This window comes from Chionomys nivalis, chromosome 1, assembly GCF_950005125.1.
Source record: "Chionomys nivalis chromosome 1, mChiNiv1.1, whole genome shotgun sequence".
Lineage (NCBI taxonomy): Eukaryota > Metazoa > Chordata > Mammalia > Rodentia > Cricetidae > Chionomys > Chionomys nivalis.
In genome coordinates, this window is record NC_080086.1 from 75,150,434 (window position 1) to 76,303,866 (window position 1,153,433).

Here is a 1,153,433-nt window from a genome sequence, read left to right on the forward strand (position 1 = left end):
TTTTGTACCGAAATGCACTTTAAATTGAGGCATTAAATCTCCCCCACTAAATATTAATTTATATAGAAGTTGATGAGAAGACTCAATTGTTTAAAAAACAAGACCCAGGTTTTGTTTCTAGTACTAATATAGTGGTCCACAAGTGTCCACAATTCTATCTGGCCTCTGAAAGCACCAAACATGCATGTAGTGCACAAATACAAGCTGACAAATATTAATATACATGAAAAATTTAATAAAAACATTTCTCTCAATATTAATATCTCTTTAATCATTCTAAAAATGTGTACTTAGGATACATTTTGTGTTTGTGTGTTGAATAAAATATTTTTCAAAAATTCCCTCTCCTATTGTAATACATTTGTTTTAAATAGCATTTAAATATAAATGTAAATTAAAAGAACTACAGAGTGATTTCTAGTTATTAACCTGGGTCTATCAGGAAGATGTGTTCTAAACAATCCTAATACCAATTAGTCTATATCACTGATACTAATTATTACCCAATTCTTAGTAATAATAATGGAATGATATATTGTAATTTTCCCACATAATCATCTTTTTTATATTATATAGGGGAGGCAGTTTCATTTTTAGTAACATAGAATGTTGTAACTATTGGAGAGTCTAAATTATCTTTTTAGACAATCCTCAAAAGTATGGGTCAAATTTCATCAATTTTTGGATGTGCCAGTAGTTTATAATGGCCCTTCATATTTTCTTTTGTAATTTTCTACTCCTCTCACTGGCAGGTGCCATATATTCAACTACCTATATTTGTATTTTAAGCCATAATGACATACCAAAAATATCTAGATGGATAAATGACAGTAAATGAATATGTGGAAAGAAAACCCACATTTTCATTGCTGGTGAAAGTGGCAAGCAGTGAAACCACTACAGTATAAGGTTTTCTCAAAAGGCTGGAAATAGAACTACAATATGACCCATTGACAGGTGCCCTAACAACTCTACATGCTATAACCGAGATGCTTGCACACACGATTTTATTGCTGCTCTATTCATAATAGGAAGAAAATGGAGTCAGTCTCATATCTATTGACTGAAAAATGGATAATGGAATGCTGCATGCATGTTCAAAGAATTTTATTCTATTGTAAAGGAAAAGTGAATTGTATTTATGTGGGAGTTAATATAGAAGGCAGTAAATTAGAAAAGATGATGAGAAGTCAAAACAGAGACTTTAGGGGAGAGATGTAGGGATGTAATCGAGCACAGATGAGTTATAAATTTAAAGGGGAATATGGGAAGTAGGAATGTTTAAGTAGGCATAAAGTTCAGGAAGATGAGAGAGAAAAATCATGAGGTTGATGGTTCCCTGAAAGGAAATATGTCAGAAATGCTGTATGAAAATTACTACCTGGTGAGGTAATTAGAAAATTAAAAATTTTAAAACATTGAAAGCTTTTGTCAGGGTATCTGGACCCTGAAAGTGCTCAATAAAGTCATCATGTTGATTCATGCTTTAAAAGTATCCAGATGAAACAGCAAGGTACTGTAAAAAATTATCTCTGTCATTTGGCTCCTTCAAGCAAAAAGTGCCTTACAGTTGAATGAACTCTCCAAACTATTTGGTATTCAATTGGTGATATCTAGGCGAATGTAGCAAAACAAGGGTTCTCTTTTCCTCTGGTTTCTTAAATATCTGTCTCTTGTCAAAACTAGTGCTAGAAAACAGTTTTTAAAGGAAGATTATTTAGAAACAGGATATTAAGCCCTCAAGTTTTGGCTATTTTCCTCCCATCCTTACAAAACTCTAACTTTTCTAAGAATGTCTTTGAGGGCTCAGGAGATGATCATTTAAAGAGGGTTCAATGACAAGCACTATTGTTATCATGAAAATCTCTTCTCTGCATACAGAAGTCTTCACTACCTAACCACTAGTGTCAACTCAGAGACACCATGTGTTAGCAGGTGTCACTGGAAGCATTCACCCTGATACCGGGCACGAAATCAGTTCAGGACTCACCCTGTCTAAAATAGATGTCATGTCAAGCTACTCAAAGCAGTGTGGAGAGGAATGGGAATGGATTAGCTGACATACCCAAGCAAACTGACACTTCTGTTGGCATTTAAAAGTCTGAAATGTCTGTTTTTAATCTCCTCTTGATTTGATTTACCAGTTCATTTGAGCTTTGTTCTTATTTGTGTTTATTTTCCTGTTTCTAGAAAGTATACCTTGGCTATAGAGGAACACAGGGTTATATTATTCAATACAAAAAAAAAAGAGGAAGGAAGATGTATTCCGTGCGTTTGTAGTGAATACATATAATTCTTGATCCATCAGCAAAAAAGGCAAAAACTATGACCTATAAAAGCAATTATTGGGCTGAATCCCCAATTCTACAATCAAAATACTGCAGTCTTCTCAAACCAATGAGAACACTGAGAAGAACACTGGCAACAGATTTTTGGAAGATCCAAAAATAAATGTGCAGAAAAAAACACATTCAAGTAGCAGAGATGTCCAACTGTTTATTTTTCTCATTTCCTTTGATATCCACATAGATGGGAACTCTTCAAGACTAACAGTCTCTTTAAGAAGAGTGTCTCCCTTTTGTTATTGACAAAATAGCAAATATATATTCAAGGTGGCAGGTATCTTCACTTTTTTCCCCAAAGAAAAATTATAAAAGGAGTAGATTATTAGAACTTCCCATGTTCTGAAGAAATTTCTTTTTCCATATTGTTATAATCCACATCTCTGTTCAATAAGCAGAGACTAAAATTAGTATTTTCATGACAAGAAAATACCCAGAAGACCCTTTATCTCTCAAGATACTCAAAGAATTCGGAATTTGTAATGTGAATCTAAGTTTTCAAAAATGGTTTGTATATTTATATCTTAGGAGATAAAACAGACATATGTAATAAGATAATCTGGCATGCTTTTTCTTTAACTTGACCTGTGTTTCAATTTTAGAGAGTATGTCTTTGTACAGCATTACCCTCAATGAGAAAGGAATTTCAAAAAGCATTACTATTGGGAAATAGAGCTGAGGCCTCATAGGATACTTGTCCTAATTTGCCTTGTATTGTACTATAAAATGTTCAAAACCAACTTCAAAAGGAAGGGATTTATTTCAGCTTACAAGTTACAATCTCTACAGTAAATCGAAGGCTGGAACGCAAGAGTAGATAGGACCTGAAACAGATGCCAAAGAGGAGTGCTGTTTACTAGATTGTTTCCCATTGCTTCCTCAGCCTGCTTTCTTATACAATCTAAGACTAGTTGTCCATTTGTCTCACTGCTATAATAGTCCACATCTTCCCACATCAATCATTAACAAAGAAAATTCCCTCCAGACTTGTCCAAGGGTCAATCTGATAGATATAATTCCTCAGTTAAGGTTACTTCTTTTCACATGTTTCTAGCTTGCTTCAAGTTGATAAAACTAAGCAGTTCAGGATCAACTTAATGCTTCTACAGAAGTGGTCCTTCCCAGATTCATAAAATGGGCTAAGAGCACAGCTTCTAAAATGTCTGTGTGCTCAGAAATCCATTCATAGCATGTGACATTGAAGTTACTTCCTCCCTTAGCAGCTGACAATAGCTCCTTAGTAGCGGTGAGTCAAGTCAGGAGGCCCTCTTCTCTTAATCAGTAAAATTCTTATTGGCTTGATCTTTAGCAGATCTAGTGCAATTAATCACAGTTGCTATGAGTTTAGATAAGTCAAGCCATAACCAGATGATAACATTTCACACTTTTCTTTTCTTTATTACATGAATATGGTATGTACTCACTCAGTGGATTCTAGCCATAAACAAAGGATATTGAGCCTATAGTTCGTGATCTTAGAGAAGTTAAGTACTAAAGTGAACCCAAAGAAAAACATATATAGATCCTCCTGGAAATTGGAAGCTGACAAGTTCGCCAGGCAAAAGTTGGGAGCATGGAGATGGGTGGGGGGAGATGATAGAAGGGGAGGGTTGGGGAAAGCTAGGGGGACTGGGATGGTTGAGATGGAGGAAGGACAGATATGGGAGCAGGGAAGAAGATATCTTAATTAAGGGATCCATTTTGGGGTTGGCAAGAGGCTTGGCTCTAGAGGGGTTCACAGGTATCCACAGGGATGTCCCCAACTAGGATCCTGGGCAGTGGAAAAGAGGGTGCCTGAGATGGCCTTGTCCCATAATCAGACTGATGACTATCTTGAATATCACCATAGAACCTTCGTCAGGCAACAGATGGAGATAAAGACAGAGACCCACATCGGACCACTAGACTGAGATCCCCAGGTCCAGTTAAAGAGCGGAAGGAGGGAGAGCACACCTTTTTTTCTAGCTTTCAGTTCTTACATTCTCACTACTCCATCTTCTATGGTGCTCTCTGAACTTTTAGAGGGAGGTGATAAGGTTGATAAACATATCTCATGTGTGGCTATGCACTGATAGTCAAATATTCTCAGTTCTTTGAACATTTGTGTATATTAGATAAATACTGCCTACTAAATTTTAAAAGGACAAATTTGAAAATGTCAAAAATCCATATATATGCATATATATAATTTTAAATATATATTTAAATTTTAAATTAAAAATACATTTTAAAGATTATTGTACTGAGATTTGTAAACTTTGAAAGATTTTCTAAAATCTATACTGAAAGGTACATTTAAAAATGAGACAAATTTTTTCTTTGAATTTCATAGTTGTGACACAACAACCTCTCCTTGTCATGGACACTTAAGACAATAATAAGTAATGAAGCTGTCACCCAAACGCAAAGAAAAAAGAAAAGAAATAAAAAAAAAAGATTCTTGCTAAGGACATGTTCTTAAGTAGTAATTGAGGGAAACAATTAGATTATGCCTTTCTTTTTTTTATTAATTAATTTATTTAATTATTAAAGATTTCTGCCTCTTCCCCGCCACCACCTCCCATTCCCTCCCCCTCCCCCAATCAAGTCTTCCTCCCTCCTCAGCCCAAAGAGCAAGCAGGTTTCTCTGCCCTGTGGGAGGTCCAAGGACCACCCACCTCCATCCAGGTCTATTAAGGTGATCATCCAAACTACCTGGGCTCCCACAAAGCCATTACTTGCAATAGGATCAAGAACCCATTGCCATTGTTCTTCAGTTCTCAGTAGTCCTCATTGTCCATTATGTTCAGCGAGACCGGTTTTGTTCCATGCTTTTTCAGACCCCGGCCAGCTGGCCTTGGTGAGTTCCCCATAGAACATCCCCTTTGCCTCAGTGTGTGGGTGCACCCCTCGCGGTCCTGAGTTCCTTGCTCGTGCTCACTCTCCTTCTGCTCCTCCTTTGGATCGTGAGACTTCAGTCCAGTGCTCCAATGTTGGTCTCTGTCTCTGTCTTCTTTCATCGCCTGATGAAGGTTAATATTCAGGAGGATGCTTATACGTTTTTCTTTGGGTTCACCTTCTTATTTAGCTTCTCTAGAATCATGAATTATAGTCTCAATGTCCTTTATTTATGGCTAGAAACCAAATATGAGTGAGTACATCCCATGTTCCTCTTTTTGGGTCTGGCTTACCTCACTCAGGATAGTGTTTTCTATTTCCGTCCATTTGTATGCAAAATTCAAGAAGTCATTGTTTTTTACTGATGAGTAGTACTCTAATATGTATATATTCCATACTTTCTTCATCCAGTCTTCCATTGAAGGACATCTAGGTTGTTTCCAGGTTCTGGCTATTACAAACAATGCTGCTATGAACATAGTTGAGCATATACTTTTGTTGTATGTTTGGGCATCTCTTGTGTATATTCCCAATAGTGGTATTGCTGGGTCGAGAGGTACGTTGATCCCGACTTTCCTGAGAAACCGCCACACTGCTTTCCAAAGTGGTTGCACAAGTTTGCATTCCCACCAGCAATGGATGAGAGTGCCCCTATCTCCACAACCTCTCCAGCAGAGGCTATCATTGGTGTTTTTGATTTTAGCCATTCTGACAGGTGTAAGATGGTATCTTAATGTTCTCTTGATTTGCATTTCCCTGATTGCTAAGGAAGTTGAGCACGATCTTAAGTGTCTTTTGGCCATTTGAACTTCTTCTGTTGAAAAGTCTCTGTTCAGCTCAGTGCCCCATTTTATAATTGGATTGATTAACCTTTTATGGTCTAATTTCTTGAGTTCTTTATATATTTTGGATATCAGACCTTCGTCAGTTGCGGGGTTGGACTATGCCTTTCTTTATGGTTCTATTCTATGTATTCTGAACTCTTATGGATTATATTGATCCATCATTATTTATAAACTATCAAAGAATACTGCCAAGATTTCAAAATACTGTTCTCTTTCAATTTCATTTAAACTTCTTTTACAAGTTCTTTAATTTTAAACTATGAAACTAACCACAATGAAAAGAGCCAGCAGTATATATCTATATGTGTACTACAGTAACAATTAACTCACTACTGCTTGTGCTTTTTTTTAGATTTTGTCATGAAAGGTACATGCTAGTTCTTGAAATATGAAGAATATATGCAAATCAGTGTCTATGATGACAAGTGGAATGGAACAAAATACAAAGAGTCTGGTATATAAATAACATTTCTGTGGTTGGGGTGGGAGAAAGATGAGTAGAAAAAAGGCCTTACTTAGCCGGGCGATGGTGGCGCACGCCTTTAATCCCAGCACTCGGGAGGCAGAGGCAGGCGGATCTCTGTGAGTTCGAGACCAGCCTGGTCTACAGAGCTAGTTCCAGGACAGGCTCCAAAGCCACAGAGAAACCCTGTCTCAAAAAACAAAAAACAAAAACAAAATAAACAAAAACAAAAGCCTTACTTTCTTCCCGCTCATCACTCTGTTTTAACAAGGGATAACTAGATTTTAACCTTTAGAGAGTAGATGAATTCTACTTAAGAATAGAGAATGACCTTAGAAGTCAAGGAGATTAAAGAACTGATAGTAACTGTTTAATGTTTTATGTGGCTTTTCAACTGCCAATGCTTTGGCTCTGGGATAATAATAGTGATCTTTCTAGCATGTTTTTTTTTTCAGGAATTAATGAGAATAAAGTGAGTTGTCTGTAATAGGGATCTTCAAAGACAGAGAAATCTCAGTAAATCCATCACTCTAGTCATCATCCTTCTTGTCACTATCACCTTTACATTATTAAAGTAATCATGGCTATTTTCATTCCTGTACTGCTCAATTGGCAATCATGTATTTATAGAATGATTTCTCTCACTGTAGACAGAATCATATAAGGTGTAAGGCAGTTGATGTCTAGAATAATCTGAACCAAGTGTCTGTATAGTATTCACTTGCAATTACCTGTTCAAATATAATTACTTAAAGTATATAGATGCCCTTTCACTTTCAAAGTACCTTTATTTCATGAATAATGAGGGTGTAACCTAAAACCTTCTGTAACTGGAACAATGATTGTTTTTTTCTTTACATGAAGGTATCTTATTGGAATCTCAATGAATAAGTCATTCATAATTTTACTATAATTTCCTGGCATCAGATACAGGATATGTGAAAGAGAAGGTAATTAAGTTCAATTACCTGTTAGATATTGGCCATTGGAGCAATCCATAGTTTTAGTTGGATATGTGATTTAGCTGATACACTGCATCATATATGTTCTCATTAAACATGTATCTTGTTTGCAAATGTTCTTTGTTTTCAGGATTGTCACATCATATCTCGGCCTTGCTTCTTCTTCATCCTGGTTTTGTACATACTAGCTAGGTATTCCTTCTGTCTTAAAGAGGTTGTTTCCAATGCATGCTAACAAGTGAAGCTAATGATATTTTAATTCTTTGATTACATTTTGCTTAGTGTGTGTGTGTGCATGTATGTGTTATGTATATGTGACAAAGCCTTTTCCTAATTATATCTTGAACCTGAATAAATAATGAAATCAATTCTGTATCATCTGGTATAAATTCAGCAGTTTCAATATGCAAAAGAACTCTTTCTATATATTGCAAATCAATAACTATATTTAAAGTTTCTTTAAAATTTCTTAGTGCCATGAGAATAGCATATAATTCTGACTTTTGGACAGGATTAAAGGGGATTTGTTCCATTTTACTTAAATCTTCTGATTTGTAACCAGTCTTTCCAGACTTATTTGAATCAGAATAGAATGTATGGGCTCCAGTTATTGGTGTGTCATATATTGTGAGGAAAGATCAAATCAGCTCTCTTTATAATGTTAATTCTATCACTTTTAAGATAGTTGTTATTAATCTCTCACAATAAAATAGTACAAGCTCTTTTACAATGTTGTCTTCCCATAATTTTTTAATTTTATCATTAGTAAAAGGCCCTTTAATTTCACCTGTGTCTATTCCTGCTAAATGATAAAGTCTCAATTTTCTTTTTATAATTATTCAGAGACCATTTCCACATAAGTTTTTAATTTTTTCCTCAGTTTATGTGGTAAAAAGATCATTCTAAGATAATATCTTCCCTTTGCATTAAAATTTCCATAGGAGAATATTTGGAGGGTAATATGAGCAGAATGCAGTTATGATTCAGATCCACATGAACCTTCTGCAATTTATCTTCAATCAAAGTCAAATTTTTTCCTTCAGCTTTAGCCGTATTTGTCACCGTCTAAAGTTTTGTTTAAATGAATTATTTGATCAGGTTTTATTCTAGAAGTGGGCCATAGATTGAAAATGTCTCCTAGCAATATTTGAAAGTCATTAAGAGTCTGTAATCAGTCTCTCCTAACTTGTGCTTTTTGTGTTCTAATTTTATGTAATCCTTTTTTTTAATTGAAAAAAAAATTCTGCCACCTCCCAGCCTCCCATTTCCCTCCCCCTCCTCCCCCTTCTCTCCCCCCACTCCTCTCCCCCTCCCTCTCCAGTCCGAAGAGCTGTCAGGGTTCCCTGCCCTGTGGAAAGTCCAAGGTCCTTCCCCCTCCATCCAGGTCTAGGAAGGTGAGCATCCAAACAGACTAGGCTCCCACAAAGCCAGAAGATGAAGTAGGATTAAAACCCAGTGCCATTGTCCTTGGCTTCTCATCAGCCCTCATTGTCCGCCATGTTCAGAGAGTCCAGTTGTATCTCATTCTTTTTCAGTCACAATCCAGCTGGTCTCGGTGAGCTCCCAATAGATCAGCTCCACTGTCTCAGTGGGTGGGTGTACCCCTCAGGATGGTTATGGGAGCAGGGAAGCATATATCTTAATTAAGGGAGCCATCTTAGGGTTGGCAAGAGATTGGAACTTAGAGGGGCTTCCAGGTGCCCAGGGGGATGTCCCCAGTTAGTTCCTTGGGCAGCTGAGCATAGGGAACCTGAAATGTCCCTATCTTATAGCCATACTGATGAATATCTTGCATATCACCATAGAATCTTCATCTGGCGATGGATGGAGATAGAGACAGAGTCCCACATTGGAGCACCCTAATGAGCTCCCAAGGTCCCAAGGAGAAGCAGAAGGAAGGAGAATATGTAATCCTTGCTTATAACCTAGATAATTGATAGAATCTCCTTTTGTATATTTTCAGGAGCAATTTGTAATCCCCAACAGGGCAAAACTTTCCTTACTTCTTCAAACATTCTTTCTAAAGTATCTACATTTGAATCAGATACAAAAATATCATCATGTAATGGTAAAGTATAAATTCAAGAAATTGCTTACATATTATTTCCAATCGCTGATTTATAAAATATTGGGCCAGGGTGGGGTTATTTAACATTCCCTGTGGGATGGCTCTCTATTGATATTTTTGTAGGCCAATCAAAATTTCCACTTCCTCCCTTCCTCCGATTTCCTTCCTTTGCCCCCCTCCAGCCCTAGGAGAGGGCAAGGTACCCTGCCCTGTGAAAAGTCCAAGGCCCTCTCCCCTATGTCCAGGCTTAGGAAGGTATGCATCCAAAGAGAAGAGGATCCCAAAAAGCCAGTACATGCAGTAGAGACAAATCCCAGTGCCATTACCATTGGTCCCTCAGTCTACCCCATTTGTCAGCCGCATTCAGAGGGTCCAGTTTGATCTTACACTCATTCAGTCCCAGTACAGCTGGCTTTGGTGAGCTCCCATTATATCAGGCACACTATCTCAGTGGGTGAACCAACCCCTCGCGGGCCTGACTTCCTTGCTCATATTCTCCCTCCTTCCACTCTTCAGTTGGACATTGGAAGCTCAGTGAAGTGCTCTAATATGGGTTTCTTCTATCTCCGTACGTCACTGGACAAGGGTTCTGGGGTGATATTCAAGAAGTCACCAGTCTGATTATGGGACAAGGCCAGTTTTGGCACCCTCTCCTTCACTGCCCAGCGTTCTAGCTGAAGTCATCCCCGTGGACTCCTGGGAACCCCTCTAGAGCCAAGCCTCTTGCCAACCCCAAAATGGATCCCTTAATTAAAATATGTTCTTCCCTGCTCCCATATCTGTCCTTCCTCCATTTCAACCATCCCAGTCCCCCAAGCTTTCCCCAACCCTCCCCTTTTTCCCTCTCTTTCCCCATCTCCACTCCCCCCCACCCTCCCATCCCCATGCTCCCAAGTTTTTCTGGGCAATCTTTTATGCTTCCAATTTCCAGGAAGATCTATATATGTTTTTCTTTGGGTTCACCATATTACTTAACTTCTCTAGGGTCATGAACTTTGTTTATGGCTAGAATCTACTAATGAGTGAGTACATACCATATTCATATTTTGGGGTCTGAGTTGTTGTTCTAAGTATCTCTCTCTGCCTTCTGAGGCTGTAATTACCAATGCACCACAACACCCACTAGGCATTATGTTTATCGGTATCTAAACTCTGGTCTTCATGCTATTATAGCAAACAATCTCTAAACCAATCTCTCAGCCATCAATCTTCATTCTTATGAGAAAAAAGTAGAGGCTATGCTGAAAATAAAAGGATGAGGAACTAATGAAATCTGAACAAAATTATTGGAAACATTCCTCATTGTATTATAGACACATATGGTTAAATGAAAACTCTAATTTTAGTATCATGTTCTTAGTATTATAAAATGGAAAATCAATTTTCTAGAAACAAACACTTCACAATACAGACCAACAAGGTTTCTTTTTGTCATATGCTGTGGATGCACATGTGACTAGACACATGTAAGCATGATGTGAATGGAAAAGGTATAAAAACTCAGACTTACTGTCTTCTTACTGACTCACTTTCTCATATCTTTTGTCATCCTAGGTATGGAAACAGATCTTCACACATATAAGCAGAGAAAACTGACACCAAGTTTTTGACCTGACAAAAACTTTGTAAAAAACTGAGACAGAATCTACTCATGTTTCCTACTTTGAACGTGGGTTCATTCTAGCTCAGGAAGCCTTTAACTTTTTATTCTACCTTAATTTTCTAACAAACTGGGAAGAAAATTCCGTGCCATGTGATAGCTGGCATTATGTTAATGACTAATTTATGTTTAAATGTTTAAATTCTCTTTGCTTAAGAGAATTATAAAATGAAACTAATCCTCCAAATGTTAAGGGCTGTTAAGGGTCACCTCCTCCTCTGAGGCTCCTCAAGACAATATCCACAGGCTATTTAAGAACCTGGTCACCAGACCTACCATGGACTTTTTTGCTTTCTCTGTCTTTTCTTCCCAAAAGTCATCCTGGAGTTACTTCCCTCCTGTTTATTAAACCTGGACTTACTTAACAATTCTGTTTTATTTGCTTTTTACAGTGATGGAGCATACCAAAAAAACAGGATGTAAAAGTTATCAATTATGCAGAATTTACATATTTCAAAATTTTTAAATTCATTTGGTATGATTAAAAATATATTGAAAATGGAAAAAAATCAATAAGAAAAAATTAACTTAAAATGTAAAACATAAGAAGTAATGGTTAAAAATTTATACATAGGCAACCTGAATTTACTCAAGCATACTGTATGTGTAACTTGAATTCATCACTGCTTTTGCTCTTTTTATTGAGCTATATATTTTTCTCTGCTCCCCTCCCTTCCTTCCACCTCCCTTTCTACCCACTCCTATGATCCCCATGCTCCCAATTTACTAAGAAACCTTTTCTTTTTCTACTTCTCAATTAGAATAGATCCATGTTTGTCTCTCTTAGAGTCCTCTTTGTTGTCTGACTTATCTGGGGTTGTGAATTGTAGGCTGGTTTTACTTTGCGCAACTCTTGTTTAAAAGAAATAGATGATTTTGAATAACAGTGTGTCTCCAAGATATCTTGGATTGGGATAGATTTTTGAGTGGTGATTTTGTCCTGAGAATAATAGTAACAGATAAGTGGAAAAATATAAAAACAAAGTTTGTTTTAAAAAACTGAGAAACAACACTGAAAAAGCTATCATGATTGATAATGGAATAATTTTTATTCCTCAGGAAACACAAACAAGATTGTGTTTACTCTGTTGAGTAGCTCTTTGCTTTTTTTACAATGTGGCTATGTAGCATGTAAGGTTTTATTCAGAATAATGTCAGGGGATAAACTAAAATGTTTGTCTTTGAATGTTCTCCAGATTTATTGAGTCAACAAGCATCAATTGTTGATTTTTTTAAAGATTCTTCTAATAATTTAGTCAATGCTGGTTTTCACTTTAAATAAAGGGCTATGGACAGAAACATAACTGAGCTCATAGAATACACCAGCTCAAGACCCAGAGAACTAGGACTGAGAAATTCATTTAGAGGACCAAGACATAAAATCCTGCCAGAAACAGAATCTAGTAGGCAAACTCCAGAAACTAAGCTGTCATAAAATAGAAAAATCAGCCCAGGCCACCGGGCTTAGGAATACTTGTCTCTGGCCAGGTTTGAATGCCATGCTGACAATCACTACCAGGGACTGTCATCCCTAGTCAGTTCTTTTGAATAAAAATATTACTTGAAAAATACTAACAGAGGTATGATCAAAGTGTTTGACAGTTTAACATATTTAGATATGTTATATTATAGAAAAAGAATAATGAGGCTTGAGAAACAGGGTGAATTAATATGAAAAGGAATAAAAGAAAAATTGCAAATACGGGGAAGGAGGTGAGAAGACAAGAAGTAAGGGCCAAAGCTAGGAGCACCCAAAACTGAGACATTCCTGTTATAACAAGGCAAAGGTCTAAACGGTTTGGAAAAAGTCTTTGGAATATCACTCCTTACCTAGGGTCTATTCAGGGTAACAGAAACTGACTCAAAAATGTGTAACTGGTCTCTTTGTCTTTTCTAACTTTATTAAGCATTAGCTATTTTGGTAAACTGAGTTATACAAGAAACTGTGATAATCTATAATGATGTACTATAAAAGGACCAAAAATTAAGGTTTATAGTCTCTCTATAAACTTATGACTGTAAGTTTTATTTTGCTATGAAAAAGGCTTCAGTTCAATAATCGTAATTTTGAAAAGTGTAAATAGGCCATGCAGGTTAATAATCAGTCTCCTTATAAATGATTAAATTCTATGACATGCTCAGAACAATGACTATCATCATATGGAGAATACACCTAATTCACTCTATATATACTTTCAAGGTTAAGCTTCAAAAAACTTACTAAAAACAAATAACATTTATTTCAAGTCAGATGTAGTTGATAGACAGTCCTCAAACACTCTCCAAAGATCTGCTGAATGCATTTAAAATATTTAATAAAAAATGCATTAAAGTGTTTAGTGTTAGACAAAATTGACAGCTCCTCGAGGCAGTCCTAAGATTTCCAAAGAAAATGACTCCACCTGGTTTGGTGAAATTGCTCCATGCCTCTACTGCCTCTAGGATTCCACTGAGACTTTGGACAAATAGGACTCTGGAGAGTTGAGTGCTCCTTTTCTCCTCACCAATTTAGAGTAGTCTCTCAACTTCCTCACCCACAGGAAATTCTCTTCAATCTTTCGGATCTGACAATCAAAGGCTGATATTGCCCTGTGTTGATGCAGGATAATTGTTTGTATTCTGTCAATCGTGTTTTAAATGAATGCAGATTGGCCAGGCAGGAAGTATAGGTGGGAAAACCAGACAGGAAGTAGAGGTGGAGCAAAAAAGCACAGATGTATTCTGGGAAGCAGGAAGCTCCCTCCTCCACTCCTGCCCAGATCACCAAAGAAGCAGGATGTGACCTGCCTCCATGAAAAAGGTATTGAGCCACATGGCTAACATAGATAAGTATAATGGGTTAATATAAGCTACAAGAGCTAATACGAAGCCTAAGCTAATTGGCCAATCAGTTTATAATTTTATGGAGACTTCTGTGTGATTCTTTGGGGCTAAATGGCTGTGGTAACTGGGCAGACAGAAACCCCAACAAGCAGGCCTTCATATTAAACTGTGTGGCAGTCAGAAAGTTAATGTTGTTGTATATGTCCACTTGCGAAGTAAGCCCTTCTACTTCCATGGAGAGTACTAACATGGCTGAGCAGGAGACTGTGGGAATCAACAAGTAGCAGGCAAGCTTCTGTCATTTTATTGAAACAGAAGGCATTTGTTTTATACCTTCTATTCACATTTATTCTTTTCATACCTCTGATGGTGTTGAAGGCTAACTGTGGCTTTATTATTTTAGCAATAGCTGCCTAATCAGTGCATTTCATAAATGAAAATCAGGTCTTTTTTTCCTTTCTAGAGCTATTAATTCTCCTGGTGAGAATGGCAAATTCATAAAACAGTGTTCCCTGTATCTTTTACTACTCTATTTAAAGGAACTCTTCTCTTATGGTGTATGATTGAATGTAAAAAAGAAAAGTTTGAGGATCTGAGAAAATAATTAAGAAAACAATAATAAAAGTAAAAGATGATATAATGTTAAGACTTCAAAGGTTCAAAGTTTTAACATATTAATCAATAGAGTTTTAATAAGCTGTTAATATGACTCTGTTAATGTGCTAACTACTATTTTAGTCACAGTTCAAAAGTTAAAATGACCTTTTGTTTTTATTTAACTACAGATTGAAATATCCTTTTTGTCATTCCAAAAACATCTTTGTCCAATTTTTCCTCATTTATCTTCAACCCTCTGGGTTTCTGGGTTGAGGACTTTTAACTCGAAATATTTTTTTTTGGGTCCCAAAGCTTTTATTGTGATTCAAAGGTATGGGTCTACTGATTTTTCTACAACATGAATTTATGTTCAGATTACAAACAGTGGTAATGCTAATATATCTAAAACTTTTATCTGTTGTGTAAACTTAAAATCCATGTAAGTTTCAGAGAGCTGTGACATGAATTCATCTGTCACAGGTCAAATGGACTCCAGATAACTACTCCTGTCAATCAACAGCCTAAGCTTCCCTTCCTGGTGCTTATTCTTATGAAGGAAAATTTTAATGTAAGATTTTCCTTTAAGTTCTTAAACTTTAACCTCTGTCACTAGTCTATATCTGTCTCAGTAGATTTTCATTTGATTGGCAGGCACCATCCATGAATCAACAAACTACAAACTGCTCCAAAGGGCTTTGAGTCCTAGACCTGCTGAAAGCTGATGTAAATCAGTCCAACCAATGTGATTACTCCCTATATTGTATTTTCTTTTGGGTCAGTGAACCAGGCGCTTCTGATGAACACCCTGCCTGAACCTCCACTCCTTGTCCTTAGACAAGCTTTCCAGCCTTTATGGCTCTTTATCCTCAACAAAAGGCTAGAACATTAGATCTAAAGGAAACTGGTACCCTACTAGACAGGGCCATACCTCATCATCCTTATCACCCACACTGCTATCAAGGTAGACTAGGTACATCCCTGAACACTTTAGTTCTAGGTTAGGCATGTCACATGATACCCTGACTGCATAAAAATGGACCATCACCAAGGTATGAGAATTTTCATGGGTTGAAGACTAATAATTTTGTTTGTCTGACAGTGTTCTTCCTCCTCTGACATGATATATTTGCCTAGATCCCTGATGTAAGTAAGCACAAATGCAAACTTGTGACAAATGTCTCATGGCTCCTGGTCAACACTTTCTCTGGTGAACATTCCTTTCCTCACTTTTAGGTTGAAACTGTTTAGTTTGTATGTGCAAATATATTACATCCCTGCTATATGCACCAAGCACCCCAAATTTTGTATGTTAGTATTTTTATTATCCCAGATGTTTGTAGCTGAAGGTTCAGCGGGTAGAAAGCACTTGAATTTACAGATCTTTCCAGGCCCCTGGGGAAGGGAGAAGTGTACAGTTCTTTGTCTTGTATCCCATCATACTAAGCTTAGAATTGGGAACAGTCTGAGCCACTGTTTCTTTCTTGGAGAAACAGGCACAGCAAAGATTGATGTCAACTACAAAAATTTAGGGTGACAAATAACCCAGGATTTATTTGCCTTAAGAAAGTCTATTTCAAAATTAGAACAGGCTGTCTCATTAGCCGGCAGAGTTTTCCAACAGGGTAGAGTCCTAGGACTGCTTCATGCAAAACACAGAAGTTGATGTATGACCCTGGGGAAACTTGCTGTTTCTATACCAACAACTGAAGAATTATTAAGAATAATTTGCCTGAAATTAGAAACTGTTTAAAAGAGAGCAAAAGGGCCCTATGAGGAAGAAACAAATGGCTCCCATTTTCTTTCTCATGTTCTTTCGGGCTAGTAACTCTGCTACCAGCTGTCAAAAGGCCCTCAGCTCTCCTGCTGATTAAAGTTGGCCCTTGTATCATTTATTCTTTAATCAGATACATTAATTCCTCTTTAGGATATACTAAGCTGATGGAAATTAATTCCCAGTATGAACAGGTATTCAAAATGAAGTCAAGGACTTGTATTGTTATGCCCAAAGTCTGGAACCTTAAATTAGACCAAATCTTACACAAAAGCCAAGAGTCTTTATTGCAAATTAACTCAGGGTTCCTCCATCCATCGGGAGTTGTAGCAGCAGTGGCAATAGCAGCAAAAGCAGCCACATGAGCAGAGCAGGAGAGACCCCGAGAAGTTTAGAGTGTAGTAGGGGCTGTGGGCCTCTTCCCACAGCCCGGCTCATGGTTGCCTGGCTAGCTTATGCCCCAAAATAACGACACACAAACTCTATTCTTTTAAACACTGCTTGGCCCATTTCTGTTCATGTATGTAGCACCCCAAGGAGCGCTTACCGGGAAGATTCTAGCCTACGTCCATCCTGGGTTGGAGCTTCATCACGTCCACTCTGGAGAGGAGAGCATGGTGTCTGTCTCTGAGAGGAGCTGCCTTGCATCTGAGCTCACTTCCTCTTCCTCCCAGCATTCTATTCTGTTTACTCCACCTATCTAAATTCTGCCCTATCAGATGGGCCACGGCAGTTTCTTTATTAGCCAATGACCTTCCTCCATCATCGATCCTAATACATGAACTGGCTTTGTGGGAGCTTAGCCTGTTTGGACGCTCACCTTTCTGGACGTAGATAGAAGGACCTTGGTCTTCCCGCAGGGCAGGGAATTTGGACTGCTCTTCAGTATCGAGAGGGAGGGGGAATGGAGTGGGGGGAGGAGAAGAGGAGTGGGGATAGGGGGAGGGAAGTGGGGGGAGGGCAATATTTGGGAGGAGGGGAGGGAAATGGGAAATGGGGAGCAGGTGGAAATTTTAATTAAAAAATAATAAAAATAAATAAATAAGTAAAAAAAAAAGGAAAGGCTCTAACATAGCAAAATTACATATAGCAAAACAGTTATCAAGTAAGAATTACAGTTACAATATTTACATCTATTTTATCTTTATCATAACTAAAGAAAACTATAACTATCTATCTATTCTTCAACTCTATCAAAGACTCCAGAAGGATATAATATTACCTAAGCAAACAAGAAATAAGCAACTTCTAAACTCTAGAAATGACAGAGACATCTCGCTGCCTTGACAGTCACCCAAAGTTTCTCTGTACCGTTGGGGCATCCATCTTCGGCCTAAAGGCCCATAGTTTCCAGCACACATTTCCATGAAGCAGGAAATTTCAAAGTCAGTTCAGTCACTATCTGCTGTGTCCTGCAGAATGTCTCGCAGACTCCTTCATGAATCAGGAACCCCGAAAGATCATCTCACCTTTAGGCAAGTTCAATAGTCCTCTCTCTGTGGGTTCTCTGTGTCCAGTTTATGTAACAGTCCAGGCAAGAGCAATTTCTTGCCCAAAGGGCTATCAAACTCCATAAGGAGCCTCTTCGATGCCCATCTTCCTCTTGAAGTAGATTGGTGCTGCCAGGAGCAGACGTGTCTCATTGTCATGAAAAACCCTAAGTTATTAAAACACTTAAGATGCCATATTTTATAATCTTTGAAAGATATAAAGAATGTCTATCTAAAATATATCTATGCACATCTAGAAAATCTAACATGACTACAAACTTGACTATTATAAATAACTATTCATTAACAACTTATATACATAACATTTTTACATGAGCTACACAATCACAATACCTTAATCAATATCAGAAATACATATACATATAACAAAATTGACCTTAAATTTAAATCACTAAAGCAAAATCCATATCAATGCAAATTATTCATACCTATATCATATCCCCCTTTAAATGTAAAAGAACATTTATAAACAATATTTGGGAATATGGGCGCAGTTATTTCTCTCCAAACTGCTTCCTGCTGAATGGGGGCGCTGTTATTTGGGTCTTTTATGGGATAACCTGTCTGCTAGGTTTATCTCAGTTGGCAGATGAGCGAAGCAATTTTTTAAGGGTGTTCACAGCAACCCTTCAGGAGGGCGTGGTCTATCATACCATATTGGGATAGAAGTAATCCACAGCATCTCATCCTCTGTGAAAACAAAAGAAGAAACTCTTTTCCAAAGTATCATATCCTTAGATCCAAATTCTGAAGTCAAGGTATTTTGAAAATATCTCTCTTGGGTTAGTTCAGCAACATTTATAAACAAATATCTTTTAGCAGATGTTGCTCCTTCCTCAGCATTCAAACAATACTAAGAGAGCACAATAGCATACAGTATCAAGATTCTCTGTGTATTTTCCATCTTTGTGCAGCTTTATTTTAACTCTATTTTGTTTACTTTTACTTTTATTTTTTATTTTCTGTATATCTTCATCCTGGAATAACTCTTTAGACCAGGCTGTCCTTGAATTCACAGAGATCTGTCTGTCTCTGCCTCCCAGGCAGTGGGATTAAAGGCGTGTGCTACCACACCTTGAAGTCTCAGAGGTCAATCTCCCTCTGCCTCCCAAGTGTTGGGATTAAAGGTGTGCACTACCACACCCAACTACTCTCTTTCTTCCTTATTTTACTTTTAAGAACTTTAACTTTCAGCCTGCATATATTTTTAAACACACTGTAAATCATTTAAAGTTTTCTTTGTCTTTGAATCTCTCTTTACTGTATATCTCTCTTTTTCTGACCACATGAGTCTTTAATTTACCAAGCAATATCAGTAGGATGAAAGCCATGCCATTCCTTAGCTTTCCAGCCTCATGGCGGAGATAGCAGCTGTAGCCATGTTTATCACAACTCTGTGGCGTTTCAAGGTCTTTGCCAACAATCAAACTGCAGCATTACATCCACAGACAACAATCAAGTCCTCTCTCTGTAGTCGGCCCTCCTGCCTCAAACAGTCAAGAGTTTGCCCTGGCAGGATGGCCCAGAAAGCCGGCATTTTAAAACAGCACAACTTTTTTCCTGCTATGGCTGAAAACCGAAAAGCATGCCTTCAGCTTTTCACCAACACCGTTTTAAGTATTTCGTGGCAGGACCTCTTAAATGAGCTGCAAGGTTTCACAGCTGAAGCTGAGTCAGGAAGCCTCTCTTAGATGAGAGCACTTGCTTGCCTCTAGCAAGCAGAGCAGACCCAAGAAATTGCTGCTACCAAGAAAACACTCTTTACTCTATTCTTTCCCAAGCTTTCTCAGACTTTCTGTAGATTCAGTGCCCCATGTCTGGGCGCCATCTGTAGTAGGGGCTGTGGGCCTCTTCCCACAGCCCGGCTCATGGTTGCCTGGCTAGCTTATGCCCCAAAATAACGACACACAAACTCTATTCTTTTAAACACTGCTTGGCCCATTTCTGTTCATGTATGTAGCACCCCAAGGAGCGCTTACCGGGAAGATTCTAGCCTACGTCCATCCTGGGTTGGAGCTTCATCACGTCCACTCTGGAGAGGAGAGCATGGTGTCTGTCTCTGAGAGGAGCTGCCTTGCATCTGAGCTCACTTCCTCTTCCTCCCAGCATTCTATTCTGTTTACTCCACCTATCTAAATTCTGCCCTATCAGATGGGCCACGGCAGTTTCTTTATTAGCCAATGACCTTCTTCCATCATTAGAGAAGGGGTTTTTATAAATGGGAAGGCTTGGGGAATTCCAAATCTTCGGGCTTGGGATTGGCTGTCACCTTTGGGCTACTATCTGGAAAGGGGCATGATATGTCTCTAGGCTAGGGATTATCACTTCTTCAGGCTTATGTCTAAGGGAGTTTTGTATCTTCATTAGAGGGTGCTACTCTCCCTACCAGGGATTGGTCAGTTTTTCTATTCGGGGATTGGTTAGTTTTGACTAGGTGCAGAGATGACTCTGATTTCAGCATAAAACTGTATTTCTTTTTCTGAATCTTTCTAGTTTTTAGGTTTCAACTTTAGGATCAGGATGAATTTCTTTAGCAGGCACTGATTCTAGGGGCAAAGTGTGTTCTTTTCATTCTGGTTTTAGACTCAGTGTTTTTGTCTGGCTCTGGGTACAGGGAAAAGGTGTTTCTTTGACTGGCTCAGGTGTTTCTTTCATTGATTTTGGGCTCAGAGCCAGGGTGCTACTGGATTGTGCTAGGGCTATGAATCAAAGGTCTACTGTGGCCTGGGTCTCTCAGTCTCAGGGTGTAACTTAGGGTTCTTAAGGTGACAGGTAGCATGTTGCTGACTGACTTTATGTTTAAAACTTTAAATCTCTATGCTTAAGAGAACTATATTGTAAAATTAGATCTCCAAATGGTAAGGATTAAATTTTCACTGCTGTTTCTGCTTCTATCAACAAACTTGTTCTGCAGAGGAACACCTTCTTGCTATACAATGAATTGTAGCTTTGTATTCTCTGCCTTCATGAGCCACTGACTGAGGTAACTTGCAAATCCCTGGTGTATATCTGAAGCCAGTATCTAAATAAAAGACCTCTTATTCAAAATGTGTTAATGGTCAGACTAGTGAATCTCTGAATGACCCCAGATCCATAACATGACAAAAGGCTTGACATTACGCATTGCAATTAACACATATCACTAGATACTTAAGTGAAATATGATAACATGATGCACATATAATTTATAGTAATCAAATCATGGTAGTAGAATTTCATTCTGCATAAGCACCCATTTCTTTTGTGCTGGAGAAACTAAAATTTCTCTCTTCTACTTATTAAAATATAAAGTAAATTGCAGATTTTGATAAAGTTGTTTATTTGTTCTTAATCTCTTTATTAAATTGAGAAAGTCTTTCATTGTTTTCTAATCATAACTTCCCTCTTCCAACTCTTCCTTGCTCCTCCTACCACCCTACCTACTTTCTCTATACACAATAAACAAGTGAAAACAACAAAGACCCCAAAACAACATCACATATGAAAACCCAGCAGAAATCATAAAATATAGGCAATATACTTAAATAAGAAAAAAATTCTAAAACAAAGCAATCTGAAACAAAATGTCTACAAAAATGCCAGTGAGTTAATTTTGTGTCTTATGCCTTATACCTTCCCATTAATGTAAATAATATACCCAGTGAGATTTTATTGGTGATAACTAATATTTTTTCTTTACAACACGTGTCAATTGCATGTGGTTTCCTTGGTGTCATCCACCCACTCTTACAATCTGTCTTCCACTTCTTCACTAAATGTCCCTGAGCCTCAAGGGAAGAGGTTTGATGAAGACATCTCATATATACCTGTATTTTGTTATCCTATGATGGTGAATATTTATGTCTAGAGGATAAATTTAGTGTGCTAAGCTTGTAACAGCAAAATTGTTTTTTAACTACTATAAGCAATGAGGAAGTTGCTCCTAAGCTGAATGTACCCTGTCAGCTGGCCCGAGACGATAAATCACTTCCTGGTACAGTTGTCTTATTCTTAAAAAAAATGTTTATTGTTACAAAATATTTCACTGCTTTTGCTAGTCTTCAAGGGTAGAGACTCACAAGATTAAGCAGGTTATGTGCTAAGTTCTCCCTTTCTATGAAATACTTGCTTGCATGGCTGAGGTACCTGCTTGACATTTGATTCAAAATCAAACCTTGCTGACATTTGTCAGGGAATGAGCTAATTTGGAAGTTTGTGGGTATTGGCTTTATAATGCTTTGGTGAACAATAACAAGGGCCTTATCTAGAAAACTCTGGTTTGGTTTTCACCAATCTTAATAATAAAAGAGTCTAATTTATTAAATCCAAAACTTGAGCCAGTCTGGTAAATCATTGAAAGACCCACAGCAACCATTCTCTGCCCCTTTATCTTTTCTTTCTTCCTTCTAGGAACAAAATTCCAATCTTTACTGTGAAATTAGCATTTTATTTAGTGTCTATAAATGAATGAGAAATACCAAGTCCTTGTTGTTCTATGTTTGGCTTATTTTACACAATCTCCCAGTTCCATTCCTGTGACCACAAATTAAAATGTTTCTTATTGTGTTTACAACTGAATAAGATACATTTGTGTGTGTATCACTTTTAACCTACTCATGAATTCACTTAGGACATTGTAATCAATCATATCTCTTGATTATAGTGAAAAAAGTGCTACAGTTTGCATGTGAAAACTTGTTTTCCCTTGATCCACAGATATGACAATATCATATTAATGATATATTTTGATCACATTGTAGTTCTAATTTCAGTACTTTCAAGAACTTTCTCATTGTTTTTAATAATGACTATACTATTGACTTTCAGTTTATTCTACACACACAGTCCATGCAATGGGAGTGAGATTTTTATCTCATTGTTATTTTTATTTCTATTTCTCTAATAAGTAATCCATTGAACTTATTTTCAAACAACTTATCAAATATTAGCATATATATACATATATTTTTTTCAAATAACTTTTCCATATTAAAAGTAGATTTCTATTTTTTGTCCATTGTTAAGCTATCTGAGACTCTTAGTAGTCTGGATAGCAACCCCCATAAAGGGAAATATTTGGAATATGTTTTCTTCCATTGTGTAGATTATCTCTATATTCTGACTGATTCGTATCCCATTTTACATAGCCCCTGGATTTGGTACTGTATTGGAAATTAAGAAAAAAAAAAGGTGCCTACAAAAATGACTTGAAATAATTCCTTGAGGATCTCTCTCGTAGTCTCAATTTCAGGTTTTATATCCAGGGCTTTGATCCATCTAGAGTTAACTGCGGGTACACATTTTCTTCTTTTACACAATGATATTTGTTTTTCCAGAACCCATTTACTGAAAAACTGCCCTTTCTACAATGTAAGTATTTGATGTTGGCTTCCAATATGAGTGGGATATTCTTTATTCTGTTGCATTGATCTCTTTCTTCATTTTATGTCAGTACCATGTGATATTTTTTTGCTGTGGCTTAAGACTATGTTTTGATATCTGTCGTTGTGATGTGCCTGCATTCTCCTTGTGTACTCAAGGCTCTTTTAGATGTTTATTCTTTTATTTATCCATATGTATTGACAATTCAATTGAACCTAGAAAGTTATTTGGGAATATAATATTCTTACCATATGAATCCTTTAAACTGATGAATATGGAAAATCTTTGTATAAGTTCTGTGTTCTTTTTGTTCTCCTTCATAAATATTTTGCAAGTACTCATTGTAAAAATTTCTTACATTGCTGATTTTATTAATTTTATATATCCTGTTTATCTCAAGAATAGAACCAAAATATGCATGTATAAAACTGAAACTGGTTATTATGTTGACTTTTACCCTGAAATTTTAATGAATTTATTAGTTCCATTGATTTCATATGGAACATTTAAGTTGTTCTTATATATAAAATCATACTATCTTCAAATAAGGATCATTTCTTTCTTTTTTTTCCTTTTTTCAGTGTTCTTTATCGCTTGATTTTTTTTCTCTTTCTTATTTGCTCATATAAGACGTCCAGTGCTATGTTTAGTGTGTTTAACCAGACCTTTTTTCATATTTCAGACCTTTCTCCTCTCTCTGTATGGTATTTTTATTTTTCCACCTGTGTTTGCTTGTGTCAGCACCTGTGCATGCAGGACTAGGGCAGGGTCTTAGGTGTCTTGCTCTTTTGCTATTTGGTCTTCACACCTTGCTCTCACTAAACCTTTCATTTTTCTAGTTAAGCTAGTTCTTCCCAACACTTTTTCATCAATTTCCCCACCCTTTGGGTTTCAGGAATTCATGTCTGTGCCTGATATTTTATATAGCTATAAAAGATCTAGCTAATATCACACTGAACTACCCTCCTATCCCCCAGTGGAAGATCTACTAAGAAACATTTTACTTTTCTTGTAATATGTATGCTTCTTATGGGCTTTTTATATATAATCTCAATTTAGGTAAGCTTCATTTCTTCTTTACTAGACTTTGAACTTTGTAATTATGAAGGTGCTATAATTTGTATCATTACTTGTGGCACTATTAGGGGTGGGTTAAAACATTAAAAATTGAGTCTACTCAGTGTACTTAAAAGTGACTTTGGTGTTTTTTTAAACTATTTTCAGATGTATCAAAATTTAAATTTCTTATCAAATATGTCGAATCCAAGAACTCATTGGAAATGTCAAACTTTCCTTAACATCTTATAGTGAACTAAAATAGTTATAAACATTAACAGATGAATATCATAATTCTGAAGTGGAAATGAACAATAAACACACAATTTGTCTAGTCACAGTTCTCTTAAATCCATTCTCATCAAAAGACAAGAAAAGGGCATTCTTAACCCTTGTGATCCTTTACTACTATTATTAGGAGAGACTTTAGCCATAGGAACATGTGTATTCACAAAGCAGTTTCTAATTGCAGATGACCTCTCTTGATAGAAACTTGGTTCAGAGACACAGAGCCCAGAGGTACTTCCTCCTTTAACCCTTTGCTTACAGCAGTCAAAGATGGGTTTGATCCTTTTTCCCCATGCATCTTAGACATAGACATGCCTAATTGGAATGCATCTACCAAAGATGGTTAAGTCTGGGAAGCAGGAAAGTGTTCACCAAAGGCAGAGGTGCTCATCTGTCCTGTTGCAGAAGCACAGGCTTCATTAAAATTAATAAAAAGAAAGAAATTGTGGGGGCCCAAAAATGTAAGCCTGTTTCCATCCTGACAGATGGTCAGATAGGCAAGCATACTTTTGATCCTTCCTTTGTAATTGGAGGTTCCTGGGGAAGGGCTGCTTTTAGGACACTTGTTCTAGCATGGCTTCACTTCCTAAACAACAGAATGCTAATGACTTGATGTCTCAAAGTGTTAAAGCAATTAACTCTTTGAATTGTCTTTTTTTTTTCTTTTGTATCATGCTAAAGAAGTCTTTTGTTGCCTTCTCTCTTTTCTATTGGGATATAACAGTGTATGGAAAATTAAATGTGGGCAATTTCAGTATTCACTGGAACTCCCTCCTGGTACTAAAAAAAAAAAAAATAAAATAAAAAAGTGACTTTGTAATCCTCAAACTTTCTCTTCTATTTCCTTTTTCTACCAAAACCCTTGTTCCTACATACTGTGCCACTCAATATAATAGGGACAAGAAACACAGATTTAAATACTAGAAACTATGAGCTAAATAAATCAGTCTCCTTAAAAATGTTTATTTCAGGTATATATTTTTATGATGGTGGCAAAACCCTAACATAGGAGGATATGTTGCATTATATCAAATGTTTATTGCATTTCTTAAGAAATCATACTATTTTCCATACCATTCATTCAAATGACATATTTGTTGAACTGTGTATATTATGGCATCTTTCAATATCTGAAATAAGCTGCACATGGCCATGGTTAAGGTATATTCATTTTTCTGATATTTTACATCCATCTTAATCAGGAATATGAGTGTATATTTTTCTTTGCTACTTATGTTCATATTCAGTATTAATGTCAGCATGATACTGATCTTAAGGAATGAAGTTGAAAAATTATTTTCACTTTTAACATTTTAAAATGGTTTAAAAAGATTACAAAGATTATTGATAATTCTTATTTTTCGAATTTTTAGCTTTTATTTATTATTTGACAATTTTCATCCACCAAATTTATCACATTTTTACCAATTCCCCATCATACTCCCTCTGAACACTGTCCAACATGCCACCGGTCAACCTTCATGTCTTTTCCTTTTTCCAACCTTATAAGTCTTTATTTTGTATCGTTTTAATGTCTTTTAATTGAAATAGAATTACATCACTTTCTTCCTCTCTTCCTCCCTTCTGCCCCTACCAGTTACCCTTCTTCAAAACCCTGCCATATTTTTCCATTCTCAAATTGATAGCCTCTTTTTCTTTGATTCACACACACACACACACCACTCAGTGAAACTCTCCAGTTCTAGGAATTCCTTTTTCTTGAAAGTTTTTTTGTCTGATTCAGTTCAATTTTGAGGCTCTAATTGCTTATGATTACTCTTCTCAGGCATTGTTCTGTTTAAATGATTTAATTTTGCCCATTTCTTCTGGTTTTTCCAATCCATTGGTATATCTGTATTAACAGATAGGTATTGTGGTGGGTTATTTGTACACTGTGTGAAGATGTGCTGCTGTGACTGATATAATGAAAGTTGAATGATAGTTAGCTAGGTAAGAGTAGATAGGCAAATTTTCCAGAGAGAGAAAAGCAGTAGGAATGTATGTACTCAGGAGATGCAATGACAGCACCAAAGAGGACAGACACACAGTATAGACATAACTGTGGCATGCGGCACAATGCATAGTAATAAAAGCAGGTTAATTTAAGTAAGAGCTAACTGTATAAGCCTAAGTTAACATCAAGCTTTCATAATTAATAATAAGTCTCTGGGTCATTGTTTACAGTCTGGTAGTACAAAGACTGACAAAAAAGCTTTCTATAGGGTATAATGATCTGTGTTTGTTCAGTAGCATCAAGATAGGACCATGCCCTCTCTCTCTTAATAAATGTTCATTTCCTTGACTAAGGTAGCATGCTAATATTTCAAGAAAATATTCATTTTGCTTAGGTTTCATAATTTTAAATTTTATGTTTTATTCATCATTGATTTTGTTATTTATTTTCTTCTACTAATTTTGTGTTAAGTTTGTTCTTTATTTCCTAGCTTTTATAATGTTATCAATTGGTTGCATATTCAATGCAGTTTTTTTTTATTTTTTAGTGAAGGAACATATTACTATAAGCTCCTGTTTTAGAATTGCTTTTGATGCATTTCATAGATTTGCCATGCTGTGCTTATTGTCTCATATCTTATAAGAAAATTTAAATTTCCCTCTTTGATTTATCTTCTCATGTGTGGTCATGTAAAAATAAGTTACTTCATGTTGAGCAATTTTGACATTTTGTAAAGATCCTCTTGTTGATTTCTCACTTCACGCCACTCTGGGTTGAGAGAGTATATGCTTTGAAATTTTTAAATTTGTTGGAATTATGTTTTAATATGTGGTATAAAGTGGAGAATGCTCTGTGTGATATTGAGAAGAATGCAATTTCTGAAGATGTTGGATGAGATGTTTTATTAATGTATCTAAAGTCCATGTGATGTCTATTATAGATTAAATATCAAAATTTTTGCTTATTTTTTGTTTTGTTCCTTCCACTGACAAAAATGAAGGGAAGAAGTTATTTAGCCTCTTTCTCTCCATTTAGATAAAATATTTGATGTTTAGAATCAAGTGATATAATGTTGGGTCATATGTACACATAAAATTCTTATGTCTTATTAACTTCTGTCTTCACAGTTTAATAAATTATAATGTGTTTATAACACTTTAGACTTAGTGTATATTTTGTTTAAGTATATGCTAAATCTAGTTACGCCTCTTCATTTTGAATTTTTGTGTAGCTGCTAATTTTTCTACCTCTTTATTTTGATTTTTAATATGTTTTTAAATAATTTTGATTTTTAATGTGTATTTTTGTGAAAATAGAATTCTAAGTAGGATATTGTTGAATTTATTATACTTTCAACTATTGAAAATCATTTCTTCCCTTCCTTAGCCATTCTGAAGTTTTTGGATGAGTAGTGATGTCTGTCTACATTCAAGACTAGGTAATGTCTACATTCATTGCTAGGTAATGTCTTCTAATTATTTTTCTGTTTTTATTTTTTAATATTTTATATTCTCTGCTCATGTCTATCCTTTTTATTTGTAGTCTAATCTACTGAAGTATTTTTTTTAACTGTGTTTTGTTTATCTACTAGCCTAATGGACTATGTACATGAAAGGACACTAGTCCACTTGAGAATGTGATTCTGGCAGGCCCTGACCTTCTCTCCAATTCCCCTTTTCTTGCCAAAAACCATTAGTCAGCATTTCTAAAGATAGGCACCAATGTCTATTCTCTAATTTGGCCACTTTCTTCTCCTGAGCCTGACTACCAACATCCAGCACTCAAAGTATTAAAGTCGAGCAATCAAAATCTCCCTTTGATTCATCGAATTAGCATGACCAATCAAAATATATCAACCACATCATAGCCCTCCAATTTTTCTCTTCTTAAAATTTATGCCTGCAAGGGCATTTGCTGGTGTTTTTCTGCATGGGTCAAAAAGCAGCCACTTTAGCTTTTCTAAACAGGTGTTCAGCACCAATGATAGCTTATGCTGGAAATGATATGGAGTAAGGGACACTCTCCTCCATTGCTGGTGGGAATGCAAACTTGTACAACCATTCTGGAAATCAATATGGTGGTTTCTCAGAAAATTAGGAATTAACTAATTGGGCATATAACCAAAAGATGCTCACTCGCTCACACTACAAAAACATTTGTTCAAATATGTTCATAGCAGCATGGAAAGGGGAAATAGACAAGATAACCTGAAAAATAAATTGGGAGTGTGGGAGTGGGAGGAGAAGGAAGGGTTAAAAGGGGAGAGGGAAAAAAGGGGGAGGGGTGAGAAACGCTTGAGGGAATGGGGTAGTCAAGATGAAGGAGGACAGAGATGAGAGTAAAGAAAGAGATTGTTTGATTTAGAGAGCCATTACGGGGCTAACAAGAAACCTGGCACTAGAGAAATTCCCAGAAATCCACAAAGATGACCCTAGCTAAGACCTAAAGCAATAGAGTAGAGAGTGCCCGAACTGGCCTTGTCCTGTAGTTAGATTAATGAATATCTTAAATGTCACCATAGAACCTTCATCCAGCAACTGATGGAAACAGAGACAGAGACCCACAGCAGAACACTGGGCTGAACTTCCAAAGTCCAGTTGAAGAATGGGAGAAGTGAGAATATGAGCAAATAGGTCAAGACTATGATGAGGACACCCACTTCAACAGTCTACCTGAGCTAATGGGATCTCACCAACTCCAGCCGGACCTGGATGGAGGTGGGTGGTCCTTGGACTTCAAACAGGGCAGGGAACCCTGATTGCTCTTAGGGCTGACGAGGGACGGGGACTTGATTGGGGGAGGGGTAGGGAAATGGGAGGCAGTGGCGGGGAGGAGGCAGAAATCTTTATTAAAGAAATAAAAAAAATAAAATTTAAAAAAAAAAGAAAGAAAGAAAGAAAGACATAACTGGTTGGGAGTAGAAGAGGGACAAAAAACAAGAAATAAATGATACAATTAAAAAACAAATCTTAAGTGCAGTTCGAGGCCAGTCTAGTCTACAAGAGCCAGTTCTAGGACAGACTCCAAAGCAACACACAGAAACCCTATTTTAGAACTGCCATATTCCCTTGTTTTCTTCTAGCTTAGGTCTTTAACATATTCACATCTGCCATGTCACTTGCCTCTTCTAATTTTATAGGATACCTATTGTTGTGTACTGTATTTATATACCTAAAGTAAACAAAGATGTTAATTGAGTAGGCTACCTTGCTTGTGATTCTAGTTACATATAATGTGGGAAATTCATAAGGACCACACACCTAAACATACAGGAAAGGAAGAGAGGTATAATAATTTTTGCCTAGGGGTAAGAGCTCCTAATTGTTTATTTTTATAGTAAACAATGAACACTGAAAACATATACGCACAACCAACACTAATGGATTCAGCAGGTCGCATTTATGGATGTGTGTGTGTGTGTGTGTGTGTATTTGTGTACATGTGTATTAATGAATGTGTTTATGTATAAATACTGTACTGGGCACCTCTAGTCATACATTATCTAACTACTTTGATTTGGGGTTTTATATCAGTTCAACTATTTGTATTTCACTATGGTTTACTTCCACTAGAGATATTCTTGACCTCTTGTGAGATCAGTATGTTACCTGTTATAAGATACAACACAGTGTGTCCAAACAGTGATAATTCAAGCTGTTCCTTGTCCTTAGAGACTCGGCTTAATAGAACAATTTTGTTCTTTTTGCAAATTCAGAAGAAATATTACTATGTTTCTGGATAGAAACTTAGACAATATTTATGAAGCATATTCAAACAAAAAACTTCATATATATATGAAGTTTTTGTTTGAATATATATATATATATTGTGTGTGTGTGTGTGTGTGTTTGAGGGTATGTGTATGGAAGTGGAGGCTCCCATGGTCCAAGAGACATTGGATCTCATTGTAATTAGAGTTGCAGGCAATTGTGAGTTGGCAGATATGGGTGCAGGAAGCCAAATTTTGGTCCTCTATAGGAACAGTTCTTGTTACTCATCACTAAGCCACCTTTCTATACTTGGATGTATAATGTATGCATAAACAATGTTTGTCGCAATAAACTAGTACCTTATAAGTACATGGTTATATGATAAGCATATCAAAATTGAGATTTGAGAACTTACTAGTTATGTCAGGTTCAGTAAAATGTACAAGTCTTAACTGGCCTCTTTAAAATCTGTTAAGTGTGTGTTGCTTGCTTTTCAATCCTTTGTAGCCACTCTATATTGTCTACATACACAAAAATACGTACATACGTAGAGATAAATTTTGTGATGTGTTATGTGTGATAAGAATTGATAATACATCTTTGAGTTTAGAATAAAAATATTTTAGTGACTTGATAAATATCTGTTCATGAAATTGCAATATATTGTGAATTTATTATTACTAAATAAATAAATTCAGTATGTGAGTATACTGAATAATAATAAATTCAGACACTTCAGATAGACATAGACAGGATCTTCTGTATTTATGACACAGTAAGGTTCCAACAACATCAGAAGCAGATATGTAGGTCATCTCTAAATATGATACAATAGATTTGTATATGAAAAAGTTAAAAGTATTCTGCTATGTGAGACCAGTACCTGACCTTTTGAAACCTGTGCTCTTCGGTGAGAAGCAGCCTTGATGCAGGGGAGAGGAGCTTGGTCCTGCCTCAACTTGATATGCCATGCTTTGTTGACTACAATGGGAGGCCTTTCCCTTTCTGAGTGGAGATGGATTAGGAGTGGATATTGGGTAGAATAGAGGTAAAATTTGGGAGAAAGAGGAGAGGAGGGAGGGGAAACTGTGATAAGTATGTAAAATTATTTTAAAAATTAATAAAAAAAATAATAATAAAAAATCCTCTGCTGTAACTTAATAAGATTACTTCCTTGTACATATATGCATAGAATAGGCTATAAAGTTTAAAAATAGCAATATGAGAACAATAATGCAATAAAACATTTTATGTCTTTATTTAACTATGTATTTTAATTTTGATATATATATACATATATATCAGTAAATATATATTTATATATAAGTGTGACAAGTAGTTTGAAAGTAACTGTTTAGCAATCATGGATTTTATTTTAAAAACATGATGCTTAGCATTTAATTATTACTTTCTCAGTAGAGCGTGCTTGTTTTTCTAATAGTATAAATTGTATTTTCCATTCATGAATTAAGTCATTTATCCCCTCATAGCCTCAGTATTTGAATTTAGAGTATGTTTTAAAGTTTACTTTTTAGAATTATAAGGGTTAAGTAAAAGAGTGATGTTAAGGATTAGGGCCATGTCATATACAAAATATGAACAACAATGATTGTAGAAATGAAGTTATTGAAAATGTTTCAGTTATCAAGTTACTAGAGATAGGTTACTTTTTGTTGTGTATTCCTGAAGTCTTTCTTCTGAAAACAAACAAACAAACAAACAAAAAACAGAGAGGTTAAACCCATAATGAAATGAACATTTACACATCTTTAACCTTTACCTTGTCACCCGTTTCTGTCACATCAGCTTAGTGTATTGCTGAATACAAGGGTAGACAGACCCATGTGCAGATGGGTAGGTAGCATAAATAAAAAGCTTCTGTGAAACTACTTGGAAATAAATTTTAGAAATATTTGAAGTCTAAATACTTCAACTCATAACTATTGTGAAGTGTGTTTTAAGCTTTTAAGGTATGTGTATAATTATTTTGAAGTCTGTAGCTTTTTCAATTTTTTGAGCCCAAGCTCAGTGAGAATTACAAACTTATGAATCACTTTCCAGTCCTGTAGTACACAGTGCCTTTCATATACATCTGTAATCTCATTGATTTAACCCTGAAATGTTAAATGCAACAGCACAGAACATCTACTACATTTTGTCAATATTTAGGCAAAGGGCATAGGAAATTAGTCCCGAAGAGAAGAGAAGATGCTGATAACCAACCATGATGATTTAAAAAGCTGACTGAATTCTTAAATTCTGAAAACTTGTGACTCAGATTTATCAAGTGAAAAAAAAAAAGTGATGACCTCAACATCAGGCAACTTGTGAAATATTTAAAATCATTGTTAAACCTAGCCATTAAATATGTCTCTACAGTAACATAGAATTGAGCACATTTGGCATCATTACTTAACTATCATAAAGAACAGCCCATATCTCCTTAACAAAAGAAGTTTTAATTAGGGAAAAGTCACACAAATTTATTTATAAAAGTTTTATGTGACTTGGAAGCCTTCAAACAAATTTAGCCAGAGAATAAGGAAAAACTGCAGAGGTTGAGTGAAAATGGACAGCTATCTAAATGTACCTGAGAGAAAATACATGATCTCATACATATACACGGAAACAATAAAGTCCTGCAAGTCCAGATTTCCCTGAATTTTTTTGACTTCTCTGTGAACCATTCCTCCACTTGGGGTTTGTAGCTGGAGTTCCTTAAAATAATGGTCTTCTGAGGGGAAGTGATAGAGTAATAACATTAGGGTACTTTGAATAAATAATAGCATCTTATTTTGATCACTTCCCAGTCATCATGTCCTCTTTACAAGTAACTAAGATGAATCAAAGACCAAATAGTAAAAGACAAGCAGAGCATACGCCAGAATGGAATGATGCAGTAACCAAATGAGTTACTCTGAAGGGTCAGAGTACCAGTGGGCAGAGCATCTATGGTAATTACCTGATGCTGAGTGAGGGTGTTATTCTGTAGCAGTTTCCTCCATGATAGCCACATTTAATGATTGAGGTTATCTCCTCATAAAAGCAATAAATAAATAAATAAATAAAATTAAAGAAAACTCAAAAATAATTGAGGAAGTCCTTGATTCTGACCAGATTCTCTAGGACCCTCCCTCCCAAATATAAATAATAAATATTGCAGAGTCACTCTCAACAAGCCAAGACAAAAGTCAAAGTAGCTAAGCAACCTGAATGGAACAGATACCAACCAACCTGATTTGAAAAGGCTCATCCCAGTCAAACCACCTGGAAAAGATACCTGACAAACAATGTCTGCAGGCCATTTGAATCATTTTTTCTCTAAGTAACTCCAGTAAAATTAATTGGTTCACTAAGATGGGCTTTGAGGGTATATGTACTTTAGTCTATCATGGATTCCCTAGCTGGGGTGGATACTTGTGCTAAATTTATCTCCCTAGGAAAAGTTTTATCATATAAAAGCTTTGTATTATTTTCCAAAGCCTCTGGAACAAAGAATTTTGTAAGGCATGCTATTCTGGCCGGAGGATTGACAGGGTCTCTTAGAGTACACTTAATGGAAGGGGTAATATGTAGGATAAAGCCTCCAGCTAGATAGTGATGTTATAATCTTCATGAAAGTTCAGGAGCCCATGTCTTCACCCAGGTTTAGAGAAACAACTCAGATCCCATTCATTTGACCAAGCATCATGTAACTGAACATATTAAAAAATAATTTTAAAAGGACAAAATAGCGCCAACTTTAAAATTAATCATATTTTACCAGGAAGAACGAGTTTTCCCTTAATGGTCTTCAACAAAGGTCTACTGGATGCTTCTTTAAAATCTTCTAATTTGTAGCTACTCTTTCATAAAGCATTTCAAATTCTAAGGAAGGGTAATTGTGATGCTTAATGAAATTAGTGTTATACCAGGACTACAGGAGATCGTACCTGAGCTGATAATAAGTGAATGGATGTATTGACAGTCACCTTAAGCCTGATCATTTCTGGCTAGATTACTTGGGGAAAAAGAGACTTATATCTACCCCCCCCCCCCAGCTTGAACAAAATAAATTCTAGCTTCCATGGTTTTGATTCAAGAGAGAAGGAAGGACAGGACACAAACGTGCAGCTGCTCTGAGAACTTGAAAATTTGTCTGAGGTTTCTTAGTTAACCATTTAAAGATGGTTGTCCAGAATCTCAGAAGAAGCAAATTAGGCACCAAAATGAATAGACTTTGGTAGAACAGAGATCAAATATTTTCTTTTTCAAAACATTTAATTTAATTTTCATTTGTGGGTGTGTGTATATACACAGTATATGTGACTGTGTATGTGTGTATATGCATGCAAGTGCTATAGGAGACCAGAAGAGGTTGTTGACTACTCTACACATGTACTTATGCACAGTTGTAAGCAGTTAAATGAGAGTGCTAGGATTAAAATCTGAGTCCACTTCAAGAGGAGAAAGATCCCTTATCCACTTAGCCATCTCTCTAGTCTTAATGATCATTTTGAAAACTCTAAGATTAACTCGCTTCTCAATATTTTATATGCCTGTTACAAAAGATTAGTTCTTTCCAGATAAAAGCTGTAATATAGCAGAGAGGATGTATTTTCCTTGAAAATACTGATGGGTTGAAAACTACAAAGTTTTCTTAAACAAATCTAATCTACAAAAGCAAATGACATTTCTATATGTATTAATTAAAAATTTACTGAGCTAGTATCTATAAGTTTAACTCCTCCTTGTATTTCACTAGTGAGGAAATATTTTTCCTATGTCATATGTAATAATTGTTTTCTTTTTTTTAATTAAAATTTTTTTATTAAAAATTTCCGCCTCCTCCCCACCTCCCTTTTTCCTCCCCCTCCCCCCTCCTCACACGCCACTCCTGCCCCCCCACACACACTTCTCCAGTCCAAAGAGCAGTCAGGATTCCCTGCACTGTGGGCAGTCCAAGGTCCTCCCCCTTCCATCCAGGTCTAGGAAGGTGAGCATCCAAACAGGCTAGGCTCCCACAAAGCCAGTACATGCAGTAGGGTCAAAACTCAGTGCCATTGTCCTTGGATTCTCAGTAGCCATCATTGTCCACCAGATTCAGAGAGTCCGGTTTTATCCCATGCTTTTTCAGTCCCAGTCCAGCTGTCTTTGGTGATCTCCCAATAGATCAGCCCCTCCATCTCAGTGGGTGGGTGCCCCTCTCGTGGTCTTGACTTCCTTGCTCATGTTATCCCTCCTTGAGTTCCTCATTTGGACCTTGGGAGCTCAGTTCATTGCTCCAATGTGGGTCTCTGTCTCTATCTCCATCCATCGCCAGATGAAGGTTCTATGGTGATATGCAAGATATTCGTTAGTATGGTTATAGGATCGGGCCCTTTCAGGCTCTCTCTCCGCAGCTGCCCAAGGACCTAGTTGGGTACATCTCTCTGGACCCCTGGGAAGCCCTCTAGAGTCAAGGCTCTTGCCAACCCTAATATGGCTCCCTTAATTAAGATATATACTTCCCTGTTCCCATATCCACCCTTCCTCCATCCCAACCATCCCATTTCCCCAAGCTCTCCCCATCCTCTCCTTCTCACTTTTCTCTCCCCATGTCCCCTTTCCCCTATCCCACCCCACCCCCCAGTTCCCAATTTTTGCTCAGCAATCTTGTCTACGTCCAATATCCAGGAGGATACCTGTATGTTTTTCTTTGGTTTCACCTTCTTATTTAGCTTCTCTAGAATCACGAATTATAGGCTCAACGTTGAACTCTGGAACTGTGGACCTTATGTATTTGCTGTTTCTTTTTGTGTTTGATCAACTCACAGTGTTGTTTGGAAGTAACTTGTGGACCAGGCAATGTCAAAAGGTCAGTCTCTACATTTGCAAGTTTCCTTTCCTTCTCTTACATTCTCCATTCTTTCCAATTGCCATGTCCTCTATGTTCTGTGGCATATACGTTTCTAATAATGGATTAGTAGCAGTGATATCAATTTCTTTTCAAAGTAATGGTAGATTTTTCACAAAATTAGAAGAGCCTAAAATTCCTCAAAGTGTCTATCACATTGCAAACATTATCCTGCTGGACTGGAACATTCATTTAAATGTCTGGGCACAGTTGACAGGTAAATAAAATATCAGTCACAAAATACTGATGATAATTATTAGTATATAGCCAGATTAATTACTGTAATTTTGCAGGGAAAATTATCACAAACACATTGTTTGCTTTACCATAATTCTTAAATATCTTTGTCTCAGCTGGGTGGTGGTGGCACAATCCTTTAATTCCAGCACTATGGATGTAGAGGCAGGAGGATCTCTGTGAGTTCAAGGTCAGTTTGGTTTACAAGAGCTAGTTCCACGAAGGCTCCAAAGCTACAGAGAAACCCTGCCGTCCCTCCCATCAATAAAAGTATTTTTTTGGGGGGGTCAGATTAATTCTTTTCACTCTTCCTTATTTAGTATTATTTCTTCCTGTTTCTTTCTATTTTCTCATCCTCCTATCCCCTATTCATGATGTGTCACATATTCCCTTTCAATATCCTTTATGAACTTCAATAATGGTAGAATCTCTCTCTCCATATAAATAAATAAATATATATATATGAGAGTTCAATTATATATACATTTATATATTTATATACACACAAATAAATGAACTCTCATTAATGTTACACATACATACCAAATACTCCTTTCAGTTGCAGTGCTTGGAAGCTAAAGAAAGTCCTTGAAGCAAGTTAGCTAGCCAGACTAACCAAAACAGTTATCTCTGTGATCTTCTGAGAGAGCCTACTTAACAAATAGGATGGAGAGCAATTCAATAGTCCTCCTGGTCTCAATGTTGGGTCCTTTACACACACGGACACACATGCATAAACACATACACATAAAAACAAGCTTTTATGCATTTACACATGCAAACACACCACACACATACACACACAAAAAAAACCAAGGGGAAAACAACAAAAGAGAAAAAGAATTAACTCAAATTTTGGCACAAAATATAATTTTTAGAATTGCTGGGGAAATATAGATAAACACCTCTTTTTCATATCTTATTGTAATTTATTATTATCTTTTAAAAGCCTGTTTTTTTTAAAGCTTTCTATTCATTTTACATACAACCATTCCTGTCTCATCCCTCCTACTGTATTCCACTTCACCCCATTCAGCCAACCACTCCTCCAAAATGGTAAGACCTCCAATGGGGAACCTACAAAGTTTGGTACATTCAATTGAGAAAGGACCAAGCCTCTCCCCACTGCATCAAGGCTGAACAAGGCATCCCACCAGTACAGAATGTGCTCCAAAAGGCCAGTTCATGCACCAGGAATCAATCCTGATTCCACTGCCAGGCACTTTTGGGTATGTATGAAGGGATGCTCAATCATACTACAAGGACACTTGCACAACTATGTTTGTTGCACCATTATTTGTAATAGCCAGAACCTGGAAACAACCTAGGTGACCCTCAACCAAAGAATGGATAAAGAAAATGTGGTACATTCACTCAATAGAGTACTACTCAGCTGTAAAAAGCAATGTAGAACCCCCAGCAGCACAGACAATAAGAGCAACAATGAATAAATGGGACCTCCTGAAACTGAGAAGCTTCTGTGAAACAAAGAACACTGTCATTAAGAAAAAAAAGGCAACAAACTTATTGGGAGATCTTCACCAACCCCGCATCAGACAAATGTCTGATCTCAAAAACGCATAAAGAACTCAAGAAACTAGACATTAAAACTCTAGTTAACCCAATTAAAAAATAGGGTACTGAACTGAACAGAGAATTCTCAACAGAAGAAAGTCAAATGGCCAAAAGACACTTAAGGTCATGCTCAACCTCCTTAGCAATCAGGGAAATGCAAATCAAAACAACTCTGAGATACCATCTTACACCTCTCAAAATGACTAAAATCAAGAACACCACGATAGCCTATGCTGGAGAGGATGTGGACTAAGGGGAACACTCATTCATTGTTGGTGGGAATGCAAACTTGTGCAACCACTTTGGAAATCAGTGTGGCATTTTCTCAGGAAACTGGGAGTCAACCTACCTCAGGACCCAGCAATTCCACTTTTTGGTACATACCCAACAGATGCCCAATCATACTACAAAAGCATTTGTTCAGCTATGTTCATAGCAGCACTCTTTGTATTAGCCAGAACCTGGAAACAGCCTGGGTGTCCCTCAATAGAAGAATAAATAAAGAAAGTGTGGCACATATACACTTTAGTGTTTTACTCAGTGGTAAAAAAACAATGGTGTCTTGAATATTTCATGCAAATGGATGGAAATAGAAAACACTTTACTGATTGAGATAACCCAGACCCAAAAAGATGAATATGGTATGTACTTACCAATAAGTGGATTCTAGCCATAAATAAAGGAAATTGAGTCTATAATTCATGATCCTAGAGAAGCTAAATAAGAAGGTGAACCCAAAGAAAATCATATAGTTATCCTCATTGATATTGGAAGTAGATAAGGTTGCCAGGCAAAAGTTGGGTGTGCGGGGATGGGGGTGGGGTGAGTGTAAGAGGAGATGGGGAAAGAGAAGGGAGAAGGGGAGGATTGGGGAGAGCTTGGGGAAATGGGATGGTTGTGATGGAGGAAGGGTGGATATGGGAACAGGGAAGTAGATATCCTAATTAAGGGAACCATTTTAGGGTTGGCAAAAGACTTGACTCTAGAGGGGTTCCCAGGTCCAAGGAGATGTCTCCAGCTTGTTCCTTTGGCAGCAGAGGAGAGGGTGCCTGAACTGGCCTTGTCCCATAGCCACACTGATAAATATCTTGTATATCACCATAGAAACTTCATATGGTGATGGATGGAGATAGAGACAGAGACCCACATTGGAACACTAGACTGAGCTCACAAGGGATAATATGAACAAAAAAAGCAGGTTAAGATCAAGATGAGTAAATCTACAGAGAACTGAACCAAGTTCTTGGGAACTCGCAAACTCTAGCGGACAGCTATAGAGCCTATATGGAACAGAACTAGGCCCTGTGCGTGAGGGAGACAGTTGTGTAGACGAACACTTCATAAAAACTCCAACAGCACTCGGCAGGCAGATGTAAGTAGATCTCTGAGTTGAGAGCAGCTTGGTCAATCTAGTTAGAACTACAGAGTGAGACCCTGTCTCATATAAACACAACAGAACAACAACAACAAAAACACAACAAAAAAAACAAAAATAAGCATAGAGCTCAATTTGTATAGTGTTTTGTTTGCATAAATGGTAACCTGTATTTGTCCTTAACACTACAGAAAACAAAGTAGTATATGCCTGTAACCTAAATGCTTAGGAGGTGGGGTGGAAGGGTCAAAATTTTAAGACTGTTCTCAATTAGATGCCAAATACAAGGCCAGGTTGAGCTACTGGAACTCCTGTATATATAAAGAAATACAATGAAAATAAAAGGAAGAAAGAGGGAAAGAAAGAAGAGAGGAAAGGAAGGGAGGAAGGAGAGAGGAAAAGTGGAAAGGAAATTCTAAAACACAAATCTAAAATAGTATCTCCCATTGGAGATATTTACTTTGCTTAGAGATATGTGAGCACTGCTTGATGTCACATTACCTGACTGGAAAAGGCTAGAGTTTCATATAAATAAAAATGGTTATACTCACTAAGTCTATTTCTCTGTGATAAAAATAGCAATGTGTTCTGCATTAAATGCTAAAATAGTGAAAATAAAAGAATCTTCTCAAGTCCTTGAAGCATTGTCCTGAAATCCCAACCCACCAAAGCATATGGGCATACTTTAATAAAAGAAAGTGCTTCCATTTCTATACCCCTACACCCCCTCTTTAAGGTCTTGGATAAAATTTTTTATTGATTAACGTTAGAAATACATACTCACTGAAGAAATAGAAACTTGAAGCAAACATATAGATAACACATAAATGAGAGAGAAATCTCCACTGTAAAGAGCAGAAGTTGCAGGTTTGATTCCAAGCACAGCAAGGCAGTTCAAATCCACCTGTAACTCCAATTCCAGTCAATAGGATGCCTTCTTCTGACCACTGTGGAAACTGAGTATGTGATGCATCTTCCATATGTATTTTTAAAGAAGGAAATGTTAATAGATTGAGCCCTCATTTGTTTAGCTTCACAGGATAATAGTCTTTAATGTTCTAGATTTACCCAAAAACTGGATTCAGGTTTCACTTTACCTTGCCTATGCACTTCCTGGATAAGTTTCTGCCTGATCAAACCTCATCCACCTTGCTCTGTAGTTTCCATGAGGTGGATTGTCGGAGTCTGTGTGGGTCCAACACAGATTCCCTAACCCGGTTGGAACGGAGGCGCGAAGAATAAAACTGACACAGCTTACACGGTCATCATGGAAAAAGCCAGATCTCTCTTTATTCTCCAAACATCTTATATATCCACCTGAATTGGGGGGGGGACGCATTAGGCTGTCTCCTAGGCAACCAGGTGCCTGGACTCAAGTGAAGTCCGCATCTAGCAGTCAGGTAGGCCATGAATTAGCATCTCTAAAAGGAGAAAGCACCGAACCTCTAAACTCTTAAGTCATCAGCTTTAGCCAACATCTCTTCTCAGGTAATCCACATTCTAACAAAAGAAACTAGGAGCAGCACATCCTGGCTATTGTTAAACAGAGACAGTTTGTCTGCAGAGTTACGTGATCAGCTCAGACCGGGCTAATGGCTCTTGTGCCAAACCGAAATACGGGCCTACAGTGGATAGACAGTGGAACATCTCATACAAACCTGAAAATACCAAAAGTAATGAAAATGATGTATTTAAATGTGTGCCCTATTCAGATCCCCATATGCTTTTAAATGAACTCTGCTTGACACTCTGATCAGTTTCTTTTCAGATAGAAAAGAAAATGTCAGTCACTTGTAACACCCTGACATATATATAACAGATGGCTTCGGGATTTTTAGAATATAAAAGCATTAGGAATGAGACATGTCATCTATTATTTTGCCTAGTCCTCTTTATCACTTTCAATCTAAACAGAAATATGATGTATTACAGGAAAATGGCTCCCTTTGTGACATTTCTGATGTGCATATGCAGTTGCTGGGCCAGGATGGCTCCCTTTCTGAGATAAATGAGACAGGCTTTAACATTTCACAAATTACATGCTTTGGGAATTGGATTCTGCAGAAATTCATTAACTGCATACATTCTAAATATCAGAAATTATTCTATTTCAATGATAAAAATATATCAAGAAACACTTTGAAATACACACATGTGAACTCAGGATTAAAAATCACCAAACACTCCTTTGACAAGCAAATCTTTTACCTTTAAGACTTCTTAGTTCTGAGAACTGTGAGGAAGAAACTGGGTGTCTCTTTGGAGTTATTCAGACATTTGGGGACTTGATTTCAAAAACACCATGATGATGCCTTTCCAAAACTTCCTTACCCAAAAAGCCCAAAGAAGAATTGATTTCGGTTTCCAGGAGAACAACCTCTGCTGCTTGTTATGCATTTGTTAAATTGTTATCACAGTTAGCATCCTTTCTGAGTGTGGCTCACAATAGTTAACCCCGTTATATACATGAGACACTGAGATACAGAACAATTGGTAATCATTTCCAAGTAGCACATTTCATAAATGATACAGCTATGGTGGGAATGAAAAAACTGGCATCAGTCCAGAATTTTATGCTTTTATGCAGTGTTGTTGTTGTTGCTTTAGAAGAATAAAAACATCCACTTAAAAAATATGGCAGGTTATGACTAGAGAGAAGCAATCAATAGAAGAACATAGCAGTATAGAGAGTACTTTTATAAGTTTTCCACTTTCCACGTGTTTTTCTTCATAGTCAAAGCACAGATATTCTTGTCACCAGGTTTAAAAGGAATTCCCTTTTGGTACTCACAAATCACATGAACTCTCAAAGTAATAAAGAAAAACACATTGGTGAGTAAATCAGGAAAATATCCAGGTCTTACAAGTCTAGAGGGAAAAATATTCAATTTCTCACCCAAGAGTAACCAGTGTCTTTGTCAATACCCACTGTACACCTCTAGTGTTGTTCCCAGGATAGTGCATCTTTTTCTGCCTTCACTGTCAACCCCTGACCACTGCTTAGCACTGGTCCACTGTAAGCTCTCTAGGCCAGGTCTCTGTGGAAGACCTCCAGCTTATTGCTTCAGTAGGAGCCCTGCAAGTGGTTGTGTTCAAATAAGGGATTACTCACAACTCTAACATCACCAGCCTTCTCTTTATTTTCTCTTTTATAAAAGATTTGCTTGCACTTTCTCTTTTTTAATTTTAATTAGAAGGTAATTGCATGATTTTCCTAATTTCTTCTCTATCTTCATCCTTCCTAAGCTTTCTCTTCAATTCTTTTTTTGTCTGTCAGTCCTTTCACAAGTTCATAGTCTCCTCCTCTTTTTCTTTTCACACACACACATAAATGCATACACCTGTACACACATACATGCACACACTCACAGAAGCACATACGGCAGGCACTCAAGCACATGCACATGCATGCACACACACATACAAAAATATATAATTACAAACTGCCGTGTCTGTCAAGTGCTGCTTTTCTGTGTATGATTTCTTACTACTGGATAACATGTAAGGAGGCTTACTCCTAAGAGTGCCTACTTCTCCCTTTCTCAGAATTCATTAGTTGTTTGTAGTTCTTTGTGTGAGGGTTGGGTCCATGAGAGCTCCCCCTTCCACCTTAGCATGCCTGATGTTGCCCTCACTGTTATCTGCCCTATGATTTAGGTATCATTTGTGTTGCTTCTTTGTCATTTCTGGAGGACACATTTTCACAGACAATTTTCTGGTTTTCAGACTCTTAACAATTACTGCTTTTCTTACAACTTTCCCATTGCTCCAATTTGAAGACCATAGACTCTTCCAGCTGGCTTGGTTTTGGACTAGCTCCTAGTAAAATCATGAGTTCTAAGATAATTAGTTTGCTGTTACCTCTTGCAGTCTTCCTGCCATAATACAAATACTACAAGAATGAGTAGAGCATGAAGTTACAGTAAGAAGGCTTTACTCAGAACTACTTCTTGAATTCAATGGTCAAACTCAGTTTACTATACAAACAATGTGCAAATCGGTCTGTCCTGGATGAAGCAGAGTTGTCAAAACTCAGGTCTCAGAATGCTGTACCGATCCCTGAGTCCAGTCACACACAAAACTGCAGGATATAAATCATTATTCTGTGACACCAGTTAATATCCATATATGTAATAAAATGGTATTTCTGTAGAATTAAAGATTCCACATTACTACAAACAATGGAACTCAATATAGAAAATTGCAATATCTAGTTATTTAACTTAAATATAGAGCTAGTAATTGATACAATCCTTTTAATTAGAAATCAACATTTATTGTGAACAAAATACTAAAAGTTATAAATATTTGCTTAAGTGATGCAATTTCTACATTTTCTTGTTTATTTGTAGATACACTTATATGAAATCTGTTATGAAAGTCAGTGCTGTTATTTAAGAAAATACCATGTCTCATCCAACTCTCATTTCACAGTTTAACTAAAAACAGAAATAAGTAACCTATGGCCTGTGACCACGCACCCTCAGGAGAGAAAAATTGTCCTTCCATCTGTCATGCAATGGGGCCTTTATAGCTAATCAGAATGTCAGATTAATAGACTTGGGACCCTGTGTCTAAAGCACAGAAAAATGTCTTGGGTATGATCATGGAGAAAAGGCAAAAACAACAGGAAAAAAAAAACTTTTCCTTATGTTTTCAAGTAGAAAATAAATATACATAATATCCACTCATTCTCCAAGGACAAGGCTCAGTCTCTATTGGAAAATGAGCAAGTTTGGCCTAAGGTTTCTTAAATTAGCTCTCATATGAGATAGACATACAAGATGAACACCCTCCATTTATTTACTCTTAAATATGTAAATGTAAATTTATGTGTGCTTGTGTGTAACTGTATATGTACATACGTCTGTATATGTATGTGTGCATATACTTGCGTTTCTGTGTAGATGCATTTGTGTGCATATGTGCATGCATACATCTGTGTGTATGTCCTTGTATGTGAATTTACATGTGCATGTAAGTATGTATATGTGTGTGTTTGTATGCATATGTTTCTGTCCACATGCATAGGCTTCTCCTGTACAAGGGTTTCTCCCTGGAATCTTTTCGTCTTGTGATAAATCCGTTTTCCTATCAGCTATCCCGCTAACATTCTGCCTGCTCAAATTGTATTTTCATTTTCCAGTTTGTTACATATCATTGTGTCTGCTTTGTGCTTATGTCTCATTAAAAGGTGGCACTGCTTAATGGAATAGAAAAATTGCATTTGTAAATTATTCTAATCTGGAAAAGATGGGCCTTCAACATCTCTCTTGTACAATTATTCAATTGAACGTGGTATTGCAAAATCATTAGTTGAATAAAACAATCAGGTGAACAAGTAATTTCATTGCTAGTCTAGAGAGATTTAAAATTGGTTCAGCACTAGCAAGCAGTATTCCTCACTGGAAGGACCTTCTGGGTATGCTATATGTTCTGTGAATGATAAGTCCTGAGGTAAGAAGCATAATTTAATGTTTGGGAGCTAATGTACATCACAGAGTCATTTATTACAGGAGTCTTTGTTGCTGGAGAGGAAGAGGAAAATGTATTCATAAGGAGAGGGAATATTCAGATATAGCTTGTCATTTTCTATTTGACAATTCAGCTTAGCTGTGCTTTTTAGCATTTTACAGGATCACATCTCCTGAAGTTTGGAGGGACCATTTTCTGCCACAGGGGTTTAAAAACAACATGAAAGTGTGAAGATTTAGAGTCACCAGCTTCCCAGAGTTTGGGTCAGTCTTTTCTTCTGAAAGTGCCATGGCTAAGGAGCTCACAATATCTTAAATTGGTTAGAATTTAAATGCACCTTTGTTCTTAGATGGTGCATTTTTACCAGGTATATTTTCAAAGAAAACACTTGCCAATCAAGGGCTATAAGATAGATAGTCAAGGAAGTACTTGCCATATAAACCCAAGGACATGTGTTTAATACCCAGCATCTACATAAAATTTCCCCTATGTGGTAATATATGACTGTAGTTCCAGCACTGGAGAAGTAGTGACAAGTAGATACAGGGGTGCACATTGCTAGCCTACATGCCACCTCTCAGCATGAGAGAGACCTAGGCACACATGCAAACACTAAGAGGGAAGGGACCCATGAAATGGCATGCTTTATTGCCCCCTCCCTTAAACATGTGTGCACGCGTGCGCGCGCGCATACACACACACATCATGCTGAGAATATTAGCTGTCAGCAAATTGAAGCGAAAATGGAAACAGCTATTTCTTCCACTCTTGTCTTAAAAGGTGTCTGATTTGAACTCAGAAGTCTGTATTGCTCTGCCTCCGTCTTAACCCTTAAAAAAAAGAAGAAGAAAGTTTTGTGGTGGCTGACATATCCTTTGTTTTTTTCCTGTTATTCTGCCTTTCCTCCTTGCTACTCTCCTGCAAGGTATACTTTCCCTGTATGTTCTTTCCTAAAATTGTCCTTTATTCTCTCTTCAGAGATTCTTTTTGTTTTTTTCAACTGGAAAGTGACTTATAGGGGGCATCCCTAACTTTAGGTCGTCACATCCAAGAAAGGAGACATTTCTTCCAATAGCAAAATCAGCATAGCAGTCATTGAGTATTTTTCTTTGTGGCAGCTCTTTAAAAACAGTCAAGTTTTAATAATTGCATGGTATTCTCTCTCTCTCTCTCTCTCTCTCTCTCTCTCTCTCTCTCTCTTCTTCCTCCCTCCCCCTCTGTATGTGTGTCTATATGATGCATGTACACATATATAAAAGTCTATGCACATGCATAGTAGAGGCCAAAGGAGAATGTCTGCTCTTCTGCTACATCACTTTGTTTTACTCCCTTCAGTGGAGGTCTCTCATTGAATTGATAGTTATGCTGGAAATCAGCAAAGCCTATAGATCTGCTTATCCCTGATCTCCATAGCACTGAGGTTAAGGAGTCACTAGGGACCACATCTGATTTTCCACGACTTTTTGGAATCTGAAGTCAGGTTTTCATGATTTTGTAATGTACCACTGAGCCATATCTGCCATCACTGTATTTATTTTCCTATTTCTTCCCCTTTAAACTACCTCCTTAAAAATTTCATTTATTTAAATTAAATTCTAGTTGTATCACTACTTCCCGACTCCATAATCCTTCCACCTCTGACTAACTCCCTCTCAAATTTGTGGCCTCTTTTTCTTTTGCTATTATTGTTGTATATAATATTGAATGAATTTATAAATAAATATAACATGCTTGACTGTTTTTGTTGATATCATATATATATATATGTATATGACTATTTGGCATTGCATATCCAATTAAGTGACTCATCCTGGAGAAGATGAAGTCTTACACTCTAAACATTCCTTAGCTGCCTGTAATATTTGTCTAAGGTTGGGGTTCTATGACATTTCCTCTTTCTACAACAGCATGTCTATTGATCTTGTCCTTGTTCGGGTCTTATTAAGTTGCCATATTGTTGAATTGTCATTGGTGCAATTTTTCTTCATTTCCAAGAGACAGAGTCTCACAACAGATTCCCCTCTCTTCTGGTTTTCCACCACCTCTTCTGTGATATTCCTTAAATCTTAGATATCAAATTTGTATTGTAGATTCATTCATTGAGCTTCGTGATTAGTTATTCTCTGCATTTTTACCATTTTGTTTTTCTGTAATGGTCTGTGTCTGCAGCAAGGAGACATTTCTTTGATGAGGCCTGAAATTGACACTTAGCCCTAAGTTTAAGGATGAGAATTTAGGGTGCAGTTAGTAATAAAGGTTATAGTTTTTTTCTAAGATCTATGAACTCACCTGCCCCTGGTACTAAGCCGGATTTCCAGTACCAGGCATGATTTCCCTCTTTTTGAGAGTGTTTAGTCCAAATTGAAAGGCATTGGTTATCTCTAAAATATGAGTTCCCTGATTGCATCCTTATAATATCATCTCATGATGGTAATTAATGTGGTTAACCTGTGATAGAGCTGAGGACTATTGGTTGTAACTATTGCATTCCGAAATAGCACCTTCTGGTAATATGAAAGCTAGTAATACTCATTAGGATTTTTGAGTCAGATACAACTTGGGTCTTCCAAATCCAGTGTCCAGGGTGAAGAGTGGCTTCAGCAATAGGGACTTGCCTTCAATGTGTAGGAGACTATGCAAGCAACAGTAAAAGCCTATGTTGTCTGGGGAATCTCTTGACCTCTATTCAGAAACACAATGTGATGTATAAAAAGGCTACTGCTTTCGTAACTCTGGTTGCATATATTTATATATTAATTTAATGATTGATTAATTAATGGATTTCAAATTTTAAGTAAATAATGATTAAAATCAATTTATCGTTAGTTTTTATAAAATATATAAAAGTACAAAGAATTACTCTACTGTGACATTTATGGTGACATATAACAGAGATTAATTAAATCAAAACATGTCCAAATTATCTAGGAAATTAATACAGCCTTTGAAAAGATTATGCTAAATTTAGTCTTAAACTAAATGTTTAAACTATAAAACCCATGGGAATTGAAATGTTTAGGGCTAAGAAAGTGGCTCAGTGGTTAAGTACTTGCCATACAAGTTTAAGGGCGTAAGAATAAGACGTGATATATTTGTGAGATTTTGTTTTGATGTAGAGGCCCTGCTGCAAAGAAGAAAACCCAAAATGATCAACAAATATACTGTTTAAGATTCACAATTTATTAATGCACCTATGGACATAAATATAAATATTGACACTATGTTTTCCTCAATTGGGTATGTTTCTCTCTGTTTTTGGAAAGGCATGGGCTATGGATTTTCTCACTGAGTAATATGTACTTAGTTCAAATAATTCTGAAGGGTGCAGGTTCTGAATCCACACTATCAAGTATCACTCTCAAAAGTAAAAGGAATAAGGCTTTTTCAAAATAAGTGAAAGTAAGTTGTAATTGCAATAATAAAGTTTAGAAGGAAAATATTATGCAAATCTGTACCTGACATTGAGGTGCAAACAAGTTTCCTTTTTTTTTTTTTTTTTTAGAAGCAACAAATCCTGAGTAAACAGATGGAACATAATACCTCCAAAAATGCCTCATAGAAGACACGGACATTTAAGGGGATATCAGTAAAGATTCATTATTGCTGCTGTTACATAGTTAACATTTAAAAAAAAAATGGCGAAAGGAACTACAATACAGTTGTATCATTCCCTCTTTCACCTTCATATCTCCAAACCCATCTTCCTTGTTTACTTTCAAACTCATGGCCTCCTTTTCCACACACAGGTGTGTGTGTAGACATATTTTATAGATGGACAAGTATATACATATCATACTTTGATTATATTAGACCTTAGTTTCTTTATTTTTATTTTTATTTTTTTGTTGTTGAAAAAAATTTCCACCTCCTCCCCATTTCCCATTTCCCTACCCCTCCTCTCCCCCTTCCCCCACTCTCTTCCCCCGCTCCCCACTCCTCTCCCCCTCCCCCCACTCCATTCCCCCTCCCTCCCCAGACTGAAGAGCAGTCCAGATTCCCTGCCCTGGGGGAAGTCCAAGGTCCTCCCACTTTTATCCAGGTCCAGGAAGGTGAGCTTCCAAACAGGCTAGTCTCCCACAAAACCAGTTCATGCAGTAGGATCGAAACCTAGTTCCATTGTCCTTGGCTTCTCATCAGCCTTCATTGTCCGCCATGTGAAGAGAGTCGGTTTCATCCCATGCTTATTCAGACTCAGTACAGCTGGCCTTGGTGAGCTCCCAATAGATCAGCTCCACTGTCACAGTGGGTGGGTGCACCCCTCGTGGTACTGACTTCCTTGCTCATGTTCTCCCTCCTTCTGCTCCTCATTTGGACCTTTGGAGCTCAGTCCGGTGCTCCAATGTGGGTCTCTCTCTCTATCTTCATCCATCACCGAAGGTTCTAAGGTGATATGCAAGATTCTTGCACTCAGAACCTTATTTTCTTCTCAGAAGGGTCTTTTCCTATTTCCATGTCATGTTTTATTATCCATTTCATTTAATTATGATTGCTTGCAAGAGTGTGTATGAGGATAATGGACTTTATTAACGGCAAATTTTCTGAATTGACACAACACTGGGGATAAGATTCCTCCTCTCCTAGCAATTATTTAGTACTTATGAATACATAAGGAAAGGTGTGTCTTATGAATTTGTCACTATATATGATGGGATAGTGGATGGATCCACCTTGTGAAAATGATGTGCAGGCAACCATACTGATATAAGTTTATAACTTCAGCATTCTTGTCTTGTCCAGGATATATCACAATTATTTTGGAAAACAATTTAAATTAACTAGGTGTTTAACAGTAGAATATGAAAAGAGGTACAGGGCATGCCTTGCCAATTCAGTCTTTGCCTTTCAGGCATAAGACACCTTAAAATGTATCAGATTATTGGAAAATATTTTATTTTATTCAGGCTTACTAGGTGCATAGTGGTATGCTACACTCTACAAATATTGCATGGCATGGATTCTGGAACTTTTCCAAAAGATACTTATAATATAATAGCATTTCTACTTTTTTATGAGTAACTATCCTCTGACTATGAGAAAGAACATGCTTCGTTTCTCTTTACCTCCTGTAATTATCCTCCCTTGGACTTGTTTAAAAATCTTTCTTCAACAGACTTCACATGTACCCTCTGTCCTGCTCCCATATACACAGACACATCCACAAATGAGAAAAAAGATGTTGCTATTTGTTATTTGTCATTATGAGACTGGCTCTATTACTGAACATGATGATTTATAGTTCCATCAACTTCCTGGAAAATAGCATGATTTAATTATTTATGACTGAATAAAACTGCAATGTATGTGTCTCCCATCTATTGATAGATGTCTAGGCTGGTATCAGAGTTTAGATAAAGGGAATAAAGCTATGATAAACATGATTGCTAAAATACCTCTGTGCTATTCTGCTACATTATCATTCTGGGATATGCATATATACACAACAGTGGTATAATTAGAAACGATTAATAATATTTTAGACACTTAGGAGCTGTTTAGTGCTGATTTCTATGGATTAATTATATTTTAGACTTTTGGGGGTGCTTAGTACTAATTTCTTTAATGATTGCTCTAGTTCACAGTGCACGAGAACTTTTCAATCTCCACATCTTCATTAGTATTTGTTTTCATTTGTCTTTTATTCTTCTTAATTTTAAAAGTTTCATGCATGTGTATACAATGTATTGTGTTCAAAATCAGCTCAGATTGTTCTAAATTATTCTACTGGTGTAGGAGGTCCTTCTATATTTGTGTTACTAAAGAAACTCCCTTGGCCTAGTTGATAGGGCAGATCTCAGCTAGGCAGGGAAGACAGAACAGAATTCTGGGAAGAAGGGCAGAGTGGCAGATGCCATGAATCTCCAGCCTGAGACAGCCATAGGTTAGAATCTTGCCAGTAAGCAACAGTCACGTGGTAACACACAGATGTAATAGAAAGGGTTAGTCAAGATATAAGAATTAACCAATAAGAGACTAGAGCTAATGGGACAGGCAGTAATTTAATTAATACAATTTCTGTGTGGTTGTTTCAGGGGTTAAACTAGCCAGGCAGTGGGATGCAGCCCACCCTCGTTCTACAGAGTGGTGCCCAGTGTGGTCTATTAACTCCACGTAAAACCTGAGAGGACTTAAAAAGGAATTATAGAACAACAATAAAAAAATACAGAGTTTAGCACAGCTTTTTGCTGTTTGCTGGTAGAGTATCTCAGTTCCTTTAAGAGATTTTCCTGATTCAGCTATAGCAGAAAAAAATTATGCCATTTTAAAACACAGCTTCCATTGTGAACTCTGGATATAAAGCATTTCAATAGCATTTGTGGAACCCAGGTGTTTCTGTGCCCACTGGGGTTGGGAAGAAACTGGCTGAGACCATGCCTGTGACTCAGTGCTCCCTGCCTGGGCAGGTGACTGGATCAGATTTACTATGTGTGCACAAGCAGGAGAGCATGGTGGATTTTTACCACCATATAGAGAGATGTTTCCAGGCTGTGCAGTGCTCTGCCTGGTAGAATAGGCTGTAACTCAGCTAAAAAGCTCATTCTCAGACTTAAAGTGCTGAGTGTGGCTCTACCTGGTAGCCCCAGAGCTAGCAGAAATGGTAATCCACATTTTGAAATTGGAAAGAGGTGGAGCCAACATCCAGAGCAGTCATAACCCATCTGCTTAGCATTTGAAAAGCTCTTCAAGACAGTAGAGAATTAAAGACAATGCAATAGGACAGATTCAGACATAAAAGACCTCTAAATGGGTCATAGTGTTAGATAAAGAATGTAGGCTTGAGAGAAGAAAAGGAGTATTAAAAAGTCATAAAGTTAATGCTTTAAAAAAAACGGGTAAAGTCTTTAAAGAGACAACGTACAGATAGTCATAAATTAAAAAAAAAAGAAAAAGAATCCACGTAAAAATCCATGTAAAAATGGAAAATTCACAGAGAGTATGGCAGCACCAAGCTACTTCAGAGGAAGATGGGTATCGCAGAGGCTCCTTATGGAGTTGGTTAGCCATTTGGGCAAGAAACTGCTCTTGCCTGGACTGTTGCATAAACTGGACATGAAGAACCCACAACGAAAGGACTGCCTAAAGGTGAGATGTTTTTCAGGGTTCCTGCTTCATGAAAGAGTCTGTTAGACATTCTGCAGGATACAGAAGAAGGTGACTGAACTGTCTTTAAAATTTCCTACTTCATGGAAATGTTTGCTGTATACTATGGGCCTAAAGTCCAAAGACGGATGCCCCAAAGGTACAAAAGAACTTTGGGTGACTGTACAGGCAGTGAGATGTCTCTGTCAATTCTAGAGTTTTGGAAGTTGCTTACTTCTTGTTTACTTAGGTAATATTATATCCTTCTGGAGTTCTTGATGGAGTTGAAGAATAGATAGATAGTTATAGTTTTCCTTTGTTATGATAAAAGACAAAATAGATCTAAATATTGTAATTGTAATTTTTGCTTGACACATGTTATATGTAATTTTACTATGTTAAAGCCTTCCTTTTTGTTTAAACAGAAAAGGGGAAATGGTGCAAGAGGTCCTTCTGTATTTGTGTTGCTTTTATTGGTTATTAAAGAAATTGCCTTGGCCTAGTTGATAGGACAGATCTCAGGTAGGTGGGGAAGACAGAACAGAATTCTGGGAAGAAGGTCAGAGTGCCAGATGCCATGAATCTCCAGCATGAGATGGATGTTGGTTAGAATCTTGTTGGTAAGCCATAGTCATGTGGTAATACACAAATTTAATAGAAATGGGTTAATCAAGATATGAGAGTTAGCCAATTAGAGACAGTAATTTAATTAATACAATTTCTGTGTGATTATTTTGGGTGTAAGTTAGCCTGGTGGCTGGGACAAACAAGGTGCCCTGCTCCCTACTACATTCTATCCCTTTAGATATCCTACTACTTTCAAACTGGTCATCTTCTAAACTTGTCTTTTTTGATTCAAGTCTTATAAAAATGCTCAAGTTTCTCAAAGCAAGGCTGAGCTCATCACTACCTATGAGTATAAGGTTCACTATTTTGAAAGCAGTTTGGTTACATGTCCTTTTGTCAAAGCATCAGTAATAGAATTTGTATTGATAAAATTGACTTCCCAGGCATAAGCTTTTAACTGCATTTACAAATAACACCAGGTTGAGTGCCATGGAGTTTGGTCATGTTCAGGGAGGAAACTTAGAAAAGGAAAAAAAATTCTAGTATCTTCTTCTGAAAATAAAAAGGAAGGATATAGAAATAATTGGATTAAAGGGTAGATTAATTAATCTACATTTAAACAAAAAAGCCACTAGTAGTCTCAAAATTTTTACTTGGAATGTATTTTTGTATATTGATACTAATTTAAGGTTATTTTCTTATACTGTATATTTCTACTCTTGTCTAAGGTATTTTTATATTGATAAAAATTTAAGGTTTTGTTTTAACACATGTGTATATGTCTACTCTTTCTTAAGAAATTAATATACACTGATTCCAAATTAAGGTTATTTTTGTTAATATTATATGTATTTTTGTATTCTTGCTAAAGACATTTTACCAATATAGGTCATTTTAAAATTCGATGTAAATTTCCAGTCCATGAAAGCTATTTAGGATAATTATGACATGTAGGCATTTATTTAAACATTTATAAAAATGAAACTTAAAGTCGTGTTAGGTATAATTTTAAAATCAGACATGTTATGAATATATAGATGGTCTTCAAGTACTTCAGAGACCTACAGAATATGGCGCTTAAGATGTTTTAATAATATAGGACTTTTCATGACAGGAAGGCATGTCTGTTCTTGACAGCTGAAATTTACTTCAAAAGTGTATGATGGTTATCAAATAACTCCATATGGGGTTTGCTTCATTTGAGGCAAAGTTATCCTCTAGACATGAAACTACCCTTGCTTCCACTGCTGACAAATGCTGTTTATATTGGATAAACAGGATACAAAAGAAGGTCACTTCTGAACTTTGCCAAGACAATGTATGACATTCCTTCAAAAAAATCACAAAAAGTAATATTAAATCATGCTGTATGCTTTAAGAATGTGTAGACCTTAAACCTTGTCAGATATTCTAGGACTGGAGACCAAAGAGGCCTCAACATTACAGATGAATGTTAGGGTGGTTGTCCAGGTAAGCAAATATCTCTGTCATTTCTATGGATTTAAAAGTTGCTTTCTCCATAATTCCTTTTTACTTATATAATATTATATCATTCCTAGGTCTCTGATTGGAGTAAGATTAGATGGCTATAGTTACAGTTTTCCTTAGATATAATAGAATGTAATATAGATATAAAATTTTCACTCACCAAGATAGGATAGATGATGGAGCATTTTCTCTGAGTTTGCCAAATACTAATGGGATTTGATATTATGAATGTATTTCTTAGTTGGTAATTGTTTTGTTGCATATAGTTTTACTATGTTAGAGTTAAAATCTTTCCTTTTTATTTAGACAAAATGGGGAAATATTGTGGGAGAATTGTTTGCATTGCCACTGTGCTGTGCCAATTAAAGCAACTTTAATCATGACAGGTTGACCAGAATTAGCCATAGAGATATTGGAGAACCGAGGAATTATAATAGAGAGGGACAAGAAGAGAGAAGGAGGGGCTGAAGGAGATTTTGTGGGGTTTTGTTTAAAAAAAAAGGAAAAATAAATCTGCTTTTCCTTGGATTTATTAAATTTTTAATCTCAATTTCTGTGAAGTGAAAAAAGAAAATATCATAACAATACTTATTTAGCATCAGGAAATTTGAAAGACAGAAAAGTCTGGAGAATATTCCAAGTTCTAGAAGACCATGGTGGCCAGACTTAACTAATATATGCAGCAAAACTTCCCACAATAATTTAGAGAGAAAGACACCATGACTTCCAGTTTAATGTCTTTTTAAATTAATTCTCCTTCCCTCCTCTCCTCCAATTCCCTGCTCCCATGTTCCCTCGATCTCCTTTCAATCTTTGCTTCATCTGTTTCTTCAGGCCTCCCTTTGATATCAACAAAGAATGGCATATCAAGTTGCCTTAAGGCTAAGCACTACCTCTTGTATTTAGGCTTGGAAAGGCAGTCAAACATTAGGATTAGGCACCCAAGAGCCAGCCATTGCATTAGGGGAAGCCCCTGCTCCTACTGTTAGGTGTTCCAAAAATAAACCAAGCCATACATGTATCACATATATGTAGAAACCTTAGGTTGGTCCCATGCAGGCTCCCTGGTTGTTGGCTCAGATCCTTTGAGCTCTTATGAGGCAGATTAGTTGTTTCTGTGGGTTTTAATGTGATGTCCTTGACCCTCTGGTTCCTACAATCCCTCCTCCTTCACTTTGGTGGAATTCACTGAGTTTGGCCTAATGTTTGACTGTGGGTCTCTTCATCTGTTTCCATCAGTTACTGGATGAAGGCTCTCTGATGACAGTTGAGGTGGTCACCAGGCTGATAACAGGAGATGGCCTATTCAGGTTATGAATGTACTGTTGCTATAAAAATATGATAATGTAAGAAATATAACATAATATAAAATAAAATAAACACATTATAATTAGATGTACCAAAAAAATAGAATACAATATACAAATAATAAGATCATGAAGATTTTCTCTGTCTTTTACTTTATGTCATATCTTCCATGGTTCTCTAGGTTTTCAAAAATGACTGACAGGTTGTTTTCTTCTAAAATCAAATGGTTTTTGCTGAATTTATCTACTTATTTGTTCAGTTAATCTTCTGATAGATCTTTGGGTAACTCTCTTTGGCTACTTATTGTCCTTTAATGATCTCAATGTTGTAGGTTCTCCTTACAGACATAATGATGTCTAACTAGAGATTTTCAATCAGTATAGATGGTTGCACTATACCTTATTAGGGCCATATAGATAAGCAATAGTGTGATTCAGGGTTTAATATACTCAATGAGTATAAAAATAATAGTTCATAAACATCTAAATTAATTCACTTTTTCATATCATGACTCTTTAGTAGACATTATATTCTTAAAGCACTTATAGACACATTCAAATCCATTACCTTCAAACTTCATTTTCCAAAGTAAGTTTTAAATTTACAGTACCTGGCAAATGATGTCTTGGAAAATGAAATTTATAATGAATTTTCTTTCTCTAGGTCCCTTCAAAACTTCTCTTGACTCTTTTGCTACTTAAATTATTCATTCCTCTACAAGGTCATTGCAAATACCTTCAGGCAAGAAATATCCTCTCTTGATTAGCAGTGGATATTCCAACAGTGAATGTTCAATATAATTGTTCAACTAAATGAAAAGTTCTCCATTACTAAGTGCAATCATATACTGTCTTTGAAACCATAGCAACTACCCATGTAGTCTTCATCATTTTCAATGTCAGTTTTCAAAATTATTTTTCAAAGTACAGACATGATTAGGATGGTTCAAAGTATTCTTTGCATTTTTTCTATCCTCTGCTTTTCCTTACTGAGGAAGCCAACATATTTCAGAACCCGTTCTGAAGTCAAAAATATATATTTGATAACCTCTTGTCCAAGTCATTGGTAATTCATGTATCCAGCTAGGTGATGAGATGTAAGAGGAGCTATATTTGAAGTCTTTAAAAAGTAAAATTTCTGTAAGAATTTTGTTTCTGCTGCAAGGAGGTTTAGTTGTACAAATTAGAACATAAGAAATGTCAAATATCAGTGTGGTAACTTTACTATATCAATCATCCTCCGCAAGTTAGAAACACTGAAGAATAAAGCAAATATGAGAAAATTTAGAGGACTACGAATTTAAAAATACAGTTTTATAATCTAATACTAAATCATATCCCAAAATTAATTGTGTGAAATAATCATTAAGATTGATGTCCTACTTTGATAACCAAAAATAACAATAAAAAGTATAATAAATGATGATAGTAAACAAAATGAATCATAATGATATAAATAAGGTTTAATAACATCCTATAAATATTTTTTATTTTTTATAATGTATACATTATGTAGCAAAAATTTTTCAATAAACATCTATAATTAGTCAAAACAGTTGAGATAAGATATCTCCCAAGGTACTACTATTCATATCAAAATTAACTTGGTATTTGTCAATAACTCTTCAGAAATCACAGGGGAGTAAACACAGAGAATTCTTTTGATAGCCAAGGTAATTTACAAGGAGCTGTAAGAAACAACAGATCAAAGTAACCATCTTTTCTCAAACTATTCAAACATCAACCCAGAATTTCTACACATCATATATAATCTTAATAAAGTATTGTTTAAATAGAACAGCACCTTAAATTAGAATGAAATAAAAATAGACAATGAACTCTATCATTATGTTTGTTATAGTTTAATTTATTTATTACATCCAGACAATGTTAGGAAACCTTCTTGCTGAAGACTGTTTAAATATTATAGTGTGAACATGGAAAATAATGTGGTTTCTTACACTAAAGCGTCATCACTGCTGGATAAGTTTCATAGTGTTATATTGTGATATAAGGTGCTATGAAACCAAGAAACAAACAAACAAAAATATCTTTAAAACTTGAATTTAGAATGTGTTTACTTAAGAGTTTCTGTGATTCAAGATTGATACAGTTACACAGAAAACAAAATTCAAATAGCTAATATACACACCCACAATATGGTGTTTATATGCATGTGTGTAACTATGTATAAATATACATATATACATACACGAATGTGGATAGATAGACAGATCATAGAGTTTTCAATCTCAAATTTAAATTAGGAAAATCTTATAAGTCATTGGTTCTCTCTTTCTTTCTTCTCTCCATATGTTCATTGCTTCCTGCCTCATTCCTTATATACATTGACCCAAATCTTTATGTAATCCCAAGAGAGGCTGGTTTCCATATGAACAGGAATCAGAAACAGAAATAGAAATTAGCTTGTACAAAGCATCAAAAGATCACAGAGACAAAGAAATAAAATGTTCATGAAAAAATAGTATGAACCCTGTAGTGTTGCACTAAAATTGCATTATAATTAAGTCAGTATTTTCAAAAACTACACACATAAAATCATATCTGAAAATTTGTTTGCTGGCACTACATGCCTTCTTTCTACTGAGGATAAGAGAACAATGTTTGAGTACCAATGTGAATATTCACAAAGTCTCCTCATTTCTAAATAACACACAGCAGGAAAAGAAATCAGGCTGTTAGAGAAACAGATGTTTTATAAAAAATGTATAAATTGAAAGATTATATAAACCTAGAGCTCTTTATCAGTACCAGAAAAAGGAAAGGTAAGCCTATAGTGATGGGGTTATGTCAGAAATTAGTAATAAAATGAGGAAACTTGCTGGATAAAGCTTACGTAACTGATTACCAAAGTAATTGTTGTAATACATTGTGTTCGATGGTGTGAGATGAAGTCATCATTCCTTCAAATCAGTGTGTATTTAACATATAATTAAATTATAAAAATGTCCTCTTATACAGCAGTGTTAGAGGAAATAATAAACCTGGTAATTCAATGCTTGTTGACCATTATATTTAAAAACAATTTCAACAAAGAAGAGTCAAATAATATAAAACAAACAAACAAAACCAAAATAAAAACCAACAAAAACTGTCAAAAGTATTACAAAGAATGGGGAATTTCTATAGCTTAAAAAGTTTACTTAGCCGGGCGATGGTGGCGCACGCCTTTAATCCCAGCACTCGGGAGGCAGAGGCAGGCGGATCTCTGTGAGTTCGAGACCAGCCTGGTCTACAAGAGCTAGTTCCAGGACAGGCTCCAAAGCCACAGAGAAACCCTGTTTCGAAAAACAAAAAAAAAAACAACAAAAAAAAAAGTTTACTTAATAAACGTATTAAAATATAATGAGAAAATATAGATTTTTACTCTTGAAAAACACAGCAAATAGTAGCTTATACAGTCATTATTGGTAATATCATTTGGGAATGGAAAAATCAAAATCAGAAAACCAGAAAATAGTCCATAGCAGGAAGAATTGTAGTATGAAGCGGCAGGCTATGTTCCCGCCCAGATCCCACATGGCTAGCTTAGCCCCAGAAATAATAACACACAAATTCTATTCTTTTAAAGACTGCCTGACCCATAATCTTTAGCCTCTTACTGGCTAACTCTCACAACTTACTTAACCCATTTCTATTAATGTATATAGCACGACAAGGTCATGGCTTACCAGGAAGGATTCTAGCCTGCTTCCATCTCAGAGAGGAGAGCTATGGTGACTGCCTGACTCGGCTTTGTTTCTCCCAGAATTCTTTTCTGTCTACTCCACACACCTAAGGGCTGGCCTATCAAAAGCTAAGCAGTTTCTTTATTAATTAACCAATGAAAGCAACAGATAGATGACACTCCCACATCCAAGAATTTAGCATCATTTTTTGATTTTGTCTTTTAGAGTTTTTTATTTGTTTGACTGGATTTGCTTGGACTTTTTTCTTTCTTTCTTTCTTTCTTTCTTTCTTTCTTTCTTTCTTTCTTTCTGAGTCAGGGGTTCTCTGTGTAACAGCTGTGATTATTCTGAAATTTATCCTGTAGAACTCACAGAAATCTTCCTGCCTCTGCCTCTAGAGTGCTGCATTAAAGGCATGAGCCACCATCCCTTAACTGAGATGTTGTTGAAATGTTTGGTTATTAATACCTTATATTATTTTCCTTTTATTGTACAAGATGTAAGTCCAATTATAGAACTGTTGGTTACTACCAGGGTATGTGCACCACTACTGCATTTTTAATGTTATGGTATTATACTGTTTTTTGTGGCTCAAAGGCATGACATTTGGGTAGGACCATTAACTATTTCCCTTTTTAGGAAATTTTCATGGTCTCTTCTAGTAACATGAAATTGGTCCTCAGGTAGGAAGAAGTTGGATTAGTTCTGGCTCAGGAACCACTGGATCTTCTGTCTGATGGTCATGGTTTCCTCAGCAATTGGAGCTTACATTCCACTTCTGGGACACAACCAAATGCAACAGCTATAGACTTCAATGTTTTGTGATTTTCTTGTATATCCCTGACTAAATGATTTCATTTAGACTCTGACCTGTATTACTGAAGTGTTTTAAAATGTATTTGAATCTTGAAATGTATGTTTTAAGTTTTATCATAATTAACACTGTATGTTTGTGAGTGAGTGAGTGTGTGTGTATGTGTGTGTGTATGTTTGTGTGTGTGTGTGTGTTTGTGTATATACTATGCAGGTACTCAGAGAGGTGATGCCCCAGAGATGAAGTTAAAAGTGATTGTGAGCCACACAATATAACTACTTAGGACCAAACTTGAGTTCTTTGTAATTTCAATACTGAATGATTCTCTAGCTTGCACATTTTTAACTGGTTACACACATATCTACATCTAACGTGCTAAGTGTGTTATCTCTCCCTACATACCAAGAAGAAATTTCAAATCCCCAAAATAACATCTCGCTGTCTGGACAGTCACCCAAAGTTCCTCTGTACCATTGGGGCATCCATCTTCAGCTTACAAGCCCATAGTTTCCAGCAGACATTTCCATGAATCAGGAAATTTCAAAGGCAATTCAGTCACTATCTGCTGTGTCCTGCAGAATGTCTCACAGACTCTTTCATGAGTCAGGAACCCCAAAGAATCATCTCACCTTTAGTCAAGTTCAGCAGTCCTCTTTCTGCGGGTTCTTTGTGTCCAGTTTATGCAGCATTCCAGGCAAGAGCAGTTTCTTGCTCAAATGTCTAACAAACTCCGTAAGGAGCCTCTTCAATGCCCATCTTCCTCTTCTTAAAGTAGATTGGTGATGCCAGGAGCAGACATGTCTCATTGTCATGAAAAACCCTAAGTTATTAAAACATTTAAAATGCCATATTCTATAATCTTTGAAAGCTATGAAGAATGCCTATCTAAAATATATCTATGTACATCTAGATAATCTAACTAACATGACTACAAACTTGACTCTTATTAATGATTATACATTAACAACCTATATACATTACATTTTTACATAATCTACACAATCACAATACCTTAATAAAAGCAGAAATACATATACATATAACAAAATTGACCTTAAAATCCATACCAATGCAAATTATTCATATCTATATCATATCCCCCTTTAAATGTAAAAGAACATTTATAAACAATATTTTGGAATATGGGTGCAGTTATTTCTCTCCAAACTGCTTCATGCTGAATGGGGGTGCTGTTATTCAGGTTTTTATGGGATAACCTGTCTGTTAGTTTCATCTCAGTTGGCAATTGAGCAAAACAATTTTTTGAGGGTGTTCACAGCAACCTTTCAGGAGGGCGTGGTCTATCATACCATATTGGGATCAAAGCAATCTGTAAACATCTCATCCTCTGTGAAAACAAAAGAAGAAACTCTTTTCCAAAGTATCATATTCTTAGATCCAAATTTTAAAGTCAAGGTATTTTGAAAATATCTATCTTGGATTAGTTCAGCAGCATTTATAAACAAATATCTTTTAGCAGCTGTTGCTCTTTCCTCAGCATTCAAACAATTCAAAGAGAGCACAATAGCATAAAGTATCAAGATTCTCTTTGTATTTTCCATCCTTGTGCAGCTTTGTTTTAACCTCTATTTCGTTTATTTTTACTTTTAACTTTTTGCTTTTTGAGAAAGGTTCTCTGTATATATTTGACCTGGAATAACTCTGTAGACCAGGCTGTCCTTGAACTCTCAGAGATCTTTCTGTCTCTGCCTTCCAGGCATTGGGATTAAAGGTGTGTGCTACCACACCTTGAAGTCAGTCACAGAGGTCAATCTCCCTCTGCATCCCAAGTGCTGGGATTAAAGAACTACTTTCTTTCTTCCTTTTTTTTACTTTTAAGAACTTTAACTTTTAGCCTGCATATATTTTTAAACACACTGTAAATCATTTAAAGGTTTTCTTTGTCTTTGAATCTCTCTTTACTGTATATCTCTCTTTTTCTCACCACATGAGCCTTTAAATTACAGAGCAATATCAGTAGGATGAAAGTCATGGCTTTGATGGCTGGATCCAGCCCATTCCTTAGCTTTCCAGCCTAATGGCTGAGCTACCAGCTGTAGCCATGTTTATTGCCACAAGTCTAAGTCTATGGCATTTCAAGGTCCCTGCCAGCAAGTAAGCTACAACACTCAAATGTTCTCTCTGTAGCTGACCTCCTACCTCAAAGAGTCAGAGTTTGCCCTGGCAGGATGGCCCACAAAGCAGACATTTTAAAACAACTCAGCTTTTTTCCTACTAATGCTGAAAACAAACAAGCATTCAGTCAGCTTTTATCAATACCATTTAAGTGTTTCATGGCAGGACATTTTAAGAGCTGCAGGGTTTTGCAGCTAAAGCTAGGTCAGGAAGCCTCTCTTAGATGAGAGCACTTGCTTGCCTCTAGCAAGCAGAACAGACCCGAGAAATTGCTGCTACCAAGAAAGCATGCTTTATTCTTTCCCAAGCCTTCTCAGGCTTTCTGTGGAGTCAGTTGTCCACACATTGGGCAGCCATTCTGTTGAGGGAGCTGCAGGCTGCATTCCTGCCACCCAGCTCCTGGCCGCCTGGCTAGCTTATGCCCTGAAATAACAACACACAAACTGTATTCTTTTAAACACTGCCTGGCCCATTATATCTAGCCTCTTCTAGGCTAATTCTCATGTATTAATTTAGCCCATTTCTAATAATCTGCGTAGCACCACTAGATGCGCTTACCGGGAAAGATTCAGCATGTCTGATCTGGCGGCTGGCTGGATCGCGTCTGGCTCTGAGAGGAGCTGCCCTGCATCTGAGCTCACTTCCTCTTCCTCCCAGCATTCTGTTCTGTTTACTCCACCCACCTATGTTCTAACCTATGAGGGCCAAGCAGTTTCTTTATTAATTAACCAATGACCTTCCTCCATCACAATGCAATAATTGGCAATGGAAATAGTTGAACTTAGCTACAAAGAAAAATGTTAGTTATTTCATAAGGTTGATTGGAAAATTATAGATGTAAAAATATGCAGTGTAACTTTTTCTGCATAAAGTAAAGAAATGTGAAAGATCAAGCTATATTTTGGAGATTTTTTCTTCTATAAAGTGAAGAAATTAATATGTTAAAAATCCAACATAGTGATAACTTTAGATACCTTAAACAATTGCATTTTGTGGAGAGGTCCATTAACATAAATTTTTATCAATTAAGGCAAATACATGTAAAAATTAATGAAAAATGCAGCATTGAATCCTACAAATTAACTTAAGCAGAATTTAAAAACCATCATTGATAAAAAATTCCTTCCTTAGTACATAGGAATGTCTTGTGTCTGAAAGGTATTCCCTTGTCTCCAGATATTGAACACCTGCACCTGAGATTCTAGTATCTTTTCATCCTTTAGAATTTTTCTCTGTGATCTTTAAAACAGAAATACTTCTAAAGATCAAATATTAAACTAATCCTCCCAGATTCAGAGTCACTTATCAAAGTCACCTTTTAAAGGCAGGACAGTTAAACCTCAAACACTACATACTCAATGAGTGTTGGGTTTTGAGATGAGACAGTTGTAGCAGATTGAAAATGAAAAGGGATTTTTCACCAGCATAAAAAGGGAAAATTGACTTTAAAGGAGAGTTGAGTATATCAATGAGCATAATACTCAAGTGAATTTCCAATTTGGGAACATTCCCTTACTCCTCAATGCTCATATTGTGTCCAGAAATTCATTCAGATCAGTATACCAGCATGTCAACCTGTATACCAGTATAAGAAAGGCTGAATGGAAGACATGTTAAAATATTGTAATAACCTTGTGATCACTAACATGGGAACCACCTTAAAGAGTTTATTTATATATATTAGCCATACAAAATATCCCCAGTAAATGTTGAGATCCTCCTGCCATGTATAACAGGTTCAAGGCCAGCCTAGTGAACACGGTTAGATTTTTTCTTAAAACAAAACAACAAAAATCTTACTGAATAATTTTCCCCTATGTAAACATTTAGGAAGGAGAGAAATGAAGAAAAATGTGTGGTTTTTTGTACTTCCCTACCCTCAAAACACTTAAATGAGAAATTGCTTTCAATTTTTCAATTTATTTACTGTATTTTATATCTCAACTACTTTTAGAATTTGTTTGCTATAGTACAGGTTGTGTTGATAAGAGCATTCAAGTGGTTAAGAGTTTTTGTGATTAACAACAGACTAAAATATCCATTAGGATAAACAAATTACTAAGTACCCATTGATTTTATAAACTTTGCAAAAGGTGACTTAGAATTTGCCTAAACTTAAATACAAGACATTGTCAAGTAGCTGCAGAGTCCTTCAGTGAATGTCTATAATGTGTATAGAAACCAAAATGGTAACACCTGGCATTCACATTGTTACTCTATCTTCTGATATTTGGAGCTGCGTTTCCACAATAACATACTTAGGTACTTATATATGAAGATAGTTCAGTGCAGGACTAGAAAGGTCAATATGCATTTCTTTAAAAATGAATTAATGGACAATTGTATACTTGAAGGAAGCAGCATAATTGTGAACACTTCATCCCATGTTAAAGGGAAAACCTACTTTTCCACTTAACATATCCACCAATGTGATACATTCCTTCCATTCACAATGTGGACTAAAACTCTTTGTAATACAGGAAATATACTCACCAGAGCACATTGTCTAATGGAGGATGTGCCAGAAAAATCAAACTGGGAATTTAAGGGTGTATTTGGAGTAGTGATGATATGACCATATATGCTAGTCAATTTGGTGACCCAACAATATGAGAAGGAAAAAGCACCTGATTTTTACCCATATGATGTTCTTCTACAGAGAACTTGTTATCTACTATTGGAATATTGCAGCAGGTAGCTTGATACTCAAAGAAGCATCTGAGATGTGAAGAAAGTCTCAAATACCTGTTAGCACCTTCATGTTCTGGGTAAGAGGTTTTATTATTTCAGCCTGAAAAACACTTTTGGAGTTCTTGAACCACTTTCTATTCTTTATTTTATATATTATTGTGTACTTTGAGGTGCTCTGTATTTAAAGGTGAATAAAATAGTCCCACACTAGCTCAGAATGTAGTATAATAAAGGGTTTATATATTTTACGGGAAGACCCACAAATCACATTCTTCTGTATAAGTGGGGAACAGGAACCAAATGCAGCAGCCAAGAGAGTGAGCACACAGGCTTTAAGACTGCATTTATAGAAGGACCATTATCACATGTACTCACTCATATGTGGTTTTTAAACATAAAGCAAAGAAAACCAGCCTACAAACCACAATCCTAGAGAACTTAGACAACAATGAGGACACTAAGAAAGACTTACATAGATCTAATCTACATGGAAAGTAGAAAAAGACAAGATCTCCTGAGTAAATTGGGAGCATGGGGACATTGGGAGATGGCTAACTGGAGAAGAGGAGAGGCAAGAAGGGGAGCAGAGAAAAATGTAGACCTCAATAAAAATTAAAAAATGATTGTATTTATAGTATAAGAGACTACACCCAAGTGGGCTGGTATCTTAAAGGTTATTGATTGAAGGAGTTCTCACAGCACCTCCCCTTTTGTCTAAATAAGAGAATTCTAGGCCGAATACAAAACTAAGTACAATAAGATCAAATATCAAGTATACATATTAAAATTACAACCAGAATAAACAATATCAAGCAAGAAGCATATGCTAAAGGTTTCAATAACTATTCTACCCTACAGATTCTAAGTCTTGTATTAGAAATGGTTTGGCCAAGTAATGAGAGGAAAGTAACAACATCTAGTCTTCAAATCCATCAAAGATATGAAAAAGGAAAAATATTACTTGAGTAAACAGGAAGGGCAATCATGCAACTTGCAAAATGTGTAATAGATGATAGAGACAACTGGCTATCTGGGCAATCACTCAAAGTCTCATTTGCAACATTGGAGCAACCAACATTGGCTAAGGCATAGAGAAACTGACAGACCATTTTCTGAGGCAAGAAAAATTTCAGAACCTTCTTACCCTGGCTTGGCAAGGTTTGGCAGTCTTCTTTCTTGTATACTGCTTGTCCTTTCTGGACACCATGCATTTTTTCAGTGGTTGATGCAGGGGCAATTCTTTGCCCAAAAGCCACTTTTGCCAAGAAGAAAACAAACTCCAAGTGGAGTGTCTTCAGTGCCCAACTTTGGAGATTTGGGATTTTTCTCTATATGCTGTGAATACTTTGGCTAATAAAGAAGCTGCTCTGGGGCTGTGGCAGCACACAATAGGGCAAGGTGGGAATTCCAAGCAGATAGAGGATGAGAGAGTAGGTGTAGTGAAAGAGATGCCATGCAATCGCCGCAGGAGACAGACATGCCAGAAGCTCGCCTGTAAACCATGAGCTTTGTGGGAAAATATAAAATAATAAAATGGGTTAATTTAAAATGTTAGGGCTAGCTAGAAATATGCTTAAGCTATTGGACAAGCAGTATTGCAACGAATACAGTTTCTGTGTGATTATTTTGGGTCTGGGTGGCTGGGAACAAACAAGTGGCCTCTGCCAATAGTGCTTTTTCCTTTTCACTAAAACCTTTTTCTTCAAAGGAGTAGATAATATGTGATTGGCATGTTAGGTTTGTCAGTCCTCACATAAATTCAGTAAAAGTAATATTTGCTGTATGCACATACATCGTACTAAAAAAAATCAAAACAAAGGGCACAAGTTAATCCACTCAGTGTATGTATGGCAGAGTCTAGAACAAAATGGAAATTGATCCATATTCTAAAGTTTACTCTATTGCAGACATCATGAGACCTACCATAGAGGCCCATCAAAGTGATTATGTCTAATAATTGAGCTATTCTGTATTCAGAGGAGACCAAATTAAAACTATCAGTAAAACTGTTTTAGCCCACACAGGATCCCTCAGAGTGAGTACACCTACCAATTTAACAATTAGCATGGCATGTCATTTCTTTATGACTTAAGCCATTCTATTTTATGAGGTCATTTCATTACAGCATTCAGAATCCCCCTATAACTTCCTCTCTGCTCCCAAATCCCACATGTAATTACACAAGACTGGCAAGAACTGTCTTAATTGGTTCTACTTATGCCTCCAATTTATAAAAAGGCATTGCACTTCAGTTGAACCAGGAGATGAGTATTCTCCCCAGGTTCACTTGAACAGAATGGGAGGCATGTTGTTTTTCTTCTGAGTGTCAAAAAGAGGAGATGGATATTTGGCTTAATAAATATGTAAATAGCATTGTCAGGCTTGGCAAATCAAAATGTAGAATGCCTAGTTATGTTTGACTTTTAGATAAATAACTTCATCACTTTTATTCATTGTGTTTGGAATACCGCATGGACTGAACTTAATATTCCTGAAGTTAATTTTTTATCTAAATACCAATTCATGTTTAGTCTGATGTCTATTTGTTTCTTCTTCTTCTTTTTTTTAAATCTAGCAACCTCACTCATGAGGTATCCATAAATACAGATTTGCATTTAGATTCCTTTTAACAGATTTTCTTTTCCTTAAAGATATATCTACAAAAGGGAAGAGTTATATCAGTACGAGGCACAGTATGAATTGCTTTTCGGATGTTTTTGATGGAGGTGAGGTGAAATGTCATTCTCACTGAAGCAATCTCAGGGCATGGCTAGGAGTGTCCAGCTCTACCATTAATACTGTAGTTCAATTGTGTTGCAGGGGGTGGGGGGCGCCTGTTGGTCCCAGCTGCTCAGCTAGCTTAGCCGTGAAATAACCATACAGGAATTGTATTCATTAAATCACGGTTTGGCCCATTAACTCTAACTTCTTATTGGCTAACTCTTACATATTAATTTAACCTATATCTATTAATCTGTGTATTGCCATGTGGAGGTGGCTTACCAGGTAAAATTCACAGTGTCTGTCTCTGGCAGCAGCTCTATGGTGTTTCTCTCTTTCTGCTTTCTTCCTCACAGAATTCAGTTCTGTCTTCCCCACCTACTTAAGTTCTGCCCTATTACAGGTCCAAAGTTGTTTCTTTATTAACCAATGAATGCAACACAAGACAGAAGGACCTACTATACTACATTTATTTATACCTTTTTTAAAACCAGCATTCCCTTCACAGTATAAGCTGTCATGAAACAAAAGTAATGCAGCACAATTTCATTAATGCTGAAATAAATGAATATTGCACACTTGTTGAATATCCCATCATATACATATGCCTTGTAAAGCACTTAACATAAAATATCCTCAGTGACATTACAGCCCCCTCCTCCAAAACCTGATGTACCTAAAGATGGAGCTTGGGTAGAGAGAGGTCCTATGGCATGGACAGTTTCAAAAGACTTATTATATATGTGTGTGTGTGTGTGTGTGTGATCACAAGAATGGTGTCATATTCTTCTGGAGATGGAATTTCATGCAGTTGAGATTCATATGACTTGGGTCATATGATCCACTGCAAAAGCATGGCATGAATTAATGATAAGGCTTCTATCCAGCCACAGGAGAAAGAGTGTGTAGTAAATATCCTTCCTCCCAGGGACATTGACTTTTATTTACACCAACTGTAGTGAAGCTAGGCTTTACAAGACAAACAGAACGTTTTCATGGTGTAGATGGAGATGCAATATGATACCAAAATGCAAATAAATCAGAAACATTTGGAAAAGAGACTCATCTATACAAGGCTGGTTCATCTGCTTCTTTAGTTGTAAGCTTTTTCAGAGAACCTACGTTATATGTCCTTGGAAGCAGGTCATCATTTGTCACATGAAGGGGATTTGGAAAGAGTGCTAGTCAGAGCTTCAAAAATATTTAAAGTCTGAGAGATTCCTATGAAGGAATAGACCAGATAAGCAGAGACTGAGGCAAGGTGGTTTGTGACTATTGGCAGTAGATCCACAACTTATACTCTGATTCATTAGAAATAAGACTCGGCTTACTGTAAAAAGCACATCTGAGAAAATCAACTTCAAGGTCAGTAACTTGTAATATTTTCTTCATTTTTTTATTTTTCTATTAATATTTATTTTTAGTTAAAATATGATTCCAACATCATCCCTACTTGCCCCAATTCTTTCTGTATTATCCCTATAGTTTAAAAATTAACGAACTCTTATTATTCAATCATTATGGTGGTATATGATTATGAATAAATATATAATTGCCACTTCCTGAGTCTCTTTAGTCTTGATTACATATATAATTTTCAGGGATGATCATTTGGAACTGGGTAACTAATAAGGGTACATATTAATATCTGGAAAGCTTAATTCTTCCCATCTTCATAGTCACATGTTGCTATTTAGACCCTATTCTTCATGTGATTTCCCCTATGTGCAGTATTATGTCAACAGTGTAGTCATTATTCAGGACTTGTTTCAGCAACCATGATGTTGAGTTTTCATGTGTGTAGCTTTCCTGCCACATCTGGAAGACACAATCTTGCAGAAGATTTTCTAGTCCTCTGCCTCGAATAATCTTCTGAACCCCTCTTCCTTGATGACCTCTGAGCCTTATGGGTTCAGGGTTGGGTTGTAAATCAATAAACTAGAGCTAGGTATCCAGTAGTCAGTTGTTCTCAGTAACTCATAGACCTGCAGAAGAAAGATGAAGATGCAGTGATGCAAAAGGATGAAAACCAAATTCCAAAACATAAGCAAATAAATGAATGAAGCAAGAAATATGCATACCCTTTCCCTAAATACAGTCCCAAGGACCAAGGTAACAGAAGCCAAAGATACTTAAGCTTTAAACCAAATTCTGAATCTAAATACTCTTCACAAAAAAATATTTTGATAAATAAATGAAACTTATCTTTTATTCAGAATCTTTTCTTAGGAAAAAAGTAGTTAAGGGCTTGTGTGTGGGAGCATGTGAACATGTGTATTGATATAAGGGCATTCTTGTGATTGCTGTGAAGTTCAGAAATCAACTGCCTGTGCTCTGGCATTATATATTTGTTATATAATATTGTTTTATATATAACAACAGTTATATATATATAACTATGAGACTAGTTACAGATAACTATATAAGAGAATAGTTATAGATAACTATTAACAAACATATATTTATATATGTATATATTTGTATATATATATATACACATATAAATGTGTATTTGTTTCATTAATAGTTTCTCCATAATTCAACTAAGCAAGAAGGCTAGTGACTGACATAGATTCACTCATACTTCCCATTCAACAAAGGATTACAAATTTCTACTACAATGTCATCATGCCACTGAACACAATTTCTAATATGGGTTCTGAGTACCTATAGATTCTTGCTTATGTGGTAGACATGTTACTGACTCGGCTGTCCCACTGCCCCCAAAAGAACATTTTATTATTTCAGCTGGAGAAATATAACCTTCTGAAGATAAGTTATTCAAAATGATAATGATTAAAGACTAATATATTTATAAGCAGGTTGTGGCCTGTAAATCACAAGTCACCTACATTTGCCCATACCAGGTGGACATAGTTAGGCTTTAGAGGCCAAGAAGACAAAAAAAAAGTTATTGGGTTATTGTTTGTAATTACAGTTCAAACACATTTACAAATTCATTTGTTTGTTTTTTTGAGACAGGGTCTCTTTGCGTAAGAGTCCTAGTTGCTCTGGAACTAGCTCTTATAGACCTGGGTGGCCTCAAACTCACAGTGATCCATCTGCCTCTGCCTCCCGAGTGCTGGGATTAAATGAGTACACCACTACATCCCAGCCAAATTAATTTTAAATAAATTTTGTGATGAGATGGGAAGAAAAGGAAGGTACAAAATGATACAAATATATCTTAGTTAAAAATGTAAATAAAATTGAATCTAAGGGTAAATGAGATATGTTTTTAAGAAGTTAGTACCTGTTTAAAATGAGGATGGTAAGTATCTCCATGAGTGGGTAACATGTCACTTAGATGGACTTAAAATACAAAAACATAAAAATGTTTCTTCCTCGTTCAGGAGCCACCTAGCAGGCAGCAGGCTACAGATAAGCTGTAGCATGTGGCTTACCCTACTAGAAGCCTCAGTACTTTCAGCAAATTTATATCAAAAATATTGGTGACAATTTTACATCTGTAATTAGTCTGAAGAAAACAAAAACTTGAGTTTTTGGGAGGCAGGTGAGAGATAAGAGGATAAAAGGAGGTTTCAAGCAAGGAAAGGAAGGAACATGAGGATAACTTCTGTAGTCCTAATTTTCTTGATAGCACATGTTGAACTCTGTTTATTGAATCCAGAAACTATTCCATGACACCAAAATCAATAAAAGAAAATGGGTTTTTCAGAAAAAAAGGAAGAGTCGTTAGAAACTTCTCGTGGTAAGTACAAAGCAACCATGACACCTATTCTATAGTCTCCTACTTCATACTGTGTCACTTTGAAAGAATTTCTCAAGTTAATATGCTACCATTTGAAAAGACAGTAACATAAAAAGTGCAAAATTTTGTAATAGATTTTAATCACCAGTTAAAATTATGTTCTTTTCTCTAAAATGGAGATTAAGATTTTCAGTAGAAAAGACACTGTTCCATGCCACCTTTCACCTAGCTCAGTTTAGTGCATTCAATTCTTTTCTCTAAAGGTAAGTGACCCTCACAAAACTCTCTATAATTTAGAAATAGAACTTGATTCAATCCTCCATCTACTCCGGCATTCAATGATGCTTGCAGATGTGAAAGATTTTTATTATTGTCATCTGGAGTAGAAAATGAGCCCAAAATAAAGTATGTACTCAATAGGAGCCTGGACAAATATTAACCTATTTTTATAAATTATGATGAGAAAGAGAAGACAAGCCCTAGCCATGGAATTTCACTAGATTCCATCGTGTTTTTGTAAAGTGGATACCTGACTTGCTTTGATAGATCCTTGATGAAATGTGAAAGTAGGTTTGTTTGACAAAAAAAAAAGCATCATTTGGTCACTTTTAATGAAAACTCTCTTGGGATCATTTTAGTACCATTTGGAATGCTGCATAGATGCCTTAATTACAAATGTGGTGAGATTTTGTTTGTGATTTAACAAATAAAGCTTGTGATTTAACAAATAAAGATTATCTGGAAATCAGAGTGTGGAGCTAGCCACTAGTTAGCCATAGTTAGCCACTAGTTAGTCATAGTTATCCACTAGTTAGCCATAGTTAGCATAGAGGCCAGGATTTAATACCAGCACTCAGGAGGCAGAGGCAGATGGGTCTCTGAGTTCAAGGCTGCTCTGGACTAGCTGAGACTGAGCAGTCTAAAAGAGAAACAGGACCAGGGGGTGAGTGGCTCACACCTTTAATCATCGTATTTTGGAGTCACATACCTTTAATTCCAACACTAGGGAGGGATATGGTTGGGTAGAGAGAAGAATATAAAGGGGAAGGAGATCAGAGCTCAAGGCATTAAGTCTGAGGATTCCTAGGAACAGGATAGTCAATAGTCCATTTGGTCTGAGGATTTGGTAGAGGTAAGAACTAGTGGTTGGCTGCTTTGCTTCTCTGATCTATCACATTTACCCCTCCCTATGTCTGACTTGGAGATTTTCTTGCTAAGATCAATTAGAATTTGTACTACATGGAGAGGATAAGGAGACAAGCCCTGTATATTGGCAGGTGTCCGAGTTCAGATTCCTCAAAATTAATTGGTCATTTCAAACTTTGAAGGTTAACAATTTCATTTGTTACTTGCAGGGATAAAATTGGTAGATGTAGCCCATGGCAGATTATGAAAAGGAACCCTTACAGTTCACAGGTTTGGAAATGTTACGCTCTTCTAAGTGGACCCGGCTTTTTCATTTCCCATATACCCAGACCCAAATACTCACACAAAAACTGTGTGAATTACAACACTTTGGTCAATGGCTCAAGCATATTTCTAGCTAGCTCTTATGTCTTAAACCCATTTCTATTAATCTGTATATTGCCACAAGGCCATGGTCTTACCTCATTTTCTACAGGTCTTGTTTCCCCTGAGTTTGGCTGGAACCTTTCTCCTTCAACAGCTACATGGCATCTCTTTGACTCTGCATACTCTCTCTATATATCTCTGTCTAGATTGCCTTCTGACTTTACTCTGCCCTGCCATAGGCCAAAGCATCTTCTATATTAACCACGTTTATAACATACAGAGGGGAATCCCACACCATATCCTTGCTTCTAGGTTCTAGGAAGATTTTGAAACTCCAGTGCATAGAATCACACTCAAAACATGCTCCTGACACACAGAGCAGTCCCTAGAAAACACGCCTTTCTACATTGCTATCTATTTACCTTATATTCAAACGGAGAGTGAATAAAAGAATAAAACTGATGCACATAGCTAGGCTTGCCTCCTGTTTGTTTGGGGAGCAACAGCTGTGTTTACCTTCTGTGGATGTCTGTGAAATATTTTCTAGTCAAGTCAGTTTTAAACATTTTGTAGCAAATTGTTAACCTTGGTGTTTCTGTATCTTATGAATTTGAAAGTTTGTGATTAGAATTTGGATTCTGGTGCTGGCAAGTTCACTTAAGAGTATATATTGTTCCAGCAAAGAACCTGAGTTTGGTTCCTAGAACCCATATCAGGCAACATATAGCCACATGCAACTACAGTTTCAGGGTCCTGAAGCTTCTTTTGAACTCTATAAGTATCAACTTACAATCCTCTCCCCTCCACACATATAGTAGACCAGCGTACTTTATTTCTAAAGTATTTGCAATACTGAATACCATATAAATGCAAGTAAAATGAGTACTATTCATCATTTCCAAAATATTTCAACTACCTAATATAGTATAAATGTACTATGAAGAAATAAGTATAAATTAATGCATCTGAAGAGTTCTGCTTAAATACTAACAGTTTCCTCAAGTTTGACTTTGGAGTGGTCTAAATTAACCAATTCAAAAACAGAATGTTGACGTTGTATTAAAGATTTACCCTACATTCTTCAGAAATAACAATATTAGTACTATTTGATATTCAAAGTATAGAATTGCCCTTTCTATATCTGTAGAATAATCTACCCATAGTTTGATATTATATTTAATATAGATAATAATGTCATCTGTATGAAATATCTGTAGACTTCTGTCTTGCCATTACTTCCAAGACACAACATAGCAACTATTTCCATAGAGTAATCCTAGTAGTTCACTAAAACACCAAGTTGGATTTGACATAGAGTTTACTTTGGTTTGTGTAGAGGTTATAGAACAACTTTGAGGAGTCAGATCTCTCTTTCCACCTTGCTGGTGTTTGTGCTGTTGCAGCACGTGATTCAGGATAGTTGACCTATGAACTAGCAGTTCATCCTCCAGTCTCCACGTCCTATCTCACTGTATAAGTACTGTCATGATAAAAGTGTGTCACTGTCTCAGAAATGCCCTAGGTCCTGAGGAATAAACTCAGGTTTTCAGTCTTCCATTGCCTCCATCTGTACCCGTTGAGTGCTACACTTTGACTACCAGAAGAATAAGAAATTCTTTTTCCTTATAACACTACAAACAAGTATGAAGAGTATGGTCCCAAATGTCAGTGAAAGAGTCAGTGATACTTGTATCTGTAGTTTCTGTTCACTTGTCCAGATTTTCGGTTTCCAAAATTCCCTCAGTTTGTGTTTTCCTTATTCTGTTTAAATTTTCAGTTCTTGAACAGTTTCCTTCATCTATTTCATTTGTTTTATTTTCTTGACTTGCTTGACATTCTTCCTCCAAATTTTTGATTGTCTTTTCCTCAGTATTTTAAATAGTTTTTAATTTCATCTCATGGACCTCTATCATCTTTGTAAAGTTGTTTTAAGGCCATTTTGCTGTGTTTTGGCTTTATTGAAATATTCAAGTCTTGCTGTTGTAGAATAGCTGGGCTCTGATGCTGCCCCATTGCCCTAGCTCTTGTTAATTGTATTTTTACACTGGCATTTGAGTATCTGGATTTGAGATGATTAGGTCTAGGTCCTGATTTCCAGTTTTTCTTTGTTGCATGGGGTTTTTGCTTCTTGGTTTCTCTTGCATTTTTGGTATTTTAGTCTATGTGGCCTGGATTTCTGGTAGCTAGTGTGGGATCAAATGATATAGGGAGTCTCTGAAGAAGTTTTCAGCTGGTCTTCTGGTGGTTAACTTGGGCTTTGTTGTCACAGGAGTTCCCTGTTCTGATTGATAAGGCCTGCTGCTGAGCAGATAAAGTCCATTGGAATTGGCAAGAAGGATTGTTATTCTGAATGGTATTGCCTTCACCTGAGCACGGTGCATCTGCTTGGGTGTGAGCAAGGTCCAGGAACAGTGCAGATGTTTATGTGGGAGAGTAAGGGCTGTGGAATTGGTCTTGGAGAAAAAATTTTGGGGAGTTGTTTTTCTTATCTGACAGGCAGGTAACTCTTGTTTTTCTCACTGGTGTGGTCTGCCAGAAAAAGAATTTTTAAAGAAAATACATTAAATTTAAAACTTATTTAAATTATATGCTAGATAACTATTATAGACATTTTTCAAGTACAGAAATACTCATGTTTAAAGTGATATAGAACAACTTAATTATATGCCTAGAGAATACATGACTGATGTTTGTAATTCCTTGGCTGACACCAGAAGACACTGTTTATAGTAAAAGAAAAGATTTTCAAATGTATATTAGAACATTAAAAATTACAAGGAGAAAAGAAATTAAAGTAACATGATTAGAGAAACTAAAAATGGTTTTAGAATTAAGGTTGTCCCAGACGTTGATAATGATGCAGAAAGGGCAATCATGATTACTGAGACAGACTGTTCTTATGTTCATTAATCACTTCAAGAAAATACCAATAATCTCTTGAACTCCAGACAAAGGGAATTAATCACATTAAAAGTTATTTAATAATTTCCATAAGTAAACTTAGAGGAAAATGATTGTATCCTCGTATCATTAATATACACGTATTCATCAGTGTCAGGATTCTTCAAAGTTTCTGAGTCTTTTCTCACCTATAAAGTAATCAATTGTCTAATTTCTAAGTTGACAAATGGTTTAGACTCATTTTAAACTGTACAAGTGCAATTATCCAATAGTACACAGCACATCATTCCAAATAACACTTAACATCTATATAATTTGTAATTGCTGTATGTCATTTATTTTATTATTCCATGGCAATCTTCAAATGAGTATAAAGTAATTTACTCACTTGGCCTTCTGAGTGTTGCTGGATTTATATATTGGTTTAAGTTTAACATTTTCTTATATTTCTTGCTACTTGTGCACATAGTAAAAAACTATTTTTTTACATTTGTTTGTTTAATATGTGTATGATTATATGTTTATTCTATGTGGAGGCTAGAGGCACAGGCACTTCTACCAGAAGGATGACAGGGATCAAACTCAGATCAACAAGCTAGACAGCAAACGTCTTTACCACAGAGGATCTTGATGACACAGTTTTATATGTATATAGGAGTTTCTATGCTGAACTAAAAGAAATTTCCAACTTCTGACTTTAGGAGACATGGATAATTTTATAATTTATTTGTGTTTATCCAATCTCAATTGGAGTATCTAAACATAATTAAAATATGAGGAAGAAAGACCACAGAATATGAGACATTTGAGTAAGCTAGATAGATGGTTCAGTGATTAAGAGTATTTGCTATTCTTTCGGAAGACCAAAGTTTAATTCTGAGGACCCATATCAGGTGGTTCACAAATGCCTGTAACTTTAGCTCCAGAGGATGAAATAACTTCTGTGGCTACACTCACAGATTCATGAAAGCATAACACATAACATAAATAAATAACATTTTTAAGTCTTCAAAAAGAAATATTTGAGTAATAATGATAAGATTCTTCCAGTAAATAACAGTGTAAAATTATACCTTTTGAAATCACTAAATATAAAAAAGAAAAATCTCATGAATGCACACATATAAACAAAATAACCTTGATAACGTGCTATTCAAATTAAAAACAGTAAAGACAAAGGTTGTATTTCAAGAGAAGTCAGATGTCTTATCTAGACCTTTCAGTAATCACCTGAGAAAAAAAGAGGGGGATTGTTTTAGTAACTACCTCAGCCTGTTGCTCAGGGTCAATATTGACAGTGTTAAATTGTGTTCATGTGCTGACAGGTATATAATCCCACACTGAAAACTGTTAAAATGGGATAAAAGTGTCATTTCAGGTAGTACAGGGAAGGTCAGTACTTAGGGTATTTATTGTACATACATAGAGACCTGAGTTAAGATTCACCATCACATATATAAAAAGCCAGGCATGATCCAATACCTGCAAGCTTTAACCAGTGTTACTGGGGAGGTATACAGATGGAGACAGGGGGATAGCAAGAAATTGTTGACTGACAGTTTAGCCGCAAAAAGTTGAGGTTCAGGTTCAGTGAAAAATGTCTTCAGGGAGTATGGGAATGAAGTGATACCAGTAGAGGATGACACTTTGATATCTTTCTCTGAACTCCATATGCAAATGCACAAAAGCTCATGCTCATGCACATAAAATGTAGGCAAAAACATGCACCACACTGACACAGAAAAACAAACAAACAAAGCTTCCTTATCTATAGTCTTACTTGAAAGCACCATATTTCTTGTTTGGTCATAAGAAAAAGATCAAAGAGCCACTGGGTAAACTCTACAATTTACCTAACTCTACAATTTACCTAAAAAAATAGTCTTCAAAATTTACAAAAGAAAAGAATAACTGAGAAAATGTTATGTCAAAGAGGAGTCTATAAATACATGAGATTGACTTAGGATTTGTGAGACCTAAGAAACTCTTAGTAATGTTGGCACAGTGAGCACATCACTGATGTGAGGAGTTAGTCTCGAAGGCAAAGAGATCATGTCCTGGGAGAAAAGGTTTCAGTAACTGGCTCTGACTCATGTATGATACCTTCTTGTTGATTTTGATAGTCTTCCCTCTTAATGACTTTCAGAACGAGTCTTAATATTCTCATAAAGTCATGCCACATCTTCAAAGGCAGCATTCTGAAAGTAGTTTCCTGCAATTATTTGAGAAAAAGGAATTCAAACGCACAACTTTCCTGAATGAAAGTATTTGTTCATACTCTTCTAAACCACCAGAAATTCCCTTGGGTTGTACACAAGCATAAATTTAAAAAACAAAAAACAAAACAAAAAAAACCTGTTGTCTAAGGCCTAGCTCAAAAGAGTCCGATTTTATTGGTCTCAAGAATGACTTGAGCATATACTGTATCAAGCATTAAAATGTATTTCCCATCACCCCATGCAATCTTTCCTTCTGCATATAGTAAAGTTTAAGAGCAAGCTTTCATTAACCCAGTTGTTACTCTGTGTTTTCTAAACTAGATGAACATGACTAATATACTTCTTTGAGACTCTGACTAGTAAAGTCCTGAATTTATTAGTTGAATTAAGGTAGTTTTTGCCTGATTAAGCTAATGTATTTCTCCGTATGAAGTATGTTTTTTCAGTCAAGCTCTGCCAAGCACTGACTGGTCTGTAGCAGCTCCCATCTCTGTCTTGAGGTGGCTTTCTTGGTCCTGGTTTCATTCCTCTTTTCTAATAGTAGACTCTGAACTATGTACTACAGATCTGTAGTGTATAAACAAACTACTCTGTTCAGATCTAGACCTTTTTCTCAAGTAAAAAGTAAAAGAATGGTGTGTATGTGTGTGTGTGTGTGTGTGCTATATAGTGAGACAACACACCTGTTAAGTATCATCCCTTTATATATATGAGTTATGCTTTCAGATATAGGCATAGAATAATTTATTTAAAATTTACCTAAGTAATATCACTAATTTTGTATTTTCCTATAAGATTGTTCAAGTATATCATAGTATAAAAAGAAGGTCTCTTCACAACTATCAAGAATTAACAAATATTTTGAAATATACTTGGTGATTTTGAGAAGTCACACATATTCAAACTCATAGTTCTTTCAATTTTCTACCTCTGTCTTTCTCTTAAATGGACCCTGAGATTATAAGACAGTCCAAACTAATCCTGCAGATGAGAAAACTAATGGATTAGATCACAACAGTCAAATTGTCACTCTTATCAACAGTTGGTGTCAGTCAAAGTGATTGCATGAGTGAGCAGACTGAGTAAATTCTTCAACTGAGAAATCACTCACTTGATTTATTATTGTGCTTGATCCATTATTCTACCATGTGCTGAAAGAGAAAGCATTAAAATAATAATTGAAAATGATTTGAACAATTTGTGATCACTAATACTGGCTGAGTCTGAGTCAAGACATTCACTCTGTGTAGAAAAGTAGATGTAAATATTTTATAACACACACCCGCACATGTGTACACACACCTAGACACATGAACACACAAGGATAATAGCAAATACATGCACATGCATACATGTCAGATAAATTGTAGCTAAATAAGGTGGCAGAATATAGCCTTAGAAGGAGGAGATAACTATCACTGCAAGCTGGCTAGCATGACTAGTCACATCATTGAGTTATAGATTTTATTTAGAGATCCTGCTTCAATGAATAATGTAGAGGAATATGAGCATCAACATGAGCCCTTCACATGTATGCTTCCACATGTGCACAAGTGCTCATATTTATTCAAAACATCCATATAACACATACAAATTTGAAACACAATTAGAAAAACTAAAAATTTAAACAATGAACAAATGGATAAAAATAATGTATAGGAGGACTAGTTACTAATATGAAAAAATTACACAGCTGCTGAAAAACCAGTGTGGTTTTTGCGCACCTCATCTGAATCTGCTGAAATCGATTCAAAGTACATTAAACACTATGGAAGCCACCATATGTTGCTTAATTTCTGTGCAGAAATAATCCTACTCTAACGCTTAATATAACAATGGAGTGATTTTCACAATTGCAACTTTATGCACAAGTAGGATTCTTCCTATAAATATAATAGTTCAGTTGGGTGTGTATGATTAAATGGTTTACTGAATATAAATTATATGGTAACAACACCCATATCTTCATGTTTCTAACATATTTTGTTCTATATGAACCCTGAAACATAGGAGATCTGGTACAAATATTATTTGGCAAGCTGATGCATTTCATCATCTTCAGAGAGTAAACATGTTGAAGCACATTCTTTTTGTCATTTATTCATATCTGCATGCAAAAGTGTAAGCATGGACTAGGATCACAAACCTGACAGTCAGATTTATTTCTTGAAACACAAAGAATCAATGAGTAGAGCAGATAATTGACATCTGGACTTTATTTCCACAGGGAATAGGAGGTCACTGTTACACTAGAATTTTATGTTGGAGGTTACATATCAGCCCCACCTCTCAAAATAGACTGTTCATAATGCAAGAAAAAGAGATTATTAAGAACGATTTCTAGGCAAAATTATAATGTTTTTACATTATATAATTTTATATAAAGGCTCAGTTGCTCTCAAAGATGAGGTGAATATCTTTGCAGAATTGTAAATAATGTTAGAATCTGCATCAACCTTCCGGGTAGGTTTTTGCAGCCAGCATTAAGGCCTTGTATAGACTAAAGGGGAGCAATTCATCAAGCACTTAGTAATCCAAGGAGTAAACAGAGGTTATCATCAATCTAGACTTTTCAGCACACTTTAGGGCATTAGAATTTAGCCCCATGGGAAATTTTCTTTGGAGAGGATGCTGGAATTTTAAATAATTATGGAGAAGCCAAACTAGAAAGGAAATGTCAATAAGAGCAGTAATTGAAAATACAGATATATTTCAATTGTTTTAACTTGGATTTTGAAATTTGTGTCTGAATATATGTGTATCTTAAAATAACACACAGTTGAATTATTTTAAATTCTTGAAAAATAACACCTGTTAGTAAAATAGCATGGAGACTCTGCTTTGGTGTTCAGAACAAATAAGCACACAGAAACTATTTTAATTGCAACACTGTTTGGCCCACTAGCTCAACCTTCTTATTAATTAACTCTTACATATTAAATTAACCAATTTCTATTGTTTCATATTTTACCACTAGGCTCGTGATTTATTGCCCCTTGCTCATGGGTGGCTACATGGCATCTTTTTAACTCTACCTTCTTTCTCCAGGCATTCATTTTAGTTTTCCTGTCTAACTATATTCTGCTCTGCCATAGACCAAAGCAGCTTCTTTACTAACCAATGGTCGTAAAAGATATTCACAGCATACAGAAGGGCATCTACATCAGCAGTTCAATATAAAGTGGTGTGAGAGTATTGTCTGTATTCTGTCAATCATGTTTTAAATAAATACTGATTGGCCAGGCAAAAAGTATAGGCAGTTCAACCAGACAGGAAGTAGAGGTGGGGCAAGGAGAGCAGGAAAATTCTGGGAAGGGGGTAGCTCCTTCCTCCCACTCCTGCCCAGACCACCAAGGAAGCAGGATGTGACCTGCCCCACTGAGAAAAGGTACCAAGCCATGTGGCTAACATAGATAAGAATAATGGGCTATATAAATTATAAGAGCTAATATGAAGCCTGAGCTAATAGGACAATCAGTTTATAGCTTATGGAGACCTCTGTGTGATTTTTGGGGGGGGCTTTGCTGGCTGTGGGACCTGGTGGGAGGACAGAAACCCCCAACAAAGCAGCCCCTCATGTTACAATAAAGAAATGTGTGGCATTAATAAATATTCTCAAATTTTTATCAGCTCATCCATTGTAACTTTGTATGTGCCAATTAATAATGCTGAGATATTTAGAGAGACTGTAATACTTATCATATTATTTTTATTATATTATGTTATCAAACAACGTTTCTGTTTCTTTGTCATGTGTTCTTTATATTTTATAAAAATCCTCCATGGGCCATCATTAATCAATAATTTAATTGTTGGCTTTCCATTTTTTTCTCTATTTTCCATTTTTAACTATTTGGACATAATTTTAAGATATGGAAAAGGTTAGAATGAATTAGAGAAATTAATCCACATGATACATAACACTAGAATCAAGACAAATGTAAAATAAGTGTGTGTTTGTTTGTGTGTGTGTGTGTGTGTGTGAAGAATAAAACCTGTAATAATTTAGAAAATGTGGTTTGTGGTGTGGAGTATGACACATGTATAAAGGTGCTGATGTAGGTTGGAAGAAGGCTTTGCATCCCTTGAAGCTAGAGTTTCAGATGGTTTAGAACCATCCGATCTGCATGAGCTTAGTATCTCTGCAAGTTCAGGACATGCTTTCTATTCAACTGAAAAGGGATTTTTTTTATATAACATATTTTGATTATGATTTGCTTTTCTTCAACTCCTCTGTGATTGTCCCTACCTCCCACCTAACCCAAAGCCGTACTCTTTCTTTCTATCATTAGAAAACAAACTGGCCCAAAGAGGACCAACAGAGGACAATACAAATAAACAAACAGAAAAACAGTGTCCAAGAAAAAGCCCAGGAAATACATATGAGCATTTGTGTACACAGAAACCTCAAAAACACAAAATCTGAAACCATAATTTAAGAGCAAATAATATGTAAGAGTTAAAAATATCCAAACAAAGCATTAAGAGACAAAGATGCTAAAAAAAAATATATCTTTGAATTGGCTGCCATGTACTTCTAGGCATGAGGCCTACCGTTACATTTCACTTATATGACCAATGAGACTCCTTTAGAGTAACTAAATTTTCTATTTTGAAGGGTTTTTAATTGGAGATAGCTTCTGTGTTAGCAATATAGGCTTATGTACACTTCCAGTCTCAGTGTAGGCCATATGTAAACTGCTACAGTCTCTGTGAGTTCATACCTGGATCAGTCATGTGTCTGGAGATGTGTACCACCTCTGACTCTTACAGTCTTTTATCTCCTTATCCACATAGAACCCTGAGTACTGCAGGGAGGTATTTGATGAAGTCATCCCCTTTGGGACTGAGTACTCCAAAGTCTCTCACTCTCTACACACTATGCATTTGTGGATCTCTATTAGTTTCCACCTACTACAAGAAGAAGCTCCTCTAGTGATGGCTAAGCAAGACAGTTCAATGAGAATAGAAAAATGTCACTAAATAATTGTTACGTTCCTTAGGCAAAACAATAGTATTTTGTTTTCCCCTAGTTGTATAACCTAGCTCATCTCAGGCTATGGCCTTTTTGGCACTATCAGACATAGGTTCTATCTCATGGAATGTGTTTTAAATCCAATAGAGAGTGGTCATTCACTCCCCAAAATGTTATACCAGTACTTCATCAAGCATATGTGAAAGAGTATTTATATTTCTTTTGATATTTTTTAGTGTTCTAATAATACATTTATTAGCTCTTTGAAAATTTCATATATATATGTACATATATATATATCACATATGTTGATCTTATCTACTTCCCTATTACTTTCTTCCAGAATCATATGTCAGAATCTACCTATCTGTCTTCTTCTGCAGTGAATGACCTCTTCTGTTTGTTAGTGTTAATAATATCCTCAACAAACCAACTGAGCAGTAAACTGCTTGTGGATTAGCTTTTACACTTCTAGAATATTCTATGTTAGCACTTGTGGGGAAGAAGACATCAATGTTCTTAGTACCAGATTCCACTTGCCAATGTACTAACTTGTCAGGATAGTTGTGCCTATCCATGCCATACATTTTTAAGAGGTCAATCAAGCACATTATGCTTATATTTGAAACATGATTCGTGGGAACAACTTTATGTCTGCTACTGTAAACCTGATCAGAAGCCCCAAATAGGGAAATCATAGAATTTATGAGGTTAGTTATTGGTGGTTAAGATCTAAATTCCTAATATTAGCTTATACTCATAGGCCTTTACTACTTTTAGCCCTAATCAGAGAAGATATTTTTTGTCGTACCAGTGGATAAAATATAAGCACTCATAAGTAGTCAAAGTGCTGAGAATTGGTGACGTTCTCTGCTTAGCTACAGACAGTTTATATGTAGCAACATCTTCTGATTTATGACACATCTTAAAATGGTGAGTGGGAGATCAAAGAGTTTTACCCATATTTCTCTCCTTAATTTTGTGACTAATTTTATTTCACAGAATTCTTCTCAAGGGACAACTGAAAGAAAAGAGTAAGCATAAAGTAGAAGGTAGATAACAGACAGAGGGAACTTATGTAATTATAAAATAAGCCAAATTTTAAGAGCATTACCCATAAAAGTTTAATAGTTGTATCCCTATTTATTTATTTTTCATTGAAAAATATTTTCATGGAATACATTGTTCATGATTTCTCCTCTTCTAACTCTTCCTAGATCCTCCATAACATTCCCCCCACCCAGTTTCATTCACTTATTAATTATCTCTTTAAAACAAATGGACAAACAAAACACACACAAACACACATACACACACAATAACCCTAAAATATTGAAACAAAAGATCAATAATTCATAAATATCCCGAGAAATATGAGATAAACCATCTGTGAAAACACTACTTTGTTTCTTTTTGTGTTCGACAACTACTTCTACGCATATGACTTCCTCTGAATTGAGGTTAATGTGCCCTGAGACTCCTAGGAGAAAATATGATTTCCCTTTAGAAAAGGAATCAATTGCAAAAAGGTATAACTCTAAGTTTAATGTGCTTATTCACACCAGATTGTTTCCATTCTTGCCCCAGTATGTCTTACAGGCAACACAACTATCATATCATTATTTTAATTTTTTTGTTGAAACAATTTCCGCCTCCTCCCCGCCTCCCATTTCCTCCCCCTCCTCCTACTCCTCTCCCCCTCTCCCCACTCCATTCTCCCTCCCACTTGAGTCTGAAGAGCAGTCCATATTCCCTGCCCTGTGGGAAGTCCAAGGCCCTCCCCCCTCCATCCAGGTCCAGGAAGGTGCGCATCCAGACAGGCTAGGCTCCCACAAAGCCAGTTCCTGAAGTGGGATCAAAACCTAGTGCCATTGTCCTTGGCTTCTCATCAGCCTTCATTGTCCATCATGTTCAGAGAGTCTGGTTTTATCCCATGCTTATTCAGTCCCAGTCACGCTGACCTTGGTGAGCTCCCAATAGATCAACCTCACTGTCACAGTGGGTGGGTGCACCCCTCCCGGTCCTGACTTCCTTGCTCATGTTCTCCCTCCTGCTCCTCATTAGGACCTTGGGAGCTCAGTCCAGTGCTCCAATGTGGGTCTCTGTCACTATCTCCATCCATCGCCAGATGAAGGTTCTAAGGTGATATGCAAAATATTCATCAGTATGGCTATAGGATAGTGTCATTTCAGGTTCCCTCTCCTCAGTTGCCCAAAGTACTAGCTGGGGACATCTCCCTGGACACCTGCGAGCCCCTCTAGAGTCAAGTCTCTTGCCAACCCTAAGATGGCTCCCTTAATTAGGATATATACTTCCCTGTTCCCATATTCATCCTTCCTTTATCCCAACCATCCCATACACCCAAACTCCCCCTGTCCTCCCCTTCTCACTTTTCTCACCCCATTTCCCCTTCATATCATCTTAAATAAAGGTTTTACATCTTCCTTTGCAATATGTATCCTCTTTATTTCCATCAGTTGTCTCATTATTGTAGCTAAGACTTCAGTACTATATTGAATAGGTGTGAGGATAGTGGACAACCTGGTCTTGTTACTCATTTTAGTGGAAATATGTTGAGTGTCTCTATATTTAAGTTGATGTTGGCTATGGAATTGTTGCAAACTGCCTTTTGTGCCTATGTTGTGGTATCCCTCATATCCCTAGTGTCCCCTTTTTTGCATCTATTGAAATGACAATGTTGTGTCTTTCAGTTTGCTTATAGCGTGGATCACATTTATTGATTTACATATGTTGAACTACATTTGTTTTTCTGGGATAATGCCAATTTAATCATGGTGGATTGCATTTCTGAGCTGTTTTGGATTCAGTTTGCAAGTATTTAATTAGGAATTTTACACATTGAATTCTACCTGACTGTTATGGGTTAAAGTTGGTTATCAATTACAATAGAAACAATACAAAATAAAACACTCATGAAAACTCAACAACTCACTACTGAATGAACAATGGATCAAGACAGAACACAAGAAGAAAATTAAAAACTATATAAATTAAATGAAAATGAAAGCAGGGCATACCTAAACAGGTCTAAAATAAAGGAAACAGAAACAACAACAAAACAAAAACTTAAGATCTGGCTCTTTGGAAAATAGTCGGTAAGCTGAGAAACATTTAGCTGATTTAACTAAGAGGCAAGGAGAGGTGGTACAAATTAATAATATGAGTGATGAAAAGTGGGACATCTTCACAGACACAGAGTATAGAGAATCAAACGTGTACTCAGATAAAAAAAAAAATCTCAAAGAAGCAAGGAAGTCAGGACCGCGAGCGGTGCACCCACCCACAGAGACAGAGGGGCTGATCTAATGGGAGCTCACCAAGGCCAGCTGAACTGGGACTGATGGAGTATGTGATGAAACCGGACTCTCTGAACGTGTAAGACAATGAGGGCTGACTGAGAAGCCAAGGACAATGGCACTGGAGTTTGTTCCTACTACATGTACTGGCTTTGTGGGAGCCTAGTCTGTTCGAATGCTCACCTTCCTAGACCTGGATGGAGGGGAGAGGACCTTGGACTTCCCACAGGGCAAGGAACCCTGACTGCTCTTTGGACTTGAGAGGGAGGGGGAGGGGGAGGGGAATGGGAGGAGGGGGAGAGAAATAGGAGGAGGGGAGGAGGTGGAAATTTTTAATAATAATAATAATAAAATAAAAAAAGAAAAAAATCTCAAAGAAATGAACAAATTCCTTAATATGTATGACTTACTAAATTAAATAAAGATCAAATTAAAAATTTAAGTATAAGTACAATCTCTAGATAAAGAGAAGCAGTAATTAACAGTTTCTCAATGAAAATATGCTCATTACCAAGAATATTCAGTTCAGAACTCTACCTGACAATCAAAAAAGAATTAATGTCAATACTCTTCATATTATAACACAAAATAAAAATGGAAGGAACATATCATATTTTTTTCTGAGATTATTATTATCTAATATCTAAATCACACATAAAGACTTAACAACAAATGCAATAAAACAAAATTATAAACCCATAATCCTTATGAATAACTATTCATTCATTTGCTTATTTGTTTGTTTTGAGAGGGGGACTCATTTAGCCTATGTTGCATATTACCTTTTATGAAAGTGTTTATTAAATTCACCATTGACAAAATATGTGAATGGAATTTATCTATCATTTTTCACTAAATTCTTATGTTCAAAATACTTTACCTGAAAAAATATGTAAGTGACATGCTAAGTATGGGTGTACATGTTTATGTTGTTTGTGGCTTTGTGGCTTTAGAAATAAAATTTGAAAAGAAATCACAAATAAAGTGATCTTAAAAATATTTAAACATGGAATATTAAAAAATACACGAAGACTTTAGAAAATAACGAATAATTATTTTAAGTAAGTACAACAAAACTTCATAAACCAAAGGAGATAAGTTAAAATACCTATACGAAATATATGTCACTTTATCATTTGCTTTGAGGAGGGGGTCCTGCTCAGTCTCTTTTAGGAATAACCAGGTCCTTTGGGTGGCCCTTACTGAAGATCGCCTACAAAATACAGGCTGAGATTCTCATCATTGCCATTTATTCAATGATCATTCATTTCCCAGCTTGTCCACCCTATCCAATCTAGTGTTATCACTGGTGAGTACATTGTTGTAAAGCAGCAACCTGACATTCACTGAAGAAAACTCAACCCTCTTACACTTTTACAGGGAATCATGGTAGCACTCAAGAATGTAATTTACAAAATGACACCCTAGGATCCCAGGATCTTTCATGCACTCTGTAACATAAGTCATCTCTCTGAAAGTGGTAATGTCATCATTGCATTGTGGCATAGGATGAAGGGTGGCTGTTTCAGTTAGGTGAGGTCCCTTGGCATGCCTGCTAATGATTTCTGGAAAAGGATCACCCACTGACAAAATCAGTCTTTGTTTGACAAACCAAAACATTAAATCTTCATGCCTTTTCCTGAGTTTTAAATAAAAACACTTTGAATAGCTTTGATGTTGAAATAAACTTTCATAGGGTATCATGTGCATACTGAGTTACGAATAATTATTTATTGAAATCACTGCCATCACACTCCAACTTTATACTACAAAATTACATTTGATATTAAGGGAAGATAATACATTTGTAATATGTAAGCAGAGAATGTACTTCTCATTTCTGCATTCTCAGACCTGAATAATCACACAAACACTGTATTAATTACAACACTGCTTGGTCTATTACCTCAGGCTTCTTAATAGCTAACTCTTACATCTTAAATTAACGCATTTCTATTAAGCAATGTATCACCACAAGGCTGTGGCCTACCAGTAAGGTTATGGTGTCAGTCTCCTTTGGCAGCTACATTGGTGTCTTTTTTACTCTGCCTTCTTTCCTCCTCTATATTTGCTTGAGTTTATAGCCCGTCTTTACTCTGTTAAGCAATTGGCCAAAACAGCTTTATTGACCAATAAAAACTACACATATGCAGAAGGACATACCACATTATCTCCCCTTTTCTGTCTAAATAAAAAGGGATGTTATAACTTTAACAGGAAAATTACATATAACAAGGTATCTATAGAGCAAGAATTACAGTTAAAATATTTAATCTATTTGTATTTGGCAAAATTAAAGACAATATTCTATTATCTATTTTATCTTTGTGAATCTAAAGCTTAATATATAACAAAGTCTTCAAAGACTCCAGAAGGATACAATATCACCTAAGTAAACAGGAAGTATATTGTAAACAACTTCCAAAACTCTAGAATTGACAAAGACAACTTGCTGCCTGGACAGACATCCAAAGTTCTTCTGTAACACTGGGGCATTTATCTCAAGCCTACAGGCCCATAGTATTCAGCAGACATTTCCATGAAACAGGAAATTTGAATATCCATTTAGTCTTGTACTGGCAATGTTCATCAATTGCTTTCTTCTGTGTCCTGCAGAATATTTGGCAGTTTCTTCTATTAAGCAGAAACCGTGAATGAACATCCAATTACTTGTAAGGTTCATCAGTCAGTTTTCTATGAGTCCTGCATATCCAGTTGATACAGCATACCGTAAAGCAGTCTAGATAAGTGTAATTTCTCACCCAAATAGCTAGCTTTGTCACATTGAGGGCAAATTCTGTAACAAGTGTCTATAATGCCCATTAACCCCTCTGAAGTAATTGATGTTGTTAGAAGCAGACATCTTTCTGTCAAGAAAAGTCTAAGTTCTTAAAATATTTTAAATGCTATATTTCATAGGTCTTTGAAGTACTGAAGATTATCTAACTAACCAAAATAAATTTCTGTATATACAGAAAATCTAACTTATGTAATTAAAATTTGGATTATTATAATGACTGTCTATTAATCTCTAGGCCTTATCTATGCATTACATTTTAAATGAACTTTATAAACATTAAAATTTAAACAAGAGAAGAAATACATATACACAAAATAGACCTTAAATTTGTATCAGGAGACCAAAGTCCCTATCAATGTAAAGTATTCATACCTGTATGATAGCCTCCAACCTTTTTTATTTTATTTAAAAATTGACTGTGACCATTAAACATTTATAACCAACCCTTTTAAAATGAAAATAAATATTTATAAACAATCGTTTGGGGAATCTGGACTGTGTTTCCTCCGAATTTATTCTTGACTTTTGCTGGGTAAAGTATTTTTAAGGTTTACAGAGACCTTTCAGGGGGTCTTGTTCCATTAAACCACATTCACCTGGAAGGAATCAACAGGTTCCCATCTTCTGTGGAAACAAAAGCAGAACTTCTTTTCCAAAGTAACATATCCTTATACCCACATTTTCAAGTAAAGATACCTTGAAAATATATCTGTTGATTTTGCTTAGCAGCCAATACAATGAAATTTTTCTTTGTAGTTAGTTCATTCACAATTAAAATGTTCAATCTTTACATGACTGTTTTTTTTACTCATTTAATCTATCATTGTGTGTTCTCTTTTATATTACTTTTTGTGACTCTTTAAAGACTTTTTTTTATTTTTTTAACTGTATGTACTCTTTTTGTTCTCTCTTCTAAGCCAATGTACATTTTTTAAACATACTATCACACATTCAGAGGTTTATTTCTGTCTGAATCTGTCTTTATTGCATATATGTAATCATTTTCTGACCAGGAGTGCCTTTTTTTCTAAATGCTAAGCAGGCATGACTAGGACCAACTTCATGCCACTAACTGTTGGCTCTGCCTTTTCCAGCATGGCAGAGGTATGTTCACTGCCTCTGTGAGCCATGCTCACTACCCCAGCTCCAAGTTCTATATCACCATTAAGCAACTAATAGCACGCCAATTACAAACTCCACGTAAGTACTCTGTAACCAAAGAATCATGAACCAGGAAGCTGGCTTTTAAATAAGTCCTGCAGTTTTGGCTGCTAAGACTGAGTAATGAAGTCTTCTCTTAAAAGAATCATGTCTGCTTGCTTCTGGCAAACAGACACTACCAGAGAAAATGCTGCTACCAAGAAGCAATGCTTAATTCTGTTCTTTTGTGTCTAGAATTCTTTCCCAAGCTCTCTCATGTATTTTTTTCTTTTTTCTTTTTTTAAATTGATTTTTATTGAGCTCTACATTTTCCTCTGCTTCCCTCCCTGACTTCCTTTCACCTTCAATTCTCTCCCAAGGTCCCCATGCTCTTCCCAATTTACTCAAGAGATCTTGTCTTTTTCTAATACCCGTGTATATTAATTAGATCTATGTATGTCTCTCTTAGGGTCCTCATTGTTGTCTAAATTCTCTGGGATTGTGATTTGTGAGCTGGTTTTCTTTGCTTTATGTTTAAAAATTACTTATGAGTGAGTACATCTGATTATTGTCTTTCTGTATGAGTTACCTCACTCAAAATGATGTTTTCTAGCTCAATCCATTTACCTAAAAAATTCAAGATGTCATTTTTTTTTCTCCATTGTGTAAATGTACCACATTTTCCTTATCTATTCTTTGGTCAAAGGGCATTTAGGTTATGTGAATGTAGTTGGTCCACATTTGTTGCCGTTTTGTAAGCAAAGACTGCAATTTTGTTTCTGGCCACCAGACCCAAATAATTACACAGAAACTATAACTATATTAATTAAAACACTGCTTGGTGTATAAGCTTAGGCTTCTTATTAACTAACTCTTACATCTTAAATTAACCCATTTTTATTAATCAATATATCACCATGAGGCTGTGGCCTACCAGTAAACTCTGCATCTCTCTTCGTTGGCAGCTACACCATGTCTCCTTTACTCCACCTTCTTTCCTCCTCTCTTTCTGCTTACATTTCCAGCTTAACTTTACTCTGCTAAGCTGTTGGACAAAGCAGCTTTATTAATTTATCAAGAAATCAAACCATATACAGAAGGGTGTCCCACATCAGTAATATTGTTTTATATTTGTAGCAATGTTAAAATAAAATATGAAGTGATAGTTATATTTAAAAACACACAAAATTATTTATATTTAGATAAGAAATGATGCAAAGTCTGAAGTTTTAAAGAAATATTCAAAGGAACTTTTAGCTGAGTCAAATTGAAAAAAAAAGTAGGAAAGATCCAGAAAGTTAAGAAATAACATTGCAACATCTAGGCCTGTCATTAAAACTACTACAGAAAATGGGACAGAAGGCAAGGCTGCTTGGGTGAGGCATTGTCAACTCTATCTCTTAGGAGACAAATATAATTAAATAAGGACAAGAAAGTATACACTTGGCTAAAATTACAGAGTTCTTAGAAAAATTTATTTACTTCTAATTGAAATGCCAATTTATATCCTATTTCCATTACTTCTGAAATGTGTGCATGTTATGATGATGAACTAGGGATCACATGTACCAAATCATAACCTGATGTGGGAGTCCCTTCTGTGTGCTGTAATTACCATGAATGAATAAAGAAAGTGCCTTGGCCTGTTGATAGGGCAGAACTTAGGTAGGCAAGGAAGACAGAATTGAATATTGGGAGAAGGAAAGAGTCAGAGAGAGACAGAGAGAGACAGAGAGAGACAGAGAGACACCATGGATCCTCCACGTGAGACAGACGCTGGTTAGAAACTTTGCCGGCAAGCCACTGCCACGTGGCAATACACAGATTAGTAGAAATGGGTTAAATTAATATAAGAGTTAGCCAATAAGAAGTTAGAGCTAATGGGACAAGCAGTGATTTAATTAATAGAGTTTCTGTGTGATTATTTCAGGTGTAAGCTAGCTGGGCAGCAGAGAACAAGTCGCTCACTCCCTTGCTACAATGATAATAACAGATTTCCAGGTATACATTAAAATGTCCCCCAATTTTGTTTAGTAATCCAAAAACCTGTTAACGACAAAAAAAATCCTTTAATTTTGCTTCTGGAAAGAAGATAACATATAGAATTTTGAGCTGAACTCACCACGAAAAGATTTGTTATCATCATATCTTAATAAAATTCTCTAAACATATTTTTATGAATCAGAACACTTTTGCATTTTCTCTTTTTATTGAGAAATTGGTGATGTAAAACAACTTATCATCACCTAGAGCAATGGGAAAAACTGTCAGGGTCTATAGTTAAGGGTCCATTCTACCTTGACTAAAGGTCAGAGAGTTGGAACTTAGTTCTGTTACTTCAAGGTTATTGCCAACAGTTCAAATAACAAATATGGCTCATATCCAGGCCTAGAATTTCAGGTATTAAGAAGCAGATCTTTTTCTACCTCAAACAAAAGTCTGATGATTCAACTAGGTTCCTACTCCCTTAAGGCTCTTACTATAGATTCCACTCAGGGAATGGTTTGCCTACAGAATGTGCTGGTCTAGCGCATGAGAGACACTTGGCTTGTGTTGGCAACAGAATGTTTAACTAAATGTAGTCTGCAATCCTTCAACTGGTCTGTTCATTCCTTTATTATTTTAATGCAGTCTTTATCTTATTTCTACTTTTGGGGGTTGGGGTATTGGAACCAATGGAAATCAAACATGGATGATTTTAAGTATTCAATGGAACTCCCTCTGTAATGGGTTATTAAAAATGCTGCAGGATCCCTGGAGGAGGCAGGCAGCAGAAATGCTGCAGATTCCCAAGTGGTGGCAGGCAGGAGGCAGTGGGCTCAAGAGCAGCCAGTCCCAGGCAGGAACAGAGCACTAGACCACATGGCAAGTCTCCGAAGGTGTCGCCCCCAGCAGCTAGCCATGTGGGAGTAGCAGGCGAGAGACAGATAGATAGACATACCATGTAGAATGAGGTTGGATATTTATTTAGTGGTTATGGAAGGGAAGAGAGAAGGGGAGATGAATAGAGAAGAAGGGGGGGAGAGACTGAAGTTGTCTCTCAGAGAGCGAGCCAAAAAAAAAAAAAAAAAAAAAAAAAAGCTCAGGCTGGAGGATGAAGATCAGCCTGACTCAGCAGATGGGGGAGGGAGTGGCCATGGCTTGTCTCTTAAAGAGACAGAACAATCATTACACCCTCCCAATACTATACTATTCTGTTTATTATTTTCGCTTCTGTTTTTTCTTTTCTCTTTACTTATTTTACTAATACCCATGCACCTACCCTGGTAAGTAGGATCGTTGTTGAAGCCAATCTCTGACAAAAAAACATTATAAAAGTTTGGATATTATCTGTGCTTAAAGTTTGATCTATCATTCATCATGTTTGTGCAATAATTTTGACCTAAAGGACTGGAGAGATGGCTCAGAGTTTAAGAGCATCACCTGCTCTTCCAAGGTCCTGAGTTCAATTCCCAGCAACCACATGGTGGCTCACAACCATCCGTAATGGGGTCTGGTGCCCTCTTCTGGCACAGAAAAAATATTTTGTATACATAATAAATATTTTAAAAGAAATAAAAAATAATAATTTTGGACTAAAATATTTTGTGTGTTTGTCTTGTTTAGGCATTCTTTTGGTGAATCTTTTATTTGTGTGCCCAATAGAAACTTTTTGCTTGCTTCTCCTTAGCCCTATTTCTCTGGGAGACATTATTTTAGCTAGAGATTAAAAAAAAAATTATGTTTCACTTTATTTGACTATTCAGAGTGATGTTCATTCAAGTTTGTTATGTAAAAGTAGAAATGAAAAATCATGTATAAAGTGTTTACATACTGAGCAGAACTGGGAATAATAACCCCTACCAATGGCAGAGGGATCTTCTAAGAGCTTTCTCTATGCTGTCATCTTTCATGGGTTCACTGTTGTTCTGTGTCCCAGTGTGAAAGGTTGCTTCAAAATCTGTGACATGTAGTCATTATTACTGGAAAGCCAAACATTTCTCTTTAATTAATAACACTAATCAGATTATGTTTTTTTTCTGATGATAAAATAATATTCATTTAACACTCACAGCTCATCAAGCACAAAAATATTTTATCTTTGTGTTTTCACATTCTTTTATTATTTTAAATTCCCCAATTCCAATTAGCAATGATTAATGTTTCACAGCCGAGGAGTCTGAAACATGGACAGCAACTAATCTGTTGACAGATTATACTTTGAACTAAGATCCAAATATGACAGACTCTCTAAAGAGAGAAGAAGGAAGCAGAGATAAAAGAACACAGAGTTAGGGATAAAAACTAGGGAAATATGTAAGCAATAGTCTGCTAAAAGTTAGAAATGCCATAATTAAAATATTTTTATGATATGAATAACACTAGAAATGGTGAAACAATTGGAGTTACACCACACCAGGAAAAATGATCAATGATAACAACACCTAATACAATTTATTTGTAAATGTTGTGTGTTGTTTATTTTGTATAAAGTAGATTCTATGATCAAACAGCTTCTAGGCAGGCGGATCTCTGTGAGTTCGAGGCCAGCCTGGTCTACAAGAGCTAGTTCCAGGACAGGCTCCAAAACCACAGAGAAACCCTGTCTCGAAAAACAAAACAAAACAAACAGCTTCTAGAAGAGTTGTTCTAGAAGTGTGAGTTGGTAAATTTCTATCTCCCAAAATATTTACATTATGATTGATAACAGTAACAGAATTATAGTCATTAAGTATCAGCAAAAATAATTATATGATTGGGGGTCACCACAATATGAGTAACTATATTAATGGAATTTAGGATTTGGAAGGTTGACAACATTTCCTCTAATATATATATTTTAAGTATTTTCTAAAATACCTTTGCCTGTCAGATTGCTCAAATTCTATGCCACAGAGAAGTTGAAACAGAAATATACTAGTGATAAAAAAAAAAAAAACTGTATCTTGAGAACAACTAGGAGGTAATTTGTTTCACTTAAGTTGGAAACATTGAACCAGAAGTTTAGCCTTGGGATACTCACCTCTTGAAAGAATACTTACACAAGAACCCTAGATGGCTGCTTTAACTTTGCAAGTTGATTTCTACTAATTGTTTGCCAGCCCAAATTTGATGATGACACCATGTTGGCTCTTTGACTTGGGCTTCTTTATGTGTGTTGACTAGTTTCTTTGTCAATCTGAGTAAAATTAGATTCATTTTCATAGAGAAACTTCAAATGAAAAATTAATTGTCCCCTCCCTGATTAAGCTGGTGCTGCATTTTGTAGACTATTAATTGATATGAGTGGGACTATCCCACAAGGTTGGTAAAAGAAATCAGGTTGAGTAAGCCATGAGGAACATGTCAGTAAGCAGCACTTCTCCATGACCTCTCAGTCAACTCCTTCATCCTACAAACAGGTTCTGTTCCTGTTTGAGTTCCTCTTATGACTTCCTTCAATGATGTACTGGAATGTGGAACTCTAAGTTGAAATGAACCTTTTCCTGTACAAGTTTCTTTTGGTTATGGTGTTTTATCACAATTGAAACCCCAACTGAAACACTTGTTCCACACTAATGGTGTTTTAAACTCCTGACTTGATGTCATTTTGTTATCTGTCTACCTTCTTCTTGGTTTTTCTTCTTTTGTTTTTACTTACTGTGTACTGAAGAAACTCCCTAATTTCAAAATAAGGATATCATAGATTTGTCTCTTGAGCTAACAAAACACAAGAGAGAAAGAAAGAAAGAAAGAAAGAAAGAAAGAAAGAAAGAAGGAAGAAAGGAAGGAAGGAAGGAGGAAGGAAGGATAGAAAAAAAAACAAAGAAAGGAAGAAAGAAAGAAAAAAAAGGAAAAAAAGTGTTGACAATAGAGCAAAGATATGGAGCTAAGACATTATTTTTTTTTAAAAAAAAGAAATATGTCCAGACTCAGGGATGCCAGAATCTAATAGTACCAGACTTTGAAATATGGAATTCAATAGTTAGTGTAGAAAATGTGGTTTAGGCTATGAGTGATGCAGAATTTGCAGTCTACCAGTTATAAGCAAACTTGAGAAATGGGCACAGTTATCAGGCAAAAGGGAAAAAATCAATTATAATTTACCTGCAAATGTGTGAGATGGTTTCTTCTGATACAGTCATGGAAAGCTAATATCAACACAAGCTTTGTAAAGTTTGAACAGCTCCCGAAATGCAAGGATAGTTGAGTAATACAGTATAGATTTGCACACCAGATTTAGCATCAATAATAGTCAGCATGCTAGAACTAGATCATGTTGGTTTAATTCAGTATGTACTAGATTAGAAATGGGAGGTCACTGACCTGGAGGAATTTCTCAGCAGTTAAAAGCATGAGTTGTTCTTGCAGAAGACCTAAACTTAAATTCCAGTGCCCATGTTGGACGGCTCACAACTGCCTGTAACTCAAGTTCCAGGGAATCTGATGCTTTCTTGTAGACTCTGTGGCAACCTGAACTCACAGGTGCACAAATCCACATTTACATAAGTAAAAGTAAAATAATTTTTAAGAAAAGAAAAGGAAGTAAAGATAAGCAAATCTGGTGGGAAGGGATAACTCAGAGATGAAAGTAGAGGCAAGAGACTAAATAGTCTCAGCCAAAAATCTGTCATCTTAGCAGAGTAGGCACTATATGTATGCAGTGTTACATAATAAATAGTAATAACTTTCATAATTTAGAGAATGTCTTATGGGAATTCAAAGATAGAGAGAAATTGTTCAATGTGTCCAGATGAGAAAGACAGTATTAAAAATAAGACTTTAAACATGAGTGATTTATCCTGAAGATTTGTAATTAAGCCAAATAAAGATGTGGTATAAGAGAGCATAAGGATACATAGACTAATATGTACATCACACACGTTCTTACATTTAAGTAACACCTGAAAGTAGAATAGAGTTACAAGACGACATTTGAAATTAACTTTGGAATCGAACTTTGTGGTCATAATAAAAATGTCAGATGTGATTCTTCTAATATCAGTAAATTATAAGATTTCAGTCACAAATTGAGGACAGTATTATTCACATTAAAGGTTTGCTGTAAACCACCAAATAGGAGGCCAGATATAAAAAGTCTATTAAAATGCCGAGCAAGTAGCCCAGAGCCCCAGGAAAGAATAGAAATGCTACTATAAATTGGGAACAGTTAATAGAAACCGGTCACTGACAGCACATGTGAGAACATAAAGTGTCAAAAATACCCGCATACTTTTATTGCAGTTCAACGTCAGTTCTCTAAAAGTTCATTCTGGAGTTAATATATTTCTGAGTCTATAAATGCTTTCTGAGTCCTGCTCTTTATAACAAAGCTTGAAAATTTCTCCTTGTTTTTCTGGGGAGTATACTGTGGTAGGAATTGTTTTATAAGAGCATACCACATTATTTTTAACAGTTAATAAGTACCATGCAGAATTCTTATATTTATAATCGTGTCTTTAGTTTGAGAAAATAGTGCGAGATATGCAAATTTAACTAAGAACAGACACATGTACACATATCAATGAAAAATTAATTCTATTAATTTGAGCACAAAATATAATCTCTATGATGTCACAGAGTGACTTAATGAATAAAAATCCAAGAGATACTAAAGAAGGAACATTTATAGCATTGAATGTATAACTAGATTCATGGAGACTGCATAATGAGTCCCAAATACACAGTAACAGAATGACTTTATTATCATTATCCAGCCTTTTCCACCAGAATGTAAGTGCTCTGGTCCATACAGAAGCCCCCAAAGTGTCTCCCTTTTCCCATTTCATGAGATGATTCTTTTTACTGCTTTGGTGTTTTACTGATTGGAATTTGCATGTTAAGGTGTAAATTGAGACCAAGGATTTTCCAGGAGCAGCCACCTGGCACCAAGTAGTAAAAATGTCTTGAATGATGTTAACTCAAAGGACCTAATGACCCAAACTAAGTAAAAATAAACTTAAACTTAATGTAGAAACATTCCCAAGAATAGGAACTCATTTTGCATGCCACATTGATCCTATGTGAAGATGATTTTTTAAGAAGGCAAACTAAGAGTATGTTATACTCCCCTTGCAGCTCTTGGTGATTCTTGAGAATACTAGTGCACTCCTTGGAATTTCCATAATGACTGGAAAGTAAATGTCCATATGGCATGAGAATGCCCCTCAGCCAATAACTCTTAGAAGGAAATCTTTAGTGCACTAAGGGGCATCATTTAACAGTGATAGCCTCTTAACATTGTGGCAATGTATTACAGTATATGGAAGTTATCCTGTCATTTACAAACTTTTTGGGGACATATCTGAATGGGGGTTTAGTGATTCTGATTAGATATGTGAATGACCAGCCTGATAAAACTGTTTTATAAAGCAAGTTCTTCCTGGTTCAACAGGTATGGGCATTAGGATAGTCTGGAATATTCATGCCTTCTGATACCTATATCTAGAGAGGGAAGAAAATGAAAGGGGCTGCAGGTATAATTTATTATTTTTCTCTGTCTATTAAAAAACTTAATTGTTAGTGGATAGCCTGAAATCAATGGTGCTTTGTTAGAGAAGGCTCTATTTCTCAATATTTGTAAAACAATTCTCAGGGCTGGAGGCACTTATTGGCTTAACAACTCCTGCTAACATGTTTTTATCAGAGGCAGATGGGATTCAATTGCTTGTTTCTAATATTTACTTCCTTCTCTTTGTGTATGGAGTAGTTGCCCTAGCATCACAAATGTCCTGAGGGCTCATCCCACATAGAGAGTTGCTTTCTGCCCTCCTTTGGTATGTTTTTTATCAGGAGGTGAAGAAATACACTAAGACACTTCAGAAGTATTTTGTGTACATTTGTTGCAGGAACAAGAGGACTGCTTGACGTCCTAGCTGCCCCGCTAGCTTACACGTGAAATAACCACACAGAAATTGTATTAATTAAATCATTGCCCAGCCCATTATCTCTAGACTCTTATTGGCTAACTCTCACATCTTGATTTAATACATTTCTAATAATCTGTATTCACCATGAGGTCATGGCTTACTGGGAAAGATTTAGCATGTCTGACCTGGCATCTCCATGGCAGCCCTCTGCTCTGCTTTTTTTCTCCCAGAATTCTGTTCTGTTTCCCTGCCTACCTAACTTCTTCCCTATCACCAGGCCCAAAGCAATTTCTTTATTAACCAGTGAAAGCAACACAAAAACAGAAGGACCTCCTAAATCACACACAAATTTAAAGAATATAAGAGGAATAACTTTTAGGGGCTAGGGAGATTACTCAATGGTTAAAAGACCTTTGTGTTTAGTGTGAGAGGCCCTTCTGTCTGTGGTGCTTTTATTGGTTAATGAACAAAAAAACTGGCTTGGCCTATAGCAAGGTAGAAGTAGGCAGAGTCAGGAGAAGCCATGTATCCCTGTGGGGGACAGATGCTGGATCCTTGTTTCTTTGGGACTGAACAGCTACAGGACCAGACAAGGTAGAAACTTCGATCTACAAAAAAGAACTAGGTTGATATAGGGTAAATTCTGAGACTTGCAAGCCTACACCCAATAACACATTTCCTCCATCAAGGCCATATTTCCTCATTCTTCCCAAAAAGTTCTATCAACTGGAGAGAGACATTCAAATATATGAGGCTATCCTCAATCAAACCATCAAAGCTAGGATACAATGATACCTTATTGGGTTCTATTGTTTCTTTCCTTGTTAAGAGGCAGGCCAATCCAAGACTTTCTCAGAGGTCTCCGCAAAAGGAAAAAAAGGAACCTAGTTTTGTGTCCTTGTCCAGGGTCAGACATGACAAAATCTAATGGAGCTAAGGCCGGGCTTTGAAGAAGTTAGGGTTTTTGTACACAGGAACAATGGCCTTTCCATGAGTAGAGTATGCAGTTATTTGTGTTATGATCACTCTGTGTCCTGTTTGCAATGCTTTTGAGATATCCTGTGTTTCCCTTGGGCAACATTGGTTTATCAGCCTCTTTGTCTTTGACTTTGGTGCACTGTATGATAACATCTGCTGACTTGGTTCTAGCTTTTCCCTGAAAATGGTGTATAAGATGCTGTACTTCTTAATAAGCTTGCTTGACATTAGACAACTTATGTAAGACCTCCTGATCTCAATGGTTCTACCTTCTTTATCTTTGATTCCCTGAACCTTTTTTCTTAGGACCCTGTCACTGAAGAATGACCTTATATTCTAGGCTATTTCCTCAAAATAGTCTTGGTTTTTCAACATGACCTCAGGAAGTAGTTAGGTTTTATCATAATGCAATGTTATTTGGTTTGGATGTACATTTTATTTCAAATATTGCACTTTGATATTTAATAAATGTGTAAACTCTGATATGTAGACAGGTTTCTGAACAAATGACTTTGTAATATACACCCAATCCTACTATATAAACAGCCTTGAATATCACAAAACACGTTTTTTATAGTTAATCTCTTTTTATGAGTGAAGAACACCGGTTGCTCAAGGCCAACTCTTCCTAGTAAAAGAGAAATTTACATTTTGCCTTGTTTTTTTCACCCAGTAGAAAGAATTGTTCCTCTCACATGAACCATGTAAAATGTTTCTCTTCCCCAGAGAAAATAACAGTCAGGGGATTATAATTCAACTGTGCCACAGATTCCTTTTATTAGAATGGAGGGAATATGTTAGCACCTTAAGCACTCTTACCTTTTTCATTTCTTAATTACATTGTATTGTATGAATATAATAATAATGATACCAAGCATGGATCTTTGCAATTCATGATTTTTTAAATTCTTCTTTAATATAGCCTCTACTTTTCCCAGACATCCCCCACCCAACTGCCTATCTTTCCAAGATCTATATTATTTTCCATTTTTTTCAGAAAAGAACAAGCCTCAAAGGGATGTCAACTGAATATAGAATAACAGGTTACAGTAAGACCAGGAGCAAACCCTCATAGCAAGGCTGGAAAAGGTGACCCAGTAGGAAGAAAAGGATCCCAAGATCAGGCAGAAGTGTCAGAAACAACACCCATTCCCACTGTTAGAAGTCCCACAAGAACATCAAGGTATACAACCATAAAATATATGCAGAGGACCTTGCACAGATCCATATAGGCTTTAGCCTCTGAAACAATTCAGAATGCTTAAAATACATAAAAATGGCAAGGATTTTTTTCAGGATATGCAAGGAATGAATTTATAATGCATAAATCAGTATTTAGAATGCATTTTATGTACCTCACAATTTTCTGCAAATGCAGAGGTGAGTAGCTTCGGAGTATTTAGTATCTTTGATACTATGAGTTTAAATGTGTCATCCAATTTGTTAGCCTGACACTGTACAGTAATCATTTTTATATAAAATAAATATACAGATCCCTATTGGGATTCTTTCACACAACACCATACTTATGCTGTTATATGCTCCTAACTCAGTTTCCTGACAAATGTAAATATTTGGTCAATGAGTGTGTAAAGTAAATCAATGACACTCTTCCTTATAGACCACAGTATTTATAGCAATATGTTGGTGCATGAAAACTTATATTCACTGCTTTGTTCTCCAGAAAGATGATGAAGTTATGACTTTGTCATTGTAAGTCTTCCTGCAATATCCCAATCACACAAGAGTTGCCTTTCATAACAGGGAGACAAGGTCTCAAAATATCTGATATTAAAGTTATCTCAGCATAGCAATGAGTGCCATTTAAAGTAATTTTCTTTTCTCTCTTCTTGAGCAAATTATTGACAGTATAGACTTCCTTTATGACTAGAAAAAAACATTAATCCTTATTTATAGCACTTACTCAGTATTCAGTTCACAGGTTTATGGAAATTATTACCTCAAACAGTTGTTGGAGATGCGGTTGTACTGGACACGCAAAAAACAATTGAGAAATCCAAGTGGTTATTACAAGGTAAATGCCAAATTATGTTCCCTATTTTTGACATGATTATTTTACATTGAAATTTGGAAAATAACAAATTTCATAGTCAAAATCTTAATATATAGCTAGAATTAGAAACACATTTCAGTTGTGGTTAGTTTTATCCTTTTCCATTATTAAAATACATTTTTATTTGCAAATGTCATTCTCTGCTTTTTAAGAAATAAAATCCAAATGATAAGTTGAATGAATATAATGACAATGTAGCATCATAATTTTGTTTATTGGCTAATATAAACTTTCAGAAGCAGATTGGCTTTGTGAGTATCAGTTTTGTCTATTTTAGAAACATTGTGCCACCACTCATTGACTTTTTACTGGCACTCTCAGCCACCATCCCCCTAGTTCCACAGCCAAACCTGTTTTACTTATGTTGCTGTTAGGCTTTATTCCACACAGTTTGGCCTACTTAGAAAACTTCAAACTACCCTCATATGAAATTTTGTTCATGTTATAACCAAATTTTAAATCAATTTTATTTTTTCTAGAAGAATCCATGCCATTGAAAGATTCCTTCAAAGTATGTTGCTTATTCTGTTTTGTGCTAGATATGTAGTCATGGAAATTGCACCTTATATCACAATTTTATTGTCTTTAATAGGAAAAAATTCAAAATTCTAGTTGGCATGTTAGCATAAGGATTACCTTTGATGTCTGGGGTTTCTGCTCAATAGTAGACTCTTGCTTTACATGCGTTAGGACAGTTTAAGCCTCATCTTTTCCCCCAAAAGAATAATTACATTTATTAAATAGGTAAAGAGCATTTAGAAAAGCCTCTCAAACTCAGAAAAACTGAAGAGATGTTACAAGTCTGCTTGTATTGAAAACTCTACTGGTTTTGTTTTTCTTTTTTTCCTCAGCTTTCTCTCCTTCCCCCTACTTCTTCAAATAAAGACCTTGCCTAACATCTACATACTAATGAAAGTACACTCTCTCCTTAAATCCAGTACAAGCATATTTATTCACTGAATTATTGTTGGCTGAAGTTTAATTACATCTGTTGTAAAAGTTTAGAAGTTGATTGTGTATAATAAAACATCTATGTTAAGAATACTATAATATAACATTATGTTCAACTATATTTAAATACTAAAATATTATGTTCAACCATTAGATAGAAGAACTAAGATGCAACTATGCCCAATGTTTCACTATTAGACTTACTGCAATTGACAATAAATCCACTGTGCAACCCACACAGCCTGTGAAGCAGGGGAATTTTGAAATGGTACAAGAATCTAGTGATCTTTGTAATTTGGCTGATTCTGTCTTCCTGCTGTCATCACTAAAAGTTGACATAAGCTAACTGGACTACAGACAATTATGTATAAATTGGTCTTTCTTTTCTGCTAAGTAGTATCTGCCATATAGACAGAGTAGAATTCCACTAAACAGTATTAGTCTTGGAGTGTTACAAAAAAGTTCATGTGTATTTGTGTTTTCTTATTACACAAGATACATCACTCATTTAATGGCCAAGCAGAATGCAGAATGCAATATTTGGAGCCCAGGAGTTATTTTTGAATAACTGATACATCAGAAAACTAATTTTTCCCACTAATTTATTATTTCACAGTTTACGATGTACTTTAGAATACATCGTGATTTTAAGAAGCAGAGATGAAATAAATAGAAAGAGCTCAAGGCTTGAACAATTTGTGTTCAACTCTACCCAATGTAGCCTTAAACCTTAAATGAGTTAACCTATTTTCAGTAACTTCTTCATGATTCACCCCTTGTTGACTCTACAGACAGGAATCTCAAAGTTGATACAAATTTTCGTTGAAAGGCATAGGCCTAAAATATCACATTTCCCTGAATTTATTATTTGTTCTTAAAGATTTATTTTAGTTTTTAAGTTATGTGTCTTTGTGTGCCTGAGTATATGCCTATGAAAGAGACCATGTGATTTTAAGTGCAGTGTGTTTGTAGGCCAGGAGAGGGCATTAAACATGTAGAGCTGTATTTACATGCATTATGAACATCCTAATCCTTGTGAGTGTAGGAAACCCATTTTAGATCCTCTGGAAAAGCAGTACTGTTGACACCTGAATCATTTTTCTAACTTTGAGAATTTGCTGTGAGGAAATATTAAATCTACAGCAAGTAATGATATTTTATCCTTTATTTATTTGACCTTTTAAAATAAAATCCTTTCTGAAAACTCTACCCATTTCTATTTATAGCCCCATTTTGGAATGTTTCCACAGTGTTTTTGTTTACTGTGAGAAACACACAAATCAACACACTTTGTTTTTTTTAGGTAGTCTGGATGACATATGTTTTCAGTCAGGTTTTCATTGCTGTAACACGTATCTGAAAGCATTTAATTTACAAAGAAGAAGCATCTAATGTTGTACTTAGTTTTGAGTATTTTATTTCATGACCCAACCTGCTAGCATAGTGTATGATGAGAACACCCATTGAAGGGATTGTAGCAACCTCATGACTCTGTCTTTAGTTCGAATACAAATGACCTCCAATCTCCTATTAATCTCCACTTTCTAAAGACTGAGTCGTTTCCCAAATAGTGCTATGCTGACTGCCAAGTGTTCAACATGTGGGCCTTTGAAAAAGGACATTTATATACAAACTACAACATCTTATTGTAGTCAGTGTCAGCACCAATGTCTACAGCATGATTGAAAACCAAAGATTCCGGTAGTGCTGTCTTACATATATATTCCTTAATAAAAAAGTCAGTTCTGGCATAAGGGAAAAACATACCTTTGCTGGCACATAATTCTAGGATTATTTTTTTCTACTATGTATTGTATGTATGATTGATTATAAGGTTCAAAGCAAGGCACTTTGTGTTCATAGGTATCTAATGTTGTATTGATGAACCAATTTTTTTTTTTGAGACAGGGATTCCATGTATTGCTTTGGAGTTTGTCCTGGAACTTACTTTGTAGACCAGGCTGGCCTCGAACTCACAAAGATCCACCTGCATCTGCCTCCCAATTGATTGGTCAATGTCCTTTATTTATGGCTAGAAACCAAATATGAGTGAGTACATCCCATGTTCCTCTTTTTGGGTCTGGCTTACCTCACTCAGGATAGTGTTTTCTATTTCTGTCCATTTGCATGCAAAATCCAAGAAGTCATTGTTTTTTACTGCTGAGTAGTACTCTAATATGTATATATTCCATACTTTCTTCATCCATTTTTCCATTGAAGGGCATCTAGGTTGTTTCCAGGTTCTGGCTATTACAAACAATGCTGCTATGAACATAGTTGAACAAATACTTTTTGCATATGATAGGGCATCTCTTGGGTATATTCCAAAGAGTGGTATTGCTGGGTCCAGGGGTAGGTTGATCTCGAATTTCCCGAGAAACCGCCACACTGCTTTCCAAAGTGGTTGCACAAGTTTGCATTCCCACCAGCAATGGATGAGTGTACCCCTTTCTCCAGAACCTCTCCAGCAAAGGCTATCATTGGTGTTTTTGATTTTAGCCATTCTGACAGGTGTAAGATGGTATCTTAAAGTTGTCTTGATTTGCATTTCCCTGATCGCTAAGGAAGTTGAGCACGACCTTAAGTGTCTTTTGGCCATTTGAACTTCTTCTGTTGAGAATTCTCTGTTCAGCTCCTTGCTCCATTTTATAATTGGGTTGATTAGCCTTTTACGGTCTGGTTTCTTGCGTTCTTTATATATTTTGGAGATCAGACATTTGTCAGTTGCGGGGTTGGAGAAGATCTTCTCCCATTCAGTGGGTTGTCTTTCTGTCTTAGAGACAGTGTCTTTTGCTTTACAAAAGCTTCTCAGTCTCAGAAGGTCCCATTTATTCAATGAGGCCCTTAATGTCTGTGCTGCTGGGGTTATACGTAGGAAGTGGTCTTCTGTGCCCATGTGTTGTAGAGTACTTCCCACTTTCTATTCTATCAATTGCTGGGATTAAAGGCGTGTGTCATCACCATCTGACGATGGGCTGCTGTTGGAAATCCTACAGCCAGTAGTTACCTGCCCACTGGGGAATGATTTCTTATAGTATTTATACTGATGTTGAGCATGTGTTCAGCCCCTGTTCCATCTGTAGAATTCGGTTTCTGATCTCCGTTCCAGCAGAGGATTCTGATTTGTGAGTCTACCCCTAAATAAATAACCATCTATTTCTCATTTCTGAGCTAGTGTGGGATTTTTTTTTAAGCATCCATCTTCAATGGGCCAATTGTTAATTGAGTTTTTATCCTCTTAAATTCCTTTCTTCATTCATCCTTAACCTTATCCCTAGCAAAATTAAATGAGCCGTTCAATTTTGTTGCTTAAATTTGTGTGAAGACTATTTGTAACTCTCTCTTCATCTTATTGTAATATATATATTTACTTTGCAAAAGACATGCCTAGCTTCCATACAGCCATTTTAGTTTTGGGTGCTTCTCCAAGTTCTTTCTTCACAATGCTGAGCCTAGTTTCTGTTCTGCAGTCAGTAAACCTGCAGATTGCCTCTGACTCCTTCCTCAATGAGTCATGCTTTTTTGTCTGTATTTATTTCACATAAGAATACTAGAACTGGAAACACATTCCATACTTGAAAAATTAGGACACTGAATCTTTACAACCCAAGGAGAAGCATGGGCTATTACCACCATCAGCTGTGCACGTGTCTCTCACACCAAATCTTACTCAGACAGAGCTGGTTTGACATAACTGCTGAATACCTTTTTCTCATATGTGAAGAAACCATTTTAACTCACACATATTTGATGGTAAATTAAGTAAACACTCACTTCCTGTAGCCCATTGTAATTTTTAAATCAAGGTAATTAACACAGAGAAAGCATTCTTCCCCTTCTTAAATCCTCTGCTCATAATCAGGTCCCCTGGAATATTGTCCTATTGTCATTAATGTTAGAAATTTATGGAAATATTGAATATCAGTTTCTCATTGTTTTAATTAGCATACAATAGTTGCTTCCATTTATAAGAATCAATGTTATGGACTGATAAGTATACAAACTGTGCAATAATTAGTTCGAGGTAATTTGCATTTCCATCCCTGAAGATGTTATATATTTGTAACAGTTGAACTTATTTTTCCTAGTGCTTTAGAAAGACAATAATTTTCTAATGGTCACTCTGCCATAGACTACCTAGACATATTCTTCACTTCACTGTATTTTAGTCTGCTTCTCCTGCTTTTCATTCCATACACTACTGACCTTAAGCTTGAATCAACCTTAAATGAAAACACATATAAATACTTTCAATCTTCAATTAATCGACTTGCGTTCATGTGGTTTCACATTGTTTTTTTTTTTGATGGATTTTGTTTCTTTTTTATTTTATTTTATTTTATTCTTTTTTAATTAAAATTTCTACCTCCTCCCCGTTTCCCATTTCCCTCCCCCTCCTCCCACATATTGCCCCCTCCCCCCACTCCCCTCCCTCTATCCCCACTCCTCTTCTCCTCCCCCCACTCCATTCCCCCTCCCTCTCGATACTGAAGAGCAGTACAAATTCCCTGCCCTGCAGGAAGACCAAGGTCCTCCCAATTCTATCTAGGTCCAGGAAGGTGAGCATCCAAACAGGCTAGGCTCCCACAAAGCCAGTTCATGTATTAGGATCGAAACCTAGTGCCATTGTCCTTGGCTTCTCATCAGCCTTCATTGTCCGCCGTGTTCAGAGAGTCCAGTTTCAACCCATGCTTATTCAGTCCCAGTTCAACTGTCCTTGGTGGGCTCCCAATAGATCTGTTCCACTGTCACAGTGGGTGGGTGCACCCCTTGTGGTCCTGACGTCCTTGCTCATGTTCTCCCTCCTTCTGCTCCTCATTTGGACCTTAAGAGCTCAGTCCGATGCTCCAATGTGGGTCTCTGTCTCTATCTCGATCCATCGCCAGATGAAGGTTCTAAGGTGATAAGCAAGATATTCATCAGTATAGGATAGGGTCATTTCAGGTTCCCTCTCCTCAGTTGCCCAAGGTACCAGTTGGGGACATCTCCCTGGACACCTGTGAGCCCCTCTAGAGTCAAGTCTCTTGCCAACCCTAAGATGGCTCCCTTAATTAGGATATATATTTCTCTGCTCCCGTATCCACCCTTCCTATATCCCAACCATCCCATTCCCCCAAGTTCCCCTCATCCTCCCCTTCTCACGTTTCTCACCCCATTTCCCCTTAGCCCCATACCACCTCACTCGCAAGTTCCCAGTTTTTGCCCGGCACTCTTGTCTACTTCCCCTATCCAGGCGGATGACTATACGATTTTCTTTGGGTTCACTTTCTTATTTAGGTTCTCTAGGATCACAAATTATATGCTCAATGTCCTTTATTTATGGCTGGAAATAAATTATGAGTGAGTACATTCCATGTTCATCTTTTTGGGTCTGGGATACCTCACTCAGGATAGTGTTTTCTATTTCCATCCATTTGCATGCAGAATTCGAGAAGTCATTGTTTTTTACTGCTGAGTAGTACTCTAAAATGTATATATTCCACACTTTCTTCATCCATTCTTCCATTGAAGGGCATCTAGGTTGTTTCCAGGTTCCGGCTATTACAAACAATGCTGCTATGAACATAGTTGAACAGATACTTTTGTGATATGATAGGGCATCTCTTGGGTATATTCCCAAGAGAGGTATTACTGGATCTTCAGGTAGGTTGATCCCAAATTTCTGAGAAATCGCCACACTGATTTCCAAAGTGGTTGCACAAGTTTGCATTCCCACCAGCAATGGATAAATGTACCCCTTTCTCCACAACCTCTCCAGCAAAGACTATCATTGGTGTTTTTGATTTTAGCGATTCTGACAGGTGTAGGATGGTATCTCAAAGTTGTTTTAATTTGCATTTCCCTTATCGCTAAGGAGGTTGAGCATGACCTTAAGTGTCTTTTGGCCATTTGAACTTCTTCTGTTGAGAATTCTCTGTTCAGTTCAGTGCCCCATTTTTTAATTGGGTTAATTAGCATTTTAAAGTCTAGTTTCTTGAGTTCTTTATATATTTTGGAGATCAGACCTTTGTCTGTTGCAGGGTTGGTGAAGATCTTCTCCCAGTCAGTAAGTTGTCTTTTTGTCTTAGTGACAGTGTCCTTTGCTTTACAGAAGTTTCTCAGTTTCAGTAGGTTCCATTTATTCAATAATGTCCTTAATGTCTGTGCTGCTGGGGATATATGTAGGAAGTGATCTCCTGTGCCCATGTGTTATAGAGTACTTCCCACTTTTTCTTCTATCAGGTTCAGTGTGTTTAGACTGATATTGAGGTCTTTAATCCATTTGGACTTGAGTTTTGTGCATGGCGATAGATATGGATCTATTTTCATTCTTCTAAAGGTTGACAACCAGTTCTGCCAGCACCATTTGTTGAAGATGCTTTCTTTCTTCCATTGAATACTTTTAGCTCCTTTATCAAAAATCAGGTGTTCATATGTTTGTGGGTTAAAATCAGGATCTTCTACTTGATTCCATTGATCGACTTCTCTGTTTTTATGCCAATACCAAGCTGTTTTCAATTCTGAAGCACTGTAATAGAGTTTGAAGTCAAGGATGGTAATGCCTCCAGAAGTTTCTTTATTGTATAAAATTGTTTTGGCTATCCTGGGTTTTTTGTTTTTCCATATAAAGTTGATTAAGTAGTTTCACTTTGAAACTGATTGCTTGAATTATTGACATTTGTCTATCTTACAGTATCACTTTGGGATTTTATGAGTCTAATAGTTATTATAGCTTCTGCTGTCTCACAGCATTGCTCTTGGAAATATGGATGCTGAAGAGGTTCTTGGAAGTCTGAAAGAAAGGTCAAAGGTTTTTATTTTTGTCCTTGAAATCTTGTTTCAGTGGCTGGTAACCAAAATTACAGCTTTTGATTTTCTGATCATATGCCACATTCTTCCAACTCCAAATCCAGGAAAATCTTTGAGAACTTGAATTCATCACTCCCTGTGTTGATACTATGTCTTCAGGGTGACACACACAACTTAAAGGACTTATTCTGTTGAGGTTTTCTTATAGCTAGGAGTTCTGATGAAGAAGATACAGATACATCAAAAATTATAAACTTGTATCCATAGGACACCAAAATAACACATTCCTTTGATCAATACAAGTCAAGGAAATACTGACTTCAATCCAGTGCTGTATTCTCTAATAGAGCTCAGAGAATACTAATAATAAATATCTAGATGGTAAAACATTGGGGGAAATTCAGTAGGTCAATCAATTATTTTGAAAGACTTTCAAATATGGGGATTTAACTGTGAGTTGCCTCAGAATAGTACTAAACAACCCGTATCTTCCTCAGTTTAGTATGTATATTATTCACTGCAACAGAAAAAATAAACTAAAGTAGAGGTCTCGGTTTTGTTCTTATTTTTATTCAATCTGAAACCCAGCCTTTTAACTGCTACTGTCCGGAATAGGAAAATCATACCACTGCAATGAAATTAACCTATCATAGGTAAATACCCATAGACTTTCTCAGAAGCTTGTATGCTTCTGCAATGAAATTAACCTATCATAGGTAAATACCCATAGACTTTCTCAGAAGCTTGTATGCTTCTGCAGTGAAATTAACCTATAATAGGTAAATGCCTACAGACTTTCCCAGAAGCTTGTATGCTAGGTGATTCTAGATCCTGTCAATCTGAGTTAAATTTTAGCTAAATTTGAAATGCAATTAAAACATGGAGCAGTTCCACAATCACAATGGTCTTACACGAACGACAAAGAGTTAATAGTGAATGTTAAATCTACTTTGGAATTCTAAAATTTTAAAACTGAAAATAGGAGAGGCAGATAATATATGTAAAAGAACTGAAAAAAAATATGTTATATTTGTGATGTGGGGACAGATCAAGAGGTAGGAGGAATCAGAGCCTGGTTCTAGACATACATGCTTTAAACTACATTACCCATCCCGCTCTTTCTTTACAAATATAAACAAGTTAACAAGAAAGCATTGCTACTTTTTCCTCATATGTTCATTAAATTTCATGTTCATAAAATAATATAGTTAATGGGCTAATAAAACACTATAAAACATTTGCATTTTAGCAATATTGATAGAATCCTATGAGATTAAATAGTACACTGCTGAATTTTCTTGCCTTTTCCTTGCAGCTGAAGACTAAAAGGAGTCCCAGTAACGAAAAGTATAGCATAATTCAACTTAATAACTCAAGTGAGTTCTAGTTTTATATTTTTATTCTCCGTGAAATTGAATTTGTACTTAGCAGGTTGTGATGGTAAGTATGGATTGTCTATTTGATAGAATCTAATATGACTAGCAGACCCACCTCTAGAAATGCCTTTGAAAACTTATCTATATTATGTTCCTTGAAGTAGGAAGACCTGTCCACTCTGGAAAATAGCAGTTCATAGGTTGGAAACTGAAGTTGAAAATAAAGGACAATGTGAACACAAGTTGCTTTTCTTGGTGTACTATTAGAGCAGCAAGCAAGGAACTATGCAGATGGTTCTACTTCTTTACTCAATTCCTAACACATATACAACTGCTTCATTATCTGACACTCTTAGTTACTCATATTTGATATACAATTGCTGAATAAGTAAAATAATATCAGTGTCAGACTAGCCCATTGAAACTTGTAAATTTCACGATATCCTGTATTTCTTGAGTTTAAGGTTTGAATGATGTTATGGACATCATTCCATCTATCAACTGAAATTTTGTTGTTCACTCACAGAGACTGTTGTTTGCCACCATGAGAGACAGTACCTGTGAATTGTGAGGCAACATAAATGGTTCATCACTAAGTGGCTTGTGTCAGCATTTTGTCACAGTGAATAGAAAAGTAACTAATACATTTAAATACTCAGCAACTTCCAGTTGAAATTGCTTCAACTATTCAATGCAACAATCCAGTAGAATATTTTAAAATAAATCAACATCCTTGCATGAGTTCATTTTCAATAATGGCCTCAGTATTGAAAATTAGTTTTTATTTGCTGGATACTAATTACAGAAAAGCATATTAATCTATACCAAGCCAAAAATTTATGTTCTTTTTGTGTTTTACAGATTCTTTCTCCATTATCCTTATAAATATATCAATTTATATATCTTTTCATGCGAGACATTTGAGGAAGAGACCTTGTCAGTAGTTTTCATCAATTTAGACCATGAAACCCAACGTGGACAAGTTTAACAGAACTGTCATATACAAACTGCCCATGCATGTTTCAGCATTGTCAAGGCATAAATTTGAGTTTTCAAAATTTCTTATGAAACATGCTTTCATATAATGAAGGAATTGGAGCTATCAATTATCTAATACCAAATAACTTTTCCTATCAACTTAATTTAATCCACACACCAACATCTTAAAACATTGTCAGGACATCTGTGAGTTCAACTGATCTAGAGTCAGTAGGGAAAAAATTATAACATTGCCTAACACTGGGCTCCCCTTCTTTAGTTCATTTAAAAGTGATTAAGCGTTACTCTTTCTTCTCTTCTAATGGTTTCCTATTTATATAGTTATATGACTTTTTGGGCAGCTATACAAGTGATTCACATTTAATATAGTATGATTGCAGATGTTTCTGCAGGTTACATGCTAAAGCTATGTTTGATATTCAAAGCCAGTTTTACTATGCTCTATTATGTTCTTATAATTACAGAAACAAAATATAATTGTTGCTTCATTGAAAATGAAAAGCAATAGATTTCATGCAATATTTTTATGTGAACACAATATACTCTGATCATATCCACTCCTCCCTTACATTCTCATAAGTCTCTGACCTTACTGCTTTTCTATTACCATGTCTTATATCGTCCCTCATTGATTTTCATGCTATCTTCCACCTATGAGTAAAAGCATGTGACATGTCTCTTAGTAATTTATGCTTAGTTTCCTTAACCCAGTAACCTACAATGTCTTTTTAATTTTAATTAGTCAAAAATATCTTAGAAATTTAGATTTCATATTTTTTTCTTTTAAACCATGGATCATTGCCATGGTAACTACATAATTAAAATAATTTCTAAATTAATACTCAAAAGAAAATATGATGAGTAATTTGTTATCTTTCATTTTAAACTATTGAAATATCTTTAAAAGGAATATTTTGAATTTGGAAGTTCAAGTCCTGAGACATGATGGGTTAGACTTAGACAGTAAGAATGAACACAAAAAGTATTATGAATCAAAATAATATACAAAAAATAGCAAAGTGTCTTTTGCTATTTTATCAGAAATGGGTAAGTTCAGTTCTCTGTGTCTTTGTATTCCGTTTAGGTGACTCTTAGTTAAGATTCTAAGACATAGATCACCAGATCCATTCTGAGGGTAAATGGAAGCCTGAAGAGAATTTTATAAAGAGCTAAATACATGTAATCGTCCTTGGATTCTTTAGGGTGCACAAGTCATTATGGACTTCACAGCTGTTCATAATGTTGACTTCTCTTCACAAAGAATCAAATTCATGCCTCACTTTTGGTCTTCATTCACTCCAGAAATTTGTGAGTAATTTTTTACACTTTCTGTTACATGCATGCATTTTTCCTTCTATGTTAAACAAACAGAAAAACACTGTAAGTAACCACATACATTGCTGCAAAACTGGGTTAGCATTTGAACTAAAAAAAGCCTGAGATTTTGGGCAGTGATTTCACACTTCAACCCAGATACCATGACAGTTCTCACAGACATCTCCTATGTCCCTAGTCTTCCTCCAGGTTTCCTTCAATGCTGCTATGTGATTAACTTTCTTTCTGTATGCCTCTCAGACCTCTTCAGGCACTTCTTAAAGATCACTCCCACAGCCGGGCGGTGGTGGCGCACGCCTTTAATCCCAGCACTCGGGAGGCAGAGGCAGGCGGATCTCTGTGAGTTCAAGGCCAGCCTGGTCTACAAGAGCTAGTTCCAGGACAGGCTCCAAAAACCACAGAGAAACCCTGTCTCGAAAAACCAAAAAAAAAAAAAAATCACTCCTACTTATTGAAGGAAGTATGTGTGAGAGGCAGAGGCAGAGGGTGGATGATTTATACTGCATATTCTGGCTTGTAATTGGGCTTGAAATTTTTCATTGGTGAGATAAAAATATTTATGCCCCCTTTGTTAGATTATAAGATACTTCTAGAAGGGCAGGCAACTGAGCAGGAAGGGAAAGAATGAAAACTACCAAAATAAACTGTGCTTGAAAATCCAATAATGAAACTTAAAACTTTGTATGCTAATTTAAAAACAAAATTAAAAAATAAGAAGTGACTAAGGAGATGGTTCAGTGAATCTGAGTACTTGTACAAGAATAAACACATGGAGTTGCATTCCCAGTACCAATACAATGCCGAGGCTAGCTTTGTGGACGTGTAACGACAAAATTACAGGGAGTGATGAGGCACAAGGATAATGGGGGCTGATGGCCCTGGGGAAAAAAAAAACCAGTAAGGTTCTGGTTCAATGAGAAACTCTGTGTCCAGGGAATAGAGCAGACAATGTTTAAGGAGGACAGGTGAAATCTTCCTTTATCCTCTAGGCATAAGAACCCAAATACGAGTCACATATGCCACAAAAATGTTATATGTGTATTTGTGATAAAGCATAACTGCTGCATATTTACAAACAAAATGTACTCACATGAATACTTGTAAGCATAATTGTAGCTGAATAAATGATAGCTGCTAAAATATTGTCTTAATTGTGAGAAGGCAATTATAAGAGGCTGGTATTATTGTTTTTAATAATAAGGAATTTATGAGTTGTAAGAATTAAGTCTTCTAGAGACAGGTGAATCTCTGTGAGTTTGAGACCAGTCTGGTCTACAAGAGCTAGTTCCAGGACAGGCTCCAAAGCCACAGAGAAACCCTGTCTCGAAAAACCAAAAAAAAAAAAAAAAAAAAAAAAAAGAACAAGTCTTCTGTTAAGTGGTTAAAAACCACAGCAACAAAAAGAACAAATAATCTATGCAGGACGAAAGGGAGCATAGCATGTGCGCTACTCATGAAGATTCATCACTAAGTCTTCAGGTATACATTCAATTACATAAATTAGTGAGTCCCTTTGTCTAAATGGACATGACTATACTAACAGGCCACACTCTATTTGTGTGACTTTTTCTGAGAATTTTCACTTATCCTAGATCCCATTTTACTTATTGACCTCTAGAACCCTCTGAATTGTAAAGCCAATTTTAGGTCTTCAAGTTGTTGGCCACATGTTGTTGTTGTTGTTGTTCTGGTAGTACAAAAGGATTTTCCTGTGCTGCAGTTAGAATAGTTCTCCTTCGGAGCGGGAAGCATGGGATGTTCTGGCCTTGTCAATGACCAACATCATTCAATTTCTTAACACTCGGGCACTCTCCAAAGCATGAACTGAAAAACAAAAAGTATAGAAAAATCATTTCTTGAGAAAAATCAGTCTTAGACTGAATGATATAGAATTGTCTTCAGAGCATCTTTTGAAGTTTCAAGAGAAGTCTGGACTAGAAGGTTGGGTGATAAACCTCTATAGAGATAATAAAATGGTGTGTACAGGGTAAATTAGACCACATTTGGGAATATCAGCCACCACCATTTATCATACATTTACTTTTCTTTGCTTTTTACTTTTTATATTTTTTATTATTTTTTTTAATTAAAAATTTCCACCTCCTCTCCACCTCCCTTTTCCCTCCCCCACCCCCAGTTCCCACAGCCAACTCCCCCCCTTTCTCCAGTCCAAAGAGCAGTCAGGGTCCCCTGCCCTGTGGGCAGTCCAATGTCCTCCCCGCTCCATCCAGGTCTAGGAAGGTGAGCATCCAAACTGGCTAGGCTCCCACAAAGCCAATACATGCAGTAGGGTCAAAACTCAGTGCCATTGTCCTTGGCTTCTCAGCAGCCCTCATTGTCCACCAAATTCAATAAGTCCGGTTTTACCCCATGCATTTTCAGTCCCAGTCCAGCTGGCCTTGGTGAGCTCCCAATAGATCAGCCCTAAGATTTCAGTGGGTGGGTGCCCCCCTTGCGGTCTTGACATCCTTACTCATGTTCTCCCTCCTTCTGTACCTCATTTGGACCTTGGAAGCTCAGTCCACTACTCCAATATGGGTCTCTGTCTCCATCTCTATCCATCACCAAATGAAGGTTCTAAGGTGATATGCAAGATATTCGTTAGTATGGCTATAGGATCGGGCCATTTCAGGCTCTCTCTCCTCAGCTGCCCAAGGACCTAGTTTGGTACATCTCTCTGAACGCCTGGGAAAGCCTCTAGAGTCAAGGCTCTTGCCAATCCTAAAATGGCTCCCTTAATTAAGATATATACTTCCCTGCTCCCATATCCATCCTTCCATTATCCCAACTATCCCATTCCCCCGAGTTCTCCCTATCCTCCCCTTCTCACTCTTCTCTCCCCATCTCCCCTTTCCCCCACCCCACCCCATCCCCCACTTCCCAAATTTTTGCCCAGCAATCTTGACTACTCCCAATATCCAGGGGGATAACTATATGTTTTTCTTTGGGTTCCCCTTCTTATTTAGCTTCTCTAGGATCGCGAATTATAGGCTCACTGTCCTATATGTATGACTAAAAACAAATTATGAGTGAGTACATCCCATGTTCATCTTTTTGGGTCTGGATTACCTCACACAGGATAATGTTTTCTATTTCCATCCATTTGCATGCAAAATTCAAGAAGTCATTGTTTTTTACTGCAGAGTATACTCTAATGTGTATCTATTCCACACTTTCTTCATCCATTCTTCCATTGAAGGGCATCTAGGTTGTTTCCAGGTTCTGGCTATTACAAACAATGCTGCTATGAACATAGTTGAACAAATACTTTTTGCATATGATAGGGCATCTCTTGGGTATATTCCCAAGAGTGGTATTGCTGGGTCCTGGGGTATGTTGATCACAAATTTCCTGAGAAACTGCCACACGGCTTTCCAAAGTGGTTGCATAAGTTTGCATTCCCACCAGCAATGGATGAGTGTACCCCTTACTCCACATCCTCTCCAGCAAAGGCTATCGTTGATGTTTTTGATTTTAGCCATTCTGACAGGTGTAAGATGGTATCTCATAGTTGTTTTGATTTGCATTTCCCTGATTGCTAAGGAGGTTGAGCATGACCTTAAGTGTCTTTTGGCCATTTGAACTTCTTCTGTTGAGAATTCTCTGTTCAGTTCAGTGCCCCATTTTTTAATTGGGTTAATTAGCATTTTAACATCTAGTCTCTTGAGTTCTTTATATATTTTGGAGATCAGACCTTTGTCTGTTGCAGGGTTGGTGAAGATCTTCTCCCAGTCAGTGGGTTGCCTTTTTGTCTTAGTGACAGTGTCCTTTGCTTTACAGAAGCTTCTCAGTTTCAGTAGGTCCCATTTATTCAATGTTGCCCTTAATGTCTGTGCTGCTGGGGTTATATGTAGGAAGTGGTCTCCTGTGCCCATATGTTGTAGAGTACTTCCCATTTTCTCTTCTATCAACTTCAGTGTGTTCAGACTGATATTGAGGTCTTTAATCCATTTGGACATGAGTTTTGTACATGGTGATAGATATGGATCTATTTTCATTCTTCTACAAGTTGACACCAGTTCTGCCATCATTTGTTGAAGATGCTCTCTTTCTTCCATTGTATATTTTTAGCTCCTTTATCAAAAATGAGGTGTTCATGGGTTTGTGGGTTAAAATCCGGGTCTTCTACTCTATTCCACTGATCTACTTCTCTGCTTTTATGACAGTACCAAGCTGTTTTCAATACTGAAGCTCTGTAATAGAGTTTAAAGTCAGGGATGGTAATTCCTTCAGAAGTTCCTTTATTGTATAAGATTGTTTTGGCTATCCTGGGTTTTTTGTTTTTCCAGATAAAGTTGATTATTGTCCTCTCAATGTCTGTGAAGAATTTTGATGGGATTTTGATGGGGATTGCATTGAATCTATAGATTGCTTTTGGGAGAATTGCCATTTTCACTATGTTGATGCTCCAAATCCAAAGCAAGGGAGATCTTTCCATTTTCTGGTATCCTCTTCAACTTCTTTCTTCAAAAACTTAAAGTTCTTGTCAAATAGATCTTTCACTTCTTTGGTCAGAGTTACCCCAAGATATTTTATACTATTTGTGGCTATCGTGAAAGGTGATGCTTCTCTGATTTCCCTCTCTGCATCCTTTTCCTTTGAGTATAGGAGGGCAAGTGATTTTTTGGAGTTGATCTTGTATCCTGCCACATCACTAAAGGTGTTTATCAGCTGTAGGAGTTCTTTGGTAGAACTTTTGGGGTCGCTTATGTATACTATCGTATCATCTGCAAATAACGATAGTTTAACTTCTTCCTTTCCAATACGATCCCCTTGATCCCCTTATGTTGTCTTATTGCTATTGCTAGAACTTCAAGCACTATATTGAAGAGGTATGGAGAGAGTGGACATCCTTGTTGTGTTCCTGATTTTAGTGTGATGGCTTTGAGTATCTCTCAAATACTTTTATCATAAAGGGATGTTGAATTTTGTCAAATGCTTTTTCAGCATCTAATGAAATGATATGTTTTTTCTTTCAGTTTATTTATATGATGGATTACATTGATAGATTTGTGTATGTTGAACCAGCCCTGCATCACTTGGATAAAACCTACTTGATCATAATGGATAATTTTTCTAATGTGTTCTTGGATTCAGTTTGCCAGTATTTTATTAAGAATTTTTGCGTCGATGTTCATGAGTGAGATAGGCCTGTAATTCTCTTTCTTGGTTGGGTCTTTGTGTGGTTTTGGTATCAGGGTAACTGTAGCTTCATAAAAGGAATTTGGCAATGACTCTTCTGTTTCTATATTGTGGGATACATTAAGGAGTATAGGTATTAGCTCTTCTTGGAAGTTCTGGTAGAATTCTGCATTGAAACCATCTGGTCCTGGGCTTTTTTTGGAAGGGAGGTTTTTGATAACAGTTTCTAATTCTTCGCAACTAACCCATCTATTTAGATTGTTCACCTGATTTTGATTTAACTTTGGTATATGGTACTTATCTAAAAAGATGTCCATTTCTTTTGCAGTTTTCAGTTTTGTGCATACAGGCTTTTGTAGTAAGATCTAACGATTCTCTGAATTTCCTCTGTGTTGTAGTTATGTCCTCCTTTTCATTTCTGATCTTATTAATTTGTCTGTTCTCTCTCTGCCATTTGATTAGTTTGGATAGGGGTTTGTCGATCTTGTTGATTTTCTCCAAGAACCAACTTTTTTTTCATTGATTCTTTGAACTGTTTTCTGTGTTTCTATTTTGTTGATTTCAGCCCTCAGTTTATTTCCAGTCTTCTACTCCTCATGGATGAGTCTGCTTCTTTTTTTTTTCTAAAGCTTTCAGGTGTGCTGTTAAGTCTCCAATGTGTGCTTTCTCTGTTTTCTTCAAGTGGGCACTTATTGCTATGAACTTTCCTCATAGCACTGCTTTCATCATGTCCCATAGGTTTGAGTATGTTGTCTCTTTATTTTCATTAAATTCAAGGAAGACTTTAATTTCTTTCTTTATTTCTTCCTTGACCCAGGTGTGGTTCAGCAGTTGACTGTTCAGTTTCCATGAGTTCGTTGGCTTTCTGGGGGTACCCTTGTTGTTGTTTAATTCCAACTTTAATCCATGGTAAACTGATAAAACACATGTGGTCACTAAAATTTTTTATATCTTTGGAGGTTTGCTTTGTTACCGAGTATGTGGTCAATTTTCGAGAAGGTTCTTAGAGCTGCAGAGAAGAAAGTATATTCTGTCCTATTTGGGTGGAATGTCCTATAGATGTCTGTTAAGTCCATTTGCTTCATTACCTCCATTAATTCTCTTAGTTCTCTATTAGGTTTCTGTCTGATTGACCTGTCCATTAGTGAGAGAGGTGTGTTGAAGTCTCCTAATATTAGTGTGTGAGGTTTGATGTCTGCCTTGAGTTCTAGTAATGTTTATTTTACATAAGTGGGTGCTTTTGTATTAGGGGCATAGACATTCGGGACTGAGACTTCATCTTGATGAATTGTTCCTGTTATGAGTATAAAATGACCATCTCTATCTCTTCTGATTGATTTTAGTTTGATGTCAGATTTGTTAGAAATTAGTATGGCCACACCTGCTTGTTTCTTAGGTCCATTTGCTTGAAAAACCCTTTTCCAACCCTTTACTCTGTGTAGATGTCTATCTTTGTGGTTGAGGTGTGTTTCTTGTAAACAGCATAATGTTGGATCCTGTTTTCGTATCCAATCTTTTAGCTTGTGCCTCTTTATAAGTGAATTGAGTCCATTGATATTAAGTGATGTTAATGACCAGTGGTTGTTGACTCCGGTTTTTATTATTTTTTTGGTAGTAGAGTTTGTGTGTTTCCCTTCTTTGAGTTGTGCTGGTGAAGGGTTGCTAGTTGTCTGAGTTATTATAGGCAGTGTTGGCAATGTTGGATTCCTTGGGTTGTGATTTTCCTTCTCTTACTTTCTGTAAGGCTGGGTTTGTGGCTACGTATTGTTTAAATTTGTTTTTATCCTGGAATATTTTGTTTTCTCCATTGGTAGTGAATGATAGCTTGGCTGGCTATAGTAGTCTGGGCTTGCATCCATGGTCTCTTACTTTCTGCGGTATCTCTATCCAGGACCTTCTGGCTTTCATGGTTTCCATAGAGAAGTCTGGTGTAAGTCTGATAGTTTTCAATTCTTGAAATGTTTCCATTACCTGTTTGATTGTTCTTTCTTGGTTTCCCGGGGTATCATTTACATATTTATTCATTTCTTCAAACTTTTTGTTATACTTTTCATCCATTTCTATAAGGGCATTTTTTACATTCTGTTTAAGGGACTCTATCGCTTTCAAAATGTCAATATTCCCCCCTTCTTCTAGATTAGGGTGTTCAAGACCTTCTGTTTTCTAATCACTGGGTTCTGGTGTTTTCATGTTGTTTTTCAGGTTGGTGGAGGAATTCTTGCCTTGGCGCCTGCCCATCTCTTTCTTCAAATGCTATCCTATGGATCTTATGGAACAGGATCAGGTTCCCTTGGTGGCCAGGAACCTCATTAACAAAGGGCCTAGCTTGCTGCAGACAGGCTATTGAAGCAAAGCAATTCCCTCTGGCCCCTTTGCCCTCAGCACCCCGCCCCGGTGCCCAAACAGGCTGAGCTGGCGGATCCTGTGGCCCCGCTGAAGGGAGGAAGAAGGGAAGAGGTTCCTGGGTACAAACTGGGATGGGTTAGGGAGAGAGAGGCCCCAGCAGAGGGGAGTAGCCTCTGCTGAATGACCAGGGATTGAAGGGGGTTGGTGAATGTCCCTGCTCTGTTTCTGGGCTCCTGTGTGGGTCAAGAGCACACTCACCAACCACTCTGATGGGTCCCCCAGAACAGGATCAGGTTCCTTTGGTGGCCAGGAACCTTGCTAAGAAAGGGCCTAGCTTCATACATTTATTTTTGAAAAGCTTAGCTTCTCTGTTCTCTACTGAGTAATATGAAACTAACAGGATTATTACTAAGATAAACTGCTTTAAAAATATCAGTAATATGAATTCTGAGTAATGTTGGCAGATAAACAAATGTATTGAATAGAATGAGTTATTTCATGAAAACTTTGGCATTTGTATCGTTATGAATCATGGCCACATAGATACTTTTGAAAGATATGAGAAACAAAACTTCTCCCTCTATAATTATTAGTAGCAAACAACAACAATTATTTTAAGTTTGATACAAAAAAAAACATTTGTGGGAAGCAAAAACTCTCAGAGAAGTCTGAAATAATGTGTTATAAAGTAAGAATGGTTTATTCACCACCCCAATCCCTAGTGCTGGAGTGAATGTATTTCCACATTCAAACCATCAATATCCCAAACTGAAAGAACCTTGCAGAACAATGCAGATGACCAAGAAAGCAGTTGGTAGACAATGGATCAAGGACCCTTACATACAAGAACATAAACTGCAGCAGGAGGTTCTTCCTAAATCAGCAAGAGTGAAATGGTATGCAGGCAGGTGACATGGCCCATGTAAATCCTGCTCAAGGGTCAGTTTCCCTGGAAAACCAAAGAAATTAGCATCCACAGACAACAAGAAGATAATATCTGTGTAATATATGATATAAGGTTGTGTGGATCAGTCCAGTGTGTTGAAAAGGAGAGACTAGAACTAGAATGTAGTGATGAGCAGGCCGCATTTCTGCCTACTTGCTCCTGGCCGCCAGCTAGGTTATGCCCAGAAATAATTACACGGAATTTGTATTCTTTTAAACACTTTTTGGCCCATTAGTTATAACCTCTTATTGGCTAGTTTTTATATATTGATTTAACCCATTTTTGATATTTTGTGTAGTACCACGAGTTGGCTTTCCAGGGAAGATCTTAACCTGCGTCTGTCTGAAGTGGGAGAATTATGGCAACTCACTGACTCGGCTTCTTTCTCCCAGCATTCTGTTCTGTTAACTCTGCCTACCTAATTTTCTGTCCTATCAGAGCCAAGCAGTTTTCTTTATTAATTAACCAATGAAAACAACAGATAAATACAAGACCCACCTCCATCATTTGTAGTAATAGGAGCGGTGGCAGGGCTGTGTCCCGCCACCTGGCTAGCTTTACCCAAAATAATTACACGGAAACTGTATTCTTTTAAACACCGCCTGGCCCATTAGTTTCAGCCTCTTATTGGCTAGCTCTTACATTTTGATCTAACCCATTTTTAATATTTTGTGTAGCACCACGAGCTGGCTTATCAGGAAAGATCTTAACCTGCATCTGTCTGCAGTGAGAGAATCATGGAGACTCATTGATTCGGCTTCGTTTTTTCAGCATTCTGTTTAGTCTATTCGGCCTACCTAATTTTTTGTCCTATCAGGGGCAAGCAGTTTTTTTTTTATTAATTAACCAATAAAAGCAACAGATAAATACAAGACCCATCTCCATCACTAGAATTTATTACTAGAGATTTTTCATGGAAATCAGATGGTTATTAATTCTGCCCAAGGAGTACCAGCCTTTAGTGAACTGGTTTTCTTAAAACACAGAACTTACTTGTAACACCACAATGAAAGATTATGAGAGAAACAATGTAGTAGGGCATCCTGAAACAGAATATAATATGTAATAATATAATAAATATACAAATAGTATAGCTATATACAAAAATAAAGTAGTTTGGGAATAATTACTTACTCATTGCTGTCAGAACTTGAGGATTTGTTTTGAATACTTATTCTCACTCCAGCTTTGAGTTTTTCAATATTCTATGGGATGTCTCAGCATCACAGTGAAATGGTATCACCTGCTTGATTTATCTAATGACTGACCCACCTGGTGCTAAAATGAACTTTCTGCTGTATTTAAATTAGAGTTTGAAGAAGTATCATATAGAATCATTGCCTGATGTGCATATAACTCTGCATTCCATCCCCAGCACTTCATGTAATTGGATTGGTCGTGCATGCCTGTAGTCTAGACACAAGAGAGGTAGAGGAAGGATGGTCACAAGTTCTAGATTATCCTGGTCTAAAATGCAAGTTTGAGGATAGCTTTGGCTATCTTAGACTTTGTTTCTTAGACAAAACCAATAAATATATTAATAAGTAAATTAACATATTAATAAAATTCAGTATTAGTAAAGTGCTCAATGAATTTTCATATAGCAAATGAGGGAACTTAATTATTTAAAATGTACAGTCATTAGTAGCTTGTGAAGGTATGAGACAATTGCAGAATATCTTATAATTTGAACCTCAATAATTTTTCTAGTCTACAATTTTTGGACCGGGAGTAACAGCAGAAAAAAATAATTAAATGTATATACAATATAGCTGTATACCAAAATAAAGCAGTTTAGGGATTATTGTGGGTGTGAAGACATTTATCTGACTAGATCATCAAGGCTATTTATGGAAAATCTCTTCATATTTAAACTGTGATTCTTAAGTCAAATATTTTGAATATAGCTTCTGATATTCCTAGAAAGTACAATCTAACAACAAATTCTCTGTTCATCTGATATTTCATCTTCTACCCCCTCTTCTGCAATGTTTTGTTAGTAAATCCTAGGTGAGGGAGTTGTCTTGTAAATGAATCCACTGGCACTGAACTCTGAAACTGTGGATTTTGACGGTTTGTGGTTTTACTGTAATGGGCTTCATCTGTTACATAGGGAAGTTTCCTTGATGAAGGGTTTATGTATGAAGGGCTCTGCTTGTTGGTTCCCAGCTGCCTGGTAAGCTTAGACCTGAAATAATCACACAGAAACTATATTAATTAAATCAGTATTTGGCCCATTAGCTCTTGTTTCTTATTGGCTGGTTCTTACATATTAATTTAACCCCTTTCTATTAATCTGTGTATCTCCATATGTCTGTGGCTTACCTGCTAACGTTCTAGCAAGTCTATTTCCGGCGGCTCCATGGCATCGCTCTAATTCCGCCTTCCTCCTCCCTTGCAGCCAAGCCATTTCTTTATTCATTAACCAATAAAAGCAACACATAGACAGAAGGACTTCCCACATCACCAAAGGGTGAAGAGTATTCTGACTGAAAAAAAAATTGAGAATAGTCGGTTTAGCAAAGTATTGGCTCTGCATTTTCCTCCCACAACCATGTTTTAAATTACCTTTCTCAAAATTCTTAAAATGATCTGTTGAGCCCAGTTCATAAAAGTATAGCAACATGGCAACACTTACAGACAGGACCTTTAAAGGAGTAATTTTGATTAAAAAATATGGTAGGTACCTGAGACTCAGGGAATATCTTCATATGAAAACAGACTGTAACAGAGATATATGCAAACAAAGAATCACCTGGAGTTAAAAAAAATATGGTGCAACAAGCCAAGGACAGAAGCCTCAAAAGAAGTAGTTTGGGCAACATCCAATCTTAGATGCCCATTATCTGTAAGTGTGGACATTTGTTTTCTGTGTTTAAATTTGAATCTTTAGCATCTGTTATTAGAATCTTCTCAGACTCATTAATTAGTCATCCAGTTCCACTTGTCAATACAGAACAAGAAAGCGTGGACAGCATCACTCTCATGATTAAACTATCTCTTTAAAGTAACATCATCACCTCTTCTTCCATGGCATTGTAGGAAACAATTCTGTCTATGCTCTCCATAGAAGCAAGATGTGGGTACAAGTGTCTACACTAATAATCTCAGGTTGTGAAACTTGGACTAAATCCAGGAAACTTCCATCAAACCCCTTTTCTCATTTTTTTTCTGTGACTACATGCTTTGTAAAACACTGTATTCATTGCACATATCCTGTGTTATTTAAAATCTATGTTTTGATTTAGAAGGACCTTTGTACATGTGGAATATTCTTATGTTCTCCCTCCAAATATTATTTTAAATTAATAAACATAATAATGCTTTTCTATTATAAATCTTTATACAGCTATAGCATTTCTTACATTGACAACTGAAATTCAAGTTTCTTCAAATCCCCAAAACCTTGGTCATTAACATGTCAGCAGAAGAGTCAAATTCTGTACTGACTTCAAATGAGGAGTTACAGTCAAAACACAGGTACATTGATGCTTTATATAAAGTACTTTCAGAGTATGCTCATAAATTTGAAATGAAAACAAAATTAATTCTGTATTTTGAGTCAGTTCTGCCCTCAGACTATTCTGTTGAACATACTATTCCATTATCCAAAGTTCAAGATAGCTTTGATTTCAAGAATATCCCATAATGATACTCAACCTAAAAATCTATACAAAATCAGATTTCTGTGGTCTAAGTCTTCCATCTAGGGATTTGTCTTTACATTTGATTTGACACTTGAAATAAACTACTATGAGTCTCATGTGTATGTGTTTAGATTTGTCCAGAAATAGATAGCTTTACATTGCACTTCAATCAAGAACACTACCAGAAACATGTTTGTTTCAATACTTTTCAAAGAATAAGAAAGCCATATCAGAGGATTCCTTGTTAGCCCAGAGCAATAAAAAAGTTTAATAATATAAAAAAACATGTCAGATACATCTTTATCCCTCAGACTATTATTGATATAGGAGGTATCAAAGACATGGTAGTAAGCTAGCAAATTTGAAATCAGCACCTATTTTGGATCTTTGATATGCCTCAGAGAATAATGGGGCTTACCCAACCAATCAGGAAACCTGATTTAACTTCTAGAACTCATGTAAATGCTGACAGAGATAACTGTTGTTCTTAGACTTCTACATTCATGCTATGTCAAGGATACACAAACTCCATATTATGCACACATATGCACATGAAATTATGACATTTTACTGTTTTATAATTGATGAGATAATGTGGTTATGAATGTGGTTCAAAGACTTGAAAATAATTTAGTATTATGTAATGTGGATCTTGTACTTAGTTTATTTCTCTTAATAGTAACCTCAAATTAACAGTTAATTCACAAGGAAACAATAATAAACTGCATGCAATAATATGAATGTGGAAGATTTGTTTCCAACAGAATCATTATAATAACAGATTGAAGATGATTTAAATACCTCAAAAATGGGAATAATGAAACAATATTAAATGATTCTGTGTGGTTATTTTGAGTCTGGGCATCTGGGAACAAATAACCTCTGACATCATGGGTTCCTTTTAAAAGTCAAGAAGATAGATGGAATTTAAATGAGATTGTCCAAAATGAATAGAGAAGAATTGAATTGCAAAGATAAAGAAGAGGCTGTGTAATTTTCTATCTAATGTTAAAGGACTTAACAAGAACTATAACAGAATATTGAACAGTGACTTCTTAATAAATTACATGCTAGAATTGTATTACTAGAAAGCCATAAATTATTTAAACTAACTTAGGAAATAGAAAATATAAGTAGACTTACAATTATGAGTGAATATCCCTTGGATTATGGCTCACAACACTAAAATCAGTAGTTAGGAGACTAAGACAGAGAGGTTGCCATTGTAATAAGATCAGTGGAGGATACAGAGTGAGACTGTCACATATCAGTGAATGGAATAACTAAACACAATTTAAATATACCTCTTAAATAAACATTTCACACCATTTTATGTGACTTTTAAAAAATGTCTATCAAGGAGTAGCACCAACTCCCCACCAATTTTTGAGAGGGAGAGGGATGGAGGGAAGGAGGGAGAGAGGGAGAGAGGGAGGGAGGGAGGGAGGAAAGTAAAGAAGGAAAAAATAAAAGAAGGAAGGGAGAAAGAAAGAAAGAAAGAAAGAAAGAGAAAAAAGAAATACTAAAAGAGAGAGGGAGAACTTTCTCATTCATTAGGCCAATATTACCTCAAATAATTTGATGATGATACTTATGAACTACTGATCGACAGCCTATAGATGTGTACTCTTGTAACTCTTAAAGTTTTCACCAAATAAGTCAAACTGGTTGTTAAAAAAAGAAGAAAGAAAAATATGATCACTGAGATGTGTTTTAATTTAGAAGGCAATGAGGTTTAACATATGAAAATCAATTTAAATAGCATTTTAAGAGAAATAAAAAGGAAAAAGCAACATAATTGTACCAACAGTATATAGAAAAATTAAAAACTTTTATTAGGTTTAACAAATCTTCATGATGCCAACACAATGTTATAGAAATAAACAGTAACTAGCTTAACCTCAAGAGCAGATACTTAAAGGTAATGCTCAAGAAGAAAGCCACTACACTAAAACAAGGATCAAAACAAAGTGTTAATTCATGCTATTTGCATTTAAAATCATATTGCAGATTATGACCAAAATATCTAAGCAAATAAGATGAAAGATAAATAAAACAAAACAAAAACCAAGAGCCACTAAAATGGTTTGTAGGTCAAGGCACTTGTCACTCAGCCCAAGGACCAGTGTGAAGTCCCCAAATCCCACAAGAAGAGAACTTGATGCCACAGGTTATTGTCTCTCTCCTGTGAGTAGATCATAACCGAAGCAGCACCTCTGATAAACAAATAAATACAAAGCATATAAAAAATATCAAACTGCAAATGGTATAAAATGTACTTAAGGAAGTAAAAGAAACATCCATACAACTATTACATCAACTAAAAATGTCATCAATATTTCATTCATAATATAGTACCAAAGTATTATTCATATACTAAAAATTAAAAATCTGGGAATAAAATTAAATGAATAAGATTATTCAGTACCTCAAAATACAACATTTGAATACACAATACAATAAATAAACAGCCTCAAATAGAATAAAATATTTAGCTATAAATTTTACTCATTAAGTGCAAAGCATATACACTGTAATCTATACAATGTAGCTGAAAGGTTTTAAACATGAAAAATAATATGTAAAATAATCTTTATTCATGGATTCAACCTCGTAAATTAAGAAATTTTGTTTTAATCCAAATTCACCTATGCAGTTAGATAAAACCCTCTCAGCATAAATATTACAGGTGTCAATTTTACAGAATAAATTTAGAATTAATTTCATTTACAGATCAAGAATCCTATACAATAATGTAAGAGTAAAACTGTAGTATTTTCACTCTTCAATATCAAGCACCCAAACTTCCTGTGGAGTGTTAATAACCAGATAAAGATGATACTGATGCAAATATGAAAATATAGCCTACCAAATACCTACTTGTTGTAATAGGAGCGGCGGGGCTGCGTCCAGGCACCCAGCCGCCCGCATGGCTAGCTTATGCCCCGAAATAATTACACGGAAACTGTATTCTTTTAATCACTGCCTGGCCCATTAGTTCCAGCCTCTTATTGGCTAGCTCTTACATATTGATCTAACCCATTTCTAATATTCTGTGTAGCCCCACGAGCTGGCTTACCAGGGAGGATCTTAACCTGCGTCTGTCTGGAGTGGGAGAATCATGGCGACTCCTCACTCGGTTTCTTTCTCCCAGCATTCTGTCTGTTTACTCCACCCACCTAAGGGCTGGCCTATAAATGGGCCAAGGCAGTTTCTTTATTAAATGAAAGTAACTCCTCCATCACCTACTTTAAATCTTTCATGATCCAAACTGTTTTGACCAGTTGTCTTCCAACAAGATGAAGTATCAACAATCTTTCTGACAACGGTGCAAGGACAGCTGGTGACACAGCCTCACTCAAAATAATGCTTCAATACTCCTGCCTCATCACATACAAAAGTTCACCTCAGAATAGATAAAAAGTGTAAATTAAGAGTTAACTATATTAAAATCTTAAAAGAATTTAAAAGTACAAATATTCTGGAACCTCAATTATAAGATTATGTTTTGAATGTGAGACAAAAGAATAAAGAATTGAAGAAAAATAAACTGGGATTCATCAATATGAAAGTTGTACAAAAGATACTATTAGTGCACCACAAATTCCAAGAAGGGGAGAAAATTTATATAAAGTTGATAAGCGTCTAATATGTACAACATATACAAGAACTTTTATGATTCAATAAGAAATATACTAATAAACTAAATAAAATAGGTTTGGATCAACATGTTTCTAGGTAAAATACAGAGATAAACACAAAATATCTAAGAAGATGATCAATGTTATCATGAAACCACAAGTCAAAATAATGTAGTGCCACTTCATTCATACTTTGACTATAATTAAAAGTTGACAATAACAAGTTTAAATGGGTACTAGACAACTTGTAATCCTCATAAGGTTTGGAATCATCTCCAAAAAACAAATCTTGATGTCCCTTAAAACATTAAACTATGTATATAACATGATGAATTCATTTCTTCATCTTCCTCACAAATTAGAAAATCTAAAGAACAAACACTCATATCCAATAAAACTCATATTTTTCTTGAAAGGACAAGTATTTACATAGTGCTAATCTCCATCAGTAACTGAACAGTTAAACTTTCATCCCCAAACTGGAATTCTATGTATTAGTAAAATATAGACATGATACAATATAGATTTATAAAAATGTCTGTATAAATCCTTCCTCAAAAATTGACATAGTATTGTTGTAATATGAGCGGCGTGGCTTATGCCCCAAAATAACAACACACAAACTCTTATTGGCTAGCTCTTACATATTGATCTAACCCATTTCTAATATTCTGTGTAGTACCACGAGCTGGCTTACCAGGAAAGATCTTAACCTGCATCTGTCTGGAGTGGGAGAATCATGGTGACTCACTGACTCGGCTTCTTTCTCCCAGCATTCTGTTCTGTTTACTCTACCCACCTAAGGGTTGGCCTATCAAATGGGCCTAGGCAGTTTCTTTATTAATTAACCAATGAAAACAACAGATTAATACAAGACCCACCTCCATCATTTCCCCTTTTTCTGTTTAAACAAAAAAGAAAGGCTTTCGCTTTAACATAGTAAGATTACATATAGCAAAACTGTTATCAAGCAAGAATTACAGTTACAATATTTATATCTATTTTATCTTTTATCATAACTAAGGAAAACTATAACTATAACTAACCATTCTTCAACTCCATCAAAGACTCCAGAAGGATATAATATTACCTAAGTAAACAAGAAGTAAGAAACTTCAAACTCTAGAAATGACAGAGACATCTCACTGCCTGGACAGTCACCCAAAGTTCCTCTGTACCGTTGGGGCATCCATCTTCGGCCTTCAGGCCCATAGTATCCAGCAGACTTTTCCATGAAACAGGAAATTTCAAAGACAGTTCAGTCACTTTCTGCTGTGTCCTGCAGAATGTCTCTTAGACTCTTTCATGAATCAGGAACCCCGAAAGAACATCTCACCTTTAGGCAAGTTCAGCAGTCCTCTCTCTGCAGGTTTTCTGTGTCGTTTTTGCATCAGTCCAGGCAAGAGCAGTTTCTTGCCCAAATGTCTATCAAACTCCATAAGGAGCCTCTTTGATGCCCATCTTCCTCTTGAAGTAGATTGGTGCTGTCAGGAGCAGATGTGTCTCATTATCATGAAAAGCCCTAAGTTATTAAAACATTAAATGCTATATTCTGCAGTCTTTGAAAGATATGAAGAATGCCTATCTAGCTGAAAAATATCTATGCACATCTAGAAAATCTAACTAACATGGAGTAGTTTATATACAATTCTCACAAAAGAAAAATTTACAGAAATAAAAAGTGTGTTAGTGGTGATGAGAGGATATAGAAATTACAGAGAAAAAGACAGTTAAAGTACGTGAGCTTCCCTTGGTGTTTGGAACTAAATACTATGTAATTAGAGAGTGGTGGTGAGAATACTCTCTTTTATAACATGGTTCAACTGTAATATTGATAGTGATAAATATTATGCTATGTGACTATCTAATAATTACCAAACTGAAAGGGGAAGTGGTGACTATGTAGCCAGAAAACAGCACTACAACAACACAGCGGTGATCTGCAGTTACAATGATCTTTCAGTGCTCAATCTGAGAGGTAGATAACATCAGGACTCCTTATCTAATCCTCTCCTGAACTAATATCAGTCAGGTCAGTCAGACTAGGGGATTTCCAAAAAGTTAGCATAAATGAGATTCTAGATGTTACATTGTGAGAGATGAGAGATTCAATTGGTTTTACACACACAAAAAAAGGAGAAACATATTCTGGAGTTGCAGTTGAGAGTTTTATACCAATTTCCCAAGTTCTGTTATTCCTTCTGCTTCAAATTATTTTAATAACTAAAAATAAAATTCAGTATCAAACTGAAATGTTATCTCTAGACTTCATCTCTGTGTAGCACAATTAGTATTGTGCTAAGTACTAATTACTGACCTTTATATTGTTCCTCCATATAAAAATGATCATACATTTTAGAGGTTGTGATCAGAAATATTTTATTGAAAGTGACAGAAAAATGAGAACGTTGCAAACAATTTACCTAGGGATATCTTTAAGGAAGAACAAGATGGCTGATCAGTTAAGAGTATTTGCTGATCTTTCAGAGGACATGACTTCAGGTTCTAGCATCCATGTCTGACAGCTCACAACACCGTATGACTCTAGCTCCAGAGGATCTGAGGCTCTGTCTTCCTCTGTGTCCTGTACTCCTACATACACTCCTACAGTACATGCACAGACATATACACTGTTTTTAAAATAATGAATATGCATATGTAGAGAATGAAAGAATAATCTCAGTTGTAATTCTGTGCTTTAGTTATTAATTTAGTTATTATTAATAACTTAGTTATGGCAACAATGGGGGTGCTAATAATAAGTATATCTATACTGAACTTAATAGTTAGCATATTAAATTGTATATGAAGCATGCTAAGTGGACAGGCCTTTAAAATGTATTTTTTTCTGAAAATGTATTCCTAGTAACTCTAATATACAACTGCGTATAGCAGTAAAGGACCATGTCTCAATCATGCTTGTCTTTCCCACCAAATCCAGAGTATTTCCAGTAGGATAGGGACTGATGTACTTACCAAAGTTTCATGTACACTTCCAGAACTCCCAGGAGCTCATCTATATTCAGGATTTTGACCATAGATGACTCTTCAGGTTAATAAATAGAAAGCCAATTGAAAAATTCTTAGTAATTCTGTCAAAAGCCACAAATTTTATACACTAAGTCCTATTGATTTGGCAGCATATTTGACTTTCAGTGTGTGCAGCTATATAGCTTATTATCAGTACTAGCTTCAATATTTCAGTGCAAGACATTTTATGGAACCTGTCATCCACAGTGTAGAAACTAATTGCAAGTTGCATGCCACATTAATTTTTCCCACAAACAAACATCCTAGATGTAAAGCATATGCTAATAAAGATTTGTTAATTTTATCCCTATACCTGCCAAACAGATGGAAGGCACCTTGGACAGAATTTTGATGGGCAGAGAATTCCAAGTCAAAACACTTTTTGTAAGTCTTGACAAGTTTCATGTCTTTTCTCTCCATATTTATTCATGGAAGTGCCGTTTTCCTTTGCCAGCTTGCTTTTGTGAACTCATACATATTTCCTGATGAAAAATATATATGGTAAGTGAAAGACAGGCTAGTTTGATGAGTACAATCCAAATCACATATCTTACTTTGGATATTGCACCTTTAAGCTAATATTCCTTTGAAAATGTTATTTGGTCCTTCCTCCTGTCTTTAGGCAGGAAGGTGTTACATCAGCGAGACAGATGGCTCTCTTCTGCTCAATTAGTTAACTATATTTTCATTAATCTTTTCAGGAGATTATCCAGGTCTCACATGCAATCTGATTCAAATAAAAGGTTTGTGACAAAACTTTTCCCTATATATAATTTCCAGGTTGCCTTAGAGTAAACAAAATAATAAATCTAGTTCTAGTAGATGGATAAAGAAAGATACAACTCATGTTATTTTCATTCAGCCATCAGAAATAAAAAGTAGTTATTTTGAAACTAATGGAAGACAAATTTTTAGATATCCCAATGATTCAGCAATTGTTGACTGTTTTCCTTGACTCCCACACTCATACATATATTCTTATGATTTAACAGTTTAGGATAAATATTAGAACTGATGGTGGGAGATACATATGATATAAGTACGCCCGTCTTTAAGGAGGCAGGAGGGCAACCTTGGATGTTGTTCCTCAGGATCCATTTTTCCTTATATTTTTAAGATCAGGTTTGCCATTGGCTTGTAACTCTGTTTTTTTTTTTTTTTTCCATAGATTGTTTTATCAATGATCCTAGGAACGCACCTAGTTTCTACTTCCTCAGTGATGGGATTACAAATGCATGCCCCCACACCTATTTGTTGTTTTTTTTTTTAAATCATTGATTCTGGGAGTGGGTGGTTGCACTCATATCTTGTTGCAATCTTTCTAATATATTTACTGATTGAACTATTGTGTAGCAGTTTTTCCCCAGATTGAAACATTTTGTCCTAGAGGGAAGCTTCTTAAATGAGAAAAACAATTAAAAATACCTTCTGGAAGTCCTTAAAATGGATAGCATTTTCTAGCTTCCTCTCTGCCAGAGTAAGCAGTAAAGACTTTCGAGAGTCCTCTCAGACAAAACAGGCTGCAAAAAGAGATTCAAACCATCTCAGTTGCCTTGAAGAAATTTAAACCTAGTGAGTCACCTGGAAGGGACACTCTACAGCCTGTTGTGCAGCCTGAAGCCTGCACAGTGTGCTCCAGATACCCATGCTGAGGTGGGCTAATGATACAGCTATCTTCAAGTCATTTCTGTTAGTGCAGGTACATTTTCACCCACATCCCTGTCAGTAACATCAATGAAACTCATTGGTTCACCAACATGGACTTTAGTGGAATCTGTACTTTGGCAGGTTATGGACTCCTTATTTGCTGGAAATAGACATGTGCATTCTATCTCTCTTGGGAAAGTGTCATCACACACAACTATATCCTCAATTTTTGGTCAATTTTTTTTTTAAGGATGAAGTTAGTCAATCTTTAACTTTCATTAAAAATATTTACATATAGCTACAACTGAAGATTGCTCTATCAAAACTGTAATAATAAATGATTTTTAAAACTCCTAACCATTTAATGCCACACCCATATATCTATGTACCTCCCAACCTCATCATCCCTTAACCCACCTTCTTGCAGTATGTGACAATTAACAGAGATGCTTCACTAGACAATGAGGTAACAAAGAGACTGTGGAGTGCTTATCACACCACTCCTGCCAAAGCTAGGAGAGTTTTGCAGAAGAGGGGGCAGAAGAATAAAAGACACAGAGAGTGGTGAAGATCAATAAATAGCATTCTCCAGGCACAACATAAAATGTGTACATAGAAACTTACAAAGATAATGACAGCATGCACAATAACTGAGTTCCTGTATGAAGCCAGAGTCCAATATGAAAATGAAATCCCATCCTTAGCTAAGAAACTATTGTCATTTGACAGGTTCTGGGAGAGGTTAAGTGAGTTGTCTTTAACTTTGTAGCAACTAGTATGTGAATCACATTCCCAGCCTCATATCCAAAAATAGTTTCACAACACAAACTGGAATCACTTGGGGAAAAATTAAAGTTGAGTGGGTAGAGAGGAGTTGGGAATGAATATTATTAAAACTATCTTATATAAAATTTTCACATAATTAATAAAATATTCTTGAAAAGAGCTCTTTTACATTAGTAAAAATTATTAGTGTAACTATACAATGCATATAGAGATTATCAAAAACAGCTCTTTTAAAGGTTCAGTATCAATAGTTGACAATTATCTGTGGAAATCCACAGTAGCATTCTTCTTGGATCAGCATAGCAAAATTGAGTATGTTTTTGAGGTCAGGAGTCATTCAGAGATTCACCAGTCTGTTTCAAGCTTTGGTTTTAGTAAATTAAATGCTTTCATTAAAATGCTGACGCTAGAAACCCATGTCACCAGTACTGCAATGGAGAGCACTCCAAATATTCCTCTTCTTGTTATGTCAGTCTAAGGCTTATAAAATTAAAAAAAAAAAAAAACCACAAGATTACATGTAGTTTGTCTATATCTAGGCAGGGTCAAATTTTAACATATGTCTTTCAGTTGTCCCAGTCAACGATCAAAGTAAACAAGTTTGATTGCAAACACAGAAACAGCCATTACTCTTAAGACCCCTTATTTTGCTAGAACAGTGAATGTTACAAGTTCAGTAAATCTAAGAATAGTCTTCAACTTCTGGGGAGAAAGGGAAGTGGGAACTAGGGTGCATACTATATAAGCTAGGAGTTTCTCTGTCAGGGACATTGTTTTTGATCTCTCAAACATAGTAAGTCTAAATATAATGTTAACCATCACAGCTTCTCCAAGCACAGTGTTCTATTATACACATCTTCATGGAAAACCCACAATGAGCTTAACAAAGTCTTAAAAATGACAGAATACCAACTCCCAGAGAATCTGAGATTTAAGGTTTGGGAATTTTATTTGTTTGTTTGTTTATTTTGGTTTTTCAAGACAAGGTTTCTGTGTGTAGCTTTGGAGCCTCTCCTGGAACTAGCTCTTGTAGACCACAATGGGCTTGAACACAAGGAGATCCTATTGCCTCTATCTCACAGTTGTTAGGATTAAAGGTGTGAACCACCTGGCTGGTTTTGGGATTTAAATATGACATCATCATCTCAAGTGACAGATACATAATGAATGAATAATCCAAAGATTTAATTTTAAATGTGATCTTAACTTCATTATTATTGTTATGAACTTTACCATATCTAGTATCTTTCTTAGGATGATAACTTGTCTGTACCTTTAGTGTTCACCAGATATATAGGTTTTCTCTTGTTTCTCATTATCAGCTGTACTTAGTTTCTGTTAATATTGAGTACAGTCATGATATGTATTCCTCATATTCAATGGCAATAAAACACTCCCTGTCATTTTCATGTCTTATCAAGGGGATACAGAAGTCATATCACAGTTGTGCAAGCTATGAAAGAGAAACACAATCTAAATTAGGACTCTTAGTGACTCAATGAGATTTCTTTTTTAATTTTAGACTTGCAGAGTTTCTGGTTATTTTATAACCTCAACATATTTTTTGCCTATCTTGATTCAATTGTGTAACATTTGTTACATAAATGCCATTCTTTGGTCCCTTCTTTGTGGTATTTGAATGTTAATTGTATTGCATACTATTGCACTATTTTCTGACAGATTTAAGAGAAAGGAAACAAACTTGATGGCTCAAATATGAGAAAATATTAAGTGCATTGGTTAAAATATCTTTGTTCCCCATTCAGAGATTTAAAGATTAGCATCAGAAGGAAAGTAAAGTGGATTGGATAATTATTGCTAAATATCAAAGTAGACACTTATAAATAGCCTACAATAATTTAAAGTAGTATGAGAAATATTCTATAAAATAGGGATGAAAGGAAGATACTGAAATCCCTTTACTATCATTTTGATGCATTCTGGTGACTCATTCACATATCAAGTATGAATTTTTAATTTTTTTGTTTATGTGCATGCTTCTAAATGTATATATGTACACTGTGTCTGTGTGCTTGTATGTGCAAGTGTGTGTATGTGTGTGTGTGTGTGTGTGTGTGTGTGCACTGATGATAGACAGCAGAAGATGGTGTTATATCTCTGGAACTGAAGTTAGAAGCAGTTGTGTACTGTCATGTGGGTGCTAAGAATAAAACCTGGGTCTTCTGCAAGAGCAGTCAGTGCGCTCATTGACTGAATTATCTCTCTGACAACCAAAATACATACTTTAATGTTAATGGAATTATAATATTTAAATTATGCAAGATGGGTTTTCAGTTGAGTACTTATCATGTTTACTGGATCTATTCTATTCAGCATTACTGACAAACTATTGTTCTATTCCTTTGCCTATAGATATCATGACTTACTTTTCCCATGCTTCATGGTTGAAATTTAATTTGTTTCAATCACGTGTATGCCTCAGACTTTTGATGTTTTGTTTCATTTTCTTGTTGCATTGACAATGAACCCAGGACTTTTAGCATACTAGACAACCTCTTCAATATTGTGCTAAATCCTAGCCCCTACAATATTTTTGAGATTCATTTGAGTAATTTGTCAGCATGTATGTTTGCGGACTCTACACTTGCAGTGCCTGTGGAGGCCAAGAGAGGGTAACATGTTTTTTCAATCTGAAGTTAATAGAGTTTTGCAAGCCACAGTTTGGTTGCTCGAAATAGAACCTTGGTCTTCTCCAAAAGCAGCAAGTGATCTTAACTGCTGAGCAATATCTCTAGTCCCCTTATAAGACATTACAAATCCCTTAATTTTACATGTTATGGATATATATTCTGTGTGCAGACATCAAAATGATAAAGTTCTCAGTGCCTAACTATACCTACATAATATGCAATGGTCAGCAAAATTATAATTTACTTTATGTTACTTTGAGCAAACCAAGAAAGGAGCCAACTGGGCAAGAGAGTATGCAATGCACAAGAATTCTCATATATATTAGAGCTATCTGATTCATATACATACCTCTCCCTAGACCGATGCTTGTAATGGGATGAGACAAAACTTTCCTTGGTAAGTCCAAACTTATTATCTATTTAAGCAAGTAGTATTCTAGATATTATATGATGGCCTAGATAAAAGCAAACATAAATCATTTTAATATTTTTTCAGGGTTATAATTCAATGAGAGCACTGTATTATCAATAGTATAAATATATAAGGTGAATTAAAATCAAAATATTTTCAACTTTAGTATATGAGTTTTAAAGAAAAAATTACAAGGATAAGCTTCTTTGTGGGACTGTTTGTTCATTTTAAAAATCAGTTGTTGAAAGTAATGAGATTTTGTTATCCTCTTTAAACTCAAGTGGACACTTGTTAAAATCCTTTGAGTAGCATGATGTGTAAAGGGGTACTATATTTTTTTTCCAATTTCAGAGAGGTCTATAATTACTTTAATTTAATCAATCACTCATTCTCTTATAGTACCTGGAATAAAATCAAAATGGGCATGCATAATACCATGAACAAGATCACATCTACCAGGAGAAAGCTTTAATGATTTAGTCACTGAAAGATTTGAAAGCCTACATGAGCATGTAAGAATAGATGAGGCTATACAGTTATCCTCCTGGATATTGGAAGTAGACAAGATTGCTGGGCAAATATTGGGAACTGGGGGGTGGGGTGGGATGGGGGAAAGGGGAGATGGGGAGAGACAAGTGAGAAGGGGAGGATGGGGAGAGCTTAGGGAAATGGAATGGTTGGGATAATGGAAGGATGGATATGGGAGCAGGGAAGTATATATCTTAATTAAGAGAGCCATTTTAGGGATGGCAAGAGCCTTGACTCTAGAGGGGTTCCCAGGGGTCCAGGGAGATGTCCCCAACTAGGTCCTTGGGCAGATGAGGAGAGAGAGCCTGAAATGGCCCGATCCTATAGTCATACTAATGAATATCTTGCATATCACCATAGAACCTTCATCTGGCGATGGATGGAGATAGAGGCAGAGACCAACATTGGAGCAATGGACTGAGCTCCCAAGATCCAAATGAGGAACAGAAGAAGGGAGAACATGAGCAAGGAAGTCAAGACCGCGAGGGGGGCACCCACCCAATGAGACAGTGGGGCTGATCTATTGGGAGCTCCTTAAGGCCAGTTGGACTGGGACTGAAAAAGCATGGGATAAAACCGGACTCTCTGAATATGGTGGACAATGAGGGCTGCTGAAAAGCCAAGGACAATGGCACTGAGCTTTGATCCTACTGCATGTACTGGCTTTGTGGGAGCCTAGTCTGTTTGGATGCTCACCTTCCTAGACCTGGATGGAGGGGAGGATCTTGGACTGCCCACAGGCAGGGAACCCTGACTTCTCTTAGGACAGGAGAGGGAGGGGGAGGGGAGTGGGGCCTGGGGAGTGAGGGAGGGGGAGGGAAAAGGGAGGCGGGGAGGAGGAGGAAATTTTTAATAATAATAAAAAATAAGCCGGGTGGTGGTGGCGCATGCCTTTAATCCCAGCACTCTGGAGGCAGAGGCAGGCGGATCTCTGTCAGTTAGAGGCCAGCCGAACTACAAGAGCTAGTTCCAGGACAGGAACCAAAAGCTATGGAGAAACTCTGTCTCTAAAAATCAAAAAAAAAAAAATAGTAATAATAATAAAAAGAGTAGTTAACTAATATAAAATGGACTCCAGAGATTTTAGTGTACTCTTACTTGGCTATAGTTGGGTGAGATTTTTTTTCTTTTGTAGTATGGTTTTACTTTTTTCTTGGTTGGAGGGTTTGTGTTCCATTTTTGTTTTTACAGAAAAAAACTTAGCTGGATGGGTAGGGATTGAGAGAGGGTCTGAAAGGACATTGGGGAGGGGAAGAATATTATCAAAATATACTTAAATTTAAAAATGTTACAGATAATGAAACATAATTTAAAATACATTTTAAAAAAGAATAGATGAGGTTGTGCTTTTTATGGAAACTAAAAACAAAACAAAATGAAAAACACATTCAATTTTAAACATTATAGAATAAACTGGGGAGGAGCAGTTCCATAGGAATGGGTACATCTGGAAAGTTGTTTTACAAAGTATCACAAACAAAGCAATCTTCTTGCAGCTCCCATTCAACAATGGTGTAAAAAAATTTTTTTTAAGAAAAAAGAGAAACTCTCAGCAGTTATAACTAGTCAAACTAAGCACAGATTAAGGCTCTGGAGCTTGAAATCTTACTGTGGGATTTTTCTACTAAGAAAGTATCCCATGATAGATTTGATTATATTAATGAATGATGGACATTGTGGAAATAAGAAGACAAATCCCATCCTACACAGGGTGAATGTCAGAAAATGTTATGCAGGAACTGGAGAAGAAACAAAGTGTGTTCTTTTTTTTTTTTTTTAATGTTCTCATTCCCACCCCAACCTTGCCTGTCTCAACAGCTCCAGTGCAGGATATGGTATGTTGTTGTTGTTGTGGTGGTGGTGGTGGTGGCGGTGGTGGTGGCGGTGGTGTGTGTATATGCTTGTGTACCTTTGTGGAAAAGTATCTTTGGACATGGAGCATACCTAGGGTGCAGAATCTAGGATTCTAGAACCTGGGCTTCTTTTTAGAGACAGACATAATCTTGTCCTGGTGGCTACAGTGAGTCAAATGTTATGGTAAATAAATTGTGAAAGATGTTCAAGTGTTGTAGGAATTTCAGATTTTCTCTACCTGAGACTAATTACTAGATGGAAGTGTGTGTGACAGGTAACGGACTGTGGGAAGTAAACACAAGAATGTGCACCATAGATTTTAGAAAAAAATCAATTCAATAAAAATCATAACAGAACTACTCAACTATGAACTTCATCTAAAAACACAGTTTCAGTCCCATCATAAGGTGGCTTTATGATCAACTAGAAGTACTATAATTGCTTGTTGCTAGGGCATGAAATTAAGATCTGTATGTCATAAGCACAGCAGTCATGCACTTTTCCCCCTACTTATAGATACAATCTTACCATCTTCATCTCCCTCATATTGTGCAAACTTTAATATTTTCACTTTCCCAAGATAGACAGTAACAAGTTCTAAGTTTTCTACAAAGAAATATACCTAATCTCTTTATCATTACACTACCTCTCTCTTATTTTCCTATTTCATGTCTTCTTATTACAAAAAAAGGATAATAATAGGGCAAATATCTTTATATGACTTTATCTTGTGTTAACCTTGTATTAAATAACAAAAGAAAAATCACAAATAGGATACATACCATAACATATGGTTAAAAATATGATGAATCTTGGGATGAATAGGAGGTCCTGGAAAGGAGTCTTCTCTTTGTGAGCTTAACTTGGCTGTCATTAATATGAAATCGGTCCTTCTTTGCTTTAATCTCAGATCTTTGTTTTCCATGAATAACGTTTCATGATGGTAAGTTCCTTCTTTGAAGTCTGAATCCAGATGGCTATGAGAGATGAGGAGAGCTTGTTTGATAAACTCTGGGTCTTGAAGAATAAATCTGACTATTAAGAAAAAATAAAAAAGCACAGCATGTGGTAGGGAGAAAATATGGGCATATTTCCAAATTGATATCAGTTGCATATGAAAACTCTATATGGCACATGACTTTTAAAATAAAATTTTATGAAGCAACATATCTCTCCCTAAGGAAAGACTGGTCATTACTCTGTAATCCTAAAATTGAAATATCCTTAAATGAACCTTCCTTCTCAGCCTTAAAGAAAGTAAATGCACACAGGCATGAAGCATTAGTTATAATGTTAATTCTTGTAAGCTTTAATAGGTAATGTATGATATACAACTCTAGGTTTGAAAAGGTTCTTTTTACAGAGTTGTTATAATGGCAGCAAAGTGAATATCCTGTAAGAGAAATTACAAGATCCACATGTTTTTTAGTTAGCACAAATGGCAACACAAGACTGTACAGTGTCTGTGTTCAGCTAATGTTGATGTCTGAATTACCAAGATTCGTACCTAGACTTGTCATGTTGAATAATTTTTTTTCCTGCAGGCCAGAAGAGAGCACCAGACCACATTACAGATGGCTGTGAGCCACCATGTCGTTGCTGGGAATCGAACTCAGGACCTTTGGAAGGGCAGGCAATGAATGCTCTTAACCGCTGAGCCATCTCCCCAGCCGTTGTACAATTATTTCAGCTCCTATAAACTCTGTTTTTTACCCCCCACTTTATTCTTCCTTCTGTTTTTCAGATTAAACCATCTGAATCCTTTTATTTAAACTATGATGTGAGTGTTTTGAATTCATTAAAATGTACAAGTGTGTCTTTAAGTAAAAGGCACAAGGATTCTTTTAGGTCATCTTGGAAGGAAAGAGGAGTAGGGATGAACATAATCAAAATATACTGCATGAAATTCTGAAAGAATTAATAAAATATTATATTTTAAAAGTCTCAGCTATAAAGTAAGCTTGCAGATCTGGAGACTTCCAAAGCTGTCCAAACATAGTAGATTAGCAGATAACTAGTAACTGAACATAGTTATTTAGGGAATCACAGACATCTTTGATGATATCATGTTGATGTGGATTTGCTAATGTTGAATTGTGTGTGTGTGGATGCACGTGTGAGTGCTTGTGCACATATGAAATGAGATTACAGTATAACAATATAGCAGTATTCCCTGTCTCTGTAGGGAATTTGTGGCAGATCTACTTACTGTAACCAGTGATACCTTATTTAGCAATTGATGTAATTTAGTCAATTAATGCATAGCAAATAAAAACTCAAGTGACTGTGTGGGCTCCCAAAGTTTGCGATGGTAGCATACTGAACATAATCAATCTTTGGAGTGCACAACTCATAAAACATTTCTTGATGTACTGTGTAACTTGGAATTTCCTGGCGTTCTAACAGCCTGGTGTGGAGTGCATGTGGAGAATACTCATACTGGCATCATTGCTAGTAGAGTTGTGTTGGTCTTCATATTTGCAGAAATTCAATTTTAAAAATGTTGGTCTTGTTCTTTATTTATTTTAGCTTTTGTTTTGTGTTATTGTTTATGTTGTGACTTTAAACATTCGATATAATTTAATTTAAGTGTCAGTTTAGCCTTTGAATGTCTAAATATATCTAAATGGTATGTACATATCTAAAACTAATTTGTGTCTATCATACAACATTATTATATTATTTAATAATTTGTAATTACCTTCTAATTGACTATTCTCAATTTCTTACTATTTATTTACTTCTTGAATGTTTTTTCCTCTGTTCCACATGTCTAGCTTTCTAATCTAAGCATTTTATTCTTTCTCTAAATTCTTTTAATAGTTTAATTATTCTCCATTAATTTGTATGGATTTAGTTTTCAATATTAGTGAAGTTTTTTTTTTTTTTTTGCTTTCAACTGTTTGAAAGTTTAATTGGAGAAGGTGAAGATATGTCAATACAGAAAAAAGGCAGAACTGCAGGGATATATGAATTGTCGTTATTTTCATGCATTTGTCTCTCCTATGCTCCTTCCTTTTACATTATAATGTTTTATCTTAGCATCCACTCAGAAAATTTAATTTTTGCTCCAATTTCAGTGGAGAGTTATTTACTGGAGGAAATGCAGTTGAGAAATAGTTACACCACTGATGATAATGACAAATGACATACATCTCTCAATTGTCAACTGCCCATTTATTGAGAACTGGGAGCACTATCGGCCCCTTCTAGTTGATGGATAGTTGTTGATGGGTCAATCAACTGTAGATCTTGGGAAGATAACCATAGTGGAAGTATATATAGAACTGTGTAAGAATTCTTACTAGTGGCATGGTACTCATATCTATATAACATGCTAAATTTGAACTACAGGACACATTTTGCCTAGTAAGTCATTATTGTAGTTAATAGAACTCACAGGTGGGTGTTATTATAGGAGGAGGGGGCTGCTTGTTCTTCCTGACCGGCCACCCAGAACCAAAATAATTACACAGAAATTATATTAATTAAATCACTGCTTGGCCCAATAGCTCTAACTTCTTTTTTTTTTTTTTTTATTTTCCAAATTTTATTTTACCAAAGACAAAGGCCTGCTCTTTACTATCACAAACATTTCCTTCTAAAAAAGAAAGAAATATGAGAAAGAGGCTGGGAGTGGTGCTGCACGCCTTTCTTCCCAGCACTTGGAAGCAGAAGCAGGAGGATCTCTGTGAGGCTGGCCTGGTCTCCATAGCAAGTTTCAGGACAGTCCGGGCTACATGGTAGCTCTAACTTCTTATTGGCTAACTCTTACATCTTAGTTTAACCCATTTCTAGTTATCTGTATATCACTACAAGGTCGTGGCCTAACAGTGAAGTTTGTCAGGTGGTAGATATATGGCAGTTCTTGACTCCACTCTTCATTCTTCCAGCATTCAGTCAAGTCCTCCCCACATACCTTAGTTCTGCCCTATCAACAGGCCAAGGCAGTTTCTTTATTCATTAATGGTAATCACAGCACACAGAGAAGACTCCAACACCATGTTACTGCTGATGACTTTGCCACATTATGGAAAGTGGAGCATGGTAGAGACACGGATTTGAACTTGAAAGGAGAAATAAAGAGTGGAAATGTGTAGGTAGGAAAATGGGGGGATGATAGGGAAAGAAAGGGAGAGGGCAAAAGGTTAATTAATCAAGGATATAAAAAAAATGTCAAACCAGACAGTGGTAACACATACCTTTAATCCCAGCACTCAGGTAGGCAGAGGCAGGTAGATCTCTGTGAGTTTGAGGTTAGCATAGTCTACAAAGTCATATGTTAGTCTCTTTAGGATTTCTTTTTACTATTTTCTTTTTCTTTCTTTTTTTGAGACAGTTTCTCTGTGTAACAGCACTCTTTTTACTATTTCTTACAAAGTGATTTTACTGTTGCTACTTTTAGTGCTGAGGTTTGCTGTATATTAAGATCTAGGAAGAATGGCTTTCTTTCTGTGGTTAACTTAGCACACTTTCAGGATTCTCATCTTCCTTACATTGATTGCATCTGCAAAGAAGCCTGATAAATTTTTTATCTTTGTTTTTCCTTCTATGCCCTCTACCCTGTTCTTGCCCACTGCAGAGACTGTCCTAAATTTTCTGCCATTCAAATATGATATCCTTGCTTGTATTTACTCTTTCTGTTTCTATTTTTATCATTTACTATATCACTATTAATATATGACATGTTAAAAATAGTTTCAGGGAGTTTAATGTTCTAGTCTAATTTTTCATTTCTTTTTTCTTTCCTGGAATTTACTGTGATAAATTTCTTCTGATATAACACCTATTTTGGTTCATAACATTTAAACAAACTCTTCAAATCTGCAACAGTGTACTTTCATTTTCTCTCATCCCATTTATTCTGTTTATATTCCCTATTTGTTTGAACAGTGCACATTTTTGTCCATTAAGGCATTTAATATATTTTATTTTTTACTTTAATTTTGGCTATAATAATTTCAAAATAGTCAACATTTCAGTTCTAATTCATTTCTAGTAGGTACAAACTATATTTCCTTTAGCTATATATGTTCCCCTTCTATTCTTTATATGTCCTGCCTCTTGTTCTATACATTCACCTCCAGCCTTTCTTTCCTTCCTTGTTTTGTATTTTTTTCCTGAAAATCAGAAATTAACTTGTTATTCAAATTTAAATAAAATTTCACAAAGAAAGTTAGAAGGCATTTTGAACCAAATAAACATGAAAATAAATGTATCCAAATCCTATGGCAAGAAAACTGTTGGGAAAAATAATATATTAGAATTAATATCAGTGAACTAAAACTTATGAAAGGAAGAATAACCACACATATAAGTTCCACAATGAATCAAATTATAAAACATTAAATAAATGAATGAGTAAACACAAGCCAAGGCAAAGTGTTTGACAACAAACCAGAAGGGAGATTTTTCTTTTATACAACACATAAAATTATATAAGAACAGCATCACAGAATTTAGAACAATTGAAAAGAAAGTAAAGAGCTAGTGAAAATGAATTTAACCACTAGAGTCAACTTCTCTTTAAGTTGTAGGTACTGTTAGAATTATTTCCCTGTTGACAGAAGTCTTCTAGCTCAGTCATGACTCCACTACATCTCAATGGGACATTTGTGCAAAGGGAGCTGAGGCAGGTGATATAAGCTGAGTAACAGGTCCATAGTTCCAGTGGCTGATCCAGCTTCCTTCTGGAGAGAGCATTGTGGTATACACAGTTTCTGAACAATCAGAAAGATTTGACAGATGCAAGACTGAATAAATAAATATGTTTGAGATTTCAGATTGCACCAAGATCATTTTTAAAAAAGAAGCTTGATTGATGAATTCTACTATCATGAAAATGTCTGTACTATTTTTCTTTTAAGTAACATTATAATAATTTTGCTTTGCCTTCCTACAATATGAATGTAGTCATTTGACCATAGTCCATATTGATCTGTATAATTCATGGGTATTTTGTGGGTAATATGTGACTCCATTGGAGATGCTACTACCTGAAAAAGATTTTTCCAAGTATCAAGAATCATATCTCAATAAAGATTTATTGTCCTTCCAAAGTTAGTTAATTGCCTCCAATGTATCCTGCATAAAAAAAGAATACTTCTATTTAAATCCAGAAACTGCATATAATCTGGTTCTTACTAATTATAGCAACCATCTCCTTTGTGTTTCTTATATGCACACAAAGATTTTGCATTTACTTTGCAGATGAAATATAGATAATGTTATAAAATAGTACAAACAAGCACAGTCACGGAATATTCTGCTTTCATTATTCTGTTAATTTAGTTGTCAAACATCTTAAAATTTCATTTGTCTTTCATGCACCACAGGCTATATTTTGTACTTCCAATATTTCATTGATTATGGCAAACATGACTTTCTCAGCAAGTGCAGAGAACTCAAATAAAATAGGTAAATTCACCTGAAACTCCACTTAAGATCAAGTCTCCAAAGGCTGTCCCCTCAAGAACTCTACATTTAGGGGCCAATAGTTCAGTAGGAAAAAGTGCTTGATTTTTGTGTCAAGTCTGGAGAGCACACTTTGATCCCTAGAACTTACATAGTGGAAGAAAACACCTGACCCATATAAGTTTTTCTCTGATCTCTACAGGGTCACACTGACAACATACAATCTCCAATACACAAAACAAAGTGAAAAATCTGTACTTGGAGCTAAATAGGTAGATTTCTAAAACAGTAGTTCCCTACATTTTACAAGACTCTGGGTTCTCTCATACAAGGTAGGTAGGGAAGAAAAAGAGGAGAAGAAGGAGACTAGACAGGAGAGGAGAAGAGAAAGAACATCTGATTCTAAGATTTAGCTACTACAATACATAAGCAGGAAACCATTCCAGATTTTCATGTGATTAGAACTAAGAACATTTACAACATGCAGCAATATGTAATTCAGACTGAATTTGCACCATCAGTCATCCATGAGGTCATACATAAGATATGCTTCTAGAATATTTTAAAATCTGTTTCTTGTTGACAGAGACCATACCTTCTAACAGTAAAATCCTGTAGGAATTCCTACTGCCAGTAGCCTTTAGGTTACCAACCCACTTAGGCTTGGCCTCTTATACTATATATGCCAATGTAAAGCCTGCATCCAGCCTTTTTTCTGGTTGCAGGATTCGGTTGTTATCCCTCATAGAGGAATGTGATCTGTGAGTCTACATTTAAATGAATAACCCTCTATTATACTTAATTCTGAGCTAGTATGATATTTCTTTTAAGCATCCTTCTTCATCTAGCACTTCACATCGATCCCAACTCCATACCTATCGGGTGGATCTGCTTAAAGACCTAAAAAATCCACAGCCCAGAAAGTCTCTCACTCCTACCAGCTTAACTTGCTTTTACCTACTAAGCATTTTTTTTTTTTGTAAAACCCCCACCACAGTGGAGCTAACTACGTGTGACAACTTGGAAATTTCTCAAACACATGCATGCCACCCACACCCACTGTGGCATTCCCTGTAGCATTCCCTGCTGCCTGGCAACTTGCACAACTTCTGGTTTATACTTTTGGCTCCTGAATTCGAGGCTTCTTGCTCTGTGTATGGAATTGATTTAATTGTTTTTAATTTGTCAAGCAAAACATATTTCTTAGCATTTACCCAGCAACAAGGCAGGAAACCAGGATGAAGAGGCTCAGAACTGTGCCACTGGTCATGAGTCTGCAACCACAACATCTGCAGGACAAAAGAGATTATTGCACCTAAAAATTTTTACTGTATTTTACACCAGGTAATTAATAAATCAATAAACTTGAAAGTTATATAATGACAGGCAACATTACCATTAAAACTTTTAGTAACTTTTTTGCTAATACTATGGATTGTATTTTGCAAGGCTTATATGGTTATGGTGATACATCCATTTATTGGATATTGGGTTTTTTCCTTCATATTATATCCCTAAGAAAATGATTTGATAACAGAGCTAAGAAAGAGGGACTTTTAGAAATGATTAAGTCTTTACCAACTAATAATAAACAGCTTGCTGGCAGGATTAATATCATCAAAAATCAAAAGTTACCTGAAAAAATTAATACTATTGAAAAGGGTAATGTTAATTTGACAGACAAAATTTAATCCATGTCAAAAGATACTGAGAAATAATCTTAAAGAATTCATACTGTTGAATTTGAAAATCAAAATTTGTTAAAATTTTATGATAGGTTAGTAGAGAAATTATCTCTCCAGGATGGCAATCTGCATGCTATCCAGATAATGTCCAAGGATAAGGTGTCATCTTTAAAGGAAAAACTTCAGACATTGGAACCACATGTGCTGAATGAGGATTAGAGCCTAGGTGCCTCAATTGTACAATTATAGAAGGAGCTGTGGGCTACGTTCCTGACACCCTGCTCCCGACCGCCTGGCTAGCATATGCCCCGAAATAATTACATCAAAACTGTATCGAAACTGTATTCTTTTTTTTTTTTTTTTTTTTTTTTTTTTTTTTGGTTTTTTGAGACAGTGTTTCTCTGTGGCTTTGGAGCCTGTCCTGGAACTAGCTCTTGTAGACCAGGCTGGTCTCAAACTCACAGAGATCTGCCTGCTTCTGCCTCCCGTGTGCTGGGATTAAAGGCGTGTGCCACCACCACCCGGCAGCTGTATTCTTTTTAAACACTGCTTGACCCATTAGTTCTAGCCTCTTAATGGCTAATTCTCACATCTTGCCTAACCCATATTTAGTAATCTGTATAGCACCAGTCTTACTGGGAAAGATTCAGCATGTCTGACCTGGTGGCTTGCTTCATTGCGTCTGCCCTGGAGAGGAGAGGCATGGCCTCTGCCTCACTTCCTCTTCCTCCCAGCATTCTGTTCTGTTTACTGTACTCACCTATGTTCTAACCTATCAGGCCAAGCAGTTTTTTATTAATTAACCAATGAAAGCAACAGATTGATATGACACTCCCACATCATTTTCCCTTTTTCTGTTTAAACAAAAAAAGGAAGGCTTTAACATATCAAAATTACATATAACATTTATCAAGTAAGAATAACAGTTATAATATTTATATCTATTTTATCTTTTACCATAACAAAGGAAAACTATAACTATAACTAACCATTCTTCAACTCCATCAAAGACTCCAGAAGGATATAATATTACCTAAGTAAACAAGAATAAGCAACTTCCAAACCCTAGAAATGACAGAAACATCTTGCTGCCTGGACAGTCACCCAAATTTCCTCTGTACCATTGGGGTATTCATCTTTGGCCTACAGGCCCATAGTATCCAGAGACATTTCCATGAAGCAGGAAATGTCAGAATCAGTTTAATCACTATATTCTGTGTCCTGCAGAATGTCTCACAGACTTCTTCATGAATCAGGAACCCCAAAAGATCATCTCACCTTTAAGCAAGTTCAGTAGTCCTCTCTCTGCAGGTTCTCTGTGTCCAGTTTATGCAATAGTCCAGGCAAGAGCAGTTTCTTGCCCAAATAGCTATCAAACTCCATAAAGAGCCTCTTCAATGCCCATCTTCCTTTTGAAGTAGCTGGTGCTGTCAGGAGCAGACATGTCTCATTGTCATGAAAAGTCCTAAGTTATTAAAACATTAAATGCCATATTCTATAATCTTTGAAAGATATGAAGAATGCCTATCTAAAATATTTGTATGTACATCTAGAAAATCTAACTAACATGACTACAAACTTGACTATTATTGATAATTATCCATTAAAAACCTATATACATTACATTTTCAAATGAACTATACAATCACAATACCTTAATCAAGGTCAGAAATACATATACATATAACAAAACTGACCTTAAACTTGTATCAATAAACCAAGATTTATACCAGTGCAAATTATTCATATCTATATCATATCCCCCTTTAAATGTAAAAGAACATTTATAAACAATGTATGGAAATATGGGAGCAGTTATTTCTCTCCAAACTGCTTCCTGCTGAAAGGGGGCGCTGTTATTCAGGTATTTTATAGGATAACCTGTCTGCTAGGTTCATCTCAGACAGCAGTTGAACAAAGTAATATTTTGAGGGTATTCACAGCAACCTTTTGGGAGAACATGGTCTATCATACCATATTGGGATAGAAGCAATCCATAGGGTCTCATCCTCTGTGAAAACAAAAGAAGAATCTCTTTTCCAAAGTATCATATCCTTAGATCCAAATTCTGAAATCAAGGTATTTTCAAAATCTCTATCTTGGATTAGTTCAACAGCATTTATAAACAAATATCTTTTAGCAACTGTTGCTCCTTCCTCAGCATTCAAACAATTCAAAGAGACCATAATAGCATACAGTATAAAGATTCTCTGTGTATTTTCCATCCTTATGTGGCTTTATTTTAACCTCTATTTCTTTTACTTTTATTTTTTGAGACAGGTTCTCTGTATATCTTTGTCCTGGAATAACTCTGTAGAGCAGGCTGTCTTTGAACTCTCAGAGATCTGTCTGTCTCTGCCTTCCAGGCACTGGGATTAAAGGTGTGTTCTACCACTCCTTGAAGTCACAGAGGTCAATTTACCTCTGCCCCTTGAAGTCTCAGAGGTCAATCTCCCTCTGCTTCCCAAGTGTTGGAATTAAAGGTGGGTACTACCACACCCAACTACTCTCTTTCTTCCTTTTTTTTTTGTTTTTTACTTTAAGAACTTTAACTTTTAGCCTGCATATACTTTTAACACACTGTAAATCATTTTGAGGTTTTCTTTGTCTTTGAATCTCTCTTTACTGTATCTGTCTCTCTTTTTCTGACTACAGGAGTCTTTAAATTACTGAGCAATATGGGTAGAATTAAAGCTGTGGCTTTGCCGGCTAGATCCAGCCCATTCCTTAGATTTCCAGCCTCGTGGCAAGGTACTGCTGTAGCCATTTTTATTGCCACAATTCTGTGGCATTTCAAGGTCCCTGCCAGCAAGCAATCTGCAACAGTATTAAGCAACACTCAAAAGCTCCATAGTCAGGACCGCCTGCTTGAAAGAGTCAGAGTTTGCCCTGACTGGATAGCCCAGAAAACCAGCATTTTAAAAGGTGCAGCTTTTTTTCTGCTATGGCTGAAAACCGAAAAGCATGCGTTCAGCATTTCATCAACACCATTTAAGTGTTTTGTTGCAGGACCTTTTAAAAGAGCTGTAGAGTTTTGCAGCTAAAGCTGAGTTAGGAAGCCTCTCTGATATGAGAGTGCTTGCTTGCCTCTAGCAAGCAGAAAAATGCGAGAGAGTGCTGCTACCAAGAAACCATGCACAATGCTGTCATTTTGTTCTAGAATTACTTCCCAAGCTGTCTCAGGATTTTTGTGGAAGCAGTTGCCCCACGTTGGGTGCCATTCTGTAGAAGGAACTGCGGGCTGCGTTCCTGCCACCCTGCTCCTGTCCACCTGGCTAGCTTATGCCAAGAAATAATTACACAGAAACTGTATTCTTTTTAAACACTGCTTGGCCCATTAGTTCTAGCCACTTAATGGCTAATTCTCACATCTTGCCTAACCCATATTTAGTAATGTGTGTAGCACCAGTCTTACCAGGAAAGATTCAGCATGTCTGCCCTGGAGAGGAAAGGCATGGCCTCTGCCTCACTTCTTCTTCCTCCCAGCATTCCATTCTGTTTATTCACCTATGTTGTAACCTATCAGGCCAAGCAGTTTTTTTTTATTAATTAACCAATGAAAGGGACAGATTGATATGGCACTACTACATCATTCATTGAAATTACTAAAAATATATAGAAGCCAAGAGATTCAGGCTTTAGAAAAGACAGTAGTAAAAAGATTTGAAATAACTGAGAAAAATTATTCAAGCTGATGAGCAGAGGGAAAAGGTACAAAAACAAGATTCAACATTATCAGGAGCATCAGAGATGACTTATTCACATTTTTAGCTTCCTACCTTGCAATTTACTCTGACAACATTTCAAGTTCCAAAGGCTTAAAGGGATCCAAAGAAGGTAGATAGATACCTATAGAAATGAATGATCTAAAATATATTAAGCAAGCTGTCATAATTTGTGGCTTGAATTCTTCATTTGTTAGGAAGATGATAAAGACATAGACTTCTAGCATTAAAGCGAAACCACATGACTGACTTCAGTTAGTTTCAGCAGCCCTGGATGACGGGCTTCAACTGATGTTTAAATGTTATTTCAGAGAAGAGGGTAAAACTTTAGAATAACAGGGAAAAGCAAAAGGACTTGAGACTTCCCAAAATCAAATTCTTGGTGAGGGCAATTATGCTAACCCACAAGCTCAAGCTCTTTATGATGGACAAATCTTGTCCCTATGCCACAAACAGGCATAAATGCTTGGGCCAGGATTCATGAAATAGGAAATAAGTTGAATCATATATGAGGGTTGAACAGGGCCAGAGAAAACTCTTTAGTGACTTTTTACAAAGACTAACTAAGGCAGTACAAGTAGGAATAATAGATACAGATGCTAGGTGAGTAATTTTTGAATCTCTGTCTTTTGAAAATTCCAACTTATAATGCAAAAAGATACTTGGGTCTTTAAAGGTTAGATTAGCACCAATGAGTGAATAGATCCTGCATACAATGAACATTGAGACATTTGACTATAATACTGAATTTGAAGCAGGAGAAACAATTTCCAAAGGAATGAGGAGACATCAAAATGCCAAATAATTTGCTTGTGGTAGAATAAAACATCTGAGAAGGTATTGTAGACAAGGAATTCCTTAATAATATCTCCTCTGGGAATGGCAAGAATGGGAGTACTCAGCCTCCAGGTATATGTAGAAGGTGTGGCAAGGGCCAATATTGTACCAATGAATGCAGATCAACAAAAGATAGACAGGGCAATCCAATACCATAGGGAAACTCCTTGGGGGGGGGGCACTTGCAGGCCTCCAAGTGAAAATTGGTCCAATCATTCCCAGTTACTGTAGAGGACATCTCTCACCAGAAATATTAAAAATACAGAGCTTTCTTTAAAAGACCATACTGTTATGGATAATGGAATAAGCAGGGAGGACAAAACAAAGATTTCAGTAGGAAATAGGAAACTTTTATTCTTACAAACTTCTATAAATGATCAAAGACTAAAGTTAAGAGTGTGTATAAATGGCATTGTAATTGTGGGTTTGATAGACACAGTTATGGATGTGAGTATCATTACTCCAAAATCTTGGCATCTAAATTGACCTCTTCAAGAGAGAGATGTTCAATTACTAGAAATTGAAACCCTATCTCAAGTTAAACAAAGTGCGTGATGGTTTGAATGCATAGGGCTAGAAGGACAAAGGGAAAAGCTGACACCATATGTGGATAATATTGCAGTGAATTTATGGGGTTGTGACTTACCAAAGCAATGGAATACCCAGATTAACATTCCTACAGTTCCAGGAACTCATAATTCTGGGAAAGATATTATAAGGTACTATATACAAAGGTCACCATCCTTTCAGGCTGTACAAGAATACAAAGGAACTGGAAAACCTTTAGACATACCAATAGCCCTACCTTTAAAACAGTTAACTGAGAAACCAATATTGGTTAAACAGTGGCCATTATTAGAAGATAAAGTGCAGGCTTTAGAACAGCTAGTACAGAAGCAACTAGATGCTCACTATATTGAAGAAATCAACCAGCCTCTGGAATTCTCCTGTATTTATTGTAAAAAAAAGAAATTTGGTAAGTGGAGAATGGTGACAGATCTAAGAGCTCTCAATAAAGCAATTCAAGTTATAGACACTCTACAATCCAGAATTCCTCTGCTATCTCTATTCCCAAAAGGATGGCATCTCATAGCTATTGATTTGAAAGATTGTTTCTTCACTATACCTTTATAAGAAAAAACAGAGAAAAATTTGCCTTCATAGTGCCTACTTATAATAAATATCAACCTACTAGGAGATAACAGTAGATTGTCTTCCCACAGGAATTCTCAATAGTCCCACCCTATGCCAATACTTTGTTAATCAGCCACTGGAATTAATACGTAAAAAATTTCTAAGTCTAGAATTTACTGTTGTATGGATGACATTTTGCTATCTGATTCAAACATAGGTACTTTAGAAGAATTTGTGATGCCAGGCAGTGGTGGGGCATGCCTTTAATCCCAGCACTTGGGAGGCAGAGGCAGGCAGATCTCTGTGAGTTCAAGGCCAGAGTTGTCTATAAGAGCTAGTTACAAGACAGGCTCGAAAACTACTAAAAATTACATAAAAAAATATTTTTTTGAAAAACCAAAAATAAATAAATAAATAAAATAAGAAAGTTTTGCCAAAATGGGGATTACAAATTGCTCCTGAAAAAAATACAGGAGGAGATTCTGTCTATTATCTACATTATAGAATAGGTTTACAGAAAATTAGAACACAAAATGCACAAATTAGGAAAGTATGGTTGCAGATTCTTAATGACTTTCAAAGATTGTTAGGAGACATTCCCAGTCTATGACTGACTGTTGGGATAACACCTGATCTAATAATTCATTGAAACAAAACCTTAGATGGTGATAAAAACGTGAATAGTCCCAGAAAATTAACAACTTAAGAGGAAAAGGAATTGACAATTGTTGAGGAGCAATTACAGAAGGCACATGTGGATAAGGTGAATCTAAATCTCAATAATATTCTAGTTATATTGCCTTCCACAATTTCTCCCACAGGAATTTTAGTGCAGAGGGATGATATTATATTAGAATGGATCTTTTTATCATAAAAACAAAGTAAAAAATTAAAATCTGATGTGAAAAAAAGTCTCTGAATTAATTGTAAAACATAAATTAAAACTTTGTTAATTAGCAGGTGTTGTCTCCAAAGAGATTATAGTGCCTTTTACTACTGATGAAAAAAAAAAAACATATTGGAGGACAATGAACCATGGCAATTTTCTTGTGCTAATTATCCTAAAAGCAAAAGACTTGACCTAATAACAAGAACTTCTCGGATTCATCCTGAAATTGTTCATGATGCTCCAATATCTGGAGCCTGTACATTTTATACTGATGCAAAGAAATCATGGAAGGCAGGTTAAAAATCAGAAAGATTAACTAAGGTGGAACAAAACCTGTAGATGGAGCTGTGGGCTGCGTTCCTGCCACCCTGCTCCAGGCCTCCCAGCTAGCTTATGCCCCGAAATAATTACACAGAAACTGTATTCTTTTAAATACTGCCTGGCCCATTATATCTAGCCTCTTCTTGGCTAACTCTCATATCTTGCCTAACCCATATTTAGTAATCTGTGTAGCATCAGTCTTACCGGGAATGATTCAGCATGTCTTACCTGGAAGCTTGCTTCATCACATCTGCCCTGGATAGGAGAGGCCTGGCATCTCCCTAACTTCCCTTCTTCCAAGCATTATGTTCTGTTTACTCCACTCACCTATGTTCTAACCTATCAGGCCAAGCAGTTTCTTTATTAATTAACCAATGAAATCAGCCGATTGATACATGACACTCCCACATCAAAATCCCTTATAATTTATTCTAAAACACAGAATTATATGTTATTCTCATGGTGTTAAGGGATTTTAAAGAACATCAAATATAAATATTGAATCACAATATGCAGAAAGAGTTGTTTTGAATATTGAACCCACTGAAAATACTAGATAAAACAGAATTGTCTTCATTATTTATACTGGTTCAAGATCTAATAAAAAATAGGCTTTGTCCCATATACATAACCCACATCTTATCCCATATGGGTCTCCCAGTTCCTCTAGCAAAAGGTAATGCAGAATATGTGTTGCAGGCCTCAGAATTTCATAAGAAACACCACACCAATAGCAAAGATTTAAAGAAAGTTTTCTATTACAAGGCAACAAGCTAAGGAGATTATAAAGTGATGTCCTACTTGTTCTTTCTATAAACACCTCTACCTGCAGGGACTAACCCAAAAGATACTCAAAGGGATAAAATCTGGCATTTGGATGTGTTCCACTTTACAGTATTTAGAAAATTAAAATATGTGCACCACATCATTGACACTTAATTAAAAATTTAATGGGCAACTGCTTTAAGCTCAGAAAAGGTTGATTCAGTAAACATACGTTTATTAGAAGTTATGATTATCAGGAGTATACCTGCACAAATAAAGACAGATAATGGTCAAATGAATGTCTCTAAGAAAATAAAACAGTGTCTTGCTTATTATAATATAAAGCATATTACAGGTATACCACAAAATTCTACAGGTTAGGCAGCTGCAGTAAGATCAAATCAAACTATAAAGGATATGTTAAACCAACAGAAAGCGATAGACATTACACCCAGAACTAGATTACATAACGCTTTATTAAACTTGAATTTTCTTACTGCTAATGAGAAAGGAACAACAGCACCAGAGAAACATTGGATAATAGAAAAGTCTTCTGATTTAAATCAGCCAGTGTATTTCAAGAATATGCTGATCTCAAAATCGAAGTCAGGAGATATGCTATGTTGGGGATGGGTTTTGCTCTTGTTTCCACAGGAGAAGAAATACTATCGATACCATCAAAATTAATAAAGATTCACTTTGAAAAAGAGAAATCTCTTAATAAAGAGTAACAAAAGATCATTGACGATAGTGACAACCATATAGGTGATAAGGAAACCATACAGGTTTGGGGTAGGGCTCTATTCTTGTCTTTACAGGAAAATACACATCTTCAGAAATTCAAGAGAACTTGGAAGTTTGGATGCTAACAGAAAGAAAACTAAGGAACATCAAGAAAAAGGAATATGTCTTATAAGGACAGGTGATAAAAACATACATATATTGAGCTTGCTTTGGAGTTGGACAACAGCTCTGTCATTTTCTAAATCCTAGCATGTTTTTAAAAGAAAAAAATCAGAGTTTCTGTCTCATGTCAAGAGTCTAGAGCCATCTGGTATGGGACAGAAAGAAGTAAGTATTTAGAGAAAAAATTTGCTTTTCTTCATACATATTTTTGTCTCTATCATACCTTACACTGAATATTTATGTCTGTATATGCCCATTAAATAATGTTTAAGTTTTTCACTTTGAACATTAAATTTTCCTGAATCAATCTTTGAAGTTTCCAGGAAGAAGATAGGGCCCCACAACAACAACTCCAGCTGGTTGATATGATGACATGATGCTGATAGTGCTATTATAAAACCTGTTTTGAGTACCAGCTTCTCAAGAGGGTTCCAACTTTGTTAGTTGCAATGGTGTAATTTATTACAACATTCTGGCAAGAACTTCACATAGGAATCTCAGAAAAACCCTACCTAATACCCAGAGACTATTTGTAATTATACCAAACAGTAATCTTGGAACTTAACCACCATTTCACTTTCACAGGATCCCATAGAAAGAACATCACGCCCATGACAACCTGAAGTGATTCTAGAAAATGACATCCCCTCTCCCAACAAAGTTTGTCCTCAGAGTTAGAGACATCATATAGGGATTGATTATAAATGTTATAGGGTTTGGGGTTGGGTAATTTATGTAAACTCAATGATCTCTTTGAAAAAAAAGGGGGAAAAATAGGATGGGATAATAGATTAGTGTAAGCTTACTCACAGTAATAATAATAGTGAGTAATGGAGTGAATAATTGTGAGCTATTATTTATATGCAATACATATTGGTATAGATTATTGTATATTGATACAAGCTTAAATAATATTGAATACGTTCATACATATTTGCATATATCTACAATATTTATATACTGAGGCAAAGCCATTTTTTTCATATTGTATGCATGCAAGCTTCTACCTCTACTTAAGATATTTTTATATTAATATAATTTTAGGATACACTTATCATATTGCAATAAACATTTCTACCTCTTATCAAGATACTTATACATTGTTTATATTTTGAGGTCATTGTCCTCATTTGTTGCACAGTTGTTTAAAGATGGTTTAATATTCTAATATGAAACCTTAGTCTTCAAGTTTTATAGGTATTAAGAATTATAGATCAATAGTCATCTATGTTTTTGATACCTATAGTTAGACTAATTTGGTTTTTCAGATACATAGAGATTGTATTTTGCATGTATAGGTAATCTTCAACCACTTCAAAGAGTTGTAGAATATGGCATTTAAATAACTTAGGGTTCTGTTGAAGTGAGACACAATTGCTCCTGACAGCACCAATCTATTCCTGAGAAAATGTTGAGCACAGAAGACACTCCACTTGGAGCTTGGAGCTTTTTTTTTTTTTTTTTTCTTGACAAAACTGGCCTTTGGGCAAGGAACTCTCCATGCATTGACCACTGACAAAATGCATAATGTCCAGATAGGAAAAGCAGGATATAAGAAAAAAGACTGTTAAATCTTACCAAGACAGGTAAGATGGTTTTAAAGAACTCCCTTTCTCTGAAAATAGTCTGTCAGTTACTCTAGGCCTTAGCCAAAGTTGGTTGCTCCAGCATTATAAATGAGACTTTGCCCAGGTAGCCAGTTGTCTCTTTTATTTATTTTTTTTTTTTTGCATATTTTGGAAGTTGTTTGATTGCTCTTCCTGATTACTCAAGTAATAGTTCCCTCCTCAAGTCTTTCTTGGGGCTGAAGACTAGAGAGTTGTAGTTATTTTCCTCTCATGACTTGGCCAAGTTTTTATTATACAAGACTTAAACTCATTAAGATAGGATAATTATTGAAACATTTAGTGTATGTTTCTTGCTTGGTATTATTTATGCTGGTTGTAATTCTATATTTTATGCCTGATATTTTTTCTTATTGTATATAACTTTGTATTAGGCTTAGAACTTTTGTATTTAAACAAAAGAGGGAGGTTTTGTAGGAATTCCTACTACCAGTAGCCTTTAAATTACCCACCCACTTGGGTGTGGCCTCTTATACTATATATGCTGATGTAAAGCAAGTGTCCAGCCTTTTTTTCTGGCTGCAGGAATTGGTTGCTATTCTATTTTTTAAACTGCAAATTAGAAAAAGTGACTCAAATCTTGATTGTTTTTAGTGCCATTTCTTACTCTCCAGGAACAACTCTGACATCTATGTTTTGCTTTTCCATAACAGGACAAAGTAAATGACAAGTTGTAAGCAACAGATGAACAGAGAGAGACTTGTTCTTTAACATCAGATAATGCACATTAAATAGAAATGTATGCTATACTCTCGTCTAGTTCTATAGAATTTTGTCTTGTTCTAACAGTTTCTAAGTTGTTCGGAAAGGGTAACTCAATAATAAACTCAAATCTACTAGATCTTTAAATGGAGGAGTAGAGGAGAAGGCTCAATTGAGAAAGAGATTTCCAGGTAACTATGAAAACATTTACTAGTTAGCAGGAATCCACTTAAAAGGTGATTGAAACTTTAGAAGTGAATGAAAACAAATACACAACATATTCAAACCTACAAGACACAATGAAAGCTGCTGTAAGAGACAAGCTCATAGCACTAACCACTTAAGTTAACAAGTGGAGAGATTCCGTGTTAGCAATCTAATGACACACTGAAAACTCTTGAACAAAAAGGACAAGTCACATTACAAAATGTAGATGGCAAGAAATAATAAAACTCAAGATCAATAGGAACAGACAACCAACAATAAAATGCAAAAATGAAACAAAGACTAATTTCTTTGAGAAAATCCACAAAATAGATAAACCCTTAGCCAAGACAATGAAAGGATGGAGAGAAAAAAAAATGCAAACTAGTAAAATTTCAGATGAAGCCAGGCAGTGGTGGTGCAAGCCTTTAATACCAGCACTTGGGAGACAGAGGAAGGAGGATCTTTGTGAGTTCGAGGCCAGCCTGGCCTACAAGAGCTAGTTCCAGGACAGGCTCCAAAGCTACAGAGAAACCCTATCTCAAAAAAACATAAAAATTCAGATAAAAAGGGAGACATTATAACAGACACTGAGGAAATTCAAAGAACTAAAAAGTTTTTAATCCATCAAGTTGGAAAAAAACTAAAGGTAATTTTTTTGATATATAAGATCTATCAAAGGTAATTCAATATCAGATAAGTAATTTTAATGGGTATATAATCCCTTGAAAGATAAAGGCAATAATTAAACCTATTTCAACCACAAAAATCTAGGACAAGATGGATGCAGTTCAGAATTCTACCAGACTTTAAAATAATTAATTTAAAACTGCTTAAATTATTCTACCAAATAGAAAATGAAGAAACATTTTTAAATTATTTTTCTGGGGTCATTATTACCCTGATACCTAAATCACTTCAAGGCCCTAGAAAGAAAGAAAATTAGCATCCAATCTCCCTATGAAGATGGATTCAATTGTTTTCAGTGAAATACTTACAGAATGAATCTTGAACATATTGAAAAGATCAGTTATCATGATCAAGTAGACTTCATTCATGTCTTACAGGAATGTTTCAACATACATAATTCTAAAACTGTATCCATCACATAAACAGAAAGACAGATTCCACCTGATATTCTCATTAGATGCAGAAAAGGCCTCTGACAAAAATTCACCATCTGTTCATTATAAAAGTCTTGGAGAGACTAGAAATTCTAGTGACCTGCTTCAACATAGCAAAAAAATACGTAGCAAGGCTACAACCACAATGAACCTAACTGCAGAGAAACACACAACATTGTCACTAAAACCCAAAATAAGACATGGTATTTCACTCTCTTCATACCTTTTCAATGTAGTACTTGCTGTTTTAGCAAGAGCAATATGATAACTGAAGGAGTTAAAGCAAATATAAATTAGAAAGATGTCAAAGTATTTTTATTTGCAAATGATATGCTTTTATTTATAAAACCCTTAACAATACACTAGGAAATTTCTACAGCTGATAAACACTTTTAGCAAAGTAGCATGATTCAGAATTAACACTTCACACAACACTAAGTAGCCTTTTCTGTAAATGAAAAATAGATTGATCAATGGATCAGTGAAAACAAGCCTTTCACAATAGCCTCAAAAGTAAAGAAAAATAAAGGATAAATCTAATCAAACAATTGAAAAAAAGTCTTATAATAAAAATTTTAAGACATTGCAGAAGGAAATTAACAAAAACATGAGTAGATGGAAAGACCTTCCAAACTCATGGATCATTAGTGTTAAATAGAGTAACTGGTTAAACCAATTACTAAACCAACCAAAAACAATAAATAAATTCAGCCTCATCCCCACGAAAATTTCACAACAATTCTTCACAGAAAATAAAAAGACCATTTTAAGTTTATTTGGCAGCTGCTCCCCTCCTCCAAGCACACACAAATTCTGAATAATAAAATGAAAAATAAACTGCTGGAGATTTCAGCCTCTCCAATCTCAAATTCTACTACAGAGAAATAGTAATAATAATAGCATGGTATTGACATAATAACAGATAGATTGATCAAGGGATTAAAATCAATGATGCTAAAGAGATAAGTCCTTCCAACATGGGTTTTTTTTTTTTTTTTTGACAAAGAAGCCAAATATCCACATTGGATGGAAGAAATCTTGAAACTTTTAACAAATGATACTGGTCAAAGTATATGGCTATGTGTAAACAGATCTACTTATCACACTACACAAAACCTATCATTAATTGGATCAAGGACTTTGTCATAAGGTCAGATACCCTGAATCTGATAGAAGAGAAAGTTAGAAATACTGTTGAACTCAGAACAGATTCTGAGCATGTCATCAATAGATAAGCACGGAGAACAATAATTAATAAATAGGACTTTATGAAAATAAAATACTTCTGTACAGTAAAGTATTTCATTATTTGGACAAAAGAGGCAGCCTACAGAATGAAAAAAATGTTTCTAGTACATCTAATAGTTAATATCTAAAATATATGAAGCACTCCAGTAATGACCCAATTCAAAATGGGGTAGACAACTAAACAGAAGGAACTCAGATATGAAAGACAAATGTTTGAGAGGCACTTCTAAACACATTTTAACATCCTTAACCAATGCAAAAATGCAAATCAATTCTAGTTTGAGATTTCATCTTATCCCAGTAAGAATAGCCAGGATCAATAAAACAAATGACAGCTCATGCTTGTGAGGATGGGGTGAAAGGGAACATTCATTCATTGTTGATAGGAATGGAAACATGTATGTTATATTTATACATGGAATATAATTCAGCAATTAAAAGAATGAAATTATTAAATCTACAAGTAAAATTGATGGGGTTAAGAAGAAAATCATCCTGAGTGAGGTAATATAGACACAAAAAAGAAAACACCTTATTTTTCTGTGTGTGTTATATTTTAAGCCTTCAAAATATGTGCTACAATCCACATAACCGCAATGGTTAGGAATAAAGTAAGAGACTAGGAATAATGGAGGAGTCTCAAAGAAGGGAAATTAAATTATATGATTATGGAGAAACAGGGAGGGATATTGGAGTAGGAGGATTTAACAGGGAGGGGACTTAAGAGTGGGATAATCAAGAAATATAGAGTCAATCAACACTAATGCCAATTTGAGGGGTCGTATATATATATATATATATATATATATATATATATATATATATATATGAGAGAAAGTTTATATATACATAATATTCATGAAATAAATATATGGAACTCTCTAAATAACAGGTGAGATGGTGCCCTAGCTTGACACATTTTGTCACCAAGTGAAATAACCAGTGCCATGAATGATTTACGTCTAGTTGAGTCATTAGCTGGAGAGACACAAAAACCCTAAATGCAGCAAGCTATTTCCAAGAATATTGAATGCTCTCCAGAAACTAATTTGTAAGGCCCTGTTCCTGAAAACAATGCTTACATATCCCATTGAACATGGAGAAAGCAAGTTGGTACCTAAGTAAATCTTACACCCAAACTGATTTGCGCTCACAGTACTGGCAATTATTCTGCATATTACAAGAAGAGAAAGGTAACTGCCAACACAGCTACAATCCCTGTGAGCTACAACAGTGACCTCTTATAGAATATGCTGGCACAATAATAGCACAAACAACATGGGAGTAACCAATCATTCTATGATGAGCCACAGGCACACTCCATGAGAAAGAATGAATAGCTGACAATGCTGGTTTGGCCAATAACCTGAGACTGGATAGATCTCAAACCTAGGGTTAAACAAAATAATATTCTGCTGAAGGAACACAGCAATAAAATGATTCCTGCTGACATTCTGCTATATTCATAGATATACTCAGTGCCTTGCTTAGGCATCATGTAAGAAGCTTCCTCTTCGAGTAGATGGGAACAAAAATCAAGATCCAAAATAGACAATGTGAAGATAGTGCGATAGTTTGTAATACTTATTCCTAAATGGAATTTCTTCATCAAATCCTTCTCCTGAGGGACCATGGAGCTATATTGAAGAAGATTTAACAGGCAGAGAGGAGGGATGACACCAAGGAAAGAGTGTATCTTGGACGTAACAGGATAGATGCACATTTGAACTCGCATAGACTGTGGGGGCAAGCACGAGCATGCACAGAGCTTGCACAAGTTCAAACTAGAAAGTCTCAGCACTAAGAGGGATAAGTGGAGCTCAGTTTCCATCCCTAACCAACAAGCTATCTTCAATTGACTCCAACTAGCAAAGGAGAGAAATAATTTTGTCCAATGGAGTATCACTGGGTACATAAACCAAACTTAAGTGAGGTTCCACAGTTAGCCGTAGATGGCCAACACAAAAATATCTCTACCCTGTTTTTGATAGATTTTTGGAACCATTTTGCCTTGTTTGTGCATTTTGTGTTGATTTTAATGATCCTTTCATTTAATATTGTTATTTCTGACTTTCGTGCTTTTATGTTTGTGTGTGTGTGTTTCTTCTATCTTTAAAAATTTCTGGTTTGTTGTGGTTTTATTTATTAGTTTTGTTTATTTATTTGTTTCCTAAAGTGAGAGAGAGCAATAAAGGTGGAGAGTTTGTTGGGTGTTGATATAGGAAGGATTCAGGAGGATTTCTGAGGGATGAAGTCAGACTAGAATATAATATATGAAAATTCTGGATAAAATTTTTTAAAATGGTTCTACCTTATATGTAAAAATATTTTCTTAATGCCTTGATTAAACAATGAGCTAAATTTAACGGTATACAATTTCATTTTAAAAATAATCAATTTATTGTTTTAACAGAATTTAAAATGAAATACAATTTGAAGGTCGGGCGGTGGTGGTGCACGCCTTTAATCCCAGCACTCGGGAGGCAGAGGCAGGCAGATTTCTGTAAGTTCGAGGCCAGCCTAGTCTGGAAGAGCTAGTTCCAGGACAGGAACCAAAAAAAGCTACAGAGAAACCCTGTCTCGAAAATTAAAAAAAAAAAAGAAAGAAAGAAAGAAAGAAAGAAAGAAAGAAAGAAAAGAAATAAAATTTAAAATGAAATACAATTTCATTTAAAAATAATCAATTTATTGTTTTAACAGACTATCATGTTGATATTGTAGATAACAAGGAAACACAAAGCTTGTAGCCCATATTTTAAGCAAGATTAGTCTTCACAAAGCACGCATTCAAAAAAAAAAAAAAAACTACAGCAAAAAGTTATTCAAGTTTAAGTCCACAAAAGACGATATTTAAGTGTAGAACTTTTAGCTTGAGCATGTTGGAAAATTCCTGGATGTAGCCCCAGTTGTCCTAAGTCACTAGGGTTTCACAGATGGGAAATGCTATGACACATTAAAGAGCATGCCTATTATTCATGTAGGAAAGCAATTCATTTAAACTGTTTCTTGCTTTTCAAGCTTCACTAATTTCAGTACATTGACAAAGATTTATTTTTTTGGAGAGGCGTCTCAAATGAAGTAAAAATCAAGATTTGCAAAGTCAAGACAATAAATTGAATATGGCATATGTACTTCCAATCCTAGTTCTGGATAGGTAGAATTGGACAGATTCTTAAGGTTCAGTATCCAGATAGTTGAATCCAATTTGTAATTTCCAGGATGTTAAAAGACACTATTAAAAAAAAGGCAGATAGTACCTGGAAAATGACAGATAAATATCTGGCTTCCCCTTGCACAGAGGCATGCATGCACACACAAACACCTAGGTACACACATACAGAACAATAAAATTAAGATTGAGAGCACTATTAAAATATCAAATTAACTGCTTTATATGTGGTATGTATGCATGTCTTTTACATCCTGATATCAGTTTCCCCTCCTTGCATCTCATTCTCCCCCAACTTCCTTGTCTCCCCCACTTTTTCTCTTTCTATTCAGAAAAGAGCCAGCTTCTCATGGGTATTGAAAAAGCATGGAATATCAAGTTGTAGTTAAGATTAAACACCTAATTTTGTATTGAATCTGGGCAGGACAATCCAGTATAAGGAATAGAGTCACAAAAAAACAGTAAAGGAATAAGACACAGTCCCTGCTCCCACTGTTAGGAGTCCGAAGAGAAGCTATAAACATGTCACATATATGCAGAGAACCTACGTTACTTTCAATATTCTAATCACAAATAATTCTTTCTGTGATTATCACTGAATCAGTGAATCAACAACAGCAACTGCAGCCTAAGAGCTCAAAACATGTCCTGCATCCATCGCTGCTGGATCATTGCCTCAACCTGCCTTTCCCAGTCTGGTTCTTCCTATGACTTAGTTCACTTAGAGTGTAACCTAAGAAAACGACTGCCTTTTTCTTAGTGATAAATTTTGACAACTAAAAACTGAAGTGAGAACACATTTCTGGAGTATTTAAGCTTCCTAATAAAAAATATTCATGATGGAGGAGGAAGGTCATTGGTTAATTAACAAAGAAACTGCTTGGTCTGATAGGTTAGAACATAGGTGGGTGGAGTAAACAGAACAGAATGCTGGGAGAAAGAGGAAGTGAGCTCAGACGCCATGCCACTCTCTCCAGGGCAGACACAATGAAGCAAGCCGCCAGATCAGACATGCTGAATCTTTTCCAGTAAGACTGGTGCTACACAGATTACTAAATATGGGTTAGGCAAGATAAGTCACCACCTTGTGGTGCTACACACAATGATAGAAATGGGCCAAGCAGTGTTTATATGAATAGAGTTTGTATGTGTTATTTCGGGTGTAAAGCTAACCATTTGGGAGCCAGGCGGGATGAAAAGCAGGCCTGCCCACAGCTCCTTCAACATATTCACATTAATTGGGAAAATATTCTGATGATTAAATATCAACTATAATTAAGCTTAGAAGAAAGGACATTTTGCAAACACAGATATCTTGCAGAAAATTCACAGAAAAGTCCACAATGTAATGACCTTGTGTACAGCGTTCTTGTTCCCAAGGACAAAGGAAAAAGCAATTGTCATTTTTAAAAAATTGAGAAAAAGTAATTTTTTGTTAATAGTTTAATAACTTCTATTTTTTTTCTACTTGAATGAACCAAGGGAGTGAAGTGAAATAAGAGCAGGAACTCACATGTTCAGATAAAGGTATTTCCATTTAAAAATAATTTCACTATTGAAACAAGTTGTGACTTTTTAATCTAACATTCAGTGGGAGTTGGAGTAAAAACTCAGTGTTTAAGAATGCTGGTTGCTCTTACAGAAGAGTTGACTTATCTCCCAGAGCTCTGGTGGTAGTTCACTACTGCCTGAGGATCTAGCTTCTGGATGTCTGATGCCCTCTTTTAGACTCCATGGATTACAGCACACATGTCTGAACACACACACACACACACACACACACACACACACACGTACAAATATAAATTAGAAAGAAAATCTTCAAGAATCTCTTTGCTCTTCCATCAATGAAGAGTACCTACCTAATTGTAGCAAATAGCAGCAAACTTTTGGAAAATAATCTTTATAGATACCTTCAGAAAATTTCTATATCTATTTCATAAATGTTTTTGTAGAAGCTGACTCGTTTTATAAAATTTGTTTGAATTTAAGATTACTAAGTGGCTTTCTAATATATACATAAATATATGTATATATACATATGTGTGTATGTATGTATGAATGAAAGTATATGAATGTATTAATGAAAGTATATGCATGTAAAAAGTGAATATTTCATGTCACTATAAGCCGTACATATTTAAATTTATCCATCTTTTTCAGATTCAGTCTGTTCTGAATATTAATGTGCTTAGATAAAGTGAAAGGAATCAGTAAGAAATGAGTTTATGTGTTTCAACTGTCAATGTAAGAAATTATAACCTTAAGCAGTTTAAATAACAAAGATTCTGGCCCTTATTTTGGTAATGTCTAGAATAAGACTGGTTTCCTTCTCATAGGTGTCCCTCTTATAAGTCTTAGAGGCTCTAACTACATTTATTCCCATGTACAACCAAGAGAAGGAGATCTCTGTCTTTAAAATACTACTATGTTGAACTTTAATTTAATGGCTGGTAAATTTCCTAGTGATTCCTATATTTCTAAGCTGCAGGACGTGTAATAGACATACTGTTGATCCTTTGATTTAAAAACCTACATTCTTGTTGAACTGACTGGATGTTACTTCTAGGATGGTGTAAGACTTGTGGGAAATCCTTCTGTGTATCTGTTGCTTTTATTGGTTAATGAATAAAGCTGTTTCAGCCAGTGACTTGGCAGAATAGAGGTAGGCAGAAAAACTAAACTGAATGCTGGGAGAAAGAAGATGGAATAAATGAGACACCATGTAGAACCAGAGCAGAAAGACACAAAGAGCTGCCAGTCAGAACCTAGCCCTGGTAGGCCACAAGTCTTATGATAAAATATAAAATAATAGATATAAGAACTAGCTAGCAATACACTTAAGTGACTGGCCAAACAGTATTTTAATTAACATAATTTCCATGCTATTATTTTAGGTCTGAGTGGCCGAGAATGAATGAGCAGTCTCTGCTAATACTAGGATACAGTTGGAGACAAGTGACACTAATGCAGATGGGCAATTCTATGTTTTTTCTGGGTGGCATTAATCCCCATAGAAGAAACAATTGGCAAGAGGTGATAGGAGGTAGACACAAGAAGAATCAACACCAAAGAAATGAAGGACCCTATTTTAGTTGCTGTTCTGTTGTGATGAAATAGTATGACCAAGGTAACTTATAATGAATGTATCTAGTTGAGGGCTTTCTTGCAGTTTCAGAGGGTTATTCAATGACAATCATGGCAGGGAGTGTGGAGACAGTAGGCAAGAACCATGCTGGAACAGGGGCTGAGAGCGTGTATCCTTATCTGCAGGCAGGAGGCAGTGAAGGCATGTGACACTGGGCCTGACATGTGCTTTTGCAAACTCAAATCTCACCTAGTGTGACACACCTACTTAAACAAGGCCACATATTCTCAGACAAGGCCATAATTGCTACTCCTTCATTGATGGTCTATAAAGTGAAAAATGATTTTAAAGTTTCTGAGTCTGTGGGCCTATTTGAATTCAAATGCTTACAGACCTGGATCTTGATTTCTAAGCAAGGGGTCCCTCAAAAGGATTTTGGATGGATCTGAAAAGCAAGCAAGATTTATTTTCATTTTTGTCTGCAGTATGACTAGACTCATTTGGCACTACAAGTTACAAACTGATACAAAATAAGGGAATCTGTCTTAGAAACATAACACTGTGAGCTTTGCAATTATCTTTTTTTCCCTTTTTAAATTCTTTTTTAATTAAAATTTCCACCTGCTCCCCGTTTCCTATTTCCCTCCCCCTCCTCCCACATATTGCCTCCTCACCCCACTCCCCTCCCCCTAGCCCTACTCCTCTTCTCCTCCCCCCACTCCATTCCCCCTCCCTCTCGATACTGAAGAGCAGTCCAAATTCCCTGCCCTGTGGGAAGACCAAGGTCCTCCCACTTCTATCGAGGTCCAGGAAGGTGAGCGTACAAACAGGCTAAGCTCCCACAAAGCCAGTTCATGTATTAGGATCGAAACCTAGTGTCATTGTCCTTGGCTTCTCATCAGCTGTCATTGTCCACCATGTTCAGAGAGTCCAGTTTCAACCCTTACATCAAGCCAATATATTTGTAAACTAACACAAAACTATCGGTGTTTATAAAATGTTATTCAACAAGAACTGCTTCATATTTAGAAGTAATCATCACTTGAAAATATTTTCATTATGAATATAAATGCTTTATGGTGATAATCATAGCTAATGCTTAATACTGATACTTTAATTGTAGTTATATGAATTACCTTAATATTTCCAAAAACCCAATGAAATAGATCTTCTATCTTGCCTTTTCCTTTTCCAAAGGTATTTTGAAGTCAGTTTCCATTTTCATAGAGTCGATAAGTCTCCATTCATTGATGTTAGCAGTTGATTCTATTTGGTTTGGTTTTTCTTCATAGATGGCTAAGTATTTTATTGCATTCATATGTATGTGTATGTGATGGGTGGAATGCCATGGTACATATGGAGATTGGAAATCAACCTGAGGATGCTGTTTCTCACTAGTACCAGATATACAGTTCTATGTTTTGAAGAGATGGAGAAAAACATGATTTCACCTTAATCTAGAGTCACATTCCTCATACAAAAATATCCTGTGCTTGCTGGAGTCAACACTCTCTCAGCCACAGCTCACAGTGACCAGTGGTTTCTAGTATCCTTATACTGTTTTATTTTCCATGATAAAATGCAAGGGGAATACATGAACACATAACTTTGACTTGCTTTTCTGTTCATGTTGAACATGAGATTAAACCATGTTGTTTTCAATACCTATGGATGTATTAAAATTCTGTTCCTCTTGAACTCCCGAATAACATCTCATTATATACCTATACCAGAGTTTGCCAATTTAAAAGTTAATTTTTACTCGATTCCCCATTCTAACAAAATTCATAAAATCTTTAAAGAAATAGAAAAATATCCATCCAGTATGTACAATTAAATGAATTTTAAAAGTCAACTATGAGTAGATCTGTACTCTCTAATTAAAAACTCTCACACTGTAGACAAGTAGTGATTTGGCCTATTTGCTTTTGTTCTTTCTTGTTTTATACTCATTTATTAAAGATTCCTAATGGAGGAAGGTCACTGGTTAATTAATAAAGAAACTGCTTGGCCCTGATAGGTTAGAACATAGGTGGGTGGAGAAAACAGAACAGAATGCTGGGAGGAAGAGGAAGTGAGCTCAGACACCATGCTCCCCTCTCCCGGGCAGACGTGATGCCACTCTTCTCCAGGGCAGATGCGATGAAGCTCTGACCCAGGATGGACATAGGCTAGAATATTCCCGGTAAGCACACATTGGGGTGCTACACACATTAATAGAAATAGATAATCAATTTGTAAGAATTAGTCAGTAAGAAGTTAGAGCTAATGGGCCAAGCAGTGTATAAAATAATACAGTTTGTGTGTTGTTATTTCGGGGCATGAGTTAGCCAGGCGGCCGGGAGCTGGGTGGCAGGAACACCAGCCCACAGCACCTTCAACAGAATGGCACCCACGTGAATAACTACATCCACAGAAAGCCTGAGAAAGCTTGGGAAAGAATAAAGCATATTTTCTTGGTAGCAACAATTTCTTGCATCTGCTATGCTTGCTAGAGGCAAGCAATCGCTCTCATCTAAGAGAGGCTTCCTGACTCAGCTTTAGCTGCAAAATTCTGTAGCTCTTTTAAGAGGTCCTGCCATGAAACACTTAAATGGTGTTGATAAAAGCCAACTGAATGCTTATTTGTTTTCAGCAGTAGCAGGAAAAAACCTGTGTTCTTTTAAAAATGTTGGCTATCTGGGCCATCCTGCCAGGGCAAACTCTGACTGTTTGAAGCAGGAAGGCCGACTACAGAGAGAGGACTTGAGTGTTGTCTGTGGATATAGTGTTGCAACTTGCTTGCTGGCAGGGATCTTGAAATGCCATAGAGTTGTGGCAATAAAAATGGCTACAGCTGTTACCTCTGCCATGAGGCTGGGAAGCTAAGGAATGGGCTGGGTCTAGCTGGCAAAGCCACGGCTTTAATCCTACCCATATTGCTCAGTAATTTAAAGGCTTGTGTGGTCAGAAAAAGAGAGATATACAGTAAACAGAGATTAAAAGACAAAGAAAACCTTTAAATGATTTACAGTGTGTTTAAAAATATATGTAGGCTAAAAGTTAAAGTTCTTAAAAGTAAAAAAAAGAAAGAAAGAAAGAAAGTAGTTGGGTATGGTAGTAGACACCTTTAATCCCAACACTTGGGAGGCAGAGGGAGATTGACCTCTGTGACTTCAAGGTGTGGTAGCACACGACTTTAATCCCAATGCCTGGGAGGCAGAGACAGAAAGATCTCTGAGAGTTCAAGAACAGCCTGGTCTACAGAGTTATTCCAGGACAAAGATATACAGAAAACCTGTCTCAAAAAGTAAAAATAAACAAAACAGAGTTAAAATAAAGCCGTACAAAGATGGAAAATAAACAGAGAATTTTGATACTGTATGTTATTATGCTCTCTTTGAATTGTTTGAATGCTGAGGAAAGAGCAACAGCTGCTAAAAGATATTTGTTTATAAATTCTGCTGAACTAATCCAACATAGATATTTTGAAAATACCTTGACTAAAAATTTGGATCTAAGGACATGATGCTTCGGAAAGGAGTTTCTTCTTTTTTTTTTTTTTTTTCACAGAGGATGAAACCCTGTGGATTGCTTCCATCCCAGTATGGTATGATAGACCACGCCATCCTGAAAGGTTGTAGTGAACACCTTTAGAAAATTACTTCACTCAACTGCCAACTGAGATGAACCCAGCACACAGGTTATACCATAAAAGGCCTAAATTACAATGCCCCCATTCAGCATGAAGCAGTTTGGAGAGAAATAACTGTGCCCATATTCCAAAATATTGTTTATAAATGTTCTTTTACATTTAAAGGGGGATATGATAGAGATATGAATAATTTGCATTGGTATGGATTTGACTTTATTGATATAAATTTAAGGTCAATTTTGTTATATTTATGTATGTATGTATGTATGTATTTCTGATCTTGATTAAGGTATTGTGATTGTGTAGTTCATTTGAAAATGTAATGTATATAGGTTGTTAATGGATAATTATCAATAATAGTCAAGCTTGTAGTCATGTTAGTTAGATTTTCTAGATGTACATAGATATATTTTAGATAGGCATTCTTCATATCTTTCAAATATTATAAAATATGGCATTTTAAATGTTTTAATAACTTAGGGTTTTTTTTCATAACAATGAGACATGTCTGCTCCTGGCAGCACCAATCTACTTAAAGAGGAAGATGGGCATCAAAGAGGATCCATATGGAGTTTGATAGCCATTTGGGCAAGAAACTGCTCTTGCCTGGACTATTGCATAAACTGAACGCAGAGAACCTGCAGAGAGAGGACTACTGAACTTGCCTAAAGGTGAGATGATCTTTCAGGTTTCCTGATTTAAGGAGTCTGCAAGACATTCTTCAGGACACAACAGATAGTGACTGAACTGACTTTGAAATTTCCTGCTTCATGGAAATGTCTCTGGGTACTATGGACCTGTAGGCCGAAGATGGATGCCCCAATAGTACAGAGAAACTTTGGGTGACTGTCCAGGCAGCGAGATGAATCTGTCATTTCTAGAGTTTGAAAGTTGCTTATTTCTTGTTTGCTTAGGTAATATTGTATCTTTCTGGAGTCTTTGATGGAGTTGAAGAATAGTTAGTTATAGTTATAGTTTTCCTTAGTCATGATAAAAATTAAATAGATGTAAATATTGTAACTGTAATTCTTGCTTGATAACTGTTTTGTTATATGTAATTTTGCTATGTTAAAGTTAAAGCCCAAGTTAAAGCCCTCCTTTTTTTTTTGTTTAAACAGAAAATGGGGAAATAATGGAGGAAGGTCATTGGTTAATTAATAAAGAAACTGCTTGGCCCTGATAGGTTAGAACATAGGTGGGTGGAGTAAACAGAACAGAATGCTGGGGGAAGAGGAAGTGAGCTCAGACACCATGCTCCCCTCTCCCGGGCAGACATGATGCCACTCTTCTCCAGGGCAGATGCAATGAAGCTGTGACCCAGGATGGACATAGGCTAGAATCTTCCCAGTAAGCGCACCTTGAGGTGCTACACACATTAATAGAAATAGGTAATCAAGATGTAAGAATTAGCCAGTAAGAAGCTAGAGCTAATTGGCCAAGCAGTGTTTAATGTAATACAGTTTGTGTGTCATTATTTTGGGACCTGAGCTAGCCAGGCGGCCAGAGGCTGGGTGGCAGGAATGCCAGCCCTCAGCTCCTTCAACAGATTCCTGAGAAAATTTACAGTATTTTAGCCAACTTATTTATTTAACTTTAACTGTCTTCCTCTTTTAATACTCGTGTACATTTAGCATCTATTCCATGCTGTTCTTTCCCAATGAATTGGTAAATGTATGGTTTATTATTCCATGGAATTGATGAGAGTGGTTATGTTTGATATTCAAAATGTGTTTCTCTTTAGTCTTTATTTTGCTTAAGGCTGGGTATAAAAAGATCAAAAGAAAACAACAAGCATACAGTTTAGAGTTCAGTAAATTACCTAACACCATGTCGGAGTTGGGTTAACCTATTAGAAAGTTTCAGCTGACTCCAGGAAAGGTTTAACAGCTCTTGGGAGACTAATGCACTGTCCAGACAAAGCTTTATTTTCTCTTCAGTACTTCTTTCTTTTTTTAAAATCTGGAGTGATACTTTCTCAGTTCAGTTTTTATTTAGGGGTCAAGAAAGTGCATGCAAATGGATGGTAGATGGCAAATGTCTTGAGAAAATTAAAGCTTTTAGCTCAGTAAAGAACTGTTTTTTGCTACTGATGTTTTCCTGAATATAATTTCTTTCCCTCGCTGTATTGAAACTTTTTATCTCAAGATAAAACAGGATTAGAGTCTCAGTTTCTTTTGTCTTATCTTCATTTTAAATTCCAAATTAATCAATTAACTAATATAAAATAAGAGAGCCCTTAGTATTATGCTAGCTGTTGTGTTAATGAATGTGGAAAATTATGAGTGCTTATAGCTTCTGAATATTGCCCTGAACACTAACCCCTCACATAATGCTTTACAGGGTGAGAATGATGGAGTCATTACAAGGCACTAAGAGAACAACTGAGAGCACAGCTTTACAGTAATTAGTATAACTACATGATCTTTATGTGCACCTGTATAGACAGCATGGTAAGCAATTTAGTAACACTAATTTAATTTTCAGCAAGATCTCATATACTATGTTTTATGATATTCCCATAATATAATATTATCCCTATGTTGCAGATGGAAATGTCTGTGTTACCCTCTCAAATGAAATTATACGTTGAAGCCTTAATTTGATGTGGTGCTACTCAGGGGTACCATTTATAGGAAGTAATTACATTTAGATGATGTCATGAGCATGAGTCTTCATGAATACATTAGTGTTCAGAAAGGATATTCACCTCTCTGTCTCTCTCTCTTCCTCCTCCTCTTTATCCTTTCCCTCACTCTTTCCCTTGATCCTCCCCTCTTTCCCTACCTCCATCCCTCCCTCCACCTTATAAGACTATATCACCAGGGCAGTCTTCCACTTAGTAAGAGAGTCTTTATCAGTCCTTGGCACACTAATCTAAGCTTCCTTAACTTCCAAAATAATTTGAAGTTAATTTATCATGTTGATTTTACCCTATTTGGTATTTTGTTATGGCAACCTCTCAACTTTAACACCATATTTTATGTGTTGTTGACCAACCACATTGTCACCTTTCTACATCTATGTCTCTAGTGTGGAACATAGGAAGCACCAAGATTTAACATGCCAGTATATGCATTTTAATATTTTTGTTATATAGTGCTGTGTATATTTTGCACAACAGAAGAAATTCTAGTTAAAATACAGAACACAAAATATCAACTGTTGTAGCAATGAATATCAACCATAAAATTGTCTAGCTATAAGTACTTGGCAAGTATCACAGTGCTACACTTGGATTCCCTCTTATTGAGTGGACCTTAAATTCACTTAGGGAAGTGTTGATAATATCCGAGATATAAGTGGCACTTTGCATACCTGTGGCTATCTTGCCATGCTAGATATTATTGTGGTTCTTAAGTTGTACTCGTGGATAGGACTTGATTGATCTTTTTCCTTGTGAACGTGCATTGCATCTTCAAATACTAAGAGATGTAGTCTTTAGGTAGGAGGGTTCCAGGTCATGTCCAGCCCCTGAAGTTTTGTCCTGTGTGTGTGTAATGCAGATGCATACAAAATAAACAAAATGCAAAACAGTAGTAATATACAATAATTATAACTATTTATACTTTTGAAACAAAATTTAATAGATTGGAAGCTAGAGAGATGATACAACAATTCAAGAACTTGCTGCTAACTGAAACTTGAGTACAGTTCTCGGTATCTGTGGTAGCTGTCTAACCACCACCTATAATTCCAGCTTCAGATGTTCTGATGTCTTCTTCTGGCTTCCACTAGCACTTGCGCACATATTCTATATTCTCTCTCTCTCCCTCTTCCCCTCCCTCAACCATCCCCCCCTCTGTGTGTGTGTCTCATGTATCTCTCTATCTATAACACTAAAATAATTCCTTTGTAAAATCAACAAATTAGAAAATAACTTATGAGTTTTTAATTTTTTTTAAAAAAGTTTATAAATTTCAATAAACTTCAATGTTCTACACATAATGATGATTAAAAGTTCAAGATAAAATAAAGATTTTCAAAATAAGGCTATAAAATCCACATGTCTAATAAATAAAAATATACAGAATATTTTATCCAACAATAGTAGCACATCCACTCCTCCAAAATTCTCATTGTACATTTTTTTCTAAATAAGTAATTGATGAAAACACAAATAAGAAGAAAATCATAAAAATATTCTCTCTGATTACATGATACAATTGGAAACTATTTAACAGCATAAAATTAGAAACTTCAAAAATCTGCTGAAATGAAAAGATAACACATTCTCAATAAATCAATATAAAAGGAAAATTTACAAATATTTAAAGAACAATGTTATCAGTTAAAAATAAGTGTTTAGTGAAATAGAATTACAAACTAAAGGAAGAAATAGGGAAAGAAGACTAACATTCAAAACCTTTTGAGAAGACACACAGAAACCCATTACTATAGAAGCTTCTCAAAATATACAGAAATATGAAATGAATTTAAATGTAGTCACCATGTAATGGGTAAGTCAGTTCTTCATCTGACCATCTTATGCCACCAAGTAAAGCCTGTAGACTCCAGGAAAGCTTGCATCTTGCTAAGTTGTTAGCCAAAGTATTTGTATAGACCCCTCTAAGCACCATATACCAAAGTTATTATTTTCCACAAACTTATTGTATGGATCTATTGTTCAATATATAATTTACTTATATCATCAATCATGGATAATTAGAGATGGTGGTTAATTATGAGCTTTATCTTGACCTACAAGTGTTCCTGGTATGGGAAGGTGCTTTGAAAACCATAGAAAAAGAAAGGCAATCATCATTATCACCCAACTGAAAATCCTGAGACCTAAAGCAGTGACATGCCTCAAGATATATTAGTACAACGGGGACACAAATGTTATAAAGTGAAAAAAAAATTTTCTGATTGCATTTAAGTCCCGATTAATAATATTCAATTTATAACCAAAAATGCTAAAGTGTCCAGACACTTGATACAAGATAGGTCATGGGCCCTAGGACAAAGCATAGTATTACTTTCTGTTAAAAAAACATAGCAATAAAATTACTCCTAATGACATATGCCTGTACCCAAAGAGCATTGCATTTTTCAACCCTCATCAAAGAAGCTTCTTTTTAGAGTATATAGGAACTAACACTAAGAACCACAAGTGGCCAATGGGATGAATGAGAAACTGTGGAGCACTCAGTTCTAAATGGGATGTCTTCATCAATCTCCTTCATTTGAAGTTTAGAGATCTATGTGGAAGAGAGAGTGACCATAATTGACTCCAGAGAACCATCTTTCAGTTACAATAGAATTGGTGCGCATAGCAATTTACATAGACTGTGACAAAATGCCCAAGACCTGCATAAGTTCAGACCAGACTAAAATCACAATACTAAGGAGAAGTAGACTCAAAGTCGCATACCTATTCAAGAAGCTCTTTAGAATGATGGCATCAGAGTGTAAAATTCAGTTTTCTCCAGTGGTGCTTCAGTGAGTATATCATCCAGCCACCCACTGTGACAGTGAAACTGATTTATTGGGAGCCCACCAAGGTCAGCTAGTCTGGGACTGAATAAGCATGGGTTGAAACTGGACTCTCTGAGCATGGCGGACAATGAAGGCTGATGAGAAGCCAAGGACAATGGCACTAGGTTTCGATCCTAATACATGAACTGGCTTTGTGGGAGCTTAGCCTGTTTAGACGCTCACCTTCCTGGACCTAGATAGAAGACCTTCATCTTCCCGCAGGGCAGGGAATTTGGACTGCTCTTCAGTATCGAGAGGGAGGGGGAATGGAGTGGGGGGAGAAGAAGAGGAGTGGAGATAGGGAAAGGGGAGTGGGGGGAGGGGCAATATTTGGGAGGAGGGGAGGGAAATGGGAAACAGGGAGCAGGTGGAAATTTTAATTAAAAAAGAATAAAAAAAAGTATGAATATACACTTTACAGTACTACTCAGAGGTAAAAAGCAATGACATCTTGAATTTTGCATGTAAATGGATGGAAATAGAAAACACTTTACTGAGTTAGATAACCCAGCCCCAAAAAGAGGAATATGGGGTATATGCTCACTTGTAAGTGGATTCTAACCATAAACAAAAGACATTGAGCCTATAGTTTGTGATCCTAGAGAAGTTAAATAAGAAGGTGAACCCAAAGAAAAACATATAGTTATCCTCCTGGTTATTGGAAGTAGACAAGATCGCCGGGCTGAAGTTGAGAGCAGGGAGGTGAGAGTGGGTTTGGGGTAAGGGGAGATGGGGAGATAGGGAGCTAGAAGGGAGGAGGAAAGGATTGGAGAGAGCTTGGGGGAATGGTATGGTTGAGATGGCAGAAGGGTCGATATGGGAGCAGGGAATAAGATATCTTAAGTGAGCCATTTTAGGGTTGGCAAGAGTCTTGGCTCTAGAGGGGTTCCCAGGTGTCCAAGGGGATTTCTCCAGCTAGGTCCGTGGGTAGCAGAGGAGAGGGTACCTGAACTGGCCCTATCCTATAGCCACACTAATGAATATCTTGCGTATCACCATAGAACCTTCATCTGGCGAGGGATGGAGATAGAGACAGAGACCTACATTGGAGCACTGGACTAAGCTTCCAAAGCCCAGATGAAGAGCAGAAGGAGGAAGAACATGAGCAAGGAAGTCAGGACCACGAGGGGTGCCTCCACCCACTGAGACGGTGCAACTGATCTAATGGGAGCACCCCAAGGCCAGCTGAACTGGGTCCGAAGGAGCATGTGATCAAACTGGACTCTCTGAATGTAGCTGACAATGAGCACGGACTGAGAAGCCAATGATAATGACACTGTATTTTGATTCTACTGCAATTACTGGCTTTTGGGGAGCCTAGTCTGTTTTAATGCACACCTTCCTAGACCTGATGATGGGGGGGGGCTTGGACTTCCCTCAAGGCAGGGTACCCTGATTTCTCTTATGTCTGGAGAAAAAGGGAAAAGGGGAGTGGGGGGAGTAGGAGGGAGAGAGGAGGATGGGAGGAGGTGGAAATTTTAAATAAATAAATAAATGCTGAAAAAAAAAAAAAAGGTCCCATGCCCAGAAGTAGCTGGCCAACACAAAATGAGCTTCAAAAGTTTTTGTTACTCTTGTTGTTATCATTGTTTGCTTGCTGGCTTGTCCCTTGTTTTGGTATTTTTTGTTTAATTGGTTGTTTTGATGTTGTTATTTTTTGTTTTGAGAGGAAGAAAGGAAGAAACAAAGGATGGAAAGAAGGAAGGAGAGAAGGAAGGGAGGAAGGAAGGAAGGAAAAGAAAGAAAGAAAGAAAGAAAGAAAGAAAGAAAGAAAGAAAGAAAGAAAGAAAGAAAGAAAGAAAGAAAGAGAAAAGAGATAAAGTACATGTTTCTGGGTCTGTAGGTAGGTGGTGAGGATCTGGGAGGATGAAGGATGTGGGAGAATGCTATCTATCTATCTATCTATCTATCTATCTATCTATCTATCTATCTATCTATCTATCTATCTATCATCTGTAGTAGGAGCTGCGGTGGGCTGCATTCCCTCCCAGCTCAGCACAGCTAGTTTTACCGGAAATAATTACATGGAAACTATATTCTTTTTTTTTCTTTTTATTAATTAATTTATTTAATTATTAAAGATTTCTGCCTCTTCCCCGCCACCACCTCCCATTCCCTCCCCCTCCCCCAATCAAGTCTTCCTCCCTCCTCAGCCCAAAGAGCAAGCAGGATTCTCTGCCCTGTGGGAGGTCCAAGGACCACCCACCTCCATCCAGGTCTATTAAGGTGAGCATCCAAACTACCTGGGCTCCCACAAAGCCATTACGTGCAATAGGATCAAGAACCCATTGCCATTGTTCTTCAGTTCTCAGTAGTCCTCATTGTCCATTATGTTCAGCGAGACCGGTTTTGTTCCATGCTTTTTCAGACCCCGGCCAGCTGGCCTTGGTGAGTTCATGATAGAACATCCCCTTTGCCTCAGTGTCTTGAATTTTGCATACAAATGGACAGAAATAGAAAACACTATCCTGAGTGAGGTAAGCCAGACCCAAAAAGAGGAACATGGGATGTACTCACTCATATTTGGTTTCTAGCCATAAATAAAGGACATTGAGACTATAATTCGTGATTCTAGAGAAGCTAAATAAGAAGGTGAACCCAAAGAAAAACATATAAGCATCCTCCTGAATATTAACCTTCATCAGGCGATGAAAGAAGACAGAGACAGAGACCAACATTGGAGCACTGGACTGAAGTCTCACGAAACTATATTCTTTTGAACACTGCCTGGCCCATTAGTTCCAGCCTCTTACTGGCTAACTCTCACATCTCGATTAACTCATTTTTAATAATCTGAGTAGCCCCATGAGATAGCTTACCAGGAAAGATGTTAACCTGCATCTGTCTGTAGTGGGAGAATCATGGCGACTGCCTGACTCAGCTTTGTCCCAGCATTCTGTTCTGTCTACTCTGCCTACCTAATTCTCTGTTCTATTAAAGGGCCAAGGCAGTCTCTTTATTTAACCAATGAAATTAACACAAAACAGAAGACTTTCCCCTATCTATCTATCTATCTATCTATCTATCTATCTATCTATCTATCTATCCATCTATCTATGTAATGTTCAGAAAGTTTACCTCATAGAAGACTTTTTTTAATACATCATGGCATATAAGTGTCACTTTTCTTCTAGCAGCAATATGCAAAAGCATTGGAATGCAATTTACATTAGAACACGGGATTTAAATTAGAAATTTGTCAAGTATTCTATGTGATTCTACTCATTTATTGTAGTTGCTTTTACCTTTATGACAAGACAGTAATTTGCAGTTTGGTTTCCTAATGGTTATCACCTACACCTTTCTTCTTCTACATATCATATCTGTAGTACAGTTTTTAAACAGCAATATCTATTTATTTACAGTGTTTTAGTTGATTATTAAGTGTTTTGGAATGATTTCTGCTCTTTAACAGGATGTTTTTGTTTACAATATAGTTTTTTACATAAACATGGTTACATCAAGCTGTTTAATCTAGAACTAATATTATTACAATAATTGTCAACATTTACACATACATTTTTCTATATCTATTTCTGACATTGTGAAGTCCCTCATTTGTTCTTCTGTTCTTTTGCTCACTTCCTAAGATAAGAACCTATAATTCTACTTTTATCCTAATCTACTCAGTAATAACTATTTTATTAGTCATTAGTTTATTATTATTTTTTGTTTGGTTATTACATTAAAATTTGCTATATGCTATCATGTTTATGTTCACCTACAAGTCAGGGTATCAAAGAATTCTGTTCTGGATCTTAGTAGTAGATTTGTCATCAAATGATTATGTGTTTTTGGATCATAGTTTTTTATTTAATTTATTTAAAAATTTATATGTCCTTTATATAGTTATCGGCACAAAATTACATCTAAGAAAAGTGAATTGTGAATATTTTCTCTTCCTGTATCCTATTTTTCCTTTTTTCTTTAGTAAACTTGGAATGGAAAAATTAAAAGCAGAGCTGGAGAAACAGTTTTTAGAACATAGAACCAGCACTGTGACTATTTGTGTGGCATGTCAAGGCTTTTGCCCCAGCTTTCTGCATGAAAATCAAATTTTAAAATAATAGTATACCAACCCTGGGGCAACAAAATATCTTTATCAACACAGTCATGAGATCAGTCAGGTATCTTAATTAGTTTCAAAAGGTAGATTTAAAATACCTAAAGAAACTGCCTCTGTATTGTGGTTACTATGTCCCTCTGTGCTCATTTAGAGTTCTCATTTGTGATTCATTATCCTTGAGGCTACAGAAAAGTTGCCCACAACTCTATCCAAAAATAAGATGCTAGGGAATTTTCAACACATATGAATGACAGAAGGAGAGTCTGCAGCCTTAGATATACCAGCTTCATAAAATTATCGTTTGCATGGTATTTTGACATTTTCTTTCTGAGCCTTTCTAGAGGATCCTGGAGATAAATTCGCAAAAGGTAGCACTGCTTGGCTACTGTGACTTGCTATAGAAATAGAGTCAGCTATCTCTCTAAAAATGCAACCCAATACTTGACTATGCAGAATATTTTTAAAAATTCATAAAACTTTCTACTGATTCTCCTTTCCAATCTGGGACAGTTTACTCTAGTTTCATTGGAGTGATTGCTCTTTGCTTGACAAATGAGCTTCTTCTTAAATTATGTCCTTACGATGAATAATTTTCTTGGAGACAACAAGAACCAGGAGCTTTTATGTAATAGTAATATTCACTTTATTCATAAGATATGTTTGTTTTTTAAATATATATGTGTGTGCATATTTATGTGTGTATGCATGTGTATGTGTGTATATGCATACTTATTTCATTTGATTGAAATATCTGTATGTATGTGTGATTTTGTGTGTGTGTTTTACATTTTGCTTTGTTATCCAGTAGTATATTTTGGAACTGATGGTACTTACTATTCTTTCAGGTACCTCTTTAAAGTGCATTGATGTCCTTATTTTTGTAAATAGACATTGCTGATTAACATTTTATATATTTAGATTACGCTGTAAAAATATTTCTTAGAGAAATATGAATGCATTTTTCACTAACAACATTCCTTGTAGCTAACATTAATGTGTTTATGCAATCTATGAAAAAGAAATGCAAGTTTAAATGCACTACCAATGAATTCACTCAATTATTTTTGAATCAGCAACTAAACCTAGGAGTGCCTTGACACATATCGTTGACATTTCAGAACAACTAAGGTTATCAATTATTAGAAATTATTATTTTTTTAACATTTTAATTTCTTCTTTGGACATATGTATATACTATAGAAAAAGAAAACCAAAGAAAATGGATATTACTTTGTGTATCTCATATTTTTGATGAGATAATTTCAGATCACCCTTTCAGTAATTTTAAGCCACATAATTATTTGCTAATTTTTTAAATGCCTCCATATTTTCTTTTAAAACAGTTCTACCATCACAATTTACTTTTTGTCAATGATATAGAAAGTATTTATTTACCCTATGTTCTTGCCAATATTGTTATCTTTCACCATTAATAATAGTTATTTTAACAAATATGAAGGTATATTAATCTTTGGTTTTAATATACATTGTCTTGGTAATGACAGTAATGATTCAAAATATTTTTCATATATCTGTTATCCATTTGTCTGTCTATGTCAGAAAAATATCTGTATAAGTACTTTTTCCACACTTTAGCAAGATTATGTGTGTTCACACTAATGAGTGTAATGGTGTTTTTATATACTTTTCAAATTAACCTATTATTAGAAATATAGTTTTCCATGGGAGAGGGTGAAGGGAGAAGACATGGGGGAGATTTAAGTGGTGAGGAAAAGGGACAATGGTGTGATTGTGTTTTAACTAAAATAAATTTTTAAAATTTAAATTTGCAGTTTTCAAATATTTTCTTGAATTGCATAGGATGTGTGTCTATTGTGCTTATTTCTTTACTGTACAGGAAAGTTGTAGTTTGATACACTTTCACTTGACTTCTGCTTTTGATGCCTGCGTTTTCTATTTATTCCTTCAAGCATATTACAAATGACTTCAAAATGTAATTTGTCTAATTTATTTTTAATGTTCACTTTGAAGCATTCTTAATGGATCTGGAATGCAGCAGTTTATAAAGAATTTATATGCTTATGGAAACATAAAATGTTTGGTTTGATAAACTTATAACAGAAATGGGAGGATACTGAAGATATTTATAGAAATATCTAATAAATTTCAGTGAAATTAAATACATTTCAACAAGTCTAGACAGAGTACAAAGAAGAGGAAAATCCAAGATATTCCGTTATGTTTCAGTTAGCCTGGCTTCTATAGAAGTATGCTTCCATATGGCTTTTCAAGAGTTCCTTTTTTTTAGTCATTCCTCCACACACTTCCTCCTCTGTCCTTCCTTCCTATCACCACTGCATTTAACCCTCCTGAGCTATTATTTCTCTGTCATCCCCTTTCTTTCTATGGTCCATTTCTTGTTTTCTAACTTCTATGGGTTCTCCATTTAAGCAGACATATTTAAATATTCAAAGATTGTAACCAAATGTGAGAAAGAGCATGCAGTGTTAACCTTTCTGAGTTTGATTTACCTCACTCATAATAATTACTTTCAGATTTGTCCACTAACATGTGATTTCATAATTTTATTTTTCTTTACAGATTAATAATCTTGCACCATGTATATGCACCTCTTTTTAATCATACATGCATACACTAATGAACATCTAGTCCATTTCCTTTTCCAAGATATTGTGAACTAATTAGTAATGAGAATAGGCAAGCAGATGTGTTTATAGCAGGATATAGAGTCCTTTGGGGAATATGCTCTGAAGTCTTATGACTAGATCAGATGGTAGATCTATTTCTAGATTCTTCTTTGAAAATAGGTCACCAATGAATTAATGACAAAAGCTTATAGACAACTGGGATAATTCTGGAAAGCATATGTATTGATTGGTTTGGTGAATTTAGAATAAAGATATTAGAAAAAATAAATAAAACACATCTAATGAAATACTTAATAAATTTTAGTGAATTAAATGTGGTAAGATTTGTTTGTAAGAGGCAAGTATTAAAAACCTACAATATTTAAGAGCTTGATGCAAGGAGAAAGGGGGTATGTAGAAAAGATGAAATTAGTAATAAAATGGATGGAAATTGCTCATTTCAGGACACTGGATTTCAGAAAAGTCTAGTGCCGTTCTATCTTAAAATATATTGTAAAGAATATACAGAAAGGTGAAGTTCATGCCTAACTTGGAAAATGTCTTATTCCAATTGAATAGATATGTACCATGTTCACTGGGAAAATGAAAGAAAAAAAATAAAGGTTTTTCAAGAAAGAGTTTCTCTGTGTAGCCTGACTGTTCCGGGATTCACTCTGCAGATCAGGCTGGTCTCAAACTCACAGAGATCCACCTGCCTCTGCCTGCCAGATGCTAGAATTAAAGGTGTGTGAATAGTTGTGTAAAGCAGTGAAAGGAAAATGAGAACATTGTTCCCTTGGATGTTCACGATAGTTCTGACACAAGGGGCAATGCAATGCACAAATCAGAATGTCAGAAATGCACACAGAACATTACCAATGAGAAGAATTGTTGTAGAAGTTACATAATGCAGTTCATTATTAAATGACAGTGAGTCTATTCATGTGTGTGAAGGGTATATACTAGGAATTAAGTAGAGGCGATGAGAACGATGGCTTAAGACTTGATAACTGAAGTTTCATTATGAGAGATAAGAATGAAGAATAGTGCATAAGAAAATAGTAAATCATGAAAAAGGTGTCAGAAATGTAATAAGAAATAGAATAATGACACTAGTCTCTAGGGAGGAACAATACTGAGTGATACTGAGTAAATAAACTATCTGAGCTTCATCATGCTTACCAATGGGGAAATGTCTGTCTTAAAATATAGAGGGTAAATGAGTCGATGTCTGAACTTCACAAATTCCCTCCTTATCAACCGTAGTTATAGTTTTTCTTAGATAAAGATTAAGTAGATATAACTATTGTAACTAATTCTTGATTGATATATGTTTTGTTATATGTAATTTTCCTATGTTAAAGTTAAAGCCTTTTCTTTTTGTTTAAACAACGAAGGGGAAAATGGTGTGGGAGCTTCTTCTGCCTATGTGTTGCTTTTATTGGTTAATGAATAAAAAACTGCTTTGAGTCTATGGCAGGGAAAAACAGAACTATGTGGGGAAAGCTAGGTTGTATGATACGTGGAAGAAGGAAGAGTGGAGAGATACCATGGAGCCACCACCAGAGTAAGACATGCCGGAATTTTGCTGGTAAGCCACTACCACATGGGGATACCTAGATAAATGGAGACGGGTTAAATTAATATGTAAGGGTTAGCCAATAAGAAGTCAGAGCTAATGAATCAAGTAGTATTTTAATTAATACAGTTTCTGTGTGATTATTTCTGGTCTAAGCTAGCTGGGTGGGAACCCACAAGTGGCTTCCTCCTTCAACACAGCACCACTTATGAGTAGTATAAAACTTAGTATGGCTAGGGATAGCTTCAAAACCAAAATCACAGTAGACTCTCACAATCTGGAAAGTTTTATATGATATGTCTAGCCTAGACATGCAGCAATAATCTTTGTTCTTTCAATATCCATATTGAATGAGTATTTAATATACACCAAAGTGAATAAAGAATAACTCTTTTCTTGGACATCATTTGCTTTTCAAAGTCGTACAGATCAATAAGATGATACCATAAAACTCTATCATATAATGGGATGTGGCTTCTTTTTTCCTTTAGAATATCGAATCCTTAGAGTCCTTGGGGCATGCAAAGTTTATTCATAATGGTTGTTTTTTTTTTTAACATTTTACAAAACAAAGCAAATGTAAAGCTCTTAGGAAAATATTTCTTTGCTTTTTTTGTAAGAAAGTCAAAAATATATATGAAAAATCTGGTGACATATGAGGTCCATTTGTTAAATTACTAAGCAAAATATTTTCCAAGTGTCCTGCTAAGTTGTTGATTATGTTTGCTATAAAAATGTTGCAATACCAAGCAAGGCATATCAATATCTGTCAGGACCAAAATAAATGTAATTTAAATGAGATAAATTCATAGATGTATTTACATTTTGATATGTTGCTCATTGTGAATTTTATGCATTTATTTTTATTTCTGTCATATAACATTAAGATAGTGTTTGTCTTGGTTTGAGTTCTTCACCTAACTTTTAATTTGATGCCTGTGATGAGGGATAATTCATTCTAGTCCAAGGCAAGATGGGATAAATAGGCTTTAACAAATATAACCCAGGCAACCTCTAGTACAAGGGGAGGTGCTCCTACACATTGAAGGAGATGGATTCCTCAAACCAACCATATTGTGTATACTTCTCCTCAGCGGAAGTAGTTTAGAAGAGAACTAATCTTGACAGATGGACATTACTAGCCAGTAACCTTTTGGGGGAGTTTACGGAATAAATAATAGGTAGGGCCAGACTTCAAAAACGTATGTACTGGGGATGGATTTGAGGGCAATAGAATATGATCTCTCTATTTTCAGGTCCTGCCATTATGCAATGTCTTTTCCATCATGGTGGGCTCTTTCCTCCTGGATGAGAAGCAAGACAAACCCTTCCTGCCCCAGAAGTTTCTTGTCCTGGTGATAATTTAAAAACTAGCAGCAAAGTACCTAACAGAATACTCCATCAGTGGCATGACAGTTTATTAAGAACACATTCCTCTGGTATGAGCAGAACATCTTCAGGTTGACACTTAGGAAGATCGCTTTAATTCCAAAAGAGAAGTGGGTGGGGGTTTTATTTATTTATTTGTTTGTTTCTTCTATTTTTGTTCTGTTTTTACACAGTTTAAAATGTTTTCTTATATTTTTGGTTGTGAGCTTATCCTTTAACAGTTAAGTGATATCTCCAGCTCCTCTACCATGTGGTGGCACGGGTGAGGGAAAGATCCTCATCCCTTAACCCTTGCTACCTGGAGCAGGTGAGAGAGCTGGCCCCAGGTAACTAGAGTGGGAGAACTATCTTTGCCCCTCACCAGCTGTGACACACAGAAGAACAGTCCCTGCGCCTTGCTAGGACAGCACGCTAGAATGAAACCTGTTGTTTTCCTAGGGCCTGCGCTTAAACCAGCTCTGAGAGCATGCAAGCATATGAGCTGACCGCCCATTCTCAGCAATTCAGAGATGGCGTCCTGTACCTTACCTGGGCAAAATTGTGGAACTGACCGTAGTGGTATGAGTGTTGGTGAACTGGATTGGAGAGCATGAAAACAAGAAAGCTTCTTGCTGCAGGCTGCTGAGTGGGTTGGCCGAGGCATTCCTGGAGAACTCACCCAAGTGATGACGATGGGGGAAAGCTGGTGGCATGACTGGCCAAGCTACCACCCAGGCCCAGAACAAGCACCATGAGTTGGCTCACCCCAACATTTACTTGTCTATGAACTGTTGGAACATGTGAAGGAGACAAATCTACAGATCCAAAACTATTAGATCCCCATTACAAAGTATAAATAATAGAGGAGCCCAGTAAGGGTTCATTATCAAGGGTGTAGCAGCCCTTGAACCACAACAATGACTAATGGCAATGAACACTTGCAATTGAAGAGAAAAGGATTGAAAGGTGAACTGCATGACACACTGGGCGACACTACAGCTTCCACAATGAGATTTTTCTCAATTTTAGTTTGTTTTTGTTTTCATTTATCCTGTTTTGTGTAGTGGTATATTATTTGTATTTTGATAAATAAATCTTGCCTGGAGACTGGAGTCAAAGCTAAAGCCACTAAAAGTCAGGTAATGCTAACACACCCCTTTAATCCTAGGATTTTGAAGACAGAGTCAGATGGATCTGTGAGTTCAAGGTCACCCTGGGCTACTCAAGATCAATGCAGAAATAAATCTAGGTGGTGGTGGCCTGCATCTTTAAACCCAGTACTAGGGATTCATATGCCCTTAATTTCAGCACTAGTGGGGATATAAAATGAGAGGAGAGAATATCTGTTTTAATTTGTGGTCACCCAGAAATAAGACTTCTCTGGTGGCTTGGCTACTTTGCTTTTCTGATTTTGGGTTGAACCCCAATTTCTGTCTATGGGCTTTCATTATTCATGCAACAGTTTTATTTGTTTGCTTTGTCTGGTGTTTGCTTTTTAAATTTTGTTTTGTTTTGGGGGAGGTTGCAGTGGCAGAGGGAAGATGAGTTGGACAGGTGATATCAAGATATATGATGTGAAATCGACAAGAATCAATAAAAGTTTGAAGGGTAGCAAAATGATATATTTGTAATAGTAGGTCATCAGGATGATTCCTAAAATGAGAGTTGAATTCAATATTTTCAAAATTTAACATGAATATCATTCACTTAGGCCTTCTGGGAAAAAATGTGGATTTTACCTGGAGATATACAGGTTACAAGTATTTATATATCTAACAGGTTGTTACAGTCTGGTTCATGCGCTGTGTAACAAATATAAAAACTCAAAATGTTAAGACATTTTCAAAGAGTTGTAATTTTTTCCTGTCAATATGACATCTTTGAGAAAAAAATGTTTGTACTTACTATGGGTGGCAGACACAAAATATTAAGTAAAAAATTCATAGTGATTATTGTCTGTAGTTAAACAATTGCTACATATGAAATCATAATCATCTCTGTTGAGATCTTTGTTTACTCTGTAGTTATTTATTACTTCCTTATGAAAAGTAACTTTTCCATCATTTAGTATTCCAAGGATCATCTCTTTCTATGGGATGTTAATTCAAGTGAAAAGGACCTAACATTTCTGAGATCTTAAGACACTGCTGAGGTTGAACAAAATTTGTCATTGAGAGCATATATTACTCCTGAAGAGGACCAAGTTCACTTCCTAACACTCACATTTGGTGGCTTACAGTTACCTATAACTTCAATTCCAGAAGAACCAACACCTCTGACTTCCCTTGTATAACCACACTCACATGCCCATATTCACAAAGCAAAACACATACATACACAGAACAGCTTTTTCTTGCCAAAGTTCCAAATACTTTCACAATCCTCACCAAATCAGTAGGGTTTCATTTGCCTCAGTGATATACCATGAACTTGATACGAATTAGTTTGCTCTTATTATTGTGATGAGCATGATAAAGAAAAGAATCCTGGGAAAGGAAAATGTTTATTTGTTTTACAGGTCACAGTACAACAGAGAGGAAAACTAAGGCAAGCACTAAAGCATTGGACCTGGAGGTAAGAACTGAAACAAAAGCCATGGAGAACATGGCAGAACATGCCCACAACTGTCATTTAGAAAATCCCTCCAAAGACTTATTTATAAGCCATTTTGATTCTATTATTACTTTGACCTCATTTGTAAACAAAAACCACTCCCAATTCTACCTCTGCAACAATGCATTAAATTGAAATGTTACTAGCAAATTTTAGAGCATATGGGGAGGAGGCAAAGTTGTAATTAAATGCTTGCATATGGATGAAAAAAATTAATTAAAACTTCAGTAGTGTGTCATTAAAATCTCTCCTACGTGCTAAATCACTGAGACTGTTCCAAAGGTAGGTGAAGGTAAGACATTTTTACTGATCCTTAGCTTTTTAATGCCATATTCAAAGAAAGACTTATTTTGTTCCTTTCTCTGTTTGATTTTTTCTAGAGCTCATTAAACACTTTAGCTGCCTGCATAAACATTGCTTAGATTATTTTTAAGTATATATGATCCACACAGACAGCTAGCTTCAAAATCTCTCATGATAGGTTGTATAGTAAGTTCTGGATTCCCTCTTATTTTTTTCAATGATTTCTTGCCAGTTTATCATAATGAGGATCTGTGAAGCTCCAAATTCATAGGGGAGAGGGAGCTGAACAAAACTAATTACAAATGAAAATATTTAGACATTGACTCTGCTCAGAAAATCTACAGCCATATTAAGATTATGGGAACAAAGAACTTCATTCATGGAAACTTAAGTGAATCTGCCACTGCAAAGACTCATTAGACAGGTATATCTGAGAAGGCAGTAACCAGAAGAAAAAAAAAAAAAAAAACAGTTCAAATTTCTCAGGGGAAGCCCTCATAATTTAAAGCTTAGGGGCCTGAGTTCACATTGTTCTTTTTTTTTTTTTTTAAGACTATTGACTGAAAGGTCAATATGCTGAAAATAATTACAACATATTGCAATACGTTATTCCAATGTTAAACAAGGTTTTATTTGATTAAGCAAAAACAAGTAGAGATTTTTCTTTTATGCAATTCCCAAATAGAATATATCAACTTCAGGGAATACTCTCAAATATCTAGACTGTAGGAGTGAAGAATACTGGCAGGAATTGTGAAAAATATGTCTGTACCCTAAGGTACAATGAAAAAATACACTACTTAAAGTAAAACAGTCAAGTAAACAAAAACAGTAGTAAAGCATGAAATGAACATAGTTCCATTGTTATTCAAATAATATATTTCCTGATAAATGTTTGAAAAGCCAGTGTTTATGATACTCAATTCCCCTTATTTTCTTACATTTTTTCATTGTCTGTTCCAGTCAGACATCTGATTACAGAAGGCAAATAGTAAAGAAAATCAACTTCTATTATTATTTTTTTAATTCTAAGTTTTTTTTTTTTTTTGCTGGCTACTAAAAGAGACATCGTGTGTCTGTTTTTCATCTATTGATAAGATATCCTTTCTTTACTTTCTGCAGGCACCCCTCATTCCTGAGCAGTTTACTTTATAAATCCTATTGCACCTAATTCAGTCGTCCATTGAGAAAGGATAAACTACAACATGAGCGTCACTCATAAATTCCTTTTCAAAGTAACTTTTCATTTCTTACTTAGAAGAAAGCTGTGCTCAGGAAGGACACAGTAATTTTGCCTCTTGATACTTTCATTATGTCTGATGAGGGCAAGTTTGTAACTCAAAATGTGGTTTCTGCTTTTAAATTTTAACAACAACAACAAAAAAAGCAGGCAAGAGAAGATAATTAAATACAACATCCTGCTACTCTAGTTTTTAATCACTCATCCATGTTCTCATATCTGTATTTGTTTTAGGTGTCCTTCTACATGGCTGAGAACTCCTGCAATTAAAACCCTTTTCCTTTTCAGAGTCTTTTACAAACAGCCATTCATTATAGCTACACGTGTAGTCAGTTAATTACTTGAGATCTCCCAGGGGCTTCCTGATTTATGATGATTAACAATCCTTCGCTTTACTCCAACCTAGAAGGTGACTTATTCCTGGATATGCCAGTGATAAGTCAATGAGCTCTTCTCCTTCCCTTTATAGTCTAGAGATAAAACACTCTGATCAAAAGCAACTTTTTGAGGAAAGGGTTGATTTGGCTAACACTTCTAGTTGATGATTAAGGGAAGTGAGTGCATGAACTCTAACAGAAACTTGAAACAGAAGCTTGGGAGACTTTCTTGCTCTATTTCACTAATAGTTGCTGCATATGTGTGTGTATGTGAATATTTAGAAAGTTGAGGACCATTCACAGAGGAGAGGGTCAGGCATCAGGCATGTCACTGGGCTAGGGCCTAGAGAAAGACATATAGGTTCTGGTTTGGTAGAAAGTTTGGATATGAAGGACATAGGACCTGAAGTTAAGAAAGAGGTAGGTCAGGTCTTGGCAGCAGCCTAGAGATTGTCGGAGATGCCAGCATATGTGACCAGACCAAGTCACTGCTCTGGATATGGAACATGGGATACATCTGGGCATTGCAGGAGGTGTATGTAGAAGACCATACAGACTCATGGGTCTAGACGTTGGATAGGGATGTGCAGGTTCTGACTCTAATTTCTTTATACTGCCCATGAATACCTGCCTAAGAATTGTGTTGCCCACAGTGGGCTGGATACCTTTTACTAATTAAAATTGTAGGCAATCCCCTATATACATATCCATAGGCCAATCATATCTGGGAAACCACTCAATGAATTTTCCTTTCTCGTGTGACTCTAGATTATATCAAGCAGACAATTAATAATAACTAGGACACAAGTTACTTGGAGTGCTGGGGACGCAGTATAAAATCCTTTGAGACAATTTTCTTTTTCTCTATATTTCTGGACTACCTTTGATCACACTTTTCATTTCTTGTTCAGTATCTTATACAATGATAGAAAACAGTTCAAGCTTTTCTTTTTAATCAATGAAGAGACTATTTGATTTTAACACAAGACAGTGAGAGAGAAGGCCATTCATTTCTGTCCTCAACCATAGGCTAACATTATCAGAACAGCACAGAAAACTAGGGTGTCAAGACTAGCAGTTCATTCCAATACCAGATATTTCCTAACTCTATATCAACCTCATAACAAAAATGGCAATTTTACATCATAAATAGCTGGGGAATAATGAGTATACCATATAATTTTAAATGTATAATTTGGAAGGTTCATAAAGCACTAGGTGTGATACTGTTTACTGAAAGCCCTACCTGAGATTATTTCTGAGAAAATATCATCATTTGATAAGTATTGTAAGAATTAAGACTGCATAGCAGCTCAGTGGTTGTGCATGCCTATAGTCCCAGCATTCAGGAGGCATAGGCAGGTCTATCTCTGAGTCTGAGGTTAGTCTACTCTACAGAGTTAACTCCAGGACATCCAAAGATACACAGAGAAACCCTGAGACAAAAAAAGAACAAAACAAAGAGAATAAAACAAAAATCAACCAGCCAACCTACCAACTAACCAACCAAACAAACAAACAAAGAACGCCACATTGATGAAAAGTACAGCACTCAATCAACCAATTATAAAAACATGAGGGCAACTATTTTGGGAAAAACCTAAATATGTGTATGAGTTAGTCTGAATATTTTATAAAAATTGTTTTCATGTCTTTCAGTCAGTTTATTCTTCTTCCAATAAGGTCAAATCTTCTGCGACTCTTATACAAAGTATCCTTATGCAAATTGTTATACAAGCATTTGCCAAAGATACTTTTCCCAGCTTAGTGAGAACAAGTACAAGGTAATGACAGGTAATGACATTTTTTCAGTTTCACCGTGAGGTTAGAAGGACTGGAAATTCTATCACTTGTGCTACCTAAAATTTTAAATTGCAACAAGGAAATCTAAGGCTTATTTTACAGATATTCATAATACCCAAACTCTAAGTAAAAACCTAACAATAAAAACACTTGCTAAATGTATCTGCTATCTTTCATTCAATGTCTAAGATAGATATTGGATGTCTATTTTAAATGCCTTGGGACACTAGCTGGGTGTGTTTATTCTAATTTCCAGGAGAGTCAACAAAAAATTTGACCTAATATAGTTTGAATGTTTCTGATGAATTCTAGGCATGTGTACCTCTATTGCTAGGTTTTGTCTGAGGTGGACAAAGCAGGGTAGAACAGAGCACAGAAGGTGTGGGTCAGATTGAGCTTGCAGGTTGGATATACCTTAGATGGCGTGAAATCAGGAAGACTCAATATTTTTCATCCAAAACTATTGGATAATCTTAACTTCCATGGACAGAAAGTAAAAATGATGATAAATAAAATAATGATAATTTGATGCATAACCATATTGATAGAAAGCATCGATTAGTATAATTTTATCAGAAAATAAATATACTCTGGGTAAGGAAAAAGACAAGAGCATAAAAGAAAAATTATTTATATAGTAAAAAAGGTCTCAATTCACAAAACAGATTAATTAGTGGTGATAAATATATGTGTGCTCAACATTTGGAGCATTAGTATAATAAAAGGCCAGTTTTACTAGATACTAGGGTAGTCACGTTATTTGCATATTGATAGCACATTTCAGAAGCCCATTCTAATGCAGATTATCTGTACAGAAAATCAATGAAGACCTATTGACCTATGAACTACACTATAGACAAATGAGAATATTTCGTCAAAGAGTAAAACACTCTGAAAGTCTGGGTAAAAGAATGACAGGAACAGAGATCCCAAAACAGGGGGGAAATGTGCAAATATATAGAAACATATCTTTAAAGAACTGAAGCATGATGTAGTTTGAATTCAGAGCAGAGAAGTAGAAAAAAAATTAGATAAGTAATGGGAAGTCTCTTACCAAAGAAAAGCCCTTATCAAAGGCCCAGTGGATGAGTTTTAAGTAAAAAATAAAAAGTGAGAACTCATCTCTCTCTAGTTTTAGAAAACATTGAAGAATCTGATTTATTTTCCAGACCACAATTACTCTTGATATAATAGGCATTAAAAAATATTAATTACAGTTTAGTATAGTTAATGTTGCTGCAAAATTTCAAGTAATACTGGTATGCTACATTCTATGACATTTTAAAAGAAGCTTAATTAAATACAAATGAGATTTATTCCTGGAATTCACAGAAGCTTAACATATACAATTCTTAAACGTGATTCACAGTAGGCGCTGAATGGAAAATCAAATGTTTTCTGTATATACTGAAAGAAAACAACTGACAAATTTTAATAACTGAGTGATATTTCTCATCAAACAGGGTATGTAAATAATCTACCTCAGCACAACAGAGGCAGTATCTGGCAAACCTCACAATCCATGTCAGTTGATGATAAAAATAAAAGCTATGTTTTTTTTTTTTTTAATTTTCATTTCAAACATGTTTTCTTTGTGGAGACTGCAAGTGAGCAGATTCCTATAGGATATTTTGATTTTATAATCTGAGAATGGCTATTTTTTATTCTGCTGATTATATTCAAACATAAATATTTAAATAAAACTGTTACAGTGACATTGATATTCCCTAAAAGGCAATATGAAAAAATAATTGATTATATGCTCACAAGGCACTAAATACTTAAGTTATGTTATAGAATAATTTGTAGTATACTGAATGATACAGATCATAGATCTTAAAAGGGAGAAATGACAGCTACAAAAATAAATATATACTATACTCCCATGTTAGTACAAATCCTATGTATGAAAATAAATTATTTTAACCTAAAATTCAACATTCTTCACAAGAAAACATATTTACATTTTGAAATCATGTCTGATAAGAATAAAAAATCTAGCACAAAATTTCCCCTCATATAATTGTATCTAGACCAAACTTCTAAATTTATATTCCAGTCTTTCACTTATTTCACATATAGTTTTTCTATGTAACACATGGAGAAATTATAACTAGACAAATCACTTTTGGTATTTCATCATCTTAATTTCTGGATTTTATTTTTGTGACTCTGCCATTTATGCTTTCCCATATAAAACAAGAAAATTCTCTAGGATCATGATCTATAGTTCATGATCCTAGAGAAGATAAGTAATAAGGTAAACCCAAAGAAAAACATATATAGACCCGTCTGGAAACTGGAAACAGACAAGAATGCCTGACAAAATTGGGAGTATGGGGGAGGGGGAAGAAGGAAGTATAGAAGAAGAGAGGAGAAGGAGAGGGTTGAGAAGAAATTGAAGGAATGGGATTTTCGAGATGGAGGAAGGACAGATATGAGTGCAAAGAAAGATATATTGATTGAAGGAGGTATTATGGGGTTAGCAAGAAACCTGGTTCTAGAAAAATTCCCAGGAATCCACAAGGATGACCCCAGCTAAGACCTTAAGCAATAGAGGATAGGGTGCCTGAACTGGCCTCGCCCTATAGTTAGACTGAAGATTACCTTAAATATCACCATAAAACCTTTGTCCAACAATAGATGGAAACAGAGGTAGAGATGCACATCGGAGCACTGAACTGAGATCCTGAGGTCCAGCTGAGGAGGGGAAGGAATAAGAATATGAACAAAGAGGTCAGGACCATGAAGGGTTCATCCTCTGAAACAGTTTACCTGAGCTAATGGTAGCTTACCAACTCCAGCTTGGACTGGGAAGGAACAAGCATAGGCCAAACTAGTCCCTGTGAATGTGATTGACAGTTGTATGGCTGCGGCAGACTGAGGGGCCACTGGCAAGCAGTGGCACCGGGATTTATCTCTACTGTATGTACTGGCTTTTGGGGAACCTATTATCTTTGCTCAGCCAAGATGTTGTAGGGAGAGCCTTGAAACTTACACAAGGCAATGTGCCTTACCCTCTCTTAGGTTTAGATGGGGGTGGGGTGGGAGGGTGTGTGGAGGGGATGGGAGGAGGGGAAGTAGTAGGAATTTGGATGTGTATTTTTTCTTAAAAAAAAATCTAATAAATTTTAGAAAACATAAAAAAAAACCTCAGGTAAAAAAAAAGAGAAAATTCCCTGCATGTTCATGATACGTGCAATAATTACCCTTTAGAGACTGAGGCAGGAAGGACCAGAGATTTCAAGGTGGCATCAGTTATATAATAAAATCTGTATAAAAATGAACACAGTTTGTGAAATGTAGCTCTGCTTCTATTATTTGCAAGTGATGAGGTCTTATTGGCATGTTTAAGAACACCTAGAAATATGATATTTGTAGATTAGTTGGTGTTTATATAATATAATTAATAAATTCCCCAACCTATTTTATTCTAATAAGGGCTTACTGAGTAGAACATTTACTCCAATTACAGAAGTAAGACTTACACATGGCCTCGGTTTCATTGATAAAATAGACGTAAATGTTCAAAATGAATAATTCAAACTTCTTGTATTCTTTTGTTAAGTAGAAAAAACGTATTCATCACACACAGGCCTTATTATTCTTTCCTCTACAAGGTCCATTGTCTATAACTCTCAATGCAGAAGCCACTCATCTGAAGAATCTCTCCTGAAAACAAGCCATCCTCAAAACAAACTATTCTCTAGACTGTTTAATCCTGTTCCTTTTGGTCAGCTCATATCCTCACTCTGACCCTTTCTAGCCCTGTTTACATGAACCACAAGCAAAATACTCAAAATCCTAGTGAAAATCCCTTGAGAAATTCTCACACTTACAGTCCTGATATTCCCTCAAGTGGAGTCATTACCGCACTTCAATGAGAACAGTAACTCCATTTTAAATAAATTGCCTCTTTCTTGGGAGTTCAGCTCATGTATAATTGTCATGAATGACCAAGAAAGGGAAAAGATTTGGACAAGTTCACCCCCTTGAATCTTCACTGATATTTACAAAATAGGACAAGTAGTCTAAGAAAAATTGAGAAAGCTACCCCTCAGCTGGTGATGTCTATATTGAAAGGGAAGGACATGTCAATTTTCACATGAAAAAAAATTTATTTGGTTGCCCAAGAAAGAAAAAGAAGAGGACCTGGGAAATATTAGAAAGTATTTACTGCTAAAGACTTACTGGTATTTCCACTACGAGACACAACAATTGATCCTCATTGGAATTCAGTTGTGTGGCTGAGCACAAGGTGAGCTTGAAAAGTCAAGAGACTAGGATTCAAATTTAAATATGTTGACTAAATATGTCATAAAACTACTCTAGTAAAGATAATAATTTTCATAGTATTCTTCTTCTTGAGGAACAGGATTCAAAACATTATTAACACATCAATTTTTCATAACATTTTATGCTACAGTAATCCTTAACACTCATATTTATCTTAGAAATTTTTTAACATGGATGTTAGAAAGGATGATCACACATATGTATGAACTTAGGACTTGAACTCAGGCTCACTGGCCCTGTCATTCCTACTCAGACCTTTGTAACTTAATTAGTTATGTTAAATTAGCTTTAAGACTTTACCCTTATAGATCTCAGTTAAAAATATATAACTCAAAGGTTTATGGGGAAAGACTAAATGAAGCAGCCAAGTGATTAGCATAATACTTAGCTCAGAATATTGCCTCAATAAATGGTAGCCCCTGATGTCTTGCAAGTGAGAGTATTAAAATTTAGAAAGGAAAGGAAACTCTCTCAAGGTCATACAGGTAGCAAGTAGAGCAATTAGAATTCAAAGCCACTTCTTTCTAACCCAAAACCTGTTCTTTTCCATCACAGCTTGCTGCCTCAAATGAGCGAGATAAATTGAATCTTTATTAATAAATGAAACAGTGCATTTGCTTTTATCATCTTACTGCTCTAGGGAAGGGTTTTCAATCCGTTCTCTTGTGGGAAGGGCAGTAAGACCAACAGGACCTTATGTTTTAGTGATTGCTTCTCCATCTGCCATGATTGAGTAAGGGCCTGAGACTTAGAAGGAAAATCAATTCACTCTCAGCTGTCGCCTTTCTTTCCTTCTTACTCGTGTTTTACAACATCTGCTGCTGCTGTTTCCTTCACACCCATGGCTTTCAATCATTTTATTTTTCAAGGTAAAATTAAACTCTTCTCTAAGGATGTCCTCCTGGCTCATTGCTAAATAATGAAATACAGGATGCCCCACCATGTTCTACTTCTGTCCCTGGTGAGTGGACAAAGACAGAGCATATGGGGACATTATGAGACAGAGATGCCAGGAACTCTGCTAAGCTGCCTCCATAGAAGGTCTGACTTTTCAAGACTTTTTATGAAGGGAGGTTTAATCCAGGATAACAGGAATATGGCCCTTTACAGTTTATAACATCTTGCATATCAGTTTCCTAACAGTGAATGAAAAATCCAGCAAATTGATTTGACAAGGACATTTTACAAGCACCTACAAGGTGCTACCTGTGGTAAAGCAGAGATGCTGATTAAAAACGAATTATAGTGAATGCATTTAAGTAGCCTTGATTCAATGGGAATTTGAGAGAAGATTGTAATTCCTATTGGAATGAAGAACCATGTGTAATAAATTTTAAAATGTGTTTTATATGAAAAGGCATATATGTATATGTATGTTTTGTGTGCATGTATACTTGTGTGTGCACAGGGAAATTCAATATAAAATAATTCACCTTTCACTAAATTAAGATTTATTTTCCTTACTAGACTAAAAATTGTACCATGTAGAAGCTACTTGAAATTATTTCCTTTAACAGGCCACAACAAAATACTTAGTATTTATTTAACATAAATACACACACACACACACACACACACACACACACACACACATATATATATATTGGCAGTTTAAAACATGAACAAAAGGATAGAAGACTGCTATTAAAGAGTTCATGTACACAAAAGGCAGATTACTCAAAGTCAGTGAGACAGAGATTTTAAAAGTTAATATGGATATGAAAATTGAAGCCAAATGGATGAAACTAGAAAAATATCGTCCTGAGTTAAATAACCCGGAACCAGAAAGATAAGCATGGTATGCAATCATTCATAAGTGAATATTAGCTATAAAATAAAGAATATCTGTACTATAATCCACAAGCCAAGAGACAATAGGTAACAAGGAGATTTGAAGAAGGACACCCATATCTCCCAGGGAAGAGGAAAGAGAAGAGATTTTGTGAGTAGACTGTAAACAGGTGGGGATGGGACTATGAGAGATCAGGTTGGAGTGGAGCACAGAGGGGCAAGTACTGAAAGAGACTACTAGAAAGGGAGGATCATTTCATGGTCAGGTAAAAACCTGTCATAAGGGAATTTCCTAGGAATCTATAAGGATGACACCAGCTAAATATCTCAGCAATAACTGATACATAGACAAAACTGGCCATCACCTGTGGCCAGGCAAGACCACCAGTGGAGAGATAGGGAAAACAACCCGGCCAAATAACATTTGACCTACACTTTGTCCTGTCTATTGAATGTGTTGGCATAAGGGTAGCCTAGACTTTGAAAGAGTGGCCAACAAAAAAAGACTGGTCTAGCCTCACACCCATGCCAGGAGAGTAAGCCCATTGCTGAAACTGCCTGGAGCACCAGAACCCAAAGGCAGGATGGCCCAGAGACCTAAAATAGGATACAAACATAGCTGGATGAAAACAGTCAATGAAATGTTGCCGAATGATATTCTACTAAGCTCATAGATTGGTAACTCACTCAAGTGTCATCAGAGAGGCTTCATCCAGCAACTGATGGAAACAGATGCAAACTGAGAGGCAAACATTAGATGGAGTTCAGGGAATCTAGTAGCAGATGGGGAGAAAAGATTCTAGGAGACAGGGAGTTAAGGGCACCACAAGGAAACTCACAGAATCAACTAACCTGGGCTCATAGGGGCTAATGGAGATTGAACCATTAGCCATGGAGCCTGTGTGGAACTGATCAACTCACTATGCATATATATTACATTTGTATAGTTTGGCTCTCTCGTGGGACTCCTAATAGAGGGAGCAGGAGCTGTCTCTGACTCTTTTACTAGACCTCATAGTGAGTCACCTGGCCAAGCCTTAATATGTTGGGAGGTGATTAATCTTAATATGATACTTGATATGGCTTGTTTGGTTGATATCCATGGGAGAAAACTAATTTCCTGAAGAGAAGCAGAGGAAGAGTAGTTTGGTGTGGGAACATGGTGGGGGGACTTGAGAGAGGAAGAGGGGGGAAGGAGAGAGAGGGGAAACTGAGGCAGAAATATAAAATAATAAAAAATAATGTTTTACCCAATGTGCAATTTTTGATACAAGATTGATTCCTTTACAGGACCTTGGAAGTGTTAATAGACACAGCTTGGAGAGAAGACAGAGTACATACATATTAAACACAAATATTTAGGGTATTGTTGTGAGTTAAATGTAACACACCCTTGTCTAACCTATTGTCTCCCTCTCATCCAAGCAGAAGACATGGATCTCTGTTACTGGGCAATGTGAAGTGTCAATGTTGTGCACACGGTATTGCACGAAACCTGGAGCCATTGCTGGTATAACCCCCAGGACATGTTTCTTAGGCTTTTGGAACTCATCTGCAGTAACAATGTGGAAAGGTTTGAACTTTGAGCTACAAAAGCCCTAGAATGCTATATAGAGTGTAATAAACTATTCTGGTTGGAATTTGAAAGACAGAAATTCTGAAAGAAATATGAACAATAGAAACCCGACCAATGGAGTTTTAGAGAGAAATATGGATATTCTCTAGTCCTTGGAGGAAGGAATTTTTATTATTAGGGAAAAAAAAACCAAACTGGCATCAGTCTGCTCATGTCCTGCAAAACTTAGTGAGATTAACTAAAGAAGTAGTGGAGTAATTGATGCAGTAGAGGATATTTCCAGACAAGCGACTTTCAGGTCCTTGTAATGACTACTCCCTATTGCTCTCATTAAAGTTTGTAATTAGCAAACTTAACCAGTCAGATTTGAAATCACCTATTATAGCCAATGAGATAGATGGTATTACAGAAAAATCTTGTAACTTGTCCTTATATTCAGGAAATGCGTCCTGAGAGAAGATTCTTTCTAGAAGTTTTAGTTTAGTGGGGATGCAAATTCACGGGAAAAGAGAGAACATCAATTGAGAATGTTGTTCCTCTGAAGAGCTAGTCAGGAGGATGTTTCCCTGAAGTAAATCGGGAGAAGCTGATGTAACTGTTATCCACGGCAGCACTGTTCACATGGCTCTTGTTTTATGACTGTGAAAGGTTCCAGACTGAGGAGGTTGTAAACTGATACTGTGTGTTGGTTTCCCAGCTGCCCATACCTGAATAATCATGCAGAAACTATATTAATTGCAACACTGTTTGGCTTGTTTGATCAGACTTCTTACTAATTCAATCTTACATCTTAAATTAACCCATTTCTATTATTTTATGTTTTACCATGATGCTCACAGTTTGTTACCTCACATTAGTATTAGTAGACCAAAATCCATACCAATGCAAAGCATTCATCTCTATATTATATCCTCCTTTTCTTCTTTTTTAGAAATTGACTATGGCCATTAATCAATTTTACCTCACCTTTTAAAATGTAATATACATTTATAAATAATAATTTTGGAAATTTGACATATATTTCTCCAAATTTCTGCATGCTTTTTGTTAAGCAAAGTATTTTTGGTGTTTGTGGAGACCTCTGGAGGGTCTTGCTTCATCAAACCACATTACCTGGAAGGAATCCACAGGTTCTGATCCTCTGTGGAAACAAAAGCAGAACCTTTTATCGACAGTACATTCCCTTAGTTTCAAATTTTGAAGACAAGATACCTTTAAAATATATATGTTGCTTTAATTAGCAGCCCCCAGAATCAAATATTTCTCAGCAGTTAACTCATTAACAGTCAAAAATTCAAAGAAAACATAATAATATGCACAATCCATACTCTCTGTGCATATTCCATCTATGTGGCTTATTTTCTCTATTATTTTTAATATTTATTTTATTATCTTTATTCCTTTAATCCATGACTATGTATGTTCTTTTATATTACTTTTACTGTCTCGTTAAAGACGTTGTCTTTATTTAGAACTATTTTTTCTATAACTGCCTATACCCATTTCCTTTTTTTAAATTAAGTCTACATACATTTTTTAAACATACTATGATGCAGTCAGAGATTTATTTTTGTCTGAATCTGTCTTTATTGCATATCTTTAATTGTTTTTTGATCACTGTTGCAAACTGTTAAACAGGCATGGCTAGAACCAGTGAAGTCACATTGACTGTTGGTTCTCCAAGATGGCAGAGGACTGTTTACAAACTGCTGTGGAAGCCATGTTTATTACCCTAGCTCTGGGATGCTGTTGGCCTATGTCACCACAAACCCCATTCAAGTGCTCTATAACAGGACTGCCTTAAAGTGTCAAGGCCATTTATGCCAACATTATGAACCAGGAAGATATTTCCTAAAGGAGTCACAAAGTTTTTGCTGTTAAAACTGAGTTAGGAAGCCTTTTCTTAAAGGAGACATGCCTTTTCTCATTTCCAGCAAACAGAGGCTATCTAAGAATATGTAGCTGTCAAGAAGTTCCAATTGACTCTCACATTTATAGGCTTAGAAGCCCTTTTTAAAAAACTCTTTTAGGTAAAAATTCAAACACAATTTGTAAGCAGACTGTACTGTTTCTCAGCTGTCCAGAACTGAATAATCACACAGAAACTATATTAATTGCAACATTGTTTGGCCTACTAGCTAAGACTTCTTATTAACTAACTCTTACATATTAAATTAACCCATTTTATTATTTTATATTTTACCACGAGGGATGTGGTTTGTTACCTCATATCTTGCTTCTTGGGAGGCTACATGGCATCTGCCTGACTCTGCTTTCTTTCCTCCTCTATCTCTGCTTACATTTTCTGCCTTGCTATATTCTGCACTGCCATAGGCCAAAGAACCTTCTTTATTAGCCAATAGCAAAAAAACATTTTCACAGTATACATAGGGGAATCCCACTTCAGGAGGTCATGGAGTCTTCTCTCCCAGTTCCAGAGGGCTGCTGAGACCATGCACTGAGTGTTAAAGTTGACATGCCTGTATGTTGGCCCTAGTAGAATATTATATAAAGAATTTTTAGGTGATGCCTAAATTAAAATGAAGAATTCAAAATTTGGTAGATGGTAGGATCATTGTATGTAAGTTATGAAAACTGTGTTTTAGTAACTTAAATAAGAAAGAAGATATTTGTGTCATGGTTAGCAGAGTTGGAAGAAAAGGTCTATTCAAGTCCTTTGGAGCATGATGGTTCCATTATAAATCCCAGACTCTCAACATAGAGCTGAAAGACTTGTTTTTTAAACTGTATAGTTTAAGACTGCTGAGAGTAAACAGCAAGAAGACTGAGGTATAATACTGATACAACACATGGAAAAAGCACACAATGATTTTAACATTGTAATAGAGAATCAGAACCTCTAGTCAACAGACAACTTTGTCACTCTGGGAGGAAACCTCAGTTCAAAGGAGGGAACTATTCCAGATGTCAAGAGGTGGATAGGGATAGTGAGAGCTGCTTCCCAGGCACTAGGAAAGGTTTGGTCAGCAAGAAACACAAATGACAACAACAAAATTACAAGTATATCAGACACTTGTCTTGAACTGCCTTCTTTACAACACCAAAATCTGGACAATGAAAACACTCCTCAGGACAGTGGCTGAATGTGTTTGAGATGGCATATCTCAGCAGGATTCTAGGCATCACACAAGGAGTATAGATCATGCAAAGATGACATTAATAAATATCTCCATCTACAGAAGGCAGTAAAGTACAGGATACAGCAATGGCATTTGAGATACTTTGGCCATGTTATGAAAATTAATGACATCAGATACTTGATGTCAGATACTTGACATCAGATACACTGCATGGAGGAATTCATGGGATAAGGTGAAGAGGAAGTTTCCCAAAACACTGGATAGACAGCATACAGGCAGACTGTGGAATGTTGGGTATGACAATAACACAAACATCTAGGAGTGCCAGGATAGGAACAACTGGAGAACCAACAAAAATAGGCTACCCATGCATTTTTAAGCATTGCTAGGGCATAAATGAATGATGAAATGATAACTTATATGATAATGGAATATGTGATAGGAGAGACCTAGAGAGGTGCTTCAAGGAGCTGGGCTGTATAAAGGAAGATGAAGCAGGACTGATTTCAAGAAGGCTGTGTTACTAGTTCCCTTTCTATAGGAAAAACACATGACTACCAGATATAAAACTAGAAAAATTTCTTGTGAATGCAGCAGGAAGTTCAAAACTGCGTGACTTTGTGGATGGCTATAAAACTCATAGATAGGCAGATGTTGGGGAAGGTCTGTGGGTCCGTTTTATTTAGCCCTAGAAGGCTTGGCAAGGAATCCATATAATGGCTGTATTATTGAAACATGTTATTGAAACAACCTTTTCAGGAATGCACCAATGCATCACCACTGTAATACATAATTTTCCCCATCACTTGTCCCAAACCAGCCAAATTACTACTGCACAAATGCTAATGTGCACACATCCCCTGTATGGGATGACAATAGGTCACCTCGTGGATCACTGATATGCCTCTAAAGAAATAAATCTCATGGCAATGGAGACCATGTAAATGATTGGATTCAGCCTTCAGGGAATTGGGTCATATGTAAAACACAGGTTACTAAATGAGAGTCACAGCAGCATTCAATATATTGAAATATAATTAATTGATTTGGGACAGCCATTTGCTAACTGTAAAGCTCTATTTAGGGGTTTAAATACCAGCGTTGCAGATCTCTTTCCCATACGCCTCCCCTTGAAGAACAGAGTGAGTGAATCTGCCTGTCCAGTCATTGTATTACCTTGGAAGAATCTCATGCAGGAGGATGATGAGGAAGGGCTGTAGAAGGCACAGCATGCCAGTGCTGCCTCGAGAAGATGTCCTGCCCAGGTACCACAGACATGTAAGGTGATTCTGTGACTGCTGACATCAATAGTAGTATTCTGAAGGACACTAAAGTGGACATAACTTTTGATGGACACTAAAGTGAACATTACTTTTGATGATATCCTATTTGATAATCAATCTGTCCTCCCTGGAGTCATTCCAGGATGCAACCACCATGGGCTTAAATAAAAGAACAGAGACTTTACTCCCATGAAACAAATAACTGATCCAGGCACACACAGTGATAATTTCTATGTTGTTCCACAGGCTCTGGTTACAATGACTCAAGGTCTAGAAGAGGATGAGGAGGGGAATTGGGTGCTAAGAATATTTTGCTGTTGTGTTCCCATGGTAAGTCACAAATCCTTGCATTACTGGCTACATAGGAATGAGAGTAGAGTCCTACAGGGAACCCCATGGGTTAGGTCATGAAGAAGCTCTTCTATATCTTTTAACTTTGATTTTTGGAATTTCCTTTGCAATTCACTAATTATACACATTCTTAGAGCAAGAAACTTAAGACATAGATCCCCTTAGATGGAACAATGCCATAACAGGCACACACACACACACGCATATACACCTTATGGAGAACCATGGAAAGTAGAGAGCCAGAAGCAGACAGCAGAGTATAGCAAGGAGAGGATGGGGTGAAGAGAGGAGAGAAAGTCAAAGTGGAACACAGCTTCATAAGGTTAAAGCAAGTGGAGAGCTATGTCACAGTAGGGTAGCTCAGTGCTAAGTCCTTCTAATGTAAAGTTCACTAACAGAAGCCCTTTCATGTGTCTTTCTGCTTTGAAATGGTGAAGGAGACAAAGCTTATCTGAATGATAGGCTTAGTGTTGATAGACAGGGAGGATCCAGGCAAGGACTCCAGGGTTCTTGGTTCCCACAGAACCAGGACGTAAGCTCCTCTTCCAACCATTGTGTCTTTGCTTTCAGCTCTCTGATCCTTCAGCTCACTCAACCCAGCACTGCTTGCTGTGCTGCCCAGACAGATGATTTCATGTGACATCTACCTGATGAAGGTCTATCTCCCCAGCTCCTGTGGCACCAGGCACTCCCAAGGTTTAGAACACCAGCCCTGAGAATTGGACTGACTGACAGACAAGTCTCAGACTTCTCACTAGTTTAGTCCCTTCATCCCCTCCAATCTCCTTTCTCACTATTAGTTAGAAATAAACTATATATTCAGAAAAAAATTGCTTTGGTCAAATAATTCCTTGTTGTTTCCACTTTCTTCCATTTTGCAGCAGGAATATTTATTTTGTCATAGTTGATTAAATTTATAGTAAACTCTTTAATCTATAGTAAAACAAGAGGCTATGCCATTGCAGTAATCTGTTTGTATTTTCCAATCTATATTAATTATTTTTCATAAAAGGAAATAATACTTTTTAACTTTACTTATCAAAGGAAGAAAAATAGAAGCACTAATTAATGGTAGATCTTGCTACTCTATTATGATGAGGATCAATATAATTTTCTTCTCTGAACTGAACTCTACTTACTAGTAGAAATGGTTTCTGACTCTAAAGCATGCCATGGCTGGGTGATGGTGGCGCACGCCTTTAATCCCAGCACTCGGGAGGCAGAGGCAGGCGGATCTCTGTGAGTTCAATACCAGCTTGGTCTACAGAGTAGTTCCGGGACAGGCTCCAAAGCCACAGAGAAACCTTATCTCGAAAAACCAAAAAATAAATAAAAAAAAAACAAAAAAAAAATAAAGCATGCCATGTAATTCTCTCAAGATCAGCATTTTTTCTTCTTTGTTTGTTCTCAACTGGCTACCAAATCATAAAAATTATGTCCTGGGGAAAATATAAAAAAATATGTACAGAGAAAAAAAAATACTGGCATTTAGATACCTAAAAAGAGGCGATATGGCATATTAGAGTACTACTACTATTTGGCAGAGTTAGACTGGGCAAAACTTTTCTTTAGAGTATTAGATTCAAGTATTGGCCAAACAACTCTCATAGTGCCCTGAGTTGAGTGATTTGAGAAATGGAATCTTCTGATAGTGAATATACACAATTTCTGCATTAAAACAAAAGAGTGTGAAATCTGTAAAGAAATTTTTACCTGTTTGAAACTAAATATTAATGTATTGAGACATCCTCTACTCTAGGCTATGTCTTCTGGGTCTTAGAGGATGGGTTGACTTTCTTTTTAGTTTTACTGTCATACAAGATTAAGGTCTTGCAGTTTAACAATTTTAAAATAACATTTAGAAAATCTTAATGATTCCTACAGTCTTTTTTCTCTCTTCTACTGGGGTCACATTCTCTGAAGGGAAGAACTCCATGGTGATCTCCAATTTATACTTTCTTTCTCTGTATCATGTCTGGATGTGTATCTCAGCATTGGTTCCCATCTGTTGCTGGAGGAAGCCTCTCTGATGGTGACTGGACAAGACACCAAACTACAATTATAGCAAAATATCTATGAGTTATTTTATCGATTGTTTTTTTTTTTTTTTTTTTTTTTTTGCCAGGCATGTTTGATTCTACCATAGGTCTCTGGGATGTTCAGTCTCTGATTCTTGGTAATGCAGGCAGTGTAGTGTTTAGGCTCTTTCTTGTGGCTTACACATCAAGTTAAACCCGTTGTTGATTTTCACTCCCACCAGTTCTGAGCTACTCCAGCACATGCTGCAAGCAGAACAGACTAGAGGTGGAAGATTTTTCATTGTGTTTGTGTCCAGGTTTCTCTTTCTATAGCCTGCAGAGTATCTTTGCCTGACAAAGAGACAGACCGTGGAGATAATGGCTCCACTCAAGAATCCGCTTCATCTCTCTAAGGTCAATGGACTGTGTAGATACTGTCATTAGCAAAGGGACCATCATGTCAGTTTCTAAAGAATGACTCTCAGTTCTAGCATCTCCCTGGATTATGTAGAGATCTTCACAACAGCTTTTTAGCCAACAACCCAATTGAATGTAATAAAGTCCTACCACTAGAAACCTGACCTGGCTAAAATGATGGCCAGTTCAGACTTTCTATCCTCCCTAAGTAAGATTATTCATCAGGGTCACTCTGAAAGAGTCCAGAAATTTTCCACATACTAGGTTTCTACACCTCCTCACAAATGTTCCACATTTCCAACTGTCTTTCCCTGAACTCTCTTCATCCCTCACTCCTTTCAGTTACCAACAAACCACAGTCCACCTGCAGAATCTATTCTGTTTTCCCTTCTCAAAGAAATCTATGCAATGGCCCCATCTCCATACCCCTCCTCATTACCTATCCTTTCTGCATCTGTGGGTTATAACTTGATTATTGTTTACTTAACAATGAATATTCACACAGAAATGAACACATACCACATTTATCTTTCTGAATCTGAGTTACAACACTCAGGATAATTTTTCCTGTTTCCTTCCATTTGCCTGCAAATTTCATGGTGTCATTTTTAACAGCTGACTAATGCTCTCTTGTGTAAATGTACCAAATATTTTTTATCCATTCTTCAGTTGAAGAACATCTAGGTTCTGGTTATTGTTAATAAAATCACAATGAACACAGTTTAGCAAGTCTCCTTTTAGTATGATGGAATATTCTTTGAATTTGTACTCAAGAGTACTTTACCTGGGTCTTGAAGTTTACTGATTCCCATTATTTTGAGGAACCCCATGTTGATTTCCACAGTGGCTGTACAAGTGTGTATTACTACCAGCATGGAGGAATGTTCCCCTTGCTCCACGTCCTTGACATTACGAGTTGTCACTTGTGTTATTGATGTTAGCCATTCAGTCCTTAGACTATATCTTTATACTTGGTTGGTTCTTCCTTCCACATATATCCATTCAAACTACTGAGCCAACTGAACTTTTATTTTCATGTTTTTATTCTGCTTTTGCTTATGAAGTTCCTATCATGCTTATAGTTGACAATTAGCTCTAGATCCATCCTTAAATTATGTGTAAGGCATACTGTCTGAGAGAAATTCAATATCTACAACAAATTATTGAGATTAATATTTACAAAAATAAGAATTCTTTCCTTGTATTATTAAGAATTTTTAATACAATCTTTTCTCATTTTACATAGTTATCCCCATTCCTACTCCATCCCTGATGTGGGATTTCCCTCTGTATGCTGTGATTACCATTAATGAATAAAGAAACTGCTTTGGACCTATAGTAAGGCACAACTAAGCTAAGAGGGGAAAACTAAACTGAATGCTGGGAGAAAAAAGAGTGGAGTCAGAGAGAAGCCATGGAACTACCATCAGAGACAGACATGCTAAAACTTAGCTGGTAAGCCATTACCCCATGGCTATGCACAGATTAATGAAGATGGGTTAAGTTAAACTTAAGAGTTAGCCAATAAGAAGCTAGAACTAATGGACCAAGTAATGATTTAATTAATACAGTTTCTGTTTGATTATTTGGGATGAGCAGCCAGGAACACAGAAACAACCCTTACAACACCTCTACTCCCCTCATTTTACCCTTACCTCCCCATCCATTCCATACCCACCACGCTTATCCATTACTCAGAAAGGGTAAAGCTTCCCATAGGGAGCCAACAAAGTCTGACACTTCACTTAGAAGCAAGACCTGAGCTAGTGAGAGCTCACTAATTCTGGACTGATAGAAGGGGAACCTGCATAGGACTAAACTAGGCCCTCTGAATATCGAGAACAGTTGTGAGGTTTGGGCAGTCTGTGAGGTCACTGGCAGGGGAACAGGATTTATTCTCTCTTCTTGAACAGGTTTCTGGGAACATATTCTCTTTGGAAGGATACCTTACTCAGCTTAGGTATAAGAAGAGAGGCCTTGGCCAAGGAATTCTTTCCTGTTGGGGAAATGTTAATGTTTATAGCAGAAAGCATTTGCTACAAATTCTTGCTTGTCAGAGTCCAGAATCTAAGTTTTGACAAAGTTTCAAATCTCAGCTATATGATAGAGAACATTATGATACCAAAGTCCCTGATGTCTTTCTGCTCAGTAATCTACTATAAAAGACATGTTTAAATAAATGTTGATAACTTTAAAACACAAGAAAAGAATGAGGACACTGAGTAATGGGCTGCTTTGCCACATTTACTCTTTTCTCAGTAAGAAATAATTTATGACTTTCAATAGCAAACTATCTATGAATTTGATATTATTATGTTGAGGTAGGGGCTCATGTATGTATTCCATGCTTGCTTCATACCTATTACGTAACAGAGGCTGACTATAAACATCTCATTTTCCTAGCCCTACTTCCTAAGAACTGGTATTGCAGGTCTGGCCACTACACCCATTCTGGAAATTAAACCCATGACTTCATGTATTCTATGCAAGCACTCTTGCAATTGAACTACATCCTTAGCTTGTTAATTTCTGTTTCTTAATGTATGATTTAAAACTAAAATAGATTTTATTGCACTGCAATCTTAGCTTTATTAGAGAATATCTTCCACACCCTTTCTTTCTCATCTAAGGACATTCCAATGCAGAGTGGTCTAGAAAAGGGACTACAATTATTGTGCATCAAGAGCCAGATATGTTATGTCATACCTTTCTGTAAAAGCATTTAATTTTAGTAGCTAGGCAGTGATACCTCCCCTTAGCAATAAAGCTCATTTAGACATTAAAATAAATAGGACATACTCCAATATTTAAAGAGGTACAGATAAACTCGATTAAGTATATTTCATGGAACACTCATGAATTCTAATTATTATCTTTTCTAATAATTTCCCACTTCTTTCAATCATATTTACTGTTATATTTTCAAGTTATATGGTTTAATCAATAATTCACATATGGCTCAGGGTGGTACAGATCAGTATCTCATATTTGTGTACTCATTTTACTATAGTTGCCATCCCTAAAGAAATCATCCCATTAAATACTAAAACTATAAGTACCTTTTTATTATTCTTCTTGCAAATAGAACTATTCTATAATTTTAATCTATTTTCTACTTTTTATTTTCACTGTTGACTTTTTCCCTTAGGTGTTTTTTATCAGTTTATATATGCTAATTCTTCTATTGTTGCCATTTTGCATTTTTAAAGCTTTATGGGTTTGATTTGATGTATTCAAATTATGTAGCATTCTTATCCTAACTCCCAAGGAATGGGTTGCTTATTCCACTGTTTTCTGAGTTCTTTTGTGTGGAATGCTTGCTCAAGATAACCTTATCTGTTCCTACTAGAAATGGAATCTTCCCTGTGTCATCTGAAATATTGACCTATGTGTAATCCCAGGAATTATTATTCTGTAACCATCTATACAAAGTGAAAACTGTGGTAAGAACAAGTAGTGAAAGTAGTTTATTATTTAGGGTACTATCATAATGTTATCTCTTTGTGTAAAAAACAAAATGTTTATGCTCTATGAAGGAAAGGAAAGGCATGACTATTTATCTTCTTTGATATTTTTTCATGGGTGTCATCTCCTAAACTTAGCCCTTACCTTCTAGAAACTGAAAGCTTTAAAAGACGTCATTACTTTTACACAGTTTGAAACCTAATGCAGAGTGATATTTAAACAGATACAATGTGAAATTGTGATATTGGCTCTAATTTTTATGACAAATAAAATAATCTATATATGTAACTTGTTAGATGACCAAGATGAGAAGAAATTATAGAAAATCAAACATAATTACGTTCATGTATAAATTCACTAGAAAATTGTCTGTGTTGACCGTTTTTACTATTGATTTCAATTACAAGCTTGAGGACATAAAAGTCAATTTGTTTACCACATCTGATAATTTTGTTACATGTGTATGACAGTTAAAAATATTTGTAGATTATAAATTGATATATTCAGATGCATACTCTCTCTCACACACACAACATACCATTTATTTCAAAAATTAAGACAAAAAGAATTGAAAATATTTTAATTGTTCAAGTTAATAGTGTGATTAGTTTCATAAGATTTAATTCCTTAATCAGTCTGGGAAACGCCAAGACAATTTTTCTGTGCATGTCCTTGAGACTATCAAGATTTATTAAAGCACCATTAGGATCCACAAATAACTTGAAATTTTTTAATTAAAACACTCCAAATCCATATATAGCATGTTCTCATGTATGTCTCATTGCCATCATTAGACACATTTTTTTTATTAAAAAATATGTTTTCTCTTCCTCATCATTTGGTAATGTGACCATATAGGTCATCTTGAAGATGCAAAGCTTGTAATTTCAACTCCAAAATTCGAGTGATTAGTAAAATATTGAAGATGTTTTGGTACACCAAAAATAGAGATCGTTCAACAAACATGAACCTACCAGAGAGAACATCAGTCCTTTTGGAGTAATAGTAATAGATTTCTGTTACTTTTTGTTTTGTGGGAAGGTGTTCACCAAACTCAAAGTCCAATGGAGCTTGGCACGATTGTTGAAGATATGGATAGTCATACGCTAAGTGTACTCTCCACACATCTTCCTTTTCCTTTCTCCTATATACTCTCTAAACATGTCATATCTACGAGTTGTTATAATTTACACTACAATTTTTATACAAGGAAGCTATTGATTTTGCCAAAAACAGTCATTGGCTTTCTAAGATTTTTGAATAAATAAATAAACAAATTCTAAATCCCCATGGGATTGTGCACCATATATCATCAGCTTCTGAGAGTGTGATGCCTAACTCCTGACAAGACTTTCGAGTGATTCCCGTACTTCTCTTACATTATACCTAATATAAATACCTATTTTTGTTTGATTTGAAACATACTGGCCATCAAAAAGGTTATGTAGTCATTTCTATTCTTGAGTTCTTTCAAAAAGGTTGGAGTAAAAACTTATGAGTGCTTCTTTCAAATTTAATTTTCTAGATTAGATTTTTTGAAGTAGGAAGCTCCACCTGAAATATGTACAGCACTCTTCATGAGACAAGAGTCACAGAACTGCATAAAAATCAGAGAGTAACTACAACACCAGCACTCATCTTTCTGTGCTTTCTGACTGTGGACACAGCTTCATCATCCACCTATTACCATACCCTCTGCAACATGATGACCCCTGTTTCCTAGAGCTGTAGTCTCTAAAACTAGTCACATAAACCTTTCATTTATTTGCATCTGATATGTATTTGATCACAGTGATGAAAAATAACAAATGCATTCACATTTCTGAGTCTTGAATTATCAATGTAATGACAACACAGATTTAACTTGTCCCAGGGTATACAAAACCCAGATTCATGCAGAGTAAAATAGTTATCAAGAAAAGAACTTTAAAGTTGGTTATAACATTCTCTGTGCACTTCCTACAATTCAGTATTGTTTTCAGTTACTCCCATGAGAAATGTTTACTTTACTTCCTTTATGAATATCTGAACTTTTTTTTTTGTTTGTTTTTTTGAGACAGGGTTTCTCTGTGGTTTTGGAGCCCATCCTGGAACTAGCTCTTGTAGACCAGGCTGGTCTCGAACTCACGGAGATCCGCCTGCCTCTGCCTCACAAGTGCTGGGATTAAAGGCGTGCGCCACCACCGCCCGGCGAATATCTGAACTTTTATATCTATTTTGTTTCTTTAGTTATACCACATCTTTATACCACTTTATAATTTCTTTAATCTGTTTAACATATCAGAGATGTTAATCTCATTTCAGTCTTCTGAACAGTTATTGTGCTCACGTTTATATAAGGTTTTATATATGGATAGATGAATTAGAAAGACTCTCAACTTTAAAACTTCTCTGCCAGCAAAGAGGCAGGTGGGTGTGCTGCTCAGTTCTTCTTCCCATATTAACATAAACCTAAAGTGATGTGGAAAGATGGATGTCAATTGAGGAAATTTGTCCATCAGATAGCCTATAAGCAAATCTTTAGGGCAGTTTTTTTGTTTAAAAACAATATGTAAGAGCTTCCCCACTGCAGGCAGTGCCACCTTTGCATAGGCAACCATGGGTCCTATATATATTGCTCTTGACCCTGAATATGATGTGATTAGCTTCTTGAATATCTGACTTGTATTCCAGAGGTGATAGACTCTGACCTTGAATTATTAGCCAAACAAATTCCTTTCTACTAAAGTTCCTTTTTGCTTGTGTATTTTATCACTGCAAAATAAATGAATTAGAATGCTGGCTTTCATATCCAGGTAAATGTGAAATTTAATATGTGGCAAAGTAAGCAGTAAGGATTAAAAAAATAGACCTAAACTTAGGGAAATCTAGCATGAGCAAGCAACTAAGCACTTATAATCTATGGCCTCTGATCCATTCCTACTACTAGGTCTTTCTGTTTATATAAGACTAATTGTAAGCTGAAAGTTTAAAGAAACCTTTTCCTTCCTATGTTGATGTGTTCATGGTGTTTATCATAGCAATGGGAAACAAACTGCAAAAGCAAGTTAATGACAACAAAACCTTCTGTGCACCATAGTGAATTCTAGCAATAGCAAAGATGTGATTGGGAAAAGCTGAGACAACTTTTTAAACTCACGGCATCAGGGAAAATTTCTGGCAAAGCAGAGCTGAAATGTAATAGGACGAAAGGTGCAAGAAGTGTTCTTCACTAGAGACAGTAGGATGGAGGAAGACACACACAGATACACATGTGTACAGAGCCTGGCAGATAAACACACACACACACACACACACATTTGAGGTTGTTGTCTTCCATCCTGAAAACATTGATAATTTTTGCCAGCACTGAATAGCTGTGGTTGAGAATAATTCTAGATTCCATAGAAGAGAGGTCAGAAGTCAAGAGCCTGGTATAATATGCAAGAAATTTCAACAGCAAAAATACCTGGCTTCAAATGAGTATGTTTCAAGTTTGAAGAATTCTGTCTCAGTGCTTCAAAAGACATTGAAATGTGCCATGATTTGTTGATGCCCCTTTTTGAAGGAGATAGAGTAGGAGTGCTTGAGGTTGTGGTAGAAATTAGGGAGGTAGAAGGATATGGAGGATTGAAGAACTATGGTAAGTTTGTAAAATAAATGAAAAAAAATTAATCAATAAAATAAAAAGAAAGAAAAGCCAGCACCATTGACTTCCAAGCAAAGTACTACGGTGCTATGATAAAACCCAATCCTTTTTAAGTCCTCAACATTTTGGGCATTAAAGTTAACATTGCATGTTAACATTGCCAGGCTTGACATTCTTATAAAGTATGTAGGTTGCTTTGGCATTCCTACATGACAGACAGACTTGCATTCCCAAGTCTGTTTGTTTCTTCTTAATCTGGGAAAATGGGCCTCTTTATTAAGTGCAGCATAAAATTTATCTTCTTCAAAAATGGTGTGCTTGCCCACAGTGCTTCCTGGTTTGTTAACTGTCTGAAAGAAAAGAATTTGCATTTTGGAGATTTCATACATCTTAAAAACAGCAACTTTCACCATTTAAATGGAGATAAATTATAACTTACCTGAAATGTATTTGATTTGTAATATATGTGACTCTATTGTTTTATTGTGTCTCAATTAGACAACAGGCAAAACAGTCAAAAAGGAACTTTAGGAGAAAGGAATTTATTTGGCTGATAATTCCCAGGCAGAGTCTGTCACCACTGGGAATTCAAGGTAGATATTCAAGAAGCAAATCTCATCATACCCAGGGTCAAGAGCAAAAAGAAAATGAACATATAATTTTTTGAACTCAAGATTTGTATGCTGTGTTTATTCTTAGACTTTCTAGACCCTGTGATTAAGGAATGTATAAAACAAAATGGACTAAATTTTCTTAATTCAGTTCACAATTAATAAAATCCTGCATATACATGCCTACAGTTCATCTAAATTCAGAAAGTTCCTGATTAAAACTCCTTTCCTAGGTGATGCTGGATTGTGTCAATTTGACAAATAAAATTAACCAGGATGATCAGTCTATTTATATGCTCTTTTGGCACACAATAAAATTCCATTTACCACAAAATTAGTTTATGGTTATGTATAATATGTACAATCCTGTTCCTGTATTCTCTTTCTGAGTAGATAGGTATTCATTTCTTTATAGAGGAGATGAAAATAAGAAAGTCAAATGTGCATTTTCAAATAACAAATCATACTTTGTCCTCAAAAGTACATAAAAATAGATCTAAGACAGGTAGGAAGCCATTGGTATGAATTATGCTTTCGAATGAGCATATAATTAAGAGTTTCAAATGCGTATTAGTTCTTTTGCCATTTTGGCCACGTTCTAACAGGGGTTTTATCTATAGTCAATAGGTAGAGAATACAACAATTGGTTAATTGTGTCTAATATTGGTTCAAGAATTATGAGCAACTGCCAAACTCATTAGATGAGCCATCTAAGTATTGGAGAATACACCAAGCTATAAGATGGGTTATTATCTCCATTGTGGAAATTAAGTACTTACAAAAAGGTGCTTATGATTTTTAATCTAACTATTTATAAATACAGAGATTTTTGATGAAATTACTATTTGATAATAAAGGAAAATGAAAATAAGGTAAGGTTTATATCTGAAATATCAGTCCTCTTTTAGTTGGTTTGAAAATTGCACTGAGACACAAAGATTGAAAAAGCTAGAGGAGATGGAGGACACCTGAACACAGACCTCTGAACCAACTAAGCAAGGTTCATATGAGCTCACAAAGATTGAAGATACAAGGCAAGAAAAGGCCTGCATGGGTCTTCAAAAAGTCATATATATATATATATATATATATATATATATATATATATATATATAATCTTTTAGTTTAGTATCTTTATGGGACTTTTGACTATGAGAATGAGTGACTCTGACTCTTGCCTGCCCTTTGGACTCTTTCTCCTGTTGAATTGCTGTGTCCAATTTTGATATGTATGTTTTTATTTTATCTTGTCATTGTAGTAAGGAGGCGATCAGGCCTGCTTTTCATCCCGCCCAGCTCCTGCATGGCTAGCTTAGCCCCGGAATAACAACACACAAACTATATTCATTTAAACACTGCCTGGCCCATTAGTTCCAGCCTCTTATTGGCTAATTCTCATGTCTTGATTAACCCATTTCTAATCATCTGTGTAGCAGCATGAGGCGGTGGCTTACCGGGAAAGATTCAGCATGTCTGACCTGGTGGCTGGCTCCATTGTGTCTGATCAACTATGCTTTCTTTCTCCCAGCATTCTGTTCTGTCTACTCCACCTATCTAAATCCTGCCCTATCAAAAAGCCAAGGCAGTTTCTTTATTGACCAAGGAGAGTAACACATAGACAGATGACCCTCCTCCATCATGTCATGCTTGGTTCTTATCTCTTAGCAGCTTTTTCTTTTATAATGAGATAGTGGAGTAGGTCCAGAGGGGAGGAAATGTGGGAGAAACTGGAAGAAATGGAGGGAGGCGAAACTATAATCATGACATGTTGTATGGGAAAATTGTCTATTTTCAATAATAAAATATTAACTGTTTAAATTGCTATTGCTCTGACAATTCTAGAGAGATATGTTATAAAATAAAGGGTATTTATGAAGTAAAATGATCACATTTATATAATGCTTATAGGGATTCAAATAAATGCAAATATTTGTGTGTGTCTCTGTACTTTTGTCCATGTCTATGTCTCTGTATCTGTCTCTGCCTCCCTCCTTCTCTCTCTGTTTCTGTCTCTGTCTGTCTCTCTGTCTCTGTCTCTGTCTCTGTCTCTCTCTCTCTCTCTCGTTTTGTTCTTGCTGACGAGGTTTTATGTGTGTATTCCAAGCCAGTCTTGACTTTGATATGTGCCTGAGGTTATACCTGAATCCTCTCCTCTATGTCCTTAGTGATGGGTGACAGATTACAGAGTTATGCCATCACACATAACAACTGCAAAAATTTCCTACATTTTATCTAAGAATGAGGAGAATAACAATTTGAGAAACATTGGCTCTATTCTAGTCTTTAAGAACATGAACTCTATGCAAGTATTAAAACAGTTGGCATTAGGACACTTTATCTAGTAAGCAAACATTCTACTTTATAATTCTCCACATCCACTTCATGACTCTAAAGATCTGTCTAATATGAACACATATGCAAAGATATATTACACATCATTATTTTGTTTGGTTTTATTTTATTTTTTCATTTTTTTTATTTTATTTTCTTTACCAGACAGGGTTTCTTTGTGTAGCTTTGGAGCCTGTCCTTGTTCTTACATTTGTAGAACAGGCTGGCCTTGAACTCACAGAGGTCTGCCTGACTCTGCCTCCGCGTGCTGGGACTCATATCATGGTTTTTACATAATATGATGTTTCAAGGTTCATACATGTTATAGCATATGTCTAATTATACTCTCTTATGGGAAAAGAATTATATATTATAAATACCTTGTAACAATTTTCATTCTTTCATGGTCTGTTAGTCAATTACATTATCCATATTTTTGGTTATTTATTAATAATGCTGTGGGCATTTGTATAAACATTTCACATTCTATGAAATTGTGATTTAAATTCTCTTGCATGCATGCCAATTGATACATGCAAAGCATATTCATACAATAACTTGCTGAATTCTTTAATGAACTGCCAGACTTGTTTCAAAAGCTCCTGTGCCTTTTTTATCATTCCCACCTGCAATAAACATATTTAACTGTATAAAAATACTCTGTAACCTTAAATATACACATCCTAGTATTTGTAAAGCAATATCTAACTATATCTTTACTTATATTTCTCTGCTGGGTCATAATATTGCATAATATTATTTCATGTACTTGACAGATAATTGTGTTTATTCTCTACATTAAAATTTAATTTTAGAGTTTATATGTGCTTTGTATGTATTATTGTTTTGATGAAAAACAAAAGCTACTAGATATTTTTCCCTGTTTTCCAAGGCACAATATTTCTTTTTGATAATGGCCTTAAGCATTTAAGAGTCTTTTAACTTTTACAAGCTGCTAATTGGAAATTAAAAAATCATGTACATATATTTAAGCTTTGCTTATTTTGATATGTATGATTTAAGATTTATTCACTGTAAAACCTATATGTAAACAAGTACTGGAAATAGACATAAATAGTAATTTATCACTTCTGCTTTCAGTTAAGAAATTATGCTGTGAAATTTTATATTACGGCTTGGCAGGTTGATGAGAAAACAGTATCATCCACATAGCTATAGCCGTGTCTCCACAAGATTTTCTTTAGATTTCCAATTCATCACTTTGAAGCCTTTCAGAGAATAAGTTTACCTTATAAAAGAGCAGTGTTGAATGTCCTCTATCCTTCACTTAGCCTGTGCCTAATATTATGCAGCTCTCCTCTTTGGTTTGCAAGTTAATATTTATGAAGACTCTATTTCACAATCAAAGGCTTTGAGAGTCAGTGATGAATTTACTTCTCTCAGGAAACACAAATATTAAATGGCAGAATTTAAGATCTAAGACTATTACATTCAAGCCTTTTGCCCACAGACAATTTTCAAAAAAAGAGTATGCCCCATTGCACACTTGGCCCTAGCTAGACTGGCTGCTTCACTGTGGTTGAAAGTTGAGGTAATACTTTATCATTTACATATTTAATTTTAATTGTGGTGTTATATAACGTTGTGGTGGTAGTGGTGGTTGTGGTAGTGGTGGTAGTGATGGTGGCATGTGTGTGTATATTTGTGTGTATATGTAGATATGCATGTATGCATGTGAACATGTGAGGTAGAAAGACAACCTTTGATTTGGGAACTTTCCTTTTGCCTTCTTTAGAGCAGGATCTCTTTTTTGTATTGTTGTTCCTAATTTTTTTTATTTAATTATTAAAGATTTCTGCCTCCTCCCTGCCACCGCCTCCCATTTCCCTCCCTCTCCCCCAATTAGTCCCCCTCCCTCATCAGCCCTAAGAGTAGTCAGGGTTCCCTGCCCTGTGGGAAGTCCAAGGACCTCCCACCTCCTTCCAGGTCTAGTAAGGTGAGCATACACACTGCCTAGGCTCCCACAAAGCCAGCCAGTAGGTGCAGTAGGATCAAAACCCAGTGCCATTGTTCTTGACTTCTCAGCAGTCCTCATTGTCAGAATGTGAGTGCACCCCTCGCGGTCCTGAGTTCCTTGCTCGTGCTCTCTCTCCTTCTGGTCCTGATTTGGACCTTGGGATTTCAGTCCATTGTATAGCAGGATCTCTTATCCGTGAAGTTTACTCATTAGTTCTCAAGAATTCTCCCACTTCTGTTTCCCAGATCCTAACAACACTGGTGGGATTAGAAATATTACTTACAATACCAGGATTTGCAGTTTCTGGAGATTCATATTTAGCTGTCACACTTTTATAAGTAGGAGCTTATCCACTGAGCTATCTTGATGCATTTTATTTATACTAATATAACATTGTCCTACACATTTTTATTTCTTCTTGTGACCTAATTTAACTATCTTTGGATAGTTCAAATTCAATAGCTTCCAAATAAATTTTCCAAGATTGTGCCAAAGCATGAAGCATATTCCTATGAAAGAAGATTTAGTGAGACATTCAGTCAATCATAGGTGTAGAAGAAAAGGGACTAAAAAATTGCTATACTATCTAAACTTATAAAAAACATGAAAATAGAGCTCTGTATTGGTATTGGCATAGAGAGTCAAATATGCCTTAATTTCAATGAAGGCCATAACCTATGTGGGTATTTTTAATAAGTTTATTTTATTTTTAATATTCTTTGATATATATATATATATATATATATATATATATATGACTTTGCTTTTGTTCATCACTAACTCCTCATCCAATCCCTCTAAGATGTTTCCCTCCATAATTGTACATTCTTTTTCTGACCTGAGTTTAATTAGTGCTGCCCACAGTTACATGTGTGTGGTCCTGCCCTGCAGTTTGGTCAATAGACAAGCTGTCACCACACTGAAGTGACTTTCCCTTCTCCAGCAATGAACAAATGATAGTAACTTTCCAGCTAAAGGTTGGGTATCGTGTGACCCTGCCGACTCCATGATGAAATGTTGACTGGCTTGATCTCATGCAGATCCTCTGTAGGCAATAAGAGCTGCTGTGAGTTCATATGTGCAGTTGCCCTGTCATGTTTGTTAGCTTTGTGTCATTACTGCCTGTGTGATTTTTGAAGGAGAATGGCTGCAATAAACTCACCTTCATTGTTTCTTCAATTGCACATGTTATCCTGTAGTGGAAGGATTTAAATGGGGAAACAATTCAGGAAAGAAAAAAACCTAAATAGCAATTACATATGACTATTTTGACTACAGTAACTACAGAGATAAATTAAGTGGCCAAAACGACTCACTATATCAAATTCTGGAGACTAGGAAGTAGTAGATCAATATTCTTGATTACAAATGAAGCTCTCCTCCCTCTATTTTTATATTTAGCCATGGCTTCTGCCCTTACAATGTCATCAGGTTTAATTGTCTAATAAATGTGATCATGTTGGGACTATGACTTCAATATATGACTGTTTTTGAGGAGATGGATGAAGGATACATACATATCAGTTCAAACTATAAACTTTTAATATTATTGAAAGTTTAAATTAATAATGCCCCAAATACATAAAGATGAACTAGAAGACAATAAATGATGAAGACAGAGCTATTGACTGACTTGCTGTGATTTTAGGATAATTCTGGGACAGTAATTACTAACATTTCCCATGAAAGATGACAATAGGTAATCAAGTTTTCTTTTTTCTTATGTTTCTTAGGAACAGGGGCTCATATGAAGATAAGTCTAGAGGCTTGAAGTCTGAGTTTAAACCTCCTGTGCAGTATCAAGAGAGACATAGCATATAATACACAGCTTTACCAGTGATTTAATGAATGATATTGTGCTTAATGTTTCAGCCCAATTGCTTAACAAAGCAGCAATTAGTCCCTACATAATTAAAATAGTGAGTGAAAATAGTCCAAGGACTGAGAATATAGTTCAGTAAGTAAATTGATTCCCCCAAATCATGAGAACCTGTATTATTCTCAGCAGCATGTAAAAACCAAAACAGGGACTGAATTACTATAACCTAAGAAGGTAGAGAGGGGAAGATTTCTGCTAGCAATCAGTTCATGAGCCCAACATCTAATTAGAAACCCTGTCTAAAAGAGCAATGTGCAGGAGGTATTGCAGAAGATACCCAGTGTCAACCACCTGCCTCTAGTTGCCCACATGTCTACTCTTACCGGCCTATATGAGTGTACAAATATGTCCAAATTTGTATGCATGCATGCACTCAATGTGCATGTGCACAAATACACAAACACACAAGTGCTTACTTAAACTTTGTATGTTAACTTAAAATTAAATCTCAAGCACTTAGAAACTAAGAATTCATAGGGATTGCTATATACTTTGGAAAAAGTGAAGATATTTAGTGAGGATAATAGAAAGATGGTTAGTACAACCAGTGCATGTTCTGTGCATGTAGGAAAATTCCACATTGAATCTCACTATTGATACAAGTAATGAAGCTTAAAAAGAGATAAAGGAAAGTTAAAAGTGACTATTGTGTACAATATATACATGTTCATACAAACATGAAGACTCACACAAATGTATTACAATATTCTCCTAGTGCTTTGGAGGTTGAGTTTGTCATTTCTACCTATTAACAGTTGAATTGTTTCTGCTTGGTAAACTGTTATATGACACATATTCAAAGCAGAAAATAATATTGCCTCTTTATAGATATCTTCTTTTACTAGATTCTACACAGTACTTAATGATCTCTTCAATAAAAGGTGAAATTTCAGTTATTCTTCCAATCCTCTAAGATTTGCTGTGCTAATCAAATTAATACTTAGACTATTACATGTCTTTACCCTCCTACAGGATCAGAGAAACTTTAGTTTAAGAGTTTGTGTTTCACTGCTACATTTCATAGAACAGTTAAACAACCACAATGAAGAAGCACAGAAAATGGCTATGCGAAAATTAATCATAATCGCCATGCCTATGGAAAGCAGATGAAGGCCCAAGTGCACATATATTACTGATATGAGCACAGTCATGTCAAAGATGCCAATGCCTCAAACTCACAGGAATGGTAAACATATTGCCATGTCAGACTCAGAGGAATGGTGAAGCCTCTTCATGGTACAAGTACCAATATTGAGGAACATTTCTCTTTTAGATAAAAATAGTGTGTTCAGAATACAACCACTACAGCTTCCTCGTCTAGGGTCACTGCTTAATAAATAGCCTGTGGTAGGATGCTGTTCGTGGTTTCCTTCAGAGTCCGTGGTCCAAATTATCGCTATTGTTAATGTGGTTCTTCACATTTCTTCAGTTCCTGATGCCTCAGTTACTACAATATGTACACCACACAGGTTGTGGTAAATGCTGTCATCTGTACATGAGAAGGCAGTTTTAATGACTTAATATCTCCCAGTTACAAAGATTGCAAGACACTTGATCATAAGATAAAGTGTATGTAATATTTGTAAAATAATGAACTTCTGGAAATCATGAAAATAGAACAATACATTTTTTCCAGGCTACTGCCATTTTTAACATTTACTACATAGAGTTTTAAAGATCTGAAATAAATATATAATATAAATGAGTGTATGTCTCTCATGTCTGTTATGTATCTCTCACTCAAAGGGTACATATAAATACTTTGCAGGAACACCTAGATCATTGACTGTGGTATTAAATGATAGATCACTTCCTGGCTTACCCAAAACTCTCTTACAGATTTTTGTGAACTTTACTATATATTTTCTTATCTAACACATAGACAAGCAACAGATTTGTTCCTGTTATTTGTGGATCTGGAGATTACAAGTTATTTTTACTTTTTTACTTTAGGGAAATTGAAACATGAGAGGGCAATGACTAATGGATGTATCTGTGTATTTCACTATATTATATGTGTGTGGAACATGCACTTTAGTGTGTAGGCACACATGTGGTAGTCAGAACAGGATCACTCTCAGCTCTATTGTAACGAGGCATAATCTTTTCCTCAAGCCAGAGATTTTGTTTAGGCTACTTGGCCATTGATATTTCAAGATCAGTCATCTTTTCCCCAAAATTTGAGGTTGCAACATGCACAACCATACCTGACTCTTTATGTAGATATTGAGGATTTGAACCTAGGCCTTCATGTTTGAACAGCCCTTACTCTTATACAGTTAGCCAGATGATCATCCCCAAATATTTCTTTGATGTGGAAATTTTGCAGAGTTCAAAAATTTTCATAAGCAGATTTCTTTAAAGAAAATCCTACTCATGGATGATATGCTATTGACTGTTTCAGCATTGCTGGAGCAGTGTAGGATGGTAGCAATGCAGAACACATGTTCAACAAATCCCACACTGACTTCCTCTACACAAAGTTTACAGACATCTGCTGGATGCAAATTGCTGGTGACCTTTGTTAATTTGATCCAAATAGAGATTGAATCTGGATGCTAAGTTAGAATTTTGGTAATTTTCTGTTTTCAAATTAATGAAGGTACCTCCCTTCAAATTTTTCCTTATGTCCAATTTTTTTTTTAGTTTAGTATATTAAAAGATGCCAACATACTGAGTTTTTTTCCTCTCATTTCCTTGGAACGTGTAATTTTCTAAATAGTCTAAATTATCGTAATCACTTTCTCTTTGACCCAAGGATATTTTGAAGAGTTTTCTCTTTCTGAGTATCTCACAAGGCTTTAGATTCTATACATTTGCTTGCTTTTCTCATTGTTTGCCTGTTTTGTTTTTGAAACCTAATATTCTTATATCGACTCCAGAACAAGTATCATAATTTCTAACAATATATATTTTTCTTCATGACAATAATATAGGATTTGAAAAGAAAATTTCATTTTTATAAGTTAAAAAGTTTAAATTTATATATTCATACATATGTATATAAATAAAAGATTTATTCACTATGTTATGCTTTTAATATGATAATTATTTATTTTCATCATTTTATTTTTGCTTCATTAATCTGTCAAAATTTTGTTAAAGTTCAGAGTAAATTTCTTACTGAAGTCAGAGTAAATCTTACAGATTTAGACTAGTGAGTTATTTCACAAACTCATTCAGCAAATATTTCAAGAATGTTTACACTAAAAATCTTATGATATTCAAAAAGTTCATGGAAATCCAATTTATGAAAATGCATATCTATATGACAAATAATTTTATTTCAATTTTCATAGGTTCTATAAAGGAAAAGGTATAATTTATAAGAAGTGTATATTCAGAGACTTCATGGGGAAGCCAGGACATGATTTTTCTTGTGCTACTTGAAGAAGCATATGTGTGGAAAGATGAGAGGATGGTAGAGCAAGACTAAAACGTAAGGTACAAAGAACTGAATGCAGACAAAAAGTTGAGTGAGAGTGGATAAATCTAGTTATACTGAGGAGAAATATGGGAGCATAACAGCACATGATGTTAATATATGGCATGGAAGTTAAAACCAAGGACTTTTGAGCATTTCTTAAAAAAAAAAAAAAACTGGACAAAAGGCCTAAACAAGGAATAATATAATTTTCCCCTTTCTTCTCAATCAATTTTTTCAACAGTGAAAAGTTCTGGAGACAAGATGATTTATTCTGGAAGTCTTATTTCCAAAATTAGTAAATGTTCTTACTATTGATCTGTAAAATTAAAATCAATCTACTTAAAATATTTGTATTCTTTAAACACTTGTTGTTTGTCTATTGAGTTTGCAAATAATTTTGTGTTTTTAACTGTACCTTTAAACACATCAAGACTTCTTTAAGATAGGTTTAGTAGTGTATGTTTGTTCTATATAAACAGCTTCCTAGTATTTATCACATTTTGTGTGTTGCTTCTTGATTTAGTTTTGAGTCCCTTTATAATGGGAATCCTTTCTCAAAGTATGCCCTTGAACATTGGTCTCATTGTCTGGCCTACTGAGAGTCTACATGAGCAAATTATGACTGCTAGGATGTCCTTTCTAGCTGAGAAAAGGCCTGGGGATGTATAAGAGCTAGAGCAACAAGAGACCAATGTTTCAAGATTCTTGTCAGCATAAGGATTTGGAGTAAGTTTTATTTGGAGAAAACCACACATAATAGAAGATGCAGGCTTTCCCAGAATCACCCCGTGCAGACTTCTCCTGGCTGCTTTACACTAAATGTGGTGATGTGCTTCAAGGTTATGTTACAGTAATATTGAAAGCCCAGGCTTATGTTGAAGTCCTTTAAAGAAAGCTATTTCTCAAGAGGAAAGACTCTCTCTCCTCTAGGTGGAGATGTAACATTGCTTGGTACCCCAAACCTAAGAGATAATCCAGTTTGATCTGTCTATAACCTAGCCAATGTATAACCCTTCAGGAAGGCTTATCAACCTTAAAACATGCTAAAATAGATGAGAATGATAATGATAATTATATCTTTAATAAATAATTATAACTTTTCCTGTGCAGAAGCCTATCCAGTAGCAGTTCTTAAAGAGTCTGGGTCTGCATTCAAAAACACAAAACTTTTCATTTTTTTTCATGTCTTTCTCTGTCTTTTACATGCTGCTGAGGACCTATGTATTTTTATTTGGTACTTTGAGATACTTTAATTTTTCAGAAACTACTTTAGTGTTTGTCACATGCTTCCTTGTGGAACCTCATGCTTAACTTATAAAAGTGTGAATTTCTCTGTTCTTCTTCATCTTCCTCTTTTGTCAGCTGCTGACATGTAAAGACCTGCCTTTCCTGGAAATTTCTATTAAACTTTACTAATACTGCCTCTGAGCATTGTCCTGAATCCATTCTTGAATCATTTTGTGATCAATACTGAGAACCCTGAGAAAGGATACCAGTTTACTCCATAGCATGTGGTAACTGCAGAGATTTTGGTAGAAGTTGCATGGGCTATTTATGGGCTAGAGAGATTTTTTTTTACATTTTATTTATTTTTTTATTTTTTTCCACTCAAAACTTTACACTTCCTCCCCTCCCGCTCCCCCACTCACCCTTCTCCTTCCTACTCCCTCCTTAAGAGAACCCCGTCCTGTGGGAAGTCCAAGGCCCTCCCCCATACATTAAGGCCTAGGAAGCTTTGCATCCAACTAGACTAGGGTCCCAAAAAGCCAGTACATGCAGTAGAAACAAGTCCCAGTACCTTTATCAATGGCTTCTCTGTCAGCTCCCATTTCCAGCCATATTCAGAGAGTCCAGTTTGATCGCATGCTCGTTCAGTCCAGGTCCAGCTGGATTTGATGAGCTCCCATTAGAACAGGCACACTGTCTCAGTGGGTGGACCAACCCCTCGTGGTCTAGACTTCCTTGCTCATCTTCTCCCTCCTACTGCTCTTCAACTGGGCCTTGGGGGCTCAGTCCATTGCTCTGATGAGGGTCTCTGTCTCTAATTCCATCCATCACCAGATGAAGATTCTATGGTGATATTCAAGATAATCATCAGTGTGACAGTGGGGCAAGGCCAGTTCAGGCACCCTCTCCTCCAAGGACCTAGCTGGGGACATCCCCGTGGACACCTGGGATCCCCTCTAGAGCCAAGTCTCTTGCCAACCCTAAAATGGCTCCTTTAATGTAGATAACTTCTTCCCTGCTCCTATATCCACCCTTCCTCCATCTCCACCCTCACACTCCCCCAAACTCTCTCCAGTCTTTCCTTTCTCCCCTCTCTCTCCCCCTCTCCCTTTACCCTAACCCCACCCCCACTCCTAGCCCCACCCCCATGCTCCCAACTTTTGCCCAGCAATCCTGTTTGCTTCCAATTTCCAGAAGGATCTATATATGTTTGTCTTTGGGTTCACCTTGTTATTTGGCTTCTCTAGGCTTGCGAACTATAGGCTTAATGTCCTTTGTTTATGGTAGAGTCCACTAATGAGTGAGTACGTACCAAGATTTTTAAACGACCATTTTATTTCTTTGTTATTTCCAGATACAGGATGGAAATAAGTCATGATGTCTTCAATTGAAACATTTTTTTTGTTTCAGCACAAAACCCAATGTCATTGTTATCAATCTAACATCTAGATTTTATAGGACTTTAGAACTATTTCACATTCTTTCATTTTTTGTCTTTTCATTTCTTTCTCTTTTTTAGGCTTTTCAAGACAGGGTTTCTCAGTGTATCTCCGCCTGTCCTGGAACTCACTCAGTAGACCAGGCTGGCCTCAAACTCACGGAGATATGCCTGCCTCTGCCTCTCTGGGTGCTGGGATTATAAACATGCAACACCACGGCCCAGAATTCTTGTTTTTTTTTTTTATCTTGTTCCCATAGATCCTTTCCTGTTGTCTCATCAGTCTCTATTTCTCCCTGGGCAAGATAATCTTATGGGTCAAGAATCATATTCAAAGTATCCCATTTTCATTCTATATTGTCTGTGTTCCATCAAACTTTCTTCAGATTTCCATTTGATCACAATTAAGATATTTTTTCTATTCCTTCTAGATAATAAATAATGGTTCACTTCCCATTTGTCATTTTGTTCAAATTTAAGGTAAGTAGTCAATTTGCATATCTGTCTGACATCTTCTCTGGTCTAGCTTCCTTGAGACATAGATGAGATGCTTCTGTTTTTACGGTTCACTTCATATTGCCTCTTATTTCAAACTAATATTTTTATAATGATAATATTTTGAATCACACCTGAGAATACAGAGTAAATATTTTTCACTTCAATAAGTCATATTTGCTTTATTTGATTCAATTACTATTGTTCCTTTGGGGCCATTATGTTTGAATAAAATCCCAGTGTCCTGGTTTTCTATTGCTTGTAATAAGACCATTACCACAAATATCTAGATGTAGTCTAAATTTATCCTTTTAGTGATAGTTACTAGAAGTCAGAAAAATAGTCTCAGTGGAGTAAAAGCCAAGGCCTTCACAGAATCAAAACACAGCTTGGTAAAAATAACTGTTTTGACACCCATATTTGAAGCACTTCTTGTTTATAATGTTCTCACCCTAGTAATGTTGGACTACCTCCATTTTAATGCAGTCTTTTTAGTAAACCTTGGTTTAATTTGAAGACTTTCTTGTTTTATTAATTTTTCTACTTCTGAGTTACAAGATATTATTTTATGAACTATTTATTCTTTGAAATTTTGTATGTGCATTGGGTCTTGATCACATTCATTTCCCATCCCCTTTCTCCAAATACTCTAGGAATCTTTCCTACACATCTACTAATTCTGTGTTTTTGTTCTTTTTTTATAATCCACTTAGTCTATACAGTGTTTTCCACATTTGCAAAAGTATGTGGTTATCTAATGGTGGAGGATCAGGTAATTAATCAAAACCCCTTAAAGTCATCAATTACCAGTATTGCTTCAGCTAGGCTTGGGTTCTAAGAAAACATTTACCCTCCCTGCTAGATGGCCTGGATTTTGTGTAGGTAAGCAAAGCTTTTGTGAGATGATGTGAGCAATATCTGGGCCCTCTTCACAAGTCGGATTTCATAGCACATCTCTCCATACCCCAGATATTACATTCTTCTTGGTCCCTGTTCTGCAGTACTCTTTCTTTTTGCATGGTATTGATATCCTATCTCAGGCTTATCTCTTTAGCAGCATTAAATAATATACTAGGAATTTTGAAATTGACATATGGTCATCTTAAGTCTTTTATTAGACATAACTATCTTCCATAGAAATATACATTGAAAATGGAAAGATATTTTATAATATCGTCAACTTAACAAAAAACTGTATTATTTGATTTTGTATAATTAATATTAGTTAACTTTTGATTTTAATAAAATATCCATAAATAACTAGTAGCATTTGATGCTATCAAAGAGGGAGTCATTCATTACCTTCAGCTATGTAACCCTTAAGTAAGCCATCAAGTTCCAATCGAGGGTTTCAGTGCTCACACAAATGATCCCAATTATCCTTAATGAGTTATATAGATGGGACGTGTGTGTGTGTGTGTGTGTGTGTGTATTCTTAATGGGTTATAAACATATATTTTACATTAAATTAAATTTCTCACAAAATATGCTTACTCTGCTTTGTTATATATTTGAAATTGTGTTTGAAATTGTGAATAGATTATAACGTGTTTTTCAAGCACATTTTTGTGAAATATATAATCTATAATTCTATGTTGTTTAGTGTCTTAAATTTTGCTTCCTTTTATTATTGTTTTCCTGTCCTGTTTTATTTATCATTTTTTAAATTTATTTTACATACCAACCACAGTTTTCTCCCTGTCTTCTCCTTTTGTTCCCTCACCCCATCTGCCTTCTACTGTCTCCATGTCCTCTTCCTCTGTCTCCATTCAAATAGCATAAGGCCACCATGGAAATGCACAAAGTATGGCAAATCAAGTTGAGGCAGGACTTCACTCCCCCTGCATCATGGCATTTCACCATAGGGAATAGTTTCCAAAAATCCAGCTCATGAATCAGGGACCATTCCTGGTCACTCTGCTAGAGGCCCCACAAAAGACCAAGCTACACAACTTTCCCCCAGATACAGAGGGCCCAGGTTGGTTCCATGATGATTTCCTAGCTGTCCATCCAGAGTCTGTAAGCTCTTCCAAGCTTTCAGTCCACTTGTCTTTGTGGGATTACCTGTCATAATCTTGACCACCCCCTTGCTCATATAATCCCTCCATCCTATCATCAACTGAACTTCTAGATCTCAACCCAGTGCTTGGCTGTAAATCTCTGCATCTACTTCCATCAGGTACTAGACAAAGGCTCCATGATGACAGATTGGGTAGTCACCAATATGATTACCTGGGAAGGCCAGTTCAGGCATTCTCTCTACTATTGCTAGTAGTCTTAGCTGGGATCAAATTTGTGGATACCTGGAAACTTCGCTGGCACCAGGTTTCTCCCTAGCATCATAATGACCCCCTTTATCAAGATATCTCTCATTACTCTCCCATACCTTGATCCCTTATGTTTCCATGCCCTCATAGCCTCTCCTCTACTCTCTGCCTTCACAGTTTACCCGGGACATTTTATATATTTCCTCTTCCCAGGAAGATGCATGTGTCCCTCTTAGCAAATGTACCACAAGGACACTTGCTCAACTATGTTCATAGCAGCATTATCCATAATAGTCAGAACCTGGCAAAAACCCAGATGCCCCTTAACTGAAGAATGAATAATGAAATGTGGTATATCTTCCCAGTGGAGTATTACACAGTAGGAAAAATGACGCCATGAAATTTGCAAGTTTTTCTTTCTGTTTTCTTCAGGAAATCTTACTATAACACTTAGGTAAGAATTTACATTGTAATTCATCTGCCTCAGAATACAGATTTGAATATTTTCATTACAAATATTGATATCATACCCATTCTTCTCTTTGATACTTAATAAAGTGTATTCTATATTTCAATCTCTAGCTATAACTAGAAGCTAAAAGGGATTTGGGATTACTATACTTGAAGATAAATATTTGTTAGCTGTACTGTTGTAGTTTATGTTGCACAAGAAAGACCCCAAAGAATATCTCCTGTTCCTTGGTTTTTTAAAGTAAGTTTTCAGGATCCAAGTTTGGAGTGGCAGGCTTGTAATTTCAGGTATTCAGAAGGTGGAAGCCAGAAGATCACAAAGGTTACAGGGTTTCTAGTGGGACCAAGTAATATCAATATCCCAAAATGAAACTAAATAAAAGTTATGGGAATATAGATCAGTGACCTGGCCTGGAAAGATGGCTCAATCTTTAAACCTAATCTCACAACCAAAAATATAGACCAGAGATGTTGGATTGAATCTCAAAGGTAACAATAAAAAATGATAATTAAAAAAACGAATTTTCAACTTATTTGTATGATTAAAATAAAAGTCATCCTATTGTGCCCCCTTCTTTTCCATGTCTACAAGTAGTTGTGAACTTCTAATTCATTTGTTCACATATATTCTTTTAAGATTATTTTTTCTTTCTGTTTTTAAAAATTAACAAATAATTAATTAAGAAATTTTTTCAGAAGGAGACAGAAAAGATTCATATTGTTTGGTGAGCATACTGTTTCTGATTTATTGCATTATTTTGCTGAACTATACACTTTTAAATTATTAAGACAATAAAGTTATATTATGCATTTTATTAAAATAATAAAGCCTGGAAAAAATAGAAACTTTATTTATTTGGAAGGTTTTTTACTGGGAGTATTTGTTCGTTTTTGCACAGATATGCATATATGTGCTCATCTGACTGTGCAGTTAAAGGCCAGAGGTCATTGTCCAATATCTTTATTGTTCACCATCATATTGTTTGTGAAAAGGTCTCACTGAACCAGGACTGTGCATTTTAAATTCTACTGTCTGGGCAGTCAGCCCATTGGGCCTGTCTCTCTCCATCATTTCCTAGTACTTGTATTACGAGTTCATAGCACTTTAGACTTTTTGTAGTGGCTGGGGAACTTAACTCAGTTCCTCATTTTGCATAGCATATCACTTTACTCCTGAGATATCTCCCCAGCCTAATTTCAGAAATGTTCAAGTATGTGTGAATTGTCAATGTATCATTTAGCAATTCACTTGTACATTAGGCATATATTTTAACACCCTGATACTGTCCAATTCATCCATGGATTCTGGAACCTCTTGCTGCCAATGATGATGTCTCCCCAGGAGACTGGAGATTTTAGAGTAGAGACCATGACTTTAAAATATGACTTCCAATTTGAAATTTCAATGGGCTTGATTATGTGAATTAATTCTTAATCTCTAGGCTATGAAAATGCAATAGAAAATTCATACTTTAATGCTTAAATGATTTATAAAATGAATTAGCTTTTCAGCCACTAAATATTACCCTGGGGTCAAAAATATTTATTAGAGTTTCCCACATTATCCAGGTTTAAATCCATAAGAAATGATAGATTAAAAAACAGTTCAAAATTCAATACGTTTTTAATTTTCTCTGACTACGTTCCAATTTGGAGTGTGTGTGTGTGTGTGTGTGTGTGTGTGTGTGTGCTGGGTTTATAACACTCAGAATAACATAGTTTTTTCTTGAATATGAGTGGAACTGTAATGTGAAAAGGGCTAATTTGCTATTTGAAATAATTTTAGAAAAGCGATTTATTTATTAGCTTTGATTAGGATACTTGTGATTAAGAGGAGAGCGGATGGAGAAAAAATTAGAGTTAATAAAAACAATAAAGAAAGAAGTAGTAAAATTAGTTTATTGTGTAATAAGTCCAATTTCTTTTTTCTTTTATTGAAAATATTTTTTTCTTAAATAATATATCCAAATTATGATTTCTTCTCTTTCTACTCCTCTAAATTCCTCCCATGCCCTGTCTCAAATGGATCTACCCCCTTTCCATCTCCTGTTAGAAAATGCATAGGCTTCTAAGGGATATAATATAATAATATTATACATATAGTATAATATAATAAACCCAAACAAACACATGGAGATTGGACAAAATAAACAGAAGGAAAAGAACACAAGGAAAGACACAAGAAACAGATGCAGATCAGTAGTGTCTGAGCCTTGGGTGGAGATGGTATGATATAGATGTCTAGGTTAGGGTTGGATATTCTGCAATCTCTAGTTCTTTGCACTTTTGCCAGCTGTGTTTAATCACCACCTACTCCAAAAAGAAGTTTCTAAGATGAGGCTTAATAAATTCAATGATCATAGGTTTTGTCTGAATTAAATATTACATCAGATTATTTGGAGAAACAGTGGAAAACATTGGGCATAGTTATTTTTTTCACTAAGCTGTCGGTCTGAGAAGTGAAGCTAAGGGGGAAAAAGGCTGAAAGGAAGTGACAAAGAAATGTGCTTGGACAAACCTTTGTGAAATTTCTATCTTTGTGCGACTGCTGCTGCTAAGCATCTTTGAGGACCATGAACTGGGCCAGTGTTCAGAGGAGTGTCAGGAACTCAGAAATGGGGAGCTGGGGAAGGAAGAACCAGTACCTTTGTGTTTCTCATTCACAAAAAGTAATCATGGTTCTTCTCTCCCTCTTAGACTATTCTAACCTGATAATATAGGAGCAGAAGGAGGGCATTTGCCATGAGGGTAGAAGGAAGGAGAATATGGAAAAAGTGATGCTACTGGGGATGTGACTATGACCCAAGAGCATTGTGTAAGTAGGATGTCATATCAAAGCCCACTCTTTGGCAAATGAATTAAAAGCATTTTAAAAATATTTATTAAAATGTTGAAATTATAAGTGTGTGCTTGTCTGCATATGGGTACATACCCATAAGTGCAGGTGCCCAGTGAGGCCAATGCTGACCTCTGGTCAGCTGTAATTGGAGGCACAGACAGCTGTGACCTGCTTAACTTGAGTTCTAGTAACCAAAGCCAGTAACCAGCAAGAAGAATATACAGTCTCTAGTACTGGGCCACTCCTAAAGTGTTAGAATTCTGACTTGTGAACTTGTTTGCCCTAGCAAGATGCATGTGGTATCTGTATGTATTTAGGGAGAAAACACTGAAGTCTGTCCTGACCAGAGATGTGGTGTGTTCCTATTGTATTTGGCAAGTGTTCAGAGGGAAACTACCTCATTTCTACTCAGATAGATACCATCTTGTTCTTCCTAAATAACTACCTATATTCAGTCATTTCTGTGTAAGGCAGAGGGCTGTTCATTACAGAACAGGAAGTAAATGTTGCTGAGGTTTATTAAGCTGGTGGTTAAGCTGAGAAGAGACCCAGACCAGTACTATTTTTTTTTTCTGGTAGTTCAGCTGAATTTTGCATGCCAAGAGCCAATTGCTGTACTTATATCTATCCAAGAATGCCTCCTCATTAGCAAAATGCCTAAGGCATCTAGGAGAAAAAGGATGGAATTTTCATATATATGAACCAATCCTAAAATAAAAGAGATTCTAACAAGAAATAATATTAAAAGAAAATATATCCTCCAACAGAGACAACTGTCTATCTACAGCTGTCTGGAAGCCTTCCGTATCACACTTTCTTTGTGAGTGTGTGTCTCTCTGTGTGTTTTATATTTGTATATGATTTATGCATACATATATATGCACCAATAGATAGGGGATATAGGTGCTCTGCTCTGTCACTCTCCAACTTACTCTTTGAGACAGGCTTTCTCAATGAACCTAGAGCTTGGTTGGTTGCCAGCATACTGAAGCAATCCCACAGTCTTTGCCTTGTGTTACCTGCATTACACTTGGATTACAGTCATATATACATATGCATAGTCATACCTAGTATTTCTCTATGGGTGCTGGGGATTTCCACTCATATCCTCATACTAACACAGCAAGTACTTTCGTCCATTAAGCTGTCTCCCCAGCATTCATCCTATATTTTCTGAAGGATAATAAATCAAGATAGACGTGAGTAAATCAATAGGACATCATGTATGCTTTAGAGAAAGTACACAATTTAACCACCAGAACATGTGATTATGAGACATCTCCAGTTGCAAACTTGCACACTGTCTTATTTCTTTCCACAACAGGAAGAAATCTAAGATTTGATGTGGAGGTACATATCAATCAGAGGGCCACTTTTCACTTTTCCCAGGTTCCCTGAACCTTGATATAATTGCTTCATCAAGTTCTACCAAAAGAGAGTAGAGACCCTGCGAGAATAATTTTCAGTATATTTCCTTAAAAGGGGGTGTGTTCTCCTCCTTGCATTATAGCATCAAGCCTAACACCAGTACAGATATGAGACTAAGAGGTTAGGTTAGAGTTTACTACTACCAAAAATATAAACAATCATAAGGTAAAGGGAGCCTGGATTCTGGAAGTGACACCACACATGTGTTTCCACTGTTGTTGTCAACCAGTTGAATTTAATCCAATATCCTTATGTGTATAATGGACCTACAACAAAGTTCCACTAAGAGCCTAGTCTGCTCTGTGAGCTCCAGGCCAATGGAAGATCCTATCCCCAAAAGAGAATAGTGCCTGAGCTAACCACACCCGAGGATGTCTTCTGGCCTCCATAAGGACATACAAACTCTCATATGCACAAATATCTACCTATTTACCTACCTACACACACAAAAACATACCTAAACCTACACACACACATATACACTTTCTCTCTCTCTCTCTCTCTCTCTCTCTCTCTCTCTCTCTCTCACTCTCTCTCTCTCTCTCTCTCTCTCTCTCTCTCTCACACACACACACACACACACACACACATCAAGATTCAATTTTTTTCATTTTCATTTTATTTTATTTTTATTAAAAATTTCCACCTCCTCCCCTCCTTCCATTTCCCCCCTCTCCCCCCACTCACCCTCCCTCTCCTTCTCCAGTCCTAAGAGCAATCAGGGTTCCCCGCCATGTGGGAAGTCCAAGGTCCTGCCCCCTCCATCCAGGTCTAGGAAGGTGAGCATCCAAACAGACTAGGTTCTCACAAACCAGTCCATGCAGTAGAATTAAAACCTAGTGCCATTGTCCTCGGCTTCTCAGTCAGCCCTCATTGTCAGCCACATTCAGAGTCCTGTTTGATCACATGCTCATTCAGTCCCAGTCCAGCTAGCCTTGGTGAGCTCCCATTAGATTAACCCCACCATCTAAGTGGGTGGACGTACCCCTTGCGGTCTTGACTTCCTTCCTCATGTTCTTCCTCCTTCTGCTCTTCATTTGGACCTTGGGAGCTCAGTCCAGTGCTCCAATGTGGGTCTCTGTCTCTATCTGCATCCATCACCAGATGAAGGATCTATGGTGATATCCAAGATATTCATCAGTGTGGCTATGGGATAAGGCCAGTTCAGGCATCCTCTCCTCTGCTGCCCAAGGAACAAGCTGGGGACATCTTGGATGTTGCCCTCCTATACACAAAGGATAAGGAAGCAGAGAGGGAAATCAGAGAAGCATTACCCTTCACGATAGCCACAAATAGCATAAAATATCTTGGGGTAACTCTAACCAAGGAAGTGAAGGATCTACTTGACAAGAACTTTAAGTCTTTGAAGAAAGAAATTGAGGAGGATACCAGAAAATGGGAGGATCTCCCTTGCTCTTGGATTGGGAGTATCAACATAGTAAAAATGGCAATTCTACCAAGGGCAATTTATAGATTCAATGCAATCCCCATTAAAATCCAACCAAAATTCTTCACAGATCTTGAGAGGACATTAATCAACTTTATATGGAAAAACAAAAAACCCAGGATAGTCAAAACAATCTTATATAATAAAAGATCGTCTGGAGGCGATCAAACTCTATTACAGAGCTTCAGTATTCAAACTCTATTACAGAGCTTCAGTATTGAAAACAGCTTGGTATTGGCATAAAAACAGAGAAGTCGATCAATGGAACCGAGTAGAAGACCCTGATTTTAACTCACATACATATGAACACCTGATTTTTGATAATTGAGCTACAAGTATTCAATGGAAAAAAAGAGAGCATCTTCAACAAATGGTGCTGGCAGACCTGGTTGTCAACCTGTAGAAGAATGAAAATAGATCCATATCTATTGCCATGCAAAAAAACTCAAGTCCAAATGGATTAAAGGCCTCAATATCAGTCTGAACACACTGAACCTGATAGAAGAAAAAGTGGGAAGTACTCTACAACATATGGGTACAGGAGATCACTTCCTACATATATCCCCAGCAGCACAGACATTAAGGACAACATTGAATAAATGGGACCTACTGAAACTGAGAAGCTTCTGTAAAGCAAAGGACACTGTCATTAAGACAAAAAGGCAACCCACTGACTGGGAGAAGATCTTCACCAACACTGCAACAAACAAAGGTCTGATCTCCAAAATATATAAAGAACTCAAGAGACTAGACTTTAAAATGCTAATTAACCCAATTAAAAAATGGGGCACTGAACTGAACAGAGAGTTCTCAACAGAAGAAATTCAAATGGCCAAAAGACACTTAAGATCATGCTCAACCTCCTTAGCGATAAGGGAAATGCAAATTAAAACAACTTTGAGATACCATCTTACACCTGTCAGAATCGCTAAAATCAAAAACACCAAGGATAGCCTTTGCTGGAGAGGTTGTGGAGTAAGGGGCACACTCATCCATTGCTGGTAGGAATGCAAATTTGTGCAACCACTTTGGAAATCAGTGTGGCGATTTCTCAGGAAATTTGGGGTCAACCTACCCCAAGATCCAGTAATACCACTCTTGGGAATATACCCAAGAGATGCCCTATCATATGACAAAAGTATCTGTTCAACTATGTTCATAGCAGCATTGTTTGTAATAGCCAGAACCTGGAAACAACCTAGATGCCCTTCAATGGATGAATGGGTGAAGAAAGTGTGGAATATATACATATTAGAGTACTACTCAGCAGTAAAAAACAATGACTTCTCGAATTTTGCATGCAAATGGATGGAAATAGCAAACACTATCCTGAGTGAGGTATCCCAGACCCAAAAAGAGGAACATGGGATGTACTCACTCATAATTGGTTTCTAGCCATAAATAAAGGACATTGAGCATATAATTTGTGATCCTAGAGAAGGTAAATAAGAAAGTGAACCCAAAGAAAATCATATAGTCATCCGCCTGGATAGGGGAAGTAAACAAGATTTCCAGGCAAAAACTGGGAACTTGTGGGTGAGGTGACATGGGGCTAAGGGGAAATGGGGTGAAAAACGTGAGAAGGGGAGGATGGGAGGAGCTTGGGGGAATGGGATGTTTGGGATATAGGAAGGGTGGATACGGGAGCAGAGAAATATATATCCTAACTAAGGGAGCCATCTTAGGGTTGGCAAGAGACTTGACTCTGGAGGGGCTCACAGGTGTCCAGGGAGATGTCCCCAGCTGGTACCCTGGGGAACTGAGGAGAGGGAACCTGAAACGACCCTCTCCTATACTGATGAATATCTTGCTTATCACCTTAGAACCTTCATCTGGCGATGGATCGAGATAGAGACAGAGACCGAATGTGGAGCAACGGTCTGAGCTCTTAAGGTCCAAATGAGGAGCAGAAGGAGGGAGAACATGAGCAAGGAAGTCACGACCAGGAGGGGTGCACCCACCCACTGTGACAGTGGAACCGATCTATTGGGAGCCCACCAAGGCCAGCTGGACTGGGACTGAATAAGCATGGGTTTAGACTGGACTCTCTGAACATGGCGGACAATGAAGGCTGTTGAGAAGCCAAGGACAATGGCACTAGGTTTCGATCCTAATACATGAACTGGCTTTGTGGGAGCTTAGCCTGTTTGGACGCTCACCTTCCTGGACCTAGATAGAAGTGGGAGGACCTTGGTCTTCTGCAGGGCAGGGAATTTGGACTGCTCTTCAGTATCGAGAGGGAGGGGGAATGGAGTGGGGGGAGGAGAAGAGGAGTGGGGATAGGGGGAGGGGAGTGGGGGAGGGGGCAATATGTGGGAGGAGGGGGAGGGAAATGGGAAACGGGGAGCAGGTGGAAATTTTAATTAAAAAAGAATAAAAATAAATAAATAAATAAAAAGAAAATATACTTAAAAGAAAAAAAAGAAAGAAAGAAATCCCATGATGTAATACTGAGGCATACATTTTTCAGAAGATTATATTTTCCAACTTCCCTTAAACCTGGCTACGAGAAACAAAACAGCGGCTTTTGCTTTAGGTCACCATATATGGAAATCATTCTTTTTACTTTGCAAATAGTGTAATATTCCTATTCTTTTTACACACTACAAGGTAAACTCTTCTAGAAAAAAAGCAGGTCCCCCTGGTTATATCTGTTGCAAGCCTGCTTCACAAGATGTGATAATGTCATGAACAGCTTTTCTTTCTCTCAACCTCAGACAGCAGATACTTATCAACTAGCTTCTATTAATAAATACTATTGCATGCTTTAATCCAGAAAGAAAACATTTAAAATCTACATATTCACATGACTCAGCTTTTTGACTTAAAGCATCAAGTTTAGCTGAAATATATTTTAAAAAATAACATTGAGACTATTAAATGGATACTTTTACTGTTATGATTTTAAAGTTTTTACTATACAAAATTCCACTTATTTGGTAAATTAGTTGTAAATATATTGAACACAATAACCTTTTGTGAGGTTAATACACACACACACATAATTAGTAATGTCCAAAACTTAATATTCTCTTATATCTTTAAGCTTAAAAGCTTATATTTGTTCTATATTAATTATGATGGATGAAGGAAACCCACTTGTGTTGTTTTTATTTTAATGCATCTTTTATCATCATATTTTCTTGAGTGTAATTTCTTTTAAAAATGGTCAAGAGGGGAAAAAGACAGAGAGGGAAACCAAGGAAAGAGACACCTTGATTAAGGGAGTTAATATGAGGCTAGCAAGAAACCTGGCACTAGGGAAAACCCTAGCTAGGTGAACCCGGCTAAGACTCTAAGCAATAATGGAGAGGGTACCAGAACTACCATTCCCCTGTAATCAGATTGATGATTACCTTAATTGTCATCACAGAAATTTCATCCAGCAACTTACAGAAGCAAATGTAGATTTCCACAGCTATCTCTAGGACGAGTTCCCAGAATCCAGTTGAGAGAGGGAGGAAAGATAATATAATGAAAGGAGTCAAGACTATTATGGGGATAGCCACAGAATGGTTGACCTGAGCTAGTGGGAGCTTGCTGACTATGGACTGACATTTGGGGAACCTGCTTAGGTCCAAACTAGACTCTCTGAATGTGGGTGACAGTTTTGTGTCTGAGGCAGTCTGGGGGCACTGGCAGTGTGACCAGGATTTATCCCTAGTACTTGAAATGGCTCTTTGGAATCCATTCTTTTTTAAAGGAATACCATGTTCAATCTAGATATAGGGGAATGTCCTTGATCCTGCCTCAAAGTGATGTGTCAGACTTTGCTGACTCCCCATGGGAAGTCTAACCCTCTCTGAAGAATGATGTGGGGTGGGGTGGATCAAGGTAGGGGAAGTAGGAGTAAGAAAGGTAGTGGGAACCATGATTGATATGCAAATTGAGAAAAGATTGTTTAAAAACATAAATAAGAAGCATTTGTATTTTCTTGTGTGCATACGTGTATGTGTGTGTGTGAGCGTGTACATCTGTGCAGTATGCACAGAGACAAAAAAAGGTATCATGTAACCTGGAACTTATTTTATTTTTTTTTTAAGTTTGGTGCCCTCAGTGGGGGAGTTTATTTTGACATGGAGTTAGGGCACCTCCTTATCCACATTTGGATTGGATTCTTTTTTTTTTTTTTTTTGCTGATTTTTTTATTAATTAATTAATTTAATTATTAAAGATTTCTGCCTCTTCCCCGCCACCACCTCCCATTCCCTCCCCCTCCCCCAATCAAGTCTTCCTTCCTCCTCAGCCCAAAGAGCAAGCAGGTTTCTCTGCCCTGTGGGAGGTCCAAGGACCACCCACCTCCATCCAGGTCTATTAAAATGAGCATCCAAACTACCTGGGCTCCCACAAAGCCATTACGTGCAATAGGATCAAGAACCCATTGCCATTGTCCTTCAGTTCTCAGAATTTTGCATACAAATGGACGGAAATTGAAAACACTATCCTGAGTGAGGTAAGCCAGACCCAAAAAGAGGAACATGGGATGTACTCACTCATATTTGGTTTCTAGCCATAAATAAAGGACATTGAGACTATAATTCGTGACTCTAGAGAAGCTAAATAAGAAGGTGAACCCAAAGAAAAACATATAAGCATCCCCCTGAATATTAACCTTCATCAGGCGATGAAAGAAGACAGAGACAGAGACCAACATTGGAGCACTGGACTGAAGTCTCACGATCCAAAGGAGGAGCAGAAGGAGAGTGAGCACGAGCAAGGAACTCAGGACGGCGAAGGGTGCACCCACACACTGAGGCAATGGGGATGATCTATCGGGAACTCACCAAGGCCAGCTGGCCGGGGACTGAAAAAGCATGGGACAAAACCGGTCTCGCTGAACATAATGGACAATGAGGACTCCTGGAACTTATTTTAAAGGTGAATTAGGGGAGCTGGAGAGATGGCTCAGTGGTTAAGAGCACTGTCTGTTCTTCCAGAGGTTCTGAGTTCAATTCCCAGCAACCACATGATGGCTCACAACCATCTGTAATGGCGTGTGGGCATACATGGAGGCAGAATGTTGTATACATAATAAATAAATCTTTATAAAATAAAAAAAAATAAAAAAAATAAAGGTGAATTAGGCTGTTTGGTGTGTAAGAATCAAATTGAGGTGTAGCGTGATTCCACAAGAGTCTGGTAAAATTTCTCAAGAAAATAATTAGGTATAAAAGATGGGTAAACACTCAATGCTCAATGATACAGAAAGTGTTAAATGCTACTGCTGATCCAGCTGCCTTAGTTGAGTCATTCAGCCTAGGGGGTGAAGAGCACAAACAGCAAGCAGACTGCTCTGCTTCAAGCACCCAAGAGGGCATGAGAACAAGAGAACAAGAGATCCTTTCCCTCAGCTTATAAATTGTCACATAGGCAGGCAAGACCACATCCTAGGCCTTGCTGCCCCAAAAGTCATTCACTACATGGACTGAAATCCCACAACTTCTAGGTTTTTGTGTGATTATTAAGTGTACTTACTCACTGAGACATCTCCCCCCTCTTATTATCTGTATTTTGATTGTGGTCCTTTGATGTTTCTGTTGTCTTTCTGTCAGCAACATTTGACACGGTCTCTCCACCTCATGACTGAACACCTTTCTTCACTCAGAAACGGAGATTAAGGAGAATGTAGTGATTACCTATCTCAAGGAGAAATATGAAAAGAACACATAAAAGCTATCACTATGTTTTAACTGGTTGAGAAATTTATTTTTACACCTGAAGACCTAAGTTCAGTTCCTGGTACCAATATATTATAAGGAGATAATTAACAAGGTTTCCTCTGTTTATCACATGCATGCAGCAGGACTGACTTACCTTATTAAATAAAATAAATACATATTAAAAATAGGAAGTATTTTGTACACATAAAATAATCCTGTGTCAAGTGAGACATCAATAAATTATATGTCATAGTAAAATGTGTGTTGCCCCAAGAAGTATCTTAACATCTAAAAATGAAATTATAATCACAGTTAGTGATTAGACGTCAATTTTTTTTGAAATAGTGTAGTTGCTATCCTTTAGATAAAATTAAATCTTTGAAACCATTTATGTTATCTTCAAGATTATGATATTATTTGAGATACTACCTGAACAGTGTTACAGAAAACATCTATATATAATGTACTAACTTAAAAGATAACAGGGATTCTAGAAACTACCTAAATTCCTTGATGGTGAATCCAAATCCATTTCAAAAGTTCATTAGAAGGTGGCATTATATAAACTTTTGCACACACACATGTGCAATTAATCTAGGCTCTATAGAATGTTATCTATTAATGCATGATGTGGGAGTCCCCTTTGTGTGTTGTTATTACAATTCATGAATAAAGAAACTGCCTTGGCCTGTTGATAAAGTAGAACTTAGGTAGGCAGGGAAGACAGAACTGAATGCAGGGAGAAAGAAGGGCAGAGCTGGAGAGACACCATGGATCCACAGGAGATAGACACTGGGAATTTTACCTGGTAAGCCACTGCCATGTGGCGATTAATAGAAATGGGTTAAATTAATATGATAGTTAGCCAATAAGAAGTTAGAGCTAATGGGCCAATCGGTGATTTAATTAATACAGTTTCTGTGTGGTTATGTCTGGGCTAAACTAACTGGATGACCAGGATGAACATGTGGGCCCTCCTCCTACAAATGGATGATATACTTCACAGCCTTTGAATGTATTCTACCTACATCTTTTTGGTATTGCAGGCTTTTTTTTTCATATTACACGTACTCAATATTTATCGCATTGCTGTGAGATAATGCTTTTGTACACTGTAAAAATTTGTCACTTGTTTTAGTTTAATAAAATGCAGATTGGCCAGTAGACAGGAAAGAAGTATATGCAGAGTGACCAGCCTAAGAGAATTCTAAGAAGAAAGGCAGAGTCAGCAGCAAGATGTGGAGGAAGCAAGAAGAGACTAGACTGCCTTACTAAGAAAAGGTACAAAGTCATATTACTAAACATAGAGAAAAATTATGGGTTATTTTATGTTGTAAGAGCTAGGTAATAATAAGCCTGAGCTAATAGGTCTAAGAGTTTATAATTAATATAAGCCTCTGTGTATTTTTTCTGGGGGATTGAATAGCTGTATGACTGCATAGCACAGAAACTTCCATCTACACCTCATAGATAATCCTCAAAACAATTTTCTAGGGGTAAGAAAAAACTCACTGGTATACCCCACATTCAGCAAACAAGAGTCCTCAATTTTATTTTATTTATTTATTCCAAGTTCAAAACAAATAACAGTAGCAACAAAAAAAAATTTCTTTAGTGTCTAACCATTAAATTTTCAGAATCAAGGTCATATATGTTATTTTGGTATGAAACAGGATGTTATAACTAAGCCAATTTCAAAACATCCTTTTTTTTTTACTAATTCCCCCCAAAAGTCTCTGATCCAAAATAGTGTAAAAGAAGCCTTCTGCAGTCTTGTTATTTTTACAAGTGTAATTGCCTTAATAGAGGGGAATTAACCTCATTTTCACTGACAGACATTCCTGCAATACAATGTGAGCACCAGACAATGCTCACTATTGCCAGTGAAATTCACATGGACTTTGAGCTTCAGTTAATGATCAAGCTTCATAATGAAGCTCATGCTGACTATGATGAAATCACTAAATGAGTTAAGTTTAATGTATGTGAATAGGTATGTGATCTTTGCACGTGTACAAAAGCACAAGTCAGTTGCAGCTTTTGGTCATGTGTCTCCTTCCTTCATGTGTGTCCTGAAAGTGGAGTGCAAGTCATCAGGCTAAGTGAGAAGCACATTCATGCCCCAATCTGCTTCCTGTCCCAATTTTTGTTTATTTGTTGTGGTCACTCTGAACATCAAATAAGAAAATAATCCCTGCTCACCCCTTACTCTAAAGGCAACAAACCACTAAATCTTGGCAAGAAGCCCTCATTTGCCAGTAACAAGGTTCTCATTCTCCCTTTTACCTGACTTCTTGATCAAATTATTAAAAGTTATTTTACTGTAACTTTATGTCATTCTGCTTGCTTCATTATAACCCACTCTCTTTCTCTGAGAGTCAGCAGTTCTTTGTCCTGAAGCAATATATATATATATTTTCCAAAGAGTACAATTGCCAACATTTTCCAAGTCTTTTGTGGATTCTTCAGGACTATAAATTCATTATAATAGAGTAAGTGAAGCTAGGCACCTCCTGTGCAGATATACCCCTCCACATGATCAATGTGCTGATTAACACATAATACAGATGCTTTATGCTCTAAACAGCCACTTGGAGGAGAGAATGTGTATTTGAGTTGAGTGCTCAGCATTATGAAAGATGAAAGGGGCATATGTGTATAATTAAAAAGCCATAGATGTCACTGACTCCCTGGCTTAAAATAGTCAAGTGGTTGTGTATCTGATGACCTTGTCTACCTGCCAAACTGGAAGGAACTCAAAGAGAAAAGTGCTGAAGTGAGACCAGAGGCACAAGCCTTCAGCGACAATGTTCCTGACACTGGAAGATGAACATAGCACAGTTTTATGGGAAAGGAATGACTCTATTTATTCTTCTTTTCTATTCTTCCAGTTTCTCAGGAGAGCATTTATCACAGGTGTAATTCTTAGTGACACTATGGCGCTTAGTGTGGTGAGCAGCTCAAGGCCTACTGTTAGTATGATTCCATCTGGACTCCCCTTTCCCACTACATACCTCTTTCTTGGGCAAACCTGAGAAGACATTTAACTTATATGTGCCATGCTCCCTCCTGTTAGCTAGATATAATATCACCTAGTTAGTTTTATTAAATTTATTTCTTCAGGAGTGGGGTGAGGACTTACACATATATTCAGAAAGCAACTTCTAAGAAGTAGTTATTTCCATTCAGCTGGTGGGTCCCTGTGTTCATTGAATTCTAGGTCACCCCAGGTTGCAGCGTGAGTCATTATCTTTAAAAGTAAAAATAAACAAGCCAAAAACAAATAAGTAATTCATTTATAAAATTGTTCAGTAAAGAATTATAACACCATCAGCATATAGGAAAGTTATTACATTAGTCTTTAAAATGTGTTTTAAAAATATATGGACTTTTGATGCGTTCTTTCTAAACTAATACCAGTGGCAAAGCCCCACCTCAGAAGCGGAGGACTATCAGGCTCTTAGTTACAAGAAATTGGGTTGTAATTTCTAACTCTGTTCCTGATCTGACTTTGACCTTCTCCCACAATAAAAGTCTATCTCATAAGACAGCCATCAGTTGAGTTATGGGTTTTGTTTTTGAGTTTTTTTTCAACTTGTGGCAATTATTTGCTAGTATATAGTGAAATTTCATCTATTTAGTGCTTTTAAACCATTTCCCTCTCTATTTTCATTTAAGAAGCAGCCTGACTTTTGTTGTTTGAGACAGTCTTGTTGTATGCAAGATGATGCCAATTTCACTATGCAGAACAGCTGAGGCAAATCTTATACTAGATCTATGTTTGATCCTATTCTCTAAGAATGGATGTTTGTTCAAGCCCCATGACATTCATGAACTGAGAATCCTTCTGAGGAAAATATAAACATTATCCACAAAATTGTTAGCTTTTATTAGTGAGTTAATATTCTTATTAATTGGAATAAAAGGACCCAGATCCAAGGCACGAATAGAATAAAATTTGCAAGGAAACCACCTGACCCCTGTCCTGTTCTTAACATTCCACTAAAAGAATGCACTAAATGTATAAGGAGGTATAAAAAGATGACCGTAGGACACTCAGACCACATAACCTGTAAAACATAGGTCCAGTTTGCCATAGGACAAGGGCTCAGAGGTTGACAGACTCCTCCATGAATTGCAAACAGGGAAACACTATGTTTTTCCAACTCCGAGGAGGCAGAACAATGCATTCAGAAAGGACAACCTGTTTTATTTTCAAGCTTAGAGAGCTAGAATGCTGTCAATAATGGTGACATTCATTTTGAAGAGAAGGACATAAAGTGGAGACAGAAAATTTCACCAGGACCTGAAGGACAACTTTTTGAAAATAAAACAATGGGTTTTAAATTAATCTCTCAGGAGGATACAAACTAATGTGCAGGAATCTTTGGAAAGAATTTTTTTTAACTAAGACCTTATTTATAATAAACTTTAGGAAAATCTCTGCATCAAAATTGTGATAACTTTGGAAAAGAATCTCAGGTTTAGAAGTGAACTTTTACTTATTTTAATTTATTTCTTGCCAAGTCATTTCTACTTGTGGAAGGAACAATCACTGACTTTTGGTTTATTAATGAGAATAGCTAGGAAAGCTATGATTGAAAAGTAGCATTGAATTAAGACTTACTATAGTTCAGAAGAAATGAATAAACTCAGTATTGGGAGAGATTTTTGGTTAAAGACAATAGCATTATGAAAGCCATGAAATTGCAAGAGACTGTATTGTTTAAGTAATCGCAAGAAGGTATGTGTGTCTTTGGAAAAATGACTGAAAGGAAAATGGTGACAGAAGGTTGGGCATCATGGGGAGGGTTTGCTTTGAGTTCCAGGTTGGAAAGCAATCATGAAATATGTAGAAAGCATAGGTCAAAAGAGAGGATTTTATAAGCTCACAACATTGATGTTTGGAAAAGCAGCAAAATTCAAAACAATTTGTTTGATAGACTATTATAATTATGCAGTAAATAATAAATGTTTGGATGGGAGGAGTACATAGCAGAAATTTTAAAAATACTGGGATTATTAACTTTATTCAATTAAAACCAATAGAGTGTATAATGAAAAGAATGGATGCTATGAAATAGAAGAATTAAATATTACCGCCAAAATCTTGACTAAAAGAGCATGAGAGAGGAAAAAGAGAGAGTTGTATTACCAAGGCAAAAAGGGGGGGAGAGGAAGGACTAAAGGAAAGAAGTAAGGAAAGAGACTACTAAAACAGGAAATAAAAAGAAAGAAAGAGAGGGGGGGAGAAAGGAAGGAGGAAAGAAGGAAGGAAGGGGAAAAGGCAAGAAACATACCATTTTTAATTAAACATCCCTACTTAGTGGACAGGATAAGTTGATGTATAGAAGTTTAAATCATAAATGAAATAAACAAGTATAGAAGCAAGTAAGTCAGGATTTACATTATCTCATACAATAGTTCATATATTTGTGGTAACTGTTACCTAACAGGGAACAACTTCTTGGAGAAGAGATGGAGAAATTTATATAGGCTTGGATGAGTTCAGTTGGTCAAGTAAGTAATGAAAGCAGGTAGTTCCATGGTGGTGGGGTCTTGTAGCAGCTGCTCATTTATATATAAATGATCTTGCAGCTCGCTCACCTTGGAATGGTCCAAAACCCTTCCAAAATGCATCACCATTGGAAACCAAGTGCTTATGCACATATACCCATGGGGAATTATTCTCATCTAGCCCATAACAGGAAGTATGGGAGATCAGATAACACTCAAACCAATGACCAGACAGAATTGCAAGAGAAACAAATATAACTTGTGAAGGAGGGTAATATAAGCCCTTGATACACCAAAATACAGAGACTAAGATTAGGAAAACATAGACAAGCAGGAGAGGAGGAAAGGGGAAAGTCTGTGATTTCTTCTGAAGCTTAGGAAAATAAACTGTCCCAGGAAAATAGAAACGCTGCTGGTCCAAACCTGCTGCTGACTGAATACTGACTCTGAGTCATGAATATGAAAACCACTCGTGTTTTGTCAAGACACAGGCAAAAAATGTGTTTGAAAAAATAGTCTATTTGAGATATTTTAATAAATAGTTGAAATCTAATATCTGTAATGAAAAGAAGAGAAAGAGGAGATTGAAGCACTCTGTTCAGAGGACTTAATTCATTCAGTTACATCACCTATACTGGGAAACCCACATCCATGTGTAACTCCAGCTTGAAGGGTTGTAACAGTGTACTCTGGTCTCCATAAGCACCTGAACACTTGTGTACCTACATACACACACACACACACACACTAATTGTTAAAATGAATAAAAATAAATGAGCAATAAATTGTATGAAGTAATAAATACAATTGGACACATGAATTTTATTTTCTTCAGTCCTTCACTAACCTAATTCATTACAAAGATAAAAAAAATTACCCAGTTGTTTGTCAAAAGTTTACAGAAAGAGAAAAGTGGAAATTGTAAAAAACCTCATTTTGTGTAGGAGTTAGTGTCCAGCTTATAGGACCTTCTGGTTAGATCTATTTGGGAATAGTTTATAAACAGTTCATGAGGCAATGACACAGATGCATAGGCAAATGTGCTTATAGGGTCACAAGGCCGCTGTTTTTCGAAAGTAATTTTAGTTGCCTTTGGTGTGATGATGGTAGAGCCTAAGGACTTCTGCATGCTACCTATGTACTCTAGCACTGCTGAGACGTGCCTTAGTGCTTAAAATCTCTTTTCACTGCGGAAAAAAATCAGTCATGATTAGTATAATTTGTATTTGCATGTTTGTGTGTGTGTGTTTATGTATGGGCATTTATTGTGCATGCATTTATGGGCTTGTATAAATGTCTGTGTGTTTCTATATGTGTGTTTGTGCATGTATTTGTGTGTCTTTGTGGGTGTGTATGTTTTGATTTCTGTTTCCAAATTCTTCACTGTTCAGTTGGTAATTGGGGTCATTTTTACAACCTTCCTTCTTTCCTAACCATGGTATGGGTTGTGACACCCATTCTATTGTACCTGAAAATTTTCTGTCAACTGTAACTTCCTTCCAAAGAACAAAACACGTTTTTGTTTTTATTTTGTTTTGTTTTTTACAGTGGTGTATTTATGAGATTGTTACTACATGACTGTAACCTAGTACTCAAGAAGCTGTGAGGGGGAAAACATGAAGCTTGAGGGAAGCCTGATACTTTGTTAAACAAACAAAAATTTAAAATAAAAGAGAGAGAGTGGCAGTGGGAGCCTAGCCTGTTTGGATGCTCACCTTCCTGGACCTAGATAGAAGTGGGAGGACCTTGAACTTCCTGCAGGGCAGGGAATTTGAACTGCTCTTCAGTATTGAGAGGGAGGGGGAATGGAGTGGGGGGAGTGGGAGAGGAGTGGGGAGAGGGGGAGGGGAGTGGGGGGAGGGGGCGATGTGTGGGAGGAGGGGGACAGAAATGGGAAACGGGGAGGAGGCAGAAATTTTAATTAAAAAAGAATAAAATAAAGGGAAAAAAAGAGAGAGAGAAGAAAAATAAGAAAAAAGTGAAATGTGTATGTGTGTTCCTACAATGAGGCACCTAGTGAGATCCTAATAGAGAAACATTGAAGACAATATAACAGAGTTTAGTGTCCACCTATAGGACCAGCCACATTTAAAAATCCAGTGTCTACAGAATTTCAAATTTACAAAAGAAGAAAATCACTGTTTTTGTATGAGACTTTGGGGATGTGTTCAACCACTCAGTTGTATTTTAATGTATTAGAGTTTTTCTAGGCTTATTAATCAATAACAAATAAAGACTATATATTCAAGTGACTATATATTCAATGAGATTTGATGTCAATTGACACAAAATTGTGGTTACTCCAATGAAACTGACAATACACCGACCACAGCCCAGGCATCCCTTGTTGGGAGTAGTGGAGATGTTCACATTATCTGCTGGGAATTTTCAATTAAAGTCTACATCACAGTCAGCATACTACACTTTTGACTCTCAGACATATTCATTTTTTAACAGACTCAAAGCAACTCAAATTTTGCAACTCAAAGCAGGAACTTAGGAACATTTGTTTTATTACTCCCCAGAGAAATCAGAATTTATTACGTATATAGATGAAATAATAGTAAAATAACTAATCTCTGAAAAAAAATATCACTTAAATAATAATGTAAATGTGTCAATATAATTTTATTAAGTCAAGTATCAAATTTTAAAATAATTAATATAAAATTTCTTAGACTATGTTATGTTTGTACATATTTCTGAGCACTATACTAACTTAGCTTTCTCTTGTTTTTTTCACATATAAACCTTACCTATTTGATTTTATAGAGGAGAAACTTTTCTTTCTTACTACTTTTCTTTGCATATTATAAGCTACTTCCCATATTCCAGTCATGCAACATAATTTGGATTTTATTTCCTATTTGTGATATACTGAAATCTTAGGAAGACTGGAGAAATGAGTCACTGGTTAAACGTACTTGTTGCTTTTCCAGAGAACTTGAATTTGGTCCCAGTATCCATATCAGGTGTCTTACTACTCTGTAATTCAATTCCAAGTGTTATAATATTCTTTTAAGCCACTGAGGGTCCCCATACTCACAATGCACACAGTCACAGACAGATATACACATGTTCATATCACAAAAACATTTTTTTTTCCTTCTGAGGAAGCCAAACAAACATGTCAGTTTTCCTTAAGGAACCTCTAACATTTGTATTACAAGGTCTTTTCCTAAAGAAATTAGTTTTTGCAGTGATGAATCTCGCAGACCAAAATCATCACATGATCATCATCTCCTGATTGTTTTGTTATCTTCTATAAATAAAGTCATTAGCTTATATCTATATCCTTGTATGCACAGATATACTCTTTTCAAGTAAATAAGGGATATTGTTATTTTTCTTTTTGTGAATAAAAGAATTTCAATATAGTGATTTTAATACAAGCAACTAGGACAATCTGGAATAAAATGGCATACCAAATCGACAAGAATCTGAGTGCATAAAAACTAATACTTCTTTTGATATAACTTTAACTAGCATGGTGAAATCATTTCTGATTGTCACATTTTACTAGGTAGCAGAATCTCTTAAAATGCTTTAGATACCATCTGAAATTAAATGAGAAATCGTATATAAAATCCCTAGGGAGGGAATTCATTTCATATGATTAGACATTTATGTCAGGGAGTAGTATCCTACATGGCAAGATGATGCCTCTACAGAATAAAAAGAAGCAAAGAAGACTTTTTATTATTGTTGATATCATAAATAATGTAAAAAATACAAAATTGTTTCCAGCACAAACCACAGAAGGTTACAACACTGGAAGTCTATGCTAGGCGGAGAGTAAGACTTCTTGAGTGATTATGTAGACCTCACACCAGAGGACAGAAGGAAAAGATTCTATGCAGAAACAAGCAGTGAAAATTGTGAAGAAAATGATTACTGCATGTTAGAACAGAAGACAGATTTTTATTTTCTTGAGAAAGAAATTCAGCTGCCATAACAATGAATTCCTTATGCACAAAGTGTTTTATTCATCTAAAGATCCTCAGAAGCATCCATGCCAAGAGATTAAAATAAAGCATTTTTAACAGAGCTAGACAAAAGGTAGGGGAAAGTCATTTTGAATAAATTGTCTGGTCACAGTATACTAGATCTTAATGCAAATCAGAGGTTATTTTTTATCCAAGGCTGGAGTAAAATTATACTTAATTACTAAGAACATGCAATGCCCTACGTTCTTATAACTCAGGATTTATTCAAAATCAACTTTTCACATTACAAAATAGATACAATTGTGTCAAAAAGTTGACCACTTTTTGACAGATGTTTTTAAATCTGCTTCATAAAAATATTGAATTCCTCTGCTGCAGCCATTTTCTTTAGACTTTAATAATTATGATTGTGTATAGTACAGATTTCATGTCCCTCTCTGTACTGTGTAACATTCTTAGACATAGATAATCATTTCTCATTTGCATCACAAATATGTGACTATTTTATGACTACTTAATCTGCACACCCATACTTTACCTCGGTCCATAGAAGCATCCTGTGAAAGGATAAGGATGCAAAGTTGAGCCACATGAGAGTGACCTTCCTCAAACTATGTACACAGTTAAATTACCACCACTAAAGTAAATTACTCCTCCAGCCCGATAATTGAAATTTCATTAACTTATATTTTTTTCAAGCAAGGTCTTAGTCTGGAGCACAGACAAACTTAGAACTCAGAATGTAATTCAGGGACTTTCCTCAAATTTGGGACAATTCTGCTTCACCCTACTTGAATGCTCAGATTACAGACAAGATTCCCCATAACTGTTTAGCTCTTAGTTGGTGATATGAGGAAAACACAAAGTAAAAAGTTTTTGGCCACTTCTTTGCTTTACAAATCACACTATTATCATTCTTCTCTGCGAAATTTTCGATTTAATTGAATTGTTTTCATTGTAGTTTTCAAATTTTGGAGAATTGGACTTGTATTTATATCTGTGAACCAGGAAAGCAATTCAACTACATGATTTGTTGTATTTGTGTAACAGATTTTCAGTGTTCAAAACAAACATGTTTGAAAGGAATGATGTGGTTTGCTTGTCCTCAGATACATATTTAGCTGAGTTCCAAGTTTGCCTGGGTTATGGAGTAAGACCCATTCTCAAGGTCAAGAAGTTAAATTTGAAGGAATGCTTTTGTGAAACTGATAGTAACTAAGCTGCATGTGTCTGTGGAATAGGATCTGCCTATATACACATTGGGACTTACCTTAGCATCCTCAGACTTCATTCCAGTCATGTTGATCAGATGATCCACTTCTGCTCCTGTTATATTCAGACCAGAGATAAAAAAATGGAAAATCTGTATCCAGTCAAAGGTCTACAATTCCAATAAATAAGTAGATATCAATAGACTTACATAAATGAACACTTGTGATTTAAGCACTGAAGGTTGACACAGCAGAAGCACGATTCACTCTTTGTCCTTGGTATATTAGAACAGTTTTTCCTTTTCAGTCTTTCTATTTTTAAAAAAATTTAAAATTTTTCTATGTAATGCAAGAAGAAGATCTTTTAATTCAAGTAATTATTATTGATTTCTGCAAAATTTAAATTCTGTTAGACTTTTTAATCATCTAGGTGGTTAAGAAAGACTTTGCCTCATCCCCCATACAGGGAGCGAGCGAGAGAGAGAGAGCCCTTCATCTATCATTTTTATATTTTATGTTAAATTCAGATGAGCACAATCATTGGCAACCATAGAAGATATCACATTTGAATTCTTTTGTTGCTGCTTCAGTCTAAAAACAAGATTCAATAATGCATATTTGAAATTTCATCTGGAATTTTCTATAAGAAAAAAAATAACTTTCATTATTCAGTCAATTTTGAAAAGATTATTAATGACTATAGATTCCATTTATACATTTCATAGTATCTAAAATTATTCTAGAATGTCTAGTATTATAAAATTATAACTTCAAGTTAGGAAAATCCTTGCTTTGTTTTGTTTTTTTCAAATTCTGTTTTCTTTTCTATTTGACTAAAAGACTCACATGTGTAGACAACATATTTGTTAAACACACTGGTAAGATTGGTACCATTTTCACTGAAATTGAACAAATTATTGATCTTTGCAACATTCAGAAGCTACCAGAGTGAACGTGCTCAGGAAACAACTCAAATGTTTTACTTATGTTTCCTTTGAATTAGCAGGCACAAAATGAGTTGCCTTAGTAAATTCCAAGGTCAATGGATAAATAGCTTCGGAAAAAGAAGAGAGGGAGGAGAATGAAGAAATATTTTATTTTGTTTTGTTTTCATGATTTTGATGCAAAAAAGAAGGAAAGAATAAAGAAAGAAAATAACTTTTGCATCCACCAAAGCTCATTCATTCTCATATTTGAAACTAAAAGGAAGATGCAACTTAAGGAACAGAAAAGTAGACTATGTTGTCCTTAAACTTCTCTGACCTGTCTCCACAGAGGTCTTCATTTTGCTTTAGGTCTTTTGAGACTGCTTTTCAGGAATAATATGGGCTCCCTCTGGTGACTAATTTCACACCTAAGCTTTCCCCTGGCAGTTAATTAAGAAGCTGCTGTACTCAGATTCTATACTTGTTGTATGCAGAAAAGGATATGAGGTGATAGTCCTCCAGGAAAAGGTTTCAATTCAATCATTTACTGTATATTGTAGTTTTTTTTTTTTTTTGTGTGTGTGTGTGTGTCTTTAATAAGGGAACACAAAAAACAAATGTTTAAGTTTAGCATTAGCTCTTCATTGCATGTACATAAAGAATTTTTATTAGCATACTAAATTGGTCAATTTGGGGCTTTATATTTTATTATCACTCTCGTTTACGAAAAATAAAAAAAAAAAACTCAGCATTTTCATTTTCAGCCCATGTCTTTCTTGGGGAAAATTGAAAATGTTTAAGAATAATGTAAATAAATGCAAATATATATTTTCCCCAGTGTGCTTAGCACATAAAGAAAGTAGAATTTGGTTAAAGAAGGTAAAATAAAAGCTCCACATGGAAGGCAGCTCCTACTCCATCCTTTTCTGCCAGGACAACCATTAACTCTATCCCAGGAAGATGAAACAAGCTTCAGACCTTTTCTGCAACTCCTTTCTGAACCTGTCCTTGCAAAACACTGATCATGGTTTTAATGGTCCCCAAGTCTTTCATAAGTTGAAACCTAATCCTTATTTGTGAAGAATTAATGAAGTAGAAACAATTTGATTTGGATGATTAGAGGTGGGACCTTTGGCAAGTAGATTGTTCATTAAGCTGGAACTACTTTATGTAAATACCATTGCTTCCTTAAGATTGCTCAGTGATTAAGAGGGTTTCCTTCTCTTGTAGAGGACTTGAGTACAGTTTTCAGCATCCGTGCCTCTAAGTGCTCATAACTGTTTATACTTCTTTTGAGTCTGACCCTCTTTTGACCCCTGTTGGAAATCACACATTTGTATACACAAAGACACACAGATACACACACACACACACACACACACATTATTTTCTCAAACTCTGACTCTTGATATGTGATGTTCTGGACTTTCACAACTATGCCATCAGGAAGATCACAACCATTTGAGTCTCCAATACCTTGCTAATAGGAGGGATATATTGAAATAAATCTCTAACAAATATTTACAAAGTATCTTTCCTTCAATATTGCAGTATTAAAAAGTGGATAAACAAGAATCCTTATGGAAGGCTGGAGCCCTCTTTATGTGTATGCCCTAAGGTGATGTAGCTTCATCATGGGGAACATCAATTCCCATTTTTCTGAGAAACTGCCATATTGAATGCCATAGTGCTACATGTTTGCTCAGTTGTGTTCACTGCAGCTTTATTCATAATAGCAAGAAAGAAGAAACAACATATATGTCCCTCAACCAAAGAAAAGGCAAAAAACAGGTTTCTGATTTGGAGCAGAACATTCTGTTAAACTGTGTGAAGATGTGTCACTAAAGAGCTGTATGGCCAATAGCTAGACAGGAAGATGTTAGGCTGGGTTTCTGGATACACAAAGGTCTAAATGAAGAAGAAATTTGGAGTCACCATCCAGATGTTGAGGAAGCAGGTTGAATAGTAGAGTAAATATAACCAAACCAAATAAAAGAATGTAGGTATAAAATATGGGTTAATTTAAGTTATAAGAACTAGTTAGGAACAAGCTTATGCTGTGGTAGAGCTTTTATAATTAATAGTAAATTTTCATGTCATTATTTGTGGTCTGGTTTTCTGACAAGAAAGCTTGCCTACATAAATTTACACAATGGAATATTACTCAGCTGTTAAAAATATATCATAAAATCTGCCAGCAAATTGATGAAACTAGAAATAAGCTATGAGTGAGGTGACTTAGTAGTCCCAGATATACATTCACTTATAATTGGATTATAATTAGTTTCTAAGTAAATGATAACCATGTTACAATCCATAGACTCAGAGAAGTTAATTAAAGAGGAGGGCCCTACTGAGGAACACATTGTTATCCTCCAGAAGGAAAAATAGAATAGATTTTGCAGGTAATGGGTAGGGACAGAAGTGGGAGGGGCCAGGTAAGAGGGGAAGGGATGAATGGGGACAGTAGATGACTAGAATCAGAGTGCATTTGGAGGGTGGTGTGGAAATCTAGTGCAGTGGTAACTTCCTGGAATCTATGAGGGTGGCGCTAGTGAGGACTCCTAATAATGGAGAATACAGAGATGAACTGATCATCTTTTGTAGCTACCCAGGGCTAAGACAGTGGGTCATTCTCCAAAAACTAACAGCAAGGATGTATTGCAGAGAATGATATTCACAAGGAGTTGTAAAATTGGCAATTGCTTGGAGCCTTCAAACCTATGTTCTAGTCCCTTAGGTGTGGAAAGGTACTCTTCATGCTACAGAATGAGAAACCTGGACACCAACCTGGCTATCAAAACATTGAGCTACAGTCTGTCTTGTTGCTGGGGCAATGGTGGTACAGAACTTTTGGATATGGCAAACCAGTGTCTGGTTTAACTTGAGGCCCCCGACAGAAGAGGGAGCACATGGCCAACACTGCTTAGAGACCTAGGGTAGAACCAAATTAAAAATGGTGAAAAAAATAAAACCAATGCAATGATTTCTAATGATATTCTGCTATACTCATAGCTCAGCACCTTTCCATTCTTTAGAGAGACTTCCAACAGCAGCAGAAGTGAGTGGGTACAGAGACCCACTGCCAGACATTATGCAGAAAGTATGGAAATCTCATTGAGTCCCTCCTCTAGGGATTTGGGGAGCCTACAGAAGAATAAGACAGATTATAGGAGTCAGAGGGAATGGTGAACACCAGGAGAATATGGACTGCAGAATCAAATGAGCAGAGCTCATAGGGGTTGTCAGAGACTAAAATGGCAAGTACTAGACTTGCATAGGTCTACACCAGGTCCCCTGTGTGTATGTTATGTCTGTTAACATTGTATTTTTGTGAGAATCCTAACAGTGGGAGTGGATGTGTCTCTGACTCTTTTACCAGATCTTGGAACTCTGTTTCTCATATTGGGTTGTCTAAGTCTGATGTGGAATTCCACTATAAATGTTATGAATCTATTTTATAGCAGGGTAGAATATAGCCAGGCTGGAAGAGATATATAGAGAGAGTAGGTGGAGTCAATAAGATGCCATGTAGGTGTCAAAGAAGACAGATAACCTGGAAACTAATTGGTAGGCCACAGCCTTGTGGTGATACACACATTAATAGAAATGGGTTATTTTAAGATGCAAGAGTTAGTTAATAAAAAACCTGAGCTAATAGGTCATGCGGTGTTCCAACTAATATAGTTTCTGTATAATTTCCCCTGAGCAGTTGGGAAATGAAAAAGCAGTCTCTTTTTGAAGACTTTTCCCTTTTCTTCTTATATCTTGTTCTGTTATAATCGGTTGCTACCTCTTGAAGATCTGATCCTTTCTGAGGAGAAACAGAGGGGGACTAGTTCTGGGGAAAGATTTGAGGTGTGGGCAAACTGGGAGGAGTGGGGAAAGAGGAAACTGTGATCAAGAAGTCTTGTACTAGAGAATGATCAGTTTTCAATAAAAATGTTGGTGAACAGAATGACTTCATTTTTACTGTTTCTGTTAATTTCCTAATTGAATTCATAAAAAGTAATGAGGGATTTTTTTTTTGTAAGAGATATAAATAGTTGAAGCATTTTCTGACCTTAACTCATAGGAATAAGTGTCTGGAAATGGAATGTGTCTAGTGGAAAGAACATGGATGAGAAATAAATCAAAAGCAAAAGCACATACTAGGAGGTTTTGTGTAAGCTGATGTCTTATGCCAAGTGTATTAAGAAGTACAGCATCATACTATTAACAGAGGGAAAATGGCCAAGATCATTAGAGACCTAAGTCAGATAATTTTGACAAAGAAAACACAGGATACCTCAGTGAAGTCAATCTAAGGACTGATAACCAGAACCCTTTAGGGGAGAAAGTTCATTCCAAGGAATCAAAACCTTAACTCTTTTGAGGCCCAATCTCTAGTTCAGGTTGGGTCTTGTCAAGTCTGCTCTTGGACAAAGATACAGGACTAACAGTACCTTTGTGACTTTATCAGGGCTTCTGAGAATGTCTTCAGTCAATCTGGGTCCCAACCATGTTCTATCATTGTATCTGTTCTTGCTGACAAAATAAATAAATAAAACATTTTAATGCACTGGAGATATAGTTCCTTGGTTAAGAATGCCAGTAGCTCTTGTACCCGACCAGAATTTCTTCCTCAGTACCCACATGTTGTCATACAGCCATACATAATACCATTTCTAGGGGATCCAGTATCCTCTTTGAACTCTGCAAGCATCATGTATACACTTAGTGCACAAACAAAATCAGTCAAAAAAATTAATAATTTTTTTTTAACAAACAATAATTTTGATGTCTTCTAAAACAACTATGTCTTCTATCTACTCTTGACTGATATCCTTCCTCCTCTTTTTATTAAGAGGCAGCAGCAAACTGAGAACACATTTCTCAGACACCACAATGGAAGCCCCTTTCAATTTGTACCTCCTGGCTCCATTCCCCTCTCACTCTCACCCCTCAGTTCTGGTCAAATTTTGCACATCATTTTCTGAAGCTCATATTTATACACAGATACCATAAGTTCAAATACATTAGCACTGTTTTTATCCACTTCACTCTACTTGTTATTTCCAACTTTTCTACATCACTACACTGTCAATAGTCCCACAGAGTCCATTGGCTTGAAGACAGAGGAAACATGATCTTAAATTTATGCTGAGAGAAATTACTGATTTCCCTGCTTCAGAGAAATATAGATTTCATGGAGGGAAGGTGTATATTGCTTTTTTTCAATTTTCCCTCTTTTGTCATTTCTCCAACTGACCAAAATCCACTTAGTTCCCTCAATGTTAGTAAAATTGTTATTAAGATATCTTGACATTTATAGCCCTGTTGCTAAAACTGATGCTTTTCTGGGTTAGTTTTCATTCCACTTGTTTGCAACATTTGATCTGCTGGTTATTTTCTCAACCATGTCTTTGCAGTACCTACCATATTGCTTTGATTTGCCAAATTTCTTTTGCTCACTTTTCTTTACCAATATCTGAAGGTTAATAGCCTTGAACATTTCCCTTGCAACATTCATGCTTATCTCTCTTCTTGATTATTTCATCTTTAAATGCCAGTTGTACTCAAATGCCAAGAAAATTTATATTTTATGAAAATGTGGGATTAATCATAAACCACCAAGAAAAATTAAATCCACTCATATTTCTTTCTTGTTGATTTTCTCTGAGTCAATAGATAATTCCATCATCCTCAGAAATTGAAGTTAATGCAGACATATATATTTCATGTTCTTTACTTAGTATATGAATGCATTCTATGGAGATTTCTTTCAAAACATATCTACAGTTCAACTCTCTCCCCAGAGTGTGCTTTTATCAGGACACTATTAGCTTATATGCCTTTTGATAGTTGCAAATAGATCTATATGATTCCATTTGTGTGACCATCAGTAGAGTACTTTAAAAACACTGGACATAGTTGCAAGATTTCCTATCTGTTATATTCTACATTCTGATGGTATTTCCATATCAATAAATGAGTAAGTCACCTACACACCTAAATTATCCTAGCTGTCTTCCTAATCTCATGTATCACCTCTTCCCAAAGTGACATCTCACCATAATACTAGGTTTAATTTCATTCAACCACAATGAACATGAAATTATTTAGAAGTTCTATGACCAATACATGTTCTGGAATCCTTTTCCCCTAGATTCCTGTATAGATTCAGACCTTTGATATTCATTTATTGGATCAGAGATACTACTTCGCCTTTTATAGAACAGAATCCTCTTCACTTGTCTCTACGGGGTGTTTCTTTTTAAACTGCATTATCTTTACCAAATGTCATGTTGGCTTACTTAATATTAAATACTTACCCTGAAAGAATGTGCAACAGTCCTCTCATCGGTTGTTTCCTCCCCCATGTCTTGAAGGGGGTGATAAATTGTTGAGTAAGCATGTGATATCAAATTCCACATCCATAACTGTGTGCATTTTCATTTCTAAAATGCAAGATGTATAATTTGACCTTTTAGCACCACCTGGCTTGCTTAAGACTCTTTTTTATATTGGTTCTCAGCCTAAATATTCCTATCATGAACTCAATAGTCTCTATTTTCAATAGCAGTCACTAGCACTGGCTACTCAAACTGTGTTCTCATTTACCTTTTATACTGATTTAGTACATGAAAACCAAACCATCAATTTCCTTTCTCTATTCATGACTGAATAACAAGTTTTACTAAAGTAACAAAATTTTAAATTTTGATTTTTTTTAATCTTTGAAAATTTCATACATGGATAGAAAGAATTTTAGTCATTTTCATCCCCCATGATTTTCTCTCTCATGTGCCTCATTCTCCTGATGACAATTTTCTTTACCAAAAGCCCCATCTCACTTCGATGTGGAATTTAAAAAGTTACTTCATAGAAACTTCAATATGCAAAGATTTAGAATTCTGATCATAATTTATTGTAAGTAATATTTTTGATAATATTTAGCAAATAACTTCCTTTTTCTAAATAGGCTTTGTTGGTCCATGTCTTTAAGCAATGTTGATGCTGGTTGGAAAAGTCACAGAACCTTCAGGAAATAAAATCTTACTAGAGGAAATATGTGAGGGGTATAGGCTTTGAGGGTGTTCAGCTGAAACCCACTACCTGTTCTCTCCCTCTGCTTTGTGTGTACGGATGAAAATAAGATCATCCAATTTCCTGCTCTAACCACCAAGCCTGCTGGTTATCATGATTTTCCAACGATGATGGAGTCTTCCCAACTGGAATAATAATCTAAAGTAAACTTTCCTTGTTTTTAAGTATTTCTTCTTTTCTGATTTATATTATTATAAATCACATCAATTTTCCTTCCATTTCCTTCCTGGAAACTTTCACATGTAACCTTTCTTGCTGTCTTTCAAATTCATGGCCTCTTTTTTTCATTAGTTTATTATTCAAACACACACATATATATGTATATTTTATAAGAAATTTTAGACTGCAATAAATAGCTAAAGTTCCTTATATATGTATGAATATTAAAAGATAAAAATAAATAAAATCTAATGGTTTGTATATATACACAGTCTAAACTCTATACCCATATTTTATTCTTTATGTGTAAAGCCAATACACTTTCCCTAAATATAAAAGTATAAGTTGGTCAGTTTGTGTAGTCTTACTTGTCAATGAGTTCTGTGTTCTCAGAGATAACCATATGATATTGTTATGATATTTTATTATAGCAACAGAAAGTAAATAATATATGGAATAAAATGGTATTGTTTTGTACAATTCATTTTCTTTCTCTTGTTCCTACTATCCATGATTGTGTGTGTGTGCGTGTGCGTGTGTGTCTGTGTTTGAAAACGTATCATCTCAGTAAAGGGAGGATAAGAGGATAAAGAATGTTCATGATCTGAGGCATTGGTGATAATATCCAAAAGGCTACATAGGTACTTCACATAATGTACTATTTTAAAATGGGAAGAGTAAGAACAAAAATAACTTTATAGGCAGAACAATGAAAAAAATTATAGAAATGTCGGCTATATGACAGAAATATGTTGGTCTAATCTATGTTGCTGAATAGATAGATAACCACTCCAAAATGTCTCATCTTAACAAGCTCATGACTAAAAGAATAAAGCTTCAAGAAATTCTTCCAAATACCCAAACATAAGAAAATTTCAATGTCGATATTTTCATTTTGTCATTCATAGCAAATCATACCATTATGTGGGTCTGGGATTCAGGAAGCCATCAAAATTATTGTAACTTATAACTTGAAATCAATTAATGAGAAAAAATTATTTTGTATATATTGATAATCCTGTAAAAAAGATGTAAAATTCAACTATTTGAAAGAACTATTGAGCCTATTTCTTATCTTTATTCATTAGTGTGCTTGGTAAATTTGACTAGTGTAAAGGAAATATTTAGAGGTACTTATAAAATTGCTAAAAATTAAAACCAAAATTATCTACATAAAGCATAAAGTCTTTACTAACATTGTATTCAGTGTGAGTATAAAGAGTTCATACTAGCTCATACTTTAGTACATGTTTATTACAGCTGGGTGGTGGTGGCATATTATAGTTCTATAATGAACTTGTGTGTAAAAATTTCTCTTCTGTAATAAAAGTTACCTGTCCTGTCAATGTAGTGTAATTTTAACAATGCACTCAGAATTACCACCTGCAAATTTATAATAACATGAATTACCAACTAATTCAAGAGATAGTTTTATAAACTGAATAAATATTTTTTACCAGTTACCACTGTGCATTTTTTGTGTGTTTAACTGGTTTGTATATTGAGGCAATGTATTTTAAGAAAAAAGAAATAACTGAGATTTAAAAGGGATAAAACTCTTAATCCAAAGTTCTTCATTTCATCTACGTCAGAAAGCACACCCCTTTCAAATGAAAAATACACTAAAATTAGTCACTGTGTAGAATTTTGCAGTATTTTCACTTGTTCTGAAATAACTCTACTGCCCTTTTAATTTTCTTAAGCTATAAGAGGGAAACAGGAGTAACCTGTGTGCAAAGTTCCTGAATTCTTCTCCACAACAGGCACACTGTCCAGGGAATAATACCTCACTATCATTCAGCCAGGACAATGACATCTCCACAACCTATTTCCTCCAACTTGCAAGAATGCAGCAATTTAGGAATAAGTTTGGCAATATCCAATGCTAAAGATAAAGGACAATTCAACACCAGACATAACTGGTACATTCTGGCTTATTCTCAGTACTCATTGTCTTATTGTCACAGTGTTTGTCATAATAAGAATAGAGTACACACAAAAGGATACCTTGAAAACAATTCACCATAAAGAGGAGGATTTACATAGATCAGAGTTCTGACAGACAAAGAATGTTCAATGAAGAAATCTGAGAAAATGTATAAATGACTTATAAATGGACAAAGAAATATAATGAGTAAATAGAAAATTTAATACAGGAATAAAGAAAAAAATCAAAGAAGAAAAGGATTCTTATTATCTAACTCTGGTGAAAAAAAAAATAAAGTTCCTTACACGTAAAAATATTTTAACCACATTTGTTTCCTAAAGTTTAATTCAAAGTAGAACTTATAAATTAAATATAATGCAACATTATAAGACTTCATGGGTAATGAAGAAATTAGACTTGACTTATGATTTGTACACATCATTATTGTCTGTGTCTGTTTAATTGTCCATGTGTGTGCGTGTGTGTGTGTAGGAGCTCAAGAATATAACTGGAATGTTCTTTCCTAACAACCAATTCTTGAATAACCACTCAGAAACTAAATATTAAAATTCAAAACAGTTTGGCCTATTATCTCAGGCTTGTTATTAAGTAGTTCTTACAACTTAAATTAACCAATTTCTATTAGTTTATATGTTTTCATGAGGCTTGTAGCTTGTTTCGTCAAAATTGCTTCTATGGCAGATGCTGGTTTCTCCCTGACTCTGCCCTTTTTTTCCTGTATTCAGTTTGGCTTTCCCACCTAGCTATATTCTACCCTACCCAAATTAGTTTATTTATTAACCAATGGTAATAAAACATTCACAACATACAGAAGGGCATCCCACAGAACAAGAAAAAGAAGATTGAGATATTATTGAAGAGTATTTTTGTAATGGAAATTTTATCCAAAGAGCACTACAATACAAATAATAAAATTTCATGTGCAGAAATGAAAGAATTGATGTTTTAATATTTATTTTAATTAATTTTGTGATCGTGTACATGCACATGTCGAGGAAGGACAACAAAGGGTATGGGATTCCTTGGAACTGGACTTTCTGGCAGCTGTAAGCTGGTTAATGCAGTTACTGGGAACCAAACCCCAGTCTTCTACAACAGCATTATGAGCTCTTAAGGACTTAGCCATATCTTCAACCCTGAAAAAAATGATGTTTTATAGGTCCAATGACCAAAGAATAAAAAGAAGACTGTTGTAAGGAGGCTGTTAGTTTGTATCCCAGTCACCCAGCAGTTCAGACCAAAAATAATCACACAGAAACTATATTATTTAAAACACTGCTTCTTCAATTAACTCTAGCTTCTTATTGGCTAACTCTTACATCTTTTTTTTTCCCCATCTTTTTTTTTCCCTTTGGCTATGGACATTAGCCATCTTCTTTTTTATTATTATTATTATTATTTTTTTATTGAAAAAAAAATTTTCCGCCTCCTCCCCGCCTCCCATTTCCTTCCCCCTCCACCCGCCCCTCTCCCCCCCCCACTCCTCTTCTCTTCCCTCTCCAGCCCCAAGAGCAGTCAGGGTTCCCTGCCCTGTGGAAAGTCCAAGGTCCTCCCCACTCCATCCAGGTCTAGGAAGGTGAACATCCAAACTGTCTAGGCTCCCACAAAGCCAGAACATGAAGTAGGATCAAAACCCCGTGCCATTGTCCTTGGCCTCTGATCAGCTCTCATTGTCCACCATGTTCAGAGTCCGGTTTTATCCCATGCTTTTTCAGTCACAGTCCAGCTGGCCTTGGTGAGCTCCCAATAGATCAGACCCACTGTCTCAGTGGGTGGGTGCACCCCTCGTGGTCCTGCCTTCTTTGCTCATGTTCTCCCTCCTTCTGCTTCTCGTTAGGACCTTGGGACCTGAGTCTGGTGCTCCAGTGTGGATCTCTGTCTCTATCTCCATCCATCGCTAGATGAAGGTTCTGTGGTGATATGCAAGATATATCTGGTTGGTGGCTGTCCCTCTGCCTTTACTTTTTCCAGAATTCTCCTAGTCTGGTTGCCCCACCTAAACTTCCCACCTGGATACTGACCAATCAGAGTATTATTAAAGCAATATGAGTGACAAGTCTTTACAGTGTACAAGATCATTATTCCATAACAGGTAAATCTAGAGCTGATTGGGGAAATTTATAAAGAAGTTTCTGTAGCATCAATGGTTATTTGATTATTTTGGTCATAATGTCAATGTTTGTTAGTTTCAGAGAAACAGTAATGGTTACCATTCAAGTAAGTGATATTTTCCTTGCTATTAGGGTAAAGGGCAACAATTTTTAAAATAATTTTTATTTGAGATAGAGTTTAATTTAGTAGATTATATAAGTTGTCTGTGACATATCTGATATTTCAAAAAGACTTATGAAACCAATCATTTAAACTAACTCTATTCTTCTATATTTGATTTCCTCCCTATAATTATTAAAGACTAAGGAGATGATGGCCACAAACTAACTGTATTGTCAAAGATAAGAAATTGCCATTCCCAACAGGGGTATGTTCTGGAGTACAACACTGGTGGAATTAAATTTAACAAAGATTCAGAGAAATGATTTTTTCATGTCATTGAGATTGGGCGGGGGGACTCTTCAAATGTGAGCAAGGTATAACCAAACACTGAAAGTTGAGTGTTAAGGTCATAGAGTAAATTATGAGGATTGAACATAGCAATAGTTCCATCTCCTCAAAATGGATGACTATAAATTTCTTCATATTGTGTATACAAAGATAGGAAATTGGGCTTCTTAAGCCATAGTCATTGGGTTAGTATTTTTTATGGCCAAGACAAGGAGTAAGTCTTAAAACCTAGTTTTCTCATGACCTTAATTCCATATACATTATAGGCAGCCAGCCAACTGAAAACTTGTAGAGGGAAAGTTGTTTTACACTATATTTGAATCTCCATCAAGGTTTTAATTTTCTATCTTAGAAAAAAGAAAACATTCTAAACAACTGAATTTCACTAATGATTAATGTTCATAAGTCTGTGGGTGGTTTGAACTCAGATTTTTTATTGATGTAATTCTGGTGAGTTTTTTTGGGAGTGATTTCATGACAGGTATTACAGTACTTTCTCATTTGTTGGATCATTGTTCAGTACTTAGGGAACCTCATTTGAGGTTGCCTTAACTTGGTGGCTTGATTTTATAAGGAGGCGATTCAAGGAAGAGAAACCTCAATGTGTAACTCTAAAGTTCTTTCTCAGATAGTATCCCATTGATCCAAATTGATGGTGGCACCTATTACAGAAATACCTGGATACCAGAAGTCATGGCCCATAGAGAACTACTAACTGCCTCTCATAATTGCAGTTACAAAATAAGCATCAAATTCTAATAAATTAAATTTGCATTAGTATGCCCTGTGTGATAGAGTGGTTACGAGAAATATCGATCAGACAATATTCCAGAACTTTTTAAGCTAAGGTTATTGGTTTCTAGTAATTATCTTTTGAGGTCCAAGACCACTTTAATTGACCAAATCAATAACTTTAGTTAAATTTGTTCTCTTGTATATTAACAACTGAGTTTCTGCAGAACTAATTGGTTTCCTGGGTATACTCTCTGCTAATGTGGCTATTTCCTGACACTAAGCTGCTTGATACCTACCTACTCTAATTATTGAAAATAAGAAATAAACATATGGATAGTTATATAATTTTGGATTGAATTTATTTAACAAAATCTCTTTGAGAGTTTTCTTTTAATCATGATGCTTAATAGCTGCATGGCTTTCTCCCAATAACACTGTTGTAGGTACTGGGATTAGAAGTACATGTCAAATGCTTGAAATAAAGTAGGTATGATGGTCCATATCTGCTATATTCATGCTGAGGCCTACGCAAGCTTTCACTGCAAATTTAAAGTCAGTTTGGGCCACATAGTGAGGGTGTACTCTGGGGTATATACCTTTGAAAAGAATAGGATTGGAGATAGCACATTTCAATTTCTCCATTGTACTTTAATTGAAACATTTCTTCACATATACTAGAATTTTGTTGAGATTTCAACTATAGCCTGTTGCTTGCTGTAGAGGTTATTCTATCCATATTTCCAGTGGTGAAGTTGAGGCTAATGTAAAGGAAGTGAATGTCAATAGTTATGATATTAGTAGGTTAATAAGTTAATAAAAACCCTGAGAAGAATTTTAGAATTTGTCTGTGTGAGTAAGAATAAGTTTTCTACATCTCAGATTAAGTTTTAATTCCAATATGGGAAGAAATTATATAAACTTGTAAATGTAAATTCTATGTTTTCAGTTTTGTCATAGTAATATCTCATATAATTAGTAAAATTACATTGATGTAATTATTTCCTAATTTTTTCAGTAGCAACAATGAATCCAGGACCTTGTCCATACAATACAAGCAACCTAGGCATGAATTATACAACCAACTTTTTGTTTAATTGCTTTAAATTCCAAAACAGGATGCCACGAAGTTGCCAAGCATAGTGTAGAATGTGGTGTGTAGTTCTGGCATACCCCACCATTCTCTTGTTTCAGGATAGCTTAGATTAAGGGCCTACATCATCAGGCCTTGGGCAGCAGTACTATTCTTCCATATCTCACTATCTCTTTGCAGATAAGTTTTAAAGCCTTTTTAGAAAATTGAAGAAGTAAGGAATAAATCATATAAAGCAACAATACTGAGTGTTCAAATGTGCTTAAAATTAAATAAGACAAAGATAAATGACTAATTGTTAAATTGTGTGATGTAGTAAAAAAGCAATCTGTAAGTTCATAAAGGCTGATAAAGTGAGCTAAAGCTTGAGAAAGATGACCCTTGAACTTAGCCTTCAATCTCTTATGCTCACCTGTGTCTTGACCCCTTAATTTCCTCAGAGAATGGGACACATTAATTATCTCTATAATAAGCTTTCAGAGGCATGCGCCCACTACCATTCACCTCTCTATCATGAGGTCTTGATTCTCTTTCCTCTTGGACTATTTAGCACACAGAACCACTATGTATTGTGTTAGTTCTCATGCCTTGTTATTTCATAAACACTGCACTCTGTTCCAGGATCTAAGCATCCACTGCTAACTTCTCTGGATTTCTTGAATTTAAAAGGTTCAGGTTCTTTATGATAAGCACTTGCATTGAAAAAAAAAAGTACTCTTCAAAAATATGTGTTCCTACTCTAACTACCTGTGGTAAAAGAATAGTAATAAAATTTAATAAAGAAGAAATGAAATGTTCAATTGGAGACCAAAATTGCTGTACAGCAGTACAATAAAATAAAGCACAAGCTTGTTGCCCCCAGCACTAAACTATTATTCACACACTACAAAATACGAAGTAGCTTGACCAGAAAGCAATGAGTGATGAAAGTTTTATTTATTTGCTTTTAACCTCTAAGAATCTGTGAAGGAAGGGTAGAATGTCTCACATTCAATCAAGCAAAAGGTAAAAATCTGCTCTGTGTTGGTTTCACATTTTCCTCAGTTATTATTCTAAAAGGCTGGCACTAGAATGAATTAAATCTATATCCTATTTATTGCTTTAGATAAAGTGCTCAAAGATTTCTCAATCAGAAATAGAGAAATCATTTCATACCTTCAGTAGAATCATCCAAGATCACACACACTCACACACACACACAAACCATTGACCAGTGGCCATATTAAACCTATCTTTCACCACAAAATCTTTATGAAATATGTCATATAATATTGAGCTCAAAGTGTTTTGGGGGGCAGGCTGTTGGAGATGACTCATTGGGTAAAAAGCTTAATACACAGATAGCAGGACCTTACTTTAGATTACTAGTTCCAACATGAAAAATAGGGTACCATACACATGCCTTTAATCCAAACATTCGGGAGGCAGAAGCAAAAGGATTCTTGGAGCTTGGTGAAAAATAAATCAAGAGGAATTTGTGAAGTCCATGTTTGGTGAGATATCTTAATTTAAAAAAATGGAAAACAATGAAGGGAGACATGTAATACTGACCCGTTTTTTCTTTTTTTTTTCTTTTTCTTTTTATTCTTTTTTAATTAAAATTTCCACCTGCTCCCCATTTCCCATTTCCCTCCCCTCCTCCCAAATATTGCCCCCTCCTCCACGCCCCTCCCCCTATCCCCACTCCTCTTCTCCTCCCCCCACACCATTCCCCCTCCCTCTTGATACTGAAGAGCAGTCCAAATTCCCTGCCCTGCAGGAAGACCAAGGTCTTCTATCTACATCCAGGAAGGTGAACGTCTAAACAAGCTAAGCTCCCACAAAGCCAGTTCATGTATTAGGATCGAAACCTAGTGCCATTGTCCTTGGCTTCTCATCAGCCTTCATTGTCCGCCATGCTCAGAGGGTCCAGTTTCAACCCATGCTTATTCAGTCCCAGACCAGCTGGCCTTGGTGGGCTCCCAATAAATCAGTTCCACTGTCACAGTGGGTGGGTGCATGCCTCGTGGTCCTGATTTCCTTGCTCATGTTCTCCTTCATTCTGACCCGTTTTTTCTACATGCACAGTCATAATTACCCACCTGCATACATACAGGCAATACACACACACAGTAGATTATACTGTTTTAATAAATAGAATACTTGTTTGGAGAAATGGCCATATGGATAGCAGGCTAAAAGGAACACAGGTATTTTTTCATGGAGCAGATAGTTTAGACTGTTTCTGTACTGAAGAAGAAAGATTCTAGAAAAGTATTCTTTGTTTATCTACCGACACTTTAGCAGTAGTAGGCTATTTCTCTTCTTGAACACATTCTTTGAGTTTTGCTAAAGGAACAAAGAATGGGATGCTGATTAGAAAATGAAAGGCTCATATTTTTGACCATTTATGACTTTATGTGTTCAGTCAGTGGTCCCTGTGTATTTCATTGTCATCATTCCAGTTCTAACACACAAATTGGATGACTTCATGAGGTGAGGCAATGGGTGTCTTGTGCTTCAACAGAAAGCATTTGATCCACCAAGTTACACTCTGCTTGTTTACAGTGTAGGGAATGTACTTGTCTTTTATCATATGATCACAAAAAAGCAACATACTAAATAGCAATAAATAAACAAAAATACGTATTTGTAATAATGAAAGTATGAATTCAAAGGTAAACTGACCACTGATCTATATCTTATATGATAAAAATCCTCCTTTTGTCAAGATTTCTATTCAGAAATTACAATCCTAATGCCTCAGATCCATATAATTCAACAACTTTATAAAAACAACTTTTTTATAGTCAGCATTGTCAAGTTTATTCAACCTTATTTCCTTCTAGCTAAAACATTAGTGTAGGGGTTCATCTCAATTTCTGTTTGGGTAGTCTCTGACAAAGTCTTTACATCTATTATTATTTTTATATCTAGAAAAGGTCAACTTTTACCAATTCTACTTTCCTTTTTAAGAGCTATTTTTTCTTTGTTCTTTCCCAGGCTAGAATTAAACCTCATACCTTATGAAAATCAGGTATTTCTCTAATCCCAGGCCCTTGTGTTAGCAATTTATAATCTATAGGTGAATTGCCAAAAATAAGCATGAGACAGAAAATATACCCAAATCTTTCTAAACTATATACCAATAAATTCTCAACTCATCTCTTGAGAGATTAAACAAGGTAAGAGATGAGCTGTTAGGGAAAACCTATATTGTCTACATGGCTGGATTTAGAGTCACCTAGAAAATATGCCTCTGAAGATGTTTGTGATAGTGGTTTTGGAAAGCTTTATCCAAAGACAAAGAACAAAACAAAACCCGAAAACCTGAATATGTCTAGCACTACAAAGAAGAAAACAGGCTGAGTTGCTATATCTCTGCTTCTTTATTAAGGATATAATGTGAACACCCAAATAATACTACTGCCATCGTACCTTCTTTCTCTATCAGAGAAGACTGCTTCTCTTATTAAATGTCTCGAAAATAAAAAAAAAAAAATTGAGCTAAAACCAGTCCTTCCTTCCTTCTTTCCTTCCTTCCTTCCTGCTAACATTATTTGGTGTTTTGTCAGAGCAACAGGAGAGAACCATGATGCTGTGAAGTGGGATTATTTTTCTGATAATGTTGGCCATTTGTCTTTTAGACCTCAGGTACATGTTTGCAGGAAGAATTAGAGAGAGTTTGGAGACACAAGCAGAGGGCACATAAAGGGATGTAAGCAGAGAGGGACTAGAATGTTGTCAAAGGAGCTTAATTGACCAGTTAAATGGCAGTTTCCTATACCAAATTGTTGAGACGAGTCTAAACAGAAATCAAGGCCAGAAAATTTCAAATAGAAAAATGAGCTCTATTAGGGATTTGGGGTAAATTCTTTTATTTCATATTCTAACAAAGGAGCACTCTAATGAAGCTGTATTGAAAAGTAGTGGTCCTTTATTTGCATTTATAGAAAGGTAGCAGTTTAAGATGGAGATAGAGACAGAGACTCGTATTGGAGCAATGGACTGAGCTCCCAAGGTCCAAATGAGGAACAGAAGGAGGGCAAACCTGAGCAAGGAAGTCAAGACCGCGAGGGAGGCATCCACCCACTGAGATGGTGGGGTTGATCTATTGGGAGCTCACCAAGGCCAGCTGGACTGGGACTGAAAAAGCATGGGATAAAACCGAACTCTCTGAATATGGTGGACCATGAGGGCTGCTGAGAAGCCAAGGACAATGGCACTGGGTTTTGATCCCACTGCATGTACTGGCTTTGTAGGAGCCTAGTGTGTTTGGATGCTCACCTTCCTAGACTGGATGGAGGAGCGAGGACCTTGGACTGCCCACAGAGCAGGAAACCCTGACTGCTCTTTGGACTGGAGAGGGAGGGGGAGGGGAGCGAAAAGGGAGGCAAGGAGAAGGCAGAAATTTTTAATAAAAAGAACAAACAACAATTAAAAGACAATTAAAATAAAAAATGCAGAGTTTGACAAAGAAGGCGTTTGAATGGGATTTGGTGGGTGAAAAGAAAACGTATGTAATTGCTCAGAAGATTAGTAACCTTGTAAATAAACCCAGTAAAAGGCATAGTTTCCCTCTTTTAGAGCAGGCTGCAAGTACAATTAGTGAGCTATTGGTCACTACCAAGTTATGTGTACCACCACTTCATACATGAGTTATTTTGCATGACGATCATTACTGTGTTTCATGGGAGTCATCGACTGATAAGGCTGCTGGTACTGTTGGTAAGTTTCATCTCTTAGAAACTTTCAAGGCACCTTCTACTACCACAAAAAAATAGTCCTCTGGGAGAAGGTTTCTGGTCAAATCCAGTTCAGTTCCTCTAAATGATGTGTTCAAAGTGCATAGGTAACAAAAATTTAAGGAATAGAGGCCATGAATTTTAGAGAGAGAAAGAGGAAGATTGGTGCAGGGGAGAAGTTGGAGGCAGGGTATGGAAAGTAGAAAATGATATAATTAAAATATTATTATTAATAAAAATACACACCAGACTTTCATACAAAATTTTGAGTGAATAAATGTTTTACTATAAATTAAAAGATATAAAATTTGCTGCTTCTTATAGTTGACAGATGGAAGACTAGAAGGTGATTATTCTCATAAATTTTACATTGGCTGAAGTCCTACCATGATTTAAAGAATAAACAAACAAAAAATAAATTGAATTGAGGACTAATACTTCTTTCTAGTCTTCCTGATTGTAGACGTAATGTGAGCAGATGCTTTAGTCTTTTTCTGGCTTGCTTTTACTACAATGAATGACTGTGCCCCTGCTTAAAACCTAAACCAAAATAAATCCTTCCTTCCTCAAGTTGAGTTTGTCAAGAAAACTGTGACAGGAATGAAAAAGGAGGATGAAACTTTGGTACTCTAAGCTCCACTATTCTGTAATCCTCTCTAAACACACACACACACACACACACACCAGGTTTTCATACAAAATTGTGAGCAAATAAATGTTTTACTATAAATTAAAAGATATAAAACTTGCTGCTTCTTATGGTTGACAGATGGAAGACTAGAAGGTGATTATTCTCATAAAGAAAATCATTTAAGTGAAATGTATTTTGTAAATATTAGACCACTGTATGATTGGCAGAGAGGACTAAGTGGAATAAAGAGGAGAAGTAATGCAGAATTAACTAGGACAATACTTTTAAGTGGAATTAGCAGCTTTCCATGAGATACATCTACAAGAAACACTCACAGGCAAAATTCAGCATACCATTGCTTGCTAGAGTAGAGGCACAATCACAAGAACATATCTTGCTGTGCTTCCTAGGTGAAGAAGGGAGTACTACCTGTCATTTTTTTCTAAGATAACCCCAGCCCTGCCCTTAGGGAGATGAGAAACCAACCTTGCAAATAGGCAGACTCATCAATTTCGAAGCACTTTGCAATTTCCTACCTTGAAGTTTAGTTTATTTCCTTACCTTAAAATGTGAATTCCATATAATTCCAAACGTTTTTATTTCTTTTGAGCACTCAAATATTAGCTTTCTAATAGTGGCAATAAAGCACGCAGACACCTGTGTCGTTCCAGTCTCTCCCTTCCTACTGTACTTAAAAAGTTTTTGACTTCCCTGTTAAAACCAGCCATGGTCCTGGAGATTTCTAAAAACATTTTCATTAATCTTCTACATTGTATTTTTCCAAATATCAGCCTCTTTTCTCAGTCCTTCAGACTTGATAACCACCTCAATTTACTATTTCAAAAGTAGCCATCTTAGTCTTCTGCAAGTGGAGAACAAATCTCTATTTATGAAGCAAGTTGAAAAAAACAGCTCTTGCCTCAGCTTTCTCCCAGTTAAGCAGGGAGGTCAAATACATTCTTATCACTTCTGGCAGCATTAGTGACCCTTTCTTTAGTACTTAGTAATAGAAAAATTGCTGCAGGCAGAAGCGTTAGTTCTCTTTTGGGAGAAGATGGAATGGAAATAAAATGGAGAAGGAAGCATATCAAGAATAGGTTAAGGAGTGAGGGACAGATAAAATAATAACTAAAGAACACGTGAGAGGAATTAGGAGAGAATGAAAAGGTGAATATGGAAAAGTAGATAAGGAGACACCCATAATGACTACACAATATTGGGAAACAGGAAACAATATTTTGTTACAGAAATTCCAAAACATTAGGTTTGAACCCATGATGCTTTTACTTAACATTTTTCTTGAAAACAAGAATAGCCCTGGGCATGCTCTAATGTTTGAAATTAGCAGGTATATACTTTGACATCTTTATTACTATTATGTAAACAGTACATACAACAATTGACTTAAGTTTCTGACTCTATTGAGTGTTTTAGTAATCTGGAAAATATTTAAGGTAAATGGGAGGATATCTTTAAATTCTCTTCAGATACCATAACTATTTTAGGCCAATGATTGAATATGTGCTTATTTGATGTATGTGTGATAATGAGTGAATCTGAAGTGTGAGTATTAAGTCTAGAAAGAGATGAATAATTAATTAAACAAAAGATAAGGGAGTTATAGCTCAGTAGAAGAGCACTTACTTGCTTAGTATGTGCAAACTCCTGGCTTTTATATCTAGTACTTTAAAATACTAATGACAAATTCCTTTCTTGTGTATTTGAATAGGTATACTTGTGTGAGTGCAAAACTCAGAGGACAAGTGTCAGCAACCATTTATAACTCTCAACCTTCCTAAGGCAGGGGTCTCTCATTTGCTGTTCCTTGTAGACTACACCAGAACCCAGGAGCTTCTGGCATATTTTTATTTTTCCACAATTCATCTCATTGCAGTCGTTATTAGCATTCAAGCATTATGTTGACCTGCCCCCTGTTACCTGGCAGGATGGGCTTGTCAGTACTCAGGCAAATACTTAGTCAGCCCAGGGTCCTATGGCCATACATCACTCGATTATATATGCATTAGTGCTGCCTGGCTGTATCTCTGTATGCATGCACGAAAGGTTCTTTTAAAAGCAGGCTCATACCATTCCTTGTTCTTCACTACTTCCTTTTTCTGAGGCATCCTCCCCACAAGCTCCTCTTTTCACCCCCCCATCAGTAAACTCCCAAGTTGATTTATCATATATTGTGGTTCATTCTCACTGCCGCTAAACTACAAGAGTCCTTGAATAATTATTGCACACCAATGTGTCTGAACTTTTATGTGGGTTCTGGAAATCAAACAGATAATTGGCCATTGGAATGAAGCAAACACTTATCCCCTGAATCATCTCCTGGGCCACAGGTTTATTTAATTTTTAGAAATAATAAAAACTTTAAACAACTTATTTTAATTTTAAGAGAATTATACAGGATAACTTATATAAATGGATTGAGGGGTTCTTCAATATGAGAATAGGGGAGAAAAAAGATGAAGAAAGAACAAGAAAAAACTGAAGGAAGGAAGAAAAGGGAGGAAGGAAGAGAAATCATTTCATCCCAGCATTCCAGGAGAAAAAAGCAAATGGATCAATGATTTTCAGACTACCCAAGTCTGGTCTACAGAGCAATGCATTCCAGGGCAGTCAGATACACAGGGAAACCCTCTCTCAAAGACTGAAATAAAGAAAAAAAATCAAGCAAACAAGAAAGACAAGGGAGGGAGGGGAAGAGGAGAGAAAAGCAGAAGAAGAAGAAGAAGAAGAAGAAGAAGAAGAAGAAGAAGAAGAAGAGAGAGAGAGAGAGAGAGAGAGAGAGAGAGAGAGAGAGAGAGAGATCCATTACACTGATTCTATAAATTAGATTTTTTCCTCAGTGGTTTCAAAGAGGAAGGGCATGAGATTCAGAGTGAAAGAAAATGCTTAGTTTAATCAAAAAGAAAAACTGATAGGAGCTTTGCCAACCTAATCCCTTAACATGTTAATGCAGCTCACAGCACAGGAACACAATGAGCTGATGATCACAAAGCACACTGATTTATCCATCCTCCACAATGAAGGTGAATGGATCAGTATCTAGGTTTGTTTTATAGAAGATGGTGAGGTGTCCAAAAAAGATACCGAGACCAGTTGTCCTTCTGGACACAAGATTTATTAAGAGAGTTGTTTTTTTGGGGGGGTTATTTTTGTTGTTGTTGTTGTTGTTTGTTTCTCCAAAAGAGCATTGTTGGAGTTTATAAAAAATAATCCAGTTCCATGACACATGTGTTTCCCTCATTCCTCACTGTGTGTTTAACAAGTAGCCCATAGGATTGTGCTTAGGTTCCATTTGATTCCTGGGTGACAGGAAAACCTGGAGGAACCACAGGATCATAGCAAATGTTGTGTCTATTTCCAGAAGCAGTCCCATTACAGAGAAGAGATGGCAAACTGTGTGGCCTGATGGGTTAAGCGCTCCTGCTGTGACAGGTGGGGGTGGAGGTGAGGGCCTAGTGTACACTTGTTTTGTAAACACGGATTAGCAGGTTTGAAATTAATGATCTCTTGGAAGCTGGTCTCTAGAAAACAGGCCAGATTCCGAATGTCAGAAATAGCCGGAACTACAGAAGGATAGGAGAGCTTCGAGTTTGCTAATGCAGAAGGTAGGCTTCCCATCTGGGTGTCAGGAAATATTGGGAAGTAAATCTAACTTCACACAGTGGGGAGTCTGCTCACAACACTGATAAGCAAGAAATTAGGACACAAAGTGACAAAGCCTTCAGATGAGTCCTGCCCAATTGATGCCACACATTCAAAACCTCAGTATGCAGAATGATTGAAAGGATCCAGAGTCACTGGAAAGAGGTAAGTTCTGACAGGGGCACACAGGTGTTGGTGCCCTTGATCTCTGTCAGGCCTTGCCTGAATCATTCCTGTCCCTGTAACATGCCTGATGATTAGAAAGCTCTGAGTATCAAAGGACTTCTCTGCCCAATTAAACTGACAGCAACATTGGTACTATGCTTCAAAATCTTTATCTCTACTTGTGTTTTCTGGAAAGAGAAGGATAAAGGCATTTTTCTCCAATTAAAAATACACTATTAAAAAAAGTCACACTTGACTATGACAGTAAAGAGACTTCATTATGTGTATTTTTTCTGGTACCTCTGGTGACTTCATAAAAGATCAAAGATCCCCAAGTCTTTTATTTTTGCTTAAAAAAAAAAAAGACATTTCCAGTCATTTAGGAAGAAGTTTTGCAGTCCTTTTAAGACTAACTCAATTCATGACTTTTTTTAATTATCTTAATTTTGTTATTAAGAGTTCAGAAGTTGAGCCCATAGAAAATACCTTCTCAGTAATAAGGGATTTTGATTTAAAAAAGAAAAATAAAGCAAAATTTCATCCTAACATTGAAGCAGCAACCCAGCAGAGAATTTGTTTAGTATTGTTTTATTATTTCTCAGATCAGCTTTACTTGACATGTGCTCTCATGTTCTTATTTTTCACAAAGATGTCATGCACATGTCTTATGGGTTCACAAAGAAGGTGTGGATAAAAAAATAAAAAATAAAATAAAAAGGAGACTTGACTTTACAAAAGGCTTCACCTCAATTCATCTTACCATGATTTTCTGTCCTGTCATTGTTCACACAGACATGAATAAAGGAGCTGCATGAAGGGACGATAAAATGGGATAATTAAATCTAAGCACACTATCTGTATATCCACCTGAGCATGCTGAAGTGAGAAATTTTGTCCTGGAAATGGTTTGATTTGAATCAACAATTTACTGATTTGTTATATTTATATTTTTATTTGTTATTTAGGATACAATATCTGTTGACTGATGCCATGAATATCTACTGAAACAGAGGTCTAGAATACTCTGTCTTATATGTAATTTTACTATGTTAAAGTTAAAGCTTTCCTTTTTGCTTAAACAGAAAAAGGAAAATGTTGTGGGAGGTCCTTCTGTCTATGTGTTGCTTTTATTGACTAATGAATAAAGCAACTGCTTTGGGTCTACAGCAGAGCTATAGGGGAACAGAGCTAGGTGGAGAGAACTAAACAAAATGCTGGGAGGAAGAAGGCAGAGCCAGAGAGAAGCCATGGAGCCATTGGAAAAAGACACTGGAAACTTTACCTGGTAAGCCACAATCACATGTCATTTATGAAGACAGTATCACCAATAATCCTCTCTGTAATTCTAATATGAACACATGAACTACATATGGATTTGGAGTTTATCACAGTTAAATTCCAGCTATAATCAATGTACAAGAGGTTGTCTTCTGTGCTCTCATCCTACCAGTAACGACTTACATCATGACTTATTTAAAAATATTTTCCATTCCCTCTAAGCTGCAACCATATTCTTTTGAAAGGGTGAAATATATTAGTAGAGGAGTTTGACTAGATCTAAAAATAACTTGACTTTACCTACATACCCATAGCCAGATTAGTTAGGTACCTCCTGATCTTAGTGGACATGTTCCCAGGATGGGTGGAGGCATTACCAAACACTAACAAAGGGACTCAGAAAGTTTCTGACCTCCTCCTGGAGATCATTTTCCAATTTGGAATATTGAACTCCCTCCAGGCAGACAATGTCCTGAATTCACTTCCTAGATTTCCCAAACCAAATCCAAAGCCCTCAGTATTCCCTGATACTTCCACATTCCATACCACCCCAAGTCCCCTGGAAAACTATAACAAAGTAACTTATCCTTAAAAAATACCCTTGATAAAATGCCACAGGAATACCATCTCTATTGGGTGAAGTTCCTGTTCTTGGCTCTTAGGCTCCAGGCTCCCTCCAGACAATCCCTTTCCACCTCACCCTTTGAACTCATGAATGGGCAGCCAGTTCTAACCCCCAGTCAAACCTTCACCCATCCCTGACCATCTCCACTCTCTCTTACGGAACTTTACTGACCATTCCCTACCCCACAATGTCCATTCACGATCAGCATTATGGGGATGAGGTCCTTCTCTCTCTTCCAGACCAACAATCCTCACTCCTTCACTCTAAATGGAAGAGCCCCTTCAGGGTAATTCGTATAACCCCCTCATCTGCTAAGCTTGATGGTCTCCCTCATTGGATTCACTTATCCCACTCAAGCCTTTTATTCCCGCACCTCAAGACAATCTTCCCTCACATGCATCAACCCCAGTAGGATGCTGCTCCTTTAAGGTTCAGAAGACACCAAAATCAACTATCTTATTCCCAATTCCAGAAGAATGATGCTTCACCCTGCAACCATGCTCAACTCCACTGGATTAGGATCCTCATGCTTTTCTTCCTGACCCTTCTCCTCATTCTCCTATATTTAATAATCACACCATACATCATCAATTTCTTCTCTGTGCATCTCCAATGATACATTCAAAAATCTGTAATCAAACAACTAATCAGTTATTTTTTCAAGGTTACCAACTGTTAGTTACAGAACTGGAGGCAGAAAATTACCAACCCTGCTCAGGTGGTGAGGACCTATAGCATCCCAGAGATATCCAAGTCATCCAGACTCAGAAAGGAGACTCATAGAACAGATTTCAATGCAACTCTTTACTATTCCTTCATTTAAAAGATACTCAGCAATGATCGCCTCAATAATCAACTACCTGTGTCTCCTGGTTAATTGGATTGCTGTGGTCATGGGAAGGGGCCAAATGCCTTAAGATTTGTTTATGTGATGATAGAACGGCATAAGTGGTGAAGAGAAAAGTGATCTGAGATGTATAAAAGAATAAAGCATGTTCCAGATAATCAATAAAATCCTGATAAGCTATTAATCTAGCTCTGGCAGAGTACTATCACTATCATCATAATTATAAGCTCAGGATTTTAAATTCCCTTTGGTTGTTGTCTAATGACAGATTTCAAAGGTACTTTTCATTGTGCTAAAAACATCTGTCACAGTTTTACAAACAGAAGAAAGAGTGTTAATCCTTTCAACAAGAATCATTTCTGGGTCCCTTATGACTCAAAGACATGAGTACACTGCTGTTTCTACTATGTAAATTTCAGAACAGCTCACAAACAGTGGAAAGGCTAATGTGTCTAAGGCTTATAACATTTTGTAAACTCAAGAACCTCTTATGAGATCCAGGGACTCAACTTGGTTCTACCTGGAACAGGTCAGATGCACTGTCAGATGCAGTCCAGATGAGTACTGTTAACCTCCTAAGTTTGCCCACCTTTTCCCCTACTTCTTTCCCTCAATTAACAGTACCTAAATAAAAAATTCCTCCTAATCTTAAGTTTGCCTTCTTCTCTGCTAATATTTTGCCAGGTCCAAGCAGTACCAGAAGGTCACACAGAGCTTGGACTATGAAGTGAAACAGCCAGCTATGTCAGAACTTGGACAGCATCTTAGCTTTTACCAAAATGCAATGCCCCCAGGTCAACAGGAAGCAGTCTCAAAAGCACAACACCCTCATTCCTGCCTTACCTACCATCTATTCCTATTTTTCACGTTTTTTATAATAAAGAAAACAGGGGACTCTTAGATTTCAGGCATTACACCATTCTGCCTTTGGGGTCTTCAAATGCAGTCACTAAGAGCACACCTTGTGCACTGAGCTGGTTAGTACTCAGGCACCTAAACTTGTCAGCCATAAGTATCCTGACAGAATATGTCATCAAGTCTCATGTGCAGGAACCATACCCCCTTATAAAAGGACCTCCCCCTCTTGTGTCTCTCTCTCTCCTACCTCTCCTGTCCTAGAGATCTCTTCTGTCACCTTCTCCCTTCTCTTCGTCCCTCCCCCAATAAACATTTCATGTGAGCTCTGTTGTATGGTATAATTTTCCTTCTCACTTCTGCACTGAACCACAGAACAATGAGAACAATGACCTCAGCCTCACATATGTCATTAGTAGTGCTTCATCTAACGACATTCAGGGAATTGGGTCATCTAAGGTTTGAGCTTTTCTTGATTAATTTTATAAGTGTTCAACATAAAAAAATCAGAGTGAAAAATCTTAAACATTGTAATAATAAGAATGTTATGTAAGAAATTGTTTGTTTATTAATTTCATGGAAAATAAAAATAATGAGAGAAACAATTAATACCTGGGACCTCCTGAAACTGAAAAGCTTCTGTAAAACAAAGGACATGGTCAACAAGATAAAACAAAAGACTACAGAATGGGATAAAATCCTCACTAACCCCACATCATACAGAGATCTGATCTCCAAAATATGCAAAGAACTCAAGAAATTGTTCATCCAAAGAACAAATAATCCAATAAAAATGAAGTACAGACCTAAACAGAGAACTCTCAACAGAGAATTATAAAATGGCTGAAAGATAATTAAGGAAATGTTCAACATTCTTAGTCATCAGAGACATGCAAATCAAAACAACTCTGAGATTCCATCTTACACCTGTAAAAATGGCCAAGATAAAAAACACTGATGACAACTTATGCTCGAGAGGTTGTGGAGAAAAGGGAACTCTTCTGCAATGCTGGTGGGAATGCAAGCTGGTACAGCCCCTTCAGATGTCAGTATAGCAATTTCTCAGAAAATTAGGAAACAACCTTTCTCAAGACCCAGTAATACCACTTTTGGGTATATATCCAAAGGATGCACAAACATGCCACAAGGACATGTGCTCAACTATGTTCATAGCAGCTTTGTTTATCATAGCCAGAAGTTGGAATTAACCTAAATTCCCCTTGACCAAAGAATGGATAAGGAAAATGTGGTCCATTTACAAAATGGAGTACTACACAGCAGAAAAAAAATAACGACATCTTGAATTTTGCAGGAAAATGGATGGAGCTAGAAAACATTTTTAGTTAGTAACCCAGACCCAGAAAGATAATTATCACATGTACTCACTCATAAGTGGTTTTTATACATAAAGCAAAGAAAACCAGTCCACAAATCATAATCCCAGAGAACTTAGACAACAATGAGGACACTGAGACTTACATTCATCTAATCTACATGGGAAGTAGAAAAAGACAAGATCTCCTGAGTAAATTGGGAGCGTGGAGACCTAGGGGGAGGGTTGAAGGGGAAAGGGGAGAGGCAGGGAGGGCAGAAGAAAAAAGTGCAGAGATCAATAAAAATCAATATAAAAAAAATAATGGAAGGGCATCTTGGATTACTTTTCTTAAAGGTGGGTTTGAAATGATTTTTGTGATGTTTAGAAACTGTATTCATTAGATGAAATTAATGTACTGAATAGATAATTACAATAAAGGATCATACTTAATGATATACTGCTTTATATAATTTCTCCAGGAAGAAAACAATATTTGTTCTCTTCTTAATTATGACTGTTAAAAAGTATGAAGCAGATACAGAGCTGTGAACAAGACTTGTGTGATTAGCAATATTTTTCTTTGCATTATTCATGTAAAAATGCAAAAGACAAGTGGGTTAGATATGTTTCCACATATTGTGTATTGTCTAGATCTGTTTTCATGTATTCTATATCATAAAATATTCTATGTTAAATGTTCATCAGCTTTAAGACACTTTAAGTTAATGAAAGCTCAATGAAAACTTCAGAGGCCAGTCACATTATCTTTAATCAAATAAAATGAACTAGAAATTATATTAGAATATTCATTTAAATCATAGACAAAAGAACTGGATAAAATTCCATGATTGTATAGTTTAAATATATGTTTTTACATACTACAAAGTACATAAAATTTTAGCAGTCCATCCAACTTATCCAAAGCCATAGGATGGCCAAATGGTAAAGTTAATTTTCTGGTTTTCCTTCCATGGAAAACATTTGCTTTAGGTAAGATTTCAGTTGTATAATTATCCACCTGAGCAAAATTCCTCTGAAAAACCACATCTAATTTTTTATCCACGCATATTTCAGATCTTTATCAAGCTTTCTGCCCATTCCTTATAATTCTTGTTACTATGACAAAATGATTTAACAGGGACTAATGCTGTTTCTTCACATGGTAGGAAGATGGAATGGCAAGATGGAAAGACAGTTCCCTCCTAATACTTATCTGTAAAGATAGAATTCCTGATCAGCTTCTTTAATCCTTCCTATATATCTGTAATTTCTCATTGAAGAAGAAGTTCTTAGTTCAATGAGTATAACTATGTCTCAAAAAAATTTAATAGTTCATCCTCAAGATACCTTTTTATATATTTTGTGCTTTCTCTTTATATATTTAATTTTGATTTTATTTTATATTACAACTGTAGATCTCTTCTGTTCTAGATTTTAATGGAATCACTTTGAGCTTATATTTGTTTAATTTGATTTCGGCTTTTGGCATGCATAAATTACTTTTATTGTGCTTAGATAAGATCTTCGTATCCCTGGTCTCTCCACGACCCTTATCTTGAAGTGCTGTTGAATTTTGTCAAAGATTTTTCAGTATCTAATGAGGTGATCATTTTTTTTTTTAGTTGTTTATATGGTGGATCACATGGACAGATTTTTTTTGTGTGTGTTCAACCAATCCTGCATCTCTGCAATGAAGCCTACATGGTCATGGTGGATGATCTTTTTTTTTTTTTTTTTGATGTGTTCTTGGATTCTGTTTGCCAGTATTTTATTATTTTTGCATCAATGTTCATGAGGAAGATTGGTCTGTAATTTTCTTTCTTTGTTATATCTTTGTGTAGTTTGGGTATCAGGATAATTGTAGCCTCATAAAAAGAGTTGGGCAATGTTCCTCTGCTTCTATTGTGTAGAGCAATTTGAGGAGTATTAGAATTAGTTCTTCTTTGAAATTCTTGTGAAATCCTGCACTGAAACCATCTGGATGTGGACTTTTTTTTTTGGTGGGGAATCTTTTAATGACTGCTTCTGTTTCCTTAGGGGTTATATGTATATTTAAATAGTTTATATGGTCTTGATATAATTTTGGTATGTGGAGTCTCTCAAGAAAGTTGTCCATTTTTTCCCATATGTTGTGCTTTCTACAATTCTAGCGTACACATTTTTTACACACCCCACGTCTCTTTATTTACAAATCAAATTTTAGGGTTCTTTATACTATATACTTTATAGGTTAAATGTTCTATACTTTGTATAAAGTAAATCTGCTTAGTCATGGTTTTAAAACTATTTTTTTTTATTTCTTCTAAAGATTTTACTTATGTTGTTATTATCATTGTTACTGTTTCATAGTTAGGTTTATTTTGTTTTGCTTGATATTGAGAAAAGTACCTTCTTGTTTCTCCATCTAAGCAGAAAGTTGATTCATTATAATCATTGTAAGCACAGCAAAAAAATTTGGTCACTAAGCTCTAAGACATGAGCATGTGCTTAGGAGAAAACAAGCTGCCATTCGAATTCATGGATCACGATGAAAACCTGGCTAGAGATGTGAAGCATACGGCTGCCGCAGCCACATGGGATGATAACACAACATGAGGTAGAGGGATGAAGCTAAACTACTGCAAAATCTTCAAAAATTCTGGAACCTTCTGGAATCTTCTGAAGTCAATGAGACACAGATGAGAATGCAGAAGCTACCTGATGAATGATATAATGAACTAACCAATTTTATTATTCTTTTTAAAACAGTGTTATTTAATATAGAGGAAACAATAGTTGAATGTGACCTGGAATCTTTTGAAGGCTAGCATCTCTCTTTAACAAACCATCTATAGTTAGTAGTAAGAGTGATCGCAAAGATCCTCGAAACCAAACAACAACAACAACAATAAATGGTTTATTGAAATCTCATTATAGAATGGAGTCCAGGGCTCTTCGGGAAGGACAGTTAAATCTTATTTCTACTTATTCTTATTTTGATTCCCTCACCTACTGAAACAACCTTATTTCTTAGAGGTTTTGGTTCATGTGTTTTAACACAGAGGAAGTACATGTTAACTACTTTCTCAGAACTACTCACAGTTTCAGATAGACAATAATGAATGATAGTTTTAAAATGCAGATTCCAGATGCTACAATGGGCAAAGCTTATTATTGCAAGATTTTGCAAGAGTGACCATTCTCATTGCTTTTTAATATCAATATTATTTATCATGTTTATTTCTCACAATATATACATTAAATATATAGTAGAAATTATAAAACATACTGTTGAAATTCTGGATTGTTAAACCTGTTAAAACTTGATTAAAAATCTTAGTGTAAGTCTCTAATTTTGAAGAAAACTATGTATGATGGATGTGTTTCAATATTTACAGACTAGATCCCTATATTCTTATGTTAATAGTACTTTTCAGTTACATAATTTGGACATTTGGAAAAGGAGAAGAAAGAAACAAGGCAAAAGATGGAGAAGAATGTTGTGGAACACTATCATGTAGATTTCACATAGCCACTGCATTCATGATCTCATTGATATGCTGTGATTACCTGCATAAGATCACACAATATTGGGCAGGTCTCTATTTCATCATTCATATAGTAGGAATTCACAAGTCTCTGCCCCTTACTAAAGGACCAAGCACAGTTAATGCTTGTTAGAGGAAGAGTATCCTTATATTTAGCTGCTGATAGTTGTTCATTAATTAACTCATGGTCTAGTAAATAAATTCTAAAATCTCATGGTCTTGCAAGAAAATAATCATAGTAAAGTAAATGACAAAAAAAAAACACGTAAAATACATCAAAGTAGAAATGGGATAGTTGGGAGAAAAGTGAGAGAGTTAGTGCACTGAGAGAGGTTAATGGGGTGTAAAAAGAACAAAATATTTAGGTTTACATATATATGTATCTAAATAAAATACTTAGAATATTAAAATTAATCTCAAGAGTAGTAAATATGAGTGATTTGTTCATAATGTTCTGCTTACAGCTAAGTTAAATAAACTAATCACAGATCATTCTGTGAGAATTCAGGCATAGAATACTTTATCTGCTGTTAACTTTGTGTCTTATGAAATCAAGAACATGAGTGCAATGCAAGATATATGTTGGGAAGCAATTAAATAGTGGCTCACATTTTTCCTAGATTCTAGGACTCTAGCAAAGTGATCCCCGACTTCATGGCTCTCTTTTCTTTGCTTCTCTGGTGTGTTTTTTGCTCATGTTTCTTTATGCCAGACAAAATGAAAGCTTCATTTTGCATATCACATGTCTAACAAATCAATAATTGAAGAGATATACTTTAGAGAAGAAAAAAATACATTAAAATAGCACAAATGTGCATATTCATACTGAAAAGCAACTGTAGTTTTGGGTTCAGAATTGTCATCTGTGATTCTTTTTTATCCAAAATAATTGTTTTTATTTTTTTTTTATTTTTTTTTTTTTTTTTGGTTTTTTGAGACAAGGTTTCTCTGTGGTTTTGGAGCCTGTCCTGGAACTAGCTCTTGTAGATCAGGCTGGTCTCGAACTCACAGAGATCTGCTTGCCTCTGCCTCCCAAGTACTGGGATTAAAGGCGTGCGCCATCACCGCCTGGCTTTTTTTTTTTTAATGCATGGTAATTTTATTAGAATATTTTTAAATTATATTTTGAAATAATCTTATTAATCATTGAGTTTCCACAAGACTCTCATTTATTATTAAATGAGATTTAACCAACCTACTATTCCTTATTCTCCCCTTATTATCCTTCTCATTCTGTTTTAACCATTTACAATCCATTCTACATTTCCTTTTCTTTTATATCACCTATATTCTACTATTTTTCCTATCCTATTTTTTAATAGGGTTGGAAAAAATAATAGGCTTTCATGTGACTTCCCATACTCCCTCCTTCTCATTACTCCAAACCCAATGTCCTCTACTGCTTAAGCCTTTTCATGTTTAGTACCATATCTTTTTTAATTTATTTTATTTTTTTAATTATTTTTATTTTTTTTAAATAAAATTTCACCTGTCCCCGTTCCCTATTTCCCTCCCCCTCCTCCCAAATATTGCCCCTCCCCCCACTCCCCTTTCCCTATCCCCACTCCTCTTCTCCTCCCCCCACTCCATTCCCCCTCCCTCTCGATACTGAAGAGGCTTTTTTTTTCTTTTCTTTTCAAAATAAGAAATAACATTAAACTATTCACATAACGTATTGTCTATTTAGGAAATCTATTGAAAAGATTTCACTGAATTGGGTATGGTGAGATGGTTCAGAGAATAAATAGTCTGCAACCAACCTTTAGGACCTGGGTTAGACTCACATTTTAAAAGAATAAAACCAAGTTATATAAGTTATCTTCTGACCTCCACATACACAATGGTACATGTATGGTTGCAGAAAAAAAAGGACTTGTTCGATAGTTCTTAAATATCCAATGGGGAAAAAATTAAATGAGACACAGTATGACATAATGCAATTAAAATAATTTGCCAAATAATTTGAAGAAAATATTTTTCTCTGTAAACAAACATTATAGGTCATCCCAATTTGCCTGAATTGTCTGCCTACATTGTCAAAATATTTAAATTTTAAATGAAGCAGATGAGCTTTGTTGTTTCTTCACCCATAAGATTAGAAATCAATGAAATTAGAGAAAATTTTAATTCCAAACTAAAACATTATTTCTACTTATCAGTGTGTTTTCCAAATAAAAATCTTTATACCTTATCAATGAATGAAAGAGACTGCAAACCAAAACAGGAAGCTGAACAGATGGCCATTGGTTAAGAGTTCATACTGCTCTTGAAGCAGACCTGAATTCACTTCCCAGGACCCATATCAGCTTCCACACAACTTCCTATAACTTACATTACAGGGGATCTGCCATGTTTTTCTGTTCTCAGTGGGTACTTCCATGCATGCATACATACTCACCCAAGACTCACATGAATATATACAAGAGACCAAGAGGAGGTATATGGCAGAATTTGGAAAAAGAAAAGGGAAGAGGAAATAATGTAATCTCAGAAACTAAAAAAAAAAATTGAAATTAAAAGGAGAAAATGAAAAATAGCAAAAATTTCATATAGCTGTATGTTCACTCAGGAAATTTCTGGCAAAAAAATAAAATATTGCGAACAAGTAAATATTCCTTCATGATTATTTTGTACTACTCCATGATGACCTTTACAATAAATATATATCTTAAAGCAATGCAGCACTATTCCCTGAATATAACATTTGCAATTTGTAAAGTTTTTTGAGTCCTAAAGTAAAAGATAAAAACATTTGAAATATTCAAAGCCAAAAAGTTCTTATTTAGTGTTTTATTGGTATTTAGTCCATATCTCATGAGAGTTTGTGACATTAACAAAAGCCTAGAAAAATTATTTATGCATTCCAATTTTTTTCAGAAATTTCTCCATAGACAGGGTTTCAAACTCATTTCATCTTGTACTGCTTTAGTGAAAATATTTTACATGGGTCATAGTTGATTCTGTTTCCCAGTAAACAAACTAGCTATTGTAGCCAGTAAGAAGAAACTCTTTGCTTTTTAAATATAGATACATAAAATATAGAATTTAAAATGCACACCAAATTATCCAAAAAGTATTGCAATAATGTCATTATCTTTCATATAATAATTGTTATCATGTCATACATTCATCTATGTGTCTTAGGTTCTTGAGATATTCATGTTTCTTAATGAATAATTTATGAGAGAGAAACAAAGGGAGGAGTTAATTGAAATAAGTTAAAGCATTTTGTATGAATCAAAATTTAAAATAGGTATGTGTTTTCTCACTCTGGGACTTGGGGTGTTGCTAAGTTATATAGATCTTATCTAGCAAGTTTAATGCTCAATCCCTTAAACACTATTTTTCTGAATTCACATTTTCTCAAGTCCCAAATAGGTGGGTTTGTATGAAAATAAAACTATAGAAATAATTTTAACTGCATACTAAAGATAACTTAATTAAGATGACAAAACAACATATTTAAATGCATTCTCCTTGATACTTTACAGTAAGCAGTCACCAGCTTTCAATAATGAATTTTTGCAAACCCATATAATCTGAAATACATATTGGCACTGTACAGTTCAAATTTTTTTGCTATAGCATGGTAATATTTTAGAAGACAAGTAAAGCCATGTTCTTTTGTCATCTCCACAGAGTCATGTGAGACAAAAACAAGGAGAAACTGAAAAGAGTTCATGAGTTTATGTCTTGCTGAGAGATTGGATTTTGCTTTAATAGCGCCATGGAAGTCATCACAAGATAATTAAAATGAGTCCCCAAGCTTGGATGCTGCTTTTCTTTATACAACATTTTCTACCAAGTAGTGGCATTTGGCATAAGAAAAGGAAAAAGAGATTTACAGTATACTTATAATTGAGAGATACAATTATTGTCTATTATTATTAATGAGAAGAGTAAGAAAATGAATCACACAGGCCATTTCCATCAAAATGTCTGTACACTGATGGAAAGATGTGAGAAAATGACCTGACAGTGTCCACATCAGGGCTAGAAAAAATCAAATACAAAGGACATCCTGCTGTACTTTTTATCTTTTTAACTATCCTCACCATTGGAATCTCATTTCCCTTTGGCTTCATAGAGACCACATAAAAGGCACCCTTGTGCAACTCAAAGTCTTCCTTCGTGAATTACCGATAACTTTTAATTAACCCATGGTAATATTTATAGCTGACTTCTCCTGACCTCTTTACTATTTGTTTTTTTCCTTTTTTATTGATTTTTATTGAGCTCTACATTTTCCCTGCTCCCCTCCCTCCCTCTCTCCTCCTCCTTCAACCCTCCCCCAAGGTCTCTAGGTACCCAATTTACTCAGGAGATCTATTTTGAATCATCAATAATGGCACACATTCATTAACCAATATGTTTAAATAGTTTGTAATTCCTTTAACAAATTTTTCCTCTTGGATGCTTAAAGAGATTGCTTCAACAAACTTCTATCCTCACTTCCCCTATCCAAGAATCACACATGCAGAAGCACACTCACACACACATGCACACACACAGAGACAGGTTAGTAGCTTGTTATCTATAACAATTAAACTCATAGTCACATTAGGTATGTTTTCAAGGTTAAACTGATATATTTTAAGTAAATGGATTTCAAATACAGAATGTGAAATTTAAAATATTTTGTTAATATACGGCTCTTCATAATAGTGATACATGTCTACTGGCAACACCAACCTACTTCAAAAATTGATGATAGGCATTGAATAACCTCCATATGGAATTTTTTATATTTTGAAAAAGCTAGACATTTTAGCAAGAAACTACTCCTGCCTTGACTCATGAAAATATACTGTACAAACTGGACAAGCAGGACAAAAAAGTAAAATACTGTGGAATTTGCCACAAAAAGGTAGGAGAGTCCTTCAAAATTCCTTTTTCATAAGAAAGTTTGCTGTGGAAACTCCTTCACTCAATAGCCTTTAAGGTACCAGCCCACTTTGGCAGCCAGATGTCTCTGTTATTTCTAGTTTTGGACAGTGGTTGTTCTGCACTTTTCTGATTATTCAAGTGTATATCCTACTGGGGGCTTTGATGGAGTTGAAGACTAGATATAGTTAGACTTTTTCTTGGTTATGATAGAAGATAAATTGGGTACAAAGCTTTGGGCTCACAAAGATATGATAAATAAAAGGTTATTTTTTATGAACTTGTCAAAGGCAAATAAACTGACTATTGTAAATGTAGTTCTTATGTGATAATTGTTTATTATATGATATTGTTGATGTAATCTTACTGTGTTAAAGCCAAAGGCTTTCTTTTTATTTAGACAAAAGGGGATGTTGTGAATATTAATTTAACAATGTAAAGGTGTATTACATTTGTTGATGCTGCATTTGTTTTAATTATGCAAGGATGTGTTCCATTTTTTCACCTTGTCTGCTAGGGCACCTAAAAAGCTAAATGGCCAATAACTAGGCAGTAAAGTGACAGGCAGGTTTGGGGAGTTGGTTGGATCTCTTTGTTCTTCTTATGTGGTAACATTGAGTTAATCTTCTCTTTCTGATTTTCACTGTTCATTTAGTTCCTTGTGTTAATTTGTTGAAGATATATGATAGGACCTGGTTGCAGAAACGGTTGTGAATTTCAAATTTGGAAGAATGTTGACATTTTCTGCACAACATTGCAGCCATCACAATGGCTTCTTTTTTGACTTTCCATCGTTTTCTCATTGATAAATCCTAAGTACTGTGAAATGAGAGATATTCCTTATAGTCTAGGACAGTGGTTTTCAACCTATGGGTCATGACCACATTGGGGCTAAATGACTCATTTATAGGTGTCGCATAAGACCATTGTGCAATCAAATATTTACATTGTAACTCATAACAACAGTGAAATAAATGTTATGAAGCAGCAACAAACATTATTTTGTGGTCGGGGTCACAACAACATGAGGAATTGTATTATAAATTTATAGTGCTAGGAAGGCTGAGTACTGGTGGTCTCAGGCATTTGTATGTTTGGTTAATATTTGGTAGTGCTGTTTAGGAGGATCATGAAGTGTAGCCTTGATGGACGAAGTATGTTACTGGGGGAATGATAGGGAAGCTTTGTTAACCATTTATCTTCAAGAGGTTGGACCATTAGGGTGTGGCTTTATGGGACATGGAGAAAAACAGGTGCACGGCCCAGATTCCCTCTCTCTATGGTTCCCTCATGGCACAGCTGAGCTTGGACTTCTCATTTCTGTTTTATTTTTCCCCTTATAATAAACAAAAATATAATTGTTTATTTTTTTAGCTAGCCTCATTATTTCCAGAATTGAGCTAACTTCTATAGTTGGCAACCCAATTCATGGGGTTCAGCCTTCCCTATAGATCCTTTTCCTGCAGTAATCTTTAAAGTTTCCAGGAAAAAATTGGGCCCCACAACAACAACTTCACCTTGTTGAGATGACATCATGGTGCTGATAGTGCTACTATAAGACTGTTTTTTTGGGTACCAGTGGATGAAATGGTGCACTTTCTCATGACGTTCTGGCCAGAACTCCAAGTAAGAACTTTGGGAAAAAAAATTCTATAGGCTGCTCGGAAATCATTTGCAACTATACTAGAGAGTAATCTTGAAACTTAACTGTTGCTTTACTCTTGCAGGATCCCATAAAAAAAAAATAGCCCCATAACAGTGGGTAGCAATTTTAGAGGATGACATCTCCTCTCCTAAAAAAGTTGGTCCTCGGGGTTGGGAACACCATTTAGTGATGACATAAGTCACAAAACCATCCCACAACAGTTCAGAATTATGAATAATAAAATAATTATTTATCTAAGGGAAAAACTTACAGATTTTTGTCCTAGATAATAGTCATCTGCGTGAACAGGAACAGAGTCTAGTAGCTGGTAATGGGAGCCAGAAGCAAGAGAGCAGGTGCATGTTTACAGCCACTTTTACAGTATAAGAGACCATACCCAAATGTGCAAGTATCTTAAGGGCTATTTGCTAAAGGAGAAATATGTGTTCCCACAGCAGTTTAGGGGTTGTTGGTTATTTTCATCAGGTAGAGGTTTTGGTGGAAACTATGTAGGTTCAGAGATTTTTTAAAAAAGATAATAATAGTGGGTAATAGAGTGAATACTTGTGAGCTATTATTTATGGATAATTTACATTGATATAGTTTTTTGTATATTGATAAAAGTTCAAATTATATTTATTTTTGTTTGCAATATTAGTACACCTATTAAAAGTTATTCTGTCAGATTTTATACACGCATGTTTCTACCTCTGTTTAAGACATTACAAATTAGACTTTGGATGATTGCTCAAATATATATAATATATATATATAAATATATAAATATAAACATATATATATATATACAATTAGTAGGCTAAAATCAAAATCAGTTAGGAAGTTGGCATGGGTTGGAAAGACTACATAGAAGAATCTGTCATATATATATATATATATATATATATGCATGTTTGTGTGTATATACATACACACATGTATGTACCATGCATGATTCTGTAAATTACAGATAAGTGTAGCTGCTCACAAAGTAAGTTCTCAGAACAGTTTGGCTACAAGCTAATACTCCTTCTCTGACGGGAACAAAGACTAGACATTTTCTGAGAGAGATCCTGCTAACAAGCTAATCTCTTTGGAAGGACAGAATATCTGGCATACTCTATCATTATACTCAGGAAACCAACACTATTAATGATTAGACAAGGTGACAATCACATTAACCTGAGAAGTGTGATGAATGTCACAGAGACTTGTGCTTTCATATATGCTAAGGCAACAACTAAAGCTATCGATTTAAGGAGAGCCATATTATATGAGAAGCAAACAGTTGTGGTATGTACAAGTGAAGATACACACCGAGATTCTAACTTTGAAAACTAGGTGTCATAAAGAGGATCACTCAGTTCATCTAAGAGAGGTCTGATCCAGAGATGGGGGTTGTATTTAGCAAGGTATTTTCAGAAAAAGATCAGCATGAGAGATGGGAAGCTAGTTCTTGTTCTGAGACCTAACACAGCAGGGAAAACTTAATGAAATACTTCATTTTAAAACACATGGTGGTTAGTAACTTGCTTCTCATATGAAGAGTCAATGACAAAAGACAATAAAAGCTTTAGGGAAACCATTTCTATTTCAACAAAGAAAAATTACTAATTGATTATATAATAGTTATATTTTACTTTGTTAACTTCTTTTGCTTTCAGATTTAATATTTATTTTTAATTCATTGATTTGTTTTCACTTCTATCTTACTTAAATAAGTTATCTTTGACTGTTCTTATTTAAAGTATGCTTTTGATAGAGATAGAATTACATCATATTCTCCCCTCTCCGTCCTCCCTGCAACCTCTCCCATACTTCTTTTTCTTTGATTCTTATTATTGTAAACATTTATGTATGATGTGTAGGCGTACACACACACACACTTTAGAAAACTTAATGTGTCAGTTTTGTTTTGTGTCTATATGCTTTCAGTACTATAAACTCCACATTTGGACAACCAGTAAGTGAATTATTTCCTTAGAAATCATAATTTCCCTTCTTCTACTTTCCTATAATTGTTTCTCTAGAACTGGTACTCTGTACAATTTTGTCCCTCTCATATTAAAATATCTACCAATATTGTCATCTTATATTCATGTTTATTAAGCCATTTCCAAGAGGGATTGTTTCATACCAGACTTCCCGATAGTCTGGAACTTAGCTTTTTTTTTTTTTTCATTTTCTATTTTTCTTCTTGTAATGCAAACTCATGTATCTTCTCCTCTATTCCTACTTTATCATTCTTCTCCTTTCAATTTTCTCTCCTCTATTTCTTAATTTCAATTCACTCATTATTTCAAATATTTGAACTATATTTAGTCTAAAATAGTCCTATATCCTCTGTTTTTGAACCACATTATAGGTATAACAGATATTCACAAGTGTCTATAAATAAACCTATATATTAAACTTGTCAAGCAATTGTCTGGATACTCCCTGATATGTTTTCTGTAGTAGTGTCGATCATAGGGCCTAGTAAGGATTGCATACAAAGTAGACACACATAAAATAAAGCAAATGCTGAAGTTCAGAAGACATAAAATAAATGGGAAGGATACATACACAAAAACCAACAACCATTAAAGAAAAGGAAAATAAGACTTCTCCAAATCCTCATAATTTCTAAATTGAAATAAATGAAAATTGCATAGTGGAAATATCAGGAAAAAGATTTCAGAATCCTACTTTTAAAGGTTCAGTGAACACCTGTAGGCATAGTAAAGAGGCCAACAAGAACTCAGAATGGAGTATAAAAAAGGTTTGTTTATTTGCACATGCCTGTAGGATTTGCTGAAGGAGGTGGAGGTAGGTTGATCATGAGTTTGAGGCCAGTCAGGGTGATGATGCATTCCTTTAATCTCAGCACTAGGGAGGCAGATTCAGACATATCTCTGTTTGGTTCTACAGAGTAAGTTCCAAGACACCCAGGGCTACACAGAGAAACCTTGTCTCAAAAAACAAAACAACAACAAACAAGCACATGGAAAGATCCTGCATTGGGAAAGATACCATGCTGTTCTTCAAAGGACCCAAGTTTGGTTTTCACACTTACAATGGAGATCCCATAACTACCCATAATTCTAATTACAGGATATACATCAGCTTCTTCTCACCTCCATGGTTACCAGTGTACATGTCTACAACCATGCACCCTGATGTCATATACAGATAATTAAGACAATTAAGATGATAATAGCTAGGACATAGGCACAGCTTAGATGTTTATGAACTGGTCAATAAATAATGAAAATGTGATGCCTATATACAGTGGAATTTTAATAGGGACAAAAAGAAATTATAAAATATAAAAATATTATACTAATTAAGTAGCCCAGACACAAAATGTTACATATGTCATGTTCTTACTCAAATCTAGTACTTGCACTGATTCTTTGGATTGAGTACATATGGAATCAAGATAAACAGAAAGAGGATATTGGTTGGGATGGTGAATAAAGATCTTAAGGAATTCTGATAGTAGAACACAGACAAAAATATAAGGAAAGAGTGAATTACACGGAGGAAGATTTAAGTGAGGAGAAACATGGGAAGGTAGGAAAGAATGGATTTCCTGAAGAATAACAAGTACTAAAGATGTTTGACATAACCATATAGAAGCCTGCTATTTTATTTATATAAAAGAGTTTAATTGCTCTTACACTACATAGATGTTATGTTATATTCATTCAAAAAGGCAGATATTACCAAAACAACAATAACAACAACAAAACAGAACTAAAGGTTGGATAACATCCTTCAGTTGTTGGTCAGAGGTATCCCAGAGACCTCCAAAACAACACAGACATTTCTGTCCCTGATTTACTACTAGAACATGATGAGTGTGCAGTCTATAGTACTTTATTCTCTACATTGTGAGCAGTTGTCAGTGAGTTCCAATGTAACCACTAAACACTGTAAAAAGCTACTTCACTGATGAGTTCTAAAAGATGAAATCATCTAACAGTAGAGAGATAGAAATTTAAGGAGAAGTTTGATATTATGTCTTATGTTGTCCAGTAACAAAACAATAGTATAAGTTGGAGCCTATTAGTTCCTGAAGTACCTTATCATATCAACCCTTGATTTCATCTTACTGCTGAGTAAGATTATTGATGCCTTTTCACCCCCAACAGTCTGAATGACATCTTTCATGACATTCAGTATAGTTAGTCAGTAGGCAGGAAGCTACTTAGACAGTTATAGTCTTGATTTCTCCATTTTCTGTCTTGTATTCAAGATGTCAAAAATGCAAAGCGAAGGAAACACACTAGCAACTGTAAACAGAAAATGTCAATCTACTTCACTTCCACAGAAAACACCACATTTTTCATTCACAAACCTAAAATCCAGGAAGGTTCAGCATGACTTATTTCAGGTCCTGAATGTAAACACATGCAAATATGATTGTTAAGTCTATCAAATTTATTTCTTTAAAATGATGGAGACACAAATATATTTAAAGACAAATTCAAGCTAAAATAATTCACAGACACCAAGCCAACACTGCAGAAAGAAGTCCTAAGGACAGGGGGTTAAGAAGGTGATCTTAGTCCCGAGAACACAAGGAAGTTCATGAGATAAGTACATGCACAAAATGGAACCAAAGAAGAATCTCTTATTTCCAAAAGAGGAAATTAGAAAACTCCTGATACTAATGACAAGAGAAGACATGAACAAATAATAGTCTAATCAAACATCCAATAATACAACTTAAGAAATAACAAACCACTTTCAATGATAATAACCTACATTGCCTCTCTGATTAAATATATAAAAGTATTATCTGTATTTAAAAAAAAAAACTTTCAAAAGTTTTGTTATCTTCAAGAAATACCCCTTCTTGACAAATACAGTCACAGAATATGAGTAAAAGACTGGAAATCATATTATCAGTTAAGCAGTAGCATATATCCAACTGATATAGCCACTCTGTGAAAAAATAAAGTAGGCATTAAATCAAAATTAGTCAGAAGAGGTAAGGAAGACAATAGTATATTGATGTAGGGAGAAATCCATCAATAAAATACCCCAATTGAATTTGATTTCAGGTCTCCCAAGTTCAAAAATTAAACACCACAGATATAAAATATCAGAAAGGTCATCATGTGATAATGTTGAGGTATTTCAATATCAGACTTTTCCCTGTTGAGATGTTATCCCATGAAATTACCCACAAAGAAATTAAATTCTTCTATGGACTAAACAGGTATCAGATATGTGCAGAATAGTTAATCAAAATAGGAAACATACAATCTATTCAATAGCTCTCAGAACATCTTCTAAAGTATATCACATTCTAAGTAATACTTCAATTTCTAAATTTTGTTAACTTCAAAAATATAGAATAAATAATTTTTGTATTCTGTTAGATGACAGAATATATAAACTTAATAATACCAGAACTTATAAAATTGCTAAAATAAAAAATACTGTTAAATAACTGAAAGACATTTTAATTCCTGTAATGAAATGAAAATGAAGATAAACTTTACTGAATCTTCAAGACTCAGAAAAGTCAGATGTACACAGATAATTTATAGCTATGCTGGATTCCTAACAGTGGAAGTGGACATATCTCTTACTCTTTTGCTTGCTTTTGAGATTGTTTTCTTCTTATTGCTTTACCTTATCCAGCCTCCATATGAAGCTTTTGCCTTATCTTACTGTATCTTGCTTTGTCTTCTCTTGGAGGCCTTTTGTTTTCTGAAGAGGAAAAGGAAAGGAGTAGATCTAATGAAGGGGAGAAGTGATGATAGCTGGAAAAATTGGAGGCAGAGGAAACTGATGTTGGGATTTATTGTATGAAAAAATAATCTATTTTCAAAAAAAGATCAGAGTAAAAATCTCATATAAACAGCAATGCTACTTCTCAAACTCTTAGAAAAGCTGAAGTATGTTAAAGCCAAGAGCAGCAGATGGAAAGCAATAGTAATGACTGTGGTAGAAATATGTTAATGGAGACTGAAGGAATAACAGAAGTGTTTGGTCTGTGACAAAATAAATAAGATCAGCAAACCTTATTGAAAACTAACCATGTAAAAGATAGAGATCTGCTATGAAGGACTCTTTAATAAGAAAAAAAAAACAGATGAATGAATCTAGCTATATCACTCCTTGCTATGGATTTGAAAGTCTCAGTCACAAAGCTAAAAACAAGCACATTCATATGTTATAAATGTGTTCATATTCAATGCTGTTCACAATAAGCAAAACATGAAACCCTTCTAGGTATACATCATTGGGTAAACAAAACAAACATACTTTATATTTATATCAAAATGCTTTCATTCTTTAAAATATCATGCAATTTTTTAAGCTGGAGGTCACCATAGTACATAAAATAAACCTGACTTAGAATGAATAATTATGCTTTTATCACACTCAGAACACAATTTGAAAATTAGGAAACAACCTACCTCAAGACCCAGCAATACCACTTTGGGTATATACACAAAGTACGCTCAATCATAACATAAGGACATGTGCTCAACTATGTTCATAACAACATTATTTGTCATAGCCAGATCCTATAAATAACCTAATGCCCCTTAACCGAAGAAAGGATAAGGAAAATGTAGTGCATTTACACAATGAAGGATTACACAGCAGAAAGAATAATGACATCTTGAAATTTGAAGGCAAATGGATGGATCTAGAAAACATCATATTAAACGAGGAAACCCAAACCTGGAAAGACAAATATCATATGAACATACTCATAGGTGACTTTTAGACATAAACAAAGAAACACCAGCCTACAATTCAGGATCCCAGAAAACCTAGACAACAAAGAGGATCCTAAGAGAGAAAAACATGGATCTAATCTACATGGGAAGTAGTAAAAGACAAGATCTCCTTAGTAAATTGTGAGCTTTCAGACCATGGGAGAGGGCGGAATAGGATGGGAGAGGAAGGGAGGGGAGTGAAAAAAATGTATAGTTCAATAACAACAATTTTTTAAAAAAATTACATAACAAAAACAAATTTAAATAGCATCTTTCTCCAAAGCCAGCCAAACAGATGGCAGTAGAAGGAAAACTGTAACCTAAACAGGTTAACCACATCCAAGGAACACAAACAATAAATCATCACCACCGGTATATCACAAGTTCAGAAATACACATACATACACACACACACACACACACACACACACACTACAATATAACTAAAACAAACGTAAACAAAAAATGACTACTGGAAATATCACCATCACAACTTTGAAATTTTATGACAGAGCTTTAATAATAAAACAAACCATGAAACAGAAACACAACACTTGATTGACACAAAAACAAACATGTTGATCAATGGAACAATTGAATTGAATTAAAAATCCTGACATGACTCCACATACTTTTGGAAACCTGTTTTGGGTTGTTTGTTTGTGTGTCTGTTTTATTTTTTATATATAGATGCCAGAAATCAAACTGGAAATAAAGATAGCATTTTCAACAAATGGTGCTGGCAAAATTGGATACCTGCATTTACAAGAATTGAAATAGAATCCATACTCATAAGCTTGCATAAAATTTAACTCTAAATAAATTTGGAAGGGGAAATAGACAAATTATCTCAGACGTGATTGCCTGAGAAAATTGAGAGTGTGAGGGGCATATAAACAAGGGAAGAATGGGAGAAGGGGAAAAGAAGAAGGAGGAAGAGAACATAAGGGAACAGGATGGTTGAGATGGGGGAATAACAGAGAGGAAGAGCAAGGAAAGAGATGTCTTGATAGTGAGAACCATTATGAGGCTAGGCAGAAACTAGGAAGTAGGAAAATTCTCAGGAATCCACAAGTGTGACCCCAGCTAAGAATCTAAGCAATAGTGTAGAAGGTGCCTTACCTACCCTGCCTCTGTAATCAGATTGACAACTACCTTAATTCTCCATCATAGAACCTTCATTCAATAACTGATGGAGAAACATCTAGAGTAACATATAGAGATCCACAGCTAAGCACTGGACTGCATTCCTGGATTCCAGTAGAAGAAAGGAAGGGCAATAATATGAACAAAGGGATCAAGACCATAATAAGAAAACCAACAGAAATTGCTGACCTGAATGAGTGGGAGCTCACTGACTCTGGACTGACAGCTGGGGAACCTGAATATGACTGAACTAGACACTGCATATGAGTGACAGTTGTGTGTTTTTGACAGTTTGTTGGACAACCAGCAGTGGAACCAGTATTTATCCCTAGTGCCTGAAATGGTTCTTGGTGGTTCTTGGAAATCAATCCTTATTGAGGTATACCTTGCTCAGTGTAGCTACAGGAGGTGGGGGGTTGGTCCTGCATCAACTGATGTGACATACTTTTGACTTTTAATTCTCCAAAGGGGGAAGGTGTGGGGAACAGGAAGAGGAGAGGGAGAGGGAAATAGTATTGTCATATATAAGAAGAAAAACTGTTATTTGGTGTAGTGGAAGCCTGCATAATGCTAAAAGATATTTACCAACTACAGATATGATAGAGAATGAATATCCCAATTGCATGAAGAATTCAAAAAACTAGGTATTAAGAAAACAAATGATGCAATTAAAAATGGGGTGCATACCTAAATAGTGAGTTCTCAAAAGAGGAAACTCAAATGATGGAAACATTTAAAGAAATGTTCAATGTCTTTAGTCAACAAGTAACACAAATCATAACTATTTGAGATCCCATAGTATACCCATCATAGTGCTTAAAATCAATAAAACAAGTGACAGCTTTTGCAGATAAGGATGTTAAGTAGGGGGACTATTCATCCATTGCAGTTGGGCATGCAAACTTGTAGAGTCACTTTGGAAATCAATGTGCCAGTTCCTTGGGAAGAGGGGACTCAAACTTCCTGGAATCCAGCTATACAAGTTTAGGACATATACCCATAGTATGTTTTATCCTTCCACTGAGATACTTGTTCAACCATGTTCATTGTTGTTGTATCAATAATAACTAGAAATTGGAAACAACCTAGTTATCCATGAAGAGAAGAATACATAAACTGTGGTATACTTACACAATATAATATTGCCATTAAAACCAAAACAAAAACATGACATCATAAAATGTACTGGCAAATGGATGGAACTATAAAAAAATCATACTGAATGATGTATATTAGGCCTAGAAAAAATATAGTGTGTATTCATGCCTATGTGCATATTAACTTTTAAGTTAATAATAAGCTACAGTATGTAAAACCATAGAAGTTAGGTATAGAGTAAGGGACTAGTGGATACAGATAAGTCATCCTAGGAAAAGGAAATAGACTTGATAGATACGAATGGATTGATGGCGTGGGGCTAGAATGGTAGACTCAAATAATAAAGGGTAGGGAAGAGGGGGAAAAAGGAGAATACAGGTAAAGTCAGCTAAATTAAGAGCCATTTGAGGTGTAGTATGGAGACCTAAGAAAGTAGAAGGTTCCTATATATGAAAGATATATAAATGAAATTGCAAAAAAAAAAAGGGGAGGAGATGGAGTCCCAACTGAACAACACTTGTCAACAAATGAAGTTTCCAGTCATGGGATTGGGTTATGGCTATATCTAATTGTATTGTTGGCCAAATGGTCCCCATGGTAATTCCAAAACAACCAAGACTATAGGTTGCTTCCCACAAACTGACAGTCAGGTTCATTTGGTGGAGACAATAACTATACAATATACTAAATGAGGAAAGTGGAGCTGGTGTCTATCTAGAGACTTTATCTTATGTTCTAATGTCTTTGGTACAGAAAGGTACTCTGCATGCCACCAAGAGAAAAATGTAATCAACAAACTGTACACAAACTCTCTGACAATAATGACATCTGCCTGATAAGGCAATGCAATAAAGACCCAAAGCTTGTGGGAATAATCAACAAATATCTGATTTGACTTTTGGCCCACCACACAAGTTGAAACCATTACTACTTCAGTGACAAATCCTTGAGACTAAATAGTCAAAATCCTTAAGATAAAACCAAATAATATTGTTATAAAAATGTAGCAATAAAATGACTAATGGCACTATGATGTATTTACTGGTTAGTACCTTTCTCACTATCAGAGAAGTTTGTTACTGCAGCATATTTGAACAAATGTGGAGATGCACATCCAGACCAACGAAGAGAGTGAGAGATCTTGGGACATTTGTCTTAAGCAGAATGTCTCTATCAAATCAATCCCCTAAGAGCTCAGGGAACCCTGAGAAGAAGAGACACAAAGAGTGTAAGGGCCAGAGGATATGGCAGACACCAAGGAAACAAGGTCCTCTAAATCAGATTGATCAAAGCTCACGTGAAATCTCAGAGACCGAAGGGGCAAGGGCAGAGCCCTTGTAGATCTGTACCAAGTCCTCCGTGTATATAGTATATATTATGTCTTTCAGTTTAATGGTTTTATGGAATTCCTGCGTGTTCAATTGAATGGGTCTCTCATTCATCTTTTCCTTCTGATATTTTCCTTCAGTTTGGATACATTAGTTTTTGTTTTATCTTCTTGTATTTTTATTTTTAAAAGGTGCAGGAGATAACAAATGCCCAAGCAGCAAGAGAGTGTTGGAAAACCTCAGGGTGGCATGTTCAAAGCATCCACATACATAAAGAACATTGTTACAATGAACCCTATGAAGTTTCTATTCTTGTAAAGTAAAACTGCTTGAGATTTTCATTTTGTTCTACTTAATAATTAGGAAAGGAAAGAAACATTTTTATGAAGTATGTGCTCCATTTAAAGTGTAAGGAGAATCATTATCTTAGATGCATTTTAAAGTGCATGGTTTTTATTATAAGTGGTTCTGATGTATTATTGCAAGTGGGTTTCTAGGCTGGATACTGAGTGTCAATCTATAATACATAATTGTGTAATAATTCCTAAGCCAAGTCACCCTTGCCTGTTCACACAAAGCAAAGGAGTGAAAAAGAGAAGAAGCTTCATTAATTAAACAAGAGATCTTGGCAGGTGCCACGTGATTTAGAAATATACATGGTCTAGAATTACAGTATATTGCTGAGTATAGTAAGCAGCTTTAGCATTGAGTTAATTGCCACTACATGGCACTGAAAATGTCATTGTGACAGGTGTGGGAGGAAATATATTTGATAGGAATGAGAAATATTCATGAAAGGAAGAAATTTTTTGTTTTTAATTAGAAATCCATCTCATCTATTTAGGATACATACATTAAAACACATGCAACCTTGTGTCTCTACCACTGAAATATAAATAATATAATTGTGTCATGATAACTACCCATACTCTTTTAACTTACATAAGCATGCTTAGGTGAAGGCTGCTCTGCATTGATGCTATGAACATCATATTGTAAAACACAGATGTCTCTTATTAGATAAAGTAAAAGAAAATAATATATCTCTATTAGAATTTCCACAAGAATATCAAAAAAACATATGCTGATTTCTTTAAATGATCACATAAAAATGAGCATAAATCTTTATTTATTTTGGCATCAGTTATTCTTAAAAATAAAAATCAACTATAAATTTTAAAGTTCTGCACTCTGTTCTTACAAAAAGTCCATTGTTCTCTAGAGTCTACTTAGAAAAGAGAAATTTTTGTGTGTGGTTGTCATAGAAACAAGAAAACTCTCTACTTTTCCACATTCCGGTGTGTGTTACAATAATTGATCTACATCACAGAATTTGATTTTCTACCAGTCATGAGTAGTCTTGATTGCATCATTGATGATTGTGAGAGACTCTGAATCAGAAAAAATAATATCAAAGTCTGGGGATTGAAGACAAATGAAATACACTATGTATTTCATTAAAGTTAGAATCTATGAACTATTGCTACCAGTTCTTTCAAATAAAATGAGCCCCAGATTCCTAGAACATAGAATACATTATATATACACATATACGTATTAAATATAAATAAAAACTCTAAGTTTTCAACTTGGACACTTTAAGTTATTTGGTAAGAATGAATGTAGAAGGCTGTATTCTACTTGAACAAGACATAGTTACAAAACTTTCTGCTTTTGGACAAAAAGGCACTTTTTCTTCAACTAGGGCTACTTGTTCCATGCAGTTAATTGCTAGGGAGACAGTCACAATCAAATGCCTTTTAAGAGTTCTCTATCTTAAGCAGACTATAAGTTCATATGTACTAAGTCTAGATCAAAACTGAAGGCTTAAAATATGTAATGATTAAACATAAAAAATTACTGCAAGAATTATAATTGTGAATTGGGTCAAATTGTAAATGAAGATGAGATTTTCCTATTTATAAAAGAAATAGAGTTATAATGGACAGAACATTGAAGAAAATATTATTGTGGTGTTATTCTATCAAGTAAGAAAAAAGAAACACTTATGAATACTGAAGTGTATCAATTTCTTAAGTAATAACCTTTTAAAATTCTATTATGGAGTTGTCACCAGGAAGTAATTATGACACATTTACTATATAAGGAATGAAGTTATATTGAGTTATGGTAAAGACACCTGTACAATGCTACTTTTCAAATGAAGACAATTGCTAACTGCCAATTGAAGTTTAGAATTAATCAGTGAACCAGGCCATGGTGGTGCATACCTTTGATCCAAGCATTCAGGAAGCAGAGGCAGGCAAATCACTGTGAGTTTGAGGCCATCCTGGTCTACAAGAGCTAGTTCCAGGATAGGCTCCAAAGCTACAGAGAAACCCTGTCTCTAAAAACAAGCACACAAAAGAACTAACCCATGAACTTTTATTTTATTGCAACTGATATATAAGAAATTAATTTGTCTCCTGCTTGCCTTCTAAGAATAAAAAATTATCATACTTTCCGTTGTGTTTGCTCTTAATATTCCAATGCCCTAAAAGAATAATAATTTATATAGAAATATGACCATATATGCATATAATATATATGTATATAGTTAGTATGTACATATTAATATGTAGAAGTATTTGTGTTATGAAAAACTAAAAGAAAAGGTTGACTCAATTCTTCTCAGCAATAATAATACATATATTGCATAGGAGATCTTGTCTTTTACTATTTTCCATGTAGATTAGATCCAATTATGTCTTAGGGTCCTCTTAGTGTCCTAATTGTTCTGGGATTGTGATTTGTATGCTGGTTTTCTTTACTTTATATTTAAAAACCACTTATGAGTGAGTACATATGATAATTGTCTTTCTTGGTCTGGGTTACCTCACTAAATATGATGTTCCATCCATTTGCCTGCAAATTTCAAGTTATCATTATTTTTCTCTGCTGTGTAAATGTACCATATTTTCCTTATCCATTTTTTGGTTGAGGGGAATTTATGTTGTTTTTAGGTTCTGGACATGACAAACAATGGTGCTGTGAACATAGTTAAGCACATGTCCTTGTAGACTGATTGAGCATCCATTGGATATATACCCAAAAGTGGTATTTCTGGGTCTTGAGGAAGGTTATTTCCTAATTATCTGAGAAATTGCCACACTGAAATCCACAGGGGCTGTACCATCTTGCACTCCCACCAGCAATGCAGGAGTGTTCCCTTTACCCCACAACCTCCCCAGCATAAGTTGTCATAAGGTTTTTTTTTGTTTGTTTGTTTGTTTGTTTGTTTGTTTGTTTGTTTTGATCTTGGCTATTCTTACAGGTATAAGATGGAATAAGAGGTCCTTCAAAGAAGATATCTTAACCTAGGGTATGGTTACTTAGTGTTTTGGCTATTGAGATGACCCATAGATGTGGATCCATTCCACCTTGATAACAGGTCAGAGAATTCAAGCCTATGCCTGCTCCTTCAAAGATATGAGAGTTGGTTTGAACAAGGAAATGACTGCCTACAGGATACGTAGTCTAAGGTTTAGTCAATGCATTTCCTGTCAAAAACAATGGAATGCTTAGCAAGATATAGTGGCTTGATGTTTCAGGTATTTAAGAGGTAATTGCTCATTTGCTCTTTGTGTCATATTAAAGCAACCCTTTGCCTTCCTCTCCTCTCCCCTCTTTGAATTGGGGTATACAAGCATATGGAAAATATATACTGGCATATTCAATATTCATTGGATTATCTTCTGTAGTCCCATTTCATTTGTATTTTAATAAGTATAGCTTGTCTGAAGATCAGAGAGTAAAATAGTCCCACTCATTAGCCTTACAGACCAGGTAGTAATAATACAAACCTTTAATCCCAGTAGCCACACTAGTTTTCAATAGAAACTAGGCAATGCGCATGTTTAAAACCAGCCATAGAGAGAATTATAAAACAGGAAGAAACAGCTCTGATTCACAGTCTCATTCTGTGATTATTGGAGGCAGGATTACCATTTCGAGTGAGGTTTAGGTTAGAGCCAGTGACTGACTGCTTTGTTTTATGTATCTTTATGTTGAACCTCAATATCTTTCCAAGAGTTTGTATTAATCATGCTTCAGCCCTGCTGGTTCTATCCTATATTTCTGTTTTTCTTTCATCTCTCTGTTCCCCCTACTTACTTTTTCTAATCCATATGCTTCGACCCTGGAATATGTAAAGTCTGTTAAGGATAGACCTTTATAGACCTGTTCTTATTTTTATTTTTATCCCTTTGTCATAACTGATGACTTCAGTGTTAGCTATCAATACTATTTCTCTTGAGATTTAAAAATCTAATGGCAATATGTTAATATTTTATTAATCATTTAAAAACAGTACACAGAACTACAAATAGGTATGTTAAACATTCACAACTTAGCCTCCGTGTTTTATCATGTCAGTATAAATGAAATAACACTGTCAACATTTAAAGATTTCCCATTGGCCTCACTCTTTCACTTCTTGAGACAAACACCTAAATGTATATGTCCTTGGCTTTTGAGACACATTTGTCTTCTCAAGTGGGTCCTGAAACAAAACATATAATTAAAAAGTTTATTTTATATGTGAGTGTTTGCTGAAGTCAATGTGCGTGTATCATATAACTGGTAAACTCAATCTAAATCATGGTGTCAGATCTTCCAGAACTGAAATTACAAACAGCTGTGAGTCCCTGGGTTGGTTCTGGGAACAAAGGGTCCACTGAAAGAGCAGCTAGAGTTCTTAACTTCTGAGCCATCTCTCCAGCCCCTAAATGCGCACACATAGATGGACACACACACGAGAGAGAGAGAGAGAGAGAGAGAGAGAGAGAGAGAGAGAGAGAGAGAGAGAGATTTGAATAAATAACATCATAGAAAAGGTCATGATTTGTAGTTAACTTCTTTTAACTATTATGTTTAAAAGTCATATCAAGAAATCACTGTTGGTAGCTGAGGTCTATTTCTCTTCTTTCTAATTTAGATTTCTGACAAATCTGACCTGTTCCATTTTTTTTAAATTTATACTTTGAAATCAAGCGTGAACTTTAGTTTGGATTGTATACATGCAATATTTATGAATGTAGACACACTGTGGCACTGATAAATTTGAATTATTACCATAGTTATTATTTAATACTACAAGTGTGTAGCATTTACTCTTTTAATAATTTTCGTGAGTATATATATCATTAACTTTAGTAACCTTATTATACAACAGATTGTTGAAATTTATCCCTAATAAATATGATTATTTAGCTTTTCACCAGCATTGCTCAAATCTCCCTAAAAGTCTGATTCTCTTCCAGATATTGTTTTTATCTATTTGCTAAATAAATATTTCTCTAAAAATGTTTCGACAATCAAAATTGAAATCAGTTTGATTCATATTTGAACTCAGGAATTAAGTTTCTTTGTCACAGGAACCTCCTATTTATATTTTCTGCATAGTTATCAAATGATTTTTTAACTTAGCTAAACGAAGTCAACGTTTCACTAATGGTATATGGAACCTATTACTCTCCACAAAGTCTTTGACACTGAACTTTAAGAATCTTAAAGTTTTTATAAAGGTCATTTTCTTTTCCTTTTTTTATTAATATTTTTTAATACAATCTCCTCTCATTTTACATAGCTATCCCATTCCCTTCCCTTCTGCTTCCTCCACCTTTTCCCTACCTCCTCTCCCCATCCACTCCTCAGAAAGAGTAAGACTTCCCATGGAGATTAAACAAATTCTGACACTTCACTTGGACAAGACCAAGACCCCTCCTCCAATAACTAGGCTAAACAAGGTATCCCTCCCAAAAAAATGTGCTCCTGGATTCCAGTTCAAGCACTATGCTATAGACACTAAGAGATCGTGGATGCCAGCCCAGATTACTATAGTCAGCAAAGCTTTCCATCACAATGAAAAAAAAAAAAAAACAAGATTTTCCACAACAAAACAAAATTTAAACATTTCCTATCCCCAAACCTAGCATTACCAAAAGCACTAGAAGGCAATTTCCAACTCAAGGAAATTAACTGCACTGAAACCCAGGCAACAAGTAACCTCACACCTCACAAGAACAAACCCAAAGAAGAGAAACACACAAATACTACCACTGAAAAATAACATGAATAAACTGGTCACAAATATCTCTCAATATCAATGAACTCAATTAACCTATAAAAAGACACATCTTAACAGAATGGATACAAGAAACACACATCAACCTCAAAGACAAACATTACCTTAGAGTAAAGGGTTGGGAAAAGATATTCCAATCAAATGGACTTAAGAAACAAGCAGTTGTAGTTATCCTAATATGAAACAAAACAAAAACTAAAGTTGATCAAAAGAGATGGAGAAGGATTATTTATACTCATCATAAAAAAAATCTAACAAGACAAAGTCTCAATTCTGAACATCTATCTATGCCCCAAATAGAAGAGCACCCACATATGTAAAAGAAACATTACTAAAGCTTAAATGGTACATCAAAACCCACACAAAGACTTCAAGACTCCACTCTCATCAAAGGACAGGTCTGCGAGACAGAAACTTAACAGCGAAATAAGAGAACTACCAGATGTCATGACTCAAATGAACTTAATAGACATCTATAGAACTTTCCACCCAAACACGAAAGAGTATACCCTTTTCTCAGCACCTCATGGAACCTCTAAAACTGACCACATGCTTGTTCACCAAGCAAATCTCAACTGATACAAAAAAAATGGAATAACCCCATGTATCTTATCAGATCACCATGGCTTAAAATTGGAAATCAAGAATAACACGAACTGCAGATAGTCACAAACTCATGAAAATCGAAGAGTACTCAACTCAATAACCCCTGGGTCAAGGAAGAAATATAGAAAGAAATAAAGGACTTTCTAGAATTCAATTAAAATGAATGCACAACATACCCAAACTTATAAGACACTTTGATAACAGTGCTAAGAGAAAAGTACATAGCACTAAAGTGCCTACAAAAATAACCTAATTTTTGTAAAGTATTTAAAAGGGCCTCTATCAAGTGGACCAGGACATTTCCCTGATGCATGAACTGGCTCTTTAGAACATATTTCTTATGGTGGGATACCATGCCAAGGGGAATGCAAGGCGGAGGAGGTTGGTCTAGCCTCAACTTGATATGCCTTACATTGTTGACTCCCACGGGAGGTCTTACCTTTTCTGAAGGAAGATGAGGAAGATTTCATGGGGGCATGAAAGAAAGGTGGGTGGAGGGAATGGGAGAGGGAGAGAAGAGAGGGGAAACTATGGTTGGTATGTATAATAAATAAATAAAAATAACACTCATTAATCTAAAAATGTCGTTATTATTGATTTTTATTTGAGTAATTTTTGTTGTTGTTGCAGTTTTTGAGATTATCGTTTAACTACAATATTTCTATCTTCTCTTTCCTCCTTCTAAGTCCTCTTATATACTCTTCCCTTTTTCCCATCAAAATTTTTAGTATTTATTACTTGCATGCATTTTCCCAAACATATTTATTCTTTAATACAACCTGTTGAACTGTATAAGTAGTTCATGTATGTTCAGGTTGATCATTTGCCACTACACAGCTAATTGTTGTGTTTTTCCTTGGGAAAGATGCCTACCTGAGGTAGGAAGAACCTACCAGAAGAAAATACATTTTCCAGAATACATTTTACTTACCATTTGTATCTGAAATGCTTACTTAACTATTTAGTCTTTTAAATTCATGTGCAGTCTGTTATTATAGAGAACATTAGTAGAAATTCTTTACATGTTATATTAATGAGCATATTCAACACACATGTCATCAATATTTTCCATTTACTGTGTGGTAGATTTATTTAGTTGTACCAGCTTCTGTGGTGTGGTGGTTAGCACTCTGGACTCTAAGTCCAGCAATCTGAGTTTGTATCTCAGTGAAACCTGTTCCTTGAGGAAGAGACCTGGACAGTCAATATCATCAACTCAGAACATGAAATCCAACATAAATGGGCTGTCCATGCATGCTTCAGCTTTGCCAGGGACATGTTTCATTTTTCACTTCAAATTTATTTAGTTAATATTATAGTGTCCCAATATATGCTTTTAATTTGATGAAAAATTTGTGATGTGATGAAGTTCTGTTACTCCATTTGTAATAATTAATGACTACAGTTGGTTCAAAACTGGGAACATGCTGAGTGATTGTGACACACACCTTTAATCCCAGCAATTAAGAGACAGAGACAGGCAGAACTTGATCCACAGAGCAAGTTCCAATACAGCCAGGGCTAAATAAAGAAACCCTGTCTTGAAAAACAAAACAAAATAACAACAACAACAAAAAAAAAAACTAAACAAAAATGTCATAAATAATAAAAAGAAAGAAAAATAATATTGAATTATATATTTAATTTCACTACAATATAAGAGAACTTGAAACCTATCTTTGCATTTAGCTGTGTACATGATTCAAGGATAAGGCTGTGCTCTTATAGCAATCATGAAATTTGCTCCTGTGGTTTTGTGCCCTTATATTGCTTAAATGGAATGTTTTCTGTATACTTGTGGTGCTGGAATAGAGGGAAAATATTAATATGAACGTAGGTCTGAAGCATGGATTGAATAAATGTTAAGATCACCAGAAGTCTCTAAATGGCAGTGTAAGGGCAGATAAACTCTCCTAGGAAGAATGTAGGTAGCATTAGAGGAGGATTGAGGATAGAACAAAGACATAAAGAACAATTACCTTCAAGATGTCAGGGGGTTTTGAATAATCAGCTCCTGAACAGCAAGAAGAATTAGAGTGTAACAGTAGTTAGTCATGAGAAGAGAACATAAAGAATCATTTGGATGTTTAATAAGAAATAAAGAGAATGGGGAGCTGGAATGTGGTGTCAGAATGAGAAGCTTTAAGAAGAAAGTTTTGATTTTGAGTTTTATGAGTTTTTTATGTGTGCCTGTACCTCTCTGTCTCTCTCTCTCTGTCTCTCTCTCTCTCTCTCTGTCTGTCTGTCTGTATGTGTGCACATGCCTGTGTGAATGTGCTTCTCCTGCATCTTCATTTCTTTTGATTTTTATCCTCTTTTTCTATTGTTTTGTTTTTTTTTATTGTTTTGCTTTTGTCTATGTCTTTTATTTGCCCGTTTTTTTAAAGAGAAAGAAAGAAGGCATGGAGTTGAATCAGTGGAGAAATTGGGAAGATCTGAGCAAAGAAAAGGGAGTGGAACTGTGATTAGAATATGTTATATATATAAAAAAAACTATTGAATCTCACGGATTTTAACTGTAAGACAAGTACAAAATGTAGGACAACCAACACCCAAAATAAAGAATACAAGGGCAGCATCAAAGATGCTGATTTTGCTCAGTGACAGATAAAAACTTTCCTGGGATAAAAATATGCAGATAGGAAAAGGAAAGAATACAAGAAGGTGATTGACAGAAGTGTTCCAAATATATAATCAGAATCATAGCTCCCTCTCTTTTGTTGAAAATACATTATAGTAAAATCTTTTGCTAGAATCTTTGGCAAAATTCTCTGTGGGTTCTTTACAATTCACATCACTGGTATATAATGACCATTACATTCAGAATATCTCCTTTTCTCCATTGGATTCCACTCACTCATAGACAATGGCATTAGATTTTTATTAGCATATATTGGCCATGCATAATAATTTACTTCATGTAGCATTTTCATGAATCAATATAATGTATTTTTATAATATTCACCCTAATTGCTCTCTTTCCTTCTCCTACCCCCTAACTCTCTTTCTATCATTTTACTTTTTATTTTCAGGTCTTTTATCCTGTTTGATGCAGCTCAGCTTTATATACCATTTTGTCTATTCTTCAGAGAAAAGAATTATCTCATAGAAATGCATATGGAGAGAAGCATTGTCTACTGTCCAGTTGGTGTATAACTGACATTTAAAGCATAAGCAGATCTTTCTCTGGGTTTCATTATCATAGAATAAAATTCTACAATTCGTAATGTTTTCTCACTATAAAAAGTGGTATTTACAAGCATGAGTTCTGTGGTAGAGATTTCCTTGATTCAGAAGAGAATAAAAAATAAACAGAAAGTCATCTCAAAAGTTGGGAATAGGAGAGGAGAAAGAGAGAAGAGAGGGGGAGTAGTATGAAGACAAGATACAATCATATGAAAATATCACAAAACTACCAACTATAATAATCTGAAAAGGAGAGAGAAGAGATTAAATGGAGTCAAATTCTTCTTTTTTTTAAATCAACTCACATACTCTACATAACTACTTCTTAATATCTATTTCTATAAATATTTCCCATTCTCTTCAAATTCTTTCAAAATGTTCATTTAAAATTTCAAGATATGTACTGTGTTCAGTCAAATATTACTTTGGGTCCTGGGTAATGCTGACCAATTATCCTTACATATCTTAATGGCTGAAGGTAGGTGACGTTGAACAACATTTAAATAGAAAATCCTTAACTTATTGCTCAGCCTGTTTCAGCTAAGGAAAGCTAACAAATGTATTGTGGTGTACTTTCTTTTAAAAAAAAATATAAGTTCATTAACATAATTTATTTTGCATTATTTTTATACCCTTTTCCTGTGATTTTAAGCAGATCTGGGGTTTTTATTCTTCTTTGGCACATGACACATTGTCATATTTTGAGCCTAGTTGGTGATGGAAAGACATTTTATTGTTGGGGGAGCTTTATTTTCTGGTTTCCATGATCTTAATTTGTTTTCACTGTGGGTAGATGCTAGGAGTTTCTAATGGATCTTCTAAAAACACATCCTGAGGATTCCTTGTAGGGGAGTGAGTTCAGTAACACATATGTACTAACAAAATACAGAAACAGCCTATGGGTTGTAAGTATAACACAATCCACTGAGAAGCATTCATAAGTTTCTCTTTTAGGCTACGGACTGTGAAATTTCTCCAACATTAGGATTTGCTTCTCATTCTGAAAGTTATTGACAAATAATCAGATGGGGTGTCTGTGCTTTGTTTAAAGATTCTTTGTTTTTGACAAGTTAGTCTCTCATTATATATTCTTGCTGTAAACAGTCTTTTATATACTTATATATATATACATAATATACAAATTAAATAATATGATATATAATGTTGCATAAGTAATATCATATATGATATAATTATATAATATAAATTTAATAATATATACATTTAAAATTTACATATTATTGTACATATTTATGCACCTATTAATATGTATACATGATATGTAATACACATTAGTAACTAGCATTTTTATTTCTTTAGACATTTAATATTTCTTTGTGTTAGAATCTTTCAAATTCCTCTGTTTCTGTAGATTGTAGAATTTATAATACAGTTTTAATCTTAGCTATAGAATAGTGGGTATTTTTCTTTTTATGTAATTTTATTTTAAGGTTGTTACTAGGCAGCATTGTAACCTTCATTTTCTCCAGGCTCATCAGCATCATGGGACTATTATTATACTAACTTCAGTTTCTTCTTTAGTTTCTTTCTCCATTTTAAATACTGATTGGTAACTTTCCATCACCCAATTGTATAGAGTCTAGCTTAGATAGATCAATTTGTCTTATATAGCAGATGGTTTAGCATACCCCAAACAAATGCAGACTTGGTGACTTTATGTAGCAGGCACAGATGCTTATTTTCCTCAGGTGAACTCCTGTCCTTAGGATTCTGTGTTGGCGCTGGGCTTAACAGACTGTTTGAGTTCCTCCCTGGCTCTTGATGCAAAGTAATGTTAGATCGGAAGGTTTCTTAAGGGCAGCATAATAGATTTAATGCAAATAATCCATCAAGATGACAGGATAATTTCCAAACATTTAAACTGTAGAATTACTATGCATCCCCTGAATACCTACAAAAGGAAGTATTGTTTCATTTTATTAAATTATGTTTTAAAATTAAAATGTAATTAGAACATTCCCTCCCTTCACTTTTCTTCCTCCAGCCACTTCCTCTCAAATTTCTTGTCACTTTTTCTTTAACCGTTTTTATTATATATATGAAATGAGTAAATATATAAACTCAGTTTGCTGAGTTTCTTTAATATAACTTGTATGTATACTACTCCAGGGCTACCCACTTCAAACTGGTTAAGCAATTAAAAGTCTCATCCTTGTGGATGTTGAAGTCTTCCTCTATCACTGTCTAAGAATAGGGTCCCATTGATTGTTCTCCTATTCCCATTAGTACATTTATTCGTGTTTTTATTGTTTGCCTCCTATTTAGGCAGTCATTTGGTTGTAGGATAATGGGTGTATAAGCTCTCAGACTCTTTCTTGGTCCCCTGACTCCTACAGTTTTTTCACTCACTCTTCTTTCTCACAACATCTCCTGAGTCTTAGTTATAGAAGTGGTGGTATAAATGTGGTCATACCATGGTCAGTGGATCTCTGCAATATGACAAGGAATGCTCTTCTTGAATAGTCTCCATTAGCTCTCCAGGCTTCCTTGAGACCAGATGAGAGCTACACTGATCTGTGGTGTACATACAAATTTTAGAAGCACAGGAGTTTCCTGAGTTGCTAAATCTGTTTTGCACAGTCAGTGCTAAGGCAGCTATGGTTATTTCCACCATCCAGCTATATCCCACAGTGTTTTTCTTAACAAAAGTGTTTAATGAAATAATCACGGAGCAGAATAATTAATGGGTAAGAAATGTTAATTTACCCTAAGTGGTAGCAATTTGGAAAAGAGCTGCCAAAAGGGAATTACTCAGAGAAAACGTAAAAGTAAGTACATATGAGTCACATTAAAAGAAGCCTTGGAGAAAATCAAACAGCTGTGATTGTGAGTTGCGCTAACCCTGTATTCAGCTACAAAATAAGGAGACAAGCCAAATGTCCATATGACTAAGAGACTCAGAGGAGTAGTAATTGCAGGATTGCAAATTTCATATAAGAGAGTTTAAGAGGAAAGAAAAATATTATAGTTTATTTCACTCAAAACTTAGAGTGGTGATATTTCTTTTGACCATTTACATCCCTTCAGTAAACAAGGTCAAAACAATACATAAATAAGACCATGCTATCAAAGAGACAGCAGTGTTTGGAGCCAGACACATGGCTCAGAGATTGAAAATGTTGGCAACTCTTGTACAAGACATGGTTCAGTGGCACCAACATCAGGCAGCTCACAACTGCTTCTAACACCAGTTGAGGAAATATGACACCCCCTACAGTTCTCTACAGGTACTGCACTCACTAATAGCTGTGCAAACATACACATACACACACAGATGTTTTTAAAAAAATATGGCACACATATTTTTTAAAAAAATATAACAGTGCCAAAACATTGTAATTGTGATTTATATAAATAATTAATAAAAAACATATTTCATGTTACATTACCTTTTGACTTTCCAAACCCCTTATGTTCTAGTTCCCTTTTTGGGTCTCCTATCTGGTTTCATATCTATATGCTGTAACACACGCTCATATTTTCATGCATAAAGATTTTAAATGAATCTACAAGTGATGAAAATTCATGATATTTGTATTTCTGATATGAAAACACATTGCTTAATATATTATTTTCCAGATATATTTCTTTTTTTCTGAAAAGAAATCACTTCACTTTTCTGTAAAGCTAAGAGACTACTGAGGCACCAGGGAGAGAGAGAACATATGGGGAAAACTTAGAAGCATGAAAGTAGAAAACAAAATTTTACCTGAAAAAAAAAAATCATGAAACTAAATTATTTGTTAGCTTAATTTAAGTAATAAAAATAATTAAATAAATTACTAAAAGAGATCAGGAATTAGCACATAAGAAACTGATAAGAATTAACCTTTAAACAAGTAAATAAGATCATGGACCGTGACTTACATGTCTGTCGTAACATTGACCTCTAGGGTACCACATCAGAGAGAATAGCCAGCAGTTTGTATAACTTAAAGTTTGTGTTCTTGATTGCTTTTTTGTTATTTTAATGCTATACAATTATGAAATGATTTAATTTGTGTTTCTCTTTACTTGTCTCTGTGAAATTAATGTATAAGTTATTGGTTAACTTTAAAATTTTTTTTTTGTTTTTTTGTTTTTTTTGTTTTTGTTTTAAGTTTTTTTTATTAATTAATTTATTTAATTATTAAAGATTTCTGCCTCTTCCCCGCCACCACCTCCCATTCCCTCCCCCTCCCCCAATCAAGTCTTCCTTCCTCCTCAGCCCAAAGAGCAAGCAGGTTTCTCTGCCCTGTGGGAGGTCCAAGGACCACCCACCTCCATCCAGGTCTATTAAGGTGAGCATCCAAACTACCTGGGCTCCCACAAAGCCATTACGTGCAATAGGATCAAGAACCCATTGCCATTGTTCTTCAGTTCTCAGTAGTCCTCATTGTCCATTATGTTCAGCGAGACCGGTTTTGTCCCATGCTTTTTCAGTCCCCAGCCAGCTGGCCTTGGTGAGTTCCCGATAGAACATCCCCATTGCCTCAGTGTGTGGGTGCACCCCTCGCGGTCCTGAGTTCCTTGCTCGTGCTCTCTCTCCTTCTGCTCCTCCTTTGGATCGTGAGACTTCAGTCCAGTGCTCCAATGTTGGTCTCTGTCTCTGTCTTCTTTCATCGCCTGATGAAGGTTAATATTCAGGGGGATGCTTATATGTTTTTCTTTGGGTTCACCTTCTTATTTAGCTTCTCTAGAATCACGAATTATAATCTCAATGTCCTTTATTTATGGCTAGAAACCAAATATGAGTGAGTACATCCCATGTTCCTCTTTTTGGGTCTGGCTTACCTCACTCAGGATAGTGTTTTCAATTTCCGTCCATTTGTATGCAAAATTCAAGAAGTCATTGTTTTTTACTGCTGAGTAGTACTCTAATATGTATATATTCCATACTTTCTTCATCCATTCTTCCATTGAAGGACATCTAGGTTGTTTCCAGGTTCTGGCTATTACAAACAATTCTGCTATGAACATAGTTGAGCATATACTTTTGTTGTATGTTTGGGCATCTCTTGGGTATATTCCCAATAGTGGTATTGCTGGGTCGAGAGGTAGGTTGAACCCGACTTTCCTGAGAAACCGCCACACTGCTTTCCAAAGTGGTTGCACAAGTTTGCATTCCCACCAGCAATGGATGAGAGTGCCCCTTTCTCCACAACCTCTCCAGCAGAGGCTTAACTTTAAAATTTATACAGTATAAAACTAGTGCCTTGAAGTCTAGATTGACCGCATTTTAGCTGCCCAAGCTTTACCAAATTATTCATATTCTCTGTGAAGTATAAACCAATAAAATGCATCTGTTCAAGGTAACTTTCCGATATCTCAAGAATCTCTTGAAATTGTGTTATTTTATTTTCTATTGCAGAACCTATCAATATATTAACAATATCTACCACACTTTTAATTTGTTTTATTTGAAGTTAATTATTTCATTATGTACAAACTTATGCTTTGTGTATCTATATGCTCATTATTCTTACCAAAACATTTACAGGGCTGAGAAGAGAGATGGCTAGTGATGAGTGTCTACTGCTCTTCCAGAGGACCAGACTTTGGTTCTCTCATATCTGGCTGTACTCAAGCTTTAATTCCAGCTCTAGGGAATCCAAGATTTTCTTCTGCCTTTTGAGGCACTTCATGTGAATGGCATTGTCTCACAAAGACACACATGCATATAAATAAAAATAAAAATAAAATATCAATATTTTGCATCTAAAGATCTAATGAAATGTAAAAGAGAAAGGCAGTAACAGGGGATAATCACAAAACTACATTTTTATGAATAAAATTACAATTTATCTGTGTGCATGTGTCTGAGAGATAGAGAATAGAGAGATAGAAAGAGACTGAGGCATAGAGATAGACAGGCACACACAGAGACACAGAGAGGGGAAGGAAAGAGAGGGGGAGAGAGAAAGAGAAAGAGATAGAGGGAGAGAGTAAGGAAGAATATGAACTATTTATGAATGAGAAAGGCACCAGTAAGTAATTACATAAACATTTATCATGAAATAAATTTCTTATACCTGAAACAATGATAAAGCATTAAAACAACAATAAATACAAATGGAAAAATGAGTGTTCAAACTGAATAAAAATTTTTACTTTTGTCTTTCAAAGCCACAAGGTATATTTGTAAAGGAAATATCATATTTAAATATTAATCATATTTGCTATTAATATTACCATTCTGTACAAAGGCCAACTTAATCTTCCTCAACCTACACAAGTTTCTTCATCTTTTATGGCTTTATTTTGGTTTGTTCTTTGCTTTGAGATGATTATGACTGTGGAAATAAGAATTCCTTTTTGTCTCAAACTTGAGGCTGCAGTTGAACATGGAAGGAAGTTCTAGCAGCAGGAGTATGAGGAAGTTGGTCACATTGCATCTCTTGTCAGAAATCAGGGTGAGATGAATGTTAGTTCTCAGTTAACGTATGCTGCTTAGACAGCCTAGGTCTTTTGATGCATCTCACTTGAGGATTTCTTGCAAAAATATTCTTAGGTAACTCCAGAGATGTATTTCCATGGTGATTCTAAAATCAACCAAGATAACAATGAAGGTTAACTGATACATGCCCAAGAACAAATAACCTGTTTATAATCCTTAAAGTAATTATATTTATAAAAGCAATTGTGATTATTAGTTCTCAATTATATTTCTAAAAAGCTGCTAGGAGCAAGAGAGAAAAAAATACTTCCAAAATAAAATTTCATTACGATAGTTCTACTTGGCTACAATTTAGTAATTTTGTTTTATCTTTGAATAATATTCATCCATCTGTTAAACTTTAATCATAAAAGCAATTCATATTTCAATATTAAGTGGCACTTTTTGTTTTTTATGCTATAAAAGTATCATTTTATGCTTCTAAAGAAACCCCTGTAGGTAAAATAAATATATTTCATTATTTTTTTCTAAATTTTTATGTGTGAAATTTTTCTTTTACCAGAGAATTAGCAAATCACCCCTTCATTTCTATTCCTTAGTCACTTCTAAATGTATATGCACATATATTTAATGCAATTTGAATTTTAAGCTTTTGTCTAAGCCCTATTTTATAGAACTGATATTTCCAGAAATTTTTGTATTTTTGTCTCCTAAGTATATTCCATAAAACTTTAATTCCAGCACTCGGGAGGCAGAGACAGGTGGATCTCTGTGAGTTCGAGACCAGCCTGGTCTACAAGAGCTAGTTCCAGGACAGGCTCCAAAACCACTTTCTCGAAAAACCAAAAAAAAAAAAAAAAAAAAAAAAAAAAAAACTTTGAACAGAAACATGCAATACCACAGCCATTCCTTCTTAATCATTTCTAGCACGAATCTTCACTGGTCCTTAAATGCCTAAAGGTGAGGGTCTAGAACAGGCATCCCATCAAGTAATACCTCCTTGGAATGAAAATCTTACTGTGTTAGTTGAAATTGTGATTATTCAGTCCATTTCCACACTTATAAATTATAAATACAGCAAATGATTTTTTGCACAGTTTTTAGTTACTTCCCCTAAAATAGCTATTGTCCTTTACAGAATATTTGAGAAGAAGACCTATGTGATGTATAAACTGATTGTATGGAATTCCATGTCAACAAAGTTCTATTGTGAAATACAATACACTCTACTTACATGCCACGAAAGAGATCTGTAGAACTTTGTCAAAGCTGTTAGTAGTGGTTAGACTTAAAGCCACAGAACTCAGTAAAATCATAGTGCAGACAAAATTAAGGAAAATATTATGTCAGGATTTGAAATAGACATTTGAAAATACTGATGTGAAAGAAATGTGAATGTTAGTTAAAAAAAATCACATCTGATAGTAAAGGCATAAGGTTAAAGCTTTGCACATTATGAATCTGCCAGAAGTCAGTGGGGATCTCAGAACAAACTGAAATTGAGAAGCAGGTTCTTTCTGATTGCTGTACCAGATCAGTTGTAACACAGTAAACCTAAACTTTGGAGTGAACTAAAGTAGGCAGGTAGTATAAATCATAGTTTGGTGCTGGAATGTGAAAAATTGGACAAATCCTTTTTTTTTATAAAACTATGAAAGCCCCAAAATGCTTAATGTTGTACAAGAGGGAAAAATCAAATGAAAATTAAATTTTGACAAATGGAAATAATTACCAGGTGCTAATCACAGTTTATATATTCTGATTAGACTTATGTATGCAATTGTTGCTATAGAGACATTAGTATTTTTACAAGTTACAGGTAACATAAATAAAAAGTGCTGGAGAATTGTCTGTAATCTGTCAATCATGTGCTAAATAAACACTGATTGGCCAGGCAGGAAGTATATTTGGGAAAACCAGAAAGGAAGTAGAAATGATGCAATGAGAACAGGAGATTTCTGGAAAGGAAGAAGTTGATTCCCCCCACTCCTGCCTAAACTCCAAAGAAGCAGGATGTGACCTGCCCAGCTGTGAAAGGTACTGAGCCACAGGCTAACATAGATCAGAATAATGTGTTAATATAAGCTACAAGAGCTAATAAGTACCCTGACCTAATGGACCAATCAGCTTTATAACTTATAGAGATCTCTGTGTGATTTTCTTTGGGGCTTGCTGGCTGTGGGGTACTTGGTGGGACAGAAACCCCAACAAGCAGGCCCTGCTCATGTTACAAAAATAATTTATTACAATAGACTAGTACATTACTTTTAGTGTAGGTACTGTTTAAATTTACTTCCCTAAAATAACTCGACTGTGCCTCTCCTGCTCCTTTATTTTTGTCTCTACATGGATCTTTGCTGGGAAATATGCTTTGTGTTCCTTGGGACTCCTGGATTTCCCTCACTGAAAGAATTCAAATATTTTAACACACATTAAATTTATATCTATTTAACCTTTATTGATAATTATTCCTTAATTAAACTAGGACAAAACATAACAGCATAGTAAGAAAGGTAGTAGAGGACTACTTGAAGGCACATTGTGACTACAAAATGAGACTATATGCTTGGTGTCTGCCCCATTTTTACCTGGAGAATTTCACACATTGTGTCTTTTTTTTAATTTTTATTTATTTATCTATTTTTAAATTTCATTTTAAATTACAACCAGTTTCCTCTTCTACCTCACATCCCATACCTCCCCCACAAGCCTCACCTCTCCCACATCCCAAACCCCATCCACTCCTCTCAAAGTATAAGGGCTTCCATGGGAAGTCAACACTTTGGCATATTACGTTGGAGCAGGATCAAGACCCTCTCCCCCTCTCCTGCATTAAGGCTAAGCATGGCATCCTCCATAGGAAATAGGTTCCAAAAAGCTTGTCCATACATCAGGGATAAATCCTGGTCACATTACCAGGGACTCCTTAGATAGTTCAAGCTTCACCACTATCTTCCACATATGGAGGGCCTAGTTGGATCACATGGAGATTCTGCAGTTGTCAGTTTAGAGCTCATGAGCTTCCACAAATTGTTTTAGCTGTCTCTGTAGATATCTCTATCGTGATCTTGACCTCCCTTGCTCATAAGTTCCCTCCTCTCTCTCTCTCTCTCTCTCTTTGATTGGATACTCAGATCTTGGTCTGTTGCTTGCTTATGGATCTCTCTATCTGGTTACATCAGTTTCTGGATGAAGGTTCTATGGTGATAGTTGGGGTATTTACCAATATGATTACAGGGGAAGATCAGTTCTAGTACCTTTTCCAGGGTAGGATCCTTGTGGATTCTTGAGAATTTCCCTAGAACCAGGATTCTCCCTAACCCCATAGTGGCTCTCTCTATCAAGATCTCTTTCATTACTTTCCCTCTCCATCCTTCTCCCTCTTCGACCATCTCCTTCCTTCATGCTCTCATATCCACTGACTTCTTGACAGCCTGTAACTTACTTTCAAGGACCTTATCTTTTTTATTATTCTTTTCTTTTACCCCAAGAACAAAATATATGCAAGGCAAAACTTAACAGGAAAGGGAAAGAATATATGTATGACCATGAAAATTATGTATAGACTTTTTTGTTAATTAAATTTATTTACTTTACAACCTGATCACAGTTTTCTCTCCCTCCTCTCCTCCTATTCCCTCTCCCATTCACACTCTCACAATACACTCCTCCTCTGTTTCTGTCCAGAAAGGGGCAGACCTCTCGTGGGTATTGGCAAAGCTTGGTATAAGGTATATCAAGTTGCTGTAGGACTAAGCATCTCCCCTTGAATTAAGGATGAGTAAGGCAACTCATTATGAGGGATATGTTCCCAAAAGCCAGCCAAAGCATTAAAGACAGCTCTTTCTTCCACTGCTACGAGTCCCACAGGTACACCAAGCTACACAATTTTCAAACATATGTAGAGAGCTTAGGTCTGTTCCATGCAAAATCCCAGATTCTGTGATTGCCTATGAGGGGATCTTAGTTGTTTCTGTGGATTTTCTTGTGATATACTTGCCCCAGTCCCCACCCCACCTCTGGCTCACACAGTTTTTCATATCTGTCTTCAGTGGCATTCCTCCAGCTTGCCCCAATACTTGGCTATGGGTCTATGCATCAGTTGCCATCAGTTACTAGATGAAGGCTCTCTGATTACAATTGGAGTACTATTTCAGAATATTTTTAGGCATCAAGCATTGACATTATTTCATTTAATCCAGTCATGTTTGGTTCTCTCCTAGGTCTCTGCACTATCCAGGCTCTAGGTTCTGGAAGAGCAATAGGCTCACTCTTTTGGTATGGGCCTGAGCCTGGACACATCATTAATTGGCCATTCCCACAAGCTCCATGCCACCCTTACCTTCCACATATCATAGGCAGGACAGAATGCAAAATTGTATGACTGAGCTGGCAATCCAATGCGGCCATGGGAAGTCCTACCCAGTCACAGTAAATGGTCAGTTAAGGCTATGCATCCATTACTAGGAGTTTTGTGGATTCCTGGGCATTTCCCTTATCTCAGGTTTCTACATCATCCAGAAATGTATCTCCATTCTAGTCCTGTCTTTCAGTATACTCCCCATCCATCACCTGTAACCCCAATCCTTCATGTTACCATTTTATCTACCCCCATTTCTTTCAAGAGATTTCTTCTATTTCCCCTTTCTAGGAGATCCATGTTATCCAGTACCTCTGCAACAGTGAATTGTAGCATGCTTGTTCTTTCCTTTACAGCTAATATCTGCTTATAAGTGAGTACCTAGCATGGTTGCTTTCTGGATCTGTGTTACCTCACTCAGGATGATTTTTTTTCTAGTTACATCCATTTGCCTTGAATTTTATAATGCCAATGTGTTCAATAGCTGCATAATACTCCATTGCATACATGTAACACATTCTCATTATCCAGTCTCAAGTTGAGTGGCATCTAGGTTGTTTACAGATTCTGACTACTACAAATAAAGCTGCTATGAATATAGATGAGGAAGTGTCCTTACTGTATGATGGACTGTCCTTTGGGTATATGCCCAAGAGTGATACAGTGGGGTCTTTGTAGTGATGAGGCAAGCAGGACTGCTTTTCATCTTGCCCAGCTCCTGCACGGCTAGCTTATGCCCCAAATAACAACACACAAATTATATTCATTTAAACACTGACTTGCCCATTAGTTTCAGCCTCTTACTGGCTAACTCTTAGATTTTGATCAACCCATTTACATTAATGTGTGTAGCACCATGAGGTGGTGGCTTACCGGGAAAGATTCAGCTTGTCCGACCTGGTGGCTGGCTCCATCACGTCTCTCTCACTTCCCTTCTTCCCAGCATTCTGTTCTGTCTACTCCACCCACCTATGTACTTACCTATCAGGCCAAGCAGTTTCTTTATTAATTAACCAATAAGAGCAACAGATAGACAAATGACCTTCCCACATCAGGTCTTGAGAAAGGTTGCTTTGTAAGTTTTTGAGAAACTTTCATAATGATTTCTAAAGTGATTGTTCAAGTTTAAACTTTCACCAGCATTGGAGGCATGTTCCCTTTGCCATACACCCTCTTCAACATAAGCTATCATTGGTGTTTTTGATCTTATCAATTATGACTGATGTTAGATGGTATCACATTTTTATTTGCATTTCCCTGATGGCTAAGGATGTTGAACATTTCTTTAAGTTTTATCTAGTCCATATGATATTCTTCTGTTGGAAAATTTCTGTTTAGATTTGTACCCTTTTTAATTGGATTATTTGGTTTTTTTATGTCTAGTCTTAAGGTTTTTTTTATGTATTTTAGAGATCAGTCCTCTGTTGGATGGAGGACTGTTGAAGATATTTTCCCATTCTGTAGGCTGATATTTTGATCTGTTGACCACATCCTTTGCCTTACAGAAGCTTCTAATCTTCATGAGGTCCCATTTATTAATGAGCAGTTTTAGTGTCTATGCTATTGGTATTATATTCAGTAAGTTGTACAATGTTCCAATGCATTCAAGGCTATTTCCCACTTTTTCTTCTATCAGGTTCAGATAATCTGAATTTGTGTTGATATTTTGATCCACTTGGACCTAAGTTGTGTGGGGGATTATAGATATGTATCTATTTGAATTCTTCTACATGTAGACATACAGTTGTGCCAGAACTATTTGTTAATCTTCCTTCCACTGTATAATTTTGTTTTTTGTGTTTTCAGTTTTTGTTTTGTTTTTGAAAAAATTCAACTATCCATAGGTGTTTGGATTTATGTCTGAGTTTGATTTAGTTCCATTGTTAGATCTGTCTGTTTTTATGACAATACCATTTAGATTTTATTATTATCACTCTGTAGTACAGCCTTAAATCAGAAATGGTGTTACTTCTAGCAATTCTTTTATCATACATGATTGTTCTATCTATTTTGGGTTTTTCATTTTTTTCCTTATGAAGTTGAAAATTGTTCTTTCAAGTTCTGTAGGAAATTATATTGGTATTTTATTGGGGATTACACTGAAACTGTAGATTACTTTAGGTTAGATGGCCATTCTTACTATGCAAATCCTACTGATTCTTGAGCATGGAAGGCCTTTGTATCCTTTGATATCTTCTTAATTTTTTTTCTTCAAACACTTAAAATTATTGTTATACATGTCTTTCACTTGCTTGGTTAGAGTTACCCCAAGATATTTTATATTGTTTGTGACTACTTTGAAGGGTGCTTTTCCTCTGATTTCATTCTCAACCCATTTATCATTTGTATATAAGAGGGCTACTCAGTAAATTTTATATCCAGCCACTTTGATGAAGGTGTTTATCAGGTGTAGCATTTGGAGTCACTTTTGTATATCATCCTATGATCTGCAAATAGCAATATTGTGATTTCTTGCTTCCATTTTGCATCCTTTTGATCTTCCTTTTTGCTCTTAACAAGAACTTCCTGCACAATACTGAATGGATATGGAGAGTGAAAAGCCTTGTCTTGTTTGTGATTTTAGTGGAATTGCTTTGAGTTCCCCTCCATTTACTTTGATACTGGCTGTTGATGTGGGATTTCACTCTGTATGCTGTGATTACCATTAATGCAAAAAGAAAACCGTCTTGGACTGATAAGGTAGAACAGAGCTAGGCAGGGAAAACTAAACTGAATGCTGGGAGGAAGAAGGTGGAGTCAGAGAGAAGCCATGGAGTCACTGCTAGAGACAGACATGCTGAAACTTTGCTGGTAGGTCACAAACTCATAGTGATGCATAGATTAATGGATATAGGTTAAATTAAGATGCAAAAGTTAGCCAATAAGAAGCTAGAGCTAATGGGACAAGCAGTGATTTAAATAATACTATTTCTCTGCGATTATTTTGGGGCTAATTGGCCGGGAAAAACTAGCAGCTCTTTGAAACAGGATGTTGGATTGTTGTATATTCCTTCTATTATGTTTAGGTATGTTTTATTTATTCCTGATCTCACTAAAACTTTTATTATGAGGGGATGTTGGATATTTCCAAAGGCTTTCTCAGCATCTACTCAGATTACAATGTATTTTTTCTTTAATTTTGTTTATGTGGTAGATTGCATTGATAGATTTTTATGTTGAACCATCCCTGTATCTCTGGGATAATGTCTACTTCAGCATGGTGAATGAGATCTTTGATGTGCTCTTGGATTCAGTTTTTTAGTATTTTGTTGACTATTTGCATGAGTGTTCATGAAGGAAATGTATATACCTTTGTAATGATACATTCAGAACATACAGCAGACATCCCTCCTGAAAAGAAGACTTAAAAGAGACCCAAGTCTTCCTGACTACATGTTACACCATGAAAAGAGATTCCTGATGTAAGAAGAGGTTTTTCTTGAGACAGAGATGTATAAATTGTTTATTTAAATGTTCTTAAATTAACTTTCTTATCTATGAATCATCCTGAGCCCTTTAAATATAAAATTTATAGGGATACATATTAATTTTATAGGTTGCCTTTGAGATAGTAATACATTTTCAAGGTTAAAAATATTTAATTTATAGTTTAATTAATTACTTGATAATGTGCCTTCATTTTCTCAGAAGGCTACATTCTCTTTCTGAAGTACTATTCTCTACACAATGGAAGTTGAAGAAAAATTCATAATGTTTTCTTATTCTTTCTGATATGTGAAAATGAAATACACTTTATCTGTCTCACTGTTTATTGAATTAAGATCTTAGCAAGATATGTTCCTTAGCAATTCCTTTGACGCGGATGTTCCTTAGTGAAATATGGAAAGATACATTATGAACAAAATGAAAGCCTTTCAACATATATAATGAAGCTCAAAGGAGAAAGAATCATGTTAGATGAGTATTAAAAATACAATCAGTTATAGGCTTCTTCAAATTCTTTTCAAAAAAAGCATATAATACATTGTATGTAATAGCATTTCCTCATGTACTGTGTGATAAAAAGACAGTGGGAAGTAAGGTATAAATATATAAACCAAAGCAGTCAAGGGAAAACCATACTGAGGTAGAATTGTGATTCAATACTGTATCAGCACTTCTAGTGAAAAATCAAGGCTATGAAGGAAAGGGACACACATCCGAGAAAGTTTTCTAGTCTTAATGTAGTTCAAACTTAACTGGGTAGTACCAGTTAACAAGGTGGTTTGAAGGATCTTCTCACCTGCCCCAATGGTTTGATCAAAACAAGATGCTTTCTAGAGGAAACATTGCAATAGTGTACCCTAAGGAGGAAATTAGGAAGAGTCCAGGCTGGAGAAGTAGCTTAGTTGGTAAAACAGTGATATTGCAAACATAAGCACTGGAGTTTGGTACATAGAACTCAAGTAAAAGTATCAGCTTATGTGGCATCTACTTGTAGTTCTAATGTCAGGGAGGTAGAGTCAGGGAGAGTACCATGTGTTCAGTCTAGCCTAAAATGTAAACTCTAAACCAAAGAGAAGCTCTGACTCACTGGAAATGGATGGATTTACTGAGGAATAACACCCTATGTTATCCTGTGGCATCAACATACTTTGCAACACATGCAAAATCACATTTATGAAAAAAATTGTGAAGTAAATATTTCTAGCTTAATATAATAAGACAATAATTAATACTAGTGACTAAGTATGAAATGCAAAATATAATTGACAGTATTCCAAACTAGGGACCACTTATTAACTTCCATTGTCCTTTCAAAACATTGCCAATATCTTGCTATAAAATTCAAGCTTCAGGTTTCCATGATTTTAATTTTTAACTTTTTACTCTGATTGTACCACATGTGTGTTTGCAGTCTCTCTCTCTCTCTCTCTCTCTCTCTCTCTCTCTCTCTCTCTCTCTTTGTTGTGTGTGTGTGTGTTTATGTGTATTTCATTCTTAGCTAAAGAAAAGGACACAACTGAGGGTTTTGCTTTCATTAGTTTCCAGATTTCATTGTCCATAAGGCAGTAGGCTAACAAAAAATAAAACAAAAAAAAGTCTAAGAAATACAGTTTCTAGATTCAATATTAAATTAAATGTTTTATTTTTCATTAACTTTGGCTTTGAAAATGTTGAACAGGTGCTTACAGTTTATCTTTTAGAGTTTCTAAACCTACTGTATTACTGATGCCACCTCCTGTACTTGCAGCCTTAGGTAAATATTTAAATGTGAACTGAGAGTTACACTAATAAGCAACAACTGTTTAAGATATGCACATAATTATAACAATGTATGATTACAATTGTATCATTAATTGTCAGACAAATAAAATACAATAATTTTGTCATAGCATTTGTCTAATGATACATGGTTTGATATGATATATTTTGTAGGATAATAATAGCATTTAGTATACCTAGCATAGAATCCTAGCTCTCTTCAACCATCTGACCTAAAATATTTTCAATGACAGTTAGTTCTAAGGAGTCTATTTCCTTATTATGTGTGATATGATAGAACTCAAGCAATAATTCTTATAAAATAATGTTCTAAAATTAAAACTCCATTCCTACTAATTCACAAATATGTTATTTTAGAATGATGTGGATAGGAATTTTTATTTACACCAAAATTAAACAGTGAAGAGTAAGTGAAAACTCACCTCAATGGGAAATATTGCTATGAAAAGAAAATAATACTGTGGGAGTCACTTTTGCTTTCTCTTTATAGTAGGACTTCTTTAGGTCACCATCTTAGGTAATAAATGTGTGGACCAGATTCCTGAACATGCAGAATGGTATAACCTCTGGTTTCCTAATTTCTCTTTTTTATTTTTGAGAATTCCTTGGGTGTAAATAATGAAAACACAGCCATGGATATTGAGATTAGCATTTGAAATTAAATATTCTCAAACAAATTATTTTTAGACCCAAGAAAAAACATGTGAAAACAGGAGTATTTTAAAGGGATTCACCATACTGGCTAAATAATCATGCTTGTGCATATCTTCTATATAAGAAAGGATTCTATGATATGGAAAAGTGCCTATGTGACGCATGATGCTTGAGGTAAAATAGGGAATTCTGCTTTGAAAAAATCAATACACGTTTTTGAGGGTGTTAAAACTAGTTGTGACAAGTATTTGTTCTTTCAGGGACTGAAATGTTTGACTGGGTGTGGAACACACAGAAAACCCCAGAGATGATCTCTGAGTCTTGCTGACTCACCAAAAAAGCTGAAGTGATGTCTAGCTTCACCCCCAAACTCTGTCTAAAAATATAAGTTGGTGTTAGCTATGGTGATGGTTGAAGGTAAAACATGCTGCAGAGTACAAGGCAGGAGATATGAGCTCCTGACCATTCTTGGCTTCATTTTTAATGGCTGTGGTGATGCATAACTTTAATACCAGCACTTGGGAGGCAGAGGCAAGTGGATCTCTGTGTATTTATGGCCAATCTGGTCTATATTGTGAGATGTGGCAGAGACCCGGAGCAGATGCAAAGGTCCAAGCATGAAATAGTGAAGCCCACACTGAGAGTATATCATCCCACTACAATTAAATCAAGTAGGTTTTATGGTGGCTGGCCTGTAGAGTGGTAGGCCTTTTGTTGGCGAGGTCCCTGGCAAACGGGGAGCCTAGTTCTTTCCCTGAAGACCCTCCTGAGTGAGGAGAGTGTTCTTGGCCCACGGCGAGACCCAAGAAAAGAAGTGGGGGCACTCCCCGACCCCCTTGTCACCCGGTCATTCTGCAGGGGCAGCTCCCCTCTGCTGGGGCTGCTCCTCCTCTGCTGCAACCTCTCTCTCCCTAGCCCATCCCAGCTTGTGCCCAGGGGCTTCCTTCCTTCTCCTTCCCTTCCACGGGGCTGCAGGATCAACCAGTTCAGCCTGTTTGGGCGCTGGATCGGGTGCTCGGGGCAGAGGGCAGCAGGAGTTTCTTTGTTTGGGTGGCTGGCATGCAGAGTGGTAGGCCTTTTGTTGGTGAGGTCCCTGGCAAATGGGGAGCCTGGTCCTGTTCCTCAAGACCCTTTTGGCCCGCAGCTGGAGCCAGGAAACAAAGTGAGGGAATTTTGTAAGCAGGGCCCTGGCCAGCAGGGAAACCTGATCCTGTTTTAGAAAACCCATTAGACTGCATTGGTAAGAAGAGATGGGCAGGCGCAAGGGAGGAATTCACCCAACAATCTGAAAACCAACATGAAAACACCAGAACCCAATGATCTTACAACAGATGGACTTGAACACCCTTATACAGAAGAAGAGGAAAAAATGGACTTTATGAAAGCAATAGAGTCCCTTAAACATGATGTAAAAAATGCCTTTATAGAAATGGATAAGAAGTATAACAAAAAGTTTGAAGAAATGAGTAAATATGTAAATGATACCCTGCGAAACCAGGAAAAAACGATCAAAAGGTAATGGAAACAGTCCAAGAATTGAAAACTGAAATGGAAGCAAGGAAGAAAACACAAACTGAAGACCAGCTGGATATGGAAAATCTAGGTCAACGAGCAGAGACTACAAAAACAAGCATAATCAATAGAATACAAGAGATAGAAGAAAGAATTGCAGATTCTGAGGATACCATAGAGAAAGTAAACGCACTGATCAAAGAAAACAGCAAATCCAACAAATTCTCATCACAAAACATTCAGGAAATATGGGACACAATAAAAAGACCAAACCTAAGAATAATAGGGATACAAGAAGGAGAAGAGATACAGCTCAAAGGCCCAGAAAATATTTTCAACAAAATTATGGAAGAAAATTTTCCCAACATAAAGAAAGATATTCCTTTAAATATTCAAGAAGCATACAGAACACCAGACTGGATTAAAGAAAAATCCCCTCGCCATATAATAATCAAAATACAAAACATACAGATTAAAGAAAGAATATTAAGAGCTGAAAAGGAAAAAGGGCAAGTTACTTATAAAGGTAAACCGATCAGACTTACACCTGACTTCTCTAGGGAAACCATGAAAGCCAGAAGGTCCTAGACAGAGGTACTGCAGAAACTAAGAGACCATGGATGCAAGCCCAAACTACTATATCCAGCCAAGCTATCATTCACTATCAATGGAGAAAACAAAACATTACAGGATAAGAACAAATTTAAAAAATACATAGCCATAAATCCAGCCTTACAGAAAGTAATAGAAGGAAAATCACAACCCAAGGAATCCAGCATTGCCAACACTGCCCACAGTAACTCAGGCATCTAGTGACCATTCACCAGCACAACTCAAAGAAGAGAGACACACAAACTCTACTACGAAAAACAATAAGAATAACCAGAGTAAACAACCACTGGTCATTAATATCACTTAATATCAGTGGACTCAATTCACCTATAAAAAGGCACAGACTAAGAGATTGGATACGAAAACAGGATCCAACATTCTGCTGTTTACAAGAAACACATCTCAACCAAAAAAGACAGGCATCTACACAGAGTAAAGGGTTGGGAAAACGTTTTTCAAGCAAATATCCTAAGAAACAAGCAGGTGTGGCCATACTAATTTCTAACAAAACTGACTTCAAACTAAAATCAATCAGAAGAGATCGAGATGGATATTTTATGCTCATAACAGGAACAATTCTTCAGGATGAAGTCTCAATCTTGAATATCTATGCCCCTAATATAAAAGCACACACTTATGAAAAAGAAATATTACTAAAACTCAAGGCAGACATCAAACCACACACACTAGTAGTAGGAGACTTCAACACACCTCTCTCACCAATGGACAGGTCAATCAGACAGAAACCTAATAGAGAACTAAGAGAATTATTGGAGGTAATGAAGCAAATGGACTTAACAGACATCTATAGAACACTCCACCAAAATAGGAAAGAATGTACCTTCTTCTCTGCAGCTCATGGAACCTTCTCGAAAATTGACCACGTACTTGGTAACAAAGGAAACCTCCACAGATACAAAAAAATCAGTGTCCACCTGTGTCTTAACAGATAACTACGGATTAAAGTTAGAAGGCAACAACAATGCTACCCCCAGAAAGCCAACAAACTCATGGAAACTGAACAGTCAACTACTTAACCACACCTGGGTCAAGGAAGAAATTAAGAAAGAAATTAAAGTCTTCCTTGAACTTAATCAAAATAAAGAGACATAATACTCAAACCTATCGAACACCATGAAAGCGGTGCTAAGAGGAAAGTTCATAGCAATAAGTGCCCACTTAAAGAAAAAAGAGAAAGCACCATTGGAGACTTAACAGCACACCTGAAAGCTCGAGAAAAAAAAGAAGCAGACTCACCCAGGAGGAGTAGAAGACTGGAAATAATCAAACTGAGGGCTAAAATCAACCAAATAGAAACACAGAAAACAATCCAAAGAATCAATGAAACAAGAAGTTGGTTCTTGGAGAAAATCAACAAGATCGACAAACCCCTATCCAAACTAATTAAACAAGAGAGAGAACACACAAATAAATAAGATCAGAAATGAAAAGGCACACAAAACCACAGACACAGAGGAAATTCAAAGAATCATTAGATCTTATTGCAAAAGCCTATATGCTAAAAAACTGAAAAATGCAAAAGAAATGGAAAATTTTTTAAATAAGTACCATATACCAAAGTTAAACCAAGACCGGGTGAACAATCTAAATAGACCTTTTAGTCATGAAGAATTAGAAGCTGTTATCAAAAACCTCCCTTCCAAAAAAAGTCCAGGTCCAGATGGTTTCAATGCAGAATTCTACCAGAACTTCCAAGAAGAGCTATTACCTATACTCCTTAACGTATTTCACAATATAGAAATAGAAGAGTCATTGCCAAATTCCATTTATGAAGCTACAGTCACCCTGATACCAAAACCTCACAAAGACTTAATCAAGAAAGAGAATTACAGGCCAATCTCACTCATGAACATCAATGCGAAAATCCTCAATAAAATACAGGCAAACTGAATCCAAGAACACATTAGAAAAATTATCCATTGTGATCAAGTAGGCTTCAGCCCAGGTATGCAGGGCTGGTTCAACACACACAAATCTATCAATGTAATCCACCATATAAATAAACTGAAAGAAAAAAACATATGATCATTTCATTAGATGTTGAAAAAGCATTCGACAAAATTCAAAACTGCTTTATGATAAAGGTCTTGGAGAGATTACGGATACAATGGTCATAGTTAATATAATAATAGCTATTTACAGCAAGCCGAGACCTAACATTAAATTAAATGGAGAAAAACTCAAGGCCATTCCACTAAAATTAGGAACACGCCAAGGCTGTCCACTCTCTCCATACCTCTTCAATATAGTGCTTGAAGTTCTAGCAACAGCAATAAGACAACATAAGGGTATCAAGGAGATTCATACTGGAAAGGAAGAAGTTAAACTTTCGTTATTTGCAGATGATATGATAGTATACATAAGCGACCCCACAAACTCTACCAAAGAACTCCTACAGCTGATAAACACCTTTAGTAATGTGGCAGGATACAAGATCAACTCCAAAAAAATCAGTTGCCTTCCTATACCCTAAGGATAAGGAAGCAGAGAGGGAAATCAAAGAAACATCACCTTTCACGATAGCCACAAATAGCATAAAATATCTTGGGCTAACTCTGACCAAGGAAATGAAAGATCTATTTGACAAGAACTTTAAGTCTTTGAAGAAAGAAATTGAAAAGGACACAAGAAAATGGAAGGATCTCCCTTGCTCTTGGATTGGGAGGATCAACATAGTAAAAATGGCAATTCTACCAAAGGCAATTTATAGATTCAATGCAATCCCCATCAAAAATCCCATCAAAATTCTGCACAGACCTTGAGAAGACAATAATCAACTTTATATGGAAAAACAAAAAACCCAGGATAGCCAAAACAATCTTATACAATAAAGGTTCATCTGGAGGCATTACCATCCTTGACTTCAAACACTATTACAGAGCCACAGTATTGAAAACAGCTTGGTATTGGCATAAAAAGAGAGAAATCGACCAATGGAATCGAATAGAAGACCTGGACTTTAACCCACAATCCTATGAACACCTGATTTTCGATAAAGGAGCTAAAAGTATACAATAGAAGAAAGAGAGTATCTTCAACAAATGGTGCTGGCGGAACTGGTTGTCAGCCTGTAGAAGAATGAAAATAGATCCATATCTATCACCATGTACAAAACTCAAGTCCAAATGGATTAAAGACCTCAATATCAGTCTGAACACACTGAAGCTAATAGAAGAGAAAATGCGAAGTACTCTGCAACACATGAGCACAGGAGACCACTTCCTACATATATCCCCAGCAGCACAGACATTAAGAGCAACATTGAATAAATGGGACCTCCTTAAACTGAGACAAAAAGGCAACCCACTGACTGGGAGAAGATTTTCACCAACCCCGCAACAGACAAAGGTCTGATCTCCAAGATATATAAAGAACTCAAGAAACTAGACATTAAAATGCTAATTAACCCAATTAAAAAATGGGGCACTGAACTGAACAGAGAATTCTCAACAGAAGAAGTTCAAATGGCCAAAAGACACTTAAGGTCATGCTCAACCTCCTTAGCGATCAGGGAAATGCAAATCAAAACAACTTTGAGATACCATCTTACACCTGTCAGAATGGCTAAAATCAAAAACACCAATGATAGCCTTTGCTGGAGAGGATGTGGAGTAAGGGGTACACTCATCAATTGCTGGTGGGAATTCAGACTTGTGCAACCACTTCGGAAAGTAGTGTGGTGGTTTCTCAGGAAATTTGTGTTCAACCTACCCCAGGACCCAGCAATACCACTCTTGGGAATCTACCCAAGTGATGCCCTATCATACTACAAAAGTATATGCTCAACCATGTTCATAGCACCATTGTTTGTAATAGCCAGAACCTGGAAACAACCTAGATGCCCTTTAATGGAAGAAAGAATGAAGAAAGTATGGAATATATACATATTAGAGTACTGCTCAGCAGTAAAAAAAAAAACAATGACTTCTTGAATTTTGCATGCAAATGGACAGAAATAGAAAACACTATCCTGAGTGTGGTAAGCCAGACCCAAAAAGAGGAACATGGGATGTACTCACTCATAATGGGTTTCTAGCCATAAATAAAGGACATTGAGCCTATAATTCGTGATCCTAGTTAAATAAGAAGGTGAACCCAAAGGAAAACATATAGTTATCCTCCTAGATATTAACCTTCATCAGGCGATGAAAGGAGACAGAGACAGAGTCCCACATTGGAGCACTAGACTACAACCCCAAGGTCCAAACCAGGAGCAGAAGGAGAGAGAGCAAGAGCAAGGAACTCAGGACCGCAAGGGGTGCACCCATACACTGAGACAATGGGAATGCTCTATTGGGAACTCACCAACGCCAGCTGGACTGGGTCTAAAAAAAGCATGGGATAAAACTGGACTCGCTGAACATAGTGGACAATTGAGGGCTGCTGAGAAGTCAAGAACAATGGCACTGGGTTTTGATCCTACTGCACGTACTGGCTTTGTGGGAGCCTAGGCTGTTTGGATGCTCACCTTACTAGACCTGGAAGGAGGTGGGAGATCCTTGGACTTCCCACAAGTCAGGGAACCCTGACTTCTCTTTGGGCTGCTGAGGGAGGGGGAGTTGATTGTGGGAGAGTGACGGAAATGGGAGCCGGTGGCTGGGAGTAGGCAGAAATCGCAAATAAATAAATAAATAAATTCAGAAATGGGAAAATAATAGGCATTTGACATTTACTCTCGTCTTCCACAAACACCAAGTGTGAGTGCAATTCCACATGCACACATATGCCACACACACAATAATAAGAGAAATGATGCTTTATACAAGGAAAAGAAGAAGTTGGTTTTTATTAGGCCATGAAATTAAAAGTACAAAATAAAAGTATAACAAGCAAATATATGATCATTTTAATTCTAGAAAAAAAGTGAAAATCATGAGCTTATAAAATAAAGAAATGAAAATTTATTACATGAGACAAGAAGAATTTTAAAAATTAAATAATATGATCAAACATTACATTGCATAATAAATTCTATCTTAAATAACAGATATTTGATTTCCTCTAAGATACTGTGTGTGTGTGTGTGCATGTGTGTGTGTGTATACAAGTGGCTGTGGTGGCCAGAAGAAGGTGTTAGGTCCCTGAAGCTGGAATTACATGCCATTGTAAGTTACATGATCTGAGTACTGGGAACTGAACTTGAATCCTGTGCAAAATTCATAGGTGTTCTTCATCACTGAGCCATCACACCAATTCAAAGACACCCTTTATAAAATTATTTTTAAAACATGTATTTTACAAAAATTGTGAGAGTAATCAGCTCCTATCTAATTAGACTTAAGGCCTTCTCCATGATATGCAGATCATAACCAAAAATCGCTCAAGTATTCTAGAAAATGGACAACAGAAAAATGAACACAATGATATTTTTGGAGAGTTTTTGTCTTACTGCTTTGTCTGAACATTTCTTGCCTTACATATTTCTGCATATATTTTATAGTTTCTAATTTTGAGTTTATATGAAATTTCTGAAAGTTCAATAGTGTGTATCCATGCATATATATGCTTTCTGTGTTTTTATTGTTTGAGTTTTTTTGTGAGTGTCTGTGTTGTCTTTTGTGTGCATGCTTTTTTTGACTTATTTATTCATTCCTGTTTGTTTATTTAACCTAATCTGGTATTTTTATGTTTATTAGTTCCTTTAGTTGCCTATTTGTTTTCTATTGAAAGAGATAACAAAATAGTGTGATTTTGGGTGGGTGCAGGGATGAGGATGAATCTGAGAGGACTTGGGGAAGGAACAAAATAATCTGAATATATGGTTGAAAAAATATGTTTTTAATAACACTTAAAAGGCCAGCTGGTCTGGGTCTGAATAAACATGGGTTGAAACTGGACTCTCTGAGCATGGCAGACAATGAAGGCTTATGAGAAGCCAAGGACAATGGCACTAGGTTTCAATCCTAATACATGAACTGGCTTTGTGGGTGCTTAGCCTGTTTAGACGCTCACCTTCCTGGACATAGATAGAATACCTTCGTCTTCCCGCAGGGCAGAGAATTTGGACTGCTCTTCAGTATCGAGAGGGAGGGGGAATGGTGTGGGGGGAGGAGAAGAGGAGTGGGGATAGGGGGAGTGGACTGGGGGGAGGGGGCAATATTTGGGAGGATGGAAGGGAAATGGGAAACGGGGAGCAGGTGGAAATTTTAATTAAAAAAGAATAAAAAAAAGATATACATATATATTTATGTATTCTGTAATATACATTCCTAAATAAATTGACTATATTTTAATGCAGACAAAAAAATTACAAAATTCACTTATTTTTCTTTCAATTATGTGAATTACATGAGTTTGTCTCTGTCTGTCTCTCTGTGTGTATGTGTGTGTCACAGTGAAATTAAAGAACAACCTTGCAGAATTGTTTTATTTTTTTCTCTCTTTCCAATTAATCTAAACTAGACTTAAACTTGCTATGACACCAAAGCTTCGTTGAATTCTTGATCTTACTGATTCTACCTGATAAGCATTTTTGAATCCCTGGTTTAGGGGGATTTCTCTACTAATGCAATAAGTCAATAAGTCAAATCCAGCCGAATTAATAAGGCCAGATTTTAATAAACTGAGCAAAGCAACTTATGAGCGTATCTCAGAAAGGAAGGAGAGAAATCATGTGGCAGGTCTAAGGTCTGGGTCTTAAGTACCTGTAGGTGTGGTCTTGAATATCACTCCTTGGCAGGCTTTCTGAAAAGTGGGATTTGGAGGAGGAATGGAGGCACATTTTCCACCTAAACACCACCCACTCCCATTCATTTCAAAGTCTTGCCACCACCTTGGATCTCCATTGAGTGGATAGTGAGAAGCGACAGAGGCATTCATGTTCCTTGTTGCAGATATAGGAGTAAGAGTCCATGTGCCCCATTCATTATTCCAGTGTGTGGTTGTTCTGGTTCAGGATCAACTCGGGATGGCTAATCAAGAACAGGATTTTTTTTCCTTACATTCGTAATTGGAGTTTCAATATAGTTGAAAAACATTCATAGTAATGAAAAATAGACAAAGAATCAGCATAATTTTTTTTGTGTGTGTGTGTGTTTGTCTATCTCTCTGGGTCACTCTGGCTGTCTTCTCTCTCTCTCTCTCTCTCTCTCTCTCTCACACACACACACACACACACACACACACATATACACAAACACATGCATGTACACTTATACATATACGTGCACACACACACAATTATTTCAAGTCATTGTTCAGGTCATATCTGTTAATATTTCATTTACTATTTAAGGCACAGGGTGAGACCAACCAAAGTGAGGTGCTGTAACTGCCATGACAAAGGATAAAGCAGTTTAACCTATTGTGAAACCAAGAGTAAATGATCAAGAGCACAGTCTATCTTTTCATAATATTTAAGTTTATTGAAAAAAATAGGTAGTGTTTTTTCAGTTATATGCAATAGAACATTAATTGATAAAGAACACTCATGAAATTTTTTTTGTATATTCAGTATGCATTTAATTCTCCTTAACATTTCAACCTTACTAACTTACAAATAAAATAAAAAGAAAGAGATGGAGAGTGGATTAAACACAAAGAACATAGTGCATGAATAGTTTTTAGTACATAATTTACTCATGATTGACATTTGAGAACCCCTTAATCAGAACTATTGGGTAACTGCTGGCTGCAATAATGGACTTGTATTCTCGGGTTCTTTGTTTGTTGATCTGAGCCATTAACTCCTTACAGTCAGCAACAAGGTTTCAAACTGTAAAATTAGTTGTCTCCAGCTCTTTAAATCCAAGGGGATCTGGCTGCCTCCAGTCTTCTTACTGGAAGGCACCCAGCATACCACACAGTCAGGAACACACTGATTAAGGCAGGCTAATTGAATAGTAGAACATCAAAGGCCATTTAAATGTCAGCTTTTATGCCTTTTAGAAGCTGAGGGCTGTCAATGGTTATACAGTGCTCTGTGTGTTTTAGAGTAAGGGGTTGAGTGGGGGTCATGAGAAACTACTTCTAGGAAAAATGTATTTTCTGGCACTATATAAAGGATGTATGCAGAGTGTCAAAGGAGAATAAAGACAAAATGGATGTACTTGATGTAAAATAGAATGAGCTTCTCTGTGTTGTGATACCTTGAAACACACAAAGATGACCTCCACACTCATTTCTTTTCCTTGTAACTTTTTTCTAAGACTTTTTATTTCCAATTTTAAAAACAGTATACACAATGATCAGGTAAACTGAAAAGCAAAACAAAAATCAGTCTTCAAAGGTTCTAATCATTCCATTTCATTCCTACTTTTAGCATTGTTTCCGTTGAACTTACTTATGTGAATACTTAGTTCTCTAAAATCACTGGCTCACTTATAGTATATATGCTTTGTTCTTGACCACCGTTCTTTTTTAAAAATGTATATGTAAATACAATATCTGTTTAATTAGATTTCAAAAATCTATTTTAAAAAGTGTTAAATATTTGCTCTGTCTGTGTATGTGTTTTCTTTTTTTTTTTATTCTTTTTTAATTAAAATTTCCAACTGCTCCCCGTTTCCCATTTCCCTCCCCTCCTCCCACACATTGCCCCCTTCCCCCACTCCCTTCCCCCATCCCCACTCCTCTTCTCCTCCCCCCAGTCCATTCCCACTCCCTCTGATACTGAAGAGCAGTCCAAATTCCCTGCCCTACAGGAAGACCAAGGTCCTCCCACTTCCATCCAGGCCCAGGAAGGTAGGCATCAAAACAGGCTAAGCTCCCACAAAGCCAGTTCATGTATTAGGATCGAAACCTAGTGCCATTGTCCTTGGCTTCTCATCAGCCTTCATTGTCCGCCATGTTCAGAGAGTCCAGTTTCAACCCATGCTTATTCAGTCCCAGTCCAGCTGGCCTTGAAGAGCTCCCAATAGATCAGTTCCACTGTCACAGTGGGTGGGTGCACGCCTCGTGGTCCTGATTTCCTTGGTCATGTTCTCCCTCCTTCTGCTCCTCATTTGGACCTTAAGAGCTCAGACCATTGCTCCAATTTGGGTCTCTGTCTCTCTCTCGATCTATCGCCAGTTGAAAGTTCCTGTGCCATTCTCCTTGGCCTCTTGTCAGCTCTCATTGTCCGCCACATTCCGAGAGTCCGGTTTTATCCCATGTTTTTTCAGTGTGTATGTGTTTTCAATTTTGGTTTCATGCGTTACTGAAACAGCTATAAGTCTAAAATGTGACTCTTTCCTAGATGTTTATAGATGTTTCCACAGTTTTTGAATCACTAGTGTTAGGGATCTTTGATCTTGCCTATAACCTATAACTGACTAATACACTGTTTCATGAATGCTGATTCTTGCAGAAGTTGCATTACTTTTGGGGTTCTTGTATTTTATCAACATGGAAAAACAAAACTCAAAAATGCTGATGATCTTGTTTACACACTTGAAAAATATGCTTATAAACCTTGACGTTTTAAAAGTAAGGTTTTCATGTAGAATTAAAAATTAGTTGTAGCTGAACAAATCTTTTAGCATATAAAAGATTCTCTATAAAAGTATTAATGTTCATATTATACATCAGATTCTGTCAATTTTTCTGAAAATAAAACAAAAAATTGGCTCTAATTTCTGAATTTATCAAAATATTTTAGCATATTTTCCTCCTATTTTTTTAGTATTTATTACTATTATTGCTGTTATTATTTTGAGAGAGTTTTGCTTGGTGTAGGATGACCTTGACCTCTCTATGTATCAGAGGATGATTTTGACATTTTTGTCCTCTTATGTCTACTGAACCCACAGCTGCATACATGCTAGGCAAATATTGTACCAACTGAGTTACATACCTATACCATGTTCAAATAGTATCAAGAGGACAAAGAAGCTCTTGATTGTTAAGCAATTATAATTCTTCATAAATTTGGTCTAAGTCTTGTTACTAATTTTAAAAACCTTTGCCTCAATTGACCTACATAAATAGTTCTGTAAGGAAGTATTTCTCTTACTCTTTCAATAAAATTGCTGGTAGGAGTCTTTTTTCCCCTTTTATTGATTATTGTTGAGCTCTACCTTTTTCTCTGCTCCCCTCCCTGCCTTTCCCGTCTCCTCCAACCCTCTCTCAAGGTCCCTATGCTCCCAATTTGCTCAGGAGATCTTGTCTTTTTCTATTACACATATAGATTAGATCTATGTATGATCTCTTAGGGTCCTCATTGTTGTCTAGGTTCTCTGGGATTGTTATATGTGGGCTGGTTTTCTTTGTTTTGTGTTTAAAACTCACTTATGAGTGAGTACATTTGATAATTGTCTTTCTGGGTCTGCATTACCTAACTCAAAATGGTGTTTTCTAGCTCCATCAATTTGCCTGCAAAATTTAAGATGCCATTATTTTTTCTGCTGTGTAGTATTCCATTGCATAAATGTATCACATTTCCGTTATCCATTCTTCAGTCAAGGTACATTTAGGTTGTTTCCAGGTTCTGGCTATGACAAACAATACTGCTATGAACATAGTTGAGCACTTGTCCTTGTGGCACGATTGAGCATCCTTTAGATATATACCCAAAAGTGATATTACAGGGTCATGAGGAAGGTTGTTTCCTAATTTTCTGAGAAATCGCTGGTAGAATTTTTATGAGCGATGTTGCCCATGACTCCATTCCAGATCAAGGGAAGGATCAGGTGATTTTTAACCTTAATGTATTCATTCTTTCTTTTGTTTTAAAAACTTTATTCATGATTAGATGCTCAATTTTTATGAAGCAGTATGTCCCAACTTGAAGATTTATGATCTAAACAAAAACTCATATGTTGTTTTTTGTGATTCTATATAAATATGCAACATATATTTATGCATGCATATATATATGTTTTCTATATTCGTTAAGAATCATTCATAATATGTATAGAAATATACACACACACACATATATATATATATATGAAAAGACCAATTAAAATGACAAGCGTATCTAGTATATATGTTAAATAATATGAAAAGCAGTACTAATAACAGCATCCTCATGCAAAAGGCACTTTCTCCCAAATATCCTAATCATACTGATGTGCTATTCAATTATTACAATTGTCTTGAAAAAAGAGGCCATACTTCTCTTCACAAAGGATGGGAGACATGCATGGGAGTTCATTTGTACAGCTAATGGAATGTGCATCAGAGTTGAAATGGAATACATGTCATCCTAAGCATTTACCCTTAGCCAGAGTATTAATTTCCCGACATTGCAGTTTTCAATTTATCAATGTATCTGTTTTTCCCCAATGCAGTCCTTCTGTCACCCTTAAATACTTTCCACACCACTCCTCAAGTTTAAATCTGAATAAGCAGGTATGTGTATATTCACCACATCGTGGACATCTCTTCTATTTCATTAGGGCAGGAGGGAGACATCAAAAACCTCTTACAGCAACACTGTGAGAAGTAGTGACATTTCTCCTCAGGTTTTAATTATCCATTCTTTTTTTTTTATAAGACAAACCTAAGGGAAAGTCTTAATAAATGTACAGAGGTTACTGTTTGCCTAATTAAAATCCTTCTCTGGCACTAAGGAAGCTGCAAATATTCACAGTCATTAGATCACTGTGTAAGCAATGCACTGTCTGAACTAATAAAGTATATTTTATCCTGTCAGTTAAGCTTCAGGGGCTGGGGGTGGGCATCCCACTCAGGGCCTTCCTTCACTTAATAAAAATGCCTATCCTAGACTCTGAGAACTTAACTAACCAGGCACTGAACTTTCTCTTTCCCTGCTGGGATCTTGGATTGCAGATGAGTTTTCTCTTCCTAAAAGCAATCACCTAAGCCAGTGGTTATGTGAGACTAGGGTAAAAGGATATGACCATAAAAATTAATGAGCCCACAGGATGCCCAGACTTGCACACCATAATTCTGGGCATGGGGAATAGAAGTAAAACTTGGCATTGGGTCAGGTGGGCACATATTCTAGTGTACACTCAATGTTTTAAGAATTTTGGATTTTGGGATCACTTGGGGTAATTATATTAATAAAATACACTTTAGGCTTTTTTTCTTTTTACAATTCTGAAACAAAATTTAAGAAATACAAAGAGAAACACCATTTAAAGCAACTAAATAATCATGAAACAAATCAATAACAAAACACAAATAGCAGAGTGAAATGTACGGATAGGGGGATCTAGTTTCATTTCTGTTTCTATTTTAAAATGCCCTAACACACACACACAAACACACACAGTTTAATGGAAAAGAGCTTTAATTCAGCTTACCATTCCAGGTTATAGCCTGTCATTGTGGGGAAGTCAAGGTTGGAACTTAAAGTAGCTAGTCATTTACATCTATAGTCAAAATCAGAAAATGTATGTATGCATGCTTGTTTGCTTGCTAACTTGTGCTCAGCTTGAATACTCCACTTCTATATAGTCCCATGCATAGGGGGTTGTGTTATCTGCAATGTGAATTTTCCTACAACAATTAACTTAGGCAATCTTCCACAGAGATACACAGAGGCTAAATCAATATAAACAATTGGTTATTGAGTCTATTTGCTAAGCTATTCCTAGATAGTGTCAATTGACAATTATATGTAACAAACACATTAGAAGAAATTTTTGAGTACAGGAAATACTCTCAGACTGGTTTGTAGGAGTTCCTTCTGTTTATGTGTTGCTTTCATTGGTTAATCAATAAAGAAACTGCTTTGCCTGATAGGGCAGAACATAGGTAAGTGGAGAAGACAGAACTGAATTCTGGGAGGAAGAAAGAGAGAGGGAGAGCCGCCATGGAGCCACCAGGTCAGACATGCTAAATCTTTCCCAGTAAACCATGACCTCATGGTGATATACAGATTAATAGAAATGTGTTAAATCAAGATGTGAGAGTTAGCCAATAAGAGGCTAGAGCTAATAGGCAAGCAGTGTTTAATTAATAATTTTTCTGTGTGGTTATTTTGGGTGTAAGCTAGCCAGGTGGCCAGGATAAACAAAGGGCCCCCTCCTCATGTAACACTAGTTAGGCATATTGCCAGCATTTGTAATTAAAAAATATATTATAAAATAATATAATGTTCAGATGATACAAACTGATGGAGGTGGGTCTTGTATTTATCTGTTGCTTTCGTTGGTTAATTAATAAAGAAACTGCCCAGGCCCATTTGATAGGCCAACCCTTCGGTGGGTGGAGTAAACAGAACAGAATGCTGGGAGAAAGAAGCTGAGTCAGAGAGTTGCCATGATTCTCCCACTCCAGACAGACACAGGTTAAGATCTTTCCTGGTAAGCCAGCTCATGGTGCTACACAAAATATTAAAAATGGGTTAGATCAATATGTAAGAGCTAGCCAATAAGAGGCTAAAACTAATGGGCCAGACAGTGTTTAAAAAAAATACAGTTTCCGTGTAATTATTTTGGGTAAAGCCATGCAGGCAGCCGGGTGCTTGGGACGCAGCCCCGCCACTCTTGTTACAACAACAAACTCAAGATCCACTAAGCCCATCTGCCTTTCTCCTCTAACTTCCTCAGACTACTTTTCCTAAAATTTTTGCTAGACTTCTACAGTGTTTGTTTTTCTAGAATGCTGGCAAGGCCACATTAGGACATGACTGCCAGCTATGTCAGGAAGTTAGATATATGCATCCATGCTTTCTCTGTCCCTCAGTGTCCTTTCTGTGTAGAGAGTTTTTCTTTTCACAAGACTGCCCTGGAAATTTACTGGTGCCCCGTGAGGGAGTCTTATTTCTTGGTTCTGTCAAGTGATTGTTTTCTAAAGTCACGTACCACCCAGACCAATGGGCACATTAGACTTAGTATGTGGTTTTAACTATTGTGTTATGAATTCCCAAAACAGGCAAATTCTTATTGCAAAAATAAAATGGACATTCACGAAAATTAGTTTAAAATAACCAGAACTCTCCAAAAATTTATCCAAGAACTGCTTTTTAAATTAGCCATCAAGACGTGGCATTGCATTTGTATAATTCCCTTCCTGACTTTGTGACTGGTTATTAATCAATTTTCATTCTCTTGGCACCCAATGGGAGAAGTCTCCCTTGAGTCATAATTTGCATTTCTCCTCAAAACCAAGAGAATAATAATAAATGTTGCTTTGAATATTTGCAGTAGTAATTTTATGCCAGTGGTTTTCAACATTTCTAATGCTAAACTCTTTAATACAGTTTCTCATGTTGCTGTGACTCCCAATCATAAAAGTGTTTTTGTTGCTAGCCCATACCTGTATCTTTACTCCTATTATGAATTGCAGTGTAGAAGCACTTCAGGTGTATTTTAATAAATAAAGACTACCTGAAGATTTGAGAGTAAAACAGTCTCACTAGTCAGTCTTACAGATCAGGTTATGGTGACATACAGCTTTAATTCCTGTAGCTGCACACTAGTTGCCTAAGAAATTATTTGGTGCAATCCATTAATCCCAGTGGTGTGCACCTTTAATCCCAGTCCTAGAGAGGAACATAAGATGGGTAGAGACAACTGTCAGACACAGTCTCATTCTGAGATTCCTGTAGGAAGGATCGCCATTTCAGTCTGAAGTCTGGGGAAGAGTCAGTGGATGATTGTCTCGCTTTTTGTATCTTTAGTTTGAACCTCAATTTCTAACCCTGAGTTTTTATTAACTGTGCTTCATTTCAATTGAAGTATTTTTGAAGACAGAGGTTTGCCAAAGGGATTGTGACCCACAGGTTAGGAACTGCTGTTTTATCTTATACAATATCATTGTAAGAGGGCAATTTTTAAGTGTATATTGAAGTTTTTTGTTTTTATTTTTTTTAAATATAAGACCATGTAAAGATCAGTAAAATCCTGGAGACAGATATTAGAGTTCAGTCTGAAGGTCAGAAAAGCAAGACAGCCACTGGTTCTGCCTCCAGAAATCCTCCAAATGAGAGTGTGTCTGAGAACTGTCTCCTCCCATTTTATATTCCTCTCTAGGGCTGGAATAAAGGCATGCATCACTACCACCCTATTTCTATGGCAAATTAGTGTGGCTACTGGGATTAAATGTGTGTATTGCCACTGCCTGGTCTGTAAGGCTCACCAGTGGGACTGTTTTACTCTCTGATCTTCAGGCAAGCTTTATTTATTAAAATACAAATCAACTATCACTACATGTGGATAATTTCTAATTAGAACAGCCATTTCAGTTAAATGCATTTCAGAGACATGCAGTTAAATACATGACTTTCCAATCTTCTTCTCTAGATAAGTTCAAACACACTCTTCAGAAATATATGTGACTGTATGCAATTATATTGGTAAGTGTTTGGAGCACAGGAATGAGGACATGCATTTGGACCCTTAGAAACCATACACAAAGCCTGACAGAGTGGTAGACATGTGACATGCCAGAGCTAGAGAAGTGTAAGTAGGAGAATTCCTGGAACTTACTGGCCACTGAGTCTGGCTAAACAGAGAGGTTCTAGTTCAGTGAGAGACTTTTTTATAAAATGTAAGTTGTAGCATGATTGAGGAAAACACAGAGCATCCTCTGGTCTCTAGACAAACACACACACACACACACACACACTCATAAATCTACACACCTATATGACACATACACACACATAGAGAGGCAAACAGACAGACACACATGCACACACACACACACACACATATACCTACATGATACATATATACAAAGGGAGATACACAAAAAAGTATACACAGAGATACACATCATGTCAAAGTCAGATGCAGAAACACTATTTAGACTTTTTGTAGACCAAGTGGGGCCAATAAGTAATACATAACAATCTGATTCTTTCTGTTTGTTTGTTTGAAGCTATAATCGTAGTGTTTTTCCTCCCAGAAAAAAAAAGCTTATATTCGGCCACGCTTACCATCCAGAATCTTTTTCTTTTATATTTTGTAAGACTACTCAAGTATCTACAAAACTATCACTACAGCATATGTATTAACAATGGAAAATTTTGTTTTATCTGTTTCATATGTTATATTTTTCATGCTCTTGATTTTATTGTTGATTCGAAAACACCATTTACCTCTGCTTTTTCTGCTTCTCTCAGAAATTGTTCTACATCATGTACTTAGTGAATTACTTTATTCCACATATCACAAAGATTTCACTACCTTGCTCTTCTGCAAGTGTTCATTTAAAGCACTTAAATTTTTCTTATTTATTTATTGCTCATTGAATTATTTACAAAAAATCATTTATTTCAAAAATAGTCTGTGTTTCACATATATCTCCTCCTAAGTACCTGATCCGTTGATCAATGCAAAATACTTCTTGTAATTTTAATAATCTTCAGCTTAAAAGTACTGCAGTTTAGATTAGCCTGTATTGTTGGGCATTTATGCAAAAGGAAGGTTTATTCCTAGTAGTGAGCATATATATTCTTAAAAATTAACCACCTCAAGGTGAAGAAGGATTATGGTTTTCTTACTTGATCCAGTTAAATTATCTGTTGCCTGCAAAATTTTGTCATAAGTGGAGAAGGTATATTTTATGTCTGCTATGGTTTTTATAATTATTCATTTATGGAGTTCAGCTCAGTTTTTCTCATGTGTTTCTGAGCTACAGTGTAAAATACACACTTAAATTCCCTAATGGAGAGAACACATGTCTATATTACTGCCATCTTTATTGTTCTGGAACTTGTCATTCTTCAAAAACATTACTTATTTTGAAATGATTTTTGCTCTATTTATAATGCAAATTGATTATATGTTTTAATAAAATTTTTATTCTTTTACTATTGTATAAAATGTGTTGATCATAATTATCCCTTCCCCCATAGCCTCCTTATTATTCCCATCCTCCTAGCAATTCAACTTGACTTTCTCTCCCTTCTCTCTCCTTCTTCCTCCCTCTCTCTTTCTCTCCCTCTGCCTCTCTCTCTTTCTCTCTGTATGTGTTTGGATGGGGAGAGCTGATGTGTTAACATATCAAGTCTAATTTGCATTAGTTGACTCTTTCTGGTATAGTCCCTGTTGTGCTGGAGTGTGAAACCAGAAAAAATTAATTTTCCTCTCCCAGCAGCAATCATACACCATTATATCCTCATTTAGGGTTGGGACTTCCTGCTTACTACTCCTCTATAATGGGAGTTTTGTTTGTTTTGAACTTGTGCAAGTCTTGTGCATGTTGGCAGAGTATTCTAATTAAAACCTATTTTGTCTGGAAAAACTGTTCTCTTGAAGTCATTCACCACCTATGGTATATATACTCTTTCTGACTTATATATTTTAACTTATTCTTTGTACAAAATATATTCCACATAGCTCCTTTATATTCCCTTGACTTCTGTCTTTAGATATAAAATCTCTCCCTTACAAACAACCTCTCAGCACAACTGTAATTGAAATCTCCTAAATTACATTGGGACAATAGAAAGGATATATTGAGGTCAAGACGCAACCCATCAGAACCTCTGTTTTCTGGGAATTTGAATCATTTCAAGGAAGAGAGTCTAAGCTGAGGATGCTTTTGGAAAGCAATTGTGTAGCAACGTGTTTCCTCAGGTTCAGCAAAAGAAATGGATACAGCTGTTGATACAACAGAGTCAATATACATCACTAGCTGGCATTATAAATGAAACCAGACAATTGGTGAAAAGAAGTGTGATTGTTATAAACCCAGCTATGATGTTTGTAGACCTTTGGAGATGGTTTGAAAAAGTAATATATAAGATTTTAAGGATAGAAGTTCTACAATAGAATAAGTTGAGGTCAAAGTATCATTTTTGGTGGGAGTTTTGGAGATAGAAGTCTGTAAGCAGAGACAGTGGAAGCTTAGCTTATGACTCTAATAAAACAAAGGAATGGGGTGTATTTAGCTGTCAAAGCCTATTAGCAAATTAAAGACTCTTGGTCAAAAAAGAAAGACATATAATAAAGATAGATTCAGATTAAAAAAAAAACCTCTAAATGGTTTACAGTGTGTTTAAAAATATATGTATGCTTTAAAGAGAAAAGAGAGTAGTTGTGTGTGGTGGCACACATCTTTAATCCCATCACTTGAGGGATATAGAGGCAGGCAGATATCTGTGAGTTTAAGAGCAGTCTGGTCTACAGAATGAGTTTTAGGAAAGCCGAAGATACATAGAGAAACCCTGTATCAAGAATCCAAAAATTAAAAATAAAAATAAAATAAATAGAGTCTAAAATAAATCCACATAAAGATGGAAAATAGACAGAGAATCTAGATACTGTATGTTATTGTGTTGTCTTTAAGTTGTCTGGTAGCTGTGGAAGGAGCAGAAGCTGCTAAAAGACATTTGATTATAAATGGCTGCTGAATTAATCCAACATACATGTTTTGAAAATGCCTTGACTTTAAAATATAAGTCAAGAGATATGTTATTTTGGAGAAGAGGATTTGCTTTCATTTCTACAGAAAATGACAGGCTGTGGATTCATTCTGGGTTAAGAAAAATCAGGTTTGATTAAGGAAGATCCCTTGAGAAATCTCCAATAGGAGCAGATGGTCCAGATGAATGAGTTCTACATCCAGAACAGCTTCAAGACTGCCGGCTGAGATGATCCAGGCTCAAAGAATATTCCAGTCAGGACTTGACCATAATTCTAAAATTTTCTTTAGGTTCCCATAAAATTATCAGTGCCCCCAATCAGCAGGAAATAGCCTAGAAAACTACTCCAACATTCCCAAAACCTGGATTATGTATGTTTGTCTTTGTTTAAAGTGTTGTTTACAAGTTGTTATGTATAATGGGAAGAAAAAAAAGTGAAGCAAAGGAGATTTGATTCAGAGTTCTTGTTTTGAAAAAAAAGTGGGAAATGCTGTGGGTCTTGTACCTGTAAAGATTTGTCTCTTGTACTTGTTTGATAAAATGCTGATTTTCCAGTAGCCAGTAGTAGACAGGGTGACCAGAATAGGGGAATTCTGGAAAGAGGAAATCTGTAATTGTCACAGAGAATGCAAGATTAGAATGTCTCACTGATAAAAGGCACCAAGCCAAGTGGCTACTATAGACAGAATTATGGGTAATTATAAGTTGTAAGAGTTAATAAGAAGCCTGAGCTAATAGACCAACCAATTTATAATTAATGTAGACTCTGTGTGTTTCTTTGGGACTGAATGGCTGTGAGTCTTGGCATGACAGAAAACTCTGTCAACACAGTTACATAAGGGTTTACAAATATGGAATTACCTGAAATTTAGCTAAAACTCTTAATTCAGACTTATTCCAATTTTGAAAATGTTAACATTGAGTCTCAAAAGAGATTCTAAACTTTGAAACAGTGGTGGGATTGGAAAAGACTATGGGAAACTTTTAAATTTACAGTGAATGTGGTTTATATTATGAAGGGACTAGCAATAAATCTGTCTTGGGGTTTCTATTGCAACTGTTATAAAAGAAAACATTTAATTGGGCAGCTTACTGTTTCAGAAGTTCAGTCATTTATCATCATGGTAGGACATGGAGGCATGCATGCAGACATTGTACTGGAGAAGGAGCTTGATGGGAGGCCTACATCTTGGTCTGTAGGAAGTGTAGGGTGTGTTTATGTGTGTGGACCCTCGGATGGGTGCTGGGAGGACGAACAGTAGAGGCGACAGAGGTTGAGTGCCTGTTCAAGCATGATTGATCTTTCTTTACAATTTCCCATTCCCTGTCAGGATGTTATGATGTTAATGTGAATTATTTGCATACTTCTCTGTTTTAATCCTGTATGTTTCAGCACTTAGTCACCAGCTCATGGTATTGTGTTTGGAGAGTGTAAAACTTGTGGGATGTATAATCTTGCTATCATTGCAAATGGCATTGAAGCTTTATAGACCTACCCTACTTCCTGTCTGCTTTGTAACTACAGAAGCAATGATTCTCTCACTTCAAACTCTTTGCCACAATGATGGACTGTTTTCTCTTAAAACTGTATACCAAAACAAGCATATTGTTTCTTAATTTGCTTTTGTGAAATATTTTGTCATAGAAATGACAAAAGGAACTAATACAGGGTAACTTATCTATTGTCTCAGTAAAAAGAATGGAACACCAAGAATAGTTTAAATTAGCTGGGTGGTGGTGGTGCACGCCTTTATTCCCAGCACTCAGGAAGCAGAGGCAGGAGAATCTCTATGAGTTTGAGGCCACCCTGGTCTGCTAGACCTATTTCCAGGGCATGAAATGAAGCAACACAGAGAAACACTGTGTTGAAAAACCAAAAAAAAAAAGAAGAAAAATTCTTTATATGTTATCAATCTCTATAAAATTTACAAATTTTCACTCTGCAAATGTATTCTTAAGTTTAAAATACATTCTTAAGTTTAAAATTTAAAATATGTCTTTGTCTTTTGATTTCTCTTATTGTGGTTCTGGCTAAAAGCAGTTAGCAGTAAGTTTATCACAGCTCAGAATTAAACTTCTCTTGAAAATTTCCCCAGTAACCTTAGTCCATCATCACCCCCTTTTGAAGACATGGGAACAATGCATCTAGATTTTTCTGTTAGAGCATAACCTACTAATGACTCAAAAGAGTCTTTTTTCCCTCTGATGATCTAAGCCTCTATTCCACATATTTCTCTCTTTATACTCCTCAACTTAATCCAGAATGACACAAAGTAGTGTGCTAAGTTCTTTCTAGGCTTCTCCAGGCTACAACTCTGAACTCTCTCAAGATTTTCCCCAAGGCTAGTGTCAAAGTCTGTGAACCATTGGTCAGGTATACCACAACAATGCCCCCAAGGTTTGGCACTATAGTTCTATATTAGTATCTATTTTTTGCTGTGATGAGAAAATACCTATCAATAAGAAGCTTAAGGAAGGAAATGTTTTTCTTAGTTCACATATGATTATAGAAATTATGGAGACAACTGTGTGAGGTGGCTATTCACTTTGTGTCCATTCAAGAGATAAAAAGATGAATTCCAGTTCATAGCTTGATTTTTCTTTTATATTCAGCCCAGGTCTTAATGTCACATTGTTATGCTAAACCAATGGTGGGAGTCAGCAGTCCTTAATTCATATTTCTGATCTTCATCTTCCCCATACCTTAATGTACACCTTCACAGACAGACTAAGAATTTCCTAGCTGTAGATTTTTAATAATATCAGGTATATGATAATATGATATTTGAAAAATACTTTCCTATACCCTAAATTACTGGCTCTAAAACACTCCTTTAGGTCATTTTCCCCTGAAGCACCTCAGGAAGACTTTCTCTGTGTTTGTGCTATTTGTGGGGACAGGTGTTGAATTATGTTTGTCTACAAATGTTTGTTTTTCCTGACATTTTAAACTACTTTGGTGATAATTTCCTAAAAAAAAATATTTTAAACCTCTCTTCATCTTCCCTCTACCCTGTACTCACTGATATATTCCTATGTGTCACTTATATTCTCTTTGAATTTACTTTTAAATAATCTCTAATACTTTTTCACTTGTGTAAATGTAATTATTTCATTCATCATTAGTTGATCATGGTTACAATTTTCTTCAAAATTTATCATGCTAATATGAGTCTTCTTGGTCAGTGTGAGTTTAGTTAATAGTTTTATCAGCTCAATATATTTATATCAATGTAGTTATATCTAATTCAACTATTATTTTATGTGCTTCACAGAAAGGATCATGTTGCTACCCTCTTTGATTAATCTCTTTCCTCAGAGGTAATTGTGGTGGAAGCCAAATGGAGTGGCACACATGTATTTATAAGTTCATGTTAAGGAAATATGAAGCAAGCATCATATATAAATGGTACCTAGCTTGTCTCTCAGAAAAAGAAGTAAACTGTAATGATTTAAATGTTGGATGATCGACATAGGTTCATAAGTATAAAAAGTTTGTTCACAAGGTAATCTTGTTTTAGAGGTTATAAGAGTTTTTGTTTGTGACTCCCAACTGTAAAAGTGAGTCTTTAGGAGGTAGGCCTAACGAGCTCTATATCGCCTCCAATTTCATTCTTTACTTTCTGCTTTCCGATACACCAAAATATACATGGGTATCTCACACTCAAGCTTTCATGGACCCATTAGTAACAAATATTTCCCTGATATGATAGCCTGGATCTCCTTATATTAAAAACTTAAGCTAATCTTTTTTACCATAAGTTTCTGCTCATCATTACCTTTGTTACAGAGATGGTGAAAGTAAAAATATTGAAACTAAATGTGGTATTTCTCTAAGTTCAAGGCCATTTTACATTGTTATGTTCAGAATTCCCTTGGGAATGAAAATATTTATCTACTTCTGTATCTGCAAAACAGTTATACTAATTAAGCATCTACTGATAATAGATATAACTTATTTTAAAATAATTATTTGGTTTGTTTATAATTTTACTCATAAATTATTTTTTTACATAGAGAATTAAATCTTCACTGGAAATTTGATACTCAGAGAATCTTCATCATTTTTAGTAGATAAATATTTTGATTTTGTATTTATCAAGGATGACAGTGTTGTTTTGTATGAATTTATACTAAAAATGTTGCAAGAGTTTATTTAGAGCCATTTCAGAAAATGTTAGAGATTCTGTCCAAAATTCAGACAAAATTCATTTAATTTTTTAAATTGAAACTCAGATGAGAAGCTCCTATAATTTTTATAATTATGTATTTTTTTTCTATTTTTTGAGAGTTTTGTACATGAGTTTACTTTCATGTCATTTCAATCCCTTGCTATTCAACCTCTACCATTTACCACCAATCTTCTCCTAAATTTATGACATTTATTTTTTAATTATGATCATTAAATACATATGTATACAAATGTTTAAATATAGTCTGATGATTCCAATTTAGTGTTGTTCCTATGTATATGTATATTCATATACATATAAAATACATATACAATGCAGTTGGGAATGGATAACTATCCATGAAATTATCCATGTACAAGACCGGTTCTCTGTGTTAGCAGCCATTAAATGCTTGTTGTTATTTGCATAGATGTGGAGTTTTCTGAAATTCTCATCATGTCCTCTGATGACATTGTGCAGGTCTTGTTTAGATAACCACAGTATTGAGATTTCATTGGTGCAGCTTCTTCCCCATCATTCATAAGAGATTTATCTCCTCTTTGGTTCCTACAAGTTTTGTGCTCTCTCTTTGTGATGTTATCTTACTCTTAGGTGAAGGGGGTGCATTAGAAATATTCTAGCTTGAGTTGAGCATTCTACATCAGTTGTATTCTGCATTTTGACTGGTTTTGGATTCCTGTAATTGTCTACACGTGAAACATAAAAAAGTTCCTTTAATGAAGGAATGATATTTATACTTATTTGTAGGCATAACTTTTTAAATCAAACATTCTAGGATTCAATAGTCCAAATAAAAATTAATTTGACATTTACTGACTAAAGCAGTCAGAAAATATTCAAATGTTATATATCAAAATTAAACTTCCATGGTTAAAATTTTTGTCTACAGTAAAAACAAATTGACATTTACAAAATATTATATTCTTACCTTGAGTTAATGTGTTCCAGAATGAATATGTTGATATTGTTGGCTTTTTATAGTGCATAGTATGAAGTGTGTATGCTTTTATTCCAGAATCAAGGCTGCAATAAAGTCACATGATACACCTTGGAAAAGCTACAAAAATCTCAGATTCATTATACATATGATCTATTTCATTCCACCTTATCTTTTTTATTGTATTTCACTGTTTAATTGCCTTTTTGTTACTGAAACTGAACACACTGTTTATGTACACCAGTCAAGGTTTTTACCATGTCCCTAGTCCACACATGCGACTTTGAATTAATTTTAAGAATTGAACAATCATAACCTTTTACTATTATCACTTTTGTGTATGTGTACAACGACTAAATTCAGCTATGCAAATACAAGGGGATTCGCTACCTACAACTTTGCAGTTTGTTTCTTAGAAAAAGGAAGAAAAATAATCTTAGTTATTTTACCTTTAAAAATATAAATAAAATGTGGCGTATTCAAAGACTGGCAAAAATAACCACCTTAGTTTGTGCTTTAGTGTCTTCAGGATTCTGTGGAGTATTACAGTATTTTTTAAAAATATTTATTTATTATGTATACAATATTCTGTCTGTGTGTATGTCTGCAGGCCAATTGTGGGCACCAGACTTCATTACAGATGGTTGTGAGCCACCATGTGGTTGCCGGGAATTGAACTCAGAACCTTTGGAAGAGCACTCTTAACCACTATTGAAAAAAATTCTATATATTTCCTTTAATCATGGTTTATTGTCATACTTGTCCACCCAGATCCTTCCTATCTTCCAACATATCTGACTCCATGTCTTTTCTTTCTCTGTTTTTCTTAAAGTAAACAAGCAGGTAATGAATAGATAGATAGATAGATAGATAGATAGATAGATAGATAGATAGATAGATAGATAGATGAAGAGACAACACACACACAGCCAATTAAAAAGGACTAGAGCCACAGTATACAGGAAAAATACCATAAGAAAAAAAGAAATAAAAAAATAACAAAAAACAACCAAAAAATTAGAACAAAGCACAAAACCACCAAACAAAGCAACATGAGACAAAGTATTTACAAAAATACCATTGATTTTCTTCTATATTTGTATGGTGCCTATGCTGAAGTATTTTTAATATATGCAATGAGAGTCTATTGGAGAAAACAAAATTTTATTTTACAAGTAGGTATTAACTGCAGATAGCTTTCTGGCTACAGGTGAGTGCCTATGTCCACTTCCTTTTCTCAACACTGGAACTCCTCCCAGCTTGAACTTGTATAGGCCTTATACATACTGTCATAGTCTCTGAATTCACATGTGTGTATGTTCTTTTGGGTCTGAAAGATACTGTTTCCTTGGTACATCTATTGTCTCTGGCTTTTACAATAATTTCCTTCCTTTTCCAAATTTCTTCCTAAATCCCAAGTAGAAGGGTTTGATGAGGACATCTAGGTTAGGTCTAAATGTTACCAACTATCTCACTAAGTGAACTTTGTCCAGTTGTGTTTCTTTCTGGGAGTTCCAATCTACCATAAGAAGCTTGTCTGATGATGGTTGAGTGAGGCGGTGATGTATAGGTAGAGCACAATATCATCAAGGTTTTAGCAAAAAGCCAACTGCTTTGAGATTTTACCTTCCACATTTAGAGTAGAAAAGATTAATAAAACAAATGACAGTTTATTCTGGTAAGGATGTGGGGGAAGAGGAACTGTTATTTACTATTGAAGGCAGTGCCACTTTTATAGCCACTATGGAAATTGATGTGGCAGTTCCTCAGGAAGCTGAGAATAGATATACCTCATGATGCAGCTATATCACTCTTGTGCTTAAACCCAAAGAAATCAATATCCTACTTCAGAGATATTTTTTTTCATTCATGTTTATTGTTGTTATTCATAATATGTAGAAACTGGATGCAGCATATGTTTCCATTAACTGCTTAATGAATAAAGAAAATATGGTACAATTGCACAATGTAATATTATTCATATGTTAAAATTAAATTTCCTTGTAAATTAATGGGACTAAAAAAACTCATCTAGAGTAAAGTAATCCAAAACAAAAAGGATAAATACTGGATGTTTTATTTTAGACATGGATATTACCTATTAGGTATATTTCATATTTAAATATTATCTGTTGCTACTCAGATTATCTTGAAGCCATCAAGTTTAGCAATCTTGTACTCCACTTGATTTGTGGAATAATCATACCCTTTCCAAGCAATATACCTAGTGGCATGCTGGCATCCTGAGGTTCTCTACTTTCATCAAGCTTCAAATGTACCCTACTTCAAACTATAAAAATAGAATATTCCCCCAAAGCTATATCTCATTTCTCTTAAAATGTATTCCTATATATATCTTGATTTGCAAGTCAGGTGTTGTATGACCTAGGTTTATTTTGGGTGTGTGTTCAGTAAGGCAAACTGTGTCTTCTGAATGAACATTGAAGGGAAATTCCTTGATTACTAAATTATGTCTATGAATAATTTCTAAGAGAAATATTTAATGTCAAAGGAATGACATAAGCTGTACAGAGCAGTTTACATAATTTACAGCTGTCAATCAAAACTTAAAATCACAGAAGACACCTTCTTATCAACCATTCCTCTTTCTCTGGTAATCTATAAAGAGAACCACCAAATAAAGCCTTGTCCGTCTCTTGGCAGTGCTAGGAAAACTTGTATTTTCCATTTTTCTTGAACAAATCTTATCGGTGTATTAATTTTCTTAATGTATCTTTTTTATCAAGTTTTGAACAGAGATCCACAAACCTGGAATCACCCAGACTGAGACTACTTATAACTGTTGTTCGGTATTTAAACTACCTATTACCTCCTAAGTCTTTCCATTAGATCAATTCTAAGGGAAATTTTTCCATAAAAGCCCTGCCAAGAAGAATTAAAAATAGTACTTTTAAATTCATTTGCTGACTTCCTCTTTTTAACATGCCTGAATGAATTATTGTACTTAGATTATCTTGTACATAGACTATGTACATGTATGCACAGTGGCCAGATCCCTTAGTGCTGGAGCTACAGGTAGATGTGAGTTGCCTGGTGTGGATGCTGGGAGCAAAGATCAAGCTAAGATATTCTGCATGAGCAGGAGTCTTAGTAACTACTAATCTATTTCTGCATCACATACTGATATTTCTATTCTGCTTTACAAGTCTATTTTTTTATTTTGTTCTTTTTTTCAGTCTGAATTTTTCATTCGTTTTCAAAAGTATACTTTGTCATTCTTTATTGAGATGTTTTCTCAACAGAGAATTTTAGCTCAGTAATTCAAAATTTATGCCTGTTTATTACAAGCTCTGAATACTTGGTCTTGGTCATTTCTGTCTGCAGCAAAAAGACAAACTTCTCTATCTCTTTATGTTGAACACATGTGGACAGCATCTTAGAAGCTGTGAAGGATTTGTTGTGTGGTCAGTAAATAATCTTGTGTAGCAAGCTTTTTTGTCAGACTGACATGTAGACTTCTTATTAATTATGAAATATTGGTCTTTTGCTCAGACTTATCCTAAATTGGCTCTTATAACTCAAAGTAACCTGTTTCTATTAATTGACATTCCACCATATGTACCCAGGGCTCAGATACCTCTGCTATTTATATTATGTCTGACTTCTTCAGAGTTTCAATAATGTCTCTTTAGGATAATCCATGTACATAGATTCCTCCTCCTCTCTCTACCTGGAAATACTGTCTATCTCTCTTGCATAGCTATTGGCAACTTAACCTTTTAATACTAAACCAATCAGAAGGCATCTTGACAAAGACATACCTTCACAGTGTACAAATATTCTGCAACATTTCTCCCTATTTCTGTCTAATTAGAAAGGAAAGGGTTTTACTCAAACACATTAAAACTATACATAATAAAAACAATTATCAGGTAAGAATCATATTCACAATGCCCATGCCATTTGTATTTGGCAACTTTGAAAAAAAAACCTTATTATTTATCTTATCTTCCTGAGTCCAAAGTTTTATACATAATTTACTTCTATAATAAATTGCATTATAAATGTAGCAATTTTTATATCTTAAAACATTTTTAGATAAACAAGTTGAGCTTTTATATGTATCAATCTTATCACTTTACAGTTCTTTTGTGAGTTTCTTTTCTGAATTTTGTAACAAGGAAAACTGTAACTATAACTATCTAGTCTTCAACCTCATCAAACACCTGGGAAGGATATAATATTGTGTGACTAACAGAAAGTGCTATAAATTACAAAGACAACTGGGTGCCTGGAGAGTCACCCAATCATTTTCTTCAATATTGGGGCATCCATCTTCAGCCTACAGGCCTAGAATATCTGATAGACCTTTTTGTGAAGCAGGAATTTTAGAGGACTGTGCTATCTACCATGGCAAAATTCAGTAGTGCGATTTGGACAGCATACTGTCAGCAGTTGTGGCAATGGCAGTTTATTTCCCAATGGCTAGTTTTTCAAAATGAAAACAAAAATGAAAACAAACTTGATGTGGACATTTTTCAATCCTTTCTTAAGTTGATTGGTGATGCCATCACTATAATGAAAAGTCACTGTTATTAAAATATCTTAAGTGCTATATCTGTATGTCTCTGAAGTATTTGAAGACAATCTGTCTATCTAACATATATCTGTTTGACCTTGAAAACATACCTGCATGACTACAAGTTTGATTGTTATAGATAATTAACTACTAGCCTATGTTTATTAATTATTCTAAACAGTTTGTACTAACATTTAAGGCCTAGAACTTTTATTATGTTTTAAATGAGTTGCATTGGTACAATACCTTAAACAAGAAGAGAAGCAGTACCTTAAAAAAGCTTATATGCAGCCTATATAACAAAAGTAACCTTAATTTTGTATAAATACACAAAAATCCTTATCAGTGTAAGATATTTGAGACTGAGTTGTTTTTGTTTTGTTTAAAAGTAGGTTCAATAATCTATCTGTATCCTATCATTTCTACATCACCATTTTTATTTTTTGAAAGATACTCTTGAATTGAACCTTCTTTGTTTATTGTTTTTCATACCATGATCAGTAGCAACTTGTAATTAAACCCCATAATCAATGGATTCCATCTATTAGTTTACCAGAAATCTCTTATCCTACCTGTTGGGAATGTCAGTGTTTATTTATTTATTTATTTTCCTAGACTTCCATTTGTTGTGTGGGTGACAGCACCTTTAGGGGATTCTGAGAAAATCAGAATAGTGATTAAGTCATGAGAGAGGTAGTAATTTTTTGTTTAGTCTTTATGTGATGGGAAAGTATAGAGCTTATCTGAAGACCTGGCTGGCGTAATCTGTGAGGTTGGACCATCTTAGCTAGCGGCTTTGAAGTTGTTCTGGATGTAGAATGTAGAGGAAGCTGTAACAGAGGCATTCTGATAGGCTGCATCACCAGGGCTATTTAACTTCACTGGTACCTGATCTTTTTGCTCTGAAAACAGAAAAATGTTTAAAGTAACATACTTATCTACATTAACATAAGTATGGAAATTTTACTATGTAGAAGCAAACTAAAAATTATTTTCTGTTTTTGTTTGAACAGGTTAAGTGACTTTGTCATCTTTATAAGTCTGTTTGGACTGGATAGACAAACTGTAACATAAATTTCTAGCAATGCCTTATGGAAGAGCAACATGTATTAATTAGTTATAAGGACTCTGCAGTAAACAAAATTTGTCAAGCCAATTCCAGTCTCAGAGCTGTACCCAAGTCAGGGAATCAGTTTATACATCATTTGGCATGTAATTTCCTTGGTTATTTCCTTAATGTCCATAAGCAAGATTTTCAGGAAACCTCCCCCAATCAAATCTGATCTTTATTAGTTCTAAAGAATGCTGTGGGACAATGATCTTGCACCCTGTGAAGATTTGTCTCTTGTATTGGTTTAATAAAACAATTATTGGCCAATAGCCAGGCAAGAAGTATAGGTGAAGTATAGGAGAATTCTGGCAAGAGGAAAGGCTCAGTCTGAAGTCCAGATGCAGAGGAAGCAAGATGAGAATGCCTCACTGATAAAAGGATCAAAGCCATTTGGCTAACACAAAGAAGAATTATGGGTTAATTTAAGATGTAAGAGGTAATAGGAAGCCTGAACTAACAAACCAGTTTATAATTAATGTTAACCTCTATGTGATTCTCTGGGACTGAATGGTTGTGGGACTGGGTGGGACAAAAACCTTTGTTAAGAAAAAAAATATCCAAATGCTTTTGTAATATGATAGGGCATCTCTTATCTTTGGTATATTCGCAAGTGTGGTATTGCTGGGTCCTGGGGTAGGTTGATCCCGAATTTCCTGAGAAATCGCCACACTGATTTCCAAAGTGATTGCACAAGTTTGCATTCGCACCAGCAATGGATGACTGTACCTCTTACTCCACAACCTCTCCAACAAAGGCTATCATTGGTGTTTTTGATTTTAGCCATTCTGACAGGTGTAAGATGGTATCTCAAAGTTGTTTCGATTTGCATTTCTATGATTGTTAAAGAGGTTGAGCATGACCTTAAGTGTCTTTTGGCCATTTAAACTTCTGTTGAGAATTCTCTGTTCAGTTCAGTGCCCCATTTTTAATTGGTTTAATTAGCATTTTAAAGTCTAGTTTCTTGAGTTCTTTATATATATTTTGGACATCAGACCTTTGTCTGTTGCAGGGTTGGTGCTATCTTCATAGCAGCATTATTTGTAATAGCCAGAACCTGGAAACAACCTAGATGCCCTTCAATGGAAGAATGGATGAAGAAAGTGTGGAATATATACATATTAGAGTACTAGTCAGCCATAGAAAAACAATGACATCTTGAATTTTGCATGCAAATAGATGGAAATAGAAAACACTATCCTGAGTGAGGTAGCACAGACCCAAAAAGATGAACATGGGATGTACTCATTCATAATTGGTTTCTAGCCATAAATAAAGGACATTGAGCCTATAATTTGTGATCCTGGAGAAGCTAAATAAGAAGGTGAACCCTAAGAAAAACATGTAGTCATCCTCCCGGATATTGGAAGTAGGCAAGCTTGCCGGGCAAAAATTGGGATCTTGGGGCTGGGGTAGGATGGGGAAAAGGAGAGATGGGGAGATAAAAGTGAGAAGGGGAGGATAGGGGCAACTTGGGGGAATGGGATGGTTGGGATAAAAGAAGGGTGGATATGGGAGCATGGAAGTATATATCTTAATTAAGGGAGCCATCTTAGGGTTGGCAAGAGACTTGACCCTAGAGGGGCCCCCAGGTATCCAGGGAGATGTCCCCAGTTAGTTCCTTGGTCAGCTGAGTAGGGGGAACCTGAAATGGCCGGATCCTATAGCCATACTGATGAATATCTTGCATATCACCGTAGAACCTTCATCTGGCGATAGATGGAGATAGAGACAGAGACCCACAATGGAGCAATGGACTGAGATCCCAAGGTCCAAATGAAGAGCAGAAGGAGGGAGAACATGAGCAAGGAAGTCAGGACTGCAAGGTGTGCACCCACCCACTGAGACAGTGGGGCTGATCTATTGGGAGCTCACCAAGGCCAGCTGGACTGGGACTGAAAAAGCATGGGATAAAACCAGACTCTCTGAACATGGCAGACAATGAAGGCTGATGAGAAGCCAAGGACAATGGCACTGGGTTTTGATGCTACTGCATGTACTGGCTTTGTGGGAGCCTAACCAGTTTGGATGCTCACCTTCCTAGACCTGGATGGAGAGGGGAGGACCTTGGACTTCCCACAGGGCAGGAAACCCTGACTGCTCTTGGGACTGGAGAGGGAGTAGGATAGGAGTGGGGGAGGGGGAGGGAAATGGGAGGCTCGGAGGAGGCGGAAATTTAAAAAAAAAAAAAGAAAGAAAAAAGAAAAAACTATCCATAGCTTTTTGTTTCCAGAAAACAAAGCCAAACCTTCTCCCCAACATAACGTACATTCTGACTTCAGTTCTGAAATTAAAATATTCTTAAAGCATTAGTTTGTTTACTTTAACAGTTTCCATAATCCAATGTCTCTCAGCAGCTATTGTTTTACATTTGCTAGCATTTAAAATTTTTAAAGATAACAAAGCAATATATATGATACACGTGTCCTGCGTTATGGTATTTCCCATCCCTCAATGGCTTATACTTTTATATTATCTTACTCTCTCTTTAAAGACTTCACTTTATTAATTAAAATTATTTTTTAAAGATTTATTTTTATTTATTATGTGTACAGTAGTCTCAGTATTCTGTGTTCATGTATGCCTGCAGGCCAGAAAAGGGCACCAAATTTCATCACAGATGGTTGTGAGCCACCATGTAGTTGCTGGGAATTGAACTCAGGACCTCCTGAAGAGCAATCAGTACTCTTAACCTCTGAGCCATCTCTCCAGCCCCAATTTAAAACTATTTTATAAAAAATAAAAAACCTATTTTGTCACACAAGATCTAAATGGTCTTAATATTAAAAACCCAGAGCCAGATATTGAGGTGAATACTGAAAGATCTGAGAGAGAAATGAGCTAACCACAATCAACTTTGTTGTTACTGACACCCCAGTAAAAAGAAAAAATGTGAACCCCAGCCTCCTCCTGAATTATATTCCTCTCCTCACCCAGCCAAATCATTTCTTATCTCTTTGTACAGACTTCCAGACCTCTATGGTTAGCTAGTGGCTAACTCTGCCCTCTGCCCTTCAGGAAGCTCTATTTGTTAGGTACAAACAAGATATCAGCACACTATGATTTCTGACTGCTTTTACTCATTTTCCCCCTTACCTCACCATCTAAGCATATTTTTAAGCATACTCTAACACCTGTCCAGAGGATTTATCAGCCTGGTTCTGGCCTTATTTATTTATTGTGTACCTGCTGAGTTCGCCAACTGTGAACCAAATCTTATACCACTAGGCTACTGCCAAGTAGCTTACTTAGCACATGGCTAGTTGGTGACTGTCTCCACTCCCTTCAGGTGTGTGAGAGTGGAGCATCATGTCTGTCAGCAGGCCTGGAGCCAGTCTATCTGCCAAGCTCCAGTAGGCCCTTCTACCTTATCTCCCACCACTAAGTAGCACCACCCTCACTGCTCGTAAACTCCAATAAAGTGTTCCATAGCTGGGCCACTTAAAAGAGCCACACCTTTGTAGGCCTCACATAGCAAGTCTACTAGGAACTTCCTTTTTCAGCTTTCTTAGGCCCTATGTGAATACATGCCGGATATTGGGCACCAATTCCAAGACAGGGTTTCTTTGTGAAATCTCCTGGCTGTTGTGGAACTCACTTTGTAGATTAGGCTTTCCTCAAACTGACTGATATCCACCTGCTTCTGCTTCCCAAATCCTGGGATTAAAGGCATAGGCCACCACCATCCAATTTTCTTCTTGGAGTACCCTTGTTTCACCAGTCCCAAATAATGACATGACACTTATTATTAATTACAAAAGTTTGGCTTGTCCCCAAATAGCTCTCATAACTCAAATGAACCTGATTCTATTAATCCACATTCTGCCATGTGGCTGTGTTATCTATGCTCTGTTCCGTGTGTCTGACTTCTTCAAAGTCTCACTGATGTCTCTTTGGCATAATCTTTGCACCAAGATTCCTCCTACTTTTCCTCTTTCTCCCAGGAAATTCTGCCTATATCTACAGTCTAGCTTTTGTCCGCTTACCTCTTCATTAAAACAATCAGCATGAACCTTGGCAAAGACACACCTTTACAATGTACAAATACTCTGCAACAACCCTGCATTTTTAATGGTGTTTTGTTGTTGTCTTATGTGGTAATTCGCAAATTAATGTACAATTGCCAAATGTATTTTTTATGTATCTTTGCCTGTCCTTGAGCAATTCAGGAAATTTATGTATTAGTATTTCACAGCATGTCTAAATAAATATAGTGTATTCTAAATTCAACACTGTATTAACCAGACTAAAACTCACCACCTTGTAAGAGTTCAGTTATTCATTATCCAAATATTTCAGATAGTGTTTTTATTTTTTTTTAATTTTGTTCCATTTGAGTTTAACTTCATTTTCAGGGCACGATGACACTTGTAATCTCAACATTGTAGAGAATGAAGCAGGAGAATAAAGGATTTGAGTTCAGCCTATGTTCCTACTCTGATCTGAAGCAAAATTCATACAGGTGACTGAGTTTATATCCTGGTGACTTTGTCCATTAAAACAAAGAGAGAATTTATCTGTGACAATGTTTTGTCTTTTTCTAGATTAATATTTTTTATAATTTTTGTCTTATTTAATACAAGGTTCTTAATAATTTTTAATTTCTATTCTAATTGAAGAATAATTTATATAAGGTGAACTATGGTAATTATCCTATCTCCATCCATTTAATTTTTGATAACCTTGGCATTTGTGGTGTGTTCTACAAGAACAGAAGCTCTGCACTATTTTGAGCTATGTATTAAGTGAAAATTCAAATCCTGGAACATATTAACTATTATTTTAAATATAATTAATTTTTTTACTAAACCACATGATGCTTCTGCTATAATTCTTCAACATTAATCTAAATTGGGGTCAAATACCTATTGAACCACTTTGGACTTCAGAACTGTGTCTCTGGAAAAAAGAATCAAGCATTAATATTTTTAAAACTCTTTCCAGATAATGCTATATGCATTATAGTTAGGGGTCTCAGTTGTGTTCATAACCAAAAACACAGTCCTGGCAAGTTTAGTTTAACTATAATGTTAATCAATGTAAAAACATTAAAGATTATGATATAGTACATGGGTATTCTAGTTTTCTCGAGTGTTGAAAATGTCTAATTAATGCACAGGGTTTTCTGCTTTTCCACACCTTTCTAAAACAGTTTCACTAAAGACATTGTGGGAAACTTTTTAATATTTAAAATGATAGTAGGGCAGGGAACTATCAATGTGAGATGGAGTTAGAACATAGATTGATATAGATTCCAGTTGGGACTTTTCAGATTAGACTCTACTATGGATATCCTGAAAGATTCTGACCACACATGTCTGAGCATATACTCACACACATGTTTCTTTATGAGCCCACATACACATACTCTCTCACATTGTTAAAAATTGAAAATACTACTTAGTTTACAACTAACAAGATCTAACAAAGAAATCATACAGGGATTAATTACATGAACACATTTAGAACTCAAGGCCATGAGACAATAACATTGATGAGGCTTGTTTATGGAGATGATTTGAGACTGAATTCTTTGTAGTTTGTCCTGAATATTAGCATACTTTGCCCGGAATTTCATATAGTTCTTTATTCTCATTCTACATCATACGAACTCACATAGTTTCTTGGAAACACCTTTTCCTCCAGAGAGCATCCTCTTACATTTCTTTTCTGCTTTTTAGCAGCTGAAAACAACTTAATTCCTTGGGGAAAAATCTTACAAGTGGAAAACCTTTCAAACTGTTGGATATTTGACTGGTTCTATTGAAGTCTCATTGGAAAAGATAGCTTTACTTCCCTTACTTAGTTAAAAACATTACTGCACAAGGATTAATAAAGCTAATTTTGCAGATTTAATATGAGAAATTTATTTCACTGAAATCCATGCTTTTAATTATATCACCAAGGACCTTGCCTCTCTTTGGTTAAATGCATATATGCCTAGGAGGCATTAAACCTTATTAACTCTTGTTTTAGATTTCAGATAACATCAAATGCTGTCAAACATAATCAAGATGATTCCCTGTCTTAATGTCTACTCTAGTTTTCAGTAACTTTAAAGAAAAAGAAAACCTCAGAACTCTTTGATTAGCAAAGAGAATTTTGGCTTTCTCCTCATTCCTAAAATATGTCCATGTGCTTACTTACCACTCCCCTAGGTTCATTTTCAAACAATGAACTGCTACCCTGTGTGTTGGTGTGATCACTATTTGTATGCACATATGTTCTATGAGCTTGATGTTGTATAACACTGAAATAAATTTTTATGTTTTATTTTTCTTTCCTGTTAAGCATTCTTTAAGAATTGCATAGTCTCTTAATGATAAAATAACATTTTTGGAGCTAGAGAGATGGTTTCCTAGAATTAGAGTCTAGAACTGAAACTCTTTTATACTGAGTATTTGGCACAGTTGTCTTAGGTAAACGGATATTAGGGAAATGGAATGGAAAAAATTGACAGAGATAAACAAGAAAACAAAATCCAAGAGTAAGCCTAGGTGCATCAGAGTATTCTGGAGAGTAGAAGTTGTATTGTTTGTGAGACAAGCATTGACCAAGTTCTAGGTCATGGAATTATGGTAAGTCTAGTTTCCATGGCTGTTTCCGGAGGCAATTCATCAGAGAAGGCACAGCTGCTAGTTATTACCAGCATTCAAAATAACTGGAGTAGGTGGGTATATGGGTTCCCCATGATGAGCATCAGGAGAGGATTTACACAGAATCCAATTAACAGAGTAGAAAGATGTTTCCTTTTTTATTGTGTTTGACATTTTCTGACTTCTAGCCTGCTCCTGCCTTGCCCTGTTTTCCCTTGTACTCTATCCTAATGGGAAAGGAAGAAAGAATGTGATCTAGATGTGGCAAATTACAAAACCTTGATTGGTAATATGTTAATATTTATCAAAACTGTTACAAAATCATTTAAAATTCAACTCTGTTTTACCATCATGTTGATAATATTAATCACTTGAACTTAGGATCACAGATAGAGGTCACTAGATAACTGAACTTAGTTACACTGAATTCCTTAAATTACTTGTTTAGAATCTTTACAGAAATTCTAGTTGCTGATCAGAACTAGCCCAAATAAGCTCAAGGCTCTGTTATTGCCATTGTTTCACTTGCCAACAATGCTTTATTTTATGATCAAGCATTTAATGTTTACTTTCATGGTCAATTTCACCGACAGTGATACAGTCAAATAATAAATAACCAGAAAACCAATATGAACTCCCTCAGTCTTTTTTAAGGTTGCTGAGGTGAGGTGGGATGTACAAATGTGTACTTACTGCTGAATGTAAATAAAATAAGGACCTGGTTCAATATTAAAATAAAGGCTTCCGTGGAAAATTTGTGACATTTTAGGGAAAGAGGGAAAACTATATCTGAAATTCACACTTCAGCAAGATTGTTTTAGTAAGAATGTTCTCAATCATAAAATCAAACAAGTATAAAACAACAGAAAAAGTTTTCATTCTGTCTCAGTCTCAGAATCTATGTAAGAATGTCATATGTCATTTGAAAAGAATGTAAAGTAGCCAGTTCTTCCAAAATTAGATACAAAGTAGTGTGAATGTGGACCTTCCTTTGCTCTTTCCTATATAAAGCACTAACTTATATTTCATATTTATAAATATAAGAGCAGGGCCAGCAAATGGATGAAAATATCTAGGTGATTGCAGAGTTTGATCCTTGAGAACCACATGGAAGAAGAGAGAAATAGAACCAACTTTTGAAATTTGTCCTTTGGCTTCCACACATCCACTTGGGAATTCATGTACCTACACACACACACACATACACACACACACACATTGTTAATTTAGTCATTGCTTTTAACTGTAGTGTAACAGCAGCAACAAAAGTATCAGTGGTTGCAGCAGGAAGATTGCAAATTAAAGGCAAACCTAAGACTCTGTCTCAAAATTAAAAAAAGAAAATAGAAAAACAGATGTGGACATGACTGGGTGGTAGAGAACGTAGGTTGTGGGAGGCTCAGCATTCAATCTGCAGTTATTCAAAGGCTGGAAAACAAATCACATTTTGAGTCTTGTTGCTCAATGGTTATGTTTTATTCTTAGATGCAATGACTTTAAAACTAAGATTCTTAGTACACACTCAGTGACTGGCAATAATAAAATCAAGGTATTCCAGAACCAATGTTACTATGAAATGGGAGAGATAGGTCCTCAATCTATAACCTAACTATAGTTTTTTGTGTCTTATGTATCTCTGTAACTTATTTTCTACAATAACAGCAGATACTTACAAGGTATATTAAACTTATGATTGAAAATATCTATAAAATATGCACACATGTATTCACAGTGTCTATGGCTGTTGTTCAAATTCAAACCTGGACAGGGACAGGAAAACCTTGTTGTATGTTGGGTTAGCAGGAGTTAGTATTCTTTAGGGCTACAACTCCCAGGTAGTCCATGCTGGAGTGAATTGTGCTAAACTAGAATCCTTAATGCAAAAGCTAGCATCCCTAACAGGAGGTTAGTAGGTCAAAAAAAGGAGTACATGAAGATAAAAGGGAGTTGTGGTAGATTCTTGAAGAGGTTTGGGCAGGGCAAATGGGAGCTGGCTGTGTTCAAAATGCCTTGTATACATGAATGAAGTCATAAAAGAATAAGTAATCTATTTAAAATTTTTCATGAGATCAATTTTTCTCGACTTCAGAGAAGACACAAGTTGATAGTAATAAAATGGTCTGAAAATAGATAATACATCAAATAACAATACCATAATTTAGTGCTACCCTAAAAACCAGAGATACTATGTTGAATAGTTTCTCAAATGCTGATTCCTCCCTCAACCTCCTGTCTAGTTTAAGATTCCTTGCTTGAGACCTTAATTGGGTTTTTCTGACATAGTCGCTGTCAGCAAGCAGCGTTCATTTGGTAAATAATGTCCCCTTTTCTTGCCAAATACACAATATCTTTGTAACCCTTATAAATCATAAACATAAATGTGACATTTCACTACTAAGAATGTTTTATTATTTTTCTCCAAAACAATAACAGCTTTGATCTCCCATTGCCATCTTCCTAGGATCTCTAGCTACAAAAGCATTTATGTTGACTTACGATGCAATGGCCTCTTTCCTCTCCTCTCTATATGACTACATGAAGTATTGCCAATAAGTGTTGATAGTTCCATTTGGGGATCTAATACAATGAGGAAAAACCATAAAATCTCCTGGGATACATGTATGTTGAGTAGTAAGTTTATAATGAGAATTTCCCCTGATTATTGCTATAGAGGATTTAAGCAGGAGTTAGTTCAAAAGTCCTAGTACGAATGGAAGTCCAGACACAATGACTTCATATCTGCTGCTGGACATTATATGTAGAACTGCATAGATCTGAATCTGCCTAGCTTTATATTGCTATATGGCAGTTACTCAAAAGGCAACTGTTGTAGTGTGGTTGATAGAGTACTTCCCTAGCACACATAAGGTATTGCATACACACAGTATGATGATCCACAGATAGTCTTGAAGGGGATGTAGGAGGCTCAGAAGTACTAAGTCATTTTCCTTGACTACTGTGTGACTTTCAGGACAGCTTGGGCTACATTAGACCGTGTCTCTATAACAACAGCAAAAAAGACAGAAAACAACATTGATTTTCTGTAAATATGATCATGTTATCACAGAAAGATGAAAGCTCCAAATGGATTATATAGACAGCATCCCAATGCCCTTATTTTGTATAAAGAAGATAAGATTCTTTTAGCCATGGAAGATCAGTATGTGTACTATTCTTCTTGCTGATATCCAAAGAAAAGCATCACTTCATGAGAGAAGTCCTCTTCTCCATGAAGAACTGGTGCCTTTTTGCTGTGTGTTGCTTTCTCTGCTGGTGACTTCTGGACCAAGTGACCCATGCCTGGAATGGTCTGTCTAAACGTTAGAGCTCATCGGAAGTGTTATCTGAAATCCTGAAAAACACATAAGCAGCTTTACACAGCTCTGTTCTGATGCTTGCTGCATTTTATATACTTTATGTTCATTTATTTTTCACTCCAATTCCAAGTCTACTCTTGTGAAATAAAGGATTCAAGTACCATTTTTAGATAACATCTCCTACCATATATATTGAAATCATAGCGATGCCCACCCTGATTGTCATCATAGAACTTTCATCCAATAACTGATGGAAGCAGATCCAAAGCTCAACACTCTAGGAGACTAACTCCCAGAGTCCAGTCGGAGAAAAAGAGGAAGGATTATATGAGCAAAGGGGTCAAGATAATAATGGGGAAATCCACAGAGACAACTGACCTGATTTCAAGGATGCTCACAGACTCTAGACTTTCAGCAGGAGAACCTGAATAGGACCGAACTAGGCCCTATGGATATCATTGAAAGTTCTGTGGTTTGGAAAGTCTGTGGGGTCACTGGCAATGGGACCAGGATTTATCCCTTGTGCATGAACTGGCTTTTTAGAGCCCATTCCCTACGTAAGGATACCTTGCTTAGCCTCAATACAGGAGGCAGGTGCTTGATCCTGCCTCAACTTGATATGCCAGACTTTGTTGATGCCCCTTTCGAGGCTTGTTCTTTATGTGGAGTGGAGGGGGAATTCATTGGGGGGAAAGTGGGAGATTAGTGGGAGGAAGGAAGGGAGGGGGAACTCTAGTTGGTATATAAAATTAAAAAACAACTTTAAAATAAATATAATAAAGAAAATAAAGCAAGTTGATAAAATTTAAAATTTATTTTTTAAGCTTTTTATATATGTTGAGTATAGTACCTCATACCATCATTCTGTCCCTCTTATTTGCCCCTTCCAATTTATTAGTCTTCTTTTTTCCCTTATTTCTACTTTCATTTTATAAACACACACATATCATTATGTAATATATGTATATGTTTTTCTTTATGCATCTATCTAAAGTCTAAAAGCAAAAATCAGACAGAAACATTTATATATATATATATATATATATAATCCTTTGTTACAATATAACAATGATAAAATATAACGTTGAAAGCAAGGTAACATAGTATATCTGCTAGCGACCTGCTCTCTATTATGGAGTCAATATTAAGCAAAACAAGGATTTACTTGACTGCATTAGCCAGTCAGTCAACCTGATAATCTAGATTCAATAGTACCCAATATTAGTTTCATTCTGTATTATTATACACAGAAGTAACATACACACATACACATTGTGCATAATAATGATTAATAATAGTTTACTAATACTTATTTCTTTTCGTGGCTTTCACATCATGCATCTCAATCCAATTTATCTTCCTATTACTCTGCCCTTGCAACCTCCCCATAAAATAAAATAATTTACGGAAAAAAGAGAAGAAAAAAAGAAAGTTGTCTTTTTGTGGAAGCTATAGTGTAACACACTACACTTTATTCCATATATCTACTTACAAGTTTTTATTGCAAAAAGTCATTGGTCTCTTTCAAAGCCTCTGATTTCTGCTACACAATTGATGTTGGGCCCTCACTAAAATCTTTGCTGAATATTCTGTTGTTGCCCTGTATCCTGTGTGTTCTGGAGATCCTGCAGCTTTGGATGTACAGGACCAGCCCATTCATGTGATCCAGGAGACCATAGATGGGATGGATGTTGGGGTAGGCCAACTCATAGCCCTGGTTCTGGGGCTAGGTAGTTGCAGGGTTGATCAGTCTACCAGCTCTTCCCCATCCTAACCACAACCATCCTTTCTTCTGCTATCCTCCCAGCCCCATCTAATCTAGTTAACCCTATGCAGCAAGGAGCAATGATGGTGCATTTCTCCTGCTCTTGAGTCCTCAGTGTTGGCTCACCCACATCTACACTACCAGGACCAGCTCTACTGTGATGCCAAACCGAGGTGCAACAGCTGTAGCTGTTGAGGGGTAGGATCGGTCTCCTACTCTCGTGACTACAGAACTGCCTTTCCCACCAGCCACAGGAAGCAAGGGGGGAATGTCACAGAATCATCCCGTAGGCCACACCACCATATGGCAGATGAGGGCAGGGACAATTCCCCCAAACTCACTGTTTTAAGGTCGTTCAGCCACAGCCCTGCCAAAAAGGTCAGCTCGAATGTGTTGGCCAAAAGAGGGGCAGGATCCAATTTCTAGTGCAGCAACTGGTAACGGGGAGGATCAGCTCCCTGGTCTGCAGTGGGTATTGAGGAGCAGAAGGGGGGTGAGGGTATCTCTCCCTCACCCTCACCACCACATGACAGAAAAGGGTGGTGGGGTCGGTGCTTCCTCTCTCATGCTTTTATGTACAGCTCACCCGTGTTTTCACCAACAGAGTCAGTTCTAATGGTCTGTGAGGGAAAGGGCTAGTGCTCCCTAGTGTTGTAGCCAGAAAGGGATGGAGCCAACTCTGTGCAGTCCTCTCTTCCTGGCCTTCACTGTAAACAGGAATCACAAGTGCCAACACAGACTGTGGCTGCAACAAAGCCGTGGACCTAGACAAGAGCCTTGGTAGTAGCTTAGGTTCATATAACACCATGGCTCTGGGTGGCAAGCAAGTCACCCACCTTGGCCTTGTCCTTGTCCTCATTGCCTTCACTTTTTCAGATGTGCCTCTCTCCACAGGACATAAACCATTCTATTTCTCTCGCCCTCCTGCCTTCTTCCCCTCCCTCCCTCCACCCCCTCCCTCTTTTTCTTTCTCCTTCTTTCTCTTCCTCCCCCATACCCTACCATATATTTGCTCCATAATGATAGTGCCCAACTGCCTGGCCCCACAAGGAACTACAGGGACCTATTTTTTTTCTTTTTCTTGCCACCAGGACATGCTGCTCCGGGCATATATGTACAGCTCTTTCTCCAATTTAGTCATAAAGACAACGAGCCTGGTCCTGTTTTCTCCAACATTAATTTTGCAAAGATACAAGTAATTTAGGTTATTTGAAATGGTATATATTGACTTCAATCAATACCAAATGTTGTTATACAGATGGTTGATTTATTTGCTTGTTTATATTGGAATTCACTTGAAAAATGGGTTGAGAGAAAGGAAATTAAAATCTGATCTCAGTGTGGTTGTACATGTCTCTAATCTAAACTACTTAGGAGGCTGAGGTAGGAAAATTTTCAGTGTGAGGCCAGCCAGCCTGAGCAATTTGGCAAGATCCTTTTATAAAACAAAGCAACAAACAGAGATACTTATAAAAGTGGCACCTTTCTTCTTACTTTTGGTTCATAATAAAATGGTGACATGATCAAAATGTTCCCCCTCAAAGCCTTCAAAGGTACTTCACAGAATGTCTAGGAATGAGTGAACTGGTATACATGAACTCATGTGCAGTTGGTAAATAATGCTCCATGGTCCTTGGGAATTTGTTTCTTTGGAAATGTGTTTATTCAGAAAACAGAAATGGAAAGGCACATCAGCATCTCTATACTGCCATATGCATCTAAGGCTGAAGCACTGTGTGTCTTATCAAAGTTAGATTTCTTTACTTTTCTCTTTCCTTTCATTAAAAATAGTTTCTTAGTTTTATACATTATACCAAGATTATAGTTTTCCTTCCCTCTACTCCTACCAGTTCCTCTCCACATCACCTATAATCCAAATCCACTCCCTTTCTGTCTCTCCTTAGAATAGAACATGCTTCTAATAGATAACAACCAAGAATGACAAAATAAAAGATGAAACAAAAAACATATTGAAGTTAGACATGGCAACCAAACAGGAGGAAAGAGTGACAATAGCAAACTCAAGAGAAAGAAACCCATTTGTTAACATATCAGGAGTCTCCAAAATATTAATTCATAACTTATATACAGAGGACCTTTGCAGACCCATGCAGGCCCTGTGCTTGCTGCTTTCATCTCTGTGAGTTCCTATTCACCTTGCTTAGTGGATTCAGAAAGTCTTGTTCTCCTGGTGTCTTCAATCCCCTTTGGCTCTAACAGTCTTTCCAATTTTTCCTCTGCAGGACTTCCTGACCTCTGAGGAGAGGGCTTTGATGGAGACCAGCATTTTGAAATCTCTCTCTGAATAATGTTTGGCTGTTTCCATCTGCTGCCAGAGGAAGACTGATGATTACTGGATAAGGCAATGATCTATGAGCACAGCAGAGAATATCATTAGGAATCATTTCAATAATGTGCTTTTTTCAGAGCAGTATTGTTTGATTTTGCCCCAGTTTCATGACTGTCTAGTTTCTGGTTCTTGGTTCTTCAAGCATTGTCAAGTATGGATTCCTTCCTAATATAGAACAGTATTTGTCACAAAACTAGTAAGATATTAAAATAAAACACAAATATAAACCAGTATAGTAGATTGGAGTGCCTAGAGTTAACCACTTGCACTCAGTCAAAAATATTATAAAAGGTTCTGACCCCATATTAGAAGAATAAATACATGGTGGCACTAAAATTGTGCATATATATATATGCAGAAAAATACCTGGCATTGTTTCTCATGCTGCTGTCAAAAATGTATTCAAAATGGATGAGCAATTAAATATAATACCTGAAACAATGAAATTCCTGGTAAGTCAAATAAGGATCACACTAAAGAATATTCATTTAATTGAAGTGGTGTGTGTGTGTGTGTGTGTGTGTGCATGAGAAACAAAGATTCCTTATGTAGTCATGCCTAGCCTACAATTCACTTTCTAGACAAGAATAGCCTTGAATACACAGTGATGCCTGCCACTTCTTCACAAATACTGGGTTAAATAAGTGTTCAAGCATACCTAAGTACAACTTATTTTAAGGAAAGGTTCCCAAAGATTCAGAAAACACAAAACAAAAGATATGCAAATCATATATCATTCCCTAAATATTTTACAGAGGAAACTATCATCAGTGTGAAAAGTGGAGTGTGTTAATCCCACTGGAGTGAAGCAACTGGCAACTGTGAGCTACCCAATGTGGATTCTGGAAATTGATCAATTCTCCTGGTAGAACAGCAAGCGCTCCTAACCACTGAGTCAACCATTCATCATTCAAATCTATATAGATTTTTCCATGGTTTTGACTATAATTCAAAACTGTCCATTTAAAGGCTCATAGTTTGCCCTTGTATCTGTACAGTAATATTCTAACTCTCAGAAAGCAAATCTTCTGCCATATTATTTTGATACCACCAGAAACTGAAGAAAAGTTACATTTTGCTTTATAAACATACACAAGATTGCAAATGCTTCACAATGGTCTGCAGGTCTTTAAATGATTTGGCTGGAATCAACCTTTGACATCATTACCTTCTCTCTCAGTGTTGCTCCTTTCTGCTTGTTCTGGTTAGTTTTCTGTTCTCAAACAGGCTAGGAAACCTCCCTTCACAGGACAAGCAGAACATTTTGAGTTTGCTTTTCCTTGTGACTTGATGTCTCTTTCATCCTCTCAGTTCCTCTATGCTCAAATCTTCTGTCCTCAAACTTCATGTGAGTGAGGCCATTTCCAAACTATTCTACTATTTCAAGCAGCTTCTAAGATCAGCATTTTCTCTCTCCCTACTTAGTTTTCTTGCTGTAATCAGTTAAGACTGTAGCACACTACTGCTTTTCCTTGTTACCAATGAATAAAATATAAGTTCCTTCAGTACACAGACTTTTGCCTTTAGGATTCATCAATAATTCTCATTATTTCCTGTCGTAATACTTTGTGCTGTCTAATAGTGAGCAGTCACTATTATTGAATACATAAATGAATATAATGAACTGACTGGTTTTCTTTTAAAATATCTTATTTGGGATAAGCCTAAAACCCGATCTGAGGATGTCCAGTTATAACAATAACAGTTTTGCCACTATTGCACCAGTGGCCACATCTTACCTGGTGAGTAGGGATTGTGTTTCATAGAGTTTTCTTCTTCCTTTTCTCTCTAAACAGTTTATATAAAACCTTCCAACACTTTTAATTTTGGCCATTCCGTCCATGAAGCAAACATCAACATCAACATGAAGTCTCTCCATAATTGAACTTTAGGCAACATTGAGCAGAGACAATACCCATGAAGTGTACAGAATAGTAAGCACCAACACAATATTGTGGGATAACGTTCTTGTACAATGTATAGATTTGTCACTTGTTTCCATTTAATAAAATGATGATTGGCCAGTAGCCAAACAGTAATTATAGGCAGGGTGACCAGACTAAAAGTATTATGAAAAGAAGAAAGTCAGAGACACATTCACAAGCCAGAAAAAGAGAAAGGGAGTTGAGAATGCCTTAGTGAGAAAAGGTATTAAGCCATGTGACTAAACATATATAAGATTTATGAGTTACTTTATGTTGTAGAATCTAGTTATTAATAAGCCTGAACAATAGGCCAATCAGTTTAAAATTAATATAAGTCTTGCTGTGTTTGTGACTGAATGACTGTGGAACTGGGTGGGATAGAAACTTCCATCTACAAATGCCCACTCAATTTAGAGGTTTAAAAAGTTTTATTAATAAGTTAAGATTGACAAATACTAATGGAATAGTAGATATTCCCCCCCTCTGTGTGTGTGAGTGTGTGTGTGTGTGTGTGTGTGTGTTGATTTTGAGGTATCTCTCTCAGAATTCCTCTCTCCTTTTCAATTACTTTCTTCTCAAACAAAATTCCTTCATATGTCATTTAATGTACCTCTTTACATTCAGAAGGGTATTTCCTACTGCTGCATTATTTCTGTATAGAACTTTCAGTTTCTGCATTTCAAATGTGCATTTGAAGCAAGCAGGAATATCTGTGCACCAGCACTCTGATGTTCCATTCAGCTCTGGATGAGGATAATAGGAAACTTGAAAAAAATTCATCTCTTTATATACCTTGCATGAACAGTCATGTGGACTATCCCATGGTGATGAATTGTAGGAACAGAATAGGTTGTGCTTTGGATTGAAAATTTTGTAGCAGATTCTTGTTCAGGGCTCTTGAAATAATTTTTTCCTTTAAAACACACAGCAGGAAGGGCAGTTATGGGATCAGGGAAGGAGATATCTTAATTAAGGGAGCCATTTTAAGGTTGGCAAGAGACTTGGCTCTAGAGGGGTTTCCAGGTGTTTAAGGGGAGGTCTCCAGCTAGGTCCTTGGGCATTAGAGGAGAGGGTGCCTGAACTGGCCTTGTCCCATAACCACAGTGATGATAATCACCATAGAAACTTCGTCTGGTGATGGATGGAGATAGAGAAGAGACCCACACTGGAGCACTGGACTGAACTCCCAAGGACCAGTTAAAGAGCAGGAGGAGGGAGAATATGAGCAAGGAAGTCAGGACCGAGGGGTTCGTCAACCCACTGAGACGTTGGGGCTGATCTAATGGGAGCTCACCAAGGCCAACTGGACTGAGACTGAGCGAGCATGTGATCAAACCAGACTCTGAATGTGGTTGACAATGGGGACTGATTGAGAAGCCAATGATAATGGCACTGGGAATTGATTCTACTACATGTACTGGCTTTTTGGGATCCTAGTCCGTTTGGATGCACACCTTCCTAGGCCTGGATAGAGCGGGGAGGGCCTTGGACTTCCCACAGAGCAGGATAACCTGCCCTCTCTTAGGACTGGAGACAGAGGAGGAAGGGGAGTTGGGGAGTGGGAGGGAAATGGGAGGAGGAGAGGAGGTGGAAATTTTGAATGGTATTATTTATAAAGCAAAAAAAGAAAACATAATTGACAACACACACACACACACACACACACACAGCTAAAGTGATGGTTCAAAGAAAGTCCTAAGAGACTCCAAGGAGAAGTAAGATGAAGGTCTGAATACATTTTAGGGACATAAGCAGGGGATCAGTGCAAGTGATGAAGCTACTTTGGGATTAAAATGTAATGCTATAAACCTGGCACAGATCTATCCCGCCAACTCCCAGTGAGTTCAGGGGAACCTACTACAAGGGCTTCCATCCTACTATTTACCCAAACTTGTATCACTGGATGAGCTGGAGAGAGGTGATACAGGAATTGGTTCAAGGCTGAAGTCACAGTGGCTATTGGTAGAGATCATCTGATATTGTAGACATGGAAGATAAAATATGATTTCTGGGGTATTGTAGAGGGTCTTATTACTGCCTCAGAGTGTTAATGTAGAAACTGAAAGCTATGACACTGGATTATGTTCATTTATGACAGAAACTCAATCGAAATGCAATTTTCTTTATATTATACTAGAGTAATATATACCCTCAAATCTGATCCTACATGTTTGAATTAAAATCATGAATTATGTCCCTTACATAGAATCCTTGTCTGATTCTTGAGCTATCATATGGAAGGAGGGTTTTAACATATTCCTCCAAAGAAGATACAGTGATCAATGCTTTGGTAGTTTTTAATTTATTTATTTTGATTTGTTTTCTTTCTTTTTTATTTTTCATTTTCATATGTTTTAAATTTTTACTTGTCTATAAACTTTTTCTAATGCCCTTCTGTAGTTCCTATACATATTAAATATCAACTGTATATTTCTAAATTCATTCTATATATACTCACTAATTTTCTTCCGTTGTGACTCATATCTTCTACTTCTCCTTCTTATTCCATTTTGATTTCTCATCCCCATCTCTCCTCCACCTTTTCATTCTTCTTCTTCTGCTTTATCTGCCTTCTCTTCCTTGTTCTTCTATTTGTCTCCCTCCTTGTTTTGTGTTTATTTGGTATTATTTGAGACAAAGTTTCATATTGCTCTGCAGTTCTACATGTAGCCTTAGCTATGCTCAAGTTTATGGACAGTCTTTATGCCTTAGTCTCCAAACTTGTGTAATGATAGTTCTGAGCTATCATAGACTAATTTTTCTCACTTTGGTGCTGGTTATGTTTTTGTAAATTTGAAACAATCTTTGTCATCTGAAAAGAGGGAACATAAAATGAGAAAATGCCTCCATTCAACTGAATTGTAATAAAATATATTTAATATTTTCTTTATTAATAACTGATATAGGAAGAACTATCCCATTCCAGGTAGTTCCTCTTAGGAAAGATGGTACTAAGCTGAATTGTACAATAATTGAGTCATGAATACCAAGTCAGTGAGCAAGATTCCTTCATGGATTATTGTTCAGTTCTTATCTTGAGGTCCTGCCTTGAGTTCCCGCCATTTTATATTTGGGTAGGAATACAAACTCTAAGAAAAACTGTCTCTCTCCTCACAGGTGTTTAATCATGGTTTTTATCACTGTAACAAAAATTTAAACTAGGTCATTCTTAACTACAATCTTCTAAAACTTTATTACTCTACAGACTCTGTGTATTCTAAAAGCATTCCAACTTCTGTTGACAAACGTTTCTGTCCTTCCCAGTCTCTCAGCTGTTCAGTCCCAAAGAAACACACATAAGCCTATACTAATTATTAACTGGTTGACCTATTATTCCAGGATTCTTATTAATTAACTCTTATATCTTACATTAACCTATAATTCTTGTCTGTGTTATCCACTTGGCTTGGTACCTTTTACTAATGTGGCATTTTCATCTTTCGTCCTCTGTATCTGGGTGATGACTACAGATTGAACTTTTCCTATTCCTAGAATTCTTCTATTCTGGTTGACCCACCTATACTTCCTACTTGGCTACTGACCAATCAGCATTTTATTAAACCAAAACAAATAACAAATCTTTACAAGTTAAAGACCATTGTCTCAGAGTACTTCACTTTTTTTCTTTTCAAAACAAGAACTCTGAATCTAATCTCTTTGTTTAGTTTCTTTTCCTGATCATTATCAATAACAACTTGCAAGCAATACTCTAAACAAAGACAAACATCTATAATCCAGGTTTTGAGAATGTGGGAATAGTTTTCTAGGATACTTCCTGCTTCTTGCTGATAATCTTAAAGGGATCTAAAGGAAATTTAGGGTTATGGTCAAGTCCTGACTGGAATATTCTGTGAGGCTTGATCATCTCAGTCAGCAGTCATAAGTTCGGTCTGGATGTTGAACTCAGTGCAACCTCAGACAAGGTCCTCTGCAATGTTGAATCATCTGGGTAGTCCACTCCTATAGGAGAATTTTCAGGAGGTCTTCTTTGATCAAACCTGATCTTTCTTAATCCAGAATGAGTCCACAGTCTCTCATTTTATGTGGAAAGAAAAGCAAAACCACTTCTCCAAAGTAACATATCTTTTTACTAAAAATTTAAAGTCAGTATATATATGATTAATCCAGCAGCATTTATAATCAAATGTCTTTTAGCAGCTTTTGCTCCTTCCTCAGCTGTCAAACACTTCAAAGACAATTACATACTATATCCAGATTCTCTGTGTATTTTACATCATTATATGATGTTATCATAAACTCTGTTTTTTATTTTTATTTTTAAATTTTAGTTTTTTTGTGACAGGGCTTGTCTGTGTAACTTTGGCTGTTCTGAAACTCACTCTGCAGATCAGGCTGCCCTGGAATTCACATAGATCTGCCTGCATCTGCCTCCCAAGAGCTGGGATTAAAGTTGTGTAGCAACACACCCAACTACTCTCTTTCATTTTTTTTCCCTAAGGACTTTATCCTTTTTCATTTCTCTCCCAATCCTACATATATTTTTGAAGACACTATAAACCATTTAGAGGGTTTTTCATCTGAATCTATTTTTACTGTACATCTCCCTTTTCCTGACACATGAGTCTTTCATTTTCAAACTGATATGGCTAGGATTAAAGCAGTGTCTTTGATGGCTGGATCCAGCCCATTTATTAGCTTTCTGAGAATCTAGATTCACGGTGGAGGTACTGGCTGAAGCAATGTTTATTGCCACATCTCTATGGAGTTTCAAGGTCTCTGTACCACCAAGAAGCATGCTGTCAGCTATTCATAAATACTATTTAAGTGTTTTATGGCACGGCCTCTTAAAAGAAGTGCAAGGTTTTTGTAGCTAAAGCTGAGTCAGGAACCCTCTATTAAATGAGACATACTTGCCTCTAGCAAACAGAGCCCACCTGAGAAAATGCTGCTACCAAGAAGCCATGTTTAACTCTGTTCTTTTGTGTCTAGAATTACTTCCCAAGCTTTCTCAGGTTTAGGTGGATGTAGTTTTCCACATTGTCACCATTTGTTGACAGAGGTTTCTGTCCCATTTGGTCCTGTAGTTGTTCAATCCCAAAGAAACACACAGAGGTCTGAATTAGTTATAAACTGGTTGGCCTATTAGCTCAGGCTTCTTATTAATTAACTCTTACATCTTATATTAACCCATTATTTGTGTTATCCACTTGGCTTGGTACCTTTTATCAATGAAGAATTTTAATCTTGCTTTCTCTGCATTGGGTGACGACTGCCAAGTGAGCCTTTCCTAATCCCAGAATTCTCCTATTCTCGTCACCCCACCTATAATTCCTGTCTGGCTACTGGCCAATCTATGTTTTGTCAAACCAATAGAAGTAACAAACCTTTTCAGGATACAAGACCATTGTCCCATAGTACTACTATCTCTTTGATTTTTTTCTCTCAATTTATCTAATACTTAAATATATCCTGAATCCTCTTCATTGTAGTACTCATTTTTTAAACTGTCATCGAAACTAAAATCATGCCCGATTTTCACCATATTATTATATATGCACAGTGGCATCAGAAAACACTTGTGGTGTTCCTGTAGTTTGTATTAAGGGACCACATCTAGTACAGTGGACATGTAGACTCTTAGGATAATCATTTTGTAAGATGTGTCACTGTCCTTCCTCACTTTCCTAAGGCACCTTCTGATTGTTTTATTTTTTTTTTAATGGAAAGAGTGAATTTGATTATCTTTACTATAGGTCTTTGAATAATGTTTGTTTTTATTTTATTATTTTATTTTTTATTACTTTATAAATAATACCATTCAAAATTTTTGCTTCCTCCCTTCCTTCCACTTGACCTCCTGCTCCCCCTCTCCCCCTCCTTCCCCCTCCAGTCCTAAGAGAGGTCAGGGTACTATGCCCTATGGGAAGTCCAAGGCCCTCCCTCTTCCATCCAGGCTTAGGAAGGTATGCATCCAAATAGACTAGGATCCCAGCAGGCCAGTACATGCAGTAGAGACAAATCCCAGTGCCATTATCATTAGCTTCTCAGTCTGCCCCAATTGTCAGTCACATATAGAAGGTCCAGTTTAATCGCTTGCTTGTTCAGCCCCAGTCCAGCTGGCTTTGTGGTGAGCTCCCATTAGTTCAGGCACACTGTCTCAGTGAGTGGGCCAACCCCTCATGATCCTGGCTTCTCTGCTCATATTTTCATTCCTCTTGTTCAACTGGACCTTGGGAGTTCAGTCTAGTGCTCCGATGTGGGTCTCTTTCTGTATGTTGGGGAGAGCTTGGGAGAGTAGGATGGTTGAGAGGTAGAAAGGACGGATATGGGAGCAGGGAAGAAGATATCTTAATTAAGGGAGCCATTTTGGGGTTGACAAGAGGCTTGGTTCTAGACGGGTTTCAAGGTATCCACGGGGATGTCCCCAGCTAGGACCCTGGGCAGTGGAGTAGAGGGTGCCTGAACTGGCCTTGTCCCATAGTCATGACTATCTTGACTATCACCATGGAACCTTCGTCTGGGGACAGATTGTTGTAATAGGAGAGGCGGGCTAAGTTCCTGGCACCTGGCTGCCTGCACGGCTACCTTTATACCCGAAATAATTACACGGAAATTGTATTCTTTTAAACACTGTCTGTTCCATTAGTTCTAGCCTCTTATTGGCTAATTCTCACATCTTTGATTAACCCATTTCTAATATTCTGTGTAGCACCACGAGCTGGCTTACCAGGAAAGATCTTAACCTGCATCTGTCTGGAGTGAGAGAATCATGGCGACTGACTGACTCAGCTTCTTTCTCCCAGCATTCTGTTGTGTCTACTCTGCCCACCTAAGGGTTGGCCTATCAAATGGGCCAAGGCAGTTTCTTTATTAATTAACCAGTGAAAGCAACAGATTAGAAAGAAATCACTCCCACATCAACAGATGCTGATTGTTTTAATAAAGAGCTGAAATTCTGATAAATAGGCAGGAGTGGTTAGATGGTACTTCCAGGCAGACACAGGAACTCTGGGAAAGAATCTGATTTGTAAGTCAAACATGGAGGAAGTTGAACATAGAGTACAAAGGCGAGGTAATGAGTAACCATGGCAGAATATAGATTAATATAAACAGGTTAATTTGAGTTTAAGTGCTAGTTGGAAATAAGCCAAAACTAAGGCCAAGCTTTAAAATTAATGAAAAGTTCCTGCATCATTATTCGGGAGCTAGTCCTCCAAAGAAAGTTCTGTTAAAGTAATCTCATGCTGTATAAACAAATTATAATAGAATCCCTTCATTTTAATATTAAAACTATTTTAAGTGGTAGGATACAGCTGATAGAAAAATCATTGAAATAATTCATTATGCACAAATCCAAGTAAAGGATTGAGAGAAGTACAAAATATCAAGACAGACAGCCTCTTCTCAAAAGAAACAAGTACAAAAAAATGGAGTCCAATGAAAGTGAATTAGATCCAATACTACAGGAATAATTCAAAAGAATAATTAAAAGCATGGTTAAATAAAGAGTATACAATAATTCTTAAATAAACTTAAAAGAAATATAAATAAAACTTGAAATATGAAAGGTGATATATTTTATAAAAATTCAATAGATATGAATGGTGAAAGAAATGAAAAGAAGATAAATACAACCATTAGGATACAAGAAATGACAACATCAGAATAGTATTTAACAAGTGAAGATAATGAAAGTACAAAGCAAGATATATCAATAAACTGACAAGAATTAATACATATCTTAAATAATTTAATTATTAATAATGTCAATTCTGCAGTCCTAAGGGCATAGACTGAATAATTTGTTGAGAATTCAGGATCCACTTCAATTCTAATCCACTGACCATGTGTCTGTTTATATGCCAATACCAAGCTGTTTATATTACTGTAGCTCTACAGTAGAGCTTAAAGTCAGGATGATAATGTCTCCCCTATAATTAGAATAGTGACTATCTTAATTCTCATCAGAGAATCTACATCCAGTAACTAATGAAAGCAGACACAGTCATCCACAACCAAACACTTGGCTGGGTTTCTTGAGTTCAGCTGAAGAGAGGGAGGAGGGATCATATGAGCAATAGGGGGTCTGGGAACAAGATCATGATAGGGAAAACCAGAGAGAAAGCTGACCAGAATGAGTGGGAGCTCACAAAATCTGGACTGAGAGCTGGGAAACCTGTATGAGACTGAACTAGACTTATTAAATATTGATGACAGCTATGTGGCTTGATCAGTTGAGAGGGGCATTCCTGGCAATGGAACTAGGACATATTCCAGGTGCATGAACTGGTTTTTAGGAATTCATTCCCTATTGTGGGATATCTTGCTCAGCTTTGATACAATGAAGAGCGGTTTTGTACTGCATTAACTTTGTATACCAGATTTTGTTGACTACCCAAGGGAAGCCTTACCCCTCTGAGGTCTAGGTGGGGGTGAGTTGGGGAGTAAGTGGGGGAGGACAGGATTATGGGAGTGAGGGAGAACTGGGGTTGGTATGTAGAATAATTTTTTTAATAAAAAAATATCTTCTGTTTAATCCTTTAAGGAGAATGAATTGGAGAACAATTGGGGAGAGAGGTTACTGAGGAATAAAAGTAAAGATCAGAGCATAAAGGGTTATTCAGGTTGGAATAATTATATAGGTGAGAGCATGGAGTGTGTATATAAGAATTTCTTACAATGATGGGTCACATTACAACTTTTGTCAAACCATCCCTGACATCTTTGAAAATGCTGCCTACACATTTTTGACATAATTTAATGCAGTAATCCACCTGAATTATTGCCTCTGTTCTCATTAGCCAAAAAGACTTAAACTTTGTTTTGTGTTTTATTTAGTTCATATCCTCTTTTCAATTTTGTCCCTAAAGCATATTAAACTCACAAAATTTATTCACATTCTTTGTTACTGTCTTTTGACTCACTGTGATGAAAAATATGAGAAGAAAAGATGGCTTTTCCAGTGTACTGCTGTATTCCTCCCAAGACTGATAAATACATTTTGAAGAACTGCAATATATATTTATAATGTCACAATAGATATCATTTTGTACTGTCTCATTGCTGATAATTATGATTTCAGATGAGATGGATCAAATAGAACACATCTTCATTTACTAATTTTTCTGTCCAATTCCCACAATGAATAGCTCCCATTTGGCAATTATTATTTACTTATACTTGTTTAAAGTGCCATGTTTATACTGTGTACATGTGTGCAATCATGCACATATGCATGCTTATTTGTATGTGTGGTATAGCTCTGGGACACAGGATTGTTAGGAAGTAAACTATTTCCAAATTTGATAAATTTCCCATGGGGCTATTATTGATGAGAAATCATTGTATAGGGTCTTGATTTCTCCTTCAGCCAAGTAATGAGGCATGGTAATCATTAAGAATCCACTCTGCATGAATTTTTTTGCATTATAACTATTATCACATTGATCTCCCACTGAAACCAGGGCCTGTGGCAACTACAAAGTTTAAAGAGCCAAGGAAGCTTGCAGGCAGCATTCAGACTCAGCAGGAAATGTGAGGCATTATTTTAGGGGGGCAAGAGAAATGGGTACTACATAGTCAGCTACTGACAAAACAACATTTTGGTGTAATGTTCTAAAAAGATATCCAATGTCTTTAACCAAGTTTTATGGAGTTGTTTTCTAACTTGAAGATATGGGGGGGAGGGGGGGCGGGGATGGAATACCATCGCCTGTTTTTAAAACTTTTATTTTCAATTAAATTTTCTAAAGATTAGCATGTTAAAGGTAGTGTTGCTAAATTTAACAGATAATGCTATAAGATATGCACTTAAAATTTAATATCAGATGAACAGCAAAAATATTTTTGTTGTAAGTATATGTTGTGCATATTTGACTTTAGTTACTACTGCCAGATACAGACTTATGAGGAAAATCATGTTATTCATCTGATAATTGCATTTAATTGCTCCTCTTTAAAGAATTATTAGTTCTTTGAGAATTTCATACAGTGTGTTTTGATTTTATTCAGTCCCCTCCATTATTCCCTCACAGATGCCTCTTCCCTACTGACCATAATTTACATACTACTTAATATTCTTTTCACCTATCTAGTCCAATTTGTACTGATCACATATTGCTGTATGTATGGCCTTCTACTAAAATAAATTCAATTACCAGGGACCAGACACTTTAATAAAAATCCACTCTTCCTCTCTTAGTAGTTATCAATTACCAGTAGCTCCTCAGGTAGGAGTGAGACTTTATGCCTACTCCATTCCCTCTCTATGTTGGGTGTGGTCTTTCCTGGTCTTCTATAAATATTGGGCATGCTTTCTCAAAAGTTGTGAGTATATATGTGTAGCTTCCCTGTTAAATGCGGAAGAAGTTTCCTTATAGGGGCATATGGCCTTTAGCTCTCTTTCTAGCCCCTGTTCTGCAATTATCCCTGAGCCTTGGGAAAAAGGCTCAATTTTAGGATGAACATTCTTTAGACTCTTACTCTCTGTGCCTTGAAGTTCTGAATTTCTATGTTAAAAATATCCTAATGCAAGTAGATGTATCTCTGTTGATTGTTCAAAGATTCTTTACCCTATGAATATAATGAACAGTCATTAGGAGTTGTATAACATCCATAGCCATAAGTTCTGTTAGATCATGTCCCCTATAAAATTACTTGTTCTTGGCCCCAATAATGGTGTCAGTTATGGATGCTGCTTTGTGGTGTAGGACCTCACCCATTTATTATCTGACAACCCTGACTAAAGTGTTTAAGTCCTTTAAGACTACGGCTCATTTTGCAGCCCTTAATTTTTCAAGCCCTTAAATGTTGCATCAGATGGGAATATTTATTCTCTCCTCCTTTCAAGGCATATGTTACTGCTCCTGAAACAATAGGTTAAAAAAATAAAGATTTTTCTGTAGCAAGAAAGTCTTAAGAAGCCATATATTCTTCTCAAAGAAAATTTTAATTTATTTTGCAATAGAAAAGCAAGTAAAACAGTAAGTTATACTGAGTGTTCACTGCATGAACAGAGAACAATGAAATATTGACCAGATGGAAAAATAAAACTATTTAAAACTTCCAAAATTATCAACTATCATGAAGAGTACCCATTTATATCTGTTTAATAATTTTATTATTATAAATTTAATTGACATTCCATACATATGTATTGTATCTAGAGCATTTCCACTCTTCTCCCCATTCCAATCCTCTCCTCTTCCCCCAACCCCATCTGAAATTCATAAACACTTCCCTATAATTTTTGTTGTGAAGCACACAACCTACTAAGTCTTCCTTGTGATACCTTTATTTGCATATGTTTAAGGATGACCACTGCTAATTGGTATCAAGGAACTAACTCTGTAGCCACTGTTTGCCTGTAGCTTTTCATGTAGGGGTCGGGGGTCATACAGGTTTTTTCCATCCATGTTGGCCTGCCAGTTGCTGTGGTTTCCAGGTCTCTCGTCAGAAAATGTTATGAGTTCATGGCTGAATGAAGCCAGTCATATCCAGAAAACACAACTTCACAGCAGACATTCTAGTTTTCAGGCTAAATCATTGCCCTTATTCTTAAAGCATCCAGAGATTAATATATACCATAAGGTGCTTTCTGAGATGAAGACTGTATACACTTTAGAGTTGTTAAATGGACAGCATTAAGGGAAACATCTGTAAATGACTAACAGGAAATACCAGCAGCTGCTAATTTAGCTATAGACTGTAAGCAAAATAAGCATTGAAATGGGAAAATAACATTATTGATATCCAGTTGGTTTTCTGATAGCCTTATGAAAAAGGAAGAGAGTAGGTAAAAACATTTCAAGCAGTGTTAAAATTTCTTAAAGTGCATGTACACAGAAGCATGCAGGGAAGATTATCAATTCCATAATTACCCAGTGGGAAGAATAAAACCGAATACATGCTGATGGAAACTCCATCCAACAGGTTTCAGAGTTAGGAAAAGCATGCATGTCTTTGTGCATATGTATTGAAAGCCAGAGGCAGGAAGTAGGATTAGAGGAAGAGAAGGGGAGTTCAAGAGACCAGGCACCAGAAGAGACACTGCTTCCACAGATATTTTGGATTTGTATAGGTGGGAATTGGTAGCAATACAGAAACTTCTTAACCTTAATCAAGAAAAATTTTCTCTTTCTGAGTCTGATCCTTAGAACAGCCATTAGACTTTCAGCAACAAAACATAAATAATAAATGATCTAAGGAGATAAATCCGTGTATAAGAGAGTTTGCTGTACAAGCCCAAGGAAATGAGATTCAACCTCCAGCACCAATTTAAAAAGCTGGATGCTGCCATACTTAGCCCTGTAATTTTAGCACTGTATGGGATATAGAGGGAAGCATGCTAACTGCCAGACTAACTTCAGGTTCAGTGAGAGACCCTGCCTGGAGGGAATAACCTGGTTAGTGGTAGAACAAGAAAAGATGCTACACCTTCTGCTGAAAGGCTATATAAGGACAAGGGAAGAAGAACAATGCTGTGTTTGTTCTTTGCCTACTTCCCCTCAACTTGTGAACACATTCATGTCTTCACAGACATTGAAGACTACTTCTTCAGTATAGCAACATATACAGAAGACCAGCTGAGACAAGTCTAGTGGGAATGAGCAGGCACTGGATTCTTAAGCATTCTATTCAGAGCTAGTCATTGTTGTAGTGAGGTCTGAAAATCATTCCAAAAATGTGTGTGTGTGTGTGTGTGTGTGTGTGTACATAGAGATTCATGCTATATGTTCTGTAACTCTAGAGAACCCTGACTGATACATTTTTGCACCACCTAATAGTTAAATCAGTAAGCATGCAGATCAAAGAAAGATGATTAAAAGCTGTAAGGGGAAAAGGTCAAGTAACATTTAACAGAAGACCTACTAGAATCACACCCAAATTCCCAAAGGAGACCCCAAAACCAGAAGGGCCTGGCAGTCTTGCATACTCCAAGAAATCATAGATGCCATCACAGACTACTGTATCCAGTAAAAATTTCAATTTCTATAGATCAATAAAATATGATATTTCATGACAAAGTCAAATTTACATAATAAATTTATCAACAAATCCAGTCATACAGAAGTTACTAGAAGGAAAATTCAACCCAAGGAAATAAACTACACCCACAAAACTCCAACAAATAGATAATCTTACACCAGCAATATCCAAAGAAAAGAAACACACACATATACACTATCATCACCACCAATAAAACACTAACAGGAGCCAATAATTATCAGCCATTAATATCTCTCATCTCAATGCCAATTAACTCAATTCATCAATAAAAAGACACAGACATAATATATATGAAAACCAGATCTATCCTTCTGCTGCATACAAGAAACACACCTCAACACCAATGATAGACATTATCTATGTATTCAAAGAAATCCCCTTCAAAATCCAAACACAATTTTTCATAGACTTTGAAAGAACAATATTCAAGTTCATATGGTAAAACAAAAAACCCAGAACAACTATAACAGTCTTGTGCAATAAAAAACTTTCAGAGGTATTGTCATCCCAGTTTTCAAGCACTACTACAGGCTCATTGTCAAACAAACAAAACAAAACAAACAAACAAAATATTATATGCTATTGGCATAAAACAGACAGTTTTATGAATGGAATTAGATCAAAGTCCCAGATGTAAAACCACACACACTTAGACAATTTGTTTTCAACAAAGAAGCCAAAATTATACAACAGAAAGAGGAAAGCATCTTCAACAAATGGTGCTGGTAGACTTGGATATTGGCATGAAAAAGACTGCAAACACATTCATATCTATCACCATACACAAAATTGAAGTCCAAGGGGATCAACGACCTCTGCATAAAATCAGATACTTGAAGCTGATAGAACAAACAGTGGTAAAGAACCTTGAACCCATTGGAACATTAAACAACTTCCTGAATGGAACACCAATTGCTCAGAAACGAGGATTGACAATTAATAAATGGGATCTCATGAAACTAAAAAGCTTCTGTAAAGCAAAGGACATCATCAATGTGACAAACAAATAAGAAAGGGTCTTTACTATCCCCTCATCTGACAGAGAGCTGATTTCCAAACTATATAAAAAATTCAAGAAACTATACATCAACAAACCAAAATAACCTGATTAAAAATTAGGTGTAAATCTAAACAGAAAATTTTCAACAGGAGAATGTTAAGTGCCTGAAAAATACTTAAAGAAATTATTAACAGATGAGATCAGGCATGTTCAGGGTAGTATGGCCATTAAGGGGAGGGGAGTAGACAGGAGGGGAGCACAGAAAAATGTATAGTTAATTTAAAAAGAAATTATCAATATCCTTGGCCATCAGGGGAATGCAAATCAAAACTAATCTTCCACCTGTCAGGATATCTAACATTAAAAGCACAAATGACAGTTAATGTTGGTGATCACGTGGAAAAAGGAAACACTCTTACATTTCTGGTGGGAGTGCACACTTGTATAACAATTTGGAAATAAATATGTCAGTTTCTCAGTAAATTGGGCATATACCCAAAGAATGTTCAATCATACCACAAGGACACTTGTTCAACTATTTTCATAGCAGCATTATCCATAATAGTTAGAATCTCAAAACAGCCTTGATACCCCTCAACTGAAGAATGAATAAAGAAAAAGTATATTTATACAATGGAGTATTGCCCAGCTGTTTAAAACATCATGAAATTTTCAGGCAAACTAAAGGAACTAGAAAAAAAATATTCTGAGTGAAGTAACTCATATTCCTGAAAGAAAAATTAGATATGAATTCTATCATTGTCAATAACTGGGTATTATCTGTAAAGGATAATTGTGTTATAATCCACAGATTCAGAGTAGCTAGGTGACATGGAGGGCTCAAGTGGGCAAACTTGGATGTCCCTGGGATGGAGAAATACAAAAGATTTTGTGGGATTGGGTGGTGATGAAAACATGAGGGACTAGGTTGGGTGGACTGAGGGGGAAGAGCACTGAAAGAGAACATTAGAAATGGGGTGAATTTGTAGTCAGAAAAAAACCTGGTGGAAAGGAAACTCACAAGAATCTAAAAGTTTGATGACCACTAAGACCCCTAACAATAAGGATAAGTAGCCTGAACTGCCCATACCCTGGAACCATGAAAGTCTTTTGGTGAGATGGGAACACCAACCAAGCCACAAAACAGGTATCTGCAGTCTATTCTACCCATGGAATGTGCTGGGTTAAGGGTAGCACTGAGATTAAAGGAGTGACAATCTCTTCTAGGTCTTTCTTGTGATACTTTCTTTGGACTGCCAGCCCACAAATAATGACAATGTGACTTATTATTAATTAAAAAAAATTGACTTTTAGCTTAGGGTTGTTCCCAACTAGCTCTTCTAAATTTAATTAACCTATTTCTATTAACCTACATTCTGCCATGTGTCTTTTCACCACTCTTCCATTCTGTATTTTCCACCACCTCAGTATCTTACTGCTCTCCTCCTCTCAGAGTTCCTTTTGCCTTCCAGAAGTCCACCCTAATCTCTCCTGCATAGTTATTTACCATTCTGCTCTTGATTAAACCAATTACGTGCCTTAGGGAAGCATGATAAAACAGTGGCACATCTGTACAGAGTTTACTCAAATATCCCACAATATTTTGCCCTTTTTCCTAAATAAAAAGGAAAGATTTTAATGTTACCAAAGTAAAACTACATACAATAAAAAGATTCATCAGGTAAAGATTACATTCACAATATCCAGCTCATCTGTATTTGCCAAATTTAGAGAAAGTACTTTAAAATCTATCCTATCCTTGGTGAGTCCAAAGTTTTATGCCTATACCACTTTCTATCATAACTTGTTTTACTATTCTAAAAATATCCTTTTACATCTTAATATATTTTCTTAGATAAATAATTTAAACTTTTATGTGTCTCGGCCTTATAAATATTACATCTCTTTTGTAAGTTTCTTTTCAGAATTTGGTAACAAAGCAAACTATATAAAACAAAGTTTCCCATCAGAGTTATGAGAAGGATAAAATATTACCTGAGTAAGCATGAAGTGCAGAGCTAACAACTTCCAAAACCACAGAAAAGACAGAAACAGATGGTTGCCTGTACAGTCACCCAAGTTTCCTCTGAAATGCTGGTGTATCTATCTGTGGTCTACAGGCCTAGAATATCAGACAGACTCTTTTGTGAACCAGAAAATTTGAAAGACATACCCACTGTTCCTTGGAAACATTTGACAGTCATCTTCTTTTGTGTCCTTAACATGTCCAATTTGAAAAATATTCTGTCAACAGTCATGACAAGGCTCGTTTCTTGTCAAGTGGTTAGCTTTGCCACACATGAAAGCAAACTCCATATGGAGGTTTTTTTGATGATCATAATCTTCTCTGAAGTAGATTGGTGTTGCCAGGCATAGATGTACCTCACTGTCATGAAATCTGTATGTTATTAATCCATCTTAAATGTCATATTCTTAGGTATTTAAAATGTTTAAAGACCAGATATCTATCAAAATATATTTCTATTTTACCTTGAAAAAATACCTAATTTGGCTAAAAGATGGATTGATTGTTATAGACTACCTAATAACCTGTATTTCTTAATTATCCTTAATTGTTTGTGATAATGTCTTTCAAAGATAAAAATTTTACACTATATTTTTAAATGAGCTGCATAGGTACAATCCCTTAGAGGATGTTGTAGCAAAAATAACCTTAAATTTATATCAATATACAAAAATACCTTAAACAGAAGGAGAAATATATATACAGTATAACAAAAATAATCTTAAATTTATATCAATATAAAATGTAAAATAATGAAATTAATAGCTGTTTTATAGTTTAAAATAGAAAAAATTAGCTTTCCATCTTATCTTATTATACCATTCTTATATTTCCTCTTTTCTTTTTCAGAAAGAAATTTTTAAATTAAAACTTCCTGATTACTCTCTAACATTTATGATTAGTAACAATTTCAAACCAATCCCAATAAATGGTCATAAACATCCAGAAAATATCTAAAGACCAAAAACCACACACCAAAGTTTCAGGAATGTATCATGTTTGTAACATTACTTTCTGTTATCTGAGGGCTACAACATCTTTAAGGAAACCCTGAAAAAATGAGAAAATGGTGAAGTTCTGAGAAAGCAAGCTGTACATAGGTTGTCCAGTATATTTACAATGGGAAAGCACAGGGTTTGTGTGAATTTATTATGTGGGATTTCCCTCTGTATGCTATGATTACCATTGATAAATAAAGGAACTGCTTTGGGCATATAGCAAACTTTAGGGTAACATACCTAGGTGGATGAAAACAGCTGAATGATGGGAGAGAGAGGGTGGAGTCAGAGAGATGCCATGTAGCCCTGTGAGAGATAGATGCCAGAACTTTAGCCAATAATCCACAGCCAAATGGAAATACACAGATGAATAGAAATGTTACATTAATATGTAAAAGAAAGCCAATAAGAAGCTAGAGATAATTGGCCAAGCAGTGATTTAATTAATATAGTTTCTGTGTGATTATTTTGGGGCTAAGTGGCCAAGAACCAACAAGCGGCGTCTCTCCTACTACAAAGTTCTGGCTAGGGTAGTCTGTGAGGTTGGATCCTTTCAACTATGTGCTCTAAAATTGTTCTGGATACAGATTGTAGAGGAAACTGAAACAGAGGCATTCTGCGATGCTATATCACTGGGTCTATTTGTCTTTTTTGGTGTCTAGTGATGGAGGTGGGTCTTGTATTAATCTGTTGCTTTTATTGGTTAATTAATAAAGAAACTGCCTAGGCCCGTTTGATAGGCCAACCCTTAAGTGGGTAGAGTAAACAAAACAGAATGCTGGGAAAAAGAAGCCGAGTCAGTGAGTCGCCATGATTCTCTCACTCCAGACAGACACAGGTTAAGATCTTTCCTGGTAAGCCAGCTCGTGGCACTACACAGAATATTAGAAATGGGTTAGATCAATATATAAGAGCTAGCCAATAAGAGACTGAAACTAATGGGCTAGGCAGTGATTAAAAGAATACAGTTTCCATGTAGTTATTTCGGGTAAAGCTAGCCATGCTGGCGGCTGGGTGGCAGGACACAGCCCCACTGCCGCTCCACACAACAGTCTAGTCCTTTTGTTAAAACAGAAGACACACAAACTTTTAAATGTAGCATACATATCTGCATTAACACAAGTATGGAATATGATGTATGCACAAATCAGTTAAAAATGATTCTCTGTTCTATGTTTGAGCAAGTTAAAGACATCTGTTACCTTTTTAAGTCCATTTGGGCTGCATAACCAAATTGTAGTATAAGTCTCCATCCATGCCATATGAAAGGATGGCATATAATCACAAGTCATGAGTACGCTGTAGCCAACAAGATTTATCATGCCAAATCCAGTCTCAGAACTGCTCCCATGTCAAGAGATCAGCTTATGTGCCACCTGTCTTGTAGCTTTTCTTGGTTTCTTCCTTCATGTCTGCCGGCAAGATTTTAAGGTCTCCCCCCCACAAATCTGTATTTTAGTTATTTTAAAGGAATTCATAGTTCTTTGTTTTCTGTGGAAACAGAAGCATAACAAAGACATCTCCTCTAATGTAACATATTTCCTGATGTCTACTCTCAAGTAAAAACATCCTTAATGTATAGGACATGGTTTAATTTAGCAGGTTTTTTTTTTTCCCCTAGAATGCAGTGTCTTTCAGGAGCATTTTTCCCTGGCTTACCAATATTCAAAAATTTAATGTCAAATGTCATCATACAGAATCCTGTCACCCAGTGTTTTTTACCATCCTTATGTCACTTGTTCTTTTTATATTACTTTATTCTTTCTTTAAATACTTTATTTTTGTTATTTTTAAACTATTTTTCGAGGACCATTTATACCGATTTTTTTCTTTCTGCAGCAGATCCTAAGCAAATTTTTATGAATACTGTACCTTCCCAGAGGTTTTCTCTGTATAGACTTGCCTTTTGAACATTCTTGGCATTCCTCTGACCATTGAGCCAACTCCTAAGTGGTTAGGCCACACCCTATGTGTTTTTGCTGAGCATATGGCTTTGGTGGCTTGTTCCTACCGCCTTGGGTCTGCAGGCAGCAGTGGCAACCATCTAATCATTCCAGCAATGGGTAGTTGTGTGTGCTCTGGGGGCAGGCCTTTATTTCTGTTCTTCTGCCTGAGTAGGAGACTGGCTTCTTACTTGCTCAGCTGTAAAGCAGGGCCTCTTAAAAGAGTCATGCCTCTGTATGCTGTGAGTACGGAGCCTGCCCTAGAGAGCATGGTTGCCAGGAAGCTACATCTGACTTCATGTTTGAAACTATTTTTTTAATTAATTAATTAATTAATTTATTTATTTATTTTGGTTTTCCGAGACAGGGTTTCTCTGTAGCTTTGGTGCCTATCCCGGAACTATCTCTTGTAGACCAGGCTGGCCTCGAACTCCCAGAGATTCGCTTGTCTCTGCCTCCCGAGTGCTGGGATTAAAGGCGTGCGCCACCACCACCTGGCTTGAAACTTTTTTTAAAAACTTATTTGCTTTTATTTTTTGCATTAGTGCTTCCCCTGCAGGCAAGCCTTTGTAAGATTGTCAGATATTGGAGTTACAGTTGTTTGCTATCATGAGGATGCTGGGATTTGAACCTGGGTCCTCTGGGAGAGCAGTCAATACCCTTAACCACTGAACCATCTTTCGGGTTTTTCAGACTTTATGTGGATTTACATGCTCCATATTGGGTGCCATCTATTTTAGATCTTTTTTGTCAGATGTTCTTTGAATTGCCAGGCCCCAAATAATGACTTGGAGACTAACTATTAATTAGGAAACCTTGGTATTTAAACTAGGCTTGTTCCTAACTACCACCTATAACTTAAATTGGCCTACTTCTATTGGTCTATGTTCTGCCATGTGACTTTTTACCTATCCTATATTATGTATGTCCAACTTACTCAGTGTCTCACTGGTGTTTCCTCCTTTCCTCTCAGAGTTTCTAAACCTACCTGAAAGACCCACCTAACCTCTATTGACTAGCTATTAGGTATTCAGATAGTTATTAAACCAGTTAGGTTTCTTATGCAAGCAAATTAAAAGAACAAATTTATACAGGTTGCTGAAATATACTGCAACACAAACCTATGACTGGTTCAGCCTGAGAACCATGCCATAAGAGTGAGCCCATCCTTGATACTGACTGGTGAGCTAGTACCCAGAGAATGGTTGGCCCAGAGGCCTGGGATAAAACTAAACACCCATGGATAAAAAATTATCAATGTAATTATGCCTAATGATATTCTGCCATATTCATGGATTTGTTACTAGCCCAGGTGTTTTCAGAGAGGCTTCATCCAGCAACTGATAGAAGCATATGTAGAGACCCATAGTCAAACATTAGGCTGAATTCAGGAAATTCTGCTGAATAGAAGGAAGAAAGATTGTAGTAGTCAGGCGGGTTAAAAATATCACAAGAAAACCCAAAGAATCAATTATCCTGGGATCATAGACACGAACTGAACTGAAATCCAGAGAGCCTATATGGAATGGACTTAGATCCTTTGCATATATGAGACAGTTGTATAGCTTGGTCTTCTTGTGGGACTCCAAAGAGTGGAAGCATAGAGTATCTTTAACTCTTTTGCTGGTTTTGGAGTTCTATTACACATACTGGGTTGCCTTGATGATCCTTAGTACAAACGAAGTTGCTTAGTCCCATTGGAATTTATTATGTCGTGTTTTGTGATACTCATGGGAAACTTGCTCTTTTCTCAACAGAAATGGAGGGGAAGATGCAATCAGGATACAAAATAAATAAACAAATTTAAAATAAGGTTAAAAGAACAAACAAGAGTTTAGAAAACCAAGCTATCAGTGCAAATTAGATTAACTGGAGGACATTTTCACAAAATTGACATAGTAGAGCACATTAAGATGAACAAAGAACTATAGTACTTGTAGATAATATGAATATTATACACTCACTACTAAAAAGGATGTGTCATGTGTCGTGATAATATAATTACTGTTTAATATTTTCCCCATGTTAAAATTTTCTGGTAAATAAAAGTTAATGAAATTTGGCTGTGTTTGCAAATATTTATAAGGTACAAACTCTGCTCCAATTAGCAATGCAAGCAATTAAAGGAAGAATATATGTGCTGTAGATAAAATTATAGCTCTCTAAAATATTCAAGCAGAATAAGAGAGATTTCTTGTATTTCATTTTTTTATTTCAAAAATTATTTTTATTGTTGTTAATCCAGAGACCACTATTTTCATAGTCAGAGACTTTGGGTTTTATAACAAGATAAAGAAAACTGATCACAATTTAATTCACAGATTCTTGGGTATTAGTCAAATATTACAAAATCTGCCTTCTAAGGCTAATGATGCTTCTCACACAAGCCAAGGAATACATTTTCACCAACAGCTTCATAATTAAAAACACATTTAATCAGAATATATTTCATAGCTCTTATATTTCCTCTGCTTTTAGAAACAAAATCATGATAACAGCAGGAACATATTTCAAAAATATGGGATAAATAACTTTAATTCAAACTTCTACAAACTTGAAAAGATTGTAGATGAAGCAGAGAGCTATAGTCTCCATTGTTATTACTACTGATAGCAATATCTATACATTTGTAGATGAAAAGATAGTAAGAAGCTTGCTGTTAAATTTAGTGTTAATCATCATATATGAAAAGACATTCTTCAACTGGTAGAGAAACCCATAATGACACAGGATAGCAACTCCTAGATAGAAAAACACATTCTGTGCCTGGGGCAATGGCTCATTGGATAAGAGTTCTTGATGCACAAGCAAGGAAATATGAGACTAGATAACCCACAGACCTAGGGTAAAACAGAATACTACTAGTCTTTTTTTTTTTAAGTAGTGAGAAAATGGTCCTAACAATATTCTTCTATTCTTCTCTACTCATAGATCAGTACCTTATTCAGTAATTCTCAGAGAAAATTCATGCCATACCATATATATATATATATATATATATATATATATATATATATATATATGACTCAAAGCCAGATATGCAGAGAGGGAGAAGGCCTTGAACACTCAGCTCTAAATATGATGTCTCCATCAAATCCTACCTATCAAGCTCAGGAAACTCTTTAGATAAGCAAGAAGAAAAATGTAAGATCAATATGTTATTGAGGCAAGACTGTCCAAATAAACTGCAAAACTCATACAAACATACACAGACTACAACACGAAGCACAGGGCCTGCATAGGGTCTGTACCAGGTCCTCTGGTATATACTATAGCTTCCAGTTTAGTATTTTTATATGACTTCTGAGTTTGTGGATGAGTGGATCTTATGATTCTTGTGCCCTTTTCCTTTTATTGTGTTGCTGTGCACAATTTGGATTTTTGTTTAATCTTTTGTTTTATTTTATTATGTTTTGTTATTATCTTTTAGAAGGCTGTCCTTTTCTAACGTGAAACATAAAGAGAGTGGGTCTGAATTGGAGGGGATTAGGAAGGAAGTGGGAGGATAAAAGAAAAAAAGAAATTGATCAGTATACATTGTGTGAGAAAATAGCCCATTTTCAATAAAAGGGGAAAATCCATAATTTTTTTAAAAAGACAGCTGCTGCACTGGCCTCATTAACTCATCTTTTATAGACATGCCTAGACAAGGTAGACTTCCTCTTTAATGGTCCTGGAACACAAAGGCTGCCAGCAGGTGGTCATGCAGAGAAAGAATTCATCAAGGTTTTTCAGCCCATAAGACCCGAAAAAACTGCAGGTTAGAGCTGCAGTTTGCAGAGCTCTAACTGGTTGCAGGTTTGTGAGTGTAAATGTTCAAAACTCTGGGTCATCCTACTCTCAGTGCTGCTTGGTTCTTTGCTGCCCACTTTTTCTACAACATTTTCTAAGGGTAAAACTTAGGCTATCCAGATTGCATCCTGTTCTGGAAAGGTCCTTTTACAGATGAGCCTTATCACTGCCCTCCTCACTTTAAAAATAACACCATTTGTTAATGTTAAAGATGGGTTTCAACATGACCTTTCCACACAGGATTATGATGCACTGTGATCCACCTCACCACCCCTGATACTCTCTATTTAGCCTCTCCCACTTCTTCCTTTCCATACCTTGTTAGTTCCTCTTTTAGTTCCACGTCTTTCTTTTCTTTTGTTCCTAAATTTAACATAGAAGAGAAAAATGTGATTTGCCATACAAATGATGTGCGATTCCCCTCTGTATGCTGTAAATATGTTTTATTACCATTGGTTAATAAATAAAGCTGTTTTGGCCAATGGATTATCAGAGCAAAGCCAGGCAGGAAATCAGAACAGAGGGAGTAGACAAAGTCAAAGAGATACCTTGTAGCTGCTGAAGGAGGAGGACACGTTGGAACCTTAGGAACATTAACAGTAAGCCACAGTCTCATGGTGATACTCAGATTGATAGAAATAGTTAACTTAAGATGTAAGAACTACCTAGGAATATGTTAGAGTCATTGGCCAAACAGTGTTGTAATTAATATGATTTCTGTGTGATTTTTTTGAGTCTGAGCAACATGAAGATGAAAGAGCAGTCTCTGCCTACATACAGAAATTCCATTTGTTAGATATGACATCACAGAATACAAACTCACATCTAAGGGAAATAAATTCCTGAGGAATTATTTCTGAGATTCATTTGTTGTACTTTTCATAACAGTATCATTGGTACATTTGATATTGATACACAGATATGCTTCCAATATTATATAATTCTGCATATTATATATGTAATCAAAAGATTTAAAATATTTTCATGGTGGCTGAAATATCATAATAAGTATTAGAGAAATTTTATTATCTGCAAAATTAGATCCTCTCTAGTTAGATTTAATATCCAGTAGTGCTGCAACACCCACATTTTGCTCACGAACAGCTGTGAATTATGACAGAAGTCATCATTTTCTTTGTTGTTCATTTTTATTTTTTATCATATTGTTCAATTTGTATCCATTGATCTATAAATTTATTAATTCCCCTGTTCATTATGACTGGCCATTTAGTATTTGATCACTTTCATACTTTGGACTTTTGGCCATAATTCTCCCTAGTCTGTCTAATTTTAAGATTGTGTATAGATTTGCAGACTTAAGTATGAGGCTCTGCTTACCCTTTATTGCCTAATACACCTTTAACTCTTTTATAAGCTAGTAAGTCTCCCTCTAATATTTTCACTTATGAAAAGCATGCTGTTATAGTCAAATATTAAACTCATTGTCATCCACTTCCACACTGTTTTTGTGGATACTATTTGCTTTATATTGAGTACTTTGAGTAAAACTCGTTTTTTGCTCTTGAGATCTGTGTCTCCTGGGTGTGACATTTTCTGGTCAACAGTGCAGGGCTCAGAGCACAGAACAGCTGTTTCTTTCAGACAGAAAACTCTAGTTTATGTGCAGGGCACTGGCCAAGAGCAATAGCTTCTAGGCTTATACAGCTGGACAGGAAATCATCACCGTTTCAGTATATAAGTTGCTGTGCATACAGAACTCTAGTATGCTCAATATGCTGAACCACAGGAAAAACTAGGATTAAAGTTTTATGAATGGCAGTAGGCAGTTGCATCTCAAAAACACACACCTAGAGTTGAACTTCTGTAGTGTAGAAGGATGAGGCATGTTGGTGGTCTGCTTTAAGATCCAGTAGCCCTTGGATAGAAGCTGAAGATTTAGAGATACACATCTCCTTGACATAAATGTCCAGATGAGAGTTTAGGTCATGTTGGATGTAAAGGGGAAGTAGAGGATGGAGAAGACACAACCCACACATACAACTACAGTCTTCCAGTAAACTGTATTCTAGCCCTTCTTGTAGACTGTAAAGCTACTTTCTTTAAAATTAGTTCAGAAAAAGAAACAATAAATATAACTATATTGGGAAAAAATGGTTTACCAGATAAGTATTTTGGACAATAATAGAATGTACATAATTAATGCAGCTTTCAATTATGTTATAAAAGAGTACAACAAACAATATTGTAAGAATTGCCAGGGCTGGAGAGATGGCTCAACGGTTAAGAGCATTGCCTGCTCTTCAAAAGGTGCTGAGTTCAATTCCCAGCAACCACATGGTGGCTCACAACCATGTATAATTAGGTCTGATACCCTCTTCTGGCCTGCAGGCATACATGCAGACAGAATAATATATATACACACACACACACACAATATATATATATATATATATATATATATATATATATATATATATATATATATATGAAACATGTGTTAAAAAAAATAATTGCCAAATTCCATACTGATGAAGATGAAATTTCACACTGGAATCATGACAGTCACATGCGACATATGTGTATTTCATTATACATGTACATTATATATCATCATGCTAATGCTTGTGAGATGGCTTGCCTGAGTGAGAAAATAGGAAGGTTAAGTTTTCTTTGTTCTAAAGCAATACTCTAAATTTAAATTTCTTTTGATGCAAAATAAAAGTTTTATTGAAGTCTAATTTATGAAACAACATAGATATATCTTTCTCTGTCTGTCTGTCTGTCTGTCTGTCTGTCTTTTTGTCTTTCTCTTTGTCAGTGTGTGGGAGGGTACATGTATGAACACCAGAGATCAAGATCAGATTTATTCCCGTCATTCTCTGCATTGTCATTTGAGATGAGTTCTCTCTCTGATCCCAGAACTTGGCATTCAGCTTGACTACCTCCAAGAAGCTGTTTATTTTATTTGCTGGAATTGCAAGCACACATTTTCCAGCCTGGAGTTTTATGTACATGTTGATAATTGAACTCAGGTCCATGTGCTTATATGGTAAGCACACTTTATTGACAGATCTGTCTCCCCAGAATCCTAGTTATTTTTTCCTGTTTTGATTATCCATTTTTTCTTGCTTAATTGCTTTAAACAATCTTGCTAGGATTGCTTGCTTGATCTTTCATTCTATGAAATTTTTTCCTCTGCAATCTACTTTGACTGATACAGACTTTGGGGTGGAGAAAATGATCTATTACTTTCTGTGAAGTAAGCCCTATTAATGTAAATGTAGGAGCAGTTACCACTTTGAAAAGAATAGAAAATCAATAGAGATGAGAAATGGGGTGCTGGCCTCGAAATTTTTATGCTGTGATTCTATGGCTCTCCAATTAAGAAAAACACACTTAGGGACAGAATGACGACCAATCAGCAAGTCATTATTTCTTCATCTGGATTGAAGCTTTTATTTTGCATTTTATTCTCTTAAACGGCAATCATTCCTACTTGCTGCAGAAGATATTTTTTTTGTTGTTAAAAATGAAGGAAATTGATTTTTTTCTTAATCCCAAGGAAGTAAAAGGAGACAGGAAGAATAAAACTGCATTTGTAATAAGTACAATCCTGAATTATTTCAGAGCGATCATAACTCCACAAGCTGCTATTAATCAAGGAGCATGTGTTTTGATGTTCTATGTGAGTTTTAGTACCTTGGACTATAGTTTATCCCTTCTCAGACACAAATTCTTTTCAGAGACAATTAAGAATTGCATGTTATTGGTTTGTACACTTCTGGGTATTGAGCACAGAACCTTGGACCTGCTAGTTGAGGCATTATATCAGTCAGTGACACTTTAGTCCCATTATTGGCTATCTCTATTGAACATGAGATTTTGGTCAGCTATGCTCCAGACTGTAATCCAGAGTGCATGCTTTCACATGCATGAGAATGACATCTGCCATGCTGATAATGTGAAATTAAACACTGATCATTCTCTGCTCAAAAATTGTTCAGTGAAACTAACCTTAGCTAGATATCTTATTTTCCATTTTAATTGCTTTAAAATTGATAGGAATGTGTTTAGAAATGTCTGTTTCTAATGAACTAGCAAATTCTTTTGATCGCATAATTGCCATTGGTATATTTTTGGTCCTTAAATTTTAAAATTCATTGTATGGCAAAGTGAGTGACTAAACCACATATTTATTAAAATATAGAAAATAGTTACCAGAATTCATGTTAAGTAACTATGCTACATTTAGTAATGTTATGTGCTAAGACTTACAGTTTATCTGAACAGGTCATTTAATCAGAAACTCCTGGAGAGTTTCCTAAATATTTAGTCTTGCAAATGGTGCCTGGAGTGTGTGATTTAATGTAATTGTTTGGAAAGTACATTTACTTTTTCAAGAAGGATTACTGAAGAGACTTAATCTTCAGTCAAGAGAAACACAAGTCCATTTCCCCTATGTCCCCAAATTTTCTTATCTGTATCTACCTGCTTCTTGCTCACCATTAAGGGTATATAATTGTGCTATATCATACTCTTGCCACCATGATCTTCTTTATCTCAGGACCAAAACACAGCAATGTGACCATGTACTGAAATATCTGAAACCATTGCTACTTTTCTTCCTGTTATTTTTTTTCCTAAGGTTCTTGTCACTTGAGAGAAAAACTACCCAGGAATAAGAAACTTAAGATATGTAAGAGGTTTGCAGGTCAAGTGTGAGGATCACTATGCGTAAAAGTAGAGCGATTACTTGTGCCTAACCTCCAGCACAGCAAAAGAGAAGAGTTTAGATATGTTTGCTCTTGTTATGGTAACAAAGAATGTCCTTGTGCTAATGCCAAATAAACCTTCTGCCACCTAAGGGAAAGAACTTGGGAATCATCCCCCAGTTGAGCTTACTGGAGAAACTCTGCTCTACTGGAGACACTAGCTTTTCCAAAAAGAGATCTGAAATGATAGCACAGAGATCAAAAGAGAACCAGTTGAGCAAGTACAAAAAATCCTTCAGGTCTCTCACTGACAGTACCTAGAAGAGGCAGTGACAACTATTTGGGAGTTTCTATCAATTCCTTCCTGTGCCACAAATCTCCAAAATTACTAAACCTATCTGTTGCGGGAGCTACTTCTGCTCCTTCAGCCAATAGCTGCTGAGATACCAGCCCATTGGGGTGTGGTCTCTCTCTCTTTAAAAAAGTGACCGCTGCCCTCCACTCACTCTCTGTCTTCCGGCTCCTCTTCCGGCGACTAGGCTCCCTTCCTGATTGTGCAGAGGTCTGTTGTCTGGGATGGTGATCTGTAAGTTTTTTCCTATTAAGTAAATAGCCATTCTATTAATCATAATTCCAAACTGGTGTGGGATTGTTTGTGACTTATGCCTTCACCCATTATATCAGAAACTAGGAGAATTATAGCTTGGATAAGAGAGGACTATCAAGTTGTTGAAGAACTATTGTAAAAAGCTGAGAAACCTAAAGAGAAAGAATGAATAAAAGAGTGGTCCAAATAATATAAATTTTTGACTGTATCTACCTACCATTTAACACTTTCAATTCCCCTTGGATGCTTCAGCAATACCCTCATCCCACATTCACATTCTTTTTTGATGTTTCTTTTCTTTCTCGCTCTTTTTTTAATCCACTTGACTCTACTTAGTGATATCTGTATACACACTGCAAATGGGTTTGGTTTCATCCCCTGGATGCTCAACCATACCTCCCAAGGAAAATAAACTGGTCCTCCTCCAGCAGCTCTCAATGGTCAATCTCTTCTCAGCTTGGCATGGAGTATCATGAGTATGTTCTCTATAGTTATATTCAGAAGAGGGGATGTGAAAAAAGTACTTTCTTCTGTTTTAGTAAATGTATTGACATGCAACTTTACTCAAACCAACTGTAAGTCTAGAAACAATCTATTGTTAAAGAAAATTATATGGAAAGTTTTTTTGCATTATTACTATATATGTTTAGTTTACTATATAAACATTCTAAACTATAAAATCAGTCAATATAAATCATAATATAAGTAAGATAAAAATTGTATCAAATTTTGTGGTAAATTATATGACAAAATTTAATATACAAAGAAAAATGCTCAGAAATTTAGAGGAAGTTTGTAATTATTTCAATTGAAGTATATAATAAAAACCCTTCAGTCAACATTCAAATTAAAACTAAATGATGTGCTACAATCAGGAATAAGAAAATGATGTCTACTCTTATAAATTTTATTAATCATAGCACTAAAAATTCTGAACACTCATTACTCAAAAATAATAATATGTATTAATGTACACACTGGAAACTTGTGTAGGAGGCTTGTGTTAAGTTTAAGACTATCATCTGCAACATATTGATTTCTAGGACAGGTTGGGACAAATATAGTTTGACAAAATAACCAGAAGAAATAAAAAGAGAAAAACACACGGGAAAAGATTTTTTTTTTCTTTTCAAAATAAGAAATAACATTAAACTATTATATTGTCTATTTAGGAAATCCATGAAAAAGATTTCATTGAATTGGGTCTGGTGAAATGGTTCAGAGAATAAATTACCTGTCACCAACCTTAAGGACCTGAGTTAGTCCCACATTTTAAAAGAACAAAACTAAGTTACATAAGTTGTCTTCTGACCTCCATATACACAATGGTACATGTACACACACACACACATACACACACAGATAAATATTTGTAAAATTTAAAACATATATTCTTAAGAATTTCATATAGTAATGTACAGGATGGAAACAGTATATTTATAACTTTTCTAAAATAATTCAATGAATATAATAATTTTCAAGAACCAATCAGAATCATAGTCTGAAGCTGAGTATTTAAAAAGTATAAGTAATAGTGTGGTTCTTAAAGTTTGTATTCAATAAAGGAGAGACATATTATGCCAATGAAACAGAGCCAATGTATAAGAGATATTAATTTTGCCCCAAATCTTCTCTGCATTACCATCAAAATCTGAGGAACCATTTATGTCATTACAGGCAAGAATATCGTGATAACTAAAAGGAAAGAAAAAAGACCCGAAATGACTAAAATGATCTTGACAGGAGAGATCATATTTGCTTTAATCATTTCTCCTGAGTTTAAAGCATGCAAGATACATAAATTATCATGTAACTTAGTTTTGTTCTTTTAAAATGTGGGACTAACTCAGGTCCTTCCTTAAGGTTGGTGACAGGATCAACATAGTAAAAATGGCAATTCTACCAAAGGCAATTTATAGATTCAATGCAATCCCCATCAAGGTCCCATCAAAATACTTCACAGATCTTGAGAGGACAATAATCAACTTTATATGGAAAAATAAAAAACCCAGGATTGCCAAAACAATCTTATACAATAATTGTACTTCTGGAGGAATTACCATCCCTGACTTCAAACTCTATTACAGAGCTACAGTAATGAAAACAGCGTGGTACTGGCATAAAAACAGAGAAGTCGACCAATGGAATCATATAGAAGACCCGAATTTTAACCCACAAACCTATGAACACCTCATTTTTGATAAAGGAGCTAAAAGTATACAATGGAAGAAAGAAAGCGTCTTCAACAAATGGTGCTGGCACAACTGGATGTCAACCTGTAGAAGAATGAAAATAGATCCATATCTATCACCATGCACAAAAATCAAGTCCAAATGGATCAAAAACCTCAATATCAATCTGAACACACTGAACCTGATAGAAGAGAAAATGGGAAGTACCCTACAACACATGGGCACAGGAGATCGCTTCCTATGTATAACCCCAATAGCACAGACATTAAGGGCAACATTGAATAAATGGGACCGACCTCCTGAAACTGAGAAGCTTCTGTAAAGCAAAGGACACTGTCACTAAGACAAAAAGGCAGCCTACTGACTGGGAGAAGATCTTCAACAACCCCACAACAGACAAAGGTCTGATCTCCAAAATATATAAAGAACTCAAGAAACTAGACGTTAAAATGCTAAATAACCCAATTAAAAAATGGGGCACTGATTTGAACAGAGAATTCTCAACAAAAGAAGTTCAAATGGCCAAAAGACACTTAAGGTCATGCTCAACCTCCTTAGCGATCAGAGAAATGCAAATCAAAACAACTTTGAGATATCATCTTACACCTGTCAGAATGGCTAAAATCAAAAACACCAAGGATAGCCTTTGCTGGAGAGGTTGTGGAGAAAGGGGTACCCTAATACATTGCTGGTGGGAATGCAAACTTGTGCAACCACTTTGGAAATGGTTTCTTTGTAAGAGTTACCGAACTCATGGGGTCTTCTCATAGAAATCAAAACCCTAACTAAGACATGGGTCCTGGAAAAATCTACTTCTCTTATTCTGCTAATTGAACATAGCAATGAAATGAGCCCTAATGACATTTTATATACCCATAGTACTGTGCACCAGGCAACTATCATCAGAGAAGCTGACTCATATAGCAGATTGCAATTGAGCCTGAGGTCCATAACTGGTCAAGATTTATAGAATGAGAGACTGTGGGGTGCTTAGCCATTAATGGGATGTCTTTAATACACCTCACAATTCAGGAATCTATGAGAGAAAACAGGTGGAAAGATTTAAGAATCAGGGGTCATGGCAGATGAACATATGAACTCACAGAGATCTAGATAACATGTACAAGATTTGCACAAGATCAAGCCAAACCAATTCCTATCAAAGAGGAGAGAAGCAGATACAAAGTGCCATATCTAAACAAAAAGCTATTCACAAGTAACAGTTGCTGGGAGAGGAAATCCCCCTCTTTTCTTTCCCAAGGGAGTGACACAGGATGTATCAACTACACTCCAGAACAGACTCGATGCTCAGGAGAAGCGGGCAGACAGATGCCACGTGTAAAAATTTTCTTTTGCTGTAAAGAGAGAAAGAACATGAGGTTGCTGGGTAGAAAATGGGAAGGATCTGGGATGGAAACTATGATAAAAATCTTCTACATGAAATTCTCAAATAATAAACAAAATAAATAAAATAATACAGTAATGTTAAACATATAAAGTATTTTAAAAGTCATAATGCTTATAAGTAAAAAAATGTCATTTTATTGGCATTTCAATAAAACAGCGAGAACAAATGCTGGGTAGGACACAGATAGAATAAGATAGATCAAGTCATTAATGTATGGTGTGAGAATTTAAAATGACATAGTTAAAGTGATGGACAATCAAAAAAAGTGTGTATAATTCCTGTGGGAAAATGGTGGTTTTGTGAGTATCTGTTGCTATACTGCTTTGTTGAACTGTGTAGGTGACGTATAATTCTTTCCCTTTCTGCTAGGTATCATCATTGTTTCTTATCATGATAGTATGAGAACATGTTATACACTGTACATTACTTTCTGCCTGTACAATTTTGTCTTTGATAGAGCAGTGACAATGTCCTGTACTGAAGATATGTAAAATATAAGGAGTAAAAGCAAAAGAACATTGCTAATATTGTGTAGTAATGGTTCTTCTACCCACTGACAATTTAGATGAGCTTTAGTTTTAGAAGTTACATAGTAATTATTTGAGGTAGAGTAGAACTAGCAAAATTGCTTCTGATTTAAAATTTATGTGGGGTTATAACTGGTATAAGATTTGCTTATATGGTACTGAAGAGATAGATCAGAGTTTAAGACCCTGACTGTTCTTTCAGAGGTCCTGAGTTCAATTCCCAGCAACCAAATGGTGGCTAACAATGATTTATAATGAAATTTGGGGCCCTCTTCTGGTAGTGCAGATCTACATACAGGCAGAACACTGTACATATAATAAATCTTAAAAAAAGATTTACTACTATGGATAGAGCTTGATTTCATATATGTTATTGGAATAATACTGCTCTTAAAATATTTTAGCATTATGTTTTTCTATAATACTTTGCCTAGAGTTATATGTTCTAAAATTAGTTTCTAATGATGGGTACTGTTTTTACTATGTAGAGCATGCATGTGTAAATTCTATTGTTTTATTGTATACATTCACAGGTAATTCTAATTAGTAATATCTATGTGAACTATCATATGCTACATTATTACCTATGCTAATATGTAAATAAAATGTACTTGTTTGGGGATATGTTTAGAAAAATGTTGCTCTTAAACTCAGGAAAAGGGAAGAATGGAGTTAAAGATAATATGAGGGTAGGGTTGGGGATATTAAGAGCTGATGTTAAATGGTACAAATTTTCTGTTGAGAGCAATGGTATTTCCCATAGAGTAAGGCACTTCAAAGGTAGTCATGAATAAATATAGATGATATTTATATATAATTCACTATCACTGAACAGTGTATGGAAACGATATTGGTTCTGTAAAGAAAACAGGAGTTTTACAGTGGCTCTGATTAAAGCTGTCAAACATTTCTCACATTAGCACACTTCAAATTGGGTTGATTCACAAGTGCCAAGCACCGAGGATGGGAGGATGAAGTGCTTAGTCTCTGAGTGGTACCTGTTGGTGCTATTCAAAGGGAATCCACAGGGAATAATAACCAGTCTGCCTCACTTAATTGCTAATGTCTAAGGAAGCAAAAGTCTGCTAATTTTGGAATGACACTCACCTCTGGTGATTTAAATTGAAGATGACATACCTAAATTTTAATTACAATCAAAGTTGAAAACTAAAGGATAGCAAGCAAAGCTAGAGCACCCCTTAGGCGGTTGAAAATTGCCTCCCAATTTATGAAATTTAGCTAATAAATTAGACAAACCATGTTGTTGTCTTGTCTGTATCATTATTCACAGTTCGTGTTACCAAGGCATTTCCATTAATGCCTGTAACACTCTACAAAGTCAGAAAAGCATAAGAGGCTTGAAACCAGGTTCCATGAATTCCCATGCAAAAGGTAGCAGGGAATATGGATGACGAATTTTAATAAAGTGATTAACTCAATTACCATGAGCATATAAAATCTATCCTGATTTAATATTATGGCTTTTCTTTAAAATTAATATGTATATCTTATGTAATTTTACCTGGACTTTTTAAAATTTCATGATTGTTTTTTCTACCGTTGCTAGTATATAAATGGATTTTAAATAGTTTTGATATTAAAAGTGTAGGGAAAACAAATTTTGATATACTGGAACTTTTACCTTTTTGATTTTTCATGTATTTTATCCATCATTACAGAAATAGTAAAACAACGAGGAAACTATAACAAAGCATTTTTCCAGGAGTAAATTTTCAGGAAAAGATTTATTTCTGAAGTGTGAATTAATGTCAAGTTTAGTTCTCATTTGTATGTTTTTCTGAATAGCTTTGTATAATGAACTGTTTTTCCATTTGAGACATGATATACTCTTGATCTCACTGACAAGCTACAATTAAGAACAAGATTTGAATGTTTTATCTTTGATATTTTTGGTTATTATGATTTTAAGCAGTGAGTTCCAACATTATAATTGCATGATTTGAATGAATGAGATAAGATATAAGAGTTTCAAAACTTTAAGATTCTCTATAACTTGAATTAGGAACATGATCCGAATAGAAGGTGAAGGGATGAAAGGTGGAGTAAAGCTCTCATGATGATTGCCTTTGTACTGCAATTATCAAGAAGTATACAAAGTTCCTGACATTCATATTAAAATAGGTGTTAAATATTTATAAAGGTGGTCTGATTTGCATTGAGGCCTTCCATCAAGAAGTTCAAACACATTTATTTTTCAATATACATTTCAGCAGGAATTTACTAGATATATTTGCACACTGTGCTGCTTGCCACATAAAATACAACATTAGCAAAATGTAAGACTCTTGCCTTACCAGGCTTGCAATAAAGCTGAGAAAAGATTACACATGCACATGAAATAGTTATCACTCTGAGACAATAACTGTTTAAGTATCATATTGGATGATGTACCACGAGGGCCTTGAAAAGGAGATAGAGAAGAAAGCAGGTCATTTTAGTTGAAAAAGTCAGAAAGTATCATTAGGGGGTGGTGAGGTAGCGAGAGGTGGTTTCTTTTTTTTAAAATTATTTTTGCTTTGAGGCAATGCCACAGAAAAATAAAGATGACTAATTCAAAAACTTACTGTCATTACATACTAGGCAGTTCACAGTCTGTAATTCAATCGAGTCATATAAAAATTGAATATAATTTTTAGTAGTAAACTCTAATGTTTGGAGGTGAAGAGAGAACAATAATGTATGTCAATGATGTGCCACTACTGTAGCAAATTGCATATATTCCAAGAGCAGTTATTTTCCCAGAAAGAAGCTTCAAGGAAAATAAGCAAGTTTATTTAATTGTGTGTCTCTTTTCAAAGGATATCTTTACTGATGTCAAACTGTTCTTGTTCACTCATTTTTATATAATAATCACCAGTCTGAGTACTAAAAATTAAACATAAATGAAAGAAACTTGAATGCCAAGGGAGTTGGTAATGTTCCTTAAAGCTATTCCAGTGTGTCAGTGAAAAGAAAACAGCATCATTCTGAGAAACAATGGCTCTTTGGGACACAGCTACCATTAGTGTTGCCCATGCCTTAGAGCAAGAAGAGGCAGACTGAAGGAGGAGTGTTAGTGCCACCAATAGAGTGCTCACCAGGGATGTATACTACTGTGCTATGGGATTTTAATGAAGTGATTGTTTCTCATAAATACGAACCTGGTTCCTGTACTACACAGTAGTAAAGAGGGCCTCATGTTCAGAGATATTAATACAGTGGGCCTGGTATAGAAGAAAGGGCAATTGCAGAAAAAATGATATATATGTAGTTGCTTGAAGCAAGCTGCTAGGAAAATACTAGGTAGCCACATAAATTTATACAGCTTAGGTCAAGAAAGCAGAGGCCTGTGGCACTCATGACTCCATACTAGAGTTCTCTTGTTGGTATTGTGGGTCCGAAGACTCCAAGGGGTCATGATCAGCAACAGCAGCAGATAATGGATTCATAAGAAGACTGTTGTCATGAACGGTATATATATCACTTGCCCCTAAGTCCTATCTTATCTCATTCTAGAGCCTGGGATACAACTGAGTTTTCTTCTTGTATAATAAAGCCTTGAAGACTGGTGTTACTGAAGCTGAGACTGAATGATAACAAAGACATAAATAACTATAGACGATCAACCAAGAATTAATAAAATTCAATTGACAATAATTGCTAAAATGTATAATGATTATTTTAAGACCATCAAAATACCACATTGTGTTTTTAAAATAGTTATTTTATTTCAATTAAGCAAAACCTGAGCTTACTTCAGGTGGCTACAAAATTCCTGGGTTGCATTTCTGTGTTTTTGCCTGTGTAAAAATACACTTTCCAATACCAAAACAAGCATAAAATTTTTATGCTAAAAGGAATTGCATTGTTTTTCATTTGCAGCAGAGATGAATCACTTTAATAGCTAATAACTCCCTTTCTCATTCTAATATCCTACCATCAGAGGTATATTCACTATGAGCAGCAATCTCCAGGAAAGTGTGGCTTTCAAATCCTACTGTGGTACCACATTTGGGAAATATAATGTGACTATGTTTTTTCACACCGAAAAAGAATAAAAAGAATCCTCCTTCTCCTCCTCCTCCTCATCATCATCATCATCAACAAGAACAACAAATTTAAAAATTTTAAAAATCAAGGAATTGGAAACAAGAAGGGAGCATGCTGGAAATTTTTTGGGGGGGGAGGGTAATATTGTTTCTTTTTTCTGAATTTGCTATATTATTATTAGAAACAAAAAGGCAAAAAAGAGTTTTCTTGGTTTTTAGGTTTCCACTTATAATTTCTAGCAGAAAAGATTCTAAAGCAAATGATCCAAATGCATGAACCCATGTACTCAGAAATTACAATCTGTGATGTTTAGGCAAGCCCTGGGATATATAGCTGTAAACCAAGAAAGTAACATGGGAAGCAGAAGTAGAAGGTGTTAAGGTTAGAAGAAAACCTGAGCTAAACAAAAAGAAAATAATAGAAAAATGGTAATCATCATTTATTTTTTTTCAAAATCAAGGTATTCCAACATTTTTTTTAACCTTCCAAAACTATAGCCTGTTTCTACTAGTCTCTCTGACATGATCCAAACTGATTAATATTAGGTACTGCAAGAAAAGCTTTTGATTAATTATTGTTAGTGTAATTTTATAATTTTTCACTCTTCCTAACAACTTTGAAACTGATTTATTTCAGTAAGGAAGAAAATGGATAATCATATACCCCTTATACCATTAATATAATTAGGGGGCAGAAAACACATCTTTGAATTTGGGGTTGTTCAATTTACTTTCCAATTAATTGGTCCCAGTATTTAGAGAAAAAAAGAAAAGAAAACAACAAGAAACATTCCAGCACTTGCTTCTCCTGACACTCAGAGGCAAGAGCTCTTTGTTTCAGTCCTGTAACTGCACTTAAATAATCTCACGTTGTAGGTCTCTGTTATGTATTTCTGGGCCAAGCACTCAACAGTCCACTCTGCACAGGGCAACTGTAAGGGCAAATAGCTTGTGACACACTCTAATACAGAGCCCCAGGTCAGGCAGAGTGTGCTGTTGTCAGTAACTGTATTTGTGAGGCAGGGCAATGTTTTACCATCTGAGATAGTATTGTGTAGACATTTTTTAAATGTATTTATTTATATATTTATTTATTTTACTTATCAACCATAGTGTCCCTTCCCTCTTCTCCTTTCATTCCCTCCTTACATCTCCTTTCTACGCCTGCATCCACTTTACCTCCATCGCCATTCAGAAGGGGTAGACTCACAGATCATAGTCCTTTGCTCAAACAGGGACCACCAACCAAATCCCGCAGCTGGAAGAGAAAGGGAACATGTACTCTACATTTGCATTTATAAGAGGCCACGCCCAAGTAGGCAGGTAACTTAAAGGCTACTGGCTGTAGGATTCCCTATAGCATAGCTTGATATTTTGTGGGAGCCCTGATGCATAAATTGGCTCTTTGGAACCTCTTCCCTGTGGTGGGTTGCTTTGCCCAGCCTTGATGCAAGGGGGAGGAGCTTGATCTTGCCACAAGGTGATATGCCATGATTTGTTGACTCCCAGTAGCCTTTAAGTTACCTGCCTACCCGTAAATAAATATTATACTCAATTCTGAGGTAGTGTGGGATTTCTTTTTAGCGACCATCTTCAAAGCTACACAACTGTCACCCAGATGCAGAGGTCCTAACTAAGTCGATTCTTTGCTGGCTCCCTGGAGTCCATGAGCTCCCATTATCACAGGTAAACTGTTCCTCTGTGTTTCCCCTCATGATCTTGACCGGCCCCCTCTTGCTCCTATAATCCCTCATCCCTCTCTCCAACAAGACTCCTGGAGCTCGGCCCTGGTTATCATTTGCTTTACATCAAATATCCACTTATGCGTTGTTACATACTGTGTTTGTCTTTCTGGGTCTGGATTACTTCAGTCACGATGATTTTTTTTTCCTAGTTCCATCCATTTGCAAGCAAATTTCATGATCTCATTGGCTTTTCCAACTGAATAAAATACACCGTGTAGATGTATCACATTTTCTTGTCCTTTTCTATTTCCCATGTAGATTAGATCTATGTATGTCTCTCTTAGGGTCCTCATTGTTGTCTAGGTTCTTTGGGATTGTAATTTGTGGGCTGGTTTTCTTTGCTTTATGTGTAAAAACCACTGATGAGTGAATACATGTAATAATTGTCTTTCTGGGTCTGGGTTACCACACTCAAAATGAAGTTTTCTAGCTCCATTTGCCTGCAAAATTCAAGATGTCATTATTTTTTGTGCTGTGTATGACTCCATTATGTAAATGTACACAGTTTCCTTATTCATTCTTCAGTAAAGGGGCATTTATATTGTTTCCATTTTATGGTTATGACAAACAATGCTTCTATAAACATAGTTCAGCACATGTCTTTGTGGCACGATTGAGCATCCTTTGGATATATACCCAAAAGTGGTATTACTGGGTCATGAGGAAGATTGTTTCTTAATTTTCTGAGAAATCGCCACACTGACATCCAAAGGGGCTGTACCAGCTTGCACTCCCACTAGCAATGCAGAAGTGTTCCCTTTTTCCCATAACCTCTCCAGCATAAATTATCATAAGTGTTTTTGTCTACCTTGCTATCTTATCCTATCTATATCCTTCCTTTTCTTTTCAGAGTGGACTCAACAATCTACCCTTTTTATCCTATCATGTCTATATTCCATTTTTATTTCTTTTTTTTGTTTCTCCCCTTCCTCCCCCTTCTTTCTTTCTTTCTTTCTTTCTTTCTTTCTTTCTTTCTTTCTTTCTTTCTTTCTTCCTTTCTTCCTTTCTTTCTTTCCTTCTTTCTTTCTTTCTTTCTTTGTTTTTGAGACAGGGTTTTCCAGTTGCTATGGAGCCAGTCCTGGAACTCTTCTCTGTAGATGAGGCTGACTTTGAACTTACAGATATCTGCCTTTGCCTCCTAAGTGGTGGTATTAAAGGCGTGTGCCATTACCACCCAGCTTTTCTTTTTTTTTTTTTCAAAACAAGATCCTATCTATATACGCTCTTTTTCTTTTTAAAACAAGAACCTTGAATCTAATTTCCTTTGTTTAGCTTTTTTCCTGACCATTACAAATGATAACTTGTAGCTAACACCGCTAAACAATGACAAATATCCATATTCTATTTTGGGGGAACATGAGCATAGTTTTCTACACTAATTCCTGCTGATTGGTGGCACTAATAATATTATGGGGATTCAAAGAAAAATTAGGAATATGGTCAAGTCCTGACTGGAGCATTCTGTGAAACTGTGTCATCTCAGCCTGCAGGCTTGAAGCTGTTCTGGACGTAGAACTCAGAGAAATCTGCAACAGAGCTACTATAAATCATTGGATCATCTGAACCATTCATTATTATTAGAGATTTTTCAGGGGTCATCTTCAATCAAAGCTGATTTTTCTTAACTAAGAATGAATCCAAAGACTTTCATTTCCTGTGGAAACAAAAGCAAAATCTCTTCAAAGTAACATATCTTTTGACTTAAATTTTTAAGTAAAGGCATGTTTCAAAATATATAGGTTATATTAGTCCAGCCACATTTATAATCAAATGTCTTTTAGCAGTTGTTCCTCCTTCAGCAGTCAAACAATTCAAAGAAAACAGAATTGCAAACAATTACAAAATCCATATTCTCTGTGTATTTTTCCATCTTTGCATAGAAGATAACCAGTGCAGATGGGAGCTGGGAGCACTAGGTTTTCTCCTGAATCCAGGTGGCTGGGTTTGAGTGTGGCTTTGGCCTGAACTGGTTACTAAAAGGCCTTAGGCAATGGCTTTTATGTAAACTCGTGCCCCAAATGTTGGCTGCCAAAATGATACGAGATTAGTAAAACTCAGAAAGAGAAATTGAGATTCAACAAGAAGACATGGAAAGCAAAGCAGCCAGCCTCTGGCTCTCACTTCTACCTCAGTCTGAAATTGTGACCTCCCTTCAGGAATCTCAGAATGTGATTGTGTCTGAGAGATGTTTTCTCTCATTTTATAATCATCTAGTCCTGGAATTAAAGGCATGAACTACAGAATTTCTATGGCAAACTAGTATGTCCACTCTGATTAAAGGTGTATGTTATTGTGGTCTGGTCTGTAAATCTGGCTAGTGTGGTTATTTTTCTCTCTGAACATCAGGCAAGCTTACTTTATTAAAATATGAATGAAATATAACTACATCCCTGCTCTCCTTAACCCCTCCCTACTCCTCTACCAACCTCCACCCTTCTCCTACAGTGCAATTTATTAAAGAGATCTTGTCTACAGAATGTAAGCAATAGTGGAGAAAGTACCATAACTGCCCTTCCCCTGTAACCAGATTAAGGGCTACCTTAATTATCCTCATAGAACCTGATGGAAACAGATGCAGAGATCCACAGCTAAGCACTGGTTCAAACTCCTGGAGTCCAGTCATAGAGAGGGAGGAGCAATAATATGAGCAAAGGAATGAAGATTATGATGGAGAAACCCACAAAAAGAGCTGACCTGAACTGGTGGAGCTTATTGCCACTTAAATGACACCTGGGGAACCTGCATAAAACCAAACTAGACCCTATGAATGTGGCTGACATTTTTGTGGCTTGGGCAGCTTGTTGGGCCGCTAGCAGTGGGACGAGTGCATGAACCTGCGTTTTGGAGTTCATTCCCTATGGAGGAAAACCTTTCTCAGCCTAGATACAGGGGAAGGGCCTTGGTCCTGCCTCACCTGATGTGATAGACTTTGTTGTCCCGTCATAAGAAGCCTTACCCTCTTTGAGGAGTGAATAGGGGATGAGTGTGGGGGGAGTGGAAAGAGGGGAGGGAGAGGGGAATGAGATTGGTATGTAAAATAATACTTTTTAAAAAATAAAAATAATAAAAAGAGCAAGAATGGAGGAGAAGTTTGCAACTATTTCACATATTCATTCACCCATGCTAAAGTCTCACTGTCTTTATGTAACTTCTATAGTGTCATTTTAATATATGGTTTCTCATAACATGATATTTTACATATTCATTTCCCTTTGAGATTTGAGTAAAACAGACATTGGAATGTTTTTTCTTAATTATCTATACCTTGGAATATTAAAGAAAGCATTAAAGAATTTCTTTGCTTTATTACACAATTCTTGCACAAGTCATTCCATTTCTGCTATTTCAATATGAGTGAAATTCCATATTGAAATTAGATTCTTGTGAAATATATAACATCTTATTGAAATATAAAATATCTTTGTTGTTTTCACAGAAGCTATTCCACAGCAGAAATCATCAATATTTTTATCAAATATCTAATCATCAAATTCAATTAAATATCTATTTGGACATATTCAAATGATGCTAATGTTTGCCTTCAAGTTTCACTGGGTTTCAATAATTGTTACTCAGACATTTTATTTGATTTAATTTTTTTCATCTGTTGTTTTTTCATAGTTTCTTAAAATAGTTATATTTAAAGAATTTTAGGGCTATGAAAATTTACAAATATTGTCATTACTTTTGTTTATACTCAGGCTCACATCATTGTAGGTTTTCTATCAAAAGGAGGCTATTAACTTTGGTATAGCACTAAAAAACCCCAGAGTTGGAACAGATATCCTTACCATTGGTTTTCTTAGCATGGTCATGGTTCCCATATAGCTATAATTGCTAATGTGTCACCAAAGTCCCCACAGACCTTTACCAATCTCTCACTTTAACATTTTATCTTGTTGTCTTGGCTCTTTGAGAAGTACTCTCCGGTTATTTAGGAATATTCTTCCCAGTTTGTTTTTGACAGATGTTTTTCCTGACTGACTTGGCTGTTATTAATGTTTTGGCAACAATACCATAAAAGCATTGTGCTCTTTTTAGCTCAGCACAGCAGTGAACTGAAGCTGCAGTGCTTTATTCCTAGAGATAACGTTGAACATTTAAGTTTGTGTCTGCCAATTCTCTCCACTAGAAAATAACATTTATGATTTTTGTTTTGCATCCTTAGTGAATTAACATGTTTGCAAATCCTTAGAGGCCATTAAAATATTTTGTCTGTCCTCACATATTCACCGTTTATATTTTCATTTATTAAGTAATAAAATCTTGTCTCAGAAGGACATTTATAAGCTGTCATTTTATGCTTAAGGAGTTGTATTTCCCTATTTATCACATGCTTATTAATGGGAGATTCTCAATGAACAATTTCTCTTTATTTTACATTAATGTTTTTCTTCAATTAAATGTTTTTAATCAGTATTAATTTATGGGTATTTATTTCACTCTAGGAACTGTAGTTTAAATTTCATTGTTTACTGCCAAATAACTCAATTTTGGCCATGTGGAATTCCAAGTGTTCTGTTGCTTTGAGATTCCTTTGTCCTTTCTTTCAGAGGTATTTTACTTTGTGGCCAAGCAAGGAAATTTGGAGCAATTTTATATTTTCCCTGACATAATTATTTACAATATCCTAGTGTCTTTAATTTGAATAAAGTATGTACACATACATATGTATTCACCTATACTATACTTATATATCTATATTCATCCATATATATATATATATATACATTCCATATGTGCAGACATGTAGATACATAATGCATACATATGTACACTAAATCACATATACACACACTTGTACAAATGTTTCTAACAAACATATATTTCTAACCCACAAAGTGCTTGCTTGAACATTACCCCACTGTATGTAGAACTTCTGTATGCTGAAAACACTGAATTCTTATGGATATCTCACCCATCATACAAGAGGTTTGAGTTTCACTTATTCCTTTCCTTCTCTATATGTTTTTGCCCTAATTTGTGAAAAGGTCTCTCATTACAGCAGATTTTATTTCTCAATATTAATAAATAAATAAAATACTCTCCAAATTGCTACTTATCACCTGTAGGAGAAACAATTTAACTTAAGTACTGTGTTAGCGAAGCTCGTTTTGTCTTCAGACTTAAAATGTTGAGTCAAAACATATTTTCTCTGTTGCCTAAGCTATTTCTGTTTACTTCAATGTGAAGTGCTGTGAGTAGTATTAGATTCGTCTATTCTAGATTAAAAGCTATTTTGAGTTTTCATATAGGTTGTAATTATTAACTTCTTTAAATAAAAATAAGATAATGCAAGGATTCCAAGATCTGAGACTATGTCAGAATTTCCTTAAATGATATTATATCTATCCATTTTTACCTATTTTCTTTTCCCTTTTATATATGCTTTCCTAATAATTTTTGAGGTACTCCAAATCATTAGTATCTGGGTTTTTACTGTTGATAGTTGTTCTGTTGTTCCTTCATGAATCTATCTAGTACCCGTTGCCGTAATTCTCTCCATTCTGTCTCAGCCTCTGTTCCAAATTTTTGTATTGTCTGTGAATTCTTATTTATAAGCTTTTTAAACTTTATATTTTACATACCTATTAGGAAATATAATAATTATATTTCTACTCATGGATCTTTTTAAAACTCCCTCTCATGTTCCATAATGCTCTTACAAATGAGATGATCCAATTTTACAGTTTATCAATAGTCTATTATATATATTACCACATTTCCTTTATCTACTTATAACTTGATGGGTACCCAGATTGTTTCCTATTCTGGGCTCTTAAAATTATTGTAGATGCAATTCTGACATTGACTTTTTTACTTTTTATAAATGCCCAGTGGTCAAACTTTTAGGCCTTATTGTTATACTTTTAACATTTTATGTACTTTCAGCATGGTCTGAATAATGGATATATAGAGAATGTAAGATTTCTATTGTAAAATCAGTAGCCCTCATTTACACAGATGATAAATGGGCTGAGAAAGATATCCAAGAAACATCATCCTTCACAATAGCCACAAATAACAAAATATCTTGGAGAAACTCAAACCAATCAAGTGTAAGACCTGTATGACAAGAACTCTAAGTCTTTGAAGAAAGAATATGAACAATACACCAGAAATTGGAAAGATTTCATATACTCTTAGGGTATGTAGATTTAACATAGTAAAAAAATGGCAATCTTACCAAAAGCAATCTACTGATTCAATGCAATGCCCATCAAAATCCCAATAAAATTATTCACAGACCTTAAAAGAAAAATACTCAATTTCATATGAGAAAACAAAAAACCCAAGATAGCCACAGCTATCCTGTACAATAAAGGAACGTCTGGAGGCATCACAATCCTTGACTTCAAATACTACTACACAGCTACAATACTAAAAACAGCCTGGTACTGGCATAAAAATAGACAGGAGGACCAATGGAACCAAATACAAGACCCAGATAGCAATCCACACATCTGATATTTGACAAAGAAGCAAAAAATATAAAAGGGAAAAAGAAAACATATTCAACAAATGGTGCTGGCATAACTGGATATCAACATGTCACAAAATGAAAATAGATCCTTATCTATTGCCATGCATAAAATTCAAGTTCAAATGTATCAAAGACCTTAACATAAAACAATTCACGCTGAACCTCATAGAAGAGAAAGTGGGAATTACATTTGAATGCACTGGCACAGGAGACCACTTCTTAAATATATTGCCAGTAACACAGACACTGAGATAAACAATAAATGGGACCTCCTGAACTAAGAAGCTTCTGTAAATCAAAGGACATCATCAACAAACAAAACATCAGCCTACAGAATGGAAAAAAAATCTTTACCAACCCCACGTCAAACAGAGGACTGATCTTCAAAATGTACAAAGAACTCAATATAATGGGTCATCAAATGAACAAATATTCCAATAAAAATATGGGGAACAGATCTAAAGAGAGAACTATCAACAGAGGAATCTAAAATGGCTAAAAGATGCTTAAAGAAATGTTCAACATCCTTAGCCACCAGAAAATGCAAATCAAAACAACCCTGAGATTCCATCTTACACCTGTAAGAATGGCCAAGATCAAAAACGCTGGTGACAACTTATGCTGGAGATGATGTTGGGTAAAGGGAACACTTCTGCATTGCTGGTAGGAGTGTAAACTGGTGCAGCCCTTTTAGATATCAGTATGGTGATTACTCAGAAAATTAAGAAACAATCTGCCTCAAGACCCAGCAATATCACTTTTGGGTATATACCCAATGGTTGCCCAATCATACCACAAGGACATGTGCTCAACTATCTTCACAGAAGCATTGATTTTCATAGCCAGAACCTGGAAATAGCCTAAATGTACCTCAAACAAAGAATGGATAATGAAATTGTGGTACATGTATACAATGTGGTACTATACAGCAGAAAAAATAATGACATCTTGGAACTTTATTGAGGTAATCTAGAACAAGACAGACAAATATCATATGTACTCACTCATAAGTGGCTTTTAAACATAAAGCAAAAACAAACAAACAAACAAAAGCAGCCTAAAATTCTCTGAGAACCTAGACACCTAGACAACAGAGAGGAAATGAACTCTCACTTGGCAAGGACCAGTGGTCCATGGAACAGAGTATGAATATGCAAAATATGTGCAGCTTGCAGGCTCTTTTCTCTCTTAGTATGCTGGTGATTCTTTGGGCAGTTTTTAGTTTTGCCTTGTCAATCACACGTGTAACAGCTTTTTTTCTCCCTGTAAATTTGTTCATTTTCAAATATATTTCCACAAGATTCAGCAGGGGGTTAATGTTCCTTAAATTTCTTATCTGAAATTACTAACTACAACCCATAATCTTGGGATCTTTTCTTACTCAATAGAGACAGTTATGTACATATGAAAGACAACACTTGGAACATTTGCAAAGAGTCACAGTTCTTGAAAGGAGAGTGGGGCATGCACACACAGAAAATGGAAAAATGCCTCAGGAATACACACAGTATCGACTGTTGAGAGTAAATTCCCTTGACACCAAGTTTGGAAAAAAATGGTGAGATCTGGTATGATCCAAGAGGAAAAATCACAATGTAAAATATGGAATGGATAGATCTCTCTTTACCATACATAGGATCTTATATTGGTAGAAGAAATAATGTATAATGAGATGGAAAAGAGTACTTTGTCAACCTCTGCCTTTAACAGAGAGATTGAGATGTGGAACCCTCTTATAGAAAAGGGAACTGTATAAAAATAAATCTCGAAGACATGAAAAATTTTCTGAGTTTGAGTATTTGTTGTCTTCAAAGCATTGATACTATTACTATTAACACATTACATCTACTACTTTTAACTTTGTAACTGCAAGTAGCTGCCACCTGACAAAGGTGATGTAAGAGTAGCATGCGTAAGAAATTAGTTAAGCCTGAAAAAATGCTGAACTCTATGTCTAGCACAAGACTATGCAGGGGGTGGAAAGGTACATTTGAGAAGCATAAAGGAGAACAATAAAGACTTTCACAATGATCATGATGTATTCCTTATTGTGATATATTTCTCAAGGTCAAAAATAGAAACCAATAAAAATCTGTTCATGTAACCATGGTAAGAGAGAACTCTAAGTAAATAAAGTCAACCTGAGCCACTTAGGAGCACTCTATTTCATGGTCAGATGTTTTACTTGCATTGGTACACCTTCCTGGCATCAAGAACTGAACCTGAACTGTGGCTGGACCCTGGCCATGTATAGCATTTTTAAATTAGTGATTGAAGTGGGAGGGGAGGAAAGGAGAGGGGAGGAGAGAGAAAGGGGGGAGGGGAAAGGAGGTAGAGGACCCACCCCTTTCTTGGTAGTATGTATTACCATGGCCAATGGTCCTGGTTTCTATACAAAAGTAGGCTGAGCAAACCATAAGGAACAAACTGTATTAGCAGGCCAGTTGTTTGTTCCCAGCCGCTCAGGCCCCAAATAACCACATAGAAGCTGTGCTAATTCAATTACTGATTGACCAATTAGCTCTAGTTTCCTATTGGCCAATTCATACATCTTAATTTAACCTATTTCATTAATCTGTGTATCGCCATGTAGTTGCGGCTTACCTGCAAGGTTCCATCCAGTTTCTGTCTCTGGCAGGGCTACATGGCCTTTCTTGACTCTGCCTTCTTCCTCCTGTCATAAGGAGGCCACTTGTTGGTTCCCAGCTCCTCAGTCCCAGAATAACCACATAGAAACTGTATTAATTAAGCACTGCTTGTCCCATTAGCTCTAGCTTCTTATTGGCTAACTCTTACATATTAATTTAACCCATCTTCATTAATCTGTGTATTGCCACATGGCAGTGGCTTACTGGCAAAAAGATTCAGCATGTCTGTCTCTGGTAGTGGCTCCATGGCTTCTTTCTGACTCCACCTTCTTTCTCCGAGCACTTAGCCTAGCTCTCCCTGATTAACTAAGTTCTACCTTGCTATAGGCCAAGCTAGTTTCTTTATTCATTAACCAATAAAATAAATACATAGACAGAAGGACTTCCTATATCATTTTCCTAGTATTAACTTTAATCATCCCCACCTAGCTCTGTTCTGCCTTGTTATAGGCCAAAACAGTTTATTCATTAACCAACAAAAGCAACAAATAGACAGAAGGACTTCACACACCATTTCCCTTTTTCTGTTTAAAAATAAAGGGAAGATTTGTTTAACATAGTAAAATTGCATATAACAAAACAGTTATCAAGCATGAATTATAGTTACAATATTTATATCTATTTCATCTTTTATCATAACTAAGGAAAACTAGAATTATAACTATTTTTTCAACTCCATCAAAGATTCTGAAAGGATATAATATTACATAAGTAAAGAGGAAGTGCATTGTAAGCAACTCTCAAAATTCTAGACTTGACAGAAACATCTCACTATGGATAGTCACCAAAAATTCTTCTGTACTGTTGGGGCATCCATCTTCAGCCTATGGGCCCATAGTATCAAGCAGACTTTCCCATGAAGCAGGAAATTTCAAAGATAGTTCTGCCTATAGTGGCAGTTTGTCAGTCAGTTTCTTCTATGTCTTGTAGAATGTCTGGGCAGACTCTTTCATGAAACAGAAACCCTGAAGGACTGTCTTACCTTTAGGCAAGTTCAGCAGTATTTCTCTGTGGGTCCTACATTTCCAGTTCATCAAGCATTCCAGAAAAAAAAAAAAAGCAGTTTCTTGCCTAAATGACTAACCCGCTCCTCAAGGATTCCCTTTCATGCCCATCATTTGTTTTTATTAAAAAAAAAAAAAAAACTTTACTTTCCCCCTTTCTCCTCTTCTTCCATTCCACCACCTTCACCATTCTGATCCCCCATACACTCTTTAGAGAGAGTAAGAACTTCTTTGGGAAGTCAACAAGGTCTGGCATACCAAATTGAGGCAGGTCCAAGCCCACCTCCTCAGTATAAAGGTTGATCAAGGTATATCACCATAGGGAATAGGTTCCTAACAGTCAGTTTATGTAACTGGGGTAGGTCTTGATGCCACTGACAGGGCCTCCTCCAACAGATCAAGCCACCTAACTGTCACATACACTCAGAGGGTCTAGTTCTGTTCTATGCAGGTTGCCCAGATGTCAATAGTCTGTCAGCTTCCACTGGCTTGAGATCATCTACCATTTGCCTTAATGTTCTATTTCTGTGATGTAGTAAGGAGCGGCGGGCTGCGTTCTTGCCGCCCGGTTGTGTGGCTAGCTTATGCCCAGAAATAATTACATGGAAACTGTATTCATTTAAACACTGCTTAGCCCGTTAGCTTCAGCCTCTTTTTGGCTAATTCTCACATCTTGATTAACCCACTTCTAATAATCTGTGTAGCACCACAAGGTGATGTCTTACCAGGAAGATCTTAACCTGTGTCTATCTCAGAGAGGAGAGTCATGGCAACTGCCTGGAGAGGAGAGGCATGGCGTCTGGCTCACTGCCTTCTTCCTCCCAGAATTCTGTTCTGTCTACTCCGCCTGTCTAAGCTACTGTCCTATAAAAAGGCCAAGCAGTTTCTTTATTAAATAACCAATGAAAGCAACAGATAGATAGTAGACCCACCTACATCACTGTGAAGAGATAGCATTAACAAGGCAATTCTTTTTAAATATACTTTTATGAATTTATTTAGTTATTTTTGATACAGTGTTCTGCCTGCATGTATGCCTACAGGCAAGAAAGTGGCACCAAATCTTATTAGAGATGGTCACGAGCCACCATGTGGTTGCAGAGAATTGAATTCAGGTTCTCTGGAAAAGCAGCTAGTGCTCTTAACATCTAAACCATATCACCAGATATTCTCAAGGCAACTCTTATAAAAGAAAGCTTTTAATTGGAGGTTTGCTTACAGTTTTAGGAAGTTTGAATGGGATCATTATGGTACATCCCAAGTTTCCCCCAATCCGCAGGCAACAGGCAAAGAGAGGGGGAGAGAGAGAGAGAGTAGGCCTGGGCTGGACTTTTGAAGTTTCAAAGTCCTCCCTGCACACTTCATACAACAAGGTCACATCTACTACCACAAAGCAAAACCTGCTAACCCTTCCCAAAAATCTTCCACTTTTAGTCCCAGGTCACGAAGCATTCAAATGTATGAGTCTATGGGAGAAATTATCATTTACAATTGTTTCAAATTGGGATATCTATGTGAATTTTGATTCTTAGGTCTTTGGACTCTAAGACAAACAGCAGTGAGTACACCTACTTTGCTGTTTTATCCCTTTGAACTGTGACTGATGAATAATAGCTTGCCAAATTTCCAGGTTAAGTAGTTTGCTGGTTGTGTATCCGGAATATCTTGACCTTTATTATCAAGTAAGATTCATTCAATTAAAAAATATTCTGTTATTTCTAGTTTGTTATTCCTGACAATGTGGTAGATATTAATAAAGTTCACATCATCATTCTAAAAAGGCCCTTAAGGTTCCTGGTCTTTAGAGTTGTGCTATTCTCGGATTTATATTCTTAGTAACATATGATCAAGTCTCCTCCCAGATGCCTTTTGAAGGTTTTTAAATATGAAAATAATCAAATTGTCTATTCTGAGATAGATAATCTCACAGAAAAATTTAAAAAATATGCCTGTAATTGTTTAGTGTCCCTAGCAGCTGCTTCAATAATGTCAGGCTCTTGGCATAAAATGCAGTCTTTTTCAACCAGATCTAAGCACAGACATTGCAGGGTGGCCTCACATTTCCTCAGATAATTATTTGTCTCTTGGGTGTCTAGAGAAGATCACAACATTTCATTATAAATTCTTTGTCACAGCAATCCCTGGACAATCTTCTAGTTTGCTTATAGTCTATCTTTAAAGTAGCTTCAACTTTAATGATAGCTGCCTCATCGGATGTAAAGCTATTTAAAACTGTTCCAAGATGTGGCACCTTTGAAAACATGCATATTTTTATTTTTTAATTAAAATATAATTTTATGAGTTTTTCTATTCTTTCCCTCTTTCTATTTCTTTCATGTTCCTCCCTCAGATTCATTCTCAAATTCAAAATCTATTTTATTATCTGTTATTGATACATATATGTATAAATGTATAGATATTTAAATAGAACAGTTCAGTTAATATGTGTATTTAAATGTAATTACTAATATCATATATAAATGTATGAATATTTATATCATATTTATATATCTAGGAATTATGCTCACTTAAAATTGTGTATCCAATTAGGAGACTTATCCATGGTGAACAGTTACTTACTCTCTCTAAATAGTCCTTAGTTGCCTTTAGTTTTTGTCTAGGGATGATGTTCTCTGTAGGTCTTGTCTAGAGGTGAAACATAGGAGCTTTCTATATTCCAAGAATAGTATGTCTGTTGATGTTGTGATTATTAAGGCATTTTCTAGGGCAGTTATATTATTTAGGTAGATGTATAACTTCCCTCACTCTTTTAAGAGATAGGATCTCAGAGCAAATTTCTTGTTCCTCTGGCCCTTAAAATCCTTCTGTCTCCTTTTCTTCCATATTTCCTAAGGCTTAGGAGCACTAATTACATTGCAGATATATCTACTTTATCAGGGAACACCACAATCAATTATTCTTTGTATTTGACCTTTTGTGTTGTTTTGCAATGATTTCTATCTGCTGCAAAAAAATAGTTTCTTTAGTGATGGTTGAGCACTATATTTATCTGTGGATATAGGGATAATAATTTAGAATGCAGTAAGGAATTATCCTAATTTAGTAAAGTGTCAATGGAAAGTTCTTTTCTAAGATAGATGGCCTTACTAGCTCTGGGAAATTATATAGAGTTCTAGTAATATGTATGATTTACTTCAGTCTGAGATGTGACAATTTTTGGTGATGGTTCCAACAATAAGTGGGGGCCCCCGTATGTTTCTAAAGAGTCAAAGTCAACCACAATTCAAATAGTATAACAACCTTCTCTACAAAGGCATAGTTTCTGGTCTTGTCTGGCATAGGTTGCTATAGGAAATTGGGTTTATTTCTAGGCCTCCTATTCTGTTTTAGTGGTGTACATATCTATTATTGACCAGTACCATATTCTCTCCAACTATGAATCTGTATTGTATCATTCTATAAATTTCTATGAGAATCATATATACATAAAAAGTTTTAAAACTAGGTTCCATACATGAAAGAAAACATAAATTGTTTTACTTAACTACTATTCTTTTCTGAATATCAGAATTTCCAATTATTCACATTATATTATGTAAATATAATTTACTTTTATTTATACCTCTCATTTTTTTATTCTTTTGTCTCTTGATGTGTTTTCAATTTGTTCCATTTTCTGACTTTTGTGGCTGATGCAGCAGTAACAATAGATAAGCAAATATCTGATACATGTTGGCTTACAGTTCTTTGTACACCTGAGAATGCTTTATCTGGGTAATATGGTAGTTTTCCTTATTTTTTTTGAGACAGGATTTCTCTGTAGTTTTGGAGACTGTCTGGGAACTAATTCTTTAGGCAAAGCTGACCTTGAATTCCCATACATCTGCCTGTCTCTGCCTCCCAAGTGCTGGAATTAAAGGTGAGTTTGTTTTTCGTTTTTTTAAAGTAAAACTCAATTTTGCTTTTATAGTAGCTATGCAAATTTATTTTTACATTCACAATTTATTTGTCAGCTCTTCCCCAACACATTCACTAGCACCATGCCAGATACCAGAGGAGTATTGCAGTAACAAGAATGTAAAGGCATAGCAGACGCAAAAGACATTCTGATTTCTGAAGTCCTATGTCCTTGCCTAAATGAGATTCACCCATCAGAATGTTGCCTCTTGGTAGGTCAAGACTTGAACATCAATTACCACCTGATGTGCCTCTGCCATGGTCCTTGGCACCAACAGATCAGTTCTATTGACGTAATTTTGAATTGAGGTTTCCTCTTCTTTGCTAAAAATACTGCGTGGAAACTTGACAAAAAAAAAAACCTGTTGTTTTTTCATCTATTGAAGTCTATTTTTTTTTATTGAAAAAAAAAAAATTCTGCCTCCTCCCCGCCTCCCATTTCCCTCCCCCTCCTCCCGCCCCTCTCCCCCTCCCCCCACTCCTCTTCTCCTCCCTCTCCAGTCCCAGGAGCAGTCAGGGTTCCCTGCCCTGTGGAAAGTCCAAGGTCCTCCCCCCTCCATCCAGGTCTAGGAAGGTGAACATCCAAACTGTCTAGGCTCCCACAAAGCCAGGACACGAAGTAGGATCAAAACCCCGTGCCATTGTCCTTGGCCTCTCGTCAGTTCTCATTGTCCGCCATGTTCAGAGAGTCCGGTTTTATCCCATGCTTTTTCAGTCACAGTCCAGCTGGCCTTGGTGAGCTCCCAATTGTGCTCTGATCTTATTAGATATAAGACATTATTTTGAATCTTTTGTCTTTCATCTATTTTAGAGTATGCACCAAAGGTTCTATGAAGGTTATGCATTCTATACCTCTAGTTCCTTTTATTTACAAAGTAGTTTAACTCTGAGGTTTCCTTCTTAATTTTTGTCTCTGATGATCTATCTAAAGATGAAAGTGAGATACAGGAATCATATACAGTTATATAACTAGAATCATTATGATCTAGTATGTCCATTAGTCTTCTTTCTTATTAATTTGGGAACCCCAGTTTTGGTGCATCTAAATTTACAATTGTTATATTTTTTGATGAACTATCAATGAAAGGAAAACTTTATTAAGAAGCAGTAACATCTTATATTATTTCTTCCTTTTTTGTTGGAAGTCTGATTTATAAGATATTAAAATAGCTACCACAGCTTGGTTTTGCCTTCTATTTGCTTATTGTTTTCCCTCTTTTGATTAAAAGTCTATGAATATCTTTGACAGTGAGATGAATTTTTGTTTTTTTTAGTTTTTGGTATAACATATGTGTAAATCTAGCTTTTAATAGGATGACTCTATTAGGTCAGATTAATGTAGATGGGTTAAATTAAGATGTAAGAATTAGCAAATAAGAAGCTAGAGCTAATGGGCCAAGCAGTGATTTAATTAATATAGTTTCTGTTTGACTATTTTGGGCTGGGCAGCTGGGAAACAAACAAGCAGCCTTCTTCAAACAAAAATGAGTGATGTGCTTGCTTAATGTAATTGATGCTTCATTCATTTCACTGGAAGGGCTGAACAGGATCAAAGGTTTACCTTCCAAAGTTGGACCAATATTTCCTTCCTAAAATCTTTCTAAGTGGATCCTACCTCTTCTTATTGGGTACGATTGATACTAGGACAGTGACTTTTACTAACTTAACAACAATTCTAAGTTTTAAACTTGGAAACAACTTAAATTTAACTAAGTGCTTAACAGAACACATTTTCCTTAGTTATTTTATGAAGCTATTTTATAATTAAGGAGGAAAATGTGTTCTGTTAAGCATTTAGTTAAATTTAAGAAACTCTTCAAATATAATTTATACATAAGCTCAGGAAAACATTCACTTATTTTAGTTGGTAAGGGGAAATTATTTCATTTTTTTGAAAAGAGGAAATATAACATACTCTTGCAATGCAATTTAGTACTTTATATATTTTATTCTCTCTGTCTCAGACTCCCTCTCTCTGTGGCAGTTTGAGTGAAAATGGCCCCCACTGACTCATAGAAAGTGGCACTATTAGAAGCTGTGGCCTTGTTGGAATAGGTGTGGTATTTTTGGTGGAAGTGTGTATCGCCAGAGGTGGGCTTTGGGATTTCAGAAGCTTCACCTAGACACAGTAGCTCACTCTTCCTTCCTGGTGCCTGAGGGTTTAGATATAGCACTCTCCACCCTTCTCTAGTATTATGCCTGCTGTACTCTGTCAGGGTTCTCTTTATGACAACTATGGGTTAAGCCTCTGAACTGTAAGCCAACCCCCCAATTAAATGCTTTCCTAAAACCCCAGACAAAACAAAATATCTCTCTGTCTCTGTCTGTCTGTCTGTCTGTCTGTCTCTGTCTCTCTCTCTCTCTCTCTCTCTGTTTGTGTGTGTGTGTGTTGGAGGCAAGTAAATAGAAAAAAGTGCATATTTCTTTATTCTATGACAGAAATAGAAGGTCATGTAACACAATAACCAGAAATGAGTCACATTGGTATATTAAACTTCATTTAAGGATCTAAATAGGTGAGAAGTAGCTACAGGCAACTTCCTGGGTATAAATTTTCTGCTACATACTTTTCCTTTCTGAATGAATAAATTAGAACCAATTCTGGTGTGGTAGTACACTACAAAAGTAAAGCCATGACATTGAAATAAATCCCTTCAGGCAGAACAGATGATAGGATTTTATCTGATTTGGACACTAACAGCAAGTCAGTGATTTTTTTTTCTATGTTCTGGAGTCTATAACAGAACCTAATTCTTATATAGTTCACTTTTTACTAAAGTATGAGAATTTTATAAATAATGTGAAGCTTATGAAAAGAGACTTTGATTGAAGGGATTCAACAGCAGGTTTATTTTCTAGATTTCTTCAGTCTTTAAGCAAAGTTAAAGAAGTTTGGGCAAAAAGTCTATAGTAATTATGAAAACTTACATAGATTTTGCTCTGAAAGGTTTATCAGTTGTTACCTGACAGAATGCTAAGTACAGCTCCTACATTTTTATCCAGGGTTCACATCAAATGTAATTACAAGGACAAAAATCATATCAAGGACAACATAACCTGGTTATGAAAAGAAGAATTTTCTGAAACCTTAAATAGTTTTTCTGATGAATATTAATATTATAATTTTATTTTTAAAGGAAATTTCCCCCTATTAAATTCAGAATTATGGTGCTTCCAAGTAGATACTTTTTTTTTTTTTTTTTTTTTTTTTTTTTTTTTTTTTTGCTTCTTCTTTTTCTTCTTCTTCTTTTTTTTTTTTTTTTTTTGGTTTTTTCGAGACAGGGTTTCTCTGTGGTTTTGGAGCCTGTCCTGGAACTAGCTCTTGTAGACCACGCTGGTCTCGAACTCACAGAGATCCGCCTGCCTCTGCCTCCCAAGTGCTGGGATTAAAGGCGTGTGCCACTACCTCCCGGCCCAAGTAGATAGTAGATAGTTCTTTTAAAAAAAATCAAGGGCATGGGAAGTGAGTTTAAGACTTGGGATATGGAGCTGATATATTGATTAATATAAATACCAGTAATCTCCTTACTAGGATTCTTTTAAGAATAGCATTGTGCAAAGTGCCAGGATGTAAAGGGGAATGGAAAATACCCTCATCAAACATAAACTGGTGAAAATGGACATTAATATTTAGAGATATTCAATCCTGGCTGTTGAAGTGATGGCATGGCTGACTGTTTTATCTTTCATCATTGTGCTGCTTCCAGATAATTACATAACATTTTTTATCTTTCTTTACCAAATCTTGTTACTTTTAGAAATTCTACGCATGCAATCTACTGCTGTCCTTGTCAATAAGCTATCAGTTGAAAAGGGGACAACCAGGAAGAATAGTTGGTGTTCTGTATTTTTTTTTTATTCTGAAGTCTTTTAAATATTGCACTGGCTGATATATTGTTAAGTTAAAGGGACTATTTCAAAATTTAGTTTCTGTGCTTTAATTAGATTACCAATGTTAGATTTAGCAAATATTCAACATCATTATATTCTTTAATAACAAGTTCATTGAAGCAGGTATCTTGTACCTTATCATAAAATATTCTGTTACTTTTCTTTTATTTTGAATTTCAATTTTATGATTATATTATGGTTCAACTGCATTTTATTGGAAATAAAAATGTGAGTTTTGAAAGATTTTATTCATTACATTGTCCATTTCTTGATCTTCAAACTTGCTATAGGAAAGTTAATACTATAACTAATTTTGGGAAATCCATTCAGTCTTATTTTATCATCCAAATTTTCAGCTCTGACAGCTATTTTTAGCAGCTTATATAGCTTATGTAGTTTATGGGTCTTATCCATCTAGAATTCTAACTTTTCTCTGTGCTGAATTTCTCAGAATATGTAGTTTTCATTCTAAAAACTATTTTTATTGTAGTTTTCATTTTATATCAGGTCTATTGTCTAAATTGAATAGCTGCATACATACCAAGCTAATGAGAGGGGCGGCATTTTCATAATAAGTAGAATTTGGAAAGTTTAGAAGAATTGTTGGGAAGAATTTGTGCTTCTTGAAGTCTGGAAAAGCAAGAGACAGAAATAGAAGAAAAACTGTATAAGAAAAGATGGGATGTACTCATAGTTGGTTTCTAGCCATAAACAAAGGACATTGAGCATATAATTTGTGATACTAGAGAAGCTAAATAAGAAGGTGAACCCAAAGAAAAACATATAGCCATCAGCCTGGATAGGGGAAGTAGACAAAATTGCTGGGCAAAAACTGGGAACTTTCGGGTGAGGTGACATGGGGCTAAGGAGAAATGGGGTGAGAAACGTGAGAAGGGGAGGATGAGGGGAGCTTGGGGAAATTGGATGGTTGGGATATAGGAAGGGTGGATACGGGAGCAGAGAAATATATATCTTAATTAAGGGAGCCATCTTAGGGTTGGCAAGAGACTTGACTCTAGAGGGGCTTGCAGGTGTCCAGGGAGAGGTCCCCAGCTAGTACCTTGGGCAACTGAGGAGAGGGAACCTGAAATGACCCTATCCTATACTGATGAATATCTTGCTTATCACCTTAGAACCTTCATCGGGCGATGGATCAAGATAGAGACAGAGACCCAATTTGGAGCAACGGACTGAGCTCTTAAGGTCCAAATGAGGAGCAGAAGGAGGGAGAACTTGAGCAAGAAAGTCAGGACCATGAAGGGTGCACCCAACCACTCTGACAGTGGAACTGATCTATTGAGAGCCCACCAAGGCCAGCTGGACTGGGACTGAATAAGCATGGGATGAAACTGGACTCTCTGAACATGGTGGACAATGAAGGCTGATGAAAAGCCAAGGACAATGGCATTAGGTTTCGATCCTAATAGATGAACTGGCTTTGTGGGAGCCTAACCTGTTTGGATGCTCACCTTCCTGGACCTAGATAGAAGTGGGAGGACCTTGGACTTCCTGCAGGGCAGGGAATTTGGACTGCTCTTCAGTATCAAGAGGGAGGGGGAATGGAGTGGGGGGAGAGGGCAATATTTGGGAGGAGGGGGAGGGAAACGGGGAGGAAGTGGAAATTTTAATTAAAAAAGAATAAAATAAAAGAAATATTCAAAAAAAGATGGTAGGATAAGTGAAAAGAGGAACTAGACACATAAAAGTAATTAAAAGGGAAGAAGAAAGACTTTTCTAGGGCAACAGACTAATGTTCTCTGATTAAGTTGTTGAAGTGATCATTTTTCTGGTGACAGATTTTTTTTTGATGAAATGAACTATTTAGCTTTAAATTTAAAATTTCATATGGAAGCTTTTGTGTTCCTATGAAGATACTCTCGTGTAATATATACTCTGTATCCTACAATGAAGAAACCACTTAAAACCAAAGTAGAGTCCAGATCACGAGTTCGAGACCAGCCTGAGCTACATATATACTGTTGAAAAAATCAGTGATCTCTTTAATGCTTCTGGGGTGTAGGGCTCAGGAGCTCTTGGTGGGATGGGTCCATTTTCTCTTCACTACCACAGGCTTCTGGCTTCGTAGGATGGCACTGGCCCTGGGGATGGCCGCCATAGCAGATGGGGCGGTACTTGTTCTTTCGGATTATGTGCCTGGTGCTTCTCAGGGTGGTCCGTACGTAAGAAGTAGCTGGTTTGCGCTGACCGGATCTGGCTGGGTTTTACTTGGCAAACTATGTTGACTAAAAATGAAGACCTCATCTAATAAAAACAGATAGAGAATAATAATGGAGATTTTGTAACAATAGGTCAACCACCATCACCTGCATTTCTGGCAAAATTGTAAGCATATACAGAAAAAGAAAATCGTATATTGGAGGAAAGGGAAGCTTTCCAGTGGGGCGGGGTTTTTCATGACTGCTATGCTCAGGAAGTTTACTCAGGAGATTCTCGAGTTCAAGAGCATAAAGGCTGCATGGCAAGATCCTGTATCAAAGAGCAAAAAAAAAAAAAAAAAAATCACACAAAGATAAGGATTGTATGTTGCCTAATGTTCAGCTTCTGACATAACTTTGAGAAATTGTCTCTAAATTATAAGAAAAAACATTTATATGAATAAAAATATTAGATATGTTCTCATCATATACTTAATATATTGAAATGCTGCAAATGATAATTTCCATGCAAAACACTGTGTTTTTACCCAAGTACTACAATGGGGTATTTGTTGGATAATTCTCTCATTAGTGGTATCCCATAGAAATAATATGGGACATTTATGTGAAGTTTCTTAGGATTAAGAAACTTGAGCAGACAACATCCCTTTAAGACAGGATATTTGGCAGTTGACTAAGGGAGAACATACTGTAATATGTGAAGACATTAATATTCTGTTGGTAATCTATTCTTACATTACATTAACTATGTAATGACTCTTTTCTTTTCTCCCATTCTGTAATGATGAGATGTGATAGCTATACATCACTCACGGTTAGTGGAATGTCCATGTTCTCCAATTCTAATCAGGCTATATCTGTTTCAGAGACTCTAACAGAAAAATGTGAAAAGTCTTGAACAAGTTTACTAAAGCTTTAAATCTGGGTGTGTAGGCAGTCTATGCCTGGACAGCTCAAAATTATAAATTATGTCTTCTTTCTTCTTTTCCTCTCCTGCTCCTCCTTCTCCTCCTCCTCCTTCTCCTCTTCCTCCTTCTTCTCCTTCTTTTTCTCCTCCTCTTCCTCCTCTTTCTCTTTTCATCCTCTTCCTCCTCCCCCTCCTCTTCTTCCTCATCATCTGACTTCTTTCCTAGATGTCTGGCAAGAAAGCCACCATGGATGGTTCACTTCTACTTTTTTTGGAATTGGATCTTTGAGCTGGATGTGGTGGTGTAGACCTTTCTTTAATCGAAACACAAAGGAGGGCAAGGCAGATGGAATTTGTGTGTTCAAGGTGAGCAACAGGAAAGTTCAAGGACATCTAAGAATGTTCCACAGAGAATCCCTGACTCAAAAAACCAAAGACTTTATATCTATATCTATATACTTATATGTATATATGTGTATATATATATGTGTGTGTGTGTATGTATATATCTTAGGTAGATAGACAGACAGATAGATAGATGAGAGAGACAGATCTGTGGTGTCTTAAAAGAAAATCATGCTATAAAATCTCTAGCATTTGGAAGTGTACCTCAGGCATTTCTCTTCTGATATACATCATTAGATTAAAATAAAACAATATAAATAATTCATGCCAATAAAGGGATATAGTTTGCAGCAAAATCTGGAGAGACTACAATTTGCTTGTGTAGATGAAAGCTACTTTGAGTACTGTTTGAAAATTAGCAAGCTAAGGGTGTTACCTGACAGGCCCGCATCAGCACTTTATAGGCAAGACTTGGATAAATGACATTTTACAAGATAATTCACTTGCTACATGGGCCTTTTGAATACTAAAGGGATGCAATCTCTGACTTTGTAGACAATAGCTTATTTTATAACTGCTCTGTATAACTATTTTTATGGCAAATTGTCAGTTTTCTGTTAAAGTACTGTGAAAGTCATACATTCATTATAGAAACATGAACTAACCTTATTATAAATGATACACTATATAATACATAGTAGTTACATGTTATGTAGTTACATATTATAAAATAGTAACATAATACAATACATAATTATTAGTTCTTTCAACTTACTCCTTAAGTTCTCACTTATTCTTTCTTTCTTTTTTTTTTTTTTTTGTTTTTCGAGACAGGGTTTCTCTGTGGTTTTGGAGCCTGTCCTGGAACTAGCTCTTGTAGACCAGGCTGGTCTCGAACTCACAGAGATCTGCCTGCCTCTGCCTCCCGAGTGCTGGGATTAAAGGCGTGCGCCACCATCGCCCGGCACTTATTCTTTCTTATTGATATTCAGTATCGCTATCATATTAAGATTTGTAACTTTCCAAAATGGATATACTAGAACTGAATACCCAGTGTGAGAAGTTTTGAATAGATGCCATCTATGAACCAAGAAATTATTAATCAATCCCAAATCATCTGTACTTTGATATTAGGCTTTACACCATCAAAAATTATGAGAAACAATTTTCTCTTTGTAACTCTCCTAGTTTCTGCTATGCTCTTATAGCAACACAAAGATAAAAGCATCTAAAGCTGAAACTCTTGAGATAAAAAAAGTCTTTAAAGAAATGGTCAATTTTATAAAGTTTTTCATATCTTTAAGTGTAGCTTTCTCTGTTTGCAATTAAATATCACTAACATTGATCTATTTCTTAGCTCCATAAGTGGTATATAAAATTATGGAAAGGAGAAGATCTCCCATTTGGTCCTTGTCAAAAGAATCTTTTTTATTGATTTTTATGAAAGATGGAATGCTAAAGTAAATGGACTCTTGATATTTTCACAATGAGTCCCACATAAATTGTGCTTGACTAAAAGAAGTAATTTGAAATTGATTAGACATCCAAAAATGAAAGCTAAGATTCAAACAAACCACAGTGAAAGATCTTAGAATAATTGTGTTATGATTATGGTCAAATCCAAAATTAGTCTTCCTGCTGTGGGTAAAACTCTTAGAGTACATGTAGTATGCATGCCATGCTAGCTTTGAATTCTAGAATTCAAGAAAATAATCTTCTAAGTAAAAAGCTATATAATGTCTAGATTTTATTAATATGATTAGGTTTTTCATCAAAAAATTCTATATAAATATAGCATCAATATTAAAACTATGCCTGGTCTTACTAGCCAATACTAAACTTCCTAATACTTTTTAACAAGAATAATGGCAGATTTATGGATCTAGACTGGAAACCAAGAAATCCTGATTAAGATGTTTTCCAAGACCCTCGTTTCCACTTGGATTTACCAACAGGTTAATACGTAAGTGAAATATACTCCCTTTCCTGTGAGGCAGATTTTGAGATTTGCTTTCTGTCTCTATGCACTTGACCTTCTTATGAAGAAATTATTTTTTCAAAATCCATAATTCAGTGATTGGCATACTATACAGTACACAGAATACAGCAAAGTTTACTAGCACTTTAATAAGTGCTAAAAGAAAAAAAAATTCATTGAATCTTTGTTCTGTGGCCTGTCAGCTTGACAGATCCCAGAGACATAACTGGGGACCATATCTTGTCCTTCCCTGACTGATATCATCTATGGACTATTTCTATCATGTGTGAAATAAATAATGATTCTAACATTGGAAAATGTCTTCTTTGGTGAATAATGGTGACTTAAGTGACTGGACTCCTCTTCTCACTTGGTTGTTCTTCATTATAAGGGTCTTTAACCCAAGAGACAATTTAATAATAGCAAAATGAGAAAATCTCTGTTCACAGCAGTTCTATTTGCTTTCCTTTGTTTCTGAGATCTTGTTTTAGCTGCATCATAACTCTCTTAAATACGTATTTCTGACTAGCTGTGTCTAAACTCTGAAGCAGAGGCAAATTGACATTGATTCTCACACAGCACATTCTACTTTATTTTCCAACATTGGCTGCATTCTGTTACCTCCAAGGATCACTGCTTCTGAGGGACCAGGATAGCAATTAGATGAGAAAGAGCTTGAATATGGGTTATAGACACTGAGTCACTTCAAAGCCTAAAGATTGGCATTGATGGAAGATACTCTGTAGAAAATTTCCCTGAGCAGATTATGAATATTTTCTGGTTAAATTAGCATTGAATTTGAAATTTAATATTTTTGCTTGATTTTCATGTTGAATTAGATATTTAAGCATTTGTGGAGAATAATCTAAAATGCAATTAAATTGTGACATACAAGATCCATTTTAAGTATAAAGAATCATCTTTGTCTAATAGATTTATATCATCAGATGCTAAGCAAGATGTGTCAGGCAGCTCTTAAGTGAATTTAAGGCTGAAAACGCAACAGGATAAAGATGCTTTTGAAAAACGAATGTACTGTGAATCTTCTTTCACCTGAAGCTTACACAACTTTCAAGTGAAAATTAAAAGTTAGGCCATATAACCAAATAATTTTCATTCATTTAAATCTGTTGTTACACAATAAGGATCTATGTAAAGTAGTTACTTGTTACTTGTATTTAATGATCTCAGTGCCATGACTTGAACTGTAATTAAAGAATCAGGGGCAAATTTGAGTAATTAGAAATAAAGTTTCCTTTTGCAACTTATTTAAAAGAAGTAATAATAAAAATAATAATATTATATACAATTCACAATTTCCCTTTACCCAACACATGTTGCCTTTGGATCCTCTTTTACTGCCAACATATTAGATGTCATACTGTCTCCTTCCTCTTGCTTATTTCTGCTAGACCAATGTAAACTCATCTCAGCATTAGGCATTTCTTACAAATTATGCACATGCATTTTCTTCACTCGGAGAAGGAATTTTGAAGACTAGAGCATAGAAAGCAACTAGTAACAAACATTGTGATTTATAGAATCTGGAATATTTTCCTTAAAATATTCTTTTTTTCTAAAATGAATAAAACCTGTAATAGAATCAAACAGGAAATAAAGATTTAAAAAAATCCTTAGAAGACTTTCTAGATTCCTTTTCTTGTTGACTGTATAAATAAATAAGTAGGTAACCAAATAAAAAATTAATAAATGTAAATAAAAAAGCACTATTAAGGGCTATGCCTTAAAGTCAGTGATTCTGCTAAGGAGCCATCCATGCTCTGACTTAAAGTCAAGTTATAAAAAGATAATCAGAAATTAATGTATCTGTAAATATAGGTTTTGGTAATCAGAATATTAAGACTGATTGAAAATGTTGACTTTGATTCTATCTGTATATATATATATTTTTTTCATGGTTTTCTATATCATACCAAAGTGGCTACAAAATAAAAGCAGAAACAAAGCTGAGTCCTTGAATATTAAAAACTAACTTCTTATACACAATAGGAAACTAGTTTTAAATTACTTATGTGTTCAAATTAAAAATCAAGCTTCATTGTACAACAAAGTTCCCATATATTTTTCACATATTTAATTTTACGTAATGTCTGTTCAGTAAACAATGTCTAACATCCTGGCCTAGGGAGATGGCTCAATAGGTAAGTGCTTGCAATTGGAAACGCAGTACCTGATTAGAATTTGCTTCTCCAGAAAGCCATGAAATTGGTAGTTGGGTAGAATGGTTTACTTGTGATTTTTAGTAAGACTAGTTATATCAGTGAGCTGATATAATTCAATGAATTCAGCTGAAGGAGAACCTGTCTCAGTGAAGAAGCTTGAAGAGCAATTGAGGATGATCCCTAACCCCCTAACCTAAACCTTAGGTTTTCACTTGCATAAGTGTTGTATGATAGACTTCTCCTGGGAGATGCAAAACACACACATCCATTCACCAGATGGGGAGCCAAAGACAGACCAAAGTACAAATGCTACCAAAGACATAGTTGAAGATCCAATGAGCTTTTTTTTTTTTTTTTTGAAAGATTTACTATTTATTTTGTGTGCATTGGTTATTTTCCCTACAGATACATTTGTATAAAGTTGTCAGATCCCTGGAATTGGAGTTACAGACAGTTGCAAGCTGCCATATGGGTGCTGGGAATTGAGGGGTAACTTACAGAAATATAGATGAGGTTATTTACAGAATTAGAGATGATTCAAAATCAGCGGCATTACCAAAATCCTCACATAGCCTGGGCAACAGCACACTACACAACCTGCAGTCATTCAAATAGGTTGGAGAGCATCTCTTCCAGATGGCCCAGTTGCTTTAAACTTTGTCCAGGCAGCTCAGGTAGCTTTGCTTCCTTCAGGTTTTCGGTTGGCTATCACTATTTTCAGGTTACTTGGCTAGACTCTGTTTTTTTTTCAGCAAGTTGGGCTTCTCTGAGAGTCACCTTTTGCAGCTCAGTTCTTCTGCCAGTGACTCAGCAGTCTTTATTGCTTACTCTGGGGAAGGAAAATGCCCAGTGAATCTGGTCAGTTTCAGTTACTTCCTGAAGCTACTCTAAGTTTTTACTTTCTGGAAAAGGAAGTTTTCTTGATGAATGGAGTTTTGCATATTGAGAAAACTGCCACAGCACAATACACAGATACAAAAATGCATACCTGTACATGTGTATTCAAACAAGCATATATACACATACACACCATACATATCCATGTGTGATAAATGATAAATGAGAACAGGTAATATCTAAATGTTCTGATAAAGAAATCACTTAACATAAAAAAAAGTAGCTTCTTGGCTACCTTGAAACTCCCACAGAACATTGTGAGGAAATCCAGAACCCTGTGAGGGAAATTAAATACATTCATATAGAAATGTATAAAATGTAAGGATGAGTTGTAGAGAAGATTCAAAAATATTAATGGGTTAAACACATATCAAAAATGTTTGGAAAACCTATAAATGTGTTTATAAACTTTCCTTTGAATATTTGGGGAGTAATCAAGTTGGTAAAATAAATTCTATTGGTAGGATTTTGAGAGCCTGTGTTTTAGTCTCAAAGTGTATTCCTATGAAACCAGAGTGTGATACCTTGGGTTTAAATGGCACGCTTTCTTTCATCCTTGTACTGCTTTTAATAGAACATGATGTGAGAATTTGGATTGGTCTAAGTGACTGGTGTAGGTGGGTAAAGTATACTTCTTTTTTTTTTTTTTTTTGTATTAAGTACCTTTTACTGTACTTTTACAAGATGAATAACAAATTTCAAACTCAAAAAGCAATTTTTCACTCTGTTCTTGAATTAATATTTTAAGCAGTTTTGTGTTTATATTGTGTTTTCCATAGAGTAATTTTTTTCCTTAGCTGCTTTTTTACATTATTTTGATTGCCGTCGTTGCTCTGTCCCTCCCTCTCTCTGTCCTGTCTTTCTCTTGCTTCTTTTTTTTTTTACTTATTTATTTATTTTTATTCTTTTTTAATTAAAATTTCCACCTGCTCCCCATTTCCCATTTCCCTCCCCTCCTCCCAAATATTTCCCTCCCCCCACTTCCCTCCCCCTATCCCCACTCCTCTTCTCCTCCCCCCACTCCATTCCCCCTCCCTCTCGATACTGAAGAGCAGTCCAAATTCCCTGCCCTGCGGGAAGACCAAGGTCCTTCTATCTATGTCCAGAAAGGTGAGCGTCCAAACAGGCTAAGCTCCCACAAAGCCAGAGGATTGGGATGGTTGGGATATAGGAAGGATGGATACGGGAGCAGCGAAGTATATATCCTATCTAAGGGAGCCATCTTAGGGTTGGCAAGAGACTTGACTCTTGAGGGGTTTGCAGGTGTCCAGGAATATGTCCCCAGCTGGTACCCTGGGCAACTAAGGAGAGGGAACCTGAAATGACCCTATCCTATACTGATGAATATCTTGCATATCACCTTAGAACCTTCATCTGGCTATGGATCGAGGTAGAGACAGAGTCTCAATTTGGAGCAACGGTCTGAGCTCTTAAGGTCCAAATGAGGAGCAGAAGGAGGGAGAACATGAGCAAAAAATCAGGACCACGAGGGATGCACCCACCCACTGTGACAGTGGAACTGATTTATTGGGAGCCCACCAAGGCCAGCTGGTCTGGGACTGAATAAGCATGGGTTGATTCCGGACTCTCTGAGCATGGCGGTCAATGAAGACTGATGAGAAGCCAAGGACAATGGCACTAGGTTTCGATCCTAATACATGAACTGGCTTTGTGGGAGCTTAGCCTGTTTGGACGCTCACCTTAAAGTATACTTCTTGAGATTGTTTTAGTGCCTGATTTTCTTTTCAAAATTATAAACTTTTGATATGCTTGAATATTCTGAAATTATGTCATTTTTGGTCTTGAAGGTACTTATGGATGTCCAAACAGTCCCTGGAAACCTGAGCACCAAACAATTGGATTTATTTATACTCGAGTGTCCCAACAGTATGGAAATTGCCTAAGAACCTGCTGTTTTTTGATATATGTGAATAGCAATAAACTTCTTTATTCACTAAAAATGACCATCAGATCTTTAACCATACTTATTTTTTGTTTATTTGCTTTTTTTTTGGTAATGCATTCCTATTCAGCTTTATCTAAAAAACTAATTCATACTCTCTTTATAGCATTTTGATCTTTAGTAATAATTGATATTACTGAAAAATATGTGACTTTAGTATAAAACTGAATCTGATTCTCTCTTGTTTGTTTTATATTTTCCTTGGTTAATTTCCTCCAAATGAAGTCATTTGGCCTTATTGCTTTGAGATAATAACCCTACCTGCAGAGCAGATGGAATTAATTGAACATCTTAGAACTATAGCTAGCCAGAAAATAATTAGTAAGACACATTTTTTTGCATAGTTGCAATGATTAAAACATTTCTGTCACTGATTCTTTAGTCACTTCGATTCCTAAGAGAACCAGAGCAGACCATCAACCATTAATGACTATTCTTAACCAGGAAGGGTAATCAAAAACTAATGTTAAGGTCTATTCTATTTAAAAGGGAAAATGGAAAGGAAATGAATATTAATTTTTGCACATAGTATTTTACCTTTGAGCCTAGTGTTGTTGCAACAGTCCTGATAAGTTGTATCATTTTGATTGTTTGGGTGAGTGGGTATTCCTTTCACAATAGTTTTCCATTATAATAATACAGTAAAGTATCAAAGAATAAGATGCTTATGATCGTTCATTTAATTTATTTCTTCTAATTTTGCTTTGTGTTTTGTACACATGGTTTTGCTCTAGCTCATCCTATCATGGAACTCACAAAGTATCCCAAATGGCGTTGAACTTAGACAATTCTGCTGCTCCCTCAGCTTCCCGAGTACTAGAATTCCAAGCTGTTTATGTGATATTTAAATATATCAAATGATGTAGAAGTTGTGATAACAAACACCAAGATAATTCAACCCTCTCCAGGCACTATAACAAATAAGTAAGTTTCTAGAACAAAATGCAATGTTACTGGATTCCTAAGAGGAAATATACATGCTTTTGCTGAGTAGCACACATCTCAATTGAACAATCACATTGGGGACTGTTTTCTGCTTCAGTTTGTATTTAATTGATTTTATTTATCTCAGCACTTTATAGCGATCATTCATCTAACAGCATTATTAGTGTTAAAAGTAAAGCAATGATTGGAACAGGTTTTCAGTGATCCCACACTGTCAAATAATGGCTTTAAATCATATGGGGAATTTCAAACTTCCAGAAGAAAATAATAAAAACACAAGTATAAAATGACAAAGAAGAAAGAGTTCACCATGAATTATATAGTAATTGAACTGTAGAATGTCTGTCATTCTTTTCTGCCTACAATCTGCGTAAGGTATTCACTTATGAAGTCAGCTCTGATTAATAGAATGTTAACCTAGAAAAGAAAGCATTTTAGTTTGGCTTCTAGTTACCTTGGAGATCCTGTCTTTTTTCTCATCACCATGGAGATTGAGACAACAGCAAGGGTTCCTACACACCATGGGAGGTTGCAGTTCATATGGTGGAATTTTAGGACTCGGAATGCTACAAGAAACAATTACATTCATTTTCCATGATTGAACTTGAAAAACTGGCACATGATTCTTTAAGGACAAAGGCAGACAATAACTTTGAGTTGGTTTATAAATTACTAGGAAGGAATCCACACAAGTATGAATTTTAGATTACCGCAGGCTTTTCTGATTGTTAAGGGTAAAGGGACTAGGCACAAAAATGCACTTCTTACACCAAAACAGACCCTTCCTTCCCCCGAGTCTTCAGATTTCTTATACAGGAAATGTCAGTTTCCACACTGGAGAGTCTAATTGGTATATTTGCATGCTGACAGTCTTCTGGCTTCAGAAGGCATTAGTTCTATTTTTGTTGATCTAATTAGGAAATTTACATATTGAAAGTGCTTAAATCCATCTTAAACTTTCCCCTTGCACTTCTGCAAATATTGTTTTAAGATTCTGGGCTCTGCCCTTTGGAGCTTGAATTAGTTTCTCAGGGGTTAGCGTGCCCTATGACATTCTGGGGTGATTCCAGTTCTGTTTCCAGGAATGAGGCATTTGATTTATTAATCATTTGCAATATAGCATTGATGTCTTCTTCATCTAAAGAGCTCCTACATAGAAGGTGTTGGTTTCACAGGCCACTTAAGGAAAATTGTACACTGTCTATTCATGAGGTCCATTTAAAACAGTTTCTAGTTTGCATTTTTTTTTCTTGCTGATTTTTTTTATTAATTAATTAATTTAATTATTAAAGATTTCTGCCTCTTCCCCGCCACCACCTCCCATTCCCTCCCCCTCCCCCAATCAAGTCTTCCTTCCTCCTCAGCCCAAAGAGTAAGCAGGTTTCTCTGCCCTGTGGGAGGTCCAAGGACCACCCACCTCCATCCAGGTCTATTAAGGTGAGCATCCAAACTACCTGGGCTCCCACAAAGCCATTACATGCAATAGGATCAAGAACCCATTGCCATTGTTCTTCAGTTCTCAGTAGTTTGCATTTTATTGAAAGTTACATGAGCAATAAAAATATGAGATGCAGAAGTGAAATGATGCCTTCACTTAAAGTTTCCCAGAGGGCCTTCCCTAAGAATGCCAGCTAAACAAAAATGTGGAATTAACTTAAACTTACATGAGCATTGCTTTTCATGAGCCTGGGAGCCTGGGCACAATGTGGAGCTGACAGTGTTTCATTTAAAAAAAAAAAAAAAAAAAAAAAAAAGATAGAGAGAAAAAAGAAAGAAAGAAAGAAAGAAAGAAAGAAAGAAAGAAAGAAAGAAAGAAAGAAAGAACAGCAATAAAACACAGTTGTTAATGTTTGGGGCTAGAAACTTTAGAGTTTTCAATCTTTATTATTTGATTTAGTGACTTTACTTTCCCTACAGCTAGGAATTTCAATTTATTCTTTCATTGTTTCATAATAGAAGAAAGCAGAAAATTATTTTCAAAAGTCTTTAATTCCTGGATGATTTAATTTTCTGTCATCTCCTTTTAGCCATAAGAAAAGTGACAAGAACATTTCAAATTTCTAAAACCATTGGTACAAACTAACTCTTTGTATCATTTGTCTTAATCTTTTGTAACTATCCAGTTATATAATTTGTATATTAAGTAAAATAAGAAAGCAATGATACTAATAAAATTGAAAAAATGAATGAGATAGTATAATTAAAATTATGTGAATGTTTCTTTGCAAAACAGAAATATTAACTGTAATGACCATTTTTCCTCCCAGAATGATAACTATGTATAGAAAAGCAGCAAAAGGGATAATGTGGCCATTTCTATGATGCAAGAACTGTAGTATAGTGTTACTCTACTTCCTAAGTGTTATTTTAAATTGTTAGTTAACACAGCATTATGATACCATCACAGTGAATAGGAAAATCAGATTGGTTGTGAAGAGACTAAGTATGGATAAGATATAACTGGTAAATCTGGTAGAGGAAGTGAAGATTCATATATGAGGCTTGATGGAGCAGGTGGGTGACATATTTCAACATTCTATTAAAAATCATATATAACCTACAACTATTAATTGGAACTTTTTCACTTACTATTTTTGAAAAGTACTGAATATGAATAACTGAAACAATAGATAAAAAAAAACACAAGTACCACCTATTTCACTAGTGACCCTTAGATCAGAATTAAAACACTAGTCTCAGTTTAAGCAAGTAATAGTTTTTTGCAAAAAGATAAAATAATACTCAAGCAAAAAAAAATACAGTTATAGGTGCTCATCTTTATTATGATGCAATTTTTATTCAGAAAGACTCAAATAAAACAACATAAAGATAAACTCCATTTTTAAACAAGCACAGCCTGAAATCATATTTGTGAAACTCCAATTTTTTGACTGTCATCTCATGTTTTTACCATGTTGTTTTTCAATAACGTTTTAGAAGTACTCTTTCAAATGTGTTACGATTGATGGTTTTCTTGTCGAATAGAAATCACTTCACAGATTTTTTTCTTATTTTAAGCATTCAGCTATCGTTTAGATGGAGGCACTTATAAAAGCATACATATAAATGAATCATGAAGACAGAAGGGAAGTCCAACATTCAATAGTCAAGGTTTTACATTTTCAAAAGAATAATGTATTGTTCTTTATTTGGCATTGCCAACAAGTACAAGAAACTCCATGTCCTATGCATTAAAATCCCAGCTTTTCATGTTTGAACATTAACTAAAACAACTCAAAATACATATCCCTCCAAAAACGCACATAAGTATGTAGGTGTGTTAAAATATCATTATACTTTAATAGCTCCCCATGTAAAGAGGATGAATAATCGATATATTTTACATGATATTGACTATGAAAGCTCAGAAATCATGTTGTTTAACAATAACTAAAGGGTTTATTCTGCTGATGGATTTCAAATCAAGGAATCTTACCACACTTCTATTTCAAATTTATGAATTGTTTGTCAAATAGGGAAGCCATTAATCAAGTAAGAAAATGAAGAATAATACTGGCTCAACTTTCCAATGTACACTCTTATCTCCACTGCATTTAATGAAGCTATTCCAGACTTATTCTCACTAAAAAACAACATATACTGTGACTGCTGTGTTTTTTATTTTTTTTATTAAAAATTTCCTCCTCCTCCCCGCCTCCCATTTCCCTCCCACTCCCCTCACTTCCCTCCCCCTCCCTCTCCAGTCCAAAGAGCAGTCAGCATTCCCTGACCTGTGGGAAGTCCAAGGTCCTCCCCTCTCCATTCAGGTCTAGGAAGTGAGCATCCAAACAGACTGGGCTCCCACAAAGCCAGTACATGCAGTAGGATCAAAACCCAGTGTCCTTGTCCTTGGCTTCTCAGTCAGCCGTCATTGACTGCCACGTTCAGAGAGTCTGGTTTGATTCCATGTTTTTCAGTCCCAATCCCGCTGGCCTTGGTGATCTCCCATTAGATCAGCCCCACCGTCTCAGTGGGTGGGTACACCCCTGAGGTCCTGACTGCTGTGTTTTGAACCTGAAATGCCTCTCTTAAGCACATCCAATTATTATTGGGTTCCTAGCTGATGTTTCTTTGTGGGAGGTTGTGGAACCTTTGGGAGATGAAGCCTTACTGAAGGAAGTTTGTTACTTAGAATAGAACTTACTTAAGGATTTTCAGTCTGGTCTGATTCCTGTTCACTCTCCCCATAGATATAAATTTGGGTTTGAAATTTAAAAGATGCACAGAAAAACAAAAGATTATTTTTCATACTCCATTATTTATGTTAGAGAATTTCAGTCTCTGAGGTTGACATGTGAGTGCAAATACTTATATCCCCCGAGCCAAGTCTGCTACCACGCACTATCACAAAGCTTACTCATTGCTGTCTCACCAATGATATGCCACATTTTCAAATCAGAGGAGGGCTATGGTCAGACAAGCAGTAGGCTAATTACCAATCTTTACCTGTCACTTCACTTCTCTAAATCCAATTTCCCCATAGTCTCACTTACAGCTCTGTTGCAGACTACCTGCTGTGACTTCTTTTAACTCATGCCTTCATCACTAGTGGATCAAAAAATAATTCCCTCTCATTGTCCTTGTTCATACTTATATCTTTATGCCAGCCATCAATTCAAACAGTAACTTTGGAGGTTTGAAAGAAAATGCCCCCATAAGGGGTGACACTAATAGAAGGTATGCCTTTGTTGGAGTAGGGATTTGTTATTGTGGAGATGGGCTTTGAGGTTATCTATGCTCAAGCTATGCCCAGTGACACAGTTCAATTCCAGTTTCCTCCAAAGCTACAGAGAAACCTTGTCTCAAAAAACCAAAACCAAAACAAAAACAAAAACAATTCCAGTTTCCTGCAGACCAAAAAAAAAAAAAAATAGAATTCTCAGCTCATTCTCCAACACCACGTCTGACTTCATGCTTTTATATACCACTGTGATGATAATAGACCAAATCTCTAAAACTGCAAGCCACCCAGTTAAATGTTTTTTTTTTTTTTTTTTTTTTTTTTTATAAGAGTTACAATGGTCATGTTGTGTCTTTAGAGCAATAGAAACCCTAACTAAGACCGAATGTGGTACCAGGACTGTAGAACGAATTCTAACAGGTCTTAATAATACAAGCCTGGAGTCAGATTTTGGGGAAAATGCTGAGGGTTCAGAGAGATGAGGGCACAAACCATGGTCACCTTATCTCTCCACTTCCCAATTGTAAAGAAACGGAGTTTCTGTTTGGTCCTGCCTCATCACTTCTTCTCTCCACCAGTCATATTACTTCCTGTCTGTCTATATAAACCTCCAGACCTCTATGGTTAGTTAGTGGCTAGCTCTGCCCTCTGATGTTCAGGTAAGCCTTTATTTGTACAAACAAGATATTACCACATTCTCCTTTTGTGGTCTAAAATTTTAAAAGGGAAAGTTATAACTAATATTAGAAAAACAAAATATGATAAATAAACTATTTATATACAATAAATCAGGCAATATATACATCAACACTGTCTAATTCATTCATAGTTGACAATTTCAAAGAAAATGCTTCATATCTATTCTATCTTGGTGAGTCCAAAATAGTCCCCAATTCACTTTCTAACTTGATTTATTAAAACTATTTATTATGTCTCTCAAATTTATACATTTTATATTTCTTTAGTGAATTTCTATATCTGGTGACAACAAAAACTATAGCTATAACTATAAAGTTTTCATCTCCATCACAGACCCAAGAAAGAAATAATATTAACTGAGTAAGCAGAAAGTGCAAGTAAACAACTTCAAAAAAATGTGAGAAATGAAAGAAACAGGTGACTGCCTGGGCAGTCACCCAAATTTCCTCTGCAATGTTGGAGCATCCATATTTAGCCTACAGGCCTAGCATAACTTAGCGAATTTTCTGTGAAGTAGGATATTCTGAAGGGCTGTTCTACCTTGTCTTGGCAAAATTTGACAATCATTTCTTTTGTGTCTTGCTCGTTTAATTTGTTCAGCGTACTGTCAGCAGTTGAAGTAAGAACATTTTCTTACTCATTAGCTAAACTTTTCCAGAAAGAAAGTAAACTCAATGAGGAATGTCTTTGATGCCATAATCTTCTCTGAAATAGATTGGTGCTGCCAAAAGCAGACATGTCTCATGCTCATAAAAAAAAGGAACCTCTGCTATTAAAACATTTTAACTTCCTCTCTGAAGTGCTTGAAAATGACCTGTCTATCTAAAATATATCTCTGTTTGATCTTGAAAACATCCATAATATGCCTACAAGTTAAATTGTAATAAGTGATTAATTGCTAATCTACCTTTCATTATTATCTTAAGTAGTTGGTAATTATACCTTTCAGGGGCTAGAAATATGAATTACATTATTAGATGACTTGAATAGTTACCTTACCTTGAACAAGGTTAGAAATGTTTGTACAGTGTTGAGCCCCGAGCCTTCCTTTCCTTTTAAGTTAGGGGGTGAGGGGTTTATATCAGCAGCAATCATCAACCGACCAATGGGATCTACTTCGTGGTGACTGGATTTGGCCTGATCACACCACAGTGTGGCCGGCCTCTTGGGTTCTTGGAGAGATATCCTGTTTCTACCATTCCCACAGAGATTGCTTCTTGCCTGACTGGGAGGTTCCTGGAGACTCCCGGTTGGAAGTCACTGGGTCATTCTGAAGGGGGGGTGAGGGCCCAGGGCCTGGTACTGCTGTGGGAAGTCCTTGCCTCTTGTAGATCCAGCCTTAATGTCTGACATCCTAGCATGAGCAGACCCTGCACAGAGTGGATGTCAGGTTTCTACTGTGAGGAGTCAATAATGTGGACAGTTTTACCAAAGAGAACGAGACACCACATCACGTTTGCCTGTTACCATTGATCTGGGTGCACCCTTAGAAAACTGAATGTAACACAAACCCAGGACATTTTTGGAAATTGCATGATCTCTAGCAACTTTGTGTGAATTTTTATACAAGCAATGTTTTATTAATTATATAAAATATAAAAATAGAAAAAAAATGTTTGTACAGTATGTTATAACAAAAACAATCGCAATTTTGTATGAGCATACAAAAATTCCAAGCCAATATAACATATTTAAATCTGCTTTTCTGGCTTAAAAGTAGACTCAATAATCTACCTTTTAATCCTATTTCTATATATATTCACTCATATTTCTTTTCAGAGTAGATTCAGTAATCTACTCTTATATCCCATCATATCTATATCTCCCCCTGTTTTTATTTATTTATTTATTTATTTTTTTTTTTTTGGTTTTTCGAGACAGGGTTTCTCTGTGGCTGTGGAGCCTGTCCTGGAACTAGCTCTGTAGACCAGGCTGGTCTCGAACTCACAGAGATCCACCTGCCTCTGCCTCCCAAGTGTGTTTTTATTTTCTAAACAGGAATTCTGGACCTAATCATCTTTGTTCACCTTTCTTCCTGACTGTAACCAGTAACAACTTGTAGCCAACTCCTCAAACAGTATAAAATATCCATAGCCCATTGAATGACCAAAAATTACATCTCTTAGGAATGTGGGCACTGTATTCTTAAATTTTTATCCAGCTTTCTGCAGTTTCCTTCCCTCTTGTAGACCGCACATATCCCCTAGCAAATTTCCATTCCTACTTGCCAGCTCCTAATACCTAAAATAAATTTTTCCTGGGAACTCCAAAGGTAACATCTAGCACAATCACAGAAGAATCCCTTACCAAGCAATAAGAAAACACTACCCTCTGCTAAAAGCTAGTGTGGGCAGCAGAAACTGAGGAACAGAACAACTTTCCAACAAATACAATGACAGATATAAACACCTAGATTTACAATATTTACAAACACAGATGCCTAGAAGCCAGCATAAAAACACAATCAATAACATCCGGGACAATATGTTTCCACTAGTGTCCAACAATTCTACCATAGTAGATCCGGAGAACTGCAACATAGCTGAAACATAAGACAGAGATTTTAAAATAACCTTTGAATATGATAGAGGTCCCTAATGAAGAAATGAATAAACCCTTTAATGGAATCTGTAAAATCATAAACAAACAGAGGAAGGAAAATGAAATAAAATGTGGAAATGGAATCAAGAGAGAAATCCCAAACTGAAGGAAATATGGAAACGAACAGTTTAAGAAGTCAAACAAGAACCTGAGAGGCAAGCCTTACCAAGAGAATGTAAGAGATGAAGGAATATCTTAGGCACTGAAGACATAATAGCAGAAATTGTACCCGGTTCAAAAGAAATGTTAAATCTAATAAACTCCTGGAAAAAAAAACACCCAAGAAATCTCAGATAGTATGAAAAGACTAAATTTATAAAAAATAACAATAAAGGAAGGAAGGAGACAAAACCCAGGACAAAGGGTTTTGAAAATAATATCAACACAATCTTAGAAGAAAATTTCGCTAACTTAAAAAATGAGATTCCTATGAAGGAAGGTACAAGAAGCATACAGAACACCAAATGACTGAATGAGAAAAAAAACTCTTCACAGCACATAATAATTTAAACAGTAAATGTACAAAACAAAGAATATTAAAAGCTGAAAAAGAAAGGGACCAAGAAATATGGAAAGTCAAACCAATTATAAAGAAAACCGATTTACCAATGAATTCTCTAAGAAATAGAAGGACATAGTGGCTGGAGAGATGGCTCAGCGGTTAATAGCATTGCCTGCTCTTCCAAAGGTCCTGAGTTCAATTCCCAGCAACCACATGGTGGCTCACAACCATCTGTAATGAGGTCTGGTACCCTCTTCTGGACTTCAGGCATACACGCAGAAAGAATATTGTATACTTAATAAATAAATAAATATTTAGAAAAAAAAAAGAAATAGAAGGACATAGATATTCTACAAACTCTAAGAGACCACAGATGTTAGTCCAGACTACTATTTTGATGAATTTTTTAATCACAATAGATGGAGAAAAAAAGACATTATGATAAAACCAAATTTAAGTAATATCCATCAACAAGTCCAGCCCTAGAGAAGGCACTAGAAGGAAGTGCCAACCTTATGAGGTTAGTTTTACAATCCACAGTACCAACACAATGAATAAATAATACCAGAGCAGTAAAACAAAAGAGTGAGACACACACACAAATACATACACACACACACACACACACACAAACAAAGATCATCACAACAAAACAGCAGTAATTAAAAAATACTGTTCTCTCAACATCAGTGGCCTCGATTCTCCAATAAAATGACACAGATTAATAGAATGGATGTAAAATCAAGGTCCATCCTTCTTCAAATCATATATTGTGAATGGGAATGTAAACTCAACAGTCATAATGGTAATCTGCATGGAGATTTCTCAAGAAGATAAGAATCAACCTACTTCCTGATCCAGCTCTTTCACAGACAAAGCATTGTAAGAAACGTAGAGGAATGGATTACCTTCCTTACATGTGTGGGATCACCAGCCCAGGTAATGTTGCCACCTATAGTGAGTTGGGCCTGGCTACATCAATTAACAATCAAGACAACATTATCATGGGCTAACATGATAGAAATAATATTTCAGTTGATATCCTCTTCCCAGATAATTCTAATCTGTGTCAAATAAAGTTAAAGTTCACTAGGGCATTATTTAATAAAGACTAGGAAAAATTCTCTGTATTTACAAATGACATGCTGTGATTCTCCAAATGTATATAATGCTTAATAAGGAAAAAATATGATCTGTAAGATTATGGTTATTTAATTTTACATAAAATGGGTAGACTAAGGAGAATATTTAAAATATTTTAGGCTTCTAATATATGTTACATAAAGACCAAAACAAACACAAAAACAACCAGATCCATTCACACATAAGTCTGTGTAGAACAATTTCCTCTTTCAGAGTTAAATAAACAATGAAACCATAAAAGGAGCTTATTAATTTATTTGAGGATGTGTATGAGTGAAAAGTATCATCTGAGTAAGTGCAGTAATTTTCAAGAACACAGCTGCCTTATAATAATTTCTCTCATTGTCCTGTTTACTCCCATCAAATTAGTCTTACGTCATAAAAGTTGTCAGTTCCTAATCATCTGGCCCATCTTTCTATAAAGCTCCAGGTCCTCTGCACACCATATCTATCTATCTATCTATCTATCTATCTATCTATCTATCTATCTATCTATCTATCTATCTATCATCTATCTGTTTGTCTGCCTGCCTGCCTCTCTGTCTTTCTGTCTGTCTATGTATCTATGTACATATCTTTCTATGTAGATAGAGAGATAGATAGATAGATGATAGATAGATAGATGATAGAGATATAAATATATATTTTTATTTTTCATTTCTCTTAGATTTACCATGATGTGTGAAGGTTTGACAAACTTAGCTTTCTATGTCTAAAAGACTGCGATGGTATCCAGGTGAGCTTTTGCTTGTCAGTGTTGATCTTTAGGATTGCTCTCAAAACCTGTCAAAACAGTCTTACTGCTATAGTTCAAAGCTCTGCATTTAGAAGAGCTAACATGTCTCTATCCTGAAGAACCCTGATCAAAGACATATGTCCACATGTGACGGTGAAAAAGACTGTGTACTGGTCTGAGCTCCAGCTTTTTCTTGGGCATTTAAATGACATTTGTTTTAATTTCAAAGAGAAACAAATTTGTCAGTTTTTAAATTAAATATGTTTGTATACTCTTACCTTTGGCAGAAAGCAGCCATGTCTCTAATTGCACTTCTGTCCTGCCTACTTTTGTTTGAAATGCATTAAATAAATTTCATATCTAAGACTACACCTCAGTCTAAAGAGTGTTTTTCAGAGCTGTAACTGAGAGTGGACAAGGATAGAAATTTGTTATCAGACAGACAACCTTGATAGGTCAAAGTTCATTTGGAATCACTCTTGTAAAAGTTCACGAGAAAAATTCATCTAGAGAAAGTTGAACAGACAGACAACTCCCTAAGCATTTGTTCCAATAAGAATTGGAGGTTTTATGCCAACACTATTTTGAATGGGTCTCCTAGCAAACCAGCGAAGCAAGGGTCTATTTTCTCACTGAGATTTATGTTCACCATTTGTGCTTAAATAAGGTTGGAATCTTGTGACATAATCATTTACAAGTTGAAATTTTATTTTTGGTACTAATATTTATGCTAAATTTCATACAGAGCAGTTTCTAACTACAGCTATAGGGAAAGCCTAATAAGAAAAAAGATGTTCTTTTAAACAGCTATTTTCAAAAGTGGGCCTAAAATTTTCAGATATCCAAAGACCTAATATTATACATTTCTACTGAAGTAAAAATATTTTTGAAATTAATTCATACTCATGCCCTCTTCTTTAGAGGTCTTTATCGGAATCAAACAAGGAATTTTAAGCTTTTTTTTTTTCAAATCTCTCTGATTACTGCTTGAAACTCATAGGATTTTATCCTAAGGATGTTTCTCTTTTTTTATATACTTTTTTATTCTCTGTTTTCGCTCACTACTCTTTATCTGGCTAGCAGAATATCACATCTCTATTCTACCGCATGGAATGAGTGAATAAAACTTCACTATGGTGAAGGAAATGGGATTTTAGACAGGGTGCAGTGGGAAATTTTAAAAAATTAAAAGAGTGAAACTGTTCATTTGAGGTTTTAAAAAGAATGTTTTAGACACAGGAAATGTTAGCTTCCAAAGACTGTAAATTCTTTACTAGCTCAAGCCTTTTTAAAAATGTCATAATTGGAATAAAATTGGTCAGTATACATGCTATCATTTAGAGAATTTTATAGAATTTAGAAAATTAAATTCTTTGAAAATTAAGACCATGCAGTCCTTCACAAGGAAAATGTTAGGGATTTGTGCAGATCAGACAGCAATTCTAAGTTGACTCAATCTAGAGACAATAAGGTTTTGTTCCGACAGATACACCAGAAAGAAATTTCTGTACCTACATCCCTAAAGACTTTATTCTTTCCTATTATGAAATAGAGTTTTTCTTAGTACTACCATGTGTAAGCTTTTGGGGTTGAAGATGGCTGTTGTACCCATCACTGCCTTTTTACAAATTACCATAAACACAGCCACAACAGATAATATACGTTTATTAGCTTACAATATGGCAGCATACTTCATCAAACCAAGAAAAGAAAATAATTTGCTAGCAAAAGAGAATTTACAATCCCTTGTAATCTAATCACAGAGTGATATCCCTTCAGGGCTGATGTATTCTATTGATTAGAAACAAATTACTCAAAAGGAAAAGATTACTCAATGCTGAGTAGAGCACGATTTGTTTATTGAACAAGCCATTTTCCAAGATACTTATTAGAGGTCTTTTAAAATATTTGTTTGAGTAAAGTCATTTTTGGATTCTGGTTGAATTCTAGTGTGTGTATGTGTCCATAGGTGTGTGTGTGCTGTGCATGTGTGTGCATGCATGCATGCACATGTACTATTGTTTTATATATATATATATATATATATATATATATATATATATATATATACACACACACACATTATACATGTGTGATCAAAGTGTTCACGTTTATGTTATGATTATGTGAATTTTTATAGCATTTTCCTCTGCTAAAATTATCACATTTACAATTTCTGGGGCTTAAAGTCATATAGGAGAATTCCTTTCTCAGTAAGTACTCAGAAGATAAGCCAAGAAAGAAATCTGACAGTTTTAGGTATTGGGAATATTGTCATTACAAACACTACTTTGACTCATGATTCATCAAACAGTGATAAGACATATAATAATCTTTATTTCACACCACAACACTTCATTATTATCAGTTTGAAGTATTTGAAATTTAATGGACTCTTGCGAGCTAAAGGAGCATGACTTTCTCATCCTGAGACAAACAGAATTGTCATTGATTAATTATGTATAGGACTATTCCTTAGTAAAACGCATAGTTTAGAATGAATGTGTATAAGAGAAAAATGTATGGACCAGCCTAGACATATGATTTGGGTTAAATAAATCTAGGACTGGTCTTATCAGAGTGCATAGTCCAGAATGAATGACACACATGTGAAATAAATGAAGTATATTTCAGTTTCTATGTAAGCTACATGAACTCCTACTCTGAACAAATGTGTCAAAATTGGAAGATAATCCAAAGTAATTGTAATACAGGAAGTCAAGGCCTTTAACAAGGGAATGTTTCTTAACAGAAATAAATAACTCAGAATAAACCCAAGACTTCAAGACTATTTGGTTCCACAAGCCCAAACTTAACCATGGTATAAAATATATCTAATATTGGTCAGGTCCCATGTTCATAAATGACCCTTGAACTGCAACAGAAGTTGGTTTTGTGAAGCATGTGACCTGTGTATATCCTTATATAGTTCAAAGTTCTGTTTTCAGAATTTTATATTCTTAATTTACTTACTAATAAAATTTCAATGGAAAGTCGGTCAGGAATTCTGTCTAATGCCACATTCTCTCGGTATCTCTCTTCTGAGGTAATGCTAAGATTCTGAAATAGCATATGGGCTTTATTACTGATAGTCTCCTGGGAAGATTGTGGTGGACATATCAATTATCATAAGCTACCCTATTTTTCTCATAAATTTTTCATCATATATGCTTTAGGGTTTTTATTGCTGTGAAAAGACACCATGACTGCAGCAACTCTTATAAAGGAAAACTTTTAATTGGGCCTGGATCATAGGTAAGGAAGTTTAGGTTCATCCTCATCATTATTGAAAGCATGGTAGCATGGAAACAAACATGGTCCTGTAGAAGGAACAAATACATCTACATCCAGTTTGATATATAGCAGGTGCCCAGTCGTGGATAACTAAATCCACAGAAAGCCTGAGAAAGCTTGGGAAAGGATAGAGTAAAGCATGTTTTCTTGGTAGCAACAATTTCTCAGTTCTGCTCTGCTTGCTAGAGGCAAGCAAACACTCTCATCTAAGAGAGGCTTCCTGACTCAGCTTTAGCTGCAAAACCCTGCAGCTCTTTTAAGAGGTCCTGCCAGGAAACACTTAAACAGTGTTGATAAAAAGCTGACTGCATGCTTGTTTGTTTTCAGCCATAGTAGGAAAAAAGTTGTGCTGTTTTAAAATGCTGGCGCTCTGGTCTGTACTGCCAGGGCAAACTCTGACTCTTTCAGACAGGCAGGTCTACTGAGTGTGGTCTTTGAGCAGAATACTGCAACTTGCTTGCTGGCAGGGACCTTGAAATGCCATAGGGTTGTGGCAATAAAAATGGCTATAGTCAGTACCTCTGGTACCTCTTCCATGAGGCTGGAAAGCTGAGGAATGGGCTCGATCTAGCCAGCAAAGCCACAGCTTTAATCCTACCCATATTGCTCAGTAATTTAAAGGCTCATGTGGTCAGAAAAAGAGAGACATATACAGTAAAGAGAGATTCAAAGACAAAAAAATTTTCTAAATGGTTTACAGTTTGTTTAAAATATATGTAAGCTAAAGTTTAAAGTTCTTAAAGTTAGAAAAAAGAAAGAGAGTATTTGGGTGTGGTAGTACACACCTTTAATCCCAACACTTGGGAAGCAGAGGTAAATTGACCTCTGAGACTTCAAGAGGCAGAGGTAGATTGACCTCTGTGACTTCAAGGTGTGGTGGGACACACCTTTAATCCCAGTTCCTTGGAGGCAGAGACAGAAAGACCTCTGTGAGTTCAAGGTGTGGTAGCATACACCTTTAATCCCAGCAGTGAGGAGGCAGAGACAGATGAATCTCTGAGAGTTCAAAGACAGCCTGGTCTACAGAGTTATTCCAGGACAAAGATACACAGTGAACTTGTCTCAAAAAATAAAAGTAAAAATAAACAAAATAGAGGTTAAAATAAAGCCACACAAAGATGGAAAATACACAGAGAATCTTGATACTGTATACTATTATGGTCTCTTTGAATTGTTTCAATGCTGAGGAAGGAACAACAGCTGCTAAAAGATATTTGTTTATAAATGCTGCTGAACTAATCCAAGATAGATATTTTGAAAATACCTTGACTTCAGAGTTTGGATCTAAGGATATAATACTTTGGAAAAGAGATTCTTCTTTTGTTTTCACAGAGATGAGACCCTGTGGATTGCTTCTATCCCAATATGGTATGATAGACCACGCCCTCCTGAAAGGTTGCTGTGAACACCTTCAAAAATTTACTTCACTCAACTACTGACTGAGATGAATCTAACACATAGGTTATACCATGAAAGACCTAAATAACAGCGCCCCCATTCAGCAGGAAGCAGTTTGGAGAGAAAAAACCGTGCCCATATTCCCAAATATTGCTTATAAATGTTCTTTTACATTTAAAGGGGGATATGATAGAGATATGAGTAATTTGCATTGGTATGGATTTTAAGGTCAATTTTGTTATATGTATATGTATTTCTGATCTTGATTAAGGTATTGTGATTGTGTAGTTCATATAAAAATGTAATGTATATAGGTTGTTAATGGATAATCAATACTAGTCAAGCTTGTAGTCATGTTAGTTAGATTTTCTAGATGTGCATAGATATATTTCAGATAGGTATTCTTCATATCTTTCAAAGACTACAGAATATGGCATTTTAAATGTTTAAATAACTTAGAGCTTTTGAGGACAAGGAGACACATCTGCTCCTGGCAGCACCAATCTACTTCAAGAAAAAGATGGGCATCAAAGAGGCTCCTTATGGAGTATGATAGCGATTTGGGCAAGAAACTGCTCTTGCCTGGACTGTTGCATAAACTGGACACAAAGAACCCACAGAGAGAGGACTGCTGAACTTGACTAAAGGTGAGATGATTCTTTGGGGTTCCTGACTCATGAAAGAGTCTGCGAGACATTCTGCAGGACACAGCAGATAGTGACTGAACTGCCTTTGAAATTTCCTGCTTCATGGAAATGTCTGCTGGAAACTATGGGCCTGTAAGCTGAAGATGGATGCCCCAATGGTACAGAGGAACTTTGGGTGACTGTCCAGACAGTGAGATGTCTCTGTGATATCTAGAGTTTTGTAAGTTGCTTACATTTTTAATTACTTAGGTAATATTATATTTTTCTGGAGTCTTTGATGGAGTTGAAGAATAGATAGATATAGTTGCTTTCTTTTGTTATCATAGAAGATAAAATAGATATAAATATTGTAACTGTAATTCTTACTTGATAACTGTTTTGTTATATGTAATTTTACTATGTTAAAGTTAAAGCCTTTTTTGTTTAAACAGAAAAAGGGGAAATGATGTGGGAAGGTCATTTGTCAATCTGATGTTTCATTTGTTAATCAATAAAGAAAACTGCTTGGCCTCATAGGTCAGAAAATTAGGTAGGTGGACTAGACAGAACAGAATGCTCAGAAGAAGGGAAGTGAGCCAGACACCATGCCTCTCCTCTCTGGTCAGACGCTATGGAGCAAGCCACCAGATCAGACATGCTGAATCTTTCCCAGTAAGAAACTACCACGTGGTGGTACACAGATTACTAAATATGGGTTAAGCAACATATGAGAGTTAGCCAAGAAGAGGCTAGATATAATGGGCCAAACAGTGTTTAAAAGAATACAGTTTCCATGTTATTATTTCGGGTCATAAGCTAGCCAGGCAGCCGGGAGCCAGGTGGCAGGAACACAGTTCACTCTTCCTTCTACAGATATATTAATTATCATAAGCTACCCTATTTTTCTTATAAATTTTTCATCATACATGCCTTAGGATTTCTATTGCTGTGAAAAGACGCCACGACTGCAGCAACTCTTATAAAGGAAAACTTTTAATTGGGACTGAGTCATAGGTTAAGAAGTTTAGGTTCATCCTCATCATTATTGAAAGCATGGTAGCATGGAAACAAACATGGTCCTGTAGAAGGAACAAATATATCTACTTCCAGTTTGATAGACAGCAGTAATAAAGAGTGAACCACTGCACCTACTTCAAGCTTCTGAAAGTCAAACACTGGAAGTAATAAGGTTACATCTACTCCAACAGAGCCATGGGTTCCAATCCTCTCATATAATGCCTCTTCCTATGAGCATATGGGAACCACTTTCATTTGAACAAGTAAAACATAGCAAGATAAAAGTTAAATTCTCCACTAATGTGTTCATTTAAATACAGAAATTAAATGGGACTACATATTCGTGTCCATTTAGTTCTCATTGCATTTTCATTTTAGTTCAAGTAAACTTCTTCCAGTGCAGAATAGTCAGCAGTGTGGCGTGTACACTTCACCCTCTTTGATGGTGATGTCATGAAGGGACTCGAAGTAAAGAGATCTTACAGTGAATTGTTCACCAAACTGGGGCTTGAAAGGAATGTTTGGCTCAAAACAGTCAACTAGAAAATATAAAATATTTATAATGTACCCCTTGGAAAAAAAGAATGGAAATTTAAAGTGCACTAAAGAATTCACCTCTTCTTCACTTTGAGTAAGTGGAGGCATTGATTTTTGCCAGAGGTATCTATTAAAGTTTTACTTAAAACAGATAATCCACATACCCACTTGTCTCTATTTTTTCCTTTATTAAATATTTTATAATTTCCAAGAAAATTTTGCAAGCATCCTAATTCATCTGTTCTTCTTACTTTGAAAGTCATGACAGCAACTTTCTAGTGTGTGTGTGTGTGTGTGTGTGTGTGTGTGTGTGTGTGTTTAGAGAGAGCTATATAGTTTTGGGATAAGAGAAGGACTCAGTTGATAAAGTGTCTGCTATATAAACATAGATATCAGATCCTCAGAAAGACATAAAAATGAAAGAACATTCACTAGAGTCACAGACATAAGAGAAGCATCCCCAAACTTCACTTGGGAGCCAATCTAGAAAATTAATAAATTCTGGGCATCATTGAGAAACTGTGTCTCAAAACCTAAGTTAGAGAACAAGACAAGAAGGCATCTCAAATAAATCCCTGTTGTCCACACAAATGTGCATGCTCATATGCATACATAGTTGAACACATCGTCATAAACTCACATATACATTAAACTTATATATACATGTAAAAATAATAGTCATCAGTCATCTGAAGAAACTAGCAAGCACTCTATTTTATTGTTGTTTAGTTTATGCAAGATATAGTATGAATGAACAGCAATAGTAACCCTGATTAGGAATACTTACTATTTTCTTCAGGAATAGTTTTGTAATATTTTCTCCACAGAAATTGAACACTGGCTTGAAAGGAAATAATTCAAATTTGGACAACTAAATGTTCAATGGAAGCCACCCATTTATTATTTATGCATATATTAATAAAAATTATAAAACATTATCTATAATCATATAAAAAATTAATAGATCAATAGAGAAATAAGCAAAGCTTTTCCAGGAGTGTAGCATAAAGCTAGCCATAGGGACACATACTTCACTGAAGAATGAGAATATTTATAAGGAATCAGATATACTGTGTAAATGTACCACATTTTCCTTATCCATTTTTTGGTCAAAGAGTTTTTAGATTGCTTCCAGCTTCTGGCTATGACAAACAATGCTGCTATGAACCTAGGTGAGCATATGTCCTTGTGGCACGATTGAACATCCTTTGGATATATACCCAAAAGTGGAGGAAAGATGTTTCCTAATTTTCTGAGAAATTGCCACACTGACATCCAAAGGCGTTGTACCAGTGTGCATTCCCACCAGCAATGCAGAAGTGTTCCCTTTTCCTCATATCCTCTCCAGCATAAGTTGTCATTAGTGTTTTTGATCTTGGCCATTCTTACAGGTGTAAGATGGAATCTCAGTGTTGTTTTGATTTGCATTTCTCTGATGACTGAGGATGTTGAACATTTCCTTAAGTATCTTTCAACTATTTTAGATTCCTCTCTTGAGAGTTCTCTGTTTATGTCTGTACTCCATTTTTCAGTGGATTATTTGTTCTTTTGATGACCAATTTCTTGAGTTCTTTATACATTTTGTCTGATGTGGGGTTGGTGAAGATCTTTTCCCATTCTGTAAACTGTTGTTGTTTTGTCTTGTTGACCATGTTCCTTGCTTTACAGAAGTTATTTTGCAGGGCAGTGGTGGTGCACGCCTTTAATCCCAGCACTCGGGAGGCAGAGGTAGGCGGATCTCTGGGAGTTCCAGGCCAGCCTGGTCTACAAGAACTAGTTCAAGGACAGGAACCAAAAAGCTATGGAGAAACCCTGTCTCGAAAAATCCAAAAAAAAAAAAAAAGAAGTTTTTCAGTTTCAGGAGGTCCCATTTATTAATTGTTTCTCTTATTGTCTATGCTTCTAGGGTTATATTTGGGAAGTCTTCTCCTGTACCAATGAATTAAAGTATACTTGCTACTTCCTTTTCTATAAGGTTCAGTGTGGCTGGATTTATGTTGAGGTTATTGATCAACTTGGACTTGAGTTTTTTGCATGGTGATAGATATAGGTCTATTTTCATAATGGAGTACTACACAGCAGAAAAAATAAAGACATCTAGAATTTTTCAGGAAAATGGATGGAGCTAGAAAACATCATTTTGAGGGAAATTACCTAGACACAGAAAGACAATTATCACATATACTCACTCATAAGTGTTTTTTAAACATGAGGCAAGGAAAATCAGCCTAAAAATCACAATCCTAGACAACGAGGACAACAATGAGGACAGTAAAAGAGACTTACATAGATCTAATCTACAGGGGAAGTAGCTCATGATCTCATGAGTAAATTGGGAGCATGGAAATCTTTGGGAGATTTGAAGAGAAGGGGATAAACAGGGTGGGGAACAGAGAAAAATGTAGAGCTCAATAAATATCAATTAAGAGTAATAAAAAATAAAAATTAAAAAGAAAGAAATCAGATCCATGCAGGACAAATGTTGTTTGTTTAGGATAGTATAGTTGGCAAAATTTGCAAAATGCTATTTGTTTTTGGAAGTTTTACTTTATCAATTGAAAAACCAATCAGTTTTTCTTATGTTGTGTTAAAAACACTTGTCATGTTTGGGGTGTAGTCCTGTGGTAAAACATTTTCCTAGAAAGTATAAGGCCTTAAGTTTGATCACAAGCAACGAAAATAAAAATCTTTAAAAGTCAAACAAACAAGGAAACAAACAAAATGATAAATGATTGGTTCAGCCTGAGACCCATGGCATGGGAGTGAGATCATCCCTGGCACTGACTGGAATACCACCACCATGAGATCTAGGATAGAATCAACCAAAACTGGAGGGGAAAAAAAAGAAAAAAACATCAATGTAGTGATGCTTAGGATATTCTGTCATATTCAAAGATTGGTGCCTAGCCCAATAGCCATCATAAAGGATTCATCCAACAACTAATGGAAACACATGCAGAAACACATAGTCAAACTTTAGGCTGAGCTCAGGGGGATCCTACTGAAGAGAATTTGGAAGGATTATAGGAGACAGAGGGGTCAAAAAAATTATAAGAATACCCATATAATCAACTTACCTTGGCTCAAAATATCTCACAGAAATTGGACCAACAACCATGGATCCTGCATGGGATTGGTCTAGTTGGTCTAGGTCCTCTGCACGTATGTGACAGTTGTGCAATTTAGTCTTCTTATGTTACTTCTAACAGTGGAAGCAGGGACTGTCTGACTCCTTTACTGGTTTTGGAACCCTATTCCTTATACTGGGTTGCCTTGACCAGTCTTTTTTTTTTTTCTTCTTTCCTTTCCTTTTCTTTCTTCTCTTTTTTTTTTTTTTTTTTTTTTTTTTTTTGGTTTTTTGAGAAAAGGTTTCTCTGTAGCTTTGATATCTCACCTGGAACTAGCTCTTATAGAACAGGCTATCCTTAGACTCACAGAGATCCACCTGCCTCTGCCTCCCAAGTACTGGGATTAAAGGCATATGCCTCCACCACCCACATGCCTTGACCAGTCTTAACACAAGGCATAGTTCTTATTCTTACAACAACAATTTGATATGCCATGTTTTGTCATGCGAGACAAAAAAGGAGAAAACAAAACACTGGCTGTACACATTTCTATCAGATAAAAACCGAAAAGCTAAGATAATGGGCAAGAATCGTTAGCAGCATGATTAGTGCCCTGTAGACTGAGGGAGAAAAAGAAATAATACAGAAATTAGCATATGTTCTTCATAACAAAGTAGCTGGAATCATCAATAATAAATTAGTTATGTTGTTATGGTTTTCTAAACAACACATTTTGCTCAAGTTTTTAAGAAATTCAAAATGCTGTTTGTAGTTTTAAATCCTAGTATAACTTTCCAAAGAGACAGAGTTGGAGCTCAATGATGGGAACTCAGTCAATATTTAAGAAAAAATATGATGTTAAATAACACAAACTTGTGTGCTTATAAAGTATATAATCTTAATATCGGACATTCCTATGAAGTACTAGAGCATAGAAGAAAAGAAAGCAGGAGAATATCAGTTAAGCATTCTTCATGCATAGAGATCTCTTGTCAAAGAAGAATGTTAATTTCTTTAATATGCAAGATGTTAGGTTTCTGCTACTATATAGATATTAATGTTTAGCCATAGAGATTGAACCCAAGGACTAGGTTTTTCAATCCTCCTGATTCATGTTTTCCAGTGCTGGGATTACATGAACAAATAACCATTACTCACTGAGTCTTAGTTATTTTGATCTCTAAAACTATAATAAATATTGTATTTTCTCTATTGAATGTTTTGAAGAATAAATAACTTAATCTATACAAAATACTTGGAGAAATGATAGGTACATAAACTCTCAATAAATATTTTCCATTAATTTCTCTTCTGTTTGTTACTTTCTACATACAACAAAATTGACAGGCAACACTCTTTGGTTACTGCCCAGTCTGCTAATTTTTGCAGTGTTCTCAGTAAGTTTGTTTCCCTTCAAAGAAAAAACTATCTGAAAAAGAAATAATGGTTCTAGACATCTTCAATGACATATGAGTGATCACTTTTCTCAAGTAAATGGAATGTCAGATAAAACAAACAATTGCTGAGGTAAGGATTTTTCATTGTTAAAAGATATTGAAACACCTGTGGCATTAAATCAGTTCATAAAATCTTTGCTGTGCCCACATCAGGACCTCAGTTTTGTCTTCAGAATTTATGTGTGTGTGTGTGTGCATCAGCTGAGATGCACTGGGTGTGATGCACCATATGCGTGTGCATGTTGTGTAGTACCCTAGGTGTGATGGTGTATGTTTGTATCCCCAGCCATGAGGAGGCAAGCATAAACAAATCTCTAAATTTCCACTGCTAGCAAATCTAATATAGTCAATGAGCTCCATGACAATGAGAGGCATTAACTCAGCAGAAGCATCATCAACAACAAAGTGGATTGTTCCTGAGGGAGAACATTATTGATCTCCACCTGAATGTGCACAGCATAAACACACACACACACACACACACACATATATGCGTCACACAGGAGTCTAATGTTAAAAGCTCTTTGAAAAAGAACACTGTCACCACAGTCAGTACTATTGTCTTAGTGTTCACTTGCGTGATCACCACCAGTCACTAACTGTCATTATTTTCATAATTAATTTTATGTAAAAATGACATTGTATGAATATTTACATTTAACCAAATACCCTTCTAAGATGTTGAATATATCCACTCACTTAAACTTAATTATTCCAAAAATAACTATGAATAGTGTCAACCCACAATTGCTAACAGGAATATAGAGTAATTAGATGAAGAGATAAGATTTTGACAGAGGAGTCTCTCTGCTGTGACATATTTTCTTGGAATAAATCGTGTAATTTTTATTTCAGGAAAACAGATTAACTATTAAAAAGAGAATATTGGTGATATGAAGTGAAGGAAAGATCAAGACTTTTGAACACTTGCTGTTTTTTCAGAGGATTACACTTCAGTTGTTAAAATTTACATGGCAGTGCACAGTCAAATATAACTCAAGTTCCAGAGGATTTAACTCCTTCTTTTAGTCTCCCAGAGCACTATATGTACATAGTGCCTATACATATATGTCAGCACATAGTCATAAAAATAAATGAAAAAGATACATCCTTAAAAACATATATTAAACTGTTCCGGTAAAACAATGGCACATATAAGGAAAGTTATAATATATTTAATGTGTGAGTGACTTTTTAAGCTCAATAAAAATTGAGAACCCAGAGAAAAATGTGTAAAAACTGTCTAATGATAGGATTGTCTAAGAACACATCATTCATTTATGTAAAAAGTTCAGTGTCATTTTGAAAAGTAAATTCTTTGTTTAAAATTATATGACTTAATGGATATATAATGTTGCTTAGAAAAGTGGGTGGTTAGTACTGTTTCTGTTTTCTAAATTGCCGTCGATAAGTCATTTCTCAAGCAAATACTGACACAGTCACAAGGTCATGTCCCTCAATGGCAGACTAATTATACCTTATAAAGCAATCGCAGAAGAGATTTCAGATTGAAAATTGACTATCAGTTCTGTTTCTTGACTAAATATGAGGATCCTAACCTCCCCGAAACTTGTTTTATACTCTTAGAAATGAAGTTTGGATCTCTTAGTGTGTTATTTTCAAGATTAAAAAAAATCAAAACAGTGGGTTTTTTTTGCCCATTTCTGATCATATAGTAATTAATTTTATTATAATGTTATTTATTAAATACAACTCTGCATCAATAAATAATATTGTTTGCAAGTATGAAAGAGTACTACTTATGCATTTCAAGATTGTAGTGAACAGATCTGAGATTAGAGGAGAGCATTTGTGGTTTAAATGAGAATGACCCCATAAACGAATATATTTAAATGTCTGTTTACTGGTTGGTTGAATTCTTTAGGAAGGATATCAAGGTATGGCATTGTTGGAGTTGGTCTGTTCTCAAGGTGGGCTGAGACATTTTTAGTGCCCATGCTATTCTCAGTTAGCTGTCTCAGTCTTTGACTTGTGGTTTTTGTTTCAAAATACAAGCTTTCACCACTGCTCTAGTGCCATGCTTGCCTACCTGCTGTCATGTTCCTCTCATAACAATCATGATCTCACTCTCTAAAATTGTAATCAAGACTCCAACTAAAATATTTTTCATATTTCCTTAGTCATGGTGTTTTATCACAGAAATAGAGCAGTAACTATGACATTCATCATAACAGGAACTTTCAATTGTTACAGGAGGACACACACATACACAAATATGCACACACACACACACACACCAAATCATTACTAATGGGTGGTAAAAGATACCATTATTATTCATACCAGTGTTTTCTCTCTTCATTCTGGACACAGTGGATCGATCACCCCTTACACACACACTTTTTCTTCAAAACAACAGGTATTGATGCTGTTAGCTCAGTCAGACCAAGTTAATCATCCCTTTTAGAGACTGGGAATTAGAACACAGAAAGGCCAGCAAAGTTAACAGTTCCCGTGCCTAATTTCATCCTAAGGTTCAGAACTGTTATTACCCTAATGGACCACTTGGAATTGAAAGGAGCCAAAACACATGACAGCCTACAAGCAGGAGGATATAAAGAGAAGATGAAAATCACACTGTGTCGGATGTCATCATTTATACTGGTTTCTCTTAGGTTTGTGGGATTCTAAAACATCAATCAGCCTTATCTGAGATAAATGTGAGGCAGTATTGGATCAGCTTGCTTTCTTCACTTGTTTGAAGAAAAGTATTTTTATGGTACAATTTATTCTACATAATTCTGATAACAGAATAGCACATACTTGTAAAACCAAAGTGTAGTAGCAGGCTGCTTGTTCATTCTAGTCAACCAGAACTGAAATAATCACAAAGAAACTGTATTAATTAAATCACTGCTTGGCCCATTAGCTCTAATTTCTTATTGGCTAACTCTTACATGTTGATTTAACCCATCTCCTTTAATCCGTGTGGCTGTGGCTTGTTGGGTCAAGTTTCCAGCTTCTGTCTGCTGCAGCTTTCTGGCTTCTTTCTGACTCCACCTTTCCTTCTCTCAGCATACAGCTTACCTTATCCCCACATAGTTCTGTTCTTCCCTGCCATAGGCTCAAAGCAGTTCTTTATTTGTTAACTAACAAATGCAATACATACACAGAAGGACCTCCCACACCATTTCTCCTTCTGTGATTAAACAAAAAGGAAGACTTTCTCCAGTGGCTCCATGGCTTCTCTCTGACTCCACCCTTCTTTTGGACTTCCCATACCACCAGAGGGTGTTAGAGATGAAGGAAATTGTTTGAGATGAAACACAGAGGCAGGGATGTGTGCTTTGCTGTGTTCTTCTAGCATGGCATGCAAAACAAATGACCTTGGGGTAGAGGCAGAGATGCTACATACCTCATGTAGCATCTTAATTGCAATGTGATGTTTCAGATACATTTTTTCAGTACATGATAGGCTGAAAAACTGGCATGGATACATATACAGTTGAAGTAGCATGTTCTAACAATGTCCGTTAGAAACCATAATGATGATACATACATAAAAGTGACTTGTAATATCAGACATTATAAACCAAATTATTTGTGTGTGTGTTTGACTTTTAAATTGAGCTATATCCTTTTTATTTTTTAATAATTAATGTTTTTAATTATTTTAAAATATTTTTTATTAAACTATACATTTTTCTCTGCTCTCTTTCCTTTCTCTGCTCCCCTTCTGACACCTCCTGTGATCCCCACACTTTTGATTTTCTCAGAAGATCATGTCTTATTTTAATACCCATGTATACTAGATCCATGTATGTCTCTCTGATGATCTTCTTTGGTATCTAGGTTCTCTGGGATTGTGAATTGTCGGCTGGTTTTTTTTTTGTTTTATGTTTAAAAGTCACTTATGTGTGAATACATATTATATATGTCTTTCTGGATCTGGGTTACCTCACTTAATATGATGGTTTTTAGATTCATTCATTAGACTGTAAATTTCAAGACACATTTTCCCCACTGTGTAGTACTACATTTTGTAAATGTAGTACATCATCTTTATCCACTCTTTGGTCAAGAAGTTTTAGGTTGTTTTCAGATTCTGCATATTACAAATAACGCTGCAATGGACATACTTGTGGTAATATTGAGCATCCTTCAGATATACCCAAAAGTATTATTGCTGGGTCTTGAGGTAGGTTGCTCCCTAATTTTTTGAGAAATTGACATACTGATTTTCAAAGTGATTGTACAAGTTTACACTCCCACCAGCAATGGAGGAGTGTTTCCTTTACCCCACATACTCTCCAGCATAAGTTGTCATAAATGTTTTTGACCTTGGACATTCTTACAGGTGTGAGATGGAATCTTAGAGTTGTTTTGATTTGCATTTCTCTGATGACTAAGGATATTGAGTATTTCCTTAGGTGTCTTTCAGCCATTTGACATTCATCTGTTGAGAGTTCTCTGTTTGGTCTCTACCCCATTTTTTATTGGATTATTGGTTGTTTTTGATAAACAATTTCTTGAGTTATTTGAATATTTTAGAGATCAGACCTCTGTCTGATGTGGGGCTGGTGAAGGTCTTTTCCCATTCTGTAGGCTGCCATTTTGCCTTGTTGACTGTGTCCTTTATTTTATAAAAGCTTCTATGTTTCAGTAGGTCCAAATTATTATTTTTTTCTCTCAATGGCTATGCTACTGGAGTTACAATTAGGAAGTGGTCTCTTGTGCCAGTGTGTTCAATTGTACTTACCACTTTCTCTTCTATGAGGTTCATTGTGGTTAGTCTTATGTTGAGTTCTTTGATCTATTTGGACTAGAATTTTGTGCATGCGATATCTATGGATCTATCTTCATTTTTCTACATGTTGATATCCAGTTATAACAACACTATTGGTTTAATATGCTCTATTTTTTTCCATTTGATATATTTTGCTTCTTTGTCAAAATTCAGATGTTCACAAGTGTGTGTGTGTGTGTGAATTGTTTTCCAGGTCCTTGATTCAATTCCATTGTTCCTCCTGTCTGATGTGTTTTTATTTATTTTTTTTTAATTTTTTTTTATCCCAACCATCCCAATCCGCCAAGCTCCTCCTATCCTCCCCTTCTCACGTTTCTCACCCCATTTCCCCTTAGCCCCATGCCACCTCACCCGCAAGTTCCCAGTTTTTGCCCGGCAACCTTGTCTACTTCCCCTATCCAGGCAGATGACTATACGATTTTCTTTGGGTTCACTTTCTTATTTAGCTTCTCTAGGATCACAAATTAGATGCTCAATGTCCTTTATTTATGGCTAGAAACCAATTATGAGTGAGTACATCCCATGTTCCTCTTTTTGGGTCTGGGATACCTCACTCAGGATAGTGTTTGCTATTTCCATCCATTTGCATGCAAAATTTGAGAAGTCATTGTTTCTTACCACTGAGTAGTACACTAATATGTATATATTCCACACTTTCTTCATCCATTCCTCCATTGAAGGGCATCTAGGTTGTTTCCTGGTTCTGGCTATTACAAACAATGCTGCTATGAACATAGTTGAACAGATACTATTGTCATATGATAGGACATCTCTTGGGTATATTCCCAAGAGTGGTATTACTGGATCTTGGGGTTGGTTGGTCCCAAATTTCCTGAGAAATCTCCACACTGCTTTCCAAAGTGGTTGCACAAGTTTGCATTCCCACCAGCAATGGATGAGTGTGCCCCTTACTCCACAACCTCTCCAGCAAAGGTTATCATTGGTGTTTTTGATTTTAGCCATTCTGACAAGTGTAAGATGGTATCTCAAAGTTGTTTTAATTTGCATTTCCGTTATCGCTAAGCAGGTTGACCATGACCTTAAGGGTCTTTTGGCCATTTGAATTTCTTTTGTTGAAAATTTTCTGTTCAGTTCAGTGCCCCATTTTTTAATTGGGTTAATTAGCATTTTAAAGTCTAGTTTCTTGAGTTCTTTATATATTTTGGAGATCAGACCTTTGTTTGTTGCAGGATTGATGAAGATCTTCTCCCAGTCAGTGGATTGCCTTTTTGTCTTAGTGACAGTGTCATTTGCTTTACAGAAGCTACTCATTTTCAGTAGGTCCCATTTATTCAATATTGTCCTTAATGTCTGTGCTGCTGGGGATAAACGTAGGAAGTGATCTCCTGTACCCATATGTTGTAGAGTACTTTCCACTTTTTCTTTATCAGGTTCAGTGTGTTCAGGTTGATATTGAGGTCTTTAATCCATTTGGACTTGAGTTTTGTGCATGGCGATAGATATGGATCTATTTTCATTCTTCTACACGTTGACAACCAGTTCTGCCAGCACCATTTGTTGAAGATGCTCTCTTTTTTCCATTGAATACTTTTAGCTCCTTTATCAAAAATCAGGTGTTCATATGTTTGCGGGTTAAAATCAGGGTCTTCTACTCGGTTCCGTTGATCGACTTCTCTGTTTTTATGCCAATACCAAGCTGTTTTCAATACTGAAGCTCTGTAATAGAGTTTGAAGTCAGGGATGGTAATGCCTCCAGACGATCCTTTATTACATAAGATTGTTTTGGCTATCCTGCGTTTTTTGTTTTTCCGTATAAAGTTGATTAATGTCCTCTCAAGATCTGTGAAGAATTTTGATGGGATTTTAATAGGGATTGCATTGAATCTATAAATTGCCCTTGGTAGAATTGCCATTTTTACTATGTTGATCCTCCCAATCCAAGAGCAAGGGAGATCCTTTCATTTTCTGGCATCCTCCTCAAATTCTTTCTTCAAAGACTTAAAGTTCTTGTCAAATAGATCTTTCTCTTCCTTGGTTAGAGTTACCCCAAGATATTTTGTGCTATTTGTGGTTATCTTGAAGGGTGATGCTTCTCTGATTTCCCTCTCTGCTTCCTTATCCTTTGTTTATAGGAGGGCAACTGATTTTTTTGGAGTTGATCTTGTATCCTGCCACGCTACTAAAGGTGTTTATCAGCTTTAGGAGTTCTTTGCTGAAGTTTTTGGGGTCTCTTATGTACACTATCATATCGTCTGCAAATAATGAAAGTTTACCTTCTTCTTTTCCAATTTGAATCCCTTTGATCCCCTTATGTTGTCTTATTGCTATCGCTAGAATTTCAAGCACTATATTGAAGAGGTATGGAAGGAGTGGACAGCCTTGTCGTGTTCCTAATTTTAGTGGAATAGCTTTGAGTTTCTCTCCATTTAATTTGATGTTAGCTGTCGGCTTGCTATAAATAGCTTTTATTATACTTAGGTACGACCCTTGTATCCCTAATCTCTCTAAGACCTTTATCATAAAGGGATGTTGAATTTTGTCTAATGTTTTTTCAGCATCTAATAAAATGATCATATGGTTTTTTCTTTCAGTTTATTTATATGATGGATTACATTAATAGATTGTAGTATGTTGAACCAGCCTTGCATCTCTGGGATGAAGCCTACTTGATCATAATGGATAATTTTTCTAATGTGTTCTTGGATTTGGTTGCCAGTATTTTATTGAGTATCTTTGCATTGATGTTCGTGAGTGAGATTGGCCTGTAGTTCTCTTTCTTGGTTGTGTCTTTGTGTAGTTTTGGTATAAGCGTAACTGCAGCTTCATAAAAGGAATTTGGCAATGACTTCTCTGTTTCTATATTGTGAAATACCTTAAGGAGTATAGGTATTAGGTCTTCTTGGAAGTTCTGGTAGAATTCTGCATTGAAGCCGTCTGGACCTGGGCTTTTTTTTGGTAGGGAGGTTTTTTATAACAACTTCTAATTCTTCACGACTAACAGGTCTATTTAGATTGTTCACCTGGTCCTGGTTTAACTTTGGTATATGGTACTTATCTAAAAAAGTGTCCATTTCTTTTACATTTTCCAATTTTGTGGCATACAGGTTTTTGTAGTAAGATCTAATGATTCTCTGAATTTCCTCTGTGTCTGTGGTTATGTCTCCCTTTTCATTTCTGATCTTGTTAATTTGCGTATTCTCTCTCTGCTGTTTGATTAGTTTGGATGGGGGTTTATCAATCTTATTGATTTTCTCCAAGAACCAGCTTTTTGTTTCATTGATTCCTTGAATTGTTTTCTGTGTTTCTATTTTGTTGATTTCAGCCCTCAGTTTGATTATTTCCAGTCTTCTACTTCTCCTAGGTGAGTCTGCTTCTTTTTTTCTAGAGCTTTCAGGTGGGCTATTAAGTCTCCAATGTGTGCTTTCTCTGTTTTCTTTAAGTGGGTGCTTAATGCTATGAACTTTCCTCTTAGCACTGCTTTCATAGTGTCCCATAGGTTTGAGTATGTTGAGTCTTCGTTTTCATTGAATTCAAGAAAGACTTTAATTTCTTTCTTTATTTCTTCCTTGATCCAGGTGTGGTTCAGTAGTTGACTGTCCAGTTTCCATGAGTTCGTAGGCTTTCTGGAGATAGCATTGTTGTAGAATTCTAACTTTAATCCATGGTGATCTGATAAGACACAGGTGGTTACTGATATTTTTTTGTAACTGTGTAAGTTTGCTTTGTTACCGAGTATGTGGTCTATTTTCGAGAAGGTTCCATGCGCTGCAGAGAAGAAGGTATATTCTTTCCTATTTGAGTGAAATGTTCTATAGATGTCTGTTAAGTCCATTTGATTAATTACCTCCACTAATTCTCTTATTTCTCTGTTAGGTTTCTGTCTGATTGACCTGTCCATTGGTGAGAGAGGAGTGTTGAAATCTCCTACTATTAGTGTGTGTGGTTTGATGACTGCCTTGAGTTTTAGTAATGTTTCTTTTACATGAGTGGGGGCTTTTATATTAGGGGCATAGATATTCAGGATTGAGACTTCATCCTGATGAATTTTTCCTGTTATGAGTAAAAAGTGTCCTTCTCCATCTCTTCTGATTGATTTTAGTTTGAAGTCAACTTTCTTAGAAATTAGTATGGCCACACCTGTTTGTTTCTTAGGTCTGTTTGCTTGATAAATCTTTTCCTAGCCCTTTACTCTGAGTAGATGTCTGTCTGTGTAATTGAGGTGTGTTTCTTGTAAACAACAGAATGTTGGATCCTGTTTTCGTATCCAATCTCTTAGCCTGTGACTCTTTATAGGTGAGTTGAGTCTATTGATATTAAATGATATTAATGACCAGTGGTTGTTAACTCCGGTCATTTTTCCTTCCTTCCTTCCTTCCTTCCTTCCTTCCTTCCTTCCTTCCTTCCTTTCTTTCTTTCTTTCTTTCTTTCTTTCTTTCGGTAGTAGGGTTTGTGTGTTTTCCTTCTTCAAGTTGTGCTGGTTAAGGGTCATTAGAAGTCTGAGTTATTGTGGGCATCGTTGGACTCCTTGGGTGGTGATTTTCCTTCAATTACTTTCTGTAAGGCTGGATTTGTGGCTAGGTATTGTTTAAATTTGTTTTTATCCTGGAAAATTTTGTTTTCTCCATTTATAGTGAATGAAAGCTTGGCTGGGTATAGTAGTCTTGGCTTGCATCCATGGTCTCTTAGTTTCTGCAGTACATCTATCCAGGACCTTCTGGATTTCATGGTTTCCATAGAGAAGTCAGGTGTAAGTCTGATAGGTTTACCTTTATAGGTAACTTGACCATTTTCCTTTGCAGCTCTTAATATTCTTTCTTTATTCTCTATGTTTTGTTTTTTGATTATTATATGACGAGGAGATTTTTTTTTGATCCAGTCGATTCGGTGTTCTGTATGATTCTTGGACCTTCAAAGGAATATCTTTTTTAAGGTTGGGAAAGTTTTCTTCTATAATTTTATTAAATATATTTTCTGGACCATTGAGCTGTACTTCTTCTCCTTCTTCTATCCCTATTATTCTTAGGTTTGGTCTTTTTATTGTGTCCCAGATTTCCTGAATGTTTTGTGATGAGAATTTGTTGGTTTTGCTGTTTTCTTTGATCAGTGTGTTTATTTTCTCTATGGTATCTTCAGTGTCTGAGATTCTTTCTTCTATTTCTTGTAATCTGTTGGTAGTACTTGTCTCTGTAGTTCCTGTTCATTTATCCAAATTTTCCATCTCCATCCTTCCCTCAGTTTGTGTTTTCTTTATTACTTCCACTTCATTCTTCATGTCTTGAACCATTTTCCTTACCTGTTTGATTACTTTTTCTTGTTTCTCTTGGTTTTCTTGGGTATCTTTGAGAGATTTATTCATTTCCTCTACCTTTTTGTTTGTAATCTCTAATTGAATATGGCAGTTTTTCACCTCCTGTTCAAGGTCCTCTATTATTTTCATGTAATTCACTTTAGGGTCGAATTCTTCTAATTCTTCTGGAATAGGGTGTACAATTCTTCTTATTTCGGGATTCCTGGATTCTGGTGATGTCACGTTGCCTTTCAGGTTGTTGGAGGAATTCTTGCATTGGTGCCTGCCCATCTTTTCCTTCAAATGGAGCCAGGAGAGGCCTGGTGTCTTGGTCCAGTCTTTGCTGTGACTAAGTCTCTGGGTGTATCTCCTCAGTGTAGGGGCAGGAACCGTTCACTTCCAGATGGACTCCTCAACACCAAAACAAGAACGTCTGGTAGTCCAATGACCCGTGGACAAAAGAGCAAATGCAGGGGGTAGATCGGGCTGGAATAGCACACAGGCGACCCTGCAGCACAGGCTGGAGGGAGCAGGAAGCTGATCCTCAGCAAAGGACCTTGCAGACAAGGCAGGCTTGGAGGGGGGGCGTGTATAGGAAAAAAAGCCCTGCTGCAGGAGCTGGGGGAGGGGGGTTTGTGCTCTCTTCTGGGACAGTCCGCCCCTGGATAGCACACACTCACCTGTCCAGATGTAACTTCTCAGCACCTATCCTGTTTGATGTTTTTATGCCAATACAAGGCGGTTTTCGGTATTGTAGCTCTATGGTAGAATTTGAAGTCAGGAATTATGATGCCTTCATTAATTCTTTTATTGTAAAGGATTATTTTGCTATCCTGGATTTTTTTGCCTTTCCATATAAAATTAAGTATTTTTCTTTCAAGGTCTGTGAAGAATTTAGCTGTGCATTGCATTAAAATTTGTAGACTGATTTTGGTAAGATGGCCATTTTTACTATGTTAATTCTGCCTACCCAAGAGCATGGGAGATCTTTCCATTTTCTGGTGTCTTTTCAATTTATTTTCTTCTAGGATTTAAAGTTCTTGTCATACACATCTTCCACATTTTACTCCAAGAGTTACTCCAAGATATTTTATGTTATTTGTGGTTTTTGTGAATTGTGATGTTTCTCTGATTTCTTTCTCACCCCATTTATCATGTGTATAAGGGAAACTTTAATTTTTTGTTAATCTTGTATCCTGTTACACTACTGAAGGTGTTTATGAGTTGTATAAGTTTCTTGGTAGAATTTTTGGGGTCACTTATGTAAACTATCAAATCATCAGCAAATAGTGATTGTTTGACTTGTTGTTTTCTGATGTGTACCATCTTGATCACCCTTTGTTGTCTTATTGTTCTAGCTACAACCCCAATATTATATTGAATAGATATGGAAAGAGTGGACAAACTTGTACTGTTCCTGATTTCCATGGGATCACTTTGAGTTTCTCTCCATTTAGTTTGATGTTGGCTGTTGACTTACTGTGTATTTCCTTTATTATGATTAAGTATATTCCTTGGATCCTTTCTTTCTCCAAGACCATTATCTTGAAGGGACATTGAATTTTTGCATCGACAGATTCTCATATGTTGAACCATCCATGCATCTCTTGGATGAAGACTACTTGGTCATGGTGGATGATTTTTCTGTTGTGCTCCCGATTTCAGTTTGCCAGTATTTTATTGAGTATTATTGCAACGATATGCATGAGTGAGATTGGTCTGTAATTTTCTTTCTTAGAAATGTCTTCTTGTGATTTGGGTATCAGGGTAATTGTAGCCTTATAAAAATAGTTTTGTAATGTTCCTTCTGTTTGTACTGTGTGAAACAATTGGAGGAATATTGGGATTCTCCTTTGAAAATCTTATAGAATTCTGTGCTGAAATATCTGGACCTGTACTTTTCTTGGTTGGGAGATATTGATGACTCTTTCTATTTCTTTAGCAGTTATGAGTCTACTTAATTTGCTTACATAGTCTTGATTTAATTTTGATAAGTGATGTTTATACAGAAAATTATACATTTCCTTTAAGTTTTCCAATTTTGTGGAGTAAAGGTTTTCGAAGCATGACCTGATAATTCTCTGGACTTCCTCTATGTCTGTTATGTCTCCCTTTTCAATTCTGATTTTGCTAATTTAGATATTCTCTCTCTTCCTCTTGGTTAGTTTGGATAACAATTTGTCTATTTTGTTGATTTTCTCAAAGAACAAACTTTTTTTCTCATTGATTCTTTGTCTTGTTTTATTTGTTTCTATTTTGTTGATTTCAGCTCTCACTTTGATTATTCCCTGCCATCTAGTCCTCCTGAATGAGCTTGTTTTCTTTTGTTCTGGAATTTTCAGGTGTTCCATTAAGTCACTAATGTAGGATTTTTCCAGCTTCTTTAAGTAGGCATTTAGTGCTATGAACTTTCCCCTTAACACTGCTTTCATTGTGTGCCATAAATTTGGGTATGTTTTGTGGTCATTTTCATTGAATTTTAGGAAGTCCTTAATTTCTTCTTTTATTTATTCTTTGACCCATTGATGATTCAGGTGAGCATTGTTTAATTTTCTGTGTTCATGGGCCTTCTGAAATTAGTGTTGCTGTTGAATTCTTATTTTAAGCCATGATAATCCAATAAGATACATGAGTTATTCCATTTATTTTGCGTCTATTTAGGTTTGCTTTGTTGTCTAGTATGTGATAGATTTTTGAGAAGGTTCCATGAAGGGCTGAGAAGAAGTTATATTCTTTTATGTTTGGATGAAATGGTCTATAGGTGTCTGTTAAGTCCATTTGAGTCATAACATCTGTTAGTTTCCTTATTTCTCTGTTATTTATTTATTTATTTATTTATTTATTTATTTATTTATTTGCCTGACCAAACTGTCCAGCAGTGAGAGTGAAGTGTTGAAGTCTCCCACTATTAGTGTGTGGGGTTTTATGTGTGATTTAAGCTTTAGATGTGTTTCTTTTACATATGAACGTGCACTTGTATTGGGGGCATAGGTATTCAGTATTGAGATTTTCTCTTGATGGATTTTTTTTGTGACTAAAATGAAATGTCCTTCTTTGTCTCTTTTGATTGATTTTAGTTTGAAGTCTATTTTGTTAAATATTAGGATAGCCACACCAGCTTGTTTTTTAGGTCCATTTGATTGGAAAATTTTTTCCCAACTCTTTACTCTGAGGCAATGTATGGCTTTGAGGTTAAAGTGTGTTTCTTGCATGCAGCAGCAGAATGGATTCTGTTTCATATTCAATCTGTTAGCCTGTGTCCTTTTATAGGTGAGTTGAGTCATTTATATTAGGGGATATAAATGACCAGTTGTTGCTAGTTCCTATTATTTAGTGTTTGTTGGTGGTGATGTTATTGTGTGCATTTTTTTCTTCTTTGTGATTTGATGCTGTGAGATCATTTATTGTTTGTGTTTCTGTGCATGTAATTAACTTTTGTTGGTTGAAGTTTTCCTTCTAGTTCTTTGTGTATAGCTGCATTTGTTGCTAGGTTCTGTTATGGAATATCTTGTTTTGTCCATCTATAGTGATTGAAAATTTTGCTTAGTATAGCAGTATTGGTTTGCATCTGTGATCTCTTAATGACTACATAATGCTTGACCTTTCATTTTTTCATTGAGAAGTCCAGTGTAATTCCTTTATATATCACTTGGCCTTTTTCCATTGCAGCTCTTAGTATTCTTTCTTTATTCTGTATGTTTAGTGTTTTTATTATTATGAGACAAGGGGACTTCTTTTGGATCCAGTCTGTTTGGTGTTCTGTAAGCTTCTTGTATCTTCATATACGTATCTTTCTGTAGGTTGGGAAAGTTTTCTTTTATGATTTTGTTTAATATATTTTCTGAGCTTTTCAATAGAACTTCTCCTTCTTCTATCCCTATTATTATTGAATTTTATCTTTTCATGGTGTCTCATATTTCCTAGATATTTTGTATTAGACTTTTGTTAGACTTAGTTTTTGGTTTTTTTTGTTTGTTTGTTTTTTTAACCAATAAGTCTATTTATTGTATCTTTAGTTCTTGAGATTCTCTCTTCCATCTCTTGTATTCTGCTGTTTATGCTCACATTTGTGGTTCTAATTGTTTTCCCATATTTTCTGTTTTCAGAATTCCCTTGGTTTTTGTTTTCTTTATTGTTATCTATACTGGTATGTTCAAGTCTTGCTGCTGAAGAGCCATGAGATTTGTTGGTGCTTTGTTGCTTTCTGTGGTTTTGAGTGTTTTCTTACCTTGTCTACCCATCTTTTCCTCTGATTATTGTAATTGTGGTTGTGTCTCTGGTGATCAATCTTCCAATTGCCAGTGGATCCAAGTCTCAGATGGCTAATCATCATGGTGCATTCGGTGCTATTTTTCCAGTCACCCTGGAGGTCACTCAGCATTCCTAGATGTTTCTCAGTATTCCTGTAGGTCACTTTTCAATTCATATGCCATTTGGGTCTCAGCTCCCACAGAGGTCACTTTCTTGGGACTGGTTCTGTGGAAGTGGCTGGCTCGGGCCTGCTCCCATGAAGGTCGCTGTCTTAAACCTACTCCAGCAGAAGTTCCTAGCTAGTACCTGTTCCTGTTCATGTCCCTGGCTCAGGCTTGCTTTCATGAATGTCCCTGGCTTGGGCCTGGTCCCACAGTGGTCTTTGACTTGAGCCTACTCCATTCATGGTTGCTTCTTTCTACCTTTTTCTGTGGAGGTTATTTGCTCAGGTCTGCTCTGGCGAAGGCTCTAGCTCAGGCCTGTTTCTGTGTTGGAGGCTGGCTCAGGCCTACTATGGTAAAGGTTGCTGGCTCTAGCATGTTCCCAAGGAGGTTCCCGGGTTGCGCCCAGTCTTGCAGTGGTCTCTGCCTTGGATCTGCTCTCTTGACAGTTGCTCCTTCATACCTGCTCCTGTGGAGGCAGCTTGCTCAGGCCTGCTGTGGTAGAAGTGGCTTCCTTGGGCCTACTCCCACTGAGGTCACTGTCTCTGGCCTGTTAATGGAGATGTCTCTGGCTCAGGTCTGCTCCTGCAGAAGTCCCTGGATTGGGCTCAGTCCTGCAGAGGTCTCTGGCTTGTGTCTGCTCCCTTAATCATCTCTCCCTTTTACCTGCTCCTGCAGATGTTGCTGACTTGGGACAGCTCCTAAAGAGTTTTCTGTCTGGGGTCTTTTCCCAGATGTCCCTGGTTCAGCCATGCTCCCTCAGAGGTCCCTGGCTTGTGCCTGGTCCTGCAGTGGTCTCTAGCTTGGGTATGTTACCTTGGAAGTTGCTTCCTCAGATCTACTCCTGTGGAGGTCACTTGCTCATGTCTGCTCTGGTGGTGGTTGCTGGCTTTGGCCTGCTCCCATTGAGGTTGCTGGCTCAGGCCTTGTCCTGTGCAGGTGTCTGGCTTGGGCCTGTTCCTGTGAAGGTTGCTGGCTCAAGCCTGCTCTGGCAGAGGTTACTGGTTTAGGCCTGCTCCCATGGTAATCCCTGGCTTTATAAGCCAAATTCTTAAACAAATTTGTATCAGCCAAAATAATGAAATCTGTTTTATTCACAAAGTCTCTGAGGTAACTAACTACATATGATTTTGTTTTATGGGTGATTTTGGAATAAATTGACAGATTGATATGGTCTGTGACTAGAACTGATTGGTAAACTGAAATTCTATTACAATTCCTATTTACTGAATTGTAGGAATTTTCAATAATGTGTTTTGTATTTTTTTGTTGTTGTTTTACTCGTGAAAGTGTCACAGCAACCTCATGGCATGTAAGAAGTTGGTGGCTGAAGGGTTACCCTGATTTTTCATTCCCTGTACAAACTTGTCAGAGTTTATATTTTATCTATATTGTGAATAGTATACTGCTATCATTGGGAAAGAATTAGGGTGAGGTTCAGCTGATAAAGGAAAAATATTTAAATAATGCAAAAATTAACCCACTATTTAATCATATCACCCACCTCAAAAATTGACACCTGAAATTTTGAACTTTAAGCAACTGCTAAAATATGGTGTTCTAGCCTGTCTTTGCTGAGAAAGAACCTGAGGATGGAAAATATCCCCAAAGGAATGTGATGTTTTGAATAAGAACATACCCATTGGTCCATGTCTTAGAATATTTGGTCATCATTTTTAGGAAAGTTGTGACCTTGTAATCAGAGGTTTGTCTCTGGAAGTGGGCTCTGAGGTTATAACTCTCAAGTTATATCCCAGATAACTCTCTCATCACAGGGTTTGTCTCTCAAGATGTAAACTCTTAGTAACTGCTCTGATACTGTGTTTCATGCTTGCTGCCATGTTTCCCATCATTATAGTCATGGACTCGCCCTCCCAAACTGTTAGCCATCTCTCAAATAACTACTTTATCTTAGAAGTTGCATTGATTGGTCAATGTGTCTAAACAGAGCAATAGAAAAGTAACTAAAACAGGTAGGCAGATCAACTTCAATTAGAAGAAAAATAATGAATAAAGAAGAACCCAAATAGATGTATTACCACTTTCTTGGTGTTGTAGCTGAACAGTAAAATCATTCTTCAGAATACATAGTTTGTAAATTAACTGAAGGCATTCCTGATATCTTCCTTGAATTGTTAAGAACAAATTATCTGACAGTTTCAACCACTCGATGAAAATCATGACATAGTTTTACTGAAAATGAAAATGCTTGAGAAAGACAATGATTTTATTAGCACTTGAACAGAAAAGGAAAATGAAAGGAAATAAAAAGGAAGCAGATATACCCTGATTTTAACTTGGAGTGTACTCAATGTAGAATTGTCTACTGGAAATACTATGTAAACGACACGAATAAGTTTAAATTTACTTATAGAAACAGCGAAAAGTAAAAAGACAGAAACCAATGGATTATAAGTTAATATTTAATTTAATGGCTCTGAGATGCTATCATATAACATATAATAAGCATGCATATTAAATTATGAGATATTTATCTTGGAGGTGATATTAAGTCAGACACTAAACTTTAATTGGAAATTCTTGAGCCAATATTTATATTTCATTCAATGTATAATTACAAATGTATATTTAGATTCCCAAATCATTTCTAAGATGCTTAAAAGCTTTCCAATAATTAAATCTAATACCACATTTTAAATTAAAATTAAATAATTTGCATTGAATTTCTATTATCCAATGCACTTGTTAGTAAAAGTATTTCAGATTTCAATTATCTTTCAGATTTATTTATTTATTTTCCTGAGAAAAATTGTTTTCTAAGTATTCCAGGCTGGCCTTGTCTTCATTGCATATTTCAGACTGGCCAAAAGGCTGAGAGTAATTATGTTTCATTAGCCTCCCATATGTTGGCATTACCATATATGTATTTGATTACCATTTTGTCATTACAGAACCCAGGCATGTCCATCTGTATATGTGTACAAACACACACACACACACACACACACATACACACATATGTGTGCATCAGCTATCAACACTTTCTTTTTTTTCTTTTTCCCTCTGTCCCTCCGTTCCTTTCTTTCTTTCAAACATGGCTTGGGGCAGGAGAGATCACTTAGCCATTAAGAGTTGAGACTGTTCTTATAGACAACCCTTGTCAGTTCCCAGTACCTGTGTCAGGTGTCTCATGACTACCTGTAAATTTAGCACCATGGGATATAACACACACAAAAATATTTAAAGAGTAAAACAAATCTTAAAAACAGGATCTCTTTGTCCTGGGCACACCAAGTCGATTAAGGTAACTGACCAAGTATTTTTTTTACCTACCCAGTACTGGAAGGAAAACAATTGTCACTATTCCTGGAGAAACTTGGGTCCTTGTGCTTATAAAGTGAGTACCAAACTGACTGAGCCACCTCCCCAGTCCCTATTCAATTAAAATTTTAATATCTAAACATATGAAGAAAAACCTATTTGAAAGTTTACTACTACAAATATTTTATATTTGCCATATTCAGATTTTCCTACTTTAAGCAAAGGTTTAGGGGTCCTAAGGTCACTCATTCATTTAAGTATTGTTATTGCATTAAGAAAGACCCAGGACATAAAATCTGCTGAAGATAAGAAAGAATGGGAACCAGAAGACAGAAGTGGCTGCATGATTCTTTATTTCCTTATCTCCTGTCTTAGCAAGACTTGGAAGTTAACTGACTCAATTTATTATTATTATTCTTTCTTTAACTATTTCTGGAAAAAGCAAATGATAATAGCTCAATCATTCCACCTAATGAAATTTTATTTTTGAAATGTTTTTTAGGAGATCTGCCTTATAAGCAAAATAGTGCAACCATATAAATTAATGTAGCACTTCAATTTTATGGCATTATTAACTGACATTTTTGTCCTCTCTCTGTGGTGCTATTTAATAGAGTATTATTCCTAAAGGATCATGGAAGGTTTATACTGAAAGATAGAATTTGTGTTCTACTGCTTAGTTTTTTAAATGTTTCAATTTCTTCCTAGGTTTCTTTTCTGAACATAAATAATCAACAGAAATGATCTGTATAATGCCATCTGTCTGATCTTTGTTTTCAAGATAATTTCTTTGTATTGACAATTGCTATGGAGATTAAAGCACACATAATGTGGGTGCCAAAAGATATCTTTCAAAATTCTTTGTCTTCAGTGCTACCCATGCAGTAATACAGACTCCTTAACAGTTCAGGAAAATATTAGTGACCATTTTACTTATATGATGGAGAAGGGTCATCTGTCTATTTGTTATTTTCATTGGTTAATAAAGAAACTGCCTTGGCCCTTTAATAGGACAGAAAATTATGTAGGTGGAGTAAACAGAACAGAATGCTGGGAGGAAGAAGGCAGGGAGCCAGACGCCATGGGGCCAGCCGCCAGGTCAGACATGCTGAATTCTTCCTGGTAAGTCACCAGCTCGTGGTGCTACACAGATTATTAGAAATGGGTTAAGCAAGATGTGAGAATTAGCCTGTAAGAGGCCAAGCAGTCTTTAAAAGAATACAGTTTCTGTGTAATTATTTCGGGGCATAAGATAGCCAGGCGGCCAGGAGCTGGGTGGGAACACAGCCCACAGCTCCTATTACTACATTTATAAGCATTTTATTATAACACATTTCATATTTAATAAAATAGGTAACTTTTCAACTGCCTGTATTATGTTCCAAACACTGCTTAAGAGATAACTGGAATTACTGGTGGGCCCTTTATAGAACAAGCAGACTGCAATCACTAACTTTACCATGCCAACGAAGAAGAGAGAGACTTAACACCTTCTCCAGCTCAGAATTGTGGATTAGGACTGATGATCACCTCATGATTTGACTGTGATCATCTAATTTCAGGATTAACATTTTGCCATTGTAGTTAGACATGCCAATTCAGTAAATATGTTTAAAAAAAAAAAGTACTTACTCAGAAACCTATGCCACCTTTTAATTCAAAGACAAATGAAGTGAATAGACTGACTTGGAAACAATAATAAATAAAAATGAATAAAGGTGGCTTTCGACAAAGGAAAGAGTGACCAAAAAAAAAAAAAAAAAAAAAAAAAACTAAATATTTTAGACCTTAGCTGAACTTTGAGAGATTTGATTACTGGAGAGGCAAACAATAAGATTCCAAGATGCAAAACATTAATAAAAGTATAACAATTTGTGCGTTTGGAGAACAGTCTGAGAGAACACTTATGTGTGTCACAAGCTTCTTTTCAAAATTCTTAGTTCTCTGACACCTTCATACATGCTGTTTTCAGGTCTTTTGGTGATGACAGCTTGGTTGCAATATTCAGGGCTTACTCTGGTAGGGTTTCAGTGCTTCATCAGAGAAATATTGTCCTGGCTATTATTGATTGTGTTTTTATACTGGCATCTGGGCATCTGGGATTGGAATGATTATGAATCTGGGAAACCAAGCTTTGTCTCTGTTTGATGAGGGTTTTGTTCTTTGGCTTCTGCTTCCTCCCTGCAACTTAGGAGATTTGGTGTTTGAGTACTACCTGGTAGGATCTGTAGATCTGTTTCTTTATCCTGCTCAGCTGGTGTGTTCCCATTGTCTGCCAGCTGGTGTTGGAGGCTGGGATAATGGAATCAGTTTGGGAAAAGAAGGTTGGAGAAAGAAGATGTTTGTGATCTGTTGGGGATTGGGTCAGGGAGACCAAACAAGGTTTTGGTCTACTACAGACCTGAAGATGTGCCTGAGGGGAGTGGAGGACCAGAAGGAGAGCTGTGGATCTACACTCAGTCTACTTATTGCCCTAGCAAGAGTGGCTCTTAGGTTGTCAGAGGGTATCTTCTGGTGCTGGAGACTAGAATAAAGAGAAGTTTAGGGTGAATGAGAAGTGAAAGGTACGTGAGATCCACAGGAAAAGAGACCAGAAATAGGGAAAAGAGGGAAGGCTGCCAGAGGTGTTCTGCTGTAGAACTGGGCTTTAGGCTTGGGGATTGAATCTGGGGGCACATAAGGAAAAGAAAATATCTTCAGGGAGCCTAACTGGTTTTCTGGCAGATGACCACAATGTAGTTTTCAATAGAAATTTACATTAATAGAGAAAGGAATTCTGGAGCAATTTATATGTGTGGCCTTAAGTAAACATGTGCCACCAAATCAGTTTCTATAAGTTAATTCAGGAGAGCTTATAATATAGCATGCTATGGAGGAGAGGTGTAGGGCTTGTCAGGTGACAGTTAAGTGTAGAAGTCAATGAGTAAATCAATCACCATGATGAAATGTCACAGAACAAAAGGCATAACCGGTCTTTCCAGGTTTTCCATAAATGCAGAAGTTACTTCTTCATTAAAAGTGAATTGATCTAAAATGGGTATTGGAGAATATTCTTCTACATGGAACTAGACAACAATAACCATTGATTTGCAGAACCAACACTTTATTTTCAGTCTACAAGAATATTGGCACCAGATTTTCTAAGATGGTTATGAGAGGGTAAACGCATAGCTTTGTTTAATTATGAAAACATGATTTTTCCCATTTTATGCTCATATTTCCGTTTGAATTATCTGAGACAAAAAATATTCGGTGTTGGGGTATTACTATATTACAAGTATACCTTCTCTGATGGTGGAAGAGATGATACCACACCTCTCTGCTTCATTCAAATAATGCAATTCATTTCTTATTCCATATTTTTCTTATGTTTACCTATATTGACTCAAACTCAATGATGGCAAGATAGTGAAATTATTAAAAATAGCACCAAACACAAACTCGTGTTCACTTTGCAAATAGCACATCTTAAAGAAATAAAAGTACATTTCTGTTAGATAATTTTACACAATATGTTTGGATTTAATGTCTATAAATACTTGGCTTACTATCAGGTACTAATGATACAAAAATATAAGGAAATTATTAACTAACTTGAAAATAACTTTAGATCTCTAGGAAAAGAGAAGTGTTAAAAGACTTATTTTTATTGTTTGTATCTGTATGTATGTATGCCTGTGTACTGCTGTGTGCAGAGTCCCTCACAGGTCAGAAAGCAGTCAGGTCTCCTGAAACTAGAGTTAGAGATGGTTATAGGCCACCAAACCCAGATCTTCTACAAGATAGTGAGTGCTCTTAACCATTGAAACATCTCTCTAGACCCCATGTGGAACAATGTAATTAGAGCAACCACAATTGTGGCCTTGACAGTTTGAATTTCAGTGACCACACCTAATTACTTCCTTGGTCATGGTATTATTCTGTAGTATTAAACAGACTGCTGAGTCTGTTTGTGGTTGTTGCAAAAGAACACTCTTTTGTAGTGTTGTAGAATATCTGCATGAAAACTCAGTCTATATCCAGTGAGAGAATCCTCTTTCAGATGATCTAAATCACCTACACTAAATTAGAATGAATATTGTCTTTATCTTGATAGACAAACACACATAAACTGTAGTATGTTACAATAGCTGCACAAGACTATATCTAACACTTTGCTTCAGATCACTAATGATACAACTCTCATAACTGATGGAGGAGGGTCATCTTTCTATCTGTTGTTTCATTAGTTAATTAATAAAGAAACTGCTTTGGCCTCTGATAGGGTAGAATTTAGATAGGCGGAGTAAACAGAACAGAATGCTGGGAGAAAGAAGCTGAGTCAGTAAGTCGCCATGATTCTCCCACTCCAGACACAGGTTAAGATCTTCCCTGGTAAGCCAGCTCGTGGTGCTACAAAGAATATTAGAAATGTGTTAGATCAATATGTAAAGGCTAGCTAATAAGAGGCTAAAACTAATGGGCCAAGCAGTGTTTAAAAGAATACAGTTTCTGTGTAATTAATTCAGGTAAAGCCATGCGGGCGACCGGGTGCCAGGGATGCAGCCCCGCCGCTACCACTTCAACACATAACTAGTTTTTTAATGGAAGAAATATTTGGGGAGCACATCATCTTCTCTCAGCACAAAACAGACCAATGAAAAGATTATTGTGAATTTGAGTCTAAACATTTGAAAAAGAGTTTCTACATTTTTTTACAATTATGTCTGTGGATCCCATCGCTCAACACATTATATCAAAGTAATCATCAACAGAGACATTAGATAATTTAAAAAAATACATACTGTCTTTGAAGTCAACATTTTGCAAAGTAGCTGATTATCCCAACTATATAAATGATATAAGTTAATCATTATAAAAATTCAAAGCAGTTCAGATGATTAAGGAGAATTACAAAAGTTCACTGAAAAAAAAGAACTTCTGTACTAAATATCAATGGCATTATTGATAACTATTTTTTAATTGCTGTGTCTGTGAGTGACTTCAAAGGCAAGTATGCAACATCACATAGAGAGCATCATGTTTCATGGTAGTTTTACTTCAGGCAGTTTTACTTACTGATGCTGAGTTTTGTTTTTATACATCTTCCTTCTTTTCTGTCTCAAGAACATTCATACTTACAACTCTGCTTACCTGGAATTAAAGCATCACATACCACAGGAAACTCATCATGATTTATTTTAAAACTATGACATAATGTACATGCTTGCTTTTCTCAACTGCAGTTTGGGAAATTTTAAACTAACTAGAAAAACTCCAAATCCCTTACTTTAAACAGATCTACATTGATTAATGATTGACTAGAGTGCAGTTTGCCTAATGATACCTCTATTAAGTATTACTATTTTGATTACTTATTGATTCCCACGCCCTACAACAATACTGCCATATATACTTCCTTATTTTTATTTCTAAGAGTCCATTTTCCAAAAATAAAGGTTTGTCCCTTAGTCCAGATGTCAGAGAACTCAAAGACAGGTGAAGTATCCTCAGTAGTATTGGAGACATTAACATTGGATTCAAAAATGGGTTTATGCATGTGCCTAATTATCAATCATCTGGCAATAAGGCTTAGGATCTAATTTTTTGTTCAAGTGTAAATTTCCAGGATTCTAGAAAAATTTGAGCTTTTCAGTGATGGTCCCCTTCCCACTTCTGTGACTGCTTATTTCTCTCTCTCTCTCTCTCTCTCTCTCTCTCTCTCTCTCTCTCGTGTGTGTGTGTGTGTGTGGTGTGCGTTCCCTTTTTTCCTAATTTCTCAAAGTCTGTGGCTTTCTTTATTGGTCATAAGCACCACAAATACTTTTTGTAATCCATTATCTACCTTGCTAGTTTTGGATCAGCAAATTATGTATGTCTAAATTTTAAACAAATGCATGGACAAGCTCAAATGGACAGGGCTTGGGTTAGCCCATTAAGTACCAGCCCTACACAAGGAACTGCAGGAAACTAAAAAATGTTGAGAGCAGAAGAAACTTTCATGCCCAGGAAAGGACAAACTTATTGATTACACAATACCAAATTGTCAGCCCTGAAAGTATACATACCATAATATCACACAGATTGAACAGTCTCTATTTATGTATTTAAGAATATATGTGTATATAAATATACACATTTGTATATAACAAAAATAAAAAAACGATGTCATAAATTCGATAGAACAAGGAATGGAATAAGGGAGGTTTTAGAGGGAAGAAAAGGAAGGGGAACATGATGTAATTATATTATAATCTTAAAAAGAAAAAAAAACTGAAAGCCATGCTGGAAAGATAACTCAGCAGTTAAGAGCACTTGCTGCTCTTGCAGAAGACCCAGATTCACTTCCTAATACTCACATGGTAGCTCACAAAAACCTGTTACAGTTTATTCAGTGTTCTTTTCTGACCTCTGCAAGTTTTAGGCATAAATGATGTACATACATTCATACAGGCAAAAGATTTATACATAAAATAAAATAAACCCACCAAAAATAAAATAAATAAAAATGTGTAAATATTGATAGTAAAAAGCTCTTAGCTCACTTAAGGAATTATTCAATACTAACAAATGAATAACATCAAAGTACAGAAGAACCTAATTCTGATACTAAGACAGTATAATCAGAATTCCAAGCACATAGTAAGCAAATAAAAAAAAGCAACTACAAATGACAGACCAAATTTCATATAAAGTTATATAGAAAAGTAGGATATAACAAAAGAATAATTTCCTTGATATATCACATGATATCTCCTTGGCACTTTTAGGTAATGTGGAGCTAACTTTGAACAACTATAAAGAATATAGTGAACAAAAACTTACAAAATGATATACATTGGGAAGAGAAAAAGGGTGGAAAAGAGAGAGGAGGTTTCATGAGCTCCAGGTCAATCTATTCCTGCAGTGCCTAGGTTACATAAAGGAAGATGAATAGACACAAGGAGGAGGATATCTGTGAATGACGTCAGTCTGTGTGGCAAAGAACCTAATTGGAAGTTTTACAAAATAAGTGAAGCTGGAAGAGCCAAAGAGCTGACAATTGGCCCATTTTAATAATTCCTCCAAATCATTGGTTATGGGCAATCCCTTTAAATAAGGAAGTACAACTTCTAGAATTGTGCCACGACTCTTGGGAAATTAGATTTCTTTAAACTGCAAAGCCATCCGAGGATCACCACATCACCAAACACAAATGGCAGACTATTTCTCTATAGGTATCTGTCTTAGATGCCTACAGCTCCATTCCTATTAAAGGGTAGTCGCATAATGAGGAGGAATGAAATTCTTAAATTAAAACTACAAACACTGATTTCATCAATAAATTTAATAGTTTGAATTGCTCTGCTCATCTTGAAGTTTATAAAGATGAAAAATTTGAAAAATAAATAAAGAAATTAATTTTGGAGCAGAAACCAATGGTTATATATTTTCATGTATAAAGTACACTATTTCTAGTAACTGCACATATTATTCCTTTTAAATTGAAAAAGCATTAAATTGGAAGTGTTATAGTGTAGGTTAACAGGATCACTCACATAGAGTCACACAGGCCGCAAATAATTTTACAAATTCATTCTCCAAACTGTCCGTTTTCAACCCTAGACTCTTGACTTTACATTGCATTCAGTCAAGGACCAGACAGAAAATTCAGGTGTATTAACAGAAGATTTGTGTAAGTCCTTGGAGAAAAGTCTAAATAGAACAAGGATGGAAAAAAAATCAGTCTTGAAACTTCTGAAATGGAGTCTAAGAAAATAAGATGATTCCATACAAAGTCATTCATAAATGTCCTTTGAGTAGAGAGTGTTAGAAACGAGACTAGTCAAAAAATTCTGGTGTTAATTTATTACTTTCTGTTTGAAATGCTTTTCTCTCAGTGTATCTTTATGATTTATTAGCCAAACCTTTGTTCATCTATTTAGTTCTATGCACAAAATTCAAAGCACACTTCCATATTCAAAGAAAAAAAACAGTGTGATATGTTTTGTTATATTTAAACCATTCTGTCTACTGTAAACTTTCTATGACTGTCTAATGTTCCCATGACACCTACAGAAAGTGAAATGATTATCTTACATGAAAAATGCTCTTCAGAATGCAGGGTGGCAATTTTTGAATGGAAGCTATCTATCTTGGGAAGATTCTCTTAAAATTTTGATGTTTACAAGGTTAAAATAGTGACAACTTACAAATAGCATGGAGTATGGGTTAGCCTGTCATGCCCTGCAGAAGTAAATACAACCCTTGACAAAAGCCCATACTTCTTAGTCTCTTATGTATGTCAAGAAGAGATCTGCTTGAATATTTACGTTTTAAAAAATCAATTCTGTTTTTCCATAAGTTCAGATGAATTTTGAACATTGTCTCCATGTGTTAGTTTTCTGTCTCTATGACATGTAAGATAAATAATTCTACTGAAGGTAGCAGGCCAAAATACCTTTGCCTAAGTACTGTCATTTTGACGTCAGACTCCATTTTACCTTTAGTGTGTAAAAACTTCAGATTCTCTAGCCCTTGGAGAGCAGAGAACTACCTAATGGCTGGCAAACCTACTCCCTAAAACCATAAAAATAGTCATCATTGATCCTTCATTCTCTATAAACATTATGTCTATTCCTGACAGCAGAAAGAACATATGGATCTGATTGGACTAAAAAGCGTGCATTATATCTTAGTTGTCAATGATGGAACACACAAGGAAAGTCCCTAATCTTTGGTTCATTATTGGTTAAAATTGTAATTGTAACTTGTCAACAAATGCTAGTGACTTTTGTTCTTAAAGAAAAACATATAAGCATCCTCCTGAATATTAACCTTCATCAGGCGATGAAAGAAGGCAGAGACAGAGACCAACATTGGAGCACTGGACTGAAGTCTCATGATCCAAAGGAGGAGCAGAAGGAGAGAGAGCACGAGCAAGGAACTCAGGACCGCGAGGGGTGCACCCACACACTGAGGCAATGGGGATGTTCTATTGGGAACTCATCAAGGCCAGCTGGCCGGGGTCTGAAAAAGCATGGGACAAAACCGGTCTCGCTGAACATAACAGACAATGAGGACTACTGAGAACTGAAGAACAATGGCAATGGGTTCTTGATCCTATTGCACGTAATGGCTTTGTGGGAGCCTAGGTAGTTTGGATGCTCACCTTAATAGACCTGGATGGAGGTGGGTGGTTCTTGGACCTCCCAGAGGGCTGGGAAACCTGCTTGCTCTTTGGGCTGAGGAGGGAGGAAGACTTGATTGGGGGAGGGGGGGAATGGGAGGTGGTGGCGGGGAAGAGGCAGAAATCTTTAATAATTAAATTAATTAATTAATTAATAAAAAATAAAATATGAAAAAAAACTTGCTTCTGTTCCTGCTTTCTTTAAGGTAGACGATAAAAACAAAAACTAATGAGTAGGGCACTTTTAGCTAAACTCAATTAATGCTACCTATGTATGTGATATCATATGTTATGATTTGAAAGATGTGATTTGAAAGAATATTTGAAAGTCATTCATTATTATTGGACATAAACATGTGGACATTCTTAGATTTTGGTATGGGATGCTTCTCCATTACCTCAACCTAGAATTTTAAGTTTCATCAAGAGGAAAAAAAGTCCAATATGTGAAGTATCTATTTATTCTGTTTGTATATGTGCTGTATTGTATTTTTAAGACAGAAAATTATTGAATTTTCCCTTTAATAAAATCCTTAAGCCAGTGATGGTTACCATAGAAGGCAATCCTAAATGCATGCTGTAGTTAGTGTTTTCATTGATCTCAGAGACATTGGTTGATATTCATTCAACACACAGGTAGAATTTATAGAGATGTTTATTGTAGTAGCAGACTGCTTATTCGTCCCGACCACCCTGAGCCAAAATAATCACACAAAAACTGTATTAATTAAATCATGGCTTGGCCCTTTAGCTCTAGCTTCTTATTGGCTAGGACTTATAGAATAATTTAACCCATCTCCATTAATCTGTGTATCACCACATGGCAGTGGCTTATTGGCAAAGTTCCCAGTGTCTGTCTCCAGCGGGCTACAAGACTTCATTCTGACTCTGCCTTTCATTCTCCCAGCAGTTTAGTTTTCTCTGCCTACCTAAGTTCTCCCCTGCTATAGGTTCAAAGCAGTTTCTTTATTCATTAATGGTAATCACAGCATACAGAGGGAAATCCCACATAAGTTTATTGTGTTAATGATTAGGTTGCATTTTGATGCCATTAAAAATACAGACTTTTCTATAGAAATATTATATGTATGAGTGTGTGTGTATTCTGTGTGTGTGCATATGTGTGTTTGTGCATGTATATCATCTGCCATTTATTTATTTATTCTTAGTTCTGGGACTAAATCTTGAGGTGTTAACATATTATATAAAGGTACTATGACAAAACTATATCCATGTTCCCTACATCAATCATTATATAGCTCTATTTAGCTCTTTCTATTTTACTGTTAGGTATTCATATGTGGAGAGGACCTGCGGGCTGCATTCCTGCCACGCAGCTCCTGGCCACCTGGCTAGCTTATGCCCCAAAATAACAACATACAAACTGTATTCATTTAAACACTGCTTGGCCCATTAGCTCCAGTCTCCTACTGGCCAACTCTCACATTCTTATTAACTCACCTCCATTAACGTGTGTAGAACCACGAGGTGGTGACCCACCAGGAAGATTCTAGCATATGTCCGTCTTGGGCTGAAGCTTCATCATGTCTGCCCTGGAGAGGAGCAGCATGACGTCTGAGCTCACTTCCCTTCTTCCCAGCATTTTGTTCTGTTTACTCCACCTACCTATGTTCTAACCTATCAGGCCAAGCAGTTTCTTTATTAATTAACCAATGAAATCAACAGATTGATATATGACACTCCCACATAGTTCATATGATCTTAAACATATTATTATAGTTTTTTTATTAACCATACTTTTTGGACATGTTTAAATAAAATAAACGTCAGAAAAATAAAAATGAATGTATATCTTATATCAAAAAACATGGCATATACTTAATAGAATTATGATCTTCACAGCCTATTTTCTTTAACTTATTGTGTATCAAGATATTTTGTCTATATACAATTTTACACACACATATAGATGTATATGTGTACATAGGTATATAATATATCACATATACATATATATAGAGATAGATAGATATCCATAGGTCCTTAAATATGTACAAGTGAGAGTAAATGATAAGATACACACTGTGAATATTGAGTAATACTAAAGCATTGCCCAGAGTATTAAGGCTTAAAATAAAGTGAAACCAACTGATGTTCTTCATCCCCAGGTAAGTGACTATGTAGGTATAGGTACAACTCTAGAAAGTAATGGATTAATTACTGAGAGGAAGTGACAACACAAAGCCAGTATTAAACTGATATAAACCAAAAAAGTGCCATTTGTGTTGTATTTGGAGTACAATAAGAAGAAACCAAGGGCATCCAAAAAACAAGGTACTATGATGCTGTGGAATAATCCTTTTGTATATTGTAAAGATTTGTCACTTAGATTGATTTAATAAAAAACTGATTGGCTGGTACCCAGGCAGAAATTATAGGGGGGGGGTAATCAAACTAGAAGAATGTTGAGAAGAGGAAGGGTGGAATCAGGGGAGAATCCAGTCAGCCACTGAGTAAGCAGAATGTTTAGAAAATGAGGTAACAAGTCATGAGACATGTGGCAAGGCATAGACAAGAAATATGGGAAAATTTAAATGTATGAGTTAGGTAGTAAGAAACCTGAGGGTATCAAATGGGTAAGTATTTATAATTTATATTAATTCTTTACGTCAATTATTTGGGAAGGGAATGTCAGTTATTTGGGAGGAAGTGGTCTGGACTGGAAAACTCTGCTTACACTATGAACAGAAAGAGTAATTGACTGAGATTTGACCACAGCAGCCAGAAGAAAACAATAAATAAATGAAAGTATGTTTTTCACATTTTACCCCCTTTTCCTCTTCTCCTCACAGTTTCTTCCCCAAATCTCTCCTCTTTTTCTCTCACCATCGAATCTTCCTTCCTTCTCTTCAGAAAAAAGCAGGCCTCCCACATATGATTCTCTAGTCATTGAATATCAAGTTGCACTATAAATAGGTCCCCCCTTTCCTACTCAGGCTAAGCAACCTAGGAGTGGGAAAGGGTCCCAAACAACCAAACAACTTAATAACCTGGAGAATCCTGTGGAAGAGAGTGGATGAAGGAACACAGGAGAGAAATGGACCTAGGGCACCCCAAGAAAACCCACAGAATCAAATCACAGATACTGAGGCACCCAATGATTTTGAGAATGAGCACAGAATCTGTTTTAAAAGCATGCAGATTTGAGGGAAATTTCCTGGTTTCAGATCTCAGCTTTATTAATTTCTAGACTTGTAAGTTGGAACAAGTGACTTAACTAGTCAGTTACTTATCTCAGTAAAATTTTCTTGTATTAAAGATTCAAATTCATAAAAATAGTTCCCTCATAAGTGGCTTAGGGGTATGACTTTGCTGTTTTGTTAAATTGTATGAATGTGAATCTGGCATGTATGTGATGGACAAGCAATGATCCAAAGACAGAAACAGTTTTACAATGTGAACCTAGCTTGGAATTTAAAGTCTTCTATATCTGAGCTTTGATGTTATCCATTGCTTCAGCATTATAATTTGTAATTTCAACATTACCAGGGTAAGCTCATAGTTAAAATATTTTGTGACCTAAAAGCCAAGGATTTAGATAATTAATGTTACTCTCAAACAAGCATGTGATTCGAGGATCCATTCAGTTACTGGGAAACAATGAAATGGCCTCAAGGGCATAAAACATATCATTAAGAAACTCCCTAACAAAAGAATAAGTGCTTGAAAATTTTATGGAGGAAAAGGGGACTTTACATTACAAGAATCATGCCAAAAAAGACAGTTCAATTTACTTATGTTTATGACATTACTCTTATTTAAAGTCTCAGAGAGGTTACATTCATGGAATCTATGGTGACTGAATTAACTAGAAAGATAAATAGATGTTGTGCTCAGGCTTAAAAGGCTTGGACATTTGAATTACAAGGGGCTAATGTAATGCTAATTCTATTAAAGAAGGAAAAGAATTAGACTGGAACTATTAAGAATTTGTTGAAGGCATGCTGTGTAAGTGGGAAATAGATGAACAGATGGAAATTTTTCAATAAAGAAGGGAATAATAACTGTCCATTTTAGCACTAGAATTTGTCTGATTATAAGCCTAACAAACCATATCAAAGTAACACCATGCTTGAATAAAAGATAACGATGTCAATTAAACTCTACACAGAATCCAGAGAAGTTCTGAAGTACTCCCTTCTGAAAGTCTGTGTTCCTTGAATGTATGTCTTCATTATTGGTGCAGAACTCCTTCTATCTTGCTTATTCAACTGCTAGCCTTGCTATGCAATTCAGTGGCTATTCATATTTCTTGACAAAAAGTAACTTCAGAAAGTTTGAATTACTAGAAGTGATTATTCCAGTTAAGAGGTGTTGATGTAGTTTCTTTATACCTTAGCAGGAAAAGGTAACAGATAGATACAGAGAAAAAAGATATTTAAAACTTTTATTTTTATTAATAGGCTAAATTAGACTTGTGTTTTCAATCAGGCAGGGCAAGAAACATAAGAGGACAGATCAATTTATAGGAAACATCTGATGGTCCTGAAACAAATCTACCCAGATTTAAAAACCATTTCCCTTGCATGCCATTTCCCAGAATCATTTCTATGTACCCCTTTGACAAGAAGATAACACAATAATGGTTCTAGAAGAAGAAAATGAGAGCACATCTAGCAACCCTAGATGTAGGTATATGATTCTTAAACAGAGCAGAAATGAATAACACATGAAATGTAGCTAATATACTCAACTCATCAATATACTCTATAGAGAGTGAAGAAAAACATCTCAGTGGAATCACATAATAGAATAAATATGTATCACACATCACTGGATTAGACAAATATAGAAAATTGATTCTACTTCTCAAACAAAAGAAGAAAGTTTAAATAAAATATGAATAACACAGTAATTAGTCATTTTGTAAAAATATATGCAAATAGACATTTGGTAGCAAGAAGGTTTAAGAGAAAGAATAAAAAACTAGTACTTTGAAAAGTATTTTAAACTCTGAACAGCATCCAAAGAAAAGAAACAAGAAAAGACAACGGAGAAACTACGGCATTACTTTTGTGTGTAATTTTTTTCATATAATACAATTTTATCATGATTTTCCCATCCCCTGACTTCTCTCCATCTCATTACCCACCCAATATCATGTTCTTTCTCCCAGAACACTAAAAAAATCCTTTAAAAAACAAAACAATAAATAAAAAGCAGAACACAGAGAGAGATGTCAAAACAACAAAATATCCACCAAGCGAACTAAATTAAAAAAAAAATCAAACACAAACAATACCAACAACAAAACAATCATGGAGTTCATTTTATTTTGGACAAAAGGTGAGTAGATACAGCAAAACCTCATAGTAGATCTATAGCAATATTAATGAGTGGGAGTGGTTGAAATTCTGGGAAGGGATGATACGTTATCTCATTAAAGGTATGGTTATTCCTCCTATCTCTTTATCAAGACTTGTTGAAAGGTTATACGGCCACCTTTGAGTGATAATTTCTGTAAAAGATCAACCTGCCTAACTGGAATGGTAAGTCTCCACCGAGGCCTGGATTTCAATTCTTTTGTTCAGAAGGAAATGGTCGTCTCTCAATGACCTTTACTGATGGAGTTACAGAACTTTTGTATTTGTTGCTTTATTGTTTAATTCGGAATGTGGTAACAGAGAATGCTGTGGGATAAACTTTTGTACACTGTGAAGATGTGTCCTTGCGAAAGTGCCTTTTGGTTTAGTAAAGAGCTGAATGGCCAATAGCTAGGCAGAAAAGGATAGGTGAGATTTCAGGGCACAGAGAGAAGGAGGAGATGAATCTAGGTACTTGGTGAGGCCAGCAAGAAGCAGACCAAGTCAGACATACAAAATGGAAGAGGGGTAAAAAAAAAAAGTCATATGGGAGAAGCAGGTTAATGTAAGTTATAAGAGCTAGTTGGGGACATGCCTAAGTTAAGGGCCAAACTTTCATAATTAATAAGAAGTCTTTGTGTTATGATTTGTAAGCTGCTGGTCCCAAAAGAAAGTCAAAGAGCAAGAGAATATTTTATGAAAACTAAGCTTTCTATTAATGAATTTTGACTTTCCCCTATGCACTCTACAGTTTGAATAAGGGAAATTCACTGTAAAGTTTACTGTAAATTTTCTAATTGTTCAAAAAGGCAGACAGTGGTTAATGATAGTGTAACAATTTAAGAAGAAATCCTCTTACAGGTAAACCAGTTTGCCTTGGCCATTAAGTTGAAGTGAATGTTTTTCATAAACTTCTTTTGCATTATTATTTTATGTATTATTGATTAGTTGACTAGACATAATGTAGCCAATCAGTGACCTTTGTGATCACCTCATTCTTTAAAACCTTAGTATTAGGCCGGGCGTGGTGGTGCACGCCTTTAATCCCAGCACTCGGGAGGCAGAGGCAGGCGGATCTCTGTGAGTTCGAGACCAGCCTGGTCTACAGAGCTAGTTCCAGGACAGGCTCCAAAGCCACAGAGAAACCCTGTCTCGAAAAACCAAAAAAAAAAAAACCTTAGTATTGTTTTATAAAATTTGCTTGAATGAGTTCGATATAGAAAGTTAACTAATAGCAGAAATGTAATATATAATCAGTATTTTCTCATTCCTATCTCTGCTGGAAATTTAGATAATTGCATTGTAAGTTTGGTTAATTTATCATGAATCATATGCATATCTAATAGTGATATTCATCACTGGTGTGTGTGTGTGTATCTGTGTATGTCTCTGTGTGTCTGTGTGAGTATTGAATTTGTAATTACTCACTGCTGTATATTAGTGGAAAATGATAATTCTGAACTTCCTATTCCATTATTCATGTTTCTATATCTGTCTCTGTCTTTCTGTGTGTTTCTCTCTGTCTCTCTGGGAGGAAGGCAGGACACAGATTTCTCCATGATTATCCTGAGGAAAATGTAAAAGGCTTCACAGCTGCTAACCTCTGTTCCCAGGATTCAGGGATAGAAGATGTCATGGAGAGAACTTGGTTAGAGAACTTGGCTGAGTAGTCTTTCCCTGAGGCATTGCGTTTCTTCTGTTCTTGGAAGTCTTCTGCTTTTTCATTTCCTGGATCAGTATCTGCATTTTCCTTTTAGATAAACAAACATATGAATATAATAAAAGAGAAAGTATTACAAACAGTATTTCCTAAAATCAGGGAGGCTTGAAGATCAGGAAAAGAGCCCAGCCTGTTAGTATATACCTATAATCCCAGCAATCAGTAAACAGGTGGATTTCTTTGACTTCTGGGCTATCTTCTACATAGCAATTTCCCAAGCCAGCCAAGTCTAAATAATGAGATAGTGTTACCAATGAATGCTAAAAGTTTAATTGATGTCCTGGGAAGGGGGTCAAAAAGAAATAAAAATCTCATGGAAAAAATGGGACAAGGAAAAAGCTTCCCTTGCAATTCATTATCTTGTTTCTCATCTCTCCTTCAAATCAACCTACTTAATATATTTGTCTCTCTGGAACTTTTTCTATGCCTTCATTTACAGTGTAAATACTCTTTTCAACTGTGGTGCCATTACACAATATCAACAGAACTGGGGTCATTCACAATTTGGTCTCTACTCACAATCAATAGTCTGAAACCAGGTCTAGAATAACCGACTACATTTATTGTTCTAAAACAAATTGCCTTGAGTTGTATCTCTAGCAATACAAAGAGTCATGATCTCCTGTTATACCTGGAAGACACATAGTGCATGAATATGTAAACTTGACTCAGGACCCCTAACCCTTATAAGGTTACTAACCAACAGGAGTCTTTCTGATAAAGAATACAGATATACTGTTTCTTCCTTGGACAAAAGTCAATGCAAATTTGCCTGTCAATCACTTGCACAGGACAAAATCCTGTTTAGAGAAAGTTGTTTGTCCTAGAGACTGTAGAAATAGTAAAATGCTTAGGTCAAATAGTAAAAATTGTAGGTCATGGAATGAGTTCTTTGGTCATTGTTAACTGTCGCTCATTGACAGCATTCTCTAAATTATAATGCATACTATTTGCATTCTTTGGGAGTATTGTTTGAATTCTACTAATTAGGATTCAATAGAATTTCAGGGATAGAACCTTGTGACACTGTTACACTCTAAATTGTCAATGTTTTGTAGTTCAATTTTTACAACTCAAAGGATAATAATATTATTTTTATTAATTACTAATATAATTATTGTTGCTTTAAGTTCTTTTATAGATCATGTTACCCTTGAATTTGCTCCGTAGATAAACCTATCTTGGCAACTTAACATTCTTTCTTCTGCCTCTGATCTGTCAGAATTACAGATAAGCACTATCAGGCCTGACTCACTGGCTTTTTACTGTATGATTTTTCTTCAAATTTCAGTAATCTAGTATAGATTTTTTAAAACTTCATGTAGCAGTTCTAATGCTTTTCTTTAAATTGCATAATTCTTTATAGGTTCTTTAAAGAAATTATTTTTTTCTGTTTTATGTGTATAAATTACATAATTCTTATAAAAAATTTAATTCATTAAAATGGGATTTATAGTGCAAAGATCACAACATACTTAGGTCCAATTGCTCTTAGCACCCTTTCTCATGTTGCTTTGTTGTTTCTCACTTTATTTTTCCTTATATGGTATATCTTCTTAATCTTTGAGAGTGAGTTACATATTTCACAGATTTTACCTATATATGTGCTCTTACATTTATTTCTGACAAGATAACCCTTCAGTCAGTGGGGTTGCTGTTCAGTCACTTAAAAGCTACATAGTATTTTTTACTATTTTGGCATCCTTAATCTATTATTTTTCCATTGAACTGGAATGTTTTATTCTCTAACACTGAATTATGACAAAGATTACATATTTATTTGCTCATGTCAATATAAAAGTTACTTTGTGGTCCAAAGAGTGTAAGAAATCAATGATTATGAACCAAATATGAGGAACCAGGTCCTAAGAACCAAGATTTGTGTTGCTTTAAATGACATGTCCAACTGTTGTAGATGCTGAGAAGTAATGAAGAAAAGCATCTATGAGATACAGTGGAGGACACAAGGTAGGTGAGTTATCACAGTGAAAGGATTTCCTTTACAGGTCTCAGATTTATATCAATCACAACTTAAGACTTGATGGAAGCTAATATCGATCCACTAAGCTTAGTACAGTTCATCTTCAAGTTTTATTTCAATGCCAGCTACAGTGTTTGGTAGTAAATGACAAACAAAAGTGGAATAAAGCAATCCTAAGAAAATTCTGGGTAGATCTGTACCACCCTTCTCTCCATGATGATGATGTGTTATGTTCATCATTAGGTCTGCAGGATCTCCAACTGCAATGCATTTTGCAGAGAACTTCAGTTCACATTAGTCCAACATCTTGAGTTATTGTTCTTATGGCTATGTTTCTCATTTCTGATTTATGTAAAATTTATTTATGATTAAATATGCAAATTTGAAGATAAATTATGGCATCAGTGCTTTTTCTTTTTTAATGTGTGGCAAGAGAACATACTGAAGAGTTGTCTTATGTGGATAATTTCAAATTTAATAATCATTTAAAGAAGTTATATTATTCTCACTCTAGTAATTTTTCCTTCAATAACAATAGTCCACAGACAGTCAACAGAGGCTCATGGTCACTTTCTTCATTTACTACATTGTAGTGACTAATGGTGTGTATTGCTTGGCAATGCGTAATAATTAACAGAAAACCCAAAGATATGAAATCACTTTTTAGTAAGTGATACAGAAGGATGGAAGGGTATATAGTTCTAAGGGCCTCTCTGTCTACTGGGAAAGAACCTTTTAATTGAGCAACAACAAAAACAACACCAGTTTAGTAAATAGTACATGCAGTTTGTAGGTAATGTATTCATACCTTTGGTCATGAGAGTGCAACTCTCCCAAAGGCAGCAGTTAATGGCTGCTGAGTGATAGAGAGACAATTCCTATTAGTAGCATAATCATGATGATCCTGTAAATAACTCTTTACCCATGTTCCTATAAAGACTAGTTAAAACTATTTTGTCACCAAATAAATAAATAAATAAATAAGCTATGTGACAATAGATAGGGAGACATTGGGAAGAGAAAGAGAACAGTGGTGATTAGTGGGAGAAGAAAGGGCTATTGGGTAAATGTGGCCAAAGTGTGTTATATGCATACATAAAATGTTATAGTGAAATACATTATTGTATATAATTAATATATGATAATGAGAAAAAAAAACTAAAAGGAAAGCAAAAAATATTTATATTTCTCAAACTCATGTATGTTGAAAATTTCTGCCCCAACACAGTTATATTATTAGGAAAGCTTTGGAAGGCTGTTAGGCTGTGAAAGTAATGACATTAGAATGTTTTAGAAAAAGCTTACACAAGCCGGGCGGTGGTGGCGCACGCCTTTAATCCCAGCACTTGGGAGGCAGAGGCAGGTGGATCTCTGTGAGTTCGAGACCAGCCTGGTCTACAGAGCTAGTTCCAGGACAGGCTCCAAAACCACAGAGAAACCCTGTCTCGAAAAACCAAAAAAAAAAAAAAAAAAAGAAAAGAAAAAGCTTACACAGAAGTCTTTTGACCCCTTTCTCGTATATGTTTAATTTAATAAACAGCTTTTAAGAATTGGACCATCATCAACTTGAAACCCACAGATATCATGAACTTCATACCTTTCTGCACAACCATAGAAAATAAACTTCAGTTATTATAAGCTTTGCAGTACCTTGTAGTTTTCTGTAGCATCCCAGATCCACTACAGAAACAATCCTGGGTTATTTAAAAGGCTTGGCCCTATTTTTAAGTAAACTTCATTTCTAAATCAGAAAAGTAGCTGTTAGGAGTGAGAAAACTGTGATTGTTTTGTGTTTACATTTCTCAAATAGAATTTGCATTTCTACAGTGACGTTATCTGGAATAGAGTTAACAATTATTTTCAAAAGGGTGAAAAGGCATTTGTATAGAAATACATCCACGTCTCTCTAATATTTGTGGCTTACCTTGTAACTCAATCAGATTTCTTCCCTTATCTCACAGATAACAATAATGGTTCACAAAATTAATTGAATCAGAAATAGTTCTAAAGCTTGCTACTTTCAAATGCAACACACCTCTGATTGCTAGTGATAAAAATGGTACAGATATCTTTTGTTTCTTAATTCCCAGATTTATATGTATATATATTTATACATATATCAAGAGTAAACAAAAATATGAGTGCTAACATCTCTGAACACTGTGTAGCCTTTATTAATTTTTATTATAATCACTTTATTAATTGTATAATAATCACTTTATTAATCAGGACATTATATATACATTAAATATGTCAAACCACAATTGGCTTTTATGAACATTGATTAGGTATAAAAATAGTGAAATTTCATGTTCCCTCTCCCCAGTTCCCAAGGTACTAACTAGCTGGGGACATCTCTCTGGACACGTGTGAGTCCCTCTAGAGTCAAGTCTCTTGCCAACCCTAAGATGGCTCCCTTAATTAGGATATATAGTTCTCTGCTCCCGTATCCACCCTACCTATATCCCAACCATCCCATTCCCCCAAGCTCCCCCCATCCTCCCCTTCTCACATTTCTCACCCCATTTCCCCTTAGCCCCATGACACCTCACCCACAAGTTCCCAGTTCTGAACATGGCGGACAATGAAGGCTGATGAGAAGCCAAGGACAATGGCACTAGGTTTCGATCCTAATACATGAACTGGCTTTGTGGGAGCCTAGCCTGTTTGGATGCTCACCTTCCTTGACCTAGATAGAAGTGGGAGGACCTTGGTCTTCTCGCAGGGCAGGGAATTTGGACTGCTCTTCAGTATCGAGAGGGAGGGGGAATGAAGTAGGGGGAGGAGAGGAGGGGTGGGGATAGGGAGAGAGGAGTGGGGGGAGGGGGCAATATGTGGGAGGAGGGGGAGGGAAATGGGAAATGGGAAGGAGGCAGAAATTTTAATTAAAAAAGAATAAAATAAAATAAATAAAAATAAAAAATAGTGAAATTGATGTATACTAAACACATATATTAATTATTAAATCAAATTTAACATTAATGATGACTATTTTAAAGTACATGAAGTTGAGCTTATCCAAAAATGCATAATGATTCAATCTATTTTTGGTAAATTCATGCCTGTACACAAAAATGAGTGTATTTTTATATATTTATTCAAGCTTATATTTTATCCTTCCTTATTAAGGATAATTTTGCATGGGGTATTTACCACACACACACAAAAGCAAACATATATGAATACATATAAATGTATGCATGTTCATATATATTTGTATATATATACATTTATATGTCTGTGTGTACATATGTGTGTTTGTATGTGAATGTCTGAGCTAAGGTTTTATTGTTGTGAAGAAGCACCATGAGAATGACAATTTTTACAAAGAAAATATTTAATTGGGGAGGCTGGATTATAATTTCAGAAGTTCAGTCCATTACCATCATGATGGAGAGCTTGCTGTCCTACAGGCAGACATGATGCTGAAGATGATAGTTTTACCTCTTGACCAGAAGGCAGAAAAAAAGTTGACTGTTACACTGAGAAAAGCTTGAACAAAGGAAATCTCAAAACTTGCCCCCACAGTCCATTACACGGATGATTAAACTTTTTTTGACCAACAAATTCCTTTTTTATTGATTTTTATTGAGTTCTACATTTTCTCTGCTCTACAAATTACTTTTTATGAATGCATTTCTTATTACAAATTGGGTATATGTATATTGGTCAGGTCACCATACCAGCATGATATTTCTGTGGAAAGTGCAGAAATCACAAATAAGGACCTCTGGAAGAGCAGTATGTGCTCTTTACCATAATGGTAACTCTCCAGCCTCACTAAATTATTTTTAAATATCTGAAAATAATTGTAGCATCATCTTTTGTCAAATCAGAAAACATGTGCTGAACAGTAAAGTACTGTTCAAGTCATGTTTTTCTTTATATCAGCTACTGAGGGTGATTGAAAGAGACCAATAGACACAGTCTTCCACAACCAAATAAACAACAACATCAAATAAGACATCTTTCTGAGTAAACACAGTACAGACTCACAGGATGCTGAATCTTAAGGGAGTCAATAACCATTCAAGCAATTATTTTTCATACAAGGCAATTGAGACATTCTAGGTGGCATTAAAGAATTGCTTTATTGAAGAAATCCAATGATATTTGATAGCTGAGAAGGCTTCCATTAGCAGCTGTCAACAATAATAAAGACAAATCTATTTAGCAGGTATTTTCTTAGGTATTCTGCAACCATATTTCTTGTTGAATGCACTTTGCAGTGGATTATGTTTTGCATCCTGTGTATAGAACAGGTCAAGGTACATGTGAGACAAATGACTATGGTAAGTCTAATATTAAAAACACTATTGTTTGGTATCTTAACTTGTACAAACAAAGAGAAGTTTATTTGCATTTTTATTACAATTTCTTCAAATGCACCCTTTCTTGTCTATGTGACGATCACCACAAAGTTTCTACATCCAGTAGAAGACTTATACAACCTTCAGCTTTGTCATACAAATGTCCTCCAGTCACCACTAACACTTGCACAGACCAACACTGCAGTTCATTTTTTTTCCAGGTTACAGTTTTCAAACTCTAAAGAATAAACTCTTTGTTGTAGTAATTAGCAAGTGTGTATCCAAGTTCTCACAACATGTTCAGATAAACATCAGATTTTTAGAAAGCAACTCTTCACCAAATTCATAGATATATAGATGTTTGATTCAGATCTCTGTTACTGGATCATATTTACTCTTGAGGATTTATTCTCTATTTTCAGTGCTAAGAATAAATTTAGGTGTCTTTAACTGTTTGGCAAATGTTCAACTAAGCTCTACATCCAGTCCCACTCCTGTGTTTCAAAGTTTAGGCAAGATTAAAAATTCAAATTTACTTGGACAAATATCCAACAGTTGGATATTCAACAATTATTATAAAGAGGTAAAACACATGTTGTGATTAAGACTAAAGGTTTCAGCCAGGACTTAACTCGATGATGTTATTAAAGAAAGTTCTACAATGCACTATATGAGAGACCCCATTTTCACTTATTACCAGTAACTAACAAGATAATAAGTTATTATCAATACCTAACAAGAACGATAAATTCATTTAAGGACCAGGTACTTGCTGAAATCAGTTAAGTATTCATGTTTACTGGAGAGAATTTCCAAGCTACAGATTAAGAATTAAAAATAATAAAATGATAAAATTGCTGTAGACCATGTTGAACTTGGTGGTCTGCACTGCCACCTAAGCCTCTGTGAATGTATGTGGTATATGCTCCTGTCTGAGGCCATGTTGAGATCCATGATTCATGCTACCATCAAAGACAACGTGGATGTCCATGCCACACAAAGCTATCTTGTCATCTGTGGGCTATGCTCCTGCTGAGGGGACCTGCATTGTCATATAGATGTCCATGACCCATGCTTCTGTCAAGGGCCTTGATGGTGTCCATGATCCATGTTGTGGCCAGGAATTATGTTGATGTTCTAGTCTGTACTGTCACTGGAGTCCTTGCCGAGATTCGTGATTTATGCTACCACCGGCGGCCTGTGATGTTATAGTTGATAAAGGGCAAGGAAACTTCTATGACTACAGACAGTTGAAAATGAGAGTCATAGAAGGCTTCTATGATAACATCTCCCCTCTATGCCTGCCTCCATTCCCCCAAAACGGAATAGACTAGACAAGTAAGTAGTCATTGAAGACAGTCTTAAATATTGTGATATGGATAATTAAGTTGAGCTCTTTACAGTTGATGGCTTCTGACTGGGGTGCTGTTGGGGAAGGATTCAATTTTTTAAGGGCCAAGGCACTGGGATTTTGACCATGCTCCAGTGAATATACTGGAAACAAAAATTTGACTTGGTACATCTTTTTTTATACTCTTTTTAGTGTGGAGTATGTCACAACAGTAGGGTGTGAACCTTGGAAAACTGGTAAGTATGATAAGGATTCATTATGCGAAATCCCCAAATAGTCAATAAAAATAATATGTTTGGAAAAAGAAATTATATATTAAATTTTCTCCAATATTAATTCCAGCCTATTTTTTTTATTCCATTTGAAATAAAGACCACTCTTCTGGGAGCATCTAATTACTATTGATGATAAAATCTATGTAGTTACGCAAGTCATTCTGAGATGCTATCTCAAAAAAATGCCAAACACACACACACACACACACACACACACACACACTTACCAGTATAATGAGTATAGAGAGAGACAGAGAGAGAGAGAGACAGAGAGAGAGAGAGACAGAGAGAGAGAGAGACAGAGAGAGACAGAGAGAGACAGAGACAGAGAGAGAATGAGAGGAGACTAGCAAATAAACATAGAGAAAAAGTAATTAGAAACATCTGAAACATCCTCAGAAAGTCAGGTGCTTTAAGCAATAACAATAAAGTGATAAAGGACAAAAACCATAGAAAGTGGTTTTTAAACATGAAGCAAAGAAAACCAGGCAACAAATCACAACCCCAGAGAACCTAGACAACAATGAGGACACTAAGAGAGACATACATAGATCTAATCTAAATAGGTAACAGAAAAAGACAAGATCCCCTGAGTAAATTGGGGGCATGGGGACCTTGGGAGAGGGTTGAAGGGGAGGGGAGAGACAGGGAGGGGAGCAGAGAAAAATGTAGAGCTCAACAAAAATCAATTAAAAATCACTCAATAATAAACTAATATGAGAAGCTGTAGTCAGAGAAGAAAATACAGCTATGGTTCAACCCAAACAGAAACTAATATCTAGTGAAATAATCATCTTAACAGTTTTTTCCATCAAATGGTACTCTTTGTTTCTAAATAGGAAGCCAATGGAGCTTACTTTGTCCCTGCACTTTATTTCTACATTCCAGCAGTGGTCAGAATCTCTCAGATGAAAATTTGCCTCCATTTTAAGGCATGTATAATTTATAACACATAACCAGATGTGTATATTTTGAACTTAATCACTTTTAGAATCACTTGCACATTTTTTAAATCAATTTAAGGAGAAATGAAATAAATTCTCGGTGTAAACAACTGTTTCGAACATCACTTCTTTTCTCCCAGTGCAATCTGGTCTCCATTCATGACTTATGGTTTCTTACCAGTACATAGTGAAGATCTGGAGTTCTGGCCTGATGACACTCTGCATGCTTTAATATAATGAAATGCACATTCCACTACACTTTTAATAGCTTGGAAGAAATACGACTATCAGCAGTGTTGGTGCTTCATGTGTTGTTAATATTTGTTTCCTGGAAAATTTATTATATGATATTCAGACAGCTCTAGGCTGGCTTCTTGAATATCACACTGTCAGGCGATTCCTCACTGGTGCTTAGTCAAACCTCCATGTAATGAAATGTCATTTGTCTTACCTAGCAAGACTCAGACACACTATTGAAAAGCAAATATCTCAAGAATAATTCAAGGACTTCTGTTTTGTTAACTAGATTTTTTTACAGTGGGGAAAGAAGTCAACTATTTATTTTTCAAAGGCCAAATTTTCTTTTTATTTCCTCAGACCAGTGAGAACAATTCAATAAATATTTCTGTGTGTCTTCATTTAATCTTCTGTTTTGTCGTTGAAAGACTGAATGATAAAGGATTCCAAAGATTTAGAAAAATCACTGCCCAGGAATACAACGGAGGAATTAAGCCATTCTGGCACCAAAGGCTATTAGCTATTGTTCCAGATCAGAAACACATTGAACACCTACAGAAATCTTTCTGGAAACAGAGAAAGTTTCCTCCAGCTAGAATACAAGACCAGTAAGACAGAGGAATTCTTCTGTGCTCCTCTTCTTTTCACATTTGCCTATATGTGTACATTTCTATGAGAAATTATATGAAAATCAGCAATAGAAAGTATCTGTATAAAATTAAGACAAACAAGAGTCTTGCTGTCCATTTTTAGATCATGATCTTAAAATCTAAGGCATGGGACTAAAACCTTAGTGGACAGTGTGTGTGTGTGTGTGTGTGTGTGTGTGTGTGTGTGTACATGTCTGTGTGTGCATGTATGTGTGTATGTGTGTGGTGATGTGATGATGAAAATCAAAACTATTTCAGGTTCTCTTTCATATGATACCTGTGGGTTCTATACTGAGTCATACCTTCAGACTGTTACCTGGACTTTTATCTGTTGCTTATTAGAAAGGCTGTTCCATATAATATGCTTTGAGAAACACTGAACAATATTAAACTTACAGTCATATGAATACTATATGATTTAAATTGATAACATGGTATGCATTATTTGCACTTTGTTATTTAAAGTGTGTGTGTGTGTGTGTGTGTGTGTGTGTGTGTGTGTGTGTGCAGGACAGATACCGTTAATCACAAGTTTGTGGCTCTACCCGAATGGCATAAAAACCCTTTACACCTCAGAAACAAAAATACCACAGTAGGTATTGTTTTTATTACTCTCATATAGATTAAAAAGGTTATCAAAAACTAATGAATAAGGAATTTACCTAAGGTTACATATTAATACAATCTGAAATATGACAAAGAAAACATGGTTGCATAGAACATACTTTTACTCCTTACAATGCTACCATGACATCACTAAAGTTTGATCCATAAGTCTTCACCATTTCCCCTTTAGTTTACTTTCCCTGTTGCTGTTCTACTTCAATATCTTACTTTCAAGGATTTTATAGAAATATCCTTCACAAAATGAACGGACCTCTGCTTTTGATAGCCCTGTGATTCTGAACTCAGAGTTCTGATATGACTGTAGTCATGTCAGCATATAGATGTATCATGACATTTCCCCAGTTATCACAAATAAGACAATGATTGGATGTTTATTTAAAATGTAACATCTCTAAGTGAACTGGAACTTAAATTCTGGTTATTTAAGTTTTACTTAATGAACTGCCAGGTGTAAGGGCAGATAGAATTAATCAATCATATGAAAGGAAGTGATGAAGTCAAGGTAAAGGTGATATGAATCCAGAAAGAAGATAAAAATTCTAAAAATGATTGAGTAAATTCATCAAGACATTAAGTATGTTACTGGTTATGGTAGTGTATGTTTTTAATGCCAGCACCCCCAGTAGACAAAGGCAAGTGGATGTCTGTGAGTTGGAGGCCAGTCTGGTCTACAGAGTTAGTTTCAGGACTGCCAAAATGGTTATGCAGAGAAATCCTGCCTTGAAAAGTGAAAAAAAAGTTTATATTATAAAAAATAAGTTGAGTGAAGAGAATTAAATAAATACCTGCTGTAAATTGAGTTCTTTGTATGACATAATAATAATGATAATAATATACAATTATATAATTGTGTTATAATATTTGTAATGCATTATGATGATTTATGTTGTTTCTCCTTAGCAATCTTAGGCATTTATCTGAACCACCCACACTAAAAAATGTTCATTTTTCAGATAAAACAGGAAAAATGTCCCTATTGATCTAAAATCCAATAAAGATATTTCCAGAGAAACACATACAGAGAAAAGAAACATGTAAGTTGAAAATATGAATAAAATAAGATTAGATAGAGGTAAATGCATGATAACTGATGATATAACCTATTATTTTTATGTCCTTAAAATGTAAATTTAGAGAAGTTTAGTCTGAGACAGTATTAGTCAAAAGAAATTATAGGAGATCAAAGCAGCCATTTCCCCAATATCTTTTTCCTCATATGTATGGTATGATACGCCATTTGTCTTCACTTTCATTCTTGTACTGGATGGTGAATCATTCTCTAAAAGTTTTAGCACAATACTTAAAAAAAAATCTATGATTTTTAATTTGAGAATATACACTAAAAGGGATAGCAATATGCTTATTAAATGTTAATACAATTTAAAGAAAATCACATTTCAGAGATAAGACAGCATTAGTAATTTAATGAATAGTGTGGTTTCATAATGAAATTTATATGATCTTCAATAAATCCCCAATTATACTGGACTGTTTAGTTACTAACACTAGACCTTTTGACTTTTATACAAACTACAAGAACATATTCTTTGAAGGGTTGATAACTTTAATAGTGAAAGCAGACTATTAATGAAGAATGGAGAAGCTCAATAAGCTTTTTGATAAAATTACAGTGTTACACAGAGAAAATATGGCTACTTGTAGAAGGTAGAAAATGAACTAAATATACCAAGGAGGGATTTTCCAGCTTCCATTCAAAAAACAAGGACATCAACCCAAGTTGCTAATGTGAAAAGGGGCTTTCAGTGCTATGTTCTTGGGAAGCTAATGGAGAATTACAAAGAGAATAATTCAAAGAAAATGAGAATAAGATACACAGTTCATATATATGTATAATTTTATTTAAAATATATTGACTGGTAGACATGAACACTATCATTTTTGTCTCTGTCTTATCTGTGTATTTATGTATGTATCTATGTATATATCTATCAATCAATCTATCATCTATCTATCTATCTATATCTATCAGTCTATCTACCTATCTATCCATCTATATAATCTTAAAACATCCTCTCTTCTGTGCTTTAACTCTCTAGACATTTGATTTTTTCTAAGTAACATGTGAACACAGCACGAGGTTTAAATCCAAAGCCATTGTTCTTCTATTCATCAATAGATTAATTTAGTTAGAAAATATAAAACATGTGAACAAATGTATATTTATGTGAAAAAATTTTTTCTCTTCATTCAGTTTATAATAACAGTTGTTCTCTCATTTTCAGTGTAAATATGTATGGAACTATCATGTTACAGGGCTTGCTGTCTCATCATTGTTTTTTATTTTCATTTTGGTGCTGTAAGCTGTCAATGCCCACTTTCCTTATGGTATAGGTTACAGGTTTCTGTTGAATGGCAATAACAAAACCAAAAGGTATTAGCAATGGAAAAAGAACTACAAACAATAGACAGTTGAACCATCTATGAAACCATCTAACTCAGTCTGTTTACTGGACATATTAATTCATGTCTTAATTACAGAGCTATTCCTTTGCTTTTGTTAATAAGAAATGAATGTTTACACTTAGTCAAATTTAATTAGCTTGAAAAAATAAAACTGATGTGATGATCAGTATAAATACTTCCACAGGTATGTTGTAGATGATTTGCTGATAGTCACTACATGTAATCTTAAATATTATTCCATTTTTTTTTTGTCTCCTGGGCACAAAATTATAGTGTAAATAAATAATGGGATTTCTTTTTTCTTGTAAAATTCACAGTAAGTATGTGGACATGTGTGTGTTCAAGGGGGATTAGCAGAATGGAGAAGATTTGTACCTACTTCTTGTTCCCAAGGTTTGGAGCTAACCCAGGTGGTTGGCTGCACACTTCAGTCTTGGTGCTTGTCAACCTGTTTGGGGTTAGGAAGATAGTAGCTGAGATCAAGCCAGCAGTTCATCAACCCTGCCTGGGCAACCAGCTGGATTGGGTCTGCTAGACGTGCACAGGAGAGCACAGAGGATTCCCACTGCCATACACAGAGACATTTTCAGACTGCACAGCATGCTTCATGGCAGATTTAGCTTTTACTCATACAAAAAGTGTTGATGCACTGCACGCTTCTTCCAAAGTTGAGTTGGTAAATGTGGCTCCAACCCAGTGGTCCCAGACCTCATAGGGAATGTACTCCACCTTGTAAAAAGACAGAGAGGAAGAACCAGCATCCAGGGCTACAGCAACCATACTGTTTATCATTTTACAGTGTTCCATTTCAGAAAAGGCTTTCAGATACACAATAAGACAGAGTCAGACTTAACAGGTCACAGTGTGTATGAAAAATGTGCATACTCTTGAAAAGAGAAAAAAAGATTAGAAATAGTCATAGGAAAAATTGATCAAAATGTGCTTAAAAATAAATGGTATAATAAAATATATGCATATTAAGTCATATAAAGATGGAAAATACCCAGAGATTCTGGATTATGTATGTTAATGTGATTTTTTGATTTTCTAGGCTGCAGAGAGAAATTTGAATCTGAGGGCTGCTAAGCTAAGCCAACACATATTTGAAAGGCATCTTGATTTTAAATTTTGAGTCTAAGGATACATTAATTTGGAAAAGAGGTTCTGCTTTTGGTTCCCTGGAGGATGGAAACCTGTGGACTCCTTTCAGGCTAACGTGATTTGATGGAATAAGACCATCTGGAAGGACTTCATGAAACCTAAAAATACTTCACACAACAAACATCAAGAAGCAGTTTGGAGAAATCTTTGCCCAAATTCCACAAATTATTGTTTATACGTGCTTATTTGCATTTCAAAAGGGTTGGCTATAAATGATTAATTTTCACAGTCCATTTCTAAAAAAACAGAGGATATGATATAGAGATGAATACTTTGCAATGATATGGATCTTGGTCTATTCATACAAATGTAAGGTCAATTTTGTTACACTATGTATATGTATTTCTGCTCTTGTTTAAGGTATTGTGTTTGTGTAGTCTATTAAAAATGTAATGTGTAGTTAAGAAATACAAATTAATAGTCACCTTTAGTAATAAAACTTTTAATTACATTAGTTAGTTTTCCTAGATATAGAGATATATTTCAGTTAGATAATCATCTACACTTCAAAGACCTACAGAATATGACATTTAAAAAATTTAAGAACATAGAAATTTTCATTTATTTATTTATTTATTTATTTTTGTTTTTTTTATTAATTAATTTATTTAATTATTAAAGATTTCTGCCTCTTCCCCGCCACCACCTCCCAATCCCTCCCCCTCCCCCAATCAAGTCTTCCTTCCTCCTCAGCCCAAAGAGCAAGCAGGTTTCTCTGCCCTGTGGGAGGTCCAAGGACCACCCACCTCCATCCAGGTCTATTAAAGTGAGCATCCAAACTACCTGGGCTCCCACAAAGCCATTACGTGCAATAGGATCAAGAACCCATTGCCATTGTTCTTCAGTTCTCAGTAGTCCTCATTGTCTGTTATGTTCAGCGAGACCGGTTTTGTCCCATGCTTTTTCAGACCCCGGCCAGCTGGCCTTGATGAGTTCCCAATAGAACATCCCCATTGCCTCAGTGTGTGGGTGCACCCCTCGCGGTCCTGAGTTCCTTGCTCGTGCTCTCTCTCCTTCTGCTCCTCCTTTGGATCATGAGACTTCAGTCCAGTGCTCCAATGTTGGTCTCTGTCTCTGTCTTCTTTCATCGCCTGATGAAGGTTAATATTCAGGAGGATGCTTATATGTTTTTCTTTAAGAACAAAAGTCACTAGCATTTGTTGACAAGTTACAATTACAATTTTAACCAATAATGAACCAAAGATTAGGGACTTTCCTTGTGTGTTCCATCATTGACAACTAAGATATAATGCACGCTTTTTAGTCCAATCAGATCCATATGTTCTTTCTGCTGTCAGGAATAGACATAATGTTTATAGAGAATGAAGGATGAATGATGACTATTTTTATGGTTTTAGGGAGTAGGTTTGCCAGCCATTAGATAGTTCTCTGCTCTCCAAGGACTAGAGAATCTGAAGTTTTTACACACTAAAGGTAAAATGGAGTCTGACGTCAAAATGACAGTACTTAGGCAAAGGTATTTTGGCCTGCTACCTTCAGTAGAATTATTTATCTTACATGTCATAGAGACAGAAAACTAACACATGGAGACAATGTTCAAAATTCATCTGAACTTATGGAAAAACAGAATTGATTTTTTAAAACGTAAATATTCAAGCAGATCTCTTCTTGACATACATAAGAGACTAAGAAGTATGGGCTTTTGTCAAGGGTTGTATTTACTTCTGCAGGGCATGACAGGCTAACCCATACTCCATGCTATTTGTAAGTTGTCACTATTTTAACCTTGTAAACATCAAAATTTTAAGAGAATCTTCCCAAGATAGATAGCTTCCATTCAAAAATTGCCACCCTGCATTCTGAAGAGCATTTTTCATGTAAGATAATCATTTCACTTTCTGTAGGTGTCATGGGAACATTAGACAGTCATAGAAAGTTTACAGTAGACAGAATGGTTTAAATATAACAAAACATATCACACTGTTTTTTTTCTTTGAATATGGAAGTGTGCTTTGAATTTTGTGCATAGAACTAAATAGATGAACAAAGGTTTGGCTAATAAATCATAAAGATACACTGAGAGAAAAGCATTTCAAACAGAAAGTAATAAATTAACACCAGAATTTTTTGACTAGTCTCGTTTCTAACACTCTCTACTCAAAGGACATTTATGAATGACTTTGTATGGAATCATCTTATTTTCTTAGACTCCATTTCAGAAGTTTCAAGACTGATTTTTTTTCCATCCTTGTTCTATTTAGACTTTTCTCCAAGGACTTACACAAATCTTCTGTTAATACACCTGAATTTTCTGTCTGGTCCTTGACTGAATGCAATGTAAAGTCAAGAGTCTAGGGTTGAAAACGGACAGTTTGGAGAATGAATTTGTAAAATTATTTGCGGCCTGTGTGACTCTATGTGAGTGATCCTGTTATGTTATGTTATGTTATGTGTGTGTGGGTGCACCCCTCGCAGTCCTGAGTTCCTTGCTCGTGCTCACTCTCCTTCTGCTCCTCCTTTGGATCGTGAGACTTCAGTCCAGTGCTCCAGTGTTGGTCTCTGTCTCTTTCTTCTTTCATCGCCTGATGAAGGTTAATATTCAGGGGGATGCTTATATGTTTTTCTTTGGGTTCACCTTCTTATTTAGCTTCTCTAGAATCACAAATTATAGAATTTTTAATAGTGAGGCATGTCTGTTTCTGTTAGCACCAATTTCTTCATTGAGATTGATGAGCGTTGAAGAAACTTGTTATGAAAATTTCCTTCAATGGGACTAGGCTAGCCATTTAGGCAAAAAAAAAAAATAGGCTCATGCTTAGACTGCTTGATAGCAGGCTTTATAAAATGAACATACAGGACCCACAGAAAAATGACTGCTGAACTTGCCAAAAGAATGTGAGACAGTCCTTCAGAGTTCTGCTTTATGAAATAGTTTGTCAGACATTCTTCAGGACATGGAAGCAAGTGATTGACAAACTGCCAATATAGTTTAGTCTTTCAAATTTTCTGCTTCATGAAAAAGTCTGCCGTACTGTATGGGCTGAAGATTGATACTTCAATGTTACAGATAACTTCGGGTGACTGTTCAGGCAGTGCAATGCCTCTGTCAATTCTAGAGTTTTGGAAGTTGCTTACAATCTACTTCCTGTTTACACAAGTAATATATCCTTCTGTGGTGCTTGATGGAGCTGAATACTGATTGTTATAGCTTTCTTTAGTTATGACAAAAGATATATTAGACAAGAAACTTTAGATTCACAAAGAAATATTGTAACTATAATTCTTGCTTGATACCTGTTTTGTTATATGTAATTTTACTATGTTAAAGTTAAAACCTTCCTTTTTATTTAGCTAGAAAAGGGGAGGTGATGTGGGATTCCCATCAGTAGCCTGTGAATATGTTTTATTATTGTTGGTTAATAAAGAAGATGTGTAGGCAGAGGCTGCTTGTTTTTTCCCGGCTGTCCAGACCTGAAATAATCACATAGAAATTACATTAACTGAAACACTGCTTGACCTAGTAGTTTCCTATTAACAATTCTTTCATCTTAAATTAACCTATTTCTATTTTGTATTTTACCATGAGGCTTGTGGTTTACCAGTAAGTTTCCCAGACATCTGTCTCCTTTGGTGGCTATATGGCTTCTTCCAGACTTTGCCTTCTTTTTACCTCTATCTCTACTTGGAATTCTCAACTTGTACTTTTCTGTGCTGCAATAGGGTCAAAGTGGATTGTTTTTTAACCAATGATAAAGCATATTCACAGCATGCAGAGTGGAATCCTACATCACAGCTGTGTTGGCCCATGGCAGGGCAGAATGGCACTAGGCAGAAAAACTAAATTGAATACAAGGAGAAAGAAGACAGAGTCAGGGAGTTGCCAAGTAGCCGCCCAAGAAGCAAGAGGTAACAAACCACAAGCCTCACGGTAAAATATAAAATAATAGAAATTGGTTAATTTAAGAAATTGGTTAATTAATATGAAGTCTGAGCTAATAGGCCAAAGAGTATGTAATTAATATTAAGCCTCAGAATGGTTATTTCATAAGTGGCTGCAGGAGCCAGTGAGCAGGACCGAGTGGGTAGAGAGAAACCAGTCCCAGGGGGTCCAGTAAAATGTACAATATTTGTAGCTACATGTGTGCACATTTGAAAGATTTAAAAGTAAATATTACAAATATTATGTAATAAGTCTATTTATATTCAAATAAGCAAAACCAAGTATATACATGTATATGTATTACCATATCTAATTTTAAGTATGTATTTTATGTGACTCATACATTTCGTATTTAGAATTTGATAAAATCAGGTGTGAGCTTTTGATTTAGAACACAGGGTAATCCTAGTGATATGAAAATACCATTTTTATATCTATCTTGTAAGTAGTGTTAATGATGAATGTGGCTTACTTTACAAAAAGGGTTTGATGAACACGCCTCTACTGTTAAGTCTTCAATTCCTTGCTAGTTACAATGAAGATGTTTTTATTTTGCTGCTATTGTTTTGTTTTTGTTGTTGTGTTTGAGACAGGCTTTCTCTATGTAACCATGGTTATCCTGGAACATGCTTTACAAATCAGACTGACCTAGAAACCACAGATATTCACCTGCTTCTGCATCATAAGTGGTGCTGGAATTAAATGTGTGTGCCACTACCACCCTGAAAATGAGGATTCTTAATATGGCAAAGGATAAGTCTTTAGGTGTAGCTGAAGTCCATGTGAAGTCTCAAGTTATATTAGGTAACTTTAATTCTATTAATAAATTCTCCTTTAGGGCTTAAGTTGATTAGAATGAAAGTCACAGGTTTGTACTAAGCTTGTCAATAATTGAGAATTCCAGTATTCTGTCTTTCAATGCTATTCTTCCACCGACATATTTTTTTCCTAAAGAATGTTCAAAAGTAGCAGTGTTTGCCTTGCAGGAATTGCCTGAGGAAAATTATAATAGTGGTATTTTTGAATATTGAACTTATGTCTAACTTTATAAATATTAACACTAATTGACTTAATCATGGGTCAAAGCTATTTCTATTTATTTTTATTTTCATTTTATTGAAAGTAGTTTTGTTTTCTCACGTACTATATCCTGAATATGGTTTCCTCTCTCTATTTCCCCCAGTTCCTACTCACCTCCCTTCTCATCTTCTGAAAGGGGGATCCATTTCCCCTCTTTCTCTCATTAGGAAACAAACAGGCTTCTATAGGGTTACAATAAAAGAAAATATTATAGTATAACACAAAGCCTAACATATCAGAACTGTATAAATCATACAGAATGAAAAGGAATTGAAGAGAAGGCAGAAGAAACAGAGAGACATTCTTTCATTCACATGCTCAGGACCCATAAAAGTACTATACTGGAACCCATAATGTATACATAATGAACCTGTACAATATGAAGTAAAAATATATCATAAAGTATGACTGAAAATAATAAGGTAAAATTTAAAAAAGGAAGAGCTCTAACATGACATTGTGAGACAGGTACCTTCAAAAATGTCTCTGATTTATTAACTATGAGGCATAAAAACTGCCTCTAAGTAGGTTGTTTGCCCAGTGAGACTCCTTTTGGAAGAAACTAAATTTCATTTACAAGTAGTTATCAATTGTAAATTGCTTCTGGCTTAGAGATGGAAACTTGGTTCCACTCATCCTTTTAGTTCTACGATCCCAACTGATGCAGATGTGTTGTGCATGCTGCCTCCGTCTCTTTGCCTTCATATGTTCATTGATCATGGTGATTTAGAGGGCCTAGGAATTTTGGTGTCCTCCATATCATCTATCACACTCTTTCTGTCTTCTCTTCTTCAGATATGCCTAATCTATAAGAAAGTGGTATTTGATGGAGAAATCCTATTTGGGCCTGAGTGTTACAAAGTCTCTCAGTCTCTTCACAATGTCTAACTAAGGGTCCCTATATTCATTCCCATCTGTTCAAGAGGATACTTTTCTGATGCTAGATGAGTAATGCAATAATTTATGAATATAGCATTTTGAGGATGTCATTTTATGTTATATTTATTTACTTAGAGTAGTAGCCCTCTGTTCTACACTAGGTCCCTGGACTATCTAGTCTTAGGTTCTTAGTCAATCAATGTGTTAGGTATAGGTTCTATCTTGATTAGTGGGTCTTCAGTCAAATCAGATATTGGTTAGTTACTCCTACAAGCTGTGTGCCACTATTACTTTAGCATATCTTGTAAGCAGGTAGTTTAAAAAAAAAAAACATGAAATGTTTTACTTTTTTCTCTCTCTCTTCCTTTCTTCTCTGTTTTTACTCAGGACAGTTCCTTTCAAATTAAAATTTCCTTACGGACTGCTTATCTTCAGCAAGTAAAGTTGTTCAAAATGAAGCCTTAGTCACAATCTGGATGATTTAAGGTACTTCTTAAGAGCTTTATTTTCAGTTTTTAATTTTTTTTATTGTTTTTTTATTAAAAATTTATGTCTCCTTTCTGCCTCCCATCTCCCTCCCCCTCCTTCTCCAGTCCAAAGAGCAGTCGGGGTTCCCTGCCCTGTGGGAATTCCAAGGTCCTTCTTCCTCCATCCAGGTCTAGGAAAATGAGCATCCAAACAGATTATGCTCGAACAAAGCCAGTACATGCAGTAGGATCAAAACTCAGTGCCATTGTCCTTGGCTTCTCAGTCAGCCCTCCTTGTCTGACACGTTCAGAGAGTCCGGTTTGATCCCATGTTTTTCAGTCCCTGTCCAGCTGGCCTTGGTGAGCTCCCATTAGATCAGCCCCACTGTCTCAGTGGGTGGGTGCACCCCTGGCGGTCCTGACTTCCTTGCTCATGTTCTCCCTCCTTCTGCTCCTCATTTGGACCTTAGGAGCTCAGTCTAGTGCTCCAATGAGGGTCTCTGTCTCTATATCCATCCATCGTTAGATGAAGGTTCTATGGTGATATGCAAGATATCAGGCCATTTCAGGCTCCCTCTCCTCAGCTGCCCAAGAAACTAGCTGGGACATCTCCATGGACACCTGGGAACCCCTCTAGAGTCAAGTCTCTTGCCAACCCTAAAATGACTCCCCTACTTCCCTGCTCCCATATTCACCCTTCCTGCATCCCAACCATCCCATTCCCACAAGCTCTCCCCATCCTCCCCTTCTCACTTTTCTCTCCCCATAGCCCCTTATCCCCATCCTACCCCCACCTCCAAGTTCCCAATTTTTGCCCGGCAATCTTGTCTACTTCCAATATCCGGGAGGATAACTATATGTTTTTCTTTGGGTTCACCTTCTTATTTAGCTTCTTTAAGATCACGAATTATAGGCTAAATATCCTTTATTTATGGCTAGAAACCAATTATGAGTGAGTACATCCCATGTTCATCTTTTTGGGTCTGGGATACCTCACCCAGGATAATGTTCTCTATTTCCATCCATTTGCATGCAAAATTCGAGATGTCATTGATTTTTACCACTGAGTAGTACTCTAATATGTACATATTCCATACTTTCTTCATCCATTCTTCCATTGAAGGTCATCTAGGTTGTTTTCAGGTTCTGGCTATTACAAATAATGCTGCTATTAACATAGTGGAACAAATGCTTTTGTAGTATGATAGGGCTTCTCTTGGGTATATTCCCAAGAGTGGTATTCCTGGATCCTGGGGTAGATTGATCCCGAATTTCCTGAGGAACTGCCACACTGCTTTCCAAAGTGTTTGCCAAGTTTGTATTCCCACCAGCAATGGATGAGTGTACCCTTACTCCACATCCTCTCCAGCAAAGGTTATCATTGGTGTTTTTGATTTTAGCCATTCTGACAGGTGTAAGATGGTATCTCAAAGTTGTTTTGATTTGCATTTCCCTAATTGCTAAGCAGGTTGAGCATGACCTTAAGTGTCTTTTGGCCATTTGAACTTCTTCTGTTGAGAATTCTCTGTTCAGTTCAGCAACCCCCCTTTTTAATTGGGTTAATTAGTGTTTTAAAGTCTAGTTTCTTGAGTTCTTTATATATTTTGGAGATCAGATCTTTGTTGCAGGGTTGGTGAAGATCTTCTCCTAGTCAGTAGTTTGCCTTTTTGTCTTAATGACAGTGTCCTTTGCTTTACAGAAGCTTCTCAGTTTCAGGAGGTCCCATTTATTCAATGTTGCCCTTAATGTCTGTACTGCTGGGGTTATACGAAGGATGTGGTCTCCTGTGCCCATGTGTTGGAGAGTACTTCCCACTTTTTCTTCTATCAGGTTCAGTGTGTTCAGATTGATAAAAAGCATTTGACAAAATTCAACATCCCTTTATGATAAAAGTCTTGGAGAGATTAGGGATACAAGGGTCATACCTAAATATAATAAAAGCTATTTACAGCAAGCCAACAGCTAACATCAAATTAAATGGAGAGAAACTCAAGCCATCCCACTAAAATAAAAAATGTGACAAGGCTCTCCATTCTCTCCATACCTTTTCAATATAGTGCCTGAAGTTCTAGCAATAGCAATAAGACAACATAAGGGGATCAAGGGGATTCATATTGGAAAGGAAAAAGTTAAACTTTCATTATTTGCAGATGATATGATAGTGTACATAAGCGACCCCAAAAAGTCTACCAACGAACTCCTACAGCTGATAAACACCTTTACTAATGTGGCAGGATACAAGATCAATTCCAAAAAATCAGTTGTCCTCCTATACACAAAGGATAAAGAAGCAGAGAGGGAAATCAGAGAAGCATCATCTTTCACGATAGCCACAAATAGCATAAAATATATTGGGATAACTCTAACCAAGGAAGTGAAAGATCTATTTGACAAGAACTTTAAGTCTTTGAAGAAAGAAATTGAAGAGGATACCAGAAAATGGAAGGATCTCTCTTGCTCTTGGATTGGGAGGATCAACATAGTAAAAATGTCAATTCTACCAAAGGCAATCTATAGATTCAATGCAATATCCATCAAAATTCTTCACAGACCTTGAGAGAACAATAATCAACTTTATATGGAAAAACAAAAAACCCAGGATAGCCAAAACAATCCTATACTTCCGAAGGCATTACCATCCCTGACTTCAAACTCTATTAAAGAGCTACAGTATTGAAAACATCTTGGTATTGGCATAAAAACAGAGAAGTCGACCAATGGAATCAAATAGAAGACCCAGATTTTAAGCCACAAACTCACGAACACCTGATTTTCAATAAAGGGACTAAAAGTATACAATGAAAGAAAGAAAACATCTGCAACAAATGGTGCTGGCATAACTGGATGTCAACCTGCAGAAGAATGAAAATAAATCCATATCCATCACCATGCACAAAACTCAAGTCCAGATGGATTATTTTTCAGTTTTTTATTCTTTAGATTTTGGTACCAAATTTCATACTGTAGTCAAGTTCTGAATTTTTTTATAATTTACTGTTCAGTCTATAAAAGTATATCCTATGTATTGTGAATTACATAAGCTCTAATATTACTTGTCATGTATCAGTATATTTCTCCTTTCTAAAAAATCACAGAAATAGTATTTTATCTTAGGTGGTCAAAGATATTTTTAAAACTTAACACAACCACAACTCAAAGCTTATTTATGAAATAAGATTGTTATTATTGGCAAATTGTAGTAGGTTGAATGAGCATGGCCTCAAAGGTTTATATATTTCCATGTTTGGTTTATAATTGATGGAATGATTAGGAAGTATGTGCCCTCTGTATGAGAGATAACAATATGTAGCTATTCGAGGTCAAGTACTATCTGCCTCTTGAATTTTGGAATATGTGCAATGAGTCTTTCTCTGCCTTTGCAGCCAGCTCCCAAATAATGACACAGAGACTTCTTAATTATGAAAGCTCAGCCTATAGCTGAGCCTTACTTCTAACTAGCTCTTATAAATTAAATTAACCCATATTTTTTCAATATGTCTTTTCCCATGTGGCTTTTACCTCTCTGTACCAGTCTGTGTGTCTAAATCATTCCACAACAGACTAGTTTCTCTGCCTCTCTTCCTCTCAGAGCCTTTTCTGTGCCTGCAAATCTTGTCAATACCTCCTGCCTATCTATTGGCCATTTAGCTCTTTATTAAACCAATCAAAAGATTCCAAAGATACATCTTCACATTGTAAAAAAGGATTATTCCACAGCAGCAATGCCTGTCTGACTACATGCTATGCTTTCCATCATGATGGCCATGGACTAGCCTGTTATGGTGTAAAGAATGGCTAGCCGGGGGGCTGGGAGCAGGGCAAAACACAGTCCACCACTCCCTACTACACTAGCCCTCTGAATCTGTAAGCAGCTACCCAATTAAATAATTCCTTTTATAATTTGATTTAGTCATGCTGTCTCTTCAGAGCAATAGAAAAGTACCTAAAATGTATATCAATACTTATAAGGTAGTAGTGATATGTATCAGGCATGTTATTATTCAAATTGAAATTTACATGCTCACCTTTTGTCTTTTTAAATAAATATGTTTTTATGTAATGGTTGGTTACTCTTTTGTTTCTTCTAATATATAGCATGTCATACTGAAATATAAGAAGTAATGAGCAATAGTTGCAATGACTGTCACTATAATTTCACTATATATAAAAGGATTTTCAACATAGGAAGACCCATCATGAAAAAAATGTCATCACTTTCCTTTGTAGTCCCACATCATTCTGTGTGTGTGTGTGTGCGCATGCACATGCACGAGCACACACATATGTGAGCATGTGTGTTTAATAATATTGCTCTTGTATGAGGATGACAGACTGGACTTACTTTCAAACATCTTTGTTATGAGAAATGGACACCACTGGCTGTGTCCTACAGTCCTACCTATTTATAACACAAAAATGGTATCCTGCAATTTTAAAATATATATACTGTGTTTGCATGAATAGATTTATCTCTATTACATACTAAGGCAAATGACCTACTTTACTGAAGCTTTGGTTTTATTTCAAAACAATCTTTTGAGATTCTACTGTGGCAAATTTATACTTCAATAAATTATTTACGTTCTTCTATTTCCCTGTACCATTTACTCAAGGTGATTTCACCTTTAGAGGAAGGTTGTGCTCACTGGGACAAAGAAGGTTTTCTGAGAAAGCTGAAGTCCTTGCAAAGGCTTGTCTCCTTCAACAAAACTATTTTAATTGAGCCTTCCTCATAACTGATCCAGGAATCCATTCATCCATTCTAACAATAAATATTTATTAATAACTGCCTATTATATGTCATTCGTTGTGCTAATGGAGCATAATAATGCTGTGTCTTTCATGAGGTCGCTATGAGAATCAAATGACAATGTACATGGAAGTACCTAATAAAATTTAATAGGCTACAAATATAAGAAACATTTCTAATGCCCTGCAAGATTTTTAAATTGCTTTCTGAAATAGAGGAGATGAAATTATATTCAGCGGTGCTTTAATATTCAGGAAATTTTATTGAATTACAATTCTAGTAAATTGCTTTATATTGTAGCTTTCTTTAAAACATATTATCCATTTTATCAGAATACCAGATTCGTGTGACAGTGTTGAATAAAAGCACTAGCTGTGGAAAGTTTTCCATATGACTGTGTGTTCGTGTCTGTCTATGAGTTTCTGTGTGTATGTACCTGTGTGCCTATTGTGGGAGTGATCTTAATAGCTGCTCATTAGCACCATTAGGTGAGGGAAACTTTGTTTTGGAGGTTGCTGCTTCTCTCACCCAATGATTTCTGCAAATTTTAATCACGCTGTTATTTTCTTGTGTCCTTTCTTATGACCACAACTCTTTACAATTAATAAGTGCTTAGTTACTGTTACTGACCTTGACTACTTTTATATAACACATCTATGTAAAATATACATGATTTTAGGTTATTTACACATACATACACACACATACTCATCTTACTAGCAAAGTTTGTCATGATTTTTACAGATTTTTTTTTTTACATCACATTTTACATCTTCGGGAAGAAATACAAGAGATTCACTGAATCCACTACTATTTTTGTCACTATTGCTACTACCAATTTGGTCTTCACTGTTATGATCACTGCCACTGTCATGTCCCTCTTTATGTGACCAGCTCATCCTAACTCTACTAATGACAAAGATCAAAAGCAACTTTAATATAAGGTCACTAAAGAGAAGTCTCTTACTATGCCTAATGCCAACAAACACTTGGGAAAAGGGCAGAGTCAAAACAGGTTATCTCACAGATGGCTTACAAAATGAGCCAAACTATATACCTGACCTTGATCAAAATGAAAATGTGAATCAAAGCCAATTATAGAATTGTCTTTGTTGCACTAATCACATCTTTTAATTTCCTGCATCACTGGAAACATCTCCTCTGGCCAGGGTTTGAAATGGGTGCTGCATAAATTGGATGGATTGAACTGTATATGTTTTATTTTAATTTTTATTGAACTTTACACTTTTTTGCTCCCCTCCCTGCCTCTCCCATCCTCTTCAACCTTCCCTCAAAGTCCCCATGCTCCCAATTTAGTCAGAAGATCTTGTCTTTTCCAAATTCTAAAGATGATAACTTTCACAGTCTCAGATCTCCTGTTTCCTTTTCGAAAGTCAGTTATAGAAAGTAAAACCATTTATGCATTATCGTACTTTGACTTTTGCTTTTGACATCCCTTTTCCTTTATATGAACATTGGTGATTTATTTAATCCAACACAAATAGTATAGAACCATCACTCAACTGATTTTAACAATTCACTAATTGTCTTAGTTCTGTTACCACTATGGCAGATTTCAATTATTGTAATGCAGGACTCAATGAAGCAGGCTATTCCTCTTCTTGCTATAATTACAGACATCTCTTTGACATTGACTGGCACAAATATGGAAGATAAATTAAGTTTTTTTTCTTTCTTTTTTAATTTAATACCTTTTATGTGGTTCATGATTAAAATTAGATCAGGCTGCCCCTGACAGTATCCCAGCCATTCATTAGGCATTTCCCCATAGAAATTGTTCAAGAAAGTACATGCAGGTCTGAACTTGAAGCTAGGCTTTCTTTTTTGCTACATGAAAATATACTGTGTAGATTCTCCAATTTCAACCTTGGAAGATAAATCAAAATCGGTACTTATGACAAAACCTGAGACATGGTCTCCATTGAAACATTTCTCAGTGATAAATAGATAAGTTTAAACTGATTGCTTTGTTAACTGATGATAAAGTCTGAGCTAAAGCAAATTTTGCACTTACTGAATTTCATGTAAAATTGACATGTAAACAAATTATAAGATAAATCTAGAAATATATCATTATACACAAACAAATGAGTCTCAACCAGATATACTAGCTGAAGCTCTAGGAATCAAGCTAAAAGTTGCGAAAACTATGCTCATAAAATATTAATTTGTGTGTTTGTTTGTGTGCATGTGATCTACCTGTGTGTGACATGTTGCCTGCATGTGTAGTTTTGTGTGTCTTTACATAGGAGCAGAAGCCAGAAACTGGCTGTCTCACTCTCTCTCCTTGCTTTATTCCCTTGAGATGGGGTTTCTCACTGAAACAGTGACTAGGATTGAGGCTGGTAGGTCCCAGCAATCCTCCCATCCCTGTTCTCCACACCACTAGCATTTCAGCCACCAGTGTGGACATGCATGTTTTTTCATGGGTATTAGTTCATCACTAAGATCATCATGATTGTTTAGAAGCACTCATACTCATTTTTTCTAATTTAACTTATGTCACATTTTTGTTCATTTATTTTTATTTCTCCATGAAAAAGCTGGTCAGTAGATCAATGGATCCACCAGAAAAGAAAATGTCTCTATATGGTAAGGATTTTGTTTACATTTATGTAGGTCTATCTTCTATGTTACAACATATGTGACCATGGGAAGAGAACGTGTGAGATAATATCAGCTGCCATCTCTTGGTCACAGTTAAATATTCAACAGTTAAGACTGTGGTGCATCTTGATTTGGTTTACGGTTTGTTACTGAGAAGGATTAATTTAGGAGCTCAAATGGCCTGAAATTTATCAACTCACTAAAGAGAAAATGTTTATTTTTCTTTATTATTTATTTTTAATGTGAGACAGAGTCTCCCTACACAGTTCTGGCTAGCCTAGAACTTGCTGTACAGACCAGGCTGACCTGGAACTTACAGACAACTTCCTGGTTCTACCTTTAGAAGCCTGACATTAAAGGCATGCACTACCTATCAACTGGAAAGGTAAAAATGAATTCCTTTAAATAATGAGGAATTAGTTTTCTTCCAGTCATTTGTTTCAGGTTTCATAATTAGGTCTTCAATCCATGTAGAATTAGGTTGAAGCAAGGGGAAAGACACAGGTCCATTTTCTTTCTTCTGCAGGTAGACATCCAGTTTTTATAGCACCATTTATTGAAGATGCTTTCTTATCACACCGTGTATTTTTCAGAATTGTTTTCAAACATCAAATGACTGAAGTTATGTTTATTTGTGTTTGGATCTTCAACTTTGCTCCATTGGTCTACATGTCTGTACTAATAGCATTTTTTTTATTTATTATTGTGACTCTGTATTGAAGCTTGAGACTTGAAATGGTAAACTCTCTGACATTGTTTTTTTATGACAATTTATGAAATTATGAATTTTGATTGGGATAACTAAACGTGAACTTAATGTCCATAATCCATCCATACAGAAAACTGTTCCTTCAGTCAGATACATAAACCCTCTCAGTGTATGGAAAAATCAGAGTCATTTTGACATGAAGAGGAAGCACTAAGGATGGAAAGTGAGTGTAATGCTCAGAAAATAGTAGTTTTAAATATAGCAGATTTTAACTTGAGGGACTAGAAAATCAGTATATCCTGCTGTCACTATTTAATATCTCATATATCTGCCAAATCCGCACACAAATTGTCATACCCTAATTTGAAGGGTAGCCAAATATGCTGAATATAGGAGAAAGGATACTTTTGCTGAAACTCTCAAATAGCAGTGTGTCTGACAGTTGTGGGATAACTCAGCTGAAAGTGCCTTCTAAGAATATTCTTTTGTTAAGAACTTTAGGGCAAAAATAAATATGGGCATAAATTATAATATAACAAATTATTTAATTATTATTTTTTTACATAAAACATCATATTATAATAATCATATATACTATAGTTTAAGGACCAGTGATATAGTTCCATCTGTTCAGGGAACTTGCTGTCAATATTGACAACCAGAGTTTGATCTCAGAGGTCCACACAGTGGAATGAGAGAACTTACTCCTACGAATTGTCCTCTGACATCTACACACACACACACACACACACACACATGCATGCACACGCACACGCCATAGCAAACATCCATACACAGCCCAAACATAAACAGTTCCTAAATACAGTAATTTTAAGTTCAAATTCTTTAAATGCTTCAAATAGTTTACAATTTCTACATACTTATTAAATTACAATTAAATTACAAATAAATAATGTAGATGGATATTAAGATATATATTATTTTATATTAAAATGAATAACCCATGGAGTTAATACCATTATAACCAAATCCCATGAATGTCTGCCTTCATTTTGGAAAACTAATTGAATAACAGAATTGCAGAAATTCTATTGGAATAGTTTAAGATAATTTACACAATCTTAAAAGCAGCTGCACAAAAGAAAATTCTATGAATTCTACAGCGGTCGGTAAATTCTACATTTCTTTGTAAAGGTGTTTATTGTTTGTTTGGTTGGTTTTTATTTAAATCACTCAAGGAAGATTTAGAAATTTTTCCCAGGCTCTCATGAAAAACTTTTGTTTAAAATAAGTCTAAGGGCTTTTCTGTCTTAATTCACTGTTCATACAATTAAAAACCTCACTTAAAGATGACCCATAGACAGAATAACCTTAATTATGGGATAAAATATGATGTAGTAGAAAACTCCAGATTACAACCTAAGTTTAGGGCAGATAGATTGGAAATAGTAATAAAACTATCAGTTAGATTAACCTGAACAAGTACCTTTTAAAAACCATCATGTGTTATAGGTTTGTAAACGGCAGCCCACGTCTATGCATTCACTCTGAGTATGTATATCATGATGTTAGGATAAATGATGCTGGAGACACTTTTATAAAATATCAGGATGCAGATTTCAGTAACAATATGAAGTTAATAGAAATGAACTATAGCCAGAAAAGAAATAACACAGTATCCATGATAATAACAAAAAATATAACAATATATTTTCTTCTTTTAACAGTTGAGAGTGTTCTGAGACATAATTTATAGAAAAATGTTTATTATTTTTGATTCATAGCTTGCAAATTTTGAGAAACATGAATATCAATCATCTAATTGCCTAAATAGGACTGTTAAATAGAAGTCTGAAAGCTGTAATTTTATTACTATAATTATCCTTTAGGCACATAAAGACATATATAAACATGTATGTGTCTGTATGTCTCTATTGTATACAAGTACATTTGCTCACTTTTATAGAGACAGAATATGGTAGGTGTTTATTTCTTGTGTTTGACAGGTGTGTGTATGTGTGTGTGTGTGTGTGTGTGTGTGTGTGACTTTGCCTGAATTTGATATTAGGGTCACTTGGCATCTTTCTAAATCTGCTTTAGTTACTGAGGCAGTGTAATTCAATTAATCTTAGAGTTTATCAATTGTCTATTCCAGCTAGAAAGTATGCTCAGTGGAACTCCTTTCTCTATTTACAGTCCACTCTGATTACTGGAGGCTCACAATCATGCCAAGATTTTAGGTGGGTTATAGTGACCCAAATCAAGACCTCACTTATGCAGGGCATAAACTTTGTCTTCAAAGACGCCACTTTATTATTTACCTATTATTGTCATTTCCATTACTGCCACCCTTCTGTCACTGTAATCCTTAATATTCTACTGACTCAAGGTCTATAAATACTGAATATATATATATATATATATATCCTTTATTTCTTTATTTCTCCATATATTGGGCAGTTGCTATTGCCAATTCTAACCCATGTTATGTAGTATCTATCTAAACACTGGTTTTATTCAGGGTATTTAGGTAATTTCTTTTACTGTTATGCATGTTTGATATGAATGTTAAGCATTATTCCTGCCTTAACACACACACCAGAGTCTAGGAAAACATGTGAAGAACAGTTTTCAGTACAGTTTGTACTGTTTATGTTTATTAATGATTTCAAAATCTCTATCTCTGGGCTTGTGATTTTTATATTACAATAAATCATACTTTTTTCTACTTAGGCATTAAATTATGGCCACATAAATTAAAATTTTGACATTTTTCTCATATATTTGTGTGTTCTAACAATATTTCTGAACTTTGATTAGGAACATAAATAAATCATTAAAAACAGTTTGACATTTCTGGGTCTTAATTTCATCCAGACTTCAGTCATTATTCTAAGGTTAATTTTTCCACACTATGGAAGCACTTCCTGTACACTTTATATATCGAATACTTGATCAAATGTATATTTTTAACCATAGAAACACAAACTAGATTTAGCAATATTTGACTTCTGAGATATATTCTTTCTGTTCCTTCTTATTGTACATTTTTAAATTTTAAAATATGACATCTGATATATCTTAATGCATAATTATCATATACATTATGGATATACATACACATATATACAATATATGAGACATAATACAAGTAGCGTATATATAGTATAATGTATATAATATATAAAGTAAAGTCACATATCGTGTAGTCAAGTAAATACTGGATTTTGGATGTTGTACAGAGGTTCACATTTCAGGGACTTGGTTGCAGCACCTATGGTTCTATTAGGGGCCTGTGATACATGGAAGAGGTAAAGTTTAGGGGAGATTTTAGGTGAGTATGAATGTGTCCTCAAATAGAATACTGGGTCACTGTTTTTTTCTATCTCCTTTTTATACTTGACTTTAAAATGGATTTCTCCATCACATCCACCAAGATGAGTTTCCTTCCCAAATATCCAGTGCAATGAACACTAAATAGCTTATGGAATGCAGCCCCTAAAGCAGTGAGACATTACAATCTCCTTTAACATTATACTTTACTGTATCTTAATTATTAATTATGACAATAGAAAACTAACACACCCGCCTTCTCATATTCTGATATTGTTAGCTTTCTTTTCCTTGTTTATTTTCTTATTTTTATTTGATCTTCCTAATCATTAGGTAAATTTTTCATGTTTATTCATTCACCAGGATTGAGCTGAAGGGGCTTCTTTGAAGAACTTCAGTGGTATTTTATATGCACCCAGTCATCCTTCTATCCAGCTCACTTCTCTGTCTACGCTGCCCTACGCTTTCCTACTAGTCTCAAAATTCTTGTGTCCTAGAGTAAAAGATATATCTAGGCTTATCCTTCATTCAATGTGGCTTTTAAATTTTGAGAGGAATAATTTGAGGGTGATTATAAAACTATTTGAATTATTTAATTTTCATTAAGAATGCTATTTTACTTGTTTAGTCCTTAACATCTTTTTCAACATGACCCTGGTTGGCATGTACATAGTTCATGTTCAAGAACTAGAGAATTGATTCACAAAACAAACACATAAACAAATAGAGAAACCTCATGCTGTCTTAGGTAAGTTTGTTTTGGGTGCGATCCTGGCTATTCCAGGGTGTAATCAGCAAATAAACAACAGCTTAGATAGGTCAGGATTATAGTTTCTGTTCATTTTTCTCCTTTTGGCCAGAAACTAAAATTGTATCACATAAAAGAAAGTCACAATTGTTTATCTTAGAAAAACATGACATTGCTTATTACTGATAGTTTAAATATAAGCTGGGTCATTAAACTTTTCTTTGCACATATTTTTTTCTTTATCTGACATCAAATGGTGCATGTTCATCTGTCCTCTGTCTTGTTGCTCAATTCCATAGTAGCCATAGGGAACCTGTCAATACCTTCTAGTTTTATGATGAGGCTGGGGGCTTCCAATAATGAAAGGGGCAATGGAATACTTGAAAAATAAATGTCAAATGGAAAATAAAAACTTTTAAAAGTAACTTCTTAATTATCAGTTATTTTCTTTTCAAAATTTAGTGAATTGCAATAATGAAAATTACTACAAAATCTGTTAGAAAATAGTTTTTCTGTTGAATACATAATACTGTCACTGAATCTAAAACTTAAATTATTTATTCAGAAATTTATTTCAAAATTTATAAACTAAGATGAGCATTTAAGGAGATGGTACTTAATAAAATTCATTATTTTTGCAAGTAAATTCTATCATCAAATAGCAATTTTTTGTTAACATCAGAAAAAGAATTTTTTCAAAACTTTAAAAAAGCTTTACTTTTCTGATCCCATGATTCATAAAACACATTAAATTTGTATTTACTTGGAAAAAATAAAAAATGTAATAGAGTTTCTGAAAATCTGAGTTAAAGAGATATACTCAATAGTGAATTGCAAAATAAACTATTTCCAGCATTACTGCTTGATGTCATCATGTTTATATTGTAAAGCAAACTTCTTATTCTGAAATTTATACAAACTTGCATTACATAAAAAGGTGCACTGGAAACATGATCAGTATAAATTCTGGGTTGTACAAGCTTTTTCTTCAAGCAAAAAAGTGATTCCAGCCTCACCTCTGCTGGTTATTCAATAGAGGGTTTGAAGAATTTATTTTTGGTTTGGAATCTCAGAGCTCTTCTTTTTCCTGTCAGTGGTCCTCCCACCCGACTCCCCCTCAGCCTTTCCACAGCTGTCTGCCAGGGTCCCTGGAGTATCTCTTACACAGGCACAGCACATTTTCCCAGCATCCACAAAGTATCACATGTGGATTCTTTTCTCTTCTCTTTAGTTGCCGTAACTTTCATAGCCTGAACAAACTTGGTAGAGTTTTTGACAATTTCAGTTATTTACCTATGCAAAAGCTTAGTACCGTAAACATTGAGGCTTGCAGAAAGAACTGATTTCTCTCCCCATTCTTCTGTTTTCAATATTTCTGATTAGTTGAGAGCTTGTGCACCTCCTTCACAGTCCCTAGATGCTGTGGCAGTAATTAAAATCATTGAAAATATCCTTGCCCAAACCCCCTTCAAAGATGTGGCTCAACATTTGCTCACATTACCAATTTTTTAAATTGAGTAGGGTGGTTTTCTGATCTTTATTCAGGGCTTGAGAAACAGCAATCTATACAAAACTTGTAAACCAGAGCCAAGATTTGCTTGGAAAAAAAAAAAACTCTTGTTAGATGCTACAAAACTGAGAAACATCTCACTGAAAATTTATTAAAAAAAATTTCAAAAGCACATCATATAGTTTGTGGTCGAGCCTACATTAATACAGGGAATTAAGTCATTCGGTCTATATTGGTGTTCTCAGAGTGAATTTATCTGGCTTGGAAAGAGGAAAGTTGACAACATTCTTCATTTTACCTTAAAATTCTGGCATTTGGCTCTATTAGTGTATTTTGATTCAAGTAGATTATATTTGATTTGTGTTGACATTGGATGAATGAAAGAAACCACACAGTAAACTAAGATTTAACATCTTTCAATAACAGCCATCTCACCCAAGATTTTCTTGCATATGTCTATTACAGAAGTTGTCTGATTTAGCTAATAAGGTGAAGGAAAGTAAGACGAAAGTGTGGAAAAGAGAAAACATGGAATAAAAATCTTTCAAAATATTAGAAACTGAGGGAATGGAAGGATGACTTAGTTGATAAGAATAAACCCGCTGTGATGAGGACTCCTTAGGGCAAGTAAGCCCACATGTTCATGCCCCCTCACACACACACACATAGTGAAAAATAGAATATCCAGAAAATCTTACCAATTCCTTTGCTTCTTGTATCTTTTTCACTTCTTCAATAATCTTTCTCACAATTTCTCAGACTTCACCAGCCTGTCCTCAGCAAAATTTCTGTTTTAAAAGTCTTTCAGTCTTTCCCAAAGAACTAATAGCTTGTCTTTGAATCTCAATGTATAGCCCTCTGAAAATATTTGAATCTTGTATCTACAAAAGTTCAAGAATTCGGGCAGAAGATGGACAGGAACACTCAAATGCATTTATGATGATGAGTATATAGCTAACAGATACATGTGTAAAACCTGTGTAAAATGGCCAACCTGAATGACAGCTCAGAAAAAAAGAACATGAGATAATTGCAGTCCTTTCTGTGTATGGGAAACTTTTATCTAGAAATTTTTATTTTCATTTATATGTCTCAGTATGAGTGTATTTCACAATCAAACAAGTGCCAGCAGAGACTGAAGAAAATATTAGATCCCTCAGTGAGCTGGAATTGTAGACAGCTGTGAATCACCTAATGTGTCTTTTGGGAACTGAACTCAGGTCTTCTGTAAGAATAGCAATGTTCTTAACCACAGAGCTGTCTCTTCAAACCCATAACTTCATTAGTGTTATTGCACAGTAGACAAACACTTTTAAAAATTTCATCTTAAAGCTGTTTTAGTTCTTCATTTTTGTATTTATATTTCCCAGAATTGCCACTTTACTTTCCAATCCAAACATTCATAGGCACTGATGTAAAGTTATTTGTGTTCCTTAAGTCGAAAATATATTGAATGAGAGTGATAATAATTTGTGATATTGCAACATTTATATGATAGTCTTTTTATCTACTTCTCTTGAGGGATTTTAGCTTCTAAATTAATTTCATTGCCTGCAAATGTTCAAATGAACAGTCAAATCATATTTTCCTCAATCAATATTTACTGAACTGCCCTATATGTAAAAACACAAGATAAACCAAATGAGACTGAGAAAGCAGATCATATCAAAAGTTTTTTTGTATGCTATATCTTCTCTTAAGTAGCTGCATGAGAACAGCAATACAATCTGAAGGTTAAAAAAACTACTTTTCTCTTGATAGACTAAAAGCCACGCCTTATTCAATTGAGGACAAAAGCAGCACAGAAGAAAATGTGAATTTTTAATTTTACCCAGAAATTACTCTCTTCATCTATAAAACTAGATATTATACTTTGAATTAAGCATGGTTTTTCTCTTCTTTGTTCCAAGTTCAAATATAAAGTCATTCATAATTTTAGTTAAAAATTAACGCATACACTACAATTTTAAAAGATTAATTCTAAGCTATAAATGAAATTGGAGATTTAATTTTACCTTCCTGGCTCAAAGTTTTCAATGAGGGTAACAGCATGTGGATATGATGTGCCAAGCTGGCTTTCTCTGCAAGAAATCAGAAAATTCTTTATAGATTGATACAGAAACAAAGATTTGTTGGTTCATTTTGTCGGGATTATGGTCTTCATCCTGATCCTGCAGTAGAAATAGACTTGGCAATACCACGGTGGACTTCAATTATAAAGATAATTAATACCAAGTATATGCATTAAATTTCTATAACTCTGGAGATATCAGACAGACAAGGTAAGGACTGACTTAGATATTTCATGGGCTTTGTTGTCCCTCACACCAAAGTTCACGTTTTAGTTGTAACTCTAAGCGTGTGTGTGATTGTGTGTACATATGTGTATTAGAAATTTATACAGGTGTGTAATCATTGCTAATCAAATCTATTTAAAATTCTTTGGCACTCCCTGTGTTCCTTAATAATATCACCAAAACAGTAAATTAATAACAAGTTATTGAAAAAAAATCACAATATATGATGAAACTGCATGATGAATGACCACATATATTCAAATTTGGATAGAGTGGATTCAAGAGACAAAGACTAAAGTGAAAACCTATCACAACAGGCGAGGACATCTTTAAATATCTTAGTAAAATGGCTTCAGATATCAAATTAGGATTTATTTCCCATTACTATTAAATATACATTAATAATCATTTATGCAATTGTTTTTAGTATGAAGCATGACAAGATTACTATATAATACCACAATCTAACAATAGCTCCAGAAAAGCACTCATTAGGAGACAACGGTGGGTGCTTTGATGAGTTTTGACTCAGGATACTTGGAGAACGTAAATGCTCAATAAAAGCATACCTTTTCAGAAAACTAATATCTAGGAAAACCAAGGCAAAGCACATTTATTCTAGTACCAGGATGAACTTTCAAATACTCAGATATATTAGAAGCCTGTGGTAGTTCTCAGAGAGAATAACTGAAACTAATTTGTGATTCACTTAGAGAAGGTATGAAAACACGTTAGACAATAGTCCTTGAAATCACACATGATTCTCACATGCTAATTTTGAAAATATCTGAATTAAATCCATAATTTTAAGAATCTCATTCATGTTTTTTCTTGTTCAGTTAACGTTTGTAGCATATCACTGCTTATATTTTCCTTGAAATACATCTGGTTGATTATTCTTTAAACAGTTTACTACTGTACTTCCCTTCATGCTGACAGCAACCACTGAATTCTAGGAATTTATATAAAGATTATACTACCAATAGTAATACTCCAGATTTTAGGTTCTTTTTCCTTTTTATTACATTTATTTATGTGTGTTTATATATGTTGTCTTGCATATGCCACGGGGTACATATTGAACTCAGAAGATAAGTTGCAGATTTTTATCTTCTTCCATGTGTGCCCCAGGAACCAATCTCAGGTTTTAAAGTTTAACAGAAAATCTGGACTTAGATTCATGACACCATACTGTACCCAGGTTTTGGTTTCTAAATAAATGTTCCTGTATATTAAAAAAAAGTAGAAATTTCTTAGAGAAGTTGATTTTTCAAAAGCAAGTAGTAGAGAAAGTATGAGAATAGTATGGACCATAACTTGCTGTCAGAAAATAAGGAGTGTTAAGATATGTGGGTGTATTTTTAATTCACATTGTATCAACCTTTTGTGATTCAAGACTGGAACAACACAAAAGCTCATCCTTGGAATAGATGATGTTAAATGAAACAATATCTTTCCTGTGACCGCCATAGCATCAGTAAAGAGAGAAGTCACTCAAAAATACCGATATAAGTTATTAGATACGTGACAAGTGGAGTTACTACTCACCTTTAAAATATCTTCTCAAAATTCACCAATTATAAAAGAGAACAATAGCCTTACAGTGGATATTGTGGGAGATATGACCCTAATCTTGTGATCACAAAGTTTCCAATAATGCAATGTTTGTGTCATGTGACTCCACATAGGGTACAATGATGAATGTTGCTTGGCATTGTCTAAGCAGTAAATTTCTATTAACCCTGAACAGAAATGATGCAGAGAGATTAAGAAGAAAGGTTATATTCAAGTCCTGGTTGTTAAACAAGTGAGTTTATTGGGGTTACTTATAGGATCATGAGTGATGAAGGCAGCTCTGTTATTGAAAATTCCACCACAACAGAGATCATGACTTACAAACCTGCATCACTATAATTAGCTTCACAAAGTTTGGGTAGGTCAAAGTATTCCCATTCCTAGCAGTGGGGTTACCACTTCTGTAACCTCAGAGGAAGAGGCTTTTCATTGTCTTGAATTCCTTGTCAGTTTCAATTACCTTAACAGCCTTCCTTTGTCTCCAAAAAGAAAAGAAAACAATTACACAACACAAACACATACAGGCAAACACATCCTTTTTATAGTGTCTGAATTATTTTCACAGAACATTGGTGTGTTAAAGACGGGCATGAAAATTCCACAATGATTGAAAATAAATGTAATCCTGCAAAATCACTGTACTATTTTCTTCAAAAACTGTGATCAGAGACTCAGTATAGCCAAAGGACTCTATCAAATCTACAGATGTTAAAAACTGATAAGATACTGAATATAATGCATGGAATTATAAAGCATGCACCCATCCTATCACCCCCCCCACACACACAGAGAGAATGAGAATGTAATATATTTAGAATTATAAATTGGACACACATACAGATAAAGAGAACCAGGATCAGAGATGTCTGACAGCTTTTCTGAGTTTGTGATCATCCCACGATAAAAGTAATAAAAGATTGATCATGAAAAAAAAGATGGAGCAGTGGCAGCAGCATCTAAAATTTTGAGAAATAAATAATAGAATACTCTCTAATTTTAACTACCTTATTTTTTGTTAAAATACCAAAATGAACACAAATTACAAATGAGTAATTTACACACATGTGACCTAGAAGTGTAAATTGAAATGAGCCCTTTCATCCCCTACTTACTTTTAGTAATAGTGTTTATCAGAGCAACAAGAACCTTAAGACACACACAGTGTCCATAAGGAAAGGAGAATTTTTTTTTCTTTTAGTCTCTAGAGTGCCTTACCAGTTTAAACTAATTTTTATTTCTTTTCTGTTTATTACTGAAATTGGCTAAAACTCCGCAACATAGACGGTTGCTGTTAAACACAAATGAGAATGCATGATGATATTTTCTGAACTTTTTCCCAGTAACAATTGATTGGGAAGTTTGTTTCTTGCAGGTATGAGCTCACTCTGTTTTGCGACTTTGGCATATAGTGCAGAAATCACCGGATTCTTATGTCCGTAGAACTTGTTTTTTTATTTTATTTTTTTATTTTTAATTATTATTTATTAATTTAATTTATTTATTATAGATATCTGCCTCCTCCCCACCACCGCCTCCCATTCACCCACCTCCCCCAATCAACTCCCCCTCCCTCAGCAGCCCAAAGAGCAGTTAATGCAAGGCTAATCAACCAAGATAAAAAGTAAACTGAAAAGAGCAAAAATACATCCTGTAATTTCTTTGAGGTGTTTTTGGAGAACATGAGGAGAAGGAAGAAGGGAATTTCGTGGGAAGAAGGGTTCTCAGAAATCTATGAAACTTTACCTGGGGATCAAAGTTCATTCAAGCTTATTTGTTCTATTTTTCTCCTTTATTTGTTTATTCAATCATTTATTTTTAATTTATGAGATTATAATTTAATGAAAACCTTTCCCCCCCTTCTCCTTTAAACCTTCCCATATATTTCTCCCTACTCTTCTTCAAATTTTTTGGCTTTTTTCAATAACAGTCATTGCATAGATATTTTATTTATTTATTTATTTATTTAAGATTTCTGCCTCCTCCCTGCCGTCGCTTCCCAATTCCCTCCCCCTCCCCCGATCAAGTACCCCTCCCTCGTCAGTCCTAAGAGCAATCAGGGTTCCCTGTCCTGTGGGATGTCCAAGAACCACCCACCTCCATCCAGGTCTAGCAAGGTGAGCATCCAAACTGCCTAGGCTCCCACAAAGCCAGTACATGCAGTAGGATCAAAAACCCATTGCCATTGTTCTTGAGTTCTCAGTAGTCCTAATTGTCCACTATGTTCAGCGAGTCCGGTTTTATCCCATGCTTTTTCAGACCCAGGCCAGGTGGCCTTGGTGAGTTCCTGATAGAACATCTCCATTGTCTCAGTGTGTGGATGCACCCCTCGCGGTTCTGAGTTCCTTGCTCATGCTCTCCTTCTGCTCCTGATTTGGACCTTGAGATTTCAGACCGGTGTTCCAATGTGAGTCTCTATCTCTGTCTCCTTTCATCGCCTGATGAAGGTTAATATTCAGGAGGATGCCTATATGTTTTTCGTTGGGTTCACCTTCATTTTTAGCTTCTCTAGGATCACGAATTGTAGGCTCAATGTCCTTTATTTATGGCTAGAAACCAAATATGAGTGAGTACATCCCATGTTCCTCTTTTTGGGTCTGGCTCACATCACTCGGGATAGTGTTTTCTATTTCCGTCCATTTGCATGCAAAATTCAGGAAGTCATTGTTTTTTACTGCTGAGTAGTACTCTAATATATATATATATATATATATATATATATATATATATATATATATATATATATTCCATACTTTCTTCATCCATTCTTCCATTGAAGGGCATCTAGGTTGTTTCCAGGTTCTGGCTATTACAAACAATGCTGCTATGAACATAGTTGAGGATATAATTTTGTTGTATGATAGGGCATTTCTTTGGTATATTGCCAAGAGTGGTATTGCTGCGTCCAGAGGTAGGTTGATCCCGAATTTCCTGAGAAACTGCCACACTGTTTTCCAAAGTGGTTGCACAAGTTTGCATTCCCACCAGCAATGGATGAGTATACCCCTTTCTCCACAACCTATCCAGCAAAGGCTATCATTGGTGTTTTTGATTTTAGCCATTCTGACAGGTGTAAGATAATGTTGTCTTGATTTGCATTTCCCTGATGGCTAAGGAAGTTGAGCATGATCTTAAGTGTCTTTTGGCCATTTGAACATCTTCTGTTGAGAATTCTCTGTTCAGCTCAGTGCCCCATTTTATAATTGGGTTGATTAGCCTTTTGCGGTCTACTTTCTTGAGTTCTTTATATATTTTGGAGATCAGACCTTTGTCAGTTGCAGGGTTGGTGAAGATCTTCTCCCAGTCAGTGGGTTGCCTTTTTGTCTTAGTGACAGTGTCCTTTGCTTTACAGAAGCTTCTCAGTCTCAGGAGGTCCCATTTATTCAATGTTGTCCTTATTGTCTGTGCTGCTGGGGTTATAGGTAGGAAGTGTTCTCCTATGCCCATGTGTTGTAGAGTATTTCCCACTTTCTCTTCTATCAGGTTCAGTGTATTCGGACTGATATTGAGGTCTTTAATCCATTTGGACTTGAGTTTTGAGCATGGTGATAGATATGGATCTATTTTCATTCTTCTACATATTGACATCCAGTTTTGCCAGCACCATTTGTTGAAGATACAATCGTTTTTCCATTGAATACTTTTAGGTCGTTTATCAAAAATCAGGTGTTCATAGGTTTGTGGGTTAAAGCCAGGGTCTTCTATTCAATTCCATTGGTCGACTTCTCTGTTTCTATGCCAATACCAAGCTGTTTTCAATACTGTAGCTCTGTAATAGAGTTTGAGGTCAGGGATGGTAATGCCTCCAGACAATCCTTTATTGTATAAGATTGTTTTGGCTATCCTGGGTTTTTTGTTTTTCCATATAAAGTTGATTATTGTCTTTTCCAGATCTGTGAAGACTTTTGATGGGATTTTGATGGGGATTGTGTTGAATCTATAGATTGCTTTTCGTAGAATTGCCATTTTTACTATGTTGATCCTCCCAATCCAAGAGCAAGGGAGATACTTTCATTTTCTGGTGTCCTCATCGATTTCTTTCTTCAAAGACTTAAAGTACTTTCCAAATAGATCTTTCACTTCCTTGGTCAGAGTTACCCCAAGATATTTTATTCTATTTGTGGCTATCATGAAAGGTGATGTTTCTCTGATTTCCCTCTCTGCTTCCTTATCCTTAGTGTATAGGAAGGCAACTGATTTTTTGGAGTTGATCATGTATCCTGCCACATTCCCAAAGGTGTTTATCAGCTGTAGGATTTCTTTGGTAGAGTTTTTGGGGTCGCTTATGTATACTATCATATCATCTGCAAATAACAAAAGCTTAACTTCTTCCTTTCCAATATGAATCCCCTTGATCCCCTTATGTTGTCTTATTGCTATTGCTAGAATTTCTAGCACTATGTTGAAGAGATATGGAGAGAGTGAACATCCTCATCGTGTTCCTGTTTTTAGTGGGATGGCTTTGAGTTTTTCTCCGTTTAATTTAATGTTAGCTGTCGGCTTGCTGTAAATAGCTTTTATTATATTTAGGTATGATCCTTTTATCCCTAATCTCTCCAAGACCTTCATCATAAAGGGGTGTTGAATTTTGTCGAATGCTTTTTCAGCATCTAATGAAATGATCATATGGTTTTTTTTTCAGTTTATTTATATGGTAGATTACATTGATAAATTTGCATATGTTGAACCAGCCCTGCATGTCTGGGATGAAGCCTACTTGATCATAATGGATAATTTTTCTGATGTGTTCTTGGATTCGGTTTGCCAGTATTTTATTGAGAATTTTTGCATCGATGTTCATGAGTGAGATAGGCCTGTAATTCTCTTTCTTGGTTGGGTCTTTGTGTGGTTTTGGTATCAGGGTAATTATAGCTTCTTAAAAGAAATTTGGCAATGACTCTTCTGTTTCTATATTGTGAAATACATTAAGGAGTATATGTATTAGCTCTTCTTGGAAGTTCTGGTAGAATTCTGCATTGAAACCATTTGGTCCTGAGCATTTTTTGGAAGGGAGATTTTTGATAACCATTTCTAATTCTTCGCAACTAATAGGTCTATTTAGATCGTTCACCTGTTCTTGGTTTAGCTTTGGTATATGGTACTTATCCAAAAAAATGTCCATTTCTTTTGCATTTTCCAGTTTTGTGGCATACAGGCTTTTGTACTAAGATCTAATAATTCTCTGAATTTCCTCTGTGTCTGTGGTTTTGTCCCCCTTTTCATTTCTGATCTTATTTATTTGTGTGTTCTCTCTCTGTCGTTTAATTAGTTTGGATAGGGGTTTGTCAATCTTGTTGATTTTTTCCAAGAACCAACTTTTTGTTTCATTGATTCTTTAGACTGTTTTCTGTGTTTCTATTTTGTTGATTCCACCCTCAATTTGATTATTTCCATTCTTCTACTCCTCCTGGGTGTGTCTGCTTCTCTTTTTTTTTCTAGAGTTTTCAGGTGTGGTGTTAAGTCTCCAATGTATTCTTTTTCCATTTTCTTTAAGTGGGCACTAAGTGCTATGAACTTTCCTCTTAGCACTGCTTTCATCGTGTCCCATAAGTTTGAGTATGTTGTCTCTTTATTTTCATTAAATTCAAGGAAGACTTTAATTTCTTTCTTAATTTCTTCCTTGACCCAGGTATGGTTCAGTAGTTGACTGTTCAGTTTCCATGAGTTTGTCGGCTTTCTGGGGGTAGTATTGTTGTTGCCTTCTATCTTTAATCCATGGTGATCTGATAAGACACAGGTGGACACTGATATTTTTTTTGTATCTGTGGAGGTTTCCTTTGTTTCCGAGTATGTGGTCAATTTTGGAGAAGGTTCCATGAGCTGCAGAGAAGAAGGTATATTCTTTCCTATTTGGGTGGAGTGTTCTATAGATGTCAGTTAAGTCCATTTGCTTCTTTACCTCCAACAATTCTCTTAATTCTCTATTAGGTTTCTGATTGACATGTCCATTGGTGAGAGAGGTGTGTTGAAGTCTCCTACTACTAGTGTGTGTGTGGTTTGATGTCTGCCTTGAGTTTTAGTAATATTTCTTTTACATAAATAAGTGCTTTTATATTAGGGGCATAGATATTCACGATTGAGACTTCAACCTGATGAATTGTTCCTGTTATGAATACAAAGTGTCCATCTCGATCTCTTTTGATTGATTTTAGTTTGAAGTCCGTTTTGTTAGAAATTAGTATGGGCACACCTGCTTTTTCTTAGGACCATTTGCTTGAAAACGTTTTCCCAACCCTTTACTCTGAGTAGATGCCTGTCTTTGTGGTTGAGATGTGTTTCTTGCAAACAGCAAAATGCTGGATCCTGTTTTCATATCCAATCTTTTAGTCTGTGCCTTTTTATAGGTGAATTGAGACCATTAATATTAAGTGATATTAATGACCAGTGGTTGTTTACTCCGGTTATTCCTATTGTTTTTGGTAGTAGAGTTTGTGTGTCTCCCTTCTTTGAGTCGTGCTAGTGAAGGGTCGCTAGATACCTGAGTTATTGTAATCAGTGTTGGCTACGTTGGATTCCTTGGGTTGTGATTTTCCTTCTATTATTTTCTGTAGGGCAGGATTTGTGGCTACGTATTTTTTAAATTTGTTCTTGTCCTGGAATGTCTTGTTTTCTCCATTGATAGTGAACGATAGCTTGGCTGGGTATAGTAGTTTGGGTTTGCATCCATGGTCTCTTAGTTTCTGCAGTACCTCTATCCAGGACCTTCTGGCTTTCATGGTTTCCATAGAGAAGTCAGGTATAAGTCTGATCTTTTTACCTTTTTAAGTAACTTGCCCTTTTTCCTTTGCAGCTCTTAATATTCTTTCTTTAATCTGTATATTTTGTGTTTTGATTATAATATGGCGAGGGGAGTTTTTGTTTTTGATCCAGTCTGTTTGGTGTTCTGTATGCTTCTTGAATATTCAAATGAGTATCTTCTTTATGTTGGGAAAGTTTTCTTCTATAATTTTGTGAAAAATATTTTCTGGGCCTTTGAGCTATGACTCTTCTTCTTCTATCCCTATTATTCTTAGGTTTGGTCTTTTTATTGTGTCCCATATTTCCTGAATGTTTTGTGATGAGAATTTGTTGGCTTTGCTGTTTTTTTGATCAGTGCATTTATTTTCTCTATGGTGTCTTCAGAATCTGAGATTCTTTCTTCTATCTCCTGTATTCTATTGATTATGCTTGTTTCTGTAGTCTCTGCTCGTTGACCTAGATTTTCCATATCCAGCTCGTCTTCAGTTTGTGTTTTCTTCCTTTCTTCGATTTCAGATTTCAATTCTTGAACTGCTTCTATTACCTGTTTGTTTGTTTTTTCTTGGTTTCCCAGTGTATCATTTACACATTTACTCATTTCATCAAACTTTTTGTTATACTTCTCATCCATTTCTATAAGGGTGTTTTTTACATGTTGTTTAAGGGACTCTATTGCTTTCATAAAGTCAATTTTTTCCACTTCTTCTGTGTTAGGGTGTTCAAGTCCTTCTGTTGTAAGATCATTGGGTTCTGGTGTTTTCATGTTGTTTTTCAGATTGTTGGGTGAATTCTTGCCTTGGCGCCTGCCCATCTCCTCCTATCAATGCTATCTAATGGGTCTTTTAAGTCAGGAACAGGTTTCCCTGCTGGCCAATGGCCCCGCTTACAAAGTGCCCTCGTTCCATTTCCTGGCTCCCGCCGTAGGCCAAGATCTCTCTCACCACTCAGAAGGATCTTCAGGACCAGGACCACACTCCCCGTTCGGCAGGTACCTTGCCAACAAAAGGCCTACCCCTCTGTAGGCCAGCCACCAAAACAGAGAAACTTCCGCTGCCCTCTGGCCCTAACTCCCCACCCAGTGCCCAAACAGGCTATACTGGGTGATCCCGCGGCCCTGCAGAAGGGACCGGGAGTGAAGGAGGGCCCTGGGCACAAGCTGGGATGTGCCAGGATGAGAGAGGTCGCAGCAGAGGAGGAGCAGCCCCAGCAGAGGGTATCAGCCCTTGCAGGCTAACTGGGGTGTGAAAGGGGTCAGGGAATGCTCCCGCTTCATTTCCTGCGTCCCGCTGCGGGCCTAGAACACTCTCCCTACTCAGGAGGGTCTTCAGGGACAGGACCAGGCTCCCCGTTAGCCCGTGGACCTTGACAATAAAAGGCCTCCCACTCTGCAGGCCAGGCCCCAAAAATCCTACTTGATTTAATTGTAGTGGGGCGATCTGCCCTCAGTGTGGGCTTCACTATTTCATGCCTGGACTATCCCCCATCCTCCACGTCTGCGCGGGCCTGGGTCCGCCACTTCCACCTGCGCGGGCCAGGGGTCCACTGCCTGCATAGATATTTTAATGGTTGTAATTTTATAGCCAAGGAGTAAATTACCATATCTTTATGAAGTTACATAAAGTTTTTGGAACGCCCGCCCCCCCGGATCTCAGATTCTACTTTTGGATTTTAAAGACTTTTCAGATCTGATAAGCATTCAACTGAATTAGTAAATTCTGTTATCACAAATTTAAATTTACAGATGCTGCTGGTACCTAGCCTGAGCTCCTTCAAAGCACTCAGACAATTCAGTAATCATAGCCCTGTCATTAAAATTTCAGACATAAAAAGACCAAAACCACAGAACACTGTTTCTGCGTATATATGTGTGTACAATATATATAACACATAAATCATAAATCATAGGATATATGTATATATGTGTGTGTCACAGTATATATCTATATATCTATATATATATCACAATGTATGTATTTATAGACACACGCACATATACATACTCACATACATAGATGTACAAACCACAGCAGGCAGAAATATACTACTTCAGCTTTAACCTCTTCACCCATTTTAACATAACCAAGGCACATATTTTTAAATACCTGTTCTACATTATCTCACTTGACTTTCTATTATTTATTCAAATACTTAATATTTTTCTTGAAGATTTCATAAGCATAGTGCATGGATCACTCATCAGTTTGCAAACTAAATTTTGGGATCAAATTTTTGAGAATTCTCAGTTCTATAAGAATGATCACTCACTTTAACTGTAGTATACCGTTATTTTTTTAATTAATTTTTTATCCTTCAAAATGTTAAGGATGTTATAGATGATGCTTATATTTGTGGCATAGGTCCTTGCCAGGAATGGGCATATCACCAAAATATCAAGTTGTGTATATTTGAATGTGTAGCTTTTTGCTTCTCAATCAAATCAGGGAAAAAAGAAAAACGATAAGAATAAAATAGCTCATGACATCCAAAATTATTTTATAATAAAAATCTAAGTATTCACGTAAAAATTGAGAACCTTAACAAAGTAAAAAGAAAAAGAATATCTTTACCAAATGTCAATTTCTCTTTTTTCCAGAAGAAAAATAATGATGTACCTACCTTATTTTCAAATTTACTCTAGGAAGTTTTTATCAGATTAAAAAACAATATAATTTAATGATAACTATTATAGTGAAATCAATCTAGTAATTCATTGTTCCATGCTGGCACAACATAAAGAAAAAACAAGAGTACGAAGGACTTCTAATTACCTTCAGAACACAAACTATGATGGTTAAGATGAGAATGGCCCCCATAAGTTCATCTATTTAAATGTTTGGTTTTTGGTTGGTGAACTGTTTAGGAAGGATTAGGAGGGAGATGAGCCCTTCTTGAGGAAGTCTGTCACTGTGGGTGGACTTTGAGATTTCAAAATCCTAAAGCAGGAACAGTCTCACTTGGTCATTGAACATAAGGTGGATGTTTCTTCTACATGACACTATCCAGTTATGCCAGCACTATTTGCTGAACATGCTTTCTTTTTTCTATTCTATAATTTTGGCTTGTTTATAAAATATAAGGTCCTCTAAGTATGCTAACTTATGTCATGGTCTTGGATTCAATTCTATTGATCCATCTATCTATTTTTATGGCAATACCATGCTGCTTTTTATTACTATATCTCTGTTGTAGAGCTTAAGATCAGGATTATTGATACCACTGAAAGTTCTTTTAATCTACAGCATTATTTTAGCTATCCTGGGTTTTTGGTTTTCCATATGAAGCTGAGTATTGTCCTTTTAAGGTCTTTAAAGAATTGTGTTTAATTTTTATGGGGATTGTATTGAATATGTAGATTGCTTTCAGTAAAATAGCCATTTTCTCATGTTAATCCTACTGATCGACGAGCATTTCTGTCTTCTGATATCTTTTCCAATATTTTTTTCTTCAAAGATTGAAGTGCTTGTAATACAGGTCTTTCACTTCCTTGGTTAGAATTACCCCAAGATATTTTGTATTGTTTGTGGCTATTGTGAATAATATTGTTTTCCTGATTTCTTTCTCAGCCCATCTACCACTGGTGTATTACTCAGCTGATAAAAACAATGACATCAGAAAATTTTCAGGCAAATGGATGAACTTAGAAGTCATCCTGAGTGAGGTAACCGAGAACCACAAAGACAATCATAAGTGGATATTACTGATAAAGTAAAGGATAAAAAAATGTCACAATACCCAGACCCAGAGGCTAGGTAACAGTGAGGTTCTGAGGACTAGGGACACACAAGATCCCCAGAAGAGATCTCCTAGGCCGACTGGGGCAAGTAGGAATGGGAATTTGAGAGATCTCATTAGGGGCTGGTTGGAGGGGGAGAGTACTGAAAGAAATGACTTGAAAGGGGTAGCACTTTGTGGTCAGATAGAAACCTGTTGCAAGAGAAACTCTCAGAAATCTACAAGGATGACTCTTAGAAGTAGTGGATGAGTATTGTAAACTGAGTATCTCCTGTGATCAGACTAGTAACTACCCCAATAGTCATTAGAGAGCCTCCATCCAACAACTGATGGAAACAGATGCAGACAGAAATCCACAACCTAACACTATGGCAAACTTGGGAAATCCTTCTCAAGAAAGGGAGGAAGGATTGTAAGTGTCAGAGCATTTGAGGAAATCACAAGAAATCCCACAGAAATAACTAACCTGGATCATACAAACTCACAGAGTCTGAACCAACAACTAAGGAACCCCACACAGGATAGAAGTAAGGCCTCTGCACATACATAACTGTTGTGTAGACAGGTCTACTTATGGGATTCCTAACAACAGCAGCAGGGGCTGTTTCTAATACCATAGTTGCTCTAGGGAACCTACTCATTCTGGATTGTGTTTCCCAGATAAAATATAAGGGGAGGTGCTTTGTTTGACTACATCTTGATATGCCATGCTTTGCTAATGCCCATTGAAGTCCTGCCCCTTTCTGAACAAAAACTGAGGAGGGAGGGGTAGGGGGGAAATGAGAGGAAAAGAGAGAGTTAGAATCTGTAATCAGGAAATTAGTTAAATAAATGAATAATAAAAAATGCATGCTCTCAACTACAGTCATGCCCGCCTGCCTCCAACCATGCTTCTCACAGTTATGTTCATAGAGTTTGAAATCTTCTCAAACTGTAAGCAATCGTGTAATGTTTTTTACTCCTTTGGCTTTTATTTTATTTTATTTTTTGGATTTTTCGAGACAGGGTTTCTCCATGGCTTTTGGTTCCTGTCCTGGAACTAGCTCTTCTAGACCAGGCTGGCCTCGAACTCACAGAGATCCGCCTGCCTCTGCCTCCCGAGTGCTGGGATTAAAGGCGTGCGCCACCACTGCCCGGCTCTTCTTTGGCTTTTTTAGGGGCCCATCACCCTGGTAAACACACACAGAGGATTATTCTTAGTTATGAATGTCCAGCCTTAGCTTTACTTATTTATTCCCAGCTTTTTGTAATTTAAATTATTCTAACTACCTTTTGCTTCTGGGCTTTTATCTTTTTTACTTCTGTAATCGGGGCTTTTATCTTTCTTTTGTAATCTTACTTTCAGTCTTACTGGGTGGTCGGCCCGGCCCCTGATGTCCACTTTCCATTGATCAATCCTTGCTTCTCATTCTCCTTTTTCCTTGGTTCTCCTTCTATTTATAGTCTCTGCCAGCCATCCCTGCCTATACTTCCTCAGGCCTCACTATTGATCATTCGGTTCTTTATTTGTACCATCAGGTGTTTTTGACAGGCAAAGAATCACAGTTTCAAAGTTAATCAAATACAGGATAAACAAAAGTCACACACCTTGAAATAATCTTTCTCAATAAAATACACTTAAAAAAATTTGAAGTCCCTTCAGTAGAACTTGGGTAGATAAATATATATATATACATATATATATACATATATATATATATATGTATTGTTACATGACTATTCCTTAAGAACTACTCATTCCAGTTTACTTGGATATGGTGTACAAGAAGTTGATATTAACTTCTGAAAATCCATACATCTAAATTTATGATTAAGCAGAGAAATATTGCCCTGAAATTTACAAATCTAAGAGTGATGCATCCTGATAGATAACATAAAATTATGGGGATACTTGAATCAAATACATAATGATCTGAGAAGTTTAAAATGCCTTTTGTCCTTCATAGATCTTAACAAGAGGTGGTACTACATTTTTACTTTCTCTATAAAATACTAGAGTCACTAATGCAATTTCTAGTTGAGGGAAATATTATAGGCTTGGACTAAACACTTACTGAACACTTCACCAGTAAGGAAGACAAACAGAACACCATGGTGCAACACTCTCACTAGCTCATTGGTTCTGGAAGGTCACCTCTGCTGAGGATAATTTAAGGTTTTTGCGAACTTCCTTCACAACATCTCAGCTCTGAGCTCCGCCCATCTCTGCTTTTGCAGCTGTCATAATGAAATTCTTTAGTAATTTACTGTGACCACTGCATTTCAAGGTTACTGGTTGATGCCTCTGTCTAAAGCCCAAGAATGAACACCAAATTATAAGAACTGCAACCTGGAGAGAAAAAAAAATACAAAAGACATTCCAATGATCTTCATAGAAAGTCACAGAGGAAGCCATGTGGTCTGTGTTAATATGTTAATCTTATACCCTGAGGAAATTAAGCTCTTTGACCACAGAAAAAATATAGTATTTATTTTCAGCTACAGTCTTTCCCCTATGTTTAATGACAAGATGATCTTCCAAAATCTTTCCCGTGTCAGAGATAATGAAGATGGGATGCAAGATCCCCTAAGACTGTTACTTGAGAAGCAATTGCATAGATTTCAGCTTTGAGTTTGCTTATTAGCTCATGGACTTATGATCTACAAAATCAGGCTATTTATTCAAATCCAAACATGTAATATGCTTGTGTTAATACTAATGAATTATTTCATATAGTTTCATAGGATGTTTTAGTGTTGTTTTTAGCAATAAAGATAGTAATTTAAATATATGAACTTATAACATAAAGATAGAGATGGGAGGCTGGGAGGTGGTGGCGCACGCCTTTAATACCAGCACTTGGGAGGCAGAGGCAGGCGGATCTCTGTGAGTTCGAGACCAGCCTGGTCTACAGAGCTTGTTCCAGGAAAGGCTCCAAAGCTACAGAGAAACCCTGTCTCGAAAAACCAAAAAAAAAAAAAAAAAAAAAAATAGAGATGGGGCCTTTTATTAATATTGAGTAAAGACGTGTATAATATACAGTCTTAACCCTTTCAGTCAACAAAATTGTGATTGGGTTCAGCAATGAAAGAAATCCTAAATAATCCATGTCATAAAATGTTATTGTACATTGATGGAGGAAGGTCATTTGTCAATAAACAAACTGCCTTGGTCCATTTGATAGGCCATCCCTTAGGTGGGTGGAGTAGACAGAATAGAATGCTGGGAGGAAGAGGAAGTGAGCTCAGATGCAGGGCAGCTCCTCTCAGAGACAGACGCCATGCCCATGTGCTCCAGAGCAGATGCGATGAAGCTCTGACCCAGGATGGACGTAGGCTAGAATCTTCCCGGTAAGAGCACCTTGGGGTGCTACACACATGAATAGAAATGGGCCAAACAGTGTTTAAATGAATACAATCTGTGTGTTGTTATTTCTGGTGTAAAGCTAGCCATGCAGGAGCCGGGCAGGACGAAAAGCAGGCCCGCAGCTCCTACTACAGTACATGATGTGAGTACCAAATAAGTATAGAAATCCTATTTAGAAACAAACCCATACAACATACATGTATACATTTATTTAAATTTTTAATTGTAGATATGTACATCATTTTAAAGTTTTTAAATTTGTTTTTAACTGAAAAGAATTACATCACTTTTTGCTCCCCCTTTCTTTCTTTCTGCTCTTGATCAATTTTCAGCTATCTTCTCTCAACCCACTCCCATGCCCCTATACTATCAAGTAGTCTATTTTATTATTATTAATTAAATGTGCATGTTTATGTATGTATGTGTTTGTATGTGCATTCCCAGATACATATGAACATATAATGATCTGAGAGAGACTTAATTTTTCCCACACAGTTTTAGGTTCAAAAAAAAAACAAAGACAATGTTTGGAGATTTTTCATATTGCCCCAGAATCAGGCAGGCTCAGTTGTTCTCCACATTGTGACTACTTTCTACAATAGCCATCGGTTGTTATAAGATTTTAAAAAGGACAGAAAATAACATCACACTTTATTCCTTTCCATGGCCAATACTAGACTTTTCACTGTTTCCATGATTTTGCCTTTGTTGTTTGTTGGGTGATACAATATTTATCTCTGTTAGATTTGATATAATGTATCCCCCCAAGTGGAAAAAAAGTGTAAGTTATGTATGCAAAAATACATAAACTAGAAAAGAAGTTAGAGCTGGGTGACGGTGGGGCAGGCCTTTAATTCCAGCACTTGGGAGGCAGAGGCAGGCAAATCTCTGTGAGTTTGAGGCCAGCCAGGCATACAGAATGAATTCCAGGACAGGCTCCAAAGCTACAGAGAAACTCTGTCTCAAAAACAAAAAACAAAACAAAACAAAAAATACAAAAAAAACAAAACAAACAAAAAAAGAAGTTAGAAGTTCTGAACTTGCATCCTCCTTTGCTTTTCTTATTTAAACAATATATAATAGCTATATAATGATAAAAGAAAGCTACGAATTTTAATATAAATTTTCATTTTCTTCTATGTACCTATAAGGAAAGTACTCAAAAGGTTTTGCTATCATGCTTTACATGAAAAATACAGAACTGCGTAAACACATACGTTTATATTGCAGCAGTCATCTGTCAATTACCAAAACACTACTTGCCTTATTAAAGGTGAGAAGAGTGCCAACTAGTTGCAAATTTCACTGTTTTCCAATATAATCTCTAAAATGAAACTCTGTGTTATTGCAAATTTTTTGCCAGTCCCTCTGTGGTTTCATCTTTCATTTGTGAAGTATTACCGTTAAGCTAATCGGATTCCACATACCTCAGATCATGGTGCTACATCTTATTAAAGTCTATTGTAGCTGTTATGCTGTACAAAGAAGTACTTTGCAACCAAATATTTCATGCTTCCTTTAATTAATACCCATGGTGGCAGAAAATATTTTATTTTTCTCCCCTTTGTGCATACATGCATCGCTTATGTGATGTATGCACGTGTGCATGCATTGTGTACATGACTGCACGTGTGTTGTGAGACCAAAAGAAGAAACCTGGTTTCTTACTCTATCACTTTCTACCATATTCCCCCAAGACAGAAACTATTATTGAATCTGTAGCATGTTTGTGCCCCCCAAGCCCCAGAGATCCTCTTATCTCCACATTACCTCACTCTATAGGCTTGTAAAACATCTGAGTGTTGTGTGAGTTCTGGGTATTTGGGCTCTGTCTACAAGAGATAGTCCCAGGTCAGGAACCAAAAAAGCTACGGAGAAACCCTGTCTCAAAAATACAAAAATAGATAAATAATAAATAAATAAATAAATAAAAAGCCATGAAATAAGGTGACTGAGAAGATAGTTTGTTCAGTAACGTGCAAACAATTGAAAATATTTAAATAAAGAATTGCATCTCCCAATGGGGCAGTGGAGGCGGGAAGAGTTCCAGGTAAACTATATGAAATTGATTCTGTAGCAAGTATTTTAATTTGAAAAAGAAATAAGGCTATCCAATGCTAGTATCTTCTGACTCTCATCTTAATGCTAATATATTAGTGTGTGCAGTAAAGAAACATTTGAGCTGAGGTTTAAAACCAGTCCATATGATTCAGAAACTGGAATTATTTCAAGTACATATTGTTAGGAATATTTTCTAAAATGAGCTCTCCGGCAATGCAATTAATCTCAATCAGACCAAATCAAACCAAATTAAAAGATATCCAGGTTTACAACAATGAGGACCCTTAAAGAGATATACATATATCTCTACAAGGGAAGTAGAAAAAGACAAGATCTCCTGAGTAAATTGGAAGCATGGGGACCTTGTTGGGGGGAGGTGAATGGGAGGAAAAGAAGCTGGAATGGAAGCAGAGAAAAATGTAGACCTTAATAAAAGTCAATTAAAACAACAACAACAACGAAAAAGTTATCCAGGTTTAATTGAACTCCTGCACTCCCGGGTAGTCCAAGCAAGGAATGAAAGCTACCCACAGGATCATGGAAGAGGGAAGACCATGTGTTAATTTTCTGGAGTGCAGTTTAAATAGGCTGTGGGAGTCGTCTTGACCTTTCTTGGGGAGGGATCAAGGTTTGGCAGGCTCCTTTGACCCTCCCCCAGGGAGGTGACAAGGTTTGGGAGCATAGCCAGGGACTGGGATTACCTTCCAGACTCTTTGTATAAGGGGTGACAGAAAGCTAAAGTGATATTTATGACCAACATTTTAGGCTCTCTTTGGATAAAGGGGCATCGATTCAAGTCTGGCTACTCCCTGTAGGCATGGGACAATGTGGGGAAGGGGAGAGCTGGGTTCACACTTGGGGAGAGGTGTGGCTGGAGAGGCATCCTGTTTTCTGTCATCCCTGTTGCGGGAGGTCCTTCCGCTCCTCCAGCCAATAGCCGCCAAGATACCAGCCCATTGGGGCGTGGTATCTTTCCCTTTAAAAAAAGCGGCCACTTCCCTCCTCTCTCTCTTTACTTCCTGCTCCGGTTCCGGCGACTAGACTTCTTCCCAATTGCGTGCGCAGAGGGCTGTTGTCTGGGACCGTGATCTGTAAGTTTATTCCCCTTTAAATAAATACCACCCTATTAATCACAATTCCAAACTGGTGTGGGATTGTTTATGACTTGCGCCTTCATCTGGCGCCCAGGTTATCCCATAAAAGACCCGAATAACAGCGCCCCCATTCAGCAGGAAGCAGTTTGGAGAGAAAAAACTGCGCCCATGTTCCCATATATTGTTTATAAATGTTCTTTTACATTTAAAGGGGGAGATGATATAGATGTGAATAATTTACATTGATATGAATCTTGGTTTACTGATATTAATTTAAGGTCAATTTTATTATATGTATATGTATTTCTGATATTGATTAAGGTATTGTGATTGTGTAGTTCACTTAAAAATGTAATGTATATAGGTTGTTAATAGATAATTATCAATAATAGTCAAGTTTGTAGTCATGTTAGTTAGATTTTCTAGATGTGCATGCATATATTTCAAATAGGCATTCATCATATCTTTCAAAGGCTAGAGAATATGGTATTTTAAATGTTTTAATAACTTAGGGTTTTTCATGACAATGAGACACTCTGCTCCTGGCAGCACCAATCTGCTTCAAGAAGAAGATGGGCATCGAAGAGGCACCTTATGGAGTTTGATAGCCATTTGGGCAAGAAACTGCTCTTGCCTGGACTGTTGCATAAACTGGACACAGAGAACCCACAGAGAGAGGACTACTGAACTTGCCTAAGGTGAGATGATCTTTTGGGGTTCCTGATTCATGAAAGAGTCTGCAAGACATTCTGCAGGATACAGCAGATAGTGACTGAACTGCCTTTGAAATTTCCTGCTTCATGGAAATGTCTGCTGGACACTATGGACCTGTAAGCAGAAGATGGATGCCCCAACGGTACAGAGGAACTTTGGGTGGCTGTCCAGGCAGCAAGATGTCTCTGTCATTTCTAGAGTTTGAAAGTTGCTTATTTCTTGTTTGCTTAGGTAATATTATATCCTTCTGGAGTCTTTGAGGGAGTTAAAGAATATATAGATAGTTATTGTTTTCCTTAGTTATGATAAAGATAAAATAGATGTAAATATTGTAATTTTTACTTGATAACTGTTTTGTTATATGTAATTTTGCTATGTTAAAGTTAAAGCCTTCCTTTTTTTTTTTGTTTAAACAGAAAAAAGGGAAATGATGGAGGAAGGTCATTTGTCAATAAACAAACTGCCTTGGCCCATTTGATAGGCTACCCCTTAGGTGGGTGGAGTAAACAGAATAGAATGCTGGGAGGAAGAGGAAGTGAGCTCAGATGCAAGGCAGCTCCTCTGAGAGACAGACGCCATGCTCTCCTCTCCAGAGTAGACACGATGAAGCTCTGACCCAGGATGGACGTAGGCTAGAATCTTCCCGGTAAGCGCACCTTGGGGTGCTACATACATGAACAGAAATGGGCCAAGCAGTGTTTAAAAGGATACAGTTTGTGTGTCGTTATTTTGGGGCATAAGCTAGCCAGGCAACCATGAGCCGGGCTGTGGGAAGAGGCCCACAGCCCCTACTACACATCCCGGAGATGCCAGGCATCTGTTTCTTGAGGAAGATGAGAGGGCAAGTGACCAGGAGAAAAAAATATTGTTATTACCCATCTTGTTCGTATCACCAAAAAAAAAATGCACTAGGATGATGAGCAGATATGCCCTTTATTGTGATACCTTGGAAAATGGGAGGGTGGAATCTTGCTGGACAGACCAAGTAGGTGAGTATGTGCCCTCTTGAGCCTGGAGAGATGGTACCAGCAGGATATCTCAGGATCTTGACAGCCAAAGGGGTGTTGAGGATTACTGTGTGAGGTCCTGTCGATTGAGGTTCAAGAGACCTAGAAGCTAGCTGTTTGAGGAGTACTCTGACCCCTAGGGAGAGCAGGGCAGGTTTAAGTGCATTAGGGTCCACTGGTATAGAGTCAGGGAGATACCTGTCAACATGTGAATGGAGAAGGGACCTCAGAAGGAAAAGGAAGTGTAGGTACCCCACCAGAGGAGGAGTTTGGGCTGGGAGGTGATAGGTAAGGAGAAGGACCCTTCCATAAAGGAGTTCGAAGGGGCTCAGACCTGTAGGGGAAGATGGGGTGACCCTGAGGTGAGTAAGGGTAATTGGGAGAAGGGAGGGCCAAGATAACCTGAGTTCAATGGAGAGCTTGCTTAGTTGTTGTTCAATGAGTCCATTCTCCCCCTTTCCTGAGGATTGTGGATGGTAGGAGATGTGGAATTTCTAGGAGATGTTGAGAGCTTCTGACACAAACTCCATGACCTTTGAAGTGAAAGCTGGCTCATCATCTATCTGGATGGTTTGTGGGATTCCAAACTGAGGAATAATGTGGTCCAGGAGTATCTGAGCCACAACATCTGCTGTTTCCCACGAGGCCAGAAAGATGTCATTCCATCCTATAAAATTGTGCACAAGTGTTAAGGAATATGGATAAAATCAACCTGCCAATCTTCACCTGGGTGGTGTCCACAAAGCTGTTGTAGAGACGGATGTATGTGAAAAGCCCCCTGTGGATTGACATGGGCACACAACTGACAGGAGGAGTGAGTCTGTGAATTATGATCTTGAAGATGAGTGGAGTCAAAGAAGGGCTCCAAGAAGTGGAACAAAGCTTTGGGGCTATGTGTAAGGTCCGGTGTATCTCTGAAATGATCGACAATGCCTGGTCTTGAGGAAGGAAGAGATGATTATTTAAATAGAACCATCCATCGTTTGTTTTTGTGGCCCCATTTTTATGAGCTCATCCCCCTCTTTTGATTAGTAACAGGGCAGATAGGAGGGAGTTAAGAATAAAGTATGTTCCGTGAAATCAGCTGGAGGCCAGCCCCCAGGCTACTCATCAGCCTTGGCATTGCCTAAGGCCACTGGGTCCTTGGAGGACTGGTGTCCTTGACAGTGAATAATAGCTACTTCTGCAGGCAGCTGGAGGACCTGCTTTACCAAGAGATTGACTATAAGGGATCCGTTAACTATGAAAATGCCCTTGGCAGTAAGGAAGCCCCTTTCCTTCCAGAGTTCAGAATGAGCATGGTCTATTAAGAAGGCATATTTAGAGTCAGTATAGATATTAACCTGTTGGCCCTTGGCTATTTGGAGTGCCCTAGTCAAGGCAATTAATTTGGCCTTTTGTGAGGAGGTTCCCATTGGCAGGCCAGTTGCTTCCACTGTGTCAGTGGAAGTGACCACTGCAAATGCTATCTGGTGGTTTCCTGATTTATCTATAAGGGAACTTCCCTCAACAAACAGGGTGAGTTGGAGATTTGGATATCTGTAAGTGACTGGTCTAGAAGATCCAGCTGAGGTGAGGTTAAAGCCTCTACAGTTTCGGGGCAAGAATGGGAAGAGGTACCAGAGACAGAGGGAGAGTTGTGAGGTTTAGGGCAGGACTGGAAGCCAAAGTAATTTGGGATTTTTTCTGGAAAGAGTAAGTGAAAAACCTGGTGAAGGACAAAGGAGAGAGGATTGTCTCAGAAAGTCTGAGAGGTGGCGGGATGAATATATCATTATTGGCCTGGACAAGGTGATCTTTAGAGCCTCCCAAGTGAGTTCAGCTGCTGCTGCCAGGGCTCTCAGGCATAGTTGCAATTCACAGGCAGTGAGGGGCAGCTGCTTGTATAAAAAAGGCGACAGCAGGATCTGAAGACCCAACTTGTTGGGTTAAAACTCCTGTGGCCATCCCTGACCTCTCATCTGTATAGAAATGGTAAGGCTTTGTGGGGTCTGGAAGAACAAGAGCAGGGGTTATTAGAAGGGCATTTCACAGTAGAGAGAAGTGGCGGTGGACGATGACCAGGTGCGTGAAAGGCCCCATGGGGGTTTCTCTGGCTGCATGGTACAGAGACGTGGCTGTAATGGCAAAGTCAGGGATCCAATGGCAGCAGAACCCTGGCAGGCCCAAAAATGAGAGGATTTGAGCCCCTGTGATTGGAGACTGCAAATCTCACAGAGCCTGGACCCTGTCAGAGGTGAGGGTCTTAGACCCCGGGTTAAGTTGAACATCCAAATATACCTTTGTAGGAGAGCACAGCTGAGTCTTAGTTGGTGAGACTCCATATCCTAGAGTTCTGAAGAAGTTCAGGAGCACAGAGTGGCCTATTGGGACAAAAACAATGAAAGACTGAGAGAAGAAGATCATTGACATACTGCAGGAGTTTGCTAAAACCTGGATCAAAGTTTGAGAGATCTTGAGCCAGAGCTTGACCAAAGAAATGGGGACTGTCCCAGAAACCCTGAGGGAGAACAATCCATGAAAGTTGTCTGGGGGACCAGGAATCAGGGTCCTCCCAGGTGAAGTCAAAGAGGAAGTATGAATCAGGGTGTAAAAGGACAGTATAGAAAGTTTCTTTTCGGTCCAGAACAGTAAAGTAGGAGCTGGTAGGAGAGATGATAGACTGGAGATTATATGGGTTGTTAACCAGTGGGTGAACTGGAACGACTGCCTCATAAGTGAGGCAGAGGTCTTGAACCAAGTGGTAAGCACCAGAAGGCTTACACACGGGAAGGACGAGAGCGCTACAGGGTGAGTGCATAGGCATGAAAACTCCTTGAGATAGGAGATGAGTGATAATAGACTTAAGGCCTCAATAGTGGGTTTCAGGAATAGGAAACTAGTGTCTGGAAGGGAAGGATGAAGGGTCTTTAAGGGAAACTAGGACTGGCTGGTGCTGAGTAGCAATCACAGGAGTGGAAATGTTGTCCCGTACTTGGGGATCTAGTGGATCAAGGAGAGCAGGGACAGAACAGTCTGGGGTAGAAACCTGTGAGGCTATTAAAGTGAGAATAAAGTGTGACTCAGGAGATTGTGTGGGGGTCAAAGTGAGTGTGGCCCCAAAGCAGCTGAGAATATCTCAACCCAGTAGATGTGCAGGGCAAACAGGTATAACTAGGAAAGAATGAGAGAAAAATTGCCCTGCAAGGATGCAGGGTAGTGTCAAAGTTTTAAGTGGGAAGGAGCAGGTCCCGTCTTACCCCATGATTGAAATGGTGAGAGGAACGCAAGGCCCGAGTGAGATGTTAAAACAGAGTAGGTAGTACTCATGTCCAAAGGAAAAGTGATGGACTTACCCACTACCTGCGGCATTACCCTACGTTCGGAGAGTCACTAAATCTGGGCTGCATCAATCCTCTGCAAGGCAGAGAAGTTCAAAGGCTAGCACCATCTCACTTGCCGATGTTGGTGCTGCTGGACCTCCATGGCATGGCATAGAAGATGAGCCTGGATGGGGGCATTGTGATTACCAGTGCCCAGGTTGCTGGCAGATAAAGCATGTCCTCGTAGGCAATGTAGACTCAGGGCAATATCGTGCCAAAGGGCCATTTACCACATTTGAAACAGCCTGCTGGCGAGGCTGACTTAGGCTGAGCTCTGGCGGGATGGAGTCATGTGGTTGACTTCCTTTGTCCCCCTTCTGGTGGTCCTGGTGACCTCAGGGCAGCTGCTAAGGCTTGGGTCTGGTACTTTGTTGCCTATTACAGTCAAAATTAACCACTACTTTTTCTGAGACCATCTCCATAACCTGAAGGAGACAACAAACCATGATATCACACCTCTGTCAGCCACTCTGGCCAGGCTGAATATCCCAGTAAGGTTCTGTGGCTGGCACGGCCACTTCCCCCACAGGTACTGTACTGTCTAATAGGTGAGGTTGATCAGTGTACTGTCTAGCTGCTGCCTGAATTCTACTTAGCTCTTCAAGAATGAGAGTGGAAGATGATGTAGAAGTCATGCTAGATTAGATCATAGGCCTGGGGCAGATAGTGAAACTCCTCAATATAAACAGAAGGATTAGCAGAGAAGGAACCCGGTTGCCTTTCTATCTGAGAGCGATCTGGAAGAGAGAAGTGAACGTAAACTTTAATAATGCCATAGGTTCCCGCCACTTCCCAGAGAGGGCAGAGAAAGGCAGGGTTATGGTGAGATCTGGTATGAGAGGAGATGAGAAAGATTGGGAGGAGTTAGGCCAGTGTGTAGAGGGGGCCCAAGAAGTAAGTTGAGTTGTAAGGGGGTAGGGAGATGTGTTGGTGGGGAAGGCAGGGGAGGAAGGTGGTTAGAGAGGAAGCTGATCTTGAACTTCTGGTTTGGCTGGGGAGGAGTAAGTGGAGGTGGGTAAGAGGAGGAATGTGGAGAATGTTGTTCCATAGGAGCAGGATCAGTAACCAGGGCTTGAGGGAGTGGGGGGAGGAGCCAGTGCCTTTGAATGCAGGGTCAGGTGGAACTATCAGGATCCCAATTCCCAGATGGCCAGGAATCTTGCGCCATGACCCTAGCGACCAAAACCAGTGCTGCAAGACACTGGCCACTGAATAAGGGGCGAGAGCTCAGTGCCCAGACATATGAGAGTTCTGTCCATTTATCCCCATGGCAATAAGGCTTTTCTAGGTCTCAGAGGGTGGTAAAATCAAGAGTTACCTCTGGTGGGCACCACGTCCCATTGTCACAGTCGTACTGAGGCCAAATCTTAGTGCATAGAGAAATTAGCCTTTTAGGACAGATGGTGTCAGGTAGTCACAATTTATAAAGATTTTGTAGGTCGTAGCCTAGGGGCGATAACAGATCTGGCTTCGATTGTAAGCGCCCATGTTAAAAGTCCATGTCCAATTATGGAGCTCCAGTCTATCACAGTGCGTCAACTAGGACAACCCTTGAGCCAAAACAGGGTTGTGAAAATTGAATGGCAGGCGTCTCTGACCACGCAGTTTTCACCTCAGCTAAGCCTGGCTCAGCCGCTTCGATTGGACATTCATGGTGATGGCGACTTCAGGGGAAAGCCCAAAAATCAACAAAAGTAAACGCAAATGGTCGCCCCAAAACCCTACCACCATACAGCCAAAAACCAGGAACTCACTGAGCCAAAGCCATTCCAGCCTGGAAGCCGATGTAGCTTGGCAGAGAGTATAGGGATAAGGGCGTTTCCAATATGTGGCCTTGAGCCCGTGGGATAAACAGTCCCTCCATGAGACCTTCAAAATGTTAAGAATATTTCCTAAAATAAGCTCTCTGCTGATGCAATTCATCCCAATCAGACCAGATAAATATCCAGGTTTAATTGGATGTTTGTGCTCCTAGCTGGCCCTAGGGGGGATGGAAAACTGCGAACAGGACCACCAAAGAGGAAGGGGGAAGACCACGTGTGTATTTTCACATCTATTTATACATGGCAAACCAACAGAAGGAAAAAAGACCTAAAAGAGGACAGAAGAACCAGAGACCACTCATTCACACATCCAGGAATCCCTTAAAAATACTATAACACATATGCAGAAGACCTGGGACAGACCTGTGTAGACCCTGTGCTACTTCACTGAGAGTGTCCTTTCCAGGTGATTTCATTGTCTATACATCAGGTAAGAAACTCTGCTGTTTTCTGCTTCTTTCAGGCAGTTGGTCTTATCCCAGAGTCTTTTCTGCACCTTGGTTTTGCTGTGTCTCAGAGGAACTCCGACTTTTTATTCCTTACTCTGACAGAAAGGAGCCTAGTGAATATGGTCGGTTAAAGGGGCTTCCTAAGGCTGTTTTGAGCTGTTTACCTTTCTGCTTAAAGATCTTCCTTGCAGGATGGCTCTTTCAATCGCAGAGGAAACTGTTGCACAGCAGGTGATGAACTTAAGAGGGCAAGCCATCTAACTGATTCTACAGATGAGAATGTTTCATCTCTTATTTTCCATTGTTTCCCTTAAAAATTTCAAACACTAAGAAATACCATGAGCTTAACAGACAAAGAATATCCCCCCAAATAAGTAAAGAAAAACAAAGAAGTATTAAAAAGGACAAAATAAAAACCTAATAATCTACAAAGTCATGCTATTTATTTAAATTCCATGTGTCAATTAAATTGCATATGTTAATACTGGTGAGTTATTTCATATGGTTTCACAAAAGGTTTTGATGTTGTTTTTGATCATAAAGATTATAATATAAATATATGTTGTTATAGCATAAAAATAGAGAAAGAGACTTTTATTAGTATTGAGTAAATATGTGTGTGATACCATTTTCATCCTTTCAATGATATACAAGTTTCCAGTTGTATTCAGCAATGAACAAAATTTCCCATAATCCATGCCATAAAGTGTTAGCATACAACATTTGTTTACTAAGTAAGAAAAATCTACCACTTAGGTGCATTTTGGTACATTTCCTGTTATTTTAAGTTAGCATCCATAATAACATTGTGGCTTTCATTACTGTATTTCCACATATATTTCATTATAATTCACTTCTCATCCCTTTGCCTACTGTATCCATCTCTCTCTCCTTTTGTGGATTTTTCATCTTCCCAAAATAATCTTCCTCCTGATAATACGTTTCAAATATTCCCTTGTCCTCTATCACCAACCACCTAGCTAGCTCTCATCTATCTCTCTATCTACCTATATATTTACATTATCATCTATCATGTATTATTCTCCAAACTCCTTTAAGTTCTCTTTGCTTTCATGGTCAAGTTTCTATTTTTATAATCTAGTCTTATTCATATATGTATACAGGGATGTGAGTAGGTATAAAGTAGTTATAAAGGAAAACACATGGCATGTGGCATTTGTCTTTATGATGAATCTGACATATTTTGCATAAATCTATCCAGTTATATTCACTTTCCTAAAAATTCCACAATTACATTTTCATTTGTAGCTAGATCAAATTTCATTTCAATGTATACATTATTCATCCATCTATTGATAGATATCTGGACTAGTTTTGATTTCTAATGAAGTATGAACAATCTAATAACAAACATAGATATACAAGTTTCTCTCTGTTATGCTGATCTAGAGACGATTTGGTATATAGCCACGATTATACAGATAGATCACACAGTCAGTATTCAACTTTTGGTGGTTGGAGAACCTCTAAACTGACATCCACAGTGATAAAATAAATTTAAATTACCACAAAATGTTCATAAATATTCTCATCATTGCACCAGTTTGTATTGTTGAACTTCTAGTTTTATATTATTTATCATTTGAGAATTTCATACATGCACACATTTTGATCAAATCCATCCACAGTTCTTTTCTTCCAGGATATTACTGAACTTGTTGACAATCGTTCGAAATTGGGTGGAATAAAGCACTAATGGTGGCTTAATTTTCATTGTTTTCATTAACTAAACAAAGGAAACAGTGAATAATTAACATAAATTATAAAATGCTCAATAAAGCTCTTGGGAATTTTATTCAAGAATAAATTAACAAGATTGTTATTGTGATTAAGACGATTTTGCCCAGGGGATTCAAATTTGGTACAACATGTGAAAACTGATAAATGTAATAAAATATATAAACAGGTTTAAAAATAGAAACCAAATGAGTCTACCAATCAATGCCAAAAAAATTTATTGGGTAAAATTCAGTTTCCCTTTCTCATTAAATAAAATCAATAAAGAAAATGGGAGTGGAATAATTTTTTATTGCATGATGTTCATTGGGAAATTGGATTTTAGTTTTTTTATTTGTTTTGTACTAATACAATTTTGTTATTGGGGCAATACTGGTCTTGTAGTATGGTTTGTAATGGTCTGTATCACATCATTTCTTGGAAAAGATCCATTTAAGTCATCTAATATTCATTTCTTATTCATGAATATTCTCTTATCAATCAGTATGTAGTGATCTTCTTTACCTCTTCTGATTGGTTTTGGTTTGAGATCTTCCTTGTCATATAACATAATACCTATGTAGAATTTTGGATCTGATTTTCCATTGCTTGATATCCTTCCACTCCATGATCTCCAGATTCTGAAATTTTTTCCTTCTTGTGTTCACATGAGGGAGATTATCTTTCCTCTCTGTTTTTTATTATTTTTAAAATATCATCTACTACTCCAGCTTGTTTAAAATGAAATTTTCTAGTTTAGACTGGTATTCATGTATTTTACAACTCGGAAAGTACTCTAGGGTATTTGATGACATCTTTTGGACTCTGTAAGTAGCATACTTATGTAGACACAGACACAAATTAAAATTATATCTATCTATCTAAATTGTATATATATAATTATATGTATGTATATGGTCACACACATAAATATATGTGTGTGTATGATAATAGTTCTCTTAACAATTATTTGTTTCTAGGGCTTAAAATATATCATTCTAAGATTTCGTTGATTTTAGCATGACTAAAGCTGGAGTTTATGGCATTAAGATGAGGTTGAATCTCTCATATTGCTATTAATATTATTACTTAGTTTTTTATTTTGCCATGCTAAAAAATCCTGTGTTTTAGAGCTATTTCCTTCTGATCATAACTACTGTGATTTTAAATTTTACTTTTATTTGAATATACTTTTCTTCTTTATCTAGAAAGTTTTCTGATTTTCTTCTCAGAACAGATTATTTTTTATTAAGTCTGCATGTCCTTTCTTTCCTCTGAATTGTGGATTCTAAATGGTTCAGACTCTTTATATTATCCTAGAATTTTTGAATAATTTGTCCATATTATTTTTTACCTTATTGATCTTGATATTAGTATTTTCCTGACATTTTCTTCTATTCCTGTTAAGTTATTCTCTGTCTGGATCAATTCTATTAGGCATGCTTCTATTAAGTTTTATTTGCTTTTAGTTTAAATTTTCTAATATTTCATTTTTTAAAATATTACATTTCCCTTGCTTGATCTTTCTTCTGTGTTATTCTCTTTTCAGTCATGCATATTGCATTTTTTCTTATCCTTTTCATTAACTTACTTTTCTCCACATTGCTACTTTTCTTCTCCAGCATTTGTATTACGTTCATATGACTATGTCTTGTTTGACACCTTTGATGATTTTGACTATTATTTTCTTTTAATTTAGTGCTTTAATTAATTATTTCAATACTATTTCATTTTTTTCTATTGTTTATACATACCAACCACAGTTAACCCTCCACCCTCCTGCTTTCCCCCACCTTCCCCCAGTCCATTCCCCCACCCACTCCTCAGAAAGGGTTTGGCTAGTCAAGAATGCCTGGCTCATCAAGTTGAGGTAGGACAAGCCCCTCCCACTTGCATCCCACCAAAAGGAATAGGTTTCAAAGAGCCAGCTCATACATCAGGGTCAGGTCCTGGTCCCACTTCTAGGAGCCCCACAAAAGGCCAAGCTACACAACTCTCACCCAGATGCAGAGGGTCTACGCAGGCTCCCTAACTGTCAGTCCATAATCCAAGAGCTACCACAACCTCAGGCTAGCTGTTTCTGTGGGTTTTCCCATTAGGATTTTGATCCCCCTTGCTCATACAATCATGTCTCCCTCTTCACCTGATCTCAGAGCTTGGCCCAATTCTTGGCTCTGGATCTCTACTTCTGCTTCCATCAGTTACTGGATGCAGGTTCTTTAATACCATTAGGGTAGTTACCAATCAGATTACAGGGAACGGGCAGTTCTGCCACAATCTACACTCTAGCTAGGAGTCTTAGCTGGAGTCATCCCTATGTGTTCTGGAATTTCCATAATCACAGGTTTCTCCCTAAACACATAATATTTCCCTCTATCATCATATCTTTTTCAATGCTCTTCCTCTCCATCCTTCTTGTAAGTTGAACATCCAGTTCCCCCATGTTCCTATTTTCTATTCTCTTCTCTTTGCCCCACCATATCCAATCACCCCTCCATTTCCCCAGGAAATCTTATAGAATTCCCCATTCCTAGGGCTATCTATGAGTACCTCTTAGGATTCTCCATGTTACCTACCTTCTCTGGGGCTCTTGATTGATCATTTGCTTTACATATAATGTTCACTTACATGTGAATACATACTATGTTTGTTTTTCTGAGTCTGTGTTATCTCACTCAGAAATATTTTTTCTATTTCCGCACAGTTCTCTACAAATTTCATAATGTCATTTATTTTTATTGCTGAGTAATACTCCATTGTATAAATGTACCATATTTTTTATCCATTCTTCAGTTGAAGGTTTAACCAAAATGGAGAGAGAATATTCAAATGAAAAAAATTAGAAATGAAAAGGGGAGCATAACAACAGACACTGAGAAAATCCAGAGAATCATTAGACATAATTCAAAAACCTGTACTCCACAAAATTGGAAAATTTAAAAGAAATGGACAGTTTTCTGGATAGGTACAAAATAGAAATATTAAATCAAGATCAGATAAACTATTTAAAAGATCTATTGACTCAAAAGAAATAGAAACGGTTAAAAGTCTCCAAAAAAAGAAAAAAAAAACCTCAGATTCGGATGATTTCAGTGCAGAATTCTACCATAATTTCAATAAAGAGCTAATACCAATAGTGTTCAAATTGTTCCACACAATAGAAACAGAAGGAACACTTCAAAACTTTTTATGAGGCTCCAGTTACCCTAACACCCAAAACCACACAAAGATGAAACAAAGAAAGAGAGTTACAGAACAATCTCCCCCATGGACATCCATGTAGAAATAATAAAGTACTGACAAATTGAATTAAAAAAATCAAAAAATTATCCACCATAATCAAGTTGTCTTCATCCTAGAGCTGCATGGATGCTTCAACGTTGAAAAATCTGTCAATGTAATCCACCATATAAACAAAATGAAGGAAAAAATAAAAACACACATGCTCATCTCATTAGATGCTGAAAAAGACTGACAAAATGCAACACCCCTGTATGTTAAAATTCTTTGAGAGAACAGGGATACAAAGAAAATACCTAAATATAATAAAGGCAATATGTAAAAGACAACAGCCAACATGAAAATAAAAGGAGATAAATTCAAAATGTGATTCAACTAAAACCAGGAAAAAGACAAGGCTGCCAACCCTCTCCACATCTATTCAATATAGTACTTGAAATTCTAGCTAGAGCAATAAGACAACAAAAGGCAATGAAGGAGATACAAGTTGGAATGGAAAAAGTCAAGCTTTCACTATTTGTAGATGATATGATAGTATACACAAGTGACCCCCAATATTCTACCAGGAAACATCTACAGCTGATAAATATCTTCCATAATGTGTGATACAAGATTAAGTAAAGAGGATCAGCAATGTTCCTATGTAAAAATGATAAATGGGCAGAAAAAGAAATCAGAGAAACAACACCCTTTAAAATACCCATAAATAATATGACATATCTTGGAATACTCTAAATATACAAGTAAAGACCTGTATGAAAAGATCTTTAAATCTTGGAAAAAAATTGTAGAAGATATTAGAAAATGGAAATATCTCCCATGCTTTTAGAGGGGTAGGATTAAAATAGTTAAAATGGCCATTTTATCAAAAGCAGTCTACAGATTCAATGCAATGACCGTCAATATCCCAACACAATTCTACACAGACTTCAAAAGAAAATAGGGGTTCGTCCACCCACTGAGACAGTGTGCCTGAGCTAATGGAAGCTCACCAAAGCCAGCTGGACTGGGAATGAATGAGCATGGGATCTAACTGGACCCTCTGAATGTGACTGACGATTGGGGCAGACTGAGAAGCCAATGATAATGGCAGTGGGATTTGTCTCTATAGCATGCACTGAATTTTTGGGATCCTAGTCTATTTAGATGCATATGTTCCCAAGCCTGGATGGAGGGGATGGGCATTAGACTTCATACAGGTCAGGGTACCCTGTTCTCTCTTAGGACTGGAGGGAGAGGGGAAGGGTGAGTGGAGGAGCAGAAGGTGAAGGGGAGGAGGGGAGAATGTGAAAATTTTGAATGGTATTATTTATAAAGCAATAATAAATAAATAAATAAGTAAATAAATAAATAATTAATTGAATTTTTAAATAATAAATCATTTAATAATAAATAATAAATAAATAATTCATATGGAAAAATAAAAAAGTCATGATATCTACACAATCTTGTTCAATAAAGGAACTTCTGGAGGCATGACGATTCCTGACTTCAAGTTCTACTATAGAGCTATAGCAATAATAACAGCATAGTATTACCCTAAAAAGAGACACGTGGATATATGTAATAGAATTGAAGTCCCTGACACTCATTAATCCACACAAATATAAAGACCAAATTTTGGATAAAGAAGTCAAAATTTTATGCCAGAATAAAGAAAGCATATTCAACAAATGGTGCTTGGCATCCAGTCGGATGCTGACACATAGAAGAATACAAATAGATCCATATCTAAGCCCCCTTGCACAGTACTCAATTTCACACGGATTAAAGACAACAACATAAATCTAGTTACATTGAAGCTCATAGAAGAGAAAGTGGACAGTAGCCTTGAATAGCTTTGAATACATTGGCACAGGAGACTGCTTTCTAAATATAACATCAGTAGCACAGACACTAAAAGTAACAATTATTAAATGGGTCCTCCTAAAACTGAAAGGTTGATGTAAAGCAAAGAACATGGTAAATAAGATAAAATGGCCGCCTAGAAAATGGAAAAAGATATTTCATTATACTTAAATTCAGTCATGGTTGATGAGTTACAGTCTTTTGGAGTCACATTTCCTGGTTTTTAATATGTCTTGATTTTTTTTATTTTTATTTTTGCATTTACTGGTCTAGATAAGTCTTTCAGTTTGACTTAGCAGGCTGCTTATATGGTCAGCTACGTTTAGAGAATTTATCCACAATGTTAGTAAATGAGAAGAAATGAACTGTTTTAATATAATGATATCAAACCAAAAAGAAATCGGAATGTTAGTAAAAACTCTTGAACTCCACTCATACAACATCAGGAACTCTAAACTGGAGGTACTAGGATATGGTTATTATTCTAGATAAATATAAAAATAATTCATTAAAATTAAATTCAGCTCCAATTCTTGTGTTTGTTACTCAAGTCAATGGTTATCAGGTACTGGATAATTCTGTATCAAACAGTAGTTTTCCTCTCAATAGTATTAATGAACCTCGTTCTCCTACACACAGAGTAAAAGAACGGGGTTCACTATTATTGTTGCTACATCTATCAGATTAATAATTTTCTCTAAAAAGGCAAAACTTCTTTAAAGTTTGTAAATGGTATGAACTTTTTATACAAGGAAGATTCTTATACCATGGTTTCCTGGTCCACCTTTGTAGAACCTTCAACTTCTCTTGCTGATGATACAAAACCTGGATTTTCTTCTGTACATTGTCCCTGACAAATAGTGTGTATTACTTCCCTTTTAAAATATAAGTATTACTTTTTAAAATCTTCTACTGATCTAAAACAACTTATATTTCCCTGCAGCCAGACTCATATGAAGGTAGTTGTGAGCTGCCCATTGTGGTGATAGGAAGTACCATAGTGTGTTACAACTATGTCATCTCTCCAGCCTATAACTTCTGAAAATATTATACAGATAAATGAGACACTGTGAATTTTCCAATAAATTATTTTAACCTCATGGCATAATCACTTAAGTAGAGAACATACATAAAGATAATAAAACTGATATATAAGTAAACAAGAGAAATGCTAAAGAAATCTTTATTCCTATAAGTGTTGTTCTTTGCTCTGGATGTTTTATGGTATTTTAGTTTGCTTTATTAGGCTGTGTGTTAACAGTGCTGACAACCGTGTTTCAGGTGAAGGAAAGCAGACACAAATAATGTTTGAGTACTGAGACGTAATTATTTTAATTGAAATGTTTACTTCTCTTTGTATTTACAGGTGGATGGTGATAAATAAATTTATCCAACTGGGTGGTGGTGGTGCACACCTTTAATCCCAGCACTTTGGAGGCAGAGGCAAGCGGATCTCTGTGAGTTCAAGACCAGCCTGGTCTACAAGAGCTAGTTCCAGGACAGGTTCTTTTTTTTTTTTTTTTCGAGACAGGGTTTCTCTGTGGCTTTGGAGCCTGTAGGACAGGTTCTAAAACTGCAAAGAAACACTGTCTTGATAAAACAAAAACGAACAAACAAAGAACATAAATAAATTTATCCAAATGAAAAGCCATTTAAAAAAACTTTATCAATATTAGTTTTAAATAGAATGAGAACACTCACTTTTTTTTGCAGTTGTAATGCCTTATAAATTTTTCTGGATCCTTCTATCAATCTGATCAAAGCTCATGCAACTCATTTCTTATTTACCCCAATATAATTTTCCTCTTTGTATTAACAGTTAAGACACAGTCTAAAAATTAAAATATTTTGACAAAAATAAATAAATAAATAAAAAAGCCGGGCGGTGGTGGCGCACACCTTTAATCCCAGCACTTGGGAGGCAGAGGCAGGCGGATCTCTGTGAATTCGAGACCAGCCTGGTCTACAAAGGGAGTTCCAGGACAGGCTCCAAAGCTACAGAGAAACCCTGTCTCAAAAAACAACACAAAACAAAAAATAATAAATAAATAAACAAATAAAAACATTTTGGTAACAGTATTTTCATCCCTGCATTTTAGCTTGCACATGAACTTGAGAGTGCCTTTTCATTTAAAAATGCTATGCATGAAAAACACTGTTTCCTCAAGGGATAGTGTTATCATCAGTAGGATCTTAGTGTGAGGAGCTATTTGCTGTTTCTGAGGAGAGTCATTTATAACTGGGAGAATCTGTGCAGCTGTGTTTGGCTTCATCAGATGTTTCCTAATAAACAACTGACAGTGCTGCATATCCACATGTGTTTAGCTGCACCTATTTCTTTTACTTAAAGCACAAAGATAGTTTAAGAGGTTGTCATTTCACCTGCTTGTTAATATAGAAACATAAACATGATTTTCTGTCAATAATAGTAATAATAAGCTATGGCTTTTTTTTTTCTTTTATATAACAGAATGTCTCTGAGCAAATAATCTAAAACCAGAGGATTCAAGCCAGGACTTATAAAGTCTCTGAAATAATGTGCCTCTATTTGTCAATGATAACAAGGCTAATAGGGGATCAAGTCATTTGTCTCCTAGGTGACAATTAGTCCTATGATTACCTTGATCAAGCTTATACTACAAGCATGCATGACTTTAGAAACATTATTGATTACATTATAGTCTGTCCATGCTTCTTTAACTTGCTTCTGACCCTAAAAACAATGTAGGAATTATTCAGATGTTGCTGGATATTTGGATTGCTTTAATTTAATCATTCAACTTGAGTAGGTTTTTGAATTTTAATCATTAAAGTTATTTTAACACCTTATCTTGACCTTCATTTGTAAAGTTTGGATACATATAGATGATTTTAATAAAGTAGTACCATACTAGCTCAGAATGGAGTATAATAAAGGTTATTCATTGCTGGGTAGACTCACAGATCAACAATACTCTTCACCAACAGAGAACAGGAACTGAATGAAGCAACCATAAGAGAATGATGCAAGCTTTATGTCTACATTTATAGTTCAAGAGACCATGCCCAAGTTGGCTGGTATCTTAAAGGTTTTTGGCTGAATGAATTCCCACAGGACCTCCCCCTTTTGTTCAAAATAGGAGAGTTCCAAACCCAGTAAGAAACTATATACAATAAAAACAAACATCAAGTATTAAAATTAAAATTATAACCAGCATAAACATTATCAAACAAGAAATGCTAAATGTTTCAACAATTATTCTATCCTAAGGACTCTAAGTCTTATATTAAAAATGACTAGGCTAAGTCATGAGAGGAAAGTAACTATGAATATGTAGTCTTCAACCACATTGAAGACCTGAGAAGAAAATAATATTACTTGAATAGATAGGAAGTGCAATCAAATAACTTACAAAATATTCAATAAATAACAGAGACAACTAGCTACCTGGGCAATCACTTGAAGTCTCATTTGCAATGTTGGAGCACCAAACTTTGGTTATGGCCTAGAATAACTGACAGACGATTTCAGAGGGGGGGAATTTTCAAAACTGTCTTCTCTGTCTTGGTGTTGGAGGTACTTATGTCTATGTGTTGCTTTTACTGGTTAATAGAAAAAGATGCTGCCTTGGCCTTTTGATAAGTCACAACTTATGTAGATGGGGAAAGATGGACTGAATGCTGGGTGAAGGAAGCCAGAGAAGGAGATGCCATGGGGTCACCGCCAAAGTCAGACATGCCGAAATTTTGCTGGTCGGCCACTGCCACATAGCAATATACAGACTAATGGAGATGGGTTAAATAAATATGTAAGAGTTAACCAATAAAAATAATTGAGCTAATGTGCCAAGCAGTGTTTTAAATGATACAGTTTCAATGTTATTATTTTGGGTCTAAGCTAGCTGGATTTCTATTTATTTATTTATTTATTTATTTATTTATGAAAGATTTCTGCCTCCTCCTTGCCATCGCCTCCCATTTCCCTTCCCCTCCCCCAATTAAGTACCCCTCCCTTGTCAGCCCTTAGAGCAATCAGGGATCCCTGTTCCGTGGGAAGTCCAAGGACCCCCCACCTCCATCCAGGTCTAGTAAGGTGAGCATCCAAACTGCCTAGGCTCCCACAAAGCCAGTATGTGCAGTGGGATCAAAAACCCATTGCCATTGTTCTTGAGTTCTCAGTAGTCCTCATTGTCCTCTATGTTCAGCGAGTCCGGTTTTATCCCATGTTTTTTCAGACCCAGGCCAGCTGGCCTTGGTGAGTTCCCAATAGAACATCCCCATTGTCTCAGTGTGTGCATGTACCCCTCGCAGTCCTGAGTTCCTTGCTCGTGCTCTCTCTCCTTCTGCTTTTGATTTGAACCTTGAGATTTCTGTCCAGTGCTCCAGTGTGGGTCTCTGCCTCTGTCTCCTTTCATCACCTGATGAAGGTTAATATTCAGGAGGATGCCTATATGTTTTTCTTTGGGTTCACCTTCTTATTTAGTTTCTCTAAGATCACGAATTATAGGCTCAATGTCCTTTATTTATGGCTAGAAACCAAATATGAATGAGTACATCCCATGTTCCTCTTTTTGGGTCTGGCTTACCTCACTCAGGATAGTGTTTTCTATTTCCATCCATTTGCATGCAAAATTCAAGAAGTCATTGTTTTTTACTGCTGAGTAGTACTCTAATATGTATATATTCCATACTTTCTTCATTCATTCTTCCATTGAAGGGCATCTAGGTTGTTTCCAGGTTCTGGCTATTACAAACTATGCTGCTATGAACATAGTTGAGCATATACTTTCCCTGAGCTGAACAGAGAATTCTCAACAGAAGAAATTCAAATGGCCAAAAGACACTTAAGGTCATGCTCAACCTTTTTAGCGATCAGGGAAATGCAAATCAAGACAACTTTAAGATACCATCTTACACCTGTCAGAATGGCTAAAATAAAAAAAAACACCAGTGATAGCCTTTGCTGGAGATGTTGTGGAGAAAGGGGTACACAATCCATTGCTGGTGGGAATGCAAACTTGTGCAACCACTTTGGAAAGCAGTGTGGCAGTTTCTCAGGAAACTCGGGATCAACCTACCCCTGGACCCAGCAATACCACTCTTGGAAATATACCCAAGAGATGCCCTATCATACAACAAAAGTATAGCTGGATTTCTGGGTCATGCTCTAGTGCGAACTTCAACTCTTTCAAGCAGGAGGTCCTGTACAGAACATTTGGATGGGGTTTGTGAGCAGAATGCTGCAGCTTGCTTAATGGTTTCATGGACTGAGTGTGCCTGAGAATGGGGCTGTGTGTGGTTCTTATGAGGGAATCAGTGAGCAGCTCTGCCATGCTGGACTGGGCAGGCAATCAGAGAGTTCTATATATACCCTAATAATGGCACAGCTTAAGTTTTAAGAAGCACTTAGCATTTTAAAAAAGCACTCCTGGACAGTAAAGAATTGCAAATATGCAATAAAGACAAATCCAGAGGAGTCACAATGTTTGTTAAATGTACATAAGCTTGGGAGAGGAAAGAAAAAAAATATATAGAGTCATAAAATAAAGTCAATGCTTTAAAAATCTTTTTAAGGAGACAGAGTACTGTTGAAAGGAACTACTTATTCATCCCAGCTGCCCAGAACAGAAATAATGACACAGAAACTGTATTAATTAAATCATTTCTTAGCCCATTATCTCTAGCTTCTTATTGGTTAAATGTTACATCTTAATTTAACTTCTTTCTATTAATCTATATATCACTATGAGCCATGGCCTACCAACAAAGTTTCAACACATCTATCTCCAGTGGCAGATTCATGGCATCTCCTGACTCCACCCTTATTTCTCCAAGCATTCAGTCCATTCCTCCCTGCCTTCCTAAGTTCTGCCTATCAACAGGCCAAGGCAGTTTTTTTGTTCATTAACTGTAATCACAAAACACAGAGGGGATTCCCACATCACCTCACCTTTTCTATTTAAATGAAAAGGAAAATTTAACTTTAACATAGTAAAAATTACATATAACAAAACAGGTATCAAATAAAAATTACAGTTAAAATATTTATATCTATTTTATCTTTTATCATAACTAAGGAAAACTATTTTATTACTATCTATTCTTTAACTCCATCAAAGACTCGAGAAGGATATAATATTACATAAGTAAACACAAAGTGCATAATAAGCAACTTCCAAAGCTCTAGAAATGACAGAGACATCTCACTGCCTAGACAGTCCCCAAAAGTTCATCTGTACAACTGGGGCATCCGTCTTCAGCCTACTTTCCCATAGTATCCAGCAGATTCTTTCAGGAAGTAGGAAATTTCAAAGACCATTCTTCCTATATTGGCAGTTCCTCAGTCACTTCTTTTGTGCCTGCAAAATGTCTGGCAGACTTTTTCTTTCTTTTTTTTTTTTAAACATTTATTTATTAATTATGTATACAATATTCTGTCTGTCTGTCTGTGTGTATGTCTGCAGGCCAGAAGAGGGCACCAGACCTCCTTACAGATGGCTGTGAGCCACCATGTGGTTGCCGGGAATTGAACTCAGGACCTTTGGAAGAGCAGGCGATGCTCTTAACCACTGAGCCATCTCTCCAGCCCCCTCTGGCAGACTTTTTCATGAAGCAGAAATGCCAAAGGATTGTCTCACCTTTAGACAAGTTTAGATGGCACTGTGCATGTCTCTCAGAGTTGGTGAGCAGCTCTGCCTTGATGGACTGGACTGAGCAACTGTGCTGAGTGAGCAGGCAATACCATATACATTATAGTAATGGCACTGCTTAAGTTTTAGATTAGGCAGGCAAACAAGAAGTACCATATATGTCTTAATAATGGCACAGCTTAAGTTTTAAGAAGTGCTTAGCATTTTAAAAAGCATTCCTGGACAGAAATAATTATGTATATGCAATGAAGACAAACCCAGATAAAGAAGATATATAAATGGGCATAGTATTGGATAAATATATATATATATAGGCTTGGAAGAGAGAGGAAAAAGAGTATAGAGAATCATAAAAAAGAGTAAGTCTTTAAAGAGACAGATGACAGATAGTCATAGATTAAAAATAGTAAAGAAAAATAAGCCACATTAAAATAGAAAATTCACAGAGACTGATTATGTATATTATTGTTCTTTCTTTCAATTTTCTACTATGAAAGAGCTAAGTACAGAGAGACATTTCATTGTATGGACTGCTAAGTTAAACAAACATAAAGGTATCTTGATTCCAAAATTTGAATCAAAGGATATATTGCTTGGAAAAGAAGTTATTTTTTGTTTTCACAGAAGATTAGAACCTGTGGATTGTTTCCAGACCAATATGATTTGATGGAACAAAGCCCTCTGAAAGGTTTCTGTAAACAACCCGACAAAGAAAATTTGCCCCAATGACAGCTGGAAGTAATCCTAGAAGATGACATCCTTTCTTCCAACAAAGTTGTCCTCAGGGTTAGGGACATCATTTAGGGGTTGATTATAATTGGTATGGTGTTAGGGGTTGGAGAGATCAGGGATATTTTTGAAAAAAAGAAGAGAAAATTGGATGGGATAATAGATTAGTGAGAGCTTACTCACATTAATGATTATAATGAGTAATAGAATGAATACTTGTGAGCTATTATTTATAGGCAATTTACATTGGTATTGATTCTAATATATTGATACAAACTTAAATTATATTGAACACATTCCTAATTTTGTCCACTATATTTGTATATAAGCAATGTTATTTTGTCATATTGTATGCATGCATGCTTCTACCTCTGCTTAAAACATTTTTTTGTAAATTGATACAATTTTAGGATATATTTATCATATTGCATTATAAATTTCTACCTCTGATCAAGGTACTTATACATTGTATACATTTTGAAGTCATTGTCCGAATTTGTTGCACAGCTGTTTATTCTATACTATTCTAATATGAAGTTTTAGACTTTAAGTTATATAGATATTAAGTAATATAGGTAGATCAATAGTCATTTAAGTTTTTCATACTTAGACTAATCAGGATATTTAAATACATAGAGATTATATTCTGCATAGATAGGTAATCTCCAACTACTTCAAAGAGTTGTAGAATATGGCATTTAAATAACTTAGGTTTCTGTTCAAGTAAGACACAATTGATCCTGGAAGTACTGATCTATTCCCAAGGGACTGTTGTGCACTGAAGACACTCCATTTGGAGCTTGTTTTCTTCTTGGAAAAACTGGCCTTTGGGCAGGGAACTGCCCATGCCTCAACCACTGACAAGGTACATGGTATCCATAAATGGATAAGCAGAACACAAGGAAAAAGACTGTCAAATCTTGCCAAGACAGGGTAAGACAGTTGTGGAAAATTTCCTGTCTCTCAAAATGGTCTGTCTGTTACTCTAGGCCTTAGCCAAAGTTGGTTGCTTCAACACTGCAATTGAGACTTTGTGTGATTTCCCAGGTAGCCAGTTGTCTCTGTCGTTTGTTGCACATTTTGGAAGTTGCTTGATTACACTTCCTGCTTACTCAAGTAATATTATTTCCCTTTTCAGGTCTTTGTTGGGTTGAAGACTAGATAGTTGTAGTTACTTTCCTTTCATGACTTGGTCAAGGTATTTATTATACAAGACTTAAACTCATTGGGATTGGATAATTAGTGAATATATTTGTTCTTATTGTTTATAAATTTGTGTTAGGCCTAGAACTCTCTTATTTAAACAAAAAGGGGAGATGCTGTAGGAAATACTACAGCCAGTAGCCCTCAATTTACCTGCCCAATGGGGTGTAGCCTCTTAAACTATTTATGCTGATGTAAAGTGTGTGCCTGGCCTCTTCTCTTACTTCAGGATTTAGTTGCTGTTCTCCGTTCTAGCAGAGGATATTTATTTGTGAGTCTATCCCTAAATAAACAACCATCTATTATTCTCAATTTTGAGCTAGTGTGAAATTTCTTTTAAGCAGCCTTCTTAAGAGTACAGACAGTCATAGATTAAAGGAATAATGATAATAAAATAAATATTAAAAAGTAGTAGAGCAAAAACATGCCACATAAAGATGAAATATGCACAGAGAATCTGAATTATGTATCTTATTGTGTCTTCTTTGAATTTTTTGACTGTGAAGGAGCTAAGTAGAGATAGAGATTTCATTATATGGGCTAATAAGCTTAACCAGTATGTATATTATAAAGGTAGCATGACTTTCAAATAAGAGTGTAAGGATATGTTGCTTTGGAAAAGAGTTTCTTCTTTTGTTATCACAGAAGTTGAAAACCTGTGGATTGCTTCCAGACCAATATGGGTTGATGGAACAAGATCCCATGAAAAGTTGCTGTAAACATGCCCACAAAGAAAATATTTCACCTAATAAACAGCAGGAAGCAGTTTGGAGAAACTACACTCATATTCCTAAATATTGTCAATAAATGTTTGTTTACATTTAAAGGGTGATTTGATATAGACATTAATGGTTTGTATTGGTTTAGATCTTGGTTTATTATAAAAAAATTAAGGTCAATATTGTTATAATAGTCAAGCTTATATCATGTTAGTTAGGTTTTCTAGATATATGAAGGTATATTTCAGTTAGGTATTCTTCAAATCTTTCAGAGACCTTCAGAATATGGCAGGTAGAATGTCTAAGATTTAAGATGTTCTTTTCATCACAGTGAGACATATCTGCTCCTGGCAGCACCAGTTACTTCAAGAGGAAGATGGGCATTGAAGAGGCTCCTTATGGAGTTTGTTGGATAAACTGGACATGCAAGATCCAAAAAAAATGATTGTTAAACTTGCCTAAAAGTGAGATCCTTCAACATTCCTGGTTCATGTAAAAGTCTGCATGACATTCTGCAGGGTATAGATGAAAGTGACTGGCCATTATAGGTAGACCTGTCTTTAAAATTTCCTGCTTCAGGGAAAAGTCTGTTAGATATTATGGGCCTGTAAGCTGAAGGTAGATGCTCCAACAGTACTGTCCAGGTAGCGAGATGTCTCTGTCAATTCTAGAGTTTTGGAAGTTGCTGACAATGCACTTCCTGTTTACTGAGGTAATATTATATCTTTCTGCATTCTTTGATGGTGTTGACAAATTTATAATTATAGTTTTCCTTAGTTATGATAAAAGATAAAGTAGATATAAATATTGTAACTAATTATTGCTTGATACCTGTTTTGTTATATGTAATTTTACTATGTTAAAGTTAAAGCCTTCTTTTTTGTTTTAACAAAAATGGGAAATGGTTTGGGAAGTTCTTCTGTATATATATTGCTTTTATTGGTTAATGAATAAAGAAATTGCCTTGGCCTGTTCACAGGGCAGAATTTAGATAGGTGGGGAAAACTGGACTGAATGCTGGAAGAAGGAGGGCAGAAAGGGAGATGCCATGGGGCTGCTGTCAGAGTCAGACATACTAAAATTTTGCCAGTAAGCCACTGCCATGTGGTAATACACAGATTGAAGGAGATTCATTAAATTAATATGTAAGAGTTAGCCATAAGAAGTTGAGCTAATGGATCAAGCAGTATTTTAAATAATATAGTTTCTGTGTGATTATTTCAGGTCTAAGCTAGCTCAGTGGCCGTAAATGGCCAAACAGGTCCTCCTCCAACACTGTCTTGGCACAATTTGGCAGTCTTTTTTCTTGTATCCTGCTTGTCCAGTCCACACACCTTGTACTTTGTCAGTGGTTGAGTCATGGGAAGTTATTTGCCCAAATCCCAGTTTTGCCAAAAAGAAAACAAGCTCCAAGTGGAGTGTCTTCAGTGTCCAACATTATCTCAGGAATGGATGGGTGCTGCCAGGAACAATTGTGCCTCACATCAGTTAGAAGAACCCTAAGTTATTTAAATATCCTATTCTACAGTTCTTTGAAGTGGTTGAAGATTACCTATCTATGTGGAATACAATCTCTATGTATCTAAAGAACCTGATTAGTCTAACTATAAGCATGACAAACATGGATAACTATTGACCTATAATTCCTAATACCCATATGGCTTAAAGAGTAAGGCCTTATATTAGAATATTAAACACTCTTTAAACAACAGTGTAACAAATGAGGACAATGTCCTCGAAGCACAATGTATAAGTATCTTGAACAGAGACAGAAATATATATTGCAATATGATAAATATATCCTAAAATTGTATCAATATAAAAAATTTCTTAAAGAGAGGTAGAAATATGCATGAATACAATATGACAGAATAACTTTGCATAAGTGTGCAAATATTGTAAACAAAAATAAGAGCATATCAATATAACAGGTATAATTTGAATTTGTATCAATATACAAGAATCTATCCCAATACAAATTATCTATAAATATTCACTCTGTTACTGACTATTATTATTAGTGTGAGTAATCTCACTCTAACCCATGTAGTATCCCATCCAATTTCCCTGTTTTTTCAAAGAGATCCCTGATCCTAAATAATTTCCACCACAACCTTATACTAGTTATATTCAACCCCTAATTAATGTCCCTAATCTTGAGGACAAATGAAGGAGGAAGGTCATTGGTTAATTAATAAAAAAAAAACTGCTTGGCCCTCATAGGTTAGAACATAGGTGGGTGGAGTAAACAGAACAGAATGCTTGGAGGAAGAGGAAGTGAGCTCAGATGCAAGGCAGCTCCTCTCAGAGACAGACGCCATGCAGTTCATCTCCAGGGCAGATGCAATGAAGCTCCGACCCAGCATGGACTTAGGCTAGAATTTTCCTGGTAAGTGCACCTCAAGGTGCTACACACATGAATAGAAATGGGCCAAGCAGTATTTAATAGAATACAGTTTGTGTGTTGTTATTTCGGGGCATAAACTAGCCAAGCAACCAGGAGCTGGGGCGGCAGGAACACAGCCCGCAGATCCCCACTACAGAATGGCCCCCAACGTGTGTACGACTATATCAACAGAAAGCCTGAGAAAGCTTGGGAAAGAATAGAGTAAAGCATGTTTTCTTGGTAGCAGCAATTTCTTGGGTCTGCTCTGCCTGCTAGAGGCAAGCAAGCGCTCTCATCTAAGAGAGGTTTCCTGACTCAGCTTCAGTTCATTAAGAGGTCTTGCCATGAAACACTTACATGGTATTGATAAAAGCTGGTTGTATGCTTGATTGTTTTCAGCTGTAGCAGGAAAAAAGCTGCGCTGTTTAAAAATACTGGTTTTCTGGGCCGTCCAGTCAGGGCAAACTCTGACTTTCAAGCAGGCTGTCCTGACTACGGAGCTTTTGAGTGTTGCTTAATACTGTTACTTGCATTGTAGAGTTGTGGTGTTGAACAGAGCTCTGGCGGGTACTTCAGCCACTAGGCTGGAATGGCAGAAAGATAAGGAATGGGCTGGATCCAGCCGCCAAACCCACGGCTTTAATCCTACCTATATTGCTTGGTAAATTAAAGACTCATGTGGTCAGAAAAACAGAGAGAGATACAGTAAAGAGAGCGGAGCATCAAAAACAAAGAAAACTTCTAAATGATTTACAGTGTGTTAAAAATATATACAGGCTAAAAGTTAAAGTTTTTAAAAGAAAAAAAAGGAAGGAAGAAAGTAGTTGGGTGTGGTAGTACACACTTTTAATCCCAACATTTGGGAGGCAGAGGGAGATTGACCTCTGTGACTTCAAGGTGTGGTAGCACACACCTTTAATCCCAGTGCCTGGGAGGCAGAGACAGAAGGATCTCTGAGAGTTCAAGGACAGCCTGGTCAACAGAGTTATTCCAGGACAAAGATATATAAAATAAAAGTAAAAATAAATGAAATAGAGGTTAAAATAAAGCTGCACAAAGATGGAAAATACACAGAGAATTTTGATACTGTATGCTATTATGCTCTGTTTGAATTGTTTGAATGCTGAGGAAGGAGCAACAGCTGCTAAAAGATATTTGTTTATAAATGCTACTGAACTAATCCAACATAGATATTTTGAAAATACCTTGACTTCAGAATTTGGATGTAAGGATACGATACTTTGGAAAAGAGTTTCTTCTTTTGTTTTCACAGAGGATGAAACCCTGTGTATTGCTTCCATCCCAATATGGTATGATAGACCACGCCCTCCTGAAAGGTTGCTGTGAACACCCTCAAAAAATTCCTTTGCTCAACTGCCGACTGAGATGAACCTAGCAGACTGGTTATCCCATAAAAGACCCGAATAACAGCGCCCCCATTCAGCAGGAAACAGTTTGGAGAGAAATAACTACGTCCATATTCCCCAATATTGTTTATAAATGTCCTTTTACATTTAAAGGGGGATATGATATAGGTATGAATAATTTGCATTGATATGGATTTTGCTTTAGTGATTTAAATTTAAGGTCAATTTTGTTATATGTATATGTATTTCTGAAATTGATTAAGGTATTGTGATTGTGTAGCTCATGTAAAAATGTTATGTATATAAATTGTTAATAGATAATCATAATAGTCAAGTTTGTAGTTATGTTAGTTAAGATTTTCTAGATGTACATAGATATATTTTAGATAGGCATTCTTCATATCTTTCAAAGATTAGAGACTATGGCATTTTAAATGATTTAATAACTTAGGACTTTTCATGACAATGAGACACTCTGCTCCTGGCAGCACCAATCTACTTCAAGAGGAAGATGGGCATCAAAGAGGATCCATATGGAGTTTGATAGCCATTTGGGCAAGAAACTGTTCTTGCCTGGACTATTGTATAAACTGAGAACCCGCAGAGAGAGGACTACTGAACTTGCCTAAAGGTGAGATGATCTTTCGGGATTCCTGATTCATGAAGGAGTCTGCGAGACATTCTGCAGTACACAGCAGATAGTGACTGAACTGCCTTTGAAATTTCCTGCTTTATGGAAAAGTCTGCTGGATACTATGAACCTGTAGGCCGAAGATGGATGCCCCAACGGTACAGAGGAACTTTGGGTGACTGTCCAGGCAGCGAGATGTCTCTGTCATTTCTAGAGTTTGGAAGTTGCTTATTTCTTGTCTGCTTAAGTAATATTGTATCTTTCTGGAGTTTTTGATGGAGTTGAAGAATGATTAGTTATAGTTTTCCTTTGTTATGGTAAAAGACAAAGTAGATATAAATATTGTAACTGTAATTTTGATAACTGTTTTGTTATATGTAATTTTGCTATGTTAAAGTTAAAGTCTTCTTTTATTTTTGTTTAAAGAGAAAAAGGGGAAATGATGGAGGAAGGTCATTGGTTAATTAATAAAAAAACTGCTTGGCCCTCATAGGTTAGAACATAGGTGGGTGGAGTAAACAGAACAGAATGCTGGGAGGAAGAAGAAGTGAGCTCAGATGCAGGGCAGCTCCTCTCAGAGACAGATGCCATGCAGCTCATCTCCAGGGCAGATGCGATGAAGCTCTGACCCAGGATGGACGTAGGCTAGAATTTTCCTGGTAAGTGCACCTCAAGGTGCTACACACATGAATAGAAATGGGCCAAGCAGTGTTTAATAGAATACAGTTTGTGTGTTGTTATTTCGGGGCATAAGCTAGCCAGGCAACCAGGAGCTGGGGCAGCAGGAACACAGCCTGCAGTTCCCCACTACAGACAAACTTTATTGGGAAAGGGGACATCACCTTTTAGAATTATTTTCAACTGTCACGGGGCAATGCTTTTTCTATGGGATCCTGTAAAACTAAAATGATGGTTAAGTTTCAAGATTTCTGACTGATATAATGGCAAATAGCTCTGAGTAGTCAGTAGGGCTTTTCTGAAGTTCTCATTTGTAGTTCTGGACAGAACAGTGTAAGAGGATACACCATTTCAGCTAACCAAGTTGGAAATCTTTTGAGCAGCTTTTACCCAAAACCAATCGTAAAATAATGCTATTGACATCATGGTGTCATATCAACCAGGTGAAATCATCTTCTTCCTGGAAACTTCAAGGATTAATGCAGAAAAATTTATTATTCATTGTGGAAACCTTAAACATCATTCATGTAGACATATGTTCAATGAAAGGTATGATAGAGACAAAAATATTTATAGGGAAAAGTAAAATCTTTTCTAATTATTTTCTTATTTCAGTCCCATGCCATATGGCTTCTTATATAATGCAGAAACTTGAAATTTTTCTTTTAACAACATGCTTGGATTTAGAGAAGGATAGCCATTGTCCAAATCCAAAGCCAGCTTTAATTTTTAAATAGACATATGTACATGTTCAGGAAATGAAATTTTACCCTGCACATGGTATGTTATCCTAAGTCAGAATTTTTTTTTTTTTTTTTTGGTTAGCCAAACTTTCTGGATAATTTTTTCCTTTAAGCATCTATATATTCGATGTCCTTGATATTTTGAAGATTAGTATTTTTCTGCAAAGACAAGAACAGAACCCTGCCACAACGTTTATGAGGTTTCCTTACCACCTTTATGATTGTCATCTCTGTGGATGAGCTATTATCTCTCTGTTTCAAGAGGTTTCTCTTTTTCAAACTGAATCTTTATTAATTTTGATGATAACCTTAACTTTTATTTTCCTAGAAAACAAGAGGAAAACACCTTGCCCAATGTAGCACATCTCCTGGTTTTCATTCTGAGGTCATTACATCCTTGAAATACATCTACTGATTTAATTCAGAGTTTTTTCTATTATCCTATGTCTCTCTGCTGCTCTTGTTCCTTTATCATTAGAATTATGAAAGTTCAAGGTTAATAAAGAATTATGAAATCTATCCCTGGAGGTTTTCCCATCCCTTTCTGTTTGTTTAACACATCTTTTATAGTTCAATTTGATCTTTCTTTCTTTTTCTTTTCTTTTTTTTTTTTTTTTTTTGGTTTTTTGAGACTGGGTTTCTCTGTAGCTTTGGTGCCTGCCCTGGAACTAGCTCTTGTAGACCAGGCTGGCCTCGAACTCCCAGAGATCTGCCCGCCTCTGCCTCCCGAGTGCTGGGATTAAAGGCGTGCGCCACCGCCCGGCTCAATTTGATCTTTCTATAACTGTGTGATCAGTAGTATTGTTTGGTATACCTGCAATATGTTTATATGAGAATAAGAAAAAAAAAACTGTTCCATTTTCTTAGAGACATTATCTGTCAATATTTGTGCAGGTGTACTCATAATGGCCATAACTTCCAATAAATGCGTGATCACTAAACCAGCCTTTTCTGAGCTCAAAACAGTTGCCCATTGAAAACCTGATTAAATGCCAATGGTGTGGTATAAATATTTTAATTTTCCATTTGGGCAAGAAACTGCCCTTGCCTGAACTGCTGGATAGTATGTTGTATATACTGGACATGCAGGACTCTCATAATAATGACTGCTGAGATTGTCTAAAGGTGAGACAGTCCTTCAGGGCTCATGTCTCATGAAAGACTGTCCAGGTAACAAGATGTCTCTGTCAATTCTAGAGTTCTGGAGTTGCTTGCAGTGAACTTTGTGTTAACTTAGGTAATATATCCTTCTGGGGTCATGGATGGATTTGGAAAATAGATAGCTGTGATTATAGTTTTTCTTAGTTAAGATAAAAGATAAAATAGATATAAATATTGTAACAGTAATTCTTGATGAATACCTGTTTTTTATATGTAATTGTACTATATTAAATTAAAAACCTTCCTTTTTATTTAGACAGAAAGGGGAAAATGGTTTAGGAGGTTCTTTTTTATATGTATTTCTTTTGTTGGTTAATAAATAAAGAAGCTGTTTGGGCCTATGACAGGGTATAATAGAACAAGGTAGAAATTCTAAGCAAAAATAGAGAAGAAAAGGAGGAGCCAGAGAGATGCCATGTAGCTGCTGAAGGAGATAGATGCTGGAACTTCACTTGTTTAGCCACAACCTTGTGGAGATAAACAGAATAATAAAAATGGGTTGATTTATGATACAAAAATCTAGCTTGGAATGCACTAGAGTCATTGGCCCAACATGTTGCAGTATAGTTTCTGTGTGATTATTTCAGGTCTAGACAGCAGGGAAATAGTCTTTTACTACAGATACATATAGTCATACTACAATACAAGCCTGAGAAAATCACATGAAATAAAGGAATGTGATCAATGACAAGTGTTTTCCTTACATATGAGTGAATGGCCAGCATTGCTTATCACAGAGGGTCCACACAGATGCTTGCTGCAATGTTGCTATGAGAGATTCTTTCACATGAAAGATGCAGGAAATGATCTCCAGCGAGTATCTTTTTCCCCCCTCTATACATGTATGGTCATCAGCACTTATTACACAAGTGCCTTCAGTTTATTGCCTGTGGAAGAGATCATTTATTTTGTCACCTATTTCTCAAATAATTACAAAGCATATCCCTTCATTATTATGAGTTATATGATGAATTAGCAAATAAATTTGAAGATAAACTACAATAGGAAAATCTAGTGGAAAGTTCTCTAATTTCAGTTACAGAAAAATCAACAAACAAGCGAAACTATGCAGGAAGATATTACACATGCTGATGTTGTTCACTTAAAAATAAAAAGTTAACAGGTAAATGTTGCACTTGAAGTAGAAGAAAATTATGAATTAAATGAGTTGGCAACAATAAAATTTTACAAATCTACTCAGGAACACTGTGTTTAAAAATGTTCATAAAACCTCTGATAAAAGAGAATTGAAGAAATGTTTCTGCCTGAAACTTATCTCGATAAATTTATTTCCAAATCTAAGTTATTTAAAACCTTGGAGAAAATAATTTTTAAGTAATTAAACTTTTGGTGAATTTAACTGTAATAAAGAAATTTGACCTGACTCTTTTTGTTGAATTTTTATTCCTAAAATTTAAAACAAGTTGATAGGATAATCTTTCATGCAGCTATCCCTAAAATTTAAAACAAGTTGATAGGATAATCTTTCATGCAGCAAAGATACAAGAAAGCTGTGGTTGATTTTAAATTGTATCACTATAGTTTAAAGTGCAAAGGAGGAGGGAATTGTGTTTATTTTTATAATTATTTCATTAGAATTTTGCTTTTAATTAAAAACAAGTATGTATATATTCACAATGAAATAAAAAGGATATTGCCTTTCTGTATTGCATGTTGAATTATGTAGGAAATGTTTCTGAAGAGCAAAATCTCATGGAAATATTTCTGTGTATGTTTGTGTATTAACTAGGAATCTGGATTGATATTTCAAAATCTACATCCAAGTAAAACTTTCATGATATAATTTTGTTGTGCACACAATTTGAAAGGGGTTCACATACACAAACACACACACACATTGGTAAGGAAACACAGTAATCTCAAAGAAAAATATAAGAAAAAAGAATAAAAGAACTTCTATTAACAAGACACAAAAAACCCCAAAACATTTTGTTTTATTTTATAATCTATAGCCACTGTATAAAAATGAGAGACAAACAAAACTTTTAAAAAGGATAACATATTGTTGGCTACATGAGACTAGATATTAAATAGATTCAAACATATGCAATTTTTAAAACATCTTTTTGAACTATGATATCTTTTTATAGCCTAGTAATAAACTGAAAATGTAAAATGTTTTTAAAACTCTAATGAAATTAAAGAAAAATGCTTCCTTAACACAAATAATTAAAACACAATAATTCATTTTGTGGATCATACTTGCATGACCATGTGATTTATTTGCTGTGTTTGACCTCAAATGACAAAGAAAAAGAGAAGAAAACAGGATGACAACCTAAGTAAGACCTGAATAATGACAATACTGGTTGACTTAACGTAGGTTGGGAAACGCCCAAGTACAACTCTGGGTGAGGAGCCATAGGTAATAAATGACTGCTAAGAGAAAGATCAATTTACCCAACAGATGAAGTCCCTGATTAGTTGTCAATTACCAAGTGGTGAACCCTAAAATCATATAAATATAAGGAACCCAAATACATTCAGGAAAAAATAAAACATATAATATATAGAAAATTTTATATGATATTTTATGTGTTATATATTTGATATATAGTATTTCATATTTATATATGATTACATGTCAGTGTATAATAAAAATAGCTACAGAAAAGGATGTCATAATTGTTCAGGTGGAAGTTCCATTTCAAGCTCCCTACCTTGGAAATTTCCTAAGTCTAGACTCCACACCTGAGAAAGCCTGCCAAAAGATGCTCAAGACCTCTCCCACAGAGTATTTAAAGCACCCAGAGAATACCCAGCACCCAGAGAACAAACACATAGTTTTCCAGTCTTCCTTCACTGGCTCCACTCTGGGGGGCTAGAAATCCATTTGGGAGTGTTGATATCTATTAAGCCTGGACTTTTTCTAATTCAGTTTATTTGGTCTGATTTGGATCATTGTGTTAGCAGAGAGGCTTACCAGGGCGGGCAATACACAATAGGAGTTGTAGGAAAAAAAAAGAGGCAAGGTTGTAAGTACAGTGTGTGTTTGTGTGTATGTGTGTGTATTTTAAAGTACATAATAACACTTAAAAGAAAAAAAAACTCGAATACATTGAACTACAAAGATGAATAAATGTACACTAATTATTAATCTCTGAAAGGAAATAACAATAGAAATACCAATTTGATATTCCTAGACTGGCTAATCTACATGGAAAGATTGCACTATTCTAAAGGCAAAGGACAAGGAGTGGATAGGTTTAAGTTGGAGGAAGGGACTGGGAAGAGATCAGGAAGGGAGGGGAAACTGTGATTGTACTGGAAAATCTAATTAATGATTTATTTAATTAAAAATAATGCTATCAATATTTTCAGTTAATTATAGTATTAATGCATTTTAAAAGAATGAGACAAACTGAAATATTGACTTTTTCTTAACAGCTTGAAAGATAAGCAACAGTTAAAAAAGAGCAAAATTGTGTCATGTAAACTTTATTGCAATATTATTAAAATGACTTTTGAATCAATATACTTCAATATCAATATACTCATGCTAATTCTTTTATCAAATTTCCATTTTCAATAATTTAAAGTCTGACACATTAGTGATATTTTACAATAAAATTTTAAACTCAATGAATCTTAATTTCTTAATGACTTAAAATTCATATTGATACTTACAAGTGAATATTAGTGTCTATTATTCACCTTGTTTATATTTTATTTATTTATTAATGAAATTTTATTTAATTGTATGTGTGTATGTCTCTCTGTGTGTTTTGTATGTGTTAAATTTAGAGGATAACAGTCTGTGCAACCTGTACCTTTATATGTTGAGATATCTCTTCTACACATTTTTACATTTTTATTTCCTACCCACTATGATTTAAATCATTTTATGGTCATGGGATTTCACCCATGCTAGGCAATTGATCTTCTACTGAGTCATAACAGAAGACTTTGAACAAATATAGCATACCAACACATTACAATGTTTTTTAAATGTATTAATTGCAATATTTAGAAACAAAATATGCTTGTGTGTGAATTTATGTACGTACATATTATATTCTAAATAGTAAACATTGTAAAATAAAATACAGATCATGTATAAATATAATTATACGTTCTTTCCAATAACAAATAAGCCTTCAGTTGCAGGAAATTTTGTTTAAAAACACCTATATTTAGCTATACTCTTCTCAAATATTGTACCTTCTGAAAGAAATATTTAAATGTAAAGAACAACATGTATTTAATGTAGTTTCTAATGATTTATTACTGGATGAAAATTATGGATGAACATACATTCTTCTAGAATGAATAGAATGAATTATTCACTTAGGTGCTTTGTTTACTTTGATATTTTGATTTTATTTTTTGTTTGAACGTGTTTTTTTTTTTTTTTTTTTTTTGAGACAGAATCCCTCTTTGCAACCTGACTGTCCTGAAACTCACTCTATAAATTAGACTGGCCTCAAACTCACAGAGGTTCCCAGCAGTGCATTACCACTGCTGGCCTCAGTTTAATTTTTCTGAGGAAAATTTTTCTTACATAAATAGACAAAATATAGAAGAAGATAATTTAACAATCGAGTAGGTATTCAACCTTTTTCTAAACTACCATGACACTTTAAGATAAGTAATTTAAAATTATTGAATGGCAAAATCTAGAATACTAGGATTCTTTAATGAAACTCTAAGTAGAAACATGCAAAATCCATTCTTATTTTAGGAGCATCTACTATGTTTAATCCTTACTAATGTGAGATTCCCCATTGTGTGCGGTGAATGTCATCGATTAATAAAGAAACTGTCTTAGGCCTGTGATAGGGCAGTGTAGAGCTAGGCGGGGAAAACTAAACTGAATGCTGGAAGAAAGGAGGCAGAGCCAAAGAGAAGTCATTTAGCTGTTGCCAGAGACAGACATGCTGAAACTTTGCCAGTAAACCACAGTTTTGGGGCAGTACACAGATTACTAGAAATGGGTTAAATTAAGATATAAGGGTTAGACAATAAGAAGTTAGAGTTAATGGGCCAAGCAGTGTATTAATTAATGCAATTTCTGTGTGGTTATTTCGGGAGTCTGGGCAGCATGAAAACGAACAGGAGAACAAGCAACGCTCATAAAATACAACACTTTTCTTCTTCAGATTCAAAGCCAAAATTCAGCTTAACACATTCTTTAGTCTGTGTCATAACACATTCTTTAGTCTGGGCATTTGATTAAATATTTTATAAGCAATTAGAAGTGTAATTATTTTTAACACAGCCAATATAAAAACCATTAATCTGAAAAAAAAGTTTATTTTTCACTTTTATACACAAAAGAGCTGAAAGAATTAACATATGCTTCAACTCTATGCTGTATAAATTGAAAACATGTGGCAAAAATGTAAATACATTTATAAATATTCATATAGCAAAATATTTCATCCATTCATGAACCCAATTTCTGTATGGAAGAGGCAATTTGAATATAATTTCAGCTATGTAAAATGAAATCTATTGAAATGATTTGTTTGTTTATAGTATTGGGGAGAAATTTATTATGGGAACATTTATAGTATTGATAAAGTCACTGTGAAAATGCTTATAAAAGACCACTCAAGTTTTTCATTCTATTAATAGGTAAAATGGGGTAAGTTGCTAACATCTGAAAGTTTTGTGCTCCAGTGTCTCTAGCATATTATTTGCTTAGCACACCATTATAGATAAAAGGGTTGTGCCTGGTTTGTTCTATATATTTCACTTTTTAAAGTGTGTTGTGTACCTTCCTGTAATAACAGTACTAGAACATAGGGGTGATGGCTCTGTGTAGCCGCTTAGTGCTATGTATGAATTTGTCTCATAGAATCACCTTTACTGTGTCCCATTAAGTTTTTATATCTTGTGTATTTCATTTTTATTCAATTCTAGAAACTAAACAATTTCTTTTTAATTTCTGTCTTGATGCATTCCATTTGATAGAGAGCCATTTACTTTCCAAGGTTTTGTAAGCTTTCTGATTTTTTTTCTTTTATTGTTGACATCCAGCTTTAATACACAGTAGCCTGATAGAATGCAAGGAGCTATTTAATTTTTCTTGTATCTGCTGAGACTTGCTTCGTTTCTAAGTATGTGGTCAATTTGGAGAAAGTTCCATGAGGTTATTAGAAGGTTTATATTTTGTGTGTGATTGAGTGAAATGTTCTGTAAGTATCTCTTGGATCCATCTGATTTACAACTGCAATTAGCTCCTGCATTTTTCTGTTTATTTTTTGTCTGGGAGGCCTGTCTACTGGCAACAGTAAGATATTACTGTCATATATTCTCAGTGTGATGATTAATCTATAATTTTAGCTGTAGCCATGTTTCTTGTAAAATATTTGTCTGCACTAGTGTTTGGGGCATAGATGTTAAGAACTGAAATATCCTCTTGACTGATTTTCTTTGATTAGTATGCAATGTCCTTTCCTATCTCTTTTGATTATTTTTGGTTTAAAGTTTATTTTGTTAGATATTAAAATGGTTACACCACCTTGTTTCTCTGTTCCAGTTGCATGAAATGTTTTCTTCCACACTTTTGCCCAAGTTTAGGTCTTTTTGTTTTGTTTTGTTTTTTCAAGACAGGGTTTCTCTGTAGCCTTGGACCCTGTCCTGGAACTTACTCTTGCTGTTAAGGTGTGTTTCTTGGATGCAGAAGAAGAATGAATCCTGTTTTCACATGATTTCTATTAGTCTCTGTCTTTTTATTGGGGAATTGAAAACAGTATTGAGAGACATCAATGACTAATTATTGTTCATTCCTTTTTTTTCTGTTGTTGTTGTTGTTGGAGGAGGTGGTGGTGGATCGTGGGTTTGTACTTGTGTATGTTTTCTTCTTTTTGATTTGCTCATCTGTGTTGTGGCAACTCCTTAACTTAATAGCCTTTAAGATACTGACCCATTTTGGGCATGGTTCTGATGTAGGTGGGTCTTCTGTCTATGTGTTACTTTCATTGGTTAAAAAAGAAACGGCCTTCACCTTTTGACAGGCCAGCCCTTAGGTGGGTGGAGTAGACAGAACAGAATTCTGGGAGAAAGAAAGCAGAGTCAGGCAGTCACCATGATTGTCCGACCCGAGACAGATGTAGGTTAGAATCTTTCCTGCTAAGCCACCACCTCGTGATGCTACACACATTAAGAGAAATGGGTTAACCAAGATGTGATAATTAGCCAGTAAGAGGCTAAAACTAATGGGCCAGGCAGTGTTTAAATAAATACAATTTGTGTGTTGTTATTTTGGGTGTAAAGCTAACCATGTGGGAGCCAGGTGGAATAAAAAGCAGGCCTGCTTGCCTCATCACTACATGGTTCCATGTACTGAAAGTACAAACAAAAAGTGTACATGCCCTTTTTGCTGGAAAACAAGCAAGCAGTATTCATTTACACATTTGAGATTACTTTTGGGTGTGATTAATCTCTGTTAATTTGGGTTTTCCTTGTAGTATCTGTTTTAGGGGTGGATTTGCAGATAGATACTGCTTAAATTTTGCCTATCATGGAATGTCATAACTTCTTCATCTATGGTGATTGAAATTTTTGCTTGGTATAGAGTCTGCAATAGCATATGTGATCTATTAGAGTCTGTAAAACATCTGTCCAGGACATTCTGGCTTTTAGAGTTTCCATTGACAAGTCATTTGCACTTCTGATATGACTGTCTTTATTTGTTACTTGTTCTTTTCCCTTGTAGATATTAATGTTCTTTCTTTGTTCTGTATATATATATATATATATATATATATATATATATAGCTTTCATTATTATATGCTGAGAGGTCTTTCTTTTCTAGTATAGTCTATTTGGTGTTCTGTATGCTTCTTGTAGTTTTATAAGAATCTACTTCTTTAAGTGAGGGATTATTTACTTGTAAGATTTTGTTGAAAATATTTTCTGGGCCTTTGACCTAGTTTCATTTTACTTCCTCTATTTCTGTTACTTGTAGATGTAGTATTTCATAGTGTCCAAGGATTCCTGGATATTTTCAGCTAAAGTTTTTTTTTTTTTTAACATAACATTTTGTTGACCAATGCATATATTTCTTTTATTGTTTCTTAAATGTCTGAGATTCTCTCTTCTTTCTCTTGTATTTTTTTTGGGGGGGTTAGGCTTTTCTTTGCAGTTCTTGTTAAAGTTCATAAAATTTTCATGTCCAAATTTTACTCAGTTTGAGTTGTCTTTACTAATTCTATTTCACTAACAGTCTTGCACTCTTTTAGTTATTTCTTGTTATTCTTTATTTTTTCATAAATTTAAGACCTTTTTAAAGGATATTTATCATCCTCATACAGCCTGTTATAAGGTCATTCTTTGGTTTTCAAATAGGTTAGAACTAATGACTTGCTATGGCAGTTGTTGGGCTTGCCTCTCCTGGAGATATATTGTCTTGGTTGTTATAATTGCCTTTTACAGTGGCATCTGTGCATCTGGGATTATGTAGATTAAAATTCTAGGCACTGAAATCTGCTATTATTTTCACTGGATGAATGTTTTATTCCTTGGTTTCTGCTTCCTCTCTGTTTCCTATGAAGATGTGGTGGGGTCTTGATAAATGTGGCCCCTGTGAGTAGCAGGTAAATTGTGTTTCTGTGTATTGGAACCTGAGATTTTGAAATGTGGATGGTCTTGGGCTATTGGTTGGGCTTTATACCGGGAGGAAATCTATGTTGTCTACTAATATCTGTTTATTTCATTCACTGATAATGGGGATGAAGGTTGAAATGAAGACACAGCACAAAATCTTCTACAGAGCTAAACATGGGACTGGTGAATTGAACTTGTAGAAATGGAAGGAGAGATGAGGATTTAGTCTACCAACTTTCCTTTTCAGGAGTTGTCTTTGGGTTCCCAGGGAGTGTCTGCCAGAGTTGGGAAATGAGATAAAGCAAAGAGTTGGGGATGAAGATCTATGGATTCCTCTAGAGATAGGATTTGGACAGGTGCTCTAGGTATTCTGTTGCAGAGGTGAAGATGAACAGAACTAGGAGGACTAGAAAGAAGGTAAGGATCTGCACTTAGCCTTTTTTTTCTGGCAGGAATAGCCTGTGGGTACCTGGAGAGTCTAAAGTATATTTTTACTGGGAATAAGGTAAAGCAAAAGCAAATTATGTTTGTAAACAGGTAAATTACTTCAATTTTGGAAAAAATCTGATTTGCTTATTAATTAAAAAAACTAAGGAAAGTCCCACCCTGTGTTCTAATTTTTAAACTTTTTTATAAAGCATTATATAAATTCAAAATTCTGTAGAAACTATTATGGTTTAAATTAATTTCAAATTCTAAGTACAGTTAAACTCCCAAAATCATAAGCACTGTTCCTTTCTCCAGAGTCAGTCTTCAGAAAATACTTAAAAATTATCTCAGAAAGTACAAATGAAAATTAGATAACAGAAAATTGCCATTGAGCAATTCTTTATCTACTTTCCCACATGATTCCATTGCTATCTTATAAAACAATGTTCTTATAGCTAACAGCATGTGATACTGTTCTTGGTAGATTTTTGTCAACTTAACACAAGCTGGCTTCATCTATAAAGAGAAAACTCCAGTTGAGAAACTACCTACATGAGATGAGAGATATTCAATCCTGTGAGGAATTTCCTTAATTAGCAATTGACTTGGGCATGCCCAACTCTTTGTGGGCAATGTTATCCATGAGCAGGGATCTCAGCATGGAGAAGAAGCTGGCTTCATCTATAAAGAGAAAACTCCAGTTGAGAAACTGCCTACATGAGATGAGAGGTATCCAATCCTGCGAGGAATTTCCTTAATTAGCATTTGTCTTGGGCATGCCCAACTCTTTGTGGGCAATGTTATCCATGAGCAGGGATCTCAATATGGAAAAGAGAGCAGGCTAAGCAAGTCTTGAGGAGCAAATGAGTATGCTAATGGCCTCTGCATCAGTTCTTGCCTCTAGATTCCTTTCTTGAGGTTCTTCCCTGACTTTCCTCAGTGATGGAGTGTAACCACACAGTTGTGAGCTTCAAGGAATCTTTTGCTTTCCAAGTTGATCTTGATCATATTGTTTCATAACAGTAGAAACCTAAGTAAAACAGTTACCTTTAGCTTGACGACAGTTATCCAAAACCTTCCATTTTGAAAATTATTTTAAATTTTGATTAAATTCTATAAACAACAAAGAAAGACAAAATTAGTCTCAATATTGAAAGTTTGTCTTTGTTTTTGCTGTTTTAATAAGTGAAATACTGACTGCCAATCTGGGCATGGTGACTCAACTTCAAACCCAAATTTTGTGGAACTCCAAAATTTAAGGACAGTCTGATATACAAACTGAGTAAAAAAATCATTTCATTGTGTATACGTCACTTTAAGAACTCTACTTTCAACAGAAAATTATAGTCTAAAATGTAGACAGTTCAAATAATTACAAATATAAAAAATAAGCAGTATAATCAATACATTTATTAATAGATTGTATGTCTAATACATCTTTTTCTATAGATGAAGTGCAAATAATAAAAAAACTACTTGATTATCTTGTCAAAAACAACTATATAAAAGTAAGAAAATATAATGTTTAACCAATATGGATTCACAAGGGAAATGTTGTCTTATTAAATTAACATCAGTTTTATACCTATTTTCTAACAAATGATTATTTGCCTTTCCTTGTTTCTATAGTTTATTTGAAATATTTACAAGAGTTAAGTTGTTCTCTAGGGGAGACATTTACTGGAGGCAACTGTCTCTCATCTTATTTTTTTCAAGCACAAACAAGGGCATGATCTTTAAGTATCTTATAGTCTTCCTGTGTCTGTAGATGATAACAGCTCAATAACTATGACCATGATTGAATGTCTTATTGAACACATATTAAAAGCCCAAAAGCTTCACTGTCTTCCAGTCTCTGTGCCAACAACATATCTGTATAGTTATGGATGGTTGCTCTGTTTTGATACTAGTTCTCATTATCATTTCATTGATCAAACTATTTTAGCTATTATTATTGCTTAGGTATTATTTGTTTGATTTTGTGTTTTGTTTGTAGTTCTGGAGATCAAATGAGGAGTAGATCTCACACATGTTACAAAAGCATCTGGCCACTTCAAAAACACATAATACATTTTGATCATAATTTTATTCTCCATATGCTATTAAACTAAAATAGCTTTGGCATTTTGGAAGAAATACTAACTTTATTAGGAAACTGACCCATGGATACAAAGGGGACAGAAAGCTATCAGAAAGAATATTTAATCAATAATCTTTTAACCTTTCGTTATAGATTGTTATAAATAATTACCTAATGCCTTCTTTAGGTACCATGGAGACAAAAAATAAAGTAATAAAGATAAAGGATTCTTGCCTCTTTATTTACTCAGATTTTAATGCCATTCTTTAAATGCCAAATCAAGCATAAATGCAGGTTGTTTAATAAGTGAAAAAGCTGTATTTTCTCCAAGACCTTAAGGTACTTTCTTAGATCAGTACATTTCACTGACTGAAGTTCTGGGAAATAAAAAATTATAACCAAAGAAACTATCTGAAGGCAACTTCTGAGAAAACTTAGAAACCAAGGAAAGAACATGAGAAGTTTTATAAATCTCCAATATGCACAAGAATCACAGGCAGAATAAAAGATGGAATCTACATCAGAGGGATAATAAAGAACACCAAAGATAAAGCACAGATGTTATTAGCTGCCAGGAATAAAAGTATAGCTTCGAGGGGTAACATTTGATGGATGATTTCTTCCTGTCACAGTGAATGCTGTAAGACAGAAGTATGACAAGGACAATATGCTATGGAGCAATGACTGTCAGTGAGTTCACTGTAACCAGCACAGTCATCTTTCAAAATGAAGCCATACAAAGAGATGGTGTGCCACACCACAGGCTGATATATTTTGAAGAATAGTTGCATTTTCTTCAAAGAGAAAAGGCATCTATATATAAAGAGAAAAGGCAAATCACAGTGTGCTAAATATACAGATAATTAAATGTATGTAAATTGTCTAAAACAATGAGAAGCTCAAGGTTCAAGTACAAAAATAAAGAAAAGAATTAAAATATGCACAAATAACAGCACACTTTTAAAGGTAAGAACTGGCGTAGATTGTTTTACCACCTGGATTTTGTCTGTATTGTTTAAGAACATTAAGGATAAAACTGTTGCCTAAGGTTGGGCAGCTGGTTCAGTGTGTAATGGGGATTGCTGAACTGTGAGTATGTAAGTTAAAATTCCCAACTCTAACACTGATACCCGTGTGTGTTTGTTTGTACTTGCATCCCAGCCTTGTGATTGGAAGCAGATAGAAGGTCATATACTTTCTATTGTCAAGACAACCTAGCTGCTGGCTCAGTGACAGACTCTGATTTATGGGAATACTGCAGATAATGATAGACAGTAACACTTGACATTCCTTTTTAATCTCTATATATGCGTGAGGCACACACATCTTCATGCATGCACACACACAAACATAGATAAGCTAATATAACTATATTATTATATTAATATTATTTCTTACTACTGAATTTAAAGAATTATTAAGTAAAAGAAAAACCAGCCAATGAAATTATAGTCAAATTACTATGACTACATAAATGTTCTGAAAATATCTTTATTGATAATTTCACTTCAAAATATAAAATAAACTTGAAGTGTCCAGCAATGCATTGTAACTTCATATAGAGCAAGTGATATTGCAGTTGTCAAACACCCAATAATAATAATAGCAGATTTGAACAACATATTTAAACATTTGAACCAATGCTTCTATATGGTAGGCTAAATATAACACTTGAAAAATTTTAATATTTCCATTGAAAAATATTTATACAATTAACTGTTTATATCATATACAATGCAAAACCTGTATTTATGAATGTATTAATCTATAAATGAAAATATTGGGCATAGTCCAAAATGCCTACATAGTTGAAAATTTACAAAGTTGCATTTAGATAGCTTCTATGTGAAAATAAAAATCACAGTGGAGATTAGGAAAAAATCTCACCAAACGATTATTGCTATTTTCATAGAAATATGCATCATAAAAATTTTGTGACACCAAAAACGCAATTTAGAGCCTTAATTTACTGTCATAAAATAAAAATAATAAAACATTGAAAAATAAGAACAAAACAGATGTTTTAGCACAGATGAAATAAACATTTATTTTTATACAAGGGAGAAAAAAATGACATAAATTGTATCTGATATACGATAAATGAGAAATTAGTATAAAGTAAAAAGGGGTTGATTTCAAAGGCTAATTCACTAAACAAATCCCTCTCAAGGGTGAGGACTGACTGACAGGTAAGAAAATGCACACAGTTCCCACATTCATACATAAGAGGTGAGGAAGGGGTGCTATCATATAAACTGACGACAGTAAAAGACTAGTTGGAAACTTAAAATGGTGACTCAGACCAAATATCGAAATGTGAAGAAATATCCAAAGGACATAAAATAGAAAAAACAGTTTTGTATTATAACATGACAAATCAGAATTTTAAATATTCCATGGAAGTTTATAATCTAGATGGCTTCATCCAGTGTGTGATACTGAATTGCTAAGATATGTCAAAGTTCAGAGGGGCAGTGGTGGCACACATCTTTAATCCCAGCACTCGCGAGGCAGAGACAGGCAGACTTCTGTGAGTTCAAGAACAGCCTGGTCTACATGGGCAAGTTCCAGGACAGGCTCTAAAGCTACAGATAATCCTTGTCTAATAAAAACAAACAAACAAACAAAAACAACAACAACAAAAAAGAAAAATCGAAGTTTAGTTCAAAGAAAACTATGACTAAGACTAAAACTGACACAGAAAGATCCAAGGAAATGTAAGATTTCAAAATAAGCCATGTAATAATGTCAAATCCAGCCACATGTCTAGGAAATTCACAAATGTTTGCACAGGTAATTCATCCTGGTTAAAGTAATAGTTATAACAGGAATTACTTCTGATTTTAACATTTTAAAATCTTAAATACATTATAATGGTTTGAGAAAAATTGTCCCCATAAACTCAGGTACTTGAACTCTTGGTCCCCAGGTGGTGACTACTCATAGGGAGGTAACAGACTGTTGTAATAGGAGCAGCGGCCGCTTCTGCCACCCAGCTCCCGCACAGCTAGCTTTACCCGAAATAACAACACACAAATTGTATTCTTTTAAACACTGCCTGGCCCATTAGTTTTAACCTCTTATTGGCTAGTTCTTACATATTGATCTAACCCATTTCTAATATTCTGTGTAGCACCACGAGCTAGCTTACAAGGAAAGATCTTAACCCGCGTCTGTCTGGAGTGGGACAATCATGGCAACTGCCTGACTCAGCTTCTTTCTTCCAGCATTCTGTTCTGTTTTCTCCGCCTACCTAAGTTTCTGTCCTATCAAAGGCCAAACAGTTTTCTTTATTAATTAACCAATGAAACAACAGATAGAAAGATGACCCTCCTCCATCAACAGACCTTTTAGGAGAGGGATCTCTGAAGGAGAAGGATGTCAATGGCCAGGGCACAAGGCTTTGAGGGTCTGCAGCCTTTCTCTATTTGCAATTCATGACATCAGACAGCCTTATGTGCTGTCATCCTTGTTTTTGTGGATATGAACTCTCTGGAAACATAAGCCAAAATTAACCCTTTCTTCATTAACTTGCTTCTGGTCTCAATATTTTGTCCCAGTCACAGAAAAGAAATTCATGCATTTATACCAAAAAAAATGGATTCAATTATAACTGTGTTATTTTAAAGTAATTTCCAAAATGAATAGATATTTAAAGAATGCTGTTGAATAAAATTGAACACAAAATATTATAAACACAGCAGATACTTATTCCATCCAGTAAGTACTGTTCCCTGAAATAATCACTGTCATTATGGCTTGCAACTGCCTAGATTATGTCCTGTGCCTGTAAACGTTATATAAACCAGATTTACGTTGGTAGCCTACCTTGTATTTTGCTGCTTTTGCTGAACATTATGTATATTGGATTAAGCCATGTTTTATAAGTGGTCTGGTTTGCTCATTTTTATTTCTCTGGAGCATTTCACTGTGGATGTCATTAACACAATAGACTTGTCTCTTCTGTGGGTGAATGCTTGAATTTTTTTTCTGCTTGGCTTTGTTGTGCCTTTGTTGTTTTTGTTAACAAGAACACTATTCATACAGAAGCCCCTTTTGTAATTGTTTGACTCAGGCCCTTCTTCTGCAGCAGGCTTGGTTCAAACTCACCATTCTCCTGCCTCTACATCTTGAATAGTGGGATGACAGTTGTACACCATCATGTCTAAAATTTCATAGCGTGGCCCACATAATGGAATTATAGTCAACTTTATAATATCTCCTACAGACGTTTTTATATCAATATACTTGTAAAATGAGGAGATTCGAGTTCTGATTTTACATCAGCTACTCTGGTCTTATAAATTTATACTCTTCACCAGAATTCAAGGCATCCTTTACTCACTCACTAATAGTAGTGCATGTGAGATACACATTTCTTCACTATCACAAAATACCCGACTTAACAGACATATAAAGAGAAATGTTTTATTTTGACTTACCATTTTTGATAATCTGATTTGTGATTCACTATCCCATGGCAAGTCAGCTTTTCGCTGTACGATATTTGGAGATCAGCACACATGCATCTCAATGCAGAAAGCAAAAGAGAAAACAAGGAAGATACCTTAGGCCCCTTTATGTACTCAGTGACCTGAGGATCCACTGATCCACCTCTTACAGGTTTTCCACCAACCAGCACTGCTGCCTTAAGAACCAAATCACAGTGGATCTCTAAGAAACCTTTAGGACCCACACTGCAGCACTGTATAGGCACTGCAGAGTGAGGAACTTTAAATTTGCCCCAGTGCCTCCTTGCTCTGTGTTACAGCATTTTAATTCTGTTAACCTAGGCCACATGTCCTTCTTTCTCTGTGAAAATTAGCTTATATGTTGTCTGGAGGGTATGAGGAGCACTAAATACAGACAAGGCAGGTGCTACTTAAAGATCAGAGAATGGAACAGTTATTTATAACCCACAGCACAGAAAGCTTGACTTTCCTTACCAAAACATATCATAAATCTAACAAATGTGTGGTGACAGATCTTATGATTGGTTGCTCTGTCATAACAAGTTTAAAAACCTTTTTTTACTATTAGAGAATTACAGAATATAAGTCTCTTCCAGAACTAATTATATAAATATTGTCAAATATTTGTTCTAAATTTTAATTGAGATTCATTTCATTTTGCCTCTAGAGAAATAGAGCCATTTGCTTTTGTCATAAATATAGTCACATATTAAAGTGAATGAGATAAAATACCATCCTTAGGTAGTATAGAATAATGATCTATAAATCCAATGGGTGTTAAAATAATAAAGAATGGAGAAGGAAGAAAGGACAGGTCCAATAAAGATGTAAAAAAGTCAACCTAAAAGTGTGGGTTGCACCAATTTGATTAGCACATGGTATATATGAGTGTGGTGATGTTACATGGATTCCCATTAATATGTAAAATTAATGTATAATAACCAAAACCACTGTGAAAAGAAGCAAGGCAGGATAAGTTAACATTTATACTTATGTATAAGGACAAAAATAATATTCATTGTATAGTTTAATACAAAATATATTGTTATTTAAAAGTTAATATAATGGTTGTTAACTATACTTAGAATACAACTTTGTGTGAATTAGCATACATTTTAAGTGGAATAAATTAGCTGTTAATGTGCTAATTCAGGTCCATTTTTATGGGGTTTCATTTTGTTAAATAAAAGAAATGAAAAATTGATTCAAAAGTAAGCTTGAGAACTATATTTTTTTGATTTGAGGGACAATATCAGCACAGACAGAAGGAAAGTCTGTCAGCTGCCAGGGGTAGGAGGGGTTTGTGTGTGTGTGAGAGTGTGTATGTGTAGGTTTGTGTGACTCTGGGAGTTAGTATACACACACACGCGCGCGCGCGCGCGCGCGCACACACACACACACACACACACACACACACACACACACATATATATATATATATATATATATATATATATATATATATATATATATATACACACCCCTAACTTAAGATGGCCGCAGGTGGACCCTCAGTAGCCCTCATGGCAAATGCTTATGTGTGTGCAAGCACCCTGGGATACATTTTAAGTTTGGGAAGGGATCAGATATTTGGTGAGGGAGTGTAGAGTGCCAAGTAGATTATGCTTGGGCTTCTGGCCAGTGTATCAAAACAGACAAAGGCCACCAAAGAAAAATATTGGGTGCTGGCAGTACCACGCTATTTTAAGCAGTTTATTAAGGAAAGAAAGATATTCCTAAGGCAGAAAGAGGCTAGTGAGCATAATCAAAGGTACAGCAAAACCAGTTCAGGCACCCTCTCCTCTGCTGCCCAAGGACCTAGCTAAGGACATTCCCGTGGACACCTGGGATAGTCAGAGGAGAGGGTGCCTGAACTGCCCTTGCCCCACTATCACACTGATGAATATCTCAGATATCACCATAGAATCTTCGTCCGGTGACAGATGGAGGTAGAGACAGAGACCCTCATCAGAGCAATGGACTGAGCTCCCAAGGTCCAGTTGAAGAGCAGAAGGAGGTTGAAGATGAGCAAGGAAGTCAGGACCGGGAGGGTTTGCCCACCCCCCACTCAGACAGTTGCCTGTTCTAATGGGAGTTTACCAAATCCAGCTGGACCGGGACTGAACGATCAAACCGGACTCTGAATGTGACTAACAATGAGGGCTGACTGAGAAGCCATTGATGAAGGCACTGGGACTTATTTCTACTGCATGTACTGGCTTTTTGGAACCCTAGTCTATTTGGATGCAAAATTTCCTAGGCCTGATGTAGGGGGAAGGGCCTTGGACTTCCCACAGGGCTGGATTCCCTGCCCTCTCTTAAGGAGGGAGGGGGAGGGAGGAGGGTGGGTGGGGGAGCATGAGGGAAAAGGTACTGGCCTAGGAGAGTTGAGGTGTTACATACAGCACCCTTTTACTACTCATGTTCTGCTTTTTTAAAAAAAAAAAAATGTCCTGGTGATAAATGACTTGCTGTCTTTTGCTGTGAATGTGCTCCTGGGTTACTCTTGAGGCAGTTTCTCCTTTCGTTGCACAATAATATGAGTGCTTTTGAATAGTTGATCAAGTGATTGTGAGTATATTAGACTGGCTTTTCCAAATGGATGAGCAGGTTTTAATGGCTTCCACATGGCCAACCAAGAAGAAAGGACACAATGAGTAAGAAATATAATGAACATTATGAACTTCCCTATGTTAAGAGTGAATGGCACCCTAGAATTATAGTCAACTATGGTCTTTAGGAGAATATATATATATATATATATATATATATATATATATATATATATATATATATATAATTTTATATGCTTTTCTGTAGGTTCTGAGAAGCATTAAAGATGAGCAGGAAGTTTTTTTTTTAATATATTACAGTTATGATCTGATGTAGACACTTCTTCCAAGTCACTATCTTGGTTTCAAATGTTCCATGTTTGGTAAAAATGTTACCTCTTCACCACTCTCCTACTTTATCTTCCCAATTTCTAGGAAACATGTTTTGCACTCCCATTCGTAAGGCTCAGGGAATACTGAGGAAGTGGGAGCAAAAAGAAAGTAACAGCCAGAGGATCAGGGAGTTTGTTGTGAAATTGTGTCTTCAAGTATGGTCTGAAGCTACACACCCAAAGTCTCACCAGCATGACTGCCACATATGAACTGAAAAGGAATGGTGCCATTGAACACGACAAATGGGGTTGAGGCCACAGTCTTCATGAAGAGCTACAGGCACATGAGGAAGTCTGGGAAAGAGGTGTTGTTCCCCAGGGAAGAACATGCCTCTTGGTTGTCCAGTGTCAAATGGCCAGTCTTTAAAACAAACATACAAATGTTATTACACAGACTGAATAGTTATATTTAGTAACACACATATTTGTTTTTTCTGTAGCTCTGCATTTCTTTTTAAATTTATTGTGAAGCATCATACTTACACAATGATATTAAAAAAACTGCAATTTATCAGTGGAGAAGACTCTCAAAGGATAACAAAGCAACACCATACACATGAATAAAAAAACCCCAGTTAAAGAAAACTTTTGAGAAAATCTATCTTCCACCATCTGAGTTCTGTCATTTGGAATAATTGCACTTTGTCCAGATGGTTCTAGTTTGTGTTCATTAATAGCTTAAAGAAAAAGGGGAAAATATATCAGTTCATTACCCTAAAGGCATTTTTGTCTTCAGGTCTTCCATATATAAGCTGAAGCACTCAAAACGATAAAAATTGTATTGACTTTTTAAATTTATTACATATTTTTAAAAAAGTATCAATCAATCCAAATTCCTACTCCCTCCCCTCCTCCCATTTCCTTCACACATTTTCCCACCCCACCCCCATCTAATCCTAAGAGAGGGTAAGGTACTTTGTTTTGTGGAAGGTCCAAGGCCCTCCCTACTATATCTAGGCTGAGCAAGTTATACATCCAAAGAGAATAGGATCCCAAAAAAGCAAGTACATGCAGTAGAGACCAATGCCACTGCCAGTGGTCCCTCAGTAAGTAGATAAAATATATTCTTTCTAAAAATTGTGTATAAGAATTTGAACATTGGGGACTATATCAATTCTGTGTTTTCTTGAACTCACATATTCAGGATTTAAAGATGAACAAACAATAAGTGGTAAAGGATCTACGAGCATTATATATAGAAAAGCATACCATTCATTTACTTCTCCAATTTTGCCAGTTCTTGGTGAAAGCTAATAAACTGAACATTACTGAAACTGAAGTTTTTATTATGTACTTACTCTTCAAACAGAATTGAAATTATAACTATTTAATGAAGATGTAATCAGGAAGAAATGGGGGAAGGATTTTAGCTGATTATTCTCTGTCTCTTTAACATTTTATCCAATACTTTTATCTCATATAGGATGCTAAGTGCAAACCCTAAACATATTATCATCCTTTGTTGCAAACGTTGAAATCCAACAGCTGATTAATGCCTGTTTTCTTTGCACTGTCCATGCATCTTTTAGAATCTCAAATTGCTAAATCTGATTACCATAGGTAGCTAGCCAGCATGTAAATGGATTATAATGAATGAATGTAGCACCCTTAATAGCCAGGAGAGTTTCTTTATAAGATTTAATTTGGATACTAAGTCGAGATTTGTAATGAAAATTTAGTTCTACTAGCAACCATGTTTAATTTTTAAATACCTTTTGTGTTTGTAAATATCATATTGAAAGGACTTATTCTGAGCACCAGACAAATTTGTTCTAAACAATGATTCCTGCATTAATTAATTTTCTCAGTGGTATAAAAATATGCCTGAAGAGGAAGGTAGTTGGGTGGAGTGTCAGACAACTGATCATATTGTGCTTGTAGTCAGAAACTGGAGAGCTAGGAATTCTGGTGTCCAGGGTTCTTCACATGGGATTGTTCTATCCAGAGCTAGAATGCTTCTTACTGCCATCTTTACATGACTAAAAATTCCTACATAGGAGAGTTCAGGGGTTGGTCAGCTTAGGTGATGCTAGATTCTGTCAATTTGGTAAGCAATGTTAACCATCACTATTACCAACTGGTACTACTTCTGTTGACCACAGAGTGGTTCTCAGTAGTCAGTGACTCTTTCTCTATTCCTTCTTTGGTAACTAATGTACGACATAAAGAAAGTAGAGATCAGTTTCATTTTCAAGATCAAGAAAATTTGGCTGAGGAATTATATCTTCAGCCATCAGTTCTGAACTTGTCTCCAACCTAGGTTATCCCTAAAAAAAAATACATTTAAAACTCAGAATTTTAGAATTGAGTATATTTATTATTGTTAAATTATATTGCTAAATTATTATTAAAATGTAATTAAAATCTTCTAAATTCTCCATATTTCAACCCTAACTTAGATGGTGCTAAGAGTAGGAAACCATTAGAAGCAGAAAAGATGCCAGAGAGCTGAGATTTTTATTCATGTATTTGACAAAGACAATGTTTGCACAAATCTAGAAGCCCAGTCTTGGAGTTCTTAGCAGGAAATGTCTATTCCTTACTCTCGTTCTTTGAGAAACCAAGGTGTTTTTAGCACTGTGACCCTGTCATTGTGAGAACTTTAATTAGTATTGAGCACAGCCGGCCAAAATCCTAAGTATTTGTGAAGCTACATTAGCTCTTGGTTCCTGTGCTCCAGTGACTGTGAATTAAGGGCAATATCAACTTCAAGGTTTTTTCTACTTCTAAATTTTCAAGAACACCATTAGTTAAATTAATTTCTTTTTTCTTAACTGCTACTTCTTTTTCTTTTGCATTACATCCTGTCTCTCAATACCTTACTTAACCCAGATAAGAAAAGATTGTTTATTTGCAGCAGTGTTTACGATTAGTCTGAGCCTAATTTCATTTATTCTTAAAATATAGCCCCTCATCTGCTTTATTAATATTACAAGGTAACTCTCCCTCATTACCCAGTTTGTGTTCTTTAATGATGCTTTTAACAGGAGAAAAAAATTTAGGTCACCCAGAGAGCATGACACACAATGCATTAAATAAATTAAACAGTAATGTTTCTAGAGACCTCTTATGTGGCCATGTTATAATTCACTCTCCACATGATGTTTATAGTAATGATTTGCAAGGCTACACAAATATAATTATTTAGTAATTGTACAATAAAAATGATGAAATTATATTATTGCAGAACTTTTTTTTCTTTTTTCAATAAAATATTTATTTATTTATTTGAATATGTCTTTTAAAATGAGTCTGAATAAAATGTGTTACCTTAATATGCATGCTAAAGTGGAGAAGTGCCATGTCTATTTCAAAATGTAGTCCAGCTATCTAATGATTTGTTTAGCACAGGATTAGTCCTTGTGCCTCCTGTTCCTTTTCCTTCAGATGAACTGGCATGATGCTGTTCAGTTCACTCAGAGACACACATGTCCTCTTTTCTAGGGGTTTCACCTGCAGCATTCTGAAAAGAGGCTCTTGGTAGAGAGACATACCTCTCTTTTCTTCCATTAAAGAATCATTGTGACTCCTGCCCCTCTCTCTGAGAAGTGAAAAAAAAGACCGTTTTCACGTTATTTATGTCCATAGTGCATCACTATTTTGCACATAGTTTTCTTGGATAATTCAAAGGAGAAAAAAACATCTCCAAAAGATGTGAAAATTACATACAAACAAACCCATCATCCAAGTCAATCCCCCTTATTTCTTTATCATAGAAAATATAACACCTGTCAAACATGTTACTTTTCATCAAATTAGCTTTATTGTCTTTAAATATTCTAACATTCATCAAGATAATAGAAATTCAGAAGTCAGCACAACCCATAGCCTTCCATTTAAAGTTCAAAATGTATTCAGGAAAGAAATGTGAGTTGTTAAGTAACTTAACTCAAGCTGATATTCAACTGCATTCTGGTTCTAGTCTGGCAGTCCCTTCCCCACTCCATTGTCTTGAAGTTATTAAAACTCTACGTGTTTTAAATTTTCATTTACTTTTAGTTTATAAGTGGCTTTTGTGTGTGCATGTTTTTGTGTGCCTGTCTGTGCATTAGAACATATGTGGGTCACAGCTCATGAATGGACACCAGAGACAATAAGCAGGACTCTTTCTTTGCCTTCTACTCCTCCTTACTGTTTCCAGACATAGAAGTCAGTTGGTCAGTTATGGTGGAAAGAAACTTTACCCTCTGAGTCATCCCAAATGTAACATGGTCAGGACCTGCTTGTTGGGGTTTCTGTCCCACCTGGTTCTCCACAGCTGGCCAGCCCCAAAGAAAATCACAAGAGATCTCTGTAAGTTATAAAGCTGATTGGCCCATTAGGTCAGGCTACTTATTAGCTCTTGTAGCTTATATTAATCCATTATTCTGATCTATGTTAGCCATGTGGCTCAGTACCTTTTTCAGTGGGGCAGATCACATCCTGCTCCTTTGCTGGTCTGGGCAGCAGTGGGAGGAATCAACTTCCTCCTTCCCAGAATTCTTCTGTTCTCATTGTATCATTTCTACTTCCTGTCTGGTTTTCCCACCTATACTTCTTGCTTGGCCAATCAGTATTTATTTAAAATATGATTGACAGAATACAGACAATTCTCCCGCACAACCACAGGTCTGTATAAAAGTTTTGCATGTAGATGGATATAATGCTACATAATGTCTATTATTGCTGTGGAATTTACCATACAAATGGTTGTTCTTAAAATGTGCACAAATTAGCTTTGGAAATAATTATTATTTGATAAAGGCTTCATTGGGTTAGGGGAGAAACTGAAACAGGAGACTGCATTGTTAAGGAAAGAAACACCAGAGGTGATGGGGGAATGATGGGGGAAAGTCTTCTGTTTTGTGTTAATTTCATTGGTTAAATAAAGAGACTGGCTTGGCCCTTTTGATAGAACAGCAGCTTAGAAAGGCAGACTAGACAGAACAGAATTCTGGGAGAAAGAAGCCGAGTCAGGTAGTCGCCATGATTCTCCCACTCCAGACAGATGCAGGTTAACATCTTTCCTGGTAAGCCAGCTCATGGTGCTATACAGAATATTAGAAATGGGTTAGATCAATATGTGAGAATTAGCCAATAAGAGGCTGGAACTAATGGGCCAGGCAGTGTTTAAAAGAATACAGTTTCGTGTAATTATTTCGGGTGTAAATCTATCCGTGCAGAGCTGGGCGGGAACACAGCCCACCGCAGCTCCTACTACAGAGAGGGACATTTAAGGTCATGGAAACACTTTACAGGGAAAATTGTATTTTAGCTTAAACATGAATGGTTCTTGCAGAAAGAGAAAATAAAATTCCAAAACATCTTCTACTGTTATAGAGAAGAATGCCATGAACATGAAATGTCTGTGTGTGTATGTGTGTGTTAAGCTAATAGAGGTTAATATTAAAAATATCCATATATGTGTACTTTCTGGTTCATGTGCATTGACTCTGAGGATGCTGTGTGCTGACAAATATTTTCTTCTGTTTCACTCCACTTCATCTTTTCAAACTGGATCTTTCAGTGAACATCTAGTTCACCCCCTCCTTCTTTTTTTGCTTTACTGAATAGGCATTGATGTCCAGGGTGTTCAGTATCTCTTACCTCTGCAATGCTGGAATTAATGATATTCAGCTTAGCAGTTTTTACATTGATTGAGGAATTCAAGGCAAGTCCTTATGTTGGATGATACAGGCTTTTCCACAGTCCCTGTAAAAAGTACTTACAATAAAATTTAACAAAATACATTCACTTTAAGTACACTGTTCCATTCTACGATGTTATTGATTCCTCTAAAATGAATACTTTTTAGGGTGATTAGTTTACATTAACTTTCTTGGAGCTAAACTAAACCCAAACCAAAAACCTAACATATAAGCAAAAATATACTCCCAAATTATAACTATCTTTAGAGAATGAAATGGGGAGTTTTTTATCTAGATAAACCATATTTTTCCACATGATTTTCCAGTGAAGATTTCAATGATTGAGGGAAACAAAGCTATTACTTACACAGTTACCCAGGTCGTTACTTACATGTTCTTATGTGAGAAATATTAACATGAGCAAGGGTCTTTATACCCTTCACAAAGATCAATAATAGAAATAAGTCTTCCCCAGAAAAAGGTTACTTTAAATTTCCATATAAAAGGTTGGAAATACAAATGTAGAAATAAATACATAGGCACAAACAAACATTTACATTGTCTTTGCAACATAGACAATTAAAAAAGAATTTAAATTAAAGAAGATGAAATTAAGTTCAGATCACATGATTATAAAAGTCGTTGGTTATAAAAGTGCTTCATTTTTTGTTGTTTTATCTTCAGTAAATATTACAACATCTCTGATGTTTCCTCTCTTTTAAACGTACTATTTGTGTGTGTGTGTTTGTATGAATATATGCCACGAGTGTGAAGGTGACTTCAGAAATCTAAAGAGGGTATTCAGTCCCCTAGAGGTGAAATTGCAGCTTGTTGAGGGATACCCAGTGTGAACTTAACTCCAGTTCTCTGGAAGAGCAGTGAGCACTCTAAACTGTCTCTCCAACCCCATGTCTCTTCTTTTCTATTCATATCATTATAGATTTGTCTTCTATTGCCTTCTTTCCCTCATGCTGTTATTATCCATAGTCTGAAGTATATATGCCATTGAGGAGTCTGTGATTCTATGTAAAAGTTTTCCCCAGTTTGTAAATTGCATTCTATAATGTTGTTTATTTAGAAATCCCTCCAAATGCCTTCATATTTCACACTGTTACTTTGCCAAAAGAGCAGCTTCTAATTTCCAAACAGTTATCCATACCATACCAGTGCTCTTCATTTCCTTTGAGTTCTCTTCTACTTGAAGGTGTTAATATATTGAATTTAACCATGGATTCTTAGTATTATACAACAGCTTGGCTTTACAAATATTCTTTTACATGTATTTACTGTATAATGCCTGCTTTCCACAATGTTCAGTAAGAGACCAGCACTTTATACATGAACAGACATGTTATCATGTATTAACATCACCGTTCCTTCAAGCTGAACAGTTCAGAGTCTCATTTTTAACCCTTTGACAGGAAGTATTCCCAAGTTGCAGTTCCCCAACCATAATTACATCTTGGGGCAACTGTTAATTTAGTCCATTAGCTAAGACTAAAATCACAACATGACATTCCACTAACTATCATTAGTTTAAAAGAAAAGACGCTGACTCCAAATTCTAGAGCTGACCTATCTAATGCTCTAATTGAAAGAATCCCCATCCATCCCAGAAACCTCATATTTAGCATCTATAAATAATCTACAGAAACATTTGCCAACATCAGACACACTGTGAAGTCACTTCCACTTAGTCTGATCCCCACATCTTATCACATTCATTACTTGGCTTGAAGCATTTAAACACTATCAACCTTCTTCCCCAATCAATGGTAATTATTTCCAGCAGTTTTTAATGGATAATTCAATTATGAGACCTTCAGAGACTTGCCACTTTTTGATGCAATAAAAACAAACAACTGGAAAAAATGGAAATGATAGCAGCAATATACTTAAAAGACAGAAGGATCTCTGGTTAGCCTTAGCTGAGGCAGCATTCTACATAGTGTGAGACTGAATATAAAAACTATTCTTTCCATTTGACAGGACCGCTTGAGCAATGTTTATAAACGCTGACTGAAGAGTGGTTTTGACTATTTTCTCCTTCCGAACTATAATTTGCTTTGTTGCATTGGCAGTACAAAAAAAAATCTCACAGATATTTGGAACTTCAAATTAAAATAAAAAATTACATTTTGATTCAGTAGATATTTCAGAGATTATGTGCAAAGAGCTCTGTAAGGGATAAGGGCATGTGTGGAAATATATCATCAAATAAGACCAGAATCAAAGTTTTATGACTGGATCTTCAAAGTAAGCAAGCATGTTCATTGTGTAATGTACAAAACAGTAGCATAGCCTCACCTTACCAATATCACATGATGTCCTGGGAAGGACACTTAAATTTTCAATCGCTTTGGAGTATACTGAGTTCATCAAATTATTAGTAAGTTTACAGCTGTTTGAGGTCAGGTATGATGGCAGGACACATTTAATTTCTCTGCCCTGAAGTCTGCTACAAACTTGAGATCAAGATATCACAAGGGAGGGCTTTCTTGAAGGTTTACTGAAGGAATATCCACTTCCTAGTTCACTAACTCTGAAGTTGGCTTCATGTGCATTTTCCCCCAATAGTTTACCAGGATTAAGGCCTAAATCTGGCAAGACGGTGATATCATCCCCATGTCACTTGTAGCTTCTTTCATTTAAGATATATTGCTGACTCAGGTTAAACATGAGAAAGAGAGAGAAATAGAGCAAGAGAATATTTCCTTCGCCTTCTGTTTGTTAGAAGCAAAACACTTATTGTGTTTCGCATTCAAAGGAATGAACAAGTTTAGGACCAGTGAGATTTTCAAGTTTTCATATTACAAACTAATTTTTTATAATTTTCCTTCACCTCTAAGATATAAGACTTTTGATTCTTGACTGACTTCTAACATTATTTAAAAGTGTGTGTGTGTGTGTGTGTGTCTAAGTGTCTGTGTGGCATACAAAAACAAAATAAGATTCTAACGCTGGTCTGAATCAATTTAAGCTTAGCGTTTAGAGACAAACACAAGACACATAATAAGTAGAGATACTTAATCTTGTATGTTTTACATATTGCAATTATGACTCAACATGAATTACAAATACTTTGGCATTGGGAGTATTATCTAGAGTGATCATTTTCATAGGACCATGATTCTAGTGAATTTTGCATCCTCTCATGAGAAACACTATGACACAATAAAGTAATGTAATATTCAACTTGTACACATATAGAATATAATGTATCTGTTGTATAAGAGATCTTAAAGTGAAAATACAGTACTCAATAATCTATAAAAGGATGTGTTCTTCAGGATTGTTTTGTTTTTAGTTGAGTCCATTTTTTTCCAAACAATGTATTCTGATTATGGTTTCCTCTCCCTCAACACCTCCCACATTTTTTCCACTTACCATCTACCCACCCATGCCTTCTTTCTCTCTTTCCTTAGAAAACAAACAGGCAAAAAGAAAGAAAGAAAGAGAGAGACAGAGAGAGAGAGAGAGAGAGAGAGAGAGAGAGAGAGAGAGAGAGAGAAAGAAAGAAAGAAAGAAAGAAAGAAAGAAAGAAAGAAAGAAAGAAAGAAAGAAAAGTACTAGAAACACTTATGAATACAGAGAGAAATTTATCTTTGTTAGCTAGGATGATATATCTGGTGATAGACTAGAAATTTTGAATATTTCAAAGGTTATTAGATGGGTACACCATTCTCACATACAAAGTTTCTTCAGAATCCATTTTAAAGGTCCAGATGAAAGCCCTGCCCTTTTTGGTCATTTATGAATTTTAAAAATAACAAAAATGTAAGATTAAGAATGAGGAAATCCACATGCCCAATTCTTCATCTGGTTGGTTGTCAAATTAAGTTACAGATCATATTGAACTTGTAGGTTAGTGCCTGTTCCCAAACTGCATCTTTACATTAACAGTTCCAAAATATAAGACATAGATAAGATTGTATTTTATTGGTCTCCTGCAAATAAAGGATTACTTTTGACTTCATGCATTATGAATGATCAAGATTATGAGAAAAGACAATAATGTACTTTAAGAATGCTTACCATTTAAAGAAAACATGTTTAAAACCTTCTATAGCTGCGTGTGCATTTAATTCGATAAATTAAGTGCTTTATTGATAGGTACTATATATTTCTTTACTGTTGACTTGATAAAATAGCCTGGCAAAAGAACTTAAGTGAGAAAGGGTTCATTTGTCTCCCAATTCTAAGGTACAGTCCATCATTGCAGGAGCTTGAGGAATCCTTCCAGATTACATCCTCAGTTCTGAACAAAGAGTGATGAATCAATGAATTCATGCTAGTGCTCAGCTCACTCTTTCTTTTCCATTGAGTCCAGATCCCAGGCCATGACACCTTAGTTCCTACATGGAGATGGGACACCCCATTTCTATTAACCCAGTTAAGAATATTCTTCCAATCATGGCCGTAATCAAACTTTGGGCATTCAATTCTTCCATGTGATTCTAGATTGAAGAAATTGACAACTGAAACTAATCATAACAATAGGAGACAGAATTTGAAAAATGACACATTTAGTTGAAGTGTTTTATTTATTTATTTGTCTATTTATTTATTTATTAAAAATCTCCCTCCCCTCCTCCCACTCCTCTCCCCCTCCCTCTCCAGTCCAAAAAGCAGTCAGAGTTTCCTGCCCTGTGGGAAGTCCAAGGTCCTCCCCCCTCCATCCAGGTCTAGGAAGGTGAGCATTCAAACAGGCTAGGCTCTCACAAAGCTAGTACATGCAGTAGGATCAAAACCCAGTGCCATTGTCCTTGGCGTCTCATCAGCCCTCATTGTCCGCCACTTTCAGAGAGTCTGGTTTTATCCCATTTTTTGTAGATTAAAAAAATTGCAATTTTTAGGTCATGAAGATTAGAATCAACTTTGGCTCTAAGCTTTTCCTTATTTTGTGGTTTTGAAACTGCTTCAAGAAACTTGTTTGGTCTGGAGGAAAGAGGGCACAGCTGCTATGTCATATACTGTTGCACATTTTCTGGGTTACCTCTAATCCTCAGGCTAATCGTGGAGCACATGCATTCATTCCCAAGAGGAAGTCAAACTGTGAGACTGTATCTTCACTATCTTTTTTATAGATATAAGTTTTTTATGACCACTGCATCCATATAAGAGGCATTATATTAGCTTTAACATTGTAGTTTTAAATAAAGGAATTAATAAATAAAAGAAAGTATCTTCATTTATAATGAGCCTCTAAAACAAGAAAACACAATGAGATTCAAATATTTCATTATGAACCACATCATTTCCTGTAAGGAAGTCTTTATTCTATGCACTTACAGAAGAAAACAGTGTTAGGAAGATTAAAGTATATGTCAAAATCTATGAAGCAACAATTAAGCAATCACGACAGTCTCTAAGCAACTTTGACCTTTGAGTCAATGTTGCTTGTACTGTCTACACCAACTTGATTGATGTATATGGAGAAAAAATACTCAAAAACCATAGTCCAGAATAATTAGGCAACATTTTTAAGCAACAGGGATATAGCTGCAGGCAGGCAATACTAAATGACAAGTATTTTCCAATAGAACTGTTCAAAACTTAGAATTTATTTTTTTCTTTTTTATCTCATTGAGTAGTACTAAACTAATGGTAAATAATGATAATGAGAGTTCCATGCTATTAGAGATGACAATTTAATATTTTTAATTGATGCCATCCTAAATTTTAAATATTAATTTTAAGTTCTTCCAAATTCTCATTTAGATCAACTAAATTTTTTATAAAACTTTTTTAGAACAACTAGATTGTACTTTTCCTTCATTTGAATTATACTCCCCAAGTCTTTACCATGAACTAAGCCCATTAGTGCATGTAATTATGTGTTATGTCTTATATGAAATGTATATCATATTATACTATATGTACAAGTTATAGTATATATTATAATTAATATAATTACTTATGTTAACACACTAATGTAAACACATGATAAAATGTAGCTCATTATAACTTAAATCATGATTAATGTATGTACAAGCTAAAATAGATATCATAATTATGTTGTATTATATTATGCATTTCATATAATACATGTATATTGTATATGTATATATTAATATTATACATACAAGATTGTTTTCATTGGCTGCTTGTTCATTTTCTGGCCACCCAGATTCCCCAAATAATCACACATAAATCTGTATTAATTGCAGTACTGTTGGCCAATAACTTTAGCATATTTCTAGTTAACTCTTATATCTTAAATTAACCCATTTCTATTAATCTGTGTATCACTATGTGGCTGTGGCTTACTGGCAAGTTTCTGGTGGGCTTCGGCCGAGGTGTTTGTTTCCTTGGGAAGCTATATGGCTTCTCCCTGGTTCTGCCTATTGTCTCTATATGTCTACAGACTCTGACTCTTTTGGGAGGTCAAGCTACAGAGCCTTTAAATGAGGTTTGTGAGCAGAGTGGTACAAGTGGCAAAATGGCAACATAGACCCACTGTGTTCCTGAAAGTGGGGCAATGTGCATGACTCTCAGAGGCAGTGAACATGCCTCTGCCACGTTGGACTGGGAAGAACTAACAGGAAGGAATGCAGAGTTGACCCTAGTCACACCCACATAGCATTTAAAATAAAAAGTGCTCCAGGTCAGAAAATAATTACAGAAATGAACACAATAAAGAAAAATACAGGTGGAAAAAACCTCTGAATGGGTCACAGTGTTGGATAAATGTATGTAGGCTTGAAAGAAAAAGAAAAAAGTAAAGTGACAGTAAAACTAATATATAAGAATAAAGTTGTAGAAAAATTAATAGAGTAAGAAAAATCAGCCAAGTAAAGATGGAATACATACAGAGAGTATGGGTTATGTATATTATTTTACTTTCTTAGAATTTTTTTGACTGTGAAGAAGTCAATTACAGAGAGACATTTCATTTTATGGCTGCTAAGCTAAACCAAAATATATACCATAAAGGTATCTTGACATCAAAATTTGGATCTCAGGATATGTTACTTTGGAAAAGAGGTTCTACTTTTGTTTCTACTGAGGATGAGAAGCTGTGTATTCCTTCTGGATTAATGTGGTTTGATCAAACAAGATACTTGGAAACAATGGCCCAGATGGTCCAACATCCATGTCAGCTTCAGAACTGTTGGCTGAGATGGATCTACCACACAGAATGCCCTAAGACAGACCTGATTAACAATGCCACCAATCAGCAGGAAGCAGTTTGGAGAGAATGACACCCAATTTCCCTAAATGATTGTTTACAAATATTTGTTTCCATTAAAAGTTGGATCTGCTATAGAAATGAATACTTTTCACTAGTATGGATGTTGGTTTATTAATAAAACAATAAGGTAAATTTTGTTATATGTATATTTCTGCTCTTTATTAATGTATTGTCTTTGTTCAACAAATTTAAAAATATGTGTAATTAAGAAATATAGGTCAACAGATAGCCATCTATAATAATCAAACTTGTAGTCATGTTAGTTAGGTTTTCTAGATGTACAGAAACATATCTCAGTTAGATAGAAAATCTTTAAACTTTTCAAAGAACTACAGAATATGGTAAAATGTTTTAAGAACTTAGGACTTTTTTTGACAATGAGACCCAGTTTCTCCTGGAAGCCCCAATTTATTTCAAAGAGATGATGGCATTGAAGAGGCTCCTCATGGAATTTGCTATCATTTGGAGAAGAAATTGCTCTTGCCTGGATTGTTTGATCCTATGTTGTATAAACTGGACTTGCAGGACCCACATAAAAATGAATGCTGAAGCTGCCTAAAGAAGGTGAGATGTTTCTTCGGGGTTCCTGCTTCATGAAAGAGTTTGCAAAACATAAAGCAAAGTAAATCAGCCCCCAAATCACAATCCCAGAGAACCTAGCTAACGATGAGGACCCTAAGAGACATACATAGATCTAATCTACATGAGAAGTAGGAAAAGACAAGATCTCCTGAGTAAATTGGCAGCAGGGGGACCTTGGGAGAGGGTTGAAAGGGAGAGGAGAAACAGGGAGGGGAGCAGAGAAAAATGTAAGCTCAATAAAAAGCAATAAAAAAGAAAAAGTCTACAAGATATTCTGCTATGTTGTATAAACTGGACTTGCAGGACCTACAGAAAATGACTGCTGAAGCTGCCTAAAGAAGGTAAGATGGTTCTTTGGGGTTCTTGCTTCATGAAATAGTCTGCAAGACATTCTGCAGGACACAGAAGAAAGTAATGGACAAACTGCCTATATAGGTGGAGTTGTCTTTGAAATTTTCTGCTTCGTGGAAAAGCCTGTTAGATATTATAAGCCTGTAGGCTAATGATTAGATGCCCCAAAGTTACAGAAGAACTTTGGGTGACTGTCCAGGCAGTGAGATGCCTTTGTCAATTCTAGAGATTTGAAGTTGCTTGCAATGCACTTCCTGTTTATTTAAGTAATATTATATCCTTCTGCGATCTTTGATGGAGTTGGAGAATAGATAATTATAATTTTCCTTAGTTATGATAAAAGAAAAAATACATATAAATATTGTAACTGTAATTCTTGTTAGAGGTCTGTTTTGTTATATGTAATTTTACTATGTTAAAGTTCAACCTTCCTTTTTATATAGACAGAAAACGGGAAGTGATGTGGGATTCCCATCTGTATATCATTGGTTAATATAAAAGCTGCTTTTGACCAATGGCTTAACAGAATATAATGAGGCTGGTAAAGATATATACATAGAGTAGGCAGAGTCAGTGAGAGGACATGAAGCCTCCAGAGGATAAAGATGCAAGCCACTAGCTGGAACCTTGCCAGTACACCATGAGCCTCGTGGTAAAATATAAAATAATAAAAATGGGTTAATTTAAGATCTAAGAGCTTGCTAAATATGCTAGAGTAATTAGCTAAGCAGTGTTGTAAATAATATAATTTTTAGTGATTATTTTGGGTCTGGACAGCCAGGAACAAATGACTGTTCTTTGACAACACAAAATATAATTATATTTGCAAGATATAATATATATTGTAATTAATGTAATTACCTATGCTAACACACTAATGTAAACACACAGTAAAATGTAGATACATCATGATTTCTAAAATTTTAAGGAGTAGCAGAATTGAATTTCTTATAACTTAAATGAACTTCATCAATGTCAACTCCATATATAATTGTCAGAGGTTAACAACAATAAAGAAATCATATTTTACATTCCAGAGCTGGTTTTATCAGGTCTCTATGATCTATCAACTAGCTACTTTGTAAAAGATCCCATTATACACTTTCATGGTCTTTTTCATAACCACTCTGAATCTATCACAGTATTTCATTTGCAGATACAAATCCCTCAAAATTTCTAAAACTTCTTTCCTGTGCTATTTGCCCAGATCTGCTAAAACATATTTACTGTGTAAGATTTTAGGTTGACAGATTGTCTGGATGGATGACTTATGGATATTGATGAGTCTCTCTAAGGTCTCAAAGGCTGTAGAAGAAGACAGTGTAATGAAAAATGTGTATATTACTAAAAATTGACCCTTTGAGAGAATTATTTGGTTTGAAAGTTATCTTCAGTGCAGTGCTGGTTAAAATATACTCTAGAGAATACTGTGGTTCAAAATGTTGAATAAAACCCATCTCTTCTTCATGAAATTACCTTTATGGTACATCAGGAAAGATACTTTGAAAATTAATTTACAGACTAGAATAAGATAGTGTGTCTGTGTGTATGTGTGTGTGCGCGTTATTGTTATTATTGTTGTTGTCACTATGAATCAAATTAGTATAACCTATGCAGAAGCAATCTCAGCAAAAAATATTCTTCCACCTGATCGACTTGTAAACAAGTCTGTGAAACAGTTCTTGTTTAATGCATAATGTCTGAGGGCATTGCCCACCCTTGGACAGGTGGTTATAGGTTTTAAAATATATGAATAAGTTAAGAAAGAAAGCTTATCCTTGCTTTAGTTTCTGTCCGTAGGTTTTGGCTTTGGATTACTGTATGATGAATTAGAAGCCAAAATAAACCCTTTTCTCCACTAAGATACTTTTGATTAGTGCTTATCAGAATAGGAGACAGCAAATAGAATATATATGTTTGTAATTGTTAATATTATAAAATACATTCAAAGTTTTGACAGAAAGTAGATTTCCAAGGTCCAATGGAACCCACACCTAAGTCTTCACTCATTTTGCATACTTGTTCTATACCAGGATTAATGAAATAAATTAAATTAAGAGCAATTTAAATATTAATATTATTCAAATAGTCATAAATTAAGTATTTTCATAATGTAAAACTTCATAGGTATTAACACATTAGACTTAACTTAAACCTGTGATCTAGTGACTAATGCTCTCTGTAAAGAACTTGAAAATCAATTCCTATGTTTGGATCCTTGATTGGAAGAAGACAAAAGGCAAAAGAGGAAGATTACTGCAATTACAATAGAAGGGACCACTGACACTTGGGTGCAATCTACTCAGTCCATATATTTAAGGAGTTTCCAAGGAAAACAATATCAAGAGTTTGAAATATTGTAGGGACCATAGGTGTTGGGAATACTTCCATAGTGATTATTTGCAAGATTATTTCCTTGGACTAGTCAGCTAGTTTTTAACAGGGTAGTCGGAAGTTGAGTTTGCGAACTCCAGAAAGTCTTAGAACCCCATTTTAATTTGGACCAAACCCTGTGTGTGAAAGTGAGTGGTAAAGGAATTTTCTGAGGGGAGAAAATAGGAAAACAACAGCAATAAGCACAATAACAAGAGATATGTTTGAAAAGCAGCCTAGGCTGCAAGAATGGAGAAGGTCTCAAATAATAGAACAAGAATTAAAATGTAGTTACTACAGCTTAAACACTATCTTTAAATCTTGAATTATAGGACATTCATATAGATGGGGGAAGAAGTCTTTCCTATTCTATGGGACATAGTGAAAGAAATGATTTGTTCAGAAAAATTATAGACTACGTTGTCATGATCTCACATTGGAATGGCATCTGTCCCACCTCCGGGTCTCATGTTGGAGCAACACCTGACAGGGTCCAACTTTGATGAGTTCATGTTCTCCAGGGTAGGGGTGTGTGGATTGGAAATGTTAGGCAGGTAAAATAGAGATAAAGAAGAAATAGACAGAGACATGGAATAGAGTCTGGAGGGCAACCCAGTGAATACTGAGTTTGCTCACTTTAATTTCCATATGCTTTATATACCCCCAATGCAAGAGGGAGGAGGAAAATACAAAAGCCTGCTTTACCATGATGCAAAGAACAAACATCAGTATCTTTTCAATACCTGAAACATCAAGTAACTATATATTAAATTAAGTATTAGGCAGGAGATACAGTGTCCAGATGTTAGGACAAGCATGTTGTAGGCAGTCGCACTCTGCCTCAAATCTCCTGTCATAACCGTGAAGAAGCAAGAATAGGCTTGATCTCTCTGACCTTTGTTTAAAGTAGAATGAAGCCACATCCATGGACCCTGGCACTATTTGTGCTCTCTGAGTAATTTATCACATGCAGAAGCTGAATTAGCTTCTGTGGGATTTAAGTCCCTAAGACAGTTGTCCTAAAAAGAGTTGTTTTCTGAAAACTGACAGATAGAACGCATTGCTGGGAACAATATCCACATATTTTATTACACATAGGGAGATTGAACTGGTGCCTGCATGGATCCTTGACCCCTTCCTTCTAGTACCTTTGGTGCAGAAATATACTTTGCAGGCTGAGAAAAGGAAAATGTGAACACCAGCCCAGAAACAAAAATCTCAATCTGCTAAAAGCCCTATTTACATGATATGCTGGGGCAATGGTGGCACAGAACTTGTCTCCGAGTCAGAGGAGACAGAGGACATCAGGAGGAAATGACATACTGCATCAACTAAACAGGGTTTCAATGGGCTCACAGAGACTGACGTGGTAAGTGCTGGGCCTTCAAGGATCTATACCAGGTCCTCTGAATATGTGTGTGTGTGCACATATATATGTGTGTCTATGTATGTATGTGCATATGTATATATGTGTATGTATACACACATAAACAATAGCCATTACCTTCTTTTTGTGGTACTCCTCACAGTGGGAGCATGTGTGCCTCTGATTCTTTTGTTTGCTCTTGGGATTGTTCCTCCCATTGAGTCATGTTTTCCTTGATGTGAGGGCTTTTGTTTTGTCTTATTGTATCTTTGGTCATGTTTGATGGTTGTCTGTTGGAAGCCTGTGAATTCTCTGTAGGGAAACAGAACAAGAATAGATATATGAGAGAGGGAAAGTGGGCGGGGACAGCTTGGAGGAAGCAACTATTACCAGGACAGCTTGAGAGAAGCAACTATTACCAGGAAAAAGTTATAAAACCATTCTAAAAAAAAGAGAAAGTTGTCCTACGGTTTGCTGTGTAAGGGCAATTCACCACTATAATTTATTTCTACTGTAAGTTCATGGTAGTAAAGGCATGTTTTGTCTTCATATATCCAATGTACTCTCTTGTCAACAATACTTGAAGACTATAGGTAATTAATATTCTCCTCCATGTAGTTATAACTAGGACAAAAGCGGTGGTCAATCTAGATCTGTTACAGTTAGTATATCTATGTTGGTCCCACTATCAGTTTGCATCAAAGATTAGATCCAAGTATAGCACAGTTGTCAAAGTAAATTGTCATTCCCTTTACTAACAGACATGATAGCAACATCTCAGGGGCTAATAATTTCTCTTGAATAATTTATTTTGATTCACTCTATGCTCTTCTAAATATTTTCACTAATATTTTGAGAATAATTTGTTTTAAAAAACACTGTTCATTTCAAGGTATTAGTAGCATATGTTTTAGTCTATTAACCACTTAGAAATTGCTATATCCCTATGAAATTGTTGTTAGGTATCCATTAGAGAAGATTAATTGAACACAGGTTAAGTCAAAAGAAAGTTTTTATTAGCCAGTTGATGATTATAATGGGTATTCAGATCACAAGTACAGTCTGTGGAGTTTATCACATTTTTTAAAGCACAAAATCCATACCTCAGTCAGAAGAAAATTTATCCATATTTGGAATTACAAAAGCTAAAAGTAAGGTTGATGTATTTAGGAGATTTCACAAAGTTATCGACTTTGATGGATTAGGTTTTTGTTCTTGTTTTAATAGAAAGTGCTGCCTACATGCTGGGATTCATGGTCTGAATGGTACTTTCATCTTTATATCAGGTGTACTAATGTCTGGGGTCCACTTACAAAATTCTTAGAATTTTGTATGGGGAGTAAAGAATAGGAGATATGACTCCTGAATTAGGTAAAACATGTAAAGTATTTTCAAGCTGAGAATTATAATAACAATGTGACTTTATGTATTGAGTGCTTTGGAGCTTTGAATGGTCTGATTATTTTCCAAGTCAGTGAATCATGGCCAATTATATTTGGATTAAAATCAATGCAAATGTTTAGCTCTTTCTATTTCCTATGTAAATACTTTGTGGTGATTTTCTGAGTGCTGTGTGACTTCATATTAACAAACCACAGAATCTCACAATTAGTGAAAGAGAATATGTCACCCCTGTCATTAACAAAAACCCAAACACAATTGGCATATGAAATACAGATCTACCTTAATTTTTTTCTCTTTGTAGAGCATAAAATTATGAAAATTACAAGTTTTATACTTGTTAGAATCAACACAATGTCCATTTAGCATGTGCTTCCTCTGAGTATGCACATTGGCAAATGGATAGTATAAATTTATCTTACATTTTTATTTTGCATAATAAAATTGTGATAATTTTCTTCTTTTTACAGTTTTGCAGGCAGAGTAAGATTTTTTCCGGCACACACAATGAATAAGTATAAGAGACTCATCATCATTTTTCATTTTAGCCCAGTATTCTTGTATATTTGGAGAGCACATTAAACCCCCTAAGCTACTTTACAGTCATTTTCCATCAAAGCCTGTTTTCCTTAAAACATTATCACTCTATTTTAAGCTGAAGTGGTTTTAATTCAACAGGAGTATTAATAATTAGTAGTTATCACAATGCATCTACTACAGAAGTTTAATATAGAACAAAGAGATAAGGAGCATGTAAGAAACAAAAAGGATAGGAATGAGGAAGCTCTTTATCCAGAAAACCCTTCCAACACTCATGAAAGAGTAGGCTATTTTCACTATATTCACTCATTATTTATCTGGATAATAATTTCCACAAAGTGACTTTCAAAGTACAGTGAAGCCCTTTTATATTTGCTTTGAAATGGCCTATTTCAAATTTTTAAAGGAAAAGATGCTGTATTTTCATTGCTTTGGGATTTGTGGAAAATTTTAATTGTCTCTAAGATCCTGATTCTTTTCTGATTTATACAGACTCTAGTTACATCTTTTTCATTTTTACAATCCTTTTTTTATTTTTCTTGTTTCCTGGGTGGATGAAATCATTGTTATATGGCTACTTCCTTGCCAAAGATAAAATTATTTTGCATGTCTGGACATGCTATTCCTGGAGGAATAAGCACCCATGGTCTAGGTTTAAGGTATGATCACAGTTTCAAATAGCCATCTTCATGTAGAGGGTTGAGTCACGTTGGAATTTGAATGGTAGTACTCATGTGACGCTCCCTGCAAACTGATGAATTTCTAAAGTCTGTTCCTGTATGAATCAGTGTCTTACCCATATGCCAGGATTACAGGGACTCACTTTTCTTTCCTCTTTGAGTGAAATTGCATGTTACTCTAGTTAGTGGTCATACGAAACAGTGAGTCTCATTATGACATTTCATACACCATCATATCTGCACTTTGCTTAGTTTAATTGTATCATATATTATCTAGTATTACGAATTCTACCCACTTATTGATTTACTTACAATCAAGCACATATCTAATTGCTTCCTCATTATAAATTCCTATGTTTTCATTTTTGTCTTCCACAAAAAGCTATTCTGTAAGATTAGAGTGGTAAGTGGTATGAGGCAGAAGTGATGTGGTTCGGTAGTAGGGATCAGTGGTCTTTCTTTTTCGCTGTGGAAGTGAATTATATCTCCTAAGACAAAATTGTTATGGGCTAGACAAGATGACTTACTAGGTAAATGTACTTTAAGTCAAACATGATGACCTGCATTTGGTGTTTGGACAGAAATATCTCTGAAAGAAGAACTCTCATCAACTTATTCTCAACTTTGACGTCCATATATATTTATAGCCAAGTGTGTCCCCTCCACATTCACACACACACAATAAATAGGTCTTAAAACTGCTTTCAATAGTTTTTAAATATTGTATCATTCTGAAGTAGGTTAGCTATTTTATAGTCTCTTTTTTTACACACACAGACACACATGCACACGAACTACTATTTAAGATGAACGACCACAAGATAGTCTCTACTAGTCAATAAAATAACAGTTTCTTACTCTTGAGCTTTCAAAATTAATACATACAGGATTATCTTTTCTTTATGAGTTTCCCAGGCTTGTTTATTTCATTACATCCAAAGAACATGAACAGAAATATGTATATTTATTGAACTTTTAACAACCAATTAAACAGCAAGTATATTAGAAAGGAAATTCAGATGATGAGACTCAAATTATGTTCTTTATTAATAGGCAAGACATGGTATGATCTGGCAAAGTAAATGGACAGAAGTTTAACTAACAAGATCTTTGTTGTGAATAGGTAGGTTAGGGATGGTCATGAACAGGAAAACATTATCAGAAAGAAATGACTGAGAAAAAACATGAAGCATATTTTTTATTGACTTCAGACTTAATCAAATATGATAGGTATGCAGAAAATATTTGACTAAAGTTTTATTCTGACAAAATAATAAATAAAATAAAGAGAAAATATAGTAGATAAAAATATAATAGAGAATAGAAATAGGGTTAGGGTTCTTGCAATAACAGCAAATGAATTATAGTTTCCATGCTTGTTTCTGTTCCATTAACAAAATGTTTTTATTGCCATATGTTTGTAACAGATCTGAAGGTCTGGAATTGTTATCTTTCATTGTTATTTTTGTAGAGGATTGTTTTGATTATGCAGGGTCTTTTGAGATTCCACATGAATCTTAGGATAGTTTTTTTTTTTCTGTGAAGCATGAGATGGGGATCTTAAGTGCTGTTACACTGAATCTGTAAATAGGCTTTGGTTAAATTATCATGTTCATAGTATTTACTATAACAATCAATGAGAATGAGACATGTTCCAATTTTCAAGTGTTTTAGTGTATCTTTTCCTTCAGAGGATTAAATTTTTCCTTGTAGATGCCCTTTACATTCTTAGTTATGTGCATTTCTGCATATTTTATTTTCTTTAAAGTCAAGTTAAATGGTAGTGTTTATTTGGCCCCTTTCTCTGATTGTCTTGTTAGTTTATGGTAAATCTATTTCTTTGTAAAAGTTTATTCTCAGTCTAGAAAAAAATCCTGAATTATAAAAACAATATATTGAAATTTGCTGGTAGAATATTTGGCATCTCTTCTTTCCCTACTTTTATACCTTTAATTATCTTCCCTTACCTTTTCACTCCAGGTATCTTTCCTTCTTTATTTAACTTATTTATTTTGATTTCAAGACAGGGTTTCTCTGTGTACCCTTGGCTGTCTGGGAACTTCATCTATTGATCAAGTTGGCTTCCAACTCATAGAGATCCCCTGATTCTCTTGTGCCAATGCAGGGATTAAAGAAGTGTTCTGCAGCCACCATCACTGGGCTCAGTCTTCCTCAAAATCAAGATACTAAATTACTGGATGATTTCTGTGCATTTTCTAAATTTACCTATTTTCTTTTCTATTCTGCCCCCATTCTTACTTTCTTTTTAGTTTGTCCTTTCTGAGCTCTTACATGTTTTCATTGTTTTAAAGGCTAGTCAGCTGTCACTGTTTCTGGTGTAGGATTTACACTTAGAGAAATTGTTCTTATTGTAATTATTAACCATTTTGCCACTCTATAAGTAAGGCAGTCGCTTCAAATGTATCTAATTCATTTCTTTCACATAAATAACATTTTCTAAGTGATTCATAAATACTAATACTTAAGTTTCAAAGTTTTGACTTTATTTGTATCTTGTCCATTACTTGAACTCACTACAATGGGCATAACACACACACACACACACACACACACACACACACATACACAGAGAGAGAGAGAATAAAACAAATATTTCAATCTCTAGTTGTCCCAGTGTAGAATGCATGCATTTGTTTTTTAGCTAAAAGTTTAAGGTATGCATTGGTGTTGTTTAGGATTAGACTTTGACAATATACACCAAAACAGTGTAAAATACTTGTAAATCTGAACCACATTGAAGAGAATTTATGATATTACAGTTTTAATTGAGATATAATTACTAAATTATTGCAAATTTAATATAAATTTATATTTTTCTATCCTTATGAGATAATTACAATAGATCGTTTTTACTTTCATGTACAATGTACTTATCAATTTTTCAACAAGCTTAAAAATGTAATCATCACTCAAGACAACAAATATTGGGTCCTAATTGTAATGGAAAAATTCAAGACTTTATGTTTAAGACAATTATCCTTTTCATTGATTCTTCATTATACTTAACATATATATACATATATATATATATACATGCTATAAAAGCATTTCCTACAAGCTTACTCTTTTCATTTATACCATTCTCAGTCACTCCTCCAACTCACTCTTTTACTCCTAAACTCTTTTTAATTGTTAGTATTGCATTTACAGAAACATATGAATTCATTTGTATACACACACTCACACTATTAAATGTTTGCCTCCAGGGATGGGGCCTATCTGCTGCATTGATGTTTCAACTGATATTGTTATTCAGGTCTTGTTTAGGAGACCATATTTTTGACGTTCAATGGAGAGAGATAATTTCCATGTGCAATTTCTTTGGTTCTCATTTTCTCCTATGTAGGAGGGATAAAGTGAATTGTATGACTTCAGGTATTGATATGAAAACAAAGTAAATTTGTACACTATAGAATGTAACATTTATTAAGTGTTTCATATGTTGGTGTATATTAATACCAATATGTTAAGTGTCATACTGTACCTTGGAGTTACAAAATCCACAGATAATTATGTTCCCATTCTTTTCTGACCTTAAGAAGTGTATCACACAAAAACACACATGAATAGCACATACAAATAAAGAATACTATGATATAATATGGTACCTGCCCAATATAAGGGATTACTTCTTCTTGTGCATAACCTCTTCTGTTTTAAATTATTATTGACAGCTCTCACCTAGAGGTTTTATGAAATAGGTTATTCTCAAGCCACAATGGGGTGACCACAGCCAAGGACTATATATCTAGGTTTCCCAAATACAGGAATATTTATATTAACAGAACAAAGAAAGATACAAATCTTACTATAATTTTGATAATTTGATTTGAGTTTCTAAACACCACAGTGTATCTACTTTTGTAGCCTTAGATTCACAATTATTCTCTTCTAGTAGTAAAGTTTGTCCCTTAAAGACCCAGCATAGAAGTTCTGAATAGGTTTGCTGGTATAGGTGATGGAGGAAGAAGACAACCTCATTCTAGTCAAACCTACCAGATCACTCTCAGGAATCAATGTGCTGTTGCTTGCTTAAGCTGAAGAACTTCAACTGTTCCCTACTATCTCCTTTGAATATTTGTCTCTTCATCACAGAATTGTTTGTGACAAAATACTATCTTGATCTAATGAAGGGTTAAATATGGAACCAGAATCAGACCCATATACAAAATTAAACCATTTCCATAAAAAAGAAATAAAGAATACAAATACACTAAAATATGTAAAGATTATACTGTTCTTACAGTTAAGATCCCCAGGACACTGCCTGCTCTGTTTGTTCTGATCCAAGAACAGCTGAACCACATTAGTGAATGTCAAACAGCAAGTCTATTTTCTCTTTCTTTTTGTCCTAGTAGCTCCCTGGTCTATCTTGAGTTAGCTAACCTCATATCATTATTTCTGCTTCTAAACATGTCTAACTTTTATACAGTGTCAATCTAGGTAATTGTGTGTATCCAGTAGACCAGCAAAAATGATTTTGTAATATATTGGGAATGAGTTTACAAACTTTGGCATGTAACTTTCATTGTGTATGGAATATAATGGTAATAAAATATCATACTACATTTCAGAAAATTGTATTTGTTATTATCAAAGATTTTTGTGAAGAGCAAGATCTATTTATACAGTGGGGTTCCGTTAAATCATTGTGTATAAATTGCTAGGGTAAATTCAAAGTTGTGAAATACTACATATCAGATACTTAATTTTTTCTTAAGATAAATGATTAAATTTAAGGAATATCTATTATATATTTGACTAGGTTTGCTTTTAAGTGAATTTTAGAAAATGACATTTTCATTCTAAAGGTATTATTTTTCACAATACATATTTCTGTATAAATTTTGTGTCAATTTGTTTTATGTATAATTGATTTCATGTGATGGTAAAAACCATAGGTGTCAAATCCCTTAAAGCTGAAGTGTCAGGTGGTGATGAGACACCCACATGGCTTCTGGGAACAAATCTACTCTCTTCTCCCAGAGCAGTACAGGTTCTTTATTGCTGATCATCTTCCTGAACGTTAAGACTATAACCATTGATATAAAATATAGGCAATAGCACATCAAGTCGGTTTCTTCCATGTACTGGGATTCTCTAAGCTTTTTTCTAAACTGTATCAGCCAGTTTCTTAATTTGTTAATCCAACTACAGGCACTCAGACACAACGGGCCTGCTGAGAAAGAGAACATATAAAAAGAACAGCATGAAATATGTTAGGAAACAGAAATTCATGTACATGTTTTGTGTTGTTTTCTTAGCACTTGTTTGATTCTTTATCCCTCTTAATTGGACCAAACCTCTCCTTATCCTGACTGATTTTCCTACTTGTTCACAATTGTTGCAGCTTGCTGTTTGCAACCAATTGCAAAGTTTTCTCACTGCCATATACTTCAAGTTAGTTTTCAAAGAGGTCGTTTCATATGTGTAATCATTAAATTAGTGGTGACATCTCATTTGATTGAGCTGACATCCTATTTTAATCACAACATTAACATGGAAATAAAACCATTTTACTTCTAAAATAAATCAGAATCAGAAGGATTTGATTCTGGTCATATATTTTCAATTAACTAACTCTTGACCTCAAGTAAGCCTCTTAAATATTTAATGAACTGTATTTTAAATGCACACTGTCATGACATACTAAAATTGATGAAACTTTTCTCTGCCTCACACCCACGCATGCGTGTGTGTGTGTTTACATATTGAAAATCTTGTTTTTTATGAAAGAGCATATATAGAGAGGAAGGAGAAAGTATTTACATATATACTTTTTCTTACCTATGACAAACCTGGTTTATTCATAACATTTATGTCCAACTCTTTCTGAGAGACTAGTTATAACCTATATTTACTACCAAAGTGTGACACAAGTAGCATGGAAATCATATGAAAAAGACTCGGCAGATCATATCTTGTCACCAAATGAAACTTCCAAAATTGGACTTGGTGACATCTAATTGAGTTTTTGGACAAATAATCCAGGCCATTGCTAAGTAGATAGGTTACTGTTTACAAACTGATGGAAAAGCTCAATGCTGAAGACAAGTACACAATTCATTTTCATGGAGAGGATAAGGGGTAAAAGGGTCTCCTTTCTATGTGTTGCTTTCATTGGTTAAATAAAGAGACTGCCTTGGCTTTTTGATATGAAAGCAACTTAGATAGGCAGAGTAGACAGAACAGAATGCTGGAGAAAGGAGGCAGAGGCAGAGAGCCGCCCACCATGAAGCTGCCAGGTCAGACATGCTGAATCTTCCCCGGTAAGCCACGGCCTCGTGGTGACATACAGATTATTAGAAATGGGTTGAATCAAGATGTGAGAGTTAGCCAATAAGAGGCTAGAGCTAATGGGCCAGGCAGCAATTTAATTAATACAGATCTCCGTGTGATTATTTTGGGGGTTAAGCTAACTGGGCAGCTAGGACACAGCCTGCCGCTCCCTCATTACAACAAGGTTGAGCTGCTGACAACAAAAAGCTTTTACCCAGACATTCTAGCATCGTTGGTACAGGAAAGTACTGTGCATGTTACCAGTAGAAAAATGCAAACTTCGACCCACCCCAAAAGCCTTTGATAAACAAAGGTGTCCTGGTTTCAAGATATGCTAATGCAAAGGTAGCACAGATTTCATGCAAGTAACCAATCAATATCTTATTTGATTTAAAGCCTTTATCTTGAGATAGAACCTATACCCAACACTGCTTGGGTGTCCAAGAACCAAAGACTCGATAGCCCAAAGATCTAGGGTAAAACCAAATACTACTGATCTAAAAGAAGAAGCAATAAAATGACTCCTAACGACATTCTTCTATACCCATAGATTATGAGAGAAGCTTCCTTCTTCAATAGAGAGAAAAGTATATAGAGAACCACAACAAAGCATTCTGCCTTTAATGAGAAACCTTGGAACATTCAGTCCTAAAGATGTCTCCATACAGTCCCTATCCTCAGGCCTCAGACTACTTCATGGAATTGGAAGCAAAGCAGTGTAGGAGCCAGAAATTTCAGGTTCCCTCTCCTCAGTTGCCAAAGGTACTAGCTGGGGACATCTCCCTGGACACCTGCACGCCCCTCTAGAGTCAAGTCTCTTGCCAACCCTAAGATGGCTCCCTTAATTAGGATATATATTTCTCTGCTCCCGTATCCACCCTTCCTATATCCCAACCATCCTATTCCCCCAAGCTTCCCCCATCCTCCCCTTCTCACGTTTCTCACCCCATGTCCCCTTAGCCCCATGCCACCTCACTTGCAAGTTCCCAGCTTTTGCCCGGCAATCTTGTCTACTTCCCCTATCCAGGCAGATGACTATACGTTTTTCTTTGGGTTTGTGATCCTACAGTTTTACATTTCTAAGGGATTCCTGAGGGTTTGAATGATTAGCTCTCTGTTTCTTTCTTTTAAATTTTTTAAATTGATTTTATTGAGCTCTACATTTTTCTCTGCTCCCCTCCATGCCTCTTCCCTTCCCTTCAACATTCTTCCATAATCCCCATGTTCCCAGTTTACTCAAGAGATCTTGTTTTATTCTACTTCCCATGTAGATCTTGAGCCTTCTCTTGGGCTCTCTTCTTTCTGTTTTGTCCAATAAAATTCTGTTAGTTTTTATTTTGTCTTATTTTATTTTGATTTATATATATATTATTTAATTATTAAAAAAGAAGTCTATACTGCCTCACATAACTTTCTGATGTTTCTGGACTTCAGTGAAGAAGTATAACTTAACTAATACTTCAGTTTAAGAACTCAACAAAGCCTTATCTAGTGTAGCTTAATTTAAACAACTCTTAGTAAAAGTTTAAAAGTATTTTCTGGGAATGGGGACATGATTCACTGATTAAAAGCTCTTGCTTTTTTTTTTGAAGAAGAAGAGCTGAGTTTGAACTCACATGTCAGCTTACAACCATATATAGCTCCAATTTCAGTGTATACAATGTATTCTGGACTCTGTGTACATCTGGCACACCTATAATATACATATATACATAGACATAAACAGGAAAATTTATCATTCTCATAAAATAATAAATAAACATTAAAAAGCAAGTCTTTGTATGGTTTGAAATTGAGTTTAGGATACCCATTTTCAAATCAACTGGAATCATAAGTTCATCTGAAACCTGAAAAGAGAACAAGCCATTACTTTCTTTATAAGTTTAGTATTTTCTTCAAGCACCAGTGATGTTATCTTCTGCTTCAAAAGTAAGTGTTTATCTTCTTAAGATGATTTATAGGATTTATTGCTGTCTTTTTAGAATATTAAAGGGAAATTTAAATAATCACATGCATACAGATATACTTAAATGGAAAAATTATAATCATACCTAAATTGAAATGCTTTGGGGTTGGAGTTTAAAATTATTCTTTTCTGGCCTCAATATTTAAACTGTTGTGCGTTAAAAAGTTACTTTCAATGTAGGGTGTGTGTGTTTGTAGTGTAGTGTGTGTATTTGCTCTGTTTGCATGTTCATGAACACAGATAGAGAGTGGAGCAACTCAGAATTCATCCTGGGGTCAGTGGGAAATTAATGGTCATAATTAACATAATTTTTCCCACACTGGTAAGATTTTCACAGGTTGTATGACAAGCAAGTAAACAGTCAAGAAGTACAGTCATAGGAGGACATAATAAGTGGTTTTCTAGGGTAGATACTGAAAGGAACTAGTATATGGGGGCATAGGAAGCAGTGTGATCGTTTTCATTTGCAAATTGCAGCTAATGACTTTGCTATCGGTGAAAGGGAAGTTCCAAGAACTAATTAAAAATAATTGATACATTAATGCTAATAAATGTACTTGCCAACCAGCACAAATAGACTTGTAATTTTAGGGCATGTACTGCACTCACAGCAGCCTAGATGAAGCTATAATTTAAAGATCACCTTTCAGAAAGTGTCAAAGACCCATGGGAAGCTAAAAGAGGTCTGATTACTACCCAGCTAAAATGAAGGTCAAACCCTCCTTCTGAATTCACAGGTGAATTAACAGAGTATCCTGGCAATGATTAACGTTTTGCTTGCTTTAAAATCCCTCTTGCTGGTATTCAAGTACAGGGGTAGCACTGAGTAGAGAGTGAAGAAGAGTAGCACCGCTCATTCTTGATAGCCGTACAAAGACTTTCTTAGTTAATTGGACATATACTTACTACAGAATGGAAGGAGATACCAGAAGGGCTATGTTTATCAGAGGCTTCCAAGGAAAAAGGGCAGTCAGTCAGAATTCTTAGAGTCATTGTGTAGCAATAATCTCTCTCTCTCTCTCTCTCTCTCTCTCTCTCTCTCTCTCTCTCTCTCTCACACACACACACACACACAAATTTAAGCTTTGAAATTTATCCAAGAATATGAGGTTGACATGCACTTGCACACAATTGTGCATAAATAATATTTTATATATGCATACTTTGTAAGCATACCTACTTGTAGACTGAATAACTTAACAAGCAAATCTAAATGAAATGTAGGCAGATGGAAAAGCAGCAGATAAAAATGAAACAATCATCAAAAAATTGTGGTCAAGCAAAGACTTGTTAAGAATATTTAGAATCAAAATTTCATCTTTTCTAGTCTTTACTTAATACTTAGCAGGGGATATTACCTGTTCAATGTCCTCTATCAATTATCAAACTAAGTAAGGAAGAAATGAAGCAATTTATTTAAATTTCAAAGTATTCTTTTTCAATATGTGTTACTATCGAGATGTGGGCAACATAAATAATTATTCAGAATATACAGCATAGTTCTTATTTACAGTGCTTCCTAATGTTAGTGTGTTTGGATCTTGAAAATGAAAAAGATTAGAAAATAATTTATTCAAAAGTTGTGACTTTTACTTTACATTTAATACAGTAATGTCTAAATATTATTCAAATTGAACAGCAAACGATACATGAGATAATAACTTCTTATTTACCAATTGGATTTAGGTATTTCTCAGATACTGCTTTACCAGGATGATTGAACACTGCTGTTGGACAATGGTCTTGTACCCTGTAAAGATTTGTCAGTTGTATTGGTTTAATAAAATGCTGATTGCCAGTAGCCAGTCAGGAAGTATAGGCAGGGCAACAAGAAGAATAGAATTCTGGGAAGGAAAAAGGTTCAGTCTGAAATCCTCACCCAGATACAGAGGAAGAAAGATAAGACTGCCTCACTGATAAAGGTACCAAGCCTCGTGGCTAACACAGATAAGAATTATGGGCTACTATAAGAAATAAGAATTGATTAATAAGAAGCTTGAGCGAATAGGCCAACTAGTTTATAATTAATGTAAGCCCCTGTGTGTTTCTTTGGAACTGAATGGATGCAGCAACCTCTGTCAACAAAACACTATGTCAGGGAAGGATAGAACCTGTGTATTTGAAACTATAATTTTAATTTTAAATATCATATATATATATACATAAATATATATTTATATGAAAAGGAACAGAGGTCTGTCTGAGTTCCAGTGGTCTGTTGTGTGAATTTGATAAGTTCACGTATATATTGTCTATTACTTAAATAAAAACAACGTCCTTCTGCAGTAAAATTGTAAAAATTACTGGAGATTGTTATTATTCATTTTTAAATTGATACATAATTTCCAAAGTATATTACATATTTTGAATTTTTCCTATACATTCAAGAATTCATGCACTGTCTTGTGATGGACTCTTTTTAAGATGTGAGCATCCTACAACATCTTTTTATTCAATAAGTGATAAAAATATGCAAACAAAAGGCTTGTTTATAATTCACATAGTAGAAATAATACATTATTAGAGCTGTATTGCTGATAATGAAGAAATGTATGAAGGCACAGTACCTGAACTTGTGTGTTTGTATTTTTGTGTATTTATATATGATCCTAAGGAGCTTATTTAATGTTTTAATTTCTTAATACACAAATCTATAGCATTTTCCTCCATTGAAATCTCTTGCACAAGCCAAGAGAGACTTTCTTTTAACATAATATTGGACATGTTTTAATTTGAATGACTATGAAGCATATTTAAGTAATTGTCATTGTCTCTAATTGAAATAATTTAAGAACTGTCTGAAAGCTTAAGAATTATAATAAGCATCATTTTTCAAATTTACTAAAGCTTAAAGTCTCCCTTTTGATAAGCAAGTTTATTTTATAGTAAGTAAATATTTTAGCTAGACATTTTGTTGTAATTTAATTCCATTTACTTTATAGTATTTCTTGCAAATACAAAGGGATTTTTGAAATAATTTTTACGGAATAATATTGAGATTTCCCATTAGAGTTAGGAATTTGCAGCATAGGTTTGCATTTCTTTTTCATTTAGATTTACCTTTTGTTTCCTCCCTGTAAAACCTTCATCCAGTATCTACAATGGTTGTTAAAATTAATCTGTTAATCTTATGTATTTCACAGTTCATTTTAATAACTGATTTCTGCTCTTTGTCTACCTATTATTTTTTTGTCTACACAATATTAACCAAATTTATATGCCAGAAACTTGATTGGGTGTATAGGTTACTCCATTCAGCAAAGCAAATAAAATAAATAAGAACTGATCAAAAACACATATTCTGATGGCATCGGAATTTACAAAAGATAGTCATGGCCTTCAGACTAAAGTATTGGAAAGATGAATTTGGTACCAACAGAGAGTGATGGAGAAATATTCTAGAATGATGGAAATAGGAACTACAGAAGCTTTTAATTGTGAGTAATATTTTATTAATCTTTCACACATTCAAGTCGAGATAAATTTAGACAATGAGATTAAGTGAAATCATAAGGGAGTAGTATCAAGGAGAGAACAGAGAAGGAAGCACAGAACTCCAAACTTTAGATATTGAAGGTCCAGTGAAAGGAAGAGCTTCTGTAAACAAGATAATGGAAAGGACAATTCTTGTTTTCTTTATATTAACAATTTCTTTAATTTGTTACTTGTGGGTATTTGTATGTGCCTGTATGTAGATGATATACATAGTTAGAAGAGAAATGGCTATAGGATCCCTTGAAGCTGGAGTTACTTGCAGTTGTGAGGAGGTTATGTGGTTACAATGGTCTTTCCTAGGTTCCACAATTAAGACTGTTTACTGCTCTTTCTCTAAGCCTAGTTATCTGTATATAATCCCTGGGTCTCACATGGTAAAAAGTAGAAAACTGACTTTCATAAGTATTTCCTTGACTTCCACAAGCAAGTCATGTCATGTGCACACAAAGACAAACACAGAGCACAAACATAAATAATGAAGACAAAAGGAAATTAAGAAATTGTAAACCAAATTAAACATTTTTATGATCATTTCAATTACTTTTTAACACAAAGCTAATTATTATAATATATGCATTAATTTTCCTTTAAAACAAACATTTAACAGATATACACACAAATATGTAGAAGAATGAAATTGCTTCTTCATCCCAGGTGCCCAGCCAACTTAGCCCTGAAATAACCACACGGAAATTGTATTCATTAAAACAATGCTTGGTCCACTAGCTCTAAACTCTTATTGGCTAACTCTTAAATTATTTTAATCCATCCCATTAATCTGTATAACATCATGTGGCAGTGGCTTACTGGGTAAAATTCCTAGCATCTGTCTCTAGTGGCTCCATGGCATCTCTCTGACTCTTCTTTTCTTCCACCAGAATTCAGTTCCGTCTTCCCCCACCTACCTAAGCTCTGCCCTATCAACAGGCCAAGGCAGTTTCATTATTCATTAGTAAAAGCAACACATAGACAGAAGGACCTCTCATACCACAAATGTATTTTTATTTATGAATAGTGTCAAAATATTCACTGTATTAAATGTGAATTAAATTAATTTACATAATGATAATACAGAGTATATATTTAATGGGAATACATTAGTACCAGATCTATAGTCATTACTTACAAACTTTCCCATCTTAATTTCTTAAGTTGGAAATGCAAATAAAATTCTTAAACACCTGTCAGAATGGCCAAGATCTAAGACACTGATGGCAGCTTATGCTGGAGAGAATGTGGGGTAAAGGAAGCATTCCCTCATTGCTGGTGGGAGTACAAACTGGTATAGTCAGTTTGGAAATTAGTATGATGATTTCTCAGAAAATTAGGAGACAACCTATCTCAAGACCCAGTAATACTACTTTTGAGTATATACCCAAAGGTAGCTTAATTATACCACAAGGACATGTGCTCAACTATGTTCACAGCAGCATTATTCATTAAAAAAAATGAACCTGGAAACAACCTAGATGCTCCTCAACCAAAGAATGGATAAAGAAAAAGAGGGATATTTACATAATGAAGTAATACTCAGTGTTTAAAAAGTAGCATCTTGGAATTTGCAAGTAAATTGGTAGGTCTAGAAAAAAAAATTGAGTGAAGTAACCCAGAACCAGAAAGAGGAAGGTAGTATGTACTCACTCATAATTGACTTTTATGCAAAAAGCAAATAAAAATCAACCTATTATCCACAACCCCAGAGAACCTAGACAACAAAGAAAACCTGAAGAAACACATACATGGATCTAAATAAGAATGAGAAAAATCCAAGATCTCCTGAGTAAATTGGAATCATGGGGGTCACAGGAGTGTGTAGAAGGGGAGAGAGGAGAAATGGATTGGAGTGGAGAAAAATGTGTAGCACAATAAAAACAATTTATAAAAAGAAAAAAAAGAATAGAGCACATGAAATGAGGGCAAGCATAATTTTATAGATCTCTTCTTCTGACTGGATGTAATATGATCAAATATCTCACACTACTGTTGCTGGGATTTCCCTACTTGTGATAGGCTGTAACTTGAAAGTGTGGGCTACAATAAAACTTTGCTTGTTAAAAAAAAAGAAAATTAAAAATTCCAAAGCTTTATATCAATGTTAAATAAGATATAGGTAATTGAGAAAATATCAAAATCAATGTTTTTAACATATATACATATATAAAAACATTATTTTGTTAATTTGTATACACACATATATATTTGTGCATATATATTTGAACATGTATAAATTAATCAAGTGTTGATTTTTTTATATATATTGATAATATTGAAATTGTCATGTTATATATACATATTTATCATTTGGCATTTATATATCAATTTATACATATTTATTATATTCTCAAATTTATAGTAATCACAACCACCAATATAATTAAAAATAAGAGAATTTAAAGTTAGTAGTTCTTAAAAGACACAGAAAATTATTTCAGAAAGTCAATTGTGTAGAAATACCACAATTTGGAAAGTACACAGCATGAAGACATGAGTTTAAGTGCACATTCCCACATTATAAATAATCTTAGAGTTTACAACTTGCTCGTTTTTAATCCATGATGTGTTTCCATTATTGTATTCTCACATGTAATTAAAATTATTTGTATACCTATCCTTGTTATTCATTTTTATTTTATAATGTGAAAAAATATATAGATTGGAAAGAGGGCTCAGCTGTTCAGAGTGTGTACTGTCTCTCCAGGGGGCCCAACTTCAGTTTCAGCACCCACATTAGGTTGCTCAAGAACTTCAATAACTCAAGTGCTGGGTATCTAACATCCTCTTCTGGCCACTTCACTCACGCACAAACCCACACACAGGCATACACATATTAAGTATATTTTTAAATGCTTTAAGATTGAAAATATATATTCATAGATCTTGATTAAAAATAATTGATATTGCACGTTTGTCATTATTAGTGCATATTTGTTGTGTATTTGAGAGAGAAGTGGTAACTTTTAGGACTGGTAAGTGGTATGCTCAGCCATCATCAGAGATGCTTCCTGATAGACCAGAAGGTGTGTTGTGGGATTTCATTCAGCCTATAGCCATTTTAGATACCATCCCATTAGGGTGCAGTCTGTGGTACTATAAGTCCAGACAGGAAGTGTGCTCATCCCTATTTTTTCCCTTTTGTTTGGTTGGTGGTCAGAGATTGGTTCACAGCTCCCAGCATCTACAGTGCAGAAGAATGCAGCTGTTTTCTTATTGTGAGTGTTCCCCCAAAATACTTGTTGCCTTTTATTGTGGGTTCTCCTGGACCTCCTTAATTGTGGTACGTAAGTGGGAACAAATACACATACCAACAACCAGGCATTATGCTGAGAGTAAGAGACCTAGGACCATTCATCCCTGAATGGTGGTCTGTCTACATCAAATTTCTCTCATCAGGGCTCAGGCAACCCTTCTGAACAGAAGTCCAAAAAAAGCCGGAGGAAATGGAACATGAAGGAAAGAAGTCCCTATACATCAATTAAGTAAATTCCATAGAACTCACAAAGACTCAAGCATCAAGCACAATACTGACACTGGTCTGTATCAGGTCCTCCGCACTGATATGATTTCCAGTTTAATGTTTTTATGGGATTCCTGAGTGTGTGAATGAGTAAGTTTCTGATTCTTGTGCCTTTTCTTGGGCTCTGTTCCTTAACACATCATATTCTGATATGTTCATTTTGGTTTTAATATATCACAATAATCATATCATATAACATGTCATATTATATTTTATTATTATCCTTTAGTAGTCTGTTTTCTAGCAAAAGAGAGTAAAGAGAGAGTACCTTTGGATGGGAGTGGAGAAAGGGAGGACTTGAGAGGTGTAGGGGGAGGACAAGCCATAATAAGGATATATTATGTGACAAAAAATAATTTCCCTTAAAAGGGGGGAAAGGAATGTAGCAATAGCAATTTTGAAATTGTCAATGTTAAACTAAATAGCCACTTCCATAATCCATTCTGCTTAGTGGTAAATCTTTAGAAAAGGAAGAAAAAGAAAAGCATTTTAAGTTATTTACTTCTTCCAAAACTCCAGGGAAGAAAGAAAATCAGTTAATCTTTCTTTTCAGAAAACTATTTATTTCTCAGTTTGGATTTAAGTTCCTGCCTTCTGTTTAGCTCATAAATATTTTTACATTAGTTGACTGAATAGTCAATACATAACACTGTCAAGAAAGTTGCAAATGATTGTGATTGTGATTTAAAACTTTTACCATTTGGAGAAAAGAATAAAGTTTTACCTAGCCATTTATTTTCAGCATGTAACATGTAACAATTCTCATTCCCTCTTTCATTTCTCTCTCTCTCTCTCTCTCTCTCTCTCTCTCTCTCTCTCTCTCTCTCTCTCTCTCTGATGTGTCTGTATAATATGTTAGAGTAAGAGACAGACAAATACAGCTAATAACATTTGTAGGAAAAAATACACACACACATACACACTTCGTATCATATCATTATCACCTTTTCTAGTTAGTGAAGTCTCAACTAATTTTAAGTAAATGCTGTTTAGACTTCTGTGGTTTAGTTATAAAAAGCCCCAAAGGCTTGATCCGGAAGTTGGAGCAAAGATCTCTTTTCCGGTCTCTTACCTTTTATTTGTCATTTGCTACCAATATTATAGCAAATGAAAAAAAAATGACTCCTCTGAAAATTAGAGATAAACAATGCTCAGAATGACAGGATCCTAGAAGTAGAGCATATTATACCCCAAAATAAAGCAAATTTTTCTTATTTGCTTGTGTGGATTTGAGAGGGTGGGCTATGCCCATTGAAGTCTAGGACATCAGATCTAGAGCTGGATCTCCAATTAATTGTAAACACCTAGATGTGGCTGTGGGAACTGAACAGAGGTCCTTTGCAATAATAGTGATCTTTTGGTGTGGGAGAATTGTCTGTATTCTGTCAATCATGTTTTAAATAAACGCTGATTGGCCAGGCAGGAGGTATAGGTGGAAAAACCAGACAGGAAGTAGAGGTGACACAATGAGAACAGGAGAATTCTGGGAAGGAGGAAGCTGATTTCTCCCACTCCTGCCCAGACCACCGAAGCAGCAGGATGTGACCTGCCAACTGAAAAATATACTGGACCACATGGCTAACATAGATCAGAATAATGGGTTGATATAAGCTACAAGAGTTAATAAATAGCCTGACCTAATGGACCAATCAGCTTTATAACATAGAGATCTCTGTGTGATTTTCTTTAGGGCTTGCCAGCTGTGAGGTATAGAGTGGGACAGAAACCCCAACAAGCAGGCCCTGTCCATGTTACAATCTTTCTTATCTGCAGAATTATCTCTTCAGAGGCTGGATCAAATTTTTATGTTAAAATCAAAGCTGGTGTAAAAGTGTAGTTTTCTTGTGTTTTGGGGAATACAGGATCCCTTGACATTTTTTGTATGATTTTATCTATTCTATTTCTTAATCCTTTTATTTATTCATGTTTCCCCCCAGTTCCAATCCCATTCTCCAAGTCTATGAAATCTTGCTTAATAATCATTTAGTTGATGGCTAATTACCACATATAAATGAATACATACCATATTTATCTTTGTGATTCTGGGTTATCTTCTTCATAATGATTTTTCTACTTCTATTTATTTGCCTTTAATTTTTATTACATCATTTTTAACAGCTGATTAATACTCCATTGTATAAATATACCATATTTTCTATGTTCATTCTTTTGATAAGGGATATCTAGGTTGTTTCCAATTTTTAGCTATTACGAATTGAGCTGCAATGAACATATTTGATCAACTGTCCTCAGTTAGGATGAAGCATCCTTTGGAATATGACCAAGAGTGGTAGAGTTGGATCTAGAAGTAACTCAATTACCAGCTCTCTAAGAAACCTTTATATTGATTTCCATAGCGGCTGTACAACTTGGCACTCTCACCAACAATGGAGGACTGGTCCTCCATTTGCTCACTATGCTGAGCTGTCCCTTATGTTTTTAATCTTAGCCATTCTGACTGATGTAAGATGGAATCTCAGGGTTATTTTTGTTTCTGTTTCCCTGATATGTTTGTACACCACATGTTTTCAGTGATTATAGATGCTTGAAAAGGGCATTTGATCTCCTGGAAATGGACCTTCAGACAGTTATAAGCATCCATTTCTTTTAATATTTCTCAGCAATTTGAATTTCTTCTTTTGAGAATTCTTTATTTAAATGTGTAACCAATTTTTATTTTTTTTGCTTTCCTGATATATTGTTTCTTGAGTTCTTTATATAATTTAGATATTAGTCATCTATCAGATGTGGAGTTGACAAAAATATTTTCCCATTCTGTTTGCTGCTTAGTCTAAATGATGGTATCCTTTTCCTTATAGAAGCTTTCCAGTTTCATGTGACTCCATTTATTAAGCGATGATCTTAATGAAGTTTCCTACTGCATTTTCCTAATGTAAAATATATAATCATCAACAAACCAAATTTTTGTCCTTGTGAAGTTTATAATCTGGTGGAGAAAGACAACAGACAGAAAAGGAATTTAGGATAGTCAACATGAGATATTATGGCTATAATGTCCTGTGATCATGATGGCAGAAGTGCTAAAGAGATGACTCAGTTCTAAGAATACTTGAAGATCTTGCAGAGGACATAAGTTTAGTGTATATTTCCCATATGAGAAAATTCAGAATCATTGAATATTCAGATTCAGGGGATTTTCTGCTCTCTTCTGGTCTCCATGGGCTACCGTATTTTTGCACATGTAATTGCACACAGAAACAGACACACATACCACACACTTTTTGTAGTTTGAGCACTTATCTATATATCTATATATTATTTATATTGATCATAATATAAATAATGCAATGAGTTGAATGTGAGATATTCTTAACAAAGAACTTAAAAGAATTGGAAATCAACTAAAAGACCATTACAAATTTAATGATGTGTAGTAATAAGAGCGGCTGGGCTGCATCCCCGGCACCCGGCCGCCCACATGGCTAGCTTATGCCCCGAAATAATTACACGGAAACTGTATTCTTTTAAACACTGCCTGGCCCATTAGTTCCAGCCTCTTATTGGCTAGCTCTTACATATTGATCTAACCCATTTCTAATATTCTGTGTAGCCCCACGAGCTGGCTTACCAGGGAGGATCTTAACTTGCGTCTGTCTGGAGTGGGAGAATCATGGCGACTCCTGACTCAGCTTCTTTCTCCCAGCATTCTGTTCTGTCTACTCCGCCTACCTAATTTTCTGTCCTATTAAAGGGGCCAAGGCAGTTTCTTTATTACTTAACCAATGAAACAACAGATAGAAAGATGACCCACCTCCATCATTGATGATGTAGGGAAAAGGTAAAAATTCAGGACTTATGTCCTTTTGTAGTGAAACCTGGACTCCAGTTTAAAAAAAGAAAATGATGTTTTTTGTTTGAAAAATGTTAATATTCATAGATAAGGAATAAAGTTAGATTGCAGATGCTGTATTTCAGGTAACCATTATTGGTATGTTCTGCTATCATGGTTGTTTTCTGATGACACGAGAAGGAAGGACTCCATATAAAAAGGGGGGGAGAAAAACCAATCTTGTCTATGCATAAAATATCCATCACAGATATTGCGTGCTGATATTTTAATGTAATATATAGAAAACAACAGTCAGGTAGAACACTGGCAAGAACTTCCAGAGCTCAAGGCACCTGGCAGAAATTCTCCTAGTTACTCCAGGCAGTATCTAGCTTTTCTGTGGATAATAGAGCCCATATCTCATATTACATATTCATAAGTAATTTGTCCTATATTGTTACACTATAGCCAGTTGCTCAAGATGTCTGATGTGCTAAAATCACATCCTTTGGGAGAACAAAGGCATTAAGAAACATGCATCTCTGAGTAACTTTCTTGAATTTAGTTCTTCATTAATGGAAAGTGTTGAATATGTGGTTGCTTACTAACCAAATGCAGATACATGAAAGAGAGGCATCAGAAGGCATTTCTACAAGAAGAAAGTAAGGCCACAAGCAGAACTTTGGGGAGAAAAATGTGTTTGAGGTAGAGTGAGATTTTTCTAATGAAAGTAAGACAAATAAGATGATTATAACATTCTTATCAATTAATATTTCTTTGGCCTATTCTACATCAAATGTAAACCAAGAAAATATACCACAGACATGCCAGCAGACTGTGATGATGGAGACTATTCTTCAGTAAAGGTTCCCTTTTCCCTGAGGCTCTCAGTTCATCCCTCACTGTCACCTCTCTAACAAATCCTACTCCTGATAGAAGTTAACTAATTTAGTTTCTGGAGCTCAATATTTTCTAGTAAGTCTCTACATTCACTTTGGTTATTTAGCTTTTTAAACATAATATTTTTATTTGTTGATTATTTGGGAATCTTACACCATCCAAGCTGTCCTGTGTCTGCCTCCCTTCTCCATGACCTCCCTCCCCAACAAAGAAGAAATAAAAAGAAAAAAAGGAAAAAGTTCATTTTATTTTGTCCTTATACTCACTGAAGTATGGTCAAACTTCTAGTGTCCAGGCTCCCAAATGAAACTCAGTCCTTCTCCACCTGTACCCCTCCCAGAAGCCATCAACTGTGGAGAGGTATACCTCAGCATTCCCATCACAACTTTTTTTAAGCTCTGTTTGAAGGCTTCATCTCTGGGCTGTCACATTTTGGGAGTGGGCAAAGTTTGGGATGGAGGTTTGTGTTGTCAAAGAGACCTTTTATGTTCTTCTTTCTCAGCTGTAAATCTGCAGTCATTGACATCACTGCTAGTGTGCCTTCTTTGTCTTCATAGTCAGCAGTAACATGGATCCTAGACTTCCACATGGTTTCTGATAAGAGCAGAGACCACAAACAGCCACTGGAATCCATCATCAGCCAGCGTCAAGGATTTCCATCTGATCCCTAGTAGTACTGTCCACAGATATTGACATGGTCCTCTACAAAAGCACTCACCATTGACCAATATGGCCTCTGCCTAGGGGAAGCATGGACCAAGTAGGTCATTCAAAGAGATATAATCTGACAAATGTACCATTGCTCATCTCAAACATCCTGTTGCTGTGCATGAGTCAATTCTATCTTGCTGCTTGGCAGCTAGTTGAGGAAGTGAGTCTGTACAAGCTCCAGGTTGTTGCATACCACACTGCCAAGCACAGTGGGTAAACTGCCTGCATGTCTATCAACCATGGCATTCTTCCTCACCTGTCACATCATGTCTCCTGTGTGGCATGCACCACTCTGCTCCTCCATCCCTCCCACTTTGTAGTGCTGTTGGAAGCTACAGTTTGTCACTCTGCTACAGCATCAATACCAGATCTTGAAAGAGACTTCTCCCAGATATCCTGCTGTTTCTCAGAGTCATAGAGATACTGTTGCTATGTTTCTCAGGACCAGCCCCTTCATGTGCTCTAAGACTCATAAATGGAGTAGTTGTTGGGGTGGGGCAACTGAAATCCTGATCTGGGCCTGGTGGTAGCTGAGTTTGTCATCCCAGGCTTCTGCCAGACCCATATACCACTGCAGCTGTGCCATAATGTGGCCATCAAAGGGCAGAGCCAGCTCTCCTGCCTTAGTTAATTTCTTTATTGTTAACTTCTCATTTTATCTTATTATGCTCAATTATGTTACTACATTAAGCTATGTGTTATTGTTGTTTGCATGTATGACTTACATCATAAGAAATGTAAGGATTTACTTTTAATGTATTTAAATGTACATATGTTTTTTAAAATGTAGAAAACAATGTGAGATAAAGGTGAAAGATAATAGTAAAGAGAAAGCAATGCAAATATTTGCATGCTGTTGGAGTCTATGTACATTATCCAAATAAAAGAATGTTTTGTGACACTTTATCTAATGAATGCCATTTTTCCCTACAAGTTAACTATGCCAGTATAATCATGGAATTTATAATACCATCTAGTTTTGACATTCGGAGTAATGCAAAATCCCATCTGGTATGATTTCTATTAGGCTGTCTGGAAATGTTTAGTCTGGAAAGGGTTCTTTCATTAAATTATTTTCAGAAAAGTTGGGTAATAATTTATGGTTTTGCTGTACATAAGTGATTGTACTCTGAACATGAAATAGCCATCATACAGTCCATCAACAGACTTCCTCTCCAGACTGCTTTCTGCACAGTTGGCCTTCACATGGATACTCTCTTTGATGAGAGAATTTTTTAAGCCTTACACTGCCATTCCAACCTTACTTTGAGTGAATTTGTGTGAGTGGTGTCCATATATGTGCATGTCATGTTTGTTTTTGTGTGCATGGACAGGCACATGTGTGTGGAGAACATCAATCAGCACTGTGAGTATTCTGCCTTCATTGTCACCTTGATTTTGAGACAAGATACTCCTAAGAGAAGGCTGGCTGGAAAGTGAGTCCCAGCAAATCAACTGTTATTTTTCTCCTGTTGCTGTCAGTGCACATGTATGACACTGAAATTTTTTAAGTATTAGGTCTGTGAATTAAACTCAGGTCCTCATAGTCAGACTTTGCTCACTGCCACACCCTAATTCCTGATGGTATTATCTGTGTTCTTTATCATTTTTGCCCATGTCATACTTTATTTATTGAATAGCAATCAGGAGCCCACTTAGTACATATTCTGTAAGTGAATTTAATCTTAATATAATTGTTTTGTACAAATGTTTAGCAAGGTGTTTAGCAAGCATTTAGCAAGTTCCTCTAAAGGGGAATCTGGAGCTCTTTTCTTAGTCTTATGACAGGATTGATGTGTCATATTTTAGATCTTGCACTTACAATTATCTTACTTTATTTTCTTAATTAAAGTTCTTGAATATAGTTTTATTACATCCATATATATTAATTTGTTGTTCTTAGCAATCTCAAAATGTTTGTGAAGTGTATGTGAAGTTCTTATATGGGATTCCCCTCTGTATGCTGTGAATACCATTGGTTAATAAAGAAACTTTCTTAGGCCTCATGAGCAAGTAAGAATAAGATCATGAAGGAGAAACCTAAAATTTCTTCATATGATGAATAAATTGAATTGGAGCTACAAGAATTAAACTACAAGAGAAAGTAACATTTTCATTTTGTTCCTATTCTCTTGGAGGGAAACCACAATGATTGCTGAATACCAAGAAAACTTTCTCTTGTTTGACTTATATTTTATTGCTGTAATTCTTCTTTCATTATTATTTTAACATGGTACTCACTTCTTGCAGCCCACACCAACTGTAACTCCAAGTTCAGGTGTATCCAAAGCTTTTGTTACTTTTTTTCTTTTTTTTTCTCCTCCATAGGCAGCTGAACTCATGTGTACATAACTATACACAGGCATAAACATACAATAATTTTAAAATTAAGAAAACAAAGACTTTAAAAAGCAAAATAGTGGGGAAATTGACAATCTTAACTTTAGCTATGACATAGACAGGACATAATGGCAGACATTACCATTTTATCAAAGGAGAAAAAAAATGGAAAAACATAAAACCAAAGCATTTGTTACAAGAGGCAAAGATCATGAACACACTCTCATAATGAAAAGTTGGTTGAGAAAGAAATTAAGTAATAACGACTTTCTGAAAATGAATTAAAATGAATATAAAACATTCACTAGCCTATGGGACATAAAAATGTAGTTTTTAACAGACAACTTTATAATACAACTTGTCTCCAAAAAATATTGAAGATATCTAATATGAGTAATTTAACAGAATATCAGAAAGCACACAGCACACACACACACATAAGTCCATAAAGAAGAAACCACATACAAAAAGTATATCTCAATAAATACTCAAAATCATAGTTGAAAACAATAAAATAGAAACAAATACACAAAAAGTACAGAGGAAAAAAATGATTCTTTGGAAAAATCAATAAGATTGAAGGGCCCATGTCCAGATAGAGTAAAGAGAAAAGAAATACCCAAATAAACAAAATTAGAAATCAAAAGGAGGACATACATAGCACAAGAAAATTTAGAGAATCATAAAAAAATTTAAAAACTTATAGTTTCATAAAAGGACAAATCTTAAAAAATGAATAATTTTCATAATACATGCCACTTAGTATAGTTAACTCAAGTTCATATAGAAATTTTAAAAGACCTCTAATCTCTAGAGAAATAGAACCAGTTATTAAATATGTCCAAACCAACAAGGCTGAAGACCTAATAGTTTCAGTGCAGAATTCTACCAGATGTTCAAAGAGTTAAAGACAATATTTCTCAAATTATTCCACATAGTAGGAACAGGGTGAACAGTGTTCACTTCATTTCATGAGGTCAAAGTTACCCTGATTTCCAAACCATATAAAATCCTAACAAAGAAAGAGATAAACAGACCAATGTCCCTTATGAAGATAGATGCAAAAACATACAATAAAATGTTTGCAAACAAAATCTAATAACACATCAACAAAGATTGTCCACTATGATCTTCATCCCAGATTTGCAGGATGGTCCAGTATATTCAAATAAACTGAGAAGCTTCCACACAGCAAAGGACACTGTCACTTGTACAAAGTTACAATTTACAAAATGGGGAAAGATTTTTATTAGCTACACACATGGCACAGGGCTAATATTTAAAATATATAAAGAACTCAAAAACTTGGTTATCAAGAAAACAAATAACCCAGTTTTAAAACAAGGTACATATATAAGCATAGAATTCTCAAAATAGAAAATTAAATGGCTGAAAACACTTAAATAAATTCAACAATTTTAATCATTAGGGAAATGCAAGTCTTAATTACTTAAAGATTTAATGTTATACCTCTCAGAATATCTAAAACCAATAAAACATATGAGAGCTCATGTACAGACACTTTGGAAATCAGTGTGGTAGTTCGTCAGGAAGAAAGGAATCAAATTAACTTAAGATCCATATACACAAGAGATGCCTAATGATAACACAAAGACACTTGCTCAATCATGTTCATTGGTGCTTTATTCAGGAAAGTTGTTAAAGGAAGGGGAAAATGTAATTAGTATATATTATGTTATAAAAAATTCTAAGCCAGGCTGTGGTGGTGCATGCCTCTAGTCCCAGCACTTGGGAGGCAGAGGCAGGTGGTGGATCTCTGTGAGTTCGAGACCAACCTGGTCTAGAGGAGCTAGTTCCAGGGTAGGCTCCAAAAGCTACAGAGAAACCCTGTCTCGAAAAAACAACAAAAAAAAGTAAATGAATGAATAAACAAATAAAAGAATCTATTGTCAAAAACAAAGGAAAATGTGAATATTCAGAAAATTCTTAAAGTATCTAAAATGTTTATATGAAGCAGGAACTGTGGACTACATGCTTCTCTTGGATATTGTTCTATATGAAACCGGAACTGCAGACAGCATGCTCTACTGGGATAATGCTGCTTATGGAGCTGGGATAGATGACACCTTGTTCTGTTGGGATCTTGCTCTGAAGATGCAAAGCTGTGACTGGCTATAGTCTAGCTTGATCTCAAGAGACTTTTGTGATTCACATACATAAGGACCATCCATTCATGAATTTATTTTCAGAAAGCCACTGTGTTCTCACACTATGGAGCCAAAGAAATCTCCTATTGCTTTAAGTAGCAGAAGTTAAAAAAAATGAATTCAAATTTCATTCCAAAATAAAACATTCTTCCCACTACAAACCGACAATTGAACAATTCCATTTCTCTTCAGTCAGGCAAAACCATGAAACTAGATGAAATTTTCTAAAAGTGAGTTGTGAAGATCAGATTCAGGTAACCCAGGCTCACCAAATGATAGATTGCATAGCACATCAGTATACTCTGCTCCTACAGAATTCTCACCACTTTATGATGAGGGGAGATGCACAGGAGAGGTACACAAAAACTCACATCCAGGCAGAAAGCAATCAAAAATGAAGGAACAAAATGAGGATTTCACCTAATGTTTAATTCTCAATATAACAAAATAGAAGACTCCCGAGTGCTGGGACTAGAGGCATGCACCACCACAGCCTGGCTTAGAATTTTTTATAACATAATATATACTAATTACATTTTCCCCTTCCTTTAACAACTTTCCTGAATAAAGCACCAATGAACATGATTGAGCAAGTGTCTTTGTGTTATCATTAGGCGTCTTTTGTGTATATGGATCTTGAGTTAATTTGATTCCTTTCTTCCTGACGAACTGCCACACTGATTTCCAAAGTGTCTGTACATGAGCTCTCATATTAAGGCAAGAATCAAAGCCATTGCACAGCATCAGTGAAGGCATTTGTGAGTCTTAGTTGATGATATGCAGTCATGTTGAAAACACCTAAAAGATTTAAGTTTTCAATAGAACATTTCAGAACTAAAATGCCAAGAAAAAAATAACAAAGAATGTAAATAAAGTGAAACAAATGAAAGAAGAAAAAATTCTAAGTTGTGAGGTAATTATAAAATTTATATTTTCTCTACAACTGTAATGAGAGCAAAGACAAAAATGAGGAAAAGGGAAAATAATCATATTTTATTGAAAATATATTTTTCTTTCATGAAATACACCCTATCATGCTTTCCCCTCCATCCATTTCCTCCTAGATCTTTTAGTGCTCCACCTTCCCCCATTTCCACTCTCCCTTCATATCCTACAGAGGAGATCAGACCTCCCAAAGACAATAGTCAAACAAAACAAAACCAGATTCAATAAGAAAAGAAAGAAAAGACAAAGGCCCTCATACAAAGAATGGACAAGATAGACTGGTAAAAGGAAAAGAGTCTCAATAGATACACCCACTTCCATGGCTAGGAGTACCACAAAGCATCAAGCTACTGTCCATAACATATATGCAGAGGACATGGTGAAGACAAATGCTGACCTCATGTTTGCTGCTTCATTCTTAGTGAGTACTTGTGAGACCTTTTGTGTTTATTCTGTGTGCTATGTTCTGCTCGTATTTTTCATTCTGTCTGACTCCTAAAATTCTTCTTTCCCCTCTTCTGTGGGGTACCCTGATCTCCTAGGTAAAGAACACCATGGAGACCTCCAATTTATATAGTGTGTGTGTGTGCACATAATTTCTGGTTGTGAGTCTCTGTACCTACTCCCATCTGCTAACTGGAGGAATTCTTACTAAAGTCAAGAGGACATGGCAATTATCTATGAATATAGCAGAATAATAATTAGGAATCATTTCATTGATAATTTTTTCCAGTTCCTGTTTGGTTCCACCCTAAGTCTCTTGCTATCTAGTCTTTGATTCTTTGATTCCTAGTCATCCATTCTGTAGCGCATGAATTCTCTCTTCCTGATAACTGTTTCTCCCTTTACTCTCTCCCCTATGTTGGGCACCAATTTATTGGTGAGGCAGCTAGTTTGTTCCCAGCTGCCCAGAACTGAGTAATCACACAGAAATCTGTATTGATTGCAAAACTGTATGGCCAATAGCTTAAGTGCATTTCTGACTTACTCTTATATCTCAAATTAACCAATTTCCATTGTTTTATTTTTTTCCACGAGACTCGTAGTTTACCAACAAGATTCCAGTGTATCTGTCTCCAGTGGCAGCTACATGACTTCTCACTGACTCCCCCTACTTTCTCTCTGTATCTCTGGCTTTCCTACCTGAATTTACTCTGTGAAGCCATTGGCAAAAACAGCTTTATTCATAACCAATAAAAACAACACATATATAAAAGAATTTCCCACACCACCCCATCCCACCTGATTACTCCACCATCCAGTGTCCAACCGCCCACAGTCTAATCACAGAATCTATTTCATTTCTCCTTTCGAGGGAGACCCATGCTTCCCCACTATAGCCTTCCTTTTTACCTAACCTCTGTGGGTCTATGGATTGTATCTTAATTAACATTTAATTAATATCCAATATGTATGTATAAGTGAATATATTAAATATTTCTCTTTCTGGTGTTGGGTCATCTCTCTCAGGATGATTTTTTTTTTCTAGCTGCATCCATTTCCTACAAATTTCATGATGCCATTTTTTTTTAAATCACTGAGTTGTTCGATTGTATAAACGTACCACATTTTCTTTGTACTTTCTTCTACTGAGGGGCATCTCAGTTTGTTTAGAATTTCTGAATTTCTGGCTATTATAAATAAAGCTAAAATGAACATAATTGATCAAATGTCATAGTATGATGGAGTGTCCTTTTGGGTATATATTCAAGAAGCCTTAAGATTCTGATTAGTAAGACTTTATCTCAAATTAATCACAAGCACTAACCTACCAAGATTACATAGCATTAAGCAGAATACTTTTTTTCTCAGAGTATTGTGGCTATACAATATTAAAAAGAACAAAGAAAATAGTAAAAGCAATCTTGAAAGAAGAAAAAAAGAAATAGTACCAATAGTATAAAATGGTAAGAGTTGTTTTGAATTCACATTATAAAGTCAGGCTAGGAAGAAGAACCAATACATTTAAAGAGCCAAAACAAAGATGATAACAGAAGCTAAAATAAAGAAAAAGGATAAGAAAAATAAATAGACAGAATAACATAGAATTTTATATCCTGCTTGATTTTCCTTTAGAACTTAAGATGAAATAAAACCCTTACTCAATAATCAATATGAAAGATATATCTAATTTGAACAAAACCAGAATATTTTATTTGCATATGGAATATATGTGATAGCAATGTAAGTCATCAGAATATAGGCATAATGCTTATTTCTCCAGTAAGACATAAAATGTGCTCAGCTTGTATACTCCAAATGCCTGAGTATCAAGCAACATGAAGAAAAGCCTCAGAGAATAGCAAGGAGAAGCAGACAACAACTTTATTGCTAGAGAATTCTATATATGTTCTTTAGTAACATGTAAATCTAGTATGTAAAATTCATGTAACAAAAAACTGAAATGAATTCTACCACAATAAAAAGGATCAGATTTATATTTATTATAAATTATTCAATAATAGAGTGCACATTATCAAGGTTGCATAGAACAACAAAACAATTACATCATGATGCAAAAGTAATTTCTTAAAAATTTAAAGGGAAAGCAATTAGAGAAGGTAATAATCAGAATATTCTGGGCTCACACTAGTGATCAGCAACGTATTTATCCAGGAAATGGCAGTTACAGCAATCATAATAGTATTAGTAATAATCAAGTTTTCCAAAATAAACTTTGTCATAAGGCAGAAAGTTATATAAAAAGGTCACACTGCTGATGAAATTTAAGAAGGCTCAGGAAAATGAAAATATATCCTGTGACTGTGATTGTGCTAAAATGTTCACAGTGTTATCAGGATTGGGAAAATCAACACTATTAAAATATCCACAGTGTGATTGCAATTGGTAAAATCAACACTGTTAAAATGCTCACAGTGTGATCAGGATTGGGAAAATCAATAGTGTTCAAATGTTCATAGTATGTTTGGGATTGGGAAGATCAACACTGTTAAAATGTTCACAGTAATCAAAATTACTTAGAGATTGAATAAAGTTTGAGATTTTCTTATGAAAACTCAAACTTACCTACAGAAACAAAAACAAAAGTTCATTTGTATAAAAGTTACAAAATAGTTATAAACCAAAGTAATCTTGAGCAAGAAGAATAATGTCAGAGTATAGCATCACATTCTCTGACTTCAAAATAAGTGTGAAAAGAAAGTAATTGAAGACACCCAGTATTGACATCCAAACAGAAGAACAGAATAGAAAATCCAGGAATAAATTTATAAATACCCGATTAACTGATTTTTATGGAGAAAATTATGAATGCAAAATGGCAGAAGAGATATTTAATTTGCTAATTATTGATGCCATATTTACTTAAGAACAATGGATACAGCATCATATTTTATTTCATGTAAAAATTTAACCCAATGATTTATAAAGTTATATACAAAATGCAAATATTTAAAACTAATAGAAAAACAGAAAAAAAATTAACAACAAAGGCAACCATGCCATACATGTGCACATGGATATCACATACAAAAGAATGCAATTACAAGGAGACATAATGTTGATGTTAGTGAAGTTTCCACAGACAAAAGAATAAATTAACAAATTGAAAATATCATCTCAGAAACAGAGAAGTGTGCCAATGCATAAAAATAAAAAGTTATTTAAACATGAATTGGACACCAGACTTGACAGAAAACATATCAAACTGTCACGAATGACCCTCTGAAATCGCAGTGCTGGAGCAAAACAGCAAAAGAGTACAAATGCCCATTGACTCTTACTGAAAATACAGACAAAAGCCAAGACTGCTTTGTGTGAATGTCATTGCTTTTTATAAAGAAGGGAGGAGGAGCACCCAGGTAAATGTCCTTGTACAATGTGACCCCTCCTTATGAGAAGCTACGTGACCCATAAAAGAATATGACTTCATTAAAACATGAAAGAGCAAACAACAGCAGCAAATAAGTCAACACCAAAGCGGTAATGAGCATTGATTAGAGGGAGATTGGGGCTTGTTCTCATTCTGAAATAAATGGCAGGGCAGCTCCTCAGAAGGGAGATTTTCTACCTATAATGGTGCAAATGCCAGCCTCTGCAGTTGTGAACGTGAAGCCTGGGTCTGGTAACTGCGTTCCACATTCCGAGTGAGAAGGCTTCTTCCCTTAATGCCCCCTTGTGTTCCCATCAGACTTTGTGGAGAGCACTTGTAATTCTGTCAGAGATTAAGTGCAAAATCTAGATATAAATTGCTAAAAAAAATAAATAAATAAAAAGTTAATCAACTACAGAGCTACAGTACTGAAAACAGCCTGGTATTGGCATAAGAACAGACAGAAGGACCAATGAACCGAATAGAAGACCTGGATATTAATCCACAGTCTTTTATTTTTTTTTTTTATTTTTTTTTTTTTTTTTGGTTTTTTGAGACAGGGTTTCTCTGTGGCTTTGGAGCCTGTCCTGGAACTAGCTCTTGTAGACCAGGCTGGTCTCGAACTCACAGAGATCCGCCTACCTCTGCCTCCCAAGTGCTGGGATTAAAGGTGTGCGCCACCACCGCCCGGCTCCACAGTCTTTTAAACACCTGATTTTTGACAAAGAAGCAAAAAATATCAAAAGGATAAAGGAAAACACATTTAACAAATTTTGTTGGCATAACTGGATGTCAACATGCAGAAGAATGAAAATAGAACCATATCTATCACCTTACATAAAACTCAAGTCCAAATGAATCAAAGACCTCAATAAAAGTCAGCCACACTGAACCTTATAAAAGAGAAAGTGGGAAGTACACTTGAACATATTGCCACAGGGAAGCACTTCCTAAATATAAACCCAGTAGCACAGACACTAAGAGAAACAATTAATAAATGGGACCTCTTGTAACTGTAAAGCTTCTGTAAAACAAAGGACATGGTCAACAAGACAAAACAGCAGCCTACAGAATGGGAAAAGATCTTCACTAATCTTACATCAGATAGAGGTCTGATCTCCAAAATAAACAAAGAACTCAAGAAATTGGTCATCAAAAGAACACATAATCCAATAAAAAAAAATGGAATACACACCTAAACAAAGAATTCTCAACAGAGGAACCTAAAATGACTGAAAAACACTTAAGGAAATATTCAACATCCTTAGGTATCAGAGAAATGCAAATCAAAACAATTCTGAGATTCCATTTTACACCTGTAAGAATGGCCAAGAAAAAAAAAAAAACAGTGACGACAACTTATGCTGGAGAGGATATGGGGAAAAGGGAACACTTCTGCATTGCTGGTGGGAATGCAAGCTGGTACAGTCCCTTTGTGTGTTAGTGTGGCGATTTCTCAGAAAATTAGGAAACAACCTTCCTCAAGACTCAGTAATACCACTTTTGGGTATATATCCAAAGGATGCTCAATCGTGCCACAAGGACATGTGCTCAACTATGTTCATAGCAGCATTGCTTGTCATAGCCAGAACCTGGAAACTATTTAATTGCCCCTCAACTTAAGAATGGATAAGGAAGGGCTGGAGAGATGGCTCAGTGGTTAAGAGCATTGCCTGCTCTTCCAAAGGTCCTGAGTTCAATTCCCAGCAACCACATGGTGGCTCACAACCATCTGTAAAGAGGTCTGGCGCCCTCTTCTGGCCTTCAGGCATACAGACAGGCAGAATATTGTATCCATAATAAATAAATAAATATTTAAAAAAAAACAATGGATAAGGAAAATGTGGCGCATTTACACAATTGTAGTACCACACAGCAGAAAAAAAATGACATCATAAATTTTGCAGGAAAATAGATGGAGCTAAGAAACATTATTGAGTGAGGTATCCCAGACACAGAAAGACAAGTATCACACCTACTCACTCATAGGTGGTTTTTAAACATAAAGGAAAGAAAACCAGCCTTTAAACCACAATCCCAGAAAACTTAGACAACAATGAGGACACTAACACATACTCACATGGATCTAATCGACATGGAAAGTAGAAAAAGACAAGATCTCCTGAGTAAATAGGAAGCATGGGGACCTTGGGGGAGGACTGAAGGGGAGAGAGGAGAAGCAGAGAGGAGAACAGGGAAAAATGTAGAGCTCAATAAAAACCAATAAAAAAATAAGGAGTTAAAATATTAAAAATATCTAAAGTACAAATAAAACAGAAAAAAGCTCTTTTTAAAAATCAACCAATAATATAAACAAACATTTTTGAGAACAAATCCAGCTATGTGATGGCCTATAAATAGGTGTCCGATATAGTACAATTACCAGAAAATATGTGAAGATCTGCATGAACCTAAACTTCTTCAGCAGCTAGTCAACATCCTGAAGTCTGTTACTACAATCCAAAATTTAAAATTGATCAACAGAAATCCACAAGATAGAAATGTAGCAAATACATTAAATCTAATCTATTGATGAAGATTTTCCATAGATTATTTTCACAACCATATACACAATGTATATAAAAACAAAAGCAAACAAATAAAAAATAAAAAAGATTCTACAGGACAAATTACATACACAATGTGAAATTTGCTCTGTTGCTAAGATCACAGTTTGGGTCTTAATCCCAGAGCCATTGTCATCAAATATTACAGGAGAAAACAAACCAATTCAATGGTCATAAACTGATGTGGGAGTCTCCCCTGTGTGTTGTAATTACCATTAATGAATAAAGAAACTGCCTTGGCCTGATCATAGGGCAGAACTTAGGTATGCAGGAAAGACAGAGCTGAATGTTGGGAGAAAGAAAGGTGGAGTCAGGGAGTCTCTTTGGAGCCGCCGCCAGAGTCAGACGTGCTGAATCTTTGCTGGTAAGCCACTGCCACATGGCGATATACAGATAGTAGAAATGGGTTAAATTAATATAAGAGTTAGCCAATAAGAAGATAGAACTAATGGGCCAAGCAGTGATTTAATGAATACAGTTTCTGTGTAGTTATTCCAGGACTAAGCCAGTAAGCCAGCCGGGATAAACAAGTGGGCCCTCTCCTACAACAACAAACCAATTATTAATTAATATCAAAATAAAAATGAAACCAAACATGTAAGTAGATATTTGAAATATAGGTGATATATGTAAGATACATGAAAAAAATAGATGATATGAAAAATTGCAAGATTTAACTTTCTAGCTTTTTTTCTGTATAAAATAATTTCTAGATGCATGGTCTATGATAAAGTTGTTCAAGATATTTTGGTCCCAAAGGAGGAACAATATGTTTTTATCTTTATACTTTCCTTGAGCCTGTAGTCATATAGTCATTTGCAATTGACCTCTCATGTTTAATATCATTACTGACTTAATATCACAGCTTAAAGTTGGATCCAACACTACAGCCTCATTTTCCATAATGTGAAATTCATATTTTAATGTTAGATATCATGTAATTTTAAAGATTCAATCTTATTATTTTTGATTATATAGGAGCGTATTTTTATGAACATGAGTGCAGGTGTCTGCAGTGTTCAGAGGTGTTAGGTCCCCTGTAATTGGGGTTGCAGTCTTGAAACACCTGCTGGGAACTGACCACAAGCTCTGGAAGAACGATGATTCTGTTTATTTGCCAAACCATCTCTTCAGATCACAATGTAGTTTTAGGACAATTTCAGCTTTTACAAATCTTAGATGGCACCATCAAGATTCTTATACAGAGAAAGGCCAGAATGCTGATGTTGAGTTTTATTTTTTAACTTTATATATTGTTTCAATTGTAAAATGAAATTAATATATTTAATAGCAAAACATAAACAACTAGGTAATCAATTATTTTCCAAGCACAAACTAAGTAAAATGCCTATAAACCCTAAACCCAAGGTTATGAAAATTTACACCAAACATTAAAATCTTTTATATGCAAGATCTATTCACAGTTTTAGATAGCATGTAACTTCATTAGTGGATGAAAAAGCATTAATTGAACTATCTCAAGGTTTACTGCATTTAAAACTACTAATCTCCATTTGCAAAATGTAGACAAAAGTTGATACAAATATCATGCTTAATACTGAGTGAAGTATTACAGTGATAAATTATTAAGTCAAAATGAATATAGTTTGTGCTATACAGCACTTATAGAATCTATATTAAACTATAAATCCTTTGGAACTTTTTTTGAAATAGCTAGTCAAATAACTGTCATTCTAAGCACTGTAAAAATTTTTCTCTGTAACACAAATCTACAGTGTTTTTTTCAATATTAAGCAAAAGAGATATATATGAACCATCAGAGATGTGTTATGTGTTTATACAGAATTATGTGACTAATTATATAAATTGTATACCTAGATATCTATGGGTATGGATTGAGAGATTTAGAGCAAGCCCACTGGTAAATATGATTAAGTAATATGCAAATATTAATATTCAAGGTATAAGAGACATAATAATAATACCCAACTTCCCCATATCTCATGGTAACAAAAGAAATCACAAGAAAGTGAAGTACTTTTACTTTAAATGACAATAAAAGTGTTAAAACACAAAACATGAGCAGATGCAAATCAGTGGGGATATGATGCAGACAGAAATATTCATCACAGCAAAAGAACACAGAAAATTGAGAATTGCACAATCTAACTGAAAATTTTGCAGATCAATACACAGTAAATCTAAGAAGAAATGATAGTCATGATGGCTGAAAGAATTACTCAAATTCAAAAGAGAAATGCTGGGGAACAAAAGTGGAAGTCCTGGTCCAGGTAGATGACGCAGTGGGAAAGAGAACATGCTATGTAGAAGGAGATCCTGCTATCAGGCACCCAGCAGGATGTACAAACAAAAAAGTTGGGTGCAACTTAATTCCAGCCTGAGGGCTTGGTGATGGGTAGCTCTACAGTATCAAGACAGTTGTCAAAGGCCAGCCTCAACTATACTATCAGACCCTGCCTCAAAAAAATACAATTTGAAAAAGGTTTGAAAAGTTGGAACAAATGGACAAATTAAACAAAATGTGAAGCAATGAACAATTAAAATGTTTATATAGGTATACAAATATGCATGTTTTATAAACGATTAGAACCTGAAAGAAGAATAAGGTACCATAATTTCTAATTATATTTTAGGAGTCATGAGTAGTGTCTCTAATGAAGGGAGCTAAGAATAGGAGTTTATATAAATTAAAGCTAAAAGCTATAAAAAATCCAAATAGTAAAACATGAGCAAATTTCAGGAAAGGTGAGGGATAGACTGAAATACCATCTTTCAGCAAGGGAAGGTTAATGATAAAGTGATGATTAAGAGTCCTAGCATGGGTGTGCTATTTCTGTTTATGGGATAAACACCAGGCAATCTCTTAAAGCTTAAGTGTTTGCTTCCAGCAAAGAAGCTGCCAGTGCCAACAGATGAGTTATGCAAATTGTACTTTATTTTTATAAGCTCTTTTGCATTTATCGATTGATGTTCAAACTACAAAAAAAAACACAACCAAAAAACAAAATAAAAATACTAAACAGGCTCCCACAGATTAGAGTAAGTTGGTTATAGTAGGAAATGAGAGCAATATAGCAAGTCAATGTTTGAGAAGCAAACATTGTGAGCATTATTAAGAATTTTGTAATCATTTTAAAATAAACTTAGAAATTATATTAATTTTATATTTATATCATAACAGGTTCTCAAAACTTTAGTAGTATAAACATCATAAATTCATTAGCCCACACTTCTTTAGGTTTGATATAAATACATTTTATAAGGTGGAAGACTAATAGTAAATTATTTTTCAGAATTTTAATTCTTTGTCTTCACGGCTTCCATAATCACCGGTTGATGACTGAACTTGATCTTCTCCCCTTCTCTCAATGTGTTTTCCACTTTTCAGCTAGAGTTCTGTTCTTACCTTGGTTTCATCTTTATTATATAATTTAGGAATTTTAAGTTTGAAAAAAACCTGTTTTTTAATCTCACAGCAAACTCTCATCTTTCAATTCTAACCATCTTTTCCTTTTCTTCAATGATCTCCGAGTCTTAGATTCAGAGGTTATATTGAAGATGTACCCCTCAAAGCTGGGCTCCAATTCTTTGCATTTTAACTGATTGTGGTTTTCTGTAATGGTGTCTGTTGCAAAAAGCAGTTTCTTTGGGTAGTTAAGAATAACATATTCCAGTGAGATTGTTTATCCCATGAATGCCAGAAGTTACATTCATATCTCACCAACATGACTGTCTACATATGAACAGAAATATTACAATACACATGCTACAGTCAAAGGAGCAAATTTGCTAAAATTTCTACTCTACAAAAAGAGGTACAGACAATCTAAGGAGTGCTGAGAGTGGGAGAAACAGTCATTCATGGGAAGGATTATACCAACTAGCTATTCAAGAGCAAATGCTCACCCCTGAATACAAACATACAAATCCTTTAATACAGACTGATAAGGGGTTTTATTTATCTATTTAGGAATACACATATACAAATATAAATACACATATGTGTGTTACAAAAATTACTGGAATAAAAAGGCCATGAGTTTGCAAAAGAGCAAGGAGAAGTATATGGAATAGTTTGCACTGAGAAAAGTGACTGAGGAAAAAGATGTAATTATTTTATAATCTAAGTAAAACAAAAGATTTTACCTTTACATATGTGGATTTTACACTTTAGTTCTTTACTGGCTGATTATGATGTTTGTCCTTTGTGAAGCATTATAGTTTTTAGTAAGTTATCTTTCTCTGTATTGTGCATTTAACTCAAAGGGCTTTGTTCAAGAGTTCAAATTATTGAAAAAATTTTTTTATTTTGTTTTTCTTATTATAATTGTTATTTTATAATAAGTGGGAAATAAGACTAGCTTTCCATACTATCTTATTCTTATAGATAATTTTGTAATATGTTAGTTGTTTAATGAAGTTATTTTTAGAAGTCATCATTCAAATCATTATTGATCAAGTATGGGTGGAATGCATTGAAATATTTAGGTGTCTTCTTATGAAATCATTTGTTCACATCGCTTGCTCACATTCTCTAATTTGTGTCATTTTAAAGCTGATATAAAATGTTTAATAATTTATTTTGATATTATTCCTATATAATATTTTGCTATATCAAATATCATTTGCTTCTTCAGTACTTAACAGGAACTAATTTTCATGATGAATGCCACTCTTTGAAGTGACTAGAACTGACCTTCTTAGATTTGAATGCTAGAGAATTTCTGTACCACTGGAATACATACCCATCATTATTCTCTCTGTCCCTCATCTTCCTTTATATCTTTCTGTATCACCTTCCTTTGTGGGACAGGACCTCTTTCTTATTGCCTCAACTACCAAGAGGTGAAACTTTAGCATGTGCCACACTAGGCTTGATAAAAATTCCTTTTATGTGATATTTATGAGACAAAACTAAAACTTTTAAAAGTATTTGTAATAAGAATAATTTTACATACAATATATTTCCATTCTTTTATTTTCCAAATCCTCCCATATCCTACTTTACTTCCTACCTACCAAACACAGAAATCAAAGCAAACAGTAATAGCAACAACAAAATACAATATGACACAAATATCAAAAATAGCAAGTGCACCCCCCACAAAAAATTTTAGTGGGCATTGTGTTGACCATCTCCACCTAGGCGTGGGCCCTGCCCTGGAGTGTGATTGATAAACTTAGTGACATTCCATTGGAGTAAACTGATCTTCCCTTTCTCAGAAAATATTGGTTAGATATAGTTTCATTGTCAGTGGTAGGATTTTGTATCTATTTCACAATCTCCACGCTAGGATGTTGATTGCATTGAACCTGTGCAGGCCCTCTGCTTTCTGCTACAGTATTTTTGATTTCAGTGCATAGGTACTATTGTTTCTGAATGATGCCGTCCTCTTGTTGTCATTCATTCCCTCTGGCTCTTACAATCGTTCTGTCTCCTCTTTCAAACAGACACCTGAACTTTGAGGGAAGGGGTTTGAAGAAGAATTCACATTTAAGACTTAGTGCTACAAAGTCTTTCATTCTCTACAATTTTTCCCTGTTGTGGTGTCCTATGTTAATTGCCATCCACTACAATAAGAAATTTCCCAGATAAAGTTCACATGTTGCATTAATCTATGGGTATAACAACATGTCAAGTACTTTTATTAGTAGAGGAATGAAAAAGCAGGATGATAAAGAGAATATGGGAAGGCACATATAATACTGATGAATGTCTTTTGATTTAGAAGCTTTCTAAATGTATGTATTCATGAAAGGACCATAAATGGAAGCACTTTACAATGGTGAAAATTCATCAATGAGACATTTTATGGAACCAAATAAAACCTCCAATGCAAAGAAAGATTCACATCCTGTTAGATTGTTAGATAAAGGGTTTTCATAACCTCCTACTCACCAGAGTTCAGAAGCTATTATTAAGACCATTGGTTACCCTCAACAATAGGCAAAACTTGAAGGCAAATCCCTATTGTTGAAGATACTGTCTACTTGGGTACTGGACATGGAGAAATTAAGCTGGTTCCCAATTAGACTCTGTGAATACTGACTAGCATTTTCATGGTACTGGAAGTTTTATTTTTTTCTTTATTTTATTTTACATACGAATCCCATCCCTCCTATCCTCCCATCACCTCCTCACACTTCCTGTCTGCATCCCCCATGAATTCCCCCCTCTTCTCCATTCAAATGTAATAAGGCCTCCTTTGGGAATCAATAATGAAAAGATAATCAAGTTGAGGCAGGACCAAACTTCTCTTCCCTGCATTGAGGCTGAACAAGGCCTTCCTCAATAGGGAATAGGTTCATTCCCAAAAAGGCAGTTCATGCATCAGGACAGGTTCTGTTCTCATTGCTAGGTACCCTCCAAAAAACCAAGCTACACAACTGTTATCCAGAAGCAGAGGGCATAGGTCAGTCCCATGCTGGCTTCCTAATTGTCTGTCCAGAGTCAGAGTCCATGAACTTTCACTAAATTGGGTCAGCTGTGGGTTTTCCTGTCATGATCTTGACCCCATGAATCCTCTCCCCTGTTCAGATAATCCCTCCTATATATCCTCAACTGGACTCCCAGAGCTTGGCCCAGTGCCTGGCTGTGAGTCTCTGTATATGTTTCCATCAGATACTGCATGAAGGCTCTATGATGACAATTAGGGTAATCACAAATTGTCTAAAATCAGGTAAATCTGATTTTAGGGGAAGGCTACTTTAGACACCTTCTCCACTATTGCTAGGAGTCTTAGCTGGGATTATTTTTGTGGGTTTCTAAGAGTTTCCCTGGCACCAGGTTTTCCCTTAACCCCATAGTAGATCACTCTATCAAGATATCTTTTTTTTTCTCTTCTGCTCTGTTTTACCCCCAAATCAACTCCCCTGATCCCTCATGTACTGATCCTCCATCTCCCCTATCTTCTCCCCTCTACTACTCCTCCTGTCCTCAGTTTACCCTGTATTACATCTATTACTTCTTTCCAGGGAGATCTATGCATCTCTCTTAAGGTCCTTCTTGTTACCTAGCTTCTTTAGAACTGAAAATTATGATCAGGCAACCCATTCCTTTACATCTAATATCCACTTATCAGAGTGTATGTACTTTCTGGGTTTTGATTACCCAGAAATATCCACTTATCAGAGTGTATATACTTTCTGGGTTTTGATTACCTCACTCAGAATAATTATTTTCTAGTTCCCTCTACTTGCCTACAAATTTCATATCGCTGTTTTGTCTTATTTTGTAATACTCCATTGTGTATATATACCACACTTTCTTTATCCATTCTGTGGTTCAGGGGCATCTAGTTTATTTCCAGATTCTTTCCAAATAATTTGCTATGAACATAACTGAGCAAGTGCCCTTGGTATGGTTGAGAATCCTTTGGGTATATGCACAATGAGGAAGATGGATTCCCAACTTTCTAAGAAACTACTAAACTGATTTACCAAGTGGTCATGCAAGTTTGCATTCCCACCAACACTGGAGGAGTGCTCCCCTTACTCCATATCTTCCCCAACATAAGCTGTCAATAACATTTTTGATCTTGGCCATTCTGATAGATCTAAGATGAAATTTCAGAGTCATTTTTATTTGCATTTCCCTGATGGCTAAGAATGTTGAACACTTCTTTATATGTATCTTGACGATTTGAGATTATTCTATTGAAATTCTTTGTTTAAATATGTGCCCCATTTTTATTATTTTTTTATTATTTTTTATTTATTTATTTATTTATTTATTTATTTATTTATTTATTTATTTTGCTTTTTCGAGACAGGGTTTCTCTGTGGTTTTGGAGCCTGTCCTGGAACTAGCTCTTGTAGACCAGGCTGGTCTCGAACTCACAGAGATCCGCCTGCCTCTGCCTCCCAAGTGCTGGGATTAAAGGCGTGCGCCACCACTGCCCGGCCCGTGAGCCATTTTTAATGTGATTATTTGGTATTTTGATGTCTATTTTCTTGATTCCTTTAAATATTTTGGATATCAGTCCTCTGTGAGATGTGGGACTGGTAAAGATTTTTTTCCCATTTTTGAAGGCTGACATTTTGTCATACTGACAGTGTCCTTTCCCTTACAGAAGCTTTTCAGTTTCGGGAGGTCCCATTTATTAATTGCCGATAACAGAGTCTGTGTTATATTCAAGAAGTAGGCGCCTGTGCATGTACATTCAAGGATACTTCCCACTTTCTCTTCTGTTAGCTTCAGTGTAACTGGATTTATGTTGAGGTCTATGATCCACTTGGCCTTAAGTTTTATGTGTGGGATGGACATGGATCTATTTGCATTCTTCGATGATGCTTTCTTTTCTTCGATTGCATAATCTTGGTTTCTTTGTCAAATATCAGATTTTTGTAGGTGTGTAGATTTATGTCAGGGTCTTCAATTTGATTTCATTGATCCATGTGTCTGTTTTTATGTCAATATACTTTTTATTACTACAGATAGATTTATAGTAGTGCTTGAAGTCAGGGGTGATAATTCCTCGAGAAGTTCTTTTAATGTACAGAATTTTTTTTTTTTTTTTGCTATCTTGGGTTCTGTTTTTTCATATGAAGTTGATTGTTGTTCTTTCAAGGTCTGTGAAGAATGTGTTGGGATTTGAATGGAGATTGCATTGAATCTGTAGATTGCTTTTGATAAGATGGCCATTTTTAATGTTAGTCACACTGATTCATGAACAGGAGATCTTTCCATTTTATGATATCTTCCCCCAATTTCTTTCTGCAAAGTCTTGAAATCCTTATTATATAAGATTTTCACTTGTGTGGTTAGAATTATTTCAAGATAGTTTATATTAATTGTGGTTACTGTAAAGGATACTGTTTCTCTGCCTTTATTCTCAGCTCATTTGTCATTTGCATATAGGGGGGCTACTTTTTTAGTTAATTTTGTATCTAGTCACGTTACTGAAGGTGTTTATCAGTTGTAGTAGTTTCTTGGTAGAATATGATATGCGATCATATCATCTGCAAATAGTGAAAGTTTTATTCCTTTCTTTCCAATTTGCATCCCCCTGCTTTCTTTTTGTTGCTTTATATTGCTCTAGCTAGAACATCAAGCACTATATTGAATAGATATGTAAAAAGTGGACAGCCTTGCCTTCTCCCTGATATTAGTGGAATCACTTTGAGTTTCTCCTCATTTAGTGTGATGTTGGCTGTCAGCTTGCTATATATTGCCTTTATTATGTTTAGGTATGTTCCTTGTATCTCTGTTCTCTCCAGAACTTTTATGATGAAGTGGTGTTAGATTTTGTCAAAGACTTTTTCAGTAACTAATGAGATATTAAGAGTTTTTAATGTTCATTCAAGGAACCTAAGGTTAGTTTTCAATACCTGCTTTGAGCATGCCACAACCCTTCTAACCACAGCTCCCAGACATTTAACAAGCTCTTCTGGATCTGAGTACACTTCTACACATGAGACATGCTCAGATGAACACATATAAACACAAGTAATAACAAACCTTTAAAATCATGTTTAATTAATTATATTAATTCACCATCTCTTTCATTTCCAACTCTGTACTGAATAAATACTATGTTGTAACTGCAAATGTCTAGTCTATGTAAGTTAAATGAAACCTTACTTCCATTTTATAATTGAGAAGGCTGTGGCTTTCTGAACACTCATAAGAATAATGGAGGAACAATTAAAATATCAGAACACAGCACTGAAGATTAGGAATTTACACATCAGGCTTCTGACTTAAGTTTTTGGTGTGCCATACATCCCCAAATGCCTCAGGCCTGTGACCTATCTTCCCCCGCAGAGTCTCAGGCCTATGACCTGTCATCCTCTCCCTCTCCTGTGACTTCCATTTGCTCTTTTGTCAAATGGCATCAATTCAATAAATTAAAGGAAACAGATGGAGCAGTGCATCAGGCCGGCAGTGCACAATCCACTAAAGTAATTAAGCAATTACTTGCAGGAGCATATCCCTCCCTCAAACACAATAATGTGTAGCATTATCAACATTTTTCTTACAGAGTATTAAAAGCATTAGGAAAATTAAGCATCGTTAAAAGGCTTGCCATGGAATTGCATAGTAAATTATTAAAGATAAGCCCACTTTTGATTCATCAACATGTTTTTTTATTTTATTTTGTGTAGTGAGTATCAATTTTGTGCAGGGAGAAAATGGAGAGAAGGAAAGGGAAAAAGGAAAACTGAAGACACTGTCATAGGATCACCGATACTGTCATTCATCACTGGTAAGCTGCCAAGGAGATGCTATGAAAGAAACATGCTAAGATGCCTTTTCTCAATTAATTAACTCCCCACATCAAGTGATAAGGAAAAAAGAGATAGGTTCAGCTTCAAAGCCTGTGCTAGTGCATGAATTTCTTTCTTGTATTCTTGAAAGGAAGACAGCAACACCCAACAGATGAAGACAATCCAAGTACAGGTATGCACATGGGAACACACACAGCACATACACACACACACACACACATCTACTGTGACATGTCTGAAAAAAAGGCTGAGGTCCAAGTAAAATGAGAAGGAGAGATCTATACTCAATTCATTAGAAAATATGATCTTTAATAACTGTGTATCAAACACAGTACAGACGTAAACTGACACTCATGCCTTAATCGCTAACATGACATTTTAACTAATGTCAAAATCTTTAGAGAATAGTTAATAAATCTATAAGTTTGTAATATGAGAATGATAAACATATAGTCAAGCACTAGCCACAACTACATTTTACATATTTGCAGAGTCTTACTTATTTTAACTTGCTGGTGAATCTGTTTCTAGATATGGCAGGAAAAAGGTCATAAAATAATACATTTTTGGCATTGGAAACACACAAAACACTAGAAAAATCTGTGATGTTTCCATGAGAAATCTTTGTAGCAAGGAAGAGTTTCATTCCCTTGTTTACTGAGGTTTCTGTCCTGCCTGGTCTTGCAGCTCTTCAGCCCCAAAGAAACACACAGAGGCCTACATTAATTGTAAAATGGTTGGCCTATTAGTGCAGCCTTCTTATTAATTTTTACATCTTAACTCATAATTCTTGTCTGTATTAGCCACATAGTTTGGTACCTTTTATCAGCAAGACATTCTTATCTTGCTTCCTCTGTGTTTGGGAGATGACTGCAGACTGAATCTTTCCACCTCCCAGAATTCCCCTGTTCTCATCACCTGACCTCTACTTCCTGCCTGATCGCTTCACATATACTTGCCTGGACTACTGGTCAATCACTGTTTTATTAAAACAATATAAGTGACAGGGTACAAGACCATTGTCCCACAGCATTTCCTGATTGAACAATGCAATTGGGATTATCACAGAAAGATTTTCCAAGTTACGTGTATTAGACATAGTGCTTTTAGTTTGTTTGTTTTAGCAAATAATCAGTGTATAGATTATTTGCACCGCAGTACTCAGGAGCACTAACTGCTCTTCCAAAGGACCACAGTCTAATTTCAAGCACACATGTCATACAGCTGCCAATTATCTTTGACTTTGGCTGGAGGAAATCCTTCTCCCTCTTCTGAAGCCCAAAGGAACCTCTACTCATTTTCACAAACCATCACACAAGAACACAAAGACATACAAAATGAGAAAATTAAAAACATTTTTAATAAGAAGGGAAAAAGAAAATTTAATCATTCAGAGTTTGTGATTGTTGTGTAATGGTTTGTGCTATGACAGATTGCTCAAGAGTTTTACAACTTGACACAGGTTGAGGCCATCTGGGAGCAAGAAACCTAAACTAAGCAAATGCCGCTATAAGAATGGGTTCTATGCAAATCTGTACGGCATTTTCATAATTAGCAACTGATAGGAAAAAGATCAGTCCAATACAGGTGATGCCATTACTTAGCTGGCAGTAATGGGTTCTGTAACACAAGAGGCTGAGAAAGTCATGGGAAACAAGCAATTAATTAGTACCCTTCCACAGCCGGCACTTCATTTCTCCAGGTTTGTGCCTTGCTTAAATTCTTGCCTTGACTTCCCTTAGTGATGGACTATTACCTGGAAATCTAGACAAAAACAAACCCTTTTCTCCCTAAATTCCCTTGGTCATGATGTTTAATTACTGAAGAACCAAAGTTCCTCCACTTTGCCTTCTGCCTTCACCTTGTATCTTGTGTAAGCTATTTCCCATGAACATTCTAGTCCTCAGAAATGGCTAGAAGCAAAAGTAAGAGGGTAACCATCTACAAAGTACAGATAACCATAGAAAGTCCCCACCCAAAGGTCAACTGATAAGAAAACTTGAAAAGTAATGGGTTTGAAAATAAAACTTTGTGAAAAGTCCCTACACACAAGGCAATCAGGGTTGAACCCCTCACCCCAAACCCTACTAATATAATTTTCCTGATTTTTGCCTTTAAATAATTCCCTCTAGAAGGTAGGGTACCTCCTTTCACTGCTGCGCCGACAAGGTCCTTGCCAGTTTGTAATTATGTGCATGATAATAAACCTTGTTTTTGTATTTTGGTGAGTTCGTCCCTGGTGGTATTTTGGGGTCTCCACCACCTGGGCATAACAATTACAACAATGGAAACCTAAGGAAGTCAACAGAAATATAGCACATATAGTTATTTTACTTTTGATGTTGCTTTTGCTTGTGTGAAATATAAATTAAAACACTTCATTCACCTGAATTTTCAGATCATAAGTTAATAACTTAGGCTTTTCCAAAACGTGCAAACTCTAAGTGATGGAAGATCAACCCTTGATCCTAAACACTGAGCCATAGAGTATCATGATCGACTCAACAGAAGAAAAGCTCTTTCTCTCTCTCCATATGTATACACATACATATATGTATATATGTACTTACACACATACACACACAATCATTTGGTATACATTTCATGATTTCAAAACGAATAAATTAATTCCCAAAATGAAGAACAGGAAGTGCAAAGAATTACTGACATTGAACTTTTTTTCTTTAACTTCTTTTTTGTTTTTCTTTCTTTCTTTCTTTTATTTTATTTTTTTTTATATTTGAGACAGGGATTCTCTGTGTAACAGTCCTGGATGTCCTGGAAATAGATAAGGCTAGCATCAAATTGACTGACATCCATCTTCCTCTGCCAGCCAAGTGCTGGGTTTAAAGGTATATGCTACCATTGCCCAGATGACATTGAACTTTTAAGACTAAAGTAGCTGACCTGTTTGAAGAGAGGTACAGGTAGACTATTTTGGCATGTTTGAGATACCATAAAAGAGGCTTTATAACTGGGAAGAAAATAAATCACAAATTTATTTGTAATGTCATAGTTTTGTATTCTAGACCTATAGATACAAAAATAATCATTCTTATTCTCCTTATTATCAGATGAATTTTCATATTAATGTGACACTTTCCATAATCCTACCTAATAATTTTATAATTCTGCCTATATTCCTCATATTGATAATGACTAATCATATATAAAAACAAGCTCTCTCTTAACAACATGCATACATTCACTCTCACACAAACTCCTTTTTTGTGACATGACTGCATGCTATATTTAATATAATGTAGAACTTTGTATATTTTGGGCATGATGACATAGGCCTTTAAACTCAGAATATGGGAGGCAGAGGCAGAAGGATTTCTGAGAGTTTGAGGTCAGCCTTCTCTAGTAGGCAGTTCCTGGTCAGCCAGGGCTAGGCAATAAAACCTTGTCTTAAAGAAATAATTCCTTGAAATATGAAGAGTAATGAGGGGAAACTGGATGCAGTGGGCTATCTCACAGTTACATCTGTTGGACTCACCTCTAGTCAAGCAATTTGATGTACCCTTTCCAGTCCAATTGGTCACTTCTTCACACTCTTAATGCCAATCAGCCTCTAAAAATAGCTTTTTTTTTTTTTATTTTTCAACTCAATGTGATTTGGGTTATATATACATGCCTTAATTTATGACTATAAAATTATCACAACTACTGAATTGATCAGGATTTGAGTCAAATGTCACAGAATCTTTGATATGACCAAATTTCAGATCTTAATATCAGAATCATTGCAAAGTCATTGACCATTATACATGATACATTGTTACTTCTTTGACAAGACTAATTTGAAACATCATCCAACAAGTGTAAGGAAATCAAAGTGAAATGCATGTAAGCCAATGCTAAAGTATTTTGTAAATGCTTTAAAATGTCATTTGTCACAAATATCATAGTTTGTGTAAAATTATTTCACAGGCACATAAAAGTATGTGCACATTTCAACAAGTTAGAGAAGATATTTTATAATGCTTAGTAAAATAATACAGACTTCTTCAGTGTTTTGGAAAAGTAATATTACAAAGTTTTATGACAGTGCAGACAAAGTAGCTGATAAGAGTCTTGAAAAGAAAATCAAAGTTTACGTCCAAAATAAAGAGATTTTTTTAAGATGCTGAAAAGGTTAAATAAAACACCCTGCATGGAGATGATGCTGTCAGATAAGAAGTGAAGTGGAAGTCTGATGCCTTGACAGTTTTAATACAGCTTGCCAAGATTGGTTCAAATGAAAAGGATAAGTCCAGATTGTATCAGGTGGGACAGGATAAGATTACTTCAGGGAAGTACAGTCCAGGTTCTCAAATACCTGTAAAACAAAGAATTTATCTTTCATGCCTATTGCAGGTTTGCAACTCAACCATGTCTGTTATTATTGCATACCAATAGAGCAGATGGTGAGAACAGTGTCATAGATAAAGCCATGGAGAAGAATAGAAAGCCTTGTGGTGTTTCTACTACTAATGACTGGGTTTATTCCACAATTATATCACTCGATATGTGTTTTACCATAGTAACCAAAATAAGTTATGTGGTCCTTGTTATATTCAGAGCAATGAAGTCCCCCCAAAACCAACAAGGAGACCAAATCCAGTATGTAAAAGCAAAGAGCCTTTATTTTATACAAGTTTGCAAACTAAGTATCTCTGAATATCCAACGTATTGGAATAATCAGAGAGCCCCAACCTCATTTAGAATTGGGTTTTTATAGTAGTAAAGGTGGGGATGAAGCATTTATAAGGCTCAGGACCCCATATTGGCTGACATTTGTTTAGGGGTGGGTGTCCTGTGGAGTGTGCTGGCAGGTGATCTTATCTACAATAGTTGGAGTGTTAAGCATTTCCTTTGGGTGGTCTGATCTTGATGGTGCTCAGGTAAGCTCAGTTTGTGGTTTTTCCTGAAACCAGATATTGCTTTAAGGTAAACTACTGAGATTCAGTTCTCCACTAAAGTTATCAATGAATGAGTCCTACTCTGGCAGGAGATAATGGTTGGCAGTAAAGAATTTCCTTTGGGTGGTCTGTTTCTATTTAGCTTGTCATGGCTGACTTCTACATTGGCTGCCTTCTACAGTCATATGTGAGTTCAGCAAAGTCAATACAATCTTATACCTGAGAATTATATGACAGTATGAACTAATGGTAGTTCTTTACATATATTCTGATAATTTTCTGAGGTTTTTACTCAAGGCATAGAACTCAGTAGTAAATAAAGCTTAGAGTATATGAAAGAACTGTACAGTCACTCCAGTTTTGAGAGAAAAGAGCTAGATAGACTGCTTATTAAGGTTTAGATACTATGAAGAGAAGGTACATGCATCCTATCCTAGCATCATCCATTGTGGTACAAAAGGTGACACGTGGTCAGGGAAAGAGCTGCCTGTGAAGGTGTTTCTTTGGAAATAATTTTCTGTAAAAAGAATTTGACTTCCTTGTTCATGTTCTCTCTCCTTCTGCGAGGGGTGCACCCAACCACTGAGACAGTGGGGCCGATCTATTGGGAGCTCACCAAGGTCAGCTGGACTGCTACTGAAAAAAACATGGGATAAAACCGGACTCTCGGAATGTGGCGGACAATGAGAGCTGACGAGAGGCCAAGGAGAATGGCACAGGAACTTTCATCTGGCGATGGATCGAGAGAGAGACAGAGACCCAATTTGGATCAACCGTCTGAGCTCTTAAGGTCCAAATGAAGAGCAGAAGGAGGGAGAACATGAGCAAGGAAATCAGGACCACGAGGCGTGCACCCACCCACAGTGACAGTGGAACTGATCTATTGGGAGCTCTCCATGACCAGCTGGACTGGGACTGAATAAGCATGGGTTGAAACTGGACTCTATGAACATGGCGGACAATGAAGGCTGATGAGAAGCCAAGGACAATGGCACTAGGTTTCGATCCTAATACATGAACTGGCTTTGTGGGAGCTTAGCCTGTTTTGATGCTCACCTTCCTGGGCCTGGATGGAAGTGGGAGGACCTTGGTCTTCCTGTAGGGCAGGGAATTTGGACTGCTCTTCAGTAGCGAGAGGGAGGGGGAATGGACTGGGGGGAGGAGAAGAGGAGTGGGGATAGGGGAGGGGAGAGGGGGGAGGGGGCAATGTGTGGGAGGAGGGGAGGGAAATGGGAAACGGGGAGCAGTTGGAAATTTTAATTAAAAAAGAATAAAAAAAAATATATAATTAAAAAATAAAAAAAAAAAAAAAGAATTTGAAATCCGCCAGGTGGTGGTGGCACACGCCTTTTATCCCAGGACTCGGGAGGCAGAGGCAGGTGGATCTCTGTGATTTTGAGACCAGCCTGGTCTACAAGAGCTAGTTCCAGGACAGGCTCCAAAACCACAGAGAAACCCTGTCTCAAAAAAAAAAAATTGAAATCCTTGGGAAGTCCTTACAGTTCTGACAGAATTTTAGTTTTAAGAAGTTCTGCTTATTCTGTGGTTAGTTTTTTAAATACTCTATTGATATTTTACAAGGTGCCATATGCTAATCTTTGAAAACATTGCTATAGCATATAGAGAGAGGCTAGTGAAGAAGGAAGAGAGAGATGGAGATGAACAACCTTTTGGCCTGGTACAAAGAATATTCAGAATTCTTGAAATTTCTTTCATGTCAATGAAAGTGGAATGACACTGTGGTAAAAAGGCTCACATGCAAACTAATCATTGGTATATATGAATATGTAAAGATTTTTGATGATACTCTGAATAAGAGAGAAAGAAACAATATTAAGGGGTAATGATCTCTGGAGGGCATACTTCCCTGTCCTGTAATGAAAAACAATGCACCAAATATTTAGCAAGTTCCTGTTGAAAGGAATTTAGTCCTCTGTTTTTGGTATTATGTCTTTAATACCCTTCAGTGAAGGACCCTACAGTGGAAAGGTGAAGTAACTGACTATAGATTACACACCTGGTGTCAGACTGAGGAGAGACCCAAATAGGCTGGGATGATCCATAAGAATTCATCCATAACTATAGATGGGGAGTAATATCAAGTAGTATCAAATTTAATATTGTGACTATATGAAAATATCTTTGCAGAGAATGATACTTGTTTGCCTAAATTTCAATGGAAATAATTTACTTTACCTGTTTGGAAGCAGCTAAGAGATATCAAAGGCCTAAAAGTCAACTTGTATGGTAGTATGCTAGTTCCCTCTTTACCATAAGATGTACAGTAATTAAGAACTTGAAGCTTCCTTTTATGTGGTGGAGTAGTGAGCAAGATAAACATCTAAAGGGCACCACTGCAGACTCTCTCCAGTAAATGGAAAACAAAATTGTGCTACTCTTCTTGGATAAACTTTTGCTTTAAATGAAGTTTGACTTTATGAAATACCACTTACTCAAAAATCTTCTTAAAAGAACTAATTATTCAATAAAACAACAACAATTTATAGAAAACAATCTTCAAATATTCTGAAGCATGTTGATGAAACAGAATGTTGTCTGGAAAAACAAAAGACAGAACCAAGTATCAAACAGAAAAAAGAAGGAAACCCAGAAGTTCAAGAATTAGGAAATGGAAGCTGTCTGGAATGAAGAGAGCAATGACTTTAAGGATCACAATGAACCTTGTAGTAGAAGCCACTTCTTTGCTTCCTGGCCACCCAGACTCCCAAAATAGCCACACAGAAACTGTATTAATTAAATCACTACTTAGTCTATTAGCTCTAACTTCTTATTGGCTATCTTTTACATCTTAATTTAACCCATTTTCATTATTTAATATTTTACCACAAAGCTCATGGCCTAGAGGCAATGTTCTGGTGTGCCTGTCTCCTGCTGCAGCTTCATGGCTTCTCCCTGACTCTGCCTCCTTAGTTTTCAGCTTAGTTTTCCCCAACTAGTTCTATTCTAAAAGCAAAGAGCCTTTATTTTATACAAGTTTGCAAACACAGTCTTTCTGAACATTCAACATACTGGAATAAGAGCTTTTCTATGAAGCAAGAAATTTCAAAGACAGTTCCACCTATATTGGCAGTTTGTCACACTTTCTTCTGTGTCCTACAGAATGTCTAGCAGACACTTTCATGAAGCAGGAATTCCAAAGGATCATCTCATCTTTAGGCAAATTCAACAGTCATTTCTTTATGGGTCCTGCATATACATTTCATCAAGCAGTCAGTCCAGGCAAGAGCTGTTTTTGCCCAAATGGCTAACCAACTCCATAAGGAGCCTTTTCAATGCCCTTATTTCTCTTGAAGTAATTGGTGCTGCCAGGAGCAGAAATGTCTCATTGTCATGAAAAGTCTTAAGTTATTAAAACATTTTAAATGCCATATTTTGAAGGTCTCTGAAAGTTTTGAAGAATGTTTATCTAACTGAAATATCTCTCTATATACATAGAAAACCCAATTAACTTGACTACAAACTTGACTATTATAGATGATTCTTTACTAACCTATATTTCTTAATTATACATTACATTTTTAAACAAAATGGTGTGGTGCACCATTTCCTGGAAATCTGAAGAAACTTGTGCTTCTCAGGTCTCTACTTTCCTGTATTACAGGATATGAGTGAAGAAAGTGGGAAAGGATCTTGTCTACTCCACTGTTCTTCGCTAGGTTGATATTTCCTGTAGCTCTTTAATTTTTACTTCACCTTTAACATGTTAAGTCTAAAACAAATTCAGAAACTCAAACAGGGTAGGAATCTGGATGCAGGAGCTGACGTATAGACCATGGATGACTGCTTCTTACTGACTTGCTAAGCCTGCTTTCTTATTGAACCCAGGACATTCAGTTCAGAGATAGCACAATCCACAATCAATTTGTCTCTGCCATATTAAACTCTAATTAAGAAAATGTCCTGCTTCCTTTTGTCCCTGGTTCATTGGGCTACCAGGCATCCCTGTTTAGGTGCTGAGGAGTTCCATCTGGACTGGTGAGTGTGTGCTATGCAGGGGCGGACTGTCCCGGAAGAGAGCACAAAACCCCCTCCCCCAGCTCCTGCTGCAGGGCTGTCATTCTTGTACATGACCCAGTCTCCACCCCCCAAGCCTGCCTTGTCTGCAGTTTCCTGCTCCTACACTAAGGTTACCCACCCAGAGTGGTGAGTGCCTGACTAGCGGGCAGGCCTCAAGAACCCCAGCAAGGGAGCATCGGCACCTTCAGCTTGTGTTGCAGGGTCTCCTGTGTTCTACTGGAACCGGCCCTGCACCCCAAGTTCACCCTTTAGTCCGCGGGTCATTGGACTACCAGGCGTCCATGTTTTGGTGCTGAGGAGTTCCATCTGGATGGGAATGGTTCCTACTTCTACACTGAGGAGATACACCCAGAGAGTCAATCACAGCAAAGACTGGACCAAGACACCAGGCCTCTCCTGGCTCCATCTGAAGGAAGAGATGGGCAGGCGCCAATGCAAGAATTCCTCCAACAACCTGAAAGGGAACATGACATCACCAGAATCCAAGGATCCCGAAATAAGAAGAATTGCACACCCTACTCCAGAAGAATTAGAAGAAATCGACTTAAAAGTGAATTATATGAAAATAATAGAGGACCTTAAACAGGAGGTGAAAAACTACCATAAACAATTAGAGATTGCAAACAAAAAGGTACAGGAAATGAATAAATCTCTCAAAGATACCCAAGAAAACCAAGAGAAACAAGAAAAAGCAATTAAACAGGTAAGGGAAACGGTTCAAGACTTGAAGAATGAAATGGAAACAATGAAGAAAACACAAACTGAGGGAAGGATGGAGATGGAAAATCTGGGTAAACGAACAGGAACTAAAGAGACAAGTACTACCAGCAGATTTCAAGAGATAGAAGAAAGAATCTCAGACACTGAAGATACCATAGAGAAAATAAACGCACTGATCACAGAAAACAGCAAAACCAACAAATTCTCATCACAAAACATTCAGGAAATATGGGACACAATAAAAAAACCAAACCTAAGAATAATAGGGATAGAAGAAGGAGAAGAAGTATAGCTCAATGGTCCAGAAAATATATTTAATAAAATTATACAAGAAAACTTTTCCAACCTAAAGAAAGATATTCCTTTGAAGGTTTAAGAAGCATACAGAACACCGAATAGACTGGATCAAAAAAAAAATCGCCTACCATATAATAATCAAAACATACAGAATAAAGAAAGAATATGAAGAGCTACAAAGGAAAAATGTCAAGTTACATATAAAGGTAAACCTATCAGACTTACACCTGACTTCTCTATGGAAACCATGAAAGCCAGAAGGTCCTGGATAGATGTACTGCAGAAACTAAGAGATCATGGATGCAAGCCCAGACTACTATACCCAGCCAAGCTTTCATTCACTATAAATGGAGAAAACAAAATTTTCCAGGATAAAAACAAATTTAAACAATACGTAGCCACAAATCCAGCCTTACAGAAAGTAATTGAAGGAAAAGCACAACCCAAGAAGTCCAACAATGCCCAAAATAACTCAGACATCTAATGACCCTTCACCAGCACAACTTGAAGAAGGGAGATGCACAAACTCTATTACCAAAAAAAAAAAAAGAAAAAAGAAAAAATGACTGGAATTAACAACCACTGGTCATTAACATCACTTAATATCAATGGACTCAACTCACCTATAAAGAGGCACAGGCTAAGAGATTGGATTCGAAAACAGGATGCAACATTCTGCTGTTTACAAGAAACACACCTCAACCACAAACACAGACATCTACTCAGAGTAAAGGGCTGGGAAAAGGTATATCAAGCAAATGGACCTAAGAAACAAGCAGGTGTGGCCATACTAATTTCTAACACAGTTGATTTCAAACTAAAATCAATCAGAAGAGATGGAGAAGGACATTTTTTACTCATAACAAGAACAATTCATCAGGATAAAGTCTCAGTCCTGAATATCTATGGCCCTAATATAAAAGCACCCACTTATGTAAAAGAAACATTACTAAAACTCAAGGCAGTCATCAAACCACACACACTAATAGTAGGAGATTTCAACACTCCTCTCTCACCAATGGGCAGGTCAATCAGACAGAAACCTAACAGAGAAATAAGAGGATTTAAGGAGGTAATGAATCAAATGGACTTAACAGTCATCTATAGAACATTCCACCCAAATAGGAAAGAATATACCTTCTTCTCTGCAGCTCATGGAACCTTCTCGAAAATTGACCACATACTCGGTAACAAAGCAAACTTCCACAGTTACAAAAAAATATTAGTAACCACCTGTGTCTTATCAGATCACCATGGATTAAAGTTAGAATTCAACAACAATGCTACCCCCAGAAAGCCTACGAACTCATGGAAACTGGACAGTCAACTACTGAACCACACCTGGATCAAGGAAGAAATTAAAGAAATTAAAGTCTTTCTTGAATTCAATGAAAATAAAGACTCAACATACTCAAACCTATGGGACACTATGAGAGCAGTGCTAAGAGGAAAGTTCATAGCACTAAGTGCCCACTTAAAGAAAATGGAGAAAGCACACATTGGAAACTTAACAGCCCACCTGAAAGCTCTAGAAAAAAAAAGAAGCAGACTCACCTAGGAGGAGTAGAAGACTGTAAACAATCAAACTGAGGGCTGAAATCAACAAAATAGAAACATAGAAAACAATCCAAAAAATCAATGAAACAAAAAGCTGGTTCTTGGAGAAAATCAACAAGATTGATAAACCCCTATCCAAACTAATCAAACAGCAGAAAGAGAGTACAAATATTAACAAGATCAGAAATGAAAAGGGAGACATAACCACAGACACAGAGGAAATTCAGAGAAACATTAGATCTTACTACAAAAACCTGTATGCCACAAAAGTGGAAAATGTAAAGAAATGAACACTTTTTTAGATAAGTACCATATACCAAAGTTAAACCAGGACCAGGTGAACAATCTATATAGACCTGTTAGTCACGATGAATTAGAAGATGTTATAAAAAACCTCCCTACCAAAAAAAAATGCCCAGGTCCAGATGGTTTCAATGCAGATTTCTACCAGAACTTCTAAGAAGACGTAATACCTATACTCCTTAATGTATTTCACAATATAGAAACAGAAGAGTCATTGCCAATTTCCTTTTATGAAACTACAGTTACCCTGATACCAAAAACACACAAAGACTCAACAAAGAAAGAGAATTACAGGTCAGTCTCACTCATGAACATCAATGTGAAAATCCTCAATAAAATACTGGCAACCCAAATCCAAGAACACATTAGAAAATTTATCCATTATGATCAAGTAGGCTTCACCCCAGGGATGAAGCGCTGGTTCAACATACGAAAATCTATCAATGTAATCCATCATATAAATAAACTGAAAGAAAAAAAAATATGATCATTTCATTAGATGCTGAAAAACATTTGGCAAAATTCAACATCCCTTTATGATAAAGGTCTTGGAGAGATTAGGGATACAAGGGTCATACCTAACTGTAATAAAAGCTATTTACAGCAAGCTGACAGCTAACATCAAATTAAATGGAGAGAAACTCAAAGCCATCCCACTAAAATCATGAACACGACAAGGCTGTCCACTGTCTCCATACCTCTTCAATATAGTGCTTAAAGTTCTAGGAATAGCAATAAGACAACATAAGGGGATCAAAAGGATTTGAATTGGAAAGAAAGAAGTTAAACTTTCATTATTTGCAGATGATATGATAGTATACATAATCAACCCCAAAAACTCCAGCAAAGAACTCCTACAGCTGATAAACACCTTTACTAGTGTGGCAGGAAACAAGATCAATTCCAAAAAATCAGTTGCCCTCCTATACACAAAGGATAAGGAAGCAGAGAGGGAAATCAGAGAAGCATCACCTTTCACGTTAGCCACAAATAGCATAAAATATCTTGGGGTAACTCTAACCAAGGAAGTGAAGGATCTATTTGACAAGAACTTTAAGTCTTTGAAGAAAGAAATTGAGGAGGTACCAGAAAATGGAAGGATCTCCCTTGCTCTTGGATTGGGAGGATCACCATAGTAAAAATGGCAATTCTACCAAGGGCAATTTATAGATTCAATGCAATCCCCATTAAAATCCCATCAAAATTCTTCACAGACCTTGACAGGACAATAATCAACTTCATATGGAGAAACAAAAAACCCAGGATAGCCAAAACAATCTTATACAATACAGGAACTTCTGGAGGCATTACCATCCCTGACTTCAAACTCTATTACAGAGCTTTAGTATTGAAAAGAGATTGGTATTGGCATAAAAACAGAGAAGTCAATCAATGGAATCGAGTAGAAGAGCCACATTTTAACCCACAAACATATGAACACCTGATTTTTGATAAAGGAGCTAAAAGTATTCAATGGAAGAAAGAAAGCATCTTCAACAAATGGGGCTGGCAGAACTGGTTTTCAACATGTAGAAGAATGAAATTTGGGCTGACGAGGGAGGGGGATGTGATCAGGGGAGGGGAAAGGAAAAGGGAGGCGGTGGTGGGGAGGAGGCAGAAATCTTTAATAAAAAAATAAATAGATAAATAATTAAATAAAAGAAAAAAAAGAAAATAGATCCATATCTATCGCCATGCACAAAACTCAAGTCCAAATGGATTAAAGACCTCAATATGAGTCTGAACACACTGAACCTGATAGAAGAAAAAGTGGGAAGTACTCTCCAACATTTGGGCACAGGCGATCACTCCCTACATATATCCCCAGAAGCACAGACATTAAGGACAACATTGAATAAATGGGACCTCCTGAAACTGAAAAGCTTCCTTAAAGCAAAGGACACTGTCACTAAGACAAAAAGGCAACCCACTGACTGGGAGAAGATCTTCACCAACCCTGCAACAGACAAAGGTTTGATCTCCAAAATATATAAAGAACTCACGAAACTGGACTTTAAAATGCTAATTAACCCAATTAAAAAATGGGCACTGAACTGAAGAGAATTCTCAACAGAAGAAATTCAAATGGCCAAAAGACACTTAAGGTCATGCTCAACCTCCTTAACGATCAGGAAAATGCAAATTAAAACAACTTTGAGATACCATCTTACACCTGTCAGAATGGCTAAAATCAAAAACACCAATGATTGCCTTTGCTGGAGAGGTTGTGGAGTACGGGGTACACTCATCCATTGCTGGTGGGAATGCAAACTTGTGCAACCACTTTGGAAATCAGTGTGGTGATTTCTAAGGAAATTCGGAATCAACCTACCCCAAGACCCCGTAATACCACTCTTGGGAATATACATAAGAGATGCCCTATCGTATGATTAGCAGCATTATTTATAATAGCCAGAACATGAAAACAACCTAGATGCCCTTCAATGGAAGAATGGATGAAGAAAGTGTGGAATATATACATATTAGAGTACTACTCAGTGGTAAAAAAACAATGACATTGTGAATTTTGCATGCAAATGGATGGAAATATAAAACACTATCCTGAGTGAGGTATCCCAGACCTAAAAAGATGAACATGGGATGTACTCACTCATAATTGGTTTCTAGCCATAAATAAAGGACATTGAGCATATAATTTGTAATCCTAGAGAAGCTAAATAAGAAGGTGAACCCAAAGAAAAACATATAGTCATCTGCCTGGATATGGGAAGTAGACAAGATTGCCGGGCAAAAACTGGGAACTTGCGGGTGAGGTGGCATGGGGCTAAGGGGAAATTGTGTGAGAACTGTGAGAAGGGGATGATGGTGGGAGCTTGGGGGAATGGGATATTTGGGATAAAGGAAGGGTGGATATGGGAGCAGAGAAATATATATCCTAATTAAGGGAGCCATCTTAGGGTTGGCAAGAGACTTGACTCAAGAGGGGCTCGCAGGTATCCCAGGAGATGTCCCTAGCTAGTACCTTGGGCAACTGAGGAGAGGGAACCTGAAATGACCCTATCCTATAGCCATACTAATGAATATCTTGCATATCGTCTTAGAACCTTCATCTGGCGATGGATGGAGATAGAGACAGAGACCCACATTGGAGCATTGGACTGAGCTCCCAAGGTCCAAATAGGAGCAGAAGGAGGGAGAACATGAGCAAGGATGTCAGGACTACGAGGGGTGCACCCACGCACTGTGACAATGGAACTGATCTATTGGGAGCTCACCAAGGCCAGCTGGACTGGGACTGAATAAGCATGGGATGAAACCGGACTCTCTGAACATGGCAGACAATAAAGGCTGATGAGAAGCCAATGAAAACGGCACTAGGTTTAGATCCTAATGCATGAACTGGCTTTGTGGGAGCCTAGCCTATTTGGATGCTCACCTTCCTGGACCTGGATAGAAGTGGGAGGACCTTGGACTTCCTGCAGGGCAGGGAATCTGGACTGCTCTTCAGTCTAGAGAGGGAGGGGGAATGGAGTGGGGGGAGGGGGGAGGAGTTGGGAGAGGGGGAGGGAAATGGGAAACAGGGAGGAGGCAGAAATTTTTTTCAACAACTAAAAAAAAAAAAAAAAAACAACAACAACAACAAAAATCCTAAAACCTTTTTTACAGCCTGATCTTAGTGATTCTCCTCACCAGAGGATCTGTGGACATCTGTGTGAGTCACATCAATTTGATAATCATATCTGCTTGTTTTTTTTTTTTTTGAAAGTGTAACATTAGATCAAAAGAATACTCCTTAGCTCCTATGTTGTTTCAATAGACTGAAGATTTTCAGTAATCGTTAAGTTCAGGCTTTAAAATAGGTTTATCATAACAGAAAACTTAGTGAATTCAAGAAAACAAATTAGAATATTGTGTCTGTGGAGCTGGTAAACCCTCAGATGTAAAAAGAAATGCATGGCATAGAGAACATAAGCATAATCCCAGTGTTGGGGAGGTAGAGATAGATAGGCAGGTCCCTGAGGCTAGCCAGTCTACCTGAATTAATGAGATCAAGTTTCAAGGAGATATCCTGTGTCAAAAAAATAAAACTGAAAGTGAAGTAAGACACTCAACATTGACTTCTGGCCTCTAAAGATTCATGAGCACATGTGTAGTGTGCACTTGCACACACACATACAAACACACACACACACTATAATTGTGCATATACACACACGAGAGAGAGAGAGACAGAGAGAGAGAGAGAAGTTAGAATGCTATCATTTCTGATATTTTCTACTTTTTGAGATTCTTAAATATCTTTATCTAAGCAGGTTATCTAAAGTCTCTTTGTAAAGCCAGAGAGTAGAGTAGGGTACATATATTCTTTGATTCAGCAGGCATTTGAAACCTAAAGCCATTTTTATGACAGCGAATATGAAGCAACTTGTTTGGTGACCAAAGAACATGAAAAATATCAAAGAGTGGCAACACCTCACTAAGCTCTAGTCAATGAAAGCCAACCCCGGAACTGAAATCACAGGTATTCAACAGAAAAGCCAGCTTTAATGTAGGAACTTTGTTACCATGTGTCATTAAGTCTAAACTATTCCCATTCTTATTTGGGTCCTTATCCCTGCATCATAGAGTGTAGCCTATCGGGTCTAGTTTTCAATATCAAAAGAGTTGGTCCATTTAACTTTAGTTCAGGGAAGATGATTTATTGAAAATTACATTTGCAAATAGCCATTTTAAGATTTATAGAGTCTTTGGGCTTATGGATAAAAAAAGAGGCAAAACTAAACAAAAGCGTGAGTATCAAGTATCAGGACATCAGGACTGAGGAATGCACCCATATAGGAATAAAACGCTATTGTAATACATCATAGAAGAGCTTTTATTTTCCTATGTTAAGATATTAATTCTTCTACTTAAAAGCTTGAAGGATAAAGTATAGTACCTTTGTGTCCTGTTGAGTATGACCATATTCCTGCTAAGTGGTGAACACCCACCCTAACATATGAACACAATATTCAATTTTACTACAATTCATATTCAAGGACCCTCCTCTAAATGTTGTAAATATCATAAATGTCTTCAGTATTTGAATGATGTGGGAGTTTCCTCTGCATGCTGTGATTATTTATTAATAAATAAAGAAACTGCTTTGGACCTATAGCAGGGAAGAACTTAGCTAGGCAGAGAAAGCTAGACTGAATGCTGGGGAAAAAGAAAGCAGAGTCAGAGAGAAGTCATAGCCTCCGCTGGAGCCAGTTGGAACTTTACCAGGTAAGCCACAGCCACATGGTAATGCACAGATTACTAGAGATCGGTTAAATTAATATGTAAGAGTTAGCCAACAAGAAGGTAGAGCTAATGGGCCAAGCAGTGACTTAAATAATATAGTTTCTGTTATTTTATTTCAGGAGTCTGTGCAGCAGGGAAACAAATAAGCTGCTTCCTTACAACATGTGAAGGAACTTCAGAAATAACATACAAAATTTCAGTTAAATCCTCATTAAAATTATCACTGTAGTTAGTATTAAATGACATTCTTCTGCCAAATATGCTATTTGGGCTAATAAGCACATGCTTTTCAAAGGTTTGCAATCTTACAAGTGGGACTAAACAGTAGACTCCAACATCTGATTACAATTCAGTACTAAAAAAGTTGAGAATGTAGGTAAATTATATTTACTTTCCTCTCTGCCCTGATGTTTCCTCTGGGAAGATGATTAGAAGGAGAAACTTTAGTTCAAAAGCTTTGTGTGTGTGTGTGTGTGTGTGTGTGTGTGTGTGTGTGTAAGGGTTCTCAAATTTCTTTGTCTTACTTGCAAGACCAACATATCTACAAATCAAACCAATTTTTATACATACATCTAAAAAGCCCACACTGAAAGACTACCTTGAAACTTGTTAGGAAAAACCATGAGATTTCACCCTCCCTCACGACCTACACACAGTTAATGATCTCTAGAAAGAGAGACTTTTTAAATCAGCTAATAAGGTGTTTGTGTTCTAGTGAACAATTCCCCAACCCATACTGAGTCAAACATCTACAGAGAACATGACCAAGACCTGAAAGTAAAACGTGGTTATTGTGAAGAAGAAAAGGGTCAGGAGGAGTAAAAGGGAGATGTAAACAGTGATGGGGGTGAATATGATCAAATTATATAAATGTATGAAAGTATCATAATATAACTCACTATGGTATATAACTAATGCAAGCTAATAAAAACATTAGAAACTTTATTTTAAATATTGTGAAATTTGTGTAAGTTAATGTATCCTTGACTGAATCAGTGATTATAAGGCTAACTTACCTGAAATATTCTTTAACTGAGACCACATAATTGAGGATGCTATTCTTTTCAAGTAAAATAAAAATAAACTGTTAAACACCTTTGTTTGATAGTATTTTATTGTGTGTGATGTCATAAAAACTCATTCCTTTCTGGAAATGACAGGTGTGAAATTTGCATTATAATACAACTGATGACAAATTTTTCTTGCATTTGTAGAAATGCACCAAAGATAATTGTCTTAGAGTTACTACTACTGTGATGAAACATGATGTCCAGAGGTAGAATGGTGATTAAAGGGTATATTTGGCTTAAATAACATGAGTCAGAGATTGCTGAAAGAAATCAGGATAGGAACTCAATCCTGGAGGCAGTAACTGATGTAGAGGCTCTGAAGAAATACTGCTTAATAGCTTGCTCTCTCTGGCTTACTCATCCTTTTTTTTTTCTTCTTTCTGAGACAGGATTTCTCTGTGTTGCAGTCCTAGTTCTTCTAAAAGAAGCTTTTATAGTCCAGGATGGCCTGACTCTGCCAACTGAGTGCTGGGATTAAAGGTATGTTCCATGACTGCCCAGCTCATCCTGCTTTCTTATAGAACACAGGATCACCAGCTCAGGGATGGCACCACCCACAGTGAGCTGGTCTCTCCCCAGTTAATCACTAATTATGAAATCGCCCTTCAGGTTTATTTATAGCCTAGTCTTATGGAGGTGTTTACTAAATTGAGGTTCCCTCCTCTCAGATAATTCTAACTTATGTCAAATTGACATAAACATTACTTAGGAGAAAATCATATATTATCTCATACCATGAATACAACACAGAGAATTTATAGTTATTTTATTTCTCAATCTTTAGTAATGTTTTACAATATATTATATCTTTTTAAAATGTGTTACAAATTAACAGAAAACTGTGTAGCAGGACATTTTTAAACTGCCAGCTCCCAAATAATGACATGGAGATTTATTATTGATTATGAAAACTTGGACTTAGTTTAGTATTTTCCCAATTAGCTCTTACAACTAAAATTAACCAAATTATATAAATCTACATTCTGCTCTCCTCCATATAATAGGTCTGAATTTTCTGCTTCTTGCTGATGAATTCCTACCTCCCTGATTCTTTCCCAGAGCTCCTATCTCTGTCATGAGGTTGCCTACCTTCTCCTTCCATGTTATTGATAATTCAGCTCATCATTAATACAATCAAAAGATGCTATAGGTAGGCAAATAAGAATAGAGTCATGATTTCATACCATGTCATCAAATATCCCAAAACATCCCTCCTTTTTGCCTAAATAAAAAAGAAAGTTTCTATCGTTAACATAGGAAAACTATATGCAATAAGAAAATTTTTCAGGTAAGAAATACATACACAATGTTCACTCCATTTGTATTTGGAAAATTCAGAGAAAGTACTCTACTATCTTACCTATCTTGGTGAGTGCAAATTTTTATACCTAAACTTTTATTTTATTATAACTTGTATTACCAACCTGAAAGATATCTTTTTTGATCTAAAAATACATATTTAGATAAACAACTTAAGCCTTTTATGTTTTTCAAACTTTATAAACTTTGTATTTCTTTTGTGAGGTTCAATTTTGAATTAGATAACAAAGAAAACTGTAAAACTGTATCTATATAGTCATTAACCCCTTCAGAGACCTGAGAAGGATAAAATATTACCCAAAGGAAGTACAGAGCAAGCAACTGCCACATCTATGGTAATATAATCATCTAGAAGCCAGTGAAAGTGTAAGTCATAAACAATCCCACACCAGTTTGGAATTATGATTAATAGGGTGGTATTTATTTAAAGGGGAAAAAAAACTTACAGATCACTGTCCCAGACAACAGCCCTTTGCCCAATCAGGAAGAAGTCTAGTCGCCAAACCAGAGCAGGAAGTAAAGAGAGAGTGAGGAGGGAAGTAGCCGCTTTTTTAAAGGGAAAGAGACCACGCCCCAATGGGCTGGTATCTCAGCTGCTATTGGCTGGAGGAGAGGAAGGACCTCCCGCAACACCTCCCCCTTTTGTTTAAGTAAGAGAGTTCTAAACCTACTATGAAATTATATACAATAAGTACAAATATCCTATTCTAACTAGCTTAGGTCTTGTATATTAAATAGCTTGGCCAAGTCATGAGTGGAAAGTAACTACATTTATATAGTCTTCAACCCCATCGAAGATCTGAGAAGGGAAATAATGTTACCTGAGTAATTAGGAAGTGCAATCAAACAATTTCCAAAACATGGAACAAATCACAGAGATAACTAGCTACCTGGGCAATCACCCAAGGTCACGTTTGCAGCTTTGAAGCAACCAACTTTGGCTAAGGCCTAACATAACTGACATACCATTTTCAAAGGCAAGAAACTTGTCAAAACTATCTTACCCTGTCTTGGCAGGATATGACAGTCCTGTTTTTTCCATTCACAGATAATCTCTATTTCTGTCAGTGGTTGAGGTATGGGCATTTCTTTGCCCAAAGGTCAGTTCAGCCAAGAAGAAAGGCTCCAGGTGGAGTGTCTTTGGTGCTCAACATTCTCTCGGGAATAGAGCGGTGTTGCCAGGAGCAATTGTGTCTCACTACCACAAAACTCTGAGTTAGATTAAAGGCCATTTTCTACAGCTCTTTGAAGAGGTTGAAGATTATCTATCTGTACTGAGTATAATCTCTATGTATCTAAAGAACCTGATTAGTCTAATTATAAATGACAAACTTAGAATACTATTGATGACCAATAACAAATTGCACCTTACCCACCAAACAGTCAAAACATCAAAACCCATCAAACTGACCACCTCCCTCACTTCTTGGGAATGTGACCACTGAGTTCTTTTTTCTGGTATTATTTATTTATTTTTTGTAACAATTTCTTCTCATTTTACATACCAATCCGAGTTGTTTCTCACTCCATTCCTCCTGCTGCCCCCCCACCTACCAACCACCCTACTACCCATCCACTCCTTAGAGATGATAAGACGTCCCATGGATAGTCAACAAAGTCTAGCACATAACTTAAAGGCAGAACAAGGTGAAGCCCCCTATATCTAGGCTGGATAAGGTATCCTTTCAAATAGAATAGGCTCCAAAACCCCAGTTCAAGCACTAGGGATAAATCTCGGTCTTACTGCCAGTGGTTCAACAGACTGCCCCGTTTACACAACTGTCACAAATTTTCTAAGGGCCTAGTTTGGCCCTATACAGTTTTCCCCACTCTCAATCCCATGTCAGTAAGCTCCCAATACCTCAGGCCAGCCATTTCTGTGGGTATCTCCATCACAGTCAGCAAGACAAAATGGCAGCCTTCAGAATGGGAAAAGAGCTTCACCAACCCCACATCAGACACAGAGCTAATCTTAATAATTTTGACATAAAAAGAACAAATAATCTCCCCCCAAATGGAGGTGCAGACCTAAAAAAAGAATTCTCAACAGATGAATTGCAAATGGCTGAAAGGCACGTAAGGAAATGCTTAACACCCTTAACCCTTCAAGAAAGATTTCATCTTCCAACTGTCAGAATGGACAAGATAAAAAAGAGTGATGACAGTTTAGGCTGGAAAGATGTGGGGAAAGGGACACACTCTTCTGTTACTTGTGGGAGTACAAACTTGTTCAGATCCTTTGGAATCAGTGCTCCATTTTCTTAGAAAATTTAGAAACCATCTACCTCAAGACCCAGCAATACCACTTTTGGGTATATACCCGAAGAATGCTTAATTATACCACAAAGACCTGTGCTCTGTTATGTTCATAACAGCATTATCCATAATAGGTAGAACATGGAAACAGCCTATATACCTCTCAACAGAAAAATGGATAAAGAAAATGTGGTACATTTATACAGTGGGGTACTACACAACAGTAAAAAATAATGACATCTTGAAATTTGCAGATAATGGATGAATCTAGCAAAAACTCTGATAAGTAAGGTAATGCAGACCCAAAAAGACATATATAATATGTAATAACTCATAAGTGGCTCTCAGACCTAAAGCTAAGAAAAAAACAGCATACAGTCCACAACTCCAGCAAACACAGAGAACAAGTAAGTAAAAATAATAATAAAAAAAAAGATCATGGTTTGACAACTTGGCCATTTAGAAAAGCAACATCAGTAAGATTCCCCCTAGAAGCCATGACTTTTCAATCATGGATTTTCACCAGGCATGAAGTATGAGCCATTAATTACTCCCTTTGGAGCAGGTTTCACATCTGATCAAAAGAAGTATAGTTATCATAATAAACAGTCTTGCTATTATTGCACCAGTTGGCATCATACCTAACAGGCCAACACTGTAGCAAGTAGTATCTGACATTGGTTAATACTACTGATTCCTTTTCTCCCTAGGTATAATGTACTTTCTAGCATTAAAGAAGCTAGCAAACAAAGAGAGTTTTTAAACATCAAACAAACAGAAAACAAAAGGAATGAATACCTTTCCGTTTTTTTTCAGACAGAGTCCCTCTATGTAACCATGTACTCAAAAAAAATCATATCTAAGTGTCAGAATACTGGGATTATGGAACTGGAGGAGTAAAATAGCATACTGTCCTCTTATTATACCCTTTTAAAATATTTTTATTCATATGTTTATCTTAGTGAGTGAAGTTAACATGCATCTGGAAAGGCTAGAAAAGAAGGTAGGGTCCACTAGAGCTGGAGTTACATGTGGTTGTGAGCTGCCTGATGGGGTGACAGGAACTAAGATTGGTGCTCTAGAAGAGCAGCTCAAGCAAAAGTCTTTATAAAAGAAAAGATTCAATGATGGCCCAGAGGACTAAACAATTCTGTAATCCTGGATAGAGACTCAGGGACCTTATTATTCATCTTTATGCTTTTTGTGCACATTGTTCATTTAATCTCTTACAATAAAGATTTTTCATAAGTAAGCAGTTTTTCACTTTGAGAAAATTTTAAGCAGTTTGTATCTGTTTTTCATTATTACATTACCTTGGGAACATTGTTTACTTATTTGCAAAATCTCTTTCACCAAAATAGATTAAGAAGATGCTCAAAGCTCATTCATGCTTACAGAGAAAAGACCCACATGCAGAAACATAATGTTTGTAATATACCCACCAGACCATTAAATGCTGCCTATGCTTAAAAATTATTTCTTTTATTTTTTGAGATAATTATTTATATCATCCCCAATTATTTTACCTTGCTCCAAACTTTCCATATACTCCTCCTTGCTCTCTGCTCTTTTCTTCCAAACCAATAGCCTCTTTTTCATTAATAGTTGTAACACACACATATATGTATGTATGTATGTAAGTATAATTTGTTTGTGTATTTGTTTACGTTTCATTAGTAAAACTAACTAACTTATTTGTGTTTGGAACTAAAGACAAAGGAAACTTTTAGAAGATAACCCAGTTTCAGGAACTACAAATGACAACTACCAGTTCTGGTTATATGCACATGACAAATGTGCACATAAATGAAGATAACTTACAAGTTCTCTTGACCTTCTTACGTGTGTGTGTGTGTGTGTGTGTGTGTGTGTATGAGTTATGAGTGAATATACGGGTGTGTACAATGTACACAGACTGTATCACGCTACTTGTTGTGTATGCTATCAAGGCTGACCATTTAGTATTAGATAACCAGCTTATGTAATCTTAGTAAAAGAAATCCAGCAACAAAGAAGCCAAGTAAATTAAAAAAAAAAAACAGACTTATCTCAAAAGCAATAATATATGGTTGTCTAATTGATATTCCTAACAAGAACTTGGTGTTGTCCTCCATGTTCTACAGGCCTAGAGAGCCTGTATAAAGTTTGTTTTGTCATTATTTTCACATTTTTCCAAACACTGACAAGTCAATTATTTAAACAAAGGCATTTAAAGAAATTCACAAAAACAAGATTACCTGATCAAATTGGGAACATGGGAACTATGGGAGAGGGTAGAAGGGGAGGGAAGAGGGAGAGGAGCAGAGAAAAACATAGCTCAAGAAAAACAATAAAAAGAGAAAAAGAAATTCACAAAAATTTAAAACAAAATCTAATGGGACTATGATAATTATACATAAAAATATAAAATATAAAAATCCATTAGGAAAAGTGTTCTAAATAGTAAATACTAACATTTCATTTTATTATGTGTTAATACGGGTTAATAGTTCTTTAAACTTTCAATGCCAGCACTTCTTATTAAAAAGTTATGCTTTTAATTTCAATTATGGGTATGTGTGCGTGCCTGTGTGTGTCTTTGTGAATACAAGTGCAGGGACTCACAGTTGTCAGGAGACAGTATCAGATTTCCTGTGGCTGGAGTTCCAAATGCTTGTCAGCTGCCCAGTATGGATGCTCAGAGTCTAATTCAGGCCCACTAAAAGAGTAGCAAGTGCTCTTAACTACCAAGCCACTTCTTTTTTTTTTTTCTTTTTTTTTTTATTCTTTTTTACTTAAAATTTCCAACTGCTCCCCGTTTCCCATTTCCCTTCCCCCTCCTCCCACATATTGCCCCCTCCCCCCGCTCCTCTCTCCCTATCCCCACTCCACTTCTCCTCCCCCTAGTCCACTCCCCCTCCCTCTCCATACTGAAGAGCAGTCCAAATTCCCTGCTCTACTGGAAGACCAAGGTCCTCCCACTTCTATCTAGGTCCAGGAAGGTGAGCATCCAAACAGGCTATGCTCCCACAAAGCCAGTTCATGTATTAGGATCGAAACCTAGTGCCATTGTCCTTGGCTTCTCATCAGCCTTCATTGTCCGCCTTGTTCAGAGAGTCCAGTTTCAACCCATGCTTATTCAGTCCCAGTCCAGCTGGCCTTGGAGAGCTCCCAATAGATCAGTTCCACTGTCACAGTGGGTGGGTGCACGCCTCGTGGTCCTGATTTCCTTGCTCATGTTCTCCCTCCTTCTGCTCCTCATTTGGACCTTAAGAGCTCAGACGGTTGATCCAAATTGGGTCTCTGTCTCTCTCTCGATCCATCACCAGACGAAAGTTCCTGTGCCATTCTCCTTGGCCTCTCGTCAGCTCTCATTGTCCACCACATTCAGAGAGTCCGGTTTTATCCCATGTTTTTTTCAGTAGCAGTCCAGCTGGCCTTGGTGAGCTCCCAATAGATCGGCCCCCCTGTCTCAGTGGTTGGGTGCACCCCTCATGGTCCTGACTTCCTTGTTCATGTTCTCTCTCCTTCTGCTCCTCATTATAACCTTGGGAGCTCAGTCCGGTGCTCCAGTGTGGGTCTCTGTCTCTATCTCCATCCATCGCTAGATGAAGGTTCTATGGCGATATGCAAGATATTCATCAGTATGATTATAGGATAGGTTCATTTCAGGTTCCCTATCCTCAGGTGCCCCAATGAACTAACTGGGGACATTGCCCTGGGCTTGGTATTCTAATATTGCTGAATCATCCTTTAATTTTCCCATTTAAATTAGTTATCTCCTACCATGATTGGTTGATTAAAGATACGATATTTAGCTTAGAGAGATGACTCCTTGGTTAAGAGCAGTTTTTCACATATTGGAGGTTTCAGATTTGGTTCCCAGCACATACATCGTGGCTCACAACCATTGACAACTCAGTTTCCAAGGAATCCAATCCCTTCTCTGGTTTCCGTGAGAACCAGAAATGCATGTACTTCACAAACATATGTGAAAACAAAACACTAATAGATATAATAAACACAGAAAAGATATTAAATTATGTTTTCTCTTGGAAAAGTAGTGAACTTTAGCCTCCTATCTGAATGAAGTTTGTAAGTAAGACTTTTCTTTGCACATAGCATAACATTTCAGTTCAAGGAATATGAATGTGCCCACATCTGCACAATGTTTCACAAATCATGAATACTAGTGCCTGGTGGAACTCATGGAAGGCACTCTCCATTTAATATATTAATTTTACCACCATTTTAAGCCATGCTTAGTTTTGCCTATATTTCAAATATCCAAATTATAATTGTTATTTACTATTAATCTACTAGCCAAATTTTTTTTTTCACAAAAGAATTTATTTTCTCAGATTTGTTGATGTGGGATTTCCCTCGGTATGCTATGAATATGATTTATTGCCATTGGTTAATAAAAAAAAACTGGTTTAGGCAAATGGCTTAACAGGATATAGCCAGGCTGGAAATGATATATAGAGTGAGTAGGTGGGGTCAGAGAGAAGCCATGCAGCAGCTCACAGGAGACAGATACACTGAAACCATGCCAGTAAGCCACAACTATGTGTCAATACACAGATTAATAGAAATGAGTTAATTTAAGATATAAGAGTTAGACAGACAGGTGTAAGGTGATATCTCAAAGTTGTTTTGATTTGCATTTCCCTGACTGCTAAGGAGGTTGAGCATGACCTTAAGTGTCTTTTGGCCATTTGAACTCCTTCTCAGTGCCCCATTTTATAATTGGGTTGATTAGCCTTTTACGGTCTAGTTTCTTGAGTTCTTTATATATTTTGGAGATCAGACCTTTGTCTGTTGTGAGGTTGGTGAAGATCACGTTACACCTGTCCGAATGGCTAAAATCAAAAACACCAATGATAGTCTTTGCTGAAGAGGTTGTGGAGGAAGGGGTACCCTCATCCATGCTGGTGGGAATGCAAACTTGTGCAACCACTTTGGAAATCAGTGTGGCAGTTTCTCAGGAAATTCGAGATCAACCTACCCCAGGACCCAGCAATACCACTCTTGGGAATATACCCAAGAGATGCTCTATCATATTACAGAACCATTTTTTCAACTATGTTCATAGCAGCATTATTTGTAATATCCAGAACCTGGAAACAACCTAGATGTCCTTCAATGGAAGAATGGATGAAGAAAGTGTGGAATATATACACATGAGAATACTACTCAGCGGTAAAAAACAATGACTTCTCAAATTTTGCATGCAAATGGATGGAAATAGAAAACACTATCCTGAGTGAGGTAACCCAGACCCAAAAAGGTGAACATGGGGTGTATTCACTCATAATTGGTTTCTAGCCATAAATAAAGGTCATTGAGTCTATAATTTGTGATCCTAAAGAAGCTAAATGAGAAGGTGAACCCAAAGAAAAACATATAGTTATCCTCCTGGATATGGGAAGTAGACAAGATTGCCGGGCAAAAAATTGGGATCTTGGGGGTGGGGCGGGATGGGGGTAGGGGGAGATGGGGAAAGAAAAGTGAGAAGGGGAGGATGGGGGGATCTTGGGGAAACGGGATGATTGGGATAAAGGATGGGCGGATAGGGGAGCAGGGAAGCACATATCTAAATTAAGGGAGCCATCTTAAGGTTGGCAAGAGACTTGAACCTAGAGGGGCTCCCAGGTGCCCAGGGAGATGTCCCCAGTTAGTTCCTTGGGCAGCTGAGGATAGGGAACCTGAAATGGCCCTATCTTATAGCCATACTGATGAATATCTTGCATATCACCATAGAACCTTCATCTGGCGATGGATGGAGATAGACACAAAGTCCCACATTGGAGCACTGGAACGAACTCCCAAGGTCCCAATGAGGAGCAGAAGGAGGGAGAACATGAGCAAGGTAGTCAGGACAGTGAGGGGCACACCCACCCATTGAGACAGTGGAGCTGATCTATTGGGAGCTCACCAAAACCAGCTGGATTGTGACTGAAAAAAAAAAAGGAATAAAACCGGACTCTCTGAACATGGCAGACAATGAGGGCTGATGAGAAGCCAAGGACAATGGCACTGGGTTTTGCTCCTACTTCATGTTCTGGCTTTGTGGGAGCCTAGCCAGTTTGGATGCTTACCTTCCTAGACCTGGATGGACTGGGGGAGGACCTTGGACTTTCCACAGGGCAGGGAACCCTGACTGCTCTTTGTACTGGAGAGGGAGGGGGAAAGGAGTGGGGGGAGGGGGGGAGGAGTGGGAGGAGGGGGAGGGAAATGGGAGGCTGGGAGGCGGTGGAAACTTTTTTTTTTCAATAAAAAAGAAAAAAAAGAGTTACACAGAAATATGCTTAAGCTATTGGGCAAACAATATTGCAAAATATATAGTTTCTCTATGATTATTTCCAGTCGGGGCTGTTGGGAAGCTAACAGCCTCTGCCAACAATATGTGACTTGAGAGATAGCGCAGCAGGGAAGAAGACTTGCTGCTCCTGCAGATGACCCAGTTTCAGATCCTAGCACCACATCTTGGTTGCAACCCTTCAGTCTTGGTGTGTATGTGTGTGTGATGTGTGTGTGTGTGTGTGTGTGTGTGTGTGTGTGTGTGTGTGTGAAAGACAGAGAGAGAGTAAAAAGAAAGAGTGTCTGCAAAATAAGGGCCAGTGGATTTATAGGGAGTGAGGATGGTATGGGAGGAATTAAAGGGCAATAAGGGGAGAGGAAATAAGATAAATTCAAGACTCATATATAAAATCTCCAATAAGTAAGAAATGATTTTTAAAATGTGTAAACCCCTCCGCTATACACTGGGAGGTAATTTTAATCTCCTGTCAGCTTAGCATAATATTGTAAAGGTTGTTCTTCTTCTCCATTGTTCTGCCATTGATTCATGATTCTAATCAGTCTTGCTCTTTGCCATTCTAATCCTCTGTGCATGTCATATTTCAGACTGCCATGTTCTGTTTGGAAAGCTGTGTTTAAAACTTCAAAGAACATAAAATTTTATACAAAGTAGCAGTACCTGACCAATGATGCATTTTTGTTTTATTCAGACAAAAGTATACGGATCTATTACCACAATAATTTCAGATATAAAATAATATAGCAAAGCAAGAGTTATTTATAGCTCATTTCTCTGTAATATATTTTAACTAGTAGTTGAATTTGTGAATTTAAATTATAATCAGATGCCAAAACCAGGTAAGACTCTGAACTATAGTAATTAAGATTATTTACATTTTGCTGTTGTATTCATTGTATACAATTGTATCATAATTTTATTGCTTAATACTATTGTTGAACAAAATAGAATACTAAGTTATATAGAACCCATTTTCATTATACTTTTATCAATATAATAAAACTCAACTAGATTTCATCTTTACTATTCAGAAGCTACTTTCTCCTTAATTATGGAAGCTTTTTCACTGTATACTATTGAATATATATTTGCTATCTCTCAGTAAATTCAAACAGTTAAATTTTACAATCCACATGATAAATTATTAATGATTGTTAATATCATTTGTATGAAAAAAATGGAATATAAAAGTCTGGACTGTTGCATAAACTCTCTCTCACACATATAAAAGAATAACCTTACATGGGCAATTTAACCATTTTTGCACCTCTAGTTTTTGCTTTGTTTTTTGAGAGTGGATTTCTCGGTGTAATAGTCTTAGCTGTCCTGGAACTAGTTCTTGTAGACTAGGATGGCCTCCAACTCACAGAGATCTGCCTGACTCTGCCTCTCGAGTGCTGGGATTAAAGGCATGTTCCACCACTACCTGGCTCTTATTTAGTTTCTTATATAGAAAATGAAAATATCTATATATCTCCAAGTTGATTATGTTACAAAAAGTATTGCTCTTATGTCTTACTCTAAATATTAGAGGAAGGGGAAATTGTAGAAATTTGTTCAGTTGGCATTACAAGGATACGTTTTTGTCAAATCATGACATTCTACTCATCATGGTAAACTCAATATAATAGCTCTATCTTTTCCAGCCACCAAGTGGGCATTTTTGTCTTATCATACACTTCTGCTAATGACTTAAGTACAATAATGTCTCAAATAAACTTTGTTTTGCACTTAATAAAGTTTGTCAAAATATTGTGCAAAAGATATTAAAGAATTTTTAGTGCACTAATATCCATTTTAATCCAATTTTTATTTTATGAAAGTGAACATCTTGGGTAATGTTTTTGTGTGTGTGTGTGTGTGTAGATGAGAATTTTGCCTGAATGTATGTATGTGTAACAGGTACCCATTTGATACCAACAGAGCTCAAAAGAGAGGGCAGATCCTGTGAAAATGATGCAACAAGTGATTGTGAGTCACCATGTGGGTTCTGGAAAATGAATCTTGATTCTGAGCAAGAGCAGCCAGTGCTCTGAATCACTGTGCCATCTCTCCAACCCCTAACCATTATTTTATCTTTTTTATTTAACATATAAATAATTTTATAATGATTTTTAAATTTTACAATTACATTATTATATCACATCCATCCTTCCCTTTTCTTCCTTGAACCCTACCAATCACCCCTGTTCTCCCTGAAGTTCATATATATGCAAGAATGCTCACTATTTCAAAAATGAGACTAATTAAGTTAAAGACATATTATCTTAATGATCCACTTTAAATGTGCACTATTAAGGAAAGTATATTACATAATTAATTATACTACAACAGTTTACTCTTGTGATGCATATAAAATCTATTTTTATTAGTCATTTGTAATAAACTGTTATTCATGATTACTTTTTATATATACAACTGTTTTATCTGCATGTATGTATGTGCATGAACTTCATTGGTAACCACGCAGGCCAGAAAATAGCTTTGGATACCTTGGTATTGGAATTATAGATGGTAGTAAAATACCATGTGGATGCTGGAAACTGAGTCCTGATCCTTTGCATGAACAACAAGTACTTCTTACCCCTAAGACATGTTTGTATATCTGTGTCTATATATTTCTTATTACTTAGCACATGAAGCCTTCTATATTATGTTTCTTTAAAGAAAATTCCAAAGAAACTCATGGTAAATAGCTTTACCTCTGTTTCTACTGAAACATAAACCTGCTGAGATACTCATACACACATAAACACAAGATTGCCTCTTTAACAAATGTTTAGTTGTGAGAGAATGCACTTTACTTAGCTTGGGCCATGTGGTATCCTGCAATCATTTATAAATTAGTTCTTTTATATACTTTCATTTTTCTTCTCTTTCCTGTCTCCAAATCTATATGCCTCTGCTTACTCTCTTTCAAATTCATTACCTCTTCTTTGATTGTTGTTAAATGCATACCTAAATGTATATACACACATGTGCATATATGTATTTGTGCTTTTAATATATATATATTCCTAAATACAACTTGTTCAGTTTATATAATATATTTTGCCGGTATGTTTTCAGAGCTTATCATTTGGATAGCCATTGGTTCCTGAATAAGTAACAGTTCTCTAATTGAACTTAACACATACACAACAAGAGGAAGATCATGCTTGGTACTAGAAACTTAACCACCCCACTATCGCTAGTGAAATCATAGACCTTGGAGGAGAATCTAGAGTTACCAATTTACTAAACTAGCACAATCCATTACTTCATTTTAAATATATGTGTTTATACTCATAGATAAGTATATTTCTCACTCCCTGTGAAGTAAGCAAACTTCTCTTTCCAACAGACAAAGATCACTACACAAAATCTGCAAGAATTTTACAGTGATAATTCAAGCTAAGATGAAAGATGCCTGGTTAGTTTTCTAAAAAAATTTGGCTCAGGTGTTTCAGTTTCAAATCTCAACAGGCCTTTGCAACACAGCTAGTGAAGAAAAAGAAATGGCAGAAAATAAAAGATAACTCAAAATGCCTGTTTGTTTTATTCCAATCTTTCTTTTCTTCAGATATTTTATGCAACTATTATAAGACAGAGGTGCAAAAATAATATGTCTTTTCAATATTCTTTTCTATAAAGATATATAACTTTTTATATGGTTCCTGTGTATAGCCCTGGCCATCCTGGAATATGATCTGAAGACCAGTATGGCCTCCGGCTTACAGAGATCTTCATTTCTCTCCCTGTCAAATTCTGGTATAAAAGTCACGTGCTACCATTGCCTACCTTCTTGTTTTCAAGTGTATAATATTTTGTTATTACTAAAATATTCAACATTTCAACAATAAAAAATATTTAGTCAATTAAAGTTTAAAATGTACTTGAAAATTCATAAATCATAATGTATGAAAATATTTTTAAAGACAAGCTATCTCTGCAATGCTAATAAAATATAGGGTCTGGAGATATACCATTATTTGATGAATGTGAAGTGATCATTATTGTCTATGTTGAAGTTGTCACAGGAATCCTCAAGTATTAAAACTTAGCCATCTTCAGTAACAATAGAAGTCACATGATTATTTTCTCAGGAAGTGACAGGAAAATGTGTCTGAATTAGCTTGAGTTTTATTGCTATGATGAAACACCATGACTAAGAGTAAGTTAGGAGAAAATATTATTTATTTGACTTATATATCCTGGGCCACAATACATGAAGGAGCCAAGGAAGAAACTTGGATAGGTTAGGGATCTAGAATGAGGAGCTGATGCAGAGGTCATTGATGCATGATGCTTACTGGCCTGTTCAGAGTGGCTTTCTCAGTCTGAATTCTTATAACACCCATGGCCACCAGCCCAGAGGTGAACATCCATGTGAATTGACTTATTCCTCCTGCATCAATCATTAATTAAGAAATGGCTCCATAGATCTGCTACAGGCCAATTTGCAGGAACATTTTATCCATATGGGGTTTCCTTTTCAAAAATGACTGTAGCTTTGTTGACATAAAATTGGCATGCACAGTATCATTGCTATGTTTTTGCAAATATGCAAAAACATTGAAAATGTGGTAAGAATAACAATGGCAAAAGTAACATAACTAAACAAAAAAAATATGGTAATAGAAAAACTATTGCCAAAAACTGTTTTGTCTAAAATCACTGGAAAACACTGAGACTTATTATTAAAGTTTTTCCTATTGAAAATAGATTTTTTTCTATACAATATAGTCTGATTATGATGTTTCTACATACAACTACCCCCAAATCCCTCTCAATTCCCACATACACAAATCAACAGACTTTCTTAAATCTCTAATTAAAAACAAACAGAAATATAAAATAAGTAAATAAAATTATATGATAAAAAACAAACTAGAATAGGCAAAATAACAAACAGCAAAAATGAGACAAAACACAAGAAACACTTACAGACACATAGACACACACAGATATCCCATAAAATGCACAATTGGAAGTGAAACATATAGACATAAGACCTGTAAAGTTAAAAAAAACTACAAATTCCCAGAAAAAAGTATTATGTAAAGAAAAATATAATTGAGATCATTTTCTTGTTGACCATGTACTGCTGGGCATAGTTCCTTCCCTTACTTAATTGTTATTTATGTGCCAAAGGGATGGTATTAAAAATAATTTTTCCCTTAATGAACATTAATCAATTGAAGATAGCTTTTTGAGTTAGGAATGAGGACTTGTGTCACCTTCTTTTTCATCAAAGAAGACATATCTTCCTGAGAGCTCTATAAGTCCTGTGCATGCTACCATAGTCTCTGTGAGTTCAGATGTATGTTAAACCTTTGATTTGGATTTTCTTGTTTTATTGGTGTCCTCCTTCCCTACTGGCTCTTACACTCATTCTGCCTTCTCTTCTGCAGAGTTCCCTGAAACTTGAGAGGAGGGTTTGATAGGGACATTCCCTTTAGCAGTGAGTGTTCTAAGGTCTTTCCTTCTCTACACATTGTCATTACAGATTTTTGTATTTGGTCCCAGACACTATATAGGAAATGTCTCTGATTATGGCCTAAAGAGACACTAATCTAAGACTAAACCAGAAAGCCTCTAGGAAGCATTTTGTACTATAGATCAATGATATTTAGTTTTCACCTAGGTCCATGATCTATCGAGTCTCGGGTTCTTGCTCACCTAAGCAGTGTCATTAATGGCCTCCTTCTCCCTAAGTGGGCCTTAAATCAAATCAGTTGGTGGTTGGTTACTCCAAAATTTGTGCCAGTATTGAACCAACACATCTTGTAGGCAGGTTACCATTGTAGATCAAAGTGGTTATTACTTGCTTAGTGTTACCTTTCTCTTCTAGTAGCATATAGAGTATGTACCAGCTCAATTTCTCCATGATTAAGCAGTTATAAAGGTGATGTCTTTAGCAATGTAGTTTTGCTATCAGTTAGTGGAGAACATCCAATAACTTTGGCAATAAACTTGGTTGTTTGGTGTAGGGACATAGCCCCACCCATTGGGGGCGTGTTCGCCTCGGGCTAATGTTTACTGATAAATCTGCCGGACGTGAGCCCAGCAGCCCTTTTCTTTTGCTCCACTTTTCCGGTACACCGCGGGAACCTGTGGTCCTGTAAGTTAATTTCCTTATTAAAGCTGTATATATCTATATAATCTGTCTACATTCATTTGCACCACCACAGTTTGGGAGCTTTCAAAGGACTCTTTGGTCACAATTCAATTAGTTTTAACCCATTTCATATACTTGAGGTTTTGTTTGGTCATGCAAGATGTCTAGTTAAGACTAGTCTGGCTAATATGATTATAGCAGCAACAAACAGGTATGTGCAAGTGTCTCTTTAGAAATTTTAGAAATCTATAGATTTTCCATATGTTCGTGATCCTAGAGAAGCTAAATAAGAAGGTGAACCCAAAGAAAAAATATAAGCATCCTCCTGAATATTAACCTTCATCAGGCGATGAAAGGAGACAGAGACAGAGACCCACATTGGAGCACCAGACTGAAATCTCAAGGTTCACATCAGGAGCAGAAGGAGAAAGAGCAGGAACAAGGAACTCAGGATCGCGAGGGGTGCACCCACACACTGAGACAATGGGGATGTTCTATCGGGAACTCACCAAGGCCAGTTGGCCTGGGTCTGAAAAAACATGGGATAAAACCGGACTCGCTGAACACAGTGGACAATGAGGACTGCTGAGAACTCAAGAACAATGGCAATGGGTTTTTGATCCTACTGCACGTACTGGCTTTGTGGGAGCCTAGGCAGTTTGGATGCTCACCTTACTAGACCTGGATGGAGGAGGGTGGTCCTTGGACTTCCCACGGGACAGGGAACCCTGATTGCTCTTTGGGCTGACAAGGGAGGGAAACTTGATCGGGGGAGGGGGAGAGAAATGGGAGGCGGTGGCGGGGAAGAGGCAGAAATCATTAAGAAATCAATCAATCAATAAAAATCTATAGAGTCCCTTGGATATGTGCCTAAGAGTGACATAGCTGGATTATGAGGTAGATACATTCCCAGTATCTTAAAGAACCATCACACACTGATTTCCATGGTGGCTATACAAATTTGTATTATCAGCAATACTAGATGAGTATTCCCCATGTCCAAATCCTTGTTAATATAAGTTATCATATGTTTTACTGATCATTGCCATTCTAGTTTGTTTAAGAAGATATCACAAAGTTGTAGTTGTAAGTATTTTATACATACACTGACTGCCTCTTAAGCTACAGCTTCAACTAGAAAAGTCAGAGCCCAAGGGGAGTCTTTTCCCTCAAGCACCAACTCCGCCAAAGCTACTGTGGGAAACTTTTATCCAAATCCAATGAACTCAGAAGTCAAGGTTTGAAATGGAATTCTGCTCTTTAGAGAAGCTGAAAAGCTCTCTAAATGGCTAACCTTCTCCTTTCTCTTTGCCTGCATTGTCCAAGCAACCCAACATCCATCTCTCTGCTTCCACTTACAAAACCAGTGCAACACATGGTTCCTCCTCACCACTTCCTGTCAGCTACTTGCATGCAGGTTAATTTTATTTAATCAAACACATTGATTGTCTTTTCAAGATCTGTGAAGTATTTTGTTGGAATGCTCATGAGGTTTTCCTACTCTGTAGATAGCTTTGGATAGACATGACTATTTCCCTACATTGATCATACTGATTTATGACCATGAGAGATATTTCCACCCTATGTTTTTTCTTACTAACCTTAAAAATATTTTTATCATACATAGCTTTCTTTTTTTTTTTTGTTCAGTTGGAATTACCCCAATACATTTTTTTTCCTGAGGCTATTGTTATACATATTGTTTCTGTCATTTCTTTCTCATTTCTTTTAGCCTGTAAATTTAGGAAATTACTAATTTTTGCGTGCTAATTTTGTATCCAGCTAGTTTGGCTAAAAGTTTTATCAAGTATAAGAGCTTCTTGGTGGAATTTTCAGGATTATTTACTTATATAATCTTATCATCTTCAAATAAAGACTGTTTGACTTCTTTTCAATTTGTATCCTTTTTATGTTTTCAGTTGCTCAGAAACTTGAAGTATATATAGAATATATAAAGAGAGTAGACAGCCATGTCTTGTTCCTGATTTAGAGGAATGCCTACATAGTTCTCTCCATGTAAGTCTGTGAGGATGTTATAAATTGCCTTTATTATGTTGAGGTATGTTCCTTGTACCCCTAGTTGTTCCAAGGCTATTATCATAAGACAGTGTAATATTTTGTCAAAGGCCTTTCCTACATCTAACAAATAATCATGTAGATTTATCTTTCAATATGTATGTTGGGTTGATTACATTTCCAATTTATATATGTTGAACCATGCCTGTATCTCTGGGATATAGCCTGCTTTATCAGAGGGATGATCCTTTTGGCATGTTCTGGCAATCAATTGCTAGTATTTACTGAGAATATTTACACCTATATTCAAATTGGAAATTTGTTTGTAATTTTCTCTCTTTATTCAGTCTTTATGTGGTCTAGATATTAAGTAACTGTGTCTAATAAAAGAATTAAGCAATATTTATTGTTTCTATTTTATGGAATAAATTGAATAATAGTGATGTTAATTCTGTTTTGGAAACTTTAACATTTTGAGAAGAATTCATCTGACTTTTTTTGAGGGGAACTTTTAACTATTGCATCTATTTCCGTAGATATTATATGTCTATTTGATTATCCCATCTTGATTTTGGTAGGTAATACCTATCAAGAAATTTATTCATTTATCAGGTTCCCAATTTGATGGAACACCAATTTTTAAATTGTATCTGTGTAATTTATTGGGTTTCCTTGGTGTCTATTGTAATGGCCTCTGTAATGTTATTAATTTTGATTTTCTCTCTCCATTTTTTCATTAATTTGGCTAAGGGCTTAACCAACCATTGATTTTCTTAAAGAACCAACTTTCCATTTTATCTATTATTTGTATTGTCTTTTAGTTTGTTTGCTTGTTGTCTGTTTTTGTTTTATTGATTTAAGACATGAGCTTGACTATTTTTTTCCATCAGCTTCTTCAGGTGATCTTTCTATTTTTGTTTTAATGTAGCTGTTCTCAAATTGTGGGCTGTAATGCCTTTAGGGTTCATATGACCCTTTCACACAAGCTTCATTTCAGGTAACCTGAATAACAGGTATTTTCTCATAACAGTAGCAAAATTACACTTATAATTTAGCAACAAAATAATTTTATGGTGGTGGGTCACCATAATGTGCAGAGCTGTATTAAAGGCTTGCAACATTAGGGTAATTGAGAATCACTATTCTAGAACTTTTCAGACATTCTGCTAAGTTATTAATATGTGGTTTATTTCACATAATCACTTAGTGCTATGAACTTGCCCCAGAACTGCACTCACTATTTCTCATAGGTTTGGGTATGTTATATTTATATAATGCAATTCTGAATACTTTTTAAATTTCTTTCTTTACACACTTTTTAATCAGTAACAATTTGTTTCCTTAATTTTTGTAGTGCTGTGGGATAATGTTTTGAACACTGTAGAGATTTATCACTCATATTGGTTTAATTAAATCCTATTGGTAGTAGCAGGCAGGAAGTATAGACAGGACTACCAGACTAAGAGAGTTCTTGGAAGAGGAAAGGCAGAGATACAGTCACCAGCTAGATGTAGAGGAAGCAAAATGAGAAAACCTCAGTAAGAAAATGTACAAAGACACATGGCTAGACATAGACAAGAATTATGGGTCAAGTTGTAAGATCTAGTTAATAATAAGCATGAGCTAATAGGCCAAACAGTTTATAATTAATATAGCCATCTGTGTGTTTGCTTGGGACTTAACGGCTGTGGGACTGGGTGGGGCAGAAGCATTGATGCTGTGAGTTCACAATGAGCAGTGTTTTTTTAATTCCTGTAATTTTTTTATGGTGTTGATTTTTTCTTAGCCTTGTTTTGATTTACTAACCTGATATTGTTTTTTCCTTGTTTTTCTTCAGTATAGGTAGCATCTTAAGCTTAAAATTTTCCTTCTAATATCTTATCTAGACCTAGATTTATAGAAATATTTTTCTTTAATTAAATGCTTTTCTTCCCCATAGTGTTACTGAAAGTTTTACCAGGTATAGTAGTCTGATCTGTCATCTGTGGTCTCATAGAGACATGAAAGTATCCAGTACACACAGAAGAACACACACATATACACACACACACACACACACACAAACATTGTCTAAGATTCCCTATTCAATCTTGTGTATGCTTTTGTAAGACTTACTTTTGACTTGTTTCAGTTTCAAGATTTTATTTTCTAGTTTTATGTCAAATTGAGTTTCTTTAGTAATGCCATTTCTGCTTCATGTTTTAAATTATTTTCCCTTCTGCATTCAATGTTTTCTCAAAAGCTTCTTTAACAGATTTATTTGTATACTTTTAATATCTGAAAATATTCATAACAATTATTTTGAAATCATTGTCTTGTGCCTCAGCTACACTGTTTTTCTCAGGATCCAGTGTCCTAGGCTTGCTGGGTTCTGGTGGAGATATATTGTCTTGTGTATTAATGATTGTGTTTTATATTAGTGTTTGGTTAATATAAGTCTGGAATAATTTTAATGTTTGGTGTTGATATCTGGTCTTCTCTTAAAAGGATGTTGTTCTCTTCTTTCTGCTATCATCTCTTAATCTTAGAAAAGCATAATGGCTGTTGATTGTCTTGTAGGAAGTATTTCTGAGTCCTTGCTACTTATGGCTACCAAAGTTCCAAGATAGAAGCCTTTTGCAAGGTTTGGAGGGACTGACATGGAAGAATAAACATGTACTAGATGGAGCATGGAGGAAAGGGTCCACTGGGAAAACAGAGCTGGATGTGCCATGGAGTTAGGAGGAGTTCACTCTGAATGGAGACAGCAAATGAGAGCAGTGCCTTGCAAGTGACCTGCCATAGGGTTCAGGGTGAAAATGAGGATTTTGAAATGGAGAACAGGAAACCATACAGTGAAGTACTTTTTAATTTGACTTTTTATCTTAGAATTTGAGAAGTTGTAGCTTTGAATAGGTAGAAATTCTCTTTGCTAAATCTATTTCCATCCCTCAGAAACTTGTGATTTTTTTTATAATGCAGGCAATTTTTTTTATCTCAAAACATCAGATTTCTTATAGAAATTAGAATTTTTTTCTGTACATTTTATGCCCAGATTATAAAATAGTGTTGAAATTTAGAAAATGCTTAGTAAATATTTGATGAGAAGCTCCCTCATAGGAAGCTTTTCCAACTCTATTTATTCTTTAATTTTCCTGAGAAAGAGTCTTCTCCATAGAGAATGTTTTATGTAACATTAAATCAAAGTGCTTGCTTGCCTTGATCTGGCAGGACCATGGGCAGGTGATGGGTCTATAGTGAGGGAAAGAAAGAGCCTGTTTGCGTTTCTCCAACCATCTGTCTGCTGTTGTAAAAACATCCCACAGATGAAAGTGTCTATGCATCTGAGTTTTAGAGGTAGTCTCAAATGGAAAGGTACTACTGGGATTCTGTTTGGCAGTGAAATGCACAGGGAGAAAAAGTTTCTATAAAAGTTCTCTGCCTTTCTTTCATCTCCATTTCTTTCTTTCTAATAATATCTTTGGATTTTCTGTTGAAAGCATTGATAGAAATAGGCAGGATCCCAAGTGTCAAATTACTATAGTAAAGTTAATGTGAAAAATGCATCGTAAAAATAGTATGTAACTGTCCAGAAAGAGGTGTGCTTTTTCCAAGAGGAAAAACTCCTGTAAAATTCATGGTATTTATCAAGATAGTTACTGCATGTATAAAGGATTAAAATTTAAAAATCACAAGTGCATTTAACCTAAACACAAAGCATCCAACATTTTACTTTTTGATGAAACATGTTATGCAAGATACTTCAAAATACATATGATAAAAAACATAAGGTTTTCACAATGAGTTTGGGAAAATGTTGGTTTGAATTTTCAGTGTTATGTAATGATCACTATCTACCCCCCTCCTTCTTCTTCCTTCTTTCCTTCTCTTTCCCTTGCTACATATATATGAAATGACAATCAAAGACAATAATTTTTGCTATTTACATTGTGATTTTATACAAGGCTTTGTATTTTTAAAATTCATGATGGTACTCCTGTGAACTCTTTGTAGATCCTTAAGTGATCGACTTTCTCTTTATTATCTGATGTTTTCTGTCTTCTAATTTAGATATAGAATTCAGAAGAGGAAAAGATAATCTATATAGCTCCATGTTAGCTATTCTTCATTCTATTTTGGTCAAAACTTTCTCAATAAATCAGTAGTTTAATTATATTTTATATTTTGGTACAATTAATAATTACTTAATTACCAGCTGGGTGGCACAGGAAGTAAAGGTTTCTGCTGTTAGACTGAAACCCTAATTCAATTCATGTGACTCATAATGTGGAAAGGGAGAACCAACTTCCTAAAGTTCCCCATGCCTTCACATTCTTAATATATAAGTTTTAAATTTTTTGCATGTTTTACACTCTTTAAACTTTGGATATTATGAAGAACATACAACAATTAGAATAAATTTATTTCACCAATGCTCCAGGTTTCCAGAATCTTGAAATTTCTTTGCCCTTTATTATTTTTGTTTTTATCAGGAAATAAATAATTTTTCTTAGGGCTCTCTGAATTATTCTAAAGCTAAAAGTTCATAGATATTTACATGAAGTGAAACAGTAAATGTCAAAACAAGAATACATAGATATTTGAATTTTGAAAAGAATACCTGGGAAATATCCTGATGCTATACACTTCTGTCACTGTCCTAAGCCCAAGTTAAGTCTCAAAGTGGAATTATAAAGAAATACAAGAAAATAGTCTTTTCAACTGCCTCACCTGCACCTATGCTACAAACTTAATTTGCTTGACATGAAAAAGTCACTTTCCAATATACTTTTGCTGGTAACATTTACTTATCCCCAAATGTGATGGTGCTACTTTGTTTGTGTAATGAGAACTTTGTGGGAGAAGAATTCTCCTACACGATCAATATTAACTTTTATCTTGAGCAACACACTGTGTTTTCTTTTCTCACCATTTACTTAGGTTTAGTTATGAACTGCCAGAGTGAAACCAAAGAATCTATTGAACTAAAAGTGAAATCATACCACCTGGGTGAAAATAAACTGATCTCTGTGGATGAACATCAAAGCCTAGCAGACACAGAAGTTTCAAGCAGGCTATGTCTTTCAGAGTAGTAATCCCATAGAACCAATTTAATTTCTTTTATATTTCTAGGTTGACTGATCCTCAGCACAACTTTGTCAAGAGTTGAGCTGCTTCATTTTGTAGAACAAGATGCACTTAAAGTAGGAAGTGGTCAGGTCTTTTATATTGGCACTTCATCTTCAATGAGGTCTAAAGATTAACTAGATCCAAAGAAACAAGCCGTTCTTTGTCTATAATGACAACCACATCTTTTATTTTCTTTTTCATTGTTACAGTGACTCATTATATAACCCCAGAATAGCCTTGAACTCCATCTTTAACCTCACACATCTGCTGCTCCAGAGGTGTGATAACAGGTGTATACACAATACCCGTGCTCATCACATCATCGATCCTTTTCTCTCATGTGGTGACACAGTGGCTTTTAAACTCTTCCAACTCTTTCAGTATCTTGAATACTATACCTCCTTAAAACTCTCACATGTTGCTCTGAAATACTCTTGAGATATTCCTTTTTCCATTTTTTTTTCCTGATTGATTCTTTGTTCTTCCTGTGTAATGCCTCATTTTCATGTAGAGCTTGTTCCTCCTCTCCTTCCTTCCTGCCAAGGATTTTCTACCATGTTAATTTTGAATATTGCTTTGAAATCTGTAGGGATAAGTCCCGCCCCTTAGGGGGCGTGTTCGCCTCTGGCTAATGTTTACCTATAAATCTGGAGAATGTGCTGGCAGCACTCGCTTCTGCTTTCCTGGTCTCCGCAGGAACTGTGGTTCTATAAGTCTATTTCCCCATTAAAGCTGTATATATTTTTACAATCTGTCTACATTCGTTTATGCCGTTACAGAAATCCTCACAATAATTTCAAAATATTTACTGTATCTTCATAGGACTTGCATTTTTAATGTCCATCACTTCATCTTCAATTTCTTTAAGAATTCTAGCACAGCATGCTTCACAGCATTCATTGAAAGAACTAAATGTTTTGCTGAATTTTGAGGCAATTAAAATATACATTAATATAAATATAAATTTTATAAACATATAATATGAATTATACATTAATTAATAATATAATGTTAGTTAAATGCTTCCAAGTTTATACATGACTTACTGAGGCCTCACATGCCTACCCTTCCCTTGTTCTGCATTATTAGACAAATTTTTGAGTTCTATATGTGGTAATGTTTTTAAGTAGTAAAGCTTACCTCACCACCTCATTTGTTCAAGAGATAATGTGAAACTTGGTAAGTTCTAGAAAGAAAGAACCCACTATTTGGTTTCTTTGTATCTGTATGACTGTCAAGCTATACCACTTCGAGTTTCTAGGAAGTATGCTTTCTTGGTTACAAGAATGAGAAAACCATTTAAATTTTGCTTTTTTCTGAATTTCTGTACATGTAATATAAGGTATATATGTGATAGAACAAAATAAAAAGAAAAGTTCTAACAATAGGTGTATGAGTCTGGCTTAGAAGCTAAAAGTATGTGTTGCTTCTGAAGAAAACCTAGTTTGCTTTCCAGCGCCCAAATAGGAGCTCACAAGCAGCTCTAACTCCAGTCTCAGAGCATCTGATATCTTCTTTTAGTCTGTGCAGGTACCAAGAATGTGGTGCATTATGTGCAGGCACCAAGAATGTGGTGTATTTGCATACATAAAAACAAAAAGAATAAAATGTAAAATAATATAAATAAATCTTGTATATATTGGGTTCATTCTTATACCTTTTAATTTTTGTATATCATTTAAAGTTAAGCATAATTTATAACATTTTCCTACTATAATTTACATAATAAAATATATAATCATACAAATTAATAAATTGTGTAATTTTGGACAGCAACGTATATATTGTTATTCTGCCTTATGTACCTCAGAGAATTTACACTCATAGTGCTATTCAAATTCTATGTAAAAACTATTATACTTAAATATTCTAAATTTAAGAATATAGCATACTCCAGTATGATTAATAAATATGTGCCTAATGCTGAGTGTTCAAAATATTAATCAGAATTTATTAAAACTATCCAATAAGAGGGAAATTTGTTTTTCTCAAAACTAGTGTTTCAAGAACATTTTCAGGCAGACCCCAGCAGCCGATCAGCAGGTGAGAGACCTAGAGGCAAGAGCAGCATTTATTCCAGTTAGAAGAAGAGAAGAGTGATTGTTCCCAGCTAAACTGCCCCAATCTCTAGTCCCTAAGCATCAAAGCACATCCTGTACCCCTGCCAAACCCATCTCAACTCTAGCAACTCAGTTGGGCCCTACCCCCAGCTCTGGAGGATTTTCATTGCTCTAGTGCAGTCCCCAGCAGGTAGCAAGAAGGTGTGAGACCTGCTTGCATGCCAAACCACCACCACTGCAACCAACTGGATTTTGTCCCATAAGTCTCTCTTCAACTCCCAACCATGCTTACCCCAGATCCTCCCCAAGTACAGCCCTCTCTAGCAACATCAGCAGACAATATAGGCACAAGCATCCTCCATACTAATTGGAAGTATGGCAGCCCCTATAGGCACAAGAACCAACTCTACCAGTTAGAAGAACAGATGGGTAAATGCCAGTGTAAGAATACATTCAACAACATAAAGAAAAATAAGGTACCACCAGAACTCAGTGGTCCTATAACATCAAGATCTGAACATCCCATCACAGAAGCAGAAGAAATTGACCTTTAAAATATAAATAATTTTGTGAAGATGATAGAGACTCTTAAAATTACAAATTCCCTTAAAGAAATGAAGGAAAAGACAAATACAAAATTTCAAAAAAATCAATAAATCTCCTATAGAAATCCAAATAAAACTAAAAAAAAAAAAAAAAAAAAAAAACAAAAAACAGGTGAAGCAAACAGCTCAAGACTTGAAATTTGAAATTTTAAATAGAGGTCATAAAGAAAACAAAAACCAATGGAAATCAGGAAAATACAATAGAGGAAATAGACTCATTGGATCAAAAAAAATAAATCCAATGAATTCTTAACACTTCGTACACTATGAAATCACCAAACAAAAGAATAATAAGGATATAAGAAGAATTCCAGCAAAAGACACAGAAAATAAACTCACTAAAATTATAGAAGGAAACTTCCCAAACCTAAGAAATTATGTACCTATGAAGGTACAAGAAGCTTACAGAGTAACAAATAAACTGGACCAAAAGAAAAAGCCTTCTGGCCACATAATAATCAAAGCACTAAACACACAAAATAAAGAAAACAAAGTAACATAAAAATTTATGCCTATCAAAATTAAACCTAACTTCTCAATGGAGAATCTAAAAGGGAGAAGATCCAGGACAGATATTTTGTAGACACATAGAAACCACAGATACCAGACTGGACTACTATACTCAGCAAACTTTCACTCACCATAGAAGGAGAAAACAAGATGTTTCGTGACAAAATCAAATTTAAATAGTACCAATCCACAAATCCTGCCCTACAAAAAGTAACAGAAGGAAAACTCTAACTAAAGGAAGTTAGCTGAACCCATGAAAACAAAGGTAACAGATAATGTAACATCAGCAAAGCTCAAAGAAGGCACACACACACATACACAAATATAACCATCACCATCAAAACTAAAAAATAGTAGAATTAACAGTCACTGGCCATTAGCATACTTAATATCAATGGATTTGGTTCAGCAATAAAAAAAATACAAGCTAACAAAATGGATATGAAAACAGGACCAATTATGATGAATAAAAGAAACACAGTTTATGAGTGAGTACATGATATTTGTCTTTCTAGGTCTGGGTTTCCTCACTCAATATGATGTTTTCTAGATCCATCCATTTGCCTGTAGATTTTAAGTTGTCATTTTTTTCCCACTGTGTAGTACTTCATTGTGTAAATGTACCACATTTTCCTTATCCATTCTTAGGTCAAGGGGTATTTAGGTTGTTTCCAGGTTCTGGCTATGACAATTAATTTTTCTGAGCACATGTCTTTATGATGTGATTGAGCATCCTTTGGGAATATAACCAAAAGTGGTGTTGCTGGGACTGGAGGTAGATTGTTTCCTAATTTTCTGAGAAATTGCCATACTCATATCCAATTGACTTTACCAGTATGCACTCCCAGCAGCAATGGAAGAGTATTACCTTTACCCTATATCATCTCCGGCAAAAGCCGTTATCAATGCTTTTGATGTTGGGCATTCTGACAGGTTTAAGATGGTATTTTAGAGTTGTTTTGATTTGCATTTCTCTGATAGCTAAGGATGTTGAGCATTTCCTTAATTGTCTTTCAGCCATTTGAGTTTCATCTGTTGAGAGTTCTCTGTTTTGTTATGTACTCCATTTTTATTGGATTAATTGTTTTTTGATGACCAATTTCTTGAGTTCTTTGTATATTTTGGAGATCAGACCTCTGTCTGATGTATGGTTAGTGAAGATCTTTTCCCATTCTGTAGGCTGCTGTTTTGTCTTGTTGACTGTGTCCTTTGGTTTACAAAAGCTTCTCAGTTTCAGGAGCTCCCATTTATTACTTGTTTTTCTCAGTATGTGTGCTACTGGGGCTATATTTAGGAAATAGTCTTATGTGCCAATGCATTTAAGTGTACTTTCCACTTTCTCGTCTATGAGGTTCAGTGTCATTGGTTTTATTTTGAGATCTTTGATCTGTTTGTATTTGAGTTTTGTGCATGTGATAGATAAAGATTTATTTTCCTTCTTCTACATGTTGTTATTGATATCCAGTTATGCCAGCACCATTTGTTGAGTATGCTTTATTTTTTATATTGTATGATTTTAGGTTCTATTTCAAAAATCATGTGTTCACATGTATGTGAATTAATATCAGGGCCTTTGATTCAATTCCATTGACATCTATAAGGCTACAATTACCTTGATACCCAAACCACACAAAGACTCAAGTAAGAAATGGAATTACAGAAAAATTTCCCACATGAACATTGTTGTAAAAAAACACAGTAAAATACTGGGAAACTGAATCCTAGAATACATAATTATATCATTCACCATCATCAAGTTGACTTCATTCCAGAATGCAGGGATAGTTCAAAATAGGAAAATCTGTCAATGTAATCCAACAAATAAACAGACCGAAAGAAAAAAGAAAAAAAAAAACATAATCTTCTCATTTGATACTTAAACAGCCTTTGACAAAGTCCGACACCCCTTTATAATAAAAAAGATATCAGTGATAAAAGCAACATATCTAAACATAATAAAAGCAATGTGCAACAAGTTGACAGTTAACATCAAATTAAATGGAGATTAGCTCAATGTGATTCCACTAAAATCAAGAACAAGACAAGGCTGTCCCATCTCCATATCTTTTTAATATAGTACTAGAAGTTCTAGTTAGAGCAATAGGACAACAAAAGTAGATCAAAGGAATACAAGCTCAAAAGGAAGACATCAAATTTTCACTATTCACAGATGATATGATTGTATACCTAAATCACCCCAAAAATTCTACCAGGGATCTCCTACATCTGATTAACACCTTCAGTAATACCGCAGGATACAAGGTTTCAAAAAGTCAGTACTCGTACTATATAACAATAATTAAAGAGCTGAAAAAGGGATCAGAGAAACAACACCCTTTGGGGTAACTATAACTAAACAAGTGAACAATTTGTATGACAAGAACTTTAAATTTTTAAAAAAATAAATTGAAGAAGATTTCAGAAAATGGAAAGATCTTTTATGTTCATGGATAGGTAGGATTAACATAGTGAAAATGGCATTCTTAACAAAAGAAACCAAAAAATTCAATGCAATCCCATCAAAATCCCAACACAATTTACAGACCTCAAAAGAACAATATTCAACTTAATATAAAAAAACCAAAAACTCAGGATAGCTAAAACAATCCTGTACTATAAAGGAACGTTCATAGGTATCACCATTCTTGATTTGGAGTTCTATCATAGAGTTATAGTAGTAAAAATGACTTGGTATTGGCATAAACACCGTACATGGATCAGAGAAATAAAATCAAAGATCTTGACATAAATCCACATACCTTGAACACCTGATTTTTGACCAAAAAAAAGCCAAAATTATACAATGAATAAGGAAAACATCTTCAAGGAATGGTGCTGGCAAAAATAGATGTTCACATGTAGAAAAATGAAAGTAGACCCATATCTATTGCCATACACAAAACTCAAGTCCAGGTGAATCAAAGATCTCAACAAAATTCCAGTTACACAGAACCTGAAAAAACAGAAAATAGAAACTGGTTTAAAACACTTTATCACAGGAGACTGCTTTCTGAATATAACATCAGTAGCACTGACACTGTGAGCAGCAATTTATAAATGGGACCCTCTGAAAGTGAAAAGCTTCTGCAAGGCAAAGGATACTGTCTGTCAATAAGACAAATCTGTACCCTGCATAATGGGAAAAGATATTCACCAATTCCACGTCTGACAGAGGGATAATCTCCAAAATATATAGCTAACTCACACAACTAGACATCGAAATACCAAGTAATCCAAATTAAAAATAGGGTATGACCTATATGGGGAATTCTCAACAGAAGAACCTCAAATGTGCAGTCTGGGCATGGGATCCATGTTGGGGCAGCACAGAAGGGAAGAGTAAAGAAAGAGACATCTTGATGGGGGGGGGGCAATATTCGGGTTAGGGAAAAATCTGGTGCCATGGAAACCTCCAGGAATCCACAAGGATGATTCCAGCCAAGCTAAAGCAGAGAAGGTTCCTGAACTGACCATTTACTGTAATCAAATTGGTGACTACCCTGATTGCCATTAGAGTGCCTTTATGGTTAACTGATGGATGCAGATGTAGAGATCCACACACAAACAGGAGTCCTCCTGAAGAAAAGGAAGAGGGATTGTATGAGCCCGGGAGGGGGCTGGGGGGGGGGTCAAGGTCAAGACAGGGAAGCCTCCACAGAGTCAGCTGACCTGAACTCATGGAATTACAAGGTATACTGGTTAACATTGAGGGAACCTGCATGGGACTGAACTAGCCCCCCTGCATGTAAAAGCAGTTGTGTTTCTTGGACTGCTTGTAAGGCTTCTAGTAGTGAGATCATGTTCTGTTTCTGGTGTTTAGGTGTCTTTTGGGAGCCTGTTTCCTATGCTGAATTCCCTAGCCCAGCCTTTATGCAAGGGGAGGTGTTAGGTCCTACCTCAGCTTCAAGAGTTGATGGGAGGAGGTAGATAGAAATCAGAGGAGGGAATGGGAGGAAACAAGGGAGGGAAAACTGTGGTTGCTATGTAAAATAAATTTTTAAAATGTTAAGTAAAATAAATTTTTTAAAAAGAAAGTAATGTAAAATATTCTATCCATAAAAAGATACATTTTTCATTTAGATAGTAATAGAGGTGGCATCCTCAAGAGACATGGACAACATTGCAAAGATTAGGGAAAAAATGTCTTTTAGATTGAATCTGGAAAAATCTAGGAGTTAGGAAAGCAAGAAGTTGAGCATAAGCACAAGGCAGGCTATCTTCAATATTCCCACAGAAATAATGCTTACCTATCATCTAGTCCCTTTCAGTAGCATAAAAATATCATTTCCATTTCAACATGAAAGGTTTGAGCAGTTGAATCCACAAACATCAGTTTAAATGCATTCAACAAATGTTAATGCGATATTTTTTCTTTTGTACTAAAGATACTAATTTTATTTATTTTGAGAGTTTAATGATGTGGGTTGTCCTTTTATATATGTGTGTGTTGGTTTATTGGAAAATGAATAAAGTTGTTTCGGCCAATAGCTTAGCAGCCCCAGTTACAATTTAACTTTCAAGAAATAATAGTGTACTACCTGGAAAGTCTGTATTGTTTGGAATTCCCGGGCAAGATTAATATGAAATTTATATATCGTTGTCAGCTTAATTATTTACACTCTCAAAAAGATTGTTTCTTTTAGACCAGGGATTAAAAAATGAGAATTATTGAAAATTTAACATTTATGAAAGAAGTGAGCTGCAGAATCAGTTGAAAGATCAGCCCTTGAGATTACATTTAACAGATATATATATATATATATATAATCTGAATATACATATATGTGTATATGTATGTGTATATATATGTGTGTGTGTGTGTGCTTTTATGTGTGTATGTGTACATACATGCTGTTTAACCACTGTGGACAAAGAAACATGTATAATCCCCAAAGACGGTCAATATTCACTTATAAATAAGTTGGTAATATTTCTTGGTTCTATATGGAAAAGAAATTAAACACTTGGCAAGAGAAGTCTTATTTCAAAATATGTTTTTTTTTCTAAGTAAATTAAATTTTAAATTAAAATGAGAGTATAACAATTCATTCCTTGATATTTTATATTATACTTCAGCAACATTGATAGCTATATAAGAAAGTCACTGGATGCTACAACTTTAAAATTAGTTGCATGTGGCCATGTCAAAGGAGAAGCAGTTGGGAATTGAAACTGAAATGTCAGCCCACTGGGAGGTAAATCCATGATGAATGAATCTTGGACAGAAAATGTTCTGAGACAAGAGACTCCAGATGGCTTTTGCTTTTGCTGTACCTTTACATGTTTGTTCCTGTCATTTTTCTCTGATATCTGGCATGGTGTGAATGGGTGTGGGGAGATCCCATTGCCTGTAACATAGTGTGTTTATTGCATGGAAATATCCTATTCTACTGAGCACTTTTACCTGTAGATTAGTATGACAATGATTTTTCTTAAACTGTACTGTCTAATTGATAGTAACAATTTAGTTTATGTAGAGGTTTGGTGACTGAAATTATATACAATGAAATGTCACACAGTCATGCCCTGTGAGTTTCATCTAAAGAGCTGCATAGATGGCAATTCAGTTTAGTAATTAAGGGAAACAATTGAGTCCCCAGGAACCAGGCTGGCTTGATTTCTTTTAATCTTAGTGTTGAAAGAGGCACTCACAGAGTTATGTGTGCATATCATATATATGTATAAACATACATACATACACATGTATGTATCCTTTGTACCAGGATTCATCACCCATGACACTTAAATAAGTTCTCTTTCCTACCTTCCTTCTTTCCCTCCCTCCATTCCTTCCCTCCTCTCTTTCAGAATGCTTAGTGACTGGTTTTATGCAGGCTTCTCACAGTGTTAGAGCCATTTTCTCAACCCTCACAAGATATGTCACTAAGACTTCCCAGTAAAGTCTGGGCAGTTAATGCTAAAATGTACATATTCATAACTGTGGTGATGTGCCTCACACCGAAATATGTTAGCATCTACAAATCTGACCATAGCATCAAAACCCTCCACTAACCCATTTATTCCTTTACATGGAAACCCAATCCAGGCAAATTTACTGGTCCTTAACTCCATATTTCCCATTTGCTGTCTGAGCAGTAGAATGGCCTAAAACAGCAAGGTCCAAACTGTGAGGTGACCATCATTGTGGGTGTTTCAGTGAATCCCGTCAACTGCTCAGTCCAACTCCCTACTCTGCTTGGGAAAAGAAACTTTAGAGATTCCTATCTCATCATCAATTAACTAAAAATAGGATTTCCTTTGAGGAAAATTTATTTTTACTTTTCAGTTTCAAACATAACTTCATTTTGGGACATCCAAAAATTTAATAGGACAACTTCCACTAACCTTCCAATGAAAAGAAATACATGTGCAAATAAATTTTAATCTGCAGTCATCATTCAGTTATGTATAACCTTTTATCCCTTCACTATGCTAGTTTAAGAACACCAGGACACCATTCTTTTTTTTTTTTTTTTTTTTTGCCAAAGTAATTAGAGTGCTCCTCTTATTCCATAGGCAACAGCTACAAAAGTAAAGGTTTCATGGAAATCATATTGAGAATATTACATTATATAAATATTTACCTAGACTTTCACAAATAAAAGCTATGTATGTTCTACTAGTTTGTCTTGTATTACAATCATGAATGTTCTCTTGGCTGATTTACTTGTCACACACACACATACATAAACAAACACATAAAACCTTTATAAAACCTCCCAGGAATTTTTGAGACCAAGAGTATGACACTATAGAAAGGAAGTGTAATTTATTTGTCTTTTTAAAAATATTGTTGCCAGAAAGTACCCACCTTTTTTTCAGAACTTGGTAAACTATCTGAAACAGAATTTGATTATTTGAATATACTAAACACTACTACATTTTTTCTGATTGCTTGCTTCTCATATATAATAAGCAAAAAAATGAATGATATCAAACAGATAGAAAATGTAAAAGGATATGAATACCCACACTCCTTGTGTGTCAGTTTTCTCTGTAAAAAGTTGACACATGGATCATGAATCATAGGCTCAATGTCCTTTATTTATGGCTAGAAAACAAATATGAGTGAGTACATCCCATGTTCCTCTTTTTGGGTCTGGCTTACCTCACTCAGGATAGTGTTTTCTATTTCCGCCCATTTGCATGCAAAATTCAGGAAGTCATTGTTTTTTACTGCTGAGTAGTACTCTAATATGTATATATTCCATACTTTCTTCATCCATTCTTCCATTGAAGGTCATCTAGGTTGTTTCCAGGTTCTGGCTATTACAAACAATGCTGCTATGAACATAGTTGAGCATATACTTTTGTTGTATGATAGGGCATTTCTTGGGTATATTCCCAAGAGTGGTATTGCTGGGTCCAGGGGTAGGTTGATCCCGAAATACCTGAGAAACAGCCACACTGTTTTCCAAAGTGGTTGCACAAGTTTGCATTCCCACCAGCAATGGATGAGTGTACCCCTTTCTCCACAACCTCTCCAGCAAAGGCTATCATTGGTGTTTTTCTGACAGGTGTAAGATGGTATCTTAAAGTTGTCTTGATTTGCATTTCCCTGATCGCTAAGGAAGTTGAGCATGACCTTAAATGTCTTTTGGCCATTCGAACTTCTTCTGTTGAGAATTCTCTGTTCAGCTCAGTGCCCCATTTTTTAATTGGGTTGATTAGCCCTTTACGGTCTAGTTTCTTGAGTTCTTTATATATTTTGGAGATCAGACCTTTGTCTGTTGTGGGGTTGGTGAAGATCTCCCAGTCAGTGGGTCGCCTTTTTGTCTTAGTGACAGTGTCTAGAGAAGCTAAATAAGAAGGTGAACCCAAAGAAAAACTTATAAACATCATCCTGAATATTAACCTTCATCAGGCGATGAAAGGAGATAGAGAGAGAGACCCACATTAGAGCACCGGACTGAAATCTCAAGGTCCAAATCAGGCGCAGAAAGAGAGAGAGCAGGAGCAAGGAACTCAGGACCGCGAGGGGTGCACCCGCACACTGAGACAATGGGGATGTTGTATCAGGAACTCACCAAGGCCAGCTGGCCTGGGTCTGAAAAAACATGGGATAAAACCGGACTCGCTGAACATAGTGGACAATGAGGCCTACTGAGAACTCAAGAACAATGGCAATGGGTTTTTGATCCTACTGCATGTACTGGCTTTGTGGGAGACTAGGCAGTTTGGATGCTCACCTTACTAGACCTAGATGGAGGTGGGTGGTCCTTGGACTTCCCACAGGGCAGGGAAGCCTGATTGCTCTTAGGGCTGACGAGGGAGGGGGACTTGATTAGGGGGAGGGGGAGGGAAATGGGAGGCTGTGGCGGGGAGGAGGCAGAAATCTATAATAAATAAATGAATGAATGAATGAATAAATAAATAAATAAATAAATAAATAGAAAGTTGACACATGTAACAGCACTTGAACTGGGAGTGCAAGGAGCCAGATATACCCACCGATTAGTGTTGTACACAGTAAAGCATTTACCCAAAGCCACCTTGTCTATCTGCCTCTTGCTCAACTTTATATAAGTACAAAGATGATCTTATTGTCTTTATATAGTTATTGTTCAATGTTAACTTTACTTCTTAGTAGCTTCAAAATCTTTTCATTATACTTTTGGTTTTTTGTAATAAAATTTATTTTAATTATTAACAATGTGAAATATAATAAGATAAAAAAATCACACCAAAGCTTGGCAAGGAAAAGAGTTCCAAGAACAGGCACAAGAATCAGAGATACCTTCATTCACATCTTCAGGGTCCCATAAAAAATATGAAACTAAAAGTTATAATACAAATGTAAAGTACATAGCTTAAACTTCTGTCACCTCAGTGCTTACAGCTTCAGTCTCTGTGACTTCATAAAAGTTTTGCTCAGTTAATTTAGAGGGCTTTGTTTTCCTAGTGTCCTTCATCATCTATGACTCTTATGCTCTTTTTGTCTTGTCTTCTTAGCTCTGAGGTGAGGAATTTAATGGAGACACCCTTTTAGATATGTGTGTTCCAATGTCTCTCTCTGTGTGTAATATTTGCCTGTGGAACTCAGTTCCCATCTGCTACAGGAGAAATATTCTCTGATTATGGCTGAATAAAATATTGAATAATAAGTATAGCAGACTGCCATTAGGAGTAATTTTATTGCTGCTTCTTCTTTTTTTTTTTTTTATTTAGACCAATAGTGTTTGGTTTTACCCTAGGTCTCTGGACTATCTAGCATAGGCAGACTTTCTTTGAACCATCAATCCCAAATAATGACATGCATAATTATCGACATTTGGCCTCAGTTAGGGTTTGTTCCCAACTAACTCATAACTTAAATTAATGCATTTATATTAAGCTATGTCATTTCATTTTGATTGTTACCTCTGCTCAGTGACATCCCACTTCCTCCATATCTGGCTGATGAAATCTCCACCTCTCAAATTCTTCCCAGAGTTCCTATCTATCCCCAGAAGTCCTGCATATCTTCTGCTGCTTTTGGACATTCAGTTCTTTATTAAAACAAACGGGTTTTTGGAAGAGACACAATATAGAAAAAGATTATCCCACAACTGTCTCTTCTCTGTTCCTTGATTTGGTATAATTTTCATCTCATGGAGTGGGTTTTAAGTCAAATCTGACATTGGTTCTTTATGCCTCCAAGCTTTGTGCCCCATTGCCCTAGTATATTTTGCAGGTAAAACAGATAGATTAAAGATCAAAGGTTTTGTGGCTGGATTGGTGTTTATGTTTCTCTTTTGATAACCTGCAGAATACCTTCCCATGCCAAAGACACTATAATGTGAGTATGAAGGATTTAACTAGGCACCAGCTCACCTTCTCCATGTTCACTGAGTTGTGAGGGTATTATCTTTAGCCATGGGGATTTTCTGACAGTTTGTGGAGAACAAACTGCCCAAACAAGGGATTGTTTTGAAGTGATCATAATGAGTAAAAAGTCTTCACATCTGTACACCTATCATTTCAATATTTTTGTTAGGGATTTACATTATTTTAAAGCATCTTGGGTTTTCACATATAAAATTTACATCATAAACCTTTGTATCATTTCATGACTTGTGTTTTATAGGTGGCAAAATAACTTTCTATTTTACCAAGACTAAATATTGTTGTTTTGAACATAAAAAATAGATGTCTGCTGTCTTTGTGAAGTTTCTTGAAAGATGTATTTGTTAGAGTTCCTATTGCTGTAAAACAATACCTGACAAACGTCACTTAATGAATGAAGTCATTATTTTATCATGATGTTTAAGGCCAGAATGCATTGAGTGGGAAAGGTAGGGTGGTTATGGGTAGTTACCTACGGTAGCAGGAACAGGAAACAGTTCATCACATTGTCCACTTTTATGCAGCAAGAAGCAAAAAATGCTGGTTCACTTTGTTTCTTCCATTTTTTTATTTTATTCAGTCTTTAAACCCAGCCCATAGGATGACGCTGTCCACATCTTGGTTGTATCTTCCCTCATCAGTAAAAATTCTGAGAATATTCTCATAGGCAGACAAGAGCTATATCTTTTATGCAACTGGAAAACCAGTCAACTTGATCATAAAGATTAATTTTCCTGAGGGTAATGGAGAAATGCAAAGCAGCTGTAGTTGATTGAAATAAATACTGAAAATACTCAAGATGAAAATTATTTCAGTTTTATAAATGAACAATATCCTTATACGGTTGTGAAAATGGAAGGTTAACATAATTGAAACATAATTGTTTATGCTAGTTGTTTATTCCAAAGGTAATGAATTACTCACAATGTTTGCAACCTAGTAGAAAGAAATAATGAAAATTCAAACTGAAAATACTGTCAAAATTTATAAGGGACCAATCTGTAGCTAAGGATTGTGATCTTCATGTTCCAGACAATGAAGTCATTTGGTAACATTAAGGGAGAAATGTCACCAAATATATTTCAGAGTGTTATCTCTACAACCTGGTTACTCCCATTAACTCAAGCATAGAGGCTCTTGGTAAGTTCTTTCAATGTAAGAGCCAGGTGTGGAGAATGGCAGTAGCAGTGAATGTGGACAAATAGCAGATGAATATAAAATATATTATTAAAGGACTTACTGAGCGAGAAAAGCTTTCACATAGGAACATATGAATGAATATCAGATGTGCTGATCTTAGGTCATAATAGCGAATTTAATTTGATTTTCCTGACCACAAATGAGAATTGTGTGTGTATGTTTGGAAATGAAGCTTGAGCAGGTGTTTGCCCGGTGGGGTGTAAAAAAGATACGAAAATTGTTTTGAAGGCTTCTGATGTGTTTCGCTTGAGATAAAAAAAAATATGGGAAGCATCTGGAAAAGTTATTCAAATGTACAGGAAACAAGTGTTCTCCTGAGAAGATGGGAATCATGGACTAAGAACATTTTTGCTAAATGCCCTCTAAGGTCCTAGATCAGTCCCATGCAGGCTGCCCAGCTGCCTGTCCAGAGTCCCTCCCATGAGCTCAGGTCAGCTGTCTTTGTGGATTTTCCTGTTAGGATCTTTACTCATCCCCCTGGCTCATATAATCTCTCCTCCCTCTCTTCAACTGGACTCCAGGAGCACAGCCTTGACTGTGGATATTTGCATCTGCTTCCATCAGTTACTGGATGATGGTTCTATAATGACAGTTAAGATATTCACCAATCTGATTATAGGGCAAGGCCCATTCAGACACCTGTTCCACTATTGCTAGGAGGTTTAGCAAGGGTCATCCTTGTGGACTCCTGGGAATTTCCCTAGAACAAGGTTTGCCCCTAACCCCATAGTGGCTCTCTCGATCAAGATCTTTCATTGCTCTCCCACTCTGTTTCTCTCCTAACTCGCCTATCACATTCCCTCATTTTTTTCATACCCACTCTTTCTCCTCTCCTGCCCCACCAGTTTACCCAGGAGATATTATCTATTTCCCCTTCCAAGGGCTATCCTTGAGTCTCTCTTGGGGTTCTCCTTGTTGTCGAGCTTCACTGGAGCTGTGGATTGTAGTCTGGATATCTTTGTCTTATACCTAGTATCCTCTTACGAGTGAATACATATTGTGTTTGTCTTTCTGGATCTGGGATACCTCACTCAGAATGATTTTTTCTAGTTCCACACACTAGATATTAATATACTAAATAATCCAACTTAAAATGAGATACAGCTCTAAACAGAGAGTTCTCAACAGAAGAATCTCAAATGTCCAAAACACATTTAAGTAATTGCTCAACATCCTTAGTCATCAGGAAAATGTAAATCAAAAAGACTCTGAGATACCAACTTGTACCGGTCAGAATGGCTAAGATTAAAAACACTGATGACAACTTATATAGGAGAGGATGTGGCATAAAAGGAACTCCACTACTGGTGGGAATGCAAACCTGTCCAGCCACTTTTGGAAATAAATATGACTGTTTCTCATAAAGTTGGGAGTTAGTCTCAATACAACTCAGGCATCTATTCAAAAGATACCCAATCATACCACAAGGACACTTGCTCAGCTATATTCATAGCAGCATTATTCATAATAGCCAGAATCTGGAAGCAAACTAGATACCCCTTAAACCACAAAATGAATAGAGAAAATGTGCATTTACACAACGGAGTATTACTCTGCCAACCTTTCTTTATTCTTTGAGACAGATACATGTATCATTAAAGAGCTAGGTACTACCATGAGTATTAAATTATCACCCAAACTAGACAGCAAAATTAAAATAGGCACATGATTTGTAATTTAGTTCAAAGTCAGGAGAGTAATTTGTCTTTTAATCTGAACAGTCTTGTAAAACAAATTCTGATCCCAATAAAGAATATTATATGCTGAACCCTATCAGTTATGTTAATTGTGTCTGACATTATACCTGTGCACACAGGTCCATTGACCTTGTAGTAAAGTACTTGTGCTTATTCATTGACTTCATATTAGTATCACAGAATATAATTATTAAATCATAAATATAAGAATAAGTATGCTTTCACCAATAAATCCTGCAATCTGTTTCATACATTGATTTTGGGACACATATATTTCCTCTTTAAGTTGTTCAAAACATAATATCTTACTAATGGCTATACATTTGGGAAAACTTCCTGAAAGTAGTAAATGGGGAACACCAATCAAATAGAAACCAACAAACCTCCTGGACTAGTACAAGCTCAAAGGTAAACACTCTAGATATTACTGTACAGAGTTCCAGTCCAACACAATCAGGAGATATAAGACAGAGAAACATGTAAGATCTTTAACAAGATCATGCAGAAGCTGTGACTGTAGATTATAATATTTGTTATTCCAGGGATGCTAGAAAGCAAGGACCATAACATGATTATATTTGTAAAAGTATTGAAACAGAGATTAGTTAATGCATTAACATATGTAATATTTGTAATTTTAACTGTGATTTAGTATCATCTCTGATTTAAGTGTGATTGTAAGTAATATATAATATTCATTTACATGTGCAATATTTGTGGCCAAAAAAGATCATTGATTATTACAAAGATCCAAGTGAAATAAAATAAATTAATGTATCTTTAAAGTAATTACTAGATAAGTCACTAGATAAATAAAATTGTTTCGAGGTAGGAATGTTGCCTTTTTTGGGGAATTATTACCATCTATATTGAAAACTGTTAGAGTCTTTGGCTTCAAACAAGGATACTTTATTCCTAAAAATAAAGTACATCTATTTCTATCATAGAAATTGTTTTTATCTCCAGCTGTTTGTATTTATTTTCCCCCCTTTCTACTTCCTTCCCTCCAGCTCTCTCTCTTTCTATGTGTGAATGTTTGTGGGTGTCATGTGTGCCTGTGTGTGTATGTAAGCCTACATGCCACAGTGAGTATATGGAGGTCAGCAGGCAGCTTTCTAAAGTGGACTCTTCTTTTTGCCCATGTGGCATGTAGTGATTCAAGTCAGGTCATCAGATGTGATGAAAAACTACTTCACCCACTGAACCACTGGGCCATCACGACAGAACAATATTTCTTATATTAATGATAAATCTTGCATCATTTAGGCAGTTTTTATCATTACTTAATTAAGCTCTCCAATGCCCAGGAGTTAAGTAAAGGAATGTAGGAATGAACGAATCCTTCAATTTCTCTTAAAGACACTTATGCTGAAATAGGAATAGAACAAGTTCAAAGGTGTCTGTGCATTGTCAACAGGGATTTGTCTGCTTCCTTATATGCATGGAACACACTCAGATTATAAAACTATTATCTGAATAAAATATTCAAAACAGTTTGCCATTTGCCATTTCTTTTTTATTGATTTTATTGAGCTATACATTTTTCTCTGCTTTACTCCCTGCTTCTCTCCTCCCCTTCAACCCTCTTCCAAATTGTGATTTGAAGGCTGGTTTTCTTTGCTTTATGTTTAAAAACTTGTGAGTGAGTATATATGATAATTGTCTTTCTGGGTCTGGATGACACTAAATATGATGTTTTCTAGATCCATCCATTTGAGTGCAAATTTCAAAATGCCATTATTTTTCTCTGTTTTGTAGTACTCCATTGTGCAAATGTACCACGTTTTCCTTATACATTCTTTGGTCAAAGGACATTTAGGTTGTTTCCAGGTTCTGCCTATGACAAACAATGCTGCTATGAATAGTTGAGCACATGTCCTTGTGGTATGATTGAGCATCCCTTGAATATAAACCCAAAGGTGGTATTACTGGGTCTTGAGGAATGTTGTTTCCTAATTTTCTGAGAAATCGCCATACAGTTATCCAAACAGGCTAAATCAGTTTGCACTCCCACCAGCAATGCAGGAATGTTCGCTTTACCCCACAACTTCTCCAGCATTAGTTGTCATTAGCACTTTTTATCTTGGCCATTCTTACAGGTGTAAGATGTAATGACTAAGGATGTTGAGCATTTCCTTAAGTGTTTATCACACATCTACGAACACCTGATTTTTGCCAAAGAAGCAAAAAAATTTTAAATGGGAAAAGAAAGCATATTTAACAAAAGGTGCTGGCATAACTGGATATCAACATGTAAAAGAATTAAAATAGATCCACATATCTCACTATGCACAAAACTCAAGTCAAAATGGATCAAAGACCTAAACATAAAGGCAGTCACACTGACCCTTATAGAAAAGAAAGTGGGAAGTACACTTGAATGAATGCATTGGCATAAGAGACCACTTCTAAATATAACCCCAGAAGCACAGAAACTAAGAGAAACAAATTAAAAAATGAGACTTCCTAAAACTGAAAAGCTTCTGTAAAGCAAAGGGACATGGTCAACAAGACAAAACAGCACCCTACAGAATGGGAAAAGATCTTCAACAACCCCACATCAGACTAGGTCTGATCTCCAAAATATACAAAAAACTCAAGAAGTTGGTCATCAAAAGAACAAACAATACAATAAAAAATGGAGTATGGACCTAAACAGAGAACTCTCAACAGAGGAATCTAAAACGGTTGAAAGCCATTTGACATTTCTAAAATATCTCATAAAACACTAATACAAATTAAGGCAGACATAACATCCATAAACAATTAATTATTCATTACCATCACAATACATGTAGTGATTGAAATGCCTACATATAGCATTTTTTTTTTTGGTTGGCACATTGGCTCTGTTATTCAAAAAGATGTACATTTTAGCTATTTCTCTTTGAGTATTCCGGGTTCTCTCTGAGCTAATACTTATGACAAACAGAGCAAAACAAAACAAGCAGCAAACAAAACAAAATGTAAGAAATAGACACAATCAAGTTCAGAACTACTGAAGAGAGATAACAGAGTGCTTCTAACATGCCTCCTGTTTCATCTTTAGCCATAGTCTACAAGTTTATACTATTCTTCAGTCAGGACTAAGTGAATACAAAAAAAAAAAAAAAAAACAAAAACAAACCTATTAGTTAATTTAACAAATACACCATCCCTTGTAGTCAAATGTAATGAACTTTGTGGCTGCTCACCAGATTTTGTGGTTTTCTGAGTAAGACTATACATAGCTTTGTTCTGTATAACTCTGGAGTTTCTATATGATTATTTAAGGGGAGAAAAAAGTATTGTTTTGTGTTTTTGTCTGTGTGCAAGTTTATAATGTGTGAAAAATAGATATAAGTAAACGTGATATGTGCCAGTCATACTGAGAAATCCTAGTGGCCAGAGGACAAGAGTCCCTTTTTCCTGTAAGGACAACTAACAACATTTAAGACAGAATTCCCTTTGGTAGAGGTTCCAGAGTTAAACTGATGTGAGCAATTTATCATAATCACCAGACATAAGTTTTGCTCTCAAATGCCAATAGTAGGAGAGAAGCTAGGGAGATGGCTCATCATTTCAAAGCTCTTAGTGTTCCTGTAAAAGATCTGCTTCTGTTCCCAGCATCCCTATGACAGTTCATAATCACCTATAACTCTAGTTCCAGGAGATCTATAGTTCTCTGTGGGCACTGTATGTACATATTTCATTTACATACCTGATAACACGCATAAAATAAAATATATATTTTTAAAAACTCAATGCCTTTTATTTTATTATTATGACCATTTATTAATATTTTAGCTCATAACTGTACATCCTACATTTTTCTCATTGATACATCGATCAATGAGAAACATTTTGGTGCTGTGTTTCTTGGCTAAGTATTTGACATGCCTGTACAACCGGTACTAGACTCCATATATTTGAATTAATTCAGGCTAAAACCAAGCTGTATGTTGTTTCTTCACTCTACCAACCACATTTAAATGAACACCAAGGGTACAGTCACAATAGTATAGGCCTTAGCTGCAGGCTATCTCTATCACTTGGAAGCAAGAACTCAGAGTATGATTTGGACCCTTTTCAAGCCTTCATCACATTTCCCTTCAGATGGATTCATCCATCTCCCTTCTCCGAGAGTAGTTAAACTTAATCACAGGAAGAGCTCCAGCTCTCTTAAGCATCTTAAATCTCTTCAACTGCCTCTGCATTTTTATTCCTTTTTATCTAAAACCAATTGCAGTTGTCACTGGCTCGTTTTATATCCCACTAATAGCCAGACCCTCTGGAATTCACTAATGCTGTTACAAACCAATCGATAACAATTAGCTGCCACCACTTCAACTTGATATCAGCCTGGTTCCAGAATTAGCAGAGCAACACCCTTGATTTAATTGTGAAGTATACTGATTTCTGAAGCTTCTCAAACCAAATTGATGTAGACTTTTAAAATGACATCAAGATACTCATCCATGTATCCCAGTCTCCAGAAACTGACTTCTATTAGTGGGTTGGAGTGGAGTCAGCAAGCCAGTTATCATCAGCATATGATCTTGACATTCCTTATTTTGCTGGGTTTTCATTGCAAGGTGTTTTGAGGTTTCTGATTGTCCAGAGACTAGATAACATATTCTGATAATAATAACTAGTCTTGTTCACCTCAAATTGATGGCAACGCATTGCTTTCTCCTTACCTTTTAACAGAATTTTTCACTTCAGAATGACAGTATCACCCATAAACATATGTGCTGTTGACATCACCACAGATGCTGGATTACTAAGGATCTCAATCTCCATTTACCTGCATTTTAATGCTTAGATCTCATTTTTCTCATGATTTTCACCAGAACTCTTTATTCTACTTCGATGGTATTCTTTGGAAGCATTACAGTCATGTCTCTTACTGTTTTCTTTTTTGCCATATTACATAACTCAACAACAATCTATTAAGATATAATTGTGTATCAGTCACTTAGCCAAGTCTAAAGAAAATCCATATATTAATTGCAAAATTAAATAGTCCCCATGGAGCCTGCATTTTAGGAGAATTTAATGTATTTTAACCAATTTATTATCAAAATCAGGATCTATCTATTGCATGTATTTCCATTAGTTTTATTCCAAGGTCACATAATTTTTCCTTAAATTCAGTAATATATTAATAAAAAAACTTGGCAGAAACTCTCTTTGTATTATGGTGATACACATTTTCAAATTATCATTTATTCTTTAATTTTATTTTGTTTCAAAAATATTTCCAGCTAATGGGCCCATCCAGATGTTTATTGTGCACTTGGGTTTTTTATTCTGAGTTATATTGTCTACATTGCCTGTATTTTATATTTTATGCCCTACAGAAATAAAGAAACCCAGAAAGTCATCAATCAAGTACAGGCATTTACCATTGAGTTACTATTTTATCACTACTTAACTCAGTGCTGTTCAGTGTAACAGTAGTCCATGTTCCATGAGAAAACTCTCAAGTCATTTGATATAAGAAGGAAAAACCTCATGTAACCAGCTGGCTGACGCTGATAAGTTCCATAAATTATAAGCTGATTGGCCCATTAGCTCTAGCCTCTCACTGGCTGTCTCTCACATCTTGATTAACCCATTTTTATGATCTATGTTAGCCATGTGACTCAGTACCTTTTTTCAGTGGGGCAGATCACATCCTGTTGCTATGGTGGTCTGGGTAGGAGTGGGAGGAATCAACTTCCTCCTTCCCAGAATTCTCCTGTTCTCATTACATCATTTCTACTTCCTGTCTGGTTTTTGGGCCTATATTTCCTGCCTGGCCAATCAGCGTTTACTTATAACATGGTTGACAGAATACAGACAATTCTCCTGCACCACTTCCCTCTCCCCTTTTTAAAAAAAAAAATAAAGGAAAATATCCATAGTCCATTTTTGTGGAATGTGGGCATAGTATTCTAGGCTACTTCCAACTGGTTGGGGGCGCTGATAATCTTATGGGAACCTAAAAAAATTTAGAGTTATGATCAAGTCTTGACTGAAGTATCCTGTGAGTCTTGATCATCTCAGGCAATGGTCTTTTTCTTTTTCTTTTTTTTTTTTTTGGTTTTTCGAGACAGGGTTTCCCTGTAGCTTTGGTGCCCGGCCTGGAACTAGCTCTTGTAGACCAAGCTGGCCTCGAACTCCCAGAGATCCACTTGCCTCTGCCTCCTGAGTGTTGGGATTAAAGGCATGTGCCACCACTGCCCGGCTCAGGCAATAGTCTTGAACCTGTTCTGGATGAAGAACTCAGACATCCAGGCCATCTGTTCCTGCCGGAGACTATTCAGGTGGTCTTCCTTGATCAAACTGGATTTTTCTTAACTCTGAATAAATCCACAGCCTCTCATTTTCTGTGGAAACAAAAGAAAAATCTCTTCTCCAAAGTAACATACCTTTTGACTTCAATTTTGAATCCAAGGTATTTTCAAAATACCTATCTTGGATTAATTCTGTAGCATTTATAAGCAAATATCTTTTAGCAGCTGTTGCTCCTTCCTCGGCATTCAAACAATTTAAAGAGAGCATAATAGCATACAGTCTCAAGATTCTCTGTATATTTTCCATCTTTATGCAGATTTATTTTAACCTCTATTTCTTTCATTTTTACTTTTACCTTTTGGCTTTTTGAGACAGGTTCTTTATATATCTTTGTCCTGAAATTCCCTCTGTAAACAAGGCTATCCTTGAACTCAGAGAGATCCATCTTTCTCTGCCTCCCAGGCTACTCTCTTTCTTTCTTTTTCTTTTTCTTTTTTTTTACTCTGAGAATTTTAACATTTAGCCTATATTTTTAACACACTGTAAACCATTTAGAGGTTTTCTTACTCTTTGAATCACTCTTTACTGTATATCTCTCTTTTTCTGACCACATGGGTCTTTAATTTGCTAAGGAATATGGAGAATTTTTTTTCCACAACTCTATGGCCAGGAAGCAAGCTGCAACAGTGTATCCATCTGGACTGCCTACTTGAAAAAGTCAAGAGTTTTCCCTGGCAAGAAGGCCCAGAAAGCCAGCATTTTAAAACAGCTCAGCTTTTTTCCTGCTATGGCTGAAAACAGAAATGCTTTATTCTAGTCTATTCCAAGCTTTTTAAGGCTTTCTGTGGATGCAGTTATGCACGTTGGGTGCCATTTTGTAACATGGAGGGGGCCTGCTTGTTATTGGGGTTTCTGTCCCACCCAGTACCCCACAACTGTTTAGTCCCAAAGAAAATCACACATAGGTCTCCATAAATTATAAGCTGATTGGCCCATTAGCTCTAGCCTCTAACTGGCTAACTCTCACATCTTGATTAACCCATTTGTGATCTATGTTAACCATGTGACTCAGTACCTTTTTTCAGTGCAGCAGATTACTTCCTGCTGCTTAGGTGATCTGGGCAAGAATGGAAGAAATCAACTTCCTCCTTCCCAGAATTCTCCTGTTCTCATTACATCATTTCTACTTCCTGTCTGTTTTTTCTGCCTATATTTGCTGCCTGGCCAATCAGCATTTATTTATAACATGATTGACAGAATACAGACAGTTCTCCTGCACCAACATGCGAAAATGTTAGCTTTACACATTGCATACTCTGTTATTCCTTCCCTTTTTTTTTACTGTCCTTGCTCTTTTTCTTGTAAATATGATAATTAGCAACTTGTATAGTCCCATGATTCAACTGGGAAGGCTGGGATCTGTGCATGTAGGGCAATGAACTACAAAATGTATAACTCTTTGGTGAAAAAGCAAATTTTCAGTACCCAAAACACATTCCATATTAATGCATCAGCTATAATTAAAGACATCCCACTTTTTGTCACTTGTTATGACTTTGGTGGTAGTGGGTCCTGATGATTATGCTTTTCCTATAGAGGGTATTGTAAGAGAGTACTAATCCTTTATAAATTTTGAAATCAGACCTTTGTCTGATGCGGGGTTGGTGAAGATCTTTTCCCATTCAGTAGGGTGCCTTTTTTTCTTACAGTGTTCTTTGCTTTACAGAAGCTTCTCAGTTTCAGGAGGTCCCACTTATGCACTGTTGCTCTTGTTGTCTGTGCTACTGGGGTTATACTTAGGGGGTAGTCTCCTGTGCTTATGTGTTGCAGTCTCCTTTCCACTTTCACTTCTATCAGGTTCAGTGTGGTCGGATTTATATTGAGATCTTTAATCCATTTGGACTTGAGTTTTGTGCATGGTGATAAATATAGATCTATTTTCATTCTTCTACAGGTTGACATTTAGTTAAGCCAACACCATTTGCTGAAGATGCTTTCTTTCTTCCATTGTATACTTTCAGCTCCCTTGTCAAAAATTAGATGTTTAAGATTGTTTTGGCTATGGGAGTGGGGGGAGGGGGCAATGTGTGGGAGGAGGGGGAGGGGAATGGGAAACGGGGAGCAGTTGGAAATTTTAATTAAAAAAGAATAAATAAATAAATAAATAAAAAACAAACAAAAAAAATTTGTAACACAAAACAAAAAAAAATTAGATGTTTATAGGTTTGTGGGTTAATATCCGGGTCTTTGATTCAATTCCATTGGTCAACATCTCTGTTTTTATGCCAATAACAAGCTGTTTTCATTACTGTAGCTCTGTAATAGAGTTTGAAGTCAGAGATGGTAATGCCTCTGGAAGTTCCTTTATTGTATAGGATTGTTTTGGCTATCCCGGGTTTTTTGTTTTTCCATATAAAGTTCATTATTGTTCTCTCAAGGTCTGTGAAGAATTTTGTTTCGATTTTGATTGGTCTGATCTCCAAAATATATAAAGAACTCAAGAAATTGGACATTAAAATTCTAATTTTGTTGGGATTTTGTTCATAGCAGCATTATTTGTAATTGCCAGATCCTGGAAACAACCTAGATGTCCTTCAATGGAAGAATGGATAAAGAAAGTGTGGACTATATATACATTAGAGTACTACTCAGTGGTAAAAAAAATAATGACATTTTTAATTTTGCATGCAAATGGATGGAAATAGAAAATACTATCCTGAGTGAGATAACCCAGACCCAAAAAGATGAATATGCTATGTACTCACTCATTAATGGACTCTAGTGATAAACAAAGGACATAGGCCTATAGTTCGCAAGCCTAGAGAATTCAAATAACAAGGATAATCCAAATAAAAACATATATAGATCCTCCTGGAAATTGAAAGCAAACAAGATTGCCTGCAAAAGTTGGGAGCATTGGGGTGGGTGTAAATGTGGAGGTGGGGTTGGGAGAAGGGGAGATGGGGAGACAGAAGGGAGAAAGGAAAGACTGGACAGAGCTTGGGGAAGTGGGAGGGTGGAGATGGAGGAAGGGCGGATATAGGAGCAGGGAAGAAGATATCTACATTAAGGGAGCTATTTTAGGGTTGGCAAGAGACTTGGCTCTAGAGGGGATCCCGGGTGTCCACGGGGATGTACCCAGCTAGGTACTTGGGCAGCAGAGTAGATGGTGCCTGAACTGGCCTTACCGAACTATCACACTGATGGTTATCTTGAATATTACCATAGAATCTTCCAGCAACAGATGGAGATAAAGACACAGGCCCTCATCAGAGCAATGGACTGAGTCCCCAAGGTCCAGTTGAAGAGCAGAAGGAGGGAGAAAATGAGCAAGGAAGTCTGGGCCCCGAGGGGTTGGTCCACCCACTGAGACAGTGTGCCTGTTTTAAATGGAACTCACCAAATCCAGCTGGACTGGGACTGAATGGGCATTCGATCAAACCAGATTCTCTGAATCTGGCTGAAAATGAGGGCTGACAGAGAAGCCATCGATAATGGCACTGGGATCTGTTTCTACTGTATATACTGGTTTTTTGGGACCCTAGTCTATTTGGATGCAAAGCTTCCTAGTCCTGGATATAGGGGAAGGGCCTTGGACTTCCCACAGGGCAGGTTTCCCTGCCCTATCTTAAGGAGGGAGTGGGAGGAAGAAGGAGGAATGGGGGAGCGGGAGGGGAATGGAAGTAGGGAAGAAAGTGTAAATTTTTGAATGGAAAAATAAATAAAAAATTTTTAAAAAAGAGAGAGTATTATTCATGTTTCAGTAATTTACAAGGAAGTTCTTTTTTGGAGAAAACTCAATATTTTTCCTTGTATAGATTTAAAAGCTAATAAATAAAGTTATTACTAGATGTGTGTGTGTGTGTGTTTGTGTGTGTGTGATACTTGACTTCAGTGAACAACTGAGCACACCTAGGAGAAATTAATCTCAAATGAAGACTTGCCTAGATAAAAACTGGCCTTTGGCAGTGTCCGTGTGACATTTTCTTGATAACTAAGTTATATAATAGGGTTCAGGCCACTGTAAGTAATACCATGTCTAGGCAGATGATTGATGGAGGTGGGTCATCTTTTTATCTGTTGCTTTCATTGGTTAATTAATAAAGAAACTGCTTGGCCTCTGATAGGGCAGAATTAAGATAGGCGGAGTAAACAGAACAAAATGCTGGGAGAAAGAAGCCGAGTAGGGAGTCGCCATGATTCTCCCACTCCAGACAGACGCAGGTTAAGATCCTCCCTGGTAAGCCAGCTCGTGGTACTACACAAAATATTAGAAATGGGTTAGATCAATATGTAAGAGCTAGCCAATAAGAGGTTAGAACTAATGGGCCAGACAGTGATTAAAAGAATACAGTTTCCGTGTAATTATTTTGGGGCATAAGCTAGCCATGCGGGCGGCTGGGTGCCGGGGACGCAGCCCTGCCGCTCATATTACAACAGATGATGTAGCTCCATGTGAACCTGGAATTAAGCCAGTAAGTAACACTTCTCTACACTCTATGTTTCAGTTCCTGCCTTGGAATCCTGGTTTCACTGGATGGCTTTATATTGTAAGAGGAAATAGATATTTTCCTCTTCAACTGACTTTGGGTCATGGTGTTTATCACAACAGAAAACAAACAAGGACTATTTATGAACCAAAACTTGTAAAGAGAGCAAATACCCAATTGTTTACAGTCATATTGGTCTAGGAGTCTATACTATAACATACTGTGTTAATCATTTGTACGCAAAGATATTCACTGTGAACTTTTCTGCTTTAATGATAAACCATGCATTTTTTTTTTATTTTTAGAAAATGTTCAATATAAAAGTTTCCCTATGTGTTAGAATATTTTTTTCTTGTCAACAGATTTAGGCAGTATAATTCCACCAGTACTAGAAGTGTAACTGCATTTGCTTTTGAAAAATTCACTTAGCATGAAAACAAATAGACAGCTGATGCATAAATTTTGAATCTGAAAATTAAATTCAAAACTGTAAGTGTAATGTTTACCTTATAGAGTGAGCAAACAATTTCTCAAAGCAGGTTTCTTAAAATCACAAACCAATAAGTCCCACCTATTTTATTCCTTCAAAGAAGAAGTAGTCACACATATCATTAATACCTTGAAAAGCAGGGGCTACTTCTCCACCTTTAATCTCATTCATTCAATGTATCTGCATTTCAACTATGCTTTGCTAAAATGCCTAACTCATATATAATCTGTTTGCTTGTGAGTTACAGTTCTCTTGGGGCACATGGATAAAAGGCTCACAGACAATTGGGACAGAAGAGGTCAGAGAGTTTTCCTTTAAATTGAATTTTATAGAGGTGCTTGAAGAAAAATATGTGTCCCAAAATACAAAGAAAAGAAAACAACATATGATCTATCTCTTGAGGTATTTCTGTGAAATTTTAAGCTTTTTAAGAGCATGTTAAAAATACAGGAGTCACAGAAGAAGGAACCAGAAACCTGGTAAGATTAACTTGAGGAGATCAGAGACAACTCATTCTTTTAACTGGATAATGTAACCTTCCTTCTTAAAATAGCCATCAATAAATTTTAGCATGCACTGGGGATGGATCATCTGATGAGACCTTTGTACCATCCATCATTTATCTTGTTTCTTCCTTTCATCTTGTGAGATGGTCAGTACTGATACTGATATTATCAATGATGAAACTAAAGAGGGTAAAGTTGAGAATTTTGTTTTCAGTGAACCAGAGGTTGTCTCAGGAGAAATGATCACTCCTGCTTTCTGGTTTTAGAGTCTAAACATCATCTAACATCCTTAAGTACTAATAGCCATATTTACTTCAAAGTTTACACAGGACAGTGTAAACTACCTTTGAGACATTTGCTTTGTTTGCTCTTTATATGTTTTCCGTCACAGGTTTTCAGTTACAAGCTGGGTAACACTGAACAAAACCGAGGCACCATCTCTAAGTTTATTTCTGCTAAATTACTGTATTATTGTGAAAGAAGAGATGAAAAATCCATACAATAACTTCTCATATCTCTGTAATAAATTTTTAGTTACTTTAGTTAGTGGACTAAATTACTCACAAAAGGACAACACTGGCATTAATCATGCTCCAATGTTGACTGACTGATTCCAGAAGGCTGGAGTTTCTCTGGAATAAAATTATAATTATCTTGGGCTATATGTAGCTCTAAGAATAGTCATTTTGAGGTTGATTTGGACTTATTAATAATAAACTCAGAGTCATCAATAATGCATCAGAACAGCATTAAAGAAAGAAATCAAAGCACTATTTCTTGGCATAATTTAACCAAAAGTAAACATAGCTTTGAATTCTATAACTGCCCCCTCTCTGTTTATCTCTCTCTCTCCCTTTGCCTTTACTCTCTCCTTCTATCTGTTGTATGAGTCAGAATCTGTCCTTTCTGAAGACTGTCTTGTGAATCTGTCCCTGTCCTTACCTTTGTTTGTGTTGTTTGTCCTGTGTCTGGGTGTGTCTGTCTGTTGTGACTGTCCCTAACAGAAGGCTTCCTTCCATCTCTTTGTCACTGAATGGAAGGTGATGATACTTTCCAGAAATCTTTAGCAGAGTTTTATAAGGTATTAAATCACTGATTCTGTCTACTATAATTGACACAAATAATAAACAGAAGTACAAACATCATTGTTTTTTTAAGTGATATTTGTGTGTTGCTTTCAGCATTTATAGTGGTTGTTAATTTATAGTCACTTTCAGCCTATTTTCTGTTTCTACCAAATGATTACCATAATACACCTACATTACACTTGGGTCAGAGGCATATTCAAGTAGATAAGATTACAGCTATGTGTTACTTCAGGTTATAAAAGTTGATTACATGGGAAATCCAAGGCAATTAAGGTTTATTGTGATTTTGCTCACTTTAAGGTGGGTTGAACAAACAGGCTGATTATACAGTAGGATAATACTCTTAAGTGGCCTCAAGGTGTTTTATTTATTCAATGTGTGAAGCCTGACAAAAATTCACCAATTTTAAAATGACATTTAATTGGAAATATCTTTTCATATCACACATATATTCAGATCAGTTGTCCCTCCACCAGCTCCTCCATGGTCTCCCCAGCATCCCAGTCATCACACACCTTAATTTTCTAAATCTCTTTAGAAAAGAAACAGAACTATTAAGAATAGAAATACAAGAAACAAAAATAAAAATCACAAGGAAAACAAGTAAATGAAAATCATAATAAACAAAATCAGAAAGCATAATATATTGATATATAATTAGTTGTATAAAAAAATGTCCAGACAAAGTAAATGAGGCAAAAACTATCTACAGTAATGTTACTGAGTTCATTTTGTGTTGAAATCTACTGTCAGGCAATAACATAAACAACTCACTAACGGATAAACTTTTTTACAATATAGAAATTAGGATTAAAATAAAACCTTTTTAAAAGTGATGAAAACGAAAATACAACATACCTAAATTCATAGAATGCAATGAAGTCAGCTCTGAGCCATGTTCAAAACACTAAAAGTCTACAGATTTTATTTGTTCTGTTACTCAAACACCTTCATGTAATCATAGTTATACTGAAGAATTTCATTAGGCTCAAGGTATACCTGTTTTTCCAGACCATACTCACATATCCATATGAAACCTTTCTCTTACTCATGCAGGTGAACTCATAACTTCTTTGAGATGAGACTGTGGTTTAGTCTCATCATTTCCTATAGAATATAATAAAGCCACCAGGTTCTCTTCTTTCAAAATCACTTTGATTACTAGGAGTATTATTTTTAAGATCAACATGAATTTTAGTATTGTTTTTTGCTTGGTTTGGATTTTCAGTATTTTAAATGTGGCCACTGACTTATTGATATGGGTTAGATTGCATTAACTACAAGTATCAGTATAGACACTATGAATATTAACAATAATTAACTAATTCTATTAACTTAGTCAATATGATATATGTTTCTATTTGTTGTGCATTTAATTCTTTAAATTATGTACCGAATATTGATGTTACACTACTATATGGTAATTTAATAAATAAGCTATACTACTGCATTTCATAATGGTTGAATATAGTCTTTTCAAAACATGAGGGATATATAAATTCATAAAATCTATTTCAATTACTATAGTGTACAGTGAATTTCCTCAGCTCTCTGAAACAACTTAATTCAGTTCTTTCTTATTTATTTATTTATTTTTGATAAACAAGAGCACCCACACAACACAATAAAAAACAATGAGCCTGATATTTTCATTTGCAGATTTTGAATCTCACAACTATTTTCTTATTAATCCTACAAGATATTGTTTTTATTCATTGATACTCTAAGTTAAAAAAAACAGTTTTTTGAGAAAATTTGAATCATTTTTGTGTAATATTTTCAAGATTTTGCTATCACCTTTTAGGATAATTATGCTCATTGATTCATTTAGCAATTCAATCAGATAAAGTCTAATATGCAAAAGCCTCCACTACTACTCCTCCTCACCAGAGATCAGCTAGGTATTAACTATTAGCTATTCCAATCATTTTAGAAATTCAATGGCTTCTTGTGTTGCATTTCCCAGGTGTGAGATGGTATGAAGCCAACTCAATTCTTATGACCTTGAGATAAAGACAAGTTGAGCATTGATAATCACCTTCTTCTAATGAAGACTCAGACAATAGTGACTTGTAGAATATATGTTTATAAAGAAACCAATTGTTGAGCAACTAGAGTTGGTGTTCCACTCCACAACATCCCCCACTAAGAAAAGTTTGTTTTTGCAAGATTTGACAGTGTTGTATTGTCTTTTCTTATTATTTTAAAAAATGCATTACCAGGAAGCAATTACATTAACTTAATTGCATTAATACTACACAGCTCAAATAATTAGAGGAAAGCAAATAAGAAAATAGATTTCTGCTGCTTGGCCCATTAGATCAAATAGTTAATATGTTTTGCTTTACCTTATTTTTATCAAACAGTAATAAATTATATGGAATAAAATTTTAGATAAATTAAAAACCATCTTATGTTTGTACTTAATTATGCTTTGTTTTGTTGTAATGATGCCCTTGTGAATACACATAAACTTACATTTTCCAGTTTTATTATGTATTCATTAAAAAAGAAAATTACTAAAGAAAGCTACTTTGAATAAGGGATGATCATCTCCAAATCCTTTCATATTATACCATAAAGTTTAAAATATGATTAACAAAGGTTTTAATATCGTATTTTAGCCTATATTTTCCTAATTATTATTTATACAACATACAAAAATATTCTAATATAAATACAAATAGTTTGATTTTGTGATAGATACAGGATTAAATTAAAAGTTTCAGTATTTACATGATTTTCAAGCATGTGCATTTTCTAAGGTTAAAGTTTGACATTCTCTTCTACATGAAACTTGAATAGAGCATGTAACCTTTCAGAATCTGTCCTCTTAAATTTATGTCCTAGATTGTAATAGTAATATCAAATGCATTTTATTTCATCTACATTGAAGGAAATTATTTCTTTTAACTTGCATATAGTTTTCTATGTGAAAATGGAATTGATGTGTTTGTCTACATGTGTGTAGGCTTGTGTCAGATTATGCTGACAAAATTAGGTGTCTTTTAGGAAGTCTTTACATGTAGTAAATAGAATCTATCAAATAAATATAATTCAACCATTATATGTGTATGATCATGCTACTAAAAATGTTATAAAGACAGGATTTCTTACCTTCAAGGGTTCAATTCTCCAAAAAGAAGGCATAAAACAAACATACCACAATATACCCTACATATTAGAGTTGATTGAGAAAGATTTTATTTAATAGATCTGTTCATGTGGGCTACGAATTGCTTGTCTTTGTCAAAATTGTAGAATGCAAACTATCTTATATGTCTCAAGAAATGAAGAATCTATACTAGTGTCTGACACATAATAGGCCATGAAAAATATTTATTTAGATACAAATATTGACTAAATGGCATAAAAATTAGAGGATTTGATGAGTCCAGACTATAGAATTCTGATGGAAACATAAAAACAATGCTGTCTAGAAATATAGTTGTTAAATATTCAAACTAACCATCACATATGAATGGTAAACATTTGACTGTTACAGAGGCTCAATGCAGATGACTTTAAATTGAGTGCTATTAGAATATTGCTTAATTGCTACTGGATTTTGCTCTTTTGTTATGTGAATATTACATGTGAATTAAAACATTTCATCTTGTAGAAAGGCAAGAAGCTCATTGACTCGTGGAGGCAAAAAATAATAAGGATAAAGAAAAGCATTAAAATTATAACACTCACAGCAAACTTTCCTCAAGGTCATCTTATAGTAAACAATTGTTAGATACAAAAAGTCCCTGACCATTGAGCTTTATGCACATTGCATTTAAATTCCAGTCATGAAGATTTGTAGGTTGTTACCTATGCTTGCTTTGGTTTCTTAGTGACATAACTGCCTTTCAGTCACCCATGTTCTTATTAACTAGCTCCTCACTCATGCACTTATAGGGAAGCACAATGAATTTATTCTTTAGCCAAGCTAAAGTTAAGTTAAATTATCTAGATAGTTTCTCTTGCCCCATCTGGAATAAATAAACATTGTTCATATCTTCCAATAAAAACTCACACCTCACTAAATTTTGTTTAATAATGTGAGATTGTGCAGTTGTCATAGGTAGAAGGGAGATAATGAATGATACATTGGGCTATTGCATTAGGTTGGCTTGTCAATATATCGTGACTATAAAGCACCACTGCTTATCTGATAACCAAAGACGCTAAGACACTTAATTTGGGTGATATATAAAGTATGGATATATTGGACAAGAGATAATTCTACAATTTTTCCAGAATAGAATAGGACAGTATGAAATTTTATCATAATAATAAGAATGGCATACAATTTAAAACTCGTGAATCTGTATTTATAGAACTTTCCATGTAATATTTTTACATTAAAGTATGCTATATATAAACAATGTGTCTTAGAGTTACTTTTATATTGTTAATATTGATGTGATTTTAAAGACTTCTTTTTAATTTTTTTAAAACAATTTTTTCTCATCTTACAAACCAAGCCCAATTCACACTCCCTCCCCTCCTCCCATTTCCTCCATCTTCCCCCCTATGCTCCCCTTCTACTCCTCAGAGAGGATGAGGCCTCATGGGTAGTCAACAAAGTCTGGCACTTGGTATGATTTTTATTTAAAGGTTTATTTACTTTTTAATGGGGTGTGGGATGGTGAAGTGTATTTGCATACAGGTACTCTTTGAGGTCAAATGAGGGTGTGATATCCCACAAAACAAGAGTTATATGCAGTTGTAAACCACCTACTGTCAGTGCTGGATATTATAGTCAGTTCCTCTGCAGAAGGAACAAGTGCTCCTAACTGCTGGAGCAACGCCTCCAGTACTATTATTTTGTTATTTTTGATTTTATGGGTGCATCTTATACTTCTGAATTATATCAGCAGCTACCAGTTTACTTAACTTTGTATGTATGCCCAAAGAGATCTGTGAACAGTAAAAATAAAAACAAATAACAATAAAACAAAAACAACAAAAAAAATAAAGTATGCCATAGATGAGAATGAGAACTGTCACAGATAAATGTTCTCAGATCTGGGAAAAATGATTGTTCTTCAATCTGTAATTGTTTTTTGTTACTTCATTTGGTTAAGGTATATTTTCTTAAAATACATTAATGATCAATACAATCTTTTGTTACTCTTCTCAGGTGGGTGGTCCTTGAACCTCCCACAGGGCAGGGAAACCTGCTTGCTCTTTGGGCTGAGGAGGGAGGAAGACTTGATTGGGGGAGGGGGGAATGGGAGGTGGTGGCGGGGAAGAGGCAGAAATCTTTAATAATTAAATAAATTAATTAATAAAAAAATAAAACGTGAAAAAAAATATAAAAAAGTGAAAGAAAATTATGCACATACATCAATTTACAGAATTATATTTTGATAGTTTAGTAGGCAAAAATTCAAAAAGGTACATTCTCATAGTACATCAGTTTCTTATACAGCAGGCAGTTATGCATGGCACTGTAGAATAGCTGAAGTCTTACTACTGATCTACTAGATAGAAACAGAGAAAACAAAAACTATGCCTGGAATGCAATTTTGAATCCTAAAAGCCAGCTCCCATTGTCACACCCCATCCAACAAAGCTACATCTCTTAATTTTGCCTAAACAATTCAACAACCAAGAGCCAGACTTTCAAACATACGAGCCTATGTGGGACATTCTCATCCATTCCAGTATATATGATAGTGTAGAATGAATCCACTGAGCCTATCTTAAGCAACTGAACAGCTGTTTCTGCTTGAATTCAAATGTCACAGAACTAGTTCTAACACTTCCATTTACACTAAAGTGCACCATTAGGGTGTGATTTCCTGCTATGATGTTAGATGATGTTAGATATGGAAAAGCAAGTAGATCAAGTTAATCAGTGTGTGTAAAGATGGTATGTGCTTTTAATTGAAAGTATTTTTGAATTACCAATGCTTAGTAACTGTCTTTCTCTCTGCTTATACAAAACTAAAAACTACCAGAGAAGTGATGATGTAACAAATAATATTGAAGTTCAATGGTTATTGCATACTCTGATTTTATCAAAATTAGTGTACATTTTTGATAATGTAGTGTAACATAATCTATTCTAATAGATGTTGATGTATGTGTTTTAAATGGAAATTTCCCAACAAGAGTCTTATATTTTAATACCTTTCTACTTGTCTTAGAGTTTTCTCTTGCAGTAAAGAGACATCACAACTACGGCAATTCATAAAGAAAATATTTAATTGGGGTGGTTCACTTAACAGTTTCAAAAGTTAAATCCATTATCATCACAGGGACCATGGTGGCATGCAGGTAGACATGGCACTGGCTGCATCTAAATATACAAGCCGCAGGAAGTCAACTGACACACTGGATGGCATATTGAGCATAGAAAAACTCAAAGCATGTCTCTATCTCTTGAAAGTTAATATATATCAATCTTTATTTCTCATGTTGAAGTAAAAAAAATTGACCAGAGTTGACCCAAGGGACAAGTTACTATTTTATTTTATAAAAACAATTTAATACTATAAAATATAACCAATAAGAATCAAACAATAAATCCTCATAAGATTTTAGAATAGTTCATTTTATTTTGTTTGAGACAATATTTCACTATGTAGACAGGATTGACCTTGAACTCCAAGGCTCAAGTGGACAGGTACCACAGACTACTGAGTAGCAGGCATTAATAGAAGAGTGCCACATTGTCTGGTTATTATAATATCTTTTTCAGTGCCCTTAAATAAAGTATATATATCATGTTTATCCTTTCTATCAAGTTAAATGAAATAAGTATTTTAAGTAATTTTTGTTTATGAATTTTTAAATATCCATATAACAAAACTTTTGAGAGCAAGAACTCATTTTATAATAGATATTTTATTTCTAATATGTTCATCTCTGGCACTATGTGCCACATTTTTATTGTCAACATATTTAGTAAAGAATATTGGAAGATTTAGGGTAAATGGAAATTTTAACAAAAATGCCTATTGATAGATAATCAAATGACATATCATAATTAGAATGTAAAAATACCACTATCAATTATATGTCCTTTGTTACTTTGAACTGTATAAATTTTATGATTATTTCTATTATGTAGCACTTAATAGATTTTACTTTTTTTTTCGAGACAGGGTTTCTCTGTGGTTTTGGAGCCTGTCCTGGAACTAGCTCTTGTAGACCAGGCTAGTCTCGAACTCACAGAGATCCGCCTGCCTCTGCCTCCCAAGTGCTGGGATTAAAGGTGTGCACCACCACCGCCTGGCTTAGATTTTAGTACTTACAATTAGCTCATACATAAGACAAGAGTTATTTAATTTTATTCCTTACTGAATATGCCAAAAATGTATTTCATTTCTTGTGAAGTTAGAACCAAAGAATCAAATTTGAATCAACAAAGTCATGTCAACTAGTTCTGAATAATGAAGATAAATGGCTGGAGTCTGTCTGGATTTGGGGGCTTTTGGAATTGTCATGACTAATGATTCTTTTTTTTTTCCATGATATTTATTGAGCTCTACATTTTCTCTGCTCCCCTTCCTGTCTCTCCCCTTTCCCCTTCAATCCCCCCCCAAGGTCCCCATGCTCCCAATTTACTAAGGAGATCTTGTCTTTTTATACTTTCTACTTCCCATGTAGATTATATCTATGTAAGTCTCTCTTGGTATCCTCATTGTTGTCTTAGTTCTCTGGGATTCTGGTTTGTAGGCTGGCTTTCTTTGTTTTATGTTTAAAAACCACCCATAAGTGAGTACATGTGATAACTGTCTTGTTGTATCTGGGTTACCTCACTCAAAATAATGTTTTCTAGTTCCATCAATTTTCCTGCAAAATTCAAGCTGTCATTATATTTTCTGCTGTGTAGTACTCCATTGTGTAAACATACCACTTTTTTTAATCCATTCTTTGATCGAGGTGCATTTAGGTTGTTTCCAGGTTCTGGCTATGACAAACAAAGCTGCTATGAACACAGTTGAGCACATGTCATTGTGGCACGATTGAGCATCCTTTGGATACAATACAAAGAATCAATGAGACAAAGACTAATGATTCTTAAAGAAGAAATAGTTTAACAGTCAAAAAATTGTGGGTGGAGCTAAATATAATTTTCTAAGAAGAAAATGCACATGGAAACTTTGAATTCACATTAATTTTGCATGAAAATGGGTCCCCAGAAGTCATGCTCTCCTAATACTCATCTATATTAAGGGAGAGGACTCATGGGACCCTATCACATACCAATAACTTATTGGCAACCAACACATTCTGGAGGAAGAGAGATTAAAGAATTTAGTTCTGTATCCACTGGCGTGTTTTCCAGGCTATGATGGTTAATTCTAAACTCAGTGTCACAAATGATGTTAGATGAAGTCTGTAGCACACTGAATATTTTCCATAATATTAACTAAGGGACAGAAATTTGTGTGAGGGATGGAAAAGTGATTGGAATTGGAGAAAATTTTAGAAGATTGGAGAAGAACACCCAGAACGTAGAATCCAAATGTATTAAGTTATAGAAAATTATTATTAGAATTAAGAAGAAATAGTATTATACATTATGATAAAGAAATTGAACAGATAAATAGCATTTTATATCATATTATTATAGTAAATACGAACTATAAGAATTTAGATTTACTTTTTTCTTTTTATTCTTTGACTATTTTGTACACACATAAAATAATTTTAGTCACTCTTGTTCCCCAATATCCTTCTCACTCTGAAATTTTCTGGTTTCCCGTAGTCTTCCACTACTTTCATATCTTCATTTTGAGTGCGACACACTGAGTTTAATTAGACATGCTTGCATGAGCATGTATAAAATGATATCTATTGGAAAACAAATATCTTAATATTTACTATAACACTGAATAAAATAATGTCTCTAGTATTAATTGCCAACAGCAAATATTTGGTATTAATTATTTTATTACAACATAATATATTAAATGCACATTATTAATAAAATATTACTGTACTAGGTCTTCTCAAGTAATTCCAATTGATTACCTTGTGAGTTTGGAGATGATATTATAGTAGAAGTTAAAGCTTCAGGCATGCTGGGCAGATATTCACTCTACCACTGATTTGTGAACTTACTCTCAATTGTGTCTTCAGTACTGCTAGGATTGCTAATGGTAACTACACAATAATGGTGGAACACTATTGATTCCTTATATGCCATTCTTACAGGATCTTTTCTTGGACTGATAATGTTTAAAAAAAAACAAATCTCTTCATTTTGCTAAAAGTAGCTATAGTGTTCAATGCAGCAACATTGCATTTTAGATTCTATTGTATTGTAAATGTAATACAGTATGACATCGTCTAGATGTGAAGTTAGAAGTCTCAATCATGCTTGTATGAATACCATTCTCCTATGTTTGCAAAATGCCAAAGTCACCTATCAGTGCACTTTTTTTTTCCAGAAAGCATCCCTCTTGTTACAGGACACACATTGCATGTAACACTTGAACAAAATCTCTATTTATTTTTTCTTCATTAAAGAAATATACAAAGAAACTCAAAGGTTGAGGTGAAGGAAAATGAATTTAAGAGATACTAATGAGCAAAGAAGAATCAACAATGGAAGAAATTTATACATTCAAAGTTGATTGAAAATATTAATTATACCTACATCAAAATATTTTGATTATGGTTATTTGAAATATATGAAAGGACATTTTTACTGATATTTTAGTAATGTGGAGAAATTGAAGATTAAATATTTATATATTGTGAAATCATCAGAAACTTTTCAGAATAGAAATTAACTGCTTACTGCAACTTTTCTAAATGTAACTTGGATTTTTAAGCTTTCTCAAGTTTTATGTCGATTTAGCTAACCACTTTAATGTGCCAATTTGTAGTATGGGGAGGGCTGCTTGTTTGTCCCTGGCTGCTCAGAGCCCTGAAATAATCACACAGAAACCATATTATTTAAATCACTGGTTGGCCCATTACTCTAGCTTCTCTTGTTGGCTAACTCAGACATCTTAATTTAATTTATTTCTATTAATCCATGTATTGCCACACAGCTGTGGCTTACCGGCTAAAGTTCCTTCTGGCTCTGGCAGGGTTACATGGCTTCTCTCTGACCTCATCCTTCTTTCTTACAGCATTCAGTTCTGTCTTCCCCACCTACCTAAGTTCTGCCCTGGTATGGGTCCAAAGCAATTTCTTTAGTCATTAATGGTAATCACAGCATACAGAGGAAAATATCATATCAGAAATTGATATGATAATAGGGGAAATAATCTTTAGGTTATTAAATTCATATATGAGTAAATAAGATAAGTTATCTGCTGCACTGTGTATTGGAAGAAACATTACATAGTGAATATAGCATTGCTTAGAGTAAAGATAAAGGGCAATGGAACAACAGAAAAATGCACTGTAAGATTTGCCACATATGCTCTAGAGAAGACACACAAAGATCTAGCACATACTCCAGAATAAAGCAAACCAGTCTATGATACATCACAGACCACAGATTTCAATAGAAAGATTATTAAAGAAACAGGGAAAGAAAAAGATGAACCCATAAATTACATAAGTTTAATTTTGGTTTGAATCAAGAGAACACATTACTCAAGTACCATTGACAATGATTAGAAAAACAAGTTTTTTCACTATGTATAATTACCCACTGGTTTTATCAACTAAATTTAAGGGCGATCTGTATGCCTAACATGAGGTGGCCAACACAAACTGAACTCAATGATATTTTTGTAAAATTTTTTTTCTCATACTGTTTTGTTTAGAAAATTTTGGTCTTGTTTGTCTTTTTCCAGTATCTCAAGGTTTCTGGTTTTTAGGTAATTTTGGATTTGTTTGTTTAATTATTTGTGTGTGTGTTTGTATGTTTCTTGCGTATTTTTTTCAATTTTGATTTGTTTTGTTTTTATTTGTTCTCTAAAGAGAGTGGGAGATAGGAAAAGGCATGTATTCAGGCATTTGGGGATAACTTAAGAACAGTTGTGAGAGGAAAAGCAAGATCAAAATATATTGCATGAAAAAAGATCTATAACACAGCAAGTAAATATTTAATAGGAATTCAACATAAATTTTGAATTATCCTAAAATATCCTAAAATCCATTAGTTATTAAATTAAACTAAGGTTTATTTAGATTACAGAGTTTTTGCTGTTACTTTTTAGCTATTTTATGTACATAATCTGTAAGATACAGATCTATCATTTATTTGCAAATAACGCTTCAAACACAGGCATCATGGAATTTTGTACAAAAATTAATGATAGCTTGTCAACAAGTACTGAAGATACATTACTTTTAGAAGTCAACAACTGAAGATTTAATTTCATGAATGTGAGTGAAAATTGTGTGTGAATTTGCTAAATTCTCAGCTTGATATTAGTGTTGCCAACTGAGAACCCAAAATATATATTCACCAAGATTCAAGACTGTGTAGGAAGGAGGTGATGTTGAAACTGTGTCACTAGGATGAAGCAAAAACATGAATGTGGCTTAATTATAGACACCTTAAGTTCAACAATGTAAGAAATGAATGGGAAAGTAACAAAGACAGAAATATACATCATACTAATTTAGTGAATGAGAGAGGAAATTGCATGTTAAATTTATGTTTTCCTTTTAATTGTTTAAGTTTTGTTTTATGAATAGATTATCTTTGTATTTTGTTGAGCCATTTTAAAATTTTAAGTTGGCCATTCTTTGATTTACATGAAGAACTAAAGATTTGAAAATAGCAAATATTTACAAGTAAAAACTTCACAAAAATTACTTCACTTCAAAGTTTCTAATAAATTATATTTTCCCTGAAAGCAAATATCAAAGAAACCAGTTATTTTCTAAGATAAGAAAATTAAAAATAATTTTAATTTTTACTTAATTATCAAATAATACTTTAAGCTGCCAAATCAATTTGCCACTTCTGTAGGAATCAAGTAGCCAATGTGATGTACTGATTTCCTGTTTAGGTAGTCAGTGGTGAAACATCCCACCAGAGAACAGTTAGGCAGAAAATTTACTCACATTACTCACATTATAGATAATTACAAGTTAGGACCTTAGAACATTTTTTTTCCAAAAGATAATTCAAAGGAAAAATCTTGCCACATCTTTCAGGGTTAAGAGCAGTGGTAATATACTTGCTTTCCCAAATCATGCAAAGTTAACAGGCAAAGGGAATCTAGCCTCATTATGCCCATTGTATTCCTTTAGACTTCTAAATGAGACCCAACATGAGGAAGCAATTCTCATACCTTGCTCCCATGCTATTTAGTGAGTGAATATTGTCAGAGGTGTGCCAGCAATGTTAACTTTTACTTTCTGCTATAATCGGATTGATATGAACTAAGTTATCAGTTATCAACTTCATCTTTTCCCACAAATTAACATGAAAAGACAACAGTCCTTTACTTTGGATGAGTTTGTGGCCCCAATAATTCAAGTATAAAATTTAAAAGTACACAGTTTTAGGAAGAAATAACGAATAAGGATTTAATGACTTCAACAGCTAGAGTAGGATTATTTAGATTAGGTGGGATTATCTCAATATTTAACTACCCATGATTAGGGTACAGTGACTTTGGCGCAGGAGTACTTTACATACAAATTACTCATACTATGCTGTTATTAAAAAACAGTAAGTAAAATATATATCTTAAATAATCTACTTTATATGTCTGAGTCAATGAACAGAAAAAAAAACTGATTCAAGTATAGGCACTCTTTCCATAATACAACACTGTGATAGTCGAATCTCAGGAATGTACAGGGTTTAGGCAAAACAAATCAATAAAACATATACATGAACAATGCTAAACTCAACACTGAACTCAGAAGGTTGTTTTGACATGTGTGTGTGTGTGTGTGTCACTGCTTATGTAACAATAATAATTAAAAGGAAAAAAGAAAAAGAATAAAATAAAAATTTCTTCAAGGGTTGGCTGACTAGCCATTCTGCATTGACTGCACAGTGCAGCATCTTTGCCTCCTTCATACAGATTCTAGGCTACCCATTGTTTCCTAAGGCAATGGCTACCTTTATTCTTGCCATGAAGCAAAGACTGACTGACTCACAGGATCCCAATAGGCTGATCATAGCACTCCTTCAGTTCTCCTTTTGTAGTCACAGAGTGATTTCATTGATACCAGTGAAACTTCTTGCTTTATTTTCAGATTGACCTGCTATTCATATTTCAGTCCAAAAAAAAAAAACAAAACTTTGTTTTAGTATTCTAAATAATTGAGTAGGGAAATGTTACAAAATAGACTTGTCTTTCAGGAATCAAGTGTTCCAAAACATTCATTTTTCTCCTTGAATAGACAATATCCCAGCCCCCCCCCCACATCACTCACCACTGTTATGAAAGGTTTTCTCTTTTTCATGAATGTAAAATAATGAATATTAAAGGCCTTGGATTTTCAAATACCTCACTTTTCATTTGATAAGTGAAGGACACACTTTAATATTATGTAAGTATACTAAACTATGGAGAAATTCATATATGTCAATGTCTAGTGAGTTGGGGTCTTTGGATAAGGGTCAAGAGTAAATCAGGATATAGTCCCTGGGCTCCCTGCAGGGGCTCTACACCCTGCATACTGCCTCTCTCTTCTTGTCCCACCCAGCTTGCATCCAGAACCCTTCTTCCTTCTTCCCCCTTTCCTCTTTGGGCACATAACACCATCCAGCTCAGTCTGTCTGGCGCTGGGGGCAAATCCTCAGGGCAAGTAGGCAGGCGAGACTTCCTTTGTTTCTCCAGCCTGCCCACACCAAGCAAGGTAAGGCCTTTGTTTACAAACTACCCAACCTGCACGGAGATCTGATCTTGGCACCAGGAGAGCCATCAGTGGGAGAGCTAATCTGGGTATCAGGAGAGCCGTCTTTGGGCACGGAGATCTGATATTGGTACCAGGAGAGACATCACTGGAGCACCAGGAGAGCTATCACTGCAGGGTGCCATCACTGGGAAAGTACATCAGTAGGCAAGGAGACCTGATCCGTTAAAAGAAGAAACATAGGGGAGCATTCGGAGAAAGAGATGGGCAGGCGCCAATGCAAGAATTCACCCAACAATCTGAAAAACTATATGAAACCACCAGAACCCAGCGACCTCACAACAGGAGGACATGAACACCTTAATCATGAAGAAGTAGATAAAATTGACTTTATGAAAGTGATTGATGCCCTTAAACAGCATGTAAAAAATGCCCTTATAGAAATGGATGAGAAGTATAACAGAAAGTTTGAAGAATTGAGTAAATCAGTGAATGATACCCTAGGAAACCAAGGAAAAACAATCAAACAAATAATGGAAACAGTTCAAGACTTAAAAACTGAAATGGAGGCAAAGAAGAAAACACAAACAGAAGGCCAGCTGGACAGGGAAAATCTAGGTAAACGAATAGAGACTACAGAAGCAAGCATAACCAACATAACACAAGAGATAGAAGAAAGAATCTCAGATTCTGAAGATACCATAGAGAAAATAAACACGCTGATCAAAGAAAACAGCAAGGCCAACAAATTCTCATCACAAAACATTCAGGAAATATGGGACACAATAAAAAGACCAAACCTAAGAATAATAGGAATAGAAGAAGGAGAAGAAGCGCAGCTCAACGGTCCAGAAAATATATTTAATAAAATTATAGAAGAAAACTTTCCCAACCTAAAGAAAGATATACCTATGAAGGTTCAAGAAGCATACAGAACACCGAATAGGCTGGATCAAAAAAAAACATCCTCTCGCCATATAATAATCAAAACACAAAGCATACAGAATAAAGAAAGAATACTAAGAACAGCAAAGGAAAAAGGCCTTTATACTTATAAAGGTAAACCTATCAGACTTACACCTGACTTCTCTATGGAAACCATGAAAGCCAGAAGGTCCTGGATAGATGTACTGCAGAAACTAAGAGACCATGGATGCAAGCCCAGACTACTATACCCAGCCAAGCTTTCGTTCACTATAAATGGAGAAAACAAAATTTTCCAGGATAAAAACAAATTTACACAATACGTAGCCACAAATACAGCCTTACAGAAAGTAATAGAAGGAAAATCACTAATCAAGGAGTCCAACAATGACCACAGTAACTCAGACATCTAGAGACCCTTTACCAGCACATCTCAAAGAAGGGAAACACACAAAATCTACTACTAAAAAAAATAACCGGAGTTAACAACCACTGGTCATTAATATCACTTAATGTCAATGGACTCAACTCACCTATAAAAAGGCACAGACTAAGAGATTGGATACGAAAACAGGATCCAACATTCTGCTGTTTACAAGAAACACACCTCAACCACAAAGACAGGCACCTACTCAGAGTAAAGGGCTGGGATAAGGCTTATCAAGTAAATGGACCTAGGAAACAAGCAGGTGTGGCCATACTAATTTCTAACAAAGTTGACTTCAAACTTAAATCAATCAGAAGAGATGGAGAGGGACATTTTCTACTCATAACAGGAACAATTCATCAGGATGAAATCTCAATCCTGAATATCTGTGCCCCTAATATAAAAGCACCCACGTACGTAAAAGAAACATTGTTAAAACTCAAGGCAGCCATCAAACCGCACACATTAATAGTAGGAGACTTTAATACTCCTCTCTCACCAATGGACAGGTCAATTAGACAGAAACCTAACAGAGAAATAAGAGAATTAATGGAGGTAATGAATCAAATGGACTTAACAGACATCTATAGAATATTCCACCCAAATAGGAAAGAATATACCTTCTTCTCTGCAGCTCATGGAACCTTCTCAAAAATCGACCACATACTCGGTAACAAAGCAAACATCCACAGTTACAAAAAAATATTAATAACCACCTGTATCTTATCAGATCAGCATGGATTAAAGCTAGAATTCAGCAACAATGCTACCCCCAGAAAGCCTACAAACTCATGGAAAATGAATAGTCCCTGTGCCATTCTCCTTGGCCTCTCATCAGCTCTCATTGTCCGCCACATTCCGAGAGTCCGGTTTTATCCCATGTTTTTTCAGTAGCAGTCCAGCTGACCTTGGTGAGCTCCCAATAGATCGGCCCCACTGTCTCAGTGGTTGGGTGCACCCCTCATGGTCCTGACTTCCTTGTTCATGTTCTCTCTCCTTCTGCTCCTCATTATAACCTTGGGAGCTCAGTCCGGTGCTCCAGTGTGGGTCTCTGTCTCTATCTCCATCCATCGCTAGATGAAGGTTCTATGGCGATATGCAAGATATTCATCAGTATGATTATAGGATAGGTTCATTTCAGGTTCCCTATCCTCAGGTGGCCCAATGAACTAACTGGGGACATTGCCCTGGGCATCTGGTAGCCATTCCAAGTTCAAGTCTCTTGCCACGGCGATAGATCGAGAGAGAGACAGAGACCCAAATTGGAGCAATGGTCTGAGCTCTTAAGGTCCAAATGAGGAGCAGAAGGAGGGAGAACATGACCAAGGAAATCAGGACCACGAGGCGTGCACCCACCCACTGTGACAGTGGAACTGATCTATTGGGAGCTCTCCAAGGCCAGCTGGACTGGGACTGAATAAGCATGGGTTGAAACTGGACTCTCTGAACATGGCAGACAATGAAGGCTGATGAGAAGCCAAGGACAATGGCACTAGGTTTCGATCCTAATACATGAACTGGCTTTGTGGGAGCGTAGCCTGTTTTGATGCTCACCTTCCTGGGCCTGGATGGAAGTGGGAGGACCTTGGTCTTCCTGTAGGGCAGGGAATTTGGACTGCTCTTCAGTATCGAGAGGGAGGGGGAATGGACTGGGGGGAGGAGAAGAGGAGTGGGGATGGGGGAGGGGAGTGGGGGGAGGGGGCAATGTGTGGGAGGAGGGGAGGGAAATGGGAAACGGGGAGCAGTTGGAAACTTTAATTAAAAAAGAATAAAAAAAATAAAAAATAAAAAAAAGAAAATGTCACGAGAAAAAAAAAATAAATAAAAGAAAAAAACAAAGAAAGAAAATGAATAGTCAACTACTGAACCATACCTGGATTAAGGAAGAAATAAAGAAAGAAATTAAAGTCTTCCTTGAAGACAATGAAAATAAAGAAACAACATACTCAAACCTATGGGACACTATGAAAGCAGTCCTGAGAGGAAAGTTCATAGCACTAACTGCCCACTTAAAGAAAACAGAGAAAGCACATATTGGAGACTTAACAGCCCACCTGAAAGCTCTAGAAAAAAAAAGAATCAGACTCACCTAGAAGGGGTAGAAGACTGGAAATAATCAAACTGAGGGCTGAAATCAACAAAATAGAGACACAGAAAACAATTGAAAGAATCAATAAATCAAAAAGCTGGTTCCTGGAGAAAATCAACAAGATTGATAAACCCCATCCAAACTAATCAAACGGCAGAGAGAGAATTTGCAAATTAATAAGATCAGAAATGAAAAGGGAGACATAACCACAGACACAGAGGAAATTCAGAGAATCATTAGATCTTACTACAAAAGCCTGTATGCCACAAAACTGGAAAATGTAAAAGAAATGGACACTTTTTTAGATAAATACCATATACCAAAGTTAAACCAGGACCAGGTGAACAACCTGAATAGACCTGTTAGTCATGAAGAATTAGAAGCGGTTATCAAAAACCTCCTTTCCAAAAAAAGTCCAGGACCAGATGGTTTCAATGTGGAATTCTACCAGAACTTCCAAGAAGACCTAATACCTATACTCCTTAATGTATTTCACAATATAGAAACAGAAGAGTCATTGCCAAATTCCTTTTATGAAGCTACAGTAACTCTGATACCAAAACCACACAAAGACCCAACCAAGAAAGAAAATTACAGGCCAATCTCACTCATGAACATCGATGCAAAAATCCTCAACAAAATTCTGGCAAACCGAATCCAAGAACACATTAGAAAAATTATTCATTATGATCAAGTAGGCTTCATACCAGAGATGCAGGGCTGGTTTAACATACGCAAATCTATCAATGTAATCCATCATATAAATAAACTGAAAGAAAAAAACCATATGATCGTTTCATTAGACGCTGAAAAAGCATTTGACAAAATTCAACATCCCTTTATGATAAAAGTCTTGGAGAGATTAGGGATACAAGGGTCATACCTAAATTTAATTAAAGCTATATACAGCAAGCCGACAGCTAATATCAAATTAAATGGAGAGAAACTTAAAGCCATCCCACTAAAATCAGGAACACGCCAAGGCTGTCCACTCTCTCCATACCTCTTCAATATAGTTCTCGAAGTATTAGCAATAGCAATAAGACAACATAAGGGGATAAAGGGGATTCAAATTGGAAAGGAAGAAGTTAAACTTGCATTATTTGCAGATGATAAGATAGTGTACATGAGCGACCCCAAAAACTCCACCAAAGAACTCCTACAGCTGATAAACGCCTTTAGTAATGTGGCAGGATACAAGATCAACTCCAAAAAATCAGTCGCCCTCTTATACTCAAAGGATATGGAAGCTGAGAGGGAAATAAGAGAATCATCACCTTTCACGATAGCCACAAAAAGCATAAAATATCTTGGGGTAACTCTAACCAAGGAAGTGAAAGATCTATTTGACAAGAACTTTAAGGCATTGAAGAAAGAAATTGAAGAGGATACCAGAAAATGGAAGGATCTCCCTTGCTCCTGGATTGGGAGGATCAACATAGTAAAAATGGCAATTCTACCAAGGGCAATTTATAGATTCAATGCAATCCCCATTAAAATCCCATCAAAATTCTTCACAGATCTTGAAAGGACAATAATCAACTTTATATGGAGAAACAAAAAACCCAGGATAGCCAAAACAATCTTATATAATAAAGGAACTTCTGGACGCATTACCATCCCTGACTTCAAACTCTATTACAGAGCTACAGTAATGAAAACAGCGTGGTACTGGCATAAAAACAGAGCAGTCGACCAATGGAATCGTATAGAAGACCCAGATTTTAACCCACAAACCTATGAACAACTAATTTTCGATAAAGGAGCTAAAAGTATACAATGGAAGAAAGAAAGCATCTTCAACAAATGGTGCTGGCACAATTGGATGTCAACCTGTAGAAGAATGAAAATAGACCCATATCTATCACCATGCACAAAACTCAAGTCCAAATGGATCAAAGACCACAATATCAATCTGAACACACTGAACCTGATAGAAGAGAAAATGGGAAGTACCCTACAACATATGGGCACAGGAGATCGCTTCCTATGTATAACCCCAGCAGCACAGACATTAAGGGCAACATTGAATAAATGGGACCTCCTGAAACTGAGAAGCTTCTGTTAAGCAAAGGACACTGTCATTAAGACAAAAAGGCAGCCTACTGACTGGGAGAAGATCTTCACCAACCCCGCTACAGACAAAGGTCTGATCTCCAAAATATATAAAGAACTCAAGAAACTAGACTTTAAAAGGATAATTAACCCAATTAAAAAATGGGGCACTGAACTGAACAGAGAATTCTCATCAGAAGAAGTCAAAATGGCCAAAAGATACTTAAGGTCATGCTCAACTTCCTTAGCGATCAGAGAAATGCAAATCAAAACAACTTTGAGATATCATCTTACACCTGTCAGAATGGCTAAAATCAAAAACACCAAGGATAGCCTTTGCTAGAGAGGTTGTGGAGAAAGGGGTACCCTCATCCATTGCTGGTGGGACTGCAAACTTGTGCAACCACTTTGGAAATCAGTGTGGCGGTTTCTCAGAAAAATTGGGATCAACCTACCCCTGGACCCAGCAATAGCACTCTTGGGAATATACCCAAGAGATGCCCTAGCATATGACAAAAGCATTTGTCCAACTATGTTCATAGCAGCATTATTTGTAATAGCCAGAACCTGGAAGCAACCTAGATGCCCTTCAATAGAAGAATGGATGAAGAAAGTGTGGAATATATATACATTAGAGTACTACCCTGCGGTAAAAAAAAATGACTTCTCGAATTTTGCATTCAAATGGATGGAAATAGAAAATACGATCCTGAGTGAGGTAACCCAGACCCAAAAATAAGATCATGGGATGTACTCACTCATAATTGGTTTCTAGCCATGGATAGGGGCCACTGAGTCTATAATTTGTGATCCTAAAGAAGCTAAACAAGAGGGTAAACCCAAGGAAAAACATATAGATATCCTCCCAGCTATGGGAAATAGACAAGATTGATGGGCAAAAAATGGGAATCTTGGGGGGTGGGGTGGGATGGGGATGAGGGGAGATGGGGAGAGAAAAGTGTGAAGGAAAGGATGAGGGGAACTGGGGGAATCAGGGTGATTGGGGGTAAAGGAAGGTTGGATGGGGGAGCAGGGAAACTCATACCTTAGTTAAGGGAGCCACCTAAGGGTTGGCAAGAGACTTGAACCTGGAATGGCTACCAGAAGCCCAGGGCAATGTCCCCAGTTAGTTCATTGGGCCACCTGAGGATAGGGAACCTGAAATGAACCTATCCTATAATCATACTGATGAATATCTTGCATATCGCCATAGAACCTTCATCTAGCGATGGATGGAGATAGAGACAGAGACCCACACTGGAGCACCGGACTGAGCTCCCAAGGTTATAATGAGGAGCAGAAGGAGAGAGAACATGAACAAGGAAGTCAGGACCATGAGGGGTGCACCCAACCACTGAGACAGTGGGGCCGATCTATTGGGAGCTCACCAAGGCCAGCTGGACTGCTACTGAAAAAAACATGGGATAAAACCAGACTCTCTGAATGTGGTGGACAATGAGAGCTGACGAGAGGCCAAGGAGAATGGCACAGGAACTTTCATCTGGCGATGGATCGAGAGAGAGACAGAGACCCAATTTGGATCAACCGTCTGAGCTCTTAAGGTCCAAATGAGGAGCAGAAGGAGGGAGAACATGAGCGAGGAAATCAGGACCACGAGGCGTGCACCCACCCACTGTGACAGTGGAACTGATCTATTGGGAGCTCTCCAAGGCCAGCTGGACTGGGACTGAATAAGCATGGGTTGAAACTGGACTCTCTGAACAAGGCGGACAATGAAGGCTGATGAGAAGCCAAGGACAATGGCACTAGGTTTCGATCCTAATACATGAACTGGCTTTGTGGGAGCGTAGCCTGTTTGGATGCTCACCTTCCTGGACCTAGATAGAAGTGGGAGGATCTTGGTCTTCCTGTAGAGCAGGGAATTTGGCCTGCTCTTCAGTATTGAGAGGGAGGGGGAGTGGACTAGGGGGAGGAGAAGTGGAGTGGGGATGGGGGAGGGGAACGGGGGGAGGGGGCAATATGCGGGAGGAGGGGTAGGGAAATGGGAAACGGGGAGCAGTTGGAAATTTTAAGTAAAAAAGAATAAAAAAAAGAGTAAATCAGGACACAGGGGATGCAGAGTGTGAACAACTGCATAACAAGCTTTATTTCATATGATCTTTTATACAGACGCATTACCTCAACTCTGAAACTTTACTTGTGTACATGATTATGAGAAACTCTTGCCTCTCCTTGCAAGAAAGAATACCTCAAATAATAACAATAATAAAAATGAAAAGATGTACATAGAAACAAGTCAAAAAGTATACAGAAGCAAAGCACTGCTTTGTAACGGGTAGAGCGTGAAGAACTGAGCTCAAAGGCCACTTCCTTATCAGGGTACAGATTCTGACAGAACATTTGGGAAATGGGTAGAGAAAGTTTGCTTTCATCTATGCTTGGTTTGCCAAACAACCATTTCCCAAATTCGTCTCATCTGTCCTAGGAGGAGCCTGCACTCTAAGCCAGTTCTGTGTCTCCACACATATTTATAGACATGAAACATATACACAGTTATATATCCATGAATAAAATATATAAAAGTAACATTATACAATTGGATTAGGTTGTAGTTATGATTTTAGGAATATATATGTATAAACTTATAAGTAAATAACAATGAAATAGAAAATATGGATTTGAAAGACAGGAAGGAGATTAATGAGAGCTTTTAGAGGGAGGATAATGAAGGGAAAATTATGCAATTCTATTACAACCTCAAAAATAAAAGAAACAATTATAAAGAAACAGCTGTTATTTTTAAAAATATTTAGAAAAAATCTGAGAGAAAGAAATGATGAGATGACACAAATAGATATGGTGGAAAAGATATTAAGACTAGTAAAGCCAAAGGCAGACAGAAGAGTGCAGTGTGAAAATGGCAAACAGACTGAACCAGGGTATGTGGGGAGAATGGGCAGGTGAGACAGGAGCAACAGACTGTTGAGGGAGGTCACTTGTTTGTTCCCAGCTTTTCAGTCCCAATATAACCACACAAAAACTGTTATAATTAAACTGCTGCTTGGTCCATTAGCTCTAGCTTCTTATTGGTTAACTCTTATATCTTAATTTAACCTATTTCTATTAATCTGTGTATTGCCACATGACTGAGACTTAACAGCAAGGTCCTGGCATGTCTATTTATGGCAGCAGGTACATGGCATCTCATGACTCTGCCTTCTTTCTTCCAGCATTCAATTTAGTTTTCCCTGCCTCCCACTATTCTGCCCTGCCAGGTCCAAGACAGATTCTTTATTAACCAATGGTATTCACAGCATACAGAGGGGAATCCCACATCAGAGGACAAGAGATCAGGAACCAAGGGCAAAAGCAGACATATCTAGTCTACTTACATTTGGAAAAATTGAAGAAAATATTATTTATCTTCTCTTTATGAATCCAAAGTTTTGTACCTAATTTATGTCTTATCATAACTAATAAAAACTATAACTATAATTATATAGTTTTTTGATGGAGGAGGGTCATTTGTCTATGTGTTATCTTCATTGGCTAATAAAGAAACTGCCTTGGCCATTTGATAGGCCAGCCGTTAGGTGGATGGAGTAGACATAACAGAATGCTGGGAGGAAGAGGGAAGTGAGGCAATCACCATGCCTCTCCTCTCTGGGGCAGATGCCATGGAGCCAGCTGCCAGGTCAGACATGTTGAATCTTTCCTGGTAAGCCACCACTTCATGGTGCTACCCAGATTATTAGAAATGGGGTAAGCAAGATATGAGAGTTAGCCAAGAAGAGCCTAGAGCTAATGGGCTAGGCAGTGTTTACATGAATACAATTTGTGTGTTGTTATTTTCAGGGCTAAGCTAATCATGTGAGAGTCAGGTGGGACAAAAAGCAGGCCTGCCCACAGCTCCTTCTATAGTTTTTGACTCCATCAAATACATTAGAAGGATGAAGTGTTTCTTAATTTTAATTGATAACTGCTTCTGTTGTACATACTCTTATTATGTTAAAGTTAAAAGCAAACTTTACTTCTTTTTTTTCTTGGTTTTTCAAGATAGTGTTTCTCTGTAGCTTTGGTGCTTGTCCTGGAACTAGCCCTTGTAGACCAGGCTGGTCTCAAACTCACAGAGATCCACTTGCCTCCACCTCCCAAATGCTGGGATTAAAGACGTGTTTCACCACTGCCCAGCACAAACTTTACTTTTTAATCAGGCAAAAATGGAGAAATTCCTTGGACTAATCCTCTTGTACACTGTAATTTATCACTCAGCTTGTTTCAAATAAAACACTGGACAGTAGCCAGGTAGGTAGTATAGGCAGGGTGAACAATCTAAGGATGATGGGAAAGAAAAAGCAGAGTCAGAAGAGTTGCCAGATAGATGCAGAGGAAGCAGGAAATGGATGTGTTAGGCTAAAAAAGGCATGACCATGTGGTAGAGTATAAGTAAAAATATAGGTTAATTTAGCTGTAAGAGTTAGAGAATAATTAGCCTGAGCTAAGAGTAGACTATTTGTAAAAGAAAAAAAAGGAAAGGCAAATAAGTGAACAGAGTAGCCAAAATGACTGGCTTTTATAGAGAAGACAAGCCGTGGGATGTGGTGCTGGAGGAGGCCAGTCCAACCAGTCCCTGGATGAAGTTTATAGAGGAGGGTGGTACATCAGCCAGGATGATTTTGTAACAAATAGGGACTGAGGGAGAAGGTCTGCCAGAGTCTGATTTGATGTGTTAAATAGACACTTCAGCTAGCCATGTATCCTGGTTTTCTTTGAGAATTAATTCTTATTTATATAGTAAGCTATCTATAGTATAACTGCTTAATAGATAATGCAAACACATTAAATAAATGAGTTTTAAACCTACATTATATTTAGACAGTTTGTCTAACAGACAGGATTTAGAGCATATATAGACCAGACTGACCTAAAACTCATAGAGATCCACCTGTTTCTGTTTCTTAAATACTAACCTAAAAGCTGTACCAACAACACTGGGCTAACACATTTGAAATGTCTGGAGATCTTATTTCATTTGAAAATGAGTCTTTCAGTATTAATAAATTCAAATGGTGGCCTTATTTATATTGCTAACTGTTGCAATGATTATATATAATCACAACTGCATTACCCAAGAGTCTTTGTGCATACCCTTGTTCAACAGGGACAGAAATTATAGCAATTAGCTTTTCAATTTCAACGCTGAAACTGAAGCCACACAGTAAAATAGGGCCAAAAAGTGAAAATGACAAGTCACCCTCAAGCAAATATAAACGAAACAACTGAAAATTGCATTGCCTATGAGACTTTATGAGTTTCAAAAATTGCACACTTTAATGCAGAAATTCAACTATGAGTGACAAATTCCTAAGCAGAAACCTGTTATTATATTTCTTCCTACACATTATTCAATAGTTCTGCATCAATACTTGTGAGAAATAATTATGATCTTGAAAAAAAAAAACATTGATGGCGGTTTCTCAGGAAATTTGGGATCAACCTACCCCTAGACCCAGCAATACCACTCTTGGGAATATACCCAAGAGATGCCCTAGCATATGACAAAAGCATTTGTTCAACTATGTTCATAGCAGCATTATTTGTAATAGGCAGAACCTGGAAGCAACCTAGATGTCCTTCAATGGAAGAATGGATGAAGAAAGTGTGGAATATATATATACATTAGAGTACTACTCTGCGGTAAAAAACAATGACTTTTCGAATTTTGCATGCAAATGGATGGAAATAGAAAATACTATCCTGAGTGAGGTAACCCAGACCCAAAAAGAAGATCATGAGATGTACTCACTCATAATTGGTTTCTAGCCGTGGAGAGGGGCCACTGAGTGTATAATTTGTGATCCTAAAGAAGCTAAATAAGAGGGTGAGCCCAAGGAAAATCATATAGTTATCCCCCTGGCTATGGAAAGTAGACAAGATTGCCGGGCAAAAAATTGGAATCTTGGGGTGGGGTGGGATGTGGGTAAGGGGAGATGGGGAGAGAAAAGTGTGCAGGAGAGGATGGGGGGAACTTGGGGAAACGATGTGTGTCATGATGAAGGGAAACAATAAACAGTTCGTGTAATTGGCAGGGTGACAGAGAATGGAGACCGGTCTGTTTTCTGTGCCAGATCCAACATTGGTCATATGGTATTGGGCCCATGTCTAATGAAAACACAATTTAGGTGTCTAATAAGAAAATGTATTCAATTATCAAGGCAGAGCTGGCTTGGTCACCAGGAAGGAAGAATGTGGAGGTAAAAATATTTTTCACTATGGGAAAGCAGAGAGGAAAATACTAGAATGAGTATATGAATTTTAAAAGTTTTTACTTAAGGTCAGAACCTTGGATTGTCATCCATCCCTTGAGAGCACAATCATTTGCATAAGAACATTGCCTTATACAATAGGGAACAAGAAATAGGGATAAAATATTTCAGTGTGATGTTTGATGAAGGCAGTAAGGCACCAATACTGATTATATCATTTCTAATAGTATAAAATAAATCTAATAAACAAAATATTTTGATTTATCATAATTGATCCCTTTATTTCATATAAAGGACAGAATAAAAAAATATTTTCCATTTCCAGCCTGTCCTGCAATGTTGACAGCTTCATCCTTTTAAAACCTAACAAATGACTGAACTGTCTTGAGTGTCTTCAAGAAAATACATATTATAGCTAGTTAGCATACTGTTCTTCATTTCCTAATAACCTACCTCCAACATGCACATATGCACACATGCATATGCACACATGCAGATGTGTGAAAAACATTGGTCTAATATTGAGTACTCAAAGTTTAAAAGACTAGGTAAATATACCTTGAATGATGGACATTAATTATAGATTTGCTTCTTTGGTAGTAAGCAAATCTCTAGCTATTTGGTACGTCTGTGTCCACAGAAACAAACACTGTCATTATCACCATAATTTATGACTCAGAATTAAAAGTTCTACATTGCAAAACAGTTGACATACAAGTTGAAATACTTTTGAAAAACAGTAAGCTTTAGGTTGCAGAAGAATTTTTTCCTCAGGAGCCATGGATATCTAGTATCACAGAGAGGGTACCAAGGTAAAAGAAGAATATTAATGCTCAGTGAATCACTGAACTTACTGATGTGACTGCCAGAATATATGTGGAGCTCAGCTGACCCAATTGTAGCTGCATCACTGAAAAGCCCAAATCAGCATGTGTGAGAACTCACAAAAGCCATATTCTGCAGCTCTCTGAACAACTTACAGCCACTTGCTGCCACAGTCTCTCCCCAGAAATTGTTTCTTTCCTTATGACCTTGGGGAGGGCTAATGAGGATCTCTGAATTTTAACAACTTCTGGAGACACTTAACTTCCATTCATGGATGCCCAAGCCTAATGATATTTCTTCTACTTCCAGAGTCTTTTCAGTCTCTTCTACCTAGGAAAGACTGCTTCAGTTTTGTAAAGGGAGGTATACAATGAGTTTTATTAATGTCTCCTTTTGTTTTCAAAGATGCCATTTTAGTTGACTTCATCTTTCAGTATTATAATAGCTTTCTCTTTTCAAAAAAGAAGAAGTGTGTGAGTGTTCTAGTTAGGAAATACTTGAAAAAATAATAAACAGAAGTGAACTAGAGACCAGAAGATGCATGTCATACTCCATTGTTGATAGAAGCCAAGAAAGAAACTAAAGCAAGAGAAGAGTTTGGAGGCCAGAACGAAAGCAGAAACCACAGAGGAATGCTGCTTACTGGCTTGCTGGTATATGGTTTGTTTATATACAACGCAAGATGACCTCCCCAGAATTGGCACCACCCATGGTATAAAGGGTCCTTTCACACAAATTATCAATTAAGAAAATGACACACAGCCTTGCATACAGGAGTATCTGTATACATTCATAGAAAAATATTTTCATCATTTTAGTTATATCTTCCCAGATATCTGTTGATTGTGTTACAGGCAGACAAAAAAAAAATAACCCATACAACATGTTAATATGTAGTCTAACTCCAAGAGTTGACAAAACCAATACAGAAACTTTATAGAGTCTGTACAGAGGAACAGTCAATAAACTTTAGTACAAATATGAGATGCAAAAACTCACTAAACTGTTTTTCTTTTTTATGTTTTATGTGATAATATGTGAATAACCCTGCAAGTGAGATCATAGAACCACAGAAAATGTTTTTGTCAGGGAAGTGCAGAGATCACTAGCTATTATCATTTCTCTTATTTACCCTTCATAACTACATAAGAGTCCATTGCTGTAGGGACTTTATACATTGCCTATAGTGTCTAGAAAAATCAAGTTTAAATTGTCCCAGAACTTTTCTCCTGACTTTCTAGTTGTCATAGTGACAAAAGTACTATGAAGACTTTGGGGAAGAAAAAGTATCAGTGGTCTTAACAAGTATGGGTTCATATGTGCTTTAATATAGACATCCCAGGCAAGTTGTGCCTAATGGGCTAATAATGACACAACTATTAAGGGAAAAATAGCTCTTTTCAGATTGGATGTGAGAACTACTCTGCAAGAGCAAATTCATTTCTAGGTTGTCCAGAATTTTGAAATATATGTTTTAAAAATATTAACTAGTGATTTGGGTTTCAATGGAATCTGTTAATAGCAGTACCCTTTTGATGTATAAATTTTAGTCCTTCTTTTCAGTTTGGCTAGGCTTTATCAACCTTGTTTGTATTTTCAAAGAACAAACTGTATTGTCTTTATTTTAGTCTCTATTTCATTAGTTTCTACCTAGTCTTTATTTCTTACAATCTCATGCTTTTGGGTTTGCTTTCTTTTTTCCTAGAGTCTTGGGGTGTTCTATTAGGCTATTTATTTTAGAAGATTCTGCTTTAGTTCCTGCCTCCAGGTCCTTTCTTAATGTTTTGCACTGGCTTCCTCAATGATGTAATTGCAAGCCAAATAAACCAATTTCTCTTCAAATAAATAACTAATTAAAGAAAGAAAGGAAGGAAGGAAGGAAGAAAGAAAATAAAGAAAAGGAAAAGAAAAATCCACCATTTGTCAGGCATTTCTGGAACATGAGCATATTTAGTCTTTGCTAAAGAAAATTGTGCCAAGAAAGAAATTAAAGACTTTATAGAATTTAATCAAAATGAACATACATCATATCTGAATTTATGTGCCAGAATGAAAGCACTGTTCAGAGGAAGGTTCATAACATTAAGTGCCTACATTAAAAACAAAAGTGGATCAATCACATAGCAGCAATTTAACAGCACACCCGAAGGCTCTAGAATGGAAAGAAGTAATTACACCCAAGAGTAGTAGTTAACAAGAAATAATCTGAGAGCTGAAATCTATAAAATAGAATCAAAGTGAGTACAAAGAGTCATTAAAACAAAGAGATGGACCTTTGATAAATTCCACGAGAAGATAAAAGTCCTGGGAAAACTAGGGATATAAGGGGCATACTTAAATATAATAAAGATAGTATACAGCACATCTACAGCCAACATCAAATTAAATGAAGAGAAATTCAAATTAATTCTACTAAAATCAAGAACAAGAGAGTTTGTCCACTTTCCCAATACTTATGTAATATAGTATTTGAAGTCTTAGCTAGAGCATTAAAACAATTAAAGGAGTTCAAGGTACAAATATTGAAAGGGAAGATAAAGAATCTTTAGTCACAAGTGAAATGATAGTATACATACATGACCCCCAAAATTCCACTAGAAAGCTCCTACAGCCAATAAACTATTTCAACAAAGTGGGTGGATACAAGGTTAACTATAAGAAAAGTACAAAAAAAGAAAAAATAATAGCTTTCTAAATATAAATGACAAACAAACTAAGAAAGAAATCAGAAAACACAACAACTTTCCCATTGCCTCAAATAATATAAAATATCTTGGGGTAACTCTAGCCAAGAAATTGAAAAACTTCTATGATAAAAAAAACTCATGTCTTTGAAGAAATAAATTGAAGAGGATATCAGAAGATAAAAATATCTCTATGCCCATGCATTAGAAGGATTAACATAGCAAAAATGATCATCCTTTCAAAAGCAATCTACAGATTCAGCTTAATTCTCATCAAAATTCTAATGTAATTCTTCAAAGAATTCAAAAAGACAATTCTCAACATCATATGGAAATAAAAAATACATGAGTGCCAAATAATACAGATCCATAACAGAAGTACAGGAGGTCTCATCATCTCTGATTTTAACTTTTACTATAGAACTATAGTAATAAAAACTGCATGATATTCATATAAAAACAGACACACTGATTGGTGGAATAGAAATGAAGATGGAACATAAATCAATACAACTATGAACATCTGAGTTTTGATAATGTACTCATAAGTATACACTGTAAAAAAAAGGCAGTATGTCCAACAAATTGTGTTAGGAAATTGGAAGTTCACATGGATCCATTATTATCACCCTGCACAAAACTCAAGACCAAATAGATAAAAGATTTCAATATAAAACCATATACACTGAAAGAGATAGAAGAGAAAAAGAGGAGTAGCTTTGCACTCATTGGCCCAGAAGAAGATATGAACAGCATACTAATAGCAAGGCAATAAGATCAACAAGTAGTAATTGGGACCCTATGAAACTCGTTGGTTCAAGAAGGTACTTTGCAGGCTACCGAAAGAGAAACATGAACAACAATGCAGGCAAAACCTTTAACCTACGGTCTATTCTGCCTGCTTTAAGTTCTGGGACAGTGGTGGTACAGAAATTGAGGTCAGGGCCAGTCAATGTCTGATTTATCTTGAGGCTCAAAAAGAGGAGAATATGCTAAACACGGCTTGCATGGCAAGGAATTGGAGACTGGATAGCCTAGATATCTAGGATACAACTAAACACAATTGGTCTTAAAAATCCAATGAAATGATTCCTAATAATATTAATGATATTTTGATATATTCATAGATTAATACCTTGTAGAGCCATCATCAAAGAGGCTTTCCCTGGCAGTAGGTGACACCAAATGCCAAGAACCACAGCCAGGTATCTTGTGGAGAGAGAGTCATAATTAAAGATCTCTGTCAGATCCCTATCCTCAGAGCTCAGAGCATCCCATGCAATATGGTGCATAAAGATAGTAGGCATCAGAGTAGGTGGAGGATGCCATAAGAGGATGGCCCACCGGATCAACTAAACAAGTAACACACATGCTGACAGAGACTGACTGAGCAACAAGGATGGGGTCTGTCTTTAAGGTCTGCAACATGTCCTCTGTTTATATGTTGTAGCTTTTAGATTGGTATTTGTGAGGGAATCCTAATTGTGGAAACAGGTGTGTCTTTGACCATTTTGCCTCCTCTTGAATTTTTTTCCCTCCTGTTTTGTTTTTTTCCCAAGCTTCAGTGAGGGGTTTGCCTTGTCTTGCCTCTGTATTTGGATTTTTTTTTTTTGTCTCTTGGTAGCCTGCATTTTCTTGAAGGGAGACTGTAGGAGGATGGCCTGCTTGTTCATCCCAGCTGTGCAGCTAGTTTAGCCCCAAAATAACCACACAGAAAGTGTGTTAATTAAATCACTGCTTGGCCCATTAGCTATAGCTTCTTATTGACTAAGTCTTACATTTTAATTTAACCTATTTCTATTAATCTACATATAGCCACATGGCAATGGTTTACCAGCAAAGCATGATTATCTCTGGTGGTGGATCCATGGTGTCTCCTTTCTACTATGCCCTTCCTTCTCCCAGCATTCAATTCTGTCTTCCCTGCCTACCGAAGCTCTGCCCTATTAACAGGCCAAGGCAGTTTGTTTATTCATTAACCACGACAGAAGGACCTCCCACATCAAGATATTGACTGAGAGTTTTTCTGGGTACAAGGACTGTAGGAAGAGTTGGAAAAGTGGAGGGAGATGAAACTGTGGTCATGATGCCTATCTTGAGAGATGAATCTATTTTTCAATAAAGATACCAAATCAATAAATACATAAGGTAAATAAGTAAGCAAGAGATTGTTTTGAGCTGCTCTTTCCTCAATACACCCTTTCACATGTCCATATCTGTTCTTAGTGGACAATATGGCCAGAGAACACTATAGGTATATTCAGCCTTTTATGACATCTCTTCAACTATCATGAGAGAAATTAATTTTAAATACTGAATTATTTTTGTCTGTTACAATATATACATAATGGCACCAATCTGCCTTATTATTATTCTTAACTTACAGAAATTCAGGCTGCAAGCTCATAACTATCAAAGCACAGATTTTTCTTTCCAAATCTGTCTTTGCTTTTGCATCTCTTATTTACATCTTTCAACTTACCCTTCTTAGAGATACAGATGTGGTAAAATAAACAATTGCTAAAAAACATGTTGAGTGAAATTTAAATGTTTCCTCCTTTCTTTTCTTCTCTTCACTTTCTTTTTATTCTCTCTCTCTTCATTAACAGGGTTTCTAGCCAAGGCTAACTTCACCTATGCTAAATAATTAAAGTTGCCTTGCAATTTGTGGCCCTTCTTTTTCTCAGGCATATGCCACTGTGGCAAAAATTAGAAGTCTTAATAACATTCATAACTAATCAATATTCATTTGATATTGAAGATTATTTCTAGAGTTTTACATTCATGGCAATAATACTTCAGAGACCCCCCATCATAATTTTCCCTTTGTGCCTTTAACTTTAATCTTTATAATGTTCTTTCTTTTGTATTTTAATTTTAGATTTTTTTCTTTTATGAATGTTAGTGTTTTCATATATATTGCATACCTGGGGCCCACTGAGGACAAAAAAGTTATCAAATCTTCTGGACAAGAGTTACAGAAGGTTAGGAGTCACCATGTGCGTGCTGAGCACTGAATCCACATACTCTGCCATAGAAACAGATGCTCTTGTGACCAGAAATATTTCATCAATTCATTCAAATTTTGTTTCACTGTATTTGTGGGTTATCAGATCTATATATAGTTTCATGTTAGTGATTTTTCTCAGTAGATGTATTTGTTAAGCTAACCATCTTTATGTCACATGAACATATGACAATGTCATATCTAAGCTTGAAGAACCCTTGAAATTTTAAATGGAAATGCATTATAAGAAAATGCAGGGGAAAATGGATACAATATTTATTTCTCTATTTTACCGTATTAGTTAAAAATTCTTCTTTTCCTTAAAAGAAACAACCTAGATGTCCTTCAATGGAAGAATGGATGAAGAAAGTATGGAGTATATACATATTAGAGTACTACTCAGCAGTAAAAAACAATGACTTCTTGAATTTTGCATACAAATGGACGGAAATTGAAAACACTATCCTGAGTGAGGTAAGCCAGACCCAAAAAGAGGAACATGGGATGTACTCACTCATATTTGGTTTCTAGCCATAAATAAAGGACATTGAGACTATAATTCGTGACTCTAGAGAAGCTAAATAAGAAGGTGAACCCAAAGAAAAACATATAAGCATCCCCCTGAATATTAACCTTCATCAGGCGATGAAAGAAGACAGAGACAGAGACCAACATTGGAGGACTGGACTGAAGTCTCACGATCCAAAGGAGGAGCAGAAGGAGAGTGAGCACGAGCAAGGAACTCAGGACGGCGAGGGGTGCATCCACACACTGAGGCAATGGGGATGATCTATGGGGAACTCACCAAGGCCAGCTGGCCGGGGACTGAAAAAGCATGGGACAAAACCGGTCTCGCTGAACATAATGGACAATGAGGACTACTGAGAACTGAAGAACAATGGCAATGGGTTCTTGATCCTATTGCATGTAATGGCTTTGTGGGAGCCCAGGTAGTTTGGATGCTCACCTTAATAGACCTGGATGGAGGTGGGTGGTCCTTGGACCTCCCACAGGGCAGAGAAACCTGCTTGCTCTTTGGGCTGAGGAGGAAGGAAGACTTGATTGGGGGAGGGGGAGAGAACGGGAGGTGGTGGCGGGGAAGAGGCAGAAATCTTTAATAATTAAATTAATTAATTAATAAAAAAATAAAGTAAAAAAAAAAAAGAAGTGATAAAATTATTTTATACTCCTCATTTCCTATAAAGATAGCATGGATGTTTCAGACCACTGGAACCTTCTGACCATAATAGTGCATGAACAAACTCACCTGGGCCTTTTGCTGAAACATGCTACTGCTGTAAACCTAATGTAATCCCAGGTCTGTTACCCGGGTTTGGCTGTCATTATTACTGAACTGATGCACAAATGCAAATTAAGACACTATTTAATAAGATTTAGTTGCAAATACTTTTTCCCTACTAAACCTATCTCTTTTAAAAGCTCTAATGACATAAACACCATAAAAGGAGGGCAAGTGGGTTCAAGTGGGGACCATGTGCTCAATTAGCAGAGATATTTTTTAAAGCTTCCCAATATTCTTACACCAAGAGTATTTTATTAAAGGGGTTATTTTCATTTTAATGGCTGAAATATTTCTGGGTTTCTAGAGCATATTGAGTCCTTAAGAGCTCCTGGGAGAGGATGAGTGACCTTTATCATCAAAGCACTAAATGAGAACACCATTGGCGTAGCTTTATTATCATAAAGCAAATTTAGAAGCTAGATTTATAAAAGGGCATGGAATTGGCCTAATGGAAAAAGCCAAGAGTAAGTCCTTGTGGAATTTCTCCATGTGTTGTAGAGAATGCTGATCAACTGGAGTGAATGCACATTCACTGTAGAGAAATATGCACAGAATGGAGCAAGGGATTATAAAAAATAGGATATCATTCTGAAGAGGTCATGCCAGCAATACATGTAGTGTGTGGCTTTAAATTCCAACCAAGGATAATGGCAGACGAGTGACTGATTTCATGTTAAATAGCTTAATTTTATTCAGTAAGCAATGAATAGAATCCAGTAGAGGTGATTGCAGATAATACATTTAAATCATTTCCTTGTAGATACAGATAGTAAGTTATATAATATCAGGATGAAGTTTTCTTTGAAAACTGAATCACCATTTTGGTGACAATTGCTATGTATCATGTAAAATACATAGAAATAAAGAGTAGAACAGTTGCTCTAATATTTACAAGAATCTCTTACTTCGTCCATTCTTTCCATGATAACTGCAGTGTTACAAAAGTGTTAATGCATGTGTATGCCTCCCCCACTCACACATGGCTAAACATTCATGCTTTGACTCAATCGATACTATTTCAAATACTAAATCGAAACTTATTTACAGTACTATTTTTTAATCTCATTTCATAGTAGTTTCCCCTCTTGGTGAAATCTTTATTGTATTTAATTTTACTTTAGCTTATAGCAATTTGAGTTTATGGCTTAAATCATACATTTTCTTTTTGGAAAATTTATGACATGAACTACTTCATTGTTTAACAGTCATGAAATAAATAAAAGAAAATTTGCTAAGCTTTTCATTGTAATTAGTCATGGTAATTATCTAGGCACCTATGGCAAATCAAATCATTCTTGTTCTTGATTTAAATGAATTGATTGTAGATGAAAAATTTCCTCAGAGATGCAGCTAAGTTTTGAAAAAATAAAAACATATTTGTTATATATGGTATAATCAAATATCCCTGTTGCTTTTCCTTTCAAGTGTGTTGACAACCTCAGAAAACATATATATGGTCAATATATACAATAATATTCCAAGTGTCATTATTTAAACCCTAAAGCATAAAGAATTCTGAATATAACTTTCCAATGTGTATTAATAGCACCATGTAGTAATTTTTGTTTGAAATCTAAGAAATAAAGCTTGCCTAAATATCAGAGTACAGAGCTAAACCACTAGGCAGCCATAAAGCACAGGCAGTAGTAGCACACACCTTTAATCCCAGCACTCAGGAAGCAGAGGCAGACAGATCTCTGTGAGTTCCAGGCCACCCTGTGCTACACTGGATTGATGTAGTTTCAAAGAGAAACAGAGCCCGGTAGTGGTGGCTCACACCTTTAATCCCAGTACCTGACAGTCACAGCCTTTAATTCTAGTGCTAGGGAGATGGAGATGAGTGATATGGCTGGGCAGAGAAAGGAATAAATATATATAAGGCAGGAAGAGACAGGAGCTTGCATGCAGTCTAAAGATGCAATGTGAGGACTGAGTCTGAGCATGTAGTCTGAGGATTCAGAGACAGGATTGACCTTTCAGTTTGAGGATTCAGATCTCTAATGTCTGGCTGAACTGCTTCTCTGATCTCTCAGCTTTCACCCTGGTATCTACCATGGGTTTTTATTATTTAAGACCAATTAGAATTCGTGTTACAAACCATTTATAGTTCAAATAAAGCTTATTTTCATGAAGTGAGACAGAATACTATTAAAAAGAAAGAAAATGCAATCTTTTACTTTTGAAAAGGATAAAATAAGAATATCTATCAAACAGCACATATTTTCTTTAACAGAGAAGCAGAAAGGATAAAGGCCTGTTTTGGCTAAAATCAAAAACACCAATGATAGCCTTTGCTGGAGAGGTTGTGGAGGAAGGGGTACACTCATCCATTGCTGGTGGGAATGCAAACTTGTGCAACCACTTTGGAAACCAGTGTGGTGATTTCTCAGGAAATTTGGGATCAACCTACCCCAAGATCCAGTAATACCACTCTTGGGAATATACCCAAGAGTTGCCCTATCATATGACAAAAACATTTGTTCAACTATGTTCATAGCAGCATAGATGCCCTTCAATGGAAGAATGGATGAAGAAAGTATGGAATATATACATATTAGAGTACTACTCAGCGGTAAAAAACAATGACATCGTGAATTTTGCATGCAAATGGATGGAAATAGAAAACACTATCCTGAGTGAGGTATCCCAGACCCAAAAAGAGGAAAATGGGATGTACTCACTCATAATTGGTTTCTAGCCATAAATAAAGGACATTGAGCATATAATTTGTGATCCTAGAGAAGCTAAATAAGAAGGTGAACCCAAAGAACAACGTATAGTCATCTGCCTGGATAGGGGAAGTAGACAAGATTTCCGGGCAAAAACTGGGATCTTGCGGGTGAGGTGGCATGGGGCTAAGGGGAAATGGGGTGAGAAACATGAGAAGGGGAGGATGGCGGGAGCTTGGAGGAATTGGATGGTTGGGATATAGGAAGGGTGGATATGGGAGCAGAGAAATATATATCCTAATTAAGGGAGCCATCTTAGGGTTGGCAAGAGACTTGACTCTAGAGGGGCTCGCAGGTGTCCAGGGAGATGTCCCCAGCTACTACCTTTGGCAACGGAAGAGAGGGAACCTGAAATGACCCTATCCCATAGCCATACTGACGAATATCTTGCATATCACCTTAGAACCTTCATCTGGCGATGGATGGAGAAAGAGACAGAGACCCAATTTGGAGCAACGGTCTGAGCTCTTAAGGTCCAAATGAGGAGCTAAAGGAGGGAGAACATGAGCAAGGAAGTCAGGACCACGAGGGGTACACCCACCCACTGTGACAGTGGAACTGATCTATTGGGAGCTCACCAAGGCCAGCTGGACTGGGACTGAATAAGCATGGGATGAATCTGGACTCTCTGAACATGGCGGACAATGAAGGTTGATGAGAAGCCAAGGACAATGGCACTAGGTTTTGATCCTTATACATGAACTGGCTTTGTGGGAGCCTAGCCTGTTTGGATGCTCACCTTCCTGGACCTGGATAGAAGTGGGAGGACCTTGGACTTCCAGCAGGGCAGGGAATTTGAACTGCTCTTCAGTACCTAGAGTGAGGGGTAATGGACTAGGGGGAGGGGGAGAGGAGTGGGGAGAGGGGGAGGGGAGTGGGGGGAGGGGGCGATGTGTGGGAAGAGGGAGAGGGAAATGGGAAATGGGGAGGAGGCGGAAATTTTAATTAAAAAAGAATAATAAAAAAAAAAAGAAACCACAGACCACAAAAACCTTAGGTAATGCTGGAATCACAAGAAAAAACATTCTTCTTAAAATATTAAAACATTTTTAATTATGGAGGGCATATATGATGTAAATATCTATAAGTTGACCAATGATGAAACAAAAGCAAGAGATTTATGAGTTCAAATCAATCAGGACTACATACTGAGACATTATTCTTTGAAAATCAACCATAGTTCATTATATTGATAACTGATTTTTTTAAATTATACTACAAAACTAACGTAATGAAATAAATGTGAGCTTCCAAATATATAAATGACTAAAAATGACTTCTAAATAAGAGTTTCTTTTTTCCCAGGATCATTATCTTCAGATCCTCTAACCTGTAATTCCATCATCTGACCAAGTGGAGGTGATAATGTTTCAGAAAAACAAATTCTTTGTATGACTAAAATCTAATGACTAAGCTGGTGTTGGGGTCAGAATATGCCAATGTAAAAGAAAATATTTAGATTCTATTCCTGTATCTGGGAACTATAGGATATTGGTAATGTCGATTATTTTCATGCTTAATAATTTCTCTCACCTTTTAAATATTTATATTAATTTTTTGTATTCTTCCATAGAAGATAAGCATTAAATTTGTATGGTTTTATTATAAATATAACCATAAAAATACAGTTTTCTTTTTCTTAGGATTTGAAGGAAAATTGTGACAAATGAATGAATGCATTTTTGACTATCAAGATTACATCAATTTAGTGGAAAACAGGGTTATTCTTTTATCCAACACAGAGGCTATTAATAAGAGGCAAAATATGAAAACTGAGAGAAAAATTTTTATTTCATTGCTCATAATTTTAGTAGAGAAAATGGTTAAGACTGCAAACAACTGTGAAAATGTAGATTATGCATCATTTAATATTGACTGATTTTTTTTTAAAATTCATTCTTGTGACTGCAGAAATAATTCAGCAGTTAAGAGCATTTCCTAGTATTACAGAGGAGCTGAATTAGGCTTAAAGCACCTGTCTCAGCGCAGCTTGTACTGCCAACACACTCTTCAGGCCTCTGTGGTCACCTACACACACATGGTTTGTACACACTCACATAAAAATACATAGAGATACAAAATGTTTTAAAAGTAAAAATGTAATTTTTGTATTGAGATGAATTCTTATTTCCTTCAAGTGATTTATTAACAATTTTGGGATGTATTCTTTCATTTAATCACACATACTTTATGTGTATTTCCATACATAAGTGAACTACAATAATCCTTTTCAATATAACTAAACTTTATCTGTGACTAAGATAAAAATTACTACATGTTAACAAATAGGGAAATAGTTATGATTCACTTGTTTTCTTAATCTTTATGAAACAAGTTGTTAAAGTACATATTTCACAGATTCAATTTTGTAAACTGTATTGTAGAATAACAAACAAGTTTTCATTTACCTTTTTCTAACCAGACTTAAAAATTCTCCAAGCAACACCCAACAATCAATGAAGTAAGTGGGAAAGTGTACAGGAATTCCCCAAATTAAGCTAGAATATATACATGTCATTCATCTGTGCTCTGAATCTATACAATCTGTAATCTTCCCTGATTCCAATGGCTGAGGTATATAACTCAGTGATAACTTTTTATTATAGTTTTGTCTTTTGCATATTTTCTGCATCATTATCAGTATTATAAACTAAAATTTTTATTGCTGGGTGAAGATGGATGCTTAAAAGAACTACCACACTGGCTCAGAACTGAGTACAATAGATGGTTATTTATTTAGGGATAGACTCACACATTGCAGTCCTCTGCTTGAACAGAGAAGAGCAATTAAATCCCACAGTGAAAAGAGAGGCCAGACGTGTGCTTTATGTGGGCATATATAGTATAAGAAGCTATGCCCAAGTGGGCAGGTAACTTACAGGCTACAGGTTGCAGGAATTCCTACAGCACCTCCTCCTTTTGTTTAAATAAGAATGCTTTAAGCCTAATACAAAATTATATACAAGAAAAATAAATATCAGGCATAAAAATTAGAATTAAAACAAGCATAAACAATATCAATAAGGAAACATGTGATAAATGTTTCAATAATTATCCTATCTGAAGGAGTTTAAGCCTTGTATTACAAATAACTTGGCCAACTCATGAAAGGAAAGTAACTACAAATATCTAACCTTCAGCCACATCGAAGAACTGAGAAGTGAATTAATATTACTTGAGCAAGCAGGAAGCACAATGAAGCAACTTCCAAATTGTGGAACAAATGACAAAGACAATTGGCAACCTGGGCAATCACCCGAAGTCTCATTTGCAACATTGGAGCAACCAACTTTGGTTAAGGCCTAGATTCACTGCCAGACCATTTTCAAAGGTAGAAAAATTTTTTAAAACCGTCTTACCCTGTCTTGACAAAATTTGACAGTCTTTTTCTTGTATCCTGTTTGTCCTGTCCAGACATCTTGCATTTTGTCAGTGGTTGGTGCATGGGCAGTTCCTTGCCCAAAGACCACTTTTGCCAAGAAGAAAACAAGCTCCAAGTGGAGTATCTTCAGTGTTCAACATTCTCTGGAATTGATTGGAGCTGTTAGACGCAATCATGTTTCATGTCAACAGAATCTTACATTATTTAAATGCTGTAATCTACAGCTCTTTGAAGTTGTTGAAGACTACCTATCTATGCAGAATACAATCTCTATGTTTCTAAAGAACCTGATTAGTCTAACTATAAGTATGACAAACATGGATGACTATTGACCTATAATTCTTAATAACTAGATTACTTAAAGACTAAGACTCCATATTAGAATATTAAACAATCTTTAAGCAACTGTGCAACAATGACCTCAAAATGTAAACAGTGTGTAAGTATCTTGATCAGAGATAGAAATGTATATTGCAATATGATAAATATATCCTAAAATTGTATGAATATACAAAATGTCTTAAGCAGAGGGGGAAGCATGAATGCATACAATACCAAAAAAACTTTGCCTAGGTATACAAACTTTGTACATGAAAATAGGAACATATTCAATATAATTTAAGTTTGTATTAATGTACAAGAATCTATACCAATGTAAATTGCCTACAAATAATAGCTCACAAGTATTCACTCTATTACTCACTATTATTATTAGTGTGAATACGCTCACACTAATCTATTATTCCATCAAATTTCCTTTTTTTCAAAGAGATCCCCAAGTTTACATAATTTTTCCCCAACCCCCAATTTTTTATCAGTTATAATCAACCCCTTAATGAGGTCTCTAACCATGAGGAAAAACGTTGTTGGGAGAGGGGATGTCATCTTCTAGAATTATTTTAGGCTGTCATGCGGGTGATGTTTTTTCTATGGGTTCCTGTGAAAGTAAAATGATGGATAAGTTCCAAGATTACTGTCTGGTATAATTGCAAATAGTCTCTGAAGATTTGGTAGGGTTTTTATGAGGTTAATATTTGGAGTTATGCTTTCTGGAGTTATGTTTTTGTAGTTATGTTTTCTGAGGTTACTATTTGGAGTCATGTTGTAAAAAAGTGCACCATTTCAGGTAACCAAGTTTGAATCATCTTGAGCAGCTGGTACACAAAACAGGTCTTACAGTAGCACTCTCAGCATCATGACATCGTATCAACCAGGTGGAGTTGTTGTGGGGCCCCATCTTCTTCCTGGAAACTTCAAAGATTACTGCAGGAAAATTCATTATTCATTGTGGAAAACTTAAGCATTATTTATAAAGACAATATAGCGTATCTTCTGGCTTCTATTGTGAGGTCAACACATCCTTGAAATACACTGTCTGATTTAATTCAGAACACTTTCCTATTATTCAATGTCTCTTTGCTGCTGTTGTCCCTATCTCATTATTGTTAAGAAACTTTAAGGTTAATAAACATTATCTAATCTATTTCTGGGGGAATTTTCAACCCCTTTCTGTTTGTTTAATATATTCTTTATAGTTTGATTTGATCTTTCTATAATTTCCTGACCTATAGGATTATGTGGTATACCTGTAATGTTCTTAATATTATAATAAGCAAAAAACTGATTCATTTTCTTAGAGACATATGCTGGACCATTATTTGTCTTTATTTGTGTAGGTATAAACATGATGTTCATAACTTCTAATAAATTATTACTGAATCAGCCTTTTCTGAGATTAAAACAGTTGCCCACTGAAAACCCAAATAAGTGTTGATGTTGTGGTGTACATATTTTAAATTTCCAAATTCTGCAAACTGGAACCCATTCATCTGCCAGATTTAATTCCTTTGAGTACCCTTTGGGTTAGTCCCTGCAGGTAGCAGTGTTTGATTATAGAAAGAGCAAGTAGGATATCTCTTTATAATCTCCTTAGTTTGTTGCCATGTAATAGAAAACTCTTTGTTTAAACCTTTGCTATTGGCATGATGTTTTTATGAAATTCTGAAACTGCAACATAGTTCCAATCAATAATTGATCAATTTCTGCATTACCTTGTGCTAGAGGACCTTGCAGACCCTTATGGGATTGGATGTGTGTTATGTATATAGGACAAAGCCTATTCCTAATTATGTCTTGCACCTGGATGAATAATGAAGTGAATTCTGTATCATCTGGTATAAATTTGGTGGTTTCAATATGCAAGATAACTCTTTCTGCATATTGTGAATTGTTAACTATACTAAGAGATTCTTTAAAATCCCTTAGCACCATTAAAATAGAATATAATTCTGCTTTCTGGACAGAAGTATAAGGACTTTGTTCTACCTTAATTAATTCTTCTGATTTGTATCCTGCCTTTCCTGATTTATTTGCATCATTATAGAATGTATGGGTTCCAATTAGTGGTGTGTCCCATACAATGAGCAGAAGATTCCAGACCTTCTTTTTATAAGGTTAATTCTTTCACTTTTCTGATAATTGATATTAATTTCTCCCAAAAACTTAGCTCAAGCTCTTTGCCAAGGTTCATTTTCTTCCTGTATTTTTTTAAATTTCATCAAAAGTAAAAGGCACTATAATCTCTGCTGGATCTATACCTGCTAGTTGACAAAGTCTCAACTTTCATTTTTTAATTAATTCAGACACTTTTTCCACCAAAGTTTTTAATTTTTTACTTGATTTATGTGGTAAAATTCTGGAAGGCTATATGACTAGAATGCAATTAAGATTTGGATTCACCCTATCCACATGTGTCTTCTGTAATTTTTCTTCAACAACAATCAGTTACATTTCTGTTTTAGCTGTTATTTCTCTGGGACTATTTAAGTCTTTGTTTGTTTAAATGAACTATTAGATCAGGTGTTATCCCAACAACTGGTGAGACAACAGTTCCTACAGCAACTGGGTTTTAAATGTACCTTAAAAAAATTATATAAGTATTTTGTTTACGTAGAACCTCACTTTGGTAACTAAACAATATGTTTTTAGAACATTATTTCTCAAATCAGTATGTGACTGATATTCAAATTATATCTATCATTTCAAATATTAAAAATGTTCAATTATTGGCTTTTGACTTTAATGTTTAGTATTCAGATTAATTTTTCTCTACTTTCATGCTTATTTTTCTTTATTCACTTCCTTATATGCTGAAAATGTTACAGAATATAAGAAGGGAGGACAATTTTAAGGAAAGACAACAATTTTATTTATAAAACATGAAACATACTATCAAACGATTTTATAAAAATACTCTTCTATATATTAAAATATTATATTTGTTTAATAATGAAAATTTATGCTCACTAAACAATTTTACTGAAAATGCACAAGTATATGAAGCAGATAAGTAAAAGATTGATGATATTACCAAACCGCATTAAGGTAAAGCAGCAAGGTTTTAAGCCAAACACATGTACACAAACACATATACATATACAAATATCTATGTGTGTATATACATAAACATATGTATGTATATATCTATATATCTATATATATAGTGAGAGACAGAGAAACAGAAAGAGAGGGAAGGAGATAAAGTTAGAGAGAAAGAAAAGAGATAGAGAGTAGAGGGGGTGTGGATAAGGGAATAATGACTCTTAATAGATTCCCTGAATATTTGCAAGTGAGATACCATATTATGGACTGGAAAGATGCGTCATTCCTTCAGCCCCTAAGATGACTGACTGTTCTTCAAGAAGACCCAGGTTCAGTTCCCAGTACCCACATTACAGTTCTCAACTCTCTGTAACAGTTCCAGGGGGATACAAGAACCTCACACAAACATTCATGCAGACAAAACACCAATGCACATAAAATAAAAATAAATAAATAAGATACTCTACTATTATAAATGAATCATGATGGAAAATTAATTTGACAAGATAACACAATTTTAAACTCTTTTGAGTGGTATGGAAGTTGAAATAAATTGCTCCTTTATGCAGTTACTAGCAAATTATATTTAAAGTGACCATCTGCTATTTTTTCTATGTTGGTGGTTGATAAAAATTCTTATCTTGGAAATCAATATAAATGGATAATAATAACATATTGGATCCTGGGAGTGACTGAATCCTGAAATGATATATAGAGACGATGCTAAAGCCTTAGTTGTAGACTCTATAGCCTCTAGAAGAGTGTAAGAAGATTTATACCAAAGAATTGATTTACTGTGAATTTGGATGAACAATAATATATGCATAAATATTTTGTCCTGTATAAAACTTTATTAATGTCCAATTTATTCTATCAATTTAAAATGAAGCATTACCAAAGATATGAATACCTTATGCAGCTTATTGTCTTAATGAAAAAGAACATGAAGGAAATTTAGTATACATGTTTTCATCAAGCAAATCCAAATCATATTAAAACATAAGAGAGTGTTGCTGTTAAAATTCTAAAGACAATAACATATCATAAAATGTTAATCTCTGGTATTTTCAGATTACCAAATATAACAATGTGTACACACCTCTAACTTTGAGATTTCCTTTTAACCTCAATATTTCCTTCACTATAACTATGCTTACTAGTCTGTATGTGACCTGAAATTATTTCGTAATTCAAGTATAATTGCTTTTTTTTTTTTATTTTGTCTCTGGCCTTATGATCCCATTTTTCCCTTGGGTGTTACTTTCATTCAATGGCATACAATAGTATCAAGATGTTCTGAGGTATAGCTGTTTTGTCGACATTACAATCTAGTAAAACTCTTTCTTCTGCAAAGGATCCAGAGTGATAAATAGTTTAGAAGCCTGTGTCCAAGACACTGAGGTACAAAATAAATTGTTCCCTCCTTAGAGATTTTCAGATTCTAAAGAACAGTCCACAAATGACCCAGGTCAAAGTGTTTGATTTAACCAGTTCTTTGGAAAGAAAAAATATTCAACTAAGAAAGTCTTGTGACAAAATGCATTTCCTAAATGTTATTGTGACTATGTCTCTGAACTTTTAAAAATAATAATACTAAATGGTTACTTACAACATACTAGGACTCCCTATGTCTCAAAATCACAAAATGTTGCATAAAAGATCTCAGGTAAATACTAAAAGAGCCTGTTAAATAGGGTGAATAATTACCAAAGAGACAGGCTTGGATGTTAGAATGATATCAATAATCTAGATGTTAATAACATGTGTCTGGTTTCCAAAAATAAAGATAATTAATGATGGTTAGCAAATAATTGATACAATATAGGAAATAATAATAATTTATATTATTATGTTATCTTACCACACTCTGCTGTCACTCATCTTCACAGTGAGATTATTGTGAGAAATTCCAGGTGATAGAAGAAAGTATGTCAATACATCTTTGAATCACTTGTTTTAAAAACAAAAATCATTTGTGTTTTAAAGAAATATTGTAGGTACCATAAAAAATTGTATGCCTCCAAAAAATAGTGTCTTTTAGAAACCACAGGATGAATGCACATATAAAGCTCACCAAAATGATGGTAGCATGAAGAGGGCCTGCCCAGGTGAATGCTAATATGGTTCTAGCAGAGAAAAGGGTGAAAAGACATAGGCTCCCACCCCTAACCTAAAAGCTAACTTCAATTTATACTTGCATGCGATGCAAAAAAATAATTTTTTCCAGTGAATAATCATGGATATATTAAGTATACTTAAGGCCAAACTTCATATCCAGCAGTAAATGGCCAGCATAAATAAACTCAATAGTATTTATTTAATTTTTTTTTACTCATATTGCATTTTTTGGCCAATTTTGTCCTACTGATGTAGGAGAAAAGCTACTTGTTTGTCCCAACTGCCCAGAAACAAAATAACCACACAGAAACTGTATTACTCAAATCACTTCTTGGCCCATTAGCTCTAACTTCATATTGGCTAACTTTTATATTAATTTAACCCATTTCTATTAATCTGTGTATCGTCACATGGTAATGGCTTACAGGGCAAAATTCTCAGGGTCTGGCTCCAAGAGATCCATGGTGTCTCTCCCCTATTTCACCTCTCTTCTCAGCATTCAGTTCTGTCTTCCTCACCTACCTAAGTTCTGCCCTATCAACTAGGCCAAGACAGTCTTTATTCATTAACCAATGAAAGCAATACACAAACAGAAGAACTTCCTATACCATACTGGTTTTTTGTTCGTATGCTATGGTTTCATATTTTGTTTTTATGACATTTATCAGTGTGCTTCTAATATTTTTTTCTTATTTTTTAACTCCGTTTTTTGTCTCTTGGTTGATTGTTTCTTTTTCTTATTTGCATTCTAAAGGAAAGAAAAACAGCTTGGAATTGGATGAGTGAGGACATAGGAATAATATAGGAGGATTTTATGTAGAAAAATCATGATCTAAATATATTGTTAATATAGTGTATCAATCCAAAAATATTGTCAGTAAAAATCTATAGAAAAGAACTATTTGTGGATAAAACTAAAAAGTTGCACAAACCCACATTCTGTATTTTGCTGTGATGTCTACGTATGTAAGACTTATCAGAAGAAAGTCATTGCAGATCTTACAATCTCTTCATATCAGAAATGTTTCCTGAACTATCAACATAAGAATTACAAAACATCTGCTGCCCAGCTGAGATAACAGTATTAAATAAAGTATCAAAAGATGATTTTTTTCATTGACATTTTGTATCACTGCAACACCGATTCAAAGAGCATTTAACTTTCAATTCAGAAACTGATTCAGAAGCATTTAACTTTCAATTCCTACTTAACAAACATATGCATTGGTGATATACACACTCTCAAAAACCTTATGCTGATTTCTTACCCTTTACTTTTTTCTCAAATATTACATTATAGCATAAAGCAGGAGTTTTAATTTTCACTAGTGACAGAGATTAGATTTATGTAATTTTGTGCAAATATGTATAGTGCATGTATCTGTATGGTGACAATAATCTATAAGATATTATGTATCTATTGTTTTATGAGTTATATTAAAATTTATCAATCATTATGACTTTTAAGATATTCCATTAAAGATCTAAGTAATATAAAAGAATATAATTAAAATTTAAATATTTATGAATTTAGACAGAAACAATAAACATCTAAATGCAACCTAAAATATAATGCCACCAATGCCTGAGGAACCAATTCAGGGGCATTGAGTTACTATGAGACTGGAGTTACAGGCAATTGTGAGTTGACTGCTGTGTGTCCTGGGAACTGGATGCAAGTCCTCTGCAAAAGCAGTATATGCTTTCAACCACATCTTCATCCTAATTGTCATCACAAAACTTTCATCCAGTATCTGATGAAAACAGAGGCAGAGATGTACAGCTAAGCACTGAGGGTCAGAATAATAAGGGGAAAACCCACAGAGACAGCTGACCCAAGCTAGTGGGAGCTCATCGACTCTGAATTGACAGTTGGGGATCCTGCACATGACCACACTAGGCACTCTGAAGGTGGGTCAGGGTGACAGTTCTGTGACTTGGGCAGTCTGTAGGGCCACAGGGGGACCAAGATTTATCCCTAGTACATGAACTGGTATTTTGAAGCCCATTACTTAAGGAGGGAAATATTGCTCAGCCTAGATAAAGGGGGGATGGGATTGGTCCTGCTTTAACTTGGTATGCCAGACTTTGTTAATTCCCCATGGAGGGCCTAACCCTTTTGTTATTTATTAATTTTTATTGAGCTCTATTTTTCTCTGCTCCCCTCTCTGCCTCTTCCCAGGAGAGGCCTTAACCTTTCTGAGGAGTGAATTGGGAGTTCGTTATGGGGAAGGTGGAAAAGAGGACAAGGGGAGAAAGGGGAAAATGTGATTGTTATATAAAATGAAAGAAAAAACTTCAAATATAAAAAATATATAAGACCACTGACCTTTTATATACACAAAATCTACAATATTTAGAGTGATGATAGCATACTGGTTTTGTTAGTGGGTGGAAAGATTGACACATGACTGGCTAATGCAACTCTTCTGGAAGAAGACATAGCTTTCTCTGGGAAATAACTATTCTCATGGAGACTCCCAAAGCTGTTTGTTTTCCACTTCACTGAAGTGAGTTTCCATATCATAGCAGATATTTTTGTGGCTTGGAATCATTTATGATTTTTTGTATTTACAAATCTAGAACAGGCTCGGGTAGAAGATTTGCTAAACAAACATGAAGATTTTCATTCCAATAATTAGAAACAAAATAAAGCTAGGCAGGGCTCTGAAGTGCTTGCATCAGTATTGATACAGGAATGTTGCAGGAGGAACAACAAGAGGCTCTGGTTCAAACAATGTAGAAGATGAGGATGAATGTTTGGTTGTTCTTTGACTTCCATTGGCCTTTATATCTGTGCTTTGCTACACTCACATCCTGCCCCACCCCCACAAAAAATAACAGAAGAAGTAGAATCACCTTAAAATCTAACAGTTTCTCCAAATCAACAATTTTTTTAAGTATGAAAATAAAAAATAAGATACTTTCATTGTACTGCTGAGGTGTTTTATTAAATGAAGTATAAAAATGTGTGTACATACATGATATAGCATGTGAGTCTCTGTGTGCATATATATGTATATATAAAACTATGTAACACATCTTAAAAAACTGTTCTTTGATTTATAATTTCACAGAATGATATCACATTCCAAAAGGGATGGATGTGTGGAGAGTTGGACTGATGAATTAAGGGCTTGAGTCTAAGCTCTGTAAAGGTTATGATTCACAGTATATTTACTGACATATCTTCACCCAGTGAATAATGGACAGTTACTAGATATTTACTATCAGATTTTTATTGGTAATGATCTCTTTTCACTTCAAAATAGTATTTGGAATACCAGAAACCACAATCACAACCTCTAGGGTCTTACATTCTCCTTGAGATAACACATAATAGAAAAATATTTAACTATATTATTTATAGTGGATAATAATGAGAGTTAAGTCAATGAAAAGGGTAAAGTAAGTCATTCTTATAACAGAATGAACTCTAACACAAGTATCAGAGTTCCCATTTAAAAGCATATTTTTCCCATTTTCTCCATGCTCCCAATTTACTCAGGAGATCTTGTCTTTTACTACTTCCCATGTAGATTAGATCCATGTATGTCTCTCTTAAGAGTCCTCTTTGTTGTCAGGGTTGAAGGGGAGGGGAGAGGCAGGGAGGGGTGCAGAGAAAAATGTATAGCTCAATAAAACCAATAAAAATCATATTTTTATAAAGCTCAAAATACAAACACATGAGCTATTAAAATAAGAATTACATACAGACCAGATCTCTGTGGTTCATTCAGCCATGAATTTTGAAGATAAACAGAGGACAGTGTTGCAACTCAGTTGAAAAAGAATCTATGGAGAGATATGACAGAAGGACTGGTGAGGATCTAATGAGGAGGAGGGAATGAAGGCTGTTCTTTTCATAAGATAATGCCTTGAAGAAGTCAACACAAGATCTCAGGTAAATAATTGGGTTAAAAAGTTAATACAGAGTAAACAGAAAGGCACAAGGATGATGCCTTCATTGTGACCTTTGAACACTTAAGATCATATGACATCTCATTAAGAAGTAGACACCATCTATCATGGTGGGATGGAGACAGATTGATGAAAGTTGATGTATGTAGTGGGAGCTGCGGACTGCTTTCCTGCCGCCCCAGCTCCTGGTCGCCTAGCTAGCTTATGCCTCAAAATAACAACACACAAACTGTATTCTTTTAAACACTGCTTGGCCCATTAGCTCTAGCCCTTATTGGCTAATTCTCATATCCTGATCAACCCATCTCTAATAATCTGTGTAGCACCAGTCTTACTGGGAAAGATTCAGCATGTCTGACCTGGCGGCTTGCTTCATTCCGTCTGACTCTGAGAGGAGCTTCCCTGCATCTGAGCTCACTTCCTCTTCCTCCCAGCATTCTGTTCTGTTTGCTCAGCCTACCTAAAGGTTAGCCAATCAAATGGGCCAAGGCAGTTTCTTTGTTAGCCAATGACCTTCTTCCATCAGATGTATTACTTTTTTATAATATGAACGGAGTGAGGAAATGAGAGAAAAATACAAAGAAGGGATGGGAAACAGCTATCATCATTTATTGGGTGGAGGCTCCAGCCCAAGTCTTTACTGCGAGTTGCCTCAGTTCAGACTCCAATCTCAAGAAAGTAGGCAAAACAATGACCCCTCCCCAGAGATGCTCAAGCCTACTCCCATAGGACATTTAAACAGTATCACAGAGAATAAGCACACAATTTTCTGGTCTTCCTTCCCCATTTTTTCTCTGGAGGGTTGAAAAGCCATCCAGGAGCATTGGTGTCCATTAAACATGGACTTTTTCTACTTTGGTTGATTTGATCTGAATTGGATTACTTTGTCAGTGGAGAGGTTTACTGGGATACAAAACTTTCATCTGGAGGTACAACAGAGGGTGCTGTTTTTATCACTGGCTAAAAGACCACAAGGTGGGAAAACACCCTCCTTTGTACCTGCTCTCAGCCAGGCTAAGATTGGCTTTCTGTGGGTAAGTTACAATAGCCAAGTCATTGCATTTAGAGGCCCAGGGCTTCATAGGATTTTTGGGTTGTCCTGCAGAAGACAGGGCACCCAACCTTGTCCCTGTAGGATTCCTTTGTCAAGAGACGTCTTGTTCAAGGTATTTCTCATACCCTTTGATTTTTTTTCACACAAAGTCTGCTACAGTGTACGTGTTGCACTAGGCTATGGGTCTCAGCATAGACTTGCTAAATGAATACCTCCAATTTGAAGCCTAATCCCCAAATGCCCTTGAGTAGCCTTTTACAAAATCTTGTAAAATTGGGGCTATCTGATACCATATGTTACTACTTGATGCCTAAAATTTTTTGGCAATGTGGTAACAATTAAAAAAAAAACCCAATATGCCCATGGTGTATGGATACTGTGTCCCTGCTCCTTTTCCCCACTCCCACCCTGTTTCTCTGTTTGCTATTTGTTTGCATGTGATCTGGTCAAACTGGGATTCTACCTACAATGGATCCCCTACCTCCCACTTTAAACTCCATAGGTGTTCCATCCTTATGTTTCTACTGATCTGGCCCTGAGTGGGATCACCTGTGAACTCATCTGGGTTTTGCAGCCTACTTCAGAATTTTTAATTTGGTAAGTTGATAGTTTCCTGGAAAAAGTTTTGTTGATCTGTCTGTTAATATATGTGTGTAAGTAATGTTGCCACAGTATTCTTGTTTTATGTTTCTGTGTGTGTATGTGTGCTTGTTTTAAAATCTGTAAAACTTATAACTCCAGATGACAATAACTCTGAAAAAATGCAAGCACATGGATGGCCACTATTTTTGTTTGAGGTCAAAGTGAAAACCTCAGTGCCGTCTTTGGTAAGAATACCTATGTGTGATGGTATATCAAGAAGACATTCTGCCCCTAGTATACTTTGGCTTACTAAAATTTTCCTTCTAATATTCTTGCCTTTACTGACATTGGTAAGTTTTAACCGATTGAATAAACTATATGTCCATATTTAACTTATATGTCTAATTTGGATATACCTGACAGGTAGTGGTACTCTGATTCTCAAGTGCCTTTACAGATCTGAGAGTATGGCATTTAACAAAAGAGCATCTTATGACAGAGTCATGTCAGCTTCTACAGTATCCTATAGCTCCTCCAAGAAGATGCATGATTAAAAAAGACCTTCTACCTGGTGGCTTGCCTTTGGATATGGCAAAGTTACCCACACAGCAAAAAGCTGCCTCCCACCTCACCAGCTTCCTGGACACTACACCAGGGAATTGATCATCTCATCCTTCCAAGACAGGTAGACTGAACCCTACCCACAAAGGAAAATCTGCCAGGCCTCCTTGGCTCAGCAGCTAAAGTCAAGTACTGCTTCTCAGACTGGTATTTGCCAAAGACCTCAAAGAGACTTGGGATTGTCTGTGTAGCTGTTAAAAGCTGTCTCACTTCTGCTTATTTTTTAATCCCTCTTATATCTGTCTGATGGCATTTGATGACTTAAGTTACTGATAGCTCATTATTTCATTTGTTAAGTTTCCTGCTAAAAGTACAGACAGGTGTGCCTCTTTCACATGTTTCATGGTCCAAAATTGAGAGGTTTCAGATGCATCTTCAGAGGTTCAGAGTTTCCAATTTCATTTAATTGTCTTCTAAAATGTTCATGACTTTTAATCTAAAGCCATAGCATTTAGAAATGACATCAATTCAGGTACCTTCTCCTCTCTTGCCCAAGGACTGAACTGGGGACATCCCCGTGGACACCCCGGAACCCCTCTAGAGTCAACTCTCTTGCCAGCCCTAAAATGGCTCCCTTAATTATGATATCTTCTTCCCTGCTTCCATATCCAGCCTTTCTCAATTTCAACCATCCCACTCCCCCAAGCTCTCCCCAATCCTCTCCTTCTACCTTCTTTTTTGCCCTCTCCCCTTTCCCCCAGCTCACCCCCAACCCCGTGCTCCCAACTTTTACCTGGCAATCTTATCGATTTCCAATTTCCAGGAAGATAAATTTATGTTTTTCTTTGGATTCACCTTATTATTTAGCTTCTCTAAGATCATGAACTATAGGATCAATGTTCTTTTTCTATGAATAGAATCCACAAATAACTTGAATGTATACCATATTCATCTTTTTGGGTGTGGGTTATCTCACTCAGTAAAGCGTTTTCTTTTTTCATCCATTTGCTTGCAAATTTCAAGATGTCATTGTTTTTTACTGCTGAGTAGAACTCTAATATGTATATGTACCATACCTTCTTTATCCATTCTTCCATTGAGGGGCACCTAGGTTGTTTCCAGGTTCTGGCTATTACAAATAGCCACACTGATAAATATCTTGCATATCACCATAGAACCTACCATCATCCGACAATGGATGGAGATAGAGACAGAGACCCACACTGGAGCACTGGACTGAGCTCCCAAGGTCCAGATGAAGAGCAGAAGGGGGGAGAACATGAGCAAGGAAGTCAGGACCACAAGGGGTGCATCTACCCATTGAGATGGTGTGACTAATCTAATGGGAGCTCACCAAGACCAGCTGGACTGGGACTGAACGAGCATGTGATCAAACCAGACTCTCTGAATGTCGCTGACAATGGGAGCTGACTGAGAAACCAATGATAATGGCATTGAGTTTTGATTCTACTTCATATACTGTCTTTTGGGGGAGCTAGTCTGTTTGGATGCACACCTTTCTAGACCTGGATGGAGGGGGGAGCACCTTGGACTTCCCACAGGGCAGGGCACCCTGACTTCTCTTAGGACTGGAGAGGGAGGAGGAGGGAGAGAGGAGAGGAGGAGGGAAATGGGAGGAGGGGAAGAGGTGGAAATTTTTAATAAATAAATAAATAAATAAATAATAGAAATGATTTCATGATGTAAATCTGTTCCAGCTGTCTTAGAGATAACTGAAGATTTCTGGGAAAAGTTCTGGAGCTGTATCAAAAAATCTGGTCTGATGAAAACTAACAGTCTCCAGAGCCTATTTTGACACCACCAAGCATATTTTACAGGTCACTCTTCTTGCCTGGGCCAAGACCAACCTGTAGGGGTTCTCCAGATAACACTAGCACATACACCAGCACACCAGTTCCTGACACTTCATCATTGGTACTACCTCTCCAGTCTCAAATGTGTACCTAGCCAACAACTAAATCTGTTTTTAAAGAACATATCTGTTCTCATTTTGCTCCTTCACCCTTGATTCTTCTGTGCAACCAAGGCAGTTCTCTATCCCATTTTTTCTGGCACTTAATCACCTTTCCAATGGCTAGCCCCATTCACAGGGTGGGTAATACCAATCTATTTTTCTCCTAAAAACCTACCTTCTCCTCTCCTTCAAGGAATAGATGCCTGAAGTCTCCAGAATGACAGGTAACTGGATGCCTTTCCAGCTACACCTCCCACTGAGCTTGAACCCACCAACCCCCAACTCTCCCCTACCCCACATTGCCCCATGCCCAGAGGAAGTAGCTAGACTTGAGCCAGTGCACTCAAAAATTCTGGGATGTTTGGGTGGAAGCCTCACTCCAGCCCCTGGCATCCATATACCCAAAACATCTGGGATGTTTGTATTGAAGTCTCTCCCATGCCCCTGGCATTCATATACCCAAAGAGTCTGGAATATTTGTGTTCAGGCCTCACTTCAGCCCCTGACATCCATATCTCCAAACAGTCTGGAATGTGTGAATGGAAGTTCCATCCCAAGACTACACCCCTGGAAGTTGTCCTAATTCAGACTCCATCCCTAAGAAAGCCTGCTAAACAATGACCCCTCCCCAGTGATGTTAAAGACCACTTCCATAGAATATTTAAAGAGTATCACAGAGAGCAAACACATGGTTTTCTGGTCTTCTTTCCCAGTCTTTTCTCTTGGGGGTTGGAAAATCATCCAGGAAAATTGTCATCCACTAAGCCTAGGTTTTTTCTAATTTCTTTGAAATGATCTGATTTAGATTTGTGTTGGTGGAGAGGTTTATTGGGGTGCTAAAACTTTTCCATATAATAGGATAGGGTGACATATCATGATATCCTGACAATCTGTTGAAAAGACTTCTGTTCAGGATGGTGAAGGAATGGTCAATCAGGACCTCTGCTTATAGTTGAAAGATGGCAGAATCTGAAACCCATCATAGCATTAACTTTAGATGTAAGTTCTGTTCTTGGAAAAAGCATTTTTTTTTTTGCAGCAACAGCAGTGAAAAACTAGTTAATAAAATTTAAAGGAAGAAGAAAGAGAATGGGTCTAGGCAATCTTCAAAAAATTCATGGGGAAAAGAGAGAAAAGGAAAAGAGTTCATGTGGAAATAAATATTCAGTGAAAACTTCTTTATTTTCTTTTTAATAGACAGAAAATGTGCCATATTTCCTCCTGTGATGGTTAACTTTAGGTGTCTGCTTCACTAGATTAAGAAATATATCTGGAGGACAGAACAAACATCACCTTTATGTATTCTTGATAATGTGTCTAGAGGAAATTTTGTGTGGTTGTTTAAATTTAGAGAGTATTCTCACTCAATATGAATGGGCAATATAGAATCTTTTGGAGTTCCATACAAAATATAAGGGGCAGACCATAGTCTTTACTAGCATGCCTTTTCCTTCCTTCTTTGTTTCTTTGTTTCCCTTCCTTCCTTCCTTCCTTCCTTCCTTCCTTCCTTCCTTCCTTCCTCCCTTTCTTTCTTTTTTTCTTTCTTTCTCTTTCTTTCTTTCTTTCTCTTTCTTTCTTTCTTTCTTTCTTTTGTGTGGTGATGCAAAGTTTCTGTTATTAATTATTAATCTGTTTATTCATTGCTGATTTATCTATTATCATAGATATATTAACAAATAGCTATATATTTGTTATCAATCATTTTGCCTACTGTCTAATTTATATAATCTATCATATATACTATGTATATACCATATAATATATTTATTATCTATCACTTATAAATAAATCTATAATACATTTATCAAATTTTTAGGTTTAACATCACTCATTCTACTATCTATCTATCTATCTATCTATTGATCAACCAATCAATCATTTTTTCTATTATCTATTTTTTCATCATCTACAGATCTATTAGTTTTTATCTATTTACAAAGTTATCTACTGGTCATATATCTATTTGTAATCTATCATATCTATCTCACTTAGGTCTCTACCATCACTGACATCTATACCCATTATCTATGAATGATCTACTATTTATCCACTCATTTCTATATATCTATTATCTATCTAATCTATAACACCTATCATCTACCTACCTACATCCAACTATATCTCTACTCACCTTATATCTACCTTAAAACATCTACTCATTCTGTTTCTCTTGGGAGTTCTAATAATTTCTTTAAAATTCTATCTCCATTGTAACTGGTATTTAATTTTCAATCCATAGTGAGCTGACTATTTGTTCCAAGAAAAAACAGCAAATTATGAACCCATAAAAGCTGATATCTTATACATTTTTAGAATGGCCAATAAAAATAATTTAAGATAATTTTTCTTTTATGTATTTGTATGCACACATATATATGTATGTGTTAATGTATGCACATAAATATGTATGTATGTGGACAAGCAGAGGAAGGAACTTTTGGATGCCATAGTATACATGGGGAAGCCATAGTACAACGCTGGTTAGTTTTCTCCATCTACTATGTAGGTCCTGGGGATTGAACTCAAGTTGTTAAATTTGTTGGCATACACCATTTCTTGTTAAGCCATCTCAACACAGTATTACCAGTATTTTTGCTATGAAAAGAGTTAAAAGTTAAATCATTTCTGGATGTATTTCCTTATTTTAACTAAACAAATAGAAATATGTAATATTATAATTTATTAACGGACAATATTCCTGACAGGAACTCATAGATCCTCTCAGTATATGATTGGTCTCAATGGGAATAAAAAAGGGAATGATAAATTTAATGTAATTTGCATATTACTCTTATAATTGACATAAAATAATTTTTTATTCTGTCAAATAAGATTTATTTCAAGAACTTTGAGTAGTTACTAAGACAAATCTCCATAATTGATTATCCTTGCTCTCCCTTAACTAGATCTACTGTTTTCATCTTTATGAAGTTCTAGAGACACTTGTGAAACAGACATTGAAAAGGACACTCAGGAGCTGCTAATTAATAAATGAATTATTTATGCATGCCCACAATATTATATAAATAATTTTTATATTAAAATGCAGCAGAATTATATTTTAATTGGATTCAGTTTTGGTATTGAGATTCAAAAGAGATTTTTGTATTATACTTTGTTATTTTTAATTAATTTATTTTTTATTGAAAATTTTGTATTATACTTTGTAAACAAAGAAATAACATTCTTGCCAAGGTTTTATTATTTTTACATGAGTTTTATAAAGTAGCTATATGTGTTTTAAGACATATGTGCTAAAACTATATGTATTTATGTGTATATGCTTTAATTTTATCATGAAAATTTATGTTATATAATCATATATAATAATAATTGCATAATTTGAGCTAAGTGTCAAAACAAGCGTTTTTTTCTTTTTAAAATTTAAATATCTTTAATTATATAAAAAGAAAAACTTTTAAAGTTAAAGCTTATGAAATGTCAGGTTTACATGGAACAATGTAAAAGAAGTAAAATAAGGGTACACATACACTTAATTTGAAATGGCATATACAATTCATAGGAGTCTCAGAAATGACATACTTTTCAGATAACACCTCATTTAAACTGTTTAAATTATCTTGACCTCAAAAAACATAATTACTTCTTAGCACTCATTGTGATGAACATCTTTGCCATTTGTCCCCATCACTGCTGTTTGTTGTTTTATTTTTATTTTTTTAATCTGTTGTCTTTGTTTAAATAAATCAAACTGTGATATAAAAACTCATTTCCAATATACCATTTAAGGAAACCTTATTCCAATATCTAAGCACTCAGTCTGGTAACTGCTGGACTACTCTGCCCTTTTAAAATAGTCTTATTCTTCCAGCTTCTAAAACAATCCATATGCTTTTCACATTAGTGATTGTGTCCAGCAACCTAGTTTCAAATTCTAATTCCTGTTCATTTCCTCAACCAGTATAATTGTCTTCCTCTTGATTGTATCATTCCTTTTCTGCTACCAATGGAGGGCTTGTTCATTCTTCTTATTCTCTGTAATTTCAATGTATGTTATCACACTGATTTGAAGGACCTTGTTGGTGTGCTCCAACCCCACTGTCTCTTACACTCTTTCTGCCTTCTCTTCCTTGGGTTACCTGAGCCCTTAAGGGAGGGATTGGATGGAGACATCCCATTTATGTGTGTTTCAAGGTCTCTCATTCACTGCATAATATCTGGTTATGGATTTCAGTATTTATTACTGATCTACTGTAGGAGGAAGCTTCTCTGATGATGGATGGGCAAGTTATTAATTATATTTTTGAGATATGTGTCAATAAAGCAAGGGTATTTTCAAGAAACAGTCACCAAGTTTTAGAGAATACAAAAAAATACAAATAAATATGTAAGGTGTCTCTCTTCATTTTCCTTTTACCATACCATAGTTTTGTAAAAATAGAATTGATCTTGCATGTGGCATTCAATGCAGATAAAAGAGGGTCTACTTGCCCTTTACAAAAGAAATGATAAAATTCAGTCAACTGAGGAAACTCAATAAAGAGAAAAAGAAGGTAATGAGGTGCTCCTGAGGTGCTCCTTAAATGAAAAAAGGGATGTTGGTGACCAGGATGAAGACTGCTATACACCCATGGTACATGGGACGTGAAAGAGTAAAACACAAAGGATAATCATGCTCCTACTTCTTTGTTTGTGTTTCTTTATTTAAAACATGTAAACACTGTCTTCAATTGAAACATGCTGCTATTGACTGAAAACACTCAAATTTTAGCTTATTTTTCATTTCTAGGTAAATTAATATTACAATGTAATTCAATGAAGAAGAAAGACATCATTTCAATCTAGTTATTTTTTCAATCTCAGTATTATGTATGTGAGAGTCTATACTTTGTTTCTACATTTTACTTTAAACATTATTCAGTTTTTAATAGGCATGTGTCATTCTACCAAAATGGATAATTGGGGTTTATTTGCTGTTTTACTCAACTGTTTGCTTACTTGTTTGTATTTGTTTGTTATTTGGAGATAGGATTTCTCTACAGAGTCCTGGCTGTCCTGGAACCAGTATTAAGAGCATTTTGACCTTGAACTCACAGAAATCTGACTGCTTCTGTCCTCCTTCTCAGATTAAAAGGTTGCACCATCATGCTCTCCTCTGCATATCTAGTTTTGAAAGCCGGTTGTACACATATAAAAATGAGGGCTGAGGACATCCCAACAACTCATGTACTTGGCACAGTTCATCCGTTTTCTCTGTATATACTTTATTATTTTCCACAGAATTGCTAAAGTGAAGCATGACTACTGTGACTTGCTTAACATTTTGATATAAACTTGTAACTACATCAGTGTCAAATTCCTCATTATTTTCCCCTTGGGTAGAAGATCATAAAATGAGCTTTCCTCCATGTGTATTTTCTGTTTCAATGAAGAGTTCCCTTTAATTCAGGTTTTTTTATTTGTTTGTTTCATGCTATAAAACAAAAACAGTTATACACATTTTTAAGTCAGAGCACAGAATACCCTAATTAGGAGAATAAATACACAAATGAAACTGGTTTCTTAACTATGTCTCGAACTACATTTTCTAGTTTTTATTTTACTCTGTTTCTACTGCAGTCACTTACAAATTCAGAACCTTTTCCTTACCTTTAATTAGAAGTTCTAAAAACATTTTATTTACTTAACCTCTCTGGGTCATTGGTTTGTAGCACAATTATATTTTACATAAGGGCTAATATCCACTTATAAACTAGTACATATCATTTTTGTATTTCTGGGTCTAGGTTGCCTAGAGGGCTCTTGAAGAGAGGTGAGACAAATGGATCTCCCTGGGAAAAAGGAATAGAATAGATTATGCAGGCATACTGGGGGTGGGTGAGGACAGGACAAAAGGAATCAGGCTGGTTGATGGAGTGAGTACTGGGAGAGAATCAGGGTGGAGGGAGAGAGTACTGGGAGAGAATACTGCAATGAGGGTCATTCAGAGGTTCTTGGGAAATCTAGTGCAGTGGAAACTTCCTGGAATTTATTCAGGTCGCCCTAGCTAGGACTTTTAGTAGTGAAGATTATGGAACCTGAACTGGACATCTGTAATCAAGCAAAGAATTCAGTGGTGGAACTGGGACACCAACCCTGGCATAAAACCTTTGGCCTACAACCTGTCCTGCCTGCAAGATGTGCTGGGACAGTGATAGTTCAGAGCTAGTGAGAGGGTCAACCAATGACTCATCTAACTTGAGACTCATGTCCTGAGAGAGAGCCCATACCTGGTACTTTCTGGATGACCAGGAATTCAAAGTTGCATGATTAAAATAGAACTAAACACAACTGGCCAAAAATAATCAATATAGTGATTCCTAAGGAGGGATTTTGCTGTATTCATTGATCAGGACCTAGCCGACTTGCTATCAGAGAGGTTTATTCCAGCAAATGATGGGAACAGACACAGAGACCTACACCCAAATTAGCCGTAGCTTGGGAGACGTGGAAGAAGGAGAGGAAGGATTGTAGGAGGCAGAAGGTCCAAAAACAACAGGAGAACATGGCCCAAAGAATCAACTAAGCAAGGCTCATTAGTGCTCACAGAGTCTGAAGCCGCAATCACAGAACCTAAATAGGTCTGGGTTAGCTCCTCGGGATGAATGTTGTCGTTGTTTAGCTTGGGGTTTTTGTGGGTTTACTACTAGTAGGAGTAGGGTATCTCCCATTGTGTTGCCTATTCTTGGTACCCTTTCTTCCTACTGGATTGTTTGTCTGATCTTGATGAAGGTTTGTGATTCGTCTTATTGTATCTTGATATGAACTTTTCAGTAGATATCCCTGGGAGGCCTGCTCTTTTCTGAAAGGAAATGGAGGACCGGGGAATCTTGGAAAGAGGGAAGGCCACAGAGGACTGTGAGGAATGTAGAAAGGGGAGACTGAGGTCTGGAGGTATTGCATGCATGAAGAATAAATAAAAAGAAAAGAAACAAAAAAAAATAAATTTCAAAAACTTCCTGTCAACCAAGTTTTCCCTCATTTTTAAAAATGAAAAGGAATGATAAATTTTTGTAGTAATTTCTCTAAGCCTCAAAGTAAACAACAAAAGAGAAAAATCTAATTATAGTGTCTTACCTTGGATTTAGACTATAATTAACTTTGCTGCTTATTCAAGTTGTGTGATATCACAACTTATTCAATTTTAAAAGACTTATATTGAAGCCATATCTGTCTGTATGCCCCCCATGTGTGTATGTGTGCCTATTTGTGGAAATGTGCATGTGAATGCAGTGCCCTGAAGGCCAGAGATGTTGGGTTCCCAGGGATTGGGGTTACAAGTGGTTGGAAGTCACTAACATACATGGTAGGAGCTTAAGCCAGATTCTCTTCAAGAGAAATGTATACCCTTAACTACCATTACTTTTATCCAAAATATTCCTTTGAACTGTGTAGTAGTTTATAGGTTTACCAGGACTTTATCTACTGCCAATTCTAATGGAATTCCTGTGTCTGTACCATATTTGGAGTATTAAAAGTCAATCTAGGGATTGAAAAGCTGAGTTAGGAGAGGCACTTGTTTTATAAGCCTGAGGCCATGAGTATGAATCCCTATAACTTATGGAAAGTGGGCAGAGTAGACTGTCAGTGACGTCAGCCATTGTACGATGATACTGGGAGTCAAGACAATACAATTGCTAAAAGGTCATGGACCTGATAACCTGGCATATTTAGCACAATGGGAAACAAAAACAGTGAAAGACAGCCTACATCAAATAATGTCGGAAACAGGAAGCAAAACCTGAGATGGTTTTCTGATCTCTGTAAAAGAAGTGGATCCTCCCATACACAGATACAAAACCAAATACCATAAACACATATTCATAATTTGTAACAAAAAGTATGCTTTTATGAGCATTTATTTATTATAAAATATATGTTTATAAGTATTCATCATCCACAAATAAATATCTTACAGGGTCTGGGTCTTGTGGAACTTTACTTTCCTTTTTGAAGAAACTACCAACGAAGCACTACTTGAGCAGTGTAGTGAGAACCTATTAGACTTACAATGATAAGCGTGGATTTGAGATCTGAATACCTGAGATGGTATGCTATCTTCTTCTCTTCATATAGATCTCAGGAATCCATTTCTAATCATTTGGCATGAAGTCTCACAGCAGCACTGTATTCTGCATTATGGTGTTGGCTACACAAATATAAGCATTTGTCAATAATATCAAATTACACAAATGAAATTGATATAATTTATTTTTATGAGTTAGACTACAAGGCTCATTGGGTTATAGACATATATTGCTCCAAACTCAACTTCTGTAGTTTGAAATCATTGCACAATATTTTTTCCTTAATGCCATCTAATCCTAGTCACTCAAATGAACTTGTACACATTTTCTATTTAAGCATATCGTTTCTTCTTTTGAGTACTTTCTGTTTAATTCCATGTCACTTCCAACGCCAAAGTTTTTTACTTTACTTAAATTTTGACAATTTCCTGTATGAATACTAACATTTAACAATATTTCCATCCTTCTCTCTCTTTATCCAAAACCTGAGATCTGCTGCAGAGTCTCAACTTCTTTTCCTTCATTGATGTTACACATAAACATATGTGTGCTCACATACACATACTTGCATTCATTTAGTGTTCTTTATATTTGTATTTGTTTAGAACCAACTTCTTGGAACTGAATATCCTATCAGGAGACTACTCCCTGAGAAGCAGATTTCTCCCTCTCTCAGCAGTCTTAAATTGCTTGAATGTCTTCACTTATGAGTAGGACCTTCTGAGATTTGCTCCTTGCTGATTGGCATATCAATTGGTGTGCGATTATGCGATTTTCTTTAGGCAACATATTGTTGGGATTTCTTGTCACATATTCAGTCACTTCTCCTCTGGTTCCTACGGTCTTTCCACCCCCTCTTCTGTGGTATTCTCTGACCCTGAGTTGTAGGGGTTATGTTGTAGGTCTCAGCACAGGCGGAATGAACATGGTCAGCTTTTCTTTGCATTTTGACCAGCTGGTGGCAACAGTCTCCATCAGCTTTTAAAAAAAAATAAGTTTTGATCCCAATGTAGAGCTACGTTTATCTGTGGGTTTAAGGATAAGTATTAAAAATTCAATTAGAGATTAACTGGATTGGGAAAGTAAAAGTAGATTATGGAACTGTTCTATGGCCTCACCAGTTATAGGCAGTTTGTTAGATTTATCCCACCAGTCATAAATTTTCTCATATAGATCAGGGCTTAAGTTCAAGAAGAAAGCTGCCTACTATCTTCAATGTACAAGTGTCACTCTTACACCACTGCAGATACACGGCCATGCTGAAAAGAAATGATTTTCATTTGTAGGCATTATTGCTTTTTATAACTGTTGATTGATTGTCTCTATTGGCAGCTTGCATATCAACTTCAGATATTAGGAGAGCTAGTTCTCAGGAAGGTGACTTCCATGTCAGTTCGAACTGACAACTTCCAAGTTGTGCATCCAAAATGTGTGCTGTTTTGAGAAATAAGATCTTATCTTCAAGTTCTGAAAGGCACCCAAGGGTAACAGGAGTAGCCTATCCTAGGTTGGGAGTCTCTTTCACTCTCTGACCAAAAGAGATTTCCATGGAAACTAGAAGGTGTTTTGTTGTTTGTTTGTTTTTGTTTTTTCTATTGACTGTTTTTGTTGTTTATGCTTGTGGCTCTTGTGGGGATTATTATCACCTAAAACTGTTCAGTTCATTCAAATGTGAGTGTCTGTATAGACACATAGACATATCTGTGTTTGCAAATACACTGTTTATACTTTTAATTAATCAGAATGTGTCGTGATGACTTTTTCAAACATCGTTAGTGTTATTCATTATTCCTCTCTTTCCTTATGTATTGCTTTCCCTGTTTCCTTCCTTGTTACATACACCTCTTACCATTTTCCCATTCATTAATTCCTTAATAGTACAACCACTTTTTAGTTGTTTATTTCTATTTCAGTTCTTTTTTATAGACTAGATTTGAATTTTCTGTTGAATGTATATTGGGCAGAGTTGTTCCTCCATTCTTTTATCACCTTCTTCACATGTTGTACAGTTTTTAATGTTCTACAGAAATGTAAATTTAGTTAAGTTTCATTTGTGAATTGTTCACTTTATTTCATTAGGCTCAGGAGTCCTATTCTTGTATCCCCTACATATGTCTCTGTACAAAGTTTGTATTCACCTTTACTCTAACAGATTCAGAGTCACCAAAAATTTTTGAGATTCTTAACTAATTTAGAGTTGATTTAGTACAAGATAAGAGATGCTGATTGAATTTCATGCGTCTATGTGTAGAAATCCAGTTTTTTCAGCATCTTTTGTTGAAAATACTGCTATTCTTCTAGGTACTTTTCTGCATCCTTGTCCAAATTTGCATGGGGTATGTTTCATGGACAGAAAAATTAAAATAATTGCATTCCAAGTGCTGAAATGAGAGTTAAATGTGTCTGTAATTATGCAATAACATGGACACAGCATGACTTATACATTTTAGGATTCATGCTATCAGGCATACTATATAGAATATTTTGATCACTAATTTCAGTGTAAATTACTAGTTGTTCAAAGTATCTCTAATATGTGAGTTTAAAGTATAGTATTAAAAAGAAGTTAAGAAATGAGTTCTATGAGCTTGAGGAAACATGGGACAACAAATTGTGATGACGAACCCTGTAATCCCAATACATGATGCAGCAGTTTTCTAGAAAACTAAACTCTTGGAGAAAAAGGGAGATTTAAGGAAAGCTTCTTATGATTAATTTTTGTACCCTGTGTGAACCTAATACTATATATCCACCTAAAGATATATTCTTTTTATAATTAATTTTAATTTAAATTTTCACATAATGTAATTTGATCATATTCTGTTTTTTAGAGAAAATATCCTAAGATTTTAGAAGCACTCATTATATGTGAAATACAAATGAATTTATAGTGAGGTTGAAGTAACTAGTAAACCTTTAATAATATATTAAGTTTTTTTTTTAACCGAATGACTATGACGTATCATCAAAGACATTCAACTTTTTAGAAATAGACATTTATTTATCATCATTTTGTAAGTATGAAATTAGGGTGAAAATATAGATGTGTAGACGTTGGAAACCACCTATAAAACTAGTTACATTCATGTATTTGTGATGTAAATTTATATATATATATATATATATATATATGATATGTGCCTGAAGAAGTCAATACCCTTATGATATTTGCAAGACATGCATTATATTTATGAGGGTTTTCCTTTATGACATTGTTTTGCTTTTAAATCTCTTTCTATTTTTTTGTTTTTTGTTTTTTATTAAAAATGTGGAGTTGGGGGAGGGGAGGGAAAAGAAAGGCGGGGAGGAGGTGGAAATCTCTTTCTATTTATCACCCTAGTTTTATTTCTATCTGCATATTTACTGGAATGTTTTGTATAAATAACATGAGCCGGGCGGTGGTGGCGCACGCCTTTAATCCCAGCACTTGGGAGGCAGAGGCAGGCGGATCTCTGTGAGTTCGAGACCAGCCTGGTCTACAAGAGCTAGTTCCAGGACAGGCTCCAAAACCACAGAGAAACCCTGTCTCGAAAAACCAAAAAAAAAAAAAAAAAAAAACAAAAAAAAAACATAAGTTTAATCCAAAATAAAACTAGAGAAGAATTAAATATGAGAACCAGATCATAGCTTTGAGATAAATTCACTTCTTCTGTATAATTTGAGGCTTTCACTTTTTTAGAAGTATTTTTTTCCTTGTATATTGAACTCAAGAAAATTGCTTAATAAACATTGTTTTGTGGAAAAAACAAAACATTCATCTTCAGATGTGCACCTTTCCTAGACCCAGTTTTTGGTAGTACTGCTTCTTTGAGAATTGCTGAAGTCTTTACAACTAGCTGGACTTATTTACATTCCAAATTGAGAGACTCAGAAATCTGTTTCAAAGGAAGCTAAAGCAAATTCTCAGACTTTGGGAAACTCTCTAAGCCTTTGTCACAAATATTGGCAGGATAACCCCATCATGTTATCCTTGTTTTAGAGTTGAGTCAGTGCTGTACAGAGGGCATTATATTTCCCCTTCGAACACAGAGCTCACTGACAAACAAGACATGAAATGTAGGATGCTTAGAGCTTTGATAGTCAGAGAAATCTAGACAATTAATAGACACATATAATTTGAGCACAAACTTTTCATGTTGACAAGAAGTGTGGGTGTTCTGCTAAGCCCCAGATGATACTACATAAAGGAGGAGTAGTGTATCTTAAAGAAGAATCGGGGTAGAAGCGGCAGAGAAGAATTTGTAGCTATGTCCAAATGAAAACAATAGTTTAAAATGATATATAAAATCTCAGAAACTGTCCATCAAATCTGAAGGTTCTCACAGAAGAAATGTTTGAATTATGATCCTGTAATAAATGTAATTTGTTTTCTGTATGTGTGCTCATAACTTTATATAGAAACACACCACACCATTTAAAATCTAATTGACAGTATTTTTTTAACAGAATTTGATGTTTAAAACTAAAGTGTTTTTGATTGTATGAAATGCAAATAAATCAATTAATTAGTTTGGGAATTTTAGCATATGTAGTGAGATACCTCCAAATAATTGTCTTCATTATTGGAAAATAGTCCTTAAGGTACTTATTAATGTGCTTCCTCAGCTGATTTGTATTTACCTGCTTGCCAAGGTTCTCTCTTTCTCTAAGGTCATTCCCAAAATCTATCCAGAAGTGTAACAAACAAACAAACATACAACCAAACCGATCACTGAGTTCCAATATATTTGTGGTGTTTTTACATGATCAGAGCAGTTCTTGTTAAATTCCAGTGTTTTTCAGAATAAAACTGTCCATATTTTGCACTATGTGAAAACTCAATTAGTTAATTAAATGTTTAAGTAAATGTTTAAATACAAATTGTCTGAGAAAAAAATCAGGAGCAATTTTCACAGTATTTGAATGAAATCATTTTAGATGTTAAAATGCAGAATTAGTGTTATATATTGTTCATCAACATTCAAATATTTGAGCATATTGAATATTGAATATTTGAATATTGAAGTCAAAGCTATGGAATAAAACAAGGATATGTGTGTGTTTGTGTGTGTATTGCTAGATATGATCTATACATGCATATCATCTAGTATTGCAATTTTATGTCATGCCTGAAGTATGTTTAAAGCATGGAAATTAATGCTGCCTAAGAGCTAGTTGAACAGATGATGCTAAAAGACATAGAGTGCTCAGCCTCTTTGATTCAATAATTGTTTTGAGTGCATTGCTAGATTCTGTTGCACAGATATGAGTTAGATGTAAGCACATTTCATTAATAGTAACGTTAGAGGATGAGAAGCAGTTCTTTGGATCTCCAGATTGTTATTTCTTCATTGTACTATTGTCAATTGGCTGTTCCATGTATGTAAGAACAATCTTGTTCTTAAATTTCTGATTACATTTCTGATCTCTGATTACCAAAACCAGGGATGAAGATTCTGCTTTGCCAAGGCCATATCTATCACCAAGGCCAGCTGGACTGGGTCTGAAAAAGCATGGGATAAAACTGGACTTGCAGAACATAGCAGACAATGAGGACTGCTGAGAAGTCAAGAACTGTGGCACTGGGTTTTGATCCTACTGCACATACTGGCTTTGTGGGAGCCTAGGCAGTTTGGATGCTCACCTTACTAAACCTGGAAGGAGGTGGGAGGTCCTTGGACTTCCCACAGGGCAGGGAACCCTGACTGCTCTTTGGGCTGATGAGGGAGGGGGACTTGATTGGGGGAGGGGGAGGGAAATGGGAGGTGGTGGCGGGGAGGAGGCAGAAATCTTTAATAAATAAATAAATAAAAATAAACACCTTAAAAAATCATTAATCAAATCGTTGCATATGCTTATTTTTTTTCTGTACAAAACCAACATCTAGCCACTTCCAACCACACATACAGCCTGAAAAAATAAAACTGTGGTTATGATGTAACACTTTAAACAATTGAATACAATTATGTTGCCAGTGTATGATAGATAAAATTGCCTACTCACATTCTTCAAAGAAACACCTGCATTTGTTTAGTCTTCATTAGTATAATTACTTTTTGAAATTTTGCATCAAGATTTCTAAATTTTTTCCTTAAGTAGTTAGTTATGCTTATCATACATATTTTTCAAAATATGATGATACAAGAAAATGGGTGCAAATGGCTCAGAAGGGAAGTAATTATAGGAAACTTATGTGAACATCAAACAAGAGGGAACGAGTAGAAAATATAAATGAATCAAAAGTTAATGCTTAGAAACTTAGCAGTACAAAACTGTGAGTTTTAGTTCTGCAAGAAACCTCCAGGTAGGTAAGAGAAATCATGCCTTGTTTACAGCCAAGCAAAGGACGCTGTGCAGGAATGTTTTTCTGGGATTCCTGTCCCTCAGTGGCACTCTTACAAGCATTACATTTTTCATCATCAGAACATTTAATTCTGAGTGAATTCTAATGGAATCTGTGAAAAGGTGTGAATAAAAGCATCTGAGAAACCGGATACTAGTACAGAAAACTAAGCACCACAAACGACGCTCCTCAAGCCATGTTCCTAAGGATGACCACAGAAGTATGCTTAGACAACTGGAGGAAAATTTCAGTTGTTCCTGGTAAAACTTGCTGCCCTACGCTCCACATCTGGTCTCCATTCATGTTCTCATATTCCAAATGTTCTTGTTTCCTTTCTGGTACTGTGATAGAACATTCTGACCAGAAGAGACTAATGGTGGGAAAGATTTGACTTGGAGGTCTCTGACAGAAGGGAAGAAAATTGAAAGAGAAACTGGATTATACTGCATGCTTCCCCACTCTCTGGCTTTTGCTTAGTTTTCTTATATGTTGAGGGCCACAAATACAGGGAATAGTGACAAATATAATTTTCTGAGTTTCCTATATTGGTTAACAATCCAAGCAATCCATAGACATATCCACAGACCAAACAGATCTGGGAAATCTCTCAGAGGAGGCATGACTCTAAGTTATGTCTTGAACTGACAGTTAAGGCTTTGCTAAGACACCAAATAATCCATTTTCCAACTTTGCAATTTTCTTTTCACTCTCATTGTTGTTGTTGTTGCTGCTGTTGTTGTTGTTGGTGGTGGTGGTTTTGTTGTTGTTGTTTTGTTATCAGATTTCTTAAGTGGTCATAGGAAATTGCAAGACAAAGGAAAATTTAGATAGATGACCCTTCTTTCATTTCACTGTTTAAATAAAAGAAAGACAACTACAGGGAAATGAATACAAATGGAGATCACTATACTGACCAAAATAAGCACAAAGGAGAAGATAATTATGGCAATTTTCCTCTGTATCAGACTCTAGCTTTTAAAACAAAACAAATATTTGCAAAAGAGATTGTTTGTAGAGGAAGGAGGTTAATTGGAAAGAAAGAGAGGAAAAGAAAGGGTAATTAATGGGGACACTCAATGTGATTAAAGTAGATTACATATGCGAATGAAAATATCTAAATAAAAACATTATTTGAATAATTAATCCCTATAAAAAAGAAAACTTAATTCTATGGTGACTAATCTCTGAAGTAAATCTTTCTAATCACTGTGACACAATTAAAACTGATAGATATGAATTTGAGATCAAGAAGTGCTTTGCTGAATAAAGTAATACTGAAGGTTGACAGATGTGGAAACCTGACATGAAGACATGAAGACCTATGAACTTCCTCATAAATGAACAATAGAGCATCTAACAGACAATTATTGTTGCTGTTTAACTATGTATTGTAATTTCACAGTCTTTATTATAGCTCAAAGAACAAAGATTAACTACCTCAAAGTCTAACTCATCCTTTTCTACTGTGTTTCTAGATAAAAGGTCAAGAAGCTTCCATGTCTCTCAACTGTCATAGTGGTTGTGAATGTGAACAGTCGACAATGCTCTTCCTCTCGAACAGGGGTTCTCAACCTATGGGTTGCAATCCTCGGCAAACCTGTATCTGTAAAACTACTTTAAAATTCATAGTAGTGGCAAAGTTATCTACTTGCTTATTAGTAGATATGTATACCCAGCACTACCAGAAATGTATGGATTTCTTACTTAAGCTGCATAATGTCATCCTAAGGATCTTATGTTCAAATGAGTACTCAGTGTTTTTTTGTTTTTTTTTTTTTTTTCTATAGGTCATCTTAGTTTTATCTGTCTTTTATTTTGGAATTTGTTTGTTAGTTTGTAAAAATGTTTTTAAGTAATCTTAAATTACTTTGAAGAAATATTTGTCACTCCAGCATTTCTGAATTTAGCATCATTTCTTTGTGGCTTCATGACAGAACTAAATAGTTTAGAGTGTTGGTTGATCTTCCAAAGAATTAGAATTTGGTTATTAGAACCACACAATAAAGAAAAAGGTCAAATTCACAACTTCTTTGACCGTCTTCAGGGTACCCAGTGATCTTTCCTGCCTCCCCAGGGAACTATATATAAGTATGCATACCCACCCAGAGGCAAACACACACACACACAGACACACAAATATTTGTCATAATAATAATAGTAAATATGATTTCATAAGATTATTACAATGTCACCAGTTTCTCCTAGATTTTGTTATGGAATGTAAGTTTTGAAATATTACCCAATTGTCCTAGAGATTTTAAAGGTTTCTTTTGAAATGTTCCCTTTAAACATATACCATGATATTTATGTGAGTCATTCATTATTTTAAAAAAACAAATATTTTATTATTTGACTTTATGATTATTTGTTTTCATTTCAGTACTTTGAGATCTGATTTTTATTAATTTTTCCTTATATGTATTTTGATATTTACTCATTAATATTTTTCTAATACCTTGAAGTGGTTTCAATTTTATCCTTATTTTAATTGTAATAATTTCATTTTTCCATTTCTAGTTTTATTGCATATTTCTTTGATAGTACCAACACATCCATCTTAAATGTCTTCACTTGATTCATGTCTTAACCAGTGCCATTATGTGTATATTTTCAACCTTACCTGTAAATCTTTCTCAATCCAATTTCAAAGAGCTATTTAATGCATATTTTGTTTTTGTTTTTTTTCTTTTACAGGTGTTCAGATGGTACCTGATGTCATGCACATTCCATTTGCACAGGTACACTGGGGTTACTTTGTTGGTAGGCTCAAAATGTTTTTCAATAAAACTTGCCTAGAATTTCTGTAGAAAAAGTCAAGATCTCCCAAGTAAATTGGGAGCATGGGGACCTTGGGAGAAAGGTGAGAGTAAGGGAGAGGCAGGGAGGTGAGCAGAGAAAAATGTAAAGCTCAACAAAAATCAATAAAAAACATTTTTAGAAAACTTCTTTGTACCTGAACTGTTTTTATAAAATTTTATTTCATGGCAAGAGATGTGTTTATTGATGGAAGATTCTATCACATCCAGTTGCACAGTCATTCAGTCTCGAAGAAAAACACAGTGGCTAAGATTAATTATAAATTGTTTGGCCTATTAGCTCAAGCTTATTATCAACTAGTTCTTAAAACTTAAATTAATCCATAAGTCTTGTCTATGTTTAGTCACGTGTCTTGGTACCTCTTCTTTTGCATCTTGTTGGTGATTTACTCAAACTCTTTCCTCTTCCCAGAATTCTCTTACTCTCATCACCCTGCCTATACCTCCTGTCTGGTTACTGGCCAGTCAGCATTTTATTAAACTAATGTGAGTGACAAATTTTTATAGTGTATAAGAGCATTATCCCACAGCAAAGTGACTTGGAGATTAAGTGTGTTTTCTATTCTTCTAGAAAATATGAGGTCTATTCTTTGTTTCCAAGTTGGGTGGTTCTCAACCACTTATAATTCCCACTCCAGTAGATTTCAATACCCTCTTTTAGATTTTGTGGGCATGCATACATAAAATGCAAATATACATACAGATAGATGCACTTAAAATTTATTAAAATAAATAAAACGTAAGTCATATTACCTGTCACTTAGAAATACAAGGAACTAACAAATATATATTTTATTTTCTATTAAATTATAATCTGCATAGGGACAATATCTGAAATATTTGATTACTTTGTTATAATTTTTTGATGTCTTGTGTAAACAGAGGATATTCAATGTTTCCATCCAACATACCAAGAGGCACACTAATTTAAAGATTTGAGAATGAAATATAGACAATAGTACAAACTTATAAACTAAATTTATGTTTTATGATATGAGGGCAGTACTTTTTTTTGAAATATTTATTTATTATGTATACAATATTCTATCTGTGTAAATGCCTGTAGGCCAGAAGAGGGCACTAGACTCCATTACAAATGGTTGTGAGCCACCATGTGGTTGCTGGGAATTGAACTCAGGACCTTTGGAAGAGCAGGCAATGCTCTTAACCTCTGAGCCATCTCTCCAGCCCTGAGGGCAGTTCTCAGACATTTCAGAATGACTTGGTTTTGATTGCTGTGAATGATATCTCTCAGTTTTTAGAAGACAAGCATCTTAGTAGATAAATGGTATGTATATGTGATTGGTGGCCTATTACTACACCTAGCAACCAAAATTTTCTACTATAGCGACTACAGGCAGAGGAAAACACTGAAGAGACATATGCCCAATGTAAAAACAATCTATCAATTTAAATATAGGAGCCAACTAAGCATGAGGAAAATCAAGATGAAGAAAGCCATTTCCAAGTTAAAATGGATGACTTTGGAGACACCTTTAGCAAGCAGGTTCTCTTATTTTTCCTGCTGCTAAATCCAGGGGAAAGGATCTCATTTGGGAGAAGGATAATTTCCTCTTGCTTCTCAGTACTCACTAAACCTGAAGCTCTACATCTATCTATTTATGAGACCGGCCCTCAGGGACCACGAGCGAAAGAACAAGGGAAAGTAATTTGTCACCTATTACACTGATCACCATGGACTATTGACTTCCTCATTATCTCTCCATGCAAGTTATCCACGTGCCCAAATGGATGCATTTGTCACAGAGCCCTGTGGGGAACACAGCAGTTGTTCTATCGGATTTTGAAATTTCTCATGCCCTTAATTACACTTAAAACAATCTACAGTTATTAATCTTCCTCCTTCTTTTCTGAAGGCTCTACCTGGTGTGAGATTGTGCTTGCTTTGAGAAACTAACGCTTTATAGAGGACAAAGAAATGTGTACCATTTTCTAATCAAGACAAGGAGTCACAGTCTACCTACAAGAGGAAGAAGGCAAAAGTCCATATAGAATAAATACTCTCAACCATTTTTTCTTTCTCCTTATCCTAAGGTCATTCTAGTTATTATAATCATAAATATTGTTCATTTCATTTTAATATTTCACACTAATATAGCAGACAGTGGGTGCAAATTGATTTATTCATTAGATCTCTTTTTTTCTTTGAGAGATGGTCTCAGTATGTAGCTTGTGTTGCCTGTAAGTTACTGTATATACTATAATATCCTTGAACTCATGAAGATCTATTTGGATCTGCTTTCCAGGTACTGGGATTAAAGACATGCTCCTCCACACCAAGCCTGATCAATTTGTTCTTATGATTACTCTTTTGCACAATCCTTAACATTTAGAAGAAATTTATAAACTCATTGAAAGATTGCGTTTCGACATATTTGGTTGCCCTGAATATACTGGCTGTTGCTTACTTCAGTCTCTAGTTTCCAAGGATAATATAGAGTGAAGTGCGTAAGAGAGAAGAATCAGGACTATGAGGCTATGGTCGATTTAAACTGCCTTTTTGGGGTCTGAAAAAGCATGGGACAAAACCGGTCTCGCTGAACATAATGGACAATGAGGACTACTGAGAACTGAAGAACAATGGCAATGGGTTCTTGATCCTATTGCACGTAATGGCTTTGTGGGAGCCCAGGTAGTTTGGATGCTCACCTTAATAGACCTGGATGGAGGTGGGTGGTCCTTGGACCTCCCACAGGGCAGAGAAACCTGCTTGCTCTTTGGGCTGAGGAGGAAGGAAGACTTGATTGGGGGAGGGGGAGGGAATGGGAGGTGGTGGCGGGGAAGAGGCAGAAATCTTTAATAATTAAAGAAATTAATTAATAAAAAAATAAAAAAATAAAAAAAAAGAATTAAAAAAAATAAACTGCCTTTTTGTTATATTGAACCCACCATGTACACAGATAATTATCACAACTTCTTTGAAATCAGAAGTGTGTAATAATACACAAGCATAGAAAACTTGTAATATTGTGTTCATATAACAAGTCTACCCATATAACTGGTTGTAGTTAGCCATTCTAAGAGTTCAGAATGTCATATAAAAAAAAGTAGATAAATATGAAAATATAAAAGGGTTGAATACATAATTATAAATTAAATATAGAAGCTGAGAAAAAACATTTAAGTTGGTTAAAATCCATTCAACTTAATGGTGCAAAGAAACATGTTGGTAAATAATCTCAATTCCAAGATATGAACTGACTCTTTAGATTCTTTGCCAAGGCCAAGATTTTCTGAGTGGGTAAAATACATGCTCATAAGCCTGGAAACCTGGATTTTATTTGAATATGTATAAGGTAACAGGAGAAAACAGACTTTACCACCCTCTCCTCTTCCTCTCTAACAGTAAAGGCTTAGACCATATCCTATCGAACACAATAAAATACTCTCTAGGCAACTAATCCTCTCAAGAAAGCAAATCATTGTCTCCCTTGATATTGGCCATTGACATCTTCAGAACTGTAAGAAACCTAGGGTGTTTGTTTTCTGCCACATAGTTCATAGTATTTTGTAATAACATCCTGAAAAATGCGCATTGCAAAGCAAATATAATGAATATAAGGGGATATATCGCCCCTCACTCATCATGTCTTAATGTTTCATATTCATCTTCAGTGTGTCATTCTTATATACAGAAAGCTTCGTGGCAGTAAAATGTTAATGAAAATATTAAAGATATTTTTAAAACTTGTATAAAACTATATTTAAAGAAGGATAGAAACTGGGGAGATAGTACAATGGATAAAGGCACTACTCACTCAGGGCTGGTGACCCAACTATGATCAATGAAAGACATAAGAGTTTAAATATTGAGAACAGAAGGATGAATTGATGTGTAAAGGCAGCTCCATCAAACTTAAAATCCTGCGTTTGATCCCAGAAATGCACATAATAGAAGTAGAACAACGAGTCATGCAAGTTGTCTTCTGGCTTCTATACATATGTCATGGTACATACATGCGTACAAAACACATACAGAGTCACACATACACAAATTTAAAATAAAATTAAAAATTACCTAACATAGTTGTGACACTCCTATAATTAGATGGAAGGTGGGGAGAGGATACTTGCCTCCATATAACTAGCATACAGTGTACAGTGAACTTCACAGAAACCAGAAAAAATTCCTCTTCAATACAGTAGAAGGCAGAACAAATATGCAAATGTTATCCTCTGACCGACAAACACACAATATCTTTTATGTACCCACACTCACACACATCAAATATTTTTTTAAAATAAAAATAAATATAAAGAAAGGAATTTTAATGATAGGATTCGAACACTCCTAAACTGGACTAGAGATTTTTTTTTCTTTTTTTTTTTTTTTTTTGATTTTCGAGACAGGGTTTCTCCGTAGCTTTTTTTGGTTCCTGTCCTGGAACTAGCTTTTGTAGATCAGGCTGGCCTCAAACTCACAGATATAGGACTAGAGATTTTAAAAATAAAATAGATAATAAAATATTACTAGCTGTTTCATGTAGTTATATAATTTTAAAAAATTTAAAAGAAAAACATTTTATAACTCATTCAAATATATTCAATTACTTATTTTAATGGAATTTATAATATTTGGAATAAGAACATAATTGTCAATGATTAGTTAAATCAATGACAGTGCAAATGTAGTAGGAACAGTTATGCAAAAATATGCAGAATTATACAACAATTAACAATTATGTTTACTCATAGATCATTCATCCACTAAATGCTCACTTTTCGTTTCTAGGATTACAAAATGTATTAATTGTCAAAGATTATATAGAAATAAACTTTCATGTCAGTGATTATAAGAAATGCAGAATATATAATCTATAAGTAGCAGTAATTGATATCACCTCCAAGAGTGCGAACCAGTTTTAACACTGATGCTAAACTTGCTTTCCCCATTTTCTTTGAGGATAGAAGATGTATTCTCATTAAATCTTGGTTAGAATATTAGTTACAAAAGATGAACATATGTTATTGAAGAAAGGAAACACAATAATGTAGGATTAAGACTTAAAAGAGATGACTTAGTGATAAGAAAGTTCTGTATTCTTCCAGAGCCTATGATTTTGGTGACAGTATCTAAGAAGCCTTGTTGGGCAGCTCATAACTGCCTCCAATCCCAGCACCAGGGAATCTTCTGCCCTCTTTTTTATTTATTTATTTTTTTATGTTTTTCTGCCCTCTTTTTTATTGAATCTATTTTTTAAAATTGATTTTTCTTGAGCTCTACATTTTTCTCTGTTCCCCTCCCTGCCTCTCTCCTTTTCCCTTTAACCCTCCCCCAAGATCCCCATGCTCCCAATTTACTCAGGAGATCTTGTCTTTTTCTACTTCCAATGTAAATTAGATCTATGTAAGACTTTCTTAGTGTCCTCATTGTTGTTTAAATTCTCTGGGATTGTGGTTTGTAGGCTGGTTTTCTTTTCTTTATGTTTAAAAACCACTTATGAGTAAGTACATGTGATAATTGTCTTTCTGTGTCTGGGTTACCTCACTCAAACTAATATATTCTAGCTCCATCCATTGTCCTGCAAAATTCAAATGTCGTTACTTTTTCTGCAGTGTAGTACTCCATTGTTCTGCCCTCTTACACTCTCTATGGGCAACTGCATTCATGTGTACACACACACATGCAAGCACACACACACAAATGCATGTCCATGCACACACATGCATGCACATAAACAAAGACAGAAACTCACAGTTAAATTAAAAAATGTTTAGAAAGTGTACAGAAATGATTATATGTGCATACATGTATTGCCAAATATTTTCAACAAATAAGTTTTTAGACAATATTTCACTTATTTTAAAATTCTTCAAGTTTATTTTTATTTTGTGAGTCTCGGTGATTTTCTACTCATATGTTTGTGTACCAGGTCAGTGCAGTGCCCACCGAGGCCAGATCAGAGCATGTGACAGTTGAGAATGGAGTCACAGATAATTTTGTGTTGTTTTGTTGGTTCTGGGAATGGAATATAACTCCATGATTAAACATAATATTAAGATGCCTTCATATGTAAGTTTTAACAAGTAAAAAAGTATTATTTCATAGCAATCATTATTAAAGGTTTAGTAGAATTTTTTTAGATAGAATTAGCACTGTTCTCCAACATTGAATTAAGTTCTAGTACTCAAATAAGTTTTTCCACAATTAGATTTCCCAGATCCAGAGGTTCAAAACCCTTGGTGAGAATTGTTTCAAAAAGCATGAAATTTAAACATGAGTTCCTTTATAGAGAAATTCATGAAGTGACTGATTAGTCATGTGACCCACTACGTCTAAGAGTTGTGGTTTGTTTGAATGTTCTCCCGGTGCTTTGTCTAATTTTCCTATGTAGTACTTAGGAATGTATCCTGTGCCACCATGCCCAGTTACTGCTATGCAAGTGCCAAAGCTAAATATTAGCATAAAACTTTCATATGAAGGAAAGATCCAGTAGTCATAATGGCATATTTGACATGGATTCTAAGTAATCACCGTTTCAAATTATATTTATTATTTTAACTTATAAACTCATACATTGATATTAACTAACTTAAAAAAGTGTTGTCTTCCTTCTCCATATATTTATTCATACCCATTTGCATTGTCTTCTTTAGGGAAATGATCACTGGATAAATTAGAGTTTGGAAATTATGGTCCAGTTACTTAATAAAATTTAAAATTAGACTGGAAATTGGGGGCATTTTTGTATTTTCCCACATATCTTTTCAACCACAAGTTTATATTACTAAGTTTGCAAATACTAATATTTGTATATTCTATTATAATCGAGAAATTGACTACCTGTCTTATTACTTACATTATTGCAACTGTGGAAGCAAGAAATTCCTTCAGTTGATTATAATGAATCATTTATGAGGCTCTGTGCCTTCGGAACTTTTTGTGTGGGGATGGAATTGATACATCCTTACTTTTTAGTGCAGTAAATTACACTATATTCTTCAGATTTCTGAAATACGTCTGGAATCAGGCACGAAGAATATTGTGTTGTGCTTGGAGGATACTATTAGAAAATAGCACGTAGGAATTCAGTGACCTTTTTTCACTTACCCTTGAATCTCTTATGCCTCTCCTCCTTGACATGCTCTTCATTTCTTCTGTCTTCTGTTTCCTTTGCTTATCCCATTATTGACCTGAGATTGTGACTTTGCAATATGTTTTATTGATATCATGTAGGATCTTTATGGGATCAAATAAGAATAACTGATGATCTATTTTTATCACAAATGTACCAATGTAAGTTTTGATAGAGATTAGTTATTGATATCTCTTTATCTGTGTGCTGTGTTTCTTTTAAAATAATTTCTAAGCATGTTATCTTTATGTTCTTCTTAGATAAAAGCTATGGAAAGAAGCAGCTGTCATTGTTAAAACTAAATTAAAGATGACAGCCCATTTGTATTCTTGACAATGTTTGCAAGTAATGCTATAAAATGACAAAAGTATTGAAGAAAAATATTAAATTTTTTATCATAAATCTTTTACAGACTTTAGGTTTTCAGAAAACAAAATATCACATTGTCCGTGTAGGAGATTATTAAAATTATTTTGTACTTCATTTTGATGTGTACTTTGATAATAACTGAAGTCACCAGTGCGATTTGGCATCTATTAGTAAAAAATGATGGACCAAATTAAGACAACATAGACGATAACAGGTATTATATGAACAGAAGCATTTACTTTCTACCCACTACATGGTGGAGGGATATGTACACCTGAAATCATAAAATGTGGATAGGAAATGAACCAAAATTGCCATTCTTAAAGCGTGCATTCCTTTGCAACTATCATTATCTCACGTAAACATGGTCCTGAAAATTTTGTAGCATCCTTTTTTTTTTATTAGTGCAGCTATAATGCCTAAGTGCTCTGATGCATAAACATCTTTGGATAACCATGGTGTCTCAGAGACAGAGCTTCTGCTGTCAGTGTTATGACAGCAGTACAGAGTTACTCTCAGAAAAAGAAAACTAACTAAAACACAACACTGATAATGTTATGTTTAATTCATGGTAATTTGATGTTTGTACATTTTATGATTGGAGTAAAATAGCTGCTGTAAGATAGTACATTTGATTCATTTTATGGCAAATCTTTATTATCAGGTCTATAAAAACATCAAATAATTACAACATACAATTTAGTTACGACATATTACAATAAATATCTTCCAAATTAAAATGTTAACTCGAATAATTTCAGGAAAACAGCAACAAAAACCTTACCAGTTTAGTTCAGAATACACCACAGGATGAGCAACACTCTGATAACACACCAGAAAAGATTTTTCCAGAAGTCCAGTAAATATTGGGAGGTGCAGATTCATCCCACTTCTATAGTCTTCTTTCTACATTTTCCCAGTCTTATGCTGTTGGCATCATAGGTGGTTTCATAAGTACAAAGGAATATTTAAATGTAAAATATTTACATATAACATTTATTATAAAGCAACTCAGTTATTCTTATTGTGTTCTTATGTGTGAGTATTTACCTCAAAGTTTAGTAGTGGAAAGGTAGTTCAAGTGATATGGAATGCAGTATTTCAAACTCTAACTGTACAAAGTAAATAAAAAAACAAGAAAATAAGGAAACACCCTTCTTTTTTTATTAATTAATTAATTTATTAAAGATTTCTGTCTCTTCCCCGCCACTGCTTCCCATATCCCTCCCCGTCCCCCAATCAACTCCCCCTCTCTCATCAGCCCTAAGAGCAGTCACGGTACCCTGCCCTGTTGGGAGTCCAAGGACCTCCCACCTCCTTCCAGGTCTATTAAGGTGAACATCCAAACAGCCTAAGCTCCCACAAAGCCAGTATGAGCAGTAGGATCAAAACCCAGTGCCATTGTTCTTGACTTCTCAGCAGTCCTCATTGTCCACTATGTTCAGTGAGTCCGGTATTATCCCATGCTTTTTCAGACCCAGACCAGCTGGCCTTGGTGAGTTCCCGAAAGAACATCCCCATTGTCTCAGTATGTGGATGGCCCTGAGTTCCTTGCTCATGCTCTCTCTCCTTCTGCTCCTGGTTTGGACCTTGGGGTTGTAGTCTGGTGCTCCAATGTGGGACTCTGTCTCTGTCTCCTTTCATCGCCTGATGAACGTTAATCCAGGAGGATGTCTATATGTTTTTCTTTGGGTTCACCTTCTTATTTAGCTTCTCTAGGATCAAAAATTATAGGCTCAATGTCCTTTATTTATGGCTAGAAACCAAATATGAGTGAGTACATCCCATGTTCCTCTTTATGGGTCTGGCTTACCTCACTCAGGATAGTGTTTTCTATTTCTGTCCATTTGCATGCAAAATTCAAGAAGTCATTGTTTTTTACTGCTGAGTAGTACTCTAATATGTATATATTCCATACTTTCTTCATCCATTCTTCCATTGAAGGGCGTCTTGGTTGTTTCCAGGTAACAATCTTATACAATAAAGGATCGTCTGGAGGCATTACCATCCCTGACTTCAAACTCTATTACAGAGCTACAGTATTGAAAACAGCTTGGTATTGGCATAAAAACAGAGAAGTCGACCAATGGAATCGAATAGAAGACCTGGACTTTAACCCACAAACCTATGAACACCTGATTTTCGATAAAGGAGCTAAAAGTATACAATGGAAAAAAGAGAACATCTTCAACAAATTTTGCTGGCAAAACTGGATGTCAATCAGTAGAAGAATGAAAATAGATCCATGTCTATCACCATGCACAAAACTCAAGTCCAAATGGATTAAAGACCTCAATATCAGTCCAAACACACTGAACCTGATAGAAGAGAAAGTGGGAAGTACTCTACAACACATGGGCACAGGAGACCACTTCCTACGTATAACCCCAGAAACACCCTTCTTAAAACTCAAAATCCAGTATCATTAACAAGCAATCTTTTAAAATCAAATAAAATTTTAAAAAATAAAATTTCTTTTTATTTATTTATTTATTTATTTATTTAATTATTAAAGATTTCTGCCTCTTCCCCGCTACAACCTCCCATTCCCCCACCTCCCCCAATCAAGTCTTCCTCCCTCCTCAGCCCAAAGAGCAATCAGGTTTCCCTGCCCTGTGGGAGGTCCAAGGACCACCCACATCCATCCAGGTCTATTAAGGTGAGCATCCAAACTACCTAGGCTCCCACAAAGCCATTATGTGCAATAGGATCAAAAACCCATTGCCATTGTTCTTCAGTTCTCAGTAGTCCTCATTGTCCGCTATGTTCAGCGAGTCCAGTTTTGTCCCATGCTTTTTCAGACCCCGGCCAGCTGGCCTTGGTGAGTTCCCAATAGAACATCCCCATTGCCTCTGTGTGGGTGCACCCCTCGCAGTCCTGAGTTCATTGCTCGTGCTCTCTCTCCTTCTGCTCCTCCTTTGGATCGTGAGACTTCAGTCCAGTGCTCCAATGTTGGTCTCTGTCTCTGTCTTCTTTCATCGTCTGATGAAGGTTAATATTCAGGAGGATGCTTATATGTTTTTCTTTGGGATCACCTTCTTATTTAGCTTCTCTAGAATCACGAATTATAGTCTCAATGTCCAATTGAGACTAAAAAATAAAATTTCTTATCTACCAAAAGTTATTATTTTATTATATAGTTACTATATCTCCTTCATTATGTTTTTTCCCACTACCGTTGTATGTCTTGAGTCCAAGATTTTCTTTACTTTTTCATCAACAAGAGGACCTTCAGAGAGTTCTATGAATAATTATGGAGAGAAGAAAATAAGATTTTGTATATAAGTTTTCAAAAACCTACTGAAAGTTGGAAGGCCAGCTGGATACTCTTGTCATAGCCATTTTGTTTTGGGGTGGTCTAGATGAAAAATAACTATGTGGAACTTTTAAATGGAGAAAAATGAAGAGTTGAGTAATTGGGGTGGAAATTGCACATATTCAAGGGGAGGGGAGAGAGAGAGAAGACTGTGTGTTTAATCTTAATTGAATGATTAAGCAATGTTAAGGTGATAAAAATTAGTTGTTTTGCAGGCAACAGACTTCCAATAGATTTTATTAAAGAATGATTCTTAAGTATCTTGGGACTGCAGAAACAATATAAACGTATGATTCAATTTTTATTGTTTTGAAATAGAATTTTATATAACACAAGCTGGTCTTGAACTACTGATCCTTCTGCCTCTACCTCCCAAGTTGTGAATTATAATAATAAGCCATCTTCTAAGTTTATGAACATGAAATTTCATCACATGTGTTTTCTATATATGTTACAAAACAAATTTCTAAGATTTCTTAGACCATTTTTCAGTGATCAAATATGTTATACTTGCTATCAAAATATATTTGGAAAAGCTATCATAATTTTCATGTTCTCCTTCTAAATTGTTTAGTAAAATGCATTGGAAAAACAAATATTGAGAAGATATAAAGAAAAAATTCTGATAAATATATAGGAAGTACCATGCTAACTCTAATTATTGCAAGCAAAATCAACTAAACAATAATTATTATATATGGAGAAATAATATTTTTGAGTATACTAGAAACCATATATTCAAACCTCAATACACAGTTGGAAATATAAATTATATAAAACCAAGTTTTATATTTCCAGATTGTATTGTTAGTGGTTTTTATCACTGACTGACAAAAAGAGAAAATAAGCATTATTCTTACAACGACCTGAGACACATTTTTGGGAGTGAAAAGCAAAAGAAATATTAAGTATCTGAGAAAATTGAGAAAGAGGTGGTTATTTTATGAATATTATGTATTTTAGGATGAATAAGAATAAGCTATAGTTAAGAAGCTTTCAGTATTGCAGAATATTAGAAATTCAGATGAGATGTGGAAGGAAATTATATAGGAATAAATGCCCATGTGAGTTAGTTGCACTAATATACCTTCACTTTAAAATATTTATTTATTTTATAAACTAGGACCTTTATTTTTAATTCAATGTGAAAAATCCAATCTCTATCAAAAGCTAAATATGATATCAGAATTCCAGTCAGTGAGTATATATGTAAAGAGAAGTATTGTTAGTATGTAAGAATTTAGGGCAGATCCAAATTCACTAGTGATGATAGGTAGAGCTGAGTTTTATCTTGATATGTTTAGTAGTATGAATTCAGTCAGACTAAATAGTAATCTAAATGCTTGCATTAATTTTTGTGATGGAAGGAAGGGAAATAACTAGAAAAAATAATCTGATTTTATATACTGAATTCACTATTGTCTTCAGGAAAAATTTGGTTGCAAGGCAAGTGTAAGCGTAGGAATAATGACAGAAAAAGCAAACAATATTGCTAATATTGCTATTTTGAATCATTCAAAATGTAAGAGTCTCATACCTTTTGTCCCTGGTTGTGAGAGAGTGAGAGTAGAGGATTAATACAAGTCTGAGCCAAGTCTAGGGTATATAGTGAGTTCTAGACCAACCTGTGCTATAGATTAAGACTGCTTGAGAGAACAACAAAACAAACAGAAAACATCATCATAAATAAAACACCATGGAAAGAAATAGATGGGACCTACAGAAAGGAACTTTGAAGCTGAGATGGTTGAAATTTTCCTAGTACAGTGTTGATATATTTGTCGTGTGGCCGTATTCATTAAAGAATAGAAATAGAATAATAATAAAACAACATTGAGGGCTGAGTTAGTGAATAAAGATCTCATGTTATTGGAAATATTGTACCAATAGAGTAAAATTATTTGTATCATACAAAATATGAAAAAAAATATTATGACACAATTCATGATAGAAACACTCCTGAATTAGTTGATAAATAGATGACCAATACAATTATAAAGTCTTCTGAGTTTAAATGTCATGTAGTATTTACTCTATTAACCAAAGAAAATTATTTATATGGTAATAATCTGTTAACAATGTATCAAATTAGAAAGGATTATGTCATTTGAAACAGTGATAGCCACTGGCAGGAAGGAGCTGAAGGAATCTGAAATACTTATGGACACCATTCGTCTATGAATCAGACTCTTGTCTTTTAAAACCTTCAATTAAGATTGTTTCCATAGTAGAAATTTTATTTTATAGTAATAGTATTCAGAATAGCACACATTAATGATAATAGTGAAGTAAATAGTTAATAATATATGGAAAATGAAGAGTAGTAGTAATAAAATTAGTTCAGTTAAAATATTACACTTAAAATCCAACATTATGATTACTGGCCTAAATCTTTTAATATGCATTATCACAATTATTCTGTACAATACAATTGTTTTGCCTTCATATATGAATGATACTCATATTCTCTGGCCCATAATTTGAAAGCACAAACATTTATTTTTCCTCTGCTCTAGGATTTGTGAGTATGGTATTGATATTATTCATATAGCACACTCAAAAACAGAAAAAATTAGCACAACTATACTGGCTAAAATCTCTTCCAACCTCATATCATATTTAAATGATTGACTCTATAATTGAAAAAATAGCAGCAGAATATACTTGTCAAAGGAGATGAATGTAAGATATGGGTGAAGTCTTTACTTAGTTCCATTTTATTCAGAAGTGATGATAATTTTTTATATTTTTCCAGTAGGTAAGAACAAACTAAAGTTAAATCCTGCTAAATATGAAAACATGTTACCTCATTTTATTCCTCAGTCTAACTGTAATAAATGATCTAATAGCCAAGGCTGAAATATAATTAGAATACAAATGAAGTTCCATGATGTAATTGCTCTGTCTATATTTTAATTATACAAGGATTGATAACTATGACACTGGAAATTGTAATGAAGTTCAATTTATTGAAATAGAACCCACTCATGAGGTTCTTTGAGAAACATTTTTTACCTCTTATAAACCTTAATTTTCATGAAAGTTGAGTGATAAAATTGCATTAGTTAACTATCTTATTTTTCTTGATGTATATAATTTGGTTATTTTTCATCTTTCTATGTGCTAAAATGGATATTTCTTACTAATCAATTAGTTTATAGTCAAGATAGAAATTTTTATTATTTTCATAAATTACACATGCTTGGTTTAAATGTTTGAACATGATTTTGTGTTTCTGATCTTGTTTATATTTTCCTTTTTACTTTGTAGCTAACCTATTGTTTAAAGTTTCTTTTTTATTAACTTAATTAATTTATTATACAGGCCCAATCATAGTTTCTTTTCCCTCTCTCCTGTCCTCCCATTCTCCTCTCTTCACCTCCACTACTCCTGTGTCCACTCCTACTTTCTCTTCAGAAAAGGGAAGGCCTCCTATGTATATTGTTCAGTCATGGAATAACAAGCTGTAGAAAGACTAGGCATCTCCTCTTTTACTAAGACTGGAATTGGAAAGGGTCCCAACAGCAGTTAACAGAGTCAGAGACAGCCCATGCTCCCACTGTTAGGAATCCCACTATAAGACCAAGCTACACAATTGTAACCATCCACTTCAGTTACTCATAACTGCTCCAACTAGAATAAGATAATGTGGTTCCAGATATTAAGCTTCAAACATGATTATTCATCATTTCTAAATTCTAAATTTTATTCCATTAATCCCAGTTAAAAATAAATAAATGAGTTATATGTGGTATATATATAACTATATATAGGTGTGTGTATCATGCACATATATATGCATGACACATAGATTTTTGAAAATTAGAAAGCCTAAATGCATTAATATTTTAATCAATCTTAACAGTTAAATGAAACATATTCAGTCTGTACAACATGAGAACTACTTTTAAATAAATTAGTTTGCTTGTGATCACATAAAAAGGTGAACTTCAAAGTCAAAATCAATTCAGATTTTGAGTCTGTATAATTAAATGCAATTTATCCTAATGGCTGAGCTATTGATAGGAGATAGAAAACAGCTGTGTGGGCAGCTATAGTAGGGTATCAGATTCAAAAAAAAATATCTCTCATCATTAAGTTTCACTTTTAGTGTTCATGTTTCTTTGTATTGCTCATTTTCATTAACCAACAATTTTTGGTGTGATAGAATTATTTTCATATTGAATACATTTTTCATGTGAATTATACTATCTTAACATTCAGTTTCTGTGTGCAATTGATTCAGAACTGAAGTCAGAAAACACAACTGAGTAGTGTTAAGTAGGTACTGAAGAGAATCAGTAGCATTCAAATTGATCATGGATGGGCATTACATTATTTTTAGTCAAAACAGATTTCACTCTTCAGATATATAAATATTTCTCCTTCTGGTAATGATGTCTCAGCAAATCTATGTTGGATGTCCCCAGTGTCTCTAGGATAGAAGGGTATCAGAATCAGATACATGGTCTAATTTTACTTTTCAGAATCATACTGCTTCCTCTTCAATATCTTTCCTTTTTCAGAACATACTTACATACAGTAAAGTTAGATTTTCAAATTACATTTTGAATGAGACACTTATTTGTACATGATACTCTGTTTATCTTTCAGAAACCTCAGCTATAGACCCTCAAGAGTTCAGAGATTCACTGTCAACACAAAAGATTTTAGATAATTTTTGCCATAAACTTGGAATCTGAATCACTGACCTCATGAATTTCAATCCTATTTCTTTTACACAGAGAGGATGAATATCTACTCTCATTATGTGATTTGGTTTAATCAAATATTCTCAGTTATTACATATCTGATTGCCTAGAACTTTAGAATTTCAAAATATTTAATGTCCATTTTCTGCATATCTTCCTTAATATCCAAATGTATATGTGAAACTTTCTATCCAAAATGAGGTACTGTAATCTTTAATACTCTTGTAATAGAAAACCTATACAAGAAATCCTGACTCAAATTATACTTCTCTTTAAAATTCTATTCCTTCATAATTTCTTCTATTTCTAAAATCAGGTTCACTAGATATACAAAAGCTTCAGGACCGTGTGTTTCTCGTGTTTTAGTGCTATGGAAGTCTCAGTATTGGATTTGAAAATTTTCATGGAAGGGGATAAGAAACATCCTTTACAACAATAGTAGCATTTAAAATGTATTCATCTACAAAAGTTGTTGTACGGTTAAATATAAAAGATAAAAAAATAATGTGTACAATGAATATTTATTGTAGTGCTTAATTTGGGGGATGAAAAATATATAAGGAAATAACTTTATATCCATGTCACTTTGCCTACACTCCTTTCCAGCTACATCAGAGTTACATGTAGTGCAGTATACAGAGAAGTCGTATACCACACAGGCATAAGGCAACACTTTTCACACAACGATCTGGCCAGACCTCATTCTTCAGTACTGCACAGTTCATAGTGGATAGTTACATCACTCATCACAGCATATGTAAATGATAATCTTAGAAGGCAAATTTGGGTAGAAAATGGACATGTCTACAATATATACAGAAGGTGTGTGGTTTTCATGTCACTTAAAAGATATCTAGAATTCAGCCTTTCCATTTTTTATTGCTTTTATTTTTTTTATATCTTTTTTTTATTCTTTTTTAATTAAAATTTCCAACTGCTCCCCGTTTCCCATTTCCCTCCCCTCCTCCCACACATTGCCCCCTCCCCCCACTCCCCTCCCCCATCCCCACTCCTCTTCTCCTCCCCCCAGTCCATTCCCCCACCCTCTCGATACTGAAGAGCAGTCCAAATTCCCTGCCCTACAGGAAGACCAAGCTTTTATTTTAAGTGCCTTGTGAAGAATTCTGTTTTGTCAGGTTTAATAAGACTCTGAAAATATACTTCAACTACCCATGCCAATTAAAAGTAAACTAAATACATATCCCTACACCAACATTAAAATATATCAGCATAAGCCGGGCGGTGGTGGCGCACGCCTTTAATCCCAGCACTTGGGAGGCAGAGGCAGGCGGATCTCTGTGAGTTCGAGACCAGCCTGGTCTACAAGAGCTAGTTCCAGGACAGGCTCCAAAACCACAGAGAAACCCTGTCTCGAAAAACCAAAAAAAAAAAAAAAAAAAAAAAAAAAAATATATATATATATATATATATATATATATATATATATATCAGCATAGTGAGTACCGAACATTCCATTTGTATTTTTCTGTGGTTCTCTCTGTTTTACTATTAGGATTCAACAACAGAATTCTTCTTGAATATGGAACATGCATAGGTTGTACACAATCTTACCTGTCCATTCCATTGACTGACTTAACTGTTTGATAAGGTTTTGACAGTTAACTGCTGCCCAGAATTGCAAATGCACAGCATCATTTCAGTATCTTTTAAATAATTTTCTCCTTTGAGAGACTGCCTCATTCCTTTAGAAGGGATAAGATAAAAAAGATTAAAATGATTAAATAAATATAAAAACAAGCAAGAACTTAAAAAAAACTGTAAAAGACCAAGTTGATTCATCCTTAAACAAAACTAAAGATTTTATATTTAGGAAATATCTCAGGAAAAAATCTTGGAAACCCAGTTGAATCAGAAACAAAATTGATGCTGCCTGACTTGTCTTGGTTACCATCCATGTTACCATGGACACTGATTACATCACTGGTTAAGTAAAATTTAATACTTCCAAAGCAAACATTACTAGTTGAAAATTAGACATTGATATTTTGTCATATATTCTGCATTTGAAAATCAAGCACTATGCTGTTTTGATAATAAACATGCAATTTTAAAAAAATGCTTTGTTTAAAAATTTATAAATAAAATGAATAGAAAGGCTATATACATGTGAAAGGGTTTAGTGAGTGAATTTGAGATAACTGGACACTGGACATGCTGGCTTATTTCAGTCTGTTGCTAAGCGACAAATGTGTGCCCACAGAGATGCCTTCTATTAACCACCCTTTTGTCCAAAACTCCCCTTCAGAATGGTAGAGTGAGTGACTAGACTCTATGAACTAGAAGCCTGTCATTTTTCACAGTGCATTATATGGCTGGTGGTGCAAATGAGAGAAATATATGGGCTGAGAAAAACTGAAAATCCACTTCACCTGTGTCACATGATTTCCCCTCCTGTGCAGTGACTGGCAAATCCTTAACACAATCTCAAGTACATTGTAAGTTGGACTTTTGCAAAAGGTGTGACATATTTCCTTAAATTTTATTGAATTTAAAAAAGGAAATGTATCAATTATAACAAACTAATAGATTTCATCTACAAAATGGGTGAAGTTATCATGTTTGCAAATTATTAATCATTTTTATTTCCTACCCATTTGTAACATGAAGGGGCCTGCTTGTTGGGGGTTTCTGTCCTGCCCAGTACCCACAGCTATTTAGTCCCAAAGAAAATCATACAGAGATCTCCATAAGTTATAAGCTGATTGGCACATTAGCTCAGGCTTCTTATTAGCATTAACCCATTATTCTGATCCGTTTTTGCCACATGGCTCAGTACCTTTTTCAACCAGCAGGTCACATCCTCCTTCCTCAGTGGTCTGTGCAGGACTGGGAGGAATCAAGTTCCTCCTTCCTAGAGAATTCTCCTGTTCTCATTGCATCATTTCTACTTCCTGTCTGGTTTTCCCACCTATACTTCCTGCCTGGCCAATCAGTGTTTATTTAAAACATGATTGACAGAATACAGACAATTCTCCCGCACCACCCATTGAATCTTGGTCTAGTTGTTTTTAGACAACATTGTTTACAGACATCAAGGAAGTGACATAGAGAAATCATTCCATAAATTGAGAGCTATATGAATAAAATGTTAGGAAAACCTCAACCAATAAGGAATAAACTTAAAAGAATGAAACAAACTCTCCCCAAACAAATATGTTTTACAAAAATGAAAAGGGCTGTTTTAAATACATTAACTGCAACACTATTAACTTAGCATTATTAAAATAATTATCAGACGTCCAGTTGTTTTAATTTACCCTGTGTCTACTTATTAGATCTAATATGTTTAGTTCTTTTTGGTTTCTAAAGGTGAAACACATGTATATTACGACTGAATAGCTTGGTGTTTTTATGAAATTCCTAGCAATGGTATTGGGGACTTCTCTGACTGTTTTGTCCTCTTGTGGGATCCTTTTCTTACTAATGGGTTACCTCCTCTAACCTTGATGTGATGGTATGGGCTTGGTCTATTGTAATACAGTGTTTAGTTGAGGACCCTGGGAAGCCTGTTCTTTTCTAAGTAGGCAGAAGTAAGTGCATGTGGGGGAGAAGGGAGGTGTGGGGAAGGGGGAAACACTGCCAGGAGAAAAATAATCTTTAAAAAAGAATAAAACAATATTCATCTTGGATGCTTGAAAAAAGAAAATTATATTCACCTATCATATAATTTTTATTTTGTACTTTAACTTTTTTCTTTTTCTATACTAACCACATATTTGATTTTTTAAAGCTCTTCTTATTTTAAATATACAGAATTTATATACTATTGTTTTTATTCATTTATTTATTTTTGGGTGGCCCATAATTTTTCATTTGCCACAGAGATTAGAACACTGTCCTGAATGATTAGTCTGTAATTGCTCTCATGGTCATCTTGATTAGATTAATAATATCAAGAAGGTGCTAGGTGATCATACGTGCTTTTAATCCCAGGATTTGGGAAGGAGACATGAACAGATCACTGAATCTACAGAGCTAGTTCCAGACCAGCCAGAGGTACATAGAAACACCAGGTCTTGAAAATCAAGTAATTAATTAATTGAAAATAATATCAAAATAACTATTAGGGTCTTATGCCACATTTTTGAAAGGTTATATGAGAGTCTTTCCAGAGATGATGAATTATCAAGGAAGAGTTATCTTGCTTGCACATCATAACATTTAATGGTCTGAGGTCCTGTATTAGATAAAAAAACAAAAACCAAAATGGAGGGGATTAAAAAAAAAAGAAAGTCTGTTGAATGCCACATTCATTTCTCTGCTTTCGGATTCATCTAGATGTGAGCTAGTACCTCATGTTCTAATAGCTTTGCCTTTCCCACAATGGACAGGAATAAGAGGGAAGCTTACTAGGTAGACTAGAAAAAGTCAGTATTCATGAGTGTGTATGTGTGTGTTTGTGTGTGTATATGTTTGTGTGTGTGTGTTTGTGCACACATGAGTGCTTGGACACTTCCCTATACAAACTTTTGGGGCATGCCCATACATGTAAGAATCCACAATGGCTAAGAAAGGATGTCAGATATGGTGGGGATTCCCACATCATTATATTTCTGACAAAAACATCCTAACTTTCCCATCTTTCACTATTGCATTGCATATAACACACACACACACACACACACACACACACACACACACGACATATATTACAGCCCCTTAATTGAGCTGATGGAATACACCAGTACAAATGCAAGAATGAGACTGATTTGAAACAGGTTTCCATGAGAAAATAACAGTGTTGAGCTGGGCCTGAAATTAATTTGGTAGACTGCTTGTCTAGCATATGTAAAGGAATCCCTATTTTATCATTCAAAACCCATCAAGTTTGGCAGTACATATATGTAACAACTATACTCGGGAGGTTGAGATTGGAGCAACAGTTGAAGATCATACACATATGAATAGCAAATTCGAGGCCAGCTTGCATTATGTCAAATCTTGTTTCTAACGAACTACAGAATCCAGGATATGAGCACTGTAGTGAAAAAGAGTCAAGACACATCATTTTTAAGCACTAATTCTGACATATCTTTGGGTGTTTATTAAAAACACAAACTTGCCAGTTTAGAATTGTCAAAAGAAACAAACAATATTAATAAGTTATTCACTGATGGGCATGTGTATACTATTTTAGATGCTATCATGGAGATCACTCGTTTCAATTCCTGATTCAAAGGCCACCATCCTGGAGATCCCCAGTTATAAAGTTTTCCAGAAATTATGGAACGTGACTATCGGATCCAGATTAGCATCAAATCAAAGGAAGATGTCATTATGTTTTTCAAATTCCTGCTCTTAGTAGTAATTAATCATCCTGCCTGACATTCTCAGGAACATTTGAGACATGAATACATATTTTCAGTCATTGCTAAATAAAATTCAATATAATGCTAACTTATATAATGTTTGTTTTAAAGGCCAGGCACTAATGCAGGTACATTAAGTCATAGTTGAATGATAAGATTCCCTTTCTGTTAAATATGATGTAACTACCATATCTTCTATATCCAAACAAACCCTTGCTCTCCATTTATCATTCAGAGCCATTTTAATATAAACATCATTTTAAAATACCAAAAGAAAGAAGAAAAAGTGAAGGAATTGAAGAGATCAGATACTCTAAAATCAGCTCCTATGTCAGGAAGCATGTATGTCTTCAGTTGCTGTCTCTCTCAGAGAGCCTTTACCATAAGCAGGGCTAAAACCAGGTGTAATAATATTTTGGGCTGCTTAATATAAAACTGCCTCATATGGGATGAAAGGGAATGGATATTTCCTTATGGATTTAGGCTATCTCTTACCAAAACAAAGGAACAATAACAGGTAGCCCAACCGTTTCTCTTCTCAAATATAAATATGTAACTATATAAAAAAGAAAGGAGTAGAGAGATATGAAGTTTATTTTCTGATCTAAGGAGCACAATGATGGAAGGTTGCTCAAATTCTGACAAAAATAAAGTTGCATATAATGTAATCATTTGAAATTATTCACATTAATGAAGAACATCTCTTTAAAGGCTACAGTGATCTTCACATTTTTTTTTTTTTATTATGCAGTGTATCTGCCATCTCCCCTTACATTATCCGTGTTTAGTGGCTTTAGGTCCTCTGAAGTTTACTTTGTAACAGTTCATAAGATTTGGATAAAGTAGACAATGATAGTTAATAATTCCATCCCATTCTACAAAAAATATCTTTCTCAGTGTACTCAATTCTAAGTATTTGTTAACTGGCTATCAATAAAAAATATCATTAAAACAACCAATCATCATTTGTGTTGTATCAGTTTGAATGACCTTAGCCATTGAAGGGAAACACTACAAAGTTTCTTTTCTAAAGATCAATGTTCTAGATGAATAATACTTTATATTAGTGGTTTGGCTTATTTTATAATACCTTAATACTGAAGAAATGACTTTGTGATTTGTTTTGTTACTGTTTACTGTTGATATAGTTATTTGACTTGTTTTGGTTAGTTTTACTCTGATTATTTGTAATAATAAAATATATGTAACATGCAATTTTCTCTTATGCTCATGTTTAAATGTATGGTATAGTTGCAGTATGTACACTGTTGTTATACCACATCTACTACCCTGCATTACCCAGAATCCTTAAACTATATAATATTGACACTCTATAATCATTTTGTAGGAATTTATTTACTCCTGCTCTAAGCCCTATATTTATTACTTTACTCTCTTTCTATACAATTTTAATGACATAAGCAAAACAATATACGTAAATTTATACAATATATGCCTTCCCATGAATAGCTTATTTCATTTGGCCTAAATATTTATGCATGTGTAACACAGTCCATTTACATGGTAGGCTTTCAGAAATTATTTCCTTTTTAAGACTGACTGGTCAAGAACAGATTAATTTTTTCTATAATTTTTCTGCATGTCTTTCTTGCTCATTTCATGAGTTTTTTGATGATTGGGATAGATACAAGATGATCTATTTTATTTCCCATTTGACATTATGAAAAAAATCATTTCTATTCACCATAAATATGCAAAGTAGATGTAATACCTCTGGTGTCTGTACAAACTGGTGCTACAATAGTCTGAATTCCAAAATCATATACACAGGTCTTCCTCTGAACTTCATTTATCAATAAAACACAACCCCATTTGGTTTATCACTTTCCTAAAATAGAAAGCAATTATTTGGAAAACAAATCACCCCCTTAGATTATATAAATTGTGGAGGGAAGTACTGGAGAAATGTCTCAGAGTTGTACTTCCTGCTCTTCATGAATACCAGAGTTTGGTTTCTAACATTCATGTCAGACCACTCACAATCCTTTGTAGCTCCTCCAAAGGATCTGACCCGTCTTCTGGCCTCCTCTGCCAACAGCATTTATGTGCACATACACACAGAGAATGACATATACATATATAAACCTAAATTTAATCTTTAAGAAAAAAGAGGTGGAGTTGTAAAGCATTACTTAAATTACACTAGATGTTTTTGACAGTCCAAGCACTCACCTTAGGTGTTTCATCTTTTTTTTTTTTTCACCTGACTTCAAATGAGTTCTTGCACGTTTATATCTGAACTGGAAAAATTTTTCCATCACTGAAAATGGAAGTTATAAAATAATCCCACACTAGTTCAGAATCAAGCATAATAAAAGGTTATTTATTCAGAGGTAGGCTCACAGATCACAGTCCTCTGCATGAACAGGGAGTAGGAACAGAATGCAGAAGCCTGGAGAGAGAGCAAGCAAAAGCTTTACATTGACATTTAAAGTATAAGAGGCCACGCCCAAGTGGCCTTGTATCTTAAAGTCTACTGGCTGAAGGAATTCCTATAGCACATCACCTCTTTCAGGACTGATCAACTAGGAACAAATCACCTCTTTCTTTCTCTTAAATTTTATGGGAGAAGGTCTTAGTTTCTTACATACATTTGAAGACCACTATTGGTGACGGAGTATTTTTCATTTGGCTGATTTTCCTTTTATCAGTACGAGCACATCATCTCATTGTGTTCTACCTGTCAAGGTTTCTGATCAGAAATTCTGCTTGTGATGTTGTATACTCTTGCCCTAGAATATGATGACTTTTTTTTCTATTCAGTTACTTTTATAATGTTAATTTTCCCTTGGCCTCAAAACATGGATTATACTATGCTTTGGTTTGAGTCTAAATTCTTCCTGCTTAAGAATCCTCTGAACTTCTATGCCATTTATATCCTTGCATTTAATTGAGATTGTGAATTTTTTCACCATCATTTATTCATATAATTTTCTTTCCATATCTTTATCTGCTCCTTTTTTTTCTTCTCTTGAACTCTCATAGGCATAGTTTGACTCTCTTGATATCCTAAATGTCACTTGTGTGCTGTTCACAATTCCCCATTGTTATCCTGAGATTCATACACTTATTTCATGTTCATCAATTTCTTTGTTTCTCCCTAATTCTGCTTTGATTCCATTTCTGACATGATACTATAGGTATAATAGTTTTCAACTTAACTTTCTTTACTCAAAAAAATGAGTATGGTATGTACTCACTCATTTGTGGACTCTAGCCATAAACCAAGGTCATTAAGCCTATAGTTCACAAGCCCAGAGAAGCCAAATAACAAGGTGAACCCGCCAAAAAAGAAATATATATATATATATATATATATATATATATATATATATATTCTCCTGGAAATTGGAAACAAACACGATTGCAGGGCAAAAGTTGTGAGCATGGGGGTGGTGGCAGGGGTGGGGTGAGGTTGGGGGAAGGGGAGATGGGGAGAGGGAAGGGAGAAGGGAAGGACTGGCAAGAACTTGGGGGAGTGGGAGGGTGGAGATGGAGGAAGAGCCAATATAGGAGCAGGGAAGAAGATACTTACATTAAGGGATCCATGTTAGGGTTGGCAAGAGACTTGGTTCTAGCGGGGATCCCAGGCGTCCATGGCAATGTCCCCAGCTAGGTTCTTGGACAGCAGAGGAGAGGGTGTCTGAACTGTCCTTGCCCCACTATCATGCTGATGATTATCTCAAATATCACCATAGAATCTTCGTCAGGCAATGGAGGGAGATAGAAAAGAGATCCTCATCAGAGCAACGGACTGAGTCCCCAAGGTCCAGTTGAAAGGCAGAAGGAGGGAGAAGACGAGCAAGGAAGTCAGTACCGCGAGGGGTTGGTCCACCCACTGAGGCAGTGTGCCTGTTCTAGTGGGAGCTCACCAAATCCACCTGGACTGGGTCAGAATGAGCAAGTGATCAAACTGGATTCTCTGATTGTGGCTGACAATGGGGGCTGACTGAGAAGCCATTGATAAAGGCACTGGGACTTGTTTTTATGGCACGTTCTGGCTTTTGGGGATCCTAGTCTATATGGATGCACAGTTCCCTAGGCCTGGATGTAGGGGGGAGGGCCTTGGACTTCACATAGGGCAGGGTTCCCTGCCCTCTCTCAAGCAGGGTGGGAGAGGGAGGAAGGGGTGTAGGTGAGCGGGAGCGGATTGGGAGGAGTGAAGGAAGTGTAAATAATTGAATGGAAAAATGAAAATTAAAAAAAAAAAGAGTAGAGCTAGGCAAGGAAAACTAAACTGAATGCTGGGAAGAAGGAAGAGTTACTAGAAGCCATAGAGCCACTGCTGGAGATAGATGTGCTATAATTTTGCTAGTAGGCCACAACCTTGTGGTGATGCAGACATTAATGGACATGGGTTAAATCAAATTGTAAGAGTTAAGGAATAAAAAGCTAGAACTAATGGGCCAAGCAGTGATTTAAATAATATAATTTCTGTGTGGTTATTTCATGTTTGAGCAGCCAGGAACAAACAAACGGCCTTCAACATCACAGTCTAAAATTTATTTTTTCTTCAAATTTTAGCAAAAAATCAGTCTTCCAGACATTTTTTTATTTAAATGCTTCTTTTGAGAATCTTATGCATAAGTACCATATTTGCATATTTATACCTCTACCCCTACAACTCCAGAACCAACCCATTTCTGCTCAAACATACATGCATGCATATATGCATTCTTTTAAAAAATTAGTGTGTCCTTCCCTTGTCATGAAATATCTGTTAATTTGAAATGTGTATGTCCTGAATTAAAAGGAATTCACCTGCATGGACATTAGGGACCCTAACCCTGAGGTAGATATGTAGGATTGTGAATGCATGAAAAACACTTTAGGACACAATATTTGAGATATTACACAGACCATTACCATAAAGGTTTAAAGGAATGGAGACTTCTAAGCCAGAGCTCAGTATCATTCAAAAGAATCTGCTAGATCTAGTCAGTCATTCCCTTCATTCGAAAATTGTTTTCTCAAATGTAAAACTAAAAGTTTGCATTAGAAATTGAAGCTACACTACATTATATCTTATATCCCCCAAAATGTTAATATTTAGCTCAAATATATTTAACTGAATTATAGCAATTTCAATCTAGGTATTGTGTGCAATAATACATTATCTCCTTTAGAAAAAAAATGTCCACAGCTTTTTAAATGTTTTGAAACATTGTATATAGTTATTTTCAGTTGTCAGTTTTGGAAGGACTATAGTAAATATTAAAGTCATATCACCTGTTAATCCTTCTGAAATAGTTTTAGCAAATAATAGTTTTGCTTTATATATTGTGCTACATAAAATCCTCATATATTTAGGACTAAATATACAATTGAGGAATAACCGGCTTGATAAATATTTTTAAATATTTACTAGTTATTTGATAATCCCTCACAATGTATTTTGATCATACTTATCTATCCCCCCAATTCTTCCAAGATTCACAAACCTTTTTATTTATCCAACTTTGTGCCCAGTATGTATGTGTGTATGTTGTGTATGTGTATGTGTTTCATCAAGACCAACTCATTCAGCCCCTAAATATTCTTGGATATATGTCCTTCTACTTGAACATGGATGACTTAACAGGGACAACTTTCTTCAAGAAAACTGACTCTCCCCCAAGCAGCCAAATTTTTAAGAATGAACAGTCTATCAAAATTGTAGGATATAGGATACTGAATGTATGTTTGTACATTGGGGACTTGGGTTCTGTTGGGAATCTATTGAAATACTACACATGAAAAAGCCTAGATAGTTAGTAGAACATTGCGTTTCTTTCTGTTTCAGTAAGGAGAAAATGAAGTCAGATTTTGTTCCTAGATTTTTAAAGATATCACATTATAAAGTGTAGCCTTGGATAAAATAAGATACAAGGCAATAAACAAAATAGAAGTAGATTATAGCATGAAAATTCAAATCACATTTTATCATCAGGGTAGCTGGAAACTTTAGCTGTTTGCGAGATGTCAGATCTGTGTCACAAACTGTATACTTCCCAGGCACAAAGCTTCTTATCCAAGGGATCAGCATACGGTCCGAGAACTTTATCCCTTTTCAGACTAAAATCCCCTTACTATTGACAGATGGTGAGTTATCCAGTTTCATCCTATGCTTAAGGAACATCCAATCATATAGTTCTAAATAAAAATTCATGAACACCAAACTTTTTGTTTAAATCCCCAAATCAAAAATCTCTTTATTACAGTTTTAAATCACTCCACTGCATGACTTGAGAATAGCTCCAGGAGAATGAAACACAGCTCTGCAAATGAGTTCATCTTGGCTCAATGCTGCAAGAACTAAATAACTCTGGTTCATTTCATTATTAACTGAATTAGTAAATGGTGACTCTTTAATTAAAGTAATATCTATATTCTTAATATATCTTCACATGTATATTTAGGTATGGGAGTGTAAAAACCATAAGGGTAAAAGTACAACCGATTCATGATTTTATATAAAAAGCAAAGATAAAGCTTTTAAATTTAACCTGATACTTTTTTTTATTAATTAATTTATTTAATTATTAAAGATTTCTGCCTCTTCCCCGCCACCACCTCCCATTCCCTCCCCCTCCCCCAATCAAGTCTTCCTTCCTCCTCAGCCCAAAGAGCAAGCAGGTTTCTCTGTCCTGTGGGAGGTCCAAGGACCACCCACCTCCATCCAGGTCTATTAAGGTGAGCATCCAAACTACCTGGGCTCCCACAAAGCCATTACGTGCAATAGGATCAAGAACCCATTGCCATTGTTCTTCAGTTCTCAGTAGTCCTCATTGTCCATTATGTTCAGCGAGACCGGTTTTGTCCCATGCTTTTTCAGTCCCCGGCCAGCTGGCCTTGGTGAGTTCCCGATAGAACATCCCCATTGCCTCAGTGTGTGGGTGCACCCCTCGCAGTCCTGAGTTCATTGCTCGTGCTCACTCTCCTTCTGTTCCTCCTTTGGATCGTGAGACTTCAGTCCAGTGCTCCAATGTTGGTCTCTGTCTCTGTCTTCTTTCATCGCCTGATGAAGGTTAATATTCAGGGGGATGCTTATATGTTTTTCTTTGGGTTCACCTTCTTATTTAGCTTCTCTAGAATCACGAATTATAGTCTCAATGTCCTTTATTTATGGCTAGAAACCAATGATAGCCTCTGCTGAAGAGGTTGTGGAGAAAGGGGCACTCTCATCCATTGCTGGTGGGAATGCAAACTTGTGCAACCACTTTGGAAAGCAGTGTGGCGGTTTCTCAGGAAAGTCGGGTTCAACCTACCTCTCGACCCAGCAATACCACTATTGGGAATATACCCAAGAGATGCCCAAACATACAACAAAAGTATATGCTCAACTATGTTCATAGCAGCATTGTTTGTAATAGCCAGAACCTGGAAACAACCTAGATGTCCTTCAATGGAAGAATGGATGAAGAAAGTATGGAATATATACATATTAGAGTACTATTCAGCAGTAAAAAACAATGACTTCTTGAATTTTGCATACAAATGGACGGAAATTGAAAACACTATCCTGAGTGAGGTAAGCCAGACCCAAAAAGAGGAACATGGGATGTACTCACTCATATTTGGTTTCTAACCTGATACTTTTAAATAGATCTTTGAAAAGCACTTTATCAATTCTAATGGTTTTCAAGGCATATGTTACATATAGCGGGTTTATGATGAAATATCTACTTTTGTTGGATTTTTGCTAGTAAGTAATGCACTTGATAGTTCCTGTAAACTCATCAAACATAAAAGTAAATAGCATTGTGCATATGTCTTTAGAACTTTAAAATGATGCTTCACATTAATGAAGTTTTAGTTTAAACTAATCAGAAGATACTCTTAAAAGTTTACACTGAATAAAAATATAGACTAAGAGATGATGTTGGTATACAGGCATAGCAGAAGCCAGGCAAGGTACCCTCTGGCTCTCAACCTGACACATAGGATTTTTAGGAGTACTGTTAGAAAATACTAAGATTCTGAAACATTTCTGCAAAGATCATGAACAATTATTTGCTTTCAGTGAAGTTTCTCCGTAGATTGTCCCTGAAGTTCACCCAAATCTCAGCAGCTAGAATCTCCAGTTTTCTGAGCTGTAGCACTTCTGATCATGGAAGCTCTTTGAAGCCTTAAATATTCTTTCTTCCTCCTCTGTTGCCTTAGTTTTTACAGATGCATATCTTTGAAAGACTTCACTCTATATAAAAAAAATTAAGAAACATGCACCTATATCTCTGAATCTCTTCCTATAAGTTTCCTCTAAACAAACCACATTATGATATTTGCAAACTGTTCCTGACACACAATTGGGAAGAAATGATTTATTCTGATAATATATTTTAAACTCCTCATCATAATAGTATAACAAAAACCATAGACAAATACATATTAGGTCAGATAGCACTATGTATAATATTCTCACCACTGCTTTAATTTTCTTTTCTTTTCTAAAACTTGAATTACAAAAAAGAAAAAAACACAATTTATTCTAAAATAAATAAATATTGTTTTGTTTGGTTTTGTCTATCTTTTAACATAATTTTATGCAGCCTAGAAGTGCCTTAAATTTGAATTAGTTATCCAATGATGACCTTGAACTCCAGATCCTCCTATCTAATTCTGTCAAAAGCTAGAATTAAAGGCCTATATATCACAATAGTCCATGATACTACCTATTTAATATATTTCCTGTCTCGCTTTAGAATAACTTATGAATATCTTACTGGAAAATCCAGAGGCTTATATCTAAGGTAATTTGACTGTTCTATGGAATGTTCTAATTTCCATTAGATGGACAGAAGTTAACAGTTTCTAATATACTATATTTTTCTTGTTTCTTAAAGTAACTGAAGACGAAATAAGGCAAATGCCCAACTCTCTGACTACTGTTCACTTATGTTTACATATCCATTGCCTGAAACTGATTCAAAACCTATGAAAATCTGGTTGAAATAGAAGCACAGGTGACTTGAGGGATAAGCTGTTGAATATTTTAGAGATGTTCTATAAGGTCACAGAAAGCATTCACTGATGGAGGAAGGTCATTGGTTAAAAAATTAAGAAACTGCTTGGCCCTCATAGGTTAGAACATAGGTGGGTGGAGTAAACAGAACAGAATGCTGGGAGGAAGAGGAAGTGAACTCAGACTCAATAGCTCTCCTCTCTGGGGCAAATGCCATGCTGCTGTGCTCCAGAGCAGACGCGATGAAGCTCCAACCCAGGATGGACGTAGGCTAGAATCTTCCTGGTAAGCGCACCTCAAGGTGCTACACACATGAATAGAAATGGGCCAGGCAGTGTTTAAAAGAATACAGCTTGTGTGTCGTTATTTTGGGGCATGAGCTAGACAGGCGACCAGGAACTGGGGCTGCAGGAACGCAGTCTGCAGCTCCCCACTACATAATCTGTCAGGTTTGAATTCTTCAGAGACTGATTAAAAATGTTTTCCTGTTAGTGGAATGTTAACTGTTAAGGTAGGGTATCACTTGCCTGCAAGGAATACCAGAAGTGGGAACAGTTACATCAGTTTGCTAATGCTCATAATACTGAACTTCAATAATAAATTCAACCCAGATTTGCACTAACTAGTTTAATGTCAGTTATTGGTAGCTGAGTCTTCCCCAAAAGCACATTAGAAAGGCATATCAGATGTGAATGTTCATTTGACTTTCCTAAATCCAAACTCTGGTAGTCAGGAATGATAGTCTCCCCATCTTAATTTCATGTATGCCAGAATTTTACTGTAAGAGTTTGTCTGAAATGAGGATATTGAGATTCATGTACATTGCCCTGAATTCATTCTAGTACCATAAGCAATAATGATAGTTTGAAATAAGAACTGGCACAGTATTTATGAAGAGTGAAGAGTGAACCTCTGGTACTATATGAATCCTATCGTAAATACTCAGTCTTAACGTTCCTCCACTGAAGAATGTGTTCTTGGATTTTACTACCAAACACTTTTCCTTTTGAACCTTCAAATTTAATGAAAACAAAAATTAATAAAGAAGAATATAATAATGCTATTTGTAGGAAACATATTATCTCTAAATGTTATACTAGTGGGGTAGAAGCAACAAGATTTTTCCTTGCTAATGCTTATCATATGCATTGTTTTCAACTTTATGTAATACTCTTTTAAATAATGTCAAGTAGAGGATACCTAAAGAAACTGACAAGCATGAGAGGCATTAAGCAATATTAATATCTATGTTTATATTTTTAAATGATCATGTTTTTAATCTTAGCATTGATGTGTCCTTTTGTTTTAAACTTTAATCCTCAAAAGTAAATGAATGGGTGCTGAAGAGAGGCTCAGCAATTAAAAACTTGTACTGTTCTTGTAGAGGATGCAATTTAATTTCCCACCAATCTTGTTGGGAGGCTCATGAGCACCTGTAACTACAATTCCAGGGCATCTAGTTCCCTCTTCTTGCCTCCATACATACTACATTCACATATACAAACCCACATGAAGAAAAACACATAAACACACAATTAGAATTAAAGTATTTTTTAAGGAAATGGAAGAAATATAACATGTAGCTTTATTAGTCATTTTCACAGTAACCTGCATATTGTTTCTCTGATCCATTCTTACTGCTATTGCAATTCTGTTCACAATAGCCATTGTTTTGTTCCTGATCTTAAATGGACAAAGAAAATATGGTTGACATATGCCAGTTCATGCAGTAGGATCAAAACCCAGTGCTATTGTCCTTGGCTTCTCATCAGTCCTCATTGTTGGCCATGTTCAAAGAGTCCGGTTTTATCCCATGCTTTTTCAGTCCCAGTTCAGCTGGCCTTGGTGAGTTCCCAATAGACCAGCCATTATAATTTTAAAAGAACGACATGGAGAGAAAAATGTTGAAGATGAATTATGGAAGTAGTTTGAATCAGAATAATTCTTAATTTAAGAGCTTAATTCTTAATTAAAATGAGTATCCTCATATTGTGTATTGTATGTGCTGAGTTTATTGAACATTGGATCAAAATCATAAAAATGAAAAATGACTCCATATTTTTGTCTTAACAGAAGATATCTGGAAAGAAAGTTTTAGATGAAGATAAATTCAATATTCTGTGAGTGATTTCATTGTAAATCCCAAATTAACATTTTGATACTGATGGATGTGAAATGGTTTATTATTTAATGTCATTTTAATGCAACATCTATTTAATCCCAGAAAATATATAAACTTATCTGGGTTTCATAAACAAAGGTATGGGAAAATGACCTCAAACAAACTTACATATTCAAATCCACAGATACCAATTGTTCAGATAGCTATAGAAAAAATATTAGAGAATAAGCAGTCCTAGAGAAAGTAAAAAGGAATATAAATGTACAAAGGGAATAAAATGGAAGGAAAGGGATAGGAAAAAGGAAAATGAGGGAAGGTAAGGGGAGAAAAGAAAACATTAGAACAAAACATGCTGGGTTATGACTTCTAGCTGAACAAAATTGTAAAGGAGGATATTCTATGAACATTCAGAGGATATAGAAATAGAAGACAAAAAGTGCACTCTGTTGGCCAGGCATTTAAATAACTATATATATACACACACACATTTTTTCATATTGTGCCACTGGGACTGACTATCCCCCCACCCCCCCAAAAAAAACTTAGACTCTCAAACAAAAACTCCAGTTGTAGGCATGAAAAACACATTTACCAGTTGTGGTCAGGAAGTTCAAGAGACATTTGTAACTATATGCTAATGCTATTGCTCTTGCTTGCCTGCCTCCTAGAGGTTAAATGTTACTCCCTGTTGTTGAAGACACCATGCACTTTAGACACATGATTCAGAGGACTTGATCTGGTCTGACCTGAAAGCTTCCTTTCTGCGGATTAGCTTTCATAGAACCATAAGTGACATACGGAAGTAAATAAGCAGTAGTCCCACCCAGCTGTGACACCTACGAACCGCAATGGCAAGACAATCCTAAAGGTTGGAATGATGGCATTCTCATCATAGTAGTAAACAACAGATCGTCTAAGTGAACTTTTAATGTCAATTCAAAAGGAGGAAAATCAAGAAGCTTCTAGTAGCAGATGGATACCTTTATAGAAAACTAGAAATGCTTACAATGCCAGACCGAATGAATACATCCCAAAACTCTTTAAAAAACCTGGAAGGGGCTGGAGAGATGGCTCAGTGGTTAAGAGCATTGCCTGCTTCAATTCCCAGCAACCACATGGTGGCTCACAACCATCTGTAATGAGGTCTGGCGCCCTCTTCTGGCCTGCAGGCATATAAGCAGACGGAATATTGTAAAATAGATAGATAGATAGATAGATAGATAGATAGATAGATAGATAGATAGATAGATATTTTGTGGGAACCTAGGCAGCTTGGATGCTCACCTTACTAGACCTGGATGGAGGTGGGTGGTCCTTGGACTTCCCACAGGGCAGGGAACCCGGATTACTCTTAGGGATGATGAGGGAGGGGGACTTGATGGGGGAGGGGGAGGGAAATGGGAGGTGGTGGCGGGGAGAAGGCAGAAATCTTTAATAAATAAATAAACAATAAAAAGAAAAAGAAAAAAAACTGGAATAAAGGAAACAATTCTCAACACAAAAAGATAGATATACACTAGCCCCCTAGCAATTCTCCAATGAAAATAGTTTCATAGAAATGCTAACGTATCTTGCTTTAACTGATTATTATATTTCTAATATTTACTTTCTTATTGCTGACAAAATTGGGTATTTCAGGGACATCTCCAGGAACACTTACTGTGTGATACTATTTCAAAAGTTTGATCTTGGTGTTGGACACAATGATTATTAATGCATTATCCAGTTTTAAAAGGTGAGAAAATACAATGTAATATTAATTTAAAGAAGTATTTGCATGCTTGTATTTACTTGTTTCTTTACATATTAATATATACAATCCTATCTTAGTTTAATTATATCATTACCTAAGTTTTATGTTTATGTATGATACCCTGAGTATCTCAATGATACTCATATTTTCAATCAAAACCAAAAGGATTATTTCATCTCCTTCTTTGGTTAAGTCTCTGTTCTGTTACAGAATCTCTGCCTTACAGTATTTCATCCCTTTCTGAGTTTGGTGGTGGATTTATCGTCACGGTTGTGGCCCAGTTTCTCAGGGTGATGGTTTCCTTTAACATTGACAAAACAAACAAACAAACAAACAAACAAACAAAAAAAGTCCCAGCTTCTGCTGCCTAAGTCTCAGCACTTTTGATCATATCAGTTAGGTTTCTCAATCCTTGACCAGAGAAGATACAGATAAGATGCCAGTTATAATGTGCAACTTTCCAGGCTAAAGTAACCTGATTGAGTCCATTGCCATGACCAAATTTTCAGCTCCAGTCCCTGTTTCTTAACCCTACTCATACGACAGCCCAGTCATTGCCAGCCTGCTCCTTGACCTAAGGGAGGTGGAAAAGGAGAACTTAAGACAGAGAATCTTATCTCACATGGTTTTCTTTGCAGGTTTTCCCCTCCTTTCTAAAGACTCTATGTCACATGTCATGCATGGCCTATGTGTTCATTGAAACTCAGTGAATAGTTTTATTGTTTTAGAAGATACAGTTTGGAAAATTTGATAAGGTCATGTAGATAGGTCCCAATTTTACTGGATTATTGCCTTTATCTAAAAAGTAAAGGAAAATGTCTTTTTCATGCTCTGCATTCTTGCCATGTGAAGCCAAAATGAAAAGACTCTTTCATGAGGAAGCTGCCCTGGTACTGAAGAGACTCTATACCAGAGATGAATAAATGTTTGCTGAACATAATCTATTCCATACACTATTTTGTGAACTCGATTGAAAAAGTTAAAATGAATTCATGATCTAGGCTTTATTTTTGATCCTTCATTCTCAGGACAATGATATCATTTATTGCCATTCAATATCTTTATTAAGATATTGTCACTACCCCTTATTTTCCCTTTTTTACTTCCTATTTTCTTTATATTTATTCTTCTACCATACAATACATCCTGACTACATCCTTTCCTCCCAGTTCTCAACCACCACAACTCCCCATACACTTTAAAAGGATCACTGCCACTCCTCAGAAGGCTTTTGTAGTTTGCGGTTGTCTAATAGAAAGCTTTGTGGAATTGGAATGCCTTTTCTGTCTCCCCCTTTCTATTTCTTTTACTCTTGCTCTCCACTAGTGCTATCAGAAATGGAAATTTAGTTGCCAATAAGTTAAAACTATTGGCCTTGATGTGCAAAAAACCTAATCATTTTCATTAAACTAAAAACATGCATCTATGGCTACATTTTTAGTAATGTCATTATCTCATGAATAAATATTCAAAAACTCCAAGGAAAGTGGAGAGTTAAGTGGATTTGCTTAAACTTGAGTATGAAATTTATGTTAGTCCACGTAGAGTAAATTCATTGTATTTTGCAAAATTTGGTACATTTCCTACAAATACCAGTGGGGAAATTTAAATCTTCAAGGGGTATTCTATATAAAATATCACTGTACACACAAAGTTAGATATCTTTATATTGATAGATACATAAAACATGAAAGCATTCACTTCATGAACAGTCAGTGATTTTTATGCTGCAGAATCTAAAAAAATATGACTTGTTTTCAAAAGTACTATCATCTTATAAAGTGTCACCTATATTAAAAAATAACAGTATTCATACTGATTTCACCAATTTTCACTCCTAGCAGATTCCTCACATCAACAACATTAATTGTCATTGTTTGTATTTTTATGTTAAATTTTTTAAAGTACTAACTTACATATCATGTTCTTTCCCTCCCCCAAACTCCTACTACCCACCTTGCTACCCAATCAATGTCCTGTACTCTTTGGTTCTCTCTATCCCTACCTCTCTCTCTTTCTCTCTCTCTCTCTTTCTTTTTCTGCATGTGTTTACCTCTCTCCAAAACAAAAAAAGAAAAGCAAAATGTAAGAAAAAATTCAATAAACAAAAAGTTAAATAAAATATTAAGTAAAAATTAAAAAGAATTAGCAGAATAATATTGCTAGATTTTTCCCCTGTGCCTAGGATAATTTTGTCTCATGATTTTGGCTACTTTAGCAATGTCAGGTCTAAGTTTCATTTCATGGAGAGTGCCGTAAGTCTTATTAAAAGTAGTTGATAACATGCATAATATTTCTGCAACTATTGGAGCAGTACATCTTAAACACAGTTCACTATTGTATGTGATAAGGTTTGTTGCTCCATGATATTGATGACTATTTTTCTATGCTAGTAGCATCCAGAGTAACTTACAAAATCATGAACGTTAGTCAGTATGGGTAAAACTTCTTGTTGGGCACCAGCTTTACCTCTCCATGTTTGGTGGCATAAGTAATTATAGTGTTCAGAAATAAGGCTTTGCCATCAGATGGTGAAATATGACCAATAAAATTTACAATAGACCCTGGTATTTGGGATCTTCCATAGCACTCCTTTGTCCAAAGACAACAATAATTAACTCATGTCTGGTATGGGATTTATCTTGGTATCATAAAATCTCTGGTTGGGACATCGTCTTCTCCATTGTATGGTGACTCCTTTATATTACCTTCATATGTGTAAAATTTAAAAAGTTTATTAAAAGGTAGATTTCCATATGGCTTTCAAAAGTTCATTATTAGTTATCTCTCCCCATTCCTTCCTTTGCCTTCTTTACCCATGTCCCTTCCCATTTAATTTTCATGTTTTATAATTTTGTCTTATATTTTCCTAACACTATATTATTTTTAGAAACTCTCCTTGTCACTTCCTAGGAACTTAACATATACGGGTATTTGTAATTAAGTACCCATGTCTAAAGCTTAAATGCTAATATCTATATATAAGAGAAAACATATATTATTTGTTCTTTGAGGTCTGGTTTATCTCACTTAAGATGATTTATTTTAGCTGAATCCATTTATCTGAAAATTTAATAACTTTTTTTCATAACAACTAAAATTATTCCATTGTGTAAATGCACCCTATGTTCATTATTCATCTAGACTGTTCCGAGTGTCCAACTATTATGAATAGAGAAACACGAACATTGATGTGCACCCTCTGTAGTTAGGTCCTTTGGGTGTTTGTCAAAGAATGTTATAGCATGATCTGGAGGTAGATTGTATGGTTCTTGGCTTCCTAAGGAGTGACCACACTGATTTCCATAGTTCCTGAGCAAATTTACACTCCCCCTGAATAAGTGTTATCCCTTTTCTCCCATGCTTGTCAGCATGAACTTTCATTTATTTTTACTAAATTTGGTAAGATGAAATCTCAGTTCTTTGAAATCAAATTTTCCTATTGACTAAAGATATTTAACATTTTAGTATTTCTGTCCCATTGGAGTTTCATCTTTTGGGACCTATCTACTTAAATATGTGTTGTCGGGATTTCTGTCCTGCCTGGTTCTCGCAATCTTTAAGTCCCAAAGAAATCACACTGAGGTCTGCATTAACTATAAACTGATTGGCCCATTAGCTTAGGCTTCTTATTAAATCGTATAACTTACATTAGCCCATTATTCTTATCTGTGTTAGCCACATGGCTCAGTACCCTTTGCAGCAGTGTAGTCAGCTTCTTCTGTGTCTGGACAGGACTCCTGAGGAATGGGCTTCCTTCTTGCTAAAATTCTCCTGTTCTCATTGACCTGCCTATACTTCCTGCCTGGCTACTGGCCAACCAGCATTTATTTAAAGTATAATTGACAGAATTCCAAGACCACAGTTCTTTGAAATCGCATTTTCCTATTGGCTGAAAATGTTTAACACTTAAGTGTTTCTGTCACATTAGAGTTTCATCTTTTGGGACCTCTCTACTTAAATATATATTCCAATTTTAACTGGATTGTTTTCTTCACATTTGAATATTTTAGTTCTTTGTAAATTTTAGATTTCAATCCTTTGTCAAATGCATAACTGGTAATTCTAGCTCCCCTTCTTTAGGTTTCTTATTTCCTTGAATGGTGGTATCCCTTGCTGTATGGAAGCTTTTTAGAAAGAATAGACTTTATAAAGTCCTATTTATTCATTTGATCTTAATGTGTGAACTATCTGTATCCTAAAGTCCATAAATTTTAGCCAGTTCTCTATGTTCTTTTCTACCAGATTTTGGGAAATGATAATATATATATATATATATATATATATATATATTAGGAGTTGTGTTTCACATAAGTAATAGACAACCATTCAGAACAAGGTGAGATGAAATTACAAAGCAGCCTTAATTTTGATTTCCCTAAAATCTACCTACTATAAAAATATTTAAAAATATTTGTCTGTTATTTGTATTTCATCATTAGAGACCTAGATTTCCCAATATAAGCAATAGTTCACCTCTTGTTATGCAGGCATTAGTCAAATTAAAAAATTGATTAGCACCAATGTACATATGCCTTAGGCTTTATGATTATTCTTCCCACTAGTTATTGTTGTGGTTTATATGCATCATATCTTGGTAGGAAATTTAGTTGTTTCTCTCCCTTTAAAACTTCCATTACACCATATGGTACCATAAAAGCTAGTCCAAAGATAGGAGTCTTTCATAGTATATGTGTTTGGTAATTTGACCCTGTTTATGAAGTATATGGTACCTTCAGTAAAAGGAATTACTTTTCATCTGGGGTCGGGGGGTAACTAAGGACAACATAAAAGTTAATAAGCTTTAAGGATTCTTCAACAACCTTAAACAAAAACTCAAAAGATAGTTTCTCATGCCTAGCATTGGGGATTTCTTAAATATTCTATGGTTCTAAGGGGTGGCAATCATCATACAGTTTTCTTGTTTCCTGTTTGATTGATGTCATTGAGACAGTTGTCATTGATTAATATACTATGTGTTTTTTATTTTTCCCATAATTAGATTTTTCTCTTACAGTATTTCGAATCAGTGAAGCCTGTTGATTGACACACATCCCAATAGACATGTTAGACAAAAGGTATCAATTTATTCTAATGTTGTGGTTCACTGATAACAAATTTCTCTTACCATCTGTTTGGGTATTTGATTAAACATTCCATTGGCCCATCTGCTTTGAGCTGATGGGGAATTTTCTGGAAGAGGAAATGTCGAAGACATTGCACACCTCATTTAATGCACTAGACATATAACTAGAGCCTTGAGCTACTGGGTTTTAAGAGGGGAAATCTACTAATTGATTAGCAGTACTAATCAATTTATTAGCAATTTCTTGTGAAAAATCTAAGTTCACACAGACACCACATATATTCAATCTAAATACTTTTAAGTGTAGTGAAAGAACCCAAGGGCTATTGATTAATTAATATGCCACCATGACCTTCTCTTTAAGACATTTTTAGTTTAAATCACATTCAGAAAATATGCAACTGAATGAACCCTGTGTTTCTCCAATGTGCTTTTCTATTAGGCCACTGTGGTCTGTTCTAATTGTGTTCTCCAGTATGGACACTTAGATCACTTCTCACTGTTACTCTATTCAATCAGTAACAGTATTTAAAGAACACTAGAAAATTTATACTGCCTTCATTAGACACTTAAATATAGAATTTAAATGTATAGCTTTTCTTAGTTTCCAAGTAAATGCTTGATAACATATATGATAGTAATTTGATATTTCAATTAATTTAACTAAAACGTCAGCTTAAAAAATAATTGCATTGAAATTATGGTAAACAAAGACATAAGTAAGAAAATTTCATCTCTTGAATTCAAACCATCAACAGATTTATTCAGCTATGAACCCTGTGAGTTAGAACATGTGGCCTTACAAGATATGCTTATTGATTTAAAAGTGTCATGAATGGTAGGGGAGTAACCAGCAACTGTCTAACTAGATTAAGTTCCTAGTCCACAGGAGGAAACTCATGCTTGTTATAAGAAACCATGTTCAAACATCTATAGCTTAGGGATCATTGGACGTAAGATAGAAACTACTCTTTTTATTTTGCTAAATGGATATAATACCAATCTTCACTTTATGTACTTGTTCTTACACCTGTTTATTAGTTAAGCTTTTAAATAATTGTATATCATTTGTATTTTAATAAGTAAATCTTGCCTGAAGACCAGAGGCAAAGCTAAAACCATTAGAGGTCAGGTAATAGACACACACCTTTAATCCCAGGATTTGGGAGACAGAGGCAGATGGATCTCTATGAGTTCAAGGCTACCCTAGGCTACAGAAGATCAATGCAGGAACAAATTCAGGTGGTGGCCTACACCTTTAATCCCAGCACTAGGAAGTCATGCCTTTAATCACAGCACTAGAGGGATTATAAAATGGGAGGAGAGAGAGAGAGACTTAGACTGATTAGTTTTGCAGTCACCCAGCCTTGGTAGAGGTAAGACTTCTCTAGTGGCTTGGTTTTTCTGGTTTTCACATTGAACCCCAATTTCTATCTCTGGGTTTTATTGGTGCTACACTTTTACTCATTATATCCACTCATATTTGTAACAGATGGCATTTAACATAGAGACCAAAAACAGGCCAAAGTGCATAGAATAAGTGAATATGGAATGTTTTGCAGTAAATGAAGAATTACGTCATTGTACTAACGAGTTTTATCATCAACTTGATGTAACCTAATGTCACCAGGGATAAAGAAATCTCATATGAAGACCTGCCTAATCAAATTGGGTTGGGGAAATATCTGTGAGCAATCATAATTTATTATTTATGTTAGAGCAATGAATAAAGAAACTGTGGTTCATTTACAAAATGTATTATTACTCAGCTGCTAAATAAAATGACAACAGGAAGATTGCAAGCAAATGTATGGAACTAGAAAAAAATTATCCTGAGTGAGACAGCTCAGAACCAGAAAGATAAATATGGTACATATTCACTTACATGTGTGTATTAGCCATGAAATACATGATAAGCAGCCTAAAATGCATAGAAGCAAAGGGGTTCACTATAGAAGAGAGGAATAAAGGGAGCAAATAAATCTCCCTGGGAGGGGAAAATAGAGTAGGTATTATGGGTGGATTGGGCATGGGTTTTAATATGAATGTGGGGATTAGGAAGGGAAGGGGAAGGGAGTTAGAGCTGAGGATGGAAATACATTTTCATTTTCATTTGGGGAGCATTTAAGGGATAGTATGGAAACCTTTAGGATTTTTCAGTGGAAAATCCCTAAAATATATGAAAACCATCTTAATAAGGCTTCTTAATAATTGGGGCTACAGTCCAAACAGGTCACCTCTTATCACTACACAAAGCAGCTACCAGTACTGGGGCTGGGTTCTATGCAATTGTGTGTGGGCTAAGGAGTCCCATGGAGATTTCAAAATAGCCCAGGATGTTATCAAGACAGTGGGTTATTTTCTTCAAACTGACTGCTAGTCCTCATTGCTGAGCACAACACCAAAACAACTCACTGACGAAAGAGAAGTGGCGTTGGAGACTAAGTGGAATTAACTCTAAGTTCTAGTGCTTTAGGGGGAGTAAGCCCTCTACAGCCTACCAAAAAAGAAATGTGAAAATCAGCACAAGCACAAACGTTTAACCTATAATATGTCCTGCTTATAAGATATGCTACTGAAACGGGGACACAGAACTTGTGCACGTAGTAAACAAACACATGACTTGACTTAAGGCCCACTCCATGACACTGCTTGAGTAACTAAAATCCATAGAACAGGTAGTCCAGATACCTAGGGCAAAATCAGATACTATTTGGGGGGGAGCAGAAGAAAAAAGAAAAAGGTACAGTAAAATGACTTCTAATGATAGTCTGCTATACTCATAAATCAGTGCCTTATTCAGTCACAATTAAAGAAGCTACCTACTCTAGCAAATGTGAACAGAGTGATGCACAAACAAACACTAATGAGAAATAGAGACTTTGGAGCACATGGCTCAAAATGAGATTTCTCCATCAACACTCTTCGCGCCACATAGCTCAGGGCACCCCACCTGAGAAGCCGGAAAGAATTTAAGAGCCAGAGGTGAATTCAGACACAGGTTCTTTGAATTAACTGAAGAAGGATCATGTAAATTCACAGACACTGAAGCAGCAAAAACAGATCATATGTGGGTCTTTGCCAGGTCCCCTATATTATAGCCTTCACTTTAATATTTTATTGGATCCCTGAGTGTGTGAATGAGTGTGGTTCCTCTGGTTCTTGTGCTGCACTTGGGACTCTTTTTCTAATATTGCCTTATCCAACCTTGATTGTAATGTCTTTTGTTTTATCTTATTGTATTTTGTTTTATTATGTTTATTATTGCTAGAAGCTTGTTCTATTCTGATGAGAGCCTGAAAAAAAGTAGATTTGGAGGAGAAGGAAGGTAGGGAGGGACTGAGAGGAATAGAGCAAGGGGAGACTAGAATCGGTATATATTATATGAGAAAAGAACCTAGCTTCAATAAAAGGAAAAAAATTTAAATAAAGAATTGATTTGTGATTTGCCTTGTGCACTATTTTCAAAATAAAAAATATCAAAACAAAAATGATGAAGAAACCAATGAGTTCCTAAGACATTGAACACAAGATGAGAGCTTTAAGCTTTGTCTGCAGCCCTGAAAATGCAACAGAAGAAAAAAATGAAACCAAAATGGATCCAGTTTCTGAATATATGACTATTAAAGTGACATCTAGAACCTGGAATTACCAAATGGAAATTCAGGGAAGGAATACTCTCAGAGAATATAGAGTTCTTATTCTTGAAATGTGTGTGAAAATTTATGTGTGTTACAGAAGATTATGAAGGTCAGGTCAGTGTCAGAATAAAATATTAAGATTTTTAAAATATTTTGAAATTCAATTATTCTGCAAGAATGGAACCTTTGACATTTTCTGTGAATAGGTTAGTGAAAATGACTCAGCATAAACTATCAGGAATAATGTAAAGGATAATCATAAAATCCAGAATTCATAACATTCTCTAATTTATGCACAAATAAATGGCTCTTTTTTGTGCTAAATTGAGAAAATTAGAAGAAAAAATTTTCTGATTCTTTTGCATATAATACATTCAATTTTCTTTTGTCCCTTAAATATTTTATTACTATTGCCTGTCATTAACTTAGCTATTTGACAACTTTGCATTTTATGTTATATAATGATATTAAATCAGAATGCTCATTTTGTGTTAAACAGAAAAATATGCTGGTGACTTAATTCATATTTTAGCCCAGGGCACTCTCAATACATTATTTTATTTTCTAAGATGGAAAATGAAATATTAATTACACTTTCAAAATCCTCTTTTATTACAGTTTAAAAAACCATAGTCATATTTCTTCTGTCCTTGCCTGGAGGAGGTATATTTACCAGTACAAGCTTGCTTTAATTGTAAATCAAGGGGCAAATATCACACTGTACTGCAATATTCAAAGTGGCTTTAGATTTCAGAAAGGTACATAGATTGAGGTTTCTATATTAACTACCTTACAGAACATAGAAGACACAAGTGTGATTGTGGTTTTCTAGAGGGTATTTTAACATTAAAAATAGAAAAACAAAAGTGTAGAATAACCAAGTTCACATTAAACCAATTAGAAGAATATATTTAAAGAAATATACAGCAGCCTGTGACAAAGGAAAATAAATCACACTTCTACAAAATGGAGGTTCATTGTCTCAAATGTTGTTTTGTTCTAGAAGTACTGGATATTGAACACAAAGCTTCATGCATGTACATGTGCCTTATCATTGGTCCACAGTCCCAACCAGTCTCTGATAACTTTGAAGAAAGAAAATTAAAACACAGTCGTATGAAAACAACCTTGTTTCTTTAGCTACTCCATATGAAAATAAATCTAAAACCCTTTTCTGCAACACTTTTACTGCATGTATTCCTTTAATCCCAGCTCAGAGATGAGGGCAGAGTTCTGCCCTAAGAAATAGGAAATAGAAAGTGCGGATGAAATGAGTGTTTAGGTGGGATTCCTCATAACTGAGCTTCATCTGTTTTTCTCTGTGGTTCAGTTGTCCCTCTCCTCTACTATCCAGTCTTAAAAATCACCTCCCTCCCACCTTCACTATAAGTTTTGCCTTTTGAGACATGAGGTACAGTTGAGGCCATAGGGACTATGGAAGCTCTCACCTCCAACTTTGCTTCCTAGAGCATGAGTGTACTGAATTCCTAACATTGTTCTGTGATAATTAGAGAACACACACTCTGGAAATGAGTCAGCACCTCATCTCTCTGCAAAAGTTCCCACAATAACAGCCTGAGATTGGAGTAGCCTCCTCTTGTCACATCCCCAAATAAAACACAATAGTCATTTTTGGAGCTTACAACTGTCACTGTTCTTCTCTGTATGAGGCAATTGGGCAGTTTTTGTTGTTGTTGTTGGTGGTGGTGGTGGTGGTGATCAGTTATTTTGTTGTTGTTGTTTTGCTTTTATTTTTTAAACCATTCTTTATTAAAACTGAGAGTGGCTATGTTTGGTGGATTTGTGAAGGGCCTACTTAATATTTGGTGCCAAAATCCAGGACAGGTCCTCCAGTAGGGCCCTATTCACTCCTTTAACTGAATGCAAAACTGGTGACTCAGCCTACCTGTGGTTATGGATACTTTGTTTTTACTAGTCCGTGACACCTGCATCTTTGAACACAAATCTAGAGTACAACTCTTCATCCATTTCTCTTTACCACCTGTTCTACCAACTAGTCTCTCCTACTAAGTATCTTCTCCAGGCTGCCTTACTACTTCCCTTGGGCACTGCATCTCATGGATGAGGGATGCTTGTTCACTGTTATCTTGAGTATCTCTCTGACAAGCTTTGTCATCTGGAGACATTCACTGATTGGACTGAGAGTCCGTCTTAGGGTACTTACCTCTTACTGTAACACCCTTACTGGTCTCCATTCCTATGCTATCAGAATCCCCCTGCTAGCAGGACTCCTAAGTTCCCCTTAAGTTCTTTACTGCCACCCTTTTACAAGGGCATCTCGCTTCCTGCTTTCTCTGGCTCAATCTTAGCTCACTGGAGCTTGTTCTTTCTCTACTCATTGATTTTTCTCATTTGCCTTCTCAAATCTATTCCCTCATGTTGAATTCAGAGATTTTATTATGCCGCACCTCATTGGTTTTACTGTATACTAGAAAATCAGTCTTAATTGCCAGAAAATTATACATTCAACTTCCAAATTTACACAAATTTAAAAACGTCTGCCATCAAATGTACAAATGCACCATCATCTGTCCAAAAATTCTCTTCTGTCCACTCATAACATCTATTACTAATCCTACTTTGTTCTTCACTCTCTTCCTTCTTGTTGAACACTGGGCTCACTCTTACAGAGGTTCAAATGTATTTTGGGGTATGGATATTATTAAAATAGAGTATCATGCTGTTCTAGTCTACTGAAAAGCTGAGATGGGATTAAGCCTGCTTGCTCTAGACCAAAGTGTATTAGTTTAAAACTTTTCTTCACAACCTTTGTCCTAGGTCAGAGTGTCCACCTGCCTCTGAGATGGGACAGGAGAGGAAACCCAAACAAACCAGGAAAAGACACTATGTACTAAAGAAGAGCTAAGAACTGAGTTATTTCTAAAAGAGGGCATGAATGACAAAGTGTAATTGCAGATATTTGACTCTTTAAATCCAATTTTACAGAATCTGAAGCCTTCTCACTTCTGTGGACACTGCACATTGTAAACATACATTCAGTCAAAACACTCATATACATAAAATAAATAAATCTTAATAAATAAATGAGTGAGAAAGAAACTTTGAGGTTATAAAAATATAATCCTAGGGGTCATTGTAGAAGAGAGTGCAGAAAAATGATAAGAACCAGAGATTCAGGAAGTTTGTGGTGAGATTCTTTTTCCTAGGAATGTCAGTATATACACACATAAATTATTACTAACATGACTGCATGAATATGCATCAAAAAAGGACAGAAAATAGACATCCAAAAGTAGACAGGAGAAAGCCAACAAGTTCTCAACCTTATAATTAAAGTATAGATAATGCTGGAAATCTGAGAGCTGGGGAAATAGTAATAATAATGAAATATAATAATAATAATAAAATGATAATACTCCCCAATGAGAAGCACAAAAACAGAGAATACTATACTTAAGAATACATACATACATATATACATACATATATGCACAAATATATCCAACTTGCATATATATATTCAGTGTACTCTGCCATATAGATACATATATACATGAAATAAAGTTACTTTAAAATAAGGTCATGAATTCAAAAAATAGCAAAGAGAGTTATATAGGAGGATTTAAGGGAAGAAGAGAAAGATGTATTTATAAGTTCAAAATAAAGGAAAGAATTAAAATTTATCACTGTTGATACATACTGTTTGAATTACTGAAATGAAATATAAGTGCCAACTGGATAAAAAGTTTACACACTACATGTAAAGTTCAAGATAAAAGTAAGGATATTATAGAAGAGACTATATAGGGAGAGAAAATTGAAGGAAAGACAAATTGGCATACAACCTGTCAGGGTACCTCAGTTTCTACAGTCATAAAAATATTTATAATAACTAAAATAGGATAAATGCACAGGTTTTTACATTATGTCACCCCAACTAAAAGTTACTAAATGTAAAGTGTATTATATGTAACTGATTATACTAATGTTAAAATAAGTTAAAGATCAACTAATACTGATATATATATACATATATGTGTGTGTGTATATGTGTGTGTGTGTAGAAAATTATCTAGGAATGATGATAATAATAGGAATATATGTGATTCAATAACATTAGATAATACAGAATAAAATAATACTGCATATGGCCTTAACTATATTTAAATGCAAAACACTTAGCTGTGATATCAATAAGACAGAAGGCAATAAACATATGATATTTTAAGATCAATTATCATTTTATAAAAATAAATATTTCTTTTGCACTGAGCTAATAAAAAGTGACAATTGAAAATTATTGTAGAATATCAGAAATCTTGAAAATTCTTGAAAAACAAGAGAGAACATGTTGCATAAAACAAATGGAAAAGCTCAATATATGTGACAAAATGGCAGATATTGTAGCCTTAAAACCAGTGATAAAAATACAATCACTGTTGCAAAGTAAAATATAAAACTTTCCAGTGAAAGTCAGGAAATTTAAAACTTACTATATTATGGCTTAGAAAGTGATAAATAAAACAGACAAAGCAAAAAATTAAAAAGTATACAACATAGAGGAGAAACATGGTAAATACAGAATAATTGACCCCACTTTTAAGGATTACATTTTCTAAAGTGAATGTGAGACATATAACAAAACTGATTACAGGATGGAAAATACAGCGAATCCTAAGCAAATTATAAGGCTAGAATCATATAGTGTTGACTTGGCCCTTTTGTCAATGAAATACAAAATAAACAATTAAAATTAAGTTTATATTTTTTTAGCCTGTTCACAAATAAACATATATATAATGTACTGATTTAGTCACCCTGATTACCTTCCATTGTTTTCTTTCCTTCCTCTCTAACAAAATTTTTCTTCCCAGATAGAGCTGCAGTGGCTATTTTACAAACTTACCAATTGATTTTAATATGTCTTCAAGAAGAGATGGGATGTTATAATTACCTCTACTTTCTATGACAGAATTTGGAATAGCTCTAAAATTAGTAACTTTTCAGACTGAATAGTATGGGTTTAGTACTATATTTCATACTATATTATAGTTCTATCATTAATACTACAACAGTAATAGTAAAAGAAGAACAGATACTATTCCAGAGACTTGATGATTTTAAAGCACGATTCAAGAGTGATGGAAATATTTGACTATTGATTGCAATCTTGACTGATGAAAATAATGAATTATGAGAAAAATATCAACAAAGGTGTTTTTAATACTATATATCAGTCTTCTGAAAATGTTGCCAGAGAGTCATTTTTGTAAATATAATAAATATTCAATGAATAAATTTCTATTTTTAATTATGATGCTGCCAAAGAAAGGAGGAGCTTGACAAGGACCATGGGTTGAACAAGAGCCAAGTATTTAGAAAATCAGATAACAGAAAGACGAGAAGCTAGAGGACAAGAGATATGGTCCTGCATGGAGAAGGCAGAAAACTGAGAGGACAACAAATTTCATAATATTTTGTACATAAAATACAAACATGCTTTATTCCTGCCATGGCAGAAGAGAGGAAGAAAAAGGTATAAGGGATAAGAGGCTGTTTAAGCAAGGGCTGTAGGGGTGCTGCATGTTCTGTTGTGCACAGTCTTGATTCTAAGCCCTTCCCTCTGTGTCCATATGACTGCATGTGTCTAGGGAGACCTGTGTGCACTTGGGCAGTTTCTTTGCTTCCCTACACAAAGACTATATTAAAGGATGAAAAATTGAAAATATCTTAAAGGTTTCCTCTATATGGCTGCATGTCTCAGCATGTATGTCTTCCTCATTATATTCTTTTATTTAATTTTTTATTTGTTTGTTATTTGTTTAGCCTGTTTGTATTTAATAACAGAGAAAAAGAGTTGAATTTGTGACTAGGTATTGTTTACATTTGGCTCTATCATGGAATATCTTGTTTTCCCCGGCTATGGTAATTCAAAGTTTTGCTGATTAAACTAGTCAGGGCTTGAATCCATGGTCCCTTAATGTCTTCATAACACTTCACCAGGACCTTCTAGCTTTCATTGTTTCAACTGAGAGTCATATCTAAGAGATCTGCCTTTATATTTACTTGGAATTTTCTCAAGTATGTTCATAGCAGCATTATTTGTAATAGCAAAAACATGGAAACTACCTAGATACCCCTCAGCCAAAGAATAAATAAAGAAAATGTGATGTATTTGCACAATGGAGTACTACAGAGTGGTAAAAATAATATCTTGAAATTTTCAGGTAAATGGATGGTTCTAGAAAAAAAAATGTATTGTGTGAGGTATCCCAGACCCAGAAAGACAAGTATAATACATACTCACTCATAAGTGACTTCTAGACAAAAGCAAAGAAAAACCAACCTACAGTCCACAAAACCAGACAATCTAGACAACAAAGATGGCCCTAGGAGAGACTTACATGGATCTACATAGGAAGGAACAAGTTCTCCTGAATAAATTTGGAACATGAGTGTCGATGAAAATGGTAGAAAGGGAGGGGGAGGAAAGGAGAGTGAGGAAAAATGTATAGATCAATAAAGAAAAAGTTGTAACAAAAAAAAAGAAGGCTTCTAGTTGAATGGGGGAGAATGGAGGAAGACCTAGGAGGTGATGAGAGAGGGGGAATCATGAAATTAATAGATTCTATGAAATTATCTTCAATAAATAAATAAAAGACACTGTCAGCTACCATTATTTGTGAGTAATATTATTGCATGTAGACAATTTTAAGTGAAAACTATGTGAAAACTATGAATTAATCTATCTATAATAAAAGTAAATATAAAAACAAATTTTATTTCATTACACAGGAAAAGCTATTACACTAGTAATATGTAAAATATAATAAAAGCTTCTAAATAACAATGAGTGAATTGGACAATTATGTTCAGTGAAGGCTAGTTGCAATAGATAACTTTAGAAATAGCAGTAACATGTCAGGACAACAAAGATAAAATAAAAATAACAAAAATGTACTCAAACTATTAACTAATAAGTCCAAGAACTCATATGAACTCACTCACTCCACAAAAGCAGAGTGGACAGAAATAGCTCAGTCCTGTAGTTATGGAAAGAAGAAAATTCCATCTTATTTAATGATTATTTAACAATATATTGAATTTTGATTCTTATCTTTCAAGTGTAATAACATACCCAATATTTATTTATAGCTGAAGATGGCAGTTATAACTCTAATTGGGATAGTTTAAACTAATAGCACTTGAAGAAGACAAATGATAGCACAGTTAGACAGTAATTGGAGTGCCTTTAATGCAATATTTAAAGTTAATTGTGGTATGCAAAGCAGAAATTTTCGTTTTGTAAGGTACCATTAAGTTAGTGAAAAGGCAGAAAAAAGTCCATTTGTTCAAAGCATTGATACAGTAATATTTGTAAAACTAAAAGAATGTTAAATTTTATAGATGACTGAATCATATATACATCACAGAAGTTTGTAACATGTTTCTAAAAGAGGTATGAGTATTAATAGTGAAATTGTTTTAAACTTTATTTGTCTCCCATGTGGAATTTCCCTCTGTGTGCTATGGTTACCATAAATGAATAAAGAAATTGCATTGGCATGTTGATAGGTCAGAACTTAGGTAGGCAGGGAAAACTGGACTGAATTCTGGGGGAAAGAAGGCAGAAAGAGAAGCCATGAATCTGCCGGAGTCAGACACTGGGAATTTTACCTGGTAAGCCATGTCCTCGTGGTGATGCACAGATTACTAGAAATGAGTTAAATTAAGATGTAAGCATTAGTTCCACTGTCACAGTGGGTGAGTGCACCCCTCGTGGTTCTGACTTCCTTGCTCATTTTCTCCCTCCTTCTGCTCCTCATTTGGACCTTAAGAGCTCAGTCCGATGCTCCAAATTGGGTCTCTGTCTCTATCTCCATCCATCGCCAGATGAAGGTTCTAAGGTGATACGCAAGATATTCATCAGTATGGCTATAGGATAGGGTCATTCAGGTTCCCTCTCCTCAGTTGCCCAAGGTACTAGCTGGGGACATCTCCCTGTACACCTGCGAGCCCCTCTAGAGTCAAGTGTCTTGCCAACCCTAAGATGGCTCCCTTAATTAGGATATATATGTCTCTGCTCCCGTATCCACCCTTCCTATATCCCAACCATCCTATTCCCCCAAGCTCCCCCCATCCTCCCCTTCTCACATTTCTCACCCCATTTCCCCTTAGCCCCATGCCACCTCACTTGCAAGTTCCCAGTTTTTGCCCGGCAATCTTGTCTACTGGACTGGGACTGAATAAGCATGGGATGAAACCGGACTCTCTGAACATGGTGGACAATGAAGGCTGATGAAAACCCAAGGACAATGGCCCTACGTTTCGATCCTAATACATGAACTGGCTTTGTGGGAGCCTAGCCTGTTTGGATGCTCACCTTCCTGGACCTAGATAGAAGTGGGAGAACCTTGGACTTCCCACAGGGCAGGAAATTTGGACTGCTCTTCAGTACCTAGAGGGAGGAAGAATGGAGTGGGGGGGAGGGGGAGAGGAATGGGGGAGAGGGGGAGGGGAATGGGGAGAGGGGGAGGGGGCGATGTGTGGGAGGAGGGGGAGGGAAATGGGAAACAGGGAGGAGGCAGAAATTTTGATTTAAAAAGAATAAAATAAAGAAAAAATAATAAAATAAAATGTACAAAACAGCAAAAAAAAAGATATAAACGTTAGCCAATAAGAAGTTAGAGTTAATGGGCCAAACAGTGTTTTAATTAATACAGTTTCTTTGTCATTATTTTGGTTCTGGGTGGCCGGGACAAACGAGTGGCCTTCTCCAACATATCCCCTATTAGAATGTCTCCTATTTAAAGAAGTGACATAAGAATCAGACAGAAGGAATAGAACATACCATGCTGGTATATATGCTGATATCACTAATATTGCCTGAAACACCTACAAACACTTTAGTATTCTGCCATTTTCTACTATGAAAAACATATATGGGCATATATTTTATGTATGTACACGTACATACATACATACATAGAGAGAATGTACATATGTGTATTCACATACAGAGAAAGAAAAAGAGACAGAGAGACAGAAAGTGACAGAGAGAGAATTAAATGATAAATAAATTTATGTCCATAGACCATTTTCATCACATGAATTTTAACACTGGGTATTAATGAACTGATTTGTGTACTTACATGTCTATGGCAACGGTATCATCAGTAGTCAAATGTAGACTAATCCTGCATATACTACAATAATAGAAGGTATACATAAAATGTGAAACTGCACAAATTACCATAATTAATTTGAACATAAGGTGGAAAATAAGCCATACTGTGTCACTCCTTTTATATGAGTTTCACAAATAGGCAAACACACATTATGTGTTCTGTGTGGAAATCATGCTTATCTCTGTAGGAAATAATAACAAGGACACACAGATATGTATCTGCTGAGCTACTAATGCTTTCTCTCTTCCGTAGGCACACAGATGCTCTCATTAAGTCTTTCCCCTCGGATCAGGTAAAGTCTCTCTTTGTTGTTTTAGATTAAAATGTATTCTAAAGGTTTTCCCTCCATAAGTCTGTACATCATTGTGGCAGTCTTCCCCTCAGGTGATTCCACAGTTTTCTGTGTAAAACATGTAATTTAAAATTTTATTAGAAACAAGGTTGTTTGTACTACTGTTGAACTCACTTTTTCAATATGCCTTCAAGTTTCATTTGCTATTCTATTTTTTTTTTTTTTGAGACAGGGTTTCTCTGTGGTTTTGGAGCCTGTCCTGGAACTAGCTCTTGTAGACCAGGCTGGTCTCGAACTCACAGAGATCCGCCTGTCTCTGCCTCCCAAGTGCTGGGATTAAAGGCGTGCGCCACCACCGCCCGGCTTCATTTGCTATTCTTAAAAAAGATAGCAAACCAGGGCTGAAGAGATGGCTTAGTAATTAATTACTCTTGTTGACTATGCTAAGGACACAGGTTCACTTCCCAGCATGCTCTTGATGGCCTACAATAATCTGTAAGTCCATTTCTAGGGTATTCAAGGCCATCTTCAGACATTAATTTACACTACGGGCACATGATGCAGTGGCATAAACAAGAGAGAATTAAAAAGAAGAAACTAGTATATTTTATTGTGACTTTTTAAATAAAAAGTACTCTTGAGTGAATCACTCCAAAATTGGAAAGAGAACATTTTTTAGCATGTGCAATTCTGGTTTGGGAAAGCAAAGCAAAATCACACTCGAGTAATAAATATTTATGTTTCTAAATAACAAATCATTGTGTTTTAACTATATTGGCAGCACTCAAATTCACCTTGGAATGTGTTTTACCATAATCTGTTATGAGACAATAATTTTTGTTTTATAAGCATTAAATTATGAACAATTAAAAAATGAATGAAAATCTGTATTATAAAATTTGACAATAATTTGAAGATGTGGCCTCATTTGACAACCATCTTGGAAGTATATGAATTTATATATCTGTATATATGAATACTGTGCCATTCTCTGACCCAAATTCTTTAGAAACTGAGCATATGGATAAAGATTCCTGCTTGATAAACGGACTTCAAGTCTTTTCACTGAAGCGAGCACTGAGATGACCAAACAATGCAGTTGTAGTCATCTGCTTAGTAATGCCCAGATTCCTTCTGCAGAATAAACATACCTTTTTTACTTTAACCTAAAGCAGCAAATATCCAGTTGATCCACACCTTCATCAAAAGTTACATTATTTATCTGCTGCTTAATAATTATTTGTGTGATGTTTGCTCTGTCTTAATCCCTACTGCTTTAATTTCTATGATTTTGTAGTATGAGTTGGCTCTGTTCACAAAGTTAAATAATAGAAACAAGTCAAACTACCACAAATGACAAAAATACTAAAGAAACTTGTTATATACATTCTGTGCAAAAACATTTAACTTTAGAAAATATTGCCATTTGTGGTGATAATGACAAACCTGGAGGAAATCACAATAAAGAAAAGAAGGCAGTCAAAGATGAGTAAGTATTTTATGATTTCATTTTTGTGAAAAATAATAAAAAGAATAAGAAGCAGAAAGCAGGGGTCTCCAGAGATTGTTTAAGCAGTACAATGACTACAAGTGGATAAAAGTAAAAATCATTGAAAAACATGTAGTTATGTCCAGCAGATTTGACAGTCAACAACACTACATCATCACTTTAAACTCCTAAGCAGACAGCTCATATCAGTCTCTCAATAAACAGCAAAACAGCAGCAGAAGTAGAATAGAAGAAGATTTTTGTAGGGGAGCAGTGTGACTATATGCTTGATTGCAGTATAAGATTATACAGATATATGAATTTGGTGACACTAATTAAAACATATAAATTAAATACATGAAAGCTTAAATATATCAGTTGTTTCTAAGGGATGATATTTCAGAAAATTATTTTGGGTGGGCACAGTGCACAATTAGAGCAAGCAATCAAGAGGCAGCAATGTGAAAGTAGTATATCTTAGGCCATATAGGGCTACATAGTGATATAATTTCACAACACATATGCACAACCATAAATAATAATAATTTGATAATGAATCCTCTGCTTATTAAATAATGATCTGAACTGATTTCTGACCCATTAAACAAAGCTAAAATGTCCTTATTATTTACTTTTCAGAGGGGTAACAAGGTTGTGTTTGAAAGATCTTTAGCCAGATAACATACAGGAAAGAGATCCTTAGGGACAATGAAAAGGAGAAAGTAATGAGAATTTAGACCAATGATTTATTGAAGTGAATTGTGAGATATAACCATCATTCCAAGACAGCATTTTCAGCAAAATCTTACACCAGGAACTTTCTAATCTATCAAAATTAGTACCCCATAATGTCTATGGTATGAAAATATAATACTTTCCACATTTCAAAATGTATTTCAAAAGGGTACAGTACAGTGTCTCCTCTGCAATACAGAATGAGGAGATTAAGAGGAAGTCCTTATATTAAGGAGAGAATGAAAGAGTAAGCATCATTCACAGTTTAATTTATACCTGTAAAACTTGACTGCAAATATTTGAAACTAATATATGATTATATATGGAAAAGAAAGGAATAAATTCCCTAAACAAAAAGAAGTGTTTAAGGATATCACAGACACTGCATCTGAAATCATGGTTTCCTGATCTGCATCTTAAAATGAAAGTTATTTCTTCACTTAAACAGATGGACTCTATAATGTATTTTGTTCCTGGCACCAAAGCTTATAACAGTTAGGAATCATGAGTGACTCACTGTCTATAGAAACAAGATAAAGACTAATACGCATGAATAGTCAAGATGTTGAAAAAGACAGAGTTTAAACTAAAATATTGACACTTCAGTGAACAGAAGGTGAGTTTATCAAGTAATGTACAAAGGAGCATATTTCAGAGACCTAGAGAATAAGGACAGAGTGAATGAGCCAAAGCATATCATATGGCATAAACACACACACACACCTTCAAAAGAAATCTGTCATTAATCTATAGAAGCTATTAGCAGGGTTGGCATCTGATCATTGGAAACAGTACACTGTGACAATAGGTCTTCACTAAATGAGCATCCTGCCCCATAACCTCCAAGTCAGAAGCTCAGGTCTCTGTAATCAGACTCATCTGTCCCCAGATCACTCATTTTTGTAATTGGAATTGTTTTGTTCTGCCTACATTGAAACTGACAGACCATGAAAAACCTTTTTTTTTTGTTATTTTACACAGACACACACACTCAGAGAAAGAGAGAGAGAGAGAGGAGAGAGAGAGAGAGAGAGAGAATTATCACAACGTGATTCACTCCTTCTACCATGGGTTCCAACAAGTATTAAGGATTGCATGCTGTGCATGCTAAGTGCTTTTACTAACTGACATCCCTCACAGTGAACACTTTGAAAAGGCTCTCCCTCACTAGAACTTACAAAGAAACATGGAAGAGCTAGGATAAGTTTCAGTCGTTAAGAGCATTTGTTTTCTGTCAAAGGATTTGGGCTCAGTTCCTTGCACTCACATTGTTTCTTATGAAGATGAATTTAAGAACCAAATTTTAAAAGGGAAGCACATAGTTCTAGTAAGGAAAAATGGTGATTTTAGAACAACATGATAGATTTATGAGAGGTCGAGGGCCATTTAAAGTTATAGTAATAGTTTAGATAATAAGAGAATAGAAAGGGAGGAATTAAAGAAAAATCAAATACAAATCAAAAACAGCTTCTTATGTGGTAATAAGCATGGAGAATTCCAGAATATTTATGAACAAGAGAAGGAGCTAAACTCTATTTAAATAATATGACGAGGAACAACAAATACTCCAAGTAAGTAAAACTTGGGTCTTAAACCTGTTGTTACATTTTGATACCCTAGTGTAGCTGGTCTTTCTTTGGAGTGCCAGTTCACAGATAATGAATGGAGACCTCTTATTAATTTTCAGTTTTTGACCTTAGTGTAGGTTTGTACCCAACTATCTCTTATAACCTATGCTATTAATATTAAGCTACATTCTGCCATATGGCTGGTTACATCTCCACCATACTTTATATCTGACTCTCTCCACATCTTGCTGTCTTAATCCCATGTACCTCAGATTCTTCTCAAGTTCTTTCCTCTCCCTGAAAGTCCTGCCTATTTTCTCCTACCTAGCTGTTGGCCACTCAGCTATTTATTAAACCAATCAGAAGGCGCTTAGGCAAAGACACATCTTCACAATGTACAAAAGATCCCATAGCACCCACTGTAGTTAGAGGCTACAGCCAAGAAACTACTGATGGCAAAGCTCTGAGGAAAACTTCTGAGATTACTATAACTATATTATTATGTCATACATTTGTTTTCCATGTGCCACTTTTAAGGGTTCATATCTAAGAGTTCTTCACATATTCCTTGTGTGTTGTTCTATGGTCTTTAGGGGCACAACTGAATAAGGAATAAAAAAGGAGAGAGTTCATAAATTATACTTTTGTAAATTATCTGTAGTCTTCCAAAAGCTGTTTTCAGATAACTAAGTATAATTATCCATGAGTAGAAAACAAAGGCATTCTCTGATAAATTAGCTAGACTGTAGAAAACAAAAACTGCAATGAAATGCAAATGTGAAAATATGAAGTTAAAAAGTTTAATTAAATTAACTAAATGTTGTTTCTTTTCTCATTGTGTTATTTTAATTTAAATTAACTAAATGTTAAGTTTCTTTCACTGTAAAAATACTTTGAATAATTAGAAAAATATTTGGGATAATCAGACTATTAAAGGGAAGGTGTATTTTTTTTCCTCTTAAAGATTTGAAGATTCAAGTCTGACAAGGTATTTGTCTCCAACTAAATAAAAAAGAAAGTTCCATACTTCTGAAATAGATAATATGGGGTTCACATTTTTATTCCAAAATGAATTTTATAAAAAAAGAACAATTAAAACAAAGCAAGGTAAGTCCCAGCAGGATGAATTTTTATTGTCTATTGACTGACACCATGTTGCTTAGTAGTGACATATGAACATGAATACCAAAGTCCTGTACAAGTGGCCTTGCTGTTTCTCACCCACATGAACACACTGTCCAACTGCTTTATGTTTACAACTTCTCCCAGCAGGTATTCAGTAACCCCTGAAATCTCTAACTTCCTGACATCTGTCTTGTCACTTTGACTTCATTTAAAAACTAATCACATCACACAACAATTGACTACCTGCAGTGACTTTAAACTTGCTATATACAATGTCTAAACATACCTAATTACCTTTGACTTCTTAGTGGAGTCCTACATAACCACATGACACACATACTCTCTATCCTGTTTAAATTTTGAAAACATGATGTTTCCCAATTATTTGGCAGCAAAAATTGTTTGAGATAAAAGTTATTTTTACAAATAGATTCTCCTAAAAATCATGTTCAACTTTGAGTCACTCAACAAATACTCAGTAAATTACTAATAAACCTCATGCAGTAGGATCAAAATCCAGTGCCATTGTCCTTGGCTTTTGCTGATCCAGGAGACAATGCCTTGCCCAGGCCATAGAAATAGTAAATACTCCTTGGATTAGTGCCTTTCCCATGAATGCAAGAACACAAAACCAACTCACCCCCCCCATCTCCTACCCCTTCACCAGTATTTCCTTAGCCCTAGTCTCCCCAGAGCCAGTTTCTACATAAGTCTGGACTCACCCACCAAAATCATTCAAATTAGCCAATCTTTAATGGACTCACCTAGCCAAACACCCTTTCTATCTACACAAATCACAACAAGGGGAGAGTTCTAGTACAACTCATTTCTTCTTTATATTGACACTCATCCAAAGCCTGCCCTAGTGCTTCCCAATGTAGCCACTTTCTTTCTTAGAACCTATGAACTATAAACTGTTTTCACAGGAATCCCTATATTAGGATCTGATGCTTTCTTCTAGCATGCAAGAATATATTCAGAGGACTGGACAGAAGGCACATAGTTTAAGAGCCCTGGCTGTACTTCCAGAAGTCCTGAATCCAGTTCCAGGAACAAACACCTGTTATGAGATCTAGTACCCCCTTCTTGTTAACAGGCTGTCATACAAGAAGAACATATTATTCATTATAAATGAACGAATGAATGATAAATAAACTAATGAATGATTAAAAGAAAAAAATAAACCTCATGTAGCTATTGCTTCAATTTATAAGGAAAAGTTCTATAGAGAAAATGTATTTGACATGTGTTTATTTTATTGCGGGAAGTCACACTTCAACCTACTTTTCTTTTTTGAAAAAAAAAAAAGCTGATAACCTAAGACACATCTTTAGCATGAATTCACATCTAAATTTTGTGGTCAATAAAAGTGGTATTGCATCCATCATATGCAAAACTCCAAATATGAATGAGACAAGGTTATATAAAACAAAATGTACATATCTAGAAAAATATCCCCAAAATACAGAAGTATATGAAATTCCTGATAGGGAACTAGCGGTGTGAAAAATGCTTGGTAAAATCCAGGAGGATGTGGACAAGTAAAATGAAAGCAATGAGGCAATGAAGTTAAGTAACTGAGATATCCAAATAGCCGGGCAGTGGTGGCGCACGCATTTAATCCCAGCACTTGGGAGGCAGGGGCAGGTGGATCTCTGTGAGTTCGAGTCCAGCCTGGTCTACAAGAGCTAGTTCCAGGACAGGCTCCAAAAACCACAGAGAAACCCTGTCTCGAAAAACCAAAAAAAAAAAAAAAAAACTGAGATATCCAAATATCATGTTCAATGAGCTTATTATTGTATATTAGAAGAAACATAAACTCCATGGAAAGAAAAGAGTAAGGCAATTCATTACTACGTCAGCCTTGCAAATGCAGTTTGGAGGAGCCATGCACCCAGAACAAGAAAAAAGGTAACTCCTATGAAGATGGATGGGGAATACATGTATAAATGTCATTAGATGAGAAGATAAACAAGTAATCAAATTATTAAAATAGCAAACCATCAAAGTATAAAATAAATGAGGGGGGAAATATTTGAAATACCTAAAAATATTTACAAAATAGTAAATAAAAGTCTGTTCTCATTACTGAAATACAAATATAGACATGACGTTAAAACTTTCAGTCTAATATAATGTATTTCAGAAAAAGATTTAACAGTACACTGACTTAAAAAAACTTCTCACACTAATTGAAAGACACAGACTCAAAATAAAGAATAAAAGAGGGTCTCCTAAGCAAATGGAATCTGAAAATAACCAAGAATACATAGACTTATATCAGAAAAAAACATAGCTATACACAATAAACCAAAGATTTAAAAAGGTCAATTATCATACAATATACTCATGAAGATATATAAAAGAAACCTATACCCACTAAATATTGAAGCACCCTGTTGTATACAAGCAGCACCACTACTTTTACAGATAGTCATAAATTCCAACAAATATGAGATGTGTCAGGAGATCTTCCAGTCTAAAATTAACTAAGTAACAACAGAATTAAACTGTAGCAGATTAAATAGAATTATCATTTAGAAATCATACCATCTAGCAGCTGTAGAAGGTACATGAACATAGTATATTTTAGTAAAACAAGGGATACTACATTTTAAATCCTATATTGTATTTCTTTCTGATCACAAAGAGATATGCATAAAATCAATGGAGTTAAAATTAGAAATTAAGCAAGTATATAAATACTGTACATAATATATTTGAACTGTGAGATTATTGTGGAAGTTAGAACGATAATATTGTTTCCTCAAAGGAAAGAAAATGCAAACATGGCATTCTAAAGCTAGCTGATAGAGTAAGGGCAGGATGAAGATAAGCAGGATGAAGATAAACTGAGAACATTTGTTGACTACATCAACAAAGAAAGATCTCAAGTAAATTCCTCCAGGAATTTCAGAATGAGACTGTGTCTGAGAGCTGCCTCCTCCTGACTAGGAGGGCTAGGATTAAAGGCATGCTCCACCTGATTTCTATGGCAACTAGTGTGGTTACTAGGGTTAAAGGTGTATGTCATTGTAGCTACTGGGATTAAAGATGTGTGTTACCATAACCTGGTCTGTAAAGCTGAGCAGTGGTACTGTTTTACTCTCAGATCTTCAGGTAGTCTTTAATTATTAAAATACACTTGAAATGCTACTACTTAGGAAGGTGACTATTAAACTTATTCAAAACAAAATGGGACATTCCTTCAAAAGTCCTGCTTCACCGAAAAGCCATTTCAGACTGAGGTCGAGGTCAGTGGCTGCCTGTTTTTCTTTTCAGACCTTCAGGTTGGACCACAATTTTTGACTCTGAGTTTTTATTAACTGTGCTTCATTTCTATGTATTCTGATTGTCCATTTTAGACAGCATCCTGTCATTTTCCTGCCTAAATGGCTAGGTTTGCCACAATGAAAGGGAACTTCATATGGAGACTCTTTGATCTCCATCACCATTATTTTTATGAAATAGATTGGTGCTGCCAGTAGCAAATGTGTCTCACTGTTATGAAAAGTTTTAGGCTACTAAACATCGTCAATGTCATATTCTGTAGATCTTTGAAGGCTTTAAAGATCAACAGTCTATCTAAAATACATCTGTTAAACTTTGAAAACATACCCAACATAACTCCAAGTTTGATTGTTTATACTAATAGTTTTCAAGGACTGGCACATCACATCACATTTCTTTCTTTTTTTTTTAATGAGCTGCATTTGTACAATACCTTATGCAAGAGTAGAAACATACGTATAGCATAAAAATAAACTTAAATTGGTACCCATATATAAAATCCATACCAATGTAAAATATTTGAGGTGAATAGTTAACTTTTAATCGTATATTTCTATATTCTCACTGAATGATGACATACATTTATAACCCACTGAATGCCAAAACCACCCACCCCATCTCCTGGGATTATGGAAGTTGTGCTCTCTAGACTACTTTCTGTTGTCTGGGTGTGAAGGTATCACCAAGGCACCCTGAAAACATACAGAAAATGGTCAAGTTCTAAGAAACCAGCTATAACACTTGTACACTCTGTGTAATAGGAAGGTACAGGGTTTATCTGAAGTCCTGGCTAGAACACTCTTTGAGATTGGACCATCTCAGCCAGAGGCCTTAAAGTTGTTCTAAATTCAGAATTCTGAAAGGATTTCAACAGAGGCACTCGAAAAGGCTGGTGCACCCGGGCCACTCATTTTCACTGGTGTCTGGTCCATTTACTCTGAAAACACACTAACTTTCAAAAGTAACTTAGATATCAGCAGTAACATAAGTATGGACTTGCATTGTATGCAAGCCAGCCAAAATTTGATTTTTTTTGTTTTATTTTTTAGCATCTAAAAGATATCTGTCAACTTTATATGTTTGTTTGGACTTTATAAACAAACTTCTGTCCATGCCATAAGGAAAGGTGGCATGTAATATTAAGTCTTAAAGACTCTGTAACCACCAAGATTTACAATGTTTTGTCCAGTCTCGGAGCTGTTTCTGGTGAACCATCTCTTCAACCCCACACATTCTTTTTTTTTGGGGGGGGGGGGTTTCGAGACAGGGTTTCTCTGTGGTTTTGGAGCCTGTCCTGGAACTAGCTCTGTAGACCAGGCTGGTCTCGAACTCACAGAGATCCTCCTGCCTCTGCCTCCCGAGTGCTGGGATTAAAGGCGTGCGCCACCACCGCCCGGCTCCCACACATTCTTCATGATATAAAAAATTAAATATAGCACTCGGGAGGCAGAGGCAGGTGAATATATGTGAGTTCGAGGCCAGCCTGGTCTACAAGAGCTAGTTCCAGGACAGGAACCAAAAGCTACGAAGAAAACCTGTCTTGAAAAATCCAAAAAAAAAAAAAAAATTAAATATAAAGATTGAACAATATCAAATTGAAGAAATAGTCTAAATCTTTAGTCACATAAACAGCATGGTGTTGGCATAAATATAAGTATGGATTAATGAAGCAGAACAGTGAACAGAGAAGTAAGTAGATACCTACTCGAGTAATTTACCACAAAGGGATATAAATTTAAGTTGAATAAACACAACTTCCCCATCCCAGGATGTTTTGAATAGCCGACACGACATAAAGATGGTTAAAATCAACCCATACCTCTCACTCTGCATAAAAAATCTATTAGAGGGCTTGATTTTTGTTTGTTTGTTTTTTGAGACAGGGTTTCTCTATAGGTTTGGAGCCTGTCCAAGAACTAGCTCTTGTAGGTCAGGTTGGCCTCAAACTCACAGAGATCCTCCTGCTTGAACCTCCTAAGTGCTGGGATTAAAGGCATGCCCCAAAACCAGTCGGCTTCAAGGGCTTGATTTTTTTTTAACACAAATGATGAATGTTATATTCCACTATCTGCATGGATTCCAATAACTCCACTCATTCTTCTGCCCACCTACCCTCATAGATTTGATATGCCATGGCCAGAACAGTTGAGTGCATGATTTTTGGGAAGGGGTAGAAGGGGACAGAGAAGGAAGTGAAGGGAACAGAGAAAAATGTATAGCTCAATGAAAACAATTAAAAAAGGAAAATTTGAGTTTGGTTTAGGCTGGGAAAATGAGATAGAAGAAGATTCACATTTTTCCTTCTGTGGGTATTTCTATGCAAGTACATATGGTGATAGATCAATGACTTAACAATTTGAAAAAAGATCTAATGTGAGCATAAATTTATTCACAGCCCTATTGCAAGCAAAGAGGGTTATTCTTGTCCACATGAAATGTCATTTCTGTTGCAAATAATAACGATGAATGGCATGGAATAACCAGCACTCTATCCCTGACCTCTCCATCATCATTCTGAGAAGTGATCAGGAGCTGTTCCTATGAGGAGGTGCTCCTGACCATAATCCAATTATATGTACCTGGGCAAGAAGCGATGATACATCAGTGTCATCTTAGTTTATAAAACCTAGGAAATTAATGAGTAAGTTATTTGCTGTGTTATAAACTACAATACTTAGAAGATCCTGGGATTAGGGCAAAATGGAAAAGTGTAATACATGCATGCACTCCCAGGTCTCACAAGGCTGAACCTTGAATTTAATCCTGTTTCTACAGAAATAAATAAAGAGCTCATAGACATATCAAACATTAAAAAGAAATAAAACATTCAAATATATAATTAAAATTTTGAAAAAAAGTAAAAACTAAATCCTATGCTGTTTCTGTATTCTGTTGCTCTTAATATTAGTCAGAGACATATTACAGTATCCACACAAATGTATTGCATATTGCAGATGACTTGAAAAAAAACTAATTTTAATTTTTATTTCTGTGAAAGGGTACAGCACACATTCATCACTTACAACTGCTTTTCTGCCTTATCAATTATTAAATGACTCTGTTGTGCTCATTTATTCATCTATTTCATGCAAGGCTTCACACTGAAGAGGAAAGGGGAAAAGTTAAGTTATTTTACTGAATGTTTTAGTACATATCTGTCTCATGCTCTATGGCAAGCAACAGCCATGCTTATCTGCAGGATTATGTGCTTGCTTCCATAAATATTTAAGAATGTGCCAGTGTGAGGATTTTGTGATATTCTTCACTGCATGTACATTTCCAGGTATCCCAGACTTCCAGCTGTGACTATAATACTTCCCAGCAGGTACAACTCTAATTTCACCTGAACAATGCAGCAAAATCTGACTGTCATATACACAGATATAATCTTCAATGTTTGCTAACTAGTACCTTTTCTGAGCACAATATATAAATTTTATGATTTTCTTCTAAACTTTTTAACTTCTCTGTACAAGATTTTGTTTTTGAAATTTTAATTACATTTATTTCTGCATACTTGTGCACATAATTACTCTGTCTGTGGTGGCCACAATGGGGGCTGGAGCAACTGTAGCTGGACCTACAGGCAGCTTTGACCTGTCTGCCATGGAGTTTTGAATTGAATTCTTAGCCTCTAGAAGAGCATTTCATGCTTTTAATGGCTGAATCATCTTTCCAGATCATCCCAAATTTTTGTATATGTCATAATTTTAGCTCTTAAGATTTGCTAATTACATTTTATGTTCACCAAAAACTTATTTGCTTGAAGATATTATAATTATTTGTTAAGTCTACAGTAAAATTTGCTAAAGCAGGGGTTAACAATCTACCTAATGCCAGAGAGTTCTGAAGAGTTGAATATGCAATTTAAAACAAAAAGTGTAATTTCACAGTTTTCAAGTCTTTGTTTGTAGCCTTTCTCTATAGAGTAATTCATACTTCATATAAATTAGTTATTATTTTCATAAAATAATTTTAGTGATGGTAGAATTAATAGGTTGTATTTTTAAGGCTACAAATTCTATATTTGATGTTTCCAGAGATTGAAGCTTAAATGAATAGAAATTATAAACCAAACCCATGTTTATTCTATCAGAGAATTGTTTAATCCTATCAGAACTAAAATTTACTTTAGCTGAATGTACTTTACAAATGAATGTCAAGGACACCTAAACATGATTTTATTTTATCATCCTTATTCCATGGAGTAGAAAGAGTTTTGGCTAAGAAGCAGTGCCCAAGGAAAGTCTCGTCACAGCAGATTAGCAAGTAAATAAAAAAGTGAAGCTTCTCACAGTCATCTACACTAGTTAAACAAACAAAATCAATCACCAATATGGAAAATTACTATAACTATGATCTGGAATTCATAAAATTTTAAGAAAGTGGACACAAATTTGTAATCAATACAAAATAGAAACCAAAATATCTAGAAAGTAGCTTGTGCCAGGCTAACTCATTTCGTATCAACTGATACAAGAGTTATCAGAGAAATTGAGAAAATGTCTCCATAAGTTCCAACTGTGGGCAAGCCCTTGGAGCACTCTCTTAATTAGTGATTGTTATAAGAAGGCCCAGCCCATTGTCGATGGATCCACTCCTGTACTGGTGGTCCTGGCTTCTAACAAAGGCTGAAAATGCCCTGAGAAGAAAACCAAAAAGCATTACTTTTCCATTACTTCTGCAATTCCATTTCCAGGTTCCTGTCATGCTTGAATTCCTGTCATCTCTTTTTTTTTTTTTTTTGCTTAAGAACTATAATGTGGAAGTATAAGCCAAATAAATCTATTCCTCCACAAGTTACTTTGGTCTTGATATTTTTTTTTTATCACAGTAATAGTCATCCTGAGTATGAGAGAAATTTGTATCGGGATAGCATGGTATTTGGGGGACAGACCTGAACAGATGTTTTTGGATGGATTCTGGAGGACATTGGAACCTTGGACTAGAAATGCCATTGAGTGTTGAGAACACAATGAACTATTCTGTAGAAGCTTGAAGGAGTGACACTTGGCATGTAATGTTTCAGAGGGAAGTATAAAGACTCTATTAGGGTTACTTGTTATTTTGAATTAAGATCCTGTTGTTCTGGTCAGTTGGCACTGAAGAGTCAATACCACGATGTGAAATTTTTGTTTACCATGACAATTGATGCTAGAGAGCTAAAGTTGAGAAATCCGTGGTAATTAAGAAGGGACCAGTATCACTGAGGTAAAATCTGGAAAATGTGTCCTAAGAGGTAGCATACAGAAACTGTGTTCCAGAGTCAACCAAGATTGTACTTCTTGTTGGCAACCAAACGTGATGATGTAAGAGTCACCCACTGATACTCGTTTTGAAGGCATGAAGAGATCATAGAAACAACTGAAGCTTGGCACTTTAAGAGGGCAGCAGAGGCCATTGGTGAAAGTTCACTTCCAGTAGTGGTTGAAGGCCCAGAATTAAGTGGGTCATGCAGTGAAATTGAAGCTTGACACCAAAAAGAGAGACTAGGAGATTATACTGATAAAAGTACAGTCCACTTGCTGCAGAACACCCTAGCATTTGGAGATGCCAGTACCACAGGAGGATCACCAGGGACAGCAGCAGCCATGGAGCTGACCCTACTGACAGGGGGTGTGGGTGAACTGGCCCCAGAATGTGAGTTTGGTAGATCAGACCCTATCATCTGTTACATGGTGGATTGGGCATGGCAAATGCCCCCCATCCCCACTGCTGCCTTTGGTGAGTGGAACATCTGGCCTCAAGGTCATAAGAACAGGAAAGCTTGAAAATCAATATGACAGCTTCTCAGAAACATGGGAATACAGACACAGCAATACTAATTTTGGTCATATGCACAAAAGATACACATTCATACCACAAGGACATTTACTCAACTATGTTCATAGTAGCACTTAATAGCCAGAACCTGGAGACAACCTAGATGCTCTGAAACCAAAAATTAGATAAAGCAAATGGTACATTTACACAATGAAGTATTATTCAGCAATGAAAATTTGAAATGAAATCTTGAAATTTGCAGGCAAGTAGATAGAACTTGAAAAATCCATGATGAGTGAGGTAACCCAGACTCAGAAAGACAACCATGGTATATACTAACTCATAAGTGGATATTAGACATAGATCAAAGGATAACCAATCTACAATTCACAACTCCAGAGAAGTTAGGAAACAAGGACACTAACAGAAGCATATCTGGATCTCCCTGAGAAGGGGAAATAGACATCCTGAGTAAATTGGGAGTGTTGGGTGAAAGAGGAGTGAAGAGGAAAGAAGGGGAGGGTGCAGGAGAACATGAAGGATATGGAAGAACAAGTTGAGGGGAGGACAGAAAGAGATCAAGACAAGAGATATCTTGATACAGCATACCATTATGGGATTAATGAGAAACCTGGCTCTAGGAAAATTCTCAGGAATACGCAAGCATGACCCCAGGTAAGAACCTAAGCAATAGTGGATAGGGTTCCTGAACTGCTCTTCTCCTGTGAGCAGAATGATGACTACCTTAATTGTTGTCATAGAACCTTCATCCAGTAAGCGACAGAAACAGATGCACAGATCCACATCTAAGCATTGGGACAAGCTCCAATAGTCCTTTTGTAGAGAGGGAGGAGGGATAATATGAGCAAATGGTCAAAACCATGATTGGGTAACCAACAGAAGCATCTGACTAGAGCTAGTGAGAGCTCACTGATTCAGGTTTGACAGTTGGTAAACCTGCATAGGACCAAAAAATACCCTCTGAATATGGGTGACAGTCGTGTGACTTAGGCAATTTTTGGTTTTGGAACCAGTATTTATCCCTAGTGTATGAACTGGCTTTTTGGAGCCCCTTCTCTTTGGAGGGAAATCTTGCTTGGTCGAGATATAGGGAGGAGAACCTTGGTTCTACCTCAACTGATGTGACAGATTTTATTGACTGCCCACAGGAGGCCTCACTCTCTCTGTGGAATGTATGGAGGGGGTTGGGTGGGGGAAAGGTGCGGGCAAAAGGAGTAGGGGAGGTTGAGGGAACTGGGACTAGTTTGCAAAATAAAAAAAGGATTGTTTAAAAAATAAAATACAAAATAAATATTAAACAAAAAGCCTAGATGCAAAATTTTCCCTGCCTAATTCCTCTAGTTAAAACTTTGAAGATGGTATCAAATTAAAAGAGTGAAACTGAAAGTTAAAAAAATTGATGCTTAAGACTAATTCTTCTATTTTAACACTGGAACTTGTAGGAGAAAAAGAGAATTATCTCCAACAAGTTGTCTTCTGACTTCCCTTGCACAGAGTTGCATTATGTGCCTGCTTACACACGTGTACCATCATAATAAATAAAATTACTAAAAATTACACTTAAATCATGCATACAGGGAGAGAAGACTTCATAAGACTGTAAACAGCACCCAAATATTTTAAAGTTCATAAAAGTGAAAAAGTAACCTAGAAAACTGAAAACAAAACCATCAAACAAAAGCATGATGGTAACAATAAGTGAATATACAATATCTGAAGAAACAACAAATGATCAACTGTCAAATGCCACTTAAGGAAGGGGGAACAATATTTTGACAGCTAATGTTTTCAACTCAAATTTTCTTGCCAGTTTAAGATAGACTGTGATCTTATTACATGATCTAAAATTTATTAAGAAGTAAAAGGCACACTGATTTTCGTGAATTAATTCTTCAGATATAGTAAAACATTCCTTTGACTCTGAGTGCTAGCACTAGAAGAACAAATGAAATTAAAGAGGCCCCTTCAACATAAAGGTTTGTATGATGAACACAAGAAGAGCTCGTGTAAGAAAATAGATATAGTAAAGCTGGATGCCTGGAAGAAAGGTGGGATGCTAATCAATTAATGGTTTGCAGTAATATCATTAATTCACACTCAAAGTGTAAGCCAAAAATCTTCCTTTGGCAGAAAAAGTGATCCTAAGGAGTGTTCCCAGTAGAAATGAAATAAAATCACTTTTTTTATAACAAATGATATTTAATCATGTTTATAGAAGTGCTATTTTCTATTAATGTCACTAACATTAGTTGAGGACATATGTTTTCTCAACTCTGTATCTTTACTATTGATTTGCCTTAAGTTAAACCTCTGAATATGGTGCTCTCCATAACTCAAAATAAACCTGGAAAACTGGAAGGAATTAAATGTGGAAACAATGAAAATCCATCAACTAAAGTCTTAATCCTTACCACAGTAAAAGACGGCTGTTTCCGAAGAGATAATGAAACTATAAGAAATATTTACTGTTTGCACCAAAATAAGTTTAAATTTAAAGTATAAATGAAGAGATGGCCCGAGACTTAAGAGCACTGGCTGCTCTTGCAGAATATAATTCCCAGCACTAACATGACAATTCATAACCATCACTAACTCCAATTCATGGGACTCTGCTGCCCTCTTCTGGCATCCATGAGAACCAGAAATGCAAGCATGCAGGGCAAAAAAAACGTACATTCATGTAAAGCACACATTTATATAGAAGCCCAACGAAGATTTTACATTTTAAAACAACTAAGGTCCAATGGTGGTGCTAAATGCACTCATGTTGTCCTGCCACTGAGAGTGTTAAGGTGATAGCAGTACTTCCTAAAATAAAAATTGTGTTTACAGTTTATTGCAGAATAGCCATTCTTAAATTAGAATTATTTATTGACTGGAAATCATATTGGATTTAAGGTTAATAATTCAGCTCATTGAGGAAAACAAAATTTCAGAATGCAACTAAGAGTGTCTGGCCAAATTCTAGTAAATTGATCTTCCTAATAGAGTATGATTAATATATTAAATCTACAAGAGAAACTTCACCGAGATATATGGAAAATAAGTTATTTAAAATAACATATTAATTGATCTTATGGTACATGTATTTTATAAACTGATTGTTACACATTTTAATTTATTAAATGGTTTTATTTTAAACATATTTCATACATAAACTGATAAGTTAAACACAGATTTTCATTTATTATATACATAGATTAAGCTTGCGGAAAGTGACAACAACATAATACAAATGAGGAATCATCATTAATTAATAATTTGAGGACATATAAAACACTCACATAACACTGATCAATCTTTTGAATAGACGAAGGTAAAATATCGCTATGCAAATTTGATCCTTTATTGTACAAAGTTAAATATTCCAGGTGAAATAATTCACAATAACAAGTACAATTGTCAGAGGTAATTTTTAGGCTTTCCCAATTTGAAATGTTTTAAACCATATGTTTAAAATTAAAAGTGCAGCAGAGTTCTTTTAACATACAAAGTGACAAAATTATAATAGTGACAAGATTTAATAAACATAATTATCATCAAAAATAAAAAATTATTATATTTTTGAGACACTTAAACTTTGAGTGATTTAAATAACAGTCTTTAAGAAATACACAGTTGTTTTTCTAACTTAAAATTACTTCAAGAGCACCACTTAAGTCATCTAATATATGCACATATCTTTTCAAAGATTTATATCACTTCAGAGCATGAGTAAGATTTCATCTCTTGAATTCTTTGTTCAATGATGCATTTTTCTCAATTCAGCACTGCAAAATGTTGTATAAAAATGCTCTCATAAATTTATCACTACCTAATGTTTTTGATTCAATAACTATTACACAGGAAAGAAACCTTGATATAAATAATATGATTCACTTGAATTAGTTCAGTGAGTTAGTATGATTAATTCTAAAATTTTACATAGGATCATTTGGGAAGAAGAAAGGTTTCTCTCCTAAAATTCTAAAGAACGAGTAACTGGAGGTTGCACTATCTCTAAGAAGATCCTGCATCTGGTGAGGGACCTCTGCTTATAGAGACCTTGCTGCTGTAGAGAGAGGAACATCCTTTTACACTGAAGAAAAAAAAGAGAGGGAAGGAAGAGGCTTACTGAACTTTTTTTAAAAAACTAAATTTATTTTATTCAGAAAAAATAAAGTTTATTCTTTGAAAATGCCATATATTTATCCCACATGTATTGGTCTTCAACCGCTATCTCCTCCCAGTTTCCCTTGGGCTGAGCAATCCATCTAACTTTCAACATCACGTTGTTTTAAAGTCGTCATTACTAACCTTGGAATCCTTAGTGTTGCCTGTATGGGAAGGAATGTGTGGTCATCCATTGGAGCACAAGCATCCTAAAGTGGTCAAGCCCGCAAAGAAGAATGACTCCTTCCTCAGCAGCCATTAACTTCAATTGCTCCTCCTAAAAAGACAAACTATCCCATAAATGAGAATCAACTGTCATTGGCAATCATCACTAAAACTTCTCCAAATATGTACAAATTTATTGAAGTGAAGGTTGATTACATAATTATGAATGGATGCACATTCAAAATCATCCTTCCATGTAGGAAATAGATTCTCAGATGCAACTTGTAAGGTTGGTTATCACCCAAACTACATGACATCAATCAGTGTCGTTTTACTTTATGTGCATGATGAGAGTATGAACTGGCATCTCATGATTTATTAATCTCTCTTTTCCATGATTATTAGTAAATTTAATCAGTTCTAAAACAGTAGAATCTTGTTTTAGATTCTACTAACAACAGACATCTTGATTTTCTGTTCTCATAGGTATTATCTTCATCTTCTCTTTTTCAAATTTTACTTTTATATCTCCCTTTCCTATTTCCACAAAACAGGTCTTTTTGGGTGGACTACTGATTGTCTCAGAACTGTTTTTGCAATATGTTTAATATTTTTCTCTGCCTTTTGGGTTTATAAAGGCCAATTCAAAAATTGTTGCTTCTTGGGCAGTGGTGACGCATGCTTTTAGTCCCAGCACTCAGGAAGCAGAGGCAGGCATAATTCTGTGAGTTCAAAGTCTACAAGAGTTAGTTCCGTGTCAGTCCCCAAAGCTACAGAGAAACCCTTTCTTGAAAAACCAAAAAAAAAAAGTTATTGGTTGCTCTTCTCATATACAATTATTGCTAAGTGTGTTTGTTGTTTATTTGCTTTCACTTGAAACCTCAATAAACTTTATCTGTTTAATATTAATCATGTTTCATATTAGAAGCTTTCATGTATATATTAAATTATAATTATAAATATTAATATTTAATTATAAATTAAAAGTCAATTTTTAATTAACAGAAATAGTATTAAGTATTTTAATGTTTAATATTGAATATTCCATAGTATATCAGTAGAAAACTTGACTACTTATTCCCAACAAATCACACTTTATTTTTTGTCCCGGCAGGAGGGTTTCATTATGTAGGACACAGACTGTCCTCAATTTCACAGAGACTCTCCTGCCTCTGCTTCTGCCCCTGCCTCTCCCTCTGCCTCTGTCTCTGCCTTTGAGAGTACTGGAATCAAACATCTGCACCCACATGGCTGGGATCACTGAAGATACTTCATATTCATATGTTTCTGTTATTTTATTCCATCCAGAGTCATTCATTAGCTAGCTCTCTTCATCTGTAACTATTTCTCTTTTTAGGATCATTCAACTTTTGTTGTTATGCATGATATTTAAGAATAATTGTTTAATTATGAAAATTACCACACCATTTTGTGGGAGCTGGAGACAGGAAAATAGTCCTTAGCATTTCCTGAGAGATAACTCAGAATACATAGTTCAGCAAATACAAGAGGGCCTTTGGCTGGGCCAGATGAAAAGACAGAATGGAGTAGCAAAAGTTGTTCTCACACAAATATAATGGAAAAGGCACACTACTATATACATGCATACATACAGAGAGAGAGACACAGAGAGAGAGAGACAGACAGAGAAAGACAGGGAGACAGAGAGACAGAGAAAGAGAATACCTTCCAATTTTCAAATTTATTTCTTTTAGTTTTGAGAATATAATTCAAACATTCCCCATACCCTTTCTTCCTTCCAACTCTACCTCCCTTCCTTGCTCTTTTTCAAATTTATGGCCTTTCCCCTTTAACTATTTATTGATTGATTATTTATTGATTGATATGCTGTCTTAGTTATTTTTTATTGTTGTCAAGAGACACCAAGACTATGGCAACATATATAAGGAAGCCTTTAATTGTGAACTTGCTTACAGTTTCAGAGAATGATTCCAAGACCATGTTGCAGAGAATGTGTCAGCAGGCAAGTAGGCATGGGTTGGATTAGTAGCTGAGACCTTACATCTTGTTGACAAGCAGGAGTAGATATATATATATATAGAGAGAGAGAGACTAGGAATGGCATGAGATTTACACCTCCTACAATAAGGCCACACTTCCTAAACTTTTCCAAATACAGTTCCACCAACTGGAGATCAAACATTCAAATAATGGAGTCTATGGGAGCCCATTCTCATTCCATCACTGGTTGTAAGTATTCCTTTGTTGCCTACAGTTCTTTGGATTGAGTTGTAACCTCCTGAGATTTCTCCTACACACATTAATGACTAACATCTTTGTGTTCAGCTCATATTTAGGCAGTTATCTTGATGAGATATTTGTGTAGCTTCTGATATTTCTAGGAGGTACAATCTCACCATCACCCTTTCTCCACAATGATCCCCGAGCCTTTGGTGCAGGAGATGTGTGGGGACTGGGCACCATATCTCTGCAGTTTTATTGGCTGTGGTTTTCTGTAATGGTCTCAATCTGTTGCAAAGTGAAGTTTTCTTGGTGTAGGGTGGGAAATACACCTACATTAATTTTCTTTATACTCTGTCAGATAAAGCTTCATAGTTAACCTTCTTACAGTGAAAGATAGTCTAAGTTGGAAAATATACCGTATAGATAATCCTGCTTGTGCACATGATTCCTTAAGAATTCTAGAGGACATTTATTAAAAATCCACTTGCTCCGCAATACCCATTTATGCACCAGGGATAAATCCTGGTCCAACTGTCAAGAGTCCCACAAACAGACCAAGCCATACAAGTATTATCCACATTCAGAGGGCCTAGTTTGCCCTCTCTTACAATACACCCTGACTCCAGCTTCCCTTCACTACTTCCAGTCCCCTCTACACTCTCACCTTCCTTTCCTACAGACCCAATGCTACTCTAACCTATAATCAATGTCTCTTTTCAATTAATAACAATAAAGAAAGAAACACATGGCTGCTCAAAGTTTTGAGAAGAAGGATAGTTGAATGCTCAGTCAGACAGAGCAGACAGAGTTCATGCAAATCACCACTTCTGAGGCTCTACAATCACTATGGAAGAAGGGGCAGAAGAGAATATAAGAGATGAGAGCTAGATAGAATGGCTGTGAAATGTTGCCTTCTCTCAATGACATATCCAAGGAAATAAGATATGCATGGAAGCAGTGCCTGCCAGCAAGGTTTAGGAAAGATTGGATCTATCATCAACCATGATTTGGAAGAACATCACTGATCTCTACATGTTTTGTTGAATTATTGGGTACTGACGGATCCTGGGGAAAGATAAACATTGTCTTCAGTTGTGTATTCACCAATGAGACATCAAGCTCCAATGTACTCAGATGATTCTTGTTAATCTCAGCAACTCTTGAAACAAAACAAATGAAAATATAACTGGAAAAAAGGGACCTGAATGAATGTGGGAGATAAAATGATTGTAGAGGGGTGACAATAGTCTGAAAGAGATTCACACATGTATGAATTTTTTTATAGGAAATTAGTAAAACGTAAAAATAGCTTTTGAAATAGTGCAGGAATGTTTGTGAGTGTAATATATTGTAAAGTTGTGTTATAGAAGTTGAATTGTGAGAATGGACTTTCTGCTTTTTTACCTTAATAAGTCACATCACCCATAATTTTTAAGATGTACTTGAAGAGAAGAATTTTTTTGATGAAATACGACCACACACTCATGTCCATCCATCTCTCATGAGTCCTTCTTATTTTGGTGTGTGTTTGTGTTTGTTTGTGTGTGTGTGTGTGTGTTCCTGTAGCAGGAAAACTTATTAATCAGCTTGCTAAGTTGAGGAATGATGCTGGACTTGATTATTAGCATCTTTCCTTCTCTAAGGTTTGTAACCTGAAGTTGATGAGAAGTACATAATTATTGTCAATTGCTCTCAGGCCAGTGATAAGGGCCCTCAATATTTCTGATATAGCATCCTGTTATGTACTTTCTACACTGACTTGAAACATTCTGTCCTGGAAAGGAGGTTCATACATTCAATGATTATGAAACTTACAAAGCAGAGAAAGTTGCAAGATTCCCAAGACTCCTCTTCAAAGTTGTAGATGTAGTGACCAGTTGTTGAATGGAGGTGGCTGCAGCTCGAGGAGATGACTAGGTAATGCAGAGGGATACAGATATAGCTATCATGACTATTCATCAGTGCTAGCGTGGATGTTTTAGTGATGCAGTTGATTTCAAGTCACCCAAGCCTCTGTGAAAGTTCACCAATGAACTCTTGCTAGACCTGGGTGGAGTCATCTATGTGGTCTGCCATGCATTTTCTATTTAGGAAGAATAGGTGTTTGCTCAAATTCACCCCAGGTAAAATCACACAACCTATATCCACTGTCGGACATACTAAAAACAACATGAGTATTAAGTTATATTTGCCAAAATAGACAAAGTAATATAGTGTTGAGGAGTGGCGGGCCGCTTCCCGCTGCCCAGCTAGCTTTACATGAAATAATTACACGGAAACTGTATGCTTTAAAACACTGCTTGACCCATTAGTTTTAACCTCTTATTGGCTAGCTCTTACATATTGATCTAACCCATTTCTAATATTCTGTGTAGCACCAAGAGCTGGCTTACCAGGAAAGATCTTAACCTGCATCTGTCTGGAGTGAGAGAATCATGGCGACTGCCTGACTTGGCTTCTTTCTCCCAGCATTCTGTTCTGTTTACTCCACCTACCTAATTTTCTGTCCTATCAAAGGCCAAGCAGTTTCTTTATTAATTAACCAATGAAAGCAACAGATAGAAAGATGACCCTCCTCCATCAAAGTAATTCTACAATTATGGTGTTAATTGCAAGTCTTTTGCCATCTGATATTCTATAGTCATTTCTGACTAGAAACATAGTAGAAAGGATTGCACGCATCAAAATTTGAAACCCACAAGAATGCAAGAAACTGTTGCTTACTGTTCTTGACCCTTAACTACATAGGTTTCTCAGTAAAGATATAAAACACACAAAACAAGTCATGTCTACATAGACAGTTCATGTGAGGGTTGATGATATTCACTTGGTCAGTCTCTCAGTGTTCTCAAACAACAATATAAATATCATTATATCAGTTGTGAGGGTCAGCCCTGCCTGAGCTTCCAGCATGTATAAAATCATGCCTCTGGCTGGGTCATAGAGTGGCCAATGTCCTCAGGGTTTCTATGTTAGAAATAAAACATAGAGTGAACTAAGAACTGTACAGTGGAAAATATATTGATTTTTTTTACTTGTTTGGTTTTGTTATTAGGTGTTTTTCAGCATGAATGCAACTGATTACTTTCTTTATTTTTGAATTCTGTGCCTCTTTCTTTCAGGGAAATAATTAATAACCCAAAATTTTCTCATATTGTTGCCCACATTTACTGATTGTTACTTATCTTAAATTTTTGGTTTCTCTAAAGCAGTCAATGAAATTGAATAATTGATATATAGACTGGTACTGTTGCTTCTCTAATATGGTGGAAAACTTAGTGTTGTTTCTTATAATAATGCTTATTGATAAATGGGCCCAAAAGCACCTTTTAAGTCAAATCAATCTTTTACTACAATGAGCTTGGTCCTTAGTTCAAATCAGAATTGAGAATTAGTGTCAGTAAGTCATATTGATTTTGTGATGCATTTACTCTCCTAACAGGATAATGTGGTATATTTCAATGAAATTGTCATATTTAGCAATTCTGTAATGCTAACAGAGGAAGAATTAGTCTTCTCCATCAACAAGATTCCTGATAATATATTCAATCACAAATAATCAGCTATAAACTGGAATAATACTAGAGGAATAAAACTAAATGCACTCAATAGGTTATTTATATATCATATGTATGTGTAAGTGACAATAATAATTAAAGAAGAAGTGATGTGTTTGAGACAGAGTGTACAGACCTTGAAAAGAGTTAGATGGGGAGAAGCTTTTTGTTCCATAGGATCCTGCCCCTGTACTCAGGAGATCTATCCAGAGAGTTAAGTGTGTGCACACCCAGCCGGTAGGCCCACTAACAGAGTAAAGGGCCCCTCCAGCTCCTGCTTTAGAGGCTTCTTTGTTCCACATGACCCTGCCTCCCCCAAGCCTGCCCTATTGTCTGCGAGGTCCTTGTTCCAGGAAGATTTCCTCTCCTGCACTGAGTAAATCCATCCAGAGGGGTAAGTGTGTACCAGCCCTGCGGGCACATCCGGGGATGGAGTACAGGGCTCCTCCAGCTCCTGATGCAGGGGCTTCTTTGTTCCACATGGCACTGCTTACCTCAAGCCTGCCCTGTTGTCTGTGAAGTCCTTGGCCCAGGAAGAGTTCCTGCTCCTGCGCTGAGATCCATCCAGAGGGCACTCCTTTCCATCTTCGTGGTCCTCAGATCCACCATCACATCCAGCTCCAGTGCTGAGTGGTCCTTAGAAAGGGCAGATCAAGAAAATTCCCCAAGGACACAGTCAGTCACAGCAAAGTTTGGACCAAGATGCTAAGACTCTCCAGGCTGCATTAGAAAAAAGAAATGGGCAGGTGCCGATACAAGAATTTCTCCAACAACCTGAAAAGCAACATGACAACTCCGAAATCCAGTGAACACACAACAGGAAGACTTGAGCACCCTATTCCAGAAGAAGTAGGAGAAATAGACCTTAAACATAACTTAATGAAAATAATAAAGGCCCTTAAACAGGATGTAAAAAAACTTCTTTAAAGAAATGAATGAGAAGACAAGAGTTAGAAGAAATGAATATATCTCTCAAAGATACCCAAGAAAACCAAGAAAAAGGAATCAAACAGGTAATGGAAACAGTTCAAGACCTGAAGACCAAAATGGAGGGAATAAAGAATACAGAGAGGGATGGCTAGATATGGAAATTCTGGGTAAATGAACAGAAACTACAAAGACAAGTACAACCAACAGAATACAAGAGATAGAAGAAAGAATCTCAGACACTCATTGATCAAAGAAAACAGCAAATCCAACAAATTCTTAACACGAAACATTCAGGAAATCTGGGACACCATGAAAAGACCAAACCTAAGAATAATAGGGGTAGAAAGAGGAGAAGAATTACAGCTCAAAAACCCAGAAAATATATTCAACAAAATTATAGAAGAAAACTTTCCCAACCTAAAGAAGGATATTCCTATAAAGGTAGGTACAAGAAACATACAGAACACTGAATAGACTGGGTCAACAACAACAACAAAAAATTCCCTCACCATATAATAATCAAAACACAAAACATACAGAATAAAAAAAATAATATTAAGAGCTGCAAAGGAAAACGGTCAAGTAACATATAAAGGTAAACCTATCAGAATTACATCTCATTTCTCAACGGAAGCTATGAAAGTCAGAAGGTCTTGGATAGATGTGTGGCAGTCACTAAGAGACCATGGATGCAAGCCCAGACTACTATACCCAGCAAAGCTTACATTTATCATCGATGAAGAAAACAAGATATTATAGGACAAAAACAGATTTAAACAATATGTAGCCACAAACCCATTCTTACAGAAAGTATTAGAAGGAAAACCACAACTCAAGAAAGCCAACAACACCCATAATAACACAGACATCTGACAACCCTCCACCAGCACAGCTCAAAGAAGGGAAATACATAAACACTACCAACAAAGAAAAATAACTGGAGTTAACAACCCCTGGTCATTAATATCACTTAATATCAATGGACTCAATTCACCGATAAAATAGCACAGGTTAAGAGAATGGATACAAAAACAGGAACCAACATTCTGCTATTTACAAGAAACACACCTCAACCTCAAAGACAGACACTACCTCCGAGTACAGGGTTAGGAAAAGGTTTTCCAATCAAATGGACCTAAGAAACAAGCAGGTGTGGCTATACTAATACTTAACAAAATTGATTTCAAACTAATATCAGTCAGAAGAGATAGAGAAAGACACTCTATGCTCATAACAGAAACAATTGATCAGGTTGAAGTCTCAATCCTGAATATCTTTACCCCTAATATAAAAGCACCCACATATGTAAAAGAAACGTTACTAGAACTCAAAGCACAAATCAAACCCCACACACTAATAGTAGGAGATTTCAACATTCCTCTCTCATCAATGGACAGGTCAACCAGACAGACACTTAAGAGACAAAAATGAGAACTAACAGGTGTAATGAATCAAAAAGACTTAACAGACATCTAAAGAACATTCCACCCAAACAGAGAAGAATATACATTCTTCTCATCATTTCGTGGAACCTTCTCAAAAACTGATCACATAATTGGTAACAAAGCAAACATCCATAGATACAAAGAAATTGTAGTAACCACCTGTGTACTATTGGATCGCCATGGAATAAATTTAGAATTCAACAACAATTCTAGCCCCAGAAAGTCTACAAACCCATGGAAACTGAACGGTCAACTACAGAACCACCCCTGGGTCAGGGAAGAAATAAAGAAATTAAAGTCTTCCATGAATTCAATGAAAATAAAGACACACATAACCAAACCTATGGAACACTTTGAAAGCAGTGCAAAGAGGAAAGATCATAGCACTAAGTGTCCACATAAAGAAAATGGAGAAAGTTCATATTAGAGACTTAACAGCACACCTGAAAGCTCTAGAAAAAAAGAAGTAGACTTACCCAGGAGGAGTAGAAGACTATAAATCATCAAACTGAGAGCTGAAATCAACAAAACAGAAACACAGAAACCAATCCAAAGAATCAATGCAAAAAGAGCTGGTTCTTTGGGAAAATCAACAGGATTGACAAACTCCTATCCAAATTAATCAAATGGCAGAGAGAGAACACACAAACCAACAATATCATAAATGAAATGGGGAGCATAACCACAGACACTGAGGAAACTCAGAAAATCATTAGATCTTACTAAAAAAGCTTGTATGCCACAAAATTGGAAAATGTAAAAGAAATGGACATTTTTAGATAAGTACCATTTACCAAAATTAAATCAAGACCAGGTGAACAATTTAAATAGACCTGTAAGTTGCAAGAAAATAGAAGCTGTCATCTAAAACCTCCCAACCAAAAAAGCCCAGGTCCAGATGGTTTTAATGCAGAATTCTACCATAACTTCCAAGAAGAGCTAACACTTATACTCCTTGAATTGTTTCACATAATAGAAAGAGAAGAGCCATTGCCAAACTCTTTTTATGAAGCTACAGTTACCCTGACACCAAAACCGCAAAAATACTCAAGCAAGAAAGAGAATTACAAACCAATCTCACTCATGAACATTGATGCAAACATTCTCAATAAAATACGGGCAAACAGAATCCAAGAACACATCAAAAATATCCATTATGATCAAGTAGTCTTCATCCCAGAGAGGCAGGGCTGGTTCAACATATGAAAATCTATCAATGTAATCCATCATATAAATTAACTGAAGGAAAAAAACATATGATCATTTCATTAGATGGTGAAAAAGCATTTGACAAAATTCAACACCCCTTTATGTTAAAGGTCTTGGAGATACTAGAGATACAAGGTTCATACCCAAATACAATAAAAGCAATATACATCAAGACGACAGTTAACATCAAATTAAATGGAGAGAAACTTAAAACAATTCCACTGAAATCAGGAACAAGACAAGGCTGTCTACTCTCTCCATACCTCTTCAATATAGTGCTTGAGGTTTGAGCAGTAGCAATAAGACAACATAAGGAAATCAAGGGGATTTGAATTGGAAAGGAAGAAGTCAAATTTTCATTATTTGCAGATAATATGATAGTGTACGTAACTGACTCTAAAAACTATACCAAAGAACTCCTACAGCTGATAAACACCTTCAGTAATGTGACAGGATACAAGATCAACTCAAAAAATCAGTAGTGCTCCTAAACACAAAGAACAAAGAAGCAGAGAGGGGAAAAAAGAGAACCATCACCTCTCATGATAGCTAGAAATAGCATAAAGTATTTTGGGGTAACACTAACCAAGGAAGTGAAAGATCTATTTGACAAGAACTTAAGTCTTTGAAGAAAGAAATTGAAGAGGATACCAGAAAATGGAAGGATCTCCCTTGCTCTTGGATGGGTAGGATCAACATACTAAAAATGGCAATTCTACCAAAGGCAATCTATAGATGCAATGCAATCCCCATCATAATCCCAACAAAATTTTTTACAGACCTTGAGAGAAAAATAATTAACTCTCTATATATAAAACAAAAAAACCCAGGAGAGCCACGACAATCCTATACAATAAAAGTACTTCCAGGGGCATTACCATCCCTGACTTCAAACTCTATTACAGAGCTACAGTAATGAAACAGCTTGGTATTGGCATAAAAACAGAGATGATGACCAATGGAATTGAATTGAAAACCCAGATATTAAACCACAAACCGCTGAAGACCTGGTTTTTGACAAGGGAGCTAAAAAATTATACAATGGAAGAAAGAAAGCATCTTTAACAACTGGTGCTGGCATAACTGGGTGACAAACTGTAGAAAAATGAAAATAGAACCCTATCTATAACCATGCACAAAAAACTCAAGTCCAAATGTATTAAAGACCACAATATAAACTTGTCCACACTGAACCTGATAGAAGAGAAAGTGGAAAGTAGTCTGCAACACATAAAACCCCAGTAGCAGAGATAATAAGAGCAACATTGAATAAATGGGACCTCCTAAAACTGAGAAGCTTCTGTAAAGCAATGGGCACTGTCATTAAGACAAAAAGGCAACCTACTGAATGGGAGAATATCTTCTCCAACCCCACATCAGACAAAAGCCTGATCTCCAAAATATATAAAGAACTCAAGAAACTAGATATTAAAATTTTTAATAACCCAATTTAAAAATGGGGTACTGAACTGAACAGAGAACTCTCAACAGAAGGTCAAATGGCCAAAAGATAATTAAGGTCTTGCTCAACTTCCTTAGCGATCAGGGAAATGCAAGTCAAAACAACTTTGAGATACCAACTTATTCCTCTCAGAGTGGATAAAATCAAACACACCTCCTTTGGATCGAGAGACTTCAGTCCGGTGCTCCAATGTGGGTCTCTGTCTCTGTCTTCTTTCATCGCCTGATGAAGGTTAATATTCAGGAGGATGCTTATATGTTTTTCTTTGGGTTCACCTTCTTATTTAGCTTCTCCAGAATCATGAATTATAGTCTCAATGTCCTTTATTTATGGCTAGAAACCAAATATGAGTGAGTACATCCTATGTTCCTCTTTTTGGGTCTGGCTTAACTCACTCAGGATAGTGTTTTCAAATTCCAACCATTTGTATGCAAAATTCAAGAAGTCATTGTTTTTTACTGCTGAATAGTACTCTAATATGTATATATTCCATACTTTCTTCATCCATTCTAAAGGAGGAGCAGAAGGAGAGAGAGTATGAGCAAGGAACTCAGGACCGCGAGGGGTGCACCCACACACTAAGGCAATGGGGATGTTCTATCGGGAACTCACCAAGGCCAGCTGGCCAGGGTCTGAATAAGCACGGGACAAAACCGAACTCGCTGAAAATAGCGGACAATGAGGACTACCGAGAACTCATGAACAATGGCAATGGGTTTTTGATCCTATTGCATGTAATGGCTTTGTGGGAGCCTAGGTAGTTTGGATGCTCACCTTAATAGACCTGGATGGAGGTGGGTGGTCCTTGGACCTCCCACAGGGCAGGGAAACCTGATTGCTCTTTGGGCTGAGGAGGGAGGAAGACTTGATTGGGGGAGGGGAGGGAAATGGGAGGTGGTGGCGGGGAAGAGGCAGAAATCTTTACTAATTAAATAAATAAATTAATTTAAAAAAATCAAACACACCAATGATAGCCTATGCTGGAGAGGATGTGGAATAAGGGGAACACTCATCCATTGTTGGTGGGAATGCAAACTTGTGCAACCACTTTGGAAATCATTGTGGTGGTTTCTCAGGAAACTGTGGTCAACCTACCTCAGGATCCAGCAATTTCACTCTTGGGAATATACCCAAGAGATACTTAATCATACTTCAAAAGCATTTGTTCAACTATGTTCATAGCAGTACTATTTGTAATATCCAGAACCTGGAAACAACCTAGGTTCCCCTCAATGGAAGAAAGGATATAAAAGTGTGGAATATATACCCTTTAGAGTATTACTCAGCAGTAAAAAAATAATGACATCTTGAATTTTGCATGCAAACGGATGGAAATAGAAAACACTATACCGAGTAAGATAACCCAGACCCAAAAAGATGAATATGGTATGTACTTACTCATAATGCATTCTAGCCATAAACAAAGAACATTGAGCCTATAATTCGTGATCCTATAGGAGCTAAATAAGAAGGTTAATCCAAAGAAAAACATATTTAGATCCTCCTGGAAATAGGAAGCATACAAAATAGATGGGCAAAAGTTGGGAGCATGGGGTGGGGGTGGGGTGGGTGATAGGGAGAGGAGAAGAGAGAAGGTAGAAGGGGGTTTGGGGAGAGATTGGAGTAGTGGGATAATTGAAATGGAAGAAGGGCAGATATGGGAACAGGGAAGAAGATATCTTAATTAAGGGATCCTTTTTAGGGTTGGCAAGAGACTTGGCTCAAGAAGTGATTCCAGGTGTCCACGGGGATGTCCCCAACTAGGTCCTTGGGCAGCAGAGGAAAGGGTGCCTGAACTGGCCTTGCCTTGTAATCACACTGATGAATATCTTGAATACCACCATAGAATCTCCATCTGCTGTTGGATGGAGATAGAGACAGAGACCCACATCAGAGCACTAGACTGAGCCCCCAAGGTCCAGTTGAAGAGCAGAAGGAGGGAGAAGATGAACAAGGAAGTCAGGACCATGAGGGGTTGGTCCACCAACTGAGGCAGTGTGCCTGATCTAATGGGAGCTCACCAAATCCAGCTGGACTAGGCTGAACTAGCGTGTGACCAAATTCGACTTTCTAAATGTGGCTGACAATGGGGGCTGACTAAGAAGCCATTGATAATGACACTAGGACTTGTTTCTACTGCATGCACTGACTTTTGGGGATCCTATTATATTTAGATGCATGCCTTCCTAAGCCTAGATGTAGAAGGGAGGGCCTTAGACTTCCCACAGGGCAGGGTACCTTTCCCTCTCTCAGGACTGAAGGGGAGGGAGGAAGGTGTAGGGGGAATGCAAAGAAGTGGGAGGAGGGAAGGAAGTGGAAATTTTGATTGGTGTTATTTTAAAGTAATAAAAAATTAAAAAATACATTTTACATTTCATAACATTTCCATACAAAATATCTTAATTTTCAATAAAAGTAAATATAGGTATTGCAATCATCCTTTACAATATGATCTCTTCTAAATGTCACCTTATTTCTTTGACCCATGTAATATTGAAGAAATATTGAAGAACAGTGATTTCGGCCGAAGAACTTTTAGCAGGTTAAGGTGCTTGCCACAGAGCCCAGAAATATGAGTTTGATATGGGGAGCCCACTTGGTAAAAGGACAGAATGAGTTCTGTGACTCCTCAAAACCTGGGTGTTTACACACAGAGACACAGGCATGCACACACAGAGACAGAGAGGTGGGGAATAAAGAAATGATTGTAATAAACCTATATATAAATAAATAAATACTGGCTTCTCAGTGGAATTGTGTGCTATAAACAATATTAAACTAGAGTTGTAGAAAAACCTCCTAATAGCTTAAAAACCATAATAATTATATAGATACTCGATAGAAAGATGACCACTGTTATAACTAAATTGTGTCATGAATTGCCTAATAATTTTACCTGCAGATATGTTCCTCTTTACACTGATGACAGTACAGTGCTTTTCTTTCTTTGGTGAGTGGGTGTGAATGATGTATTATGGTCACAATACCATTATAAGTCTGCTGTTAATGTTCATATGATTTTGGTTTTCTATCATGTCTGCTCTCTCTTTCCTTGTATGTTTTGTGTAGTTAAGCTATATTTTGCTTCAGAGATATTTATTGTCAAAAAGAATTATTCAATTACTGGTCATTTCCCACAATATCTGTACTGAAATTTTTGCCTATTTTTAGTCATCTGCAAATTATTCTCTAGAAGGATAGATTGCTGCATGTTGTTCATTGGTCATATTTCTATCATACAGTAGTAGTTTTATGACAGTCTTAAAATCTTCTGAAAGTCTTAATAAAGTCTGAGAGATTATTCAGTACTTAAGAGCACTTACTGAAATATATCTCTGTATATCTAGAAAGCCTAACTAACCTAACTATAAGTTTGACTATTATAGATGACTCTCTATTAACCTGTATTTCTTAATTATACATTACATTTTTAACTGACCTGAATACTCACAATACATTAATCAAGAGCAGAAATATACATATAATTGACCTAAAAATTGTGTCAAGCCATAATCCATACCAGTGCAAATTATTCACTCTTTAGAATATCTCCCTTTAAATGTAAACAAACATTTTAAAACAATATTAGGGAACTTGGGCATAGTTCTTTGTGAGATTCTTCCTGATTTTTGTTGGAAGAATTTTTGGGGGTGCTGATGCAGACCTTTCTGGAGGTATTGGTTCATCAAACCAAATTACTTTTGAATTAATCCACAGGTACTCATCTTCTGTATAAACAAAAGGAGAACCTCTTTTCCAAAGCAAATTCTTAGACCCAAATTATAGAATCAAAATACATTTTATATATATATATATATATATATATATATATATATATATATATATGTTGATTTAGCTTAACAGTTCCCAGAATCAAATGTCTCTCTGAATTAAAAATAAAATTCAAAGAAAACACAATAATATACATAATCCAGACTCTCTGTATATATTCCATCTTTACATGACTTTTTTAATCTATTACTTTTTCTACAAGTTTAATATTTATTTTATTATCTTTACTCTTTTGATCTATGACTCTCTGCACTTGATGTGGGAGTGTCGTATCAATCTGTTGCTTTCATTGGTTAATTAATAAAGATGCTGCTTGGCTTGATAGGTTAGAACATAGGTGGGTGGAGTAAACAGAACAGAATGCTGGGGAAAAGGGAAGTTAGGAAGATACCATGCTGTTCCTCTCCAGAGCAGATGTGATGAAGCAAGCCGCCAGGCATGCTGAATCTTTCCTGGTAAGACTGGTGCTACACAGATTACTAAATATGGGTTAGGCAAGATATGAGAGTTAGCCAAGAAGAGGCTAGATATAATGGGCCAAGCAGTGTTTATATGAATACAGTTTGTTTTTTGTTATTTTGGGTAAAGCTAACCATGTGGGTGCCGGGCGGGACAAAACCCAGGCCTGCCCGCAGCTCCTTCTACATGCACTCTTTTATTTATTTATTTATTTATTTACTCTTTCTTTACTCATTTCCTTATTTCTCCCAAGATGACATACATTTTTTAAACACACTGACTCCTTTAGAAGTCTTTTATATCTGGATCTGTCCTATTGTGTATTTGAAATCCTTTTCTATCCAGGAGTACATCTTAAAATGCTAAGCTGTGCTCTTACTTCCTGCTCCGCTTCCGGCGACTAGACTTCCTTCCTGATTGCGCAGAGGGCTGTTGTCTGGGACGGTGATCTGTAAGTTTTCCCCCTTTAAATAAATAACCATTATATTAATCATAAAAAAAATGCTAAGCTGTGGTCTGACTAGGAGTAAGGCTGCTTAGCCTTTTGTTTCTGCCCAGTCCAACATGGTGGACGCATGTTCACTGCCTCTGCAAGTCACATGCACCTCCCCATTTCTAAATATGCAGTGGGTTTATGTTGCACCAATAAGCAGTTTGTAACATGTTGCTCACAAACACCATTTAAATGCTGGTCTCCTGAAAAGGCCAGAGTTCCTGATGGCAACACGATCCTAGGAAGTAACAGTTTTGAAACCATGCATGTTTTTTGGTTACTGCTGAATCAGGAAACCCTCTCTTAAAGTATCCACAGCATTAAGCCATGCTTAACTTTCTAGAATTCTTTTTCAAGCTTTCTCAGGTTTTTGTGTGGATGTAGGTATCCATGTTGCTGTGCCAATCTATTATAGGAGACTAATCATTCATTCCTGGCCACCCAGACTCAAAATAATCACACAGAAACTGTATTAATTACAACACTGTTTGGCCGATTTGATTATGCATATTTCTTGCTCACTCTTATCTCTTAAATTAACCTTTTTCTATTATTTTATATTTTACCACTAGGCTCATGGACTACTGGCAAGGCTCTAGCTGGTGATTTATGTCTTTCCCCTTTGGTGGCTACACGGTGTCTCCCTAATTCTGCCTTCTTCCTCTCAGCATTCAGTTTAGTTTTCTCTGCTAGCTCTATTCTACCCTATCACAGGCCAAAACAGTGTTTTTATTCATTAACCAGTAAAAGCAAAACATATACAGAAGGACATCCCACACCAGGAGACCTCTACAGCTGATAAATAGCCTCAGTGAAGCAGTGAAATACAAAATTACCATGCAAAAATTAATAACTTTTCTAATATTCAATTGAAAATTGAATTAGAAAAAAATTTGGAAAGCCAAATACTAGCCCCCAAAAGTAGTATCTTGGGTAATTCTAACCAAACAATGAAATACTTTTATGCTTAAATCTTTAAGACATTGAAGAAATCATTAGAGGAATATATCGGAAGATAAAAAGACTCCCATGCTTGTGAATCAGTATGGTTAATGTAGGAAAAAAGCCATCTAACCAAAAATTATACAGATTGAATGTATCTCCACATCAAAATTCCAACACAATATTCACTGAACTTGGAAAGATAATTTTCTGCTTCATATTGAAACATTTATACACACACACACATACACACACACAGAGGATAGTTAAAACAGTCCCGAATACAACTCTATTGCCTAATTTCTCTTGAATGAAGTTCAGCATATTGGGTTTCATATTGAGGTCTTTTAATCATTTCAAGTTGAGTTATGTGCAGGGTGATAAGTATTGTTCTATTTGAATTCTTCTACATGCAACCATCCAGTTTGACTATTTGTTGAAGATGGTATTTTTTCCCAGTGTGTTTTTCTGGCCTATTTATCAAAATCAGGTTGGTATAGGTGTGTGGGTCATCAATTCTATTCCATTAAATAATGTGTTTTATGTCAGTACCATGCTGTTTTTGTTACTATGGCTATGTAGAAAACAATGATACTGGAGTTGATGACACATATAGCAGTTTTTATTATTCAGAATCATTTTGATATATATTTCTTTTTATTGAAAACAAATTCAATATATCCTGATTAGTTTCTCCTCCCTCTACTCATCTTAGTTGCTCTCTATCCCTTACCACCTAAATTCACTCCCTTTCAGTCTCTCACTAAAATCAACATTCTCTCCACACCTATTTATCATAGTACTTGAATCTATATCAACAAGACAAATGAAGAAGATAAAGATGATAAAAATTGGAAAGTAGAATTCAAAGTATTTTTATTTGAAGATAATATGATATTATGTATAGGTGACATTTAAAATGCCACAAGGAACCTCCTCCAACTGATAGAAACTTTTAGCAAAGTAGCTGGATACAAAATTAACTCACAATTATTAGTAGCATTTCTATAGACAAATGACAAATGGACTAAAAAAGAAATCAGGGAAATATCAGTCTTTACAATAGCCTCAAATAATATAGACTATGTTGGGGCAACTCAACACCAGGCAAGTGAAAGACTTCTATAACAAAAAAAAAACAAAACAAAACAAAAAAACAAAACCTTTAAGTTTATGTATAAAGAAATTGAAGAAGATATCAGAAGATTGAGATATCTCCCATGCTCATGGTTCAATAGGATTAAAATGATAGAAATGACCATCCTACCAAAAACAATCTACATATTCAATGAAATACCTTTCAAAATTCTAATACAAATTTTCACAGACTTTCAAAGGACAATTCTAAACTTCATAGAGAAAAACAAGAAGTTCAGGACCACGAGGGATGCACCCGCCCACTGTGACAGTGGAACTGATTTATTGTGAGCCCACCAAGGCCAGCTGGTCTGGGACTGAATAAGCATTGGTTGAAACTGGACTCTCTGAGCATGGCGGACAATGAAGGCTGATGAGAAGCCAAGGACAATGGCATTAGGTTTCGATCCTAATACATGAACTGGCTTTGTGGGTGCTTAGCCTGTTTAGACGCTCACCTTCCTGGACATAGATAGAAGACCTTCGTCTTCCTGCAGGGCAGAGAATTTGGACTGCTCTCCAGTATCGAGAGGGAGGGGGAATGGTGTGGGGGAAGGAGAAGAGGAGTGGGGATAGGGGGAGGGGACTGGGGGGAGGGGGCAATATTTGGGAGGAGGGGAGGGAAATGGGAAACGGGGAGCAGGTGGAAATTTTAATTAAAAAAGAATAAAAAAAACCAAAAAAAAAAAAAAACTGAATAAAAAAAAAACTGCAGTGGCTATCAGCAGTCCCAATTCCAAGCTGTCCTGCAGAGCTCTAGTAATAAGAACCAGGTAATAGTGGAATTAAAAACAGAAACACTGATCAATGGAATTGAATTGAAGACTCGTTGCTTTATCCAGAATAGTCAGAAATTAGAAACAGACTGTCAAAGATGACTGAAAAAAGAAAATATGGTGAGTTCATATTTTCATCCATGAATGAATGAAGAAACTGTGGTATACTTACACACTGTAATATTACTGAGCTGTTCAAAAATGAAAGGATGAAATTTACAGTTATTGGATGGGGCTAGAAAAATATCCTTCTTCTAAGTGAAGTAACCCTGAATCAGAAAGACAAACATGATATGTATTTGCTAATATATATAATTTAGCAGTTATGTTTTTGATTAGCAAGCTTTAAGTTGTATAACCACAGAAGTCATGTGTAAATGAAGGTAATAGGGGGAGGAATGGATCTCCCTATAAAGAGGGAACAGAATAGATAGTTAAGGATGAATAAGAAGGGGGAAATATCTCCACATACAAAAATATTTGTCATTGTTCACATATAATTTCTTCCTAGTAGAACTTTTCTGTAACTGGCCTGTAAATTTATATTGCTTTTCTAAAACAAATGAATCATGTCTTGTCTGCTGGCTAAACTTTGTCATTGTTAGATTGAAAGTGATATTAAAATGACAGTTATACAACTATAGAAAAAGAATTATCAACATTCATTTGGTATTTGTCCTTATATTGAGCTGAAATTTGCTTTTCTTTAGAAAGTTGTTTTAGACAACTTGTATTTGCAATGGACTTGGATTCAATTACTATCACATACTTAGCAGCTTATCCTATCTGTTACTATGATCTCAAGGGATCAACACCCTTTTCTAGCTTCTGTGGGCATCATGTGTTCAAGTTGGGGCAAAGACGTACATGCATGTATAGCACTCATAGGAATAAAATTTTTAAAAATCTAAAGGAGGACTCCTGCTTTAATTATGCTATATGAAACTTCAAAGAGAAATTTAATCTCCTTCTTCATAAAGCACATTTCATCACTCCTTCCTGTTACCTTTCTCAAGAGAACAACTCTCTTACCTCCCTTTTGATATAATTATAATATTCAAGTAACATTTTGATATATTTTAAAACAATTACCATAACCTATTTGTCAACCTGTATAATATTTTTATTAAAATATATAATTAAAGGACTGGAGAGATGGTTCAGGTCAATTAAGAAGGCAAACAACATCTGAGAGTCCAGCAAATCAAAGTTCTGTTCCTAGTACCCATATTGAGCATTTCATCAATTAATTTATCTCTAGCTCTATGGACCTGATACTCTTCTGTAACTTCAGAAGGCAACTGCACACACAGCACACACAAAGACATAGAAACATACACATAAATAAAAAATAAAAAGGTGTGTATTTTACATACACATGTATAACATTTGAAAGAATAATTTTAAATGATTTTAGTAATATTTATTGGGTTTGAGGAGATAGCTTTGCAGTTAGTGCTTAATGTTCTACTGAAGAATGGGAGTTCAGGAACTGGACCATCTGAGGGGGTTTGTAACCAACTTTCACTACAGTTGCAGGAGTATAATGCCCTTTTCTAGACTCTATGTGTGGTCCCCTGCTCATGTGGGCATACATGCATAAATAAAAGAAATAATTTTATATTTCAAAAAATATATTCTATAATGCAACATTAATTGCAAAAGTGAGTACCACATACGTTTTGGTATCATAATTGTACTCATTTATTGGGTTTATATAATATCAGTACAATTAGGAATCAATTACACTTTATCTTCTAGTATCAGTATCACAAACATTAAAGAGAAAAAGTAAGAACAATGAACAAACAAGTGTTTCTGAGCAGTCTTCAACTTCTAGAATCTATTTCATACTCACATGATGACTATTTTTCTAAACTTTGTAACTATGCAAGATAAAGATAAAAATGTATCTACATGACACAGGCTAAAACACGGGCAAAATTTCATCCCAGAGAAAACGGACTTACCAACAAATATATCTATTGCTTGGTAAATAAAATTGACTTAAGAACACTCAGTTGATGTCAAATGCAGTATGGAGTCTGATAAAGTAGCCTTGAGAGAAAATGTAAAGATATACAGAAAGGCGACAAAACAGCTTAGTAATGAAGCTAACTTCAGAATTGGGGTTTTGGCCTTGTGTTCTGAGAGCAACACAGAATAATAAGAAGCTTTTAACTTTCATTGACATGAAACACAAGAAAAGTATCCAATTCACTCTGCAGACAATCCAAAATTAACTCACACTGATGCCATCAGCTTCTAGGAGAGAAAATGTGGTTCTAGCATCTCACAGCCTCTCTAATGCTTTTGCTATCATAACTCCTACTTATTCTGCATGTATGTGACAAGGATATATTTATTTTCTTCTACACTTTTCTAAGAAGCCTTAGAAGCTTTTGTTGGAACATAGTAAGTATTTTTGTGACAGCAACAGATGTGGCAATTTATCTTTGGTGTTTTCTTTATAAATTTTACTTGTAATTTTTAATTATATGAGTAAATATGCTTCTGTTTGGGTTGTGTACACAGGTACATATGAATGTAACACCCAAAAGATGTCATAGTATCCTCTGGAGTTGGTTTCAAGCTGCTCATGGTTGGTTCTGGGACTCAAACATAGATCTTCTAGAAGATGTTATAGCACTCTTAACTAGCAAGCCATCTCTTCAGTTCCTCCTTTGTTTTCTTAATCCAATATAATACATTGAAATGATTTCAAATTTTAAATTAAACTAAAATTCTCAGAACCATCTCAATTTTATTCTTACAGATATTTTTTATATAAATTAGAAAAATTCTGTTGGTTTTTACAGTTTTCAGCAAGACTTCCAAGGAAGACTGATAGATAAAATGAAGTTTTATAAGAATGAAGTTTTATAGAATGAAGGATCTGTGACTTGCTTGCCTAAAACATGTAGCCATTTTGAAAAAGTTAAGACCACAGTGAAGGTTAAAACTTCCAGAAGAACATTGAAGAAAAAAGTCAGGAAGTTAAGAAAAAAAGGAAAAAGTAAGTAGAAACATTGTCAGGAAAATACACATACACACACATCAGAGAGACACAAAGAAAAGCTAGTATCACTGGTATCAGGTGGACTGGACTCTGTGATGGGGAAACTTAAGTACCCTGCAAGTTCAGCTTGTTTGTTAAATACTTTCTAACTGGGAGACAGGGTTTATGTTATATAGCTGAATCAGGAAGAACAACCAAAGCAGTCCAACAGAAGCATTCTCTGTAAAGGAACAGTCTTCAGGCTGCAAGTATCTGAACAGAGAAAGAAAACCATCTGCAAACACTAGTGAACTGTTGATATCTACAGTCTGCTTTCCATCTGCTAACTCCCACCTTCTTGGAAAGATTTGCCCTTACCTCATGTGTCTGAGGTTCTGGGATCCTTGATAGAGCACACATTCACTAAGGACTTCACTACTGAAAGATTGTTAGCTTCTCACAAGTGTTGTTTTTTTCTGTTTGCTTGCTTTGTATTGATTTTTTTATCATGTTGTTAGTGCCGATAACACACCACAGAATTCAATATTCATATTTCATAATAACAGAATATATATTAGGAAATGTACTACAGCAGAGGAGAGTTACATTGTTCAAAATTGGACTAAATAGCTGGGAGGTGGTGGTGCATGCCTGTAATCCCAACACTCAGGAAGCAGAGACAGGTCGATCTCTTATGAGTTCGAGACCAGTCTGGTCTGCAGAGTGAGTTCCAGGACAGGCTCCAACGCTACAGAGCAAGCCTGTCTTGAAAAAAAAAAATCAGATTAAATAGCTCCTACTATTTTATATACATTATTATTTTATATTAAGCACTTCACACAAGCTTGTACCTTTAAAATATTTTAGTAAATAAATAATCAAAGTGATGAATCCTGGGCAAGACCATGGCAATTTCAAAAATATTGTCTCTAAAGATGTATTATTCTTGGTGTGTATTTTCCACAAAAGACTGAATTAAGTGTATTCTCTAAGTGGAATACGTTTTTGTAATCTCTGAATTTGCCTGAGTATTGTATTACTAATGGAGTCAGCATGTTTTCCTTAAAATGTCAAAATACTAAACATGTCTCTATGTTTTTATTTGGTTCTCTGTTAATTTGATTCTTGAGGCAGGATTTTGTGACTGTGGCTTTGGCTGGCATAGAGTTCATTGTAAAGGCCAGAATGTCCTCTACCTGAAGTGATCTTCTACTCTGCCTCCATGGTGTTGATATTACAGATGTGCCTTGCTAGTCTCCAATGTTAACTCCACAGTGATAAGTGTTGTGTCCAAAGAAATCTGCCCTTAAAATCATGCAAAGCCTTTAGCCCTTCAGACATCAAAGGTGCTTTGGAATATATTATGTCTTACAAGAAAATGTTATGAAATAGTAAAGCAGGGATGATGGTTTTTATACAATTAAGTACCAAGTATCAGAACTATGTATTTGTTCCTTATTTTTCATGGGTATGCATATCTGGTATATTTTTATATTGACATATCTCCTAAAATTTGTGCTTGAAGAAATTACTCTAACACTTTGATCTCATTTAAAACTAATTTGAAAGGCTAGAGGTTTAGCTGAGTGGTAGATTACTTGCTTAGCATTCATGAGACCCTAGATTTCATACCAAGCTCTGTCAAAATAAATAATTTTCATTTCTATTCAAAGGAAGCAACCAGAAATGATAGCTAACTTAAATTGAGAATGCTTTTATCATCTAAATATTTTAGAGCTGAGATTTCCTGAAATATATGCAAGTATTTAGAAATACCACCAGAATAAACTGATGCTATTTAGTAGTATCAGTTAAATGTACAACCTAAGGAAATTCCACAGAATTTGCTTTTTCTATATTTATTTTTAAGAGACATTTTATCTGTGTGATAAAAAAAAAAAAAACTGTCAGGGGAAGCCAGCTTTGGTTAAAGGGAACAGCACAAAGAAGGAACAAATGTTCCAGTTTAATTCTATGCTGGTGTTATGAGGATACAACTTTTAAAAGAAAACATTTTGTAGTGGAAAGGAATATTACTTAAAAGTTAAATATAAATTAGTCCATGACACAGAGACAACTGAGCTAAGCTAGCAGAGGCCTTGTGAATGTTATATAAGTTCCCACAAGCCACAGGGGGAAAAGCATTCTCTGGAGCAATGTGAAGGTGTACACAGCCATAACCAGTTCAGACATTAGCCTCAGCAACTGTCCATCACACCAAGTGTATTTCCAATGAGATTATTTACAGGAACATGGGTGAGGGGTAGAACCTCAACTTCATAGAAATTTTCTAAAATTTTGGCAGAAACAGAAGTTGCAGAAGAATGTTATTTTTGTTCCATAGTGAAAATTTTCTAGTATGAAATTTATTACATTTGTATAACCTAAATGTGAAGGTAATAATATATCAAAGACTGGAAGAAGACAACAGGAAGAACCCACTATGAGAATAAAACATTGGTGTGTTTCCAGGAAATATTTCAGTGTTGTATTGTACCTATTCCTGTTAAGCAAAAATATTCTTTATGGTAGACTCACATAATATTTTAAAGTGGTTAATACTCAAGCAGTTGATTACTATGTAACAATAAACCTTATTATCTTATCATCCAAATATATTTCAAGTACTGGAAAAATAATATGAAGAAAAGGAAATTGTCAGATTAGAAACACAAAAATTAGAATTACAAAATAGCTAGTGTATATGTATAGAATTCCTTTCGTGAATATTTGTATTTTATGAGTTTCATTTCTTTGCATTCATTAGAATATATATAGATTGCTTTTTAACTAGTTTACATATCATTAAGAAAGAAAAAGGTACTTTTAGGAATGATACAATCTTCACAGATAAATAATGAACAACTAGTTGACAGGATTAATACCATTGAAAATCAAAAGTTACCATTAAAAAGGATAACATTAATTTTAAAGACAAAATCGAATCCATATCTAAGAGTACTAAGAAGTTATCTGAAATAATTCATACTGTTGAATTTGACAATCAAAATTTGTTAAAAATTCATGGTAAGTTAGCAGAAAGACTATCTCTCTAGGATGACAATCTGCACACTATTCAAGTAATGTCCAAGGATAAGATGTTATCTTTAAAGGAGAAACTTCAGACCTTGAAATCACATGTGCAGAATGAAGACCAGAGGCTAAGTGCCTCAATGAAATCACTAGAAATATATACAGGCCAGGATATTCAGGCTTTACAAAAGACAATAATAAAAAGATATGAAATAATTGAGGAAATTATTGGAGCTGATGAACAGGGAAAAAAGGCACAAAAACAAGATTCAACATTGCCAGTAGCTGTCAGAGATGACTTACCCAGGGTTTTAGCTTCTTACATTTTAATCTACTCTGACAAAGCATCAAGTTCTAAAGGCCCAAAATGATCCAAAGAAGGTAGATGAATACTTATAGGAATGAATGATCTAAAAGAAATTAAGCAAGCTGTTGTAACTTATGGCTTACATTCTGCATTTTGAAGGAGATGATAAAGTCATGGTCTAGCATTCAAGCCACCCCACATGACTGGATTAAGCTAGTTCCAGCAGTCCTGGATGATGGACAGCAATTGATGTTTAAAATTTATTTCAGAGAAGATGCCAAAATTCTGGAATAACAAGGAAAAGCAAAAGGCTTTGTTACCTCTTAAGATCAAATTCTTGATGACGGTCCTTGTGTTGACCCACAGGTTCAAGCCCTTTAGGATGAACAAACTTGTCACAAAGATTAACTAAGGCTGAACAAATAGGAGTAACAGACCCAGATGCTAGATAAATACTTGTTGAATGCCTGGCTTTTGAAAATGCCAACTTAGAATGCAAAAAGATACTTAGTCCTTTAAAGTTTAGATCAGCACCTATGGATGAATGAATCCTGCATACAATGAATATTGAGACATTTGACTAGAATACTGAATCTTGGAAAGGAGAAGCAATTCCCAAAGGAACAAGGAGACATCAAAATGCCAAAATGTCAGATGTTTTAATTGTGGTAGAATAGGACATCTGAGAAGGGATTTTAGACAAAGAATTCCTAGGAATAATATCTCATCTGGGAATGGCAATAATAGGATATGTATATGTAGAAGGTATATGTAGAAGGTGTGGCAAAGTCCGACATTGGACCAATGAATGAAGATCAACAAAAGTCAGGCAAGGAAACCCCGAGACAATCAGGAAACACCTTGAAGGGCCTCTTGCAGGCCTCCAAGCCAAAAGTGGCCCAGTCATTCCCAGTAACTGTGAATGACATGTCTCGCCAGGAAAATTAAAAGATCCAGAGCTTTCTGTAAATGACCGTACTATTCTAGATGATGGCATAAACATGGAGGATAATTCAAAATTTCCAGTAGGAAATGGGAAATGTATATTCTGGCAGATATCTATAAATGATCAAAGACCAAATCCAAGAGTATGTATAAACAGCATTGAAATTTTGGTTTGATAGACACAGGTGCAGATGTGAGTATCATTATGCCAGAATCTTGGAATCCAAATTGACCACTTCAAAAAGGCAGATGTTCAATTACTAGAAATTATAACCATATCTCAAGTTAAACAATGCATGAAATGGGTTGACTGCATTGGGCCAGAAGGTCAAAGAGGGAAGCTGAGGCCATATGCGGCTAATATTGCAATAAATTTATGGGGCCATGGCCTGCTGCAGCAATGGAATACCCAGGTTAACATTTCTGCAGTCCCAGAAACTCATAATTATGGGAAGGATATTATAAGGTACTATACACAAAGGTCACCAGCCATTCAGGCTATACAAGACATAAAGCATCTAGCAAACCTTTAGAGGCATCAACAGCCCTACCTTTAAAATGGTTAACTGAGAAACCAATGTAGGTTAAGCAGTGTCCTCTAGCTGAAGATAAATTGCAAGATTTAAAACAGCTGATACAAGAGCAACTAGATGCTCATCATATTGAAGAATCAACCAGCATTTGGAATTCTCCTGTATTTGTTGTAAAAACAAATCTGGTAAATGGAGAATGGTGACAGATCTAAGAGTCGTCAATAAAGTTATTCAACCTATGGGACCTCTACCATCTGGAATCCCTCTGCTTTCTCTATTACCAAAAGGATAGACTCTTATGGTTACTGATTTGAAAGATTGTTTCTTCACTATACCTTTACAAGAAAAGGATAGAGAAAAATTTGACTTCACAGTGGCTACTTATAATTCTCAGCCTACTAGGAGATATCAATGGACTGTGCTCCCCCCACAAGAAATTCTCAATAGCCCCACATTATGCCAATACTTTGTAAGTCAGCCATTGGAATAAAATATGTAAGCAATTTCCTAAGACTATAATTTATCATTACATGGATGATATTTGGTTTTTTGATTCAAAATGGATATTTTAGAGAGAATGTTTGAAGAAGTAAAGAAAGTTTTGCCAAAATGGGGATTAGAAATTTCTCCTGAAAATACAAAGAAGAGATTCTGTCAATTACCTGGGTTATAAAATTCTTTGCAGAAAATTAGAACACAAAAGGAAAAAATTAGGAGAGATCAGTTGAGGACTCTTAATGACTTTCAAAGATTATTAGGAGACATTTCCAGTATACAACTGGCTGTTGGGATAACACCTGATCTAATAATTCCTTTAAACAAAACTTTGATGGTGATAAAGATTTAAAGTCCCAGAAAATTAACAGCTGAAGCAGAAAAGGAATTGACAATTATTGAGAAGAAACTGCAAGAGGCACATGTGGATAAGGTGAATCCAAATCTTAATTGTATTCTAGTCATATTGCTTTCCAGAATTTCTCCTACAGGAAGTTTAATGCAGAGGGATGATATTATCTTAGAATGGATCTTTTTGTCACATAAACCAAGTAAAAAATTAAAAACTTATGTGGAAAAAGTCTCTAAATTAATCATAAAATGTAAATTTAGACTTCCTCAATTAACCCAGCAGTGATTATAGTGCCTTTCACTACTGATGAAATTTAAAAAAGTATGGGAAGACCATAAGCTATGAAGAAGGAGGAGGTGCTGTAGGAAGTTTTACAGTCAGTGGTTACCTGTCCATCTGGGGCATGACCTCTTATACTATATATGCCAATGTAGAACATGCAATCAATCTCTGTTTTGGTTGCAGATTTTTTTTCTGATCTCCATTCAAGCAGAGAATTATGATTTGTGAATCTACACATAAATAAATATCTATTTCTCATTTCTGAGCTAGTGTTTGATTTCTTTTAAGCATCCTTCTTCAGAACACAGGAAGGCTGTTGTCAAATTGGTGGTCATGAATCTGTTAGGGCACAGTACTCCAGATTAAAAACAGATCCTTTGACCATATTCTCACATTTGTGTGTGAATGCTAAAATTGATTCAGAATTTTACTCCTCATTGGAAATATTTTATTGTCAATACATCTTGCTTTTTAAAAGGAAAAAATGCATGGAACATATACTTCAGAAAATGAATTTGAGAAGAAAAGCAATTTGCTGGGGTTCTCCCCAGAAAAAGAAACTGATTTTTAAATTTAAACCTTTAATTTACATTTCTTTTAAAAAAAATTCTCACCCAATGCAGCTAAAGTGAGTGTGTAGAAGTAATCAGAAGTAATGTGATGATGTCGAGATAGATAGATAGAATCTAGTCGTCAGGGAGCATTTGAGATCTAACCCATGACACAAGGTGAGAAAACTTTTGTGCCAAGTCATGGTGAAGCATGTCTTTAATGCCAGAACTTGGGAGGCAGAGGCAGACAGATTTCTGTGAGTTTGAGGCCAGTCTTGTATACAGCGCAAGTTCCAGGACAGGCTCCAAAGCTACACAGAGAAACCCTGTCTTGAAAAACAAACAAAAACTAAAACAAAATAAAATTTGAATATGAGTTTAAATATACTTTTCTTTCTGTTACTGTGACACCATGCCATAACCAAAAACAACTTTGGGAGAAAATAGTTTATGTGGCTCAAACTTCCTATTCATACTCCATCCATAGAAAATAGGTGAGGGGGTCAAGGCAAATATATGAAAGGAGACAGTGAAGCATAGACCATGAAGGAAAACTCTTATTTGCCTTTCTTTACTTGACTTGTTTGATTTGTTAATTTTATTTCTTTTTAGTTGGTTTTGTTGTATTTGTTTTTCCTCACCCCAGAATACTTTGTCCATGATAATGCCACTATAATTAGGTTCTACTTTCTAATATCAATCATTAAGCAAGGCAATGGCCCTATGGTCCTCAAGTGACATTTCTTTTTCCCAACTGACCCTAACTCATGTGTATCAAATTGACATAAACTCATCCATATAGTAATGGATATAGATAGATAGATAGATAGATAGATAGATAGATAGATAGATAGATAGATAGATAGATAGATAGATAACCAGTAAAATGATTGCTAATGATAGTTTGCAATACTGGTAGTTCGGGAACTTATCTAGCCCCACCATCAGAGAGGCTTCCTCTGGAAATAGATAGGAATTTATGCAGACACCCATAGTTAGTCATTAAACACAGAGAAAGTCTAAATGAGAGATCTCTATCACATCCCTCACCTCAGTTCTTGTGGAAACCTTCAGAAGAAGAAACAGAATGATTGCAAGAGTCAGAGAGAATGGAGGACAAGATGAGAACAAGGCCTTCTGTATCAAATAAGCAAGATGCATATGAGCTCAGACACTCAAGCACCAAGCACAGAGCCTGCATGGGTCTATACCTATATAGAACCCCTCACTGTTAGAATGAGTGAGTCTCTAACTCTTGTGCCTGTTCTTTTCCGCCTGTTGGATTACTATGCCCAACTTCGATGTGATTGGTTTTACTTCATCTTACTATATTTCATTATGTCATGCTTGGTTGTTTGTAGTGATAGTTCATTTGTATTTTTTTTTAAATAAATGTTGCCTGAAGATCAGAGAGTAAAGCAACTGGGTCAGTCTTACAGATCAGACAGTGGTGACACACACTTTTAATACCAGCAGCCACACCAATTTGTCATAGAAACTGGACAGTGTTGGTCCATGCCTTCAATCCCAGTTCTAGAGAGCAATATAAGATGGGAGGAGGTCTCATTCTAAGGAATCCTGGAGGCAGTATAGCCATTTTAAACTGAGGTAGAAGTAAGAGTCAATTACTGGCTGTTTTGCTTTTCTGACCTTCATGTTGAATGCCAATATCTGTCTCTGTATTTATTAAGCTTGCCACAGTTGTTATCTTTTAGAAACCTATTCTTTTCTAATGAGAGTCAGAAAGGGAGTAGATTTCCAAAGCAGGAAAGGTGGGAGGAACTGGGAGCAGTAGAGGGTGGTGAAACTGTAATCTGTATATATCACAGAAGAAAAGAATCAGTTTCAGTTGGAGAAAAATGAAAAGAAAAAGTCAAAGTAACTGAGCTAAGGAGAGCAAATGGAAAAAACAGCATTCCTCCATAGTCTCTAGTCGAGTTCCTACCTCTAGTTCCTGCCCTGTTTGAGTTCCTGTGACCTATAAATTGAAATATACTTCCCCCTAAATCCAATCAAGCAAACAAAAAACAAAAAGAAAATAATATGTAAGCTTTTCATTAGTGATCAAATTCCAAAGACCTGGATCTTTTTTATGATTCTATAATACTTCTAGACAATGAAATATCAGGAGTTTATACCACTATGTAGGAAAAACATGCAACAGAAACTCCTTTGAAAATAAAGCAGCATTCAGCCACTCAGTGTGTATGACAAGCAGTGAAATGTTACCTGAGTTCTCACCTCTGCTGGAAGAACTTATTACTACCAAATTATTTAAGAAAAAAGGCATTGATATGAAGGGAAAATGACCATCAAAACATTTTACAACTTCTATAATGTAAGTAACTACACAAACACATTGTGTACAATGTGATCAATTGATATGGGGAACACTGAAGGAAGAAGGGGTCTTGAATGATAGGTTGTCATGAGGGTTGAAACATTTCTTGAATTTATTCTGGGATGTCAAGAGAATAATACATAACACACACACACATACATATATACATAAAACATATACATATGCATGCTCATACATATAACAAAACAGGCATACAGATGTGCTAAATTATTCTAAATCTTCAATGTTATCTCCAGTAATAGCACATGGAACCTATTAAAATAATATAAAGTGTAAATTCTATTCCAAAGCCTGTACTATGAACAAGCAATATCATTTTAAGGGTCAGAAGGTTTGGATTAATGACAACTATTAATGGAAGTGTCTAGATGTTTGCTAAATATCTGGAGACAAGATAGTGAGATACCATAAGACAATTTATAACCTTTCCTTCTGAAGAGAAATGATGGAAGCATTAAAAAAATTCCTGCCATCTTAATGTGCGATATATGTAAGTCTCTAGTCTATCCTAACATTCTCTACTGTGATCACTAATGTCAGGCTTTTTCAGGTTAGTCTAGCAAATGTTTATTGAATGGATACTAGTCCTCTTTACTTGGTTTCATATATGAATTAATTTCACATTGTGTGATAGATTTATAATCTTTTTTGCTATCAATGATGACTTTACTCATTTTACAGTGTTCATCAGCTCACTCATGGTAGCTTCCAGTTTGTCAGACTTACAGTATAAGGACAGACATGTCATCTGACACATGCATGTGTGCTCTGTTCATACATTGTGTGCTCTCTATGACTATAGTCACAAGTTCTGGGTTAGGGGAAAAGGTATATGACAATAATTCACTGAGAATTTATGTTATACTAATTAAAACTCTACACCTTAGAGAAATGACTTTAAATGGGTGTAGAATACCATTTAATGACAAGTGTCTGTGCTCTCTGATAGAAAAAAAAATTTCTTAAATCACCCTCATTTTTTTGTGTATTTTAAGCCAAAATACCTTTCTTTTCATTATAATTAACATTTTATTACATAAGTACACAGTAAGATCAGAAAACATTTTAGGAGTATGAATGCACAGCACACAACTGGCAAAATGTTTCATAGCACATGATTTCCCAATTTAAAGCAATTGTAGCTATAGTTAAGACTTAAATAGAAGACACTATGCTCCCACATGTTGCTAAATTGTACCTCAAAAAAATTTACATCAACCATTTTTTATTATACTTATGAATATTTCATCATCATAAAATCATTCTAAGTGAAAGACACTTTTCACTTGAAACACAATTCACAACATGTGTACACTGAGTTTTATTAATATTAAAATCACATACCTATAAAAAAACCCTCTTTGTCATGTAAAGTGGACAATTTGAGACAACAGAGGAAGTAGATTAGTCAACAATGCATGCTGCTCTTCCACAGTACCTGAGGTTGGTTCTGAGCACTCATAATAGTCACCTCAAAATTGCTTGAATGTCATTTCCAGAGGACATAAAGTATTTCTCTGGCCTCTGGGAGAATGACACACACACACACACACACACACTTGCATGTGCACACACATGGCATATCAATACACAGACATTTATAAATAAATGAATGTTCATAAATACCATTTGTTTCATTCATTATATAAAATTTTACATTTGAAAATTGTTTTCTTTTGCTACTTTTGATTCATTTTCCTTGCCTTATAGAAAAAATTCAAAGGTGACTAAATATAGTAAAAGACTTATTAGACATTATAGGCATATTTCAAATTTTAATAGCATTAGCTAATAAAATAAGTGATATAATAGTTTAAAATCTCTAATAAATAAAACTTGGAAGTACATGTCCATAAGAGTAACTTTGATTATAAATGACTCACAGAGATAAACCACAATTTCCAAGGATATTCCTTTGTGTTAGATAACAGGGGACATCACTACCAATATGTATTTAAAAACTTGCTAGGTAAATAAATTTAAAGTTACTAAGTTCAGATACAGTCTGCATTTGTGACTCTCTTTAAATAACACTAATATTTTATTTGAGTGTACAAACTTTACACTTAATGAATTAAGCAATTGTCTATGCTTGGAGACCCTCCCTGTAAAATAATGCATTTTTCTTTTTCTGGCTTTGATGCAAGTGTTCAAAGACCTTCTACATCCTCATTGTTTTTCTTTTCCAAATTCATATTTTAGGAAATTATCTTTCATGTAGAGAAACAAAACAGATTTTCAGGTTGATAATGGCCTTACATTTTAAAATAAATGCAGAAAATCTAAAGAAAATAATAATAAGGTAGGAATGATAAGATGTCATAGCCTACTGTATCACCTCCTGGAGACTTGTTATACAAGGCTGAATCAAAATTTCAAGATGGAGGCCTTAGTATGAAACCATCCAAACATGTAAATTTATGCATGTATTGACTCACAAACTAGCATTCTTTTCTAGTATGGTCAATACACTATTAACATGACTCAGACTACTAAATTTTGTGATGTGAGTTCACCCACAAAAAAATTTAAAGATTAGATGGAATGATTCTTATATACAATACGCAGGTGAAACACAATTCTCTGAATTTCTAGTGCACATTTGACATGGATGGATGCCTGGCATGCCTGTGATTTAGTTTGATATATCTACAAATGTTGAATGGGAAAAGTTTGTTTGTATATAAAAATAAAAGTGTCCCTTTTCACCTTAATAGAGAGTAGGTGGGGGAGAAAGTGTTGTGGAATATTTGTTTAACTATGCAGACTGTTGTATTTGTTTAATTGTGTAAAGATATGCTGCCATTTTAGCTTGCTCGCCTAAACCACCTCACTGATGAAATAAAAAGCTGAATTACCAAATTGCAAGGAAAGAGGTATAGACAGGAACATCTGGGAAGGGAGAGTAAGTAGTGGGAGGATTTTAGGCTCTGGGAGAAAGAAAAAGGAGATGACAGGGAGATGATGGTGTCAAGGTGGGCAGACAAAGAAGAAGCAGGAAAATAGAAATTATAGAATGAAAGAAATATAAAAATCCCCAATGCAAAATGAATAGAAACAAATTAAATTGAGCTAAGAGAGAGAGAATTGGGGAAAATAATCCCTCTTACCATGATGATGTGCAGTTAATTACTCTGAATTAAAACTTTCTGTGTGGGAAAGAGAAGGGAGAAATACAAGGGTTTAAATAATTCAAAAGTCATTTCCTGAGAAAACAAGACATAAAAATATTTAAGAAAAGGAGATGCTGTATATAAGTATACTTATATATACTATATACTTATACTATATATAAGAAGGCAGCATTTTTTTAGTCATCACCATGTTTTTTGTTGATAGGCCTGCCCTTCAGTCACCTATGCTCCTGTATGTAACCAGTCACCCATGGTCCTGCAAGTAATCTCAGTAGACTTACTGAGTTGCTAAGTTACACTTAGTGGAATCAGTTTTTTGGTCTGTCCTCAATGCACTCTCTCAGCTATACAAATGTTTGTTCACATCTCCTTTCAAAACACATCACAATAAACGTTTCTAAAAATAACAAATTCTTAAGTATAAGTTTAATCTTGCAGGTAAAATACCTAGAGTAAAACTGAAAAGCATTAGTGAAAGAAAAGGAGAGATTGGTAGAGTAAACTCATTATCTGTCATTTTCTGGAATCTACACATCCTCTACAGAGATTAGATGGATGAATCCATATGTGAACATTCTTCTATCAAACCATAGTGATTGAAAATAATTCCAAATTCAACATAATAATTATTCACGTTTATTTTCTACAAAGACACCTTCTTGTTCTTTCTTAATATAACAATGGTACAATGGTATCAAAATATGAAGCTAACATAAAGGGCCTGAGGCTTAGAAACAATATATTTCATTATTGGCCTGTGATAATCAAAACATTCTCAGGTTTTTTTTTTTTATTGTATTGAGTTTTTTTATGCAGTCTTTTTTTTTTACATAGCCACCCCCATTTCTACTCCCTACCTTTCACTCCACCGTTCCCTCCACCCCCCCCATCCACTTCTCAGAAAGGGTAAGACCTCCCATGAGGAGTTAACAAAGTCTGATATTTCACTTTTAGGCAAGACCAAGGCCCTCCACCCTATATCTAGGCTGATCAAGGTATCACTCCAAAAAGAATGTGCTCCTAGATGCCAGTTCAAGCGCAAGGGATAAATCCTCGTCCCACTGCCAGTGGCCCCACACACTACCCAAGTCCATTATCATTCAGTGGGCCTATTTTGGTCCTGTGAAGGTTCCCCTACTATTAGTCCAGAGTCAGTGAGTGCTCACTAGCTCTGGTCAGCTGTTTCTGTGGATATCACTATCACGATCTTGACCCCTTTGCTCATATTTTCACCCCCTTCTCTTGGACTGGTCTCCAGTTAGCTAGGCCCAGTGCTTCACTGTAGATCTCTGTATCTGCTTCCATCAGTTGCTGGTTGAAGATTCTATGATGACAGTTAAGGTAGTAATCAATCTTATTATAGAGGAGGGACAGTTTAGATATCCTTTCCACTCTTGCTTATAGTCTTAGCTGGGGTCATCCTTGTGGATTCCTGAGAAGTTCCCTAGTTCAATGTTACTTGTTAGCCCTTTAATAGCTCCCTCAATCAAGATGGTTCTGTTCTTTCTGTCCCTTGCTATCCTTCCCCTTGAGCATCCCATTTCCTCCACTTCCCCCCTCCTCCTCCACTTCCTCCCTCCCTTCTCTCCCTTCTGCTAATTTTATCAAGTGGTCCTGTATGTTTTCCCTTCCCAGGGAGATCCATGTATTTATCTCTTAGTTTTCTCCTTGTTACCTAGCTTCTCTCAGATCGCGGACTGGAATATGGTTGTCCTTTGATTTACACATAGTTTCCACTTATGGGTGAGTAGATGCTATGCTTGTCTATCTGGGTCTGGGTTACCTCACTCAGGATGTTTTTTTTTTCTATTTGCATCCATTTGCAAACAAATTTCAAGAGGTGGTTTTTTTTATTTTTTTTTTCATTAAACAGTACTTCATTGTATAAATGTATCACATTTTCTTTATTTATTTTTCAGTTGAGGGTCATCTGTAACATGAGGGTCCTGATAGCTGGGGGTTTCTGTCCTGCCTGGTACCCCACAGCAGGCAAGCCCCAAAGAAAATCACACAGAGATCTCTATAAGTTATAAAGCTGATTGGCCCATTGTCTCAGGGTACATATAAGCTCTTATAGCTTATATTAACCCATTGTTCTTATCTATGCTAGCCTCATGGTTCAGTACTTTTCTCAGCAGGGTAGCTCACATCTTGTTTCTTTGGAGTCTGGGCAGGAGTGAGAGGAATCGACTTCCTCCTATCCAGAATTCTCCTGTTCTCATTGCCTCATTTCTACTTCCTGTCTGGTTTTCCCACCTATACTTCCTGCCTGGCCAATCAGGGTTTTATTTAAAACATGATTGACAGATTAAAGACAATTCTCCTGCACTATTCATCTGTGTTGTTTCCAGGTTCTACCTATTATGAATAATGTTGCTACAAACACAGCTGAGCAAATAACCTTGATGAGCATGCATCCTTTGGGTATATGCCCAAGAGTGGTATTGCTGGGTCCTGAAGAAGACTGATTTCTAATTTTCTGAGAAACCATCACACTGACTATCAAGGTGGCTTTAAAAGTTTATACTCCCACCAGCAATGGAGGAGTGTGTCCCTTAATCAACATCCTCTCCAGCATAAGCAAGCATTGGTGTTTTTGGTCTTATCCATTGTGACTGGTATAAGATGGTATCTCAGAGTCTTTTGATTTTTATTTTTCTGATGGCTTTAAATTTAAACAATACATTCAAAATCATTTTCGAAATTATAATGACTTTACAAATTCTGTTACAGTACTGGTTGAAATTCATGGTTTTACCTACAATCTGTCCTTTGTCTTTTAATGAATAGTCTGCACATTCAGGGGATATACTCTATTGCTTCTTCTTAGGTCTTTACTGGGCATTGAAATACATGTTATGGGAACTTCGTGAAGCTTTTGTATGCTAACTGTTCATTACACATTCCTGGAATAAAACACCTTTCTTGTTTCTATTCCAATATGTATATATTCAAGCACATTGCTACTACAACACTGAATTTACAAGGCTTTATGTATTCTCTTAAAAGTCTACTGCTTGACACACACAGAAAATTTTTAATGCTTCAGAATATGAGGAAGAGCTTGTAATAAAATCTACACTTGTGCAACTTCATATTGCCCAATTTATCATTTGTAAAGGTAGTTGGTGGAAGAGACATTTAATGTTCAATACCCCTTCATCACCCATGCTTGTTTAATGTAGAAGTAAGAGACAATTCTGGAGATTCCTTTTTCTATCCATCTACCTTGTTGAGAAAGAGTCTTTCTGTTTACTTTCCCAGCTATGATATGTACTCCAGGCTAGGTTTCTAGTAAGGTTCAAGCAAATTCTTGTGTCTCTGTCCCCATCTTTTAACAGTAGTGCAGATGAGAACAAGCATATCTGGATTTTTAAAATCTGTTTCTGAGCATCAGACTCAAATCACTGGTAATACAAAGCAGGGGCTCTGCCTCACAAACTTCTATTGCCAGTCCCAAACATTTCCAAATAATCCACCTTGAAAATTCTAAAAATAACTTAACGAGTACGAGATTGGAACTCAGGTAGTGATGACAACAAAAGAAAGTACAATCCCCTGGAAAAATTTGGAAGCACCATCATGCACTCACAGTCATAAATGTAAGAGAATATTGAAACATGAAAGTTTATGTATATGTATGTTTAATACCAAGGTACCATGAACATTTTCTTCTTCAAATATCATCTCTTTCATAATCCTTACATGATTGCTAAATAGTAATAAATTCTATATTTTTGACTCATTCTATCTATATTTCTTCAATAGATATTTTCTATTTTTAATCTTATTTTTTAAAAAGAAACCGAACTTTTTTCATTTACATACAAATTCCAGTTCCCACTCCCTCCCCTACTCACCTTTCCTCCACCTTCCTCCTCCCATCACTCCCATTCATTCCTCATAGAGGGTAAGGAACATTGCTTTGAGAAAGAACCAGGGAAGACCCTCATTACTATATCTAGACTCAGCAAGGCATCCATCCAAAGAGAAGGGGGTTCCAAAATGCCACTATAAGCAGTAGTAAACAATCCTGTACAATAAAGGAACCTCCAGAGGCATCACCATCCATGACATCAAGCTCTATTATAGAGCTACAATAATGAAAACAACTTCGTACTGGCATAAAAACAGACAGGTTGAACAATGGAATCTAATCGAAGACCTGGATATTAATCCACACACCTGTGAACACCTGATTTTTGATAAAGAAACAAAAAATATATAATAAAAAAAAACTGTCTTCAACAAATAGTGCTGGCATAACTGGATGTCAGCATGTAGAGGAATGCAAATAGATCCATATTAATCCCCATGCTTAAAACTCAAATCCAAATGGATTAAAGACCTCAACATAAATCCAACCACACTGAAACTGGTAGAAGAGAAAGTGGGAAGTAGCATAAACTGCATGGGCACAGGAAACAAAAATATTTCTTCCTAAATATAACACCAGTTTGCATAGACACTGAGAGCAACAATAAATAATCGGGACCTCCTGAAACTGAGAAGCTTCTGTAAAGCAAAGGACACAGTCGATAAGACAAAAAGGCAGACTACAGAATGGTAAAAAATCTTGACCAAACCCACATCAGACAGAGGACTGATCTCCAAAATATATAAAGAACTCAAGAAATTAGACATGAAAGTTTCAAATAATCCAATTAAAAAATTGTGCACAGTTCTAAACAGAGAATTCTCACCAGGAGAATCTCAAAATCGCTGAAAGACACTTAAGGAAATGTTCAATATTTTTAGCCATCAGGGAAATGCAAAACAAAGCTACTCTGAGATATCATCTTACACTAGTCAGAATGGCTAAAATCAAAAACACCAATAGGAATTTTCTTTCAGTCACTGTGCCACGTCCATTTTTGAAGTAGCTTCTTCCTGTATATTCCCCCTAAATAAAATAGATTATTTCTTTGGTTTGTAAATGTCATTATGAGTAGTCAGTTGTGTGACTGGCATAGAAAATGTACAAAGTACAGATGTGACACAGGGTAGAGCCACATGGGAAGGGAACATGAAGGAATTGCCCACATCAGATTGCCAGTGGTAATGTCTGTGATGGATTGGCTTGATTATTATAAGACATAGGAGAACTGTGATCACAACATCCCCTGAGCAGGTGATCCTGAGCTGGATGAATGGCTAATTTAGCATGAGCATGTAATATAGCTAGCAAACAGCATCCCCTATGGTCTTGCTTTAGGTTTCCATGAATCCCCTCAATGATGGACTGTGACATAAATTGTAAACAAAGTAAATCTTTCCACTAATTTGCTTTAGAACAACTGGGTTATAGAAAACAATGTACTATGCATAGTTTTATACTGTAGCTGAAGTAGAAAATAGAAATAAGAGATTGGCAAACACTTGTAATTAGCACAAATGAAAGTATACCTCTAAGGAGCTAAAAATATTTAAGGCTGGGGTTGTGGCCAAGTGCAGTGAAATCTAACATTATACATTTGTTGGACTTGAATATAAAAAGCTTCTTTTATTCCAAGCCAATTAGTGTACAAGCAATTGAGGGAACAAAACCAGTCCCCTAGGAACATAATCTAAATTAAACAATAATCTTTTACTCAAACCAACAACATTAAGCAAATTAAATAGCAGATATGCTGGTCTGGTCTTTTGTGTTTGGATATAGTGTATATGCTAATTTACAAGAGAATCAGTGCTAGAATCTACATTAAGTTTTTGGAAACATATGAAGTGTTAGCAAGTTCAACAGCCTTAATTTGTCAATAAACTCACTTAGAAAATACAAACATTTATCCACAGTCATAGGTTGATTGCCTGACAGAGACAGAGAATTCGTAGCTGCTTAAAAGAACTTCACTAAGTGTTTAAACATTTATAAAGCATGCTGTACTTTATGACAATTTGGTCCCTTGCCAGAGGGAATTGTTTTTACCTTATGTCATTATTACTCCTTTATTAATGACCTTCTCTTTTGTAGAGAAGGTAGAAAGGATTATCCTTCTCAGGATCTTTTTCCTCACTGGGCATCTGTGACTTTGAAACTAAGAGGTAGGAGGAAGTCAGGGGAATTGAAATGGAGAATTGCCACACTTCTCCACAAATGCTTTCAGTCAGACACCCTGAGATCAGTCATGCTATACAAATAATTGCAAAAGAAAGAAAGAAAGAAAGAAAGAAAGAAAGAAAGAAAGAAAGAAAGAAGGAAAGAAAGAAATCGTTGTGAGGCCTGCATAATTTATTAAACTTATGTATAGTAAGATAGATGGTGAGATATTTTGCAGATATACTACTTGATTTTGAAGTCTTTTTGCTGATATTTTGGCAACCATCTATATAGATCTTTGGTCTAAAGTCATTAATGATTTTTTTTTAATTTTTAAATTTTATTTATTTTTAATTTTTTTCCCTGCTGCTATAGTATCTACCTAGAGCAAGATTTATTATGGGAAATGAGAGAAATAAAGAATAGTGATGCAAGACCCTGCTGAGAATAGTCACATATTTAATTCTGTTGACATTTCATTGACAAAGCCTGTCACATGTGTGTTTATAAAGGAAGAGGGAGCATGCTATTCTTGGGCACAAGAAGGAAAGGCATGTGAATACTTACTACTGATCCACACATTTTCCTCATGTGCTAACATGACATGTAATAAAAACTAAGGCATGCAAAATAATGGTTCTCCAAAATTCTTAGTTTCATGTATATATAACATATATACAAGAATATGCATAACTTCAACTTGGAATGGAATTATTACTGTATTTTAACTATACATAACCAGACATGTGTTATTTAAATTCTTGTTAGGAAATAAAGGCTAGTATGTAGAAAGTTGTATTAATGCAAAATCTAGAAAAATCTAATCATTTTATAAATTCCAAACTTTAACCTTACTGTAAAGTAAAGTCTATACGCCACATATTGCTTACATTATATTTCCTAGAATACTTAATACCAAATACACATGAATACAAATTCAGAATATATAAATGAAGAAAATATATCTTACGTTGTGTCAATATCAGGAAATAGCTGTAACTTTTTTCTGAATAAAGGATTTTCTTCTTTTAAAAGATTTCCACTTTGCTTAAGTTCTAATTTCATTTTCAGTTTTCAGAGTAACTTTGGCCTAGTGATTAAGCTCCAATTGTGAAATACTTGCATTGTAAGCATGAGTATAAGAATTCCATGCTCCAAGCCCTTGGAAAACAAAGCAAAACAATAGCAATAAAACAAGTGTGGTAACAAGGACTAGCAATTCCAACATGGGAAAGCAGATACAGGTAGATCTGGGGCTTACAGACCTCCCAGGAATGCACATTGGGTGAACCCTTAACCAATGAGAAATGATGTCTTAGAGAACTGCATACATATATGGCTCCTGAAGAAAGACATCTAAATTATTTTCTGGCACCAAATGCATGTGCATACACATGGATATATGAGGATGTACTTGTGCACCCATGAATGTATTCCCACACAATATTCTATAGTAATAAATATTTAAATGGTGTCCATTACGCTTATTTCTATTTGTGCTGTAGCTTTCAATAGTCTCCTGGATGTAGGAAACATTCTGTATAATAGAATATTCATAGAGAATAATAATCTTTTTGGAGCTTACATTTCTAAAAAGCTCCTAAGCCAGATTTCTAATTTTATAGAACTTAATAGATAATAAAACAACAAAATATAGAAAACATGAGAAGATTGAGATGTTTATATGAGGCAACGAGAAGAACTTCATTTTTAATTAGATGGCCTGAGATTATCTTTTTTTTAAAAGCTTTATTTATTATTATGTATACAGTTCTCTGCCTGCACATATGCTGGCAGGCCAGAAGAGGGCACCAGATTTCACTGTAGATGGTTGTGAGCCACCATGTGCTTGCTGAGAATTGAACACAGGACCTCTAAAAGAACAGGTAGTGCTCTGAGCCATCTCTCCAGTCCCCTGACATTATCTTTGAAGGCATTTAGGGAATATGCTGCGTGGACAAACCTGGGAATTGCCAAACAGAGAGATGGGCAGTTGTAAAAGTCCCCCATTTACTGTCTATGGGATTACTGAAAAAAGAAGAGAGATAGATACTTTATTTTGCTGGAGTGAAATCTGTAATGGAAAATATTTTGGGTAATGAAGTTAGTAAACCAGCATAGTGCCTGTATTGTAGTAGCAGTTAAGGAACAGGAGTTTTGAGTAAATAAGTAATGGAAGCATTGATTGATTTTTAAACTTAAAAGAGTTTACCAATTTAAGTTGCAGCTTAGAAAAATTTATTAGGAAAATATGCAAATGCGGGAAGCAGGTAAATGTCAATGGAATCACTCATAAGGTAGATAAAAGTAAAAGAAAATGAGTCAAGACTGAGAAATCAACATAGGATCGATTCATGTAATGCTTTTAGTTAAAAGTTGTTTGCTGTAATATTAGACATGCAATGGAGTAAATAAGAGTAGAAAATAGTGCAGAAAATTATGTCTGGGTAATAAATAAATAAATAAATAAGTAAAAAATAAATGAACTTCACAAATTATTTACTACAATCCAAGTCTATCTTAGCTTTTATATTTTTACATACTTTTGTCTGAGATATATCCCTATATTTTTAAGGCTATATATACGTATTTCGCTATTTGTTGTAGAAGAGACTAATAATTTGTAATTTATATACTATTCATCATAAAAATCTTGATTATATTACTTCTTATTTTTGAAATAAAATCTCACTCAATTATCTCTATTGAATTTTACTTAATATTTGTGTATGACGAGAGTTACTGTTAATTGTCAACTTTACACAGTTGAAAATGGATATTTGAATAAGCTTGTGAGGGTTTAACTTTACTACTGAATAGATGTGAGAAGATCCATCTTAACAGTAGGCAGATCATTCCCTGGATTGGGACTCTGGGCTATAAAAAAATGGAGGAAGTAAGCTGAGCACTAGCATTTGTCACCCTCTATGACTGTTGTAGATGTATTGTGGCTAGCCAATTAAGCCCCTGCCACTTTGACTTTATAACCTACACCATTGAACTGTGAACCAAAATAAACCCTTTTTCCCCTAAGTTGCATTTTTTTTTCGGAAAGATTTATCACAATAATGGAAAAATGAAGTAAAAAAAAAATCAGTCCTGGGAAGTACTATTTTTATGATAAACCTACCTGTAGCTCTCAATGTTTTGAAGCTCTTTTGCAGGAGGAGAACGAGAATGTTTGGGCTAGGAAAACTGTTGAGCTAGAACATTTGCTCAGTATTTTAAGAAGAGCTTACTGGGCTGTATTAGTGAGAAGTGAGAATTTGAGAAAGCAGAAAGAAGTGTGAACAATTGAGAGTGATCTCAGTAGATTCCACAGGGGGAAAAGGAACTGGTCTTAGGGCCATAAATATGATATTTGGCAGCCTCTTCTCTGCTGGCCAAGGACCTAGCTGCTGAAATCCCCGTGGACACCTGGGATCCTCCTAGAGCCCAGTCTCTTGTCAACCGTAAAATGGCTCCCTTAATGTAGATATTCCCTGTTCCTATATCTGCCCTTCCTCCATCTCCACCCTCCCACTCTCCCAAACTCTCCCCAGTCTTTCCCTTCTCCCTTCTCTCTCCCCTTCTTGCCTTCACCCAAACAACCCCCACCCCTGCACCCACCCTCATGCTCACAACTTTTGCCCAGTGATTTTGTTCAAATCCAATTTCCAGGAGGATCTATATATGTTTTTCTTTAGATTCACCTTGTTATTTGGCTTCCCGAGGCTTGTGAACTATAGGCTTAATGTCCTTGGTTTATGGCTAGAGTCCACTAATGAGTGAGTACATCCCATATTCATCTTTTTGGGTCTGGTTTATCTCACTGGGGACAGTGTTTTCTATTTCCATCCATTTGCAAGCAAAATTCAAGATGTCATTGGCTTCAACAAATGGTGCTGCCATAAATGGATGTCAACCTGTAGAAGAATGAAAACATATCCTTATCTATCACCATACATAAAACTCAAGTCCAAATGGATTAAAGACCTCAGTATAAATCTGACCACACTGAACCTGACAGAAGACATAGTAGGAAGTAGACTGCAACACATGGGCACAGGAGACTATTTCCTACATAAAACCCCAGTAGCACAGATAATAAGAGCAACATTGAATAAATGGGACCTCCTTAAACTGAGAAACTTCTGTAAAGCAAAGGACACTGTCATTAAGACAAAAAGGAATCCTACTGAATGGTAGAAGATCTTCACCAACCCCGCATCAGACAGAGGTCTGATCTCCAAAATATATAAAGAACTCAAGGAAGTAGACATTAAAATTCTAATTAGCCCAATTAAAAAAATGGTGAATGGAGAATTCTCAACAGAAGAATTTCAAATGGCCAAAAGACACTTAAGGTCATGTTCAACCTCCTTAGCGATCAGGGAAATGCAAATCAAAACAACTTTGAGATACTATCTTACACTTCTCAGAATGGCTAAAATCAAAAACACCAATTATAGCCTATGCTGAAGAGGATGTGGAATAAAGGGAACACTCATCAATTGCTGGTGGGAATGCAAACTTGTGCAACCCCTTTGGAAATCAGTGTGGCAGTTTCTCAGGAAATTGGGAATCAACCTTCTTCAGGATCAAGCAATACCACTCTTGGGAATATACCCAAAAGATGCCCAATCCTACTATGAAAGCATTTGTTCAACTATGTTCATTGTGGCATTATTTGTAATAGCCAGAACCTGGAAACAACCTAGATGCCCCTCAATGGAAGAATGGATAAAAAAAGGTGTGGAATATATACACATTAGAGTACTACTCAGCGGGAAAAAAAAAAATCTTGAATCTTGCATGCAAATGGATGGAAATAGAAAACACTATCCTTAAATTGATTTTTAAGAGTATTTAATCACAACAGTAGGAAAAGAAACTTACACTAATGTTAATGCTAACATTTTAAATGAAAATGTTAGTTTTGCTTTTATCTTTTCTTTATCCAAATTTGTTTCATTTATGTTTCTTACAACAATGCATTACCTTACATTTATAAAATAGGAGTGATAATGTCACAATATAAGATCTCAATAAAGGAAATTGTATCTAAGCATAATGTGACAATAAAATGTAATACTTCATTAGATTTTGGAAAGATGACCAAGATATAAAGAGCACTTGTTCTTGAAGAAGATGAGGTTATAGTCACAGTACCCAAATAGTGGCTTACACATGTTGATAAATCGACTTCCAAAGGTTCTAATGACATACGTTGACATCCGTGGACACCATGCATGCACATAATACACAGACATGCCTGCAAATAACACAGTCACTCAGAATAAAATAAAGAAATCTGAAAGTATTTTAATTTTTTATATAAAGAAAGATAAAACTATAAAAAATGGGGTACAGAACTAAAGAGAGATCTCTCAACAAAGGGAACTAACATGGCTAAAACACACTTAAGGAAATGTTCAGCATCCTTAGAATAAGAGAAATGCAAATCAAAACAACTCTGAAATTCCATCTTACACCTGTAAGAAGGGCCAAGATCAAAAGCACTGATGACAGCTTTTGCTGGGGAGGTTATGGGGGAAAGGGAACACTTCTGCATTGCTGGTGGGAATGCAAGATGGTACAGCCCCTTTGGATGTCAGTGTGGTCATTTTTCAGAAAATTAGGAAACAACCTTGCTCGAGGCCTAATAATACCACTTTTAGGTATATATCCACAGGATGCTCATCTGTGCCACAATGACATGTGTTCAACTATGTTCATAGCAGCTTTGTTTGTCATAGCCAGAACCTGGAAACAACTGAAATGACCCTCAGATAAAGAACGGATAAGGGGCCGGGCGGTGGTGGCGCATGTCTTTAATCCCAGCACTCGGGAGGCAGAGGCAGGTGAATCTCTGTGAGTTCGAGGCCAGCCTGGTCTAGAAGAGCTAGTTCCAGGACAGGAACCAAAAGCTACGGAGAAACCCTGTCTTGAAAATAAAAAAAAAAAAATGGATAAGGAAAATGTATATTTACACAATGGATTCTACACAGCAGAAAAAATAACACCTTGAATTTTGCAGAGAAATGGATGGAGCTACAAAACATTATTTTGAGTGAGGTATCCCATACCCAGAAAGACAAGTATTACATGTATTCAGTCATAAGCGGTTTTTAAACATAAAGAAAAGAAAACCAGCCCACAAATCACAATCCCAGAGAACTTAGACAACAATGAGGACACTAAGAAAGACATACATGGATCTAATCTACATGGGAAGTAGAAAAAGACAAGATCTCCTGCATAAATTGGGAGCATGGAGACCTTGGAGGAGGTTTGAAGGGGAAGGGAGAGGTGGGGGGAACAGAGAAAAATGTAGAGCACAATAAAAAAATCAGTTACTTTTTATTTTCTCAGAATACGTAATAAAGTATATAATACATACATAAAGTACCTATTTTTGATTTACAGTAATGCTTGGACTTGAACTCAATGCAATGAAAGTCCTAAGAAAGTGCTACATCACTAATTTGTATAGTCTTTCAAGGTATAAACTGATGAAACTTTAAGCTACTTGAAGTTAATTAAAGAATAGAAAAGTTGATACATGAGAAGTTTCCAAATACAATAATGTTTTCTATAAATCTCAAATATTTTGTGCACAACACTCATTTTAACAAATGACCAAAATATTTTCTTCATTTCAAAAAAGAAGAATATGAATGCAGGCTAATAGTCTGAGTATGACTATATGGGAGAGCATACAGCATGGCATATATTCTACTTCTCTGTGCTTCACAAAATAATTTACAAAGGTTACCACTATAAGGTCAATCATTTATGCTTGGGTTAATTAAACAAACAACACAGTCAGATTAATTCTGATACTTATTAGTAGTCCATTTTTTTCCTAAAAAAATCCTTGTTTTAGCCTCAGTTCTGGTTTCTGATAGTACTTTGATGATAGATACTTTGTAATTATTAAGTGTTATTTTTACATATGATAAATGGAATGGACTCCTTTCAATAATTTTATAAAGATTAAGATAAATAAATGTTAAATTATTAGAGTGAAAAGAAAGGAAATATTGAGAAAAGTAAATGTCAACAATGATTTGACAGAATTGATTATAATAAAAGCTCATTACATAGTTAGGTCAATGTAAAGACAGAAGTTTCAGTACAGAATGAGCTTTAAGTTTTCCCATTCTCCAATTGCCTAAAGGATCATTTTAGTGAAAAAGGATAATCTCTGTAATCTTGTGTTTTACAATGACCACAGCAATCCAAAACTGAGATTTCTAACAGATTCATGTGATAGAAAAATTGACACACAAGGAGAGCAGTCAACCCAACAGATTACACAAGGGGAAGAGACTGTGCCTTCTACTAATAGATATATATGCAGCATATGGATGTTTGATGATAGTGAGAGAACATATGCCTATTCAAACATAAATGCAGCCGGGCGGTGGTGGCGCACGCCTTTAATCCCAGCACTCGGGAGGCAGAGGCAGGCAGATCTCTGTGAGTTTGAGACCAGCCTGGTCTACAAGAGCTAGTTCCAGGACAGGCTCCAAAATCACAGAGAAACCCTGTCTCGAAACCCCCCCCCCCAAAAAATAAATAAATAAAAATAAAAAAATAAATGCAATTGATGTATAAGGAACTTTAAAATCTTTAGATAGGAATTTTTTTTTTTTTTTTAGACTATAAATCGTGACTCTAGATAGGAATTTTTAAAATGGTCAATGGTGAAGTGTGTGCTATAGGAAAGATCAGAAAAGTCCTGATGTTGAAGAACACTCCATATCATAACTGGGAATATATACTTCGGGTATACAAAATATTTGTTTTTTTTTTTGTTGTTTTTTGTTTTTTGTTTTTTGTTTTTCTAGACAGGGTTTCTCTGTGGTTTTGGAGCCTGTCCTGGAACTAGCTCTTGTAGACCAGGCTGGTCTCGAACTCACAGAGATCCGCCTGCCTCTGCCTCCCGAGTGCTGGGATTAAAGGCGTGCGCCACCACCGCCCGGCTTACAAAATATTTGGAATAAGAAACAGTTTCAAATTAAATTAAAGATTGGTGTGGGAAGTCCTTCTGTATATGTGTTGCTTTTATTGGTTAATGAATAAAGAAACTTCCTTGGCCTGTGATAGAGGAGAATAAAGCAAGTTGAGTAAAACAAAACATTATGTTGGGAGAAAGAAGGCAGATTTGTAGAGAAGCCATGTATCCCTGCCAGAAACAGATGCCAGAAAGAACCTTGCTGGTAAGCCACAGCTAAATGGCAATGTACAGTTTCGTAGGAATTGGTTAAATTAAGATGTAAGAACTAGCTAATAAGAAGCTAGAGCTAGTAGGCCAAGCAGTGATTTAATTAATACAGTTTCTGTGTGGTTATTTCAAGGCTGAGCAATCAGGAATGAACAAGCAGCCTCCTACAACAAAAGATGATTTAAGAATGTGTTATATAAATCATAAAAGCCAGTGGAAAAAAAAGAAAATTGTGATTAAAACAATACAGAGAAAGAGGTACAAAGTCACAGATATGTTATACTGAGGTTCATTTCTGTCTGCAAATGAAGAAAAAAATTGAGAAACACTTTCATGTTTCTGTTTTTGTATGACAAAATAGTTAAGGTGCTGGAAAAAGACATCCTACTTAGCTTGGAGATACAAGATCTGCATCAGTTTGAGAAAAGGACAAATAATGTAAGCTAGTAAAACATTGGATTTCACATTTCTATTTACACCAAAACTCTGTTCCTTCAAAAGCAATCGCATATGAACTTCAAATTTAAATATTTTTGAGAGCTTGGTAAAGAATTTATGTTTGACATAATAGGAATGGAAGGGCCTGTTGAATATGCTCAGCACAATCATATGACAGCATAGCTTGGGGAGTTTGAAATTGGAACATGATATATTAGGATGCTATAAAGAGGCACTTTGGGTAGTTGAGAGAATATTTAATTAGTGCACTTGAAATCCTTTTTAATTAGTGTGCTTGAAACCTTATGAAACTGAACATGATTAAAAGCAGTGGCAGTGTCGAGGATGCAAAGGCAAATAAGGGAACAATAGTGCAAGTGGGCACTGCAACAAAGATGCTGGCCAGAGAAAGCCCAGCCTCATTGCGGGAAATGTGTGGTAGGTGCACCCTCCATGTCCTAAGTGGAAGGGCTTGCTTCAGTCTCATACTTACTACATACAAACAGTGGACTGGAGATGAACTCTTATCATCTCTACACTTGAATTTCCTCATATTTAAGCAAGTCGTCAAATATTATCAGATAATACAAGGAATAGAATTCAAAATTTATACCTCCGTGGTTTCAAAGTCTTTTCTCCTCTTTATTTAATCTTTTAAGAGCAAAGCTACAGCTAAATTAAAAAAAGGAAAGACTGGCCGGGCGGTGGTGGCGCACGCCTTTAATCCCAGCACTTGGGAGGCAGAGGCAGGCGGATCTCTGTGAGTTCGAGACCAGCCTGGTCTACAAGAGCTAGTTCCAGGACAGGCTCCAAAACCACAGAGAAACCCTGTCTCGAAAAACCAAAAAAAAAAAAAAGGAAAGACTGAATGTAAAGCTTTTATCTTCTTCCATCATAATATAAATGACAGTGAAAAGGTGTACAACCTTTAAAAAAGAGACTTACACATGTACAAGTCTGTATCCATTTTAAATAAGCTTGTGCCATATTTTATACATGCATGCCTGTACCTTCTTCTGTTTCTCATATGTTTGATAACATTCATCTTTAAATTGATTCTATGTATCCAATTATCTAAAATATGTTCTTTCATTTAATTAGATTCACAAGTGAATGATGATGGAATTGAAAGGTTCTGCGATAATTATTATCTGCAAATAAATTCTCTTGATGAGTGTATTCATTACACGTGTGTTTCTTGATGTGTTTATAACTTAAAATTTTCTGAAGTTTTCATGGCATTGCTACCATGGGTTTCCTAAGACTATTCCATTTCACCTTTTGTTCTTATGACATATATGAACTGGGCAAAATTTTAGAATTCTATCTGATGGTTTTGGGTTCACAAGGGAAATTGCTGAAGTTAGAAACACTGAAAAGTTAAATATTCAGTGTGCAATGTGGTAACATCAAACAAAATAAAACTAGGCTCTCTTTTTGGTTTTGTTTGTTTGTTTCCTTCTTTTTGTTTATTTTTTGTCTTAATATTTTTTATTCATTTTGTAAACCAACCACAGGTCCCCTTCCTTCCCTCCTCAAACTCTCCCACACCTACCCCCCAACCCAAATAATAATGCCTCCTCAGAAAGGGTAAGATCTCCCATGGGGGGGTCAAAAATGCCTGGCACATTAAGTTGAGGTATAACCAAGCCCCTCCTCCCTGAATCAAGGAAAGAGCAAAGCATCTCAACATAGAGAATGGGTTTGAAAAAGTCATCTCATGCACCAGGGATAGATCCTGATCCCACTGTCAGGTGTCCCTCAAACAGACCAAGCTAGACAACTGTCTCCCACAAGCAGAGGGCCTAGTTCAGTCCCATGCAGTCTCCCCAGCTGTTGGTCTAGACTCCCTGAGTGGGAGAGTAATGAAAGAGATACATTGATAGAAGGAACCATTGTGAGGCTTAGAAGAAATCTGTTGCTAGGGAAATTCCCCCAATCCAGAAGGATCACTCCAGCTAAGAATCTAAGCAACAGTGGCCTTATTACAGGGTGTCCTGTATTAAGATTAGTGAACACCATACTTGTTATCAAGAAACTTCATCCAGTAACTGATGGAAGCAGATGCAGAGATCCAGAGCCAAGCACCAAGGGAGTCCTGTCAAAGAAAGGAAGGAGGAATAATATGAGTGGGCAAGGGGGAGCGTCAAGATCCTGACAGGTAAATCCAGTTTCCTTCCTTCCTTTTGTTTGTTTGTTTGTTTGTTTGTTTTGAGACAGTGTTTCATGTTGTGAATGCTGGCCTTAACAATGTTCTGTAGCCTAGAATTGCCTTGAACTTCTAGTCCTCCTGCCTTTAATTCCCCAATGCTTGAATTACAAGCCTTTGCTACCACTTCCACTTTTATCCGGTGCTGGATCTTGAACCAAAGCTTTGTCAAAATGAGATAAAAGCTTTAAAAATGGATCTGTAATTCAGACCCCCAAATCCTTAGTTAGTACAGGGATATGGTATTTTTATATGATACACGTCAGATTTCCAGAAATGTATTGTTCAGTAGAAAGTACAGTAAGTAAGTAAGTAGCCTAGTGTCAAAAACAGCATAATTTCATAAATGATAATTATAAAAAACAATACAATGATTTAAGTCTACACCATCAGTAAAGCTACTCATGAGCTACAAAAATGTCTTCACAGAGAAATCAACTATGAACTCAACTGTATATTTAAAGTATTATGCAACTAACAGTTAAAAGATGTTAATATATTTGATGCTGTCATTGATTAGACAAAATAGAGATTATTCTCTATATAATGCTTCTTAGAAAAATAAAACAAAACAAAACAAACCACAGCAACACCCCACTGAACAAAAATATTCTACAATTGACAAGATAGAAGACTAGCAACAACTAAATTAATTGTTGGTAAAATTGTATTTGCATAAAGAAATTTAAAAATACATGTTTCTGTGATTTAAGAAAGAGGATATGCTTTCCCTTGAATAATTCCTAATCTCAATAAGAGGAGTACTGAACAGAATTTGGCAGCATACTGTGACATGGCATTTCTTCAGAGAAAAAATAACACACTGCCCACTTCTCAGCCACTTCAGTCATCTTGGCAGTACAGAGTAGGAGCCCTAAGTGGACCAATTTGCTTTCCGTTACAAATTAGCCAGTCTGAGTATGACCATCCTCAGCCAAGAGCCAAGTTCTCTCTGAACGTGCTTCCTGATGGATGCCTTCACCACTAAAAGGCCAAAACTGAAGACTGAAGGACAGAAGGGATTAGTGAAAAACAAATGTCTCTGTCTTTTGAGTTTATTGATCATCCTTTTTCAAGGTTAAAAAAGTTAAATACACTCAATGTTAAAAAAACACAGCTAGATTTCATCTGATGATGAGTAACTTTCAGAACCCCTCTGAATGCTGACTTTGGAGACTGGTCTGTTTAGCATGGAAATGTTATATTAAACCAGCCAAAAGGATGATTGTAAAAAAGAATAAGGAGATTCTCAGCACACAAAGCAGATGTCATCTAACGGTGACTTTTCTAGAAAAAGAAGAAAGCAAATAATAAGAAAAATAAAACATCATATGTGAGGAAAAAGAAAGTCTACCAACAGAATGCATCCATTATCAGTCTCTCTCAATCATCTATTTCTTTAAGCAGAGTCTTTCACAATTGAAAAAAATAGTCTTAGTTGTGCATTATTTTGAAAGTATTAGATAAAAACAATTCATATCATGGCTTGCAAAATAATTTATTGTCATTCCAAATTGTGTAACCTATATTTTTGTAGGCACACAGACAGGATGTGGTGGTTAGAAGGAGAATATCCCCATAGGCTCATGTGTTTAAAGGTCTGGTTCCCAGGTAGCAGACAGTTTAGCAAGGATGAGAAGGTCTGGCCTTGTTAAAGGAGGTGTGTCACTAAGGATGTGGATTAAGGCTTCAATCTTATGTCCAGTTTTGCCTCTCTCTGTCTACTACTTGCTGATCTGGATATAAGCTCTTAACTAGTTCCTCAGTACCATGCTTGCCTGACTTCTTCGACATTGCCTGCAATGAGGTTTGTGGACTAACCCTCTGTACTTTAACTAAATTCTCAGTTAAATTGTTTCCTTTTAAAGTTGCTCATGGAGTTTCATCACAGCAATAGGACAGTAAATAAGGAACAGTATTTATTTTGATGTGGCTATCTTGCTCTTAACAGAATTCTATGAAGTTGAAAAAATGTTATTTTAGATCACTTCTTAGTTAGGACATGTCATATACTATAGAATGGGTAGGAATCATGAAATTTTAAAAATATAGTAAATGTCACTCAAAATAATTAGTATTTTATTTTATTCTTTAAAATATCAGAAAAAGAAATGAAATGAACCCAGTATCAGGAAAGTCAGAAATTAGGCATAGTGCTTATAGGAAATTTACTGGGCTCTCCTAGGTATATCACATATGTTCCAGGAAGTGGTGGAGTGGGTGGGAGAGGAGAATATTAGCTGCTCCCAAACAGAATTTGCTGCAGGTAAACTTCCAGGATGAACCCACACCTTCAGAAATTGTGTGAGGAGACTGTCTTGACCCATCACTCTTTGGGCCATGATGAATAAAATCTCATTCTAATTTTTTTGCAGGAGAAACACAGTGTAGTGTCTAAGAGACAAAATTCAAAACTTGGCCTGTTAGATTTCCACCTCAAATTCAAGAAGATTATATAAAAATAATTTCCTGAAATTCTTTTGAAAACAGTGCTCTCATTCACAGTCACCAACTTCCAAACCATCAAGACTGGCCAGAACCCTGGCAGAAAGTCATCTAGGAAGTCAAAATGCATCCTTACAGAAATTAGTCCCATATAGACAAATAGTAGTGGACAACTTCTAGAAATATTATTCCCTCCAAGTGTTATGGAACAAAGACCAACTGGATTCCCCAAGTCATTCACTTAGGACACTCAGCTCATCCCCAGATTCTTCTCACCAGCAGCCTCTAACTGAAGACTAGATAAAACCTTCATGTTTGTTCATTATCTACTGTTGTCCCTTTGAGTCTCTATCAAACCAAAGTGATGCTAGTTCTCACTCTTGATACAACAGGCTATAAATGAACAGTCTTCCTTACCATGTATTTGGGTTTTATTTTGTTAAACTGAAATCAAGTTGGACAAACTTAACTTCTGTACTGACTGATATAAGATAAGGCTGTTTTGGTATGATATGAACTAGAAAACTTCATGGTGTATGTTCATTTGTAAACTAACTCAGGAGTATATGTTTATAAAGAAGCAACCAAGCCCCTAACAATCATAGTGACTGACAGGGTAAGGGCTACAAAATTAAACTTTTATTAAGCAAAGACACCTTTCAGCAGTGTGGTAATGTCTGTACATCATTTCCCGTGTTTCTTATTGAGAAAACATCACAACAACTTTCATTTTATTTCATTTTTGACATTGTATTATAATTGCATAATTTTATCCTTATTTTTCCTCCCTGTAAACCCTCCCACATACTCCTTGTTTTTCTTTCAAATTTATGCTCTTTTTATTCATTAATTTTTGTTACCTACTCATATGTATATGAAGATAACAGCAATAGGTATGCTAATGTGAACACGGAAAAGACCAAGAGGTTTCAACTGTACACAAAGAACCACAGGCAGCTACAGAATGTGGGGAAGAGGAGAAACAGTCTTCCTTAGGGATGAGTACACCAACTGGTTTGTAAATAACACATGATCATCCATCAATAGCTTTCCTTTTAAGGCAGACATTTTGAACCATGTTCAATCTAGGGTACTGGCCCACTTTAAAACCGTTACCTATTCAGCTTATCTTTATTAAATATTACTAAAAGGAATTTGAGTATTGTTTTTTTTCAGGTATTCATCCCAATTATGATGTGTGTTACTCAATAATAAACTTTTTGTTGGTTTGACTGATTATGTTAAGACATTGTCCAACTGTTATAGATGAGCTTAGTTCTATATTCATAATATTATTTTTATTGTCAAATTATTACAGTTGTTCTGTGGAACATTATATTCTGGAACAAAATCTACTTAATCATATTAGAGTATATGTACTTATAAATAGATATTATGTACTAAGTCTTTGGATAAAAATGTTGTTTCACACATTAAAGTTTCAATTTAAAATTAGTCTGTAGTATTTACCTCATTCATCATTGTGTGGTATTTTTGTTTTGTTTTGTTTTGTTTTGTTTTTCTAGACAGAGTTACACTGTAGCTTTGGAGCCTGTCCTGAAAATAGCTCTGTAGACCAAGACCAGGTTGGCCTCAAACACACAGAGATCTTCCAACCTCTAACTCTCGAGTGGTGGGGTTAAAGGTGTGTGCTACTGCCAACCGGTAGTACTGTGTAGTATTATATAAACCTCAATGGCTTAGTGATCACAAAGATTTTATGGAAAGCAGGTGTGGTGGTGAATGTCTTTAATTACAGCACATGGAAGACAGAGACAGTTTGAGCTCAGTGAGTTTGAAGTCAGCCTGATATACATAATGACGTCTAGGCTAGGCAGACTACATGTGAGGTCATGTCTCGACAAAGGACTAAAAATAAGTTTATAGATTGTGTTGTATATTTACAATGTTTGAGAGAATACCTTATAAGATAGGATATAACATTAGGTTTGATGTATTTGTACACTAGTTAGTGATACCATTAAATGTTTGCGATTACAAAATCACTATTTCAGTGTCTATACTTATGTCTAATTTTGTACCATATGTCCACACTAAATTTAAAATACTAATATGACTTCTAAATTTGTAATTTCCTGTTTTCTGCCTTTCTCTTGTCATGACTCACATCTCACAATTCATCATTTTTATGCTGTTGCTTTGGCTATATGTATAATGTTACTGAAAACCTAAAATTTCAAAACAAGTATACATCTTAATATATTCTGGTCTATCAATGTCACTTTTATTAATATTGTACTTTAATTCATTTTCCTGATGTTTATCTTGGGGCAATGTCCAAGGTCCTTAAGTTATTTCTTTATTTAGTTTTTCATATTGGGCATATTTCTCCTCTTATCTTTTTGTTAAATTCTGTGTTTTTATTGTGTTTTATTCTGTTTAAATCTCTCATCATAAATCATTTTTTTCTCATTAACTTGAAAATACTTTCAAGGAAAGATAAGTATATATATACCCTCAAACAGCATGTCAACTGTCTTAGATCAAAAGCAGCATTTTATTCTTCAAGATATATGTGCCAAAAACTGTATATTTAAAATTGTAGATAGGTTTTAGAAATAAGAAAAATAGATTAAAAGTTTAATGTTCTTCTTTTAACAAGTTTTTACATTGATTATCATCATAAATAACTGTAGTAATTTTCAAAAGCAACGATTTTTAACTTCAGTCCCTGCAAAGAATAGAGAGCTAAGGTTTTGGCAATAACCATCTATCTCTGCCCATGGTGTGCAGATAAAACATGTAATACATGTTCTGCTCCAGCAATGACAGGTTCTGTCATACAGATTTAGTCGGGATGGATAGATCATGATAAACTCTGCTTTCATTCAGCAGAGTGATGCTCTAATTACTGATACATAAAAACAGGGAGACTTCCTGGCAAAATGGGCACTCTTCAATATGCAAGTCCTTCAATATTCACATTATCTTATTTCTTTATTAAATATTTGTGTTATATGTTGTCATATGTGTGCATGTGAGTGACACAGCTCATGTATAGTTGTGAGAAAATATCTTGAAGGAGTCAGTTCCTTCCTCCACCACTGAGGTTCTGGGTTGTCATGTTGTTCTGGTTGAACTCAAGTTGTCAGACTTAACAGCAAGGATCTTTACCTACTATCTATTTTACTGATGCCCTGACCCCCTTAGCTTGAGTCCCAGATTCCTGGCCAGATGAGGCAAGAGAATAAAGAGAGACACACAACATACAGTGAAGCTGAGATCCAGCAGGGTTCTCTAACTTAGTGATAAAACCTGGAACCTGGAAGTTTATTAGGCAAAGCACTTGGGGAGGGGTTATCTAGGCTCCATAGGTGGTCTCTTAAGGTGAGCAGTCTCAAACTGTAAGCATCCTGGAGGATGAAGTCACAGTTGCTAGTTTTTACATACGTTGATCAGTTTTTTCATAAACACTCCAGCTCCTAAGGAAAACATTGTGGTAATTCTGGGACCTGATCCAGATGGGTATCAGCTTTACCAATTTTCCATGGGTCAATTATTGTTGGACTTCTCAACACTTCACACCTCTGTCAGAACATATATTCCCTCACTTGGGTTTCCTTGGATGCCGACATGCTGAACCTCAATATTTTGTTTTACAGACCCCCCCCCGTTACTCAAACAGCAAGTAAAATGCATCAGAACATTTCTTCAATAATTTCTGCACACTACTCATATATTATTCTTCTTCATTACTAAAGTTAGCAGAGTAGAAAACATAATTTTTGTAAAATTACATTATTCATATTTTGCCTCTATCTATTTTTACATGATGCAGATTTGACAAAGTAGTAGTTTTGATTCTCTAGAGATTTCTGTATGTTTGTTTTTATAGATGACATATAATTTTAAAAGTATATTTAAGGAGCTGTTTATAAATCAAAGTTTAGTTAGTAATTAAAAAAACAAAATAAAAAACATTTTAAAATGCTTTTTTACTTATTACTGTGCTACTCAAACTAATATTATAGCTGAAAGCAGAGCATTGTCATAACTAGTTGCTTCATACTACTGGAGTGCAGACTTGCCTGCATATTCCATTTGATTGGAGAGATTCCAAGCTTTGTCTCCATATATTTCACCCTCCTATATTTAACATAAAATGAAGACCAAAGAATGAGAAGCTTTGGGTCTGATCACATTGCTGTTTCTCAAATTAATCCATGGTAACACACTGCCCAAATTTAAATGTTCTTGTTCACTAAAATACCTAAGTATCAAATGTGTTTTTTGGTGTGAGAAGAACTGCATGAAAGAAATTCTGGATGATTCTGAGTATGCTATTTATTTTTTGTTTTAGGTATGCCAGTGCTTTCCTTACATATATGTATGTGCACCATGTTCATGCCTACAGCCTGGAAGAACCAAAAAATATTGTCAGGTCCCCGAGCACAGGAATTACAGACAGTTGTGAATTGTGGATGATGGAAATGAACGGACTTCAGGAAAAGGGTCTTTGGGAAACCAGATTAGTAATATGTTTTCCAGGATTTATATAAAAAGTAAAGTCATCCAATCTCTGTAATAAGAGGAAATTAATAGTTTTCTTTCTCACCAAAAAAGATACACAAAGTGAAATGTAAGAACTATGAATGAAAAAAGTTTAGTAAATGAGTCTTTTGCTACACACCTCAAATTTGATACCATTGTTAAAAATTTTGAGACTGTATTAGAGATGATATAAGCAAGCAAGAAGGGTACTATGAAGGATAATATCACTTATCACCCTGACAGGATCTAAAATTATTTTGGAGACAACTTGTATGCAGGAATGTGAGGGAATTTTGTACTAGATTAATTAAGGTGAGAAAACTCACCCAAAATTTAAATGACATCATTGCATAGGCTGATTTTCTGATTCTGTCCTGCAAAACAAAAAGATTACACACTGAGTATGAGATAACACTGGTTGGTTTCTTCTTCCTGACTGAAGACAGAATATGAGCAGTGCCTCACAATCTTGCTGACATGAGCAGCCACCATAATGGACTGGAACTATAACCAAACCCGTGTTCTTTCTTATTTTAGTCAAGTACTCCCTCACATCATCGAGGGAAGTAAACAAAAACATGATTAAATACATTGCCATATCTTAAGTAACACAAACTTTGATTTCTTGCACAGAAAATATACATTTAGCAAAAATGAAGAAATTTGAAATAAATATGCAAATTAATAATTGCGCAATGTTAACTGTTCTTTATGTCAAATGCATCACAGTAATAGGTCCAATAATTAGAAGTTCCCATAAACTAAATTTTTTGAATAAGGATTCTTTAAAAATATATTGAGAAAGACCTAAATAAACAATACACACTTTATGAAGACAGAGTTAAAATTGACTTTAGGCTTGAGATGGCTCAGGAGTTAAAAGAGTGCCTATTACTGTTGTAGAGGACCCACAGTCAATGCCTACCACACAAGCCAGGCCTTTCATAATTTCCTTGTAGCTCCAGGTTCAGGGGATACATCATAGTGTTCTGACCTTCCAGGGCACAGCATTCATGGGCACAAATTACACACACAGGCCCATAATTGAAAACATAATAATACCTTTTCTTTATGGATCAGATTTGCTTATAAGTAGTATATCAACTTTTAAAAGTATTGTTTGTATACATTTGAGTGGCACTAGAATTTTCAAGTAAATTTACATATTCATTAGATCTATTCAGTCAAAGATGACCTTGTCATCCTTGCCCTAAATTAATATTTATGCTTAGCTTTATGTGAATAATTTCAAGATCTATATATTTCCAACTCATCTTCCTATAATACATATGTATTAGTCAGGGTTCTCTAGAGAGGAACAGAACTGATAAAATAAATATATACATATATAATGAACATATAAAATTCCCATATGTGTGTATGTATACATATATGTATATATATATATATATATATATATATAGCATTTTTAAGTAAATTGAAATATCCACTAAATCTATTCAGCCAAAGATGTGTGTGTGAGAGTTTCTATGTGCATATGTATACTTGTAAAATTATATGTTGTTCTCTAACAAAAGTTCTCCAAGTTGCATTTTCATGTACTTACACAACAATTAGGAGCTCTAAAATTTATATTTAACTATTTCACATTGTTATCTTTTTAGATATCATTCTTTACAGCACAAAGTAAAAAATAGTAAATAAGGAGAAAGACAGGTATCTCTTAGAGCCTATATATTTGTTTCCAATTCAGGTTTAAGTGAAGCATATATCTCTTCAAATCATATTTGTAGAGAGACAATTGAATCATCAAAATACACAGGACATTAAATTTAATCATTTATGAAGGAATTTCCATATTTCCCTATGGCATCAAACTCAACATGCTATGTTTGTTTAGAGTGATGGATGGATAAGTACCAGAAACTCAGAGTATTCTACCTCTAGTACCCTCGCCAATTTAGTCTTGCTGTCCTCAGGACATACCAATAAAGAAGAATTTCTGATCATGTATTTCATAATTTTTAATATTCTGATTAATCACCCAATATTTCTTATTTTTCCTAAAACATGCTTCCTATTCTAATCTTTAAAGCTGTACTAATAGATGACCCACTAACATTCTTGCTGCTGTAGCCTTTTAAATTCTCTCCCACTATAAGTAGTATTTCACATTAAAACATTGTTCCCCTAACTCTTTGGTTTCTATTCTCACCATCTTTTCATCAAATTTCCAAAATAATTCAACCTAACTACACTAACATTCATTGTAGATGTTACACAAATTTTAATACAATTTGGAAAGCAGATGTTATTCTAAATGTGTTTTCTAGTGTTTGCCTTCTATCAAGGAGTTCTTCATAAAATTTTAAAACCACAAAATGCATAAATTATTTTGAATAAATTAACATGTGTTTATAGTATTGCAGTCATAGGTTTGTTTTTAAAGTAGTTAATAGATCCCAGAGGGAGTAAGAAGTTAAATTGAAAAAAGATAGTCCAAACTTTGGGGATAGAAAGAACAAGAGATAATGACACCAGGGCATGATCTCACAGATTAAACTCTCCAAAAATTAGAAGAACTCACAGTGATTATTTCATGACCACCAGTATCTTGGGTTATCCTGAATAAATATGAAATACTGACCTCATAAGACTGCTCAAACATGCATGGGAACCTTGGGGGAGGGTTGAAAGGGAGGAGAGAGGCAGAAAGGGGAGCAGAGAAAAATGTAGAGCTCAATAGAAATAAAAAATTAAAACAATAAAAAAGACTGTTCAAACAATGAAAGGTAACATGCATTGACAATGTGACATGGATATTTGACTATGTATATTATTATGTAAATAAAAAACGCATCTCTTCTCCATGAAAATAAGATGCAGTTTATTCTGGAATCAAATATGAGGGAGTATGACCTAGGAATGTAGACTTTGGTCTTAAGAATCTCATGTTCCAATATGGAAGCAGTTTTATGAAATTTGATAACAGAACAAAGATTTTAAAATGCCTTTGTGAGAACATTCAGTAGGTGGTTACAACGTGGTGAAGAAATCGCAGCTATATGCCCCAGGTGCTATGTGAAAGCATTTGTAGCCTTTTGATTCATCCAACTAGGGTTTCAAAATGGTTTGCTGTGTTTGGTCTAGCTTTCTTTGTTGGTCACAGGATGTTATGTATGACACAGAGCTGATCAAGGAAGGGCTAGACCAGCCTGGTCTACAAGAGCTAGTTCCAGGACAGGCTCCAAAACCACAGAGAAACCCTGTCTCAAAAAAATGAAAAAAATAAAAAAATAAATAAAAATAAAAATTTTAATGAGGTTCCTGATATTACAGTAGTCTAAGTTTGCCATATCACTGAAGTTCTAACCAGTCAATCAAACTGTGATAACATACCTTCTTTGTAGGAGCTTCATTTAATATTTTGTCTTCCTTTATGTAGGTTAGCTAACTGTAAAAGACAGATAAGTTAGCAAGTCTCATCTTTTATGTCTTCCATGGGATAAATTCACCTATCCTGTCTTCAGAAATGACATAAACACAAATTTACATGACCTACCATTGACTGGGAATCTTAATTCTCAATGGCTTCTTAGACTGTATATTTACCTGTAAAATATAATACATCCTTACTTGAATATCATTGGAAAATCATATGAGTATATCATTACATGAAATCAATAAAATACAAAAAAATGAGAAGAATTTTTACTTAGTATGCTTATTCAGTGACATTTATTACTTTTCTATAAAAATGTGCTTGGTTCCTCAGAGTTATTTGAAACATCTTTTCTCCAATTTCCACTTTAGTTTCCATCATCCATTGTATTATTGTTTAACAGATAGAGCCCTGTGTCCTATCTAGTTACAGTTTCACCTAGGTCATCCAAAAGTAAACCACCAGTTCCAAATTACTAGGATGTTCTAATAAATAATTTGAACAATTTATGGTTACATTATTAAGAGCTTAGAACTGAAGTTATTTCTACTGCCTAAGTCACTCCTATTACAGTATGTTTTTTCTTTTAAGCACCTATCTAAGCAGGGTTGCAATAACCTCAAAGTGAAAATGGCACTGTTTTTTGGAAAGGATTGTTTTGAGATGAACCATATAAGTAACAATGACTACAGCTGTGATAGTGAAGCTGAGCAAGGGTTATTTGAAATAATCAGATGACAACTGAATAGCAGACATTCGGAAATATTTGTAACCTATGCTTGAAGGAAGAAAGTGACAAAGTAGGATATCCACAAAGACAGATAGCCTAAAAGATCTTGGCAGGTGAATGAGAAGTAATTACTGAAACAAAATAATGTCATTTTAATTTGGGATCCTGGAGATCAAGCTGGTGAAGTATGCATGGAAGAGCTATGAAGAAGCATTGAGTGTAGTGGTTCATCCATTGTATTCTTATTAGGAGATTCTTTCCATTTAAATAAATAATTAGATCTATAAAAAAAATAGATGGCTCACTATCACACTACAGCTTCCCTGGCAAGATTCTTTCCCCTTTTTTCTGTTTCCTTGTTTTCTCTCTTCTCTCTCCCTATCTCCCCTCACCCCCACCCTACCCCCAAATTTTATTGTGGCGGTGGCTACAGGGAAAGAGGGCATAAATGCAAAGATGAAAAATGAATAGGATGTAGATACATGTTGTGAAAGACACAAAGCATAAATAAAAAGAAAGATAAAAAGAAGAGTGATGTATAATAAAGATTGTATATTAAAAATCTGTTTAGCCAGTCAGAAGTTAGACTTGTAAGAATGCAATATGTTAATATTACAACATAAAAACTATCAAGAGTTATCAAAGGGTCGTGTTGAGAAGAAAGAAGAGAAAAGTGTTTCTAAGTCAACTACAATTTCTTTGGGTTAAAAAGTTATTCTTGACCTGTGGTTTTCTGGTTCAGATAGAGAATGCTTGGTTAAAGTGCTTGAATTCCTAGGGTTGGTATTTAGAACCACAGGAGTCAAAAAGAAACTAAAACTTTACTTGAGACAAGTTGAGTAATTTCTTCTAAAATTTTATTGTTCTCTATTATACTAAAACAAAAACAAAAACAAAAAAATAAATATATAAAATCCTATTGTTAGGCTCCATAATTGTTACTGTGTCTCTGAATTTCTACATTACCTTAAATTGTAATCAATTTCCCAGACCATGTCCTCTTGATAACTACTTCTAAGTAATTTTCTTTTAAAACTTAAATAATTTATTGTGAAGGAAACCAGCTAATGCTGGAGAAGCTAATTATTGATATTTAGTCTTTAAATGAATCTGGCTTCACAGTGTGAATTGCCATAGAGATTTGTACTGTAACTATAGCATATGGCCACTCTGTGACTCTGGAGTGTACCTGTGCTTCCTATATACCTGTCTTACATTTGGTTTTGTTTTTCTCTCATCTTGTCACTGACTTAAATCAAGTATGTTTTTAAACTAATATATCTGGAATTCTTAATGAGGTCAGAACTCTACTGTGACTATTAATGAAGCATTTGATTTTCTGGTCTTTGTTTTGTTTTATTGTGTTTCTTCTCTAAATTGTTACACATAGATAATAAAGTATTTTCTCTTTAAATTAAGTCACAGAAATAGGTTATTATATAGTTTTAAGACAGTACTTTTTTGAGGAAAAAAAAAGGTAGAAGAGACAACATTGAATATCAACCAAAACAGTACAGTCTCAACAACTTCTTCTAACAACATAAAATATGCTTAACCAATTTAACAAAATTGAAGAGTTCATAGGAGTTAGAAACTGGAGCAGTTGTGGAAGAAACATTTACCCTACTCATAATACTAGGACAGTACCTGCTTTCTAGGAACACAACTGAGTAAGATCACAGCTATTTTAATATATTTAATCTTTCATGCTTTAAGGAGATCTGTCTTTATACATTTTCACATCTTAAATTTAAGGCTTAGAAATAGTAAGTTTGCAGTAAAAATAAGTTTTAGAAAATATTACCAGGGTTAATCAAAATTCTAATCAGTGCCTATTTAACTATATTCTTTATTCTGGACTATAAATATTTAGATAAATGAATATGAAGTCTAGTGATATGCACCATCAAAAACCTATATTGTTCATTTTATTGTTTAACATTGTTCTTTAAATCATTTTTATTCAGCAGAATGAGTAGAATAAAGGAAGCATTAACGTTTTTACCTGTTATGAAATAAAGCATATATGTCAAGATATTTACTCTAAAATACAACCCGTTAGAGATAAAACCTTTGCACATTCCAAGATTTGGGACAGAAAGATAATTGCAATAATGAAGCTCCTTCTGTTTGCCCTGTCATAAAATACTGTTCATCATCAGTCTCCAAGGCAACTAGGAAAGATTAATTTGCCAGCTCAGCACAGTAGTACAAAATTCCCACCCCTTTCAATTCATAGCCCTGCAGAGCATGCCTTACAATGTTTCCGAAAGAAAACATTGAGAAAAAAAGAAAGAGAGAAAAGGGGAAATGGTGTGGGAGGTCCTCCTGTGTATGTGTTGCTTTTATTGGTTAACAAATGAAGAACTGGCTTGGCTATAGCATGGGAAGAGGAAAGAGGAGTTAAAGAGATGCCATGGAGCTGCTGCCAGAGTCAGACATGCTGAAACATTAGCCAGTAAATCACAACGCATGGTGATACACAGATTAATGGAAATGGGTTAAATTAATATGTAAGAGCCAATAAGAAGCTAGAGCGATTGGGCTAAGCAGTGATTAAGTTAATATGGTTTCTGTGTGATTATTTCAGAGCTAAGTGCCTGGGAACCAACAAGCGGCTATATCCCTCCTCCAAAAAAAGAGGCATAGAGTAAGCAGCAGTAGCTGTAAGGGGCATTCTTTAGGATTGGTCTCTTTGCCTCAGAATTAGCAAAGAATAATAAGAAAATTTTAAAGCATAAAGTAACAAAAAAGTGATATTTAGATAATATAGTAGCATATACCTTATGAGTTTAAGACCAGAATGCATGCTGTATTCATGATGTTGATCTATAAACATTAATCTTCAGAATAGGTTCCACAAAATAAAATCAGTATCATATTTTATTGATAATACATAATATATTTACATCATTGGCTACATATTTTTAAACATCTACAACAGATTCCTAAAGTATAATCAGAAACATGAGGAAAGCTCAGGGTAGTAGGAAACTATTTTTTTTTTATGGAAAAAAATTTTCGCCTCCTCCCCACCTCCCATTTCCCTCTGCCTCTTCCTGCCCCTCTCCCCCTCCCCCCACTCCTCTTCTCCTGCCTCTCCAGCCCCAAGAGCAGTCAGGGTTCCCTGCCCTGTGGAAAGTCCAAGGTCCTCCCCACTCCATCCAGGTCTAGGAAGGTGAACATCCAAGCTGTCTAGGCTCCCACAAAGCCAGAACATGAAGTAGGATCAAAACGGCGTGCCATTGTCCTTGGCCTTTCATCAGCTCTCATTGTCCGTCATGTTCAGAGAGTCCGGTTTTATCCTATGCTTTTCCAGTCACGGTCCAGCTGGCCTTGGTGAGCTCCCAATAGATCAGACCCACTGTCTCAGTGGGTGGGTGCACCCCTCGTGGTCCTGCCTTCCTTGCTCATGTTCTCCCTCCTGCTCCTCATTAGGACCTTGGGAGCTCAAACCGGTGCTCCAGTGTGGGCCTCTGTCTCTATCTCCATCCATCGCTAGATGAAGGTTCTATGGTGATATGCAAGATATTCATCAGTATGGCTATAGGATAGGGTCATTTCAGGTTCCCTACCCTCAGCTGCCCAAGGAAATAACTGGGGACATTGCCCTGGCACCAGGTAGCCACTCCAGGTTCAAGTCTCCTGCCAACTCTTAGGTGGCTCCCTTAACTAAGATATCTGCTTCCCTGCTCACCTATCCAACCTTCCTTTATATGAACACCTCATTTTCGATAAAGGAGCAAAAAGTATACAATGGAAGAAAGAAAGCATCTTCAACAAATGGTGCTGGCACAACTGGATGTCAACCTGTAGAAGAATGAAAATAGACCCATATCTATCACCATGCACAAAAATCAAGTCCAAATGGATCAAAGACCTCAATATCAATCTGAACACACTGAACCTGATAGAAGAGAAAATGGGAAGTACCCTACAACACATGGGCACAGGAGATCGCTTCCTATGTATAACCCCAACAGCACAGACATTAAGGGCAACATTGAATAAATGGGACCTCCTGAAACTGAGAAGCTTCTGTAAAGCAAAGGACACTGTCACTAAGACAAAAAGGCACCCTACTGACTGGGAGAAGATCTTCACCAACCCCACAACAGACAAGGGTCTGATCTCCAAAATATATACAGAACTCAAGAAACTAGACGTTAAAATGCTAAATAACCCAATTATAAAATGGGGCACTGATTTGAACAGAGAATTCTCAACAGAAGAAGTTCAAATGGCCAAAAGATACTTAAGGTCATGCTCAACCTCCTTAGCAATCACAGAAATGCAAATCAAAACAACTTTGAGATATCATCTTACACCTGTCAGAATGGCTAAAATAAAAAACACCAAAGATAGCCTTTGCTGGAGAGGTTGTGGAGAAAGGGGTACTCTCATCCATTGCTGCTGGCAATGCAAACTTGTGCAACCACTTTGGAAATCAGTGTGGCGGTTTCTCAGAAAAATTGGGATCAACCTACCCCTGGACCCAGCAATACCACTCTTGGCAATATACCCAAGAGATGCCCTATCATATGACAAAAGCATTTGTTCAACTATGTTCGTAGCAGCATTATTTGTAATAGCCAGGACCTGGAAGCAACCTAGATGTCCTTCAATGGAAGAATGGATGAAGAAAGTGTTGAATATATATACATTAGAGTACTACTTTGCGGTAAAAAACAATGACTTCTCGAATTTTGCATGCAAATGGATGGAAATAGAAAATACGATCCTGAGTGAGGTAACCCATACCCAAAAAGAAGATCATGGGATGTACTCACTCATAATTGGTTTCTAGCCGTGGATAGGGGCCACTGAGTCTATAATTTGTGAACCTAAAGAAGCTAAATAAGAGGGTGAGCCCAAGGAAAAACATATAGTTATCCTCCTGGCTATGGGAAGTAGACAAGATTGCCGGGCAAAAAAATTGGAATATTGGGGGTGGGGTGGGATGGGGGTAAGGAGAGATGGGGAGAGAAAAGTGTGAAGGAGAGGATGTGGGGAACTTGGGGAAATGGGATGATTGGAGTAGGAAACTATTTTACCTTCACCTCAAGATGGATCAGTTAAAGCTTTTAATGTGTTTTAGTTCATATAATTATATCAATGTGATTGATACACAAATATACACAATGTATTAATAAGGCACATGTGATGTTTGGGGATAATTATTCATTGTTTGTGTTTAAGTCTGAGTAAATATTTCTACCTTCTCAAACACTCATTTATCACAATATATTTCAAAGCATATTTTCTAAGTTTTACATCACATGAAACACTCTTCTCTTAAGACTGTGCTGTAAATGATGCCCCTGAAGTTTACACTTTACACATCGTAATTTGGGAGCTATCAATGATACATTCCACATCCTTGGACCCATATCCTTCCCAACTTTTGAAAACCAATATTTTATCCTCAACTTCTGTGAGTTAATACTTTAGGATTCGTCTATAAGGAAAAACATGGCATGTGCTTACTCCTCCCCAGCTTATTTCACTCTCCATAATTATCTCTAGCTATTATCCATGATTAATTCTTAGGTGAAGTGCTTGAGAGGTAGGTAACAACTTTTTCCATCACTTTACTACCTTTGAACATCTGGTGTTTATATTTATAAGACTTATATTTATATGAGTCCTTTTTATCACACACTACCACTATCAATAACAAAACAAATACATTTCAACCTCACATATATCATTTATTTGCCTTTCTAGAAACCATACTTACTTTGTTAATTAGATAATAAATAGCATAAATATAATAATAAATTTAAAAAGAACAATGATAATTCAGTATAAAGAAATTAAATATGTAATGTGTAGTGCTGGGAGTGATATAGCTAAACACTGCAGTAGTATAATCCCAGCAATGTATTAACAGGTTGCTTTTGAACTAAAATTCAACAGTTAGGGTATTTTTTTTTTTATTTTTTCACATGTCCACCCACATAACTGTAGTGAGAGAATCCATTGGTCCCCTGCATGTGGGATTTAGCATTGGTCCCCTGCATGTGGGATTTAGCATCACAATAGCAGAGATAGTTTTGCTAACTGAAATGTGATACATTAATAATGTAATTCAGAGATTTTCATTTTCCTGTTGCAAATGTTTTCTTATAAACATGCTGAAGCATTATGCCTATTTCACTTTGTAATTAATGGGAACTCAAAACTAAACTGTCAAAAATTATTTCTCTGTTTAAAAAGGAATTTAAATATACATTAATTATATATTTATAGGGCTGTACTATATGTTTCTCTTCAGAAGTATATGCTATATATTATGTATATGAACATAAAAATATATATTAACTTTTGTATACCTACTAATTTTTGAATAACAAATGAAAAAAATGAACCAATGTAGTAATGGAAATAACATACAATTTAGTTTAGTTTCACTTGGGAAGCAGAAAAATGATTCACCCCTGCTCTAGGCTAAATCTTAGGAAGGCCTCTCTCACTGAATTCACCTTATAGACTACTTCAGATTTCACCCTGAAACCTCATCTTACCTGATTGACTGAGACATACAATTAACAAAAGTTATTGGTGGTACAAATGATTCCACAATGTTTGCTGGTTGCTGGATCAGCCTCCGATATTGAGCCCGGATCTGGTTCCATGTAATTCACAACAATTATTATTGAGTTTCTATTTAATAAATACTCAATGACCCTCTTTGTGTTTGTGGTAACCCAGAAGCTCCAAGGATCTGTGAGGTCACACCTGTATGTTCTTTTTGGGAAAATGGCTCTGTAAGCAAATCCAATTCCCTGTCAACTTCATTAATTTATTAATATTAAAGAGACTTAGAATGATGATGGCATTCTGCTTTGGACTATGTGTAAAAAGTTGGAAAATACTTTAATCCAAGCTGGTAAAGAAATGGGCTGTTTTAACAGGCAATTCCTGTCTCCTCCAGTTTCACTGAGACAATAATATTTCCATTCTGTATATGTGTTGCTTTTATTGGTTAATGAATAAAGCTACTTTTGTCTATGGCAGTGAAGAATATAGTCAGGATTGAAGAGATATAGAAAGAGTAGGCAGAGTCAGAGAGATATCATGTAACTGTTGAAGGAGAGAGACACTGGACCCTTACCAGTAAGGCACATCCTGGTACTGATACACAAATTAATATAAATGGGTTAATTTCAGATTTAAGAGTTAATTAATAAGAAGCTTGAGCTCATAGGCCAAGCAGTGATGTAATTAATGTAGTTTCTTTGGGATTCTTTGGGTTTGGGCAACTGGGAACAGAAGAGCAGTCTCCACCTACACTTCCAATGTTGAACTATACTTAGCAGAGTAGTAAATTCAAAAAATTAATTCTTTTGGATGTTGTTAATGAAAAATCTAGTAGTTTAAGAGCAGGTTGGAGAGAGAGGGACACATGTTTGTAAAGAAGTCAGTTCTGCAAGGACCATTAAAATTAAGTGATATAAGTAAGCACATTTATAGTCTGATGCCAACATGTGTTGTAACCACATATGCCAGGGAAAATAAGAAGAAATTTTAAAAAGTAAGAAAAGAGCACATCAAAGTGACCTTTTAAAATATGGACTAATATGGCTGCAGAGATGGCTCAGTAGATAAGAGCCGGTGCTGCTTTAGAAAGGTAGCTGAGTGCAATGTCCAGCACCTGCTTCATGCAGTTCACAATGGCTCATAACTCCATCTGAGGACCACTGAATACTTCTGCCCTACATGGGCACTGACATTCATATCTTAAGACACAGACACACACATATACAAAATAAAAAATTTATTGAAATCTAAAATATATAACATCATGTGTGACAGAAAAACAAGAAGGTGGGGAAAATTTTAATAATAAGGACAACAAAAATTTAATATTTTAATAATTCAATAATTTTAATAATTAAATTTAATAATTCAATGATTTAATAATTTTAATAACAAAAAATTAATAATAAGGACAAAAAATTCAAAGAGAAGCTTATAAGAAATCATATTCAGAAAGACACTATAGGCCAGGTTTTATTGCACAAAGTGTAATTTTAACATAATAATAATTTTAACACTGGGTAAGTTGTAGCAGGGGAATTGCAAGTTTGAGACGAACCTAGCTGCGTAGGAAGATTCTTTAATAAAACAAAGGAAACAGCAATATAGCTTGCTTCTGCATTTCTAATTATTTTCCTCTAAGTCAGTGTGAGCATGCTAGAATTTCCAGTCTTTATTTCCCCTAACATGTGGCTGTGAGACTAGCAGACAGGAATTACATCTTTTGCTTTGCTCAGCATCTAATGCTAAGGTAAGCACAGCATTTGAAAGGTAATGCACAGTCTATTAAAATTCTGAAGCAAAGTTATTTCAGCAGAATAACAGTGTTCTTTCTCCTTGTAACCTTAGCTTTGTTAGCACATCTTCTTCCAGATAGGGAACTGTTCTCGAACCAAAATACTGATTCCACTGAGGGCCATATTGTCAAACCTGTATGTTCATTGGGCATGCTTTCAGTAGCATGTATGTTCATTGGGTATGCTTTTAGTAGCATGGTGAGGAGTACTCAGGGGAAATGGGTGACTCAAAGGCAGGTACCTCTGGGCAAAGCTCACTTAAGTCTGAACAAAAACTCACCGAAGCTCTGTCTAAGGCTCTCTGCAGGTGCAGAGACAGCTCTCAGCAGGTATTTGGACAGATTGGAAAGCTCTCTCTGGACAGCTCTGTTGCAGGGAGAGGCCGCTTGGTTTCCAGCCACCCTGCTAGCTTAGACCTGAAATAATCACACAGAAACTGTATTAATTAAATCACTACTTGGCCCATTAGCTTTATCTTCTTTTTGAATAACTCTTACATATTAATTTAACCAATTTCCATTAATTTGTGTATCACCACAAGGTCATGGCCTACCAACAAAGTTTCAGCACATCTGTCTCCAGCGGTGGTTTCTTGGCTTCTCTCTGACTCTGCCCTTCTTTCTCCCAGCATTTAGTCCAGTTCTCCCTGCCTAGCTCTGCTCTGCCTCGCCCTGCTCTGCTATAGGCTCAAAGCAGTTCTTTACTCATTAATGGTAATCACAGCATACAGAGGGAAATCTCACATCACAGCTCATTACAACTTTCATAACCTCCAGAGGGCTTTTGTGAAGAGGATGGTCATGGGAAGCCTAGAGTTTGAAGACTGTGAGAAGTCCCTTAGGCATGTTTTACCTGGACTCATGGTGCTGGGAAAGAGCTGCAAGCAGGCACCCAGCACCATGCTGGCTCACATAGACTACAGATAGGCAAAACGAGAAACACATATGGACCTGCTCACAGGCCAAAGGTAGGTATCCACACAGGTTTGCAGACACAAATGCAGGCAGGTTAGCTAATTTAAAGTGTCCAGGATTTTGACCTCAGGGCCATATTTATACATCTTCTATAATAATTACCTCACTACTTGCATCACTGTCTGAGGTTTACTCTGAGGTTCCCCAGACACTTGGTGTGGGCCATTTTGTACTTACTCAACAACCCAAGTTATCAAGTGTTAGCCATGCTTTGCTAACCTTCACCAGATATCCCTATAATACCAACTTTTCGAAACAGAAACAGGTCCTTTAGCCTTTTTATGTTTCATGACACAATTTAACAAACCTTATTTCATATACGTTTCTTAGTTCATTATTGTGTATGCTCTTTCATTCTTAAATATTTCTTAGAGTTGAGTGTGAAACTGTCAGGACCTGGAATTTTCTTTGGTCACATTATTACTAATTTAGTTTCATTATTTTCCATTGGGTATATGTATCTAGTATTTTTTCTTAGAAACTATTGATTTTGTTCATATATATTTGTTCATAGTAATTGTGATGTCACTTGTTATTTCTGCATGGCTGCTGCAATGGCTTCCTAATCATCTCTTATTTTGTGAGCATCCCACTGTCTAGTTAAAGTCTGCCTCTTTGTGTTTATCTTTTCAGGCAATGCAATGATCTGTTATTTTCTTTTCTATTGTCCTATTTTGTTTTCTTTTTCTCCAATTCAGAGTATCTGCCTTAATCATCACTTCCCTTCACCCAATGAGAAATTTGTTCATTTTCATTTTCGAGTTCCTTGGAAAGCACTGATATATTTTCATCCTCTTTGAGTTATTTCTGATTTTATGCTGTGTAGGCTAACTTGCTTTTCTGTGCTGTTCTTAGCAAATTCTATCAATTTTGTTTTATTGTTTCCATTTTGCTTTAAGAGCTTTCTAAAATTTCTGCCATGATTTATTACTTGGTCAATTGACATGCATAAGTACATGCTTTAATTTTCATTGACACTTTTTTCTACCTTCTTTTCCTTTCTTTTTTTTGGGGGGGCAGGGAAAATCATTGGGGGGTTGAAATTTGAAGCTATCACAAAGCTATAGTATCAGCCCTAAATATAATTTTGTTATTTTAAATGTTTCTGTTCTAGTTGGTATATAATTTTATTACTTTGCTTTTGGAAAGGTACATAGGCACGAGTTCATATTCTAAAATATGTTGATATTTGTCTTATAACATATAAACTGATTTATCCCAATGAATTTTCTGTGAATTGATGACACAGATGCCTTTCAGAATCTATTAAATAGAAGGCTCTAAATATTTCTGCTAAGGCATTTAAGGAAAGGACTTACTGACCTCTGCTTTTCCTTTGTTAATTTCTTTCGAATTTCTTTTCTGAAAATGATGTTCAAAGCCCTCCCATTGTATCAAATGAGAATGCATCTCCTCCTTCAGGACTACTAATAGGCTCAAATGCACATGCATTAGTATAAACTATAGAATTCCTAATTCCCACTGCTAAATTCACCTTTTCATTTTATAGTGGTATTATTTATCTCTTGTGTGTTTCAATGGATATTTTATGTAATGCTTGTGTGGTTAGTCTTGCATTTTGTAGATTCTGTCCATGTGGGATATCTTCTTCCATCTCTTTTCAATAAAGTTAAACAAGAATAAGAGGGACAATGTAGCAAAATGAAAACTTTATTTGCATTTTACCCATAGCCAGCATTTGGAATTTTTAATAGCCTATTTTCATATTCTTTTCAACATATTGATATAGATATATTCTTAATCTTTATATTAAAACATCATAGTTTGCATATTATTATTACTATATCAGCATTTATTAATATTATGAGTTTGTTTGTATAGTCCTTCATACCAGGGAGCTTCCTGATTCATGTTTTTTTTTTTTTACAATGACATTTTTACTTCAGTTTGAAGAATGCTCTTCAGCATTTCTCACAGGAAAAATTTAATGAAAGTTATTGTACCAACATTTGTTTATGCATTAAAGTTTCATTTTCAAAAAATTATGTTTTTAAAAAATCTGTTTAATTTTTAAAAGATTGTGTTGCTTGAGAAGTATCATATAAGAGAACTTTCTGTATTCTTTAGTATTTTTTACTGAATATTTTTATTTATTTCATTTTAAATTCCAACCAGTTTCCCCTCCCTCCTCTCCTCTCCTCTCTTCCCCTCATCCCATCTCCCATCTCTTCCCCATCCACTCCTCTTCCATCTCCATTCAGAAATGTACAGTCCTCCCATTGGAGTCACCAAAGCATGGCACTTCAATCTGAGACAGGACCAAGTTCTTCCACACTGCATCAAGTCTAGGTAAGGTAACCCAATATGGTGAATAGGTAAAATCTAATTCAAGTTTCAGAGATAGTTTCTGATCCCACCTCTAGGAACCTCACAAACAGACTAAGCTACACAAGTGTTATACAGATGCAAAGCCTCTTGGTTGGTCCCATACAGAGTCTCTAATATTGGTCCAGAGTCTGTGAGTTTGGGTCTGCAGAGCTTAGGTCAACTCTTTGTGGATTCCCCTGTCATGACCTTGACAACCATCCTTCCCACCACTCTCCCCAGCTTATATAATTTGTTTTCCCTCTCTCCAATAGGACTTCTGAAGCTCAGACCAGTGCTTGACTATATATCTGTTCATCTGCTTCTATCAATTACTGGATGAAATTTTCGGGCAAATAGATAAAACTAGAAAATAATCATTCTGTGTGAGGTAACCCTATCCTCTTCAGTATTATTGAACTCCACATAACTCTCTTCAGACCTGTATGATATCATCCTCACTCCCATACCCCCCCACCTTACCTGTACTTGTGAACTTGACTTCTTGTCTTTCTTGCTTCAGCCTGACTGGTATGAGAGCTACAGGTATGTGCCACAAAACTCAGTTCTATAAATATACTTCAATAATCATATGGGATCATATTGTGTTAGTAAATTTTTGCTAGTAATTTCTGATGTTAATTATAGTTCAATGCAAACATTGTATGAAGCAAAATATTAATACCTTAATGTCTCATGGATATTTATAAGCTTGACATAATCCTTGAAGACAGTTTCTTTTCACCCTTGAGGAGCAAATAAAATTTGAAGCATAAAAATATTTTGTCAATATACACCTTTTCAATTGGCACCTGTCATTCCTTAGAGTCTGCTAGTTTTGCTGGGATATCTACGGGGTCAATAATGAATTATATGCAACAAGTAAACAGAATGGAGGAAGGATGAATACTTCACATAACAAACCACCAACATTGAATCTTAAACTATCAATAGGCCTAAAGCTAAAAGCTGTTTATGTCTCATGTCAACTGGGATGTTTGGACGTGAGATAAATTAAGAGGTATCAGTGATATTGCCATTCAAGCCAGTTTACATTGATTCTAGAATCTGTGAAATTTGAGATGGTGTTCAGTTATTGTGAAGATGTAAAGATGAGACATTTCAATGGATTTTGACCATTTCTAGCCTTATATTTTTCCTTCTTTAAGAAGATGTCAAGAAAAACTCTTGTTAGTAAGATAAAAGGAAGGAAATAAAAATTTCTACAAAGGTATTATGTGGTCTTATAATCTTCATTTATTTATTTATTTATTAAAAATTTTCACCTCCTCCCCTCCTCCCATTTTCCTCCCACTCCCTCTGCTCCGCCCCTCTCCAGTCCTAAGAGAAGTAAGAGTGCCCAGCCCTGTGGGAAGTCCAAGGCCCACCCCTCTCCACCTAGGTCTAGGAAGGTGAGCATCCAAACAGACTAGGCTTCCAAAAAGCCAGTACATGCAGTAGAATCAAAACCCAGTGTCATTATCATTGGCTTCTCAGTCAGCCCTCATTGTCCGCCACATTCAGAGAGTCCAGTTTGATCACATGCTTGTTCAGTCCCAGTCCAGCTGGCCTTGGTGAACTCCCATTAGATCAGCCCGACCGCCTCCATGGGTGGACACACCCCTCTCAGTCCTGACTTATTTTCATTTTTTAAAGATGAGTGAATGGTAAAGGTGATGTGGAAAGCTCTGGCAATGGCCATTTTATGTTCTTTTTCTAGGCTAATTTTTAAATTTTATTTAGAAAATTCAAAATGAATACATGTTTTGTTCTGCCATACATTAGATATTGTCAAATGGAATTCTGCTTTTATAATTGTCATTAGGACTTTGGGGAGTTCTCAGGGATAAAATCGTAAGTTACAAGATATTCAACCACACAAGAGGACATTTACTGTATCTTTGTGTGAATTGAGGGAATATTATTTACTACTTCATTTGTCTGCACAGGAGAATTTTCAAGAAAAAATGTTTTTGATTAGGGAAGAATCAATTTAAACAGATTCTCAAATGACTTTCCAAAGGAGACAAAGGATTTTTCCTTTATTGTGCATAAAGTAAGTGGGAAACTTAAAAGAGCTCAAAATGACAGAAAATAATTCACATGTAAAATTTAAACTCTTTCCTTTCTGTATGCCTTCATTGTTCCTTATGCTCTCCCTACCTGTCTTTAATATTTCTCACAGCATTTCTGAAAGAAAACTCTTCAAAGGTGATTTTATTCAATCATTTTCATAGTTTGGGATGATTGTTTTATAAAAAAATAATTTTATTTAGTTCTTTGAAATTCCACACATGTGTACAATGTACCTTGATTATGTTACACCCTCTCCAGTTCACCCAGACCTCCCATCAAATTTCACTCCTAACATTATGCCCTTCATTATTTCTTTATTTAGTCTGTGAGTCCAATTAGTGCTACCCATAAACATATTAGGTGTGGGGACATCCACTGGAGTATGTGTTAACGTGTAGTTACTTATGAAAATCCATGTAGATATTTCAGGCTTCTGACTTCTGTAATGAGAGATTTGTGCTCTACTGATACTTTTATGTTCTTTCATTGTTTTATTCCTCCACAAACATCAAATGTTATGTTTGGTTAAAAGGAACCTGTTAGTTACATCTAGTTCTATATATCTGCTTGAACAGGATAGATTCTCAGGCTTCCCTTGACTTGATGATATTGAGAACATTGAGAAATAATAGTCTTTATATTTCATGGGCTATTACTCCAGAGTAATTGATCTGACATTTTCTGGTAGTCATTGGGGATTTTTGACAAAAACTCAAAGAGATAATTGTGCCCCATTTTCATCAGAGCAGAAGGTCACATACAATCAATAAACATTACTGCTGACATTAATTTGTGTTAGCAGCTGAAGTTGTCCTTCTGTATATGAGTGTGTAAGGCCAGGCTTCAAGAATAAGCGTGATGATTTGTCTGCACTGTCATCTTGACTACAGCTGAAATCCCTTACAAAGAAAACCCTGAGTTGCTCAAGAAAGTAGTTTCCAGAGTGGTTTAGCAGAGTTGGATAATGACTCTAAATGTTGGTTGCAATATCCGGTCTGTGGTCCTAACTGCCGCACCAGCACAGCAACTATTGTTCTTCTGAGCGAGAGATGTCGGGATGAACATACAACAAAACTTCAGGTTCTGCAGCCAAGCCTTTATTCCACTTTCTCACACAGTATATATAGTCCTCATCAGGGGAGGCTGAGCCAGCAAAAGCAGGAAGCTCATCACTGTAACTCACATGGCTTAGGGGTAAACATCCTTAAAATCATTGTTGAAAACAACAGATTGTTCCTGGTTTTGTTCCACAAGAGTGGAAAACAGATCAAGTCGAAGTGTGAAGTCCTGTCCTCTAGGAACTCAACACTAACCTGAATACAAAAAAGAAACTGAACTGAGCACATTTACTGATCTCTTTTTCCTATCTGCACATGCAACATGACCAGCTAAATGCCTCCACTTGAACATTATGCCTTCCCAACAAGAGAAGGAAAGTAGCTGTCTTAAACCTTTGTAGTGATGAGGCAAGCAAGCCTTCTTTTCTTCCCGACTAGCTCCCGCTTGGCTAGCTTAGCCCCAGAAATAATAACACACAAACTGCATTCATTTAAACACTGCTTGGCCCATTAGTTCTAGCCTCTTCTTGGCAAACTCTCACATCTTGCTTTAATCCATATCTAGTAATCTGTGTATCACCACGGGGTCATGGCTTACCGGGAAGATTCTAACCTATGTCCATCTCAGGCCGGAGCTTCATGACATCTGCCTGACTCTGCTTTCTTTCTCCCAGGATTCTGTTTTGTCTTCCTCACCTACCTATGTTCTGACCTATCAGGCCAAGCAGTTTTCTTTATTAATTCACAAATAAAAGCAACAGATAGAGGACCCTCCTAGATCAAACCTTAGCCAAAACAAGCTTTTTTTTCACTGCTTTTATCAGTGGAAAAGCACAACTAGCACAGTCACTAACTAAATAGATTTATGCGTTTTCTTGATGCTATGTAACCATGTTCCCAGAACTGAAACATTCAACTCTTAGAGGGACACCCATTAAGACTCCCTAAATAAACAAAACCTACAAAATTCAGGAAGTATATGTCTTAAAACACACAGTCCCACCCTCAACTTTACATGAACATTAGAGAATGTCAAGTAGAGGAGACTCTCTAGTCAAAGAAGCTGACAGAAAATCCTGTAGGGAGCATTGGACTCAGGCTCCTGAGTCAGTAATTCATGCTGTGGTGGCCTTTATTCTGATGCAGCTGCCTTTGAGGTATTTGTGTTCCTTTAAACAACTTGTATCCCTGTCAGAAAATCCAGCAAACTCATATGTTCACCAAATTAGACTTAGGTGGAATGTATTCATTGGTCTCTTGTTGTTATCATATCTGTTCTCAAAAGACATTTGTTTTGTACACAATTATTTAGAATTTTGCTTAAAAATATGGTCTTTTCCCTGCAATTACTATTTAATTGGAACTTCAATACAGTAATTTGTGCATATTTGTTATAAACTGTCTTATCAACTAATACCATGTCATTTTTTGTGTGTAGTTTCTGTTCAGATTGGTGAAGCTCTGGCCATTATAATTTTTTTTATTAGCTGCTGAGTCCTGTGATATATTAAGCTTACTCATTTACTTCTTTAGGGTATTATTTTACTGACACTACAAAGACTTTGGAATCATATTATATATTTACTCCCAAGTCTTGGAATATCTCTGTTATCAAAGCTAAGCCTAATTTTAAGTCCTCAAGGTCTTTTAATAATCAAAGGGACAAGCATTCTTATATCATTTCTAAAAGGAATTAATTATATTTCTGAAAACTCAGAAAGCCAACCTCTCCAAACACCTTGAGTGCTACCTTCACTGCAAGTGAGGAAAAAACTATTATTTTTTTTTGTGTGTGTGCATTTATTTGCCATGCCTATGTCATTTTTATCGAAATCATTTTTCTACCTTTAATTATATTTTCTTTTATTCAAGGTGCCTCTTCTTTTCCATTTAATAAAAAGTACAGAAAGGGCTTTAAAGTCTTTGTAAAAACGGCATTGCTAACTCTCCTTTGCTCAAGTATTCTGTCAAAGGTAGAGATGAGCTGCGAGTTTTATACCCTAGAAATGCAAATGGCTTGTTTTAAGGCATAGTGCATCTGCTTTTCAAATAGGAATCCTCTATTCAAACAGAATAGAATAGGAGTGGTTTAGATATCTGAGAATTACAGACAAACCCCAGTCACTCATCTTAATACTGAATACATTTATGTCACGCTGAAAACATAAAATGTCCCCAATTTCCTCTCCAACATGAGACAAGAATAAAGACATTTAATATATACCACCCCTCCTGATAATTTACTACAGCAACACTACCTTATTCTTCCTACAGCTTACCAATGTTTTACTCAAATGAATCAACTTTCTTTTATCTTCTAAAAGGAAGCAAAAAGAATAATAGTTATTTAAAAGTCAGAGATCACTTTAAAGTAAAAATGCATACATATTTATAAATCTCCTTCATACCCACTACTCACATTTGGTCAAAATATTTATTGGAGAAGCCAACTGCTGGGAGATACACATGGGAGGTAACTCATTCTTTCCGCAGTACTAAAAATCTTGATGACAGGAAATATGCAAGGAGCCCCTAGAATTGGAGATTTCTGGAGAATTAAAACTTGGTAACATTCTCTCGAGGAGGAAAACTTCCAAGTGAAAGAAAATCATATCATCCAAACCTTATCACAGTCATCAGAACATGTACCTAATGTAACAGAAAGGTTACACAATCAGGGTTCCCCTTTTTACCACAGTGATCACAAATGTGAGGGTTTTATCCTTGTTTTTCTGGAGCATGCAAAATTATCTTTGAAGAAGCATAACATATTTTTGAACTAAATTTTTATATGTTTAAAGTGTGCAATAACAATAAAGGTGACAAATGTAATTAGTTCACATCAAGTTGCGTACTAGATCTGTTTCTTCTTTGCTACGTAGTGCTAACAACTTCACTCATATAACCCTTATAACTTAAGAAAACAAGTTTATCTCTGATATGTTTTGCATTGTTTGAATTGAGAACTTCCACATATGTGTGCATGCACACACACACACACACACACACACACACACACCACACCACATTTGCTTCAGACATTGCCTATAAAAGGAAAAGTATTGGGTCAGGATCCCAATACCAAGTTCTTAGCATGAAGGAGATTTAATTGCCCCAGAAGATTGAGTAGACCCGGTAATCAGGAAATAAGAGACAAACACAGGATATGAGAACAAGGGAGAAGGGGAAAGGAAAAAGGATGAGGGTCTTTGGATATTTGTTGTGCAGGGAGGACAAAGGACTGCCACTTGATAGAAAGGAGACAGATGTGGTAGACAGGAAAATGGCAGTTTATGAAGCTACAAGGAAAAATTTCGTGTTAGGATGAGGTGTTTAATTTTAATTTGGCAAATTAATCAGGTGAGCCAATAGGGGCTTTTTGATTGCTGGACTTCAATACTTTGATAGCTGGACCTTTGTAGTCAGTCTCAGAAGGAGAGGAACAATGAAGGGAAAAGACCTTGGGGACTTCCTTTAGGAATGTAATCTAATGGTTCTGAGCAGGGCAGAGGGAATCCAGGAGAATGTCAAGGCCTCCTGCCAAAGCCACATGCTCTAGTGGGCAAGTGCCCCTTCTTCCTGTATCACAGATACCTTCTTTCATGACCTGTTATGGTAGATATTTGTGGCAGAAGTGATGCAAACATAATCATCTGCTTTTTAATATAAAGCATAAACTTAACACAGACTTTTCTATACTCAACAGCCACTAGTACCATGTCACTTTGTTTTCTTCTGTCATAGAGTGTTAACATATCTTAAATTATTTTTGGGTTGTTTATGTGGATATTGTTTGCTGCCATAATCCATTAGACTTTAAGTGTACTTGAAAGAAATGTCTTAGAGGTTGGAAATATTTCCCATTAGTTGGTACATTATATTGAATAGAATGAGAACTAAAAATTTATTTTCAGTAAATTTATGAATTATGAAAAAAACAAAGAAGTGAGTGAGAATGACCAGTGGTTAAGCATATGACACACTGGAACTTGTTCAATAATTTTGACATTCACCATATAAGACCCATCTTGCCTGCACTGCATCAGAGCTGACAGACCCTAGAGAGAGCTTTTACATTGACAAACAAATGTACACTTCAATTAGTAAATCTCCAATGCAATTTAATGCTCAGGAAATATCATAGAAGACAGGTCAAATGATACTACGAACAAGAAGACCAGAACTTCTATGAAATAGTATCTTCTATACATGATAGAGAGCTGTACCTAAGAAATCTCAAGAGTTTAGTTGGCTGAGCACGACCTTTATAATGACTGCTTAAGACACACTGCTAATGGAAATTTCAAAAGGCCTTACCCCTAAATGGTGCAATACAAAAAAATGGCAGAGAGAGGACCAACTTTCTCCAAGTAGGAGACTCTGATATGCTATCCAGTCTCAAGTCCAAGTCACATGGGTAGATGAACAACATTAAAGGAACCAATTAGGTTATAGATAGATGATAGATAGATAGATAGATAGATAGATAGATAGATAGATAGATAGATAGATAGTGATGATGATGATGATGAAGAAGAAAAAGAAGAAGAAGAAGAAAATAGATAGTAGATAGATAGATAGATAGATAGATAGATAGATAGATAGATAGATAGATAGATAGATAGATAGATACAACAAACAGACATATGCATTTATGTATATCTCATAAATTCTCAGTATTATGTTCCAGGCTTGAAGAAGTTGCAGTGCGTTGCAGCTTCTTTCCAACACACAGTATGCACAAATTCAGGCAAATCTTGAGCCTTCAAATGTTTTTCCTTGGACTGAGAATATAAGTCAGCATGTAAAGGCCCTAAATATACTTACAACAACAGCAATACACACACTTACAATTTTCTTTCCTCAAAGTTTTTAAGCATTACTGTATTAATTATTCTTTCTATCTCTCTAGTCAAATACATGAATGAGCTACTTAAGAGAGGAAAGGTTTAATTTGTCTCAACAGTTTTGGAGTCCAGACCATCATGGCAATGAAGTCATAGTGACAGGAACTTCAGGTAGTTTGTCACCTTACATCAACAGTCATGAATCAGAAAGAGATGAGTCCTGGTTCTCAGCTTGCTTCTTATTCAATCTGTGACCTCATCCCACAGAATAGTGCCAACCACATTTAGAGTTAGATTTTCTACCTCAATCAAATCCATTTACAATGCCATGTCTATAATCTTATTTCATTTGTGAGTCCAGTTATGAGCAAGTGGATGATCAATATTGTTACACAACTGGGGAAAGGCAAAGGGAAGGGGAGGGTAGGAAGAAAAAGGGCAGAGAAAGGAATGTAAGGGAAGAAAAGAAAAAGGGAAGTATAATGATTTGTTTTTGCCAGCTGAACACAAAGACAAGAAAAGATGGAATCTCAACTAAGAAATTGTCTCAACTGGAATAACCAGTGGCCATATATATGGGGGCATTTTCTTAGCAGCTAATATAATTGAGAGAAGGCCACTCTAGGAGATGCTATCCCTGGACAAATTGGCTGGGTATCTATAATTAATATAACAGAGCAAGACAGGAGAGCAAACCAGTAAGTAAGAAAGCATTTTCCCATAGGCTTTGCTTCAGTTCCTGCCTCTAGGATTCTGCCTTAAGTCCTGCCTTGGCATCTGTATGTGGCGGGGTATAAGTTGTAAACCAAATAAATCCTTTCCTTCTCAAAGTTGTTTTGTGCATAGTGTTTCCCACAGCAACAGAACATATAGTAATATGAAATGGAGATCAGAAAAGGGATTTATTGGGTAAAGGCTCTCCATGATAAACTACTGATCTCATGAACCTCATAAAGAGATGTTTCAAATGCGGTTTATTGTGTTTATATCACTGCCTATAATCATTCTAAAAATGTTGCTTTTATTTTCTATAAATTAACAGACAATGATCATTTAAGTTTCAGGGATATACTATGATGAATAATTTCCTATGATCAATAATAAATTCATTTAAAAAACTTTTACTTCTTAATATTTCAACTGATTTCTGGCTCTTTTTAGCTATTTTGGGAAGTTTTCTGATATAAAAGCAATAATGAAGTTAAAGCAAATAAAGATATTTTTATTTCATGTGTACAGAAAGGAAATGAAAACATGTTATAAATGATTAAAATCATCATAAAATAATTAACTCCAACTCTTATTTTTATTCATTTACTTCTGACAAATCAAACTGTTTCTTGTACAAAGAAAATTGTGTAACATTCCCATAATTTATTTCTGTCGCTTTTGTAATTAATTTAAAATTACTCTGATCCATTTTCTCGATATTGCAGAGTTAAAACACTACTGGTTAGTTTTTGTCAAATTGAGATAAACCATAATCATTTTGGAAGAGAGTACCTCAACTGAGTAAATGTCTCCACCTGTTTGGCCTGTGGATAAGTGTGCAGAACATTTCAACTGTGGGCAGTGCCAACCTGGGCTGGTGGTCCTTGGTACTAAAAGAAGACAGGCTTAACAAGTCAGGAGATGCAAACTAGTATGAAGCATTTTTCTATGGATCTTGCTAGAAAACTGGATTTCCCTTAGTGATACATTCTCATGCAGAAATGGAAGTGAAGTACACACTTTATTCTTCCCCCCAATTAGCTTTTTGTTATGGTGTTTTAACAAAGCAATAGAAACTCTAGCAAGGACACTGACCAAATCAACTTGTGGGAAGTTCTTCTTACTACTTTCAGTTGATCATAAAGGAAACTCAGGACAGGTGCTCAAGCAGAAGGAACCTGACACAGGAACTAAAACAGACAATTAAGGGACACTACTTACTAGCTTATTCTATATGACTTGATCCGCTTACATTTTTGTACCAAGAAACCTGCCCAGGGGTTAAACAATTCACACTAGGCTGGATCCTCTCATATAAATAATTAATCAAGAATGTATCCCACAGCTTCACACGAAGTCTAATCTTATTATGGTGTTTCATTCAAACTAGGTTGCTTATTCTATAATGACTATAGTTTTTGTCAAGTTGACAATTAAAAAATAAACACAAATAAAAAATGTAGATTCTGTTGATTCTGTGGTGAATGGCTCTAATAGTGTAAAAAGAAATAAAAGAACACTGACTGGAAACTAAGGTGCAAATGGATGTAACTAGTAAACACATTATGCCTTTAAGATGCAGTTGCTCAGCTGTAATTGCACACATTGTCATGCATAAGAGTTCATGTTTTTGTCAGAGATCCATACAGAAAGAATAGAGGTTGGTGAAACCAGGAGAGCAAGAATGATCTTGGGAATGAAGGTGAGCATAGATTGGTCATGTCTGTTAAATCTTTTGTAACACATTTCTAATAAAGTCACACAATAGAGAAACAACCCAGACAAGATTTGCAGTTGCTGTATTGCAGGTGGAATCTTTCTGTGTTTTGACACATGCCTCCTAAATCACCGACACAGAGACTTAATATTAACTGTAAATGCTTGGCCAATAGCTCAGGCTTGTTAATAACTAAGCCTTAATTTAAATTAATTCATAATCTTAGCTATGCTTTGCCACATGGCCCATGGCTTATTGCCTCATTTTCTACACGTTCTGCTTTCATAGTGGCTTACTGGCATCTCTTTCCATTTTGCACTTCTTTCCATCATTCTCCTAGCTTGGTTGTTCTGCCTGTAAGTCCTGCCTGACTTATGTGAGATTCCCTCTGTATGCTGTGAATATGTTTTATTACCATTAGTTAATAAAGAATCTGTTTTGGCCTATGGAAGGGCATAAAATAGAGCTAGGTGGGAAAACTCAACTGAATGCAAGGAGAAAAAAAGGTAGAATCATGTAGACCCAATGAAACTGCCGAAGAAGAAAGATTAACAATCCTTACCAGTAGGACACAGCTAGATGGTGATGCATAGATTAATATAAATGGGTTAATTTATGATGTAAAAGTTAGTTAATAAGAAGCTGAGCTAATAGGCCAAGCAAAGTTGTAATTAGTCTAGTTTCTATGTGATTATCCAGGTCTGGGTAGCCAGGAACAAATGAGCAGTCTCTGCTTATACCTGGCTAATGACCAATCAGCTTTTTATTAAACCAAGCTAAGTGATATATCTTAACAGTGTACAAAAGAATTATTACTCAGTAAAAATAATGGACATTCTGAAAACTCAAGAAACAGTGGACATAATTTTTGTCATTGTGACTTCCAACAATGTTATTAAACTCGTGTATGTAATTTAATTTATTCTTGTTGTTTTGACAGTTAAGACTTGAGTTTGTGTATTTCTGTGTGTTATTACAATCACGGTGAGCTCAAATGTGCAACTGTCCTGATGTGCCTGTTTTCTTTCTATTCATATACTGTCTGTGACTGTTGTATTTATTTGCCCCTACTTCTGAAATGATCACTGCTCCGTGGTGTATAACAGATCACTCATTTAGTAGTGAAGTTTATTCAGTCTCTATTCATTTCACATTGATTCTCTGTGGGAATCTCTGTTATTTGGCACCTATAGCAAAAGGAGCTTCTGTTATGAGGGCTGAGAGATGAAAAGTTAGTAGGGCTCAATTTCATAGTATTCTTTTTTAGTGTATAAACAGTAACTTTTTGGATTTTTTGGAGTACCTGTGACATGTCTAGTCACCCGTTCTTGACCTCAATAACAGATAAAGGAGAAATAATTTGGAAAATTTACAACACGAGTTTATTTTAAAGCTTTCATTTTTTTGGAAAGGTTTTAGAAATTTTTTTAGCTGCTGTGCTTTCTGACTAAGGGGAGTTTAAATTCCAAGTTGTCAATATGCCACACTTCTGAAGAGATGCAGATCCAACTCAGCAGTGATGAAAAATGTTTCTCTGTTCTCAAACTCTATTTCACTGGGAGAGTAATAAATTACTTAGAGAGAAAAATATTATGAATAAATTAATTCTTAAGAGGCTAAAGGACAAGAAAATCCTGAAGAAGAGAGGCTAGTCAGTAATCACATGGAAAATGAATAAAAGTAATTTTCTAGGTTTTAATTCTCTGACTACTGAGGCAGTGTGATGAAGCACTTTCTTGAAATAAACACAGAAGTGAACCCAGGGGGAGGGTCAATGACTAATAAAGTTGAGCTTCAGATCCAGTTTTTCTCTTCATACCAAATTCATAACCTCTAGATAAATCCTCGTTTATTTTAAAGTTGGCAAATCACGGCACACACTGGGAGATAAAGAGGAGATTAGCTTTGCCTTTTTATTAAGTAGCTGGAGGCAAATAGAAGCCCTGGTGTTTCAATATATGAGTGCGTCAACAGCTGGTACTGGAACAGCGGCAAATATCCATTCTTATCATTGTCCCTGGTGCCCGCACACCAATAATGGATGAGAGAATCTCATTACTGCTCACTTTCCAATACAAGGTCAAGATGAGAATTCCTTGCCTCTAAGAATCCATTCTAGAAGCTCTATCTTATTAGCATTAAGGGAAACACTGGATTAGATATATATAAAAGAAAGAATGATGCATGTTCTCAAACTTATAGTTTGTTTGTAACTCACCCTAAGAACTTTAGATTCAGTTAAGAAATTGTTCTTCAGTACAATTTTCTGGGAAATAAGATCCAATTTTTATGTGGATAATTTCCTTCAGCTTTTCAAAAGAACATTTTGAAATGGAAAGAAGAATCTTTATATCCATTTTCATTTTTTGTTAGTGGCAAATATTGTTATAAATTATGTATGCATATGTGACTGTCATATACTATATTATAACTGTATACACAACAGATACTTCACAGTGTTTCAGAATTATCTGAGTTGACATGAAATTCTTGGTTATGGCAGAGAGAAAGATATAGATGTGATGTTACAACTGAGTAATGAAGCAAAACAGAAGCTCTTCTGCTTATAAAATTGAAGACAGGCTATACCCCTCAGGAGATTAGACCTGTTTACTTATTTATAAAAGGGTCTCTGTATATATACCAGTGAGGGAAGAATATAAGGCCTACAAGACTGAGAGATGAGTCAACTTGGAGTCAGTCTGCCTGAGGGCCAAGCAACAGTCACCATTAGAAATCCTGATCATGCCTAGCCAGTGAAAGGTGATAACACAATTCTGCCTGAGGGCATATCAATTGGACTGTGCCTGTCTTAGATTGGCCTGCTGAACTCTCATTGGCTAACATCTGTAGAAGAACATTCATTACTGGGTACCTAGCAGTGTGGGCTAATTAGGCAGTAGATGTTTGAATTTCAGATAACCAGGCATGTAAAACCCTTTGCAGAGGACCAGGAGAGGGATTCCTAAGAGCCATTAACACCTAAAGATTCACTAGTTGCTGCCTACTCCTGTTGAATATGCTGCAGGAGACATTTTTAAATGAATAAGGATTAACAATATCACTTTGCCAATTAAGGCATATTAGAGCCTCCAGGAGGGTCAAATAACCTTTTATATTATTTATCTCATATCTTAGGTACAAGACTTACTCTCCTATGAATAGAAAAGGTATTGGAATAATCTCGGTTATTGCCAATAACCTATAGTCTAGACATTTTTTATGCATCTGTGCTTTTTTTTGATGTTTTGTTTGTTGGTTGTAGTTCTATTTTTGTGTATATTATTACCAATTCTTTCTCTTGGACTGTACTCTATATTTTTTTTATTATATATCGTTTTGTATTGGTTTTAGGACCTTCTTCTATATCCCTGTTCCTCCTTTGTTTACGTTCTCAACCTTTCTGGGGAAAAAGTTGCCAATGGTTTCAAATCTCTTAAGTTGGTCATGGTAGTTATAGAAGTATGTTGGACACTTAAGAATGACAATAGTACTGCCTATGCCTCTCAATAATTTAGTGACTTTTTGGGGTCCTGGATGATTTCCAATACCACTGAAATCTGCAGGGACAAGCCACTGAAGAGAGGACCAACAGAGCTCTAAAGGAGCTGCCGGCCAGGGCTATCTCTCCAGAGGCTAGGAGAGATCCTCATCTGGCCTTAGAAGTCCTTTTCTATATGAATTGTCTCAATTTTGATGACAAGCATCTAAACCTGACCTACAAAAAAACGGACATCTCTGCCAAGGAACACATCCCTGGCCCTGATAAGATGGAAAGATTCCCATCTCCCTCCAACGGCAGTCACCAGGCACCCTCGTTACCCTGTGAATGAGGGTTTACTTGTGTTTTCTTTTGGACTCCCATGACACCAGTATGGGTTCTGGTAAGAGATGTGTGCCCAGCAGTGGATCAGCCTTCTTCCACCCGCCTACTCCTGTTGAATATGCTGCAGGAGACATTTTAAAAGAATAAGGATTAACAATATCACTTTGCCAATTAAGGCATATTAGAGCCTCCAGAAGGGAAGAACCCAGGATATGAAATATATATACTCCTTTTCTTGCTCTCAGTGCCCCCCAAAACAAATCGCTTTATTATAGGAAGAAATTGGCACTTTAAATACCTTGATGAGACTCAGTTGTCACCCTCACTTTTCCTCATTTTGTATGATACCTTTTGAGATGAGGAATGTTAGTTCAACATGCTGGGAACTGTCTAAATATATTAAGAAACCATGGCCAACTAAGTTTCTATATTATTCATTACAACTAACAGGCAAAACTTTTTTTTTTTCATTTAGATCACATAAAAACAGAGGCTACGGCCTTTGGCTCATAAGTGTTTACAAAACTTTGACATAATACAAAAATGTTATTTGATCCCGCCTAGATGAGGGATATGACTTAATTGAACAAGTGGTATTTCTAATCCCTATTCTTTTAAAATGTTTCCTACAGCATATTCAAGAGGAGTGGGCAGCTACAGAGGTGACTCTTTATGTGTTAATGGCTCCTAGGTATTCCTCTTGCAGTCCTCTGCAGGAAGTTATGCATACCTGGTTATCTGAAATTCAGAAGTTTATCACCTAATTCCTCAACCCTGGCAGCTTTCCAACAATGGATGATATTCTATGGGTGGAAGTCAATGATGGGTAAGAGCTTGTTTGATAAGCCAATTTAAGACAGATACAGTCCAGTTGCTGAGTCAGGGTCAAGGAGGATAGTGCCTCCATGGCCAAGAGATGAACCAATGTGGAGTCTTCCTGAGGGCTTAGTCACATGTGCTGTCAGAGGTCCTGATCATGCCTAACCAATGAGGGTCAAACATGTAATGTCAATGCAGCCTGGATGTGGGAGAAAAATATATAGGGCTCTTCCCTTGCGGAATAAACAAATCTGCTTTTAACCTTTTAACTGACTCCCAATGTTTATGTTGTCGACACCATGCCTTCTTACCACCTCACCCATAGGAGATATTACAACCCAGCTAAATACCAGAATAGTCTCAAATTTACAAGCTTCTTCTTTTTGCATTTTAGAGATTAAGAAGCATGCACTATACACCATTGAATGTTGAAACTCCCCCTTTCAAACCCAATCCTTACTTTTATCTCACTCAAAAATGTGAGTTCACATAATCCACAAATGTCATCCCATTCAGAGTAGCAGCAAATGCATTTATTATTTATATAATGGTGAATATGGAGTAACAGTTTTAAGATTTAGACAAAGGGACTCAGCTATAGACACACTAATACATTTAGAAATTTTGAAATGGAAGTCCTTTTAGCTTCATGAAGGAAATAAATTATAAATATCTCTAATGATGTATTGCATTTACTGATAGAAAACTCAGGTTGGTTAACATGTCAATCTCTCGCAATAATCTACAGATTAAATATGATCATGATAATCATCATGTCAGATGACAAAAGAGAAAATGAATATGAAAAAAGCTTCAGTGTCTTATAGTTCATACCCAATAGACTTCACGTGTTTAACATGTGGTGTTTGATCAATTTTGACACATGTAGAAATCTGTTGAATCATTATGGTAATTAGGATGTAATTAAGCAGTATATATAGTTAAAATAAAAACATATATACATATATCATAATAAATATTATGAACTAAGTATGTTTAGCAATTAAAAATTTTAAATGTTAACACACTTTTATAGTAGATTTTCTATGTTCATTGAACTGTTAAATGTCATCTTTAATAAAGCAATGAATAGACTGTACCTCACCAGATGCTATAGCTATGTCCTTAGCATCCCACATCAATACCTATATGACCCAGTGAAATATTAAAACAAATATATTACTGTACACATGCATATATATGTATGTAGTCCTACATTTATATGCATATATAGACATATGCATATATATATATATGTGTGTGTGTAGTCCTAATCTAATTAATCTTTTAGTAAAAAATTTGGAGTCAAGTATTGGGGGAAAAACCTGAAAAATCAGAGAAGCAAGGAGCATTCACCAATCACCTCTGCGTCTACTGTTCCACCATCTAAAAGGACCAAGATCCAGTCTCTGCTCTATCTTACTACTCCTTGTATCGTCTCTGTTTACTGTTTACACTCCTCCAAACCTGTAGGGTCAATTTAAATCAGCTAATGGCTAAATATTTCCTCTGACTCCAAGTAAGCTTTATTTGTCAGAACACAACCAAAAAACCAAAACATCACATAGCATATCATAGCATAGATATAGATAGATAGATAGATAGATAGATAGATAGATAGATAGATAGATTGATAGATGACAGATTGATATATATATATACATATATATATGTATATATATATATATATATATATATAGAGAGAGAGAGAGAGAGAGAGAGAGAGGGAGGGGGGAAACAGAACACAGAGAGATAGGGAGGCCAGTTTTTTACTATGATAAGTGAAACTTCCTCAAAATTGAATTTTATATAATCATTATACATAGTCATTTATATAGTTGTTAGTTTATAGACACCCTTAATGAAGTCTTATACACTGTATCCTTTCCTGCCATTTTTGGAAGAGTGAGAAAGAAAAATCTCAAAGAAAAATTTAATTCAGTCTTCTCTTTCCTAATCTGTCTGTCAGAAAGACCTTCTTCAAGTTTTCTTAAGTTTAGAGAGTTGGCTCAGCACATAAAAGCACTTATTTTTCTTGCAGAGGTTCCAAGCTCAGTTAACAGCACCCATATTATAGGGACCTTTGTAACGGCGTAAATGAATGTAGACAGATTATAAAAATATATACAGCTTTAATGGGGAAATAGAGTTACAGGACCACAGGTTCCCGTGGAGAACAGGAAAGCAGAAAAAAAGGGGCTGCTGGGATCATGCCCAGCAGATTTATCAGTAAACATTAGCCTGAGGTGAACATGCCCCCTAATGGGCGGGGCTTATCCCTACAGACCTTGTCTATCTCTCAGTTCCAGGGATCTGACATTCTTTTGCCACAACAGGAATCTAAATTTATACATATAATTTCACAGAGGCACCTAAGTAAATAGTTTCTATAATGCACATGTATACTTAAGTACACAAAACCAAATGTTATGAAGACATAAATATCCTGCAACAATCCTGGTCTCTCACTCATCAGTAATTCTGATTAGTCACCAGACAGCAAAGTGGAATATTCTAATCAGTAACTCCGGGAAGTCTGTCTGGTACTGCTATTACAGCAGAGCACTCTGCTATCTGGCTGTGCAAATCTATGTGTGCCTTTATTTTCTTCTAGTATCCTATTTCTGTTTTGCAATGCTATCTTTGTTACTTGGTAGGTCTGTACCTGGTCAGGTATCTTTATTCACTTAGACTATGATCAAGAGTTATCAGCAGACAATGATTTTAGCAACATTATCAAAATTTCATATATATTAGTGTAAGAGTAGCACATCAGTTCTTGAAGTAGACATGTTTTTGTATATTTTCTTCCACAAAAGGGATAAGTACAGCCATGGGTACAATTAGAAAATTAAAAATGGAGTGATTGATAATTAGCTTCTTTTAATAACACAAGCAAATTTTCCCCAATTTCCTTTAAAAGTGTCTCAATGTTACTTTATGCAGATTATTTAACATCTGGAAAGGAACCTCTATTTATCTTTTTTAGTCCTCTGTAGTCAATTTCTCTGTGTATTTTTCAAATTGATTCTCATTGCAGTTCAGCCCTGATAGTTCTATAAAGCATTGGATTTAGCAGAAACCCAATTAAAGCCAATCTAATTAGCTATGATTCTTTGTAGTCTGTACAAATTGCACTTGTCTTTGTGTAAAAAGACAGTGTATGAATTCTCTGAAGCCTTCTTTCTTTGGGGGCATACATTTTCTGTATCTGCTGAAATGTCATTGCTGATATGTTCAAGCTTTTTTTCTTTTTTTTCCCTCAGATCCTTTTATCCTTTGTATAAAAAGCACAGTTCAGTGTTACTCTTCTGGGTTATAAAAGGCAAGGAATTTGTTTTGTAGCAAAAACAATCCTTTCTGAAAATGTCCAAAATAATGCCTTCTATGGAAATTGAACAAATAACTTATGAAACTCTTTCCTATTGGGTATTATTAAGCTAAACAGGCTTATTAAGATTCATAAGACAATTAGAGTTACGAGCTGAATTCTCTTTACTTTTTCTTATGGCTGCCCTCACATTAACATCAATGAAAGCTGGATGCTTTTGGCTGTAAGCAAATCATGGCCCATTTCTGAATAAGAATAGCATCTGCAATTATACTAGCCAAGATAAAAATTAAAAGACCCATGAATCTGCATGCTTCAGAGCATAAGATTATTACCATCTGGTGCCAGAAAGTTTCTGCCAGGCATGACGGCTCACTAATGGACAGGTGCATCAGGACAATTTTCTTTTGGCCTCCCTCTTCATAATGTCCCACATACACACAGATGTGCCAATCACAGGACAGCAAAACAAATGAGACATTTGCATTTTACCAGGATGATATCCTCACATGACTTAAATGTAATGAGGCTGAGACTTCCTAACAAACATTGAATATTTCCTCAAAACATTACCAAATTTAACTCCACAGCCTATCGTCTGCCTTTACAAAGACTGCCTTTAATCTTCACATTGACCTGGCAAGTTATTCTTTAAAATAAAATATAAGAGCATGACATTATGGGAACGTAGTTGCCATGAGAAAAAGAGTCAAGAAATTGGACTTTAGAAAACTCTACGTTTAATAATGAAAAATCAGTTAACTAATAACATCCATGAAATAGTTATTAGTTTCTTTGTACTGTTTATTTCCAGGAAATATATAGAAAAAGAGGCCGATGATATGGCTCAGTGATTAAAAGCACTTGCTTCTACTCCTGCAGTATACCTGTTCCCGAAAGCTATGTCAGACAGCTCCCAACTGCCTGTTATATTAGCTCCATGGCATCTGAAGCACTCTTCTGAACTCTGTGAGCTTATCTACACACACACACACAACACAAGCAAAAGCACACACATATGTCTATATGTATATATACATAAATACATAATTAAGGATAAAATTTATGAGCAATTTCTTTAGTTGAAATAAAGGCTATGCAGATGGCACTGTTCATTAATTAAAAGTGTAGAGAAAATTTGGAAATTTTTATATATAAATAATATAAAACTATTTAACAGTATATAGAGAAGACAAAAATATATAAAAAATATTTGTGTACATATGAACAGATATAGGTTTAGACATAGATCTGCCATGGTATAAGAATGTTAAAATGTCCAAAGATTATTACTCACTTCTGAAGTTTATTAAGAAATGTAAACATTCAGTTGTTTATTATTTAGTTAGCTAGTTGGCTTATTTTTAGAGAGAGTCTTCTGCATCTGAGTCTGACCTGAAACTTGCTACTTAGGAGACAATAGCATTGCATTACTGAGTTTTTCTTCACTTACCAAGACCTGAGAATACCAAAGTATACTAACTACTCAGGTTGTGTTTTCATTTTTGTATTTAAAAGCTATAAAAAATAATTTCAATGTATACTTTATTAATTAAATGCATTACTATTCATTTCAAGAAATGTATATTATTACTTTAGCATCTCATTTATATTAAAATATTCTAAATAATTGAAAATAGATTTTTTTTTAATCATACAATGCATCCTTACCACAATTTCCCCTCCCTTCATTCCTCCCAGATCCCCCACCTCCTATCTCCTCTAAATGAACTACTCCTTCATCTCCCTTCAGAAAAGAGCAGGCCTCTAAGAGATAACAACCAAACATGATAAAGCAAGTTACAATAAGACAAGACAAAAGCCATCATATTGAGACTGGACAAGGCAAACCAATAGGAGGAAAAGAATCCCAGGAGAGTGCAAACAAGCCTAGGAGTACCACAAAAACACCAAGGTAACAGTGGCAGCATATTCACTGAGGACCTGGGACAGACCCCTTATGGCAGTTTACTTCAGTCTCCATGATCACATTTTGCCCTAAAAAAATCTTCTTAATTCCCTAAGTTCCTTGTGGAGGGACCGTATAGAAACCACCACTTTAGACTCTCTATATAATGCTGTCGGTCTCTCTTTGCATCCTCTCCCATCTCTTGCAGAAGGAACTATTTTTTATTACAATTAAAAAAAGACACCAATCTATGAATACAGGGGACTATCATTAGGAATCATTTCGTCGAATTTTTTTTTAAGAACAGTTGGTGTGGGAGGTCCTTCTCTCTATGTGTTGCTTTTATTGTCCAGAATCTTTTCAGGCACATGTTGTGTTGTCCCATACATTAATTGTGGGATAGGTGAGTGGATTTGTCTCCATCTTTATTTTGATTTCATTGATCAATGTTTCTGTTTTCATGCTAATACATGTGATATTTATTACCATGACTCCACAGTAAAACGTGAAGTCTGGGATGGTAATACCTCTAGTGTAGGAGGAGACTGCTCATTTGTTTCCTGGCCACGGGAACTGAATAATTACACAGAAACTATATTAGTTACAATGCTGTTTGGTCAATGATTCAGGCATATTTCTAGCTAGCTCTTACATGTTGAATTAACCCATTTCTATTAATCTATGTATTAGCACACTATGGCTTACTGGTAAGGATCTGGCTGGTGACTGATGTCTTTCTCCTTTGGCAGCAACATGATGTCTCCCTCCTTCAGCAACTATATGGTGTCTTTCTTTTTCGGCAGCTACATGCATCTCTCACTCTGCCTACTCTCTGTATTTATTTTTTCCTACTTGGTTATATTCTGCCCTGCCAAAGGTCAAAACAACTTCTGTATTAACCAATCATAATAAAACATATTCATAGCATACAGAGGGAAATCCCATTATCACTCCAGTAGTTCCTTTATTGCCCAGGGTTGTTTTAGCTATTCTGGGTTTTTCATTTTTACACATGAAGTTGAAAATTGTCCTTTGATGGTCTGTAAAGAATTACATTGAAATTTAAGTTGGTATTGCATTGAATTTGCAGATTGTTTATATTAGAATGGCATTTTTACTTTGTTAATCTGATAATTAATGTGCATTAATCCAATTGATTAATGTTTCCATATTCTACTCTCTTCCTCAATTTTTTTCTTCAGAGTTGAAGTTTTGCCATATATGATCTCCCCTATTATATATGCATATATATACATATATGTATGTACATATAGGTATAGGTGTGCTTATGAGTGTCTGTGTATGCATACACACATATATATGTAAATATATATGTAATTTTTCTCCTCTTACATTTTACATCCTGATTACAGTCTTCCTTCTCCCCAGTCTTTTTCCCCATCATTTGCCCTTACTCCCACCTGTTAGTCTGTGTCGTTTTGTTTGTGAATTCAAATAATTGATATTGAGACATCAATGACCAATGATTGTTGATTCCTGGTATTTTGCTGTTGTTGTTGGTCTCTGTTTGTAAGTGTGCTCTCCCATTCTTTTAGGGTTGTTCATTTGAATTCATTTCCAGTGTTTTTATGAATTATGGTGAACTCTCTGGCCTGGAGATTTCATTCTGTGACCTTTTATAGAGTTGAGTTTGTAGAAAAATATTGTTTAATTTGATATTTTTAGAGTGTCTTTTTTTCCTTATATATGGTGATTGAAATTTTTTTCTTGGTATTGTAGACTGGGCTAGTATCTGTGGTATCTTAGAGTATTCAGAACATCTGTCCATACCCTTTTGGCTTTCAGAATCTCCATTGAGAATTCTGTTGTAATTTTTATAGATCTTCCTTCAGATGCTATTTGATCTTTTTCCCTTGCAATTTTAAATAACCTTCCTTTGTTTTGAATATTAGGGTTTTGATTATTATGTGGCAGAGTACTTGGTTTTTTGGTTCCATCTATTTGTTGTTCTGTAATTTCCTTAAAGTTAGTAACATTTTTCTTTATGAGTTTGTTGAATGTATTTTTGTGCTTTTTAGGTGGGATTCTTCTTCCTCTATTTCTATTATTTTTAGATTTTGTCTTTTCATAGTATCTCAGATTTCTTGAATGCTTTGTGTCTTTTTTTAGATTTAAAATTTTCTTTAACTAATAAATTTATTTATTTCATGTCATTCTCACTCCCTCAGATTCTCTCTTCCATCTCTTGCATTTTCATGAAGTTTGCCTCTGTAGTTATTAATCAAATTCTTAAATTTTACATTTCCAAAATTTCCTATTTGAGTTTTCTTTATTGTTTCTATTTCTATTTTCGAGTCTTGAACAATTTTATTCATTTTCTCCAGCTGCATTTTGTTGGCTTTTTAAAATGGGATTTATTCATTTTGTCCAAATGTTTGTTACTTTTTATCTGTTTATTGCATTCTTTAAGGTATTCATCTATACATATCCTCCAATTTTTGTTTGTCTTTTCCTTTACTGGATTCATTCATTTTCTCTTTATGGATCTCTATCATCCACACATCGATTATTTTAAGGTCTTTTTCTTGTGGTTCTGTTATGTTGTAGCAATTAAGGCCCGCTGTGGTGGGATAGTTAAGATCTAATGGAGACATGGTTTCTTGGCTATATTAACTGTGCTTTTCTGTTGATGTCTAGATAGCTGTTTTGGGGATGATTATATGCCTGAGTACTAATTCCTGGGAGGCCAGGAGGGGATAGTCTGTAATGTCCAAAGGAAGTATGGATAGAGGAAAAGAGGGCCTCCAAATGGGTAGACTGAGGAACTGAATGTGCGGGGTCCGATAAGGTCAATGGATAGCCTAACTGTTTTTCTTCAGATATGGTCTGTCCCTGAACAGGAGTGATATTCTCAAGCTGAGAGATGGGACACAGCAAAAATGAGGGAAGGAGACCACTAGCGGGTGGTCTGTGGGATCCATAGAAGACAGGGACAGGGCAGAAGGGAGGCTGCAGCTACTGTTCTGTTTCAGCACTAGCGACAAATCAGAGGGTCTGGATCTGCTGAGGAAACAGAACAATGTTAATATATTTAGACTACGAATGAAAGGTAACCTAATCTGGTTTTCATTATTTTAAAGTAACTATTGTAGCATTTTACTTTACTTCTATATCAAAAATCACTTGCTTTCAACCTTAACCCATCCATCACCTTTGAATATTTACATAGAACATGTTTGAAGACCCAGTCAACCTTAGATAGTAGAAATTTCTGTTTATGCCATGTTTATTCTGTTTGAAGACACCATGATAAAAGCAAAAAAGATTAATACTGATGAATAATTAATATTCAAAATTAATAATTTATTACTACAATAGATTTATTTAAGTATAATCTTTCCCTAAATATACAATCAAAATTTACCATTCTTGATTGTGATGCTTCAATCCCTGGATGATAAGAACAGCTCAACTAGATGCCATAATTATTATGTTTTTTTGTTTTTCCTGTTGATATATCGGAAAGAAAATATCCTGCTTTGCAAGGCTCGTGGGTCCAAGCTCTTTCTGGTACAGATGGTTGGAGATAGTTAAAAGTCATTTTTGGCAAAATCTTTTAAATGAACATTGCGATTGGAACTTGTTTTTCCCATTGTTTAGTCCCTAGTGTTTCCTTTTTATTTTTTAAATGTAGATTCTGTTGGGAACCCTCATACCAAAAGAACAATTCCATCAAAACTGAAAAAGTATTTAAAGCTACTCTTTCTTCTTAATTAATGATATCAACTCTTCCAGAAGTACATCAACAGTGTCTGCCTGGGGATATGAAGACTCCTCAAAAAATACTTAATTATCAGTCCGAGGACATTCCTGATTCTGTTAACCACCTCAACTTGCAATTAGCAGTTTGGCCTCCTTGTCCCCACATGGACTTTTTTGAGGTCCTTGTGTATGCTCCGATCTTTCTTTCACAACTCAGTACCACCAAACTGAGAGCGTTTGTTTCTTTCACTTACCACGTTAATTCCCTTTCTATATTTGTCAAGGATTGAGCACATAATAGAACTGCAACATTTAAAGTTTGAGAGGCAGCTGCAGACCCAGCTTTTCTTTTCTCCTTCACAATTTCATTCTTACCACATATGTTAGCAACCGTATAATATTTTTATCTTTCCTGATTATTTTGAGGCATCTAATTATCCATTACAAGGAGATTTTTGGGGTTCTCTCAAAACAAGTCTGACACTCTCTGACACAAGCAGAGTTGTCAAAATCTCTCTGCTTATGCTGGGAATACACGGTTAAGATTAATAGAGTTACACAAGGACAAACTCTGAAAAGCAAAAATTGTCCACTACATATTTGGCATATGTACAAAATAAATAAAGGTGGGCATCATAACCCATTCAAGCTCGAAATATTGCACAAACTGAAAGAACAGAATTTCAGGAAATAATGAGGTAGAGTCAGTATTGAGAAATTATTTCTTTGATATTTTTATGTAAAACATTTGGACCACAGTTTACTATAGGAATTAAATCATTGGTAAAAAGGAAAAAAATAATAAAAGAGAAACTATTATATACTCAATTATCTATTTAAAGTTTGTCATTTATTTCTTACATTTCATGATCTATGCCATACAAATAATATGTTAATTTCTCCTGAGAATATAGGTAAAGTTTATAGATAGTTACCACAAATTGATTACATGGAAGTATAATAACCAAAGACATAATTATCCTGAAGACACAATTCAGTCTGGATGAAATAAATTGTCATTAAAGGAAGTCCATATGTTATAGATTTTTAGCATGTATTTTCAAGTAAGTAATACTTTTGAGTATAAAAAGTATGGTTTTTACTCAAAAATATTAAAGTAAAATCAGGAGCAACAGAAGTATTTATTTTGAAATACATAAAAATAATAGTTTTTCAATTGTTGAAAATTTCAATTAATTGTTGCTACATAAGACAGCTGAAATTATCCATGGAGAGGTTCTAATTACATGTCGATTCAGCTAATAGCCTCAATGTGTCACTTGGAATACTGTCTATACAACTTTTTAATCCTGTTTACAATTGCAATCTTTGAATATTCACAAACATATTTGAACATCTCAAATTCCTTTATCATTTTCCACCACTCTATAATGATTGTCAACCTTGTCTGCCAACCCTTTTATCTTCCTGAACTGGATATCATTTTGCTGGAAATGCAGCACTAATAATTAAACATATGGGGTAGTGATATTTTCTATTTTAACTATTATCTACTGCCTTCCTTGGGAGTTCGTGTACCTGTTCTGTTTAGGGAATTTTGTGCAAAGTCGATGTTTCACATCTCATAAATCCTTGAGCTCTTAAAAAACATTTTAGGTGTGTGTGTGTGTGTGTGTGTGTGTGTGTGCACGCGCGCGCACTAATGCTGTGTTATTCCAGTACTTGTGAAAGACAAAAGGTAAATAATCCTCTAGAACCGGAGTTACATATGGTTGGAAATGCCTGATGTAGGTGCTGGGAACTAAACTCATACTCACAGGAATATCAATATGAACTCTTAACAGCTGAACTCCAGTGAACCGATCACCAACACCAAAGTGATTTTGTACATTGGAAATTTATGCTGACTTTAAATTAATGCATTTAAAGTTAATGGATTTGTTAGCTCACTTTGATGATTTCATTCTTTCATGCTAGCTTTCGGATTCATATTGAGGTTTTGATTAACATTCTAACATATTTGCTATATGTCTTAGTTAAATTAAGATTCACAATATAAAAGATTTGGATTCAGCAAATTTAATAAAGATAACAATCAATATGTCACATAGAAGAAATGTTCCCAATTTGGAAAGTCTTACTTCCTTGTATTTGTAAATGTCTCAATGTGACACATACTTCATTTACTGATCTTGGAGTATAGTTAGAAATATAAGTAGCTTAACATTTATATCATTTTCTGTCATCTATCTATTGATCAATAAAAATGATTGTTTTGATTTATCTCACTTGAATGCCATTAATCTGCATAGATAATTCAATTCCATGAGAAAAAATAAACTCTAAGTTTTTAATTTTCACTTTGAAAAGTTTGTGAAAGTTAGTATTGCATTGGCTATTGATTGCCTCAATATAACTGACTTAAATATATAACAACCAGATATCCAAAAGTGCAATTTAATATTTTAGAAATTTGAAGAAATAAAAATGGAAATTAGATCATATTAAAATGACAGACTTTAGTATTTTAAAATTCTAAAATAGTATTTTGTAGAATGAAATGATGGTTTATTATTGTAATCTAAGATTATTTTCTTTAAGATGAAGGTAATTGTCATTGTTTCTGTACACCTGATAATTATGAATTATTTTATTAAAAATTTCTGCCTCCTCCCCACCTCCCATTTTCCTCCCACTCCCTCCACTCCTCTCCCTCTCCCTCTCCAGTCTGAAGAGCAGTCAGGGTTCCTTGCCCTGTGGGAAGTCCAAGGTCCTCCCCCCTCCATCCCAGTCTACGAAGGTGAGCATCCAAACAGGCTAGGCTCCCACAAAGCCAGTACATGCAGTAGGATCAAAACCCAGTGCCGTTGTCCTTGGCTTCTCATCAGCCCTCATTGTCCGCCATGTTCAGAGAGTCCGGTTTTATTCCATGTTTTTGCAGTCCCAGTCCAGCTGGCCTTGGTGAGCTCCCAAGCATTTGTTCAACTATGTTCATAGCAGTATTATTTGTAATGAACCTGGAAACAACCTAGATGCCCTTCAATGGAAGAATGGATGAAGAAAGTGTGGAATATATACATATTAGAGTACTACTTGGCGGCAAAAAAACAATGACATCTTGAATTTTGCATGCAAATGGATGGAAATAGAAAACACTATCCTGAGTGAGGTAAGCCAGACCCAAAAAGAGGAACATGGGATGTACTCACTCATTATTGGTTTCTAGCCATAAATAAAGGACATTGAGCCTATAATTCGTGATCCTAGAGAAGCTAAATCAGAAGGTAAACCCAAAGAAAAACATATTGTTCTCCTCCTGGATATTGGAAGTAGACAAGATTGCAGGGCAAAAACTGGGAACTTGGGGGTGGGGTGGGATGGAGGTAAGGGGAAATGGGGAGAGAAAAGTGGGAAGGGCAAGATGGGGAGAGCTTGCGGGAATGGGATGGTTGGGATAAAGGAAGGGTGTGTATGGGAGCAGGGAAGTATATATCTTACTTAAGGGAGTCATTTTAGGGTTGACAAGAGACTTGACTCTAAAGGGGTTCCCAGGTGGCCAGGGAGATGTCCCCAGCTAGTTCCTTGGGCAGCTAAGGAGAGGACGTCTGAAATGGCCCTATCCTATAGCCATACTGATGAATATCTTGCATATGACCATAGAACCTTCATCTGGCGATGGATGGAGACAAAGACAGAGACCCCCATTGGAGCACTGGACTGAGCTCCCAAGGTCCAAATGAGGAGCCGAAGGAGAGAGAACATGAGCAAGGAAGTCAGGACCATGAGGTGTGCACCCACCCACTGAGACAGTGGGCCTAATCTATTGGGAGCTCACCAAGGTCAGCTGGACTGGGACTGAAAAAGCATGGGATGGTTTATTATTTAAAAGATATTATTTTTCTTCCATTTAACCCAAGTCCACTTTCCAGCACCCACATCTGGATACTTACAACCTCCTTTAACTCCAGCTCCAGGGCATCCAACACCTTTTTCATTCCTCCACAGGCATGTACTTTCACATCACATTCCACACTGACACATACATAGTAAAATAAAAATCAATAGTTTTATTAAAAAAAAAAAACTCTGGGGTACTAAAGAAATTTCTCAGCAACTAAGATATTGACTGCTCTTCCAGAGGGCCTTGGTTCAACTTCAAATACCTACATGGTGGCTTAAAACCATCTATTACTTCAAGAAACCCACAATCTCTTCTGAGATCCTTGGGTACCAGACATATATGTTATGCACAGACATGCATGCAGGCAAAACATCCATTCACATAAAATAATACCAAATAAGTCTTATGCTACTACTACTACTACTACTACTACTACTACTACTACTACTAATAATAATAATAATAATAATAATAGTAGCAAGAATTTTTGGTCAAGAAAATATACCTTTGGGGCTGGAGAGATGGCTCAGCGGTTAAGAGCATTGCCTGCTCTTCCAAAGGTCCTGAGTTCAATTCCCGGCAACCACCTGGTGGCTCACCACTATCTATAATGAGGTCTGGTGCCCTCTTCTGGTCTGCAGGCATACACGCAGAAAGAGTATTGTATACATAATAAATAAATTTATAAAAAAAAAGAAAATATACCTTTGTGGTAGATCATGAATCTTCTAGCTTATTTCATTTACCAATCCTTTCAGTCCCCCAGCTAGTACACTATATATTTACTGCCTACAGGTGACTTTTATAAGACTCTTAGAAACTTGCAAGCATGTAGGTAAGACAATCACTCAGCCAGTCAAATATAATAGTATATTCCTGAAAATTGTTTGTTCCATATTTCCTTCATTGGTTCTTTCAATACAAATTGTAGATGAAAATATTTTATGTTAACATTCTTGATATTTAATTGAGGCACAATGAAAATGTAAAGCTTGAGATAAAAGTCTAAGGCAGAAGTTGATAGACCTTGCATTATAATATATGAAAGCACAGGAAGAGATTCAGCACAGAGACAATCTCTAACACACTGTTGTAAAGTTCTGGTGATGAGGGTGGCAAACTGGATAGTTCACAACCTGTGACTCAAGTTCCAGGACTGAAAATCTTTTCTCTAAGGGGAGCTCTCTCTCTCTCTCTCTCTCTCTCTAACACACACACACACACACGTATGCATGCACACAAATACAACTAAAAATAAAATATTTTTTATCTTAAAAAATAAGTGCCAGATAATCAACTGGAGTGCTACTCTCTAGGAAAGATCATCTCTTTCTCTCTCCTCCTTTCTTCACTTGCCTATAATATACCTGACTTTCCTCAGTCCAGTTTTGCATGTTCATTGGTGTCATTCTTGTTCAACTCACCTTAAGACATTCAGGCCGATGAGACTAGAGCTAGAATGTTATTTTTATTATAATCTCAGTGATAAAAATGTATCAAAGAGAAAAACATGGAGATATCTGAACAATAAAAATTGCAAATAAAAGGGAATAGGACAGACACATATATGTATACACACGTACACACACACACATACACACATATATATATCTTTCAAAGTTGGGAATTAAAACCTGAAATTCTTAAAGTCCAGATGTAGAATTTATGTCATTATTTACTGAAACTACATGTTTATTTATTATTGTTTTTATTGAACTATAGTTTTTTTTTCTGATCCCATGCCTTTGCCTTCTACCCTCTCCGATGACCCCTAAACTCCTAATTTACTCAGGAGATCTTGTCTTTTTTCTATGTAAATCTAAGTATGTCTCTCTTAGGTTCTTTGTTGTTATCTAGGTTGTCTGGGTTGTGAACTGTAGTTTGTTTTTTTTCTTTGTTTTATGTCTAGTAATAACCTATGGGTGAGTATATATTATATTTGTCTTTCTGGGTCTAGGTTATCTCACTCAATATGGTTTTCTCTAGATTCATCCATTTGCCTGCGAATTTCAAGATGTCATTATTTTTATGACTGTGTAGTACTCCTTTGTGTAAATGTACCACATCTTCATTATCCAATCTTCAGTTGCAGAGCATCTAGATGGTTTCACATTATGACTATTACAAATAATGCTGCTATAAACATAGTTGAACACATGTCCTTGTGGTATGATTTAGCAGATTTGTGTATATACCCAGCAGTGATATTACTGGGTCTTGTGGTAGGTTGTCTCTTAATTTTCTGAGAAATCACCATACTGATTTCCTAAGTGGCTGTACAAGTTTGCACTCCCACCAGCAATGGAGGATCCTTTCTCTTACTCTACATACTCTCCAGCATAAACTGTCATCAGTGTTTGAAATACAAATGAATCAAAGACCTCAAGAAAAAACAACCACACTGAAACTCATAGAAGAGAAAGTAGAAAGTACACTTGAATGAATTGACACAGAAGATCACTTCCTAAATATAATCCCAGTAGCTCAGACTCTGAGAGAAACATTAATAAATGGAACTTCCTGAAACTGAGATGCTTCTGTAAAGCAAAGGACTCAGTCAACAAGACAAAACTGAGGCCTACAGACTAAGAAAAGATCTTCACCATCCCCACATAGGACAGATGATTGAACTTGAAAGTATACAAAGAACTCAAGAAACTTGACATCAAATGAACAATAATCCAATTTTAAAAGAATGAGATACAGAAGTAAAGAGAAAACTCTCAATAGACGAATCTTAAATAGCTGAAAGGCACTTAAGAAAATGCTCAATGTCCTTGGTAATCAAAAAATGCAAATCAAAACAACTCTGATATTCCATCTTACATCTGTCAGAATGACCAAGATCATTTATTTATTTTTGCATATCTTATAATCCCCTTTTCAGCAAATAGAATTAGAATTATCATTTCATAATTGTAAATAATTTGACAGTAAGTCATTCCATGATATTTTTTACTTTCTGTTGAGGAGGGACCAGGTACTAGTGAATAGCATCTTAATGTGATAATTTGTGGTTTTGATTGTATGATGGGCATAGTAAAAATAAGAGAAACTAGTATTGAAAGACCCCCGGTAGGGACCTTCCCTCACGTGGAGACCCCCGGACCCAAAGACCAGGCCTGAGACCACGAGTCGGATGCAAACTGCAAGAGGTTTATTAGGTAGACACAGGTACCTGCGGGCGGCAAAGTCCTTTGGAGGACTTGCGCGCCTGCAGACTGGGTGAGGGTTCCTTTTATAGCAAAAACAGGGCACAGAAGCTGATGCATGGTTACAGGGATTCCATTGGACAATACAAATAAGGCGAGGGGTTCACCCTGAGGACAAGTTCCTCAGGAACATCAAGATCTGATAATAACTGACTTGACTCTATCTAGGGTGCAGGTAGGTTTCCCCAGAATTTTCCGTTTCCCTCCCAGGTCAGATGTCTGACAACAGACATTCTGTTTGGCAACCTCTGTTTGGCAACCTAAGAGTACTAACCCCACCCTGAACCTATACTTGTTTGTGTGAAAGCCTTGCAAAATGGCGTTACAACGGTTAAGCTGGGTTTAGGCAATATAGCAGGGCTGGGGGTCTTTCAGTATTGAGGATATCAATTTAATATCTGAGCATACAACTGTTCCCTTAAACAAAGAACATCAGAAAGCAATGGTAGGTGTGGACACTTGACAGTTTCCAAGAGAATTAATGGTAAATATAGAAGAATATAACAGGAGAAGGAATCCAATGAACTTTGAAAGTACGATGGAAAAATATCAAAATTTGTTGTTTTAGACATAGAATGCCAATACTTATATTAAATTTCAGCCTGTGGCCATGGATGACTTTGTAAGCTATTACCACTGAAGCATTAAATGTAAAAGACCTACAAGATGAGATTGCTGAGTCAGAGAACACAGAGCTTTCAGTTTGGGACTAGGATGACTAACTTTATATTCATATTAGTGACACCTTCAGTTAGTTTTTGCAAAAACAGGAAGCTCTATATTTTAATCATTCTGTTAAAAGACTTAACATATGATTCTTCAGTATTTGTTTTACCTAAGTCTCATTAATTTGTATTGTTTGTTTTTTTTAATGATTTTACATAATATAGGTTTTGCCTACATGCATGTCTGTGCCCATGAAAGTAAAAAAAAAAAAAAAAATGGTGCCAGAATCTCTGGAATAAATTGGAGTTATAGAGAGTTGTGAACTTCCATGTAGTTGTTGGAAATTGAGCCTAGATCTAATGATTAGCTAGTGCATTTAACCACTGAGCCATCTCTATATTCCTTATATAAATTTTAAAGCAAATATTGTATAGATAGCAGATATTGCTTTTGGCTTTATACAAGTCACTATATTCATGTGTTAGGACCAGGACAAATAGGTAATAAACACAGTGGCAGGCAATATGTGGACACAGATTCAGTCCACTGATAAGACCCACTGAAAAATCGTTATTGTGAGTGATCTTAATCTCACTCAACCTCAGTTTCTTGTTATATGAAGATGATCACTGGGGCAGACTTTATTGATTGAGTACTGAGCAGTACTTCTCAATCCTATTATTTCTAGCAAACAGATTCAATTTCCCACAATAGCGATCAAATGAATCAAATACATATATTGTCTGACTCTTGCACATCTAAAGTTTGGATGTATCACTCATTCTAATAAGTACATGCTAGAAGAATATGTGTGCTGCAATAGATATAGGAATGTGAACATCTTAAGTAGAAAGTGACTTATTCTCCTTTGAATTTACTAGTGGAATTGATGGTGTTTTCTTAATTTAATTTATTTTTTGAGAATATTGTATATTAGTAAGTGTTGTGTTTATATCATTCCCTTCATCTCTACCCTTCATTTTCTCCCATTTCCCACATGCCTAAAATTTATGGACTTCATTAACTACAATTGTTATACACATACATACTTATGTTCATAAATACAACATGCTGAGATAAATTAGTACTACTCATAGATGTTTAGGGATAAGCTTTTGGGATTGGCTGGCTTGTTTGGGGCCATGTCACTGGAGAAATCATTATTGGTTCTTCTAGGGATCAAGCTTTTCAAGAATTCTCCATGTATTCTGACATGTCACTTTGAAGTGATTTTTTTAAAAGTCTGTTTTAGACAACCATATTGTTTAAATTTCCTCGGTACAGCTTCCATGTTGTATATAGAAGACATCTCATAGTCAACCTCGTTCCCTTTCCCTCTGGCTCTTATACTCTTTCAGTGCCATTTCTAATATTACAGCACCTTCACAGGGTTTTATACAATGGAATGACTTCCATTTACCATGTATAAGAAGTTACTATTCTCAGGCTTGTCTCAAAGGAAGAAACATGGGAGTATATGCCAATTACTTCAGCACTTGAGAGGTGAAGTCAGCTTTCAAAGCATTTACCAAATATGTTATTTTTTTCATCTGCTACAAAATTAGCCATTATAGCTATAGTAGGGTCATATCTCATCTTGGTTTTGATTTAGATTTCTTTCATAATTGTAAATTGAGTATTTTTCATTTGCCCATTGCTTTCTTTGCAAAAATATTGACTCCTCAGGGTGTTTAACAATGCATAGAAAAGATTATTGACATTACTGTAATTGACACTGGGTACCTGAGTTCCTTACTTATTCTAGTTATTAGCCACATTTGAGAAATATGGTTGAAAATATTTCTCCAGTCCCATATCTTACTTCTTTAGTCTAATAATTATTTCCTTTGTTGTGAAAAATACATTTAGTTTGAAATGCTCCTGAAATGGTGTGTGTGTGTGTGGTTGTGTGTATATATATACATATATATGTATATATAGTTTTACTGTGTATGAATTCACGTGCATGTAAATGTTCACACACAGGAAAAGTTGAGATAGACATCCTGAATTATTTGCTTCAGTTACTCTCCACTTTTTTTTTTCTGTGATAAAAATACACAAACAAAAACAACTAAAGGAAAGGAGGCTTATTTTGGCTCATATTTCAAGAGCACCAACCACAGCAATTGGAAAACTAGAGGCAAAAGGAAAAAGAAGTAGCTAGATGGCTATGACACCAACTAGGCCTACAGTGAATGGTCAGTGTGCTTCAGGGAGCCATCTGTTGCCACAGTTCAGCAATGGAGTTACATATATACATGTCCCAGCACGAACGGCTTTTTTCTGGTTTCTTAGGCACAGGTCCTCAAACGTGTGTGGGCACCACTTTACTGAATGAACCATCTCTCCTACCCTCTGTGATTGCTAGTGTTGAATGCATATTCTTACTAAATTAGGAATTGCCTAGATTAATAAAGGATCTATGTGTATCAGTGTGAATATTTCAGATTAGTTCATGAAGTCTCTGACTTAATGAATTCACTAATCCCTGGATGGATTCAAAACATGGATGCTTTATTAGAAGGTGTTGAAGTGGGGGTTGCACAGGCAATTGAACTCTTAAGTCTGTCCTTTGGAGAATAAATATTATTATGGACCTTTAAGAGTATTCTTTCTTCTGTTTATACCGCTATGATATACACATCAATCAATATTGACTTAAGCAGTGGTATTCGACCTTCCTAATGCTGTGACCCTTTAATACCACTCCTCATGATATAGTGAACCTCAACCATAAAATTATTTTCATTGTGGCTTTATATTTGTACTTTTGTCAGTGTTATGAGCTGCAATGTCAGTATTTCTGGAGACGGGGGTTTGTCAAGGGGTCGTGACCCACAACTTGAGAGCTGCCACTGGCTTAGAATAATAGGATACCTAACCAATTCAAGTCTCCATTGCTTATTTCTAGTTTTGATACTTTGCCTGTTCTTTTTAATTCTTATCTGAAAATCCATGCCCATCCCACTATCATAAAACATACACCTGTTTTGGGAAGCTGCACATTTGATTCCTGGCTGCCCAGACTCCTGAAATAATTACACAGAAATCTGTATTCATTGAAACACTGCTTGGCCCATCACTTAGGCATACTGCTAATTAGCTCTTATATCTTAAATTAACCAATTTCTCTTATTCTGTGTATTGACACATGACTGTGACCTACTGGTACATTTGCATCTGGTGTTCAGCATCTGTCTCCCATGGCAGCTCCAGGGCTTCTCCCTCACTCAACCTACTCTCTGGTCTTCTGTAACACTGAGGCATCTGTCTTCAGCCTACTGGCCCATAGTATCCAGCATACTTTTCTATGAAGCAGGGAATTTCAAAGACAGTTAGTTATGCCAATATTGGCAGTTTGTCTGTCACTTTCTTCTGTGTTCTGCAGAATATCTGGCAGATTCTTTCATAAAGTAGGAACCCCAAAGGACCATCTCACCTTTAGGCAAGTTCAGCAGTCATTTTTCTGTGGGTCCTACATGTCCAGTTCATATAGCATAACATCAAGCAGTCCAGGCAAGAGCAGTTTCTTGCCCAAATGGCTAACCAAATTTAAAAGGAGCCTCTTTGATGTCCATCACCCCCTTGAAGAAGGTTGGTGCTGCCAGGAGCGGATGTGTTTAATTGTCGTGAACAATTTTAAGTTCTTAAACATTTTAAATGCTAAATTCTGCTGTTTTTGAAAGGTTTGATGAATATCTATCTTAAATATATATATGTACAACTAGAAAACATGACTATGAACTTGACTATTATAGATATCTCTCTATTAACTCATATTTTTTAAATTATATATTACATATTAAATGAGCTGTACAAACACAATACCTTAATCAAGAGCAGAAATAGATACAAATATAAAAAATAAAATTCATCTTAAATGTAGTAGGAGCAGCAGGCTGTGTTCCAGCCGCCCCAGGTCCCGCGTGGCTAGCTTATGCCCTGAAATAATTACACGGAAACTGTATTCTTTTAAACACTGCTTGGCCCATTAGTTTTAATGTCTTATTGGCTAGCTCTTACATATTGATCTAACCCATTTCTAATATTCTGTGTAGCACCACGAGCTGGCTTACCAGGAAAGATCTTAACCTACATCTGTCTGGTGTGGGAGAATCATGGCGACTGATTGACTCGGCTTCTTTCTCCCAGCATTCTGTTCTGTTTACTCCACCTATTTAAGATGCTGTCCTATCAAAAGGGCCAAGGCAGTTTCTTTATTTAACCAATGAAATTAACACAAAACAGAAGACTCTCCCCCATCACTTAAATTTGTATCAATATACCAAGATCTGCATAAATACAAAGTATTCATCTCTATAGACTATCCCCTTTTAAATGTAAACAAACATGTTGAAGGACGGCCTCTTGTTTGTTTCCTGACTGTTCAGACCAGAAATAATCACACAGAAACTATCTTATTTAAATCACTGCTTGGTCCGTTACCTCTAGATACTTACTGGCTAACTCTTACATTTTAATTTAACCCATTTATATTAATCTATGTATCACCACAAGGCTGTGACTTACCGGATAAGTTCCAGCATCTATCTCTGGTGGGGATACATGGCTTCTCTCTCTAACTCTGCCTTTCTTTCTCCCAACATTCAATGTGGTTTTCCCTGCCTACCTCTATTATTAACCAATGGTACTCACAGCATACGGAGAGGAATCCCACTTCACCTCCTATTTTCCATTTGGATAAAAAGGGAAGGTTTTAACTTTAACATAGCAAAATTACATATAACAAAACAGTTATCAAGTAATAATTACAGTTACAATATTTATATCTACTTTATCTCTTATCATAACTAATAAAAACTATAACTATAAATTCTTCAACTCCATCAAAGACTCCAGAAGTATATACTACTACCTATGTAAACTTAAAGGAGCCATAGGACTCCTGCTCTCTCTGAACCCATTTGAAAAAAAAAATGCTGGATACCAAGGAAACATGCTTAATTCTGCTATTTTGTGTCTAGAATTCCTTCCCAAGCTTTCTCAGGCTTGATGTGATATAGTCAGCCCTCTCTTGGCATGCCATATACCTACATTCTCTATCAGTGTTTAAAGTTTTGGGACTTAGGTTTGAAATACAAATATATTTTGTTTTGATATTTGTTATGGTGAGGGATGGTGTTCTATTACTCTCTTCTACATGTGAACATCTGACTTTTCCAGAATTAGTTATCAAGGACTGCTCTTATTACAGCTTATATTCTTAGTAATATTAAAATAATCATGACACTTTCAGAGATGAAATCAACATAAATGCCCACTCATGGATGAGTGGATAACAAAACTGGAGATACGTGCACAAAATGATATCCCATTCATTTATACAAGACAATGATATTCTGTTAGTTGTGGCTGTATGACTGATCTTAAAGTTTAATCTCTTAAGTGAAGTAGCCTGCATTGTTCCTTTCACTTTTCTGTGATAAACATACATAAAAAGAGCTTAAGAAAAGGGGGTTTATTTTGGCTCATAGTTCATAGTTCAAGGGCATATCCCAACAGGATTGGAAAAATAAAGGCAACAGGAGTATGAAGTAGCTGGATGATCACATTACATCAGCAATCAGAAAGAAAGAAGTAATAATGATAGCACTCAGAAAACTTTCTTATTTTTATTCAGTCATAAATCTGCATAACCCAAGACCAAAAGATAGTGCTACTCACTGTTAGGGTAGGACTTACCAGCTCAATTAACCTAATCAACCAAAGGATACCCTAATCTGAACAATTCCTTACTAAGATCCTAGAGCTCGTCTCCTAGCTCATTACAAATCCAATGAAGTTGACAATAAATATTAGCTATTATATAAGTTACAAACAGGAAAATACATATCATATCATATTATCTCAACAATAAATATAATGTAACAATTCTGATATATTATATAATTAAAGATGGTTAGAAGAAAAAGGATTGCTTATATTCTCATCAGAAAGAATATTTGTTGAAATGAAGAATGGATACACTATATACCTGTACACAGGTATTGAAGCATAATACCGTAAAATTATAGTTCTTAAAATCAGCGAGTGATATTTGTGGATTTATCTTTATGTAGGAGAAAGTGTTGTTGAATGCATCTAAAGAGGATGCCCCTTATGATAAAAGAGATTAAAAAATACCTTATTTTTATAGTCTTCAGCTAATACCTTGTATGAAATGATGCTGGATATTTCTGCAAGTACCATACTAGAAATGAAGATATTATTATAAACTAGGGACAGAAAATTTAAAATTGTCTGTAACAGCCAAGTTCTAGATGGTGATAAGTGAAATATGTGCACAGTGTATTAGTTGTTGTATATTTCATAGTTCCTAGTATCAAACCTAGTTTCTTACACATGATAAGCAAATACTGTATCAAAGTAATTACATGCCTATTATTCTCATTAACCAGTCTTTCTTAAGACATCAGTAATGAGTTATAATCAAAGCAATAAAACAATTTAAATGAGAGAGTTCAGGCTGAAATAGTAGTACATATTTGGTAATGGTTCTGGTTAATAAAGCATGAGCCAACAAACTTTGTGAAGAAAAAGTTTATTTGGCTTAAAGGTTATAACCCAGCACATAAGAAAGCTAAGACAGGAACTCAGGCTAAGAATCTGGGTCCAGGAACTAAAGAAGAGACAATGAACATTGCTACTAATTTGCTTGCCATGGTTTGCTCAACTTGCTCAATTATATAATCCAGGACGACTTTCCAGGGAATGGCACCACTCACAGTGGGGTGGACTTTTCCATATTAGTCAGCAATTAAGAAAATGTCCCACAATTATTCCCCAAATCAGTTTGATTCTATAGTTGAGGTTCCCTTTTCTTATGTGATAGTTGTGTGTGCCAAGTAGACAAAAACTAACACTTACAATATTTACTGTTTTAAAATTATTCTTATTTAACCTTGTATTATGCAGATTAAATAAAAACTGCAAATATACCCTATGAAAGTTGTAACATTATGTCACTATGACATGCCCTCCTACCAGCGAGTCTTATAATTAAATAGTTAATTGGGCTTTTAAAACAGACCTAGTATAATATTTAACTTGTTCCCCAGAAAACAAAACTCAGTAGAAGCTTTGTGTTCATTTTGAAACAGGAGGTGAGGTGATAGAGTAGTTAGAATCACACAAATATAAAAGATAACAAAAAGTGTATAATTGTTTGTAAGTATTTAGTAAAAGCAAGATTATATCAAAATAACATTTTAAAACCAGTACACAGCTGTCATAAAAATCAATTCATAAAAACAGAATATTACCTACTTAGAAAATATGACAATATACTTTCAATTACTATTAATTAAAACTAGTAAGAGAAAATGTATTTATTTTGCACATTTAGTGTGTAATAGCAAACAGTACCAGTTGCATTGATTAAGCCCATTCTTTCTCTTTCAGCCTTACATTTTACATTTTAGCTATTAACTTCAGAAACCATTAAGAGTGTCACCTATTACTCCATAGTTTTGAAGTGAAAATTAGAATGTGATTGGAGGCTTTATACTTTGTATTTTTAATGCTCCCATTTTGTACAATATAATCTTAGGACAAGAAGAATAAAAGTGTTGTTTGGGGGACTCTAGCCCACTTTAGGAAGATGCTGGAAAATTCATTTCAGAAAAAATGCCAAAGCTTTTCCCCAGCAGATACTAGCAACAGAATAATGCCAGCACATGTAAAATACTTTCACTCTTCCAACCCTGACAGTTAAATTTAGATCCTTCTTTGAAAGTACTTTGTGAAATAAGCCTTGATGCTTGAATAATGGTTTACTTCCATGAAGTTAGTAAATAAAATAAAATCAATAGATGATTAGAAAATATAACCTTTACATGTTCAAATGTTGGTGTTAGAGGGTTATGCATTCTTGTTAATATAGGTAATTGAAATGACTCATCCTAGAACAACTCCTATGTTCCTTAGTTCAGTGCCTAGTAAGAATAAATGAAGTGATGAAAGGATGTCTCAGCACTTAAGAGTGCTTGTTCTTTTTCCAAGAATCTGAGTTAAGTTTTTAGCATACTAACTGAATGACTCACAACCTCTACAGTTCGTTAGAGAAAACTCAATGCCCTCTTCTGGATTCTACATTCACACACAGACATAAATGTGTGTGTGTGTGTTTGTGTGTACATATTAACTTTATACACCATTATATATGTTATATATAATATTAATTTGTACAAACCATTCTAATTATATATATATGTGTGTGTGTGTGTGTGTGTGTGTGTGTGTGTATAGTGTTATTAACCTTATTATGCCATGTTTGGTTGATATCCTTGGGAGCCTGATGAAAAGGCACATGTATAAAATTATAATAAAATTTATTATGAGTAATTATATTCCAACACTTTATAAAATTTGTTAAGAAATGGATACAGTACTATGAATGAAATCCCTAATGTGATCTAATAAAAATAGAATAGGTACAAACTTACAAGAAATCAAAAGTAAAAGTCACTACAACAATGGTAAGTCCAGAACTAGAGAGGTATTCTGGGCTGTTGAATTTTACCAAGCATTAAATGATAATAATAATAATAATAATAATAATAATAATGAAGAGGAATTCATTTTGAACTCATCCAAAAGCAAATTTTAGCATCATCTTGACAACAAAATCAGACAAAAGCAAAGGGAAAGAAGAAAACTGGAAACCAGTACCTAAGAGGGGCATAGATTCTGAATAAAACTTAGCAAACTCACCATAGCATTGTGATAGAAACTGAGAAAAAAGTAAAATTACTATGAAAGTGCAAAACATCACCTGAATTGCCAATACAACCTTTAAAAGAACAAAGCCGTATGTCTCACCATTTCAAATTTGGAAATATATTAGAAAACTATTGCAACTCAAATAGTGTGGTGGTTCTTATGTATATCTGCAGGTCAATGGAACAGAAGAGAGTCTCAAACAAATTGATATACATAGTATCTTAGTTAAAGTTTTTTATTGCTGTAAAGAGACACCATGACCATAGTAACTTTTATAAAGAAAAAAACCATTTAGTTGGGATGCCTTGCTTACAGTTCAGAGGTACAGTCCATATCATTATCATAATCATGTATGGTGTAGTGCAGATAGAAATAACAACATAGCTATTATTGAGAGTCTTACATCTAACAGGAATAGAAAGTAGACTGAATGTCCCTCTAAGGGAAGCTTGAGCAAAAGAAACCTCAAAGCCAAACCCCACAGTGACATACTTCCTCTTACAAAGCTACACATACTTCAACAAGGCTGTACTTCTCAATTCTGCCTCTGCATTTGGGAGCCATTTTATTTTTCAAATCACCACATTCTACTTACTGGCCCCCAAAGGTTTATAGCCATGACATAACACAAAATTTATTCATTTCATTTTGAAAAACATCACAGTCTATCAAAGTCCTAACAATGTTTTAAAGTTTGTGCAAAGTTAGAAGTGCTTTCTGAGATTCATGCAACCACTTACCTATAATCTCCGCATAAAATCAAAATAATAATTGTAATAAACATATCACTTACTTCCAATACATATTGACACAGGATTCCAAAATGTAGAGAATTCAGCATAGTGAGAAAATACTTGACCAAAGCAAGACCAAAAACCAGCTGAGCAAACTCCAAAATTGTTGTAATAATGAGCGGCAGGGCTGCGTCCCCGGCACCCAGCCGCCCACATGGCTAGCTTATGCCCCGAAATAATTACACGGAAACTGTATTCTTTTAATCACTGCCTGGCCCATTAGCTCCAGCCTCTTATTGGCTAGCTCTTACATATTGATCTAACCCATTTCTAATATTCTGTGTAGCACAACGAGTTGGCTTACCAGGGAAGATCTTAACCTGCGTCTGTCTGGAGTGAGAGAATCATGGCGACTCCTCACTCGGCTTCTTTCTCCCAGCATTCTGTTCTGTTTACTCCGCCTATCTAATTTTCTGTCCTATCAGGGCCAAGCAGTTTTCTTTATTAATTAACCAATGAAAGCAACAGATAAATCCAAGAACCACCTCCATCACAAAATCTATCCCTGTATCTAAGGTCAAAATCCTCTTCAGATCTCCAATCCCCTTCACCTTTGTTGACTTGAAAACCTTCCCTTCTCTTAGGCTGGTTCCACTCCCTGTTAGCAACTCTCCTTGGCAGAAATCCAATGATTCTGACATCTCTAACATCATGGAGTCTCAAAGGCAATCCAGGCTTCAATTTTCCTGATTCATGTAAGGTCTCCATTTAGGAACACTTCTGATCCATTCCTTGCCTTCCTGGCTTTCCTTAGACTTGGATGTAAATTCCATAACCTTTTTTCTACTATTCTTACATTTAAAAGCAGAACCATGTGGCCAAAACTGCTAATTTGCGCTTCTTGCTTGGTCTGAAACATGGCCCACTCATTAAATTGCATCTTTTACAAGCTTTCTGTTTTCGATTGTTACCCTCACTGCCAAAGGCTACTGTCCTACAACCTACTCACAAGACCAGACAGGCCTCAAACTCAGAGATCTGCGAGCCTGTGTCACGTGAGTGCTGGGATTAAAGGAATGTACTGCAAGTTTTAAACTTTTCTTTAATTCTTTTTCACAGATTGAAAATTCATCAGGGTGGGATCTTACCCTTAGGTCACTACTACCTTTATTTCACTTCTTCTTAATTTGTTTATCTCCTTGAACACAGGATTTAGCTCAGTTCCACTTTCTGGTGTCCTTTTGCTCAATCTGTGCATTTTATATTTTTATTTGTTCAGCTTACTCCTTTTCATTATAAATCTTCATCAAAGTTAACACTAAAGACCACATGAGTAGGTCTATTCTTGGCTGCTTTGAGATATCCTTTGCCAACAGAATTAATCCAAAACTCTCCACTTTATCTTTAGGCAGACTCTTCAGACAATGGCAAAAAGCAACCACATTCTTTACTAAAACATCACAAGAGCAACCTCTAGGCTGTATATTAGTTTTCTTCTCCCCTGTAACATCTTGAGCAAAGCCCCCACAGTTGATCAAATCACACTCAGCACTACTATTTTCCATGCTCTTAATAGTCTGAACCATTAAGCAGTGTTTAAAAGATTATACTTCTTTCCAAAGTGCCACAGTCTAAATTCCTCCAACCAAAAAAACAAAACAAAACAAAACAAAACAACAACAACAACAAAAAAAAAACAAACAAAAAAAAACATGTTCAGGCCTATTACAACAATACTCCAGTCCCTGGTATCAACTTCTGTCTTAGTTAGGGTTTCTATTGCTGTAAAGAGACACCATGACCATGCCTTACATTATAAAGAAAAACATTTAATTTGGTAGTTACAGTTCAAAAGTTCCGTCCATTGACATTATAGTGAGTCATGGTGGAGTGCAGGCAGACAGGGTTCTTTTGCTTGTTGCTTTTGTTGTAGTTGACATGCCTATATCTTGCAGAAAGGAGACTGAAGGAAGCTTAACAAGTAGCCTCAAAGCTCATCACCACAGTGACACACTTCCTTCAACAAGTCCATATCTATTTATACAAGGCTATATGTCCCAATGGTGCCGCAACTCCCTTTGGAGGGCCATTACTATTAAACAGCCACAGGTATTGTACTGTCAACTAAACTTAAGAAATAAACTTCACTTTGTGATGTAATAAAATATTGTTATTAAGCATTTATTGCTGTTTTGTGTATGTTTGAATACATATGGATGCTCGAGAATGACTTTCAGCACGTATTCCTTCTTTCTTCCCATAGTTTTGGTTCTGAGGATGATATTCAGGTTGTCAGAACTGTTCAACAAGCATATTTTTCCACTTCTTTCCAGCCTTAATTAGCAATACTAAAAGAAAAAATTAGTTCATGACGCATTAAAAGCCATTTAGAAAATTATATTGGGAAAATCAAACAGTCATGTACAAATAACAGTGCATCTTCAACAGATTGGATTCTTATGTGCCGACTCAAAATCAAAAATGAAATTTCAAGCATGAAATTAAAATTTCTCCAAAATAAAACACGTAGTAAAAAGATTTCTAATTTGGGAGGCAGAGGCAGGCGGATCTCTGTGAGTTCGAGACCAGCCTGGTCTACAGAGCTAGTTCCAGGACAGGCTCCAAAGCCACAGAGAAACCCTGTCTCGAAAAACCTAAAAAAAAAAAAAAAAAAGATTTCTAAATGTTTCAATAGTTTGTCTCTGTCTCTGACTCTCTCTCTTTCTCTCTCTCCCTGTTTGTGTGTGTTTAAAGGAAATTACAGCCAAAATTAAAGAGAGGCTAAAGTTAAAGTCACATGTCACATCAAGCTGAATAGTTTCTGCTTTTCAAAGAAGCAAATACAATAGTTAAACAATATAAGAACTAGAAAAAGTAATATTTGTAAACAACTTATAAGAAGTCGCTATTGACTTTCCTTTGGAAAAGTACAGAGCTCAATACAAATAACATGATTATTTGCTATAAGACTATGTATTCTTTAGTAAATCCTTTTAAAACATTATGAGAGAAGCCTGCATATTGAAATCTATACCAGTGATGCATAAATCCCTTTCAAACATGAAAAAAAATTAGAAACAATATTCCAAATGTTAGAAGAGAATACAAAAATAATTTTCAGGGGAAAATTAAAGCATGGTGCTGGTAATGTTGGACAAATACAAAGGATTTTAAATCATGCTAGATAAAAAATTTGCTGATATTTATTTTAAAACATAAGGATAGTTAAGGTTATATTGTATGTCTGCAATTTATTAGCATTTAGATACTGCTTTTTTCACCATGGACAAATATAGATAGACACATAATAAAGAATGTATAAAGATCTCTATGTCTACTCAGAATAAATATAACTAACTAGATTGTGCAAATCTTACAGTGCTCAGATAGACTAAACCATCATCATTCATTATACTATACTTAGTATATTTTAGTAACATGTCAATAAAACTGTTAAAACAAAAAATTACATATATATATGTAATTTATATATATATGAGAACCACTGTTGAAAGATAATGTGGTACTTGTCTTTCTGTGTCTGAGATACATGATTATCAATGTTTAATTTAAATGCAAATTTTATATTTCTTTACAGCTGAATGGTACTCCTTCTTATATATGTACCACATTTTCATTATTGATTTGTCCATTAGAGGACAGCTAAATTGTTTCTGTTTCCTATCTATTGTAAATATACTGGCAATGAACATTGCTAAGTAAACATGTAAAGTAGGATGCCTACTTTTGGCATATACCAAAGAGTTGTAAGCTGCATCAGATGGTAGATTTAATTTTAGCTGTTTAATAATTTTTTTATATTGATTTACACAGTGGCTGCATCAGTGGATAATTCTACCAACGGCACATGATAGCTCCCTTATAACTACAAAACAACTCTTGCAACTAAGGTTCAAAGAACATTGTGGAAGAGGGAACAGAAGAATCATAAGAGCAAGAGGATAAGGGAATCTGCAGTAAGATTGTGTCTCCCAGGAACGACACGTGTCTTGGGGTTCTACTCCTGCAATGAAACATGACCAAAACAAATTGGATAGGAAAGGTTTATTTGGCTTACATTTCCATTACATCATTGAAGGAAGGCAGGATAGGAATGCAAATACTGCAGGAAACTGGAGAAAAGAACAGATGCAGAGGTCATAGAGGAATGCTGCTTACTGGCATACTCATCATGGCTTGCTCAACCTGTTATTTATAGAACCGAGGACCACAAGTCCAAGGATCAAGACACCCACAGTGATCTGGCCCATCCTGATTAACCACCAATTAAGAAATGCTTTATGACCAGATATTAAGGAGGCATTTCTCAGTTCAGGCTATCTCCTTTTAGACAACTCCCTCCAATATTAAGTTGACACAATACCAGGACAGGGAAACTTCACCTGTGATACCCCAAAAATAAGTTAGATTAAACAAGACTTGAATAATGACCATACCAATGGACATTTTAATTGGACCATACCAATTAACATGGAAGAAAATTACATGGATATCTACTTTTAGACGAAAAGCAGAGAACAACTAATAAGCATTGAAAGAAGGAATATTAGCTTCTTCCATGCATGAACTCCCTAATGGTTATTTAAGGCAAAACGATCATCACTGAAATCATATACACTCAAACCACACTATATGAAATCACTATTTTTTCAGATATTTCTATAACTATGCATATGTTGGCTGTGTGTTTATTACAACATACGTGACTATATATACACATATATATGTATATATATATACATGTGTGTGTACAGATACCTATGTATCAATAATTAAGAAAAAAAGAACATCAATTTGAGAGATAGTGGAGTAGGTATGGTAGTTTCCAGGGAGATACATAGAAAATTATGAAGGGAGGGAAGGAAAGGGGAAAAGGGGAAACAATATATTTAGGTTTTAATTTAAAATTTCACTAAAACAATGAACTACTTTTTAAAAATGAGGACAAGTAAACTAGTTTCCAAAATTCTATGGATTCTTTGAAAGAATGAGCTATCAATATCTGTATATCTTAGGTCTTAATTAATAAAATCATAATAGTCTGAACCTCAAAAGTTAAGTTATTTAAGCTGAATCTTAAATTCTAAAATATATTTAATTGCAAAGAAGGAAATGACATTTGAAACCTTTTCCCCCAACATGAATTATGCCTATAGAAATTCATTTGTGTATGGAATGTGTGTGTGAGAAAGAGAACATATATGTGTATAGGTAAGTAAGTGTGGGAGCATCTGTGTATAGTGGATTGTGTTGGAGAAACTTAGAATCACGCTGGGAATATAGGTGAGCACTAGAATGATGTAACAATTGAGTCTGGGATCACTAAATTGTTTGCTTTTAAAACATTTAGTTTTTCTGTTTGCTTGAGAGAAATATCACACATTTAGTGAAATACCTTATATTAGTTGACTAATAACCATAATTGTTTAGAATGCCCTTTTTATATGGCATTCCAATTTCTACCTTTCTAGGATACGTTATTTCATAATGAAACTTTGTTCTCTACTTATATTGATGTATGATGCTGAAAGCTGCTTTATAGCTGATGGATGGGCTAAGTGAGTTAAGAGAGTGATGAGTTACTGAGATCAAATGGAGACCACACAGAGAGCTGTAAAACCCTTTTGAGCACCCATAACAACATTGTTTATATTCTTATTTTTCATTTTAGCTATATTTTATTTCTAGCCTTTGCTAGTTGATTTAAGTCCTGTCTCCTTTCATATAATTCTTTGTAGTAATTAACATGGTAATGAGCACATAAAAACCAGTTAATATATTTTTGTAGGATTGAATTAAGAATCTCATGATATGGGACAATGGAATGGAAAATTGATCTATTATAAGGCACAAAGGACTGTCTTCTTTTTATTGGCTCAATTGCCAGTAAACATTATATCATCCATTTTTGCTTACATTTTATTATTGCTATTAATTCTATTGCATTTATAAATATCATGAGGAGGACTGGAGATGTAACTCAGTGGTAGTACTCTTGGCAATATGTCCTGAGTTTCATTCCCAGAACTGTAAAAAGCATTAACAAAAAGGCTTATGTTCATTAATATTTTATTAAATATTATCTTTTCCTTATAATTTGTAAAAGCAGTAAAATTGAGTTTTAAAGAAAGGTAATGCATTTTAGATTTTATTAATTACCCTTAAGATGCAAGCTATAATACCAGAATATTTTTCTACACTTTTCCTATCACTACATATAATATAAATGTTTAGGATATAAACATTTGTGATGACTAGAAGAATTACTTTTAGACATTACCTGTTTTGCTTTAGTTTCACTTTAATTTTACATAATTTTTTATCTGCAGTTCATATGTTATATATTCTCATTCGTGAATGGTTTTAAAATTTTTCTCTCATCCTATACCATGCTTTTATTAGTTCACTCTTTGTGTGTCGAGTGTAGAGACAGATAGAGAGAATGAGATTCACATACAAATAGAGAGAGATTGTCTTGATTATTCCCACATCACTATTTCTTCAAGATATATTATTGGCTTTGATTTGCACATATCTTGTAACCTAGTTACCTTCCTAATTTTTTCACTATTTGATATTGCAGTGGATTTGTAGGTAAAAGCAAGACTAATTGTTGCTGCATTTAAATAGCTGGAGCAGGAATTTCATTGGTTTGTATGACCTCCTGGCCAGTATATTAAGTGGAAATACCAGAGTATGACCAAATCCAGTCATCAGTAATGGATATTAAGTTGAAGTAACTAATTAGGAACACTCATATCAGGGCTTGATCCATGCATAGCCAGGCAACAAGACTTTGCTCTCTCTTTCCAAGCTCTCAAGTGTTCTACAGCTTCTGGAAAGACAATCAATTCTCTTCTTTTTGATCGTGAGAGGATAGGTATTGATGATTTTATCTCAACTGGGGATTTCTGTGTACTTATTTCATCTAAATTTGCATTGAATTCATTGCCTATTCTTTTATAGTGAGAGAAAACTTAGCCCATCCCTCCTTATGCATGGGGCAGATAGTAAGTTCAATTAATAGCTGTTTGCAGCAGCCATCTGTAACAATCCACATACACCTTGAGAGAACTATGTGACAGTTATCATTGATTGCCTCAGCTCCTGAAGGTGCACCCTCAATAAGTTCATTTGAAATGAACTGTACCAGATATTTTCCTACCAGAAGCCCTCTATAGACTCTGGTTAACCTGAAATATTCCCACCTAAGTTAGAGTGGAGATAAACTCCTCCATAGACCATCGGAGAGGATTGCTATCATTAGTGCTTAGAGGAAAGGCTGTGATTGGCCTAAAACATAAGCCTCTATGTCTGCAATTGGTCTATGAGGCAAGACTGAGCTTGCCTTATAGGAAGTGGCTGCTACTTATCCAAACATCACCTTGTTAGACTATATGAAAGGCTTCTGAGGTTCATTTTGTGAAACTCTAGAAAAGCTGCTTCGGGTTCAATAAAAGGCTTGTGTTTCTTGACTAGTTTCAACAGTAAGTGCTGATCTGATAACAAAAAGAAGAAGCATAGACTGGAGAACAAACACATGAGTTCTACAAGAACAAGGGAGCCATCTGTCTGTGAAAACTGAAAAAATACCTGACCAGATTTAGAGCAACCTGAAAGGAATAAGGCAGAAGAAACAGAACGATGGCAAGAAGTACAGGAAACTGAGGCCAAACAGGAAAAAAAAAAAGACTTTAAAGAGAGAGAGAAGAGGAAGTGCAGGCTAGGGTCTCCAGAAGAGTTTCAGAATATTGTCAAATCTTCAGCACCTATGGTCTCAGACCCCATATGGAAAGGTATTAACCATACATACTATGTCTACACAGGAGATACAACACTAGCTGTTTCCAAGAACTGAGGATTCAAGTAAAGTTTCAGATAAGCCTGGAAACTGCAGTGCCAGCTTTAACCAAGAGCTGAGAAACCCCAAACTCCTGAGTCTGTGCAAGAGTTTTAACACATGTAACATCATGGAAACAAATACTGCATGCCTGTGGGGTGACTAGAACATTAGAGAACACTACTTGCTAAATCCCCTTCCTGCTTACTGCTATAGCTCCCTGATGGCCATCACTGAAGGGACCCAAAACTGCTGGAGATCAGTGCTTGAAGAAATTCTCCCTTCGTACTCAGGTTCTGCATAGCTGACAAGTAACTAAAGTACTTCTGGGTTTTAGCATCTCTCTCCTCTACTGAGCGAAATGTTGTCAATAGTGCTCATACAAGAACATCATGGCCGGGCAGTGTGGCGCACGCCTTTAATCCCAGCCCTCGGGAGGCAGAGGCAGGCGGATCTCTGTGAGTTCGAGACCAGCCTGGTCTACAAGAGCTAGTTCCAGGACAGGCTCCAAAACCACAAAGAAACCCTGTCTTGAAAAACTAAAAAAAAAAAAAAGAACATCATAATGTCAACCCATCAAAAGGAAGAAAAAAATCTGCATCCTTTGTTATTGAAATGTGTGACAAGATTGACCGTAATTTATTGAGAGGTTAATATTTCACTTATATAGGAGAAAAGGAAGATCATGATAAAACCTTGAAACTTGGTCATTTTACATGTGCATGAGTTTTACTTACTTTTTATTAAAAAGTTACTCTAAGATGCTGCAGAGAGAATGATGGATAGAACGCTTCTTTCAATAACACAGAAAATAAAGTGGGACTTGCCATGATTATCTAAGCAATATCGGGAATATTGAGTCCAGACTGGGTAAGTTCTACAATATGAATTACACCACCAATCACAGACAACTTTCAAACACTCTTTCATAATGAGATGCCAGTAAGATAAAAATGGTCAAACAGTGAAAATAACAAAGGGAAATCTATCTACACCAACACAGATGAAAGCTGCAGGGGCTTCCGTTTGAGAGTCGCCTTGCTGCAACAGTTTCATATAGCTCCCCATTCTTTGGTGCCCCCACCCATGAAATTATTCCTTGCTATTTCATAACTGTAATTTTACTATTGTTAGGAAACACAATGTAAATGCTTGATATAAAAAATGCTTGATATATCACCCCCCAAAAGGGTCACAACCCACAGATTGTGAAACACCAATTTGTAGGCACTGTGGTAATTTGAATGAGAATGTCTCCCCTTAGGCTAATATATTTGAATGATTGGTCTTTAGGGAGTGACACTACCTGACAGGGATTAGAAGATGTGGCCTTCTACTAGGTGTTACCTTGGAGGGAGTGTGACACTGGAGGTAGGCTTTGGGGTTTCAAGCGGTCTCCCTGTTGCCTGTGAATCTGTATGTAGAACTTTTAGCTACCTCTTCAGCATCATGACTAACTAACTATGTGTCACTATACTTTCCATCATGATGACAATGGGCTGAAACTCTGAACTATATGCAAGCCTGAATTAAATACTTTCTTTTATAAGAGCTGCCATGGTCATGGTGTCTCAGCACAGCAACAGGACAATAAACAGGACAGGCAGATTGACTGGAGATTTCCCTAGAGCTTGGGCAATGTGTATCCTTGCAACTATTCCTTCCCACTGGATAATTTTTTATTCAAAATATTTTTTTCTTTTCATAATATATATTATAACCTTGATCTTCCCTACCCCACCTCCTGTATCCTTTCTGCAGCTAAGGCCAGGCTGAGTTGAGAGGCCATGATACCATTAAGGTCAGGGCTGCTGCTGAGAGCCATGTATGTGTCCATAGTTTTACAGCACCCGGGGTCTGAGTGGATGTTCATGGCTTCTAATGCATTAATGGTCATGCCAATGACAGGGCTCTGGGCAGGCAACTCAGGCCATGTTGGTGTCTGAGGGTCACACTACAGGGACCATGCTGAATCAGGTAGCCTGTGCTGTCATCTGTAGCCATGGTGACATCTGAACCTGAGCTGTGTCCTACGACTATGTCTGGGTCTGTAGCCCAGCCACAGCCAGGATCTGTGCTGCTGTCCATGGTCCACGTTGCCACCAGAGGCCATAGGGTTGCTGGGGGTCTAGGCCACAGTCTGTGGTAATGTGGTTGCTATTTGACGACCATATCTGGGTCCATGTCTCTACAGCAGTCAGGGTCTGAATGATGCACATGGTCCTCATTTATTTTATATTTCCTTCTCCCTCCCAACTTTTCTACATAATTCTATCTATCTCTCTTTCAAATTCAGGAACTCATTTTTTCATTATTGCATATATATATTGCAATAATTAAAATATATGCAATAATGAAATATATGTGTGTGTATGAATGTATGTATCCTGCTTTCTTTGTAAAAATTACTTGTATATATGTTTCAAGGCTGATCACTTGGTATTGTATAACTAGTTTCTCTGCTTTTGGGGAAAGATGTTTTTTTTCTCCCACCCTCCATATTCCCATCAACTGTGGAATGGATAGTATTGTGGTCTTTGTTCAGCTTACGTTTAGGCAGCCATAATGTTGAAAATTTATATACCATGCAATTCAGTTGAAGAGTGTAGTGATGAGGTGAGCAGGCCTGCTTTTTGTCCCACCTCCCGCATGGTTAGCTTTACACCCGAAATAACAACACACAAATTGTATTCATTTAAACACTGCTTGGCCCATTAGCTCTAGCCTCTTACTGGCTAACTCTCACATCTTGATTAACCCATTGTGTAGCACCATGATGTGGTGGCTTACCGGGAAAGATTCAGCACGTCTGACCTGGTGGCTGGCTCCATGGCATCTGCCCTGGAAAGGAGAAGCATGGCATCTGGCTCACTTCCTTTCTTCCCAACATTCTGTTCAGTCTACTCTGCCTATCTAAATTCTTCCCTATCAGGCCCAGCAGTTTTCTTTATTAATTAACCAATGAAAGCAACAGACAGAAAGTAGACAATCCCACTTCAGAAGAGCTCAGAGGCTCCTAAGCTGGAACACTCCTGAATGCCTCCTCCCTGAGAACTAGCTTTCATGGTTACAGAAAATGCCACGTAAGCTTCCAAAGGAGGGAACACTCCCATTCAACAACAACTATAACAGGGACCAACATCTCATGATAATCATAAGTGTTAACTAGTGACACACATACATTTGCCATAACCAACAGCTCCCTAATTGGACTAAGACATTCCTAAGAAGAAGAAAATCATGACTGGTTCTTGAAACCTATCCAAGTACTCAGGCAGGAGTAATAAAGACACAGATCTTGGAGGACTCCTGTAACCTCAACATTTTTAAACCAGCATAGCCCTAAATACAATTAATATGTGTCATTATATCCACAGATAAGTACATCGGTCACTCATCATCAAGAAAACTTCCCATTGCAATAGATGGAATAAGAACATTTCAGAACATTGGAATAAAAATAGAAGAAAACTTTTCATTGCAACATGGAATAAGAACATTGCAACATGGAATAAGAACAATAAGAACATGGAATTAGAAATTAGAATAAGAAATAAGAAGAAAACGTCCTATTGCAACATGGAATAAAAGCATTACATAAACCTACAACTGAGTAATTGTGGAATAATAGACCCCAATCCCAATAAAGCCATCTACAATATAGCTCCTGCATCTAAGGCTCAGTGAACATTGAGAAGGTGGGCAGGAAAATTATAAGAGTCAGATGTTCAGGGTATTTGCTGTGCGACTGTGTGTCTAGTAATACACAGAAACTATACCCACATTGGATTTAATAACATTTTCATCTACAGTAACATTGTATAAAAACTCATAAAATATATTCCTGGATTTAGACAAAGCATTTGAATTTCTTGCATTAATACTAGAAAGTTTTTAGACCTCTTTATTAAATCTCAATTTGTCTGTTAGTACTCAATAATTTTTTTCTTTGTAGGTATCATGACTATCAATTATTACATTTCTAATCATAATCAGTATTGGTGACTGATGATTACTACATTCCAAGCATTTCTATTCCAACCAGGTCTAGAGAGTGAATTTCAGGCAAGCCTGGACTAAGTAGTAAGAATCTGTCTCTGTCTCTCTTTCCCAACAACTCTGGACCTCATTCAATTTTCTGGATTTTGCTAAGTATTTTAAATCATATAAAAAATAAAATGCATTGGTCTTAATAAATTACCGTGTATTTTAAGTAAGTTATTCTTGTCAGTATTTTGTAATTATTTTCATATTCATAAGCATTTTGAAATGAAGCATTTCAAGACTTCTCAAATAATTCTTTCTTCTCTATGGACACTTATGAGATTTGCCACCAGCTTTTTCTAAAGCTGACTATCTCCTGAACCATATTTCCTTTTATATACCTTCAAAGAATACTTTAGTTTTTTCTGTCTATTGCTTAATATTTTTACATAGTTCCCATGACAACCTAAATCCTATTACAAGGACATTGCCAGTGTTGGTTTCTTTGGCTGACTTTAGTTTTGCTTTCTAATACAGAATTCTTTGCATAGGAAAATCTTGATCACATTTCCCTTCTTCTAGGTCTCCTTGCCTACAGAATGTCTTTTAAAATTGGCATTCTTTTAAAATCTGTCACAATTTTTGTTATCTGCATAGAGAGTCATTTATACACTCAGCTGGTAGATGATAGGAAATATTTAGCTATTAGATAAATAAAGCTTAATAAATAAACAAGTAAAGCTTAAGTGGCACTAACTGAATATTAATTTTTAATATGTTTCTTTTATTTATTCAATAGATGAACAACTTATTTTCCTATATTTTAATGATAAAGCATTATTTATTTTTACACCACATCAATCAATATCATTTAAATTATGAGAATACTAAATATTAAGTACTGTGTATTTCTTATAAAAAGTATAAATGTTACATACTGAAAATTAATTTCTTGCCCCAAATACTGCAAATGTCATCTACAAGGGAACTAATAGCAGAACAAAGATTTCATATGTGAAGAGGCAACAAATTAATCTTTTATACTGTATCTAGGGAAGTCAGATGATGGAAGGACAGAGCTTCAGATCTCACACTCAGTGTTGAACCACATCTACCAGCAAAATTTTGAGATCTCCTTTTTGAAACAGAATGAGACAGCTTAATTTTATCCCTTTATATACGCATGTACTAACGCTAATGGAATCAGACTCATATCTAGAACACAGACATTTTAAAAATTTGTTAGATTTTCAGTACTTGTAGTCCTCCCATTTTCAATCCATCTCAGAAGCACTTGCAATCCTGACAGATTGATTGATAAATGCCACAACTGACAAGTCCTACAAATGTGTAATAATTAGCACTGTAGCTCTATCATTTCCTAACTACTATTTTAATTGAATTATACTTTGAAGGCAAGATATACGAAGAAATGATAGAAAGTAAAAATATGGACTAACCTAAAAAACAATAATAATCAGTAGAAAAAAATGTATAAGCTAGAATGTGTGGTACAAGCTTTCAAACCCAGTATTCATGGGGCAGAGAGTAGAAGAGCTCTAACTTGGAGGTCAGCCTAATCTATAGAGAGACTTCTAAACCAGTGTTCCATATAGTTAGACTCTGCCGCAGAAACAGATCCACCACCACTAACAACAACATAACGAAACAGAGCAAAAAAAGAAAAATGAGAGAGTGAGAGAAACTACAGCAGACCAGAACCCTTCAAATATGACATCATTTAACTTTTGTATTTGCAGATATAAAATTATCTCCAACTTCATAGACTTGTATAAACACACAGAAACATGGAGAGAGAGAGAGAGAGAGAGAGAGAGAGAGAGAGAGAGAGAGAGAGAGAGAGAGAGAGAGAGAGAGAGAGAAAATACATGTATTTTCAAGCCTTCCATTTTAGGATCATGACATCAAATTCTGGCAATACAATATGGCTTGTATGTTGACTAATTTCTAAACAGATTCAGTTGAGATTATTTACCAGACTGTTTAGGCACTCATTTAGAAAATGGGAATAAGGAAACTCATTTGAAGCAAATTCCAGAAACATGTAGCATCATTAAATTTAGCTCCTTCAGCAGCTAAGCTCCAGAGAAGACATCTGCTGAGTCATTAAATCAGACTATTAAAGGAAATGATGGAGTGTCAGTTCACTGTCCAAGTTTTGTGAGGAAAGCTGAGTTTTAAACTTTGTTTCTAATTGGTTTCTCTGGATGTATATGAGCTCTTGGCCTCTTTGTGGCCTTTAGACTTTCCTCAGTCTCATAACGCAGGATTTACTACCAACTTGATAGCATGCTTAATTTAGTGAAGCAAAACTGTGATGCAGCGCTGCTCTGGAAGAAGGAGGAGAGCCACTATTCTATGGATGTTAAATTCTTCCAAAACAATCAATTTCGATTTATGTTCCTTTTGTTCTAATATCAAACTTCCTATTAAACAGAGTTGTACAATTGCTGTAGAGATGGTTTTGAATATGTCCACTCAGAGCTTTTGCAAATGACAGATCACTGAGGTGAACTAGAAAATGTTGTTCAACTGTTTCAATACTTAAACATCTGAAAATGAGTTATCAATCCTTATCTTAAAACATTATTATAATGTAGCTCTCAATAAATAATATTCTGTTAGATTACCGTGAATTATTCTGTGTAATATGCAAAAAGCATATTTTCATACATACACACATGTATTTTTATATATGTATACATATTTATATATAAACACATATAAGAATATGTACACTTCGATGTAATTTTCTTTAAACAGAGAAGTATAAACAGTGCTCAAATAACTAGCAAATGGCAGGTGTCTTTACAATCAGTCTTATCCAAGGCATTAATTTACACATTAAGATTTATGCTATTTGCTTATATGGTAGAAAAATAACAGAAGATTTTTAATTCTACAACCTATTTTACCATTTAAAAATTGTTTTAAAGACGTGAACTCTGCATCCGTAAATAAAGTACTTGCCAAGCCGACATTAAGTAATGAGTTCATATCTCCAGTACCCATGCACAGGAGAGATTATATGTAGGGAGGGGAAACTCAGAGCTTCCTGGCCAACAAGTCAAGCCAGAAGATGAACTGTAGATTCACTGAGAGACTCTTTCTCAAATGAGAAAATAAAAAGCAATAGGAAAAGGCAGGGTATAAGGCTCTGTCTCCACAGTCACACACATGCTCAGTCACAAAGCACGCACAAAAACAAGCACACAAATGCATGACTTGCACACAAATATGCTACACACACACACACACACACTTGAATTTTGCTAAACTTTTCTTCTTTAAAGAAAAGCACCAATACAATTTCACAGAACAATGTATCTTGCTCTTTAAAATTCTGGTGTACATTTTTTTCCAATCTGGAAAGCCTGACTAAGTATCACAGGGAATTGTATATTTTTTCTACATTCCAAGGTGACATTTTTACACTGTATATGTGAGTAGACCTTGTGCTGTTGAGATCTTACTAAAATCCCATCTGATTAGTTTTAAATAAATACAAAACATTAATCTGAGAATGTCACAAACTCTATCTGGGAAACAGCAAAATGAAACTTTTAAAACAATTTCTTCCAAGCTCAAATTTGAAACCTAAATCAATGCTTAAGCTGTGCTGTGAGTATGAAATGAGCTTGGAGAGCATGGACTGATGAGGAGGGAACAGCTGCTGGTGCAAGTGCTGCATGCTAACCCACCAAGCTACTTCCCAAAGGAACCTGTCAGTCAAATGAGTGACTCAAGGGTACTTGTACATGGCTCCTGAAATAGGTCCTGCATGTAGTTAAGCCACTCTCCTGTATCTTTTGCACATATATTCTCTATTTCCTTGTGTCAAAGGGTGCAAAAAATATTTGGAAGTCTGTATTTTAAGGCTTTTATTCTCATATTTAGGTTAGGTATGCTACATGTTTTGTTATGAAACTACAAGAGATTTTCCTTTTTGTTTATTACTTCTAATATTTTAAAGTGTGTGCACGTGTGTGCTTGTGTGTGCATGCGTGTGTACATCATGTATGTGGGGGTGACTATAGAGATCACCTAAAGATATTGAATGTCTCAGAACTGGTGTTATTGGTGGTTTTGTGTCCTGGAAGTCCTGAAGTCTCTGGAAAATAAGAAAGTGTCCATGACTCCTGAGGTATCTTTCTAAGACTCAGTGTTCTTAAAATAACTCCAGATTATATTCACCGACTCCCATGTTTTAGGTTGTATTTGTTTACCATGAACAGAAAAGTCCTGAATAAAATTACCCAGAAAATGTGTGTTTCATTCAATATTTTTGATTCTTTAATGTTTTATCTTGAATAATTTAGAAGACTGATATCAAACAGGATGGGCAAAAATTAAGGACAATCTGTAGAGACCACAGAAGGAGAAAGATAAGTAAGAAGACGGGAGAATAATTTGCTGAAGGTGCAAAGTACCATAGAAATAACTTTGATAGATTTCTTCTTATGCCTTTTCTCTGAGTTTTGATTGTTTTTGCATGAAAATAGGTATTAATATTGCATTCATTTCAAATAGGTAATATAAACCAATAATAATTAGAGCCCAAAATTTAACCCAATACCCTGGTGCTATTGCTTATTGAGTAGTTACATGAACTACATTCAAAGTATGGACTCTTCCAAAGAATGAAGTTAGTCTCTGTTGTAGTCCCATGACATTTTTTTAACCTTGTCTCTATTTAATCTTTACCTAATAAGCTGATACTTTGTTAAAAATGTCTTGGTGAGTGAAGATACTCATTGCCTAGACTAATGACCTGAGATCAATTTCCAGGTCTCACTCAATGGAGTACTATTTTGCTTCTTAAAGATGTCCTCTGACCTCCACATGTACAAACAGCTTGCATACCCCCATATTCACACTGAAAAAAATGCAATAAATTATTAAGAAATGAAAATATATCAAGTACAAGATAGAGAATAAATGCAAAACAACATCGCTGTCTAATGACTCATGACCAATTATAAAATTTCCATGTGGGACAATGATGTGGTTTTTGATTAAATAAGATTCTCTGTATTTATAATTGCTTTATAATATGTGGATTGAACGGAAAGTTCAAGTTTAAGGTGGCAAACCTAAAAAACTTTTGTGGGAATGCCAAGAACTCCACTGGTAAGACATTTGCATATCAATGAAAAATATCAAAATGTTTCAATGTTTAAAACAATCAGCAAAGGCATAAATGTCAAGTGACACTAATAAGAAATAAGAGCTAAAAAGTGGTGTAGGATTTTCTTCTGTTCATGTGTTGCTTTTAATGGCTAAAGAATAAAGAAACTGCTTTGAGCCTGATAGGGCAAAACTTAGATAAGTGGAGAAGAGAGAACTGAAGGCTGGGGGAAAAAAAAACAGCATGGGAAAAGCCATAAATTCTCTGCCTGAAATGGATGCTGGTTAGAATCTCTGGTAAGCCACAGCCACATGGCAATATATAGATTAGTGGAAATGGGTTAAACTAATATGTAAGAGCTAGCCAATAAGAAGTTAGAGCTAATGGCCAAGCAGTGTTTTAATTAATACAGTTTCTGTGTGGTTATTTTGGGTGTAAGCTAGCCAGGTGGACAGGACAAACAAGCTGCCTCTCCTTACAACAATTTGGCACCAACGTGATGTAATAAATCCATTTAAAAACCTAAGAGAACTTAATTCTAGACACACATAGAAAACAGAGTTTAACATAGCCTTTTGCTGTTTGCTGGCAGTGTGCAGCAGAGAGATTTTTCTGACTCAACATTACCAGCAAAAACAAAATAAAACAAAACAAACAAAAACAAAACAAACAAATAAAAAAATACTGTGCCATTTTAATACAAGGCTTTCTGACCCTTGCCGCCGATGGAAACTCTGGCTATGGAGCATTTGTGGGCCCAGGTGATTGTGTGCCCACTTGGGGTCCAGAGAAAAGTAGTGAGACCATGACTGTGACTCGACTCTTCCTGTCTGGGCAGGTGGCAGGATCAGGTCGACTAGGCTTGGGCAGTGGGAGAGCATGGCAGATTCCCACCTCCATACACAGAGATGTTTCCAGGCTGTACAGTGCTTTGCTTGGCAGATTTGGCTGTAACTCCCATATAAAGGGTTTATGTGCTGCATGCTCATTCTTGGGGTTGGACTGCTGAGCTTGGCTTCTGCCTGGAGGTCCCAGAGCTAGCACTAGTGGTACTTCCACCATTTTAAAATAGGAGAGAGGTGGAGCCAACATCCAGAGCAGCTGCAACCAAGCTGCATTTTCAAAGCTCTTCTAGGCAGAAGAAAATTACAGATAATGCAATAAGGACAGATTCAGATATAAAGGACCCAAAAATGGGTCACAGTGTTGGATAAATGTACGTAGGCTTAAGAAAAAAAAAAAGAGTATAGAGAGTCACAAAATAAAGTTAAGGCTTAATAAAAAGTCATTAGAGAGACAGAGTACAGATAGTCATAGATTAAAAGGAATAAAGAAAAATAAGCCACATAAAATTGGAAAATCCACATAGTATCTGGATTATGTATATTGTCTTTTCTTTAAATTTTTTTTAATTTATTTATTTTTTTTTGAAAAAAAAAATTTCCGCCTCCTTCCCGCCTCCCATTTCCCTCCCCTTCCTCCCGCCCCTCTTCCCCTCCACCACTCCTCTTCTCCTCCCTCTCCAGTCCCAAGAACAGTCAGGGTTCCCTGCCCTGTGGAAAGTCCAAGGTCCTCCCCCCTCCATCCAGGTCTGGGAAGGTGAACATCCAAACTGGCTAGGCTCCCACAAAGCCAGAACGTGAAGTAGGATCAAAACCCCATGCCATTGTCCTTGGCCTCTCATCAGCTCTCATTGTCCGCCATGTTCAGAGAGTCCGGTTTTATCACATGCTTTTTCAGTCATAGTCCAGCTATTGGTGAGCTCCCAATAGATCGGTCCCACTGTCTCAGTGGGTGGGTGCACCCCTCGTGGTCCTGACTTGCTCATGTTCTCCCTCCTTCTACCCCTCAATGGGACCTTGGGAACTCAGTCCGGTGCTCCAGTGTGGGTCTCTGTCTCTATCTCCATCCATCGCTAGATGAAGGTTCTATGGTGATATGCAAGATATTCATCAGTATGGCTATAGGATAGGGTCATTTCAGGTTCTCTATCCTCAGCTGCCCAAGGAACTAACTGGGGACATTGCCCTGGGCACCTGGTAGCCACTCCAGGTTCAAGTCTCTTGCCAACCCTTAGGTGGCTCCCTTAACTAAGATATGTGCTTCCCTGCTCCCCTATCCAACCTTCCTTAGGAGCTAAGTACAGAGAGACATTTCATTGTATGGGCTGCTAAGCTAAGCCAGCATGTATATTATAAAGGTATCTTGAGTTCAAAATTTGGGTCTAAGGATGTGGTCCTTTGAAAAGGAGATTCTTTTTTGTTTTAACAGAAGATGAAAACCTGTGGATTGCTTCTACACCAATATGGCTTCATGGACCAAGGCCTCCTGAAAGGTTGCTGTGAACACCCTCAAAATATTACTTCACTCAACTGCTGACTGAGATTAACCTAACACACAGGATACACCATGAAAGACCTAATTAACAATGCCCCTGTACAGAAAAAAGCAATTTGGAGAAAAAAATCTGTGCCCATAGTTCCAAATATTATTTATAAATGTTCTTTTACATTTAAATGGGGATATGATATAGATATAAATAATTTACATTGCTATGGATCTTGGCTTATTGATACAAATTTAAGGCCAATCTTGTTATATGTATATTTCTGCTCTTGATTCAGGTGTTTTGATTGCATAGTTCATTTAAAAAAATTTAATGTATAATTAAGAAATATAGGTTAATAGATAATAATTCATAATAGTCAAGTTTGTAGCCATATTAGTTAGATTTTCTAGATATGCATAGATATATTTCAGATGGATAGGCATTCTTCATATCTTTCAAAAACTACAAAATATGACATTTAAAATGTTTTAATAACTTAGGACTTTCATGACAATGAGACACATCTGCTCCTGGCAGCACCAGCTACTTCAAGAGGAAAATGGGCATCAAGGAGGCTCTTTATGGAATTTACTAAAATTTTTGTGACTGAACTTTATCAAATTGGGATTTGTGATTTGAACATTGAACTGATATTCAGGGCTTTCTATTATATTGAAACAGAATACTCGATTAAGAAAGTATTTTACTGTAAGTCTAAACTTGAGGGCCTAAGGAAAGAGAGGTGCTTGGAAGCAATTAAGACATACTCAAGTTCTCTGTGTTTTTAAAGTGTGAATAAGGAAATAGAAATGTGACTATATCTCTAAGCAGAGCAAATGATTATCCCACATATATACACATACACACATATATAATACTCATACATATAATACAGGCACACTTGTAGGCACTACACACATTTACACACAGACATGTACACTCACAAAGAAAATAGTCTAAAGGGTCTTTATCAATATGGTAATAGTGACTGTTTAGGGAAAGGGTAGGTTAAAGGGACTGATCATAAGAATTTTATCAGATGTGTTGTGATTGGAATGCAATTTGAATGTTCATGTGATTGTTGAGCATTATGACATAATAACAGCCTGGACACTTAATAGTATTTTATTATTTACAGATGGAACCTTTATGAGGTACCTAAAGTTAATTATTGACTTCTGATGGTCTATAAAAAGAGGTAAAGAAACAAGAATATGCTGTGTGTCCCCACTCCAAACACACTTAACCATTGTATCCTGCTTTATTTTTTGTTTTACATCAGGGGTCTGTTAGCAAGGAAGATATCAGCAGATGGACCTGTAGATTCTGGGATTCTAGAATAGTGAACTCAAATAGTTATATTTTCTTTATAAAATTACCCAGACTGTGGTCTTGTATTATGAGCAATAGAAAACAGATAAAATATGGTATATGTTTAGTTCTAACTCCTTGTGTGTTTACATTATATATAAACATTTTGGTATTGTTAGGGTAATAAGACACAAAGCTAAATATCTTTTTAAAAGGAATCTTGCTCTTTCATGCTCTTCTATTATAGTTGTATTTTATTACCATTAACATGGTCATTGATTAGAACTTTCAACATCATAAACCAAAGTAAACTTTTTTCTTTGTGAATTCCTTACTTTAGGATGACTACTACAAGACATTATTTAAAAAAAATCCCTCTAACACACTGACTCATTTGAATTTGCTTTATCTTTGTATGTTTTCCATTACAGAACTTCACATGATTCTATATTTCATGTTTGCTTTTTGTTTTCTAAGTACTATTACAGAAACCCCATTACTTCATGGTTTTCATCTTTATCTTCATCATTGTCATCATGAATATTATTATTAGTTACTATCATAAAATAGTTTATCACACTCATGATCTTCACCCATTATCAAATATACATCCTATTTATATCACATTGAGTCAAGCTCACTAAGTGGCATACCTACTTTAAGAACTCTATGTTATAATCCTAAAATAATATAATTAGGTACACATAGGTTCTGTAAATGTTTATAGATGAGCACAATAAATTTCAATATACATACATATGTGTATGAATATTATACATCTGGAAAAAGACGTGTACATGTCACAATGTGTATGTGGAAGTAAGATGACAACCTTGGATGTTGGTCCTTTCTTTTCACCTAGATGTAAAATATGGAGTTCCTATGCTTGATCTCTCTCTCTCTCTCTCTCTCTCTCTCTCTCTCTCTCTCTCTCATCACTCTCATAAATAATAAAGAAAGAGAGAGGGAGAGAGAGTGTAAAAGTGTGTGTGTGTTTCTGCATATAACAGCTTATCTGGTTCATGAGAGTATGAATATTTTTATTTTTTCCACATTCCATTTATGTTTATTAGTGCTAGGATTACAGGTATTCACACTATGAATCCAGCTTTTACCTGTGTTCTTTTAATTTGAACTTATGTCATCATGATTGAGAAATCAAGTAAATTACCAAATTGGCAATATATTTGTTCAAATCTAATATTTTATTATTAAAATATGCCCCAGACTTGGTTATGAATAAGATAAATTCTTCATTTATGAAAGAGCTAAAGTATACAGATTCTACTGGGTCCTAAATTAAAACAAATAATATTCTCCTTTACAGTTCTTACTACAGCATGTAGAGGATGGCAAACTGAAATGTTAAGTAAAAGCCAATAAAAGCTGTTTTACCTCACCAAAAGACTGTTCTTACCGGAATTAAAGTTGTTTGAAAACTGACACTATAGAATAAAATTAACAATCACATAGTTGTCTGTACTAGAAACTAGATAGACAGATGAAGAGTATGTTTATTCATAGTGTCAAACTATCACTTGATTACCAAAACCTTTCATGAACCTAGAAAATACATTCTCCCAAAACAGAACATGTCCCAGGTTGAAGGATGTGAATATGAACTTCCCATGAGCAACGGTTTAGTAAGAAAATGCTCCTCAGTACTATGGAGTTCTTAGGGATAACTGATAGAAGGTGGAGGCCTTGATGTCTGCAACACCTCTATGTACCTGAGAATAGTAAAAGGAAACATAACTTGAATCCACAGTGTTTGAAGCACTGCATGTTTCAGGGAAAGTATGAAGGGCAAATGTGCCCTGAATATGAAATAACAAAGATCAGTTAAAAACCCTTTCTGTTCTCATTTCCCAGCTGCTGTCTTGAGCTCAGGGTCTGTATTCTCTTTTACATGTAATGTGCTCATTGTCCAATTGTTTTCATTTAATGCAGCAGGCAAGGAAAGAAGAAAAGCCTACTTGCAAGGTACAGGATTTGCATATTATATTTTACAGGAAGGTAGGCATTGTAGATATATTATTCAGAAATCTAAATTCAGGAGTTTCCTATGAAGTACTTCACTGGCATTGCATAAAAAGGCATGTATGTTATTTGATTAAGATTTCATTTAAAATTTTTCAATTGAACTAATTAGTCTAGACTATATGTGTGTGCCTCTATCTATCTATATAAAACCTCCAGTGAAATGTTCATAGATATGATAAAAAGTAAATTTGTTGTTGAATGCATTATTTGAAAAACAAAAGGAACCTTAATGGAATTCTTAAAATTGATATAACAAATAACTTTAAAAGACTCATTCCATACAGTGACTGAAAACAAGTGACTGGGCAAATCTACTTGAACATATGTCATAGAGTTTATAATATTATTATTATAATTTCACTACACACATTTTTAAACCCTTGTTGAAACCCAGAGAAAACAAAGGTGCCTAACACAAAGATTGATATTTATTTGCATTCTTCTACATACTGACATTCAATAAGACCAGCACCACTTGTTGAAGATGCTTTCTTTTTTTCATGGTAAAATTTTGACTTCTTTGTCAAAAGTCAGGTTCTTATGGATGTGTGGATTTATGCCTGGATCTTTAATTCAATTTCATTGATCTACCTTTCTGTTTTAATGCCAATAGCATGTAGATTGCTTTTAGTCAGATAACCATTTTTACTATATTAATCATATCATTCCTTGAGTATGGGATATGTTTTTTTCATATGATACACTCCCATATTCTTTCTTCAAAGATTTGACATTCTTGTCATACAGGTCTTTTATGTTCTTGGTTAGAGTTTCTCAATGGCTATTGGGAAGGGTGTTGTTTTCCTATTTCTTTCTCAGCCCTTTTATCATTTGCCTATAAGAGGGCTACTGACTTTTTTTGTATGTAAATCTTGTATCCAGCCATTTCACTAAAGGTCCTTATCAGATCAGCTGTAAGAGTTCTGTGGTATAATTTTTGGTGTCAGATATATACTATCATGTTATCTGCAATTAGCAATGCTTTGTCTTCTTTTCAATTTCCTTGATCTATTTTCTGTCTTATTGTGGTGGGTAGAACTTCAAGTAGTGTATTGAATAGATATGGAGATAATAGACAGTCTTGACTTGTTTGTGATTTTACTGGGAAATAGCCTTGAGCATATTGGCACAGGAGACAACATCCTGAAAAGAACATTAAAATTAGCAATTAATAAATGGGACCTTATGAAACTCAAAACTTTCTGTAAGGAAAAGGATGCTATCAATAGGACAAAATGGCAACCTACAAAATGGAAAAAAGATTTTCACCAATATGACATGAGAAAGACAGCTGATCTCCATAATACCTAAAAATCTCAAGAAACTAGATCTCAAGACAAAGAAAAAAACCAAATAATCCAATTTTAAAATATTGTACAGACCTAAATAGATAGTTCTCAACAAAAAAATCTAAAACGCCAGAGAAATGCCTAAAGAAATGTTAAATGTCTTTAGCCATCATGTGTTGGCAGAAATTTCTGTCCCACTTGGTCCTACAGACATTCAGTCCCAAAGAAACATGCAGAGGCCTACATTAATTATAAACTGGTTGGCCTATTAGCTCAGACCTTCTTCTTAACTATTTCTTATATCTTACATTAGCTCGTAACTCTTGTCTGTGTTAGCCATGTGGCTTGGTACCTTTTATCAGTGATGTATTCTCATCTTGTTTTCTGTATGTCTAGGTGATGACTGCAGGCTGAGCCTTTCCTCTTCACAGAATTCTCCTGTTCTGGTCGCTCCACCTATACTTCCTGCCTGGCTACTGGCCAATCAGCATTTTATTAAACTAATTCAAATCTTTTCAGGGTACAAGACCATTGTTCTACAGCAATCATGGATATGAAAATTAAAATGACTCTGAGATTTTATTTTACACTTGTCAGAATGGCAAAGATCAAACTCACAAATGACAGCTTATGATAGAGCAATGGGAACACTCCTACATTGCTGGTGGGAGTGTAAACTTATATATCCACTTTAAAAATCAGTATGGCAGTTTCTCAGAAAATTGAGAATCAGTGTATCTCATGACTCATGCCACTCTTGTGCATATACCCTAAGAATGCCCAATCCTATCACAAGGAGATTTGCTCAACTATATTACAGCAACATTATTAGTAATAGCTAGAACCTAGAAACAACCTAGATTCCCCTCAATGAAAGAATGGGAAAAAATGTGGTCCATTTATACAATGGAATAGCATTCAGCTGTTAAAAGCATTGACATCAGAAAATTTGAAAACACATGACTGGAACTAGAAGAAAATCATCCTGAGTAAGGTAACCCAGACCCAGAAAGACAAACATGATATGACCTCCCTCTTAAGTGGACATTTGTTGTGAAATAAGGGATAACCATGATACAATCATAAACCTAGAGAGGCTATTTAACAAAGAGGGTCCAAGAGGTGATGCATGGATCTCCCTGGGAATGGAAATAAAAGAGCTCTCCTGGGTGAAACAGGGGCAATGGTAGTGGGGATTTGAGGAATCTGGTTAGAGAGAGGATGGACACAGAATGTATAGAAAGAGATGGCTCAAAATGTGGGAGGTATTTCTGAATTAGGTAGTAACCTGGTGAATGGGAAACTCCAAGGTGTCTACAAGGCTGATCTTAGCTAAGACTCCTAACAGTAGTAGATATGTAGCCTGAAGTGTCCCTCTCCTATAATCAGATTAGTGACTACCCCAATTGTCATCAGATAACCCTCATCCAGTAACTGATGGAAACAAATGCAGAGACCCATAATCAAATATTAGTCTCAGTTCAGGAAATCCTGCAGACTAGAGGAAGAAAGGATTGTTGAAGCCAGAAGGGTCAAGGACATCACAAGAAAACCAACAGAAATAACTAACCTGGCTCATAAGAACACAAATTCTGAACCAACAGTCATGGGGCCTGCACTAGACCTACCTAGGCCTTCTACTTATATGTGACAGTTGTGTAGCTTACTTTACTTGTGGAACTCTTAACAATGAATTCAAAGGGTATCCCTAATGCTTTGACTGGCTATTTGAAACCCATTTCTCACACTGGATTTCCTTGACAATCCTTAATACAAGTTGATATGCTTAGTCCTGCAACTTGATATGCCCTACTTTGTTGCTACTCATGGGAGTCCTGCCAGCATTGTTTGTAATAGCCAAAACCTGGAAACAACCTAGATGCCCTTCAATGGAGGAATGGATGAAGAAAGTGTGGAATATATACATATTAGAGTACTACTCAGCGGTAAAAAACAATGACTTCTCGAATTTTGCGTGCAAATGGATGGAAATAGAAAACACTATCCTGAGTGAGGTATCCCAGAGGAACATGGGATGTACTCACTCATAATCAGTTTCTAGCCATAAATAAAAGACATTGAGCATATAATTTGTGATCCTAGAGAAGTTTAATAAGAAAGTGAACCCAAAGAAAATCATATAGTCATCCGCCTGGAGAGAGGAAGTAGACAAGATTGCAGGGCAAAAACTGGGAACTTGCGGGTGAGGTGGCATGGGGCAAAGGGGAAATGGGATGAGAAACATGAGAAGGGGAGTATGGGAGGAGCTCGGGAGATTGGGATGGTTGGGATATAGGAAGGGAGGATATGGCAGCAGCGAAGTATATATCCTATCTAAGGGAGCCATCTTAGGGTTGGCAAGAAACTTGACTCTAGAGGGGTTCGCAGGTGTCCAGGGAGATGTCCCCATTTTCTGAAAGAAAACAGAGGAGATGTCTATTGAAGATGAGCAGACGGGAGTTGAAGAGTGAAGGGGAAGAGAAGACAAAGGGAATACATGATGAGGGTATTAAATAAATCAATAAACAATAGTATTGTTATATAGAGACATATATGTATATATAAATACAACTTGCTGAGTTCTTTTATTGTTGTTAAATATGTATTTATCCAGGACTGACTGTTCAGTATTAGAAAATCTGTAAGGGGATTTATCTCTGATAAGACTAAATCTTTCTCTTTTAACAGTCACTAGTTATCTGTAGTTCTCCATGGAGAAGTGGGACATTGTGATATTTCCCCAATCCACATTGGTACATCAGCTGATGCTGTCATTGATTGGGCAGGTCCGGTACTGTCAACCATTGAGATTTTATGACTGCAGATTCTCTGTGATATGTATGTTTTATACTGTCTGGCACTCTGGCTCTTATAATCTATCTGCCTCCTCTGCATGATGTTTAGTGAGTCACAGATGTTGGAGTTGTATTATATCATTTTACATTGGTCGTCTAACAGCCTTTTCCCAGCATTCTGGCTAGTCATAGATTTATGCATCAGTATGTAATTGCTGCCAAACGAAGGTTGTTTGATGAACAGTGAGAGTTTCTCTAACCTGTGGGTATAAGGATAAGGATTTAAGATGAGGTTTAGGTTTATATTGTTTCAGGAAAGTGGCAATAGCTGTTACTTCTCTAGGTCTAAGACTTTGCTACCTAGAAGTAATTGGATCAACCACTTTTGTCCTTTTTTTTTTTTTGAGCTGAATGTATATTCAGTTGTTCAATTACACAGCTCTTGGATATGTGTCACTATTATACCATAGAGAATATCCTTCTAGGCTGGTTATTGTTTTTGTTTGTTTGTTTGCTTGTTTTGTTTTATTGTATCTACATCTGGGTAGGACCATTTATTGCTTACTGTTCTTTAGCAACTTGCAAAACACCTTCAGATGCTGTGAGAGCTAGTACTCATAGGTAAGACTACTAGATCACTTCCAGATCAGTTTCTCTAAAACCACTGTGTAAAGTGTATGATGTCTTCAGTTACAGGATGTTACTTTCATGTTTTGGAAGGCAAACAATTATCCCAGCCAAGTCTATTTTATTGTTGGAATATCTTGTACACCCCTAACCAACAACTAAAAATGAAAATTTCTATATATGACAGTTGGGGATTGTCTTATATATTCTATGACTCTGGGAGAATTACTACTATTCCAAGCAGCAAATTTAATTTAACTAAATGTCTGTGTGTGTATATATACACATATATTCTAAGTAAGCATAATTTTTTTCAACATCCTTATTGTTATTCATCCCATTTGTCTCAATCCACCCTCTCTCTCCCCTAAATGTTTCCTCCCATTCCTCTTCCTCAGACAAAGTCACACCCCCATTTTCTACAGTCCCTGCTTGGTATCACCTGTGTCCTCCTATGTGCTTCTCAAGAGTTCCTTCATATTGACTTTTTCTCATTTCACTTTGCTTGTTTTTGTGGTTTTCACATGTAAAGATGCAGAGGTGGAATCTACTAATTAGAGTATGAAACTATTGTCATTCTAGGTCTGGGTAACCTTAAACAGAATAATATTATTTTTAATTTCACTCAATTATCTGAAAAAAATTATTTATCCTTTAAGAAGTAGAATGAGAAAAGCACTTGAAGATGGAAAGACCTTTTATTCACATAAATTGGTATTCATTAATATTAAGAAAATTACCATTCTACCCAAAGCAATTTACAGATTCAATGAAATCTCAATCAAAACCCCACAACATTATTCAAAAATGTTTACAAAATAACTAAATTTGTATGGGACCACAAAGATCCCAGATATGCCAAGTAAATGCTGAAAGAAAAGACAATTATTGGAAAAATTATCATAACAGTTTTCAAGCTATCTTATAAAGCTGTAATAAATACAGCATGATCCAGCTATCCCACACGTTGTTATATACCCAATGATTAGATATCCTACTCCACAGGTACTTGTTCATCCAGGTTTATTTCTTTTACAACCACAACGTCTAAGAACTAGAAGCAACCTAAATGTCTTTCAACTGATGAAGGGATGTGGTACATATGCAAGAAATTATTTTTATATGTAAAGAAAAATTAAGCTTTTAAGGGTTTTACTTATTTTTCTAAGATAATGAAATACAATTTTGAACAGAATAATAAAAGTATCCCAATGTTATTACACTATCAACATGGCCAAAATAGAAAAATAATATTAATTATTGTTCAAGCTATGGCTTATACCATAAAATTCCTCATCTTAACTTTAGCTGAACTACTTGGGAACATCTTATTTATTTTCTTCCAGTGCTGGACCTTTGCAAAGAACACATAGCAAGTGTCTCCAACATGAAAGTGCTTGCAGTTTAATATTTATTGGCAAGAATAAAGTGATAACTGAATACAAATAAAACTTATCAACCTATTTTAAAGGAAAATAATAAGCAGTTATGTTCTTTAGGAAAAATGGACACAAGTTCTCATAACTGTCAGAAAAATTCAAGTAAGGAAAATAGCCAACGATAATACCTGATTTAGGACCAATATAATAATAAAAGTGTAAATATATGAATTCTTCTTGTAACAGAGATTAGGATGAAGCAGAATTAGGAAAAACATAGAAAAATCAAAATTTCTATCAAGTTATTTTAAACATAAAACAGAAACATATCTTTGATATGGCTTCTTCCTTCCTCATTTCTTTCTTTTTTTTTCATTTCTCTCTGGATATTTCTGAATTGCAAAAATGTTTCAAACTTTTAAGCTTTGAGTCAATTCCAAAGAGTATGATAGAAAACAGTGGGAATTCGTGGTCACTACAATTTACTTATTTCCAACTCTTCATATGTTGCATGCACAAGGAAAGGGGGAATGAACTCCGCCAGCAACTTGACTGAGCTTTTGGCAGTGGCAAAGCCAACTGAGCTTACAAGGGACAAAGGAGACTCTCACTCTTCCCTCTGATTTAGGATTGAATAAAAAAGATAGATGGTCCAATACTTAGAACCTTTTGCTTCCTTGCCCATAATTGCTTATTCATTAAATTTTAAACATACCCATTTAAATTTTTCTATAGTGTCAGATTTCACGCTAATTTAGTTCTATCTTTTTAACTTAGTATTTTAATATTAAAAGACAGAACATTGCAGAGATCTGAACGATGTGAGAGGTGAGTTTATAAAGTATCTGTATGATAATGTGGATTAATGAATGCATTGAAACTTCCCAGTCGAGGAAGGAGGGCAAACCTGATCGTTTAATATCACTAGATGGTATATGAACCATGCCCCATAAATAGGTAATATTTCTTTTACATCAAGGAAACAGAATTAAAAACTTTGACTTAAATCTGAATTTTCCAAAAACATTCACAAAGACATATTTTTAAAACAACCTCAGACTGAGAGATGACTAAACAGATGAAGTGCTTGCTGCCAAGCTTCATTAAGTGAGTTATGGTTCCTGAAACATACCATGATAGAAAAAGGTTACTGGAGTATGCATGGTATCCTCTGACCTCCACAGGCACACCATGGCACATGGTAGTGTATTACAAAGCAATAAACAAACAAACAAAGAAGTGAACAAATAAACGCTTAAATGTTGCCTTGACTTTCTTATATAAGCTCAAGGCAGGTAACATAAATTATGCTCTTTTCTCCACTTAGAAAATGCATTCTGGATACATTAAACAAATTTTAGAATAAGTTATCTGCAACTAAATGGAATCTTTCTAAACTAATGCAATTTAAAACACACTGATAGAATTAGTTGGTCTCAAAATAGGTAGCATATCTTTAATTGCACTGCTGTGTTTTTAATTCTGCTTAATAACATTGTAATTGACCTGGCTCTGGCTTTTTCTATAGCATGTCAACAACTCTTCTTTTCTTCTCAGCTTTTGGCCCAGCAACATTTCACTCTCTCTCTCTCTCTGTGTGTATACATATATATTGGTTTTTAGAGACAGGGTTTCTCTATAGCTTTGGAACCTATGCTGGAACTAGCTCTTGTAGACCAGACTGGCCTCAAATTCACAGAGATCTGCTTGCCTCTACCTCCAGAGTGCTGGGATTAAAGGCGTGCACCACCACTGCCCGGCTCATTCATGTGTGTGTGTGTGTGTGTGTGTGTGTGTGTGCGCGTGCGTGTGTGTGAAAACACATGTTCTCTCCTGCTAGATGCCACATCTTTGTCTTTGTCCACCTGTTTAAAAAAATTTTCTTCTTTCTAATCAATGATTTTTCAGTCTCAGTCAAATATCACTTCCTTTAAAAAATTTTGTTGAACATCCCATTCTGTTCCAAAGTATCAGGACAACATCTCTAAAGTTCTCTCTGTGTGTGCATGATTGTTAATTAAGAAAAACTGTTTTCCTCACCAGAATATACTGGATTTTCCTTTCCTTTGTTGTTGACTGAGTTTTCTGTCCTGCCCGGTCCTGCAGCCATTACATCCCAAAGAATCACACAGAGGTCTACATTAGTTATAAACTTATTGGCCTATTAGCTCAGGCTTCATATTATCTAATTCTTATAACTTACATTAGCCCATAATTCTTATCTGAGTTATCCACGTGGCTTGGTACCTTTTTCGGGCAGGCAGTCACATCTCCCTTCCTCTGTATCCGGGTCACAACTGCGGACTGAAACTTCCCTCTTTCCAGAATTCTCAGTGCCCCACCTCTACTTCCTGCCTGATTGCCCCACCACTACTTCCTGCCTGGTTACTGTCCAATCAGCATTTTATTAAAAATAATACAAGTAACAGGATAAAAGACCATTGTCCCACAACAAGCCATTGATGGCTTGTGCAGGATATAGGAGCCAAGTTGTCTTCAATTTTTATATTCTCCCAGAGAGATTAAGTTATCCCATTGATAATAGTAAGGAGGGTAGGAGCCAAACTGCCTTAACTATTGTGTGGAAAACTCAACTGTACATTTTTGTTCTGATATTCAGAAGACACCACAGGTCTTTCCTGGAAATAAAACTGGATTGTTTTTCTTTTGTGATCTGACTGCTATCATGTTTGGGAATGTATTTTAATACATTCCTAGCATGTACAGCTGAATCTCATAGTCTGTTTCTAGTGAACCTGTTCCAAGATGCTGGCTCTTCCACAGTATCTGCTTTGAAGATCAGTGGTTTCAAAAAAATGTCAAATAATTGGTTATTATTTGTACGTTATATTCCCTTGTAAGCCTCAGACTTCCTTAGAGATACTTTCTCTGGCTAGGGATGCCTAAGATTCTCTATCTAATGTATTTTAGGTCTAAACTAGAAATCACCCTTAACTTCATTTACAATGCTAACTTTATGTTTCATCTTCTTGCTTCACTCATCCTGTGCTTCAATTTTCATAATTTTTAATGTGCTTCTAAAAATAATTTTCCTCATTGATGTTTTATGAATCACCACTGTGTAAGTATAAGAGATTTTAGCTATAAATGTTCCCTTTCTGAAACCTACAATTGCTCCTAACATTAAGAAAGTATTAAGAAAGAAAGATTAGATTAAAATTCATTAGTTAAGAGTAATTTTATGATGTGTATTTATGAATTTAGAATGTTCTTAATGTTATTTATGAATTTAGAATGTTCTTAATGTATAATTATATGTTCAGAAGTCTAATACCATTAATATATCTGCATACCAGGTTTTATTTACTTTTCATGTTCTTTTGAGTACCTTTCAGGTACATTTTGAAGGTTTATTTATTTATTATGTGTACGGTGTTCTGTCTGCATGTATGTCTCCATGAGAGAAGAGGGCATCAGATCTCATTATAGATGGTTGTGAGGCACTGTGTGGTTGCTGGGTATTGAACTTGGGATCCCTGGAAGAGCAATCTGTGCTCTTATCCTCTGAGCCATCCTTCCAACCCCTTTATTAGGTTTTATGTAATTGCCTCTTAACATGTATTTCCAAGTAAACACTACTGACGATATTAGCTAGTTGTAATTTAAAATTCATAACCTAACCATTTATACCACATTTTAAATTCATTCCTTTAGAATTTTATACTTTTATACAATACATTTTGGCAATGTTCACTTGCCAACTCCCTGTAGAATCCCCATGACACATCCCTTTTCCAGCTTCATGGCTTTTTTTTTTTTTTTTCTAGCATGAACGTAGGAGACACTGTGAAGTCCCCACCTTGGCTGAGGAACAATTGGCAGTTAATGGCTGTTAGGGTCTTGAGGCTCATTTTCTTTGGAGTGTAGCCATGCTTCAGTGAATATCTCCACTATTATATACATATGGGTTACACTAATTTGACTCCATGTGTTATCAAAAAGAAAGCACATTGCAACTTTTAAAAAGTAATTCAATTAAGGGTAGAAAAAAAGTAAAATTAAATGTATTCCATTTAGTCCAAGCAAGAATGTGCATATAGGCTTTATTAAAGGTCAGAAGAGGGGATTTTGTTTTTCATGCTGTTACTAACATTAATGTTATTCTCACAGAGAGCAGCAAACTGTTCATTATCAATTATACCCTGACTTATTGCCTTTTCAGCTAAAGCATAATGCTTCTGTAAACTATTATTGAAAACAGAATACAAAATGAGTTCTAAAAATTTTTAAACTATCATCATAACTCTACAAAACATAGAGTCACTCTTTGTTAGCTGAAATCAAAAACATATGACACAGTTAGAAAGGTTACCTGAATCTTTGGTTTCTAGGCCTCGTTGTGAAGTAAACAAGGGCCATGTGGTGTTGCCTGTGTACTTGTGTGTAAATGTGTTTATGCATATGTGTTTGTGTGAATTGTTTTTTGTGTTAATTCATGAATATATGTGAGGTGATATTTTACTTATTTTTTATTGTTGTGATAGGACCCAATGATAAAACAGCAAGGTGTGGAACAAAGAATTTATTTTGGTTTATGGACATTGAAAGATACATAGAAGTAGAATCCTGTTATAAACTCTCAACGACTGTCCCCAGTGATGTACTTCCTTCAGAAAGGTTCCATCTGCTAACAGATGGACCAAAATAACCTCCCCAAAATAGCACAAGTGGGGACCAGGTGTCCGAGCACATGCGTTATTGGTCATGTTTATTGTTTACAGAGTACAGGTGACAGCAACTTTAGATATTTAATTGAAACTACTGGAAATGTGAGGGGAGGGTGGATTCTTTTATTATTTTTCATGTTCAACAATCTGAGTGAAGCTAAATGCTAATCATGAAAAGCCAGCTGCCAGAATATCACCTAGATGGCTGCTAGAGCAGACATATCAAAAAATCTCGTTTCCCCTTGATCAGATTCTGCCTCAAATCCTCCTTGCTGTGAAGCTTTCACCTTCATATCAGTTCTTCTGGAACTCATAGGACTTCACCAGTTAAGCGTTTCAACTTTTGTTGTGGACTGGCAATCGAATAACTTCTCATTCTCACCATAGTTGATCTCTCCTGAAACAATAATACAGAGAGTGGGTTGATAGGAAATTTGTAACTTCTATTTGTAAAATTAAAAGATGAAAATCTCAAGTGATGAAAACACAAAGTTTCCTTTTGTTGATTTAACTTCAGGACAGAGGAAACCAGCACACCATTTGCTGGTAGTTGTCAGTTTCTTCAGTTTTCCTCTGTATGTTCTCTTCCTTTCTTTTGTTGTGCTCCATTTCTTTCTTATTCACATCTGCCCCGGCTTTCTATTCCCTCTCTTAATCATCTTCCCATATTTTCTCACTCGCTTTCCTCATGTTCACTCACTAACTCTAAGTCTTTTGTAGTCTTTCTCCATCTTCGTCCCTCTGTCCCTCCTTTTCTACCTGTCCATTGTCCTCTCCTTCCCTATGTCCATACCTTCATTTCTTCCTTCTTCCTGTCAGTCCTCCCTTCCTACTCCATTTTCTTGATCGCTTCTTCTCTTGAAGCTGCTGATTTGTATAATTCATCACTTTGTGTTGTTGAGGATTTTAGCACATAGTGCACTACATGTGTGAAAAGAGGATCTTATGGAAGTTCAGAAATGATTCAGTGGTTAAGATTACTTACAATTATTACAAAGGATCTGCAGTGAGAAATGCGCTCTCTGTGCTACAGACATAAAGAGAAGAACCAAGACTATTAACTACACAGGGTTGTCCCTACAAGATAAGGAACACCACATCTGTTCATTGCCCAGAAGGCTTGAGCAGAAGTGCTTTTCAGCCAAGTGATCTTTGTATTATCTGTGTGACTGTAGACTTTACAGAAGACCCTTATCATAAGCTGTTTCCCTCAGTCAATTTATATAACCTAAACTTTTGGACTTTAAAAGAGTTTTGATATAGTCAGTCACATCTCATTTGTATTTAGCTTACTTTATTCCTCAAGGGAATTCCTACATTATTTGTTATGCATGTGTGATTGAATTAATTATAACAAGATTAGTGTACACTAAATTTTTCTGTGTATAAATATGTCTCAAATAAGACACTAAAAGTCAAACTCCAGAAGTTTATACCAGTGCTGACTACTGAGCCCTGTTGAGACAAACTGCCTTCTGGCCTCAGGTAGTTTATCACTCTGTTGACTATGAAAGTCAAAGAGATCCCCTAAGAGGATCCAAGTTTATTTTCCAGCATGGTTGGTAGCTCACAACTGCCTATAACTCCAGCACCAGAGGATCGAGTACTCTATTCTGGATTCTTCAGGTACTTGCACACATGAGTCCAAAATACATGTACGTATATATATGTAGGTACAACACACATATGTATATGTATGCACACATCATATATTATCAGAGGACATTCTCCTTTCAGTAGATGGCAACAATTAACAAGGAAACCCTTTACTGATCACTGTGCAGAGAATAAAAGACTGTGGAGTGATCACTCCTAAACAGGACATATGTACTACATACACCCTCCCTCAAGGCTCATGGACATTTATGGAAGAGGGGCCAGGAAGATTATTGTAAGAACCCAAATTGGGAGATAATATCAGGAAAGAGTGTTTTCCAGATACAACATAACAGTTCCATATATGAACTTACAGCAGATGTTGACAGCATGCACTAGCTCAAGTCATACAAAATCCCATCATAGAAGGTGAAAGGCAGACAAAAATCTCGCTACCATCTGAAGAATTACTGACATTTGGTAGTCTATGGGAGAGCATCAGTTTTCTTCAATAATCTACTTTCTGCTAGGTCAAATACACACCAAGGCAGTGTCTACTCCCTGGAGTGGTTTGGAAAGGTAAACGGAATCAACAGGGGATAAAAAGAAACTCTAATTTGGTGAAAAGGGTGAAAGAGTGGGGAAGGTGAGCATGAGGGAAGCCTAGGGACTGGAAAGTATATGCTCCAAGTACATTGTATAAAATTCTCAAAGAATTGATAAAAAGCACTTTTTAAAAAATCTAAAAAAAAAAATAAAAGAAAGGATACTGTCTATTGGGTCAGGACTTACTCCAATTTAAAAAGTTTAAGAGAGAAAAAAATGGTATTTGAGAGAAAATGAGATGTGCAGATCATTAAACAGCAAATGGCTTGTTACTAATTTAGCAACTTTAGAATGCCATTGAGTATAATTAATACACTTGATTCAGTAGGCCAATGGTTCTTTACTCAATTGACTGTGTATTTGAAAGCCCATGAGTGTTGATCCTGTAGAAAAATCTCTTGAGTTAAAGCATATATAATTATCAAGTATAGTATTTATTTATAAAGTCCCATGAGTGATTATATAATGCATCTATTATTAAACATAATATACCTGGTAAAGAATCCATGATTAAGCAGTCTTCAAAACTAAGCTAGATACACTAAGAGACTTTTACATTTTGATTTTCCACATCTGACTTGCTTCAGGCAGACAAGGAGTACTGGGATATTTGAAGCTTGCTCTTTCATCTCTTCCATCTATGCCTCTATCTCTCCTACTATCCCACCTTAAAGGTTTCATTACCTGTGAGGAATTTCTGCATACCCTGTTACAAATGCATGGTATGTCTTATTGATAGAATCACAGATCTTAAAAGACTCAAACTTTGGTATGTACCCAAAACATTTAAGAATTTCTTATAAATAAAGACGGAGTCAATAATTGTGTCAGTTCAAAAGTTCTTTTGTTATCAATGCTTCTTTATAATGTGGATGTCCATCCATGGTCACTTTTGGAGTAGCCCTTGTCAGGAGTGCTCCTCAATGGCTTAGATACTTCTTCTTCTGTGCATTATTTTAGCACTACTTCACTCTTTGGCAGCTATGTTTTGAACCACTATCATAAATTCCTTGGTTTAGACTCTATTATAAATAGAGTACAAATGGAGAGATAGAGATAAATAGATGATGGGTAGATAATTTCTAGATGAAAGAAGATTCAACTCTGCAGAACGTAATTGGAAATAAAAACACGTACCTATAAGCATTCTGTCACTTCACTAAGTAGAACAATGATGAGGACATGGGAAACAGGTCAGTTTGTTCTTTTAAAGCAAGTAGGAAACAGAAGCATGTGGCTGAGCACTAAAGGTGACAGTGAAGCAGACATTCAGGGGAAAAATACTAAACTTGTATTTTGTCTAAAAAGGATTGATAAGAGAGATTTATAGTTAAAGACAGAAACATACTATTTTAAAATAGAATGCTGGAAATATATCCCTGAATTTTTGTTAGAGTAGAGGGAGGGGAGCTGAGAGGAACGGAGGGAGGGAAACCACAGTAAGGATATATTATGTGGAAAAAATACTGCATTCAATACAAGTAAAAAAAATATACTTCTCTTTAAAAAGATTCTATAAAAATGCAAGTTGATACAGCCCCTTTGGATGTCAGTGTGGTGATTTCTCAGAAAATTGGGAAACAACCTTCCTCAAGAACAGCAATACCATTTTGGGTATATATCCAAAGGATGCTCAATCATGCCACTGGCACATGTGCTCAACTATGTTCATACAGCATTGTTTGTCATAGCTGAGTCATTCACATTGCAGATTATTTTACTTTCTCTTTTGCTTTTGGCTTGCAGTATAATTTCTTATCTAATAAAGATAACTGAACATTAAAATGAGGGAGAATAGGAAAATATTTAATTTTATTGCTCTGCATAGTTCACTATTTTCTTTTGTATAAATTATATCAGATCCCCATAGCAACTATGGGAATTTAAGTAGAAAATATCCACTCATAATGTTTACAGTAATTGCTTCAAATGCCCAAATGATTTATATAGTAGACAATTTGTCAAAATCCTGCATGTGCTTTTGCCCAGTTAGGGTCGATGATGGCGAAAGAAAACAGTTATTCCTTCTCCCTTGGAATCTAATGAGTAACAGCTGATTAATTTCAGATTTGCAAACAAAGTAGAGCATAGAATTGAGGAGAGAGCACCCTGACATTCTAGGAAGAACGTATTAAGAAAGATACTCTACAAACAGTGAAGATCTCATAGAACCTTGACGTGTCTAATCTTGAAATTTTCTCAAATAATTTTCCTTTTCTAGCTCATGACCCTAATTTTTCTGTATGTTATTTATTGGGATTGCCTTTGTCATTATTGTCGCTCTTGAAATGTTGGCCCCACATTAATTCAGTTTACTAGCAATATTTTTAATATAGAATTTATTTGTATGTTACTAAGCAGTAATTTTACATTTCCTCCTTTATTCAGTATTTTTATTTGTTTTATTGTTGTTGCTGATCCCTTTAGTTTATTATTATTGTTAATATTCATCACCAAAATATTTCTTTCTAAACATCTTCCTTCTCCACAGTGATTTTTGTTGATGTCAGTAAGAAAAAGGTTAAAATTTGAGTCTCTTCCTTTTTGTTACCACAGAAACTGCACAATCTCTTTATGTGATGTTTGTAGCCTTTTAGTTTGTTCTCCCACAGTTTTCTTTATTGCCACCCAAAATGGCAAAGAAGGATATTCACCTATACTCCCTGCTTTTTGAGGGTGATTGCAAAGTTATTCCATGGATCTGTAGTTTCTGGAAAATGAGCCATATGGTTTCCAGACAAAAGATACTGGTGTGGGAATCATGAAATATAAATTACCATAGTCTGAAAAGGTGGCTCATGGTTAAGAGCATATCTGCTCCACCACATGACCAAGGTTCCAAAAGGGCAATTAGCAGCAACCGGTGAATCTATTTCCATGAGATCTGATATCTCCTTCTGGCCTCCATAAGCACAGCACACAGACATATATGTAAGAAACACAGACACATACAAATTAATTTTAAAATTATAAATCTCCATGCCATTGGTCTAAAGCAAGTTTAATTCTAAGGAGGTCAGATTTGGCTATTTTTTCAACCATTAAAAACAATTCTATGTAGAAAAAATGTTCTGTACTTTTTGCCCATAATATTTGCCACAGAAGAGTCACCTCTGGAAGGAAAAAGTCAAAACTCTAATTTCTGGAATATGTATTTTCATTTTTTCTCTGAGTCATTTGTCCTCCATTTAGCGCCCTCAGGCAATTTTTAAGATAGGGCAGTCATTTTTACGCTTGCATAAAATTATTAATACATTATCAACCTTTCCTAAAATCCAGAGACATATATATCATTAGAAAAAAGTCTCAGCCACACACCTTAAATAGTCTAATCTGTGAATTTCTGGCTCCTACTGAGATGGTACTTTCATTCATTCTGAGACAAAGCTAATGTCATAAGTAAGTGATCTAGAAATGGCTACATCACTTTTCTGTGCATACAGTATGGATGAACAAAGGATTTACAAAATCATTCTATCATAATTCTTTTGCTTGATATTATAATTTTAAGTATGCAACTTCTTCAAGCTGAAGACATGGTTCAGAGTTTATGAGTACTTATGCTTCTTGAAAGAGGAGCTGGTTTCAGTTCCCCACAATGCACACACTCACGGGCACAGTGCACACACTCAGAAGCACAATGCAAACACTCAGGGACACTATGCACACACTCAGAGGCATAATGCACACACTCAGGAGCACAGTGCACACACTCAGAAGCACAATGCACACACTCAGGGGGCACAGTGCACACACTCAGGGGCACAGTGCACACACTCAGGGGCACAGTGCACACACTCAGGGGCACAGTGCACACACTCAGGGGCACAATGCACAAAATAAATAAGTAGATTTTTAAATGTGCCTCTTATATTTGAATTTCCTTGATTGTCCACAATTGTGAATCCAGCCCACATATTCAATATTGTACTTGGATATCATTAAACTAAATTCTCAATTTCATGGCTTAGAAATTTTATTTTACATGAATTACTATAACTCAGCCCCAATATTTGCCATTTTATAATACCAATTACCTGCTTCACTTTTTAAAAACGATGCTGGGAATTTCTAATCAAGTCATTCACAATAATTATATGTGATGCCCAAGTTTCATTTTGTACACTTAGCTTAATCATCTTCTGATCACCTGACAAATGCTTCCATCTTCAACTAGCTGCCCCGGTCACTTTGTTTATACTATTGCAAATGTTTGTTATAACTTTATGCTGCTCTGTTCCAAGATGATTATTAATTAATTCACAATATTTGGCCAGAAAATCATCCAACTAAATATGCAATCTCTTCTCTAAGTAGCAGTCTTTATTGTAAAACTCCAGGGAAAATATCATAGTGAGACCCATTATTTTGTCCAATGAGTACATACCAGCAAAACAGTGTGTAGGATGAGAAAACAAAAGATCTTTGTGTTCTATATTTAATATATTGGTTGAAAACAATCCAAATGCAACAAAACATTTTACAATTATACCACATGGTAAAATAAAACCTAAAGCAAAAAATTTATCAATGAAGTAAAATATATCCAAATAGAACAAATATTACATTAACACCAAAAAAGAGAGGAAAATAATATTAGATAATATCTACAATTGATGTTTTAAAATTTCAAACACTACAAAATGTGATTAAGACCATGTTTAACAGTTTCTTTTAAAATAAACAGAAGTAATATATAAACAGCTTGGTATTGGCATAAAAACAGAGACTTTGACCAATGAAATCGAATCGAAGACACAGACATTAACCCACAAACCTATGAACACCTGATTTTTGACAAGGGAACTAAAAGTATACAATGGCAGGAAGAAAGCATCTTCAACAAATGGTGCTGGCATAACTGGATGTCAACCTGTAAAAGAATGAAAATAGATCCATATCTATCACCATGCACAAAACTCAAGTTCAAATGTTTTAAAGACCTCAATATAAATCCAACCACACTGAACCTGATAGAAGAAAAAGTGAGAAGTAGACTGCAACACATGAGCACAGGAGACCACCTCCTACATATAACCGCAGTAGCACAGACAGCAAGAACAACAGTGAATAAATGGACCTCCCTGAAACTGAGAAACTTCTGTAAAGCAAAGGACATTGTCATTAAGACAAAAAGGCATCCTACTGAATGGGAGATTTTCACCAACCCCATATCAGACAAAGATCTGATCTCCAAAATATATAAAGAACTCAAGAAACTGGACATGAAAATTCTAATTAACCCAATTAAAAATGGGGTACTGAACTGAAAGGAGAATTCTAATCAGATGAAGTTCAAATGGCCAAAAAACACTTAAGGTTATGTTCAACCTCCTTAGTGATCAGGGAAATGCAAATCAAAACAACTTTTAGGTACCATCTTACACCTGCCAGAATGGCTAAAATCAAAAACTCCAATGATAGCCTATGCTGGAGTAACGGGAACACTCATCCATTGCTGGTGGGAATTCAAACTTGTGCAACCACTTTGGAAATCAGTGTGGCGATTTCTCAGGAAATTGGGAATCAACCTACTTCAAAATCCAGCAATACCACTCTTGGGAATATACCGAAGAGATGTCCAATCATATTACAAAAGCATTTGTTCCACTATGTTCATAGCAGCATTATTTGTAATAGCCAGAACCTGGAAACAACCTAGATGCCCCTCAATGAAAGAATGGATAAAGAAAGTGTACTATTCAGAGGTAAAAAATAATGACATTTTGAATTTTGCTTGCAAATGGATGAAAATAGAAAACACTATCCTGAGTGAGATAACCCAGACCCCCAAAAATGAATATGGTATGTACTCATTCATTAGTAGACTCTAGCCATAAACAAAAAAAATCAAGCCTATAGTTTGCAAGCCTAGAGAAGCCAAATAACAAGGTGAACCCAGAGTAAAACATATATAGGTCCTCCTGGAAATTGGAAGCAACAAGATTGCTGGGCAAAAGTTGGGAGCATGGAAGTGGGGATAACGGTGTGGGTGGAGTTGGGAGGAGAGAGGGGGAGAGAGAAGGGAGAAAGGAAAGACTGGAGAGAGCTTGTGGGAGTGGGAGGATAGAGATGGAGGAAGGGCAGATATAGGAGCAGGGAAGAAGATATCTACATTAAGGGAGCCATTTTGGGGTTGGCAAGAAACTTGGCTCTAGAGGGGATCCCAGGTGTCCACGGGGATGTCCCCAGCTAGGTCCTTGGGTAGCAGAAGAGAAGGTGCCTGAACTGGCCTTGCCCCACAATCACACTGATGATTATCTCGAATATCACCATAGAATCTTCATCTGGCAACAGATGGAGATAGAGACAGAGACCCTCATCAGAGCAACTGACTGACCTCCCAAGGTCCAGTTGAAGAGCAGAAGGAGGGAGAAGATGCACAAGGAAGTCAGGACTTCGAGGGGTTGGTCCACCCACTGAGGCAGTGTGCCTGTTCTAGTGGGAGCTCACCAAATCCAGCTGGACCAGGACTGAATTTTCGAGCTATCAAATTGGACTCTCTGAATGTGGCTGACAATGGGGGCTGACTGAGAAGCCATTGAAAGGTACTGGGACTTGTTTCTACTGCATGTACTGGCTTTTTGGGACCTAGTCTATTTGCATGCAGAGCTTCCTAGGCCTGGATTTGGGGGGGGGGGGCTTAAACTTCCCACAGAGCAAGGTTCCCTGCCCTCTCTTAAAAAGGGAGGGGGAGAGAGGAGGGTGAGTTTGGGAGCAGGAGGGAAATGGGAGGAGGGGAGGAAGTGTAAATTTTTGAATGAAAAAAAGAATAAAGAAAAGAAAAAAAACATGAAGCAGCACTTAATTAATTAATGCTAATTATATTCAAGCACGATAACTCATTGTTTAAAATAGAGATTATTTATATGAAGTAAGTAAAAATGAAATAGATAATAACATTTGCAAAGTGTTTTCTACTAAGAAAATAATAAACTATTAATAGAAGTGCCAATAAAGAGGATAAAAAACATACCAAAGAGGTTACTTTGCGTATTTAACAATATTTATTTTTATTCATATATGATGTTTTTAAAGTATTTCAAGTGATTGTATTTTCTCCTCCTAATAAACATTAGGATTTTGTATACTATTTTTGTGCTTTATTTCTTAGTGATATTTATTATTTTCTAGTTTATGCCCATTTATTAATGTGTATGTGTGTGTATATATATATATTTACATTTATTTATATATATCCAAATATACATATATTTGTATTTCCAATTACCCTTAAATGTGCCATTATTCACATATGGTAAATTTATTCTACTTCACATCAAACACTAGAATTTTTCATATTAAATTTATGTTTTATTTGAGATGTTATTTTCTAGGGTTTTTTTCGGTGTGTGTATGCACAAGTGCATATTTTTAAATACAGAATATTTATTAAAATGTTGCTATTATTATTCATATATGTCAAATTCAGTAATATATACATATACATACATACATATAAGTAGTTCTTACTCTTTGCCTTTCCTTGGACAATTCTCTGTATTAGTTTTTCATTTCACAAAAGTTCACTTCCAGTTCTGAAGATGGCTAGATAAATTACATACAATTAAGGGGGATTTGCAGTTAACATTTTGGATTCAAATCCTTATATTTGAGTGTATACCTTTATCGTAAGGGACTATTAAATAGCTCTCATCCTTTCTATTATTGAAATATATTGATTAGAATTTTACTTCTGCAATATTTAAATTGAAATTGGGTGTGTGGCTCATCTGCTAGAATTAGGAGAGTTACACATACTTATATATTTATCAAAAACACTTTTATTTTTTAAAATCATTTAGGACACCATTCCTAAGGAGCAATTTGTTATAGGAAAGAGCCGATTATTTGGTTTTGAACGACTACTTCCACCCAAAAACTAAGGCACAGTCTGAGTATAGGTCAGAAATTAATTTGAACTAGAAAAGAAAAGTTACTTGTCTAAGTAAACATGTTGTAGAAATAGAATTAAAGAAATATTTTGAAATACAATTTGGATGAAACTTTTATGGGACTTAAGAATGGATTTGGTCTGAAGAACAGTGTGACTATAAATAATACTGCTAAAAATAATACCGGGAAGAATACAAATTGTGGGGGAGTAGAACTTTTTAATTCAAAAGAAACCCTATATTTAAAATTTGTATATTGTCCAGGTGATGGTGGCACATGCCTTTAATCTCAGCATTCGGGAGGCAGAAACAGGTGGATCTCTATGAGTTTGAGGCTAGCCTGGTCTACAAGAGCTAGTTCCAGGACAGGCTGCAAAACTACAGAGAAACCATGTCAAAAAAAAAAAAAAAAAAAAAAAAAAAAACAGAAAGAGAGAGAAAGAAATGTTAGAAGTAGAAAGATAACAGTCTTAAAATGAAATTTAGGCTTAAATTCAACTTAGACCCTTTTCAGATCATGTGAGTCTTTGCCATAAGAGGGTGTCATACAACAGACCTTCACAAGAATGAACTGCCGAGAACACATTTAACTGTCGTTATTCACACATGTCAGATTCATTAAATTTATTGGTAATTAGTGTAATAGGAATTGCATTTTCAACTGATTTTACATAATTAAAGCAAATAGAAACGGGAAGCTAAGCATTTCTCTCTGCCTGGTTTTGTAACCAAAATTAATTGGATGGGATAAGCTGAAGGAGTTGAGACAGGAGCAGAAGAGTGAGTTTTCCCATGTCAAGGTCAGGAACAGGTGACTCTGTGCCATTTGTGCCGTTGAATGTGAGAAAAACTGGAGCATGAGTAAAGATATGTTGTTCTTTGGAGACTGTTGTAAAATTCAGTGAAGGCATATGAAGAACAAAATACAGAATGAAGGCTCAACCTAATCTGTCAGTTCTTAATTGATATCAAGAGTTTTTATAACAACTGTTAAAATAACTCATTATTCTGTTTAAAGAATAAGGCCAAATATTAAATAGAGGGATTTGTGCTAGTTGCATCTCGCAGCTCTGATTACATAACATGAACTGAAGCTGAGAGCTCCCATCTTCAACAGAAAGCCTTAAGCAAACTGAATAAACAGGAAGAGGGCTAAGGCTGAGAAATCTCTACTCCAGACTGTGTGACATTCTTCACCCAATAATACTGAACTTTCCCATAACCTCCTCAAACAGTGGTACTTATTGAGGACCAAGTGTTCAAATAATTGAGTCCATGGGGCATATATTTCACTTAAGTCACCTCAAGGGGAAATTGTATTTCTTAGTAAGCATGGTGAAGGAATATCAAAACAACTCAATCACATTTAATAGGCTTTTGCTCTTTAATCTCTTCTTTAATATCAGTACTTATAAAAAGTACTATTTGAATGTAGAAGAAAATATTTACTACTCTCTTTGAGTTTTTCTCATAGAGTGAGGAAAATTTTAGTTATTTAAGATTCCTTTAGTCCTTCTTAGGAACAGATGACATAAACTGAAGGTATGTCTGATTGTTGGAAGAGATGAATAGTTTACTATTATGCATTTGTATTCCACATAAGGACAGACTGTATACTCCTTTTGTAAAGACATATTTTTTAAATTATTTTGTATGTATGTGTTCCTATGTGTATACTCCTTTTGTAAAGATATATAGTTTTCTATTATTTTTATATATGTGTTCTACATGTACTTATGGGCACATTCTACATGCAAGTGTCCACAGTACCCATAAATGCCCACAGAGGCCCAAATAGGGCATCAGATCCTTGAAATTGGAGTTAGAGGTGAGGCTCCCACCGTTTTGTGAGACTCCCACTGAGGTCAGGTTTTCCAAGAGTGAAACAAGAGCTCTTAACTGCTTAGCCATATATCTAGCATAGGAAACATGTATCCTTATGCATTCTCATGACGGAGATACCATCTTACATCTGTCAGAATGGCTGAGATCAGAAATCCTGAGGACAGCTTGTGTTGAAGAAGATTTAGAGTCTTCCTTTGTTGGTGGGAGTGCAATATTGAACAGTTGTCCTGGATATCAGTATGACAGTTTCTCAGAAAATTGGAAATAAATCTATTTCAAGACCCAGAGATGTATACCCAAAGAATACTCAATCATACCACAAGAACACTTGCTCAAAAATATTCATAGCAACATTATTCATAATACCTAGGACCTGGAAACAACCTAGATGCCACACAACTCAAAAATGAATGAAAAAAATATGGTACAATTACATGATGGAGTACTAGTTAGCTGTAAAAAAAAAAAAAAAAAAAAAGCATCATGAAATTTGCAGACAAATGGATGGAACAATAAAAAAACATCCTGAGTGTGGTAACCCAGACTCAGAAAGACAAACATGATAAGTAGATAGAAGATTTAAATCACAGCAAAAAAATAACCAGACTACAATTCACAGCTTGAGAGAATTAACAGCTTTGGGAGAAAGCGGGAGGGTGGAATGAGAAAAAAGAAAGGAAGGGAAGAGGAAAAAATAAATAGCTCAATAAATACATTTAAAAAAGTTAAAATAGAAGTCTCATGTCAATATCTACCATACATTTGTTAGCAAAGGTATATAAGACCATGGGATGATTATCACTTTCTTCTTTTATAAAAGCAAAGACAGATGCAAAAGAAAACAACATAATGTCTCTAGACTATTTTAATTTGTCTAAAAATGTCATTTTATTATAACATTCATAATTTTCCTACAATTAGGTTTATTAGATCAATTGTCAAGCTTGAAAATGTACCAAATAAATTCATAAACTTTATCTTCATATATGTAAAACAGTATATATACACACTCATATATATTTGTGTGTGTGTATGTGTGTGTGTGCATGAAGAAAAACTTTATGAATTTATTTGGTATATATATATCAGTATATATAAGACAGTATATAGAGATAGTCTTAATTAGAGTTTATATTGCTCTGAAGAGACACTATGACTATGGCAACTATTTTTTATTTTTATTAACATTTATTTATTCTTGTTATTTTGCAGATCATATATCCCAATCCCGCCCAATTATTCATCCCCTTACATCTGTCTTCTGCCCTTACAACCTCTCCACAAAAAAAAAAAAAAAATTAAAAGAAAAAACAAAAACAAAACCAGACCAACAGAACAAAAGAAAGCAAAACAAAGAGGAAAAGAAAATAATGGATGTGAATCTTATCATGGAAGCTATAATGTGGCTTCACCCTTTAATCTTTCCAACTTCATTTGCAAGTATTCATTGCTGAGTCATCAGTTCAGTTAGAGGCCTCTGTCCTCAGTCAGATCACTAATCAGTCTTTCACTCAGGCTCCTGTAAATGTCCCACCTTTGTTTTGTGTTGTGGACATCCTGCAGTTTGGGATCTGAGTTTCAGAGATGAGGTGGATGTTAGGATGGGCACTGAGTGTACAAGAGAAGGAGAGCTGACCCTGCTTCCCCTAGTCTTCCATGTGGTGACATAGGTAAGAGAAAGACGCCCTCCCCCTCACTCATGGCATCTCGTATAAAGGAATACATTTAATTCTGGTGGCTCCCTTACAGTTCAGAAATTCAGTCCATTTTTATCATGGTGCAACATGGCTATCTGGAGGCAGACATGGTGCTGGAAAAGTAGCTGACAGTCCTACATCGTACAGGCAGCATGAAGAGAGCTAAGGCACTATGTGTTACCTCGAGCATATTTGAGATCTCAAGGCCCACCTCTACATTAACACTCCAAAAAAAGCACACCTACCTTACAGTGGTACTCCATTTGAGATTAAAGTGGCCAAATACATTCAAACTAACATATTCTACTCGCTGGTTGCTTATAGCTTATAAAATATCATAATGTAAAGTGCATTTAGTTCAATTTCAAAAGTTTCCATAATCTATCACAAACATTTATAAACAATCATTTTGGGAATTTTGTCATAGTTTTCTCCAAACTGCTTCCTGCTGCTTGTTGGGTGAAGTATTTTGGTATTCATGGAGACTTTTCAGGGGTCTTTTCCTATCAACCCACATTACCCTGGAAGGAATTGACAGGTTCTCATTTTCTGTGGAAACAAAAGCCGATCTCTTTTCCAAAGTAACATATCCTTGGACTCAAATTCTGAAGTCAAGATAGCTTTAAAATATATATGTTGATTTAGATTAAGAGTTCATACAATGAAATATCTCTCTGTACTTAGCTCATGGACATTCAAAAAATTCGAAGAAAGCAGTAATACATATTCCACATTATCTGTGTGTTTTCCATTTTTTACATTGCTTATTCTTTTACTCTATTACTTTTTAATATTTAATGAATTATCTTTACTTCTTTAATCTATGACTGTCTGTACTTTTGTTTATAGTCTTTTCCTACTTTTTCCCAAGCCTATGTACATTTTAAAACACACTGTGTCTCATTTAGAGGTCTTTAATGTCTGAATCTGTCCTACAGTATCTGAAATCCTTTTCTGACAAAGAGCAATTTTAAAATGGCAAGTAGTATGGTCTCAGTGGCCCTGGATTCTGGATTAGCCTCTCTAGGCCTTTTAACATGGCAAAAATAGTTCACTGCTGCTCTGTGACCAATGGAAGGGAGCAGTGTGCAGTGCCCACCACCTCAACTGTACGAAGCAGTTGGTCAGTGCTGTCACCAAGTAATATATAGCATTCTTACAAAGAGCTATAGACATTTGTGCCACCAGCATGAACCGGGAAGCTTTCCCTTAAATGAACTGCAGTTTTTGATGGTAATGCTGAGTCAGAAAGTCTTCTCTTAAAGGAGCTTTGCCTCTACTCACCACAAACAAATTGAGCACATCCGAGATAATGCTGCTACTAAGAAGCCATGCTTATCTCTGTTTTTTTTTTATTGTTGTTGTTTGTGTGTGTGTGTCTAAAATTCTTTCCCAAGGTCTTTTAGGTTTTATGTAGATGTAGTTGGCCCATGTTGGTGCCATTTTTTAAAAGTAGATGGCTCATTTATTTTCCATCTATTCAGACCTGAATAATCACACAGAAACTATATTAATTGCCACACTCTTTGGCCAATAACTTAAGTGTGTACCTATCTAGCTCTTTCCCCTTGAATTAACATATTTCTATTAATTTCTGTATCACTACGAGGCTGTGGCCTACAAGTAAGATTCTGGTGTCCTTCTCCTTTGGCAACTACATAGTCTCCTTGATTCTGTCTACTCTTTCTATATATCTCTGTTCATATTTCCTGTCTTACTCTGCTAAGCTATTGGCCAAAACAGCTTTATTTATGAACCAATAAAAGCACCACATATACAGAAGAACATTCCACATCACCTCTTGATGCAATTATTTAGTGTTTTGTAAATTTTGCCCTCTATACATTATATATGATCTTTTTACAATCAATTTTATTAATCAAGCTCATGGAAGGTTCTTTATATGGAGGAAGAAAGAAAGTCTTGAATATTTTTTCTTTCTAAAATTTTTATTAATTAAATTTATTTATTTATTTTACATCCTAGCCACAGTTTTCACTCTCTTGTCTCTACCTATTCCTGCCCCCTATCTCTCAGACCCTACTCTGATATTTTCCTCAGTCCACTCCTCCTCCTTTTCTCTTCAGAAATATGTAGGCCTCCCATGGATATCACCAAAATATGGCCAATAAAGTTTCAGCAGGAGTTAGCACATCCCCTTGTATTAAGACTGGTAAAGCCAATACAGTACAAGCAATAAGTTTCTAAAAGCCAGCTAACATCTTAGTGACAATTGCTGATCCCACTGTTAGGAGTCCCACAAGTAGATCAAGCTACATTACTGTCACTTATATATAGAAGTTCAAGATCAGTATCAGTCAAGTTTTCTGGCTGTTGGTTCAGACTATAAGTTCCTACGAGCCTAGTTTATTTAACTTTATGGGCATTTTTTCTTATATTAACCTTAATCCCTTTGACTCATATAATCCTTTCCCCCCTCTTTAGTAGGATTCTCTAAGCTCAGACTCATGTTTGGCCATGGGTCTCTGCTTCTGTTTCCATCAATTACGGGAAGAAGTCTCTCAGATGATAACTGGAGTAGGTACTTACCTATGAGTATAGCAGAATATCATTAGGTATCATTACATTGATTTTTTCCCTCCAATTTTGTTTGGTTCTGTCGTAGGTCACATGGCCATCCAGCCTTTGTGTTCTGTCATTCCAGGCAGTGTCAGGAGTGGGGTCGTTTTTTCTAATATTGGTCTCATGCTGAACCAGTCATTGGTTTGCTACTCCATTATCTCTGTTCCACCCCTACAAGAGCACATCCCATAGGCAGGACAGACTGTAGGTCAAAAGTTATGTGGCTGGGTTGTTGTCCCAATTCCTCCACTGGAAATCTTGCCTGGTCACAGGAAATGGTTCATTCTGGTTTCTGGCTATTACAAAAACAAAACAAAAAAAAACAAAAAAAAAACAAACAAAAAAAAAACAACAACAACAAAAAAAAACTGCTATGTACAATTTTGAGCAGGTTTCTTTGCGGTTTGATTGAGTATCCTTTGGGTATAGGCCCAAGAGTGGTATAGTTGAGTCCTGGGGTAGATCAATTCCCAATTTTCTGAGAAACTTCCATATTGATTTCCAATGTGTTTGTACATGTTTGTACTCATACCAGCAATGGAATAGTGTTCACCTTGCTCAACTACTACAGAATATTATTTTATGATGTGCTACATTTTCTTATACTGCGGAATATTTGTTTTAGTGATGCAAAGATGTGTTGCATTTGTGTTAACTCTGTGAAGATGTGTTCATTTGCCTGTCGAAAACACATGATAGTCTAATAAAGGGCTTAATTCTTTATTAAGCAAGGTGGGAGAAAGGATAGGCAGGGCTAGAAAGCAGAGAGAATAAATATGAGGAGAAATTTGGGAGGCAGAGGGTAATCAAGAGGCAAGAAAAGAAGGTCCCAGCCACCCAGCTATACAATCAGCAACAGAGAAAGGAAGAAAGAAAGAAAGAAAGAAAGAAAGAAAGAAAGAAAGAAAGGAAGGAAGGAAGGAAGGAAGGAAGGAAGGAAGGAAGGAAGGAAGGAAGGAAGGAAAGAAGACAAGTTATATAGAAATAGAGAAAGGTAAAATCCCAGAGGCAAAAGATAAATTGAATAATTTAAATAAACAAAAAGCTGGCTGGAAACAAGCCAAGCTAAGGTCAGGCATTTCTAAGTAATAATAAGCTTCCATGTGTGTGATTTATTTTGGAGCTGTGTGGCAGGCCTCCCAAGAAGCAAAAATAATGGAAAGAGTAAAAAAAGAAAATCAACCAACTACACTCTACATCCTTCTCAGCATGAGCTGTCATTTGTGGTTTTGATCTTAGCCATTGTGACAGTTGTAAGATGGAATTTCAGAGGCATTTTCATATGCATTTCCCTGATAGTTAAGGATGCTGAACATTTCTTAAAGTATTTCTTAGCCATTTGAGAGTCCTTATTGAGAATTCCTTATTTAGACCTGTTCCCCATTTTAAAATTGCATTATTTGGTTTTATGATATTGAGTTTCTTGAGTTCTTTATATATTTTAGATTTTAGTTTTCTGTCTATGCTTCTTTGCAATAATGAAGAGATAGCATGGTTATGCAAATGAGAACACAATCCCTTTCAACTTGCAATATATATATAGATTAATTTCATATACTGATCATTTACTTTCTTCTTAAACTTTTCCACAATCTTCTTTACCTTCATTTGCCCCAATGTCATTTCCTCCTTCTTATTTTTAATAACAGATTCATTCTAATTTGTGTTATTCTAATACTCCTTGGTATGTGGTCACCCACTGGATTGTGGTTGACCTATGAGAACCCCCACCCTCAAGAAAAACTGGATCTCCCTCCCAGAAAAATCATCAAATCTCCACAGCTCTTTTGTTAGTGGTTGGGGTTTGTGGGTCCTTTCCTGCTCTTTGTTAGAATGTTGTTTGGATTGACTGGATTTAACTGCGATGATTTTTATCCATGGCAATCCCTTTATTTTGTAAAACAAGAAAAGACTAAACCTTGCTGCGAGATTTTACAGTGAGGAGTGCCCAAATTTGAGCTCTCTAATAGTCCATAATTTATACCTTGTCTCCCTGATAGGCTGGGGTAAGACCACCTTTGATTAGAATTTTTAGATTTCAGGCATGACTAGAATGAAGTTGCCATGGGAAGTCCCTTTTGTAAAAGTCTCAGAGATGGAGTTTAAGATAATGTGTTTCAGAGCAGTATTCTCTGAGGTCTTCCAGAACCAATAATATTCTGCTGTTGCTATAAACAAAATCTCAGAACCAGAGGCACATCAGCAAAGCACCTTACTTAGCTTAATAATTTGATGTAAAGGATCCTAATCACATCTCCGAAAACAGATCAATTGGAAGACCAATACATATATAAGATCGGACACTCAAGAGTTTTTCTTCTTTTAAGTAAATACATACTTCTGAACTTGAGGCTAAATATTGATTAAGAAGCATTCTTAAGTTTATATTTGTTGTTAAAATAAAGGAGTCAGATGTGTAAGATGCCTCCATATTGGCATTCAGAATGCCTGAGGTTGGCAATTTATACACAATTCAGTCTATGAAAACTACATTGACTTCATCAGATTGCAACAATGAAATGGAATTCTGATGGTTCTGAGAAGTCACTCCTGAGAGCTGCTATGAGGTCATGCCATCTATTCACTATCAAAGCTCTTCATCTACTTGTTTTTATCTCACTAACTCTTACCCAAATGATTTTATACCCATCATTTAACCCTATCCTGAAAGACCACACTCCTCTCAGCTTTAAATAAAATAAGAAGGTATTATACTCTACTCTCTTCTTTCGACTACTTTTCTGGAAATTTAATTTTTCTACTGTTGGCAATATTTTTTTTTCAAACTTAATGATTGACTTGATCTTGCTATTGTAGAAACTATTTTGTCATAGTGCATAGGAGTTTTTTGTATTCTAGCTCAGAAAGTCGCTTTGTGTTCCTAGAAAAATAAAATCACCTAACATCCTTAAAGCTTTAGTTTGTTCATTTAGAAAACAAAACAAAACAAAAAAGACAGATAGTAAAGTCAAACTTTTGTCAATTAAATAGTATAATATATGCAAATCATCTAGATGCGCTTTGGGAAAATGTGGATTTGTCAATGATGCAAATTTAGTAATATATCATCAAAAGAATCATTTTGATTTAACTGAGTTTCTCACTAACAAATCTCATTTTTTCCAGGATTAAAAAAAAAGACTGATTGTGAACAGAGACTGTCCCTTCATTTTTCTGCTGTCCAGACCCATATAATCATGTAGAAACTATATTAATTTTAACACTGTTTGGCCAATTAGGTTTCTTATTAACTAATTTTTACATCTTAAATTAGCCCATTTGTATTAATCTATTTATCACCATGAGAATGTGGCTTACTGATAAGTTTCCAAAGTGTCCTTGTTTGACAACTACATGGCAACTTCTTAACTCAGCCTATTCTTTCTCTATATCTCTTCCAGCCTGGCTATATTCTGCCCTGCCATATGACAAAGCAGCTCTATTTATCAGCCAAGAAGAGCAACACATAAGCAGAAGGACATCCCATGTCATCTCTCCTTTTCTATCTAAATAAGAAGTAAGGTTTTAGATTTAACATAGTAAAATTTCATATAAGAAGACAGGTAACAAACAAGAATTACACTTACAATATTTATCTATTTGATTCTATAAAGTTTCATATCTAATTTATCTTTTATCATAAGTAAGGAAAACCATAACTGTCTGTCTTCAACTCTTCAAAGATCCCAGAAGGATATAATATGTCCCTAGTAAACAGAAAGTGCATTGCTAAGTAACTTCCAAAACTTTTGAACTAACAGAGATATCTCACTGTCTGGAGAGTTACCCAGAATTCTTCTGTCACATTGGGTATCCATATTTACCAACAGACCCATAGTATCTGGCAGACTTTTCCACGAAGCAGGAAATTTGAAAAGCTGCTTTGCATATATTTCTAGTTTGTCAGTCACGTTCCTCCATGTCCTGCAGAATGTCTGCCAGAGTATTTCATGAAGCAGGAACCCTGAAGCACAGTCTCACTTTAATCAAGTTCAGCCTTCATTTTTGTGGATCTTGCTTGTCCAATTGAAAGACCATAACATCAAGAAGTCTTTCTTGCCCAAATAACTAGCAAACTCCATAAGGAGACTCTTAGATGCCCAACTTCCATTTGAGGTAATTGGTGATGTCAGGAGCAAACATGTATCACTGTTGAAAAAAGTCTTTAAAACATTTTAAATACCATATGTTGTAGGTCACTGAAATGTTGAAGAAGTCTAACTAAAATATATCTCTGTATATCTAGCAAACTTAACAACCATAATTTGACTATTAGAACTGATTCTCTATTAATCTGTAGTTTTAAGTTAAACATTACATTTTTCAATGAACTGCATAAACATTAGTAGCTTAAACAAAATTAGATATGTACATATAACAAAACTGACCTTAAACTTATATCAATAAACCAAAATCCATACTGATGTAAAGCATTAATTTCTATATCATATCCACCATATTTTATTTTTTAGAAATTGACTGTGGTTCATTACAAATTTATAACCAACACCTTTAAAATGAAAACAAGCATTTATTAAAAATCATTTTGGGAATTTGAGTGTAGTTTTCTCCTAACTGCTTCCCACTGTTTGCTACACAAAGTATTTTTAGGGTTCATGCAGACCTTGCTAGGGTCTTATTCCATCAAACCACATTAGCCTGGAAGGAATCCACATATTTTCATTTTATGTGGAAAGAAAAGCAAAACCCGTTCCCTGTCTACTAAGTCTACGAAAGTCTAGCATTGAGCTTTTAGAACTAGGAATGGAATCAAATTTGAAACTAAAGAATTATGTCCCTCATACTGAATCATTTCCCTCATTTTCATCAATTCCTGAATATCGTCTCTGAGGCTTAATATTAATTATGAACTGTTTGGCCAGTGGCTCGGGCTTATTACTAACTCAATTTTACAACTTCTTTTCTTAAGTAAAATATTCTTAGATTCAAATTTTGAAGTCAAGATACCTTTAAAATATATGTATTGGTTTAGCTTAGAAGCCTGTACAATGTAATATTTCTCTATAGTTAGCTCATTCACAGTCAAAAAATTTAAAGAAAACACAATAATTTGCATAATCCAGACTGTGCATTTTCCAACTTTATGTGGCTTTTGAAAATTACTTTTATTTCTTTAATCTATGTCTGTATGGATTCTTTTATATTACTTTTACTGTATTTTTAAAGACTTTGATTTTCATTTAAAACCATTTATTTATTTTTATAATTGTTTATAGTCTTTTTCCTCTCTCTCCCAAGCCTACATTTTTTTTAAACATACTGTGTCTTGTTTAGAGGGTATTTTATGTCTGAATCTGTCCTATTGTGTACCTATAATAATTTTATGACCAGGAGCAACTTTTTTTTAATGCTAAGGGGTGTGGTTAGGACCAATTTCACAGCTCTACCTGTTGGCTTTGTCTTGTCTAATATGGTGGAGGTATGCTTGCTCTTTTGCTAGCCCTGCTCACCGCCCTAGCTCCAGGGACTCTGAATCATTTTCTTATTAGCAGCATACTGCTCACAGACATCATTTAAGTGCAGGACCTCTCAAAAGAACCAGAGTTTGTGCTTCCAGCATAAACCAGGAAGCTGCCATTTCTTAGAGAAGCCACACAGTTTTTGCTACTAATGTTGAGTCAGGAAGCCTTTCCTTAAAGGAGCTACACCTCTGCTTGTGGCCAGAAAATAAAGCCTATCTGAAAATAAATTGGCTGCCAAGAAACTATTCTCTTGTGTCTAGAATTCCTTCCCAAGCTCTTTGAGTTTTCCTGTGGATTTAAGTGGTACATATTGAAGTCATATTGTAAACAGAGACTGCTTGTTTATTTCCGGGCTGCCAAAACCAAAATAATTACTGAAAAAGTATATTAATTACAATATTATTTTTGTCTTATTAGTGCAGGTTTCTCATTAACTAACGTTTACATCTTAAATTAACACATTTCTATTATTTCTAATAGTATGTGTATTTCCAAGAAGCTGAGGCCTACATGTAAGGTCCGGCATGTCCTTCTCCTTCAGCAGCTACATGCATCACCTTGACTCCATCTACTCTATATTTCTTCCAGCCTGTCTATTTTCTGTCCTGCCATAGGCCAAAGCAGCTTTATTCATTAACCAATAAGAGTAACACATATACAGAAGGACATTTTATATCGACTAATTGAGAATATGTCCAGATATATATTTAAAAATCAAAGTATCAAAGATATAAATCTCCTTGTGAATCTTGTGGTAAAGTAATTGTCAGACATAATGCTACCCTTTAACTGTGACTGACATATTATAAAAGGCCACTTCTTGTTTCAGGCAGGCCACACACAGTTTCCTTTGATTTAGTGGTTTCATACTGTTATGTTTCATTACAGGGTATGATGTGAAAATAGAAAAATACTTCTCTGACTGGCTGATGAAAATTTAACATGTCATTTTTGAACCTATTTCTCGTTCTTAAAATTATTCCCCAAGCTGAAATAACATGCTAAATAAATGTTATGTAGCTTGAAGTTTCAAAAGAAAAGAATAAAATGACTATTCTAAACCATTTTTGATGCTTGTCAGGCAAACGCCTTAATTTGGAGAATGCACAGTTGCATGGAAGGCTGCCTACACTATATAGTTTGAAGACCAGGAAACAAATTCTTACTCAAGTAATTTAAGTTGTGAAAGGACAATATTAATATTAAAATAACAATGACATTGAGATTTATTTAGAGATCCTTATGAAAATTTCTACTTCCATTAGTGTTAAAAATTTCAATCCCATTCAATGAAATTTATTGATTGGTTAATTGCCATATATCTAGAATAAAGTGATTTAAAATAATTAAAACCAAGAACCAGAAATAGGCTGTATAAAATTAGGGGAAAAAGACAAAGGATATGGCTAAGCAATTATCAAGACCTGAATTTCTATCTTCAGCACTTACATAGAAAGCCATGCATGGCAGAATATACCTGTGTGACTGACTGTGCTGAGACATCAATATTCCTAGATGTTGCTGGCTAGGGGGCATAACAGGACCAGTGGCTGTGATGAGACATGAACATCCTTAGATGGTGCTGGATAGTGAGGCTAACCTATGAGCTTCAGGTCTTTAAATTGTTCAAAAACACTGCCAAGATTGAAGACACTGACATTGAACTAGCTCTGTCTTCCATGCATTCTACTGCACTTTTACACACAGTATTGTACATTTTCCTGAATACATCTAAACACACCCACAGGTGCACACATAAGAGAGAAAAAGAAAGAGACAATGGTAATGTTTTCTGTAGGACATCACTTTTTCTTCTTGTAATAGGGCAGTTGACTAATGTGACTGGGTAGATTCTTTCAGCAACCAATTTTATGACATTTAAAATTCCCATGGAGAACATGACAGGAGATAAGCCATAAAAATATGAGAGAATTTATTCATTATTAGTAGTTGTCAAACAGACAGTTTTAAATATCAGCTATAATAAATTTTTGTGGATACATCAGGAAGTACCAACCATGGCATACTATAGTGGGAATTTAATGTAATAGAACTTAAGTATCAAATTTAAACCTAAATTTTAATCTGCATTCATTCTTTGTACTTGAACAATTTAATCTTTTTGATATTCCTATCATTTTCAGTAGCATTAAAATCATGGTTTTAATTGTTATACTTTTCTCAATGTACAAAATTATGATTTGCATACACACATCCATAGATTACCTATTCATTGGTTATCTTTCTTTTCCTGGTGATTTTCCTTCCTGCTATTATTCTGAAGCTAATCTCCAGATTATGGTTTTAATCAAAGTATTTTCAATGTCACAATTGAAAACCATGAATGTAAATATGTATATATGCATGTATATTTTAAATATGAGTGCTCTTGTTAGCATTACTGTTCAGAGTTGCTGATTTCTTGAGTATTCACTGTTGTGTGCTATATAAACTGAAACCAGGATATATGTAAAGTTCCTGTATTTGAGGACTCCTTAGATGTCTCCCTTACCCTCCTGGAAGATTGATTTCTCTGTACTTTTCTAATTCCCCAGAGCCATACCACTTGTAGAAAAACTTAACTCTCAGTTTTGGTTGTCATGCATGTTCCAAGAATTTACTCTCTTCTAAATCATTAATTACTGTGCAAGATAAAGCAATAAAAGTTATTAGCAAGCATGCTAAGGGGAAAGGTACTCACAAATATGCGGCCTCTTCTTCCCTCCTTTCTGACTGAAGTTAGTACACATGAACTCTCAGCACTTGCCTGTGCATGTGTGAGGATTAAGGTGGATGGGGGAAATTAAAGGGCCTTTGTTGGTTGGTTGGTTGGTTGGTTGGTTGATTGGTGGGCTTCTGATGAAGGTGGGTCTTGTATTTATCTGTTGCTTTTATTGTTTAATTAATAAAGAAAACTGCTTAGCCCTTTAATAGGACAGAAAATTAGGTAGGCGGAGTAGACAGAACAGGATGCTGGGAGAAAGAAGCCGAGTTAGGGAGTCGCCATGATTTTCCCACTCTAGACAAAAGCAGATTAAGATCATTCCTGGTAAGCCAGCTCATGGTGCTACACAGAATATTAGAAATGGGTTAGATCAATATGTAAGAGCTAGCCAATAAGAGGCTGGAACTAATGGGCCAGGCAGTGTTTAAAAGAATACAGTTTCAGTGTAATTATTTTGGTTCATAAGCTAGCCATGTGGGCGGCTGGGTGCCGGGGATGCAGCCCCGCGGTTCATATTACAACAGAGTGGCACCCAGCGTGGTAATGAACACCACGTAAAAGCTGAGAGGGCTTAAAAAGGAGAGAGAGAGAATTTAAGACAGCTTTTTGCTGTTTGTGGGTTGCGTGTGGCAAAGAAATTGTCCTGACTCAGCAGCAGGAAAAAAACTGGCTATTTTAAAATGCCGGCTTTCTGGGCTGTGCCGCCATTGTGATCTCTGTCTGGCTCCTGCGGGAGAAAGAGTCTTTAAATGGAGCATTTGGAGTAAAGTGCTATGGCTTGCTTGATGGCAATGTGGACTGCTGTGTGCCTGGAACTGTGTGTGGTTCAGGGGCATCAAATGGCTCTGAGGCATAAGGGCTAAACTGTGCTGGTCTCAGGCAAAATCTACCATAATTACTGTAATAACAGCACAGTTAAGGTTTAGACTGGGCAGGACACAGGCGGTACCATATTACCCCTACATGGTGCAACTTAAGTTTTTAAGAAGTGCTTAACATTTTAAAAAATGCTCCTGGATAGTAAAAAAATTACAGATTCACAATAAAACAGATTCAGACATAAAAGACCACAGTGTTGGTTTATGTACGTAGGCTTGAAAAAAAATATATAAAAAATGAAGTTAATGTCTTAAAAAAAGGGTAAAGTCTTTAAGAGACAAAGTACAAATAGTTATAGATTAAAAAAATAAAAAAAATAAGCCACATAAAAATAAAAAATTCACAAAAAGTCTGGATTCTTTGTATTATTGTGTTTTCTTTAAAATTTTTGACTGTAAAGGAGCTAAGTGCAGAGAGACATTTCATTATATGGGCTACCAAGCTAAACCAAAATGGATATAAGGGTATTATAATTTCAAAATATGGGTCTAAGGATATGATGCTTTGGAGAGGGTCTTCTTTTGTTTTCACAGAGGATAAGACTCTGTGGATTGCGTCTATACCAATATGGTATGATAGATCTTCCCTGGTAAGCCAGCTCATGGTGCTACACAGAATATTAAAAATGGGTTAGATCAATATGTAAGAGCTAGCCAATAAGAGGCTGGAACTAATGGGCCAGGCAGTGTTTAAAAGAATACAGTTTCCGTGTAATTATTTTGGTTCATAAGCTAGCCATGTGGGCGGCTGGGTGCCGGGGACGCAGCCCCGCCGCTCATATTACAACAGGCTTCTTTTGTCAGTGTTTCCATTTTAGATTTTCTGAAGATTGGGCACAACATTTTTAAAAATTCTACTCTCATATATTACATCCCAACTGCAGCCTGTCATTCCTCCACTCCTCCCATCCTCCCCACCTCTCCTCTACCCCAGATCTGCTGATCTTCTTTTCCTCTTTAGAAAAAAGAGAGTGACCCAGTGATATTTATTGATCATGGCATAATAAGATGCAATAAGACTAGACACAAACTCTTATATCAAGGCTGGAAAAGGCAACTAAATAGGTGGAAAAGGATTCCAGAAGCAGGCAAAATAGAGAAAGCCCCTGCTTCCATTGTAAGAAGTCTCTATCTCTCTGTCTCTCTCTGTCTCTCTCTGTCTCTCTCTCTCTCACACACACACACACACATACACACACACATACACCCAAGCTAAACAACCAGTCCCTCTTCATACAAAGCAAATCTTAACTGAATTTTGGAACTCACATAAGATACCTTGGTCAGCACATTTTCATGGGATTGGTGTTTTGTAGAGATACAAGAATGGAGACTTCATTCTCTGTTCCTTTCTTGGAGATCCACTACAGAATTAGATTTCACATCAAAAGGCAGGCAATTATAGGACTCCATGCTATTTACTGGGAATTAATCACTTGCTACAATATTACTTACAGATTCCCCAGGTCATGGAGAAGAGCCTGTTCCATGACCCTATCTTCTTTGGTCTTGGTTCTAGTCCACAAAAATGTATAAACTTGTAATTTATGGCAAGCAGATACACATCTTGTTGATAAAATACATTCCTTTTAACAATAGACACAACTCTGATAAGTAAACAGAGTTTCTGTTTTAGAGGTTTGACAGTTCATAATTGTCATTTTCTTATTGAGAATATAAAGTTTATTGACTCTTTATATGTTAGACAACAACAACAAATGCAAATGATAGAAGAAAATGATTGAAATTAATCTTCTAACTATAACCCTAGTGATCAACTTTCTTGACTCAACAGAAGGCTGATATCAGTCTACTTGACAGACAATAGCCACATTTGGATTTTATTCACTTCTTATCGTTAGGATAAAAAATGACAATTATCCGGTATAATAACTGAATATAGCATCATGAACATTCTTGCCAGACATCTACCACTATCTATTTATAAATGTCAGCTAGCCAATTAAAATCATATAGTAGAAGATACTTGAAGTGATGATTCCTGTAAGGCTTGGTCTCTGGCCTCCATCTTTGCAGGCCTCATCCCTGTACCTGCCATGGCTTGACCCCTCCCCAGAGAAGGGTCAAGATGAACCAGCTAAAATCTTGACCATGACCTCAGTCTATTTAAACTGCTTCCCTGGAAAGTTTCCTTGTGGTCTCTTTTCCTTCCCCCTAGTGGACAAGTTAGCTGTCTCCTGGTTCCCCCTCAGGGCCACCCAAGAGCATTGGAATCCCATTAAGCCTGGATATTTTTAAATTGGCTTGTTGTGATTTGGCTTGATTGGGATTTTTGCATCAGTAGAGAGCTCTCATTATGAAAAATTCCTAACAATTCCTATAAGATCTATACTGACAATAGGATGGCCATTTTTTCAGTGTTATCACATGGAACATAGTTGAAATATGGAATGCTGTTTCCTTTTTTCAATGATAGAAAAAAATTTTTTTCATCCTTGTTTATTTTTGTGAGATAGGCTTCCACATGGCACAATCTGGTTTACACTTGTGTCAGTTATGTCTTTGAGTCCCTGATTTTCCTTATTTATCTCCTAATTACTGGGATTACAAGTATAAAACACCCTATCTCGCTCCCAATATGGAAGTGCTGATATGACATTTTAAGAGAATAAATGTTGATTTTTTCTTTTTCCATTAGTTTTGAGAATTTTACATAACATATTGTGCTTATATTCATTTTTGTACCCAAACTGTTTCTATATACACCACTTCTTTTCTCATATATTCAATTTTGTATCCTCTCGAAAATGAGTTTATTTTGTGCTGTCCATATATTCCTTTTTTCTGTCTTGTTTTTCAGTAATTCTGTATTCCCCACAACTCTTCCCAGCCCTCCCACACCTCCTCTCCCTCAGATAACTCCCTCCTCCATTTCCCTGCAGAAGAGAGCAGGACTCCCAGAAATATATACTGAATATGAAATAAAAGACATAATAAAACTAGGCATAAACCCTCATATCAAGACTGTGTGAGGAAATCCATTAGGAAGAAAAGGATCCCAAGAGCAGACAAAAGAGTCAGAGACATTCCCCATGTCCACTGTTAAGAGTACTACAAAAATGCTAAGCTAATAACCATCACACACACACACACATATATATGTATGTATATATATATATATAATTAGGTTATCTATTATATTATAACATATATTATCAGGTTATACATGAATATATATGATATGTATATACATATGTATGTGCGTTATGTTATTTCTGCCTCAGTCTCTGAGCCCTGTGAGCCTTATGAGCCCTACTTAGTTGAAGTCTGCAGGCCATGTCCTCCTGGTATCCTCCACCTGTCTGTCTCCTACATTTCTTGCTCTCCCTCTTCCATGGGACTCTCTGAGCTTCAAGGGGAGGAACCCCATTGAGGGTGTCTCTCTCCATCCACTATTTGGCTTGTATCTGAGATCTTCCATCCACTGGCATATGGTTGATTTACCACAGTTATACTACTGAAAACTAACTCTCCTTCTCCCAGCAAGTATCAACTATCAATAGATACGGAGGATGTGGTGGGACCTCATGCCTTTCTTCCCTTTCTATACTGGAATTTGGTCTGGATTGAGAATGTACAGGTTTTAAGCATGCTGTTACAGTTGCAGGTTCACATATGTATGCTCTCTGGATTTTCTTTAGTCATCCAACACTTCTGGCTCTTACTGTGTTTTCTAATTTCTGTTTTGCAATAATCATTGAGTTAAAAGGAAGAACATGTAATTTTGAAATGACATTGATGCCTGATACTCAGTTGTGGAGACTGTGATAATCACCACCTAGTACCAACTGAAGCTTCTCTGATGAGGTTTCAAAGATGCACTAATCTGTACATGCAGTGAGAAGTTTTCTGTAATTCGTTTTAATAGTATGTCCATTTAGCAGAATAATAATATTAGTTTCTTCCCTAGCACCTATGACCTGTTTAATTATATATTCTTGGCCCAAGAACAAGGACAATTAAGGATTTTATCTTGTGGTATTGGACTTAAACTCAATCAGAAAGTGGTTGGTAACTCCCAGGGGAATTTATAACAATCAAGGTCTCCGATGAGAGAGAGAAACATGGTCTTCATGCATATAGTAACTAGTGACTTGTGCTTCAATTAGCTTCAAACCCATGCCCACAGAGCTTTTTGTTTTTACAATTACAAGATGACATATTTTCTTTGGTGAAGAGTTAATCACTAGCTAAAAGAGAGAAACTAAATTGGACCACCATGAAAAAAGAAAAATAGACATCCAATGAAAAGGCAAAATAGAAAACTACAATTTTCACCAAGTGAAGGAGCTATGGTACCTATGACCTAAAAGGTCAGAATGTTAAGATCTCCTGCTTAGCAGAGACAGAGATGAAGGACCTTTTAAAACTGATGAATGTGAAGAGAATTTTAGTTTCTTTCCTTAATAAAAAATAAATAATTAATTTAAAATAGTGCTCAGTTTTAAAAATGTGTGTTGTATTATCTAAAAAGTCATGAAATAGAATATTTTATCTGTATATAAAATTTCATCTATAGATAACAATGCACAAAATACTAGTTTAAATTGTTTGTTTAAAAACTCATATTCTTTATACAAATAGTAGTTTTTCTATATTCTCATCATTTTATAAAATCTCCAAAATATAAGGTAAGAATAGATAATTTTAAATTTTAAAATGTCTTTTTATTCATTATCAAATTAGTTTTAAATATTTAGCCAATAATTTCTTATAATTCTGAAATCATGAAACAGAAGTTTTTATTCACTTTTAGAGTACAAATGCAATTAATCAATTAGATAATCTCATGAAATAATTATATATGTAGAACAAATAACATAAAATATAAATATATTTATATATAAGGAAAAACATTTAATGCTTATATAAACCTTTATATATAAATATTTAATGCTTATATAAACTTATATTGTGAAATTTTATAATTTTGATAATTTCATGAGTTCTGTATTTACAACATCCCCATTCAGCTCTCTAGCTCCTGCCATGTCCCCGAACCCCTCAAGTTCAAAACATCTTATTGTTTAATTATCATTATTTATATATGTATATAAATACATATATATATACATAAATATATGTGAAGAAGAACACTTAAAAGAAATCCCACACTAGCTCAGAATTGAAAATAATACTCAGTTATTTATTTAGGGGTAGACTCACATATCAGAATCCTTTGCTGGACCAGAGAACAGAAACATGGTTGATAATTCATTTGCTTTATATGGTTAAGAATATGCTTGAATTATTACTAAAATGTTAGTCTTCGATTTAAAAGCTCTTATTGTCAATTTTCTTAAAATGAGAGTATGTTTTAATTTCTAAAATTCCTCTATCATTGATTAAGTCATGCTGGAGTAAAAAGTATGCACTTAAAGTCCTCGTCAATGGTTGTACCCTTCCTTATCTACTTGATTGACTGTGATCCTGTAAACCCAAATGAATTGGAATGGCAGATTGAGCAGCAGAATCATGTGCTCACCTCAGAAGGCTCTCCTCATTTTAGTGGTGTTTTGAACTGGCTTTATCAGATTAGTTTTGATAGCTTCTAGTGGCACCTGACTGAACCAAAGTAACTCTTCACATTTGCTGGCACCTTGCTTGATTCATTATTGATTTCATTACTTATCTCCCAGGCTTGCTGTCTCCAGCCACCTTTGCTTTAAGCCCACATCAGAAACCTTGGTCAACAATCTCTGAAGTTTTTGAAGTGGCTTATCATTGCTTCTTTAACATAGTATGCGACCTAGTAAATTTTAAAAGTTTACATTTCACATATGTATAAAGTATTGATTGCCCTTTGTCAAGTTTTTAACGTTATTTTAAAATTATTCTGAATGCTTACATTAATAAAATTACCTTTATCCAGCAATGCTTTGAAATTTAAGCATATCTTTGGTTAAACATTTTACTAGGAATCATATAAATACACATTTTATTTTTCATTTAAACACCATCTAGGGGAAAAGGTAGATATTATAAAAGAATAGCATATACCTACTTAAAATAGCTGTTCTTCTATCATTCTATTTTGTTTACCTATTCATGTATTCAGGTCATGTATTCATGACCTGGTCATGTATTAGATATAAGAGCAATATGTTTCTTCATCATGCAATATAGGCTTCTTTTCTTTCTGAAGTTCTATTTGACTATGAAAATTAAGACACACACACATGCAATATCCCAAGACAACAATGACATTTCTGTATTTCCTTCTGTTACAGGAATGGTTGGAGTTATATAAAATGTTCACCCATGTAAATGTTATAAGAAAGGAGATTTACCATATGTATTCAAAACTAATATGCTCATGATATGAAAAACTAAAAAGGTAATTCATATTAAGGATTTATCTGCTGCCTTTGATCTGTGTCGTCTTGTAGTGCTAAGATAGTACCAGGGGATCCTTGTTACTACAACTTAATTCCACAAACTTCACAATCCATACCATGTTTTACACACTCCATGAATTGCAAGTTTATATTTTTATTCGTTTTCTTTGTTTTTTATAAATAATGCAGTTTTATTTCCTTTATATATTTGATTAAAATACATAGAAATGTTTGTTCACATTGGTTATTGTTGGGAAATGGATTGCTTATATTTCTGTTGCATATTCATTTCCATATGTGAACAATGATCCTTTTCCATTGTCTCTTGTACTTGTTAAATAGGACATGAATTTGGGATAAAAACTTTATTTTTCAGACTGTCTCTATTAATGAAATAATATAATTTGAATTGTTAAGTCTCTCAAACATATAGTTTAATGAAAGCACCAAAAATCACCTCAACCTCTACTTTTTTAAAAATATTATCATTTTAGATATGCTCTCTTACTTTTTGGGTTAATATATATTTTGAGAAATAAATTATTTATTTCCTGATTGGAATGCATTCCATGTTAAGGTACTTGGCAGAATATCTTCTACACTGAAATGTTATGAAAATAATTTTCTCCAGTATAAGTAAATTTACCTATGAATGTCTGAAGACATCCAATGAAGCATGGAACCAAAATGTAGTAATAGAAATATTTATGTATCAATGTAGGTTACACTACATACATATACATCATCCATCACTTAAAACTTAAATTGTATGCTTTATTATATTTTCATGGATGAATAGGAAGTTGAGACTGGATGAAGAAAATGTTGGTCACAGGTAGTTTTTCCAAGATCTTGTCCAAGGCTGCAATCTAGCAGAACTAGGCTGTGGTAAGAACAGTTTGAAGCTCATTAGTGATATTGGCATTTTCAGAAGATTCTCTCTAAACTGACATATGTGGCTATCGATAATTCTCAGGGTGTAACTGTCTGTGAGAAGACATGTTTTAATCACCACTTAGATATCTCTACACAACTCATCACAATAGCTGAACTGCTAAGTAGAGAGAGAAACTCGCAATATGTTTATCCATTAACTAGTAGCTGAATATACTGGATATTCAAAAGTAATGAATTACACATAGACATCAAAACAGCAAAAGGTCAGTGGTAAATTCTCTAGAGATCTTCCGCATTCATCCCCACATTCACATCTTTGATATACATTTCCATGTCAAGCATCTGCTACAAGTCACTTTCATTTTAGTACTAGTGCCTTGCTTTGCTTCCAACTCTTTATTAAACGAACAAGAAAGAAGACTGAAAGCTGAGCTCCCTGAAATATATATCCATCTATAATTTGAAGTTAACCATAGTCATGTGAAGATGTAGAATAAAACCTAATATAGTGTTGATGAATTGTCTCAGCTAGTAAAGGTACTTGACAGCAATCCCAACCAAGTAACTTTGGTGATCAGAACACGTAATAGAAGGAATTGAACCAACTCCAGTTATGGAGCCACTTACTCCAACATGTCCACGACAGGAAGAATGAACTCTTGTCCCAGTACATAAACAAAAATAATAAAGTCATGTTTTTAAAACTAGCATCAAATGAGAAAAAATTCCAGATACATCTGTATACAAAGAGTTGTACAACTAGGTATAGTAAATTTTGTCCACAAACAATATCTTCCTGGAAACAATTAAAATCTGAAAACTGAACAGATGTTTATCACATAAATAAAGCTTGAATTTTATGTAGAAATCTCTAAGGATAATATTCAGAAAATATGTTGATAATATTTTTCATTGGTATGAATAAATACTTGATAAAGTATGTTAAAAGAGGCTGGTATCATTAGAGATGTTGCCATGTATGAGCATGATAACCAAATCATTGTTAATTATTTACTCTTAACTAATGATATAATTAATTACTACTTACTATTAATAATCAAGTTAATTATTAGCTTCCATAAGTTAATTATTAAGATTTAATTTAAAAATTCTTCCTTTTATATTCTTTTGCAAAGAACTATTAATAACATCCAGGAGCTCACATTCTAATCTCAGAGGATGGTATCATTTAAACTTGAAAGGATGATTCTAGAAAGAACACTATATAGTCCTTGGTAATGCTGAAAGCACCTAGAAGTTTTATTGTCAGCCATTCTCTAGACTTTCCCCCAAAAAGCATATGATCTTTTATAAGGAAAACTGTACACTTCAAGAAAATAAACAATCAAAATTTCCAGGGCTTATTGCATAATGGCCCTGAATTAATGCTGATTCCAGGAGATACCAAGAAGCATGTGGCCATCCAGTTAAAGTTGATGCTTATGGAGGTTAGGTGATTATGGAGTTATGGCCAAATATCTGACTCTCAGTTGGTCTAGTTGGTCACCAAATACATCATGTAGTTATTTCTGCAATCCCAGAATGTATAATTGGGAGAGATAGACTTAGAAGTTGGCAGAACTTTCGTATTGGTTTGTTGATCTGTGGAGTGGGGGCTATTATGTTTGGAAAGAAGTATTTATAATTGCCTATGCCAAGAAAAATAGTGAATCGAAACAGCATCACCTTCCTGGAGGATTGCAGAAATTAGTCACCATCAGGTTTAAAAAGATGCAGGAATGGTGGTTTCCACTTCATCTCCCTTTAACTCTCACATCTGGCCAGTGCAGAAGACACATGCATCATTGAGAATGACAGTTGACTAGAGAAAACTCAATTAGGTAGTTACTCCAATTGCAGCTACTCTACCAAATGTAGTGTCCATACTTAGGCAAATTAACTCATCTCTTGGTATATGCTATGTAGGTATTGATCTAGCAAATTCTTTTGTCTCAGTACCTATTCATTAGGACCACAATAAGCAATTTGTTTTCACTTGACAAAGCCGGTGATATATATACCTCTACAGTTTTGACTCGAGGTTATATTAACTCTCTAGTCCCGTGTCACAACTTAACTAGAAGGGAGCATGTTTTTCTGTCTTTTCCACAAAATATCACATTGATGAACTATATTGTCAACATTATGCTGATTATACCAATAGTGAAGAAGATAGAAGATATTTTGTACTCATTGGTAACAAATATATACATTAGAGAAGAGAAAAAAAAATTGTTTTGGTTAGGGTTTTGTAGGGATAAGTCCTGCCCCTTATGGGGCGTGTTCGCCTTGGGCTAATGTTTACCTATAAATCTGGCCAGCGTGCTTGAAGAGCTTGCCTCTGCTTTCCTGGTCTCCAGCAGGAAGAGTGGTTCTGTAAGTCTATTTCCCCATTAAAGCTGTGTATATTTTTACAATCTGTCTGCATTTGTTTACGCCGTTACAGGGTTTGTATTACTGTGATGAAACATCATGACCAAAAAGTAAGTTGGAAGAAAAAGATTTATTTGGTTTATACTTCCAAATTGTAGTTTATTATTGAAGGAAGCCAGACAAACACTCAAACAGCAATTAAATATTGAGGTAGGAACTGTTGCAGAGATTATGAATGGGGGCTACTTAATGACATACATTCTCCACTATCCCAAAGGTCTTTTCTGTGACTCACCTAATGGTGCCTGCTAAAGGCCACAAATAGCAACCCTATCTTCCACTGACACCTCAAGGGGGCCAGGTGAAATAACACCCTTCATCTTAGAAAGAATAGCTCTATGTATTTCATACCAGTAGACTCCCCAGAATTTCACTGAGGTGGAAGACCCTTGAATTTTTGTTAGGTTTTGTATTAGTCAGAGTTCTCTAAAGTAACAGAATATATAGAATGAAATTCTCTCTCTCTCTCTCTCTCTCTCTCTCTCTCTCTCTCTCTCTCTCTCTCATATTATCTCTCTCTCTCTCTATATATATATAGATAGAAATAGTTGATAACAAAGAATAGTCATCCAAAGTCCACCCCATGTCAAACTTGATAACTTGTTATGAAATGATTAATTTCCAAGTGAAAACACTAACCAGGCCATAATAATGCCTAAATATAATATAACTATCTGATGTACAACCTTAAATGTATTATAAAGTAAATTGCTTTAATTCAATGATAAAGAAATTGAGAAAAGGAAGTACAAATTGCAAGCACCTGTTCTTACTGAACCATGGTTACCCAATAAGGCCAGTTAAGGAATTAAACCTGGCTCAGATTTAGGGGTCACAGCAAGACTGAGGCTGTAAAAAAATTTATTGAGATCTATCAGACTTTATATACCATTATCAGAAATAAAATATAGTGGCGATTCCCAGATTAATATCCAAGGGTAATTGTCCTGTGAGGCTTCCATGCTTTTTTAACTTTTAAGTCAACATACAGAGAAACACCAAATGGACTGAACACTTCACTGCCTGAGGTAGCAAGAGTCTTAATTTCTCAGGAACTGAAAGGCACAGAGTGACCCAGGATCCATGGAACCCAACCTGTAAAACCTGTGACATATGCCTCCAAAGGCAGCTAGGCCAGCTAGGCCAACTCTAGGATCTTCTTCAACAAATATCTATGCAAACACATTTTTAACAAAATATGACAGAAATACTCATGCCAGTTATGCTCCTCCTTCTGCAAGTGGCCAAGTGACCTTAGCTGGTATTTATAACTACCTCATTTACTACCCTTTCTGTATTTCCTTCATCCTCAGGAAATACCTGGACAGGTCTTGGCTCTTTTTTAGAGGAGCGACTCATACCTTCATTTCTGTTAGGTCTTTTCTCTTTGTCATCCTGCCTGGATTAGGATATAATAGTTTCACACTAACTTTAATCACAAGAAATGATAGCACCAACGCACACCCTTTAAAATCTCCTGCACTCCAAACAGAATTTTTCTTTCCCCCATTCTGGATAAGCAATCCAATTTCCCAGTGGTAATCTGATCAGTCATCCCTCTTAACACTGTTATTCTTTTCTTAACCCTGTTGCTTTAAGGACATTAGAAGGCCAAATTTCCCAGGGGGATGTCTGAGCTTCTAGTTAAATGGAATGCGTTTTCACATTCATGACTGTATCTTTTTCTAAGAGTGAGGAAGCATAAATTAACAATTTCTTCTTTAAGGGAATATAGGAAGAAAAACATGATGTTTAATTCAGTAAAATATTACAGAAATATTATAAAGTAGTTTTATAATTCCCACATTCAGTTTCAGGACTCCAGGGATTGCCACAGCTTCAGAAGTTGAGATCTAAATATTCTTCACACTTACTCTTCTTTCTTCAGTGTTTACAAGACCTAACCAATTAATCCCACCACATTTGTTGAAATTTATTCTATTTTCATTCTTCAGCCTTATTTTAAGGACATCCTCTATATCTGTGTCTTCCTTTTCCTTCGATTTATTTTTTAAGCCATGCTTAGAAAAATCATGTGGTACATTCAAGATGTACTACAGTCTTCATGTATGCAACAGGGAAGATGTACATGAGGGCTATGAAGTGTCAGGACCTCTGGATTGATATATATCAACATTAAATATTAGTAAAGGAAGCAAATTTTTCTAGGCTTATAAGAAAAATAACCTTTAAAAAGTCCAAAAACCTTAATTTATCGACTGGGATTGAAGTTGGATATTCCTAAGTAAGAAGTCATACCCTCTCAATGAGGTAAAAGTGATAGGGCATGTTATCAAGTATTCTCTGTTATAGAGAAACACTAAGATGCTACATCAGACTGTGATTTGGGTACCTGATATTTATTTATTTATTTTAAGTGTCCTCCTGGTTTATATAAGGATTATAACTATGTTTTGAACAATGTATCATAAATTTGTCTTTAAAATCTTTGTGTTTATAAACTTACCCTCCATGTAGACTCCTTTTTAATAATCCATAGAGTGTCATATTTTCTCCAAAGACAAAGGCATAGACTAGTGGAAGACAATAATGTGTGAGAGAGTTATTTAAATGAGTGACAATATTTGCCTGGAAAATCTGTGATTTTTAATTTTTTTCTTGACTTTTTTTTATTACTTAAAAATATACCAACCAAATTCCCACTCCCTCTCCAACCTCCCCTTTACCCACCCTCTCCCCAAACCCTCCAACCCTAAGGGAGTTCCATGCACCCCGCCCTGTGGAAAGTCCAAGGCCCTCCCTACTACATCTAGGTTGAGCAAGGTTTACATCCAAAGAGAATAGAATCCCTTGAAGCCAATATATGCAAGTAGAGACACATCCCAGTGTCACTATCAATGGCCCTTCAGTCTGCCCCAGCTGTCAACCCCCTTTGGAGCGGCTTGATTGTTCCCATGCTCATTCACTTCCAGTCCAGTTTGAGTTGATAAGCTCCCATTAGCTCAAGCAAACTGTCTCAGTGGATGACGCCCTCATGATCTTGAATTCCTTGCTCATACTCTCACTCTTTCCACTCTTCAACTGGATCTTGGGATCTCAGTTCAGGGTTCCGATGTGGGTCATTGCCTCTGTTCCCATCTCTTGTTGGATGCAGGTTCTATGGTGATATTTAAGATAATCATCAGTCTGACTACAGGGTAAGATCACCTCAGACACCCTCTCCTCTAATGTTTAGGGTCTTAGCTGGAGTCATCCCTGTGGGTTCTTGGGCATTTTTCTAGAGCCAGGTTTCTTGCTAACTCCATAATGTCTCCCCAGTCAAGATATCTCTTGCCTTGCTCACATATCTGTCCTTCCTCCATCTCGTCTATCACATTCCTTAAAGTTCTCCTCAACCCCACTTCTCCCCTTCCTTCTATCCCTCACCCCCCTGTGTCCAAATTTTTGTCTGATTCTCATTTCTAGGTGGGTCCATATATGTTTTTCTTTGGGTTCACCTTATTACTTAGTTTCTCTAGGATCCTGAATTATAAGTTCATTGTCCTTTGTTTATGACTAGTATCCACTTATGAATGAGTACATATCGTAATTGTTTTTTTGGGTCTGAGTTACATCACTCAGGATAATGTTTTCTAATTCTGTCCATTTGCATGCAAAATTCAAGATGTCATTATTTTTTACTGCTGAGTAGTACTCTAATGTGTAGATGTGCCACACTTTATCCATTCTTCAGTTGAGGGGCATCTAGGTTGTTTCCAGGTTCTGGCTATTACAAATAATGCTGCTATGAACATAGTTGAACAAATGCTCTTGCAGTATAATTAGGCATCTTTTGGATATATTCCTAAGGTGGAAATGCTGGATCCTGAGGTAGATTCATTCCCAATTTTCTGAGAAACTGCTACACTGATTTCCAAAGTGGTTGCACAAGTTTTCATTCCCACCAGCAATGGATGAGTGTTCCCCTTGCTCCACAACCTCTCCAGCATAAGCTATCATTAGTTTTTGATTTTAGCCATTCTGACAGGTGTAAGATGGTATCTCAAAGTTGTTTTGATTTGCGTTTCTCTGGTTGCTAAGGAAGAAGAACATGTCCTCAAGTATTTTTTGGCCATTGCAATACTTCTGATAAGAATTCTCTGTTTAGTTCAGTACACCACGTTTTAATTGGGTTATTTAGAATTTTAATGTCTAGTTTCTTGAGTTCTTTATATATTTTGGAGATCAGTCCTTTGTTTGATGTGGGGTTGATGAAAATTTTTCCCATTCAGTAGGCTGCCTTTTTGTCTTATTAGCTGTGTCCTTTGCTTTACCGAAGCTTCTCAGTTTCAGGAGCTCCCATTTATTTATCAATGCTCTTATTGTCTGTGCTACTGGGGTTATATTTAGGAAGTGGTCCCCTGTGCCCATGGTTGGATGTTACTTTCCACTTTCTTCTATATCAGGTTCAGTGTGCTTGGATTTATATTGAGATCTTTAATCCATTTGGAATTGAGTTTTATCCATGGTGACAGATATGGATCCATTTTCATTCTTCTACAGGTCGACAACAAGTTATGCCAGCACCATTTGTTGAAGAAGCTGTGTTTTTGCCATTAGTCTTTTTTTGCTTATTTGTCAAAAACCAGCTGTCCATTGGTGTGTGAATTAATATCCAGTTCTTCAATTGGATTCCATTGGTCAATGTCTCTGTTTTTATCCAATACCAAGCTGTTTTCATTACTGTAGCTCTGTAATAGAGTTTGAAGTCAGGGATGGTAATGCCTCTGGCAGTTCCTTTACTGTTCAGGATTGTTTTGGCTATCCTGGGTTTCTTGTTTTTCCATATGAAGTTGAGTATTGTTCTTTCAAGGTCTGTGAAGAATTGCATTGGGATTTTGATGGGGATTGTATTGAATCTATGGATTGCCTTTGGTAAGATTGCCATTTTTACTATGTTGACCCTTCCTATCCAAGCACATGGGAGATCTTTCCATTTTCTGGAATCTTCTTCAATTTCATTCTTCAAAGACATAAAGTTCTTCTCAAATAGATCTTTCACATCCTTTGTTAGTGTTAACCCAAGATATTTTATGTGATTTGTGGCTATTGTGAAAGGTGATGTTTCTCTGATTTCCCTCTCAGCTACTTTATCCTTTGTGTATAGGAAGGTTACTGTTTTTTTTGTTGTTGTTGTTGTTGTTTTGTTTTGTTTTGATCTTGTATCCTGACACTTCACTGAAGGTATTTATAAGCTGTATGAGTTCTCTGGTAGAGTTTTGGGAGTCACTTATATACACTATCATATCATCTGCAAATAACGAAAGTTTAACTTCTTCCTTTTCAATTTGAATCCCCTTGATCTCCTTATGTTGTCTTATTTTTATTGCTAAAACTTCAAGAATTATGTTGAAGAGATATGGAGAGTGTGAACAGCCTTTATTATCCTGATTTTAGTGGAATCAATTTTAGTTTCTCTCCATTTCATTTGATGTTAGCTGTCGGCTTGCTGTATATTGTTTTTATTATATTTAGATATGATCATTGTATCCCTAATCTTTTAAGACCTTTATCATGAAGGGATGTTGATTTTGTCAAATGCTTTTTCTGCATCCAATGAAATGGTCATATGTTTTTTTTTTCTTTCAGTTTATTTATATGGTGAATTGCATTGATTGATTTTTGTATGTTGAACCAGCCCTGCATCTCTAGATGAAACCTACTTGGTCATGATAGATGATTTTTTTTGATGTGTTCTTGGATTCGGTTTGCCAGAATTTTATTGAGAATTTTTGCATCCATGTTCATGAGTGAGATTCGTCTGTAATTCTCTTTCTTGGTTGAGTCTTTGTGTGGTATTGGTATCAGGGTAACTGTAGTTTCATAAAAATAGTTTGACGGTGAGTCTTCTGTTTCTATTATGTGGAACACTTTAAGGAGTATGGATAGGTATTAGCTCTTCTTGAAAGTTCCAGTAGAATTCAGCACTAAAACCATCTGGCCCTGGGCTCTTTTTGGTTGGGAGGTTTTTGATGGCCACTTCTATCACCTCATGGCTTATAGATCTATTTAAATTGCTCACCTGGTCTTCATTTAATTTTGGTGGGTGGTATCTATCTAAAAGATTGTCCATTTCTTTTACATTTTCCATTTTTGTAGAGTACAGATTTTTGTAGTAGGACCTAATAATTCTCTGAATTTCCTCAGTATCTGTTGTTATATCCCCCTTTCATTTCTGCTTTTGTTAATTTGGATGATCTCTCTCTCTGCATTTTGATTAGTTCGGATAAGGGTTTGTCTGATGGAGGAGTTAATTTCATTGGTTAAATAAAGAAACTGCCTTAGCCCTTTAATGGGACAGAAAATTAGGTAGGCGGAGTAGACAGAACAGACTGCTGGGAGAAAGAAGCCGAGTCAGGGCAGGCTCCATGATTCTCCCACTCCAGACAGATGCAGGTTAAGATCTTTCCAGGTAAACCAACTCGTGGTGCTACACAGAATATTAAAAATGGGTTATATCAACATGTAAGAGCTAGCCAATAAGAGGCTGGAACTAATGGGCCAAGCAGTATTTAAAAGAATACAGTTTCCGTGTAATTATTTTGGGTATAAAGCTAGCTGCGCGGGCAGCCGGGTGCCAGGAACATAGCCCCACCTCTCGTATTACAACATTTGTCAATATTATTGATTTTTCTCAGAGAACCAGCTCTTTGTTTCATTGATTCTCTGTATGGTTTTCTGTGTTTCTATTTTGTTAATTTCAGCCCTCAACTTGATTATTTTCTGTCTTTTTCTCCTTTTGGGTGAGTCTGCTTCTTTTTTTTTTTCTAGAGCTTTCAGGCCTGCTGTTAAGTCATTGATGTGAACTTTCTCCATTTTCCTTATGTGGGCACTTATTGCTATGAAATTTCCTCTTAACACTGCTTTCATAGTGTCCCTTAGGTTTGGATATGTTGTGCCTTCATTTTCATTGAATTCAGGGAAGATTTTAATTTCTTTCTTTATTTCTTCCTTGACCCAGGAGTGCCTCAGAAGCTGACTGTTCAGTTTCCATGAGTTTGTTGGCTTTCTGGGAATAGTATTGTTTTTGAATTCTAACTTTCCTCCATGGTGATCTGATAAGACACAGTGGATTACTTCATTTTATTTTTTTTGTATCTGTGGGTGTTTGCTTTGTTACTGAGAAAGTGATCAGTTTCTGAGAAGGTTCCATGAGGTGCTGAGAAGAAAATATATTCTTTTTTGTTTGGGTGGAATGTTCTATAAATGTCTGTTAAGTCCATTTAATTCATTACATCTGTTAGTACTCTTATTTCTCTGTTAAGTTTATGTCTGTTTGACCTATGCATTGTCAAGAGAGGATTGTTCCTACTATTAGTGTGTGGGGTTTGATGTGCAATTCAAGTTTGAGTAATGTTTCTTTTACATATGTGGGTGCTCTTGAATTAGGGGCATAGATATTCAGGATTGAGATTTTAACTTGATGAATTGTTCCTGTTATGAGTATAAAATGTCCTTCTCCATCTCTTCTGATTGATTTTAGTTTGAAATCAATTTTGTTAGATATTAGAAAAGCCACACCTGCTTGTTATTTAGGTCCGTTTGATTGGAAAACTTTTTCCCAAACATTTACTATGAGATATTGTCTGTCTTTGAGATTGAGGTATGTTTCTTGTAAACAGCAGAATGCTGTATTCTGTTTATGTATCCATTCTCTTAGCCTGTGTCTTTTTATAGGTGAATTGAGACCATTGATATTAAGTGATAATAATGACGAGTGGCTGTTAGCTTTGGTTATTTTTCGGTAGTGGTGTTTGTGTGTTTCCCTTCTTGGGTTATGCTGGCAGGGGTTTATCAGATGCATGTGTTATTGTGGGTGAATTTAGCTTCCTTGGGTTGTGGCTTTCCTTCTAGTACTTTCTATAAGGCTGGGTTTGTGGATACGTATTGTTTAAATCTGTTTTTGTAATCTTGTTTTAAATCTGTTTTTGTAATCTTGTTTTCTCCATCAATGGTGAATGAAAGCTTTGCTGGCTACAGTAGTCTGGGCTTGCATCCATGGTCTCTTAGTGTCATCAGCACATCTATCCAGGGCCTTCTGGCTTTCATGGTTTTCATTGAGAAGTCAGATGTAATTTTGAAGGATTTTTTTTTATATGTTACTTGACCTTTCCCTTTTACAGCTCTTAATATTCTTTCTTTGTTCTGTATGTTTTGTGTTTTGATTATTATATGGCAAGGGCATGTTTTTTTTGTTGTTTTTTTTGTTTTTTTTTGATACAGTGTATTTGATATTCTGTAAGCTTCTTATACCTTCATGGGTATATCATTCTTTAGGTTGGGAAAGTTTTCTTCTATAATTTTGTTAAATATATCTTCTGTGCCTTTGAATTGGAATTCTTCTCCTTCTTCAGGTTTGATCTTTTCATGGTGTCCCAGATTTCCTGAATATTTTGTGTTAAGAAATTTTTGGATTTAGTGTTTTCTTTGACCAAAGAGTCTATTTCCTCAGTAGAATCTTCAGCACCTGAGATTCTTTCTTCTATCTCTTGTATTCTGTTGGTTATACTTGTTGCTGTAGTTTCTGTTCATTTACCCAGATTTTCCATTTCCTGAGTTTGTTCAGTTTGTGTTTTCTTTATTACCTTTATTTCAATCTTCAAATCTTGAACTGTTTGCTTCACCTGTTTGATTGCTCTTTCTTATTAATTTTTTTTCAGCTTTTTGTCTTCTCCTTTTTTTTTTTTTTTTTTTTTTTTTTTGGTTTTTCGAGACAGGGTTTCTCTGTGGTTTTGGAGCCTGTCCTGGAACTAGCTCTTGTAGACCAGGTTGGTCTCGAACTCACAGAGATCTGCCTGCCTCTGCCTCCCGAGGGCTGGGATTAAAGGCATGCGCCACCACCGCCCGGCTCTTCTCCATTTCTTTAAGGGATTTATTCACTTCCTCTTTAAAGGTCTTTGTCATTTTCATTAAGTAACATTTAAAGTCGTTTTCTTCTATATCTTCTGGGTTAGGATGATCAAGTCTTCCTGTTGTGTGTCTAATGGATTCTGGTGGTACCATGTTGCTTTTTAGGATGTTGGAGGAGTTCTTGCATTGGTACCTTCCCATCTCTTCCTTCAAATCTTATGTCTCCTATGTCCACCAAGAATTGGTCTCGGTGAAGTGGAGCTCACAGGGAATGGCACGTTAGGGACAAGGTAGCTGGCTGTCTATCAGACCAGCTTCATGCTGATGCTAGGAATGCCAAAAGCACCTGGGGAGGGGGGACCTTGCCTTTCTCCCACATGAGGTTTTAGGGAGTGGGGGGTCTAGGGTCAAGTATACTGTCAATATGTCTGTCTCATTCAGGGATGAGAATTCCATAGTCAATTATTCTCTGTACCTCAGGCAGCCATAGATCTCTGGATTAATCACCAGCTTTTCTGATGAGGTTTGAGAGATGCACTGAACTGTGTATGTGGCAGGTTGTTAGGAGCTGATTTAATACAAGGTTCCATCAGCAGAATTTCAGTACTCCTCTGTCCTTTAATTTAAACAGGACAACAGTCTTGTGAGTTTGAAAAATATAACCTTATATTACTGCAAGTTTAACAATACAAAGACCATATTCTTATCAGCATTTCTCTGTGACTACAAGGAAATATCATAGGGAAGATAGGACAGAGATCTGGAAGTAAACATGTCACAGACCCATGGTAAAAGGCAGGTATAGAAGAGAAGGGGCAGAGCAGGACAAAGGTAAAATCTCCGAGACCAGGAGACTTAGCTTAGGCTGTCGTATGATTGAGAGAGAGAGAGATAATCCTGTTCTTGTTGGAGGAGATCTAGATTCATTGTGTAGATAATTGTGAAGTAGAAAAGATCCAATTTGGGGGTCAATAAGAAGGTTTGTTCTCTGAAGAATTCCTGACTTGTTGAAAGGAGCTGCAGGCTGCGTTCCTGCTGCCTGGCTCCCGGCCACCTGGATAGCTTATGCCCTGAAATAACAACACACACATTGTATTCATTTAAACACTGCTTGGCTCATTAGCTCTAGCCTCTTACTGGCTAATTCTCACATCTAAGTTAACCCATTTCTCTTAATGTGTGTAGCACCAGTCTTACCAGGAAAGATTCAGCATGTCTGACCTGTCAGCTGGCTTCATCGCGTCTGCCCTGGAGAGAAGAGGCATGGCATCTGCATCTGCCTCACTTCCTCTTCCTCCCAGCATTCTGTTCTGTTTACTCCACCTACCTATGTTCTAACCTATTAGGCCAAGCAGTTCCTTTATTAATTAACCAATGACGTTCCTCCATCACTGACTGCTACTAGGTACACTGCTGTAGAGACTGTGAATTCTGAAAATCCAGAAAACTGCTTGATAACTTCAACTTTCTCACTCCATCAGAATGTCCAACGATTAGCATATTTTAAATTATGGAGATAGGTTTCCAAGTAAAAAATTGCAGTGCTCTTCTTTCTGGCTGGAACATTAGTCACCCCAGTGTGGGAAGCCTACCTATTCTACAGATAATTGAGGTAAGCATGACAAACAGAAACTCCTGGTTTGCCAAAGGAAGCTTACATAAAAAGTAAAGTCTCTCTAGGTGAACCACTATAGCACCAGTGGGTGTACTTGTTTGGCATGTAGCTGTTGTACAATATGTGGCCCAGAATCCACCACGTTTTCATCATGGCACTGAAAATAGATCCACCAATAATCATTTATGATGATACAAATCTCATTCAGGACAATAGAGCATGAGAACATAAACACTTAATGAGGACCAGGTTATTGACCAATACCTATAATATAAGCACTTAGAGGTGGAGGCAGGAAGATGAGGGCTCCAAGGTCATACCACAGTACATATAAAGCTAGAGACAAGCCTAGGCTAAAGGAAACGCTGGAAAATATCACTCTCCTAATGTTATAACATTAGATACTAACTTCCAGTATATAAATTATAAGAATACACTCACATTTACATATTTAAAAAATTATATATTTAGAATAATTAAATAACACACTAAATGGAAAATAACCCCATTCATAAAAAATGTATTTTGGAATATGTGCCTATTACATTGGGTTTACACATAGTTATTTCAGAATAGTATTATTGCTTATATTAAAAGTTTGATAGCATATTAAAATATTGTACTTTTGTTTTTAAATTATATATTATTAAGTATATAGAAGAGATAGTTTTCTGCAGTGCCTACTCCGCATGGAAATTGATAGCCTCTCTGTAGTACAAGAATCATATTGACAGCCACAGGGTAATGTCCCAGAAGGGTTATTCTACAAGATCATCAGAAGTCATCCCACTTTTAATCTACTTTGAAAACCAGAGATCTCACCATTGGTGAATTTCTTAAGGCCACTCATCTACTTTATGTTTCCTGTGATATATAGTCTAATCTAGCTTGGAGGTGAAAGACACAGTTAAGGAGAATTTTGCTATGCAGTACTTTGATTCTAAAGGGCCATTAATGATCATAATGGATGCAGCAACAGGAGAAAAATGTTCCCTGTGTCTTTGCAGGGCTTGTACTTTGCTAACAGAGCTGATTCAGAACATGTCATTTGGTTAATAATTTTTTCAGTGAGAAATTCTGTTTTGTGTGTTTGTATTAGACTAACATCTTATACGGTACAAAGTATGTTTTATACTGCTTTCTTCTCATCAAAGTCACAGAAGTATGTTAATACTTTAATACCAGATCATAAAAAATAAAATATGGTCAAGTCTATACGAAAAATATTTTCTTTAACTTGCTACTTCTACGCATATGTTTTGAAATATTTCTTTAATTTTAATCAAGACTTTCTAAGTCCCCATCTTCAAGCCCTTTGACAGAGAATTGACTCTCTCCAAAATTTCCTCGGTGTGATCTTTGAACACCTTGGCTTTGGAAAATGTGTTTGTTATTGCATAGAATAACATTTTTGATACTGTCTATGGGATTCAACAATAAGATATAAATTCGTCCCCTTGGTTTGAATGTCATAAACATTTCTAATGTTTGTACACTTAGATCCTGGTGAATCTCATTTGCAAATCTGATTCAATTTTAAACAGCCTATACTAGCAATGATTTTTAAGCAATAGGTTTACAGCTGTGAATGAGCCTGGCTAAGGCCAATTCCCTTTTTTAACTGCTGGAAATTGCCTTTTGTTGTACATGATTAAAAGACAAAAGAATCTAAAGTGGGCAAGTCACCTTCTGTTATTTTTTATTTTCATTAATGTCAATATTCTTCAATGTCAAAATATTTTAATAGTTTTATTTTTTGCATTTTAATTTATTTTTTAATTTATTAGATTTTTAAAAAATACCAATTCAAGTTCACACTCCCTCCCCACCTCCCATTCCTTCCACACACCCTTCTACTCCCATTCCCTCCACACACCCTTCTACCCCACATCCATTCAATCCTCAGAGAAAGTAAGGCACATTGCTTTGTGAAGGTCCAAGGCCTTCCCTATTATATTTAGGCAGAGCAAGGTATACATCCAAAGAGAATAGGATCACAAAAAGCCATTACATGTAGTAGGGATAGATTCTGGTGCCACTGCCAGTGGCCCCTCAGTCTGCCCCAGCCATGCAACTGTCAACCACATTCATAGGGATTAGTTTGGTCCTATGTTTGTTAATTTCTAGTCTGACTGGAGTTGGTGAGCTCCCATTAGACTGTTTCAGTGGATGAACCCGTTATAATCTTGACCTCTTTGCTCATATTCTCATTCCTCCCACTCTTCAACTGAACTTTGGGAGCTTAGTTCAGTGCTCTGACTTGGGTCTCTGCCTCTGTTTCCATCAGTTGCTGGATGAAGGTTCTATGGAGATATTTAAGATATTCCTCACTCTGACAACATGACAAGTCAAGATAGGGTGCCCTTTCCTCTGTTGCTTAGGGTCTTAGCTGCAGTTATCCTTGTGGATTCCTGGGAATTTCCCTAGAGTCAGGTTTCTGCTAACCCTATAATGGCTCCCTCAATCAAGATATCTCTTTCCTTGCTCTCATCTCTGTCTTTCCTCCATTTTGACTATCCCATTCCCTCAAGCTTTCTTCGACCCTCCCCTTCTCTCCTCCTTTTTGCCTTCTACCCTCCCTTCTCCCTCAACCCCCATGCTCCCAATTTTGTCAGTCAATCTTGTCTGTTTCCAATTTCCAGGTGGATCTATATATGTTTTTCTTTGGGTTCATTTTATTAGTTATCTTCTCTAGGACCATGAACTATAGACTTAATGTCCTTTGTTTATAGCTAGTATTCACTTATGCATGACTACATACCATATTCTCCTTTTTGGATCTGGGTTACCTCACTCAGGATAGTGTTTTCGAATTCCATCAATTTGCATGCAAAACTCAAGATGTCATTGTTTTTTAAATGCTGAATAATACTCTAATGTGTAAATGTGCACATAGAGAAAGTGGTGAAAGCTCACGCTAGTGACTTACATGTACATCTAAAAGCTCTAAAACAAAAAGAAGCAGACTTACCCAGGAGGAGTAGAAGATAAGGAATAATCAAATTGCGACCTGAAATCAAGAAAATAGAAACAAAGAAAACAATACAAAGAATCAATTAGAACAAGAGCCTGCTCTTTGAGTAAATCAATAACATAGACAAACTATTATTCAAACTAATCAAAAGGCAGAAAGTGATCATTCAAATTAACAAAATCAAAAATAAAAAGGAAGACATAACAACAGGCACTAAGGACATTCATAGAATCATTAGGTCATACTACAAAAATCTGTACTCCACAAAATTGGAATACATAAAAGAAATGGACATTTTTTAGATAGATACCATATACCAAAATTAAATGAAGACCAATAAACTTTAAATACACCTATAAACTGCAAGGAAATAGAAGCTGTCATCAAAAACCTCCCAACCAAAAAAAGCCCAAGGCTGGATGGTTTTAGTGCAGAATTCTGCCAGAACTTCCAAGAAGCTAATACCTATACTCCTCAAAGTTGTCCACATAACAGAAACAGAAGGAAAATTGCTAAACTCTTTTCATGAGGCTACAGTTACCCTGATACCAAAACCACACAAAGACTCAATGAAGAAACAAAATCACAGACAATTCTCACTCATGAACATGGATGCAAATATACCCAATAAAATACTGGCAAACTGAATCTAAAAACACACTAAAAAAAACAAACAGACAAGAAAAAAAACTCATCCACCAAGATAAATTTTGCTTCAATTCAGAGATGCAGGGCTGGTTTGACATAAGAAAATCTATCAATGTAATCCATCATATAAATAAACTGAAAGAAAATAAACATATGATTATTTCATTAGATTCTGAAAAAGCATTTGACAAAATCCAACACCCCTTTATGATAAAGGTATTGGAGAAATCACAGACACAAGGATCATATTTAAATACAATAAAAACAATATACAGCAAGTCGATAGTCAACATCAAATTAAATGGAGAGAAACTCAAAGTGATTCCATTAAAATCAGGAACAAGACAAGGCTGTCCACTCTCTCCATATCTCTTCTACATAGTGCTTGAAGTTCTGGCAATAGCAATAAGACAATATAAGGAGATGAAGGGGATTCAAATTGAAAAGGAGGAAGTCAAACTTTCCTTATTTGCAGATAATATGATATATATGTGTGTATATGTGTGTGTGTGACCCCAAAAACTCTACCAGAGAACTCCTACAGTCAAAATATTTTTTAAAAAAAGGCTTGCTCAATATGCAGCAATAATTATATGAGAATATTTTTGGTTTCAAGTGAATAAAAATATCTTCCATTTTTAAAAAGTAAGGAAGGTTCACTTTGGGCTTCAAAAGACTATTCTATTGTAGTCTGTCTTCCTCAAGATTATCCTATGAAAGTAGATTTTAGAACACACACACATATAAGTGACTATTGACTTGATATCTTGCCCTATGTATCTTATGTTTTCTTCAGTTTCTTGCTTAAAATCTAGAGACATAGAGAAGAAGTTTGTGATCTTGACATTCATCACAGGAAAGATCAATCAGAATTTCCAGGATCTAAGTACCCAAAGAAAAACAAAGGAAACAGGGAAGAAATCTGAAAAACTTGTATCAAAGAAAATGTGATCTTTATAGACCTTTCCAAGAAATAGTAATAATGTGAAAATATAAGCTTTGCAAAATTAAGAGAAAATTTAAAATTAAACAAAAGGCAAGAGGAAAAAATATTGATTGTGCACACCTGTATTCACTACACTCAGCAACTTGAAGCAGAAAAGTCAGAGTTCTTGACCATTCTAGATTCCATATTGAAACTTTTCTAAAGTATACATACACAGCAACACAGAGAGAAAAGTAAAGTTTCAGACAATCCAAACTAATAAATGTTTAAAAAATAAGTACCATGTTAAAGAAAATTACAATTCTTATATTGCATAAAGTATAGCTAACATACCAGCTACAAAAGAAGGAAACTGCAAGTCCAGGCATAAATCAGGTACTCAGGAATCTCGTAACAGGAGATCATTGTGAAGTGCCTTCCTGATATATGTCATGTTCACCAGGAAACACCAAACGAATCCTGTGGTCTTACTAAAATTATAGAATTTAATGAAGCACTGTTAATAAAAGCTCAGTATCAGAAACTGGACTTCAACCTGAAGATCTAAAAAAGCAAAACAGCCAGTCACTGGCTCTTACCTTGACCACAGTTTGAAATGGTGATCTTGCCTACTGAAATCTCAGAATGAGACTAAGACTGGAGACTGCCCCCCCTTTTTAATTTCCTCTCTAAGGCTGGGACTAAAGGCAGGCATCACCTGATTTCTATGGAGACTGGGGTGGCTACTGGGATTAAAGGTGTGTGTCATTGTGACTACTGGGATTAAAAGTGTGTGTCATTGTGGATCCTGGGATTAAAGGTGTGTGTTACCATAATCTGGTCTGCAAGGCTCACCAGTGGTACTGTTTTACTCTCAGATCTTCAGGCAGTCTTTAGTTTTTAAAATGCAATTGAAATGCTATAATTTAACACTGATCCAAATACTTCAAATTGGTAAGTATGGTATAAGCTAAGAAAACAGTTCCTAGTTTTAGCTACAACTACCTTTCTGTGTTAACCAGAGTTATAAAACCTATATGCTTATTTTTATATTATATATTCTGACTACACGTGAAAATACTGTAATATTGACAAAAGCCTTAATCTCTTAAAGTCAACTTACTTTAGAGATTAAAAAGATAGGTTAATTAATTCATGTGAATTCATGCTTGGCAGCTATGTGAAAGCAAGGACAATAGCAGGAAGTGTCACTGGACCTTAAGGAAAGTGTTTTATTTACTGTTCACGCATTAAATCAATACAGAGGGTAATGAACTTTATTGGAGAGCCTGCTACTAATGGAAGTTCAAAATCTGCATAATGTCAGAGCTTCTGAAGAAAAGATTGTGATCAGAACAAAATAAAAAAGTGGGAAACTAAGTAAAGATTAATATTGAAATGCATGTTACAATGCATTTTTAAATAAATTTAAATTACTCAAGCATCAGAACACAATTTTCAATTGAAAAGCATTTGATATAAGTTACTGAGATATCACTGTAGACCTAATATAAGATTTTGAGTAGATTTGTATAACTTTTTGACTTTTTTCTATTTCCTCTTCATATCGATAATACATTTGATTTAATATTTGAATAATGGATGCTTGTCTGAAGTAACTTACCTGTCAAAGCTATGACATTTGAAAAGGAAATTATTTATCATAGGAATCCAGGCTTAGGTTGATTTATAAGATAAAATTTAATTGAAAGTACATCAACCTTCAAGTTGGGAAACTCAAGTTTTCTAGTCTTTAATTTCTGTTTGATAAAAAGTAAGGGAGAAATGTTCATTATATTTTTGCCTACAGTTCTAGCATATAAAATGAAATGTCAAATTAATATTTTATATAAAAAGTTACAAAGGGTTATTAAAACATTAAGCAGTTGTGTTCTCTTAGCAACATTTACTATTTTAGTAGGTATAAAATATTAAACATAGTAACTTTTTTTTCTATTTTATTTATTTTTTATTTTTTTTACTTATTTATTTATTTTTATTCTTTTTTAATTAAAATTTCCACCTGCTCCCCATTTCCCATTTCCCTCCCCTCCTCCCAAATATTGCCCTCCCCCCACTTCCCTCCCCCTATCCCCACTCCTCTTCTCCTCCCCCCACTCCATTCCCCCTCCCTCTCGATACTGAAGAGCAGTCCAAATTCCCTGCCCTGCGGGAAGACCAAGGTCCTTCTATCTACGTCCAGAAAGGTGAGCGTCCAAACAGGCTAAGCTCCCACAAAGCCAGTTCATGTATTAGGATCGAAACCTAGTGCCATTGTCCTTGGCTTCTCATCAGTCTTCATTGACCGCCATGCTCAGACAGGAAATTTGGGATCAACCTACCCCAAGATCCAGTAATACCACTATTGGGAATATACCCAAGAGATGCCACATCAAATGACAAAAGTATCTGTTCAACTATGTTCATAGCAGCATTGTTTGTAATAGCCAAAACCTGGAAACAACCTAGATGCCCTTCAATGGAGGAATGGATGAAGAAAGTGTGGAATATATACATATTAGAGTACTACTCAGCAGTAAAAAACAATGACTTCTCGAATTTTGCGTGCAAATGGATGGAAATAGAAAACATAGTAACTTTTTTAAGAAACAAATTTAGTGTTAAAGAAAATTTTAAAAAACTATAATTACAGTTTTTAATATGAAGGTGTTTCAAAGAGGAATGACTGAAGAAGGTGTTAAGGGTCTAAGAAGTTTGCTGCAGCCCTTAAATGACAAATGCGTTGAAGGATACCTATTTTTCTATCTCTTATGGTATCCATATATGAAGATTTTACACAGATGAAAATTGAGATGAACATTCTCAGAAAAAATACATTATAGAGAATAAAGATTGTGATTTGGCTAAAAAGAAAAAAGAGAAATTTTATTAACAAACAAGTTCACCTCTAGTTTTGAACAGATATTGGCACAGGGAGATCTTAAGCTAGATCTACTTGTACTAGATTTACATATTTGAAAGCTTATTTTGGCTATATCACCTATTGCAAACTTAAATATTTTAAGGCTTAAGGGAGAATATAGAAACAAATTAGTGGCAGGATTCATTAAAGGAACATCACAGGCAATGAAGAGGTTTATTTGGGAAATGGTAAAGCTGACAGACTCAGATAGAATCTACTCATGTGAGTCAGTAAGAAAACTAACAGGAAAAGCAGGACGGTGTGGGTCTAAAGCTGGGGCAATTGGTGCCATGAAATGCCTAGATGATAAAGACTGGAAGACTCTCAGGGGACATTGCCTACAGGAAATCCAGAGGACATTTCACAGTCGTAAATAAATCCGTGCAGAAGAAAATGAAATTTGGCAGTCAGGTGGATAGAGTAATTAGAAATCATGAAGAATTAAACGACAAAGAAAGAGTGAAGTGTACCTGGAAACTACAAGAGCACAAACCATTAAAAGCTGACAATGAAGTTGTGAAGTTTTCTAATGTCTACCTCCAATAGTGAGAGAGTTAATTGAATAGAAAAATACAAAAAGAGTAAAATATTCAAGGTCTTATTTGATTTTAAATCTCTTTCCATTTTTGGGCACTAATAGTGGCAAGCATCACAATTTCAAAATCAAACAAGTAAGTTTAGCATGCCAAATGCCTATGAGAAGCCAATTACACAAATGCAACAGATTCCAGGCATCATTTGTAATTTACTTGAATGATATGACATCTTGTGCTACATAGATTTATTCTCCTTGGCTTAAAGGCTCAGGCAAATTCAAAGTAAATGTGTTATGAATTAAGATGAATCACAACATTGCTTATAAACTTAATTTTATTTCTTTAGGGAACACTTATGATGACCATGACCAGAGCATTTTTACTTGAAAGCAGTATTTGGGATAACTTGCCCAAGTGGACTGGTATTTTCTGATACAATCAGGTCACAAACAAAGGAGCTGTCTATCAGTACATGGTATTTCTTTCTCACTGTCATCTAGACTCATTTATTACCATCATCACATTTATTGATCATTTGCAGTGTACTCAGTTCAATAGAACATGCAGAAAACATTGCTCCTGTCTTTGAGAAGCTTACATTCTAAAAGGAAAAAAATGCACCTCTTTTAAAATAGCATTTTTCGTTGGTGTTTTCTTTAAAGCACTCTCCATAGGGTGTGAGCATTGAGTGTCATTCACTTTGTCATTGAGGAAGAGGAAGCATTTTAAAGGGAGACTGTGACAGGCAATCCAGGGTAGGGTTTCCAGAAAGTTAAACACAAGTTCGACAGCAGAGGGAAGTGTGCTACAGGAGAGGATGAAAGAGTCTGTGAGGTGAAAGCAGAGAAAGGAAGCAGGGTACCTTAGACAAAGTGGAGACAGAAATCATGTGGTCTTTCCCCAAATGCAAAGCCTCCAAGAAGGTGATAAGACAGAAAGGGAGAAAGGTGATCTTGGGCACCTGCCAGATAGAAATAAGGGAAAGAAATTAGAGGCAGATCGCAAGAGCTACAAGAAATTCTGAAAATCCAAGAGCAATTTGGTGCTATCCATTGGCATGGTGGAACAAGAACACTGTATTTTCTCAAGTTCAAATATGTCTCAGACCCAAATTGTCTTTGCCCAATTTTCCCTAACCAAGAAAAGAAAATGCACTTCAGTTTTTGAGTTGGAGGGCATAAGCAGGAGGTATATGGACTTTATTGCGAAAGGTAGGTATATTGCAAGTTGTGTTTCACCAAAGTTTGTGTTCAAAATTGGTAAAAGCCTATAAGCAGCCAAGAAGAAATAAGGAATCCATTTCCAAGAATACAATTTTTTTCATCAAAACTAATTTATATGAAAAGCTGTAGAAAAAGTAGCTGAAAAGTCCATTCATATACCTTTTATTTCACTTACATGTACTGTACTTGATACAGTACACGTGTTCTGAAGAATTGTGCTTGCTCATGAAAATTGTATAAAGCATCAAACAAAGTTAGCCATAGTCTTCTCAAATTATTTCCATATTAAATATTTTTAGAAAACATGCATGTTATACAAGTATGAGAGTAGAAAAAAATCACAAAAGTAATAAACAAAACAAAAATAGAAAAAAAGTTAAAATACATAGGATTTTTTTAAACTACTATGCCTAATACACGTGGAGCAGTAGACATTAAACAATTCATTTTTATTGCATCATTACTTTTATATTTGTTCTTATATTTTCTAAAATCATTTAAATATATATATATTTGAATATACGTTTATACATTTTATAATGTAGCACAATAAATGAAACTAATATAGCAGATAAATTTACAAACAATGAAATGTGAAATATTTTTTCACTGACCATAGTAAATTGGGCCATAATTTTGTGTAATGAGAACCGCCGAGGCTTCAGTCAAGGGTATATCAATGCTAACACAAACACAGAATTCCAATGTTCATTTGTGGGATGTCTATTTTTACCACAACTATGCAAGTAATCCAAGCCTTGAAATACCACAATAACTACACTGTGACTGGAACCAGTTATCCTTTATATTAACCAGCAGCACAAACCAATATACAGATAGTTTGTTTACTTAGACATGGAGGCAGTTTTAATCTTGGTCCTTCTGAAGGCACAATATTCCAAAAGTACTGAGCCTAACACATATAACTCTTAGAAAATTCCACTTCTTTTTCTTTGCCACATCAAACAAAATGGCTAACTCCTTAAAGTTAATTGGGAACTTGGTCTACTCTTCTAATACTAAAACATAAAAATAATATGGAAAGTACATATATTAAAATAGAAGTAACATGCTACTAAAGGTGTTTATCAGCTGTAGGAGTTCTTTGGTGGAGTTTTCGGGATTGCTTATGTACACTATCATATCATTTGCAAATAAGGAAAGTTTAACTTCTTCCTTTCCAATTCGAATCCTCTTGATCCCCTTATGTTGTCTTACTGCTATTGCTAGAACTTCAAGCACTATATTGAAAAGGTATGGAGAGAGTGGACAGCCTTGTCACGTATTTGATTTTAGTGGGATGGCTTTGAGTTTCTCTCCATTTAATTTGATGTTAGCTGTCGGCTTGCTGTAAATAGCTTTTATTATATTTAGGTATGACCCTTGTATTCCTGATCTCTCCAAGACTTTTATTATAAAGGGATGTTGAATTTTGTTAAATGCTTTTTCAGCATCTAATAAAATGATTATATGGTTTTTTTCTTTCAGTTTATTTATATGATGGATTACATTGATAGATTTGCATATGTTGAACCAGCCCTGCATCCCTGGGATGAAGCCTACTTGATCATAATGGATAATTTTTCTAATGTGTTTTTGGATTCAGTTTGCCAGTATTTTATTGAGGATTTTTGCATCGATGTTCATGAGTGAGATTGGCCTGTAATTCTCTTTCTTGGTTGAGTCTTTGTGTGGTTTTGGTATCAGGGTGACTGTAGCTTCATAAAAGGAATTTGGCAATGACTTCTCTGTTTCTATATTGTGAAATACATTAAGGAGTAGAGGTATTAGGTCTTCTTGGACGTTCTGGTAGAATTCTGCATTGAAACTGTCTGGACTGGACTTTTTTTTGGTAGGGAGGTTCTTGATAATAACTTCTAATTCTTCGCGACTAACAGGTCTATTTAGATTGTTCACCTGGCCCTGGTTTAACTTTGGTATATAGTACTTATCTAAAAAAGTGACCATTTCTTTTACATTTTCCAATTTTGTGGCATACAGGCTTTTGTAGTATGATCTAATTATTCTCTGAATTTCCTCTGTGTCTGTGGTTATGTCCTCCTTTTCATTTCTGATCTTGTTAATTTGCATATTCTCTCTGCCATTTGATTAGTTTGGATAGGGGTTTATCAATCTTGTTGATTTTCTCCAAGAACCAGCTTTTTGTTTCATTGATTGTTTGGGTTGTTTTCTGTGTTTCTATTTTGTTGATTTCAGCCCTCAATTTGATTATTTCCAGTCTTCTACTCCTTCTGGGTGAGTCTGCTTCTTTTTTTTTCTAGAGCTTTCAGGTGGGCTGTTAAGTCTCCAATGTGTGCTTTCTCCGTTTTCTTTAAGTGGGCACTTAGTGCTATGAACTTTCCTCTTAGCACTGCTTTCATAGTGTCCCATAGGTTTGAGTATGTTGAGTCTTTAATTTCATTGAATTCAAGAAAGACTTCAATTTCTTTCTTTATTTCTTCCTTGATCCAGGTGTGGTTCAGTAGTTAACTGTCCAGTTTCCATGAGCTTGTAGACTTTCTGAGAGTAGCATTGTTGTTGAAATCTAACTTTAATCCATGGTGATCCGATTAGACACAGGTGATTACTAATTTTTTTGTAACTGTGGAAGTTTCTTTTGATACCAAGTTTGTGGTCAGTTTTCGACAAGGTTCCATGAGCTGCAGAGAAGAAGGTATATTCTTTCCTATTTGGGTGGAATGTTCTATAGATGTCTGTTAAGTGCATTTGCTTCATTAGCTCCATTAATCCTCTTATTTCTCTGTTAGGTTTCTGTCTGATTGACCTGACCATTGGTGAGAGAGGAGTGTTGAAGTCTCCTACTATTAGTGTGTGTGGTTTGATGACTGCCTTGAGTTTTAGTAATGTTTCTTTTACATAAGTGGGTGCTTTTATATTAGGGGCGTAGATATTCAGGATTAAGACATCATGCGATGAATTGTTCCTGTTATGAGTATAAAATGTCCCTCTCCATCTCTTCTGATTGATTTTAGTTTGAAGTCAACTTTGTTAGAATTTAATATGGCCACACCTGTTTGTTTTTTTAGGTCCATTTGCTTGATAAACCTTTTCCCAGCCCTTTAATCTGAGTAGATGTCTGTTTTTGTGGTTGAGGTGTGTTTCTTGTAAACAGCAGAATGTTGGATTCTGGTTTCGTATCCAATCTCTTAGCCTGTGCCTTTTTATAGGTGAGTTGAGTCCATTGATATTAAGTGATATTAATGACCAGTGGATTGTTAACTCCAGTCATTTTTTCTTTTTTTGGTAGTAGAGTTTGTGTGTTTCCCTTCTTCGAGTTGTGCTGGTGAAGGGTCATTAGATGTCTGAGTTATTGTGGGCGTTGTTGGACTCCTTGGTTTGTGATTTTCCTTCTATTACTTTCTGTAAGGCTGGATTTGTGGCTACGTATTGTTTAAATTTGTTTTTATCCTGGAAAATTTTGTTTTCTCCATTTATAGTGAACGAAAGATTGGCTGAGTATAGTAGTCTGGGCTTGCATCCATGGTCTCTTAGTTTATGCAGTACATCTATCCAGGACCTTCTGGCTTTCATGGTTTCCATAGAGAAGTTGGGTGTAAGTCTGATAGGTTTACTTTTATAAGTAACTCGACCTTTTTCCTTTGCAGCTCTTAATATTCTTTCTTTATTCTGTATGTTTTGTGTTTTGATTAATATATGGCGAGGAGATTTTTTTTTGATCCTGTTTATTCAGTGTTCTGTATGCCTCTTGAACCTTCAAAAAATATCTTTCTTTAGGTTGGGAAAGTTTTCTTCTATAATTTTATTAAATATATTTTCTGGACCATTGAGCTGTACTTCTTCTCCTTCTTCTACCCCTATTATTCTTATGTTTGGTCTTTTTATTTTGTCCCAGATTTCCTGAATGTTTTGTGATGGGAATTTGTTGGATTTGCTGTTTTCTTTAATCAGTGTGTTTATTTTCTCTATGGTATGTTCAGTGTCTGAGATTCTTTCTTCTATCTCTTATGATTTGTTGGTAATACCTGTCTCTGTAGTTCCTGTTTGTTTATCCAGATTTTTCCATGTCCAGCCTTCCCTCAGTTTGTGCTTTCTTCATTACCTCCATTTCATTCTTCAAGTCTTGATCCGTTTCCCTTACCTGTTTGATTGCGTTTTTCTTGTTTCTCTTGGTTTTCTTGGGTATCTTTGAGAGATTTATTCATTTCCTCTACCTTTTTGTTTGTCATCTCTATTTCTTTATGGCAGTTTTTCACCTCCTATTTAAAGTCCTCTATTATTTTCATATAGTTCAGTTTAGAGTCGATTTCTTCTATTTCTTCTGGAATAGGGTGTTCAATTCTTCTTGTTTTGGGATCCCTGGATTCTGGTTATGTCATGTTTCCTTTCAGGTTGTTGGAGGAATTCTTGCATGGCGCCTACCCATCTCTTCCTTCAAATGGAGCCAGGAGAGGCTTGGTGTCTTGGTTCAGTCTTTGTTGTGACTGACTCTCTGGGTGGATTTCCTCAGTGTTGAAGCAGGAACTGTTCCCATCTAGATGGAACTCCTCAACACCAAAACAGGGATGCCTGGTAGCCCAATGACCCGCGGACAAAAGGGCTAACTTGGGGGGCAGGCAAGGTCAAGTAGAACACAGGAGATCCTGCAGCACAAACTGAAGGTGCCTGTCTGGTAGGCAGGCACTCACTGCTCTGGGTTGGTAGCCTTAGTGTAGGAGCAGGAAACTGTTTCTGAGCAAAGGACCTTGCAGACAAGGCAGGCTTGGAGGGGGCTGGTTTGTGTGTAAGAAAGACAGCCTTACAGCAGGAGCTGGGGGAGGGGGGTTTGTCCTCTCTTCCGGGACAGGCCGCCCCTGGATAGCACACACTCACCCGTCCAGATGGAACTCCTCAGCACCAAAACAGGGATGCCTGGTTGCCCAATGAGCCATGGACAAAAGGATGAATGTGGGGGGCAGGGCGGGGTCGAGTAGAACACTGGAGACCCTACAGCACAAGCTGAAGGTGCCTGCACTCTCTTGCGGGGGACTTTGAGGCCTGCCGTTAGGTGGGCACTCACCGCTCTGGGTGGGTAGCCTTAGTGTAAGAGTGGGAAACTGTTCTTGAACAAAGGACCTAGCAGATAGCAGGGCAGGCCCGGGGGCGGGGGGACTGGGGTGCTGGGTCGTGTGTAGGAAAGACAACTCTGCAGCAGGAGCTGGGGGAGGGAGGTTTGTGCTCTTTTCCGGGACAGGCCACCCCTGGATAGCATACACACACCCATCCAGATGGAACTCCTCAGTAGGGATGCCTGGTATCCCAATGAGCCTCAGACAAAAGGCAGAATGTGGGGAGCAGGACGGAGTCGAGTAGAACACAGGAGACCCTGCAGCACAAGCTCTCACCAAGTTTTTATAAGCCAGCAGTTACCCTGATAATTAGACCATGTAAAATCTAATGATAGCAACAAAATTACAAACTTCTACACTTATGAACATAGATGTAAGAATTCTCAATAAAATACTTGAAAATTGAATCCATAAACTCGTAAGAAATATTTATCTACCATGACATTAAGATTCATCCCAGAGACACAGGGATGAATACATGAATTTACAAATATAATCCACCATAAGAAGAGACTGAATGGCAAAAACCACATGATCATCTCAATAAATGCAGAAAAAGTCTTCTACAAAATTGAACACCACTTCATGATGCAAGTTCTAAAGAGCTTAGAGATACAAAGGACATAATTCATCACAATAAAATCAATTTACAGCAAGCCCATGACCAATATCAACTCAAGTGGAGAGGAGCTCAAATCATTTCCACTTCATACAGTAATATGACAAGGTTGCCCACTCTCTTCATACCTATTCTATAAAATACTCAAATTCTCTGGTATAGCAATATGACAACTGAAAGATCAAGGAGATACAAATAGAAAAGTAAGACATCAAATTATCCATTTGCAGATACTAAGATCTTCTATGTTTGTGATGATAAAAAATCCAACAAGAAACTCCTATACTTTATAAAAACTTTAAACAAAGTAGCAGAGCACCTAAATAAAAAAGACGAAAATCATCAGTCTTCCTTTAAACAAATGGCTAGAGAAAGAAATCAGAGAAACACCACCTTTCACAATATCCTATAAACATATAAACTATCTTGAGTAACTCTAACCAAGAAAGTGAAAGACTTGTATTATTAAAACTTTAAGAATTGTAAGAAGATATGATGAGATGGAAAGTCTCTAATGCTCATGGCTCAATAGGATTAATATAGTAACAATGACCATCCTGCCAAAAACAATTTATGTATTTAATATTCAATGTAATCCCCATCATAATTCCAACACAATGCTTCCCATATGCTGAACAGAAAATTTTCTACTTCATACAGAAATATAAACAATCCAGGACAGCCAAAACATCTTGACTAATAAAACAACTGCTAAAATCTCCTTTCCTGATCTCAAATAGTATTACAGAGATATAATAATAAAAACATCATTATATTGACACAAATGATCAATGAAATATACTTGTAGACCCAAAAATAGGTTTACATACCTGTAGACACCTTATTTGTAATAAAACCAGAAATACACACTAGAAAAATCAAGACATTATGTTGAACAAATATTCCTGGTTCAGCTGGATGACACCATGTAGAAGAATAAAAATAGATTCATATATATCAGCCTGCATAAAATTCAACTCCCAATGGATCAAAGACATACCTCAACATAAAGCCAGACTCATGAAATCTGATAGAAAAGAAAGTACAGTAATCTTGAGTTCATTGGCATGGCAAAAGACATCCTCATTTGGAGTGACAGCCAAAAATTGGGAAAATGTTAGACCAGCTACACATCGAATAGAGGGCTAATATCTAATGTATATGTACAGAACTAATATAGATAGATAGATAGATAGATAGATAGATAGATAGATAGATAGATAGATAGATAGATATAGATATCTATCTATATGTATATATATATATAAAGAAAACAAAACACCAAATTTAAAAATCAAGTACAGATCTAAAGAGAGCTCTTGACAGAGGAAACACGAATGACCTAAAACCAGTTAAACATTTAACAAATGGTCAGCATTCTTAGTCATCAGGAAAACTCAAATGAAAACTATTTTGAAATTTTATCTTGTAGCAGTCAGAATGGCCAAGATAAAAACAAATGTCTCATGTTATTAAAGACATGGAATAAAAGGAACATTCATGAATTGCTGCTGGAAATTCAAGCTTTTATAGCCCCTATGGAAATCAGTGTAGACATTCCTCAGAGAGTTTTGAATTGATCTCACTCAGGATCCAGCTATATATATATCTTATCCATATAACCCAAAGGCTGCTTAATTACACAATAGAGACAGTTGCGCAACAATGTTCACTGCTACTTTACTCATAATAACCAGTTATTAGAAACAACCTACATATCCTTAGATGGATGAATAGAAAAAAATCTATGATACATGTAAACAATGGGATATTACTCAACCATTAAAGAATGAAATCATAAAAATCACAGATAAATGGATGGATGTCAAAAATATTCCTCTTGAGTAAGGTAACCAATACCCAGCAAATCTAATTTGATATGTATTCACTTATATGTGAATATTAACTCTTAAATTATTGATGAGAAAGTTACAATCTGAATAGCCACAGATATAGAGTATAGAGTACCTGACTAATGGGGTGGCGATAAAACTCCTTAGGAAGGGGAATTAAAATAGATAGTTATGAGTGGATGGTGGGCGGAACTGGAAGGCACAGATCAAATGTGAAGGTGGCAGTAGAAAAAAATATAAAGAGATACAGAAAAATTCAAGACAATTTGAGAGGTCATATGGAAATCTAAGAGTGTAGAAGCTGCATAAATATAAGCTTATGAAATTGGTCTAATTGAAATTACTAAATAATGGGGAGAGACCCAACTAGACATCTTTTGTCACAAATGAAGCTTACAATACCAGTAATAGGTTATATCTAATTGAGATTTTGGCCAAAGGGGACCCACGGTAACCCCTAACAACCATGCTATTGTAAAAACTATTGCTTGTAATCCACAAACTGATGGCAAGAACCTATTGGTAATGACAACACATGCACAATGCACTGAACATGCAGAAGTAAAACTGATGCCTACCTGGAACCTTCAGCCTTGTATACTGATGGTCAAAATACTGAAAAGTCATCTGCACACTACCAAAAAAGGAAGATAAAGAACAATCTACTTACAAAACATTCAGTCTACAATGATGACTTGCCTGAATGATGTACAACTGTGGCACAAAGCTTATGAGAATAAGCAACAAAAATCTGAATGATTTGAGGCCACTCTATGAGATGGAATCCATAGACAACAGGCATGGATGGCCATGCTATGAAACTAGATAGGCCAAAGACCTGAGGGAAAACCAAATAATTCTGTTCTCCTAAAGATATGTAGTCATAATGTGACTCCTATGAACATTCTGTTGTACTCTCGGATCAGTAAATTGCTCAAACATCTTCAGAGAAGACCCATCTAGTAGACGAGAAGAATTACAGAGGCCTATAGACAAACACTGTACAGACAGTGGGAGACCTTGGAACTTTCTCTCTTAAGTGAGATGTTTCTGTCAAATCCCTCCCAACAGGGCAAAAGGACCACTGTGGGAGAGATTACAGAAAAATTGTAAAAGCCAAAGGGGATTGAAGACACCAAGAAAACAGTGCATTTTAAACACAGCAGAACTGATGCACACAGGAACTCATAGAGACTGTGGTAGTATGCATAGAGCCAGTACCAGCTGGTGTCCTAGAGCTGAGAGAAAGTGAATGAAAACTCCCATCCCTGACCCAGAAGCTACCTCAAACTGATAACCACTTCCAAATACAAATTTATTTTTCTACAGTGTAGTCTCATTGGTAAAAAAAACAAAACACTTAAAGGTACATGCTCAGCAGTAGATTAGTAGACTACCAACTCAAAATTGACTCAGTGTCATATTCAGAACTTCATTGTCTCATAATTTTGCTTCAGGACATTTTATTATTTACCTTAAATGTCATTGACTGTACTATAGTTTCTGCTTTTGTGTTTACAGGGACTCCTGTGTGTGTAAACTTATGTCTTTAGGTTTATATGTTTCTCGTGATTTTGATTGGCTCTTTTTATTCTTTGTTTGCTTGTGTCTTTGTTTGCTTTGCTTTATCACATTTTATTTTGCTTTATCATTATTCATTAGATGTCTACTTATTATTTAATGAGAGTTAGAAAAGGGGTCGATCAAGGTGGAGTGGGTAACTGAAAAAACTTGGGATATGGAAATCCATACTCAGAGTACTGTATGAAAAATATATTTTAAATAAAATGTGAAGATGTAATTCCTATAACTAAAATAAAATTTGATAGTGTCACCAAAGCTATACAGAGAAACCGTGTCTTGAAAAAAAATGACAATGTAAGATATGTTGAAGAATGGAGCTAGAATATAAGGTAAGCCGGGGAAAAAAAAAGTTACTTTTTTTCCATGTCCCATGAATACAATATGGGACTTCATCAAAAGGACAATTGAAAACATAATATATTTCAATATTTTAACATCAACTTGATTAAATTATATTCAGAAGGATTTATTTCTCTGCCATCAATGCAAGTAAATAATCATGGAATGTTGGTATAAATTTTATAACAAATTTGCTGAGGATTTTATTGACCAAAGGTCAAGAGCATGTGAAAATCTGAAGTTATCTATAATAGCTAATAAGAAATTCACCATCAACTGAATTAGACAACAGTATGTGAGAGCTGTTCTTAGAATGATAATGTCATGTTATTAATGAGCATCTGTTCAGTAACATATTCAAAAGAACATGCATGTATTAGAATGTAAATGAGCAAATCTTCCCTTCCAGCCAATTTCCATTGCTTTTTGTTAGTAGCTGATAACCCCAAACTCTTTAAAACCATGATACTACAACTAAAACAGTTTCCAAAGATTCAGAAAGGGCAATAGTGGACAAAGTTTGGTGCACTCACTAAACAAAAACAAAGGCCAAATACCAACACCTAGAATCACCTCAATCACTGTAACTCCACATGTCTGTACACCACTGCAAAAACACAGCCATAAACAACCAAACCAACAGACAATATGCAGTCCCCAGCACCTGGTAATTCAACTTCAGTAGACCCAGAGAAATGAAATGTAATTGAAGGATAAGTCAAGGCCTTCAAAATATTCATATGACTATGATCTTCAGGCAATCTTTATTTGTTACATCATAACCAAAATATCACTATATTAATCAGTTTCAGAGTAGGCCACATACTCAGCCATAGATGGCCATCACAAAATGAACTCAGTGTTGTTCTTGGTCCCATATTGCTTTGGTTTGGCATTTTATGTTATTTTGCTTGTATGATATTGCTCCTGAAATTGTGGTTTTGTCAGGGGCATTTTGTTTCTGTGGTGGAGGATATGATTATTTTCTGATTTTTTAATTTGTTTTATTTGCTTTCTTGCTCATTTTTTAAAGAGAGAGATAGAAAGGGCTGGTAATTGGAGCTACAAAGAGTTTGTGTAAGAGCATGGAAAAAAAAGGTCTGTGAACAATAGGAGAGGTTGCAAAGACAGATCGGTGGAAAGGAGTGCTCCTGAGTAAAAATGAGGATGTGCTTGACCCCAGAAAGGACTTAAAAGTTTGGGTGTGAGCCAGCAGGGACCTATAATTCAACACTGTGAAGGCAGACAAGAGTGTTACTCAGACTTCCTGATCTTTAGCATCACTTCTGCTTCAGTGAGAGAACTTCAAGATACCATCTTACACCTGTCAGAATGGCTAAAATAAAAAACACCAATGATAGCCTTTGCTGGAGAGGTTGTGGAGAAAGGGGTACACTCATCCATTGCTGGTGGGAATACAAACTTGTGCAACCACGTTGGAAAGCACTGTGGCGGTTTCTCAGGAAATTCGGGATCAACCTACCCCTGGACCCAGCAATACCACTCTTGGAATATACCCAAGAGATGCCCTATCATACAACAAAAGTATCTGTTCAACTATGTTCATAGCAGCATTGTTTGTAATAGCCAGAACCGGAAAACAACCTAAATGCCCTTCAATGGAAGAATGGATGAAGAAAGTATGGAATATATACATATTAGAGTACTACTCAGCAGTAAAAACCAATGACTTCTTGAATTTTGCATGCAAACGGAGAGAAATAGAAAACACTATCCTGAGTGAAGTAAGCCAGACCCAAAAAGAGGAACATGGGATGTACTCACTCATATTTGGTTTCTAGCCATTAATAAAGGACATTGAGCCTATAATTCGTGATCCTAGAGAAGCTAAATAAGAAGGTGAACCCAAAAGAAAAACATATAGGCATCCTCCTGAATATTAACCTTCATCAGGCGATGAAAGGAGACAGAGACCCACATTGGAGCACCGGACTGGAATCTCAAGGTCCAAATCAGAAGCAGAAGGAGAGAGAGCACGAGCAAGAAACTCAGGACCGCGAGGGGTGCACCCACACACTGAGACAATGGGGATATTCTATCGGGAATTCACCAAGGCCGGCTGGCCTGGATCTGAAAGAGCATGGGATAAAACAGGACTCGCTGAACACAGCGGACAATGAGGACTGCTGAGAATTCAAGAACAATGGCAATGGGTTTTTTGATCCTACTGCACATACTGGCTTTGTGGAGCCTAGGCTGTTTGGATGCTCACCTTACTAGACCTGGATGGAGGTGGGTGGTCCTTGGACTTCCCACAGGGCAAGGCACCCTGATTGCTCTTATGGATGATGAGGGAGGGGGACTTCATTGGGGAAGGGGGAGGGAAATGGGAGGCGGTGGCGGGGAGGAGGCAGAAATCTTTAATAAATAAATAAATTTTAAAAAAATAATAAAAAATAAAAAAATAAATTAAAAAAATAAAAAAATAAGGTAAAGGGTGCCAGAACGGTCATATAGAAGGCACGCCCCTGTTTTATGCATCTGTGCTTACACCTGCACTGAACATATAAGAAAGGCAAACATAGAGAATAAAATTCAAAATATTGCTATCTCTAGTATTAATCTATTAAACATTTGTGATAATTCTTATTGGATCAAAGGATCTAGTCTATTGTTTTGAACTTGAGAGTATTTTAGGTATCAATGATTTACACCACTCATTCAAACATCCATTCAGTTTCCTTCTATTATCCTTTCTATGGATAAAAATTTAATTTATAATTTTCTCTGTTTAGTACCATTTTTCTGAAAGTATCTTTATAGGGATGCGCAGACAATCAAATTCATCGTCAATACTTACAAAATCCTCATTCTTTTCGTGGAAAATGAAGGGTCATTAATGTGCAGGGAGAAATTCCATTGCTCTGCCAACCATGTTTTATTTTCTGTTGTCCACAGAACTCTGTTAATCAAAGAAGCCTTCTTTATTCTATTAAGCACAATACAACATTGAAGGAGCACCGTCCATTCCCTCCTGGAGCTGTAAACACAAGCAACTTGTGATAACATTATTTTCAGTAGTCAATATTTCTCAGATATTAATGTATTTTGAGTCAAAATTTGTTACCCATTAATGCAAACACATACTCTGAAGGCCAAACATTTTCGGTTGGAAACCATATCTTTGAATTAAGTTAACATTGCCACAACTTCTTAAAGAGTCATTACCTCTTTCTGACTAGTTTCAGCTATTTGAATTTTATTTGATTTGGCTGAACACTAAAGTGGGTATGCATCCTTTTGTATAAATAGCATGATTCAGCACAAAAGCTCACTCAGTGATTTTTTTGCCAAGTATTTTAAGTGTATTCATAATGTTTTCCCACTAATCGGGAGTAGGATTATTTTACCTAAGTCATGGAATATATGTTGACAACTTAAAATGAGCTTCTTACCTGGGAAATAATAAAATCCAATGTTCCAATATGTATAGCACCCAATTTCATGATGGCTTAGTCTCCAAAACATTTGCTTTTAAATTAGAACCATAAAATTTAACCACAGCAAATGTTACTTAGTCCCTTTGTACTCTGATGAAACTGTGTAAAGCATACTGTGACCTACCTGTTCACAAACAGAGCAAGATGTGGTGGAGTTATATGATGACATTAAAGATTTAATAATAAGAACCTAATCGTCATTTAAGGATTTGTGGAAGAATGATATTTTTCATGTCTGTTTGAATATAAAATTGAACATAATAATATGTTCAAACATTCCAAGGAACAATGCTGCAAAATTCTAACAGCTATTTTACTAATGACAAAAGAAATAACTTTCAAGAATAGTTTATGAATTACTAAAGCATGCATTGCAAGTATAACAATTATCTTTCAGCCAGTCATTCTCAGCTCAGGTGTTTTTAGAAGTAAATGGAAAATAACATTCTCTTATATGTTAAATTTCTCAGTTCATATAGCAACCAATTTTTTTCTATTTTAATTACTTAATTTGCCATATGATTTTGTAGTAACCACCAATGTGTCAGCATTACACTGTGTAAAATAAAATATATTTTTATTCAGATACAAAAATTTTGTGAACCAAAGAAACATAATCATTAAGAATCCTCAAGCTGAAATAAGTGATACCTTCATATTATTCTACTTGAAATTTGGTTAAATTACTTCTTTTGAAAATAACTCTGCTCCCTTACAGCTGCCTGTGGATTTTTTTATTTATTCTGGAAAGGAGACTAGACATTTTCAAGTATTTTGAATGTGCCCTGCTTGGATAAATGCCACAAAATCCAGTATATGTCTAAGTAGAAAAATGAGATTAAGATAAGGAGAGTTTCATTAAACTGGAAATATATTTAAAATGTGTATGCATCTCTGTTTCTGTATATGTGTGAGTGCATATATATTGAAACAAAATTTAAAATTTAAATGTTACAATTTAGTAGTGTTTTTGTCTGAAGATAAAGTAAAATAGGACAAAGGAAGGAGTTTTAGTTTCTGTATGGTTCTTTAGTGAATAAAGTTGTGTGGTGAATGGTTGTTTTATCATATCTCATATTAGCATTAAATGCATATCTATAAGAGAATGAAAGATGACAGTTTTCCATGTGAGTATGGAGAAAAGACTGAGTGATCATTGTTTCCACCCCTATACAAAAATAAACTATGTTTTTATTGTTCTCATGAATGAATCTTCTAAAGGAACTCTATGACAGAAAACTAATTAAAAATCATGACTTATCTGGTATTATATTAGCTCGGACAGTTGCTCCTAGACATGAAACAAAGCAATTAGAAGTAAATGACAATTTTTATTTCATGGATAAAGGGCAAGTGTTGACAGTTGTGTCATTGTAAACCCCTCTGAAAGTGCACACCATTATGCTTTTTCTCCATGAGCCTCAAGAGTTCCTCACAGCTAGACTGAAGAAGCTGTTTATGTGATCAAATACTTCGAAAGAACCAATCTAAGACAAGACAATTATATTTTGGATCGTTTTTGAACTTCTAGTCCATGAAGGAAGTAAAAGCTTGTTCATATCTGAGCAAGTCAAAAAGCAGAGAATTATATTGCTCTTTTGGTCTTTCCACCCTTTCCTTTATATTAGCTCAGGCACCCAATACATGGGGTGGTAACACCATGTTTAGGCACATATTCCCTCTTCAATTCAATCTTTTTTTTGGAAAGACAAGATCAGAAGCATATTCCTTTAGATTCCTTTAGATGCTAAGTTCTGTGCAGTTGGCAATGAGTTTCAGCATCAGTGTGAGAATTTTGGACACTCTTCCCTGAAGTAGCAATAGGAAGGGAAGAGTACCAACTGCTGAGAATTTCCTTTGATTTACATCTTCTCATTGTTGCATGTAGCAAAAGTGTTAGTTTTCTGGTTAAAAAAAAAAAAGCCAATGTGTCAAGTTCTTAAAAGACACAGTGGCACAGTAGAGATGGGTAAAAGGAATAAGAACAATATGTAAATTCTGTATCTAGAAAGGGTTACATAAAAGTGCTAAATCTACTACATGACATAGAGAAGGGCTTGTGTTGTTAAAAGTTATGGCTTTCTAAGCTTGAACACATTACCTGCAAGAGAACACAGGTAAGTCAGTTTGCAAGAATAGTTCTAGCAGTGGTCCTTTTCAAAACAACAAAGATGATGGGACAAATAATAACAGAATAAAACTGAGTTAGCCTTAAGAGACAAGCGACTTATGATTGTGTAACTTGGTCTTTTTGTTGGATTCCTATCAGTGGGAGTGGGGACTTCCGATGAAACATTTATTTATTTGGGACCATTTTTTTTTTCCTATAGGGTTGCTTCATCCAGCCTTTATATGAGGGGAGGTCTTATTGTATCTTGATATGCCATGTTTGGTTAATATCCCTGGAACCGAAATTCTGAAGGATGATGTTTCTCTGATTTCTTGCTTGGCCCATTTATCATCTGTGTAAAGAAGGAATGCTGAATCTTTTGAATTAATCTTGTATCATGTTTATGAGTCATAAAAGTTCCTTGGGAGACTTTTTGGAATCGCTTATGTAAATTATCATATCATCAGCAAACAGTGAGCGTTTGACTTTTTCTTTTCCAATATGTATCCTCTTGATCTCTTTTCGTGTCTTATTGCTCTAGCTAGGACCTTAAGAACTGAATTGAATAGATATGGAGAGAGTGGACAATCTTGTCTTGTTCCTGATTTGAGTGGAATCTCTGGGAGTTTCTCTCTATTTAGTTTGAGGTTGGCTGTTGGCTTGCTATATATTGCCTTTATTATGCTTGGGTATGTCCCTTGTATCCCTGCTCTCTCCAAGACCATTTATTATGAAGGGATGTTGTATTTTGACAAAAAGCTTTTTTGGTGTATTGCTGGTGGGAATGCTAGCTGTTACAGTCCTTTTGCATGTTTGTGTGGCAATTTCTCAAAAAATTAGGAAACAACCTTCCTTAAGACCCAGTAATACCACTTTTGGGGATATATCCAAAGGATGCTCAATTGTGCCATAAGGACATGCGCTCAACTATCATCATAGAAGCTTTGTTTGTCATAGCCAGAACCTGGAAACAATCTAAATGCCGCTCGACCAAAGAATGGATAAGAAAATGTGGTACATTTACACAATGGAATACTACACAACAGAAAAAAATAACAGCACCTTGAATTTTGCAGGAAAATGGATGGAACTAGAAAACATTATTTTGAGTGAGGCAACCCAGACACAGAAAGACAATTATCACATGTATTCACTCATATGTGGTTTTTAAATATAAATCAAAGAAAATCACCCTATAAACCATAATCACAGAGACTTAGAAAACAAATAGGACACTAAGAGAGACTTACATAGATCTAATCTACATGGGAAGTAGAAAAAGACAAGATCTCCTGAGTAAATTGGGAGTATGAGACGTTGGGGGATGGTTGAAGTGGGTAGGGAAAAGGGAGGGGAGCAGAAAAGAATGTAGAATTTAATACAAATCAATAAAAAAATAAAAGGGAGGCATATTCTTTTGAGATTCTGTGGAAAAAACATATATAAGTCAAAACTTGAACAAACATTTAAAAAATAAGTTTGGAAAAAAAACATTATTGACACCAAACTCTAGGTATCAATTGGAAAATTTGAAGTCTAAATTGCACTAGAATATCTTCAGCAATAATAGAGCAATGCTGGTCTCTCTTCTAAAACGAAAATCCATCTTCATGAACAGGGAAAAAGAGAAAGTATAATGTTAATAAAATCAGAGTTATATCTCAGAATATCTTTGATGATTCCATCAGAACTGACATAGACAATAAAGATGAAGTGACTCTAAGGACAATTTAATGGAGTTATTCAAATATAAATCTAATATAATAAAAATATGAATGCAAAAGATAATTTACCTAAAGTTTGATGAGAAGAAAAATGGAACAATCTGAATGCACTAACATTAAACAAAGAAACCAAAAGAGATCTAAAGAAATATGGAGGAAATGTCTAACATTAGGGGCAAATAAAACTTTGAAACACATACTTACCCAAAAATCTTCAAGAAAAAAAAAAAAAACAGAACTGAACACAGTACCTTAGACTACTCATTTGCCTTACTCCCTCTGATGAGTGGATGGGGGATGGAATAGGGGAAGATAGGGGAGAGAGGAGGTACTGGAACTATTATGTAAAATTTTTAAAAATTAAATAATGAAAAAATATAAGCAGAATCATACATAACTGAATCAACATCATGCTATGAAATTGCTTTTAAACAGTCCAGTGGGATTATTGAGAGATAATAGAAAAAAAATGCCAAGGTTGAATACTGTTAAAACTGCATAAGGAAGATTATAAGCATCCAAATATTTAACATAACTAAAAATTAAAACTAGAACTGCACCCACACTTACCTTCAAAAGGCCAATGCATTAAAATAGATATTATGAAAAGGGAAAGGAAGAAGAGGGTTAGGGACTGAGACATTTTATGAGGCAGGGAAACTAATAACAGACTTCCTGGTTTGGTTTAAGATAGCACATTTCTCTGCATCCCAGACTGGTCTGGATACTCTTCTGTTATCTAAATGGATTCAGATGTTAGTAGATTCTCCTGTCAAAACCTTCATATTGCTAGTATTAGAGATATGGATCAAATGTATAATTATGTTTAATAGTAATGAGACAACAAGACAAGCAAACAAAACCCATTAACACAGAATTGTACATGCAGTGAAAACTGGAAGAATAAAAGAATAATACAAATTATCAGATAGAAACTGAGAATTTACTTCTAAGAAACCAATTGAAGAAGAAATGTTAAAAGTCCTAAGACAGAATGAAGTTTTGTTAGGCAGAAATGTAGGTATGCACAAACCAGATCTTGTATTTGCCCTCATCTTTCTAGAGAAGTTCTAACAGGAATTGATGAACAAATGCTTAGAAAGTTTCCATACCAAGGTGATTTATACTTCTCACCAGCCCTACATTTACCCAGTGCTAAGCCAGAACAAGCTCTCTCTCTTTTCCTCCAATCACAGCAGAAGTGTGTTCTCTGTACCAAGAAATATAGCAAACACATGGAGATCATACGATAATGGAGCTTAAAATATGACTGTCACTAAAACAATAAAATACAGTTAACTCTACATGTTGAAAGCTGAATATGGTAAATGCTGATTTAAAATGTACTTGACTATGATAATTTGCCAATCAATAACAATAATTAATGTTATAGTAAAAATGCCATTTAGGATATCATATCAAAAACCAGGAAAAAATAAAAATAATGAATTATCAATAGACTGATGGGGCAATTTTCCTAAAACTATGCTAAAGAGTAAAGTATAAGCATCTCAAAATAAGTGAAAGCTGAAAAATGTTACAAAGGATCATGAATTGTAAAAAAGGAGAATCAAATCAAATATTGGACAAATTGCACTACACTGCAGTGAGTTTAATGAATGGTGTCCCATAAAATAAATACTCAGCTCCAGAATATGTGAATGTGTTCTGATTTATACAGACAACATAGGTATAATATCTGAGATATCATAGGTGCATCCTAAATCTAATGTCAAGTCCTTAAAAGAGAAAAGGGTTTAAGAAAATAGATCTGTGGGTAAAACATTTGCACAAACATGAATATATAAGGGTTAATCATGCACACACATACAAAATTGGTCTGGTAGCCCGCATTGGAAACTGCAGTGTCCTCAGAACAAGATAGAAGACAGAGTCAGAAGAATTCCTTGAACCTTGAAGCCATATGCACAGTCAAACAATGAGAGACCCTCATTCCTAAAAGGTAAAAGTCTAGGATCTATACATACATTTTGAAACACACACGTACACACACACATAAGCAAAAACACACAGGCATATACTCACAACCATATTGCACACAAACATACACGAGAAAAAGAGGAAAAAATAGAGAGAAAGAGAGAGAGAGAATACAACTCATATATACCAACACACCAGTAATAAATCCTACAAAGCAGGTATAGATAAATGATGTACTTAGGAATCTACAAGCTACAACAGTAGAACCAATCTGGAAGAGAAAAGTGTTAAGTTTTCTATAGAATGTCAGAGAATCTGAGGCCCTGGCAGCATGTTGATTTTAGATATTTGGTGTGAAATTCTGAATAGAATTATGTTTATTGTTTTTCCTATTATTAAAATAGATTATTTCCTCAAAAAATATGTCCTGATTACAGTTTCACCTACCTCTACTCCACCCATCCCCACATTCCTTTCCATCTGGGTCCATCCCCTTTAGGTCTCTCATCATAAAATAGACTTCTAAGAGTTAATAGTAAAATACAACAAAATAAAAAAATAAAAGATAAAACTAGCACATCCAAGTTTTACAGAACAAACCAAGAGAAGGGAAAGAACCCATGAGAAAGCATACATATCAGAGACTCACTCTTTAGAACACTCAGGGATCTCATAAAAACAACTGAACTAACAGCTATTAAGAGAAATGCAGAGGACATGATGCATACCCACACAGGGCCTGTGCTTGCTTCTTCAGTCTCTGGGAGACTGAATTTTATTCAAGTGGATTACAGGACCTTGTTTTCTTGGTGTTTTCTATCCTTTCTGGCTTTTAATCTCTTTCCACCTCCTTTATTCCAGGATTCCCTGGTATCTAATGGGAGGTATTAGATGGACTCAACCAATGTGAACTGAGTGTTTCAAGTTATCTTACTCTTTGATTAATGTCAAACTTAAGGTTTCCATATTCATTCTCATCTGCTGCATGTTATATATTAATTTATATTTGGATATTAGCTATTAAGTCAATGATAACAATGCTACAATCTGTAGAAACAGAAAGAGAAGATGTAGAGTAAGTTGCTGTGGGAGCACATTCTGCTCCTTCAGCCAATAGCCGTTAAGATACCAGCCCACTTGGGCATGGTCTCTTTTGCTTTTAAAAAAGCAGCAGTATCTGTGTCCTCCCTCTCTTGATTCCAGCTCCCACTTGTGGCTTCTGGACTCTGTTCCTTATCATGCAGAGGGCTGTTATCAAGGACAATGATCTCTAAGTTTTCCCCTTAAATGAATAATCATTTTATTAATAATAATTCTAAACTGGTGTAGAATTATTTTGTGACTTATGCCTTCAGTATGTGACTTATGCCTTCAGTGGATGGATATCATTAAGAAAGAGGAATAAAACTGATAATTATCAATAGATGGGCATGCTGGAATATGAGGATCAAGTAGGTAGTGGAAGAGGTGAGAAAGTTGAGAAAGGGAAAGTGGGGAAAGCCAGTTAAAAGTAGGGGCCTTTTGAAGAGTAGTATGGAAACCTAATACAGTAGAAATTTCCTAAAGCATGTACATATATGAAGGTGATCTAAATGAAATCACCAAATAATAAGGGAGATAGAATTCCAATAATCCATTTCTTGCCATCAAACAAAGCTTCCAGTAATGGAATTTGGTTAGATCTAATTGAATTGCTGACCAAAGGGGTCCCATGAGAATCCTCAAACCACCTAAACTGATGTCAAAACAACAGGTTGTTTTCCACAGAGAGATGTCAAGGTTTCCTTACTGAGCACAATACCTACACAACTTATTGAACATTGAAATAGAGTTAGTACCTACATAGGACCTTCACCTCCATGTTCTAGTTTCTCTAGTATAGGAAGGTACTCTAAATGCTACCAAAGGAAAAACATAAACACTAAACTAGCCACAAGCCCTTTAATCTAAAATGGTACACTGCCTGCAAGTTATACTAGTGCAATGGTGGCACAAAGTTAGTGGAAATAACTAGCTAATATCTGATTTGATTTAAGGCTCACTCTATGACATGGAATCCGTACCCAACATGGCTTGGTAAACTAAGAATCAGAGACTAGATAGTACAGAAATCTAGGGTAAAACGTATATTGCCGGTCTAAAAATGAAAAAAAAAAACATGGTGATATAATGAATCCTAATGATAGTCTGCTACACTCCTACATAAGTATCCTTTTTTATTTTTCAAAACATGGGAGCAACAAAGAATTAAGTATATTCATTCACTACAAGGAAATAAGACTGGAGCTGGAGAGATGCCCCAGGGTGCATAGTACTCTTATAGAAGACCTGTGTTTAGTTAGTAGAACCCACACTTCAGAACAGCCTGTATGCAATTCTATCTCCAGATCAATTCACTACTTGGGCCATGAGAGGCATATGCACATACATAAAAAGAGACACATAAAGCTGTATATTTAAAATCAAATAAAATAAAAAGGAGAGAGATGGGGGGGGGAGAGGAAAAAAAGAAAAAAATCCTAAAAGTTAACCAAAAGCAAAAATCAAACTGCTTATCCCTAAATACTAGTCAGGTAATATAAAGACAAGATGTAATACAGGTAAATATTTTCACACAATATACCTAACTAATAATTGGTATCTAGAGATAAAAGGACTTTTAAAACCCAACACAAAACAGAGGAAAGCAAGTCAGCAATGTAGAAATGCAGTGGACAACTTTACAATTAATTATATATGAATGGAAAAGACCTACAAATGAGAAATAATCACAGGGAAAGATCTTCAAAGTGATGAAATAGCAGGAAAAATGTATACTAGTATCCAACTAAAAATACTTAGTGTTGATAGAAAATATAAACATAAAACTTGATCACTAATGCATTATGACTAGGCGTGGAGAAAATACAGTCATGCTTAAAGCCATACTTAGTGATTGCTTATAAAGCCAAACATTGAATTTTTATGTAACTAAGCAACTGCACTCTTTGGCATTTCTGTGCAAAAATAACCAATTTATGCTTACACAAAAGCCTGTAAGCAAATGCTCACTCAGGCTATGTTTATAAGCACAAAGCTGCAAAAATTTTTCCAAGTTATTACATAGGTGACTGTGAAAATACAATTTTGTAAAATATATGACAAAGATTGTACTCATAAGTAAAAAGAAAAGCGTCTTCATTGCAAAGAAGATAGCTGGGTTTCTAAGAAATTATGCTGAAGTTAAAAACCACAAACTTCAAAACAAAATAAAACACACACACACATACACACACACAAAGCACAAACCCCTAAGGTGACATGCTGTGACATCTTATGTCTACATCATGCTGAAATGATGAAACTTCAGAATCTGAGAAGGTCTCGGTTGCCAGACTTAGTGAATGTCTTAGAAGAAAAGCAAATACCTGTGATAAAATGTAGCTGTACTCTCTGTGTGGGTGGGATTATTCAAATTTTGACCCTGATAGTAGAAGTACATGTTTCTTTAGATATATTAACATTAAAACAAACGTACATGTACACCCATACTACATACAATCACAGGTCAATATAAGCAAACTTTTAAAACTGGTTTAAGAGTCACAGGTAAGACCTATCTCAGAATTTTGGTTATATCGTGTTATGATTTTGAAATCTTTTACTGCTGAACACAGGTGAGTGTATTTTACATGTAACCCCTTTTTAATCTCTGAAAGTCTCTTTTTGAATTTATGGTTAACTCAATAAAACATTCATGAAGGAGCCAACCAAATATTTGAAGTTAACTCAGTAAAGATGAAATTTAACTCTGCTTAACTATATTTAGAAATTAAGAAAACAAAAATATATCCGGATGGCAATATTGAAAGTCCTAGAATTAAAGAGTTCTGACAATATCAACTGTTATAGTCAATAAGGAGAGAATTATATTGTTTGATATGTGAATAATCCTAAAACTTAAAAACCAGTGGTTTTGCGAATTCTTATAATCTGAATAATCACTTTTAACTGATAACTGTTTTTATTCTCCTTGAGTAAACTGGCAGCACCTAATGTTATCTTTGTTGTCAAGACTGTTAGTGATGTGATTGGCATCTAGTTATCTATAATCCATGAAAGATCACTTCCTTCAACATATAGGATGAACCCACAAAAAGAAATTAATATATTTCAAAATGGCAACAATCCTGAAATGGGAAAACCATGTGAATTGAAAGCGAGCTTCAGAATGAAGTGATGTTTTGCCTCATAGGGTGAGGGCAAATACCACTCTGAGTGACTACTTGGGAAGCAAAGTGAAGCAGTAGTCAGGCAGATGCTGGTGCTTGGCTCTTACTTGCCTGCTCCTAGGTACTAAATTCTGCATTTGTCCTACAGGATGGGTTAACCTCCTCTTAAATCTACCTATCCAACATGCACAAGTTCAGATGTGTATTTCCTAGGTGAGTTTAAATTCAAGAAAAAACATATTTTCACAAGGAGCCTATCTTTTAACAGTAATTCTACCCACACCAACAATTCAAGAGAAGTGTAAGAATATGCCCTCCTGGTAAGATGCATGATGTAAATCTTTGTCCTGCCTTTATTAATAATCACAAACTGAAATAAATATATCAGATTGATGGAAAATTTTTCCCTATCCATAAATAACATCATTTTCCTTGTACAATAGATTGTTGATACCCAAGCGATATACTGAGTGAGAATTATATAGTTAAAGGAAGAAATTAGACACAAAAGCATAAAATTGTAAGACAGCAAAAAGAAATCTAAAGTTACAGCAAAACAAAAAATGACTTAAGTCTCAGATGGAAAAATTGAAGCGAAGTTACACAAAAGAATACTGTGAAGGTCTGAGATTGCAAACATATTTTTGCACTAATAGATCCTAGGTTGAAATAAATATAAATATAAGATCAAACTATTAGTTTGTCATTGACAATAGTATTACCACACAATATATTCTGATGACAGTTTCCTCCTCATCTCCTTCCAGTTTCTCCCACCTCCCCATATATCCAACTCAATGCCTACTTTCTCTCTCTTTTTAGAAAATAAACATAAAAATAAAAACAACTAACCAAAATTTAATAAAAAAGAAGAAACATGAGAAACATGGAAATACACACACAACACAAAAGCATTATATGAGAAACCATAACATAATCAAAAACACATTAAAAGAATGGAAGCCCAAACAGAGCATTATGAGACAAAAAAAAAAAACAAAAAAAAAAAAAAAAAAACCCTCCACAAATACCATTGAGTTCCTTTTGTGTTGGTCATCTACCTCTGTGGTGCCTGGTGTCTTCATTTACATGTTGTTTATAAATCCAGTAAGATTTGATTGGAGAAAATTTATTTTTGAGTTTCAAGCGATTTTCAATTAGAGGAAGCTTCTGGGTTAGGGACTGGAGCCAGTGTCCTGCTGAATCTAGAAGGCTCTTTCCTTGGTATCTTCCATCACTTTTGTTTTTTTATACTCTTTCTGCCTCACAGGTGTGAAGGAGGAATTAAATGAAAATGTTCTATTTAGGGCTGAACATCCCAAGGTCTCCCACTTTACTGTGGGAGAAAACTTCTCTGATGATGGCTGAGGGAGACACTGATCTATAAGATACAATAGACTGTTGCAATGGCTCATTTTTATTCTTATTCTTCAACAGAACAATAGTATTTGGATTTTTCATAGGTCCAATGTTTACCTAGCGTCAGGTTCTTGGTCATCTGACCAGTGCCAGGCATGTATTCCACTTAACGGAGTATAGAACTTAGTTCCAGTCAGAATGTGGTTGGTTAGTCCCATAACATTTGTGCCACTGTTATATAAGCAGGTTATGCCGGCAGCTCATCATTTCGGATCACAGACTTTGTTTTTTTTGTTTGTTGTTGTTGGTGGTGGTATTTAATTAATTAATTAATTAATTTATTTATTTATTAAAGATTTCTGCCTCCTCCCCACCACCACCTCCCATTTCCCTCCCCCTCCCCCAATGAAGTCCCCCTTCCTCGTCAGCCCAAAGAGCAATCAGGGTTCCCTGCCCTGTGGGAAGTCCAAGGACCACCCACCTCCATCCAGGTCTAGTAAGGTGAGCATACAAACTGCCTAGGCTCCCACAAAGCCAGTATGTGCAGTAGGATCAAAAACCCATTGCCATTGTTCTTGAGTATTCAGTAGTCCTCATTGTCTGCTATGTTCAGCAAGTCCGGTTTTATCCCATGCTTTTTCAGACCCAGGCCAGCTGGCCTTGGTGAGTGCCTGATAGAACATCCCCATTGTCTCAGTGTGTGGGTGCACCCCTCGCGGTCCTGAGTTTCTTGCTCGTGCTCTCTCTCCTTCTGCTCCTGATTTGGACCTTGAGATTTCAGTCCGGTGCTCCAATGTGGGTCTCTGTCTCTGTCTCCTTTCATCGCCTGATGAAGTTTAATATTCAGGAAGATGCCTATATGTTTTTCTTTTGGGTTCACCTTCTTATTTAGCTTCTCTAGGATCATGAATTATAGGCTCAATGTCCTTTATTTATGGCTAGAAACCAATTATGAGTGAGTACATCCCATGTTCCTCTTTTTGGGTCTGGCTTACCTCACTCAGGATAGTGTTTTCTATTTCCATCCATTTGCACGCAAAATTCAAGAAGTCATTGTTTTTTAATGCTGAGTAGTACTCAAATATGTATATATTCCATACTTTCTTCATCCATTCTTCCATTGAAGGGCATCTAGGTTGTTTTCCGGTCTGGCTATTACAAACAATGCTGCTATGAACATAGTTGAACATATACTTTTGTTGTATAATAAGGCATCTCTTGGGTATATTCCCAAGAGTGGTATTGCTGGGTCCTCTGGTAGGTTGATCCCAAATTTCCTGAGAAACTGCCACACTGCTTTCCATAGTGGTTTCACAAGTTTGCATTCCCACCAGCAATGGATGAGTGTACCCCTTTCTCCACAACCTCTCCAGCAAATGCTATCATTGGTGTTTTTTATTTTAGCCATTCTGACAGGTGTAATGCAATCCCCATCAAAATCCCATCAAAATTCTTCACAGATATGGAGAAGACAATAATCAACTTTATATGGAAAAAGAAAAAACCCAAGATAGCCAAAACAATCTTATACAATAAAGGATCGTCTGGAGGCATTACCATCCCTGATTTCAAACTCTATTACGGAGCTACAGTATTGAAAACAGATTGGTATTGGCATAAAAACAGAGAAGTTGACCAATGGAATTGAATAGAAGACCCGGACTTTAACCCACAAACCTATGAACACCTGATTTTCGATAAAGGAGCTAAAAGTATGCAATGGAAAAAAAGAGCATCTTTAACAAATTGTGCTGGCAAAACTGGATGTCGATCTGTAGAAGAATGAAAATAGACCCATATCTATCACCATGCACAAAAGTCAAGTCCAAATGGATTAAAGACCTCAATATCAATCCAAACACACTGAACCTGATAGAAGAGAAAGTGGGAAATACTCTACAACACATGGGCATAGGAGAACACTTCCTACCTATAACCCCAGCAGCACAGACAATAAGGATAAATAAATGGGATTGAATAAATGGGACCTCCTGAGACTGAGAAGCTTCTGTAAAGCAAGGGAAACTGTCACTATGACAAAAAGGGAACCCACTGACTGGGAGAAGATCTTCACCAACTCTGCAACTGACAAAGGTCTGATCTCCAAAATATATAAAGAACCCAAGAAACTAGATCGTAAAAGGCTAATCAACCCAATTATAAAATGGGGCACTGAGATGAACAGAGAATTCTCAACAGAAGAAGTTCAAATGGCCAAAAGACACTTAAGGTCATGCTCAACTTCCTTAGCAATCAGGGAAATGCAAATCAAGACAACTTTAGGATCACAGACTTTGTATCTGGGTTGATGATTACCTTTATCCTCTGGTAGCCTGCAGAGTACCTTCCAGTACCATGAATACCAGTCAGTGAGGGTAAAATCTAAAGGTTGGCTAGAGCTTTGTTCTCTGTATTCAAAGAGATATGTAAGTGCTATCTTCAGCAACAAGGTCCTGCATTAGCTTGTAATAAGCACACTGTAGATTCCCCAAAATCCTGAGTTTTCAAGGGTGTCTGTGGATATCCTTTGGGCAATAGCTCAATTATATAGCCCATTTATTGGAGGCTCTACATAATGGCAAATGTCTAGTTGGGACTTGTCTCCCTCTTTATTTGGTGACTTCATTTAGATTTGTAAAATATTTACATATATTTTAATCATCTTCTACTATAGGTTCCCATAAGACTCCTCAATATTACTTAGTATTATTGTCCCCATGTATTCTCTTCCTTTCTTCCTCTTCCTTCTACCTCTCTATTTAATTCTCCTATTCCATTTATTAATTTTGTGTGTATATATATATATATATATATATATATTTGTGTGTGTGTGTCTGTATGTGTGATGTGTGTGACACCTCTGTGTGTTTGTATGTGTATGTGTTTATGAGAGAATAAGAAAGAGAGTAGAGGGAGAGGAGGAGGAGAGAGAGGGAGACAGACGGTGTGCCTGTTTGTCTGTGCGTATGCATATATCATATAATGCTTACGTATTTTCGAAGTCAATCTTCTAGAGTCAGTTATCTTCACCATTTAGTTCCTAAGGATTCAACTCACATAATTAGACATGAAAGCAAGAACTCATACTTCATCAATCTTACTGCTTGCCTTCCATTTTCCTAGAGGCTTGCCCTCAAATTTCTTTATGTATTACTTTATTTTTAATAAATTTAGCAACAAATGATTTCTATTAAATAGTCTGCACATATGATAGCAGGTTTTACACCACATATTAAGAGATAATAACTGACCTCCTCATGAAAATAGTTTTAATAATAGGTTTTATCAGGTTCATCCAAGGAAATATTAACCTATTGGCATTAATTTCATCAACAAATGATTCAATAGAGATATAAAAACTAACTGGCACAAATAGCAAGTTATTCTTAGTAAACATAAATTAAAAATATTCATAATTTTGTACTGCATTCGTTCATACATGCTGCAAAATTGGGTTATTTTTGAAATTCTGGAAGCTGAGATGTCTATTGCCCATTTGATGAAGTGATGAATTTTATCACTCACAGATCATAGAAATCCTTCAAAGGCAAACTTCTGAGTGCTACTTTCCTATTTACTGTTGGTAATCTTTCTGCACACTATCACTCTGAGAGAAGCAGCTTGAAATGTCCACAGACTATCTGATAACTTTCACATCTGAATATCTGAATGAGGTTGCAGCTTTTAAGATCCTAGGAGTGTCCATTTGCAGGCAAGTGATTCTTTCAAGTGCTGATTTTGCAAGCAAAATATAAACATCATTTACTGCTATGTTATTTTGAAGTCTTGCCATTAAAAATTCATCTGGAAGTCAGAGATGAAAAGCTGACAAGCAATGAGTTGCAATCAAAAGTTGGCAAGCGGCACACGGGCACAACAGTTCATACTTTAAATCACAGAAGTAGCATTGCCAAAGGTGTTTTAAAAAGGTGGATGCATGTCCCTGAATTACCCTTAATGAACCACATTCCTGTGAGCTTCGAACTCTTATAGCAGAGGCGAAAAAAAAATTTGTTTTGTTCAAAAAAGCAACTTTTATTCACTATCTAGAGGTATTCAAACATGCAACTCTCTTCTTAAATATGGCAACCAAATCACAAAACGTGAGGTATTTTTTTGTCTTTGATGTTGAGTGTATACAATTACCATTATCATAATTAATGCTGTCTATACTAAAGAAAATTAAGCTAATAAAAACTGTGGTTAACTCCAAATACTCAGTACAAAGGGAAGACATTCCTATCCTGATAAATAATTGTGACATAGCTCAGATTGAGTGTAGGAAGAATATGGGATGACCCTTTTCTCCCTACCATACTTAAGTGGGACTTTTAACTTCCATATTATACAGAGCTCCAGAATCTATTGATTTTTTTTGCCATTTTCTACAATTAGTGTTGAATAACTAATTTTTCAACAAAATATATAATATAGACAAATAATGTAATCACTGAAGAAATATATAATACATTATGTTATATATTAGTATGATATATGTTAATATTATATACACTGTAATACAATGTCTATATATCTATTTCCTCATATGAATAATTTTTTGCATGTAGTTAAAACATATATTTATCTGCCTAGGTAAGTAAAAAGAGAGAATATGAAATTATTAATTACAACCACACTGTGAAATTATAACTCCAGATCCCATCTATTTAGAAGAAATGTAAGATTTTTGCCTTCTGGCTAACATCTTTCACTGTCCTTTTGGTTAGGCCTTGCTCATCAGCATTCAATCCATTTCCATGAAACTCATATTTTTAGTAAATGTAACATGCTGTTTTCATCTATGAAACACAGACTGATTCCTCTAAGCATGCAAATCTCCAGAGCACCCTATAAAATATATCTTTCACCTACAGACAGAAAGTTAAATACTCTCCATAGCCTTATTATTTTGGAAAATACTGAAATGAACACGAGGGAGCACATTATCTACTGGTGATAATTGTTTCATTTAATTTGTAGATGCCCCCCAGAGTTGATTGTTGAATCATACAGCAGGTCTGCTGTTATTTTTTAGTAAATTTCATAGTGCTTTCCACAATACATCTACCAATTTATAATGTTCCCATTAGTATAAATGAGCTCTGATTTCTCCATATTCTTACCAACACATTCTGTATTCTACAAGAGCTAGTCCCAGGACAGGAACCAAAAACTACGGAGAAACCGTGTCCCAAAGAATCAAAAAAAAAAAAAAAAAAAAAGTAACCATTACTAGAGTTTGAAGAGTGTCGCTGTGGTCCAAGTCCCCATGCTGAATCGCTGAAATGGCTGCGGAGCGAGGGCCACAGGCCTGCCGCGCCGGGTGTGTCTGGCACCACAGAGGAGGATCTGTCTCTGTCCTACATGTGCCTCAGCCAATGCCATGGCCTGGGAGTGCCCTGCCCAGCTGCTCTCACCTGCAAAGCCAAACTTAATATGGCAAGTACAGGATGCCAAGCCCACAGCTGCCCAAGGAGGAAATCATCTGCCTGGTCTCCCCAGTCCACACTGAGCAGATACCTCTGATCCCTGGGCCAAGCAGAAGGCAACCGTGGACAGCCTGAAGGGCTGGCTGGCTCAGAGACCACCAGCCTTGCTTCCAGCTCGCAAGCAAGATGTGGACAGCCCTGGTGCTGGTTTGGATTTCCTCCATGCCCTTATCTAGAAGCCATATAAGTGACTGAGGAGCCGCAACACTTAGTCGCGACCAAGGTGTGGCCTAAAGCCATGAAGCAAAGCGTGACTAGGGACACAGGTCCGAGAATAGCCACAGTGCTGCCTGCTCCTGTCACACCGACCTGGGCAGCCAGCCCAAACTCGACCAGAGTGACAGTAGAGATGACAATGCAGTGAACAAACACGAGCACTCCCACCACCAGAGAAGGCACGAAGGGCAGCGTGAACTCCAGTTCCCTTGCACCACCTCCATCATCAGGCCCTGCGACTGTGGGGCCATCTCCACCCACCACCACTGCTGGGCTTCCCTCTCTCAGCACACCACATGCAGAAGTGCCAAGTACAGATGCCAGCACATCACCAAGAACAGCCACAGTGGCAACAGTGGCCCTTTTTGGGCACCATTCTGTAGAGGGAGCTGTGGGCAGAACTGCTTTTGGTCCTGCCTGGCTCCCGCACAGCTAGCTTATCACCCGAAATAACAACACAGAAATTGTATTCATGTAAACACGGCTTAGCCCGTTAGTTCTAACCTCTTATCGGCTAATTCTCACATCTTGATTAACCCATTTTTAATAATCTGTGTAGCACCACAAGGTGTTGGCTTACCGGAAAAGATTCAGCATGTCTGACCTGGCGGCTGGCTCCATCGTGTCTGACCTCACTTCCCTTCTTCCCAGCATTCTGTTCTGTCTACTCCACCCACCTATGTTCTGACCTATCAGGCCAAGCAGTTTTCTTTATTAATTAACCAATGAAACAACAGATAGATAGAAACACCTACATCATTTTGTGAATTTAAGTTGTTCCCTGATGAATTAAAAAGTTGAACACTTCACATATACTTGTTGATTGTTGAGATATCCTTTTTTAAGACATGCTTAATTGTATCATTTTTTATTTCTAGCCTATTTTTTGTTTAGTAGCATTAGCTGCATATGTCAACACCTTATCAGGCATTTTCATTAGTTGCTTTTGTTGATTACTCTGATTACTTTGTCTATTCTTGCATGGTAGTCTTGTTCTTCTGTGTACTTAAAATTTTTGTATTATAAAATTGTACCAGCTCCCAACTCATGACATGGAGACTTTTATTAGTTTTGAATACTCAGTTTAGCTTAGGCTTATTTCTGGTTAGCTCTTTTAACTTTACCTGTTTCTTTTCAAGTATGTTTTGCAAGGGGCTTTTTAATCTTTCTTACTTCAAGGTATCTTATTTTTAATACTTCTTGTTTCTGGCTGGCAGCAGCCTGGCTTCTGCCCCCTGGGCATGTGGCAAGTCCCTCTCTTCCTTCTCATTCTTGTCTTTCCATCGTCTCTTCTCTTCTCTTCTCTTCTCTTCTCTTCTCTTCTCTTCTCTTCTCTTCTCTTCTCTTCTCTTTTCTACTCTTCTATTCCCTTCTCTTTTTTCTCTTATCTTTTCTTGTCTTCTCTTCTCTTCCACTCTCCTTTCCTCTCCTCTCCTCTCCTTTTTTCTCTTTAATTTTTTTATTTACTCTCTCTGTCAGGCAACCACACTTATCCCTCTGTTCCCTACCTGTTGGCCATCCAGCTTTTTATTAGACCAATGAAGTGCCCTAGGCAGGCAAAGTGAAACAAAGGTAACATAAACACACATCCTTACATGGTCAAAGAGATGTTGTATAAACAAGTGTAACACACTTTTACAAGTTAAAGTTATATTCCACAGCATAAAAAATGTAATACAGAGTGATTAAAAATGTAACATATATCTACATAATTAAATTAATATTCTATGACATAAAAGTTTATTTTAGAGAACTTGCAAAAAAAGCCCACACAAATTAAGTGATCATTTAAATTTTCCATAAAGCATTGACATCCTTTCCTGTGCATGAACGTTATGCACTTTCTCCACGTAATTCAGTCCCAAATATCTGAGGAAAGTGACTACTCTCAGACATTAGTGGAAATTTTGCTGGAACTACTATCATGAAATAATGCTAACAATAAGGAAAGTCGTGAATTTTCAGTTAACATAATCAACATAAGAATTATCTGAGGAACAATTGAAAATTAACATCTTAATTTCAATTAAGTTCAGATGTCTACAAGATATCTTATATAAATGAGGGAGAGATGGTTCTATGGTTAAAAAACTTTTGCTCTTGTTAAAGGACCGCAATTAGGTTTCCAGCACCTGTATGGTCAACAACCATTCCAGGAGATTTGCCGTTTTCTCCTTTAATCATGTGCACTGCATAAATATGTTGCAAGCAAACACTTATACACATAAAAAATAAAACAAAATATAAAAAATAAACAATTTTAACCAAACTGATCCTAACAAAGTAAGTACTTTGGTAAAGAGAAGAATCAGAAAAATGCCAAATGGAAACTACAGAACTATTCATTGTAGAAATAACAGTCTAACAAGTAACATTTAGTAGTCAATAGACAGAAAGAATAATCAATAGATAGATAAATCCTGTCAAGTAACAAAAATAGTAAAAAAAATGGTTATATGACAAAACAAAATGAGTGCATTACTATAGTAACAAAGAAGTAAAAACAGAAAAATGAACATACATACTAAAAACACAGAAACAAAATTCTCCCTAAACTTGAAAAAATGGATATGTAAAGTTCATAAAACCACAGCTGTACACATCAAAAGATTGTCTATTCCTTTTTGTTGTGTTTACTTTCAATGTCAACTCCTTTAGTGATAGCATTATCTTGTCTGATTCTTTCAGAAAATATTGTCATATTTCAAAAATATTCTCATATTTCCATATATGTATTAAATCTATCTCAACTCATTCATTTCCATAAATGCTATATTTTAATTGAAATGTTAATAAAAAACACTAAAGTTTAAATATACTATAATTCTTTACTCGAGAATATTAAAATTTTGTTCTAACCATTGTCGTTAAGCACAGACCACTAGCAAAATTGACTTAAATCTCACAGTTTTTTTAACAATATACCAGGCTAATTGACTCTTTGTTTTCTTTACTGAAATACGCACCCCAAATCAAACCTTAATATTTCAACAAGGCTCAAGACAAACATATAAATTCATTTGCTTATTGACAAGGTATTGTGCATTACTTTTTCCCGTTCTTGTAGCTCTCATCTGGAATTCAGGAGAAGCTTTGGCACCAAACATAAGTGGCTCATTTGTCCTACATTTTAAATAAATTGAACTGGATGCTTCTGCCAGCCTCACACTCCAAACCTGCATACATTTGGCAGACTAAGAATTTGTATTTGTTTTGACTACCGAACCAAGTTAATTAGACTAGGACTATGATTTTGAAAATATAGTGCTCATTTCTTTTAGGATAAAGGGGACATGTTGGGACAAATACTGTATGTTTCTTCTTATTCATTGTTCCTAAGCTTTATAGAGATACATAAAATAATGTGAGCAGGTATGGTTTGAAAGTAGAAACAAAACTGTTTATGGTAACAATGATGACTAATTGGAGGAAGATCAATGTGGGATTATGAGAGGAAATAAACATATAATGCATACATGTATGCATTAAAAATATAAATGAATACACACAAGAGATATTTTTAGAGACAAAAGTAAAAGTTGACATGAAATAGTTAATAGTTAAGATTTGAACGGCTTCTTCATTAAGACTGAATCTTAAAAAACAAGAGTACCCATGTTTTCATTTGGCTATGCCTATAATCAGATGTCCTGATAACTCTGGTCCATACTTCTAGAACACTGAATACTTCTAGATACTGAATAATCTGAAGGGAGAGAGAGCGAGCGAGTCCTCACTGGCATTGGCAAGGTGTGACTATTTGTGAATGCTTGCTTGTGTTAGTGGATACAGGACTATCAGAATTTCAAGGCCATCAGTTACTGTATGTCTAGTTTGAGGCCTTTTAATTCTACATGAGATGCAACTTCAAAAAAGAAAAATTTCAATAAATTTTTAAGTAGGGTGGAATGGTAGTCAGTGACATATTAACTCTATATCTAATTTGGTTTAAGTAGTAGATCAAAGTTACAATTGCTTAAACATAAAAACATTCAAAATGAAAATTATAATGCATCAATAAAATGAGTGAATCCATGACTATTAATTTTAATTTCCATAGCACAGTTGAAAATATTTCTTAGACTATCAATGTCTAAGTCTGCAGGCCTACCACCAGTTCTGTTTTATGAGGCTAAATATGTAGGGGAGACCCAGCCAATCACCTTGCTAGCAGGGGGCGGGGTCCCCAGAGGATATTTTTTACTTATAAAGATTGCGGGCGTGCTCCCAGCTGCCCCTTCTGCTTTCCTGTTCTCCGCTGGAACTTCGGTTCTGTGAGTCTTTCCCTAATTAAAGCTAAACATTTTATTATAATTTCCGTCTGCCGTTCATTTACTCCGCGACATAAATAATCTGGGAAAAGATTGCATTCATGCTATTTGTAAACTAATTATACATTAATATAAATTACTATGTTTACATAATAATTGCATTTTCAATAGTAGAATTAAAATATGAGCTACTAGGAGCTAGGAAGATAGCTCACGGTGTAAAGAGCTTGGCATGCAAGTATAAGGACTCATGTTTGGATTTTGGAAGCCTTCCTGTAATCCTTGTGCTTGGTGATAAACACAGGATTTACTTGAAATGACTGGTTAACTAGAAAAGACAAATTATTAATCTCTGGGTTCAAGTGGAAAGCCCTGCCTCAATATATACGTTGAAAATCTAGAAAAATGATAACCTCATATTCTCTTCTCCACATTTGAACATACAAGTGTATGCTTGCCCATACCCACGGGTGTGCTTATCCACATACTTATATGTATACCACAAATACACATAATCATAAAAATACAGTTTCTTAGTAAAATAAGATTATCACTTCATATCTCAGGAACCTCTGGTTCCCTGTAAGTCAAGCTATGCAGGTATTAACCTTTTTATTACTTTCATCTGGAATTCTGAGAAGTAACTTTAGGGCCTCAAACATCCTAGGTAAGAGATTTAGCATTGGAAAAATTCATGTATATCAAAATCAGAAAACAGATCAATTTTGGTAGAAAACTGTCAAGACTGATATTCCAGTGTCCTCCTTATCAAAATGTTCTCCTTTGTGTGTGTGCACTGACCTGTGCCAATAGACCAGACACCTCCTTCTTAAGATGCTCCCAGGAAGGTATTATGCTTCTGCACATCTCCTTAGCTCTATGGTGAATTTAATGAAGGAGAATCTCCCTCTCATCTTGCTTGTGTCAACCGGATATCTTTTTCTGAACTGCAATGTACAAGTCTGACTTTCCATATTTGGTTAACAAAATTTCTTTATACTCCCAAACCCAGAGTTGTCTGTGACTTCCACTACATGCTGATGCAGATACTGTTGGTATTCTTCACAAATGCACCAAGTCTATGATTCTAGGATTATTAATATTTCATCGTTTTTAACAGTACCTTAAATAATAAATGTTTGGCTTATTCAATTTTGATTTCTAAACGTGAGGCCTGTTTTTTTCATTATAGAGAAAGATAAAGAAAAATTATTTTTCTACTCCTATGTCTCTAGAATCTATTATGAAAAAAGAGTCTGAAATTTGTATATTTTATTATTTTGTTCTAGTTTGGCCATTTTCTAGCAGTATATATGAGCAAAATCTGGGCCAGTATTTCATTGAAAAGATATATCCCCAAATCTGAACATCTTATGATCAGTGTGAAGCTATGAAAAGAAAGGCTGGTATATCCAGAAGGAGATGCAGTTTTACCTGGTCAAATGAGAACAATCAAACTTTAATAAATTATAAATTAAGTTCCTTATATTTATTCTAAAAATAACCTGGGACATAAAAGCCAACATTAATCTATGGTAGGTGTGCTATGTTGTTATCTGCGTTTGGTTAGTTAGATGGTTTCTAAGCACAAATTAGCAGAAATTCTGTTTCTATGGATTTAGTTAAATGTCTCTGCATCAACTGAAATTGAAACCTAGACAGATTGTATTCTAATTTAAGGCAACAAAATTCCTGTAAAATAATAGAAGTGTTGATATTCATGCTTCTCCTTTTGATTTTATACAAAACAGTGTTGATAATTTATTTTATTTACTGTATGGTATTTTTAGTTAAAATTGAATATGAATGTTATGTAATATTATTCCTAAAGAAAAGAGAGTACTCTGTTCAGATAGAGACCCAACAACAAATGAAAATAAGGATATCATTAAAGTACAACTTGAAGAAACAAAAAGTTTTATTGGGTTTACTAAAAAGAATATGGATGAAGTGTTATTTACAAAATCACAAATGATTAAAAGAGTGCTGTATTCCTAAAACCACCCCAGTAGAGTGACAGTTCAAGGAAGCTGGACACTGGAACAGGCTCTACAGCCTGCAGGCAGCTCAGTACATTGGAGAATGTCCATTCCTGGTACTTCAATCAACATGAACCTCTTCTAGAGAGTACAATTGACTGAGAGTCTCTCTCAGAAGTCCTTTTTGGTCCTCTATACATGAGGATGGAGAAGCCTAGTGAATCTAGTCAGTTTCATTGATTATCTTAAGCTACTGAGTTGTTTAATTCTTGAATTTAAGGAGCAGGCTGAAATGTTCCATCTTTACTTAAGATATACTGTTTCTTAATGAACTTCCTTTCATGATAGATTATTTACCATGAACAAAATTACTACACAAAAACCAAGAATGATTATTTGGCCTATAAAAATTATTGTAATTAACTCTCATTATATATTTGTATTAATGAGCCTTGATATCACTGTAATATGCTCATATATGATAAATACCATGATTTAAACTCATCAGGATATTACGGATAACAAAATAAAAGCAAGCTTTAAAACACTTGTATCAATCAATGAGTTTTACATTTTTGTATGTAGGGATGTACTTAGGAGCATGTCTGGTTTTATTACATATAGTTACAATGTTATTCATGAATGAACATACTATAATGTTATGTAATATTTATGTTATACATTCATATGTAATAGAATTTTATTTTTTGTTTTTTAATACAGGGTTTTTCTGTGTAACATCCCTGACTGTCCTGGAACTAGCTGTTGTAGACCAAGCTGACTTTGATCTCACAGAGATCCACCCGCCTCTGTCTCCTGAGTGTTAGGATTAAAGGCATTTGCCACCACTGCCCAGCATAATAGCATTCTTGTTTTTATAAACTATATATATATATATAAACTGACTAGCACAGGAATGCATCATAAATGATGCAAACCCCCTCAGAAATCATAAGATGATCTTTGATGTTGAGCTGTTAAGTTAACATAATGTGATAAATTTGGCACAGTATTCTTGTTAAGAAAGAGACAAAGCAAAGAAAAGAAATGATGGTTCAAGGTAAGAGAAAAATTTATAGACACCCTTCAGAAACATCAAAAGCAGTTTCTGGATCACAAATACTAGACAAAAATTTTATTAAAAGCAACATTTAAAGATACATTGTCTGAGATTTTAAAGCTACCGAACGGTGTCAATCTCATGCACTGTGCTAATTAATGTAGTTTGTCTAACCATTCTAAAGGCAAATATGATATAGTTTATGGTTTCTACCAAAAATTATGAATCACAAGGTGTGTTTTGAAGATCTGGTTACTGCAAGTCTACCTTGACATAATGGTACAGGAAAGACCATTGGTCTATCAGTTTTACCTCAGGCATTGTACATTAGATTTATATCCTCTGAAGAAATCACTCTCTCGTTACCCATTATATTGCATTTTCTGATTTCATATTTTTGCATTATAGAAATAGGATCTAGCTGTGTATTCCAGGCTAGCCTAAAGAAAAAGAAGTCATTAATTTGAGTAGGACTTTGAGGGGCATAGGAACAAATGGAGACAGGGCAGGGAGGAAGAATGCTGTAAATGTAATACTAAGATATTAAATTCTCAAAAGTAAGTTAAAATACAAAGAATGTGGAGTTGGGCTTTGACACTCAAAATGCAAGATGCATACTTGGTGAAACTCCTGCTGGCTGTGCTTGCTTGCTTAAGCACAACTGTGCGTCCTTCTGTAGAATTAAAACCTTTAACTTGTCAGAGTACTTTGTGCTATGTTGTTGCTTCTTTGAGTTTCCAGATTTCTCACAGTCATCACTCAGAGCTATCCTGAAGCATATCCATATCCAGGCCGTAGTCTCACATGTTGGCTATAGGCACTTGTTAAAATGCAAATGTTAATAAAATTGTTCTTAGGAATTATATAGATTAGTAAATTAGTGGTTGTAGATTCTCCATTCAGTGCCAGACAACCCTGAAGACATGAACACAAGTAATATACATACTGGCATGCTGTATTTTGGACACACACATACACATGATGAGAGTGGAAGACTGCTTTCCCAAAATACCTCTTTTTGTTTTCTAAGACCCAATAAAAATGGAATTGCAATTCCAATTTTAATCCTCCAGTGATTGGATTGTGTAAATTTTCATATATTTTATTAGATATACAGGGCCAAGTTTTAGAATTATTACTTTTTCTTTTTTTCTTTTTAAATTTCATTTTACATTCCATCCACAGGTTGGTTCTCCCCACAACCCTACTCCTCTCACCCACCATCCACTACTCCCAAAAGGTAAGAGCTCCCATGGGAAGTCAACAAAAGTCTGGCACATAAATTGGAGAAGAACCAACGACAGCCCCCATGCATTAAGGCTGAGCATGACATCCTACCACAGGAAATGGGCTCCAATTAGCTAACTCATGCACCAGGGATCTTCCTATCACCATAGAGCGTCTATCCAGCAACTGACAGAACCAGATGCAGAAATCTACAACCAAGCACCAGGGCAAGCCCTGGGAATACAATCAAATAGAGGGAGGAGGGAATTTATGAGTAAGGGAAATCAGGATCATGATGGAGAAATCTGCAGAGACAGCTGAAACAAATTTTAGGATTATTAATGACAGCAAGTTTCATTCATGACCAGAGTGAAGAAGGGTTGATAAGAATGGCTTTTTGAATATGATAAGCAGAGGTGACACAGAATAGTAATTATACTTTCTTTTGAAATACTTTTCATGGTTTTATCCCATCTGAGGGCTTGGTGAATTTTTTTAAAGACCTACAAGAAATAGTTTAGTGGAAATTTGGAACTTGTATATCCCCAAAACCTTTATGTTAAGGTTTTTGTTTCAGTTCTTTGCCACTAATGGTAAGTGACAGTGCCTTGAAGTCTGATCCAGATTGAATATGATTAAGTTGCTGGGTGAGACATTAGGAAACTCCTCCCCAAGCTGCTAGGAGGTGAGAAAGTCTCTGCTACACATTATCAGCACAATGCACTGAGCCTCCTCAAGTCCAAACCAAACAAGACCTCTTAATACTTTAAGCAGAAATCAAACTTTCTTGTAAGTTATTTGCCTTGGATATTTTGCCGCAGTAACAGAAAGCTGACATAGTGAACAGACTTGAAATTATCAGACAACTTTTGGCTCAAATAAAACATTTATTTGACCATTTGAAAATAAAAGTGCAAAACACTACCTAGGATTTGATAGTAATTACTAGCCTAGTTTTTATTTTCATTCTTTTTTCTACTTTAAATGGGAAAATACATCTAGGATGCATTTGATTAAAAGGTAACATGCTTGTGCAATGAAATACATATATTGTCTCTTAAGGGAAAAATTGCCATTCTACAATTCTCAGCCTCAAGTTTGTTATTTCTCAATATGAAAATATAAAAATTAACATTTACAGTAGTTTAATACATGAAAAGATCTGTTATTTTTAATGACTCTGGAAGTTATTGGAACACAAGAGATGCCTAATAAATAATGAATAAAGTTATTAATTCCTAATGACCTGTTTGTTAATTACTTAATCTTTTATAGCATGCCAAGTACTCTATGTATTTGTTAATGTAATTAACCTGTATCACTTAGTATATTATTGCAAATTAAGTTTTCTTGCTCATATAAAGTATTTTATCCTCTCATAGTTGTTTCTTGATATTAATCTTTGATTAGGTAGTTTAATATGATGGCTGAAAATGTCAGTTTGAATAGCATCCTGCTTAAAGAAAATTTATGACTGTTTTTAAAGAATAACTCGTTTATGACTTTACTTTCTCATATATATAGACATATGTGTGTATATATGTATATATGCCTCTCTATATATATTTTAGTATACATATATACTTAAAAATCATATCTCACTGAACAACTTTCTAGATTAATTTACTCAAAACATTATGTTAATAGCATTAGAACACCTTTCCTGTAGGATTCTTTTGATAAGTAGGATTAGCTTATTTATTATGTTTAATCATTTTGATTTTTTAATTAGTAGAAAAAATTAAATTGATTTCATTTCAAGAGGGAAGATTTCTGACTATAAAATTAATAAAAGAGTCCCAGAGAAAGTCACCCAGATAGAAAACTCTAGGCAAATTGGAGCTGAAATAATAGTTTTGTTAAACATAAGGGTTATTAATTTTTAAACTTGCATGTGTGTAGACATGTGCATGTTTGTGTATGTGTAGATGTCAGAACTCAGTGTCTGATATCTTCATTGCTTGCTCAGATTTCAGTGTTTTTCAGACAGAGTCTTTACGGAGTAAAGCTGAATGACTCATTGAGGCTGCCCAGGTAGCCACTCCAGTAGATCTCTGGTGATCTGTCTGTCTCTATCTTCATGGTCACTTCACTGCTGGGGTTAAAATTGCCTACTCTTCTGTGGGTGTTGGCAATCTGAATTCAAGACCTTATAATTGCACAATAGACCTTTACCAACCAGGGCATATCTTCAACCCCTACTTCTTTTACATTTTAATTTTACTTAATTGAATTCATGCATGTGTTCATGTGTGTGTGTAATTGTGTGTGTATGTGTGTGTGTGTGTGTATGTGTGTATGTGTGTGTGTGTGAGTGTACATGTATATGCGGGGGTATGTCAATACAGGTGCTGGAGGACACCTGTATTGTAATTCTTCAGAAGATATCACACTTGCTTCCTGAAACTTAGAACTGCACGGGCTGTCTAGGCAGAGTTCTCAGCCTTTCTATCCCTTTGATTATAACATAACAACCTGGCTTTTCATCTGAGTACTGAGGGATCAACTTCATTCCTCTTGCCTTCTCAACAAGCTCTTTACTGATTATGTTATCTCCACAGCCACACAAGAAGTTGTTCTTGTAAACCACATCCAATAGATCTTTCATAGATTTTTATTAGGTGGAGATGTCCTCTTTTGTTTCTATGGTGTTCTAGAAATGTGAGTTTAAAAAAAAAACTGAATACAAACAGATTTTTAAAAAGTAAAAAAAATAATCAAGACCTAATTAATAACCTCTTATTACGAAAAAATCATGTAGCCTAGTATTGTCACCACTACTCTTCAAGTCCACAAACATGGGTTAGATTCTTACCTCTGTGTCTTTAACTTTTTTATTGATTTTTTAATGAGCTCTATACTTTTCTCTGCTCCCCTCCCTGTCATTTTTTTAAATTTCTGCGCCCTTGATAATATGTACAGAAAAAAGGTGTTTCTATCAAAAGAATCACGTTTTTGAAATAAAGATCATTTTTATTGAAACTATTCAGCATTTTACTCTCACTGTTATTAATGGTACTTATTTTTTCTTATACATTAAGTTTTAGTAAAATTTTGAGTATATTTTAAATTACTTGATATTTTTTTTAATTTTGGTGCCATTCATTATTGATTTTGAGAAGGATAAGTTTATTATTTCTAATTCAGATCAATTTCTTTCACATACCCTTGTCTAATTGCATTTGGCAGCCATCCTAGACCACATAGTGAAGGCCACTGGAATCATAATGTCCCTGAGGTCACATATGGGGTTAGCAGAAGTTCACTGCTTCTGTGAATAGACTTCACATACCTTGTTTCATAGTTGTCAATGAATGATTCTGATGTGATTTTGATTGCATATTGGTCAAAGTTTAACATTAAAATGTGTTAAGTTTGATAACAAATATTTTTATATCATGATTCAGTTTAAGCACATTCTTTTACTTGGGGAATTGTTTCACATGTTCAAGAAACATAATTGGTTTTATGTTGAGACAATGAATTTAATATATGCATATAAATATTTGTTTTAAGAGGAAACATCTTTGATGAGGTCTGAGAGCTGAACTAATCTACTGGTGTAGAGGTTTGACATTTCTCTTTAACAAAATATTAGTGGTAGATTTACCCTTGGGGCCTGTGAAGTTCCCATTGATGGATCTTGGCCAGATTTTCAGTACCAAACATATTCTTCCTCCTGTGGAAAGGGACTTAATCTCTGAAGCCATGATCCAAAATACATATTTCTGTTGAAGGAGCTGCGGGCTGTGTTCCTGCCACCCAGCTCCCGGCCGCCTGGCTAACTTATGCCCCTAAATAACAACACACAAACTGTATTCTTTTAAACACTGCCTGGCCCATTATATTTAGCCTCTTCTAGGCTAATTCTCATGTATTCCTTTAGCCCATTTCTAATAATCTGCGTAGCACCACTAGGTGAGTTTACCAGGAAAGATTCAGCATGTCTGACCTGGCGGCTGGCTACAGCGCGTCTGGCTCTGAGAGGAGCTGCCCTGCATCTGAGCTCACTTCCTCTTCCTTCCAGCATTCTGTTTTGGTTACTCCACCCACCTATGTTCTAACCTATGAGGCCAAGCAGTTTCTTTATTAATTAACCAATGACCTTCCTCCATCATATTTCCTTACAAATTAACTCTTATCAAGTATTTTATCATGGGAAACTTATGGATAGTTCATATATTCAGTGTATTTGCTTTTTTGTTTGCTTGTTTTGTTCATAGAATATAGAACATTTTAATTATCTTCTGCTGATATTAGGAGAATGCAAACCATATTCCTTTCATCGCGTTTTTCTGGAATTTATTACTTTTCATCCTGACATTATTTCCTGATTCATTGTAGAGATTTGAGGCAGCTTCTGAGAACGAAAGCAGGTTATTGTTAGTGGTGGAAGGTTGCCCTTTTTGTTGGGAAGTTGTACTGGTGTTTACCCAAAAATCTAAAGTTAGAAAAGTTTCCCAATCTGTAATCTCTTTATGCTCCAGAATTTGTATATTTTAAACATAAAGAAATTATAAAAGACATTTTCCAATATGACTATGGGTAAAGTAATCTGGGACCCAAGATCAGGTTCTCATCAAAATTCAGAAGTAGGTATCCTCTTAGTAAATGCTTGACAGAGTGTAGTCTGCCTAAGGGGTTTTGTAGTGCCTTGCATATAAATCACTGCATTAGCTACTTTCTGGGTAAAGTAGAAATGATCAACCCTGTTTAGCAAAGAAGTCACAGAAAGCTGTGTGTTGTTAGGAACTTTCAAGGAACCACAGAGACTGTTTCAATGTACAGTTGGGAAGGAATAATGTCACAACGGCCATATTTCTCCATCATTTAAGAAGCAAAACTTGAGTCAGAGTTAGAGCTAACGCTTTCAGGTCTACATGTGAATCTGATAATATTAACATAAGTTTTCCTTAATAAATGCTCATTTGCATTTTCTACAGTTGATGTAAACCATGTTGGAATATTTAAGACTACAACATAAAGGAAACATTGCCACTTACACATCTACCTTTGTATTTCTCCCAATAGCAGATCATTATTATTTAAACTTAATGAACCATTACAGACAAATAAAAACTAATTAATTAAATACTCATTAGATTTGTTATTTAATGTGTATGAGTGTTTAATCTGCATGTATATCTGTCATCAAGTGTTCACAGGGCCTCATATACCAAAGGGAGTATTAGAGCCACTAGAACCAGAGTTGCCGAAGATTGTGTCACCCACCATGTGGGTTCTGGGAATCAAATCTTGATCTTCTGGAAGAGCAGTAAATGCTCTTAACAGATGCTGAAAATCAAATATGTTTTTTTAACTACACTCATTTCAGTTGGGGAATTAGAATGTATTTCCAAAAACAGCTGCTTTTTAAATTGATAACTGAAACACCCAGATGTTTTCGCGTGAGTCTAAGGTCAACAGCTCATAGCAGTCTTAAGAATACAACTGAGCAAGGTGAGCATGAAGCACTTGTGAAGGGTCCTACTGGTTTCTACGAGACCTTTGCCTAAAGATCTGGTGCATGGTGACAAAGCTGGCGATTCCAATTCAGGATTCCTACTATGATTCACATACACTGCATTAGCATTTTGTTGCTTATGACGTTCATGCTTCTAAGATAATGAAAAGACAATGACATAGAGGTTATTTTTATTCAAGAAATGAAATATTTTATTTATTATGTATTTACTTAATATTTAGAGGAATTGTGTATACAATCCTGTAGAGAAATAGAATAAAGTAATTCCATTACTGAATAATATAAATCAGGCTACAAAGTTTAAGAATTTCTATTTCAATTTAAAAGACTTTAACACTTGTTAAATGCATGATTTCCTGAATTCATGTGTTCAAATAAATAGAAAATAGCACTGATCAGATAGAAGCATCACCAGCAATATATTTATTTCCCCAAAATAAACACATTGATATACTATCTCTGGAATGTTTTAAATAGTAACTAGTTTGTACTTTAACTATATTAATGTTTTAGAAGATTATACAGTAGAATAATTTAAATTATTTAAATAAAATTCAGATATGAATATTAAGTTAGCACATAGCTATTGATGTTTAAGAATATATCTTAGTTATCAAAAACTAATATTACTGGCATACACAAGTGTTCATATATTTTTATATGATCGTGTTCAATAGCTTCACCCTATATAAGTTAAACAAAATTATTTAACTACAACAAAATACAGACCTCTTTAGTGAAAAAGGAATAATTCTTTCATTGATTAAAGATGGGACCTTTTATTTTAACAGAATATATAGCAGTTGTACAATTTAAGAATTCAGGTTAAACTTTGCTGTGACAGTACATGCAAAATCCAGTTTACTGTTTTAAAAAGATTGGTTACATTTTCACTGATTTATTTTGTTTGCATGTCTGTGTGTGTGTATATGTGGTCATGTACCATGTGGGTTTAAAGAGTGAATTTATGTTGTTGGGCTTGCTAGCAAATATCTTTACCTCCTTAGGTATTTTAAACTCTTCCCCATCCAATTTTTAAGGCCTATTAGCATGTATCACTATAACAATGGCCCAATTCTCAAATTACTTTTCTTATGAAACTTTTATTGTCAGCCAGGATGGAAATAAATAGCTATGTAAGTTCTATGTGAGGGCCCTCTTGTCTGACCACATAATTCAAATAAAAATTTAAGCATTTAATATCTAGGATAAGAGTAATAATATTGCCAACATGGTATCTGAAAGCTGAAATATTTCTAGCAAAATTCATCAAGAGAAGCTCATAAAAATAAATCTTCACACGGAGGAAAACTGGATCTATTCATTAAGAAATAAAAAATAGCATACCTCTTGGTTTGAAAGTGATATTCATGTATATATAAATATTAGTAAATTAGGATTTAGATAGGGTGGTGAAAACAGGAGTCCACATGAGCTGGCTTTTCTAAATCTTACAGATCACAAACAACACCATAATTCTACTCTCTGGACTTTATCAAGGTATTAATATAACTTGATAAAGGTTATGTGTGTGTGTGTGTGTGTGTGTGTGTGTGTGTATTATAGTGTCCTAGAAAAGAAGGACTAAGGGACTGCACTACATCTGATTGAATATACTGATATTTAGTTATTTATTTGTGTGTATGAATGTGGGCATGCGTCTGTATATTGCCATGAATAAGTCAGATGATCACATGGAATCAGAGAATTTGTGGAGTTGATTATCATCAAGTGTCTTTATCCATTGCTCCATCTTGGAAGCTCAATACTCACTTCTGATCAGGCCCACCTACAGTTCTAAAGAACATGATTAATAATACTCCTATGGGGACCGATGCAAATGTTCAACCCATCTCACAGCTGTGGAAAACATCAAACAAGTGGTATAAGCATGGCATGAAAGATGTGAAAGCTTCTACATTATACAATATCTTTTATATCTGTATACAGATAGATGAAAGACAGATTTACTTATAATTTAAAAAGTTTTACTATAAAGTAGAGATTTTTGTTTGTTTGCTTGGTTTTGACAGTATTGGGACTGAATTCAGAGTACTCTGAATACATGGCAAATGTTCTATACTGAGCTATATTCATCTCAGTTCTTTTAGACCATTGCTTTCACATAATGTAGGGTAAAGTAAATCTTAAAAAATTTATTGAATCAGTAAAGTTGGACATTTCAGTTTGCAAGGCATAGGAAAGTGTAAATTTATATCTGAAAATAAAGTAACCATGTGTAGTTGGAGTACTCCAGAACTACAATTTCTTTATCAGATATCAGCTTCAGTGTTTGAGTTTTCCTGATAGGGTTTCAGCCACGTGTCCATTAGCATATACCTGGACTGATGCTAGCCTGTTAGTAAAAACATTGGTACTTTTCCCATAGAGATGCATTTTAATTCAACTTTCTGTATTGTATTTGATCACATATGTATCACACAACACAGCAATAGCAATATGAATATATATTTAATCAAATAAATATAAAAATGTATATATATATATATATATTATACACATATGTATTATATTCCTGGACTTAGTTCAATAATTTGATTCACATTTGTTCAGTTCATTTGATAACAGTGAGAAGCTGAGGTACTAACACTGTGTCAAGATCTCCTGCCTATACATTTGTGAAAACTCCTTTAGTCAATCTTCAAGGCTATTGGCTGAAGGAGCTCCCACAACATACATTGGTTACTATTTGCCTACATAGACATGAAGAAAGAGAAACAGATGGAACTCAGTGGTCTGAACTTTTTATGACCATGACAATAAAAATTATCATACATCATCAATTTTTTCCTCCATTAATCACAATAAATGTTTTATCAGAAGGAAGTCTTCTTGTGTCTTGTTATTCTGAATTTGAACTGTAACACAAATTAACTCAGATCAAACCATAGGCAGCTGTAATATTGACTAAAGTTTCTATGAAACTTGTTTTTAGCAGTAACAATGAAATCTAAGAACTGTGGATCGCTATTCTTACAAACAGTTACCTAATAAATGCAGTATTCTTCAGTTTGCAATGAGTTTCTGAGACTGTGCATTTAAACAATTTTTAAAAGTACTGATGCCAAGAACAGAGTCTCAGAAACTATCAATCTAAAAACCATATTTTCTACATGACATGAAAAATATTTTCTAGTTTAAGAATTATAGAATGTCAAATCAAACCATATGAAGTCATCAATTCTGAAGACTGAAAATTTAAATTATTTTGAGACTTTTGTGACAGCTATGGTATAATATGTAGGTGAATGTACACCATAGAAAATGCATTGGTGATAAGAAAAAAATTATTATTAGTGGGATTTTACAAATATTCTGTCTAAATTAATCTCTTCACAGGCTTCCCCTGTTTAAGCTGAGAGACTGGGTGTAAAGAGTTTTACATCTGGATTTCTTAATTTGAACCATATATTTAGTTACTAGAAAGAAAATAGTGGCACTTTTTTTATGCAGACAATTTTCATACATTTCAATTAATTAGCTTCATCTTAAACTGCCTTATAAGGAAAATATATTTAGGAAAATAAACATTTAAAGAGAAAAGGCTTTACAAATGGCAGAAACATGAAGTGAAGTCATTAGAATATGCCTTTAGGATGTCAAACCCCAGTAGCTCTAATCCAGTGCTAGTTGTCATTTAAATGAATCAAATAATCATGAATACATGTTTGACTATATGAAAAAGAAATATTATATAAATTGCTTCCATGTATTCCATTTTTAAATTATTATCAGTTTGACTTACACTTTTTTATTTTTTTCATTTATGGGTATCTTAATATGTAAAAATCATTATAATAAGTCACTAACAAGCAATTATTATGATGTTGTCATTCAATTTATTGCATCTAGTTTTCTAGTATTTCCTAGTAGGAAAAAGCAAAAAAATATTAATAAATGAGTCAATTATTGATTGAGAGGTTTAGAAACATTTCAATACGGATAGATACTTTAGCAATTTTGGTAACATGTACAGCAGATGTGAGATGTCTAGTGTTGGATATGTGATTAGTATATATTTGAGATTACTCATTTTTTTTGTCCTTCTTAGTAACACAAGACTAAGGTAGTGTAGCACACACCCTGCTAAAACCTGAAGCACTTTAGATGGTATCACCCTGTTTTAGAATTAGATGTTTTATATTTGTCTGTATAAAAGATGTTTCATAAATTTAAATGATTCTCTATAAAAACAAGAATGGTTCATAGATATATAGAGTAGAGATTTCAGTAGAGTCACTGAAGAAAAATGTGGAAAAGTAGCTTTAAAGAAGTCAAAAATAAGCATGCATAGATGCCAAACCTAGTTTGGGTATAGCGAACCCATTTCTGTTTATCCTTTCAATTAGTCCTCCAACCTTTTGTATTTTATTAGTTTGATCAGCTCTAGTGCTCTGTAAAGAAATTCTAAAACATATTTAACATTTAAAACAAAACTATCAACAAGTAAGTTTTAATATGATTATGTGTAGATTTCCAATTTCTAAAAAAGGCAAGTCATATAAGTAAATAAGGAATTTCAGTATATTTGTGATAAAAATGTACCTAATAGAAACTGACCCTAGGGGAACACAAATAATAGATTTTTTAATCATTCAAAAGTTTCTAGATAAAATAGGATGAAAAGACTAAAGAAATTCACTATGCACAAATATTTGAAATGAAACAGCCTTCAAAGGCTGATGAAAGAAGATCATGGGTGAGAGGCCAACCTGAATCAAGAAGTCAGATAAAAGAAGAAGAGAAGGAGGGAGGGAAAGAGTGAAGGGGAAAGGAAGAAAAACAAGGGAGGGAATACCTGTAGCAATAAATTAAAAAGATTTGAAAACAGAAGAACAAATAAATTAAGATCCCTTTAAAAGTGACAAAAATGAGAAAATATTTGTATATCAATAATCATATTAAATATTAGCCACTTAAACTTTGAACCTGAAAACATAATGTGACATTCCTGAGGATAGAACAAAAGACCTTTAAGCATGATTGCAAGTGCTTTATCATTCAGCTTTATTGTCAAGCAAAGAACAAATATTTAAGATGTTATTCACTCACTCCATGCTTGTATCAGTCTAAGAACTACTATGATGCTACATCTGGCCAAAGAAAGCTGGGGGTATGGCAGAACACAAACCCAGAGCCTTTTATAAAATGTCGAGATTATTTATAACTTTGCATGTTAGTTTTGAATGTGAATGTTGTAAAAGTTATTCTCCTATTTAAGATATTGTTCAAGATTGGTAGTACAAGCCACAATAACTTTAAAATGGAATAATATAACAAGATTTCTATGCAAATTTTGACCAAGTATAGAAATGGAATAGCTATATATAATTATATATATTAATTAAATTAAAACCATTATGACACAAAGAAGGATTTCTTGTTTCGATCAAAAGAGTAATATATAACCAGAATTAAGAACAATAATAACAAAAAATTAAAGTAACAGCTAAGAGATAAGGAAGGAGAGATTAAGATTCATTGTGGCAATAGAGTCTTCAATATTATGATTGAAATCATGGATGGAGCTAAAAAGCAAGTTTCAATAGAGCACTAGAGTATAAATCAGCTCAAAGTAACAGCCTTATGTAGGGCACCCCACCTAAAAATAGCACAATGCAAAATTTATATCTTGGACCAACAATAGTTTACACCATAAATCAGGTCACCACAAATTTTAAAGGTTTAGGTACAAAACATCTATGATAAGAGGGTGGTAAAATTGGAAATAATATAAGAAAATCCATAACATTGGCAAACACTTTAAGGACTGACTGAAACATTTTTAGTTAAGCAATTAAAGGAAAACAAAAAAAAAAAAAAGGAAAAAACAGGGGGAAAGATATCGCAGTATAAAAAGAACAACAACTCCATTGTGTAACTATACCACATTTTCCTGATTCATTCTTCGATCGACATTTACACAATGGAGTACTACACAGCAGAAAAAAAAATAACAACAGCTTGAATTTTGCAGGAAAATGGGTGGAACTAGAAAACATTATTTTGAGTGAGGTAACCCAGACACAGAAAGACAATTATCACCTGTACTTACTCATAAGTGGTTTTTAAACATAAAGCAAAGAAAGTCAGCCTACACACCACAATCCCAGAGAATTTAGTGGAAGCGTGGGGGCATTGAGGGAGGATTGAAGAGGGCGGGGGAGAGACAGGGAGGGGAGCAGAGAAAAATGTAGAGCTCAATAAATATCAATAAAAAGAACAACAACAACGCAAAAGATATTGAAGTATGTGAGACGTGAATGCTTCTAATGTAGTTTAATTTTAGTTATTATTATAGTTGAGTTTTAATAGAATTCAAACTAATGTGTCTTTATTTTTCAAAGTAGATACTTAAAACTTTGTTTTGCGACAATATAATTTAACAAAAGAAACTAAGGATTTTTGTGTTTGAGCATTTACCCCGATGATCTTTTATCTGCTAACACCCATAAAGAGCAACTTTGCTAAATATGTCTTGCAACACCCTTAGCATTTCTCACAGGGAATTTTCAAGGTGATTACTTTTTTTTAACCCTGGTAAAGGCTGTTGTGCTCCTCTCCCCATCAGAAAGTTATATTCAATTTCCTGAATTTCAGGATAAGGGACTAGAGTGACGGCTCAGAATTCCATAGCAGGCACTGTTCTAGAAGACCCACATTCTATTCTGATCACTCATGTCTAGTGGCTCATAAACTATGTAACTCTAGTGCCAAGGGATCAGATGTTCATTTCTTGCTTTGATGGGTCCTGTACTTAGGTGTACCTCGCCCATTCAACCATGTGTGCATGTGTACACAGACACACAGAATACACATGAATAAAATAATATTTAAAATTTTAACAAAGCATGCAAATTTCATCTAGGATCATACATTAGGCAGGCTTATTTTTTGCTTTATTCATATTTGTCAGTTGCTATCTTAACCAACTTTAATTAAAATACTATAAGTTATTTAGTTTATAAATACTAGAAATATTTTTCTCACATATTTGAAATCTGGAAAGTTCAAGATGAAGACATCCTGTTTGATTTTATGTCTGTTTCCCCACAGAGAATTCTCTCTTCATCAAACCTGGAAGGAGAGATGAATGAACAGTCTCAGGCTTGGTTCCTAAGAAATCTTGTCTTGTAAATGGAGAATACCATTATAATGACCTAATTGTAAAGACACATTTCTGACTTAGAGACCAGAAAGGGAACTGGTCCCTAATGCAATCCTAATCTCTAAAGCACGCTAAAAACAGAAAACACCTGCTTGATTTCATGCAAATAGAACAATGAAACAATGGAATAGTGTCGACTCATTAATTTAGCCTGAAAAAAATCCTCAGAACCATGTTCCTTTCCATCGTAAGAAATTTCTGATAGGATTTTACATAAATATAGGTAAAGAACAAAAGACAAAAAGGGGAGGATTAAGTCAAATAAAAAAGAGCCATTTCTTTGCTTTTATCCTTAAAGAGAGTAAACTGGCTCAAAACTGTATTACTATTAAAAATAAAGTGGAAATATATGAATATTGCCAAGTAGGAGGCCAGTCTCCTGGCAGCACAGGACTTAAAAAGAATCTACAGTGTCAGCATAAACTAAGACTTTTCTATGAGAGGTTTAAAGAAAAGACACTCACACACTCTCTTAATGGTTACCTTCTTCTCCTTTGTTCTTTTGCCTTCTCAATTCCTTTTCTCAGTCTTGGTGTTTTCTTTCTAACTCTATCCTTAACGCTTGATGCTTCCCTTCTAATTTTCTCATTTTTGATGTTTTCCTTCTAGTTTATGTTAGCTCCTTCTTTTGACTCTCTTCTTTCCCTTACAGCTTATATACTCCAGCTAAAACTTTTACGCAATACAGGAGTCATGAAGGGGTTACAATCCATTCTTTAAGTGAATGATTATAGGTAAAATATTAAAAAGAGAGCCATCAATGAGTGAGTACATACCATATTCATCTTTTTGGGTCTTGGTTATCTCACTCAGGATAGTGTTTTCTATTTCCATCCATTTGCATGCAAAATTCAAGATGTCATTTTTTTTCCACCAAGTAGTACTCTAATCTGTATATATTCCACACTTTCTTTGTCCATTCTTCCATTGAGGGGCATCTAGGTTGTTTCCAAGTTCTGACTATTACAAATAATGCTGCTATGAACATAGTTGAACAAATGTTTTTGTAGTATAATTGGGCATCTCTTGGGTATATTTCCAACAGTGGTATTGCGGGATCCTGAGATAGACTGATTCCCAATTTCCTGAGAAACCACCACACTGATTTCCAAAGTGATTGCACAAGTTTGAATTCCCACCAGCAATGGATGAGTGTTCCCGTTACTCCACATCCACTGATAGCATAGGCTATCATTGGTGTTTTTGATTTTAGCCCTTCTGACAGGTTAAGCCTATAGTTTGCAAGCCTAGAGAATCCAAATAACAAGGAGAACCCAAAGGAAAACATATATAGATCTTCCTGGAAATTGGAAGCAAACAAGATCGCCGGGCAAAAGTTGGGAGCATGGGTGTGGTAGTAGGGATAGAAGTGTGAATGGGGGAAGGGGAGAGAGAGGAGAGAGAGAGAGAGAGAGAGAGAGAGAGAGAGAGAGAGAGAGAGAGAGAGAGAGAGAGAGAGAGAGAGAGAGGAAAAGAAAGGAAAGGAAAGGAAAGGAAAGGAAAGGAAAGGAAAGGAAAGGAAAGAATGGAGAGAGCTTGGGGGAATGGGAGGGTAGAGATGGAGGAAGGGTGGATATAGGAGCAGGGAAGAAGATATCTACATTAAGGGAGTCATTTTAGGGTTGGCAAGAGACTTGGCCCTATAGGTGATCCCAGGTGTCCACGAGGATGTCCCCAGCTAGGTCCTTGGGCAGGAGAGGAGAGGGTGCCTGAACTGGCCTTGCCCCACTATCACACTGATGATTATCTCGAATATCACCATAGAATCTTTGTCTGACGACAGATAGAGATAGAGACAGAGACCCTCATCAGAGCAAGGACTGAGTTCCCAAGGTTCAATTGAAGAGCAGAAGGAGGGAGAAGATGTACAAGGAAGTCAGGACCTCGAGAGGTTGGTCCACCCAGTGAGGCAGCGTGCCTGTTCTAGTAGGAGCTCACCAAATCCAGCTGGACCAGGACTGAATGAACATGAGATCAAACTGGACTCTCTGAATGTGTCTGACAATGGGGGCTGACTGAGAAGCCCTTGATAAAGGCACTGGGACTTGCTTCTACTGCATGTACTGGCTTTTTGGGACCCTAGTCTATTTGGATGCACAGCTTACTAGGCCTGGATGTAGTGGGGGAGGGTTTTGGACTTCCCACAGGGCAGGGTTCCCTGCCCTCTCTTAAGGAGAGAGGGGAAGGGAGGAATGTGAGTTGGGGAGCAGGAGGGGAGGAAGTGTAAATTTTTTTGAACGGAAGAAAAAGAAAAATTAAAAAAAGAAAAGAGAGCCATCCCAACAAATCACATACAATATATCTAAGTAACTTGTATATTGGCAGGGTGCAAATTGTGGTGTAAAGAAACAATCACTTTATTATCTATTTTGAGAGATAATCTTATAAGAAATTTTAAAGGAGTTATAAATCTAAACCAATGAAGACTACAAGAAGATGAGAAAATTGTGTGCTTACAACCTATATTTCTGAATGTATTAGCCACTTAAACCCTTTGCCTTGCATTCTCCCAGGCATAAGAAAGGCAATGTTAACTAATCCACAGCTATATAATTATTTTACTCTAACACCCTGTAATCAGAAATCATTCATTCCGGATTTCTCTAGTACTCAGTAGTTCCTGGAGAGTGCTAATTCTTGGGATACAGAGACACCTGGAATATTGTAAATCGTCTAGTTCAGGCTCAAGTGAACATTCCTGAGAAATAGTAAATCTCTTAGCTTCAACTCAAGTCAGCACTGCCAAGGCACTGTGGCATCATAGCACTTTAAATCTCAAAATGTACTGTCTACCCTGTGTGTAACCCTTGATCACAAAAGAAAACTTTTAGTCCTTTCTCAAGGCTACAGAGTAAAATTATTTTATGTAGGTTTGACTAGTTAGAATTTCATTCCCAGTGGTGTTGTTGCATAAAAGTTGCTTCTTTTTCTAGACTTCTTCTTCTATGTTAAAAAAAAAAAAATCACTCAACTGATTTTTGAATCTTCAAAGTGCATACCTATATCAGCAAATTGAGATCATGAATGAGTACAAGCAATTAATCATTCTTCAGCTATCAACAATTGGTCTGTTTTGTATTCATAACCCTAGCCTAATGAATCAGACAGATTAGCTATGTGTCCTTGTATAATTTAGATTTTCTGGATTTTTCGTATTAAGAAAACCTTTAGCAAAGCATCACATAGAACATAAAATTATTTTAAAGCTTTGTTTCAGCTAAAGGTGCACATGGAAACCTGTGACTGTATCTTTTCAGCAATAAGAGAATTAGACCCAGCCTGGCCCCTGAACACAAATGATTTCTTTTAATCATTATCCTGACATATGGTCTAAAGCAGCTCCTTAAGTGGAACTTATAGGCCTTAGCAATAAAACATGTCCTTGTATTTATTTTTAATCATCCAAACTCTGTATGAGCTATCATTTTTATTGCCAATCAGACAGTACAGGTTATGGAGGAGTCACCTTCTAGACAATCCACATATAAAAATACTCAGTAGATTGAGATGTTTCGATGGGATAAACACACTGCATACAGGCAGTGGGGATATCCCTACATACACTCACACTATGCTAGGAATCATAGAGAAATCGCAATTGCCAACATGTAAAGGAACAACAGAAGCAAAAGACATCCTGGGATCTGTGGTCTCAGAAACTTGATTAAATAAGATTGACCCATCAGAGAGTTTTCTCCTGATGAGGGGACACCATGAACTTCAATTGCCACCTGCTGTTCCTCTGACATGGCTACCAGCCTATAGGGTGATAAAGTGATACTAAGAAGTCAATAAATGGCACTGTTCTTCCAGAGGACATGAGTTTGATTCCCAGTGTGTTCATTGTAATCACTCAGGAGTAAACATTGACCAATTAGGACTGCCCTAATACACATGATGGGAACTGCATGACAGAAAATCACTGGCCAAGTGACTTAACCTAACCTAAGATTCTTTTAAGCATATGAGACAAGATATATAGTCCACTTATTTAGAATTTAGAACTTGATTTTACCTTTAACTGACTGTACAAGTCTTGGAAAATCTACTTTAGAGTCCTTATAGAATACTATGATGTGAAGCTTGTGGGTACAGGACTTTGGCATCAACAGTTTGGGCATCCTTCTTTTAAAGATTCTATAGCATCATGATAAGCAATAGGTTTAAGGCAGAGTTGATGTTCTTCTACCATGTAATGGTTCCTTCATTAGAAACAACTAGTAAGTCAACATTGATTCTAAGAAGCCATCTGTTTCCCTACTTCTCCATTCAGGTGATAAGGAAGGGACCTATAAATGAAGACAAGTATACATCCAGATTCAGGGAAGAGGTTCTTTAGAAATTACCCAGTGACATGAAAATCTACCAGGATTGTCAAAATCTGAAGAGAAATATTAGCTCAATGAGAACATCAGGAACAAATTACAATATTAATTACATGTTACTCTCTAGTGGTTTTCAAAACATTTATATAATGTACAGACAGTTTAGATTCCAACAACACATAACCAAACATATTACAGTCCCATAGCCATAAGTCACTGGCTCCAGCTATAAACGTCTTTAGGGAGATAGTTACATTGATATCTACATCATTAAGGGAGATGAAAAATAGAGTACACATGTTATCTAGCTAATTATGTGCACATGCATATTACTAACACATATTTGATTCAGAAATCTCCCATCCCCAAATGCAAAGTTTCATATGAACTCTTCAATCCTAAACTTAGGACTAATCAAGATTAGGATAAATACGTTCTCATTTTATGCTTTGGGGAAAATTTTATCCATCCACAAAGACCAAAATGAAAAGTAATATTACCATTCAAACAAAATTAAAAGGCTACAAGAAATCCTTTGCATGCAAAGCAGACTATTACTCCTCCTCTAACTTTACTAGTGGGACGAGATTTGAATTTCCCATATACAAGATATAATTAACTTTCACATACACAGAACATCCAGAATCCCATGAAATTATATTTCAAGCACCTTTTATGAAGTTAATTAATGAGGGAAATTTCCCTGCATTATTCAAATTTATTATTCATCAAGAAAAAATACAATATGTAAAATTTGACAATAACACCAACTGGCAGTTGATGAGAAGACTTGTGAGTGGCAAAAGCCATGCCTGTTGTGTAGGCTGCCTCAGAAAAAAAAAATCATACTTCTTTTCTTTCTCAGGAGCCCTCTTTTCTACCTGCCTTCTCCACTGCATTCCAGGATACAATTCTTCCCCTTAGACAGTCTTTTTCACAAGTTTAACTCTCTGCATCTCACTAAAGTGCATCTCCTTTTATGATTTTGCCTTTCTTTAGAATTCAATTTCAATTTGGAAACAAGCCCCTTCTATATTACCTTCCTCCTTACATAATCAAAACATAAAAGTGTCCCTTTCTTTCCTTGAGTCAATTATTCCTCACTCCTTTCTCTCTTCTGTTTGTTCTAACATTTATGTTATCTCTTGTTTCATGCTTCTCTTCTCTCTCAAATATGAAATAGATGGGGTTAAAAAGCCAGAAAATAGCAACCTATTTTCTTGGAAACAGCCATAGGTTGCTCTACACAAACTGGTGGCAAGGTGACATTGCTGAAGAGAACATTCACACAACTCGCTGAACAAGGAGAAGGCAAACATGTGACTACATAGAATCTTCATGCCTACAATCCAGTGTCTTTGGTACGGGAAGATACTTTGCAGGCTACTAAAAGAAAAAGGTAAATGCAAACCCAAACACAATAATGTTCTACCTACAAAATATTCTGGGACAATGGTGGCACAATGTTTATGGCAGTAAAAAATCCACTGTCTATTTTGAAATAAGGTCCATACCTGACACTGCTTGGTGACCAAGAACCAGAGACTGTATCAAAAACGACAAATACTACTGGTATTAAAAATACTGATAAAATGATTAGAATGGCATTCTGCTATACTTATAGATCAGGGCCTTATTCACCCTACATCGGAGAAGTTTCTTCCTTCAGCAGATGGGAACACATAGAGACTCACAGTCAGAAATTTTGACGAGAGTGAGAGTGTGTAATATTCAGATCTAACTGGGATGTTTCCATCAAATGCCTCCACTCAAAGCTCAAGGAATAATGTAGATGAGAAGATGGAAAGATTGTAAGAGCCAGGGGTGATAGAGAACATTAAAGCAGCAAGCATACTGCCTGCATTGGTCTGCAGCTTTGTTTGTGTGTGTATAAATATAAAGGTATGTATTCATGTGTGTGTATGTATGTATATGTGCAGATATACATATATATGTGTGTATACATACATACATATATATATATATATAGTAGCTTTCAGATTAGTATTTTGATTAGACTCCTGAGTATGTGAAAACAAATTTGGGGATTTCTGATTGCTGTGCCTTCTCTTGGCTTCTTTTCCTTATGTTGGAATGTCTTGCCCAACTTTGATATGATGATTCTTTAAATCTTATTAGTATATTATATTTTGTTGCTATCTCTTAGAAGCTTGTTCTTTTCTAATGAGAGACAATGGGAATATTCAGATGAGATGGGAGGTGGGGGAGGAACTGGAAAGAATAGACGGAGGGAAAACTGTAATTAAAATATCTATTTTCAATAAAAGGGGAGAAAGAAAAGAGGGAAGATACAAAGTATGGAAGCAAGTGGATATTGGAAGTTAGGGAAGTGGGATTAATATGATCAAAAAAATTTTATGAAATTCTCAAAGAAACAATACAAATTAATAGAATAAATGTGAATATATATATAAAGTTCTAAAACTATGGTTCAATTTTGCATATGTGTTTTTGGTTACTGGATTAAATAAAATGCTTTTAGTCCCTTGAAAATTAGTTTTCATTTATATTTTCTCTATAAACTGAATTTAAACAATATCTTTGGACAAATTAAGCCACCAGATTACATATATCAGAGATAAAAATCTAAGGATGATATTTTGTCAACATTAGCAATGTATTAGAATTACTTTTTGAGATGCCAGAGTTTGTTTGAATAAATATGAAATTTTAAATGTAAATATCTTAGGGTGAGAGATATAACACAGTGGCAGGGCACTTGCATAATAAATAAAAGGTAATTGCTAAAATAAAATAGGGAAAACACATGACCAGTCAGATAGTTCAGCGAGGAAAGACATCTGGCAAGCCTGTTGACATATGCTGACACCGGGAAAATGCTGCTGGGTCCTAAAGGCTCCGTTGGAGGAGGGAGTGAGGAGGCACAGTCTCAACAGCATAGACACCTATAGTCAGGTAAAAGGCAAATAGCAAACTTGTTTACTCAGCAATGGGGAGAGCCTATTATACTCCCCTCTCAAAACCAAGGCTGTATTCCAGTCTGTTAACGTTGCGTGGTTACCCCTCATTAGCTAGGCACAATATGTACCTCTGATAATGACTGTTGCTAGGCTCTCAGGCAGACTCCAGGTTGGCTATCTCTTGGCCTTGTAGGCCTTATATTCCTACAGGCAAAGATGGTGGATGGAGGGCACTGACCCTTGAAAGTATCCCTCTGTGACCCCATCCATGAGTACAATGGCATCTCAACACCACACACACACCACTACCCTCACACAAACTTGCACATAAATAATTTTAAATAAACAAACATGTCTACATATGAAGCACTTCTCTCTGTTTGTTTTATGATTCTTATTTGAATTTCCATTTTCAGTATTTGTAAATAGGAGAAAAATATTATATGCAGTCTGTCATTATTGTTCTTCCAGTATAATGGACTAAAATTCTTGCAAAATACTTCATGAGTTAGGTTATTCTATTTTACACTAGAGACTTGAATCTAGATGTGATAAGAATGAAATATCTCCCTTGGATACTTTAAGGCAATTTTAAGATAACTATCCTGCTTCTTCTACTCTCCATTTGGTACAGAAATGACAAATATATCTAAAATATGGTCATTTTTCTAGGCACTTAGTTACTGTGAACATTAAAAAATATCAAATATCATGCAAACAAGACCTTGATTTAAGAATAATTTTATTCTCTCTCAAACAAAAGTGGTCTATTTGTATCTGTATGAGATATTATTTAACGTATTTGAGAAATGCTTCCTGAGGGTCCTTGATCATTGATGTTTCTATGCCAAGAACCAGATTGTAATCTGTACATTGAACCTATCATGTTACAACACCTACACAGTGCCCTAATTCAGGTCTTGGTAGGTGGACTATGTTGTTGACTACAAATGTCTTCATTTATTCACTTTTGAAAAGATAAACATTAACCTATTTTGTGTATAATATTTCTAACTAAAGCAGTTTCCTTAGTAAAGTTGACTGATTTATATTGTTAATTGTACCATTTTTCATACACACATTAATACATTATAATAATCAGAATTTTCACAGGCGTGGCTTCTTAGGTGCAGAAACAAAGTGTGAGGGTGTGAATAAAATAGATTCCACATATTCTTGATGAGGGACTAGTTCAGAAGAAAAGTGGATGAGACAGAAGAGGGCTTGAGCCTTTTGTAACTGTTTTCTGTGCTTGCCACTGACATTGGACTCTTGAACTCATAGAAGTATTACATGTCAGGATCAACACAAATCTGAGCCTAACAGGCTTCCATCTTGAAGTGGGGAGGGATTCACAAATCTCATCTGTTCCCTGAGGACTTCCAGACTTCCAGCTGATAGACAGAAGTGCCAATGCTCTCATAAATAATGGAAGGCAGGTTGTGAAGAAGTACATCACTGGGACTGGGGAGGAATGGGTAAATGCAGGAGAGATGTGAATAGATCTATTACATTCTCTTATAAAAATGCAATAATGAAACACACTGTTGTGTATTCATGTGTAATTATTATATGGTAATAAAGCATTTAAAAATAAAATTATTCAAAATATGTGACTGCACATTTTTTACCACTCTCCAAATCATTTAATAAGGCACATTTTATATGTGGTTTATGAGTTTAAGTAGAGAGTTGAACCAGAAAAATACAGTGTCATTCTTTCCTTCTTTCTTTGTGCAGGTCAAACTACTTAATACTATCTTTCAATATTTGCAAGAAGAGATTGCATCTAGTCATCTTTCCAGATTACATTTAGTGACTCTAGATTACATTTAGGCAGAAAAGGTATCTTGATTTTTACAACATTCTTTGAATGTCAGAGTCCTTCTCTTGAGTTATATTGCCCCTAGTTTGTCCGTGTGGAATGCTGGGATCACTGGAATGAAAGCAAGGAGGACAATTTGGACACCAACTTTGGTACGAAATTAATGAATTGAAAACATTTCATTGCAATCCCCTGAGATGAGAATTGTATTTCAGTTAAGTAGCACTTGACCTAAGGTACTCCTGCCTGTGAGGACATCTGATTTGCACAAGGCTTAACTGGATTTTCCCACTGGGTGCAGTGAACAAAGATTCTAATCATTACATGTTGGGAAAATTGCTAGTTCAGAAGTAGATAATAACAAATGTATCTTGGTCTATTTATTAATAATCCTTGACATATTTTAATATGTGGGTGAATATGATGTTGGAATATAGCCTGACATTACCAATAATAATGCAGAAATTAAAGTGTAAGATATTTGATCCATATATTAATCTTAATCAGCTACTTACCAAGTGCCCTTTTATTTTCTATGCTGAAAACAATATTTAGATAAATATCTTTCAGCTGTGATTGGTTCTGTTTCTTTGTTTGAGAAATTATAGTAGGTCCTGGGAAAAAATAATGAATGAATACTGCCTGGTGTTTAGGCATTAGCAGGTAAAACAGTTGAGAAGAAAGAAGCACGAACAGTTACAATTCCCAGACCAGATTTTGGAAATCCATTGAGGAAAAACCTTATGAACTAATGACAATGCAATCTATAACATGTTAGTAAACTGACTTGGAGATTGTTATCAAACCTGGGTGTATGGTAATAAGCAACACTTGGGGGCAGTCATCTGCCTAGATGTCTCTAAAATCAGGGGGTGTGAAAGAAGTTTGAAAAGATCAATGGATGAGGATTCCAGGAAGACAGAGGTTACTGTGTATAGGGCTTCTTTTTTATGATGTAGAAGAACTCAAACAAAGCAACAACAAAGCTAAAGCCTTTCCCACTTTGCAAAGCCTCTAATTACCAGCAAAGACAGCAAAAGATTTTGCAAAGATTACTGTGACTGATGACAGATGTTTTAGAATGTGGCCTCAATTTTAAAGACAATTTTAGTGTGGGAATAATCTATGAAATAGTTTGGACAGTTACATCTTAGCGGTAAATAGAAGGAGGACATGGAATGTGAGGCAAGCAAAACCTCAAGGGTCATTTTTTTTTCTTGTTTTCTTTTTTTTTTTTTTGGATTTTCGAGACAGGGTTTCTCCATAGGTTTTTGGTTCCTGTCCTGGAACTAGCTCTTGTAGACCAGGCTGGCCTCGAACTCACAGAGATTTGCATGCCTCTGTCTCCCGAGTGCTGGGATTAAAGGCGTGCCCCACCACCGCCCGGCTTCAAGGGTCATTTTTTAATGGAGGTAGGAGTGCTTGATGAGTGACAGAATGAAAAGCTAGACATTATTGCAGATACAGAGAGCTCTATAGTTCTCTGAAAGAAACATGAGCTGGTTTGCTGGAGTCTTTGTGACCAAGCCCTGTAATTCTATCTCTCATACTGACAGAACCTCTTTTGCAGCTTCTATCTTGGCTTGGGGATGTATGTTGGTTTTCCGTCTTCACTAATCTGAATAAGTATTTCTCTAGTGGAACACATGAATAGATTCATATTATTTTATTCACATCTTTAAAGGATACTTCTCTATTCACAATGATATGCTGAGGCATCAGAATGAGAAATTTTATGGCAAATATAATTCGATATTCACTAGTAAGTAATGCAACAAACATGGCATTTATAGTTGGACAAGCACAATCAAGTTAATAAACATATTTTGTGTCAGAGAACACTTGTGAGAGTGATTTTTAGCATGTTTTTCATGAATAATGTGTATATAATTCTAGAGATCAGGAATCCGGTTTGGAACTAAAGTGGCAGTCAACCTCTAAGCATGAATCTAATAATATAAATCCTATATAAAAATAAAACCCTGTTGGGCTACCAGGCGTCCCTGTTTAGGTGCTGAGGAGTTCCATCTGGACGGGTGAGTGTGTGCTATCCAGGGACGGACTGTCCTGGAAGAGAGCACAAACCTCCCTCCTCCAGATCCTGCTGCAGGGCTTTATTTCCTAAACATGAGCCCCCCGAAGCCTGCCTTGTCTGCAAGGTCCTTTGCTGAGAAACAGCTTCCTCCTCCTACACTAAGGCTACCCACTCAGAGTGGTGAGTGCCTGCCTACCGGGCAGGCCTCAAGAACCCCTGAAAGGGAACGCAGGCAACTTAAGCTTGTGCTACAGGGTCTCCTGTGTTCTACTCGACCCCGCCTTACCCCCCACATTTGCCCTTTTGTCTGTGGGTCATTGGACTACCAGGCATACATGTTTTGGTGCTGAGGAGTCCATCTGGAAGGGAACAGTGCATGCTCCTACACTGAGGAAATACACCCAGGGAGTTAGTCACAGCAAATACTGGACCAAGACACTAGGCCTCTCCTGGCTCCATTTGAAGGAAAAGATGGGCAGGCACCAATGTAAGAATTCCTCCAACAACCTGAAAGGCAACATGATATCACCAGAATCCAGGAATCCCAAAATAAGAAGAATTGTACACCCTATTCCAGAAGAATTAGAAGAATTCGACTCAAAAGTGAATTATATGAAAATAATAGAGGACCTTAAACAGGAGGTGAAAAACTGCCATAAACAATTAGAGATTACAAACAAAAAGGTAGAGGAAATGAATAAATCTCTCAAAGATACCCAAGAAAACCAAGAGAAACAAGAAAAAGCAATCAAACAGGTAAGGGAAACGGTTCAAGACTTGAAGAATGAAATGGAAGTAATGAAGAAAACACAAACCAAGGGAAGGATGGAGATGGAAAATCTGGGTGAATGAATAGGAACTACAAAGACAAGTACTACCAACAGATTACAAGATATAGAAGAAAGAATCTCAGACACTGAAGATACCATAGAGAAAATAAACACACTGATCAAAGAACACAGCAAAACCAACAAATTCTCATCACAAAACATTCAGGAAATCTGGGACACAATAAAAAGACAAAGCCTAAGAATAATAGAGATAGAAGGAGAAGAAGTTACAGCTCAATGGTCCAGAAAATATATTTAATAAAATTATAGAAGAAAACTTTCCCAAAATTAAGAAAGATATTCCTTTGAAGGTCCAAGAAGCATACAGAACACCAAATAGACTGGATAAAAAAACCCCATCTCCTCGCCATATAATAATCCAAAAACAAAATATACAGAATAAAGAAAGAATATTAAGAAATGAAAAGGAAAAAGGTCAAGTTACTTATAAAGGTAAACCTATCAGACTTACACCTGAATTCTCTATGGAAACCATGAAAGCCAGAAGGTCCTGGGTGGATGTACTGCAGAAACTAAGAGACCATGGTTGCAAGCCCAGACGACTATACCCAGCCAAGCTTTCATTCACTATAAATGGAGAAAACAAAATTTTCCAGGATAAAAACAAATTTAAACAATATGTAGCCACAAATCCAGCCTTACAGAAAGTAATAGAAGGAAAATCACAACCCAAGGAGTCCAACAATGCCCAAAATAACTCAGACATTTAATGACCCTTCAACAGCACAACTCGAAGAAGAGAAACACACAAACTCTACTACAAAACAAAGAAAGAAAGAAAGAAAGAAAGAAAGAAAGAAAGAAAGAAAGAAAGAAAGAAAGAAAGAAAAAATGACCGTAGTTAACAATCACTGGTCATTAATATCACTTAATATCAATGGACTTAACTCACCTATATAGAGGCACAGGCTAAGAGATTGGATACAAAAACAGGATCCACCATTCTGCTGTTTACAAGAAACACACCTCAACCACAAAGACAGACATCTACTCAGAGTAAAGGGCTGGGAAAAGGTTTATCAAGCAAACAGAACTAAGAAACAAGCAGGTGTGGCCATACTAATTACTAACAAAGTTGACTTCAAACTAAAATCAATCAGAAGAGATGGAGAGGGACATTTTTTACTCATAACAGTAACAATTCATCAGGACAAAGTTTCAATCCTGAATATCTATGCCCCTAATATAAAAGCACCCACTTATGTAAAAGAAACATTACTAAAACTCAAGGCAGTCATCAAACCACACACACTAATAGTAGGAGATTTCAACACTCCTCTCTCACCAATGGACAGGTCAAAGAGACAGAAACCTAACAAATAAATAAGAGGATTAAGGGAGGTAAAGTATCAAATGGACTTAACAGACATCTATAGAACATTCCACCCAAATAGGAAAGAATATACCTTCTTCTCTGCAGCTCATAGAACCTTCTCGAAAATTGATCACATACCTGGTAACAAAGCAAACTTACACATTTACAAAAAAATATTAGTAACCACTTGTGTCTTAGCAGATCACCATGGATTAAAGTTAGAATTCAACAACAATGCTACTCCCAGAAAGCCTACGAACTCATAGAAACTGGACAGTCAACTACTGAACCACACCTGGATCAAGGAAGAAATAAAGAAAAAAAATAAAGTCTTTCTTAAATACAATGAAAACAAAGACTCAACATACTCAAACCTATGGGACACTATGAAAGCAGTGCTAAGAGGAAAGTTCATAGCACTAAGTGCCCACTTAAAGAAAACAGAGAAAGCGAACATTGGAGACTTAACAGCCTACCTGAAAGCTGTAGAAAAAAAAAAGAAGCAGACTCACCTAGGAGGAGTAGAAGATTGGAAATAATCAAACTGAGGGCTGAAATCAACAAAATAGAAACACAGAAAACAATCCAAAGAATCAATGAAACAAAAAGCTAGTTCTTGGAGAAAATCAACAAGATTGATAAACCCCTATCCAAACTAATCAAATGGCAGAGAGAGAATATGCAAATTAACAAGATCAGAAATGAAAAGGGAGACATAACCACAGACACAGAGGAAATTCAGAGAATCATTTGATCTTATTACAAAAGCCTGTATGCCACAAAATTGGAAAATGTAAAAGAAATGGACACTTTTTTCGATAAGTACCATATACCAAAGTTAAACCAGGACCAGGTGAACAATCTAAATAGACCTGTTAGTCACGAAGAATTAGAAGTTGTTATAAAAATCTTCCCTACCAAAAAAAGCCCAGGTCCAGACAGCTTCAATGCAGAATTCTACCAGAACTTCCAAGAAGACCTAATACCTATACTCCTTAATGCTTTTCACAATATAGAAACAGAGAAGTCATTGCCAAATTCCTTTTATGAAGCACAGTTACTCTGATATCAAAACCACACAAAGACTCAACCAAGAAAGAAAACTACAGGCCAATCTCACTCATGAACATCGATGCGAAAATCCTCAATAAAATACTGACAAACCAAATCCAAGAACACATTAGAAAAATTATCCATTATGATCAAGTAGGCTTCATCCCAGGTATGCAGGGCTGGTTCAACATACGAAAATCTATCAATGTAATCCATCATATAAATAAACTGAAAGAAAAAAAAACATATGATCATTTCATTAGATGCTGAAAAAGCATTTGACAAAATTCAACATCCCCTTAAGATAAAGGTCTTAGAGAGATTAGGGATACAAGGGTCATACCTAAATATAATAAAAGCTATCTATAGCAAGCCAACAGCTAACATCAAATTAAATGGAGAGAAACTCAAAGCCATCCCACTAAAATCAGGAACACGACAAGGCTGTCCACTCTCTCCATACCTCTTCAATATAGTGCTTGAAGTTCTAGCGATAGCAATAAGACAACATAAGGGGATCAAAGGGATTCAAATTGGAAAGGAAGAAGCTAAACTTTCATTATTTGCAGATGATATGATAGTGTACACAAGCGAACCCAAAAACTCCACCAAAAAACTCCTACAGCTGATAAACACCTTTAGTAGCGTGGCAGGATGCAAGATCAATTCCAAAAAATCAGTTGCCTTCCTATACACTAAGGATAAGGAAGCAGAGAGGGAAATCAGAGAAGCATCACCCTTCACAATAGCCACAAATAGCATAAAATATCTTAGGGTAACTCTAACCAAGGAAGTGAAAGATATTTGACAAGAACTTTAAGTCTTTGAAGAAAGAAATTGATGAGGATACCAGAAAATGGAAGGATCTCCCTTGCTCTTGGATTGGGAGGATCCACATAGTAAAAATGGCAATTCTACCAAGGGCAATTTATAGATTCAATGCAATCTCCTTTAAAATCCCATCAAAATTCTTCACAGATCTTGAGAGGACATTAATCAACTTTATATGGAAAAACAAAAAATCCAGGATAGCCAAAACAATCTTATACAATAAAGGAACTTCTGGAGGCATTACCACCCCTAACTTCAAACTCTATTACAGAGCTTCAGTATTGAAAACAGCTTGGTATTGGCATAAAAACAGAGAAGTCGATCAATGGGATCGAGTAGAAGACCCTGATTTTAACCCACCAACCTATGAACACCTGATTTTTGATAAAGGAGCTAAAAGCATTCAATGGAAGAAAGAAAGCATCTTCAACAAATGGTGCTGGCAGAACTGGATGTCAACCTGTAGACGAATAAAAATAGATCCATATCTATTGCCATGCACAAAACTCAAGCCCAAATGGATTAAAGACCTCAATATCAGTCTGAACACACTGAACATGACAGAAGAAAAAGTGGGAAGTAATTTATAACATATGAGCACAGGAGATCACTTCCTACGTATATTCCCAACAGCACAGACATTAAGGACAACATTGAATAAATGGGACCTCCTGAAACCGAGAAGCTTCTGTAAAGCAAAGGACACTGTCACTAAGACAAAAAGGCAACCCACTGACTGGGAGAAGATCTTCACCAACCCTGCAACAGACAAAGGTCTGATCTCCAAAATATATAAAGAACTCAAGAAACTAGACGTTAAAATGCTAATTAACCCAATTAAAAAATGGGGCACTTAACTGAACAGAGAATTCTCAACAGAAGACATTCAAATGGCCAAAAGACACTTAAGGTCATGCTCAACCTCCTTAGTGATAAGGGAAATGCAAATTAAAACAACTTTGAGATACCATCTTACACCTGTCAGAATGGCTAAAATAAAAGACACCAATGATAGCCTTTGCTGGAGAGGTTGTGGAGTAAGGGGCACACTCATCCATTGCTGGTTGGACTGCAAACTTGTGCAACCATTTTGGTAATCAGTGTGGTGATTTCTCAGGAAATTTGGGATCAACCAACCCCAAGATCCAGTAATACCACTCTTGGTAATATACCCAAGAGATGCCCTATCATATGACAAAAGCATTTGTTCAACTATGTTAATAGCAGCATTGTTTGTGATAGTCAGAACCTGGAAACAACCTAGATGCCCTTCAATGGAAGAATGGATGAAGAAAGTGTGGAATATATACATATTAGAATACCACTTGGCGGTAAAAAACAATGACATTGTGAATTTTGCATGCAAATGGACGGAAATAGAAAACACTATCCTGAGTGAGGTATCCCAGACCCAAAAAGATGAACATGGGATGTACTCACTCATAATTGGTTTCTAGCCATAAATAAAGGACATAGAGCATATAATTTGTGATTCTAGAGAAGCTAAATAAGAAGGTGAACTCAAAGAAAAACATCATCAGCCTGGATAGGGGAAGTAGACCAGATTGCCGGGCAAAAACTGGGAACTTGCGAGTGAGGTGGCGTGGGGCTAAGGGGAAATGGGGTGAGAAACATGAGAAGGGGAGGATGGGGGGAGTTTGGGGGAATGGGATGTTTGGGATATAGGAAGGGTGGATACTGGAGCAGAGAAATATATATCCTAATTAAGGAAGCCATCTTAGGGTTGGCAAGAGACTTGACTCTAGAGGGGCTTGCAGGTGTCCAGGGAGAGTTCCCCAGCTAGTACCTTGGGCAACTGAGGAGAGGGAACCTGAAATGACCCTATCCTATACTGATGAATATCTTGCATATCACCTTAGAATCTTCATCTGGCGATGGATCGAGATAGAGACAGAGACCCAATTTGGAGCAACAGACTGAGCTCTTAAGGTCCAAATGAAGAGCAGAAGGAGGGAGAACATGAGCAAGGAAGTCAGGACCACGTGGGGTGCACCCACCCACTGTGACAGTGGATCTGATCTATTGGGAGCTCACCAAGGCCAGATGGACTGGGACTGAATAAGCATGGGATGAAACCAGACTTTCTGAACATGGCGGACAATGAAGGCTGATGAGAAGCCAAGGACAATGGCACTAGGTTTCGATCCTAACACATGAACTGGCTTTGTGGGAGCCTAGCCTGTTTGGATGGTTACCTTCCTGGACCTAGATAGAAGTGGGAGGACCTTGGACTTCCTGCAGGGCAGGGAATTTGGACTGCTCTTCAGTTCCTAGAGGGAGGGGGAATGGAGTTGAGGGGAGGGGGAGAGGATTGGAGTTAGGAGGAGGGGAGTGGGGGGAGGGGGCAATGTGTGGGAGTAGGGGGAGGGAAATGGGAAACGGGGAGGAGGCGGAAATTTTAATTAAAAAAAATAAAATAAATAAAAAAAAATAAAACCCTGTTAAATAGCATAATGAGATAAGGAATAGAGATTTTCAACTCTGCAGATTAAACTATAATCGAAGGAACATCAAGGTCACAAAAGAATGAAACATTTGATCATCAATTGACAGTTGAGTCTTTCATGTTTTGAGATATTTTGTTTATTATGAAAAAAAATTGAAATCGCTGGTGTATTGGCCCACATTAACAGATGATGACCTGATTCAGTAGATGTGGTGAGGCAGAAGAGGGACAATCATATCACATTAAATAGGGAGATGGTACATTGTGCACAGAGATCTGGTAGGGAAGGATCAGGTTACAAGGTTATTAGGTAAGTAAAACTAAGACACAAGGGAATTTAGAAAAGCTTAGTTTATGATTGATCTACTATCCTTTCCTTATGATCAGAGGACCCATTTTAGTGCAGGTGAGGTGAAAACGATCTTAGAAAAGAGAAATGTACTAGTAACTACAAAGGCACACCGGAGAAGCTTAGACAGATAAATAACGTCTTCATAGGTTGTTCTTGGAGAATTAAGGAGCTGCACAGTCTCAAGGGCTTGGAAATTTAAACAACTGTCACAAGAAATAAGGTAGGCATAATCTTATTGTGATATACATCCAGAAATTATGCTTACAAATATATAAAATTAGCATGTATGAAGTTTTAAGTTCAATTGTCCTTAACTGCTGAGCCGCCTCCCTAACCTCCACCCCAATGTGCTGATAAATTGTTATAATGCAAAGCAAAACGCGCTGAATCACAAAACCTGGCAGAAGATGGGAAAAACCTGTAAAAAGTCTCCTTCAAATAGACAAAAGGAATTTGGGGTCATGATTAAGTAAGGAACTTGGGGACAAGTTCAAATTAAGTAATCACTTATTAAGTTTGCAAATGACCCTTAAATTTTCTCTCTTTACTCTGTCTATTCTTCTTTAGGTTATTCTTGTTTTCTTACTCTGATAGCAAGACAGTAAGTCATGCTTTGTGTAAAATGCAGAAAGGGTAGCATCCAGGATGATCAAGCGATACTAGCAAAGAACATGAAAGCTCAATTTTTCCCACACTGTTGCCTGAAAAATTGGTGCTTTATTCATTTGCACAAAACACCTATAGTGAGATGGAACATTTGAAAGAATAACGAAGGGATGGCAGCATCCAAAGGACCTTGACTATAAGCCATAGCTGTCCAATAAGCGAGAAGATATCTGTCCTTTTCAAGTTAAATAAACCACCAATCGTTCCAGTGAAATATGCTTACAATTGTGCCTTATTTATGGACATGCACTGGCAATTGCAGTCACCAATATAAAAGCATTTCAGTTACAGCAAGCACATATCAAATGGTGTCCTAATAGTCTGATAAGCAAGGCCACAGTGTAGAGGAATGTGCATAAAGGTTTGTGATGAATGAATTAAGGTAGCAACATTTATTTGTGGCAAAACAAAGGACGTCCAATGTTGGAGAAAGAAATTAGAGAAAATAAATTGCCTTATGAGCATAAAAGCATTTTTTCCTTAATGCACTGTACTTTGTATTCAGAAACAAAACCCAAGAAGAAGCTTTCTTTGGAGGAACACTTGTGGCCACACAAAGTATGTTCATAAGTTGCCTTGAGAAATACATCAAAACAAAACAAACTTAGCAACAGCAGTAAAACATAAACAAAAAGAATAGATTCTGGCCTTAAGAAGATAATAACATATTTGGAAAGCAGGAAAGTAAAGCTGCCTCAATATGAAAAGTTTGTCTTTGAAATCAAAGGCTCAACAGATATCACAACAGACAACTGAGAACGTGACAGGACCAGTACACCACTGAACACACAGCAGCTCAGTGACTTGTGGAAGACCTAAACCAGATCAAGCAAGTTAACATTCTAGCAAGGGGAGAGGAAGACTTCATGAACCAAAGCCCTGCCTGAGGAACTAGTTGATGCCTTCCTGGGGAAGAAGAGTCAGTTTCCTTTAAGAATGAGATTCTTAGTAGGCTGGACATGAGCCTGAGGGTGGCGTATCTGCGCAGCACCAATCGCTCCCGGTAGGTCTGTAAAAACTGAGAACATGAATATGTGAAGTTTTGGAGAAAGGAGACAGGATGATATGAGTGTGTAGTGCAGGTGAATATGATCAAACAGCATTGAATAATTGTGAAATTCTCAATAAAATATTAAAATGAAATAGATAAGAGTAATAAGAGGTTTTGTTTTCAGTTCCTCAATTTATTGTTGATGCAGTTATTTTTCCAAATGTTTCTAGATGGCCAATGGATTTGTGGAATACATTACCAAGGAAAATTCAATTGGAAAATCGTAATAGTTCCTTTGACTACAATGTATGCAAAGTCCTGCAAAAAGTTTTCATCATATCCTCCCATGAAGTCTGAATATGAAGAGAAGATAACATTATAAGCATTTTCAGTCAGTTCACTGGGGTGCACCCATTTTATTCACAGAAAATTTACTACCCTAGAAAGTCCTTTAGTTCAGGAATTCAGTTGAGTACCCTGTAAATGAAGACTACAAACTATGGCACCATTAGCAAGTAAGAGAGTAGCCATGGAATACAGGCAGTGGCAGTGGTTAATAAATCAAGGTAATCACAGACTTTTCTTAAGAAAAAAAAAAAAGACTAACTGGACAGAGATTCCTTATGATCTGAGGATATGTGGAAATTTATAGAAAATAGTTTGAAAAGGCATTGTGATAGTCTTTGTGACAGTTATTCTTACTTATAACTTGATTGCATCTGTAACCAATGAAAACACAAGCTGTTCAGCATTCCTGTGTGGGTTGCATTTAATCAGACAATATGAATCAAGAAAACCCACCCTAAATTCACACCCTTTTCTGGAAACCAACATAAAAGAACATGAAAGAAGAAAAACTTTGCTTTCTGGCTGCTTGCCCTCATTCTTGCTGGAAATTTTGTGTATCCTGTTGCTGCAGCCAGTATTAAATTCAACTTTTTCAGGATTCCAATGCAGACAGATTAGTAGCACATATTCAGGGATTTCTTGGACCCGACCACCAGTTTGGGATTACAGATATACAAACCTTGCATACTTTGTGTCATAAGACAGCCATTGTTAGAATACTTTAACCACATCCTACAAGCCAGTCTAACAAATTTCCCTTTGATATACATGTATACATACATACGCATTCAAATACATGCAGGTATACCAATACCTGAATCTATACCTATGCCTATGTATATGCATATAGATGATAGATAGATAGATAGATAGATAGATAGATAGATAGATAGATAGATAGATAGAATTGTGTTCCTTTAAAGAACCTTGATTAATAGTCTTTATGCATCCCAATAAAGGATCATCTAACAGGTTATAGAAGATAAATGGGAAATTCTTAATAATACCTCAGAAGCTAAGGGAATGAAAATTTCTATGCTCTTGTGGAATTCTTTTAAAATATTTATTTTACATCCCAAACACATTTTTATCTCCCTCCTCTCTACCCAGTCTCTCTCCCTACATCTCCTTTGTGACCACCCTCCCCATTTTCTCCTCCTCTATTTCTATTCAGAAAAGAGCAAACCTGCCATGGATATCCACAAAACGGGCATATCAAGTTACAGTAAGACTAAGTGCCACACCTTTTGTATTAAGTTTGGGCAAGGCAATAGGGTCTTAAAGGCCATAAAAAGAATAAAAGACAGCCTCTGATCCCACTGGTAGAAGTCCCACAAGAAGACTAAGCTCTAAACTGTCACAATAAGCATAAAGCCTATGTCAGTCCTATGTATGCTCCCTGGTTATGGGTTCAGTCTCACTGACAGTGCCTGGAGCAGAAGATGGGTGGTCCAGAAACCTAGAATAGAACCAAATATGACTGAATAGAAAGATGTCAATGTAATGATGCCTAATGATATTCTGCTTTATTCATAGATTAGTGTTTAGTGAACAGTCATCAGAGAGGCTTCATAAAGAAACTAGTGAAAACAGATGTAGACCAAAAGGCAAACAGTAGACAGAGCTTAGGCGAATCTTTAGAGAAGCTGAAGAGAGGGAGGAAGGATTGTAGGAACCAGAGGGTCAAGAACATGTTGATTGATAGGTTAGTGCTCAAAGGCCACCAACATACCTCCCCACCAATACTCAAATAGTCTTCATTGTTAGATAGAGTGTAGAATCAACTACTAGACAGTATGGAGATACCAGGCTTGCAGCTATACCCTCACACAATGGAGTACTACACAGCAGAAAAAAATAATGACATCTTGAAATTTGCAGATGAATAGATGGACCTAGAAAACATCATATTGAATGAGGTAACCCAGAACCAGAAAAACAAATATCATATGTACTTACTCATAAGTGGCTTTTAGACATAAATCAAAGAAAACCAGTCTGAAATTCACAATTCTAGAGAACTTAGACAACAATAAGGACCGTCAGAGAGACATACATGGATCTAATCTATATGGGAAGTAGAAAAAGACAAGATCTCCTGAGTAAATTGGAAGCATGTGATCCTAGAGAAGCTAAATAAGAAAGTGAACCCAAAGAAAATCGTATAGTCATCTGCCTGGAGAGGGGAAGTAGACAAGATTGCAGGGCAAAAACTGGGAACTTGCGGGTGAGGTGGCATGGGGCAAAGGGGAAATGGGATGAGAAACGTGAGAAAGGGAGGATGGGAGGAGCTTGGGGGATTGGGATGGTTGGGATATAGGAAGGGTGGATACGGGAGCAGCGAAGTATATATCCTAACTAAGGGAGCCATCTTAGGGTTGGCAAGAGACTTGACTCTAGAGGGGTTCGCAGGTGTCCAGGGAGATGTCCCCAGCTGGTACCTTGGGCAACTGAGGAGAGGGAACCTGAAATGACCCTATCCTATACTGATGAATATCTTACATATCACCTTAGAACCTTCATCTGGCGATGGATCGAGGTAGAGACAGAGACTCAATTTGGAGCAATGGTCTGAGCTCTTAAGGTCCAAATGAGGAGCAGAAGGAGGGAGAACATGAGCAAGGAAATCAGGACCACGAGGGATGCACTCACCCACTATGACAGTGGAACTGATTTATTGGGAGCCCACCAAGGCCAGCTGGTCTGGGACTGAATAAGCATGGGTTGTAACTGGACTCTCTGAGCATGGTGGACAATGAAGGCTGATGAGAAGCCAAGGACAATGGCACTAGGTTTCGATCCTAATACATGAACTGGCTTTGTGGGAGCTTAGCTTGTTTAGACGCTCACCTTCCTGGATGTAGATAGAAGACCTTCGTCTTCCAGCAGGGCAGGGAATTTGGACTGCTCTTCAGTATCGAGAGGGAGGAGGAATGGTGTGGGGGGAGGAGAAAAGGAGTAGGGATAGGGAGAGGGGAGTGGGGGGAGGGGGCAATATTTGGGAGGAGGGGAGGGAAATGGGAAACGGGGAGCAGGTGGAAATTTTAATTAAAAAAGAATAAAAAAAAGATTTAGTAACTCTAAAAAAAAAGAAGGGAGAGGAAGGGAAGGGAGCAGAGAAAAATATATAACTCAATAAAATCAATAAAAAGTAAAGCAATTTTAGTAGACAGTAGAAGAAAATGAACCAAAGCACCCTCTTTTGTCCACTGTCTTTTCAGCTTTGTCATCAACAAACAAGCTGTTGTTTTTGACATGGTATACTAGAGAAGGCTGTGAAGAAAACAATTGCATAAAAAGAAGAGGCATAAAAGGTGGTTAAAATTACTATGCTGACAAGCAAATTCTACTGAAGATATAATGACAATAGATGAAGTCCCAGTAAGTAAACTTAACTAAATTTCCTTGGGTGGCTTTTGTTCCAATGAGAACTGCTGAGGGCAAATTGATTTACATGAAAGCAAAGCAGACATTTGTGATCCAATTTTAAAGTGTTAGATGTCTAACAGAGGTTCATTTGATCCTTCTTTTCTGATAAAAATAAAGTTACATTTTAAAGAAGGAAATGTATTTGTTTTACCAGACTAGAGTCTCATCTAGTTTATTAATTAAAGCAGATCCAATCATATGATTATCCGTTACCATCAACTCTCTTCGTGGGCATTGATGCTAACACTTACTCAAAAGGAATATCCAGTGTTTAGTTAACTATCTGTATCTCTTTAGAGAAACAAAATAGAATGGGCTTGATGTGTAATATAGTTAGAGCCAAATAGGGAATCGAAGGCAGACAGTATTTCCTATTGACACTGAATATATACATCTGAGTAAACTACACTCGAAGATGTCAGTACTCCATACTTCATAGAATATCATTGAGATATCTCACCTAATTTATAAAACCTCAGATGAACAGAGAAGAGAGGTACAATTCTTGAAAAAAAAACACTTAGATACTGCTTAATGCATGATGGCATATAGAAATGAGTTGAGGGCAGAATCAAACAAATATTGTCATCAAAATAGAAGAGATGACTGAAGCATGAATGGACTCAGTGTGAAGGGAATGGTAGCTAACCCCTTGAGTTAGATATCTTGATACAGCTGTCTGATCAAGCACTAGTCCCTCTATTACAAATTCTCTTACACATTTTATTCTTTATCCTTTAGTATACCATATCCCCCCTTTTCTTTAAAGCCTGGCATTATATTCATTAAAATAATCCAATAATATAAAAATATACCATTGAACCCTTTTCGGGAATGACACAGTATGAGGAAGAAGCAAAGACACAAGTTTTCTCTCAAATCTGGGTCTCTAGCAGAGGCTATCTTCACAAATTGTTGGACTTTACAAAATTTGAAATTTGTACAATTTTAGTTTACCTTTCATGAGAATAGAAGAAAAAGTGCTCATTTAGAATTATAATAAAGTGAAGTGAAGTGATGCATAAGAATTTTTTTTTCAAAATGCCTAAAAACTTCATACAATTCAGTCGAAGAGCTGATTTTTCTGGGTGTGGGAGATGTTGGCTTTGTCATTATCTGTGTAAATGACTCTGCAGAAGACTGGAGTGTATTTCTCAACAGTCACAAAAAGTGTCTCACAGTTAGCTATAACTCCAGCTACATTGGATCCAGGGCTTACTGTTGGC